A 1,153,433-nucleotide genomic window follows, 5' to 3' on the forward strand; every position below is an offset into this window, starting at 1 on the left:
TACAGGTCTCCACCATTTTAGCTCTCAGTCTCTAATAGAACCCATGAATTGGAGACTGCTGTGGTTGGCCATGAGTTACTTCCTTGCATGAATCAGATGTCCCACCCACTGGCCGTGGCGGGCACCAGGCATTTCGCCGGTGGGCAGCCAGGTTGAGGGCCGGTTTTGGGATTTTCTTACCCGCAATTTCGGCCCCCTGTAACAAAATAGGCCGAAACAAGCCCTAGCAAACAGCTCGGCCCTCTGCCCCCATGGGGGCCGGCCGAGCTGTTTGCCAGGGCCAGTTTCGGTTCCCAGTCCTGCCCTGGTCCTACCCAAAAAGAGGCCCTGAAACTGTGTCTGAGAAACCTTATAAAGTTGTACTGCCAATGTACTACATTGATTCTAGCACATACTGGGGGCATGGGAGTAGAGGAGAACATGGATAGTTACCCTGACCTCATAACAAAGCAAACTGGAAAATTGGGGCTGTGTCATGAAAATATAGAGACTTTTAGCCTGGTGACATGCACCAAGAAAGACAAGAAGGTATCGACCAGACTCTCACAATATAAATGTAAGAGGTGCTAGTGCTTGAAGGGCTTCAGCCCTCTCACAATGTCGGGTGGGTCCCTTATACACTTCTTCCTTAGGCCCAAAAGGTACATTTCAGTGTCTTTCACTCTGAGTGCGTTTTAGTGGACCTTGCGGGTTATCTGGATTCACTGTCATGCATTGGTGGCTTAGGAATGCCCCAGTCATATATCCCTGCCATGTAAATGGATTTTAGAAGACTATGGTTCTTTACTAGGCAGTCTGGAGAATCTTTCAAGTCTGTACTAAAATGTATTGAAATGACTAGGTTGGCTGTGAAAGTGGACATGCTTCAGATTATATCTTTTGATTGAACTTTAAAGCTTAACGTTCACCGACATACATGGCACCTAATGAGTATATTTGTATGATTGCAGCTCTAGATCCTTCTTGGTTAGTAAGCAACAGAGATGCATTCATTTGGGGAAGGAGTGTAGCCTTACGGCTAGAGCGGTGGACCTCGAAGGTGGGGAACTGGGTTTCAGTCTAGGTAATAACGTTCAACATCCTGTAATTCTGGGCACATCACTTAATCTCTCTGTGCCTAACAAAAAATGAATGTGTCCTTGTGTAACGAAAGCGGTGCTCATGTAAAGTGCTCTGATACCTGATATATTCGGGTCTAGTTTGCCCTATATAAAACTCTTTTTTTTTTATTTCAGTGAGGTTCAGGTATTTTTTGCTCACAACCCTCGCCTTTTACCACAAATTAACAAGGCAATGATATATGCTTCATTCTAATCAATGATATATACTTCATTCTAATCCAGAACGACGAGTCCATTCTCCTGCATACAGCCTCAAACTTTCCATGACAGTGATGACTCAGATCCACCATTCATTTGGCCTCCATTTGCCAGTCATGGGCCTTGCATGGTCTTTGCACCATACTTCCACAGTCAGTGATAACCTGCCCTCCTGCCCCATGTCTGCCTACCGCAGCTGCCACATTGCCAAAAATATTGCGGTGCCTTGTCACCTCTATGTCTCCCTAAGTCCCCAACATGGTCACTCTATGATACATCTCTAGAGGGGCGCCCACTAACTTGTGGAACATTCTCATTATTCTCCCCCAAAATATTTAATCTTGGGGTACAGCCACACTATCTCATTGAATGTTTTATCCTGTCCACACTCACATTCACAGGTTGAAGTATGCACACAAGTGAAGGTCATAAGTTGAGTTCTACAGTTACATAGAGGGTAGAACATTTTCAGTTGGATGAGTCTAAAAAACACCCAAATAGACAGTTCCCTGGGGGTATACCAGCACCTTCCAGACGATCATCATCATCCAGATCTCCCACATCCTGTTCTCCTTTAGCCTTCAAATTTGCCAAAGAGTTTTGAACATTATTAGAAAGCCATTTATATGTCACGGTTATGCCCTTGGACATTATCTCACCAGCAAGCAGCAGGTTCTCTAACTCAAATGTGAAAAAAGACAATATTGCATCCTTGCTCCACACATCTCTTAATCTGATGATACCTATCATGTGTCATTCCCTGAAACCAGTGAGCATGGCACCCAGAAAACAGAGTCACCTGTAATTTTCCTTCTCCACCCAATATGTGCACTTACTACACAACAATGTTTGTACAACCACTTCTGTTGGGGTCAGAGAGGGAATGGCTGATCTCCCCCAAAAATGTGTTGTGAGAAACTCCATTCTCAAATCTAAGATATGTCCATTCTCAATGATGGACCGTCTTGTCGCTTTAAAAGCCCATTCATTGATGATCATCAGATGTTCTGTCCAGTCGTAGTTGCACTGATTACGGAAAGAAATCCCTCCATTGTACACTCATTTTGCAAAATATTTAAGGAAATCTTTCTTGTGCCCCAGTCCCACAGAAAACTAACACATATCCGGTTCTTAATACTGAGTGTTATGTACCATGTAAACGTGGGGTTGTCAACCATAGGATCCCCCGCAAAGACAGGGAAGGCATGCCCACTTAGCAGTATCTTCTTTAAACTGGACGTGCAACCAAATTACAATCATAAATCCTAATAGCATCTCTTGTCATATGCATGCCCAACTAATCAAACCCCTAAACCTGGCCACTTGCTGTGTAAATTGTGAATCATTTGATACAATTTGGATTTGTCCCAGTATTCTTAAAGAATGCAAATGGCTCATGTAGCTTAAAGATTTCAAGGAGTCATCTAATAGTATCAACCAGATCTGGGATGTTTACCAGAACATTGAACACATAAAATGATATTCCATAATCCTACTTTGAGCTCAATCTAACCCCTATTACCGAGGTGTCAGGAATGCTTAAAATTGACCAGTGAGACATTATTCGTTTGAAATAAGATATTTGACAGAGGAATCAATGGCAAATCTCCCCATAAAAACAGACATAACCAAGTTGAAAAGTACTTTCAGCACTCCTGAGGTGGGCAGCTTTTCTAGAAGTCCACTGTATGTAATAACCAAGATGAACTCTTGCAGCAGAAACAGGGTAGCTTTATTATTGATATGTGGATCCTGGTACATTAGGATCAGTGGCAGGTTACATGTAAAACACATAGAGGATTCCCCACCAAGAGCAAGGCGCTTGTCTGCTCATCCTCAGTGGCACACTGACATTCCATAGCAGCATCAGAACTCATGGCCGAGCACGGACACAAGCTACACCTGTGACAGCAAAACACAAGGGGCTTCACCGCATTAAGGCTATGTGCAATAGTAGAGACTCCTGGAACACCACTGGCTTCACTTACAAGTCTGCACGCAAGCTGGGTATTGTAATCTTCACGAGCCCTTCACCTGAGTATTGGGATGGGGATGTGGAGGAGGGAGGTTTTACCACAAATGTGGCTCCCCATACAGCAACATGTCCTTTATTGTGGCTGATCACACAAAAAGCTAGTTCCAGGAAGATGAGTTGCAATGTGCGTATAAGTTGTTTGTTTATCATGGATGTAAATGTGGTCAAACTAACTACCAATCTGGTCTTCGACCCTGTCACAGCTTAGAAAGCTCTTTGCGGGCATTGAAGAGAAACTGCTAATGGCCAAAGACCCCGGACACACATACCCTGATTATACAAGATTTATCTTCAGCCTTTGCACAGTCGTCCACTGCATTCTGTTTCACCCCTTGAAATAATGTATTGGCATCAATGGTACAGCTCTGAAAGATGTCAACCTCTTTGATCCTTATCATAACCACCAGGAAACCTGTCTCTTCTTCATTTTGGATACCAAGATCACTTGCTATGTGTTTCAGGATTTGGTTTAATCGTCTCCCATGTATAACATTGCATGATACTCCTGCTCAACATCATAACATTGACATCACTTCCCAATTATGAGATGTCAACACAAGGTTGGACATTAACTTCCAGGAGCAAGTTGGTGGTGGCCTTTTGGCTTCAGGTTGACTTTTGTTGATCCAAGGCTGGATGTGTGCTAATCAATATATCACATACAAGTTACCAGGGCACAAATAAGATGGCTTGTAAATTGGGCCTGCCCCAGATAGGCCAGGAACAACCAGTAGTTAGTTACAACGCTGTCGCTGTTGTGTTGATTGTTAGCCCTTAATGAGGATTTTTATTTAAATGACAGTAATCCTTACCTACATTATGTGTCATAGATGACCCGAGAATGCTCCTTGACCACGGCAACACCGCTGACCTGGTCTTACTTGGTCTGTCAGAATCATTTGTTGGCACCATCGGTCGGCACTGTATTTTACTCCACCCTGATATCAAGCGTCTTTAAACGTGACATCTGCACAAACACACTTTAGCGATTATCTTCCAGAACCTAGACTTGGACCAGAACCTAGACTGTATCACTACCCCATGTTGTCCTGACGCCACCTTTCCTTGTTATGGGATTCCATAAGGCTCTACCATCGTCCCCACTTTGTTGAACATCCACATTATCCTTCTGACTTCCCTTCTGTGATTGTTTGGATTCAACATTATATTTTATGAAATTAATGCAGATTATTAACTCCATCTCTGATAATCCTCCTGTGGCTCCAACTGAATTCTGCTCCTGCATGACTGCAGTAGAAACGTGGATGAAGGAAGACTACCCTAAACCAAACAGTGACAAAACAGAGGTCCTAATCTTTGCCAATTCTTCCATTCCACGGTCTCTGCAGTATCATCCCCCGGAGATGGGTCGACCTGCGCTACCAGCTGAATCAGCAAGAAAACGTGACTTCTTATCAGACTATAATTTGTTCTCTAAATAGGCCATCCAAGTTGATGCTATTGGTTTATCTCGCCTCAGGATTATTAGGAAAATCCTCCCCTTTCTCGATGGCCCAGTATGCTAGACAGTAGTCCAACCTTTCATCACCACCAGGCTTGACTACGGGAACTCTTTATCTGGGAGTCCTAGATTATTTACTCCACCACCTCTACGTGGTGCAAAATGAAGGAGGAGGGCTGCTATTGAATCTCTCGCCCACCACGTCTGCCACGCCAAATTAAAAAGGTATTTGCTGACTTTTGTATACTTATGTAGACTTCTGATCAAAAAGCCCTCCATTTTCAAAACTCTTTGTCTGGCTTATAGAGCTGTTACCAACACTGGTCCCACTTACCTTCAGCTTAAATCTCATACTTACATAACGATTGTATTCAATGTTCATCCTTCTCCGTCTTAGTATGTGTTTTTCACATCAAGTGTGGCCACCTTACACTTTACATTCTTAGGCCTAAGCACTTGAATTATCTCCTAGTGTACATTTGTACCATTCCCAAGCTAACCAACTACAGGTAAAGAATTAAAACATGACTTTTCAAGTAATTCATTGTCCCTATGCTGTCTAGTATGTCCTACGCGCCAATACGCCATTTGGGGTATTTGTTGGGCTCTACAGCTCTTATAACATAACAAGAGAAAATATTTTGGAGATGTATCCTACCAATACCAAGGTCCTCCTCTCAACAGCTTCTCCACCTCGGACTAGACTAAGTTCAGAAAAACTCTGGAGTCACAACAACGAGGCTCTACAAACAATTCTAAGACTATAAAAGGTGTTTGTACTCATTTTCTCTTACTGACATAATTTCCTGTGACATTGAATGCTCTGAAGCCCCTTCTGAGGGGCAGCGTGATGCTAAATAAATAAATGAAGCAAAGTGATACTAGACTTCGGGCTGCTAGTCTATGGGGCAAGATGATTGTTAGTCCAACTGGGGTTTCAGGCCATGACTTGAGAGTTGTCTCCAGTTTCTATGGTGGAGGTGCTGAAGCTGAGATGTGGCGAAACAGACTGATATCTCTTACTTAAAAACTAAGGCCTCTTGAGAGGTGGGTATGTGGTGTGTGATTCTCCTAAGTCAGATAAAGATTTACCCCCCTGCACACTTGAACGGTCCCTGCCTCTGGAGCCAGTGCGCATGCCCTCCCTCCCACTCCCCATCAAGCACCTTTCTATTTTTACCCTTAAAATATGTTCCCCTTTTCAGCAGTAAAGCGTAGGACCGGATTATATTTTCTCTTCAAAGACACCACTGTCTATCAGGAAAAATCACCGTACACAAGTGTATTTACGGAGTTCACTATTCAATGATACCAGGGGCGGCTCTAGGCTCATGGTGGCCCTGGGCAGGGAGCGTAGGTAGGGGGCCCCGGAAGAGGGGGTCCGGGCGGGGCGGAGCATGGAGGCCAGTGAAGAGGGGGGGGGGGGTCAGGGTATTTGGAAGTGGAACAGAGCCGGAGGCGGCCAAATCCCTGCCAGGGGCCGCCGCGCAAATATGTATCCATCCTCAGAGGATTATTATATGAAGGATATATATTGGTGGTGGCCCCTGGGGTTTGGTGGCCCTGTGCAGGTGCACAGCTTGCACATGCCTAAGGCCGCCCCTGATGATACTGTTTTCACTCACTGGCAAATTAGACCGCTGTCCGGGTTGTTTACTGCGGCTGTGATGCTTTTCAGTTGGGGCCCCGTCTTTCTAGAGCAGGACACATGTTGCAGCAGCAGTAAGTTTGTTTTTGCCTTTATAGACACAGCACTTGCTCTTAGTTTAATTCCGTACTCAATATCGAAGCTATCGAAGTTTACATTAGATACATGTATAAACTCTCCACGGAGACTGGCAACTCAGTTACATAGAGAGACATTGTACTTTGGTCACTAAATGCCATATTTGTTTAAACATATTTTCTCTCCTTTTAACACTACTTCGAGTAGAGTAAGGGCCTGATGACGAGTGGCTCCTAATATTCCGACCCAGGGCTAACCCCTGTTTACGAATGGTTCGAAATTACGAGTGTGAAGGTATTTAATGCACCCGATAATTATTGGATGAGTTAAAAACTTCAACCTTTCTTACATTTTAGCAGGTCAAACATGCCAAAATGTAACAGGGGAAAACATATGAGCATAGATGCATCAAGGTAAAATCTGCTCGCAAAGGGGCAGATTCTTAGAATCTGCTCCTTTGCGACCGGTATTTTTGCATTTGGGATGCATCATCCCAAATGCAAAAATCGCAAATTAAGAAATCGCAAAATTGCGATTACTTGCATTTACACGAGGAAAAAAGCAGGCACGACTGCATAAGATGCAAGAACTGGACAGAGAAGGCAAGGCAACCATAAAGTGCACAAGCCTGGAGAGGATCCAGTAACTGAACAGACACATTCGGTTCCCAAGGGGGATGTACACAGGTGGGAGCCAGAACGTCCCACAGCAGAAGGGAAGGTTGATGTCTGAGCAGAGAATGCTTTTACAGATAATGCATACCGCATAGAAAGGGGACAGTAGAAATGATTCCCTATCTGGACCCAGGACCCAAACAGAATTGTAGTTAAATATAAGAGACAAACTTCTATAGGTTCAGATGGAGACACAGTGGAGATTCCTATAAAAATAGCAATATCGCCTGTCACAAGTAAGACACTTAAGCCTGGAATCCAGGAACCAACCCCTGTACTGAATGAATACACTGATTCGCAGGTGAGGACAAAATAGTAAATTTACCAGACATTAGGAGCACAAGAGGAGTACAAGGCGAGCAGCAGAGAGATAACTGTTCAGCAAGAACACACAGGCGAAACTGGAATGCAAGCGGGCAAAACTAGAGACCAGATAGAAGAGGGCAAGTAGTGGGAAACTAAGAACTGCAGCAAATATTCAAGAGCAAGGCATTAAGGATAAAAACAAGGCACAGAGATTCTAGGAGCTGAAACATGCAAGAGTTTGGAACAGAAATAAATCTTGAGACTACAAGGAGAAACACAAAGACAGGGCACATAAAGAAAGCAAGAACTAGGAGAGTGTGTAACTATACAAACCTATGACTGAAACAAAAGAAATAAGCAAAGGGAAATGATAGCAGGAACAGAAGAGACAAACTAGTAACAAACAAGCATTTACAATGCAATGGTCTCGGCATTATCAAAGGTAGAGCTATTGGCATTGCTCATGAAATTTTTTTTTAAAAATCTTAAATAAATGGCATTGTCATTTACATTGCCAATAGCTTAATCGTTAAATACATGGCATTGTCATGTACAATGCCAATAGGTTAATCGCTCGCAAATGCATGACCTATTGCAGAGTGTTAAACTGCAGGAGGGGAGATTGCTGGGCAAGAGGAGGAGGGTGTCAGGCATAGAATTTTAGATTGCGAGAGACGTCAGTGTCAGGCTTCAGGGGTGAGTGTCATTTTCTTGCTGGGATGTGAGGCTTGAGGCGAGAGTGTCGGCCTCTAGAATAGAGCGTTCTTCCAAACGGCGAACGCATCAGGGAGTAAGAGAAGGATTGCCTATAGTAGAGTGGTCCAGGCTTGGAGAGAAGGAATGTGAAACTCAAGAGGTGTTGGAGTGGGGAGGACTACTGCGAAACGAGCACCGGATGCGAGGGAGAGGGTGTTGGGTTCGAGGAGTATGGGATGTCAGTCTCTGTGAGCACCTCGTGACAGACTATAAAGGCAGGGGTTGTCAGTCCTTAAATAAAAGTGCATTTTCGTCTCTCCGATGCGCCACATGCTCAGTCTTGAGTAAGGGGCAGTTTTACGTTGCAATTGTTTGTGGAGAGAGCACTGGCCTCAGCAGTCACAGATGTTCAGGAGAGCAACAGTGTGAGTTTGGGCAAGTGCAAAATACAGGGCGTGGAGGGGAGAGGGCTCCGCAGGCAGCAAGCCGTTTCTGGGAGTGAGGGTCCCGCAGGCAGCAGGCTATGAGCGTGAAGGCTTCTCAGGTTCCGGGCTTGTGGGTCCCGCAGGCAGCAGGCTCTAGAAGAGTGACAGATGCAGGAGGTTTGTTCAGACGAGAACAGTCACAATCCGAGCTAAGCAGGCGACAGTCACCGTGGGGTTGTCAGAGCCAGGAAACACTTACACAGGGAGCACGCTATGAGAGGGAAGAGGAGCACACACAAGCAGGGAACGGGCACAGGCGTTCAGGGAACAATCATAAGAAACAGCCACTGCCTGATAGGGAACAGTCACTAACAGCCTGGGAGTACAGGGAGGGAGGGTTCGCAGTCAGAGCAGTAACAGGGTAGGAGCGTTACAGACAAACAGCGGCTAGGGGGCAGACTCTCGCAAGTAGGGAGCAGGCACAACTAGGGAGCAGTTTCTAGCAGGATGTAACCGCGGGAAGGTAGCAGGCACATGGAAGAACCACAGATAAGATGCAGTCGCATGTAGGGCCCTGGCACACACATGTAGGATCCCGGTAAGGGCACTCTCTTGGGTGGGGACCAGGCCCAGACAAGAAACAGTTGACAGGAAGCAATCGCAGGAGCAGGCTCATGTGTGCAGCAGTTACAGAGCGCACACACACAGCTGGAGACCAGTTACAGTCAACGAACAATCGCAGGCAGGAGCAGTCACAGACTGGAAGCAGTCACAGGCGGAGACAAACAGAGAAACGATGCGGTCACAGACATGGAGCAGGGCATGGCACAGTGCACCCCGACGGGCACCGACAAGGGCTGCGGGGAGCAGAGGAAGCTGACGGAGGTGGTGTCCTGCCTGAAGGGGCACAAGCGCTTCGGCCGCTGGCGGGACTGTGAGTGTGCTAACTGCCTGCTGGTGGTGGAGCGGCAGCGGGTCATGGCGGCGCAGGTGGCTATCCGGGTACAGCGGGAGGGGAGCGGGATACAAAGACACGGACAGCGGGAGGGGGGCGGGATACAACGGGAACCAAGACGGATACAACGGGAACCAAGACAAGTTGGACAAGAAGCAATCGCAGGAGCAGGCTCATGTGTGCAGCAGTTACAGAGCGCACACACACAGCTGGAGACCAGTTACAGTCAACGAACAATCGCAGGCAGGAGCAGTCACAGACTGGAAGCAGTCACAGGCGGAGACAAACAGAGAAACGATGCGGTCACAGACATGGAGCAGGGCATGGCACAGGGCACCCCGACGGCCACCGACAAGGGCTGCGGGGAGCAGAGGAAGCTGACGGAGGTGGTGTCCTGCCTGAAGGGGCACAAGCGCTTTTGCCGCTGGCGGGACTGTGAGTGTGCTAACTGCCTGCTGGTGGTGGAGCGGCAGTGGGTCATGGTGGCGCAGGTGGCGATCCGGGTACAAGGGGAGGGGGGCGGGATACAAAGACAAGGACAGCGTGAGGGGGGCGGGATACAACGGGAACCAAGACACGGACAGCGGGAGGGGGCGGGATACAACGGGAACCAAGACGGATACAACGGGAACCAAGACACGGACAGCGGGAGGGGGGCGGATACAACGGGAACCAAGACACGGACAGTGGGAGGGGGGCGGGATACAACGGGAACCAAGACACAGACAGCGGGAGGGGGCGGGAGCGAGAGCAGCCTACCTCAACCTTACCAGCAGCAAAATGGCGGCCTCAAGCTTCCGTAATTTTTCGGATTCGGGGGCGTGTTTTGAGTGACGGACGATGTCACGAGCTAAAGAACAGCAAAACTTACGCCCCCAAATCCGAAAAAGATGGGGCTAAATCGGAGTGACGCATCTCTCCTCCAATGGCTGGCCTCCTTTTAGGAAGCCAGCCAATGGAGGAGAGACGTGCCAGGGAGGCGGGTTCTAAAGCCCTACTAAGATACATTAAATCTCCTCCCCAGACTGCACAAGCGCAGCCTTTAGGTCCGAGACCTAAAAAGGAACGGGGCATCCCAGGGGCTGCACTAGACTGTTCACAAGAGACACAAAAATGACTATGCAACATACAAGGCAGGGCTAGGAGAAAATCTGCAGCAAGGTGCATGGGAACAGGACACAAGCTCTCGCTGAAGCAAGGCAGGAACTGGTCAGGAAAACAGGCAAGAAGAATTCCAGGGCTCAAAGGTTCAAACACCAATGCACGAATAAAGAGCTCCAGGCTATGGCACTTTGTAAGCAGTTCAGGCAGCGGCAAGCCCTGCATGGTCACATGATTGGGTTGCACAAGCTTAGCTGTAGGTGTGTGCAGTTCCCATCTCTCACAAATGCCGGGAAAGAGTAACCAGAGTAGAGGAAAGACAGACCTAATTCCATTGAAAGGATTGCACAGCGAATGCCGGGTTTCAGTGACTACTTGGCAGTGCATTCTGAGATCTGTATTCCATTGAAGCAAACATGGATCCTCCACTGTGTCCTGGACTGAGCCTTCATGCAGGTAATAGTCAAATGAGGACTTTGAATGGGTTGTGGAGCTGGTTTCAGGGCTGAAGCTGGTCTGTCTGCAGTGCCACCCAGGGGAAGAGAGATGGACTTATAACAGAATGCCCCCTCCCACGCCCTGTGTCAGGGCCCATGGCATTCATTTGGCTGAAGTAGGTTGATGATGAAAAGACACAGGCAAAGAATCCAGCACCAAAATAGTTTGAGAAATGTACTATGCCATGGGTGAATCATACAAGGATCAAAGCAGTTCTTGATACCAGTATCAGCATCTGTGTCTTTTATCTTGATAACTTCACTGAGAGTTGAAGAATAACAGAGGTGTCAATGTCTGAAGCAGCGGTGTCAGTGATAGGCAGACTAGAGTGGCTCTAAGGACGGTACATCTGTTAGATGCAGTGTGCTTTCTTTCCTAGTATGAACAGTGGATACATCAGCACCAGCCAGCTCTGTACTTTCTTTTAAATAAGAAGGATTGTTCGGTTTTTTCAGCAGACTTTTCCCTGGTTTTATACTACAATTCACAATGATAAGAAACTAGTGACGCTGTGTAAACCGAGTTCCTTAAAACAAACATGAAAATGTCTGATTTTCTTCAAAATTAGACGACGCCAAGGTGCCAGGAGCAGGGTTTGGGGAGTGCTCCAAGTCTATTGGGACTAACTGGATAGCTGAAAACATAGAAGTGCAACACATTGAAAATGTAGGGGTGTCTTTAGACAGGACTGAGATTTTTTGTATTACAAGTGGTCTGTAGTGTGTTCACGGCTTCACTAATGGTTTCTTTGCACAGTTGCCTACTACTAGATGTAGCTTAGCAGCAGTCTTTAGCACTTGAAAATTGTTGATAAGGAAGAAATAGATGTCTCATGAGACTCTGTGTTTTCTTGATTAAATACTAGCTCTGGTCTTACAATGGAGAAAGGCCTCCTGCAACAAAACATAGATTCCAGTACCTATCCTTAGATCCTCAAACACGAATCTTCATTTGAAGTCTTTGCTTTAGTTTGGGACACACCATTTTTAGGTCTCAGACCGTAGGCTGCGCTTGCGCAGTCTCGCTCCGAGATTTACAGTTTCTTAGTATGGGGGCTTGATCCCGCCTCTCTTCTCCATTGGCTGGCTTCCTAAATGGAGGCCAGCCATTGGAGGAGAGGGGCGTCACTCCGTTCAAGCCCCGTCTTTTTCAGATTCGGGGGCGTGTTTTTTGCAGTTTTCTCGCCGTGACATCATCCGTCACTCAACAGCGAAAACCACGCCCCCAATGCGAAAATGGCAGCGCTTTTCTGGCGCCATTTCTGCCCGACCGCCGCTGAGTCTTGCCGTTTTCTTGACTCTTCTTGCCTCTGTTCCGTGTTTGCTTTTCTGCCCCCTTCCCTCGTTGTGCGTGCTTTTCTGCCCCCTTCCCTCGTTGTGTGTGCTTTTCTGCCCCCTTCCCTCGTTATGCGTGCTTTTCTGCCCCCCTTCCCTCGTTGTGCGTGATTTTCTGCCCCCCCTGTTGTTCACAGCGCTGCAACGACGATTGGCTGCTGCACAAAGCGCTATGTAAGAAATCCACTGCCATTTTAGAGTCTTTTTGAGGGTCTTGGACACTGCTTATCTGGCTTTCCGAAAACAACCCCAAACCCAATATGCCATTTCACGTCAATATGTACATTGCTGAGGAGTGGGGCATCGTGGTCATAAAAAATAGAGCGTCTTTGAAATAAGTGTGGCCCTCTGAGCCTTTTATCTGCGGCCTACACTCACTTCTAACCATTCCGAAAATTAAATGTTATCCGCCCCAGACTCGTTGTTCCTCGCCTGGGGAACGAAGTGCAACACCCCGGGTGTCTTTAGCAGTGCGAGGGCGCTACAGGCGCTACAATATGTGAGCAGAGTTTATTTACAAAGAGCGTTTCCTTCATTCCAACAACACGCGGGCGGCGCTGATCTGGGAAATTAGACGCAGATTTCGGATTGCGAACAGGCGTTCAAATATAGTGTGTATTCTTTCTTTTTAACAGTGCATGGTGTTCGTGAACACATGCCCCGGTGCTCGCTGATCCTGGCGCACGCATGTCCCGATGCACAGTCCTCGTGTGCGCAGGCGGCCGTGGTGTCCGCTGCGTGCACTTCACACGTGCACCTGTCTGCCCTGGGGCTTTGAGGGGTGGGTGGGGAGCGAGAAAGGGGATAGGGTTGGCATCGCCGGGTGGCAACATGCAAACAGCGAGCATGACAGTGCCCCCGGTCGTAAAAACACAAACAGACCACTGAGAGGCCAAGGAGTGCGAAGGGGAAGCCGCTGCCACGAGGAGTAGAGGCCTGGCGGTAGGATCTGGGGGCAGGTGCCCCCCTCCCCCACGTGTGCCCGCGGGGTCTGAGGAGTTGAAGGCACTTCATGCGCCGCCGAGTTTTGCCGTTTTCTTGACTCTTCTTGCCTCTGTTCCGTGATTGCATAATTGTGCGTGCTTTTCTGCCTCCTTCCCTCATTGTGCGTGCTTTTCTGCCCCCTTCCCTCGTTGTGCGTGCTTTTCTGCCCCCCTTCCCTCGTTGTGCGTGCTTTTCTGCCCCCCTGTTGTTCACAGCGCTGCAACGACTCTCCTAACTATCCAATCCTTATAGTATTTAAGGACTAATTTGAAAACTGAACCATTGAAATATTGAAATACACACACCAGTGGTTAAATGTGGGGTAGCTTTTAATCCATTATCAGACACCAAAACCCGTGGCTGACTGTGTGTGTGTGGCTCTGTGTGTGGGGCTCTGTGTGTGGGGCTCTGTGTGTGTGTGTGTGTGGGGGGGGCTCTGTGTGTGTGTGTGTGGGGCGGGGGGCTCTCTGTGAGTGTGTGTGTGTGTGTAGCTCTGTGTGTGGGGGGGGCTCTGTGTGTGTGTGTGTGGGGGGCGGGGCTCTGTGTGTGGGGCTCTCTGTGTGTGTGTCTCTGTGTGTGTGTGGCTCTCTGTGTGTATGTGGCTCTATGTGTGTGGCTCTCTGTGTGTGTGTGGCTCTCTGTGTGTGTGGCTCTCTGTGTGTGTGGCTCTGTGTGTGTGTGTGGCTCTGTACATGTGTGTGTGTGTGTGTGTGGCTCTGTGTGTGTGTGTGTGTGTGTGGCTCTGTGTGTGTGTGTGGCTTTCTGTGTGTGTGTGTGGCTTTCTGTGTGTGTGGCTCTGTGTCCGCTAATACTCTCTACTACTCTCTAATGCTCACCTATTGCCATTGTAAATAACAACACCATTTATTTATTTATGTTTTTTTTTTAAAACAAAAAATGAAAAAAATGCCATGTGCAATGCCAATAGCTCTAACTTTAACAAAGCCGATGCCATTGCATTGTAAATGCTTGTTTAAGACATGCTCTTCTGTCTTGGATTAACTCTTTAAGACATGCTCTTCTTTCTTGAATTATTGCTTTTCAGGAGTTTTTGGTTTCAGGTAGGTAGAAGGTGCTCATGATGTGGCCAGCATCAAACCAGGATCAGCAGCTTATAGGTCAGGATGTCCTTAACTAAACTTGGAGCTTCGGATAGGATGCACAGTGGAAGCGACTAGTACGCCAGGATCAGTTGTTTCAGATGTGACTGCATCCAGGTTTAGGAGAAGACTACTGTTCTTTATGATATGCTCTACTGTGTCATCTTGCTGGCTCTAAAAAGACATAAGTTCCAGGTAGACAGAAGGTGAAATTTGGTTGGCCAATGCCAAATGAAGAGCCATGACTGGTAAGTGCAGAACATAAATTTGGCCACAACTGACGCCAGAACTAAGTCGCAACCAGTGGATGTGTCATTGTCCAACGCTATGAGGAGCCATGAATTCCAAGCTTCTCCTGGGGCAGGTACAGAAGTGGAAATGGCCATGGAAGTGTCCAAAGCTGTGGCCAGCATATTAGGAAGTGGAGCAGCAGCTCGACCTTTATTGTTCAAAAAGGAAAACCTGACCCTCTGTAGTCTTTGGAGTGGCATCATTAGTGCCACTTGTAGAAGCAGGATTTTCTTTGAGCCGAAGCTGATGAATATATTCTCTGTTTAACTTCTGCACTTGCTGTGTTGCAGTTTCTATCAGCTCCCTTGTTACTTTTCCTTGTCCTACTTCACCTTTATAGAAGAAATGGTTCTGGCAACAGTGAAACATGGCAAGGTACAAAAGAGCACATCTGCACATTTCTTTGAATATGTCCAAATGTAATCAATCATAAAGATTTTTACATGCATTTTAATTTGCTAGAATAGTTCCTTTAATATGTATATTTCTGTCTTGTATTCTAAACTACACAAGTCAGAGACTAGAAAGACAGGGCTTCTAAGAGTTGAGACCAGATGGTTGTTGTGAGCAGTGCTTTAAATGGGATGGTACTCACAGGTACTGAACACCAGCACTTTTTATTTTTAGCCTCCTGAGTACTAGCACTTTTTCACTGCCAAGGAGAGTGCTGATACTCATGACAGGTAGGCTCAGTGGTACTCGTGCTGCTAAGGAAGAGGCTGTGAGAGTGCAGCCAGACTGAACGATACTCTGATGGCCAAAGTGCCAGTGTAGCCCACTGCCGAACCACTGCTTAATTACTCAGCAGCGGCTCATTTGCATCAATACATCATTATAGTGTGGCCAGGTGCTGGCAAGCTCAGTATCACACTGAGTGACAGAACAGGGTCCAATCAGGCCCTGCCCTGTAAATCACAGGTTTCAAGTTGTGCAAGCACTGGAAGTCCAGGCGGCCGGCTGAGAGTCGGGAAGAAGAAAGCCGTGGGAGGTAAGAATAAAAAACAACATTTGTAATACTGCTGTGAGCCTATTGTGTGGGTAAATGTCTGCTTTTGTGTGTGAGAGAGAGAGCATCGGGACATTCTCTGAAGGTATTGTGGGAAATGCTCTGTGTGTGCTTGTCTACTTGTTCTTGTGGCTGTGTGTGGGCGCGCTCATGGGCAATAGAATGTATGAATGATGTGCTGAATACAAATAAAGAAGAACTGAACACAAAACGCATAAACTAAAGTCTAACATTGTTTGGCCTTCATTGCATTTTTTGTAAGGAGTGAACCAGTTTGTGTTAATACATTTACCATGAGTTTTAGTATGTGCTGAAACTGCTGTGACTGATTATTTTTGCTATTCTGGATGCCCGGAGGTGGCTGAGCATGAACTCAATGGTGCTATTGCTGGGAGGGCGTGGCTGCACTGAAGGTTAAGAGGCTCCTTCTCTTCTGGGCTGGGGCCTCTTCCCAGCACCTCTTCACAACCTTTTTTTAGCATATCCAAAGTTAAACCATTCGCCATGTCACTGTGTAAGGAAGGGTTGGGCCCTGAAATGCATTCTTTCACACTTTATTCACAGTGTGTAGCTACATCCTCTTGGAACAGTTTGGTCCACCCCTGCAGCGTGCTTTCAAGTTGAAGAACCAGAGAACCAGAGATGCACTTTTAGTCAATTTTAATAAACTAACTCATTATAGTGGTGTTTATGTTGTAGGTTCATAACAGTCACTGATACAATCAGTGCATCTGGCTAACTGAAACGCTTTCTGTCTGGAGGATATATCTGTGTCTACATCTGGTGCAAAATAGCTTATTTTAGCACACTATCTATGCTTGGTTTAAAATGAGGGAATGAAATAATCCACAGTCATTATATATTGTCTGTAGAAACTCACTGGATAGGAAATGTGCACAAACCGTAATTATAATAACTCTCTACTTGGAATTAACTGTGTAAGAACAAATGCTCTCTTCAAATAGACCAGAGCTGCACACATAATCAAAGTTATTTACAACAAGGGGTGGTGATAGACAGAGTCTCTGAATTAAGCAGAGTACTCTCACCCAGTCAAGAGATCAGGGCTAGATCCAACACCGTTTTTTAGCTCATTGCACCATCCCAGTTTCAGAACCTGGCTGTATGCAAATTAGTCTGTCCCTGGCCCAGTGCATCATGGGAACAGGGCAGACCAGACTACAAAAGCCAATTCTTACACTGGGAAGGAAACAAGCTTCCGGGGACCGGTTTCTGGCATTACAGCCGTCTTCGGCCCGGCTTGCTTGAATCCTGATGGTGCAATGAGCAAGGGACTCACATCTGAGTATACCCTTCCACGCTTAGGGTGGACAAAATTATTTACAACAAGGGGTGGTGATGGACAGAGTCTCTGAATTAAGCAGAGTACTCTCACCCAGTCAAGAGATCAGGGCTAGATCCAACACCGTTTTTTAGCACATTGCACCATCCCAGTTTCAGAACCTGGCTGTATGCAAATTAGTCTGTCCCTGGCCCAGTGCATCATGGGAACAGGGCAGACCAGACTACAAAAGCCAATTCTTACACTGGGAAGGAAACAAGCTTCCGGGGACCGGTTTCTGGCATTACAGCCCTCTTCGGCCCGGCTTGCTTGAATCCTGATGGTGCAATGAGCAAGGGACTCACATCTGAGTATACCCTTCCACGCTTAGGGTGGACAAAATTATTTACAACAAGGGGTGGTGATGGACAGAGTCTCTGAATTAAGCAGAGTACTCTCACCCAGTCAAGAGATCAGGGCTAGATCCAACACCGTTTTTTAGCTCATTGCACCATCCCAGTTTCAGAACCTGGCTGTATGCAAATTAGTCTGTCCCTGGCCCAGTGCATCATGGGAACAGGGCAGACCAGACTACAAAAGCCAATTCTTACACTGGGAAGGAAACAAGCTTCCGGGGACCGGTTTCTGGCATTACAGCCGTCTTCGGCCCGGCTTGCTTGAATCCTGATGGTGCAATGAGCAAGGGACTCACATCTGAGTATACCCTTCCACGCTTAGGGTGGACAAAATTATTTACAACAAGGGGTGGTGATGGACAGAGTCTCTGAATTAAGCAGAGTACTCTCACCCAGTCAAGAGATCAGGGCTAGATCCAACACCGTTTTTTAGCTCATTGCACCATCCCAGTTTCAGAACCTGGCTGTATGCAAATTAGCCAGGTTCTGAAACTGGGATGGTGCAATGAGCTAAAAAACGGTGTTGGATCTAGCCCTGATCTCTTGACTGGGTGAGAGTATTCTGCTTAATTCAGAGACTCTGTCCCTCACCACCCCTTGTTGTAAATAATTTTGTCCACCCTAAGCGTGGAAGGGTATACTCAGACATGAGTCCCTTGCTCATTGCACCATCAGGATTCAAGCAAGCCGGGCCGAAGACGGCTGTAATGCCAGAAACCGGTCCCCGGAAGCTTGTTTCTTTCCCAGTGTAAGAATTGGCTTTTGTAGTTTGGTTTGCCCTGTTCCCATCATGCACTGGGACAGGAACAGACTAATTTGCATACAGCCAGGTTCTGAAACTGGGATGGTGCAATGAGCTAAAAAACGGTGTTGGATCTAGCCATGATCTTTTGACTGGGTGAGAGTATTCTGCTTTATTCAGAGACTCTGTCCCTCACCACCCCTTGTTGTAAATAATTTTGTCCACCCTAAGCGTGGAAGGGTATACTCAGACATGAGTCCCTTGCTCATTGCACCATCAGGATTCAAGCAAGCCGGGCCGAAGACGGCTGTAATGCCAGAAACCGGTCCCCGGAAGCTTGTTTCCTTCCCAGTGTAAGAATTGGCTTTTGTAGTTTGGTTTGCCCTGTTCCCATCATGCACTGGGACAGGAACAGACTAATTTGCATACAGCCAGGTTCTGAAACTGGGATGGTGCAATGAGCTAAAAAACGGTGTTGGATCTAGCCCTGATCTCTTGACTGGGTGAGAGTATTCTGCTTAATTCAGAGACTCTGTCCCTCACCACCCCTTGTTGTAAATAATTTTGTCCACCCTAAGCGTGGAAGGGTATACTCAGACATGAGTCCCTTGCTCATTGCACCATCAGGATTCAAGCAAGCCGGGCCGAAGACGGCTGTAATGCCAGAAACCGGTCCCCAGAAGCTTGTTTCCTTCCCAGTGTAAGAATTGGCTTTTGTAGTTTGGTTTGCCCTGTTCCCATCATGCACTGGGACAGGAACAGACTAATTTGCATACAGCCAGGTTCTGAAAGTGGGATGGTGCAATGAGCTAAAAAACGGTGTTGGATCTAGCCCTGATCTCTTGACTGGGTGAGAGTATTCTGCTTAATTCAGAGACTCTGTCCCTCACCACCCCTTGTTGTAAATAATTTTGTCCACCCTAAGCGTGGAAGGGTATACTCAGACATGAGTCCCTTGCTCATTGCACCATCAGGATTCAAGCAAGCCGGGCCGAAGACGGCTGTAATGCCAGAAACCGGTCCCCGGAAGCTTGTTTCCTTCCCAGTGTAAGAATTGGCTTTTGTAGTTTGGTTTGCCCTGTTCCCATCATGCACTGGGACAGGAACAGACTAATTTGCATACAGCCAGGTTCTGAAACTGGGATGGTGCAATGAGCTAAAAAACGGTGTTGGATCTAGCCCTGATCTCTTGACTGGGTGAGAGTATTCTGCTTAATTCAGAGACTCTGTCCCTCACCACCCCTTGTTGTAAATCACATAATCAAAGTGGCACATTTAATGAGATGTGGGACAATTCCCTGTACAAAATGTTGCTGTATTAAATGCACCAATCTCAATACACCATGCTAGCCCAGTCCATCTAAATACACAGAGTTAGGCAAAGGTCACACAACGTTGTGGCAGTATCACAAGGCGCAGGCATGGTATTACAAGGCACAGCCCCATTATGAAGCAGCACTCGTTCAAATTACATCAGTGGTCCAACTTCACAAACCATCTCACCAACGCCCAACATCCCAAAGTCATATGGTCACAAATGCTGGCCTACACCCTTGTGCAGGCCCAACATCACCCGCAGTGATGACCAATGTGCACAGTTCTTAATCCGTCAAATTGATTCTGAGGATCCTGTGGCATGGCCTGGTGTGGTCCATCACCACAAACACAGCGAACTGCTTAAATATGCCTGGTGTGAATAAGAGATAATGAGGATGAAGACCTCAATTGAGGATCACTTGAAAACTGTGGTGCAATTAGGGGTGGTGCCCAGAACTGTACAGATATTACCTAGTGTACATGTATTACCAAGTGAAAAATAACAATCTGGCAAAGCAGTGATGTGTGTATGTTGACGCTGTTCTGTAGGAACTGCCCCTTCAATCCCCTTCCATAGTAGCAACAACAGGTGGAAAGACCATGACACCTCACAATTCAGGGTTCATTGTAAACATGGTACTATATTGGGAATACTTAAAAATCATTTTTGAGACGACATACATTTCAATAATTATGAGAACATTAAAATATAATTCTAAGCTAAATAATCTCCTACCTACATCCTGAGTTTTACCTATGGTAACTGAGTGCTGCTCTTTGTAAGCTCACCAATATCTTGTAAGAGGATGTGCCTCTATGGGAAACAATACATCAAAAACAAGAGCAACCCATACTGTGCACCTGGTGAATAGCAATCAGCTTAAGTACAATTGTTCACAAGGAACTCATTCATTTTCAACACTGAATAATTATTCTTGCATATATATCACTTTTTTCAATAACTTTGTTAAGCCTAACAGAATTTTTTTGGGACAATATGTTTAGATTAATTTACACATTTAACCAACAAGTCATAGTCAATTAGAGATTGTATAAAAACACAGGTTATTGGAATATCTACGAATGTCCTTTGGAAAGTTTAATTAGTCTTTTTAAAGCCAGAACTGAAATGTGTTCTGGTCTTTTCAGGACTATCTTGTATTAGTTGTTGACAGCGTTTCGACTCTAGACTGGATGTCGGTGTCTCTTCAGGACAGAAATTTCTGGGGACTCAGGACACTTGGGCTCAAGAATTTAAAGCCGAAATTATTCACAATGTCCATTTGCTAGGGATCGGGAACCAAGCATGCACCATCTTCTGGGGCGGTGGTGGGATAATTTCCAGGGAGGAAAGGATAATTCCTAAAGCGGTTGAACCGTCCTTCTACCCAACTTGATTCCGATGGATCAGGGCAGGGGTACAGGAAAGGATGAGTGGAGAAGCAGACCGCCGGTCCGGCTGCCTACACTTCCTTTCCGGATCTGATAATAAGATCAGCAACTGCTTGTCTTTGATAGCACTATTCAGCGGTAATGTATGGAATGGATATGAATAGCCACTTACATTTCCAGAGTCCTCCTCCTACATAAGGGAACTATGTGTCTTGTCTGTGTCTGCTTCTGGGGCAACAAGACAATCTATCAGGTGTTTTCTTGCTTTTGCACATCATGTAATTCACTTACCAACTCCTTAAGGACCTTTGGATTACATCTCTTAAACTTTCAGCTCAGTCCTGGGTAGCTGTGGCACTGAGCAGCAAAGCGATGCCAAAGGGGATGATGGACGGAGCGTTTGAGCAAATCAGACACTCACCCCCAGTCAACGGATCTGGGTGTAATCCATCATCATTCTATAGCTCACTCCACCACCCCAGTTAAGACATGGCCATATGCAAATCAGTCTGACCCAGTGCCTCATGGGAACAGTCCAGCCCGAACTGCCAAGCCATGTCTTCCCTAGACCGGAAACAAGCATCCTGGGACCTGTTTCAGGTTCATAACCCTCATTAGCCAGGCTATCTTGAATCCAGTGGCAAAGTGAGCAAATTGAGCAAGGGACCCACGTCTGGCCATACCCTGCCAACTTAGGGCGAACAAAGCGATACCAAAGGGGATGATGGATGGAGCATTTGTCACCCCGAGTGGGACGGGTATGCTCAGACGTGAGTCCCGTGCTCTCCATGCCACTGGAATCAAGCTATCCTGGCTGATGAGGGCTGAAAGTCCGAAACCGGTCCTAGGATGCTTGTTTCCAGTCCAGGGAAGACCTGGCTTGGCAGTTTGGGCTGGACTGTTCCCATGGGGCACAGGGTCAAGACTGATTTGCATATGGTTGGGTTCAAACTGGAAGGGCATGGTGAGCAAAACAAGATGGATTGAGGCCCAGATCTCTGTACTGGGATGAATGTATGACATTGTTCTGCATTCTGTCCATCAACTGTTGTTTTTGCATTTGTCACCCCGAGTGGGACGGGTATGCTCAGACTTGAGTCCTGTGCTCTCCATGCCACTGGAATCAAGCTACCCTGGCTGAGGAGGGCTGAAAGCCCAAAACCGGTCCTAGGAGGCTTGTTTCCAGTCCAGGGAGGACCTGGCTTGGCAGTTCGGGCTGGACTGTTCCCATGGTGCACAGGGTCAAGACTGATTTGCATATGGCTGGGTTCAAACTGGAATGGCATGGTGTGCAAAAAAAGATGGATTTAGGCCCAGATCTTTGTACTGGGGTGAATGTATGACATTGTTCTGCATTCTGTCCATCAACTGTTGTTTTTGCATTTGTCACCCCGAGTGGGACGGGCATGCTCAGACATGATTCCCGTGCTCTCCATGCCACTGGAATCAAGCTATCCTGGCTGATGAGGGCTGAAAGCCCGAAACCAGTCCTAGGATGCTTGTTTCCAGCCCAGGGAGGACCTGGCTTGGCAGTTCGGACTGGACTGTTCCCACGGGGCACAGGGTCAAGACTGATTTGTATGTGGCTGGGTTCAAACTGGAATGACATGGTGAGCAAAAAACAATGGATTTAGGCCCAGATCTCTGTACTGGGGTGAATGTATGACATTGTCCTGCATTCTTTCCATCAACTGTTGTTTTTGCACTGAGCAGCAAGGCATACAAAGAGGAACAAGTGTAAAGCATTTGAACAACACCAACACAATTGGAGAAGATATCGGCACAACACTCAAAAAATCTGATGCAAATTTATAAAAATAGACTATATTTTATAATTATTTAGACTTTCGAACAAAAAAGATCCACCAGATGGTTCTGGAGATATAGATTTTACAAGCAATAACAAATCAAAGCAATTTGACTCAACCACGAACATGTCTTGCCAAAGTCAACGAATTGGGCACTTAGGCACTGATTACGAGTTTAGGAGGTATTTATCACACCTGATAAATAATGATATCACCGGGTTCGCTAATTATTGGGTGGGATAAATAGCATGTATTACCGAGTTTCTGGGAATAACAAGCAGATTTTGGTGTTTAATGCACCAAAATCCCCATGACACTGTAAAGACCGAACGTTTTTCCCCAGTTAAATTTTGGCAGGTATTGGCTGCTGAAATTTAAAGAAGGTTAAGGTTTTATTTGCATCCAATAATTATTGGATGTGTGAAATATCTGCCAACTCATTATTCCAAACCTAGCGTAAACAGGGGTTCACACATGGGTCGGAGTATATTGGCAAACTCGTTATCAGGCCCTTAGACACTTTCTCCAAGAAAACGTAGGTGAGTGTCGATGCAGTCCGTTGCAAGCCCTTGAGGCGACTTACTCTGGCAGGGAGCTAGTCTGAGGGGACTAGCAAGGTCCTTAAGAACAGTTGACTTCACATGGTTTGCAGAACTTTAGCAGTTCCAAGCACTTGATTGGTGGTACAATGGATTCATATGGAGTGGTCCTGATAAAAGGGATGAAGGATTCTGAAGATGTTCTAAGGATGCTGTGGATGTTGAAGAACCGGAATAACCCACTTACTGGGTCTCGGCGGCGGGGGAACCGCCCAAGCCTTCGATACCTTTCATACGTAGTAAAAGGAGACACAGCAGCCTTCGTCTGCAGGAGGAACCCAGATTTATTCAAATAGCCCGGGCTATGGAACAGAGTCCCAAGCTCGTCAGAAACAATACAGAGGAGGCTGCTGCTTTACTCTGCAGCTTACAAGCCTTTTATACTTTTTCATTCCAGTCTTTTGGCTGTTAGTTCATTGTTCAATCATGGCAGTGTTTGCAGTTGATAACCAGATCCAGACGACGTTTGTAGATGGTGACCTGGTCAAGCCTCTGTACACAAATCATTTTTCACGTGGCTTGATCAAGGCTCAGTCTTTCAGGTCATTGTTCAATCACCTTGATCAAAGCCGGTCTTTCAAGTAATTGTTTAATCACCCTGATCAAGGCCCAGCAGTCAGACCATTGTCCAGATAACCTGTCACGGTGTCACAGATGTTTACCAGGCTGGGAGCAGGAGATGGAAAACAAATCATTTACTCAGGGTGTGAGTGTCTCGTGGCTTTCAGTTGAACTGCAAAGAACAGGGGGGTTGGGTGTGCAACAGTTCCTGGGCAGAAATGCAGGCTGCAAGACGCCTGTTGTCGTGTTAGTTAGTTTTTTCCCAGGCATCAGCAGAAACGACCAGGTGGGTCGTGTGGAAGTGTTTGACACGAGATGGCAATGAAAAATCAATGGAGTCCCAGTACAAATGATGCCGATCAGAAGAACACTTTTCCTCAGAGTGATGCAGTTGACGGGGGTCTACCTGCTAGGATTCCTCAGTTCATGAAGATGGTGAGGGGGTCCAGGTTGCAAGGTTGAATTCCCATGAGGTCCTCTATCATTGGGTTCTAGTTGAAGTCTAGTCGCCACTAGACTTCTAGTTGCCCATTGTCATATGTCAATCCTTCCTGACTCAATAACTCGCCTTCTTAGGGTCCCAGGAGCTCTCTAACAGCAAACCTGGGTGCAACTCTGTGTGTAAGGTCTTTGGTGCTGCACAGCAACGGTGATAGAGGCTTGAAAACTTTGGGCTACCAACTTGCCCCAGCAGGCTTCTTCATCTGTTGTGTCCCTGTGCTGCAACAGGAGTCCAGTCAGCTTGCCCCTGGAGCTCTCTTGGCTTGACTGGGGTCTGAGGCAGCTTCTCCTAGAGCAGGACATGGCAGGTGCAGCCGGTGCAGTCCTCGTTGGTGAAGCCGCTTTTCTTTGGTCCCTAGGTGCAGCAGGGCAGTCCTCCTTCGGTCCTTCTTCCAAGTTGGTTAAGAACTGAGTTCTGGGTGCCAGGATGCCCCTTTTATGTTCTGAAAGTGCCCTCTCAGAAGGATGCGGTTGGTAGCAAATGGTCCACCAGGTTCCCTCCCAACGGGTGACCACTTCATGTTGACTGTGGCATCTGAATATCCCAGGATGCATCATTCTGTCCACTCCCAAGATGGCGAGAGCCCTCTCTCGGTGTTCAGACTTTCCTAGCCCACCCCCGGGTGTGGCTACCTCAGGGCTATACACCCCTGGGAAAACCATTTAGGCAACTGGTTTCCCCTCTCTGCCTCTCGTGCCAGCCTTTCTACCGCAAGAATGGGCAGTCCTCCTGTGGAAAAGTAAATTTTGCCATGTTCTGTGTCCCTACGTGTCATCCATCATATGTTATGTGTGTATGATTAAATATGCATATGCATTCCCCATGTTCGATTAATGACGCAATTACAGTTGTGTCCACCTCTAGTATGCCAGTTTCCAGTCCTCGTGAATACTACGAATATCAGGCCTATGTAAAGCTACGTTGCCACGTTTCTCAGTGTGCACGTTATTCTATTATAAAGTCCCCGTTTCTAGGCCTCAAAAGGGCCTGGACACCAGATTCAGCTCCTGTCTCCTGACACTTCGCTGAGGAGCGATACAGCCCCCACCTGTATCCTCGACCCTTCACTTACTTCCTGCCTCGCAGTGCCCGGTCCAGCCTGGCTCAGTCTCTGAGTCTGCCAAGAATATGTTATGATTCCAGTTATCAGTTCAGTCCTCCTTCTCTGCATTCCTAAGCTACTGAACTGCATCAATAGTTTCCGTCATTGTCTAGCCTTCACGTCTCCACGTTAGAGAAATAATGCATTTAATGGTCATTTAATATTCTTCATCACGCACTACATGTAGAATAATGCATGGTCCAGTCTTAGAATCAAGTTAGCCTTTCCTCTCCTGACTTCTAGTTTATATCAACATGTTCTCTAAACATCAGATACTAGATACTGTTTAGGTACATGTCGCCCTGACTCTCCAGACTTCAGTCTCTGCTCCTAGCACAGAGTTCATAGCCCCCAGCTTCTCCTAGTGATACGTCATTGCTAGTTTGCGCGCACCATCAGGTTAGAGGTCCCGGCTCCTTAGGTAGCCCCCTCCAATGTTTCCGCCCCATTCATGACATATTCTGTTACGTTTGCATCACATGTCTATGTATACGCCCCGTTACACCTCTTTTCGCCCTTATCTTTCGCGACTGCTACGCGTCACGCCTTCTGCTCCACCCACTGCTACGCCTACTGCAATGTAATGCTATGTGTTTGCGTTATGTATATATGCTCATGTATTGTTATTAAAAGTGAGCGCGCTCATCCCAGATCCAGCCCCAGCAGCTGCTGGGCCCTGTCATCCTATTCCTATGCAGGTTGTCCTGTTCCTGTCCTTATGCTGTAATAAACCTGCGAAACTCCTACTACCTCGAATCTTGACTCTTATTTATTGAGCTATCTGTTATGATATATGTCTAGTCAAAAAGAGAGGTATTATTTATTTATTTACCACATAATGGCGCCCGAATAGGGACTTGCCCTTTCCCCACGCGTCGGTGAAGCCACGCCGACCCCCTGACCCTCTGCAGTCGTGACGGAACTCTTCTGCGCACCGGCAGATATTTCTGCTTCAAGTATCCCTCAGGCCCGCGGAGGAGACGGAGGAGGCGGTCCAGCATCCAAACGAGACGGTGGAGGAACGCGGCGAGTCCCGACCAGAGCCCAAGCCAAGAGTCCAAGGTCCGAGGTATCCGGAGGCCCACCCGTAACTGAAGTCCGAAGTTCGTCGTCCGTCGTCGTAGCAGTCCAGTCCAGTCCGAGGCTTTCCGTTCTTGCTGCCCGGTGAGTACCATTACTGGGGTAGTATCTAGACAGGGTCAATCTAAATTGACTCTGGTCCGTGGGTTGGTGGTACACAGACTCACAAACGAAGTGTTCACCTAGGTGGATACGGGTCTTGATGCGTCCCTTTATGGGACCGGTATGTTCCGTACTGTTTCAGCAGTGCATCCAGTAACTCTAGTCTGTTCCGTTCTCGAGAAATTCTTGTGTTTCTGTTCTCAGTATTCCAGGTAATATTCTGTCCGAACTGTTATGTTATGATGTTGTTCAATGTATTTCCAATGTCGTGGTATGCCTGAATTGTTTTCCCAGTTGTTATTGTTTCTCGTGTATTGTATTGTGTTCCGATTCAAGTTTACAATGTCTCTCTTTTCGAGATTACGTCAGCTAAAAACTAGAAAGGGTTTGTTAGAAGAAGCAGTTCCTGTTCCGCCGAGGGACAGTCCAGGTCATTTTATGTATCAGAAGCATGGCATAAGCGCCATATTGTATCTAGATTTATGGGTAGAGTATACCAAACAGTTAGAAGAAAAGTATAGATGGCCCGTATCGGGTACATGGGATGCCGAGTGCATCATGCGAGTAGAAGAAGCATTATGGAAAAAGAAAGCCAGACAATCACAGAAAGATGCCATCGAGTTATGGCGTAAAGAAGCTCATAAAAGAACTGAAAAAGAAATCAGAAAGTCAGAATTAAGTAGAGAATCCTTAGAACGAGCACAAGAAAAAGAACTAATCGAGATTGGTGAACAAGTCAAAGCCGAACAGTCAGACAGACAGAGGCATGCCCTTAATAGGGGTATGTATCCTCTCTTTGCCGAGGGCTTGCCAAAAGCGACCCCAGAGGCATCCAGTAATTTCCCGCCACCATTAGTTCCGATCAAGCTACGTCACAAACAGACCGCAGCTGATATTTTTATTTCGTCCTATTTGGACGACACAGTCCCAGAATATGCAAATCCTGTTCGCGCCCCGCCAGTCCCTGTAAATCAGGCACTTCCCGCTCCTCCAGACACCGGAGTACCTGTCACGGTACCCCCGGTCCAGCCTGCCATACAAGTCCAGCCTGCATTTCCATTTCCCACTCTGCCGGGACGAAGAGCCTCAGTAGACGACTCCAGTTTAGGGGCCGCAGGGGGAGGTACTCCTCAAACCCCGCCGCCACACAAGCGTTTAACGACAGCCGAATTACATGCACAAGCGTCACAGCGTACGCCTAGACATCAGACTGTAGCAGAAATAAGAAAATCCCTTGCCGAATGCGGCTATGATCCAGTCCCAGGCGAGGATAATATGGTTTTATATTCATTCCGCGTAAGAAAGGTGGCCGAGTATCTAGTCACCTTACCGAATATGAAAGAAGATCTAGACCGAATATATCGTTTCATCCGTACAGGGGATGATCCAGAAAGCATTAGCGAGGCCATGTCTCAAAGGAAAGCCGAGATCCAGCTCATGATATTAAAGTTTCTGATCAATTGTCTAATAAGAGAACAAGATTACCCGTCTAAAGATCCAGGCGAAATGAAAATCCTGACAAGGTGGAGTGATAATATAGCCGAGGGTAAGCACAAGACCGTCGGTGCTATGGAGAGTATGTACAAGAAAATCCGTAGAGAAATAATAAAGATACACGAACAACGTAAAGCAGCACAAGTAAGCGAGAAAGAAAGTAACTCTGATACTGAAGAGGTAGAGGACGAGAATCCCGCCAGAATAGCGTATGTAGGAAAATCTAGATTTCCAGATCGCCATTTACGCCTAGAACACAAGTCTATTTTTCATTCTCCAGCACCAGAACAAGGTTCTCTAGAACAAGTGTTTCAAGCTACCGATCACATTCTGAAATCACGAATCGGTTACAGTGAGTTAAGTACCATGCATGAACAAGAACTAGCCCGATCAGCAATCCGATGGATTACTGATTCTACCACTTTTCCAGACGAAATAGTGGCACAAATGTTTCTGAAAATGCCCCCAGCCGAACAACGACTGGTGGGTATGTATATGATCCAGCACCTCATTACATTGTATGAGGGTCAGCACTCTGATCCAGGCCCGCTACATGATATCCTGAACGAGTTACTCCAGTATAGATGGAAAGGTTTAGGTACCGATTTAATTAGTGTCATTCTAGAACAACGTCACAAATATAGAACGTTTCTGAACCCGCATTTTGTTCATGTCTCACCTCCAGAAAGTAAACCATTTTACATGGAGAGACAGAATCCGTTACGAGAAGTCCACCCAGTTAAAGGAACGGGTGGCGAAATGCAGCGAGTGTTTGTATACACTCCAATAACAAAGATGGAACTCCTCGAGATGAAGAAATTAATTCCCTGTCATGACAAAGATCCAGCAGGGTTCCATAGAGAATTAAAAGACATGCTCCGTATGGGAGAATACACATACCCAGATATAATTAAAATGTTAAAGGTTCTGCTGCCCGCAGGGGTGTATGAAAAGCTCAAGGAAAAAGAATGGGAGGTGGGAGAGAAAAAGATCGATTGGGCAGTCCTAGAAGCTGAAGATAAGGCACGAGTACCAGGTACCGGTCTTGGAGATAAATGTAAAGAATTACCAGAATTATTGATACAAGTTCTACCCAGATTATTGACAACTAGAAAAGAAGACTGGGATGCAATCTCAGCCTGTAAACAGAAGCAAGATGAGGATATTAGTGATTTTTATTCTAGATTTGAAAAATGTTTCAGCATCAACAGTGGCCTCAAGACAAGTAGTGAGTCATACCCTCACCTTTTTGTTACTAAATTAGTCGAGAATTCAAGTCCACAAATTAAAAATCGAGTTTTGAAAGTCGAAAGTACCTGGCAAGCTAATACCCCGTCCCAGATGTTGCAAATGCTTCAGTATCATCAGAATAGAATCAGAGAAGAGCAAGAACACGAAAGAAAACGTATGAAAGACACGAAAATGAAAGTACTAGTTGCACAATCTGTTCCTCAAGACAGTCAGAAGAGGGGTCCGAATCAAGCCAGTCATCCTGCAGCTCCCGTTAAAGGGAACTGCAATTATTGTAAACAGCCAGGTCATTTTATAAATGAGTGTGCAGTTCTGAAACACAACATAGCTACTGGTAAGACTAAAGAAAGACCACGTCCGCCTAGACAAGAACAAGTTTCCCAGATTCCTCAGTCACAGAATGCACCACAGACAGTTACAGCACCGCAGCCTATTGCTGCAACACAGCATGTTACATCGCAGATGTACCAGTATGCACAGTCTGAGTATCCAGAGTACCAGCAGTATTCATGAAACAGCCTAGAGAGGGAGGTAGGCTTGCCTCTCATCGAGATACCTGTAGATCAAGAAGGTCCCTATGTTCACAGTCAAGTATTAGGGAAAGACAGAAAGTTTTTGATCGATACAGGGGCAAGTAGGACCACAATTAGTCATGCCGAAGTTCCAGGGGCTCCGCTCTCAGGCTCAAGAAATGTTTCCCTTGGATTTTCAGGAAAACCTATCGTAAATGAGATTTCAAAACCGGTTTCTCTAGAAGTAGGTCCATTGTCCCGCACTACTGATCTGTTACTTACTAAGTCATGTCCAGAAAATCTATTAGGTATTAAGACACTGAAAGAGTTAGGTGCAGTTATATGCTGTTCCCCAGAGGGAATACTATTGTTCCTACGTGACTTTAAGGGTCACTATGTATTACGAGATTTTGATTCAAGACTGTCTAATGTTCCGCAGCACTTATGGGCGCAAGGTTCAACTGATGTAGGTTACATGCAAATCACACCCTATCGTGTGACTCTCAAGCCAGGTGTAGTGTTACCACGAATCAGACAGTACAGATTGCCACCTGAGGCTGTAGCAGCCTTATCCAAAATTATTGACGAGCTCATGGCTCAAGGAGTGGTTGTAGAAACTGACTCCAATGTATGTAATTCTCCGATCATTCCAGTCATGAAACATACTGATCCAAATGCACCCCCAGTATATCGATTAGTGATTGACCTACGAGAGCTTAATAAATGTATTATTCCGCAGTACCCAGTTGTCCCAGATATCTCTTCCCTATTAACGGCCATTGATTCCGAAGCCACGTTCTTCACTGTCATAGACCTCAAGAACGCATTTTTCAGTGTTCCTATTCATCCAGACAGCCAGTTCCTTTTCGGATTTTGTTTAAATGGAAGGAGCTATATGTTTACACGAGCTCCTCAAGGTTTCACAGAAAGTCCTAGTATTTACAGTCAAGCACTCAAGAGACAACTAGACAACATTCACATGCCAACTGACACTGCCCTGCTCCAGTATGTCGATGATCTACTGATCACAGCCCGTTCTGAACGTGCTTGCGAGCGAGCATCACTTACAGTCTTGTATTTCCTAGCCGAGATGGGGCACAAGGTGTCCCCTTCGAAGCTTCAATTCTGTGTCCAGCAAGTGGTCTACTTAGGACACTTACTGTCCAAGAGGGGTAGGCAGTTGACACCAGACCGTATCCAGTTAATAGCGAGTCTTCCTCGGCCCAAGACCCAGAAGGAGGTACGTGCTTTTATCGGCCTTACTTCTTATTGTAGACAATGGATTCCTCAGTATGCATTTCTAGCCAAACCACTGATACAGTTAACGACACAGGAGGCAGCCGTATCGACTGTCCTCCCTTGGACATCTGAACATACACTTAGTTTCAATGAGTTAAAGAAAGCCCTATGCCAAGCTCCAGTCCTAGCGACACCGAACTACAGTAAGCCTTTTACACTTTTCGTTACTGAACGTGAAGGTACAGCATTATCTGTTCTCACACAAGATCAAGCAGGACAATACAAGCCTTGTGCTTATTTTTCGAGCACATTAGATCCTGTAGCCCAGGCTCTGCCTGCGTGCCTCAAGTCAGTTGCAGCCACAGCACTAGCTATCAGACAAAGTGATTCCATAGTCTTAGGACATACCTTGACAGTACAAGTTCCACATTCCGTGGAAGTTCTTTTAAACCGAACACAAATTCAGCACTTGACAATTGCACGTTTAACAGGTTATGAATTGACACTGTTCCAGCCACACATAGAAATCAGACGCTGCAACGTTTTAAATCCTGCTACACTGTTACCATCAGTTACTTCGAATCCTGACCCACATGACTGTGTGGAAGTAGTTAACATTACGACAAAGCCAAGACAAGACCTGACAGATATTCCGTTACCAGACCCCGACCTGACACTTTATGTGGATGGTTCATGTATGAGAACAAGTACAGGAGAACTAGTCGCCGCGTATGCAGTGACTACTGACACCGAAGTTATTGAAACACACCGTATTGATACCCTGTCCGCTCAAGCAGCAGAGCTAGTTGCTCTGACACAAGCCTGCATACACGCCAAGAACTTGAAAGTTAATGTTTACACAGATTCACGTTACGCATTTGGAGTTGTACACGACTTCGGAGTGCTCTGGCAGGAGAGAGGTTTCATGACTTCTCATGGAACCAAGATTCAGCATGGTCTCCTCATTCAAGCTCTGTTAGATGCCATACACTTGCCGACATCTATTGCTATCATGAAGTGCAAAGCACATACGAAAGTTACTGACATTATTTCCCAAGGTAATGATCTAGCAGATCGCACAGCCAAGCTTACAGCACAGACTCCAGACATTCAAGTTAATCCGACACAGACACATGCTCCAGATCCGACTACATGTATGACAGTTAAGGACCCTACACAAGATGTCATAGACATACAGTTACATGCTACTCCCGAAGAAATCAAGAAATGGTCCGAACAAGGAGGGGTCCAGACAGATCAAGGATGGTTAACGAAGGGTAGAGCCACATGGTTTCTCCCCGACTCTATGGTTCAAGTCATTATTAATACCGCACATAGTCCAGCACATTTAGGAGAAAAAGCTATGTTAGACAGTATCCAGAACATTTGGTTTAACAAGCATTTACGAGCTGCAGCCAAGCAGAAAGTCCGTACCTGTATGATATGTTGTCAGTTTAATCCAGGTAAAAGTGTCCCGGTGGAACAAGGTGGATTCCAGCCCCCTGACCACCCTTTTGAAGTCCTCCAGATGGATTATATTCAGATGGAGCGATGTCGAGGTTTCAAGTATGTCCTTGTAGTTGTATGCGCTTTGTCCAGGTGGACAGAAGCATATCCAGTCCCAGATTACACAGCCGCGACCACTGCCAAGCAGTTGGTTCGTGAGTTCTTCCCCCGTTATGGACTCCCTAGAGTCGTATATTCTGACAACGGCCAGCCATTCTCATCTGAACTCATGAAGCATGTTTCCCTGTTATTAGGGTACCAGTGGAAGTTTCATTGTGTACGCCATCCTGAAGCAGCCGGTCTCGTAGAGAGACATAACCAGACTCTGAAAATCCGTATCGCCAAAATATGTAAAGAGAAAGGTGTGGACTGGCTAGTAGCTCTACCAGTCGCTTTATTTTATATGCGCATGGTCGCACATTCCAGATCAGGTCTGTCCCCGTATGAGGTCGTTTTTGGCCGCCCCCCTAACATGTGGGGTACTCCTAGACCCCGAAGTATTACCGATGTTTCAAGTAATATGCTGACAGATTACCTAGCTTCCTTGATGTCTGCCCTCAACTCATGTCGTTCACAGGTTGCTGCCGCATTTCCAGACAATACCGAGGTGGCACCTTCATGAAATCGTTCCAGGATCCATGGTGATGGTCCGCAACTTTGACAGATCAAGTCCGCTGGAGCCTCGTTGGAAAGAGCCCCGACAGGTCCTCCTCACCACCCGTACAGCCGTGAAGTTGGAAGGACGCAAAGGCTGGGTACACCTTTCTCATGTCAAACTTTTTAATGGACTGAAACCCGTCTTAAAGAACATTTCCCAGGATTTGAAGGATTGCCAAAATATTGTTCTCAAGGACTGTCCCGCAAAAGACATTGCTACAACCCCTCCCCTGTTAGAGAAAACTCCACAACAGGAGTACAAGCTAAAACTCCGGTCTAGTAAAATAAGTCAGTCAGTTTGATTGTCTAAGTCCTCCCCTAGGTGAAACGGTTAGACTGTTTCTGACATGTATAAAATAGACCCCCATAGTGAGAGAGTTAGTCAAAACTCAATCCGATGTATCGTTTTTCTATGTTTCATATTATTTTCCAGCCTTATGATTTCCTGCACCAGTTATGCATTTTACCTATGTTTCCCAGTTTCACATGTAAATAAGTCTGCTAATGCTACAGTAGAGCACACGTTTAGTGACCTGCCCCCTCATGAACTCTCTTACCGCCTCGCCATGCGAAATAACTCATTTATCCGCATGTTACATTACTCACACCAGTCCAGCAATGCCACTAATTGTTGGGTGTGTGGTCGACTCCCCCCTTTCCAGATACCGAAGGGAGTCCTGCCACTTTTTCCTTATCCATTTTCACATAATGGTTCGTGTGGAGCATGGTCCACGTTAACGTCATCCTCAACAGATATATCTTTTCTTAACAATACATGTTTTCCAGACAAGCAAGGTCTCCCCCACAGAACAGGGTTAGATCTAGAAAATGAAGTGTATAATTTAGGTAATTATTCGTCGAATTTCATGGTCCTGAATGTTCAGTCTGATACTACTCCAGACTTACCTGCTATTTCAGTACTACCAGTCAAAGGCGAATTATGTGTCCGAAATTATGGTTCCATACACGTAGGACATAGTGATTGTACTACTATTGTCAAGTATAGTGACAGTGGGAAATCTATTTTCAAAGCTTCACGTCATTCTTATTTTATTTGTGGTCAAACCGCATATGTTCGTCTGCCCCTCGATTGGGAGGGAACCTGTTACATTGCCTTCCTACTGCCACCTGTTTTCCTAGCCCCACCTGATTATCATAGAAATACACATCTAGTACACATTAGACATAAAAGGGAGTCCCCAATTGTCGATTATACTGAAACTGCTCTAGAACAGTATACAGATTTCAACAGAGGTTTCTTTTTCTTTATAGGACCTATCCAGAATAGTAAACTGATCCGTAGGTTAACCAGAACCCTCGAAGCTGTAGTAAATGAGACTGCCTCTGCTCTAGGTAACTTAACCGAAGAGCAATCTGCTATGAGATTTGTCGTTTTACAGAATCGTCTCGTCCTTGACGTCATACTGGCCGATAGGGGCGGGGCCTGTAGAGTCATCGGATCTAGTTGCTGCATTTTCATTCCAAATAACGCGCCGTCTGTTTATTCAGCTATAACCAGACTCCATAAAATTGCCCATCTGATACACCAAGATCCAGGCACCTGGACATGGTCCGGTTGGTTCTGGAATATAATTTCCGCCTGGGGATGGAAAATATTGTCCTTTCTAGGTATTTCAGTAGCGATCATATTCAGCTGCTGCCTCTGTATACAATGTGGCCCTGCGATTTGCGGCATTTGTGCTACCTCTTGTATTCCTAGTCCCAAGCCCCGTTCTACATCCCGTTCCAGGATAATTCGAGACGAGCAAATGATACTGTATGAAATGATAGATGGTATCATGAATATTGATGTTTCCTGATGGAAACGTAGTGACAAGGAGGGAATGTGGAAAAGTAAATTTTGCCATGTTCTGTGTCCCTACGTGTCATCCATCATATGTTATGTGTGTATGATTAAATATGCATATGCATTCCCCATGTTCGATTAATGACGCAATTACAGTTGTGTCCACCTCTAGTATGCCAGTTTCCAGTCCTCGTGAATACTACGAATATCAGGCCTATGTAAAGCTACGTTGCCACGTTTCTCAGTGTGCACGTTATTCTATTATAAAGTCCCCGTTTCTAGGCCTCAAAAGGGCCTGGACACCAGATTCAGCTCCTGTCTCCTGACACTTCGCTGAGGAGCGATACAGCCCCCACCTGTATCCTCGACCCTTCACTTACTTCCTGCCTCGCAGTGCCCGGTCCAGCCTGGCTCAGTCTCTGAGTCTGCCAAGAATATGTTATGATTCCAGTTATCAGTTCAGTCCTCCTTCTCTGCATTCCTAAGCTACTGAACTGCATCAATAGTTTCCGTCATTGTCTAGCCTTCACGTCTCCACGTTAGAGAAATAATGCATTTAATGGTCATTTAATATTCTTCATCACGCACTACATGTAGAATAATGCATGGTCCAGTCTTAGAATCAAGTTAGCCTTTCCTCTCCTGACTTCTAGTTTATATCAACATGTTCTCTAAACATCAGATACTAGATACTGTTTAGGTACATGTCGCCCTGACTCTCCAGACTTCAGTCTCTGCTCCTAGCACAGAGTTCATAGCCCCCAGCTTCTCCTAGTGATACGTCATTGCTAGTTTGCGCGCACCATCAGGTTAGAGGTCCCGGCTCCTTAGGTAGCCCCCTCCAATGTTTCCGCCCCATTCATGACATATTCTGTTACGTTTGCATCACATGTCTATGTATACGCCCCGTTACACCTCTTTTCGCCCTTATCTTTCGCGACTGCTACGCGTCACGCCTTCTGCTCCACCCACTGCTACGCCTACTGCAATGTAATGCTATGTGTTTGCGTTATGTATATATGCTCATGTATTGTTATTAAAAGTGAGCGCGCTCATCCCAGATCCAGCCCCAGCAGCTGCTGGGCCCTGTCATCCTATTCCTATGCAGGTTGTCCTGTTCCTGTCCTTATGCTGTAATAAACCTGCGAAACTCCTACTACCTCGAATCTTGACTCTTATTTATTGAGCTATCTGTTATGATATATGTCTAGTCAAAAAGAGAGGTATTATTTATTTATTTACCACACTCCGACTACTGTTGCACATCTGCCTTTCACCTTTGAAGCCTGTCATTTGAGGCAAACACCCAAGTGCCTTCTGCAAGAGTGAGATAACACCTCCCTGGCCTGCAATCCCTCCTTGTTCTCTTTCCTGAGAGTCATTAACACGTCTCACCTAGAGGGCAGAAAGCTGTCTCGTGAAGAAAGGTCCATGTGGGCCAGGGAAGGCACAGAGGTTTTAAAGGCAACAAAGTGGCAACTTTGTTAAAGCTGCACACTGCAACAAGTTACATTAATTTGGACTTGAGATACAAGGCAGGCTTAGTGTAGCAAATTGTTTGATACCTTGGAGTGCCCACTTTGGTTGCACATTCAGGAGTTAGCACAACTGAGTGGTCAGACAGAGCCATTGTAGCTTATTATATACTCACCCAGGCTCTGAGGGTCACTGGGTTACTCCATTGTGTTATCCCTTAATATTCAGTAGGCCTGCCAGAGGTGGGGCTTACAGACATGTGCAGGGGAAGTGGTAGCTTTGCCATTGCTTTCAATGTGGGATTGCTGTACCAGTCTGCAGTGGCAGACTGGGGGACTCAGATTACTTGAGGTCCTCTAGGGTGGCATAATTGTGCTGCAAGCCCTGGGGTATCCCTCTAACTTACATGCCCTGGGTACCAGGGTATAATATTCCATGGACTTACAGGTAAGTTAGCCAATTCCAGTTGGGTAAAGCCAATTTGACATACACTTTAGGGTCAGTGCAATGACACTGAAATCTGGTTAGCAGCCCTCAGTGCACTCTCAGGGTAGAAAAACAAGCAGCATCCGCTGAAAAACGTGGGGTGACCATACAAGAAGAAGCCTTTTCTTATATTACATGGCCCCTCCCAGACAAAAGGTGATGAGCAACTAAGTTTTTTCCTGGTGATTCTCATCATCTAACTGAAAGAACCTGGGAAGGCCATCTGCACTGGCATGGTCAGTCCCAGGTCTGTGTTCCACTGTGAAGTTCATCCTCTGTAGGGAAGTGGACCAACTTAACAACTTGGGGATTTCTCCTCTCATCTGCATCAGGCATTTGAGGATTTGGTGGTCGGTTTCAACTTTGAAGTGAGTCCCAAACAGGCAGAGTCTTAGCTTCTTAAGTGGCCAAACCACAGCAAAGGCTTCCCTCTCAATGACACTCTAAGGCTGCTCCCTAGTAAGGAATCACCTGCTGATGAAGGCAACTGTCTCATCCTGGCCCAGATCATTCACTTGTAGCAACACTGAACCTATCCCAAGTTCAGATAGCTCTGTCTGGACAATCAACTCTTTGCTGAAGTCAGAGGCCTTCAAGACAGATGCAGAGCACAGTGCTCCCTTGAAAGTGTCAAACACCTCTTGACACTGCTCAGTCCAAATACTTTTCTGGGCTGCTCTTTGGCCACTATGGTACTGTAACCCTTCACAAATCTCCTATAGTATCCATTCAGGCCTAAGAAGGGTCTGGCCTGGGTCTGGGTCTCAGGAGGCTCCCAAGCCAGGTAGTCAGGATCCTGGGTAGGAGAGGTTGTACATGGACTCCACCAACTTGGTGGCCCAGTTACACAATGGAGCTGTGCCCTATCTGGCACTTACTTGCCTTGATAGTCAGGCCTGCCTGTTGCAAGGCATGAAGCACTTGCTTGAGGTGGACCACCTGATCCTCCAAGGTATGACTAAATACAGGTATATCGTCAAGATAAGATGCACTGAAATTCTCCAATTCTAACCATACATGATTCACCAACCTTTTGAAGGTGGCAGGGGCATTCTTCAATCCAAAGGACATCACTTTTTATTAAAGTAGTCTTTAGGTGGGGAGAAAGCAGATCTCTTGTTGGCTCCTGGAGTGGGGGCAACCTACCAATAGCATGATTTCAGGTCAAAAGTGCTCAGATACTTATCTGTCTCTAACTTATCACTGAGCTCATTAGCGCTTGGAATGGAGTGAGCATCAGTCTTATGGACTGCATTGAGGCCCCTGTAGACCACACATAAACTCATTTCAGGTTTCCACATTTGGGGGTTGGCTTGGGCATCAGTGCCACTGGGCTGGCCCATGGACTACTGCAAGGCTCAATCACCCCCATCTCCAACATATTGGCAACCTCAGCCTTAATGCTGGCCTTGACCTGGTCAGAAAATATATATATATTTTGTTCTTGACAGGCAAGCTGTTACCAGTGTCCACGTCATGGCTACACCCTGTTAGACCTAGGGTCAAGGAAAACAGTCCATCAAACTGCTTCAGCAAGTGATAGCAGTGCCTTTGATGGTCTGTGAGTGAGGGTGAGAGAACCTCTCCCTCTACAGTTCCGTCTTGGGCATAAGAAGATATGAGGCCTAAGAGAGGGTCTCTCTCTTCTTCCTCGCCCTCATCTGTTACAATCAACATGGTGATGTCTTCTTTTTCTTTGTGTAGCGTGAGCCTATTTACATGGATCACCCTGTGAGGCTTCCTGGGAGTACCCAAGTTCAGCAAGTAGGTGACTTCCCTCTTCCTCTCTGAGATGGAGTTGGGCCCAGCCCACTTCTCCTGTAAGGCTCTGGGTGCTACAGGCTCCAAGACCCACACCAATTGTCATGGTTAGTATTCCTTAATTGAGGCCTTTTGGTCATACCAGTGCTTGACAAGCTCCTGGCCGGTCACCAAATTTCTGTTTGTCTTCTTCATGTACTCGGCCATTCTGGAGCGAAGGCCGAGCACATAGTCCACTATGTCATGCTCTGACCACTATGATCTTCTTCAGGGATGGTGTTTGCTACTTCTATAGATGCTACTTCCATATGAATAACTTCATTACAATTTTAGTTAGGTGTACCATTCACTTCTGGGAGGAACCTTATCTATTTATTACTTTCCTTCAGCAGTCTATGAAGTTTGCCTTACTCTTTTTCTTTTGTTAATTTCTTAGAGGGTTTCCTGAATGTAAGAACCTCAGACTGTAACTTTAGTTCCTCGATTTCTTCTGTTTCGGGCAATCCTGTATTTCATTACCCTTTTTTATTTTTTAGGTCTCACCCTGCGATTGCAGGCCAAAGGCCTGCAGTCGCAGAGCGAGACTATTGTTATCGTTCTGGCTTTCAAGGACTGAAAGGGAGAGGACAAGAGACTGGCACGCGCACACACGCAGCAGCCTGCCGGGATCAGGTCGCGCGCGTCAACACGCGCTCCGATTCCGGCAGGCTCTTCACAACACATGCACAACACACATACAGCCCCCCCCCACGCATACACACACACATACATACAGAACCCCCCCCACACACACACACACGCACAAACATACACAGAGAACACCCGGCGCTTACACACACATCCCCTACCTCGTCTCGGCGTCTTCGCGCTCCCTTGCCCCCGCTCCTCTGGTGCGTGCGCACCACTAGTTTCGATTCCCGCGTCGGCTCCGCGCACCACAGGTTTCTATTTAAGCAGCCAATCAGGAGGCAGAACTCCTTTCCGACATGCTCCCTCTCTGGTCCGCTATCATTTTTAACTGCACGGTGCGTCATGTTTACCTTTGTCTAGTTTACAGACTAAAAATTAAATTATTCTGACTAGGTCATGGAACAGCAGTTCGATCAAATTGCGTTTTCGTCACATGCTAGTTGCACGAAACGCTGTAGGGGCCAAAAGTTGTTTAGTCCTGCAGCATGGCGCCCCTGTGGGCACAGAAAGAAAATAAATGAGCAGTCTAGTTGTTTATCACCAATTTACTATCCATCTTTTTCTTTAACGGCTTTCCCGCACCTAAAGACCAAGTGGACGTTTTAAAAGTACGATCATTTTTTAAAAGCATACGTGCCCAGTTATAAACTACCAGCGTATGTTCTGAAAGACTAGATCAAGCACCACAGAGAGATAGAGGAGAGAATGACTCATAAAAGTAGCTGTAAAAGTCAAACATAATTTCGTTGATTCTGGTGTTGGAAAACAGTAACAACTTTGCCTGACTTTAACATGTCGTCCCTAGTGCCGCAACGTCACAATGCAGGAAGTGGCGTTGATGAGCGTGACTACTGAAACGCTTTCACGGGGTGGGGGTGGGGGGGTCATGAAAGAACGAGGTTGGGATTGGGCTCGCTTCTTCTGCAGTGCACTTGCGAGTCATGGACGGGTCCTGGGCTGTACGCGTAGGCTGTGACGTAGCGGTAGATGAAAGCGACAAGGAATTGGCTTCTCAGCAGGTACAGCCTCTTTTCACCCCGTATAATTACTGGGCTACACACAGAAATACCCATGTGCTGGGCTGTGTAGTAATCCCTCATTAATACACCTCCAGAGGTTTGCTGGTGTAATCTTCTTTATTGAACAAACAGTGTAAAGTCAAGTGATGAATACTTACCAAACCACATATACACTGCAGGTTGCTTGCAAAGAATATGTCACAGTGCGGGTAAAAAATTGCATGGATTGTTTTTAGGCCACAAACTTCCCGGCATGTCGCCGCTTTTAAAGTGTGTTAATGTAGCACATTAGACCAACCTTCTGACAAGCATAATAAGGGGCCGGCCCATCGTTATTATATGGAATTACCCATGCCTGTTTTTATTTTTTAAACACAATAACACGTCGCTCTCTTGGATTTATAGTTTCGCTTTTAATATCACAAAACTGTCTAAAAATAATCACAAATTACCAATTATTAATAGTTGACTCTGAACTCTCTGAAATTGTCAAATGTGCGTCAAGATCAGTTTTGCATACGCTATGCTAAGGATGTTAGTGCACACATCCTCTACCCTAGAACAATGCACTGTTACAAGAGTTTCCACCATTTTCAGAGAATAATAGTGACCCATTTATATTTTTTCAGATTTTAATAGGGCCAAGAGCTTGTACTCCAATGATTTTGTGTAAAATGTTATACATTCTTTTTGGATCTGGCTTGATGGTGCAGCTGTTTTCAGAAGTAATTTGATCAACATAAAACAAGCATTGGCAAAGCCAAATGGTTGCGGCAATGCCCAAGCTATTGGCTTTGTCAATGGGAATATCCTTTAGTCATGATGTCAACAGCACATGTGTTGTTCAGCATAGCGGAAAGTTACTGAAAGCCCAGAATCACAGTATGTTGAGCGGACTCTGAGTCACTTTGTGCAAAAAAAAAAAAAGCAGCGACGAAGGAGGTAGTGGTGGGTGGGTCAAGCAGAGAAGCAAGAGGAGCTGGGCGCAAGCAACAATCGGAAAAAAACTTTAATTGAAGCAGGATCAGTGCCAAAAATAAATGTGTCATTGTGTAATGTAACTGGTGAGCACTTAAAGTGCCTTGCGTTTACGCTATGGCAAGATGGATGACCGAGCGAGAGTTCCAATACCAACTGATTGTTTTTTAAGAAATGCATACGTTTTGTACACGTGCATGCATTTTTGTGATATGTGTGTAATTGTACAAGGGAGATGGCCTGAAAAGACAAGTACTCCTATAGAGTGATTGGAAACAAACAAAACAAGCATTTACAATGATAGGTCTCGCATTTGCGAGAGTTTGAGCTATTCGCATTGTAACTGACAAACCTTTTATCCATGTGTTGGTTTTGAATACAGATAAATAAAAGGCATTGTCATTTACAGTGACAGTGGCTTAAACTCTCGCAAATTCGAGACCTATTGCATTGACAATGCTTTTTAGTAAAATGTGATCCGTTTTAGCTTTAACATATTTTTGCTAAATTCGGCAGATTACGTGCCTGATGATGGATTATGAGGCAACTGTGACATCCATAAGTATTTAGAAAACGCTGTGGCTGCCAAATCGCATAATTTCTGTAACCCTGACCATAGCTCATACCGACCCACAGATCCCGGTAGGTTGTAGTGGTTCTAGCAGAAGACCCGAAATGTGGAAAACCACTCTCGTGAATCTTATCTAATAAACCATTTCTAAATGTTTGCCGCATGAATCGTGACATCACCAACCTAGTGACTGCCTTTCGAATCCCAAAATATGTCAGTATGTTGGTGCTTTGAAGTGGATCACACAGATCCTTTCTCCCTTTTCTTGCAGTGACTCTCATGTAAGCCACACTTTTGTGTGCACAATTCATTGCCGCATTTCTGTGCCTCGCACTTTATTTTATTGTCGCAGACGACGTGCTTTGGTGCCATCTCTACCCCCCTCTTCCTGATGTCGTGCCTTGTTCACCCCTGCCCTTCCTCTCGTTGTCTGTGCCTTCTCCCTACCCCCACATCCCCCAGCTGTCCTTGCCTTCTTGCCCCCGGCCACACCCATTGAAATAGGTCTCGCTTTTACGCAAGTTTAAGCTATTGGCATTGTAAATTACAATGCTTTTTCTTTATTTATGTTTTGATCTTTAAAACATATATAAAACACATCGTCATTTACAATGCCAATAGCTTAAACTTGCGTAAATGCGAGACCTATTGCATTGCAAATGCTTGTATTAAATATAGGAAACAGAGCAGTTTGGTCTGTGAATGATGAGAGAGCATGGGGTTCCAGCAAATTATTGGTTAAAGCAGTAGCAGCAGATGCATCAGGAGTGAAATGTTTACGAAGAGAATAGATGTGATCAATTTTTGCTGTTTTTTCCTCCGAGCTTCCTTCACTGTTGAATGCTCTCCTGCTTGGATTGGTATGGTATTCCCTTTTCCCCCCCTATTCTTCTTAAAGAAATTGGAAATGACTCAAGGAAGGGAAAGAATCAAGTAAAGATGTATTGTGTTGTCCTACTCCCACATCATTACTTGTTATAGACAAGAGAAAGGCAGCTAATATTTCCAGCATGTGATTAGAATGGAGTGTAGTTTTTTCCAATAATTTTAGGATTATATCCAGAAATCTCTGTAACACATGTAAGGCTTTTGATAGATTAACATAATCCCCTTGGGCATGAATGCTGTTATTAATGAACATAACCGGGGTGTTGGAGAGATCCTTCAAAGTGACAGGACTGTTTTCACCAAAAGCTAATGTCTCTCTTGACAGAGAATTTTTTTGCAAATCCGTTGGAGCCTCTGGTACTTCGTTTGCTCCCCATAGGAGGCGGGAGTGGGGGATATTAAATAGTCTAAATCAATATCTGGTAGTGTATGGTCGACTGATGTCATATTGAAATGAAAACTGCCCACATTCTTTATGAGCACCTCTTCTGTTCTGATTATCAGCACTTTCCAATTTACAAGAGGCAGATGATAGGACCATTAAAGAATCCTGGTGAGTTGATGATGGACTTTGCTGCCAACAGTTATAGCCTGTGTCAGATAACTCAGCAGGAGTTATAGCCTGTTATTCTTCCCCAATCTCGCAGCACCTGCTGCCTCAATTACTTGTGCCCCGCTCGAATATGGTAATGCTACCTTCATTAGCACATTCAATCCAGATGTATTAGCTTTGTCAGTGCTAAATTACCTAAATTGAGAATGTACAGATTTTTTAGTGGTGAGCTGCATAACATAGGCTACAGGCAGTCGCGGCCCATGCAAGTAAGAGTGGTGGGGCATAGTTGAGCGGTGATTTGACAGATGACCACGAAGGAAAATGAAATAAATAATTAATTTTCCCCAGGCGGTGTCTGTCGAAATCCCCCTCCACCCGGTCCGACCACCCTACTGCTCTTTACTGCACATGCCGTGGCCAGCTACAGGTAACCTACATATGTAAGCAGATATTTGTCCACCACCTCCAAAAATGTCTTTTTAAGAAGGAGTCTGGGCAACAGTGCAGCACCCTGTGGTGTCTAGAAATCTTCTGCAAATACCTTGCTGGTCACCAACCTACAGCAGCTTTTCAAATGGCTCAATATACATAGGGTGTTTGAAAGGACAGTGAGTGACAGAGGGAATGTTAGGCGTGCGGCTTCCTGGCACGAGATAGAAAAGTGTAGGTGTGGCTGTTGTTGCTCGGATATGAATTTACCTTGAAAAAATGAAAAGACAAGAGGCATTTGGTAAAACAGGAACAAGTTAGTTTAATTAAATGCAGGGGCCAGAAGTGCATCGACAGAGCAAAGAAAATTATGCTTAATCAGAGGGAGGGAGGTGGATGTTGGGAAGTAGTAGCGAACTGTGGAATTAAAGATCGTTTTAGGCCATACCAGGCAATGGGTCTCCCTGAAATGTCTTTACTCATGTGCAGGGTTCGATTGGGATTAAAAATTGGCCTGGGCACGCTAAAAAAGGTGGTACATTTGCATATTGTCTTTACGCAAAACACTGCTTCAGCGAAATTTTATTTTAACAAAAGGGGCGTATAAAAAAATGCACGGATTAGTTTACACTGGTGAAACAGACCTGAAAACAAGTGAGACCACTTCTGCTCAGGACCCCTGCCCCCGCTCTATATGCATATATTAATGGGCCGGCCCAGCGAGAGAAAGGGAGTGACACCTCTGCCCATTAATAAAAGGGAGCTAATGGACGCCCATCTGACTCCAGAAAGGCCACTCAGGCACCCACTGGGCCGCTGGCAGTATCCGAACGATGCAGAAACCACCCAAATCGGCCCCCAGAATGCTAAAAAAAAACAGCCCACAGCTGGAACTGGACACTGGCCCCTGGGGCATTGCCGAGTGCCAGCGTTATCAATCCGACCCTGCTCATGTGACGTCTTGTGGTCTATGCACAGGAAGTGGTTTAATTGCTATGCTGGTTTGTGAGGCGGCCACCGGGCCACCAAAAGGAGTAGGTCACGCCTCTCTATCAGGGTCTCTAATCTCAAGGCCTCTGGCTGCCACGCTGGTACCTCACAAGCCCAACATAGCTCAAACATAACACATCAGAGCGTAGATAACAAATGTAATGTTATAAAGTCAATCTACTTCCTTAATATCACGCTCCCTGTTTCATTGGAAAAATCGGGACCCCTATATATGCTAATGGACTTACTACACATAGGGAGAAGACTAATTTAGGTAAAGGTCTGTAGCTAAGTCAAACAACCATTTGACAGAAACACGCTTAATTCTAGGTACACAAATTGTGAATAACCGAATTTAATCCCACAAGGCTCAAATTAATCACACATAAGTGATCGAAAAAGTATTCATTTTATTGATAGCTTGATAGAATTATAGAATTTATTATAAATCATATATCTCTACGTCGGGAAGAGGTGTGGCGCCGCGGCCAGGGCGACTGACGCTGGAATCTGGGGACCACGGTTCGATCCCCGGCTCCGGCGGCAGGTTAGCCCAGCAGCATGTGACTCTGGGCAATAGCTCGCTTAATCTTCCCGACGGCCCCCAGCGCCTAGAGACCCTTACGGGTGATTGTGCACTTTACAAATGTGGACTTTACTTTACTTTTACGTAAACCTCATACTATACATATGTGTGCTAATTTGATCTCAAAAAATGATATTTTTATAAACAGTCATGAATACATCTCAGAAATATTAAAAACAGCCACGATGACCATAGACAAGTATTGATGGAGGCAATACGGTAGATAGGACTACGTGCGTTTCGGCATGTGGGCCTTCATCAGGTTACCGTCTATTGCACTGAAACTGAATAAAAACATATGAAAACTAATTATTTTAAACTTGTGTAAAATAGTGTTACACGCTGTGGGTTTTATATAGAGGTCAACAAATAACTGACCACAATCATGCTTAATAGATAGATCCAGAAATTCAATTTGTACATTGCTGCAATGTGAGGTGAAATGTAAATTCGAATCGCAGAGATTGAACCACAAGATATACCCTGCCAGAGGATCCTCGTTGTCATTCCATACAAAGATGATATCATCTATGTATCGTGGCCAATTTAGAGGCCTATTAGGATGGCGGACGGACCTGCGTCCGTCCGCCACCCCCGAGGTGGAGGGACCATCCACAGGGGCAGCGGCGGTCCCTCCGGTGCAATTAGGATGTGACGCCACCCTGGCGGTCACATCCCGTATCAAGAACCTTGCGGCGGGTGCTGCTTGAAGCAGCACCCGCCGCAAGGTTAAAAATGCATGCTTTACATTTACATGCACAAAACGGCAGGCACCGCGCAGTGCATGCCGCTTTGTGCATGTAAATGCAGGGGGGTACCATAGGTTCCCCCATGTGCACCCCCCACCCCCCATTCACCCTGGGGGCCCGCAACAGGCCCCCAAAGAAAAGACGTATGCCGTTCCGTGGCGGCATTGCCGCCACGGAAAGGCATGTCCTGAAGCACATCCTAATATGGCTGGCGGTGTCTGATAGACACCGCCACCATATTAGAGCTTTTCCGCCACGGTCGGAAGGCGACCGCGGCGGAAAAGCGGTGGACGGTCTTCCCGTCCGCCGATGACCCCCCAGCCATCCTAATGTGGCGGGGGGTCTTTTCATGTACCGCAGCGGTGAATCCGCATCCTCCGGGCCAGCGGTGGCTTCCGCCAGCCCAGAGGATGCGGATTCACCGCAATCCTAATCGACCCCTTAATGTGGATTCGAAGAATGGGGCCACCTCATTGAACACAAATTGTTCCTCAAAATAAGCCACATAAATGTTAGCTATAGTAGGGGCGCAAGATGCGCCCATACTAACTCCTTTTGTCTGCCTGTACATATCTCCCCGGAATTCGAACACATGTTCTTCCAAAACAATACTCAAACAATCAATGATGAAACTGATGTTACAGTCAACATTGTAGGTATTAATGAACCATCTGACAGCTAGGAGTGCTCCATCACATGGTATATTTGAGTATAAACTTTCCACATCTAATGTGACGAGCCATTGTCTGTTATGATTGAATGGTATGCCTTCTAACATATTAATGACCTGGCATGTATCCTTTATGTATCCAGGAACATTATTTATGTAGGGGCGTAAGATTGCATCTAGATATTTCGAGATGGGTTCAGTCACAGAGCCAATGGTTGAAACAATCGGCCTGAAAGGGGGATTGGTTACATCTTTATGTACCTTGAGTGTGCCATATAGGCTTGCCATTTTTGGGTTATCTATGTTAAGATAGTTGAACTCTTTCTCACATATGATGTCATTATGGAGGGCTTGAGTAGTCAGACGTAGTATATTAGATTTAATTTTTTGGGTCGGATTCTTGTGATTTTTTTATAAAATCTAGAGTCCCCTAACATGTCTTCAATTTTATCTATGTATGCGATGGTATCCATAATGGCAATGCCACCACCTTTATCACAACTTTTAATAGTGATTTCCGTGGAGTCTCTAGGGTCGCAAGTGCCTTATGTTCTTCACTAGAGATGTTGTAGGGCGTCTTGGGAATATATTTGGTCGCATGTATAAGTTTGTTATATACGACTTGTTAGAAAAATTTAATTTCAGGGACAACTTGTTCTATAGTGGGTGTAAATATAGATTTGGGGGCCAGACCTGATTTATTAACAACTGGTAATATTTGCTCTTTAACCTTGAAAAAGAATTTAAGACGAATTTTTCAGAAAAAGGCCATCAAGTCAATAAATAATTCAAATCTATTCAAGCCTGAGTGTGGGACAAAAGATAATCCTTATGACAGTAAGGAGTAGGTGGCTTCATTAAATGATGGAATCCACTCAGGTAGTGATAGTGGTCCCTACAATGGTGGAGAGCACACAGTGTTGTTTAGAATACCCCTCACACACCAACAGGCCCCTTAGTGTCATGCTTCATCATTGGGGTCTTCGCACCCCTCTACGGGATGCGGCGTGCTACGACTCACGACTACGTAGGAGCACTTAAAGTGTACTATGTGTTGGTGTGTGTAGGGAAATAAGTGTGAGTGGTGAGGTGGTGAAATGTGATAGTTAAAAAATACCTGGCTCGTAGGGTGAAAAATAAAATGTATTAGGCCCTCGGCTGGTATCGTTAAAAGGGCTCCCCACCATTGTAGGGACCACTACCTGAGTGGATTCCATTCTGTTTATGTAAATTGCTAGGGGAGACTGAATCCACTTTCCCTCTCCCTCCCTCCTTTGTTAAAAAATTTTCATTAAATGATGACCTGCTAAGGTTGAAAATGGGGATGTCTTTTATTGCCTTCAGTAGCGAGCATTCCTGGTCTCTAGATATTGGTTCTGGTTTGCTTGTGGAGGGCCCCGATATTGTGGCTGATACTGAGCATGTTGTTGGTATTGTGCTCGGGGTTGGTAATGTGAATGAAACTGTGTTTGATAACATGGTCTCCAGTTGCCTCTGTATTGATTGCGCATCCCTAAAAAATTATTGGAGCCTTGATTGTAACGGGGAGTGTATCTCATAACTCTCTGATCCGATGTAATAGTGCTACCTTCACTATCTGAGTCTGATGTATTTGAGAAGGTAGTGAGCTTTTTAGATGATGGTCTCATAGATGGTTGATAGGCCATGGTATCATAGCCGGAATCATCAGATTGGGTATAGTATCCATCTGCAAGGTATGGGTAGATACGTTCCCTACTAAAATATCTCATGTCTTTTTGTAACTTTTCTGTCTTACGCTTAGTCAGATATTCATTATAGGAGCTCAGCTCACAATCTATTTCATCTAAAGCTTTTTTGGCATCTACTATGGCCGATGAAGTTTGAATTTTACTTTCTAGATCTGATATTTCTTTCAATAGTTGTAATATGAGCTCCTTTGCAGTTTCCACGATGAGCATCATAAGGTCTCTTGAACAGCGATTAGCTATCTGAGACCATTTCTCAAGCAACTCCTTGATATGAGCAAATAGACCAGGAATGTTTTTAATTTGTAGTCCCTGCGGAATTATCCCTGCGCATAAGTATTGCAACATGAATTCTCCGTGTAATTCAATCCTTTTTGTTTTCTTTTTGAGGGCTAGCAATTTAACAAGTTCTTCATCCGCACCCAAATCAAGGGTGGTTCTATTATCAAAGTTAGTAGATGATCCGACCATAGACATGAAATCGGCATCTGTGAAACCGAATGTTTTTAAATTCGCCATAATGGTTGATAGAAGTTAAAGTAGATGGATAAATAAAGATTAGTGCATAAAAATAACAAAAGTTAATTGTGAGAATAGATTAGCTCTGTTCAAAATAATACTAAAATGTGACACACCGGAGAAAGGGGTGTAGGGAAGTGAAATTCGTGGTCATGCCCTGAAACAGTGCTAGACAATGAACACGCACCCTGTGACATAACATTGCACCACACCGCCTACATCACAGAGTGGCATAAAGCGTAACGTAACATAAAATAACATCAATTGAACGGTAACATAACATTAAAAAAACATTGCAACATAGCCTAGCGCAAAATTTTAACACAATATGAAATCACATGATGAAGATAAGCAAATGTTTTATTTAATCGGTTTTACTCCTGTGCCTAGAGGGTGCCAACTGTGATTTAGCGCTTTGAAGCCTGTTCAGCGTGGCACGCGCGCTATGCAAATGCGTTATGTATATTACGAATGAAAATCAGAACAAAGATGAGCGATGATGAATAATTTCCCCGACGCGCCTCTATAACCCTCCATCTGTCTTCAGGTGTTGGGACTCCCCCGCTCAGCCGTGCGGGGCTGTCACTCGGGGGGTGGGGGAGCCGGGCGCCTCCATATGCCGCTGTGGGAGGGGGAGCTTGAGAGAGGAGCTTCAGTCTTCGTCCGCCCCCGCCTGGCGGCTCGCAGTGGTGGCTCCCGGGCTGTGGGAGTGAGGTGAGCTCAGAGCATCACTGGAGGGGCACCGGCCGGGGACGCATCACACGGGCCGGCCGGGGCGGCGGGGCACAGCGGCTGGACACCCATCTGCAGCTCTTCTGCCGACAACAAGGTTCTGCATCCCTGCTCGTAGCCTAACAGCCACCTCCAAGGACGGGGGCAGCAGGAGCCGCGGCGCCAGCTCAGTCCACCAGAGGGGACACCGCAGCTCCGCCCGCAGGACCAGGGGGACCGCAAGCACCCGTAATCACCTGCAGCGGCGGGCGAAGGCTCGGGGTCTCACCGCCGGGCAGCCCAGCAAAGCCTGCACCAGCCTCCGGACTCTCCACCCTGCTCCCGGTACAAGCTCCATCCGGAGTAGGAGATTGGGCAGCTCCCTCCCTGCCGCTGGAGACCCGAGCATCCCCGGAGCAGCCTCCCCGGGAGAAGCATCCCGGGCTGCAGCAGAGAGGAGCATCCCCGGGAGCAGCATCCCCGGGAGAAACATCCCCGGCTGCAGCAGAGAGAGACATCACCGGGAGCAGCATCCCCGGCTGCTGCCAGGACCGGAGCATCCCTAGGACCGGAGCATCCCCGGCTGCAGCATCCGTGGGAGAAGCATCCCCGGCTGCTGCCAGGACCGGAGCATCCCCACGGCCCCGCAGCTCCGTGCAGCGGGATCAGGGAGGGGCGCCCTGCTGGTGGACGCGTTCCCTCGGTGGTCCCTCCATCCCTTAACCCCCCACACCACCTGGCACCACGTCCCGGGACCCTCCATGCTGCCGCCGCTGTGCTGCGCCTCCATTGCCTGCACCCTGTTTCCTGGAGCTCAGATATTTTATCTCCTACATCCCGAGGCAGGAGCTCCCGGGACCCTCCGCCCGGACCTTCCACTCCGCAGACCTGACTCTCAACGCCTGAACGTTACCACCCGGACCGCCCCCGGCTCACACTGACAGCATCTGCACCCGGGCCCGCCCCTGAGCCCACAGTCCCCGGACCTGGAACCAATGAACCCTGAACCGTAACCCCCTCACCTGCATCCCTTCCATCCCATCCCGCCCGCGGGCACGGAACTCCCCGGACCTCCCCCTTCGGATTACATCTCCGGCCCTCGGAGCCTCTATCCTCGGGCCCCCACCCGCGGGCGCCCATCCTCTGGAGCCCCCCATCGCGGACACGGAGCCCGGATCCGCGCCCGCAGCCCTCCCAGGCTGGAGCTCCCTCCCCCGGGGGCCCCCGCCGGAGCCAGCCATGAAGCAAGCCCTGCTGGAGGTCATGCGCATGAACCGGGTGTGCCGGATGGTGCTGGCCACCTGCCTGGGCTCCTTCGTCCTCGTCATCTTCTACTTCCAAAGTATGTTGCACCCAGGTAAGACTGGGGGTCGGCAGGGGCGGTTGGGGGCGACGGTTTCCGGGTCAGGGGTGAGCGGGGCAAGTGGCACCCTTGGACCTGGGCATTGGGGGACTAAGGAGGGGCAGCAGTGCGCGCGGTGCACCTGGTTGGCACTGGGGTCTGCGGGCACGAGGGAGGCCGCCGGACCCCAGGGCTCGGGCAGCACTCCCGAAAGGCTGCCAGGGTCTGGAGTAGGGGGGCACCTGGGGCACGCTGGCACCAGTGCCTGGGGAGACCCTGGGCGCAGCGGCACTGCAGGCCGGGAGTAGGGGGTGGTGGGAACAAGCCACTGCTGTGCCTGAATGGCCTGGCAGTCCGCGTCTGCTGGTGGACAGGGGTAGCAGGGCTGGGGCGCTGGAAAGAGTAGAAGGGCGTTGACACCTGCCCAGGGACCTCCAAGGTGGCCGGCCCTGGAGGGGCGCTGGGTTCAGGGGTGCTGTGCCCGGGGGTGTCCAGAGCCCCAGAGATGGAGGCAGGGGCTTTGCTTACTTCTGTCTGATAACTAAAGGTGCTGCCGAGCTCCTGGGACCCGAAATACCGACAGGCCCCAGAGAGGCTGCTAGGCCTTGGACTACTGGGACTGGGGGTCCGTGAGCTCTGGCGCCAGGGGCACTGACCCCTCCATTCTCTGAGCTGTGATCTCTTAGTGCCACAACCCCTGCAACGGTTCTCATGTGTTGTATCCTTTACTTTCAATTCTTGCAAGGTGCCGTATGCCAAACCCCACCCTGCGGGGATCTTTCAATGCTGTGCCAGTGTGGGGTGAGCAAGGAAGCAGCAGGCCTAGAGTCGGAATCTATCCGCGCAGGTCGGTGCTGCTGAATGTTGACCCTTGCATCATGCTGTGGGTTTTCATGCCCATTCATTGGGCATCTTGTTGGTTTGGCATACATGAAGGTTTGGCCCTGGTGCTGGGATCCCACAGTGGTGCCAGCTGTGTGGGCACAGGATCTGCTCTTGGACGTCTGTCCAGGTGGAAGGTTTCCTGCTCTTGCGGGTGGTGGAAAAAGCCAGTGGGTGAAGGCTGGCAGCAAGCTAAGACTACATTGACCCTTTCCCATCCCCTTGTTCTCTCACTCCATAGGGCTAATCCCATTTACATTGCCAACCTCCCCCTACCAGTTCCTACCTCCCTCCGGCCGTGTTCAGCTTCAGCATCAGAAGACTGTTGCACACTCAGAACACACGCGCCCTGTATGCCATTCTAAAGCGCACTGATGCCATCAGGTGCAGTCCTACGAGGAAGAGGTGTGTCTTTACACTTCCTCTCCTACCTGCCCATCTTCCGTCACTTTCTGACCTGACTATCCCTGTCAGTCTCACCTCAGCTCCCCTCTCCACTGCAAACTGATGGCGAGTTTAAGTTGGCGTCAGTCATCTTGTAGGCACAAAGTCATTGGCTGGTGCTCTGGAGTGTTTCTATGCAGCTCTTGATGGACCACTAAAGTGTCTTGAGCTGTGATCGTACTTTGATCAGTGGCCAGGGCCAGGGCCTCCAGGTGGCATAATAGGCTGCCCGAGTTTAAGGCCACGCTTGAGCTAGGTTGCATACTCCTAGGATCCTTGTAACACGGCAAGTGACATTTGACAGAGTCCGGTGTATGTGCTGGCTCAGTAATTCAGATATAACACATCAGTGGCAGAGCCAAAAACCATTGTAGGTGCGCAGGTGACGCACGCACTACCGCCACATCAGGTAGAGCGCCTGACTGAGGGAAAACCCAACGAACCGGACAAGGCACGTACGAGTGAAGTTGGGACCCCTGGGTCACAAGCAGCTTTTCTAATCTTCTTCATTGTAGCAGTGTCTAGTGCTGCGTCTATGGAGAACTTTGTTGCTTGTTAAAGTTCCCTAGATACCTCTTCTCCAGTCTGGGATGAAGTTGGGTATCATTCAAGAATATGTGTTGTCCAGGTTTGTAGAAATCAGTAAGCAAGGCCACAGGACCCGCAGGTCTCCAAAAGATGAGGACCCACCATGCCTATCCCTAATAATGCTGTAGCTGGTACCTGCTGCCATCATGCGAGATCTGCTCCAATAAGACCCATCTGTAGTCTCACAAGACCGACTAAATCCCGGTTTCCCCAGCACAGAGCACCGCTGCTATGAAGACCATCTCTAGGCCATAAAGGTTAATCTGTGCTTTCATAATCTCTGCCCCCACAAAGCCTGGCTGCATTCCTGTAACACTGATCTCTGTCCCTACCATGCAGATATGTATTTCCATGATTGTCACCCCCACTCCAAGGATGCCGCGCTCTGTTTTCCCAATGCTGATTATTTCCTATATTTTCTGATACCCCGCTTACCTATCCTTTTGCTTTATGAGAAGATCAAGTCTAAATGTCTTTCGTCTTCTCGGGCAGCTCGCAGTGACACGCTCTCTGCTGTTCATTTTTAGGGGATGGGGTTTATTCCCGTGCCTTTGTTTTTAAACCACTCTAGTTCCTACTCTTGTGGGATCCTGCTTGCGTTTTCTTTGCGTGGGGAGTTATGTGTGCAGTGTGGATTCCTGGGTTTCTCAGTTTTCTTTTTGCTCTCAGAAGCCTCGGTCCCTGCCTCTTTATTCTCAGAAGTGGGTGGGAGTTTTAATTCCGGGTCACGCAGGCTGTCTCCATATTTGTAAAGCATCTTTCTCTGTCCTCTCGGGGCTTGGAAGGTGTGGTACATCTTTATCAGTTGCGAGGGGGCTCTGTGCTGCCATCTCATTGTTTATGGGCTCTGTCCTTTTTCTCATCCTCACCAGGGGTCCGTAGTCTGGGCCTCCAGATTATTTAGAGTCTCTTCTCCCTCACCACTGGGAGATGCACGTGCTGTTGCTGTGTTACTTTGGGAGGTTCTGTTCTCTTTTTCATTGGATGGCACTGCCTGTGTCTCCTAATTATTTGGGGTGTCTGCTCTATCTCCCCGTTACTGGTGGGATTTACATTCTATCTCCTAATAACCAGGCACTTGTTTTTTGTCCCCTCATTATCCAAGGCTCTTCCTTCTGCCTTAATTAAGGAGGAAATCCACTTTTTTAATATACTTGGTATTGTTCAAGAAGGACTGCACCACACACCTGCAGCTTCCCTTTAGCTGCTTCCTTCTCCACAAGTGTCTATGTCCGCGTAGACATCAACCCTTTATTCGCCATCTTTGTACACATGCCAACTGCCCATTCAAATGAGAAAAATCTGTGCTTCAAATTACACTTATTTGCACCACTAGTGTGTAAACTTGTTTACGGGTTTGATGTTTTCCATTGGAATTTGGCCTTATTTTCGTTATTTTGGGGGAAGGGAAGGAGGGGCCATTTTAAAAGGGACCTAGAAAATACTGGAAATCACCCATTACTGTCAGACCAGGTCATAAAAAGGGCAGGGCACGTGCTTCACATTTTGAAAACAACAAGTTTTCAATTTTTCGTATTGTTTACATTGTATTTGGGTACTCATGAAAGTAGTTTTTCCCATTACTCTTAGATTTCGTAATAACAATCAACTTACTTGTCCTACTTACATATTCATTGATACGTCATTATAACGTACTGTCCTCTCTGTTAATTACGTGTGGACTCACCTCTCTCAGGGGTGCAGTTATCAATAGCCCAGCAGTGTGAGGAGCCTACTGTACTCTAAAGTAGTAGTGTTTGTTTACTGCCAAACCAGTGTATAGGGGCTTTTCCTAGCTCGCATTAGGGCGAATATCACTGGCGTCTCTGTCTCATGGTTGCTTGTTTTCTTCTCTGTTTGTCTATTCATGACCCAGGTACTCTCTTGTCTACCCTCTGAATAGATAAAGGCGTCTTTCTTCTCTGTTTTCACGGTTCTTGCGACTCTCTCTCTTCCTTTCCATTTTTTACGCTCTCTTCTTTGCTCCATCATTGCTTGCGAGCCCCTTCTTTGATCACAGCACTGAACCAGAATCTTTAAAAAAAAAACATTTGCATCCGTGTCCTTTGTCCGTTTCCCGTGTTTTTCATGTTGCCATGGGATTTGTTGAAATAAAGTGTTTGATTTATATGCTGTGATTCCCCTTTTTATGTTTAAACATCACATCCTCTGATCTCAGTCGTATGCTCTTTGCTATTCAAAACTCAAATGCATCAGGCCGATGGTGAAACTGTTTCCTCTTGGTGTTAGATCAGCAGTTTTGATAAACTCTAGCTGTACTTAGTGGTGAAACTGTTTTCTGTGGGTGTTAAGTCTGCAGTTTTGTTCAACTCTAGCTGTACCTAGTTGTGAAACTTTTTCATCTGGTTGTTAGATCAACAGTCATGTTAAATACTGGCTGAAACTAGCAGTGAAACTGTTTTTTATGGGTGCTAGGTCAGCAGACTTGTTAAACTCTAGCTGTACCTAGCAGTGAAACTCTTTCCTCTGGGTGTTAGGTCAGCAGACTTGTTAAACTCCAGCTGTACCTAGTGGTGAAACTATCTCCTCGGGGTGTTGGGCCAGCAGTCTTGTTAAACTCTAGCTGTATCTAGCGGTGAAACTGTTTCCTCTTGGTGTTAGATCAGCAGTTTTGATAAACTCTAGCTGTACTTAGTGGTGAAACTGTTTTCTGTGGGTGTTAAGTCTGCAGTTTTGTTGAACTCTAGCTGTACCTAGTGGTGAAACTGTTTCCTCTGGTTGTTAGATCAACAGTCATGTTAAATCTAGCAGTGAAACTGTTTTCTGTGGGTGTTAGGTCAGCAGACTTGTTAAACTCTAGCTGTACCTAGCAGTGAAACTCTTTCCTCTAGGTGTTAGGTCAGCAGACTTGTTAAATTCTAGCTGTATCTAGTGGTGAAACTATCTCCTTGGGGTGTTGGGCCAGCAGTCTTGTTAAACTCTAGCTGTATCTAGCGGTGAAACTGTTTCTTATGGGTGTTAGGTCAGCAGACTTGTTAAACTCTAGCTGTACCTAGCAGTGAAACTCTTTCCTCTGGGTGTTAGGTCAGCAGACTTGTTAAACTCTAGCTGTATCTAGCGGTGAAACTGTTTCCTCTTGGTGTTATATCAGCAGTTTTGATAAACTCTAGCTGTACCTAGCGGTGAAACTGTTTTCTCTGGGTGTTAGGTCAGCAGTCTTGTTAAACTCTAGCTGTACCTGGTGGTGAAACTGTTTCCTCTGGGTGCTAACTCAAGTGTTGTTAAACTTTAGCTCGTCCCAGTGGTGAAACTAATTCCTCTGGGTGTTAGCTCGACAGTCTTGTTAAACTTAAGCTGTACCTATTTTTGAAACTGTTTTCTCTTGGTGTTAGGTCAGTAGTCTTGTTATAAACTCTAGCTTTCCATTTTGGTGAAACTGTTTCCTTGTTGTCAGCAGTCTTGTTAAACTCTAGCTGTACCTAGGGGTTTAACTGTTTCCTCTGGGTGTTAGGTCGGCAATCTTGTTAAACTCTAGCTGTCCATTTTGGTGAAACTGTTTCCTGTGGGCCAGCAATCTTGTTAAACTTTTGCTGTACCTAGTGGTGAAACTGTTTTCTGTGGGTGTTAGGTCAGCAGACTTGTTAAACTCTAGCTGTAGCTAGCTGTGAAACTGTTTTCTGTGGGTGTTAGGTCAGCAGACTTGTTAAACTCTAGCTGTATCAAGGGGGGAAACTGTTTTCTCTGGGTGTTGGGTCATCAGTCTTGTTAAACTCTAGCTGTACCTAGAGGTGAAACTGTTTCCTCTGGGTGTTAGGGCAGCAGACTTGTTAAACTCTAGCTGTACCTAGCTGTGAAACTGTTTTCTGTGGGTGTTAGGTCAGCAGACTTGTTAAACTCTAGCTGTATCAAGGGGGGAAACTGTTTTCTCTGGGTGTTGGGTCATCAGTCTTGTTAAACTCTAGCTGTACCTAGAGGTGAAACTGTTTCCTCTGGGTGTTAGGTCAGCAGACTTGTTAAACTTTAGCTGTATCAAGGGGGGAAACTGTTTTCTCTGGGTGTTGGGTCATCAGTCTTGTTAAACTCTAGCTGTACCTAGAGGTGAAACTGTTTCCTCTGGGTGTTAGGGCAGCAGCCATGTTAAACTCTAGCTGTACCTAGATGTGAAACTGTTTCCTCTGGGTGTTCGGTCAGCAGACTTGTTAAACTCTAGCTGTACCTAGCAGTGAAAATGTTTCCTCTGGGTGTTAGGTCAGCAGTCTTGTTAAACTCTAGCTGTACCTAGCGGTGAAACTGTTTTCTCTGGGTGTTAGGTCAGCAGACTTGTTAAACTCTAGCTGTACCTAGCGGTGAAACTGTTTCCTCTGGGTGTTAGGTCAGCAGTCTTGTTAAACTCTAGCTCTACCTAGCGGCAACAACTCTTTCCTCTGGGTGTTAGGTCAGCAGACTTGGTAAACTGTAGCTCTACCTATAAGTTTGACAGTTTCCTCTGAGTGTTAGGTCAGCAGACCTGTTAAACTCCAGCTGTACCTAGAGGTGAAACTGTTTCCTCTGGGTGTTAGGTCAGCAGTCTTGTTAAACTCTTGCTGTACCTAGAGGTTAACTCAAAGAGAGACATTATTCTACACCGCGTATCAAATGTTAGGAAATATGCCCAAAGTCAGTGTTTTGATTTATGCTTCAAATGAGAACACGTTATAAAACAATTTGTAAAGTACTTTTGTATTTAAAAGGCAGTTTCCGTAAATGCGTTGTTATTACCAAGTTGAAAACACTCCCCTGTCTCAAGAGACAATCCGAGTAATGAGCACTTTAGATAAATGAATCTGCCAGAGTCTAGGCAGCCTGGATAGGCTGTTCAGTCCTCATGAGTTTTTCAAAAACGAATTCAGACAGTATTTAGTGAGTTTGCATGGTACACAAATCAATTGAGGCTCTTTGTGGCCGAAATTCAATACCTATATTATTGATATTCATCGAGGTGTTGCATTAGTCATTTGGTAGTGAAGACTGTCATTCCAACATAGAATGCATTTGTAAAATTTGCTTTTTTAAAAACTTTTTGTGACCGCCAAGCCCTATTTACATAACTGCAAACTTGCGACATTGGACTTCGTTGGTGATTCACATTCTGGGGTAGAGAGGTGACTTTTAATATTTTACGAGATGAACAATAATAAAAAGGGGAGGGAGTTCAAACAAAATCTCAGGGTGTGACCCCGAAAAACCAAAGAAGAAAACCCAATAGCACCAAATATCAAAAAACAAAACATCGAAAGGTAAGTACGTATAGATGTTCTATTCCTAACTCCAAATCAATATCTGGACATCTAGACCGCATTAACATATATTCTATCCATAAGTGATAATAAGTAAGAAGATCAAAATGTATATTTGTTTATTCGATCTAGCCCCCTTTCATAATATGTTTTTCAAACGCGGATACGCTAGACAAAACAATAAATTTTTGGTTGAAACTATGATTTCTTTTATCGTAGTCTCTTTTTTATGTTATCTCCACGCGAATACATGACTACGCAAGCACGTTACTGACATCATTAGTTAGTACCCTCTATAACTCTGCACGTGACCAGGTTCAATAGTATTTAAAACCCGGATATTACCGGTCTCGCGTTACCCCTCCCAAACAACGTCAGACGCCGGTGGACATCTTCTGCCCCGCATCGCGCTTGCTAGGGAAAGTTAAGCAGGTAATGTTCACTATAGTATGGAAAGTTTACCGCTAGTTAGTTTTGACATATATTATTTTCTTCTCCTTATTTGATATATTTTTTTTATTATTTTTAGAAAGGTTGCTTTTTTCTGTTTTAAATTTCAAAAAACAAATAGAACAGAATATCGTCTGTCACAATCTGATCTTCGTTTAACATTCAGGTAACTTTTGCCTAGTTTCTTTTTTTATCCCTAGCCTAGTAATGACTGCACACTGCAACAGAGTAGTTACATTTGTTTCCCTTCCCTTCCCTCTTCCTTTCCTTTTTTGTCAATCTTATTCAGAAACATGGTCTTGGCTCATACGGCGACCACCTGGAAGTTTCAGGTTTTCTCATATGGTCTCCTTTTTGGACACTCGCATACAGGTAGTCTCCTCGTATAATATCCTTAAATTGTACTATATCCATAGGACACATATCTGATTAAATTAAACTGTTTATCTTTTTACAGTTTTTTAATAAGGAAATTATCGCAATTCCTTTTTAATCATTGACTCACGTTGACAAGATATAAGGAAAATATCCCTTCCGATACACTTTTATGTAAGTTCACATTGACCATTACACTGACTATTATATTAGCATTTACCGTAACGTTCTAGGTAAAATATAATCCTTGTGTTTTGTGATATCAAAACCTCTATTACAGATTTTCATTGAGGAACTTTAGGAATCTGTCCTAAGCTTCGTCGGTTCGTTTATATTGGGTATCTACTACCACAGTATATGAAGTAAGTCCTGTGGTACTCTTGTGATATAATCATGTTCAAGGTACCCTTCTTATGTTCCTTTCTTTCCTTATTTTTCTGTAATCAAGTCCACTCATGTTCTCTGTTACGATATGAGCACAGAGATGTTGTTTCCTTCCAGATGTAAGGAAGTACTGTGTTGCTAATCATTGAAATTATATTGTCCTCTAGGGAATTGTAGTAACTCAAATTATATATGTGTGCCTTATTGTTTAATGTCATAAATCAAAGGCAAATGTATCTAATGCTGTGCTTAAGGACATCTATTTTTGATAAAATATTAGGATACAGTGTATGTACAGATATAGGTTAGTGACAATATTGAATGTCTTTTTATTACTGTTTTTAGGTTAATCAGTGGCTACTCCTTTAGAAGGCGTTTTGATTACGCCGAAACGCGCGTCGATACAATTGATAAAGAATATAAAATTGCCACTATTATTAATCTGTGTTTTCTTTTTATGTATTTGATTGAATTATTATGAAATTAATTTTTTATTGTGTTATTAACACTGTTTTTAATCTTATGTCTTTTTAATACAATTAAAAATCACTATATGTTTTACATAATTCTCGTTGTTTACTTTTCCCTGACTTATGCATATATGTGTACTGGACTGATTGAAATTGCCTAGTTATTATTTCTCACTCGAATTCTATTCCTAACTCCACACATATATACCTTGAAGATATTTACATATATTCAAGGCAAAACACTTCCTCTATAAGCAGTTACCTTTTTAATATTTCATCCCTTGAAGCTCTGTCCATCATATTAGAGTTTTATGATCATCCTTGCCTTGATAATTCGTAGTACAACGTCCTCTGCCTTGTAGTCCAGAGCGTGTGACTTCTTTAATAAGGTCACTTCAGTCTCTTTGAGAGATACTATTTATGTACTTCACCACTGCCTGCTCTTAAAAAACGTTTTCCCTTCCTATTTGTGAATGGGTTACCATCAGATTTAATATGATGCTAAACTGCAAATGTTTTGCAACCAGTCTTTGGTCGCAAAACATTCATACATACCGATGCAACACTGTATTAGGAAGGGATGCCTTAAACACGCTCCTTTTTAATACCAGCTCGCAATCCCATTTTGTAATTCGGTTGCAAAATAGAGATTGGTACATTGGAAAAGCTTTTTTTGCATTTGCAGCCTGTTTGCGTATGCAAAATAGCTTCATAAGTGTGGCCCTAAGTTGTCACTCCCCTCGACTCTCACCCCACAGCGCAGGAACTCAGGAGTTTCACTGTGATGTTCGCAAGCAGTGGCGTAGCGAAGATGTCATGGGTCCTAATTCAACCGAGAGAAATGCGTCCACATCCACTGTTTTGGTAGTAAAAAAACAGCTTTATTTGGGGTGCAATGAGCCTCACAGCCCCCTGGGCCCCGGTGCCAGTCCATCTGCAGCACTCGCAGGTGGAGGCCACTGTGGTCAGCTTGTGACCGTGTGTGGTTGATAGATACTTATCACTTGTAAATGTTAGAATAGCACGTTTTCTGCTATTGGTATGTCCTCGTGGTGGTGGCAGAGTAAGGGCACCGTCGCAGGATTCAGTCACATACCCTACTCTGCTTTCTGACTGTTTGAGTTGGATTGTCAGAAGCGTGGGGTTGGGTGAAGTGCCGCTTCTGTGTGTTTGGGCACATGCTGTAGAGGTTGATGGTGTTTGATGTATGGAACCAGAAGTCCTTACCAGTTTGGGTGCCTCTCATCTGGGAACATTAGTTTTAAACATGAATTTGTGATTGGGCCAGCTTGGAGTGAGGTCGCTGATTATGGGGTCTTGTTAGGGTCAACACACTAACGTTGGGGTATTAGGTAGGAGTTGTTCTCGTGTGTGTTATGTGTTGTAGATGGGTACACTGTGAAGAATGACATCTGTTGTGGGATTTGAGGTGTCCAAGTATGTAGTGCTTAGAGCCTATGGTGGGAGTATGTGCGGTGTTCTGCCTTCTGCTGGAGGTTGTGATTGTTGTTTATTTTGGTTAGTACCTCGTGGGCCCGGTGATATAAAACTATATCGAATGTCAAAGCCATACAGCTAAAACTTTGTATTCTCTTTTTTGTGATGTTTTAATTTTACATTTAAGCTGTGAGAGGCAGCCTGTGACGTCTCATGGCAGCAGTGCCCGCCACGGAATGGCGCCGTCCTGTAGAGCCCATAGCAGATATCAATGAATCGCCGTAGCTCATTAGGTCTAAGCACCTGCTGCGCCAATCTGCTAGTAACCTCCAGGCCCTTGGTTCACACCCCAGCAGCAGAGAGTAGTGGATTAATGCACCTGTTGCAGAGAACCCTGTGTAACCTCCAAGTAAAGTACCTCATCCTTCTGATGATGGCGAAGTCATTTACTTAAATAACGGCCCCTTCTATTCGCAGCAGTGCAAGGCTGCAAGCTGTGTACAACATCGAACCAGTATCATGATCTTATGCGCATAGAGCTGCCCCTTCTCACACACTGGGACACCCCCAAAGGGCTCCAGACATCCCCAGCCGAGAGCATTCCCATTCCCCAGGGGAGGGTTAATCTGGTAAAAATAGAGAAAGGGTTAGCACAGCGACACATGAGCACCCTTCAAAGGCTGGCACGCGACACATTTCCTCTTTCTGTATCTGAGCAGCTGGGCCCTAATCCTCCTCAAAGCTCCCTGCGCCGGCGGCATTACCACAGACACCACCAGTGCCCGCGCGGCCCCCACTGGCACGCGCTCCATGCCCTGATGACGCCATCCTGCACCAATTACGCATGGTGACAAGCTCCCGCCAGAACTGATGTGTTCCTCTCGGCCTTTCATCATCTGTTTACGTCAGTAAAGCGTGCTGCGTCTGCCTATTTAACCCTTTGTTGGCTCGGCACCTGCGGGCTCCCGGATCATAGGTGGAGGCTTCTATGTGCAACATGGGGGAATGCCTCTGCAGAACTGAGGTGGATTTAAGGATGTGCAAAGCTTTTGATCACAAGCACATAGTTTCCCCAATTATGTGCTAGTCGCTGTTTCTGTTTTCTTAGCACCTGTGTAGTTATCCAACATGAGCTTTAGCTGGTGCAGGTAACTCGTGAGCATTTTATATTTTAGCACATACTTGGCTTAGCTTTTTCTCACAAGTAATCTAAAACTGTTACACCTGTTACTTACTGACATTTTGGACACAAGTGCACACTGAGTGTAGTTTTTAGGTTTCACCTGTGAACAGCGTGCATGTGCTGTCAGAAAATCTATTGTTAATTTTAAAAAAGCTCGAAAATGGCCTAAGAGCCCGCCCACTACTTACCATTGATTGACTTCCACGTCACTCTTGTTACCTTTCGTTTTATTGGTTACGCCTCCTGCTTTCTCCCAGCTGCTCAACTCCTGCTTTCATCCTTGGGTGTCTGTTTCTGCCATGGAGCATGGACCTATCACAGCTTCCTGTTTGCAGCTAGTGTGCTTCCACTGGCCGCGCGCTGCTCCAAGTAATTTTATTTTTTTACTTTTTGCATGGCACTGTAGGGTCTAGCCCACCCCGCTCTCCTCCTGCTGTCAGCTCCTGTTTGCTCCCCCGCGTTGCTGTGCAACATTTCTAAAAATAAAAATAAGTGTCAAATCCAATAGTTCTCGCATATGCGAAACCTATTAGCATTGCAAATGCTTGTTCTATATGTGCCACTCAACACAAATTACACTAATGTACAAAAACGCTTGTGAAAGAACTGATTTTCACACAAAAGTCCAACCTAAGTGGAACTCCACAACCTTTACATATGTTTAATAGCTTCTGCTAAAAATGCCCCAAATTCACAACATCCCTAAGCAGTATGAGACATGTTTGCCAACAGGGTCAAATGCAAAAAATAGTCTGTTTTTTTTACTTTGGTTTCTCTAGACTGAGGAAGCACCTGTAGTCAGTTGCAAAAGCGTAAAAGCAACTGAGTTAAACCTTGTGGGCTTCCTAGAATGAGTGACAGAACACACCCAATCCCTTGCATTTACCCTCAACTCAAACCTCTCACTGAAACAACACATTTCAAGGAAGACCAAAACAGCCTGGTTTAAACTCTCTCTCCAAAGCAAAACGAATTTCGTTCAGCACACGCAGGTCCCCATCAACGAAATCAACCCCCAGCTCAGCAGCATTCCAAAACGCTTGGTAGCCAGTACGGTCCTGCTCCCACCTAGACGGAGGCTACATCCTACTAAATGGTGTTACAGAGACCACCATTGCTCCCCTGAAAAATCATCCTTCATGCAGCAGTGTGGCTTATCAAAGGACGGAATAAATCTAACCCAGTGGCGTAACATAGACCCCCGCCGCCTCCATGGTGCGGGGCCACAAAGCTCCAGGAGCCCCCTCAACACAGTACCCTGACCGGAGAGCTCCTGATTGAGACCGGAGGGGGGCTCCTGCATGTACCTTGAAGGGGGGCCCCTCAAGTCATTATGCCACTGACAGAACCATGTCACCCTCGCATTAAATGATCTACACTTGCACCCCCAAAATGCCCAGATCATCTTCAAGGCCTTCCACACTAGGACATCTGTTTGCCTTCGCAAACAAACTAACAATACTTGGAGGTCACACCAAACGAGAAGCTCTGACATACTCAGATTAGAGCATAAACACAGCAGGAAAGAGAAAACACGAAAATAAGCCTTTTCAGTGTATGCCACGCGGACCTGCAAAAACATCCTTTCTGATATCAGAAAAGCAGAAACCCTACTAAAATTCAAGAAGAAACCGAAAAAGTATCGCTTCTAGGAAAGCTACCTCAGAAAGACTGATTCTCACCTCTTCCTCTCGTTCTACCTCCACCCTTTGTTCTCTGCCCCCCATGCACCCCCCTGAGACTGGTCCTCTGTGCAGGGCTCTGTTGCTGGTTGCACTTTAGAAATATGTGCATGGGCTGCTGTGGCACAGAAACAGTAGTGGCAATTCTCTCTGTCACAGTATTTAATAGTAGTGGCATTTCTTCTGATATAAGACTGTCTTCAAAGTGCAGTTCGCAATGGGCACGTATTGATAGTAGACTGTTGAGGTTTGTTTACCTTTCATGAATACAATTTTTGATAAGACAATATCAGTGATGAGGCTAGTGGATTTATGTGACTCTGTGACACGTTTTCCATACAATAATAGATTTATTATATTTAAGGAGGGATTTTCCATATAATTTGCTGATATCACGAATCTAAATAATACTTCCAGGAAATGTGCTGCATATTTTATTTGGGGGGGGGGGTGGGGTAGGGGTGTGTCTGTCTGTCTCTCTCTTGGCTGGTGCCCACAGAGGAAACTTTACTGCCCCTCTGGCACCAAAACCTTCCTCTGCCACTGAGTCAGCTGTGGGGAGCTCTGTCAGGTTGTTTCAGCAGCCCCACAACCGTTGTAGGAGCATATGCCAGCAGGGACACCTTAAGGATTTTGAGGGTCCTGGGACACACTTATTTGGGGGGGGGGGGGCTGTTCAGAACACCTTTGAATTTATGACCAAGTTTCAGCTCTTTCATGCCCTCTTTGGCCATGTAACTCACAGTGCAGATGCACACATGTAAACATTCTTACTGTGTTTACATCTAATATTCACAGATAGTTAAGTGTGTTTTCAATATTGTAACACAGCAGCAGCTCACTAATATTACTGCAAATAATCTCTGTGACACCACTCCTATGTATGTGAAGGTCCGGTTTTGATCTAAAAAAAAAAAACTGGATGTAGCATGAAACCTAAACACATTTTTCTGCAAAATGACTTTAAATAGATTCTCACACATCACCCACATTCAAAGTGCATTCAAGAAATATGGTATTTAAAACCATCTGTGCAAGAATTATTCAAGGTCATCAGGGCATGACTCTCTGCAGAACAGAGCTGGGTCTATCTGCCCCCTCCCCCTGAAAAGCTGGGGCTTTGGGCCAGAGCCCACTTTGCCCAGGCCTTAACACATCTCTGTATGCCAGCAGTTTGTTAATGGAAATATTAAGCACTACCGGGCGTCTTTTTCTCACGCTAGCTATATACCCAGATCTCTTCTGACTCTCCTGATACCTGCAGGTTTTAAACCACTGCAGTCAATGGTTCGCCCATCCTTTAACTCCAAAGACTGCAGGCCCTTTCACAAGTTACTGCGCCGTCTATTTACATCTTTCAAAACGCCACAATGTGCCACAAAACTGGCGCTTCTTTTTCCATAAGATTTCCATCCGCATTTAAAGTTTTCCATAAAAGCGCACATAAATAAAACAAGGCCTAATATATTCGGTCTATGTAAACATTTATAAGCTGGGCTAACTGTTCGGCAAGGTGTCGGTAATTTGGTTGGGATGACGGACAGAATTTTGTGAATGCCTAAACTGTTCCCGACACTTTTTTTTCCCAAAAGCGCGGAGTTACTTTTTTTGGATGCAAAGTGCAGCCCAGAGAGAACTGTATTCCATACAGAACTTTAAAACATTTCCCCAAATGACTTTTTTGAGGTGTTTGAGTGAATTTCTTCTTTGTTTCTATAGGCGTTGGATTTTCTTTTTAGAATGCAGCATACTCCTTTGACCTTATCCGATTTGGACACAATAAAAAGCTACGCTGATTTTAATACAAACATAAAGGCCTTATTTTTTTTTCTCTAAAGACGTTATTTGTGAAATGTTTTTACAACATTCTCATATTAATATACAAACGCGAATACATACTGCTCATAAGTCCTGTTTCGAAATCTCTCTACCCATTAAAATGTTTAATGAAACATTTTTGCCAGCCATCAGCAAAAGCAGGGATAGTGAGATGTGATGAATGCATTTCTGAAAAATCTGAATAAAATTGGAGGCCTTCAATTACTTCCTGAAAGACCAATTGGTTCAGGCGATTAAGAGAATTGCGCACTTAAGGCTCAGTGAAAATGTAGAATAAAATAATATCGAGCACAAAAATGTACATTTAAAAAATGGAAAATGGTACACAACATATAAGTACAGCTAACTTTTCAAACAACGAGTGCTGAAACACTAACGTTTTTGCAACTAACACTACTCCAAAAGGAAGTAGTTAATAATGCAATGAACTATATTGCTTGAAAACCGTTGGCTTCCCAAAAACACACAAGCACTGGAAAAAAACAATAGGTCTCGCCTTTGTGAGAGGTTCTATTTTTGTATTCTCTATTGTTCGGTATTTGTGTGGATAGTAAGTGTAGATTGTATGTGTTATTAAAATAGTTTTTGATGTTTTGATGATTAAGTGATGTATGTTGGAAGTTTTGTCTGCAAATGTTTTTTGTTGATTTTGCAAGCTGAAGCATTCATGCCCTGTACTACCTCAGTGGCATTGGAAACCATTACTGCAGATTACATAAGCTCCCCTTGGCATGTGTTCAGCGAGCTATAGTACATGGTTTTGCTAAGCCATTTTAGCACAGCACACAGAGACTTGGTTCTTTCAGTAGGAGAGGGGATCTTATTTTAGCCTCCATTCAGCACAGAAGTTGCATATTTAAGGTATTTATATATACACCTAATTGACCGGCAGCGGAGCTCTGTATATTGTAATGGCAGAGGCATCACGACATATGATAGAAGTTGTAGCTGGTTTGTGGAGTACTGCTGATGTCGTTTGATGTAAAAGTGTGAATCAATATCTGTAAATCAATCACCTCTTGCAGCATTGTCCCTGTGCAACCCATCAACGAACTTGAATAATGCGACACAGTGCGAACAAGATGAAGTAGACTGCTTGCATAACTGCTTCCCTTGCTCCTGAACGTTCACTTTAGGAACACGTGGGGTTGCCGCAAAACTGTGCACTAATGTTTCCTTTTATAAAATACAAAGCTGTAAAGTAGTTTTGGGTTTGCGTATATTGCTGCGATTATTATTGTGAAATCATTGTAATGTTGTGTGATGATTGGTGGTTTTGTGTGTGTGTGTAGCTCTCCATTGGAACCAGTTGTAGCGAGGGGCTGGGAAGCTAAAGCGGGACTCAGAGGGGAGCAGACGGAAAAAGCAGCCAAAAACGGAGGAGACAAGCAGCGATGAGGGAGGGGGTGGGTGGACTAAACAGGCTCCCTTAGAAAATAGCAAATGTGACATGGCTGTTTACAGAGACGTCACTAGGAGCATCCACACCGCAAAGAAACACACAAGCATTGGCAAAACTAATAGTTTTCACCTTTGTAACTTCTTTTTGCTTTGTTATTCCTTTATAATATTAGGTTTCACCTGCCAAATCTCTTGTATTTAATATGTCTTATAAATTCCAATGACCACATTACTGTGTTAATTCGCTTTTGAGTGGAACTTTTTTTGTTAACTTCCCCTGGCTGTACACATTTACGATACTTCTCTAAAGTTGTTCACACTGTTTAAGCCCCCTTCACTGTAAAGATAAGATCTCTTCTCGCGAAAAGGCAGACAGCTTCTAACAGTATGTTGAAATGCTTGCTTTTTATTACTTAGTTGTGTAAAGCAGATGCTTTATCCTTAGAATATTTGTGGCATTTCGTATTCATGCCTCAGTACTTTTCTTTGCAGTTTGTAGGCATCATCAGATGGATTTTTTCAAACTAAACTATTTGTTAATTATAATCAAAATTGTAATGGTTGTAATAAACATTGCATGTTAAAAATAAAGTTAATATAGAAGATCTATGCTATATTTTGCTTCTAAACAGGCAGCCACAAGTTCAGTTACCTTGCAGTAGCACCTGGCACAAAAGGTGTCAGAACTTCTCTAAACAAATAATATTGCTATATTTGACTACTAAACAGGCAGTCACAATTGCAGGTACCTTGCAGACAATAGGGTCATGATTTCAATAGTACAGCAGGTGCAGTGGCACAGGGTCAAGTCAAGTCAAAAAGGCTTTATTTCGATAAAAATTATCATAAAAGCTTCACATAAAATTCATAGGAACATTTAAAAAGACAAAGTAAACAAAGTACAAGGAATTTATGTGCAAACAGTTTTAAAAAAGATTTCAATATTTTTAAAAAAGATCATTTCATAGGTTATTTAAGAAAGAATTAAACAATTGATTTAAGCCTTTTAGATCTAATGGACCAAGCCCATGATAAAAATTTAGCGAGAGCGCAAGCATAAGTAGTGCGACTATCAGAAATTAGTATGCGTATTGCCTCCGCATAACGCCTAGTGCCCAGCTGGCGGCATAAGTGTTTGAGCCATATCTTCCTGGGTAAGGTATACTCTCCACATTCAAACATGAAATGCGCCACTGTCGCTGGTCTGTCTAAGCATACTGGGCAGAACTCTGTAGTTTGTGCAGGCAGTTTCCACCGTGATGAAAAAGCATAGAGGGGAGAGTTCCTGCTCTGAATTTAAAGTAGAGGGCCCTGTCAAAAGGTTTTTCAATAACATCTAAGTATAGTTCCCGTATTGGTAGGTCCTTAAACTTCAAAAAATCTTCAGTGAGTCTGCCCAAGGGAACATTAGTATTCCGTTGTAGCGCAATCCAATTCCAGTAAAGTTTCTTGAGGGTTGCCTTTGGGGGAGAAGATCTGTTTGCCCACGCTTCTTTTAGACCCAAGTTGAGTAGCAAAGTTTTCATGTCACAGTGGCACAGGGACCAAACGTTGTCATAACTACACTAAACACCAATATTGCTATATTTGACTACTAAACCAGCACTCACAAGTGCAGTTATCTTGCAGGCAACAGGGTCATTATTTGAATGGTGCAACAGGTGCAGTGGCACCGGGACCAGAAAGCTCCAGGCACCCCACTAAACACTAAATATTGTTGTATTTGAAAACTAAACAGGCAGTCCCAAGTGCAGGTATCTTTCAGGCACTAGGCTCATTATTTGAATGGTGCAGCAGGTGCAGTGGGCCAAAAAGTTGTCCGTATTCCTTTAAACACCTAATATTGGTATATTTTACTACTAAACAGACAGTCAAAATTGAAGTTACCTTGCAGTTGAAAGGGGCTTGATTTAAATGGTGCAGCAGGTGCAGTGGCACCCGGGCCAACAATTGTCATAACTCCACTAAATGCCAAATATTGCTTTATTTTACTAGTAATCAATGCAGTTATCTAGCCAGCACTAGGGTCATGATTTCAAAAGTGCAGCAGGTGCAGTGGCACCGGGACCAAAAACCCCAGGCACTCCACTAAACACCTAATATTGCTAAATGTTACTACTGAACAGGCAATCACAAGTGCAGTTATCTAGCAGACACTAGGGCCATGATTTCAATGGTGCTGCAGGTGCAATGGCACTGCGGCCAAAAGTTGTCAGAACTCCTTTAAACACTAAATATTGCTATATTTAAGTACTAAATAAGCAGTCACACATGCAGGTACCTAGCAGGCACTTGGGTCATGATTTCAATGGTGCAGAAGGTGCAGTGGCACTGGGGCCCAAAGCTCTAGGAACCCCTCTAAACATCAAATATTGCAACATGTTACTACTAGACAGGCAGTTACAAGTGCAGTTACCTTGCAGGCAATAGGGCTATGATTTCAATGATGTAGCGGGTGCAGTGGTACCGGGTACAAAAGTTCTCAGAACTACACTAAACACATAATATTGCTATTAAATCAGTTCATTCTATTATCTTTCATTTTTCCAACTATTGCTATCACTTACCCGCAACATACCACTAGTAACAGCACAATATATTGCCTTTTTGTCCATAAACAAGTCATAAGACTTTAACAGACTTTCTGTAACTTATATTGCACAACTACTCAGCAAGCTACAACTTACAACAAAAAACTGCCTATTATCAACCACATAGGCAAAACCTAGTGCATTTACCAGTGCTTGTTTTTTTTATTGCAGTCTATGATGCTATCTAACTGGATTATTTAAATTTATAACATGTAATTATAATCACAAATCCTTTTTAATGAAAGTCTTTGTATTTATATGTAGTTAGACAGTGATTATATATTTAACCTGCAACTGTGCCTTTTTTTTGGAACACGCATATTAATGGGTATAAACAAGTTCCTCACTTGTCCCTGCTGGCACTAGGGTCATGATTCCAATGGTTGTGCAGGTGCAGTGCCACAGGGGCCTAAAGGTCTAGGAAACCCATTAAATACCAATTTTTGCTATATTTTACTACTAAACAAGCACTCTATGAGAGATTTTATGGCTTCGTCAAATGTTTTTTAGGCATGTTGTGCAGCCATGCAAGTTGCTGTGCAACAAGGCATAAAGTCAAGAAAAAGAAAAGTGCTCTGATGCAGCCAAAGTTGACAGCTTTATAGCGCTTTACTTTCTTTTCAGAATCCTACATAAAAGGTCATAAGCATTAAGCGAGAGCACGAATGGCTGTAGCGTGAAAAATAAAGGCACATGGTTAACAGTGTGCCAACCGAATACTCCGGCAACATGATACTACAGCTATGCAACTAAGGAACAGGGAGCTAGAAGCGGTTCAACTAGTTGAACCCGTCAGCCATTCCAATCAAAATTGGAATTGTTTTCTGTCTGTGCCAAATCATGCACTCTTTTGAAAAGGAACATCATCATGTACAAACATACAACTGTGTCCACAACTGAAAACATTGAAAAAACTTTTAATATGACAGTTCCACAATGAAGGATTCAGAAAAGGGGGTGGTGATGAACAGAGTGTCTGAATTAAGCAGACCACTCTTACCCAGTCCAAAGATCAGGGCTTGATCCATCACCGTTATTTAGCTCACTACCCCATCCCAGCTCAGAACCTGGCTATATGCAAATTAGTCTGTCCCTGGCCCAGTGCATCATGGGAACAGGGCAGACCAAACTACCAAGCCAATTCTTCACCAGAAAGGAGACAAGCTTCCGGGGACCGGTTTCTGGCATTACAGCCGTCGTCGGCCCGGCTTGCTTGAATCCTGATGGAGCAGTGAGCAAGGGACTCATGTCTGAGTATACCCTGCCACACCTATAGTGGCCAAAAACGATTCAGAAAAGGGGGTGGTGATGAACAGAGTGTCTGAATTAAGCAGACCACTCTTACCCAGTCCAAAGATCAGGGCTTGATCCATCACCGTTATTTAGCTCACTACCCCATCCCAGCTCAGAACCTGGCTATATGCAAATTAGTCTGTCCCTGGCCCAGTGCATCATGGGAACAGGGCAGACCAAACTACCAAGCCAATTCTTCACCAGAAAGGAGACAAGCTTCCGGGGACCGGTTTCTGGCATTACAGCCGTCGTCGGCCCGGCTTGCTTGAATCCTGATGGAGCAGTGAGCAAGGGACTCATGTCTGAGTATACCCTGCCACACCTATAGTGGCCAAAAACGATTCAGAAAAGGGGGTGGTGATGAACCGAGTGTCTGAATTAAGCAGACCACTCTTACCCAGTCCAAACTAATTTGCGTATAACCAGGTTCTGAACTGGGATGGTGCAGTGAGCTAAAAAACGGTGTTGGATCTATCCCTGATCTCTTGACTGGGTGAGAGTATTCTGCTTAATTCAGAAACTCTGTCCATCACCACCCCTTGTTGTTAAATATTTTGTCCACCCTAAGTGTGGAAGGGTATACTCAGATGTGAGTCCCTTGCTCATTGCACCATCAGGATTCAAGCAAGCCGGGCCGACGATGGCTGAAATGCCAGAAACCGGTCCCCGGAAGCTTGTTTCCTTCCCAGTGTAAGAATTGGCTTGGCGGTGTTGGATCTAGCCCTGATCTCTTGAATGGGTGAGAGTATTCTGCTTAATTCAGAAACTCTGTCCATCACCACCCCTTGTTGTTAAATAGTTCCACAATGAAGTCAAACTCAACATTTAAAAAGCCTAAGAGTCAGCCAATTTAAAAAGTTTCGGTCCTACAGTTGGGTACATTTAAAAATAAGGCAGGGCTAACAATTCTAATATCGACCAGGAAAGAGCACGTAAGTAAGGAAAGGCCATTCCTACTACTGTCAATAAAAGGTGCTGGCTCTTAGAAATAACCCTGTTTCTAGACAGCATAGTATAAAAGGACCAAGAATCAAAACATCTGTTTATGCCTGTTTCCAATTAACACAATCCGGAAAAATTCCCAGTTCAATAATTGAAGACTATGCCCCCTCTAGGTCTTTAAGATCTCAAGCTTATCCAAGGTTCCCCGTACTGCATTACAGATCCCATCCTGTTTTGCTATGCAGACGCCCCTCAGATTTGCCTTGAAAGCCTCCCTCACTATCCCAGATGACTGCATCGAGTCTTCGTTAGTATGAAAGTAGTGCAGAAGGAGGGTGTTCCACTGGCTTATGGTGCCTAGTTGGAAAAGGAGTAATGGCTGCTCCACCTGGTCAGCAAGTTGGGTTTTGAATGCATTACAATGTGAGTCTCTTGTAGGAGAGCGATATCTATTTTAAGACGGTCGAGGTATACCAGAGATTGTCTGATCTTGGTGAGGTTATTTAGACTCCTTAAGTTCCATGTCAGCAGTCGGGTAGGGTGTTGCTAAGGTGGGCCACTTATCCAAACGGTGTGGTTGGTATAATCATGACCGGACTAAGCCATTGGGCCATATCTCTGTCTCTATAGATACAGAGTCTAGCTATGATCAGGCACAGACACAGCACTGGTGGGGGCCTGGGACCCAAGGAGCAGTGGCTGGCTCTACAGCAAATAGTGGGGAAATATTGTCAATGACCAGGAGGTTTTTTAGGAAAGCTTCCACATTGTCAGCCATGTTTCCAGTGTCCGTCAACTCAGGATGGATTGCTATGCGTAAATTGTTGCGACGCAAACTGGCCCCAAAACATTCATATTTGGCTTTCATAACATTGAGTATCTTCCGCATATCCAGAAGTTTTTCATTATTGCCAGATGTATTGTCGTCTAGTTAGGAGATGCGCCCCTCTGCTGTTGTGATAAACAAGAAAAGTGTATCAAGAGCATTTGTTAGCTTTTCCACCCTACTAGTCAGGGTGTCTATCTGGGCGTCTAGGGAGGTGAGGCTTTTCTGTATATGCAGCATCAGCGTGTGCATTCAAGTTCTACTTTGTCATGGACTGCAACCTGCTCGCCCTCTTACTCTCGAAGTGTAGTTTAGCTTGACGGGCTTCTGACTTTCCGATTGTAGTCAAGTCTAATGAAGGTGAGTGAGGCCTCTGCAGCAGCACCAGTGCTTATATTCATCCACCAGGCACGGAATGCCCAGGCGCCCCTCAATCGGCCAAGGGGGAAAGGCCCAGTAGTTCAGAAATGGTCAAAGTATGCACCTTGAGCCATATTACACAAGGTGCCCCAGGGGCGCAAAGGGCATTTGCGCCTACTTTGCTTGCACCCAGGGCACTTTGGTATTACAGAAGGAGCCACAGATGCTTGTGCAGCTCCTTCTGTAATACTGATAGCACTGGCGCACATAAAGTGCCAGCACTATCTTCAGAGGGCATGCCCTCATTTGCATGTGGGCGTGCCCCATGCAAATGAGGGAATCCCTTTTCATCTGCACCCGGGCCGTATTACAGAAGCGGGCGCAGAGGCAAAGAAGCTCTCAGGAGGCGTACAAACAGTGCACCACCTAAAATATGGTGCACTGTCGTGCGCCCCCCCCGATTGCAGCTCTCTGAAGGGAGAAAAGGGGTCTCATGGACCCCCCAGACTTCCCCTGGCAGGCAGTCACTGGCTGTACCAGTCAGCAAGGGGGTCTCTAATCCCCTTTGAAAGTGCAGGCGGTTTGCCGCCTGCATTGTGAAAACATGTAGTGGCTTTAAAGCAGCCACTCTGTTTTTCACCTGAATGCGCTGCCCCCAGGCCAGCGCGAGTATGCGGCTGCCCCGGGGCAGCACATTCACCATAATGTGGTGCAGTTTCCTGGATTGCGCTGGGCGCATCTTCTGAAAGGTGTGCCCACCGCAATCCAGGAAAATGTGCTGCATCCATAATATCGGTGCAAAAGGGGGTGGTGATGGACGGAGCATCTGAATCAATCAAACACGCACACACAGCCAAAAGATCTGGGTTTAATCCATCACCGTTCTTTAGCCCACTCTGCCACCCCAGTTCAGACATGGCTATATGCAAATCAGTCTGACCCTGTGCCTCATGGGAACAGTCCAGCCCGAACTGCCAAGCCATGCCTTCCCTGGACCAGAAACAAGCTTCCGAGGACCGGTTTCTGGCATTACAGCCGTCTTCAGCCCGGCTTGCTTGAATCCAGTGTCAAACTGAGCAAGGGACTCACGTCTGAGCATACCCTGCCACATTTATGGTGGCCAAAAGCGGTACAAAAGGGGGTGGTGATGGACGGAGCATCTGAACCAATCAAACACTCACACCCAGTCAAAAGATCTGGGTTTAATCCATCACCGTTCTTTAGCCCACTCTGCCACCCCAGTTCAGACATGGCTATATGCAAATCAGTCTGACCCTGTGCCTCATGGGAACAGTCCAGCCCGAACTGCCAAGCCATGCCTTCCCTGGACCGGAAACAAGCTTCCGAGGACCGGTTTCTGGCATTACAGCCGTCTTCAGCCCGGCTTGCTTGAATCCAGTGGCAAACTGAGCAAGGGACTCACGTCTGAGCATACCCTGCCACACTTATGGCGGCCAAAAGCGGTACAAAAGGGGGATCCATAATATAGCCCCAGGTAACTGCTTCTCAAATCTAGAGGGTGTGACACAATCTATTTTCTCACCACTGGAACCCATTAGCATCTATAGGTCAGGCCATTGCACGGGTCACAGATCTGCTGAGGCAGGCATCCATTGGGTTGGTCTTGCTAGATCTTAAAATCGGGACCCCCTTGCAGGCCCTGCAGGCAATGAGGGGGGATGGTCTCAACGGCCGTTGCTCCCGTGGCCTGTGCTGTACACTTAGTCTGGCCCTAGTGCTGGTTGGTGCCCCTCCGTCACTGCACTAGCAAAGGCCCAGCAGTATCCACAGACTTTGGGGCATAGTCATGTATGCCTGAGTAGAGGGGGGTATCATCTGCATGTATCGGTCCCCAAATAACCCAGATGGGAATTCAGGTGGGAACCCACCTCCGGTCCAGTCCCTGGCCCCATAAGGCTCAAGCAAACCCCCATGCAGAATGCTCCGTGCAGCCTCATACTGGCTCTATGGGGTCTAAGACCAGTCCAGCTGCATCCTTCCCAAGTCTGCTCCGATGAAGGCGCTCTGATAAAGTCCGAGCGCTGGGACCCTCCACAATCTCTGGCCGCAACCCGGCCATTGATAAATGCACAGGGGATGCCCTGGGTGGAATATCCAACAGCTTGTGGCTGAGAAATCAGCACCTTTCAGCCATGTTGAAATTTGTCATTTTTGTCTGAACCAGAACTTACTGCTGGGGGGGGTGAGGGAGTGGGGGGGCACATTTGGTGCTGTGAAGTGTGCAGTGACCTGGGGGATCTGTGATGCATCAATTTATGAGGGATGTCACCTAGACACTATCTGGGGCCAATTTATACATGTGGTGCGTTTTCCTTCATTGCGCTTGGCGCACCTTTACAAAAGTGTGCTCTGCGCAATGAAGGAATATACGCTGTATTATGATGAATGCACTGTCCTCAGGGCAGTGCATTCATATTAAAAAAACAAGTGGCTGCTTTGAAGCCGGTGTCTTCACTGCGCAGGTAGCAACCCGCGTGCCCTTTGAAGGGGTATTCGAGATCCCCTAGCAGGGGGGTGCAGTAAGTGACTGCACCCGCCTGCAAGGGTATGTCACCGCTTGCAAGGGCATGTCTGGGGGGGTCCATGGGACCTCCTTATCCCCCCTCCAGAGGGCTGCTCTCAGGTGGCGCACTGTCAGTGTGCCTCCTGAGAGCTTCTTTGTCCGCGTCGGTAATATGACACGGGCGCAGAGGCAAAGGGATTTCCTAATTTGCATGGGGCACGCCCCCATGAAAATGAGGAAACTTCCTCTGAAGATAGCACTGGCACTTCATGTGCGCCAGCGCTATCAGTATGACAGAAGATATTACAAATGGGGCCATTATAGTCAATGGGGTGACCCAGTAAATGTCGTTGGACCTGGATATCAATCAGTTAAGTTGAAGTGGCCTATAGCCTTTTTCTTCTTCATGTGTGCCTTTCTCAAATGTTTGCATATGAATTAATTGATAGAGAGTAACATGTTTAAAATAGGAGTTGTCTAGTACCACTGTTGTTCCTTACATTACAAAAGGGGCAGCACAAGCTTCTGCAGCCCTATCTGTAATACCAAAGTGCCCCGGGGGCACTCAAACACCCGTTGTGCCCATGGGACACAGTGTACTACTGCCACAGATATTAACTACACTACAGTGCGGCCGTCTTGAAGCCAGGCACTCTGGAGCCCCCCTTCAAAACATGGTTTCATGCAGATCATCCTACAGTCGCGGTGTGCGTAATCTGATAAAGCAGTATGCAGGCTTCCAGAGCTCATCCAAGTATATCATTTTCACAGAGTCCAATAAGAGGTCCCACAGACGTCATTGAGAAGCATTGGCTCAAGCTTCAGCGCCCATCAGTTTTCGGTTGTGTCGTCGAACCTCTGCCCACTGTGCACAGGGAGTCAAGTGGCACCAAGACATTGGCCTTCTTCTTCCGTGCAGTTATTCGATGCAGGTGCTGAGTATTGGGAGACTGGGAGATTTCTTACTAATCAGTGCTTCCTAAACACTTAAACGACTGCAGAAAAGCAAGCCACAGGGTTATTTAATTAAAAATGTCTCCTTATATTTTGCACTGTCTTAAAGAAATGTACAAAATAGCTAGTAGATACCGAGCTATTATTCCATAGAGTTTTATTTAATGTTTTGAATTTCGCAGTTTTCCTCTTTGTTCTGCTTTGAACGAGTGAATAATTGCGATACGTTTGGAGCTAACGATGACGTTTTGATCGTTCTGGCGGGAGCGTGCGTGCGCGCGTGCCCAGCCTGCTTTCCTCGCAGGCCTGGCTGTGGTGCAGGTGTGCGTCAGCGCGCGCCTCTGAACTAAAGCCCGGAGGAGCCGTGCTCATCGCATTATTCTGGCAGACAGACATCACTAGCCGCTCCAGATGGCCAGAGTCTGGATATCAAAGGCCCGGGAACGGACCCAAGGACGCACTTGTCGGCTTGGACATCAGGCCAGCTCCGGGTGTCCCTGCTGGGCAAAGCCTGGCGATGGCTCAGTGTAACGCAATCATGCCAGTTCTAAGCAGGTGAAACGACACCGGGATATGTCATGAACGTCCTCCCGCCCTCAACTGCAGGGCTGTAAAAGGCACTCAAATAGAGTCACATTACCACGCTCCGAGTATCGCACCCTAATTTCAAGTTTGAACGTGGTTTGTTGAGGTTCTTAGAGGGGAGATATTTATGAACACTAAACAGCTTGGTATTTCACTCAGCCCTCTGAAGCTGGTTCACAATAATATCTCCACCAGTCCAACCCAAAGAACAGGCTGTATGTTAATTTATAGGGAGAGTGGTAGTCTAAGACACGACGGCACTGGACGGCCGGATGGGTTGGGGCAGTTCAGTCAAATGTAGGGCTGCTTTACCGCCTCTCACAGGCACAACCTGTCACACACCCCCTAATTCTCCTAAATGCATGCCATGTGTCAGGCCAACTCTAGGACCGACTATAGTGGGAAGGGGGGTTGGGGATGGTGTGGTTGCGGTGGTCCAGTCCAAGCTTGCTAAAACAGTGAGCGTGGTATTTCAGTCCATTTCAGGGAGCATTTAGTATATCGGTGTGAGAAGGGAAGGAAGATGAAGTGTTGGACTGGCCTATCCGGCAATCAGACAGTGCCGGATGGGCTGGTCTGGCGGGGCAGTATTTTGGCCGCTTTTTTTTACTTTTTGTGGGCCTGTTTTATGGTCTGGAAAGCTATTTTTCACTGTTGATCTTCCTAAAGTTGCCACAAACAGTGCCTGCAGCACATACACATACATACAGTCTCCCCTCCCTAGAAAGATATCGACAAAAAGAACTTTGTCAATCTGAATATGTATGTGTGATTTGTTCGTTTTATGTTGCCTCTCATCCACAGAGTGCTATACAGTCTCCCCTACCTTGCAAAACACCTATGCAACTTGTGTTTACAAGTTCAAAAGTGCTCCGATTTACAAATATGGGCCATGTATTTAGATTCACTGAAAGGGGGCACTTTTATTTTGGTACCCTGGCCTATTTTTTTGTCCCAGTCCAACCCTGGGAAGAGGGCATTCTTTCGCTATCATATACCCATGCATAATTTACTGTCATGCGTAGTGATGTCTTTGGTGTGAATTGCTGAGTCAGCACATTCATTTCTTAGCTTTCAAGAGCTGCTTGGGGCTTACTAAATTGGAGCAGCTTAGGTTAGTGACAAATTATATCATATTTATAATTAGGGTTGCATTCATGTTTATGTGCCACAGCAAATTAGATAAATCTCACCCGCATTTGTCTTTCACTCGAAATGTGCAACACCGTGGATTCACCAAAGGGAATGTGTGAAAACAAATCAAAAAGTGTATTCATCTGTGAAATAAGCAAAATACGAAGAAGAAAAAATGTGCGATTTCAAAATAGAATGGAACGAACAAACCCGTCTGCCCACCCCCTGGTTCACGCTCTGGCAAATAGGTGGATTTGCAGGAAAGTTAAACAAATTGCCAACCTTTGGCTATTATGTCCTTATGAGACTCTACAACATTGATGTATTTGTCTTCATAGTCAGCCAGGGTGATGCAAAAGTGTTGCTAGTGCTAATTATAATTTTTTTAGAAAGAAGGCATAATTTAGCTTCACTGTGAATACATTACTGCACTCAGACTGACACAGAGCATTTATAGTGAGCTTCTGAGTAAGACAGATCAGAGAGACAAGTTCTCATTTCCGAAACCGACTGAATCAGTGGGCCAGAAGTTTGATTCCTAGCAAGGGTGATGCAGTGTTTTATAATATTACTTGTTATCTGCATTGCTATGATATAAGATGAAAGATCTCTGGCAGCAAGTGTTAAATAACAACCGACTTATTGATATTACCAAATGTACTAAGTAGTAGAGGCATGCAATCTAAGACTATGCAATGAACTGAGTCTAATGACGTTGTGCCATATTTCAGAATGACAGAAGGAGCTATGATGGGTACTTCTAATGCACCAATACCACTACATGCCATGCCACCGGGCAATTTAAAAGGGCTATCCGGTAAATGATCCCACAATAGATCTCAAAACCCTAGCTAACATCATCAAACGCAGCCCTGTTCTAGAATCTTATTGTTGATGACTGTTAGAGATGGAGGACTGGGTAAAAAGCAGTGCTTAATTTGTGCCAGTTGTTTGTGGTGCTTAGCACCGGCACTTAATTGTCAACACAGAACTGACAACAGTCTGCCACATGGTGGCGCTGTCTGTCTAATTTATAGATAAGCACAACACTTGTTTATTAATTCAATATACATTAACAATAACTAATACCTTCCGCCCAAGCAATTCTTGGTTTGGTACTGTCACTGAAGGCACCAGCAGAGACAATGGGTGGGTCAAGCTGCAGTGTGCCGCTGGCGTGGGCCCTGGCACTTATTTTTTATACCAATTAAGCATTGGTAAAAAAAAGTACTGCTTGCTGTATACTGAAAGGGCCCTTTAAGAATGAGAGCTCTTAACTGATGGATTAGCTTACATTTTTCAAAAATGAAAGTCATCCAAATCTGAGATCTTGGTTCTTTGTGTGACCTCTTTATCTTGTGAATTTGTTGGCACAGTTCCCCAGTCCTTCCACTATCATTGCCGATCAGGAGCCCTCTTTGGTGTTCCAAATTAGAATAGGTACCAGCCGGCTCTCATCCAGCTTTCTTATTGATGAACTTTTTCTGAAGGCTGTAATACTTCCTAAGTATCCACTAGGTACTTGGTGTCTACTTGAGATTGCCAGATTTCTGCTTTGTCAATGACAAAGTTTGGAGAATACAGAACATATCTCTCCAATTTTGCAATCGGTTACAGGTGGCCCAGCGTCTGTACCCCATAACCTTTACTGATATAGCTTTTCACAACAAAGGATCACGGTAATCCCATCAAAGACTTATCTACTACAAACTCATCAGGTCCATTAGGCCCTCACATGCCTTGCTCCTAAAGGTTCCAAAATTCCCAAATGCTTGAAACAGCCATGTGCATCATCAATTGTGTTTTTATTTAAAGTGCTTCGAAATCAAATTAGGCGTACAAGCACATACACCAACAGATGATTTTGAATCCTTGCTTCTAACTGTGAAATATCCTCCCCGATCCCCATGTGCTATTCTGTACATACTAACCTTGAGGAAACACTTTAAATGTTGCCTGTACCCAGTGTAAGCTAGTACATTCATCTCTTTCATGTCCTCACTAGTGTCCAGAGGCCTGTAAAGATATGTACACACTTTAGAAGTTTAATTAACATTAATAACAAATGATGGGAGATGTTTTGAGGCACTTGTTTCAAATGCCCTCAAAGTGTCAAAATTGTATGATATGGCTGTATGCGGGGGAGGGCAAGTTTGTGGTGCATAAGGCATGCAACCGCCAGAAGAAACAGAGAGTCTTGTTCTGAACATATCATTAGAGACACTGCATCTGCTACATTATTTCTGGTTCTAAAGGTCCCATCTTTTAATTTGTGTCTGGGACCTCATTTGAAGTTGTGAGTATCCTTCTAGAGTCCATGCCCAGATTATTTCTAGTTCTTTAAGCCACTTCTGGAGGAACAATTTCGATCTGCAGCAGAAAAATAACCTTAGATATGTGCATGTAATTCAAATAGGGATTCCCTCCTCATCATGAAAATATTTGGTACTTAGATTTTTTTACATTAAATTAAATTGGTATATATTTTTAGGAAGTTGAAATCAATTAATTTATTTTAACATTATTTCCTATGGTGTTCTATGTTAACTCCATGCCTCTTTATTGTCTATGGGAGGATGTTGAAGTACCACTGGTTGGCCATGTGTGGTGCTGGACTTATTTCTGGGCCCTTTTTAGGTCTCACCTAGCGTTGGAGCACGAATGCGCTCCTCGCTCTGCGAGGCGTCTTGTAATCGATAAGATTGCTGAAGGGGACTTGAAGCGCCGCCCATCAGTTTAATTGTCTGGCGTCATCATTTATGCTATAGGCTGGCCTCCAATTGAAAAGTAGGCTTCTTGGTTAACGCCCTGTCTCCTTTTGGCCCGTCCATCTAGACTGGATCGTTTCCTTGTGACGTTACACTGTCTCCTTGAATTAGACGGGCACTTTTTTCTCATTCGGGCAATGGCAACAGCTTGTTGTTAGTTGTATGTTATGCTGAGTGTGGCTCCCGCTTCAGGGACACCGCGCTCGGTTAATTTTTATTTATTTTTAAACTTTAAGACTCAGTGCGGCACCCGCTTCAGGGACACTGCACACGTTTATTTATTTTTTGAAACTTTAAGACTCAGCGTGGCGCCCACTTCAGGGTCACCACGCTCGTTTATTTGCGCCAGCCAAATTGCTTGTTTCTCACGTAATTTAGTCATCCAGCATACGAGCAGCAGCCCGCAGGGAACGCGGCAGCGCTGAGAAGGAGTTTTAGAGAAAGGCGGAGGGGGAAGATGCAGCAGGGCAGCTCCCACCACGGCCATGCAGCTACCAAACTCCTGCTGTTGGGCGCCCTCCAGCTCCGGCACAGACTCCGCCAAACAGGGGCGCAGCAGCAAGGTCAGAGCGCGGGCTACGTTTGTGTGCTCGTGTTTTCCAGTCCATGTGCTTATTCAGTTCACTTACACCTCCTCCTTGTCTGCTTCCCCCCTCTCACATTAGACCCCTCGTGTCCTCCTTTCTCCTCCGTCTCTTCCACCCCTTGCATCACATTTTCCCTCTCGCCCGTTACCATTTTTATTGGCCTTTTACCCCCCGCCCCCTCCGCCCCCTAAGTAGTGTCGCTTGTTTTACGGTTTTACGCAATTCCATTTTTCACTTGGTTTTCTTTACACTTTGACCAAGTCTTGAACTTGTCTCTTCAAACCCCGGACTACCTTTTTCCATCCTTACTTCCTCCATTCCTTTCTTTCTCTCTCTTATTTCTCCCCCCTCTGCTTATTGTGCATTATAAAGGGACCAGCTGTTGCTGTTTGGCCTCCATCTCCTGGCTGCGGGCGCTCCCTGCTCCCACCGAGAACAAGCATTTGAAATGCAATAGGTCTCGCATTTACGTGAGTTTTAGCTATTGGCATTGTAAATGACAATCACTTTTATTTATGTTTTGGTTTTTTAAATGTAAATAAAAGGCATTGTCATTTACAATGCCAATAGCTTAAACTCGCGTAAATGCGAGACCTACTGCATTGCAAATGCTTGTTGTCTGTAGTCACACTCATACATTTGGCTCTAACCCTTGTGTCAGTGGGTGAAGACATGCAAGTCTGCTCTTTGTACAAAATGTACACTCGGAAATGGTGAATAGTCAATAGTAAATGTACTACAAAGTAAATTTACTATAAAGTGTAAGAGTACGTTTATATGTGTAGTTTTACTCCTGTGTAAATGTACCTTTATACACTCGTGCATATGTGTTTTTCACATGCTTGGGATTGCTTTTATATTCATCTGTTAATATGTAAAAACAGCTAAATAATAATATCACTTAACGTGCCGACTATTTTGCCTTCATACACGTCATATGTTGCATAATATCCTTTTCTGTGCAAAAATAATGTGCTTTTTTTTGCCCTCTCATTTGGGCAACTCTGTTTGTTCAACCACTGCTGTAATATTCTACAAGCCCTGCCTACTATATACTGACGGCGGAAGGTTTGTGTTTTCCTTCCTCGTCTTAGGGGTTTATACAATTAAAGTCGCCAAAATGTTCTTAATGAGAAGATTCTTGCATCCCAGCTGTGTCATTTAGTCCCATTTCAAATAAGCCCATTAATGTGGTAATCATGGTGTGTCGATTAATGCCAATCAAACGTGTAAATTGGTGGCACTTCCACAGTATCTCAATTAGTGGCAATCTAGTGAGTCATGTAAGGCACCCGAGTGTGTCAATTAGTATCAATCAATTATATCTTTTAGTGGGAATTCATGGCATGTGAATTAGTAGGACTCCATTTCATTTGTGACTGTATACGTTTATTAACTAGTTAATTAGTTATAATGCAGGAGCTGTTTTTGTGACAATATAACGCACTACCAGTGTGCCATGTGGTGGAAATTTAAGTGAGCCAACGAGTGACAATCAAGCGTGTCAGTACATTCCAATTGTAGTCGTGGATTTTAGTGACGTCAATTAATGCCAATAAGAAGCCATTTTGGAGGGAGCCATCAATGAATTCCTCCCTTACCACAGGTTAACCTCTGGATGGGAGAGTAACTACTAACTTCCTTGCACGTGTGCTCGCTCTAGGGGAAGTGAATTAATTTACATTGTAAAATTTGTGCAATTTCTTTTCGCAACAGTCTTTTGTTGAAAGGGTTTCCTTTGAACACGGAAGCCTATATGTTAGTGGTGTGGGATTCTTGTCTCACCAATGATTATTCGGTGTGCTTTCCCGCAGAGGAGCAACATTTTAATTTTAGTGAAAAAGACAGCCATGCCTTGCTCAGCATAACTCTCAAACAGTTGTGCTAACTCACACTCACTCCCAATATTATGTGTATCATGTACCTGGTGTAGGCAGTCTCACAGGAAGAAGGCAAACATTGGACTGTTTGCTCGTTTACCCAGGGGCAGTGGACACAGACGCACACAAAATATTGCAATATTGCAACCTTGGTCTTGTTGTGGAAACTGGAAACACAACGGCAGACTGTCAGCATTATGCCATGTATTACATGTTACCTTAGACAGAGACTGATAACACTTTATATCACATGTTTATTTACACTGACAGACAGCAAAGCTGTCACCACTGTGTTATTTGTTACCACAGTCTTTGTGTAGACATATATGGACATCCTGGAGCCAATGAATGATTTGCGTCACGTACAACGTGCAATGTATGCACGTGATGAGACTCAGAAGATACCCTATGATTTGTATCACACACAGTGTGAGCACATATTGTTATGGTAAGTTGCTTATTCGTATAGAACTTTTTTTAATATCTCTTTATTAAACAAAGCTCAGTACATCATAATATGACTTGAAGAATATCACACATGTATAGATTGTCACACCCGCAATTACATTTGACAGTGAAATGTGCATTACGCTCTTTCTCCCATTTTCATATCATTCTATAGTCTCGCTGCCCCACCCCCTGTCCCTAGTTTGCTCACAATCCTCGATATTTATGCCATGGACCCCAAATTGTGCCCCATTTCTTAGGGCATCCTCTTGTTAGTCATATTGCATTCTGCGCACTTGCGCACCAGTCCATGTCTGCTTCCCAGTCTCTTAATTTTAGCATGCAATTGGATCCCCACAATCTGGCAATATTTATTTTGGCCACCACTGCTGCTATTTTGAGCCATTTTAATGTGTATTTAGACCATTTATCTTAACCAGTTACACATAGGAGCAACCGACGAGGCTCCACAGGGACCTCTGAGTTCGTGATCGTATAGAACTTTATAAGTCTATTGGATCACTGTAAAGTCTTAAAAGGGGAGGAGAGATTGAATAAGGTAGCAGGATAGAAGAAAGCATGAGATATGATAGTGCGACTAGAAGGACTGGTGAATGGTCTTTGGCAAGATGTTAATATCACTCTAAGTTTGTTTTGATTGGCTGGTCTTGGGCGTCTGATGGACGGATAGGTAGGTAGGGAGGGAAGAGAAGAAGAGAGGAGAGGAGAGGTATTGAGAAGAGGGAAATTGAAGAAGCAGGAACTTAGTTTCCGGGGTGGGGGCTATGGGTGACAGTAATGGGAAGGAGGTGATATTAATAGAATAGTAATCTCTTGCGTTCCTTTAGGCTTAAAGTTAATACGTTACTCTGCAGTTATTACAAAATGTACAAACTAGTTCATCATCCGCCCACAAAGGTGCAGCAAGCATTAAATAGATTTTATTAGACACATTCAAATATTCTGCAGTGTCATAAAAAATAACTATCTTCACAACTACGGTCAGGGAACTACAGCACAAATTACTGCCCCTTGTATGAGCAGGCATAGGTGGCAGCAAATTGATTTTGCTGCCAACTTTTCCCTTCAGGGAGCATCACAGAGCACATGAGCATCATATGAAGTAAAGGTTTTGTTTTTTGAGCGCACATTCTTGAAACCTCGCAAAAAAGACACGTGTACGAAATTCCTTCTCTTGTGAGGTGAGAGATCTTCAAACAAGTTATAAGCGTTCATCAAAAATTCCGATTGCTACATATTACTAAAGTGTATTGGGTCTGATGAATGAGATACTTCCCCCTCTGAGCTTTCCTTTACGCAGTGGCTACAGGGTAGTGCCATCCCAGACATGCGGACCAGAAATGATGGTGCTAGTTATCATCCAGTGGTATCTCGTCACAGAGTAGTCATTTTATGGTGCCCAGAAGCCCAAGGCGTGCGCTGTAAGCGATTAAAGATGTTACCTGTAGTTTGGGAATGCAAAGATGGTAGTTCGGAGTTCACAAAGTCTGTCATTGGTGAAGTGCCTGGGCTAGAACATGCATGCATGCCCATTGCTGCAAAAGGTACTGGAACCGACATCCCCAAGACAAAGACAGAAGAAGCCCTGGCAAAGTCAATATATCTGAGGTTGGCCACCAGCATTTTGGCTTTCTCAATGCGTTTTTTGTCATGGCCTTTGCAAAACTTTATTGCTGGAGAAGGTGCTGGGCCCACCACAATCTTAAAATATTGGCTAATAGTGAAAATATTTTTTGGGTGTCAAAATGCACACAGTGTTTTAGAAGTCCCTGGCTCTTAAGAGTACTGGTCAGGGTTGTACTGTGGCAGAAAATAGGATTGGGCATTGAAATAAAAGTGCCCCCATTAGCAAATTTGCTAAAATAAAAGTGTCTCACATTTGCACATCAGGGCAATAAAGACAAGCTGTATATGTGTTTTGCAAGGCATGGGAGCAGGAATGCATTTGTGATTACTGCAGACAATGTTTGTGGTAATATCAGGGAAATTAACAGTTTAAAACAGCCCTCCATACTACAAAACAGGCTCCCAAACAGCCAAAAAGACAGCCCACACACTGACCTGTCAGAACAGCCCTTGTGGAATTGACAGATTTCTCTATAGGCCAATTCAACTTGTTTGTGTGTGGATGTGCTCCTTATGACTGGGCAGACGGCTGTCACTCACAGTGAAGGTAGCCAATGGCTGACGTGGGCTGACCCATACCCTGCTGTGTACTGTGGTGAGCAGAAGAAAAATGTGAATGCCTCAAGAACAGACCAGTGGGTGAACAGGGCTGGCTGACAGCCCCTAAAAGAATATTACCCAAATAATTTTAGTAAAATCATAAAGTCTTGGCTTACACCATACCTAAAACAATGCGAAGGCAGGAAACTGCTGTTCTCCATCACATGGAATGTAGTGACCATTAACCTGAGGCTAGCTCTTCTTTCCTCTCGATGTGTGATGTAACTGACATTTGCATGCCTCTTTTACCTGCATTCTTGTCTTATTCTTCAACCTTTTGAAACGGTTTACCTGTGTAGGTGATGGCAAGCAATCTGTGTGCAACCTAAGTGCTATGAAGTCAATCGGTGCCAAGTATGCACTAAATATACATTCCAAATAAAATAATAATAATATTAAACTATACTCTTAAACACACAGACGCAACACACACACATTACAATCACACACATTTTGCATTCAGTGGCTGGTTTGCATACTGCCTGTGCAAGCTGCAAAATGTTCGTATTACCGTCTCCGGTATCCCTGGTCCAGGGACCTTAGCTATGCATACAGGAGGCACCTGTGGGAAGACTTTACAAAGTTCAACAGCAACAGAAAATGGCTTATATGCCCCTCAGGTTTTACTAATGGGACAGGCGTAATATGGTGGCTAATGCACCTGTTGCCACTACATTTAAGCCCAGCCAATCGGGCCAACATCCACCAGGCGTATGACTACCCCAAAGGGGGACCAGGCCTTCATACCTAGCCCTGTCCCTGCTGCTCCCTTGGCAGTTTCCTGATGGTTCCAGTATCGGAGAGAGACAGAAAATAGGCCTGGACACCAAAATAAAAGTGGCCTCCGTTTGCAAATCAGATAGCTAAAACAGTGCCCAACTTTGCAAATGGGGACAGTTTTGAACTTGTGAAGACACGCTGTGTATGTGTTTTGTAAGGTATGCACTTGTGCCTGGTGCTGGCAATGTAATGGTAATATCGGAGAAATCAATACCTTAAACCAGGCTTCAGAACTGCCCAAGACCAGCTCTTGCGACCATGGGCAGTTCCATGGCAGCTGCAGCACGCCAACCCCCTTCCAGCAGAACTGCTTCTGTCATGGCCGCTCAGGTCTCCTATTCATGCCCGCGAGCCGGCCTGAAACACGTCATCACAAGAAGCCCACAATGATTTCTTGTTTCTCCGCAGGCTACTGAAGGCTGCCCGGCGGCCCCGCTCTACTACCCATGGTGCTCCGCGCTGCCCTAGCGTTGCCGTGCCCACGTGAACCCCTCAGAGCCGCTTCAGTGACTCCGCGGTGCGTTCATGTGCCGAAGGGTTGGTTAGTCGCCCGCTGCTTCCTCCATGGTGGGCGGTTTTCTGAAATCAACTTTTTAATGACTGCCTTTCAAAATGTACATCAGCTGGATGTTTGTGTTCCTCGAGTCTTGTTCAAACCGGAAGAAATACGCAACAACATCAGCTGCATCATGATGTCTAGGAATGTGTTGTGTGCACTGGGTGCCGAGTCTGTAAACAGTATGAGTAGCACTCATTTCAAGTGGTTTCTGCTGTGTGGGCGATCGGTGTTCAGGAATTTGTGGGGATTGAAAATGGGCGCTTCCTGGATTCTGCTGCTCTGACCTCCCTTGGGTGCACCCAGCATGCTGTAATTTTTCACCAGCCTGTTACCGCACAAGACCGGAGAGCACAGGTGCAACCTGGCACATTCTCTGATAGCCTCTGAGAGGCCTGCAGGGCTGGGGTAGTGCCTTTTGATTTCGGGGCCATGACACTAAGCTTCCTGTAGGTGTTTGGTATCATTTAGCTCCCGGTTGTATTAGACGAATTATCTTCTGCGCAGTCTCTATCTTGAACTTTTTTTGACACTACCCCCTGGTTGAGGATTTTCAAGTTTATCAATAGCTCTAAATTCCCCCAATGTGTTTGTTACCAGGAAAATTTATCAATTAAAGTCCCTGGCCCACCTCTTCCTTCGGAACCTGGCCTATTTCACGTTTCTGCAACACGATCTGGACTGCTTGTAAGAAGGATATCCTCTTTCTCTGACATCTCAGCCCCTGCGTCAGTCTAATTGCGGATTCTGGAGGAAGAGTCCTGAATTCTATCTGTAACCATCCTTCACCACTTGTAAGACCCAAACATCTGAAGCTGATTCGTGCCATGCTCTTATAAAATGTCAGATTCTCCTTCCAACTGGTTATCTTACCTTCTCCCCAGCATAGTCATAATTTATGTTTTCCTGGGGATTCTGGTTTCTGCTTCTAAAAACGTTTATCTGGGTAGGTTTTACCATAGATCTCTTATATATTGATGAAGTCTGCTGTCTCCTTGATGGCTGTCAAAATGACTTTTTGGAATAGCTGGTTGAGTGTTGTTTTTGTTGCCTGAAGGAAGAAGAATGTTTCTTTTCCTTAAACATTTTATGATGCGTTTCTTCTAGTTTTACACCAAAAGACCTATTTCATAAGAATGGTATTTTCAAAAATGTTGATTTTTGTGCAGAGTCCCTTTGCCATTCTTTTAACAAGTTCCTTTTGGATGCAATTGCAGCTCCACTGGCCAATGCTTTTGCTCTAACCACATCACATTAAATGTCCAAACTAAATTTCACTTTCTTCTCCATCATTTCCAATACACTATTTTCAACAACTTTAAACAGTGCTTTAAAATCAGAGACCAATGATTGGGCTGCATACGTGCCATCAATATAAATTCAGTCCTCATAGCAAGGTTAATTTCAGTATATGCCTTATGCATTTTTTAGTGAAGAACCAGTTTTCTATTTTGATCCTTTAAAATGTGTCTTCTGTCATTGATGTCCTGCCGAATATGTCCCTTTATGAAGCACACCCAGTAGGGCCAGTTGTGTCAGACCACTTGTATATTGTAGGAGACTTCTTTCCCATGTGGCCTTTTTCACCACAGAGTAATCAAACAGCAGTGTGCACTCCTTATGCTCCTGCCCTGACATCCCAAGACTAGCAGGGAAAGCCTTACGGGCTTTCTTGAATTATCTTAGGCCCAAGCCCAGCAGGGGACGTATATTCTTCTGAATATTACAATTCTTGGCCCATTTTGTTATACCAGTTTCAGAGAGACAGGGAAATAGACCAGGAGGATACTGGGAAGTCAGACCCATCTTATACCAGAGGTGAGGGCAGGGGTTATTAGCATTCTTCCTAAGTTATGTTCCTGTCTCGTCAGAAACAGCCACTGTGCCTTGAATATTCTGTACTTAGTAAAATAAAAATGTTCCTTACTGAATAATAGGTTGCATTCACCCAAAAAGATGAGAAAACCTGCCCATATGGTTCAGTTTACCATGTTATTGCTACTTTCCGTAAATCCATTGTCTACTATCCTGGTCCTTGGATTCCTCCGTTGGTTACTTTAATTAGGGAATGTTATTACCAGATGTCGAGGTGGAAAACAAGAGGAACAGCCGAACAATATTCCCAAGCTTTATAAATTTGATCAAAACTGTTATCTATTTTTTTATTTAAAAAAAAAAATCCCTGAACGATGTAGTTGCAGCTGGTTTAAAGGGGAGTAAAGGGTCTCTTCTGCTGTGAACTGAGAGACTTGAGAGTCAGCTAATGAAAGAGCGAGCCTTCTCTCCGAGGTCCCTGCTCCTGAAAGAAATGTAAATGTTTGCATTTTGTTAATCGACAAAACTAAAGGCTACTTGAGACTGAGCGCCAGTACAGGCTTTAATATATAAGATCTGGGATTTGTCCTTTTAATGGAAACCTGTGAGACGCTTTTTAGTAAGTACAATCAGTGTACATTTACAGTACTACTAAAAACTGAAAGCACGGTAAACATTTAAATACACTCTTTTTGCAATTTTTGTGTCAGCCTATTTACTCTGAGTGTAACCTTTCTTTTACTGTGAGCAATACATTGTTTTTACCAAATAATTTACTGATTCACAGTGCTTTCTGCCACAGGACAAGACTTCTTAGCACTATAAATAGATGTCACTGTTTCCCCAGTGCATCGACCAGGATTCATGTCGTTGATTGTCCGGTTACTCCCACAGACATCTGAAGTGATTGCATTAACCAACCAAGCTTTCCTACAAGAAAAATGTATCCCCCACAGATATATGTAAGTTGCATTTCTTTTTCAATTAAGGTATGTGCATTCTATTTTATATGCAGTTACCTGTCGGTGAAAGGCCATATAAATAGTTACAGAAAATTTAGTTCTTTTTATAGACTTCCCTGCCCCTAACACTCGCTGACCCGTGCCTCATTGTACTCAGGGTCATAGTTCACATACTTTTCTTTATGGAGTTCGACTGCTGGTTACAACAAAATGTAACCCAGAAAGAGAGTTAATTTGAGTTTACAGCTGCAACAGCGGTCGTCGCTGCCCGGGGGCCTGCATGCTGCTCTGCTCGCCTCTGGGGTCCGCAGATTTCTCATACGTCACTTTGTGAAGGGAAAGCCGCAGCCCATGCTACTGGCAGCATTCCTTATTGGCGTGTGAGGCTCTTTCTGTGGAGACAGGCACGTGGCAGACAGGAGTGTCAACAGAGCAGCCGGAGCTGTGAACAGTGGAGCTCTGAGGAGGCTGAGGGAGTGCGCAGAGAAGGCCTTCTCCGCCAGTGATGGCACTACAGAGGCCCGGGGGCAGCGAGAAGGCTGCGCCTACGAGTGAGTGCAGTGAGGGCGCATTATCGATGAGTTAGGACACAGAGGAGGCCACGACAGAGAGGAGGGCTCCGAGAAGGCCGTGTCTGCGAGGAAGGGCGTCCAGGAGTCAGTGTTCATAGGTGAAGGCAGGGCTTTAAGTGGGCCGGGTCTCACCGGTGCTGAGCACAGGCAGTTTTTTAAAGGAAGCCTCGAAACGGGTCTCTATCGGGCTCTGTTTTGTGCCCTGACACAGGCGGTCTGTTTTTTACCGGAATGCCGTGACAGCGGCACATCGATGTGCGCGTGCTCACACTTCTCACTAGTGGAGAAGTTATGGCATGACGTCATGCCAGGTGAGCGTTGTAGGTGAAGGGAAATCCTTTAAGAGGGTCATTTTCTCTCTGGATTTCCCTTTTCTTTTCGAAACTCGGGAGAAGCAACATTGTTGTGGTGTCACCAGGGCTTTAAGCGGACGCTTTTTCAATAATATATACCTGCCATAGTTGCTGCTTATTCATCTTATGCAACTAACAACAACCATCGACAAAGCCAATAGTCCTGACTTGTTGTAGGTATGATGTTACTTTTTGTATCATATATCTGGATGCAATGACAGAAACAGCAAAATACAAGTCGGGCGGCACACCATGCTAAGCACAGATTTGTAGCTCGTGTGTTTTAAGCCACCCCCTTAATCACTTTGGCCATGCCCCTTTGAGAGACCCCCCCAGTTTTTCATCCTACTTAAAACCCTGTGTGAGGGTGCTGAGGACGCATAGTCCGTGAGGAAAGGCATCCATGAGGCGACGTCTGCGAGTAAAGACACTGAAGAAGCCATGTCCACAAGTGAGTGCTCTGAGGACACCATCTGCCTGAGTGATGGCACTGAGAAGGCCTTGTCCATGTGTGAGGGTACTGAGGAGGCCATGTTTACGATTGGATGAACCGATGGTAACCGGGTCCATGAGGGAGGGCAATGAGGAGGCCGCGTCTGTGAGTGAGAGCACCACGAAGGCTTTGTTTTTGAGTGAAGACACTGACATGGCAGAGTCTGTGAGTGAGGCACTGAAGAGGTGTGTCAGAAAATGAGGAGGCAGTGTCCATGAGTAAGGACACTTAGGATGCATTGTCAGTGAGTGAGGCCACTGGGGAGGCTGTGTCTGAAAGATGAGGGTGCTAAAGATGTCTTTCAGTGAGATGCAGTGCTTAATTTGTGGAAAGATAAATGCTGGGACCCTCGTCAGTAGGCCACTGCAGCTTGCACCACCCAGTGCCCCTGCCAGCGCCACCAATGACAGAACCAGAACAAGTATTAGCCATCACGCTCGTACAAATGTGACAATTTAGACTATTCCAGGCCCCCAAAGCCATGAGAATAACTTGGGAGGCTGGTGTTAGTCATTTTACGGTATATTTAAGTAACAAACAACTGTTGTTGTGCACGTACCTAAATTTGACAAATAGCGCCACCATGTGGCAGAATATCAGAAGTGCCGGTGCTGACAATAAAGTGCTGGTGCCAAGCACTGGAACCCACTTGCTCAAATTAAGCACTGGTGAGATGAGAGCACTGAGGCGGCTGTCTCTCTGAGGGCTGCACTGAGGAGGCAGTGTCTGTAACGAGGGCGCTCAGGAAGCCAGGTCAGCGAGGTGAAGGCACTGAGGAGGCTGTGCTTATGGGGCAGGGCACAGAGCAGGAGGGCCCTTAACAGTCGCGTCTGTAAGTGAGGGCCCTGAGGAGGCCATATCAGCGAGGGGAGCGTGCTGCGGAGGCCATTGTGGAGGACAAGTCAGCAAGATGAGGGAACTGAGGAAGTCGTGTCAGTGAAACAAGGAGGCAGGCCTCCGAGATCAGGACAGTGAGGAGGCTCTGTCCGCCAGGGAGGGCTCTGAGATGAGGGCACTGCAGAGGTCGTGTCTGTGTGTGAGAGAGCTGAGGAGGCCAAGTCAGCAACACAAGGTTTCATTGTGAGATGAGGCCACTGGAAGTGTCTGCAAGTGAGGGTGCCAAGAGGCCTCGTCTATGGGACCTCAGGAAGAACGAGTCTTAGGTGAGGGCACTGAGGAGGCCTTGTCAGTGAGTTGTGGCCCGTACATTGCGATGAGATGGTTGTGTAGGCTGTGTCCTTGACATGAGGGTACTGAGGAGGTCATGACTCAGCGTGGAAAAGCTACCGCCATAGCCCCATATGCAGCTTTGTGCCTCTGATTTCTGTTCAGCAATCTTGCGCTTAGTAAATAAAATTTAAAGTGAAGCAAATGCTTCTTAGCACCATTTTTGCTGCTTCTTCAATAATGATCAATCAGTGAGGTTATGTTAATGCTTTTTTATGGCTGCACTGCGTTTATTGCTTCTGTAATATGGAACAGCTAAAATCGATTTGGCCTGATTCTTAGCACTATCTATCACGTGTCAAAAAGTCAAGTAAAATGAATTCGCTCCATTCCTTTTAAGGCTGTTGTTGGCTATGATGTTTTTCTGTGTAAAATGCTTATAAGGTCAGTCAGCCCACTGTGGTCTGTTAATGCGTCATTCACATATTTCTTGTGCCCATTACAGCATGGGGTAATGGTTCAGCGCACTTCAGCCACTGGCTAGCTTCTCTACAGTTTGTACTATCACGAGCAGCACGTCCACACACAAATTAGTTCCCTAAAGTACCAAGAACTACTATGGCACTGTGGGCTTTTTGAGGCCAAAGATATTTTTGCTTTTAACCAGTGTCTTTTTCTAAAATTGATGAGGGCCTGGCAGCTTCCTCAACGCAGAAGTTTTGCAAAAAACATTTCAAAATAAGGAAATGACAAAGTCAAAAGGCTTGCACCCAACACCTTTTTTGCACACAGTAGTAGTGCTGCTATTACTAGTGTGGCACTGGCTCAAAGGGATCTGAGGGTTCTGCTGCTCATGATTATGAACTGTCTTTTTATAACCCATCAAACATGATGTTGCCCATTACCCACCCCTTCTGGTAGGATGTAGGCCAGGCATGCCAGGGTGGCTGTGAACGGTGGCAACATTTGTAAAAGAAGCAGGAAAGAGAGACCCGAGTGCACATCTTCCTACTTTGCGAGATTTAAATGTATTTTTGTGACTACAGTATGCTTTATTGCCCATAAAGCTAGTGCCTAATGGCAGAAAATTGCATAACAAATGTGTGGAAGAATTTTGTGGAAGTTTGCATTTTTTCAATGAAAACTTTTTTTCAAGTTGTTAGTGAAGTTTACATTTTCCTGTCTTACTATTCAGCCAGCACTTGTAGCACAAAGAAAATGTGCTCACGTGTGTGATCATACACATCTAGGGCTTGATTCCATTGGTGTGTGGACTGGAGGCACAGGGCTGCTTGTGAGTGTGACTTCCTGGAGCGTATTCTGAAACCGTGTACTCATTCGGAGTGATTCACAAAAGTTTCTATCGGTACAGAAAGTAGTATTACAGGAGCACTGTTTTATTCACTCTTGCATGCCTTTGTGAATGGGTCGAGAAATGTCCAACTCCCTTTTAGTAAAAGTGCAATGAAAGCACCGCGCTTTCCGAATGTAGTAATTCCATATGAATATTCCCAGAATGTTCCCAGCTCATTCCCGTTTCATCCACAAATGCATGTATGCGTATGTGAAAGAGCACTGCAGGAGTACTACTTTACATACTCCAAAATACTTTTGTGGATAGACTTCCTGGTGTGCCGTCTGCGTTTTCCACACGTGCCCCTTTAGCGCCAGATCTGAGCGGCATCGCCAGGCTCCGCCAGATCACAGGGCCTTTTTGCATCATGCTCATGTCTCATGTTACAGCACTTTTTGTAGCATCCAAGCCATTTAGGCTCAGAGGAAGATTGGCATAATTAATGAGGCGCTCATGATCGGATGGCTGCGAAGGTATTAAAGTCGGGATGATAAGACAAGAAGCCCGAGGCATTGTACATCTTTTAAGCACCCCCTCAGCTGTGTTTACTGCTCTGAAGCCTGCCTAATACTGCGGCAAGAAACACCGGAATAACTGGAGATGATACAACTTTCTTCAAATGACTTTAGGATACCAGGAAATACTCAAGTGTCAGGACTTGCCATTTTAATGTGAAGGGGGCCATGAACGAATTAGGATGTTCATCCAAGGCTTACTTCCATAAATTACCTCATCAGGGCATATTCGTAGTTAAGTACCACTTTTATTTTTGAATACATTCTTTACTAGTTTGATAAAAAGAAAAGGAAAACAAAAGCTTTGCTGCTTAGTACTGAAGCGTGCAGATGCTTATGTGGTACCGGATGATGCAGGATGTTGAAATGATCACATTGGGATGTTCTAATGATCCCAAACCCCAATGGGCCTTCTTTACGCACATAGGATGTCACTTTATGTGAAAGCCTCCTGTGGTCCTGATAAAAGTATATTCTCGGCCCAGGTTGGTGCGTTCTCCTGCTGAGGACGGAAGCGCATGTGAAAACGACTCGGTGCTCCACCACACAAATGGAGAGGGGGGTTTCAGTACTCCAAGGAAGATAGCCTTTGGCTGCTGATGTTCCCAGTTCCTAGACACCGAACTGAGGAAAGTGGGTCTCTTAAGGCCTCACCTCATAGAAGCACTTACCTTGGTCCACCCTTGTGTCTTGGCAGTGCTTCCGGCCTGATGGTCTCAGGGGTTATCCATAACTGCAGCTTCCGCATTGGTCCATGTGTTCAGTTCCCTTAACCAGGACACAAGTAAGGGGGCTTTGGTTGACTACCCGGCCCCTGCTGTTGATATTTTTGCAAGTGCTGAAGCAGTTCCTTTATCCATTATTCTTAGTTTAATAAGAAACATCCCAAATGCAAAATAATACCATGAAAAAATAGATACTTAATACATTTACTGTAAGTTAAAATGAATACCATGTTAAATAACACTGTTTACTTAAAAAAAAATTCCACTGGATCTAACATTTATAATAATTATCGGATAGAGTCTTTGAGGACATGACAATAAAAAAATTGTGTTTTTTGGCTGAACACATTGACAACAGGGTTTGAATATTTCGCTTGGCATTCCTCCTTCCAGTGACTTAGATGTACACAATATAATGTAATATGTTGTAAATAACCGATGAAACCACTATTGCAATGTATCTGTGAACTCAGAGGGTTATCAACTTTTTTCATTGGTGCATAAAAGGCAATAATTTTACTTTCTCTATTCTTCCCCGAGTGTTTCCATATATACATTTATTTATGTATGGCATTTGCTAAGCCTCTACTACCAAAAGGCACCCTGGCACTGCAAGTGCAAAAAAATTATGCTATTTATAATAGAGAACTGCTCTTTAAAAGGGGTAAAGTACGGTTTGTGATGCTTTCTGGTATTTTAATAGGTTAGACTCAATATGTACCGTTAGTGGGAATAGGTTCCCATAGTTTTTGATTGGCCACCGGCACCGAGAACGGCAGATTACCTAGCCTCACTATCCTTATTTTACCAATCTAAAGTGGATACTGATGTCGCGACATTCTGGTCGCTCCAGGTTTAAGACATTGCAGTAATCCAGCCGCCAGGAGATAAAAGCTTCATGCTTTGAACTTATGTTAGAAGAAAAAAAAGATGCAAAATGATTTTCAAAACTTGCATTGTACTATAGCTCACTTCACACCATGGTCATATGATCTACTCCATCACTGGAATATGTCCTGGTAAAAAAATAAAAAGGGGCATCGTGGATATATCACTATTCATTAGGCATGTTCTTCATGTGTTCCAAATAAAGTTGAGTCTAGCATTCCTTAAGGTCTTCCTCCTGTTTTAAAGAGCCTTTTTCACTCCTTGCCTGATAGTTCCAAGTCTAATGCCCAGTTTCCAAACAAGCTTCAACAGATGCATTGTTTTACCCAACATAACAATAGGGCACCCAAGTGATGTATCTCAAACCAGGAGCGGCCTGGGCAGGTAAGAGCAGTGGGCGGGGTAAGGGGAACTCGACAGACAACAACGAGTAAAAATGTATTATTTATTTAATTTTCTCTCATGGTCACCCCGCCTCACCACTTTTATCTGCATGGGCCGCTCCTGTCCCAAACATGTTGGGAAGTGAGTGAAATTATGTGGATTATTGTACGCTCTCCCTACTTGGCCAGTAAACATAAAAATAAGTACTACTCTCCTTCTAGTGGTGGTAGTGCATATTTTCTGCAGGTGGTTGGCACCAGCACTCATTTTGGGAACCAGGACCTCTTTTCTATCATTAGGCTTTGACTCAGGGCAAGAAAAAGCTAGACAGAATCTAGAGAAAGGGGAAGGAAATTAAAGACAGAAAAACATTGATGAAGGGACAAAACAGGGATGAAAAAGATCCTTCCCAAGTGAGCTAAAGAGATGGGAAGTGGAGGGTGGTGGAGGGAAAAGACGTCATGTGGAATCATGACAATATAGCATTAGCATTCGGCAACTTCTGTGTTCGGTAGTGCCAAGGGCGGGCTCCTAAGAAAAGCTGTTGGCCCCTGCACTTATTTAGTTACTTATATTTTTCAAATTGCGGACTGACTGGTTACCAAACTTAGTGGAATTACCTACCATAACTTTTTATTTAATAGTTTTTTTCTTTTCAGATCAAACTTCATTGCTCTATTAGGTTACGTCATTTTGCCGTTGGATGATGAACCATCCGTTTCTTTATCTGGCACAGGGAAGCATCTAAGGGCAGCTGTGTCCTATTATCATCCAGTCGTCTAGTCATGCCTTGTGCTCTATTATGGAATATCAGATACCGACCCCAAAGCAAAGACGCAACACAAAACAACGTCTGTGCTGTGAGCAACATGTGCTGGTGCTCACAATGCAGTTTAAAGTCAATCTACAGAGAGGGGGAAATGGGAAGGAAAACCTTTGAGCTGGGGTCCCAAGCTCAAGGAAGTTTGAGGTGTAGACACTCGTCAATTGTGAGACTTTTATTTAAATATATAAACATTATTAAAATACTGTCATGTTAAGAACTCACCTGGACACAGGGGAGTGGCAGAGGCCCAATAATGGCAGCTATGCAACTATGGCTCATTGACTCAAAAGTTGGATGTGCCCTTGGCCTTTCTGGGCCTCTGAAAGGAAATTGTCATTACCAGAGTAACTGGATAAGAGATCAGGATAAATAGTTGTGTTACCAAAAGGGCTATGAATTCATGGCCTTAACTAGTCTAGGGAACCAGTTGGCATTCTTCGAGGAGGCGGCGCCATCGGTTTACCATGGTATTTCTTAAGATGATTAGGATATATCTTTCTTTCAGGGCTGAGCTGCATCCCTGAAGGGTAACTAATTCTACGTCATGCTGCCATTAGCGTTCTGCGACTCAGCAGACTCCATAGATTGGATGTAGATGAATATGAAATTATCCGCACGCTAAAGCAGAACAAAGCCTGGTGACAACAAGATGGTTCATCAAAAAAAGGCGTAAATGTGCTGTCAAAATGAACACACTGGTGAGCAGGTGGAGCTGCTGGGGAGTCAATGATTATTTATCCTATTGTCTCCTCAGAGCGTGGTGCTTTAGATTTGTATAGGCTTGGAACCTACCATTCCTGTGGAAGGAGGGGGGACTTGTGTGAAGTGTGTCTGGCAGAACCTCTTCCAGAAGCTCAGTTACATCACGCAAGGCAACGGGTGCCAAATACGCAAACTAGTTGATAAAAATGGAAAGGGTGCACACAGGAACTGTCGGCACATATTGTAAAGTCTACCACTAAGCACGGTGTTTTCTTGGCACCATTAACAAGATTTGTGGTAAAAGTAAAGTAAAGTCCACATTTGTAAAGCGCACAATCACCCGTAAGGGTCTCTAGGCGCTGGGGGCCGTCGGGAAGATTAAGCGAGCTATTGCCCTTGGTAGGTGTGCCTATCTCAGAAACTGTGATTTTTGCTTCATTAGTGGAAAAAACTTGAAGGTTTTTGATCGCAGGTGAAAGGCTGGGTCTGGCCACGTGGCAGCATGAACCTGCATCCCCAACAAGGCCTTCCATTCAGAGGCCTTGCATAAGCCGGGCCCTGAAACGCTTCATTTTGTGGAGTTTCTCACACTTCACGTTTCATGCCTCACCAATGGTTCCTTGAAAGTTCCGGAGGGGTGTCAGGAATCTGAGAGTAGCTCGGCCTTTCCCCAGGCTCCCAGCAGCTCCCGCGGCAGGTACGAAGGCGAGGCTCACAACACAGGGCCTCTTGTTCCCGCCGCAGGCGCGTGCCCTGAGCAGGCCTGCTGAGGGACAGAGTCCCTCTGAGGTGGAGACATCCTCGGAATGCTCTGCCCAGGGTGGTAGCACGTCGCTGTGAGAAACGTTGTGCTGCGAAAAGTCTGCACCGGTCTTTTTTTTCCGCTCTGCCCCACGACTGCCGATTTTTTTTTTTTACTGATTGACAGGTAGAGAAATCCCGAGAGATTATAGGGCAGTCGTTCAAGTGACATGCGACTGACTCTGCCCTGGCCTTCCAGACCTTACAGGTACACCCGCCCTTCAACTCACCTCCTTACCCCGATACCCCCAGTTCACCTCTTTTTAAAATACATTAAAGAAAATAAGAATATTTCCAAAAATAAACTATTCATTGTACAGAAAAAAAAACTTCTCCCTGCCCCCTTCGCTACTTTCGCGGGACGTTTGAGAAATAATTATGTCTGGCTGCCAGAACTGTGCTTGACTTCCAGAATTGCGCAGTCCATTAAATTTGGGAGTGTTTCAGGGGAGCTCACAACCCGTTTTTCGCGCTTGTAAATGCTGCCAGTGTCTGCCTGTCATTCTGGCAGCTCGTTTGCTGTTTTAGGATTAAGAGTTATTAAGTCTGAAAACGTAATTTCCTTGTCAAGCAGGCATACGTCGCTGCGAGGTGTTTATTAGACGACTGACCTGTCGGGTGTTTTGGTTTCAGTCTTGGATCACGTAACTTTTTTATGCGTTTTTTGAACCATTATGGGTTTCAGTCGAACTGTAAAGGAATGACGTTTTGATTGCAAGCCCCCCAAACAGTGTCTGCTGGTAACAAATAAGGCTTGCCTCGAAGGGAAATTAGTTGGGTGAACTCATTCGCCACTTAGAGAAGCACTTGTATAATATGAGATAAAGAACCCCCTCCATACATTATAAAGATGTTGAATCATCAAGGAGTTCCCTGACCTTGTAGCGGAACAAGGCAGAAGGCCGAACTCCTTTATAAGGTCATGGAGCTGCAAGATGACTTGCGATATCCTTTCACCAGAAAGCAGAGGGTATTTTACTCCTTATATTACATGGTCACACCACCACCCTTCCTACAAACCACTTAAATCCTTGATGTTTGCGGACATGAATTGAAGTAGAATCTGTACTGTGAAATTAAACACACCAAAAAGCAGTTAGTAATTTGTTGCAAAAAGATAATAAAATCTGTTTGTTGTAATTAGGTTAAAAATGGTGTAGCTCAGAACTTGTAGATTCAATCTTTTCTGGAATAACCAATAGTGTGGAAAAAAAGAAACTTGTCATAAATATCTCCTTTTTCCTGATCACTATTTATTTCAGAAAAACAGGTCAGAAGAGTGAAAAGCCAGTCCTCTTTTTCATTGTTTAAATTGCAGGTGTGTTTATGGTCGCAGGCATGAATTTCATCTTGGCTGCTAGCTCGTGATATCACAACTTAATTTATCGCAGCTGAGTAGCTATGTACATTTCTTATTAGAGGTGATTAGAGATGTCATAACTCAGTTGTAATAAATAAATGAGGGATGGCATTCTTACCGCGATACTAGACTCCCGTATACGTTAACTTCTTGTAGTTCATGGCATGGACCTTATCTATAACTGCAAATGTAACCATATTTAGGTGCCACATTATGTCGTTTTGGAGGATAAAGCTTTGGCACAATTTGGTAAAAACAGGAATGTGGGATTCAAATCCCAGCTCTCATGTCTGATTAAATCCCCATTTCCATACCAGATATTGAATTAATAAAAAATCAATTTTCTACAGCAAATATACTTGCCAGTGTGTGCAGGCGTCTGCCCTGCACTCAGAAGCATAGGAAGTGATTCGCCTACAGCCAGGAAGAAAACTCACTCAGTCCAGATGTCAAAGAAGAACAGTGAAGGAGGTTAGAGTGGAGAAAGGTGGGGGGATCAGGAAACCAATTTTTTTTAATTTTTTTTTACAGTTTTATATAGCGCAAACTTGACCCAAAGGTATCGGGTATCAGAGCGCTTTACACAAGCACTAGTTGCATTACGTGAGGACACATTCATTTTTTTTAAGCACGGGGAGATTAAGGCCCAGATGCATGAAGCTAAAAACCGCTCGCAAAGGGGCAGATTCTCAGAATCTGCCCCTTTGCGACCAGTATTTTTGCATTTGGGATGCATCATCCCAAATGCAAAAATCGCAAATTGAGAATTTGCCAAATTGCGATTACTTGCATTTAAGGAATCTCAAATTGAGATTCCTTAAACGCAATGCATTAAAGTTTAAAAAATAGCGATTTCGCTAATAGGGCTCGCAAATTACCATGAAGTACAACTGCATGGTAATTTGCAAAAACTTTGAAAAATGCACTAAAGTGCATTTTTCAAAGTTTCATGTTGCGCACACACATGCCCTAAGGGCATGTGTGTGCGCAACATATGTGCACAGATCAATTTCAGGGGGTGCAACAGGGTGTCCTTTGGACACCCCTGCACCCTTGAAATCACATTCTCATTTTGCGATTCGCTAATTGCGATTCGCAAATTGAAAATTCTTCCCATTCATTCCTATGGGCCTCTAGGCCCATAGGAATGAATGGGGAGGTATTCCTTAATTGCGACTCGCAATTTGCGAATCGCAATTAAGGAATTTTAAGAAATCGCTATTTTTAAAGTGATTTCTTCTTGCATACCATTTTGCTATTCCTTATTAGCGATTCCTTATTTTTCGCTAATAAGGAATCGCAAAATGGATGCTTGATGCATCTGGGGGTAAGTGATTGGCCTAGGATCCTAGGATGTTGCGTGACCTTGCAGAGACTCGGACCCGATCCAACAGATTTGAGGTTGACAGCCCTAGCCATCAGGCCACATCCTCTCCTTGTCTTTGATATGATCTTGCTTCTCTACAACAATGGCTAGGATTGCTGGGAGCATGGAGAGCCTGGTCTCAGAGGCCCACACATGCACATGGAATGGACCCAGCTTGCTGAAGGTCAGGCCTAGTTAATGTAGCTATGCCTTATATTGCTATGCCTTAGTTCGGGCTGACATAGATCTCCAGCCTCACTCAGGTTCTTGATGCGTGTCTTCCTGAGTGGGCCAGACGGCAGGGCTCAAAGGGAACACATAGGAGGTGAATTTCCTGTTTGATAAGTGGGGCAGGGGTCTGCTGTGCAAAACTCTGATCCTGTGGCCATGATTCTCCTCAGCAGTTGGAGGGAAGTCAGGTGTGTGTGCCATTTGTGCAGGGGCTTGGTTGTCAATGTGCAGGAGGTTCATTGTCACGGGGAACAGGCCTGTAAAGGCCACTTTGCATCCCAATTATGGATGTCTTTTACTGCTTATAAGGAGGCTAAAAGGGCCACTTTTCTATACTTGCATTAGACCCCAAGCACCCTTATTACACGGCTGCTATTGTGACTGCAGAGAGGGGTTGCCCTAAAGGAAGCCAATTTAAAAACACCAACACACCTAGGCCATCCAGTGTAATGCTTGGTGTAAAACAGGCCCCCTGAGTGCTGAAGAAGGGGGACCGAATATCAGACTGGGGAATTTTCTGTGGGTCTTGGCAAACCGAGAGCTCTTTTGAGCACCTCTGGGAAAAGACCATTAGATGACCGACTTGCTTATACCCTTTGACGCACAATTCTATTTCGGTTTATTACACCATTTTTGTATTTTTTACTTTCCTAAATGACTAATGTGAGGTCTCTCTGAGTCAGATGTATAGTGGCATACCAGCTCTGAACACTGAACCTAAACAGACAAGAAAGCTAAGAGTGGTGGAAAGGTTTTTGGGAATCCATTGGATTATGACAAGGCCCATGAGATGTCTGTCAGGAGACTGCAGGTGAGACACTTGCAGGAAGTGGAGCAGCCCATGGTGGATCTAGATTTCTGGGCTCTCTCAGGCCACAAACTTAATCCAGAAACTCTGTTTTAAAAGTATACAAGCCTGTCCCGAGAATACACAACATTATGCATATTGGTAATTATGCCTCAGGAAAAACAGTGCGCACCGCACACAGTATTGTGGCTGGGCCTTCGCTGTATAACTGTGCAGAAGATATGTTCATCTTTTACCTTCTTTATGTAGATATCATTTATTTTGCTAAAGACAGGGTGATAACTTTTACCAAAGTGGCCTTACATGCATTTACATATCACAGTCAATAAATACATTATGCAAAGCTGCCCCTGTGTGGTATATGTTTCAGTAGGCCATACCAGTTAAAGACTTCATTAGCCGGGAGGAGAGGTCTGTCGGGTATTTGAGTCAAAGAATCCTAGACCAGAGAAAGCTGGCTTCTACCCTAGGCATTGTCTCTCATTGTGCACTCCTGAGCACTCTGCCTGTAGCTTGGTTGCCAGGAGAGCTGGCTTCTTCCCCAAGGTGTTGTTTCTCATTGTGTACTCCTGAGCACTCCGCCCGTGCCTTGGTACATGGGAGAGAAGGCTTTTGCCCCTAGGCGTTGTTTCTCATTGTGCACTCCTGAGCACTCCGCCAGTGCCTTGGTTCCTAAGAGAGCTGGCTTCTGCCCCTTTGAGTTGTTTCTCATTGTGAAATAGCACTCCTGAGCACTCCGCCCCTTGCCTTGGTTCCTGGGAGTGCTGGCTTCTGCTTCTAGGCGTTGTTTCTCATTGTGCACTCGTGCACTCTGCAGGTGCCTTGGTACATGGGAGAGCTGAGTTGTTCCCTAGCCATTGTCTCTCATTGTGCACTCCGCCCGTGCCTTGGTTCCTAGGAGAGCTGGCTTCTACTCCTAGGCGTTGTTTCTCATTGTGCACTCCTGAGCACTCCGCCCGTGCCTTGGTTCCTAAGAGAGCTGGCTTCTGCCCCTTTGAGTTGTTTCTCATTGTGAATGTGCACTCCTGAGCACTCCGCCCCTTGCCTTGGTTCCTGGGAGTGCTGGCTTCTGCTCCTAGGCGTTGTTTCTCATTGTGCACTCGTGCACTCTGCAGGTGCCTTGGTACATGGGAGAGCTGAGTTGTTCCCTAGCCATTGTCTCTCATTGTGCACTCCGCCCGTGCCTTGGTTCCTAGGAGAGCTGGCTTCTACTCCTAGGCGTTGTTTCTCATTGTGCACTCCTGAGCACTCCGCCCGTGCCTTGGTTCCTAAGAGAGCTGGCTTCTGCCCCTTTGAGTTGTTTCTCATTGTGAATGTGCACTCCTGAGCACTCCGCCCCTTGCCTTGGTTCCTGGGAGTGCTGGCTTCTGCTCCTAGGCGTTGTTTCTCATTGTGCACTTGTGCACTCTGCTGGTGCCTTGGTACATGGGAGAGCTGAGTTGTTCCCTAGTCATTGTCTCTCATTGTGCACGCCGCCCGTGCCTTGGTTCCTGGGAGAGCTGGCTTCTGCTCCTAGGCATTGTTTCTCATTGTGCACTCCTGAGCACTCCGCCCATGTCTTGGTTTCTATGTTTCTCAATGTTGGCAGTGCTGAGAAGCAGCTAAACCCAGCATTAACGTCTTTATAAACACATTCTACAACCCCAGGGACGCATGCTCCTAACCAGCGGGCAGAAGGTGCTGCTTTCCCGGCCTACTTCCAGCCCTTCCTTCTAAGTTTGCTTACCAGATGAGCGCAGTGGATTCTCATCTGCCTGGTTTCACTAGAAGGGATCCTTTACAGTATTAACCCAAAGTGGTGTTCGAAGGCATGCACTGTGGAAATACACACACCTGTAATGTCCACTCAAAACATTTCCACTTGGCACCATTTTTCATGGTTCCGCCTGACTCATATCTCCTATCATGGAACCACTTCCTATGGAGAAGTCAAAGAGAGGCTCCCCCCATCGCCTCAAGAGGTGATTCCTTTGAATAGGCCATGGTATGACTAACTTACCTTACTGATGGTAGCAGGTCATCTACAATACAAACACTGACAAAGTCAATAGGAATGCCTTTGCCGCCAACATTTTGGTTTGTCAAGGGTTTTTGCATTCAGTCATAGTTTTTGTAATACTTTATTGTTGGGGGAGCTGCCGGACCCTCGCCAATATGAAAAATAAATGGTTAAATGTGGAAAATAATTTTGGGCTCAGAAAGCATGCATGCCTCAGCAAGCCCTGGCACTGAAGCAAACGAGTTAGTGTGTGGATGTGCCCCTTGTGAAAGGGTAGCCTCATACCTGCCAACTCATTCGGTGCCACCGTGTGACACACTATATCTGCTCTCATCACACGGTCTCCAGGTGAGGAGGCGATATCATACGGTGGCAGGGAAAACGAGCTGAAAACCACGGTAAATAGTGGTTTTCCAGCTTGTTTTCCGAGGCATTTACCTGCCGGCGTCCATTAGGGGGTGAGAAAACACCCCATGACATCGGCACCAGCCTCAGGGAGCTGTTTCTCTGGTTTTGAAAGAGAGGAATTGGGGGCGGGGGCAAAAGTGCTTCTCGGGTGCTTCGGTGGCATGAGGCCATGCCCACTCAAGGCCCCGCCCCCTCCTCACATGGTGTAATTCCTGTCTTAGTTGACAGGTATGCAGCATCATGCCATCACTCATGGATAACCAGTGGCTGAAGTGGGAGGACCCATTACCCCATGATGCATTGGGTGAGACGGCCGGCCACACACACGTGCCCACTTAGAGAGTGCATATGGAGAAGTGTGGCTCAGGGGTTAGAGGCAGCAGACCCGGAAGCTGAGATCGGTCCTGGACCAGGGTTCAATTCCCCGCCTCGGCGGGTCTTGGGCTAAAAATTCCACGGACTCGATAATTCTCGCCCCGGTGCCTCCTCGACTCACGGGTTCGCACTCTGCGACTCTGGGCAATAGCTTGCTTAATCTCCACAACGGCCCCTCGCGGCGGGATGCCTGACTTTCACCTTGTGGATACCCTGCTATCTCACAGGGGAATATCGGGACGGGTTCCCTAAGCAAGCGCCGGGACACCCACTGTGGGTAGCTGTGCGCTATATAAGCTCAACTACATTTACATTTACATTTACATTTACATATAGCACTCCTTCCCCCTCCCATGGCCCCAGCCCCACCCCTCCCTACTGCCTGTGGGCTCAGCCATCAACTGAAGAAACAAAATGATGAAGTATATTGTTTTATTTTTCAGGTGCTGGCTCTGAGCCAGTGGGGCGATGCTCATGAAATCTAAGGGTCTTAGTTAGCGCCAGACCTAATGATAAGCTCAGACGGGCAACTAGAGCCAAATTTCGGGATGGAGGGGGGTGAAAAAGATTTCGGGGGGGGGGGGGTGGGGAGGGTACTGAGACCCCCCCCAGCACCAGGTCTCAGTGGATCCCTTGCAGATCCCAAATGCCAGTTCAAAACCCAGCCAACGACAGGCCTCATTCTAGCCCAGGCTGGGAGCTATGACGCAGTCCCGCGCTCTCAGCGACGTCTGACGTTTGCAGCTCGCGCCAGAGACTCCAAGGCCGATGGACGCTTTAATCACCTCCCAGAAATGTAAGCAGCGTGGACAAGCCTTGCGGGTCCTCGTGCAGACAACCAGGGCAGAGCGGTACTTTCATCCTTTTAATCAAGACACGTATTGATCGGCTGCAGTTGTTTCTGAAGACATTCTGTTCATATTTTCCAAAACACGATCTGGACAACCACATTTTACCGTCGCGTCAAGTGCACGCCGCGGCTACGAACAATGTCCCTTAATGGAATGTATGTAAAAATACATTGTGTCTGTCTGGCGCGCGCTGCCTGCAGCCTGACCTCTTTGCGCACCGTTGTTTGTGTCGTCTGCGAACGAGAGGGACAAGAAAAGCACCAGCATCTCTCAGATGACACTGTGAACACAAGGTGCACAGGTGTCACTGTGGAATGCTCACGGCGACAGAGTGTGAATAAACTGTGAGAAAAAGGAACACTCATTCCAAGACTTTGAACGTTGGCAATGCACAAATGATGGCACAAAATGTTTAAAAGAGTGATATTTCTGACCGCATGTGCTAGGTTAAACTAAGCATTTGAATACCGTCTATGCCCCACCACATATATAGTATAATTGATTAAAAAAACGTACGACACAAATGCACACTGGCACTACACAATCAAACCTAGTGTTGCATTACTATTCTTTGAAATTTTCACCTTACAATGTTTTCAGTTGCATAATAACTCTGAAATACTGTAACAAATGATTCAAATTCAAATGACTCAAATTCCAGGTTGGTGTGACTGCGCTTGCCCTATTAAGCTCTTTCCTGCATGATCGGAAGCAGTCAGTGGCACTCAATGAATTTACCTCGGATTCTTTCTCCTTTCCCTGTGGGGTTCCCCAGGGGTCTTCTTTGAGTCCCACACTATTTAATATTTATGTTTCAGGTCTGGCGGAGTTCATTAGATCTTTTGGCTTCTCACTTACATCCTGTGCCAACGACACTCAGATTGTGGTCTCTCTGACCACGAGTGAGCAGGGCACGGCATGAGAGCCCATAACTGCATGCGAGCAGTCAATGAGTGGATGGCCGATAGCTACCTGAAACTTAACTCCGCAAAGACCAAGGTCATTCTATTTGGAAACTCAACATCACTCTGGTCTCCTTCCTGGTGGCCATCTGAACTAGGCAATGTTTCCACTCCTGTAAGAAAAGTTTGTAACCTAGGAGTGCTGTTGGATGACAAACTCAACTTTACGAACCCAGGTCAATGCAGTCACATCATTGTCTTTCTACACTCTGAGGACCTTAAAGAAAGTTCTGCTTTTATACCATCTGAGCTTCAAAAAACAGTAGCGATACCCATGGTCATTTAAAAAATTGACTGCTGTAATGCTCTTTGCATGAATATGCAGCAACAACTTATGAACAAACTGCAAAGTCTCCAGAATGCTCCTGGACGACTGCTCTTTGGCCAGCTTCACTGGCTGCCTGTCAGACAAAGAGTCATCTTTAAAGCTCTTTGCATCACATTTAAGTCCTTACATGGTATAAGACCGGACTACCTGAAGAAGAAATTCAAGTGGAACTCCCCTCAGAGGACCCTCGACTACAAAAAATGTCTCTATCTCAAGATTTAAGTTAGCCTCCTGAGGAGGAAGAAGCTTTGTCAACACTGCCTCCAAAACGTGGAATGTCCTACCTCAGTCTCTAAAAGCCATTAACAATCTACTCCTCTTTAGGAAAACTCTTCAAACTTTTCGGTTTAAAGATTCATTTGTTCATGGGCTGGAACTTATCAGGTTTCAGTTGAGCCAGCACCAAGACTCCTTCGGGTATATGTCCACTCAAGAAATTATTTTGAGATAACATAACAAACTAAAACAGTAGGTGAGGCATGGCATGGTTATGGAAGAGCCATGTGCTCAACTGCATGCAAACAGATCAGACACATGAATAAAGATCTCTGTCAGCCTGTGCCTCCCTGCACTATGCTGCCGCTGCTGTTTTCTCATCTCACACATAGCAGGAAAAAATCCGGAGCAAGCATTAGCCCATTGTTACAACTGCAGGTGTGATAGCTGCATTATCCAGACACAATACTTGATTAAAGAATAATTTCGGGGCGGGGATCACTATATTATGGTTAAAATATCGGCGTACCAAAATATTGCATCCACAATGCTGACTAGCACTATCTATATCATCAAAGAAAAGAGTTGAGGAGTTAAAAATAGTAACTTTGTACTTATCCTTCTGTACTTACCTTGACTTTATAACATTGGTCGATATTTTGGGTGCAATGTTTTTGTAGGTCAGTATGCTGACTGCGGTACGGTGACAGTTGACCAAATAAAATTAATTGAGAAACATTCTGCATTTTTGACATTCTTGCAATGGTGCAAAGAAATACGCTTTCAGGCACTTCGTTATTCAAGAGGTAGCTCATGAAAGATAAAAGATGGCCAGGTATCACACACCTGGGTAGAACCAAACTTCACTCCCATTTTCCAGCTATTCCTAAACGGACCCCTGGTTTTACCTCTCTCCCTTTTGACTCATAGCTGTACTCTCATAGGAATACCCCTTTTAATGGACAGCCTATGGTTGTGAGCAATATGGTTTTTGCCAGCACACACTTAGAACCTAAGACTATCCCTCATTCACACATTTGGAACACAATCAGCACAGAGTTATGTAAACCTGGTGCCACTTACCCTGAAATATACCTGAGACCCGTGACAAACCCTCACCAAATACGTTGTATCTTCCAGTAGAGAAGAGTGGTGGCCAGACAGGTCTGTAACACTTACTGAGCCCAGCAAAGACGTGTCTTTGAGTTGAGTGACGGAAACTTTGATTCTGAAATCCATAGAAGCTTGCACATGATGGAGGATAGTTATAATCCTTCATCTCATATCACGCTATGTTGTGTTCCTGAAGGGCTTTTTATGTCAAGATAACCCTACATGTTCATTTAAATGCATTGCAATTTGTGAACCACAATTGCCATGTCATTCATGCATTTTTAGTTTGTTACCCTCACTTTCCAGCTTTGACAAGATAGAAGCCAACTCCGGAGGCAGATAACATGTACACTTTACACCTTGCAAGGACTATGGAACACCTTATATAACCACCGTAATTCGGTATAGCACAATTGACGGAGGCGGCACCAGGCCAGTCAATTCTGGAGAGACACCCCTCTGACCTCATAATAATTCAAATTACTCATAAGTTAGAGACCTACTATCTACAACGCGAACTTCAAAGAACAATTAATTGACATTCTCTTTTTTTTAAAATTATTTTTATTAACTTTGCTCACAGGTACAGAAAATACATAGCAGCGTACATTTAGCAGGAGATAGTTAGCAATCTCTGGTACATACATAGGGCAGGTCAAAAATTAATTGACATTCTCGAAGAACAGGAAATGTTAGTGTAGAAGTGATGAGAAAGGGACAATAGTCGAGGAGTTCAGGAAGGACTAAAATATGGATTAATTAAGTTGATCAGAGTTGAAACAGGGAGACAGGTCATGCAGGTGTCGAGAAGGTGGTACAAGGCAGAGGTGGCAGTTCAAATTATGAAGATTTTCTAACTGTATGTAATCCATTGATCCTAAGATTTAATCCCTTTCTCCTGATTCAATGTGGATATTCTCATGTCCTTGATTGTATTTTGCATGAATCCTTTGTTCCATTGATATTTGCCTTGCTCTTGCTCCTGTAAAGCGCTCGGATACCTCCGGGTCTAGCCAGCGCTATATAAAACCTTTAAAATAAATAAATAAATGAAATATTCGCAGCTGTACCTAAAATTGGATCTCAGAAGAGAACTCCTTAAAATGTTCGCCGGAAGGCTCTAAATGGATCATTTATAATTACCATGTCCCTAGAACAGGCACTTAGAAAGCATTTCTTATATAATCTTCTGATGTTCTTAGAATACCCACTGAGAAGCCTACCTTTTAAAATATTCAAACATGCTCTTTGGAAGGCAAACTCTTGCGATATTCCCACGTGCTCTTATACAATGCACTTAAAATTTTACATCTTAAAATAATTTTCTTATGATTTTAAAACAAGTACTTGGAAGACTAACTCTTCAGTTATTCGCTCTGTGTTCCTTCAATGTTGCTTGCAAGTTGGTCTACACTAGGAAAATAAAGGAATACAGCTAAATCCCTATGTGATTCCTCAAGGCGTAATCATCAGTGCATCATGCTTTTCTTATATTTGACATTTACATTTCAGATGTTCAGTCGCGGATAGATATTATCTTGCCCTTCTCAATTCCCCCACTACTTTTAGCAAAATTAATAAATTAATCTAACAAAGTAGTATTTAAGTATGGATCAAACCTGCCTTATCACGTTACATAAGGAAAACGCTTCAAATATTTGAGAAAGGGAATGTCTAAGAAGTATTGTTGCTATTCTTGGGGGTAAGCTGGAATGTCTCTTGAATCAGAATTTGAATAACATCTGCTTCAATGACTTCTAAGCCAACTTCTTGAAATGTTCTTTTAAGATCACTTGAATCAGCACTGATCAAATTCAACTGAATTGAAACTTTTTACTTTTCCAGCTCAGGGCATGAACTTCTTCCAATGCCTTCACTCTTTGAGCAGATGAATTTCTAATCTCCAGCAAATCATGTTGGGAAATAGAAGGGGTGTATGGTGCAGGTGAAATTGTTCGAGGGTCTATAAGAGGCGAACTAGCCTCGGTTGGTCAAAAGCATTTTTGATTTATACTGGAGACCAGGCCAACTCCATTGACTTCAGGTCGAAAATAGTGCTGCAAATCGAGAAATATCAGTCATAGAATCTAAAAAGAAAGCGGAATTGCATGGCAGGGTGATGCCATGCAGCATGATGACAAGCATGGATAATATGTGGTGTCTGCTTGCTGCACTACTTTTATATATAATATCTTTGGCTGGTGTCCTCAGAGGAGGAGATACAGAATGTTAATCCTTTGAAAATATATTCTAGGAGAGAGCATTGTTTGGAGGGAGAGTGTAATGCAGGGCTAGGTCGCGCATTCCAACACTTTAACAAAATACTAACATACAGTGGTGGTTAACTTCCTGAGCAGTGGCTACATTATCCGCAAAATCTGTGGATAAATAGCTTTTGGTTCTATCAATCACATTTTAATGGTAATGAACCTGAATTCTTGCAGTTTGGATATCACCTCTAGCCTGAGCTCCTAATGTATAAATGCGCTGGGTCTGAAAATCTATAACCATAACTCTTGTAAACGGCCCACCTCTGGACACTTACTGTAGAAGTGGCCAGAAGCATTTTCAATTGGTGTCACAGACAAAACCTGGAAATTATCACAAATGCTCCTCACTGATGATAAATTGTTCCATTATTTTTTCCCTTCGTCCTATAAGATTTGATGTGGAGATGATTACAGTGGGGATCTTGGAAGACTCCTTTTCTTGGATATTCATTACATTGAAAAGTCCATTGCTGATCTTTCCGGCCATCCATAACATGAGGTTTAAGAGGGAAGAAAATAGAAATGTTGTGTCCAAGTGCGGGCACTGTGTTCTTCACTGGGTCTTCTTCAGGGTTTAACCCTACAAAGATATAGATTCCTTGATGCCAATCAAGCATTATGTGGCGCTTCCATTGCATATGTCGGGGCTCGTGGTCTCATAGGACACCTATGGAATGGCATTATATCACAAGAAGTCCAAAGAGGCATGTGAGAGCAGAGGTGAGCGGTGCAGCAGATTGCACTGAAGCATCTACCACTGGGCCTTCTCCGTCTGCTCTTCTGTAACCGCTGCCAGGGATCCTGTGCTTCTGTAGCCCAGGGCTCTCTTCATTGGAAGGAAAGTATGCCTGAGCCCTTGGAGCCCTAACTTCAATAAATCTTTGCTCCGACATTTTCACACTTCCTAGAATACATTTATTAGTCATGCAGTATTATGCATATGCGTGGCAGTTGATATTTAACGTATTATATTTTTAAATATGATTCATCCATGGGTGAGTCATGCAATTGACGTTATGTGTAAATCTATTTTGAAAAAGTAAAGCCCATCCAGCGCAAGTAATGTTGTACATTCCCTCTTTCTGGACACATGCTTTCATCTGCAGGCCAACTGCATAGTTGGTTCTAATGTCAATTTGGCCACGTTCATTATATTCTATGATTTTATTTATTTTCTTTAGTGACTTTGCACCTTCCAGACTAATATTCCACTCACATACCCTGGAGACAGTAGACCTCCATTGCTCTTTGGTTGGTGCTGAGACCGTCGAGGTGGGATAGGACTGGATCGGAAGCCTTGACATGCACGCTGCCCTGACATGCCCTTACATGTGCATTGGGGCGCATTGGGACCTCACAATCCCAAGCATGGCATATGAGGGACATATGAAATCAAAGATTTGATACAGAGAGTGACTCCGTAAAAAGATTTCAAACAAATATTAAAATGCAACTATTTCCCTTTATGCAACACATTTTAGACAACCATTGCAATGACACTAATTTAGCCTGAGAATGTTATTAATGTATATTTCTGTGCTAAGTGCTACATAATTCTATCTTTTCTTTCTTAGAAAGAGCAGATTAGTCTTCACAGGAGCATAACTAAAAATGTTTTAATGGTGGACTCATTTGACAAACACCATCATATTATAAGCAGATGTTTCTTTGCCTTCTTTTCTTTGTGAAAGCTCGAGTTTGATCTAAAAATGTATATAATTCTATGTTTCTATTCGTGTTTTGGGCAGGGCGGTTGCAATAGTACATGGGTGGATCCGGTCTGAGGCACTCAGTCTGCAGACTAACCACTAGCTTGATGTTTTCTATGGTTTAAAGCAAATCTCATATTTTCTACGCATACTCTCAGAATAGTAGGTAACTCTGCAGGCTTTGTATACGATTGTCTTTAGAAGAGAAGAATAACTACTATTTGGAGCATTGTTAGTCTAGAAAAGCGATGAACACTGATTTTGAAAGTTAACAAGTTAGGGACCCATTCACAAAGGCATTTTGCAGTAATTAAAGTAGTACTCCTTTTGTACTCTTTTACGTAACTCTAAATGCCTTCATTGAACTATAAAAACATATAAAATGGGAGCAATCTGGGACTATTCAGGAGATATTCATATATAGTTAGTTCAAATAGACAGTACTGTGCCCTCCTTGCACTTTAACTAATATAGAAGTGGATAATATGGGGCAAGGCATGTAGGAGAACATAAAAGAATACTCCCCATTCTCTTGTGAATTGCCCCCATGGTGTAAGTTGTTTGTGCCAATATCAATTAAGAGAGTCCTGCTGCTGGAAAGTTTACTGTGCCCCTAGACATGGACTTCAATGTGGATGTGTAGGCATAGCAGCTGCTTGGTAACTCTGCCATTGTAGCAGCTACCCAGGGCCTCAGGGTGACGAAGACACCAGCAGGAACAAAAGGTAATCAAACGCTGAAACCTATTTACTCACAGTCTCTGTTTTCAACCTCTTGCCCCTCAGAAGCAAACAGGAGGTTGTTCATAGGGCGGTATGTGGAATCAAAAGTATGAACCATGTGAACTCAGCAGAGCACATGATGTTACTTCAGATACCCCTTGCATTTCGGTGAAGTCTTTCACCTGCTGGTCAAAATCTCAACAATGTTTTGGACCAGCATCGACCTCAAGTCATTGAGAAGCGTGGTGTATACTCTGTGCGGCATATGGTGCGAAGGTGACCATTCTCACACAAGATGGTGGTATGCAGTGATTGATCTGAGCCAGTGATTGCTGGCGGGGACTACCAGCACTCATTTGTGGGAACCAGCACTTATTTTTCCTCATCAGACATTTCCCAAGAGCAAGAGAAGGAAAAGCACAGAAAGACGGGGGAAGAGAAAGACGGAAACATCATCACCAAGGAAGAAAGCAGAAATCAACAAAAGTGAGATAAAGGGGACAGGGAATGTCTGGCATAGATTAAAGTGGCATGAGATGGATTTATGACGACCAGGCTTGGTATTCACGTGCTGACGTGTGTTAGCGCCGGCTAGGCTTCTGAGAAGGGCTTTGGGAACAGTACTCATTATTTTACAAATTCAATACTGGTGGTTTACTGCTGTTCTGGCTGGCAGTTTCATTAGCTATTCCCTCATAGGCCCTGTATTCTACAAATGCCAACGTGGCCCACAAGGCCATGGGAAATCAATGGCTTCTGGAAGCATTGGTATGTTCAATGGTTTATAAATAGTCAATGAGGACATTGCAGAGATGCGTTCTTCACTAGCATATCTCTGAGCACTAAAACATATAAAAAATGCAAGAATATATTTAAAAGCAGTATTGCAAAAGTTAAAAACAGATGTGAAAGGTAGCTGAGTTGTACCTTGTGGATTCCCTCATGCGGTTGTAAAACAGTGTAGCCCAACAAGCAGCACCAACCAATCAATAAAGAGGTAACAAATAGAGCCTTCTAGGGACTCACTCCGCCAAATCAACCATTCATGTTGGGAGAAAGTTACCCAGCATTGGTCTGCCTAATAGAAGGCCGTTTAAGGAAGCATTATTAATACCTTATGGGAGCTTTCAAGTGGCACAAACCAAAGGTTCTCCATAGAAGTTAAGGATCATAAAAACAACAGGAAGATAAAATAAAATGTAGGGTAGACAATAAACTGGGTGTCCACAGCTCAGGCAGCCATGATAGATGACACAAAATATGTCTCGAATGTTTTAGGTGTATTTTATTTATTTATCTAAATGTTTTTTGAACCACTTCAGAATACGAACAGTGCTGCGGCTACAAATGATGGACAAAATGCTGAATGATCAAACATTCACCACTAGTCAAGAGATCTGGGTTAAATACATCGTTCTCTTGCTCACACGCCACCCCAGTTTGTGCCTAGCCATATGCAAATCTGTTTTGACCCTGCTCCTCATGGGAACGGTCCGGCCCGAGCTGCCAAGCCGGGTCCTCCCTGGACCGGAAACAAGCATCCGGGGACTAGTTTCGGGGGTAGGTAACACCGCTCGATAGCAAGGCTAGCTTGAGTCCAGTGGCACAGTGAGCAAGGGACCCATGTCTGTGTATACCCATACCACTTAGGGAAAAAAGTGCTGTGGCAACAAATAATGGTGGTATGCTGAATGAATCAAACATTCACCCAGAGTCAAGAGATTTGGGTTAAATCCATCGTCCTTTTGCTCACTATGCCACCCCAGTTTGGACTCAGCCATATGCAAATCAGCCTTGACCCTGCTCCTCATTGGAACAACTCAGCCTGAACTGCCAGGCTGGGTCCAAACTGAGGTGGCGTAGTGAGAAAAAGAACAATGGATTTAACCCAGATCTCTTGACTGGGGTGAATGTTTGATTCTTTCAGGATTCCATCCATCATTTATTACCGCATCACTCAGAATACTAACAGAGCGCCATCTCACAAAAAGAATTTCCAGATCCAGTATATGGCAGTTCAACAGAACTCATTCTTGAGCTGGTAAATGTTATTCCACGAGAAGACATCGAATCCAAGAAAGAGCTAGTGGCTAGCTCTGGAGATGTAATGTGCTGTTTCGATACAGGGACCCCTTGTTTATTGAACAAAGGAGCCCCATTTACATTGTTTATGATTAACATTGTTACTTGAAATGTGTGGTGTTGCCATAATCGTCCTGGGCAGTTACACTGCATATTCACTGTGTGCTTCGTATGTTTTCTGCTATGCAGGGAACATAATGCAGGTAAAATGTAGAAAATAACTCTACCATGCTCTCCGTGAGTGCGAATAGAAAACTGGTCTATTTTGTGTATCTGTGCTGACTGAATTGTCCATTTCCATAGTTGACATTCAGGGAAGAGATTTTGGTTCCCCACAGTACCCCCTTTGTGTTTCTAAACTAAACAGTTGAAAATCATTGGTGGCAGCTTGTGGTTTTCATCAGTGGCACAGACCGATGCACTGGTTCCATATTAGCGCGGCCTTCTGTGCAAGGGACGAAATTGAATGTGTTGGTTTTAGCCTAAGTTGCCTGGTCACAAGCGGTATCATTAAAGTCATGTTAAAATGATTGAAGAAAGAAAATAGTCGAGCTCTGCTCGCGTGTAAGTGCACATTGTACAAAGTCAATGACGAATGATGATCGCGGAGGCGCTCCGCAGGCAGCCATGTTAAATTGAGATCCTGGAATGAAAAGGCTCACTCTCTCGTGGGTAACTGATGGAACCTACTTTGTATTTTGAGGCTTGCTAATCCAGCCAACATCAACAGTCTCAGTAGAGCATTGACCAGAGTGCTGGCGGTGGATGCTGGGTGGCAAAAGATAAGGCGGCAAACACCCTCCCTCACAATGTGCGTTTGTTGGTTACAAAGAAGGCTTCCCAGTCTCTGTGTTCTGCTTCTGACCCTTTGTGGAGGCCTTGTTCTTCCCCGAAGACAGAAGTACGTCTACATGACGCCATTCGATTAAACTACTGACATTGCATCACAGTGGTCAAACCAAGCTTTCTGAAAAGCCACCAAGCTCCAGAATGGTCGAAAGCCATCTGTCAGAGATATCTTGTAAACATATTTACTGTTTAATACAGAAACATCAAGCTGTGAAAAAAGTATCGCGAGAGGAAGCGCTTGGCCACCAGTCCTGCTGCCGCAAGTTTCTCAGAGCCACCCCGGCCTTTCCTCTGTCTCCCCATTTTTTGCTCAGCTCCTTTTATTCTTTCCATAATAACATAAAATGTCTTTAGGCTTACACATGGCATCTCATCCTTACATCCTGAAGGATCAGGAAACAGAATATCATTACACGTTCCCGTACTCACCCCCACCGCTCCCATTCCAACTCCATAACTGTTACTTGCACTTGTTTTTGGCTTTTCACAGTTAAGCATGGTTTCTGGAATGTTCTAAAAGCTGCTATTCCATTATACCTCTTATATTCTGAAGCTGAATTTTGTGAAAAGCCATTCTTGGCGTCCCATGTGAGTTTGTACTTGATATTAGCAGAGATTCAAACTGATAATATGACTACTCTAACAAAGTAATTTGAAAACTAGTAGGTAGAGTCTCTTTTTTGGCAAGTTGTAATTGGTTTTATGTTTTTGTATATGCACTTAATTCATTCTATCTAATGTATTTTAAGGAAATGTTTGTTTAATAATGTGCTTGGTGCTATGCCGAACACCCCCAAAATAAACTGAGTTCATAGATTAACAATAGGTGCGATAAAGTCTTCCTTCTATTGCTCCGCCTAGCATTGGGATTAGTGATGCTTTGATTGTGTGAGTTGATGCAGCTCCAAGGAACTAGCTCTGTGGTGTCCATGTTAGGAGTGGGACTCGGCACCAGGCCATAGCACTGGCTGACACAGTGTCCATGTCCCCACAGACACTTTGTATGTGAAGGAAACTCACAGAAACTGTGGACAGGTGGACTGAGAGGCTTCAATTGTGAGTAGATGTATGGCTGTAAAAATACTTCCTAACGTTTGAGCCTTGAGAGTCTTAAACATGTTTGGTTTCCTCCAAAACGTGACACCGAGGCACAAAATGCAAAAAAGTGCTCAATTATAAATAATGGACTCCCGCATCATACACATTAATAGCATCATAATTAATTAATTATGTACACCGACGTAAATGTTCTATTTTCCGTCATACAAGCAAGGGTGTGTGAAGTTCTTATTCTGGTGGTGACCTTTTCCTAAAGGTATAGTACCACAGAACCATGGTTTATACATCTTCTGCCCAAATATTGTGCTCTAAATATTGCCCCAGTGGAATTATAGTAGATTAACTGCCCCATTTGGAGCGATATTTTTGTAAACAATACATTTAAGCAAATCTTTTTTTTTGTTATCGATATTCTCACATATTGCTGACTTGCAAACATTTCCAACTTCACAGCTACTTTATTTTCATAAAACGTTTCTAAAATTTCCTGTGAAAAAGTTTTGTGGAAGTCTTTGCCTGCAAAATTTATTTTGGGGGACTTTTCACCTGAAACGTATATTTTAACTTGCCCAATGTGAAGTGAAAAAAATTAGCAAAGTTTCACAAAGAAGTTTAGAAAAGTCAACTTTTCAAATGTTGCACACTTTCATACACAACGTACAACACAACAAATGAATAGTGATCAGAAAATCTAACATTAAAATTACCAATTGTTCAAGGTGGGTTTGTAATAATTTGAACGCCCAGGAGAAAAGCTGTATTATATTCGCATAACTTTTTAGAGTTGGACAGGAATTAATTACCCAAGCACGTTCCAGTCAATGTGCGGCACCTAGTTAAAAAAATAAAAAGTTAGGAAAAGCTCGGCAAAATCCCGTGAATTCTTAAGAATAATACAGATTCTTAACGTATGAGCCCTTTGATGTTTGACAGGAGGACGCTTAGCATTAATAATTCGAGTCACGATAAATTCGGATGATTATTTTCCAAGGCTTTGTGTAGCCGGAAAGGTCAAAAGATGAAAAGACTGGCCTAGTAGTTCGAGTCATCCATCTTGTGATATTTATCTTTGCCGGCACAGAGAATCTGCAAACCCAATATTTGCATTTCGAATGCGGGCTTTTTTCAGGGATTTGAGATTTTAACCCTTCATCCTTCTCAGCCCAGGCTCTGCAATGAAAGAATACATGTATGTGTTCGGGGTTCACATGGAAACCTGTCTACAGAGTACATCACCGATGTATTATCCAATACACTGCCATTTAATTTTCAACTGATCAAGCACTGTGTTGTGCTGGGTGCTGATAATAATAATATTCCACAGAAATGCAGGGAAATTGTTTTTATGCTGTTGCCATGTCCAGGCTACACATTGCTCGTAACTGGAGAGAATCCCCCACGAGTTGTACAATGGTGCTATAAATTGTGGTGTTATTAACTGGGGAGTGGTATCAATGACTAGAAGAGGGAAAAAAGGCTTGGGACGAATCTCATTAAATCTGGTGACCTGTGGAATGATGGAAACACAATGAATTGTTAATATAAACCACTAGAAGGCGATTATGTCTTCCTTAAGGGATGTGCTCCTTTCACTGGCCTATGACGTGAACTTGTGCTGGTTGTGCGGTACATTTTGTTCCATATCTGGTGTGGTGAGAGAGGGGAAATAGTTTTCTGCTGGTGGACACCATTACGTATAACGAGCCTGAGATAAGGTACAGGTTAACTGAAGGGACATGCTAGGGGAGTGTCTGCCAGTTCATCACAGCTGCACAGAGGCTGGCTCAAGATCATTGTATACTTGCTAACCACTGCCCGGGCGAAAGCCTCGCTTGTGAGGCATGAGCTGTGCATTAGGCACGATAACCTGAGTGTCTCAGACATTCACACATTATGCATTGCAGTGTGGATCTACTCAGCTTAGGTTGCCAGGGCACAGTGGATATGGCTAAAGAATGCAGGTATGTCAAGGGTGTCCAAAGAAGGTCTGGGTGGGTTGAATCCACATCAGAGTTTCCGACTACCCACAGAAGATACATTTAAGTACAATGGACCTCAATGGTGCACTTCTCTCCAGCAAGTGGCTATCAAGAGTACCTGAGACGGATCCAGACTTCCTTGACCGCTTGCATCGCTCTGTACTTTGAGACGCCTGAACATTGGTGTCCAGTTAATATTTATGATGGATTTCAAAGGAGGAGACACTGTTACAGTATGGAATGCCTGACACTGATGGCGAGAAGGCACAACCTCAGTCAGCATGAACCACGGCATCGATTCATCAAAAGGCCAGGGGTTGCAGAAGTGACATCACCTACCATTTGACTCAGATGACATCACAGCATGTGACATCATATGCCTTTTGAACATTGTGACAGCACAGGAAGAGGTGCCACGATAATTCAGCACCAATCACACCATAGGAAGTGCTTTGTTAGCTGAAATGTAAGGGAATTAATCCTTTCTATGCGCCGGACGACCCCCGGCCGTCCAACGTCACAGTGGGCGTGTGCGGAGGATGGCCGGGAGCCGTCCGAACCCACCCACTCATTATTTCGCCTGCACCACGGAGGAATTCGCGCCGCGGGTCAACGGGTTAAAATAGCAAAATATTAACAAAGAAAGGAAAAAACAAGCTTTTTTGACTGGAGGATGGCTATGATATGCCAGTGGTGCAGTTATGAAATGCCATGGGCACAGCAATAATAAGGAGCCATGACATGCTGCAGCTGCAACCTTTGTTCAAAAATACAAGGGTAACCCAAAAGAGCAATAGGTCAGGGACCTTGGGTAGTTATATGTTTTCTAAAGACAGTGATCCCTAGACAGTTCTAGATAATTAGCAAAATAAATATAGACGAAATAGTTGGTATATTCTTTGTCCAGCCGGATAGAATTTAATATTCAATAACAAAAACACGAGCACGTCGCAAAAAGCACATGGGGTGTGTATATGTAGGAGATAGCTGAAGGCACACCTTTCTAAAGAACACTACATCCTGAAGCAGTCCACTTTAGCTCTTAGAAACCATCCCCCACCTCCTATTGCTTGTCGACAATACCTTTGACCCTGTACAGTGGTGGTTTGCGCTAAACATATCCCACATACAAACCCACGTACATGGCTTGGCCCACGTTGCCACCAGGCTTCTATTTAGCTCAGTGGCCTATCTCCGGGCAACCCCTGTCTGCTCAGAGGGACAAAAAAGATGAGTGTGCAACAATATAATTAGGTATTTGCAGGGGAAAACAACTCTGGCTATTCACTGAGCAAAGATGTATGGGCATTTTTTTTTTACAGATTTGTGGGGTCATCATGCCAACCGCATTTTTGGGGGCTTAATACAAAATTTGGTGCAAATCATAAAGACAAGGCCTACAAGAAAAAAAATGCTCCTCATTTAACCTGTTTTTGTAAATCGAGATAAATCCCTGCTGAACTCTTCCATGGAGGATGCGCAAACCTGCAACTCCAAGGGCCAGATTAATTGAGAATGTTATTGTGTCCGTTAAGTTGGCAGATGTTCTGAGTGAACTTCAAGCTCTCTTGCTTTCAGCCAGGATTCTTTTTCCGGTACTTTGCATCATCCGTAAAAAACAGCATTTATGGAACAGTTGGCGTCGAGCATTTTCTGCAGGCACCCTGTCCTGCTCTCCGCCCTCTCCTTAGACGCGAGCGTGTTGATGTTGAACTTATTAACACACTCTCCCTCTCTTTTTTTTGCATTGCTGTCCCTGTCTCTGTCAATTTCAATCAACGTTCACTCTATCTAACTCAGCCACCATCAGATCCAAACATTGGGGTGCTCAAGAATTCCAGCATGCACCTTGAGCCATTTATCTCTGCCATTGCTAAGGCCTAATGCCGCTAGGAATTTGGTCTTGCTATGGTATGTTAAAAGGTTTTATTCACTGCAAACAATTACTCCGAGATGTCAAGGTGCTAAAGCCCAATGGAGAGATCGAGATAAGAGAGGTTAAGGGAACTGCCACGTTTTGAGATTTTTCCTAAACTGAAGAAGATCTGAGATTGTTCTAATGAGAAGAGGAAGTGCATTCCATTCCTTGTCCCTGTTGGTTTTCCTTAAACATACAAAACATGATCCACACTTTCTTGCACACAGCTAAAGCCTTAATCAGAAGCTTAAGCGTGAATAACATTGTCATTGTTGCAGGCTCTTGTCTGGTCGACCTCACACTTATTTGGTTCTTAAAAAAAGTGCTAAAAACATACATAGTCTTTTAAGCCCCAGGCCCTCACACTCACGCAAGCGGCCTCTGTCATGAGACTGGCTGGCTGTCCGCCAAACAAGGGGCACGATACAGATTTCTGACCCTAGCAGTAGGAGGCGTCTGTGGTATTGCTCCAACATACTTCACAAAAGCCTCACCCAGTAACATCCGCATGGTGACATTTGCACTAGAAACCTAAACCTCCTTACCTAAACCGTACCCTACCAAACCACCATGTGCAGTGTCCAGACTCTGGCCCTTCCGCCTACATGGACTATTACTCCGGGCCTCACTCCCCATCGACTAAATAAATGCCTCCTTCTCGTCATTCCAAAATACTCTAAGGTCCCACATGCTTGTGTATTTATAGAGCGTGAACCGAGCTGGTAAGCAACAGAGTGCTGCTGGAATGGGGGACGATCTACAAGATCATGTACATCAAGTTCATGTGTGGATTACATTAATACAATTTGCACAGGACATTTCAAAATTTTTAGGCAGCGGGAGAATGAATGATTAAATGATTTGCCCAGAATCCCACCATGTTGAGTCAAGCAAAGAGGCTGGGAGGCGAACCTGGATCCTCAAGTTCCAAAGCAGGCCACTCTAGTTGGTAAGTAACAAAGGAAATGTTTATCACAACTCGTAAATGCGAGGATTCAAACATCCCTACAAAATGGCTGTTAGTGACCCCCCCCCCCCCCCCCGCAGCACCAGGCCCCCACTGGCGTGAGACTGTAGGAAGTCCGCAAGTGCAACCGCAACGGATCATTAGCACTCAAAAGAATTGGGGTTGTTTGTGCAAGCCAATGGTAGATAGCTTTATCATGACCAGGCTTATCTGGAGCTTTTAATGCACGTGTATACAATATACATGGGTTTATTTATTTAGCTGCAAACATAGCCCATATTGAAAGACTCCGGGCAGGACTTGAAAAAATCTTCAAAGAGACAAATAATAACACTGTTAAATTTGCAAATGTAACATGAGCAGTGATTTGCGGTAATCGCGTTTACTTTGGTGTTGAATATAAACATTTTCTGCTAGGAGTTGGGTCTGCAGATAATTATACCCCCTAGTTTGCTAGCTACTAATGTCGTTTGTGGTATTTTCATTTCCAGACAGATAGGAAGTTTTTGTTTTCGATGACTATAACGTCCGGTGTTTGTCATGCACGGTGAATAAGCATTGCCTTTGAGGCAGAGCTGGCCTGAACCAACGGAAGAGGGGGGTTCCGCGGGAACAGGGTCTCTGAAAGGCTGGTACTGGGGTGCCAGTTATTCTCATGTCAGGCAGAGTTTACGGGATGGATGAATATTGTGTTCTCTGTCATCTCTTCCGTGTCAGGCAGAGCCTGCATTTACAACAGGTAGCGCCTGTATTTTGTGTTTCCCCACCTTTCAGGGAGCAGTGCTTCGGCAAAGGCTTTCTTTTGTCTCCTAGATGATCTGATTTAGTGTTCACTGTTAGGAATTATTGGTAATTCAAGGGGAGAGGGTGTGTTTTGTGCAGAGTGGACCGCATGCAGCTGTCTCTTCCCATTGCCTGAACACTACAGGTTCCATTTCCAGTTAGCACATGGTTAGCTCGGGTTGCAGCTTGGTTTCATGGTGGTAGCGTGTGAGAAGCTGGCTTGGTATATGATGTCCACTAATGGAAGTGAGCACCCTTCTCCAGTCCAGATAACCCTTATAGTGGTTTAAGGGGCCTTAGACAACGTTAGAAAGCTCTCTAAGTGGTAGCTGTGGAGAGCAACCTTCAGGCTTAGTCCAAAGCAGCTAGTTTTACCAGAATGCAATCTTATATGTATAGATTAAGTGAAAAAGAACCACACAAGGTATTTATGAAAATATGTATTTATTATATAATACTGTCTAACACATACAAATATCTCCTACCCGGAGATATGCACAATGCACACGATACTTTGCATAGAAATCAAGTAAATAGCATCAAATACACAGTGGATCCCAGGGGGTGACCAAACCATATACTACTGTATAACATGAGGAGCTGGATACAGATGTATCACAAAGCATTTTAAGACTAATAAGGAATTGTCCACTTTGCAACGCATAACACTTAGACATAGGGTCACTACTATTGCCGGCGACCTGCGAGCCACTGACATGTACCTTTGAGAGTGAAGATTTCTACCTTCGTATAATAAGAGAACCCCAACCCACTCACTTGATTTGCTATCTACCAAGAGTGGTCCTGGTGAAGGTGGTAGTAATGTTCATTCTCCGAAACGTATGTTTACCATATGGGGGAAACCTCCTAAAGACAACACAATAGTGGACAATTTTGAGATTAAATCAACCCACAGATCTACCAGCAGTGTATATCACATGAACAAACAGAAGTTTCCCCAGGTTTGCTGTCTGTGTGTGTGTGTGTTGCCTGTGTACTGCTTGGTGAGAGTGACTGATTGATGGTTGCTTGTGGGGTCATACACATGAATCCATAAAGTGATTTTTCATGTTTTTCTGTGTATTTTATCTGTAAATAATACAATTTTGTTTTTGCGAAATATGAAATGTTTTCTACCAATTCGATATTTGTAATTAATTGTACGTCTGCATAGATTGCTGGCTTAAGAAAAATAACAAAAAAATATTAGAAAATGTTGATTATATATGAAAAAAATCTTTTAATAAAAATTCATGAATTTTGCATAATTTGTGTTGGAAAGACTACGTGTTGTGAAACTACCCGTGTGAAGAGCCTTTTGTAGGCCATTAGAAAAGTAAGATAGGTCTGACAAAAGTATTTCTATAATAATACTTAGTTTAGACATTATACTACAAGCCATCTCATGTCATAAGCGTCCATTCATACCATTGAATAAGTTGTTTGATGACTTATCAGACTTCGCTTCCCATCCTCTATCCACTTGAAGCGTCACGTGTCCAATATGCTGTTCCACAATATACATCTTTAAGTGCTTGTCTGTTCTTGAGACCTCCCTTGACTAAGATCCATTCATACCAGTAGTTAAGGAGGATATGGGATGGGTGTGGATGAGTCTGAGTCACCTAATCACAAACAAAACCCATCTCCCAATTCCCCCATACTTTCTCCTATTTTTAGGTCATCCACTACTCTTGTAAACCACCTCTTCCACTGCCAAACACCAATCCATGCCCCTTTCCTGTTATTGTAATCTTGGCATATCCACACTTCCCTGTTTTCTAGCAATATCATCATTTGCAGTTGGGAAACAGTGATGAATTACTATCTTTTTAGATTGTGTCTTAGCCGTGCCATCCCATATCCCTTGTAGTATCAAAGGTGCCTCCATCTGTTCCGGAGTCTCTACAATGTCCTAGAATCTTGCTTTATGTTCTAGACAGTATTTTTTCATATTGGGTTGTTCCCAAATAGTATGAATAATGGTTCGCGTCACCCACCTTTGTTGAAAGCTTTTGTCATCTGTAGCCATGGTGAATTTATGTAATTACGTTCTAATGTACTATATTCGTGCAGTACTATTAGTTGTATTAATCTATAACTGGCTTTAGTCGAGACTTCCTTTGTGTTAGACCTGTCTGCCTTTGGGTAGTCCCTCCTAATTAATTATTTATTTTGTCCCCTTTTTGCCCCTCAAACCCTTTTTATCTTTTTGTGTTCACTGACTTTATTTTAGGTGTTGACAGGGGTTGGGTGTTCTTTGCCCTCATAGTTCTTTGAGGCCTAGGCGCCTTCCTGACAGGATTTTTTCTGACATACAAAATGGTGGCTATTAAATGCCACAACTGCCACCACTGGGACTGGGTCCATAGGGCACAATAGGATTCTTCTATAACCTTCCGGTCCCTTCTGGACCTTTTGAGGTCAGCCTATATAAAGGCTGGTGTGTGGGCGGCCATTTTGTGATGACCATAGAACCTGAGGAGTGAGGCTGTGACCTGGGGAGGGTGGCGCACAAGTAGTAATTAGTTACCTTTAAGGCTGACACTTTCCACTTGAGGACGCTCCCCCCTGAGTCCCCTTTTACTGAGCCCCGGTGTGGTTCATTACCCCTGAGGGAAGTGGCCCTTCAAGCTCCTGCTGGCCCCCCTCAGGTCCTTCCTGAACATTCATCTACCCCCCCTTGATAAGGCTCCAAAAGACTGACTTACCAGCCTTGTGAGTAGCACAGCGCGAATCCACGAGGGGCCCTGAGGAGCTGTAGTCGAGGAGGAGCCCCTGGGACCCCGCGCGGGTCTGAGGAGGTGCATCGCCCCTGGAGAAGTGTTGTGAATAGCGCCAGCTGAGGCGGGAGACACCGCTCCCTCGCTCATGCCCCGAGGCGCGGAGATTGTGAATAGGCGGCGCCGGGCGGAGACACTGCTCCTTCGCGCCTGTTCTCTAGCGCGGCTGCCCAAGGAGTGAGGTGGGAAGCGCAGGAGAAAGCGTGTGCAGCGGCGCCCAGCGGAGACACTGCTCCGTGGCGCCTGTGTGGAGGCGCGGCTACCAAGAGGTGAGGTGGGCGGCGTAAGAGGCAGCGAGGGAGGCGGCGCCTGCGGGGACACCGCCCATTGCGCCTGAGAAGAAGCGCGACCACTCGTGTGGAGAGAGTGGACGCGAGTGGCCATTCCAGGCCACTGGTGCCTCGAGGAGGCCTTCGTTAGTTGTGGGGCTGCTGGGCATGTGGCCTGGCCTATGAAGGAGGTATCAACTTGAAGAGTGAAGCCCTGGCTGCTGTGGTTACCGCTTCTGGCCCCAAGTAAGGTGGAGAAGGGAGGGGCTGTTAATTCACTGGGCAACCCCCGTGTGTCACCAAGGAGGGGTGGTGCTCCATAGTCAGCCAGTATTTGGTTAACTGAGAAACTGAAGGAGAGGAGACTGAGACTAAGGTCTGTTGACCCTGCGAAGTGAGGAAACAGTGTGAATAAAGAGGGCAACTGCCCAGTGACGTTTACTTTAACCCCTGTGTGCCGCCAAGAGTGGGAATTATGCTAAAGATCTGTATTCTCTTTCAGAGGCGGGAGGGGGAAAGAAGCTCTGGGCTTGCTTGACCAAAAGTATTTAGGCTGTACAAATAAGCTGTGTTGTGCACTGAACCTGTCCATTGGAACCCTAAAATAGTCACCTGTTCTAAGGGAGGGAGTGTCATCCTTTGGGGGCCAAGGTGCCAATTTAAGTGTATAAGCCTGAAGGTTTTCAACTGAAGTGAATGTTTAATGTAACATCAAAAGTACAGTAATAAGCTAAGTAAGGAGGAGAGGAAGAGTTTACATGATGAAGAAGTGTGACCCTTAATTTGCATTGTAAAAGTGATTTTGAAACAACAAATGAACCTAAGAAAATAAGTAACTGACAACAAGAGAAAATATAAAGCTTTTTCTACTTTTATAAAAATTAAGGTGTAGTGTTATTTTTGGGATGGATGTGCACTGAATTACTGAATGGGTGGAACGCAAACTTCACACAAATGCCCTGAGATGAGCCTTACTGCTTAGTGTCAAGCTACCCTAGGTGACTTGGTGACCCCAGGTCCAACATGATTGGTGTCTAGCGGTGGGATTGAGACTGTGTTTGCGTCCACTCTTCAGTAACTAAGTGTACTCCATAGACCTACACCTGGAGTTTTCTCCTGGCGGACTCCCCAATTATTTTTTTGTTTTTCCAAATTTACTCCTGGTGGTGGGTGGAGGTAGCTTCTAGTTTTCCTTTAAAACCAATTCCTTCCAAGAGGCTGTCCCGAACTCTCATTGGCAAGATGGAATTTGCTTTGGAAGAGTTAGAGACCTATACTATGGCTCAGCTCCGAGAGTTTTGTCAAAACATGGGAGTGTTTTTCAAGCGTGGTGCTAAGAAGGGGGAGCTTCAAACCAGCTTGAGGGCATGGGTGGCAGCTCACCCAGATGGGAAGAAGGAGGAGGAGGAGGCAGACAGGGACACTGTCATCGGTGTAGATGGGTTGTACCAATCTGAGGGGGGAAACTTGTTAACAGGTCCCAGAACACTCTCAAGAGAGGGCAGCAGTGTCTCCGCGAGAAGCTTGACTGAACCCGAACTAGCAGATAGGAGGGAGGAGAGACAGTTAAGATGGGAGTTAGCGAAATTGGAGAAGGCAAGAGAGGAGAGTAGGTTGGCTCACGAGTTGAGCCTCAGAGAATTAGACTTTAAGGCCCTGCAAGTAGTGACTTCCAATTCTCAGAATGGTGGCAGGGAACCAAAGGAGTTGACCAGGGAACCCAGACCCTATTTACCGAAAGACATAGTTGCCAGCTACAGCCCAGGGGATGACATCGCCAAGTGGCTGGCTGCCTATGAGGTCTCTCTAAGAGCCCATGGGATCCAGGAGAAACACTGGGGGGGTGGGTTATACAAGTATATGCCACCTACTGGGCGGGACACCTTGTTAGCCCTGAACCAGGAGGAGCAGACCCACTACCCCACCATGAAGGTAGCATTAATTAAAAAGTTTGGGCTAACCCCGGAGAAGTATCGCCAAAAGTTCAGGGGGAGCCACAAATTAAGCACCCAAAACTGGGTGGATTTCCTGGACTATGCAAGGAAGGCACTAGAGGGCTGGATACAAGGCAGCGAGGTGAAGGACTATGAGGGGTTGTATGACCTTTTTCTAAAAGAGCACCTACTCGCGAAATGTTTTCCTGAGCTGCGTCAACACCTGGTGGACAGCAAGCTGACCAACCCCCGGAAGCTTGCAGAGGAGGCGGACATCTGGGCAAGTACCCGGGTGTCGTCGAAGGGGACTGGAGGGGATTTCCAAAGGACCGGACAGGGCGCCCCCCAGAAGAAGGAGGGGGGAGATAAAAAGCGGGAGTTCTCAAAGGGCCCCCAAAACAGTTTCCAGGGAAAGGGAACAGGATTCACCCCTAAGGCTAACCCACCCCGGAACCCTCATTCTGGCCAAGGCCAGCAGCTAAGGGTTGTCCACTGCTTTGAGTGTGGTGGTGTTGGACATTATAAGGGAGATGCCAAGTGCCCAAAGAGACCACCCCCTCCCACTGGAGGAAAAGCCCCAGGAGTAGCTAGTGTAGTGCTCGGGGAGGAGTTGCCCTTAGATAAGGGGGGTGAGTGGGCGGGTGTCACCTTAGTGTCCCTGGGAGAACGGGAGATGGTTCCTAAGATTCAGGTGCCCCCAAATACTATCAAGTATGGGCAATGGATCACCATCAATGGCCAGAGAGGGGAGGCTCTGAGAGATACAGGAGCCAGTATGACTATGGTGAGAAGTCATCTGGTGTCTCCAGAGCAGGTGATTCCCAATGTACTCCACCCCGCCGCGATGGCTGACGGCAGATTGAGCCACTACCCCGTGGCCGAGGTTCCCTTTGAGTGGGAAGGGGTTTCAGGTTCACTTCGAGTTGCCGTAAGCCCTGCCTTGCCAGTTGATTGTCTGTTGGAGAATGACATGGAGCACAATGCGTGGAAGGAGGTGGAATACCGGACTCATTCAGAGATGCTGGGTACACCTGACTGGGCCTGTGCAAGCACAAGGTCTGCGACTGCCCAGAGAGGGAGTTCGCCTGGGCTGGAGCCTGGAACAATGGCCCAGCCCGCTGCCAAAAAGGGAAAGATCCGGAGACAGGAGAAGCCTGCTTCGGCTTCCCTGCCCCATGAGACAGATCGGCCACCTGCGGTGGTGGACCAGGAGTCCATGGAGGGGAAGTAGTCTCCCTGGAGGACTTGCCTATCCCTGCTGAGTGGCATGTGGAAGGAGGGCCTACCAGGGAGGAGTTCTGTAAGGGCCAGGGGGAGTGCCCTACCCTTGAGGGACTGAGGCGACAGGCCGAAGCCCAGGCAGCAGGGAACGTTGCAGGGACCTACCATATTTACTGGGAGGAAGGACTCCTCTACAGTGAACCAAAGGTACCTTTGCCCGGTTCATCACGGGCCCTGGTAGTCCCTCAACGGTACCGAGCCTTTCTTTTGGAATTGGCTCATGAAATTCCCTTGGCAGGACACTTAGGACAGGACAAGACCTTTGCCCGGCTTGTCCCCCACTTTTACTGGCCTCAGATGAGAGTGGCGTCCGACACATACTGCCGGACATGTGTATCCTGCCAAGCTAGTGGGAAAACAGGGGTGAAGCTGAAAGCTCCCCTGGAACCACTTCCTGTCGTTAGCACCCCCTTTGAAAGGGTGGGCATCGACATTGTGGGGCCATTGGATCCACCAACTACGGCTGGTCACAGGTTTATCCTGGTACTGGTGGATCATGCCACACGGTACCAAGAGGCAATTCCTCTGAGGACTGTCACTGCACCTGTGGTGGCTAGGGCCCTAATGGGGATCTTTACCCGAGTGGGTTTCCCCAAAGAAGTTGTGTCTGACAGGGGGACCAACTTCATGTCAGCATACATGCGGGAAATGTGGAAGGAGTGTGGGGTGACCTATCGGTTCACCACTCCTTATCACCCACAGGCCAATGGCCTCGTGGAAAGGTTCAACAAGACCTTGAAAGGCATGATAAAAAGTCTGCCTGAAAGCCTGCGGAGGAAATGGGACGTCCTCCTACCCTGTTTGCTATTCTCCTACAGGGAAGTGCCGCATAAGGGAGTGGGCTTCAGCCCCTTTGAGCTTCTGTATGGGCACCCTGTACGCGGACCTCTCAGCCTGGTGAAGGATGGATGGGAAAAGTCTCCCAGGAAACCCCCCCAGGATGTGGTGAGCTACATGCTGGCTTTCCGGTGCCAGATGGCAAAGTTGTGGAAGCAAGCTTCTGACAACTTGGAAGCCAGCCAGGCAGTAATGAAAGAGTGGTATGACCACAACGCTCACCAGGTGGAGTTGGAGCCTGGCCAGAAAGTGTGGGTGATGGAACCTGGAGAGTTGAGCGCTCTCCAGGATCGCTGGACAGGCCCCTTTGAGGTGTTAGAGAAGAAGGGTAAGGCCACCTACTTGGTGGATCTAAAGACCCCTCGACAGCCCCTGCGGGTGCTGCATGCTAACCGCCTCAAACCCCACCACGAGAGGCCCGAGGTCATCTTGATGATGGTGACTGATGGAGGAGAGGAAGCGGAAAGCGAACCTCTCCCTGACTTGTTTTCGTCTCAAGAGAAGGATGGGTCGGTGGAGGGAGTGATTCTCTCCCCATCCCTCACTCCTGAGCAGCGGGAGGACTGCCGCCAGGTCCTGGAGCAGTACTCCTCGCTGTTCTCCCTTGTTCCGGGAAGGACCCACCTGTCTACCCATGATGTGGACACAGGAGACAGCCCACCAGTGAAATCGAAGACCTACCGGCTGTCAGACAAGGTGAAGGCCAGCATCCACGATGAGGTCATCAAGATGCTGGAGCTAGGAGTTATTGAACCTTCCAGTAGCCCCTGGTCCAGTCCGGTGGTGTTAGTCCCAAAAGCTGCTCCACCGGGCACCACTCCAGAACTGAGGTTCTGTGTGGATTACCGGGGACTGAATTCAGTGACAAGGACTGATGCCCATCCGATCCCTAGGGCGGATGAATTAATTGACCGGCTGGGAGCTGCCCAATATTTGAGTACCTTTGACCTTACTTCTGGGTACTGGCAGATCTCCCTTACAGATGGAGCAAAAGAAAAGTCAGCTTTCTCCACGCCTGAGGGACACTTCCAGTTCTGCGTGATGCCCTTTGGGCTCAAGAACGCCCCTGCCACTTTTCAGCGGCTGGTGAACCGAGTCCTCTCCGGAATGGAGGCTTTCTCCGCTGCTTACCTGGATGACATTGCCGTTTTCAGTAGCAGTTGGGAGGACCATTTGCGTCACTTGCAAGCTGTTCTCCAGGCCCTGAAACAGGCTGGCCTGACAATCAAGGCCAGTAAATGTCAGATTGGGCAGGGGTCGGTTGTGTACCTAGGCCACTTGGTGGGTAGGGGAGCAGTGCAGCCCCTCCAGGCAAAGATTGAGGCCATCATGGCCTGGGAACCCCCCAAGACACAGACTGAGGTCCGAGCCTTCCTGGGCCTCACAGGTTACTACCGTCGCTTTGTGAAGGGGTATGGCACTATTGTAGCGCCCCTCACAGAGCTCACCTCTAAGAAACAACCTCGACGGGTAGTCTGGACAGAGGCTTGTCAGCAAGCCTTTGAGAAATTGAAGCAGGCAATGTGTGCAGCACCGGTCCTGAGGGCCCCAGACTTCTCCAAGGAGTTCATTGTCCAGACAGACGCATCAGAACATGGCATTGGGGCAGTGTTATCGCAACTCAATGAAGAGGGTCTGGATCAGCCTGTAGTCTTCCTGTCCAGGAGACTGCTTCCCCGGAAACAGAGGTGGAGTGCAATTGAGCGGGAGGCTTTTGCGGTGGTGTGGGCTCTGAAGAAGTTGCGGCCATACCTGTTTGGCTCGCACTTCCTGGTTCAGACTGACCACCGGCCCCTTCGTTGGCTGATGCAAATGAAGGGGGAAAATCCCAAGTTGTTGAGATGGTCCATCTCCCTACAGGGAATGGACTTCCGGGTGGAACATCGGCCTGGAGTGGACCACGCCAACGCAGACGGTCTCTCTAGGTATTTCCGCCTTAGTGATGAGGACTCCCAAGGGGTTGGGTAGCTCTCCCCACTTTCGGCTGGGGGGGACGCGTGTTAGACCTGTCTGCCTTTGGGTAGTCCCTCCTAATTAATTATTTATTTTGTCCCCTTTTTGCCCCTCAAACCCTTTTTATCTTTTTGTGTTCACTGACTTTATTTTAGGTGTTGACAGGGGTTGGGTGCTCTTTGCCCTCATAGTTCTTTGAGGCCTAGGCGCCTTCCTGACAGGATTTTTTCTGACATACAAAATGGTGGCTATTAACTGCCACAACTGCCACCACTGGGACTGGGTCCATAGGGCACAATAGGATTCTTCTAGAACCTTCAGGTCCCTTCTGGACCTTTTGAGGTCAGCCTATATAAAGGCTGGTGTGTGGGCGGCCATTTTGTGATGACCATAGAACCTGAGGAGTGAGGCTCTGACCTGGGAGGGTGGCGCACAAGTAGTAATTAGTTACCTTTAAGGCTGACACTTTCCACTTGAGGACGCTCCCCCCTGAGTCCCCTTTGACTGAGCCCCGGTGTGGTTCATTACCCCTGAGGGAAGTGGCCCGTCAAGCTCCTGCTGGCCCCCCTCAGGTCCTTCCTGAACATTCATCTAACCCCCCTTGATAAGGCTCCAAAAGACTGACTTACCAGCCTTGTGAGTAGCACAGCGCGAATCCACGAGGGGCCCTGAGGAGCTGTAGTCGAGGAGGAGCCCCTGGGACCCCGCGCGGGTCTGAGGAGGTGCATCGCCCCTGGAGAAGTGTTGTGAATAGCGCCAGCTGAGGCGGGAGACACCGCTCCCTCGCGCATGCCCCGAGGCGCGGAGATCGTGAATAGGCGGCGCCGGGCGGAGACACTGCTCCTTCGCGCCTGTTCTCTAGCGCAGCTGCCCAAGGAGTGAGGTGGGAAGCGCAGGAGAAAGCGTGTGCAGCGGCGCCCAGCGGAGACACTGCTCCGTGGCGCCTCTGTGGAGGCGCGGGTACCAAGAGGTGAGGTGGGCGGCGTAGGAGGCAGCGAGGGAGGCGGCGCCCGCGGGGACACCGCCCATCGCGCCTGAGAAGAAGCGCGACCACTCGTGTGGAGGGAGTGGACGCGAGTGGCAATTCCAGGCCACTGGTGCCTCGAGGAGGCCTTCCTTAGTTGTGGGGCTGCTGGGCATGTGGCCTGGCCTATGAAGGAGGCATCGACTTGAAGAGTGAAGCCCTGGCTGCTGTGGTTACCGCTTCTGGCCCCAAGTAAGGTGGAGAAGGGAGGGGCTGTTAATTCACTGGGCAACCCCCGTGTGTCACCAAGGAGGGGTGGTGCTCCATAGTCAGCCAGTATTTGGTTAACTGAGAAACTGAAGGAGAGGAGACTGAGACTAAGGTCTATTGACCCTGCGAAGTGAGGAAACAGTGTGAATAAAGAGGGCAACTGCCCAGTGACGTTTACTTTAACCCCTGTGTGCCGCCAAGAGTGGGAATTATGCTAAAGATCTGTATTCTCTTTCAGAGGCGGGAGGGGGAAAGAAGCTCTGGGCTTGCTTGACCAAAAGTATTTAGGCTGTACAAATAAGCTGTGTTGTGCACTGAACCTGTCCATTGGAACCCTAAAATAGTCACCTGTTCTAAGGGAGGGAGTGTCATCCTTTGGGGGCCAAGGTGCCAATTTAAGTGTATAAGCCTGAAGGTTTTCAACTGAAGTGAATGTAATAAGCTAAGTAAGGAGGAGAGGAAGAGTTTACATGATGAAGAAGTGTGACCCTTAATTTGCATTGTAAAAGTGATTTTGAAACAACAAATGAACCTAAGAAAATAAGTAACTGACAACAAGAGAAAATATAAAGCTTTTTCTACTTTTATAAAAATTAAGGTGTAGTGTTATTTTTGGGATGGATGTGCACTGAATTACTGAATGGGTGGAACGCAAACTTCACACAAATGCCCTGAGATGAGCCTTACTGCTTAGTGTCAAGCTACCCTAGGTGACTTGGTGACCCCAGGTCCAACACTTTGGGACTATAATTAGGTGTTAGTCTGTACTCCCATCTCTCTATTCATAGTGTGGCATATTTTGAATTCAGTTATGATGGTGAGGGTGGCCAGTTTTTGACTATGTTCCTGTGTATGATTTATGTATATATCCTTTTTGACCTAAGGAGTATCGGTCGACTATGTGAACAGAGCCATCTAGTGGAATGGTACTGGAAAAATGCATTTTCCACGTTGATACAAGTTATATCAAAAGAACATATGCTAGGGAGATATGTGAAATGCACAATATAGAACAGAGGAAAGAAACGTTTGGTCTGAGAAAATGTTTAGCTGTTTTATAGTAATTGTTTACTTTCACTTAATATGCCTGTTTGCTACATATTGGTCTATATATAGTTAGTTACAGAAACTCAGCAAGCACGGGTTTCGCACTGTGGTTGAGCGCAGGCCTATGACTTTTTCAAGGCTCTTGAATAGTCCATTGGGTTTTCAAGTCAATTGATACAGAAATCCCTGGGCGTACTATCTAGAGCCAACAATTGTAACTTGTTTCCTCATGTAATCACAGTGGTTCTTGATTTGTTCACTGTTGCGTTTGTAAAGTATATCATAGTTGCAGGTTTAAACTCTAGAGTCCGACATTTCTAATCTGCATGTCGCAGTCGCTATATGGTTTGTCAGAGGCAGTGCGAAGTGCAGTGCAAAGTTTTGTTCATCAAGTCCCATGCGGGCTAGTTGTGAGCGAAGATGAGTAATTGTTCGCTTATAGGACTTGTTTTCTTTTATATTGTGATTGCTACGCCACCAGCAAGTAAATGAGTATAACGATTTCATGTTTACTGGCGGTGTGAAACTCTCAATGCATATTTTGGGCTTGTGGAAATGGTCAAATCGGTTAGTGTGCCTTTGGCAGTAGAAACTATCTGTTTTACTGGGTAACACATAGAACCCCAAATCAACCAATAAAGTTGATCTTAGATATGACTTTTTGTTGCCTCAGTGTGTATTAAAGGATCTCATTTCAATCACATTTTCTAAACATTTTCTCTGGGGATGGAGAGGAACATAAATGCAAATGTAAAATGTTTGCTAGTTCTACAATTTCTGGTCAATTTTGCTGATCAAATCGTGCTTTAAAATCCCCCACCACACGATGAATTTGTAGCCTCATATTCCGCACCTCAAGCGTAAGAACTGATATGCCCCTTTCACGCAAACGTAGCTGCTCAGCAACCTTTTTTTCTAGGTTTACTCAAGACACTTTGATGTTTACGTGTTTGAGCTTATGTTCGTGCCCGCCCTTACAGTGAGATCATTTGGACTGTAGATATTTAGAAGAACAGGAAATAGGTTTTCTTCTTTTCATCTCCCATTTGGACATCTCCTAACCCTTCCCAGACAGGTGAGTGCCTGTGAGCTCCCAGGCTGTTAACATGCACCCCCCCCTTCCCTTGTGGTAACAGATGAGATGAGTCTTTGATGGTGCAGAACGGCCGCATCTTTTTATTCACATGATCAAACCACACAGTTACATTTTTTATCATGCATGAACATCATTATTGGCAAATTGTCTGTAGAACAAGTTCAGTTATTAAGTCCATAACAGCACCCTGTGACTGCACCCTGAGCGAATGCCCCGTTTCAGCAAGGTTCTAGCATCCCCTGCGACCTGAAGGCTACACCTTGCTGCCAAGTGCTGTGGCAGCCCTTGTGCCTAACTCGAGCTGCAAGTGCTGTGACCACCCTCAGCTGACCCCTTTCTGACCAATAGCCTGCTCTCTGTGTCCCTGGCATTAGGTATCCTAAGGGCACAGGCTTGAGGGGTCCTTCTTTGGCTATTGCGCTCCCTTTTGGTGCTGTCTCCACCCTCTTGTGTTATCTCCACCCTCTTGTGCAGTCTCCACCCTTTTGTGCTGTCTCCACCCTCTGCCTCAGCCCACACCGAGATATGCGGCTGCAACACCCGCTTTACTGATATGGGTGAGTGGGCCAATATCGAAGGCACATGCATCCTCTGGGTCCCCACGCCTTTATATATAACCCAGTGGCGTTACTGGGGGGTGGGGGGAAAGGGAGGGGGTGGTGGCAGCCGATGGGTCACTTTGAACCATGCTGACCAATTGGTGCCCGGCATTTTCCTGGGCTTCGCTCCTTCCAGCTCCCGGGTTCAACCCCTCTGTAGGGGTTTGTTACGGGGCCCTCAACAGTCGGGCTATGCCTCCCCGGCCTGCGTGCTTTCTCTTTCTATTTAGCATCTTCCAGTGTGGACAGTCAACAACATTCATACTTATTTCAAATGAATGTATCTGATTTTGGACGATCACAAAACGTTTCAAAGACGTCCAGATATGCAACGAAAGAATAAAAAAAAAAAAGGTGGCGGTGGAAACATGACTTCTATTTCCAGCTGTTCAGTAATTCCTTTGAAATAAATATTGCATTGCTCAAAATCTTCTTAGGAGCCTTCCGCCAGCGCATCCATTATTCTGTTGCCACTACAAGACTTCTTTGGGACAGTTGTGTCTTTACAGATTTTTTAAGTGCTTAAGTCACACTCTTTTCTAAAGCACAATGAAGCTCCTTTCATTGTGGGGGGGAAAGTGGAATTTATTATGAAATGAAATCCTTATTTAGAGTACTGTGATGATCTGAATACTCCTACTTTGCGGCATAATTTGTGTTTGGGAGTGGTCTGTGCCAAGGATTATAGCCCAGTTTAGAGGCTTTATTTTTGCTCTATTGATAAAGAATATTGGATGCGACCAGTGTTTGATTATTGGTCCTAATATACACTCTTTAGCGCTAAATTACAGCTGGTGGTAAACAAAAATGAATACTTCACAAAAAACTAGAGTATCTCTTGAAGCAGCTGCTGCGGGTCCAACATTAATTTACTGCAAATGAATTACTTATAATGGTATAGTTTATGGCCATGTGAGTGCAGGTCAAACCTCGCTCTTTCAGGCCTTTTTTAATTGTAAACATGATGATAATTCTTCATCAATCCCTTGTATGTTCATTGTGCAGAACGCTTCAACTAAAAGTGCTCTAATGGGGAGTGGGGGTGGCGGGGGCTGCATTTATACTTGTCCCAGTCCTACATTTTGCCACTTAACCAAAAACGTTCATTGAATGACGGCGCGTCAAGGTCTGTGCATTAGAGTCGCATTTTTAAGAAAATGCAATTAAAATCCTAATCGAAATGCTCTCAAAAGACGCTCACTACAAAGGACGCAAACCGCCCCTTCTCCCCTGGCCACCAGGATGGTGATTTGCAGTAAAATTATGCAAGCCACACGGAACCTTATTTTGGAAATGAGCGGCGTTTCCCGGCGCAGCCCCTGCGATGCTGCCAGCTCCCGTCTCTTTCATGTGCCCGACCGCCTCGCGGTGAGTCAGGGCCCCGGGGCCTCCTGCTGCACCCCGACGGGTCCGGGGAAAGGGAAACGCGCCTTCTGCTAAATTAATTCTTGGCGATCCCTCCTGTTCGGAAATTAAAACCCCGCGCCTGGGTGAACGCTGGAGTGTGAGGCCGCGCAGCTCCACATTAACCGTTTTTGAATTGTGACTGACCCGGAGATGAGCCGCGCGCGGGGAGGCCTGGGCCCTGCCTGGGCTTCGGGGGCGGAGGCCACGAACATCGTGCCTGGAGGGAAGATGCACGCGGGCGGGGGACAGTGATCGAGGACGCCATTTTGAGGTCGCGGCCTACTGCGACGTAACTAGGAAAAGGGGATAAATCAAAGCTCTGTAGAGAATACGGCCAATTGCATTTTGTTTTTTTATCCCTCAGATGGGCATTTTGTTTTTTTACTCCTGGGCACTGAAGGAAGAGTGTTGTGTGGCCTATGGCTACTGCCCTCCTTCCAAGTTCCATCCTGCCCGAATCCGCATCATGAAAGAATTAATCATGCAAGAGATTCAGTGCCACTGAGAACCAACAATACGCGACACAACAATACGCGACATCTGGGACTTGGACATGGCAGTGTTGTCACTGAGTGCGCAGTCATCAATCTAACCTGCTAGGACAGATTTAAATGCCCTTGTGGGAGATACTTTCAGACACTTTTTTTTTGCTAACTCTAGGCATAGGCACAAGGTTATAAAGCTGGTTTGTGGTGCTTAGGCCTCACCAATAATTTATGATATGAGCTCAAGGGGTGGCCCCGGACCTGCTATATAATTCACTGGCTGGATATACACGAGGCTCATATTGTGAAAGACAGCTATGAAGGAGTGATCAGCATTTCAAAATGGACTGAGGAGGGGCACCCATAAGGAAGGCTGTGATGCAAATCAGTCCCTCACTTCTCACACTGTTAGCACACAAGCATTCAAAGTAGAATATTTAATTTACTTATTGAAAAACCTCCCTTTTTAAATGCACCAAGCAAGCCCCCCCTTTTTTAAATATAATTTTGACTCATTCTTATGGTCAACTCTTGGTGGAGAAGTGTGGCTCACTGGTTAGAGGAGGCAGACTTGGAAGCAGAGGTCAGCCCAGGACCAGGGTTCAATTCCCGGCTCGGCGGGGTCTTGAGTCCTAAAATGTCCATGGACTCGACAATTCTCGCTCCGGTGCCTACTCGATTCACGGGTTCACACTCTGCGACTCTGGGCAATAGCTTGCTTAATCTCCACAACGGCCCCTTGCGGCGGGATGCCTGGCTTTCACCTTGCGGATACCCTGCCGGGGTTATCTCACAGGGGAATACCAGGACGGGTTCCCTAAGCAAGCGCTTAGAAACCGCTTGGTGATTTGCGCTATATAAATTCCTGTACATTTACATTTAACTCCTCAATATGTGGAAACTATGCATGTGAATTACATTCGGTAAAATGGCTTAACTGTTCTTTTTTTTTTATCCCAAATGGAAATGTGAAATGTTTTATAGAACTCAAACAAAAGTCAGGCAACCACTTCAAAGCACCAATAAAAACAAAACATGATCATAAACCCCGGAGATCCCTGTATGTGGTCTACACATGAAAATATGCACTGTGAACCTTATATTTAATGCTTGTAGAATGCACATTGCACAGCAGCTTTTACCTTACCTTTGACTATAAGAGGGGGCTCGTTGAGGATGTCAGATTCCTTCCAATGATGAAGTGACATCCATGCACCCAACGCCTCCAGTAATTATTCCCCACCTCTTTTTTTCTGGGCCTTGATCCCTGCTTTTAGGGTTCATGGGATTGCAAGTTAGGGTGTCCAGCGCTGGTTGGTTTGCACTGCGCAAAATTGATAAATAAGCTGCTTATTTACTGTATTTGGGTCAATGAATTCTTTAATTCCTAGTCGTTTCCATACAGCATTGTGCATTTTAGTGTGGGCAAGCTGCGGGGCAGCATCCATGGAACTGCTCATGTGACTTTGACCCCATCAATAATATTATGAGCCTGGCTCCCATGACCACAGAAGCTCCGAGCCCGTGGTTTGGAGTCAGCCTCTGAATCTTGATATCAAACTGTGCACGAGTGGGTGCCCATGGTACCACCACAGCCAGCGGCATAGGCTGCTATGTGGTGGAGAGTGCTTCTGATCGTCCATAGGGGGCGCTGCTCGGGACCTTGAGTAATAGTAAGAGTACTTAAAGAATCCATCTTGCATGATAAGTCCAACTGTAAAAATGTTACCACGCTAAGCAAAATGCGCATTAATATCTCATGTTTATTTGCACATCTTGTGCATGCTTGCCTTAGGAACTCCACATATCTGAGCACGTTTTACATTTCTGCATGACTAATCACATATGTCTGTGTTCACTATTTTCGGGTTTGGTTGTTAACAGGGCAGGTTCAGAGCCTTAGTTAGAAGAAAATTGTTGAGAAGACAAATTCAAATTTTGGCCTATGTTAATGCCTTATCAGTTCGCGATGCAAATCGTGCAAATGCATGCTGGCTAGATAATAGTCCACAATCCATGGCACATTTACACATTTTCCACCTCCTCCATTGTTGCAGAGAATGATGGTGCATATTTCATATATATTGCACAGGCATGCACTGTGAATATGTGTGAGTGCATGTCTTCAGCAGGCAGGATACAGCCAGGAGTGTCACAGGAGCACACATAGATCTCCCAAAGGAATCTGATCACATCTGGGTATGACTCTTTTGTAGTATGCCTCGTCCTGGTGCAGGAGTACCAGTCCTACTGCTTCGGAACAAGCACCATGCTACCAGATGATGTTGGTGTGTTTGAGTCAAATTGTTCATTTTAGAGCAAAGTCTGCCAATTTCGATTGTTATCGTGACATCCTGTGCAGTATCCGCAGGGATACTGCAGACGATTCATACCAAGGTGTAATGAGACCCCAAGGGAGCTCTGTGGTGCTGCTGGGGCTCTTCTGGAGGCATCCTGCACTGCTGAAGACGTGCACTCAGCACAGCGTCACAGCGTCACAGCGCCTGGCTGTGCATGACAACACACCATACACAACATAGAGCAGCCTGTCCAAATCATGGAGCCAGCACAGCCCCACACAGCAGGCAGCCAAGCACCCCACGGCAGTTTACTGTAGAAAAAAACCTGGCATGTTTCAGGAGAACTGGTTGAATGTCTGAGTAAAGATGCGAGGCAGGTGTAAACAATATTAACTGCACTCCTCTCCGTGGTGTGAACAAGTCTGTCGCCTATCAATTCATGTAGCAATATAGGTGTTTTGAACCCAGGGGCGTAGCTTGGTCAGTAAGATTGGGGCAGGGGGCTGAACTTTACAATCTCCAACAATCACGCTGGCATATAATGTTAAAATACATTATACAGCAAGTAAGGCACATGAGAGGGGCTTAACGGGGCAGTGTAAAGGGAAGTGACAGCGAATTGGTAGGGGTATTAAGTGGGAGAAAGTACAATATTAAGTAATATAACCAACATTTTTGAAGACCTTCAAAGCAGAGAAGGAGAGAGTGTTTGTGTGTTTTTGTTTGTATTTATGTAAAAATGTCTTGTCAAATCTGACAGGCACCTCACCATACTCGGCCAAAAGCACCTATACCCAACCATTTACAAGAAAATACATATATTCGGGGGGTGTAACACCCCAACACCCCCTCTGAAGCTACACCCCTGTTTAGACCTGTGACAGGGCATGACTCTAACATGACAGAACTATGTGCTACTGCAACATCACCTCATATGAAAGTGACATGAGAGACTTCACCTATGATAAAGTGAATGCGCATGGCCGCTGCAGCATGAGTCTGGTGTTGGTTCATTGGACATTTGGCCTCCATTTGTACTCTCACGGAAACAAATTATGCAGTTGAGCAAACAGCAAAGGTTCAGGTAATGAATGCACCTCACAAGAGAGACATATGAGATGCTTTTTTTTGTAAAAGCCCCCAGGCTGCGGTTTCCCTTTCTTAGCGTCCCCGCTACCTGAATACAGCATGCCTCGCAGAGCAGCGCATGCGCTGCCCAGACTCATCCTAAAAAATAGTTCCCAGAAGTTAGCAGAGGAAGAATGCAACTCATTCAGTCAGAACACTGACAATGAAATGCTTCTGTTTGGGATAATCGTAACAATAGGAGGGAAAGCCGTGAAATTAAGAGCAGAAACCTGAGATAGACAATAAAGCCATCCACCCATGAGCAAGGGCTGACCCAAAGCCCACTCTAATTATATGATATGTATTAGACACAAAAGGTATGCCACCAGACACAACGAAAGCTGTCTGTAAATGAGGCCTAATAATTAATATTATTAATCGCAAAAGAAAATGCGCTAAGCAGCAGAATTCAGTATAAGGACAATTAGAAATCAAAAATTCATTTGTAGTTTGCATGAGCCACTTTGCCTAGAAGCGTCACAGCTCTGCTGCAGAATGTCACTGCCAGGATACATTGTTAATTACATTTCTTCACTAATAATACGAACATGAAATATTTCTGAATTAAATCCAATTTGCATGCAGAAATAACACTTGCACATGTTCCATTTCCATATTTTATCACATCAAGTGCTGCTTGAGGTGATCTAAGTGAATGCTTTCGAATCTCCCTGCTTCAGAAACACAGTATGAATTCTTTTTTTCCGCCTATCTTTTTTTTTTCATTCCTAATAAAAATATCATATTGAAAAAGGAACCTAGAAAACAACTTGAAAATAACAACAAACAAGCCCATGTTAAGCCATGTGGTTCAACCAGTTACTCACCTCCACTAGAATCATGGTGACACCTAAAGGTCAAGAGCTTGAATCCATGGACCATGCATGGAGCGGTCTGTGTTCTTTTTGACCTGGCTGACACGAGTACCAGCATCCTTCTAGCAGTCGCGACTCTCGCGCCGGGGGAGAGGGGGGAGGGTCTCGCGGGGGTGGGGGCCAGGGAATTAAATATAAAACAGAAAACTTACCTCACAGCCGGTCCGCGCCACCTCTGCTCCCCTTGGCGCCTTCACAAACGGCACTGGAGTGGACTGGCAACCCCTCTCAGCCAATCCTGGCGCTGCCAGCAGTGCCAAGATTGGCTTAGGGCACGGTTACTACTCGCCCGCCTGCCCATTAGGAGACTGAGGTTTGAGCCTTGGCTCAACCCTTGCTCTCCTAATGGGCATGCGCCAGCAGAGCAGACACTAGTGCGCATAACTGGGCACGGCGGAAAAATTCGCCGACCATCCCCACTTATGCACACGTGTGCTGCTGCCTGTTGCCCCTGGTCTGACAATCATGTCAGTCAACATGACGCCGGACCACCCACCCCCTTCAGACTCTGAAGGGGTGGACGGTCCGACGTCATGCTGACTGACATGATTGTCAGTTTTCCCTCGGCGTCTTTGAACTTAAGTAAACTGATTCAGTTTACTTAAGTTCAGAGACGCCGAGGGAGCTGTGGGCCGGGGGGGCTACCCCCCAACACCCCAATGGACGCACCGCGTCTGCCTTCTAGAGAGGCTGAAGTGAGCATTGTCGAGGGCCTGAGTTAGCTCGATTGTCAAATGTGTTATGTGATATGCCTGGCCAGGGTATTTACTTATTACTTTATTTGGGATTTGTGTTACACGCTGCCAACCACCTTAAGCTCCCTAAGTGCTTTGAGATACGGATACTTATAAAGCGAGAATGATTAACTGTCCTGGTGAATGAAGTAAGCAGTCAATCATCCAGTGGAATGGTGCAGTATGCTAAGGAAAACACCAATGTATGCCGAAGGGCAGTGCCAAAGCTTAGAAGAGGTACCAACGAGGTCCCTGGAGTTGCCTGAATGATTGTTACAACAGCCAGTCGCATGCCTCTGACCGGCAGAGTGTTGTGGATAATGGTGGAGTATTGATGGCTGTGGCAATAGCCACCCTTAGGCACCTGCCTAGGAGTGGTTGATAGATGGTAGATGTTGGTTGATGATGTCCCACAACAAGAGTGTTGCACCAGGTATCAGAATGCATACCACACCTCAGCACAAACAATGGCAAGAGGAAAAACTAGCAGGGCATCCAGAAGGAATGTGACATATGCCCTGCTTGTAATAACACATTTGAAATGTGAAAAATGTGCTGAACATGGCATCAATTACATCAGATCTTACTTCTGATCTTCAACACACCCGTTCTTCTCCCGACCTTACCCTAATGGCCAGGTTTCTTGCCATAGTGTTTTTGTCGTGCAGCTTGTGCCCCTTAAGCACGTGCTGCCTAAGCTTCTGAGGGCATGATAAGACCCGAAGAACAAAGCTCGAACAACATTGCATGCAGCCGACCATTGGACATGGGCTCTTGGAGACCATACTTTTATCACCGGAGTCAAAGGCCCTACAGATCTCCACACATAAATAAAGTGCCAGCAAGCACTGGCATATTCCCAGGGCTCGAGTCGGGGTACCACGCGGGTGGACGGCGTCCCCCCACTTATTTTACAGGGGGGACCTCATCCCCCCTGCCAAACAGCTGGACTTCACTCTTTGGCCTCTCTGGGACGAGGAGCTTGGCACCTTTCGTGACATCACTTCCTGTCGTGACGTCACTTCTGGTGACCGCGTACCCCCACTTATTTTTTACGACTTGTGCCCTGCATATACCACACACAGAATGTGCTCCACATCCAATCTAGAGGACCCCCGAAGCAGGGGCATAGGAGACACTAAAATTCTGGGGGGGACAGGGACTACCTTGTGGACTTCCCAGTGACCTTATACAAATCACCACCCGTTAAACAAATACAATCGCATACTTTCGAAGTGAAATTTTGAGAAAAGCAGGCATGTTGTCACAGTTTGCATGTATGCTTCTTTGTTATTTCATATAGTAATCAGACCAAATGTTAAAAAAACATGTATATGAATCTTGCATCTTCATGCACCAAGCAAACAAAGGTCGCGGACTTAGGGTGTGGACATCGTGTTTGCAAGTGCATTATGGTTTGAAAAATACCTGCTGCTGCATTCCTGGTATCCAGAAATTTTCAGGCAACAATAAAAATGTGAAGATAACTTTGGTGATTAATAACCTTTATTGAGAGAGATCGGAGGTTTGTCTAGTAGAAGTTTTGACTCTTGGTAAGGTAGCCAAAGTGGTGTAATATGCCTGCAGCAAAGAACGTGTACCACGCAGATCACAACATGCATATCATGTAAATAGGTTAGTGAGTTACTGCTTTTGTCTGAAAGATTCTTTTGGTATTTGCAGTTCATAAGTTAAAATCCTAACATAGAACAGTGAGCTATTAACCATCATCAAAGAGCTGCATAAAAACTTCAAGGTATAGATTAGAACGTTATGATTTTTCCCCAGTCTTTCCTTATCCTAATGTTGGAAAATGGGTTCATTAGGATAGAAATCAATTCTGATTATTAAAGAGAACCCCACAACCATGGTGTTATGTTTTAAATTCTGAGTTTGTGCTTCTTTAGTGGTGCAAAGCCATCCTCTGCCCTGGGCACTCCCCAACGTTTTGCTGACTGGTACTGGTGGTACCTGACCCTGGCCTCTACAGGGCCAGTGCTATTCCTAAAGAGACACCTAAAGATACTGTAAAAAAAAAACATACACTAGCGTGCACTATGGGTTAGGGTACCCCTATGATTGGCATGACCTCTCCTATAAGGCCCTAGTACATAATAGGGCAGGGGGATTAGAACTACCTTTAAGTCCCTAGAATATAATAGGGCATGGCAGTTTTGAGGCCAGCAGCCCTTTCTGTGTTTGCATGTGTGCACTGTGCAGTATTCTTTGGAAGAAAGGAGGATATGTAGCATCTTGGTTATTATGTTTTACATGTCTTCCACTGTTTCACCAGTGGAACACTCTTAAGATGATGTCACTCTCCTCTCTAGTTCTTCCTACTAGCTTATACATCTGATTATACTTTCTTCTCTTTTGTTTTCTTTGGAAGAAAGGAGGATATGTAGTATCTAGGTTATTATGCTTTACATGTCTTCCACTGCTTCACCAGTGGAACACTCTTAAGATAATGTCACTTAGAATGTTGGTGAATGAATCACACAGTTGGAGAAGGGCTGAGCGCCTTGCTGGCTGCTCCTGGTGGGGCTGAATACTAGTGTACTTCTGATCTCCCTCTTAACTTCAATAAATCCTCATGAAACTCATCTATCTGCGTGGAGTCAGTTACTACACACTGCTGAAGCCTGAGATCAGTTTACAAGTAGCCCTGTGTTGTAGGACTGCTTTTAAAATGCTAATTGTGCCCAAACCTGACTTTTGGGTTTTGGGAACTTGCAAATTGATCAACTACAATGCTGGGGCAAAATTAAGTTAAGTGGAAAAATATTTTCCACTTAACTATGGCTGTATCATATTTGCCACATAATACATCATCTGCTGCATAATCTAACAATTTCACCCAAAACAGTTTTGTTGCTCAACCGGATCAAAAATTACTAAGAGAAATGTGACTTATGTTGCTGTGAAGTGTAGGGCCCATTGCAAAGGTTGACTGGTCACCTTTCCCACTGCTGCATTTGTATGTTATACAGTTACTAATGAGGCAAAAGCTTTGCAGAGGCTGTTAGTATGTATAAATATGTCAAAATAATAAAGTATCATAAAATGCACTGCATTACGCTGCAGCCTTTTTATTGTTGCATAATTTAGTCAACACTGCAACATCTTTTTGGCCTCCATTGCTGCTTAACTCCAGTGGCCCGAAAGCAGGCTGCACATGTTAAAAGTGTTTATGCATGAAGCAGAGACCATGAAGTTTGCAAACTTAGGGGCTGACTATGATGGCAGGCGGACTTCAGTCCGTCCGCCATCGAATCGGGGAATGGGACAGCTGGCCTTCAAGGTGGCGGCCTCACGATAGGCATTACAATGCGACCGCCACTATGGCATTCGCAAGTGCCTATCTTTTACATTGTAGCAGGTACTGCTGGCTGCATCATCTGCCGCAATGTAAACAAGCATTTACAATGCAATGGTCTCTGCATTCTTAAAGTTAGAGCTATTGGCATTGCTCATGACATTATTTTTATTTATGTTTTTGTTTTTAAAACATAAATAAATGGCATTGTCATTTACAATGCCAAGAGCTTAATCGCTCGCAAATGCGAGACCTATTGCATTTGCACCCACACAGAACCACACACAAAGCCACCCACACACATACAGAGCCATCTACACCGAGTCATTCACATAGAGCCACCCACACAGAGCCACCCACACCCACACAGAGCCACCCACACCCACACAGAGCCACCCACACACACACAGAGCCACCCACACACACACAGAGCCACCCACACACAGAGCCACCCACACAGAGCCACCCACACACACACAGAGCCACCCACAAATAGAGCCACCTACAAAAAAAGCTACCCACACAGAGCCACACACACACAGACAGACAGAGCCACACACACAGACAGACAGAGCCACACACACACACACACAGACAGAGGCACAGACAGACAGTGCCACACATACACAGCCACACACACACAGAGCAACACACACACAGAGCCACACACACACACACACACACACAGAGCCACACACACAGAGCCATACACACAGGGGACAGCGGCCAGAAAAAACGCTCACAACGAGGGAACAGGGGGCAGGAGAGCAAGCACAACCAGGGGGCAGGAGAGAAAGCACAACCAGGGGGCAGGAAAGAAAGCACAGCCACGGGGCAGGAGAGCAAGCCCAATGAACGAGGGGGCAGGAGAGCAAGCACAACCAACGAGGGGGCAGGAGAGCAAGCACAACCAACGAGGGGGCAGGAGAGCAAGCACAACCAACGAGGGGGCGGGAGAGCAAGCACAAAGAACAAGGAGGCAAGAAAAAACAATGACAAGCAAGGAACAGAAGCAAGAAAAAACGATGACAGGCTGAGAACAGAGGCAAGAAAAAACGATGACAAGCAGAGAATAGAGGCAAGACAAGTGGTGGTGTTGGGGGGGTCTGGAGGGGAAAGGGTGGCCTGACGCTGATGGAGTGAGTAGCTCACCTCGGAGCTCCTCGCGACAAGCCTGATCCAGCGACATCCAGAACCCCCTCCCTCGCCCCATAGAACTGCGGGGGCAGAACGTTGCTGAGTGCAGCACAACCAATTAGAAGGTGCTCCGTGGCCTGGAATCCGCCCCACCAAATTGATCCACCCGTAGCTTCGCGTCCCAAGATGGCGGAGCCTGGAAGACCTAACAGAGTCTGGCAGAGGGAGTCAGAGTGCAGTGGGGACTGAAAGCGGGCCTGAAACAAGATCAGGGACCGACCCACCCTGCCGCGGCAGTGAAGTGAGGCTGCCGGGGCCGACTGTGACCCCGAGGCGGAAGGGAAGGTGACCCGTGAATTCTAAGCAACCCATCTGCGCGGCGAGATCCTGCTGCAGGGGCGGCCACCGGGTGGGGGCCCCTGCGCTGGCTTGGGCACCGGAGAGATCGGGCCCAGCAGGGGTAACGTGCAGCTGCTTTGAGCTGATGCGAGCAGAGCTTATGTACAGGGGGGCTGCGCTGCATACGCCTGGGACTTGTGTAGGAGGCAGAGCTGCTGTGAGGAGGTGAGCGAGGGCCCCTGCCACCATGAGGACAGCGGGGTCTTGCGGGCTCGCACGGGCGCCTGAGGCCTCACTTGACTAGTGACCCGAGAGGGAAGGACTGGGCTGTATATCGCCTGCCGAGTCGACCCACCTGGCGCGACGACTAGCATTAACCGCCTCAAGAACTGAGAGGCCAGCGGAGAGATGCCTACATTGCCCTGGGGGTATGGGAATGGGCCTGCGCGGCTGAGCGGCGCTGTCTGGATAAGTGGAACTCATGTGGCTGCCGCTCTAAGAGAGAGGGAGAGAGATCGTAGAGCAAAGCTACCCCTAGCCTGTGGGAGCTAAAAAAAAAAAAAGCCGTCAGATTCACACGATGCCGTGAGCACAAGAGTCAAACACCACCACATTTCTCCGAGGCGAGGCAGAAATGTAAAATTCCAGCCAATGGGAAGAGGAGAGAAAGAAAATAGAAATAAATTTAAAAAAAACACCCCTCAATCCCAAAAAGACGGGGCTTAAAAGGACAGACGCCCCTCTCGCCCAATGGCTGGCCTCTGTTTAGGAAGCCAGCCAATGGAGAGGGGGGGCAGGTTCAAGCCCCCATACTGTAAACAAAATTTCTCACCAGTGGGACTGCGCAAGCGCAGCCTACGCAGGCCGAGACCTAACAAGGACATGTTCCATATAACACTGCACTACGTGGCAGGCACAATGAGGTGCCTGCCACATGGTGCAGTGATATGTAGGGGGGCATCTTAGAACCCCCCCCCCACCGAGTTCCATGTCTGGGGGTTGGAGGGACAGGGGCCTGCTACGGGCCCCCAATGTCCCTTTCCACCAACTTTTCCATGGGGGGTGAACAGCCATGGATAGACTGGCGGGTAAAGGGTATCATAATCCCTACTGTGGTGGCTGGTAGGCACCACCAGTATTGTAGGAACCACGAGCCCTTCCGCCGCACTGGCGGGCTCAAGGCACCAGTTGGATGTGTGGCGGGGGTCTTTCCGACCGCCAGGGAACCACCCGCCATTGTAATATGGCTGGCGGTAATGCAATCACCGATGGTGGTGGAACTGCCACTGACGGGGTGACGTGGCAGTCCCACCTCCATTATAATCACCCCCTAAGTTTGGTGTGCATGCAAATCCTTCATTGCTGATCCCTGGTGAGTTGCACAACTACTGCTGAAAGAGGCCAATGGAGGTACCAATGGGTGCGGTGGACTGGCCTCAAGGATCTTGTGACCTCAGTGACAGTCACTGTCGATGGTTTGTCTAGGGTGTGCTTCTTTATATGCCTGCTCGCAAGACTGGAGGTGAACTGTGGTGGACAGGCCTTCAAGGTTAACACACACTTGCCGCCGTTAGGGTCCACCTGCGGGTGCTAAGACACCAGGGCTTCTAAGGTCTTGCGAAGCCTTCTAAGGTGTAGCATCAGAATGAGTTCTGTCAGGAGTGTGGTCTGGTGGACTGGTCATGAAGGCTGAAAATGGTGCTCACGTTCCAAATTCAGCAGCTCTGGCCAGAGTGCCACATCCTTTCCCACACTGAACACCATAGTGCCCCACTGAGAGAAACTTGCACTGCCTTAAGCTACAACTCAATTGTGCTGCGACTAAATTCAAATTATGCATTGGACAAGAGTAAAATGCTGCCTGAAAAAAACGAATAACACCCTGGAAAAAGCAAACACTCATTAGGAATGCAAGAGTAAGCAAAGCATGTGAAATATTTTCAGGAACAACATGGTTACCTTAACAGTTTTAAACTCATTATTCAGAAATCAGTAAGTGATTTTTCCTGTAAAATTCAGGACATGGCTACAGGACCAGGCAGGAAGGGACCTGTTTCAATGTCCATTGCTTATATCCTTTCAAAATGTAAGCAGTTTGGTTTAAAAAACACCACATCCACGAACAGAGAGCCGCAGTATACATTTTATAAGCTAAAATAATTAAAACAGTTGAAAACGATCATATGAAACGTTTCTACTCCACTCAACCAGGTATTGCAGTCCCTTTAGGAATGGAGCACTTCCCCGCCCTGGAAAAACAATGTTGTTCAAAGAAAGAAGAAAAAAAAGAAAGTAGCGCTTTCACTGGCAAACTCTGTAAAGTGGTGCTAATGTGTGTAAATAACAATCTGGCCTGTCTGCTGACCACTCTGTATCGCTTTATTTAGGTATTTCATAATTGTTTCTCTCCGTTCCGAGGTTTTTCTTTGGAATTCAGCAAATGAGGACATTTCCAGCCAAAGTGTTCTTCCTATTTTGGATCCATTTCACAAGGAAACAAATAAAGACTAGGAGAGGCAAGAGAGAGAACGTAAGAGCTGTCTCTTGAAATCAGAACGTAACTAGGAGGGAGACAGAGACGGAACGAGATAGAGGGAAAAGAAAGAGAGAAGGGGGGGAGGGTCGCGATGCTGCCAGAGGAAGATAAGGAGAAGGTGAGACTCTGCTTGACTTCTCTGGGTATGAAGGAAAAGAATCAGAGTTTTTTTCCTTCTCTGCCCTGAGGATGCCGAGCCTTCCTGCAGCATAACAAAGGGCAGAGGGCGGGTGGCCTCTCTGACTCCAGGCAGGTCAAGTACAGGGCCATTAGGTAGCGCTTTCGCGCGCTAATGGCCCTGTGAATAACAGAAGGGCGAGGGGAAATTCTTTTGTCCCCTCGCCCCTCCCCATGCTTGTCCCCCCCCCCGTGTCCCCCCCACTTTAAAATCTGGGGGGGATATATCCCCCGCGTCCCCCACAGTTCCTACGCCCATGCCCCGAAGGATCCCCCTCATTACACAGCAGCTTCATCCACACAGCAGACCCTCATCATGAGTGGAAGGACAAGGAGGTCACAGCAAAGGAAGTCTTTATGTCCAAACCCCAGACCGTTTGGAGTTGGGGCTGAACCATCATTATTAAAAGGAACAACATGGGGGCTGGTAACATCAGGAGCGAATCCTGTGCCCCGTGAGAGACACTCTGGACAGTCCACATGGGAGATAAAATGCAATAGGATGAAAGGCCCATTCTCTTTGTTGCAGCTGTACCACCCTTTGACGTTTTACTTATTCCCATTGGACATACCCCTCTCCATTACCTGTATAGCTGGTGGTCTCTGACTACAAGACTTCCAGGAATACTTTCTATGATGCTGACCAGGTATAGGGCAAGTCCACCAGGCGAGGTAACATCCCGAGTGGACCCCATTCTAACATCCTCGTGGTTGACCTCCGTAATGATGAAAGTGTGATCCTGTTGGTTGGAGGCAGTGTTTGCAGATAGCCGGGGTGAGGGGGGAGGGGTCAATCTTTTAGTGTACTTTTAAAAGAAAGGTATAATTATTATGTGGACTCAATACTCAATCCCTCACCCATGCAGTGTGTGTGTTTATGTGTGGGGGGGTGTGGTGGGGTAAGTGTGCCTGCTTGTGCATGAGTGAATGCTCATGAAGGTTAAATGGAGTTCCTGTTGGTTAGTTCCAAGGGATGATTGGCAAACAATGTGTTTCCCCTTTTACAGCCCTCCTAATCCCTATGCAGTTGTGCTTGGGGGACCCTCAGGGTCCAACTCGTATTGGACCGGATTGTCCCCACCTTCAAAGTTACCAGTAGACCGGGTATCAATGGTTCCAGAGGTGGAGAAAATCCAGCCCATATGCCAGGCCGCTCACAATGAGGGCCTTTCTGCTGTTAGCACTGATTAACCTGTTTCTAGGCACTCTCAATGATGACAGTTCTGCAGCTATGGTAATAAAACATAATGGGGGACTTTATATCTCTCAAAGAAATTCTGATTCATCCACAAACAGTAGTTTACAGCTCAACAAGGATTTAAAAGTTATATGGTTATTAACACACCTGCAGGTATTTCTACTGCACAACTTCATCCAACCTGGTGCATGTCGTGCGAGGTTTAAAATACAACATTCTGAGTTTCTGCACACCGGAGTGGGAGAAGACTGGCATTATTACTGCTCTGTCCTCCATGTTGACATGCAGAACACGGAATGATGTAGGGCTACGCCCAGAAAATAAAACTCTTTGTGGTTTCGGTATTTCTCAAGTGTGGTATTACCATGAAAAGTCTTTTGGGATTTGTAATGAGACATTAGGTAATTGACCTTCCTCTTCAGAAGGCAGGCCTCCTAGTAACACTGGAGTCTGTTGTCCAATAGGAGCCAGGATGTGAGGAGTCCCCTCAGCAGTTAACTTTTGCTGGTCATATCATAGTGAATCAGCTATATCTTGCATTTAATGGCGCCCATCTTTCCACTCCTGTTATTTTGGCTGATATACTACAGATCAGTGATTTAAATTGGAAAATATAAGTGCAGGTGCTCACCCAAATGAGCCATTGAGAGTGGGCGGAGCCAGAGGCGGGCTTAAGTTGCAAACATTTAATGAGCTCAAAAGCAAAGGTCCGTAAATTGAGTACCATCAAAATTGGGTAATCGTGACATGTGATATTTACAGTACTGAGAAGTGTGAATACAAGTGCTAAATGTAAAAAAAGCAAAGAAAACAAAGGGCATCTTATGCATAAGGATTACGCTCAAAATGATATTGTATCATAGCTGCTAGGACATGTGCCTTTTAATTTGCTATAGAATAAATGTTCAATTGTCCAGCATACTTCGTTAGAGGTGATTATGTCCATTACATTATGTAAAAGTATACATGATAGTGTGTCCCATTAAAAACGGACTTTTACCAAAGGATATCAGTATTACTCTCACCTTTATCGACCTCATCTCTGGCTCTTCCCTGACTCTTTTCCTCTCCCGCAGTCTCTTGTCCCCAATGTCAACCCTGTGCTTAAAATGTCTCTTTCCTTTTATTCCCTCTCCTCTGAGTCTCTGCCCTCAGTTTTGTGCACTATATTTCACTTGATTTGTTCCTCCCATGACTCATCCTCCTTCCATGCCCGGTCTTTCATCTTCTCATCACTTTTTTCTCTCCCGTGTCTGACCCCATTTCCTCTCCCGCGTCTGACCCCATTTCCTGCCCCTACGCATTCCCTTTCTCTCTTTGATACCTCTGTAAACTGCATCTCCCTCTCTCTCTCTCTCTCTCTCTCTCTCTTTCTCCTGGCTCTACTATCCAATGAGCATCTTCCTGTCTCCTGTCATCTCTCTGCCCCTGTCCTTTATTTCCTCCACATTTGCCTCTATATCATTAGGACCTCCTGGAAAAAATGACAGGGGGGATGGGGGAGAGGGAAGTAGTACTGTTGCCTGGAAACAAGAAAGAAAGTAAGATAAAGGAGGAGGAAGGATTTTTTTCCCATCATACCAGAAATGAAATAAATAAAAAGGGCACACTGGGCTTGGATAGGGCAGTGTCAGCTGTTGCCAAAGTTGCCACATATCAGCAATAGCTGAACCAGCGTGTCATGGGCCCTAGTGCAAAGAAGGAAATGGACCCCTAGGTTGCTATCTGAATGATAAAATAAACCAATAATCAGGGTTCAGTGGGACATGCAGAGCTCTGTGCCCCAGTGCCACTGCACCGGTTGCACCAACGAAAGCTACACCCCTGTATATCAGTTGTTAGTACTCATAAAGGAAGGACTGTGCTTGGCTGGCCGGCCGAGCATGGTGTTCTTGGGGTTAATCAGGGCTTTAAGTGGGCTGGGGCCCTTTGGGTCTCAGACCTAGTAATAATTAAAAACGAACACTGATACAGGTTCATATTGGGCTCTATATTTATGTCAGTAACTTTACTGATAAAAACCTTGATCAATTTCTGTTTAATGAATGTAAAATAATTCATGTCATTGACTTAGTTCCTGTATACATTTCACTTGTTTTACTAAATCTTGCATTCCTAAGAGTGTTCGCTATTTCCAGGTTGTTGTGGTTCTGGTTTTTTTTCTTCGTGGAACATATTGCTCTAGTGTAGTGCATACTTTGAACAGCGTCACCTCCAGGTGTTCATAACAGGCCTGGATTGAGAGCTCTGGAGTTGAGGCAGAAGGCAATTTGAGTTTCTCACCGTGCCTGTCAGTGGGTCAAAAAGGTGTTCAAAATACATAGCCTTCCAATCCATGGCCTCTCCGCAGAGCGCACAGAGCAATGGTCACATATTCAAGTTGCAATTGTGATTCTGTGCATATGTATGTGAAGGGGGTGCACATTAGTTAAAATATTGTCAGGTCAAAAGTAAAAGAAAATGCAGTGTTCACCGATGAGTGGCTGCTTTGTGTGTTTGGGGTTGGCGAAATGAAGCCGATGCCAGGAAGTGCATTCAGATGAGAGAGAAAAGAAAAGAGGGTGCTGAAAAGAGATGAGGTGTGAGATATATAGGTGGATAAGATGTGAGGAGACCTCACATAATACTGCAAACAAAAACAAATATGTTAATTAAAGTAATGTGCTTATCCAATAAAACCACCCAGATCAGGCAACTTTGGAGGATGAAGCGACACGCCAGAGCTCTACCTGAGAGCAGCATGGAGAGAGAAGTAGTACAATATTTGGTTAGGCGGAATTTAGCGCTGCAAGGGTGCCAAGTGTTGCTGAAGAGCGGCTGACCAGGAGATGGCTTTTCAGCGTTCCTCGTCGGCCAGTGACCGTCCTCGTCTCTGCCGCAGACGCGCGTCACCTGCTCCGAATTCGAGACAGGTGCTCACTCCCTCCTGGACGGAGGAGCCGGCACGAGATGGACGCTGGTGTGCAATGTTTTGAAATATAGACAGACAGCAGACATCCTCTCCGGAAATGAGTTGGGTGCTCCTGGAAAACCAGACAAGGCCTGAAGACCGCAGATTCCATTTCTGGCATCTTTGACAGGAAGCAGCTTTTCCGAAGAGCTGTCATTACACGCGGCTTCCTCTGCAGCAACACACGCGCCTCAAAGCCGCGCCACTCTGCGAGTGCCCCTCTCGGCCACGAACCCTCTCTTTATTCATCGCGTCACACTGCATATAATCCCAGCAGCAGACACGCCATCTATGCCCACAGCAAGGGGCACAGGAGCCCGGATGTTGGACGTGAGGCAAGGGGGAACAGATAAAAGCGCACAACGCCAAGGCTCTCATTACGAGTGCCCTGCTATCTCCAAAGTCAGAATTAACAACTCCAGATTTATTTATTTATAAAGTTTTATATAGCGCGAACAAGAACCCGAAGGTTATCAGAGCGCTTTACAAAAGGGTGGAAGGAAGGTCTTGTATTTCCCCGTGATAAAAAAGAAATTTTAAGTTATTTTCCCGCAGTAAGAAATAACAAACAGGCATACCGAGTCTAGATCTGCCTATTTCCGGGGCAAATAACAAGCACCCATTTACCACCTGCTTCGACCAGGTGGGGAACTTTAGGGGGGTTTATTTCTTGGCTGTAGGAAGAAGGATGGGGGCGGTGGGAGGGGAGGAGGCCTTTAACTTCAGCTATCTGATCCTCTGTCTGACCTCCTTGGCTAGATACAGGGAAGACAGATGTTGCTGGTCAAAAACCGTGGTGGTTGTGGGAGGTTTGCCACTGGCGTCATGGGGTCTGCCCTACTATGGCTGCTAACTGAGCCTTCCACACTTGACTCTCAGGGTAGGAGGGTCCCAAGTCAAAAAGGAAGATCATCCTGGAGTGATTCTGAAGTCATTCGATGACTTCAGCCAGGCGATTCCTGCAATTAACTGGGGATGTCATCCGAAGCCATCCTGAAGTCTGCCCACAGGGCAAAATATTTAATTGGGATGACGTCATCAGAGAAACTACTCCAGGATTAAGGCCCGATTACTTCAGTGGAAAAGATGTGATGAGCTTGAACTACTGCCGGATGATCCCATGCTGATTACAGGATTAGGGTGGATTACTCCAGGATGGGTCCCTGATTACTTCAGTGGAAAACCTGTGATGACCTTGTACTACTCCAGAATGATCCCATGATGATTTCAGATTAGGCTGATTACTCCAGGATGATCCTTTGAGTATTTCAGGATGGGGCTGTATTATTACAGAATCATTTTGTGATTACTTCAGAATGAGGCTGCCTTACTCGTGGATGATCCAAGGATAACTTTAGAACGTGACTGGAACCGTACTAGTTGATTAATTAATAATGGGTATGTATTGCCGCAGGATGGGTTCTGGCTGTATTACTGCATGGCGGTGTAATAGTAATACTTGTTTGCCATTCACAAGATGTTAAGAAATACAGTTGTATTACTTTGTTAGCAGAGCAAATAATGGTTACAAAAACAAGCATTGGCAAAGCCAATAGGTTTTGCCTTTTCGAACATGTGACTTGCCAATGTCTTGTCGATGGTTTGTAGTATCGGTTAAAATAAAAAAGCATTGGCAAAGCCAAATGGTCTGGCCTTTGCAAGAGCTATTGTCTTTGCCAATATGTTTTAGCCATATTGTACACGAGCGTGGCTGTTCAGCACGGCTAAAAGTTAGTGGGGTAAAGAAGAGTTGCATGTTGAAAAGTGCAATGTGATGAAGTAGCATAGATTCTAGCGACAGTGTCATGGAGTGGTGTAGATCAGAGTGGCGTTAAGTGTTGCGTAGACTTGATTGCTGTGGAGTGGCATAAAGTGGAGTAGTGTAAAGTGTTGTAGAATCGAGTGTCTGAGTGGAGTGACATGGAGTAGAGCAGAGTAGTATGTCGTAGAATAGAGTGGACTAAAGTGGCATGGAGGGGGTTAGGTAGAGCGTTGTTGAGTAGTGTTGAAGAGTGACATAGCATGTAGTAGTGTTGTAGAGTGGAGTGGCAAAGAGTTGAGTAGAGGTTTATGGAGTAGAGCACCACCGAGTGGAGTATCAAAGCTTAGAGTGTGTTAAAGTGCAGTAGCCTAGATTGAGGCAGTGTAAAAACAGTGGTGCAGAGTCGACTGGCGTACAGTGCACTGGTTAAGTAGAGTGGTGTAGAGTGCATTGGCGCAGAGTAGAGCGATGTAGAGTGCAGAGTAGATTGCAGTGGTGTAAAGTAGATTGTTTCAGAGAAGAGTGGCTTAGAGTGGAGTGGTGCAGGGTAGATTGCAGAGGTGTAGAGCAGAGTAGTTAAACAGTAATATTTGATGTTAGTGGAGCTCTGACAACTTTTAGCCCTAGTGCCACTGAACTTGCTGCACCATTCAAATCATGACCCTATTGTCGGTAAGGTAGCTACACTTGTGAATGCCTGTTTAGTAGTAAAATATTACAATATTTGGTGTTTAGAGGTGTTCCTAGAGCTTTGGAACCCGGTGTCACTGCACCTGCTGCACCATTGAAATGATGACCCTGTTGCCTGCAAGCTAACTGCACTTGTGGTTGCCTGTTTAGGAATAACATATAGCAATACTTGGTGTTTAGTAGGGTGCCTGGAGCTTTTGGTCCTGATGCCATTGCACCTGCTGCACTATTGAAATCACGGCCCTAGTGCTTGCTAGATAACTGCACGTGTGACTGCCTGTTTAGTAATAAAATATAGCAATATTTGGTGTTTAGTGGAGTTATGACAACTTTTGGCCCTGGTACCACTGCACCTGCTGCACTATTTAAATCAAGTCCCTTTCAAATGCAAGGTAACTGCAATTGTGGCTGCCTCTTTAGTAGTAAAATATAGCATAGTTCTTATGTATTAACTTTATTTTTAACATCCAGTGTTTATTACAACATTTAGAATATGATCATAATGACCAAATTGATTTTTTAAGCTATCACATAATGCCTACGAAGTGTAAAGAAAAGTAATGGAGGCATGAATAGGAAATGCCACAAACATTCTCTAAGGCTAAAGCATCTGGTTTACACAACTAAATAATAACAAGCATTGGCATAGCCAATAGGTCTCGCCTTTGGGAACTTATAAGTGTTTAGCCAGAGATATTGACTTTACCTATGTCTTTAAGCTGTGCTCTATAGAAGTCTGCAGCATGCTGAAAAGTTATAATAAAGAAGTGTGAGAAGCATTTTTGTTACCTTAGATATGACCAAAAAAGCATTATGTACAACTGAACAACCATATTAAAAAAGCGTTAAAAATAATGTCTTGAGTTTTTTTGTCCTTTCAATGCTGGCAAGTTGTATCGGCCTGTCCCAATGGTTGCTTGTTGTGGGGTTTTTTGTTATGGGGGGCATAAATAACAGGAGGGTGATGGTCAGTCAGTGAGAGAGTCAGTCAGTGAGAGAGTCAGCCAGTGAGAGAGTCAGTCAGTCAGTGAGAGAGTCAGTGAGAGAGTCAGTGAGTGAGAGAGTGAGAGTCAGTGAGTGAGAGAGAGTCAGCCAGTGAGAGTGAGTCAGTGAGTGAAAGAGAGTGAGACAGTGAGATAGTCAGTCAGTGAGAGTGAGTCAGTCTTTTAGCGAGAGTCAGTCTTTTAGCGAGAGTCAGTCTTTTAGCGAGAGTCAGTCTTTTAGCGAGAGTCAGTCTTTTAGCGAGAGTCAGTCTTTTAGCGAGAGTCAGTCTTTTAGCGAGAGTCAGTCTTTTAGCGAGAGTGAGTCAGTCAGAGTGAGTGAGTCAGAGTGAGTGAGTCAGAGTGAGTGAGTCAGAGTGAGTGAGTGAGTGAGTCAGAGTGAGTGAGTGAGTGAGTCAGAGTGAGTGAGTGAGTGAGTCAGAGTGAGTGAGTGAGTCAGAGTGAGTGAGTGAGTCAGTCAGAGTGAGTGAGTGAGTCAGTCAGAGTGAGTGAGTCAGTCAGAGTGAGTGAGTGAGTCAGTCAGAGTGAGTGAGTGAGTCAGTCAGAGTGAGTGAGTGAGTCAGTCAGAGTGAGTGAGTGAGTCAGTCAGAGTGAGTGAGTGAGTCAGTCAGAGTGAGTGAGTGAGTGAGTCAGTCAGAGTGAGTGAGTGAGTCAGTCAGTCAGAGTGAGTGAGTCAGAGTGAGTGAGTGAGTGAGTCAGAGTGAGTGAGTGAGTCAGTCAGAGTGAGTGAGTGAGTGAGTCAGTCAGAGTGAGTGAGTGAGTCAGTCAGAGTGAGTGAGTCAGTCAGTCAGAGTGAGTGAGTGAGTCAGTCAGAGTGAGTCAGTCAGAGTGAGTGAGTCGGAGTGAGTGAGTCAGAGTGAGTGAGTGAGTGAGTCAGAGTGAGTGAGTGAGTGAGTCAGAGTGAGTGAGTGAGTCAGTCAGAGTGAGTGAGTGAGTCAGTCAGAGTGAGTGAGTGAGTCAGTCAGAGTGAGTGAGTGAGTCAGTCAGAGTGAGTGAGTGAGTGAGTCAGAGTGAGTGAGTCAGTCAGAGTGAGTGAGTGAGTGAGTGAGTGAGTGAGTCAGTCTGAGTGAGTCAGTCTGAGTGAGTGAGTCAGTCTGAGTGAGTGAGTCAGTCTGAGTGAGTGAGTCAGTCTGAGTGAGTGAGTCAGTCTGAGTGAGTCAGTCTGAGTGAGTGAGTCAGTCTGAGTGAGTGAGTGAGTCTGAGTGAGTCAGTCTGAGTGAGTGAGTCAGTCTGAGTGAGTGAGTGAGTCAGTCTGAGTGAGTGAGTGAGTCAGTCTGAGTGAGTGAGTGAGTCAGTCTGAGTGAGTGAGTGAGTCAGTCTGAGTGAGTGAGTGAGTCAGTCTGAGTGAGTCAGTCTGAGTGAGTGAGTGAGTCAGTCTGAGTGAGTGAGTGAGTCAGTCAGAGTGAGTGAGTGAGTCAGTGAGTGAGTGAGTGAGTCAGAGTGAGTGAGTGAGTGAGTCAGTCAGAGTGAGTGAGTGAGTCAGTCAGAGTGAGTGAGTGAGTCAGTCAGAGTGAGTGAGTGAGTCAGTCAGAGTGAGTGAGTGAGTCAGTCAGAGTGAGTGAGTGAGTCAGTCAGAGTGAGTGAGTGAGTCAGTCAGAGTGAGTGAGTGAGTCAGTCAGAGTGAGTGAGTGAGTCAGTCTGAGTGAGTGAGTCAGAGTGAGTCAGTCAGAGTGAGTGAGTCAGAGTGAGTCAGTCAGAGTGAGTGAGTCAGAGTGAGTGAGTCAGAGTGAGTGAGTCAGAGTGAGTGAGTCAGAGTGAGTGAGTCAGAGTGAGTGAGTCAGTCAGTCAGAGTGAGTGAGTCAGTCAGAGTGAGTGAGTCAGAGTGAGTGAGTCAGTCAGAGTGAGTGAGTCAGTCAGAGTGAGTGAGTCAGTCAGAGTGAGTGAGTCAGTCAGTCAGAGTGAGTGAGTGAGTCAGTCAGAGTGAGTGAGTGAGTCAGTCAGAGTGAGTGAGTCAGTCAGAGTGAGTGAGTGAGTCAGTCAGAGTGAGTGAGTCAGTCAGAGTGAGTGAGTCAGAGTGAGTGAGTCAGTCAGAGTGAGTGAGTCAGTCAGAGTGAGTGAGTGAGTCAGTCAGAGTGAGTGAGTGAGTCAGTCAGAGTGAGTGAGTGAGTCAGTCAGAGTGAGTGAGTGAGTCGGTCAGAGTGAGTGAGTGAGTCGGTCAGAGTGAGTGAGTCAGTCAGTGAGTGAGTGAGTCAGTCAGAGTGAGTGAGTGAGTCAGTCAGAGTGAGTGAGTGAGTCAGTCAGAGTGAGTGAGTGAGTCAGTCAGAGTGAGTGAGTCAGTCAGAGTGAGTGAGTCAGTCAGTGAGTGAGTCAGTCAGAGTGAGTGAGTGAGTCAGAGTGAGTGAGTGAGTCAGTCAGTCAGAGTGAGTCAGTCAGTCAGAGTGAGTGAGTCAGTCAGAGTGAGTGAGTCAGTCAGAGTGAGTGAGTCAGTCAGAGTGAGTGAGTCAGTCAGAGTGAGTGAGTCAGTCAGAGTGAGTGAGTCAGTCAGAGTGAGTGAGTCAGTCAGAGTGAGTGAGTGAGTCAGTCAGAGTGAGTGAGTCGGTCAGAGTGAGTGAGTGAGTCGGTCAGAGTGAGTGAGTGAGTCGGTCAGAGTGAGTGAGTCAGTCAGTGAGTGAGTGAGTCAGTCAGAGTGAGTGAGTGAGTCAGTGAGTGAGTCAGTCAGAGTGAGTGAGTGAGTCAGAGTGAGTGAGTGAGTGAGTCAGAGTGAGTGAGTGAGTGAGTCAGAGTGAGTGAGTCAGAGTGAGTCAGAGTGAGTGAGTGAGTGAGTCAGAGTGAGTGAGTGAGTGAGTCAGAGTGAGTGAGTGAGTGAGTCAGAGTGAGTGAGTGAGTGAGTCAGAGTGAGTGAGTGAGTGAGTCAGAGTGAGTGAGTGAGTGAGTCAGAGTGAGTGAGTGAGTCAGAGTGAGTGAGTGAGTCAGTCAGAGTGAGTGAGTGAGTCAGTCAGAGTGAGTGAGTGAGTCAGTCAGAGTGAGTGAGTGAGTCAGTCAGAGTGAGTGAGTGAGTCAGTCAGAGTGAGTGAGTGAGTCAGTCAGAGTGAGTGAGTGAGTCAGTCAGAGTGAGTGAGTGAGTCAGAGTGAGTGAGTCAGTCAGAGTGAGTGAGTGAGTCAGAGTGAGTGAGTCAGTCAGAGTGAGTGAGTCAGTCAGAGTGAGTGAGTCAGTCAGAGTGAGTGAGTCAGTCAGAGTGAGTGAGTCAGTCAGAGTGAGTGAGTCAGTCAGAGTGAGTGAGTCAGTCAGTCAGAGTGAGTGAGTCAGTCAGTCAGAGTGAGTGAGTCAGTCAGAGTGAGTGAGTGAGTCAGTCAGAGTGAGTGAGTCAGTCAGTCAGAGTGAGTGAGTGAGTCAGTGAGAGTGAGTGAGTGAGTCAGTCAGTGAGAGTGAGTGAGTCAGTGAGAGTGAGTGAGTCAGTGAAAGTGAGTGAGTCAGTGAGAGTGAGTGAGTCAGTGAGAGTGAGTGAGTCAGTGAGAGTGAGTGAGTCAGTGAGAGTGAGTCAGTCAGTGAGAGTGAGTCAGTCAGTGAGAGTGAGTCAGTCAGTGAGAGTGAGTCAGTCAGTGAGAGTGAGTCAGTCAGTGAGAGTGAGTCAGTCAGTCAGTGAGAGTGAGTCAGTCAGTCAGTGAGAGTGAGTCAGTCAGTCAGTCAGTGAGAGTGAGTCAGTCAGTCAGTGAGAGTGAGTCAGTCAGTCAGTGAGAGTGAGTCAGTCAGTCAGTGAGAGTGAGTCAGTCAGTCAGTCAGTGAGAGTGAGTCAGTCAGTGAGAGTGAGTCAGTCAGTGAGAGTGAGTCAGTCAGTGAGAGTGAGTCAGTCAGTCAGTCAGTGACTATTTAAATAGTGAGAGTGAGCAGTGTCGCGATTGTACAAATCTTGATCTAGTGGTGTGTGCAAGTGAAGCCTAGTAACTTCTGGGAATGGTGAGTGAGGGGTGATGTAAGTGGGTATGGTAAATGCTTCTGGTGTAACAAAAATGTGTGGCTAAATGGTGTAGGGGAAAGGGTGGTGTTGACTGGATGTTGACATGTAGTCAGACCATCTTAAGAGTTACTGAGTGATACCAGTACTAATCAGTGTTAAGAAGCTTAGTGGCCCGGGATATATGTCAAAGGCTTAGCAAAGTGACAAGGGAAGATGTGAGTGGTGTTAATAGGCATAGGAGTCGTTTTAGGAATAAGGGGCAATAATCTCACTCCCCATCATTATGGACACTTTCTCAATCCTGAGCTTCTAAACTACACATTTTTGATACATGGTGTAATAGTCTAAATAGTTCAGTGGAAGCAACTCAGGACTGCAAGACATAAGATCGTAGAGGACTGGAAACCGAATGCAAAATGCTATGGAATAAAGTGAAATAACTGGTTTCGCCCCGATTGGCTGAGATTAATTTAAGCATTTCATCAATCACTTTTTTTGTGTACTTCACTGTGTCGTCCAGACATTCTACAATACCTGGCCGAAGAACCCTAACTTGAACAAAACCGGTCCTGGGTTGCTTGTGTTCCGGTTAAGGGGGGGCCCTGGCTTGGTAGTTCAGGCTCAACTGCTCCCACTAGTACAGGGTCAAGACTGATTTGCATATCGCTGGACCTGAGGTGCAATGGTGTGGAAAAGGAAGATGGATTGGGGTGCGGCCCAAGTAATTACCAGTGGCTGAGATTCAGTGAATCTGGCTGCTGGCACTGGTGAGTTAGCCCAGGTAATAGATACTTTGCAGTGGAGCTTCTTGATGTGTAATGGAAAGAAGCATACAGACGGTATTGAAGAAAGCAACAACCATGCATGTCTAAAGACTACAGAAAAAGGTATGGCGACACTGGAGTTCTCATTCACAGTCAAGGCCCAGCCGAATGACACTTACCCTGAAAAGACACAGGACATGTCTTCTAGCCACCGTATTACCTGTGCTCTCCAACATCCAGCAGCACCTGGTCTCTTCGGACAACATATTTGAATTTTGTAATGGAAGCCTTTTCTTCTTTCGAAACACTGCTTTAAGTTTGTATTGAAAAGTGTGGGAGGTGGAGTGTATTTTAATTGCAGCCAGAAACAACTTTTTTTCTACAAATAATCATAAGGCCCACAAACAATTGTCATGACTTTAATGATTCTATAGGCCATCCTGTCACATACCCCTTTCATCCCTCTGTCAACTACATCACTGGCTATGTGCTACTTTTGCCCATTCCCTAATCAGTTACTGCTCTCTAGTGCCAGTAATTCTGCTAAGTTGAGATCACTCGTTCCACTCTTACCGCAGTCTCTCCCTTCGTCGAAAAAGTGCTTTGATGCCTTATCAGGGGTAGTAATCGCTATATAAATCAATTACAATACAGTGCATGAACTATCATTGCATTAATGTATCAGGCATGTATTGCAACGTGTAAACTTTCTGATGTGGGGGTAGGAAGGAAGAGTGGCGAAGGAAGCAGACAGATGGAAGTCATGAAAGATGTGCAAGAAGGAAAAACAAAAGGAAGATTGTAAATGGAGAAGAGATGGATGCAAAGGCACACAAAGAATTTGAAGAGAACTTGGGAAAGCAGAGATAGGGAGTACAAGATTGGAGGGAGTACAAGATTGGAGTGGAACATGGTGAAAGTGAAAAGAGGAGAAGAAATGAGTGAGAAGCAACGGAAAAAGAGCAGTCCTAGAGGAAAGAGCGTGCATAGAGAGAATGAGGAAAAGACGTGAAACTGAAAAATGAAAAGCAGTGAGAATAGGGACAACAGAGAGAAAGGGGAAACTCGGAAACAGAGAAGAGCATGAGCGGGAGAAGGATAGAAGAGAGGTGAGAAAGAAAAGCTGGGTGTAGGAGAAAAAAAATGTAGCTATGCATTATTAAACAGATGTATGGTTGAGGGGTGACACGGTAGTAGCATACTTGGCATGCTGCAATAGTGGCTAGTTGTGCTGTCCAATACACGCAATAATAATTATTTAAGTGGGTTAAGGTCTGCTGAATTTAAAATATATTTCAGCATCACCATAGGTGCGCCTGATGCGAGATAATAAAGTGCCAGTAATGCCATCGGGATCAAACTTTGGTGGAGATCGGGTTCTGAATATTGAAAGAGTTATATTACATGATTAGGCTAGAAAACACATAATTCTACTGCCATCTCTTTCAAAATGAAGTCATTCGGACAGGCTTCCACGTGCACCGTAGAAATTATTAAGCACAAAACTATAACCCACCTGAGTCTGCTCCACGGTTGTGTTGAGATGTGAACAAACATTACATCCCCCCCCCCCCCACACACACACATTTGCTGCAGTGTCTTAAAATGCAAAGCACATCCATGCAATTACTGGTTCCATTCGCACATTTTGAAGATCGACAAAGTAATGAAAGCACAGAGGAGCAGTGGACTCCTGCTTCCACCACCGCTCCCAAAGCGCTACATTTTAGCGCCGAATATTGAAGAGTAGCGGGTTCCCGCCATTTGAAGGACAAAGGGCAGCATTTTCCGAGGAACCCAAAGTGCGAGAAGAGGTGGCAAAAATCAAACCCATCGCACTTGCTGCCTCTTCCCCCTGCCCCACAGCTAAAATACCGAAAAAAACAGAGGAAATATCTCTTCTTTGCCTCTCCAGTACGGTCTCCCCGAATCGAAGAAGAACTTTCTCTGCTCCCAGTCGGTTCCTGCAGCCTGCGCCTCAACTTCCGCTTCCGTCCCGATGCAGAGGAGGCACTACTGTGTAGTTCAGGAAATAGAGAAAGGACTACAAATCGGCATTACGGGTGTGTAGTCATCAAGCACTGGCAATGACAACCGTGTTTCAGCTGACAGAGCTAGGTATTGTGTAAGGTGCTAATTCTTCGGGCCATAGTCAGAGTGGCCATGCAGGGGCTCTAGAAGGGGTGAAAAACCAAGAAAGCCCCATTAACAAGCGAATGGTCTTTTAAAGACCCGTGAAGTAATGGGGGGGGGGGCTGTATGTGCTCGGGAAGCTGTTTCAGCCCGGGCTGTCACACAGTGGGGTGGGTGGGGGTGGGGGGGGGGGGGGGTTGTTGTGTACTGCCAGCAACCTGAGAGGCTAGTGCACAACACTTGCATCGCACCCTCTCTCTGCCTGCCATTGCGATGCTTCTGAAAGGGAAGAATAAAACGTGCGTGTGTTTCATATGTCCGATCCCGCAGCAGCCACTTCCAAAGCCCATACATGACAGTAACCAGATTCAAGACCCCACTGCCCATTTGCTGCGGACGAACCGCCTGCCATATGCTGCAAGTGACAATACGAAGAGGCTGCTCCCATGGAAGTCTAGGGTATCCTCATGATATTCAGGGCTGCAGTTTCCGGTTGCAGCGTGCAGTGCTGCTATAATGAAAACATTATTGGGTGGCTGAGAAAAAAAAATACGTGCGGCTTGCCGATTACTGGCAAAAATCCTTCCCCGTAGCGACGTAATTCTAAAAGCTGGTAGAAATTAAAACATAAAAGGAGGAATAACCATAGCCTTCCCTTTCAAAACAACTAGGCGATCGACTGATCATTATAATGCTCCGCAAACGGCACGGAATACTGAAGTAACTTTTGGCACTACCGCATACATGCCAACAGACCCGATTCAGGCGGGAGACTACCGATTTTAAAAGCCAAAAATGGCTTTATTTTAGCTGTCTCCCGCCTGAAATTGCATTTTCTACAACAGAAGTCAATGGGGAATTTTCATTCTCCCGATTTTTTCTTTTAAATCTCCCACTTCCTGGTCCTTAAATGTTGGCATGTATGCTACCGTATGTGCGCTGTGTTTCACCGATGGGATCACGTTTCATGTTGTGGGCCAGCAGCCGTTATGCAAGCTGGTGACACTGTATATGGAGTGTCCCGTCAGTTTCTTGTAACCTCTGCCCTCACCTTTGGGCTTCCATTCTCACTATCTGCGATGCCGAAGAACTCGTTCTAAACCACCGCCCCCCTCTCTCTCCATCGGAGTATCTTAATCCAGTTTTCAGTGCAATAAAGAGACCAGCTCTGCAGCTCCCTGAGCTAACTCTGCAGCGATGTTCTGTCATCCATACAGTATTTTACCTAGCTGGAGTTATTGTCCACTTTCACTTAACCGCAGCCAAGTTGCACTCCTGAGCCAGCAGCGCTCAACATCGTGTAAATATTCACTCGTACTCATTGAAATGTCACTCAAAATTTCACTGAAAATATGAAAATGTCACTCGTAGTAATCTGCTTTCATTGAATAGCGCTATCGCGCCGTAACATCAGTGGTGCAAGTTCAAAAATTACTTTCAGCGCGGCCACGGGCGGACGTCAGTTTGTCAGATACTAGTATATAAAATCAAACGGGCATAATTTCACCCATTCAGTGCTGAATTTAGCAGTTCCTCCAGCTCAAATGAGATTGTATTTTTCCACCCAATTTCTAATCAGGAGCTTAATTAATTTCTATGGGTGTTTAAAATTGCTGCATTTCTACTTGTGATCTGGGGTAAGACATTGAAGTTCAGCCATGTCGAGTGCCCGGAGGCAGGCTTCCGCAACCAGATGCATGCAGCTGCACAGACAACACTGGTACCAGAATCTCAGTTTTCATGTACCAATTAAATAGTTTCTTTTAACATTCTGGTAATTTCCTCGACAAAGCAGGCCCCAAAGGATTTGCTGCTGCCGGGCGGCGCTCTGGCCGAGTTAAATTACAGGAAGACCGACGCCTATGTTCGACCTACTGACCTTGACACACAAGTGGAGGTTAGTGTCCTTCCATTTCTGGTGCTTTGCAACACTTTTAAATTATTTTAGGGGTTATGTTGATCAAATGCGTGTAATTATATTTATATAAATATTTCCCTCATCTTCATTGCTTGATTTTACTAATAAGAAAGTGCCACTCATAGTCATTGTCATTGATATGTCACTCTTAATTACACTCAAATTGTAAAAATGTCACACATAGCAATCTGAAACCTTGGCTGACCACAGTTACGGGTTGGCTCGGGCTGTAAAAGCTGGTGCATGAGCACAATTAGAAAATATTTTGTGTCAGCATACAACAAATATCATGTTACATTAAAATACGGTGTCTTTACAGTTCAAATAAATATATCTCTTTTAAATGCTGAATTGTGATAAATCATATTATTTGTTATCTTTTAAACGTAAAAGTATACTGAGAAATTTTGACTAGTCATAAATGTACAATGTTTATTAAATACTCAATTTCAGTAAGGCAGCATACTATACACTCTACTTTCTGGTGCGTGAAGACCCTATTAGTATGAAGCAACATTTATTTGTATGTAAATGAAAACTTGTGAATTAGCTAAACGGCGTTCATTGTTCACTAATCAACAAGTAATTCTTAAATTATTATTAAGGCGAGAAAGGCTCTTCAAGTAATAAGCAAGCCCTCCTCAAACCATCAGGGCCAGTTTAATTTGGTGAGTGCCTCTGAAGTAAACAGATAGTCATCTTAAAAGCATCCTGAAATCATCAGGAACCATCTCATCTTGAGACGTCATCGACTGCTAATCCTCTGATTATAAGAAACAATCACACCTTGTGGCGTCATCAGATACTAATTTTCAACTCATCCTCAAATCATCAGGTTCACTTTCCTAAGGTCTGCTGATGACCTCAAGAGCTTGATGATGTCTGACGATGTGAAAATGACTTCTAGAGTAGTTGGATAATCATTCAATGACTCTGGGATGGCTTCTAAAGTAATCCTGTTTGACCTGGGGTGTGCAGGTAGCGGCTATTCGGGGAAGCAGTGGAAGGGGAGAGCAGGGGAAAGACCTCAGAATTCAATAGTCAGAAAATAGACATAGTAGGATATTGTTAAGCTCAGCCCAGTGCTTGTCTTTAACCCCTTGGCTGCGGCGGTAATTCCGCAACAGCGCTAGGGGGGGAGGGGGGCACGCGGCGCTCCCATGCTCGTGACGGAACCGCTCCGTCATGAGCCTCGGGCGCGCTGTGCTTGTGACGGAGTGGTTCCGTCATGGCCCCGCCCGCTCAATAGAACACGCCGCGCAGGCACGGCGGCCGGGCCGTGACGGAACCGCTCCGTCACCAGCACAGCGCGTCCGAGGCTGGTGACGGAGTGGTTCCGTCACCAGCACAGCGCGTCGGAGGCTGGTGATGGAGTGGTTCCGTCACCAGCATGGAACGAGTTAATTAAAGGGAAAGTACCTTAATCTCACAGCAAAGCAAATATCACAATCTCCAGTGATGGCTGCGTTATGGAGGTGCAACCTCCCTTATGAGTTCTTGTGAAGCGCTACACTGCTTACAGTACCCTTTTCCCCTAGGTGAAGCACCAAATGTCTATCATGATTTAGGCAAAGATACAGGTATAGGCATTGATCACTTCAGATTCGTTAACATGGATATTTCGTAGGCCAGTTCAATAGTCTTTCTGGCCACAAATGTCGTACTGACCAAGGTTAGCATTCAAGCAGCAGATCACTTTGTGTAAATGAGTCACTGAGAGTTCAGACCAGCATTACCTGTTCAGCAGAGGTGTGGATCATGGCCCTTGTTGGCATGATCAGTGACCTTTCACCTTCAGTATCCGTACCAGAGATGGAGTACTGCAGATGTGGTCTCACTCCTCCCTTGGCTTCTGGTTTTGAATAGAGCGAGAGGCCTTGCTTGGCAGACTTGCAGCTTTGGCAGTCATGGCCTTCAGGCTGGTGCACCTGTTTACTTGTCTCCAGCAGTTGCAGCCTCCTGACCGTGCAGGTGCTAATAGGGGACTGCAGGATGATGCAGAGGGGTGCTCGTCTTTGGCAGTTGCGGTCTTCTAGCCCATGTAGGTGGCAACTCACAAGTGACTACTATGAGAAGACAACTGCAACAACACTCCTTTGTGGCATGCAGCAATATCAGAGAGCACTATGATATTCTGAAGGTTAGCCACCTCATGCAGCTCACAACAGGAACTGCACTGGGAGACAAGAGGCCCCCAACCACATGTGTTGACACCAGCGTCACTGCTTGAGGACAGTTGACTATATCTGGCGTTTCACACACCAAGAACATGCTGGGCTTCTCCGTGTGGACTGAAAGGCCGGTCACTCTCCTTTGCTCTCTGAGCTGGCAGGTAGTCTTGTAGGTACTAGGCAGACCCTTGGCTTTTGTAGTGAGCTGCAGACATCAGTTGATGTCCCCTTTCCTCTGGGAGACTGCCTCTCATGCAGACACTGCCCTGATCAGAGTCTACCTGGCACTCTGTGGACCTCATCCTTCCTTGTTCAAGAAGAGCTTGAAACTGGAACAAAGCTGAGTGGTTTGGGCCCCACCTTACACTTATGTTCTAGATGGAGTGTGTGGATATTTCCCTGGATTCACTGTCTAAAGCTGTGAACCAGGTTGGCTTGGTTCTCAAATGTCATTTTATGCTGTTTGTCAGACACAGGCTTTGTGCAAAGTCATGGCTCTCCCAGCAGGATGTAATGATGCTGGGTGCAAGCAGCAGTATACAAACCAAGAGCAGAATGAAGTGTGAGATCTCTGCACATGGCTGTATCAGCCTTCCTAAAGCAGCAAACAGGGACAGACTAAGGGCAGGCCCTGCCCATAAATGTCCTCCCCCTGAACAGAAGAACCTTTTGTTTTACCCCTCGCTCTATCATCTTCCAAGTGGCAGTGTTGAGGAAGGACTAATCAGCAGCCCTTTCCTAGACAGGTGTGCATGAAATTTCAAAGGTATCCCTGTCTCCATTCCCCCACCTCACTTGAATTCATAAGCCATTTTATCGTGGCTTTGGCTTCCAATGATGAAGAAACACCCTAATAATGATTTAGCTGAAAATGAAACAATCCTTTCTGCCCGAGGCATTGAGAACCCTCACTGCCCTCGCCCAATGGTGCAAGAAAACCCTGGATTGCAGCTGGCACTACATCAGTATAAATTGAGGGATGTTCTCCAGGGGTGGCCTTAGGCATGTGCAAGCTGTGCACCTGCACAGGGCCACCAAACCCCAGGGGCCACCACGCCAATATATATCCTTAATATAATAATCCTCTGAGGATGGATACATATTTGCGTGGCGGCTCCTGGCAGGGATTTGGCCGCCTCCGGCTCTGTTCCACTTCCAAACACCCTGACCCCCCCCCCCTCTTCACTGGCCTCCACGCTCCACCCGGACCCCCTCTTCCGGGGCCCCCTACCTACGCTCTCTGCCCAGGGCCCCCATGAGCCTAGAGCCGCCCCTGCGTTCTCTATGATGGGTCTTGTTACGAGGAGAAAGATGGAGAAACTAAAGGAATGTACATTAGAATATATGCTAGCCTATATATTAGAATATGGATCAGATAAATGTACATGAAAAGAAGCGTCTGAAGAATAACTAGTGTGAAGACTTCCAGAAGTCTTCCTAAACTAAATATGTCAATAAATACAGGCAGGAGGGGCGCACTGACGTCCTTGAAGAGAAATTAATCCATTTGTGGCTTTGTAGCTCAGTTTATGAACTCCTGTCTTTACAATCTTTAATTTTAAGAAAGATTTCAATTTAAGATGGGATTACCAGAGCCATGCCTTAAAGTGTGTTGTCGATCGGATCAGCCTGATCCAATGGCATCGAGTGTAATCTTCCGGCGCACAGATGGTTGAAGCTTCCCTGACAGTGAAAATGAATGGGCGTCACAGAGCAGAACCAAGGAGGCGCAGCCAGTGCAATCATTGCAGATGGGAACAATACCACGACTAAGTGGGCAATTTGTGGGAAAAAATACAATAAGATTCCCAAAGTGTGACAGACCGTTGACAAAAGCGGGCGAAATTTTCCTTAGAGTCTATTCATTAGAGAGCTGTTGCGGTCAGAGGAACAAAAATTGTGAAACCCGCCTACTTTTGTTTGTTACCATCAGTGACGGGGGATTCAAGTCTCTCAATGAAGCCTGCCAATGCCATTCGCTAAAGTGCTTGGGTGTGCACCATATCGAACTCAAGCTGACCGTCCCTGTGATGGCGGTGTCGTGGTTTTTATTTATCCGGTGCTTTGAGAAGGCACGGCTAATAGAGGGTGTAAAAAAATTCTAAGAGCCTGCCGATCTCCGTTTGTGATTATGGGCAGTTGGGCATTAGTCATTATTTTATTATTTACCAAACCTTTTCCTTCCCAACATGGTCTTACTCGGGTGTTTCAATGGTCCTAAAACTGCAAGCTTTGATACGATTTTTTGGACTAGACGAGAAATGCATACTAAGAGAGCACTTTAAGGCGTACCGTGTTTGATAGTTCAATAAAAGGCTTAAAACATGTGCTTTGGTTGATTTTCGGATTAGACTAACAGTGTCAAGCCGCTAATTTTTGAAAAATGTTCTTAGAGTTACAGAAAGATGACTCAAGGTCTTTGTGCTTTTCATGCTCCAGTGAAGTGGGTTAGTAGTCAACAGATCATTCTGTGCGTCGCACTCGCCTACCTTCATACATGTATCAACAGGATATGGCAGTAGAAAAACACCAACCCTTTTAGTCCAATTTTCCTGCCTATAAAAACATGCAGAGAGGGCACATAGTCTTCTGAGTCAGCCTGGCTGAGCCACGACTCTTGCTTCTCCAAAATGCCCCCGACACGTTCTCCTTTTGAAGACCTCTTCCCATCTTCCTTTGTGATATAGCTACAGCCTGTTGGCGCAGTGCTTACTTTGAGCTTTTGGTTTCCCATGCTCGGCACTGGCACTTAATTGGCAGCACTGGCACTTATGACAGTTTTTCATATGGCCCACACAGTGATGTCCATACCAGCACTTAATTTGTGCCGGTGGTTGCAGGTGGTGAGACCTGGCACTCATTTCTGGGGACTGGAATTTATTTTTCAGCATCAGACCTTGACCCAGAGCAATAGAGAGAAAGTCAGACAATGGAGAAAGGAGGATGAAGGGAAAGACAGAAGAAGATCGAGGAAGGAGGAACTCAGAAATGACAAGGAAATTGCAGGAGAGGGAGGCGCAGGTCAGTGTGAGCAAATGACAGCTAGAATTAAGACCAGAAACCTTGGTGGCACCCTCCAGCAGGTGGAAGCGCAGTTGGCCAGCTCCTGTGACAAATCATGGACCGCGGCACTTATTTGCGTACACATTAAGCACTGTCAATACGCAGGGGTCAGTGCCCAGTGACGCCCACTGAGACCACGCATCGGTTACGGGTAACAAATACCACTTAATTGTACCTCGGGGGGAAATCCCGACAAGCAGAACGCTGCAGAAGCCAATGGGGTTATTCCACACCAAATTCAAAGCGAATTCTCTCTCCTCCCAGGGCCTGGGCACGTGAAGCGTCACTCCAGCACAGCAACCCCCCATTATATGTGAAATCCAGGAGGCAGATTTGTGCTGAAGTGAATCATTTATTTTCCAGCTCATTAAACTGAGAAGAAAGAATCTCGCCGGAGATGTTTTGATGATGTTTTGATTTGTGCTGTTGCTTTGAGTACGAACCAGTCCTTTCCCGGATGTCTTAAACAATCCAGCTCCTGGCGCCTGGTACTCGAATGTGTGTTAAAGGGAAACATTTCCAAAATACAACAAAAAAGCAAATTGGCCGCCCCTGTCCAATACCACCTCTCTCGCTCTAAAATGCAAACCCTTGGGTAGTTTTCTGTTAGAATTGAAAATCACCCACCACCCCCAACTTGATACTCCTGCTGCTGAGAAAGGTTGCTGGCCAAGCACAAAACACTAAATTCTTCCTGTCAGCAGAAACACCAGCCTTGAGATAGGCACGCCATGGCCTAGAAATGATGGATGGGGCCGCTGCCTTCTCCAGAGGACGCAGAGGCGCGCATACATCAATCTTAGAGCCATAAACGGCGCGATGAAAAGGTTACACTCCTGAGACAAAACTGTCTAGTCGCTAAGATGTCATTTGTGGAACCAAGACCCCTGAGTTTTGATCGTAGCCTCCTGTGAAGTACAAACGTGAGCGAATCGTTTTATCTCGCTGTTCCTCGGTCCCCTAATCTGACAACATTTGAAGTGCCTAGAACAGGGTTTGCCAAGATTTATAGAAACCTGACCCACTCTTTAGAAAGTCAAACTTTTGCGACGCACCTAGCTTTATTGGACAGGTTGGGTCACTCTTTAAAAATGTAACTATAGCATTGTGTGCTAGCACATTGTCATTTACAGACAGCACGTTTTCCGTTGAAATGGCCACTACATTTGGACAGACATACTGTTTTAAAACAAAATTGCACGCAAATGAGAATGTGTGGAAGTAGGGTTTCAGGGAATATTTCGCATTTGTGCATCACCAAGTAAAGTCTCTTGATTTGTTTTGATCCTATTAAAATCTTTTTTCCATCACACTTCCAATTAATAAAAACAAGCATTGGAAATGCAACTGGTCTCGCATTTGTTGGAGATGGCGCTATTGGTATTATAAATGCCAATGTTTTTTACCTGTACAATAGATTTATCTTCCCCACCTTAATAAAATGTTTCTTTTGATGTGTATTATACCTGCAATGGTGCCCTAGCGCTGGGAGTGAAAATGGCAGTTCCAACTCCACGTTAAAACTAGCAGTGTTGTGAGGGTACAGTACCACACGCTGTCACTAGGTATCCCCAGGGACCTCTTTTGGCCACATATGGTACTGCACCCTGCAGCATGACTAGGCAAAGGATATTACATAGTGGTGAGAGCCGGTTCAAGTCTGCTGTCAGGCTCAACATCCTGTGATAATGGGCTGATTGTTTAATTTCCCAGAGCCCATGCCTAAGTTCTGAATAAAAGCGTTTGTGAAATAACAGAAATAAAGCAAAACAGCTGTGGCCTTGGAGGGATGGTGGGGGAGTGTGAGCAGAGTTGTGTGAGGGGGAGGCACAGGGAGATAAAGCAATGGTAAGTAAATAATACGACAGAAGTTTCACTGCACAAGTAAATCGAACAGTTAACGAGCAAAGAGGCTGGCCAACTAAAAAAAGAGTTCTCTCTAAGTATAAATATACAAAACAGTAAGAATACACGTAAGAGGGGCAGTCCTCATGTGAGGATTCAGAATTCCAAGAGGAGGGACTACTAAGTGTATTCACCAATGAAAAGCCAACATTTCTAAAGTGAATGAACCAATGAAAAAGATGGGTGTTTTTTCAAGCCCATATCCTAGATACAGTAAGTCTCAAAGAGACAGCGCAAGCACTGCCTAGGCAAGACCTAAATAGGGCCTTCATTTTTGCTTTCCTATCTGCTGAATGTGTACAGTTCATTTGCAGGTATTTACATTTAGTTGTGAGTTAGAACACAATTTGCCTTCTTCTCAAAAGAAAAAGCCTGGTTAATATTTCTGCTTAAAAGGAGAAGACAGCGCCTACAAATTAGCTTAAGAAAGCAAACTGCAACCGTCTGTGGATGGATTTAAGAGAGAAGAGAAGCTACATTTAGGAAAAAGGCATGTCAATTCTGGGAACTCATTGCCGACTGCAATGGAACAAGAGTGAGATCCCACCCCATCTCCAATAGCTATGATGTATGGGACTGTTTTATTAGGGAACTATATGTGGACAACCCCGGTGTTGACTTCTGTGTTAAAGATCTACCCACAGACTCTGAGATGATGCTAATTAGCAATGGTTCACCACTCTTTAAATGCAATAGAGTCTTCGATTAGGGCAATGCAGGGTTCTAGTGCAATGTGTTTGGACAAAATCCCGATCTCATAAAAAGGGAAACAAATCTGTGGGTTCAGGTTTTGCTTCTGGTCTTTCGATTACTGTTATAACCACTCATCTGTGTCTTTGTTTTGCACTGTAACTATTATTGTTCCTCTATTTAAGAAGGGTGTAGTGTTCTCGTATTACTATTTATCTCTTGTGTTAACTGAGGTTCCGTGGTTTTCGGGACCGGACTCCATTTTGTTTGCGTTGCTCGAGACGCCATTTTATGGTGCCCTCACGTAGGCCTTGGAAGTAAACGAGCAAACAAAGTTGCATGGGCTTCGTTATCCATGTACATATTAACTTGCCCTTTCTGACTTGTGAGTGAACTGCAGGACGCTGACCTCTTCACCTGAAACTGACCCTTCACGAAGCCAATTTCCCTTGGTTTGATTCTTGTCTGAGATTGCCAATCAATGTTCAGGACCTCGTTAACTTTTAGTTTCCTTGCACATATCTTATCCTAATCAGCATCTGAATTGTTTCTTTCCTTACGACTTTTCATTACATGGGTAGTGCTTTCAATTATGGGTTTGTCCGGCTTGTGGAAATTGAATTTGGGACATTCCTAATAATTAACTTTTGGGTTGGGTTACTGTAAATTGGCTTTTTGTTAATGTGATACTCAGTAAGAAAATGTGTCCTATTGGTCAGAATTTTGCGCAGTGGGTGTTCATTTATAATGAGAATATTGTGTATAAATACTGATGTCTTGCTCTATGAAATTGAACAGTTTCTTGAGTTGTACACCGTGTTGTATTGCTGGGATTACTGTTACTAGCTGCAGCTAATAAATTTGATCTCTGACGCCACCTAGAAGTATTCCGTGTCTCTGTTTGCCAAGACAGGTGAACCCGAAGACTTTGGGCGTGTCCCTGGCGCCGCTGGGTTCTAAGAAAACCCGGTTCTTCATAACTTGCTCCTAGCTGCTCAGCCTGTATGAATGTTCTGTGTGGAATGTTGGTGTGAGCCATGAGTGGAATGTTTGAGTAACTGTGTCTGAGTGATGACAGTTGGTGAATGGGGTTGAGCAGCTATCAGGCTGCTCCTGGGGGGACTGCTGACAGAGATCTACACTTGTTGAAATAATGGACTTATTACTTGTTGATTACGTTTTATACCTGTTTTTCTACTACTGGAATAAACCTACATTGTCTTCATCTCTCCAGTGTGGTCCCTAATTACTACAAAGGGAGATCGTACTTTACCTGTCAACTACCGGCAAATTAAACCACTAGATGCGGTGGGCAAAGTTTTTACTAAATGCCTGTTTGAGAATCTTAATTCTTGGGTCAAGGATAACACGATTATTCCTTTAGAACAAACAGGTTTCATGACATGGCACTGCACTTTAAATAATATTGCAACCTTGCAACTCATTACTGAATGATATGTGACCATGAGCAAGCCTCCTGTCTACGCTGCCTTCATCGATTTTTCCACAGTGTTTAATAAGGTTGATCGTCCAACCCTGTGGAAAAAATTAGCTCATTTTGGAATGCCTAGTATTTATTGCACTTGATTTTTGCTCTCCACTCTTCAACCTGGTGCCAAATACTGTTAGGTGGGGATTGTGGGCTATCCACCGGTGTCCCTACAAAAAATGGTCTGAAGCAACCATGTCTTGATTGCGCCTCTACTCTTCTCCCTCAGATCTCCACAGTCTTTTATCTAAAAGCGTGAGTTTCCTTCCCACTATTGGGGGTAGCCTAGTGCTCTCCTTATTATGTTTGTGAACGATATTTTGATACTAGATTTAACCCTGAAATGGTTAGACCAGCACCTAGATGCCCTACAACAGTATGCCAGAGGACATTTTTTGAAAATTCACTCCACAAAATGCACTGTGTTGTGCTTTCGGGGAAAAAGAGTGCGCTCATACTCAAATTACTCATGGCATCTTGGTGCACAAAAATTGTAAACAATTAAATCATACACCTTTTTAGGTCAAATAATGCCCAGTACACTAAACGACTCAGAACACAAATGTCATGGTGGGTGTAAAGCCCAATCACAGGTCAGAAGGTTAGGTTCTTTCTATAAGGTAGTGGGACAGAGACATTTTTCCCATCTTCTGTCAGTGTACCAGTCCAAAATTTTGCTTACTCTTTTATATGCCATTACACTAATTGATGTGTCAGAGTGGAGTTTTTTTTAGATAAGCTTGAATGGTAAATACTAAGGAGATTGCTATCACTCAATATGTTAGCCCCCACTGCCACATTAAGATCAGAACTCGCTCTAAAAAGTTAGTTGGTACAGGGTTTAGCGGAAGTGGTGCGGTGGGGTCCTTTCATTATGAACAGTGACTGTAACCAGGCGTGCAAAACCCCCGGCTTAAACACCCCCCCCCCCCCGTTGTGTGTGTCAGCCCAGGCTGACACTGCTTCGCAGGCTGGCAAGCATCTAATTGCAGCCACACCCGAGTACTTAACAGGTTTTTAAAAGACCATTTACTTGTAAATTAGGCTTTTGTTGTGTTTTCGCCCCTTCTTTCAGTCACTCTGTCCATGGTTGGAAGAATTAGCCCCCCCGAAATATTTTTCAGCCCTCCCTCCCCGAAATTTAGCTCTAGTTGCCCGCCTGATTGTAACTCCTTATGACACCTTATGTTTTTGAAAATTTTGAACTAATAGAGACAACGCTTTATTTTTTAGGAATTTTGAGTAGCTTTAGAGAAATGTAATCTTGATGCAAGTGTGGCCTCATCTGTGTCGATGTCTCCGCTTAAATCTTTTCTTAAGCAAGCTTCTCTCAAGTTAAGTTTCAGTTTGGATCTGAATTCTTATAAGAATAATGTAAATTTTGATTCGGTAATGTTTTGAATAAATCACAGAATTCTGGGTCATGGAATATGGTGCCCCTGGGCACTAATCCGCCTAAATATTGTTCCATTAAATGTTGTAACTTCTAAATGGTATGGCACATGTCATTTTTGGAAAAACGGAAACCAGGATTTGATATGTTCTATTTATATGCCCTGATTTTCTTCTTGCACTACTGCAGATGCTCTGTATTTATTTCTTAACCCAACAAATGAAATGTTTTGTATTTATCTTTTTAACGTTTTAAAATGCAGTTTGTCTTTATATTGAATGTAATAATTAATGTTTTTAGGCGCATTTCAGCTTTTAGTCTAGGCATTTTTTTTATTTCAAAATACTTTATTGATTTTCAAGAGGGAAGACAGAAAAAACAGTAACAGGGTTAACATAAGATATCTAATGCAAAATTATCACATATACAATCATAAAGTGAGGTTATTATGCCTATATGGGTATCAAGAGACTAACCCAAGTGATCAATAATAAAGAAGAAAAGACAGGCAGAAAGGAAGGAGAAGGGAAAGAAAGAGAAGAGAAGGAAAGGGTGAGAGCGAAGGCTAGTCGAGGGATAACATTTAGTTCCAAAATTCTATGGATATGTTGACACAAGAGCAGTCCGATATTGATAGGCCTAACATATAACAGCCTAGTACAGGTAACAATAATTAAAAACAAATATTCAAGTGATACGTCAGTAAAGGCACAGGAGGATATGATTCAAGGGCATACAGTAGTGTTCATGGAGGTTCGTAAGAGTCTAGATAAGTGTCCAAAGAGTTCCACATCAAGCTGGATGAAGGTTTCCACGGAGAGTTTTCTAATGCGATGTTATCTGCCCCTCTCAGGTGGGTGATCCAGTTTATCCAGATTTTAAAAGATGTCTTACTCGTGTCTTTCCAGTTGGCAAGAACCATTTTCACTGCAGATGTTAGTAAAAGGTCAAGTAGAGCTTTATCAGAGTCAGTTCCTAAATTTGTCTGTGTATTTTGTATTTGTATTTTATGTGGACCTGCTAGGAGTTCCAAAGCATGAAATAAATTTTGATTTGCGTGTAACAAAAAATTGACATTCATTGTCACATAATTGACCTTACTTTTCTGTTCTCTGACTGCAAAGTGAGAGGAGTTTGCAAACACCAATTCCAGTATTAAAAAAGCAGCAGTTTATCAGAAGATATACCCTAGCATTTGACCTCTGTCTTTGAAACGCGAAAAATGTGACAAGATAAATACCAAATTTAAAGACATTTTTATATTTTGCTTGTACCTTGACAATCCATTAAAAATCGGCTCACGACTCACCAGTGGGTCCCGCCCACAGTTTGGGACACACTGGCCCAGAATCATGTTCCACAATTGTAGCTGGTCCTAGAGCATCTTGGTGGTGTGTTGTTAAGAGGAGTTTTGGCTTGCTTTCCTATCATTATCACAGAGAGGGTGGCAGCCTGAAGTCATCTACAGGGGTATGGGAAGGATTGATAATGTGCCAGATGAGTTTTATGAAAGGATGCTGTTGTCATGACTCCCTTTATGGGTAAGAAGTCACCTCTTCAAAATGGGCCTGTGTATCTGGGAGATACAATACATATGGCAGTGCCACTAAAGCAATTAGTATCTAGTGCTCTAAGGGACATAAGTAAAGAAAAGTGACAACCAAATTATTTATATACAGTAACCTCAAATGAAAATTAATTTTTAAGCCATAAAGTAACAATTACATATACCCGATACCAGGTAGGAAGCAGGCAGGCACGTCTGCCAGTCTTTGTTCAGCTGGAAAAGAAGGGTAGTTCAGAGTAGAGCGTGTGGTCGACACAGTGAATGCCAAGCTCATTGTCCAAAGGCTTGAGATTGGGGCTGGGGTGGAAAATCTATCAATATAGAAAAGGCTACCGTATAAGCTCTGGAGAGCTTGAGTGCAGGAGCACTAATATAAACAAGGCGCTCTCAAAGGATTTTTTTCTGAATGCTTAACACTGTGCTCAGAAGTAAATGAACTATGAGAGAGGGTAAAATAACATCTGAACATGCTCAATAAATGAAGATTCAAAAAACCAAATGGTTATGCAATTGGATATGTATGAATATTTCATGTAGACTGAATCAGAAAATATTCAGATTAGTGTACAAGCAATTATCGTAATGCAAAATTATGAATCTGTTATTTCAATACGTAACATTAAATGGGGTTAGTATAGTAGCGTGGGTCGTCCCTCTGCAGCTAGATGTTAACTTCACTGTAAGTGGCATAATTCAGCTCTATCACAAGAGCACATCCGCACACAAGTAGTTCCCTAGAGTGCTAGAAACTACTATTCCATTTAGTGCTTTTTGAGACCAGAAAAATAATTTTGATTTTGGACATTTTTTATATTGGTGCGGGTCTCGCAGCTCCCCCTACAACAAAGTTTTTTTATGACAGAGCACAGCAGGCATTCACAAAGTCAAAAGGCAGGCAGCCAATGTCAGATCAATTGCTTGTTTCGTTTTTGTAAATATAGAGCTACTTTTCTTAATTCCTGGATACATTGATGCAGTGTAATTACAAATGTAATGCTTCCCTTTGGATATTCTAATGCATTTGTAGTTCACCTTGTAGAATAGTGAACAAAGGAAGTTTTGAGTGATTTGTTAGTCAGCCAGCAATGACCAGTAACGTTGCTGCTGGAAATGATAGAACAGTTACTTTGTAAAACTGCTTGTGCAATAAAAAGAATGCATAGGGAATAATCAAGTTTCAAAAATAGCGCGCCTCAGTCTAGACGGAGTCAGAATACTGCAGATCACCGAAGAGCTCTTGACAATATGGAGGCTTATGACCCCATGCAGATCACAATTATAAAGTCATATACTTCTTAGATGCTGTGAAATGTCCTCAGTATGTCCACCTGGGGATATCTAATCTCTTAAAGCATAAGGGCTTGCCCTATTACATTGGACGCATAATTCTTCCTCACCTGAGTCATAGGTTAGTCAATTTCAATTTCAAAGATGCTTTATTCGGTTTGTAAAAAAAAATACAACCATATAGCAACATACACTTAAAAGAAATTTAACACAATACTAAATTAGGCTATCACAAAAACAATCTTACATAATAGCGCTCATAATAAAACATTTTAGCAGAACTAATAGTGCAATTTGGTCATTCAAATTTTAACTAAGATTTTAACAATCCTACGACCTTTAATTATGTACAAATATGCAATTTTAAAGTGCTAAGTATTGTCTCTAAATTAGTATATGTGCAAATTAGCAGTTCTAAAGTGCATATGCAATTAGCAGCACCTAGACTAACTATTAACTAAAAACGATGATAAAATGCAAATGATAAGCCAATCCTACAAAAAAAATGTAATAATGTAATATAGTAGCAGCAATTAGTCCAACAAACATATGTGTGCAAAATACAAGTACGTAATTCAGCAGCATCAAATTTAAAGTGCATAATACATTTAACAGCTGAGGGAATTCATATAATAATTGATTTTCTTGCAGAGATACATTTTAAAATATAAGTAGCCACATAAAAGCATACATCTGGGGACTCTAGGTTAAACACTAGTGTCATTGCTGTTTGTAGATGATGCGTATTATATTTTAAAAAGATGGGTTTCAAATAATATTTCCTTAAAAAGGTATAAAAAGTACAAGACAACATAAAGTGACATGTGCTCTGTTTTGATTTGCCATCACATGGGCATACACAAGTTCCAGGTTTTTTAGACACTGGAAAAGCCACAAGATGATGCACAATTCCTAGGCAAAGGCGGGTTAAAAAAATCGATGGGAGGGAATACTAACTGTTACAAAATAAGATTGGAAGCCTACATTAATATTATATTGTTGGTAAAAATTGAATGTACTCTGTTTAGTATATTTTTCCATCCTGGTCTCTTCTGTAAATTTCATAAACGAGACCTTTAGCTCCCGCTTTGATAAAATGGGATCCATCATTAATTCATTATAAATGTCCAGTCCATATAAAGTTTTATACCAATGATGTATATGCTTCAGCCAAGGAATGTTCGATCGGCGATCAAGTTTGATACAATCTGTTATTACGTCATACATAGGTTAGTCAATATCGCCCCGTGTTTCTATTCGGGGAGGAAAACGGGGTGAGCAACGCTTTCCTCCAATAACGTGTTCTTTCTGCTCGGGACTGCACAGGTTGGGCTGACCACCTCACTCCAGGCCATGGAGGACAATGTTTCCAGTCATGCACTTTTATGTACTAAGATCAAGTATTCTGTTTGATGTGTTCATTGCCTATATGAGACTGCCAGACCTGATTATTTGAAGGTGAAAAGTTGAGGACTGGAAACAGTGTCCGTAATGACATGGAGTGAGATGGTCACCCTAGTGCTGGGACCCCAATGGTTCTCTAGGAGGGAATGAGAGGGCTGGGTTGTAATTCCATTTATTCTGAACTGGAAAAAGCATTTTAAACATTGTGCAGAGTATCAAGGCGGTACATATGGAGGCAGGTAGTATGCATAAACAAAGAAAAATAGTTGGATTATTTGGTGAGGAAAGGTGTTATAAAGTTGGTGTAATATTTAAGAGATGTTAGAGGTTACATAAATGGAATAAAGAACCCTGTGTTGTACATCATAAGGATATTGCAAGTCACCAAGGAGTTCCATGTCTATACAGAGGAATGAGACCTAAGTCTGAGTTCCTTTCTAAGGTCATGGAACTCCAAGGTGACCAGCAAGATCATTATATTGTACAGCAGAGGGTAATGTATTCTTTATAATACAAGATCATACCATCAATCTTCCCCCAAACTGTTTACATCTTCAGTGTCTTGCTCTTTCATGTTCATTGGAGGGAAGAATAAAAGCAAAACATGTTCTACAAACTTAAATATACCAAACAACAGTTAGTAATTTATGTAATTTATTTATTAACAGTGACTAGAAATGTCACAACTTGACTGTAATAAAGATTTTAGAGTGAGTCTTTATAACTGGGATTTAAAGCACCTATGTACGTTATTGTGCCCAGGTACTATATGTAGGTCCAGGCATAATTTCAATTACGCTAGAGTAATTGGAGTCATTTCGTAGAGCTAAATGCATTCTTGCGCCCATTTTGCATTCAAAAGGGCAATTTGCGCTAAGAAAGTAGAGCTAAATGCTGGGAGTAAGTTGAAGGAAAAATCCTACTGAAGATCACATTTAGCAAGTGCGAGCAACTCTTCATGCCTGCTATTTGTGTTCTGTTGCATTTAGCGCTTTTTTGGAGCAAAATGCATTCTCGCACCCAGTTTGGACATGAGGAGGCATTTTTGCGCTAAGAAATAGCACTAAATGCAGAACTACTCTTCTCACGTAAATCTTGTGGAATTCTCAGGCAATTCTGCATTATTGCGCTACACTAAATTATGTGAGTTATGCCCACCCATAATTATATATACGTTACACCATAGATAGGTCTTGCGATCTCAGGGAATTCCGCATGATTCTGCTACACTAAATTATGTGAGATATGCCCACCCATAATTATATATACGTTACACCATAGGTCTTGCGATATCAGATATTTCCGCATGATTTCGCGACACTAAATTATGTGAGTTATGCCCACCCATAATTATATGTAAGTTACACCATAGGTCTTGAGGCCATCCACAAATAGATTTCAAGAAGAGGTGGTGGTCATCCCCAAGGAAGGTCAGCTTTGCAGGTCTTGGAGATTCAGCAGAGGGACTTTCAGGGCAGACTTGGCTGTGGAAAAGGAGATTTTGGCCCAAATTCCAGTGGGGTATGTAGTTCCAACACAGGCTTCCCAAGAAGTTTGCCGTTCCTGAACTCTGAATGGGCAGAGAGTGGTTTGGGTATGGCTAGATGGCTGAGGTAATGGAGATCACATCGCTTATGAAAGTTCATAACAGGAGAGGTTTTGAGCGGTACAGTGCTGCCTTGAATTCCTAAATGAACATTTTACACAATTTCTCATGTCTAGAAGTCTCCAGATGGCGTTGTGGTGGTAGAGGATATGTGTCTAAGGATAATGAACAGCATGCTGCTGGATACGTTGATGTGCCTGTTCATTGGCTGGAAAGAACCCTGAGGGAGCTCAGCATGGATGCTTTTGGCAAAATCAAGTTTGCTCATGAGCCGGGTGTTAATCACGGCCGTACTGGGAACTGAAACCAGCTCTGGCAATCAGCTCGATCGGCCTCATGGGGCGGGGGAGGGTGCGAGTGGGAAGCACCACTACCGGTTTTGTTACAGGGGGCCGATATTGCAGCACTGCAGCAAAACCAGCCACCTGTAACAAAACTGGCCCACATGGGTCCAAAACTGGCCCCCACCCTTCCAGCCCACCGGGGAAACTCCTGAGGCCCGCTACGGCCACTCCGGCCCTGGTGTTAAGGGTATTGGAGTGGATGAGTGAACACATTTTCTGGATGCTCAGTGATTGCTAGCTGAATGCACTGGAAGCGGAGGTGATCGAGGATGCCTGCCTCGTACTGAAATATAGGGGTGAAACACTAGCCCCTGCAGACCCTGTGGGGGCCATTCATCCCAAGGCCAATGAATATCAGTGAGAGATGGGAGACAAATGGGTCCCTCTTCACCTTCTGCAGAGGGGTCCCACCAGTTTGCGTTACACCACTGCTCAAGTCAATAATTATGACACTGTTCCTAGAAGAGGAAAAGCCCTTCGTGGGCAGGGAGCAGACAGAGGAAGGAGTATTGTATTTTCAGAGTTGCAAAGGAGTAAAAACCCTGTCATGGATGATTTTAGAATGAACGGGAGGTGGTTTATCCAGAGTTTGATGGCTGAGAGGCAGTCAGAGATTCAGGCCTGCGATGGGTTTGTGAAACACGATATATCTGATTGCCATCAGTGTAGAGGTCCCAAGAGAATCCAGAAGAGGAGACCATGTTGTAAAGGATGTTGGCATAAAGAGAGAAAAGGAGAGGACCCAAGACAAAGCCCCGGAGATGCCCAGAGTTAGGATGTGCCCACAGTTAGGATGTGGGCATAGAGTGTGGGGAAAACTGGGTGAGAAAGAAAGATAAGAGGAGTACCATTCCAGCACTATACTGGTGAATACTAGGGCGGCCAGCGTAATTACAACTGTGAGGCGGCTGATCATGCCAGCTGCGGAGAGGGCAAGAAGGATTTATTTATTTATTTATAAAGTTTTATATAGCGCGGACAAGATCCCGAGGGATATCGGAGCGCTTTACAGTATGATGAAAGGAAGGACAAAATGCAATATTCACACCACGTAGGAGGGAGAAACAAAACAGGAAAGGTTGCATGAATATAGAATAAGAGGTTTCGATGTTTGATACTTGCAAGGATGGTCTTGGTGGAGTGTGGCTACTGAAAACCACATTGCAGGTAGTCGAGTGTGTTAAAGGAGGCGAGTCGGGTGGAAACCGGGAACTCAAGCTTCGTCTAGAAGTGGGGAGATGTGGGAGGTGAGACATTAGTTAAACAGAAAGGTGGATCGGCTATTTCTTAATCATTGCTAAGACCACAGCTGTTTACAATATTGCAGATAAGTTCTGGCGGCCAGGCGTTGTTTGAACGGACCTGTGAGCCCCCTCAAGAAGGGTGCCTGATGGGTCCCCTTCTTCCAGAATGGATGGGTGCGTCAGCATCCTTCTCACATCCTGGCTGTTTTGTGAAGTATGATGCACACTGCTCAGAATTTGACGATTTAAATTCTCTTACTTCAGAGAAACCCTTAGAGATAGTGTGCTTTATAAATGTTGCCTAGCTTATATTTGTTGTCGATTGTTTAATTTTTTTGTGCATTTTTAACTCTATTAATCTGTATTATATGTTTTGTGGAATATGCAGGGAAAAAAAACAACTACATAAAAAGTGTAGTTATTCATTCAGTAATGAGCAGGCGGCATCTAATGGCTTAGAAATCGTAAACATGATTCTGTGCCTGTAGACCTAGGTGGCACCACGTCTATACATGACACACATTTATGCAAATGAGCCCAGACCCTCTGTAGACTGCCATGGTGTTGGGTGGTGGGTATGGCTGGCAGAGGGTTAGCTGTCAGTCACTGTTGGCAGTGTGTAGTGGGTGCTGCAGGACTGGCTGGTGCACCCCAGTGCCTGCCCAGTTGTGCACTATTGTCTTCCGTAATGAGGCCCCAGCTATCGGCTTCCACTTAATGCATGTGCACACTGCCTCTGCGGTTGTATACTCACTACATATGCACACAGCCTCTGCTGGTTTTATACTCACAGAGGGGCTGGACGTGCTCTAATCACATTTCTACCCCCACTCAGTGAAAGAAGCTAGGGGATAGCTGTTTATTTGTATAACCACAGCATCTCTGGTCACATGTAACAAATTACTGCTGGTAAATTTTGAAATAATATTCTCATGTCAGGCAAGGTCTAATATATGAGCTCTAGGCCGAAAAAAAATAAAGTACATTTTTTTCCAGCAATATCCCAAATTCCAAAAGTAGTACATAGTAGACTGTCTTTATTTGTCAATTCATGGAGTGTATGAAATCAAGAAAACCACAGGGAGTAAATTTCGTTCAGAAATGATGATTGCTTGGATGCCTTCCTAATTTCACTTAATAAACAAACTCCATCTGCCATGCTTGAAAGTCTGAATGCCAATAGCAAGGATGAAAAGAACAATCTCACTGGTGGGTAAAGTGCCACCTGGATGATGGCCACGTCTTTATTATATTCTTCACCATCTACACCAGACCTCTGAGCGAGCCTGCATTGTTAAATACTGGAGTCATCATGTCTATATATTAATAACATTGATTTATGTTTATATGATTTTTGCTTTATGGATTTAGGTGAATAAGCCTAGTGCAGGCTCCTGTCCCATTTAGATGTGCCATATGGGATTTACGCAAACAATACAACAGTTTTGACTTCAGAATCTGGGATGTTGTTTTTTTTTTACAAGTGTGGATTTTTCAATTACTTCCTTAAGGTCCTGGCATATCTGGTTAACGAGAACTAATCAGATTTATGTTATGAAATTAATACAATTTTTGAATCTTCTCAGTTCCAAATTCATATGATATAGTTGTAATAGTTACCCCACACTTAAAGGGTTTGGCTAGATATTACTACTAAAATTAGGACACGTGTAAGATTTTTGAGAAAATGGTACAGACTCCACTTCACAATGATTGGACATATCAAGCGATGCTTCTTCTCCCTAAAACATTGATATATTTGATGCTGCACCCCCTTATATCTAGATATCTAAGAGATGCACCCTTTGAGTGGGCTTCAACATGCCCTATAGTGTGCTTGGCGACCATCATGAAGACTTTAGCAACTTACTCCATGGGCCACAGAGACCTTTGACTCAATAGCAACCACCGCTCCATGATTTCCCTTCTTTATGTACATCTGTTCGATCCCAAAAAATTGCTTTGCCTTGATAAAGCTCTATGACACCATATGCGTGAGTGAAACGTGTTGGCTGCAGCCAACCTAATTAGACACTTGATTTGACAACAACAAAATATAACATTGCCGCTCATATATGCTCATTGTTAGTAACCCCAGCAGCAACACTTGGAATTAACATGTATGTATATTGTTTATCATTACTCCTTACTCACTTGGCTATATAAACGTTCCTCTCTAAAGTATTTTAGAAAGACTTAACATACCTGCTTGGCATATACGAGGAATAGGCTTGAATCCTTATTCCACTTGATGCAACGTGGAAAAGTGCACATATGCACACATAGGATTAAATCATTATACTAGCCACTTTGCATTCCCATGCTTTTTTTTTAAATTCAGGAACATGCCACGTGATGTGGTGATTCTACATTTGTACATGGTGGGAATTTGAGTGCCAAAAAATGTATACATCCTGTGTAACCTGGTGGTGGCGAGACAGCAATAAGATGCAACAAACAAGGAGCTACTTAACTATCAAAAGTTAAAGACATACTTACTTTTAAAAGATCAGTAGTCAGGGTGGCTAAATCGCATGGGTTGCAATGTAGACCAATATAGAGGTAACAGCTGCCATCCCTCACAATCTATGAATGATCATCCTGCACCGTTGCTTTAGTTATTTAGACTTCGACGTGACGTGTGTGGTGCAACTGATATTGTGTGGGGCCTAAAAATATGGTGCTTGTGGTAGAACCACTAATCTCGTCCCTGGGGTTCTTTAGCTGGCATTGGAAGGTAGGTAAATATTAGGCCATCTTTGCCCTTGAATTACGTCCTATTTAGGAGACTACTTTCTGAATGTATCTAGGTGTGAAAAGAGATGGGTTTCTAAGATGCCGTATGGAAACAGTACATACTGCCCTGCTGTAGAAGTGCCTCTTGATTGTAGTAGGAGGAAAGCATTGCTTTTGTGAGGGAGCATTGTACAAGCGCAGAGTATCCTGTACAATTTCATGTACGGCACTAGTGATTTACTTTAGTGGAAGCTTCCCTTACGCTCTTTTCTCCTGCAGTCATCATACAGCCATTAGTATTCCCTGATATAATCTATAACATAGATCTTGCGTTGTCAAAGATGACTTGGAGTAAGTGTGATGAAAGTAAGTGACCTCTCAGGTGGATGCTATTACTGGAATGATTTCCAATTTGTAACCTCAAGGCTGTGGAATTGAATACTGTCATAATCTCAACACAAAAAATCTCAGCATGGTCTAATCTTGCATTCATTTGTATCAACATTAGTTCATCATAAATGCACACATTTCAGTAAGGGTAAACTTACTCTTCTATCGTCAACCGTAGAAAATATGGCGGCTGGAGCCATATCAGTGCTTTTGTTTTTGTCATCAAGTGCTAGTGAGATTAGCGCATGTGAAGAATTTTGTGCTTTGGTGGGCGAGCTGTGATCACAGTCTGACACATATATATGTATAGCTGTCATCTCTTCCGATTAACACGTGATTCTGTATCTGCAGGACATTTTCATGTACTTGTGGCATACTTACCTGCCATGATGCAGACATTGATTTACCTTTAATGACAAGATGACGTTGAGGACCCAGGACCTCATGACACGTAGAAGAAACAAAGTGGGCAGGGAGGGCTGGAGTTCTCTGAGGGCCTTCTGGCTTATGTCATGAGTTTACTTTTGAGAGCACCCACTTGAAAGTCTTGTGGCTTAAACTTGCAAGCAATTCTTTCTGCAAGTAACCTTTGCGTGCTCGCGGCCTTCAGTATATCAGCGCTGTTTTTGCCTTCCATTACTCACATTTCTACATCCAGCCGTTTGGTGCCGAACGGGGATCTGATCTTATTGGAGTTTCTCTGGTTTCGCGTCTCTGCGGAGTTCTGCACGTGGTAATGCTGCTATGTTCCCCTTCAAATTGCTTCCTTCCTTGCTGTTGAATTGCCGCGTCACGTGTGGCCTTTGGGAGAGTCAGTTTTGAAGGGAGTGCTATGTTACTCTGGAAGTAGCGGATTCCTCCGGTAGGTGGGCCGCTCTCCTGACTTCTCCTCTTTGTTGGACTCATGGCTTTGCTGACCGCGTTGACAAGTTGCAGCCTTGGATCATCTGGGGTCCCAGCTAGGAAAACACGCCTTAGCCACAGGTCAGCGAGTGAGCACACAGACCCGTCAAAAGCCTGTCATCAGAAGCCACCGAGCACCTAGGTGCCAAGCCTAGAAGTACTTGTGCATTGTGGGAAATCCCGTGAATGAAAACAAATGAACACTGTAAGACCGGAATGGTCTTCTCAGGTCTTTGGATTACACAGAAGGGCTTTTAAAGAGAGCGGGCACAGAGACATGATCCTTTTCAGACTGACCAAACAAACACCTACAAAAAGCAAGACGATCCCACATCTAAGAGAATAAATCCTACAATCTCTTTGCTTCTGCCTCTGGCCTGATACTTAACGGAACTTCCACAAGTAAGGCAGCGTTGGGCGCCTGGCAGGCGATTATTATGAGGAAAATTCTATTTCCAAGCACAACTCACGTTAAAAAGGGCAGGCCATGAAAGAACTGCAGCACCTCCACGTTCTTCTACACACCTCACAGCCCCAAGCAGATCTGCCCAGTAATGTCACCCTGTAACCAAGGTACTGGATGCGTGAAGGACTACTAGGAAGGAACCATGCAAATCCATTCACATTTTACCTTTCGTAACGTGGAACTTTTTGCACCTACATCATTATATTACCTTATTGTGTACATTTAAATACTATCACTTACTCTTCTGTGGAAATGCAGCTCTTGCCAAGAGAGAGCAGAGGCAGACACCGTCTGTGCTGCATAAGTCCAGTGGCTACTTGCCTTTTAAATGGTTTGCAGCACAATGCGCGGCCTCCTCAAGAGCGTGGAACCAGCTCACTCTGTATGGCTGAGTGGAAATGTTCATCATACAAGAGTTTGAGACCCAACTGCACGTTGTCGCCCTATAATAGGACTGGTTGTTAAATCAGATGATGTTTGTTGGAATACCGTTTTCAGCCAAAGCACCATCAAAAAAATACTGTATTAAAATAGCTCATATACAGCTACCTCCCCCCACAAAAATCCTTAAATCCACCCTCCGAAGACGAGTTGGATGTGGCCTTTGTGTCTCTCCGAGGATTAGGCCTTATGCAGGAGCCGCCGAAACGCATGTCCGCTGAGGCTCAGCCGTACAACGAGGCCCTGTTTGCAGCTCCTTTTATAACACAGCGGGGCCTTGAGCGCTGCAAGTCAGGGAGTGAGCATTAACTCCCACACGGGTTGTAACTATTCCTTCCTCAGCCACGAAGTTCACTGCAAGGGGACTTTCAGCGGTAATTATGTTTTCAAAGTGTTTAATGTCTCGGGAGGTATATGGTCTGTGAAGCTTAAGAGTGAACCAATTCATGTAGCTCACGGTGTCCACATGCTATTAGGGCCCCGTGCGGGGATGGCGGCCCCTGAGGGACAGGCAGATGGATTGCGTCACCACTGAGGTGAAATAAGAACCACGGGCCTCATTTATGAAAGCCTTGCGCCACCGGTGCGTCACTTTTTCCCATGTTAAAAGTGACGCACCGGCGGTGCAAGGCCTTCATAAATAAGGCCCCACGTGCCTCGGAGTCCCACTGGAAGCCTTGCTCTACAAACACATCTTCTGAGGAGGGGATCTGTATTGACCCCGAAACGTGAAGTGAAAGCACTAATTTTGAAAAGGAGAAAAAAACAATTAACTATTACGGTGGAAATAAATGTTAATTTCAAAGAAGAATGAATAAGCGGAATGCAACATGTCAAAACCGATTTGATATCTTGACATCACTGCGTCAGTCAAAAACACTGAAGAGTTATAGTAACTGGACTTTTCCCTGTAACGGGAGAGGTTTTCCCATTGGGCCTTGACACGGGGCGTATGCCTGGCCGTGGTCAGCCAGGGACACAGCGCCTCACAGACCCCCACGTGTCCCCCCTGGACTGTGAAGCGCTTGTGCAGCTGTCTGCGCCGAAGCGCGCCTCTGTTCTGTGGCGCGGAGGGCAGCGCGAGAGTCAACAGACCCCAGCATGTCCCGGGGATTAGAGCGCGCGCTCTGGATTCCAATCCGCGCCCAGGCGGAAAGACAGGCCCCTCGGCGGCTCGATACCGGCGCAGCGCGCGTGCCTAACTAGCGATCAGGTCCACGTGGTGGAGGCGCACAGGATTAGTCCCGCGGTGCTAATGCGTGCCCGCATCGCGAGACATCCCCAGCCTACTCAGAGGCTCCACCACAGCGCAGACGAGATGATGATGCAATTAGCGTGTGCACTGAAGTGCGCACTCATGTGCATTACAACACTCCAAGGAGAGTGCACGCTACAGTGCACTATTTCACCAAGAGGCATGCTTCTTTTGTGAAGGGCTTTCACTAAGGCGGAGGAGAGTTGCCCCACTGCTCAAAAGGAAACATAAAATGATGACTGTTGTTATTATTATTTTATTTTTTCTATTGGCCAGAGCAGGGAGACAAGTGGTTTGCACCAGTGGCGGAGCTAGCACTTGTGCCGCCTGTGGCGGTCACTGCTTTTGCTGTCCAGCTGCTGCATGAAAGAGGGGGGAGGGGGTTGTCGCATCGTTCTTACCAACCACACAGGAGACGGTAGGGTGCTTTGGAGTATTCTTTATTTCCATGCAGGCATTATCAGTGTATCATTGGGGTGAGCTCCTGGACCCCTGCCCTCCCACGTCCCAGTCCTGCTGCAGAGTGTCCCTGACCTCCGCCCCTTGACCGGATGTGGTGTCCGGTGTCCTTGTTCCCCTGACCCTGGGCTCCAGGGTCCTAGTGCCATCCTGTGGGCACGACATCTCCCCCCTTGTTGCAACAAAGAGAGAGAGAGAGAGAGAGAGAGAGAGAGAGAGAGAGCAACTGTGTGTAGTGATAGTCCCCTCACATCTCTTCGATCAGTCTCTTGATCTTCTTGCATTCTCGCCTTGGTCGCTGTTCTCCGACAGTGGGTGCTGGATCTTCCTGCCACATCTCTCTGGTTGGTTCGTTCTTTGGCATGTCACCTCAAACTCAATCCGGATAAGACCGAACTGGTCTTGACCGGAGGTGGCTGCAGTCCGTGGTCTCCCTCCTTTTGGCCCCTTTCCCTCGGAACCCCTCCACTCCCCGTGGCCAAACTAAAAACCCTGGGAATCTTTCTTAACCCCCAACTCACTGTTCACCCACAAGTCAGTTCGGTGGTTTCTTCCTGCTTTTTCTCCCTTAGGGTAATCAGGAAGGTCTCTCGTTTTTTCACCCCCTCAGCCCTTAAAATCATTATGTTAGCCATGGTACTATCCCGTATAGACTATGGAAACATAGTCTATAACGGAGCCCCTGCATATCTGACTCACCGTCTACAACTAGTGCAGAATCAGGCGGCCCGCCTGATCCATGGCCTCCCCAGATATCATCGGGCCACTCCACTACTCAAAACACTGCACTGGCTTCCTGTTAGAGAGCGTGCCCTGTTCAAACTCGGTTGCCTTGTGTACCAGGCCAGATCGGGCACTGCCCCCGAGTTTATTTGCTCCCTCATCAAGCCATACTGTCCAGGCAGAGAACTTCGCTCAGCCCACTTGGCCCTTCTTACCATCCCCGCTTTAAAAAGCAGAGGGCTGGCGGAGCGAGATTCGCTGTCCTGGCTCCAACCTTTTGGAACTCTCTCCCTGTTACTTTACTTTACGCACCTCACCCTCCTACCCTCCCCTTTGTTCCGAAAAGAACTTAAAACTTTTTTGTTCACGCTAGCTTATCTGACCTAACTTCTCAGCTGCTGTCTGTCCACTGATCACCACTAGCGCCATGAAACCGCTGGGTATGCGAGCGCTGTATAAATGTTTTTAAATTCAAATTCAAATTCCTTCTTCTTCCGTTTTCACCTCTTTAAAGTGGGAGCTGTTTCTTGTGACCTGGTGTTGGCCAGCGGCAGCCGTGATCATGGGCCCGTTTACTTTCACCACTTTTAGCGGATCTTTTGCAAACGCGCTGTCTGACTTCCTCACCTGCCGCTGTTTCATGAACACCATGTCCCCTTCCTCTAACAGGTGTGGCGTGGCATGTCGTTTTTGATCGGCGTATTCTTTCATTTTTGCTTTCTGTCCCTTGTCTCTGATAGCTATTTCTTTCTGCTCTTCTTTTTTTTCTTCTTTCATCTGTGGCAGTCGTGTTCTGCTCACTCGCCCTAGTACCAGTTCAGCCGGGCATTTTCCTGTGGAACTGTGTGGTGTGTTCCGATAGTCCCTTAGTACCTGGCACAGGGCTTGCCCGATCGATATTTGAGTCACTTTTGCTCTCTGCACCGCCTTTTTAATGGTCCCCATGAACCGCTCAGCCATCCCATTCGCTTGTGGCCACAGCGGCGTTATTCGTCTGTGACGTATGCCTAGGTACGCCATAAATCTTTTGAATTCTTCGCCTGAGAAGGGTGGGCCATTGTCCGTTTTTAATGTCTGTGGCGAGCCCCATGCTGCAAAAATGTCATCTAGCACTGGTAGCGTTGCGTTCGCCGATGTTGACGACACTGTCTTTACTAGGGGAAATCTTGAGTACTCGTCTATCACAACCAGAAAATAGTTTCCTGTTTCTAGCGGCCCGTAGAAGTCAGCTGCCAGCTCGGTCCACACCACCTGTGGTAGCGGGGACATTTGCAAGGGTTCTGGTTTTGACAGCGGTCCTGTTATTTGACATACGTGGCATTTCGTCACCATCTCTTCCACCATGTTATCGAGTCCCGGGAACCACACTTTTTCCCAGAGCATCTTTTTCGTGGCCACCATGCCTCGGTGTGAGCCGTGTGCCAAGTCCACTGTTCTTTTTCTCAGCTTTTGGGGCATCACTATTCTGGTGCCTCTCATTATTGTCCCGTTTTCGCATTCGGACAGCTCCTCATTTATTCTTTTGAAGGCCAGCAGTTCTTCTCTGTCTATTCCTTTTCCTACGCACATGTTATTGTTTACGTGTCTCCATCGTTGCGCCCTGTTGATTCTCATTGCCTCCTGCATGGTGGTGTCCTGTTTTGTTTCTTCCTTTAGTTCACTCTCTGTTATTGTCGCCGGTGTACTCAGTTTCAGTGCGAAGTTCAAGTATTCTTCTGCCATTGTGGTCGCTCGTGACTTTTGCGGCAGGGGGTGTCTTGACACATAGTCTGCTGGGTTTTGTTCTTTTCCTGGCTTGTGGATGATTTTGAAATTGTAATCCATGAGCCTGATTCCCCACCTTTCTATTCTTGGCGGTATCTTAGCGTTCGGGTTGCCATAGATTGTTATCAAGGCCTGATGGTCGGTCACGATCGTGAACGGTTTCCCGTACACGAACATGTGGTAATGTTCACAGGCCCACACCACCGCCAGGCTCTCTTTTTCGGGTTGTGAATATCCCCTTTCAACGTCGGTCAAGCTCTTGCTCCCATACGCAACGATGTGTCTTGGGGAATCTCTCCCGGGCTGATGTTGTGATAAAATTGCTCCCAGCCCCACGGGGCTTGCATCCACTGTCAGCTCTGTGCATAGCTTCGGGTCAAAGTAGGCCAAATGATCTACTGCTGTCACCGCTCTTCTTATCTCTTCAAACCCTTTGTCACACTCGCCGGTCCACTGGAACTTTTGTCCTTGTTTCGTCAGCTCTCTCAGTGGCGCGCTGACGGTGGCGAAGTATTTAATGTAGCGTGCACAGTAACTTGCCAGCCCTAGAAACGATCGCACTTCTGCCACGTCCATGGGCTTCTTTGCTTTTTCTAATGTCTCTACCTTGCTGCAATCTGGCCGCATGCCTTTTTTGGAAAATATGTGACCGAAGAACACTAGCTCGTTCCGCCCCAGTTCGCATTTTTCTTCGTTTAGCGTTAAGCCTGCTTCCTCTAGGTGTGAGCATACCTCCCTCAAAGCCGTGTCATGTTCTTCATCCGACTTGCCGAACACCAGGATATCGTCACTGTAGTTCAAACTGTTCTTGACCGGCCTGATGACTTGACGAATCGTCTCCTGAAATATTTCTGCAGCCGACGAGATCCCGAAGCTCAGTCGTTTGTACCTAAATAGTCCAAGGTGGGTGGAGAACGTCGTGATGTATCGCGACTGGGGGTCTAGTTCCAGTTGGTGGTACCCCTTGCAGAGGTCCAGTTTCGAAAATGTTCTCGTGCCTGTGAGGCAGCTAATCATGTCATCTAGATGTGGGCCAGGGTGCTGCTCCCGCTCAATTGCCTTGTTAGGGATCCTCATGTCCACGCATATTCTTATCTTTGACTTGTCCTTCTTTGGGACGGCCACGATTGGTGACACCCATGGTGTCGGTCCATCTGCTCGTTCTATGATGTCCTGTCTTAGTAAGGCCTCCAGCTCTTCCTCGACTTGCGGCTGTAGGTGTATGGGCACCCTTCTGTGGTGTTGCGCGACTGGTCTTATCGTTTCATCTATGTGCAGCGTTATTTGCCGCCCTTTCAGCTTTCCTAAACCTTCTATCAGTTTGGGGTATTCTTTTAGAATGTTTGTTCTTCTGTCCGATATCTGATATGTCATTTCCATCAGCCCCATTACTTGTGCCGTGACGTTGCTCAACAAGCATGGCGCTGGGATGTCTCCTTGGAGCACGTGTATCTGTTCCGTTAGTCTTTGATCTTTGTATCTTAATTCCTCCTTAAATTTCCCCAGGTTGATCACTGGTCTCTTTGCCCCCCATGTGAATACTTTTACTCTAGACGGCTACAGGGTCGGCTTTACTTTCATCTTCTCGTATTCAGAGACGCACATGATATTGCACGTTGCGCCACTGTCCAACACAAACGTGGTATCGTGTGGCCCTACTTTTATTGTGACGGACTCCGTTTTCTTTATCTTCTTTTTGTCCACCAGGCATATTACTTCGTCACGCTCTTCCTCATCATCTTCTGAGTCTGTGTTGACCTCTGTCATGAGGTATAGCCGCTCCGTTTTTTCTTCTCTTTCCTCGTCCTCGGATTCTGCAGACGAGCTCCTCACTCCTGTCTCGACGTGTCTGACGTCTCTGCGCGTCGACGTCCTCCCTCTACCTGTTCTTCCACGGTTAGCTCTAAACTGCGCCCCTTGACATACGCTTGCATAATGATCTCGTCCGTTGCATTTTCGGCACGTCTGGCCAAATGCTGGGCATGGGCCACCTCGGTGTGGGAACTCTAGTCCACATCTGTAGCACGTTCCTTCTTGTTGCTTCTTCCCCGTCTGGCCGCTTCTGTCTTGTCTCCAGTTTCCTGTTTTGTTGTTGTTGCTCGCTATCCTATTAATTTGTTCTCCACCTCTTCCTTTGCCACGCTCCATTTCTTTCGCGTGTGCTGTCGCTCGTGCCTCTGCCCTCCCTAGGGCGAGAATGTTCTCCAATGTTATTGGTTCCTTCAGTATTCGTGTTCGGAATTCTATGTCCCGACAGCCTGCGATGATCAATAGTCTTATGGCCTGTTCGTTGTCAAATTTGTCAAATGCACAGTGAGTCACCAGTTTCCTTAACCTCGTTGCGAAGTCATCTAGTGATTCCTCAGCTTGTTGGAAGGCAATCGTGAAGCTGTATCTCTCGAAGTCGACATTTCTTTGCGGATCAAACTTTTCCGTCAGGCACTTTGTTAACTTGGCATAGGTGTCAATGTCCGCAGCTGGCAGCGTTACCAACAGATCCTCGACCTCATCGCCCACATAGTTCAGGAATAGTCCTTTCATCTTGGCCTCGGTGACATCTGTTGCTTCAGCATAATTTTCAAAACGCCGAAGCCATTTCTCCCATCTTATCCCTGTTTGCGGTTCGGATAGGCTGAACGGCAGTGGTCTTCTGTATTGCGCACTTGGCTTTGGGTCTGCCATTTCTCCTTGCTTTCTGGTGTTTCCTTTGTCTATTTCCTGTGTTCTGTGCTCTTCCTGGCACTCTTTGACTATTTCCTGTGCTGTCTCTTCTTTTCTGTGCTCTTCCTGGCACTCTTTTGTTGGCTCCAGTGCTCCACTTGGCACTCTTCTCTCCTCCGTGCTCTTCCGGCACTCTTCTATTCTTTTCTGCTTTCCTCTTTTCTTTTGACCTTTTCCTTTTGCTCTTTCTCCTTTGTCTTTTTGTCTCTTTGTCTTTGTTGTTTTTTCTTTTATTTCTTTATTGCCTTTTGTCTTTATCTTTTTTTCTGTGAACTGTCCTTTGCATTTATCTGTGCTTTATTCTTTGTTTTCTTCGTTTTTTAGCCCTTTCTTTGGGCAGATCGATTTTGCCTGTCCTCAAAATGGCCGCTGAGCCAATCTCTCTTCCGGTTGGCTCTCTCGCCTGCTTTTAAAATGGCCGCCGACGGTCACGTGGTGCTTTGCGGCCACTGGTGAGGCCGCCTGACTCTAAGATGGCCGCCGGACCTTCCTCGCGCGCCTATTGGCTCTCTCGCCTGCCCTCAAGATGGCCGCCGAGACTCTCGTGCTCTCGCGAGAGCTCACGGCAAACGCGGCAAAGTTTCTCTTCCTCTCGCGCTTTGGGCCTTGAGCACAGCGCTTACCGGCAGTCGTTCCTCGCAGCGGCCGGGGTGGGCTCCCGCGTCGCTGCGCTTCTGTTCCTCGGCGCTCTTCTTCTCGGCGCTGGTTCTCCTGGGCACACAACGGTCTCGACGAGATGCGCTCGACCGTCCACGTCACGCTGGTCAATATCCCACCTTCGTCGCCAGTTGTCGCATCGTTCTTACCAACCACACAGGAGACGGTAGGGTGCTTTGGAGTATTCTTTATTTCCATGCAGGCATTATCAGTGTATCATTGGGGTGAGCTCCTGGACCCCTGACCTCCCACGTCCCAGTCCTGCTGCAGAGTGTCCCTGACCTCCGCCCCTTGACCGGATGTGGTGTCCGGTGTCCTTGTTCCCCTGACCCTGGGCTCCAGGGTCCTAGTGCCATCCTGTGGGCACGACAGGGGTGCTGGTGGTTTTTGCGTTCCGCTTGAAAGAGGGGGAAAGAGGAAGCTGCTGTCCCCAAAACTCGTGCTGCACAGGGCGGACAGCCCCCTTTCGCCCCTCCCACTGGTTGGCACTCCTTAAGCATGTATGACTGCTTGCCCGGCCTTCTTGTATTTTCCTCACTAGGCTTGCGTTACACGGCCTGATGAAGAACATGCAAAGCCTCCAGTCCCCATGTGAGCACCATGGTTCGACGCTCAGCTCAATACAATGCTGCAGCCTAGCTTCACAGACTCATCACAGTCATACATTTGTAGCTGTGTTTTTCTATGCCACACACTTCAAAGAAGCCCTTTTCTCCTTTGAAATAGATGTTTTTTTGACAACAGATTTTATCTGCTTTTGTCATGACCAGCCGCGGTCCGTGGAGAAGTTCCGTGGGGCAGAAAGGCGGGGCGGGGGAGGAGCCGCGTGGGGGGTGCTAAACACCAGAATATGGATAATGTGGGGTAAGTAAACAATTTAATAAATAAAACAAATTTTGTAGCGCGCCTTGCATCGCATTTTGAGATGCAGGGCGCGCTATAGAATTTGTTTTATTTATTAACTTGTTTACTTAGCTCACATTATCCATATTCCGGTGTTTAGCACACCCCCACTCTGCCCCTCCCCCGCCTTTCTGCCCCATGGAACTCCCTCCACGGGCCGCGGATAGTCATGACAACAGATGTTATGCTTCCAAATGTATTTTCACTAAAACATGGACAATTGCTTTCTTTAACTGATAGTATTTTTTGCCAATTGTTATATATATTTTTTCTTATTCATGCATGGGGAGATTAACTAATTTGCTCAGAATCATAGGGGTGTTCTGCTTGGACCTAACAAGCTCTGGCAAAGCAAATAGGTCTCGCCTTTGAGACTATTGGCTATGCTATTACCTTTTGTTCATGCTGTACAGTGTGTGCATTACCGACTTTGGAAATGATTTGTAGCCATGCTGAATAGCAGTGTGGTGGCTGTGGAGCACGGCAAAAAAGAATAAAACAAGCCTCTGCAAACCTAATGGGTCTCGCCTATAAGAAAGCAATTGGCTTTGCCAATGTGTTTGCAGGGCTCGAGTTGAGGTACCACGTGGGTGGACGGCGTCCCCCTACTTATTTTACCAGGAGCTCGATTACTGGAGCAAATGGAGCCACACATTCACTCTTTAGCCTCTCGGGAGCGAGATCGGAGCTCATTCAGAACGCTGCTCACGCGCTGGCCTCTCTGAATGCAATTGCATCTAAGGGGTGAGCAAGGGGAGGCAATGAGTCTGATGGTGCAAGCCACCTTTGGTGACGTCACTTCCTGTCGTGACGTCAGCGTCCCCCCACTTCTTTTTTCAGGACTTATGCCCTGGTGTTTAGCCATGTACAGCAGCATGGCTTCTGTGCATCATTGTTGAAAGTTTAAAAAAAAACGCTATGTCGCTCGCGCTGTCCCCAAATTCTAGTTGTGTACACGTTTTTTTATTTTCTACTTTCAGCCTTGCTGCACACCAACTGCGCTGCTGTAGAAACAGGACTAAAGAAGATTGACAAAAGCCAGTACCTGCCTCGTAGGTCTATTGGCTTTCCCAATGCTTGTTTTTAATACCAGGTACCCCTAGGTGGACCTGAATTGCATGTGGCGGAGCCCAGGCACAGGAGCGCCTGGGCCAGTGTGCTTTATTAATAGTGTTTGATTGCTGCGCCGACCCCAGTTCAAAGGGCACTCATTTGAAGTGAAACTTAAAATTGAAATGTCCGCAGGTTTCCTTGAGCGAGGAAACAAAGGGGTGAAACGGATCTCACAGGCGCCTGAATCCGGGTGCACAGCACCTCTGCCCCCGGCTGCAGCCAAAGGGGGGCAGAGAGGCTCCTCGTGCCCGGCTCTGTCCCGAGCTCCTCACACCCTCGGCGGGGCTCACTCAGCGCTTTCTGCCAGGAGCTGCAGTGCAAGTAACACGTCGACAGGCCTGCTGACGGCTATTATGTAAAATTCATTAACTGAGTTCAGTGAATGCTAGTATGGCGAATTAAATGTGTCAAAATGAAGTCACGAAGGCATGAAAACGACAATTTCACTTTAGCTCACATGCCACAATCATCGGAATCCTGCATAGAGGGGCGGGCGCTCTGAGGTGCCCAGGGCGGTCCGGACAGATGAGGGGTTCTTGCCCTGACAGGCAGTGTCTTCTATTCCCTGACCGGGAGGGTCTTCTTTCCCTGACCTGGGAAAGGCGGGTCTTACTGCCCTGGCAGCGGAGGGCCTTCCTGCCCTGGCAGAAGAGGCCACAGCGTGCACGTGCCACAGCATGCACGTGCCACAGCATGCACGAGCCACAGCATGCACACACACCAGTTTGAGAGTATGATGAAAAGCAGTGGAACGTCGTCCCGCTGCTTTTCATCATACTCTCAAAACCGGCAAGCTTCTTCCTCTAGTGATTGGCAAATCACGAAAGAAAGAAGCTTGCGTGAGGTGGGAGGCCTCCCAGGGAAATAAAAAGAGGGGTTCGGGCGCTCTCTCCTATTAAAAATAAAGCTACGGAAAACTGAAAAATAATCTCATGGGATACTTTGTCATTAATGGTTTTGTTAAAATCCATTTTTCAAAAACATTTTCGTTGCACAAGTATACATCTCACACACACACACACACACAGATTGACGCTAATGTGTTGCATGCGAGCGAGGCGTGTTAATCTCGCACTCATCTAATTAACCTGCATCCTGTGACCATCTTCAGAGACACGTGGTTTTTGAATCATTTTAGAAATAGGAATAAGGACAGTTTTTATTTGTAAACAGACACACCTATAATGGCCGTGCTGTAGTGATATGCTTCGATTTCTTTTTTTTACACGTTAATGCTTCAACTACCTCCTATATTCACTGAAACAGTTTTGTGAAAACATAAAACAGCAGAGGGTTATTTTGTGAAGACACTTTAGACAATATTTTACCTAGGCAAGTGCTTTGCCATGTTCCTCCAATTATGCACCTGCACTGGAATCATGCCCACCTGAGCTCCCACGCTTAATGTTTCTGGATAGAGGCCCATGATTTTGCTGTATTTTCCTGTTTTTATGTTTTATTATGGACAGCACAGTTACCAGTGAGTAATGTTATGTTTTACTCATTTGTAGGGGTGGGCGAAACTCGTGGAATTTGACTCAGCAGAGCTCCACGGATTTACAATAAAACTGCGTGATTCAGTGGATTTCTGCCAACGGGCAAAAATAGGAACATTGCGCAGTGATTAAGTGGCAGGCACATGTTCTTTGCTGAAAAATTAGTGCAAACACCACCACGTGGCGCGCCAGAAGATGCAGCTACTCAGGTTGATTTTGCTGCCGCTCGCGTATATTTTCTTATGGAGTGGCAGCCTTCTACCGCGATCGGTTGCAACCACCTGCATTGGAAAAATCTTGTTGGATGTCCTCCTAGTGACAGCTATTCGCACTAAGGTTGCCAAATCTTGCTTGCTCTCACCAACTAATGTTTTGGTGTGCACATGAGAAACATTTCTGCCACGCAGCATAAGGCCGAAATTGGCTTGAAGTCTGCATTGTCAATTTGTTGCCAAATCCCCTGGCAGAACGGAATATTTTGCCCACCCCATCTCATTTGTTGACGCTCAGCAGAAGAGTTATGGAAGAACGAACCACACCAGTCAATGAAAACAACTGCTACTTTCATATTTAGACAAGCTTTGGCAAAGCCAAATGATAGAGGTGGGCGTGCCAGTCAATGCGCGAGTCAGACTCAAGCCTGGATCCTGGTTCTGGCTCAGCTCGAGGTCCTGTGTGAACAACTAAGCCCATAACTAGTTGACCTTTCATGTGACTTCTGCCTACATCCCTCCCTCTAACCAGAATGTGGCATTACAGCCAGTGCTGCCTACTTTAGAACTGAAGAACCAGGTTCAAGTCTTGGTGTTGGCTCAAAATCCTGTGATTCTGGTCAAATAGCTTAATCTCCCAATGCTAATAAGCAATCAATGTGATATTGAGTAACGTAACTGGTGCTAATCTCAATTGCTCCAATTTGGCTTTTAAGTGGAGTTCACTTTATATCAAAACTGCAGCAAGAATGCACAAAGTGGTAAAAGCAAAGCTTTAATGCAAGGAAAAAACAAAAATATACCCACTTCCTGGCTGATTTGTATAAATTGAAACCAGAAATCCTGGATAAATTGCAGTTCACTGCTTACATTTTGTGATCTTAGGCAAATATTTAATTTAATACCAACTGTTTTTTTCTACATTACTTTTAATAAGTACTACTTAGTGCAGTGCTATAATGTGACTATTAGTATCAAACCTTCACATGTTAAAGAAATACACTCCTTTGAAGTTTAAAGCAATTTTATCATATTTTACATGATGTTTGTTGTGTGACTTACATAGCAAATTTTTCAGGGCTTTGCTCATGAATGGGCTCTAAGATTCGACCCTTGGCTCAGCTTGCCCTATAAATTTATTAGCTTACCAACCTCCCTCACTCCTGACGTCATCTTCCTCACCAAGACAGGGCTCAACCTCGTATCTGCACCAAACATCACCTCAGCAATGCTCGACAGCTACAAGATAGCACACCATGACTGGCATCAACAAACAGGGAGGTGGAATCGCCATCATCCACAAAGAAACCATCCACTGCACCCCGGCGCAGATGACACCACCCAGATTATGGAACACTTCAACTTTCAACTCCAAACTGATGGCAAAGCCACCATCAGAGGCACCCTCATTTACATTCCTCAGGGACCTCACCCCAGCTTCTGAGACACCATCTCCAAATCATTTACCCCGCTCACCATGGACTCCAAACACTACATTCTCCTCGTAGACTTCAAATTTCACCTAGATGACCCTAACAACACCAACACTGCCAACCTCTTCTAAAGCAGCCATGTCACCATGCTCAACTGGACAGTCCATGCCATCGTCCACCTCACCAACACAAGACTCACCCTTTCACCACCACTAAGCTGCCCAGCACCTGTCACCTAAGCTGGAACAAAGTATGAGAGCCAGTGGACCGATGCACACAACACTTCCCACCCGACACCTCAACCAGCCTAGAACAGGCTGTCAAGAACTTCTCCGCCTAGATCACCAAATGTGCCAACAGTCGCCCCCTTCACCCGACCAAACTCAACAGATCCTCCAAACAGGCCAGTTGGTACCTGACAGAACTGAGAACCAGTAAACGTAACTGCAAGCGACTTGGGAGGAAATGGTTAACCTAGTGGCGTAACAAAAGTTGAGGGCCCCCCCTGCAAGGTATATGGAGGGGTGGGGTCCCCTGCACTGCGGGGGCTGACGGGCCCTGTTTTACGCCCCTGGGCTAACCAGCAAGGATCCCACAGGCTGAGCCACATTCAAAACATCCATCAACCAATATCACCGACTCCTGAAAGAGATGAAAAGGAGCACCCATTCCCACCAAATCGAAGCCATTTCTAACTGCAGCAAAGAACTATTAATTGTCTGAAAGTTCTCCAATGCCTCAGCCACCTAAAACATAATCTGCGACTCTGTGGCAGGCTTCTTCCAGGGCAAGATCTCAACCATCTACAAAAACTTTGACCCCCAACGCACTGCCTCCATCATCAGCCTGCTCGCCCCCACAGATTCAAACCCTGACCACCTGCTCACCACCTGGGAAAGCTCACTACACAAAATACCACAGCCATCATGAACTCTGTCCACTCAGGGGCCTCCACGGAACCCATTCACCACCACATCTTCAACCTCGGGAGCAAGAGGATCAGCAACAAACTCACCACCATTTTCAACACATTCATCTCCACAGCCACTTTCTGTTCAAAGAATGGAAACAGGCAGAAGTCAACCCCTTCTAAAGAAACTGTCTGCCGACCCCAGTGAACACAAGAACAACCGTCCCATCTCTCTGCTCCCCTTACCCACCAAAGTCCTCGAAAAGGCCATCAACAGCCAACTCATGGAACAACTGGAGAACAACAGTCTTCTGGACACCTCCCAATCCAGATTCCACACCAACCACAGTACCAGAACCACGGTGATCACTGCCACAAACAACATCAGAGCCCTCTTTGACTGGGGAGAAACAAGGGCTCTGTTCCTCCTCAACCTCTCAGCAGCATTTGACACTGTATCCCATCATACCCTTATCAAGAGGCTTCACCACATAGGAATCCAAGGAAATGCCCTCAAATGGATCGTGCCCTTCCTCATTGGAAGAATCCAGAGAATAATCCTACCTTTCACCTCTCTTTCAGAGTTCAGTAAGGGACTCCCGACCTGGCTGTTCAACTGAACCCTGCCTTAGCAGCAGGGTTCTCAGGGCCTGGATACCATCGCAGACTTTTCAAGTCCTGTTTGATTGACTGATTGAAACACCAAACAGCCAAGAGCATGAGTTGATGCTTATCTGGCGAGTCCCAAAGCCCACTATGTATTAGTTAAATAATTAGTGGAAATGGGTCTGCATCACGATGCACTGTCAAGCCAGACCTAAAAACGACTAAACTTGCATTGGTTTATTATCTGTAGATAGTCTAATTGCTTAAGCACCCAGCACTAGTCGGTCGGTTTCTCCCACCCCATCATCACCGGAAACTGCAATTCCCACCAAAAAGATTCAGAATTTCACTGTGCCAAAACCTTCACTCCTACCAACATAGTTAAAACAAGCATTTACAATGCAATGGTTTCGCCTTTGGAAACGTTAGAGCTATTGGCATTGTAAATGACAACATTTGTATTTATGTGTTGGTTTTGAAAACAGATAAATAAATGGCATTGTCATTTACATTGCCATTAGCTTAATCTCGGCAGTCACTCTGCACTCCCCCTGCACTCCCTAGCTACTCCCCCTGCACACCCTAGCTACTCCCCCTGCACTCCCTAGCTACTCCCCCTGCACTCCCCCTGCACTCCCCCTGCACTCCCTAGCTACTCACTACTCTGCACACTCACTACTCTGCACACTCACTACTCTGCACACTCACTACTCTGCACACTCACTACTCTGCACACTCACTACTCTGCACACTCACTACTCTGCACACTCCACAAAGATCTGTTACAATTAGAATTAAATAAAACGAGGTGTAAAAAATGATATGAAGTAATCTTCCTAGAGTCCCTTGTTCCCGTCGAAGGGGACTCTTTCAGAATATGTGACACTCCCCCTGCACTCCCCCTGCACTCCCTAGCTACTCACTACTCTGACACTCACTACTCTGCACACTCACTACTCTGCACACTCACTACTCTGCACACTCACTACTCTGCACACTCACTACTCTGCACACTCACTACTCTGCACACTCACTACTCCCCCTGCACTCCCCCTGCACCCCCCCTGCACTCCCCCTGCACTCCCTAGCTACTCACTACTCTGCACACTCACTACTCTGCACACTCACTACTCTGCACACTCACTACTCTGCACACTCACTACTCTGCACACTCACTACTCTGCACACTCACTACTCTGCACACTCACTACTCTGCACACTACACAAAGATCTGTTACAATTAGAATAAAATAAAACGAGGTGTAAAAAACTCCAGAATGAACTGCAAAGCACTAAGAAGTAACACTAAAACACAAGCAGTTGCCACCGTTGGCCCACCCATTACATCAATACTCCTGTACAGTAAACAATAGTTGTCCAGCACAGGAACACACATTAGTTGGGACATCAGTTTTGTTCCAGTGTCAGGAACATCATCACTTTCCTGCACAAATAAGCTATATTCCTATTGGCTGAGCAGAACCTTCAGTTAAAAATGTGCCACGATAATTGAGAATCTCTGTAGGAGTGATTGATTTTCCGTTTTTTACATTTCATGTTCCACATGGCCAAGTGTTTAATTTCCCCCTTTAATCGAGAGGAATTGTTCCGTTTTGGAACAGAGTTCCATTAAAAAAAGTTGCATTAAAAAAGGGAACTTTTCATCATCTCAGGAAGTGGGGGTTCCAGTTTACAGGAATGCAGGAAGCACATAAGACACAATAGAATATTTTTTCTCATTTGAGTTTGAAGTCATTCCGCTTATATAGTTGTAGGTACATGCAGGCACTCGTAGGTATGGAAAGAAGACAAAACGAGGAATGCACGAACACAGGCACCTACATTTGCATTAAGACATTCCTACAGAGATATGCAGATGCATTTACAATGGGCAACATGAGACCACCTACTTATATGTAGCAAAGGCTGTTTTCATGTGCAAGAGAAGACACAATAATAGGAGTGTGGTGCTGTATAGATGACGTTTGCATTAGCTCTGCGCAGCAGGGCAGTGGGTGGTGCATTCTGTGTAATACTTGGGCCCTGGCACCTATTTTAAGCGTTGACACAGTTATCTTGGAAAGAAGAAATCCCAGGTCCCTTCGATCACCCTCAGCTGCCCCAGTTGTGCATTATTTGCAATAAACGAGGGTTCACACGTCACTCACAGAACCCTTGTCCACGCACGGGGGTGGGGACATACAGGGCTTGACCTTTGGAGGCACAAACTGATCCACCCCTCGACATTCTGTGACAAACTAGAAAGCGTTCTTGCTGGAAGCGACATTTCTGCATTTAAATCATCGCATCTGCTTCCCGTGCAGGAATCGCTGAGAGAGTCACACACCCACCGCTGGGATATAAAGCATACAGAGAGTAAATGGTACTCACGCTCCGGTGGGGTGGTCTGCGCTTGTCTGCCTCGGATCCTGTCTCAGAAGGCTTTGGCTTCACTGGTGCGAGTTTGACTCACAAGCAGCACCTTCAGGAGCCGCGCCCAAGGGATGGAAACTGAAAGCACCGCTCCCTCAAGGAATCTGCCCCTGCCTGAACCAGCCCCCGTGGAGGAACGGAAAGGGGCGGCTCTAAAGGGAAACCTTTCACGCACACGCAGGGACGATTACTAAGTTAGGGGTTTCTATGTTAGTTCCGTCCATGCCCTCCTCGCTGCTTTATTTGCATTAATCTCCAGGTATTTATGAATGCACGTGTGTGAAATGTGCATCTGTGAATGACCCTCCGTGCAGGAATCGCTGAGAGAGTCACACACCCACCGCTGGGATATAAAGCATACAGAGAGTAAATGGTACTCACGCTCCGGTGGGGTGGTCTGCGCTTGTCTGCCTCGGATCCTGTCTCAGAAGGCTTTGGCTTCACTGGTGCGAGTTTGACTCACAAGCAGCACCTTCGCTGCTTAGCTTCTGCTTCTTGCCCGGCATCTCGCTGTTTCCCGCCAGGGCCGCCCCGCTCTCGGACATGTTCCGCTTCATAGGAAATAAGACAAGAACAAGCACCTACGAGGACACAGGGGTCGGGAGACGACACGGAGGGCGGGAGATGACACGGAGGGCGGGAGGGGGGCGGGAGACGACACGGAGGGCGGGAGACGACACGGAGGGCGGGAGGGGGGCGGGAGACGACGGAAATAAGACAAGAACAAGCACCTACGAGGACACAGGGGTCGGGAGACGACACGGAGGGCGGGAGATGACACGGAGATGACACGGAGGGCGGGAGGGGGGCGGGAGACGACACGGAGGGCGGGAGATGACACGGAGGGCGGGAGGGGGGCGGGAGACGACACGGAGGGCGGGAGGGGGGCGGGAGACGACACGGAGGGCGGGAGAGGACACGGACGGCGGGAGGGGACACGGACTGCAGGAAACGTGCACAGGACAGCGAGGGTGGGGCGGGGAGGCACACGGAGGGGGCGGGAATGGACAGCGCATCTCCGCCCAGGGAAAAAATCTCGGGAACGCCCCCGAATCTGGTCCGGCCTTGACGGACAGATCCGGCACTCAATGGCTAGCCTCCATTTATGGAGCTAGCCAATGAGAGCCGGGGGACGTTCCCGAAGTGCTTAGTGTAGACATAGGATTTCACCTGCGCTGAAAAGCTGCGCAGAGCGCAGCCTTTCGGCAGGCGAAACCCAAAGTATTCTTCTTTCTATGATTCCATCAAATACTCCAACGTATCGACACAGTCATAAATTGTGTCAATTCATATTTGCAGTGCGGTGCTTGCATGTAGCACATACTTGTGTTCTTACTTAGCCGACAGTTTTACACACACCCCTTCCTGACCTGTATCTCTTTCTTCCGGGCAGTACCACTTTCTCACGGGTACCTTTTACTTTCCGCAGCACCGGCGCAACCCTTACTCCAAACTGCTACATGTAGCCTACTTTGTGAAATATGGTGTCAAACCGATGTGGTGTGCAGTTCTATATCGAAGAAAAAAAAACCTCGTTCATCGCCACTGAAAATAACACACTTTGTCTGGATTATAAAGAGGCATAATCTCCACAAATCCGCAGTAGCAGCAGATTTAGTTACTATGTAATCTGTTCTCTGCTTTTTTTTAAATTCAAATGAGAGGATTGACTTGAGTGCACAAACCCACATATTCTTTTCTCACAGGTCTTCTGTGCTCTGCATTGAGACGCACGCGGACTGACTTGAGTGCTCACACCTACACACTCCTTGCTCACAGGTCCTCTGTGCTTTACACTTGGTCGCAGGTCTTCTGTGCTGTGAATTGAGCCGCACACAGATTACTGGAGTGCACAACCCTTCTCCTGACATGAATGATCTGAGTGCCCTTGCTAGCTCTACAGATTGTATCTGCAAGAGTAGGTGATGAGGGTGAGAATATGGGGGCACGGATATGGTGGGTACGCCTTGTTAAGCCTCTGCATGTTCTGTGAGCAATGAAAGCTTGCACTAGTGTGCCCAAATGAAACTATTCTGCAGGGAATGGAAGATTACACTTGCTGCCTTCTTTGAGATAGGGAAGCTTGCTTTTCTCCTGTCATGCTGAACATTTGTGCAAAGGAAGGAAAGCTTGTACTGCTGGTGCCTTATTTGGATGTGTACTGTGATGGGAAAAACTTGTGTCGCTGCTGCTTTACCTGTTGTCTAATGAAAGGAGTTTTACACTTTCTCTGCCCAAGATGCATCTGTTCTATGAAGAAGGGGTGTTTCCACTTCTGTTGCCCCATTTTATGAAAAAAGCAAAGGATGTGCTGAATACACTTGCATAACATGCTCTATGAATCACAGACTGTTTCATACTATTTAATAGGAAATACTAAGACCTAGAGTCCTGAAGAAGTTGTCTGATCATCTTTGGAGTACCAAAACATGTCAAAAGAAAAGAGTAGCAGGCTCTGTTGCTCTACCCTCCTGCATTTAATATTGTGGTAGAGTGACCCCCAGTAAAAACATGTTTAGCTTATCCGCACACAATTTTAATAAAGGTCTGGCACTTTAACAAGAAAACATAAATGGCTACATAAGGGGCATAACCTCACCCATCTAGGTAAACAATAACTAGGAGACTGTACAACCAGTAACATATAGTTCTCCTGGATGCTTCCCAGTGCTTGTGGAACCAATTGCTAAAGACATACCACACTAGGTATGTGAGGGTTATCCCCTACATGAGTGCATTTATGTGTAGTAATTCCACAAGAGGTTTGGATATTTCTTTCACGAGTGTTCGACTTTTTTTATGTTTGTGCCTGTTTATAGAGAGCATACAACAGTCCTTTAACTCATCTCCTATCCCCCTTTAGCGTGCGTGCTAGCTTTGTTATATCTGCTGTGCATTATGTGTGAGAATCATGGGGTGTCCTTCTTGCTACATTTCATTATGCCGATTTGTAGAGCGCACCATCAGCCAGGAGGGTATTCTGGCACTTAGTAGATGTGAGTCTAGTCAAAACTAGGGCCTAGTGGGACTACTCATAATGCCAATGTTTCAACTTCTTGCAGACTTCAAGAAGTGAGGATGGGCTATTATGTGTAGTGGCATGCTTTAGGACCGATGTAGGAAAAAGTTTGACCAACGGCTCTGGTTTTCTGTATGTGTGGAATGTGTGTAAGTGGGAGTGTGGATGAGTGAAGGTGTCTGTAAGGTTCGTTGTGGTAGCAGTTGCAACTATTGAGGTATGCTGGGCCAGTGTTATATAGCGCTTTGAAAGTATGAGTGAGGAGTGTGAAATGTGCTCATTTTTGTATGGGAAGCCCTAGAGCTCCTTCAGGTGTGATGTGTTTTGAGTGTGACATGGGAGTTGGAGAGTGATTCTGGTCACCGAATTCCAAATGATCAGCAGACTTCTGGTGAGATTTTATGTTCATGGCATAAAGGGTTTTCCCGTAAACCACCTTGCTTGTGAAAAGGGCGTGTGTGACGGTTTTCCAAGTATTTATTGGGAACCATTTGAAAACCGTCCTCAGCATCTTCAGGATCTGGAAGCATGAGGTGGTGGCTGCCTGGCAGTCATTTTCAGATTGTTGTTTAGGATGATCCTAAGGTTCTTGGCATTAGTGGTGGTTGGGTCAATCCTAGCTCTGCTAGCCACCTGGAGGAGGCCCGCTGTGAACGGGTCTTCCAGAAGATCACAATGTTCAGCTTCAGACGGTTGATCTTTATCCAAAGGGCGATTTCAGTTACGCTTATATTGAACTTGATCCAGGTACTGGGCGTCTTGTCCTTGAGAGAGAATGAATTGCATGGTTTTGGCATAGGAGAGGTTATTGTCGTGATAGCGTTTGATGCTGCCTAGAGGGAGCATGTTTGTGTTAAAGAAGGTCAGCCTCAAGGATGATCCTTGTGGAACTCCACAGATTGTACAGTGCCTGTACCTAGGATGTGTTTTGAAGTTTGATGTAATACTTTCCACTATAAAAAATACAAAATGATTGGCATTGCCAATGCTTGTTACATTTGGATTTAACCATGAAACAATGATTTTTTTAAATGGACTAGACTTTGTAAAATTTTAAAACATCCCTGACAAGAGGCTCCATGTCTTGTATTACATTTTTGGCTAATTCTGGATTTGTAGCCAGCAGCAATTTTCGTGGTGGGGTTTTGAATCCATAGTGACTGTGTTAAAAACAAAACTACAAGCCCCACAACACAACATGGTGTTGGCAGTAAAGCCAATAATGACCGATTGTATCAAATATAATAGTACCACTTGGCAGAACTTGTAAAATTCAAAATAAAATTTAGTTCTTGAGCGCCTGTCTTTTTAATATAGATAAAGGTTAATTGGCCCAATGGGTGATACTTTCGCAGAATTTTCGGGCTTTTCAGATCCAGATGCATACATCGCACTGCTAATGGCTAACATCACAAATGTAACAAAACTGCATACTAAAAAGCCACGCCTTCCCAGAATAATGCAAACAGCACCAGCTTGAAAAGACACTGAGAAAAATAAACAATGTGCTGCTACTCCACCTCTGGGTCCATCCTTGACCGACAGGTTGGTGTGATTTAAGTGGAGTGCATGCAATGCCATTTATACGAGCCCTGACGTGAAATGGTGCCGCACGTGCTTTAGGTGCTGGATCTTGAGAGCCGCCAGTGTCTGCATTCATGTATCAATGCATGGTCCAAATGAGATAAAAAGCCGCATAGAGTACTGCAGATGTGTCCGGATTGGTAGACTAATGCATGATGCAAGTCAGATTAAAGGCGCTGATGTCTCCTGGTTGGTAGACTAATGCATGCTGAAAATCAGATGAAAGGTGCATTGCGAAAGCATTGCACATGTCTCCAGATTAGTAGACTAATGCATGCTGCAAATCAGATTAAAGGTGCATTGTGAGAGCATTGCACATGTCTCCAGATTAGTAGACTAATGCATGCTGCAAATCAGATTAAATGTGCATTGTGAGAGCATTGCACATGTCTCCAGATTAGTAGACTAATGCATGCTGCAAATCAGATTAAAGGTGCATTGTGAGAGCATTGCACATGTCTCCAGATTAGTAGACTAATGCATGCTGCAAATCAGATTAAAGGTGCATTGTGAGAGCATTGCACATGTCTCCAGATTAGTAGACTAATGCATGCTGCAAATCAGATTAAATGTGCATTGTGAGAGCATTGCACATGTCTCCAGATTAGTAGACTAATGCATGCTGCAAATCAGATAAAAGGTGCTTTGTGAGAGCATTGCACATGTCTCCGGATTAGTAGACTAATGCATGCTGCAAATCAGATTAAAGATGCTGATGTCTCCGGGTTGGTAAACAAATGCATGCTGCAAATCAGATTAAAGGTGCATTGTGAGAGCATTGCACATGTCTCCAGATTAGTAGACTAATGCATGCTGCAAATCAGATTAAATGTGCATTGTGAGAGCATTGCACGTGTCTCCAGATTAGTAGACTAATGCATGCTGCAAATCAGATTAAAGGTGCATTGTGAGAGCATTGCACATGTCTCCAGATTAGTAGACTAATGCATGCTGCAAATCAGATTAAAGGTGCATTGTGAGAGCATTGCACATGTCTCCAGATTAGTAGACTAATGCATGCTGCAAATCAGATTAAATGTGCATTGTGAGAGCATTGCACATGTCTCCAGATTAGTAGACTAATGCATGCTGCAAATCAGATAAAAGGTGCTTTGTGAGAGCATTGCACATGTCTCCGGATTAGTGGACTAATGCATGCTGCAAATCAGATTAAAGATGCTGATGTCTCCGGGTTGGTAAACAAATGCATGCTGCAAATCAGATTAAAGGTGCATTATGAGAGTACTACAAATGTCTCCTTACCCGTAGATGAATGCATAATGCAAGTCAGATTAAAGGCTCTGATGTCTCCGGATTGGTAGACTGATGCATGCTGCAAATCAGCTCAAAGGTGCATTGTGAGAATACTGCAGGTGTCTCCAGATTTGCAAATTTATGCATGAAGTAAATCAGATTAAAGGTGCATTGTGAGAGTACTACAAATGTCTCTTTACTCGTAGATTAATGCCTGATGTAAATCAGATTGCAGGTGCGTTGTGAGAGTACTGTAGATGTCACTGGATTGGTAGATTAATGCATGATGTAAATGAGATTAAAGGTGCGTCGTGAGAGCACTGCAGATGTCAATAGATTGGTAAACTTTGATGTAAATCAGATTAAAGGTGCCTTGTGAGAGCACTGCAGATGTCCCTGGATTGGTAGACTAATGCCTGATGTAAATTAGATTAAAGGTGCATTGTGAGAGCACTGCAGATGTCCCTGGATTGTTAGACTGTCTGATGTAAATCAGATTAAAGGTGTGTTGTGAGAGTACTACGAATGTCTCCTTACTTGTAGACTAATGCCTGGTGTAAATCAGATTAAAGGTGCCTTGTGAGAGTACTGTAGATGTCTATGGACTGGTAGACTGATGCCTGATGTAAATCAGATTAAAGGTGCGTTGTGAGAGCACTGCAGATGTCCCTGGATTGGTAGATTAATGCCTGATGTAAATCAGATTAAAGGTGCATTGTGAGAGTACTGTAGATGTCACAGCATTGATAGACTGATGCTTGATGTAAATCAGAATAAAGGTGCGTTGTGAGAGCACTGCAGATGTCCCTGGATTGGTAGATTAATGCCTGATGTAAATCAGATTAAAGGACCATTGTGAGAGCACTGCAGATGTCCCTGGATTGGTAGATTAATGCCTGATGTAAATCAGATTAAAGGTGCATTGTGAGAGTACTGTAGATGTCACAGCATTGATAGACTGATGCTTGATGTAAATCAGAATAAAGGTGCGTTGTGAGAGCACTGCAGATGTCTCTGGATTGGTAGATTAATGCCTGATGTAAATCAGATTAAAGGTGCGTTGTGAGAGTATTGTAGATGTCACAGCATTGATAGACTGATGCCTGATGTAAATCAGATTAAAGGTGCGTTGTGAGAGCACTGCAGATGTCCCTGGATTGGTAGACTAATGCCTGATGTAAATCAGATTAAAGGTGCATTGTGAGAGCACTGCAGATGTCCCTGGATTGGTAGATTAATGCCTGATGTAAATCAGATTAAAGGTGCGTTGTGAGAGTACTGTAGATGTCACAGCATTGATAGACTGATGCTTGATGTAAATTAGATTAAAGGTGCATTGCGAGAGTACTATAGATGTTTCTGGATTGGTAGACTGATGCCTGATGTAAATCAGATTAACTGTGCGTTGTGAGCGTACTGTAGATGTCACTGGATTGGTAGACTAATGCCTGATGTAAATCAAATTAAAGGTGCCTTGTGAGAGCACTGCAGATGTCCCTGGATTGGTAGATTAATGCCTGATGTAAATATGATTAAAGGTGCCTTGTGAGAGCACTGCAGATGTCCCTGGATTGGTAGATTAATGCCTGATGTAAATCAGATTAAAGGTGCCACGTGAGAGCACTGCAGATGTCCCTGGATTGGTAGATTAATGCCTGATGTAAATCAGATTAAAGGTGCCTTGTGAGAGCACTGGAGATGTCCCTGGATTGGTAGATTAATGCCTGATGTAAATCAGATTAAAGGTGCCTTGTGAGAGCACTGCAGATGTCTCTGGATTGGTAGACTAATGCCTGATGTAAATCAGATTAAAGGTGCATTGTGAGAGCACTGCAGATGTCTCTGGATTGGTAGACTAATGCCTGATGTAAATCAGATTAAAGGTGCGTTGTGAGAGTACTGTAGATGTCACAGCATTGATAGACTGATGCTTGATGTAAATTAGATTAAAGGTGCATTGCGAGAGTACTATAGATGTTTCTGGATTGGTAGACTGATGCCTGTTATAAATCAGATTAACTGTGCGTTGTGAGCGTACTGTAGATGTCACTGGATTGGTTGACTGCCTGATGTAAATCAAATTAAAGGTGCCTTGTGAGAGCACTGCATATGTCTATGGATTGGTAGACTAATGCCTGATGTAAATCAGATTAAAGGTGCCTTGTGAGAGCACTGCAGATGTCTCTGGATTGGTAGACTAATGCCTGGTGTAAATCAGATTAAAGGTGCATTGTGAGAGCTCCTCAGATGTCCCTGGATTGGTAGACTAATGCCTGATGTAAATCAGATTAAAGGTGCATTGTGAGAGCTCTGCAGATGTCCCTGGATTGGTAGACTAATGCCTGATGTAAATCAGATTAAAGGTGCCTTGTGAGAGCACTGCAGATGTCTCTGGATTGGTAGACTAATGCCTGGTGTAAATCAGATTAAAGGTGCATTGTGAGAGCACTGCATATGTCTCTGGATTGGTAGACTAATGCCTGATATAAATCAAATTAAAGGTGCATCGTGAGAGCACTGCAGATGTCCCTGGATGGGTAGATTAATGCCTGATGTAAATCATATTAAAGGTGCATTGTGAGAGCACTGCAGATGTCTCTGGATTGGTAGACTAATGCCTGATGTAAATCAGATTAAAGGTACATTGTGAGAGCACTGCAGCTGTCTCTGGATTGGTAGACTAATGTCTGGTGTAAATCAGATTAAAGGTACATTGTGAGAGCACTGCAGCTGTCTCTGGATTGGTAGACTAATGTCTGGTGTAAATCAAATTAAAGGTGCCTTGTGAGAGCACTGCAGATGTCCCTGGATTGGTAGATTAATGCCTGATGTAAATCAGATTAAAGGTGCATTGTGAGAGCACTGCAGATGTCTCTGGATTGGTAGACTAATGCCTGATGTAAATCAGATTAAAGGGGCCTTGTGAGAGCACTGCAGATGTCCCTGGATTGGTAGACTAATGCCTGATGTAAATCAGATTAAAGGTGCCTTGTGAGAGCACTGCAGATGTCCCTGGATTGGTAGACTAATGCCTGATGTAAATCAGATTAAAGGTGCATTGTGAGAGCACTGCAGATGTCTCTGGATTGGTAGACTAATGCCTGATGTAAATCAAATTAAAGGTGCCTTGTGAGAGCACCGCAGATGTCCCTGGATTGGTAGATTAATGCCTGGTGTAAATCGGATTAAAGGTGCCTTGTGAGAGCACTGCAGATGTCCCTGGATTGGTAGACTAATGCCTGATGTAAATCAGATTAAAGGTGCCTTGTGAGAGCACTGCAGATGTCCCTGGATTGGTAGATTAATGCCTGATGTACATCAGATTAAAGGTGCATTGTGAGAGCTCTGCAGATGTCTCTGGATTGGTAGACTAATGCCTGATGTAAATCAGATTAAAGGTGCATTGTGAGAGCTCCTCAGATGTCCCTGGATTGGTAGACTAATGCCTGATGTAAATCAGATTAAAGGTGCCTTGTGAGAGCACTGCAGATGTCCCTGGATTGGTAGATTAATGCCTGATGTAAATCAGATTAAAGGACCATTGTGAGAGCACTGCAGATGTCCCTGGATTGGTAGACTAATGCCTGATGTAAATCCGATTAAAGGTGCCCTGTGAGAGCACTGCAGATGTCTCTGGATTGGAAGACGAATGCCTGGTGTAAATCAGATTAAAGGTACATTGTGAGAGCTCTGCAGATGTCCCTGGATTGGTAGACTAATGCCTGATGTAAATCAGATTGAAGGTGCATTGTGAGAGCTCCTCAGATGTCCCTGGATTGGTAGACTAATGCCTGATGTAAATCAGATTAAAGGTGCATTGTGAGAGCTCTGCAGATGTCTCTGGATTGGTAGATTAATGTCTGGTGTAAATCAGATTAAAGGTGCATTGTGAGAGTACTGCAGATGTTTCTGGATTGGAAGATTAATGCCTGATGTAAATCAGATTAAAGGTGCCTAGTGAGAGCACTGCAGATGTCTCTGGATTGGTAGATTAATGCCTGATGTAAATCAGATTAAAGGTGCCTTGTGAGAGCACTGCAGATGTCTCTGGATTGGTAGATTAATGCCTGATGTAAATCAGATTAAAGGTGCCTTGTGAGAGCACTGCAGATGTCTCTGGATTGGTAGACTAATGCCTGATGTAAATCAAATTAAAGGTGCATTGTGAGAGTTCTGCAGATGTCTCTGGATTGGTAGACTAATGCCTGGTGTAAATCAGATTAAAGGTGCGTTGTGAGAGTACTGCAGATGTCTCTGGATTGGTAGACTAATGCCTGATGTAAATCAGATTAAAGGTGCATTGTGAGAGCACTGCAGATGTCTCTGGATTGGTAGACTAATGCCTGATGTAAATCAGATTAAAGGTGCCTTGTGAGAGCACTGCAGATGTCTCTGGATTGGTAGACTAATGCCTGGTGTAAATCAGATTAAAGGTGCATTGTGAGAGCACTGCAGATGTCTCTGGATTGGTAGACTAATGCCTGATGTAAATCAGATTAAAGGTGCCTTGTGAGAGCACTGCAGATGTCTCTGGATTGGTAGACTAATGCCTGATGTAAATCAGATTAAAGGTGCATTGTGAGAGCACTGCAGATGTCTCTGGATTGGTAGATTAATGCCTGATGTAAATCAGATTAAAGGTGCCTTGTGAGAGCACTGCAGATGTCTCTGGATTGGTAGATTAATGCCTGATGTAAATCCGATTAAAGGTGCCCTGTGAGAGCACTGCAGATGTCTCTGGATTGGAAGACGAATGCCTGGTGTAAATCAGATTAAAGGTACATTGTGAGAGCTCTGCAGATGTCCCTGGATTGGTAGACTAATGCCTGATGTAAATCAGATTGAAGGTGCATTGTGAGAGCTCCTCAGATGTCCCTGGATTGGTAGACTAATGCCTGATGTAAATCAGATTAAAGGTGCATTGTGAGAGCTCTGCAGATGTCTCTGGATTGGTAGATTAATGTCTGGTGTAAATCAGATTAAAGGTGCATTGTGAGAGCACTGCAGATGTTTCTGGATTGGAAGATTAATGCCTGATGTAAATCAGATTAAAGGTGCCTAGTGAGAGCACTGCAGATGTCTCTGGATTGGTAGATTAATGCCTGATGTAAATCAGATTAAAGGTGCCTTGTGAGAGCACTGCAGATGTCTCTGGATTGGTAGACTAATGCCTGATGTAAATCAAATTAAAGGTGCATTGTGAGAGTTCTGTAGATGTCTCTGGATTGGTAGACTAATGCCTGATGTAAATCAAATTAAAGGTGCATTGTGAGAGCTCTGTAGATGTCTCTGGATTGGTAGACTAATGCCTGATGTAAATCAGATTAAAGGTGCCTTGTGAGAGCACTGCAGATGTCTCTGGATTGGTAGACTAATGCCTGATGTAAATCAGATTAAAGGTGCATTGTGAGAGCACTGCAGATGTCTCTGGATTGGTAGACTAATGCCTGATGTAAATCAGATTAAAGGTGCCTTGTGAGAGCACTGCAGATGTCTCTGGATTGGTAGACTAATGCCTGATGTAAATCAGATTAAAGGTGCATTGTGAGAGCACTGCAGATGTCTCTGGATTGGTAGACTAATGCCTGGTGTAAATCAGATTAAAGGTGCCTTGTGAGAGCACTGCAGATGTCTCTGGATTGGTAGACTAATGCCTGATGTAAATCAGATTAAAGGTGCCTTGTGAGAGCACTGCAGATGTCTCTGGATTGGTAGACTAATGCCTGGTGTAAATCAGATTAAAGGTGCATTGTGAGAGCACTGCAGATGTCTCTGGATTGGTAGACTAATGCCTGATGTAAATCAGATTACAGGTGCCTTGTGAGAGCACTGCAGATGTCTCTGGATTGGTAGACTAATGCCTGATGTAAATCAGATTAAAGGTGCATTGTGAGAGCACTGCAGATGTCTCTGGATTGGTAGACTAATGCCTGATGTAAATCAGATTAAAGGTGCATTGTGAGAGCACTGCAGATGTCTCTGGATTGGTAGATTAATGCCTGATGTAAATCAGATTAAAGGTGCCTTGTGAGAGCACTGCAGATGTCTCTGGATTGGTAGACTAATGCCTGATGTAAATCAGATTAAAGGTGCCTTGTGAGAGCACTGCAGATGTCTCTGGATTGGTAGACTAATGCCTGGTGTAAATCAGATTAAAGGTGCATTGTGAGAGCACTGCAGATGTCTCTGGATTGGTAGACTAATGCCTGATGTAAATCAGATTAAAGGTGCCTTGTGAGAGCACTGCAGATGTCTCTGGATTGGTAGACTAATGCCTGATGTAAATCAGATTAAAGGTGCATTGTGAGAGCACTGCAGATGTCTCTGGATTGGTAGACTAATGCCTGGTGTAAATCAGATTAAAGGTGCATTGTGAGAGCTCCTCAGATGTCCCTGGATTGGTAGACTAATGCCTGATGTAAATCAGATTAAAGGTGCATTGTGAGAGCTCTGCAGATGTCCCTGGATTGGTAGACTAATGCCTGATGTAAATCAGATTAAAGGTGCATTGTGAGAGCACTGCAGATGTCCCTGGATTGGTAGACTAATGCCTGATGTAAATCAGATTAAAGGTGCATTGTGAGAGTACTGTAGATGTTGCTGGATTGGTAGACTAATGCCTGATGTAAATCAGATCGTAGGTGCATTGTGCGAATACTGCAAATGTCACTGGATTGGTGTAACAGTGCATGAGACAAAGTAGGGTAGAGGTGTATTGTGAGAGCTCCACAGAATCATTATTCATGTTACACTAGTGCATAATGTGTCTGTTTGTATATATTCGTATGGTGGTACCTGTGCCTGTTTCTATTTGCATGTTGTGGTGTTTGTCCGTTTGTACATCCTTCATCATGAAAAAAAACATTAGTGTCTGTTAAGAGACTGGTCCTATGAGCCCCAATTATGACTTGCTCATTCTGCCAACAAAAACACAAAGGGGAAAAATAGCCTCACTATTCATATTTCTAGGGGAGTGAACTGGTATTAAATATTTTCCAATTAATTTATGCATTTTCAGTGTTTTCCCCACCATCATTTGTCTGCTAAACTCTGGGTCGTGGTTTCAAATATCTTCAGTAAGGCACTTGCTGTCACTGGGGTACAATCAGGGTAGTCCACATGATTTTGAAATGAAAATTTAATTCAGCATTTTGATTTCTACTTTAAATGTTCTTGACTTCTTTCCTTGCAAACCATCAAGAAGTATTCACCCACGTTGTAAAAATTGAAAAAAAGTGATGGGTGCAATTAATCTCAGCCACATTCCCGTACATTATTTCTTTACTCATTTTGCCACCCCAGACAGAAAGCCACCATATGAAAATTAGCCTTTGTCTGGCTCCAGTAGGAACAGCCCAGTCCGAACTTCCAAATCACATCCCCTCTGAAGGGAACGCTACCAAACCCGACTTGTTTTAGCCTTGTTTGGTCTTTTTGGTTAGATGTGGCACGGATCTTATGTCACTGGGACCACACCTGAGCTTACCCTACACGCTTAACCCCTTCAGTGCTAATGACAAGGGTAACTCGTCATGGAGTTTCCATTGATTTCAATGGAAATTACATGGAAGATCTAAAATAGCCTTAGCATCCAAGTGGTTAAATCATCCCACTGCTCTCCATTCAGCATATTCACGTATCACATGTTCCTCTCTGGCAGATATAATATAGCCTTATAGCTTGCCACAGCAAGCTATACCGGTCATTAAAAACCTGTTACAGCATTAAAAGCTTGAGCTGAAGGCGAGGGCTTTTACCAAGGGAGCAGGACTTTAATGCCGGTATAGCCCAGCTCCGGAGGGCTATAAGGCTGTTAGAACATTTCGTCACTAGAGTACAGGATGTTCTAACAAATAAAACAAAGGCCTCATGGAGCTCGAGGGCTTGAAATCCTATCCCTCGAGCTCCATAAGGCCTCTGTTCACAGCAACAGCTGTTAAGGACAATATTGAAATGTTTGAACTCAAGCCTTCTACCGGTCATTAGAACCCCGGAGCACTCGACTGTTTTCAATGGAGCTCCCAACATTCCAATGTTCTAATTCCTGATAGAAAATTGGATGCTTAAACAAAAATATATTGACAACATACTCTTTGCTGACAGTAGTTTACTGGAAAGGGACGTCTCCATGTGGCCGTGTCATCATCACAATTGTCTGTGAGAAACTTCTTAAGAGCCATTCATGGCCCACCATCAGTCTCGCAGGAGTTGAGCGATCTGTCCAAGACACTTGAGACATCAGCACAAAAATGAGTGATGTCCCTGCCCCACCCCTATCGAGGGGGGGGTAGTGAGGGGCCGTATCATCAGTGTAGCAGATATTGCCCAGGTGCATCGTAGGCCACCCATGAGCTCTCAAGTCAATGAGGGATTTTTCAAATCACCTCAATCATTAAAGGGTGTTTTTTTGTAGCCAGTCGCAATGCAAACGTTAGCAGTGCGCCCTATTGTATTCAATGTTTAATTTCCATCTCCCTTCTGCTGCGTCAAGGAGACGCCGTGTCACTAGAGATTCATTCTCACAGTAGGTTCTAAATATCCAGCAATGCAGAATTCTGCTTCTGCAATCTGTGCGAGTCAAGCCGGCAGCAGTGATTACCATATATGCTAATTAATTCAAATCACATGCCCCACATCTGCTCCCTCTATCTATAGCAACGATTGACATGTTTTGACAGGTGATTCATAAAGAGGACTTTTACTTTACAGAAAAAAGAGATAATTTGCTCATGAAAAGATCATCATCCATCTGTATTTATAGTAGTGCTTGCCTCACACAAAAAATGGGTTTTGTTGTCCAGTGTTTCTTTTTCTATGATTTTCTATGGGCTCTTGTTCGTTTTTTTTTTTTTCTCTTTCTACACTTAGTTTTGAGATTTGGCATACATAGTTATGCAAAGCTTTTGTTTCTTAGGTCTTATCTACTGACTGCTTTTTAGACGCCTGCTGTGGAAGACCTGTTGTGAACAATACCAATCTTTACAGTGGGCTTTGGGCCAGCCCATTGCGTACCATTGGTTGGCTTACATGTCACTCTTATGATGCTTGCTTCTGATTCTGTGGTTTTCCTTCATCTTCTTGTGTTTGCCCATCCCCTGGAGTATAGCTTCTTTGCCATCCCTTCAATTGGATGTCTCTTATCCTTCCACTGCTCACATTCAATGATCTACTTTTTATATCATTTTAGCATTCCATGAGAATGTATTGTTTTTTTGCTCACTCCCTGGTGTGCTGCTTTACTATTTTTAAATTCTTATATTAGCTCTCTATGTTCCTTCTACCGCCTACAAGCTCACCAATTGATCCTCCTGCCCTTCTCCATTCCGTGCCCCTGTGGTCTCCATGTTGCTCCCCCTTTCCTGTCATACTCGTGTTCTTCACTTTTTCACAATTTCGTTTCTTTCTTATAGTTTTATTTATTCTTTATTTTTCATTTTAAACCCCCCACACCCAGAGGTCCTTGGTTGCTTTCCCCTCCCCCGCTGCAGCGTCTGCTCACTCCAATCTAGTGTGGAGCATTGGCAAAAGGATGCCTTTTTCTTTTTTTTGCCAATGCTGAAGAGCATCGGCAAAATGTTTTGACAAAACCAATAGGTTTGGGACTGGCAGCCAAAAGCTGAGACATATTGATTTTGCCAACGCTTGTTCTATTTTCCTGCAGAGTTTTGCAGATAAACACTGTGCAGCAATACCTGTTCTTAGCGTGATGTGTCCTGACACTCGAGGAGGAAGCACAAATTCCAAACTCCTCAACATCACCCACTAAGTTATCCCTTTCAAAACACCCAAGAAAAAAAAGAAAACCTCGACGACACAATACAATACCATACATCCAAATCAGCATGACTTTACCAAATCAAAATCAAGCTGTTCTCAAACTCAGACTCTTTCCTGCAGATGCTCTCTTCTCCACATTCACGTCAGGTGGCTGATCTTTGCAGTATCTAGATCCCACGTACATTGCCTTGTGGCACCTAGGTGGGGCTCCAACCCTGGGGTCTCGCCCTAAAGTTTGAAGAACTCTAAAGTCTTAGAATCACCTGAAATGAAACATTTGAATGTTGGGTTTCAGAGCATAGTCCTGCTTTGGACAACTGGAAAATTAAGACAAGTACTTCCCAAGGACATCATCCTCAACAGGCACTGTCCTCCACCCCTCTCCCACCTTCCCAGGATGTCGTATTTTCAATGTACAAAATGTAGCTTCACAAATCACTTAGTAGCAATACAGCTCAAACTACAAGCAGGGCTATCTTTGTATGTGTTTTGGGGGAGGGGGAGGGAGGTGTTAATATTTTTCATCCAGAGTTTCTAAGTGGACACCTTTTTCTCCCGCCTGGGCATCATATATCATATGTTCAAGAACCAGGCCCCCGACTAAACCAAAGACTGGTCAGTTAGTCCTTACTCCGTTAGCTCTCTATCTATGATGACGCCACAACCAGGCCCTTCCTACGAGTGTTTCCTTCAGCTCCCGGTCCCGGTCCCTGCCCCTCCCAACCCACACTGTGCCTCTGCCCCAGCTGCCTAGCCTCTTCTCTAGGCCACTGAAACCAAGGCTGCCTCCTAGCTATTAACCAATAGACTGGAAGAGCAGAGGCCGCTGGCTGTATATTGAATGGCCGGCTTCACGTCTCAACCAATCATGACTTACACTCCCCATGATGTTGCCTGTTCTATAAAAGTAATTCCCACATAGAAACTCTCAGGCAGGGTGATATGAAGAGTAGGGTTATGTTCCACATCTTATGCTTTATCAAGAAATCTCACACAATCCTAGAACCAAAAAAAACATAGATTTTGAATCCCCCCTAGAATAGTGTCACACTTTTTGTTAGAGTCTAGACTTAACTTACAACAAGCAGCCAAAGGATTCAAGGCCGCACTGCCTAATTAGTCACACAATTGAGAAATCAAATAACAAGGAATACTGTTGCCTACCTCAATGGCCTGCTGCTTACAGACTATACAATAAAACATAGAAGTTCAAAAACAGAGAGGCAACAGTAGCAATTAGACAGTAACAGAAAAGAGATTCTTGATTATTCAATGTTGTAGCTGTATCCTTCTTTAATATTGTTGATTCAAAAACATGTGCAGCCAATGCGTGTCACCCTCAACAGCGCTTTATCAGAGCAATGTGGGAGCCACTAAATTCACCTTCGGATATAATGTATCGTCTTCCGAACAGGCAAGTATCAAATTGTAAATCACTCCTTAAACATTGAAAAAGTCACATCTGCCGTTTTAGGCGGGAATTGAACAGTAGGTAATCAAGAGACCTATATACAACAATTGAGCACAGGAGTGATAACCGGTTTGTTCCTATTCGCCCATCTCGAAATCTCTCAAGTCAGAGGGATATTATTCGTTACATGGCATTCGTCACGCGATTGAGCCGGCGGGACCCACAACTTCCAAATTTCTGTTACACTGAGCCATTTGACCTAAATTCGCCTAAACTTGATGTTGTTGAAGATTCTGTCATATACCAAAGATAAGAATAAAAAATCTTTTTTAATAATATTATCTCTAAACTGGATGGAAGATTATCTCTTTCACATCATGAAGAAAAGTTCACTTTATTCGCCCTGAAGAAGTCCGTGGAGGACGAAACGCGTTGGCTACATGTGAAGATTCAAATAAAGATTGAACTCCAAAAAACTTCTCAAGAATCTGCTACTGAATTGATTTATCTTTGTCTTATGAACTGTGATGGTTATTATACAGATTTTCACTATACTATTTTGTGTGCTGGATCAGCTTTGAAAAAAATTGTATGTTAGAACAAAATTTTTTGTTCTGGGAGGTCTAGGGAAAAGTATCTCCGATCCGTGGCACCATAAAAACAAGGAGGCATTAAATAGGATAGGTGCAATTGTTGTTAAAACCCCTTTTCCCATTGTTCTGTTCTCACAATAAATAGCTGCAGCCTTTTATGAATAGTCAGCCAAACACCTCCAGATCAGCTCTTTACCTGTATATCCTTCATTTGCATCTAGATCTTCTAGTGAACCTCTAGTTCACCCACCTGCAGGTCACATATTGCCTCTAGTCACCAAACACTGCCAGTTACCAATCACCCAAGTTCATCTACATATCCTAGACCACCCATTTACCTTCAGTGAACCTATTCACTTCCAGGTCGTCTGTTCTTAGCGTCACCTTTAGGTCAGCAATTTATTTTCAGTTCACCTGTTTATTGTTTATTTCTAGGTTACATGTGCACATTGACAACACTGGTTCACCTCTAGTTCCCTTCCTCACCTTCAGCTCAAACGTCTACCACATCTCCCCGGCCTACATATTTGAAATTTTCACCAAATTGTGCAAAGCCCTCGTCCTGTTCCAATATATACCCAAGACATCGGGCGCTGTTGCATAAGGTAAATCCGAATCTCCTCCTAACTCCTCCACCATGACACCCCAGTGACCTCTCTGCTGGAAACCACCAACAAACCAAGGGCTTTATTGAGAATACTGAATTTAATTTACAATTTCATTTTGTCTAATATCATATATCATTAAAGTTAGTAGAGCATTCCTTTGACCCTTTCACCGCGGGGGATAGTTCCCCTTTGAAAATTACTAAAATGATCTCTTATCTGAATAACCTGGTTAAAATATAGACATATTTTTATATATTTTATGCAAAATGTACTTAAGATATTTTATACTATTTACCTCATGAAATGTATGCGGCCTTAAAATAAAATTGTATTGATTTCAATTGTAAATCAAACTGCAACACCAGCAAGCCTCAAGAAGGCCGAAAGACATTAGCTAAGGTGATTTCTAAAAAAATAAAAATAAAAAAAAGTTAAAAGCGCTGTACCTGTCTGCCATTGGGTTAGAGATAAAACAAGTCTCTTTAAACGGTGATACAAGGGATAGCAATCATACATATGATGAACTGCCACAACCTTTTAACTTTGTCGGTGTTCAAGAAATTTCCAAAAAGCAATTCGCACCCAATTTGCACACCTAGCTTTAGTGGCAATGCTGCAGCAGGAGCGTAAATTGGGTGTGAAAGTCCCCCAAGCTCCTGCATGTTGTAAGAAGAAAGTAAAAAGTGCTCAGATGTACCTCTTTGAAGCGCTTACTCCAAAACACATATTTCAAGATATGAAATCCATCACCAAAATTCATCAGACTTGACGTGTGTAAGTGCACATGTATTCCAGGAGGTTAGTTACAATTTGTGAACGTCTGTGAACATTTTTAGAGGTTATAGTGAAAAATTTGATTTTGATTCCCCTGTGAAAAATGTAACTAGAGGGCTATCACGCTTCGAATGTGTGCATGTAGATATGGCTCTCCAGTTTAACCTGCTTAAGAACATCAGTTGATCTTCCACAAGTTCAGGGTGAAACATGATCTCTAAGGCGTATACTGAGGTTTTGTTTCACAAAGAGAGTGCTTGAGGAGGTTTAAAGACCCGCAAGGGTTTGCCCCCTACCTCATATATCACACCCCAAAAGTAAATACTTGGGTCTGGAATCATTACTGGCCTGGCTAGTGAAGGGTCTACCACCCAGGAGAAATCCTTTCTTAGGACGGTTTCCCTCACCCACCAATGATGGCATGCTTCTTCATTGGGGAACCTCCTTATATCATGATGCCTACTCACAATATGGGCTACAACACCCTCTCTGAGGAAGGAGCTCAGAGTACCAAGTATGTACCTCCCTTAGCACAAAAACATCCCTGTGCTCCTTCCTCTCAGAGAGAAGATTGTAGCCCGTATCGTGACTAGGCATCACGGCAAGTTCCTGCTCAGGTAGCCTAAAGTACATTTTTACAAATCTACTCTTTTGCTTAAGTTATCAAAAATCTGATTTCACAAGTAAGTTGGATTTTAAAAATTTAGCACAAAGTAATTTTTAATCCTTTTTCTAGCCCTTCCCTGAGTGGAAATTGACAATTTGGATTGTAATCCCACCTGTGACGATTAAAAAAGTATATCCAGACCCACAGGGTGAAATAGCTTTTAGATGTTATTTCACTGAGGGCTCACTAACCCCAATATGGAGTGTGCCCAATGTTTATAAATTTTCACCCTCCCATATGGGCTTACAAGGTACACTGTAGGGGTATATATTACCTACATGGGTCACTGCAGTGAATTTAAACTGCATCCCAGCCAGAGCACAGTGGGGCTTCCCTCAAAAATAACTTTTTGTCACATGTGTGGGTCATGTAAATATACTGCAACCGCCATAAGGCATTTAACTTTCCATGCCAGAGGAGCACTTTGGGCACCATTTATAATGGACCTATAGGCAAGATAAATAGGCCAAAGAGGGAGTAAACGCGCACTGTACATTTTTTAGAAGGAAAGTACATGCACTGTATTAAATGGACTCTGCCCAAGTCACCTCTGCTAACCATTAAATTAATGGTTAGCAGAGGTGACTTGGGCAGAGTCCTAAAACCAGCCAAAAGAGTGTCCAGAAAAAGGCACAAAAACCTGGGGTGACAATGGATAAAAGGAAGATTTGCTACAATTAGAAATAGAAATAGAGGAGGACTCAAAACAATATGAAGAAACTAGAAGACAAGATAGATTTAGCATAACCTAGTTCAGGAACAGTACAGCACAGAAAATAACAGTAAATTAACAAATACTGCACTACAGAAGAAAACGGCACACAACAATAACACTTGGATAGAAGGCTTATCATCCATACAGTGGCGCATCGAGACTCTAAAAATAACAGGCAATACTGGAATTGCAGAGGCTGCTGGCTGGGACAGAAAGATGCATAGTCCCCTCTGGCAGGGCACGCTGTTAAGAAATCGATAACACAATCCCCACCAGGATGGGTTACGTGAGAAGATCACAAAACCTATCCTCTCCTAAGGAAAACCTAACAAAACCATTAATACACTCTCACCTTGGCCAGGGGAGGGATGGGGCACCCTACCTCAAGGAGAACCACTGCTGGGAAAATACATCACCGACAGGAGCCTGCCCGCAAAAAGCTTAAGTGCTAACACACCAAATAACAATACAGAAAATGTGTAACAAGACATAATTAAGTGAAATTGGATTGGACTGCTTTGCAAAGCAGAGGCCGTGATTTGCTCACACCTCTGGCTGGTGGTTATTGGTGCAATAAATGTGTCTTGCACAAGACGTCACTTATGTGCACTGAAAGAAAACATGTTGAAAACCTGCCCTCGTTTTAGTCTGGTGGGCTTTTTTCTTGACCCTGAGAGGAGTGGCGAGACTGGAGGGGTGCTCCGGACTTCACACTGACTTGCACATTATTATGCACACTCAGCAGTTTTCATTCCAGTGGTGGCGGCCGGTCACCTCTGAGAGCCGGTGGCTGCCCTGTAAGGGAGGGTTGTTGAGCGTGGCTTCCAGGCGCACAAAGGGCGGCTTGTTGTCTGAAGGGGCCGACGCGGCGAGCACCAGGCCCGGTCAGACCGGGTGACTCAAGCTCCTCTAGCGGCAGGCGAGAATGCACATTCATTTTGTTATTTATTTACCTGATTTTTATATCGCAGATAATAAAGTAGAGCGCTGACATGCCCGCCTTGAAAACAATTGCACTGTGTGCTTTTTTTTTTGGGCACAACTGTCTCTAATTAGACGGGGTGAAGGTGTGGGGCCGCACACCCTCGGGGCGCTATCCAATGAAGGGACTCGGGGTCCTGAAGGGGTTGCTTTCTCAGAGAAACTTTAAAAACGAATGATTTAATGTAGTATATTTTAGTTTTCATTTGTTCATTTGCGTTTTACAAATCGTTTTTCTTAAAAGATGTTTTCAAAAGTGCGCCAAATGGATGGTTGATTGACAGGTAGAACGTCGCCGTGCGTCGGGGTACAGCCAAAGCAATGCTGTTGCCCTACAGTAACAATAACTTTATGTAGCGCTCACCAGAAACCGAATTGACGGCAGGCGCTTCAATGATAGATGGCATTATTGCTCAGCTAACGGGCACTAAATGATTCATTTACCAGTCGGGGCTAGTGCTGTGACCTGCGGTGCTGGTAGCAGGCGCTTTATCCACTGAGCTCTTTACCGCCTGCGTGATAAACCTCCAGCCTCAGGGCCAGAGTGCCAGGGAGTAGACAGAGGGGACAAGGGGGGCTTGAGAGCAGGCATTCCCTCCTGGAGCTCCTTAACACACTCTTTTTATGCAGGGGCTCTTTTGAAATTTAAAGATAAACTGCTTCAGGGGATCGCTGCAGCTGTTATTATAAATCCAGCGCCTGGATACCCCGATGGGTCATAAGTGCGTTTCAGCCGCGGCCCGTGGAGGCAGTTACGGTGGGGCAGGAAGGCGGGGTGGGGGTTGCTAAAAACCGGAATATGGATAATTGGAGGTAAGTAAACAATGTAATAAATAAAACAAATTTTGTAGCGCTCCCTGCAACGCAAAATGCGATGCAGTGCGCGCTACGAAATTCGTTTTATTAATTAAATTGTTTACTTACCTCCAATTATCCATATTCTGGTTTTTAGCAGCCCCGCCCTGCCCGTCCCCTGCCCGCCTCTCTGCCCCACCGGAACTCCCTCCACGGGCCATGGCTGGTGCGTTTTACAAATACCTACAGACAGAGATGTTTTTAAGGAATGGACAACGTGGACAATGGCCCAGGGCCCCCACCTTCTGAAGGCCCCCCTTGAAATTTAATTTTGCTCTCACTCTAACTTAACTTTGTCGATTTTTCTATCAGATCTGACAATGGTCCTGGTTGCAAGTTTAGAGGTTAAATCCGGCCCGTGCATAAACCGCTGTTTAGGCACATGTTGGAATTACAAGTTGTTAGGTATTTAAATGATCCAATAATTATCGGATGCGTTAAATAGCTCAACCTTCGTTACATTTTGGGAGGTTAAACCTGCTGAAATTTAGCAGCGGGGGAGCATATGGTATTTACTGTATCACACGGATTTTGTTGTATTAAACAACAAAATGTGCATGTTATTTCTCAGGCTCTCGTAATATGTGCTATTTATCGCACTAGATAAATAACATACTGCGTGGTATCGTTATTTATCATGTGTGATAAGTACCACTTATACTCACAATCAGGGCCATTCATTGTCTCTCTCTTTTAAGGGTATATATATATATATATGAGTGTGGCTCAATGGCTCAATGGTTAGAGCGGCAGACCCTGATGGAGAGATCTAGCTCGGGACCAGGGTTCAATTCCATGTCTCGGTGGGTCTTGAGCTCAAAAATTTCACGGACCTGATAATTCTCGCCTCGTGCCTATTCCAATCATAGAGTCCCACTCTGCAACTCTGGGCAATAGCTTGCTTAATCTCCACAACGGCCCCCACAACGCTAAGGATGCCTGGCCTCCACCTTGGGGGTGCCCAGGAGTGGACACCTCACAGGGAAAGCCAGAATGGGTTCCACAGCGGTATTTGTACAAGCGCCTTGAGACCCTTGCGGGTGAGTTGTGCGCTATACAAGTATCAATTTACATTTATGTATAAATATATATGACTGGGCACCGCGGAAGCGGTGAGGAGTGTTTGGTGGAAGTAATCTTTATCTACAGGTCTCCTTTGACCCCGAGTTTATGCCTATTTTCAAATTTCTATCCAGTGCTGTTAGTCACCATAGACATCGAGACATTATTTCGTCACGAGACATTTGAGACATTATTTCGTCAAGAGACATTGGTTACCGTTTTTAATATATTTGTGTTGACTGACCCTGGCACTAGGAATTTCAATTGTGGGCTTTAACATGGAGGCTGGCCCATGAACTGTTGATCATTAAGTGATTGCCAAACGGCATTATGGGATTGGTAGTTCTTGCCATGAAGAAAACACTCACCGGGAGGCGGGCACTCCTGCTGAAAGTGCACACACTTGTGTTCAGTTTCTCCGCAGTGTGAATGTCATTTGGCTACACCTCCCTGCCGCTCCTGCTGAATCAAATACTTTGTAATGATCCCATTTGGGCACACTGCAACATTTTTTCCACAGCTAATTCCACAAGCTCAATACCGGGAGTTTTATGTTTCATTTAAAGCAATATGACGGGCTTGACAAGGTCTTTGTTTTAATAGCTCTTGAGATGAAATACAGCACGATGTTATGCAATCGTATTTTATCTGCATTCTATATTTAGGGCTTTATTTTTTAGAGTGATTAGTGCCATTCTCGTCATTTTAAAGTGATGTTCCCTCTAAAGGCTGGTGTTATATTATGTGCACATGTTTAGATACATATTATAGAATGGTGTTGCATTAAGCTTCATTATGTTTTAAAATTAATTGCTCTATGCATTTTATTGAAACATATTTGTTACGTGCTCTTGTAACTTCACCAGTCACATTCTTTGATGTTAGGAGTGTGTTTAGATATTGTGGAGTGTCTATACTACTGCACGGCTTTAAACGCATAAGAATTTCCTTTATGATTACTCATGCCTTTGAGGGGTTGGGACTATATAAATTCATAGATGTATGGCACTAATTAGATTGATAAAGGCTTCAAAGAAGCCGAAACGCGTCTTTCCAATCTCGGGGTCGAGTGAGACCTGTGACAATAAAGAAAGCCATATCGCACATCCTCGAGTACGTGCCTTCTTCCTGTCAGGAGTGGGAGGGTGTGTTCATATAAATAAATATATATATATATATATATATATATATATATATATATATATATATATACGGTATGTGACGCCAACAGCTAATTTCTGTCAAAGACGAGACGAGACCCAATTCTTGGTGTTTCTTAGAAATTTATTTTGCCCAACACCAGTTTGCCACGACGCGTTTCGGCTCTCGTGGAGCCTTGATCACATGATATATATATATCACCTCTAGGTAGTTAGAATTGCTTTTTCTATAGGAAAAGCGTTTTTTGTGTTGCTAATACTTTTGGCACAGTTTGACGAATCTCCATGAAACTTTTCAAAAAAAGTGCTACTTTCTGACTAGATTAGGCATGGAGAGTTTCGGAGTGATCTGTCAAGCAGGGGCTCAGAAAAAATGGGGGTCCCAAGCCACAAAATCTTCATGCATTTTACATAGACTTTTTTAGACAAGGCTACAGCAAAACGGCTGAATTGAATTACACCAAATTTGGCTGGAAGCTAGATCTTGGTCCGCAGATTGTTCTTTTTGTGATTTGTTATTAATCTGTTCAGTAGTTCTTAACAAATTATGGGTAAATAATAATTGTATATCTGGACAGTTGAGAGTGTTGGTGTGCCAGATATGCTCTGACGCGGATTACTGAGGTGCAGGAGTAGGGTTTTCCAGGTGTTGATGGCGAGGTAGGAGAATTAACTTCCTCCAATTCTGGTCTTGTAGATCTTGGGGATGGAGGCTGGGCGAATTGGCCAGAACGGAGTTGTCTGGGGGTGCATAGCAGGCAAGGTGGTGGTTCAGGTATGCTGGTCCTTCGTTGTGGAGAGCTTTGTAGGCATGTGTGAGGCAGGGACATCAAGCCTACTGGTGGGCAGTTGCAGCACATCCGACCATGCAGAGTAGGAGAGAGGGGACAGGAGCATGTACTTGGACAACAGAGGGCAGAGAGGCGGTGGGTAGAGGCAGCAACTAGCTAACTGTGCAGGGCAGGAGGGAAAGACAGTCGTAGAACAACGGTCATACAGGGCTGGACAAAGGGAAGGGTTGTGGACTTCGACAATCAAGGGCAAGGAGGAAGGGGGTAGGGGCAGCCCGCTTGGACAGTGTCAGGCCATACCTTGCATTAAGGCCACCCTGCCATGCATTATGATGGACAGCTTCCTTTACTTAAAAAAAACCTAGAAATTCACCGAAAAACCAAAGGTTAAAGTGACGTTATAATTAGGAATTTAAAAAAAATCGAACTTTGCATTAAATAACCGTAGAAATTCACTGAAAAAAACATAGGTTAAGGAGATGTTATAGTTGGGTGAAAAGGTCACGTAAAACATACCATTTGAAACTAACAAAATCACTGAAATTCACCAGTATTAGTTATCTCAAGTAACTATAACTCGTACCCCATAAATAATTTGAAATTGATGCAGGCGTTTAAACAACAGAAAATAGGCAATAAAATTCATTTGTTTCAAACAGTGGGCCCTAAAATCTTCTTTCCCAGTGGCCCAAAAATTGTTATGATGACAGTATATAGCACTGCATAGCAAATTACATTTTTTCTAGTGAAAAAGTGAGATATAAAGAGAGAGCTTGTCTATGCAAAGATAATTATAACTTGCCCCCCTGTCAAGTGTACTCTATCTGATGCATAACTCAGAGTATTAATAGCTCTGTAAATCACATTTTTCATGTTTTTTATGATTTTCCATTACACGTGCTAAAAAAAATTCTTCCCTTCCAGTGATAAAATATGGAAAGAAATTTAAGTCATTGGTTGTATGTTTGAATGAGGATATCTTTCTTTTTTGAACGAGGATACAGATATTTATTAGAGCTATTGAATTGTGCCCTGTAAATACAATTTCTTAGTAGTAGCTTGAGGTCGGTTATAAAAAGGTAAATGAAAACGCATAATAGGATAGACAAAGTAGACCATTTGCCGTACTTCAGGAGATTTTTGTCTATGTTTGCTTCATGACTCCCAGTATACTGAGCGGTGTCAGTGGTGCACATTTCCCGTGCCCCCTGCATCTCTACAACTCTGTCCCAATAAAGATCCAAAAAGTCCCAAGTCTCCCAAAGCAATATTTCACTAAATTATTGCCCCTTTCATTTATATTGTTTTGTATACTCATGTTTTTTCACTGTGTTATTTCAGGATTTTTAAGCTTTCCCCCACTATCACTTCAGTTGCTGCAGCAAAATAATAAGTAGAGATCTAAAGGTCGATAGCACTTCCACCCCATCAAGATGAACGCTCCGTAAACAATGCACTAGCAGGCAGTGTGTGTCGTTTAATACTAGCATGTGGTGGGGTTCACCATCGGGTGCCTGCCACTTTCCTTCTGTAATTCTTTATCTAATAATCCTTGTGTGGGACATCACATGTATACAAAATGCACAAGTAGAACACACCTACAATACATTCAGGATCACGGACAGTTCTTTGTGAAACACCATGGGAATTAAAGATTTGTAGATCACCTACAGAAAGGGCACCAGAGAAGGATGGGAGCTTACAAGAAGAGATGTGAGGAGGTCTGAAGAAATGTAAAGAGGTTCTGGAGATGTTCCGATGCCTTAGGAGATGCGAGGAGGCGTGTTGAGACGAGAAGGAGGCTAGGAAGAGGGGAGAAGGCCTGAGGGAGATGGAGCATATCTTAGGTGATGACAAATCGTAGGAGGTTGGAAAGTGCCTGAGGCAAAGAAAATTAAGGAGCTGAGAGGTAATCTGAGCAGATGGGAGTGTGACTGAGGAGAAACGAACATGTCGGAAGTTGGGACGGTTGTGTAGAATGGACAAGGCATCAGTAGTCTGCAAGAGCTAAGAGAAGGCGGGTTGAGGAGGAAGCAAAGCATTCTTGATGAGATCGCGATATATGATGGGTGGTGGCCTGGGAAGATAAAATAAAGCAGGAGGACATGTTGGGTGATCTCAGGGGAACCGAACAGGCCTAAGGAAATGGGAGGAAGCATGAGAAAAGAAGGAGGAGCTTTCCTGTGGAAATGGGAGTCATCTGGCAGAGATGGGAGGAGGTTTGAGGAGAAGGAGCATGCCTTAAAAGGTGTGAGAATGCCCATGAGATCTAATCTCCATAAAGGACAATTGAAGAGTTAAGAGCTTGGCTACCTTCGCGAGTAGTGGAGGAAGCTGGCTCTTTAAATGATACACCAAATTACACGGGCAGTGGCATTAGAATGATGATAGCTGTGCCCGAACCTACACAAGGAGCCGCTCAGGTGGTACCCAGCGATGCACGATGTGATTGCAAATGCAGGCTAATAAATCACCCATCGCACCCTCGAGCTTTCCAGGCAATTACCCTTGCAGATTAGGCAGCATGTCACCCTGAGGCAACAATACTTCATCACATCTGCTGGAGCCGCACCTATGCTGATTAAGCATTCGTCTGCAGCGAATTCTGCAGAAAGTTTAGCCAATGCCTTTGGAACTCTAGCTGCGCCTTTTTCTTGTCTAATCATCCATGATGAAATGAAAGTGTGGGCAAAGTCAAATCAAACATCAGCAATCAATCATAAAAACAAAATTAAAAATAATATATATATATATATATATATATTCACTGAAAAAACCATAGGTTATAGACCATATATAGTTAGGAATTAGCATTTAGAAAACCTTATTTTACTCACACAAAACCATTGAAATTCCATATATAGTTAGTTGCACTAACTATATATCGCGCACCCGCAATCCACTGCTGATGATGTCACATATTACATCATTCATGACATGGTCAGTGACATCACTGATGACATCACTGATGACATCTCAAATGACATCACTGATTACATCATCTAGTGTCTGTGTGTTTTTGTAAAGTTTAAATACGTTTTACATATTGAAGAATGACTGGATGTATGGAAGACTGAGTGTGTGTGTGGCTGGCTGGGAGGTGTGTGACTCTGTGCATATCAATGTGTACTTGTATCAGTGATTGTATAAGAGAGTAAGTATGTGTTAGTATATGTGTGAAAAGTATGGTGTTCTGTGTTTAACTATAGATGAGGAAATCGAAGTGTGATTGATTCTTCACAGGACTGACTAGGTGTATGAGTGCATATGATAGTGTTCTAATAATAAGTGACTGTATGTATGAGTAATTGTATGGGTGAATGAATGAATGTGTGTGTAGACGTACGAATCAGTGAGTGCGTATGTAGTAACTGGTATTGGTGTGTCATGATGTCATCAGTGATGTCATTTGAGATGTCATCAGTGATGTCATTTCAGATGTCATTAGTGATGTCATCAGTGATGTCACTGAAGTATGGTGTTCTGTGTTTAACTGTATAGATGAAGAAATGGAAGTGTGATTGATTCTTTACAGGACTGACTTGGTGTGTGAGTAACTCCATGGATGAGTGGCAGTGTGTGACTGTCTGCATAGGTGTATGAGTGCATATGATAGTGTTGTAATAATAAGTGACTGTATGTATGAGTGATTGTATGGGTGAATGAGTGAATGTGTGTGTAGACGTAGGAATCAGTGAGTGCGTATGTAGTAACTGGTATTGGTGTGTCATGATGTCATCAGTGATGTCATTTGAGATGTCATCAGTGATGTCATCAGTGATGTCATTTGAGATGTCATCAGTGATGTCATCAGTGATGTCACTGACCATGTCATGAATGATGTAATATGTGACATCATCAGCAGTGGATTGCGGGTGCGCGATATATAGTTAGTGCAACTAACTATATATGGAATTTCAATGGTTTTGTGTGAGTAAAATAAGGTTTTCTAAATGCTAATTCCTAACTATATATGGTCTATAACCTATGGTTTTTTCAGTGAATTTTCAAGGTTTTGTAAATGCTAATTCCTAACTATATATGGTCTATAACCTATGGTTTTTTCAGTGAATTTCATTGGTTTTTTAACAGCTAATATCTGTAGCTGTAAAATGTATTCTTCTTTAAATCCAAAAATATATTTTATATGTTTATTAATAACTTTTTTTTAAAATATTTTTTTTTCTTCGTTCCCGCTTCGCGAATCGGGAAGCTTCCCGTTAGCTGACCTTGATGCCGCGAAATAGACCGCGAGCCGGTAAACGTTTCTTTACCGCAACTGCCGCGTTAGAAAACAACATCGTGACGCCTCCCGTCCGCATGACGTTTCGCGTTGTCGCGTGATACCTCATATGACGTGCTACGTTAGCGAACTGGTACGCTTACCGAGTCGCAAAGCACAGGTTTCTGGAAGCAAACCGGGAGGCCCTGCAAAGCGCGTAACGTAAACACAGCAGGTCATGTGACTTGGTAATAACACTTTTCATTGGTTCATTTCACTTTTGGTTTCCTAATGATGTAAGACTAGGTCATATGATCTAAAATGAACACTTTTCATTGGTTGAGAACTATTGTTTTTCCCAAATGATGAAAATCCCTCCTTCTTTCCTCACTCTGACTTTCATCATTGTGAGAGAAAGACCCTTTGTTACCAGTGAGCAATGGCTTCTTTAGTAGCTTCAGCTGGTGCTTCCCCACCACCTCCACCACATCCAAGGAAGAGTGGACCACCTGCTAAAGTTATAATTCAGCAAGAAGAGGAAGAAGAGGAACAGGACGACCTAGATAATCTCCCTATTATGGCCAGAAGATCTGTTGTACCGGAAGTAACGGGACCAGAGGGCAGGGAGATGGTGCCAAATATACAAACGAGATTTCGTGAAGTAAAACAAGTCTGCGTACATTGCAGTGGATTCATTTGCTACGGAGAAAGTAGCATCACTCTGATCAACAGAGCTATTGACAATCATGCTCATGTTTGTCCGAAACGCCCCAAACAATAAATTCTTTTTTTTTGTTTTGTTGCTCCTGTTGAGCCCTTTACAATGAATCGTTTTCGTTGCCCCCTCCGAAAAAAAACCAAAAAAAATATAAAACTGTTCAGAAAAATTCAAAAAAAGTAAAAAAATGTTCAGAAAAATAATAAAAAAAATATAAAACAACAAAAACAATTAAAAAAAAGTTCTTTTCAGAACTACCTCCCCGTTATTAAAAAATTGGTACAATATTTGGAACTGTGCCAATCTCTATTTCTCTTAGTTCGCTTCCCAGTTCGCTCCCCGGTACGCGAACCGGAAGCGAACCAAAATTTTTTTTTTTTTAAAAAGAACAGTAAGTATAAGGGAAGGAAACAGACAGTTATGTTAAAAGAAAGACAGCTATAGGGGAGTAAACTAGAGATACTATTACCCGTAATCCACTGCTGATGATGTCACATATTACATCATTCATGACATGCTCAGTGACATCATCAGCAGAGGATTGCAGGTAACAGTATCCCTAGTTTATTCCCTATAGCTGTGTTTCTTTTAACATAACTGTCTGTTTCCTTCCCTTATACTTACTGTTCTTTTTAAAAAAAATTTTTTAGATCAGTCAGAAACAGTGAAAGTAATGAAATATAAAAGACTACGTAGAATATGAGCACTGTATGCAACAACTTTGACACTTACAGAAGCCTCACCTTCTCCATGCCTCCTACACAGTTCTACATGTACATCATAAATGCAAACAGAACAGAATTAATTATACATGTTAAATGGTTTATTTTTGCTGTTCTCAGAATGTATCAAATTTCACTAAAACAGTGACTTGAAGGTATTCATCATATAACAGCGGGGAAAAAAAACCACAATCAAAATGATTGTGTTTAAAAAACCCATACAACATAACAAATCAGAATTCAGAACTCCTTAAAGTTAACTTACTTTCCATGACGGCCAAGGATGTCCTATGAACAGCTTACACTCTGTTGTGCTGTTATTACTTTCAACCCGCCACTTTCTGAAAGAAAACCTCCATCGTTTTCAAAAACATGTTACATACAATAAATGACTTCTCGCTCTCTACCACACGTTTCCACAAGGCCAAATCGTGTCTGAGCCATTTATAACTCTTAGAATTCTTTTAAGCCAATCCCGTCATGTTGTATTTCCGCAACTTTCACAATTAAAATGTTGAAGATCATTTTCACAATCCTGGACTAGTAATATCTTCCCCTTCTTGCTCAATCATGTTCTACATTTCCTATCACACTGATACTGCTTACTATGAAGCAGACCTACACTACCTTTATGACTAGTCAATTATTTAATTCTCTACATCACTTTTAATGACAAAGCAATGTAAAACAGTAGACAGCATTGCAGACTTACATTCCCTCTACTCCATGTTTTGATTGGCTGCTTCAATTAGCTTATAAAAAGAAACAGTTTTTCTGAACTCATTCAAAGTGCACGTATTTCTCCATGACGTCCAGTGTTATGGTAAGAAGTTATGTCTCTGTACTACACTTATCCTCAAGGCCAAATCGTGTAGGAGCCATTAGAACTTCTTGAAATTCCTCAGAGCACATCCCGAGATTCTTTCCCTAAAATTTTGGTTTTAAAAACACCAGGTAAGAGTTTTTAAGGTCATACGGCAATTTTTTTGTGAAAATTAAAACAGAATCATTGCAGAATGACCAGCCATTTCTACACTTTAAATAAGCTGTATAATGTCCTGATGTTATTGAAGGACCATCATGATATATAATTGCTACAGTTACAAAAGTCCTTCCTGATATTGACAACTGTGAAGCCACAAAATTTTTAATTAAAGTTGTCAATTTTGTTCCATCAGGCCTACATCGTTGGAACATTAAAATGACATACTGGCCATATGTTCGTATAAATAATGTGGACATCATTTCAGATTTACATTGGCTACACTCCATGTTGTGATCAGCTGCTTTTACTAGCTTATTAAAAGAGACTGATTTACTGTCTGGCAAAGTTAAATATATAAATCTTTCTGAGTCTACACTAGTAGTACTTGATACCCTACAGTTCTCGCAGTCATGCTGCCATTGATAAGAAAGCCCAAACAGGTGATCTACATCTACACCTTCATCATGCAATACATCAAGCATATACATTAAAAACTCCTGACAATCTTGCTGACTATTTTGAGAGAATTGTGTTTGGCCTGAACATCTGTCTAACAGATTTCGAATTTCAGACACACTTTCTATGTTTGTTCTATCAGTGCTACATTTCTCTAACACAGAATTTAACAAACTGCAAAATCTTTGATCAGAATTGACCACAATCTCTTCTTTTACATTTTCTAGAGAAAACAAAACATTAACCACTACATTAGCATAGCAGTTGACACCAGAACTGTTTTCAAATTGAAAACCAACAACATCTTCAACAGAATCCTTTTTGTTTCTGCTTATAATTTCAGGTTCATCGACTTTTCGTCTTTTTGCTACAACCTCCCCAGTATTGGTCACATTTCTTCGTTTCCGGCCTACCACACGTTTCTCAAACAAAGGATACTGAGGCAAATGTGGCGCATACTCTCTTCTTAACCTATTGTATTCCTTAACACAATCTAGATCCGCACAAATGTTTGTGACATCACACTCAATCAAGTACAATCCCGATAAAGTTCTAACTTGTGACAATGCCACATATGCCATACCCTCCTTGAACACAGAACTGCCAATATTCACCAATGCACAGTCTACACTTAAACCTTGCGATTTATGGATTGTCACCGCATATGCCAAGCAAACAGGAAACTGCTTACGACGAACATATAAGTCTTTTACAAGCAAAAATCTAGCAGAACAACGAGCAATTAGCTGTACTTCCTCAATGCCATCAAATTTAATTTTTAAAAATTCAATTCCATCTCTATTTCTGTATTTCACAAAATCAACAACATTACCCATTGATCCATTTACCAGACCTCTTTCAACATGTAAATTCCTTCTTAAAATTATACGGCAGTTCAAGCACACATTCAGAGTCTTTTCAAAACCCGCAGTTTTAGATATACTCTTCTCTAATGAATCCAATTTTGTTTTCAGATTCTCAGACAAAATAATTGTTGATCCCATATGCTCTACTCTGTCAATAGCTTCCAGTTTCACAATCTCTTGCTTTTCTAAATGCAACATTTTGTTGTTGAATTTGGCACATTCTGCAAGAGTTGGCATCAAACATATTCCAGATTTTTTCTCAGTAACTTTCTGAAAAATATTCTCAGGCACAACATCTTCGTCTGGATATAAATTTGTCAGTAATCGTGCATGTAAAGCTTCTTTCCCATGCTCGGTCACTTTTCCAATTCTAACATCTTGTAGAATAGTCTTGTAAACTTCATCCTTTGCCTGACGCATATTTTCATGCAGTTCAGCATAATTGAAGTTTAACCATATATTGACGTTGCCAATGCTCCCTAAGCACTTCCTGGTATCTTCATGCGTGAGCATTTTGAACACAGGTTGCCCTTTCACTGGTGTCAGCTGCAGAAGATCTCCGAAAACAATGATGTGTTTGCCACCAAATAACACATCATACTCTGTTTTGAGAACTTCTTGCATTCTCAAATGCACAAAGGCAAGCATGACATTGGAAACCATGCTTACTTCGTCAATGATAAGAAGTTTCATTTTCCTCAAGACTCTTGAAACTTCAAAACAAGCATCTCCAGATAGCTTGTGATATTCTAATTTGTTGTCATGCTCCACTGGCAGCATCAGTAAACGATGTAAAGTAATCCCTTTAATGTTATGTGCTGCCAGTCCAGTTGGAGCTGTGACAACACAAGACAGCGATGACTCTGTCCTTTCCTGCAAATAACATGAAATTGCTTTAATAAGGAAACTTTTTCCAGTTCCTGCTTCTCCACTCACATACAGTCGGACAGGCTTCAACGACGTACATGAGAACTCTTTCTTGTCATGACTTAATCCATGATCAATTTGCATGGTAAGTTCGTCATATATTTTCCTCTGCTCAACGTTGAGTTGTCTTTCCAACTCTTCTAAGTTAACCGCATCCTCCTGAGCATGTGCCATGGCTCTTTCCACTTCATTCATAGCAGTGGCAGCTTCATTTTCGATAAGAGGTCCTCCTAGTGGATCCTGACTCAATGAAGCAGAACTCTGACTGTCCTGAGAACTGTCTCTGGCAATCTCGGCTGCAATCGTTGCTTCCTGCTCAATTTCCACATTCAACATTTCTACATATTTGGGAAAAGCAGGACATTCTATGGTCTCCTTGGCAGCATTGAATAAGTCTTCGTAACAAAGGAAATCTCCAAGCAGTTCCTCTTCTGCACGCCATGGCTTAAAAAGTTGCAAAAGTGCTAAATAGAAAAACTCCTTTTTTTCAGGAGAGTCGCCACTCAATTTTCGATGGTTTATCAAGTGGCATTTTCTTTGCTTGACCAGACATCCCTCACTTCCTATTACAGCATACACTCCTTTCTCAGTATCTTCTTTGATGTTCCTCTTGAATATGTAATTTTGCAGAACCTCATACAGACAAACATTCTCGAGGTGACTGCTTCGATTTGGATAATATGTATCCAACATGTTGCTCTTCAAAATGTCGGTACTGTTTGGCTCCTTTTCCGCCAAATACTCAATTTCCCGCACAGGTTTCAGAACTCGATTACGCGTTGCAGCAAGACCAACACTCGCCCAAACGATACTCCTGGACTTGGCATAGAGACTTGCTGAAGACAACCGGTCAGAACATTCGTAAGCTCCGATTTCTCGATGCGACAACATCTTCAGACTGAAACTGTACAACTTCTTGCTGAGGCTCTTTTCATGGGAAATGTCCTCCCACATATCCTTCAATTCTCTCTTCTCTTTTTTGGTGATGTAAGATGTCACATACCGAGCTACAGCCATACAGTTATCAGCCACAAACTGTATATCCATGTTAGCATTCCACATGGACAAAATCACCGGGTTGTAGTCGTTGATGTACTTGGACTCTTCGTTCCTCTTCAAATTGTATGTGTTTTTAGGTGATTTCTTCATCACATTATGTCGCAGCGAAGACATCAAACTGTTTACTCTTCCTTTAGAAATCACCGGTCGTGGAAAGCCGAAACGACATTTGGTGTAGAACTTGTCCTTGTTTCGGAATTTACGACGGCAGTACTTTCCACATCGATGGCTTTGGAAACGCAGAACTTTTCCTCTTAGGCTTTTCTTCTCCTTTGCGTTTGGAACAGCACACGTAGAATACTGTTGGATGAAACTCATCACTGAGTCTTCTGGATCCGTTCCAAATTTAGGTGCATCCTTGATCCACAGCAACATATGTATATGAGGAGCACCTCTTGCTTGGTACTCCTTTCTCCAGAAGAAATCCAACACCTCTCCAAGAGGTGGATTCTTCTTATTCATGATGAAAGACATCATAGCTTCAAATCTATGATTGAAGTACCTACATACATTGACTGGATCCAAAGAGCACAGTTCTCCGGGTGTCTTGAATTCGATGTTATCTACGTTAGCATTTGCCTCTCGTAGAAATTCAAGTAAGTCTTCCCAGCCATACTCGGCACAGCTCAGAGTGAGGAACCATGTGGGAGTACCTAAGTTCCTCAGCATACATTTTAAATCACCATGACGACGGTACCAGTACTCATTAGTACCACGCTGACACGCCATGAGATTAATCAGGTGAGAATCCAAAATACTGTCTTGGACATTGACTTTATCCATAAAGTCACTTGCCGAGATGTTTTGCATGTGTATACCACTTTTCAAGATGTGGTTCACTGCATATGACAGTCCAGACAGATCGCTTTCAAACAGGAGATGAAACAAATAAGGAATGCATTGTCGAAACCTAGCATCTCCTGCATACAATCGCAAAGTCCGGTATTCAGAAGCAGGAATTTGATGAGGTCGCTCATCATATCTTCCTCCCTGACCTGTTGGAAAAAGCTGTGGGAAACACCGAGCTTCCAAACTTTCCTCCCAAACACTAATGGGACTCCCTTTGGCTTGTTTCATTTGAAACAACTCAATAGCATTCCCCATGACTTCCTTGGAATGCAAAGGATGAACACTATAATGTTCATATATTTCTTCACTAGTAGAGGGTTCTACTTTCTCAATTTGATCAGCACACAAATCGCTATCCTCTTCCTCACTTACGTCCTCTTCTGCAACATATACATTCTTATAGAATTATTTTTTTTTTTTCAAATACAATGTTGCCTTTTTAACTTTCCTAACATCTACTAAATCTTGCCATATTTTCTTATTCTTTGTCGGAACCCCATTAACTAAGATAACCAGAGGTTCCTCGTCCACTTTTTCTACTCCAATTGTGTTAATGTTTTTCTTCAAATCTAGAGGCAAATAAACAACTCTTCCCTTTAATCCTCTCTGTAAATCTGATGGAGGCAATTTCCCTGTCTTTGGCTCCATTCTTACAATAGCCTGAAAGGGATGGATACTTTGAATCAAAATAGATTCATAAGTATTTAAATCCTTCAATTCAGAAGGAATCTCAATCAATTCCAGATTATTATGAACTGCTCTAGCAGGCATCTGGTTTTGATTTAATTTGTTACAACAATAAGTACACACACGTTGATCCAATCCCAAATCAAAACAATTTTCTACCATCAAGTATGTTGTGAAATCCTTCCATTCACTATTATTTTCCCTTTCACTTTTTGCATATAAATCCACTAACTTAGTCTGATTCTTATAATAAGTGCGTCGACAACACACACAAGTGAAATTTGGCCTCTCACTTGATTTGACCTGAAACGTCGCAATTTCCCTCTGGAAATTATCTGTACTGGAAACCTGTACACTATCTTCCACATTACCCGCTTCTTCTTGGTCAATTTCAACATTCTCCTCTTTACTTCCAAAGTAACAAAACTCAATTTCTTCACATATATTCTTCACATCTATTTCAGAACCATGCAAAAGAGCAGCGCATAATTGTTTAAGCATAATTGCTGGACTCTTAGCATAATACAACATTCTAACTAATTTCCTCACTTTATTATGATGCACTGCTAGCATCCTGAAATGATGAAAAACACTCTGGCATACTCTCCTGGAAAGACAAGCCAGTGAATGACCATGCAAACCTGTCACTTCTCTCACTCTGCAAGGATCTAATTCTTGCAACAACATCATTTTCTGCTTCAAACTTTTCTTATTAAATGACCGTACAAAATCACAAAGCAAATTGATGGAATCCTGTCGCACACTACAAATACTACTACACTTCCAGGTGTACACAGGACCCTTAGCACGTCTTCCTAAAACCTCATTACCTAACACCTCTTCTGCCTCTGTTGTCACAAGTTTTTCTTTTTCAACTGGACAACCATCTTTCACTTCATAAGCACGACCACTGGTGTCAACTGCATGCACCAAATCATTATCCTGGAAATAACTCTCCTCATTAAAAAATGCCTCAGAGCTTGAACTATGCATCCATTCTCCAGAAAAAACTTCACAAAAATTACTACGATTAACTATTCTCTTCCATCTACTATTTCTTTTGAAATCATAAATTGCCTTGTTTACCTTCCTAATTCTATTGATTATCAAAATAAATAACTTACGTTTAATTTCAAATGCCTGATCAATAACTTTCTCAACTTTTTTTTTTCTCTTATAAAAAACCACTTTCTGTTGACCTTTCTTAATATTTTTTAACAAATTGCCAATTATCCTGTTGCGGAACATTCGTTTACGAATGTCCCTAAACTGTTGTTTCCTTCTACTATCATGCACAGAGTTATCTCTTGCTCTAGCAGTAACATTTTTGATTGGCCTTTCCTTTCCATTTGAATTGCTTCTCTTTTTATGGACTGAAACATTTTCTGTAGTAATATTTTTTTTACTACACATATTTCTTATGAATGTTTTTGTACTCTTACCCGGTGCTTTCTTCGTGACTTGACAAATCTTTTTGTTAGAGGACTGCTGCTTCTTTTGATTGGCCTGCTGTCTTTGACGTTTTGCAGCCTTTCTCTCTCTTTCTTTCGTTGGCATGGTGAAATGTTGAAATGATCTGCAGTTGAATCTGTGGTAAAATATATTAAAAAATGTTATTAACCACTATTACCAAACAGTAAATCAATAACAGTGATCAAAAACTTAACACACTACTTGACATTTTAAATAGAAGATTTTTTAGTCCTTGGCAAATTTACAATACAGAAATAGCAGAAAAGAAATGGAATTTATATTCATGTTACCTGTGCTATTTTATATGTGAATCTGATCTAATTTTATGAGCATATTTTAATATTTTATTGAAGACACTACACATAACCTGTTTTTGAAGGTGTCTTTATTTTTAAATTAAACGGTTTACACTTTTACTTTTTATTTATTATAAATTTTAAAAATAAATGTTTATAGTTCCATAGGCTCAAGCAGGTCAGCTTCCCACCCTATGTCATATAATTCGGACAAATCTGCATCCTCATCACGCTCTTCTTCATCCTCAGGATTTAAATCATCCAAGGGATCAACATCCACTGATGTTTCAATTACTAATTCAATGATGAGGTCAAAATCAACTGATTGCAGATTGTCGCTCATGTTGATGTTGTCTTTATCTTTAAAGAAAGATAACAACAATGAGATGTTGCAGAGTAAGAGACAAATCTCAGAGATTATAATAGTAAAATTGTTTAACAAGAGTAACATTTTGCAGCTATTATTTAGCCATGTCCAGCGATGCTGAGCAGGTGAAGCCTATGTCTAATTTTTCAGTGAACAGGACTCATCTCTTCTTAACCTTGGATAAGCCTCACCAACTCTGTGTCCCCTGCACATACTTAAATGTAAAGGGGCAGATTTATGTTAAATGGCACATCCCCAGGCATGCACCAGTTAACGTGCACCGCTGCTCTGCCACCCATGGTGTGCCGTATTTACAATCAGATAGGAGAAAGCTGCGTCAAAACCCTGCGCCTGCTTTAAGCAGGCATAGGTCTTGACGCAACATTGTGGAGATGGGGCACCCCTGAGCCTTGCTTGAGCTGCATCGCACTTGCGATACAATTCCAGCAATGCGCCACCTTTACAGCACAGATACGTCACGCATCTGTGCCATTTTTGCCCCATGCTGCGCCGCATTGTAAATGCAGCACACCATGGGTGGCGGAACAGCGGCGCAAAATGACTGGCACATCCCTGGTGATGCGCCAGTCATCATAAATCTATCCCTAAGCTTCTTATCTTGTTACAGATGAACCGCCATATGTACCATCAAACTATTTTGCATTTCCTAAATAGCGAATTTTAAGGAATAAATAGCAATTCTTTACCATTCCTAATTTGCAATGAGCAAATTGCTAATTGCAAATTACCCATTCATTTCCATGGGCTAGGAGGCTCATAGGAATGAAGGTGCAATTTGCGATTAGCAATTAGCTCATCGCAAATTAGGAATTTTTTCAAGGGTGCATGGGTGTCTCAAGAACACCCTGCTGTACCCCTGAAAAAGAAATTTGGGGGCATATGGCGCACATACATGCCCTAAGGGCATGTATTGGCGTCATGTGGCACCTTTTGTTTTTAAAAAAAAAATTATTTTTGAAAAGAATTCGCAAATTACCACCAACTAGAAGTTGGTGGTAGTTTCCAAATCCTTAATGTCATTTTTTACATATTTTTAGTTTGATACATTGCATTTAAGGAATCACAAAATTTGCAAATCCTTCAGTGCAATCGCAAAATAAGGAATAGCAAATTTTGCTATTCCTTATTTTGCATCAAACTTGTTTGATACATACCATTTGTCTAATTAGCATTCGCAAAGGCTGAAATTTGCAGAATTTTGATCTTTGCGAATGGTAATTAGCTTGATACATATGACCCCAAGTGAGGCCTGTCTTGCAACATGGTGCATCTTTTGCATCACTGCTGCATCGGTTACATGTGGCACGTTTTTTTTACACCATGACACATCTGCCTAAATGCATCAATTTGTAATTTTCTCGCCTCATAGCAAATCTTTTGCACCGCCACTGCATCATAAAAGTGACGCACAGTGGCGCAAAAGAGACATACACCTATCATAAATCTGTCTCTACCATTTTAAATGATTAATCCAGTATGACGATAAGGTGTGGCCTATCCAGAGGTTTGTTTATGGTGAGGCCTACTCAGGATTGCAGATTAAAGTTACGCTTGATAAAGAATACAGAGGAGATAATACATGTAAAGGCCTACCAATGAAGTAAGTAATGTCCACTTTATTGCGCCAGTCATCATAAATGTATCCCTAACCTTCTTATCTTGTTACAGATGAACCGCCATATGTTCCATCAAACTATTTTGCATTTCCTAAATAGCGAATTTTAAGGAATAAATAGCAATTCTTTACCATTCCTAATTTGCAATGACCAAATTGCTAATTGCAAATTACCCATTCATTTCCATGGGCTAGGAGGCTCATAGGAATGAAGGTGCAATTTGCGATTATCAATTAGCTCATCACAAATTAGGAATTTTTTCAAGGGTGCAGGGGTATCTCAAGAACACACTGCTGCACCCCTGAAAAAGAAATTTGGGGGCATATGGCGCACATCAGGCGCGCAACACCCATTGGGCTCACGGGGCTTCAGCCCCCCCCGTCGTCTGTGTCAGCCCGGGCTGACACAGTTTCGCGGGTTGGGGCTGGCGAGCATCTAATTGCAGCCGCACCCGAGTAGTTAACAGGTCTTTAAAAGACCATTTACTTGTAAATTAGGCTTTTGAGAAAGAAAACCCGACGCAGACCTGCTTACATATTGCAGCTCTCTTACAATTAGGAAATGACGTGGGTTAGGCACACTCTGCCATAAAAGTGGACTTGTACATTTGGTGAGCTAAACGCACTGTGACGATTTCCTGCTTGAATAGGCAGCACATATTGGTAAATATTTGATGGCGCTTTGGTTTCACTATAGTAGAAGGGCTGACATAGTTTCCTTCGGTAACTGTTTTGTCTTTGGGGCATTTTAATTGGAAGACGCTGGGGATAAGGTGTAAATAAATGACAGTATAATCTGTGCTGTGCCTGCCAAAACATCACATGAGCGCAGGAATGTAAAACTTGCAATCTTAGTGGCTGTACTAGATGCGGCAAATCCTTTGCATTCATATTATATGTGAAGTGTTTGAAGTGTTAACAGTGACATAATATTGGGAGTAAGAATAGCTCTTGTTTGCAGTCAGAGTGCTGCTACATGGGAATTATGGAATGTATTTCTGTATTTATTTTTCAATTTACTGAAGCATGAACCAGGCCCTGTTAGGCATCAGAGCGCTACTACCATTTACACAAGATGACATCATTGTGCCTTGGGGGCCTGTTTCTTGCTGTTGTTGTGCCCAGGCAGTTAAGTGTTCGAAAATAAAACGGCAACATCAAGGCCGCTTTTAGATGTCTGGGTCTAGATAGAACGTCACAGGCAGGAGTCGGTGAATTGCCATCAGCAGCACCATAAGTGACACAACATATCTGAGGAGTGTCTGTAGCAGTGAGACATTATTCACTGAGATGATGGGGGTTCATGTCCTGTACCTCAGTCGTGCAGATCCAAGTTCACGAGGAATGGGCACGGTAGCAGTGGAATAGGAACATTTCTGAGTCTTTCACAAAGTGCTCAAACATTTCCCGCTCTGACAACACAGAGGGAATTCTCTTCTATAGCACACACTGCATATTAAGTCACATCTCGGCCATTCTTATTTGTATAATAAAATATTTAAGAAAACTGGCTGAGAGAAGCGACGTATTGAACTGTTAAAGGTTTTCTAGTGCGCCCTGATGGGTTCGGCCTGGCTCGCTGACTGGTCTGTGTGATGTATTCACAAGGCCCTGTGGCAGCAGAAGGAGCCTCGTATGTCACCTGAACATAATATAAGGACATTGGCATTGAAAGAAATCTCTCCCTGTAGGAGAAATTGACAAGTTAGCAGGGCTCATACATTGCCCTGCTTCTTCTCCCTATTGCTACGACTATCTACAGCACTCCAATGCCTTACTAAATAAATGCACAAAACACAAGAGCTTTAAAATGAACTAAACAAGGATTTCATGATATGATGTTCTCCTTTCTCATAAGGGGTCAGGTCATTCCATATTGTGATTGAATGTGCTATCTCTCGCTGCTTGAATCCTGCCTACCTATCAGGCCACTTCTCACACAGGCACTTCTACCAAGGGGACTCTTTGTGCGGGTCTTATGTGGGTCCGTAACACCAAAATATGTGTTTTTAGTGCCTTCTTAAAGCAAGTCAAGTTGGACGGATATCTCAGTAATTCTCAGAGAGAGTCCAGATCTTACTGACCGAGTTGATTGGCACTGTCACTCTCCTCAGAGCGTTGCAACACTGCTTACTGAAGTAGCTGTGAGCGCTTTATATATGATCTCAATCAATCAATCAGATAGATGGGCCTGGGGCAAAAAAAGCTCTGAAGCCTTAATTTTAAAGTTGACTTGTGGGACTTTCAAAAACAATTTATCCTGAGTTCTTAGATTTTTTATGTTATGGTAGAGTGAGATTCTGCTGGATAGATAGAGGAGGACCAAGTACATATATTCATCCTACAGCAGTGTATACATGTATACATCCAGCAGTCAAGTTTGAATAGGATTCCATCTTATAACTGGTAACCAGTGAAGGGATTTAGAGCTGCTGCTGTACCATGATCGCTTCTACCCAACGCTGAGACAGGTGAGACATTCTGGGCCATCTGCAACCGATTGAGCCGTGAAGCTGGAGGGCCATTGTAGATGCAGTTATATTAATACAGTCTCAAGTTAATAACAGCCCCGCAACTTCAAGGCAGAAGAGAGTGAGTGCATGATGTGTCTCACTTTGCTTGTTGGTAGCAGCAACTCTTAATTACAAGCCCTTGCTTACCTAGAGGCATGATCTGCGTCACATTTTGGCCTTAGATACTGTCTCTGTCTTTTGTACACTGACTGTTTGGGGAAGTTGCGAGGAGGGTGGCTCTCTCCTTGGTTCCAATTAGGATTATAAATGTCTGGGGATAGATGGAGTTCACAAAGAATTCACAGCTTTAATGTTCCTTAGTACTAATATACTACATATTTAGGTGCTTTTATTACACAGAATGCAGTAGTATACGAACCCATATTTCACAGGGATTGCCATTGAATATAGATTTCATCATCAAAATGATATCCCCCAAACCACTCTGCGGAGCTTTACATTGTGAAGAATATTGAGAGTATGTAGCTTGGAGGACCACATTATGCAGCAAGGTTATCTAATTTGTGTCAAAAAAAATTGCAATTTAGGTGGCACATTATAAATATATTTTTTAATTTTTAGAGTTTTATATAGCACAAACTAGACCCGAGACATCGAGTATCAGAGCGCTTTACATGAGCACCAGTTTTGTTACAGATGTACACATTCATTTTTGTTAGGCACTGGGAGATTAAGTGATTTGCCCAGAATCACAGGATGTTGAGCATCGTTGCTGAGACTTGAACCCGGTTCCCCAGGTCCAAGGCCAACGCTCTAGCCGCAAGGCTACATCATCATTAGCTAGAAGCAACATTCTTTGTTAATTCTAAAGAATAGGTAGTAAAATGATATGGCAACTGTGGTAAATCTATAATTATGTGGTAAACCCTGAAGCCATTGTATCACATAAATCCGAAGTCCCTCACCATTGACAATTGTTATATCAACAATTTATTCTTGCAAGTATATAAAACCTAAACATTTTAAACAGGGTTTTCAAGCTAACTACCCAACACAAAGATGTAATATAAAACTACAGCAACGCCCATTGGTCTCAAAGGGCTTCAGCCACTCACCCCTGTCGTGTGTGTCAGCCCGGCTGAGACAGCGTCCCGGGCACAAACACAGCCACACCCGAGTACTTCACAGGACTTTAACCGCATGCGTGCGGCGGCTTTTTTCACGCTTTGCGGCGTTTTTCAAAAAGCCGCGTTACATGACGAGCTGAGCTCGTCATGAGCATGCGAGCGGCGCAACTCATGACGAGCTCAGCTCGTCATGAGCGTAGAAGGGGTTAAAAGACCATTTGCTTGTTAATGAGGTTTTGTTGTTTTTTCACCCCTTTTTAGAGAGCCCCTGCATCTCCACTCTGCATACTGCTGGAAGAATTAGCCCCACCCGAAATTTTTTCTTAGCCCCCCCCGAAATTTGTCTCTAGTTGCGCCTCTGGCGCACATACATGCCCTAAGGACATGTATTGGCGTCATATGGCACCTTTTGTTTTTGGGAAAAAAATGTTTTTTGAAAAGAATTCGCAAATTACCACAAACTAGAAGTTGGTGGTAGTTTCCAAATCCTTAATGTCATTTTTTACATATTTTTTGTTTGATACATTGCTTTTAAGAAATCGCAAAATTTGCAAATCCTTCAGTGCAATCGCAAAATAAGGAATAGCAAATTTTGAATTAAGGACATTTTAAGTCATTTCCACATGTGCAGTGTTTTGAAATTATGATTTGAAAATCGTTTTTGGGGAAAAGGAATGGTTTGCAAATTTATGACAAGGACATAATGGTGTATGCTTCTCTATAAGGCATTTCACTGTCTCTGATGTCATTTTTCCCATATTACATTATAAGACCTTTCCCCATGGAGCACATTCCTTGTAAATATGCTCCCACCTGTGCATGGTGAATTTAGATTTTGACTGTTTGAGTCACATAGCCATGTTAAAAGTGACCCAAAAAAATTGCAAACTCTTTAAAAAAACACATTCATGTGTCTTAAGCACATTTTAAGTCATTTCCCCGTGGACAGTGTTTTGTAAGTGGCGCAAAAGAGGCATACACCTATCATAAATCTGTCCCTAGCATTTTAAATGATTAATTCATGATGACGATAAGGTGTGGCCTATCCAGAGGTTTGTTTAAGGTGAGGCCTACTCAGGATTGCAGATTAAAGTTACGCTTGATGAAGAATACAGAGGACATAATACATGTAAAGCTCTACCAATGAAGTAAGTAATGTCCACTTCATTGCGCCAGTCATCATAAATGTATCCCTAAGCTTCTTATCTTGTTAGACATCAACCGGCATATGTATCATATAACTATTTTGCATTTCCAAAATAGCAAATTTTAAGGAATAAATAGCAATTCTTTACCATTCCTAATTTGCAATGAGCAAATTGCTAATTGCAAATTACCCATTCATTTCCATGGGCTAGGAGGCTCATAGGAATGAAGGTGCAATTTGTGATTAGCAATTAGCTCATCGCAAATTAGGAATTTTTCCAAGGGTGCATGTGTGTCTCAAGAACACCCTGCTGCACCCCTGAAAAAGAAATTTGGGGGCATATGGCGCACATAAATTTTAACAACATTCCATTACCTCAAAAACGATTTTCAATTCATAATTTGAAAACACTGCCCACAGGGAAATGACTTAAAATGTTCTTAAGACACATGAAAGTGTTTTTTGAAAGCCTTTGCAATTTTTTTGGGTCACTTTTAACATGGTTATGTAACTCAAACAGTAAAAACCAAAATTAACATGCACAAGTGTGACCATATTTACAATGAATGTGGCCCACGGAGAAAGGTCTTTTAATATAATATGGGAAAAATGACATCAGAGACACAGAAATGCCTTATAAAGAAGCATACACCATTATATCCTTGTCATAAATTTACAAACCATTCCTTTTCCCCAAAAACGATTTTCAAATCATAATTTGAAAACACTGCACATGAGGAAATGACTTAAAATGTCCTTAAGACACATGAAAGTGTTTTTTGATTGCCTTTCCAGCATGGTTGGGTCACTTTTAACATGGCTATTTAACACAAACATTCAAAATCTAAATTTGCCATGCACAGGTGGGAGCATATTTACAAGCAATTTGCGCCACAGAGAAAGGTCTTACATTAAAATGGGAAAAATAACATCAGAGACAGTCAATTGCCTTATAAAAAAGCATACACCATTATGTCCTTGTTATTAATTTTAAAAACAATTCCTTTTCCCCAAAAACGATTTTCAAATCATAATTTCAAAACACTGCACATGGGAAAATTACTTTAAATGTCCTTAAGACACATAAAAACGTTTTTTGATTGCCTTTGCAGCATGTTTGTATCACTTTTAACATGGCTATGTAACACAAACATTCAAAATCTAAATTTACCATGCACAGGTGGGAGCATATTTACAAGCAATTTGCGCCACAGAGAAAGGTCTTACATTAAAATGGGAAAAATAACATCAGAGACATTCAATTGCATTATAAAGAAGCATACACCATTATGTCCTTGTCAGAAATATTATAACCATTCATCTTCCTCAAAAACGATTCTCAAGTCATAATTTGAAAAGACTCCACAGCTCCTATGCAGAAAAACACCCTGTCAGTACTAATACTTCACATTTTCTCCAATTACATTTTCTCAAAGAAACAAAATCTATTTGTAAAACACTTGAGACAAAGCAACATTTGAAAAACACAACTTTCTTCATAATTTTCTCCTTAAAGCACACTATTCTCTATCTAAATTAAAGAAATATTTTCTCACCTTAGCAAATACTTTGAGTTTGAAAACAGTCTCAGAAACACACCAATTTGTCTTCAGCAGAGCAAAAGGTATGCACTCCAGAGTCTGCAGCTATCAAAAGCACAGAAATGCTGTAATTCTTCACACATATCTCTCATGTCACCCAATCAAAACTCTTCCCTCACTGTTTTTCAAATGAAAACCCTTCCCCCCTCTGCCATTTCATGCCTTTTCTGCATAGCAACCACCTCTTGCAAGACCTCTGGTGTTTGCAAGTTCACACAACAATGTTGCAATTGAACTCTGAACTCTCAGTGCACCTGCGTATCCACTGCAATCTTTCATTTAATGATTATTTATTGACCATTCAAAATACATCTTTCAAATAACTCATCCATGCACCCTAACTTTCTGTTTTCAGCAATCAAAATCCACCAATCACTGTTACTGCTTCATTAACACAGAAACTCCACAGTTTTTTTCATTTTAAACTCTCATTTTTTCAACTGCCATTTCATTGCCACACTTCATCTGACTGCAGCAGAACCTTCTCTCACCATGTTTTCTGTCTGGATTGTTGGACATAGTTATATCCACTGGGCTCACAGGTATGCTGAGAACAGAAATTTACCTAACCTCAATTTACAAGATGTGGAAATTAAATGGTTTGGCCACAGAGGATTAAAATGTCACCAATTGATACCATTGGTGAAAACCTTTATGCATTTGCCCAAACCTGACCTGTTAATTGTGCACTGTGGAGGTAATGATTTGGGCACTTTGACTGGGGTAGGTCTGGAAATGCTTTTAAAGGACACCTTTGAGCAATTGATGGCACTTTTTCCTCAGACTGCCTTGGTATATTCAAATATATGCCAAAGACAGAAATGGAGGTGGTCAAACCAATTTTGTCCACAAATTGAGAAGTCGAGGAAGCATGTAAACAAATCTGTTTCAGCTTACATGAGAGACCATGGAATGGGCTCCATGTACAACAATAACTTGCGTTACTACATGCAAGATATCTACAGAGGAGATGGAGTTCACTTCTCAGATGAGGGCAACAGAATTTTCACTCTGAATTTAAGACTGTGCATTGGTACCTACTTATAAGTACCTAAATGTACCATAAACCCAAAAGCTCTTCTCAGAGCTACCCTACATCTGATCACTCACAATTATTATTTTACTCTAACTTTTTTCACTAATTTTCAACAAAATACGCTCCCCGGGGCGCTACCCGGTACGCGAACCGGGAGCTAACCTCGCGAAATTTTTTAAAAAAAAGTTTTTTTTTCGCACATATAAGCCTCCTAAGCCACCCTCACAAAACCTAGGGGGTCAAGATAAGTCTACCGTGCCCCCTTCTACCCATTCTGAACATTATTTGCCCTCCATTTTGTATCTTAATTCGACTGAAACACAAAATGGTGGACTCCCGTAACGCTTAAGGTTCGCGGACCGGGCGCTACCCACGCAAAAAAAAACAAAAAAATTTATTTTTTTTTTGCCCCGCGGGGCCCTTTTAAAACCTCCACATTAAACCTAGGGGGTCAGGGAGGATCTACTATGCCCCCTTATGGTTATTTCCCCCTTTGTTTTGGCCTCCTCTTGTCTCTCAATCCTACCGAGAGACAAGATGGCGGCCGCTACACAAATTTTTTTAAATTTTTTTTCCCCCCCCCGGGCCCTTTTAAAACCTCCACATTAAACCTAGGGGGTCAGGGAGGATCTACTATGCCCCCTTATGGTTATTTCCCCCTTTGTTTTGGCCTCCTCTTGTCTCTCAATCCTACCGAGAGACAAGATGGCGGCCGCTACGGACTGTTTGGAATGTTTACAGACGCCGAAGAACCAATCAGCTTCGCAAACCTCCGTAACGCGAAAAGTACGCAAAGCGGAGCGCTGTTACAGATATATATCTTTTTTTGAACGTTAATTTCTCAAAATCCACTGGAGCACATATATTGAGACCTAGCAAAGGCACATCGGGCTACCAGTCCCTAATATTTTACCAAGTTTCGTGCAAATCCATTCAGCCGTTCGATTATTATTATTATTATTTTTTTTTGCCCCGCGGGGCCCTTTTAAAACCTCCACATCAAACCTAGGGGGTCAGCGAGGATCTACTATGCCCCCTTATGGTCATTTGCCCCTTCGCTTTGGCCTCCTCTTGTCTCTCGATCCTACCGAGAGACAAGATGGCGGCCGCTACGGACTGTTTGGAATGTTTACAGACGCCGGAGAACCAATCAGCTTCGCTTCACAAAGCTCCGTTGCGCGAAAAGTACGCGTACTGGAGCGCTGCCCGGTCCGCTGTTACAGATATATATCTTTTTTTAAACGTTAATTTCTCAAAATCCACTGTAGCACATATATTGAGACCTACAAAAGGCACATCGGGCTACCAGTCCCTACAATTTTGCAAAGTTTCGTGCAAATCCATTCAGCCGTTCGGGCTAAAAGTGAGGCCAACCGCCCTATGGAAAACTCAATGTTAAAAACACGTTTTGGGACCCCCCTTTTTTCTCTGCCCCCCCTTGACGAAACCCCCCCAAATTTTCAGGGGCTGCTCAGAAACAAAATGTTCCATTTTCCTGAAATTTTCAGCCAATTCCGTCCACAAACGCCAAAGTTATTAGACAGAGAATTTTCAAAAATCCCATAGAGAAAAAATCCTAACTATATATACCTACTGGCGACCGCCAGTAGGTAATATATATATACATATACACACACACACACACACTCGCACATACTCGATGTACATACTCAGGAATACTAATTCAATTAGTACATTAAAAAAATAGCATAATGCATAATGAGCAAAGCACATGCTTGTGCCTGCATGCAAAATTGGGCAATTTTGCAAATTTACAAACTTTTCTGTGTGAATACCGCAAGATGGATATGTACATTTAATGGACTGGTAAAAATGTGTATTTTGTGGACCATCTCTTATGCGTGTTCTGCAAAGGAAACATTCTCATGGCTAAGTATTCATTCGAAAATATTTGATTCTGCATTTGCACTCCAGTTAAAGAACACAATTTCCAAGATGTTCAGTAAAACGCTGAGCAAAACTTACTTTTGCTGTTTGCTATCGTCCTTGAATCGTTGGGATCACCAGAAAATGTCTTGAATGAGCAACCAGTTCCCTTGATGAGCAGAGACTGGAGCCAGGGGGCAGTACATTTGCTGCTTTGTGTTGGCTTCACAGACAGTATGGGTTCAGGGAACTCTGAAGCATTTAAATTGCTTAACTTTCTTGAATAAGCAAACATGCAGTGGGATTGGCATCTGAGCTAAGTAGTTTATAAATTCGATTGCTTATCTTTGTCCACTCCTGCATCTGCAAATGGAAAGACTTTACCTGGTCCCAGCTTCTCCTTCTGCTTGATTGAGCTCGTATATTGCATTGTAACATTTATATAGCACATGCTACGCTTATTTAGGGTGCTGGAGCACTTGCCTATTTGGGTAGCATGCTACAACATGTAGGGTGTGTGGCTGGAAGGGAGTTGTCTTAGTTTTGATTGTGTTTTAAGAGTTGCAATGTCGTGCACTATGACCAACGAGGTGCATTTATCATGTTGTGAGATGTAGTTTTTAGTAGTGTTATGGACAGGACACGAGTCGGGGGTGCACACGGGTGTACGGCGTCCACCCGCTGTTTTCACAGGGTGAACACCGTCCACCCTGCAAAGAATTTGGGCACCACTGAATAATGTTCTGAACTCGTCCCAGTGTAATTTCCAAACACCGGGACACTTTCAGCAGCGCCTGCACGTTGATTGCTTTCCATCTGCAACAACGTGCAGGCGGGGGCGGGGCTTTCTTATTTTAGACTCCTGCTGGGCCCATGACAAAGGCCGAATTTGAGGAGTCATCAGGCCTCCTTTTGTTCCAGTCTCTTGGCTGGGACCAGTCTGGAGCCTCACACCTGATGCAAATGAAGCGGAGGAGAAATAAAGGCTCACACCTTGTTAGCACTTTACACATACTAAAGGCAGCTTTTCACTTTGTTCAGTCCCTATTTAGGAGATATGCATGCACTGTAAGAATGTCAGATGTGTTGGTCTTTCCCAGTATATACACAAAGCAAATTACATTTATATAGAGCTTACTTCCCCCGAGGAGGAGCGGAAATAATTTAAGTACCACTATTTCTTCTTGTATACCCCTACTCATTCCAATGCAGGGTGTCAGAGCGTTTTACACCAACACATGCATATTACATGTACAATAAATTCTATAAGTTTGTAAATTAATGTACATGATGTGTTACATGAAACTGGGGGATTGCAAGGTGTAGAAGTCACATTTCTTCCATAGCTCACTGTGCTATTATCCTCGCAATGAGTTCAAACGTACACATGATAGACCTGCTAACCATATATGTGAAGGCTTTAGATCTAATGTCACTTCTTGTGATGCCCCTTCTTGTAAAGTCGTGGCTTGGGATGCCACTGTCTATGATGTCGTTCCTGTGATGCCATGTGTGATGTCATGCGCTGGGATGTCGTGCGCCGTGATGTCATGCGCCATGATGTTGCGCGCCATGATGTTGTGCACCTTGCTGTCACTTGCATACTGAGTAAATAGGTTAGTCCGCCCCTTATCTTTTTAGGACTTGTGCCCTGGTTATGGATGAGGATGTGTAGTGATAGGCACGTAGCTTACGTTTTTCGGTAAACTGACAGGTTTGAGCAGCTCTGCAGGTCCCTTTATGGTATTTCTTGTGATTTCAGTCCACTAAGCTGGTTACCACACAGGGCTGCGCATTCAGAGATTTTTGGTTTAAAGTTGATGATCTGGAGCAGGCATAGGTTGGAGGGAGAGAGGCTGGGGTGATCTCTTGAGATTCGATTTTTGTTATGATCATGCCATAGATGATTGTCATTGTGAGATGTTAAGTGGTGGTCGCAGTATGTAGCCCGGTGGAACCCGCAGTGTGAATTTTTAGATAAGGGTGGTGCAAAGCTATTTCTGTCTCTCATCTCTTAGTATGATACACATATTTTCTTCACTTACTCATTCTTGTAAATTCTCCTGCTGCAAGATTTTAATAAAGATCTATCTAAAAACCATGCTAAACACACTCACACTCCCCAAATCTGGACATATCCCTAGTGGTGTTCCTTTCTCCAGTCTTTTTTTAACTCATCCTTCCTAGAGTTGGTTCAATGATTTGATCACTCTCCGGGTGATTTAGGGAGGGTGGTCTCTGATGCTCCCGTATAAAAGCTGACAGCAAGTTCCTTTCTCCATCAATTGCATTACAGGGTAAGTACAGAGTTCGTCAGCTAGCAGATACACCCAACCATTGAAGACTATCAATTCGGATATCAAATTGAATTTTTGACCGTTCGCTTCGACCTGATTTGCCATTCTAAATGTTCTCATGAAAAGTACTGATCAAAGCATTGATCTAGTATGGTCCCATACTGAACATCATATTTCCCTTTTCACTGTATGAAAGAAGCTTTTGAGGACCTCAAGAGGTGAATGTTTCACCATGCGAAGGAACCTCAGGAGATCTGCTTCTGCAACTATGTGTCAACGTTCTTCACTATTCCTTTCTACGGCCCTTACAATATCACACTTTCACCTCAACTATGTTGTGTACTTGTAGTCTCAAAAGTGTTTCTTCAGCCCTTTTCATATCTGCCCTAAAGAGCTTGCCTTTCAGCCTTAGGAATGCAATCGCGTTTCCCCTGAGAGCAGTTTAAATGCTTCACACAGTGTCATTATGGACTACACAGAGGGTTTATTCATTTCAAAATATTCCTTCCCCATCAAATCCAAATGTTTAAGTAATTCGGACTCCAGTATGTGCATAGCATTCGTTATTCAGCAACGTTGCTTCTTTCTCTATGTCAGTCTGTTTCAGTCTCTAATGTATGGTCGCCAAGCCTGTATCTGGTCCGTATCCCTTGGTCCTGTTCATTACTGAACGAGATCATAACTTTTATTTGATGATTTGAATGGTAACACTTTACACCATTGTTCAGCCATTTAACACCATCACAGCTATGTGCTGTAGAAATGAGTATGCATTGCATTGTAGCTGGTAGGAGAGCGAAAACTTTTTATTTGCATAATTAACTCTTTATAAGTAAAATGGGATTTACATTGCTAAATAACGTGTTCATAGTAATCATACAATTTGTAGTAGGTGACTGCATTTAGCCATTGTGAGCAGCACCCGAGTTAACATGTTAAATAGTTAAAGTTAGCCAACTCTTCCATTGCTAACTTGAATGTCGACTTTTACACTTGAAAGGCCTGCGCATTTCAAACTCGTTTGTTTTTCACGTTATGTGTTTTTCCAGATGCCTTTGTTAGCCAGTGAATAGTCATTTGTTATATATCAAACGACTGATAGTGAGGTTCTCATTAAAGAAGAAGAATAAGATGCTGTTGTGAGTCCCAGTTAGGCTTAGAGGAGAAACACTGCCATTTTTACATGTACACAGGTGTCTTCCTAAAGTTTCCTTCACTCTCACACAATGACTTTTGCCACACAGTTGCAACCGTGACAGTGTGGATTAGTTTCTAGGAAACTATATTTGCTTACCAACCAACTTCACAAGAATACTATCATGATATCTTGAAACATCATGTACAAGGTTTATACATACATTGTGCAACTGTGATTATTTGTTTTGTACTAATGACAACAGAGCTATGTATAACACATAAACAATAGCAGCCTGAACAAGATCTCGGCCCAAGACAATGATGCCTTTGTTATAAATAAACATCCATTTACGGCTGTTGGCAGAGAAGTGCTTTGCTGTCATATGCGAGGTCTCTACATGCTGATGCTTTGGCCCAGCAGCCTGCTGGTATCTCTACGAAGGATGTCCAGCTCGTTACTGCGACGGGGACCTACTGTCTCTCCCTTCAGGTATCGCAGTTTGGATCATCCAGCACGGGGATTCTTGGCAGAAAACACAAACACACACACACCCTAGCTTAAGGGATGCATAGTAGGAGTACACCAGATTTCTATATTGTTTTATATGCTTGCATATATACATTTTTTTAGCACGATGGTAGAACTTTTAATTCTGTTCACTGTCTTAATACTTCTAATAACTTTCATTTGCTTCTGTCTATTGATCATTGCAGCACATATATGTTATACAAGAATCATGTTGGTTCAATAAATATTGAAATGCTCTCTGTGTATTCCGTGTATATTTTTCTGAGAGAAAGAAAGCACGAGTGACTGAGCAAAAGGGTTCTAGATTTGTTACCATGATTCCTGGGGGATCAGGGATGTCATGTTCAGTGGTTGCCAGAACCATTTGCTACCCGCCTAGGGTTAGGCGGCCTTATGGTGGCATCCTGAGGGGGTGCATGGAATCAGTGTGGCACCATCCCAATGGTTATGCTGTCCACAAACACGAGGTCCTACCGTAGAGTGGAAACTACACAACAATGTCAGTATGGGAGACTCATGGGATGAGATGACTGTAATCGACAGTCTGTCCGGTGTAACAATTTAAGGACTTAGCTACGCATGGATCATTGTTTAAACATGAGGAAGTGGGTATAACTGACCTCAGAGTCTGGAGAGAACTGATTGGCTCCCGAGAGTGGGAAAGGCTGAAATGTGGCAGTTAATGTTTTTGTTGAATAACAATATTGAGTGTTCCTGACACTAGTTCTGAGAGACCCATGTCAATTTCAAACTGAGAAGATCCTTTTCACCTCTGCAAGCATTCTTATTTTCTCGTTTGGAGACTTTTATTTGGTATTCTGAAGGTGACACCTTACCTCATTTGCCTAAACTAAAGGCCCTTTTTCCCCAAAACATACAAGCTAACCTGGATTAGGAACACACTTTCTGGATATTCTGTATTTTGTTTATGTAATTCACACTAACATTCTATTTTTCATTATTCTGATATATGAACGCTTGGATCATTTAAACTTGTAACTAATGATCCTTAAATTCGAATTTTTAAAAGATTAATGTTATTGCATTAATCAAAGTTTGTTAATAAATCCTTTTTAGATGTATTTCAATTCTCTTTGTCATTTCCTATGCACCCTAATGGTTTTACTATTCATAGAAAAGTATTTAAATGCTAGCACCTAAGTTCCTCTTCGTGTTGACTAACAAAGGTCTACACGACCAGTTGTGAGGTTTGTATGATTACTATACCCACATATTAAGATTCAAGAAACCCACCTCCATCACTTGGAAACAAGGTATGACTGTTTCAAACAGAGCATGCATTGCTAAGAAGAGGCCAGAGCGTAATGTTTTTAATTTATGACTGCCCTCTTTACCTTGACTTTAATTGTAGAGAATCCTCGTTTTATTGATGGTAAATTTCCCCCCATGCTTGAAAACGTAGAACCAGTTTTGATTTGAGCACTGAGCCTTAAACATATGAAGATTTGTCTTGGCACGTTTACTAAAGAATACATCATTGCCAGTTTTTCACCTGTGATATTTGTAATATTATTGAAGGCTTGGGACAAGGCCACTTCCTGACAGATGTGGAAGGTGACTATTTGGCACCGTGGGCCCATCTGAGGGCATTTCACGACTCAAAGGCACATTCTGTGCCATGCCTCAGGGCACACCGCAGTCTGTGTGTTTGCCTGGCTCGGTGCCTTGTGATGTGGTGGGCTCCACAGGTTATGAACATCTATTTGTGGCTTGTGCCGGCACACGCTTGGCATTGACTCCATTTTCTTTGTACCACCTGACCAGTGATTATTCACGGCGTCGAGCCACAGCCGGCCACAGTGTATGTTTTAGTGAGATCACTTTCTCAAATCAGCTGTGCTGTGGCTGATGTCAGTAACATCATTTGTTAGCAACCACAACTTTGAAAGAAGTCTGTTCTCCCTAAGCTGTTTTGAGAAATATTAAAAAGTCGAAAAAGCCTACTCAAGTTCACTGGTGTCTCCTTTTGGAACAACCAGACTGCACATCATGAAACTCGAATGACTATTTTCTTGCCATTAGTGACGTTTTAATTACAAATTTCCCTGTTGACCTCACAGTGTAAGCACTAGAGTGGATCTAACATTCTATTCAGTAAACAACAGGGCAGCCTATTCATGATATGTGACAAGAAGTTTTTGTTGGCATAAATGTATCGCGTGCAAATCCAAGGATGTGATGCATAAGGTGACTGTATTCCTAATTTACCAGCAGTCTTATGATTTCAGTGTTAGTGCAGGGTTGGGGGCACAGCAGTTGGTTTCCGCCCCATATTTTCAATGTCACAACTATCTGGCATGATCTAGCAAATGGTGCATGAATAATCATTCTTGTGTGATCATATCTTTTGTGTCACTAGCAGCTCTCCGATATTGCCCGCCATGATCTTACCTTGTGATGGATCGGGTTGTTTTACCTTGGTCTTTAGATATCTTCCTTTCACGTGTTATGCATTTTGGTACGGCAGGAATATAGATGGCCAAGAGCCCGCGCCCCACCATCCAAACTCTGCTCCCTTCTTCAAGAAGCCTCTACCCCCCTTCCGGGGCAAAAACCCTTCTGGGAGTCCCGCCAAGGCAATGTGCCCCATGCTGAGATTAGGGTTGGTCTTCAGTTACTGCACCATCCTCGCCCCCACTGCCATATCTATTGATCCCCATTTCCAATTGTAAGATGTCTCATCCTGGTCTGGACATCCCCCGGCTGGAAGTCAGCTCAGTTGTATGCCGGGCTGTTTAAACTTAGCCTGAAATCGGCAGATTTCACCTGCCTTCACCAAGGACACCTCTAATTATGAGGTGTGAAGAACAAACCTTGTTTCCCATGGCTGGAGTAGAGGAAACGTGCCGGATGTATAAATGTAGTGTCTAATAGGCAGCGGTGGTTAGTCCACTATGGCGGAGGAGCGTCCCCGCCCTTTCAGCAGCCCAAAGAAAATAAAAATAAAACAATAATAAACCGTGGTTTATTTTCGTTTTATTTTGTGTCCCGGAGTCTTGCGGGCAGGGCCAGGGGGATAACAGGCACCCACGGGGAGTGTTATGCACTGTTATCAGTCCACATGACAGTTTGGCCAGCCGTCTCAGGCCAGCCAAACCTCCATGCACACTTTGCATGTTCTCCACGCTGGCTGCATTACAGCCTGGGTGGAGAACATGCCCAGGCTCCCAGTCACTGGCTGAGCGCCGAACCACAGTGCTCAGACCAATCACAACTCTCACTGCAGCATTGTGATTTACTCAGGGGAGCCTGGGTGCTTCCTGCTTTCAGCTGGAGGACGACAGGACGGCCGAAGAGCAGAGACGCGGCAACAAGGAGGCACGTTTATTTTATTTTTTTATTACCCTCCTGAACCCACACCCCTGATCCGTGCCATCCGCCACTGCTATTAAAGGTAGCGTTCAAACTGAATTTCAGCCTTTTGATTCATTAGCTAAACAATATTATTTATATCTTTGTTGTGCAATTTATCCACCTATTTGTCTTGGTTTCCTCTGCAAGAGAGGCCCCACAACTCTTTCACTTTTATAGAATATTTGTTTTCCCATGTATTTTTTCTATTGCTTAAGGAATATAGATCTCGCGCAGAACTCTCTGCTGGGCGAGCGCGATTAAGGGATCTAGCACGAGTCTTATATGTACGTGCAGGGATTAGTCTACTGGTTAAATCAAAGGGACGTAGCATTCACCAGATGCCACCGCTCATGAAAGATAGGCCTTGGGGCCATGCACATGAATGTTCAGCGTTGCTTCTTTGGGGCTCCAGGGTGCTGCAGGGCTTTGTTGGGTAGTCCTATTTTACTAGTGTCCTGCAAAAAAGGACGGAGAGATGCCAAATCACGAGGTGGTTCAGGAGCTCCCTTTGCCATAGCTACATTTGCCCATGCTGGGGCAGAAGAGGAGGGCGACCCGCCTACAACCTGGCTGCATACCGCTAGGGATTCTAGGGGCACCTACATTTAAAGGAACATTAGGTAACTATCAGAAGATGTTCTTGTTGTGATCTGCGGGTCATTTGCATGTACCATCAAAAAGTGTAACTGTACAAGGGAGGCCTTCTTTTAAATCTCCTTCATGATCCCCCCTTCACGTCAGGAATAAAAGCAAGAGGCGTGGGAGGCAGCACGTCACAGAGAACGGAGGTAGGCTTTCAGGGCCACTCTGGTCCCAACCTCAGCCTTGGCGATAGAGGCACAGAATGAGACGTAGGTGTAGAAGCCATGGTGATTGCCAAGGAGGACTCAGGCATATACTTTACACCACTGATTGTCCAGAAGAAGTTGGACAGATTCTGTCAGTCTATGGGTTTGATGGGTGTTTCATTTGATGTCTCAACCATACATCTAATGATGGATATACTGCTGTGGACAATTGCCTGTATCATTGCAGAAGAATGTTGCATGTCTTTCAACCTAAAGGGTGCCTATTTACACATTCAATTGCAAAAAATCAACAATCGTGACATACGATTGGTTTGGTTACTTTCCTTTAGACTCATATGAGTTCCACTACTCTTCACATAGGAGTTGACGTGCAACCAGCTGCCCTTGGCCATGGCCCACCCCCAATTGAATAACTGGCTGATGTGCTCCAAGTCTTAGCTGAAAACAATAAAGCCCACCTATATGATGTGCAGGTTTCTACTGGCCCATCACTTGCTGTTAAACTTGGAAAATAATTACTTAAATTGGCAATTGCACTTTTGCCCCAACATTTCCATAGTCTGGCCTCTGCAATTTCGTTAAACATCAGTTGGATGTCATTGCCTAGTATTTCTAAAGGTCTCATTTGATAACTGCAATTTGAAGCTTTTCGTTGATTGTGTGATTATCACTTTTTAGAACAAGAGGCTCAGTTCTAGGATACATTCGATTTGAAATGGGTCTGCGCGTTTTATAAATTGCGTCCACTGCCAAGTTATTCCCGTGCATGCTATGCGTCCATTACAGGTATTAATGGAAGTAGATCTTTAAGTGGGGGTTGACTGTCCTTCCAAACTACTGTAATTCTGGGCAGCCTCTTGACTCCCCTGCGGGAAATTATAGGTATTGCCAATAACACAGTTTGATGCAATCACTTCATGTCCCATTATCCGATTTACAGGATTTCGAAAGCCGCCTCTCTGCTTTTATCAGGAAGTTGCTAACAGTGTGTCGAGAGTCCATGGCAGTCGCACAGCTAGACATGAACCTTGAGGGCAGAGACCTGGCAGGCCCTCATAGAGCAGTACTTTTTCAAAATCTTGAAGCACATTTCATTATATCAGTGTGCCAAAATAAGATCTATCTCACTGACAATTCTAAAAGATAAATTGGGCCATGGCATTTTATTTTAGTCTTAAGCCAAACAGAGCATTTTGCCACTTTTTTGGGTCAGTGCAAAATATGTCTTTGAGACATTTCTGAAAGTTGTGAGAATTGTCCTCTAAAATGTGTGCTTCAAATAAATGCTCAAAATATGTCACTTTAATTCCTTAGGGTTGCTTCCTCCCAGAAGAGTCTCATGACATGAGCGACTTTAAAAGCCCCGTCTTCATCTCCTCACCCCAGCCATGGAGCTACAACACATTCACTGGTTGATCTGAACCCCCACTACTGGTCCCTTCCGAGACAATACTGTAAGGTGAACACAATCACATGACCAGGCCAGGGGCGGCTCTAGGCTCATGGCGACCCTGGGCAGGGAGCGTAGGTAGGGGGCCCTGGAAGAGAGGGTCCGGCGGGGCCGACCAGTGAAGAGGAGGGATCAGGGTGTTTGGAAGTGGAACAGAGCCGGACGCCAAATCCCTGCCAGGGGCCGCCACGCAAATATGTATCCATCCTCAGAGGATTATTATATTAAGGATATATATTGGCGTGGGGCCCCTGGGGGTTGAAGGCCCTGTGCAGGTGCACAGCTTGCACATGCCTAAGGCCGCCCCTGACCAGGCTGCCTCTCCCCCCAGACTGGAAGCCAGATGAGTGAATGGACACATTTGCACCCCGATCTGCCCTCCATCATAACGTGAACCATGAGAAAGGTTCTCCAGAAAATGTGAGGTCATTACCTGCGGTATCTTTGACAAGCTGGATCCAGTGTATTTAACAATCTAATACCATGAATAATAGTACAAAGAAATATCCAGTAAAAGTGCATCCTTACTCCTGTTCACACATCCCAAAAACCTAGTCAAACATTCAAGATCGTATCGAATGATGAGTTTGCAGATTCCTCCTTGGCATACTATCCACAATGTAAAAAGTTCCTAAACCGTGCCATATTCAGCTGAGAGGCTCCCATGAGGAACCATATTGTAAGTCCCTAAGCAAAAATAAACACATGCAAACTATTATTGGAGGGGGTGATACCAAATTAATTCAAGCCATTGAGATTCACCATGCTTTAGGGGTTATTGTGGAAAGCAAGGACAGCTTCAAGAATATCTCTACCTCAATCAAAAGTCGACCACATGCCTTATGAACTCTGTGTGCTTGCATCACCATGTGATGCAACACCATCCACTTAGAACAAGATCACCAGGACATATTTTTGCTTTTTCAAGCATTATATTTTGGCCCAACCTGCAAAAATGAATACTAAGAAGGTATTTTTGAAAACAAGATGACACTGCATAGCAATTTTTATTCCTCATGCTTGAAATCAGTATACTTCGGCCACTATTTCCTAGGAGAAGCTCTAGACAATAGGTATTTTCTCAGAAATAGTTGACAGCTCCTCTCCAAGAATCCCACACAATTCTTGCATCACAGAGACCACATGGCCTCTCTTGTGTTAATCCAGTGAGCCATGGTATCACCATTATAGGTCCTAGATTTACTCGGTTTGTGCAGGCCTTCAAATGATGCAACGGGACACAAAAAGATTTGAACTATAGTGTCTATCAACTTTCAAGCCAAAAGAAGTGTTTACACCAAAAGTCTTCTTGCGTGTAATTTATCACCTAGCACGTAAACCCGGATAGTGGATGCAAAGTGGGCTTCACAGGGTGGGACTGTGCAGACACCCATAGGAGTCAACACAAACCCAACCTTCTGAAGTCAGAAAAAGCAGCATGATTTAGCGTTAGTGTGGAGCAGCCGCGGCCGGTAGTGGGAGTACCGGACGGGTGGTGACGTGGGGAGGGGGAGGGGCAGGGTGGGGGCTAGTAATGTATGGAATCCGGACCTTAACAGGTAAGTAAACATAAAAATAAATAAAACTAATTTTGTTGCGCGCACTGCATCGCATTTGGTGATGCAGTGCGCGCAACGAAATTCATTTTATTTATTTTTATGTTTACTTACCTGTTAAGGTCCGGATTCCATACATTACTAGCCCCCACCCTGCCCCTCTCCCTCCCCACGTCAGCGCCCGGCCGGTACTCCCACTACCGGCCGCGGCTGGTGTGGAGTAGTAGCTACCTAATGAAGGCAGGTAAAAAAAAAAACAATTAATCCGTTTTGTCAAGCACATATCTAACCCAATGGGGTTTCCAAGCGTAGTGGATCTATACACAGTAAAGTCATTCAAAGATCTCATAATAGCCAAGTCTTAAGTGATTTCCGAAAAAGAGCATATGAATTGCATAAGGGCAATTCAACTGGTACGTTGATCCATAACTTAGTATCTAAATAAGCAAAGGAGCAACTACCTTGTACCTTGTCTTGCCCTTTTAATTCTGGGAATGGCAGCCAGGTCAGAATTCTTAGAACCGAGTGCTCACTTAGGGACGTAGGGGTGTATAGGAGAGCATATATGTGCAGGACCCACCATGTGCATGGCTTTGTAAACATAACACAATGTTCTGCATTTATTGCGTTGTGCAGTTGGGAGCCAGTGTAGTTTGCGAAGGTGATGATAGACTGGTTCATTACGAGAGACATGACACAACAGCCAGGCAGCAACACTCTGCACCATCGGCGGCCGTTCAAGATAGGACTGTGTGGCCCCCAAGTATAGCATGTTGCCCTATTCCAGTCTTGAAATGATCAAAGCCTGCTCTGTGGTCCTTTGTACATTAAAAGGGGAGTTGCATAAGATCTTTCTTAGATACCCCAATAGTCCAAAGCAGCACGCAGCTACTTTCATGATCTGCTGCGCCATAGTCAGTTTGTCGTCCAACCAGAAACATAGATCTTTAATCGATCAACTAGGAGTGGGGCAAGTGGCAAGAATTTCCGGCCAGCAGTGAGGACCCCACAACTGGGGCTGATTACCTAGGATTTTGCTGCCGTTCAATTTCAAGCAATTAAGACTTATCCAGTTCCTGGAGACAGAGAGCCATACGAGATGCAGCCCTGTCCTCTGTTGCAGAAAACATAAACATGATCTAAGAATCATACGAGTAGATGGATACACCACATTTTAACACTATGTTGGCAAGGGGTTGAACATAAATATTTAAAAGAGTAGGGCTCAGCACCAATCTCTGAAGCACTCCATGAGTCAGATTAAACATGGCTGAAAGGTTTAGCAATAACCTAGAACTTGCGACCTGAATAAAGAAAAGACAATGGGCAACATTTGGGGCGGGACACCTTGCCTGATTTTTCAGTGCATAGTATGTGTAGCAATCACAAAGGTTACACATATTAAGCAATTTCCCCTTGCTGCAGATGACCCATGGGCAGTCCCTGCTCCAAGACAATGGTATGCCTCATTTACCCAAGTAATGCTAGCTCCCCCTAGAGGGCGTGGTGTTATTCATTTCAATGCACTTAACATGGGTTTTTAGCTGGAGTGCACGAGCACCTTGATATATCGCTATGCACATATGCACGATATGCATCTCCAGATGTACATGGGGCGACAGCATTGGCAACCGACCTGAGGCAGCAATATTTATGAAGTTTAGAAAGTGCATGGCCTCCTATGGCGCGGTATTGTTGGCGTATTTCCTATTGTTGGTTTCAGTAATATTCATGGCCATTATTGTTCCATCAGGAACTTATCCGTCACACATTTCTCCAAGGTACATTTGTTTCCCAGACATGCACTAAGGTAATAGAAAAAAATATTTTGTACGAAAATGTTATTTTAAAAGTTAATTATCTTTTTGTAATGTATTTTAAAGGCAATATTGTTTTATGGTATTCAATGAAAGCTATTTGATTTGAAATGTGCCTCTAGGGGTCTTTCTTGAATTATGCTATCAAAAAAGGCTCATTACTAGCCGGAGGCAGCTACTTAGATGGCAACATCAAGGTCTCGCCTGCTAGACAGCGTGTACGGTGTCGGTTGCGAGAGGTATTGGAAACTTAAAATGGGCTCAGAGACCACGGATTGCTTACCGCTCATTCTCTTTGTTGTAACTCTCATTTGCTTGCTTCTTCTTTGTTAACTGTGTAAGTTTACCTTTATTGTCTTGTGTTTGTCCCTCCCCTGCAACATAGATACATTACTGTGTCCTTCCACTGCTTGCTTTTTAAGGTGCTACTTTTTTTGTTTTGTTTTAGCGTTCTACAAGAGTTCATCAGTTTATCAGCTGTCTCCCTTGTGTACTTCCTTATCCCCTTCACTGCGCTCTGTATTCCTCTTTCTCGCCCATCTGCTTTCTCCCCACCAGCTCCAGGTTGCTCTCTTTCGCCCGTTCGATCCCTCACTCACACCTCCATGTTGCTTCTGCTCCCAATTGCTTCTTAACCGTGTTGCTTCCATCCACCCACTTTAAAAAATGCTTTTGTATGTTTTTTCTTGTTCATTACCAAATGAAAAAGAAAAGAGAGCAGCGGCAGCATTTTGTAGGAGCACGCATGCATGGTGCTCGCACCTACGAAATGGCATGTTCAGCAGGATCAAAAGCCTTTTAAAAAAATTATTTAGCCATGCGGCATAGAATGGGGGATATTGTGCCGCATAGGTAAAACCAATGGCAAAGCCAGTAGGTAGCAAAGGCAAGACCTATTGGCTTTGCAATGGTTGTTTGAAAATGTCATTTAGGCAAATACTGCACAAGTCACTGTACCTAAGGTGGCATGGTGACTCTGGGAGTCAGACTTCCTTGCATCCTAGCTCATGAACATGGCATCCAGGAACCAGGGTGGGACTGGCCCAAAGGGCAATCTGGCAGCGCCAGAAGGACTGGTCCGACAGGTCAGTGGGGGGGGCTGGTTTTTTGGCTGTTTTTGGGGCTGTTTTATGGTTAGTGGCCCGCTTTCTACTTCTGATTTACCTTCTATAATCACAAATATTGCCTGCAGCAAGATAAATGCATGCAGTACCCCATACTTTGCAAAACACCTATACAGCGTGTCTTTACAAGTTCCAAACGTGGGCCACTGCTTTAGCCATGTGATTGGCTAATGGGGACCACCTGTGTGTGGGTGCCCGCGTTTGTTTTCTGCCCCAGCCCAACCCTGCCAGGAACACACCAGATCCTGTCGGACTACTGTCAGGTACCTGCAACTCCTGGCGAGACAGAGGCCCCTGCAGATGTGGAGTCGCTGCACACTTGTGCACTGGAACGACTTCTCATAATAATAATCCACAATTGTAAGCACACAATCACCCGTAAGGGTCTCTAGGCGCTGGGGGCCGTCGGGAAGATTAAGCAAGCTATTGCCCAGAGTCACATGGTGCTGGGCTAATCTGCTGCCGGAGCCGGGGATCGAACCGTGATCCGCAGATTCCTGAGTCAGTCGCCCTAGCCATCAATTATATACATTTTTATTTGGAAAAGTAAAACTCCCAGTGCCAGAAAGCAGTGATGGGAGCTTGAGAGCAGGCCTGGTTGAACAGGTCACACCAGGTTGAGGCAGATCGTGATGTCTTTCGAGACATCTGTCTGAGCTAAATTAAACAGCAATCTGTCCAAGCCCTCCGAAGCATCATTTCCACAATCTTCCTAAAGCTCGTTAAAAAGCAATTGACATTTACTTATAAGCAAAGTCTAAAATGTAAAGTAAAAGGATGGACATTAACTTGATAAATGAATCATAAGCTCTCCAAAAGTATTTCCAATCTCTGACTCGCTGCAGGAATGGCAGCTAATCTAGGCTGTGGTATTTAAATTCATAAATACCATCTCATGCCTTTTGTTTCTCCATTTAATTGGATCAGCGTCTTGTCACTCATCTTGCACAGGCTGGAAGCCACGTGCCAATGTAATATGGGTCAGTACTTAGCTCAGTGAACTTTACAAAACAGTGTAATGTGCCATATCCAGAGTCGTGGAACTTCCCTTCCCTTGTTTTTTTTTTATTTATTATTTTGTATACGCACAACATTATGGAGATTTTCAACTACGTTAGAGCAGTGCTTAATTTATCCCAAAAAAAAGTGCCGGGCCCTCATCTAGAGGCCACTGCAGCCTGCACTACTCATTGCCCGTATACTTGCTGCCAGTGAAAGAATGAACACAACAACTAATCAACACATCCTACAAGTATGACATTTCAGACTATAGCAGACCCTGAAGCTACAATAATGGCATTGGCAGCAGAAATTATTCATTTTTAACGTTAATTGAAATAATAAACAACTGTTGTTGTGTTAATCTGAAATTTAGATGAATAGTGCAGATTAACATATGTGCCGGTGTTGACAATTAAATTAACCACCAGCTCAAATTAAGCACTGCGTTAGAGACATCAAGTCAGAAAACCTGCTGAAATAAGCTTCAGTCCTTATACTACATACACATACCCAGTCATGCCACTTGTACATAAGAACGGTTTACTAGACGATGTTGTCTAGGTCCATTTTCAGGTTCCACATCTAAAGTAGGGGACTCTGGCACTTAACAGTTTAGTCACAGTTCAACTATTTACTAAGAGCTAAGACTGTGCCATTAAACTGGCAACTTTGGAGCTAGCTAACTAGATTGGAGCCCAGCGTCGGCTCAATTTCCTGTGATTCTGGGCAAATCACTTAATCTCCCTGTGCCTACCAAAAATGAATGTATTCTTATGTAAGGTAACTGGTGCGCATGTAAAGGGCTCTAATACTTCCAAGTCGAGTTTGCGCTATATAAAACTGGAAGAAAAAAAATCCATTACAAGTATGTGATTTATGTGTCTTCATGCTTTGTCCCTGTGCAGGCCTGCATTTCTCTTGAATTGCTGTGCATAGGGATGAGTCTGGCACAGCAGCAGTATCCCCGCTCCTGCTCTTAGTTTTGGAGTGGTTTATCTCAGAGTCTGGCATCTGTGGCGGTTCTTGTGGGGCCACAGGATTGCTCTTTGGAGCTACAGGATTTCTGCTATTGCAAGAGAGGTGACGTTGTCCTTGTCGCACATTAAACTGGTCTCCGTAGCCGCCATCTTGGGACTCGACCACTGAGTATGTCTCAGCCGGAGTGGGGCATTGCACCCTCATCTGCCAATAGTCATGTGAGTTTGGATTCGTCCTCAGTGGGGGTGAACTGTCCTATGCTGATTTCGTTAGCGGTTTGGTTCCAAGAGCGAGGATTAGGTCGTATATGTTCACCGGGCGTTTGGCAAGTGGCGATGCATGGACACAGCCTTCAGTACTCAGTGCGTGTGGCTTCCAGACCAGGACTGATCCTGCAATCTCTCTCTTTGCAGCTTCTTCAATGAGCCCTGGCCTAGCTTAGCTGTCATCCCTCCAGTACTGGTCAATAACTCCTTTTGTCTCTTGGATGCACTTAGTTAGAGCAGACTCTTGTGTTTTTTGTGCTTTATTACAGCTCACCCAGAGGTGTCGGTGGTTAGTAGTTGGCGCTGTGTCTCATCTTACCAAGACACCTAGAGGGATGCGCGGTGTGATGGTTTTTAATGAAGAATCCCTGACAATGACATCAGCTAATCAGCTGTTGAAAAAAGTACAACGATGCCATTTGATGGGCCATTGGGTAGACTCTCTAACTAGCGGTCACCAACTTAATAATTTGTTCAGGGGATACTAACTAAAGACACCAAGATACAACATATCTGTGTATGTTATTGCCATGATCATACTCTAGCAGTAATACTATTTTGACTCATTGCAATAAACTGGTACACCACAACATTTTCTTTTTTTATTTGATTTCAAAAGATTTTATTGTAGCGCGGTCCAGAGTTTGCGATGTGAGGAGGCTGGGTGCGAGGCTGTGTGTGAGGGTACCGAGCCCCCTGACCTTCCTATGGAGGTTTGTGCGAGCCCAGGTAGTTGTCCACGGAGTTCCACATCTCGCCCTTTGGGGTGGGGTTGGATGAGCAAAGAGCTTGACTGCTTTTGTCTAAAACATTTCAGGGCTTGCTGTTTTCTCCAAACCCATCCCCAAGTATAGTTTCTCAGACCCCCAGCCTCGGCGCATCTTGATGGCAGCAATATTCGTCATACAAGGCTACCGAAGAAATGCATTAGTGGAGGCTGCTGGACTAGGTGACCAGGCTGCGTCTGAGCCTCTGAAATCAAGACCATGTCAAACCAGCCTTCGTATCCTGAACTAGCTCCTAGTGGAACCAAAAATGAACTCTAAGTTTCTCTAAACCATGCACAAGGCTTACTGGTCAGAGCCGGATAGTCCTTTTATTCCATCAGGCACACTCCCGATGGAGGAGACCTCGCCGGCCAGTTTTGCAAGGCCAGGGTCGCTTCTGGTGCCTCGGCCTCTTTCCACAAGGCACGGGGAGGCTTCAAGAGAGAGAGCCGGAGGAAGGAGGTAGAAAGAAAGCAATCAGAGATGGAGAAAAGAGAGAGGAGCGAGAATAGATGATGGAAAGTGAGGGACAGTCCAAGGAGACGAAGGGGCAGGGGAGGTTTGAATACTTTTGCCAGGGCTCAATTTGGTTCTCCAGTCTGGCCCTGTTACGGGGGCAAAGACCCTGGCTGCTCACCCCATTTATACATACATGACAAATTTGAATAAACATTGCTCAAATGTGTAAGGAGATGTAGGATGCACATGAAATCCCCATGTTAATATTTTTGTATGGCATTGCACAAACATGGCTGAACATAATGGCTCCAAGTGTCGCATGCACAGCGAGATGACTGCCTTATGTGGGCTTTTCCAATCTGCACATTCGTTTTTCTGTAGTTTAAAAATAAAATGTATGTCTACCTGTCCCGGAAAGTGATGGAAATCGTGGACTCAATGACATTGGCAAACTGATTGTTTTTAAAAAAAAATTATTATTTAAAAAAAAAAAAAAAAGCATTTCCTGATTGACTACCTGTTTGGTTCACAAACCTTTCATAGACGTGCTGGGACTACTGGTACACCAAGCCTAAAAATGCACCCTATCACAGGACCTAGAACGAAATCGAATAGCTGAGAGGAGAATAATGAGGTTAAATCACAGAAGTGAGACCAATGTTCTCATTTGTCAATCACACCCTCCGCCCTTGGTGCCAAGCTTCCTTGACTGTCAATCAAAAACATCGTATAATGCAATGTTCAATGACTTAATTTGAACGTTTTAGGGTACCGTAGAATCCAGTAACGCTACAAGTAGAGAGCGCCACATTTCCATCAGCTGCAGGCCCATCGACGCAAAGCTTATAAAATGCTGCGGGACGACTAACAGCGAAGATGGATAAGATTAAAGTTAGAAATTAAAAACCTTTGAAACTGGCCTGTTACTGCAAAACTAGAACACATACGACTTAACTCCAACACAAAGAAGTTTTAGCGGAGGCTGCGGAACTAGGTGCCCAGGTTCTGCAAAGGTGTGTTATAGTAGAGGTGGCAAACCATAAGTTCCCGTTTTAATTCATACATCTCACTACAATGTACTTTGTGTCTGATAACAGCCATACATATATAAATGTCCTTCACAGAATTTATAATAGCAAGTGATTAGTTAAATTAGTTATGGTTGAGTTTGGTAGTGCTTAGGAAATAAAGCTTTTGGGTTGCTAGTAATGTTGGCACCATTTGAATATTGTGCAGAAATTCTGAAGATGTTCGGTTCTTTTTACTCAGTTTCTTTGGCTCAAATTTCATGTAGATTGGTCAAGAGGGGCAAAGTTATTTGAGGCAATAATATGGTAGACCTGCAGGAATTTTCACTCTGTGCTGCTGAAAAAACTGCTGAATGGGATTACACAAACTTTGACACATTAAGTCAGCATAGATTCTATTTGTTGATTTGGAGAGCTTTGTAGTGATTGTATAGCTTTGGACTTGTTCACAAGCATCAGCCTCTACTTCAAAGATCATATGCAGCAGGTTCTGGGATCCTAGGACAAAGGGCATGCCCTGCATGTGAATAGTAATATAATTTGTGGTTTCACTGGTGATTTAATCATGTGATTTTTTATTTGTTTGTGACATCATGTGCGAGGTTGTGAGCAGTGCATTCACATGGCGTGTACATGTGTGGCTTATTTTCATGGCCACATTTTAGTGGTTTTTAGGCCAAGGAACGAAATCATGGTGTCCCTTCAACTGATTGCTTTTTGGGGAATAAACACTTATATATTAGAACGATCTACGTGCAAGTAAAATAGTGTTAGCTAATTAAAATAAGTGGGAAAATAAGTTGGTTTTGGGCTTGTGAAGCTTTAGATGAGTGAAAGATTTAGAAAATATTAACATAGCCTGAAGAATGAGCTGCAAAGTTAGATATTTAAGTCTGGACCTCAGTGATGTTCCATATAGTTCATTAGCATCAGAAAATGAAGACACAGTGGATCAAATAAAAAAGCTCTACTCCCACAGGCTACATTCAGGAAAATGTACAGCATCACATGTAAGTTCCAGCTCAGTCTCGAAGACTGCAGAATCCTCTAAAGATTCTAGTGGAGGGTTCAGATTGGCAGAAGGCTCAAGATTGTCTTTGACAACCTACCAGACACCGTTGTGAGAAGGAGGTACAGACATCAACCTGCACCCTTCGTGCTGCTGAATTTCTCCAGTTTATCACTTTACACCTTCGAGCATAGGGTCATGATTTCTGAGTTAAGACCACCACTTATGCAGGTTTCCAATCTTTCTTGGGCAATTATTACCAACAGGTCTTATTGAAAAACACTGACTCTAACCCCACGGAAGCCATATTAACCCCTTGCATGCTGATGACGGCCCCCATCCGTCATGCACTACGGCGCTCGTGTGCTGATGACGGCTGGGGGCCGTCATAAACCCGCCCACTCGCGATTCTGCCGCACAGGTGCAGAATCGCGGCAGCATGCAAGGGGTTAACTACTGAGTTTATCGGGTTCTCCCAGTCTCTCCTCTGTGTCTGACTATGGCAGATCTGATCTATTTACTTTATCTCTGAATGAAGGACAGTGAATCAAAGACGAAATTCTATTTGTGATTAATAGGCCACCCCATCTAACTCTGTTTTCCAGGATCCTCCTCAGATAAGTGATATTATATTGTGATAGTGAGTATTTTATAGTGCATGTTCTCTTGAATATCTAGAACACAGAAGGCAGAACTCACAGGGCTGTAACTAAATAAGAATGTTATGATTGGAAGAGCTCTCAGTTAAATGGCTCAGCAATAGCGCAATGTACTGCAGTGCACCATAGAGCATTGTTTCAAGGTACTTTGAAAAGGCTACAAACTTTGCAGTTTAACACTCCTACAATTCTGGCGATGAGTTTTACAATGTGCCATTATGTACAGCAAACAAGATTTCAAGTGTGGCCATCAATGCTGACATAGTAGGTCAGATTTCAAGCACAGACGCAGGTGCTGCAAATGTTAGGCTGTTATCCTGCCTTCAGATAAACTGCAAATGCAGAAATTAACTCTACAGATGGCCCGACAAGAAAGATGCTTGCACATTGTAGGAGACCAGCCGATGCCAAGTGTCCAGACATACATATGTGAGATATCATGAAATTACTGGCGAAACGACAGGCAAAAGCCATCTTTAAATCAGGAAATCATAGGAAATAACAGAACCCGCCATCTTTAAGTCAGGCATTGGGAATACGTGCTTAAGAAAATATCTTTAATAACAAGAAACTGAATTATAAATATTTTAAAGAACATAAAATAAGAAAAATACATATATATATATATATATATATATATATATATATATATATATATATATATATATATATATATATATATATATATATATATAAATAAGTGAACAGGAACTCGCCAGACGCTGAACAGCGCCACCAATTATTGCGCAACTGGAAAATGACAAAGAATGGAACCCAATTTGGTGCCAAAACAAAAGTGCCTTTATTTGTGCATATTCTTGCTCAGCATGCCGCCATGACGCGTTTCGACTGTCTCCACAGTCTTGATCACATGATGTGATTGCAATGCCACAGATGGGGTATAAATAGTAAACATAGAGGGCGGATTGTTGTTTCCCGCCCCCAACATGTCATTGGTTTTTTTGTCAAGGAAACAAAAGAAAGACTAGGGGCAAATCTGCAACCTCATGTCTAAATGATAAAAATAGGTATATATTTTTTTTAATTATTGCTAAGAGGAAAAAGAAAACATTTCTCAAGAGAGTGACTAAACATTGATGTTCTTAGAATTGGCAGGAATGGAACAAACAGAGTTAAATGATGAACAAGAAAATATTTCCTCTACTATTTTTAGCAGGCCAAAAACTTTTGATATGTTAAAACAACACATTTTAGCTCTAAGATGGAAAAGAAGATTTGAATATTTTCTAAAGCCACTTGCAAAAAGTGCTCACATGAACAAATAAAAGACTTGTTGCTCAATTTAGTAGCGGATAAAGTAGAAGATCTAATCTAATTATAACCTTTCCAGATCAAGAAGTAAGTACTTCTAAAGGACTTATATAATCTCTTAAGAGAGATTTGACACTCAATGAAGTGTAGACTTTGCGATGCACATTACAATGCTTTATGTCATGAAGAAGATAAATCCATGGATGATTTTGTTACAAGATTGCATTAATGAGTAGTATTCTGCGAGTTGGATCAATTTAACAATGAAGAAGCTATAGGATTAAGGATAATTGAAGGTTGCAGTTCAACAGAGTTCAGAAAAACGTTACTAGAAAAAAACATATGACCTGCCAATTGTACCAAATATGATACATGACTTGCACAGGAGTGAGAGCCAAAGCACATGCAGTTAACATGGAACAAGGATGTATGAAAACAATGGAACAACTTAAAAAAATACCAAGCAAATAATATAATAAAATACAATAATGTAATAATCAGAAAAAGAGTAAAAATCAATGTTACAAATGTAGACTATAGTTTTCACATACAGGAAGGCATTCAGGTATGGGACAAATGTGTCGAAAATGCAGAAAACGTAATCATCACTTTGTGAATGTCTGTAAAGCAAGATTAGAAAGTATCGGAACAGAAGATATAATTAAAGGATGGAAGAAACACGACAAAAGAAATGATAGGTGCATAAGACATGTGTAAGAGCATGGTAATAGGTCAATACAAGAATTTTCAAGAAAAGAGAATTCAATAGAACGACAGTAAATGATGCAAGAAATGGCTGACACAGAGATTGAACAAATATGCTTAATTCAAAGAAGTCATATTAAAAAAAACACCAACCGTGGATATTCTTGTTGGCTATTGTATGTCTCAGAAGTCCATACTTAGACGCCCCTGGCATAAACTCACCACACATTTTATATAGATATCAAAAAAGAGAAAGGTTGTTATTCATCAATCCCTTTACAAAAATTAATTTTTGACATTTAAAAGTTGGTTGTCCATACAATAGAATGTCGAAACAAGGTGCACAAGTGAATAAATGTGATCAAGTGATTTAAGTGTATAATACAGTGAAACAATTTTAAAGCTAAAATTAAAAGAAACACAGGTCCAACATTAGTTTCAATTTCCACAGACAGTACAATTATTTCTATTTTTCTGCTGGGATATAACAAGGACCAATTGGTGAATTAACGTCGACGTTTCGACCCTGGGGTACGGTGCTGTCTTATTAGCGACCAGTTCGGGTCTTCATCAGGACGAGGGGAAAGAAGGGACAACCTGAAATTTCTTTTTTTGGGGGGGGGCGTCCTATTTCTGCCTCTATGAAGATTATTTACTTTTCTTGTGTTCTAGCATTGGTTCTTTATGTCAAGGATTTGTCACCGTCCGGTGGACAAATTGGATCTGGAAGCTGCAGATCGATTAATATCTTTTTGGAGGTTTTTGTCAAAACGTTGAATCTTTTTGTATGAAACGTCACCGTCCGGTGAAAGTTTCGGGTCTGAAGTGCCGCAGCCGCGATCACTTAAGGAGCAGTAACAGCAGAGTAAGGATTGACTCGCGGGAGAGAGACAGACGGCTGCTGTTACTGCTCCTTAAGTGATCGCGGCTGCGGCACTTCAGACCCGAAACTTTCACCGGACGGTGACGTTTCATACAAAAAGATTCAACGTTTTGACAAAACCCTCCAAAAAGATATTAATCGATCTGCAGCTTCCAGATCCAATTTGTCCACCGGACGGTGACAAATCCTTGACATAAAGAACCAACGCTAGAACACAAGAAAAGTAAATAATCTTCGTAGAGGCAGAAATAGGACGCCCCCCCCCCAAAAAAAGAAATTTCAGGTTGTCCCTTCTTTCCCCTCGTCCTGATGAAGACCCGAACTGGTCGCTAATAAGACAGCACCGTACCCCAGGGTCGAAACGTCGACGTTAATTCACCAATTGGTCCTTGTTATATCCCAGCAGAAAAATAGAAATAATTGTACTGTCTGTGGAAATTTAAACTAATGTTGGACCTGTGTTTCTTTTAATTTTAGCTTTAAAATTGTTTCACTGTATTATACACTTAAATCACTTGATCACATTTATTCACTTGTGCACCTTGTTTTGACATTCTATTGTATGGACAACCAACTTTTAAATGTCAAAAATTAATTTTTGTAAAGGGATTGATGAATACCAACCTTTCTCTTTTTTGATATCTATATAAAATGTGTGGTGTGTGAATTTCTTATACAAATATTTCCAAGTATAACTAAGTGAGAAATGTTATAGGAATATATGTTGTGTAACAAAGAAATTGTTCATCATCCGACAGAACCAATTTTTATATAACATTGTCTACCCAGGTTCTGAGGGTTACTGGGTTACCCCATTACAAGTAATGGGCCTGGCATAAACTCGACATCGCTCAATTTGTTGGCCTTCTCTCTTCGACCATGATCGACACTCTGGATGACCCAAACATGGCCGATAGATCATTGTCGGACTGGATTCTCCGTGCTTTGGGCTCTCTCATCCCGGTAAAGTGGTTAAAAAGTCATACTACCAAATCCAATCCTTGGTATAATGCTAAGCTTACATCCATGCGGAAGGTGTGCAAAAAGCTGGAGAGAGCTTGGAGAAGGGACTATGACCCTAATTTGAAGGGGTGTTATTTGGCAGCCATTAAGAAATACCACAGGGCTATCCAGACTGAGCGGGCTTCCTACTATGCGGGCGAAATCAGGAGCAGAAATAACCCCTCCAAAAGTATCTTTTCGATACTGAAAGCTCTTAAATCATCAACAGCCTGAAATACGACTGTAATATTATCAGATAAGCAATGTGAGGCCCTTGCCTCATTCTTTGTTGAGAAGGTAGAAACGATCTATAAGTCCTTCCCACAGATAGTGTTATGTTCTGATTGTGTGCCTATACCCCGCTCCATGCATGCTCTGTTTGTCTTCCCGCCAATCTCACAAGTGGAGCTGTCTGTGCTCTGTAGCAAGGTCAAGTCTGGTTCTCCCACCGATCATCTGAAGCCAGACCAATTTATGAAGATCCTACCTACGCTCCTATCTCCCTTGAGCCAGGTGATCAATCTGTCTTTCTCTATAGCAGTTGTCCCCAGCTCATGGAAGCAAGCCAGGGTGGTCCCCTTGCTAAAAAAAAACCTAATCTCAATGCAGCAAAACCAGTGAATTTTCGTCCCATCTCCCTTCTACCCTGGGTCTCTAAGATTTCAGAAGCCTATATTATATCTTGACGGGCTATCTGGAGGAAAATAACATACCAGACCCCTCTCAGAATGGGTTTCGCTCTGGTCACAGCACAGAATCTTCTCTCCTAGCTGTGACTGAACACCTGAGGGGGGCCTTAGACGAGGGTCGTACTTCAGCACTGATCCTATTAGATCCTAGTGCCGTGTTCGACACTGTGTCCGACCAGATCCTTTTGAAACGGCTGGAGGAGGTGGGCATCACAGCCTAGGCCTTGGATTGGTTTTCCTTTTTTTTACGGAGAGGACCTTCCAGGTAGTCCCCCGTTGGCCTCTACACTATCAAACAAGGGGTACCGCAGGGCTCAGCCTTGAGCCCAACCCTCTTTTATCTCTATGTCCAACCGCTAGCTATGCTGGCAAAGAGCAGAGGGCTCACGGCTGTGTCCTGTGAGGATGACACCCAGTTGGTAGTCACACTCTCGGACGATCTAACCCGGGACTCATCTAAGTTTAGGAGTGACCTTGAGGCCATTGTGGAGTGGACGACTGCCAACTGTCTCCAGCTCAACGCTAGCAAGTCTGAGGTTTTGCTGGTAGGTAAAGACACTGAGTTGTGGAGTAAGCACTGGTGGCCTGCCACTCTGGGGAATGCACCCGCCACATAACAGGTGGTAAAAAACATGGGCGTTTTGGTAGATGCTGCTATTAGTTTCCAGACACAAACCAAAAAGGTGGCGGGGACCTGTTTCGGTATATTGTGTGGGCTCAAAGCTCTGTTAGGGTTTTCTTGACCCTTCCATCAGGCAGGTCATTGTCCAGGCTTCTAAATTGTCAAGATTGGAAAATGCCAACCCACTTTATCTTGGGTCTAATAAAACTGAAATCTCGCGACTGCAAAGGGTTCAGAATGTTGCAGCAAGAACTCTTCTTCGCCTCCCCGAGACTTGTTCTCCGTCCAGCGCCATTTGTCGGCTACATTGGTTGCCTGTGGCCAAACGTATAGAGTTTAAGTCTCCCTGTATCTCCTTTAAAATCATGAACTCTTCCTCCCCAGCTGTCCTGGCCAACTTGCTTGTACCATACACTCCTCTTCGTCAACTTCGGTCAATAGGACAACATCTGGCAGTCGTCCCTCGGGTGAGGCGGGCACACGCCGGGGGGGGGGTGCGTTCTTTTTGCACATTAGCTGCTAAACTCTGGAACATGCTTCCCTTCTCCATCCACAGTTTGAAGAGTTATCTGCCATTTCGGAAAGCAATTAAAACATACATCTTCCCTCCGTTGTAGGCCTCTTCCGTTGGTAGAGGCATCGCAGTTTTCTGCTGTCAGCGCCGGGACGCCCCTCTGCTGGGGCAGCTGGGCTCTTAATAAACTGTATAACATAACATATAACTTAACATCACAAAGCACCATTTGTTCTAGCTAGTGGAGCACCATGTAATATTATGTGTGCATTAGAGTATGAAAAATGTCTAAGAAGGCTGCACCAAAAATAGTCCAAGAAGATCCAGCCATTCTGAGTCTGTTTCTGGGAGGGGTGGGGAGAATGGGTAGACATGCTGTTAGCAACAAAGGAAATTTTACAGAAACCCTTACTTCTGGAAATATTTGAAATATGTCTCGTGAAGAGGAGTTTCATGTGTTGCAATGAGAAGTTCCAGGTCTTTGTCATTTAAGTAACGTAATTGCACAAATGATGTACCTAATTGGGATGATTCTTCCTATTGCAACATCACATAGTCTCGACAACTCTGATCAAACAGGGAAAAACCATTGATAATCAGCCCATCTCAGCAGTTTACCTCAATCTTTGAATCAACAATGTTGCTTTGATTTGACATTTTAAATTCATAACACAACTAGAAAATAATTGCACTTGTGCCCCTCGTTCAGAGTCCTCTAGTTTCTACCCATTGTACTTTGATGGCCTCTATTCTTGAAGTAACCTCTTAATTAATTAACCGCCATCATCCATGGACACTCACCCACACAAACAAAACATTAATAGAATTCAGAACAGCACAAAAAGTTGTTGCACATTTGACTGATCATAGACAGAAACAACCATTTTAACTCTTAGATTTCTGTATTGACTGCCTACCGTGATTTCAGCACGTTGAAGTGTCGATCACCGACTGCACTTTGATGGAATTGGTCCAAACACAGTTATCTTCATCTTGTTGACAACAGAAAGCACCATCAATGTTCAGAAGGGTTCGCAAAACAAGAATGACAGAGTACACTCTAGGGCACCACTCCTCGTAGTGAGATTTTTCAATAAGCAATTGAATATTTCCTGCAGATACAATAGCCGCGTAGTTTTTATTTAATCCATAGATTGTTGAAAATGTCTGATAGTGGATCAGATAAGGATGGTATTTGCACTGCACTAACTTGGGGAAAACTCAAGACTCCGCTATGCCTACTCAGATGGACCTTTATCTTAAACTGAGCCTAAAGTCACAAAGTCGTTAACATTGCATTGACGGTGAAGTCGATTTTGTACCCTAGTAACGACAGAGAGTAGTAAATCTGCAAACCATACGGGTTTATAAGTAAATGAGTAAAGTTACACTCTCCAATCAATTAGGTGGAACTCAAAATTAACCTGAATAAAGCATACATGAATATAATCCAAGTGATTCAATTAGTAATGCAAATACTGCATTACTTAAGACAACATATGCAAAACAAAGCAAAGTCCTGTTTCCATAAAGGAAACTCCCTAACGCAAAGCTAAAGTGGGCCAGTCGGGGAAATTCAGAAGCAGCAGGTGTCATCAAATATAGCATTGAAAGAAGAAGCAAATATAAAGGGCATTGGTCTCAAGACAAGGGAAAGGACATCCACCTGCAAAGGTGGCCAGGTAGTAGCTTCAAACAGTTAAAATATAGGTTCCATCCAAATGAAACATTCTTCAGGGTCCCACTGGGTCAAAACCACTCAAAATGCAGTGATCCCTCAGTACTTTGTGTCATAACACAGTGCAAACTTCTTCTCTCATCACGACCTTCACAATGTCTCACAAAGATATCTCCTTAGTTTCTCATCCCATGCAAGTTCTGAAATCACCATCCAAATTAACTAATTGCTACTTTACGACATATAACATGTAAGCTAATCTAAAAAATAAAAAAAACATTTTTAAATGAGCACCCAAAACAGAAAAAGTGTTCTGCACAACAAAAGGAAATGCAACGTTTATTTAAAACATGGCGTACTCATGGCCATGTTCATTTGCACATAAGCTTAGTAAGGTTACTCTAAATATATGGTTTGTTCAATCTTCTGAATCAGAATATAATGCATTATGAAGAAATAATATATGGAATAATATGTGAAATAATTAACGTCCTGTAAATCACATGTAAGTAAGTAGTGGTTATATGGGTTACAGATTAACATATCATTAAAAGCAACTAAGTGATAATGAAATTGTGTCATCATGTCCAACATCTAAACTTGACCTTAAAGCTCAGCAAGGAACACACATGGTGCAAACAGCTGTGTAAGGACTTGGGGAGGGCAGCGTATTCCCTGCTCACTCATTGTAATTTCCATCATGATCGACCCACTGCGGGTTTGCAAGACGAGGGCCTGCACCCTCCCGATTCCTCATTAGTTGGTCCTTGATCTGCCGCCAAGCATAAATTGCTCAAGCGTGGCGCAATTATTGAGAAAATCTAAGGCTATTAGAAATAACCTCATTGGAATTCACTTCATTAGACGCCACAGGAAAAATAATAAGACGCGTTGGACAGACTTGTTTCACACCCGAGATCGTTGTAATTAAACTAAGCAATCGTGTTAATCAAATTAAGGCTAACATGATTTCTTTGTCCTTTTGTGAGATGTTTTGAGGAAAGGGCACGAGTTTTTTGTAATTCAAATATTCTTCAGTTTGATGAACCTTATTCATGATTGACTTTATATATGACCTTGGAAACTATGGTATATGGGCATTATTGGACTCCATCCATAGCATGAAATTCCCTTGTTGAGCTGAGACGTTAATGCAATGAGTCAAAAAATGGTGGAATATATAATGAGAACCAACAGTCAGCACGTCGGATAGAGATACCCTTACTCCCTCCCTGACAGCCAAGGCCAACACATCAACTTCTTCTACTGACTTGTGCTTCTTCTCTACCATCAAATCATCTCAAACACCAGCAGATTCCTAATCGAATCTGCCAGCTCCAATGAACCGATGCCTATTGTTCTTTCCTTGAAAGGCGATTCAAGAGGGTTGGCTTACTCTGCACAAAATGTAGGCAGCCAGGTAGAATCACATCCCTGTCTATCTCTCGCAATTCTCTTGCGCAAACTTCTGCACTTGATTTTCTTTGATTTAGGATCATTTAGAACGTCAGTTAGGCTCGCATGGTCCTCATTACACCTAAAATCACAGTGAAGTGGAAAATTCTCTGAGTTAACTATTCACTGCTCAGACATCTATTTTAGAATGTAAGATAATTCGAGCTTGGCAATTTCAAGTGGTATTTCTCCCTTTGTGAATTTCCCATGTTGTTGCCTATTTAGGCCTGGCCGACGGTTCTGCTGCAACTTAGACCTATTTTTGCCTATTTTTTAAAATATACATAGTGTGGGCTTTGGTTCCATCCGGAGGAGTGGGCCTCTCTGCTAATGTTACGGCGTCTTTGGTGTGTCATTCTGTCTCCTATGAGATGCTTGCATTATTATGTATGACAAGACTATTTTACACCTCAAAAGTGCAATGAATTTCACACATTTCATTATTTCTTTATCTCGTACATTGAATGTGTAAAGAAAGCAATCTTCTTTTTAAGAATTTTTATAGAGTTTTCAAAATGGATTTTCATAAAATTACATACACCACCAATGCATGTTACAATTCTCCCATGTGTGCCACCCCCGAACAAACATGCTAGGTTTAGGGGCCGGTGGTGCAGGTCAGCTTACAGCAGGCAAGGCCAAAAGTCATCTCTCACTGGAATGCGGTTCTGCATTTCTTCCTGCTGGATCTCCGTCCGTATGGCATGGTATGGTCTCAATATGTCATAGTGGTCTCTCCATTGACCCCATATTCTAGTTTATTTGTGAGCGCATGCCCTATATTTATATACTGCTTCCTCAGCAGTGGAGCAGGAATCCATCCCCTTCAACCACTCAGAGACTGGGGGCCTCTGCAGATCTCCAATGGCCCACTATATCCTGTTTAGCCAGTATACACCAAATCCTGATCAGTAGTTTTGTCCTCTATTCCCATCCCACTCCGAGAACATCCCCAGTAGAGCCAGCTTCAGGTGCAGTCTATCGCGATTCCCACCACTGACTCAATTTTTGGGAAAATAGAATACCAGTACAGTCGGATGACCGATCGGAATGATCAGAGGCACTGTGTGTAGCAGGGGGCCCCTGTCATGCCCACAGCAAAGGCATTCGGGTCCGCTTCCCATTCTCCACAATATGTCTAGGGTAAAATAAATTTTAGGGAAATAATTGAACAGGACCAATTTTAACCAGGCCGGTATCACCAGCTCTCTGGCCGCCAGATTGGCTTCCATCCATTCCTCCTCCTCCAGGGACCCCAAATCGGCTTCCCATTTCTCCCTTAGGTGAACCATCAGGTCAGGAGTGTTAATCACCAGAGTTTTGTATAGACAGGATATTCCCTTACCCCCTACAGCTGGCTTCATGAGTCGGACCTCCAGTGGGTTGTACTCCGGGAGCGCAACAGCGCGGGCCTTATATGTGTATAACGCATGACGTAGTTGGAGATCGAGGAAGAACTGGGATCTAAGCAACTCCGAATCTACCAAAAATTGGGTATAAGCTAGCCGATGGTCTGTCTACCATGCATCTCCCAGTTTAGAAATGCCCTACCTTTCCCATTTCAGGAAACCCTGCAGCTACTCAGTTTCCAGCACCACGTACCTGTACGGTATTTAAATGCCCCCGGCTCATACCGGTGGGGGGACCAAGGGATTTATAACCGACTTCTCCTAATCTACTCACAGGCCCGCCTCCTCTCCATAAATTTAAAGCATGCATATTTGCTTTGGGATGGACTGACCCCGGCACTGAACATATAAGAGGACATCGTCCGTATAAAGCAAGACAAGGAGAAAGCAATAATTATTATTTTGATTTTTCACTGCTACAGGCTTTTTAATGTTTTAGTCAAGACTCGTGTGCTTGTTTTCCGTGTTTGACTTCACCTTTGTACTTTTCACCCTGTGTCTTTCTTATTAACTTCCCATATATTTGTATTTCCCATTGTTTGTCACCTAGTATGAATCCTCCAACCCTTTTTATCATCTGTTTCTTGCACTTTGTTCTCCCTCCTTTTTTCTACATTAAAAAAAAGCAAATAAGTTTGGCTTTAATGCGCTAACACATGCAAATTAGTTTGTGATTTGCTACATTAGTTTATAGCCCCTACTCTCTACCGGCCTGCCTGCTTCCTTGTTGAGCACTACTATGTGTCCTCAGATCTGGCACAGAGTCCATAGGTTCTGCATAGCTGTCTTCCTGGTTCGCAACTACATCACCCCTTCTTCTTTTCATTTTTCCCCACCTTTCTTTGTTTACAGCAGGTAGTGTCTCTTGTAGGGAAAGCCCCCTTTACTTATACCAAGAGTGTACAGCACAAAATGAAAGGTATGACAGCACTGGCACATAAACAAAATTATTGTGCAGTGTCTCCTTATGCTAAATGTGCATCACCTAACTTCCTGACTGTTGGCATTTGAAAGCTGATGTTTTGAAAGCTGATGTTATTTAGTTGGAGTTTTTATAAAAGTATGTCAATTTTTGTTTTTGTTGAAATTATTATAAGTTTTGCATGCACTTAATTCGGATGTGCATTTTCCCCACCAAAGAACAACATACACCTGCACTGTGCAGGGTAGCCAGAGTTTAGTATGAACTAGAATTTCTGATAGAATTCTTCCTCCATGTAGAGTGTGACATGGCCCCAATTTATTGGGCTACTGCCTTAATCAAATCAACATTTCTCATCACCTACGACCATGAATTTAACACGTTTCCGTTCAGTCGTGTATTATGTTTTCAGCTAAAAAAACACTTAATTGGATTTCCCCAAATGTCACAATTCAGCAATAGAGGGAGCCCTGGTCTAGAAGCGTACACCAGAGACAGACACTTTCTATTCTGAGAATATAACCCTCTGCAATCTTATGACATTTGACTGATGACCTCGGAGTGCATTTTCAAGCGGCATACATTCGCTATATTCCCGTTACATTTTTTTCTTTCACTCTCCAGCAGTGGGTTTGTATTATTCTTTTCTTTACTATATGAATTAGTTGGCCACTGCAGTTACAACAGAACAGACAGGGCACAAAACTGCAGCCGATACTTCCTCACCTATCTTCTTGCTGTAGCAAAGGTTTCTGAATATTCTATTGTCAACCAAATATTTGGAGCAAATTACTATTGCACATATCAAAGTGTCCAAACGCCCCCATGCTACAACCAGAGAGCCAATAGCACGGTAGGTTTGGGAACATTTTCAAAAACTTCGCCTCAAGAGCTGCAACATTTGGTAAATATCATTCCCGCCCGTGGCTTAAGGCGGCATCGCTGCTGAGCTCCTGTTTACTGCGCATGTCAGAGCTTGAGCTGTGCATGTCAGAATTTCTGTCACACTGTACATGGTCTATATGTACTGCTTCTTGTTGCAGGTTTTATCAAACTCATGAGTAGGAACATCACACTACCTTGCAAATGAGCACATTTTGCTGTCAGACTGTGGGAGGGTTTCATGAAGGCATGAACCAGTCAGAGAACATCTTTCACTTTACTATGACTTGAAATTAATGTTGAAACGGAGAGGGACACAAGTGTTCATATAAGCATTCCTTCTCACAGCTTATGCCATAGCTTTCTGCCATACACAAACATCCTGGCATTTGTTGAACATGACTATGGTAGGATAATGTAACCCGCGCATTGAGTCAATAGGTTGTGTGCTCGTTCCAAACGCCATGGGTGATATTTTCCTTATCAATATTTGATATCTAGAAATCACCAAGAGATGAGCCCGGCATGCCGTGCCCGAGTGCAGTTACATTCCATATAGCATGGTAAACACGAACACTTATTTTTTTTTATTTTTTTATTTCCAATACTGGTGCAACGGTCAAGGTTACTACAGCAAAGATTCTCACAAACACATTGGTCCCCAGTGCACATGAACGTGCGCTACTTCTTGCGGATTACCCTGTCTCACCTAGACGGTGTCCAACTCGAGGGTAAAGAAACCATTTCTTGAGAGATCCTTGCGGTGTGGAGACGTTTTACTACCTGACGTTTCACTACCTGACGTTCTACTTCCTGAGCTCTTTCAATGCGAAAGGTCATACTTTGTCGTGTTGGGCATTAAGGAACCGCTGGACCTTAGATCTGTGCTCCTTGTAATGCCTTCAGTCTGCATCAGCCCGCCTGGTAGATGGTTCTGAGCACCTACTAATGGATAATCCTACAAGTGTATATGGTGGTACCTCCGTGACTGGAACATGGCTACCGTGTTAGCCATGCACAAGTGTACTACTGGGATCTTATGAGTGGTCTGCTCCTATAAATCCTGATGTTACTTAATTACTGCTCCTGGTCAGCGCGGGGTCTAGAACAAAACCAGGCCGTCCCCTCTGGGCCTATCAGAACTAGGAGCTAGATCACACTACTGCCAGGGATGGGGAGTCCTGAATGTCACCTTGAGTGTGGTCCCAAGAATCTTCACGCCGCCCACATCTCCTTTACTCACTGTCTGAGGGATGCTTTTTCTTGCAGTCAGTGTTTGCCTTATGGTTCTCTCTTCCAGTCTGAGGTGGCAGGATTACTCATCGTGGGCTGTGCGCGCGCTACCGCAAGCACACGCCTTCTTCCCGTTAGTCAAACAGACCCTGCTTGCTCCAGTAATGGTACTAATGCTGCAATTTGACAAGGCCAATTTCTGGTTAAATCAAGCACGACATGAACAGGAATTTGTATGGCGCTCTTAAAGGCTTGTCTTCTGCCAGGAGATGATCAGTGGACACTGTAGCAGGAAGAGCGAAATTGAGAAATACAGCTGTAATCACGCTTAATTAAAATCCCTTCGCCAAATCCATATTTATAGCAAGCCAACGCTTAGGCGGCGCCGGAATGAACAAGTGGTGTCTTAGTTCAGCGAATTCAAAAGAAGAAGAGCGAGTCTGTGTAGAGCCTCCTGCAGCATTAATACAAACCTGAATAAATATCAAACATTTCTGTGCCGCTGCCTGTTTACTCCTCAACGTACATAGCGCTATTCCACAATTTTTCAATAGGATTTTAGTCTAATAGGGCAAGAAACAGTCCATTGGCCTTGAAGCACTTAAACTAATTTGAAAGATACAAAGGTTCAGAATAAAACAATCAAATATAAACGAGCATTGGCAAACCCAATAGGGCTGACATTTGTCTGCCAGCCTTTTGATTGTCAGTGCTTATTTTGTTTTGTCATGGTTTTTGCAAAACTCTATTTTTAGAGCAGCTTCTCAGCCTTATCAATCTTTAAAAAATGACTTTTTTACTTTATGGGGCAAATACACACATTGTCATAGCAGTCACTGGCACTGAGGAGAACTTCTTTGTGTGTGAATGTGCTCCTTGTGAAACGCTTTAATACCATTACTCACAGTAAAACTGGCTAGTGGCTGAAGAGAAAGATCTTTCTCTCTTTCTGTATGCTGTAGTGAGCATATAAAAAATGGGAATGACACAGGGGCGGCTCCTCCTCTAAGGCGGAGGAGCGTCGCCCCACTAAATGTAAAAAGAAAATTATAATAATGCAACATTATTAACGTTACATTATTAGCATTTTCTGAGCCAACAAGGTTGGGGCGAGACAGGGCTCGGCGTGTCACAGCCTGGGAGAGTGAGGAGGAGTGGTTGTTGCTGTACCCAATATGTGCACGACAGTTTGGCCGACCATCTTGGGTCGAACTGTCATGTGCACTTTGAATGTTCTCCACCAGCTGCATTGTACAGCCTGGGTGGAGAACATGCACAGCCTCCCAGTCCCCCTCGAAGCGTTCTAAGCATCGAACCACAGTGCTCAGACCAATCACGACAGTGCTGTAAGGCAGCGTTGTGATTGGCTAGGGGAGTCAGGAAGCCTGGGTGCTTCCTGTTCCTGCGTCGGAGGGGAGGGGGCAGCTGGTGACGACAAGGTAGTCTTTTCTTTTTTCTAAACCCTCTCTCACCGCCCCCGCCACCGTTCACTACTAGCTTCAACTGGAATGACACAATCACAGAGTAATGGAAGAAGAGTGTTGGCTGAAAGTCCCAATAAATGACTAAGTTATACATTTACAGGTAGCAAAAGCAAAATGTCTTGGCTAACATGAGACTTAAAAAGTGTTATAATTTATAGCAAATTATGAGTTCTCATGAAATAGAAGAATTGCAACCCCTGTAATCCAAGTACACACGATGCTCTAGCCTGTCCTAATTATGGAATTAAATATCTGTGTGTATTTGTTTAGCCACAGTAAGTCAAAGATACTGGGTTGCCAGCTGCCTAAGCCTGTACCTTAATCAAAATAGTTCGGCCAAGCAGAACTGAAGGGGCTCCTTATAATAATTATGTTGTGTCATTCATCCGTATGAGTCAAACAACAACTTCAACTGCGTAAAGCTGTCTCTCAGCGCTGGGCCGCATTGTGTTGGTTGATGGCCCTATCATCCAGGGCTTTAAGTGGGATGTCTCATGGGGCGTGGCCAATGTAATTAAGGGTGTGGCTTAAAAATGCATAAGCTAGAAATCTGTGCTTAGCATAGTGTGCCACCGACTGGTATTTTGCTGTTTCTGTCATTGCATCCAGATATGATACAACAAGCAACATCATACGTACAACAAGTCAGGACTATTGGCTTTGTCAATGGTTGTTAGTTGCATAAGATAAATAAGCAGCAACTATCGCTTGTTATATATAATATTGAAAAAGCTTCCGCTTAAAGCCCTGGTGACACCACAAAAATGTTGCTGCTCCCGAGTTTCGAAAAGAGAAGGGAAATACAGAGAGAAAACGACTCTCTTTAAAGGATTGCCCTTCCACAACAACGCTCACCTGGCTTGACGTAATGCTGTAACTTCTCCACTAGTGAGAATTGAGCAGTGTGAGCACTCGCACATCAATATGCCTGATGTTACTGCAGTCCGGAATAAAACTAACCGCCTGTGCCCGGGCACAAAATAGAGCCCAATAGAGACCCGTTTCAAGGCCCAGGTAAAAAAAACTGCTGGTGCTCTGACCCAGTGAGACCCGGCCCACTTAAAGCCCTGTTGTCATCTCTCTGCTCCCTCCTCCCCTCTTTGTTCCCCCTCACCCCCCGTCTCCATCCTAATAAGAACGATTCATGACCCTACTTGGATTATATCCTGGTTTGCTTAGGAACCTCTTGCTAAATGTGTATGCTCTCGACTGATGTTGACTTTCATATCACTTCATAGTTTTAATAGACTGGCACCATGGCTTGACCTACTACACATTTGTTTGTATTGATATTAAATGCTAATAAAAATATAATTTTTTAATAATTCAGTCCATGTTTCAGATTGTTTTTCAGCCAAAAAAGCATTTCCAGGTTACAGCATAGACTTACCCCGAATGTCAATACAACTTTTCTCGTATTATGAGTTTTTTTAATGCATGTTAAAGTAACAGGCTGAATCAAAAGCTGGGATTTTATCTACAGTTTCAATCTCTTATGTTTGGACACTGCCAATGCATATTTTTTCACATTCATGCTTTCAAAACCGCACAGGGAAATATCATTCTCTGTCGCAGGTTTGTATTTTAATAAACATTGCAAAGTCTGCAGTGGGCCTGACCCTCGTACTGACAATTTACAAGGGAAGAAACGTTAGAACTGTCGTGAGTAAAGTTGCAAGGATCTCCTTTCACCCGGAAGTGTTCTCTTGTCAAAAAAAGGCTGAGCGCAGCTATAAGCTAACAGGGCTTTATATTTTTCAGATTTTATTAAATCTTTTTCCATGAACATTTGGGGGTGTGCTGGTAGAAACTGTATATTATGACCTATGTGGTGGTTAAACCACAGACGATTGGGCACTGAGCGACCAGGTGTCACCAACTATATCAGGACCTAATGGCTGTATGGGTCATACGTTATTACACTTGGATGTTGGATGCCACGAGCCGGCCAGTGGGACCTAGCCACTCGCCTGACTCGCGCTTGACTCGCGCTGCTCTCCGCGCTCTCCGCGCACAATTTAATTCACTTTTAAAACATTTTAACTGTCTTTTATATATGCTTAACTTTTTTGTTGTGCAGGTTGCCACCATCGCGCGCCGAACGTAACTACTCACATCTTTGACAGCCGCCCTCGCAGGAGATCAATTCCCGCCGGGTCGCGCTGTTTGGCCGCCATCTTGGGTGAGGAGGGTGAGCAGGCGAGCAGTGCAGCGCTCGGCCCCTCACGACCTCAGCCCATAAAATGGCGCCCCATTACAGGGAGCGCAGCGGACGGGTGCAGCGGGCACGCCGTCGGCGCGCCGAAGTCGCGCCTAAGTCCAGCCAGTCTGCGCCCGTCCGCGGCTGGACGTGCCCAGGGGCTAGGGACGCTGCCACCTCTATATCCTACTCCCCTTCCGCTCTTAGGTGCCTACAAGCATCGGCCAGCCCTCTCTCCCCCGACACCTGGACCCGAATTATGTCACTTGGTATTGCAGGCACCTCCCCCCCCCCATCTTGAGCCGGCGCTATCTCTCATCGTTACTGCTCCTACCGAGTCGCAGATCCGGGTATTATATTTAAATACTCGTTCTATGGTCAGGCATCAAGCTGATATTCTTCACTTACTTATGACCGAAAGCCCGGACGTCCTACTACTATCGGAGACCTGGCTCACTAATGACTCACTCCCCGACATCTTGGCTGCGCTCCCCCCAGACTATTTTCTGGTGAATACCAACCGATCGGGGGGTCGCTCCGGGGGAGGGGTGGCGGCGGTAATACGCAAGGACCTCAAGATCGTTGCCTCCGCGGCCATGACTCTCCCAGAAGTGGACACCCTGGTCCTTAGCCTTGGGACCGAGGTGGGTGCAGTCACCCTTGTGGTACTCTATCGCCCCCCCTACCCTATGCCGTCCTTACCCTCATCCTTCATTGACCAGTTGACCAACATCGCCACCTCCTCCCCCCGTATCGTCATCATTGGTGACTTTAACTACTGGTTTCAGCATGAGGACGCTGGCCCGCATGCTTCCGAACTGTTCGAGGGTCTGTCGAGCCTGAACTTTACTCAACAAGTCTGGTCCGCCACCCACAGGGGCGGCCACATCCTCGACCACATTTGGACCTATGGGGTCAAGTCCTCTTGCCCACTAATAACACCATGTGTGTGGTCTGATCATTTTTTGATCGACACCACAATTTCAGCAGTTGGCCAGATTAGGATTCCCCCGCGGGAGGGTGGCACTGCCCGTAAGTGGAGGGCTGTCGATTCCCCTAAATTGCTGTCTCACCTGTCCCAAACCCGTCCCTTGCTTCCCAATGACATCGGTACCAATGAGCTTTATGGGCATGTGGCTGACTGGTTCACGACAGCCAGCGACATTTTTGCTCCCCTAACAAAGTTCCCCCGATCTCGACACAGCAATTCCCATAAATGGTTCACCCCCCACCTCAAAACCCTCCACCTGGAACTCCGTCAACTCGAGCGCAAGTGGAGGAGAGACTACTGCCCGCTAAGTAGAGATGCCTATGTGGCCGCCCGTAATAGGTACAAACTTGCCATCTCCGCAGCAAAAAAAGCTTATGCTTCAGGAAAATTTTTATCAGCCCCCTGTAAGTCCAAAGAAATTTTCAAAGTCTTCAACGAATTTACCTCCGATCCCAGGACGCTCCCAACTCAGGCCCCCACACAGGAAGCGTGCAACACTCTTAGTACCTTTTTTATTCAGAAAATTGTATTGATCAAGGACACCATTCCAGTCATTCCTCCTGGCGCTGGATCTGTCTCCCCCCCTCACAACACCTCTTCGCTTACACAATTCCCTCTTCTAGACCCTACATCTCTGGCCACCCTGGCCTCCCGCATTAAGTCTGGATCCCCAGACGATTGCTGTCCCCCTTCTATACTCCGGGACATCTGCCATTCTTTACCCGACTGCATCCTCCCCCTGCTAAACTCTTCTCTTTCTTCTGGTACGGTGCCGAGCTCCTTCAAGGAGGCCGTGCTGGTGCCTCTTCTGAAGAAACCTGGGGCTGACCCCGCCGTCCCGGCGAACTACCGCCCCATTTCTCTCTTGCCCTTCTTTTCTAAAATCCTGGAAGCCCACGTCACCGCCTGTCTCTCACAGTTCATCGAGAGCTCCAACTTTCTCGAGGCTAACCAGGCCGGCTTTAGACCCGGCCACTCTACGGAGACGGTGATCTTGGCCGTGCTGGACGCCCTGAGAGACGGCGTTGACAAGGGTACCCCCCAGGCCTTGGTATTATTAGACCTGTCAGCCGCCTTCGACACGGTGGATCATAACATCCTTTTCCACCGTGTCGAGCAGGCTGGCATCCAAGGCCTGGCGCTGGCTTGGGTCAAATCCTTCCTGACCGGGAGGTCTCAGACCCTTAGCCAGGGCACTTTCAGGGCTCCTAGGGAGCACTCACCCTGCGGGGTCCCCCAGGGCTCTTCTTTATCCCCTCTTCTCTTTAATCTCTATCTTCGACCCCTTCTTTTTTCTCTGAGGCAGTGGGACGTCACCGTTTTCAACTATGCGGACGACCTGCAACTCATCTTTTCTCTCAACTCCCCTTCCGCTATTCCCAACTTCCAGGCAGTCATGTCCCACATTCTCCAGTGGATGGGCCAAAATCAGCTAAAATTGAACCCCGGTAAGACGGAGCTCCTCCTTCCCGGTAGGAGTGCCACCCTCTGGGGGCCACACTTCTGGCCGGCGGAACTTGGCCCCTCTCCCATCCCCGTGGCCTCGGTGAAGAGTCTGGGGGTCACCATTGACTCCGGTCTATCCCTTGGGCCTCAGGTGGGGACGGTGGTCTCCTCCTGCATTTACCAGCTGCGCAGGATTAGGAAAGTGGCTTACCTCCTTACTCCTGATGCCCTCCTGCAAGTCATCATGGCCCTCGTCCTCTCCCGCTTAGATTTTTCAAACGCGATTTATCACGGTCTGCCTAAAACATCTTTGGCCAGACTGCAAGCTGTTCAAAATCAAGCGGCGAGACTGGCCTTCGGGATCTCGAAGTGGCAATCTGCCAGGCCCCTCCTTTCCAAACTGCACTGGCTCCCTGTCACTTCAAGGGCGGCCTTTAAGATCGGCTGCCTCACTTTCAAGTCGCTAGCTGGGCCTTGTCCCGCCTTCCTGAAATCTCTTATCAGGCCCTATTACCCATCCCGGAACCTGAGATCCTCCCATCTTCACCTCTTGACCATTCCCTCTTTCAAACTTTGCAGATCTGGAGGCCGAAGATTTGCATATTTGACCCCCAAACTTTGGAACTCTCTCCCTTTCTCCCTCAAAACCTCCAATCCTCTGACTCTTTTTCGTAAATCTCTAAAAACCTGGCTGTTCCCCCAATCTAGTTAAGTCCCCTTGTCCCCTCTGCATCCAACCAGCGCCAGGAAACCCATGGTGTCAGTGCGCTCTATAAGCACCCCTTACAATACAATACAATACAATGTTGACCCTGTGAGGTGGGCTACATGTAAATCGTTGGTTGTAGTCCATATTGAAAATTAGAACCCTGCTTTTACCATCTTTATTATGATGAATGATACAATCAGTCCATTGAGTATGATACTTGTAGGCCGTGCTCTCCAGTTACTACAACAGGAGGATTCACCAACTTAACAGTATTATTTTCTGGGAGGTTAATTGGCTGGTTAGATGACTACTAAATAACAAGAAATATGATAGACATTTTATTGGTGGAAAAAGAATTTCTGGGATACTGCTATTTTAATGATATTAATAACGTAGTATTAAATGCCCAGTCTGAGGACTTTCCTTTAAGGGCTCTGGTTCCTCACCCCCCTAGATAACATGCTTCATCATTTGATCTTGTTTTTTTAGTCTGATCCACTGATCAAATTCTTCTTTCCACACCCCTTCACCCTGTGAACAGGGCTATCCTAACCAACCTTTGTCTTTCCCCTCCACTGCTTGACCTCTTTCAAGTCCACTTCAATAATGCAGGTGTGTCAGTTTGTGTGTGTATGATTTTACTTCTGACTGCATACAAGGACACACTGAGACTCTCGGCCTTTGATGGATTCTTGTCTTTCCCATTTCAACTCTCTATTATAAGATGTACGTTTTATTGGCGAGTGTTCTCTCCGACGGGGTTAGAAGTGACAGGTTACAAGCAGATGAGTTTTGTGGGAGAAATCAATTGTGGCCGACTTCCTGGAACGGGTCTTTGAACTTATGGGCCCAGACCCAGCAAATACAAAGAGACATTTTATTGAGATCACAATATACACACACAGGGACAACTGAGCTTCAGACAAAATTGTCTTTTACTACCCAGTGAGTAATCAGGTAGGACACCTTTTATTGGTTTGATTTATGGCCCATGGCACCTTAGCTACACAATGTTGTCACAGTGTGCCTCGGTGCCCCAGAAACACCCCTCTGAACCCCTACAGGCACGCCAGTCTGCTACTGAAGAGCATTGCCTGTTCCAAGCCTGGTACTCTGTGGACTCATTTCTGGATTGCTTCCTTCGTCACTCCCAAGATGCCAGCTGACCAGAGGTGCTCAACCCGCACGCTGGGCGCAATAAACAGATTGGAAAAGTACCTGTGAGGTCTGGCCCTAAGCTTTTCAGTCACCCAACTCTGCCAGTACACTTTCACAATCCTAGGATATTTATTTCCTAAAATCCCATTGTCTTGGCACCTCAACAGCTTTCTCCTTGCTTCTGGTAGCAAGGAGAAAACTACAGTTACTTTGCAGTTACTCTGCACATACATCTAGGATATCCAGTTTTTCTCTGCACCATCAGTAGTCTTGGGAACTGGACGCAATTCCACAAGCGATTTCCCTGTCATCTAGCATTCTCAGTGACTGAGGCCATTATGTTACTCGCTAAGTGTGCCCACTATCATCGCAAAAAGCATAACATCCACTCTACAGCTCCCAGCTTCATAGGCAACTGGAAGCCTTTATCCTGCTCCCATTGTACCCATGTCTACAGTGGTACCTCTTTATCACAACAGGACTACCCTGACGAGCAAAGCCAAATCCGCAACCCCCTGCTAGAAGCACCCGCACCGCAGGGCTGGATTGGGATTAAAAATCGGCCCGGGCACGCTTAAAAAAAGTGACTCACATTTGCATATTGCCTTTCCGCAAAACACTGCTTATGCGGAATTTTTTTTTTTTTAAAAAGGGGGGGTATTGCACAGATTAGGTTACACTGGTGAAACACACCTGAAAACAAGTGAGGCAACTTTTGTCATGCCCTTTGCCCCCGCTCAATATGCATACATCAATCGGCCGGCCCAGCGAGAGAAAGGGAGTGACACCTCAACCAGCCCCTCAGCCATTGCCCGAGTGCCCGCCTTACCAATCCGACCCTGGCAGGAAGTGACCTGTATAGGCACCAACAAGGTGAGTGGCAGCTGTACTGCACTTTTTACCGCAACATTTGTGAGCAGAGAGTTCTGAATCCTCATTTCTTTCTTAAGAGTGCAGGTTTGACAGTCAGAGGGGCGGCCCTTGCTATGGAAATGAGCACGTGTCCTATGATGTCCTCGTCATAAATATTGTTCCAGCATATTTTGGCAACTGCAGCCATGGTCGCTTCACTGCCACTTGTATTGTGTTTCTGTATTGTCATAGCCTGTGCGTCCCCAGGCATTGTTACATCGAGCTACTGAGGCTGTCATGGCGTTGATATGCGCGAGACAGAGCTGCCAGGCCTGCCCTGCGCGTGACGGACAGGCCTCGTGGCGTGCGCGTGACGGACAGGCCTCGTGCGCCGGGCACGCAGAGAGGTCGCGCGAGCGCCGGGAGCGTCGTTCCGCAAGCAGGCAACACAAAACAAAATGTCCTCCCGCCCTGCATAATGAGGGGATCTGTATTGCGAGTCTGTAGTCGGAAAATCCAATCAATGTAACCCTTTGTACTTTCTCCACCGTGATCTTAAGCCCTGCGCCTCTGCCGGCGGCCGCTGTACTTGGCTCGCCGCCTGCCTGAGGTCGGATGAGCCCCGGAGAGACGCGAAGGCCTCGGCGGCCTCATTGTTAATTCAAGCAGCGTTATTAATGCCGGGTGCTTCGAGTAAGGGCTGCACAGATGAGACTATTACTGATGTCATGGCTGAATTCATTGCCAGGGCTCTGCAGTGGGTTCGCTGGCAGCCAGTGGGATCTAGTGTCACAGATACATCCAGTGACGTGGTTAACCTGTTAATAACTCCACACATGTTGCCATATGCCTCGTTACTTAGAGCCCACCCGGACTGTCTCTGGGATCCGTTGCTCCTTCTCTGGTGCCCCTCTCGCTTGACCTCCGATCTTGTTTGAAGTTTACTTCCAGTTCGTGGCCTCAGGCCTGCAGCTGAGGTGGTATATGGAAGTCCTGCTGTTGGCGCTGACAGCTGTCACTCAACAAGGGATTGGGGAATGCCCTGGCAGGTTGTGGTATGTGTCCTTCAGCGGGCCTGGGCTATTGTGGAAACAAGATGAAGGCCCGACTACAGAGGGCTACGGATAGGGATGGCGAGCGGTATTTAAGTTAATACTTGGACAATTTGCACATTTGACTGACATTTTCCTAATTTTGGTTCACCTTTGTCCATGCTGCTGCTTTTTTCATTTGTGCACAAACGCATTTGGGCAAAACCTGATTTGTGCAACATAAGAAGAACACAACTGAAATTGTACAGTAGCTTCCAGCACCCCGTCTTTCTCTTATTGAGATGCAGCAATTGGATTGGAAGAACGGATCACAATGTTTTTTAAGTTTAATTTAATGTTTAATCTTTGTATTAATTTTGTCATGGTAGGAATAGACAAATATTAGGTGTCAGGACTCTGCATACAGAATACTTTCAGAGAATCAGCAACAGCAACCTTTTTAATGCCCCGAATTTAAGCATTTCTAAATATTTTTTGCCCCTGGCATTGGCTGCTAGCAACAGATGAAGGGCGTGATCCTTTTAAAGTTTAATTGGTCAAGCTTCACAAAGTTTCCACATTTCCATATCCACATTTTAAGGATTCCCTTTTATCACTAGTGCACATATTTTTCACCATGTGGTAAAACTTTCCACACGAAAAAGCTACGCATGACCCCTCAGAGTGGAATTCATGCTTGTCCCATATTATCAAACTATCTTGATTTTTAAAAATGTTCATTCTATAATCAACAAAGGCTAACAGTGCGGACTCTAACACACCAATATCATTTAAATATTTTATCTAGATAGTTCAGCAGGAACAAGCAAAAACAGCACTGTCATGAATATAAAGATTGAACAACAAAGATGCCAATACTGTATCACTATTTCCTTTAGATCAGAAAAACCATAAGAATTGTGCACTATGTCGGGTTGATTTTCAAAACCCCAGTCAGCTCAAATACTTTTGAGGTAAGAGGAGGAAGCTTGAGTAATGGAAATGGTAGGAAGGTTACCATCATTATTTTCAATTGCCTAAAGAAAGGTTCTACTCTCTTTTTTTACAGCCCCTTGTCCTGATGAGAACGCCCCCATTTTCGTGAGTTCGAAACGCGTAGACAATTTATGCCATACTATTTAAAAGGAGTGATCTTGAAACTTTCTTTCAACAAAACTTTATTGATGGGAATTTATTTTATGGCTTACTGTGAATAATTCTATTCCGGTGTGTTTTGTATATGTATAAAGATATGAATGGCTGTGTATGTATGAGGGTATGATTGTTTGTGAATGTAGGAAATTTCTATGTATTGTTGAAAAACTGTATTTGTAAATATTGTGTAAATGTATATATTATGTATAGGAGATCGTTCAATGAATTGGTAAATAATAACCAAATGTTTGTTTTTGAGAAGCAAGTTTAAAAATAAAACAAATGATTGATTCAGACACTTTTGTGTCAAATGACCATAGTGCACAATTCTTATGGTTTTTCTGATCTAAAGGAAATAGTGATACAATATTGGCATCTTTGTTGTTCAATAGTTAATTGTGGCTCAGCCTTGCTGTTGGGAGGTCCAGACCCAGTGGTGGTTTTTTGATGAATATAAAGATGGCACTTAGCACCATTGCAACATAGCTGTCTCACAATCAACATGATGATTCATGAGCCAGGGACATTGGGACAATGGAACTATACAAGGCCACATCGCATATAAGATACTCTGAGTCGAGGTAGAGGAATGGGATCTGCCAAATAAGTCCTGTTTATGGCATTCTTTAATCCTGAACATCTAAGCAGTGCTGTCTTAACGCATTGGCTCGCTGGTCAGTGGCCCGGGGACACCACAAGCATAGGGGCCCCAAGCAGACCAGAACTTAACACTAATTTTCTGTTAAACATTTTTATTCCTGTGAGTGGTTGTGTAGGCATGGTCCAGTGCACTGCTTTGTCCCGGGCGTATAATGCTGTTAAGATGGTCCTGCATCGAAGGGACATGTTTCACATGATTATTAATTTACTACTCTCATCCGCAGGAACTCTCGATCTGCCCATTAAACCAAAGATATTTGCATATACGCCTCCGAATTCCAAAAGGGAAAATCTATAAGAATGTTTTGTACATTTTGGCGTGCTTTTCTATGCACAAAATAATTGTAGGGGTGACCTATATAGTCTGCAGAACCATTTTTATCAATAAGGGAATATGCAAATATATTTTCAAAGTGGTCAGAATTTTTACGAGGAGGTCTTAAAGTGAAAGACTTCTCTATTGTTTCAAAAAAGATGGTTACTGCCACATTTCAAGTGCCCCTTATTTTGTCGTGTTAACAATGCGCCCAATAAAGTAAGGTACTGCGTAGAGCGATATTTACTGTATGCAGTATTACCACATCATTCCACAGTCTCATCTTCAGTTTGCGTCACAATGTGGTAACACCATTTGCTTTCCTGCATTCTGAGGTGCAAAAATGGAATGTTATTTTATCTCAGCTCAAACCTGGTGAGAATGGTGGGGGGAAAATCTTAGGGTGTGGTGCATATAGCACATCTTGAAATCTTGAGATGGGGGATTGCACCCAGTGGGTGAAATGGAAATGTAGAGGCGTAGATACTCACTATTCTGGAGAAACTGTTTCCTACTGAGGAGTGACGATCCTCCCCCGTTAAATGCGTTGCACCAGTGCTGAGACTGGCCGGTACTCGTCCTTTCACAGTAAAGAAGTGCAAGTATTGAGTACCTGCAGTACACGCTAGGTTAATATACTGTTTGCACTTGTAAGAGGACTCACAAGGGACTCCGAATGGGGCCCAGACAATTTCTAGCCCTGCTGCTCCTACTGCTACCGGCACAGCCAGAATAGTACTGCTCAAGGGCTCTGTCTGGCTCTCCCCACATCTCACTCTATGAACCTCAGTATGTCATGCTAGGCCACAGGTTCAAGCACCCTGCCCGCTGAGTGAATCTACACTGTAGCACAGGGGCATCCTGTATCTATAGGCAGTGCTTTAAATGGGCCGGTACTGTCCGGTACGGAGTACCAGCACTTTTTAGGTTTCGACCTGGCGAGAGCACGCAGTGCTCCGCCCAGGCCGAAATCTTTTGAGTTACAGTATGGATGTTCGTCCCGCCTCTGTTTCCCATTGGCTAGCTCCATAAATGGACGCTAGCCATTGGCAAACAGAGGCGTCCGTCATCCTGCGAGGCGACTCATGGTCGTTCCTGGGATGTTTTTCTCATCCTGCCCCTTCTGACAACGTCATGCGGCTGTGGGCGTGTTTTTTTTTTTGTGGCCGCCTTCCATTTTGTCAATTGTCCCGACCTCTGGTGAGTGCTTGCTGCTGTCCTGCCTTCCTCCGTGTCCCCCCTCCCGCCGTCCCCCCTCCCGCTCTCCGTGTGCCCGTCCCCCCTCCCGCTCTCCGTGTGCCCGTCCTCCCTCCCGCTCTCCGTGTGCCCGTCCCCCCTCCCGCTGTCCGTGTGCCGTCCCTTTGCAAGGCTTTTTCTGTATGGCCTATTTGGAGGAGGGTACTACATACACATGTAGGTATAGATAGTTAATAGGGGTCTGAGTAGGAAGGATGCGACCAAGCGTTTTCAAATCGGTATTATAACATACGCACATCATATTTTATTAACGCTGGTTAAGGAGCTGGCCCTCCGAACTCCGCAACCTGTTTAGCTGCGTTTGTCCTGGCATCAGCTACACTCGACTCAGCACACAGACTTACTAGCCCCTCTTTCACCCAAACCTTCGAAGTTTGAAGCCAAATTCCCCAAATAATCTGATTTTAAGTCTTGAGCAATTCGTTTAGTTCACTAATCACTATACAGCACCTCAAGTTCGAGGTGCTTAAGCGGCTTACATTTCACACTGTCAAAGAAACAAACTTACAGTAAAAGTAACCGTGACGTTTCGCGCAAATAAACGTTTGTGCAAAAGGAGCATGAACCTAAGTACACGTCCACATTAGTGGAGAACGAACATTAACCTACCAGTCTCTCTCTTACTGACAACGAATCGGTGTGTGAGCTTGTTGGATGCTATAAATATGATCTGGGATTCCATACAGTCACTGGTTCTAAATTCAAAACCAGCTACAAGCATGAAGATTACGTCAAACGTACATTACTTATGTATGGGTTGTCAGCGTAATTGAGTTTCGTACATGGCCATCAGTTAAATTTACACACTCCGCATTCACATTGTAGATTACCGTTTACATTTAGCAAATTCTCGGAGCTAGAGCCTCTCACAGGCTATCCAAAAGAAGGCACGTATATACAGAGTTAAACGATCTTCAGTTTACATTCAATCAAGGTGAACCGGGACTACATAAGTGAGTGCATTGTTGTTTTAAGTGAAAACTGCCAGTCGAACAGTCCGGTTTAAGGTCCCCTGCTTTTTGTAGTAAATTCACAGAAACAGTCTGAACAGTCATTAAAAAAAACTCCCTTCACGGGGTGTGGCACTATGAAATGCCCCTTTGCCCTTTCGTCTCCTGGGAAGTTATTACCTCACGTTGCTACCTAGAAACATTCAAAAGCTCTAATTTTCAAATCTGTTTTCTAAACCGTGCTTTTCTAAAGCTCCTTTCGTCTAGTGTTGTTTCCCCTTCCTGAAAATTCTTGCAGTCATATGTTTCAAGCATCGTCATGCCCTCATTATAAACCCCTATTATACGTTCAAGAGCACACCAAGGAGAAAGCAGTGTTGTATTGGATCGATAAGAAGCCGGATACACTTCAATAAGTATCATTCCTTTTAAGGTTGTAGTGGCTTTCAGAATGTGCACCCACCAAGCATGGAGTAGTCCAGGGAGTAGGAAGCTCGGGCAACCAAGACTGATTACTGAAGCATCTTCAGTCATCGCGCATCTGAAACGGACTGCTTAACAACATTTCATTGTGGGAACTTTTAAGCATACTTGAGTGATAAAATAAAACGGAACAATAACCATATTTTCAACGTGCTATTTTACATTTTTGTTAAAGCAGTTCCTGTGACTGCATGCATTCCTCTGCTTTACATTTCCCTGGACTAGTACTGTAGTGTAGCCTTGGAAAGCAGTTCGTTCATGCTAGGGAATGTTTTTGTGTGCTGTGCCTCTTCTCTGTGTGAACACTGTAGCCATGAACTTATTTAATATTTGAAGGTATTGCTTTTTTTTCTTCAATGTGCAAATACACTTTGTTCAGTATACAAATGCAATCTTTACTAAACATTGCTCATCCTTCAGGATGACACATTAGCCAAGGACTGCATCTGTTCTCACGTTGGTTTCTGCCCTTTACCAGCAAGCTGCTGTCTGAAGACATTATGTGGTTATCCCCGGGGCCACTGTGATGCTTGACTGTGACCTGGACGTTTTCTCATCAGTGCCGGGTAGAACGTTAGCCCCCCTCCCCCCTCTTACATTCTCCTAATGTTGATTAAAATGGTTAGTTTGGTTATAATGTATTCTCATTAGTCAACCACTGTGGTACGTTTTAAATCCTGAAATATACTGCCAATAAGCATGAATGACGTGATTACTACACCTTATAATCCCCATTGTGTTATGTAGCATTTTCTATAGACTGATTTACACACTTTTGGTTCATTGTCTGTATAACATCTGATGTAAAGTGCTCCGACTCCCTGCACTGGTATGACTAGCGCTATAAAAAAATATATATATATAAGTATATGCTACTTACTCTTAGGTCAGGAGTTGGTAACTGCACTATTGTCCTAGGTGTGCATAGCTTCATATTTTTCTCTGTCCCTGCTCAGTGTGCAGTGTGGCGCCAGGGGCGATTAGCTCTCCTTCCACACCCTACAGTGTTCCCCCTGGGCTGTGTATACGTATTTTGCTGTTTAGTGCATGTGTTGGGTGGTTGTACAATAGTGTAGAGCAGCAGCGGTGCGTCCATTGGGGCGTAGGGGCGTAGCCCCACTAAGCTGCCCTGGACGCACCTAAAATGTGTTGGTAAATTGCCTGCAAACAAACATTATTATAAAGCGCCGCAGTGCAGCGCTTCAATCCGGGATACACCCGATTGAATCCGGAGACAGCAGAGAGTGCGCATGGGCAGGGGGTGGGGCTGTGATAGTCTGCAGGCCAGCAGCACTGTACTGCGCATGAGGATTCCAGGCTTGCACCTGGCCTGAGCATGCGCGCTGCTAACCTGACAGTAGAGGGTCCAAGGGGGTGCTGCTTTTACAGCCCCGGGGTTTCAAAGGGGGCCCAGGGCGAGCAGCAGCGTGCCCCCCTAGCCGCCAGGATTGGCTGGTCCCACCGTGGCAATCCAATGTGGTGGCACACTGCCTCACTGCACTGCATATGGCCAATCACTGTGACTTCAGCAAGTGAAGTCATGCAGTGATTGGCCATTCGATTCGGGACGTGCGCCATGACGTTTGTTTCTGTACTGTGGGCCATGGCCGTCATTTGTGTAGCGTCTCAGGAGCGGCATGAATTTATACTTAACCACAGGTGCGTGATTCGTTGGTGAAAGCTTTGGGGGTGAAGATGTGGTAGCATAATTAACAGTTGTAGAGAATAAAGGGGAGGTGTGGGGCGGTTTTGCAGGATGCTTTACATTGCATTATATGAGGTGGGTGAAGCAGCTGCCTGTGAGTGGGGTCGGGGGTTAAAAAGAGTTGGCAAAGTTGGCATTTTAGCCACCAGAAAGTTAAAGAGTTAGATTTTAAAGAATTTGGATTAACTTTATAGATGCAGGGAATGGGGAGGTGAGATGCACTTAGCTGTTTTTTTTGGGGTGGTCTTTAAGGGAATGAAGTAGGGTAGGTTGAAGATTACAGTAATGGATAGTGAGGCATTCATGTAATGAGTATGGCTATGCGCCAGGGTTTGACTGGTTGTCGCGTGGACCTGTTTCATCATAGCAGCCTTTTTGCACGCACATGTTATTCGCTGGACAGAGCAGTATTTCGGAGTGCACCGTCCCGCCAAATCATGCGGTAACATGCTCAATGTAAAATAAGACCCTGTGAACTTGGGCAAATCGCGTCATCTGGCTGTGCCTAAAAGCAAAGAAGTGTAATGCAATCTGGTTCTGTTGTGAAGCATTCCAGGGCCCTGTGGCCTGATATGTGCTATCGTTTTTTTTTTCAAAAACAAAAAAGATTTCCCGCGATTAGAGGTAGCAAGGGCAGTACCAGAGATACCGAAGTATGAGCAAAGTCGCACCTCATTAGTACGAGTTTAACACTCGATTGCAGCCATCGTCAACTGAAAGGTGACCAGTTAACCCTTGTTTAGAAAATGTTGATCCGTATGAGCTGCAAACATTTGTTTGGTGACATCTGCAAATTAGAAAGCCGGTGGTGGTTTGCAGGGGAAATGCGGTAAACCCGTAATAATACGGAAAACAATGCAGCCGCATAATTCTAGTCACCCCGACTATAACGCTGTACCTGCTATCCAGACAGCATAGTATATTCACGGTTGTGGCTGCAATCAAAATGTTGTTCAGTTTTTCTTGCAAACGCATTGATCTTTCCTGTGAACGGCGCTCTAGAATAAACGGAATTGTCCAAAGTATGCGGTTGGCTTTGCCCGTTTCCCCTTTTATTTAATGTAACTTGTAATACTTATTCTCTCTGTTCCCTTTTGCTTTGAGTATTTTTTTATATTAATCCTTTTTTTTAAATCTACATTTTATTCATTTTCCACACAATCTCTTTTAGAAGTGGGGTTACACGCGGAAGAATGGTGGAATGTGCCATATTAAACTATCGATTTTAAACAGATTCTCAGAAGAAAAAAAAAGTCAGTCATTTAAAAATAGCCATCCTTCTCAGCAGCAAGAGATGGGGAACACAGTGCGTCACAGGGTCTGCACTCTGATGTAATCAGGCCCTGTGGATGTGGAGAAAAGTTAGCCTGAACCGAGAATGGCTCCATTTTAGTTCAGAAAAAAGTGCACAGCTGCTGACACAGCATCTCGGTGGCAATGAGGCCTTTTCATGTTCCTGGACAGACTAATTCAGTACCTTGACCAAGACTTGCGCCGCCCCACTAAATACTTATGAAGCCTATGGTATCTTCCACTGTTCTCTGATGTCATCCTGATGACAGCTGATAAGCTCCTCATTATGACGTGTCCCTCATGGGGAAGCCTGGTAACCAGGTGACTGCTGCATGGAAGAGTCGGGCTCCGGCCAGGTAAGGATCGCTGCTGGAGCTGGAGACTTCATGGGCAGACCAGGCTCCAGAAATGAGGAGCACATTGACGTGGAGGGTATGGGGGGCTAAGGTGAGTCAATAAACCAAACCAAACAACCTGCAACCCGAACAGATAGCAAAACCGAAAACTGACTTGAAACCACCATTTCCCCTTACACTTGAAATCGCCATCCCCACCCAGGCGTCAGTATCCTCCCACCCAAAACTAACCTTAAATGTATCCTTCAGTCCAATTTTCATTCTTTCGGAATTCCACTTTCTTCTTCCAATCTCTAACACCTTCAGTATCATATTCCGACTTCTCAGAGCTTCATATCATCCATTTTCCCACACTAGGTCCCAAAAATCATCCCGTTTTCTACTCGTTTTCCACTCCATACTCCATTCTTTTTCTCCAGACCTAGCCCCTCTTCTAATCCCACCTACTTCTTCCCTCTACTTTTCCTTTTCTAATTCTGTTCACCTTCCTTCGCCACTCTGTTGCCTCCCGTCTCCTGCTTGCTCTATTGTGCTCCCCTCCTTCCTCCCCCTCCTCCCCCTTCGGCTAACTTTTAATGCAGCTTGACATCCTTTCTTTTCGTCTACCCCTTTACTCCATCCTTCTTGTTCCTCCCATCTTTCCATCTCCATCGACCTCGTCCCATTTCACTCTCCCTACCCGCGCCCCATTCCATAGTCTTTTCTTGTTCCTTCTCTCCCTTTCGACTGGCCCAACTGTCTCCTCTAATTTCTGCCATTCTCCCTTCTCTTTTCTTCTATTTGCTCCTTTTATTTATCTTTCCCTCTCACCTCTGCTTCCCACCCTCCCAAACCTACACACCTCCAATGTTCCATCCCATTTTCCTCCTTCCTGGCCCTCTATTCATTGCTTTGTCTCCCTGTGCTAAACCCTTTCTAGAAACATTCCACACTCCATCCACTTCCATTCCTCACCTCCCTTTTTTCCTGTTCTCACTTCCCATCCACATCATCTTTTGCCCCACACTCTGTCGATACTACCCTACACTCTTTCCCCTCCAACTGCCCCAACCTTTTTTAACCTCACCCCATCGCTAATATTTTTTTCTCTGTCTGTTCCTATTACATGCATATCCTTTGCAATCACCTCTCTCCTTTTCCTATCAATCTCTCTCTTTATTCATTCCTCGATTTCAGTCTCTTGTCCCTCTTCTGCTCTCTGCTCCTCCCATTTTCCTCTGCCTTTTCTTACTTCTTCCCTCCCACTCTCACCCTTTCATTTGCTCCCCTCTATTCCATTTCTATTGCGCTGTCATGCCTTATGTTTCTCATTCCATCTCTCAGATTCCCTCCCAACCTCTCTCCCTTCCCCATGCATTTTTAAATCTTCATCCCTCTTCCATTTCCTGTATGCTTTTTCTTTCCCACTGCACTCCTTCTCTTCTCTGCTCTCCCATTCCGTTCCTTTCCACAGCCAGTTGATTCTACTCCTTCCCTTGCATGCATACTCCTCCATCCGCCCATCCCGCCAACTCTTCCTTCTCTCCATTTGCCCCATCCCTCATGCTTACCCATACATTCTTCTTTCACCTTCCTTTGCTACCTCTGTTATCTTATCTTTCTCATCCTCCTATCCGTCTGTTGCCCTTCCTTGTGTTCCAGCCTGTTTTCTGTACTCCACTTCCCCTCCCATATTCTCTACCTTTTATATGTGTCTCTTTCCTAGTCCTTCACCTATTCTCTTCCCTTTCCCTCCCCTCATTTTTCTTCATTTTATCTTCTCCTGTCCTTCCCCTTATGCATGTCCTGTACCCTCTCTAACCTAACCTTTCCCTCCACATCTTCCTCTTAACTTCTTCCTTTCCCACATCTCCCATCCCACCTCTGTTACCCTCATCTAATTTCTTTACTGTGCTTTTGCTACTATCCTTAGCTTGTCATATGGTCACATTAGGCCCAAGTAGGTACACCACCATTTTACATGCTCACGTTTTAAAATCGCCTTCTTTTCTTAAACACTGACATTTGATACACATTTTGCAGCAGCGGTGCGTCCATTGGGGCGTAGGGGCGTAGCCCCACTAAGCCTGGTGGACGCACCTGCGGCTGCGACAAGAGCACCTAAAAATAAAATGAAGCACAGCGCTTCGGAATCGGGACAGACCAGCTGTAATCGGAAGTGCGCAGGGGGTGGGCCTGGCCTGGTAACCTAGGTAACACAACAACATTCAATAACAAACACACCGGCTGCGAGTTGGACTCTGCGCATGAGGCATTCAGGGCATAAACTTGCCCGCGCATGCGCGTTACCGGCAATTTGACCAGCACGGACCGAAGGGGCCAGGGGGTGCGTCTTTAGCCTGGCCCCGTTGATTTAGAAGGCGCCAGGGCGAGGAGTCTGTGGGCCCCCCTAGCCAATCCTGGCGCTTATGCAGCGGCAGGATTGGCTGGTCCGCGCACTATCATCATGGCCAATCACTGTGACTTCAGCATGTGAAGCCATTCAGTGATTGGCCATGGCCATTCCGATTCGGGGTCCGTGAGCGGTGCGCGCCCTGAATGCACAATAACTTTTAAAATCCTTTACATTGGGTTACACTTCCCATATTGGCAAACATTAACGAGTGCTGTCTAATTATTTACCCTTCCATTCTGTCCTCGATGCTTTGACGGACTCCTCTTGCCTGTGGCTTCAGGCAGCAGTTTTGTCTGTTCATTTACCATGTCAATGGTATATTTATGCTTTTACATCTATTTTGGCTATTGTTTATTGGTAATTTCCACGCTTTGTGTATCTTTTGTGTCCTTTTGCTGAGACTTGTCTCGGTCACGTCCAGACATGAACCGTCATCTGTCGGAAATGCACATTTGCACTGGAGCGGTCTCTTACTCTCTGACTGCTCCCCTTTTTGCCCTCTGATCTTCTCTCCCACCACCCATCCTTGACTAGTGCTGTCTCCTCTCGATGTATCTCTCGATCCCCATCTCTCGTCCTATTATTCTCATTTTCTCTCCATCCACCTTTGTCACGAGCAAACTTTCTCTTTGTGACCCTTACAAGAAAAGAATCCTCGTTTTCAATTACTCAAGCTGTCTGTTTGCCAAATCAAAACCCCACACTTAAAATCTTGGTTTCACCTACTCCACCCCATGCTCTGCAGCCACCTGTTTCCAGCTCAGAGAAGGGGCGAGAAAGAAGAAACGTCAGCGAAAATCCTACCATGCACAACATCGGTCCTGCAATTACAGAAAGAGTACCTTTCATATTGCACGCACAGTGTTATTTAATTAATGCCGAATTGTAAAACAATTGATAAATTGGGACTAATTGAAGGAGATGATTGGCTCTCATGCTTCACTTTTATCTCCCTTGAACCATGCAGGTGAAGTGTAGTGACGTTGTGAGGGTGCAACAGGCCTCAATGCTAGCAATGCAAAAAAGAGTCCCTCTACCTCCCGCTAAGTGGTAAAAAAGAAAGCGATAGTCGGGGGGGGGTCACCCGTGCCTCTGCACCTCCTCCATTAATGACAGTTGTGCCCCAGTCTGACTGAGTGATAGGGGTAACTGGCACAGCCTACCGACCCACTTGTGTTATGGCGTGTATTACTTACTTTACAAGAACCGCAAAGGGTCTTTGGATGGAAATTCAAAGTATTGCATTTTTCTTAATTAAGGCGGGATTGTAGCTCTGAACAATGCTCATGACGGGCAAGAGCATCACAGAGTATACAGTATTCCACATGTGGGCAGAGGACAACCACCCCCCCTCTTTCCCCGCCTACATTGCACCTTCCCTTGCAGGAGTGTTGTAGTATCAGGTCATGACGTCCACAAGGGAAGTTTTAGTAGTGCCAGTTTGTGTGAGTCCCTTAAGAACGAGAACTGTGCACAAATGCATCAGTGTGACAAATGCAGCATGTCTAGGCTCTAATTTGAAGACCGTTCCCTGACAAAGAGGTCTCCGCGCCCCAAAGTTACCAATATATAGGTAGAATATACATTTTATTTGAACTTAGCCAAACGGAAGGTGTCGCGTGCCACTGAAGTGTTCCACTCGCCTTCTTTGTGCCGCGTCATCTGATCCAACCCGTTTAGTGCGGTGACCTAGTATGGCCGCTTCTGATTGCCACTTAATCTGACAGCTGCTTTGACAGTCAAGTTAGGTTGCAACCACCGCCTTTATCCCAAACCTCGTATGAGGCAGACGAGAACATGTACTGTATATAAAACATATCTAACACACAGGAAAGAATTATTGTTTGACGGCTGCATGTTTCAATGCAGTGGAGCTGTCCATGGGTGACTGTGCTCCTAACCAATGGCGTTAACAATTCTTCCATACTATCCACCTTTCCTACTTTTCACATTCCCTTCCACGATCCTTTCCTTCTTTATTTTATTTGTTCTTTCTTTTTTCTTTCCTTCTTCCTTTCATCCTCCATCCCTTCGATTCTCATCCACTGTTTCCTTGTCTTCTTATCCCTCCTCCCCCCTATTTTTCCTTTCCTTATGTCCTTACATTCCTAATCCTTACTTGTTTTAATCATTCCTTCAAATCATCCCTTCTCCCTTCCTTCCCCCCCTATGCTCCCTCCGTCCCTCCGATTCCTTTTGTCTCTTGAAATTTCCCTGTTTCTCTTCCCTCCATCCTTCCTGCTTTTCTCTGTTCCTCTTTTCCTTGCTTGATTTGTTTATAATTCTTTTCACATCGACGGCTCGCTCTATACCATTCAATCTCTGACGTTGCTCCTCTCTGGCTGTGTAAGCTCGAGGAACCATGGAAAAGTTCAACATTAATTCAGTCATTAGTCTCTAGAAAAACGTTTCTGGTAGCAATGACTGTTTTAATCGTATGTACGACTTTTTAATCACCAGGCGTGCTTTACTTTTAATTACTAAATTGGTAATTTAATTGGTATCACTTCTCAGGAATCCAAAGAGATGGGGCTGCGCCAGCTCCTCTAAACGTGCAGCTAACACAGTCAGAAACATGGCTGCATTTCATAGTCCGGCAGATGTTGTGCTTCTTAGCATCTTACATGCCTATCAAAGTTCTGAGCTGAGATTTCCATGAGTCTTATAGTCTGAATTCAGCACCTGAGCATAATAGGGCGGAATGTATGAAGCTCTGTGGTTATACTGAATAAGCAGCTACCTATGTTATGCCATCTATTAATGTAATAACTGCACTTTCACAATTGCTTTATTAACCTTCCTGCTTTCTCAAATTTGCTTGAAAATGCACGATTTTTCTTCTTTTTTTCAAAATTTTCTTGGGGGGGGTAATCCCCCCAAACCCCCCTTTTGGGGTTCGGGCTCGCTCGCTACGCTCGCTCGCTACCGTGCTGGATCACAATCACTTTCCGCCCCACCACTTTCAAATCTCACCCACCGCCCCTGGTGTAGAGATTACATTATTGGCATTGCCAATAGCTCAAACTTTTCAAAACGCGAAACCATTGCATTGTAAATGCTTGTATATTTTGAGAGGGAGACTACCGGCACTTCTCAAGGGAAATGCCATACCTTTAATAGGAGAGTACCAGCACTTCTCAGAAACAAGCATGTACTCTGCCTCCACTTCTATTTTTCCATTTCAAGCACTGTCTATAGGAACAGGAGAGCAGAGGTATCCCCTTTATTATGGCGGCCAGGGGCCCGAATTTACTGGGGGCAGTCCAGCATCAGTCCGGGCCAATTTTAGTCAATTTAACTCGGGTTTTTAGAGAGAGTAAACGAAAGAGTAATGCCCTTTTTCATGTGTTCCAGTGCAAAGTGAGAAAGCTGGCCATAGCAGGAAGCCATTGAGTTAAAACAGACGATGAAAGTTTAAAGTTGCATTCAATTCCACTTATCCCCCTTTGTCTTTGGGTTAGTGTTGTCAATTTAGTCATTTTGTGTCCTTTAGTGGATTTAAAATTATAATCCTGCTTCTGTGCTAGTGCAGTGTTCCAGTTTTTGGGTTTGAAGATCTGTTCACCACAGCTTTAACAGGTATCCGGACCACACGGCAGCGCTAATCTCCCAGACCCATGCTAAACACCGTTCATTATAAACATCAGCAAATAAAATATTACTTGCACTTATAAAATCGCGGTTTTATGGCCAGCATAGATGAATTTACACGTCGGCCTCTCACAGGCAAGGGGCAAAGGAAACAAGGGCTTTTTGTCCCGCGTGCCCCGGCCACAAAGGCACAGGGGTGAAGTTCTACTTAAAATACAAGCCATTCTGAGAGTTTTATGACTGTCGTTGCAGGGCCTGCGTGTTTCTGCGCTATCGTTTCTATTTTGAAATTGAGGTCTATGCGGGTTCTAAATGTAATTATTTAGTTTCATGAATGCCAATGAAAAATGAAGCTGTTAATGTGAGGTGTAAAACAGGGGTATTATTCACAGGGTGTAAGGTCGCCGACCTGTAACAATGCAGCAGTGTTTGCAGCAGGAGTTCATCAAAATGTGAAATATACATGCCTCATTGTAGTGTGCAAAGGCCCCAACGAATATTTAATAGCTGCACTATAATATAATATATCCAGCTGTACTGCGGTCATAGCTCTGGGGGTGGGTGGGGCGGGGAGGGGGGTATCCACTGTGCCCTTGACATGGGGTCAGCAAGGAGGCACTGTGCACCAACAACTGCCCGAGCCATCATCGCACACACAAAGGTTGTGCACAATTTTATTTGCAAAAATTCGCACTGTGTGCCCACCTTGTAACATTACACATGCTTGCAGTGCTTACTTTTTAAAGAAATAAGGGCCAGGACTTTAGTCGTGAGGCCTCTGCAGCTTGCACCCCCCATTGCCACTGCCAGAGTTGCCAATGACAGTACCTACACAACTACTAACCAACACACAGCTACAAGTGTGACAATTCAGACGAGTCCAGGCTCCCAAAGCTATACAAATAGCTTGTGCGGCAGGTATTAGTTGTTTATAATGCATACTGAATTAATAAATAATTAGTGATCTGCTCATCTCTACAGCGCCACCATGTGGCATGTCATAAGTGGCAGTGTCGACAATTAAGTGACAGTGCAGACGATTAAATGTGGGTGCGGAGCACCGGAAACCACCGGCTCAAATTAAGCACTGCCTGATTGAACTGGCTATCCTGCCACTGAAGCATCTTCTCCGTAGACTGCAGGCTAGGGGGCTGCTATCAGAGCTAGATGGACGGACATGACCCAATCCTGCCCCAATAGGCCGATTCTGTTTGCTGCACCTTGAGTCTGGGTCGAACATTTTTGACACGGTTCATTTTGATCCCCAGTCTGTCCCTATATGTTAGAAAAATAACAAAATGGAGCGTATCCCCATCAACACGCACAAACACCTAGGTGGGAAAGGTGAAATAAAATTGAAAGGAAACACTTTTTGCCTAAAAATTGCTACATATTTTGTGTTACACTACTTAGCACTGAACACTTCATGAGCCCGGTGTGAACTCAATGGCATTTGGCAGGCTGCACACCCAAGGCGTCATTCGTCATTATAAGTAGTTAATTGCTTTAATCTATTGTATTTTAAGCACTAGGAATGTGATAGTATAAGTTGCTTTAATTTATGTTTGAATTAAATGTTTGTGTAGCACTGAAAGTCAGAAGCACGCTGTACAGAGCTATAGGCACATATACATTCAATATGGGATTGAAGGGTCTGGCTACACGGTGAAGAAGAGGAGTTTTATTTCAATAAGGGGTGTCTCTTCAACTTTTTCCTAAATTAGAGCAGGGTCAGTGCAGTCATGACAGATATAGTAATGCCCTTCCAGATTCTGGGTGCACATATTACTCTTGGGGGTCTATTTGGATAGCGTAGCTGTGATAAAAATAAGGATGAATATTTCGAAGTATAAGTACGAATGGAAACACTATTTTTCACAAATGTGTAATGGGAGATAACATGCTAGCGTGATCTGTTTAACAGTCGTCTGTATTCCACCCACTTTCTGTGCATTAATACTCTTGTGTAATGAATACAATCCAAACTTTTCCACAAAAAATACTGTTGTGTTCTGAAAATACTTTAAACGGTTAGGAGGTTCCCATTCTGCAAAAAACACAGTTGATGGACTGAATGTAGAACAATGTCATACATTCACCCCAGTACAAGGATGTGGGCCTAAATCCATCGTTTTTTTGCACTCCACACCACCCTGGGTTGGACACTGGCTATATGCAAATCAGCTCTGACCCTGTGCCTCATGGGAACAGTCCAGTCCGAACTACCAAGCCATGTCTTTCCCAGACCGGAATCAAGCACCCATTCTGGCCTGTTTCATGCTGTGCACTGCTCATGGCACGGGCTGGTCACCTGCGGAGGGTTTGGCACAAGGCTGCTGTGTGTAGCAAGGGTTGCGTGCCCACAATGGGTTGGGTGCAGGGCCTAGCCAGAACCAGGAGGCTGAAGGATGTGTGCAATTGTAGGTGGCAGCCCATATATGATTGGATGCATGCCCTCCACCCAATCTCCGCCTCCCACTCCCCCAAAAGGCGTATGGTGCTGGAGTTGACTTCAAAAGAAGGGAGGGGTGCAGGGAACTCTTGGATGTGCTATATAATAAAACTTTTTTTAAAAATCTGTGAAAAATCCCTAGGTTAAAGTATAGGTGTGGTTGGCTTTGTTATATTACCTTAGCACATGTTTATAAAAACCTCAGAAATACCTTTAACCCCTTCCGTGCGGCCGCGATTCTGCACCTGTGCGGCAGAATCGCGAACGGGCGGGGTTATGACGGCCCCCAGCCGGCTGGGGGCCGTCATCAGCATGGAAGGGGTTAAAGACACAATTATGTTTACGAACAACAAATATTTATACCAATAAATGACCGCATTGAGCAGCGAAATGTAATTAAACAACAAGGCCAAATTAGCTCACTAAGTGATATACAATCACAGTCATCTCTTTCGAAGTGATAAGAGTAATGAGATGTGTAATCTCATCAGTAAGATGATTTACAACGCCCGTAATTGGATCTGTTTCATTAAGGCTGAGGTCATGAGAATTGCATTTGGTGTGTAGGTTATGTTTTGCTTCATTGCTATGTAAATTCGGTTTTTACATTTTAATTCGTAATAAAAACTGCTCTTTTAACTACACTGTTTGCGATGGCATCAGTGTAGTTAATCAGGTCAGACTTTCCATAGGAAAGATATTTTTGCTTTCTTAGTAACTTTGGCACCACTTGACAAATCTGCATGAAACTTTCCAAAAAATAAAAGTTCATCCACTTAATGGAAATTTTTGCCCTGATTAGTCAAGCGGGGGCCAAGCAAAAGGGGCGTCTCAAAAGTACAATTTCTCATTATAATTCCCATGGGAAAGTTTGCTTTCCAATACCGAAAAAAACACTGAACGGAATGACACCACATTTGACACAAAGGTAGAGCGTTGCTTCGAAAGCATGCTCTTTTATTTCTGTATATCCATTCAGTAGTTCTCAAGAAATTAGAATTTAAAAAGGTGCTCAGGGCAACATGAAGGGAATAACTCTGATATAAAGTTAGAGTTATCTGGAACGTTGGGTACTGTGATACCTCTGTGGCTCCAAATGTTATCAAAATAGTCAGTTCTGATTGGCCGCTAGAGCTTTTTCTCCCATTGCCCATTTTAGTACTGCGGATCCACATAAGAATCCATGGTATCGGAACAACCTGTTTAAAACCTCGTCTCTTTCTCCCTTTCCTTTCTTTTCTGCCCCTTCTCCTCTTGATTTGCCCACCTTCTCTATCTTGCTTTCTCTTCTAGGTCCTCTTTTTTCACCCTCTCTTTTCCTGTCTGACCCTATATTTTTCTCTATATGTTTCACCAACTCTGTGATGCTCCTTTTTTCACCTGCCTATACCAATTTATCATTCACTTTTACCACATGACCACACTCTTTCCTCCTCTCTACTCTGGCTATCCCCATTTTTCTTCTCTGTTCTCTTTGTGCCCCATCTCACTCTCCCAGTTTGCCCATCTTTGAATCTCATTCTCACTGTTTTCCACTCCCCATGTCCTTCTCCTTATCATCATTTCTTTGTCCAAGTCCCTCTTCACTTTTTCCTTCTGTCCCGTCTTTCTCCTTCCATTTTCCCTCTCTCATCTCTGTAGTCCCACACTTGTATATTCCTCTTCAAGGATGGCGTACAAAGCATTTTGGATTGATCTAGTATCAGATGTAGCTGTGTTCACAGTAACAACAATAGGGGCACCCCTGACATCCTCTTGTCCCCATCCTTTGATTTTGCACCACCCTAATCCATCAGTGTTTCTCTGTAACAGTGACACAGAGGGGAAAAGGGACAGTTAATTTCTTGTTTGGTGGCTGCTAACTTCAAATGTGTCTTCTCATCCCCCACCTTGTTGTTGCGGGATGAGAAATATTAGGTAGAGTTTATGGGGGGAGGAGAGGAAGCAGAAAGTTGAGAAGGGCAATAGAAGGGGTCTTGTGCAGGGGTGGTTGGTAAAGGAGCACAGGGAGGGGTGAGGATGCGTACAAGCCCAAGTGCAGTCTGAGTCCCTGTGTTGTATGACACTCCTGTAGAATATAAGCCCCTTTATACTATGATTTATTTACCTGTATGCGTGCAATGCAGTATGGAGATCTACACTATATAAAACCCTCTGTAGAGTGTACCCCACAAGGTGTGACCATCTCCCTTCTATATGAGCTCCTGTACAATATAATCCTCCTGTACTGTATACAACTCCTGTAAAGCATAAACTTCATGAACAGTCTATAGGCACCCAGCAAAGTATACAACCCACTGTGCCGTATAGCCTACTGTATAGTAGACACTTAGTGCATTCTGAACTCATAGACATTGTCCCCAAAGTTCACTAAATTCACAGGCCTGGATGGCCTCCAGTTAGGCAAAGACAGGCAGCATCAGGTCAAGAAATGTGTTTATCTAAGATCAGGATTGCCTGTGCTCACAACCAGCAAGAGTTCCAATCCCCATAACATAGTGCCTCTGGTACCCACCGACAACCCTGCTACAATTTAAGTACTGCTTTATTATCATATGCCATCAGTGTTACCAACGTCATTTGTTCTAAATGTACGTGACAGCTGTAAGAGCGAGCAGCTTCTTAATCAATAACTTTCTTCAAAACTGCTACTGGTGCATCAAATATATCAGTAATCCATTGTTTCATACTAAGCAAATGATCAAATGCATATAAATGCATGAACTATGATTTAAATGCAAACTTAATTGTCTGAAACCTTCACAGCTTCTTTTTTTCAGACATCAAATTAATGTAAGTGTATAATTGGTTTACATGTGAATACAACCATTGTATGTATATATTGACATTCTTATACATACGGTAACTCCGCTTTGTTTCTAAATAGGCCAATACTTTTTATAGAATGGATAATTTAGGGAATTGGAGTCACTTCCTGTGACATCACTTCCCATGGCATCACTTCCCAAGACCTCACTGCATGTAGCGTCAATACATACGCACCCCCACTATTTTTTGTTTTTAGAACTTGTGTCCTGGACATGGTCAATACAGTAGTTAATGTCCATTGTCCTGTTGCCTGGGCCCTGAGTCAGGTGGGCTTATCAGTAAACCTGGGCGAAGTACTACGCTACGCTCGCGTAGTTTGCGAAATTTGCTCTACTTCGCACTACGTGAATTGCACGTAGCACAGTGCAAACACGCGTAGCATAGCGGTCATTTTTTGCTTGCTCGCGGTCCTCAACGTCAGGTTAGCGACTGCGAGCAAGCAAAATGACATCACGGCAAGACTTTTTCCTCATTGGCGATCAGCAATATCAAGTTGCCGATCGCAAGCGTGGAAAATAAACCTCCCAGCGAGATTCTCAACGCGGGGAGGTCAGGTTTCTCATTGCATGTGGTCGCATATGCTCGCGACCGCTTGCAATGAGAAACTACCAGTCCAAGTTGAGAAAGCTGCTGCGTGAGTAGAAAACTACTCGAGCGTCAGAAAACAACCGCTTGCACTGTGAAAGATGCGGTTTGCACTGATTGCACAGTGCAGACAAGCATCCGGCACTGTGCAATCAGTGCAAACAGCATTTTGCACAGTGCACTACGCATTTTGCGTAGCTACGTGCAGTTCGCGTAGCTACGTGTAGCACTATTACGTAAACTACGCCCAGGGTTAGTTATCAGTCAGCATTATTGACAGGCTCCACTGGCATAATTTTACAGTACTGCCTATATTTATATAAATGTATTGTAAATGTTCATTGAGCTATATTGCCCTTAAGCTTTTAGTTGCCAGCAAACATTTGCCCATTCATCATTTAAGATGCCCCTGCAATGTTTGCTCTGAGCTTGCGCCTGGCCTTCTAGGGAATTGAACTAAAAGGAGCGCACAAAGAGAATAAGAGAGGTGTGTATAGTTCTTAAACAAGGAATTTTTCTGTGAGGAGAAAGAGTGCCTTATGCGAGCTGGGTGTCACCAGTTTCCTTGATGCAGTTCAAAGATGTGCCATTTCATGCTGTGAAGGGGTAATTTGTTAAAGAAGGCACTGACACACCAGCAGGAGCCCAATCAGATGAATTGGAAGAATGTGCTGTCTTGTATTTCTGAACTGCCCAGGCAGTGTTTATTTGCAGCCTTCTCTGAAAGCCATGAGTAGGTCGATTGCAAGCCCTTAAGGTGATACGAATCTCTGTTGTCTTACCCTCCTCTCAGCAGCATTTCTGCTTCACCGCTGTGCTGCTGTCTGTGCTCTTGTCTTCTGTAATGTTAAAACAGCAAATCAGTGGCATAATAATGCTCCCCCTCTGCAGAATGTGATGAGGGACCCTGTTGTGGCACAGATATTCATTGGTCTTGGCATCAATGGGGGCCCCCTGAACGCCCCCCCTCCCCACCTACACTGCAGGGGGCTGCTCGTGAAAGCAGAGTGGCTTTCCTGAGCGTTTAACTATTTCTTATTCCAGGCTATTGCACGCATTTCTGCAAGGTATGCAATGGAATGGCTTAGTGTGCGAGGGGGCCCCTCGAAACAAGAAACACTGGGGGCCTCCTCCCAGTGCTGGACTGGGAACCAGAACTGGCCATGGCAAAGAGCTCGGCCGGCCCCCTGGGAGCGGTCGAGCAGTTTGCCATGGCCGGTTTCGGCCGATTTTGTTACAGGGGTGGCCCTATAACAAAAACGGCCCCCAGGGGCCCAAAATCGCCCTCTACCCTAGCGGCCCACCGGGGAAACGCCCGGTGCATGCTACCGCTAGTCCGGCCCTGCCTCCTCCCAACCCCCGCACTGTGGGGGGGGGCTCCTTTAGGCCCCTGCAGCAAATGACATCTATTGTACCAGCGCTGTAGAATTTGAGCCTATTGCTGCTATAGGTCAGTTGATGTCAAACACTGGGCGTGAGGGCAGCTTTCCCGCATGTTTAGGTTCGAAAGAGAGAGAACAAAGGTGGGTTGAGCTCCTATGAAGCAGCCTGACCCTGGGTTTTGGGCGGTCCATACCTGGTGAAGCAAAACATGAACAGTGGTCAAAGGAGCCAAAATGGAGTCATGGGGATAGTGGGCTGTAGACCCCTGACTACAGCGTAAAGGCAGTCCTAGCGATGCGCCCCGTCTGAAGCTTACTAGTAAAGTGATTCTTTTCAATAGATCCATACAGGTGTCTGAAGAATATCAACGGGAAGAAGACATGTTTATGTTTAGCAATTTATGGACCATGTTATTTCAGTCGCCTATAATGCTAAGCATTTAGGGGCCAATATTTTAAAAACTTTTAAAATCTTGTTTGGACCAAGTCCTTGTGGAAATAGAAAAGGTATTTCAAAATTTGGTAGACCTGCTGCATGCAGTATCTGTTCATGCTGCAATTGGCAACACCCCCGCCCCAATATTGTTGGTTGACGTGTAATGTAGTCTCACGAAGTTGTGATCACTTTCATTATATTGTGATTTGCACATTTTTTCTGGTAAAAGTGATTCCATACATTGTTGTTTACTCTGTATCTTTTTTTTAAAAACAGATTTTATTTGTCACAGGTCACATATATCGCATAGCTCCGTAACCCGGAGACTGTATCACACATCAATGAAATTACAATAATGCCGTAGACTTTTATATCAGCTAACAATCCCCCAGCCCAACCCCCCCTCGATTGCATATACACCATCCCAACTAAAGGATTGCATGACCAATGTAGCACACTGAGTCCGTCCAGCACCCCACAGATCGCTATCTTCATCCCAATTCAATTAGGTACAATGGATGCCTCCTCCGGAGGCGGGTCAAGCTCCAATCCTCTATAGTCTGCCCACCTTTTCCAAATTTTAAAATGCTTGCGGGGGCATCCCCTGGCAAGAAAAATTGGCAGCTCAAGCCCCTTGTTTACTCTGTATCTTAACCTGAAAAAACTATAGAGAATAACCTATGTCTAAAACAGACTTCTTTTTCAAAATAATTTTATAATGTTTGATATATGGAATTATACTGTGTACGTTTGACTGTATGTGCACTCTGGTGAATTGTGACATTTCACTTAATTTAGACGTAATGCTAGTTTATATCATGCAGCCAGAGTTTCCAAAGACTGTCCGTACTTAACGTGAACAGAGTGTCAACCTATGCTATCGAAAGTATGCTATAGCCTATGAATTATGCTGGAGAAGATGATCTTTTAAATTGTTCCTCAACCCTATTTTGTATTGACCAATTAGTAACTCAAAATGCCTTTTAAAAACGGACAATTTTCCAAAGTGTTTAAAAACAATGCAGTGATGATGCCCGACACTTCAAGTGTGACTCTTTTGTGCCACTGATCCATGTCTGTTGAGAGACAAGGCACATGCTTGTTAGGTCTCGCCTGACCCAGCGCTTGCGCTGTCTTAGGGCGAGACATTTAGTAAGTGGGTTCTCAAAGTGCTACCCACTGCTTTTGCTGGCCTAAAGCTTGCATTCACGAGAGCGTGAGCATGCACAGCTGCCAGCTTTCAGCACCAGAGGCGCCATCTGGAACGTGATTACTTTCACTTTCGCGGTGCTGCGCGCACCCCTGCTTTCACTTTTGACGTCCAAATGCAAAGCACCTTGTTCTTTGCCGGCGCTCGCGACCCCTGCTTCACTATTGCCGTCTTTTTCTTTTACGAGCGCGGTCGCTCACTTATATTTTCTTCCCGCTGCCATGATTTTTGCTTTCACACGAGTGCGGCCGCTCACAGCACAACGGTGTTGAATTAGCAGGTAGGGTCCAGCCGACTTCAGACCAGCAACGATACAGGCGGAGCCACACTCCGCCTCCTTGCTTCGCACTGTGCATCAGAAGCGGGCGGCGCCTAGGTTCACACTAATGGAGCAACTTGCACCTCAGCTGTGCCAATCCAGTGAGGTGCCAGAAACAGGGGGGTCGCTACAACCAGCATAGCGGGCCCTGAGCCGGGTCCTAAGTGCAACCAGCAAGCAGTGTACACTCTCAGGCTCCCTTGGGCGACCCCCGTCCCTTGTCTGCAGTTACTAGGGAGAAGGTCACACTCACAGCGCGTCCGAATGCTCCACATTGGCTCCTACCACACACCTGCATCGCACCACCCCCTCAGCTTCAAGGGGGCAGCTAGGGGTATCACGGCACCACAGGGCTTCACAGTCCATGGCCCACTAGATCACCACTCTGCAGTTTGCAGCCGGGAATCGGCTCCACCTCTTCACCTCTCAGCACCGGATATCAGCAGCTTAGCGCCAGCAGCCTTGCCTCTCGGCCGTGGCCTAACTCCCAGCCATTTTAGAAGGGGCCCCCAGTCCTGCCACAATGCTGTTTCCAGCGGTGCCTTCTCCTTCAGGCATAACAGGGCAATCAGGAAGCACGGGAAGGGACTCTGCGGGCACAGAGCAGGGTTCACCGTAGAATAATCACCGGATAAACGGGGCAAAGAGCATAGCTCACTTAGAGCACTCCCGCCATGATGGCTGCTCAAGCCACAACCCCCAACCTCCCTCATATTATATTGTATTCATGTGAAGTGTTATTTAACCTACAGGATTTGGGGATTATATACTATGGTTTTCCTTACATGATGTTATATAAGACAGACAAACATAAGTGTGATGAAGTGGATTCCTCACACCTCCGGACCCAGTGCCACTGCCCCCGCTACATTATTGAGACCTACGCCGCTGGGCGTGACATGTCAACCCCACGCCCCAACTTGCAAACATGAAAGCAAATAAGCGTAGGCATGAGATCAGAAACAGGTGAGAAAGTTCAGGAGGCTACTGCACCTGCTTTAGAGATGTGTATGTACCTGCAGGGCACCTGCTCGACTCTCAACAGAGCTGACCCGATCTCTCATTTCTCTGGGAACTAAAACGTCTATCACTGAGCTTGGGGCGACAACACACCGTGTTCATGACCTGGGGTTTTCTATGCATGTGAAGAAGCCAACCAATTAGCTGCCGAAATCTCACCAATCCTAATTACGGCACACAGTATCCCAGGTCTTCCCTATGAAGCAACGAGCTTCCGCTTTTGCTTGTGAGAAAAATAGTGCCTGTTCGTTTACGTTGGTACGCTGGAAGGGCCAAGAGCTGGGAAATAAAATAGAAACTATATACAATATTTACTAATCTTTTGTAACATTGCAATTATATCTGTACTTGCTCTAATAATTGTTTAGAAATGATCAAGACAGATCACAAATAATGTTTTGCCGATTTCTTCACAGGCTTCCTGTTTGAGTGAGAAAATAAGTACATTATGCTGGGCCTCTGCTCTTTTTTTTAAACATTGTATTGGTTGTCATGTAACTCACCTACAGATCTTACAACGATGTGTAGTCAAAGTTTTTATCAAACGTTTCACATTATAATTTCAAGTTTTCCCATCTGCATCTGTTTTTTATGTGCTCGACTTCAATCAATGCTAATGATTAATAGTACCAGGTTAACAACTGTGAAACTTTTAAAGCTGGACCGGTTTAGAACTTTAGCCTTGAATGTTAATAATCAAATCTAGAATAATTGTCACTGGAGTAGTTAGCTGTGTGATTTCCTTGTTTGTTGGATATCTATTGTGACAGTGGGGGTACTGTGGTGGGGACGGCTCTGTTATATCAATGTCACCATGTATTCCGTTTCAAATAGATTTAAACTCACACTATGTAAAGGGGTAGTAAAAAAAGAAGAACAAGCATTGGCATAGTCAATAGGTCTCGGCCATGAGACCTTATAAGGTTTAGCCATGCAACAGTTGATGTTGTTGCACCAAGGATATTGTGTTGCATAACTAAATACTTATAAGGTCCTAAAAGCGAGACCTGTTGGCTATGCCAATGCTTGTTTTTATTGTGTACGTGAGTATAAGTGCATGACTGCGTTCCCTGCAACTTGCCTTTAATGGCTAAATACTAGTCTGAAATGGTGGTCTGCTTACTTGTAGCTACAAAAATGACCCTGAATAACGTGATTCGGCAGTGTTGAAAGAGCATCGCTTTCTTAAAAGGATGTTGGCTCCACTAAAAAGATATTGAAATCTAAAATAGAAGTAATATGTCAATATTTGTTTTTCTTCCTGGATTTGTTTAAATGTGTTTAATCGTTTTGGCAGCATGGTTTGTTGTACTTAATTGTTTTTGTTTTCTCCCTTTTTCCTTAGTCATGCGCAGGAATCCATTTGGAATGGACATCTGTTGTCGAAAAGGGTCTCGAAGCCCCCTTCAAGAACTTTATAATCCAATCCAGGTTAGTGTACTCATGTTAGTCAATGCATATCTTCCCGATAGCCAGCCTTGGCGCCGCAATATGGGGAACATATCAAGCCCTGTCACACATTCTGAGCCAATCTCTCCGAGCTTTCTGGTTTTATGCTATTCGATCCATATGTTACTCAACCATTGTCTTTCAGGGGGATGTGTCTCCAGTGTACTAGTTTGGTTGGAGGCATTATGCACTTCATGAAAAAAATTAAAAACCTACCTGAATTTGGCTTGGCCAACAAAGTTTAATTCACCTATCCTGCAGCCAGATGTCTCACCCAGCATGGATGAGACATCAAGCAACAGGGATTTGTGTTTACCAGAAATTACCTGAGTGGGCATGAGTAATGGCCACTGCCCTGACGTTACCTCAGCAGTAACAGGGAATGGCCATCGCTCAGCCACGTTCGACTGGGGAAGTTCAGTCGCCATATAAAAAAGGTACGAACCTGCCCCTCGCTCCACAGTTCTAAAACCTGCTGGTAACATTGATCTACAGTAAGCTTAACATAACATTTGTTGGAAGAGTTGAGTTGTGTTTTTCAACTTCACACTCAGAGTCTCAAAGAAGCAATTCCATTGGGCTAGAGGGCAAGGTCCTGTAAGGAAATCTGAGAACAATTTTGTATTTCTTTAATTAAAATGTTGTTCATATAGGCTGTCATTTCTGAAAGCCATAAAGAGTACATTATTTGTATTTTAATATTTATGTGTGCCATTTATATGGCATGATATAAGGAAATCAATTGTCCCGTTCAACGGTATGTAAATCAAACAAATCAACAACAATATGTTGTCCAAACTCATGTAATGGCGCTTATGAAAAGACTCAAATAAAAAAAAAAGACCAGAATTGATCACCATATTTCATTCACACAATTCACGAGAAAGGGCATGAAGTTACCGCAAGTAGTACACAAGGCATAACATAAAATGGAAAAGACAATGAGCCCCAATAGGAGCAACCAGTGGCCAGATGTTCTGAAAGAGGTCAGTCCAATAGAGCATTGTTATGACAGTGATATCCCTGAGAGTAATCCCGAATGTTTTTTAGGGTACTTGTGGGAAGTTCATTTTACGACCTAGATGGGTGATTCGATGGGTCATCATCGTGACTGTCTTAAATTTTGGAATCCATTTGAGATGGATGATCTAGAACTAGGTTAAGGACCCAAGTACAAACTAGCATCACTCTAGGGAACAGAGCACGCAAGTGGGAAATTGTCATAAATGAGGAAATTGTTGTCCGAAACCATGAAAATGTGGTTCTTTCTCTTTAACATTGGGGTGGTTCACGTAATTAACTCAAGGAGACTGTGGAACAATAGGGAGCATCACTGTTCAGTGGGCTTTGCGATGCCAACATTCAAATGCCAGGAAAGCATGCTGAAAGCAAATCTTAGTGATGAGAGGAGTTGGTGCATAGATCACTGGACCCTACATATGCCCTATGTTTACTTGAGTTCACAGATCATGTTTACAACAGCATTCTGAGTCGGCTGTAACTGATGCATAAAGGCGACCAGCTGGATGTGGTGCTATAGACCAGTATATAATTTCCTGCCGCACCATCAAGTTGGCTCAGTGGCTTTAAGAACAAGGATCCTCTTTCTTTTATGTTTATTTAGTTGTGTTCCTAAGAGTCAGAATAGATCAGTGACTTGTTTGGCTGCATGATACACATCCACGTTCCACCACAGTACCGTAGGATCACTTATACTTTGCTAAATTCGCTGTGTGCCATCTGCAAGGGATCGTGCCTCTCAGAGATATAATTAATTATGCAACACCTCTGTAGGCATATTTTGTAAATGCTTTATTATATGTTGTACTTGCGCCGGAGGAGGATTACAGACACCTGCAGTGACGACACCTGCTCACAGCTTCCAATGCAGGATCAATAGGATAATGAACGGGTAACTGCTGGAAACACCAGAACGTTCACCTATCTCTCCCCGCATGCTTCACGTGGGAGGGAGAGTGCAACAGTATCATTGGACTGGCGCCATCCCTCTCTGTCAGTTAAAAGAAACGACAAATAGTTTAGCTCAGTGGCACATTTTCTTTTAATTCCATTTTTTCAGATTCAAAAGTAGAATTGAGGGAGCATATCATTTGTGATTCGATCATCAAAAGCTGTGGTTATGTTCTGCATGCTGTAGTAATGTCGCAAATTCCAGTTTGCTGACAGGGATATGCTAACCCTGCACTTTAATCCCACATAAAACTTTGATTTAATTTTCTTTTCATCTCATGGTTTGTTAGGGGTGGTTATTGAACTGGTGCTCCTGGTGGTTAGGTGGTGATAAAACCTCCTTTTCTTATCAATCTTTCTATTTTTGCCATACATTCAATGCAGAGTTTACCAGTCACCAGTATCCTAAAGCCACCAGGCCTTGATCCAGTTGTCGAACTCGTGTGCAGCCCATGGAGACTGGGGCGGCTCTTCAGTGGCCCACACTCCTGTCTACAGCCACACACTCAAGGCGCAAGCAGCTGAACTGGTGTGCATACGATCACCTGGGATGTGAACTGTGAAGGGAGTTGGCAACATTTCAACTCTCTCTTTATGAGTGGCCCGTTAAAATTCCCTGCTCCAGAATTACTGATATCCAGGATTCCAGTAATCCTGCGGGTGGGAGAACAATGGGGAGTGTGTGTTTTTGGGGAATAACCGGTAGGGATGAGTGTTTGTGCGTCAATTAATTTTTTTTTGAGTTTTATATAGCGCAAACTAGACCCGAGACATCGGGTACCAGAGAGCTTTACACGAGCACCAGTTTCATTACAGAAGGACACATTCATTTGTGTTAGGCACACACAGGGAGAATAAGTGATTTGCCCAGAATCACAGGATGTTGAGCGTCGTTGCCAAGACTCGAACTTGGTTCCCCAGCTTCGAGGTTGACCGCTCTAGCCGTAAGGCTACATCCTCTCCCCAAATTTCCTGTATATTTTTCCCTGGAGTTTCAGTAGCTAAAATTTCTGTGTGAAAAACAAAAACGTATAATTCCAGTGGGCCTTATAACTCCTGTTCATGGGAATTTGCAGGGCACTTGTAATGAGGGCCTTAGCGTTTCAACCATATTGAGTTTAAAGAATGGTTTAGAGTAACCTGTGCTTCATGACAAACATTACATACAACACCCCCATCTCAACTTTATTCTAGGTAACTTGTATTTTTTGTTATTTGTTTTTACAGTTTTTTATATGACAATCAATGGTTCACCAAGCACCGAGAAGTGCTTGACAAAGGAGGCACACGTAATGCATTCTACAAAAAGTAGGTATATAATTTAGTCAGCAAATAATCTGCAACAGTTAAAGTATAGAGATTTTCCAACAGGTTTAGCCAGTGCTTAATTTGTTAAACATGAAGTGTCAGGACTCTCATCAGGAGGCCACTGCAGTGTACACCACACATTGTCCCTACCATGCTGCCAATGATAGTAACAACACAACTACTAACTATCACACTCCTACAAGTGTGACAATTCAGGCTATTCCAGGCCCCCAAAGCTATAAGAATGGCTTGGGCAGCAGGTAATAGGCATTTTAGTATATATTGAATTCATAATTAACTGTTGTTGTGGTCATCTCTAAATCAGCCAGACAGCGCCACCTTGTGGCAGACTGTTACAATCGCCGATGTTGGCAATTAAGTGCCAGTGCCGAGCAACAAAACCACCAGCTCAAATTAAGCACTGGTAGGGTTTTAAAGGTTTTAAGAACAGTTAAAACACTTCATTGACTGGGGAGGCGGTCTGTAAACTAGGCCATCCAATGAAAACATTTTAGATTCATGCGGGGTTGCTTTTGATTTACAAGTTGGCCATATGAATGGTATTACCCCAACAAGAGCACACCCTTGTTGGTTACATGTCTGTCCATTTCTGGCCAATCAAAAACAAGCGATTGATAAAAGCACTCATAGTGGCAGCTTGCGGGCTCATGTAGATTCCCTGTGCTGGCCTTATGTTAAAGAGGTGGAAATGCTGTATCTTGGGACCAGTGTAAGGGGCCGTGTGACTGCTGAGTGCCATCGGCAAACTGCTTTATTGTACCATCTCTCCTCCTAATCATCATTAGTTTAATACAACGTATTAGTGTTGTTATAGGTATACTGAACACCAGTGCTTAATTTGCAACAACAAAAAAAGGTGGTGCTAGGCCCTTCCTCAGGAGGCCACTGCAGCTTGCACCGCCCATTGCCCCTGCCAGTAACAATACCAACATCACTACCAAGCATTGTAACCCTACAGGTGTGACACTTCAGAATGTTCCAGGCCCTCAAAACCATGCCAATGGCTTGGGCAGCAGGTATTAGTCCTTTTAAATGTTTATTTAATTAATAAACAACTGTTGTGTGTGCATCTTTAATTTAAACAAACAGCACTACCATGTGGCAGACTGTGATACATGCCGGTGTTAGTAAATAAGTGCCGGTGCCGAGCACCAGAAACTTCCAGCTAAAATTAAGCACTGGATTTAACAGCGTAAGGGGGGGACACCGGCCGCTGACCGGCGTATAGGAGTGCATGGTCACACAGAATGGAGTCTCTTTCCAAAGGGGTCATAAAGGACAGAGAAATAGGCGAGCAGCTGAATCACAAGTGAGTGGAGCATTCACACTTATATGAGGACTCCCATTCAAGAATGGGCTGTCGCTACAACATTAAGAAGATCTGTGGCAGGCAGGAAAAAGAGCGCCCCCAACCCACAAACACACCTGAGAGTAAGCAGGAGAGGTGTGGTCATCTGAGTTAGCGAGTGGAAGGTGGAATTGGGTGTTATTTATATCACAGGCATTCATAAGGAGGAAATAGGAAGTTGAAAGCAGAAAAAGAGGGGTGTTTGGGAAGAGAAGCCAGGTGACATGTGCAAGGAGTGTTAACACCCCAAGGCAGTGGCAGGAGAGTGAGTATTAAGTTATGATCATAATGGGGTCTGTTTTTGAGCCTTGCTAAAACACCCCCTGTGTGGGTTTTTCCCTACTGTCATGCATATTTGAGAAAGGATGAATGTAGACCAAGGTGTGAAACAACTGCTATCGTGATAGCCACAGAAGCAACATAAGGAAGCTCTTTTTAGCCAACTGGGTGGTAATTGTATGGATACTTGTACAGAAAAAGCGGTCGAGGCAATGAATGATTATGGCATTTATAGAGCACAGTCATTCAAACGAGATTATCCTGGCGCTAACTCAGACACCAACTGAACTTATAATCACTGCAACAAGGAAAGGACCACAGACCTTGAGCAAGACGGCAGAACAACGAATAGGTGAATCCCGCCCAACTATATTACCGAATAGCAAAGTATCTGGTGCAAGAAAAAGCCCAGTCTTCAGACTCTTCTTAAAGCTGGTTTCATTTTCTATAAACCAAAGCAGGCCTGGAAGTTGACTCCAAACACCTAAAGCCATAAAGACTTAGGAAACCCGGATTTAAGTCTGAAAGTTGGAGGCTTTAGAAGAATGGCAGAAGACTAGGCAGCAAGATATTTGAGACCCGAAGCATGAAATGCTTTGAAGACCAGAACGAGGATCTTGAATAGGATCGCCAATGTCAGTAATGGACTTTAAGACTGTTTGGGCCAGGCTTGTGGAGGGGGCGGTGCTATAGCAGTCAGGATAGATGTCAGGCTGAAAGGGCTTGGTTGACCTTTGTATGCCATCTTAGCTATGCCTCTGCATGCAGGTGTAAGAAAGCACAGTCACTGGTTGCCACACTTGCTGTGCCCAATCAAGGATTACTCAGGATGGGCAAAAGCAGTTCTCTCTCCCCTAAGTGTGATGGATTTTCTTCTAACAGACAATTCATAAAAAGTAACCAGACTTTTGGGTGCACTTCGAATGGAGAGCATGTATCAGTGATGCAATAATGAGGTGGTAAAACCACAAATTGGCAGGAGACGCTCTCATTAACAGAGCTTAAGCGTTTTGCTCGAGTAGCGGAGGAAGCAGTCTATCCCGGTGCTGTCTTTGAAAGGGTTAATCAATTCTTTGCAAATATTTTCATGAATTATTTTGGTCAGTACAGTGGCTTCGTATTCTGTACTTAGTCACATGCCAATGCTCTACAAAGCCCACAAAATAAACCTCTGAAGAAACCTTGTACTACATTCCTGTAGTTTCTGATTGTGTGTCTGTGCCAGCGACCAATCAAATCTTCCACTTACCTTTGGTTTACATGTCTCATAAAAAAGAAGTCCAGCTAAAAAGCTTTTTCATTTAATTAGGTTATCGTGCTCTTTTAATGTCCTTGAGAAGTTGTTGGACTACAGAGAAGCGATAACTAAAAAAACAAATTGAGGAGCTACACCCCACCATGATCTATGAGGCAGAACATCTTGTGATAAAATGTAAATCAAAAATGCACTGAATGAGCCTATTGTAGTTTTCTATATCCCACCTCAATCCCCCATTAGCCAACTCAAGTCAGCAATCAACCAATAAGAGCACATTCTAGTTGATTATGATGGTCCCAGGATTGGCATTACCATTTTAGTAGTCTACCATCAGCCCACCATCAACCCACTACGACCTGCAATCAGTCCCCCATAACATGTCAGTACTTCTTTAACACACCTACATAATGCTGAAACTACAGGTCTAAAGTAGGGGGAGAGGTCTGGGTGACTGCTCACTAATGGCCTAATGAACTGATAGATTTTGCAATCACAAATCCTGCTATTTATGAAATCACTAGAATTGCAACCGCAAAATTCCAATTTGTTAGGAACAAAACCCATTGTACGAATCAGAAGCGTTTTTTCCAACTCATAAAATAGGTTTAGCGACCCATACCAATTTGCAACTTGGAACGGACGGGAAAAGGGTGTTCCTGCCAAATTGAGATTCAATAGTCTATGTATCAATGGTTGGAGACTCCAATTCTGGTTGCAAACCATTGGGCCGTTACCACCTCCTCAGAGGAGGTGGTAACTGACTTGCAGAAGGAAAGGTGTACCCTAGGGACCCCTTCCCCTTTGGGATTTGGATTAGCAGCCTCAGGGGCAGGGGTTCAGGGAACCGTTGTCTTCTCCTTTTGATGTTTTCACAAGGGGTATTTTTTCAAAGCTATGCCATTTCCTTTAAGGAATTCTGGCTGCTTGAAAATAAAGGTTCCAGTTTAGGAATGCAAACACAGGAATGGTTGTCTGCTGTGATTTGCAGGCTACCATCACTGTGTTTGTAGCCAATCAGAGGGAGTACCCAATTGCGACCTGCCCAATGATTATCAATTTTGTGAGTCATTTTGCAACACCCTGTGAATGATGATTTTGCGAACCAAACGAATAGTACATACGTAGGTAAGCAAAAAGGCAGTGCATGATTTATGACTACATTTTTCAGAATGGAATTTTAGAACATCAGAGACAGCACCAGATGTGGTAAGCTGTTTTGCAGTCGTAATAGGGCCATATGTGATAGCAAAAATGCCTTTTCAGATGTACAAATATCAAATTCTCATTCTGCAACACATTAACAAATCACAATTTGTGTTTGCGACCAAATACTGATTCGGTATTTGGAAACCGCGTCCCTTCCAAACAGTGAATCAGAATGGTATATATTAATGTTTTGCAACCAAATTCCAGTCACAAAACAATAATATACCTACCACAAACATGTAGTAGTAACCAATTCGCACATGGGAAAGGGTCCCCTTGGGACCTCTTTCCCTTTTGAATGTAAAAAAAAATGTTTGTGTAAGAAGAGGCAGTGGTCCGCAGGACTATTTGTCATCTTAAACAAACAAAAATACGATGTGGTCCTGTTTTCTAAAAGGAAAACGGCCTATAATTAAAAAAAAACTTTATTAAAAAGTATTTACAGAATTGGTGGTTTTCTCCCCCAGCCAGGCCACTGTCCCTGTAATGGTGATAATTCCTAGTGGGTCGCAAATTGCGAACTACCTCATTAATATTCATGAGGTAGGTCAATTTGCGACTCACTAGGAATTGCTAATTTTAAATTAAATGTTTCATACATTAGGAATAGTGATTTCTGAAATGCGATTTGGAGAAAATCACTAATCCCAATGTTAGTACATCGGGCCCAAAGCCCCTTCTTACACTGACACGCGGCCAGAAGATGTCCTGCCTTAGAGAACATGGCGGCGCGAAACTCTGATGTGATCCTTCCCCTCCCTCCCTGTGACCAAAACATTCCAGAAGTGGTCGGGACATCATCCTCCGAAACCAACAGGCCTTCTCTGTGGTAGAACAGTATAAAGGGGTAGTATAGTGACAAGATTTTTTGGGGGTTGGCGTTCTCTCGGGAAGCAAGGAGGGGGAGAGGGGGGCGCCGCCCAACCAAAACTGCTCTATTTTGCCTCTAGACAGATGTTCAACACGAGGTGTGTGTTTATGTAAACGCGTGGTATCATATGCAATTTTCTTGCACTTCAACCACAGACTGTGCAGGAAGGAGCGTTGTGGCAAAACATTTATCCGAGAAATATTCCGTGATTTTCTTTCGCAAGACATATTTAGGGCACACATCTCCGTCCTAGGAGAGGTTTGAGAAGCAACAACAATAACCTGAATGCTTTGAGTGCTTTAAGCGCTCAATCGTGCGTTTCTAAAAGTTCTCCAAAACGTGCTCGTTATTGTCAGGCACTTGCCATTAAAATACTAATTCCCGCTTATTGATTCGGGCATTCTTGTAGGTGTCAGGGTGGCCTTACTTTAGAGGAAAGGCGCCGGGGTGTAGATTATAGAGTGAAACACTCAGCGCCGCGGAGTGCGCGAATCTCGCTGCGCACGTGAATGCAGGTACTTATGGAGAAATAGCTGTAATGGATGAGAATTCCATTACTGAAAGTGCTGTCACACTTTTACATATGCAATCACTTGCAAAAACATAGCTATTTTCCATATTTCAAGTTTGTTGTCGCTGTTCGCAGTGAGTTCAGCTTGCATTATGTTACACTCTTGCAAAACGAGTAAACAGGCATGGTGGAGTATTAGCAAGCACGGATGTGAACGAAATAAAATGTCAATCTAGCAAAATAAACCTTAGTAAGTGTGAAGTATCATTCTGGGTCACATGGTCTCTTCTGATATCTGGAAGATTCTAGGGGCATATTTACCGGCCCGACGCCACCGGAGCGCCATGCTGACCCATATTTACAAGACCACGCAAAGCCACCGTACGTGGTTTGCTTGGCCCTGAAAGTATGCCTCCCTTTCACGCATTACTGTGTGAAAGGGGCATTCCGTGGGTGTTCCCACTCTACATCCATGGATTCGGACTCATTCCCAGGTGAATAAGGTTTCGTAAACCTGGAAATGCATCAGATTTTAATACTCCCCCAGGGGAGGTGATATAGTGGCGTTACTAGGAGAAACACCTTTATTTCTCCTCGTTTTTTGCTCTTTCTAAGTGTGCTGCAGCACACTTAGAAGGAGGAGAACGCCATCAATGATTGTTTTTGTGCAGGAAGGTGTTCCTTCCTGCGCAAAACAATCATCCCTACAACACAGGCACCCTTGCACCATGGTGCTAGATGGCTTGCAGCACAGCGCTGCCCTGCGTCACTTTCTAGTAAATATGCCCCTCTGTTTGATATAAGGCAGCCTGCTGACTCTGAGGCGGAGGCTAGAATGATTAGGGTTATAAAATCGGTCAATCTTTCAAGGCTGATAGCAGCATGTTAAAGGATAATTTGTGTAATTGGGTTGTAGGGCCTACAAAACAGTGACTTGTAACTCCGACATTATTTCAGGTGGTGTGCATTTGAACCCGTGCCCTAGCACGAGCTGTATTTCTTACCGTAGAGCACTTTCTCTGTTTCTCTCCATCTGTTACTCTGCCTCGCTGCCACAATCACTAGTCTTACAATAAATGATAGCGGTACAAGAGGTGGAAAGCAGAGGGGTCGTGTATAACACCAGTAAACCATCACAGACTGACATGCTGACGAAACATTGGGCATAGTTTTTGTGCCAGTTTTAATGTTTGTGGAAGGGCGAGATTTTGATCGATACCTCATCACTATTGATCCAAACCTCGATCTGGTCGACTGAACCTTTGTTGCCTGTCTTGGAGGAAGAAAGTGCCCCTGTTACCAAACCAGTTCACCCAATAAAGGACTCTGCTCCCAAAGATCACAAACAACTTCTAGCTTTCAAAAGTTTATTGTAAGGATATGATAAGCTGCAAATACAGGCATCTCAGAATGAGATTCACGAGATACACAGGTCCAATTACATACATGTGCTCTCGGAAAGCCCTCAGACGAGCAACGGAAATCACTAACACAAGTTCTAAGAATAATAAAGCTATCAGCATTGACGCATATCTCTCCTTCATTTAAGTTGGAGGAAAACGCACAGGTTAGGCTGTCCCTACCCTGCTCTAGATGGTATCCCTACTTAACCAAGTCCCAACCTAACAAAGGTGTCAGCAGTGAATAACCCCCAAGGGAAGTCACTCACTCTAAGTCTCTTGGTGAAAACCTATAGTTCTCCAGTCATGACCCCTCTCTGCCTACCCATCCGCTCTCTAAAGGGTCCTCAGGTATCTGCTCTAACCCCACCCAGGGGTGCTGTCCCTAATACAAAACAGTCAACAACATTTGAGACGCCCCTTGCGAGACGCCCCTCACGTGGTGTAGCTTCTGGCTTTTTCCATGATGCTTTGTATTGGGCCTCATACGTTAGAGTTGACCTTGCTTCTCAGACTCTTCTCCGGCCCGCTGATACCCCTTAAACATTCCGGAACCCTCCTCCATGTCTGGGCCGTCTACTGAACAGACCTCTATTCATTCATTTATAATTGGATCCCCCCTTTCCTTGCAGACAGACATCTGCAGCCAAGAACCCAACTCTCATAGACTTCCAAAAAGGCTTGCAACATTTCTTGGCCCAGACATGTACGTGTAAATCAATGTTAAAACATTTCAGGCCTACAATATTTCTCATCATGATTATAGCATTCAACTTCTTCATTAATTAAAGCATGTTAATACTCTTATTCTATTATTCAGTAAACATCTCTAAAAATCATGGCCCATTTAATGCAATGACCAAAACATTAATACAATCTATGTCGTGAAAAGAAACACCTTCCCTTTTAGCTCTGGCCCTGAGGCCTACCACATTCTGCGTTTAACCACATACCATCTTACATTTTAACAGCCACACGACATGAATTCAGAAATAATCACATCTACTAAAATCATATAGTGTCACACATTTCTGTATTAGTTCCACTTCTACTTAAATCTCTACATTAGCTATACATTCAGAATATAATTACAGATACTATTAGCACTCATGGCATTTCTCCTCATGATTTGTGCTTACTACAGGTAAGTGTGATGTACTCATACATTTAGGTCAGTTTGCGCTCTCTCAGTTCCCCCCTTTGATGACCTCTCGGGGTCATCACTAACATTTAAACTGCAGTTATTGCTGGCATGATTTGTCTCTGCGCTTCCAGAGCCCTCAGGCTCCTGTACTGATTATCTTGTATGGCAGCCAATCTCTGCAGCTGTTCTCTTTGGGCCCTTTCTGACCTTCTTGCTCTGTACCATTTGAATACCCTCACCAATCCCCACAATATAATCCCACAGATCAATATTATGATGATAGGTTTTAGTATATACCACACAAAGCTTTTGCCTAAGGTGGAAATCCACCCTCCAACTGCACTCATTCCGTGGCCCACCTTTTCCCAGACATTTTCTCTACTCAAGTCTTCGATCTCCTTGTGAATATTAGTTATGTTCCTAATAACTTTCCCAAGGGGCTTCGAATTGTCTGGAATGTAAGTACAACATTCCTGGACCTTCAAAGCCTTACAGACTCCGCCCTCTTTTGCTAGTAGGACATCTAACGCAAGACGGTTCTGAAGAACCATAGCCCTTATCGATTGCATCTCTCCTTCTACCAGCATTAAGGACTGAGCAGTGCTGGCAGACAACCTGTCGACAACTGTTGCCAGTCGTCTAATTTTAACATCATTAAGAATTACTCCCAAAAGAGGGAACATAGCTCCAAAGACATCTCCAACCATTTCTGCATCTCCTACATCTCTCCTTCCCCTCGAAGATGTCTTGCCCTCAATGATCACTAAGTCTTGTGCATGATATATTTTGGGGAAGACAATTGCTAAGTAACATGATCCATACCAGTTGTCAGGTAGTCTCACGTAGGCATTTCTTCCACATACAAAATACACATTTGGAATCACTTGCATTCCCTTCAGGAAATCTTTAGTATAGTACTCTATATTGAAAGCATGTTCACAGTCGACTTCTCCCACGTATACATTTTCATAATACGTTTTGGCTCGGTGAAGACATAGCTTTCCTCTCTGCGTTTTATCTAAAGCTATTGGACCACTACTACCCTTTCTCTTGTGTGCCTTCTCTTCCTCGGTCCAATCTGTTTTCCATTGTCCTGATTTTTTCAAAATCTTTTGTCTCCTGTAACGATCATCCACCTGCCCTATGAACTTCTTCTCGACTTCTGACACCTTGCATGTCAGGTTATTTCTACGGGCATGTGAAGTATCTAAGGTAATCCAAGGAATGAAGAACTTGGCCAATCTGTCTTCACTCTTCCAGTAGTCCCATTTGTTCATCTGCTTATAATTTGGGACTTCTGGCAACACTGAATCATAATTGGAGAAATAGTATTCGAAACTATCTCTCTCATAAAATATACTAAGCAATAAGCTACATGTAATGCCATATGTCAGCGGGAGGTGATGGTATCTAATGCCTTCATCTACAGACGCCGGCAACTGCATGCAGACGTAACAATCCTTAACCTCCATGGCATCCACGTATTCATATAAAAGTTTAGCATAAGCATTTGACCTAAAGTCTCCTTGGGACTCATCTACGTGTAACCTGCGGGCTTCTGCAGCTAATAACGCTTTCTCTTGAGTGTTTTCCCTTTTTTCACCAGCAACAGTAGGTGTAAGCGTTTCTACAGAATTCACATCAGTTACCTTTGCCTCTTCCTCATGTCCCTTTACATAAGAAATTGTTACCACTAAAGCTATTAATATTATCACTCCTACTATTAGTGTACCTATTATACATTTAGCTCTGCGGTTCTGGGTGCCGGCCTCCATTTCGTCAGACAATATGGCTCTCTCTTATCTTAGCAAAAAGTTCTTTTCCTCTCGTTCCTTTACAGTCCCTTTTTAATCCTTTTGTCTTTAGAATCCACACAACTGGAAGCTGACAACCTTCTTCGCAAAAGTCCTTTAACAGTTCAATAAAGACAACCCTAGCCCTTCTCCATCAACTCAAGGGACGTTCCCTAAAATTCTCTGCTTCCTGGGCGCTAGGTAATCTTCTTTTTCTGTTCACTTTATTTACAAAGTCCTTTAACAGTCTACTATCAAGCCTGTTCCTGCAGCTTCGATAGCAAAGTTCAGTATTTCCAAACGAAGATTGTGCTCTTCATGTGCTGTTATCGTTGTACCAAAGTCGGGGAATTGCAATTCTGAAAGAAACATGTGTTTTAACTTGCTGAGGCGGGGAGGTCTGGGGAGCATGAATGTTAGTGACCCTTCTTGTTCGACTCCGGGTACCAACAGTCGTATTTCCACGGTGACAATGGGCTCAGAACTGGACACCACCACCGCTCGGATCCTCCCTGTCTCCGGTTTCACAGACATTTGTCGCCAGATATGTCCACTCAGGTGTGGAGTATCTTCTGTTAGGCACACGCACTCTTCTTGACCTTCTTCGGTCGGGTGCTTCAGCGCCCTGAGCACCTTCTTCCGGGTCTGAGTCTTCTGATATCGGAGGAAGGGTTACCTCTGGAGTTGACCTCAGGCTAGAGCTCCTTCTTTGCGGCCAATTAGCTTCTCCACGTGCCCTTCTACTCCTTCTCCTTCTTGTCTGTTCTCGCTCTCTGTCAGACCTGTCAGTGTCTGACTCGTACTCCCAGCTACTTTCTCCTTCTGTAGCGTCTTCCGTTTCGCTGTTGTACTGACCGTCCTCAGCTTGGTCAGACTCGTTCCCTGCTTCCGCTGGCACCTCTACAGCTTGGCTAGCCCCCTCTATGGCTTCTCGGTCCTCTTCTGGACGTCTATCCGAGAGAGGAGCTGTTTCTTCCCGAGGTGCTGGAACCCTTCGCGTATGTGACGCGTGGATCCAATTGGGCAGGCCTCCCACCTTCACAGCTGTGTTCGTGATCAGGATGATCTGGAAGGGCCCACGCCAACGAATATCCAAGCAGCTTCTTCTCTCATGTTTTTTCACCAGGACCCAGTCCCCAGGGTACAGGTCATGGCACGGGCCCTGGCACGATGGAACCTCGGCAGCCTGCACCTGAAGGGACACAGAACGAATGGCGTCAGACAGCCCCTTACAATAGTCCAGGATCATATCATCTGTGATATTTAACAGTGCAGTAGTTGGGACAGATGGCAGCCTCATTGCTCTCCCCATTAACACCTCATGTGGTGATAACCCCGTTCTTCTGTCTGGGGTACTACGAAGGCTCATGAGAACCAATGGCAGGGCGTCAGGCCAACTCAGGGTCGTTGAGGAACAAACTTTGGCTATTCTGGCCTTGATCGTGCCATTGATCTGCTCCACAATTCCTGAGGCTTCTGGTCGGTAACTGCAATGCAACTTCTGATCGATATTCAGAGCTGCACAAATCATTTTCACAAGCTCGCTGTTAAAATGTGTTCCCCTATCTGATTCCAAAAAGGCCGGCACCCCGAAGCGCGGAATGAGTTCCCTAAGCAGTAACTTGGCCACTGTGAGGGTGTCGCACCTACGTGTAGGGTATGCCTCAACCCATCTGGAGAACACACAAACAACCACCAGGACATAGCGGAGGCGGTTGCACCTTGGCATTTCAATGAAATCTATCTGCATTCTATTGAATGGACCTCCAGACCTTCCTATGTGGCTCAGTGCAACTGGTGTTCTTTTTCCTACGTTCAGCTGCTGGCAGGTCACACAACGCTGGCACACTGCTTCTGCTGCTATTCTAAACTTAGGATTGTACCAAGTCTGTCTAAACACTCTCAGCATAGCATCTCTCCCTAAGTGTACGGGACCATGTATGAGTCTAGCCATTGGACTCACCATCTCATTGGGCAACACTGCTCTGCCGTCTGCTGAGACCCAAAAATGGGACTCACCCATTACACATCCTGCCTTTTCCCATGTTTCTTTTTCAATATCAGGAGCATTTTCTTGCATGTTTGACAGTTCATCCCAAGTATCAACAGTTTCCAGTATCATGGCTAATTCAGTCCTTACATTTATTCCACCCACTTCCACCTCTGTGAAAGAGTACCCTTGTTCCGCGCAATACCGCGCAACTTCATCAGCATATCTATTGCCTTTCGAAACGAAGTCCTCATTTCTGGTATGTGCGGTGCACTTTACAACTGCGATACCTGCTGGGCACTGCAACGCCTCTAACAACAGGCGCACAAACTCTCCATTGCGAATGGGAGAGCCTGAAGAGGTCATGAAGCCTCCTTGAGACCATAACTGCCCGTAATCATGAACTACCCCATAACCATATTGGCTGTCGGTGTATATGGTGACTCGAATTTGATTGCTTGCCAAGCAAGCACGTGTCAAGGCAACAATCTCGGCTACCTGAGCGGAGTGTACTCCTTCCAGGCACCCAGCTTCCACAACTCCAGCAATTGTACAAACAGCATAAGCTGCTCTCAACTGCCCAACTTCGTCTCTCACACATGAGCCATCGACAAAGAAAATTTCGTCTGGGTCGGTCAGTGGCTCATCTACGATGTCGGGTCTGGGTTTGGTGCATAGTTCAGTCACATCGAGGCAGTCATGGTCTGTACATTCATCATCATCCTCGATATCATTTGGGAGTGGCATCAAGGTAGCAGGGTTCAAAACAGAGCATCTCTTGAGGGTCACATTCTCTGCAGCAAGAATAACTTGCTCATATCGCGTGAGCCTGCTGTTGGTCAGATGCTGTGTTTTGGTCCTGGTCATCAACAGTTCAACAGAATGGGGCACGCACACCTCTAACGGGTGCCCCATGACGATATTTTCACATCTCTCAATGCTGACACCCGTTGCAGCAACGGACTTGAGACATCCGGGCAACGCTGCGGCTACTGGGTCTAAAGTAGCCGAGAAATAAGCAACTGGTCTACGGGCATTCCCATGGATTTGGACTAACACAGACAACGCGCAACCTTCTCTCTCACAACAGTAAAGAAAAAATGGTTTATTGTAATCAGGCATTCCCAATGCCGGAGCACGACACAGGTCCTCTCGCAGCTGTAGGAATGCCATCAAACAGTCTTTGTCCCATGGTACCGGATCGCTCACCTCCTTGTGCGTCAGTTTTTGCAAGGGCTTTGCTTTCAGTGAAAAGTTCACGATCCACTGTCGGCAATAACCCACCATCCCTAGGAACATCCTGACCTCTCTCTGTGTCTTAGGCGCATTCATTTTCATGATCGCCTCTATCCTGTCTGGTGACACCTTTCGTTTGCCTTTCTCTATTCTGTGTCCCAAGTACTGCACCTCTGTCAGGCAGTACTGCAATTTTCCCGGGGACACCTTGTGCCCATTGGCAGCTAGGTGATTTAACAAGGCAATGGAGTCCTCCCTGCAAGCTTCTTCTGTTTCTGACGCCACGAGGAGGTCGTCTATGTATTGGACCAGAACTGACTTCTGGGGCAGCACTAGACTTTCAAGATTTTTCTTCAAAAGCTGGTTAAAGATCGATGGGCTCTCTGTATACCCCTGAGGGATACGACACCATGTTAGGACGCGATTTTCCAGCTTAAATGCGAAAAGAAAATGGCTTTCTTCGTCCAGAGGGATCGAAAAGAAAGCCTGACAAAGATCGATCACAGTGAACCACTCAGCTTGGAATGGAATCTGAAACAGTATCACTGATGGATTCGGTACCACTGGACAACACGAAACGACTATGTTATTAATCTTTCGAAGGTCCTGTACTATCCGAAATTTCCCATTTGGTTTCTGCAGACCCATAATCGGGGAGTTGCATGGACTACCCACGATTTCTTTCAGTATTCCCTGTTTAATCATGGACTCGATCACGGGTTTTATGCCTGCAATCGTTTCTGGAGTCAATTTATATTGGGGTGTTCTTGGGAACTCAGCATGCGGTTTCACTACAATTTTCACTGGGTCCACCCCTTTGACCAATCCTATCTCTTCCCCAGTGAAATCCCATACTTCTGGTGCCACTGTCTCTCTCAAGTCCCAGGGGAGCTCATCTACTGTTAAAGTAGGATACAGCTCCACGCATATTCTTGAGTTTGCAACTTTGAAGTCTGCATCATCATCATTGGTCAATACCTCCACTCCCTGAGGTGTACAATATATAGTACAATTCAATTTACACAACAGGTCTCTTCCTAGCAGACACACAGGACTTGAATCGCAAACCACAAACTGGTGCTCATCGCTGTACTTCCCTATTTTCACCTGTACCGGTTCTGTCAATTGGCTGGTTATCCTCCTGTTTGCGACCCCCACCACCTGTATGGTCTCTCCAGACATGGGCAGGTCTGGAACTGCAGCTGATCTGATCGTGGATCTAGTGGCTCCTGTGTCCACCAGAAATGTCGTAGGGCACCCTGCTACTTCTGCTTCCACATAGGGTCCCCTCTGGTCCACCTCCAAGGCTGCCCCGAGGGTGCAGTCTTCTCTTTCCACTCTCTGTCCGGTTAATGGGTCCACATAATAGCACTCTTCCCCTTCTACAAACAGGGGCATTTGTCTATAGGTCTTACCCATAGTCCCTACTCGAGGAGGTTGCGGGAACTGGGCTCGGGGAGGAGCCCCCCCCCCTTTGAGCACCTTTCCTTGGTATGGCGTCACCCCTCTTGTAGGCGCGCTCTGAACCTCTTCCTCCTCTATCTCTTGCTCTCCTATCTCTACATTGTAGGGGCACTCGCGTTTCCAATGCCCCACCTCGTTACACTGGTGGCACCTAGTCGTTTTCTTCAAGGCAGCTATGTCTGTTCTGGGTCTAAAGGTGGAACTCTCCTCATTACCCTTGTTCTGACTGTACTGCTTCTTTCCTCCTGTACCTGTCCCTTGCTGCTGTTGCTGCTGTCCCCCCTTTCCTGCTGCCTGCATCTGTACCACCATCAACTTTTCTTTTAGTTTCTTAGCCTTGGAGTCTATCTCATCACAGCAGTACCTGGCATATCTCAGTATTTCGTCTAGGGGTTTACTTTGCCAACAAATCGAGTGTTGCTGAATCATTAAACTAATATCCGGTCTCAGTCCCAGGACGAACTTGGACACGAATTGCCCTATGTCTTTTGGATCCATTACATCCAAGCCGCTATACTGTTTAAACGCCTTCAGCAATCTCTCGTAATATTCGTGGACTGTCTCTTTGGGTTCCTGTCTTGTTCGGTCTATTCTGACCCAATCTATGTCTTGCATTGGCACTTTCTCTTTCAGCCAAGTCATCACTCTCTCAAATTTTGCCATCACAATCTCGGACGGCCCATTAGTCTTAGCATCTCTCTCTGGCTCCGTTGTGGGCCACTCAGCGCTAACCTTGCATGCTGTCCACAGATCTCCTGGTACTACAATGTCAAACAGCGTGTTCAGATCTATCCATAGGACCTTTGAGATTTTTACAAATCTCTCCACTTGCTTGTACCACTCCACTGGGTTTTCCCGTAATTTGGGGAAGGAGGTGGTAAAAGCAGCTAAATCTCCCCTACTCCAAGGGACATGTACATAGTTCCCATTTGCGACTTCACGCAAAGGGTAAGCTTCTATTCCCTGCTGTCCTCCTGGTGTCATACCAAGCGTGCTTCTCCTGCCGGTCCCTTTCTTGGACCACCTCTCTTCCCACTTATCTAGTGCCCTCCATGTTCTTATTCCAGCGATCAGTTCCCTTATGTGCGTTTTCAGCCCAATCGTTCTCCTCTCATCTAGGTCTCGATCTGTATAATGTAGCCTGTGGTTACCCTGTAATGCTTTGGTTCTTGACAAGTCCACCATATATTTGCCTGCTAGTTCGACTAACTTCTCATGGACTGCTCTCGCTTTTCGAGTAATGTCCTTTGCCATATACAGTATTTCATCCTGTTCATACATTTCCATTCTTTCTAAAGGCAGGGTACCATCTACCATGTCATCCAGGTCTGACCTTAAACTGGCGACATCGAGTCTCTTGGCTTTTATCTCAGCTCGCAATATGTCTTTCGAAGGGGGCTCACTGGTCTCCCTACCATCCCAACTTCGAGCTCTACGTTTGGGCTCGGGAGAGTTAATGGGTGCCCTCCCTTGCTCCCATCTCTCCAGGTCCCATGCTCGGCCATCCGATCTTGGAAGGTGATGGAACACGGGCCTGTTACCCCTACTCTTGCTCTGCCCACTCTCTTCTTCTTCTCTCCTCTCACCGCACACCTCTCTGTTATTTTCCCTCTGGTCTCTACTCTCTCTTTGCCTAGTATCGCTCAGTATCTGATACGATCCTTCCTGGTTCCCCATATTCCCTGGGCTGCGCTCATTTCCGTCATCACAGGGACTATGGTGCGACCTCTCACAACTCCCATTCAGTTCTCTGGTGCCGGGCACACAGTGTGGACACTGAAAGCTGTTTCTGTACTCTTGCGCTCTCCTCTCCCCTTCACTGAGTATTGGGCACGCCACCCCTCCACTCCCGGGGCCCCCGTTTTCCAAATCTATTCTATTCCCACTCCGGGCCCAATGGGTGACTCCCCTACTATCTCTCTCTCTACAGTCCCACTCCGGGCTGCTCTCCCCAGCCCCGCAGTGAGTCCGAGCTCGGCTGTCCTGACTTTCCCTTTCAGCTTCCGCAGCTATGATGCTCTTTTGAGCCTTCACTGCCTCATCCCACTGCTTCATGTACTCATTTAGCTCTTGAAAGGATTTTCGTCCAGATCCCCTCAGATCCACTGGCCATCTAGGGCCCCCAGGATCTCCTCCTGGGTCCCCTGCTGTGTGCATCGGGGTGCTCCACTCTCTCGGTATCGGCATCTGACTTGGGGAATTGATCGTATCGTTCCTTCTTGCCTTCTCTGCTCTTTCTCTGTCCTTCCGTACCCGTTCTTCCCCTCTTGCTCTCTCTTGGTCATATATCGATATTATAGGACCTATGGTAACAGGTACCTGTAGTGCATCTGGTAATGCGTAGGATGTGGCGCTTTCCGTTTCCGGCGCTCTTTGTACCACAAACCTCCCGACTACCTGTTGCACCTGACTAGGCTGGGACAGCTCTTTCTTTGCCTCAGGATCCCACTCTGAACTGGGAAGCGGTCTATGCTCTCCTGCATTGCCCCCCTTTTCTCCTTCTGTATGCTCGACCTCTCCCCCTGCTCTATTATACGGGGGTGGCCTGTCTGTCAATAATCTGTTTATCAGGCTGTCCTCTGTTTCGCTCTCATCATCTTCTTCTAGGGGGCTTTTATTTACGGGCACCTCTAACACTGGATACAGTTTATTTACTTCCATGTTATGCACTCTCCATCTTTTAGCATCCGCATCCCACCTGGCATCCTGTACTGCCCTTACCGATCGTTTCACCCTTTCTTGTCGTCTGTTCATATTCTTTTCATGCGCTGCCCTAATCCATGCATCAAGAGCTTCAAACTGGGTCGGTCTAGGCAAGGGTCTCATTGAGGTCATGACTGATTTTAATCGATGTAACACCTCTAATCTGAACGTCCCGTACTTCGGGAACGTCAGTTCCTCATTTCCTTCAGTAATCTTACTCCACTCTGATATCCAAAGGATCGTATGCAGCCCAACATTCACTGCCATGTAACGAGCTGGCGTACCCTCCGGCGGGGCTTCTTCCCCTTCATACGATCCCCGCTTCTCTTTTTTAAACACCGCTCTCAGCCATTTAAAACACTTCATAATTATGCGCACAATATCCAGCCTCGCTACTCTGTTTACTTCCTGATGACAATCCACCAATCCTGTCGCGGCTTTGCTAGCTTGGCCTATCGCAGCGCGGTCTTTCTCCGGTCGGCCAATCACGTCGCGACCCTGTCTGACGTCTTTGCTAGCTGGCCTATCACAGCGCGGTCTTTCTCCGGTCGGCCAATCACGTCGCGACCCTGTCTGACGTCTTTGCTAGCTGGCCTATCACAGCGCGGTCTTTCTCCGGTCGGCCAATCACGTCGCGACACTTTCTGACGTCACTTTTCTCCGCTTCGCAGCAGCACCCCTCCTTTCTCAACTCGTCTCCCGGTTATGCATGTGTCCCATTCATACACCGAAAAATGACTACTTCCGACCAAGCGGTCACTTCTCTCGACTGTACGTCCACAGTCTATATGTAATTGTCAACACAACTGACGAAATGTCTATCGTCTCTCTGATAGGTTGCTTACACACACAGTAACTTCCGACCAGCGTCCGTTACTCACGCACTCACTCTTACGGTCCCCCTATCTCGGTCTTTCGGGTGATCAATGGTACCTCATGACCCCCTTCACACTAGTTAACAATTACTCTGGGTGTCCGATACACCCGAACCACTTAAGCTCTCCTTGAACTTAAGATTTCCACCGGTTGCGCGCGCTCACAACCTGTTCCACAGTCACTCTACAGACATTCAACTCCGCCAGACATTACAACATAGATACAATACAAAACACCGCAATCTAACACGCATAACCCTTTATACTCACTCTCGACCGATACTGCTGCCTTTTCTGTCTCACGTCATCCGGATCTTCTTCAGCGGGCTGTTCTTCCGATCATCGATCTCTAGGGGCCTTGGGGTAAGCTAACCTGGCCTAGGTCACCGTCCTCAAGAAGGCAACCATCCTCTATAGCTACCAACTGGAAGGGCGAGATTTTGATCGATACCTCATCACTATTGATCCAAACCTCGATCTGGTCGACTGAACCTTTGTTGCCTGTCTTGGAGGAAGAAAGTGCCCCTGTTACCAAACCAGTTCACCCAATAAAGGACTCTGCTCCCAAAGATCACAAACAACTTCTAGCTTTCAAAAGTTTATTGTAAGGATATGATAAGCTGCAAATACAGGCATCTCAGAATGAGATTCACGAGATACACAGGTCCAATTACATACATGTGCTCTCGGAAAGCCCTCAGACGAGCAACGGAAATCACTAACACAAGTTCTAAGAATAATAAAGCTATCAGCATTGACGCATATCTCTCCTTCATTTAAGTTGGAGGAAAACGCACAGGTTAGGCTGTCCCTACCCTGCTCTAGATGGTATCCCTACTTAACCAAGTCCCAACCTAACAAAGGTGTCAGCAGTGAATAACCCCCAAGGGAAGTCACTCACTCTAAGTCTCTTGGTGAAAACCTATAGTTCTCCAGTCATGACCCCTCTCTGCCTACCCATCCGCTCTCTAAAGGGTCCTCAGGTATCTGCTCTAACCCCACCCAGGGGTGCTGTCCCTAATACAAAACAGTCAACAACATTTGAGACGCCCCTTGCGAGACGCCCCTCACGTGGTGTAGCTTCTGGCTTTTTCCATGATGCTTTGTATTGGGCCTCATACGTTAGAGTTGACCTTGCTTCTCAGACTCTTCTCCGGCCCGCTGATACCCCTTAAACATTCCGGAACCCTCCTCCATGTCTGGGCCGTCTACTGAACAGACCTCTATTCATTCATTTATAATTGGATCCCCCCTTTCCTTGCAGACAGACATCTGCAGCCAAGAACCCAACTCTCATAGACTTCCAAAAAGGCTTGCAACATTTCTTGGCCCAGACATGTACGTGTAAATCAATGTTAAAACATTTCAGGCCTACAATATTTCTCATCATGATTATAGCATTCAACTTCTTCATTAATTAAAGCATGTTAATACTCTTATTCTATTATTCAGTAAACATCTCTAAAAATCATGGCCCATTTAATGCAATGACCAAAACATTAATACAATCTATGTCGTGAAAAGAAACACCTTCCCTTTTAGCTCTGGCCCTGAGGCCTACCACATTCTGCGTTTAACCACATACCATCTTACATTTTAACAGCCACACGACATGAATTCAGAAATATTCACATCTACTAAAATCATATAGTGTCACACATTTCTGTATTAGTTCCACTTCTACTTAAATCTCTACATTAGCTATACATTCAGAATATAATTACAGATACTATTAGCACTCATGGCATTTCTCCTCATGATTTGTGCTTACTACAGGTAAGTGTGATGTACTCATACATTTAGGTCAGTTTGCGCTCTCTCATTTGTTTTTAAGTTAAGAATGCAATCGGCAATGATACTGCATTAGAGCGCTTTCTGTAGTCCAGTATTACTTCCAGGCGGTTCAGAGGTATCCAGTGCAGACAGTCATTATTGTCCCATTTCTCCTTCTGTCCTGTCTGTCAGTGTGAGGCTTGCTGCTGTTGTTGTGTACGGTGCAGATCTGCAATGCCTGGTCTTATGCTTTTTATTGTCCCATTTCTCCTTCTGTCCTGTCTGTCAGTGTGAGGCTTGCTGCTGTTGTTGTGTACGGTGCAGATCTGCAATGCCTGGTCTTATGCTTTTTATTGTCCCATTGCTCCTTCTGTCCTGTCTGTCAGTGTGAGGCTTGCTGCTGTTGTTGTGTACGGTGCAGATCTGCAATGCCTGGTCTTATGCTTTTTATTGTCCCATTGCTCCTTCTGTCCTGTCTGTCAGTGTGAGGCTTGCTGCTGTTGTTGTGTACGGTGCAGATCTGCAATGCCTGGTCTTATGCTTTTTATTGTCCCATTGCTCCTTCTGTCCTGTCTGTCAGTGTGAGGCTTGCTGCTGTTGTTGTGTACGGTGCAGATCTGCAATGCCTGGTCTTATGCTTTTTATTGTCCCATTTCTCCTTCTGTCCTGTCTGTCAGTGTGAGGCTTGCTGCTGTTGTTGTGTACGGTGCAGATCTGCAATGCCTGGTCTTATGCTTTTTATTGTCCCATTGCTCCTTCTGTCCTGTCTGTCAGTGTGAGGCTTGCTGCTGTTGTTGTGTACGGTGCAGATCTGCAATGTCTGGTCTTATGCTTTTTATTGTCCCATTGCTCCTTCTGTCCTGTCTGTCACTGTGAGGCTTGCTGCTGTTGTTGTGTACGGTGCAGATCTGCAATGTCTGGTCTTATGCTTTTTATTGTCCCATTGCTCCTTCTGTCCTGTCTGTCAGTGTGAGGCTTGCTGCTGTTGTTGTGTACGGTGCAGATCTGCAATGTCTGGTCTTATGCTTTTTATTGTCCCATTGCTCCTTCTGTCCTGTCTGTCAGTGTGAGGCTTGCTGCTGTTGTTGTGTACGGTGCAGATCTGCAATGTCTGGTCTTATGCTTTTTATTGTCCCATTGCTCCTTCTGTCCTGTCTGTCAGTGTGAGGCTTGCTGCTGTTGTTGTGTACGGTGCAGATCTGCAATGCCTGGTCTTATGCTTTTTATTGTCCCATTGCTCCTTCTGTCCTGTCTGTCAGTGTGAGGCTTGCTGCTGTTGTTGTGTACGGTGCAGATCTGCAATGCCTGGTCTTATGCTTTTTATTGTCCCATTGCTCCTTCTGTCCTGTCTGTCAGTGTGAGGCTTGCTGCTGTTGTTGTTGTGTACGGTGCAGATCTGCAATGTCTGGTCTTATGCTCACTATTGTCCCATTGCTCCTTCAGTCCTGTCTGTCAGTGTGAGGCTTGCTGCTGTTGTTCTGTATGGTGAAACTCTGCAATTTATGGCCTTATGCAATTTATATGCAATTTATTGTCCCATTTCTCCTGCTGGGATAGCGTATGCCCTATGGAATGTGTTTTCTTTGGCTTTGGAACTTAGAGAGGGCAGGACCTGCAATTGCTCTAATGACAACAGGCTCTTGTTGCGGCCTTTATACGCCCAATGCTTATAACTTCTTTAAGTGGAGATCTGAGAATAAGAAGTCGTCTGATCATACTGTAGACCTGATAATCGCTGCGTTCATGCTTTCTACACCATTACACCAGCCTTGGCAGCATCAAGACGTGCTGCATCACACACTATTGCTGTGTTCCAAACACACTCCTGTGCGATACTGAATATTCAGACAAATGCGTGCCTACTCTCGATATTACATTCCCAAATATGAGTGGCATACATTTTTACAACGAAAGTCAACAACAACATATTTGTGGATTTACTTACCCATTGTCAGGATCACTGGAATAATGCAATTGTGAGGCCACCACGTTTTTAGCATAATTAGGGATATCCCGCATTTGCCACATAATTCACCATGTGCTACATAATCTGCAGATTTTAGCAAAAAATAATTAATTTGTTTCTAACTCAAATGGTTCAAAAGTTACTAAAAACACAACAACGCATGTTGCAGCACAGTAGAAGGACATTTGAAAAATTGACTGGTCACCTTTCTGTTGCTTATTACTATGTTTGAGTGTTAAACTGGTACCAATGTGGTGCTAATGTGTAAAAATGACAACATAATGAACTAATCGTCTCAGAAAATATGCCACATTATGCAGCATAATTTGTGTTTTCTTGCTGCATAATTTAGTCAACCCTGCTGCATAATGTGGCTAAACCCTGCCACATAATTCCAGTGGCCTTGCCTATTGTTATACAACACAATAATAAACATAAATGGCCAAGTTTGTCTTAATGCTGATATAACTCTCTGGGTGAGCAGAGAGGCACAGTCAGTGTTAGAGCTACCTGTGAAATTTGGTCATAGTTAACTCTGTCAGTAACCACAAACCACCTTTCGGAAACAATTGATGTTATTAATTCAATAGCTAATAATTGCTCTCTATTGATTTTAGGTCATTTTTAGGTAAATAGACAGTTGATAATAAGTACTATATTTAAATAATGTGGATGGTTTCTAGATACTACTAACAGAAGTTAATTATTGCCAAGTTCAATGGTCCTCAATTGATTGGACCCAACAATATTGGAGCCTGTGGCCGTCGAGTTATGCACAATTGATGCATTTGTCCACTCAACTATCTGGCCAGCGAAGTATTGTCGAGTTCTCATAAAAAAAGCACTTTTCTTTCATATTTATAAGAACAATTAAAGTGCCTTCATCAATATACCTTGCACAGACAAACCCCTGACATCTAGGGTCTCAGAATTGAAGACGTTGCAGGTTGGTGCTGGACGCCTCTATAGCCTGGAATATACTTCCTCATGATATTAAAACTTTGCCAAATCTCCTTGTCTTTAGAAAATCTCTGAAGACCTGGTTATTTAACTTTGTATTATCTGTTAATTGCTCTCAATAGCACATGGTAGCTAGCGCCAAGACACCTTTGGGAATGTATGCGCTTAACAAATTCAACTAACATAACATATATTTGCGGAGTACTCCAATTTCAAGGTTTGTACCCAGATGTTGGACCCTGCTTGTTGGCAATGACAACAATGACAAAACTTGATGCGCCAATGCTCAGTCAACTTCTGCCTCACCCAGCTACTCTGCATAAGCCATAAAACTGCAGTTTGAGGAGTTGTGCTGTGCAAGCTGTCTTCTGCAGTGTCTGTCAGTAGCATCACACTTAGTCAGTGAACCTGCTTTGGACAGAAAGACTTGACAACCAAGTGGTTAGGTGAGAAAAGATCCAAGATTGCTTAATCCCCCTTTGTGTTATCTAGTGTGGGTGCATGCCAAGAGCGATATGCACATACACATATCTGCCCACACAATTCAGACACAAAAGGTAAAAAATTGCTAGACTATATAAGTAGCAGGAAAGAAGATGACAAACAGAAAGAAAGTATACAGAAAAAGTGATTGGTGGAATGCTTAAATTAATCTCAGCCACTGCTAATTACTCAGCCCGCATCCCGGTACATCCTACAGTCTTGGCCCTGCCCCAGTGGGAACAATCCTGCCCGAACTGCCAGGGCCAATTTCGTGCTAGGTAGGGCTCATAAGCCAAGTATAGCTTGGTTACAGTGACACAGTGTTCATGGAACCCACGTCTAGGCATACCTGTCCCACTTAAGGCAACACACTAAAGTATATAAAAAAGTGACTTCTAAAATGCTTGAATTGATCTTTGGCAGTTCGGGCTGGACTGTTCCCATTAGGGCAGGGTCAAGACTGATTGCATATGGCTGGATCCAAACTGGAGTGGCATAGTGTGCAAAATATCATTGGACTGGGGTGAGTAATTAGCAGTGGCTGAGATTAATTAAAGCATTCCATCCATGAATTGTTTTGGATAGAAAATAGAAAAGTGCAACCGTTATTAAAAAAAAAAGAGAAAAACTCTAGACTGATAAATGGTATAATAGGTGGCAACAATTCTTTGGGGGTAGCCTTGTAGGTAGTGGGGGCTTGTGGCTGTTTTATCATTGGTTACAGGTAGCATTCATAAGTCTCTGCTGAAATTTGAAGATCTGATGTTACAGTCACCCTCTTAATTTGCATCATACGATGTTCAATTTATAATCCCCAACAATTTTTTAATTTAGAAGTGATATGCTGCAATGATTGCTTCTTGGTTTGGCAAATTAAAAAGTATTTAGAAGGAATAGGTTTGATAGCACTGTGAAACTTACTGCTGATAAATTAAAACAAATATTATGGGCAAAGGAAGTATATTTCACCATGTGTGAGAAGACACCTAGCACTGATCTTCCTACTTCACTGAAGTGTTATGTGTTCCTATAGCTGACCTCTCGGTTGTGGGGTGAGTGACCTTTGTGCAAACGTGGTACCTTCCACCCATATCAGGAAAGGGGTCAGTATTGTGCCAAGAAGCGTGTACGAAAGTGGAGGATTCAGAGGGATTTATTGCATGGCTCTTTAACCAACAAATGTGACATTCACTGTCATGAAACATCTCAATGCCCTGGTAAAGTTTAAACCCACCATTCTGTGTGTGCATCTATCATCAATGCCGAACACAAAAGAAACTTTGTACGTGGGTGGCATTCATTTCATGCTCTTCTATTGCCTGGGATAGAAGTCAGGTGTGAGATCTGTAGCGGGTGACGTTTTTGTTGAATTAATGATATATGATTTACAGTTAAAGCTTGATTATACCTCAGAGGGCCCACACACAGGATAGCTGCCCTCGTTTTAGGAGAGGTTGAGTTTCAGGATGTTATTGTCCATTCATCAATTATTGTGGAATTGGTTGGATGCACATGACTGCAGACTGTGAGACGTCCATGGTCAATGCAGCAGTATTTAAAGCAATTGCCTTTTCTTCTTTGTGGGCCAGTTCTTTGAGTGATTTTTACAAGGTTTGGGGGGGTAGGGGTTAAATAACAATGGTGTCAAAGATAGGTGAGAGAATTTGGGCCCAGACCAGAGCTCTGTTACCATGGGTGTCCATCTCTTAGGTTCCAAGGAACCAGTTTATAATCAACACATCTTCACAGAGTGTGACTTTTACCTATAAGGGGAAAATGCACAATGCTATTGGCATTTCGCAAGCAGCCTCCATTCCCCGTCCATCTGGACCTCAGTATCCAGCACTGACTTTCCCTTCACATGCTTTTCCGACCTAAAAACTCCTCATAAGACAGTCCAGTGGCTAGATGCCTATCACTCCCAGATACCTAAACATGTATCCATAGTGGCATTAAACCGCAGGCTCTTCATTTACTGTAGAATGTCTAGCTAATCAGACAGAGCAAATGCCTCCTGTTGAGCATCCTTTCAGTAAGGGCAGACGAATTTAGAGCACCTCCTTTGACAATCTCCCCCTACCCACATTTTTTTTTTAAGTCAGACCCTGACATAAGCTCTGTCGGATCTGTCAACCCAACATGGCATTGCAGGCCTACCACCATTGTTTTCTTTTCCCTCAAAGGTGTTGCTTGGCGGTGGCAGTGGATTTGAGGAAAACATATTCCACTTGAAGGACACACAGCTATCTATCTATATAGCTGGATTCTTGCGGTTTAGGCAGCAGAGCCCCAACCATTCGACAACCAGCCCACCGAATGCAAGCCTTTATTGGTATTATGCAGAAATAAAAGCTAGTCTGCCACTAAGATAAATTTATGTGCCACTCTATTCTATTTTCGTTTACCAATGTCAACGTTGTTACTATATCTCTTCGATATTAAATCCAAAAATATATATTCAGTCTACTTGACTCAAAGGCATTTTAGGAGCTCATTAAATGTAAACAAAAGAAAGTCTTACCCATATGGCAGCCCAGGGCTTTAGGTGGGCCGGATCCTGCCTATGCTCAGCACCTTGCAGTTCTAAAAAGCAGGTGCTGACACAGGTACCCCTTCCGGGCTCTCCATTTCTTTCCTAACCCTCAGGGTGGAAAAAAAATCTTAAATCTGCAGCAGTGCCACCTTCACTGTCTTTGATGTAATGTCAAAGAGACTCCTTATAGTTCTTGCACAGTCTCATCATTTCAGAACTGAAGCATATTCAACTAACAAACCATTGACAAAGCCAATAGTCCTGGCTTTTTGTAAATATAATGTAACTTGCTGTATTTTACACCTGGATACAATGACAGAAGCAGAAAAATACCAGCCGGATGGCGCACTATGCTAAGCACAGGTGTTTAGTGCTTTATGTGTTTTAAACCAAGCCCTTTATTACAAAGGCCTTGCCGCTTTGAGAGACACCCCCCATTTTGTCATCCTACTTAAATCCCGTAGCAGCCCATTCATGAGTGTCCACCTCCACCATCACTCATCTGCCCATTAGGCCTTGGTTCTAACCATACAACACCCCCAAAACTAACATCCAATGAGTTTAACATATACGTTATCGGATGATTTTGCCTCCTAGAATCATGCAACCTATATCGCTACAACATGTGCGTAGCAAGTCATGAACATGTTGCAGAGAAGCAAAAAAATGCAACGCAGGATTGCAGCTGGATTAGAGAGCCCTGAATCTGCAGAGAGGAAACGACACTCCGGGATTGCGCTGTCGCCTCATGCACATTAGTTCTGATGTTAAGCGGCTAATAGTGCGCGCAGAGGGATAAAGTGCTCCTCCTTCGTGTAAAAGGGGAATATACCGCAGGATTTTAAATAACGCGCGGCCACGTTTGGAGATTAGCTGGAGGAAGCGAGTATTAATCCAATTATTTGAGGAAAGGAGTGTGCAGGGCTGCGTGGAGGCGCCATGGGTCGGAGGCCGTGTCAGCTCTTCCGGCTGCCATGCCTGCCAGATCAGAACGAGGCTCCCTCGAGTGACCTTCGGTGACCTGCGCACCACCGTGCTCAATCACTCATACCGAGGTCGCTGTTGCCTTTGGCTAGCGAGGTGTAAGTTTTAGAACCTATGCTCGCGAGCAGAGAGCGCCCGAGGCCTAGATGTTTCTTTCCACTTACCTTTGGTCGAGCGCACTCGGCGCTCATGTCATCAGATGAGGCGGGAGAAGAAGAAAACGGAACTTTTCACCCCTTCAGCAAGAAGACGTGCCATTGAGCTGGCAGCGAGGACGGAGGCGCCCCAGAGGGCTCCACAAACAAGCCTTTCTTCCCTGATTGCATTGGCCGTGTCACAACCCTGTAAAATAATAAATGGCCCCTTCCATCCGAAACGGGAAGATAAGCAGTACTCAGCAGTCAAGCTGTGAGCATTGTCTGCAGAAACAAACGCCGTAGTGTCTGCTGAGGCGCACACTTGCTTGGCCCTCCATTAATGTGTGCATGGCACCCCAAACCTTGAAGTGCGCAGACGAAGGAAGCACGAGCGAGCTAAACATACAGCCCACCACAAAGATATGTAGAAAAGACCTAGCCTTGTCTCCCTAAACCTGCTTCTTATTGTACTTCACATTAGCGATTTAATATATCACTCATCACGAAAGCAGACTACACAGTTTGATATTGGGTGGAAAAACAGTGGCAAATGTATTAATCTTAAGTACTCACAGGCAGGGATGCTGTCTCAGCAGTCCAGGGGCCTTATTACAGATGAAGCACATTTTCCTGGATTGCGCTGGTCGCACCTTTCGTCTGAGGCCCCTTCTATAATATCAAAGTGCCAGAGGTCGTGCAAAGCGGGCACAAATGTCCACTGGGCCCCGGGGGCATCTTGTGTAATATGGCCCAGAAGTTAAGTGCGCTCTTAGTCTTCAGCAGGTGGCACCCATCCTGAAAACCACACCAGTCCATTCTAGGGGCGTTCGTGAGTTAAGATCAACTTCTAAATCTGCTTGAAACGCTGGAAACCCAGAAATGATATTTTTTTGCACTTAAAGCTGAGAGGACAGGTATTTTTTTACTTCGGTCTCACGAAGAAAGAGGGCTATCCTTTTAAATACTCCTGTGGCACCATTTTTGTGGAAGTGCATCCAGTTAGGACTTGTGCACAGGGCCCTGGAGTAAGCAAGCCAGCAGCCTAACAGCCTTAGAAGAAGCTAGAGATGGCTGATGGCTCCCTCTGCACAGACAGCAGGTCTCTGGACTGTGCCCTCCTCTTCTGGACATCTGGGATACACATTGATACTCCTTTCCACTGTAGTTGGCTTCCTCCTTCACGGCAGAGTCAGGCCAAACATCTAGCAGAGCTCAGGACCCTGAGCCCCATGCGCAGCCCGACTCTCCAGCCAGCTGTACTGACGATTCCATAAGGCAGGTGCCCCTCGGGGGCTGAAGTCAAGTAATAGCCTTGACCCAGCAGGCACTGCTTCCTTCTTGTAGGCAGTCTCCGACTATCCTCAGAGGACCTTGTTTCAGGTTTCTCACTAACATGACAATCAAGGACTCCAGTCCGGGCACACAGAAGTCTTCTCCCCACAATGTTGTGTTTGGTGTGGTCAATGAGAATCCTTGGAACCCAGAGCAGAGCAACTCTCCGAGATTTAATTTTAGCTATGTCAATAAGTATTTGTGATGTTTACATGTTTGGATGACTCCTCCAGGCAGATCTGCATGCTCCCTACATGTGCATGCCAGGATGTCTTTCACAAGAGCTCTGCCCAGACTGGTTCCAGGCTGTTCCTGCATTTTGTGAGCTCGCTTCATACTGATACAGGTGCCGCCTTTGCCATCTAGATGCAGCTGGTAGTGGGGTTAGAGCTGCGAGTGTCCTACAAGAGACCGTAGACTAAACCACAAAGGGAAAAAGTATGCCCGCACCGAGCTTCTGTGACTTGAGTTTAGTGACATTCAGTGACTTAAGGTGCTCAATCCCAGCTATGGCAAAAGAAAGGATGTTCCTCCCAGCCTCCAGCCACCTGAAACCAGCTGTTTTCAACATCTTTGGGTAAGGCTCAAGAACCTACTAGGCCTGCCCAGAGGTTCAACTAAAGCTTTGGCTTTTATCTTGAGGCTTTTATCCAAAAGCATTTCAGACTTTCTATTCCACTAAAATCCATACAAATGTGAGTATGTAGAGAATCACTTCTACATCCCCTAGGTTTGAGACCAACACTTAACAAGGGTGGTTCAGGAAGGGGTCTAGCCATTCTAAGCAGAGGCTCCTGGGTCCCCGCTTTGAGAAGAGTTATTAGGTACTAGTATTTCTCAGTCTTTGACTTGCAGCAGACAGAAATCTGAAAATTGTGTTTTATCAAATGTCCTGCCTAATGTCATGAATACTGCAGACTGGCAGCAAAGTTAGCTGTTTATCCCCTCCAGCTCATTTACATTACTGGAGAGACAAAACAGTGTCATGTATGGATACATGGGGCCCATCCCAACACCTGCTCTCTCAATGCACTTCTGGTAGAGACGGAAAGCCCTCGCTACAAGAACTTCACATCAATCCAGATGGAACATGAAGGTCCAGTGCTGGTACTCTGCTCAATTAGAAGCTGCATGTTTATGATGCGAGTACCTCAAATTGGGTTGTTTTCTTGTTTCTTAAATATATGCCCAAGATAGTGGAATTCCCTGCCGATTAGTACCTTTTGATCACTCTAAGCTTTTGACTGCACTTCAGAGCGGTAACCTTCCACATCCTTAAAACAAAGCAAGATTTTATTATATATAAACGTGCTTTATTTTACCCCAGCTGTCCACTGGCGCAAAAATATTTTAACACATGTCCCATCTTGTCTGATGAATTGAACTGTTTGTGAATTCTCCTAAGAACACATGGGAGTTTCTCAAACAAATTGACTAGGAGCTATTTTTCATCTCTGCACAGTAGAAATTGTTTTCCTCCGTTCTTTAAAGTCAATTATTGTTAACAGAGCTTGTAACCAATCCCCTGTTCACAGTCACCTATGCCCCCTGCAGTGGGCTCTCAAAGACAGACATCTGGTATTGGTTTACTCTAACTGAGGTCAGTGTTTATTTATTTTCACATTTTGTATGAATGTATACTCTGTAGGTCCAGTCACAGCATCCCCCCTCTGCTTCCTGCTAAGGTCTTCCTTTCTTTTCTCTTCTATGGATGCTCTTAACTATCCAATCCTCCAAGAGAGGGAGCTAAATCCCATGTCCGCGTTACTACTTTCAGCCCCGGTTTCCTCTGTTTGTTGGTCTCCTGTACAGACAGCGTTTAGCCAGTAGCCTTGCAAGGGTGCACAGGGGCCTACGGAAACCACAGAAATCGGCCCTTTGCCCTATTAAAATAGTGAAATATCATCATAACTGAGGCGCACAGGGCACTTAATGCCTCTGTGCCCTGGTTCCACAGCTGTGACATGCCCTGCTTTTATCTTAAGACTTGTTGTGGACCATACCAAAACTTCCAGTGAGATTTGTGACAGCCCACTTCTTACTATTTTCTTATCACTCTCATTTGCTTGATTCTTATTCTATGGTGTCCCTTACGTTTCTTGTGTATGTCCCTCTCCTGGAGCATAGCTTCTTTACCATCCTTTTAACTGAATGATTTTTTAAAAAGTGTTGGCAAAACCAATTGGTCAAAAAGTCGAGGCTTATTGGCTTTGCCAATGCTTCATTACTTATACTGACTCTGTTCAGTATTATAGCATCAGCGAGTGCCCCACCTTGCATGAAATCGCTTCAAAGTGCCTTCTAGCGAAAGCACCACCAAGGTAGCTATACCCCCTACATCTGGCTGGTGAAGATCAATTGGTGCAAATGGCTTACTTACCATTGATGCTAGTTTGTTTAAACTCCTTTTAACTAGAGAATTAGTAAATAAGGATAAGACACACACAGGTGGTATTCGCTCTCTGCCTCCTTATTAAAACTGCAGCCATCAGCCACAGGGATACATTGCCGGAGTGTAGCGTTTCTAAAAGCAAATGAGTTTGAAGTTGGAGTCACCTTTCTCATTTGGAAGGAGTCCTATTCCATTGTAAGTTAATATCCACAAAGCCCACCAGATGTCCCCTCGTCTTGCGGATAGTCTGTTCTTAGCGCTGACAGCAATGGCGGCGGTAAGTGACTCGCTTTCATTGTGGTGCCAGGAATCCCCTTTCGCCTCGTCTGGAGTCTCCAGGCATCTGGAAATTTGTTTGATGCTCCGGAACGGTCTGGACAGGGATCAGATCAGATTTCAAGAGTGGACTCTGTGACCAGTGCATTGAGACAATAGTCCTGCGGTCTGGTTGACCTTTATGGAAGTTGTAAGCCTTAAATTTTAAAATTAGAATAATCCTTCTGTAAACAAACAGGAGTGCGTCATGTCATGGATGCAACAACAATGTATCGGGCACTTTAGCTGGATTCGGAAGCATTGGCAGCCGGTAATTTCATCAGGGAGGGGGGCATTCACACTCACCCCATGCATTCACACGCCCATTCACAACACTCCCTCACAAATCACATACATTCATACATACATGCAAGCAAGCATCAAGCATAAAAAAACACATCAAACTTACCTTCACTGAAGCTCTCTGAGAGGGAAGCCTCAGAGGTCCCAGGAGTGTTGGGACCGCTACCTTCCCTCATTGGCTGATCAGCAGTGCCTCACACATCACAGAGTGCAATTGGGTCAGATAGACTGCTGACCCCACGCCACTCTATGAAGAGGTGCCACTGTTTGGCACATGGCCCTGGTCACTTCTGGGCTTAAAACTGAAGCGCTCAGGTCCGAGGCTATCAGTGACAATCCTCTTCATCACCAGGGGGAGGCCCTTGTGGCACTTTTGCCAGGTTGAGAAGGTTACGCCCACAGGACTGTTTAATCCTCAGCCTGGCAAAGTTCAGCTGAGGCAGCCAGGAGAATGCTTATTTAGCACATGTATAGGTACTGGATACCTGACCTTTACAAGAAGACTGTCAGGCTGACCTTTGTTCTTGGCAGGAAAAAGGTGGGGTGGGGGTGTGAGAGAGCGCAAACTGATTTACATGTATGAGTACATCACACTTACCTGTAGAGAGCATAATTCATGAAGAGAAATGCCATGAGTGCTAATAGTATTTGCGAATATATCCTAAATGTATGGCTAATGTAGGGATTTAAGTAGAAGTGGAACTGATACCGAAATGTGTGATATTATATGATTTTAGTAGACGTGATTATTCTTATTCTATGTCGTGTAGCTGTTAACGTGTAAGATGGACTGTGGTTAAACGCAGAAAGTGGTAGGCCTCAGGGCCAGAGCTGGAGCTAAAAGGAAAGGTGGTTCTTTTCACGACAAAGATTGTTTTAACGTTTTTGGTCCTTGCATTAAATAGGCCATGATTTATAGAAATGTTTACTTAATAATAGAATAAGAGTATTAACATGTTTTAATTAAATGAAGAAGTTGAGTGCTATAATCATAATGAGAAATATTGTAGGCCTGAAATGTTTTAGCATTGATTTATACGTACATGTCTGGGTTGAGAAATGTTGCAAGCCTTTTAAGAAGTCTATGAGAGTTGGGTTCTTGGCGGCAGATATCTGTCTGCAACAGGAAAGGGGGGATCCAATTATAAATGAATGAATAGAGGTCTGTTCAAATAGACGGCCCAGACATGGAGGAGGGTTCTGGAATGTTTAAGGGGTATCAGCGGGCCGGAGAAGAATCTGAGAAGCAAGGTCAACTCTAACGTCTGAGGCCCAATACAAAGCATCATGGAAAAAGCCTGAAGTTGCACCACGTGAGAGGCGTTTCGCAAGGGGCGTCTCAAATGTTGTTGACTGTTTTGTATTAGGGACAGCACCCCTGGGTGGAGTTAGAGCAGAGACCTGAGGACCCTTTAGAGAGCGGATGGGTAGGCAGTGAGGGGTCATGACTGGAGAACTTTAGGTTTTCACCAAGAGACTTAGAGTGGGTGACTTCCTTGGGGTCATTCATTGCTGACACCTTTGTTAGGTTGGGATTTGGTTAAGTAGGGATACCATCTAGAACAGGGTAGGGACGCCTAACCTGTGTTTGTTTTCCTCCAATCTAAATGAAGGAGCGATATGCGTCTATGCTGATAGCTTTATTATTTTTAGAACTTGTGTTAGTGATTTCTGTTGCTCGTCTGAGGGCTTTCCGAGAGCACATGTATGTAATTGGACCTGTGTATCTCGTGAATCTCATTCTGAGATGTCTGTATTTGCAGCTCATTATATCTTTACAATAAACTTTTGAAAACTAGAAGTTGTCCGTGATCTTTGAGAGTAGAGTCCTTTCTTGGGTGAACTAACTTGCAGATAGGTGTACTGTTTTCTTCCAAGACAGGCAACAAAGGTTCAGTCGACCAGATCGAGGTTTGGATCAATAGACATAAGGTATCGATCAAAATCTCGCCCTTTCAGTTGGTAGCTATAGAGGATGGTTGCCTTCTTGAGGACGGTGACCTAGGCCAGGTTAGCTTACCCCAAGGCCCCTAGAAATCGATGATCGGAAGAACAGCCCGCAGATGAAGATCCGGATGACGTGAGACAGAAAAAGCAGCAGTATCGGTCGAGAGTGAGTATAAAGGGTTATGCGTGTTAGATTGCGGTGTTTTGTATTGTATCTATGTTGTAATGTCTGGCGGAGTTGAATGTCTGTAGAGTGACTGTGGAACAGGTTGTGAGCGCGCGCAACCGGTGGAAATCTTAAGTTCAAGGAGAGCTTAAGTGGTTCGGGTGTATCGGACACCCAGAGTAATTGTCAACTAGCGTGAAGGGGGTCATGAGGTACCATTGACCACCCGAGAGACCGAGATAGGGGGAACGTAAGAGTGAGTGCGTGAGTAACGGACGCTGGTCGGAAGTTACTGTGTGTGTAAGCAACCTATCAGAGAGACGATAGACATCTCGTCAGTTGTGTTGACAATTACAGATAGACTGTGGACGTACAGTCGAGAGAAGTGACCGCTTGGTTGGAAGTAGTCATTTTTCGGTGTATGAATGGGACGCATGCATAACCGGGAGACGAGTTGAGAAAGGAGGGGTGCTGCTGCGAAGCGGAGGAAAGTGACGTCAGGTGGTGTCGCGCAGTGATTGGCTGACCGGCGAAAGACCGCGCTGTGATAGGCCAGCTAGCGAACACGTCAGACAGGGTCGCGACGTGATTGGCCGACAGGAGAAAGACCGCGCTGTGATAGGCCAAGCTAGCAAAGCCGCGATAGGATTGGTGGATTGTCATCAGGAAGTAAACAGAGTAGCGAGGCTGGATTTTGTGCGCATAATTATGAAGTGTTTTAAATGGTTGAAAGCGCTGTTTAAGAAAGAGAAGCGAGGATCGTATGAAGGGGAAGAAGCCCCGCCGGAGGGTACGCCAGCTCGTTATATGGCAGTAAATGTTGGGTTGCATACGATCCTTTGGATATCAGAGTGGAGTAAGATTACTGAAGGAAATGAGGAACTGACGTTCCCGAAGTACGGGACGTTCAGATTAGAGGTGTTACATCGATTGAAATCAGTCATGACCTCAAAGAGACCCTTGCCTAGACCAACCCAGTTCGAAGCCCTTGATGCCTGGCTTAGGGCAGCGCATGAAAGGAATATGAACAGACGACAAGAAAGGGTGAAACGCTCGGTAAGGGCAGTGCAGGATGCCAGGTGGGATGCGGATGCTAAAAGATGGAGAGTGCATAATTTGGAAATAAATAAACTATACCCAGTGTTAGAGGCGCCAGTAAATAAAAGTCCCCTGGAAGAAGATGATGAGAGCGAAACAGAGGACAGCCTGATAAACAGATTACTGACAGACAGGCCACCCCCGTATAATAGAGCAGGGGGAGAGGTCGAGAATACTGAAGGAGCAAAGGGGGGCAATGCAGGAGAGCATAGACCGCTTCCCAGTTCAGAGTGGGATCCTGAGCCAAAGAAAGAGTTGCTCCAGCCTAGTCAGGTGCAACAGGTAGTCGGTAGGTTTGTGGTACAAAGAGCGCCGGAAACGGAAAGCGCCACATCCTACCCATTACCAGATGCACTACAGGTACCTGTTACTATAGGTCCTATAATATCGATATATGACCAAGAGAGAGCAAGAGGGGAAGAACGGAAACGGAAAGATAGAGAAAGAGCAGAAGAGGCAAGGAGGAACGATACCACTAATTCCCCAAGTCAGATGCCTATACCCAGAGAGTGGAGCACCCCGAAGCACACAGCAGGGGACCCAGGGGGAGATCCTGGGGGCCCCAGATGGCCAATGGATCTGAGGGGATCTGGACGAAAATCCTTTCAAGAGCTAAATGAGTACATGAAGCAGTGGGATGAGGCAGTGAAGGCTCAAAAGTGCATCAATGCTGCAGAAGCAGAAAGGGAAAGTCAGGACAGCCGAGCTCGGACTCACTGCGGGGCTGGAGAGAGTAGCCCGGAGTGGGACTGTAGAGGGAGTAGGGGAGTCACCCATTGGGCCCGGAGTGGAGGTAGAACAGACCTGGAAAACGGGGGCCCCGGGAATGGAGGGGTGGCGTGCCCAATACTCAGTGAAGGGGAGAGGAGAGCGCAAGAGTACAGGAACAGCTTTAAGTGTCCACACTGTGTGCCTGGCACCAGAGAACAGAATAGGAGTTGTGAGAGGTCGCACCATAGTCCCTGTGATGACAGAAATGAGCGCAGCCCAGGGAATATGGGGAACCAGGAAGGATCGTATCGGATACTGAGCGATACGAGGCAAAGGGAGTGTACCGACCAGAGGGAAAATAACAGAGAGATGTGCGGTGAGAGGAGAGAAGAAGAAGAGAGTGGGCAGAGAGAGAGTAGGGATAACAGGCCCGTGTTCCATCACCTTCCAAGATCGGATGGCCGAGCATGGGACCTGGAGAGATGGGAGCAAGGGAGGCCACCCATTAACTCTCCTGAGCCCAAACGCAGAGCTCGAAGTTGGGATGGTAGGGAGACCAGTGAGCCCCCTTCAAAAGACATATTGCGAGCTGAGATAAAAGCCAAGAGACTTGATGTCTCCAGCTTAAGATCAGATCTGGATGACATGGTAGATGGTACCCTGCCTTTAGAAAGAATGGAAATGTATGAACAGGATGAAATACTGTATATGGCAAAGGACATCACACGAAAGGCGAGAGCAGTCCATGAGAAGTTAGTCGAACTAGCAGGCAAATATATGGTGGACTTGTCAAGAACCAAAGCATTACAGGGTAACCACAGGCTACATTACTCAGATCGGGACCTAGATGAGAGGAGAACGATTGGGCTGAAAACACACATAAGGGAACTGATTACTGGAATAAGGACATGGAGGGCACTGGATAAGTGGGAAGAGAGGTGGTCCAAGAAAGGGACCGGCAGGAGAAGCATGATTGGTATGACACCAGGACAGCAGGGAATAGAAGCTTACCCTTTGCGTGAAGTTGCAAATGGGAACTATGTACATGTCCCTTGGAGTAGGGGAGATTTAGCTGCTTTTACCACCTCTTTCCCCAAGTTACGAGAGAATCCTGTAGAGTGGTACAAGCAAGTGGAGAGATTTGTAAAAATCTCCAAGGTCCTTTGGATAGATCTGAACACGCTGTTCGACATTGTAGTACCTGGAGACCTGTGGACAGCATGTAAGGTTAGCGCTGAGTGGCCCACAACGGAGCCAGAGAGAGATGCCAAGACTAATGGGCCGTCTGAGATTGTGATGGCAAAATTCGAGAGAGTGATGACTTGGCTGAAAGAGAAGGTGCCAATGCAAGACATAGATTGGGTCAGAATAGATCGAACAAGACAGGAACCCAAAGAGACAGTTCATGAATATTACGAGAGATTGCTGAAGGCATTTAAACAGTATAGCGGCTTGGATGTAATGGATCCAAAAGACATAGGGCAATTCGTGTCCAAGTTCGTCCTGGGACTGAGACCGGATATTAGTTTAATGATTCAGCAACACTCGATTTGTTGGCAAAGTAAACCCCTAGATGAAATACTGAGATATGCCAGGTACTGCTGTGATGAGGTAGACTCCAAGGCTAAGAAACTAAAAGAAAAGCTGATGGTGGTACAATTGCAGACAGCAGGAAAGGGGGGACCGCAACAACAGCAGCAAGGGACAGGTACAGGAGGTAAGAAGCAGTACAGTCAGAACAAGGGTAATGAGGAGAGTACTACCTTTAGACCCAGAGTAGACATAGCTACCTTGAAGAAAACGACTAGGTGCCACCAGTGCAACGAGCTGGGGCATTGGAAACGCGAGTGCCCTTACAATGTAGAGATAGGAGAGCAAGAGATAGAGGAGGAAGAGGTCCAGAGCGCACCTATGAGAGGGGCGACGCAATACCAAGGAAAGGTGCTCAAAGGGGGGGGGGCTCCTCCCCGAGCCCAGTTCCCGCAACCTCCTCGAGTAGGGAGTATGGGTAAGACCTATAGACAAATGCCCCTGTTTGTGGAAGGGGAAGAGTGCTATTATGTGGACCCATTAACCGGACAGAGAGTGGAAAGAGAAGACTGCACCCTCGGGGCAGCCTTAGAGGTAGATCAGAGGGGACCCTATGTGGAAGCAGAAGTAGCAGGGTGCCCTACGACATTTCTGGTGGACACGGGAGCCACTAGATCTACGATCAGATCAGCTGCAGTTCCAGACCTGCCCATGTCTGGAGAGACCATACAGGTGGTAGGGGTCACAAACAGGAGAATAACCAGCCAATTGACAGAACCGGTACAGGTGAAAATAGGGAAGTACAGCGATGAGCACCAATTTGTGGTTTGCGATTCAAGCCCTGTGTGTCTGCTAGGAAGAGACCTGTTGTGTAAATTGAATTGTACTATATATTGTACACCTCAGGGAGTGGAGGTATTGACTAATGATGATGATGCAGATTTCAAAGTTGCGAATTCAAGGATATGTGTGGAGCTGTACCCTACTTTGACAGTAGACGAGCTTCCCTGGGACTTGAGAGAGACAGTGGCATCAGAAGTATGGGATTTCACTGGGGAAGAAATTGGATTGGTCAAAGGGGTGGACCCAGTGAAAATAGTAGTGAAACCGCATGCTGAGTTCCCAAGAACACCCCAATACAAATTGACTCCAGAAACGATTGCAGGCATAAAACCCGTGATCGAGTCCATGATTAAACAGGGAATACTGAAAGAAATCGTGGGTAGTCCATGCAACTCCCCGATTATGGGTCTGCAGAAACCCAATGGGAAATTTCGGATAGTACAGGACCTGCGAAAGATTAATAACATAGTCGTTTCATGTTGTCCAGTGGTGCCGAATCCATCAGTGATACTGTTTCAGATTCCATTCCAAGCTGAGTGGTTCACTGTGATCGATCTTTGTCAGGCTTTCTTTTCGATCCCTTTGGACGAAGATAGCCATTTTCTTTTCGCATTTAAGCTGGAAAATCGCGTCCTAACATGGTGTCGTATCCCTCAGGGGTATACAGAGAGCCCATCGATCTTTAACCAGCTTTTGAAGAAAAATCTTGAAAGTCTAGTGCTGCCCCAGAAGTCAGTTCTGGTCCAGTACATAGACGACCTCCTTGTGGCGTCAGAAACAGAAGAAGCTTGCAGGGAAGACTCCATTGCTTTGTTAAATCACCTAGCTGCCAATGGGCATAAGGTATCCCCGGGAAAATTGCAGTACTGCCTGACAGAAGTGCAGTACTTGGGACACAGAATTGAGAAAGGCAAACGAAAAGTGTCACCAGACAGGATAGAGGCGATCATGAAAATGAATGCGCCTCAGACCCAGAGAGAGGTCAGGATGTTCCTAGGGATGGTGGGTTATTGCCGACAGTGGATCGTGAACTTTTCACTGAAAGCAAAGCCCTTGCAAAAACTGACGCACAAGGAGGTGAGTGATCCGGTACCATGGGACAAAGACTGTTTGATGGCGTTCCTACAGTTGCGAGAGGACCTTTGTCGTGCTCCGGCATTGGGAATGCCTGATTACAATAAACAATTTTTTCTTTACTGTTGTGAGAGAGAAGGTTGTGCGTTGTCTGTGTTGGTCCAAATCCATGGGAATGCCCGTAGACCAGTTGCTTATTTCTCGGCTACTTTAGACCCAGTAGCCGCAGCGTTGCCCGGATGTCTCAAATCCGTTGCTGCAACGGGTGTCAGCATTGAGAGATGTGAAAATATCGTCATGGGGCACCCGTTAGAGGTGTGCGTGCCACATTCTGTTGAACTGTTGATGACCAGGACCAAAACACAGCATCTGACCAACAGCAGGCTCACGCGCTATGAGCAGGTTATTCTTGCTGCAGAGAACGTGACCCTCAAGAGATGCTCTGTTTTGAACCCTGCTACCTTGATGCCACTTCCAAATGATATTGAGGATGATGATGAATATACAGACCATGACTGTCTCGATGTGACTGAACTATGCACCAAACCCAGACCCGACATTGTGGATGAGCCACTGACTGACCCAGATGAAATTTTCTTTGTCGATGGCTCATGTGTAAGAGACGAAGTTGGGCAATTGAGAGCAGCGTATGCTGTTTGTACAATTGAAGGAGTTGTGGAAGCAGGGTGCCTGGAAGGAGTAAACTCCGCTCAGGTAGCCGAGATTATTGCCCTGACACGTGCTTGCTTAGCAGGCAATCAAATTCGAGTCACCATCTACACCGACAGCCAATACGGGTTTGGGGTAGTTCATGATTACGGGCAGTTATGGTCTCAAAGAGGGTTCATGACTTCTTCAGGCTCTCCCATTCGCAATGGAGAGTTTGTGCGCCTGTTGTTAGAAGCATTGCAATGTCCAGCAAGTATCGCAGTTGTAAAGTGCATCGCACATACCAAAAATGAGGACTTTGTTTCGAAAGGCAATAGATATGCTGATGAAGTTGCACGGTATTGCGCGGAACAGGGTTACTCTTTCACAGAGGTGGATGTGGGTGGAATAAATGTAAGAACTGAATTAGCCATGATTCTGGAAACTGTTGATACTTGGGATGAACTGTCAACCATGCAAGAAAATGCTCCTGACTCTGAGAAAGAAACATGGGAAAAGGCAGGATGTGTAATGGGTGAGACCCATTTTTGGGTCTCAGCAGACGGCAGAGCAGTGTTGCCCAATGAGATGGTGAGTCCAATGGCTAGACTCATACATGGTCCAGTACACTTAGGGAGAGATGCTATGCTGAGAGTGTTTAGACAGACTTGGTACAATCCTAAGTTTAGAATAGCAGCAGAAGCAGTGTGCCAGCGTTGTGTGACCTGCCAGCAGCTGAACGTAGGAAAAAGAACACCAGTTGCACTAAGTCACATAGGAAGGTCTGGAGGTCCATTCAATAGAATGCAGATAGATTTCATTGAAATGCCAAGATGCAACCGCCTTCGCTATGTCCTGGTGGTTGTTTGTGTGTTCTCCAGGTGGGTTGAGGCATATCCTACACGTAGGTGCGACACCCTCACAGTGGCTAAGTTACTGCTTAGAGAACTTATCCCTCGTTTCGGGGTGCCGGCCTTTTTGGAATCAGATAGGGGAACACATTTTAACAGCGAGCTTGTGAAGATGATTTGTGTTGCGCTAAATATTGACCAGAAGCTCCATTGCAGTTACCGACCAGAAGCCTCAGGAATTGTGGAACAAATTAATGGCACGATCAAGTCCAGAATAGCTAAAGTTTGCTCCTCAACGACCCTGAGTTAGCCTGATGCCCTGCCATTAGTCCTCATGAGCCTTCGTAGTACCCCAGACAGAAGAACAGGGTTGTCACCACATGAGGTGTTAATGGGGAGAGCAATGAGGCTGCCATCTATTCCAGCTACTGCACTGTTAAATATCACAGATGATATGATCCTGGACTATTGTAAGGGGCTATCTGACGCCATGCGTTCTGTGTCCCTTCAGGTGCAGGCTGCAGAGGTTCCAGCGTGCCAGGGCCCTTGCCATGACCTGTATCCTGGGGACTGGGTCCTGGTGAAGAAACATGTGAGAAGAAGCTGCTTGGATGTTCGTTGGCGTGGGCCCTACCAGGTCATCCTGATCACAAGTACAGCTGTAAAGGTGGGAGGCCTGCCCAACTGGATCCACGCGTCACATACGAAAAGGGTTCCAGCACCTCTGGAAACAGCTCCTCTCTCAGATGGACGTCCAGCTGAGGACCAAGAAGCCATAGAGGGGGCTAGTCCAGCTGTAGAGGTGCCCGCGGAAGCAGGGAACGAGTCTGACCAAGCTGAGGACGGTCAGTACAACAGCGAAACTGAAGACGCTACAGAAGGAGAAAGTAGCTGGGAGTACGAGTCTGACCCTGACAGGTCTGAAAGAGAGCGAGAACAGACCAGAAGGAGAAGGAGTAGAAGGGCACGTGGAGAAGCTAATTGGCCGCAAAGAAGGAGCTCTAGCCTGAGGTCAACTCCAGAAGCAACCCTTCCTCCGATATCAGAAGACTCAGACCCAGAAGAAGGTGCTCAGGGCGCTGAAGCACCGGACCGAAGAAGGTCAAGAAGAGTGCGTGTGCCTAACAGAAGATACTCCACACCTGAGTGGACATATCTGGCGACAAATGTCTGTGAAACCGGAGACAGGGAGGATCCGAGCGGTGGTGGTGTCCAGTTCTGAGCCCATTATCACCGTGGAAATACGACTGTTGGTACCCGGTGTCGAACAAGAAGGGTCACTAACATTCGTGCTCCCCAGACCTCCCCGCCTCAGCAAGTTAAAACATATGTTTCTTACAGAATTGCAATTCCCCGACTTTGGTACAACAATAACAGCACATGAAGAGCACACTCTTCGCTTGGAAATATTGAACTATGCTATTGAAGCTGCAACCACAAATCTGATAGTTGACTGTTAAAGGACTTTGTAAATAAAGCAAGCAGAAAAAAGAAGATTACCTAGCGCCCAGGAAGCAGAGAATTTTAGGGAATCCCTTGAGTTGATGGAGAAGGGCTAGGGTTGTCTTTTTGAACTATTAAAGGACTTTTGCGAAAAAGGCTGTCAGCCTCCAGCTGTGTGGATTCTAAAGACAAAAAGGAACGAGAGTAAAGGAACTTTTTGCGAAGATAAAGAGAGAGCTATAATATCTGACGAAATGGAGGCCGGCACCCCGAACCGCAGAGCTAAATGTATAATAGGTACACTAATAGTAGGAGTGATAATATTAATAGCTTTAGTGGTAACAATCTCTTATGTAAAGGGAAATGAAGAAGAGGTAAAGGTAACTGACGTGAGTTCTGTAGTAACGCTTACACCTATTGTTGCTGGTGAGAAAAGGGAAAACACTCAAGAGAAAGCGTTATTGGCTGCAGAAGCCCGCAGGTTACATGTAGACGAGTCCCAAGGAGACTTTAGGTCAAATGCTTATGCTAAACTTTTGTATGAATACGTGGATGCCATGGAGGTTAAGGATTGCTACGTCTGCATGCAGTTGCCTGCGTCTGTAGATGAAGGAATTCGCTATCATCACCTCCCTCTGACATATGGCATTACATGTAGCTTATTGCTTAGTATATTTTATGAGAGAGATAGTTTTGAATACTATTTCTCAAATTATGATTCAGTGTTGCCAGAAGTCCCAAATTATAAGCAGATGAACAAATGGGATTACTGGAAGAGTGAAGACAGATTGGCCAAATTCTTCATTCCTTGGATTACCTTAGATACTTCACATGCCCGTAGAAATAATCTGACATGCAAGGTGTCAGAAGTCGAGAAAAAGTTCATAGGGCAGGTGGATGATCGTTACAGGAGACAAAAGATTTTGAAAAAATCAGGACAAGGGAAATTAGATTGGACCGAGGAAGAGAAGTCACATAAGAGAAAGGGTAGTAGTGGTCCAATAGCTTTAGATAAAGCGCAGAGAGGAAAGTTATGTCTTCACCGAGCCAAAACGTATTATGAAAATGTATACGTGGGTGAAGTTGACTGTGAACATGCTTTTAATTTAGAGTATTACACTAAGGATTTCCTGAAGGGAATGCAAGTGATTCCAAATGTGTATTTTGTATGTGGAAGAAATGCTTACGTGAGACTACCTGACAACTGGTATGGATCATGTTACTTGGCAATTGTCTTCCCCAAAATATATCATGCACAAGACTTAGTGATCATTGAGGGTCAGACATCATCGAGGGGAAGGAGAGATGTAGGTGAGGCCGAAATGGTTGGAGATGTCTTTGGAGCTATGTTCCCTCTTTTGGGAATAATCCTTAATGATGTTAAAATTAGACGACTGGCAACAGTTGTCGACAGGTTGTCTGCCAGCACTGCTCAGTCCTTAATGCTGGTAGAAGGAGAGATGCAATCGATAAGGGCTATGGTTCTTCAAAATCGGCTTGCATTAGATGTCTTATTAGCAAAAGAGGGCGGAGTCTGTAAGGCTTTGAAGGTCCAGGAATGTTGCACTTACATTCCAGACCTTTCGAAGCCCCTTGAGAAGGTTATTAAGAACATAACTAATATACACAAGGAGATCGAAGACTTGAGTAGAGAAAATGTCTGGGAAAAGGTGGGCCACGGAATGAGTACAGTTGGAGGGTGGTTTTCCACCTTAGGAAAAAGCTTTATTTGGTATATCCTAAAGCCTATCATCATAATATTGATCTGTGGGATAATATTGTGGGGATTGGTGAGGGTATTCAAATGGTACAGAGCAAGAAGGTCAGAAAGGGCCCAAAGAGAGCAGCTGCAGAGATTGGCTGCCATACAGGATAATCAGTACAGGAGCCTGAGAGCTCTGGAAGCGCAGAGAATGCTACCCATAACTTCAGTTTAAATGTTAGTGATGACCCCGAGAGGTCATCAAAGGGGGGAACTGAGAGAGCGCAAACTGATTTACATGTATGAGTACATCACACTTACCTGTAGAGAGCATAATTCATGAAGAGAAATGCCATGAGTGCTAATAGTATTTGCGAATATATCCTAAATGTATGGCTAATGTAGGGATTTAAGTAGAAGTGGAACTGATACCGAAATGTGTGATATTATATGATTTTAGTAGACGTGATTATTCTTATTCTATGTCGTGTAGCTGTTAACGTGTAAGATGGACTGTGGTTAAACGCAGAAAGTGGTAGGCCTCAGGGCCAGAGCTGGAGTTAAAAGGAAAGGTGGTTCTTTTCACGACAAAGATTGTTTTAACGTTTTTGGTCCTTGCATTAAATAGGCCATGATTTATAGAAATGTTTACTTAATAATAGAATAAGAGTATTAACATGTTTTAATTAAATGAAGAAGTTGAGTGCTATAATCATAATGAGAAATATTGTAGGCCTGAAATGTTTTAGCATTGATTTATACGTACATGTCTGGGTTGAGAAATGTTGCAAGCCTTTTAAGAAGTCTATGAGAGTTGGGTTCTTGGCGGCAGATATCTGTCTGCAACAGGAAAGGGGGGATCCAATTATAAATGAATGAATAGAGGTCTGTTCAAATAGACGGCCCAGACATGGAGGAGGGTTCTGGAATGTTTAAGGGGTATCAGCGGGCCGGAGAAGAATCTGAGAAGCAAGGTCAACTCTAACGTCTGAGGCCCAATACAAAGCATCATGGAAAAAGCCTGAAGTTGCACCACGTGAGAGGCGTTTCGCAAGGGGCGTCTCAAATGTTGTTGACTGTTTTGTATTAGGGACAGCACCCCTGGGTGGAGTTAGAGCAGAGACCTGAGGACCCTTTAGAGAGCGGATGGGTAGGCAGTGAGGGGTCATGACTGGAGAACTTTAGGTTTTCACCAAGAGACTTAGAGTGGGTGACTTCCTTGGGGTCATTCATTGCTGACACCTTTGTTAGGTTGGGATTTGGTTAAGTAGGGATACCATCTAGAACAGGGTAGGGACGCCTAACCTGTGTTTGTTTTCCTCCAATCTAAATGAAGGAGCGATATGCGTCTATGCTGATAGCTTTATTATTTTTAGAACTTGTGTTAGTGATTTCTGTTGCTCGTCTGAGGGCTTTCCGAGAGCACATGTATGTAATTGGACCTGTGTATCTCGTGAATCTCATTCTGAGATGTCTGTATTTGCAGCTCATTATATCTTTACAATAAACTTTTGAAAACTAGAAGTTGTCCGTGATCTTTGAGAGTAGAGTCCTTTCTTGGGTGAACTAACTTGCAGATAGGTGTACTGTTTTCTTCCAAGACAGGCAACAAAGGTTCAGTCGACCAGATCGAGGTTTGGATCAATAGACATAAGGTATCGATCAAAATCTCGCCCTTTCAGGTGCGTGGCCTGAAGCCTATCCTACACCTGTATGGAGACGTTCTCTTTTCTCTCCATCATACTATGCTGCTAAGTGCTAGACAAATCTGCCAACAGCATGCTTCTGGGGTTTTTTTATTTCTTTTTTTTAGTTAGCGCACCATGTTCTCAGCAATTGGCTTGACCGATGATGTGTACACTTTGTAATCCTCTACACGAATAGAAGTAGGACTCAGATCCTACTTTTTCCTATTACCAACTTGTGAAAAAAGCTGCTGGGTGTGGTGGAACTGTGCTTCTTCAAAGCTCATGGAATATCTCCCGCGATGAGCCTGCTGTGCGGTAGGTCTAGCCTCCGCCTTATTTGGGTCCCTTGGTATCGTTGCCTCAAACCAGCATTGAAGGTCTCCAACTTTGTGAAAATGTGCACCCTCTCTCCCAAAAAGGTTTAAAATGAGCAAAAAAGATATATTTATTTTGTAAGGCTAATTGCATTTGTTCTTCACCTAAATCTTAGCCAGGTGGTGGTGAACACTGGATCCCAGCTTGAAAGGGTACACAGTTGGTTTGGAATAGAAAGAACTCCATCTACTATTCCTATCTCTGGAATAGGCATGCGCATTCTGTGCTACAATTACTGAAAGAGACTTCATACCAGCCATCACCAGACAGACACAAGTACATGGGTGGTATCATACAGAAGCTCATAGGCACATCCGACAGCCGACAGAGATCATCTCTGGGGAAGAGGGACCCATTGCCGATGCAGAAGTCAGAAAATGCCCTCAGGCCTATGAAAATGCCCCACACTGGAGTACACAATATGTTGCAGCTTGTTCTGAACAAGCATTCTTTGAAATTTGTTTATTTGAGGTTTTGCTTCAATCTCAACTATGTGGTGATTTCATCCCCTGAGGTATGGACCGGAGCAGGCCAGATGCAACAGCCAGTATGGTGGTTCCGATAGTCTTCGGTCGCCAGCTGTTTCTTAGTGCCCTTGATCTCCTTCGATTCTTGGCCAAACTTTGGCCTCTGGACTTTAAACGCTTAATGGCCAGTGATGCAGCAGCGCATGGTAAGCAGTGCTTCCCACAGGCAGAGACACGCATGCGCAGTATCACCCATTACAGTATCACCCTTTACTAATCGGAGTAGACACGTGAACCAGGAGTACAATCTTACATGGACTACTTCCTGTTTACATCTTTTTGTGGCAGATGGAAAGTAAAATATTCGGGGTCTCGTGCATGCATGACTGATTTACAAGGTGCGACGATGACCAATGCATAGTGAAAATGCTCGTAGTTCAAAAGCTCTGGGAAGAGAGGCCAAGCCGTTTAATTTTTAAATATTCATGTCCGATCTGCATGTCTGAAGTCCACCTGCCTCTCTAAACGAACCCCCCTACTGGAACAGGTAGCCAGGAGGATCTCACCTTGGCACCAGCAAAGCAGTGACCTTGAAATCGAATACATGTCACGGAAGAAGAAGGCCTGGGCTGGCAGACATTAATAATTGATTTCCACTCATTTCGATACAATCAGTGTAATTAAAAGTTAAGGGCCTGGAAGAGATAAGGCAAAGGTGGCTGTTTCGAAGCAATGAATTAAAAAATGTGAAGCTAGGGGCAAACCAAAGTTTTGCTTTCGCATAATTAAAAGTTGCTGTTCTCAGCTCCTAGCTGAAGGCTTTCCAGCAATGCCGAGCAGGCGAGAGACAGATTAATGGATCCATAGCTTTTAACTAACTCATTGCCCCTACAGTATGCCTTTGCGTTGTTTTTCACTTTCCAGGATGGTTAAATTGTATCCTAGCTTTTTTCGGATATATTCTTTCTTGATTTGTGCGATCATAATATTCATTGCCATGGCGCTTTGAAGTGGCTTAAGTATAGTGTGGTGCGATGCAAAAGACCTATATAAATAATAAAATACATGCACTGATCAGCTTTTGATTACACCATCTAATTGTACAAACGCTTTATTGGTTTGAGATTAACTAATTACATGTTTCACCATGATGAGGTAAGCCAATTACTACTGTTGAATGCTGTAAAATGATACAAGGTTCTTGGATATGTAGCAATCGATGCCAGAAACGTCTGCCCATTCCTCCACCAAATTCTGGCCTAGATCCAATTTAGTCTCTATCAGTGACTGAGCTTTCACAGCATTATCACTGCACCACATCTGCTCTATTGAAAGTTCTAGCTTGACAAGACAGTTGTAGGCAAGAGCTATTGTTATCAGTGCTTTAAGGTATACATCGAATGAATTCCTGGCCTGCCCAGAAGACTATTTCTTGCTCACCTCATGTTATTGGCTGTTTAGTGTATCCTTCCACCTCCTACAGGGTACTTGCATTGTAATGCCGGAGGGACAATTTTATGCATCAAAGTACACCAAATTATCACACATTAACTTTATCTCCTTTACCTCATACATGCATTGTTTAAAGAAAACAATGCATCTCTAATGTTTTATTCAGAATTCGAAATGCAATTGAGACCTAAGGGTCAATGCTTGTTTAATTTGGGTTACACCTTTTCCCCTGTAACCCACCTAGGATGGCTGTTTCTGAGTCTTCTGCCCCTTGCCCTTCCTTGCATGAGGGTATTATGCATGTTTCAGTTAAATGTACTCTGGTACAGGATGGCCAGGCGACACCCTGCTTTGAATCTCACATGCCTCATTACTTCCCTAATCTACAATTATTTTCTAGAGATGGCCCCCATGATTTGCCACAACTCACCAGATGACGTCTCACCAATAATGTTTAGGGGGTGGGGACCCAGCTCTTTTTTTGATTTCCTGTGGATCATAGCTCTCTCCAAGCACCACAACATTTCCTTACTCCTCCCCAAGGCCATCTCTCACAGTTTCTCCCATTTGAGATGGGCACCCTCTACCCTAAATCCGTATTGAGGTCAATCGGATGACTCCAAATATTTTGCTAAAGGTGCGTTACAAGCCTCAATTAAGTAATTGTATGCATATTTGGCTTGTGAAAAGAGAAAATAAATACAATGTTTGGCAAAGATTTGTATTGGCTTGGAGGCTTTTTTATATCCTCAAGCATTATGACTAGGATGAAGGGAGCTGGTGATGAGGTAATCAACCTATTACTTTCCCGTAATCTTCAGTGCTGGAAAGTAATACATTAATCTGGATTCAGTGGTCTGAAACCACAGTCCACCTCTTTTGTTTAATTTAAGCCTCTCTTTTGTGTACAAAAGCTACACTCCATACTCTATAGCTAGAAATCGGAATCTGTAGTTGTGTGTATAGACCGTATCAGGTTTCTACGTCATCTTGCTGAGTCTGTAGTCATTTAAATAGTGGGTGAAGAGTTCCTGAAGGAAGTTGTGCGCGCGCACTTTGCCTCGGTGTTTTCAGGATTTTCATGGAAAGGACCAAAGCGCCAGCAAAGGCTGTGTTCTGATTGGGTTTCAGTTTATTACCGGTGTGTTATACCGACGCAGAGGTCTTACCAGTGAGAGTATATTGCAGTTGCGTGTGGGTGTGAGTACATCCACCAGAAGGAAGAATGTGCTCACAGTGGACTGCGAAGCAGTTCAGACCTTTTGAGGGAGCCTCCCGGAGTACACTGGCGGACCTGATCTTCAAGGCGCTGCTGTGTTTGGCTCAGCCTTGGAGCGGTCTGAAAGTGGGGCTGTGCACGTCAAAGAGCGACAGTCCTGCCAAGCGTCACGCAACACGTGTGACGCCCACGCATTTCAGTGCGGTGATCCGCATCACCGCACTGAAATGCAATGTCAAGCATTTTGCACCAGCTAGGCGAGCCAACGGCGCCTGTCACTGTGCCCGTCACCGTGGCTCTCTCTGCTGCTCGAGGTGCCACCTGTGTCCCAAACAGTTAACAGCAGCAGACTGCGCAGCTCTCTGAGCCGGCGCTACAAATGTATCGAGTACTGCACTTCTGTCTGCCAGTCTCGATACAGTGCAGCCAATGATGATCACCGACGTGTCACAAGGGGGCCCATAGCTGCCATGGTTTTAGATTGCTATGTGTGACATTTTCATAATTTCAGTGTAAATACGAGTGACATTTCAACAAATATGAGTGACACTTTTTCTTGAGCAAAATCAAGCAATGAAGATGTGTAAAACACATAAATATCAGAAATTACACCAATTTGAGCAACGAGAAACTCCAAGCTAACTGCTGCAAAGCACAAGAAATAATTGTTAAACAGCTTTCATGTATCAGACTCTAGCCAAAATTGCAGAAAATAGATAAAGCGGTCTGGAAGACGTTCATAATTTATTTATAATCAGCTGAGTGACTCTCAGACAGACTCGACTGCTGCTGACGACATGAGCACTAAGCACCGTAGCATTGAAAAACAGAGTGAAAGGGACTCATTTAGGTAACAGCTAGGCAGGCTTAAAGCACATTTTATTTTTGACTTCAATGAACAGTCTCCAGATGCTCACTGTCTGACACTGAACAGCGATGAGCTTGTAAATGTGTGCACCACAACAACTAGCTAGCCCCAATGCCAGGTCTAAGCAAAGTGCAATCCCTACTCCTAGCTGGACCTGCTCAGTGCACTAATGCATCCACTATTCTGTGATTCATCTCATGGTCACAGGTTTAAATATTGGTAGTTCCGCTCAGTATTTCTTTGCTCTGGGTTAGGTGGTATATGTACCATTGAGATGAGTATCAATGAACATCTCTCATTAAAGGTCAAAGGGTGAACATTTACATTAAAAATATACATGTTATGGTATGTCATAGTGCATCACATATGCGTGGCAAGACACTGCTATTAATTTTATGGAATGGGCTGCTACTTTGAGCAATTTTATTTGTTTTACTTGCTTTTTCAGAAAACTTAGTCTTAATAAAAGAGATTGTAAACAAGGCCCTCTTTGCTCCTGTTCCCAGTAAGGCATGTTCAGCCTCATCGCTCCCAAGTAATTTAAATTATGTGAGAGAAGGGTCAGCAAGTTATATACTTGATAGTTCTTCTTTGATGTCACAGGAAGTAACTAGTTTGCGCAACACCATCACCTAAATAAACTGGTACCTTCTTTGTAAACATATATGGACTCAAACATGCTGCAAGATTAGAACCACCACAGTGAAAGCACCGCAGAGGGGAGGCCAATCCACAAGGACCAGCTGACTTTCATCTACGCTGGAGCCAGCCTGTGGAGGGCACAGCTGAGAGCTGTGTGCTGCGTGCAGAGGCTGATGCCCCCGCCATGTTTGTGGCGAGTGGCGGGGGCACAGGAAGGTGTATCACCTAAATCACTGCCTGGACAGCTAACAGCTCAAACACCTCCCCCTACTCCCTTCCCCTGCTCAATGAAGATGGCTGGCTGTGCCTCCATGCTGTGCAGCAGGGGAAAGCGGAGAACCAGTCGGCCCTTTGTAAAGTTGCACATATCATACAGGAAATTATGGAAAATCCGTTGCAGGATTTTGGAGTAGCTTTATTCAAGGTTAGGGAATCACGGGAGTGCGTCCCTCCTCAGCAAAGTACAGAGCGGCAATGGCTGTTCCTCTGATCTCGTATTTCATTGAGGAAAACACAGCGCGAGCAACGTCTTTAAAAGTATGCAATCTTATTCCAGTGCATTCCGTACTGGAATTAAGTTGCCTACATATTCTAAATCAGAATCCGAAGAACACAAAAGACATACTACAAAATCTAAACATATTAATAACCATGACACCCGGCCTACGTCTTATAAATGTTGTAATACTTACTGGATTCAGCGTTCGCCTGTCTGAGCTTCACCAGGGACCGCCCAGGACGATGATTCCACTCCACCCTTAGCTGCACCACCGCCGGCCCACTCCGAGACGTGATGTGCTCTGGCTGGTGCTGGCCCGGCGGTGCGAGCTCAGCTGTGTGCTCCCGGCACTGCTAGCTGCAAACGTGATCCCGCCAAGGCCCTTTTCAGAATGTTGATTCAGGGCAAATTAAACCTATGCTAAGTGTCGATGTTACCGTCCGGTCCAACTTTGGTAAATATGCGCAGGCAGCACGCATGAAGTTTACATTTACGAACTGGATAAACTACGATTAAGATGGGAATTTCGGTGTGCACTGACACTATGGTGAGAGGCTGTGAGAGTGAGCAACTGAAGGAGCCTGCACGCTCATTCAGATTCCCCCGCCGACCGTACTAACTTCCTGTTCCTGGCGGCCAGACGTGACACGGGAGTACCGCACATCCGGATTTAATCCCAGCCCCCAGTCCTGCCAAGCGTCACGCAACACGTGTTACGCCCACGCATTTCAGTGCGGTGATCCGCATCTCCGCACTGAAATTAAATGCCACGCATTTTGCACCTGCCAGGCGAGCCAACGGCGCCTGTCACTGTGCCCGTCACCGTGGCTCTCTCTGCTGCACGAGGTGCCGCCTGTGTCACAAACAGTTAACAGCAGCAGACTGCGCAGCTCTCTGAGCCGGCTCTACAAATGTATCGAGTACTGCACTTCTGTCTGCTAGTCTTGATACAGTGCAGCCAATGATGATCACCGACGTGTCACCAGGCGGCCGGGATTAAATCCGGATGTGCGGTACTCCCGCGTCACGTCTGGCCGCCAGGAACAGGAAGTTAGTACGGTCGGCGGGGGAATCTGAATGAGCGGTCAGGCTGCCTCAGTTGCTCACTCTCACAGCCTCTCACCATGGTGTCAGTGCACACCGAAATTCCCATCTTAATCGTAGTTTATCCAGTTCGTAAATGTAAACTTCATGCGTGCTTCCTGCGCACATTTACCGAAGTTGGACCGGACGACAACATCGACACTTAGGTTTAATTTGCCCTGAATCAACATTCTGAAAAGGGCCTTGGCGGGGTCACGTTTGCAGCTAGCAGAGCCGGGAGCACACAGCTGAGCTCGCAACGCCGGGCCAGCCCCAGCCAGAGCACATCAAGACTCGGAGTGGGCCGGCGGTGGTGCAGCTAAGGGTGGAGTGGAATCATAGTCCTGGGCAGTCCCTGGTGAAGTTCAGACAGGCGAACGCTGATTCCAGTAAGTATTACAACATTAATAATACGTAGGCCGGGTGTCCTGGTTATTAATATGTTTAGATTTTGTAGTATGTCTTTCGTGTTCTTCGGATTCTGATTTAGAATATGTAGGCAACTTAATTCCAGTGCGACATGCACTGGAATAAGATTGCATACTTTTAAAGACGTTGCTCGAGCTGTGTTCTCCTCAATGAAATACGAGATCCGAGGACAGCCATTGCCACTCTGTACTTTGCTGAGGAGGGACGCACTCCCGTGATTCCCTAATCTTGAATAAAGCTACTCCAAAATCCTGCAACGGATTTTCCATAATTTCCTGCATGATATGTGCAACTTTACAAAGGGCCGACTGGCTCTCCGCTTTCCCCTGCTGCACAGCATGGAGGCACAGCCAGCCATCTTCATTGAGCACGGGCAGGGGAAGGGAGTAGGGGGAGGTGTTTGAGCTGTTAGCTGTCCAGGCAGTGATTTAGGTGATACACCTTCCTGTGCCCCCGCCACTCGCCACAAACGTGGCGGGGGGGATCAGCCTCTGCACGCAGCACACAGCTCTCAGCTGTGCCCTCCACAGGCTGGCTCCAGCATAGATGAAAGTCTGCTGGTCCTTGTGGATAGGCCTCCCCTCTGCGGTGCTTTCACTGTGGTGGTTCTAATCTTGCAGCATGTTTGAGTCCATATATGTTTACAAAGAAGGTACCAGTTTATTTAGGTGATGGTGTTGCGCAAACTAGTTACTTCCTGTGACATCAAAGAAGAACCATCAAGTATATAACTTGCTGACCCTTCTCTCATGTAATTTCAATTACTTGGGAGCAATGAGGCTGAACATGCCTTACTGGGAACAGGAGCAAAGAGGGCCTTGTTTACAATCTCTTTTATTAAGACTAAGTTTTCTGAAAAAGCAAGTAAAACAAATAAAATTGCTCAAAGTAGCAGCCCATTCCGTAAAATTAATAGCAGTGTCTTGCCACGCATATATGATGCACTATGACATACCATAACATGTATATTTTTAATGTAAATGTTCACCCTTTGACCTTTAATGAGAGATGTTCATTGATACTCATCTCAATGGTACATATACCACCTAACCCAGAGCAAAGAAATACTGAGCGGAACTACCAATATTTAAACCTGTGACCATGAGATGAATCACAGAATAGTGGATGCATTAGTGCACTGAGCAGGTCCAGCTAGGAGTAGGGATTGCACTTTGCTTAGACCTGGCATTGGGGCTAGCTAGTTGTTGTGGTGCACACATTTACGAGCTCATCGCTGTTCAGTGTCAGACAGTGAGCATCTGGAGACTGTTCATTGAAGTCAAAAATAAAATGTGCTTTAAGCCTGCCTAGCTGTGTCCTAAATGAGTCCCTCTCACTCTGTTTTCCAATGCTACGGTGCTTGGTGTTCATGTCGTCAGCAGCAGTCGAGTGTGTCTGAGAGTCACTCTGCTGATTATAAATAAATTATGAACGTCTTCCAGACCGCTTAATCTATTTTCTGCAATTTTGGCTAGAGTCTGATACATGAAAGCTGTTTAACAATTATTTCTTGTGCTTTGCAGCAGTTAGCTTGGAGTTTCTCGTTGCTCAAATTGGTGTAATTTCTGATATTTATGTGTTTTACACATCTTCATTGCTTGATTTTGCTCAAGAAAAAGTGTCACTCATAGTTGTTGAAATGTCACTCGTATTTACACTGAAATTATGAAAATGTCACACATAGCAATCTAAAACCTTGGCAGCTATGGATCGAGGCTCCCTGGAAACTTCTAGAACTCAATAAGCCCTGTAGAAATGCACAGAAATATAGTATTTCTGTCAGAAGGGTGAAAAGCAGCACTCTTTGCCTCTTTATACCTGAACTAGTAATGCATTGTAGTCGCCAAAAAAACCCTACAATGAAAACGAGCACTGGCCAACATGTGTAGTAAGAACTCTGCACAGGAGCTCTCGCCTACAGCTGGCAGGAGAGCTAACGGGGCGACTCTGGTGGGGCTGTTGGCAGAGGCCTGTGCCAGCGGTGACCCATCGAAAAGTCTGACAGGTTGTGCAAGGGGGTCGTCGAAGAGAGACAACCCCAGTGTACATGCAATCATAGAAAGCCAGGGCAGTATTTTCTTTTAGAATGACTGTTAAACAACCATACTGAATAGTTGAATTATGTCTTAAGTTTGTAAAACCCTCATAATAAAACGAAATTTAGTGAAACTAAAGGAAAAGAGCACTGGCAGTCATGGTTGTGTTTCAAAACTCAGTTCCATTTTTGAAACTAGTGGGTTTTGTGATGTTTGGATTCTGTTTGTGGAGCAGCTTTTTGGGGCCTTACTGATTTCAGCCAGCATCATATGTGAAATAGTAACTGGAGCAGCATTTGGTTTTTTTTTGCTTGTATCTCTTGGGTGGACGACACATTTTGATAATGTTCTGTATGTGCAAGTGCCCATCTATATAGACATCACGGTTACTGGCGTGATTTAGTAATTCAGATTTTAGTTTTTTTACATTTGTTCTATTCCCACACACTTACACGGGTTGGGGGTTCTGACTTCTCGGTTATGGGGAATAAGAGAGTTAGTTAGCTTAGGTTCTACTAATGATGTCTCGACGCGAGAACCCTTTAGCAACCTGGTGTTGAGTCCCAAGGCAGGCCTATGTCCTTTGAATGCAAGATAAAAGCCTTTCAAATTGGATTATGTTTAAGAGCTGTTCAAAGAAAACCCGTAAAACGTGTCTACGCTGTCCCTTCAGATGTTACTGCATATCACTCTGCTAGCCTTTCCATTCTCGAGAGACCATGCTCTTCTAGGAGCGTTGAACAGGGCAAAGGTTCGTTCAGCAAGAGACCTGCCAATTAATCAATCAACCAAGTAACTTTATTCGATCCAGTTAGGCGACAAGGATAATGAAAGTACAATACATATTAAAATACAGCAACGGGTTAAAATACACAGTACATTACCGGTCAATAAAATACAGTGAGGGATTAAAATACAATGTATATATTACAAACCTTAGACAGCAGGACTTCAAGTCTGGCTATTCTTCGACCAACGGAATTTAGTTAATTAGTGCCCCTAACCATAGTAGTGAACACAGTGCAAATTCAAATATCTCCATTGCCAGCATGATCCCCAAGGTATAAATGGCTATAAATTGGTTGCAGATAAACAACTACCAGACTCATAAGAGAAATAAAAACCACATTAAAAAACTTTTACAGATATTGGTTAAAGAATTTAGAAAAAAACCCTACTTGGTGCCTTTTTTTATTAACACACTATATTACTAAATGATGAGTAAAATCAGTTAAATGACCTTTTGACCACTCCAAAATTCTCAATTAATAAATTGCCCCCTTCGCCTGCAAGCCCAAAGATATAAAGCTACAGAAAAGCAGACAAAAGGGTCATTAAGCTTTTTCAAGAAATACAAAGCAGGGCGGCATTGTAAAAAATTACGTCATCTTAAAAGGGCTAAAATGTATCTGGCTCTTTCTGCTTTATATAAGTGGCAGACGAAAAATACATGAAGGTCAGATTAATCAAATACCACGCAAATTCCTCCTCAAGCCGACATGTTTCATTGCTCTCATTTAAGCAATTTCATCAGGGCATATGAGGGTTTCCTATTCTCAATCTTCACATATAAAATGTATAGTAGGACCTTATGGTGAACCAATCATTGTATACCGGTCACCAAATGCGGGACCCGTGTCACTAGATCACGCGTCCGCCGATGGCTCCTCCAGGATCGTCGGAAGCGCCGGAGGGACTCGGCAGGAGTGGCTCGCATCATTGAGGAGCCATCGGCGGACACGTGATCTAGTGACACGGGGTCCAGCATTTGGTGAAATACTTCCAAGACTGTTGGCTAGTTTGATCCTGCATCATTTGTGTTAACCTGGTGCTACTGAAGAAGAGATTTAGAATTATTTTGTTCCTGTTTTAATATTGACTTAATTTCCTTGAAAAATACAGAATCCACGTCTGCTGTTGTGATAAAAAAAATTGTACAGAGGTTTAACATTCCGGACAGAAACTTTATTGCTAAACATTTTAAGGATTCTCTGTTTACATTTTGTTGGAAAACAAAAATCGTACTGTTTCTATCACGATTACAGGACATTTAGGTGAGTGCCAGACCCTGTTTATGGTTCCGCTGGTCAGCGCACGCCTTACTGGCCACTCTCTGCCCGATATTTCTCCCGAGCGCCCCACTCCATAATTACCTACACGCCATAAAAACAAGAAACTAAGGCACTGGAGCTGCGTGTAAAGTATTTGACATTTACATTTGGTTTTCATGTGTTGTTGAAGTTAAATATGGTGGTGTTCTCTCTCGCCTTGTTTTTTGTTGGTTTCTGACGAGCGCACGTATTTCAGTCACTCCGTTCTTATTTATCATCACGTTTGCTGTGACAGATGTCGCTCCGAGCTCCGTTCCTGTTTTTGTCACATTTACCACATTTGACACAAGCGCTCAAGTTTTGAGTCGCTCCGTTCCTGTTTATCGCCCCATTCGCTGTGACAAATGCCACTCAGAGCACCGTTCCTGTTTATCGTTACATTTGCCAATTTTTTTACATGATTTGTTTTTATTTGGGGTTTTACTTTCTTGTAAGCATAAAGTTTATTTTTAAAATGTTAGCATGTGATGTAAAAATCCTTTGCTCACTTTGATCCTCATAACTCTCAAACCATTAGCAGAGCCAGAGAGCCTGAGAGGATCATTCTCAGGAGGGGCAGGACCAACACCTGCCCCACTGCGCATTCGCATACTCTCTGTGCGTGACACCGTTCTTCAGCAGGCACAGGGACCAATCTCTGCCCAATAGTTCTCCCCAGTGCCCCACTCCATAATTGCCTACAGGCCATAAAAAGAAGAAACTAGGGCACTGTAGCTGCATGTAAAGTTTTTGACATATACATTTTTTTTGTGTGTGTTGTGAAGCTAAATATGGTGTTGCTCTCTCTCTCTTCAGTATGCTTCTCTTCACCCCCTCCTTGTTTTTGTTGGTTTCTGCCCGTAACATGAGCGCACGTATTTTCAGTCTCTCCATTCCTGTTTAACATCACATTTGCTGGGACAGATGTTGCTCCAAGCTCCGTCCCTGTTTATTGTCAGATTTACCACATTTGGCATGAGCGCTTGAGTTTTGAGTTGCTCCACTCCTGGTTATCGTTATATTTGCTGTGACAAATGTCGCTCCGTTCCTGTTTATTGTCCCGATTGCCAATTTTTTTTTACATTATGTGTTGTCATTTTGGTTTTCACTTTCTTTTAAGCATAGAGCTTTAGTTTTAAAATGTTGACATGGGATGTAAAAATAATTTGCTCGTTTTGATCCTCTTAATGCTTGATCCATTAGCAGAACCAGAGCGCCTGAGAGGATCATTCACGGGAGCGGTGGGGCTCACATCCAGCACACTGCACATGGGCATACTCTATGTGCGTGGCTCGTTACTAACCCTGGGCGAAGGACTTCGCTACGCCCACGGAGTGGGCGTATTGTTGCCTACTTTGCCCTTTGCAAAGTAGGCGTAGCAGGCAACACTATGCCCACCCCGTGGGCGTAGCGAAGTTGCCTGCCACCCGCCTCCCTCCCGCCAAATGCGCATGCGCGGCGGCCGCGCATGCGCATTGGTATCCAAGATGGTGGCGACGGCGGCGCGAACGAGCAGAGGGAGCCCCGGGACGCAGCGCACAAGGTAAGTGCCTTTTTATTTACTTTTATTTCAATATTTTCAAAAATTAGGTATGGAGGGGAGGGGGGCAGGCGGCGCGTAGTGGGGCTACGCGAAGTGCGGATCACTGAAATAATATCGACTGCCAAAATATCGACTACCCAAAATATCGAGGAAAAAATATCTACAACCAAAATATCGAGTTTGTATGTACAAACAGGTAAGTACAAAAATATCGAGTACAAAATATCGTTTACAAAAATATAGTTTTAAAAAATATCGACTTTAATAAAAACAATGTTTAATTACATTAATATAAAAAATTAATTACTCAAATATAATTAACAATACTTAAAATAACTTTTAATAATTAAATAATTAATGAAAGTAAAGAAATAATATTTTTTTAATCATATTTCTTAAAACATATATATATATAGTAACAAAATTTAATTAAATAATAGCCAATATTATTAACGTACAAATACAAAAGAGTAAAAATTACTATTCCCACTGCAAAGAGTGCAACAGTGGATATATGACGTTACAACGCAACTTTTACAACGCACTACCATTACAACGTAAGTATTGGTAAGTATATAATAATTTTTTTAATTTAAATTATTTAAAATTATTTAAATATAATTTAATTTCATTTAATTTCATTAAATTAAATTAATGTAAATTTAATTTTACTTTATTTTTACACTGTACCCCTGTACCCCAAAAACCCAAAACTGACCCTGAACCCTAAAAAAACCCTTTACCCAAAAACCCAAAACTGACCCTGAACCCTAAAAATACCCCTTTACCCAAAAACTAAAAACTGACCCTGAACCCTAAAAATACCCCTTTACCCAAAAACTAAAAACTGACCCTGAACCCTAAAAATACCCCTTTACCCAAAAACCCAAAACTGACCCTGAACCCTAAAAATACCCCTTTACCCAAAAACTAAAAACTGACCCTGAACCCTAAAAATACCCCTTTACCCAAAAACCCAAAACTGACCCTGAACCCTAAAAATACCCCTTTACCCAAAAACTAAAAACTGACCCTAAACCCTAAAAATACCCCTTTACCCAAAAACTAAAAACTGAACCTGAACCCTAAAAATACCCCTTTACCCAAAAACTAAAAACTGACCCTGAACCCTAAAAATACCCCTTTACCCAAAAACTAAAAACTGAACCTGAACCCTAAAAATACCCCTTTACCCAAAAACTAAAAACTGACCCTGAACCCTAAAAATACCCCTTTACCCAAAAACTAAAAACTGACCCTGAACCCTAAAAATACCCCTTTAATTTAACATAATTAGCAATTAATCAATTAAATTAAATTAATTACCAATTACATTTTAATTAATTAACAAATATTATTTAATTACCAATTAATTAAATATTACTACCAATTAATACATTTACATATTTAATAAATAATAATTAAATTACTTCCCACCCTATTCCCCTATAAACCCACAACCCGCTACAGGAAATACATTATTTTAATTTACATAATTAGTAATTAATAAATTAAATTAAATTAATTACCAAATAAATTTTAAATAATTAACATATATTATTTAATTACCAATTAATTAATTATTACTACCAATTAATAAATTTACATATTTAATTAATTATAATTAAATTACTTCCCACCCTATAAACCCACAACCCGCTACAGGAAATACATTATTTTAATTTACATAATTAGCAATTAATAAATTAAATTAAATTAATTACCAATTAAATTTTAAATAATTAGCATATATTATTTAATTACCAATTAATTAATTATTACTACCAAATAATAAATTTACATATTTAATTAATTATAATTAAATTACTTCCCACCCTATTCCCCTATAAACCCACAACCCGCTACAGAATAAAATTACACAATAATTTTAAAAAAATCATTAATTAAAAATAATTATAACATAAAATGACACTTTTCACACATATTATAACATAAAAACACTATAAATAATTACATATTATTTAAAAAACGATATTTTTTACTATCTAGATTATATACTTGGATATTTTCACTTTCTATATTATTTACAGTCGATATTACTTCACTTACCTTAAAAACGATATTTTGGCTGTCGATATTCTGTCCTGTCGATATTTTCTCCAAACGATATTTAAAACTCGATATTCTGTCCAAACGATATTTTGGAGTTGATATTATGTCTGTGCACCGCGAAGTGCGTAGGTGGGCGTAGTTTCTCACCCACTTTGCGTAGCTTCGCGTAGCCCCACTACGCATACTAGGCCCAGGGTTACTCGTTACTCCAGCAGGCGCTAGCATGGCAGCAAGTTCCTGTAATGGACAGTGGAGCGCTTAACACTGTAAGGCTGCCTCAACCACCAGTACCTCTAAAGTAAAGGGGCTGCAAGTGAGTCCGTTCATTCTGCTTAAAAACACAGCAGCGAAGCATTATGATGCACAATAATGTGCATAAGATACCAAAACCATCCCCAGAATTGTCATGTGTACTAGTAAATGCACGTTCATTAATTAAACATCAATTAGAATTCAGTCAATTTCTTGACGCCCATGCCCTGGACCTCATATTTGTCATAGAAACCTGGGCAGGCGAAGCATCAGGTCCCGATCTGGTGACAGCAGTTCCACAGGGATTTGCAATAACCAGAAGAGATCGCCTGGGCAAAAAGAGTGGAGGACTGGCAATAATTTACAGAAACGACCTAAAAGCATCATTTAAAGACTCCACATTAGACAAGGAAGCCGACATGCTTCTGCATAAGATATCAGTTAACCATGTCTACTCATTTAATGGAATACTGATCTACCGACCACCAAGTTCTAGAATACATTTTTTACATACCATGAGCCAAATCCTAGAACTTAAAATAACATCTCAGAATTTTACCATTCTGGGCGATTTTAATTTCCATTTAGACAACCCCGTGGATAATGACTCCAAGGACCTCCTTGACTTAATGACAAGCACAGGACTGGAGCAAATTGTGACTGGCCCAATCCACACTGCAGGTCATCTCCTAGATGTCATATTCACAGACTGCCCATTGTTGAAATATAATAATACCTTACAACTTCATTGGACTGACCATCACGCTGTGATGTTTACCCTCGCCCATGGTTTCTCAGCATGCTCCAGTGAGCAGTGAATTAAGCTATCAATGGAACAGACTTGATAGCAACGATTTTTCCACCCAGCTGAACAAAAACAAGCTGTGTCCCACTAAAGACCCCGATGCTGCCTCTGCACAATACCATCACTGTATAGCTGCAGCAGCCAGCACCACTGTCCCTAGTAGATCAAGGAAAACTAGTAGGACAGCACCTACTGAACCCTAGTTCTCTGAAGAACTAAAGATTTCGAGAAGACAGTGTCGTAGTCACGAAAGGCGCTGGCGAACACATTATGAGCCCAAAGAAAAGGAAATTTACAAATCAATTCTGGTGCAACACAAAGAATTGATTAAAAAAACAAAATCAGCTATTTCTCTGAAAAAATTGAGGGAGCAAAAAACAACTCAAAGAAACTTTTTGCAAAAGTGATAAAACTTAGCCAAATACAAGATACCAATAATGGCACAATAGACCAAACGTTCTGTGACATACTGGCCTCTTTGTTTCACAAGAAAGTTAGCACAATTTATGACACCTTTGTCCTAAGACCAGTTAATTCCCAGGGTATCCAATCGGTTACCACCTGTTTTACCCCAGTCCAGCCTACCTCGGCAATCAACAACACCGAATCCCGTCTTTCTACTTTTTCACTACTCTCTCACGAACAAACATCTAAGCTTCTATTAGCAACAAAACCCAGCTCCCTCCTCGATCCCTGTCCCTCGCGAATAGCACATCTGTTAGTGGAGTCACTTGCTTCACCACTCACGGAGGTCCTCTATTCGGCCATTGAAACAGGGACTTTCCCTTCAATGTGGAAGAAAACATCAATACTACCTCTGTTAAAGAAATCTAATCTAGATAAAACAGAAGCAGGAAACTATCGACCTATTTCCCGGCTACCCTTACCGGCGAAGGTACTAGAGAAACATATGAATCAGGAACTGACAGTCTTCATCGAGGACAATCATATCTTGGATCCTACTCAATACGGCTTTAGAGCCGGACATAGCACTGAACAGGCCCTAATCACCGCAACGGAGGAAGTCAGATGGGCGGTTAACAACGGAGGATGGTCAGCACTAATACTATTAGACCTATCGGCTGCCTGACCACGGCATTCTGATTCAGCGGCTTCAGGAAGCCGGAGTAGAAAACGCAGCGCTGGCACTGCTCAGATCCTTCCTGCTCAACCGAGAACAATTTGTCGAAATAGGCGGCTACAAATCTAAATGTTTCCAGCTTCCTTGCGGGGTGCCACAGGGCTCATCATTTATCCCTACCCTTTTTAACCTATACGTTGCTCCTCTTGCCCGTCTGAGAAAATCCCATGGGTTTGAATTGGTGTCATATGCTGATGACACCCAAATTATTGTCTCAATCGCTAGCAACAACCCTAAAATAGCACAGAAATTCAAGGAGTGTTTGAGATGTGTTAGCATATGGATGGGCGAGAACTGTCTCAAGCTAAACTTGGACAAAACTGAGGTACTTCTCTTCGGGAAAGTTATCTCCTTTTGGTCCTCAGAATGGTGGCCAGCGGAGCTAGGGACCCTCCCAATACCAGTTAATAAGGCAACAAATCTTGGAGTCATCGTAGACACAACCCTCTCTTTCCAACACCATGTAAACAAACTTGCTGCTTCCATCTGCTACATCCTGACAATCCTGAAGAAGATATTGCCCTTTATACCAATAGGATTGCAGAAAACAGTAGTGGCAGCCCTAGTGTTATCCAAGCTTGACAATTGTAATGGAATGCTAGTTGGAGCAAACAAATCAGTAATAACAAAATTACAGGTTCTCCAGAATTCCACTGCTAGACTGCTTTTTGGCCTGTCCAAATATTTATCAGCCAAACAGGCCCTCAACACACTGCACTGGCTGCTGATCGAGAAGCGAATTAGGTTTAAAGCACTGTGTGTCGCTTTTAAGGCCCTACAGAACTCAGGTCCCATAATTAAACAATTTCAATGGTGTTTAGGAACCCCGCGCACTCCGCTCGGCTTCCCTAAAGCTAATGAGGGTACCATCCCCGCCTCCAAAGGTGTAGTGGCAAAAGCTTCTCCAATGTCACCTCCAGATGGTGGAACAAATTACCTTTTCATCTAAGAAACTCCACCAATCTCTTATCCTTCAGGAAAGGACTGAAAATGTGGCTTTACACAATGTAACTGGGTTCACAGTGGTTCCTACAGGCAGTGCTCCGCGGACTATCTTCATAAGCGCCTAGACGCCTCCGGGTAACAGAGCACTATAGCAATAAATAAATTAAATTAAAAAAGTTCTGCTTTACTTATCCCCACCTGCTCCCTGTTTTTTCAACCCTGTGTCTTCCCACCCTCCTCATCTCTGTTTCTTCACTACCCCTGTTAGCCACCCCTACCCGATTGACAAAGTCAATTGGTCTCCCATCGGCGAGACCTATTGGCTTTGCCAATGCTTGTTAAGGTCTGTATTGACAGCCTAGCTGTGTCATAGACCTACTGTTACCAATTCTTCAAACTATACATAGAGTGGGCTTTGACTCCCCCCCCCCCAGAGGAGCACTTTTCTCTCACACCATGCTTTTGACTGCTTGGTGCATGATTCCACCTCCTTTAGAGAGCTTGCATTGAAGTTCAGTTGGCATTATTTTAAACATCTCAAAATTACATTGAATCATCACATATGAAACTATTTATCTCATAGATGCACTATGTACATAAACCAGTCGCTTTTGTAATGTTTTTTGTTCTCTGTAGCAGGTCTTTCTTTAAACTTTTAATAAGGACTCAGAGTAAAAACAAGATTAATTGTCTTTGTCAGTGCCTGTTTATTGTCGATAGGTGAACTGAGCATGTTGGTGCACTTGCTCTGGAGATATGCATGCAGCCTGCAAATCTCAGGAATCAAACCTTTTGATTCAACTCATCCTTTAACTCTCTAAGGCAGATACAGTGGATAATGTTTGGGTGTCTAATGGGAAAACCTGGCATATAGTCTCATGAAGGGTATTTCCTAAGCCTGGGTGGAGTTCGCGGAGTTCCACATTGCAGAGTTCCATGAAGTGATAATCTCCACCAAGCTACGTGGAGTTCTGTGAGTGGTGGAGTGAGTGACCTCACGTCTTTCGCACTGATTTTTAGTGCTGGGTGTTTGTCCCACACTGTAAAATCAGGGCAAACTGCATCTTGCACAGTGCAAGAGGGTGCTGTTTCTTTTTGCTGCTCACGTAGAAGTTTTATTCGAACGGCAGCTTCCTCAACGCAAACGGAAGGTTTCTCAAAACGAGCAGTAGAGACCATCTGTGACCGTCTGCGTTGAGAAATCTCGCTGGGAAGTGGTCTAGCTTTGGATTTTCCTCGCTTGCGCTTGCCAACTTATCGTTGGCGAGCGAGGAAAGAGTATGTTCTGCTGAGCGGAGGATTTCGGAACTCTGTGAACTCCGCACAGCACTGAGTGTGAAAAAGTCCACAATCTCTGTGAACGGACTGGAGCTCAACTCCCAGGCTTAGTATTTTGAACATTCTAGCAATCAAAAGAGTGTCATCCCTGGGTCATGTCAAAGGAGCACTCTTGTTCAGGAGAACAACCTTTTTCGGTTGGCCCCTAGACAGTGAGCATGCTCTGTCTTCGAGGAATGCTGTATTCACTCTCTGGGCTTTGAACACGCCTACTGCTTTTTATTGGTTGTTTCATGGGCCTTTAGAAACTACTTTGTTTTTTTTGGCGATAGCTTGCAATAGACCCACTTTTTGGCTGTTTTGTTACCGTCCTGGAGACTGCCCCTGCTACATGGATCCTTTCATTACTGGCCCTATGTTTTAGTTTGGGCGCACTACTTTTTAATTTTTTTTTTTGCTTTGGTTGGCACCTCAGTCTCTTCTTCCTCCTCCTCGGTGAATAGACTAACATCGAAACATCTTGCGGCGCAAGCAACAGCAATGGACGTAAGTTTAGGCGCCAAGCCCCTGCTCTGTTAGATTGGAGGGTAAAGTGGGGCGTCATCCCAGGCTAATAATGAAACCGTGAGACCCGTCTGCTTTTTTTGGTTTGTTTTCATGCTTTTCCCCCAATTTTGCTTCTGTAACTGTAATTTTTTATTAACAAGTACTTCTGTTTGTGGCTGTGTGGCTGCATGCCTTTTGTCAGCACGGAGTACGCCGCGCTGCATGTGTAACTTAAATCACCTTATCTCACTGTGCTCTGACGGCCCCCAATTTTGCTTCTGTAACTGTAATTTTTTATTTACAATGAGCACTTCTGTTTGTGAGTGTGCGGCCTCGTGACTTTTATCAGCATGGCAGCTGTCACACTTTATGGTTGGTGTAAATCACCCAACTCCCCATGTCGCCCGCCGCCAACTCCCACACGTTGCTGCTGCTCCAACACTCGTTAAATCTTTTTTTAATCCTCATTTTTGAACTGTTGGACATATCTGCCACAATGCGCGTCTTCTCTTTGCAAGCACATACTACTCCGTTCTTAAGTTTTCTTTCATGTCATTTGTTTAACTTCAGTTGTAAAGCACGTAACCAACAAAAGCATCAACGTGCACTAAACTCTGCTTGTGTACTGCATTGCATCAGGAAACGGCAGAAATACTAGAGCCAGGCAAAATGTCCACAGCGACTTCAGTCTTAATTGTCAAATGGATTATTTGCCACTTTTATGTGCACAGGCTCTGTTGCACTCATGACCTCGCTAATCTGCCTCTGTTTGTGTTCATTTTCTCTTTGGAAGTTTCTGAATAAGCTGAGCTTAGCACCCTCCTCCCACCCCGTGATTTAACTCAACCCCCCCACTGCGCTTCGATGTGTTTACCACCCTCCTCCCTCATGTTTTAATTTTTGACATGCACTCTTATTTGCTGCATCTCTCTGCAGATCATCACCTTCACCCAAAAATTTTCTTACCACTGATATGCCTGCTCATATTGTGGCTGTTTTCTCTGTGTTTCTGCCTGTTGCCTGCTCCACAAGGAAGCATCAACGTGACCAAAAACCACAGAGCAGTGCAGGGCATACAAGCTCGACTGTGTTGTGCTTGTCGTGCGTGTTCGAGTAAGCACTTCTCCAGCTCTCTTTTGGTCTAGGTTTTGTTTAACGAAGCCCCCTGCATCTGTGTGTCTGCATGCTGACCCCTCCCCCATTGTTTATCTGAAAATGTGCATGTGTGCCTCTTTGCATGTGTGTGTATTTGTCGGTATGTCTCGTGCTCTCTGCATTACAATTATGTTTCATGTGCATATCTCCTCATCCTCGTGGCAGTCTGCAGGTAGGCGTGCATGTTTGCCTCTGCATGTCTGTGCACATGTATGTCTCTGTGAACGTCTGACTGTAAACAAAACTGCGTGTTTCTATCTTCCCTTTTTAAATACATGCTAAAGTCGATGTTTTCCTTTACTTGCTTGTGAGATGGTTAATTAAAAATGTTCCTCTGTGACTATCAGCCTGTCCGTATTGGTTTGTCCTTATTACTCTGTGACTGTCTGACTGTAGTTGTGTATTTGTCTCCATATGTGTGCTGCTTTTTACATTCCTATGCGCTGCATTAGTGTGGCTGGGTATATTTTGTGTACGTTTGCGTCTGTCAGTGTTGTGCAAACTTGCATTTGTAAGGTTGCGTGTTTATAACTATCGCACTGTCTGTATTGGCGTGCACACTTGCATCTATCTCAGTGTCTGTGCACACTTTCTTCTGTTACCATGTCTGCCCGTGTGCACACTTGCATCTGTCTCTGTGTCTGTCCAGGAGGACACTTGTTTGAACATTGTTTTAAGCGCAGTCAGTCGCTAGCATCTTCTATCTGATCCACTAATAATGGCACTACTTCAACCCGGAATGGAATAATACTGCATCTGTAGATGTTGTAGCACCCAGGATGGTGTGGTGCATACCTAAATACTTATAAGGTCCCAAAAGCGAGAACCATCGGCTATGCCAATGCTTGTTCTTAAAAGGAACTCCCATTCACTGAATGTTATTCAGTGACTTGTTTCATCCTCGAGTTCTTCATGATCCTCTGAGGTTCGAGGCGTGCTACGACCTTTTTCTTCACAAGGGAGCACTTTCAAGGAAGAGGGTGTGGGATCTATATGAAGTGATGGTTAAAATTGCCCAGGCGGTGCCGATATCAGTGTTTATTCCAGGGTCCGTCTGACAACATTAAAACCTGGGGATGATAGGTTAAATTGAGTTACTGTCACTCCTTAGCCCTAAATATGTACAACTAGTTTCTGGCACGTACCCCAATACAGTGGCTTTCGTCAGGATCTGTGAGTCCCGATTAGTACCCTTTGGGAAGGGGGTGGATATTATCTACATTGTGGCAAAATTCTCTCGTCTGTAATGCCAAAAATGCAATAATCGATAGCTTGCATAGTCTCTGAAACAACGAAAATCTATGTTATCGTCCTTTGAGCCATTTGATGTGAAATCTAGTTCTGTAATTTGAATCTGCACATTGTGGAGTAAACAGTGCATCATATGGAAAGTTTGGCAGATCCACAATTATATAAAACGCCCTGCAGCTTTGGAACTGGTCCTCAATTTGCAATGAGCACTGCGTGTGGCATTTGCAGTAAAAAAAAAACAATTTTCCGCATCCTCGCCATTCTGTCACCTCCATTCCTCTTCTCACCTGCCTACAGTTCGACTTGACCAGGCACAGCCTTTCCCCTCGGTCTTTTTAGGCGTTCGCTGTTCTGTTCTTTTCATTCAGCAGTTCTTTGTTTCCCACACCAGAGGGGGGCCGGCTGTTGCTGAAAGCCCTGGATCCCAGCCTAATCGAGGTGTACTGGAGTCCCCATCAGGCCTGCTCCACGGAGGAGAGCTGAGGAGTTAAATATACTTGGGTGAAATCCCATGGAAATTGAGCCTTGAAGAGTTCAGTACTGACAAGCCTACCTGCCTCCCTCCGGAGGACAATAACTGAGCGTTTATCATCGACGCGCGGTTGAGACTCTGAGGTATGACTTTTGAGCCGAATTCCCACATCTCGACGACTGAACGTCATTGTACACTTACATCACTCCCAGGTGAAACCTGGGTGCCACAGCGAGACTGGAAAGGGCTTTAGAAACTTAGAAAGGCGCCCCAGAGGCGGCAGCAGTAAGGGAGGACTGCGGCCAGTGCCCACCAAATGTCTAAGCCCCCTGTGGGTCTAGGGTTGTAGGTCTGGCCTGTGGGCTGACACCCTGCAGGGCCTGACACCTAGCTGGCTTGCTAGGTGTGCTGTCTGATGCCTCCTTGCAGATTCCGCCTTCAGATCTTGCTCTCTTCTCACGATGAGATGATTGTTTGTGGCACAACCCAAGGGTAGAGTCATTAAGACACCACCGGCAGAAAACAGCAGTTAAAATAGAATTACAAATGAGATATTGATACAGCCCTGCACCACTTTTCCACAAAAAGATTCATTCTATTATTTTTATTTTTAAACACGTATTTTTATTGAGGTTTTCTCCAAAGGTTTTACAAACTGGTGATGGCATATGGTGGCAGGCATCCAGTGGCAGCTGTCATACACAGCTCAAACAATAAACTCAAATAGCGTCACCACCCCAGGCAAGTGGAGGTATCACGTCAATGGGCCAGGGGGATCTTGCAGGCTACGTGGGATGGCCTGGTGGCAGGCCAGACAGGGTGCATGGGATGACGGGGAAGAGGGAGTACTGGGAAAGGTCAAGTGTTGCGGCTACAAAGTCTGGGATGATCACATGCTAGGCAGAAAGGAGGTATGCGCTGTAAGGTGGAAAGAAGAGGCCTCCCGTGGATAAAGTATCCGAATCTGAGGAGGACCCCTACTGCTGATCTATTCATTTAGAGAGCAAGGCCTCCCAGTCCGGGGCCATTGGGCGCTGGCGAATACCTCGCGTGCCCTCCCTATGCAGCGCCATGGCCTCAGCCTTCACCCACCTGGTGAACAGCGCCAAGCACTGAGCCGAGGTCGGAGGAATGCGAGACTCCATCTGAGTGTGACGTCTTTCTTTGCCAATATAAGAGCTAACTCAACGAAACCGGTAGCACACGTCCCATACAGTTCCGAGGTGTGGGATAAATGCCCAAGGCGCTCACCTCCCAGGATGCCTGTGCGGTGCTCCAGTTGCATGAGGACGGAGGGCCAAGAAGTCTGCAGATGTATGCAGTCCATATGATATGTTTCAGATTAGCTGCCTGAGTGCAACATCTAGGGCACAAGTCGGAGGCACTGGGAAATATCCAGGCGATTTGCTTAGGGGAAAGATATGCGCAATGCAGGATTTAAAACGGGATGAGTTTGAGGCGAGCATTAAGAGACACTCTCCTCGGAAATGCCAGTGCCTCTTCCCATTCCTCATCCCGAAGTGGTCTGCCAAACTCCTCCTCCAAACCCCCTCCACTGGCTGCAGTGAAATCTGCATGTGCGCAAGGATGGCCTGGGAGCTGCTGGTATGGTCCACTGGAGTCCATGTTACGACTGAAGAGAGGACCTGTTGGTGGGGGAGGGGGAGTGAGGGGGGGGCACATCCTTGTCCCCTGGAAGCAGGCCAGCGCTTCGCTCATCTGTGTGGCTGGCTGCTTCAGGCAGACACTACATAGAATGCAGCGACATAGACGAATATTGAGACTTATTAACAGCCCTGCGGAATTTTTGTAATGAATCAGAATCTAGCATCTGCTTGGCTCCATCCTTCTCCCCAGAGGCCCCGGGTGATGTACGCTCGAGATGAGGTTGTTGTGAGTTGTTATACCAGCAATTTCCTCACCTTGCATGTCTATCTGTAGAAGCGCCCTGGGAAAAACAAACTATAATTGTTCCTAGCAAAGCAGCACACACAAATGCCATCGTGCTTCTGTAGTTTCAGCAGCAGAGAACGAAATGAGGTATATTTATTTATCACAAATACCTGCCTGATGACGTATGCAGCACAAAAAGTAACAATATGAATGGGATTGGCCTAGATGGTCTTGTGCAGTCGCTTGGAAAGGAGACAAACATTATGTTGTATCCCAAAGATGTGTAGAAGTACCTTATTATGAACTGCAATGTCTGCACCTCTGTAGAGCACGAATTCAACGCACAACTGTATTTGTGAATGTATAAGATTTCCATAAGGTAATATTATATGTGCCTTTTTAAAGTCCTTTATTTCACACCATACCCTAGGCAGCAAAACTCAAAATTAATAAGTAGAAAAAGGAGTAAAACGAGTGAATGAAACGCATGCTTCCAGACGAATGCAATTTTCATCTGATATTTGTATGTCTTTGTGTGCAAAGAGGTAACTGAAAAGGGACATCTTGGTATTACACAAAACACATGAAATTATAAGTTAAATATAAGCTTTAAGGCAATAAGCAGCTATAATCAAGAATGATTTTAGGTCACACCTGCTGACAGCGCAAGTGCTGTCGCTTGAGGGGGTCGTCTTTACTATTAGGGGCTATTAGCTCGCCCATTGCTTAATTGTCATTTGTAGTTGCTGCCTCCTTATCAGCCAGCGGTTGCCAATGTCATTTCCTGTTCTTAGTTTGGAGCATGGACCAAGTACTGGTTGATTCAGTGTATTTGTGTTGTTCCGTTGCTTGTGTTGTGATTCAGCTACTATTTCAGTTGTCCGTGTTGCTTTAGCCCCGTACACCCGCCCGCTACTCGTGTTGCTTTAGCCCTCCACCTATTCATGTTGCTTTATCACCCACAACTGCCTGTTATTTCTGTTGCATTATAATCCCCACCCGCCCGTTATTCATGTGCTTTATCACCCCTGACACCTGCCGTCAGACAAAAACGCAGAGACGCAGCCAGCGCTGGCCGCGTTGTTTTCTTTTTTCTAAAAACAACGTTATGTTATGTTGCAGTTTCTTGTAAAGAGCATAGCTACGCAGTACACAGGCTTCCCAACTCTAACAGGATTCATGAGGTTATGAATGCACTGATTACACGAAAATGTGTGTCTTTAGATACTTCCTGAAGATTAGCAGGTTGCTGTTAGTGCTAAGGTGAGTAGGAAGTGAATTCCAGAGCTCCGACGCTGAATAGGCAAATGACCGCCCTCCACTTCTCACTCTTTTAATTCTGGGGAAAGCCAGGAGAGAGCATTTGTTGGATCCTATCTGTCTCGCATTGCTATACGGGGTGATGAGATGACTGAGGCACAAGTCTTTGAATTCAGTTCTCTTGCTTCCTGGCAACCAGTGGAGGCTTACTAGGGCAAGATGAGCAAATTGCATTTTTGGAAGGCCCAGTAGTACGCGGTCTGCAGCATTTTGAATAACTTGCAGCTTCCAGAGGACATAGACAGGGCTGCCTAGGTAGAGAGAATTGCCATAATCTAGGCATGAAAGTACAAACTTTGAACCACTATTCTCTGAGTTTTCACAGGGAGACATTTAGGCGTCTATCGGAGACCTCTCAAGAGACTGAAATATGTACCTGCAATTTTCTTTGCCTGGGAGGCCATGTTCAGATCTTTATCCATTAAAAACCCCTGGCTCTTCACTTCCATCTTGAGGGAAGGGCGATCACCCAGGCACGAGGGCCAGAGGACATAGTCCCAGAGCGATGGATTGTTTCCAATGACCATGACCCCCGTTTTCTCGCCTTTCAGTTTAAGACAGCTAGTTGCCATCCACTTGTTCACCTGAACAGTTTCTCAGATGTTAAGCTGGTATTGGGTGACAAGGACACTACAATCTGGGTGTTGTCTGCATACAACACCATAGTAAGGCCAAATAAGCAGATGATGTCTGCTAAGGGAGGACGTGCATGCTAAAGAACGTGGGCCTCAAAGATGAGCTGTGTGGCACTCCACCTCTGATCTGATCAACCTCCGACAGACAAGACCCTTCCCTGACCGGGAAACTTCCATTGTCAAGAAACAAGGCCAACCCTTTTAATGCCCTTCCAGTGACATCTGCCGCCTGCCGCCTATGTCGGAGGATAGTGTGGGAGACAGTATCCAAGGCTGCGCTCAAGAGCATGTGTGCAGCATTACGAATGACCAGGAAAGAGTTCAAATACACTAACAGAGCGCTTTACCAGTGTTTCCACTTCCTGTCTTCCCAGCCGGAGATTGGTGTGTTAGATTGTTTAATTCCAATCTGGTTTTATGGATTTATGCTCTACTAGGTCCTGTCCAGGGCACTGCTTTGTAATGGTTTTGATATCAATAACTCCGAAACGACTTTTCATTTCGTGTACACGAAGTGAAATTTATTAAATGCTAATACATTTTTATCATAATGTGTAGTCGATTTAGAAACCCTCACTTTAGAAGTAGTAAGTGGAGCCATCACATTCTGCACGGTTATTTTTAATTAGTGCACCATTTATATGTCCAAATACGTACAATAATGTTAAAATTGAAAATGAAGCCATAATAGATCAACATTTAGGGATGTATTACTGCTGTGTTCTTTTTAGTTACAGAACAGTACAAATAGTTATCTAAGAGCTATTTACAGCTTTTGGTCGGATGTACTCTATTTCACCGCATCCTAAGTATTTTTTCTAATTTCGAAATGCGTGAGAAGATGGAAATCGGCGGAGTTCTAAGCATGATTTTGCAACATCTGGCATTGCAAATACATGGACTTCTAGTAGTTTAAATCCCTATGACCACATTTTTATGCGAGCTGCCCTTTACAAAACTGGAAAAAATATATTTTTTTAACGCGTTATAGCGCAGCCAGCGTTGACCGGGTCATAGCACTTTTTAAAAACCTACTCTTCCAACCTTCCCAGACAGCAGCTGTGCTACTGCACAACATGGCTATAAAAACGCTGAGAAAGCCAATAGATATAGGGTGGGTGAGACCTATTGCTTTGCCAATGCTTGTTTTTTGTGTGGATAGAAATGTTGCGGTGAATTGAAAACGAGTCCATTTAGTGTGTAGCCTGTTTCCCACTGCATTTATGTTTTCACAACATCTGGTTTGTGGGTGCACATCAGCAATTTGTGCTGCACGTGCGCAACACGCCATGCACAAAATGTCTTTCAATGGCGAGGCAAATGAACAGGAGAAGCATGCATTCATTACCCTCCCTGGTTTCCTCATCTGCCTTGCACCAGTAAGGAACTGATAGTTGGGTGGCACGGGCAGGGAGCAAGGTAGACACAGGACCCCTATGCTCTCTCCTTCTATTGTACATCCGGTGCACATGTGAGCGTTGGGGGACATCATGAAATTGTTGCCTATTATACCACCTCTTTTAAGAATGCACACAGCAGTCCATTTTAATGAGTACCATTTTTGCTGGAGTTCTTTAATAAATAGCATTTCCTCGAAGCCACAGGTAGCATTTTGGTGGACGGGGCGATGGTAAATGCAATCTCCACTTGGAATAATTTGTTCTGAGTTTATGCGCAAATATGAAGCAACAATGCTCTTTGTGCAGTAGCAGCTGGCATTAATCGCGGGTGGCCACGCAGGGAGGGAGGGGAGGTTAATTTACTAATAAATTAAAAAACGTACCTGACCGCCAGCCGGGTCCCCGTTTTCTCAGCTCCTGCTCTCCTGCCTTTGGCAGGAACACGAAGACTCCCTCCCCTTCCCTAAGCCAATCACAACTCTGCAATGGCAGCATTGTGATTGGTTGAGGCGCCGCCCAGCCAGGGGCTTACAGGGAGGCCATGGCATGGAGAAAGGGCAGAGTGCGCACGACTTGTATGGGCGGCCCCAGAGGGCCAACCAAACAGTCATTGCGCCCTCGGGAGTGGGCACACCACTCCTCCCCTGCTCGCAGAGCAGCGCCGCCCACCCGCCCGCTCGCAAATAAACATAAAATGTTAATAACAGGAAGTTATTACCATTTTATGTTTCTGCTTCTCACACTGCGTGAAAGCAGTGGGGCAATGCTCCTCCGCCCACGCGGAGGAGCCTCCCCTGCTATGAATATATAAATGCTGTTTTAGGCACCACTCTGCTGGTGGTGCTTTCCAAGATCATGAAAAACAGAGGGGAGAGCAAGGTATTTGGTTCACCAAGTGAATGGGGGAATACTCCTTTACCCCTGGGTATATTGATAAAGAACAAAAGAAGGAGTACCACCCAGTGGAAACGGTGGTTCCTAATGGGGTACAGGCTGGAACAAAAGGGGGAAATTTCCTTTTGTTTAGAAACCCCTCACTCACCACCTAGTGGTGACATGCTTCATCATCGGGGTCCACCCTAATGACCTAGCGTCATCAGGGTGTGCTACAACACCTGATTACAGTGGAGCTGGTTGTGAGTGAGGATGCGTGAAACGAAAAAGGGTATGTGTGTTAAAAATTGTCCTGGTTTAACTTAAGAAATGGAATTTTTATTTATAAGCAACTGGACAATGTTAAAACAAAAGTGCGAGATAAAGTGAGGGTGATTATGAGCCCTTGTATCTCTATGTGTTTATCAGGTCTACATGTTTCAACCATAAAGGTGTGGGTTCACCAGGTTTTCATCAGGACCGTTGCCCGGAGAGTGGGTGGTGTGCGTCCCCTAAAAGGCGCACCCAGTCCTACTCTCTGGGACCACAATGATTGACAGAAAAGTAGTTGTCTGTGGTAAACGCTATAACCCGGTTGGGTTAGCGTGAGAAAACAAAATACCTGCAAAGAAATTGGGGAGCAATGTCAGATAATCGGTTTGTATACAAGCCTGTAACGTCGTGCAGTGTCTCACATTCGTGTCTGCATGCTGATGATCCCATTAGGACAGGTACCTTGTGGTCGTGTACACGGTACTTGTGATCAGTGCCATGATGTGGAGGTACCTGAGTTGAGTTTATAAGTGGTGTGCTGCTTAACCACTCAAGTTCAAAAACGCTAATTTTGCGTGCGTCAATATCTATTAGATGCATACACCAGACATCCAGTTTATGTGGCGTGAACAAATCTTGCAAGCCTACAGTGAGGGCAAAATTTTTCCTTTACAAGTGCATAGGCTGCCATGCTCTACATGCGTCACTCGTACCGGACTCACAGACAAACAACATTGAAAGACACACAAGGGTTAAGCTTACTCGTATTGGGGTATTAAGAAACCTCGTAGGGCGGGGAAGGCTAGCCTCGTCAGGAATAACGTATTCTGAAACAAAGATCGATGGTATGTTTCAAGAATAGCGTCTAACTAGGAACAGTGGGTAAAGATAGTTGGTTACGAACAAGTCGGGACCGGGCGCTGAGGTCTGTGCAGCCCGCGGGACCCGGCACCTGAATTACTTACAGTTTAGTGGAGAGGTTGCTTGCCGTATACCTACTGCGGTCCTCCGCCCTGCTACAGTGGGAGCGGGCGTCTGGGCCGGTGTGTAGGCTTTCTGCTTCCGCGGTGGGCGGAATTGGCTGCCGGTCACGTGGGTCGGCGTCAATGTCGTCATGGGCGCTGGGAAACGTATGGTGGCTGCATTAGCTCAAACTCGCCCTACACTTTAGGGTTCGATTCCCGAGGAGGGGATCGATCTGTTTGGGAGCAATAAAATTAAATATTTTATGGTAATTACGGTGCTACGAGGGTAAGAATTTGAACACCCTTGGAAATTAAATAATAATGATAGCGCTGCTTTCCAAGATCAGCCATTATTCTGTTGCTTTTCAACCAGCTGTAAGTAAAGCAAGTGAAGAGGTGAGAGAGCAGATCATATCAGTGAGCAGTGACGAACTGTGAAGCCCTCAGTGCCAGGGACATCTAGGAGACAACTGTGCTCATCTGATCTTCAGATGAATGCAATCACTCCGGAAATTATATCTGCACCAGTTTTATAATTATATTGTTTTTCTTTTCTAGGTATCCTCCTTTTTGGTTACATATGTAAATCGCTTAAGTATGATCTTCAGATATAGAATGCATGTTTCTTTAATAAAATGCTTTTTGATTGCAACTAGATAAAAACAAGTCTCATCAAATATACTCACAGTATTTAATCAGAGTCTAAAATAATGGTTATTGAGTTTTGAACAAAATTTCATGGAAGCTGACCATTTCTTTTCTTGTTTATTATATTAAATTCAAGGGGCAGTGTTTCATGGAATGAAAATAAGTAAAAAGGGCATCAAGCCTGTTTCTGCTAATTGTTGAATCTGAAATATTGACCAATGACCAGAAAATTATCTATAAGTAAGCAACAGAGTGTGAAGAGCTAGAGAGGAGCTTCATGCCAGGAGAATGAGATGATACAGGTCACGCAGAACTGCTTCTCTTACTTTTAATGAAGGCTACCGGGAGGCGCATATTTAGCCTTTACTGCTGGGCTTATCAGTCTTCCTTTCAGAGCAGATGACAATAGCAGCCTGTGCTATTATCTTGAACAGTAACTTTGTTGTTCGAATCAAGTATGAGGGTGTGAACCATCTTTGAAACTCAAATTAGGCTTTTTTTCTGGTGCTGAGTTTAGCTTAGAAAGCCAAAGATAGGAGGGTGGGGTTGATATAAAGTTAAACAGCCAATATGTTGCAATATTTCCTACAAATCACATTACATGTAAAAATTGCCTCTGCAATTCTGTTTGTCTTTATAACAGTTACTACACATATCGTGTGCACAAAGAAAGAATGTGATTTTTTTTAAATCTTTAAAAAGATACCCATTGTTTCCTTATGTTCTTGAGTGTGCTTGTCTAATGTGAAAGAGGGGTTGTATTCTGTTAATTATTGCAGAGACAGTATATATATAAGTGATTTTTACCTGAAATGCATCTAACTCGAGTATTGTGAGGTGGGTTCTGAGGTGGTTGCAGTCCAACTGGCTTTCTGTCTCCTTTTGACACATTGGCATAGTGGCTACGTCCTTAGTTTCAGGGTATGTAGAACGCCAACTCTCGGGCATATTGTAGAGGATCTAGAAAATGTATCACCAGTACTCTGTTAAATGCGCTACTAATTTACTCTGCTACAAGGAAAAGTTACCTTTGGAGATAACCCGCAGACCGCAGTTGAGGTGGGCAGTGTTTGTGGTGGTGATTTAGTCTTGTGTCATCCATGTTATAAAAATATATGATTGACAGTCCACGAGATGGCTTACTATACTATAGTCAATGAAAGAATATTTTCATATAAAACTTGGTTTAAGGAAATCCACCTGAATCTAATTGTTCTCAGGAAACACCCATTGCGTTCCATTAACTTGGTTTTATCAGTATGTGTGTGTGGGGTTGCACAAAAAAATAATAATAATAAAACCATTCATGAATTCATTCAGAATGGTAAAACCTATCCAGTATTTAAAAAAAATAGGAAACACTCTGTAGTTCGCTCACATATGTACCACCTGCTCCAAACATTGCATTTTGCATTTAATTTACCAGGATTCTGCATTTTTCTCAATCTCTGGTGTACAACAGGTTGCCACTGCAAACACTATTGTCTACCAAAGATAATAACCAATCGTTTTCACAACATGCATAGACTGGCTTTTGTTCGCAGTGAATGGAGAGGCTCTTCCTTATGAGAACGCCGGGATCCATCATTTGCTGGTTCATATTATGTGCAATTGTTCCCCAGGTTTCCTGGTGGCTGCAGGTAGTAATTGCTTCAAACTCCCTATTGTTACATGTGGCTATGCGCTGTGCATATTGTTGTATTCACAACATGTTCTGTTTCATACCAAGCGGATGGTCATTGTTAATGTCTTTCGATAATAGAGATTGCAACAGTGGTGGACCAGGAGCTAAAAGCAGCCCTGGGAATGTATTCATGCCACTCTGTAGTCTACCGAGTGAGAGTAGCAAGAGAGCCCGACTATCTAAAGGAGGATTATAGCGGGGGGCATATTGTATACTTTCTAAAGAGAAAATTGTGTGTTATCCTACTGGGCTGTTTGCCTGGATAGCTGATGATACCTCCGTCCATCCACTTCTGCCCAGCCATGATAGACCAAATTATGCAGCAAGATTGGCTAGTAAATGATGCAGCAGCACATGTCAAGCTATCTGGCCTAAGGCAGCACATTGTGTCAATTTTGATTTGGTACTTTCACATTTAATGCATGTTATACAAGGTGTCTCCTTTTAGTGCCAACTGAACATATGAACACAGCATTCAGCAATGAAAATATGAGCTATTAACCAATGCAAAAGACCAGTCTTTGCCTGGCACCTTCTGTGGTGCTTCTTTAGGTCTTGGGTTTGATAAAGCAGCTATCAAAATTACTTATTGCTAACAATACACAAAGAGTGGACTCTGCGTCTGCCCCTTTCAACTACTGGATTTCTTCAAACACTCTCCTTCAGCCATTGGCTTCAAACTTTCAGCCTGATTCATGTAGGCAATAGCGCTCGCAAAAGGGCCAGATTCTGAGAATCTGGCCCTTTGCAAGTGCGATTTTTGCATTTGGTATTCACAATCCCAAATGCAAAAATCGCTATTTAAGAATTCGCATATTTGCGAGGAATGGCATTTAAGGAATCTCTAATAGAGATTCCTCAAATGCTATTCATGACACATCAAGAAATAGCGATTTTGCACTTTTGGGGCCGCTATTTACCGAGAGGTGAGACCTGTCGGTAAATAGCAAAAACTCAGAAAAATGCTTTTAAAAGCATTTTTCTAAGTTGCATGTTGCACACACACATGTCCTTTGGACATGTGTGTGCGCAACACCTGTTCAAATGTGCATTTTAGGGGTGCTACAGGGCGTCCTTTGGACACCCCTGGCACCCTTAAAATCGCTATCTTATTTGCGAGTAGCAAATTGCTACTCGCAAATAAGGGATACTCCCCATTCATTCCTATGGGCCTCTTGGCCCATAGGAATGAATGGGGAGTTTTTGCGAGTAGCAATTTGCTACTCGCAAATAAAGAACATGTAGGAATCGCTATTTTATTAGCAATTCCTACATGAATGCCGTTTTGCGTGTCCTCAATAGCGAGTCGCTATGATTCGCTATTAGGGCCACGCAAAACGGCATGTACATGAATCAGGCTGTTTGTCACTTACATCTTGGCACAGCCCAGCTGAGCATTTATCTCTCTCCTACTGCTACTGGCTGTTTGGATGTATCTTTCCTCCTCTAATCTCTTGCACTGAAATGTATGAGGGACTATTTTACAACTATAGCCATCTCCCTCCACTCCTGATGTCTCCCTCTTATGTGTCTTGCCCTTAAAGATAATGTTACATGCATATGTACCTTAAACCAGACATACTGTATTTTTCAATGCTTATTTTGTATCTTATGATCTATTTGTGCTAGAAACCATGTTTTGATCAGGCGGTTATGAAGCAGATGATAGATTATGTGGCAAGTGCTGGCTGTAAATCTATAATTATGCAGAAAAACAGTGGCCGCAGAATTGCACAATTCCAGTGACCGGGATTACAATGTCAAACACTGGATATGTTCTTGTGTTGTTACTGACATTCCTAGGTTCTCAATTCATTTTATCTTATAGACTCATAAATGGTTCTTTTAACTGGTGCAGCCTCAATTATTAATGCATTTCCATGGCTTCATATGTCAGGAAAGCTCTAGCCCCATAAGAAAGGGCAGATATCCAAGAGAAATAGAGGACACGTGTAGGAGTGTCCAGAACAATACACACTTCATTGTGCTCAAACACAGACAGAAACAACCAAAATAAAATGAGTCAACTCAAATTTCCTAAAAAGACAAAATAATTTACAATGAACCAGAATTTCAAATGTAGGCTCGTACCCCAGTGGGTAACCTAAAAATCGTTTCATAAAAGGGATCAGTGACGCAGTCCCCTAGCTGTCTCGGATGCTACTTGGCGACAGTGGCTTCTTCCACAGAAGACAGGGACCTGACGTCTTTCAAGAGATCGTTGGCCGAAGGTTATACACATTTTCACTGAAGTGCTGGGGTGGCCGGTGGACTTAACTCCCCAGCTTACGCTCCAGGGACTCGCGGAGAGCTGGGCGACTCGCGTGAGGTGAGATCCTTGATAGGATTGGAAAGTCTTTTAACTCTTTTGAGTTGTTGTATACCTATCCATGAACCATACTTCATAACCCAGCTATCGGAAAAACTCTTGATGGTTTTCCCTGGATTTTATTTCTCCATTTTAACTCGCAAGAGTTGACTGAACTTTTTCTGCATCACACATAGCTAATTATCCATCCCGTTATATAATTTGGAATCCCAGACCCACACATTTTGTGATACCGTGTTCTTATCCACAGGGGCTGTCAACTGTGCTTCTCTTTCCCAGGCTGTCTCGTGTCACCCACCCAGTCCTCTCTGAGAGACCAGACCTCGCGGTCAATACCCTTCATGGATTCCCATTGAAATTGCTCTTTTATAATATCCAAAGCCCTGTGAATGACTTTACATGCCAGCCAATGAATGGAAAAGTTAATAAGATCGTAAATGCAGAATCTCTCATTCAGTTTCCGTTTTCACTTAGGTTTGCAGTTCCTCTAAAGTGTGCTTTCTTCAGTGTCATGTTTTCCTTTTTGGTCTCAATCTCCTGCCGCCTTTGTCTTTTGTTGACCTCTTCCTGTTCTGGAACTGGAAACTAATCATCATGACATTGTGGTCCATTTTTAGGTCTCCTGGCGTTTAACAGCGCGTCAGCGCTGTGTCCGCCAGGAGATCTTTTGTCAGTGACTATGCTTCCCAGGAGACAGGGCTGGCCGCGCGCATTGCCTCTTCAAGGAGGCTATTTGAGCGGGGCACGCGCTCGCGAACGCGCTCAGCTGCTGTCTCCCGGGAAGCTCTTTCACCAAACACGCATGCGCATACACAGACGCATACACAGACACACACACACACAAGCGCCCATGCACGCACGCACCCACACATACAGAGAACCTACCCCCGCTGTCGCATACACACACGCGTGCACACACACACCCACAAGTGCACCGAGCGCCCCCCCACCCCCACTTACCGCCACTCCGGACTTCAGCCGCCACCGCTCCTCTCCTGGGCAGGCACCTCCTATTCTTTTCATGGCCGATTTCGTCTCACGTTTGGGGTCCTCAAAGTGTGGCAGACCGTTGTGTTTCATGGCCGCCCGCCTCCGCTGCGCCATTTAGTTGTTGTTAGATGTCGCCTGAAAGACCCCTTCATATAGAGTACGCCGTTAAACTGACCTCGTGCGAAGAGGTATTTTTCTCCACCTCCGCCGCACTTCAAGGCGCTACCCTACGACGCCGCTGTGGACCCATGATCTACAGCCCGTGCCTGACGCCGTCACTTGACTCAGGCATTCGCGCAGGACAGCCCTACCGGGAGGCCCTATTTGATCTGTAAATCCCCCCAGTTCCTGTCTGTCGCTCTCATTCGCTCGGTGCGGTAGCAGCGGGGCGGAGCGGCTGCGTCTCGTCCAATTAGTTACCCCCTTCCCCCCTGTAGTGTCCGGAGACACGGGGGCAAGGGATGCCTAGGCCGCGAAGTGGGGCCTAACTAAAACTGAACAGATGACGCAACACTGACTGACAGTTAGGGCCAAAGACCACGAGCGGTCTTCCGGCCGTTTATTTATACTCAGGGGCTACCCCGCCCCCGAGGCGTATGCGTGCGTGTGTGCGTACGTGTGCGGGCCGGGTGGCTCCATTACTACATCCCTCCAAACTCACAGATCAATAGTCCCGGCCATGAGAGGTTTTCGATCAGTTCATATTCCATGCATAGTCCTTCAATCGTTGATTGGGGGTCGGATTGGGTCGCAGGTGATATCTTTGGCTTTGACGACTTTCCAGACTCCCCGTCTCCGCTGGTTGTTCAGGGCGATGTTGATCATTGCTCGAGGAGTTTTCGGGGCTGATGTTGTCGGCCGGCTCGAGTCTCGGTGAAGTCGGTTTTTCTTCTTCTCGTGGGGACGTGGGTGACTCCATGCGTGCTGGCTCCTGGTCTCCGTCTTCCGTCTCCTTAGATGCAGAACCGGCGTGTCCACCTTCGCGAGAGACACGCTTAAACCACGACACGTTGCGAGTCACAGCTCGTGTACCTCTGGATGCGGACACCATGGTGCCGTGCACATTCACGATCTCCCACACTTCCGGTTCAAAGGCTGGGTCGTATTTAGAATTTCGGTGCCTGTTCTTGAGGACCACTTTGTCGCCAACTACTAATGACCTGGCTTGGGCTTTCCTGGCCTGACTGGCTTTGTCGTTTGTGCGCCTCCGTCGTTCTTGGGTGGCTTCGTGGTTTATTTCTGGGGGGCACCAGGCAGGTGTAGTCGGCACGCAGTCTCTGGGTACTTTCTTGAATACTAGGTGCGCCGGAGCGCAGCGGGTGGTCGAGTGGGGTGTCTGTCGATATGCGCTGAGGAACTGTGACAGGCACTCTTCGGCATCCTCCCTTCTTTCCACACCGATTTGTAGCGCGCGGTTCAAGGTCCGCATAAATCTCTCGACTTCCCCGTTTGCTTGGGGCCATTGTGGAGTGATTTTTCTGTGGTGGATGCCCCGGGCGGCGAGGTATGCTTGGAAGTCTTTCCCCTGAAAAGGAGGGCCGTTGTCCGACCTCACTTCTTCTGGCAGGCCTACCATGGCGAATACTCTCTCCAGGGCCTTCTTGACATGGTGGAACGCTGTGGAGGGTACAATTTCCACTATGGGAAAACGGGAGTAGGAGTCAATCAAGACAAGGGTGTGCCGTCCATCCGGGAATGATCCAAAGTCCACACTTATTTTTGACCATGGCTCTTTACAGGGATCTTCGGTGATCACAGGGTGGGGAGCAGGTTCCCGGCCTGTGATGGTGCACGAATGGCAGTTGCCAACCTCTTTCTCTACCGCTGCGTCCATGCCGGCGAACCACACCATTAGACCGACCCCCCTCCTTCCCCCTGGATCCGCACCCTACTCGCACCAAGGTACGGGGGCTCCGGGGCCTGCGCAGCTTTTGTGCTGGTGTAGGGGAACGGGTGTTCGGTTCACTTTCTGATGTCTGGGAAGGCTCAGTGCTGCAGGCGGCCGAGCCCCCTCTCGGTACGTCACTGTGCCCCCGCAGGAGGGCCTGACCTCGGACCCCTCAGCCCCTGTGCAGTCCGACTGATGTGACGTCACGGGCCTTGTCTTTTGTTTATGGTCTGCAGGCGTTGCTGGGTATGGCGTCATACGCGTCCCTGGTCTGTGTGCAGGCTGGGAATTCGCTGAGAGGGTCGCAGCTGCGCTCTTGGCTTGTAGAAGGTGACAGTAGCCACGTTGTGACGTCACGGCCCGAGTTCAATGTATGCCGGGAGGGTGCAGTACGACGTCATCCACTGAGTCCGTTCTGGGGGCGGGGGGGACAGGGGTGTTGTGACCTTTAGTAGATGTTCTACTCGAATCTGTGCGGTGCACGAGCCTTGTGTTTTTTCTGCCCTATAGGTGTTGTTTATAGCAAGTAGGTATGACGTGAGAGCCATACCATCCTAACTTCTGTGCATAGTGGGAGGGGACGTGTTGCCTTTTAGCCTGTCAGCACTCGGTGCACGAGTACGCTATGTATAGTGTCTAGCATTCAACACACTGCTTCTGTATGGGCGCAACATGTAGTTTGGAGTTTGCCTTTCAAACTGTCGCAGATCTGTTTCAAAACTTAAAGCCTTGCAGGTAGTTTCAATTACATGGCACAAACCGAGCATAGTGGAACCTAATGGCGTGAGAGTGGTGTTACGTCATTTGCTACTAATGCTTCTCAGAGTTTGTAGTCCAATGCTACGGTAGATCCGCAGGGTCGTGATGCAACATCTAGTTATAATGTTTACTATGTTTTGTAGCGCATCTGTTTAGAACCGTCTCTGACTTCAAATACAATTTGCAGCCTCAGAAAACGCCGCATTGAATTTAATATCAAAGACAAAAGGTACCTTGTGTCATTGTCCTAACAATATATGCAGTTTGTTTTCTCGTCTAGTACATGAGGAGGGCGCAATGCACGCTGCCTGTCAAAACGTACCCCTGGTATTAGTGGGGTTGTCGCACCTCTAATTTGTCAAATGGTCAGCATGCTGTGTATACACTCTATAGTTAATATAGAGTAATCAGTTTCCTCCATCGGCACGGGCAAATTATTAATCTGGATGTGCTCTGCATTTTCCGTAGGTCCGTTTTGAGTAGGGACCGTATTTTAGTGCTCAGAGTTAGGGAAGCATGAGCTTTTCTGGTTTTTAACACAGGCGTTATTTTACGGTGGCACTCTGCTCGCATGCTTCAGATCGCATATGATGTGAACACTTTGGAAGTTCTGTTTACTACACATAATGCAAAAGCAAGAGATCAAGGCTCACCATTTAACTTTTGGCAGCCTAATCTGGACATTCAGTTTTATTTCCAATTTAGTGGCGAACTGAAAGTGAAACTTGTTTTTTGTCTGACTGCTACCTCCCTAGTGCAGCTCTGATGGAAGTGAGTACTAATTGACGAAGACGTTTTTATCATCTTTAGTTCAACACAGAAAGCGCACCCCAATTTCCTCTCTCCAGCATACTGAGTGTTGTTTGACTTGTATTACTGTTAGAAGATACACCGTTTGGCCAGGTTTTTTTTTATGCCCGTAACAAGTGTATTATTAGCGGGTTTGTAAAGCGGCTAGAATCGACTCCACATGGGAGTATCTCTGCGCTAAGAATTCTCTTACAGTGGAAGTTGGTAGAAAGCTCTAGTGTTTGTTTATACCGAAATGTTTTACCGATCTGACTCGAAATAAATCCGCTTTATTAACGCATTCATTATTATTCGAGGGATACTGAATGTAATTTGAAATCTCTGGGTGTCTGACTGCGTCTGTTTGTCTATGGTTAGTTGACAGTGTTGGTTCGTCTCTGGGTGTCTGACAGTGTCTGTTTGTCTATGGATAGTTGACAGTGTTGGTTCGTCTCTGGGTGTCTGACAGTGTCTGATTGTCCATTGTTAGTTGACAGTGTTGGTTCGTCTCTGGGTGTCTGACAGTGTCTGTTTGTCTATGTGTATTAGATAGTGATGGTTTATCTCTGAGTAATACAGTGTCTGTCTATGGTTATTTGACAGTGTTGCTTCGTCTCTTGGTGTCTTACAGTGTCTGTCTATGGTTAGTTGACAGTGTTGGTTCGTCTCTGGGTGTCTGACAGTGTCTGTTTGTCTATGGTTAGTTGGCAGTGTTGGTTGTTCTCTGGGTGTCTCTGATAGTGTCTGTTTGTCTATGGTTAGTTGACAGTGTTGGTTGTTCTCTGGGTGTCTCTGATAGTGTCCGTTTGTCTATGGTTTGTTGACAGTGTTGGTTCGTCTCTGTGTCTGACAGTGTCTGATTGTCTTTGCTGAAGTAGATTGTAAAGTTCTTTCAGGAACATCCTCTTGCATTACGACATTGCAGGCAGCAGGCCATGCAGGAGATGGTAGGGAAGTCACATGACACAAATCATCTTTATACAACAGTTCAGAGTTTGATAACAAATTAATGTAACACATTGTAATATACAATGCCAATAGCTCAAACTTTAATACTGGGAGACCTATTGCATTGTAAATGCTTGTTAAATCTAGTTCTACCCAAAACAACTCAGTCTCGACCCAAATGAACAGATTTGCAGCTTCTTCGCCTGATGCAGGGGTCCCCCTGGCCAGCCTCAGTTGTTTGCTGACCTCTTTGGAGCTGGCTCCTAGACTGATTTGTAAAATTCATCCTATTTCGTTGTTTACACCTCGAAGAAGTGATATATGCACCTGTAGCTCTAATGGTCTTTCTGCCGCTGTATTTCTAGCCCCGAGGTGTCCCGCTCTCATCCCCCACTGAGCGGAGCAGCACCCACTGAGTGTTTCTGTGGACACTTGCTGGCTTACATAAGCAGCCTGCCTGTGATTTATGTTTTTAATTTTGATAATACAATTATTAGTGCTTTTGCAACAGCTAATATGGTTTATTGGTCGGGGAACTAAGAGAAATGAGACCGGTGAAATTAATAATGTCACAATAACAACGTTATATATTTTCAAATGTACTTTACATTGAGCTAATAATATTCCCTCCTTTTCCCAGGAGCTAAACATTCTATAACCTTGGGTTCCGGTTCAGTGTGATGCCTGGCCTAAAGCGCTTAATGCTTCGTTAAGGGTAATAAGCGCTATATCAATCCAATTACAGTGTCACAGTGCCTTGGTGCAACCAGACACCCTGCACATCGCAGTGCCCGGGCATTAAAAGGACTTTTCTTTCACTTTAAGTTTCACTTTTCTGGTATTATTGTTCCTTTTGTGAGGATGTTAAAGTTGGCATTTCTTGTGAATATCTTATTTAATTATAATTTTGGATTTGTTCCTATAATCTTTAAGGGAAAAGAAAATGTTTCTCAAAGTTTATTGGCCTTTGCATTTTAAAAATGTTCCTTTAAAAATGCAACAAATGGAAGCGTAGGTCGTTCGTGTGCCAGTGAGCTGGTGTGGTATGAGGAACCGGACACGGTCATCGTACATGCTATGTGGTCATGCCTGTGCCAGGGTGCCATGTGCTTGGCTTGAGCTAGGAGGGGGCTGAATAATCCTGTCTATGTGAAGGAGGCCTTGTCAACGGTCACAGACCTAATCTAATATGGAACACCAGGGCCGGACTGGCCATAGTGGGCACCGGGCATTTCCCCGGTGGAAGACCCGAAATAACCAGTGAAGAAAGTTTGTGCCAAATGATACTGCCAAGGCTCCAGTTGCTCTCCGGGTAAGATAGTTTGGCGGGTAAATGCAATGATAGCCAAGATCTGTACAAAACCAGTTAGTTACAAGCGCAGATCCCAGTAGGTCTGCTCAGCCTCTCATTCTTCTGAGGTTGATAAAATGAATACCATTGTTTGAGATCATAATGCCACTAGAATGTGTACCTATTAATTTTGTATTATTTATTAGCTAATGATGTGCGGGTTGTAGGGCGGCACCGGGATTTGTGCCACCCTACACCTGTGCAAAAAAACAGGTGATGGACAGAATGCAGAACATTGTCATACATTCACCCCAGTACAGAGATCTGGGCCTAAATCCATCGTTTTTTTTGCTCACCATGCTAGTTTGAACCCAGCCATATGCAAATCAGTCTTGACCCAGTGCCCCATGGGAACAGTCCAGCCCGAACTGCCAAGCCAGGTCCTCACTGGACTGGAAACAAGCATCCACGGACCGGTTTCGGGCTTTCAGCCCTCATCAGCCTGGATAGCTTGATTCCAGTGGCATGGAGAGCACGGGACTCACGTCTGAGCATACATGTCCCACTCGGGGTGACAAATGCAAAACAACAGGTGATGGACAGAATGCAGAACAATGTCATACATTCACCCCGTACAGAGATCTGGGCCTATATCCATCGTTTTATTTGCTCACCATGCCATTCCAGTTTGAACCCAGCCATATGCAAATCAGTCTTGACCCTGTGCCCCATGGGAACAGTCCAGCCCGAACTGGCAAGCCAGGTCCTCACTGGACTGGAAACAAGCTTCCAAGGACCGGTTTCGGCTTTCAGCCCTCATCAGCCTGGATAGCTTGATTCCAGTGGCACCCTACACCTGTGGCCCACTTTCTGTCCTGTGTTTTTCCTTCAGTGAACTTGACAAAGTACAAGTCCACTGAGGGTTCTCCTTGTGTTTTTGACATTCCCTGGCAGAGCACCATGTTGAATTGACAGGGGATGTGCCCAACGAGTACCACAGAGGGTAGTAGGAGAGGCTTCTCAGACTATGCTCTGAGGAGGCTGACAGATGCTATCAGCTGAATAAAGTGGTCTGGATCTTTTGACGGTACTCCTGGTTGGAAGAGGGCTCCCACTACCTGGTGAAATCCTTTCAGGATATCCTTGTGAATATGGAGTGGGCCTGTATGTCGCCTGTATGTCCTACAACATCCTTGTGCTTTGTGTGTTTGGACTCCTGTGTGGGATGACTGCAGATGGCTCGATGAATGACTGCTGTCTTGTTGGTTTTGTTGTCCTCTGGGGTGACATAGAGTTTACAACACAAAAAGGTTGTTCCCATGCACAGGGTTAGTCCATTCTGACGTTGGTGTCCCTGAAATAGATCCAGGAGTCGCACTTACATGCCCTATAACAGTATCATCCCTGATGGTTCCTGGCTGTAATAAACCTTCTGCCTAGAGCCAGGCCACATCCCAAAATATTCTCTGTAATTGTTTCCACTGCTTTTCAGCACTGTCCGCGTCATATCACTTTTTTACTTTTTCATTTCCCAAGGCAACATGGAAGGAGGGTGAAAGAGAAGGGTGCAGGATGGTGGAGAGGACAGGCAAGAGGGGATTAGAAGAGCACACAGACAACAGAGGAGTGGAGGGCTAGCGGACAAACAAAGGAGAGAGGTCAGCGGGGCAAGAACACAGACAATGGATGATATTCGGAGGGGTTGGGGTAAGCAGACAGACAATAGAGGGTGGGTGGAAGGGTTTCGGGGCAAGCACAGGGACCATGCAAAGTAGGCAGGAGGGGTGGGGTCTACCACAGGACAATTGAGAGAGGGTGGGATGGGCAGGGGGCAAACACATGGACAATAGGTGGTGGGTGGGAGGGGCTGGGGACAAGCAGACAGACAATGGAGGGTAGCGGGACGGGCTGGGGGCAAGCAGACGGACTACTGAGGGTGGGTGGGAGTGTCTGGGGCAAGCATACGAACAACTGAAGGTGATCAGGAGGGCAGGAGAGGAACACGGACAGGTGGAAGACGACAAGGGTAACTGTTGAAAAACAGACACTCTCTCGTCGAGTGCTGAAAACAAAAAGAAAAAAATAGCACCTGAAAAAGCGATCAGTGGCAGGACAAAGTAATTCAGCCATGCGCCATGGGAGGGACAAACATCCAAAGAAGAAAGAAGTCTATGGAAGCTCATGAACAAGAAGCATGCAAATGAGACTGCAAATTAAGCCAACCAATGGTAAGCAATGGACTGGCCTCTAAGCCCCATTAAGGTAACAAAAGGTATTGTAAGAGACAGTGCATGTTCTGTCTTAGTCAAGACCTGAAGAGCAGGATGGCCTTGGAAGGGCTGCTGGTGACAAGACCTCCCTCCACTGCCCTAGGTGTGAGGCAGCAGGTCGGACAAATGCTAAACAAAGCCCTTAACATGTACACTAGTTGGCCACCTTGTACAGGTTGACCACCGGAGATCGGTTCCAATAAGGAAAATATAATTGCACTATCAGGGGGAAAAAAACAGGAAAAAAATGAAAAAAACATTAACCGCTTGTAGAAATTGTAACTTACGTTAGTACATATGATGACTATGACTTCTATGCATTTTCCCAACTTGGCTGCTTCCTGGAAGTCTCCCTACACTAATAATTCACTTGTCGCTCACATGGCTCCCTCATTTATAAACAAGCAGTTAATAATTATTCTGGATAAATCTAAGCTGATTCTGATACAAATCCACAAATTACTTTCTTTTCATATCTCTTTACCCCAAATAAATACACACAGGTCACCTCTTTCTACACGTTTTGATAAATTAGCACAGATTGGTGCACTCTTGTACACCACTTGATATTCTACCCCAGAGAGACTCTGTAGCTGGTTAACAAGAGGCACAAACAAAGGACTTGCAATTGCACCTATTCGTCGATATTCTGGCCATGAATCTGGGAATTTTTAAGGTGCACTGAAGCCCCCACTCTGTGATGTTGATCCTCTGCTGAGTGAGTAATGTAGCCGCCTGTGCCTATCATGATAAATGCATGCCCTTACAAGGCCCTTTCACATTGAACCACTTGTCCCAGTCCGAGAAATGTCACTGCCACAAATCTTGGGATGTTATTGATATTTCAGAACTGTCTTGTGGTGGTATTTGAGGGCCCCTGCTGATGCCAAGACCTCATTGGTGTAGAATTTGGAGCCAGGGTGTGTTGACCACTCCAAAACAGACATATTGAGGGAGGCAGCAGGGGCACATCTCATCACTGGTCAATAACTGCCTATGCAACAATATAAGACATTGAGCTGGCCCATTCCTGCCTGCTGTGGTGGTTGGTAGCAACATGTGAATGGTACTTGAACAGACCACTGCATGAGAAGGCCTGTATGAATGCATTTTGTAATGTGAACATTTTAGGAAACAAAAGGATGGCCAGACCTAATGGTACTCATATTGTGCAATGGATTGAAGTCTACCAGACCTCTCGCTGTGCCGTGCTAAACTAGTTTTACCGTCCTACTCACCGCCCTTAACATTGTGTTTTTTCGATGGCTACTCTCATTTTCCCTTTGCAACATGACTGAGACCTTGATCAGTCGGCCAATGGCATTTCTGTGGTTGGCGGTGTTTTGGTGGCTGTGTTTTGGTCAACCCCTTTCTGAGAACACAGCTTGTAAGTGACGTACAATGTGATCATGATGTCACTGATGAGGAGAGTGGTGTAGGTACAAATAGCCCACTCTTGTCATTGCCATCTGTTTCTGTGAGCGTCTGCACCTAGGCATGCAGCATTCTATGTACCATGATCTGTGTTCCTTATGGTCCAATAATGGTGGTTTCAGCAGCGTCCTCGCGACCACATGCTCGCGGCGCTCTCCTGTTCCGCCCAGGCATCTGTCTTTACTGCGAGCAAACTATTACTGGAGACAGAACAAGACCGATTTGCACATTTTAGAACCTCTTCCAAAAGAATTGCATTATGCAACGAAAATATAAATGTACATTCTCTGCCAAAAGGCATCTAGCTTCCATTAATTTTGGTCCACAAACACAGCTGCAAAGTTTACTGTGTCGGGGCTTCTGCTGGTCCCATTTGTTGTTGATCGTAAACATGTCTTAAAAGTTGAACATCATTTAATTTAGCAGACGGTGATTAGATATAATCTTGAGGGGAAAAGGTAACTAACCTTTTACTACCCGGAAAAGAACTGTTCGGTCAAAAATATGATGTATAATTGTGGGAAAAGGTAATACGTGGGGTGCGGGGTTATGATGGGCAAAAAATATTGCACTTTGACCAAAAAATATTGCACTTTGACCACGCCTTGACCTCGGCCTGGCTCTAGCGTCCTAACAGCTGGGCTTGGAGTTAGTTGGCTAAATCAGCCATGTCGAGGTCATGGCTGGTCACAGTAATTGTTATGTCGGTGTAACGGTCATGTCGGTCTAATGGCCGTGTTGATTTAGTAGCCGTCGAAGTAGTAAAATACAATCAAACATCAAATGAGTTACAGCGCGTGTCTAATCCACCGACGTCAATTGTCGTGAAACTAAAGAACTCCACAGATTATCTGTGCTCTGCTTTTCAATTATCGTAAACGTTTTTTAACTAAAGCATTGAGCAAGCATAGGCAAAACACGCTTTTGGAAAATATACGGTTTTCATATTATTACTTTGGAGAATTTGTTGTTTCATAATATTTCAAAATACATTTAGTGATGGGTTCTAAACAAGCCCCGCCCACCGAGGAGGGCAGAAACTTTCCCTTCAAGCTCCATGCCGTCGATCTGTGGTAGAGAGACGACCCGGTCAGAGCCCGCCTCTACTCCTGAGTGGTGGACAGGTTCAGCGGAAAGCGGAGTTTTCGTCCTGGTGAATGTAGACAATTTTCGTTTCAGTTTTATAAGGACGAAATCTGGCCTTTTACATTTCTTTCACATTTACATGACGTGCGTAGCCTCAGCGGGTCTTTGGAATGTGACACCCACCAATAAGTGAATTATTGACTTGGCAGTTGGCTCTGGGGGCCTTGAGTGAGGTCTGCTATGTCTACATTAGTTTTTCACATTATTTTATTTTTTAATCTGTGCATTTATTTTGGAGCAGGAGCTCAAATGGATAGAGTGTCTGGTGTACCAAAAAAATACCAGCAAATCTGCACCCATATAAGTATTCCTTGAATGGATGCAAATCTACTACTTTTTAGAATTCACAAACATTGGCATCAAGAGGCTTGGAAAGCTGAGCCAGCCTCAGGTTTCCAGGCGTATTAGCCCCTCCCCTGCTGGTGACGGAACCACTCCGTCATCCGCTGCGGTCGCGCTGTGCTGATGACGGAGCGGTTCCGTCACGGCCCGCTCGGCGCGCCTGCACGGCGCGAATTCCGTGCCTGCGCTGGACGTTCCGGAACCGCTCCGTCATGAGCACAGCTCAACCGCGGCTGGTGACGGAGCGGTTCCGTCACCAGCATGCGGCCGCCGCGCGCTGCCGCGCCCCCTTAGCACTGCGGCGGAATAGCCGCCGCAGTGAAGGGGTTAATGGCAATCAAACACCCAGAAGGTGATGGGACGAATACTTGCACATAGATTAACAACTGGCAATCATTTGGGATAGCATTCCAAATCATCGTTTTTCACCCACTGTGCTACTCTAGACAGAGGGCCTGATATGGGGTTTGGTGGATGAAGTAAAGGCACACAGGGTGGCGGAGGCTGTCTTTACTCCACCCACAAAATGTAGACAAGTCCACCAAACCCTCAGACATCTCTGTACATTGCCAGGAACTGCTGTCGTGGGAAGTTCAGACAGTCAACTCTTTCTAGAAATGTCAGAACGAACCTGTGAAAACTTGCATTCTATTATGGTCATTTCATTGTTCTTTTTAATGACACATTTTATTGCTTTTATTAGTCAAGCAATGTAAACAAGACAAAGTTTGAGCGCGAGCCACATGGACCACAATATAAACAGTGAGAAAATCAAATAGATTGCTGAAAGTTACACACAGAGGCAACCACAATATATATCACAGCTGCTGGAGCGGAGGCACACAACCTCGTAACATTTGAGTATAACTTAAGCAGCCATACTCCACGATCCACACCTCTGCCAGATTCAGTCACGTTTCTGGAAACCCCCCTCGCCTTATGCACCAGTTTTCCGAGAGTGGCAGAGGAAACCATGCCTCCAATCCACGCCTGTAGAGATGGGGCCTGCTCCTCCTGCCAATGTCTGGCCAGATCTCTTTTGGCTACCATATATGCTGTCGCTAAGAGTGCTCAGATAGCCCTGGGGTCCTCCACAGCGTCCATCATCCACAATAACACTATTTTAGGATCGAATACTAGTGGGATACCCAGCACCCAACCCATGTGTTCAACAATCAGTGCCCAATAATCCTCCACCCCTGGACTAGTCCAGATAGTGTGATAAAAGTTACCCGGGTCGGACCCAAAGGGTGATTGGGCATAGTATGGGGTCCAAGGATCCCAGAGTTAGCAATCAAAAAGAGCACAGACCTTGCATGAGGAAAATATCAAACATAACATGTCATCTGTACAAAAGGAAGGAAAATACACCATCCTTGGTAACAAAAACCCATCCAGTATCAAAGCACCCAGTAGAGCCCAGTGTATTCACTGCACCTGGAAGCAACGGGTTAGACAGCAATTAACTGCATGCAGTGCCACCGGTTGTCTCAAACACAGTCACTTATCAAGACTCATAGTCAGGCCTGTTGAAGTGCTAAGGTAGTTCTCATAGATGGTGTGAAGTCCTGGGTGACTGACGAAGGTAGTGAGCTGGTTCTAAGGTTTGGGCCACTGCAGAGAGCAGGGAATGGGTGAGCTGGTGGGGCCACACTGTGCTGCCGGTTGATGGTGAGGCAGCATGAACTCCAAGCCATGAAAGATCAGTGGCCACCAGTTTGATGCCAAGGATGAGGATTGGGTTGAACTGGCAACCATGCAATGTCATTTTGTGAGACCTTTGGCAGGGATCCTGCAGGGGAAGGGAGAGCAGTAGTTGTAATCAGGGTCTAGTATTCTTTCCCTATGTCACATCTCATAAGCAATCACGTGGAAGAGTGTCTCGGATATCTGTACACACCTACTTGATGATCCTCACTCAGTTAGTAGGGTGAAGTGCCTCCCCGGTTGCGTCCCTGCCCACCATGCACAGAGTGGTTTTCCCGCAGAATTCTCCCTAACATAGATGTGGGAAGAGGAAAGTTAGCCATTCTGTTAGCAGTATCCTTGAGTGGGATGGCGAGCGGGGACATCTCAGAGTAGCATGCAGTGGCACTCCAGTCTGCGCTTGTCGGACAGCAGTCTCCATCCAGCAGGATGAAGGGAATGTGCTTCCAGGTAGTCCAGACAAGTCCATGGAGTGCATGCTCTTCACAGAATATCTTTGAGTGAATCATACTGAATCTTACACTCTCCATCTTCAGTTGAAGGATACAAGGCTTGAGCTTGGCCAGTCTATCAAACACTGGGTATCACTCAATTAATAACCGTACCCAGGGGTAGTGGGAGCTTTGGTGTAGCTTTGGTCGTGTTTTTTATGTTGCATTCAGGGCGTCATGCCATTGTGTTCAAGTTCAGTTTAATTATTTTATTTTTAAAAAATTTTAAAAAATACAATATAACTATCCTTAATATTTTTTTCAAAGATTGAGTACATTAATGGCCTCAGAGCCCAAGTGTATACAATGATATTGGTGTGTTCATGTGCTCTGTTACTGACAGCTGGGTTGGCGCTATAGAAGCACAGCTATATACATCATACAAGTGATCCACACAATCTCATCATGTGTACAGCATCCAGTCACACCAGTGCACCCCTAGTGACTTTGGAAAGGATCAGAAAACGAATAGGAAATGCATGGTCTGTGACTGCTTAAACACATACCTTCTCACACTTCAAGAAAGGCAGCCAGGTCGGCCAGTGTGCACTCGGAAACAACAACACATTTGGATGCAAACTCCTTCTGCAAGTGTCTCTGTTACCTCAGCTGATCCAGTAATGATACCTAACCTGCTGGATATTGTTACAGGTGATTCACTAAGACTCCTGTCGGTAAGACGAGCACCTCTACCCCTAGATGGTCAAAGTGTTATAAGTGACCTCAAGCTTATGTATTGTGCTCCGCTGAACACTCACCACAGACTTGGATGGGCACGTTGAAACTATGCACAAACTATAGAGCCCAACTCAATTGGATCAATCTAAGAACCCTCCCATCAACCCAAAGAGAAAAAATAATCATTTTGCTTTAAAGAGCTCCCACCCGCCAGGGGTTCTCCTTGGTGGCATTCTTCATCATAGAGTTCCTTCCCGGCCGTTGCAGAACGGGGTGTGCTACAACCCATGAGATGCATGGGAGCACTCTGTTGGAAAAGGAATAGGGTATTGAATGGGGGTAGGGTTAACCTTTAAAAATACCTGCCTGGTACACCTAACATTTTAATCTGGCTAGCAGCCAGTGTGATTAAAAACAGGAAAAATTAGGAAGTCCCAGGGCTCTAGTTACTCCTACTTCCTCTTAGGGTCAACATATTTCTGCCACTTGTGTTCCAAAATGCTCAATCCACACTTATTCCATAATGCTGACGTAACTGATGCATTTACCATACATATGTCAAGCACACCTAAACACCTATTTAGTGTTCATAAATTGCTATATATAACAGCATTTAATAGTGCTCCATAGGTATATGGCAAAAAAAGCGTCCCTATAGTCACACAGACTCCAACGTTCCCATCTGGCCTGCTTACCGAAAATACCTCCGCCCATGCCTGCATCAGGAGCGAACTCTATGATGAAGCATGCCACTATGGGGTACCCCTGGTGGGTGAGAGTTCTTTAAAGCAAAAGTATTCTTTTCTACTTAGGCCGATGGACGGGTTGTTAGATTGATCTAAACAAGTTGGGCTCTATAGTTTTTTGAAGTTCTGTGTCAGAGGAGGGTTACGAAATAAAAGAAAACTCTCTTGAGACTACTACAAATCTATCTTCAACTACGTATATTTATATATACCCCGCACACATTTAAACATTCATGGAATACACATAAACCACCATTATATGAACCCAACAAACAACTATAATACACACAAGGATAAGGAACTCAAATCAAAACAATAAAATATTTATTTATTGAGACATATTTTTCCAATTAAAAATTTGTGTAAAAACATAGCATGTGTGCATGCTTTCGTTCTTAAGAGCTGTGTGCGAAATTTGCATGTTCCCACCAACCGAGTGCGCATTGAAGCAACACATGTAGGACATCAGGTCACGCTGTATGATCCTACGTAGTGGCAACCTTGGAGGCTGCTTTGTGTAGTGTCAAAAAGAAAAAGAAACTTCATATCTCGTCATAGGGACAGAACCCTTTTGCTGGCAAGTTTTTTTCACTTCTATATCTGTTTGCTGTTCCTTCAGGAATTACTGTATTGCATTCTGCACAATAGTTTGCCATAGGGCAGCACAGCAGGAAGGCCTGCGGCACTGCCCTACTGCAAAATCTTGTAAATAAGGTCCTACGACTTCATGTTGGTGGCCAGGACTTGACTTGGTGGTGGAGAGGTTTGTACATGAGCGTGCACAGTGTGCTAGTGATGACATGAGTCTTAACATTTCGAGACTGCCACTCTGTCGCATGGAGTGTCCAGCAGGTACCTGGTAGTTCCTGGCTGTGGACATTTAAGGTCCTATTTTGGATTCATATGGTGCATCAAAGTTCATAATTGTGCTTAATGATTTGTTCTCTAAATGGGTAGTGGAGTCGAGGTGTTGCCTAAAATTGATGCTAGGGCTGTTGTTTCCTTTTTGGAGACAGTTTTTCTCCAGGAAGACCTACCTAACATTTTGTTAAGCGACAATGGTCCTCAATTTGTTTCTGAATATCTTGAGAAGTTTTTGTAATGGATTGGAATTAAGGCATATGTTGTCGTACCATCCAGCTGGGATGGCATGGTTGAACGCTTTAATAGAGTGATCGTGGGAAGCGTTCAGAATGCCATTGGGAGTGGTATACGTGGGGAAAAGGAACTCAATAGATGAATATGGGCCTATGGGATTACTCCTGCACTTACTGGTTATAGTACGTTTAAAGTGCTAAAAGGAAGAAAACCTTTTACCATAGATAATATGGCTTGGTTGTCTGGTGACAGGGAGAAAGAATGGTCACCTGAGGTAGTGAGAAAAAATATTTCGAAGGTGGAAAGTGTTTACACAGAACATCACGATCTTAAACATGGAGTGACAGAAGCTGGATTGTAATTGGGACACTGGGTCCGGGTCATGAATCCCATGAGCACCATGAAAGAAAGTAGTAAATAGTGTAACCCTTTATAGTGATCAAGTTGTTTCCGAATGCTATTAAGTTGAGTGACAAAGTGTGGCTCTTCAGCAAGCTTGCTAGGTGTAGTAAAATCCTTGCATGGAGGGCAGAGAGTGAGGATAAAATCTTAACTAGTGAAGCGTGGTTGCGAGATGAGAATATTTGTGTGGGGGGAGCCGCTTTGGGAAGTGGAAGTGGATTTGTTTCACAAGTTCCCTTGGGTGTTGTCACTGACAGTTTAGTTGTGGGAAGTGCGGGTTGAAAGGATCAGACTGGTTTGACTATTGCGGGACCAAGTTGTCTAGCCACTGCACAACTTGCAAATGTCCCCAGAAGTAGGAGAGTTGTGGTGCCTCCTAAGAGAATGAGGGATGTTGTTGTTTCTTAAATTACACTCTGTTTTATAGTGTTCTTTTTCTAGAGCTCTGTGGTGTGGGGTATATTTTTTCCTGGAGAACCTGGAATTTTTACAGATCATCGCAGCAATAGGTGGAGCTGGTTGAGAGCCTCCAAGCATATGAGAGGGGGAATGAGAGGGGAGATATTGTTGGATCATAACACAAATCAGTGGGATGGGGGTGTTGATGAAGGATGGAACATAGTACAAAGAGGAGCGGGCAGGTCCCCTTTCGGTGCTAATCAGTTTAATGGGGTATGGTTTGGTCATCAGCAAAATCCCCTTCCAATACCCTGTTTCAATCGTTATAGTGGTCTGGAAACAGTTGACTGACATTTAATATTCTCATCTGGCAATAATGATATGGGGGAGGTGGTAACTTCTCCATTGGTTGCTCCTGGAAGTGGTAGGGGGGAGCAAATGAACATGGAAACGATATATCGTAGTTTGGGTGAATCTGAACATAGCCTTATAGTCACAACCAAGGCATCTCCTGTACCCCTCACCCCGATTAACATTCTTTCATGGAACATAGCAGGGCTTAGGAGAAACCTTGTCAACCCGGAATGGAGCAACTTTATTGATTCCTTTCAGATTTGTATGTTTCAGGAAACTTGGTCCTTGACCCCGCATTACAAAAATGGGTATTCCACCTATTTTGTTCCAGCAGTTTCCTCAGGGAAAGGACGCCCCTCTGGTGGTTTGCTCATCTGGGCGAAGGTTGATCTAAATTGTACTGTTACTACACATAAAGTTGATTCCAATGATATTTTGCATATTTCCCTGAAAAATCTATATAGGGGTATTGTTCATCTTTTTTGTGTTTATGCAAGAGGGGTCCAGGGTGTTTTAACTTCGCCGATAATTGAGCTACTGGATACTAAGCTTTTAGAATTACCACCTAGGTCCCATATCCTGGTGGGGGGTGATTTTAACTGTACATTTGCACCCTTGGATGATGCGGATGTACTGGGTTTGAGCTCTGAGGATTGGAGACAGACAATTCCCCCCTTAGTTCTGGCCCCTATTAAGAAATGGTCTGCCAGAGCAATCCAGTTGAATGCCCTCACCCTGGAGCACAACCTACGGGCTCTAAATGGTCGGACTATTTCCGATCGTGATGGGGCAATGACCTACAATAGGCCAGGCTGCCCATCACGAATCGACTACATTCTTTTAGATGTACAATCTTGGGCTAGCTTCGTAGATATGGAGGTTAGACAGACCTCAGACAGTGATCACAACCCATTATGTATGAAAATCAATTGGAGTAATGGATTTTGTAAGAGTGGGGGGGCAGAGTTGATCACTAAGGAGGTCTTCCCCTCCAACTGTAACCGGAAACTAAGATGGGATGTGGTAAAATGTGAATAGGGGAAAATAAATAGTATTAGGGAGTTAGTTACAGCAGAAACCCTTAGCCTCACAGCGGTGGAATTAACAGATCCCCACTCTTCAGGGCCTAATTTGTTAGCCCAGTACAAAAACCTAACTGCTAAAATAGGAAGGTATTTTCTTAAAAACTCCCAGGGGCCCACTCGAGTGGATCCTAGACCTTCAAATGCTAATCCATGGTATACATTGAACTGTAGAGCAAAGAAGAAGGCTATTACACTGGCCATTAAATCGAAAGACCCTATAGCAGTGAGATCAGCTAGAAAGGAGTACCGTAGCACTATAATCTTAGCCAAGAAAAATTGGGAGGAGGAGCATTGGCAACAGCTTAAGGTCGCTGTCCGTGGAAAGAACTCAACCGCTTTTTGGAAATTAATTAATGTCTTAGAGCGTAGGGGAGTTGACCCAATTTTAAACCACATTAATGAACAGCAATGGTATGCCCATTTTTTTAAATTGTACTGTGAGGATGGTGCCCAAGTCTCTTTAATACCACCACCCTTGGGTAACCAGAGCAGCCCTAGTTTGGATTTGGATAGCAAGGTGGAGTTATTCACCCCGCAAGAAGTTAGAGATGCCATTTTAAAAATCCTTCCAGGTAAGGCAGCCGGTCCAGACGGTCTGCCTGGGGACCTATTATTACTTGACCCCAAAATTTGGGCTGATTATGTAGCATGCTTAATGAACCGCTCGTTTCAAATATTGAGGGCACCGACGGATAGAGCGGGGCCTCACATTCCCGAGCGGTTGCCGGGTGAGGTGAGGTCATCACCCACACAATGCTGGGAAGAAGACACTTATCTTCCCCTCTAGTGGACACTTAAGTATTAAACAAAAAAATTTTGAGACAGATGTAACTCTCTAGTAGTACATTTTTTGTTAACCGTCACGTAAATATAACACATGACGTTGCAGTAGCTAATCTGATTTAAGGTCCTGAAGAAAGCCGGGCTAAATGTCCATCAGGCTGAAACATGTCGACCACACTGCACAGCGCCACAGGGTGTAATTTTTACTACCTGGCGTGTTTTTAATCATTGACACTTAGTTCTCTGTTTAAATAATGTTTAGAGTCTAGGTAGTCACTTTTATTCACTTTTATTATTTGAGCACTGCACTTTTCATATTCCAAGATGTACATTATAAAGCATACTTTTGACATCTGTCCGCACCAGCACTTTATGGTCGGATCTGGTATGGTATTACCAGCAATTTCCACGTGATGTTAACTCCACCTTTTGGGGGGTCTGATGGAAATTGTTTTCAGTCTTCTGTAAACAACAGTCGCTGTTCTCAACAACTTATTTCACGCATCCACCTTTATTGCCTCACAGTAGCTGTGGTAGTTGCACACTACCATTCTGGACCTGTTCTGCTCATTTGTGTTTTGCATAGTGATACAGGGGAGCGAGCAGACAGGTCACTAAACATTCCCCTAGACCCTCCACACACCAGTTTTGTTTTTCATCCTAATCAAGCTAGGCCACCCCGTCCCGGAATCATGGAAAGGGGCGGAGGTGATCACGATATATAAAAAATAGGTGATAGAGAGGACCCTGCCAACTACAGACCAATTAGTTTAATTGATACCATCCAAAAGGTAGTTGGCAGGGTCATTATAAATCGAGTGGAGACCTGGCTCGCGGACAAGGGTATTCTAACCCACTTCCAGGCCGGGTTCAGGCGGAAAGTTGGGGCAGTGGATCAGGTCTTCCGGTTTTGTGCGGTCTACTGGAAGTCAGTATTAATTACCAAAGGCAGCCTCTACTTGGCTTTCATTGACCTGAAAACCGCGTTCGATGTCATTCCACGCGCCAAACTATGGGAGGTTCTACTGGCCTTGGGGTTTCCTAGCTATTTGCTACAATTTGTTATTAAGCTACATGACAATAACTACGCTAGGATACGGTGGGGCAGTCAGGGCCAATTGACAGGGAGGGTACCAGTCAACAGAGGGGTGCGGCAGGGATGTGTGATGGCCCCGACACTATTCTCCCTTTTCATAAATGGGGTGGTGGACCATTTGAGGGAGGATCCAGCGGATGCCCCTGTCCTTGCCGGGGAGAAAACTCCCACACTCCTCTTTGCGGACGATACCCTCCTGATGTCCAAGACCCCCAAGGGTCTTCAAAAACTACTTGACCGTTTTTCCCTCTTTTGTAAAGATCGTGGGTTAACAGTAAACACATCTAAAACAAAGTTAATGGTTTTATCACCGCATAGAAAGGTTAGGAAGGCTCATCTTACACTATATGGGTCCCCCTTAGAAGTAGTGAGTGAATTTGACTATCTTGGGGTAAGATTGTCCAACAATATGAGCTGGGATTCCCATATATCAAAGATGGTATTGAATCTCAAAAGGGTCTCTGGAGCTATATTAAGGAACCAGCGCCTTTCCATTAGCAGACCGGTGGCCCCTGCGTTGGCAGTCTACGAGGGGAAGGCGTTAGCCTCGGCAGTCTACGGCTCCGAACTATGGGGTGCCGAGAACACCAAGGCCCTGGCTACTGCGGAGAATACGTTTGTTAGGGACTTAGTCTCACTCCCAGTCTCAACCCCCTTGTTACCACTATTTTTTGATATGGGTAAAAAATCAATTACAGATAAAGTCCAACTAAGGCCGCTGTTATACTGGGTACGCCTTAGAAGCACACAAGAACTAGCACAATATGCTCGAGTGTTGGACGAGTTAATTTCCCTAAATGTCGCAAATAAAATAAAGTGGCTAAACAAGCTCAAAACGCTGGTATTATCTATAGGTTTGGGAGAGTCTTGGGTCTCATAATGCCCCCCGGTCAAACAAGTTGTTAAAAAACTTTATTGGGATTGGGTTGAGGCTAAGGTTAATTCTAACTCAAATCCGGGAACCCTGACGCCCAACTTTTTGGATCATAAATCCTCAAGGAAGCTAGAACCTCTTCTGGATTTTATCCAATTACCTAGAGATAGAACCTTGTTTTTGAAACTACGATATGGTATCCTGCCCCTTAAAAAATGTATGGTGGGGTGGAAGAGCAAGGGAGGGCATGACTTAAAATGTCCCGGCTGCCCATGTCCAGAGGAAACTCTTGGCCACTTTCTGTTTGCATGTACAGCTTATAAGCATGTTAGAGCTAAATGGTTGAAACCAGTATGTAGGGAATTGGGAGTGAAGGATCATAGATCAGCCCTGCGTATTATCTCAACTAATACTGTCTCCATGTTTATCATCTGCGGGGTTTCCATATATCTAGCGGGCGCTTGGTTAATCCGCTCAAGGTTGTTGGGCAATGTATAATTCTCTTTTTAGAAAGAATGTACTGTTTTTAACTTTGTTTTACCCTCGCTGTTCTGGATGGAATTGTAGTATTATCAGATGGATTGTTTTATGTATTTTTTAAATGTTTGTACTTTTATGATATATATCTATCGAATAAAGTATATGATGAGTTTAGTTGTGGGAAGTGCGGGTTGAAAGGATCAGACTGGTTTGACTATTGCGGGACCAAGTTGTCTAGCCACTGCACAACTTGCAAATGTCCCCAGAAGTAGGAGAGTTGTGGTGCCTCCTAAGAGAATGAGGGATGTTGTTGTTTCTTAAATTACACTCTGTTTTATAGTGTTCTTTTTCTAGAGCTCTGTGGTGTGGGGTATATTTTTTCCTGGAGAACCTGGAATTTTTGGAATTGTAATTATTTGTTGTTTAATAATAGGAGAAGATGGGATACCAAAATGTGAAGTGAGGGACTCCAGGCGAGTTAAAGATAATTTGTCTTTAAGTTCATAACAAGCGACCTGCCACAGCTGCAATTCCCCTCGAATCTAATGCCCCCCAAGTTCAAACCCTAGCATTCCACCCAGCATTCCAATTCTTAGCCCCCGTGCAGGACCACCGCTGTGGCACAATACCACACACCATGCGGTTAAGATGTATTGCCTGGGGTGACGTCCAGGCTATTCCATCATTTCCATCTCACGGCAGTGTGAACCCCCCTGTGGAGCTATGTTGAGCTTGTTCTGTTTCGTGTACGTGGTGGTTGTGATATGTGACTTGCTTGGTGTAAGGATGGATTGATTTGTAAAGGACCGTGATCGACCCTGTTGGCTCTTTGGGGGTGGTTAGGAAGCGTTAGGCGTGTGATCATCGTGTCCCAGATATTGAGTCTGGCTCGTTTTACCGATTGACGGGGCGGCTCGCAGGTCAGCAGTGTGCGCATTGCCCTGCGGGGAGATTCTCCACTTTGTGTTGTCGTTTACATGACCTGACAGATCTGTCATTCGTGATAAGCGAGCCTCTGCCATATCTCAGCTGTGTGATAGCCTGAAGACATCCTGCTGCACTGGAGACCTCGTGGCTGTGTTTTTATTTAATAATTCTTCGGGGAATGTTTTCCTATTGGCTGAAATGATTACACTTATTAAAGTCTTTCATTGGAAGGATACCTACAAAGCGATTACCATATGTAAACAAGGCATCACAATCCCGCTTTCATTATTTTATTTTAAGAATCCAGATACTAGAATGGTTGAAACTCCAAAGTAAACCTATTGGAGGAAGCGGCCAGCAGTAAACACAGTTTATGTTTGACGTGTGCCGGCCGCTTCTTGGCACAGACAGCAGGCACCAGGAGGAGATGAAACATTGAGTCCTGTATCCAGGCATGAGAGGGCTTATTATCTGTTGTCCTGGGCATCTTCTGATCACAGCCCTGCCCGAACCACCTCTTCCTGATTACTAGTGTACTGGGAATCCTAGATGTCTGAAGAAAAGTAAACAAAGTGGGGGGGGGGGTCGGTTTTTTTTGCAGAGTTTTATATAGCGCGAACTAGAACCGAACCGAATCAGTTATCAGAGCGCTTTACATAGCACCAGTTACGTTACATGAGGACACACTTTCATTTTAGGCACGGGGAGATTAAGTGATTTGCCCAGAATCACAGGGGGGTTTTGGCGTCGTTACCGAGACTCGAACCCAGATACCCAGGTCCGAGGTCGAGCGCCTTAGCCGTTAGGCCAACCCCTCTCCCCTATGAGGTCATGAGGTCAATAAAGGCACAGGGTGGACGTATACACAACAAATCTATGCCTATGTCCTCAGCAGCTCAATACACTCAAGGATGTAGAAAGATAAGCTGCGATAGTACCCCTTCTGAGGAGATACCGTTGACTTACTAAGGGTTCTCAAAAGTGCTCACATTCGGTTTTTTTATTAATCAATTGGAGGTGTACACATTGCTCACGTCCTTAGACGAGCTCTGTCACATATTGGATTGTATGCATACCATCAACACAAATATACAGATTGTGAACTCAAAAACATTGCTTTTTTATATATTCATAACAATTGCTCGTAATCATTCCATTTTATCAGTTTACTGGTCACAATAGAAGTAGTCAGTGATAGCTCATTAAGGTTGAGCTCTGTTTTAACATAGATTACCAGCAGATTGGTGAGAACAGCTCACTGCAAACAACATTACAGGCACCTTCCTAATGACTCTTACAGGCATACTAGAAGTGAGGCCTGTTTGTTGAGGCTTCTTTTGTGTCATTTTTCTTTCTCTGACAGTTCAGAGTCATTAGTTTGAAAGGACACATTTTGGTTTTATTTTGTAGCTAATTCGTTGGTTTTTTTTTAATAAATCAAATGAGCAGGGATATATTTTACATTTGAAAACAGAGTGTGGCCTACTTTCAGCTGCTTACAGCATATGCATGCCACAATACTGAATGTTGTGTTTTTTTCATTTCCACTGTATGGTGTCTGTAACAATAATTTATAGCTGCACTGGGAGGACCTCTTCCATCAGAGGGAGAATGAAAGCATATACTGAAGGAGTAGCTTGAATTACACGGAATAAAATACCCCTTACCATATATCGAAAGAATATGACAAGTGAATCCAGTGTACAGTGATTATTAAAATAATTCCCTCAGACGAGCTGGGTGTGTGGCATCCCTTACGTCAATAGAGCATGATGCATGTCGGTGCTTCAATCCATGCAAATGTATTCCGGATCTGGATCCGGTCCAATAGTGACCTCTGGGTTTCCAGGAATCACCCAAAGAGCAGGTTGTTTGGCTGTGCTAACAGGAACAGTGTCACAGTGTTCCAGATCCTGGGCCCCTAAACTCCCAGGAACCTGCCATTCTGTTTTTGTTGCTTCAGTTCTGAAACATCATTTAATGGCCGGGTGTTTTTAGACTGCTTACACCCACAGCCTCTCTTCCTTAGACAGTCACATTGTTCACAAAAAAGGAAATCGGGGAAAAGAAGACAAAAAACTCGATTCAAAGGGCAACAGTAGTGGAAAATCCATGAAACCCTCGGGAAATGTGCTCATTCCACCCACCAGGATTGGAAAAGGTTCCCCTTTAGAGGTGTGCCCCTGTGCATAAACCCTCCCATTACATTAAGTGCATTTGCAGTGGGGGCTGGATTGGAACATCCGCTCTTTTGAAGAATTCTGATGGCAGACTTGCGTATTGGCTGTAAATGCCTAAGCCAAGTTGGTCATTTGTGCTGCAACCCGACTGGAACATTTTATTCTGACCTTTCCCATGACAGACATGTCTAGATATTTTGTTTGTTAGTTTATGTGTTTGAGTTTGGCCTGGCATGCAGCCATATGACCACACCAATGCGCTCTGTAACACTGTATGCAGAACCACCATAACAAAGCTCTCTTCGGACAATCACAGTTAGCAGAGTGCAAGTATGGTTGATTATCTTCTGTGGATGTAGTGGAGGTACAAGTCCACCTGCTGAAGAAATGCTGGGGCATATTTACAAGGGCATATCGCAAACAGGGGCGGCTCCTCCATATGGGCGGAGGAGCGTTGCCCCGCTGCTTTCTTGCAGTGCAAGAAGCAGAAACATAAAATGGTATTATAAATACAATTTTATGTTTCTGCTTCTCGCACTGCGAGAAAGTAGAAGGGTTTGGTTGGGGGCAGGCGGGTGGGCCGTCCTGCTCTAGAGCAGAGGAGAAGTGGCTTGCCCACTCTGATTGCGCTGACTGTTTGGTCGGCCCCAGGTCCGACTAAACCAGTCATATGCACTCTCCCTATTCTCTATTTAGGCTGCATGCAGCCTACATGGATAAAATGGCCTCCCCATATATGCCTGTGTGGTCAGCGTCCCAGCCAATCACAACACTGCCGTTGATTGGCTTAGGGGAGGGAGGCTGCATGCTTCCTGTGAGGAGCAGAGACAACGCGGGGCGACGCGGGACCAGGCCGGGCCAGCGAAGGTAAGTTAACTATTTTTTTATATTTAAAACTAACCGCTCACGCAACCCCCGCCCTCCCACCCATGAGTCATGCCGGCTGCGACTGCCAGGGGCCCTATTATGTATAGGGCGCACTTTCCCTGTTTACGCCCCAGCACACCTTAAAACAGGTGCACCGGGCGCAACCAGAGGAAGTGCGCCCCATTACATAGAATGCACTGCCCCATGGGGGCAGCACATTCAAGTGAAATATGGAGCACCTTTGAAGCATTCGCTCCATGTTTCACAAGGCAAGCAGCAAGCCGCCTGTCTGCAATTTTAAATGGGATTAGAGATCTCATTGCAGGCGGGTGCAGTGAGTGACTTCACCCACCTGCAAGGGGATGCCTGGGGGTCCCTTTTTTCCCCTGCAGAGGGATGCCATCAGGGGGAGTACAGATAGTGTGCCACCTTTTAGATGGTGCACTGTTAGTGCGCTTCCTGTGGGCTTCTTTGCCTCTGCGCCCACGTCTGTAATAGGGCGCGGGCTCAGAGGCAACGGGATTCCCTCATTTGTACGGGGGAACGCCCTCATGCAAATGAGGTAACGCTTGCTTGAGAAAGCGCTGGAACTTATATGCGCCAGTGCTTTCAGCATTACAGAAGGTGCTGCACAAGCGTCTGCTGCCCCATCTGTAATACTAAAGTTTCTTAGGGGTGAGCAAAACCGGCGCAAACACCTGTTGCACTTCTGGGGCACTTAGTGTAATACGGCCCCAGAACGTCACTTTTAGTGATGTTCTGATGGCGCTATCCCCTTCTCCACAAAGCGGAGTTAAGCCACTGAACGTGGCTTAACACCGCCTTGTAAATAAGGTCCGTTTTCACGCTTCACTTAGCATTAAAGGGGTGTGAAATGGGTGTTGCAGCGGGCATTCCACCACAACATCCATTGCTTTTTGATGATGCCCCATATTTACAAGGCTGGGGCAGTGCCAAAAACTAAGACCAGGGAATACCTGGTCTTAGACTGGCAGTACAAGGGGAAATTATCAATTTTTCCTCGTTTCTTTGCTCTTTTCATGTCTGCTGCATTCTGCAGCACACATAAAAAGAGCAAATCTCCTTTCAAGATTGTTTATGTGCAGGAAGGTGACAATCACCGCAGCAGACAGGCACCCTTGCAACATGGTGCAAGGATGCCTGCACTGGCGCTAGGCAGCTTTATTTGCACCAGCGCTAAGGGAAACGCAGGGACTGTAAATACGATGCATCCCTTCATTTTAAAAATGTCTGCGCATGGCGTTACCTATTTTGGCGTAACACTGTACTCCAACATTTGGTTGTAAATATCCCCTGTTATTTGTTCCCGTCTAAATCAAGCAAACCGGGATTTGCTCAAGAATACACCAGTTGGTTGACTGGTGAAGCTAGGTTTAGAAGTAAAGTCTCTTGAGTCCATGGCTGATAATTTAGCTTCTAGCCTGAAGGGCTGGGGCCCTGGGTCGCAGCCCACTTTGCCCATGCCTTAAAACGGCTCTGAGAAGCAAGCAAGAAGGAACTTATGGGTTGGGGGTAGTTATCAAAGAGAAAAAAACAGATCACAAGAGAGAGCAACAGGGGAAAGGGTGTGTAAGGGAGTTTGTGGTGTGTATTTAGGGGTAAGCAGTTCACGAGAGAGAGAGCTGGAAAACACATCCACTCTCATAGTGCTTAAAGTAAAAAGTAATGATTCAGAAAAGGGGGTGGTGATGAACAGAGTGCCTGAATTAAGCAGACCACTCTTACCCAGTCCAAAGATCAGGGCTTGATCCATCACCGTTTTTTAGCTCACTGCACCATCCCAGCTCAGAACTTGGCTATATGCAAATTAGTCTGTTCCTGTCCCAGTGCATGATGGGAACAGGGCAAACCAAACTACCAAGCCAATTCTTATACTGGGAAGGAAACAAGCTACCGGGGACCGGTTTCTGGCATTTCAGCCTCATCGGCCCGGCTTGCTTGAATCCTGATGGTGCAATGAGCAAGGGACTCACATCTGAGTATACCCTTCCACGCTTATGGTGGACAAAATGATTCAGAAAAGGGGGTGGTGATGAACAGAGTGCCTGAATTAAGCAGACCACTCTTACCCAGTCCAAAGATCAGGGCTTGATCCATCACCGTTTTTTAGCTCACTGCACCATCCCAGCTCAGAACTTGGCTATATGCAAATTAGTCTGTTCCTGTCCCAGTGCATGATGGGAACAGGGCAAACCAAACTACCAAGCCAATTCTTATACTGGGAAGGAAACAAGCTACCGGGGACCGGTTTCTGGCATTTCAGCCTCATCGGCCCGGCTTGCTTGAATCCTGATGGTGCAATGAGCAAGGGACTCACATCTGAGTATACCCTTCCACGCTTATGGTGGACAAAATGATTCAGAAAAGGGGGTGGTGATGAACAGAGTGCCTGAATTAAGCAGACCACTCTTACCCAGTCCAAAGATCAGGGCTTGATCCATCACCGTTTTTTAGCTCACTGCACCATCCCAGCTCAGAACTTGGCTATATGCAAATTAGTCTGTTCCTGTCCCAGTGCATGATGGGAACAGGGCAAACCAAACTACCAAGCCAATTCTTATACTGGGAAGGAAACAAGCTACCGGGGACCGGTTTCTGGCATTTCAGCCTCATCGGCCCGGCTTGCTTGAATCCTGATGGTGCAATGAGCAAGGGACTCACATCTGAGTATACCCTTCCACGCTTATGGTGGACAAAATGATTCAGAAAAGGGGGTGGTGATGAACAGAGTGCCTGAATTAAGCAGACCACTCTTACCCAGTCCAAAGATCAGGGCTTGATCCATCACCGTTTTTTAGCTCACTGCACCATCCCAGCTCAGAACTTGGCTATATGCAAATTAGTCTGTTCCTGTCCCAGTGCATGATGGGAACAGGGCAAACCAAACTACCAAGCCAATTCTTATACTGGGAAGGAAACAAGCTACCGGGGACCGGTTTCTGGCATTTCAGCCTCATCGGCCCGGCTTGCTTGAATCCTGATGGTGCAATGAGCAAGGGACTCACATCTGAGTATACCCTTCCACGCTTATGGTGGACAAAATGATTCAGAAAAGGGGGTGGTGATGAACAGAGTGCCTGAATTAAGCAGACCACTCTTACCCAGTCCAAAGATCAGGGCTTGATCCATCACCGTTTTTTAGCTCACTGCACCATCCCAGCTCAGAACTTGGCTATATGCAAATTAGTCTGTTCCTGTCCCAGTGCATGATGGGAACAGGGCAAACCAAACTACCAAGCCAATTCTTATACTGGGAAGGAAACAAGCTACCGGGGACCGGTTTCTGGCATTTCAGCCTCATCGGCCCGGCTTGCTTGAATCCTGATGGTGCAATGAGCAAGGGACTCACATCTGAGTATACCCTTCCACGCTTATGGTGGACAAAATGATTCAGAAAAGGGGGTGGTGATGAACAGAGTGCCTGAATTAAGCAGACCACTCTTACCCAGTCCAAAGATCAGGGCTTGATCCATCACCGTTTTTTAGCTCACTGCACCATCCCAGCTCAGAACTTGGCTATATGCAAATTAGTCTGTTCCTGTCCCAGTGCATGATGGGAACAGGGCAAACCAAACTACCAAGCCAATTCTTATACTGGGAAGGAAACAAGCTACCGGGGACCGGTTTCTGGCATTTCAGCCTCATCGGCCCGGCTTGCTTGAATCCTGATGGTGCAATGAGCAAGGGACTCACATCTGAGTATACCCTTCCACGCTTATGGTGGACAAAATGATTCAGAAAAGGGGGTGGTGATGAACAGAGTGCCTGAATTAAGCAGACCACTCTTACCCAGTCCAAAGATCAGGGCTTGATCCATCACCGTTTTTTAGCTCACTGCACCATCCCAGCTCAGAACTTGGCTATATGCAAATTAGTCTGTTCCTGTCCCAGTGCATGATGGGAACAGGGCAAACCAAACTACCAAGCCAATTCTTATACTGGGAAGGAAACAAGCTACCGGGGACCGGTTTCTGGCATTTCAGCCTCATCGGCCCGGCTTGCTTGAATCCTGATGGTGCAATGAGCAAGGGACTCACATCTGAGTATACCCTTCCACGCTTATGGTGGACAAAATGATTCAGAAAAGGGGGTGGTGATGAACAGAGTGCCTGAATTAAGCAGACCACTCTTACCCAGTCCAAAGATCAGGGCTTGATCCATCACCGTTTTTTAGCTCACTGCACCATCCCAGCTCAGAACTTGGCTATATGCAAATTAGTCTGTTCCTGTCCCAGTGCATGATGGGAACAGGGCAAACCAAACTACCAAGCCAATTCTTATACTGGGAAGGAAAAGTAAAAAGTAGTTCCCTAAATGTGAGCAGTGAAAGGATACAAGTCAGCCATTCAAAAGGATGGTAAAGATGCTATGCTCGAGGGGAGGGACGAACACATGAAGGGGAAGGAAGACCATCACATAACAAGCAAGCACATGACAGTTACAATAAAGCCAACCATTGGTAAGCAATGGGTATGGTCCACATTAGGCTTTTACCAACATTGAGCTAAAAGGTAGGTGAGACCTAAAAAGTCAAATGGTTCATAGAACCGTAAATTGTAGCTGTTCTCTGTCTCTCCAAAGATGGTATCAGAGAACCCTGACTTTTCCTGCAGTGTGCTCCTCAAGCAAGGTTCAGCATATCAGTAGGTGACATACCTCAAGAAATGTGCATTACTGTGAAGGAGCACAGCTTACAAACTTGATGTCCCCATTGGTCAAGTAGTCTGGGGGTCACATCAAACCAATGGGGCTGGCATCTACGAAGTAGGGCTCGTGCATGCCAAATAAACTAAAAATAACAAAAAACTTACCTGAACTTGACGTCCTCCACTCCAGTCCTCTTCTCACCACTGGAACTGGAAGCAACAACTCCCTTGACCAATCATAGCACTGCTCTCATGCAGCATGAGAGCAGTGCCCTGATTGAAGGGAGCGGTCTCACTCCCCGCTCCACAGCACTCTGGAGGCTCTGGCTTGCTCTAACTCGGCTTTCTCAAGTCAGCTAGGTTAGAGCGGTTTAAAGTGTCCATGTGAGGCGACGCCCGGCCAAATAGACCTGCGCACTTTAAACAGTGCACAGCAAGCCCACCCTCCTCCCTGCTGATTGACATGCTGCTGTCACTCAGCAGCGGCCTCACTCCTGTCCTGAAGCTCTGCTTGGGATGGGAAAGAAAAATAAAATGGTAATAATAAATTAAAATTTTATTTTTATGGGGTTTGGGGGGATTTTAAGTGGGGCGACATTTTTTAAATCAGTTCACGTTAAAATGACCGCTATCATTAATGGCGTACTGATTTGTCATACAGATCAGAGCACTGGCCGTTGAGTGAACAGGGTCTCGCGCACTAGAGGCCGTGTGTGCCCGGAGCGTAGGGGTCTCTAAGTACGTCATCTCTTTCCCCTCCAATTGCAGCGTTTGACGGGGTCTTCAGTATATCGATGCTCTGCCTCGTAGCTCCTGCGGCTAATGTGCTTGCTCGTCCAGTCCATGTGTTTCACGATGCTTGATTGCATGAGGAATCCTCACGCAGCTGCTGTACCCTTGTCTTTGTGATTACACGCGGTCGTTATTTGTCGTCAGTAATAACCCCCTGTTGAAACGAATTGGGCGGCTGATGTGGGTGCGCGCGGCTCTCGGCGCTATGAGACTGGTGATCTGCGATTTGGTTTCCTTCCCATTATTCCCGTCTTTTCTCATCATTATCTATGTAACGTGATTTAATCGTCGAATTTGTGGTATTTTCGGAAACCATCTGCTCCTAATCTTCGCCGTTCTTTGCTTGTAAAAATGATGTGTGGATTTTAATATTTCAGGACCTCATTTAGCTGCAGATGATGTCTTATCCTGCAGTGTTGCAGATGTTTCATTTGTTAACAGTTCTGTTTCTTCAACTGATTGGATAGCTAATAGAAATATGATGTTCCCCAATCTCGTGTTACATAAGCGGAGTAATAAAAAATGGCACCGATTCAGAAAGGCGAGCTCTGGATGTACCACTACTAACGCTCGCATTACCACACAGGTATTGTGTGGAGACAATGCATCACCTCCATGGATCCTTACGCCCTACAGTGTTTTGAACTACGGCCATTTTAAAACAATTGCTTTCTGTTTAAAATGGTCGTCTTAATACCATCTGTGCCAAATATTGTTTGTCCCAGCATTTCTAATAGGGCATAATGTTCAGAAGCTTAAACACTGCAGCAAGTGAATAGCAGCCAATTTTCTGTCCCTTTAGAGATAATTGCATTAAATGACATAACCGCTTTCTGGAGCCGTTCCTGCACAGATTTGCGTTTGGCACCTCTCCCTGTCTTACAGGAATATTCCCGAATGGCCTGTTTTCCCGGTAGAGCAAACTCATCCCAAAGGTATTGGTGCACTTTACATGAGCACCAGGTACATTACAAAAGGACACCTTTATTTTTGTAGTGGGGGGAGGGGGGGGGGGGGGGAATTACGTTATTTGACCAGATCCCCAGGACTGCGCCAACACGAGACTCGAACCCTGTTCTACAGTTCCAAAGTTTGCAGCTCTGGCCGTTAAGCCACCTCCCTTGTTGTTCGCACGGGGGAATGTAGGACCAATTGAAAATACAGATCATGGGTGGGTAGTTACGCATACACGGGTTACTTATATGAGGCCTCATAGGAAAGGATGCTCGTGCCATCAAGAGTGGAGAGAGAAAGATTGGAGGCCGGCCTATAAAAAGCACCCAAGGGTGGCTTGCCTCAGGACACTGGGAGCAAAATATACATATTCTGTGTATGACACTGCTTCAGTCCCACTTAAGCTCTTTCATCTGTCACTCACAGGAAGCCATCTTGATTTCTATGTTCTTCCGGAAAACAAGGCTGTTCTTTATCGTGCCAATAGTAATGGAGTAAAAGGAGCTCCCACCATAGGTGGTAATGTCAGGTAAGCTGGGTCAGATATGTAGGAGGAGGACACGACAGTTTTATGTATGGGTATCTTTAAAGGCTGAATTATAAAATTCGTTTAACATATGCTCTGTGCAAATGTGTTTAAAATATGTGCAGTCCCTGGAGGGACCGTTTAGCATGTGAGATCCTTCTTCCACCCTTCTTTGCATGACGTGTATGTGTACATCACGTGAACAGGCACAATACATGTACAGGTCGATTGAATAAAAGGTCACTTCTTGTAAAAATCCACATCATGTGCACAGACATTTGAGTATTGCACATGTTATGTGTGCACACTTTTATGTACATTGGCATCCTGTGTAAGGGTACCATGTGTGTGTGGGCAATTATGTGCATTATGTTACTAGGCAAATATTGCATATATGAGAATCATAGTCTAAGTACATTATGTGCAGGTGCTCTTTTTAATATATGGGCACTTTGCTGGTATGAGTACATTGTCTGCAAAGACATCAGGTGGTATGATCATACTGTGAGGAGCGTGAATTTATAGGCGCATCGTGTGTATGCGTAAATCCTGTCTAAGGGCAGTTCATGTAAATCTGCGCATCTTGTAAAATTGGCAATGGTTGTATGAACACACTGTGTGTATGTGGACGTAATGTGAACAGGCATTTGTGTGTGTGGTCTGGGCACATCATGAGAATAGGGGCCTCTTGTGTGTGGACTAATTGTGTATATTGACACTTCTTGAGATTTGGCGCATCACATTTTTGTTCCCCTTGTGTACACGCATATGATGTGTGCAGTCATACTGCATGATTGGACATACAATGTACAGATAGATAGTCTGTGCAGGAACTTTATGTGTATAAGAAGTCAAATATATGTATGGGTGTACTGGCACATTGGGTGCACATGTAGATTACCTGTATGCATGTATTTTGGGTGGGAAGGTCACGTGTATAGCAGCTTGTGTATTGTGTGTATCCACGATACAAGCATTGACACACCTTGTCCATGGGCATAACACGCTTCGGATACATGATCTAGGTTTCGTCATATACACAAACGGCCCATCGAATGCCCAGGTACATTGTAAGTGGGAGCACGTCGTGTGTATGTGCCCCTCGCTGGCATTCTGTGCATGGTTATACCATGTCACTGGCGCACTGTGCTGTAGGCACATTATATGTATGTGTACATCATGTTTTAGGGCAGAGCCGATGCAAGGGCACGCCCTGTGCACGGAGGCATCATGTGTCTGGATGGGCACATCACATGTGTGCACACATTGTTAACATGGGCACCTCAGGTGTACATAGTGACCTCTACCAAGGAACCTTTGATCACACGTGATCCTAGCTGTGGTGGCTGAATAGCGACCAGTGGGCAGGGAGCTCTCTCTGTCTGTGCCAATGCTGCGGAGCCAGAAGCTGCCGCAGCCCGTTCACCTGAGTCCCGGGTACAAATAAAGGAGCTTTTGAAGCCATGTTCACCTGTTTCTGCTCTGAGAGGAAAGGGATGCTGAATGGAGGCAGAGATGTAAGTATGTCCCAGTTTGTTAATCAGCGACATCCTTTCTAGGTGCCAGTCTTTTGCAGACATGTGTGATTGACGCAGGAAGGAAGGTGAGAACAGCAGCAGCTGCGAAGCAAGTTTATTTATTGCATCGAATGTATAGTTCTTGGATAGATATCATGATACCATCGAATGGAAGCCTTAGAGCAAGAACAAGACGCGAGGGGTACAAACACGAATACATTCATATTGGGGAATGTGCAACTTGGAGTTGCACGTGTAGGATACCTGTATATATATATATTAGGACGAAGGAATGACACACAGCTTGCTAACAATTAGAGTTTCAGTAAGGCTAGATTGATTCAGAAACAAGCATGCACAAGAACCAGAAACTGTGTCAACATTTCCCATTTCCTTTGTCTTCCCCAGAGGTGGACTTGTATGTAGGAGATTTAGAAGACTGCCCAACAAGCCAGTGATGCTGGAAGAGAGTCAGTTACAGTCTCCAAACCTCCCAACCATAGATTGTGAAGATGTCGTTTACTGAGAGGAAGAGCAGGGGTCACATGTCAGAGCCTGATATGAAGCTCTCTCTCAGACCTGTGGCCCTTTCAGAGCCGCCAGTTCCCATTGGCCAAAACATCACTGCCTATGATTGGTCATTGCAGGGACAGCAACCGGAAGCTGCTGAGAACATCAACATAACCCATGCAAGTAGCGATACAGCTGTTATTGACGAGTCAGAAAATTAGATCCATTTGAACTCTTATCAACGTCTAATTGATGCAAAGAGGCAAATCTACAAGTGTTTCATGAATCGAATCACCTGCAGCTGCAGTTATAGTTTTCACGGTACGAGGTAGGAGCCATCAGTAGGGACGGTGCATTAAGACATGGAAAGATTGGAGGACTTTTCAAGGGGTCTTGAGGCTCAGCCTTTCATACTGGATCAGGACAGGGTTCCATCGCTGAGGTCCCATGGCTGAAGGCGCCGGTGTTAGACTTTGTTGTGGCACTGAGTATAGTTAGGGAGGATAAGGGTTTCAAGAAGAAGGCGTGTATAGCAGTCCAATTTGGTGTTATTTGTAAAATGTATTGTGCATTTAGATGGAGCCCCTGTTGTATTCTCGGGTGGGATTTCCTACAAACATATATCTATGTATATAAGTTGTATTTGTATAGGCAAACATAGCCTAGGCAACGAAGTGCTGTATGGGAAAGTAGACAGATATACATTCAGAGAGTGATATTAAGTGGGCTTGCTTGAATTAGAGAGAGGAGATGAACTATTTACTGTGTCTAGATGTAGTGATTTAAAGAGGTGTGCCCTTCAGCTCTTTCCTAAACAAAAGAAAAGTTGGGGGCATTCTGATGGCTATAGGGGTATCCTTCCATGTGCACTGGTGCCTATCTAATTGAAATATGGTAAGAATTCACAGGCACGTCTATTATAAAATTGTTTGTCATAAAGAGCTTTCATACTTTTTCAGAACTCAAACATTCGACATTCGTTTTTATGTACCTGAACCGTAGACATATATTCGACACCTTAGTATTCTAGCTAATATGCAAGTAGTATTTCGATCTTCTGTCATCGGCAATGAAACAAGACACTTTACGGTTGCTATACATATATATAGCTCCCAGCTGTTCCCCCCCTTGGTTTTTACCATTCACATGCATGATTAACTGAGCCCACGGGCATAACACAGGCCCCTGTAGTGCAGAGGGACGCACAGGGACCCCCATGCAGCCAAGGCCTATGAATATCTGTGAGATATGCAAGACTCAAGGGCCCCTGATAAGATTCTGCAGGAGGGCCTTCCAAAATGTAGCATGATGCCACTGACTGACCATACAGCAGTGCGCATTATGGCCTATTTTCCGCGTGGCACTGTCACTGCCCGATGCCGTCCCGAGGGAGCGTGTTTTTGAATGCTCCTCCTCAATGGTGGGGTGTCTTGTCGGGCAGCGTGGCCATGACCATGAGCCAAAGCACAGCACTGTGGCGGTCTCTTCTATTTGGGCCGCGTCACCTGAAGCCACGCCACACAGACATAAAGAAAGGGCGCTTCATGGGTGAGAGCGAAGGGGTGAATGAGAATACTGTCTTCAAATAAAACCAGGGAAGGAAATTTCCACTGGTTCAATGAGTCCATCCGAGATACCAAGGCAAAGAAGCTTACCAGTAATTAAAACTGCTAATATTTATGCATCTGAAGCCACGCACGGTGTTGACCTTTCAGGGAAAAAAACGCAATTTGAAATCTGGACATGAAGTTCGGAACAAGCAGCGAAAATAACGTCCCCAAAGGCTTTAACAAACACCGCATGATCTGAAAAACTGCTCCTCGTTAAAGAAAAACCCCACTGTACCCTTCCAGGAGCAGCGCTTCCCGGGGTCCGAATTACTTTCCCCGAATACAGAGGTGTGAAGATGCTCTTTCATAGGGTCGCTCTGGCCCGCAACTGGTCTTCATAAGTTTATTCCATTTTTCGCTCAGTTGAAGCCGCCAAGGAGACTCAGGCGCCTCTTCTCCAGCCCGTTTGTTTTCCCTAGGGTTATTTTTGCCCTGTCAAGGGCCGCATCAAGCGATGCTAGTCAACTTCCTGGTGTCCCACCACGAGCAAGGTGGCCGCCAACTGCCCCCCGAAGCATTAACAACGGTCCTAGATCCAGGGGAGCTGAGGATGGCAAAATGTAATTTCCCCAGAGATCCACAAATCGTCCCAAAATTCAGGAAGTGTTGGAGAGAAGGACCCTGAAGTCACCCTGCTGTTGGATGGGGCTTGCAGAGGTTCTCGGTGATGTGGTGGCGCGTGCCCACAGTGTACTTATCTTCTTGTCAGTTGTGCCCTTGTCACAATACTGGCTCCCATCTACTCCCTCTTTGTGTAAGAGATGTTTCCTTATTAGGGTTGAATGTTTCCCTGTGGGATCAAGCCTTTCTCTTTGAGACTGTTCATTTTTAGGTCTGGCTTGACAGTGCTGATGTCTGCAATTCCCATTGTTACTAATCCCTTAAAATATACAGAGTGGACTTTGGCTCTACCTAGAACAATAATGCTCTCTGTCTCACCTTACTCTATTGGCTGTTTGATGTATCACCCACCTCTCATGGAGTGTTTGAATTACAAGGCATGATATTTTACATCTCAAAAGTACACACAGTTATCGTATTTTACATAATTTATTTCTTACTTGCATTGCATGAAGAAAGCAATTGTTTTGTCTTTTATCTTTACTGCAGTAGACTTTTTAATTTTTTAATCAGAAATTTTGTACAAGTGACACACACGTGCACATATTTTTACAACCGCACACGTAAGAGCACAGAATCCAGTTGTTTAAAATAAAACAAATATCGGCAAAGCAATTAGGTCTGTCATTAATGGGCAATGCATGGAAACGCAGGCATGCACAAGTGCAGTATGCATTTAATTCTAATTAACACATAACATTTGCCTAGTATCATGAACGATTTGCATTTGAAATGAATTTACTGCACTCCACAGAACTGTGATTCCTTAGGTTGGCTAAACTAGGCCCTTAGCTCATTCTGAAATTCAAAACGTGGCTGTGTTTTCACCTCTTCTCTCTCTACATACAGTAGATGCGCACAGAAACGTTCTGAAATGTGAAATGCTTTGTCATGATATTTACCTTCTATCAAGAATATGTTGTTCTTGGTAAACTCGCGAGAACGCTTTTAGTCTCGTATGTCACTGTTCAAGGTTCCTCCTGCTTGGAGCTCGGTGGGGACATTCGTTTAATAAATCTGTCATTATTTTATGAGTAACAAAATGTGCACTGGAACATCCAATGTCAGTAGGGCAACGAGGACAAATTATTTTAATTTAGGTCATGGTATTGCTGCTTTTTATTTTGTATTGTGATTTGTTGAGTCTACTTATCATTTTGCTTACCTCATGCTGACTGTATCATTTTGCTATGTAATCTTGCTGTCAAAAGGGCGTATTTTGAGGTGAGCCAGAGTTGACTTTCCCCTCTCATCCCATTCTTACGGAGCAGATCTACATTGGTCTATCTATGTCATACTCTGGAGTTAGATCATTTATATATTTTGAGGAAGGCCTTAAATCACCTCATGCTGTATATACTCGTTTATTCTAAATCACGTTTGTTTCTAGCTATTGATTTCTGCATTTCATTGAGCTTTATGCGAATTCCCTGCACATCATTGAGTGACAACCATATCTTTGCCTTCTGAAACGATATTTAACTTTAATATGCCTTCATGGTTTCTAATTTATATCTGACTCACGAAGGCTTATTTAAGTGGCTACACTGTTTGATTTGTTGACAGTCTTAAGCTAGTGAGGGACACATTTACTCACACATTCTTGAGGACAACTCCACCCCCAACTGTGTGAATATGCTTTATCTTGGATTAAATGATAAAACAGCATCATCCCATGCATCAGCATATGAAAGCCTGGCCTATTTGGCTTTGCCAATGCTTGTTTAATAAAGAGCTGACATTTTCTGAGGGGACTATCAATTTCCGTAAAAGTCTGCAATGCCCACATTATTCCCTGTATGGTTTATCATTTTCATATAGACAAGATAATTCCTCTATGGCGTTGGCTGTTTCCTGTGACTGTTTTCCCTTATAGAGCTTTCTGATTGGATGAGCTATATACGGTAAGCAGCGGGCTGTTTCTGCATCAGGAGACATGCTCATACCTGGCATGGATGAAATCATTCACAGCCTATACTGACCACCACGTGGAAGCCCCAAGCGAAGATGTATTATGCAATGATGCACTCTCGTAGTCTGCCGCTTGTATGTTTTCTGTATGCAATGGAATTCATATTGCACAAAACTAGGTAAGAAGCAGCAGAGGGTTGCAGTGAGTTATTTGAGAGGATAAATAACGATTTGAGTTTGAGAAGACAAAGGGAATGTAGGGTCAAGCTCTTTGGTCGGACGGGAGGGGTGGGGCGACTGGAGGCTCCTTATCTGAGGCTCATATGATAGTGACTTGACTATTTTGTGAATTGCCGGAAATCCATGCAAGCATGATTTACAAGGGTAATAAGTACTGGTGAAGAACAAAAAGGGCACTCTCTCCTATCACAGTATTCACTTATTCTCAGTGGTAAATTCCATTTTTATTTTTTCCATAATCAGTGTTGCTACAAATCCGGCTCCAATTCCTCACATACGTTGGTTGGTCCCCCGTGCCTACAATTTTATTTTCAGTGCGCAAGTGTACAGTGGGCACGTTTTTCAAGACCCTGTACTCAATGTCATTTATTATAAAATTGGGGACGAAGAACCCAAGGGCATGTTGTTTCTTATACAAGGTGCATAAACCAAAACATTTTGTGTTTGGGTTTTTCCATTCATCCTGGCCTAAGTTCTACTAGAGTTCTGTCTTTGTGGGCTAGCGCAGTTATACCATTTGGAAAAATATGATCTTACTAACACATTCCTTTTCATCCGCCTCGCCTTAGCTTGAAGAACTGAGAAGGATAGTAAAGGAAAATCAAAGGTATTAACTAACTTGACCGCAGCACGCTACTGATTAATATTTGGTATCTTCCTTCGTAGAATGGTTTGGCCATCTGCTAAATGGAAGTATGTGGCACCGGCAAGCCACTAGTTTGAATCCGGCATGCACGAGCCATCTTTTCATTCTTTTCCGATGAGTAAATACAATTTGTAGGGTGCAATAGTACAATGGTAAGAAAAGCTACAACTTCTCAATGATTGGAGCACTTCATGCTTTTAGATGGTCTTGAAAACCATTACCTCGGCATCCCTAGCGCAAATTGCCCGGGAACAGCTCCTCAAGCTGGGATCTGCCTGCATGAAAAGAGAGAAAGCGTGTACAACTGGGACAACTCAAATGTCCCAATGCAAAGCACACTAGCAACATAGTGAGATATCACACATCGATGGGTACGCAAACCTGCTGCTACATCAGTATAGAATGGTCCTGGAATAGCTCTAATAAAAATGCTTACATATAGACATATTTATGGAAACATTAGCATTATGGGTCCTTATCTATTATTTGGAGTTACAGGTCGTGCCGGTACTATATTTCACACAAGGCAGGACGGAAGAGCTTGTCCCAGTGACGGATTCTGGTATGACCCAGCATAACATCAACTTGGTCTGGAGGTTATCGTCATGAGTGCATTATCAAATGTTTAGATATGATCCTTATATTTATGGGTGGGTGATTCATTTATTTAAACATACCTTTGTGTGGAAATTTTTATCAAAATATTGTATCGACTACTAACCGACCTCCAGTATAAAAGCAAGAATCAGTCATTTTTGACTAGCTCGATTTTCAATATCCGGCCTTAAGAGATGAAAATCTCGGCTGCCTCACTAAAGGTCTTGTACCAACCACCTGTGTGCTCGGAAATTGCTCAGAATCAATTGATTCTAATGCCTACCCGAAGGCAGGCTGGGTAATATAATCACCAGCACAGTGTGCGCCACACAAGGTATGGAATGAACAAAATGGTGATGATGGGTTTTGATTGTCTGATGCCAACTGGATGTGTGATTGGAGGAGCCTGGCACAGCTGCTTTATTACATTTTTACAGCTTCTGATGATCATGTTAGGATCTAATAGGATGTAATAAGAGAGTGAATTGTTGGCGCCAGTGAGCGAAGGACAAAAGACGTGGAATAAGTACCACAGTATGGAAAGGCCGCCTTTGTGTAGAAAATGGCGGGGCACAGTCCTCTTCTCTTGACTCGCACACGCTTCCTATATATGTTCACAAAAGTAATCACAGGTTATAGTGTTCCCAGAAAAAAAAAAAACTACAGCAGTAATATCAGTAAACGAGTTTGCTTCTAATCACATCCGCTTCCATTTGTTCTAAAGCCTTTCAGGGTAATTTCCAGGTCCCAGAAATTGAATTGCTCAGTGCTATTACATTTCGAAATAAGGAGGGGATAATAAGTATAAAATGGTGCTAGCAATATACTTGTATAGGAGTCTATGATAAAAGTGAGGAACAATTTATAATGTACCGTAGACACAGTTTTGCAGAATTTAATGAATGTCTTTTCAAACGGACTGCCGGTTCGGATGATAACTAACCCGCTCACAGGCTGGTGTGGCAATCATGTTTTTATGATACCATCTTGCTATAAATAACTTAACACATTTTTTATTTTTCTGATCATTATGTACTTTGATGTTATTTGCCTACAGTTTGGGTTAAATTCTGATTTTGCAGGTTAATGTCTCTCTGGTATATCAGGGTGATGTACCCACCTGTGTGCTTTTATGCAATATTAATCATATTGACTTATATGGTCATTTATCAAGTCGTCAAATGAGATGCACATTCATGCATTTCTCGAATTGTGCATCATATTGTTATGTTAGGATTTGGTGTGTGTTGTGCTGTGTTGCATCGTTCTGTTGCAGTGTGCTGCGTATGTTTGTGTTCTGCTGTGTTATGTCACATTATGCTCTCATCTTGCTTGTGTTGTGATATGCAAGTCAAGGGTATGCAAGTCCAGGATGAAAACCTAGATTTGTGGGTCACAGATTCAGTGCAGCCCCATAGATCATGGACTTTGAAACAGTAAGAATGACTAGCTGGAGATGGAATATGTGTGGGAAGACGATGGGCATGTACTTAGGGGCATGGCTTGGAAACTGAAGCTGGGTGGGATGAGTTCAAGATTTTTGAAGAGAGTAGGGTGTGACTCGAAGTGGAAGGTGCAGGGCAGAGACGTGGAGTTCCATGAAAGAAGGTAAGGCGTGTGCAAGTGTGAGAATTGAAAACACATGGGGGGAAGAAAACCCGTAGCTAAATCTGCACCCAGGCAAATACTCGGTCTTCTGAAAGAAAGAGAAGATCCCCCACTCTTCAGTCTGGAAGTACCTCGAGACGAGCCCTGTATTCACACTGGGCTGCTCAAGTCATTTTTGTCACATTTTAGCATTGTACCATCCGATCAGTAAGTCGAAAGTAAACATAAATTACATGGTTATTTTTGCTTTTTTTTTATAGAACCCAAAACATTTACAGCCTACTGATTTGAACGCATTTCCAAATGGGAGATTAGGCGCCACGTAGGAAAGAAAGTATACTTCTATTAATAGACGAAATCTCCTTCTCGTAGGAGTATTTGAGATGTAACCACCCAGGGCCACTGTATCCACGAAAAGCTAACCGTACAATGTCATTAATTGAATCCTGGGCAGTCATGTTACCGTCGTAAGGGACTAACTATACCAGAGTGAGTGGGATGAGATTCCGTTGTAGTTAAAAGAGCTATTCAGGTGGCAGCATAGAAACTTTCTGGTTGAATTATAGGTTCTGCACCGACCTGAAAGATATGTTCACCTGACTCAGTGCACGCCTTACTGCGCCCAAAATCTGACTATCAAGGAAGGTCCACAAAGCGTGGAATGTACTCTTAATGGAAATAAAACAAACATGCAGACATTTAGAAAAGTTCTTACGACTGTCTTTGTTGGAACACAACAATAATGACAATGTACTGAGTGGTTTTTACAGTAACAGTGCGGGGGACAGACAGACAAACGGACAGACAACAGAAAGACAGATAGAGTCAGAGTTGTACCACTGTGATCTTAGAAAGTGAAATAGCTTAATCAACCGATCCCAGACTGCATTATAATAAACCATCTTCTTGGAAGATACAATGGTGCACTAGAGTGCTGGCATCAAGCCACTGTATCCTCAGGAGTGTTACGATCAGGGCTGGACTGGCTACCGGGCAGTTGTATGTGCTGCCGTGCTGGGGGCTAATTTCGTTGATGGGGACCTGCGTGTGCAAAACGAAATTCGTTTTGCTTTTTTTTATTTCAAATCGCACACAGGTCCTCATCAACGAAATAAGCCCCCACCACAGAGAAATTAGCCCCTAGCTCGGCAGCACACACAACTGCCCGGTAGCCAGGTTACGATGCTCAAAAGGGCCCACCACCAGGCTCGACCCACCCCCTGAAGGTTTTCTGGAGGATATAGGGTGTTGGAATGGCCAGGTGAGGGGTAGGGTAATGGGAAAAGGAGCAATTGGGAGTGAGTTCGGAAAAGATAAAAATGTGAAAACTCAATTAGTGAAGAGTATGTGTACCTATCCCTTCCTTTTCCTTAAAACCCCATAGAAATACTCAATATTCACTGTACCTGGATTATGCAGTTACCACAATTATATAACACTCCAAAAAAGTTTGTTTATGGATTTATAAAGTGCATGGCTGCCCAAACGCTTCCCAGCGCTGAGGAGAAGGTGCTGTAAGGGAAAAGGGAAGTTATCGGGGAAAGAGCCATGTTTTTAATCTTTTCCTAAAAATTAGTTAATCTCTTAACAGGTGCATTTCTTTGGGTAAGGAGTTCCACAGACAGGGAACCAAGTGTGAAAATAATCTTCCTCCTCATCTAGATCTCTTTATTCTTGTCGTCTTCATGAGTAGGTCTGAGGAGGATCTCAGAGACCTGCCAGGAACATATGGAGTGACGAGAGTTCTCAGTAGGGCGGGACCCTTGCTGTTCATGGCTTTGTGGGCTGTACATACATTTTTACATTTGATCCTGGCTTGGATCGGTAGTCACTGCAGTATTTCTAGTGAAGCTTTTGCTGAATCTTGTCTGGGAATGCCACGGAGTATCCTGGCTGTGGCGTTGTGAAACATCTGTAGTCTATTCACTACATATTTGGGGGAGCCCAGATCGATGGAGTTGCAGTAGTCCAACCGGGACACTACCAAGACCTGAACCACGGTTCTCCAGGTCTATTCAGGGATAAGATTTATTATCTTCCGAATCATGCGGAGAATCCCAAAACAGGTGGCTTCCAGTTTTTTGGCTTGTATTTCCAGAAGGTTCTCTGTGCCATACAAAACACAAGATGAGGTTTATTGGTGAGTACTTCATTAATGTAGACAGCATTCCCTTTATGCCAAAGCAAAGTCCAAATGCAGGACACCTTTGTCCCCTCACAAATGTTTCTGTCCATTAAACAACATAAGCGATACTGAGGTACACGTCAATGAATAAGGAAAAGTCACTTCAGGGTATGCCTCACCTGTTGCATCACAAGACAAACCTAAGCATAAGAACTGGCTGCCGTAATAATTTAAGATTAAAGAGGGTGCATCCACCCGCCTGCCTGGAGCACGAAAGTCTACCGGTACAGCCAGCTGAAATCTCCGAAAAGCCATCCCTGGCTGAAGACTGAAAGACTCGTTGTGGTCCAGAGAGAGAAGATCCTTCTCATAAATGAAATAAGTGATCATAGACAGTGGGGGCTCCTCCGTTATGGGGAGGAGCGTTGCAACGCCTGCTGCTAGCACAGCAGGCACACACATAAATAAAATAATAATAAATAACATATTATTTTGGCCACAGGCTCGCGCTGTTACAGCGTGAGGGCAGGGGGCAGCGCTGATTCGTGCAACTGCATTATTACTGCAGCCCATGCCAGTGCGCATGTCAGACTGGCTGCCTACAACCGGCCAATCTGACATGTGCACTCTAACCTGCTCTATCCCAGACACACAGCCGCAAAATGAGTGCTGGGTTAGCCTGCTTCAGCCAATCCTGGAGCTGCAGAGTCACATTGCACAAGGGAGGAAGTCCTTCCCTTTCCTGCTGTCTGCTGGAGTCACCACCGTGGACAGAGACACTGGACGTGGCTACGTGCAACATATATGTTTGGGGTTTTTTTGGTCATCGCGCTCACCATAATTTAATGTTGCCGGCCGCTACTGTCAAAGACCTCACTGACCGCTGTTTACGGAGACTTATCGAGCCACTTGAATAACTCGTGCCATCTGATGGATTTCTACTCAATACTGATCAGGGAGCAACGGGCGAGGCCTTGTTTTAACCCGGTGATTCCCTTGAGATTCATGTCAAAAGCCTCTAGGAAATGGCAAACAACCAAATGGAAACAAACAGAGGACTGGTGGAATGTGTGCTTGAGTACTCACACTGGTAATTTCCATTAAATAGTGCAGACCATGAAACGGTAATTAAGTTATATACGTTTGCAGTTTGCATGTGGGGAAACAGATAGAAAATACTGAGGTTGATTGTGGGTTGGGGTGAGTCTGTGTTCGGTTTTCCAGATGCTCTTAAGAGTTGTTATTGTGATCCAGTAGTAAGCATCAGGATACAGAAGAACACACAGAAGGAGTCTAGCCAAAACGAAGGCTCCTCCAAAGGGATGGATGGCAAGGCATGAAAGCTTTGGTGGAGTGAACACAAGTGAGCGGTGAATTAAGTAAAAACAATTAAACTGGCGAATAACTGGTCTTGGTTAAATAAATATACTTGATGTAAATGATTTTACCAGCTGAAGAGCAGGGAGGACTGGGAACCAAAACCGGCCCTGGCAAAGTGCTCGGCCGCCCCCCCCGGGGGGGGTTGGGGATGCCGCCGAGCTCTTTGCCAGGACTGGTTTTCGGCCGATTTTGTTACAGAGCCGATTTTGCAGCTATTATGCTGGAAAGACTCTCCTCCCTCCAGTAAATATCCCTGTGGCCAAAGCCAGGCTGATGTCCTTTGAGAGGACCACAGCAGTAGACATGGGGGGAATGAGTAAACCACATCAAGAGGTGCATCTAAAGGATGAGCAAGCTCGAGGGGAAAGTTTGTTCATGTAGTTATTTTACGTTTTTTAGCAGGCAGTTGTTGGGAGAGCTCTCTTTGGAACTGTTCTAAGGTTACACAAGGAGTGGTAAATAGAGTGGTTAGGGGCCAATGAGGTCATACAGAGAGGTAGAAGTTGGGGCTGCCAGTAGCAGGGGACTGAGTGAGAGAATATTTAGCAAAGGTAACCGGAAAGTGGAGGTACAGCCAATTGAAGATTGTCAAATGAATTTTTAAAATAAACGTAAACTGCTTAGTCATAAATTTTTTGTTTAAAGTAAGGGGTTTATCACCACTGAATTAAACAAGAAAACTCAATTTGAGAGGACATAAAGGCAGTCAGACTTGTTTGCCCAGTTGCGCCAGCAGCACTGATTGGACTTACGCATGTGTTCTTTCTGGACTGGCTGCTGGAGAGCCAACTGCTAGACTCCTGGCGTGCATTCAAAGTTCACCTTTATTGTTGCGCTCAAGGCCTCAAAAACATAACATAGAAGTACAACATATTGAACACGCCTGAAGACCGCATGCGCGGGAGTGTCTGGAGGATAATGTAGACCAGACTTTTACCTGACGTGATACATCCTACTGAGCCACAAACACAGGCCCAATAAAGGAGTTTGTATCCACGTATCTCCCTACATTTAACTTCCTGTTTCTCATTAGTTCTTCCAGCGTCAGAGATCATTTTTGCACAAGAACAGTATAGACATGCATTAAAAGGATCATGCCCACTTGATATATGAAAGATATCTCATGCAATTCACATGCATGTGAGCAATGGCTCTGCATTCGTCTGTGTCCTTCATGAATCATTCTTGTAAACATTTCTCTTTGCAACCTTCCTTATCAAAAACTACTGAGGTTGACCTCTCTCTTGAAATCTCTGCAGGGATCCCTAATACTACTAAGCTAACCTTTCAGTGATGACTTTGAGATGTTCTTCCAAGAGGTGCAAAAGCAGAGATGGGCCTCCACTTGCCAATTTAATCTAGATGTAATAAGAGCATGGGTATCCAATTTTGTTGCTGGGTTAGGTAAATACTCAATGATTTTTCTTAGGGTTTTGAATAATCCAAACAACCTGCATATAGATGTTATATGCTGTCTGAAAGAGAGATCTGTGTCAAAATTCACTCCAAGATTTCTAACCACTGTAGATGGGGCAGGATGGGCACTCACTTCCAGTGGCTATCAGGCTTGGGTCCTTTGCTGCCCTCTCTTGCATAGTATGAGAATGGTTGTTCTATCGGAATTCAGCTTCAGACAACAGCTTTTTCATCCAGGTGAATACTGCAGTAAGGCATTGTTTAAACTTTTCCAGCTTTGCACCGTGAACATCCGTACGAGTCACGATTAGTTGGGTATCGTCTGTATGTGATCATATTTCAAGGCCAAAGATTCTGATAAGAGAAGACAAAGGGATCATTTATATGTTAACCCCTCCCATGCTCATGACGAGCTCAGCTTATCATGAGCCACGGTGGCCGTGTGCTCATGACGAGCTCAGCTCGTGATTGCCCATCCTGCCCGTGGCTCATGACAAGCTCAGCTCGTCATGAGCACACGGCCACCGTGGCTCATGATAAGCTGAGCTCGTCATGAGCATGGGAGGGGTTAACATATAAATGATCCCTTTGTCTTCTCTTATCAGAATCTTTGGCCTTGAAATATGATCACATACAGACGATACCCAACTAATCGTGACTCGTACGGATGTTCACGGTGCAAAGCTGGAAAAGTTTAAACAATGCCTTACTGCAGTATTCACCTGGATGAAAAAGCTGTTGTCTGAAGCTGAATTCAGATAGAACAACCATTCTCATACTATTCTCATCTCATTCATGACGAGCTGAGCTCGTCATAACGGTCAGAACGCTCGCAAGCGGGGCTAATTCCCCTGCTGTGCTGAACGTTCTGAAGAAACGGGTGTGGCCGTGACGAGCTCAGCTCGTCATGAGCACCGGGGCGCTGTGCGCGTCCCCTCCGCCCCCCAGCACAGCTGGGGAATTAGCCCCGCAGGCAAGGGGTTAAAGAACATAGGGCTCAATGGTGATCCCTGTAGGTCCAAAGGACAAGGGCAGCTGTCCCGCCACTGTCCAGAAAGGATGTAAAATGTTCAGACACAGTGAGCACAATGGTTTTGGTGCTGTCTAAAAGAAGGAAACTAAATTGGGAAGTATCCCGAATGTTATGGGTTTCCAAATAATTGATAAATGGCAGTTGATGTCTTTTTCTATCATTTTGGATAGTGCAGGCAACAGTGATCTGGGATGATAATTTGCCAAAATAGATGGATTAGCATTGTTTCTTTTTTTTAAAGCAGCGTAACTTGGGGTTCTTTCGAGAAAAGCAGGAATAGAGGCCCTAGCAATAGTTATTAAGGATTTCACAGAAAAGGGGTCGGATAATCTTATCCCATCTTGAGAATTGGGTGGGGGCATGGATCTCTAGGAGAGCCAGAATTCCAGTTCCTCATAAGGGTTGTCATCTACCGAAGGGAGATGGGGGAAAGTGACACTGGTTCCACAACAAAATAGACTGAAGTCCTCAATCATGAGTTGAGGCTCAAAAGTAGAATGAATGCGAAGGATTTTATCCTGAAAAATAGGCTATCACATAGATTTGTCATGGATTTAATGATAGAAAAGATTTCTTTGGCAGAGTTCTTAGCTGATTCGATCTTCGTGCCATATATATATGTTTCACCAGGTTATTCAGGTTATGATAAGTTTTGATGGCTGAGGGATAGATCATTTTCGCTGTATCCTCCAGTATTAATCTCTCTTTCCTGATTGGTGGCAATGATGTTTTTGACTGCATGGTCCATGATGCAGGAGCGAAGCTATGGTCCTTGTTTCTTCTGTTGAGGAGCTATTTCATCAAGACCTTTTAATATCGAATTTCCTAGCAAAGTTTTGGCTCGAGATTTAAAAAAGGTTATCCAGTGAAGACACTTAGTGGATGAACAGAGGGCAAGAAGCTGCTGCTGGGGGTACATTACAGTGTCTGGAATCCTACAGCCAGGAGGGCTGGTATTGGTCACGGTCCGGGCACAGACCGGTACAGACGGGTTTACTTTTGGTGTGCCCCAAGTTTGCTGCTGGAGAGCCTGCTGAATGTGCCCACTGTGGTTGTACAGCAGTGTACTTTTGTAGTCCTCTGTCCTTCCGGTGGTGTGACCAGGAAGGCGAGAGAGCATGAAGGGAGAGACAGAGGGGGCAAAATGAAAGTGTAACTTGATCTCAGCATATTCTGTGTGTGAGGCCACGCTCCCTTACCTCACACTCTACCAAGGAAATAAAACAAAGGTAAAATAAGCACGAGTAAATAAACATGCAAAGATAAAGGACACACTATGCAGGAGCCAATGTTCAGATAGGCACCGGGTACCAAATCGAGATGTTATCCAAGATATGCAAAATACCAACCAGTGTCCTGGCTGGAGTTTGCTGCTCTCAGCACGTCGCACTCGCTCAGGGTGATCAGCGCATGAAGAGAAAGCAGAAGGGAGCAAAATAATAGTCTAACTGGGGTCCCGGCACAGCGCGTGTGAGGTCAGGATCCCTTGCTTCACATACTACCAAGGAAATAAACAAATGTTCAGATAGGAGCCAGGCATCTCCTAATAACAAGGAAACCCAAGATGCCAAATCTAGATGGATGACCAAAATAACAACCAGCTTTCTGGTTGAGCCGTACTGCTCTCAAATGGTGCTAACGCAGGTCTATGTGTTTCCCGCGTCCCTGTGAAGCAGGGATTCATGTATGCAACTAGGGGTACTTGTCGCCCTATGTGTGCTAGTCAAAAGTGGCACCAGAACTCTTGAGAACTGTGCACACTCAGGGTAATGGAAATTACTCTGACATCCGGAGGAAATGCTGAAACCAGAGGAGAATTCACCAGTGGAATGTACTCCTGATTAGTAGGGAATTACACATACGGTTCACCACAAGTGTGTCCAAAATAGTTCCAAGAAAGGCAAATGAATGCCAGATTTTCAAAATAACCAAAGACTATATAAGTAGGTTCCATTTAAATTCACCATATATATAATTAATTCTGCTGGAAAATACCAAAAATCTGGCTTGAATCTGGACCTTCCAAGGTTTGAACACCCCTGACATAGAACATACTCCAAATATTCTAGGAATTTCCACCACCAAGTCTATATCAGACTAATAATGTAGTTCCTGCAGATGAGATGTGGCCTAGTGGCCAAGTTGCGGTGTTAGAACCAGAATATCTGAGCTTTAATCAGGACTTCAACACTAGACCAAACAAAAATTCGTGGCTCTTAGCAAATCACTTTATCTTTCTCTACATTAACGTGTAAATATGCACATCATAGAAACACTGTACTGCTTGCTGTCTTCTATCCCAGTGGTGTTTTCGGGTGGCAAACTGTTCCGTCTGGATGCTACACAACCTACGTACTGTTCTTAGTAAAGCATGATACAAACGTTCTGCTCTGGGGCTTGTAAGGATTATATTTGTGCGATATCAAACGACAACAACAAAATTAATAAAGAGAATAACTCATGTTAGAATTAATACCTGAAAAAGGTCTTATTTCCACATATTCTGGTGCATGACATTCCCTTTAAATGGTTTCCCAAGCTCCACATCCATTACACCCTATCACAGCAGAGTGGATTGTAAACTCAAAGACATATTATCTCATTTGCTCTCTTTTTGAGCAAAGCGCCAGAACAATGTCGTTGTTCTCGTATTTTGCTCCTTTTTCCTTCGTGTTAAACTCTTGAATGTTAGCTGATATACGTAGTTCATCAAAGCCTGGTGTTTTTAATTGGTTTTTAATTCTTCTGTTTATTATTGGTTATTTCGTGGTAACTACAGCAAGTGATTAAAGAAAATATGACTGGTGCTGGGGCAACACTTACGCGATGGATAGAATAAGCTCCTGTGCGACTGTGTCAAAAGGCAACGAGGCAGGTTAGTCTACTACTATGAACCAGACATCATTTCACGCTTTTCAAGATAATGTCTTCTCTTAGTTTCACTCTCTTCCTGGAGGCTAGTCACAGTGTTGGGATTGGCTCCCACTTGTTTGCGGCTAGGTTGTCTCCCAATGAAACCCAATCAGAATGGTTCCCAGTTGCCACTAAACACTTTTTACGCTTGGACTTGTTACGCCCATGGCCCTTTAACCATATGTAACTGGCTTCCCCAAAAGATTCTACAAGTTGGACATTTTGTATTTGTTAATAAATTATTTCGAGAATACGTTGAGGCAGTGCTTATTTGATAAAAATATACGGGCCGAGGCCCTCGTCAGGAGACCACCTCAGCGTGCACCACCCATTGCCATTGACAGTGCTGCCAATGGCAGTACCTACACAACTACTAACTATCAAACTGCTACAACTGTGACATTTCAGTCAGTTTGAGGCCCCCAAAGCTATAAGAATGGCTTGGGCAGCAGATAGTTTTTAATGTATATTGAATTAATAAACAACTGTTTTGCTCATCTTTTAATTGTACAAACAACGCCACCATGTGTTGGTGTTGACAATTAAGTACCGGTGCAGAGCACTGAAAACCACTGCCTCAAATTAAGCACTGCTTTGAGGCAAAACTATTGGAGTGTGGTTTTATAACCAGGGCTGTGTAGAGGGGGGATGCAAAGAGCATGGAAGCATAGCGGAAGGAACACAACAGTAAAGCTAATGTGAATGATTGAGTGGGTCATTGAGTGAATCTGTGAGTATGGTCACATGTTATGAACAAATCAAGTTAGCCTAGGGTCTCAGCTACATCAAGAACTGAGATCTTAATGGTTTCTAAACTCTGAAGAGGTGACTCAAACTAGAAGGAAACAGGAATGAAGACCAAGTTCGAAGTGTAGAAGAAATTGGGATCTTCATAAGCAAGCACCCAACTTGAGATTGTTTGAAAAAACAAGAACTCTTGGAGGTTGTTCCAGTGCCTTTTACTCAATCTTGAAAAGACACAGCCACCCTTGGTGGAAATTCTAAACACCGAGTCAAGCAGGGGCACAGTACGTGAACAGAGTACGGTGGGTGTGGAAACTGTACTTGCCTCCCAATAGATGAGTAGTTCAGCAGCTTTTAAGTATCATTTTTTCATTACCTTGCTGCCTGTTTTAATTCATTCTTGTCCTTTGCATATGTTATTCATCACCCCCTCCTGCGTGTTACCTCTACTGGTAAGCATGACGCACTAACCTGTTCTATCTATCTGCCGCTGAGCAGTAGTCGCAAGCAAAACAACAAACATTGTAAACAATTATTACCTTCTATTTCCCTCACAAAGAACCCTCAGACCTATTCCAAGAAATGCAGCGATCTAAAACAGCATAAAACAAATAAACACAATATAGCCAGTGTGTAGGTGCTCCCAGTAAGGGTTGGAGTACCAGTAATGTGATAAATCCATTTTGTGATTACACAATAACTTTTTATTAATGCAGAAGGAAGAGCCAGATCTGAGATATATATATATATATATATATATATATATATATATATATATATATATATATATATATATATATATATATATATATATATATATATATATATATATATCGTTCCTTGCGCTATAAGCAATGTCGTGGTTGAATACTTAAAACATTCACATTGTCAAAATGAATTGTGACTAGGCAATTACAGCGGTTGTATGTCGGAACCACGCATGCCCCTACCACACATGCCTCAACAACGGGGTCTTTACAACACGTGTCTTTAACATGCACCTTTTTACAACGCATATGCCTATACCATGCATGCCTTTACAACGCTCGCTGACAAACTCTGGCTCTGCTCTCCGACAGTAACTCAAAAAGCTGAAAACATGTCCCAGAGAACGTGTGTGGTCAAGAAGCAGGTGAAGTGGTAGAGTTTGAGCAGGAAGTTGTACAAGAGATTTCCACCTTTTGAAATGATATCCACTTCTGTGCACCAGCGCAGCAGGTGACCGCTCTTCCCTTAGCACTGCGCCTCTTTCATCCTCAATGACACTCCTCAAAGTCTCTTTGAGAAACCAGACGGGCCGAAGCTGCAGCCCCCTAAATCGATTCATAAGGCGCCAATACTGCGTGGGCAGGACAGGTGAGCAGGGGGCTGGGGTAGGATCCCATTCCACTGGCCGCCTCCCATTTTTCAGACCATGGACAAAGAGGAGGCTGTGCTCCTGTAGGAAAGAAAACCCTGCAGTGATCTGCGAAGCCTAATTTTAACGGACTATTCTTAGCTATCCCAGTGTCGTTTACAGATGTGTGCTTCGTTGGTTTGTTTTTCCTCATTTGAGGTTTTTTGCAGTTATTTGATTTTCAGAATAAAAGCATTTCCTGGTCCCAGGTAATGCGGGACGAGGCCTGCGGCTGACTTGATCAAGTGCATGCTGAACAAGGGCCCGGTAGGCGGTCCTCAGCTTTAACCTCTCTGGAGAGCGGGGAGTGGTAGAAACAGGACCTGGTGTGTGGAAATCCCACAGTTTGCTGAACTCGGTGATTGGTTTTAAAATTACCTTCCAGGGAGCTGGTGTGTGGGCTCAGCAGGCCCCTGATTGAAACTGGAGGCTTGTGCAGCCATCCTCTCTCAAATCGCAGAACAGGGGTTATTACACAGAGGATGAGGCTAATGTGCAGAGCCAGGCAATAATGGGAAAACAGTTAGCTTGGAAGAAAAACTTATTACCACTAGAAGTTTGTTTCTGGTGCGTGACAGATATGTTATTTCCCTTCCGTTCTTTGACCCTGGGGAATATGCGTTACGTAGTACCAACTCTGCGGCAACCACGATTCATATGCTGAACTATAGTTTTTTGGCCCTCTATTTCTGTTAATGTATCTACAGCAATACTTAAATATTCTTTAACTCGACTATCCAAAATGATCTTCCCTTATTATAGAAGATGTTTTGGCACGCCATCAAGGAACATTTTGGTTTGCCCATCTTCTGCCTTCATCTTGGGTAAAAAAAAAAGAATTTGACAAAGGGTTGAGGGTGGTTAAGAGAGCATTTCAATTGGGGAATGTTTCAAAGTGATTAACAGGTTGCAGCCCGGGAAGAAATATTACCAGAGTCTGAGGACCTGTCTCCTTTCCTCCTTTCCTCACCTCTCTTGCGGTTTTCTTTCTCTGCATTAGACCGGACCGGCTCATCTGCGTCTCCAGATCACCACCACCACATCAAGGGATCTCTCCGAGTTCCCCAGGATGTTGACAGAGTCTAATTTTAGACCATGTGGGTATTACTATGTGATTTCGTGCACACGGCTCATGGGAGAGGAGCATGACTAACAGACCATACTATGAAAGCAACACTAGCTCTTTAGAGATTAAGCGCTGTGGCTCATTCACAGGCCATGGGGAAACATTGCTGTAACCTCGTACGAGAATCACTGGCCATGTAGAAGCTCAAACTCTGGATGAGATTGCAATGGAAGCCCCGGGTTGACCCTGTTGGCAATAACGGGCAATGCAATGACTGTTGTCTCTGCTATGTAAAGAAGAAAATGAATACAACGGAAAAAAAATGTGGATCATTTTTTTGTTTTGATTTTCTTATCCCACATATGCAGAAGGCACTCGACTTCTTTCGACCATTCCCCCTCTCTCCCCTAATTTTTATCTTGTGTCTTGAATTGCTTCACATAAATCAACAAAACACGCCCACAAGGCAAGAGGTATATATATACCGTGTATAGAACACTGATCGTTGTCTTACCACACGGGGTGTATATATCACACACATTTGTTAAATGTTTTAGCAAAAATAACCTGTTTTTTACTCATGGTTAATTGCTATACATGACTTGCCTTAACAAATTTATGAAAATTGCTTCCTTTCCACTGACAGTCTCTCGAGAGGGGACAACGCTTGATAACCAATTATTCACAATCAAGTGGAAATACATCTGAAATAGATGATTAACACCACAAATTTAGTGTAACCATGAAAAAATGTGAAAAAGGCAAAGTGACCCCTCACGGGCAAACCACCCAGGGGAGAGCTGGCATGTACTCACCAGGTCAACCCACTGTTCTCACCATTGGTAGTCACTTTGTCTATAACAGAAAAGAGTGTCCAACAAACAAACATAAATAGAGTAGGTGCCCAGAGAGTGATAGCGATCTACAGTCTGGTGGGACTGTAGATCGATTGAGACTACGATCCAAAAAAGAAAGCTCACAGACGGAGATTGGATTGTTGACATATAAGCTCCCTCATAGGCTGGTACGAGCAAGAATAGCCATACGAGGTCGGTTTTGAGGAGGATGTGTCCAATTTGAGGTGCTGTGACAACCGGTCTAGCCCTGAAGAATTTGCCGCAAAATTACAGGCATTGAAACATGTTGGCATGTGATTTGGGTGTGCATAAATAGCTACTTATACACATTTTTTATTTGACAGTTCACCCCTACTAAATAATAAAATATTGACTGAAAGGTGTGCCTGTCAATTTTAAGTATATTTGTTTTCACTATCAGAGAGTGTATTTCGCTATCACTCTCTGGGCACCTACACCATTTATGTTTGTTTGTTGGACACTCTTTTCTGTTATAGACAAAGTGACTACCAATGATGAGAACAGTGGGTTGACCTAGTGAGTACCTGCCAGCTCTCCCTTGGGTGGTTCGCCCGTGAGGGGTCACTTTGCCTTTTTTAAAAATTTTCACGGTTACACTGAATTTGTGGTATTAATCATCTATTTCAGATGTATTTCCGATTGATTGTGAATAATTGGTTATCAAGCGTTGTCCCCTCTCGAGAGACTGTCAGTGGAAAGGAAGGAATTTTCATAAATTTGTTAAGGCAAGTGATGTATATTAATTAACCATGAGTAAAAAACAGGTTATTTTTGCTAAAACATTTAAAAAATGTGTGTGCTATATACACCTTGTGTGGTAAGACAACAATCAGTGTTCTATACACGGTATATATATACCACTTGCCTTGTGGGCGGGTTTTGTTGATTTATGTGATTTATTGAGTGGAGGGCTACCCGTTTCCCACATTGATCCCCTCTGGGCTCCTTATTGAGAGATATAGGGGCCGATTATGATGGCGGACGGACCTAAGTCCGTCCGCCACCATAGAGCAGGAGGGAACCTCCGCATTGCCTGCGGAGTTCCCTCCTGTGCAATTAGGATGTGACCGCCACCCTGGCGGTCACATCCTCTATTTTTACCATTGCGGCGGGTGCGGCTTCAAGCCGCATCCGCCGCAATGGTAAAAATGCATACATTGCATTTGTATGCAGAAAGCGGCAGGCACCGTGCGGTGCCTGCCGATTTCTGCATACATATGCAGGGGGGTACCATAGGTACCCCCCATGTGCACCTCCCTCCCTCCCTTCACCTAGGGGGCCCGCAACGGGCCCCCGCAGTGAAGTTACACATGCTTTTCCACGGCGGAAAACCCGCCGCGGAAAAGCATTTTTTAAAGCCCTTCCTAATATGGCGGACGGTGTCTGAGAGACACCGCCACCATATGAGAGCTTTTTCGCCGCGGTTGTAAGCCAACCGCGGCGGAAAATCTGCGGACGGAAACCAGGACCCACCAGCCATCCTAATGTGGCGGTGGGTCTTTGGTAGGTCCGCTGCGGTTTTTCCGCATCCTCTGGGCCGGCAGTGGCTTCCGCCGGCCCGGAGGATGCGGAAAAACCACAATCATAATAGGCCCCATAGTCTTAAATTTCTTGCCAGAAACCTGACGTGGGATGGCGTTCATGCTGAATTCAGCTAAAACAAAGATTATGTTCCATCATGATGACTGTACCACACCCTACTTGGCAGCACTCTGAAGCTCCCGCGCAGACCCTATGCTCATTCCCTATTGCTAGACACCTTTGCATGCTCTTTAATCCCAGCATTAAACTACGGCCACTTACAGCTGCAGCTGCCATCATGTATCAAGTCCTGAACATTTGTAAAACACACTTTGACTTCACTTCACTCATACCAGTGTGTGCCTCAAGAGTCACGTCAAAAGTAGAATCAACCACTGCAAATCCCTCTGAAGTGGTCTGTTGGAATACCGACGCGCCCCTCTAGGCAAGGTGATTCACTTTTAAACCAGAACTTTATTTGACCTCCCCACTTTCCAAGACCAAGCCACCTGGCTGTCCAGGAAGCACTGTGTCCAAAACAAACTTCTGATACTTACATTCAAAACTATGGTTGACACAGCCCCTGTGTATCTCTTACAGACAATCACCAAATACACTGGCTCATGCAACTTACAATCCAGCAGTATTCCCCTTCTGGCTACTCCTAAACTACCTTGTGGGTCTTCTAGGTTTCAGTACTTCACCCCTCTGAGCTCTTTCAATTGACTAGCGACTTGTAGACTATTTCTCTCCCACCATTAATGGCAGCTTGGACATCTTAAGTTACCTCCTTTGAACAGCCTAACACCTAACCCCATTCCACTCTCCAAACTGGCTCATACACTCACTCCCTTCTCTCACCTCCTGGGCTTATATCACTTATTAATATGTGATTTACTCTTAGTCTTGTGTGATTTTACGACCAACAGTCAGATGTTTTTGTACATAGCATTTGGGGGGGAGGGGTCTCGGACAGGACTGGCTTTTCCATGAGCTGGAGATTTACTGGTGATGCCAAATTACTGAAAAGGGGTATAAAATGGCCGATTACAATGCATCTCAAGCGGTCAGGTAAGTAAAATCCTCTGTTGCCTAGAGTGCTTGAAGTCTGCGCACCTTTCTGGTCCCATATGTAATTCCACTGAAATTAATAATGTATTTTCTTGGCTTTCTAAACTTCAGCAGTCTTATCACATGGAAAGTGAGCAAGGGTTGTGCTCACACTTTTGTCTTAACCACCAACCATTTATGTTAATTAATTAACTAAATAAAAGAACTACACAACAGGTCTTCTCCCTCTATGCATATAGGATCTGGGTTAAAATCTCTGTAACCATACTCTAGTTTAGGAAAGAGCTGAAGACACACTTTTTTAAACATTACATCACTGTAAACTACCAGGACACTTCCACTCTCAGAACGAAAAGGATCACCGACAGAATATCGAGGACAAAAATATCGTGTGGACAGAATATTGTGTCAAAAATATTGAGGATCAAAATATCGAGAAGGTAAGTGCAAATAAGTGAGTATAGATTTACTAATCTTAACTCCACATCCACGTACCCTGAAGATATATATATGGTCAAAGGACATAGAGGTGGAGTTCAGTATAGGAAAACGTTGCTTTCACGTAGAAACTTACCATCACGATATTCTTGTCCTCTATATTCTCAACCCAATATTTTGTCCACACAATATGTTGGACTTGATATTTTGACTAAACACCGAACCAAACAACCACTGTGTAGATTCACTCACTGATTGTATCTCAGCCTTTGACACTGTACAGCACTCTGCCCACGACCCTGTACAGCACTCTGCCTTTGACCATGTACATCACTCTGCCTTCCGCCCTGTACAGCACTCTGTCTTCGACCCTGTACAGCACTCTGCCTTCGACCATGTACAGCACTCTGCCTTCGACCATGTACAGCACTCAGCCTTCGACCCTGTACAGCACTCTGCCTTCGGCCCTGTACAGCACTCTGTCTTCGGCCCTGTACAGCACTCTGCCTTTGACCCTGTACAGCACTCTGCTACGACCCTGTACAGCTCTCTGCTGCCTTTCATCTAGGTCCAGGCTACATGATTACCACATACATACATGAGTTTGAATGGAGAACAGACATTGGATGTTTGTATGGAGTACAATTATCTCTTGCCACTCAAATCATAGCTGTCATTTTTACACAGCTGTCTGTTAATCATTTTTGAGATCTTGGAAGGATTAAATGTCCTCTCCACATTTTGATTCAATCTTATGTAATTGTAATCTATTACGCGTGGGCCAGAGATGTCTGCAGCCTGACCCCAAGCCGCTAAACGATTTAACATGATATTGTCTGGAATAGGGTGCTTCAGTCTCATTCTTTTGCTTTATTCTTAAGTAGATGGCAGTGGTCCTAGGTGAGTGGTTGTGTTGCTGTCAGAGGCTCTGTAGAGCACAGACCCCTTACACCTTGGCTGCTGCGTTAGCTAGTGAAGCATCAGAGTCCCACAAATTTTGCAAAAGAAACTAAAATATAAAACATACTTCTGTGTATGGCTTAGAAGACTCTGAGGCATATTAGCAAGAACCTTTTTAAAATTATCGCTGTTTTAGCGGCAATAAACTGCCGCTAAAACGGCGATAATGGCCTTGCTAATATGCGTTATAGATTTGCAATAGAAGCCCATGTTAGACGTCCTGCGCATCTAACCTGGGCTTCTATTGGAATTCTCTAACGCATATTAGCAAGCCCATTATCGCCGTTTTAGCAGCTGTTTCCTGCCGCGAATACGGCGATAATTTTAACAAGGTTCTTGCTAATATGCCCCTCTATTCGCAAGTGGAAGACGTCGACTTTTCTCTCAACTCCTTAAGTCTGGCACATTTGAGAAGTAACAGCTTTGATACCAGAGCGCTCCTGCCAATCACCACCCGGTGAGTGATGCTGCAATATGCTTCATGAGAGATTGAGGAACAGAGCCCTCATTTGAGATGGTGGCATTAAACGCTGCAGACCGTGGATGTGAGACAGGGCTATTCTAGGGACCTGGGGCTGTGCAATAAAGGCAATTTGAGTGCGCGCCGGGATCATCTAGTTTCCTGACCTAGAAGATTCGCAACAGAGGACTATAGTACTGTCCAGCCAAGATCAGTGCTTAATTTGTATAAATAAATAAATTGAAGCGTGGGCTGCTGGTGCTGATGAATGCCGAGGTTGTTGAATTCAAAGGCTCTTTCTTCCACCCTCTACACTTGCTGTCTATATCTCATTTTTTGTCTCCTTTTATCCCTTTTTCTTCCTTCGTCCGTGTTTTCCTACCTTTCTTTCCCATCTTCTTTCTCCTTTTCTACCTTTCTCTCTTCTATTCTGGGTCTAAGTCTGATGATGAAAAATAAGCTCTGGTACCCACAAACGACAGTTGTTGCCCACCACTTGCCACCACCAGCATTGGTCAAGATGTCTGCTCGGCATGCATGTGTAAACCGGATACTTCCCAATACATGTAAGGCTCTCCTGCGAACTCTATGCCTTGATGATTCTCAAGTCTGGATGTACCTTTTTCCGAAAAATCTGTTAAAATTAATTTCTTTTGCCCTATTAAGTCAGAGATTTGCAGACTTTGTGACAATGGCTGTCTTAGGTTGAACAAACCCATTGACAACTCCTTCCTTAAGGGATGTTTTTGAAGTTGTGCTTTTCACAGATGCTAAATCAGGCGATGAATCCTTAACCATATCATTAAAGTAATGCATTTATCTGTTATAGGAAAGAAGCACATTTCAGCTGAGGCATTTACACATTAACGGTGTATTACAGTCTTTCCTGCAAATCTGCAATGTGTTATTTAAATGCTGAGAGTTTTCGATGGACGAGAGAGCACCAATTTGTATTTCATTTGATTCACGTGTGGTAAATGAAACTGGGAAACATTTCAATGCTGTGTATGCATGCGGTATACCAGTGGGTTGTTAACACTGTTGTATAACCATGTAATGTTTTGATATTTTTTTTATACTGCTAGGTCTGTTTATAACTTCCTTGAACATCACCCTCTCACATACTAATTTATTTATTTTTTGGTTTTGTAACTATGCAAATACCAGATAAGGAGGCTGGCGCCAGGGCCGGACTGGGAACCCAAAGAAGCCCTGGTAATGTTGATGGATCAACCCCCCTGTTGCTTCTGTTGCGGGGGCTGATATAGCAGCACTGATACAAACGAGGCCCCCAGTAACAAAAACGCCCCCCCCCCCGACCCCCACCACGGCAAAATCGGTCCCCAACCTTCCAGACTCCCGGGGAAAATCCCGATGCCCGTTACGGCCAGCCCGGCTCTGTCTGGCACTGAACCCTATGGATGATTTATAGACTAAGCAGGTACTGACATAAATTTGAATAGGCTCAATTCTGACAAGCCACGTTTTGAGACTTTTTTCTCAAAAGTTTATGATTATGGATGAATCTCAGATCCAATGGAAGACTGTTTCAGTTTTTGGATGTAAAATAGGACAAGAAAATGGGGTGCTTTCTGATAGAGCACCAGAGTTTTGAACATAATATGTTTGTTGATGGGCAGCCAATGCAGTTCCATGAGAAGATGAGATATGTGGCCACTGCATGGAAGTTTAAGGCTGCATCATTCTATAGAAGCTGCAGACGACGAAGTTGATATTTGGGAAGTTTATTTGCCATAATTGATTTGAGAGCTGACAATAGGTTGAATGGCTAGAAAATGAAAGTTGGCTGGAATAAAGGGTAGTATCTATTTACTACTTTAATATGGTACCACTAGTTTACTGTTACCCTAGAGGTTCCATCGGGAGAGTTTGATCAAACATACCCTAGGTTGTGTACAAAGCATACCTGTTGGGAGCCACTAGAACAAAGACCACAGAGAGCTTGCCTCACCTCAAATCATAATCCTGGTTTGATCTGAGTCATGCTTTAGGCAGTTGGTTGTCACCCACTGTGCAAGATGAGAAAGACAAGCCTTACATTTTCTTTTTGAGGCGTCTTAGTTCCTGTCAAGTCAAACAATCAACTGTGTGTCATCGGCTGCTCAGCATAGCACATGAAGCACTCTGCAAGATATAGTTTTGGAAGCAGATTGATTAACTGTTTGTGGCCCGACTTTGAGGAAAGAAGATGACTAGCTGAAAGCTTTCCCTTCTACGCCAGCCGCATAGTCTGGTTTACAGAACAGTGTGAAACAAGGTGTCGAAGGCTGCAGAGAGGTCCAGTAGAATCAGGACAGCTCATCCACCATGGTCTAATGTCATACATAATTTGTTTAATGTGCTACCTAAAGCTACTTCTGTGCCGTGCAGAGGCCGGAAGCCAGCCTGAGCCATATCTAGAAAAGAGTTGGCTTTGAAAAATTGTAGAGTTGCCTGTTCACTTCTTCCTCGGCTATCTGTGCAACTCAGGTAGTAGAAACTTTGGACAGTAGTTACTTACTGTTGAGGGAGGAGTTGATCAACTCACAGAGTTTAGTCGTAAATAAGTCTCCTGGTAGATGGAAGATTCTTGAAGGGCAGGGATCCAGTGGGAAGCCAGATTTCAGAGACCAGGCTAGATGCTTCCTTAGTTCTATAGTTAAAAGGGAGGCTAAAAGGGTAAACTCCATTAATTAAGGAGATTCCCCTTCCAAAGTTTCCATGACATTACTTGTGTCAGGAATACGACGGCCTGATGCTGCAGGAGGATCAAAAGAGTTGTATTTTTGTGTGGAAATAGGAAGCTTGAAATTGATAAATCCATGTAAATGAGTGGCGCTAATGGTACTACATAGTGGGAGAGTAAATTCACTCAAGATGTTGAAAGCTTTGCGCATTACACCGGAGAGCAATGAGATCTGAGGAGAAAAGTAGGTGGTCTGAGCAGCTTTGATTTCGTTTTTGTGGTTTTATGTGATCAGTAAGCATCCGTGGTTTGTCCAATGATTTATCAGCTCTTTTAATTGTTGTAAAATTGTTTGAGTGAGTGTCTACGTCGATGTGCAGAAAACAGCCTTGGGGGAAGCAAGTGCATTGTGGCTGTAGTGATCCAAAAGTGAACGATTTTATTACTGCATTCTACATCACGTGGGAGCACACAAGGGAGTTTTCCACTATGCATTTAGGAATATTGTAAGTATTAAGTATTGATATTATTAATTTTGTTGAGCTCTTGCTTCAGACCTGGTGTGTTTGGTACACAGTCAATCGAGCCTCTATTGGGATGGTGTGAATTAGAGATAATACTAAAATGGCCAGACTAAGGTATCAATTCTTGCCTAAAAGTATATTTAAAATCACCGGGGAAAAGGCAAGATTGAGAATATGCCCTACCGTATAAGTAGGAAACATGACTTGTGTACGTGCTTAAGAGGGGCAAGAATCAAGGAGGATTTTGGTATCCGCCTACGCCAGAGAGTCAAGCCAAATGTTAAAGTTCCCATGTACAATAACTCTAAGTGCTTTGAGTGCGATGGGCAGGATACATTTGGAGAAATTGAGTCTGAATTCAGTATTGTGACCTGACGGGTGATAAATCAGGTTTTGGTTTTAATGGAAACTTTAAATGTCAGATGCCTGGCTTCTTTAAAAGAACTGCTTAAAGGTTAGTTGAAAATTAGATGATCTTTATAGATAATGGCTCTGCCGCCTCTCCTCTGACCATGCCGATCAACATTTAGTAATGCCATCAAGGCCTGTGACTATTGCCAATATTGCTAGAATTCTTAAGCACAGGTTTACAGGTCAAAAGGGCATTTGTTAGTGAGAGCGGTACATAATAATGGTACCTGTGTATCTAGATAGCATGTGTATTTGCCTGCATTCCATGACCACCATAATGAATTAAAGGCTTTGAGATCAGCGTCCTAAATGTGAGAGATGTTCACTTGAGTCTGGTTTTGCTAGTCTAGACTGACTTCTTTTGATGGCTCAATATTGGCTCAATATTAGCTCAATTTCTCATCTTTTTGGGGCCTTCTGGCATATCCTGTTTTTTATTCTTCTCATTGCTACACAAAAGGCTGATGGATGATATTGAAAATGACGAGGTAGTTCTACCGTGCTTTCCTTTTCGTTAAGCAGCACTAGCTGTGCATTGACCATGGACAACGCAGAAAGTGTAGTGGTTTCAATAATAAGCGGAAAAAATTCAGAGCAACAAATTCACTCCATGCATCTTTCTATCCCCGCATGGCGTCTCGGCCGGGCAGCATGTGATTGCTTATCGAACGGTTCCCAGGGGTATGGAAGCCCATTTACTAGACTGAACATTTGTTCTTGTCATGCTGAGAAAGTGCTTCCTGCAATATGCCTGGAATCTATAGTGGGTGAATGAGGTGAATCCGCCGGCTTGGGGGTGGGGACTAGGGAACGGCTGATGAGCCATTCACAAAATAATACAGAGAGCAGAGTGACATGCCCACCTACCTCTGTGTATATCGTTGACTTTATCTTTAGATTGAAGGCTGTATTTAGTAGTAAAGTATCTTCCGAAAGCTCCCAGTGTGTTAAATACATCATCAGCAGTGTCTAAACAGTAGTGGTTCTCTATTAAGCTGCTTGCCTTTGGAACACTCCCTCTCCTTTGTATAGCAGTAGTACTGATGCCGCTTCAAATTTTGGGCAGAAACCATATAATATACCACTTTACACTGTAGCCTCCAGCCTCAGCCCTATCTCATCATATGAGCTCAAATACTTCTTCAGCATTTGGAAACCATTGTTAGTGTCCCTACACTCAGTCGTTAATGAGGCAGTCCATAACAGATTGGCCACATGACTAGAACGCTCTAGGCTTAGGTAGAGCATCGCGTTGGTCAAGCCTGGCATGTGGAAGATGCTTCTTTACTACGAGGGTATGCGCTAGCCCAGGCATGGAAACTCATGGACAGTGAAGGGACTCCCATGGAACTGAGTGCAATGGCGGCCTGTAATTTGAGCATTCAGGGACTGGTGGGGGGAGCAAACACATACATACACGTTCTCATCTACATACACATTCACTCACACCCATACATTCACAAGCATGCGCACATACACTCACCATTAACAAGCACATACACACACACTTTCACAGCACGCACACACTAATATACATCCATCTACACATACACACACACAACATTTGGTTTTAAAAAGAACAAAAAGTTACTGGGCAATAGAGTTGACCTCAGGTGGTGCGAGGGGAGCTTTCGAGGTTCCTGGAGGAATAAGCCTGCCACCTCCTCGTACTGACTAACCTTGGATCAGCCAATGAGGAGGCGGCAGCACTCATCACAGAGTGGGAAGCGATCACTGAGAGTTGCTGACCCCACCCAACTCTGTGACGAGCGCCAATGATGTGCATTCTGCCAGAGGTACTTCAGGGCTTAAAACTGAAGCGCCCATGTCCGAATCCTAAGGGCGGTGCATGCCTGACTGAGTGCCCATCTTCGGTGGTTAAATAGGTTATTGACCCGGGGTGTGAGTTGAGAGCCAACACTTCAGTACCAGCCCTCTTTTGTGGCTCCTACATGCCACCCGCTACTGCCGCCATATCGGACGGAAGACACGAAAGTCAGGAGACATGTAGAGAAGAGGACACAGCATGCTGGACTGTGGCTTGGACAAAGTGCCCACCTGTCTTTTTCCCCCCTTGGTTCTTCCTGTATTATTGCACACCAGAACACACCCTAGTACCTCTGCAGTAAATCTCATATTCTAAAGTTTCTTACAATTATAAAATATTCAAAATGACCTCATTATTTCGAATTAGTGTAAACATACATAGCCTAGGATAAAAAGAACGAGCATCTTTTCAAGTGCCATGCAAGCACAATAGTACAAGCCTTCCACTCTTTTAAAGAGCATGCAATATGAAAGGGAAGTGAGGCCTATCTCTTTCCATGAGTCCTCTTTGTATTCTTCCATTATTTCTAAATGGTTTTAACGCCCCCACTCATAAATAAAGAGAACGATTTTTACAGAATGATATCAAATGTAGAGCGAGGGTAAACGACGCCCCACCACAGCGAGTCAATAGCCATAACAGTACACCAAGAATTAAAAAATACGCATACGAAATCAGAACATCTCAAACCATCTATTTCCAATCGTGCATTTCCTCCTCCTCATCCAATGCGTTGCGTGACATTTTCAACATCTTGGATGGATTTACCTACTCACTCCGATGTTGTCCTAATAACGCCATTTCTTCGCCTGGATTTTGCAAATCCCTGGCTTCCTGTTTCCAAACTAAAACAAAGTGCGGCTACCTTAGTCATTAACACACACTTTTCACATCCTAGTGTTACAGGGTAAGAGTTTTGAGAGTATGAGCGAAGGAAGGAGTTTACTCTGAGACGTGCGCATGTCGCTAGCAACGGGCCCCGCACATCTATTCTTGGCCTGCCTGGGGTTTTCATCGTAATGTGAACTGCACCAAACACCCTGTAAAGCACAGACCCTCCTTTCATAAGTATAGAGGGCTGGTCTTGTTAGGAGAGGGCACGCATGCCGCGAAGTCTAAAAATACGTTTTTAATGATCCTTTTTTTCGCCATCCTAATTAAAGTTGTGTTTCAAACAGTGGTATTTTATGGTCACCAATCCAGAGGCATGTGAAACCATAAACTATAAAAATGTAGACAACAAAATATAGACTGCCAAAATCCTGACCTTATGTAAATATCTCCTGACAAAAAAATTCAACTTGCACCAAGAACCTCGATCAAGCACGTGCCCTTCATATCACAGGAGTGGAGTTCAAACAGTAAAACAAGGCAGCCCTAAAATAAGTGAAATCTGAGTTTTTCTGGCTACAAATGTAAGTGCAGGTCGAAACTTTACCACTACTTTCTACAATTATTCACAGGACGCTACTAGTACAGAACGTCAACAACATTCAAAATAATGCAAGCACAGACTACTGGAAAATGGGGTCAAGAGGCGATCTCTATCTTGCACTGATATCCCCACTTTGGCTCTTTGTAGCCACCCTGGCCGTCTCTGACCTTTACTGACATTACTGTCAGCCAGTAATGAAATTGAATAGTGTTCGATCAATGCCTTAGACGAAGCCCATGATCTAGTGATGTTAATAATGTAAAAGAGTGCAGAAACGTGTCAAAGACAAAAGGCACTTCATGCCATTGGGTGTATTTGAAGGTCATGGACTAGGTTATATGTGAGAAAAAAATAAGCTGATGCTGGAATGTTTACTACCAACCCAGGTTGTTAACTATTTCATGTTTGTCTAAGCAGTGCTTGAAATGGAAAAATAGAAGTGCAGGTACTCTGTAACAGAGTACTTGCTTGTTTCTAAGAAGTGCCGGTACTCTCCAATTAAAAGTATAGCATTTCTCTTGAGAACTGCCGGTACTCTCCCTCCCAAAATAAAAAAGTGTTGGTACTCCATACCGGACAGTACTGGCCCATTTAAAGCACTGTGTCTAAGTAGTTTATCGTATTTTTACTATCAAATGATTAGTGAACGTGTTGTGGTTTTGCTTAGATTTCTCTCCTTTTCTCACCCTCATTACCTTGACCTTTTTCCCTTTCCACACCCATGCTGGATTGTGTTCTTACATTCCATGTGTCATTCCATGTGTCATAGCTTGACAACAGAATTTTCTGCTCTGAACTGGCTCTCAGGCAGGTGGAGTTTAGTTGCTGCCTGAACTGGTGGTCCTTTACCTTGTACTCTTGAATAAAGCTACTTAAAGATTCCAGGGGGAGGAGCTTCGCGCGCAACCGAGATGGTCGCGTGAGCACAGGGCTCCCGGACCTTCACCACCTCCGGCACTTATCCTGAATATAATCCTGGTTCTGACGACGGATCATTGAAGATGCAACCCGGCTGATCTGCCAGCTACTTTCAAAATTTGATTTGGTCTAAGGGAACCGATTTTATGACAATCTGATCTTTCCTGGCCTGCTCCACGGATATGCCCCGGGCTCGAGATGATATCTGCCTGGGCGGCAATTGAACAACAGCGGTTGCCCCTGATCCGATTCTCGACCCTGGAAGTGGCTTTCGGTTTCGTTTTTGGTCTGGATCCTTTTATGCCGCGGATTTGACCCCGCTGCCTGGGGACTGCTTTACTTCGTTGTCCTACTCCAGGGCCGGGACCGTACATCATCGCTTAGTGTGTGACGTGAGACACATCGTCCTTTGGATAAGCATCTGTGAGTGATTTTGACGTAGCCATTTTCACCAGATCTCAGGGTCCCCTCGGGGACATAGCTTCCAAGATGGCCGGCAAGCCCGAGGTTGAAAAGCGAAAGCCCAAGACTGTTCAACGTGGGGGCTCCATACAATCTAATGTCATGGATCGATACACCCATCCTAAGGGATCCCCGGTGGAATGGGAAAGCATCCGGTGGACAAGGGTGATGATTCCACAGTGGAAGACGACCTGACTCTGCATGATGTTATGGGCGCCATTGCGAGCATGAAGACCTAAATCGGTGTGCAGTATGAAACCCTGACTCAAAAACTGGACACAGTGGCGATTGATGTCAACTTGATAAGGGCGGATTTAGCTAAAACAAATGAAAAAGTTAATTCCCTGGACTTGAAGGCTTCTAGCCTCACGACGGATGTCTCCGACCTACAGACGGAGGTCCATAATTTACGGTCCTCTAATGATTCCTTCTCCCGCCGTCTGGAGGATTTTGAAAGCCGTGCTAGGCGGAACAGCGTCCGTATTGTGGGTGTCCCTGAGAATTCCGACAACTTAAATGTTGACCTCATCGTGGAGGACCTCATCGTCAACCATCTGGCACCCAAAGGCCTGAGTTAATTCTTTGCGGTGGAGCGGGCGCACAGAGTGCCGGGTGGTAAACCTAAGCTGGGTGCTACCCCGCGGCCCATAATTGCCAGGATATTCAATTTCCGTGATCGGGATGCTATCCTGCAAGCATCGCGGTTGGGTGGCCCCACGAAATTTGAGAATACGACGGTGAGTTTCTACCCAGACTTCACTCAGTTGGTGCAAAAACAGAGGATGGGGTTTCAGGGAGTGAAGAGACGATTGAGAGACAGGGACATGAAATAGCAATGCTATTTCCAGCCCGGCTACGTGTGGTACATGGAGATCGGACGTTGGGGGCGTGGCTTGGACGCCGATGGCGGAGGTCGCCTAGCGTCTCAGCTCCGCGGCCGGGCTCCTAGTTATCCTGACAAGGGGGGTCCCTAGTGACACCATTACCCCTCCAGCACACTCCGGAAGACCCGCTTGCCCCCCCACAACCTTGGTGGCCCGCGGGGACCCCTGAGCGGGGAGAAAAGTCGAGGGACGACGGCGGCAATGAGGAGCCCAAGATGGCGCCGACGCTGAATTGTGAGCGACCGAGACCCCGAGAAGTGCGGTAGCCATGCCGCATCGGGCGTTCCCCACCCCCGCCGACACAGCGACAATCGCCTGTTACCCCGGGGACCTCCAGGCCGGGGGCCCGAGGCTGAGGCCAGAGGAGCGGTGGAGACGCGGGGGAGGGCGGCGAGACCCGACCGCAGCCGGGAGAAGGTTGGAACTTGCGCCGGCGGGGGCAGTGTGTACGCCTGACCCGGAGCTCGCCGAGTGACGCTGGCGGACCGGCTGGGGCCGTAGCGGGACCCCCCTGAGCCCCTGGCAGAACTACCTGCGAGACAACAAGCCTCATGACGAGGCACTGAGGTGCGGCGGACGGAGGAGAGGAGGTGCCGACGGAGGGCCCACTGGTGAGGCCGCCTTTCATAATGGGACGCTACGAGAGGGGGTCTGTGGAGCATTGCTGGCCTGGGTGAGACGCTGGAGGACGCTGCCCGGGGAGTTGGCACTGCCCCCCGTAATCGCGGAAGGGAGTCCTACACTGAACGCTGAACAGGGGTGAGGATGCCGTGGCCCTGCGGGGACCTTCAGAGGGCCTGAGGCCCAGGGATACAACCCCGGTCCACTGGGGGGTGGCGTTTCTGCTGCTGCCCTCCCCCCGGACTCCTGTGCGACAGCAGACACGTGCTTTCTGATCGGACAGTGACCGAGCGCAGCCACGATCAGCGCCCCGAGAGCTTGCGCCGCCCTGCCCATCATCCGCCGACCTACTGACTGGACTGGAGGCGGCACAGTTTGATCGACCCCGACTCAAAGGCGCCTAGCCGGCGTGCACCTCCAACCATGGGGAAACCGAAAGGCCCGAAGGGAGGTGCCCAGGCGGCATCGGACGCAGAGCCGCCGGACAACGAGGAACGGTCTCGTGTGGACAACCTGGGGGACTCCCCTATTCAAACACAGCTGGACAAGATCCTACAGGCGATAACGGAGACCAGATCAGCCTTGCGAGAGGACATTGCGCAGGTGGCGACGGGATTGGGTCTTCTCCGAGCGGATCATGGCAAGCTCTCTGACCGAGTGAAGGAAGTTGAGGGGTCGGTGAGACAACTAGAGCCGGCGCAGAAAGTTTTGGACACATCAATGAAGGACGCCTTGGCCCGCATAGAAGCGCTGGAAAAGCGAGCGGAGGATGCGGAAGGGAGGAACAGGAGGAATAACATTCGTGTGGTTGGCCTTCCCGAAAAAATTGAAGGCGGGGACATGGTGGAGTACCTGGAGAACTGGCTGCGGGCAATTGTGGTACTGGAAGGTTTGTCCCCTTTCTACACATTAGAGCGGGCGCACAGAGTACCTGCCCGACCCCCGTTACAGGGCCGACCCCCCCGTCCGCTGGTGTGGAGTTCGGCCGCGCTGCGGCCTGCGGAGGGATCCCGCGTCGGCGCTCGGCCCCCCACACTGCCCTTAAGGCACGCCTACGGTGACTACCGGAAGGATAGAGGGAGAGGAGGTCTTAGAACCTATAGTTTGGATGGGGACTAGATGTTGCTATTTGGAACCTGTTCTGGGGAGGGTGGTTGGGGTTCATGTTTACAAGTTGAGTTACGGTTAGTGAGGGGGGGACTCGTCATCGGGGAGGTTGTTGTTGGACATATACCATTAGCTGTGCGGTGCGCGGAGAGACTGATGAATGCGATATGGGACAATGGCTGATTTCTCAAACCTGAAATGCGTCACGTGGAACGTACGGGGCCTGCACACCATGTCCAGGCGTCACAAGGTCCATGCTTATTTAGTGCGTAGGGGAGTACAGAACGCTCTGCTACAAGAAACGCATCTCAATAAAAACGAGGGACTTGCGCTACAGCGTAGATGGCGGGGACAGGTGTACTGCACTGCATACTCGGCTTATGCGAGAGGCGCGCTGATCTGGATAAAGGCAGGAGTACCCTTGCAGGTAGTTGATCACACCATAGACCCAGAAGGGAGGTATGTCGCGTTAGCAGGGAAACTTGGGGGCAGGGATTTGAGCATCTGCTGCATTTATGCGCCCAACACGGACCAGCTCGCCTTTTTTAATGCACTATCCGGTTCTCTGGCTCGTTACTTGTCGGGACCTGTCCTGATAGGTAGGGACTTTAACTCGGTGCTCGACGTTGACTTAGATAGATCACATCCTCCCCTTCCGGACTCCCCGGCACACAGAGTGGCAAAGGGTAGACTGACTTGGCAGACTGGGTGGGGACTAACGGATATATGGCGGGCCCATAACCCGGGTACTCGAGATTACTCACACTTTTCGGGGATGCATGAATTGCATGTGAGGTTGGACAGCTTCCTAGGGTCTAGGGAGGTGGCCACTACGGCGGTACGGTCTGAATATTTAACGAGGACGATCTCTGACCACAACCCACTGTTGATAGACCTTAGATGGATTCAGGGGGCCCCTTGTGTGCCTTCCTGGAAATTGCGGCCGGAATTGCTAGAGGATCAGGTGTTTCGCGGAGACCTGGAGGATAAGATAGCAAGCTATTTTGCGATTAACGAGGGTACGACGACGGAACGAGCCACGGAGTGGGATGCCTTTAAGGTCGTGGTGAGAGGTTATTGCATAACGCAAAAGGTAGGAGTGCGCCGCGTACTTCTGGAAGACCTAGCCAGAGCTGACCGGGCCCTCCGTGACCTTGAGCTTTCCCGCCCTGGCCGCCCGGAGCTTCAGCAGCAGGTCCTAGTGGCTAAAGAGGCAGTGGCGGTAGAGGTTGAGCGACTACGTAGCTACGATCATAAGACCTACCTCTCTAGATCGCTGGCGGAAGGCGACAAATCAAGTGCGTTGTTAGCTTGGCTTGCTAACCCTTCTAGAAGCTCTTCCCCCACCGTGGCGATGAGGTCGGACGGGAATAGAGAGGTTTACACTCCACCTGAAATCCTTCATTGCTTCCGAAGTTACTACGAGCGGCTATATCGTAGTCGGTTACAGCCGGACACGTCCCCGACGGATGCTTTCCTGAAGGACCTGCCTATCCCCACTCTTGAATCAGTTCAGGCGAAGGCCCTGGGACGCGATGTGGAGCTAGGCGAGATCAAGGGGGCGATCAAAAGAATGGCGCGTAACAAAACACCGGGCCTAGACGGTCTGCCGGTGGAATTTTATCCCACATACTCGGATATCCTAGCCCCAAAGCTCCTACAGGTTTACAGGGAGGCGAAGTCCTTGGGAAGATTGCCGGGCTCGTTACGGGAGGCACTGGTGATTCCTCTTCTGAAACCGGGTCGTGAAGGCGCGGACCCGGCCTCTTATAGACCACTATCAATGCTCACGGTAGATTACAAGATCTTGAGTAGCGTCTTAGCCGAGCGGTTACTGGAACACATGAGCTCCCTGGTACACGCCGACCAAGCAGGCTTCATCCCCAAACGCAACACGACAATGAACATCCGACGACTTTTCAGACTATTAGAGATGGAGCACGAGAATGCTCCCAACCCTATGATTCTCTCGATAGACCTGGAAAAGGCCTTCGACAGCCTGGAATGGGTCTACCTTCACAGAGTTCTCGAGAGATTTGGATTAGGAGAGGGATTCCTGAAGTGGCCGAAGTGCTGTATACCGCGGCGGTGGCCAGAGTGAAATCGGGCCGGCTGGTGTCCCAACAGTACCCGGTGGAAAGAGGCACGAGGCAGGGCTGCTCGTTGTCCCCTTTGCTGTTCGCTCTAGCTGTGGAACCGCTGGCTATCTCAATTCGCACAGGAGCCTATTATAGGGGACTACAGACTCCGCTGGGTCCCCAATACATTTCCCTGTACGCTGATGACCTGTTGCTCTTCCTCGAAGACGCTGATGCGGCCCTGACGGGGGCAGACTCGGTGCTCACGTCTTTTGGGGAGTTGTCGGGACTTCGGGTGAATTGGGCTAAGACCTGCCTATTTCCGATGCGCCAAGATGGCCTCCAGCCGGATACTCACAGAGCAATCAGGTGGGAACCGGCCTGCTTTAAGTACCTAGGGGTACATATTTATCACCGCCCGATCGACATCCTGGAGGGTAATATCTCCAGGGGCATCCGAGCGCTCAAGGGCAGCATGGCCTTCTGGTCTACCCTGCCCCTGTCGCTGGCGGGGCGCGTTGCTCTTTTGAAAATGGTGGCGCTGACCCGATTGCTGTACTACTTCCGAACGCTCCCGGTGTGGATCCCCAGATCTGTTTTTCGGGGCCTGGACTCCATGATAGTGTCGTTCCTATGGGGAGCGGGCCGCCGTAGAGTGGCGCTCGGAACTTTGATGCGACCGAGAGCGGAAGGAGGGTGGGCGGCTCCGGACTTTGAGACGTATTATTTAGCAGCCCAATTACAGTTCTACACCCAGGAAATCGCGCGTGAATTCCGAGGCACGGAAGAGCTGAGGGGCAGTGGCACACCCAGGCATGTTTTATCATATATTGCGCTGCAACAGACATTAGAACTGAAACACCTCACTCAGGAGGACCGAACCATACGCTCCTGCTGGAACCGTGCACATCGCAAGCTCGGTGGCTCGCGACCCTATGCCCCGGAGATCCCGCTGGGAATGCTTACTGCATTACCCCACGGCGGAGACTGGTCCCGTCTCCGTGTTTGGGAAGACATGGGGATACAGACGATGGGCGACCTTTACGAGGATGGGGGGCTGCTGCCCTTCCAGACCCTTTTGGATCGCTACGACATCCCTAGAGGCAATTTCTTGATCCACGCGGCACTCACGAGAGCGATTCAGGCTCACTGGAGGACCGGTCACGAGGAACCACTACTGTCAACGACATGTCAATATGTAATGATGTCTGCGGGGACAGTTAAGGCGGTATCGTGCCTCTACTCCAGAATGGTCGAGGGGAGATTGGCCCCCTTGACGACCATTAAATCCAGATGGGAGACAGACATAGGTAGGGAAATTCCAGAGGCCACGTGGTCCCAGCTGCAGCGGAGGACCTGGAAGGGGACGAGAAATGCACGCTTCCAGTTGGTCCACTTCTATGTGCTGCATAGAGCCTATCTGACTCCGGTGAAACTGCAGCAGTATTTTGGTCTGGAGACGGCGGCCTGTCCTAGATGTGGGCGCCCGGTGCGGACCTTCTGCATATGCTATGGTCCTGCTCTGAGCTGACCTCCTTTTGGTCAATGGTGGGTGACACGCTGACCGCGGTAACTGGTAGATCGCTACGAGTGGACGTGGCGGTAGGACTTTTACACTGGTTTCCGCATACCCCCAAGACTAAAATCACCAGTAAGTTCATTGATTTGGGCTTGCTGTTAGCTAAACGCGAAATTACCAGACACTGGAAGGCGCGAGTTGGTCCGTCGGGCGATAAATGGCGCAATGAAATGCTTAAATGGGCGGGGAGTGAAAGCACACTAAGATTCCAGCAGGCGAAGCGAAGACAAGATGAGCGGGCGCTAGAGGCGGCGCAGGCTTGGGAAACAATAGTGCAGACCCTGCGCGACCATGGCGCACATGTTGACACAGACAGTACGGAGGGAGAAGGCCTAGATCCCACTGTATCGCCATAATAACTTAGCGCGGCGATGCCGCAGCAGACTCACGGCCACTTTATCCTCAGTTGACCACACACAGATTGACCTACCGATGACGAGTGGGGGGGGGGGGGGGGGTAGGGGCTAGAGGAAGTGAGATGTCTCTGATCCTATGCAGCATTGAAACGACGAGAGGTGATGGACAATCCCATCTTCCTCTAGGGGGACGGGCGAGAGGAGGGGGGTTGGGGGGTCAGTTTTGAGGCAGGTGAATAAAAGCAGATGTGAATTACTTTAATACCTGTGATTTGATATGCGGCTGGAGAGAACCACGCTCTAAGGGACTAACATACGCCGCCCGACCTCCGGGTTGTGGGCTAAATGGCCGTGTATAGGGAACAAGTGGTCCCCACCCACACTGGATTGCGTACTGATACAGGTGGCAACGTTGTACTTCCTTACATTTCCTGCAATAAAAATATATTTCTAAAAAAAAAAATGGAGATCGGACGTTCTTCTTTGATCACCCTGAGGCTGCAAGTGACTGGATCGATACGCTGCCCAGGGGGCAGGAACATCCTAAACACTCTGGTGGAGCCGGGGGTGGCCCGATGGAGCAGGAATAGTAATGGGACTTGGTTCGCTGGACTTCGTATAGACCTTTCAGCCGTGGTTTGCTGATCCGTTAAATTCGTTTAATTGAGCTGGTTTTCCAGGGGTGGCGGAGGACGTGGGTCTTTTCCTCTTCGGGGGTTCTTTTCGTAGATTAGTTATTTGCTTGGGCGACAGGCACACTGCAAGTTGGGGGGGGCCTTCGAATCTAACGCAGGGGTGCAGGGTGGGTGGTATTGTTTCTGGGGTAGATCGGGGGGAGGAGGGGGGAAGTTGTTTTTTGTTTGGTTCATTTCAAGGCACTATATTGATGGACTTTTGGACTTGGCTGTTGCGACTAATGTGGGGTGGATGCTGCGACCATGTTCGGGATGGGGGGTAGGGGGCTAAAATTGCTATGCTGGAATGTTAACGGGTTGGGGGACAGGATAAAACGTGGTGTGGTGTTCCAACTCTTTTGAACGTCTCTCCCCTGATATTGTGCTGTTGCAAGAGACACACTTGATAGGCAATACATGTCATGCTATGAATCGAAGGGGCTACTGTCTTCTTGCGCACTCCGGCTTCACCACTGGCTCTAGGGGGGCGGGTATCCTGGTCAGGGCCTCCCTCCTCCTCGAGATCGACTACGTTATTCTTGACGACAGGGGGCGCTACGCCGCCATTTCTGGACGGTGGGAGGGGAAAGTCATCTCTCTACTCTCCGTTTACGTCCCACCTGGCCTTCAGGCTACGACCTTTGCTGATCTGGGGAAGGTGATACTGCGGCTCCCGGAGGGCATTCTTGTGGTGGGCGGCGATTTCAACTCAGTGGTCCCCGGGCATAGCGATCGCTACCCACCTAGGGATCTTGGGAGGTCCCAGTCTTGGTTGGGTGATTTCTTGACACTCTGGGATTGATAGACTGCTGGAGGCTGCTCCACCCTGGACAATTGCAATACACCTTCCACTCTGGTGCACACGGTAGCCTCTCGAGACTAGATTATATCCTGATGCCAGCAACACAGGCCCCGTTGGTTAAGGAAATCAGAAACTTGGCTAGGGGTATCTCAGATCACTCACCCTTATGGCTTGTAATGGAAACTGGGCCGGGAACTGAGGGCCGGGTAGCCCCGATAAACCCTTGGTATCTCCGTGACCCTAAGATCCGAAAGGAACTGATCAAATCACTCGACCATTATTTTGAGGATAATGTGGGGTCTGTGTCATCGTCTGTCTCGCTATGGGAAGCCTATAAGACTGTCATCCGCGGTCACGCCTTATCGTTAATTAATAACGCTAAGAAGCGCAAGTGCGAGGCAGTGGTCCGACTTGAAACTGAGATATCAGACATAGAAAGAGACCCGGACTCTGATGTTACTCAGGACAAGTTGCACCTTCCACACCTCAAACAAACTGACTATAGAGCACTGATCACTGATGCCGCTAAGGTGATGAGTAGGGAGCAGCAAGGACGTTTGTATGACGTGGGTGATAAGGCCGGAAAGTTGATTGCTTGGTTGGACAAGAGGGAGAGGGCTAGTCGTGTGGTTCCTTTGATTGAGAAGGCGGATGGTGTGAGAGTGACTGACCCAGTTGAGATTGTGGAGTGTTTTTCTGAGTATTTCCAAACCGTTTACTCCCCAGTATCGGATAGACCGGAACAGGACTCGCATCAGCTTCTTAGGGATATTGCTTTGCCCTGCTTGTCGGATCTGGATAAGGAGCTGATGGACGCGGCACTCTCCATCGAGGAGGTCGCAGCCGTGGTTCGCTCTGTGAGATCCGGGAAGGCCACGGGTCCGAATGGTCTTCCCATCGAACTTTATAAGCTACGTCCAGATAAAATAGCACCGCATCTTCGCTCTATGTTTTTAGAATCGCTAGAAGCTGGTACCCTCCCTTACGATCAACGACTTGCATCTATCGTTGTGATCCACAAGGAGGGGAAGCCACGCGATCGCTGCGCGTCGTACAGGCCCATCTCGCTCTTGAACGCCGAGCCTAAGATCCTCGCAAAAGTGCTTGTGAATCGCTTGATAACCGTTGTCTGCAACCTGATCCATCCGGATCAGTCCGGGTTCATTCCACACCGTAACACGGCACTTAACCTTCGGCGTCAGCATGGCACCCTTGCGAGAGCGTCCTCGTTGCGTGAAGCGGCCATTTTGGCCTCTTTGGATGCCACAATGGCGTTTGATACGCTGGAATGGCCATATCTTTGGGTCGCCCTCGCCAAGTTTGGTTTTGGCCCTGTTTTCATCAGTTGGGTGAAGTTACTATATCATGACCCCTTGGCTCAGGTGGTCGTTAATGGTCGTGTTTCTGGCTCGTTTTCTCTCGGGAGGGGCACTCGCCAGGGGTGCCCGTTGTCCCCGCTTCTTTTTGCCCTTGCTTTGGAACCCTTGGCGGCTTGGCTGAGGTGGGAACCGACGATGAAGGGTATACGTTGGACCCCCGACTTCGAGGACAGAGTGTCGCTCTATGCTGACGACATCCTGCTATACCTCAGGTCTCCTCGGAAGTCGTTAATAGTGCTATTCGATGTATTGACTTCCTTCGGTAAAAACTCTGGCCTTGTGATCAATTGGTCCAAGTCCTGCGTGTACGTTCTCTCGGGAGATTCTCCTCTCTTGCCGCGTGGGTGCCCAATACAGGTGGCACATGCGGGTTTCAAATACTTGGGGGTGTTTATCACCCTGGATCCTGTTGTTCGCTTCGAACGTAACTTGCTACCCCCGCTTTGGCGCCTGCGGTCCGATGTTGAGGCATGGCGTAGACTTCCGTTGTCCCCCCTCGGACGGGCGGCTTTATTCAAGATGATGTCACTGCCCCAATTTCTCTATGCCCTCCAGAATACTCTTGATACCATCCCGGCCAGTTACATCTGGGGAGGACGGTCCCGCATACCCCTTGCCCAGTTAACACTTCCTTGGTATGACGGTGGAATCGCTCTCCCGGATATTAAGCGCTACTATTGGGCCTCCCAGCTGGGGGCGATTAACCACTGCATGTACGGCCCTGCGTCGAATCCTGCGTTCGAAATGGACAGATGGTTGCTGCCTGGTGGAGACTACAACAGGGCTCTTTATATGAAATCCGCTGGGAGGACGCTTACTGGCCCTACCAAAATGGCTGTACAGGTATGGCATCTTGCCAACGATGCAATGGGATGGAAGGATAGACTCACACGCGCAACCCCTCTTTACGCTTCCCAGAAGCTAGGCTCCCTGTGGAAGACGAAAGGTTTTGATAGATGGGACGTTATTGGTATAAGCAGGGTGAACGATGTATGGACCAGGGATCGGGTTAAAACCTTTGAGGAATTGAGACTGGAGTATGACTTGAGTGACAAGGAGTTTTTTAGATATGCCCAGATCCGACACGCGTTGACGGCGGTCTTTCCTCCGGGCACTATTGTTCCGGAGGCTTCGCCGCTTGAGGATCGGGTGCTTGACGGACATGTTCCCGACAGTACGATTTCTCTTATTTACAAGAAGTTGATAAACAATAGGGCCGACCTTCTACAGCGCCTCAGGGAAGCTTGGACCGGTGATGGCCTGGAGTTAGATGACGAGGACTGGCAGTCGGCCATATCCTCGCCGAGGTTGCAATTCCGGCTCTCCTCCGGTTTGTACAGCTTAAGATTCTTCATAGGATCTATGTTACCGGCCTACGATTGGTCAGTATGGGTTATGCTTCGGATGGGCTGTGCAGGCGTGGTTGCGGCCTCTTGGGCACTTTTTTCCATATACTCTGGGAATGCCCGGAGGTTGTTCATTTCTGGAATCGAGTGCATGCAGTGATGGAAGAGGTCACGGGTGTTGCGTTGTTGCCTGAAGCTAGACGATGTTTGTTGAATGTTTGGGGACCCAATGACTATGATTTGGCCCAGACCCAGTGGGTGACCCTTGGTAATATGATCGCAAAGAGGGATATCGCCCAGTTGTGGGGCTCTCGGAGGCCGCCCACAGTCCTGGCCTGGAAGGAAAATATGGACTGGTGCATGTTCAGAGAGAAGACGGTGTATGTTGCACGTGGCAGGCTCCGCAAGTGGGGCAAGATTTGGGGTCGATGGAACTCCTACCGGGGAGACATTTGTACACCTCCCTTCTCACACTTAGTGGCTGATCCTCCCTCCCCTTGACCCAACATTCCTCCTATTGTGTTGCTTGGATTGTCTCCGGACTTGCTATATCCCTCTTTCCTCCCATCCTGTAATGTCAATGTTTGTATTATGATCTTATGCCTTTCCCCCCGCAGGACGCTTCGCCATTTGATTGATTGTATTGCCTTGTCATTTTTTCTTGTTTATGTTGTTAAAAGTTTCAATAAAAAGAAATATAAAAAAAAAAAAAGATTCCAGTGTGCCCCTTTGGACTTCTTTACAGGACGCCCAACATGTTGATTCACTTTTACAAGTTACATTAACAAGTGTTCTTTTTACAATAGTAAAAAATAATCCTTAATAATAGTTGCCACCTGTATGTCATCAAATAAACACTATGGGCCATATGTAGGTAATCTCATTTTACCGATTCCTAAATACCGAATTTTACCGATTTGGTATTTAGGAATCGGTAAATATGATGTAGGTAATAAATCGGTAAAATGTACCGATTCTGTAACATTTCTTATTACCGATTTGGTAATACCGATTCGGTAATAAGAAATACCTTCCCATTCATTCCTATGGGCCTGGAGGCCCATAGGAATGAATGGGAAGTCATTCACTATTACCGAATTGGTAATAGCGGGAGCATATTCAAGGGTGGCAGGGTGTCACATTTACACCCTGTTGCACCCCTCAATCATGCATGTGTGCACATGTGGCGCACATACATGCCCTAAGGGCATGTATGTCTGCCGCATGGCACCTTGAAAAAAGCAAATTATTGCTTTTTTAAAGGTATTCGGTATTAACACCAACTTGTAGTTGGTGGTAAATAACGAATCCTTAAAGCAAAAATGCACTCACTTGAGTGCTAGCTACATAGGTTTTAAGGATTTGGTATCTTACCGATTCCTTAAAATAAGGATTCTGTATTTTACCGATTCCTTAAAATAAGGAATCGGTAAAATACCGAGTTCTTATTTCCAGCCTCCTACATTAGAAAGGGCTAAATACCAGTCGGTAACGGGAAAATCACAGATTTTCAGCCGTTACCGACCGGTATTTAGCTACCTGCATCTGGCCCTAAGTCCCAAACCTCTCATGGTCCGCAACACTACACTGCACTACGTTCGAGGGTCCCGTCAGCTTCCCTTCCATGTGTCCTCACTACATTGCCGCCTTCAAAGAACTTTGACTGTGGTGCTTATTTATTCATATCTTCATTCATATCAGCCGCCAGGGTTACAGGTTTTTGACTTAGTTTATGTGATGCGTTTATGTGAAGACATCCAGGTGGCGACTATTTTTGAGTGCAGATTTGCTCACAAGGATGTGGTACAAACGTCCTGATGGCACTTGATAAGTTGGCATGGGTCAAAATTTCCACGCTTGTTTAGCTCTTTCGAATTTGCTGAGAGATATTGTCTACAAACTGATACTATCTCGATCTACAATTGTTGTAAATCATTTATCAACCTTTGGCTTTGTAAACTGTTTTGTTGTATGTTTTAGTTTATATGTTCATTTTTTCAGCACCGCGTCATCTGTCCTATTATTACTTTGTACACATTTTTTACCTTGTTCCTATAGTCTATTAATGATGTGTGCAAACAAAAGGGGAAAAGTGTCCTTTACTCACTATTTGACAGTAATCAGTATGTAATGAATGTTTTAAATAAATTCATACACCCCAAAAGGATATGGGGGTATTTACAAATGAGTCACATGAGACAATTGTGATAACATTATATGTTTACCCTGTTTCTCATCAGCAGATATGATAGTCCTTGTATTGTTTACACGTGTTCTGGGCAATCCAGATAGTCAACATAAACTCTAAATCACTTCTGACTGAAAAGCATAGAAATCATCAAGGAACTGACACGTGCTACTCGCCGAAAAAACGCTTCGACGCCTCATCAGAGGTAGTAAGGGCTATATAAATTCATTTTTTAATACAGTACCATACAACACACATTCCAGTCTCTTCCGGAAAAGGATAGTTACAAACAGCTTTCTCTAAAAATGTAAACTCTGCTGCTCGAATTTTCCTGAATTACATAACTACTCGTAGACTGCTGCCTGTTCACTCAGACCACAGAAATTTGCCCCAAAGTCAATTAAATTAATATTTGGCTCATTCACAGCTCACACAAATAAAGCCACCAGCACCTTAAAACTGTGGAGAGAAAATCACACTCCTCCCCTGTCCACTCACCTCAAGCCACTGTGCCAATTACATGTATTATTCCATCTCTTGTACTAAAGCTCAATGTTTTTGGTAATACTCACTAGAGAGCTCTGCTGCCCTGTGGCAAGGTAAAGTGCAGCCTCATTACTAATAACATTACAGAAAACACAGAATTCACATCAAACCCACACAACAGCACCACCTCCCCTTCAAATGACGTGAATATCTCTAGAAAAGACATCGCTCACGAGGCCCTCTCGAATAAGAAGCCATACAACCTGGCTAACAAACTTGAGGCATGAGGAAACCAGTGGCCAATCACAACAGCCGTAGCCATGAACCCGAGCACATCAAAAAACAAGCATTGAAATTGCAATAGGTCTTGTCTTTAATTAAGTTAAAGCCATTTCCTTTGCTAATGGTATTGTATAGCAAAGCAAATGGCTTTAACTTAATAAAAGGCGAGACCTATTGTATTTGTAATGCTTTTTAAGTAAAACCCCCTTGGACGACTAGAGCACGCACCCACCAAAAATGGCATCTCTAGTTGTCCCAGCAGGGAGTGGAGCCTGAAGGGAGACTGTAGAGAAACGGGCTCACACTCTTCCCCGCAAACTAGATGCAGCAATTCTGATTTTTTCTGAATCATTTTGGCCACTATAGGTGTGGCAGGGTATACTCAGACATGAGTCCCTTGCTCACTGCTCCATCAGGATTCAAGCAAGCCGGGCCGACGAGGCTGAAATGCCAGAAACCGGTCCCCGGTAGCTTGTCTCCTTTCTGTTGAAGAATTGGCTTGGTAGTTTGGTCTGCCCTGTTCCCATGATGCACTGGGCCAGGGACAGACTAATTTGCATATAGCCAGGTTCTGAGCTGGGATGGGGCAGTGAGCTAAATAACGGTGATGGATCAAGCCCTGATTTTTGGACTGGGTAAGAGTGGTCTGCTTAATTCAGACACTCTGATCATCACCAGCCCCTTTTCTGAATCGTTTTCGGCCACTATAAGTGTGGCAGGGTATACTCAGACATGAGTCCCTTGCTCACTGCTCCATCAGGATTCAAGCAAGCCGGGCCGACGAGGCTGAAATGCCAGAAACCGGTCCCCGGTAGCTTGTCTCCTTTCTGGTGAAGAATTGGCTTGGTAGTTTGGTCTGCCCTGTTCCCATGATGCACTGGGCCAGGGACAGACTAATTTGCATATAGCCAGGTTCTGAGCTGGGATGGGGCAGTGAGCTAAATAAAGGTGATGGATCAAGCCCTGATTTTTGGACTGGGTAAGATTGGTCTGCTTAATTCAGACACTCTGTTCATCACCACCCCCTTTTCTGAATCAATTCCTATTCAGACACAGGTAAGAACAATAAAACTAACATAACTTAGGGCTAAAACAGATTACAGAATAAACATTAAAACATTAAATCTCGCCGAGCGAACTGCGCATGTGCGCAGCCACGCTAGCAGAGACCTAAAAACTGACCAGTTCTGGTGAGCAAGGGGTGGCATGGTGGTTGTGAGTAGAAATTCTGAACGTATCTTCAGCCTCGGAAACGCACCTCATGTGGTCGCACTCTATGAACAAATGGAAAACGACTTTTTCAAACCGTTTTCCATGCTACCTTATTAAAGGCAATACCTAGTCCCATCACTTGCCTGAGTTCTGGTGAACTGAACCATTCAAACTTCATCCCTATCATGACTGAAGGTTTACTGAACCCAACATAGTGTATCTGCCCCCTCCAATAACCTGCACAGCAGTATCAACACCACATGACCGCTCAACAGAAGCCGAATACACCAAGCAATGAGTGAAAATGCTACCTCGTACGTATCCTCGCTGGAGCCCTTCTTTCATGATCCTGTGAAATTTACTCTTCAGTGGGTCATTGAATAATGCTGTTATATCGCAAACACATACTAGTACAAAACTCAGGCTCTTATGGATCTCAGAACCTCCTCGGTGGAGGTCGCTGCTTCCACGCCTTTGTTCTCGAATTGTTTTTAATGTGCGGTTCAGTGGTGCTGCAACAATTTCCAGACTGAGGGTGCTGCCATCAAGGTTACATCAATGAACTCATAGAGATTCTGAAAAATCCAAGCATCACACACAGAACAATTGTCACAAATGAGCCACACTTATCAGCAGGATAGTGGTACGGGTGTAGTATGTAGCTGGAATCACATTTAGCAGCACACTGCCACAAATATATTACTAAAGCATGGTGGTGTAGTGCCCTGCCATTTACAGGCAGCACATGTTCCATTGAGATGACTGCTAAATTTGTACAGACATCAGTCTTAGTACTAAAACTATGTAGCACACAAACGATAATGTGTAGAAACTGGGATTTAGCGAATATTTGTCATTTGAGAAACACCAAGTGAAGTGTCTTGATTTGTTTCGATCCTATTAAAATCTTTGTTTCCATTACACTTCAATTTATTAAAAAAGCGCTTTATTTGTGATTTCCTGTTCATTTTTTTCGAAATGTTTGTGTAGCTCATTTGTAGGTGTTTAACTGATGTGCTTTAGAAGAAAACGCAACTAAAGACTTTTCTTTCACACCAGCAAGATTGTCACATAGTTAACTTTACAAAATCCTCACACTTTCTTGTCAGACAAAGAAAAGTAAACTCCAGTTTCCACAATAAAAGAATAAGTAGCAATTTACTGACCTCTCTTTGACCACAATAAATGTGACAAGATAAAAACAAAATATATAGTATTGTTTAATGCTATTTCATCTTCCAAACTCCAGCACAATTATTTTAGGGGTGCTGCAGCACCCCCTGCACCCTTACTTCAAGTGCCTATGGCATTGATCTGTTTGCGTGAAAAGTTCTGTTGACATTAACCAATCGCTTACTGAGGAGTGCATTTACACAAGTTGTATACATGCTCCTACAATCAATGCTATAGATTAATCAATGCATGTACCGCGTTATCAGTATTACTGCCTGTGATGGTGTGTTGTTGTCTGATGTGGGAGGTGGGAAAAGTAATTAAAGCGAATGGCTGTTAACAATTAAATGGAGATGTGTATATCGATGTTTATTTGCTGTTTAATTAAAAGGAAGCTTAGCCACAGGCAGATGTGGCTGGCCTAGGGGATAATTGGGAAGTTCCTACAGGCCGGTGCTTTGGAAAGGCTGGTAAGACTTGGCCTACACTCAGAGTATGACACACGAGTCACTCGGCCCCAGCCCTACAGACTTGTCAGAACATCTCCAGATGTTCTACGTAGGCTGGTCTGTTTTTCGCAACAGGCTGATGCCCCGATGGACAGAGGTAGGAGCCACATTCTACTGAGCTTTGTGAATGACTAAATGCCAGGAAGAGTAGAACCCAATACCTCATGTGCCACTTTATTGGGGCAGTTCCTGGGTGCAACAAAGGACAAGTGCAGTGCCCTGATCTGTGCCCAGCAATTGCACAAAGGATGGAGCAGACAAATCCCGTAGCGTGGTTAGAATGGAACGGGGAAGTGGGCATTGGACAGGAGGATTACACATGGTAATGAAGAATGAAACCGAGGTACAGACTGTAATTAATGGGAGACACTAACCAGAGAACTGGGTAAAACTTGGGAAGATAAACCAGGGAAGGTGGAGATAATTATAACTTGGACTGTAAACCATAAAGATGGTGTCCAAATAGCTAACCACAATAACAGAAATATGAAATAATGGTCCAGGAAAAAGGCAGGAGGCCAAGTGTAACTGGAACCAATATTAACCTTTCAACAGGACACACTTGAAGTCACGCAATTACCGGTAGCAGAAAAGTTTGAGCGCAAATATTTCTCATTGACTTAAAGTAGCATTCAATTACAGAGTTGCTGAGATAAAATGGAGATTCAAATTGTACTGTTACTGTCCGGGTGCCTTAAATCTGTAGAATCATTTCAGTCCTTGCAAAGGCCTTACATGGCATGGACAGATGTTGCTGTCTGGGTATCCATTTATAGCATGTCCTCATTAGGTCTCAGCTACAGACACATTTTAGCTGGCTTTTGTAGAAAACCTGTTAGGTGCAATACCGAAACCTAGCGAGGACTTTGGTTCTGCCCACTGCTTATCAATTGTTGGCTTTCCACCCAATCGCTTGCCTCACTTATATCTGTCGCTCCCCTGGAGAATAGCTTCTTTACCACCCTTCTGATTGGATGACTTGTACCCTTCAACAGCTAACATTAAGGAGCTACTGTTTTCCTTTTCTTTGAGCGCTTCATGGGAGTGTATGTGTTTTCTTGCTCTCTGTTCCCCAGTGCTACTTTGCCCTCAGATCCCCATCCCTGCTCACTGTATTGTTCCCCACCCCTCCAAGGTTATCCTTAAATTGCAGCAAAAGGCATATTTTAGCCAAAGCTTGACAGCAAAATAGACTTTGTCAGGTAGGTTTTGTTTTGACTCCATTGTTCCACATTTTGTATGAATCTGGCAAAATCTGGCAAACATGCAGCATTTATGGCACTGGGTGAGTAGGAGGCTACATACTCACATAGCCAATGTTTGAGGCAGAAGGTGTCTATAGGCCCTGGGCTGCTGCACAGCACGAAATGGGCAGAGCAGTTCCAAGTCAGCATTGGCAAGCATTTTCCTTTAAATTCTAACCCTTCCCTATCCACAGCCCCAGACAGTTTTTGTGTTCTTTTAAGCTCATTAAACTTGTGCTCTGTGTTACCTTTAAGGTGGATTACAGCAACAGACTTTTTAAATTCTGTTCAGGTTTTCCTGAGTAAAAATATCTGAAAAATAAATATGCAGTTCAAAATATTGAAATCAATGTTCAGTTTCATAATAGCTTAGCATACATGCTTGCTACCCTCATGCTTTTTGAAATATCGACTTTTTTAACAAAGCTTTACAAACAAACATTGACAAAGCCATTGGCTTGGCACTGACATTAAAAAGACAAGACCTATTCGCTTTGCCAATGCTTTTAATATCACTTTGTTTACCTTATAAACCATTTTATACCACCGGACAGCAAACGTGCCATCAAATAACAATAGAAAAACATGACCGCAGCAAACCATCTTGAAAAACTACAATATACATATAAAATGTGAGATAAATAGAATATTTTGTCCTGCGGTTATGCACCGACATTCTGGAGCAGCTTTCTGGGAGTTCCAGGGCAGATAGTGCGTGGGCTCATAATGTAACAATTAGAGCCTTTAGTGTTCTCAGGCTTTACCCTACTATTGAGCCCAAAACTGAGCACCAAATACACCCCTTAGCACTTGGTCCTGAGGGTTATGATGTCGAGAAGGCCAAGGCTTACTCCGGGAAGTGGTGTGGGATACAATCTCGGAACTCAATGAGACACGCAACAACACTAAATAAAAACAGGTCGAGCCAGTGCTTTCGCATGGAAAAGTGAACATACATTACCTCTGACACATAACACAATACTGTGTGTGATCCTCAGAGGGCATTTCAATTGGTACATGGTTATCAGGTAACAATTACTGTGGCTTAAGACACAACCTAGCCTTCAATGCTAGGGCAGTTGCACAGTAGTAGACAATGCAAGTCAGTCCTCGCCCTCCTCGGTGATTTAGCGGGTGATGTTTGCATGTTGTTCCTCCTGACCCCTCTCCAGAGTTGTGATTAAATCAGTACCAATGCAAGGATTTCGTGCCAGCCAGAAGTGTCACCCATGCACAGTTCCTCTCTGTCCTAGGCTACCTCTGTTAGTAGGCCAGGCCTGCAAGTGCTGGCGGGGGAGGGCAGCACCTCTTAAGGTACATAGGTATCAGGTAATAATTACTGTGGATTAAGAGACTGTCTATCCTTCAAAGTGTCCGCCATATTTGGAGCAGTAATGGAGATGTGTACGCTGACAGCCCGCCAACCATAGGGAGGGACTATCGGTTTGGTGGAACACCTCTTCCAGTACTTCAGTTCTTCAGCTGAGACCACTGAATTTGACCACAGCGTCTCTGCACCAAGCAGTCATAGGTGCAATGTCTTCTTTATTGGGAATCCCATAAAATACAATTGCTCTTCGCCGGGCACCCTGCAGTCTATGGCGTTTCCATTTCTGAACATGCTAGAGGTATACTCAGGGCCTCCCTGTGTGGCTTAGTGATGCCAGTCTTTTTCTTGTGTCACAGCAAGCTTCTTCAGTTTTCCTGCTCCAGCTCCTGACAGTTCCCCTTCTTCTAGGCAACTACATCTTCATACAAGGGCACCTTCAACATTCATTATAAGCAGGCAGCCACGTCCCTCTTTAAATGCAACCCCAAAGCAGCTTCTCTTGGAATGCTGTAGATCTTCCCTGTTGTATGGTCCAGAACCTGGAAAGGGGAGATAGCAGTCCAAACGATAGCGCTGGTGCACATAAGAATTTCTCGGTCTCCACTGTTTTGGGACCCAGGGCCGGACTGGCCGTAGCGGGCACTGGGCATTTCCACTGTGGGCCGCCAGAGTTGCGGGCTGGTTCTGTGCCCCGGGGGGCCATTTTTGTTACAGGGCCATTTTTGCAGCATATCTGCAATATCGGCCGCTGTAACGAAATCGGACGGAACGGGCCCTGGCAAAGAGCTTGGTCGCACCCTGAGCCCCCCGGGGGGCTAGCCAAGCACTTTGCCACAGCCGGATTTGGTTCCCAGTCGGGCCCTGTTGGGACACCGGAGTGTGGTAGAGAAATCTTGGTACACTGGCTGGTAGTTTCTACCCCATGCTGAATCTAAGTTTGCAGATGGATTTTGTGTATTCCCCTAGTCCAATCATAGAACTGATTTCAAATAGGGGAGTGCGAAATTCCTGTAATTTGCTTTCAAATAATTACGGCAAAGTTATGCAAAACTATCTGTAACTATGCGAAATGGAGCTTCATCATTTTGCACTGTATTTTAGCATGAAATGCATCCTCGCATCAATTTTTGGAGCAAGGATGCATTTAAACAAGAGGATTCAAGCCACTGACGCTCTGTTGTTTCAGTGCTTTCTAATTAAAGGAATTATGCATAACAATCTTAAGACCAAATTCAATACATTACAAAATTGATGATGAAGTATTCAAAGTTTTGCCCAGGCCTAGTTTCCAGTAGTTCCTCTTTTTTGGTGCACCTACCAGATATGTCCAGCCATGTTCTTAGTCTTGTGTCAGCAGGAAGTTGCACTGTAATTGGCAGCCTCCTGTCAGGGAAGACCCACAACAAAACCAACAAGCATTTGCAATGCAATAGGTCTTGCATTAGGATAAGTTTGAGCTTTTAGTATTGTAAATGGCATTGGCTATTTTTTTTTGCAGTAGTTACGTTTTGTTTTTATAACGCTGGATGTGGTTTCCTGCTGTTAATGTCTATTGTGATAGCAACTGGGTAAAATAATTAGCAATATTTGCCTGCTATTAACAGGGGAGGCATCTTTCTAGAAAACAAAATAGAGATCAGGGATGTCCTAGCCACAGTGGCGATGTGGGACTTCACCTGTGGGCTGCTACAGTGCGATTTTCAGAGTTGCTGCGGGTCCGCCGTTTTACTGTAAACTGCACCTGAGTGTGAGCATCACTCGCGTTACTATAACCCCAGCTACCCAGCGCACTTTTAAAACAGGTACACAGCGTGCACTATAAATAGAACAGTGATCATTTTTTGAAGAAAAGCTCTTTTTTTCTGAGGACAAACATGAAATACACTTCAGATCCAACAACAGCTATTGAAATGCAGCAGATAGCATGAACTTTTCTTGCAGCTTTGAACAAAAGCCTCCTAAGGTTTGCGGCCAATGTGGAAATTCAGTGCAGTGCTCTGTCTCGTCAAACTTTAAAATGCGTCAGCGCGTCTTTGAGGTATTGTACGGCTGCAAAATGTGATCCGGCAGGACCGTCTGTGAACTGCTCCCTGTACCTTTGAAGAGCAGCAGCCGCATTATTATACAGACATGCATTAGTGTTTGAAAGAGAGGCTTCAAACAGATGCTGTAGTAGCTCATAGTGATGTTGTGGTGCCCCTGAGTGATGTTGTGGTGCCCCTGAGTGATGTTGTGGTGGTGCTGAGTGATGCTGTGGTGATGCGATAGATAGAGTTAGTGTAATAGATAGATAGAGTGAGTGCAATAGATAGATAGAGTGAGTGCAATAGATGGATAGAGGGAGGGCGATAGATAGAGGGAGGGCGATAGATAGAGGGAGGGCGATAGATGGAGGGAGGGCGATAGATAGAGGGAGGGCGATAGATAGAGGGAGGGCGATAGATCGATAGGAAGAGTGAGGGCGATAGATCGATAGAAAGAGTGAGGGCGATAGATAGATAGTGTAATTATATGGCTTGTAATTATGTGGCACTGAGTGGTATTTGGAGTGTATGTTGCGTTGAGTGCAGTGTAAATATGTAGCATATAATTATGTGGCACTGAGTGGTATTTGGAGTGTATGTTGCGTTGAGTGCAGTGTAAATATGTAGCATATAATTATGTGGCACTGAGTGGTATTTGGAGTGTATGTTGCATTGAGTGCAGTGTAATTATGTGGCGTGTAATTGTGTGCACTGAGTGGTATTTGGAGTGTATGTTGCATTGAGTGGCGTGTAATTATGTGGTACTGAGTGGTATTTGGAGTGTATGTTGCATTGAGTGCAGTGTAATTATGTGGCGTATAATTATGTGGCACTGAGTGGTATTTGGAGTGTATGTTGCATTGAGTGCAGTGTAATTATGTGGCGTGTAATTATGTGGCACTGAGTGGTATTTGGAGTGTATGTTGCATTGAGTGCAGTGTAATTATGTGGCGTGTAATTATGTGGCACTGAGTGGTATTTGGAGTGTATGTTGCATTGAGTGCAGTGTAATTATGTGGCGTGTAATTATGCGGCACTGAGTGGTATTTGGAGCGTATGTTGCGTTGATCGCAGTGTAATTATGTAGCATATAATTATGTGGCACTGAGTGGTATTGTCTGGAGTGTATGTTGTATTCAGTAGAGTGTAATTATGTGGTGTGTAATTATGTGGCACTGAGTGGTATTTGGAGCGTATGTTGCGTTGAGCGCTATGTAATTAGGTAGCATATAATTATGTGGCACTTAGTGGTATTATGAGGAGTGTATGTTGTATTCAGTAGAGTGTAATTGTGTGGAGTGTAATTATGTGGCACTGAGTGGTATTGTTTGAAGTGTATGTTGCATTGTAATTATGTCGCATATAATTATGTGGCACTGAGTTGTATTGTGTGGAGTGTGTGTTGCATTTAGTACAGTGTAATTATGTGGTGTGTAATTATGTGGCACTGAGTGGTGTTTGGAGTGTATGTTGCGTTGAGCGCAGTGGGAATTATGTAGCATATAATTATGTGGCACTGAGTGGTATCGTTTGGAGTGTATGTTGCATTGAGTTCAGTGTAATTATGTAGCATATAATTATGTGGCAATGAGTTTGTGAGGGTGCAGTGTGTGTGAGGGTGCAGAGTGTGTGAGGGTGCAGTGTGTGTGAGGGTGCAGTGTGTGTGAGGGTGCAGAGTGAGTGAGGGTGCAGAGTGTGTGAGGGTGCAGAGTGTGTGAGGGTGCAGAGTGTGTGAGGGTGCAGAGTGTGTGAGGGTGCAGAGTGTGTGGAGTAAAGTAGTGTGAGGGCGCAGTGTATGTGGCCTAAAGTAGTATGTGGGCTCAGTGTGTCTGGCCTAAAGAAGTGTGAGTGCGCAGTGTGTAAGTGCGCATTGTGTGAGTGTGCAGTGTGTGTGGCCTAAAGTAGTGTGAGGGTACAGTGTGTATGTCCTAAAGTAGTGTGAGGGCACAGTGTGCGAGTGCGCAGTGTGCGAGTGCGCAGTGTGTGAGTGCGCAGTGTGTGAGTGTGAAGTGTGTGTGGCCTAAAGTAGGGTGAGGGCACAGTGTGTGAGTGTGCAGCGTGTGTGGCCTAAAGTAGTGTGAGGGCACAGTGTGTGAGTGCGCAGTTTGTGAGTGCGCAGTGTGTGAGTGTGCAGTTTGTGAGTGCGCAGTGTGTGAGTGTGCAGTGTGTGTGGCCTAAAGTAGTGTGAGGGCACAGTGTGTGAGTGTGCAGTGTATGTGACCTAAAGTAGTGTGAGGGCACAGTGTGTGAGTGCGCAGTGTGTGTGGCCTAAAGCAGTGTGCAGTGTGTGAGTGCGCAGTGTGTGTGGCCTAAAGTTCCAATATTTGTCCCCCTCTCGAGAGTGAACCAGTTGATGTTTGTTGCCTGCACAAAGTTGGACTTTCCCAGGATTCCGTTTTTTATTAACTATATCTGAGATTTGTTCGGCTGTGAGCTACCCCTGTTGTTGACATTGCACGTGTAGTTTGTAAACTCACGCACGCTCGATGGGAGATGGTGGCGTGTAAAATTTTATATGTATTAATAAAACAACGAACATGTAGTGAGGCAGCTGCCGACCAGCGAACATGTACTAAAGACCAGGAAATGCCGACTTGAGGTTTGAATACAGGATGAGTAAAAGATCGCTGTTGTGAACTGTGACTGTAGCGCTGAAAACAGTAATTTCCCGTCAAGGCACATTTGAATCAAAGGGGGGCATTTACAAAACCCTGCCTGTTCCCCATGTTGTTGTTTTGTGATATCTTTGTAGTTTAATAAATAGTGTTTTTATTAAATGTACCTCGCCTCACCTTCACAGGTATTTTAACATTCCACTAAGATCGGTTAAGAGTTATTTATGGTTAAACATGATCGTTACTGTTTTACGGAAAAAACGTGTTTTGTGCCGCGGTGAACGTCGAGGCGCTACAAAGTAAACAAGGACAAAATACACTGCTAGAGACCCGAATATATTTGTCGGTAAAGAAAAAGGGTTTATTCAGGAATAGTCGTATTTTTCATTATTAAGTTACAGTTGGTGCAGACGACGGGTAGATATAAGAAAGGTGACATTCAACGGTACACGCAGGCTGAGAAATGAGTTAATCTGAAACACATGCAGGAAAACATGGCAATGAAATCACGTGTTTAAAAAGGCGATTCACAACAAAAACCAGACACATGTTAAATGGTCACCTTCACAGGTATTTTAACATTCCACTAGAGACCCGAATATATTTGTCGGTAAAGAAAAAGGGTTTATTCAGGAATAGTCGTATTTTTCATTATTAAGTTACAGTTGGTGCAGACGACGGGTAGATATAAGAAAGGTGACATTAAACGGTACACGCAGGCTGAGAAATTAGTTAATCTGAAACACATGCAGGAAAACATGGCAATGAAATCACGTGTTTAAAAAGGCGATTCACAACAAACACATGTTAAATGGGTGTAGCGGTTTCATATCTAGCATTGCCTCATGATGAATCACTGGTATACACGCATGTAAATGCACATGAATACATATTTTAAACTATAACGCATATATATCTGTGAATATGTATCTATATAAACACACACAGGCGTATATATGGGGGGAAAAAAACAGCCATCAACTCGCAAACACCGTACCAAACTGCAGACGCAACAGCGATCATTTATAATGAAGCAGTTTATAAGTGTAAAATGACATGTTACATAATTAAACACGTCACCAGTTTAAAACTAGCTTCACCAAATACTGACCACTTGACGGTACTAGGACCGGAAGATGAGACACAGCGAGACAGACGGCGAGAAAAACAAGGTGTACAATCCCGGGCGGAAGTCAGGCAGGCCGGGGGCGGGACGTCAAGACACACCGGAAGCCCGGGCGGGCTCCCGGTGAGAGAGCCTCGCACGCACAGAAGGAAGAGACCGCCGCCGCCTGCAACGAGCCCTCGCCTGGAGACAAGTACCGGTGAGTGGGGGCCTTTGCTGAGCTGCGAGGGCGGGGGGCATGTGTGTGTGCGTGGGGCGGCGGGGGGCTCTGTATGTGTGTGAGCGCGCGTGCGTGTGTGTATGTGTCTTGGAGTCTGTGTGTATGCGTGCGTGTGTGTATGTGTGTGTGATGACTGCGGGGGGGGGAGAGAGTGTGTGCGAGCGAGTGTCTGTGTGTGTGTATGCGCATGCATGTGTGTATGTGTGGGGATGTGCACGGCGCGGGAATTGCTGTGAATGTGGACGGAGCCGACGTGCGTGTGCAAGCAGCTGAATCCAGCCGGGGAGAAGCGCGTGCACCTTCTCGTCCGTCCTTCCCTCGAGACAGGTGACTATACGTCTCCGTCCCTGGAATGCATCCTTTGGATGCTTATTCCAGGGCGAGACCTAAAAATGAAGGAAAGGCTATCCCCTCTTAACCACTACTTAAACAAGTGTGGATAACTGTAAGAAGTTTGATTATTGGATGTGATGACCGTGAGTCTTCACAAGTGATTGGTCCACAATTGTCTCCTTACTGGAAACCAAGTACCCTATTGTAGCACTTGCCTCTCTAAGAATAGCGAAGCAGAGCAGTCTAAGGACTACTCAGGGAAGCTGATGTAGGCTAGTTATCTTGATTTGCTGGCAGGCAGTACACTGATCTGCTTACTTTTAGGAGCTTTTTGTGTGTTCCTTTTGGGTTTCCTTTTGATTGGGTGACCCAATCCCACCTGGGGCACTCATGGCCTCCAGTAACTTTAGGGGTCCCACGGGGAAGGCTCAAGACCCCGTTAGCTCTCTGTGTCCATGTGCCCACGTGTGCCTCCTGTGCATGCATGGGCGCAAGCATCTCTTTGTGTGCTCCTGGGTGATGGGAGCAAGCTTCTCCTTTTGTTCCCACCCACACAGGAACCTTGAAAATGTTCCTACCCACAGTGGGAGCAGGCAGGAAGAAGTGAGGTCAGCGTGGCCCATACCCCCCACCCCCAAAGACACCGGGATGGACAGCGTGCCCTATAAGCTTTTCTTCATGGGTGGAAGATGGGTAACACTGTCCACTTCTATTCCTTTGGCCCCCGGGGAGATGAATGCGTCTAGGGCCAGAAAATGTGCCCCCTCCCAAAGAGATAATGAAAAATGCATACTGCACTAACCCCAGGGCCCTTACTCATCTCCTTACTCACCTTGGAGATTTAAAATGAATGAGCAGCAGAGCCCCGCATGTTTTTTATCCTTGAGGCTGGGGGTCAAAGGTCAGATCTTTCAAGGAGGATAACTCATGAAAGATTTTGAAGATCTTTGGCTTATTTTCCTCCTTGTGGTGAGCTATAGCCACCTGGATCACTTCCAATGGGCACCCTGGGCTCTAAAGCAAGCACTTACTGAGAGCTGGTTTTATTGCCTCTCTGTGCCAGTATTCTCCACTCCTGGAGCTCCACTCCTGCTGGTGGGGGTATCTTGTTCAGCCCCTCCACTATCAGCCAGCAGAGCCCCCTCCTGCCCATGCTCCCAGGCACCAAAGCCTCCTGGCTGTCTTGCAGAGCATTTGTGGTGGCATAAAGTTCAGTCTTCCCCCAACTGATCTTCAAGGGCCTTATAAGTGTGGGTGTAAAGTTCTAGATGCCACTCACCCCAGGCCAATTTTATGATGCCACATCATCCCTCCATCTCTTTCCTAAACAGCCTGCATAGCATTCTAGAACAATCCAGTATGTCAGAACCATTCTTTACCTGTGCAGAGCTCCTGAGCGCACCCAGAGATGTGGCATAGAAATGAGCAGCCCCTCCTCTGTGGTCAGTTCTGGTGCAGCTCCCCCTCCCACTGAGATTGGAGCCAGCCTGACTAGAAGAACAAAAGGGAGGACAGGCACAAGTGTGAGCTGCACCTGCCTGTGACAGGAGAGGCCCCTATGAAGTGCAACAAGGGGCTGGGCACAGTCCCCCGGGCCATCCTGTCAAGGGAAGGACAACACTTCTCCACACCCTTGGCCATTTTTCCCTGTCCTGAGAGCAATTTACACCTCCCTAAAGGGAAGCTTTTCAACTGCCAGGTGATAGTTGAATACATACAAAAAGTCCTCCAGAGACTTTAGGCAGTAAAATTGTAATTTTTAGAAAGTGCCCTTTGTATAACATGTTATACAAATTTCGATTTTACCATAAAAGTGGATTTTGAATAACTATTCAAAAGATTCCTTGAACTATTGATCTAATTACTACCAAACTGAATTTGGTGTTTATTATCTGTAACAATGTAGCTCAGTGTTTCCGTATGGAAGCAGCCAGCCTTGTTACAGTGAAAATAGCTTTTTGGATTTGTTTAACGTAGCAGGCACGAATACCACAAGAACGCCATGATCAATTGTAGAACCTTTCCTTGGAATTACTTATTGAAACATCATGACTTTACCTTAACTTTTAATATTTGTACTTGTGCAGTGGATTATAGATATTAACATTTTTGTGGAGGTAGGCAAGCCACTGAAAGCTCGAGCCAGGCTTGAACTAGATGTTGATTCTGGCTCAGCTTGAGGTCCTCTTGTAACTTTGAGCCCAAAACAACCTAATTTTCCTAGGAGAATGGCTTATTGACTACAAATGTAGACACTGTACCATCGGGTACCAGGTGAATACTGGTCTTTGCTATGCATACTGGAAACCCCCCATGTCATAAAAAAGAGTGTAGAGTAATCTGTGTCTGTAGTGAAGCGCTGATATTTCCATGGGCAAGGTTAGCACTATGTGAAACTGCCAAAAATAAAATGTGTATTCTGTCTGTCACCGATTTACTAATCTCCTCTTCCAAGAGACAAAGCATTAACTTTGTAAATGTAAATGTAAATGTATAGGCATTTATATAGCGCACTACTTACCCGTAGGGTCCCAAGGCGCTTCGACCGCTGCGAAACCCTTCCTGGCTTCCCTGAGAGATGGTCCCTTAATGGGTATCTCCAGGGTGAGACCAGGCATCCCCGGCGGTCTGGTGGGGCCGTTAGTGAAGATGAGGCAAGCTAATGCCCAGAGTTGCCGAGTGTGATCGCTGATCAGAGTGGGCACCGAGGCGAGAGAATTATCGAGTCCGCTGACCCTGGTCCAGAAACCTGCCGCGTCGGGAATCGAACCCTGGTCCCGGGCCGTCCTCTGCCCTCGGGTCTGCCGCCTCTAACCAGTGAGCCACACTACTTCACTATTTGTCAGAAGGAGCTATCCATCTAGTGGCTGAATTGCACAGCGTAAAACTGGAAACTCTGGGATCAGTCCCGGCTTCCCTAAGTGACCAAATGCTGTGATCGTAGGCAAATAACTTTTGTCACCAAGTCTCTTTTTTGTTCATTATCAAATATCAGAGCACCTTCAATTACATGAATTCAGGGTGTGCGCTATACAGGAACCTCACTTGTGTTTCGATGAATAAACTATAATCTTGCTTAGTGTATAATAAGGATTTAGGCCACATAAAGGGTACACAGCGGGCGGGAGCATAATTGTTTCTCAGTTTCTATTTAAAAACTATCAATTTTAATAAATACTTCTTGATACAGAGATACAATTTGATGTATTAAATGATACACTTCCACCTGTTAAGGAAATACACTTATTTAAATTCTGATAGCACCATACCATACTGTAACAGGATCTTTGTTGCATGATTTACATGCCAAATATTCCCAGGGATCGGCTCGTGCGCGGGCTCTTAGAGCCAGACCCCACCCTTGGCTCGGCTCTTCCAGTTAATTTGTTGACTCGCTGGCGACAGGGCCTATGAAAGTGACTCATGTTTCTAAGTTACCTGGAAAACTGCATCTCTTCCAAAAGTGGCTATCCTTCTAACGTTCCTTTTTTTAATTAACAAAAAACGTCTCTTTGAGTAAGCGCCAAGCGCAGGCATGTTTGCGTATCTTTTACACACCGAGAACCACTGTAGGCCTCCTACAGCATACCATGTATGTATGTAAGAATGGCACGTGAAATTGCAGCGTGCTGCGGGGATTTAAAACAGAGCCATTGGAGACACTTTTTAACACTTTAGTAAGAACTTCAAAGATACTGGATGGAAAAAAGAGGTGCAGTAATTATTCTGTGCAGTAGCGAGAAAAGCCAGCACCTTGTTTTCCAAGAAGTAGCGCACGCCGGCTATGATTCTTCTGGGGACGTTTGCCTTCAAATGCAGTCAAGAATTCCAAATGAAAATGGGCAGAACGGAAGCTGCAAGCGCGTTCAAGGCCGTGATGACGGATGAACGGAGCGATGGGTAAACAGCGTCACGCTTCACTGTCTGAAGCTGAGCTGATTCGGCAAACTGCCACGAATGTTAACTAAGTATATTTTAGTTGATTTTATATTGAAGAAATTTCAAGGATATCTGCAACGCTGTGGTATATATTTATTCATTTATGTGGTGTTTTATACAGTGGCTTAATGGCATTGAAACAGTTTCGAGGTACTGCAGAGCAGAGCACTGCACTGAGCCACATGGGCTCTGCCCCTGTAATGCTTGCAACCGCGGTCAGCGGTCTAGTTAGCGGTGCACGCTAGAGTGCGTGTAACGCCGGGGAGAATATAAATAAAGTAGGCGTGGCCGGCAAGACCAAGTCCGGACCACGCGGTAACCACAAACTGGTGTCCCGAGTCTGTCTCATGCCGCAGCGCTCATGCCACCTGCACCTGCGGCCCCAAGACTCGACACTGGCGACGAGGGTCCTTCGACCCATGCTGTGCCCCACGCTGCCCCACCTCGGCTCTGCCCCGGCGGTGTAAGGGCCCACAGCAAACATTTTGGCCCCATGCTCGGTGTGCCCAGACCGGGCGGCCCGCTCCACGCCTGCACCGGCGTACATCAGCGGCCATGGGCGGCCAGCCCCGCCGATGCTCCTACTGCCTGCGAAGCCGGACAATGGGCGTGGCGTCCCCGAGTAGCGCTGCTGGCGTTTCTGGCCCTGGAAGAGGAAACGTGAGTAATGCCCTGGCGCAGGTTGCGGTGTGTTGCCTAGGCCACCGATCCCCACGCAGTCGAGGGAGGAGGCCATTACCAGGGCGGGAGACCCCAGAGTGAACAGCCCAGCAGCGCACACACAGTGCAGACAGCCCTGCCACGTGGCGAAGTCAGAGCAGCACGCGCACTTTGTCCTAGGCCCCACGCTAGGCCGCTCCATGTGCCAAGATGGCGGCAATTACCCCCCATAGAGCCATTCGTGGTGGACGGCGCTCCCGCTTCCCTGGCGCCGCGCTGGAAGGACTGGACGGAGCGTCTGCAGTTCTACTTTGAGGGCGCGGGCACCGCGAGGGAACGCCGCAGAGCGCTGCTCCTTCATCTAGGAGGGAAGGATATCCACAGGATTTACAAGACCCTAGTGGAGGCCACTCCAAAGACCTACGTCACACTCCTCAATGCGCTCAACGCACACTTCGAGCCCATGGCCAGCAAAGATTATGAACGATTCATATTCCGCCAGGCCAAACAGGAAGCCGAAGAATGGCTCGACGCATTCCATGGCAGGCTTAAGGAACTCGCCAGTACCTGTGGGTTTCGCGATGAACAAGAGGAAATAAGAGGCCAAATAATACAAGGGTGCCACTCATCAAATCTGAGGGTGAAGATCCTGCAGGAAGATGGAAAACCGCTAGCGGACATCCTGAAGCTTGGGCGCTCCAAAGAACTGTCGCAAGCGAGGGCGTCACACATGGAGGCGGCCCTCCACTGGCCAGGCAAGGCGGAACAGGTCAACACAGCTGAACAAGTCAATGTCGTCCGACCGAAATCACGTCAATTTGGAGGTAAAAAGCCACAAGAAAAACGCAGAGAATGTGGATACTGTGGAGGCCAGCCCCACCGTGCTCAAGACTGCCCAGCACGTGGGAAAAGATGGAGCTCGTGCGGACGGATAAACCACTTCGCAGCAGTGTGTAGATCCATGAAGCCGAAGAACGAGGCCGCCCACGCCATAAGGGAAAGCCAGGACAGTGAAGACATGGATGATGACTCCAATGACTACCCGGTCCACTACGTGTTTGCCATTGACCAACCGCTGAGAAGGAAGAGGCGCCTCCCAAAGTGCCGCATAAGGATACACCAGCAAGAAATGAGAGCTACGATCGACACGGGAGCCTCGATTGAGCTCATGGCGGCGAACGTATACAATCAACTGCGAGACAAACCGACCCTGAAAGCAGCTAAGATCCGGGTGTTCGCCTACGGACAGAAAACCCCAATTCCCCTGATAGGTTGCTTCCAAACGGAATTGCAGCACCAAGACAGGAAAGTCCCGACGACCGTCTACCTCACCAAGGAGGGCAGTGGCATGCTCATCAGCGGGCAGGCGGCAGAGGAACTACAACTGATATCATTCGCGATGGCCGTGCTAGCAGAAGAGTTAGACACGATACTAGAAGAGTTCGAAGACACATTCCGAGGCATCGGATGCCTCAAGGGAAAGGAGGTGTCACTCTACATTGACCAGTCCATCCAACCTGTCGCACTGCGACATCGCAGAATAGCGTTCCACCTCAGAAAGAAAGTCGAGGAAGAACTAGAAGCCCTCGAACGACAGGGCATCATTGAAAAGGTCAGTGGACCCACCCCGTGGGTGTCTCCAATCGTGGTGGCGCGCAAGCCCAAACAGCCTGGTCAAGTCCGCATATGTGTGGACATGCGCTTACCCAATGCGGCTGTCAAGAGGGAGCGACACCTTACCCCCACAATCGATGACATCTTACGGGAATTAAATGGAGCGAAGTGGTTCTCCAAGATGGACCTCAGGTCGGGCTATCATCAACTTCCCCTTCATCCCAACTCCCGCTACATCACCACCTTCTCTACCCATGTGGGCCTCCAACGGTATCGACATCTCAATTTCGGCATTTCCAGTGCCGCGGAGGTCTTCCAGAACACCATCAGAGAAGTTCTGAGCGGACTCCCGGGAGTCCTGAACGTCAGTGACGACCTGCTGGTTTATGCGAACTCGATGGAAGAACACCACCAAAGGTTGAGAGGCGTACTACGGAGAATCAAGGACTCGGGCCTGACCCTGCACCGCGAGAAATGTCAATTCCTCCAGAACAAGATCAGCTTCTTCGGATACACTTTCTCGGATCAAGGAGTCGCCCCCGACCCGGACAAGGTGAAAGACGTACAAGAAGCCCCGGCTCCCTCCAACATATCAGAAGTGAGAAGCTTTTTAGGGATGGTGAACTTCTGTGGGAGATTCATCCCGGACTTGTCAAATCTCACTCGACCCCTCCGAGAACTCACAAAGTCCACCACACCCTGGCAGTGGGGTGAAGAACAAGACACAGCTTTCCGGGACACAAAAGCCGCACTGTCTGCAGATAAAACCCTATCATATTTCGACCCCGCGAAGCCTACCAACATAGCCGTGGATGCCAGCCCTTACGGCCTGGGAGCCGTGTTGACGCAACGCCAAGGAGAGGATAACTGGCCAACCATCGCCTACGCCAGTCGGTCGCTGACCGAAACTGAACAACGATACTCCCAGATAGAGAGGGAGGCGATTGCGATCCACTGGGCCTGCAGACACTTCCACGTCTACGTCTATGGACACCCGTTCACAGTGTCAACCGACCACAAGCCCTTGATCCCGCTTTTCCGAGGGTCAGTGTCCAAGCCGCCGCCCCGAATTAAAAAGTGGATTCTCCAACTACAGGAGTATGATTACCAAGTGGAGTACAAGCCAGGAGCGACAAACCCAGCAGACTACCTCTCAAGGCATCCCCGAGCCGCAACCCACGTAGAAAAAACGGATGCCGAGGAAACAGAAGAGTATGTGCGAGATGTGCTGGAGAGATCAAGGCCCCTGCCGATGAGTTTGGAAATGATCGTTGAAGCAACCCACAACAATGGAGTACTCCAGCTGGTGCTAAAGGCCCTACAAGCCAACGACTGGAAAGCTGTCCAAGACTCACTGAACAAAAGGACGCCACAAGCAAGAAGATCCCTCGAGACATTACTAAGGGTTAAAGATGAACTGTCGGTCGACAGCCAAGGGTGCCTACTGAGAGGACCACGGATCGTGATGCCAGAGAGCCTCACCCAGCAAGCAGTCAAGCTGGCACACCGTGGCCACCAAGGGATAGTGAAGACCAAGAGTAGACTCCGAGCAAAAGTGTGGTTTCCGGACATGGACACCAGAGTAGAACAAAGAGTCAAAGAATGCCAATGGTGCCAGGCCGCAGGACAACCTGAACGACCCCCCCCAGTCATCACAGAGGACAACCCGCAGAGACCGTGGGAGTGCGTCAGCGCGGACTTTGGGCATCTCCCGGATGGAAGATACGTACTTGTCATCATAGACGACTTCACTAAATACCCTGAGGTGGAAGTCGTGACCACTCTCACCGCCAAGGAAGTCATTGCAAAGTTTGAGAAGGCAATCGCCACGCATGGCATATTCGAGTGTGTCAAGACGGATAACGGACCACCATTTCAAGGTCAAGAATTCGGAGAATACCTGAAGGAATGGGGGATCCATCACCGGAAAGTGACTCCCTGCTGGCCTCAAGCCAACGGGGAGGTAGAACGCTTCATGCGCACACTGAATAAAGTGATTCGAATTGCCCATGCAGAGGAAGCTTCCATCGAGAAAGCCATCTACACCTTCCTCAGAGAGTATCGGCTCACTCCACATCGCACCACAGAAGCAGCTCCGGGTCCCGCTGCAATGGGTCGGGTAGTGAGAGACACCCTTCCCAGCCACCCAAACTGGACCCCAGCCAACATCGACCTAAGGAAGACCCTCTCCAACAGAGCTCGGTCTAATGACTATGCCAGTTTCCGTCGAAGGGCCAAAGAACCGACCATCCGAGAACAGGACCAGGTCTATGTAAAGGATAGATACCCAGGAAGCAAGTTCCGACTCCCATTCGAGCCCGACCATGGACAGTCATGCGTCGCACAGGCACCATGGTGACCGCTCAAAGAGGAACGGAAACAGTCACACGCAATATATCTTTCTTCAAGAAAGCCTCCACAAGCTCCCCAAGCCCCCAAGGACACGAACCAGAGAGAGAAATGCTCAATCAATCCGAGAGACCCAGCAGTCCAGGAGGGGGTGAAAGCGATGCCCCGAATGAAGACATGGAGGCGAGCCCCGCAGTCACTGAAACCCCCGGAACCAGCAGTCCCCGGGGGTGCCAGAGGATCCCCTGAGGAGACCCCGAGGAGGGCGCCGTCCCGGGGAGAAGGGGCAGGATACGGGCTAAGAAGAAATCCGGCCCCATCGTCCCGACTGGCGGACTTTGCCATGGGCTGATCAAGAACTTTGCACCCGTCGGACTGGTAACAGGCCGGATGGCCCAGTAATGACTTTATACTTATTGTTTTGTTTTAATAAAGGTTAAAAGGAATGTAATGTTTGCAACCACGGTCAGCGGTCTAGTTAGCGGTGCACGCTAGAGTGCGTGTACGCGGGCGTGCTATGTCACGGCGGGTAGAATATAAATAAAGTAGGCGTGGCCGGCAAGACCAAGTCCGGACCACGCGGTAACCACAAACTGGTGTTCCGAGTCTGTCTCATGCCGCAGCGCTCATGCCACCTGTGCCTGCGGCCCCAAGACTCGACAGGCCCCACGCACAGAGCATGCACGTTATGCTTCGGACGGGCGTGGTTGATTATGATATAATAAATAAATTGGGACGAACTGCTCGTAGTTCAGTTCCGGCGCAGTAACCAGAGCTTACAAGTGTATTATTTACCAGTGCCTGTCCCTGCCCAGCCTGCAGGGCCGGACTGGCTACCGGGCAGTTAGGAATGCTGCTGAGCTGGGGGGTGATTTCGTTAATGGGGACCTGCGTGAGCTAAACGAAATTCGTTTTGCTTTCAGTATTTCGTAGCACACACAGGTCTCCATGGACGAAATCAGCCTCCACTGCAGTAAAATCAGGCAGCAGCTCGGCAGCATTCCTAACTGCCCGGTAGCCAATCCGGCTCTGCCGGCCTGGGCCTGTTTCAGCTGCGAACGCTGTCCTCTTCGAAACAGCTCACAGGCGACAAGGGTGTAACTTAATGGCAGCTTGTGGAGCCCTTCCCTGCCCGCGTGAGGCTGTCTGGCACATGCAGCCCCACTCGCTGCTAACCACATCTGGGGGCGCACTTGACCACCGCCGTCGAAAGAAGATGAGGCGGTCCAGCGTGTGCGTCGCTCCATGTGCTGGGTGCCGCATGTTTAGTGACCTACCACGCAGGGGAAACAGCCTTTAGCATGATGCCAGAATCACGCTGTGCCTTTACAGCGCTGGTAATTGAACAAACGTGTCATTAACACACATTCATTTAACACGTAAGTCATTAAAACGACTTGCTTTAGGGGGCGCATTGGTGCAGAGGTGTTGGATTTGAAATCCAACTCCTACCCTACCGATGCACAGACTGGAGCTGGATTAGGAAATTATACTAATCGAAAATCCAGCACCCCCCTAAGACAAGTTGTAACAACTTGCGTGCGAAAGAAACATGTTGTTACGACACATTCAAACTAGTGACGGCGTTAAAATGGCATGCGTTCTAAATGCACGCTTAATCCCGACATACAATCACCACGCAGGCATGCATAGAAAGAAAAAAACGGAATAAGAAAAAAAAAATTTGCCAAATACTTCACAGTGGAAAATGAAAGAAAGGAAAAAGACACAAGCATCTGTACCTGCCTAGGTGACCGTGTGCAAAGGCAATATCAGTGCACAAAAGGGGGCGGAGCAGCATAGCTCCACGTCGGTTCTAGACTGCGCAGCTAGAGGGGGCTGGATTGGCCTGGTAGGCCTCATCACAGTCACAAGGCACAGCACTTAGAGGTGAGACTGCCCCTTTCTGGGTGCCTGCCATCGTGACCAGGCCACGTCAGGGACCGTGTCATGACTACTTGGTACAGAGCTACACACCAAACAGTGAAACGGTGACCCAGCCTTGGTGGAGGCTGACTGCAGGGAGCAAAAATGGCAGATGATACACAGGCTAGAGGAGCAGATAAAGGCACTCCTGGGATGGCTATCAGAACGACAGTCAAAACCCACTCAGCAGTAGGGGCCCTGGCATCATTCAGTGAGTTGTCAGACCAGGCCACGGCAGCCCCCAGATGGAAAACATGGGTTGGGAGACTGGAGAACTACTTTAGAGCCACAAGAGAAAAGAACCTTGAGGTCAAGAGATTCCTACTGTTCCACTTCCACTTCAGGGGAGACAAACTGTACAAGCTGTTTCAACATCTCCCAAACACTGGGAGATCAACAATTATGATGTTCACTGAACTCACACTTTGACCCACAAGTGAAACCAGGTTTTAAAAGGTTCAAGTTACGCCAAGCCTGTTAATGAGGGTGGGACTCCATGGACAATTTTTATGCTCACCTGAGAGCCCTAGCCAACACCTGTACGGACGACCACCAGCAAAAAGAGGTCAGGACGCAACTCCTACAACTGTTCAGGTCGACCAACCTCAGGAGAATCATCCTCCGGCAACCCGGGATCACACTTGAGGACATGCTCATTATAGCATGCACATATGACCTATCCAGTGCGAGGGCAAACAAGATGGCGCTGAACAGAAGAGAAGGGCAGGGCACGAGCCTGAGAATGTCAATGATCAAGACGGAGGCGGTAGACGCCATACACATCCGGCCGCCACCACTGCCAAAGACTAGGCATGAGACCCAGGCATCCTGCAGGAACTGAGGCCTAGAATACCACCAAATTGAGAGATGAACAGCGGCTGGGTGCACATGCTCTGCATGCAACAGACCTAACCACTTTGCAAGGATTTGCGGGAGCAGTAATCAAGGATGCTGAGTCCAAGGCAGAAGAGCGCTGACAAGAGCAATAAGTATTCTAACTCTGGAGGAACAAACACTCCCTGGGAGTAACAAGGTAGCTAGTGAAGCACAGCATTAGGGATCAAAGTCTGCCACCCTCATCTGCTCTGCAAAGTGATGATCATGGGCACAGTCATGCTGGCCCTCATAGACACAGGGGCATCGGGCAACATAATGACTCATCTGCAATACCTGCTACTGAATCCCAGACCACCCATCGTACCATTGCGGACCACAATCTATCCATATGGGGTAGGGAAATGCTCCCCCTAGTGGGGGCCATGGATGTGACTGAACAACACGTAGATAGAGAAATCTGCTTGATTTTTCATGTGACAAATGGCGGAGAGGGGATACTGATTGGATGCCACATGGCCGAAGACCTAGGCCTAGTGTTTTTTCACCAGGGAAGTCCACTACCTACAGGTAGACCAGATACTTGCGCAATTCTTGGTGCTATTCCAGGGGCTAGGCTGCCGGAAATGGACTGACATCAAGTTATACATAGATAAAACAATACAACCCACAGCCCTCCAACACTGCCAAGTGCCATTCCACCTGCGCAATCAGGTGGAGGTGGAAATAGACAAAATCAATTGCATGGATCACATTGAAAATGTTTCGGGACCAACGCCATGGGTGTCTCCCCTCGTAATAAAGGAAAAGCCAAAACAACCTGGGACAATTCGCTTGTGTACGGACATGAGGCTGCAAAATCGAGCAATCTAAAGAGAGTGCCACAACACCCTACAATGGACGACATTATCGTTGATTTAAACGATGCTCAGTGGTTCTCTAAACTCGGCTTGAATGTGGGGTGCCACCAGTTTGTGCGGCATCCCAACAGTCATTACATCACGACATTTTCAACACACTTGGGGCTCAGGAGGCACAAAAGACTGAACATCAGGGTCTCCTCAGCTGCTTAAGTGTTTCAAATGAAATGCCTGAAAATCGAACTATTTAAATTGATCTTCGACTGAGTAGGAATGTTGCTGGAAGAATGTCAGTCACAGGGCTGAGCCCACTCACTCTTTCCTCCCGATTCCGTCTTCCTTCACGCTCCATCTTGTTTCCTAGAACTCTGAAGTACCTGAAAGCCAAAGCAGAGATTCATAAAATATTAAATTGATAAAATAAATATGTGTCTGCCTTCATGAGGGGCTGCTAGCTGGAAGTCTATATCATTCAGCGGCGAAAGGAGGGGTGCTGGAGGCAAAATGGTGTCGACAGACCCTGTTTTCTCTGCCGCTGCGCCATTGAGGGTTCACTATGAGACAGGCGCCTCTGAACACTTAGCATTCAATAAAGGCAAGGCCCAGGGGACCGCCAATCACCCGCCTCCCCAGTGACGTATATGGGGCAGGCAGCCATCAGCGCGCGAGGCTGTTTATGCGCCAGCTGCATCTCAAGCATAATTCAAAGTCTTGGCAAAGTTTCAGCCGCGGTATCATAAATAACATTATTCCAATGCCCTAATCAAATGTTTTGTGGGGAACGGTTGCTTATAGAAATGATATGAATTAGAAGAACATTGGCAGCTAATGCAATGGTTCACTTTCCACAGGAAGGCTTTATGATGCGAGCAAATAAAAAAAACACACCCCTGATCAGAATTCAAGTGAGAAACACATATTACGATGCACTTAAGGCAAAAATTGCCACCCTCAAGATATCCAAATGCAATTTTCTGTCTTTGAGAAAAAATGCAAAGCACAGAAAAGGAAGTGATGAACATAAACATTGTTTCTTTTGCACAAATATTGGCCAGATGTGCTGACGGTAGCATCATATTCCATTTTACCTGGTTACTCGGTGCCCTCGAGAAGTGCATGGTGGATGTGAGGGAAAGACATCTCTGATGCGGTGAAAGATACTGACAGGGGTTCAATAGTGGCCAATCAAACACGTTATTCAATGTCTTCATTATCACTGTGTCGTGATTGACTGCTGAGGGAGTCAAAAAGGCTAATTTTTAGCACTCAACTCATCTGATTGAAGGGCCGGCCAGGACAAATAAGGAAGGTGGGGGGAAATGTGATGTTATTGCTCGGTTCTCAGGGTGTTCTTTTATGCATGTACTTACTTCAAGAGAAGGGTGGGCCTCGCGCAATCAGAGGACAGGGTACCTGGAGCCACAAAAGGAAAGAATCCATCAAAGCCGCCCAGAGCAGCTGCAGGAGAAGAGCACTGCACAGCACAGTGAATACAAACCGAGAGCGCCTGCCCAGCCCGTGCTTACTGCCAAGAGAAGGGATGACCCTGCATAGAGAGAGACCACAGCCAAGAGAAGGAGCAGGCAGCACCCTGAGGTGGTACAACCAAGCCAGCCTGTTGAGCAGGGAGCCCAGCACAGTCATGAAAGAAGAGAACTTTAGCACTGCCAGGGATTGTAAAGAGAGGAAAGAGCCCAGGAAAACAAAACAAAAATGAGCGTACCTAAAGATAAGAGACAAGAAAGAAGAGGGGACACCATTACAACGAATTCTAGCTGAAAGAGAAGCGTCCAGCACAGCCAAAGGAGGAGAGAGATTATCCTAGCGCAGCCAAAGAAGAGGGAAGAAAAGCAACCGCTCAGTCAAGAGAGAAGTGGGTCCAGCACAGCCCAGAAAGGATGAGCGTGCACCTCTGACCAAGGAAAAGGAGCCAGCATAGGGGGTCAAAATCTAAAAACATAAAATTACATTGGTGATCCTGACGCCTATCCTTGCTTGTTAATTGATCAATTCCCATAGTTCTCAAACACCTCATCCTCAAACCCGCTCTTATTTTTAACCCTTCTTTCCCCAATAAATAAAAATCATTTTTGGTCTACATGTACATACTTCCATTGTGCATCTATGTACCTTCCATGTACTTGGATCTGTGTGTCTGTTACTTTTCTCCTGAAAAAGCATATCCAATGCACTACCCTATTTCTCATCCAGTGCCTCTATCAATATATTTAATCTAAATATACTTACTTCTTTTATGTATCTATATACTTTTAATGAACTTATGGATCTATATAATTATCACTTTCTTCTAATTTAGCATTTCCAATGCACTAGCCTATTTCTCAGCCTATACTTCACTCAAAATATCTTCTAGCCCAACCTTCTGACTCCTCTCAAACTTCTTTCTACTACTCTTTCTAATGCACTACCCTATCTCTCATCCTATAGATCTATCAATATATCCTCTACATCCACTCTCTCATTTATCCCAAACCCCATACCACTACTATGATCGCCAAAATAACCTTTTGTAGACTCTCTCCTGCTCTATCCCTCCTTGCATCATCTGACACCTCTTTTTACTACACCGATCCCCTAAAACAAACATTTCTGAACTCTCCCCTCTGACTCCTTCCCTTCAAAACTCCGTTTTACTCATCCAAAAGCCTCTTCCTACTGCTAAGACTAAAAAAAAAAAAAAATCCTTCACTCTTTTATCCCTCTACTATCCTTTTTCAATCAAAATGAACAGACTAACATGTTTCGCTTCTCAAATTCCATATTCCATATTCAACTATACTAATATACTGCCCAAATAACTGAATAACCTATCGACTACTCAAATTACTTCATATTTATACTATACTAATTTTCAACACTAATCCTTTATGGGTTCCGGAGTGGCGTGCTACTCGCCAGAAAAGTGCTTCAACGCCCATCAGGGGTAACAAGTGCTATATGAATGCAAATCTTTCTTCCCCTTTTATCCATCCGCTATCCTTCTCACTCCAAGTAACAGACTAATATCCACCACTGAAATTACCTCATATTTCACCATATTAATTCACCACTAATCCTCTATAGGCTCCCTGAATAGCATGCGTCAACAAGCGAGCAATAAATAAATACAAACCTTTGTCCTACTCTATCCTTCTGCTATCATTCCAAATCCAAATAACTGATTAACCTATCCACCACTTAAAATGTACTTGCATGTTTCACTATACTAATTCAACACTAATCTTCTGTGGATCCCGGAGTAGCGTGCTACCCGCCAAAAAAGCGCTTTGACGCCTCGTCAGGGGTAGTAAGCGCTATATAAATGCAATTACAATACAATACAATACAATTAAGGTTTCACTAATCGAGATAAAGCTTTATCCAACTTGGATCTGGATCTAGATCTCCCCCAAATGACCATCCCTGCTTTGACCCTCTCCTCTCCACAACCTTCTTCCGCCACATCACATATCTGGGACCTAATACATCCTCTTAGACCCTCCACCTTAGAACCTTTCCACTTACTTCCTTCTCCTCAACCGACAACTTCACCCCCTTCCTCCAATCCACAATCTCTTACTGTCTTCACACACAATGCTTAAACCCACCCACTCTCCAGCTCTCATTTTTCTATATCCTCTGCCGTTCTAACATGGTGTCTAGTACCAGGAACAGTCCCTCCAGTGTGAATACAGAAGTTGTTCTGTTCACCTCCCCTCTTTTTCATTCTTCCCTCTAGTCCACATCACATTTCCTCATTCCAACTGCAATCACATCCCTGACTTTGCCCCTGACACAACCAGGTTACCCCATTCAAAAGAACTGTTCTCTGCACTCCTGGAGGAAATAAATACCTAATTGACAAGTTACTAAGAGCCCTACCACAAGCATGATCTGAGAGGGCTATATCAATCGTTTTCTTACCAACATCCACAGATTCATCTAATTTGTAGATTAAATCTAAAAACCTCGGAGATTCTCTTCAATTGCACCCTTATGAAAAGGCCTCCTGCAGCATCCTTTCTGTCCACATCCCTCATTTGTCTGAGCTGATGTTCTGAATACTAAGAGTGAATATATGTAACGTGCGTGTGTGTCGAGTGGAAACTGTTTCAGTGAAACATCCCAGCCTACCATGGGTCTACTTATTCTGCCAATTGCTTCATTGCCGACTTTGATCAAGTAAATAAGATGGGGTAGGGATGCTGTAAATTCCCAAATTCCTATCACTATCCCCAGTTACCACTGCATGATCATGGAACTCAAACTCAGCACCCCAAAGCCCACTATGATCAGCATCATTTATCACCCTCCAGAGGGATAACACGTTGTTCACTGAACAAAACAAGTTGGATAGCCCTCCTCAAATGTTTCTGTCAAACTACAACCTATTTGTCAGTGAGTTTAGTCTGCTGAAACTACCCCAATTTTTTTTGTTAAATATATTTTTATTGCAGACAATATAAAAGTTACATATTCCACATTCTATAGTTCCACACCCGGCGGCTGCAGCGCACAAACTCTTAAAATCTCGTTACACAGCCCGAGTGCCCACATCCCGGAGGCCGGGCGGCGTTAACCATGAGGAATCAAAGATCTTACAGCAAGAGTCGATCGCAGCCGTCTAGAAGGGAGAACCTGTGTCCACTTTTCCATTTTGTAACAACCCTTCCCAAGAAAACCCTCCTCTCCCCCCCAACCACCCCCATCCTGTGACCAACCTCATGAAACGATTATGAGCGACTAGGAGCGCCTGAACTCAGCCTATCATGTCGAGGTCTACTCCTTTCCCCACCAATATCTTGTGGACCCGCAGGCTTGTGACTATACTCCTCAGGAGCATTCCTGCTTCATTGTTAAATGGGGAGTCCTCCATATAACCAATCTGTAGTGTCCCTCGCCAGCCTTGCGGTATCGTGTTCTGTATCGTAAGGGTTGCCTTGAAACTACCCCAATGATTCCTTGTTCACTCCTCTGTCCTCTTTTCTATGTGGAAGTGACCTGATCCTGCAATGCCAGAAACAGGCTCACACTAAAGGGTCCATTCGCTATCTTATTATCGCAAACAGAGATATCCTTCTTCACACCTATCATGATCAGCCAAGTAAAAAAGAACAAGCATTTAGACACGGAACACCAACAATATAAATATCACAACAATGCCTTACGCATTTCATCCAATCTCCTTTGTCAAGCAGATGACCATGAGATCAATGCAGCAACAGCCAGCTACATCCTAGGTCACCCAGGCCAGTCACTACTTGGAAGTGCCCTCTCTCTGGGTCAATAAAGCTGACATAGATTAACCTCACAGCCAGTGCATAGGTGCCTCCTATGGGCTGTGGTCCTGCTCTTCCTGTAAGAGGCCAGAACCAGTGACTAAGGATGTCTCTCTGTGGGCTTGGATGCTGCAGGTCTACCATTTTACTACCATTTTACTGCCCCCTCAAATTCCTTCGACCTCTATTATCTCTAGATTCCCTAGTATAGATTTGATAACCCTCAGACAACTTGCTATCTCAACCAAGTCAGGCTCCCCTGCAGATCCCTGCCCCCCTGAAATCTTTCGGCTGGCACTTCCTATCTTGGAGGACCAGATCCTAGACCTCCTAAATAATTCATTAGCCACAGGACTACTACCAGCTAGCTTTAAAGAGGCACGTGTTAAACCCCTGATAAAAAAAACAGGGGCTGATCCAACCAGTCTGAAAAACTACAGGCCAATTTCCCAGCTGCCTTTCCTGTCTAAGATTTTAGAACAGCATGTATTAAAATCATTGTCACCTCTCCTGGAATCATATCATCTACTCCAGGAGCGGCAAGAGGGGGTTCGTGCCCACCACAGCACCGAATTAGTAATGCTGTCGGTGCTGGATGAGCTTAGATGCATGGCTGACAGTAAAAAACCAAGCGCCCTGATACTTTTAGACCTTTTAGCGGCGTTTGATACTGTCAGCCATGCACTGCTCCTGGACAGACTAGCCATGTCTGGGATAAAAGAACAAGCTCTCCAATTGCTAACGTCTTTTCTGTCAGGGAGGACGCAGAGGATCCAATTAGCAGATCGTGTATCTGATGTAGGCGTCTTGGAATGTGGAGTCCCGCAAGGGTCCGCACTCTCGCCACTCCTATTCAATTTATATCTGCAGCCACTGATAGACTCTTTGGTAAACATGGGCTGTAAAGCTTTTAACTATGCCGATGATACTCAGCTGCTGCTGAGTATCGATAATACAACATCGGCTCAGTCCATGGCCCAAAAGATATTGCGGTTTACAGTGAACTGGATGACGTCTAACCTATTAAAAATCAATCCAGATAAAACGGAGGTCCTAGTAGTTTCAACCATTGCCTCACCCTGGAATGATCTGTTCTGGCCCCAAGAACTTGGACCTACCCCAAAGCCATGCCCCAGCGTAAAGAGCCTTGGTATTAAGATCGACCAGGAGCTCTCGATGACCAGCCAAGTATCCGCTGTGGTCGGATCATGTACCAACTTGATTAGGCAGTTGCGAAAGCTAGCCCCTTTGCTTTCTACAAACATGCTTCGAACTATTGTTTCAGCTACATTAGTCTCCAGAATCGACTATGGGAACGCACTATATCTAGGTCTTCCCAAAAATGTAATCAATCGTCTACAAGTCACCCTGAATGACGCAGCACGGTTGATCTTTGGATTATGTGGTAAATAAATAAATAATACCCTATTTTTGACTAGACTTATAGCATAACAGATAGCTCAATAAAATAAGAGTCAAGATTCGAGGTAGTAGGAGTTTCTGCAGGTTTATTACAGCATAAGGACAGGATCAGGACAACCTGCATAGGAATAGGACAATAAGGCCCGGCAGCTGCCGGGGCTGGGTCTGGGATGAGCGCGCTAGCTTTCAATAACAAAACACAGGCATATATACATAGCGCAAACACATAGCATTACATTGCAGTAGGCGTAGCAGTGGGTGGAGCAGAAGGCGTGACGCGTAGCAGTCGCGAGAGATAACAGTAAAAAGAGGTGTAACTGGGCGTATACATAGACATGTGATGCAAACGTAACAGAATATGTCATGAATGGGCGGAAACTTTGGAGGGGGCTACCTAAGGAGCCGGGACCTCTAACCTAATGGTGCGCGAAAACTGGCAATGACGTGTTATTAGGAGAAGCTGGGGGCTATGAACTCTGTGCTAGGAGCAAAGACTAGAGTCTGAAGGGTCGGAGCGACATGTACCTAAACCCTATCTGGTATCTGATGTTTAGGGAACATGTTGATATAAACTAGAAGTCATGAGGGGAAAAGCTAACTTGATTCTAAGACTGGACCATGCATTATTCTACATGTAGTGCGTGATGAAGAATACTAAATGACCATTAAATACAGTATTTCTCTAACGTGGAGACGAGAAGGCTAGACAATGACGGAAACTATTGATGCAGTTCAGTAGCTTAGGAATGCAGAGGAGGACTGAACTGATAACTGGAACTATAACATACTTTTGGCAGACTCAGAGGCAGAGCCAAGCTGCACCGGGCACTGCGAGGCAGGAAGTAAGTGAAGGGTCGAGGATACAGGTGGGGGCTGTATCGCTCCTCAGCGAGGCTTTCAGGAGACAGGAGCTGAATCTGTGGTCTGGGCCCTTTTGAGGCCTAGAAACGGGGACTTTATAATGGAATAACGTGCACACTGAGAAACGTGGCAACATTACTCTACATAGGCCTGATATTCGTAGTATTCACGAGGACTGGAAAATAGCATACTAGAGGTGGACACAACTGGAATTGCGTCATTAATCAGGCATGGGGAATAACATATGCATATTGGTCATGCACACATAACATATGATGGATGAGGCGTAGGGACACAGAACATGGCAAAATTTACTTTTCCACATTCCCTCCTTGTCACTACGTTTCCATCAGGAAACATCAATTTTCATGATACCATCTATCATTTCATACAGTACCATTTGTTCATCTCGAATTATCTTGGAACGGGATTTGGAACGGGGCTTGGGACTAGGAATACAAGAGGTAGTACACATGCTGCAAATCGCAGGGCCACATTGTATACAGAGGCAGCAGCTAAATATGATTGCTACTGCAATACCTAAAAAGGACAGGACTTTCCATCCCCATACGGAAATTACATTCCAGAACCAACCGGACCATGTCCAGGTGCCTGGATCTTGGTGTAACAGGTGGGCAATCTTATGGAGTCTGGTTATAGCTGAATAAACAGACGGCGCGTTATTTGGAATGAAAATGCAGCAACTAGATCCGATGACTCTACAGGCCCCGCCCCTATCGGCCAGTATGACGTCAAGGACGAGACGATTTTGCAAAACGACAAATCTCATAGCAGATTGTTCTTCGGTTAGGTTACCTAGAGCAGAGGCAGTCTCATCTACTACAGCTTCAAGGGTTCTTGTTAACCTACGGATTAGCTTACTGTTTACAACTGTGCCTAAATAAGGGAACACACCTTTATCAATATCAATGAATTGCTCTGCAGCAGTTTCAGTATAATCGACAATCGGGAGATTTCTCTTGTGTCTGGTATGTACTAGGAAGGAATTCCTATGATAGTCAGGTGGGGCTAGGAAAACAGGTGGCAGTAGGAAGGCAATGTAACAGGTTCCCTCCCAATCGAGGGGCAGACGGACATATGCAGTTTGACCACAAATAAAATAGGAATGACGTGAAGCTTTGAAAATAGATTTCCCACTGTCACTATATTGGATAACAGTAGTACATTCACTATGACCTATGTGTACAGAACCATAACTACGGACACATAATTCGCCTTTGACTGGTAGTACTGAAATAGCAGGTAAGTCTGGAGTAGTATCAGACTGAACATTCAGGACCATGAAATTCGACGAATAATTACCTAAATTATATACTTCGTTTTCTAGATCTAAACCTGTTCTGTGGGGGAGACCTTGCTTGTCTGGAAAACATGTACTGTTAAGAAAAGACATATCTGTTGAGGATGACGTTAACGTGGACCATGCTCCACACGAACCATTGTGTGAGAATGGATAAGGAAAGAGTGGCAGAACTCCCTTCGGTGTCTGGAAAGGGGGGAGTCGACCACACACCCAACAATTAGTGGCATTGCTGGTCTGGTGTGAATAATGTAACATACGGATAAATGTGTTGTTGCGCATAGCGAGGCGGTAAGAATATTCGTGAGGAGGCAGATCACTAAACGTGTGCTCTACTGTAGCATTAGCAGACATATTTGCATGAGGAACTGGAAAACACAGGAAAAGTGCGTAGCTGGTGCAGGAAATCATTATGCTGAGAAATAATATGAAACTCAGGAAAACGATACATTGAAGTGAACTTCGACTGACTCTCTCACTATGGGGGTCTATTTTATACATGTCAGAAACAATTTAACCGTTTCACCTAGGGGAGGACTTATACAATCAAACTGACTGACTTATTTTACTAGACCTTAACTTCAACTTATACTCCTGCTGCGGAGTTTTCTCTAACAAGGGAGGGGTTGTAATAATGTCTTGTGCGGGACAGTCCTTAAGAGCAATATTTTGGCAGTCTTTCGAATCCTGGGAAATGTTTTTAGACGCTGGTTTCAATCCTTTGAAAAGTTTTACATGAGAAAGGTGGACCCACCCCTTCCTGCCTTCCAACTTGACGGCAGTTCGGGTGGTCAAGAGGACCTGGCGTGGCTCTTTCCAACGTGGTTCCAGCGGACTTGATCTGTCGAAATTTCTGATCATCACAAGGGAGCCTGGAACGATCTCGTGCGGTGCCACCTCGGTATTGTCTGGAAATGCGGCGGCAACCTGTGAACGACATGAGTTGAGGGCAGACATCAAGGAAGCTAGGTAATCTGTCAGCATATTACATGAAACATCGGTAATACTTCGGGGTCTAGGAGTACCCCACATGTTAGGGGGGCGGCCGAATACGACCTCATACGGGGACAGACCTGATCTGGAATGTGCGACCATACGCATATAAAATAAAGCGACTGGCAGAGCTACTAGCCAGTCCACACCCTTGTCTTTACATATTTTAGCAATTCGAATTTTTAGAGTCTGATTATGTCTTTCGACTAGTCCAGCTGCTTCAGGATGGCGTACACAATGAAACTTCCACTGGTACCCTAACAACAGGGAAACGTGCTTCATTAACTCTGAGGAGAATGGCTGACCGTTATCAGAGTATACGACTCTAGGGAGTCCGTATCTAGGGAAAAATTCACGAACCAACTGCTTGGCAGTGGTCGCGGCTGTGTAATCTGGGACTGGATATGCTTCTGTCCACCTGGACAAAGCGCATACAACTACAAGGACATACTTGAAACCTCGACATCGCTCCATTTGAATATAATCCATCTGGAGGACCTCAAAAGGGTGGTCAGGGGGCTGGAAACCACCTTGTTCCACCGGGACACTTTTACCTGGATTAAACTGACAACATATCATACAGGTACGGACTTTCTGCTTGGCTGCAGCTCGTAAATGCTTGTTGAACCAAATGTTCTGGGTACTGTCTAACATAGCTTTTTCTCCTAAATGTGCTGGACTATGTGCGGTATTGATAATGACTTGAACCATAGAATCGGGGAGAAACCATGTGGCTCTACCCTTCGTTAACCATCCTTGATCTGTCTGGACCCCTCCTTGTTCAGACCATTTCTTGATTTCATCGGGAGTAGCATGTAACTGTATATCTATGACATCTTGTGTAGGGTCCTTAACTGTCATGCATGTAATCGGATCTGGAGTATGTGTCAGATTAACTGGAATGTCTGGAGTCTGTGCTGTAAGCTTGGCTGTGCGGTCTGCTAGATCATTACCTTGGGAAATAATGTCAGTGACTTTCGTATGTGCTTTGCATTTCATGATAGCAATAGATGTCGGTAAATGTATGGCATCTAACAGGGCTTGAATAAGGAGACCATGCTGAATCTTGGTTCCATGAGAAGTCATGAAACCTCTCTCCTGCCAGAGCACTCCGAAGTCGTGTACAACTCCGAATGCGTAACGTGAATCTGTGTAAACATTGACTTTCAGGTTCTTGGCATGTATACAGGCTTGTGTCAGAGCGACTAGCTCTGCTGCTTGAGCGGACAGGGTATCAATACGGTGTGTTTCAATAACTTCAGTGTCAGTAGTCACTGCATACGCGGCGACTAGTTCTCCTGTACTAGTTCTCATACATGAACCATCTACATAAAGTGTCAGGTCAGGATCTGGTAACGGAATGTCTGTCAGGTCTTGTCTTGGCTTTGTCGTAATGTTAACTACTTCCACACAGTCATGTGGGTCTGGATTTGAACTAACTGATGGTAACAGTGTAGCAGGATTCAGAACGTTGCAGCGTCTGATTTCTATGTGTGGCTGGAACAGTGTCAATTCATAACCTGTTAAACGTGCAATTGTCAAGTGCTGAGTTTGTGTTCGGTTTAAAAGAACTTCTACTGAATGTGGGACTTGTACTGTCAAGGAATGTCCTAAAACTATGGAATCACTTTGTCTGATAGCTAGTGCTGTGGCTGCAACTGACTTGAGGCACGCAGGCAACGCCTGGGCGACTGGATCTAATGTGCTCGAAAAATAAGCACAGGGCTTGTATTGACCTGCTTGATCTTGTGTGAGAACAGATAATGCTGTACCTTCCCGTTCAGTAACGAAAAGTGTAAAAGGCTTACTGTAGTTCGGTGTAGCTAGAACTGGAGCTTGACATAGGGCTTTCTTTAACTCATTGAAACTAAGTGTATGGTCAGATGTCCAAGGGAGGACAGTCGATACGGCTGCCTCCTGTGTCGTTAACTGTATCAGTGGCTTGGCTAGAAATGCATACTGGGGAATCCATTGTCTACAATAAGAAGTAAGGCCGATAAAGGCACGTACCTCCTTCTGGGTTCTGGGCTGGGGAAGACTCGCTATTAACTGGATACGGTCTGGTGTCAACTGCCTACCCCTCTTGGACAGCAAGTGTCCTAAGTATACCACTTGCTGGACACAGAATTGAAGCTTCGAAGGTGACACCTTGTGCCCCATCTCGGCTAGAAAATACAGAACTGTAAGTGATGCTCGCTCGCAAGCACGTTCAGAACGGGCTGTGATCAGTAGATCATCGACATACTGGAGCAGGGCAGTGTCAGTTGGCATGTGAATATTGTCTAGTTGTCTCTTGAGTGCTTGACTGTAAATACTAGGGCTTTCTGTGAAACCTTGAGGAGCGCGTGTGAACATATAGCTCCTTCCATTTAAACAGAATCCGAAAAGAAACTGGCTGTCTGGATGAATTGGAACACTAAAAAATGCATTCTTAAGGTCTATGACAGTGAAGAACATGGCTTCGGAATCAATGGCTGTTAACAGGGAAGAGATATCTGGAACAACTGGGTACTGAGGAATAATACATTTATTAAGCTCTCGTAAATCAATCACTAATCGATATACTGGGGGTGCATTCGGATCAGTACGTTTCATGACTGGAATGATCGGAGAATTGCATACATTGGAGTCAGTTTCTACAACTACTCCTTGAGCCATGAGCTCGTCAATAATTTTGGATAAGGCTGCTACAGCCTCAGGTGGCAATCTGTACTGTCTGATTCGGGGTAACACTACACCTGGTTTGAGAGTCACACGATGGGGTGTGATTTGCATGTAACCTACATCAGTTGGACCTTGCGCCCATAAATGCTGTGGAACATTAGACAATCTTGAATCAAAATCTCGTAACACATAGTGACCCTTAAAGTCACGTAGGAACAGACGTATTCCCTCTGGGGAACAGCAAATAACTGCACCTAACTCTTTCAGTGTCTTAATACCTAATAGATTTTCTGGACATGACTTAGTAAGTAACAGATCAGTAGTACGGGACAATGGACCTACTCCTAGAGTAACTGGCTTAGATATTTCATTAACTATTGGCTTTCCTGAAAATCCAAGGGAAACATTTCTTGAGCCTGAGAGCGGAGCCCCTGGAACTTCGGCATGACTAATTGTGGTCCTACTTGCCCCTGTATCGATCAAAAACTTTCTGTCTTTCCCTAATACTTGACTGTGAACATAGGGACCTTCTTGATCTACAGGTATCTCGATGAGAGGCAAGCCTACCTCCCTCTCTAGGCTGTTTCATGAATATGACTGGTACTCTGGATACTCGGACTGTGCATACTGGTACATCTGTGATGTAACGTGCTGTGTTGCAGCAATAGGCTGCGGTGCGGAAACTGTCTGTTGTGTATTCTGTAGCTGAGGAGTCTGTGAAACTTGTTCTTGTCTAGGCGGACGTGGTCTTTCTTTAGTCTTACCAGTAGCTATGTTGTGTTTCAGAACTGCACACTCGTTTATAAAATGACCTGGCTGTTTACAATAATTGCAGTTCCCTTTAACGGGAGCTGCAGGATGACTGGCTTGATTCGGACCCCTCTTCTGACTGTCTTGAGGAATGGATTGTGCAACTAGCACTTTCATTTTCGTGTCTTTCATACGTTTTCTCTCGTGTTCTTGCTCTTCTCTGATTCTATTCTGGTGATACTGGAGCATCTGGAGCATCTGGGACGGAGTATTTGCTTGCCAGGTGCTTTCGACTTTCAAAACTCGGTTTTTAATTTGTGGACTTGAATTCTCGACTAATTTAGTAACGAAAAGGTGAGGGTATGACTCACTACTTGTCTTGAGACCACTGTTGATACTGAAACATTTTTCAAATCTAGAATAAAAATCGCTAATATCCTCGTCTTGTTTCTGTTTACAGGCTGAGATTGCATCCCAGTCTTCTTTCCTAGTTGTCAATAATCTGGGTAAAACTTGGATCAATAATTCTGGTAAATCTTTACATTTATCTCCAAGACCGGTACCTGGTACTCTTGCCTTGTCTTCAGCTTCTAGAGCTGCCCAATCGATCTTTTTCTCTCCCACCTCCCATTCTTTTTCCTTTAACTTTTCATACACCCCTGCGGGTAACAGGACCTTTAACATTTTAATGATATCTGGGTAAGTGTATTCTCCCATACGGAGCATGTCTTTTAATTCTCTATGGAACCCTGCTGGATCTTTGTCATGACAGGGAATTAATTTCTTCATTTCAAGAAGTTCCATCTTTGAAATTGGAGTGTATACAAACACTCGTTGCATTTCGCCACCCGCCCCTTGGACTGGGTGGACTTCTCGTAACGGATTCTGTCTGTCTATGTAGAATGATTTACTTTCTGGGGGTGAGACATGAACAAAATGCGGGTTCAGGAACGTTCTATATTTGTGGCGCTGTTCTAGAATGACACTAATTAAATCGGTACCTAGACCTCTCCATCTATACTGGAGTAACTCGTTCAGGATATCGTGCAACGGGCCTGGATCAGAATGTTGACCCTCATACTGAGTAATGAGGTGCTGGATCATATACATACCCACCAGTCGTTGCTCGGCTGGGGGCAATTTCAGAAACATTTGTGCCAATATTTCGTCTGGAAAAGTGGTAGAATCAGTAATCCATCGGACTGCTGATCGGGCTAGTTCTTGTTCATGCATAGTACTTAGTTCACTGTAACCGATTCGTGATTTCAGAATGTGATCGGTAGCTTGAAATACTTGTTCTAGGGAACCTTGTTCTGGTGCTAGATGTTGAAAAAAAGACTTGGGTTCTAGACGTAAATGGCGATCTGGAAATCTGGATTTTCCTACATACGCTATTCTGGCGGGATTCTCGTTCTCTTCCTCTTCAGGATCAGAGATACTTTCTTTCTCGCTTACTTGTGCTGCTTTACGCTGGTCGTGTAACCTTATTATTTCTTTACGAATTTTCTTGTACATACTCTCCATGGCACTGACGGTCTTGTGCTTACCCTCGGCTATATTATCACTCCACCTTGTCAGGATTCTCATTTCGGCCGGATCTTTGGACGGGTAATCTTGTTCTCTTATTAAACAATTGATCAGGAACTTTAATATCATGAGCTGAATCTCGGCTTTCCTTTGAGACATAATTTCGCCAATACTTTCTGGATCATCCCCTGTACGGATGAAACGATATATTCTGTCTAGATCTTCTTTCATATTCGGTAAGGTGACTAGATACTCGGTCACTCTCCTTACACGTACGGAATATAAAACCATATTATACTCGCCTGGGACTGCGTCATAGACACATTCGTTAAGGGCTTGTCTGATTTCTGTGACAGACTTATTACTTTTAGGAGTACGCTGTGATGCTTGAGCATGTAATTCGAGTGCTGATAAACGTTTGTGTGGCGGCGGGGTTTGAGGAAGACCTCCCCCTGCGGCCCCTAAACTGGAGTCGTCTACTGAGGCTCTACGTCCTGGCAGAGTGGGAAATGGAACTGTAGGCTGGACCGGGGGTACCGTAACAGGTACTCCGGTGTCTGGAGGAGCGGGAATTACCTGGTTTACAGGGACTGGCGGAGCGCGGACAGGATTTGCATATTCGGGGACTGTGTCGTCCAAATAGGACGAAATAAAAATATCAGCTGCGGTCGGTTTGTGACGTAGCTTGGTCGGAATTAATGGTGGCGGGAAATTACTGGATGCCTCTGGGGTCGTTTTTGGCAGGCCTTCGGCAAGAAGAGGATACATACCCTTAATAAGGGCATGCCTCTGTCTGTCTGACTGTTCGGCTTTGACTTGTTCACCTATCTCGATTAATTCTCTTTCTTGGGCTCGTTCTTGGGATTCTCTACTTAACTCTGACTTTCTGACTTCCTTTTCCGTTCTTCTATGCGCTTCCTTGCGCCATAACTCGATGGCATCTTTCTGTGACTGTCTGGCTTTCTTTTTCCATAATGCTTCTTCTACTCGCATGATACATTCGGCATCCCATGTACCCGATACGGGCCATCTATACTTTTCTTCTAACTGTTTGGTATACTCTACCCATAAATCTAGATACATTATAGCGCTTATGCCATGTTTCTGATACATAAAATGACCTGGACTGTCCCTAGGCGGGACAGGAACTGCTTCCTCTAACAAACCCTTTCTAGTTTTTAACTGACGTAACTTGGAAAAGAGCGGCATTCTAAACTTGAATCGGAACACAATACAATACACGAAAAACAATAACAATGGGGAAAACAATTCAGGCATACCACGACATTGGAAATACATTAAACAATGTCATAACATAACAGTTCGAACAGAATACTACCTGAAAATACTGAAAACAGAAACAGAACAGAATTCTCGAGAACGGAACAGACTAGAGTTACTGGATGCACTGCTGTAACAGTACGGAACATACCGGTCCCAAAAAGGAACGCATCAAGACCCGTATCCACCTAGGTGAACACTTCGTTTGTGGGCTTGGGTACCACCAACCCACGGACCAGGAGTCAATTTAGATTGGTCCTGTCTAGATACTACCCCAGCAATGGTACTCACCGGGCAGCACGGAACGGAAAGCCTCGAACGGGACTGGACTACGACGGACTTCGGACTTCGGACTTCAGTTACGGGTGGGCCTCCGGATACCTCGGACCTTGGACTCTCGGCTTGGGCTCTGGTCGGGACTCGCCGCGTTCCTCCACCGTCTCGTTTGGATGCTGGACCGCCTCCTCCGTCTCCTCCGTGGGCCTGAGGGATACTTGGAGCAGAAATATCTGCCAGTGCACGGTATGGTTCCGTCACGACTGCAGAGGGTCAGGGGGTCGGCGTGGCTTCACCGACGCGTGGGGAAAGGACAAGTCCCTGTTCGGGCGCCATTATGTGGTAAATAAATAAATAATACCCTATTTTTGACTAGACTTATAGCATAACAGATAGCTCAATAAAATAAGAGTCAAGATTCGAGGTAGTAGGAGTTTCTGCAGGTTTATTACAGCATAAGGACAGGATCAGGACAACCTGCATAGGAATAGGACAATAAGGCCCGGCAGCTGCCGGGGCTGGGTCTGGGATGAGCGCGCTAGCTTTCAATAACAAAACACAGGCATATATACATAGCGCAAACACATAGCATTACATTGCAGTAGGCGTAGCAGTGGGTGGAGCAGAAGGCGTGACGCGTAGCAGTCGCGAGAGATAACAGTAAAAAGAGGTGTAACTGGGCGTATACATAGACATGTGATGCAAACGTAACAGAATATGTCATGAATGGGCGGAAACTTTGGAGGGGGCTACCTAAGGAGCCGGGACCTCTAACCTAATGGTGCGCGAAAACTGGCAATGACGTGTTATTAGGAGAAGCTGGGGGCTATGAACTCTGGGCTAGGAGCAAAGACTAGAGTCTGAAGGGTCGGAGCGACATGTACCTAAACCCTATCTGGTATCTGATGTTTAGGGAACATGTTGATATAAACTAGAAGTCATGAGGGGAAAAGCTAACTTGATTCTAAGACTGGACCATGCATTATTCTACATGTAGTGCGTGATGAAGAATACTAAATGACCATTAAATACAGTATTTCTCTAACGTGGAGACGAGAAGGCTAGACAATGACGGAAACTATTGATGCAGTTCAGTAGCTTAGGAATGCAGAGGAGGACTGAACTGATAACTGGAACTATAACATACTTTTGGCAGACTCAGAGGCAGAGCCAAGCTGCACCGGGCACTGCGAGGCAGGAAGTAAGTGAAGGGTCGAGGATACAGGTGGGGGCTGTATCGCTCCTCAGCGAGGCTTTCAGGAGACAGGAGCTGAATCTGTGGTCTGGGCCCTTTTGAGGCCTAGAAACGGGGACTTTATAATGGAATAACGTGCACACTGAGAAACGTGGCAACATTACTCTACATAGGCCTGATATTCGTAGTATTCACGAGGACTGGAAAATAGCATACTAGAGGTGGACACAACTGGAATTGCGTCATTAATCAGGCATGGGGAATAACATATGCATATTGGTCATGCACACATAACATATGATGGATGAGGCGTAGGGACACAGAACATGGCAAAATTTACTTTTCCACAATTACCTAGACAGACCCATGCTTCCCCTCTACTTTACAGGTTACACTGGCTCCCTATAAAGCAGAGGGTCTAATTTAAAAGCCTGTGCATCGCCCATAAGGCAATTTATGGGCAGGCGCCTGCCTATATAAAAGAGAGGCTTGAAGTGTATAATCCCAAGCGAGCTCTACGATCCGCCAATTCTTTACTGCTATCATGTCCGCGTTTTAAAATGGCGACCAAAGGTGGTAGATCCTTTTCAGTCCAAGCCCCTACCATTTGGAATAAGCTACCGGAGGTCCTCCGTAAAGAATCTAATCTTCTCAGTTTTAGGAAATGTCTGAAGACATTGCTCTTCAGGGACGCTTTTGCATCCCTGTAAGATTGGTCAGTAATCTGTACTCTTCGCTACCCTACTTCTTGTTGCTGTACTCTGTCAGAAGCGCCTTGAGACCTGTCGGTGATTTGGCGCGATATAAAACTCAGATACAAATACAAATACAAATACAGGTCAAGGGCCTGGTTTGGTTTAGCTCCTTAGGTAGAGATACTTAGAACAGTGAGGATATTGAACAGCTTCAGCTAAAGACAAAATAAACCCCAGAATCCGAGGCAACAATCTTCGGTGATACCTAGAAATAAGAAACTGGTCTCAGAGGAAACAAAATAACTCCTCATTGAGTTCAAACTATTCATATTAAGTTTGTATTAGCCTTGGTTGTCCCTTATTGCCTTGTCTCCCTCTACATGCTGCTCTCGCCTCTCTGCCCTGTACCTTTGCCTGCTTCATTTATTGCATATTTGATAATAAAATATTGTACACTTTGGCCCTGATTACAAGTGGGCTTCAGCATTCCAACCCATGAACAAACCTCTGTTTGAGTAAAAGTTGAAATTATAAATTGTGAGGACTTTATCGCACACAGCAATTACCGGGCACAATAAACAAGGCACCACCATTACATTTTGTCTGGTCACATTTGCCTGAGTTTAACAGGGGGAAAAGATATGTAGTATGTATTGGTATTTTGTAAAGTGCAAACCTAGCTAGAAAGCAACAGAGCGTTGTATAGTATATGGGGGTTGAGAGGAAATCCACAAGATCGTATACACTGAATGAGATTATATAAATACTTTCACATTTTTTTAGGCATAGGGAAATAAAAATGTTTTGCCCAGAATCACACAATTTTATGCCTAGGCTGGGATTCCCACCTGGTTCTCTTGTTTAAAGTCACCAGCTGCAGTCTGATAAATAGCCATGTTAATTTTGGTGCATGACAGGCCCTATTTTTTAGGGCTGGGTTAACGACAGGTGATAATTATTTTGAACCCCTCCTAGGCACTGGTCAGATATGATAATATTTATTATTATTGTTTGTAGTATTTATTATTATTATTACTTCAACTGTTCAACAGAAGGTGAAAAATATCTATTTGTATCATTTATGTGCTGATCTTTAAGTTTAATTGTCCAAGTTCTCTCTGTTTTGTCAGTTACAGTGGCGGCTGGCATGGATCGGGGTGGGAGGGCGGAATGTGGGGGAGAGGGGTAAAAAAGAAACAATAAACTCACCTCTTCACCGCGTTTCTCCTGCTTCACTCAGACAGGGCCTGAGCATGTTCTCCACCCAGGCTGTACTGCAGCCTGGCTGGAGAACATGCAAAGTGCGCATGCCTGTTTAACCGGCCCAAGATGGCCAGCCAAACATTCAATCGCACTTAAGTGCACATAACACTCCTCCCCCTGCTGGCTGTGATGACAGTAAAGCCCCGCCCCACAAAGCTTCTGCAGCAGTAAAAAATTGCATTTTATTGTTCCTTTATTTACACGATTACAAAGCAGTGGGGCAACGCTCCTCCGCCTTGGCAGTGGAGCTACCACTGGTCAGTTATGAATTGGTCATGCTGTCCTGATGTTTTTCACGACATTCTGGATCTGGTATTTATATCTTTCTGATTCAAATACAGTACTAAAAGCATGCAAATGAAAAAGCATTGGCAAAGCCAATCGGTATCACTGTCTTATAAAATAGTAGCAAACAACTGACTTTGACAATGCTCGTTTCCTTGGTTAGAGGCCAATGCTTTCAGCCAATGCTATTTAGCATCATCAAAAAGAAACCTTTATTTATATTTCCGGTGCTTTTCAGAAATGCCCCGCCCCCCAAAAAAACCAATAATGAATAAGCATTTATGTTACGTTGCTATGGTGGTCTCAGCTTGATGATGTATGCACGTGCATACATCACTACTGAAGAACACCCAGTCTGGTACAGTAAATTCTAAAAAATGTGGTATACAGCATTTACAGAAAGGACAGGCCTGGTAACAAATTGCTGCAGCAGGACGATCCTCAAGGTGAATAAATAAATGACACTGAAAAAAACTGAGTTGGTTGAAAGAGTGAGTGATAGGGATGGGAGAAGCAGTTTATGCTGTCTGTCTGCAAGCCTCAATAGAGAACAGGGAGGGTCGGGGAAGCAACAGAGGGAAGAGTTAAAAAAATTACTTTTGTTTTGAAGATTGGGGTGTGGATGCATGGGGGTGGTGGGTGAAAGGAGAAGCAGCTAATAGGGGAGAGTGGGAAAGAGCAAGAAAATGCATGCATTTCCATGGAGAGCTCAAGAAAAATAAGGAGTTTGCTGATTTGAATGCAAGCAGTTGAAGGATACAAGTCATCCAATCAGAGCATGGTAAAGAAGAAATGCTGGCCCAGACTAAGGGAGGAAAGTCATAGAATGAGAAGCATGGGAATGATATCAATCAATTAAACAGTATCTGTAAAGCGCTGCTAATCACCCATGAAGGTATCCAGGTGCTAGGTTGCTGGACTCAATCGAAAAGCCAGGTCTTGAGTCTCTTCCTGAAGTCTGCCTGTGAGGGTGATGTCCTGAGGTGGAGGGGAAGGCCGTTCCAGGACATGGCATTAGGGTAGAAGAAAGAACAGCCTCTGATGTGGCTTTGGCAGATGAGCGGTGCCTGTGCGAGGGCAGGGGAGGCTGAGCGCAGGTCTTTGGGTGGTTGGTGGAAGTTCAGGTGGTGGTTGATGAATGCTGGTCCTAAGTCATGGAGAACTTTTTAGGCGTGTGTCAATATCTTGAATTGGCATCTTTTCTGGACGGGATGCCAGTGGAGGTTCCTAAGATGTGGAGTGATGTGGGTCCGCTTGGGCAGTTTGAGGTTGCATTACAACCAAACGCATGTAGGCAAGACCTAAAAAGCACACTTGCTTTGATGGAATGCTCACCTGATGTGATAGCTCAGAAATCATGCAACATGTGGGCTGAGTAAGATAATTCCAAGAGATACAGGGCTTTCGGTTTATATAGGTAGGGCTGTAAAACAAGGACCTTCTTACCTTGTAATTCTTGCTTACATCTAGTTTTTGGACTCTGAAGCCACAAGAAAGCTTCAATTTGATATTGAGCATAAAAACTGAAGTTTGCCTTCAGTACACAATTTCAGTTATTCTGACAGTATGTTAAATGGTAGAGCATGAAATGACAGTCTGTATGGGAAAGGGGAAACAGCATGAAAATGAAACTGCTATTGAGCAAGGAATAGAACAGAAATATTTTCATAGTCAGAAATTATGTCTCAAACACACTCACCTCTGTTTATCAGTTCATAAACTATTTAAATAACGAACTTCCTATCACGGAATCTGGAAGACAGTCTCTGTTTATAAGAAAGGCGATTTTTCATTAATTACATTTACACTAGTGAAATAAGGGCCTGACTCACCAACTTAAACTTACACTTTGGAGTAAGTTTAGTAATATTTTGGTATCCACAAACTATGAGTCTAATATTGCAACCAACAATTTCATGACTGTAGAGACCCCACACTCGTAAAAGTACTAGCAGTAAAATTAAACTTGTAGTTTGTGAATACCAAAAAATTAGTAAACGTATTACAATGTGTAAGTTTAATTTTGGGAAATAGACCCTAACTGTGTTGTGCATTGTTATTACTTTAGGAAATGCACTGGTGAACTTTAAAAAGAAGAGTACACTCATTATTCGTCAAGTAAATTCACGTATGCTTTACTTTTACAACATTTGTATACCAGCAGCTCGCATACTTTACATATAAAAAAGGTAATGTTTTTACAGTGGCTGTGCAACAAGGTGATGATGCAGTATTCTGTGACCACTGCATCATCCCTGGAATATTGTCATTCAAGTGTAGGCGGTCGTACGAAGGAGTCCTGTTCCCGGCTACTGACGTGGATGGAGCTGCATTATTGTAAATGTAATTAAAGACTTGGCTTCAGGGGGCAAAGCTTCCACAGCACACTTTTGATCACAGTCCACATATACTTTCTGAACTTATGGCTACTGAATTTTCACTTCCTCTATTCTAGACGACTCCCCCTTTGATATGTGTGAATAGTTGATGTTATGAGTCCATTCTTGGCTGCCTTTTTTGGGGACTTGAATGCATAATTAACCATATAAGAGGTGGTGACTGGTTGCCAGAAGAGAGCGATAAGCTACAAAGGCCAGAAGGTGGCAATAAGCTTCAAAGGCCAGAAGGTGGCTATAAGCTGCATAAGCCAGAAGGTGGCAATAAGCTGCATAGGTCAGAAGGTGGCAATGAGCTGCACAGGCAAGAAGGTGGCAATAAGCTGCAAAGGTCAGAGGGTGGCGATAACCTGTAAAGGTCAAAAGGTGGCGATAAGCTGCAAAGGCCAGAAGGTGGCGATGAGCTGCACAAGCCAAGAGGTGGCGATAAGTTGCAAAGGTCAAAGGGTGGCGATAACCTGCAAAGGTCAAAAGGTGGCGATAAGCTGCAGAGGTCAGAAGGTGGCGATAAGCTGCAAAGGTCAGAAGGTGGCGATGAGCTGCACAAGCCAGAAGGTGGCGATAAGCTGCAAAGGTCAGAAGGTGGCAATAAACTGCAAAGGTCAGAAAGTAGTGATAAACTGCAAAAGCCAGAAGGTGGCTATAAACTGCTAAGGCCAGACAGTGGCGATAAGGTGCAATGGCCAGAAGGTGGCGATAAGCTGCAAAGGTCAGATGGTGGTGATAAACTGCAAAGGAAGAATGTGGCAATAAGCTCCTAAGGTCAGAAGATGGCAATAAGCTGCTAAGCAGATGACAATAAGCTGCAAAGGTCAGAAGGTGGCGATAAGCTGCAAATTTCTGAAGATGGCGATAAGCTGCAAAGGCCAGAAGGTAAGCTGCACAGGTTACTTTCTAAATAATATGTGTTGATGTCCATTACCAAGATATCCCTCACTATCTCGCCCTTCTTCCTCGGTCACTCTAACCTGGGTTGCTCTCAGCACCCACAAACCATTCCTATCCGCTCATGCCCCGCCCCTTCACTCTTTTATTACACTTCAACCTTCTGAATCAGACTCAGAACAATCTATATCCCATGTAGTATACAACATACCTGTTGTAGGAGCCTATTACGCTTTATTACGAGTTGCACTAGGTGCACATCCACTCCAAGCGTCTATCTTACTTTTGTTGTCAATAAATATTTCGGATTTGCCCAGTAATTATCTATTCTTCGTGTTATTCCCCATCTGGCTGGTAAAGCTTGGAATAGCACAGTGCAGAGGAGCAATAAATGGCTGAAATCAAGGATTCCGTTCCTAGTAATTTTGGCCTCCATGCACTCGCTAGCCGTGATTGGACAATAGTAGGAAAAGCTCGCCTTTTACGTAATGCTGAGATCAATGAAAAAACAAACTATCCAGACTTCTTCTCCTTGGAAGGTTCTGCAGAACTCCAAAGTCATATTATACAGCAAATTTCCATTTACGGCTCCTTCACGAAGGACAAAGCCGTACTGAAAGCCGCTGGAATGAGCTCACCATGTCCGCAACCCTCACTTCTTCAAAATTGCTAAGTGCATTTGAGCTGAAGGACAAGACCTTACAAACGAGGAGATGGAGTGACCAGGAACTAGGCATGATGGGAAAGGATTCCTCTTCCTGTCTCATGCAACGCTGAAGGCTTTTCAATTTCAGTCAATGTCCTCGAAGGAGCACTTTCAAGGAGAGTGAAACTAATTTAGCAACCAGATCACTGCTGCCCAAGTCAGGGCAAAATGGACTGGAGACTTAATGGCATGGGATGGAAGGGATTGCCTGTTCCTTTTATTCGCCTCACGTTGAGAGGAGCAGTTAATGAACTTTTATAGCAGTAGAACATGTCCTTCAGACTATCTCCGTACCAACCTGTCAGAAACCCATGCCGACAGGGGTCAGTCGCCTGTTGTTTATCATCGCCATGTACCGTAGATTTACCGGCAATGCTACGTGGTTACCACAAGATAAAATTCTACTCACAGTAAATGTTTACAATCATCATTTTCAGAATATTTTGGTTGTAGGACAGAATATCAAAAATATTGTCTGAGACCATTTCCGTGGTCTAAAAGTTGTTTTAAAAAATATGGCTCCGTTGCCTGTAGATCTTCAGTTAGTAACTCTAATGGGAGGATATGTTTGTAAACAATATTTAGGACAGAGTCTATCTGTCAGACAACATTCAGGCCACGATATTATGCTTATATGCTAATCAAAGGAGGAAAGGATCACTTGTCCTGCTCAACCTTAGGTGTACAGGACTCACAAAGGGTGTCCCAGAAAAAAGACCCTCATGCACGTGATGGGTATGGTGGTTTCGAAGCGGTATATCTTGGTTCTCCGCTTATATATTACGTGTGTGCATAATCATTAGGTCTGTTTGGTTATGCAGCCTCCACCCGGAGGTTCTTACCCAAAGTTGGTGCAGTAGTGAGCCAGAAATAAAAAAAATTAAAAAAAAACAAAAAACAGAGATTCGCAACTTTATTCTGTCTGGATTTGGGTCTGGTAAACTCTATTTCAGTGCATCTTGGAAACTGGATAATGAGTGACAGTTGCACTTAGAGTCACGAAAATGGAAAAATAGAGGGGGGGGGTTTGTTAAAAATTGGTCGACATGTTTCTGCCTCTTTCGCCTGGATTCTAGGACTTACGGGCATTCATCAGGACCGTTAGTGAAAAGACGTGATGGGATATATAAATAAAGTGCTCAAATGGTGAAAGAGAAAGGTTATTGACCTGTTCCTTTGTTTTGGAGGTCTTATGGTACCTCACGCAATTATTTTTCACGCTCCCTTCAGTTGGTGGAGCTCTTGGAATGGGCTATTGCGCCCGATCCTCAGCTTCCCTGTCTGTGCACTGTGCTGCTCTCACCGAAAAAAAAAAAAAAAAAACACGATATTATGCTACCATGCAAATTATATTTATCAAGCAACATAAGAGATGCAAGCATTCTTCCATATTGGCTCACTCACCAACCCGTTCTCTCACATCTAACATTCCACAGCACGTGCACGCTAGACGTGGGACAGCGGACGGCAGGCTCCAACAAGAGGTCATGATCACAGAGGTTTCTGATTTAAAATGGATTCCTTTTCTAATACAAATGTGGACCCTCAGAGCCTTTGCAAGTGCTGTAATTCGGAGGTGACATCCCTTAGTAAACACCGACCAGGACCCATGCATTGTGTAGATCATGATGGACACTGTGTCTTCTACTGCACATTGTAGTGGGTGCATGGCTCTCAATTGATTGCCTGCTCAATGTCCAATGTGGAATAAATCAATGCTTTGCAGCTGATGATTAGAAAGTAGTGTGCCCCTGTGGCTGTCCCCAAGTCAAGGAACTCAAGCAGAAGCAAATACTTTGGGGAGCAACAGGGAGCATTAGGTGCTCGAGCATTGAGGGGACTGAGAGTAGAGGCCTGAGAGGCTGATGAAGTTGGTGAAGAACCTGAAGGGAGTGTGATACATAAAGATCAGGTGGTAACTCAGAAATACAAAGAGCTGATGGACGCAGGTTACGAGATAAGAGGCATTATAGCAAGGGCTGAGATGGGGCTCATAAGCACAGGGGTGTGGGGCGCACAAGGAACATACAAATACATCTCACAAGGTAATGAAGTCTAGAAGAGCAGGCAGGGGCGGTTGTGCTCAGGAGGCTTAGCCGCCGTGAAGGAGAGCGTTCGGCAATACTGGACACTGAGGAAAGAGTCTGGTGGTCAAAGACCACAGATATTAAACTAGGGAGGGACAATACTTTTTAGAAAATGTGTGTGAAAACAAAGTGCTGTAAAACGCACTATATTTCACCACAATTTTACAAAATGTCCTTATGGGGAGTCTAACTGAGCCAGTCTTCCTCATTCGCTTTGCTCACTCTTTCACTGAAATCTTTGGAAAGGTGCTACACCCTACTACTTTCTAAGATCCCTAACCGCCACTGGCAAGGGAAATGGCGAGAGGCAAAGATAGGAAAGGAATGAGCAAAACAATAAAATAAAAAGTAAACTGCGAGAGTGAGATGAAGACAGTTTGGTGGAAGAAAGAAACATGAGGTGGAATAAAGACGAGGAAGTAGCCCTTGTATTCCGTAACCCCAGCACCAGCGGCGAGTTCGCGCCCCTGCACTTCCGTTTTAGCTACAAATGAAGCACTGCATACACCGTCCCCAGTGAGATACCGGAGGTGCAGCGAGCACCAGCGACAAAACGTTGTTTAAATATTACAGTAACTGTTTTTATCGTTGACCTGTCTTCCGTGCAATTGGAGTGATCCGTCATTCTGGGAATGCAGCTTCCAGTGTTTCTTTATAGCTCCCAGGCCAGCGCTCGCATAAATAATGTAAACTCCGCTTCGGGCCGTGCACCTGGGAGCAGGATGGATGCTTCAGTGCATGCGAGCTGCGGACTGTCCAGCATACCCGAAATCAGAGTGTGCACCGCGGCTCCTCGCAAACAGCTGCCCTGGGCTCATATGAGCACCGCAGACCTGCAGTGGCAATGTTAGCCCACCCCATTTCACTCTAAATACATGTACATGGCAGCAGCTAAAGTGGCATTCCTTTGTGTGGAAATATTCCGTCTACCTATAATTTACACAAAAATCTACGTCTAAATCTGTGGATTTTTGAGTGAAATGTATTCTGTGATGTAAACACATGCTGTGACCTCAGCACAGAGTGACTGGGCTCAGGTGAAATTGACGCTATGCCGATGTAAGCACAGAATTTCGCACTACTCGTATTACGCGAATTTGCAGACGTTAACTGCTGTGCCTTGTCGGGTGATTACCCGCAGTTTGGGTCAAAATCTTACCATGACACTTTAGAATAACGTAAATACCCAGAACACAAGCAGATGTTGCTTTTGGCGCTTTTGTTTTGTGTGCTCTAGTTTGGAGCGATATACGTCTTTACATCAGAAATTCAAGCATGTAGCGCTCAATGCCGAATTTGTATTTTCGCGTAATTTCTCATCATTTTCTATGCAAAAGCAAATCAGGCACATTTTGTAGACACCCCTACAAATGAACCGATTTACAAAAAAAACATGAACTTTGACGGGCTGAATATATTAATAAGTTTATTTTTTGTGAAGTTTTGTACTAATTTGTGTTCTATGTATCTGTTACGTATTGTCTTCTGACGGTAGTGCTGTTAGTGATTCGCAACAATTTACACTTGCACCATGGGGTAAATAGCACATGGCATGGAATGTTTGCGGATCGCGCAACAAACTAAACAGCATTTTGGAACGATGGCACATCCTGGACAAAAAATTGTTGATAACCAAGTGCCACGAGAAATAAAGTCCGATTTAACCATGAACTTACAAAGGAGCAATGGAAGAAGTGTCCCTTTATTAGAAAATATTTTAAAAGTCACCTTTTTACAATGTGTCCTACTTCATATCCTGATTTACGCCACGTCCGAACTGACGACCAGACACAATTTTCATTTTTGGGATTTCGTACCCTTGTGTAATCATTTGTATTGGATGCCATTGGTCATTGATTGAACGCACGTTTTAAACATATTCAATTTAAGTAATGTTGCCGTTCTAAACCTTTCCAAGCCTGCCTTTACAGCCTACTTTCAGTTTTCACGTACATCATTTACTCACACACCGAGTAAAAGGGGCACAGGCCAAGTAGTTTATGCAGAGTAGTATGGACCAGAGAGGCCATGCTCTGCATCCACTAGGCACTTCAGCGCCTCTTCTGGGGTAGTAAGCACTATATAAATGTGAATACAATACAATACAATATAGGGTGACCAGGGAGAGGACAGAAAGGCCAGGCTCTGCACCCACTAGGCACTTCAGCGCCTCTTCTGGGGTAGTAAGCACTATATAAATGTGAATACAATACAATACAATATAGGGGGACCAGGGAGAGGACAGAAAGGCCAGGCTCTGCACCCACTAGGCACTTCAGCGCCTCTTCTGGGGTAGTAAGCACTATATAAATGTGAATACAATACAATACAATATAGGGGGACCAGGGAGAGGACAGAAAGGCCAGGCTCTGCACCCACTAGGCACTTCAGCGCCTCTTCTGGGGTAGTAAGCACTATATAAATGTGAATACAATACAATACAATATAGGGTGACCAGGGAGAGGACAGAAAGGCCAGGCTCTGCACCCACTAGGCACTTCAGCGCCTCTTCTGGGGTAGTAAGCACTATATAAATGTGAATACAATACAATACAATATAGGGTGACCAGGGAGAGGACAGAAAGGCTAGGCTCTGCACCCACTAGGCACTTCAGCGCCTCTTCTGGGGTAGTAAGCACTATATAAATGTGAATACAATACAGTACAATATAGGGGGACCAGGGAGAGGACAGAGAGGCCAGGCTCTGCACCCACTAGGCACTTCAGCGCCTCTTCTGGGGTAGTAAGCACTATATAAATGTGAATACAATACAATACAATATAGGGTGACCAGGGAGAGGACAGAAAGGCCAGGCTCTGCACCCACTAGGCACTTTAGCGCTTCGCGGGTGTAGTAAGCACTATATACATGTGAATACAATGCAGTACAATATAGGGTGACCAGGGAGAGGACAGAGAGGCCAGGCTTTGCACCCACGAGGCACTTCAGCGTCTCGCAGGGGTAGTAAGCACTATATAAATGTGAATACAATACAGTACAATATAGGGTGACCAGGGAGAGGACAGAGAGGCCAGGCTTTGTACCCACTAGGCACTTCAGCGCCTCGCAGGGGTAGTAAGCACTATATAAATGTGAATACAATACAGTACAATATAGGGTGACCAGGGAGAGGACAGAGAGGCCAGGCTTTGCACTCAGTAGGCAGTTTAGCGCTTCGCGGGTGTAGTAAGCACTATATAAATGTGAATACAATACAGTACAATATAGGGGGACCAGGGAGAGGACCGAGAGGCCAGGCTTTGCACCCACGAGGCACTTCAGCGCCTCGTCTGGGGGTAGTAAGCACTATATAAATGTGAGTTCAATGCAGTACAATATAGGGGGACCAGGGAGAGGACATAGAGGCCAGGCTTCGCACCCACTAGGCACTTCAGCGCCTTCCAGGGGTAGTAAGCACTATATAAATGTGAATACAATACAGTACAATATAGGGTGACCAGGGAGAGGACAGAGAGGCCAGGCTTTGCACTCAGTAGGCAGTTTAGCGCTTCGCGGGTGTAGTAAGCACTATATAAATGTGAATACAATACAGTACAATATAGGGGGACCAGGGAGAGGACCGAGGGGCCAGGCTTTGAAACCACTAGACACTTCAGCGCCTCGACTGGGGTAGTAAGCACTATATACATGTGAATACAATGCAGTACAATATAGGGGGACCAGGGAGAGGACAGAGAGGCCAGGCTTTGTACCCACTAGGCACTTCAGCGCCTCGCAGGGGTAGTAAGCACTATATAAATGTGAATACAATGTAGTACAATATAGGGTGACCAGGGAGAGGACAGAGAGGCCAGGCTTTGTACCCACTAGGCACTTCAGCGCCTCGCAGGGGTAGTAAGCACTATATAAATGTGAATACAATGTAGTACAATATCGGGTAACCAGGGAGAGGACAGAGAGGCCAGGCTTTGCACCCACTAGGCACTTCAGCGCCTTGTCTGGGGTAGTAAGCACTATATAAATGTAAATACAATATAGGGTGACCAGGGAGAGGACAGAGAGGCCAGGCTTTGCACCCACGAGGCACTTCAGCGCCTCGTCTGGGGGTAGTAAGCACTATATAAATGTGAGTTCAATGCAGTACAATATAGGGGGACCAGGGAGAGGACATAGAGGCCAGGCTTCGCACCCACTAGGCACTTCAGCGCCTCGCAGTGGTAGTAAGCACTATATAAATGTGAATACAATACAGTACAATATAGGGTGACCAGGGAGAGGACAGAGAGGCCAGGCTTTGTACCCACTAGGCACTTCAGCGCCTCGCAGGGGTAGTAAGCACTATATAAATGTGAATACAATGTAGTACAATATCGGGTAACCAGGGAGAGGACAGAGAGGCCAGGCTTTGCACCCACTAGGCACTTCAGCGCCTTGTCTGGGGTAGTAAGCACTATATAAATGTAAATACAATATAGGGTGACCAGGGAGAGGACAGAGAGGCCAGGCTTTGCAGTCAATGCAATTAGGATAGACCCAGAGAGAGAGGCAAGGCTGTGCAGGCAGTGGGATGGAGAGAGACAAGAAGAGGCTAGAATTTGCAGCCATTGAGATCTGAGAGAAGAAGAAGAAGAAGAGGAAGAGGTGGTGGGTGTGGTAGTGGGTGTGTGTGTGTACAATGTGGCATGTGACACCAGGCAAAAGAAAAACGTTATATGTAACAAATGAGGACATCATCCACCCGGGAACCAATCTTCAATTAGACTGCGTGCGCAATGTGCCCATTGCAACATATCTTAATGCATGCCATAACCTAATAATATGCTAAAATATGCACAACACATCAGTTGCAGTGAACTGAACTGAAAAGGAGAATGTAGCTAATTATTCAAGAACTCAAGCACCATTCAACAACTACAGTTACGCTTATGGAAATCTGACTGCGTTCCAGTGTCCATCACTAGCCGCCTGCAGGTGATTGCATTGCTGTGGTCCTTCGAGCTCTGTGGAGCTTGTGCATTCGTGAAGCTGCAGAACCGTTCCAGAAGAAGTGCAGTTGACGCATGCTATGACAGCAGTCGATAACATATGAAATATGTGAGCATGGGGTAATCTCAACTGACTCCTGGGCATATACCATGATGTGTGCCTGGCACAAACCGGGATATAAATAGTTTGATTTACCCTCATTTGAGATTTTGTGCAGGCGCATGCAGCAAACTGTTTGTTCAGAGATTTACTTAATTCATTGTTTTTTTTTACACATGTATATTCAAAAATGGAGCTGTTAAATAAATGATTAATACATTTTACAACCTTATTTGGAGATTGTAGGTCAATTTCCAGCCATTTGCGAAATGTGTCTCCTCACTTATCGCCATGGCTTCCATTTAGTCTCTTATACAGATGACATACAGATTATTTTATTTTTGAGGGGTGTTTCAGACCACAGTTGCTAATTTTAGATCCTGTATGTCAGAGGTGCCCATATGATTGTCAACAATTCTTTAAAACTGAATGACGTCAAAACAGAGATTCTAATCTCTAGTGGATATCTTTCCATCTGTTCTACCATTTGGTGGGCGCACAAACTGGGTCAGCTCCCCACGCTAGCACTGTCAACAAAAAAATGTAGATGTTATTTTTGATTCAGATCTTTGCTTTGCTCCACAGATTAACAGATTAACTTCTTTCTTTTTAGGTCTCGTCTGAGACAGCACATGCGCTGTCGCTTGCGAGATCTTTTGTTATTTAAAAAAATAAATAAGTAAAAAAGGCTAAAAGACTACCCATTGGTTGGTTTCTTTGTCATTCTTATTTGCTGGCTCCTGATTGGTCAGCGAGTGCCAGTTTCAATTTCTCTTTATTTGGTTCTCCCTTTCGTAGAGCATGGACCAAGTACTGATTGCTTCTTATCTTTAATTAATGTCCTTTTGCTGCTGCTCGCACTAGGACTGAGGTAATTATTTTCTTCTTCCTTCATCACCCCTCCAACATCATTGCTTGCCCCCCTCAGGCCTCCACCTGCATCAGCGCTTTCACTGGCAGCATGGCAGGGCCAATGTGTGGTACAGGCTGCTGAGGACTCCTGGTGAGAGCCCTGGCACATATTTATTTGCAAATTGAGCACTGCTTGCCCGTCTCTGATGCTTCTTCCTACCAGGTTTTTTCATGAAAGTTTTTGCTTGACCTGTGCCCCCTTTGCAGCATGGCTGAAAGTTTAGAAAAAAAGTGCTATTAAGCTGCCAGTGTGGAGATTGTCCTAGTTCTTTTTTCTTTAACTTTCAACCATGGTGCACAGCAGCTACACTGTCAATGGTTTTAGCCATGTTGCACAGCAAAGTCATTAGATCATATAGGCAAGTCCTATTTGCTTTGCCAATGCTTGTTTTCTGTCTCAGTGTGGCGCGCAAAATCTTGCTTATGGTTCCTACTGAGCATCCCAAATCAGTTCTGCAGGTGGGGATTTCATCTCACCTAGATTACTGCAATTTCCTGTTCCTTGGTCTTTGTCAGGCTCTGAAATAGACTGCACCTTTCACACAATAGGGCTGTTCGGCTTTTGTTAGCGAACCCGCCATATCAACCTCTCTTTCATCATCTTTGCTCTTTACACTGGCTCGAAGTTCAGAAAATGCTCTATCTTTAAAACAGTCTGTATTGTTTACAGACTTTTGCTGACGTGGGACCTGCCATCCTCTATCCTCATATTCTGCCTTTTTGCCCTAGTCGAATTTTACTTTCAACCTCGAGAAGACTGGTTGTTATTTGAGTAAAACTTTCTTGCAAACGGCTCCCTCTCCTATTGCCGCAGAGCTTTGAACCGTCTACCTCTCGGCACTATATTGAAGTCAAATCAAATGCTTTTTCGAAAGCAAATCAAGGCTTGATTACTTTGATATATTTCTCAGGCTTAGTGGCTGTTTTTTAAAAAACATTGTGGCATCCTAGTTGGGTAACTATCGTGCTTTATAAATATGTAATTCATTCATCCATTCAAATGTTACACTCAATACACATATACAGAACACACTTTTGATATCACAATATAGTAAATTAAATCTGAATATCTGATTTAGCATAATGTGATAGCCATTTGAGATAACTCTGCTTACAAAATCCTCACATCCTCAAATCCTGCATATTCTATTGCCCTAATCGAATTTTACTTTCAACATCGAGAAGACTGGTTGTTATTTCTGAGTAAAACTTTCTTGATAGTGGCTCCTTCTATTGCTGCAGAGCCTGGAACTGTCTAACCCTCGGCACTAGATTGAGGTAAAATCAATCAAATGTTTTTTCAGAAGCAAATCAAGACTTGGTTACATTGACATATATTTCTCAGGCTTAGTGGCTCTCTTTTCAACGTTGTGATACGCGTCTTGAGTAACCTTCGTACTATACAAATATGTAATTCATTCATTCAGATGTTAGCCCCAACATAAATGTACAGAACAACCTTTTTATAGCACAATATAGTAAATGATATCTGAATATCTGATTTTGCATAATATGATGTGAACTTTGAGATAACTCTACTGACACAATCCTCACATCTTCGTATGGATAAAAACAACAATGCCATGCTTTGCAGAGTACTTACTACTCTTAGGAGTACTGGAGTAGTAGTGGGTGTGAATAGATGGCATATGGAAAATACACATTTATTTGTGCAGTGTAGTCGGGCTCAAGCACTTTACAGGATTATTTGCAATTTAAGGCTGTGTAGATGTATAAAGACTATGGCAGCATTTCCCAAACTGTGGGTCAACGACCACTGGTGGGTCGCCAGCTGATTTATTGGTGGGTAACATAAGTCCAAGCAATAAATAGATGCCTTTGAATTCAGTATTCATCTCCTCACATTTGCTGCGCTTCAAAGACGGAGGTCAAATGTCAGGCTATGTCTTCTTACCAGTGGCGGCGGCCTCAGAACGGGGGTGTTGTGGTCGAGTGGGAGAGATGAAAAAAATAAAAATAAACTTACCTTCTTTTTCTTTGCCACCGCCGCTACACATCTCTTCTCCGTCTTCTTCTCTGCTGCACCTGAAGCACCCAGGCTCCCTGACTCTCTCAGCCAATCACGGTGCTGCATGAGCAGTGTCATGATTGGTCTGAGCGCCCTGTTTGTCCGCTCAAGCAGTACCTGGGAGACTGGGCATCTTCTCCACTGGGCTGTACAACACAGCCCAGGGGAGAACATGCCAAGTGCGCATGACTGTTTGGCCGGCCCCAGAGGGCCAGCCAAGCTGCCATGCGCACTTAGGGAGGGAGGCAAACTCTTCTGCTCCCTATGACGGCAGGATGCCCAGCCCCGCCCCACCCAGTCCAACCTGTCTGGAGTTGCAAAGAAAAATAAAATGATAATAACTTCTTGTTACTATAATTTATTTTTTGCTTTCCACTGCTCAACGAGGAATGTGGTGACACTCCTCCACCTTACCGGAGGAGACGCCACTGCTTCTGACAAATAGCTGCTTATATTTGTTTTAACCCGGGGATTGGTTTTTACAGACTCCTCTTGCTCTACAGTCAGAAAAAGAAAGTAAAGTGAATTATGTGACAGTCTAGCTGGGGTGCAAAGAATGTGAAAGGAAATACTGTAGGGTGTTATTTGTTTTTTTACACACAACAAAATGTAAATACCTATAAATGAACTTTATGCATTTAATAGTTAGGAAAGCAAAATGAAGTTTTTTTTTTAATTCTGAAGTGTGTTAGAAAAAATGACTTTAATAGAATCAAAACAAATCAAGACACTTTACTTGGTGATAAACAAATGATACTTATTCACTGAAACCCAATTCCCACAAATTATCATTTGTGTGCAGTATAGTTTTATTAGTACAACTGTATGTTTGTGCAAATTTACTGCCCATTTGAACAGAGAACATGTTGTCATTAAATGACAGTGCACTATTACATGATGCTTTAGTCAGATTAAAACAAATCGCCTGCCTCATCTCCATTATGGCTAAGTGAGTCGTGAACGTTTGTCTTACTTTGCACATCATCGCTTGTCTTGCACTGTCAACTCTTCACTTCGTCACTTTTCTTACTGCACTGTCTCCTCTGCACTGCATCCTTGTCTTGCATTGTCTCCTCTGCACTTCGTCCATTGTCTAGCTGTGTCTTCTGTGCACTTCTCCCCTTGCCTTGCATTGTCTCCTTTCTCCTCTGCACTTCGTCCACTGTCTTGCAGTGTCTCCTCTACACTTAGTCCCTTGTCTTGCATTGTCTCCTGTGTCCTTTGCACTTGGTCCATTGTCTTGCAGTCTCATCTGCACTTAGTCACCTGTTTTGCAGTGTCCCCTCTGCACTTAATCCCTTGACTTGCATTGTCTCCTGTCTTATTTGCACTTTGTCACTTGTCTTGCTGCTCTGTCTTCCAGGACTTAGTTCCCTGTGTAGCTGCACTGTGCTGCACTGTGCAGCACTTCTCCCCTTGTCTTGCAGTCTCCTTTGCACTACGCCACTTGTGTTGCTGCACTGTCTCCTCTGCACTTCGTCCCATGTCTTTCATTGCCTCCTCTGCATTTAGTCCCTTGTGTTGTTCCACTGTCTCCTTTACACTTTGCCTCTTGTCTTGCAGCGTCTGTCTCATCCACACTTTGGGGCTTATTTACAAGCCCCTTGCGCCACTGGTGCGTCACTTTTATAATAGAAAAAAGTAACGTTCCGGCGGCGCAAAGGTCTTGTAAATAAGCCCCTTAGTCCCATGTCTTTTCTGTTATTCAGAGAGATCCAATTGTGCTGGCAGGAAGACACTGGAAAGGCTCAGGCTGCTCAGGTTCCTTGTCCACTGGGTACTCCTACAGGCCGCCACCTGCTCCCCCAAACCTCTCATAGCAACCGAGCATTCCAAACTTCGAAGTGCAGCAAAACACTAACAGAACTATAGTCTAAAGCAAACGAGTGTTACTGTTTGTTATTTAGTACCACCATCCAAAAGGACACTAGTCAAAGTGTATATGGACGTCCTTTGGTGGTAGCTAAGACCTCCAGCTTGCTCCCTGCTACTTCTGGCACTTTCTTTGCCTTAGAAGGGGCCTCCTCAGAGGCCCGGGGTCACAAAGGAAGTGCCGAGAAGTAAGGAGCCAGCTAGAAGGGAGGGAGTGCCATAGTGGGGAGGGTGCGTGCCATCACACCCCGAAAAGGAGAGAACACAGCTCCACTAGGGCCTTACAAAACACATAACAATGTTTGTTACTTCATATTCGACTCATAGCCACACTGCTTGTTTCTTGATTTCTTGATAATCTCCACATAAAACATATAGACACAGTGACACATACAGAGCTGATCCTTGTCAAGCGTGCAGTGTCTGCAGTGGAAAGCACTTCTAAAAATCATTAATTCCCGCCTTCTCCTTTTCTTATGAGTTAGTCACTCTTTGGTAAAAGACTACCTTCCATTTTAAATAAAAACTCAATATGTCCCCTGTCCTGCCCACGCACCCCAGTCCATTTGGTTGAAGTTTTTTTTGTCTGTGGGAAAAGATACCCTCTTCTGAACCAGGCAGCCAAGTTTGAAAGAGTAGATGAGCAACTTTAACCAGCCTGATGCCCATCAGGAGAGGCGCTGTGAAGCCACAAGGAGCAGATTGGGAGCTAGCCTGTGCAGAGGATACATTGTCCAGAGATAGCGTCCCGAGACAGATACTCTGCCTGCTTGACAGTGTATAGCTTGTTCACGAACACCACTGACTTGTTAGCGTAGAGCCCACCATGACTAATGACTGTAGATTGGGGAAAAATACAGTTGAGTGCTTCATTTCTGGGACTTCATGTTCTTAGCATCGTCAGAATATTGGAATGTTGGGAGCTCCATTGAAAACAATAGAGTGCTCTGGGCTTCTAATGGCTGGTAGAAGCCCGGAGCGCCAACATTCTAATGTTTGTTTGCAGCTGTTGCAGTGAATAAAGGTCTCATGGAGCTCAAGGGGATTTCAACCACTAGCACTCCGTGAGGCCTTTGTTTAAAAAAATTAAAACATTCTGCCCTCTAGGAGCAGAATGTTATAATAGCTTTAGAGCCCTCCGTAGTGGGCTTTACCGGCCTATAAAGGCCCGCTCCCTTGTTAAAGTCCCTCAGTGCTAGAACGGGCCTTTAATGGCCAGTAGAGCCCACTACAGTGGGCAATAAGGCTATATTAGTCAGCATTTTTTTGCTGTAAACCACCCGTTGGTGCTCAGGCCATTCCCAGGGCATATCAGTGAGGCCTGTCATTGAGGCCTTTTTGCAGTGATCTCGGAAGCTCCAGCTCCCATTTCTGGAAAAAGTTTTAATAAATGGAACAGTAGATAGAAACAAGATGACAGAGAAGCATATAGACATAAATTACTGACAAGTTCATTTGAGATGGTGTAGTATTCGCTTTAGCCTTGCACAAGAACTCATTATGACTGCCCCTCGTATACGTCACGCTGAAGACTGCATAGCTCAGTATATGGATTCGGGTTCATTTCACTGACACAACTCCACTTTTGATTTGGTGTTGTGTCCGTTTGGGGAAAAGGCAAAGAGCAATGCGGGGGCAACTGGTTATCGCCCTTTCTGCAGGGTCGCTCTCAAGCAGTATCACTGGCACATTTTTGTTCTGAATTCAAATCCATCATCTGTGGCGTATCACAAGGCTTCTCGCTGACCCCAAGCTTTTCAGCATCTATTTGACCCCCTTTGCCACACTCACCTCTTCCTCTAGCCTCACATTCTATATTCTATGCCTATGCAGATGACTCCCAGTTGATTCTTCACTTTGATGGAGATCTCCCCCATCTGCAGAACCCATTCAAAGGCAGTCAATGCTCAGTGACCAGGAGGCTTTATTTAACTTGCCTCCTGAAAGCTACATGGACTCTATTTTCTCTTTCTATACACCTGAGAGATGCCTTTGCTCCAGGGCTTTTCACTATGTCAACATTTCTATATTCAAGATAGGTCTCATCATCGTCACTCTTTTAAAGTGGTCACTTCTTAAGCATGGAGAGCTCTGCCATTGTTTATTCATGGTGAAAAGTGTCTTCACGCTTTTGCAAACTGCTCGTAACCCACCTATGTTCTGTATGTAGCATAGTTCTTTTTAGTGCCATGACACCCCACATTTGGGGTATTTGCGCAGTTTAGAAAATACAAATTAAAATCAGGGCCGGACTCTATTCCCCATTTCTCTGAGACTTTCTCCAAACCTAGAGCCAAACAATGTACCAAATTATCTACATTCATATACAAAAAATTCATGCCAATATCAGCAACCCTCCCCTGCTTAGCAGTAATTGGTCGCACTGCAATAAATAATCAGTGCATACCAGTTTTTTGGGGAAAGTTTGTGGCAGGTTCATTATCATACATGAAGTATGCCAACATGGTAGGTTAATTTACTGGCGATCCAAGGGCAGGCAGCGGTGAATAACTTGAGCTGTCCGCACTCCTGATGAGCCAAACAGCACCTTGGCCAACCCAATCTGTTCTACCCGTTTCTGTGGGATTTCCCCCTTAATTACCATGGAGCACCAGTCCATGACTTTACTTACACCTTTTAGTGACGGCGCATTGAAAGGCAAGTCCCTGGTTGCTCAGGGATACAACTGTCCGAAGGACTAGCGGGGCACCGACATTTTCCTCCAGGGTACTGTTGTAAAGACTCCTGTGATTTGGCATTGGGCACCCCTGTTGTGCTCCTGAAGAGGGTACCCCTATGTACCAATCTGCCTCTAGATTGTCCTGTAACTCCACCTGCAACACAAATAATACATTAATATGTTCAATTCCTTTGCCTCTCCCTCCCACCACCACGCATGGTAAGCGGTTAGGAGGGTGAGAGTGGGGAACAAAGAGGATGGCCAGTGGGCGGGCGCAGGAAGAAGTACCTGGTAACTTACGTGGGAAGGGGTCCCAGTGAATGGTGCACTGAGATGTGTTGAATTCGGCACTATGGTGGCTGCCTTCATACAGGGGCACACCGCGTGCGCCAGGGCAACCGCAATAAATGAATAAAAACATTATTATTTTTGAACCCTGTTTTCCAGAGACTAGAAATGTTCAGGGATTGCAGGAAAGGAAACACACAGTGAATGAGACACGTCTGCAACACTTACACTGCATCACAAATAGCTAAGATCCTGTACAAGTTAAGAAGCATTGACAAAGTCAATAGGTCTGACCTTAACAACGGTTTGTGTTTTTAAGCATTTGCAATAGCCATTAAAAGTTAAAAATAAATAAAGTAAAATAGTGCTAGCTACAGGTGGGATGCATATGGTTTCAAAGAAAAATAAGTTAAAATTGAAATATTGCTGCAAGTGAGGGAGAGTAACAAAATTAGGTACTCAGTATTTAAAACGGGGGAAAATAATCAAGGACTGGCCAATCAGCAAAGGCACACCTGCACTGGCACCTAAGTGTATAACTTTTCAGGCAGCTGTGCACATGTGGTCAAGCAAAATGGCGTCACTCATAGAGCAAGACAGCCACTGGTGGAATTGGGCTGATTCATTGCCCCTCGGTGAGTGATGTGGTGCGTGGAAGCTAACTCTCATTGACAACTGAACCGACTAATGGGTGAGGAGCACTGATTCCAAACCCCTCCTCGTATGTATTTTTATAATTTTTGTTAGGTTGAGCCTGGGAAGTACATGCGCTGCTCTGCGAGGCATGCTGTATTGAGGTATGGAATAGAAGCTCCGCCCATTTCCTGCCCATCTTTGCAATTGGCTCCTGTTACTGTTCTTTCCAAATCGCTGTTTTTGATTGATAAATAGGCTTGGTTATCCCTCCTTGGTACCGTCTTGCCTGCATTTGTAACCTCCCATAAAGACTGGACTTTTTACTTGTGTTGTTACACAGTATGCTTTATCTAGAGTGTAAGCACTATTTTCTTTAACAATCTTCCACTATTCCACCCACGACATGCTTTCCTACGGGGCAGCATTTTGCCCACTTTTATATTTTTTATAATAATTCCTGCGGGTCCGCTTTAACTTTAGCGCCTGCACTTATATACTTAATTTGGAGCGCTGTCCGCTCTAACTATAGCGGACGTGCTTCTTTATTTATGTTATTTTCCAGCAAGGTATGCTTTAACTTTAGCAGCGGCGCTACAGAACCTTTGTTTATTTTTTGGGGGGTGAAAGCCCCCCATAGCACTCTTTCACTTTAATGTTGGCCCCTTCCCTTTCTTTAGACACTGTTGACTGTAAACCAAATACAGAGAGCAGCATTTAAACAAGCACTGGCGTTGCCAATAGGTCTCGCAGTAGGAAAGTTGGAGCTATTTGTTTTGTAAATGACACATTTTATATTTATGTGTTGGTTTTGAAAATCGCGAAATTAATTGTTTTGTTATTTACAATGCCAATACTTTTAACTTTTGCAAATGTGACACTCATAGTATTTCTAATGCAAATGTTTTGTATTTACGTGACTTAGAAGTATTGATATTACAAATAACAATGGTTTTTAAATAATTAATACTTAAATAAAAGTAATTGTAATTTATAATGGCAATAGCTTAAACTGTTGTAAATACCTTTTGTGAAGATTATGTTCAGTGTATTTTATTGTGAGGAAAATAAAAGAACAGAAGTGAAATATTAACGTCTTTTTGTTACATTTGTGTAATGTGAGAGAGTGTGAGTGTGAGTGAGTTTGAAAAGGGTGATTATGGGTGTTGCACGTGAGCAGTGTGAGGTGTTGCACGTGAGCAGTGGGAGGTGTTGCACGTGAGCAGTGGGAGGTGTTGCACGTGAGCAGTGGGAGGTGTTGCACGTGAGCAGTGGGAGGTGTTGCACGTGAGCAGTGAGCGGTGTTGCACGTGAGCAGTGGGAGGTGTTGCACGTGAGCAGTGGGAGGTGTTGCACGTGAGCAGTGGGAGGTGTTGCACGTGAGCAGTGGGAGGTGTTGCACGTGAGCAGTGAGCGGTGTTGCACGTGAGCAGTGGGAGGTGTTGCACGAGAGCAGTGGGAGGTGTTGCACGAGAGCAGTGTGAGGTGTTGCACGTGAGCGGTGTTACACGTGAGCGGTGTTACACGTGAGCGGTGTTACACGTGAGCGGTGGTACACGTGAGCGGTGTTACATGTGAGCAGTTTTACATGTGAGCGGTGTTACATGTGAGCGGTGTTACGTGAGGTGTCACACGTGAGCAGTGAGGTGAGCAGTGAGAGGTGTTGCACGTGAGCAGTGAGGTGAGCAGTGAGAGGTGTTGCACGTGAGCCAATAGGTCTCGCAGTAGGAAAGTTTGAGCTATTGGTTTTCTAAATGACATTTTATTTTTGTGTTTTGTGATTTACAATGCCCATACTTTTAACTTTTCGCATTAGGAAAGTTTGAGCGATTGGTATTGTAAATGACACTTTTTTAATTTATGTGTTGGTTTTGAAAATAGCAAAATTAATAGCTTTGTCAGTTACAATGTCAATAGTTTTAACTTTCGCAAATGTGACACCTATAGCATTTGTAATGCAATGTGTGTTGTATTTACGTGACTTAGATGTATTGATATTACAAATAACAATGGCTTTTAATTTTGTAAATAATTAATACTTAAATAAAAGTTATTGTAATTTATAATGGCAATAGCTTAAACGTTTGTAAATAAATTTTGTGAATATTATGATCAGTGTATTTTATTGTGACGAAAATCCAAGAACATTGCATTTGCACCTACACACACATATGTGTTGTAGCTCTGAGTGGTGTGAGGGTGAGGGTGAGTGGGTGTGTGAGGGTGAGAGTGTGTGAGGGTGTGAGGCTGAGTGAGGGTGAGAGGGTTGTGAGGGGGTGTGAGGATGAGTGAGGGTGTGAGGGTGAGGGGGTGTGAGGGTGGGTGAGGGTGTGACGGTTAAAAACAATCATTAGCCACCCCTAAAAAGGAAACTTTGGAAGTGGTCACCACACTGCCATTCTTATCCATTCCCACAACAGCGCAGCCTATGTACTGTGTGAGCATTCTAGTGGAGGAACCCTTTAAGGAGCGAGCCACTTTGTTATGAAGGTGACTGTCTGCATGTTTATAATGAAGACTGGGGAAGACTCAGCTTTCAGAGATGCCATGTAGGACGGATAGATGGACTTTTTAGCATGCATCCAATTACTATTTAAGAAATACATTTCCTGTTTTTTTAGGGAGGCCTGATGACATCCCTCCCATTTCCCCACGTTCCATAAAATAGTCCACACTCCAATATAATACAAAGGGCAAACAACATCGTTCCACCTAATGCTATACATTTCCCTCTTGGAAGTTCTTACAATAAGATTAGATGATAACATTACTCCAAATGCGCTTACTGTTATATATTATTATTGTTGCCGCCGCAGTCCTAAACATGGATGCACACCCTGTAATTAAGCTGGATTTCTAGACGAGTACTCTCATTGTGAGATATCCCTGCCTCCCGGAGTTACCTTCAAGTAAATGAATACTTGAGCACAAAGCTTGTTATCTGTAGTGTACTTACTGTTCATCATGGGGCAGAGTGGTCTTTGCCCGTAGTCGGTAAGTGGCGATCCGACTTCAGCACTGTGCACACCTCATCGTGTCATTGCTTCTGAATGTATCTTGCCGCCATGTTGTATTCCCATCTCCATGAGTACCGAAACACATGCACGAGCTCTAACTCCGCGGTAACTTTGTGAAACGAGTCACGATAACATTTGCGTAAGACTTCAGCGTTCCTGCTAACTGTAGCTGCCATCTTTGCATTAACCGTATAACAGACACTACATTTCGCGACCTTACTTCTAGGAACAAATTATTTATTGATAATGATTTTTTTTGACAAGTGAAATAGTTACAATTATATGTCAGCGTTATGATTAATTTATATTAAAACATAATAAATAATTGATAATGTGCATAAAGTTAACTAAATGACAACTATTTAAAATTGGTAACATATAAAAGTCATGTTTTTTCACAAATCACGTGAATATCTTTAGTTTATTTGTCAAATGATGCTTCTGTGGTACCGCTTCACTTTTCGAAACTTGGAAATATTTCGTTCTTTCATTGTACTCGTATGAGCACTTCGATTACAAGTCAACCCATTTTGAGTATACAAGAGTCACTTTAGTGACAAGTAGGCTATCCTTTACACAATGCTTCTAATTATTAGGTGACTCAAAAACGTGATTCTTTCTGTGAAAATTAGACAACAAGAGAGGCAGGGAAACTGAAAGTACGTCCGGCCACCGGCCAGCCATGAATAATTAGGGGAGGAGAAGCCGCAGACCGCACGCTGGGAGAAGCCCTTTGATGTGGTGGCGGCCGATAAAAAATGCAATTAGGAGGGAGGAAGGGAGGCTGATGCTCGTGCTTGACTGGCCCCTTCACACGATGTGTGATGTTCGACAAGTCACTCACTCCATGCCATCCACCCCCAGTTCCTGGGGGTGGATGGCTTGTCCCCATCAGCCCTGTCCATCCTTGCCAACAGCTACCAAAACTCGACCATAATTGTACTGAAAGGTTTATTTGGAGCCATCGAAGCGGCTCTGGGATATTAGGGCAGCAATTCCTAACATAGGGTTCGCAGAGCCCATCGAGCCCTACTCAGGGGGCCCACGACGGATTAGAAAAAGAAATAATATTAGAAGGTAAATGAAGTATGGACATATAAAAAAGCGACATTCAAAAAGGTTAAACGCTCTGGAAATGTGAAAGAATTTGACATTGAAGGATATAAATGAAGATGGTAGAATTCTCTTGAATCGTGGAACCAGCAAAGGGACATTAAAAGTCCGGTTTCTGCATGTTTTGTGTTTGTAAATGTAATAAAACATTTCATCACGTTTTTATTTGATGTATCTTTGTTTCTGTATCTTTCTGTATTGCGTTGGGGTTCAAGTCGTAGAAATAGCTTAGGTGCAGTGTTTCTGTATCTGGACAGCCTCCGCATGGTGATGGCCCTGCTGTGGTTGAGAAAGGCTTTCCAAATGTGTATTTCTCCGAAAATAACCGCTCCCAGCGTCCTTTCATGCAATTGTTTATTGTTTTAAATATGTCCTGAACACCAATATTCGATCGTTTTAGTGAAGCGGTTTCTCACGGCAGCGCTTCAAATACACTGCGCATTTGTGTGAGACATTGGCGGTTTCGAAGAGCTGCGAATGCGATCTTCGGTGTTGTTTTCTGTTTTTTTTAACTACACCTTAACGGTACTTTTTTTGTTATCGGCCCCGAGAGGATGAAAAGCGGAATTCGCACACGCAGGATTCTAACCTGTGGCATGCAGGTTGACACACCAGGCTTCAGGCTTTTGCTCCGGACAAAGCTTCTGATTAGAAAAAACGTGAGGCCGCTGGCGGGTGATCATTTAATATTCCTAACTCTGCTGGTGCTCGAGGTCGGTGCCTTGTCACACGAGCTGTGTCCAAAATCCCGTGTGCTTTGTTTTTCACAATTATTACTTTACCACATTAATCGTGCATGCTGTGAGTTGTGCAGGTTCAAGGCTGCCAATCAATATGAATTCTGCCGTTCGGTTTGGTTGCAAAAGTGAAAGTCACCAGGTGCAAAAGAACTATAATTTTCATTATTCGTAAAGGGTTCAAATAAGGAGTTTTGAGTAATATGGCCTGAAAATCTCACGAGTGCCAAGTTCTGTAAGCATGAATTATGTGGGATTACCAGAGCACTCCCTGCAACCCACTTTTCCTTTTACAACACAGTTGTGATCTGAAACGTCAATCAAATTAGTCCAGTTGAGGTGCACGTAACCTCCACTACCAGTATGCACTGTTAATAAAAACAAACTTTTTATCAGAACATGGTGTCTCTAATGATGTGGACTCACCTGGTAATGTGTATGCCTTCCGGATGCTTTTAATTCTGTTTGTGAAAATACAGGTTAGTTCGGGTAATGAAAGGTCTCACTAAAGTTTCAACAAACAGGTTGCGCAGTTTAAAAAGACAAGTCTGAGGCATGAGAGGAGCCGAGGCATCGAGCGACCATATGGAGAGGGAGGGGGTGGTGATTAGCGAGCGAGAAGAAAAGCCAGAAACAGGGGGGCGGAGAAGCCGAACCCTTTGAAGTAGTTCACGGCCTGGCGCCCGTGAAAAAAAAAAGCAATTAGGGGGGAGGAGAAGGGAGGCCAGCACACTGTGCACGCCAGGTAAGCCCTTTGATGTGCTGGGCTGGCAGTGAATGCGCGTGCTTGTTTGCTCACGTGATTCACGTGAACTCTAAGAAAACCGCAGTGCAAGAAGCCCTTAGTTTGACGAGGATTTCGAGCACTTGAATTCTCGATCCCTCAATGCGCTTGCGCGCATTGTAGGTCACGAGACCTAAAAATGGGAGCCCGACCACCATTAAAGTGGTCTCTTGAGCTATTGGCATAATAAATATCAATGCCTTTTATATGTGTGTTGGTTTCAATAACACATAAATAAAATAAAAGGCATTGTCATTTAAAATGCCAATAGCTGAAACTCTCGCAAATGCGAGAACTATTGCGTTGAAAATGCTTGTTTATCCTACATGAGAGTGGTAGGACTGTCTCTGGGTCAGATCTATAAAACTGCTCGTGGGTCCAGGAGCTTCTAGGGTGTGCGTGCAGTGCTTGGAGTACCAGCACTTCTCAGAAGTACCCCGACTCGAGCCCTGGTACCAGAGTACCTGCTTACTTCTGAGAAGTGCTGGTACTCTCCAATTAAAAGTATAGCATTTCTCTTGAGAAGGCGCGGTACTCTCTGTCTCAAAATGAATAAGTGCCGGCACTCCGTACCGGACAGTGCCGGCCCATTGAAGCACTGTGTGCGTGCCTCATAAAAACAGATACTTGGGCCTCCAGCTCGCTGTTCTGTTACCATGAGACTGGATTGTGAGCTCCGCTGAAATAAAGATAGCTGTCCTCCTCAGAAGAAAGTTTGTTCCCAAACAAGGGGCTTCCGTCGAGCACATCCGAATTGAAAGGTTTCAATGAGAGACGCCAGCGCTGCTCGTCTGAAAAGGGAGGTATTTTTAAACGGCGCTGGATGGGACGGATAGCAGAGGCAGAGGGTGTAATTTGTGTCAGAGTGACGGAGTAGTGACAGGATGATAATACACCGCCAGATGTACGGTGCCCGGGTTATGCGGTAATCACATGCCGAGCGCCGGGGCCGGCCCGCTTGCAGGAAAATGAAATGCTTTTCATGTAAAATTAAAACGTAAAATAAACACGGGCTAATTGTTCGCATTTTCAGAGGTCTGTCTGGTCTGAACCACAGCAGATGTTTTTTTTCTCATAATCACAAATCCCCGCACATTTGCGCGTCTTCAGGTCATTACCACATGTCACCTACTCCATCAATTATTCCCACTGTGGGTCCTTCGGCATCGCGAGGCGACAGATTTTAATGGGGGAGGGGGGCGGAGTTTGAAATTGTAAGCAAAATGGTATTGCCATTAGAGACAGTCTCTGAAAAATGCAAATGTGAACTTTAAACACTTGCTCTTGCAAAACGTATTTAAAAATTGATTCTCTAAAGATGTTACAAGTCTCTGATCCTTTCTCTCACGGGGAAAGCACAATTAAGCATTGTTAGGGTCAGAGATATGGTTTCAAATAATCCATGAACTGAGATGTGGGCAATTTGCAAAAATACAATACTGGAGAATAAGGCAGTCAGTCATGCGTAGGCTATACACGGATGTATGACGGAACCACGCATTCCGAGTAACGCATGCCGTAACAACGCGAACGCCATTACCGCACGTTACCATTACCACACATGCTGTTACAACAAGTGTGCCTTTAACGCGCATGCCGTTACAACAAATTTCGTTGTAAAAGCCTTAATGATAAAGGCATAGGTGTGGTAAAGGATTTGCAAGTAAATACAAGTATTTTAGAGGTAAGTATAAACCCTTTCTATATATACATAAAGGGGTTATATTTTCCTGTAAAATATTTACCTTTTCGTTGTAAAGGCATGCATGGTAAAGGAATCTGCATGCTAAAAAAGGAACAGGTAGATACAAATACTTTTTCTGTATACAGATATTTAAAAAAACAAAATATATATGTATATATACATATATATATATATATATATATATATATATATGTATATTTTTGTATATTTACACACGCATACATACATATTAATGTGCATGAGTATATATATTTTGTAAATACAAATATATATATCCTTAAATCCCCACTACCCATCAAACCATACCCACCCTAAACCCTAAAATGACCCCCACCACCTAAATACTCAAACTCACCCTAAACCGTAAAAATTACCCTTGCCACCTAAAAACCTATACCCACCCTAAACCCTAAAAAATCACTTGCCACCCCAAAACCCATACCCATCCTAAACCCTAAAATGACCCTTTCTCCCAAAAAACCCATAACCCACTAAACCCTAAATTTGCCACCCAAGACCCCATACCTACCCTAAAAATTACCCTTGCCACCCAAAGACCCATACATACCCTAAACCCTAAAAATGTCCACCCTAAACCCTTTAAATATATATATATATATATATATATAAACACACTCACACACCTAATACTTACATTTAAAACACAACCCATATCCACCCTAAAAATGCCCACCCTAAACCCTTTAAAAAACATTTCCCATATATATATATATATATATATATATATATATATATATATATATATATTCACTGAAAAAACCATAGGTTATACACCATATATAGTTAGGAATTAGCATTTAAAAAACCTTATTTTACTCACACAAAACCATTGAAATTCCATATATAGTTAGTTGCACTAACTATATATCGCGCACCCGCAATCCACTGCTGATCATGTCACATATTACATCATTCATGACATGGTCAGTGACATCACTGATGACATCACTGATGACATCTCATTTGACATCAATGACCACATCACTGATGATATCATTCATGTGACAATACAATGCATCTCCTCACGTTTTAATATAACCTCTGTTTCACCCAGTGTTAAATACAGAGTATAATTTTTGAAACCATTGACACACCAATACTAGTTACTACATACGTACTCACTGATTCCTACGTCTACACACACATTCACTCATTCACCCATACAATCATTCATACATACAATCACTCATCTTTACAACACTATCATATGCACTCATACACCTATACAGACACTTACACTCTGCCACTCATCCATGGAGTTACTCACACACCTAGTCAGTCCTGTAAAGAATCAATCACACTTCCATTTTCTTGTCTATACAGTTAAACATAGAGCACCTTACATTTTCAAACATATACTAACACATACTTACTTTCTTATACAATCATTGATACAAGTACACATTGATCTGCACAGAGTCACACACCTCCCAGCCAGCCACACACACACTCAGTCTCCTATACAAATACTTGGACAATCAATCAATAACCCATATAGTTAATCATATAGCTACTGATCAACACATGCAGCAGTTTACAGAACAACAGACATAATGATGCACAAATTAAGACAGTTTAGTCACTAACCCATGCACTCAGTGAGACACATTTAATCACTCACTCATACATTCAGTCATGCACCTACTAAATCCTTCGTCCAGACACTTATACATCTACTCATTCTTCAATATGTAAAACATATTTAAACTTTACAGAAACACACAGTCACTGGATGATGTCATCAGTGATCTCATCAGTGATGTCATTTGAGATGTCATCAGTGATGTCATCAGTGATGTCACTGACCATGTCATGAATGATGTAATATGTGACATGATCAGCAGTGGATTGCGGGTGCGCGATATATAGTTAGTACAACTAACTATATATGGAATTTCAATGGTTTTGTGTGAGTAAAATAAGGTTTTTTAAATGCTAATTCCTAACTATATATGGTGTATAACCTATGGTTTTTTCAGTGAATTTTCAAGGTTTTGTAAATGCTAATTCCTAACTATATATGGTCTATAACCTATGGTTTTTTCAGTGAATTTCAATGGTTTTTTAATAGCAAATATCATAAGCTGTCGAATGTCAAGTACGTGGTAAGTAAAAACATTTTCGTGTTTATGCACACTGATCTGCTTTGAATGCTGCCCCCCACCCCTCATTTCTATTAGGAGTACTCTCTCTTTGCAGATAGTGAAGGGTAGTTAACGCAGCCCTTTGCCCCCTTTGTAATCCGTTGTGCCTGCTTCTCTCTCCATTTGATTGATTGTTCTCTTTGGTTCATTCTCTATTTACAAACAAGCACAGAGTCGCAATACTCTGTTTAGTCTTTGCAGATAGCGAAAAATCGTGTAAAAAAACAAAAGGAATCGAGCAAAATCAGTAGGCCACTAATGGGATCTCTTTTTGACCTCGCTAAAATAGAAACATTAGGAACAACCTGTTGAAAATAGCAATGCGTATGTACATAAGCGGCGTTCATTTGTGTTCACAGTACCCCTTGTTGATTGTTTCAATCGAGCATTGAATTGTTCGAAGTTAATTCTCTTAAGGATCTTCTCTACCTGCAAACGAGGAAGAATAGGAATATTCTCTCTCCCTTTGCAGATAGTGAAGGGTAGGTAACGCAAGCCTTTAACACGTCGTACCTATTTCATTCCTCATTGATTGATTGATTGTCCGAACATTGACTGTTTGGGAATTAGTTCTTTTTGGAGGTATTCCCTGTTTGCAAATAAACGTAGGAAAATCTTTGCAAGTAGTGAAAGGGTACGTAATGCGGACCTTTCTCCCCCGTTGTAATCTGTCATGCCTATCTACTCCCCACTGATTGATGCACCTTTTTCACCCGGACCATTTACTAGAGATACGTCATCTGGCCCGACCAGAGAGCACCCCTAGTGAAAAGGACATATGCAATAATAACGAAGTGATCACTGTATCCTGTTAACAGAAACTTTACCATGAAACAACCTGGAAAGAAAAAAATAGGAAAACGAAAATCAGTAGGCCACTGATGAACATGAACTTTTATTAAACAACGAACAAAGAAACGATAACATAACGTAATGATAAAACCTATTAATGTCCTAGAAACAAGAAAACGTTAAAATATGCCAGTGGTGAGAGACCAGAAAAACAGTAAGAGAAACCAAATCACCCCTCGCTGTCCCACCGCCTGCCACGCCAAAAAAATCGATAGACTAGGGAAAATGCAAGTCAGTAGAACATCCGCCCCCACTCTGGAAACTTCCAAGGTGGGGCAGGGTTCCGGCTACGCCCAGCCGGGAGCAGCCCATATAAGGCAGGTCCTGCTGCCACGCCTCGGCCAGGAGATCCTAACGTAGGGTGTAGCCGGAGGAGAGGCCGAGGCCAGCGGGACCCGGCCAGGGGATTGCCTTTACAACGCTGAACAGTTGCAGGGGGGGGGAATGTCTCCTCGACCCTCCCCTCTCTCTCCCAGTCCGGCCGCGGTGGCCCTTGAGAGTTGCAGGTAGTCCCGCCACATGCTCTTCCGGTCCGGCCACCAACGGTCGGGGGGCCGAGGCCGACGGGATCCGGCTGCAGCCGATAAACCAAGAAACCCGTTCATGGGGCCAGAGCCAGGGGCGTCCGGCCGACATCCACCGGAAGCCCGGCCCGAAGACGGACGGGACACTTCTTTCTTTTATAATGGCTGCGACAACACTGGGGGGGGATGTCTTGCACATGCCTCCGACCCCCCCCCCCCCTCGTCCTCATCGCCTGGTCCGGCCATAACAAATCTCAAGCGAGACGCCGTGGGGTGCACTGGGAGGGAGAGACGGTGCGAACAGGCCTCTCCCGCCTCCCCAGGTGGAGGCTTCCCAGCTGCACCCTCAGCGCTCCAGGCGCCCGGAAAAGGGTTCTTCCACTGTGGCCATGCTGCAACGTCTCGCCCGGCAGGGTGGAGCCCGTCCGCTCATGTGACCCCGCGATCGCCGGTAGCTGCCGAACTCTCAAAATGGCGGTCGACCTGGCAAGAGCGGGCCCAGCATAAAGAAATGGCCCGGTCACTGGTTGACTCCACCACCGTAGTCCTCCACGACCTTGAAGATTCTAGAGGATCCGCGGGAGTCTCCGACCCCCGATGGGGAATGACTGCCATGATCGCCCGTGGAGTGACGAAACTGTATCCGCGGGACGTCGGCGCTCCCATGCTGGCGCCAGCCTCACTTTGAATTACTAGAATCCTGCAGACCTCACTTCCGGTGAAAGCACAGTGTGACCCGGTAGGAAAAATTATTGCACCCCCTCCCCTTTTTGACTGATAGTTCAAACCACCGATCCTTTCCTTTGCCCTTTTAACGGAACTTTGGACTGCCTCCCCCTCTTTTACATTTTCTAGAGAAAACAAAACATTAACCACTACATTAGCATAGCAGTTGACACCAGAACTGTTTTCAAATTGAAAACCAACAACATCTTCAACAGAATCCTTTTTGTTTCTGCTGTGACCCTGCTACAGCACAGGCATTGTCCCCAGCAGTAATTCTGCAATGCCGGTAAGAATAGCTGTGGTGCCTACTGGACTCACTCACCCCCGCGGCGCCCCACGCCGTTTTTTGCTGGGCGGCAACTTACTAGACATCACTTTCGTGCCATCTAGATTTCAGCGCGTTCTGCTGCCTTGGAACTATTCGCACAACAGACCGCTACTGACAAGAATATTTCATTATTGGTGCTGTCAATTTCAATAAATCTATTGGATAATTCAAAAGAAATTGCCACGGTCTCTTCGTTGTTTAAATGTTTTTACTGTTTTTGTTTTCTTGTATATATTTATATGTTATTAAAGTTTTATATTCCTACTACTTTGTTGGAGTGCTATATATTTTTAATGTGACACATAATTGTAAAAACTTTGATGTACAAAGAGTCATTCCTGGAATCTTCCGCTTCAGGCTCGGTCCCCTCCCCAATCACAATACAGGATGGTTTTCAGATAGTAGGAACACGTGTGGTGTGACGGATCTCATCGGGTGTGGGCCTTGATCTACTATAACTCCTTTGAAGAGGGGTGATTCTTTACAGCTGGGGCCATAAACTACATCTGCAGGGCTAGCTGATAGCCTGGACAATCGGACACAGAGAAAGAGGAGTGTCAGAGGGTGCGGTAGTGAATAGGGCGAAAGGGAGGTGTCGGGCGGGCACAGAGTGTGATTCTCAGGGAAGAGCAGCGCAGATGGGGGGAGGTTTATTGCCCATGCATAAGACAGAGAGCGGTGGTGACCAGTGCCTAGGGAAGATGCTTGCGTGGGTGAGGAGCCATGCTACGAATCGACAGCGTGCAGAGAGTGGGTCTGGTCAAGACATCTAAAATGGCTGCCGTGCACGACAAAAGTGTGGCATTTCAAAAAAGGCAAGATGGCGCAGACAATGTTTTTCAACACTTCCTCATTTCCTTCGAATCGAACGTTAACAGACGTTGGGGCATATTACCAAAGTTAAGCGATATTTATCGCTAACGATGCTTACCAACCAATTTTTTACCACTAAGCATCGTCAGAAATTATCGAAGATAAACCTTGCTATTATCAAGGTTTATCGCAAATGCGATAATAAACGGCCGCAATGCATGAATATCGCTAAAAACTCAGCGATATTCATGCATTACCGAGCTAATGCTCTTAGCCATGTTATCCACCTCCCATTGGATAACATGGCTAAGAACTGCTCAGGGCAAAAGTTGGTAATAGGAGATAGATATCTTGCATGTTGTAATGCAAGTTATTGTGGTATATGGAACTCATACCATAATCTCTCAGGAAAGCAGAAACTGATCCTTTTGGGACCGCCTAAAAAGGCCTAGGGGGTGAGGAGTACTCTACTTTGCCCCCTTTTCACGTTCCGAACTATTTTATTTTACTCTCTTCTGTAATTACACAAAATAGCAGCGATAAGATGCATCGGAGACACACAGTGAGAGAAAGGAGGCCGGAGATGAAGAAGAGATGTCAAATACACATTGGAGATAATATAGTGGCAGAAGGGAAGTAAATATGAGTAAACTTACCATGTAACATAAAAATGTTGCACTCTATACTATAAGTCTCATTTTATACTACAATCACTTCGCTACAACCTCATAAATTAAAAATAAAAATGAATAATGTCTCAAACAATTTTTGATTTCTAAATATAAATTTATTCTTCAGAATTTTCTAAATTTGAAAGAACTAGTAACATGTCCTCATCAGCAATGTCCTCATTAAAAGTCTCCAATGATGATTCTTGTAACTCTATGGTCTCCAAACACTCGATAAATTCGCCATCAAGAGATTGATCAAAAAAATCATTCAAGTCATCTCCTCCTTGTGACAATATTTCATTATTGGTGCTGTCAATTTCAATCAATGTAGTGGAATCATTCAAGTCATCTCCTCGTGACAATATTTCATTATTGGTGCTCTCAATTTCAATCAATGTAGTGGAATCATTCAAGTCATCTCCTCCTTGTGACAATATTTCATTATTGGTGCTGTCCATTTCAATCAATCTAATGGAATCATACAAGTCATCTCCTCCTTGTGACAATATTTCATTATTGGTGCTCTCAATTTCAATCAATGTAGTGGAATCATTCAAGTCATCTCCTTGTGACAATATTTCATTCTTGGTGCTGTCCATTTCAATCAATCTAATGGAATCATACAAGTCATGTCCTCCTTGTGACAATATTTCATTATTGGTGCTCTCAATTTCAATCAATGTAGTGGACAATTCAAAAGAAATTGCCACGGTCTCTTCATTGTGAGCCATTTTATTTTGAAATTGCTTGCTGTAAATTGCAGAAAAAAATAATCACTTTCATTTATCGTTTTTAGTAATACATAATATAAAACTAACTTTATCAAGTATTTAGTATAACAGAAGGACTGCAAATAAATAACAGAAAACATTTTTCAAATTATCTTCAAGTGTACAACATAGTTCCCCTTACAAATTAACAACTCACCTTTTTAAAAGTAGCAGAAGTGTTAGTACTGTGTAAATCAAACACCAGAAATTCACCACCAAAAATTCCTCACAAATGTACCTCAGACAGTAGTATCACAAAATGGCTGTGGTTTCCTCTCATTTGACATATATACATAACCAATTAACTTTCATCACACACAAATACAAAACCAAAGTAACATTTTAATTGGTTCTAAATTTCAACACTTTCAAATGTGTTTTCCCCATGCAATTTTCCATAGGACATTTACATACGTCTACAGCCTGAATGGCTGAACGGAATTACACCAAACTTGACAAAATGGTACATCAAACCTAAGAGGTCAGGAAGGATCTACTATGCCCCCTTATGGTCATTTCCCCCTTCGCTTTGGCCTCCTCTTGTCTCTCAATCCTACCGAGAGACAAGATGGCGGCCGCTACGGACTGTTTGGAATGTTGACAGACGCCGGAGAACCAATCAGCTTCGCAAAGCTCCGTAACGCGAAAAGTACGCGAAGCGGAGCGCTGTTACAGATATATATCTTTTTTTGAACGTTAATTTCTCAAAATCCACTGGAGCACATATATTGAGACCTAGCAAAGGCACATCGGGCTACCAGTCCCTAATATTTTGCCAAGTTTCGTGCAAATCCATTCAGCCGTTCGATTATTATTATTATTTTTTTTTTTTGCCCCGCGGAGCCCTTTTAAAACCTCCACATCAAACGTAGGGGGTCAGCGAGGATCTACTATTCCCCCTTATGGTCATTTGCCCCTTCGCTTTGGCCTCCTCTTGTCTCTCGATCCTACAAGAGACAAGATGGCGGCCGCTACGGACTGTTTGGAATGTTGACAGACGCCGGAGAACCAATCAGCTTCGCTTCACAAAGCTCCGTTGCGCGAAAAGTACGCGTCCTGGAGCGCTGCCCGGTCCGCTGTTACAGATATATATCTTTTTTTAAACGTTAATTTCTCAAAATCCACTGTAGCACATATATTGAGACCTACAAAAGGCACATCGGGCTACCAGTCCCTACAATTTTGCCAAGTTTCGTGCAAATCCATTCACCCGTTCGGGCTAAAAGTGAGGCCAACCGCCCTATGGAAAACTCAATGTTAAAAACACGTTTTGGGACCCCCCTTTTTTCTCAGCCCCCCCTTGACGAACCCCCCCCCAAATTTTCAAGGGCTGCTCAGAAACAAAATGTTCCATTTTCCTGAAAGTTTCAGCCAATTCCGTCCACAAACGCCAAAGTTATTAGACATAGAATTTTCAAAAAACCCATAGAGAAAAAATCCTAACTATATATACCTACTGGCGACCGCCAGTAGGTAATATATATACATATATATATATATATATATGTATAAAGCTTAATACTTACCTAATACTTACATAAAAAATACATTTGCCTTTACCATTTATGCCTTCACAACAATATTAGTTGTAAAGGCGTGTATGGTAAAGGCAAATGCGGTGTAAAATCCCACGTGGTAATGTTTATGCATGGTAACTGTACCTGCATTGTAACAGCCATATTGAAATGGTGATGTGTTGTAACGGCCGCGTTGTAATGGCTGTTTCCCCTATAGACATACAGATTAAGCATGCAGAGGTTGAACGGTAAGGAGAAGGTCATCCAATAGAAAGAAAGGAGAGAGAAACATATGGCAGGTTAAAGTCCAGAACATTTTTTAAGGCAGGAATTTTTGGAATATGATGGAACGAGGCTTTTTGAGACACTATGTAATCAGAGGACATAAAACTGTAGAAAGAAACAATGTTATTTGCATGTGAGATGGTGTATTGTATTGTAGCCTTTGTAGCGCGCCTACTCTCCTTATGCGGGGTGTGGAAGTGCTTATCCTCACGAGAGCATATCATGTGAGTGTGTGGTTAGAAGTGTGTTGTCTTTGCTTTGAGCATGTGTTTCCACGTTGTGCGTGATGACCACAGAGGTGCAGTTATCCTATTATAGGATGCAGCGGTTGACTGTGATGGACAAGTGTGAGAAATAGAGAAGCATTGCTACAGCTTGTGGTATGCTGGCAGCACTGATTATCTCTGAATGTCGCGCATGTGTGTGTGTGTTTTTACAGAACTGTAGGAACCACAATGCCCACAGATCTCCTGGGGCTCAGGAAGTTAATAGAGAAGGCTTTCATCAGCAGACATTCACATTTTTACCACAGAATTCATTTCATTTATGTCTGCTGTGCATTCAACTTCATCCAAGCATCAGGCACTCTGCACGGTTATGGGAAACTAGGCCTATGCTGTGTGTGATGAAAGATGTTGACTTCCTCAGAAACTTCAGAGCTGCTGCCTGTGGTATGTGCAGCAGACACCCAGCACATGATCTTCCTACCTGAAAGAGCACTTGTGGGAGTTGGCACCCTGCACAAACCTAATACATGGCCTTTCTTCTATACAGAGAAGCAGCGGCAGCTATTTACTGGAGGTGGCGGGGTTGGGGGTGTAAATACAAAAAAAAACACTTACCTTCAGGGCAGCCACCCAGCCGGCCGCCGCCTCTCCGTCCACTCCTGCCGCCTCTTCCTCCTCCGAAGCAGGAAGCACCCAGGCTCTTGACTCCCCTAGGCAATCACAACGCTGCAGTGCAGCGTTGTAATTTTGTAATTGGTCCGAACGCTGTGGATCGGCGCTCAGACAGGGAATGGGGGCCTGGGCATGTTCTGCACCCAGGCTGTAATGCAGCCTGGGTGCAGCACATGCAAAGTGCGCATGACTGCTATGGTCAACCCGAGATGGCCGGCCAAACAGTTATGCGCACTTTAGAGGGGAGCACTGCTCCTCCTCCTGACCCCTGCTCTGGCAGTCTAGCCCTGCCCCGCACCAGGAAAAGCAAAACTAAAATGATAATAACTGCGGTTATTATAATTTTAGTTTTCTTTTAACTTCTGCTAACAGAGCAGTGAGGCGACTCTCCTCCGCCACAGAGGGGGAGCCGCTATTGATACAGAGCGCCTTTTGGTGCTGGAAGTCCCCGCTCACACCCAACACATGATCTAAGTAAATTTGTTTGTTTTTTTGTTGCATTTTTTCTAATCGTTTCAACAAAAGCATATTTATATTAATTTGTTTTCCCACAAATAGGTTTTCAGCTATTTAGAGTATCAGACACTGGTTTATATTATTTTATTTTTCTATGGATTTATTTACATACTACACATCTCATTTATGCAAGAGTTCTTTTTTTTGTCTTCACAGTGGCAATTGCTTCCCCTCTCTGTACACAGTAGTACATGCCCTTTAGTTAATACAGACCCAGATACAGCGGCTCAGGGGGGAGGGGGATTTTGAGGCAAATAATTAATTTGCCCTCGTCATCGTCCGTCAACCCCCCCACCTGGCCTCACTGCCAGGGCCGGACAGGCCATAGCGGGCACCGGGCTTTTCCCGGGTAGCCCGACTGAACATCTCTACCCAGCAGGCATGCCTTGCCTTGGTGACGTGCTCCCACACTTCAAGGTGGTCCTTCTTCCATAAAATGATCTTCCTGGAAACCCACGAAAATACTCTTGAAGGTTGCTCTAGAGATGCAGATTATAACGAATGACCTTTTAGCTTTGGTTACTCTTTACAGGGAGCTGCGATATATTGTTTTGCTGCAAGATACTGTCAGCAGCATACAGATGGGATGATGGACAGCAGAATTCCATCATCCTTGTTAGCAATGCAATACTTGATACAGTTTTCATTGATGAAAAGTGACATACTGCAGCAATACAAAGATCAGATTTGGGTTTGCTAAACTGCTGTTGCCCTGTTTTTCTTATAATTTCCTTAGATTCAGTTAGGCATTATTGAAGCAGGTGTCATGCTGGTTTTCCCTTGTGCACTAACCTCTCTTGCTGAACACGACCATCATGAACATTGCATTCAATTCTCCTGTGTGCGAAGTGAAAACTAGGCATGCGCAGAAAATGTGTGGTGTCAATGAAAACTAGATGCATCAGCAGGTTGAGCGAGTGCAATGCATCGTCTGCAGCCTTCATCATTCGTAGACGCGCTGAGCTATGAACGCTCATACTATGCTGGAAGATTCCAATCCAACCCATAAACTTTATTTGACAATGAAGTCATAAAAGCATTCATAAAAAGACATACATAAAACCACAGTTTTTCAATGTAAAAAAATCCAGTAAAAACAGTACAATAAGGGGCAGATTTATGAAGGCCTTGCGCCTCCTTGCGCCGCAATTGCGTCACTTAATGTGACGCAACGGTGGCGCAAACAATGCGCCCTATTTACAACGTGACGCATCTAGGAGATGCGTCACGTTGGAAAGCCCTGCGCCATAAGGAGGCGTTCCTGCGCAGGGGGGGGCGTTCCTGCGCAGGAACGCCTCCTAAAAGTGGCTGAGTGAAATCTATGAGATTTCACTCAGTCACTTTCTACGTCAATTTCTTACGCCTGCTTGAAGCAGGCGTAAGGGTGACGCACAATGCATTGAAAAGGTGGCCCCTGTGCATTGCAGGAGTCATGTCGCACTTGCGACATGACTCCTGCAATGCGCCACCCGTGCGCCGAGAGATGCGTCACGCATCTTCACTGCCTTGCACCATGGGTGGCGGAGCAGTGGCACACTGTGGCGCACATTAACTGGCGCATCCCTGGGGATGCGCCAGTTAACATAAATCTGCCCCATAATATCTAAGAATGAATTAAACTGCTATGGACTATTGCCGAATATCAATTATTTCAATTTCATAAAATCTAGAATCATAAACAAAATGCATCATTTTTTAACAGAACAGGGGATATTGCACATAGGTCACATAAGATAAATTGTCCCACATATTTACACATAATTAACAGTAATAAATACTTAGTAGTCAGGGCCCTGCCTCAATAAGGCGCATACGGATTACCCAGGCCCATTTCAGAAATTTAGCCATAGCAATAGCAATTAAGGGGCTGGGGTCAGTACATACAATTCTTAAGGCCTCTGCATGCCTGCGTGTACCAATCGCTCTGCAAATAGGCTTAACCCACATGGCTCTAGGTGCAGTATATAAGGGACAAAAAAAGAGGAGATGGCTTATTGTCTCTCGTTCTTCCCCGCACTTAGGACATTTATCCTTACCGTTTTCCCCTGCCCATTTAGCTGTAAAGGACCTAACTGGAAGGGAGTCTACTCTAAATTGAAAATCGAGTTTACGATCCTTATGTTTCCCTATGGCATCCCAGTATACTTCCTGTTTCGGTTGGGCCTTGAACTCTAAAAAACGGCCTGTTAGGTGTAAAGACAGACCCCTTGTACAAGCTTCTGCATTTACCATCTCCCAGTAATTTTCTTTCAAACTTTTCTTGGAAGGGAATGCAGCATTTATCGGGTCGTCCCAGAGTTCTCTCAATCCCAGCCTGAATAGAAGGGACCGAATGGACTTCAGCCAGTATATTTTTTGGCAACCATCCTTAACCATAATCTCCCTTAGTCCCTGTGCATATTGCTGGAGCTCCTCTGTGGTCCACAGTCGGCGCCAGTACAACAAAGGCCGTAGAGAGGCAAGATCCTGGACCGCTTTTTGTCCCAAATCCCACATTAGAGGTGTTAGAGGGGTACTTATAGGGACGCTAGTTGCTTTTCACGGAAATTCATTTTCTGCTAGCGTCAAATTTCTCAAATTCTGGAAACCCCAAAGCTCGGCACCACGTCGAACTTAGGACCTTCATCCCATAAACTTCCAATAGTGGGCTAATGGGCTTTGTTAATGATAAGCTAAACCTTTTCAGAAGAATGCCAGCCTGCTGGCGATGTTTTAGTACTGCAATATCTAATTGGCTGGTCTACCCCAAATCTCTCTGGAGTGTGACCCCCAGATAGGTGAAGGCGTCAACCCGCTCCAACGGGGCGCCATTCATATACATCACTCCTCTGAAGGGCTTATCAGCCCCAGATGATATACGGTCATTAAGCACCATCAACTTTGTTTTTGCCGTATTTATTTCAAGACCCCTCTTCAAACATAAATCTTCAAAGCGCTTTAAAGCGCGCTGGAGCCCACTTGGCGTTTTTGACATAATCAATGTATCGTCGGCGAACATGAGGATCGGGACCCGCTCACCACACATCGCCGGGGCATCAGTCGGGATCAGGGAGAGGAACTCAGCCACCCCGTTCACGAAGAGCGAGAACAAGGTCGGCGCCATGGCGCAACCTTGCCTCACTCCCCGCTCAACCGGGAAGGTTTCCGTTACCTCTCCCTGACGGCCCCACCGAACCCGGGCAAACGTATCATCATGTAGGCGGACGATTAGGCTCAACAGCTCTGGTGCCATCCCCAGCCCTGCAAGAACTTGACACAGAATTTTACGCGGGACAAGATCGAAAGCCGCCCTTAGATCGACAAAGACGGCATACAGGGTGCCTTTCTCCAGTATCACCGTACGCCAGTATAACATAATAAACCTGAAGACCTGGTCTATGGTGCTTGTTTTCTGGCGAAAGCCAGCCTGAAGGTGACTCAGAATGTTATCATCATCCATCCAAAACTGGATTTTGCCCAATACCAGCTGGCCCACAATTTTTTGGATCGAGTCGATCAGACTTATCGGTCTATAATTAGCTGCTGTCGACTTATCCCCTTTTTTGTACACTGGCACTATCTCTGCACCTTTCCATGATTTGGGTACCTCCATCCCTTGTGCTATAGCATTTGCCATATACAGAATATATATCCTCCAGCGGGCCCTGTTGTTCAAAAATAGGTCTGCGGGTACACAGTCCATGCCTGTAGCACGACCCTCATTAACTAGGTCTAGTTCCCTATCCACTTCTCCTAGAGTGAAAGCCGCTTCTTTATAAAAGGTATGGACAAATACCCCCTCACTATTGTCAGCTACACTGCTAGCGTATTGGGGCCTAAAATATTCGACCCATGAGTTTTGGTCAACATTATTTTGAGGGCTCTCTCTATGCCCTCCCCTGTTCCATTTAAAAATATTCCAACAAAGTTTGGGGTTTTTAGTCTTGCATGCCATTTTGAGGTCTTGCCACCAGTTACCTTCCCATTCTTTTTTTGCTACATGTTGCTTTTGTCTATAATTTGCACAGGCCACCTTTATTTTCCTTGAGTCTTTAGTCTTTAGTGCATGGCCTAATTCTCCCCTAGCTTGGCAGCAGGAGCCATTGTACCAGCTTTCTTCTTTTCTAGTCTGGAATCTGCTGCCTAAGTTAGGTTTGCAAAAGTATTTTTTTAATTTAGCAAACAGTCTATTATGTGCCTCCGTCAAGAGTTGATAGGAAGGGCCTGATAAAGTAGCCTCCTCCATAGCTGCTAGTGCCCCTTCCAAATCTACCCTAATATCAGAAATAATTTCCTGATGCCCCACAACCTGGCACCACTTAAGATGGCGCTCGTCATTTGACAATACCAGATCAGGCAACATTACTCCTCCAGTAGGCTCATCCATTTTATGAAGACCCAAATTAAGATTCACTTGTGATTGCACCGCCATCTTGAAAATTGAGGCTGTTGTTTTGATTAATTTACCAAAGGTCTCTTTAGGATCTTTCATGCAGACAGACATGTTACTAATAGGGAAAAGACAGAGATTTCACTGAGCATCTAATGGTTGGCAAAAAAAAGTATCCATCATCTTGCGGTGTGCAGGAGCCCTCTGACCCAGTAATAAGCGGAAGATGGAGCCTTTGACTGGGTAACGGCTGTAGGGTGGACCTCTGACATAGTGCCTGCCGTAGAAATTGGCCTCTGACCCTTGGTAAGATTGACTACCATAAGACATGATTTCTTCGGCAGTTAAAGCATTGAATGTGACTTCTGCTTATATTCTATCATATTTTATTAGACTGTAGGATGGTTCTTGATATACGAAAGGAGATTTTATGCCCGATATTTAAAAAATACAGGATTATGAATAGGAAGCAAGCTGCCAACCTCTTAGTGGAAATGACAAATTTGGATATAGCCTGTGCCTTGGGGAAATACATGAGTAGAGTTAGGGTGTTTCTCCAGTGTACAGAAATCTAGGTACAAGTAACCCTAATATAAAATGAGATCGTATTTTAATAGTAAGGTGTGTATTGTGTTTGGAAGGTTTTGGTAACATATGTCTAGTTTATTGTGATTTTAATAATTCAGGAGGATATTGATTATCAACAAAAGAAGCTGTGTTATCCTCCAGGAAATGTACATGTGTTGCATTTTTATAATTGTTTTATACTATGTGTTTTTATAAAGTTTTATAAAATGTAAAGTGTACACTTTTATGGTTGTAACAAACCAAATAAAGTTTTAATGACTGACTGACTGACTTCTGCTTCAGTGACAGCCATAGGAAGTGACCTCTGGCCAGGCAAATGCTATAGGATGCTCCACCCTCGGTGCCAACGACAGCCGCAGTGAGCACCTTCTGACAAAGAAGTAGCCATAGGAAGCTGCAGCCTCCTCTATCCCCGTGACTTCCTTAGGCTGTGCCTTATCCACCCTTATAATAGCCAAAGGACGTCTCCTCACAGTTGATGGCTTCCATACAAAGTGTTTTTATCTCCCACTGAAACCATAGGGTTTGCTTCTGTCTGAAAAGCTGCCATAGGAAGTGATGTCTGGACCAGCAAAAAGCCCTCTCCGACCCACACGCAGTCCCAACCGGCCAAGTGACATCTATGGAAAGCGCCTTCTGACCCAATGACAGCCACAGGAAGCCTCTTCTGACAGACCTACACCTGTGGGAAGCCCTCTCTCTGTCCTGGTGACCACCACAGCCCTGTGGAACAGAGACAGACGAAGGAAGTACAGACTGACCCAGTGACAGTCGTTGAAAGTGTTCTCTGGCCCAGTGACAGGGGAACCTCTGACTCAGTGACATCTATATAAAATGGCCTCTGACAGTGATATTTGTGGATAGTGGCTTTTGATGTACAGCATTGCAGGACACAGCAGGGTAAGGAGAGAATCCCAGGGCCCCTGGAAGGCTATTCCCGGGATCCTGTAGACAAGTGTGCGGCCCAGATCATTAAGTTGTTTGAAAACAAAGTCCAAACATGGAAAATATTGCCAGTGTACATCAAAATCAGGTAACACAAGAAATTATGGCAAGTATTAGTGAAATGTAACTAAAAAACACCCCAAATTAGCACACAACGATCAGATGAATTATGAGTATAGCTAAATCAGAAGGCATTGCAATCAATTGACAGGGCACGTGCTTCATGGCGGTGCAGGAGTCAACGCACGTGGGCCTCTGTCTGAATGAACTCCATGCCAATTTAACGTCCCTGAAAGTTAACCCTTTCACTTTAGATCACTAATAATAATGTAAACATTATAAACGATTCATCACTGGAAGTCTTTTTTAGGCAGTCTGGCTAATAAGATTCTTAGAAAACACATCTTATATTTTAATGCACCATTTCGTGGGCCTGATCTGACGGAAGTTAATGTAGCAAGTGAAGCTAGTTCAGGCCACAGAGATCCTGTGTGCTTCACGCTGGAAACAGACAAGAGCAGGCCGGCCCGCCTCCATCTATGATGAGCAAAATCATAACCTCTGAATGAGGTAGGGGCAGTGCTTTAAATGGGCCGGTACTGTCCGGGACGGAGTACCAGCACTTTTTTATTTTGAGCTGGAAAGTACCGGCTCTTTTCAAGAACGACGTAATACTTTTAGTTGGAGAGTACCGGCACTTCTCTGAAGCAAGCAGGTATTCGGCTACAGAGTAACTGCACTTCTATTTTTCCATTTCAAGCACTGGGTAGGTGCAACACTTATTGTGAATGTTTTGAATCCTGGAACAATAGCGCTGAGATGTAAGCTGTTTTATGGGGCCAGGAGATATTTAAGGCATTTTTAACAAATAGTGGACAATAAATAGATATATTCATTCTAAACCCAAGTAAAGATCTATGTAAACAAAGGTGTTCACACTGCTTGTCCAGGTGCAAACTGTGAGGCACACACTTCTAACAGTATGATTGCATTTTAATTCCAGAATGAAATTAAAGATTGTAGTATTCCACCTTGATTGAGGTAAACTAATGTCACACAATCAGAGTGCGCATTGCACTTTGTAATTTTTTAAGAAGCCCCCTAGAGAGATAGGAAGCAGCAGCAGTTTCATTTATTTTGACGTTTATCAAATTATTAGTCCGGAAAGAAGGAATCCATGGGAGTGACTCTGCTAATGGAAAGCGCTATCGAGAGTAGGAGGGCGAGCCAACAAATTAGCAGGGAGAGCCGAGCCAGGGTCAAGGCGCCAGTCTGGCTCAGATCTTAGAGCCCATGCACGAGCTGACCCCTGAAAATGTTTGCTTTGCAAATCATTCAACAAACATGTAAAATTTGGTCAAGTCTCATCAAAATTCAAAAAAGTGTCTTTTTTTTTAAGCTTTATTTTTCCCAGTTTTATGTATAAGAACGAAATAATCAGTACATTGCAGATTATGGCATCCGCAGCATTAACATAAAGAAAAAAACATGCATATCAAATCAAGCGGTAAAAGCATTACAGTCACTGATGTAAAGGGACAGTGCATTATGGGCAGAAAGCAATGACAGAGATCAAAAACGGACAATAGGAAGATTTACAACACTAGGAGACAATAGCTTCTACATGAACGGAAATATCATAAACATCACCACAATGACAGCGGACATAATAAAATGCAGACCAACCGTACAGGCATATGTTCCAAAACTCGCGTCTAGCCAACCCTTCAGGAACAATGCTGCTTGCTGTCTGTGAGTGTGTATTGGATTGTTTCTTGACAAGGTAATCCCTATATGGGCCTCAAATGTCCACTGGTTGTGACGAGCTAGGGATCAGAGTGGAGTATTCCTCACAGTTAACGTTACAAAAAGCCAAGCTTCTGTGCCACACCTGCATTGTTGGGGCTCTCTTGCTACCCCACAATAGAGCAACCTCCCTTTTAGCCAACAGGAAGCCCAGCGCTGCCATCTTCCAGACTGCCCGGAGGAAATTGGCCGCATAACCCAGTAGTGCGATCTCAGGGGTGGGCAAGAGCTGCATGGAAAGTATGCCGCCTAGTGTGGTGTGTACCAGCGACCAGTATTGGTGTATCCTGAGACACGTCCATGCGAGTGAGCAAAATCAGCAAAGTTAGCCCTGCACTTCTGACAGTGGTGGGGCTTATTGTGATCAATTCTATGTGAACGTGCAGGTGTATGATACATTCTACGAAGAAACTTAAAATGAAGTAGTTTGTGCCTGCTGTTCAAAGAGATCTCCTTGTTACCCCTACAGCACTTCTCTCATTGGTCGTCAGTAATTGGCCTACCCAAATCTACCTCCCAAGCCGCAAGCACCTTGGCGTCAGAAAAAGGTAGGAAGGCCCCACATTGTTTGTATAGTTTGGAGATCAAATGTGTGCCAGTAGGATTCTGGCTAAGCAGAGACAATGGTGGGGTCGGTTCGGGGGCTGTAGGGAATGAAGGGAATGTGGCTGGAAGCATGGAGTGCATACGAGTCAAAACAAAGGTGTCCATAAAGGAGCGTTCGGTGAATCGGGCATCCTCTAGTACCGAAAAGGCGTGGCCCTCGGGAAATAGGTCGCCTATTGTGCGAATATTAAATTTTCCCAGTGTGCGTTGGATCACGATCTCACCCGTTATTGGAAGCAGCGCTGAGTTAGGTAGAGGTAATGCCGGGGAACACAGCAGTTCAAGGCCCAGCAGTCTATGCAGCCTGTTCCATCCCCAGCATGTGTTCGATACAGTTTGAAATGAAATGAAAGAAGATTTATACCGCGCAACTAAAACCCGAAGCCATCAAGGCGCCTACAAAATAAATCTTAAAAGGCAAAGGCAAGACTACAGGTATGCTTTGGCAAATAGCCGTGACTTCAAGGCCTTCCTAAAAGACTGAAGAGTGGGAAGAGCCCTGATTTCAACGGGGAGAGCATTCCACATTTTAGGGGCCACTGTGGAAAAAGCTCTACCACCCCATTTAGCTCTGCGAATGCGTGTTACAGATAACAAAGATTTGTTCGCGGAGCGTAAGTTTCTTGAGGGGCAGTAAGGGGCCAAAAGGGCCCCAATCCCCCCTAACCTATTTCTCGCTAGGGCACCAAAGGTAAGGCACCGGATTTTAAAGGAAATCCTGTCCTCAACAGGTAGCCAATGCAAAGCCTTCCTGGCAGAGGTGGCCGATGCACGTTTGGGCAGATCCAACACAAACTTAGCTGCCGCATTCTGGACCAGCTGAAGGCGCTGCAGCAGCCCCCTACTGAGACCTGCAAACAGCGCATTACAATAATCAAGTCGGGAGCCAATAAGAGCAACCACGATTTGCTTTCTGGCCTGCTGAGATAAGTAGTGTTTGATTCTCCTCAGGATGTGAATTATGCCCCAACAGGTAGAGACTGTTCTGTTCACCTGCTGACGCATATTGAGGGTAGGCTCAATCAGGACTCCTAGGTTTTTTGCAAGAGCGGTAGGTACCGGACACACTCCCAGAGAGGCAGGCCACCAATTAGCCGACCAGATGTCCTCTTTTCCCCCAAACACCATGATCTCCGTCTTCTCCCCATTCAATTTTAATGAATTGTAGGTCATCCATTTGGCGACTGCATCCAAACAAGATCTAAAATTGGAGGCAGCCTCATTAGCGGGCTGAGAGAGGGAGACCAGGATCTGGGTGTCATCGGCATAGGACACTACCTCCATCCCAAAAGATCTTATCAACCTGGCAAGTGGGGTCACATAGATGTTAAAAGGGGTCGGACTTAATGCCGACCCTTGGGGGACCCCACCTTGCACAGACAGGGATGGAGATAGAAATTCCCCCAGCATCACCCTCTGTTCCCTCTGGTTTAGGAAGGAGGTCAGCAAGTCAAGAGCGGACCCCTCCACCCCAATCTCCCTCAGGCGAGATGTTAACACCGAGGGAGAGAGGGTGTCAAAAGCAGCGGTGAGGTCTAACAGGATAAGGAGGGTGGTCTGGCCACTGTCAGCTTGAGTGCGGATCTTATCCAACACGATGGTCAGGGCCGACTCAGTACTATGCTCCCTCCTAACTCCATGCTGCGAATGATCTAATAAGCCAGAGTTCTCCAGAAAGGCTGCAAGGTGCTGGGCTGCAAAGTTTGAATGTCGTGGGGGTCCCGAGGGAATCCCGTAGGTAGGATAGTGGAAAGGTGTCGAGTGAGCACCAGGTCTGCCTTCGGCTTCAAATATGGAATGCGTACGTCTGGATGAAACCAAACATGTGCGTAACAACATTTTGCTGTCAGGTAGTATAGATAAAAGTTTGGGACACCAAAGCCTCCCCACTCAAATAGCCATTCCTAGAAGGTCGCAAATCGACCTGCCTCATGAATATTAATGAGGTAGGTCACAGTGTGCAACCCATTAATAATTGCAGCTGTCACAGGGATGGTGGACTGCTGGGGTCAGCAGACCACCATGTCTGTGATTGCTTTTTAATGAAACAATTTTTTAATAAAGCATTTAATTTGTATGTGTTATTTAATGCATTTTATTTTTTGAAACACATCCTGTTTTCCAGTGAGGAAAATGGGATATGTTTAAAACGAATAAGATAAAATGTTTGTTTCATTTTTTAAGTAGAGTAGAGGCTGTGTACCACTGCCTCCTCTAAAAAAATATTTGTTTCAACATTCGCAAAGGGGAAGAGGTCCCTCGAGGACCCCTTACATTTGCAAAGGGTTACCACCTCGTTTGAGGTGTCAGTAAAAAATGTATGTTTTGCAACCATAATTCGGTCACAAAACATTCATACATACCACTGTATTTCCGTATGTGGAAGGGATGCCCTGAACACGTCACTTCCAAACACCGAATGACTAAACACAAATAGTGATTCGGTAACCTGTTACCGAATCCCAATTTGTGCTTTGCACACATAAAACATGCACTTTTGCGGTCAGAAAAAAATGTGTTGTACATATGGCCCTTAGTCCTTTTTCTGCAGGTAAATAATATAGCACAACCTCGACCCTAAGGCTGAGAGCTTTACATGAGCACTAGTTACCAAGGTCAAATGCATTGTTTACAGGCATGAGAATTTAAGTGATGTGCCCGGAATCACAGGAATTTGAGCCGACTCAAACCTGGTTTTCCAATTCCAGTCAGCAGCTCTGACAGTAAACCCACATCCTCGAAAGAGGCAGGGAGGCAGGCAGGCAAAAGCCACATGAAAACTCGGCTCGTTTTTGGGCTCGAGGTAGCAACAGGACCTCGAGCTGAGCTAGGCCCTCCCACCTCTAGTCGAGAGTGCATGAATTATTTTTAATGGACCTCATCTATCAGGAACTGAGATGGACTAGAAGCTGCAGTTCATGCTTCTGAGGGAGCCACACACCCCTATGACATTTTCCAAGGTTCCTGTGCTTGGGCCATGTCCATGTCCATGTCAGGATTGCCAACACCATTTCCCCAGAGAAAATTTGTGACCAGAGTACTAGTGGGCCAGTATGTGACAGAGTCCTAGTGGGCCAGTAGTGGCCTCAAGAAGACCTGTATTGCTCTTACGATGGATTTAAATGGCTTAGACTTCATTGGGCCCACAAGGGGGAAGGGGGGAGCACAGACCACAGACCAGCTTGTTGGTGTTCAAAGGCCGCTTTATTGGAAACAGGTGCACCTTACAAATAACTTCCCTTGGCCTGCGCAGTACAAAACTAAACCTCTCTAAATATAGTCTTCCTAACATACCCACCACCCCCTCCCCTAAGCATGGTTCCCCCCTGCAACAATTATAAACACAAACTTGCAATTCCCAACTTTCCTACCTATCTAACTAGATAACTTCTTGTAATTACTCCAACTGTAAACCACACCTCATAAAATCCCCCAGTACTTGGGAAAAAACGCCACCCCAAAAGCCTGTACAACACACCAGCACCTGCTCCAGCGACAAAATGTTATGTTATGTTATGTTAAATTGCGTTTATATAGCGCTCGGCTACTCTAACAGAGTGTCCCGGCGCTTTCCACAGGCAGCTCAAGTGTAGAACAACATAACAAGAAAAAAAACAGACTCAAAAGAAAAAGACACCCACTAAACAGAAAGATTAAAAAGCCAGGTCTTCAGATGTTTCCTGAATTGAAGCAGATTGGGGATACTGCGTAGTGCCAACGGAAGCGAATTCCACAACTGGGGGGCCTTGAGGCTAAAAGAACGCCCCCCAATGCGGGCCTTCCTCACACGCGGAACCACAGCAGTGAAAAGGGATTCAGAGCGCAGTGAGCGGGCAGGGCGATAGAAAGCCAATCTCTTCTGCAAATATCCCGCACCTGGGCCAAACAGTGCTTTGTGCATCAGCGTCAGGGATTTAAACATAATCCGCTTCCGGATCGGCAACCAATGGAGCGTCTGCAGCAACCCAGAGGCTCGTGCTCGCCTATGCAGACCAAAAATCGCACGGGCTGCAGAGTTTTGTACCACCTGCAGGCGCTGGACCAAGTAGTCCGGGAGGCCTAAGAAAAGGGCATTGGCATAGTCTAGCCTGGATCCGATGAGCGCCTGCACCGTGATCCGCCTGTGCTCCCCAGATAATAGAGGAAGAAACTTGCGGAGCATCTTCATAATGCCGAAACAGGTGCCGGACAGGCCGAGAACGTGCGCTCTCAATGAGAGCTTGTTATCCAGCTTAACGCCAAGGTTCTTGGCAACCAGAGAGGATTGTGCCGGGGGACACATAGCAGCCGGCCACCATTGCCGCCACTCGGGGTCGGTGGTACAGCCAAAGAATAAAACCTCCGACTTGCTGGAGTTGGCCTTCAGACTGTTCCGTTGGAACCATCCAAAAACCATACCCAGACAGTCCCGAATTCTCTCCCCATCAAATGGCTGATCTTTGCCACATGTGAAGAGGAGTTGCGTGTCGTCGGCGTAGGACACGATCTGGGCTCCGTAGGCCTCCACCGCAGCCGCCAGAGGGGACATAAAGATGTTAAACAACGACGGGCTCAACACAGAACCCTGTGGAACCCCGACTCCCAATGGCGGCATCTCGGCGGAGCTCTGGGAAACCCAGATCGTCTGGCGGCGGCCATCCAAAAAAGATGTAAACCATTTGAGCACCGTCCCCCTTAGGCCGATGTCATAAAGCCTGGCCAGGAGCGCCTCATGGGGGACGGTGTTGAAGGCCGCCGACAGGTCCAACATGACTAACATGGCCTTGCCACCCACATCCAAGGTCTCCCTGATGATCTCTGAGACCTCCACCAACGCTGTTTCCGTGCTAAAATTAGGACGGAAACCGGATTGGGATGGATGGAGCAAATTGTTGGATTCTAGGAAGCTTGACAAGACGCCATGAACATGTTTCCCGGTGATCTTAGCCAAGGCCGGGAGAAGAGAAATTGGCCTGTAATTGGCCAAAACCTCTGCCTCAAGACCAGGCTTTTTCAGGAGGGGGATCACCATCGCCCTTTTCCAGGTGCGTGGGACACTCCCCTCCCTCACGGAGGCATTGAGGATCGGGTTGACCAGAGGGTTCACCACCGCCGCCATCCCAGCCAAATATTTGGCAGGGCAAGGGTCAAGTGGCGAGCCAGATTTAAGACTGGCCAGCAGCACCCGGGACGCATCACTGGAGACCGGTGGAAAGTCTACCAGCACTGCCGTCGACGTGGACGATGTTCCATGTCCTGCCCCGGGGCCGCAACAACCCTCCTCCGAGCTCTCCATGAAGGAGGCCTGAATCGCCTTAATCTTGTCGGTGAAAAAAGTGGCAAGGTCACACGCCCACGCATCTGATGATACTGGCGGGGGTGAGTAGGAGCTCGGGGTCGTGAAATCCCCATACAATGCACGCCCCGATGCACCTGCTCCCAATAAGACCACCTCACAATGCAGCAAACTTGCGAAAACTTCCATAACCAGGAAAAAACACAAGAAAAGAAGGAAAACTACTCCAAAAGGGTTGGGCGGACGGGAAAAGCAAAAACCCCCAGGACACCCCGCAACCGGCTGTTGGGTCACTGCCACCAAAATGGTGTGTAGCTTCCTAAAATGGCCGATTATAAATGTCCCCAGCCCAAAGCTAGCCCAACCAGAGCCCAAACAGCTCAAAGGGAGCCCAAACAGCCCAACTGAGGCGCTGGCTGCCCCCCGGCCAAAACCCCCCGCGGAGGAGCAGGCCTCCCGCTGGTCGGCCGCCCCTCCCAAAGCCCTATTGTCGTCTTTCCAGTCACATAGTGTAAGCTCTCACATATGGTGCCAGCTCAGCGAATGAATAGGTAAGTGTCAATTATTCAGATTTGTTCAGTAGTTTATCTGTGCCTATCTTGCTTGCTAGCAAACTGTGGTGTTCAAACTGAAGTTGGGCCTCCTTGCAAAAGACCTGACATGATAGACGTCTTCCAATATGAACGGGTTTTACATTGTGAATGCCAGGACAAACTCCATAGGAAGGGGCTTTACTTTCTTAATTTGACAAATATAAAGGGATAGGTTTTGTATTGTGAACTCTGGTAAGTGCAAAAGGAAACAGTTTAGTGCAAAGGTACTTTTTAAGTCTGGCCAAAGTAAATGCTTGTTGTCATGCGTGAAAGACGTAATGTTCATTTCAGTGTACACTTTGGGTATGCCTTAAATGTTTGATGGGTCACTCTAGGCAAAGACGGCATGGTCATGTTTATGTTCATGTTAAATCCAAATAGGCCTACTGTATTGATTTTATAAGTGTGGTGACAAGGGCAGTAGACCTCTCCTTTTAAGTTTTGAATGTCTTCACAAAGCCTTTAGGGTCAACCTTGATGATAGTGATATGTTTTTTGACTTGCAATAAGCCATTGCAGGGGCTTTTTTTGGTTTAACAATTAGTGTCTGTTGGTATACAAATTGTTATCTAGTGCTGCACAGGGAACAGAAAATGTGCCCGCTGTTGTATTTGTTTGGGATACATGATTTGCATCCATTTGGAAGCCACTGGTTCTTGGGCCACCTACAGCCCCTGCAACTATGGGCAAAAATGTTGGTTTTACAACTAACACAGCTCTTGTATTACACCAGCATATCAACAAGATCACTGGCACATGTTACTCTTGTTTGAAAAGTTTAAGGAAAATTCTTCCTTGCCTCCAAGTTGAAGGGAGAATGGAGAAGGATGGTGATCCAGGCAGCTTTCGCATCCTGTTTGGATTACAGGAATGCATTGCTTCGCTAACATAAACGTCTTATCTGTGCTTCAGATTGTACAAAACGCAGCTGCCGCATCTGCTACATAATTTAGGTCACTGTGTTTTTGACAAATCCCAGTTGGACTTCCTCTGCCAGTTACCAGTGAATACACTGATCCTTAATACACTTTACATGGTGCACAAGGCACTTGCTACTTTCTCAGCTATCAGCTTCAGGCCTACTTGCTTCATTACACTTCTTGTGTACTTCTTATGCACTCTTGGTTGTGCCGATGTTTGGACCAGAGAAGACAGGCATTCTTTCTCACTCGTATTTCCAGTATACGAGAGGTAAAAGACTGCCCATATGAATCCAGTGTTAGCAGTGTGCCTGTGACCGTTCAGAACTCAGCCCATCAAAGCCCGACCTAGAACTATTGGCATTGCCAATGCCCGTTTCCTGTATCCTGGCCTCGCTTTGTTTCTATTGATCTTTTCACAGTTCACAGTGGGTGCATCATTTTTTGTTGCTTTACCAGCAGAGCACAAGGTTGGCGGTGGCTGATTTCATAGTTATTACCTGTAGAGATGATTCTGACCCCCTCACAGAAATCTGTTCTATCTACTATAAAAAGGCTTCTTTCCTTTCATATACATAGATGTCGTTTGCCATGACATGCGGCACATGTATGATCAGTGTTGTGGTCTGTGTTACATGCAAAGATGTATGTGTGCTGTGTGGTTGGGGCTCTACCACGAGGATACAGTGACTAATCAAAACAAAGATCAGGGGGTGTACTATCAACAACAGTCGAGAGTAGTTCAATGAGGATGCTTTCTCAAGTGATCATTTGATTATGCTGATGATGAAATGTGCTTGCTAAGCATGTCATGCCACCCAGGTGACCCAAGGGTATTGAAATTGGATGATTTTGTGCGCTACAAATCTACTGTGGGGAAAGGCTCCTTTTTACAGAAGTCCTGAGCTGTATACGGTCATCGAGGAGACTGAAATGTTCTTGCACATGGGTCCAAAGGCCAGTTTTAATTACCATAAAGCACCATGCTCACAGTTTTGCCACTTGGAATGATAGAACCAAGCATGTACATGGTTAAAGACAAGCATACAGTCAATGAATAAGAGGAGAAGTTGTGGCTGGTTAATGCATTGTGATGTAGAATTCTTTAACCCCTTGGCCGCGGCGGTAATTCCGACGCGGCACTAGGTCGGAGAGGGGGCTGCGCGGCGCCGCCATGCTCGTGACGGAACCACTCCGTTACAAGCCACGGTGGCGCTGTGTTTGTGATGGAATGGTTCCGTCACGGCCCCACCAGCTCAGTGGAACGCACCGCGCAGGCGCGGAATCACTGCAGCGCAGGCGCGGCGACTGGGCCGTGACGGAACCATTCCGTCACCAGCACAGCACCACCATGGCTCGTGGCGGAATGGTTCCGTCACGAGCATGCAAGGGGTTAAAGCAGCGAGTCTTCAAATTGGAGCAGCATTGGGGTGGTCCTGATGAATACGAGGGTTCCATGTCCTGGATGCACAGATGGAATACATCTGCTGTTTTTTTCTTTTTAACACTTCTTAGTCAGCAGTCTGATATTGCCCTGGCTGCAGGTGTGCTGAAATCCACCAGCAATGTTCAGCTTGTCTGCAGGATAAGCAGGGGGCTGGTCGTGACAGCTTTGTACATAATGCAGCTGGCTTTTGGTAGATAGCATGGCCTAGCACGGGGAGCCAATGGAGTTGCATTTTCATAACATTTACAGGGGGAATCTAGAGTAGAGAACAAAACCAGTCCTCTTTATCCAGTCATGGCTTCCATAACAATCACAACCAGAAGGCATTCTAAAATGTTCTGTTGTTTGGTGATGTCTACGTGTGACATCATTCACCGATGCTGGAGTAGTAGAGCGCCCTGGAACAGACCCTTATCTCTACTGGAGGGGCCAGTGCATGCTGTTCCTGCAGGGGTGACACACACTCTATCCTCCGTCTCTGCTCCTCTCCTGTCCAATGGCTGCCATTTGAATGAGCACGTGGCACCCTGAGATGCTCGTGTGCGTCACGCGCGCCTCGATCCCTCCTGGTAGCGCACGCGGACGTCTGCTGTTTATCTCTGTGAAACCACTTGTCTATTGGTACAAAGGCGGGTAGGGGGCGTCTGATTAAACGCTAAACAAAAGCAGATGTTTCATTTAGGATTGGAAGCGAGAGGCTTGGAGGCTGCTTTGTTTTCATTTTGTGAACACTGGGGATTGCTGCAGCCTAGATTCCGTCGATGTAATTATAGCGACTCACGCTCCTGCAATAAAGAGTCGTTAAGGCTGCGGTGTTGTCTCGTGCTCGGCTCGGGGAGAGCTGCTGTTCAGATAAGACTGTGGCGGCCAAGCAAGGATTGTGTGTCACTGGCTTCAGATCAGCGGCAGAAAGAATATGCATCAAAAATCAAAATGTGCCTACCGTCCCTGAAATACAGGGCTGCCCCTTTCTGGCAAAGTCGGAAACAGCATGAAAGAAGCATTGGCAACTCCAACAGCATGTGGAAGGGTGAGGGAAGCAAAGGACGGGCTTGGGGAGCAGCAATATGGAGAGTATGGGGCAGGATGCAAAGGGGATGCAGCACAATGGGGAAGAGCAAGAAAATACGTCACACCCATGGAGTAATAGAAGAAAAAAGAAGTAATTCCTTGGTGAGCAGTCGAGGAAAGATAATCAAAAGGATAGTAAAGTTGCTATCCTCCACTGGAGAGACAAACAGAATAAGAGGAAGGAAAGCCATGGAATAAGAAGCAAACAAATTACATTGGCCAGAATGCCGACCAGAGGTAAACAGTGGGCTGAGCCAAAGCCCGCTGTGAGTGCTGGTATTGTACTCCGTAGGTGTTTGACAACAGTCAGCTAAAAGCTGTTGCAAAACATGGCCGGATTACAATAAAATCACTTCAAATAAGATGTATAATGATGCACATATTATCAAAGTTCCACTAACCTGGCCCAGAACAGGGACTGTGCAAGGCGTGATCGAGAGAAGAGTTTGGGGTTTAGGTGCCTAAAGATAACGTGCTTCTGAGCGACCTAGACTGTTCTTCACTTCCAGCCATGCTTTACTTTTTGCCTCTGCATATTCAGCTGTGATTGCATTACAGAGCTGCATCCTGTGACCTCTGTAGTTTGATAATGAGCATTAATTTGTACAGTATGAAAATACAATATAGTGGTTCGCCAACTATATATTGCATGGCCTACTGTTTGCATACTGTCCATTCGAAGCCCCTCCTTCCTAACATCCTTAATATTGTCTATAAATGATGGAGGAAAAATGAGCATACAGTTTTTTAATTCTGATATACCAACTTAAAAGTGAATGTACATGTAGAAAAGAATAGATGAAAGAAAGAATGAAGATACCAAATGAATGACATTTATGACTGAACCAAGGTCCTTGGACCTTAATTGACTTCAGGCAGCAATGAATTCCAAACCCTGCGAGCAAAAAACAGAAGGCAACACCTCCAGTGTTGGATACATCACCTTGAATGTGTGAGGTGCACTAATCAGGAGGTTTTCAAGATGAATGCTTCTGCAGTCTGAGGTGCAATCTGATTGGCTCCAATAGAAAGACTGGCAAAAGCATAGTGCTGCATTTAGAGTTTTACCGTAAAGTGCTAAACTAACTGAAAAAAGATATACATTAGGGAAGGACCAGCGGTGCTGAGAAAAAGCGCAGCACTTAGGAGGATGGGTGGTCTGCGCCCAGTGGTTAATTTGTAAAAAATAAGTGCTGGGGCTCTCATCAGGAGGCAGCTTGCTAGCGCTGCCTAAAATAGAACCAACTACTAAGCATGAAAGTGGGGGGAGGATGTGGCGCTAATGGGCAGAGTTGCCGACTTCGAAGCTGGGGAACCAGGTTCGAGTCTCCGCTTCCACTCATCCTGTGATTCTGAGCAAATCACTTAATCTCCCCGTGCCTACCTGAATGAATGTGATCTTAACTGGTGCTCATGAAAAGCGCGGTGTTGATGATTAAGTGCTGGTGCACCGGCTCAAATTAAGCACTGGCTTCACCTATGCATATTCAGCAGCTGCATAAATTCCTTTATGCAGAGCTGGAGATGACAGGACACAGACCTGTGTTTTCTGTATCGAGCACCGAACGATGAAAATCTAACTTAAAGTGTCTATCTGCTGGATTCTGCTGCTAAATTATGTTAAATAAGTTACAAAAATATGTGTGGTGGGTATGGATTTTGGGTATATTAAAAATGCATCTTTTTTTTGACAAAATAAAATACGTCTTTGTGTTCTTGGTGATATTTGCTAGTTTACTGGCCTTGAGAAACTGACCGGATATTACCCTCCAGGTTAGTTCTGATAAACACACCCATTAGTGACTGCATGTGCGCTCTTAATACCCGTCCCCAATCTCCAAATTTTTTATAAAATCCCACATTTATCTTGCCTCATACCATGTGAGGAAGCAAATTCCCTTGTTTCATGGGAGCACATAGATTTAGTCTTTCCAGCCTGCACTGGAAGTGCACTAAGTGATATTCCCAAAAAACGTTGCTTGGATGGGCGTTTTTCTGCCTCTCATAGATCTAAGTTTTTTTTATTTGACATGGTTTTCACACAAGTTTTTTTTTAGAGTTCTGTTGAGAAGGCCCTTCATGGCATTTCTAGAGAGAGATTAATGAGGTTTTATCGTAGGGCAGCGCCGCAGGCCTCCCTGCTGTGCTGCCCTATGGTAAACGAAAAGGGCAGGAATGCACCATATTTATGAGATACAGCGCATTGCTGTACTTTTCCCCTGCCCCGGCGCACAATGGGCTGCCGTGCGACAACGCAGCCACCTTTGCACCATGGTGCAAGGGTGTCTGCGTTGAGGGGATGATTGTTTTTGTGCAGGAAGGGAAACCTAACTGCACAAAAACAATCTGCAGCACACATAGAAAAAAAGGAAAAACAAGGAGAAATAAAGATATTTCTCCTCATTGCGCCTCCCTTACCCCTTCCCTGAGGAGGCGTAAGTTTTTGGCGCTGCCTCAGATTTACAATTTCTCGTAATCTTGGGCAGTGTCAAAATACCATGGATGTTGCTGGGAACGCCCCCAGCAACACCAATTGCATGCCTCTTTTACTCAGAAAACTGAGTTAAAGGGGACAATATCTACGAGGCAACATTAAGCCGAAAAAAGTGGCTTAGTGTTGTCTCGTAAATACAGAGCAGGCTTCTGCACCACGGAACGTCACAGAAAATGACGTTCCGACGGTGCAAGGAACCTCATAAACTAGGCCCTAGGTTTCTATGCCCACCACATTTACTTATCAGGCATAGTATGCCAATGTCTTCTGAATCCATACATCCTACTCTGACTGCACCAACAATACCGCCCAAACCAGTAAAGAATGAGGCTTCCGCACACCCATGGGCAAAACCCTCCATCCCAGTTGGCGATTGGGCAAGGACGCTCTGAAATGAGAGAGGAAGCATGCTAAGTGCAATGCATTAATTAGAAAAAATGGATACTTACACCAAATACTGCGATCTGAGGTAATACAAGGCATTAGACGCCTGGAATATAATCATTGCCACTTATATTATATTTTGTTTTTTATATTTTATGTAAATGTACTGCATCGAAATTGTTTAATTTGTTTTTCTATTGATTATTTTAATTTATATGTCAGCAGTATATGTAATGGCTGCTTTTTAATATGAATTTTATTAAATGAATCAGAGTTATTTTAACTGTGTTGTTCCTCTATGAATTCACCTTTCCCTTAATTAGAATCTGTCAACATTGGATTGCGATATTCACACAGATTAGACGCCTGGGTATCATTTAACCACTTGTATGAATTTACAAAGGAAATAATGCCAGTGCCCTGACCCTTACAGTGGTCGTAGCCTTAGTGTGGCTGCAAGGTAATCCGAGGATTGTGAACATTGTTGCGAGGCAGGCATAAAGAGGACGGGATTCAGAGAAGGGCAACGTTTCATAATTCTAATGTCCTTACACAGTGGACAACCTTGTGTGGGTGGGTGAGTTTCAATCGCTATATGTGAGTTATCACATTCAATTTCTTTTGTCTAGGTAATATACTCCCTTCTCTTACATTTAAATATCCGTCACTTAAATTTTCTTCACTCACCGTTACAGGATCCATTTTTGCTTTTAGAACATACAGAAATGGAGTTTGCGTCCCTATTAATATGTGTTTTATTACATAGATAACTCTACAGGTTCTGTTTCAGTCGGCGGATTTCAATAGATAGGACCCCCTGGTGAGCCCTGCACTAATGTTCTGATCTGATTCCTCAGATGTCAGCTAAGTCACTCTCACCAGCAATTTTATGCAAACATGAGTGACAGCCGTGAACTATCCCGGCTCTGCCATAGAATCACGTATCATGCACACTGCAGTTTAATGTGCTCAGAGCTCTTTTGCCCTGTCAGGCCCTAATGAAAGGTCTGCTTTGATGGAGGTTTGGGTAGTTCAAGGGGAGCTAAAAACAGCAAGGGTGAGTAGAGGAGCGACTATGGAGACATAAGAGGATGGAGAAAGAGGTCGTTGGGGCTGGACAGGGGAAAAAAAGAGGCCATAAGGGATCAATTGTATTGTATTTTACTGTATTGCAGTATTTATACTGCGCGTACTACCCCTCTGTGTGAAGCTGGAGAGCTTACCTACATGAGTAGCACTCTACACTTTGTAGGGTGCGTGGTTGGAGGTGTGTTGTCTTTGCTTTGATACTGTGTGAGATGAGTTTCCATGTATGCGAGGACCACGGGCTGTGTGTATAGTGTTATGGGACGCAGTGCTTAGCAGCATGATGGATGCAGTAGTGTGCGAAACAGGCGCACGATTTATGGTTTTCAGTAAGCTGGTAGATTTGAGCTCCTCTGCAGGTCCCTTTATGGTATTTCCTAGTTCATACTCCACTTACCTGTGTACTGCAAGGCCTTGTTCTTCTGAAATATTTTGTTAAAAGTTCCTGAGCAGCTATAGGTTGAAGGGAGAAATGGCGGAGAGACCTGCTGGGATGGAGTTTCTTAAAACCATCTCCTATTTGACTGCCATTGTGAAGCACTGGAGGTGGTCTCAGTTTGTAGCTAACTGGGACATGCAGTGGTGGAATACATTACAAATCCTCCGTTGGTCAATAACATGAGGCAGATCTCTTCATGTATTCCTTCCTGATCAGTTGGTGATGGGAGGTGTATTTGCTGTGGACTGGTACAGCGCTGAGTTCATGAATGATCTTACAGACATAAAAAGGGGTATATACAAGAAAGACTGAGAACAAAAGAGGTATTGTGAAGAGATTTAATAGTATCTAGACCTGAGATGTGATGGGCTCGAATTCCACTTACTAGATTTACTTTGGAACCCCTGGCCTATGTATCTTCTTAAATATAAAATAACAAGGTCGAATTCCTGTACCTGCAGTAGGGGCAAAAGGAAACTTTCTACACACACATTAATTTTGATTAACTCGTACTTGAGAGCAAACGAGGAGAAACAAAACTTTAAAAAAACAAAAGTTAGGCCTACATTTGGCTAACCTAAGAACGTTCTTTAATGTGCACCCTTTACACAAGCCTCTATACGAATCATTTATAAACAGTGAATACATTTATTTTGCCTAATATTCATAATGCACATGCATGATTACATGATTTCTCTAAACACGTGCAAAATCCTAATCATTCTTTAAATAACATTACAACGTAATTCTAATAACACGAATTATAGCAAAACAACAGAATATAGGTCGAGTGCAATTCGTACATGAATATAATGCACCCTTACAAACTTAAGAGCGTGGAGCGCTCTATCAGATGGATGATTTATTCAGTCATTAGACTTGACATGCTTTGATGAATTTTAATAAGAGGATTATCAGCTTAAGAATGTATCAACATGTAAAAACAAATTATTGTGTTTGAGAGGAAAGGACATAATAATAATAATAATGATAATAAATAAGCTGAAATACTAAGTCTGCCATCACACAGAGATGCCAGAACAGCAGTGTTTAAGTGACGTGAGAACAGTTAGCTGATGCAAAAGAACCATGATCCTTCTAGGTTTGAGGGACCTTCACATTGGGTAATGGCCATTCTAAACAATTACTTGGGTGAATAGCGATGTGGAAATGACTTTGTGTTGGCTTTGCATAGAGATATATACAAGGTGATGTAAATAAGTCCCCTGGAAGAGTCGATTTTCTCCCTGAATGCATTTATGAGTTAAAAATAGAGGAATATTTTATTTTGAGAAATTGAAACAATGTACAAATAATAGGAGTATAAATGATGTGGTAAGATATATTACTAATATTTTATAAAGTGACTAAGCACACACTATGCTTTGTGTATCTGCATAAGTGGTTATTGCCAGCCTGTTATAACAGAGGTAGTCCTTATTAGTGTGAAGAAGTGACAAGTGCCTAGATGGACTGGAAGGCTCGACTGTACTATTGGAATAACATAGAAGATTAACTTTCTACTTTGGCGATACACATGTTAAGTAGGTTTATTAATACCCCTGCTCCAAGTAACCTGTTTCTAGGCAAGATTTATTTCCACTGGCATGGCATGTGCCTATGGGCGAATACTGCGTGATTTTGGCAATTTGATTTAGTTATATGCAATGAATTCCCTTTCTTGACTTTTACTTAACTTATGTCAATATATTATTTCAAATTTGAGCAGGTTGAAAAGGGAAGACAGTGGAGACCTGAAAGTGTGGAGAGAGCAGGGAAGTGAGTGTGAGTGGACATAGTTTAAAACAAAAGGGATAGAGTGAAGGTAAACAGAAGAAGAGCCAGAAGAACGAAGAGGTCAAGATAAAGGGAGAGGAAACAAGCATATTGTTTAGGGCTTATTCATGTCAAAACTCATTTGTAAGAACTCTGATCCTTCGAATTTCATTACAATTCATATTTACAGAGATCCGTGTTTGTTCTTTGACTGGGACATATATATATATATATATATATATATATATATATATATATATATATATATATATATATATATATATATATATATATATATATATATATATATATATATATATGTACATCCACTTTCCTCCAAGAAAAAAAGAAAAGACCAACTTCAGGGGAGACGTTGGAGACACCTTTAATCAGGAAACAGATGGCAAAAAAGGAGTTCAAATACACCCGCTGTGGCGAATGCATTTCGGCGTTATCTGCCTTCTTCAGCGCCGTGGGTGTAGCTTTCAAAAATCAGGTGAGTATTCCAGGGTTTATATGTCCTGCCCCTTCCTGCTTCTGAAGAAATCACTCCGCCCTCTAGGGAAGATACCAAAACGCCTTGACCTCCATGTGGACACATGATGTGCAGCGCCTACAGGTCCCAGCATGCACCTTACTATGCTGGCAGGAAATGCGTTGGGTGGAGCAATTTTGCATTGAGCCCCAATGTCCAGCCGTCCCAATGTCAGGTGCCCCCTCGAGTCCCCAACCGCAACAACCTCCTTGTCTCAGGATTAATTAAAGCGGGGACAAGGTTACATCATTACCTCGCCCATATATATATATATTATGCTCAAATCCAAGTTTGCAATTGACGTGCACAAAGAAAACCGCACTCCGGGCAGCTTGAAATGCAAGTTCTTTTTATTATTTACAGTAACTCCAGCTCCCATTTTACGAATTTTACGGCCTGGCACGGCCGTCGAGAGGGGCTCACTGCTGGGTTTGCAGGCCCGTTCTGGCCTCAAACGGGAGCTGGAGTTACTGGGAGGAAGCTGTGCAAGGTCACAGTTCAGGGCTGTAACTTGCATCAAGTTCGATCAACGGCTGGAAGCAGGGCAGTTACAACGCCATGAAGGATGCACCTATCCACAAGGGGTTTACACTTTTGCAAAATTAGGGAAATGTACAGCGCACCCACTGTGGTTAATTGAATGGAACTACAAACACCAGGAGGCTGTGCTGACAGCCGCGCCCATCGGGGCGGGTGTTCGGATTAAATATAAGTGCGTGAGTAGCGCGGCTGCACATTTCCTCTGCTGAGCCACTGAAGAAAGGATAGAAATCTTGAAACGCGTTTGGCTATGAACTTTGACGCTTAATTCAGGTGGAGTACTGCTTGCAAGCCGCTGATTTATTAAAGATGAAATGAACTTCAATTTGCTTCCTGTGGCCTCTCTCAGCTTGGTGCTACCTGATGTGTTGGAATATATATATATATATATATATATATATATATATATATATATATATATATATATATATACATATAGATAGAGAGAGAGAGAGAGAGGGGGAGAGTTATTTTCCATATTGGGTGTTCCCTGCTTGGCACCCGTAGGACAACCAAACCTCTGACTCGACCATTCCCTAAGTGCGAATATATGGAACTTCAGAAGTCTGGCTCTCGCTGGAGTCATGCTATGTTGTCCATCCGCGACTCATTACGAACAAGTTTTATATATATGTCTTGAATTGTGGCCACTATTGCCATCCATAGTGATAATGCATTGCGTATAGTCCATTGCAAGGAAGCGCTCTCCTTCCAGCCGGCATACTCCGGATCTTAAGTCACCATTTGAACTGTTCTAAGGAAATAGTAGATGTTTGCAGCAAACTGTGAATATAGCTTAATAATTCCCTCCCTCTGGTCTGCTTCGTCTTTGTAGGGCACTGCTGGAAAGGACGTGTATTCTTTCTACTGAGCAAATTAAATATCCCTTACAGGCAGTCCACCTCCATGGAGCTTCGATCCGCCTACTCTGTTAGGACCCCTACTTGGCGCTTCCTTCAATCAGAATGGAAACAAAGGCCTTGATAATTCTAAGTTTTTCTCTTCGATCACTTCCTGGATTGTTCATTTCAGTTTTCAGACGTAAATTGCCTGTAGTATTGATTTTGAACACAGACCGGATTCAGCCAGTTCTCTCCTGCTTCTCTTTCTCAGAAGCAGACCAGCTTGTCCCTGCTATGACCACAGCGGCGGCATATTAAATCCAAAACATGAATATGTGTCCCAGCACGAAGGTGCTGAAGGAGTATTTAACAACTATTAACTTCATGATTCTTTTTTTTAGGAGATGCATGATCTTCTTGGTTAGGTAACCACATATCATTGTCCTATCACCAGGCAGTATCATTTACTAGAACATACAAGTAAATTAAATGTGCCAATTAGGAGTAGAGCAATGTTACCTTGTTTTAAGGAGAGAACACATGCAGTGGTTAGCAGGAAAAAAAGTGCACAGAGTCTTAATGCCAACAAAAAAACGGGTCAGCAACAGGAGGCAAACATCTGGGTGTGACCCGGCAAAGAGGATCGGGTCCAAATATTATAAAGCACCTTTTAATTGAAAAGAGCATGGTATAGAATCTAAAAACATGCATTCTAAAATGTACTTTCCTTTTGTAGCACATAAATGCTAAAGACTTGGGGGCTTATATAAAAGCCCCTGCGCCGCTGGTGAGTCACTTTTAATATGGGGAAAAAGTGACGTACTGGCGGTGCAAGGGGCTTGTAAATAAAACATAACATATATAAAACAATATAAAGTGCAATGTGGGAAAGTGCAACTTTTTGCTGAGGGGGGGTTCTGTGCATACAATTGTCATTTTCACACACTGGGGAGGATTCATTGGAAGATACTATAAGGCAGTGGCGGTGCGTCCATTGGGGGCGTTGGGGCGTTGCCCCACTAGCCATGGACGACCGTCACTGTGCCACAACATGCATAACAAAAGTTTTACTAACATATTTTTTTTTATTAATCCGAGCGCACTGATTTAGCCTACCTGCCCGGACAAGCCTGACAGAATCGGGCATTGCTTAAGGAAGTGGGACGTGGGGGGCGGGGCTGTGGCAGAGAGTGACAGCGCAGTAGCGCACAGGCAGCCAGAGCACTGAGAATAGCGTTGGTGACTGCGCATGTGACAGCCAGGAGTACTCCTAATTTAGACTGGCCTGCGCATGCGTACATTTATTAGACCTTCTCCCTTCTCCCCCCCCCCCCCCTCCCCTATAGCACTGAGACACAGGCAGAGACCCGGGGCCCCGGTCTCATTATGGGCAGATTTTATCATGCTCGTATCCAATCCTGGCGCAGTGCAGCTGTTAAGGCTGCGCCAGGATTGGCTGAGTAGACACTGCTACAGCAGGATGGTGCCTCGCGTGGGTGCGCACTGTATGGCCAATCACATATGGCTATATCAAGCCATGTGGAGGTGATTGGCCATTTCTCTAAGCTGCAGTGACGTCACCGCGCGTGGCGCACCAGTGCCACAACAACTGAACAACAACAAAAGTGATAGTGAAAGTACTGAGTCAGAGTCAGGAAGGAGAGCGCGTGACTGACTCCTGACTCGTCGTTGTGCGGTTGTGACTTGTGCAGACAGTTTGTGCCTACTACGGATGGATGGACCGCCAATTATTACAGCTGCACTGGGTATGCTAATTTTAATTGTATGCTTCTTTATAGTGGGAAAATATTGTTTAGACTGTAGGCCTCATAGTGCTGTTTTGGCATGTTTCTCTAACTTTTTTTTAACTCGTCTGATGTGGAGTGAACTGCTTGATTCAGAGATTTTTGCTGTGTTTAGTCATGTGTGTCACATTCAACCCTGTTGGGACAGACGGGGAAAAGGCAACACAGCCAGGCCTATTAATAAGATAAAATCAAACGTAATTACTTTCCACCCGATGTCGGGTTCACCTGCCTGGTCTTACAGATATTCACAAAGCACCTCCCAAAGAAGTGGTTTACAGCCATGCCCTGTATTTGCGTGGCCCAACCCTGGGTTTACCAATTACCAGTCCACAGAGTGCAGCGGCTGTACCGTGGCGTGCCCTCCGATTCGGCTCTACATGGTGCCTTTATGCGGTGCAGGTCCACAGACTTTTCATGCACATGATTTGTACTAGTCCAGAGAGCGGAGATTCATCCGTGAAATTCTTCGTCTTGAAATAATGTATTGTGCCTCTACAAGTTGCTGGCATACTGCTCCCTGCAATCCTGCCTGGGTATAAAAACTCCGTAACAGAGGGCCAAACTAGACTCGATAATGCAAATGTGAAATAATGTGAAAAGTCCAAGTAATTTGCATATAGAAGGCAATGCACACGAGTGGGTTACACAAAGGAGGCAATAGATGTGACTAATGGCACTTGACAAAGGCAGTAGATGGCCCTGGGTTACATTGTGATTCTTTCTGTCCCATTGCCTCCAAATCCTACAGGTCAGGATGTGCCATAGTTAAAGGTTGCACGGTCATGTATGCCACCCTGAGCGTTTCAGTCCCATTATTTTGAAACAATGACGGACGTGCGATGGACAAATGCAGAAAGCGCCTCGTTGATGTGGTGTTCAAGGCACATCAAAGCAGTTTAAGGCCTGTTAGTGCAGGTGCTAACACTGTTCCGGAGGGTACGCTACAGTGCTACGCTCAAAGCTGTAAGAATGGCCTGCACCTGTTGGTATTATGCATTGTTATTTGTTAATGTATATTGAAGTGCCTAATTCTCTGCTAAAGTGCTTACCTCACATATATTTTAATATCACCACCTTGTGGGGGATTGACTTAAGTGACAGTGTTGATAATTGAGTGCCGGATGCCGAGCACCGACAAACACTGCCTCAAATTAGTCTCTGAATGAGCATTTATGGTTGTAAAAGTGCCCTTGTTTCCTTGCATGCAATCTGTGGTCGGTACTCTGCATTCAGGTGATATGGCCATGCATACTAACGGGGTCAGTTCTACTGTGCTGCTGCTAAACTTACTCTTCTCTCGGTTGACAGGTTGTTTTGTTGCAGCAAATGCATGGATAAAAAAGTGTGAGGGGGACTGAATTTGGGAGAGATAAGACATGGGGATTTGCAAAAGCTGCTCTTGGAATTTGCAGTTACACATTGCCATTTTAGCCACCTGCAATGATTGCTCGCCAACTGCACAGCCTCCAGTAGCTTTTCTTATGCAGTGATGGATCTATGTGTATTAGGCCCAGCACTAATTGCTTTATTACCCTTCCTGCTTCCTCAAAGTTGCATGACAATGCACAGTTCTTCCACTCTTCTTTCAAAATGTTCTCGTGGGGAGAACACCCCCAACCCCCCCCCCATAGGTTGTTCGGTGGTAATGTTACGCCCTCACCACTTTCAAATGTCACCAGCCGCCACTGCTATAAGGGTGAGCTTCTCAGGTGTGCTGATTAATGTTCTAGGTTCTAGGAATGTCTTCTATATTAGCCCTGAATGAAAGACGAAATGCTGGGTTTAACCTGTTTTTATTTTTTAATGGAATCTAAATATCCGGCAGAATGATTCAATACTGAATCAATTTGCAGAAATACCTCTTTTCAGTGAAATGCGAGCTTTGAAACCCCTGGCAAACATGCACTTTATAAGGTATGTTGCAGTTTATTATTAATACTTTTGAAATAGTTCACCCCTCTTCCACCTCAACATCAGTGGATCTAAAATAAAAAGCAGCACATGCCTCTATTGCATTGACTGCTTTTTAGGAACCAGGGTGCGTTTCAGCACAAACTTCATAAAAATTATTTGTAAATCAGCTTCTGTCCCGAGTTCTTTTTTTCTGATACCTACCTCTTGTGTTAAACATTCCTGTCTCGTAGACCAAAGAAAACCTGACACACAGTATGCACTGTAAAAATGTGTGTGGTAAAATTCTGCTACACGTTTAAAATACATCTACATTTAATACATTATTTTGTGCGTTCTCAGTAGGTCACCATGGTATTTCAGGGTGGATTGTTCTGTTTCAGTTTAAAGATGAGGAAAAATGCCCTCCTGTTTCTTAATTTAATATGATAACAGCACCTTAATTAAAAAATAATTGTGGCCATATGTTCTTGAGGGCAGAAAGAGGGGTATTTGAAATGTACCACATGGGAAGGCGGTAAAGATGTGTTTCTCATTACCATGGCATTGTCGACTTCTGCAGTGCATCATGTTGAACCCTGGCACCATCATGAGAACAGGAAGGAATATTTCACAGTTGACAGCGATGAGATGAGTGACAGGGCTTGTCTAGCACAAGCCAACAAATTGACTCACCTCCCAGCCCTTCCAGGCTGATTTGATTACACTTGTATGTTGTATATAGCACTTTAGAATCATGCTCATCCGTTTTTAGGCACACCCAATTTTGATAGGTGATGAAACTGAGGTTCTAAAAAATGAATTAACCCACCAGGGCTCCCACATTTTATGTCACGAACAGAAGTTAAGCTGGCATTAGAAACCAGGGATCTTGGTTCAAATTCTGCATTTTATTTACTAGAGCATATCTGCTCGCAAATTTCTCACACAGTAATCTGACTGAGCAGAGTACACAATTCAAGCTGCGGCACTTTTGTGACAGTTTCCTCTGGATCAAAAAAATACGGGATATTGGGAACTTCTGAGAGTAACACCTGGCTCATTTCGCCAATTACTGCCAGTGAGGGGAATGTAATGTGATGTGATAGACCGGTTCGGCCTGCTCAGTGCCACTCTGTGTTTCACTTGAATGGGCTTACCCCAGGGCAGCACACATTTGCGGATGCCCTGAGGGTCATGCATTCTCTGCAATAAGGCACACTTTCCCTGTTTGTTCACTGTGGCCAGGCCTGTGCTTGGTGTCCTGGCACATGAACCCTCTTCCTCTCCCCCAGGCATTCCTTTGTAGGCCCCATAAAGGCCTATGTAGATGCTTAAACACCCAGCTACTATTTACAAATAGAACACCCACAGCCCAAACTGAGGGTGAACAAACAGTCCCAGCACTTTTCTGAATTGTGAATCAAAATGACAAAGATTTGTAGCTTTTAGCCAGCGTAGGTTTCCCCTCTGCCACAGGCCCATTCGAAGCTGGGCTGCTGTCAAAGCATTAATCAGCACACCTGACAAGCTCAATATTTAGGCCCATCCTTGATGCAAGCATCTAGTATTGCATCCTCCCCAGCATATTAAAAATAAATTGTCAGCAAAAAGTCACATGATCCCACATTGCACTTTTCTTTCTTTATACGCCTGGTTAAGCCTACTCTATAATGTCAATGTAATTTGCCTTCTACGCCGTCTCCCAACGCACCCTATCCACAAGACATCACAATGCTGGTAACCGAGACAAGGTCGTCAACTGAATCCGCTCCTTCCTCACCAGCAGAACACAACGGGTTAGACTCCCACCTCTTGAAACAGGCAGGAATCAGCTGCGGAGTACCCCAGGGCTCCACCCTTAGCCCCACCCTCTTCAACGTCTACATGACCTCCCTGACAGCTATTGTCAGAAATCTCAGGCTCAACATCGTCTCCTACGCCGACGACACCCATCTGATCCTCTCCCTTACCAAAGAACGTAGTGTCGCAAGGAACAAATTCCACGAAGGAATGAAAGCTGTCAGCGCCTGGATGAAGGACAGTTGCCTGAAGCTCAACACGTCCAAGAAAGAATTCCTCATCCTGGGAGCCTCCCTCTCTCCTTGGAAGGACTCCTGGTGGCTCTCTGCTCTAGGAAGTCCCCCTAACCCCACGAACCATGCACAAAACCTCGGCATCATACTGGAATCCTCACTCACAATGGACTGCCAGATAAACACTGTCTCCTCGGCTTGCTTCAACACACTCCGCCTGCTTCAAAAGACCTTCGGATGGATCCTCACCGAATCCAGGAAGACAGTCACCTATGCCCTCATCAGCAGCTGACGACTACGGCAACGCACTCTATGCCGGCATCACCCAAACACTCCTCAGAAGACTCCAGAATGTCCAGAACGCTGTAGCAAGACTAATCCTCAACATCCCCAGTCGCAGCCACATCACTCAGCACCTCTGCAACCTCCACTGGTTCCAAGTCGCCAGAAGAATAGCCTTCAAACTCCTCACCCACACATACAAAGCCATTCACAACGCCGAACATGCATACCTAAATCACCGTCTCACATTCTATGTACCCAACAGACACCTCCCCTCCGCCCAGCTTTCCCTGGCTACCATTCCATGGATCTGCAAGACCAGAACCGGAGACATGGAACACCCTGCCCACCCACCTCAGGAAATCACCCTCGCTTACCAATTCAGGATGGACCTCAAGACCTGCTCCTCGGACGAACTCAGCACTTAGCAGTGGCAGCCGGTATGGCTCACGGGTGGTGAGGTGGGCACCCCGGTCGCAATGAGAAAAATAATAATAATAAATGAAAACATACCTTGCGTCCCGCGTCCCTGCTCCTGCTCTCCTGCAACCGATTCCAGGAACAGGAAGCACAGACAGGCTACCCTGACCAATCACAGCGCTGTAATGCAGTGTTGTGATTGGTCTGAGCGCCGTGACAGGGTGGGCAGGTTCTCCATGCAGTTTGTAATACAGCCTGCATGGAGAACAGGGAAAGTGCGCATGACTGTTTTGGCCAGTCCGAGAGGGCTGACCAAATGGTCATTGGGCACTTAGGAGGGTTGTAAAACTCCTCCCCTGCTCTGGAACCCTGCCCGCCCACTCAACCACGCCACTGCAGCCGGAGGACAAAAGAAAATGATTATAACATTATTTATTATCATTTAATTTTTTGCTGCTGCTGAGTAGAGTGGCAATGCTCCTCCACCCTTAAAGGAGGAGCCGCCACTGGCACTTAGTGTAATCTGCTGTGCCCCCTTGCCCCACAGCACCTTGAGACCCTCACGGGTAAGTATCTGCACTTTAGAAACCCTGATTAATAATACAATTGAAAATCACATTTTAGAATACGATTTCATTTCCTTTCAATGCACTTTGCATTTAAAACTGGGCTTGTAGTAATACACGTTGCTACATAAGCAGATTTTAAATATTAGCACATTAACTGCAAGAAATACTGTGGGATTAGTACCGGTGTGGGTAATGCACAATGGGGGAGATGAGGAGTTTGATTGTGTCAAGAACCATGAAGATGTTTTTTCAGACCAACAAGAGTCCCTGAATGAGGTGTGGGAGGAGAGAGTTTGAGTCTAACCAAATCTGTGGATTTCACCCACCTAGAGCGAGAAGAGGAGGGAGGGAGTGAAGAGGGGCCTACAATGTACAGTTCGTGGCTTTGTCAATCAGTAGAAATTCTTCCCTGTGACACACTTGTACAAAATAAAATCAAAATCCAACCCACCCTCCCTGCTGCAGCACATCTTAAAGATGTTTTTCGATTTGGAATTGTCCTTCCTTCCTTACTATTACCAGCAAACGCCTGATTCCATCACAGCAGTTATAATATTGAGCAGAAAGGCATAACTCAGAGTTTTAAGCACCGCTTTCGCCAAGAAGCAAAGGTGTAAAAGGCCCCCCTTCCTATAAAACTAACCACATGCACTTCATGCATAGGTTTCTTCGCGCTACCTCCCACAGACCTGAGCGCTACAGTAACTATCGAAAATAGCAGTGCAGAGACAATTTAACCTTCAAAGTCAATTTCTTGGCCTACTTTTGTGTCGTCCATAAAATACCTCTCGGGCACTGTAATATTCCCAGGCCTCAGGATTGAGAGTTTGAAAGGGTTGCAGTATTTTTATTGGAGGCTAGCAGGTGCGAAGCACTGGGGGGCATATTTGACGCCCCGGCAGCAGGCTGGTAACAAGGCTGATCACCGACGTTTCACTGAAATGATGCTGCCAAATGGACGTCGGGCGCAGCCATTTGATTACATCTGCACACCGAAGAATGGCAGCTCGGCGGCGTTTCTGAATGCCTTCAACTTGGAACAATGAAGTAAATCTAAATCGCTGTAGGAATAAGATAATAGGGAGAAAGCCTGAACTTAGTCGGGCGCATCTGTCATCACTCCTGAACAAAAGAATAAACTCTACAGTCAACGCATGAAATGTACACAAATGAAAGATATGCGAGTGTAAAGTTGCACAAACAAAATTCGATCCCAAATATCAAAAGGTCCCTTCCCAAGATGCATAGCTTTTCTGCAATCTTTGGTTCAAGAACATGGCCCCTACTTGGTCTCTTGCCTTTGCCTTCCTCTTTCACTGCAAGGTGATGGATGGAATGCTTGACTTAATCTGAGCCAGTGGCATTCACTTGGGCTGCATCTCAATCTATTGTTTTTCGTCCACCATGCCACCTCAGTTTAGACCAAGCCATATGCAAATCAGTTTTGACCTGACCCTGCTCCTCGTGGGAACAGTCCAGGCCGAACTGCTAGGCCAGGTCCTCTCTATACCAAAACAGAAGCAACCCAGGATCAGTTTTGCTCCTTAGGCAGGTATAGCTTGGTTCAAGTGGTACAGTGAGTCTGGGACCCATGTCTGGGTATTCCTGGTGTACTTAGGGCATCAAATGCAAAAACAACAAGGTGATCGATGGAATGCTTTAATTAATCTCAGCCACCTACAATCGCTCGGCCCCCATCCCAGCCGATCGTTTTTTGCTCACCATGCCACCTCAGTTTGGACCCAGCCATATGCAAATCAGTCTTGACCCTGCTCCTCATGGGAACCGTCCAGCCTGAACTGCCAAGCAAGGTCCTCCCTGAACCGGAACACAAGCAACTCAGTACTGGATTCTCTCTCCGAACTGGGGTGGCATGGTGTGCAAGATAATAATGTATTGGGATGTGGCCGGAGTAATTACCAGTGGCTGAGATTAATGTAAGCACTCCATCCATCATCTTTATGTATAATTTAGTTCCTCTTGCACTTTACACCACCTACTCCCTGTCGTTACCTTATCTTATCTTCACTCCTGCTGGCCACATGTTTACATAGGTTTTTGGTTGTCAAACCATACTTAGCTCTCCACGGCTGGACATCAATAAAGTCACAGCTTAAATGCTTCAGCCTTATTTTCTCAAAAACTGGCAACTCCTCTGTGTAGTATTCCATTCCATCGTTTATAGATTGGCTGTGTCATTAGAGAGGGAGGCAGGCCCTCGGTGCTAACCCCATCACAAAGGAATATTCCATCCCACAATGCAGGGTAATATTCCCCTCTTCCCCTTAAGAGTTGCCCTGCTGATGGGAGAGAAGGACTCTGGAATTTGCTAAACGTAAAGTTGGAAAACTGGTGGCTTTTAAAAAGAAGTTACTACCACAGTGCACAGTGCTGCTAGAAAAAGCGGCTGTAGAACAAAGCCCTCAGAAGCTTGAGCCCCTCATGAAAGAAGAGTTATTATTTCACTTGACCAGCACAATTAAATCAGGTGCTGCCCGTCTGAGGGTCATATAACGTTTAAATGTCACATTCCAACACCGAACACCCTCACATCCGGCTCCGCGATGTCTAGAATGGCGTGGGGTGTGAGTTTCCACAATCATGCCAGGCCTGCAGAGATCTGAGAGCTGGCAGAGCTCTGGGCACCGCCTCTGGTTTCATCTGGGCACAGGACTTTGAGGCAGCTCACCTGACGGCCGTGATGAACCCTTCTCATTATATTCCTTAGGAAAAGAGCGGACTTTATGAACAGTTTTTTTCCCTAGAATTATCAGTGGTAAATAAAACTGTCAGAAAAGTGGAATCAAACTCTAGGTGGGTGGCAGACAAATTATGAGGTGTACTAAAATGCCATGTATGACAAGCGCCAACGCAGATTGGGTCCGATTCACAGAACTAACTGAAGGCAAAATCCTAAACTTACTACCATTTTGGTATTCACAGAAGGCACTTACTCATTTTGGTATTAACAGAAGACCCTTACTCATCAATGAGTATGTGCCTTCTGTAAATACCAAAATGAGTAAGTCACTCAAAATGAGTAAAGTTAGTAATTTTGGTATTCACAGAAATCACTTACTCATCAATGAGTAAGTGCCTTCTGTGAATACCAAAATGAGTAAGTGCCTCTGTGAATACCAAATGAGTAAGTGTTTTCTGTGAATACCAAAATGGTAGTAAGTTTAGGATTTTATCTTAAGTTAGTTCTGTGAATCCGGCCCATTGCTTTTCCAGTCCTGTGGTGGCCGTGGGCGCTTTTTCCTATTTTTATTATAACCCAAGAGACAGGACATAGTGAGAGATGTATATGACACATGTGAGGATAGGAAATGTCTTTTATATCTGGCTCCCAACTCTGAGGTTCTGTGCTAGATTTCTATACTTAAAATGACTATCACGGCGAGCTAATATGCATTAAAGAAGTGAATAATTACCCTAAGCACGTTTTGGCTGGCTGGAATTGTAATTAGTTACCTCTTTTTGATTAAAGAAGATTGGACACTTAATTGGATGTGGGATTGATTTTCTCGACTACATGGACATTAAAACAGATGTATTACCTGCAATTGACGGTCAGAGTGGCTCGCGTGGACCCTTTTTGCGAGATAATGTACTGGAACACACCATTGAGGGGAAGCGGTACGAGGAAAGCACATAAAACAGTGTTGGACCATTAGGATCCCCAAATGGCTGCAGCCTTTAACCTTGACAGCACTAGAATTACAACTTCACTGGAGCATTTTGATAGAGAACCCAGGTATAATGTCACCTCCAGTTGAGTATATGGTCACGGACAGAGGACAGAAGGGAAGCTACAGGCAGCATTCATTCGCGCAATAAAAAGGAGCAGAATATCCTGTCAATAGAGCACTTTGTCATGGAATTAGAACACAATTGTGGCTCAGCTCCAGCACTCAGTCATAGAAACAGGACTAGAAATGTACCTCCCATTGGAACACTAGTCATGAAAAGAACACTATGATGGTTGCTTTTGGACCTGCGCTGCAATCCCTACTGTACCCGTGGCACCGAGTGGTGCTATCAGAGTCTAAACTTAACCAGCTGGACACTGAGAATGTGCGAGCAGATCCCATGCCTCTACTGCCCCCCATTGGTGATCATCAATATTGCACCCTGTCTGGATGCTCAGCACATTTGAAGCAGGCTCACTTGACCTGACAGCAAGCGAGCACGCACTTTGGAGAGCCCCACCTGCCCCTACAAGCCCACCAGCATCACCTGGCCATACTACCCTCAGTGCAAGGTCTTCCCAGGGGAGGTAGACTTACCAGCTACACTTCACCCGTGTGCTCCTAGCTAGGCACCACACTGAGCACCACACATGAGATACAGAGGGTGTCTTTCTGCGTGGCCAAGTCAGAAAGACTTCTCTGTTGCTCTCCAGCACTCATGCTCTCAATCACCCGCCATGCTCGACATCACTGTAAATGCAATCCAACCGTTTGATATGCTCTCTGCACCCTCCACAGTGGAAACATGTTGGAAAATATGAATGATTAGATTCAAGAACTAACTGACAGTCACAAAAGAGACAGACCTTTACTCAAAAAGGTCAATCCACCTTCACCTGGTGGCCGAAGAAGTCCAAAAAAATTTAATGACGCTCTCCAATGTCGTCGCCAATGATGAGTATGATGCGGCACTGGCAGCAATAATCCTCCAATTCAGTACACAGGCAAATGCAGATTCTGAACGTTTTATCCTGCGTCTGGCGAAGCAAGCCACTGATGCTATTTACGGGTGCTCAAAAAGCCCCAGCCTCACACAAATAATCTCCTATTTCCAAAAGGTTTCCAAGAACATGCTAGACAAGAGTTGTGTAACTGCTGACCAAAGTGATTTGCTACTTACCTCCTCCTTTATGCCCAATCACAGCCAGGCCGAATCGTGCAATGAGACCACACACCAATCATCTTAGTGAGCAAAAAAAGGCCACTTTACTAAGACAGGTTTGTAGTATAATGTCATCAAAAATGGCATAATACATTGTAAAACATCCCCAACCTCGCTAATACATTACATTTCTATCATTCACCACCCCTAAAACTCCCAACTTGATGAGCAATGCATCAACAAAAAACCCATAAACTTCCACCTCTTTCCTTTATATATATATTATAAAATATTATTTTTTGGGGCTTTTCAAAACTTGGGGTTCTGACATTACAATTTCCCTTGGGGGGGGGGGGTTTACAGAAAGGCTTGTTAACACAGTTTAGATAGTTTATAATACATTTGGCAGATATATCTCCTGCAACTGTGAGCTGACAGTCCCGGTTGCTCCACTCACCAACTTTTCCTTGCATTTCTCAATCTCTCTCAATCACACCTCATCAAGCATCCCCAAGGCAACTCACCTAGGGTGGTTCAAAGCCCAAAACGTTGCACTTCCCCTCTCCTGTGCTCTCTCCTTGCCCCCGAGGGATGGATCCACCCTCTCCAGACTCTCCACTCCCCAAAACTACTGCCTATGATAAAAAAAACTACGGCCTGCCATACTGTGGCATAATGTATGCACTGCCAAATACATTAAATGTAAGGATTAAATTACAGGATGAGCGGGTGAGTTTCACATTTCCCTGCCTCCCAACTGGTACTGGTTCCTTGGGGTGCCTACCTGCCTTATGTCTGCCCATTTATATACTTTTAAACTTAAACCCGCACCATCCCTCCCTCAATCTATCCTGTTCATTGGCCTGTGCCACTTTCCCAAAGTCATCCTGGAGGAGACTGGCTGTCGCCTGCTCCCACTGGGTCTCTACATCGTGCAATGACACCAAACATACCAATCTTTTTAGATAACAAAAAGGGCCACTTTATTAAGAGAGGTTTGCAGTACCATTTAATCAAAAATGACATTACGCATTGTAAGAACAAAAAACCTCGCTAATACATTCAATTTCTGTCATTACCCCGCCCCTAAAACTCCCAATTTGCCGAACATTGCATCAACCCAAAAATATACTATTCCACCTCTTTTCCTTCATCTTCCGCTCACCGCCTAGTGTGGTTCAAAGCCCCAAACGTTATTCTTCCCCTCCCCCTGAGGGATGGATGCGCCCGCTCTAGAATCTACCCTAACCCCTCCCCTACCCCCCCCCTAAATATACCACTTTTCAGGAAGACCCTCTGGTATTTTCCTGTACCTACCACTCCATTTTGTCCAGTATACCTTAATATTTTTCTGCCTTAGCAATGTATATTTTTTATTTTAAAATACTATTTTTTGGGGCTTTTCAAAACTTGGGGTTCTGACATTACAATTTCCCTTGGGGGGGTGGGTGTTTACAGAAAGGCTTGTTAACACAGTTTAGATAGTTTATAATACATTTGGCAGATATATCTCCTGCAACTGTGAGCTGACAGTCCCGGTTGCTCCTCCTAGGAGGTCGGTGAGTGTGTCAACATGAATCTACCTTACACCTATGGAGTCTCCCCTATAAACTGAGGCAATGTCCCCTGAACTAGGGAAAGGGGAAGAAACTGGCCAGGTTTGGAAACAGGAGGGCTCGAGGCTGGAGAAGCGATCAGCCAGCGGAGTACTGAAGCATAGTTAAGTCCTTACTTGTGGCAGGAGGGCGGTTGCGGGCGCGATTTGTGTGGGGATATCTCAAGTTGGGAGAGTGGGTGAAGCCACAACCAGCCGGAGACCATGGGAGAGATGACAGGGCATGGCCATGTCCAGGGCAGACCGGGACTCGATCCAGCCGTGATTTCCTGGGGTTCTCATTGCGGGCAAGGTGGTGAGCTAGGTCTGAATGTGCTGTTGAAACTGGTCTAGGAGTGTTTCCCAGGCCTCAGAGAGTAGGTGCTTGCAGAGTAGGGTGACCAACCGTCCCGTCCGTAAATTTCACGGACAGTCCGTAATTTCGGCCGTCTGTCCGTTGTCCTTGAAGGATTCTTTAACGGACGCCATTTGTCTGTCATTTTAACAGGGCACCGGTTGCCTCACCCTAAAGCCGGCACAGCTTGCACCCACCCCCCTTCTTCACTCCGATGCTGCACCAAAGCTCCTCAGATACTCAGCAGCAATGGAGAGGCACAGCGGGATGCAACCCTCACACCTCCAGCCCTTGATGACCTGTTAAGAGGTGCTCGAAGGTGACAGAGAGGAGGGGCTGCAGGTTCAGGAGCAGGGGCATCTATTCACATGCAAACAGCCCTGAATGTGTCATGTCTCTGCTATTTAGAGGAGGGCTCACACATTCCATTTCTACCCAGGGCTCCAAACATCCTAGACTCGGCCAGATTACACCCCTGATTACACCGAGGCAGCATGTGCTTCTCTTCACCAAGCTTAATTACTGCCACTAAATTGTAAGCCTATAATGTAATACAATAAAGAAATGGCACAATCGCACCCACACTGATTAACAAAGTATGGAGGACAATCAGTTCAATCAGTTCTCTTAGAGTATCTCCTGTAAGTACTGTACATCACAGTGGGGGATGGCATTTTGGACAGAGAGCCTGTCTTCTTGTTGTCTTGTGCACGAGGGGGCGAGGAGCCCAAGATGATACTAGAATACTGCATGCCCACCCCTGTGCCCACCCTGGTGGATCATGTTCCCTCTCCTGTGATAGCTCCTGCCCTCCCCTCAGTGATGGCTCCTCTCCCCCCATGTGGTGGCTCCAGTCCACCCCCCGCCTGTGATGGCTCCTGTCCCCCCATGTTGTGGCTCCAGTCCACCCCCTCCTGTGATGGCTCTTGTCCCCCCCTGTGGTGGATCCTGTCTCCGACCTGGGTGGCTTCTGTCCCAGTCCTGGAACGGCCCCTGCAGCGAGGGTGAAGTTCTTGATGGGCCTCTTCTCAAAAGGGCTCAGCTCAAAATTAATATGGAAAGGTGGGCGAGTAAGTAAGTGAAGGGAAGGGTGAATGGCTGGATGAATTAGTGAAAGGGTGAATGGATGAATGAAAGATTGAATAAATGGATAATGAGAGAGGATGGCTGGAATGATGAGTGAGGGGAAGGATGGAGAGAAAATGTAAATAGCTGGATGTATGGGTAGCTGGATGATGGATGAGGGGAAAGATGGATGAGGGGAAGGATGATGGATGAGGAGAAGGATGGATGGATGGATGGAGGGGAAGGATGGATGGATGAGGGGAAGGATAAATGGATGGGAAGGATGGATGGGTGAGGGGAAGGATGGATGATGGATGGATGAGGGGGAAGGATGGATGAGGGGATGGATGGATGAGGGGAAGGAAGGATGGATGGATGAGGGGAAGGATGATGGATGAGGAGATGGATGGATGGATGGACGGATGGATGGAGGGGAAGGATGGATGGGTGAGGGGAAGGATGGATGATGGATGGATGAGGGGAAGGATGGATGAGGGGATGGATGGATGAGGGGAAGGAAGGATGGATGGATGAGGGGAAGGATGATGGATGAGGAGATGGATGGATGGATGGACGGATGGATGGAGGGGAAGGATGGATGGATGAGGGGAAGGATAAATGGATGGGAAGGATGGATGGGTGAGGGGAAGGATGGATGATGGATGAAAGGATGGATGGATGAGGGGAAGGATGGATGGATGAGGGGATGGATGGATGAGGGGAAGGATGGATGAATGAGGGGATGGATGAGGGGAAGGATGGATGGATGAGGGGATGGATGGATGAGGTGATGGATGGAGGGGAAGGATGGATGGATGGGTGGGTGAAAGGATGGATGGATGGATGGATGGATGGTTGAGGAGGGGATGGATGGGTGGATGGATGATGAGGGGAAGGATGGATGGATGATGAAGGGATGGATGGATGGATGGATGGATGATGAGGGGGTGGGTGAAAGGATGGATGATGAGGGGAAGGGTGGATGGATGGATGATGAGGGGAAGGGTGGATGGATGGATGATGGGGGGGTGAGTGAAAGGATGGATGGATGGATGATGAGGGAATGGATGGATGATTAGGGGGTGGGTGAAAGAATGGATGGATGATGAGGGGAAGGATGGATGGATGGATGGATGATGATTGGGTGGGTAGAAGGATGGATGGATGATGAGGAAAAAGGATGGATGGATGGATGATGAGGGAAAAGGATGGATGGATGATGAGGGGAAGGATGGATGGATGATGAGGGGAAGGACGGACCGATGGATGGATGGATGATGGGTGGGTGAAAGGATGGATGGATGGAGAGTGGGTGGGTGAAAGGATGGATGGATGGATGGATGATGAGTGGGTGGGTGAAAGGATGGATGGATGGATGAGTGGGTGGGTGGATGGTGGGTGGGTGAAAGGATGGATGAGTGGATTGGATGGTGGGTGGGTGAAAGGATGGATGAGTGGGTGGGTGGATGGTGGGTGGGTGGATGATGGGTGGGTGGGTGGATGAGTGAAATGATGGATGGATTGATGGATTGATAAGTGCAAGGGAGAATGAATGGACGTATGAGTGAAAGGGTGGATGTAAGGATGGATGAGTGAGTGAAAGGGAGGGTAGATGGACAAAAGGATGAATAGATGTGTGAAGGAGTGAAATGAAAGATGGATGAGTGATAGGGTCAATGGAGGATTCATGAGTGGATGAGTAGATGGATGGATCAGTGGGTGGATGGATGGATGGAAGGAAGGATGGCTAAGTGAAAGGGTCGATGGAGAGAGAAAGGGAGGATGGATGGATGACTAAAAGAGTGGATGGGTGGAAGGATTAGTAAGTGAAAGGATGGCTGGATTGGTGAAAGGGTAAATGGCTGAATGGATGAGTGAATGGATGGATGGGATGAAGAGTGGATGGATAAGTGTACAGATGGATAGGGTGAAAGGGTGGATGGATGGATGGATGGATAATGGAGGATGAGTGAAAGGATGGATGAGGGGATGGATGAAGGGATGGATGAGTGAAATGATAGATGGAAGGATACATGATGGATAGGTTTGCAAATGGTGGAATATGTTTGGAAATGGCTGGGCTTACTTATATACTATTGCACGACCTCTGATGTGTCTGTAAAACGTACCTATTGTCTTGAAGTTTTGTCCTGAATTTTGACCCTTTGTCCTGAATTTTTACACTCACCGTCCTGAATTTGCACCAATGCCAGTTGTTCACCCTATTGCGGAGACGGCAGCCCTCCTGATAACGGAGAGCCTCTCCCCTTCCACATCTACACATTGCCCCATGCCATGCCACCTCCGGTTTAACAAACAAGTCAGCAAGGCCAAGCCCCAAACATTGTGTACAAGAAAAAGTGCCAATGCTCAAGATCATTTAACCCTGACAAAGGCTTTGAATTTCGTGGTGTGCAACTCAATTAACTAGGCCACCATTTACTATTTTCAAGTTATTCAGAAAAAATTAACAGGTAATTTATGTACATCCAAATCAAACACGGGGGACGGAAACACAAGAGAAAACAAGCCTTTCGCAGGAATTTGCAACCCACAAAACAATTCATAATATATGACATGTAACAAAAAACATGATACAATACTATCTCACCTGTGTGGAAACATATACCACTGTTTATATCCTGGCTCTGAATTGTCAGAAAAGTGCTAAATCAATTCCAACTATTTCATAGCTCATGCTTGGAGGGACTATACCAGAAGCGGAAGAAACACATTTAAATAGTGGCACATAACAGAGATATTTTCATTACACTATTTATATCATTAACTCTGTAAGCCCAAGTTCACTTATTAACAATGCTCTGGATTCTGTTGGAAAAACGAAGTGCTTTATTTGTAAAATGATAGGTGACGGTGCTCAAAGCGCTTCTCAGACTCCCGTGGCTGGCGCTATAAAATGTCAGAGTGCGAATAGCAAAGGTGCTCAGTTCTGAATCTACCTAAGGCATCTATACTTCACTGTCAATCGCTCTCTGACACTTTATCTCACTCTTAAAGGTGCCTGCTTTCTCCCTTGGTGGCAGAATTTCTGTGTTTCTCTTTCTCCGTCTGTTTGTTTTGTTTGTTTTAACCCTCTGTTGGCCTCAGGAAATGTGTGATGTGCCGAAAGAAGTGCTGGTCCCCAAAAATAAGTGCCAGTGCTCCCCACTGGCACCAACCTGCTCAAATGAAGCACTGGAAATCCGAGAGATAATTGTAGAGTGTTTTGCTTCAGCAGTGGAGCGTGCATTGTTAAATGACGTGGGCCCCTTCCTCACTGTGTCACTGGAGTCAAGCTAGCCTGACTGATGAGGGGTGATGCACACTGGTCCCAGGATGCTTGTTTCCAGTCCAGTGAGGACCTGTCTTGGCAGTTCAGGATGGACTGTTCCCATGAAGGACAGGGCCAAGAATGCTTTGTATATGGATGGGTCTAAACTGGGGTGGTGAGCAAAAGAACAATGGATTTCACCCATATCTATTAACTCGGGTGAATGTTTGATTTGCTCTGCATTCCGTCCATCATCTGTGCATCTTTTATTTTATATAGAAAGGCAATTGGAAAGTCAGCCAGCAAGAGATCGAGTTTTTTGCTACATAATTAAAGCTAAAATCAGTGATACTAAGATGAAACGGCCACCGTGTCAATTGCCTAATATGCAACACGGTCTTGTAAAAAATTACGACTGGTCACAAAGTAACTGAAAATTAGAAGTCGTAGCAAGACTGTCTTATGTGCGCAAAAGAAACTATACAAAAACTGGGAAAAGCAAGTGCCTCTTACATGTCTGTTAGGCATCTGGGCTCATTTAGACCACACTAAAGGTAGGCTAGGGGAGAAAATTATTTGTGTGGATTCCTCCTGAAAACAACATTGAAATTAATATGTATTGCGCTCGTAAGGCAGACGATGCAAGACGAGCAAGGCTGCTTTTACTTACAAATGTTGACGCGCTTTCCTTCATGCATTCTTTCAATAACTCTGCTCTCACTTGGGAGGATCATGCTGCGTGGAACGCTGGCTCATGTGTGTTTTTTGAATGTTCACACTCACTGCCTCAGACAAGTGGCCAACCTATCCGCTAACAGAGGCTTGGTTGAGTCAACCAAGCTAACCTGAAGTCAAGCTACAAGGCATTATGGGACATGTAGTCTGTAATGAGCAGATATGTAGCAGTTGGGAGAAACTGCAGGTTTTTTAGATTCAATGAATTGTGGTATAGCATGAGGTGGAGTCATGAGAGCCTGGTACTATAGGCGTGAGGACTCCTGACCTGGAACATACACAATTCGGATAATTCTGAGGAGAATCTACAAAAGCTGGGCCTGGTTATCAGGGATTCATCATAAATTCAACTTGTTAAGCCAATATAATACTGTATAATCGTAATATGAAATGGGCTTCTTTTTTCATAAGTAATCTATCCAAATCCCCACCTCTTGGGCCCGTTGTACCCACTGCCAAAGCTGTCCATTTCTTATCATTCTCTGAGTGGTGGTTGTCCAAATAACGATTTACAGGTGGTGGTGCTGTAACTTTGCGCCTTATTGAGGACTTATGTTGTGTGATTCTCTGTCTCACTTCCTGATGGATCTTCCCAATGTATAATTTATTGCATGGACAAATGATTGTATATTAAATTTTTTGGTTTTGCAGTTAGAAAAATCAGTCTGCCTCCATCTGATGTCTTCATGCGCAATGTCAGTACCTTCAATGTTTTAACTGCAACATGCGCATACACCCCACTTGTGGTGGCCTTCTATGGGATTCAGATTCCGAAACTGTCACAAACAGGTTTCTAATGAAGGCAGAGGTGTATAAGCTTGTACCACTTGGCTTCCTATGTTGCAGTCTTTTTTAGGGGCAAAATAATAAAGGTTTCTCAGATGATTTGTCCAAATTAGGAATTGAGCGCCAGTGCTCTAAAACTATTTTGTTTAAATTGTTAGTTTGTGTACAGAATGTCGTTACACACATCAACCTCTCTGATGTCTTTTTGTTTGCGTTTGGTCAACAATGCTTCATGTGGGGTCCACCAAACACTCTTCATGGAGTTCTTCAAAAGTGTCTTTGGGTAACCTCTTTCTTCTAGTCTACTCAGTAAATTTAGAGCATGGTGAACATATTTCTCCTTTTCTGAACAACACGTCGTATTCTTAAATATTGTCCATAAGGCAAATTGTCTCGGAGGCTGCGAGGATGGTGGCTCAAGTAGTGCAAAGCTTTGTTTCAGTGTGTAGGTTTGATGTGTAATGTGGTTTTTAGCTTCTCCTTCTGCACTCTTACTTCAACATCCAAAAATGTTATAGTTTGACAATTATTGTTGAGGCTGATTTTTATATAATTTCACCTGTGGTTCAACCAATCAAAGAACTGGTTCAAGGAGTCTCCTAAACCTGTCCAATTACAACAAATGTAATCGATGTATCTCAATCATTTGCAGATATATTGGCCAAAAGGGTTGTTCTCATAGATGATTCATTCCTCAAACTGGGCCATATAAAGTACTGCCATTTCTGGAGCAAAGGGACAACCCATGGCGGTCCGTTTCACTTGGACAAAAAATTACTTGCAAAATTTGAAATCTTTTTTTCAGGGCAAACTGGGCTAACTCTATGATAAAGTCAATGGTAACTTGATGGGGCCTTGATCTATTCTCCAGATAAAGCTCAATGGCTTCTAATCCTTCTTATTGGGTATCTGGGTGCAAAGCAACACCACATCCAATGTACCCAGTATCTGATTGCTGGGATTGAAGTCCAGATCTTCAGTTTTATTGATGAAGCCAATGGTGTCTCCCAGGTTTGATGGAACTTGTTGCATGAAAGGCTTTAAAAAAATCTACATATTTTGCTACATGCTCTTATACTGGGTCTCATCCTAAGAATATGAGACGTCCCAGTGGTGTCTTTGATTTTTGTGTAGTTTGGTAAGTACATAAAGCACAGGTACTCTGGGATTCTTTTTGCCTAAAAATTCACACTTTTTTGGTCCAATCAGGCCATCGTCCAAATCCCGTTTCAACATGGTGATGACTTTCCCTTGTAGTTCTTTAGTTGGGTCTCCCTGAATCTTACAATAAAATTCCTGATTGCGCACTTGGCACTCTCCATCTTTTTTGTAGTCCTTAGCTGACCAAATAATGATAGTGGCTCCGATGTCAGCTTGCTTGATCACTATTGACTTATCTTTTTGAGAAATTGTGTTTGACAAACACTTTCTTGTTTTCAAGCTGGTTTAAGGCAGATAAAACTGTCTGTTTGAAACTGAGCACTTCTCTCGGAACAGTGTTGGGTAGAAGGCAAAAAGTGGACTAATTTCTTAAGCCTGAGGATTCTTGGGTCTGAGGTGAATCATGCTCTAACATGCTGCGGCAGTTCTGTCTTGTTGCTGTCTGCACCTGGGGCCAACCTGCAAAACTTCTGCCAGTTAAAACGAGATAAAGCGTCTGCTATATTATTCTTCGCTCCTGGCACGGGTCTTGCTTTAAAGATAATATTAGGCTGTAAACCCCTTAGTATAAATGTGTGTAAAAGTCACAAAACTCTCAAATCTCTAGCTTTCTGTTTATTCACAAGCTTTACAATTATCATGTTTTCAACAATGAACATAACTCCTATTTTTAAGTTCCTCCCCCCACACATACAATGCCACAACTAAAGGGAAGAGCTCCAAAAAAGCTACACTGAGTTTTTGTTGTGGCAAACTCTCAGCACACCTACTACTCTCCCAGAAAATAATGCCAACACCCATTACTCCTGCAGCATCAGAATACATCTGCATTTCAAGAAAATACAAAGAAACTCCATTAAATTTCTCAAAAAAGTTATCCAAATGCATAGGTCTGCTCTAACTGATGCTGTAATTCGCATTCTGTGATGTGGCAGCGATGCTCCAGACAGCGATGCTTCTGTACCGATTATGTACAGCGATTGCTGTACATAATCTTCTACAAAATGTTCTCTCTGCTCTAACTGTTCTGCATGCAAAATTTAAATAGCCCAATAATCTCTGTACTTTTCTCAATTCCAGTTATCTTTCTCCAATTACCACCTCTAAGAATGTTTTTAACTCCTGTACATTACTTGCAGGAAGTCTTGCCACCATCTGAATAGTATCTATTTCTATGCCTGAAAATGGACTCCTAGTGCTAGTACTTTCTGTCTTTTCAAGGACTAATGGTACATCCACTTCTCCGGCTTCAAGTTGAAACTTTGTAAAGCTTTGAAACATTGTCCTGTGTTCCTTTTTCCCACAAATAGGAAACCATCAAGATAATAGCATACCAATCTGTGTCCACTCCTACGTGTGAAAAGCCATTGCAAAAATGTGCTAAATGTTTTGAATAATGCCCATGATATAGAACATCCCATTGGCAACACATTATCTCCTCACGTCGCTCCCCAAAATTGCATTTCCAACATAGCAAAATCAGCAAGGTGTACTGGTAAAAGCCACACCACCTGACGCCTTTCTCTGGGACCTAACTAAGCCCACCCACGCTTGACCGGGAATGCCCTGTCCCTGCCTTCTTCGAACAAGATGCAGATTGCATTTCTAACCTCCGCAGCCTTATCCATGACCTTTATAAACAGGTGATGCCATATAACCACTAACTCTTTCCTCACATTTTTCCTACCTCACTAGCCAAACTACTCGCTCACATATGCTGGCTGGTACAGGTGATTTGGACTGCCTTCCCGCCTTATGTCTGCCCTATACATATTTTTTACCTGAATGCCGCCTCTTCCCTCCCTCAACCTATCTTGTCGAGTGGCATGTGCCCCTTGACTGAAGTCACCCATGGGGAGTCTGGCTGTCGCCTTGCTCCCCCTGGTTCCCCACATTCCCAGACATGACCCAGTGGGACCTACGAGGCGAGAATGTGAGGCAACTGCATCACCTCTCTGTCTACTGAGGAATCAAGGTTCAAAGTTGCCACAAGGCAACGGAAACCGTGAGGAGGACAGCACCCCAATTTGTTGAGACCTATCCCTCAGCCATTCCAATGACAGAGGGACTGTGAACAGTAAAGAGAACAATGGGGTATATTAGCAAGAACCTCGTTAAAATTATCGCAGTTTTAGCGGCAGGAAACTGCCACTAAAACGGCGATAATGGGCTTGCTAATATGCGTTATAGAATTCCAATAGAAGCCCTGGGTAGATGTCCTGCACATCAATCCTGGGCTTCTATTGGAATTCTATAACGCATATTAGCAAGCCCATTATCGCCGTTTTAGCGAGAGTTTCCTGCCGCTAAAACTGTGATAATTTTAACGAGGTACTTGCTAAGATGCCCCAATGTTTTCTTTCTTTCTCTCTGTCTCTTTTTTTTTTGCATCTAAATTTAAGAACCAATGTAGTGCCGTTAATAGATGTGGCCTGACTCCACGCCAGTACGCCACACTCGGTAATGCCCAAGTGTGGGGTCATCAGATTTATACATATAGAATATGTGCGCCCACAACTCAATGCATGACACAAATGTATCACAGACAGTATGTACGTGTTGTCATTACTGTAAGAAGACTGCTGAGGGCTTGACCTGGGCAACACGAAAGACTATATACCTGGAAATCTGCAGCCATAAAAATAATAGAAAGACTATCTGGAAGTTCTTCTGAAGTCCTGGGCCATAAAAATATATGACCAGCAGATTATTTGCACCTCCACCACAGGCAAAAAATGCGAAAGGTGCTGTTTAAGGATAATATTATGATGATTAACATCCTCTAAAAATTTGCTAATATTTATCTATGTCATATACAAACTCCATGCAGCCGAATTGAAAGCACTTTAAATGCATAGTGAGGCATTCAGATAGTGACTGTGACAGCCCTGTAACAGTATTTGTCATAAATGTTTACAAGGGTTCAGGGGCATAGCTTCGAAGGGGGGGGTGTTTGGGGGGTTACACCCCTCCCTAATAAATGTATCCTGTAGTAAATGGTTGGGCATAGGCGTTTTATGTCAGGTATGGTGAGGTGCTTGTCCGATTTCACTTGGGATTTTTACATACACATGCAGAAGAAAACGCACACATACTCTTGACTCTGTTTTAAAGGTCTTAAAAATTGTTATTTTACAAAATAGGGAGTTTTAGGTACACCCACAATCCGCACTACTCTCCCCTCCTACTGTTCCTTAAGGACCCCTCCTGCCCTGTTTCTCGTCTAATGTATTTTAACATTATATGTCAGCGTGACTGTTGGGAAATCTGAAGCTCGCCCCTCCCCCACTCTTACTGACCAAGCCACGCCCCTGCAAGGGTTATGATGTGACAGAAATGCTGGTAAGTATATGTAATACAGAAAACATGGAATCTTTTCACAGTGGTGGTAAGGTTGAGAAGGGGCATGAGTAAATAAATTAACCTCATCACTGCGGCGCGAATTCCGCCGCAGCGCTGAGCATTCCAATCGCGGGCGTGGTCATCACGGCTCCCGGCCGTCATCAGCACACGCCCACCGTGACTCATGACGGCCGAGAGCCGTCATCAGCATCGATGAGGTTAATAATCAACATAAATAAGAAAATTAATAGAGGTTAAACGAGGCAAGGCTCTGCCCTCTTAATTTAAAACAATGAAACATTACATCATGAAATGGAGAATCAATCGAATGCGCCCTGGGACATACTCGGTAACAAGGGAACAGTAAAGCAAAAGGCTCCGCCCAACTGGGTGTCAGAGAACTGTACATATTGAAAACTAAAAGTCAATCCTACATTGACCGTGGTAGAATTCAGTCGCAATTCAAGCTATTATATGGGGATAGCTAATGTTAAAGTAGTAGGGCTGAATGTACATAATACCCAGGGGAACAAGGAATCAGTAGACGCATAAGATGTATCATCAATATCAGAGTGCTGGGTGCTGCAGGTCAATGAGAGGTTCCACCCAGATAACTTTGCATTCTCGGTTCGCTGCATCTCAAACAGAAACTGGATCAAAGAATTAACTGCATCACATTCAGAACAAAAACAGTCTTTTGAACGCATCACAAATTGAAGAAACTTGCATTAGAGAGGGGAGCATAAGTATCAATGACAAACAAGAGGCATAAGATTATGCAGCCAGATAGATAAGCAGATGCACAGCACCAGGGGCAAAGAATAGATGCCATGAAGACATTATGGACGCATAAAAAGGGGATGTAATTAGCATGAGTGTACTAATAAATGAGGGAGAATGCATGATAGGCTGCAGTCGAATGAAGTTATTTATCAAGGAGTTAATCCTTTAGAAGATTGTGGGTACATTGCCCTAAACGGGTCCGCATGCTGTGGCTTTCCTCTTCCAATGTACACCATGACAATAAACTGAGCACGGCAGGTTTTAGCAAACCATGTGTACTGTTGATGGAAGAAAATGTATGCACCAAAAGGTAATCAAGGGAAGACTTTCTACGGAATGATGCTGAGCAGTGCTTAATTTGTGCGATTGTTTGCCGGTGCTCAGCGCCAGCACTCTGTTGGCTGTCAGCTATGGGGGCGAGGGGGGCAATCCGCCGAGTGGAGAGGGGGAGGCATAGAAGTAGAGGGCAGGAGAAAATAGCTTGCATGTCCTTGCTCTTCCCGATCTTCTCCACTCCAGCAGAGGCCCAACCAACTCCCTTAACCAATCCTGGTGCTGCTCTCATGCTGTGAGAGCAGCACCAGGATTGGATGGAGTGGGCTGGATAAGAAGCTCCTTTGGGCCTGTGCTTGGTCTCCACCCAGCTGTCTAAGAAGACATCTAAGTGGAGAGCTTCAAAGTGCACATGTCACTTTGGCTGGCGAAAGAAAGCTGGTCAAAGTGGCATGCACACTTTGGAGCATCCAGCCAGCCACCGCTCCTGTCCTCTGCTGCCAGGGCACAGCAGAGGACACGCAGCCATGTCTCTGGGCTCAGGCTGCTATAGTGCGGTGAGTACCCATGACGCAAAAATAAAATACCAATGAAATCTTTTCATTTCCATTTTATTTTTCCTGTGAGGCTCCCAGTGGGCGGGGCCGACACTCCCCAGCCCTAGTGAAGAAACCACCGCTGCCAGCACTTACTTTTGACAGACCAGTGCATGGTGGGGCTATTTTTGTAACAGAGCACATCAGCAACAGTATGTAAAGAATCAATGTACATTAGAAAAAAGACAAATATCTGGTCGTCCAGACCATTCTCAATGCATCAGCGACCCTGCATTTTTTTATTGGGTGAGATAGAATCATCAGAATTGTCAATTTTATTGGTGCGTGATGGTTGGTAGGTATCGATGACACCCGCATGTGGCAGCACTGTCAGTGGCTGTAAGTGGTGGAATCAGTATTGGGTCCTGTGAAATCCCTTGAGACCCTGGCACTTGTTTCTTTACAAATTAAGCACTGCTGCTTAGAGAATCGCCTGCTTACGACGGTCACCGAAAGCCTTGACGGAAGGATACATAGCCAGGCTTCCACCCATAGAGATCATGCTGCCATCACTGCATGCCTGCTTTTCATTGTGCTCATAGGCAGACGTTCAGGAGGTAACCTTCAAAAAGAGAGGGAAAACGTGACATGGAGGAGGCTGGCCACTGGCCAGGGGAGAGTTTTTCACGTTAGCAGGAATTCTTTCTTGATCAGACCATTTACTTTTTAATTTGAGCTGTGATTTATGAGGACACTTAAAAAATGTGCCAGGAAAGGGACACATTTATCAAATACACTGTCCTTTTTTGTCAAATAGAAGGAAACGCACATCATTGTCCAGGCATGCTTGCAAAATAGGGCATTGTTTTACTGTTATGTAGAGAGAAAGCAGAATCAACAAGCAATGGTAATGCATCGGTTTTGCCTATGTAACAAATAAAGAGCTGTTTTCATCAATCGTCCTCGGGGAGAAGGAAAGAGATTCCTGACCGATAACGCTGGCGATAAGAGGATGTGGCACAGAGGCCAGAGCCGCTGACTTGAGAACTGGGATCCCAGTTTGATTATCTGCGACACCACACAACAAGCTGTAATCTATGCAAATCACAATCTCTCCGGGTGATAAATTGTTAAATATGCTGCAAGAGTAAATCTGCGACACCACACAACAAGCTGTAATCTATGCAAATCACAATCTCTCCGGGTGATAAATTGTTAAATATGCTGCAAGAGTAAAGGACAAAACTTTATGAAAACATAGTTCCACCAAAGCAGATGTTAACAGTATTTTGGCAGCGGGAAACTGATAAGAGTAGCAGATGAGGGACAAGCATTGGTAAATACAGGAAAATAAGCTACAGCCAATAGAAATGAAGGAAAGGTAAGTGGCACGCACAGGAGTCAATAAGAAGCCAGGAAAGAGAGGATGCAGGCTGTAAGTCCCTTTTAAGTGTATATTAAAAACAACTGATTTCTCAAGCATAATGCAAGCGCTGTGCAGGCAAAACGTAAAAAGGAATGTTATCTAATTTGATCTAACAAATAAAGGTTATGACTTGGATCGTTGATTCCTAGCCCATTTATTTAAATTACTGATTGAAAATATGATGGACGGGTCTAACACATTATTAGATGCGTCCTCACAATTCATTATTTATAATTCCCATATAATTAGGTCTCTAAATTCAGACAAACAACACCATAGTTGTTGTACACAGTTATCCTTGTTTTAAATGTTTGGCAGGCAAATGTATCTAATAAAATTACTGTTAACAAATACCTCAAATGAAAAAAGGAGAAATTAAATTTTTTACCCAAAGTATTGCTTGTAGGTGGGAGTACTACCAGCTCCCTCCATTTCGTTCCTGTCCCAGATCACACAGACCTCTTTGGAGCTGCAAATTGTGCATCTGGGCAAATCTCTATTGGAAACTGGAACACCTGTGTGACTGTAAGCATGTTCTCGAAGAGTCATAAGTAAAATTATGCAGTTACGGCAGGTGAACTTTAGAAGTTGTGGGGCATATTTTCTGTTTGCCTTCTTTCCTACTACTTTCCTACTTTCTTTCTATGTTTACTACTTTTTATCCTTACGATTCTGCAACAGCGCTATCTCTGAGCTCTATGTTACCTACGTGAGATCAACTGTACCTGCCATTATGCATCTTATTGCATATTATGTACAGAATGTTTTCAGTACAAAAAGGGGGTGGTGATGGACAGAGTATCTGAGTTAATCAGAACACTCCTACCCAGTCAACAGATCAGGGCTTGATCCATCACCGTTTTTTAGCTCACTACACCATCCCAGTTCAGAACCTGGCTATATGCAAATTAGTCTGTCCCTGGCCCAGTGCATCATGGGAACAGGGCAGACCAAACTACCAAGCCAATTCTTCACTGGAAAGGAAACAAGCTTCCGGGGACCGGTTTCTGGCATTACAGCCGTCTTCGGCCCGGCTTGCTTGAATCCTGATGGTGCAATGAGCAAGGGACTCATGTCTGAGCATACCCTTCCACACTCATGGTGGCCAAAATAATTACAAAAAGGGGGTGGTGATGGACAGAGTATCTGAGTTAATCAGAACACTCCTACCCAGTCAACAGTTCAGGGCTTGATCCATCACCATTTTTTAGCTCACTGCACCATCCCAGTTCAGAACCTGGCTATATGCAAATTAGTCTGTTCCTGGCCCAGTGCATCATGGGAACAGGGCAGACCAAACTACCAAGCCAATTCTTCACTGGAAAGGAAACAAGCTTCCGGGGACCGGTTTCTGGCATTACAGCCGTCTTCGTCCCTTGCTCATTGCACCATCAGGATTCAAGCAAGCCGGGCCGAAGACGGCTGTTATGCCAGAAACCGGTCCCCGGAAGCTTGTTTCCTTTCCAGTGAAGAATTGGCTTGGTAGTTTGGTCTGCCCTGTTCCCATGATGCACTGGGCCAGGGACAGACTAATTTGCATATAGCCAGGTTCTGAACTGGGATGGTGCAGTGAGCTAAAAAACGGTGATGGATCAAGCCCTGATCTGTTGACTGGGTAGGAGTGTTCTGATTAACTCAGATACTCTGTCCATCACCACCCCCTTTTTGTAATCAGAATGTTTTCAGCTCATGATTATCTGCTAACCGTCTATTATGGATTAAAATCGTTAATAGAAATTTGTGAAATCAAAAAAAGTTGTGGGGAGTAAAACAAGACCATGTATTTGTCTGGGCAAATGAGCTCCGTGCACAATATATTGATGTACAGAGTTTACTGGTGGAGATTGACTGCTAGCAGTGTTTTTCTTCTTTTGCTTATCACACTCAATATGATAATGAGATTGGATAGATCAGAGTCCACTGTGCTCATGACTGTGACATAAGGTCTGAGTAGAAGTGACTACAGTATCTGCTATAAAATATAATTCATGAAAATTGTTAGCCCAATTCATGAGCACTGCAGACGGGAAGCCCAAATTAAAATAACTAGCAGATGCCTACCTCCGACCAGAAAAAAGCGTGTAGAGCATGTAGTGTCCTCCCCAGCCTGGGTACCTGGTAATGATTACGGCACACACAGAGCTTAGTAAAACCCTTCTTTATTCTTCTGTGTGTAACTGCAAACTCACCATTCTAAACTTGCATTCACTTCACTCGGCTCTAACACTTACATCACAGTTCTACGGAGTCCATCAAGAGTCAAAACGGTTCCGCCATTACTAACTCACACAAAACTACATCTCCCGCTCTGTTAAATAAAAAATGTCAATGTCTTTACTACAAATATATACAATCATAACTAATTCCTCAATGAGTCTTCGTGGCGCTATGATCACATGTCCTGATTATGTCTTCAGAAACAGGGAACAGGCAGTCAAAGTGTCCCTGATCTGTGTTGGTGACGGAGGAACAACAGCATTCAGGTGTTCTCCAAGTGCCCTTTCAGGCCTAGTATCTACATTGACATAAGTGCCTGATGAGCGATGAACCACATGTCGGAAATGCCAGGAATCTCACGTGATAGACTTCCCAGGACATTAGACAGTCACCATGTGTACTTTACTAGTCACAACATGAAATGGTTCAGCATCGAATGGAGTACCAGATTTCCGTATTCTAGGCTTACCGGCAAGCACTCGATCTTTGAATGTCAGTGCTTACCTGCATAGACATTATTTTTAATTCATGATCTAAGTCTTTTATAACGTTTTTTTCCTCAGTACTTGATCTTCTATTGGTCCACTGAGGTAACCTGGTCATCATGGCTCTCGGAACATCAAGGTTGCAGGAGTTTCACCTGTGGTCGAGTGAGGGGTCGAACGGTAAGCTTGAAGAGTAGAAATTAAGACCGTTTTAAGGTTGAGATTTTCCAATACAGGATACTGAACAGCTTTCTTGAGAGTTCTCATGAAACGTTCAACAAGGCAACTGGCTTTGGGCCATAGAGTATGCTCTTCTGGTGCTTCACATTAAGATGGCTGAGAAAGTCTCTGAATTCTTGACTGTTGAAAGGTGGGCCGTTGTCAGATTTTAGGATCGCAGGAACACCCCATGTTGCAAAGTTGCTGTCTAATCTTTTGATGACTGTTTCTTGAGTGGTGGAGGAGAGATCTTCTATCAGAGGACAGTGAAGGAGCTGTACGTATCTGCATGACATGCGTCAAGCGAACAAGGCAATTGAACGAGAACGACATCCAGGTCCGCACATTGCTGACATGATAACACAATTGAATGGTGCGAAGGTCTTCTCTCGCATTGATCTAAATGAAGGATATCATCAGTTGGAACTCGAGGGGAGTTGCATGTACATTGCAAACTCTATGGGAGAAACATATGACATTGGACCAGTGGAACACTCAATGATATCATGCTTGAGTATGGTTCAAGTTTTTTTTCAACAGCTTCCTGTAAATGAAATGCAGTATATGTTTATGTTTCTGGAAAGTAAGACGTATGTCCTCATTAATATGTAATTGTACTTTCATAGTCTTGAGTTTGCATAACCCAGGAAACAAGAAAGGGAATGACTTACTACTTTGAGGCAACTGCTCCTCTATAGGGACGGAAGAGTGTCACCCCACTACTTTGAGCTTTCACCCCCCATTAAAATAAAGCAGTTTAAACTCTTTATTTAGCTTTGTGTTAGTTGTTTAAATTTGTATTTGGAAAGGGTTCGTTCCGTACCTGGGCTTGTTGGCCCGCATTTACTTTTACTGATGTCACATAATGCCAACAGGGAGGGATGGGGCATGGAGAGCTTCTGTGTTGTGTAATTAAAATGCCCAAGACAGACTGACAGGTCTCTGGACTCGGCCAGCCTGGCATGTGTATTTCAGACTTCTCGGTCCAAATTCACTTTGATTTGAGCACAGGGCTGGGCCAGCTAATACATCACTCTGTCTTCACTCGGGTGCTGTGTTGTCTTGACCACCCAATCCCGGCACAGCGCTCATGATATTTAATATCATAAATATCATAAGAGCTACATGGGCATTGGCTCTCTGGCAAAAAGTAACCTCCAGGCTCTGGCATAGTAGAGTCAGATAGCGCTTGGCAAGGAACAGCGTAACACATGGCCAATTGTGGTGCAGCATGATTGGCCATGTTTTTTAAATTATCCTCTGCTGGGGCTCCCTTCTTTCTGGTAGTGAGAACGAACATATTACAAACTTAAGAAGTCTGTGCCAATTGCTGATCTGCATGCCGTTCATCTCCGACATGGAATATGGGAGTGCTGTCTCCGTGCTTCAATTTTGTTTAAAGAAATATTGTGATCTTTCAATTTTGGGGTGGTGATAAAAAAAAATTCATCCAAAAATGGTTCACAGGATACTTTGAGAATTAGCTGCATAATAGTGGATGTTTCTAATGGAAATGGTCACTTTGAAACCCCAGTGATGTTAACTTCCACCTCAGCTTGAAGGGAAATACTACCAAATCTACCCTACCCTACCATTTGCTGTGATCAGTAGCTGCAGGCGCAGTGTAGGTGGCTGGCCAGTATGTAAGCATGCAGTGCAACATTTCTCGACCTTTCCAGTGATTGTGGGAGGTGGCAACAATGCAGACAAGTAAGGTGCCTGTGGCCCTGTTATTTATTTTTAAAAATAGATTTACCTGAGACGGGTCCTGGGGCTGCAATTAATTACGAGCTTGGTAAAAAAAACAATGTGTGAAACGGGAGCTTGAGGAATGCCTTTGAAATACACATATTCACATATACAACATCGATAACTTTTAAAGCTGTCCTAGATTCCAACATTTTTTCTCGTGAGCACACTTACTCCACCAGTGTGCACAGTTTACAAACATGTGTTTACAGCTAGCTAGTGTGCAACCATTTATTTTATGTATAACAATGGCTCATAACGATCAGAAGATCACTTTTGCAGCCTACAGTGTGTGATGGACTGCACACACAACGAACGGCACATCCCAGGTGGGGTCTTGAGGGCCCCGCAGCTTTTCACATCCAAACAGACCGTGTCTTGTTGAGGGATTCATTGAGAAAGAGAACGCATACTTAAAAGGGCTCTTAAGCCATTTCGTGCCAGCAATGACCAGAAGAAAATGTGCACATTGTTTATTGCAGAACACTATAGCAGGGGTGAGATAAAGTACTCATTCCAATAGTACTCATTCCAATTCAGAGGTAAGGATAGACTTTCTACATTTCATGCTAGGGTAGTCTGTATTTAAAATTTTAAAAAATATGATATTTTTCTGGTTGTAGCTGGCATTAACCCTTGTGCTTATGATTTGAAAGACACAGCTTATTTTTATAATTAAAACAACATTTGGTGTATTGCACTATGAACACACCACTCCCATGAGGCTTGTAACACAATTACTCCATGGTAGCGCACACACAAGAATTTCATTACTTAGTTTCTGCCACTAGTCACCATAATATGGGTACCCAAGTGAAGTCCAACATCATGTACAAAAAGTAGTTGATTGTTTGACAAACAAAAAGCATTAATCTGATATACTACTGATAGTGAGGTAGCAATGATGTAAAATGAAATTAAAAAACAGTAAGTTCTCACCCCTTCAGAGTTGTGTAGTAGGTTTACAATAATGTAAATGTCATCCGCATACATTTGTATGCCTAGTGAAAATGGAACAATATCTTTCACCCTGAAACTCCCTTTGGTCAGTTGGTGTCACTCCTTTTGCTCATTCAGTGAAAGCTGAAGATTACTTTTACGCCTCAACACTTTCAAACATCACCAGCCGCCACTGCTATTTCGTAATGAGCATTCATGTTATAGTTCACTGATATCAGTCCCATATCAGCAGCTGTGCTGAAAATGAGTAAACAGGCACTTACCGCCGTACCTTGAAGTACCTGAAAGGGTGCTTGTACTTTTGTTTTCTTGTGTTTCATCGTTGATTTAAATGAGCCTTGACTTTTTAATGGCATTGATGCAGCCCATGTAATCACTTTATTTTTTGATGGCTTAGGTCTTGGCAATGGAGATAGTTCACTGTCTTTCTCCTCAGTCATTATGTTTATTCATGCACCACTGTCGATAATAAAAAGTATTGAGCATCTGTTTACCTTTAGTGTAATCTTCTGACAATGTTTGAATGATTTGGTGCTTTTTCATGTCGACTTTTCTTTGACCTGTATTTCTCATCACAAGCGGCTAGTCCAACATGCACGTGTTTTTCTGAGGTAAACATCAACATTGCCCAACCATAATCTTCACTTTCAAATGATGTAGATACTGAAGAACTCTTTGACAATAATTCAGATGATTTGGTGTCGATTTGACTCAATTGATGTGGCCGCTTGGCCGTGTGGGCGTGCGTTGATCGTCACTTCTGAAGCGTTTGTGCGGCCAGGTTGACCTTGCACGGTGACGCACATACTTTTTCCTTCGCCTTGCAAACCTTCACAAAAAGGTACTCCTTCTCCCAGCCTTTACAGACCTGTCTGAAGGTGTTACATTTACCGTAATGTGTAAACAAAAATCTGCACCTGAAACACAACTTCTTCCGTGGAAACATCACTCTGTTTTGTGCTCTGGCTTACTTTTTACATTAATGAATGACACTCTCTGGGCTTCTCCGGCATTAATGTTAGCAGCTTGTCAATCGGCACACTCTTCAGCCCTGCAGCCATGAGAACTCGCTCCAGACTCGGTGTTTCCCTCAGCATTCATCGTTTGAATGAATCTGACAGGCATCCACCATTAACTCTGAGGCGTATAGCTTCCTCATCATTAAATTACTTGAACTTACACTGTTTGAGCATATCCAGTCTCTCAACAAATTTGTTGATGGTTTCACCACCTTTCTGTCGTTCATGACTGAAAATGTTCCTTTCGTAATTTACATTCAGCATTGGTTTGAACTTGAGATTCAAAGCTTCTTTGATTTGACAGTATGTAACTTCGTTAACTCACTGTATTTTCTTTATTACTTTTACATATTCACCAGCTAGAGGTATTTGATAACCGTCCTGTTATTTGTTTCTGGTAGCGCGTCAATAAAATCATCAAACATCTCAATCCAAGCAGTACATTCATCATTTACTGATATGGAGAGCGATGTTTTGTCAGATGCTGCTTGGTGATCTTGTTTATGCAAACCATCTCTGATGCCTTGAGACGTGCTCGCATTGTGGTCATATTTGATAATTACTGGAAACATGACCTCTTTTTTGGTCTCCATTGGAAAAGCACTGATCTTCAGAAACATCTGGAGTTGTTCTGTGCACCAATCAGCAGTTTTGGTAGTGTGCTCGGCCTTTATAAATCAGTCCAGTTTGTGCAGTACCTGGACACTACAGCAGTCACAGTAATGTTTGCTGAATAGGAACGGCTATAATTATCGAACAGCTCATTGCAAAGATACAACAGAGCTCCTCGTAATTGAACATATACATTAAAATGTACTATTATTTTTGACAATGCAGCAACCAAATTGCTGTGAGGTGCATGAAAGGGAGAGAGCAGAACATCACCACATGGACAAAGATATGGCACTGCAGGTCTTTTCCCAAGCGCTGGTGCACAATCAGGGCACAACTAGGCTGCCTTGAAACCATGCACTTACCTTTGACCCTTAGAGCTTAAGCTAGTGTGTCAGTCTAGCATGGGTCTTGTACTGTAACGGTACCCTTCCAGTACAAAACGGTATGGTTAGACTACTCTAAAACTGTTCCCACTTTATTTTTGTGCTTTACAGTGCGGCACACATACAAAGTTTAAAATTTTGGAAAAATAAAACATTTCTGTTACTTGACGCCTATCTTGAAGATGTGTATTTGTTTGGCACAAAACACTGTCTACCATTGTTAGTAGACATGGCATTGCATTAAAGCACATGTCTGGTACTGTGGCAACATCCATGTAAAACCCCATTAGGACACCACTTTGTGTTACATGTCAATACACGTTTTGTGAGAGAAAGTAAAAAACAAATCCACACTATGTGCTGGTTGTCGCTAGTTTTGGTGACTTTGCAGCAGCACAAATTTGGATAAATCTGGCCCAAAATGATTCCAGTTGTCATAAGCCATAGTTGCACAACTCATAAATGCTCATAAATTGTCAGCACTTCACAATGTGTGGTAATCATCAAACTAGGTATTCAAGAAGTGTGTTGCTCTGACAGGGCGTTGCCACCTATATAACATCACATAATCAAGGGGTGGTCAGCTGCCCCCTCCACCTCCAAGAGGTTCTAAGAAAGTCAAGAATGGGGCCTTCACCAAGCTCAGAATTCCTCTGCAACTATAAGGAGAGAAAAGCCACAAGCTACCAATGAAAGAGGACTTCTGTGACTAGGCTGCAATTAGCGCCAGATAGCAAGATGCAGAATTAGTTAAAATAACAGCCTCAATACCAATATAGGAATCTTAAAATATCGTTTGTAAAAATGCCTCAGTGTGGTTAGTAAAATCATTTGAAGTAAATCCAGATACAAACTCTGTGAGTCTCTATAATTCTACATTTAAATGCCCTCTGAATCCTTGAAGATAGGAGTTTGTTTTTTCATTTTTAGGAAGGAACTAAAGAGACCCTGAAAAAAAGCAACCAAAGCGCACACTTTAGCCTTCTATGGTATCATACTTAAGAGATTGCTTCTGTTTTTTGATTAATAAAAACTTGTATCCTCACTTTCCTACGAGAGCAGTCTTTTTTTCTTGATCTTTTAGTAGTATTGTGCTTTAAGCTATCCTAGCACAATGCAGTAATCCCTACAATGCCACCAATGGTTCAAATTCTGTTTATTTGCAAGTGACTGTTCAGAGACAAAACCACATGCTAATGTAGTGGGGCTCGAACAGCCCCTGAACACTACACCGTTCTATCTTCAACATTTTGATTCCAGCCGTCTTTACCTGGACAGGATGTCCGCCAGGGCCGGACTGGCCGTTGCGGCACCGGGCAATCCCCTGGTGCGTGGCAAGGGTGGGGGTCGGTTTTGGGACCCCGGGGGCGGTTTTATGTTACATGGCCGATTTTGCAGCTATGGCGGGGGCGGGGGCGGCCGAGCACTTTGCCAGGGCCGGTTTTGGTTCCCAGTCTGGCCCTGATGCCCGCTCTTTCAATCAATCAATCAGTGACACTTATAAAGCGCGCTACATACCCGTAGGGTCTCAAGGCGCTGGGGGGGGGGGTGCCGCTACTGCTCGAACAGCCAGGTCTTCAGCTTCTTCCTGAAGGAGAGGTGGTCTTGGGTCAGGCGCAGGTCGGTCGGGAGGGAGTTCCAGGTCTTGGCGGCCAGGTAGGAGAAGGACCTTCCTCCTGTAGTCGCTCTTCGGATGCGGGGGACGGCGGCGAGGGCGTGGTTGGCTGATCGGAGGTGGCGTTTGGGAGCGTAGAAGTTGACTCGGCTGTTGAGGTAGCTCGGGCCTCGATCGTGTAGAGCTTTGTGTGCGTGGGTGAGGAGGCGGAAGGTGATTCTTTTGTTGACGGGGAGCCAGTGAAGGTCTCTCAGATGTCCGGAGATGTGGCTGGTTCGTGGGATGTCGAGGATGAGTCTGGCTGAGGCGTTCTGGATCCGCTGGAGTCTCTTCTGGAGCTTGGCGGTGGTACCGGCGTATAGGGCGTTGCCGTAGTCCAGACGGCTGGTGACGAGGGCCTGGGTGACGGTCTTCCTGGTCTCGGTGGGGATCCACCAGAAGATCTTTCGTAGCATGCGCAGGATGTTGAAGCACGACGAGGAGACGGCGTTGACTTGTCTGGTCATGGAGAGGGAGGAGTCCAGGATGAATCCCAGGTTGCGTGCGTGGTCTGTCGGTTTGGGTGCGGTGCCCAGGGCGGGTGGCCACCAGGAGTCGTCCCAGGCGGAGGGTGAAGAGCCCAGGATGAGGACCTCCGTCTTGTCTGAGTTCAGTTTCAGGCGGCTGGTCGTCATCCACTCGGCTACCTCTTTCATCCCTTCGTGCAGGTTGGCTCTGGCGGCGGCGGGGTCGTTGGTCAGGGAGAGGATCAGCTGGGTGTCGTCGGCGTAGGAGATTATGCTGAGGTTGTGTTTGCGTACGATGGCCGCGAGGGGGCTCATGTAGACGTTGAAGAGGGTGGGGCTCAGAGATGATCCTTGGGGGACGCCGCAGATGACTTCGGAGGCCTCTGACTTGTACGGTGGCAGGCGGACTCTCTGTGTTCTTCCGTCGAGGAAGGAGATGATCCATTCCAGTGCCTTCTCCTGAATTCCGACGTCGCTGAGGCGCTGCACTAGGGTGCGGTGGCAGACAGTGTCGAATGCCGCGGAGAGGTCTAGGAGGATGAGGGCCGCTGTTTCTCCATTGTCCATCAGGGCTCGGATGTCATCGGTGGCGGCGATGAGGGCGGTCTCGGTGCTGTGGTTGGCTCGGAAGCCGGACTGTGAGGGGTCGAGGGATCCGTTCGTCTCGAGGAAGGCGGCCATCTGCTTGTTGACGGTCTTCTCGATGACTTTGGCTGGAAACGGGAGGAGCGAGATGGGGCGGTAATTCTTGAGGTCGGTGGGGTCCGCTGTTGGTTTCTTGAGTAGGGCGCTGAGTTCGGCGTGCTTCCAGCTCTCAGGGAAGGTGGCGGTGTCGAAGGATGTGTTGATGATGTCTCGCAGGTGGGGTGCGATGACAGCGTCGGCCTTGTTGAAGACGTGGTGAGGGCAGGGGTCGGCCGGTGATCCGGAGTGGATGGAGTTCATCGTGCGGATGGTGTCTTCGGTGCTGATCGGGGTCCAGGCGTGGAGGGTGGTGGTGGGGGGTGGTTGTTCGGTCATGGTGTGCGTTGGTTGGTTGTTGAAGCTGCTGTGTATGTCCGTGATCTTGTTGTGGAAGTATGAAGCGAGGGAGTTGCAGAGGTCTTGCGATGGGGTGATGTCGTTGTTTCCTGCGCTGGGGTTGGAAAGCTCTTTCACGATGTTGAAGAGTTCCTTGCAGTTGTGTGCGTTGATGTCCAGCCGGTCCTTGAATGCTGTTTTCTTGGCGGCGCGGATCAGCTGGTGGTGTTTCCGGGTGGCAAGTTTGTAGGAGGTCCTGTTGTTCTTTCAAAGTAAGATCCGTCTTACCTGGACAAGACCCCCACTCTTTCAAAAAACATCCGTCTTACCTGGACAAGATGCCCTCTCTTACAATCAATCAATCAATCAATCACTGCACTTATATAGCGTACTACTCACCCGGAGGGTCTCAAGGCGCTTGGGGAGGGGGGGTCCGCTACTGCTCGAACAGCCAGGTCTTGAGCTGCTTCCTGAAGGCGAGGTGGTCTTGGGTCAGGCGGAGGTGGGTCGGGAGGGAGTTCCAAGTCTTGGTGGCCAGGTAGGAGAAGGACCTTCCTCCTGTGGTGGCTCTTCGGATGCGGGGGACGGCGGCGAGGGCGTGGCTGGTCGATCGAAGCTGGCGTGTGGGAGTGTAGAAGTTGAGGCAGCTGTTGAGGTATCTTGGGCCTTGGTTGTGTAAGGCTTTGTGTGCGTGGGTGAGGAGGCGGAAGGTGATTCTCTTGTTGACCGGGAGCCAGTGCAGGTCTCTCAGGTGTCCGGAGATGTGGCTGTGTCGGGGGATGTCGCGGATGAGTCTTGCTGAGGCGTTCTCGATCCGCTGGAGTCTCTTCTGGAGCTTGGCGGTGGTTCCGGCGTAGAGGGTGTTGCCGTAGTCCAGTCGGCTGGTGACGAGGGCCTGGGAGAACGTCTTCCTGGTCTCGGTGGGGATCCACCGGAAGATCTTACGTAGCATGCGTAGGATGTTGAAGCACGACGAGGAGACGGCGTTGACTTGTCTGGTCATGGAGAGGGAGGAGTCCAGGACGAAGCCCAGGTTGCGTGTGTGGTCTGTTGGTTTGGGTGCGCAGCCCAGGGCGGGGGGCCACCAGGAGTCGTCCCAGGCGGAGGGTGATGATCCCAGGATGAGGACTTCCGTCTTGTCTGAGTTCAGTTTCAGGCGGCTGTTCATCATCCACTCGGCTACATCTTTCATCCCTTCGTGTAGGTTGGTTCTGGCGGTGGCGGGGTTACAAAGTAACATTCCCGGCGATTATCTCCCACACTTGTGCCCCCATAGCCTCTTTCTTCTCATTAAAGGGCTTTGCCTTCTAGAAGCACATTTCCACACCCCTGGCAGCTGTACGTGGATGGCCTGGCCACCAACCAGCGGACAAGGAAGCCTTCGCTAGGCCTGCAGCCTGTGGAGTGCGCTGCGCGGCGCGTCCATCCGCGTCCATGGCAAGCTCCACGCTTACTGGCAATCAAAGACACACATACTGCCTATTAGTTTCCCCTTTTGTGTTTTTCTCCGTTTTTTTGGTTATAATTGCTGAGTTAATTTCCACCCTGGAGAGAACTCATTAGTCAAATTGTTCATCCTGTAAACCGGGCAGAGTCACCTTTTCACCCTTTGAAGAGAGGCGCGTGATTACGGTTCATGTAATTGCTTCACGCACAGAATGTATTATTGGCGCAGCAACAACAGGTTGTCTGGTTGGAGAGGAGGCGTGAGGGAGGGAGAGAGCTAGACAGGAACAGGAAGGGAGATATCGAGTCGCAGCATTATGAGGTCACCTGCTGCCTCCTGTTCTTCGTGCAGCAGCAATGATGAGAGATACATGCAAGCGTGCAGGTTACAGGTTCAGATATGGCTGTGCATGGGCGCACGTGCTCTTTCAAAGGGCTTCCAATTGTGCTGGGTAAGGATAACGAGGTACAGAAAATATGCTGTCCAGGATCACTACAAAGATCAATAAAAAAAGTGGGAAAGGCAGTTGATCATTAAAAATACTTCCAACAGGATACAGATATCGTTGGACCTTTGCAGAACCCATTGATTCGGGCCGTGGAGTGATATAGTTTCTGATGTCTAGAGACTATTAAGGATTTTATGTGGAATTTCTTTTAAACCAGTAGACTCGCCCTTGTTTTTTCTGTTTTTTTTATCATGATAGCTAGTCAAATGAGCAAACGTCTGCATGCACCAGATGGGTTCAGCAACAGTTCAACGAGGGCAAGAACTAGCCCATCCTGCTCCCAGACCGGACACATTCTCCACTACTGCAGATTTCCTCAACATAACATTTGATGTCAACCGGAAATGAACGTTCTGGACAGTGACGTTGTTTCTAATTCAGAAATATTATTATCAAAAATGCATCCAGCCCATCTAGTCCGCTTTAATTCAGAGTATGGTTGCCAATTCGGAGACGCTACCCCTGGCTTGCCATTGGTTGCCTTTGACACTACATTTGCTGCTACTCATCTCGATGTCATTAAAGCAGGGTCAGGAGGAAGAAGTAAGTTAGGCTGAAGTGCTATGTTTGCATTCTTTGTGTAGCATTCAGTACTTGCTTCTCCCTAAACCACTTACCAACAAACAGGAGTTTGTCGAGGAGCAAAAGGTAAGGGATTGATTGGCGGTCAAAGGGGGTGTATTTGCCTTTCCTATCTCTGTGGCTTTGAATGAATCAGTGCCAATCGTTAAGAGGTCTGGCCCATAAGTATAGCCAAGAAGATAGGAACCATGCATTATTACGCTGTACATTTTATCATAAGAAATGTCAAATGCTCAGGACAGACAACTTTTAGAACTGCTTCTGTGGCAGCACAAAGGTCCAAATGGGTTAATTAGTGTTAGGACTTTGGTTACTGGTTGATGGGGACCCTGATCAAGCAGCAGCTACAATCCTAGTCATGAAAAGGCACAAGCTAACACCACATTTATCTGTGCTCAACCCCCTGGTAGCTTGGCACAGACCAGTCAGGCTTAACCTAGAGGTAATGTGTAAAGTATTTGTGCAACACTTCAAACAGTAAAATAGTGAAAACACCACACAAAAAGATTCCACGTACAGTTTGAAAAATAGAGCAGAACTTAATAAATAAAGCAAGATTAAAACGACAAGAATCCACTCAGTATTTATAAATTCTAAAAGAATAAACAGTTAAATAGTGCCTAAAAACACAACGCACCAACCGCGGCTATCTGGTCACGCTGGACTGGGTCAAAGTCAAATATTCAGGCTGACCACAATGAAGCGCTGGCCGGATATAGTCCCGTATTAGTCCAGATTAAGTTTTGCCTTCTTAAATTTTGTGCCAAGAGTTACGTTTGAGTTGGAGAGGGTCGCAGGGAGTAATGAGAGTGTCACATCGTTGGTTGGCGTGGTGCGAAGAGCAGGCCAGGTGCTGTGGATGGATGGGCTGTTGCTTCGCGATGGCTCTCCGCCACAGGCGAACGATGCTTGCTGTGGGAAGAAATGAGAAAGGCTGTCGGAAAGGGACATCGTAATCCGACGGTGGTGCCTGCCTCGACAAAATCTCCCTTGTGTACGGTTGATTGGGAAAAAATTAATTTCCTAAGAATTCTGGGGGGTGCATTTGAATTATAAAGAAGTGTCAACAAATCCTATCAAGAACGAAAATAGTCTTGAGTAAGATCCATGATTGTTTGTTGTTCCGACATCTTGAAGCAGTTACTTTACTGAATATGACATGTTACTACGCGTACTACCACGTGTGTCTTTACAAGGCGGGTATTACTACGCGTAGTCATTCACCACGACCTACCATCACAACGCATACTTCTACCACGAATATGCCTTTTCCATGCATGCCATTACAACTCAAAGGCATGCGTGGTAAAGGTATACTGTGACTAAATGTATCTAAAGTAAGTTACACTGCCCTACCCTAAACCCTAAATCACTACCACTGCATGACCCACCAACCCCAATCCTTTCCCTGCCCTAAAACACCACCCCTGCACAACCCTCTCCCCAATGCCCAGTCCTCTCCCTACCCTAAAACACTACCCTGCACGACCCCCCTAAACCTACCCTAAACCCTAAAACACTACCCTGCACAACACCCCGACCCCTAGTCCTCTCACTACCCTAAAACACTACCCTGAACGAACCTCCCCGACCCGTCCTCTCCTTACACTAAAACACTACCCTGCATGACACCTGACCCTACCCTAAACCCTAAAACACTACCCTGCACGACCCTCCCCGACCCCCAGTCCTCTCCCTACCCTAAAACACTACCCCTGCATGACCCGCAACCATACCCTAAACCCTACAACACTACACCTGCACGACCCTCCCAGACCCCCAGTCCTTTCCTTACACTAAAACACTACCCTGCACGACCCCCCAACCCTACCCTAAACCCTAAAACACTACCCTGCACGACACCCCCAACCCCCAGTCCTCTCCCTACCCTAAAACACTACCCTGCATGACCCCCTGACCCTACCCTAAAACAGTACCCTGCATGACACACACCCCACACCCCCTCACCCCCTTTTACCCTAAAAAAGTACACAGATGCACTCTTGGGGGCTGATTGGAAGGTGGAAGGGCTAAACCCATGACCTATAGTCCATCGCATGGCATCATTAATACTGGTTAACATGCACATTGCCTTGGGTAACAGGAATGACAATTTCTTACCTCTCATGCATGCAGGGACTGTATTTGTTCATTGACGTAGCCACTGGATACTGAGATTTCTCTGTGTGCAGAATGTAAAGATAGCCCAAGTGCTAATTCCACGTGTCTCTGTGTTTGCATTGCTTTTGAAAGGATTGTTATGTTGGAAACCTAAGTATAGCTAAATATTTTTTGGGGATGATGCATAGTCCATGATGATATTATGAACAACTTCTGGTTGCTGCATAAGATGGCAGCAGTAGTTGTGCTCTCCTCACTTTTTTTCATGTGAGGAAAGGAGGGGGTATGATCGGTGCAGCACGGCCCCGCGTGCGGCAGGTAGGACACAAAGCCAGAGGGCAGCTCCCACCTGGTTTTCACAGTTATGTTCTAAGGTTCTTTCAAGGCAGCAGGACAAAGAAAGGGTTTAATTATATTTTACATATATTACTTCCTCTTAAACATCATAGCCATGCAACAAAAAATATGAGCCAATATACCACTATCAAATATTCACTTTTTTAATTTGAAGCCACAGCAAGTAATAAAAGGAATGTATTCTCTTGCTTACAGCAGTATGTCGATATTGTGTTGGAAATGGAGAGAATATTAGAGAGATTTTTACGTTGTACTGAGTTTTCTTATCTGTTTTCTCCACAGTTGGAGCTCTCCAATACTGCAGTAATGCATCAGATCAGGAGGGACCAGGTTACGGACACCTGTCGCGTCAACAGTGTCTCCAGCAGGAAAAGGCGTGTCTTAACACCAAACGACCTCAAGCATTTAGTGGTGGATGAAGACCATGAAATGATCTATTGCTATGTACCCAAGGTGGCTTGTACAAACTGGAAGAGGGTAATGATGGTGCTTACTGGAAGGGGCAAATACAGCGACCCCATGGAAATACCAGCCAACGAGGCGCATGTGGCCGGAAACCTGAAGACCCTCAACCAATATAGCATTTCGGAGATCAACCACCGCTTAAAAAGTTATATGAAGTTTCTCTTCGTCCGTGAGCCTTTTGAGAGACTAGTATCAGCCTACAGAAATAAATTCACCCAAAAGTATAACACCTCCTTTCACAAGCGGTATGGAACAAAGATTATCAGGCGCCAGAGGAAGAATGCCACCCAGGAGGCTGTGCGCAGTGGTGACGACGTCAAGTTTGAGGAGTTTGTAGCCTATCTGATCGACCCCCATACGCAAAGAGAAGAACCTTTTAATGAGCACTGGCAGACCGTGTTCTCGCTGTGCCACCCTTGCCACATCCATTATGACCTGATAGGCAAATATGAGACGCTGGACGAGGACTCCAACTACATCTTGCAACTGGCAGGAGTAGGCAACTTCTTGAAGTTCCCCACCTTTGCCAAGTCTACAAGAACTACTGATGAAATGACAGCCGAGTTCTTCCAGAACATCAGCTCAGAACACCAGGCGCAACTGTTTGATCTCTATAAACTGGATTATTTAATGTTCAACTACTCTATGCCAAGCTACCTGAAACTGGAGTGAAAAGTCAAGCCTTGTTTTTTATTTAAGAATTTAATTTGTCATAATAAATATGAGCAAGGGGTTGTTTTGTAAATAAATATTTTTCTGTGAACTGTGCTGCGAGCAGCACACTCAAAATTATTTAAGTCACTCTATGAGAAAGGACCACTCTCTTGGCAGGGTAACTGAATTATTACCTAGTTTGGAGAAAAAGTATTCCTACACTGTTATAAATTTGAATATTTGATTGACTTAAATTCTCTGCCTACATTCTAATTAATGTTATTTATCTTTATTTAAATACAGTCTATGAGAAGTTATTACTTCAGCCATAGGAAAACAATGACATCTGTCACAGAGCAAAATGTGTATTTACCATTAATCAGCACCCAGTGCATGCCCCTAGATGATAATGTTCCCAGACTTGGCCTGGCACCAGCTGAAGGATCAAGAACATTCTACTGCTTCTAAGACATATATGTTGAAACCCACAGGGGACATAAACGTTGCAGACATGTTTTTGAACAGGCTAGGGTAAAACCAGGCCTTCAAAAAGTCTTTGGGAATGGTGATGACAAACCACAAGTATTCCACATCAAGAATGTTTTCCAAATGATAAAACTGTTGTCAACAGCCGTCCACCTTGTCCCCCATCCCGTTCCACTGAAGCCATGCTCTCTCTTTTTCTTTGAACAGCAATTAGCACTTTCAGGATGGGATAAAGGTGTGAAACGATGTACCCAAGCCATTGAGTGGTTGGTGGTCAGGAATAATCTCCAACACGCTCCAAGAAAAAAAATATTTGATGCTCGTCTTTGTTGGATTCATCTAGAAATTAAAAACTATTAAGAGAAACAAATGCTGTATGATTTCTGCACTCTATACGCCATGTTTGTGTGTCTAGTGAAGGAGCTGGTGAAAACCCGTGCCCAGTTTCTCTCAGTGTTACTCTCTGGCTCCCCCTGCTGGTCTGGATGGCACTCCGGCTTTGGCCTCCATTTTGTTGGTGCTGGACGCTAACGTTTGGAAACGAGCTGGGCCCGGTGTTTCTCTTTGAAATGTACGTTGTAGCTTTAGTGTCTTAGGTTGAGTTTAATTTTATTTGCTACTGGCATCTTAAGCCCTGTACAAATAGCATTCAAGAGCATGCTAAGATGTTTACATGAATTGGCATTTATGTTGTGAAACATCAGGATAAAATATTTTTATCTCCTTATGTTCAGTGGATGTTTAAGTCACAGGTGCTACTAGCGGAACTTCTGTACGTGCTTACCCTTATTTGTTTTAATTTTGCCTTTCAGTTTCCATCTTCTAATGGGATGCCTAGATTTCGGATTGTCATTCATTAATAAATAAACAGCTATCAATAGTTTATGCAAAGACTATGTACATTTGTGTTATAAAGAACACACATGATTATGCCCAGTTGCCATGAATATGGACATCTCACCATTGCAGCCTTTTGCTTGTTAATATGGGTGGTTGTGGAGGGTTGGAGGTGTGTTATGCAGAAATCTTTGTAAAATTAAGTCCACAGTATTTATTTTGCTGTTTTGGGGAAGACGCAATGCCGTTATTAAACTGACTGCATACATGAGAGATGTTGTACTTTTGTTTAAATTAATTTACTGAGTAAAGTAAAAAAACAGCTAATATCCCATTTCAAATGCTTCCTGTACTGCAAAACATGTGTGTCCAACTCTAGTGGTGTTGGAGCTTGGGCCCAGTCATTTATCTCCAGAGGAACAACCTTTCTAGCAGCACAAGAGTTAAGGAAGAAAAATATCACTTGTTAACATCTCATTTTAGTGCAACCAATGTGGCCACACAATAATCCACTCGACAACTTAATCTGAGTTTAGTAGGGTTCAATCATAAATTTAGAAACAAATCAATGTAGATCAATCTCAACATAATCATATGAAAGTACAGAAAGGCCAAGATAAGACCCGATTTCCTGAAGAGATTTACCCTATGTAACACAAAGCAGACAACTAACTCTATGACGACCATGCAGACGATCAGGAAAAATAATTGAGTATTACATTTCATCTGATGATTCTCCAAAGTAAGCATGAGCAAGTTATCTCTCCCTACACTACCTTAAAAGGGGCAACCTAAGCTAAGAAACATTCAGTAAGGGTAAAATCAGAGAGGTGCCAGCTGTCGGACTCTTCAGTAGACGGCACTTCAAACCATGGGTCAAGTAACATAAAGCCACACAAGGAAAAGCATGGGTCTGCTCGCTGTGTTAACCTAAGGTGACTCTCCTGTCCCTCACTTCGTTCAGCATAAAATATCAATTACAGTCAGAGTAGACAATCCCATGTGATCTTTGCCGGTGTATTTCCATAGCTTGAGAACAACTGGATACTTTCACCACCTTTCCCACATCGATAAGTTACAACTTCACTCGTCCTTAGTCATTCCACTCCACTCCCATGAGAACTCGCCTCCTTGCTCATTACCGAGCTTCTCGTTGCTGCCTTCGTCTTCTCATACCTTGCTATCAAAAGAAAACAAAACCCTCCTATGTTAACTAATGAGGCTTTCGCTCCATAACTGTAGTGGAAACTAAATACAAGTACACACATTCTACATTGAAGGCTAAATACAAATTGCATGTTAAACTATAAACCTGAGCATAAACCAAACTTAATTCTCGAGGTTTACTCCAGACGACTTTAGTAGTGCACAGGGTTACAAAATATATGCACATTTTTACACACACAATAAATGCAGCTCCTTAATACATCTATAAATTGTAAAGAGTTACGAAGATGTCATACTAAATGCGCCCACATGAAAAATTCTCGTTACACGTATAAATGTTTAAACATTAGTTTACACATATTAAAATGTAATAACCTCACAATGATACACATTTATGTTAACTTATCCTATCACATAAATATATAAATTAACAACTTATTAATCCCTTTCTATACACAAATTTGACATGTGGAGTACTTTAATTATGCACTACTGCATTCCCTTTAGTAGCGTTAATTACACAGAATTTACCCTAGTGCTGATTATGCATGAATATAATGCACTTCTACATTATCTCAGATGGGATCAAGATTACACTTTTCCAGTGGCTCAATTGTGGACGAACGTTCTGATCACAAAGTCCCAATTTAGCAATATTTTGTGCTCCTGGAGTTTAATATTTTAATCTCTCTGCCACCCAGTCTCTTTATTCTGACAAACCTGGGAGGGTTTAGATACAGACCAATCCTAACTATTTAAGAGGAACAGCCAATCAAAATTCAAAGTAAAGAACAAGAACTTGGAATAATATTTTCATGTTTCAGAGTCCCAGAATGTAGTGTCATACCGCCATCTTCTCTCTTCATGCTCTGTATCCTCTCTGGTTCACCTACGCTAGACACCGCATTGCCCAGCAGTAGACACGCCGAGAAGGCGTCACCATGCGCTTTATAAACTACCTTATTATTATTAGTTGGCACTAAAGAGGAACTACTGCTGAGGGCAGCATATTCTTTGCATTGACAGGCTAATGTGGGTGTCACAGCACGAAGAGTGGCACCAGTGGAGAACCTGAAGCCAAAAGATGGAGGGTAGAACAGTCAAACTACAATGAGTTTATGACTTATTCTATGTAGTGTGAGGCAGTTTGATGAGGCAATGTTTCATGTCTATTGCATGCTAAAGAAAGGATTCAGGCTGTAAAATTACATTGTTCAGATCAACACCTCAAGGCCCTGCAGACAACAGTACAAAGACGGGGCTCAAGTGATGTCAGTCTCCAAAGTGACAGTCAGTCAGTACTAGCAGCTGTTGATTCATCACCACACTGCAGCAATGAAGTCTGGTGATTCTTGCATCTGTTAAAAGTACATTTCACATTGGTCCCAAGTTGCCTGTAAAGTGTTTTACTCAGGGCCACTGGAATCATGAGATTCTGATGCTTCTTTTGCATAGTTCAGGATTTGCCACATTATCCATCATCAATCACATAATCTGCAGATTTTAACAAAAATAAATTGTTTCAGCCCAAACTGATCCATAGCTACTAAAAACGTGGAGAAATGTGTTCATGCACATTGAAAGACCCTTTACAATGGTTAACTGGTCATCTTTCAGTTTCTTATTTAAGTATTTGGCTCTTAAATTGGTAGCAATGGGGTGAAATATTTGCCCGGGCAGCATTACCATGTGTACAAACTACAACATAATGAAGTTCTGCTATAAAAATGTGCTGCATTATGCTGCATAATAGGCATTTTTTTCTGCATTATTTAGTCAACTTTGCCTAATAATTTGGTGATCCCCTGCAGCATAATTCCAGTGGTCCTGGATATACCTTATCGCCTTACTGTACCAATGGCAAAGTGTCTATCACAAACAGCAAGCAAGCTCTTCTTAATAGGATCCACTTTTTCATGCAACAGGTATCTTACATGTTCTTTTCTCTATAATTGAGTTTCTTGTTTGAAAATCTAAATCACAGCAAAATCATTACACACAAATAATCTAAATACACATTAATTAAAGCCATTGTATGGAAACAGAACTGGCAGGTAAGGACTCTATCACAAAAGAATTTGAGAAAGTAAATGCACAGCATAACGGGTAACGAGGCTAACATTTTTAAACAAAATCTAAGTGGACATGTGGGTTTAAAATTGATAAAGGTAAGATGAAATATTGCATGTAGATGTTTCTTAATTACATGAAAAGAAGAAGTAAGAATTTGACTGGGTAATCTAAAATGCACTGTAAGATGACATTTCATAAAATCAATTTTACACAGTGAAAGTGATCTAGAAGAAATGTGTGCAATGGAATCTCATAGTACTGTATCAATATAATTGTTGTATACTGTGGCTCCTGCTTACTCATCTCTTCAACGTTTTCTTCATCTGTTCCAATAAGCAATTGACAGGTCTTCTCAAATTATGGTTATTATTTTTTTTTACATTCCTGTGTTCCTATGGTGTGGGACCTGAGAAGATGGGATCTGTAGATGACTGCGCCCAAAAAAGGTGCCCAACAGATATTTCAGATATTTGTAGAAAGGACGACCTTCAGCTAACACAGAGGATCTCAAGCTCTCTTGGTTGCTCGTTTAAAAGAATGTTTTCCCTAAACCCATAATATTTGAAAGACGTAGTTAACTCATCAATTCCCCAAGCTTTACATGAATTTATCTTCTAATTCATAATATTATTTTGGTGGGTTTTTGCTTAGATTCATCAGTTTTGTTTCTGTCTTGTAGTAATGTCGACAACCAAAGACCTCAAAATTACTAACACAGTAAGAAGATTATGAAGTAGGATTCTAGATGAGATCTGTACATGTCTACACACAAAAAAGGTCTAAAAATATATACAATGTCAGGAGGGAGATGTGGAGACTGGGCATACCGATGGGTGACTACCCTCAACAAGTTTGTTGCATTGTTGGAAAGGCTGGCGAAAATCATAGAGCGTCAGCACAGCCTGACAAAAGGCTTTGCACATTTGAGATAGCACTACCTGAAGATGTCTGACAACAAAACTACATTTCACAAGAATCGCTGAACTCTCAAGATGTTTGGAGATGGCGGAAGCCAGGTTGGATTATCGGGTATAACTTTCCCTTGTCTTACAGTGTCCTCGCGAGGCGATGGTGCTACCATTTTGCTGCATCTAGGACCCTTGCTTGTGGATTTCTGATTCACATTGGATGAACAGTTACTTCCTTCGGAGTTTGCAGAAGAGCATTTCAAATACAAGGAAGTATTGTGGAAATCAAGTTGTGTTGCAAGCAAAAACAACTTTGATCTAATTGTTTTCAACATTTGGCTTTAATAGTTAAAGGCATAAGGATGTATTTAATTTATTTGTGAAGTAATGGGAAGTTTACATGCACTGCAATGTCTCTGATAAAAAAAATAAGGTGCAGTGGTATTTAGTAACTAATAACTTATTGCTAAGAATAGGAATTATAACGCATTAATGAAAGTTCACTATTGTTTAAAGAGGATTGTCCCTTGCATGATATAGAGGCATGTATCCCTACTTTGAGTGACACAGCCATGTGTGAATATGGTAATCTGATTTTTAGCAGTTCTGTTATCACAGCAATGTAGCATGTATGCTGAGGTCCAGGCCTGTCCATGGTAATGCGAAGGACCAGAAATCAGTCTGTGACCTGAGGGCACGCACTAAGCCTGTGCTCCATTTAATGACATGGGACTACTGTCCATGTCTTGGGTTGTTAAGATGAAACGTTGTGGTGCAAGAGTGCCTGCGCTGGAGCTAGGCAGCACCTTGTGTGCCATAACTGGGAATAAGGCAGGAATGTGCGTATTATGTTAAATACAGTGCAATCCTGCCCTTTCTCTTTCATACAGTGCAGCATGGTGACTTGCCACGCTGCTCTGCATGATTGTTTGATACATAGGCCCCCTAGTGTGCATATCAAGTGTATGTGTATACCAGGGGGCGTGGCCGAACAGCCACGATGGCGGACGGCTCCTACAAGAGCTCCGTGCCCGGCCGGGCTTTATCCTGCGAAATACAGCCTAGCGGGACCCTGCGGACTGCTGCGAGGAGGGTCTGGAGGCGGAATCCCACGGGGACCTCGAGACCCGGGGCGGCAGCGGAACAACAGGCTGGGAAAGCGCCTGACAGACCAAGTGGAGGCCCGCGGCGTGAGGCCTTAGAAGCCGGGGACTCGAGTGAGGCGGTGATCCGACGGCGGCTCTCTCAACCACGGGTCCTGACTGGCGGTGGGCGCCGGTTTTACCCGAGTGGGCTCACTACCCTGTGACCACTGACTGCGGAGGCCTGGGACCCTGAGGAGGCCACCGGCAGATGGCGACGCCATAGAGGTACAGGTTGGGTTGTGAGAGGCAGCGCGCTAAGACCCAGAGCTGTGGTGGTGGGCCGCCATCTTGAGAACTGCGTAGCACGGAGCCCTGAGACAGCGTACTGGTCCGTACGGGGGGAGTGACTCTTGGGACCCCCTGCGGCTCTGTTCCCCTCCCGGACCTTCTATAGCTGGCGGATCAGCCCTGCTGGGCGACCCGAGGTGCGTGGGTCGGCGGACGAGAGGCTGAGGCCCGGGGATCACGGGCCTGCACGCCGGGTGGCGGCTGGAGCGGGGAGTTGGCCCCTTGCGCTGCTACCAGAGGGTATCCCTGTTGACCGCCTGCCCACGGTGACCCGGCGGGGGAGGGGGGGGCAGAGCCCCTGTGAAGATCCTGGTGGCGGGATAGAGTACCTGTTTGCCCGGCCTCTTCCATACTGGGAGCCGGGGAGCCACCCTATCGACTGGCACGCGGAACACCGGAGACGCAGTGATTGCGGTGTGGAACCTGAGGGACCGACAGCACTCCGAGCCAGGAGAACCGATCCTTAAAATCACGCACAGTATGGTTCGAAAGGGCCAGAGACACGTGGACGGTCCAGGCGAGATGGTGGGGACGGGTCCACAGCCGGGTGCGGGAGCAGGTGGTAGCGACCCTGGCCTGGGTGACCGACCGGGGCTGGGTACCCAACAACCTGATAAACTGGATCTTATCCTTCAGGAGATCCGCGACTCCCGCCAAGCTCTGGAACAACAACTGGGGACACTCACCACTAACCTCTCCCTCCTGAAAGCGGACCATGGGAAGCTGACAGACAGGGTCAAGGACCATGGGCTTGCAATCGCGGACCTCACACCCAAGGTGGCTGATCACGACACATCCACCCGGGACATTCAGGGACAGATGGCCGCGTTGTTGGAGCGGGTCGAAGATGCGGAAGGCCGTAATCGGAGGAATAATATACGGGTCATAGGTCTGCCGGAAAAATGCGAGGAGCCACGAGCTGAGGAGTACATGGAGCAATGGTTCAGGGAACATGTGGCGACGGACGGACTCTCCCCATACTTCTGTGTGGAACGAGCGCACAGAATCCCGACGGGACAGCCTCGGCCGGGCCGCCCTCCTCGCCCTCTCATTGTCCGTATCCTCAACTACCATGACAGGGACGCCCTACTGAGGAAAGCCCGAGAGAAAACCAACATCCTGTTCGAAAACCATAGGGTGTCACTCTATCCAGACTACACGAACATGGTGCAGAAACAGAGAGCCTCCTATATGGAGGTGAAGAAGAAACTGAGAGGTGCGCAACTGAAATATGCCTTACTATTCCCGGCCCGCCTAAAAGTTATCCACGGGAAGAAATCACACTTTTTCGAGAGCCCAGCAGACGCTGAGGAATGGCTTGAGGTGATGGGGCTGGACGGCAGCCAGGAGGCATCCCAGGAAGAGATGGCGAGAGCACGGGACAGGAACTCGGGAGGTAGCCACCACTCCTCGTCTGGATCCGGAAAGAGCCACGCGGAACGCGGCCCATCACGGACGCATCAACGGGATGAACGACGGGAGGCCATCTCCCTCGCTGCCGCCTTCAGGGAAGATACGGCAAAAATCACCACAGACTCCGAGGATACCACAGGACACTCAGACTCTGAAAATAGTGTGGTACTCTTTCCGACGATCACCCCCAGAGCTGCTGATGGCCTCATAGACAGCTAGCCTGCGGGGAGATACCCCGCACCGACTTCTTTGCAGCGGTTTACGTATGGTATCCTTTTTGAAATTATAACTTCTGGCCCTGGGCACCGATATCAGACTGGGCATCGGGATGGGGAGGGTGAGGCGGGACGGGGATGAACAGACACTGGTCCACCCCCCCCGGTACACCCAGTACCCACTGTAATAGACCCTGGGCCGGTTGCCACGGAGTGTGGGTTATGACTGCTAAAGGACGAATACATTGGTACTGTATGTTATTACACTGCACTTCCTTTTCAGTATTAAACGCCCGGCCGGGCTACCGTTGAGCCGGTGGAGTCCGGTCCTGGTACCACGAGGTCTATGCGTGTGCTGGAGCTGCCCCCCCATGGCGAAGGCACAACTGTTTGGTATTTTATGTTCATAATGTTACAGTTAGGCTCGGCTACGTTCTATGGCTGCGCCAAGTTTGTTTTGGATACGTTAAAGGTCTTTCTAGGTGCCCTCTCGTTGGTTCAGCTCCCCGGTGTTCTAGCCACGCCACCACCCCTGGGAATAGCTCTATCACCCGCAGACCATGGCTGAACAACCTGGACTGTACAGATTTATTACCTGGTATGTGCGAGGGCTAGGGGCGGTGCAGAAAAGACATAGGGTCCACTCCTACCTCCTTAGACAGCAAACACACATCGCCTTTTTACAAGAAACGCACCTCACGGCTTCTGAAGCGCAAAAGCTGCGGAAGAAGTGGAGGGGGACTGTGTACTCTACGTCCTACTCAGCATTTTCTAGGGGGGCCAATATCTGGGTGCGCCACGGGATACCATTCACTGCACTGGAACAGAAAACAGACGAACAGGGCAGATATGTCTTGGTTAAAGGGGTTCTAGATGGCCGATTGATTGTGCTGGGCTGTATCTACGCCACGAATTACGATCAGGAATCATTCTTGCGGGCGGTTGGGAGAGCCCTATCCCCGTGGGCGGACCTACCCTGGGTGCTCGGAGGGGACTGGAATGCGGTACTAGACCTGACCCTAGATCGATCGCATCTGCATTTACAGGCGGCTGGCGTTGCCAAGCTCACTGAAACATTTGGGGCGTGGGTAGACGGTTGGGGACTTAGTGACATATGGAGAGAGATACACCCCACACACAAGGAGTACTCCTTCTACTCCCCAGTACACGGCTTGCACACACGTATTGACCGATTCCTGTGTACCCGCTCGCTGACCCCATTGATGGGCGCCCCAGTATATATAGCAAAGACGTTCTCGGACCACAGGCCCCTTAAATGTACGATTACTTGGGGTAGAGTCCCGACCCCAGTCCCTACGTGGCGGCTGGACCCCCAGCATCTGGAGGACGGCCCATTCAAAGCGACTATCTCGGAGGCCCTGACTCAATACTGGGAGGTTAACTGGGACACTGCCTCCTCCAACTTGGTGGTTTGGGACGCGATGAAGGTGGTTGTACGGGGTGTAGCGATTGGGCAGTTGGTGGGAGCTAGGCAGGAGATTCATAGGAAACTCTGTGAGGTGGAGAATTGTATAGCCGTGCTTGAGCGAGAGGTGGTGATAGACCCAGGGAAACAAAAGGCGCTGCAGGAACAGAACATCGCACACGCCGAGACGCTAGAAACATTGCGCTCCATAGATTACAAGGCATACTTACAACGACAACACACGGAGGCGGACCGATCTGGGGCGCTGCTGGCCCGAGTGATCCGAGACAAGCCGGACGCCCCTGTCATTACCCAAATTCGAAACCATAGGGTTGACCTAGTGAACACCCAAGCTGCCATCCTTCGGGCATTCCATGACCATTTACAGGCTCTGTATGCCCCTCCTGACATAATTGACCCAACACTCATAACTGACTTTATGAAGGACCTCCCTTTCCCTCAATTGTCCGCGGCGACACAGGAATCCATAGAGGGCCCCGTCACCCAACACGAGATACGCGCTGCGATCGCACACTTAAACAAAAACAGGACTCCGGGTATGGATGGACTCCCGGTGGAGTTCTATTCCACTTACGCCGACACACTAGTACCGGTACTGGAACGAGTGTACAGGGAGGCCTACGAGAGGGGTCATCTGCCACACACAACGATGCAAGCTATGGTTATCTCGATCCCTAAGCCAGACAGAGATAGCCTGGAGATTGCGAATTATAGACCCTTATCTACGCTGGCTACGGAATATAAAATCCTAAGCAAAGCTATTGCCCTACGTATTCAACCCCACTTGACCACACTTATCCACTGTGACCAGTGCGGCTTCCTTCCAGGACGCAGTACCTCCCTCAACACGAGGCGCCTACACGCTATTATGTCGGTGTTGCCAGCTGAAATGACGCGGCGGGGTGTTTCACATTGGACCTCAGACAAGCATTTGATTCGCTCTCTTGGCCCTTCATGTTCGAAGCCCTGTCTCGCTTTGGTTTCCCGGCCCCGCGACTGCGGTGGATTAGGCTGCTATACACTGATCCCACAGCTAGGGCGAGAACCGGACGTTATGTGTCAGCTGAGTACCCAGTCCACCGGGGTACCAGGCAGGGATGCCCCCTGCCCCCATTGTTGTTCGTGTTGGCGTTGGAGCCACTGGCCATCGCTCTCCGCCAGCACGCGGGGACCCTGGGAGTCCAAGTGGCAGGGATGTCTCACATTTTATCCGTGTATGCGGATGACATGTTACTTTATCTCTGAGATCTGGAGGCCGACCACACACGATTGAGTGACACCGTCCGCCGATTTGAGACGGCCTCTGGACTGGCCATCAACCCGGACAAATCTGTAGGATTTTATTTCCGGGAGGGGCCAAACCCGCCTTCTCTGCAGTTTGGTACTTACACGATCCCGGTTGCCCAAACCAGTTTTAAATATCTGGGAATCCGTAACGGTAATATCTTTGGGCCATTACTGGTCTCCGGGGTAGCGTCGGCTTTTGGACATCGCTCCCATTGTCTGTCATGGGACGCATCGCCATAGCAAAGATGGTAATGCTGCCACGGATGCTCTACTACTTTGTGAATTTGCCCATCTGCATCCCGCGACGTACCTTCGAATCCCTCTACTCCCTACTGGTCACCCTAATCTGGGGGACGGGCAGACAACGGGTCAGCCTGCGGAAACTACAACTCAGCACCTCCCAGGGAGGACTGGGAGCCCCAGAATTCCAGGGCTACTTTTACGCCAGCCAACTCCAATGGCTGTCTTATTGGCTGGCCGGGAGGAATCTCCAAGAAATTGGAAGGACGGCAGGCCGGCTCACACAGGGCGGCCTTCACGCCCTATTGCTGCCCAAGAGTAGGATCCCGCTGGAGTGCCACCCACTGCCCCGTACTGCTCTTCTCTGCTGGAGGAGGGCTCTGGCCTATACGTCCGCGGCCAAGCCATACGCAGATAACATTCCACTGTTGGGACTACCAATGCCACAGGGGCGACTGACTACCCGTGCCCTCAGTGACTGGATGGCGAATGGGATTGACGACGTGGGCAGTTTTTTCGGGGATGACCAATGGTTTGACCACGCCACCTTCGTGCAGGTGACAGGGACCTCGGACAGACACTACATGCTGCATGCCACTGTCTCACACTACATTCGGACCACCTGGACGCCGCAGCGCACTCGTCCACGACAACATGAACTGGTACACCTGGTACACTACATGGGGGACGGGGGACACTTGGTGAGATGGCTGTACACCGGGATTAGGGCTCAAGTTGCACTCTCCCTTGATGCACTGAGGGAATCCTGGTCACGGGACACGGGGGAAGACCTCACGGATGCAACCTGGCGGGTCGCCCTGGAACACCCAAAGAGAGTTTCTCGAAATGTGAGATTTAAATGCATACAGGCCATGATACTTCACATACCTTACCCCGGCCAGGATCCACAAGATGTTCCCCACTGCCTCCCATCAGTGCCCACGATGTGGAGCGAACGAGGCAGGCTTCCTCCACATGCTTTGGTCGTGCCCGCGGCTCAGTGGGTACTGGTACGAAGTATGCCAGACACTACGAGAGGTGACCCAGATACAAGTGAGGGAGAGTGCGCTGTATTGCCTGGCAGGTGCTTGACCTCGCCCTAAGCCTTTAAAACCTAGGCTGAGATTTGTGGACTTAGGCCTCCTTTTGGCAATTAGGAAAATCACAATGCTGTGGAAGTTCCCGAGAGCACCTAGAATAGAGACGTGGCGAGCGGATGTTGTGAAGTGGGGCAGACTAGAGGGAGTGGCCCTTAGGAAGGAAGAAGGAGGTGGTAGGCGGAAAGCCCCGCTGGCGCTGGACTGGGAGGTCATGCTTTTAGCATTGGAAGGGGAGGATCAGCCATTGACCCAGGACCCCTGAAGGCACTAAGGCCCCAAGGGAAGATTGAGGACTGTACCGGGCCCAGGGGAGGAACAGGGAGTGGTTGGTAGAATTTCACCTCCGAGATCCTGGGGGAGACTGGATAACGTTGGGGAGTACATGATGGACTTGTTGGGAGAGACAAAGCACCACAGTTGATGGGGAGAGGGGAGGGATAGTTGGGGAGCGAGTGGGTGGGTATTTACGCGTCCTGCTGAGCATAGTGACACTCCCTACAGCACGTAAATGCTGGGAGCTAAGACCTGGAGGCTGACGTTACGCTGTAAATGTGGGGTTGGGGAGAAAAATGAAAAACATGTTGTACTGTATATCTGACATACATACTGTATACAAATGTGATGAATGTACTTCATGAATAAAGTTTGTTAAAAAAAAAGTGTATGTGTATACCATGTATTTGTGGCAAATGCATGACAGTGAGACTGTGTGCAATGCGGCTATTGTTGGGACCTGTAGGATTCATTAAGGTAGTCCCTGGTTTAGCATAACACATGATGAAATGTCAACACAGCATCTCTAGCACGTGGAAGTGTATTGACTGTATTCCTGTGGCAGAATAATGGGGACCCAGACACTGTAATGATGGAGGATGGAGACAGGGCTACCCTGAGAAGTTATGCGAGGACCTTTCAGGAAAGGATTGCTGATTAGATTTTCCTGAGTACTGTAATTTGGTATATGTCATGGCCACCAAGAAAGAAGTATTCAATAAAATCAATTCTATGTATGATGGGCCTGATGATTCAAAAGATTGATGCATCACCCAGGGCCAGCCTAAGCCCCGGAAAGACCATAGGGTGTTGGATCACTGGGAACAGGTGCATCAGTCTGTTAGATGTCTTTTATTCATGAAGAAGGAATACCCAGCCTTGTTTTGGTAGGCCCCAGTGGCCACAAAATATGCTGTGCAGCTGCCCGTCTGAACACTCATTAGAGTCTGGTGATGTAAGAAAGACATGACACAATTCACTGAGAAGATGAACAAGTTGATGTTCTTTCCTAGTGCTCAATGGCATAATCCAAGCTATTTGGTCCTATACTGATCTCTACCAGGGGTCTTCCAGTTCCACAGTGCTTTTCTGCACCATCACCTTCTTTAGACATACCTGTTTCCTATAATTTTGGGATATTCTTGATGCACCTTGATGTTTACGGCACTCCACCTCATGCAGATTTTCAAATTTCCCTTTTTCCCCCTGAGACAAGGGCACTCGTCAGCAAATAATACAAGGGAACTCATCAGCAACACTGTCCGGCTCCTCCTCATCTTTTGAACTCAGCTGCGATCTTATGTAGCCCTACTTCATTCCACCAGCAAGGTCTCAATATCGCCATGTTTTAATCTTCGTATTGTTGATTTGGATTTGGGAAGAGATGCAAATTCAACTGAGTTAGAATCGGAATGTGTCCCATCACTTAAAGGGTGAGTTGTTCTTGCCAGGTAGCTCCAGAAAACAATGTGATGTGATCGTTTATAACACCCTAATTATGGACTAACTGCTCTCCTAATTGTCTGATGTCTTGGAGAAGGACGGATTTGATTTAGAAGTTTGTGGGATATTAGAAGGAAAACCTAAGAACAACCCATTGCAGTACTCCTACTGTACATTTGCCAGGTCATGCCCGTTTTCTGGGGAGTGTCCAAGGTGTGCAAAAATCACCGTCTTAGGAACCATGCTCTCAAAAGTGGTGCGGGTGCAGTTCTCCTCCCTCCAGGATGTCACTTCTCTGCAGGAGGCAGATGTGATACTTTTGAAGTAGAATGAGAAGGTAGGAAAACAAGACTAGGTGAGGCCAAGCAGGAGCCACCACAACTATGCAACATTGAGTACTGTCCCTGAACATCTGACCGTCCAACAGCAGGAACTCGCATAGGGATACCAGTTCTGAACCCATCAAGGAGAACAGAGTGCATCTAGTTTTCAGATGAGTAGTTCAGTTCAGTTCAGTTTATTTCACGTTTATTCGGACCGTTGGTCCACAAACAATACATTCCATTAATAAAAAATCGAAAAGATCATTTCATTGACACGCATAAATACATCCTAAAAACAGATTCAATCTAAAAACCCACTTTTACCTAAATTACGGGAAAACTAGCTAAAATTCATTAAAAGATATAAAACTGCCTTCACTTTTTGCATAAATTTCCCCATGGCCACGGCAATATCTAATTAGGCCATTTCGGTCATCAGTGTCACAGCCTGGGTCCTTGTTTTAATCTCATATTTCATGAATATTGGTTTTAAGAACATAATATGTAAGTCCAGGAACTTCAGGCAATCAACTAGAATATGCGGCAGATCACATTGGGTGCCTAAGGAGCAAGTGCAGCCTCCCGTCTTGTTTATCATAGCATGCTTTACCAGATTGTTCATATAACAAGGATTTATCCCAATTCTTACCCTCAAAACCTCCTTTTATAATTGACAATCCAGTAGCTTATCAATATAAGGGAAGCATTGATCATTTTTCCATGCAGCAGCCATAAAACAAATCGAGATTTTATTTGCAAGGTAGTTTTGGTCCTGTGCATTGGATATTTCCTTCCCCATCAACCTGAGTGTCTTCTTATCGATATTAACCACCTGGACAGTGGGGCACATATTAACTCCCATCTTATTGCATAGCCTTGTTATAATCCCCCTAGATCCCCCTAATCTCCCTTGCCCATTTTAGTTTGCTATTCTGTACTTCATTTTTACACCATTGAGATATTTTGGTATTTACGCCTACTTCTAGGCGTTGCCAGAAGCGTAATAGGGCCATACTGACTTGAATACCCCATGAAGTCAAACCTAGTTCCAGTCTTACGGCCTGAACCATTGCTGACAGGGGGAGTGTAAATAACTTTTTTAGGTTTTTACCTTCCTCGACATCCCAGTTTTTCTTGACACTTAGAAATAACAGTTCAGCGCCATACAAAAATTGCGGAGGTACAACAGCCGAATATGCTTTTAGCACTGGTCTGTTGTTCATTGCACCATAGGCTTTATTAAACAATTTCAGGCCGCTGATCGATGCAGAGGTTTTTAATTTTGACGCCTCTAGGTGGGTATTCCATTTCAAACTTTTCTCGAACCATAGCCCCAAGTATCTATACTCAGTAACCGATTCCACTTTCTCTGACCCTATCCACCAAGAGAACCCCGTTTTCTTACGGCCAAAGCTCAGGGTTTTGGTCTTATCCAAATTTATCACAAGTTTTTTCCTGGAACAATAGTCATTAAATAAATTCAGTTTCCTTTGCAGGCCAACCTCAGTCTGGTCCATGATCACCAGATCGTCAGCATAAAGTAAGCATGCGATCTGCTTGCCATTTAATCTCGGGCTTGCCAACCAGATCAAAGGCTGCACGGGTGTCTACAAAACAACAAAATAACCTTCCCCGCGTTTCTATCGACTTCCATGCTATAGCCCAAAGAGCAAAACAATGGTCAATTGTGGAATGGCCAGCTTTAAACCCTCCCTGTTCCGGGGGGATAATCTGGTTTTCCTCTGCCCAGTCTTTTAAAACATTCAGTATGGTTTTTGCATAGACTTTTTCCCCTATATTTAAGAGGTTTATCAGCCTATAATTTTTCGTTATTTTGTGATCACCCTTTTTATGTATTGGCCTTATAATTGCGCCCTTCCAACTTTCTGGTACAATTCCCATTTCCAAGAGTACTAGGAACATCTTAGCAAAGAGCTCCGCCCACCATTCTGGTCTCGTTTTAATTATCACTGCCGGGAGGTTATCTGGGCCTGCAGCACGGGTAAGCTTCAGACTAGCTATAATTTCATGTATATATCTTGGGGTAAAGTATTCCTTTATATCCTCCCTTACCTGTTTTGCCAATCTTGGGTTCTTGACAATTCTTGTGTCTGCCATTTTCCATAGATTTCTCCCAAGTAGCCTACCCAGACCATACAAACCAAGGATCCTGTTTTCCTACCCACACTTTCTTGGACTAGTTTCCAGAACCCTCTCGTATCTTTAGTTTCAATTACCTCCAGCATGTTTGCCCAACACTTATCTTTATACATCCTTTTTTTATTCCGAATTAATGTTTTATACTTTAACCTTAGTTGCTGAAGTGCCTGGTATAGGTCCGCCTTAAACATGGCCCTTAGTCTTCCCTCCTTCTGTCTTATCTGTGCCTTGGCTACCATGCACTCTTCGTCAAACCAGGGCTTCCTGTTTTTATGAACAGCATAGCTACCCAATCCTGTCTTTTTTGTCTTAAATACCTTCTTTAGGGAGTCCGCCAGCTTACCTATGGTTAGTTCGAACCAAGGAATTCCTACTTTAGGTTGAATTTCTTCGATTTGGATTGACTGCTGGATTGACTTTAACTTTTCTATATGTTCAGCCGATATACAGGTTGTTAGCCGTTTTGGATAGTCCACGTGGACCTGTAGAGCCCTCTCTCTATTTTCACTTTTCAGTATGTGTAATTCTACCCTCAAGGGGAAGTGGTCACTACCTGTCATTTTCATCACCACAAAGTTTTTAATTAAATCAAAACACCAAGCCTGGCAACCCAGGTAGTCTATTGGACAAAGTTGCTGGCCTCTCACAAAGGTCCGTCCCGCTGCCCGGTCTAACTGAAATCTCCCATTTGCACATACCATGCCCAGAGACCCCATTAACTGAGTGACCGTCTCGTCCTGCTGTGAGATCTCTCCCCTTGTAAAGATTGCTATTTCAATATTATGGGATTCTAAGGATTCTTTATACCAACTATCCACCCTTCAGGGATCTAATCTGTGATTAAAATCACCTACCACCGATACTATGTCCTTCTCGCGCTTAACACTAATGGACTCTAAATTCAATTTTCCCAAATTCCCCTTATGTTCATGATCCTTTCCCTTCTGTATATACACATTTATGATGCATTTCCCTCATAGCGGGGGTCTACCTTCTGCAGTAGGATTCTGCAGCCTATCGCCCGCTCACAAAGTAAATTTAACCTTTCAATTTTTCTAACTATCTGTGAGGAGACCAGCGTAAATTGACCACATGATGGCCTCCCCAGATTATTTTTCTTTGCTGCTTTGGAGTTTTGGGCGAATCCTTCATTAACTAAGGATTCTAGGGTATCATCACACAGCCATGTCTCCTGTAGGCACAAGATATCGTTACTCTTTATAATTTTATCGTAATCAATCTGTGCCAAAATTTTCTTGGAACCATTTATATTCCATGATAGGATTGATAGACTGTGTGACGACCCATGCTCCTAGTCGATTTCACTAAGAAATCCCTCTTCATAGTACTCCCTAAATTCTGGTGATGCTAGGACTTTATACCTATTACTGGTAAATGCATCTTCTTCATACCCTGCAAATTCAGTATCAGTTACAGTAATTGCAATATCCTCCTTGTTATTCCAATTCGAGTTAATTAGCCTTATCTGTCGTAACCCTAAACCAGCATGATTCATCAGGAAGTACTGTCCCTGTATTTCCTCCTTTCTTACCAATCTAATCCCCTCCTTTTGTAGCTCATTTTTAGCTTTTTCCACCGCATCTTTCACCCAGGCAGAATAAAAGAGGACCTTAGTCACTTCACTCCCTGTACTGCTTGTAACAAACCCTACTTCTTTAAAGGTCCTTTGTGCCAATGCTCCTTAGACTTGCACATTTTGCCATAGTGAATAAGAGTTGAGATCGATTTAATGGATTTAGTTTTCTAACTTTTTTTCCACCTTTGCCATCGTTATCATGTTTTAGGAAAACCCATAGATCTTGAGTACCTGCTTGCCTAAAACCATAGGTATCCCCCTTTAAATTGGCTTCCCTTCTCATTAACAAATGATCTCCCTTCTCGTTTTCAACCGGGGCCTTACTGCACCTAGGCTTTCCTAAATCTCCTGAACTTATTTGTCTCGTTGGTCCCCTTTTTAAACTTTTCCCCTCTTAGCCCTCTATCTCCCTTATTGTAGGTACCAAAACACTTTTATTGGTCTTTAATCTTTCTAAACTTTTCCAATGTTCTTCCTGTTCCCTCGTGGACTTTACTTTGTTCTCCTTTGGTCTTTGTATTTTGTTCATTTAGTGCATCTAGTTTTCAGGTGAGTAACAAAGGTGTCTATTGTAGGATGATCCCATGCCTGTAGATGCCCATAGTCTGAGAACCCTCCAGAGGCACAATTGCTGCAGTCGTGTTGCTCCTACTTGAATCAGTGCCAGGCTGGTGGGCACTGCCTCGCTGAAGGACAAAAGGAATTTGCCAGGCTGGAGTCCGGAATGGCCCTATGAACTGAATACTCTTGCATTGAACAACGGCAAATTTGGGGGAGTTTAGAGAAAGTTTAATTTTAAATCTGAGTTGATAATTAGCTATTACCTTGAGGCCATTTTCAAAGATCTCAGGGCTACAAAATGGAAAGGGTATTGTGTTAGCCTACTTCACCACTAAAACTCAGGAATCAATTAGAACCCCTACGATTATAATTCAAAGAGTAGTGAAATTACCCAAGGTGTATCAAATGGGAGAGAATGCAAAGAGAGTTGGTCCGCAATTTGACATCTTGATGGACATGTTTGTGAAAATAAGGGAAGCAATAAGTAAATGCTGTTCAATGGATTCCACAAATATAGCTACGAGTGTGCTAAGCGTGCATACATAGCGATCTGTAGCAGATACCAATTTAATCTTGGGCTACTAGTGGTAGTTGAAATAGGAAAAAATTATACTTGAATCCAAACTAGCAACCTAGATAAGTGGCCATATTTAATAAAAAGTTTATTATTAAAAACGTTTCCATCTTTATTCTTTGAGATTATAAAAAAATTGTTATCAAATAAGTCGCAAGTACCGGAAAATTAAATTATACCTGGGTCACACCCAGAGCACTCAGCAAAACAGATCAAACGAAAGAAGGTCTATAAGCAAGTGGACCATAGTGATCCCATTTTTCAGAACAAGAGATTGAAAATAAGGAAAAGAATAAGAAAATAACAATCACAACTGGTTCACACCTTTAGTAAAGAAACTGTTCTTAGATAGAAAAGAGCCTGTTATTTGTAGACCAATTGTCAGGGTGCAAGATTGCCCTCAGGAGCACAAGTTATTCAAAAGACCACCACGGTGCAACTAGGGAAATTTCTTGAAAACAAAGTCATTCTGGAATACCGTGATAAAAGTCCTGACTTGTAAGTAAAATCACCAATGTTTTACTCAAGATATGATACGACTGAGACAGCATTGTATTCCATACAGTCGTCTACGGACACGCCACATATGCCCAATCACAGGGTTCTTCTCTGTTCATGCCCTCCATCTGATTTGATGTGAGCAATGCTGGGCATGACTACTGCTCGAATAACATCAACAGCAAAGAATAGAGATTTTTCTGAGTATTCCGGAAAACAAACACACAGCATGCAAGGCGTGCTAATGTAACACAACATGTTTTTACTAGGGATGGTACAAAAGGCCACTGAGTAAAGTCTGGGAAAAAGAGATCTGTCTTTCTAGTTTAGCTGTTTTTAGGTCTGGCCTTTGAGACACCAGTCTATTGTTTCTCCAAAATGTTCATCCATAAAATTCAAACATAGATAGGTTTTTGGTCAGCAGGTTTCATCCATTGGTAAGTGAAATTGTCATTCACACCTTGCTTATGCCCAACACACCCCACGTTGACCATAGGCTCATTTCACTCTTTGCCCTGCACAAAGCTTGTGGACATTGTTCACATCCACCTAAAAGCAGTTCCCTTCTCTTCAGTGACAAAGCTTGTTTAAAGTGTGATTTATTTATTTATATTAACGTGAAATACCAGCTATTTCTTTTGCCTTCACTTCAGATGCACAGTTAGATGGTGATTTATTTCCTGTCTTCTTTTTAAGCTGTTGTTAAAAAGTGTTTAGGTGACATTGTAACATTGTATCTGCCCACAATTTGTGTGCTTGGTTAGATTGTGATATATTCTTGTCTCCTTCACAAGTAGAAAAAATAAAATGTATGGCTTATTTAAAACAAACATCACTAGTAACATGGTCACATAAGTGAATATTTCTCATTTTACATTTTTTTTGCAAGCCTATGGTGGCTACGTTTAGGTGACTGCATTTTTTTCTATTTATTTTTATAGCATATACTTCCAATAACAAAAAAAGAACATTAACCATTGCAGCAATCTATCAAGGACGGCCCTATTTGCTCGGTTAGTGCTTGTTTTCATTTTAGCGAATGTGAGGGAGCTCTCTTGCCTAGTTTTATCACTAGGTAGTACAAGCAATAGTCCCATCTCCTCAGCTTCTGCCCAAAACCTCCTTGTTGCAAATCCGATCCCCGAACTGAAATGTACAGTAGTTTATGATGGATCTGGTTGACTTAAGCTATCAAAAACAAGCATTTACAATGCAGTAGGGCTAGCATTTGCAAGTGTTAGAGCTATTGGCATTGTAAATGACAATGTATTTTACCTATGTGTTTTGGTTTAGAGTCTAGTGGATGTATGAGGTGTGGAGTGGAATTATGTGGGTTGTATTGGAATTTTTAGTTGTGGAATTGTGTGGTGTGGAGTGTATATGTGTAGAGGAATTATGTGGTATGGATAGGGGTGAGGGCTGCACATAATAGACAGAAAGGATGATAGAGAGGGATAGGTACTTTGTGCAGCAATTGGTGAATGTACTTGAGACAGAGGAGCAGAAAGAGGAGAAAGAAAGAAAGGAAGGAAGAAAGAAAGAAGAAAAAGAAAGAAGCTGAGAGCAGGCCAAAGACATATAAAGGGGGAGGGCCTGTGTACGCAGAAGACACCCTAGGAAGAAGAGAGCATGGGTTTGAGGGACGGAAACCTTGAAAAGGCACAAGAAATAAACTGTGCTTAGTATGTGTGAGCAGGCAGTATATAGAAGAGATAGGGAATGTGAGGGAGGGATGTGAGGGTCAGTAGCATTGCGAGATGAGGGGTGGTGTCAGTGTGAGGGAGAGATGAGAGTGGCAGTGGTTGTGTGGGAGAGAGTTGACAGTTGTTGGTAGTGCAAGGGAGAGGTGTGTTGGCTTGAAATTGTTTCTTGTGGAATTGAGTGGCGTGGAATTGTGTGGTGTGGTGTGTGTAGTGAAAATAGGTGGTATATCAGTGACATACCTTTGAATGTTGTTTCCTAGAATGACTACTCATCCATGCTGAAAATGGGTCCCGAGATAAGAATGTGGGTCTTGAGGGAACCCCAAGACCATATGAGCTCTTTTCATATGTTCATGATACATTAATAGAGAACACTTGTGCTTCCCTCAGACAATTGAAAAGAGGTTCAATCGAGTGTGTGTGTGTGTGTGTGTGTGTGTGTGTGTGCAGAATGTATCACCACCGAAGACCAAAATCAGAGTGGTCTCACAAGTCCAGTGAAAACGGGGGGCAACAAAACATGTAGAGAATGTGCAATACGCAACAGGTGTATTACTGTGAAATATAGAAACATTATTCTTTTTTTTATTTTAGATGTAATTAAAAGCTACACAAAAAAATCCAATTTTAAAAAGTCACTTTTTGAAATTCTATATCCGGAAAGTAAAAAAAACAAATGGGGGGCCGCACATTGACGTTTGAGTGATTGATGCTAAAAGAGAAACACCGCAGTGACCGGTACGTCCACCAGTGTTATTTATCCAACACTGAGCGGGGTGGCAGGGTTCTTTTTCGGAGTGTGCTATCTGCCCTCCCTCTCTTCCCAATGCCTCCATTGGAGGCAGACTAAAAGTTGTGAAAGTCTGCATCTTTGAACCACAACAGAAAATACACACTTTATACAGACAATGAGGAGTCTACATCAGCTCATGGTAAGTTACCAGGAAGAGCCATCATCAATCATTTGCTTTTGCTTCCCAAGCACTTTTGAGCAGAGTGGTTTGCTTTGCATGATGCGAAAACAACTCACCTAGAAAATCTTTTCTCACCAGGCACCTTCCATAAACCAAACAGGTCCTATCAAATAAATACAACCATGGATGTCTTTAAAAGATCCCCACTCCTCAGTAAATTTCACCCCGGCCCCTAACACACCCTATCACAAATAATTAGGAGAACAGTGCACTTATACAGTACTCAGACGTGAATTCCCTCTTAATGCAGTAAAGTAACTTCACTGTCCAGCTTGCATAGTAAACCGGTTCAGAGCAAGCTGATAGTGTATTTAATGCATCATTTACTATATTGCTGTAATTTAATCTGAATCTCCAGGGCAGGTCTGGCAGAAAGCAGGACATGAGGTGACTCTACCGAGTCTGCGCACAGGGCTCGTGTTACAGTCGCATCCGGCGCTGGGCAGACCGGGCTGGCAGGGAGGGTACCACAAGTACCAAAATGCAGGGGGCTCCTCACGCTGGCACGGGACAGTTCGAGCCGGGCGGGTAGGGCATGGAGAGTGCAAGAAAAACAAGACAGCATACGTTTGTTGCGTGTACAGGTAGAGTAGGGATGCGCATAAAACAATGCACTGAATTAACTACTATGTCAAGACAGTTAAAGTGACCCGGCATTCTTAAAACTAAGTGAAATCTAAATATTAAAACAACTATTAGAGCTCCATCCAGCTGTTACATTCAAATGTACCTGGCTGAACTCAGGAGCAGCTCCTGGAGCTGAGAAAGGATTTTAATGTATGATGACGGCTCAGTGCGCAGATATTATTTTCTAGGGATTCCAGTTCCCCGCAGCCATGTCTCTTTAAATACAACCAAAGCTAAAAATGAACCAAGACGGACATCAATGGATGCGATGCGGTGATGAAATATCTCATTAGGTGTGCACGACAGTGGTGTGTTACACGCCTCACATTCTTGAAAATAGTCTTATTAATTTAAAACAGAATGTATGGCTCTGAAGTCTTGCACTATGGAACGCCGACACATGCTCGGGACAAAAGGGCCTTGTTTTCATGGCTCGAAACAGACTGCAGGAAAGGACAATCTCTTCGTGGCAAAGTGAACTCAAGGGAAGCGCGCGCTGGGGCGCTGCCACGAGATACCACTCAGGGGAGCCAACTAGTAAGCAGATCGCATGCTGTATTCAAGGAAAAAAAATGGAATCCAGTGCACCCGGGATATTTCTATAAAATCTGATTGGAGGAAAGGGGACTCAACTATAAAACAAACCCTGCTAAGTAAATAATAAGAATGCAGGTCCCAAGGCAAAAAGTTTTAAAAATTTGACAACGAAAATATAAATACCAACAGGTGCATCAGTTTACCAAAAAAAAACTCCACAAATAAAAAAAAAACAGACGTCAGTAAAATATGACAATTTGGAACTATTAAATTAATAAAACAATGTTTTTCACTTGGTACGTAAAAGAACTGGGACTTGTCCTTAAACAGCAATATTTCTGAACCATCGCATTAACAAGGACGCAGTTCTCAAAGTACGGCAGGTGCAGCGGCAGCAGGATCTGTGAGTGCGAAGCAGTCACTGCGCCCCAATTATGATAACCTGGCACTACCATGCGACGGTGCTGGACGCCCATGAGTTGCGCTTGCATTATGCACCCTGGCACCCTTCCTAAGCAGGGCCGGCTCTAGGCTCACGGAGGCCCTGAGAAGGGAGTGTAGGTAGGGGGCCCGAGGCCGCCAAATCCCTGCCAGGGGCCGCCACGCAAATATGTATCTAAGGATATATATTGGCGTGGCGGCCCCTGGGGTTTGGCGGCCCTGTGCAGGTGCACAGCTTGCACATGCCTTAGGCCGGCCCTGTCCTAAGTAAGGCACTGAGTCCTTGCTATAGCTTCAGAACAGGTAGCACCAAAGACTAAGCAAGTACGTATGTTGCTTCTTCTATTTATCAGCGTTGTACAGCAGCGACACCCACAGGCATGGTAGAAAAACACATCAACCCAACTATAAACAACAGCTCAACGCCACGGTATCTAATAGCATGACAAGATACAGACAGCTTCCACAGTATCAGGGCGCAATGCATCACACCCTTCAAGATGCGGACAGTGTGCGCACAGGCAGTGCGGGTACATAAACAAAGAGGTTAGTGCTTATGCATGCATAATATACGTGCCTGTACTTCACTGCACGTGTGCAAGTTTAACTACCAATCACTTGTTTACATTACTAATAATGCTTTTGTGAAAAATGACACCGAGCACTCTTTCAGGACCACTTAGAAGCACAGGAGCACCACACACCGCAGTGGAAGTTGTTTTGCAGATAGTCGAATGCCACGTGCTCTGATTCCTCTTGGGACCAAGAGGCACCGAATTAAGAAAGAAAAAATGCCTGCATGTTGTATTTGTGGATGATCCATGCTTGCTTATTGTTTGTCTTTTGAAGACGCCCTTAGCACCAGCTACCAGCTGGCGGTATGTACCTCCACAGCAGAAGAGAGGGCAACTTGTGCTCAGCCCCTGACAGACACTATTGCTTCAATAGGAGCAAATACTATTCAAAGGCCTTGATTTATATATGTAAATGCAATCTACTGGTAAAATATATACTTTGAAAGATGCCAATGCAACGGTATATGTGACAAGTTATAACGAAGCTTACAAATAACACTCAGGGACAAGAGCAAAATCTGTTTGAACAGATAAATGGCACAAATGGGTCTGACATGACGTTTTGTGCAAGGGTGCACATTGTGTCATAAAGGCTGAAGTCACCTGTTTGCTGAAACCCATATACCGAAACAGAAAAATAGAAGCAACGGATGTGCCCCAACACTTCTCACTAATGCGACTTTTCTATAGCATTACCGTGCCATATGTGATGGGTGAGAGACACACCGGTCTTTGAAAGGGGGGCATGTTATTACAATATGTGATCCCCTCTCGCAGGTTGATGTTTGCTGCCTGCACAATGTCAGACTTTGCCAGAATTCAGTTTGTGATGAACTGTATATAAGATTTACTCCACCCTGTCCAACTTTTGTTGTTACTAAAAATGAATGTGCAGTTTATAAAACTCACGGAGGTTCGTCGGGGGAACATACTCTGGTGGTGTGTAAAATTTTGTGAGGCATATGTACAAACCCATATCGCCACGGGAACGTGACTTTTTGTGACGTTCTCGTGGCGATAGGGGCCTTGCCTTATGTACAAGGCAGCGTTAAGCCACTTAATGTGGCTTAAAGCTGCCTTGTATGTAAGGCACAGTTTCACGCTTTAGCGTGAAAGGTGCGTGAGGTGGGTGTTGCGGTGGGCGTTTCACTGCAACACCATTGTTTTTGATGCTGCCCCCTATGTACAAGGGTAGCATACATAGGAGGCAGCGCAAAAATTAAGACCAGGAAAATCCTGGTCTTAAGTTGGTAAAACGGGGAGAAATGCATTATTTCTCTTCCTTTTTGCTTATTCCATGTGTGCTACCTCGTGCAGCATACACAGAAAAAGCAAAATGCCATGGTGTGTTTATGTAGAGTAAGGTGTCCCTTCTTGTACATAAACAGACCTTTTTAACAAATACCATTTTGTAACTTTCATGTGTGCTGCATGAAGCAGCACACATGGAAGTTACAAAATGGCATTTAAGGATGTTTATATGCAGGAAGGGAAAACTTCCTACACATAACCATTCCTCCCCTGCACTCAGACACCCTTGCACTCTGGTGCAAGGGTGCCTGTGTTGACGCCAGTGGCATCACTAGGGTTGGTGCCACCCGGTGCAGGTAACTCATGGTGACACCCCCTTTTAAATGAAAATACACTATGAAAATTACAGTGTAGGCATAAGGTGATCACGTATCATTGCACAAACTGACAAATCAGAATACACAATGTAATACAGCAATATCTAGCACAATCCCCTAAATGAATATTTAAAAAAAACTTTTGACCTAATGTCAAATGTGTCAGTACAAATCTAGTTATACTGAAAACATTGACAGTCTTAACTATCGAATATGCCCACAGTAGTTTAAGGAAGAAAGTCTTGAAAATTTCCAAAAGGCTTCCTCAGAGTTCTTAAAGAACACTGCAGCACGTCAACACAGAGCATTATTTATTTATTTATTTATTTATTGTCCTCATTAGCCGCATCCTCGTTCCAAGAAGTAGCCAACCACCTTGTTGCCCTAAAGAAGGAGACCAGAATGTGATCCCATCCTACATCTGGACAAACGTACCAAATTGGCGGGAGGTGCTTTCAGGAAGATCTTACTCCATCAAGGCCTAATCCAGCCTGTTGGCCCTGGATTCGTTGTGGTGCGGCAGACCCCCTTCTGGACCATGGAGTGTAAGGGCATAATCATCGGACCCGGGGGGGGGGAAAAAAAAAAAAAAAAACCCGGAGGCCCGAATAGCATTTCATCTCTACTGAGCTAAGAGGTTCCAAAAGGCAAGGCTCCGAGAGCTGCCAGATCTAGCTGTATCCACCCTTGATGTTTCGTAGAGGGAAGACAGCCAATCGGCATGGGTTGGTGGGTTAGGGTCGACCCAATGCTTGCATATTTGCCGTCGTGCCAGGAGGATTGCGTAGAACAGGACGGTCCTTTCCATCCCCGTAACGTTGTTTTCCAGACCAAATATGATTAATGTCAGACTGAGGGAAATCGGTATTTTGAGGATTGACTCCAGGGTGGCCTTTACTTCTTCCCAAAACACAGTGATACCGGGGCAGTCCCAAAACATATGGATATCGGAGGCTGCTGGGAGGAGGCACTTGTTGCAGCACTTTCCTGGCTGGAATTTAGAAAGCCTTTGGGGGAGAGATATGCTCGGTGCACAGTAAACAGGTGGTTACGTCTTAGCCATGCTGGCTTGACGACCTTGTATAGGAGGCTAAAAGATCTACGCCATAGGTCCTCACCCTGTGCCCCTACTTCACTTCCCCACAATTCCGACGGGAGGTTGAATTCACCATCAGCCTCCTCCATGATTGACCAATACTAGAGGGCCACCTCCTTACGCCCTATTTGCCTTTCTACCAGATGTTTTTCTAGATAGCTATATCCCCCAAGTTGAGGGTTTTTCCTTGGCTGCTCCCGGGACCAGCTGACCAATTGCAGATATTTAAATCTGGATAGGGATGGGCCGACCCTCGCTGAAAGCTCCTCCCATTCTACCAAAGAACCTCCTGCCATCAGATTGGGGCAAAGTTGGAAAAATATGCCAACCCAACTCTAGCTTTTATTTAAACCCATTCTCTCATCAATGATTGCAAAATCTTTAGTCTCACCTTTTTAAAGAACCTCTGGTGCCCAAACTTGAACAAAAAACCATTAAGTGGAAGATTAGCCCCAGTTAACATGGCCTTAAACATTTTCTCGATTGAGTTGTCTTCAGGGGTTTTCAACAACGTCCTAGAGTGGGACAGCTGAAATGCCCAGGCGTAATACTCTAGGTCTGGCAATGCAAGCCCTCCTTTCTCCCTCCTCCTCCTTAATTCTTTCCATGCCAGCCTCACTGATTTAAAGCTCCAAATGAAAGAATTAATTTCCTGCTGACATTTATGTAGCTGTTTGGAATTGAATGCTAGTGGGATGGAGTTGAAAATAAACGTAAATTTGGGGAGGATGGACATTTTCACAAGATTTGTTTTTCCGTAGATGGTCAGGGGGAGAAAGGACCAGGCTCTTAATAGTGCCTTAGACTCCTGAAAGACCCGATCTAAATTAGTCTTGGCCAGCGTTCCGATGTCGTGGGTGATTCTAACTCCCAGGTAGCGGATTTAGGGGGTCACTGGAAGATGTGAGTCATCAATATTCCAGGTCATAAGCTCAGTTTTCCCCGCATTGATTTCATACCCGGAGACCCGCCCGAATTCCTCCGCCCTCCTTATAACCCAAGGGAAAGCCTGAACAGGGTCTGTGGTGTAGATGAGGATGTCGTCGGCATAAAGTCCGACCTTCTTCTCCCAACCGCAGAATGTAAAAGATGGGATGCTACCGTCATCTTTCAAAATCTGGACGAAGGGTTCAACATAGATGTTGAATAGGAGCGGAGAGAGCGGACAGCCCTGCCTAGTGCCCCTGATAATTTGAAAAGGCTCAGTTCGGGTACCATTCAACAGAAGGCTAGCCCTGGGATCTCTGTAGAGCAGATTAATTGCTCGACAAAACTTGGCCCCAAGTTGGAACTTCTTCATTGCTGCAGCCAGATAGGGCCAGTTGACCCTGTCAAATGCTTTAGTAGCATCTAAGGTCATGATGGCCAGGGGAAGGGCAAAGGTTGAGGCGATATCGATCGCCCCTATCAGGTCGTGGGTTAGATCTGCTAACTGGCGCCCCCGTATAAAGCCCTTTTGGTCCTGGTGGATAATCGTGCCGATCTCACTCCCAAGCCGTGCCGCCAAAATAGCGGCGAAGATCTTGTAGTCATTGTTAAGGAGTGAAATCGGCCGATAAGACCCACAATCGACCGGGCCCTTACCTGATTTTAGAATCAGGGCGATAAACACAGAGCCTTATATAAGTGCACAATCTGCGGCTGGCCTGCGCCGTGCAGAGCCCGAGAAGAGACCTGCACCTGGTGTGCCCAGAGAACCAAAGGTGTGTGCGGAGCTGCGGCTGTGTGAAGTGACCTGCGGCCGCGATGTATAATGCTGAGATGAGCCGGACTGAGGCCGGGGACCCTGTAGGACAAGCTGTGCTGGAGGACCTGGCGCGTGTGCCCAAGTAAGCAGGGTGCTAATGCTGGGGGTGTCGGGGATGGAGTAGGGGTATAGGTGCTACACCGCGGGGCCGGTGGTTGTACGGGACCGGGCAGTGATTGCTGACCTGCTCGATGCCGTTGTGGCCTTTCCTTGTGTTCCGCTAGGCCCTACGACGGGACGCTGTGCCCCCTTAGAATTCCCACCCCCTCACCCTCCAGGCAAGCTGCCTTGCGAATGCCGACTGGAGGGCTAGAGCGGTGGATCCGACCAGGTGGAGCTGTGGGTGCGCTGAAACCTTGACTCTGGCTGGGCCCTGGACGGCGCACACTGGGCATGGTGCTGTGCTGTGGCCGGGCGCGCTGACTGGGGCAACGAGGCTGTCGTAAGCACGTCCTACAAGAGGAGATGGCCGTGGAGTCTCGCAACGTGCCGACCGTTATTTCCCTTGATCGGCTTGGAGACTCTAGCTGTGCGTGACCTAGCCGCCAGCGGTTAGTGGTTACGTCATGATCTCCTTGAGGCAACTTTCGGAAGCCTTATTGGAAACATCAAAAAGCCTAACCCCTTGCTCCTTTCCTTTTAAAGTTTTCTCGCCTTTGACCCGAGCCCTGCAAAATTTGGAAATTACACCAACCATTGTCCCACTTACCTTTTCTTAAGACTCCACTGTGATGGTGGCTGGGCCCCGACTGTAGGGGTTCAGCAAATTGCCCAGCAGCACTCCCCTGCCGAGACTATCTCCACTCCGTCTAAGCGCGTGGTGGTGGCGCGCGTCAGAGGAGCACAGCGCGGGGGCTGGCCCAGGGCCGTCATTGGTAGCACTATAAACGCTATAAGATTGATGGCCCTGGGAACCACTATGCTAGTAGGTGGTGCGTGCGTGGCGTGCACAGCACTACTGCAGTATTTGTTTTAAGCAGGTGCGCTTGCTCAGTGCGCTTGGTTCCTCCTGTCCTGATTATAAAGCAGAACAGAGGCGAGGCTGAAGAACTGTGTTACAGCGTAACCAGATTGGTGTCACCCAATGATGGTGTCACCCGGTGCGGTCCGCACCCCCCGCACCCCATTAGTGATGCCGCTGGTTGGCGCTAAGGTGTTAAACTCAGCACTATCGCAGGGAGAAATGCAAGGCTGCACCACATTCTTGTAAATATGGTGCAGCCTTGCGTTTTCGAAGTGGTGGAGCGTGTCGTTAAGCCCAGGAGGCTAACGACATTGACATGCAAAGCGGGCCCCAAACGGCTCGCTATCGCCTACAAGCTGTCGCTAACTGCTGTTATAGACAGCTTGCTAATAGGGCGATAGTATTATCCCCGCTTAGCGGCCGAAAACGGCGGCTAATGCAGCGAAAATTTCCCCCCTTGATAATATGCCCCTATGAGTCTTCCCCATGTTGTTGTTAAGCGAAATCTTCGTAGTCTAATAAATCTAATGTTCTTAAATGTACATCTGCTCACCTTTGAAGGCCTTTTAACATTAAACACAGATCTGTTAAGTGCTATTTACGGTCCAATATTATGGTTACTGTTTTCGGAAAAAAGATGCGCTTAGTGCCCCAGTAAACATCAAAGCGCTACAAAATAAACAGTGACAAAATACACTGCTAGAGATCCGAATGAATTTGTGAGTAAACAAAAAGGGCTTAACAAGGATAAATTCGTATGTTTCATGATTAAGTAATAATCTGTGCACACGACGGGTAGATATAAAATAAATGCACATCAAGGTACATGCAGACTGATAAATTAGCAATGAAATGAAGTGTTTAAAAAGGCAATTTAAAAAACAACACCACATGTTAAGTGTGTACCTGTTTCATATCTATTATTGCCTCCTGCAAGGTCACAATACACACAGCCAGAGCATGCTGCCTCCCCCATCACACCAGCCATCCCTTCCCGCACCACGTGCCGACCCAGCAGCCCCCTCTCTGCCAAGAGCAGCACACTGTGCCATTCCAACTTGTGCAGGCCTGGCTGCTGCAGCTTTTATAGTAAACATTAAACAAGCAATGAAAACAACAAAGTAAAGGAAAATAAACAAAACTCCAACAACATACCTTGCTTCCTTCAAACCTGCTCCAACACTTGTTACAACAAATGGCACTTGTAAACAGCTTGTTATCAGGGTCTAACACAAAGAATACTTTTAAAATAGGTACTGCTGAAGTGTGTGCTGAGCATGCTGCCAGTCCTGCAGTAAGGAGTGCCACCAGGAAGAGTATGCTGCCGTGCTGATGCACCAGAAGCTGTCGGGCTGAACATGCTGCCAGGCCTGCAGTAAGGAGTGCCACCAGGAAGAGTATGCTGCCGTGCTGATGCACCAGAAGCTGTTGGGCTGAACATGCTGCCAGTCCTGCAGTAAGGAGTGCCACCAGGAAGAGTATGCTGCCGTGCTGATGCACCAGAAGCTGTTGGGCTGAACATGCTGCCAGTCCTGCAGTAAGGAGTGCCACCAGGAAGAGTATGCTGCCGTGCTGATGCACCAGAAGCTGTTGGGCTGAACATGCTGCCAGTCCTGCAGTAAGGAGTGCCACCAGGAAGAGTATGCTGCTGTGCTGATGCACCAGAAGCTGTCAGGCTGAACATGCTGCCAGTCTTGCAGTAAGGAGTGCCACCAGGAAGAGTATGCTGCCGTGCTGATGCACCAGAAGCTGTTGGCCTGAACATGCTGCCAGTCCTGCAGTAAGGAGTGCCACCAGGAAGAGTATGCTGCCGTGCTGATGCACCAGAAGCTGCCAGGCTGAACATGCTGCCAGTCCTGCAGTAAGGAGTGCCACCAGGAAGAATATGCTGCCGTGCTGATGCACCAGAAGCTGTCAGGCTGAACATGCTGCCAGTCCTGCAGTAAGGAGTGCCACCAGGAAGAGTATGCTGCCGTGCTGATGCACCAGAAGCTGTCAGGCTGAACATGCTGCCAGTCCTGCAGTAAGGAGTGCCACCAGGAAGAGTATGCTGCCGTGCTGATGCACCAGAAGCTATCAGGCTGAGCATGCTGCCAGTCCTGCAGTAAGGAGTGCCACCAGGAAGAGTATGCTGCCGTGCTGATGCACCAGAACCTGTCGGGCTGAACATGCTGCCAGTCCTGCAGTAAGGAGTGCCACCAGGAAGAGTATGCTGCCGTGCTGATGCACCAGAACCTGTTGGGCTGAACATGCTGCCAGTCCTGCAGTAAGGAGTGCCACCAGGAAGAGTATGCTGCCGTGCTGATGCACCAGAAGCTGCCAGGCTGAACATGCTGCCAGTCCTGCAGTAAGGAGTGCCACCAGGAAGAGTATGCTGCCGTGCTGATGCACCAGAAGCTGCCAGGCTGAACATGCTGCCTGTCCTGCAGTAAGGAGTGCCACCAGGAAGAGTATGCTGCCATGCCGATGCACCAGAAGCCTTCAGGCGGAGCATGCTGCCAGTCCTGCAGGAAGGAGTGCCACCAGGAAGAGTATGCTGCCGTGCTGATGCGCCAGAAGCTGTCAGGCTGAACATGCTGCCAGTCCTGCAGTAAGGAGTGCCACCAGGAAGAGTATGCTGCCGTGCTGATGCACCAGAAGCTGTCAGGCTGAACATGCTGCCAGTCCTGCAGTAAGGAGTGCCACCAGGAAGAGTATGCTGCCGTGCTGATGCACCAGAAGCTGTCAGGCTGAACATGCTGCCAGTCCTGCAGTAAGGAGTGCCACCAGGAAGAGTATGCTGCCGTGCTGATGCACCAGAAGCTATCAGGCTGAGCATGCTGCCAGTCCTGCAGTAAGGAGTGCCACCAGGAAGAGTATGCTGCCGTGCTGATGCACCAGAACCTGTCGGGCTGCACATGCTGCCAGTCCTGCAGTAAGGAGTGCCACCAGGAAGAGTATGCTGCCGTGCTGATGCACCAGAACCTGTTGGGCTGAACATGCTGCCAGTCCTGCAGTAAGGAGTGCCACCAGGAAGAGTATGCTGCCGTGCTGATGCACCAGAAGCTGCCAGGCTGAACATGCTGCCAGTCCTGCAGTAAGGAGTGCCACCAGGAAGAGTATGCTGCCGTGCTGATGCACCAGAAGCTGCCAGGCTGAACATGCTGCCAGTCCTGCAGTAAGGAGTGCCACCAGGAAGAGTATGCTGCCATGCCGATGCACCAGAAGCCTTCAGGCGGAGCATGCTGCCAGTCCTGCAGGAAGGAGTGCCACCAGGAAGAGTATGCTGCCGTGCTGATGCACCAGAAGCTGTCAGGCTGAACATGCTGCCAGTCCTGCAGTAAGGAGTGCCACCAGGAAGAGTATGCTGCCGTGCTGATGCACCAGAAGCTGTCAGGCTGAACATGCTGCCAGTCCTGCAGTAAGGAGTGCCACCAGGAAGAGTATGCTGCCGTGCTGATGCACCAGAAGCTGCCAGGCTGAACATGCTGCCAGTCCTGCAGTAAGGAGTGCCACCAGGAAGAGTATGCTGCCGTGCTGATGCACCAGAAGCTATCAGGCTGAGCATGCTGCCAGTCCTGCAGTAAGGAGTGCCACCAGGAAGAGTATGCTGCCGTGCTGATGCACCAGAAGCTGTCAGGCTGAACATGCTGCCAGTCCTGCAGTAAGGAGTGCCACCAGGAAGAGTATGCTGCCGTGCTGATGCACCAGAAGCTGTCAGGCTGAACATGCTGCCAGTCCTGCAGTAAGGAGTGCCACCAGGAAGAGTATGCTGCCGTGCTGATGCACCAGAAGCTGTCAGGCTGAACATGCTGCCAGTCCTGCAGTAAGGAGTGCCACCAGGAAGAGTATGCTGCCGTGCTGATGCACCAGAAGCTGTCAGGCTGAACATGCTGCCAGTCCTGCAGTAAGGAGTGCCACCAGGAAGAGTATGCTGCCGTGCTGATGCACCAAAAGCTGTCAGGCTGAACATGCTGCCAGTCCTGCAGTAAGGAGTGCCACCTGGAAGAGTATGCTGCCGTGCTGATGCACCAGAAGCTGTCAGGCTGAACATGCTGCCAGTCCTGCAGTAAGGAGTGCCACCAGGAAGAGTATGCTGCCGTGCTGATGCACCAGAAGCTGTCGGGCTGAACATGCTGCCAGTCCTGCAGTAAGGAGTGCCACCAGGAAGAGTATGCTGCCGTGCTGATGCACCAAAAGCTGCCAGGCTGAACATGCTGCCAGTCCTGCAGTAAGGAGTGCCACCAGGAAGAGTATGCTGCCGTGCTGATGCACCAGAAGCTGTCAGGCTGAACATGCTGCCAGTCCTGCAGTAAGGAGTGCCACCAGGAAGAGTATGCTGCCGTGCTGATGCACCAGAAGCTGTCAGGCTGAACATGCTGCCAGTCCTGCAGTAAGGAGTGCCACCAGGAAGAGTATGCTGCCGTGCTGATGCACCAGAAGCTGTCAGGCTGAACATGCTGCCAGTCCTGCAGTAAGGAGTGCCACCAGGAAGAGTATGCTGCCGTGCTGATGCACCAGAAGCTGTCAGGCTGGGCATGCTGCCAGTCCTGCAGTAAGGAGTGCCACCAGGAAGAGTATGCTGCCGTGCTGATGCACCAGAAGCTGTCAGGCTGAACATGCTGCCAGTCCTGCTGTAAGGAGTGCCACCAGGAAGAGTATGCTGCCGTGCTGATGCACCAGAAGCTGTCAGGCTGGGCATGCTGCGAGTACTGCAGTAAGGAGTGCCACCAGGAAGAGTATGCTGCCGTGCTGATGCACCAGAAGCTGTCAGGCTGAGCATGCTGCCAGTCCTGCAGTAAGGAGTGCCACCAGGAAGAGTATGCTGCCGTGCTGATGCACCAGAAGCTGTCGGGCTGAACATGCTGCCAGTCCTGCATAAGGAGTGCCACCAGGAAGAGTATGCTACCGTGCTGATGCACCAGAAGCTGTCAGGCTGGGCATGCTGCCAGTACTGCAGTAAGGAGTGCCACCAGGAAGAGTATGCTGCCGTGCTGATGCACCAGAAGCTGTCAGGCTGGGCATGCTGCCAGTACTGCAGTAAGGAGTGCCACCAGGAAGAGTATGCTGCCGTGCTGATGCACCAGAAGCTGTCAGGCTGAGCATGCTGCCAGTCCTGCCTAAGGAATGCCACCAGGAAGAGTATGCTGTTGTGCTGATGCACCAGAAGCCTTCAGGCTGAACATGCTGCCAGTCCTGCAGTAAGGAGTGCCACCAGGAAGAGTATGCTGCCGTGCTGTTGCACCAGAAGCTGTCAGGCTGAACATGCTGCCAGTCCTGCAGTAAGGAGTGCCACCAGGAAGAGTAAGCTGCCGTGCTGATGCACCAGAAGCTGTCAGGCTGAACATGCTGCCAGTCCTGCAGTAAGGAGTGCCACCAGGAAGAGTATGCTGCCGTGCTGATGCACCAGAAGCTGTCGGGCTGAACATGCTGCCAGTCCTGCATAAGGAGTGCCACCAGGAAGAGTATGCTGCCGTGCTGATGCACCAGAAGCTGTCAGGCTGAACATGCTGCCAGTCCTGCAGTAAGGAGTGCCACCAGGAAGAGTATGCTGCCGTGCTGATGCACCAGAAGCTGTCAGGCTGTACATGCTGCCAGTCCTGCAGTAAGGAGTGCAACCAGGAAGAGTATGCTGCCGTGCTGATGCACCAGAAGCTTTTGGGCTGAACATGCTGCCAGTCCTGCTGTAAGGAGTGCCACCAGGAAGAGTATGCTGCAGTGCTGATGCACCAGAAGCTGTTGGGCTGAACATGCTGCCAGTCCTGCAGTAAGGAGTGCCACCAGGAAGAGTATGCTGCCGTGCTGATGCACCAGAAGCTGTCAGGCTGAACATGCTGCCAGTCCTGCAGTAAGGAGTGCCACCAGGAAGAGTATGCTGCTGTGCTGATGCACCAGAAGCTGTCAGGCTGTACATGCTGCCAGTCCTGCAGTAAGGAGTGCCACCAGGAAGAGTATGCTGCCGTGCTGATGCACCAGAAGCTGTCAGGCTGAACATGCTGCCAGTCCTGCAGTAAGGAGTGCCACCAGGAAGAGTATGCTGCCGTGCTGATGCACCAGAAGCTGTCGGGCTGAACATGCTGCCAGTCCTGCAGTAAGGAGTGCCAGCAGGAAGAGTATGCTGCCGTGCTGATGCACCAAAAGCTGCCAGGCTGAACATGCTGCCAGTCCTGCAGTAAGGAGTGCCACCAGGAAGAGTATGCTGCCGTGCTGATGCACCAGAAGCTGTCAGGCTGAACATGCTGCCAGTCCTGCAGTAAGGAGTGCCACCAGGAAGAGTATGCTGCCGTGCTGATGCACCAGAAGCTGTCAGGCTGAACATGCTGCCAGTCCTGCAGTAAGGAGTGCCACCAGGAAGAGTATGCTGCCGTGCTGATGCACCAGAAGCTGTCAGGCTGAACATGCTGCCAGTCCTGCAGTAAGGAGTGCCACCAGGAAGAGTATGCTGCCGTGCTGATGCACCAGAAGCTGTCAGGCTGGGCATGCTGCCAGTCCTGCAGTAAGGAGTGCCACCAGGAAGAGTATGCTGCCGTGCTGATGCACCAGAAGCTGTCAGGCTGAACATGCTGCCAGTCCTGCAGTAAGGAGTGCCACCAGGAAGAGTATGCTGCCGTGCTGATGCACCAGAAGCTGTCAGGCTGGGCATGCTGCGAGTACTGCAGTAAGGAGTGCCACCAGGAAGAGTATGCTGCCGTGCTGATGCACCAGAAGCTGTCAGGCTGAGCATGCTGCCAGTCCTGCTGTAAGGAGTGCCACCAGGAAGAGTATGCTGCCGTGCTGATGCACCAGAAGCTGTCAGGCTGGGCATGCTGCGAGTACTGCAGTAAGGAGTGCCACCAGGAAGAGTATGCTGCCGTGCTGATGCACCAGAAGCTGTCAGGCTGAGCATGCTGCCAGTCCTGCAGTAAGGAGTGCCACCAGGAAGAGTATGCTGCCGTGCTGATGCACCAGAAGCTGTCGGGCTGAACATGCTGCCAGTCCTGCATAAGGAGTGCCACCAGGAAGAGTATGCTACCGTGCTGATGCACCAGAAGCTGTCAGGCTGGGCATGCTGCCAGTACTGCAGTAAGGAGTGCCACCAGGAAGAGTATGCTGCCGTGCTGATGCACCAGAAGCTGTCAGGCTGGGCATGCTGCCAGTACTGCAGTAAGGAGTGCCACCAGGAAGAGTATGCTGCCGTGCTGATGCACCAGAAGCTGTCAGGCTGAGCATGCTGCCAGTCCTGCCTAAGGAATGCCACCAGGAAGAGTATGCTGTTGTGCTGATGCACCAGAAGCCTTCAGGCTGAACATGCTGCCAGTCCTGCAGTAAGGAGTGCCACCAGGAAGAGTATGCTGCCGTGCTGTTGCACCAGAAGCTGTCAGGCTGAACATGCTGCCAGTCCTGCAGTAAGGAGTGCCACCAGGAAGAGTAAGCTGCCGTGCTGATGCACCAGAAGCTGTCAGGCTGAACATGCTGCCAGTCCTGCAGTAAGGAGTGCCACCAGGAAGAGTATGCTGCCGTGCTGATGCACCAGAAGCTGTCGGGCTGAATATGCTGCCAGTCCTGCATAAGGAGTGCCACCAGGAAGAGTATGCTGCCGTGCTGATGCACCAGAAGCTGTCAGGCTGAACATGCTGCCAGTCCTGCAGTAAGGAGTGCCACCAGGAAGAGTATGCTGCCGTGCTGATGCACCAGAAGCTGTCAGGCTGTACATGCTGCCAGTCCTGCAGTAAGGAGTGCCACCAGGAAGAGTATGCTGCCGTGCTGATGCACCAGAAGCTTTCGGGCTGAACATGCTGCCAGTCCTGCTGTAAGGAGTGCCACCAGGAAGAGTATGCTGCAGTGCTGATGCACCAGAAGCTGTTGGGCTGAACATGCTGCCAGTCCTGCAGTAAGGAGTGCCACCAGGAAGAGTATGCTGCCGTGCTGATGCACCAGAAGCTGTCAGGCTGAACATGCTGCCAGTCCTGCAGTAATGAGTGCCACCAGGAAGAGTATGCTGCTGTGCTGATGCACAAAAAGCTGTCGGGCTGGGCATGCTGCCAGTCCTGCATAAGGAGTGCCACCAGGAAGAGTATGCTGCCATGCCGATGCACCAGAAGCCTTCAGGCGGAGCATGCTGCCAGTCCTGCAGGAAGGAGTGCCACCATGAAGAGTATGCTGCCGTGCTGATGCACCAGAAGCTGTCAGGCTGAACAGGCTGCTAGTCCTGCAGTAAGGAGTGCCACCAGGAAGAGTATGCTGCCGTGCTGATGCACCAGAAGCTGTCAGGCTGAACAGGCTGCCAGTCCTGCAGTAAGGAGTGCCACCAGGAAGAGTATGCTGCCGTGCTGATGCACCAGAAGCTGTCAGGCTGAACATGCTGCCAGTCCTGCAGTAAGGAGTGCCACCAGGAAGAGTATGCTGCCGTGCTGATGCACCAGAAGCTGTCAGGCTGAACATGCTGCCAGTCCTGCAGTAAGGAGTGCCACCAGGAAGAGTATGCTGCCGTGCTGATGCACCAGAAGCTGTCAGGCTGAACATGCTGCCAGTCCTGCAGTAAGGAGTGCCACCAGGAAGAGTATGCTGCCGTGCTGATGCACCAGAAGCTGTCGGGCTGAACATGCTGCCAGTCCTGCACTAAGGAGTGCCACCAGGAAGAGTATGCTGCCGTGCTGATGCACCAGAAGCTGTCGGGCTGAACATGCTGTCAGTCCTGCATAAGGAGTGCCACCAGGAAAAGTATGCTGCCTTGCTGATGCACCAGAAGCTGTCAGGCTGGGCATGCTGCCAGTCCTGCAGTATGGAGTGCCACGAGGAAGAGTATGTAGCAGTGCTCAAAACAAGATGGACGGCGCAATTTTTTAACACATATTAATTGTGCATTCCAAAAGAGTACCAGTCATTTTAAATGTTGATGTTCGAGGGGGAGAATGTGTTGTATATGGTAGAGCTCAAGCGGTTTGTGTATGTATTCAACACTCTCTGTGGGTTAATATGCAAATGGTGTTAAGGCTCTTGTCCTTTGCGTGTGCTCTACATCAGGAGGTGTGCGAGACCTCTGGCAGCTGCCGTCTTCTCACTAACAACCTGTGGAGATAGGAGATCAGTGTGGATGTTGGTGTGTCACCCAACGTTTCTCAAATATAAAATGAAATTTAGCAAAGAACAAAATGGACGAGGGAGGTGGTCAGCATGGACAACGGGAGCTGGGAATTTACAACTTGGACAGCATGAGGGGGGGCAACACCGACAACAGGTGAATGAAAAGCGGAAGGCTGGGAGGCGCAGTTAGATATGGAGCATGAGCAGGGAACATGAGCAGGAAATTAACAAAACAAGCTGAGGCAAAAGAAAAAGTAGTGTGCTACACTAACTTATATGGCTGATCATGAAATAATCCATGTAACGGGCAGTCTCCGGGGTGTGATCAACACAGCAAAAGGAGGGACAAATGTAAACTATTCACCAATGAAAACAAAGGAATTTGGAAAAACACATGAAGGTACCAATTTAAACTGATGGGCGTGCTAAATGCCCATACAGTAGATGCAGCCCGTCTCTAGACAGTGCATGCACTGCCTACGCGAGACCTAAAAACCTTCATTGCTGTTTTCCGACTATTAACACTAACGTATCCTGGGATATCATAAATGAAGACTTTCAACCATTATCCTAAATGTCTCCATTAAATTCAGTGACCAAATTTGCCATGCAGTTTTGAAATTCCTCTACTCTTGCTGCTGTGAATTATTAACACATTGAAAATGAAGCTGTACGAAAGGAAGCCACCACATAGACCTGCACAGTATGAAGCATTAAATATGCGGGAAAAGACAGCATGAGACAGGTAAAGAGAGAAGTACAAGAATAAGACTAAAAGAGCGTAATTATACAGATGCTCGATGGGATGAGGAACAAAAGAGATGGAGGAAAGCCATAGTCGAGGGAACTAGGCTATACCCAGATATTACTACTGATACACCTGATAAACCGAAAAAGAATAAAACACAAGGAAAAGAGGATGAAAAGGATGAGAAGAAGCCCAATACTGCTAGTGAATGAGGGGTCTGATATTCTGAAAGCAATGTTATCCACACGTCCACCATCTTATGTTAACTCTGTAATAAATGATAAGAGTATTTCGACATCTGATGTAACAGTGGCTGCTGCCCCTGCCGATCCGAATATGATTCAAACAGAAAGATCCTTACAAAGGACAAAGACAGTTGTGCAACCTGATATAACAAGTATAGTGCCTACACAAAAGGAGAATGCTCCTACAGTGATGCCTCCAGGTGTTACTGCTTCCATTGTAACTGTACCAACAACTATTACTTGGGTTGTAATAGCACAAACATTAGAGATTCCCACAATGAATGACCCGACTCCTGTTGTTTCCAGTACAGTAGTTCAAAGAGTTACTGGAGGAATACCTGTAGCATGGTGTGTTCCGATGTCATTGAATTTGCATATTGTTGCCTGAAATCCACTGCAAATGGTTCAATTACTAGGTGAAGGATTGTCTTTACAAAACCAATAGCCCAGGAAGAGACCAGTTTATTCAAATATGTGAGTTTCCTCCATGGTTAGAGGAAGTTGCAGGATTTAAAAAGAAAGAGTGCAGAACAACATGTTACCCCAGAACCTGAAAGGAAGAGACCACTTGACATTTCCAAACTGAAAATGGAACCAGGAGTGATTATTAGCGGCTGTTTAGAACTTGAGCATCTGAACCAGTATCAAGAAAAGAGTTTATATACCTGATTAAAGAAATTACAACACATGCAGAAATTACACATGATAAATTAACTAATTTGCCTCAAAAATACGATGTCAGTCTTTCAAAAGGTTTTCCCTTACAGAGAAGTTACAGAGTTCCATTGGACGATAAAGCTGATGAGGCAATGCATTCTTCAGGAATGTGATTTCACATAGCTAAATTAGTGAAATGCTTCCATAAATTGAGTGACTTTGAGAAATTAAAAGTAGATGGTCAAAGAAACATGAAAAGTTAAAGATAGAATCAGAGGTAGATGGGGAAAATAAAAAGCCATCAACAGGTTTACAGGATGAGGAGGAAGCTTCTGCTTATCCATTGAGATATGTTCATGTGCCTTGGAGCAGAGGTGATCTTGCAACATTTACGAAAAATTTTCCGAAATTAAGAGACAAGCCCATACAGTGGAACACACAGGTTGACAGATTTGCTAAAATTTCAAAAGTGTTGTGAATTGATTTAAATACATTCTTTGAGATTCCCGTGCCAAATGCTTTGTGGGCTGAATTGTGAAGTTGTTGCATAGTGGCCTTGTGAAGAGCCAACAAGAGCTGTCCACGCTAATGCATCATCTCCTGTATTCTTGAAAAATATGAAGCAGTGATTTCTTTCCTGAAAGGCAAGGTGCCTCTGAAAGACAATGACTGGGTTCAAATTAAAAGAACTTCACAAGAGCCAAATGTCAGTGCATGATTGCTATGGGGCATATTCTCAAGGACTTATTGCCGAGCTATCGGCACTTTATCGCAGCCAAAGTGGCAATAACTTTATCGCCCCATTCACAAGCTGGTGCTAACAGCCCATATCACCAGTTTACCCACAAAAGCAGCCGCAAAACACATCGCCACAGATGAGCCCAGCAACTATCACTAATGAGATGCAGAGTAGGCGTTCCCGTGCAAAAAGCCGTGACAACACCACTCCGCAAAATTCTCAACGACCAGCCAGATCGGTTATAAGAACCCAAACCCCCCGATAAGGTGCGTTAGCAGCAGGAATTTAACACCTGCTCTTATCTGGTGTAAAGTCGGATGACAACCTGCACCACAAAAGGAGCCCAGACCAGAGCCACACCTGAAGAACAACAGATGCCATTGAGCCACTGAACACCAGCTCGGACACCCAAGAGGGCCACAACACCTGCCGCCACCATCCCCTGGACCTCCCCCCAGGCAGCTCCCTCCCCCCTCCCCGACAAAGATGTGTCACATCAACTCCACGAAATCATGAACAAAACAATTCGCCTGCTGTCGCACAATTACAACAATTAACATGCATGTGTGGTCAGAAAAAGGAGAATCACTCTTTCATCTTTGAATTACCAAACAAAACATTTTATTCAAATAAACTCAAAACAACTATTTTGAAGCGTCATGGCAGGTCGCCTCAGGACAATCTGTAGGTCACAGCCTGCAAGACAAAATTCTAGATAAGAAGGTGTGACATGCGCTCATCAGAGGACAGAGAGCGCGAAAAAGAGAGAGAGAAAGAGAGGGAGAGAGAGAGAGAAAGAAAGAGGGAAAGAGAGGGAGAGAGAAAGAGAGAAAGAGAGAGAGAAAGAGAGGGAGAGAAAGAGGGAGAGAGAGAAAGAGAGGGAGAGAGAAAGAGGGAAAGAGGGAGAGGGTGAGAGAGAGAGAGAGAGAGAAAGAGAGAGAGAGAGGGAGAGAGAGAGGGAAAGAGAGGGAGAAAGAGTGAAAGAGAGAGAGAAAGAAAGAGAGGGAGAGAGAAAGAGAGGGAGAGAGAGAGAAAGCGGGAAAGAGAGGAAGAGAGAGAGAGAAAGAGAGGGAGAGAGAGAGACAGTGAAAAGAAGAGAGGGAGAGGGAGAGAGAGTGCCGACACTGTGGACCCAGGCCTCAGTGCTCACCTGCTGCCACCGGTGTGTCTCCAACCATGTGCCGGTATGCACCAGGTCCCTTATCTGAAACAGAGTCCAGATTTATGAATGGCAGAGTACACACAATTGCACACGCCATCATCGCTTGCCCGCCCCTGCGCACACAGGCTGCTGCACCCAGCCCCTCCCGCCGTCCAGCAGTGATTGCCCGCCCCTGCGCACCCAGGCCTCACTGCTCACCTTCTGCCACCGGCGTGTCTCCAAAAGGACCCACCACGTACTGGTGCAAGCCACAAGCCAGAGGCCCTCGAACATTGCACCCTCCACATCATGCGCCCCCGCTCAGCAGGTCACCAGGTCACACACTTGATTCTGGGTCTAGATTTCGCATATCAGTGCACACAGCATCATCGCAGGCTGTACACCCGCTCAGCCCTTTAGGTGCCACTAACTCTGTGACCCGCGAGGCAAAGCCACGTTGAGGTAGGCCAGCACTGCCCGCTGGCTCAGGCCTACACTGCGGTCCAGCAGGGCTCACACAAATCCTCACCAGTCTGGACCGCCAGGACGGGGCTTCATCGCAGGCTGCACACCTGCTCAGCACTTAAGGTGGCCCCTACCTCAGTGAACCGAAAGTCAGCCTCCTGTGGCGGTGTGCCTGTGCCAGCCGCAGTGTATCCGGTGCCCCGCAAGTCATGGACCCTTTATGATTGAATCTCGTGGTGCGGATGCCATCATGTCACCTCCGCCACTGGGGAATGTGAAGAGGCAGGGCCCTATGCCCTCATGCATGAAAAATAACCACACGGATACACCCAGATGGAGAGTGGAAATGGCATCGAGCACGTGTGCCTGGGCCTTTTTATTGGCAGGGTCACATGTCCTGTGACGGGTGTGCTGGATGTGTGTGGTGTGGGTGGAAACCAGCTATGAGGGATTGGTTTTGGCATGCTAACAACTAGACCTGTGATCAGCAGATCACTACAGGGAAGACCTGGGACATGTAGCGTTGTCGTCCACCCCTGTGAGCATAAGCAAAGTGGGTTGGCCTGGCGTAAAGGTGTGAACAATGACCCTGGGGCTCTGGGCTTTCTTCCGTCCTGGGCAGGACACGGAAGTAACTAATGTGTGTCTGTCCCTGTTGTAGTGTCGGCGCCACCCGGACCACAATCGGCAATGTGTCACCCTGTGACCCACAACTTGAGCAACATGGACGTAAGGGGGAATCACTGACCCTACATTCATCCATACTTCCACACTTGAAATATAATAGGCATGACACATCTGTGTGAATATGAATGTTTAATGAACATTCAGTGGAGTGTTTTATTGTAAAGACAGAGCCCCCCTGCTGGTAGGGTACAGTTCCTTAAGGCAGGGCTAAATAACCTAGTGTATAGACTTAAGGCAACAATAATATCAACAAACCATAATTAAACAATCTACATGAAAAACCAAAGGAGAACCAACAATGTCTGTTTTACTTTACAAAAGATAATTTATTAATGATCAACGATCGTGGCGTGCAGAGGAATCCTCTGTTTGGTTATCGGAAGTCATTAAACAAATAAATTTATCACTAGTGGATAAATATATTGGAATCAAAATAAGAAAAATTACGCACATCAAGCTGGATGCCAGGTGCACCCCAACTCTGGGTTGGTGGAGACAAACACCTTGTTGCATTGGAGATTTATCTATTGAGTACCTTTACATTCTTGACAAAGATGCAACGAATGCTCTACAGTCTCCAGCAGTAACAGCCTATACTTGATCATTGCGCAAAGAGACACAAGAAATCGACTTCGATCAATTGTGGCCCCTTCTCCTGACAAAGGCACTGCTCTGTGCCGAAACGCGTGTCGAACAAAACAGTTATTTAGCATGTGCCACATTTTTTTAAATCAATTATCAGATACTGATTGACACTATTGCCATTGTAAATAATATAGAAAATTGTGATTTTGTACACTAGGTCTGATGTTGTATGAATGAAGATGAATGAATGAGTATAAATGGGGTGCAATTTTTAGTATGACGTGAAAATCTCTTTTTTGGTATTCAATTGATTATTAATAAATTATCTTTTGTAAAGTCCAACAGATATTGTTGGTTCTCCTTTGGTTTTTCATGTAGATTGTTTAATTATGGTTTGTTGATATTATTGTTGCCGTAAGTCTTTACACTACATTCAGTAGAGTGTTGCAGCTGGAGCAGTACAGGGCCATGCAAACCTCACTTTACATTGTTGGCCCTTGGAGGGCCAGCCAGAGTCCTTCAGGGATTGACAAGTTCAACGGAAGAGGAAAAGTTCAGTCTGCAATCTGAATGCTGTGTCGTTGGTGACCAAACAGAATACGGCAGTCCATGTTGAGGTCCAAGGTGAGTGTCGCAGAGTGTATCGGAGGACAGTGGAAGGTGATGATGCAGAGGGCAGAACCAAGCAGAAACCGGCCATATGTCGGAGATGAATGCTACTGCGTCCTTCTTATCACGCAGGCAGATTCATCCACATCTTCGTCCTCTGCGGTTTCATGTGCCTCACGTGTGGGTGGTGGTGTTCTGTCTCCAGCACTGTGTGGCAGTGATACCTCTGGGTCCGGAGGTAGAATGGCTGCCACACTGTGTGGCACTGATACTTCAGGGGGCGTAGATGTGGATGGAGTGGTAGCAGCAGCATTCATCATCTCCAGGCCTTGTGCAGCAGTACCATGAGTAGGGTCTTTAGGGTATTGAGGAACCCAGCTACCTCTTGCTGGTGTGAAGCCGTGGAGGCCGCTCTTTCCGCCTGCGTCTGCTCCCTGGTCTCCATTATCCTCCGCATGTGTCCCAATTTCCGGGTGACATCGTTAGAGCCACTCTGACTGGACAGTTGTTCTTGTCTCTGAGTCAGGACTCCAGCGATGTCAGCCATGGATCTTTGGAGAGCATGGAGCGGATTGTGGGTGTCCGTTAGGGACTGTGAGTGGGTCCTGATGGGACTTAGACACCCACGTATGGCATCTAGTTTGGCTGCCATGCGGTCGAACCCCAACCGCACCTGTTCAGCCAGCTGCTCCTGGCACCCCAACACACGGTGTTGGAAGGCCATGTGTTCTTCGTGGGGGTCCTGGGAGGCAGCCGTGGTGGTGGGTGCCACCTGCTGTGTGGTCTGTGCAGGGGGTGGGGTCTCATTGATACAGCTGGGCTGCCCTGCTCCTGGAGGTGGGGGTCAGAGGACGTCAATGAACTCTTGGAGGGCGTCAGTGTCGTAGGTGTGGTGGTCCTGTTTGTCATCAGAGAAGAAAGATTCAGCCTGCTCTGCAGGAGGTGTTGGTTTTCCCTCCGCAATGTGAAGGGGAGTTGCAGTTTAACATTGTGTTCACATGTATGTTGTCTCATTTTACATGTTTACATACAGACTGCATGACATGGTACATTATGACTGTTTGGGAGGAGCTGCCTCTTTGAGGCTGGACAGTGGACAGTTCGACAACATCATGGATGTGTGTTTGTAAGCTGTGTGATGTCTGAAGGAGGAGGCACCCCATGCACAGAGAGTACTCTTATTATTCCGCAGTACATGCCTTGCATACCAGAATAGACAGAATATACTGCTCCACCAGTATAGCAATGCAAACGCTTCACGCCACATACTTACCAAAAACCTTCTCAGATCATAACCCGATGGAGATTATTATAGCATGGGGAGAGTGCCTCCTCCGGTTCCCACATGGCGGTTGTGGCCAAAGATGCTGGAAGATTCAGTATTCCATAGCGACCTTTCAGAGACCGTGGATCATTATTTTACAGAAAATAGCAATCCGGTAACAAGCAGGCTGATAGAATGGGACGCTTTTAAAGCAGTGATACAGGGGAAAGCGATAAGTACGACAGTGGGCGTAAGACAGGAAATCCATAAGGCTCTGATAGAAGTAGAAAATAATATGGGCAGGTTAGAACAGGTGGCTGTCACGCACACTGACCAAAAGGACCCACTACAAGAAGCGAGAATATAACATGCAGAACTTCTAGAGACGCTACAGGTCATTGCCTACCAAGCATATACGAGGAAAGCCCACATTGAGGCGATAGGTCTGGAGCACTGCTTGCCAAATTAATCCGAGACGCTCCACCTGTGGTGGTTATACATGAGGTTGCAACAGTGGAAGGGACTAAGGTTCACACCCAGGCATATATTAACGCAGCCTTCCGACACTATTATACCAAATTATACAGTGCCACAGATCACAACACGGAGTCCCAAACAGAGGCCTTCCTCTCTGACTTGTCATACCCAAGACTCACTGCCGCAGCACAGAAAGAACTCACTGGACCCATCACCCATGGATCAGAATAGCTATGAAGGGACTTCAGCAAAATAAAACCCCTGGCATGGACAGGCTCCAAATAGAACTCTATAGTACATATGCAGAATCCCTAGTGCCTCACCTGGAATTGTTATATAAAACTGTGTGGGAGAAGGGAAGCTTACCTCACACAACAGCACAAGCGTTGGTTATATCGCTCCCGAAAGCAGGGAGGGACCCCACAGATATGGCGAACTACTCACCGTTGTCCCTACTAAACACCGAATATAAGATCTTAGGTAAAGTACTGGCTAACAGGTTATTGCCCTCGGTGCATAAGCTAATTCACATTGATCAAACTGGATTTTTACCGTCACGCAGCACATCACTATATATTAGGAAATTGCACCATCTGATGTCGGAAACCCCGAGCCAATACCCACATGCGGGCTGTCTGTCGCTAGACCTAAGACAAGCCTTTGATTCCATAAACTGGGAGTTTATGTTTCAGGCCCTGGAGAAATTTGGGATTCCAGAGGGATATATTGCTTGGCTACGCTTACTATATAAGGCCCCTACAGCGCGAGCCCGCACTGGTAGTCACATCTCAGAGGAATACTCCATACATAAGGGGACTAGACAGGGTTGCCCCCTGTCACCTCTTATCTTTATACTGGCCTTGGAACCATTGGCCATAACAATGCGGAAAGAGTTCACAAACCGGGGTATATTGCTAGGAAACACATTGCACCAGTTCTCGACACATGCAGACGACATCATTTTATACCTGCGCAAGCTCAATATGCCTCTAGGCCCAAAATATAACATGTTTCGTCGCTTTCTTCTTTACAGAACACGCAGGAACTGCAAATATAGATTTTGGGGATGCTCCACTAACGGTGGCCCTGGATACCTTTAAGTACTTAGGTATACAAATTTACAGGACACATGCAGATAAGCTTGAGGGTAACCTGCACAAAGCAATCTGAGCGTTGCGTTCCAGTAATGTTTTCTGGACGGCACTGCCACTATCTGTTATGGGGAGGGTGGCCCTGGCCAAAATGGTGGTTCTACCGAGGCTTTTGTATTATTTCACTAATTTACCATTAATCGTACCGCACACCACATTTAAATTACTGAACACGATGCTCATTGACCTTATCTGGGGTAATGGTAGACGTCGTATAAGCGTGAAGAAATTGCAAATAGGTACGCGCATGGGCGGACTGGGTGTCCCAGACTTGCGAGCATACTATTATGCATGCCAATTACAGTGGCTATCATATTGGACAGCGGGACGCAACTTGCAGGAAATAGGGTTCAGGGAGGCGGACATAGACAACGGTGCACTACACGTGCTATTGTTGCCTCGTAGCAGACCCCCGAGAGACCTCCCCCCACTACTAGCCACGGCGCTTCGATGCTGGAAGGCGGCATTGCATTATACGCAAGCACCCCCAGCATATGCAGGTAACATTCCTTTGTTGGGGATCCCACTAACAGGAGGTAGACTTACGAAGTGCCAAGTGGCACCCTGGTCGGATGCAGGGGTTAGCACAATGACCGATTTATTTGGGGACGGGATACTACTCGACCACGATACCTTTATTAACGAAGCAGGGGCCCCGGCACATTTATATTTACTGCAAGCTGCACTGATACAATACATAAAAACACACTGGGCCCCGCAAAGGCAGGAACCCTCCACCTATGACCTGGTCAAGATGGTACATTATATGGCACCTTATTAGATGGCTCTATACAGGTATCAGTTCGCATACCAAAGCCACTCTAGACACTTTGAGAATGGCATGGGCGGGAGACATAGATAGGAACCTAACAGATAAAGAATGGAAGAAGATACTGGAACATCCAAGGAAGACACTGAGGAACACGAAATTCAAATTTATACAGACTATGGTATTACACCAAGCTTACCTCACACCGCATAAGCTGGATAGAATGTTCCCTCAAACGCAACATTATTGCCCAAGATGCTTGTTAGGAGGTGCGAACCTACTTCACATGTTATGGACCTGTCCAAAAATGAGGGGATAATGGGACACCGTCAGGCACAGAACAGGAGAAGCGGTAAACCGTGAAGTACAGAACACAATGGAGGAGTGCATTTTGTTCTGTTGTGGACGTGTTGCGGTTTGTACCACATCGTTGTCAATGTTGATGTGCTCTGCATGTTATGTGTGTGTGCAGCATTTTGGAGGAGTCACCCGTGCAGCTCTAATTATGCTGGCCCTTATCCCTTTCATGCGGTGTGCCTTTGACTTCTGTGCTTATACACTGCTGAGATTTTGCAGACTTGGATACATTGGTCTCTTGGTAGGAGTGGGGGTCTAGGGCATGGTTTGTCCTCAGATGTGCTCCACTTAATTGTACATGTGTGCCATTGTGCCTTTCTCCCCCGGTCCCCCCAGTCCCTGGTCGTTACTCACCCTGATGCTGTTGTGTCAGGTCATGTTGAGCAGTGTCTGGTCCCCCAACTCCTGCCACCATCTCCCCACTGATGACTGTGGACACCATTACCTCCATATCGTCCAGATCCTCCTGTGGCACTGGACTCCCACCTCCAGTCTGTATTGCTGCCTTCCGGTTGTTGGCGAGTTTCTGCTTGGTTTTGCGCTTAATATCATTCCAGCGCCTCTTGACCTCTTGCCTTGTCCTCTTCAGCCCTCCGACTGCATTCACCTTGTCCAAGATGGACTGCCACATTCCATTTTCTGTTGCCAATGACACAGTGGAAGTGACGAACAGTAGTTGATGGTGTTCTACCACCTCCATAATCAGGATCCTGTTTTCCTGCGGACTGAACCTCTTCTTCCTACTCTTCTTGTCCTTGCCCTTCAGTGACCCTGAGGTTCCAGGTTGGTCATCCGGGGGGTTTGTGGGGTTCTGGTTGTCCTCTATATTTGCTCCGGCTACCTCCTTTGTGCTTCGCTGTTGTTTGGCTTTTGTTTGTATGTTTTTTTCTACTTTTATAGTGATTTGTCCCGTCTGACGTGTGTGAATTGCAAGCCTGGGGAAGATTATTGCTGATTTTTTTATCGTGGTTGGGCCCATCGCAACTTTTTTCACGTTGGGGTTTACTTTTTATCGCCGTCCCGGTGACTTTATCGCGGACATTTGATGCGTTATCGTGTGACTATTGCATGGTACCGCCGTGTTGAGAATACAACGTTAACACAGTATTATTTTCCCGTGATAGACTGCGATGTGAAGAGTTGCGTTAAGCTTATTTTGCGATAATTATGACACGTTCTAGAGAATATCCCCCTATGAGCGGTTATTACAAGTGTTCAATAGCACAGTTGGAAGGAGTATCGTGAACCTAGTGATGTGGGATTTTTCGTATCCCAGTTTGTTACTGGGTTAAGGCCAATAACAGAGTGTGAGTTGTTGGTTAACAAAGTCTTTGGATGAGATCATGAGATATTCAAAATACTGTAGTGATGAACAAGAAATGAAGCAGAGAAAGCTTAAGGAGAAATTCATGTTAGCGAAACAAAGTTTGTTCAGAACGGTTTTCAGAATGAATTGTTTACACGGATTTAAAGTGGTATGCAAGGTGTTGGTTTGCAAGCTGGAGTACAAGGTACTCAAGGGGATATGGTAGAGTTAGAAGTATTCTGCTTCATCCGAATACTGGTATTGATGTTGCAACACTGAAGAAAATGACTCCTTGTCACCTTTGTATCAAGATTGGGCATTGGAAGAGGGAGTGTATTCTTAATCCAGACAGAATAATGGAAAGGTACAAATACAGGGAGGACATCCTTTGCAGATGCAAAATGTGGCAGTTTAAGAAATGCAAGGGTCAATGCAGAAACAGGTTCCACAAGCCCCGATGGTCCCACAGAATATGGTAAACCCTACATTTAATTTTAATCAGTTGCCCAAAGCAAACTTAAACCCAATCCAGAACCAGAATCAGAACCCATTCCATCAGTTTCCTATGTTTGATAATGCTGGTTTCAGCTCTGACAATTCTCACTGATGGTCCCTGAGGGGGAGGAAGATTGCATGCTTGTCGCAGTCTTGGCGGTAGACCAGAGTGGACCACTTGTAAAGAAGTGAATGGCAACCCACTGTCATTCCTTATTGACACCAATGCTACCCGATCCACTGTTAGAACAGCAGTAGCCCCAGTTCTACCCCTCTTAGGAAAACAATTCCATGTTGTAGGAGTTTCAAATAAACAGATCACAAACACTGTTTCGGAGAAAGTTCCTGTAAAAATAGGGTTGTGTGAGTAAAAACATCAATTTGTTATTTGTGATTCAAGTCCCATAAATCTGTTAGGAAGAGATTTGTTGTGTTAGTAAAATTGCACAATTTACAGTACACCGGATGGCTTAGAGTTCCAAACACATGATTTAGACGTTAAGTTTAAAATGGCTCAACAAGAGACAGCTGTAAGGCTGTCTCCAGTGAGAACTATTGAAGAGTTACCTCCTGATTTGAAAGAGACGTTGAACACAGAAGTGTGGGATTTCATAGGGAAAGATATTGGACTGATTAAAGGTGTAGAACCTGTCCGAGTCACACTGAAACAAAATGTGGTGTATCCAAGAACACCACTATACAATTTGACCCCAAAATCAATTGCAGGAATAACTCCTGTAATTGGTGATATGCTGAGGAAAGGGAGTTTAAAAGAACTCGTTGGGAGTCCATGTAGCTCTCCGATCAAGGGTTTGCAGAAGCCCAATGGTACATATCCAATTGTGCTGGATCTCCAAAAGATTAACAGTATTGTTGTCCCATGTTGTCCTGTGGTACTGAATCCAGCCACTATACTTTTATTTTTATTCCGTGCACTCCAAAATTGTTCACAGTCGTGGACCTTTGTCAAGCTTTTTTGTCCATGTCATTGCATTAAGTTTCACAGTTTTTCTTTTCCTTTGTGTTTCAACAGAGAGTTTTAGCACAATGCCGAGTCCCACAAGGGTATACAGAGAGTCATTCCATTTTCAAACAGATCTTGAAGAAGAATCTGGAGTTATTACAGATGCCCTACAATTTGGTTCTTCTGCAGTATGTTGATGACCTACTTGTGGCATCAGAGACACGAGAAGCTTGTAAACAAGACATGATTGTTTTATTGAATCACCTGGCAGAGAATGGACACAAAGTGACTCTAGGTAAACCGCAATACTGTCAAAAAGAAGTCCGGTACATGGGACATACCATGGAGAAAGGAGCAAGAAAAGGGTCACCAGAAAGGGTAGAGGCAATCCTGCAAATGAATGTACCTCAAACACAGAGAAAAGTCAGGATGTTTTTGGCAATGGTTAGCTTCTGCAGTCACTGGATACCTACCGTACCTTATTGACAAAGGGCAAGATATACGGAATCACATGTTTGCGATTCACTATTAGGAAATCACAAACTGCTTTGTACAACAGTGCATTTGACACTGTTAGAGATTCGCAGTGGGTCGCAAATGGACCGGCCTCATTAGTATTCATGAGGAAGGTCGCTATTTGTGCCCCTTTGTGAATGGCTACAATCACTATGTATGTGTTTGCTTTTCAAATAAAGCAACTTTTTTCTTTCAAATGCTGCCCGTTTTACTTAAAGGAAAATGGGTTGCGTTTCAAAAATAAAATTGAAATGTTTTCTCTTCAATATTTAATGGCAGGCAGTGGTGTCGGACCACTGCCTGATCTCAATAAATGTTAGTGCACCCATTCACAAAGGGGAACAGGTTCCATGGGGACCTCTTCCCGGTGGCAAAACGTTCCTGCATACCAGTGCAACTCACTATTAGGAAGGGACACCCTTGGCACGCCCCTTCTTTATAGCGACTTTCAAAACCAATTAATGATTCGGTAATAGCTTACTGAATCACAAATATGGCTTTGTACATTTAAAAATGCTTTTGTCTGTTCTAAAACAGCCTGATTCTACAAATCAGGCAGTTTCCCAGCTGAAAAAAGCTTCGTACATCTAGCTCTAAGCCTTTCCTGAAGCTGACACACAAAGATGTGCTTGATCAGTTTCCATGGGACAACAATTGGTTGAAAGCTTGCCTAGAGCTGATAGAAAGGCTCTGTTGTGCCCCGGCACTAGAAATGCCTGATTACAGTAAGATGATTACATTGTTTTGTAGTGAGAGGGAGGGCTGCACTCTCTCAGTGCTTAATCAGATTCATGGATACGCTCAGAGACCAGTGGCTGATTTCTCAACTATACTTAACCCTGTAGCCACACGACTGCCCGGCTGTCTTAATGCAGTAGCAGCTGTTGGTATGAGTATTGAAAGTGAGAGCATAGTGATGGGAATACTTTAACTGTTATATCCTTCACTCGGTAGAGATTTTGCTCATTAGAACTAAAATATGATTCACAATAGCTCACAAAATTCGAACAACAGATTCCAGCCTCTGACAATGTGTCTTTGAAGAGGTGTCAAATTTTGAACACCTCACCACTGTTACCTGTAAATGGAAATATTTGTGACAAAGTTGAACAAGATTGTCTAGATGTCACAGATTTATGTACCAAACCAAGATCAGATATTTAAGATGAATTCCTCAATGAGCCTGATTATATAATTTTTGTTGATGGCTCATGTCTGAGAAACAATGAAGGTACCATGAGAGCAGCTTTCGCTGGTATTGTAGAAGCATCATGGCTTCGAGGTATTAACTCAGCACAGGTTGCAGAATTAATTGATGAACACATGAGGAACTTACTGGAACCTCTCCAGTTGCCCACAGAAGTTGTGGTAGTTCATTGTGTGGCTCACAGAAATAGCAATGGCTACATTGAAGTTGGAAAGAGATATGCTGGCAAAGTTGCATGATATTGTGCATTAGTGGTCTCCACATTTAATGGAGCTGATAATTACACAAGTGAATCTGAAGAGGACTCTGTCTTTTCAATGTTGATGTCAGTAGCTGAAACAGGGGAAGAACTCAAAAGGGTACAGGAAGAGGTTTCAGCAGCAGAGTAGCAGGGTTGGATCATAGCAGGTTTTGAGAAAAAAACGCATATGACATTTGAATGTCAGGTGATGGGTGACCAGTGTTGCCCGACAATATGATGTTTCCTATGACACAACATTTCCATAAAGTCACGATTGGCAAAAGTTTGTGCTTCTACAAAACTGAAGTGGCCCTCTGGTATTGAGAAGTATCCTAGACAGAAAGATGGGTTATCAATTCATGAGATCTTGATGGGGCATGCAATGAGATTGCCAGCTGTACCTGCAAATGCACTTGTGAGCATCACAGATGCCATGATACTCGATTACTGCAACTGATTGGCTTATGCGGTACAGTCTGTTTCTCACAAGGTTGAAGCTGTCACAGAAGATCCACATTGAGAACAATTCCACAACCTCAATCCTGGTGATTGGGTCATGATAAAGAAACACGTTTGGAAGACTTGTCTGGAACCAAGATGGAAAGGCTCCTTCCAGGCAACTTTAATAACGAATACTGCTGTTAAGTGTGCTGGAGTACCAAACTAGGTGCATTCTTCGCGGGAAACAACCTTTACAACGCAACTTTTACAACGCACTACCATTACAACGAAACTTTTACAACGCAAAAACCATTACAACGCATGTATTTACAACGCATGCTTTTACAACGTAGGTACCTTTACAACGCATACCATTACAACGTAAGTATTGGTAAGTATATAAATATATTTAAAATGTTATATGTTTGGGTTTTTTTAAGGGGTATTTTTAGGGTTGAGGGTCAGTTTTGGGTTTTTGGGTAAAGGGGTATTTTTAGGGTTCAGGGTCAGTTTTGGGTTTTTGGGTAAAGGGGTATTTTTAGGGTTCAGGGTCAGTTTTGGGTTTTTGGGTAAAGGGGTATTTTTAGGGTTTAGGGTCAGTTTTGGGTTTTTGTGTAAAGGGGTATTTTTCGGGTTCAGGGTCAGTTTTGGGTTTTTGGGTAAAGGGGTATTTTTAGGGTTTAGGGTCAGTTTTGGGTTTTTGTGTAAAGGGGTATTTTTCGGGTTCAGGGTCAGTTTTGGGTTTTTGGGTAAAGGTGTATTTTTAGGGTTTAGGGTCAATTTTGGGTTTTTGGGTAAAGGGGTATTTTTAGGGTTCAGGGTCAGTTTTGGGTTTTTGGGTAATGGGGTATTTTTAGGGTTCAGGGTCAGTTTTGGGTGTTTGGGTAAAGGGGTATTTTTAGGGTTCAGGGTCAGTTTTGGGTTTTTGGGTAAAGGGGTATTTTTAGGGTTCAGGGTCAGTTTTGGGTTTTTGGGTAAAGGGGTATTTTTAGGGTTCAGAGTCAGTTTTGGGTTTTTGGGTAAAGGGGTATTTTTAGGGTTCAGGGTCAGTTTTGGGTTTTTGGGTAAAGGGGTATTTTTAGGGTTCAGGGTCAGTTTTGGGTTTTTGGGTAAAGGGGTATTTTTAGGGTAGAGGGTCAGGTTTGGGTTTTTGGGTAAAGGGGTATTTTTAGGGTTCAGGGTCAGTTTTGGGTTTTTGGGTAAAGGGGTATTTTTAGGGTTCAGGGTCAGTTTGGGGTTTTTGGATAAAGGCGTATTTTTAGGGTTCAGGGTCAGTTTTGGGTTTTTGGGGTACAGGGGTACAGGGTAAAAATAAAGTAAAATTAAATTTAAATTAAATGAATTAAATTAAATTAAATTAAATTAAATTAAATTATATTAATTTCAATTAACTTACATTAAAAAAATTAATATATACTTACCAATACTTACGTTGTAATGGTATGCGTTGTAAAGGTACCTGCGTTGTAAAAACATGCGTTGTAAATACATGCGCTGTAATGGTTTTTGCGTTGTAAAAACTTCGTTGTAAAGGTATGCGTTGTAAAAGTATGCGTTGTAACGTCATACATCCATTCTTCGCACACTCGAAGAGTCAAAGACCTATATGAAGATATAGTGTTTTTTGAGACTAAACGGAGAGCACTGTAGATTGCATCACTGCAAGCTAAATGACAGCAAAGAGCAGCATCACAAGAGTCACCACAACAAAGAGAAGCAAGGAGTGAAGATTTGCAGATAGTCGCACCAACACAAGTTTCTGTGATATCACAAAGTGGCATTAAAATCTCTGACGAAGAAGAAGAGACCAAACCTCAACTTGAGAAATCTGTTGAGACAGCATTCGAGCGAACAGAAGATCCAGGTAAAAGAAGAAAGACTGAAACAAGAAGAGTCACCATCAACGTCGAGTGGCCATGGAACTATGATCAAACTATGATCAAAGTAACTGAGAACAATCACTGTAGAGACGGGGTCAAGTATTGCAAGTGACATAAAAGAAGCAAAACATAAACTGAGGAGGTTAAAAATGACAAGAGTGACTTGTCAAAGCTATTCTGCACCTGAGTGGACTTACTACGTAAATAAAGTACTGAATGTGACAGTGGATGAACTGTGTGACATGAAATCTGAACTGTTTGAACCCCCATGATGTCACTCTAAAACAAAAGATTTGAATAGAAGCTGTTTGAAAAGATTTCTGAGTAGAAAACAAAAGGTTTTTAAGACATTTGAGACAAAAGTGCAAAAGACTAATAAACTATTTTTTGTTTTTGTTTTAAGAAGATTTACCTAGGCCCAAGACCACAGTCGAAGAGTAGGGATTACATTTTAGAAGAACATAGAGTAGGGTTAAGATTGACTATACGAAGAATTCTGAAAACATAGAGACTGTGTTAAAGAGACTGCTTAAAAAAATTACTGCTAAAAAAACATTCTTGAGATAATCTGAATTAATTGCTGATTATTGCTGTACACTTTTGCTTAAACAATCTGACTGTAGAAAAACATGTGTTGCTTTCGAAATAGATGAAAACTTATTATGGGTATTGTCTTTTTAGTAGCAGTATTAGTAAATAGTCTGAAATGCAAAAGCCCCCCTCACAACCTGAACATTGCTGCTCTGAAATAATGCAGACAATGTGCAGGCTCTGCTGAAATGTGCCCCTGTGCCTCATAATGACACAAGGATAATGTTCAGCATATTTTAGTGGGGCCTCTTCTTGCAGAGTGGACTGCATCTACCCTGTGAAAGTGGTGGGTGGACACTGTGTATTCGCGTGTAGCCCCAACTTCTACCCTACTCCCATAGATACAACCAAAGCAGTGCGCTAGAAGCTCCAAACAGCAGCTTCTGACTAATAGGCTTCAGCAATCCACACCTTCTCCTGAATGAACTGGCATGCCCCCACCCCCTGGTAACAGTGCTTCAGGCATAAGGACAAGGGCGATCTCTTGAGATCCCTACAGTTAGTAATGATCAAACAATGCTTTAAAAATACATTTTATCATGAGACTCATGCAATGAGGTGTAATTGCTTTTTCACAATCCATAGTCCATCATTGGTCCATGATGTCAAAGACCAATGCAGGAGTTAGAAAAAAAATAAAGGAGATGGAAATATTGAAAAGATCGATGCCAACGAAATCACATCCCTATTATCAAATTCACCTGTCTTGAACTCTCCATCAACCCTAACTCAGAAATACGTGGTCAGGCAGACGCTGAAACCTAGGCCTGAAGTAACTGATTGACAGGCCACAGGTGTGATGGCATGTAGCCGGCAGCCAAATGAGCGAACAGGAAACTCTGGTCAATCTCTCGGTTAAGTGCAGTCTTCTGGACTGCTGCTCTAAAGGAATTGCTGCCCTGTTGTGCTGACCTGCTGTCTGCCGCCTTCTTGCTTGGGGAAGAAGAACTGGAGCTGCAACTTCATCTTGAACCTCGGACCCTCGAGCGACTCAAAGGATGGCCTCCTGATCTGAGCCTCAGGAACATAAAAGGATCCTGGACCCAGCTATAGCAAGGTTCTGACCCCCAGGTGGTGATGTTAGCTCTGAAAATTTGTGCGAACTGCCACCAGCCATCCTCTTTGCACAGTAAACATCAATCACATGTGAAGGACAGCCCACCCATCAGGGATGCCCGGCATGCTCTTCGCACCATGCAGACCACCACCAGTGATGCTTTCCTTGCTCCTTACACCCCTGTCCAATGCGAACAGGACTCTTGGCACAAAACTTGAGAAGGTAACATTGTTGCTGGATTAATCTGCTTCTGTATCTGACCCACGCTCCATAGCAGTCGGCCTAAACTTTTTTACTTTGAACCTGTCCTGCGCGACCAAATAGGGGATGGTGATTTATGCTTTTAGGCACTATATTGCAGTTCATTCTTTAAAAATTCAGGGCTCCATTCTATTGATTGGAGTTTTGTAATTTAGGTCTTGTTTTATTTATTGAATTAAGCTCTATTTTGCTAACCTGGTGTGGGATCTGTTTGTGTGGGCTATTGTTAGACCTGGCACCATTGTCGTGAGTCTCTCTTACATTTTTTTGCTGTTGCCTCCTGTGTTTCTGCTATGTGTTTTACTGGTCTAGATGCTTTGGGCACTGTGCCACTGCTATTAAGTGCCACAATCCAAGTGCTCCCTATTGTAAAGTATTGTATTGGATTAGTGACTCCATGATTGGTTCATTTGATTTACTTGTCAGACCCAAGTACAGTGCACCATGTGTGCCCAGGGCCTGTAAGTCAAATGCTGCTGGTGGGCTTGCAGCACTGGTTGTGCCACCCACAAAAGCAGCTTGTAAAATGTGACTCAGACCTGCCATTGCAGAGCCTGTGTGCAGCCTGGGGCTGCCATGTTGACCTGGCAAGTGCACCCACTTGCCTGTCCCTAAACCTTCCCTTTTCTACATATTAGTCACCCCCAAAGGTAGGCCCAAGAGCAGGGAGCATTGTATGTAAAAGGTAAGACATGCCCTGATGTGTGTAGCATGTCCTAATAGTAAAATACAGCCAATTTCATGTTTCACTATTGCAAGGCTACCTGTTCCCATAGGCCAGAATGGGCAGTTTGATTATAACATCTTATATTCTTAATTGACTCAGGGAACTAGGGAGAAATTCGAGTTTAGTATGCCTGAACTCCGAATGATAAAATAAATTTTTTAGTGAAGTTGGTTTTAACATTCTGTGTTCGAAAATAGAACTTTTAGAAAGTAGGTATTTTCTTGCCTAACCATCCAAGCCTTCCTCTGCTAGGTTGTGTATTCCATGTCTGGTTTGTGAGTGACAGATGCTGGGGGGGATACAGAAGACAGGATGAGTAAAGGCTGAATAGACCTATCTGCATGAGTGGTAAGAGGAGTAGCACGTGGGCCTGAATAGGGCTATGGCTGCCTTCCACAATGCTGGTTCCACCTCCTGTGGTGTGTCTGATGACCCTGGCCCACACTGTCAAAGGAAAGAAGGCGTCCTGTAAACAAAGTGATCCAGGACTGCACAGAACGGGTTTGGACTAGGTACAGGCTCTCTCTACCTTACAGAGACAAATGATTTTGGTGTATAAAAGGGGGGACCCAGATCTCAGAACTTTAGATCACTTCTGGGAATCAAGACAACCCTTTGCGAAGGAGAAGAACCAAGGAAGCTGAAGGAGGAGACTGGCCCTGTGCTGTGCTGTTGGGGTTGGCCTGCAGTGGTTACTTTATTTGCCAAGCAAAGGAGAAAAGGAACTTTGTGTGTACTTTTGCAATCTTGAAGAAGAATCTCCAAGGTCTTGAACTGTGCTTGCACTCTGCCTGAAGTCTAAGCGATACAGGACTTCACCACCAGCTCCCCTGAATTCCCTTGCTATGGAATTGTGCCTGCTGGGAGGTGCCTACTGTTGTTTGGGCCCTCTGAGAAGACTACAAGTCGCTACGAGCCGCAGTAAGGAACCAACGCATCTCCTTCCTTGCGACCCTTTTGTTTGCATTGCGTGACGCATTCAAGGTACTTTGAGAGTAAAGTGTTGCATTTACCATATACATTGGACTAAGCTATTTCTACCATTTTAAAGTCTATTTTTGATTACAGTATTGTGGATTTTTGTTGTTTGGTCTTGTGTTAAGTCTAGTAAAGATTACTTATTTTTCTAAACTGGTGTGGTGTCCATTTGTAGTGTTTTCAATGTATTACTGTATGTGTTCACAAATGTTTTACACACTGCCTCTGAGATAAGCCTGTCTGCTCGTGCCAAGCTGCCAAGGGTATGAGCAGGGGTTATTTTAGAAGTGCACCCCCTTACCCTGACTAAAAGCAAGGGTCCCTGTTTGGTCAAAGGTACCTACCTCTGCCAACTAGAGACCCCCAGTTCTAAATGTTATTCACTGTTTTACTGTTTGAAGTGTTGCACAAATACTTTACACATTTCCTCTAAGTTAAGCCTGACTGCTCTCTGCCAAGCTACCATAGGGTTGAGCTCATGTTAATTCAGGGTCGGCATGTGCCTCACACTGGCAAGCATTGTGATTGCTGCTTGACCAGAGCGCACATCCCATTAAAATAACACACCAATTTTTAACACTCCTCCCCCTCAAAACATACATTTTCTCCAATGTTTTGTTATATTGGAGTTGGAATAGTAAATCTGGCCCTGAATTGTATGGACATTCCCCAATATTTGTTGGAAAGTAGTTAGAATAGTAACTCTGATCATACCCAATGTATGCATTTGCCCCAATGTTTGTTACATTTGTGTTAGTCTATTAAATGTGACCCTTCCCTCAATGTATCATCACTATTATTATTATTATTTATGGGCTTATTACGCGCCGGCATCACACCCGAAGGTGTATCTCCGCGCGGTGCTGTGATGTGAACTGGTTGAAGAAACTCCTCCTAGAATAGTACAGTTTTTAGGCGCTTCCTGAAAGCTGGGTGACTGGGGCACTCTCTAAGGGAGAGGGGGAGGCTGTTCCATAGACGCGGACCCATGATGGAGAGGGCGCGGCCTCCCTGTCTGGTCTTATAATGTCTGGGAACCTGAAGCAGCTGTAGGTTGGTGGACCTGAGGATACGGGATGGACGGTGGAAAACAAATTTATCCGCCAGGTAATGGGGTCCCAGATTGTGTAGACTCTTGTGTATCACACAGCAGATCTTAAATTCTACCCGTTTCCGGATAGGAAGCCAGTGAAGGGCTTTGAGGAGGGGGAGGGATGGAGTTCTGGGGGGGGAGTTAGTCACCAGCCGTGCTGCGGTGTTCTGCACCACCTGTAGTCTATTGAGCACTCCCTCGCCGGCCGCTAAGAGTAGGCCATTACAGTAGTCCAGGCGGCTCAAAACGAGGGCCTGGACCAAGGTCTTCCGGGTGTCATCGGGTAAAAGGGGGAACACCTTCCGAAGGAGGCCAATAACGTGGAAGCATGACCCCGCAGTGGTGCCGGCATGGTGAGAAAGGGTGAGGTCCTGGTCTAGACGAACCCCCAGGTTTTTTACCACCTGTTTAGGGAGCGGGGCATGTCCCAGGCTTGAAGGCCACCAGTCTGGGGTCCAGAGGATTTTCGCCTCCCCGAATAACATGACCTCAGACTTTCCCACGTTGCACTGTAGAAAATTCTTGGCCATCCAGCTGGCAATTGCAGTCATGCCGTTGGAGAAAGCTTGTCTTGTCTCCGGGGTAAAGGTTTTAAAAGTGAACAGCAGCTGCGTATCGTCAGCGTAGGAGATAGGCATAAACCCAAAGGACCTAGTCATGTTGGCCAGAGAGGAGACATATACGTTAAACAACGTAGGGCTAAGGCAGGAGCCCTGCGGGACTCCTCTGATGATGTTGGCCGAGGTGGAAGTAAAGGAGCCCATGTTCACCTTCTGGGTCCGCTCTGAGAGAAAGCTGGTGAACCACGCCAGGGCAGATCTATCAATGCCTATCTCCTTTAATCTGGTGAGGAGAATGGCGTGGGATATGGTGTCGAATGCTGCGGACAAGTCCAACAGCACCAACACCACAGACAAACCTCTGTCCAAGGACAGGCGTATGGCATCCGTAACAGAGAGGAGGGCGGTCTCGGTACTATGCCTGGGCCTGAACCCGGACTGAGAGTGGTCTAGGCTGCCGGTCTGCTCAATGAAAGCGGAGAGATGGTGGTTGACGTGCTTCTCCGTCAGTTTGCCGATGAATGGCAGCAAAGAAATTGGGCGCAGATTGGTCAGGTCCGACCAGGGGATGGCGGAATTCTTCCTGATAGGCTTGACCGTGGCCTCCTTCCACACCTGGGGGACCAGTCCCTTAGACAGGGAGCAATTGATCACCGTTTGAATGCAGGGGCTAATAACACTCCCAATAAGGTGCATGACACGGGCAGGTACGGGGTCAACTGGGCTACCTGACTTAATGGTCCCAATCAGGGAGTTGACCTGGTCTAAGGTGATCTCAGGGATGAGAGATAATGAGGCTGGGACAGCGCAGGCTGTTCCAGACTGGAGACTGGAAGAGGGAGCATTATCATCCGCGGATGTGCATGATTGGGAGATTTTTTGGTAAATGGCATCAATTTTATCCGAGAAAAAACCGGCTGTTTCATCGCACAGTTTTTGAGTTAGCACCTCTGCACTGTCACAAGCGACAGGTTTGGTGAATGTGCAAAGCACCTGGTACAGCATTTTGGGGTCGTTGCTAGCCCCAGAGAGTTGGGAGATAATGTGGGACTTGCGGGCAGCTCTGATGTTCTTATGATAGAGTCTCATTGCTGAGTTATACCTGTCTCTATCAATGGTGCAGCGCGAAAGTCTCCAAGATTTCTCCAACTTTCTGCAGGTTCTTTTCTCCATGCGCAGTGCGTCTGAGTACCATAGTTCTTGTTTTCGGTCCGACCGCAGATTGCAGCGTCTTAGAGGGGCGATCAAGTTGACCGCCGTACTCAAGGCATTGTTAAATTTGGACAAGGCCAAATTGGGGGAATCTGATGGGAGAAAATCAGGAGGAACAAAGGCAGCACCAAAGGAGTTGGCGGATACCTTATGCCACTGCCTGCGCCATAACGGCAGGGGGACAGGATTGGGGCGTTCCTCCAAGAGAGTAGGGAGGGAGAAATTAATTATAAAGTGGTCGGTCCAATCCACCTGCGATGGGGGTTGACAAATCAGGGAATGAGATTTCGATAAAATTAAATCGAGAGTGTGGCCGGCTTGGTGAGTCGGACCCTGGTTGCACTGTTTGAAGCCTAGGGCAGATAGGTCGGTCAACAGTTTGCAGGTTTCAGCGTTGTCGGATAGTTCGCTGTGGACATTGAAGTCCCCTAGGAGTACAAAATTAGTCCCTGATCTAATATGGGGGGCTAGTGTCTCCAGGAGAGTGGTCGATGCCTCAGTGTAGGGGCCCGGAGGGCGGTATACCAATGCTCCCTTCCAGAAAAGTGGGGGCGAGGAACCAAATTTAAAAACTAGTATCTCAATGTCATCAGTACAACACTGGTCAAGGAGAGTGACAGTGAGAGTATCTTTATAGATTACTGCGACCCCACCGCCGATTTTGACAGGGCGGTCAAGCCTGAGAATCTTATACCCCGATGGAACCGCCAGGGTGATAGCAGGGACCAGATGAGGTTTAAGCCAGGTCTCAGTACAGAAGCAGTAGTCGGGGCGGGTTGAGTGTATTAAGTCCCAAACCTCCGAATGGTGCTTCGGGAGAGATCTGACATTACATAGTATGCTATTACCCCTGGGGGACGAGGGGTTGGGGTCCACAGGGGTTGGAATGTCTGAGAGGGGGGGACCAGAGAGTGACTGAAAGTGACATTGTTTGCAAGAGAACGGGCCCCCAGGACATGGGCCGTCCTCCTGACCACAACCATTAAGGGGAGGGTGCCACAGGTTGCGTAGGTCACTGGAAGAGTACCTTAATCTATCCGCAACTATTGAGTTAGGGGCGACAGAGGTAGGGGTCATGGCCCCTGGTCCCGTTCGGTCACGGACGGGCACAGACGGGCTCCTCTCTGGCTCGTCTCAGGCGCGTCTAAGGCGCCCGTCTGCGCGCAACCGCTGCGCGCTTGAGCGACGAGAGGGCTTAAATGCCCTGCCTGAAAGATCTGCTAGAGCGCTAACAGCGCGAGAGTGTGGGTGGGGTCACTGGCTCTTCCTGTCCCGCCCTCCGCTCAAGCGGCACTGGTTGCCGTGTCGGAACGGGGCGGGGCAGGGGAAGAATCGAGCACAGGCCCAGGAAGTCAGCGCAGTGTAGGCGGTGAGTGTGCAATCGTTTTTTAAAAAGTTTCAATCACAATTTAAAATCACAAGTTTAAAATATAGCTCAAGCAGGTGCACAACAAACAGGTACCGGCTAGTGGGGAGCGCAGAGCGCTGTCACAGTCACAGCTGATAGTACAAGCGGGTCGGGGAGACTCTGCCACCGTCCCTCCCTTCCGCAAGCTGCCGCAGCTCCTCGCCGCCTTAAATGCCCTGCCTGAAAGATCTGCTAGAGCGCTAACAGCGCGAGAGTGTGGGTGGGGTCACTGGCTCTTCCTGTCCCGCCCTCCGCTCAAGCGGCACTGGTTGCCGTGTCGGAACGGGGCGGGGCAGGGGAAGAATCGAGCACAGGCCCAGGAAGTCAGCGCAGTGTAGGCGGTGAGTGTGCAATCGTTTTTTAAAAAGTTTCAATCACAATTTAAAATCACAAGTTTAAAATATAGCTCAAGCAGGTGCACAACAAACAGGTACCGGCTAGTGGGGAGCGCAGAGCGCTGTCACAGTCACAGCTGATAGTACAAGCGGGTCGGGGAGACTCTGCCACCGTCCCTCCCTTCCGCCACTCTTGGTTATAGTGGACTTAGATTAGTAAAACCCTCGTTACAATGCATGCATTTCCCCAGTGTGTTTAGCATAACAGTTAGAATAAGGTATTTTACGTCTTTTTGCTGTTTTGCATTAGACTAATGTTATTACATACAATTTTTTCAGAAGGTTTTGAAGACATTTTGAACATATCTAACTTAAAACTATACAATTTTTTTAATGATATTTTCTGTATTAATTCATTTTCTACTGTGTTTTATATAATTATTTATTATTCTTTTTTTAGCATTTTTGAAACAGTAATGTTTGGTACATATTGGCAAATGTGATTTATAATTTTGCAATGCATTTCAACTTTTTTTTAAAATAAAAAATGAATATTGATTATATTCGCTTATGTTGTGTTTCATCCTTCAGAATAAATTACTAATATTACTAATGGCCTTCATCTGACGCCGGCCCTAGAAACAAGATGGCGGCCGTCCACCACCGGAGCCAGGTCCCGATCCGCGGAGCCCGCAAATGATCGCGAGGCTCCCACAGCACAATTTATGGGGAGAAAGACTCCCCACTGAGGAGCCGTGAGGCAATGGACCAACCGTCGCCACCTACGGAGCAAGTCGCAATGCCTACGGGAAAGAGCGAAGCCGGACTGGCAACCGCGAACAGCCTCTATAAGGATTCAGATCCACACTGGCTGATGGCGCGGCAGCGAGGAGTCATCTTCCCGCCTGAGATCAGCGGGAAAGGGGCTCTGGTGATACCGTCTCAACCTGGATTCTGGCGCCATTGATCCCTCACAGACGCCTGACTCCAAAATGGTGCCCGCTGAACATCGCAACTGATTCTAGGAAGAGTGGAATGTTGTAGCCCACCACCGGAGCACCCTGATAACCATGAGGAGGTAGGCTGGTGTACCCAGAGACGTCCACTGCCCCCAGAAAGGGGTCACCGCATCCCTACATGCGCCCAGACGCTGCATCAACTGTAAATGTAAATGTAAATGTAGTATACTTGTAAAGCGCACAGCTGCCCCAGCAACGGGGCGTCCCGGCGCTGTATAACTCTGGGGAACCCGTCCTGGCTTTCCCTGTGGGATGGTCCCTTGCTGGGAGTCCCCAAGGTGGAGCCAGGCATCCCCGGAATTGGTGGGGCCGTTGTGGAGATTAGGCAAGCTAATGCCCAGAGTTGCCGAGTGGAACCCCTGATTAGAGTAAGCACCGAAGCGAGAATTATCAAGTCCGCTGACCAAGGTCCACGACCCTGCCGCGTCGGGAATTGAACCCTGGTCCCGGGCTGACTTCTTCTCTCAGGCCTGCTGCCTTTAACCAGTGAGCCACACTACTCCACTCTGGACTATTCCCAGAAACAAGAACTTTTAAAGCATGTAAATAGTGCAAGAGCCCCCCACCCAAAAAAAAATTGTGTAAAGAGTTTAAGCCAAATTACAGGCCAAGCAGCAAATTGGGTGCAATTTAAGCTATAAGAAGGCGGCTGGAGGCACGTTAGTACAAAATGTAAATTATATGAATGGGTTAAACACTGTTATTTCTGAGCATCATCCTCTGCCCCCAAGAACTTAATATGAAAACATCTGAATTGCTGCTGTGCAGCGTACTATAAAATTCTGTGAATTGTGAAATAAAAATTCAAAATACAAACTGTGTGCTTCATGTCCTGGATGGCAAAGCTTCTGGAATGGCCTGTGCTAGGTTTTTACCTTAGAGATGGGCAAACTCATGGCCACATAGAGAAAACAGTCTGTCCCCCTAACTGATGCTGTCTGTTCCCATTTAGTACTCTTTCTTTCTTCGTCTACTTCCTTTGCTCCTATCCCCTCTCACCTGAAACTCTCCCCTTGCCTGCTACACCGGCTAGCCCCCTGACCTTTGGTGCCCTTTGACTAGCACTCCTTCTCCCCTTGTTGGGGAAAAATCCAATATTTATACTCTGGAGTATCAGCGAACCCGCTGAGAGAGTCCACAGTGCCAAGGGAGCCACTCACAGTAGAGGTATGGTATGGCACCCCTTGCCAAAGCACTCCCTCTACCTTTTTTGGGATTCAGTTTGTAGGCCTTGGAGTCTCAGAGACACCTCTGAGAGAGTCCACTGTGTATAGGGAGCCTCTCGCAACAGAGATGGGGAAATGATACCACTTCTCTGGGATCACAGCTTACTGGACTTTGGACGTAGCTTTGACTCGTCTACCGGTTTGTGTCCCCCTCAACCTCCCCCTCCTCTTTCCATGCTGTGTCTCTCACCCTCCACCCCTCTTTCCCTCCTCCATTCTCTGTCTTCTTCCCCTGCTCCTATCCCCTCCCCTCAATCACTCTCCTTGCCTGCTTTTTCCCTTACGTATATGTCCTTTTTGTTTGTCTCAACCTTACATGTAACTATGTTTGCCAAGCTCTAATAACTGTGTAACCTTTGTAACGATGTAACCTGCAACTATGGTCTGATACTCATGTAAAGCGCTCTGATACCTCCGGGTCTAGCCAGCGCTATATAAAACCTTTAAAAGAAATAAATAAAATAAATAATAGTATTAGTAGTGCTCTATTTTATACCTGACAAGGAGATTAGATCTACACAAATACCTACGACTTCTAAACACTCAACAGATGAGAAGCAATTGAAAGTATCATTTGCAAACTTCAAAAGGGATGAATACACAACTATAGTTTATTCAAGATTAGTGTAAGAATACACAGGCTACAGACACATAAAACTGTTATGTCTGTGCCCACTTACCTCCATCAGCTGCAGAAGAATTTACTTATCATTACATACAATTGTCAAACGCAATCTCATGTAGTATTTTGCTTACATTAGTATATATGCGAGAAAACTTTGAATATTTTTATTCAAATGATGAGTTTGGGCCTGTTTATGAGTTTGGTGGTGCTGGAGCGGACAGCCATGACGGCGGCCCGCTCTCACACCACCAAACCTGTGGTCTGTCGCCCGCCAGATTACGAGTGTTTCTTGTGTCTGGCAGACTTTTTTGGGTGGTCCCACGGCGGTGCCTCTGAAAATGGGCACCGCAATGGAAACGCCAAAAAAAGTTCTGGCATTGACTGTAAAATCCATGCCGCATAGGAACTGGGGTGCTTGCACACAGGGGGGCACATGGACGAGGAACTCCCATGAAAACCATTGCGGAGAGAAAACTTGTAATATGCTTCACAGGACCGCAGCGGTACCACCAAGCATATTGCTGCCTCTTCACCACCACGCCGGGGAACAGTGGTTCCCTGGTGGCTGCGGTGGTCAGACCACCTTAGTTGTAATAGGGTGGTCAGAGAGCAGGTGAGGCAGTGGCTGGACCACTACCGTAATTTGAGCCTTATTGCTTTCTAGAGTACTGTTGCAATAGAGTATGAATTTACACCCGCAAGCAAACAAAATGGACACAGCTTGGTATTTAGAGTATCCCTGCCTACAGATAGTGTTAAGGCTTATGAAAACAATTCAACTGGCTTAATGAGACCTTTTGGGAAAGTATTTATTGTGACTTTAGAAAGGAGAAACACTAACATTACACGTAGTAAAAATAGAAAGGAAGATATTTTAAAAAATGTTTGGAAAACAAAAGATGAATTCAAGAAGAAAATGGTTTACCCAAATCTGAAATTAGTTACTTGCTGATTAGGAAGGTATTTGCTATTCAGCTATGTTGTTTCCTAAGATGTATCATGTATATAGTATAGATGCTTTACCATTGTCACCATCACACAGACCCACACAAAGTGCAGAAGCCGGACCTCAATTAGAAGGTGACATTTCTAGCGCAATTATATCACCAGTAGGAGTCATACTGAATGATGAAAATATAAGAAAACTTTCAACAATTGTGGACAAGTTGGCAAAGAGTATTTCTGGAGCTTTATTACGTGTGAACACAGAGTTAGTTGCTATTAGAGCCATGATTTTGCAAAATCACTTAGCAGTAGACATTTTGCTCACGGAAAAAAGCAGTATCTGCCAAATTCTGAAAGTTCAACATTTCTGTACATTTATACTAGACGAAAGTAAGAAAAAACAAGAATTTGCGAAGAACATTTCTGATTTGAAATCTGAATTAGAACTATTAGACAGCTAGTGTTTTAGAAAACTTTGGAAAGGGAATTAAAACAATTGCAAATTGGTTTGCCACTGCAGGAGGAGGAACTCTGAAAACTAATTTTATGCCAATATTCCTAATAGGGTTTTGCTTATTTTCTTTCTGAAAGCTAGTTTTAGGCCAATATTCATAATACGGATGTGCTTATTTTGTTTGTTTGCTTTATTTGAAGGCTATATATATTGCATTAACAAAAGAAAGAGTAGAGAAATGCATGAAAGAACAGAGAGACAAATAGTATTAAATGATTGCATTAATGAAGAATACAGAAAATCAAAACAATTTAAACTTTTGAAAAGAAAAAGAGAAGACTCAGCTGAAGATGAACGCGACTTTTGATGGATTCATATGTGTAAATGTTATGGTTAAGATAACCATCAGAGGGGGGATTGAAGAGGCATTTTTAGCAAAACACAAAATAATGTAGAAAAAATATATGTGAAATATTAATGTGTGGACTTAAATGAACAAGCATACGCTTAAAAATGTTCTCAATTGCAGTAGGTAGCCATACACACTCGTACTAGTCCTCAAAATGTTAAAAGCAGCATTGCTTAACTAGTATTTGAACTAAAATATGCAGAAACATGCGTAAAATATTTAATTCTTGACCTTCCCATGATCATGTTTTAGTAAATAAATATTTTCCATAACTCTGCAAAAATGTTCCTCTTATATCAGAGAAGAGTTCGAAATGCTTGTTTAGAATTTATTATTTAGTAGAATTAAGAAGAATCACAATTTAATGCAGCTCATAAACTGAACTTGACCTCTTTTGACATACTTGTTTTCCTCCCAAAGGATGAAGTCAAGTAAATAACTTTCTTCCACTACTGCAGTTGTTTCGATTTCTACATAATTATAATTATTTAATAAGAGGAGGGAGAGAGAAGCTGAGATCCATTCGGCTTCCAGGCGAGGATAGGTAATCATGGGAGAATGGATCACTTGCAGAACCAGGGTCAGGTATGTTGACTGTCTTAAAAAACCCTCAATCACGTACAGGAATGGTGGAGCGAAATATCTTGATTATCCGCTTCTTACATCATGTGAAAGCATCATCATCGGGTCTTTTTTAGGAAATATGCTTTCCTCCACCCGGAGGTAGACCAACTGGTGATAACAGTAGGGATCAGTAATAAAGTGAAATTAAGTGAGGTGAGTGAAAACTACCTACATCTCCATACCAAAGACTTTATTCAGTTGGGGATGGGGCAAGGTTAAAATCAAGGCGATGCGCGTATAGAAATGCTACTATTCTATAGCACCTGTTAGTCCATGTGAATGGTCGATATGTTTTAGCCCTTCTTCCGCCCAGCTGGGTCGGGGGCTTTCTTCAGGACCTGTTCAAAAGTGAGGCTGCTAATTGAACAACACGTAAGGGCAGGTAAGTAACTTAATCTTCTTCTTAATTGTTACTTGTCAATAGTACCTTTAACGTACAATTCCCAGATAGGGCTTCCTCGAGGGACCGGCGGGCTCAATAACCATCTGAAGATGTCAGGTAGCGCGACTTGTGCTCGCTCGGTCTACGGTGCCCCAGTCAGAGGCCACGCCCCCTTTCTCCAACACTTTGCAAACGCACCTCCTGGCACACTACTATTTAGACGATGAAGTCCCCTTGCCTCTTCAGGGTCCCTGGGGGCCAACTAGCACTTCTGTTTCCTCCAGGAAACCTCACATAGCTGAATTGCTGAGAGGTGGTCAGAGGCCACGGCCCTTTCTCCACCACTCTGCAAACACGCCTCCTGGCACGCTGCTGCTTGAGTCCACTTTAGTCCTGAGGCCCTCAGGACGCAAAGGGGACCTCATCGCTCCACCAGCAGTGCGCCGAGAGGCACGTTTACAGGGTGGTGGAAAAAGGGGCATGGCCTCCAACATTCCCACTATGTGGGGCTTACTGGAGGTAACAGGTGGCCTAGTTGGCCCCTAAGAACACTTAGGAGCGAAGGGGACTTCATCCCCCAAACAAGAGAGCGCCAGGAGGCACGTTTGTAGAGTAGTGGAGAAATGGGGGGCCTCTGATGAGTTGGTGTCTTCCTTTCTTTTTTATATTTTAGGAGAGGGGCTGTGTGGCCCCCCTTTCACTCTTTTGGGACCCAGGGACCCCATGCTCTGGGGCATGACCCATTTTCATTTTCCTAAATGAAATAAATTAAAAAGGGAGGGGGCCTGCACAGCCCCCCTCCCAGACCGATTTTGCCCCCAGGGACCCCATCCCCAGAGTCCCAGACAATTATTTTTAAGGGAGGTGCGGTCGAGGCTAGGCCTACGTTTAAATTTTAATTGAAAAGGGGAGGGGGGCTGGCTAGCCCCCATCCCCAGGCTGATTTCGGCCCGGGGATCCCATTCCTCAGGTTCCAGACATTTTTTTTAAGTAAAAAGGGACGGGGCCAAGTGGCCCCTCTCCTGGGCCATCCACAGGGCTTGGCCTGGTCGTTGGGGACCACGGGGGAGCCTCAAGGCCCCCGCAGTCCCTACCGGCTCCCCGCTTCCTGCGTGAGCCAGCATTGCTTTTGGGCAGAGGGAGATGCAAACACTTTTTATGCTCTCGCTTCCATGAAGCGAAGCAGAGTTTGCTATGGCTTGTCAATAGCAAACTGCACTGTCTCTGGGGTGGGCACCCCAGGACATTGCTGGAGATGGCCCTGGGGATGGCGGTCGACAGGGCCATTTACGGCTCCAGCAGGGGGGCTGTGCAGCCCCCTCCCTACTTTGAAATAGCCCCAGGAAGGTGGTGGTTCCAGGACTTTGTGGGGGGGCTAGAGCACCCCCCACACATTATCTTTAAACATAGCCCCGGGAAGGTGGCTGTTCCCGGGGCTCCATAGGTGGGGTCTGGCACAATTTGTTTCTACTGGCAGTGGCATGGATGCGGCAGGTATGCAGGAGCTGTCACCAGGGCAGAACCATGAGTAGACTATGAGCAGAGGTTTTTGAATATCCAGTACTGACCTCTGAGAAACTAGTCTATGGTGCATTTTTACCAACTGATCTCCTGGTCATATTATTGTTGTTTCAGCCCGGTAACATGCGGGGGCCCCATGCCTCTAGTCAATGGAGTGACCGTCTCCATAAGGATTAGGTAAGGACAACCGAGAACTGATTACCCCCATTGCGAGCCACTTTAATTAAAGACATTACGGGCGATCCTTTTTTTATGTGACATGTATTTCGGGGCTGCGCTTTCTAGGTATAAGGAAGTCTCTCTTTGCTCTAACTTCTGGGTCTCTCTCTACCACTACTTTCTATATACTTGATTAATTGTTCATGGATATGAATTTTTACCTGATGTTATACAGGGTTATGGCTCCAGTGAGTGCATTTTATCTATTTATCTGACTCGTGTACCTGTCCTATTTTGTATGTGGTTGTTGTGCACACAGCTGTGGCACACTAATGATGCATCAAGTTTTACTGACAAACACAACAATGATGGACAGAATGTGGATCAATGTCACACATTCACCCCAGTCCAAAGATCTGGGCCCAAATCCATCGTTTTTCCACTCCACACCACCCTGGGTTAGACAATGGCGATATGCAAATCAGCGCTGACCCTGTGCCCCATGGGAACAGTCCAGTCCGAACTACAAAAGCCATGTCCTTCCCAGAACGGAAACAAGCATCCGAGGACCGGCCCGGTTTCGAGGTAACACCTCTCATCAGCCCGACTAGCTTGATTCCAGTGGTGTGGAGTGCCTGGGACTCACGTCTGAGCATCCCCAGTACACTTAGAGCGATACCTGCAAACACAACAATGATGGACAGAATGTGGATCAATGTCACACATTCACCCCAGTCCAAAGATCTGGGCCCAAATCCATCGTTTTTCCACTCCACACCACCCTGGGTTAGACAATGGCGATATGCAAATCAGCGCTGACCCTGTGCCCCATGGGAACAGTCCAGTCCGAACTACAAAAGCCATGTCCTTCTCAGAACGGAAACAAGCATCCGAGGACCGGCCCGGTTTCGAGGTAACACCTCTCATCAGCCCGGCTAGCTTGATTCCAGTGGTGTGGAGTGCCTGGGACTCACGTGTGAGCATCCCCAGTACACTTAGAGCGGTACCTGCAAACACAACAATGATGGACAGAATGTGGATCAATGTCACACATTCACCCCAGTCCAAAGATCTGGGCCCAAATCCATCGTTTTTCCACTCCACACCACCCTGGGTTAGACAATGGCGATATGCAAATCAGCGCTGACCCTGTGCCCCATGGGAACAGTCCAATCCGAACTACAAAAGCCATGTCCTTCCCAGAACGGAAACAAGCATCCGAGGACCGGCCCGGTTTCGAGGTAACACCTCTCATCAGCCCGGCTAGCTTGATTCCAGTGGTGTGGAGTGCCTGGGACTCACGTCTGAGCATCCCCAGTACACTTAGAGCGGTACCTGCAAACACAACAATGATGGACAGAATGTGGATCAATGTCACACATTCACCCCAGTCAAAAGATCTGGGCCCAAATCCATCGTTTTTCCACTCCACACCACCCTGGGTTAGACAATGGCGATATGCAAATCAGCGCTGACCCTGTGCCCCATGGGAACAGTCCAGTCCGAACTACAAAAGCAATGTCCTTCCCAGAACGGAAACAAGCATCCGAGGACCGGCCCGGTTTCGAGGTAACACCTCTCATCAGCCCGGCTAGCTTGATTCCAGTGGTGTGGAGTGCCTGGGACTCACGTCTGAGCATCCCCAGTACACTTAGAGCGGTACCTGCAAACACAACAATGATGGACAGAATGTGGATCAAAGTCACACATTCACCCCAGTCCAAAGATCTGGGCCCAAATCCATCGTTTTTCCACTCCACACCACCCTGGGTTAGACAATGGCGATATGCAAATCAGCGCTGACCCTGTGCCCCATGGGAACAGTCCAGTCCGAACTACAAAAGCCATGTCCTTCCCAGAACGGAAACAAGCATCCGAGGACCGACCCGGTTTCGAGGTAACACCTCTCATCAGCCTGGCTAGCTTGATTCCAGTGGTGTGGAGTGCCTGGGACTCACGTCTGAGCATCCCCAGTACACTTAGAGCGGTACCTGCAAACACAACAATGATGGACAGAATGTGGATCAATGTCACACATTCACCCCAGGCCAAAGATCTGGGCCCAAATCCATCGTTTTTCCACTCCACACCACCCTGGGTTAGACAATGGCGATATGCAAATCAGCGCTGACCCTGTGCCCCATGGGAACAGTCCAGTCCGAACTACAAAAGCCATGTCCTTCCCAGAACGGAAACAAGCATCCGAGGACCGGCCCGGTTTCGAGGTAACACCTCTCATCAGCCCGGCTAGCTTGATTCCAGTGGTGTGGAGTGCCTGGGACTCACGTCTGAGCATCCCCAGTACACTTAGAGCGGTACCTGCAAACACAACAATGATGGACAGAATGTGGATCAATGTCACACATTCACCCCAGTCCAAAGATCTGGGCCCAAATCCATCGTTTTTCCACTCCACACCACCCTGGGTTAGACAATGGCGATATGAAAATCAGCGCTGACCCTGTGCCCCATGGGAACAGTCCAGTCCGAACTACAAAAGCCATGTCCTTCCCAGAACGGAAACAAGCATCCGAGGACCGGCCCGGTTTCGAGGTAACACCTCTCATCAGCCCGGCTAGCTTGATTCCAGTGGTGTGGAGTGCCTGGGACTCACGTCTGAGCATCCCCAGTACACTTAGAGCGGTACCTGCAAACACAACAATGATGGACAGAATGTGGATCAATGTCACACATTCACCCCAGTCCAAAGATCTGGGCCCAAATCCATCGTTTTTCCACTCCACACCACCCTGGGTTAGACAATGGCGATATGCAAATCAGCGCTGACCCTGTGCCCCATGGGAACAGTCCAGTCCGAACTACAAAAGCCATGTCCTTCCCAGAACGGAAACAAGCATCCGAGGACCGGCCCGGTTTCAAGGTAACACCTCTCATCAGCCCGGCTAGCTTGATTCCAGTGGTGTGGAGTGCCTGGGACTCACGTCTGAGCATCCCCAGTACACTTAGAGCGGTACCTGCAAACACAATAATGATGGACAGAATGTGGATCAATGTCACACATTCACCCCAGTCCAAAGATCTGGGCCCAAATCCATCGTTTTTCCACTCCACACCACCCTGGGTTAGACAATGGCGATATGCAAATCAGCGCTGACCCTGTGCCTCATGGGAACAGTCCAGTCCGAACTACAAAAGCCATGTCCTTCCCAGAACGGAAACAAGCATCCGAGGACCGGCCCGGTTTCGAGGTAACACCTCTCATCAGCCCGGCTAGCTTGATTCCAGTGGTGTGGAGTGCCTGGGACTCACGTCTGAGCATCCCCAGTACACTTAGAGCGGTACCTGCAAACACAACAATGATGGACAGAATGTGGATCAATGTCACACATTCACCCCAGTCCAAAGATCTGGGCCCAAATCCATCGTTTTTCCACTCCACACCACCCTGGGTTAGACAATGGCGATATGCAAATCAGCGCTGACCCTGTGCCCCATGGGAACAGTCCAGTCCGAACTACAAAAGCCATGTCCTTCCCAGAACGGAAACAAGCATCCGAGGACCGGCCCGGTTTCGAGGTAACACCTCTCATCAGCCCGGCTAGCTTGATTCCAGTGGTGTGGAGTGCCTGGGACTCACGTCTGAGCATCCCCAGTACACTTAGAGCGGTACCTGCAAACACAACAATGATGGACAGAATGTGGATCAATGTCACACATTCACCCCAGTCCAAAGATCTGGGCCCAAATCCATCGTTTTTCGACTCCACACCACCCTGGGTTAGACAATGGCGATATGCAAATCAGCGCTGACCCTGTGCCCCATGGGAACAGTCCAGTCCGAACTACAAAAGCCATGTCCTTCCCAGAACGGAAACAAGCATCCGAGGACCGGCCCGGTTTCGAGGTAACACCTCTCATCAGCCCGGCTAGCTTGATTCCAGTGGTGTGGAGTGCCTGGGACTCACGTCTGAGCATCCCCAGTACACTTAGAGCGGTACCTGCAAACACAACAATGATGGACAGAATGTGGATCAATGTCACACATTCACCCCAGTCCAAAGATCTGGGCCCAAATCCATCGTTTTTCCACTCCACACCACCCTGGGTTAGACAATGGCGATATGCAAATCAGCGCTGACCCTGTGCCCCATGGGAACAGTCCAGTCCGAACTACAAAAGCCATGTCCTTCCCAGAACGGAAACAAGCATCCGAGGACCGGCCCGGTTTCGAGGTAACACCTCTCATCAGCCCGGCTAGCTTGATTCCAGTGGTGTGGAGTGCCTGGGACTCACGTCTGAGCATCCCCAGTACACTTAGAGCGGTACCTGCAAACACAACAATGATGGACAGAATGTGGATCAATGTCACACATTCACCCCAGTCCAAAGATCTGGGCCCAAATCCATTGTTTTTCCACTCCACACCACCCTGGGTTAGACAATGGCGATATGCACATCAGCGCTGACCCTGTGCCCCATGGGAACAGTCCAGTCCGAACTACAAAAGCCATGTCCTTCCCAGAACGGAAACAAGCATCCGAGGACCGGCCCGGTTTCGAGGTAACACCTCTCATCAGCCCGGCTAGCTTGATTCCAGTGGTGTGGAGTGCCTGGGACTCACGTCTGAGCATCCCCAGTACACTTAGAGCGGTACCTGCAAACACAACAATGATGGACAGAATGTGGATCAATGTCACACATTCACCCCAGTCCAAAGATCTGGGCCCAAATCCATCGTTTTTCCACTCCACACCACCCTGGGTTAGACAATGGCGATATGCAAATCAGCGCTGACCCTGTGCCCCATGGGAACAGTCCAGTCCGAACTACAAAAGCCATGTCCTTCCCAGAACGGAAACAAGCATCCGAGGACCGGCCCGGTTTCGAGGTAACACCTCTCATCAGCCCGGCTAGCTTGATTCCAGTGGTGTGGAGTGCCTGGGACTCACGTCTGAGCATCCCCAGTACACTTAGAGCGGTACCTGCAAACACAACAATGATGGACAGAATGTGGATCAATGTCACACATTCACCCCAGTCCAAAGATCTGGGCCCAAATCCATCGTTTTTCCACTCCACACCACCCTGGGTTAGACAATGGCGATATGCAAATCAGCGCTGACCCTGTGCCCCATGGGAACAGTCCAGTCCGAACTACAAAAGCCATGTCCTTCCCAGAACGGAAACAAGCATCCGAGGACCGGCCCGGTTTCGAGGTAACACCTCTCATCAGCCCGGCTAGCTTGATTCCAGTGGTGTGGAGTGCCTGGGACTCACGTCTGAGCATCCCCAGTACACTTAGAGCGGTACCTGCAAACACAACAATGATGGACAGAATGTGGATCAATGTCACACATTCACCCCAGTCCAAAGATCTGGGCCCAAATCCATCGTTTTTCCACTCCACACCACCCTGGGTTAGACAATGGCGATATGCAAATCAGCGCTGACCCTGTGCCCCATGGGAACAGTCCAGTCCGAACTACAAAAGCCATGTCCTTCCCAGAACGGAAACAAGCATCCGAGGACCGGCCCGGTTTCGAGGTAACACCTCTCATCAGCCCGGCTAGCTTGATTCCAGTGGTGTGGAGTGCCTGGGACTCACGTCTGAGCATCCCCAGTACACTTAGAGTGGTACCTACAAAGACAACAATGATGGACAGAATGTGGATCAATGTCACACATTCACCCCAGTCCAAAGATCTGGGCCCAAATCCATCGTTTTTCCACTCCACACCACCCTGGGTTAGACAATGGCGATATGCAAATCAGCGCTGACCCTGTGCCCCATGGGAACAGTCCAGTCCGAACTACAAAAGCCATGTCCTTCCCAGAACGGAAACATGTTGACCTATGACGTGTACAAGATCATCAGGAGGGACCGCATCAACCAGACCGGAGGTGGCATCGCCATCGTCCACAGGAACACCATCCGCATCACGACCGACGCCAACGACTCCTTCGCCGCAGCCGAACATCTCCACTTCCAGATTCACACCGACCCTAAGACGACCCTCAGAGGCACCCTCGTCTACAGACCCCCGGGACCACGCACACAATTCAGCGAAGACATCACAGACTTCATCAGACCGCACGCCCTCCCCTCCACTGACTACATTCTCCTCGGGGACCTCAACTTCCACCTGGAGAACAACAAGGACCGCAACACCACCGCCCTGCTGGAAAACCTCGCCAACCTCGGAATCAAGCAACTGGTCAACACCCCCACCCACTACGCCGGCCACACGCTTGATCCCGTCTTCTCTTCCAGCAAGTACATCACCTTCAGCCACGCCACCGGACTCCACTGGACCAACCACAGCTGCGTCCACTTCAGCTTCAAAAGATCCACGACCCACCACCACCCGCAACAGGTACCTCACAGGAATTGGAGCAAGATCACTGCAGACCAGCTCACCAACTCCCTCAGCCAGAGCCCACCCGCCAACACAACGGACCCCAACGAAGCAGCCCGCAACTTCACACAGTGGCTGACTGCCTGCGCCGACGACCTCGCGCCACTAAAGAACCCTCCCAGCAGACCCAGAAGCAAGAAGGCATCCTGGTTCACCGATGACCTCAAGGACTCCAAGAAGACCTGCCGCACCCTCGAGAAAGCCTGGCTCCTCGACCGGACCACCGACAACATGACCGCCCTCAAACACGCTACCCGCAAGCACCACCAGCTCATCCGCACCACCAAGAAGAAATCCCTGAAGGAACGACTGGACAACAACGCCCACGACAACAAAGAGCTCTTCACTATCGTCAAGGAGTTCTCCAACCCCAGCACCGGCACCAACGACATCACTCCGTCACAAGACCTCTGCGACTCCCTCGCCTCGTTCTTCCACCGCAAGATCGCCGACTTCCACAACAGCTTCGGCGCCCCACCGACGCACCCAACCGTCGAACCAATGCCCCCCACCGCCACCCTTCGCACCTGGACCACGGTGACCACCGAAGACACAGCCCGCACGATGAACACCATCCACTCCGGATCACCGACCGACCCCTGCCCACACCACATCTTCAACAAGGCCGACTCCACCATCGCACCCCAACTCCGGAACATCATCAACGCCTCCTTCAACACCGCCACCTTCCCGGAGAGCTGGAAGCACGCAGAGATCAGCGCCCTCCTGAAGAAACCTACAGCGGACCCCACCGATCTCAAAAACTTCCGCCCCATCTCGCTCCTCCCTTTTCCTGCTAAAGTCATCGAGAAGATCGTCAACAGACAGCTGACCGCCTTCCTCGAGATGAACGGATCCCTCGACCCCTCGCAGTCCGGCTTCAGAGCCAACCACAGCACCGAGACCGCCCTCATCGCAGCCACCGACGACATCCGGACCCTGCTCGACGAGGGGGAAACAGTGGCCCTCATCCTCCTGGACCTCTCCACTGCGTTCAACACGGTCTGCCACCGCACCCTAGTCCAGCGCCTCAGCAACATCGGTATCCAAGAGAAGGCACTGGAGTGGATCATCTCATTCCTCGCCGGAAGAACACAAAGAGTCCGCCTCCCCCCGTTTCGCTCCGAGGCCACCAAAGTCATCTGCGGCGTCCCGCAAGGATCTTCACTCAGCCCCACCCTCTTCAACATCTACATGAAACCTCTCGCAGCCATCGCACGCCAGCACAACCTCAACATAATCTCTTACGCCAACGACACACAGCTGATCCTCTCCCTCACCAGAGACCCCGACACCGCCAGAACCTGCCTACACGAAGGGATGAAAGACGTCGCCGAGTGGATGAAGGACAGCCGTCTGAAACTAAACTCGGACAAGACGGAAGTCCTCATCCTGGGATCTTCGCCCTCCGCCTGGGACGACTCCTGGTGGCCCCAGCCCTGGGCACCGCACCCAAGCCAACCGACCACGCACGCAACCTGGGCTTCATCCTGGACCCCTCCCTCTCGATGACCAGACAAGTCAACGCCGTCTCCTCATCGTGCTTCAACACCCTGCGTATGCTTCGCAAGATCTTCCGCTGGATCCCGACCGAGACCAGGAAGACTGTCACCCAGGCACTCGTCACCAGCCGACTGGACTACGGAAACGCCCTCTACGCCGGAACCACAGCCAAGCTACAGAAAAGACTCCAGCGCATCCAGAACGCCTCCGCCCGACTCATCCTGGATGTCCCCCGACGCAGCCACATCTCCAGCCACCTCAGGAACCTGCACTGGCTCCCCGTCGACAAGAGGATCACGTTCTGGCTCCTCACCCACGCACACAAGTCTCTCCACGACCTGGGCCCCAAGTACCTCAACGACCGCCTGACCTTCTACACGCCCACCCGCCAGCTACGGTCCACCAGCCTCGCCCTCGCAGCCGTACCACGCATCCGAAGAGCCACCGCCGGAGGAAGATCCTTCTCTTACCTGGCTGCCAAGACTTGGAACTCCCTCCCCATCCACCTTCGGCTGACCCAGGACCATCTCACCTTCAGGAAACAACTCAAGACCTGGCTGTTCGAGCAGTAGCATACCCCTCCCCCCAAGCGCCTTGAGACCCTCCCGGGTGAGTAGTGCGCTATACAAATGGCATGATTGATTGACGTACGACACCTGGGCATAGAGTGCCTCCAGGGGAATATTTTATATTTAGCAGTAATAGTCTGCTAAGGGTATATCTTTTTTACATCTGCTGCATGATGACCCTTTATTAGATTTTCACAAATACTGCGCGCACATTTCACACCCTCTAGACAGGACACACTCCCCACACACCCACATGCATCAACCGGCAGTCCTCAAAAGATCTCCGATAAAGTGACCCTTAGGGGAGCCCATAGGGAATTGCAGCGCCGGCCCTACGAGGAGCAACTGCCCGATGATGAAGCATGACATCCTTCAGGGTGTGTGAGGGCATCAGAGGACAAAGAGTGGTCTTCTATTCCCTGAGTCGGTCCCCAACCTAGGAGCTCTTCCTTCTCTCTTTTTCTTGTTCTTTTTTGAGGGCACTGGTGACTTTTTGCACCTGGCCATAGGAACAGTGTCCTTTTGTTGTGTTACATGGGCAGGAAACCCCCCATGGATTATTGTAAACAGAACCCTGTGAAGGTGGTGGTCCACATGAATGTGTGGGGGGTCTGGAGCAACTATTTACATTTCTTTGTCCATAAAGCCCTGGGAAGGTGGCGTTCCCGAGGCTGCGGGGAGCGCATGGGCCGCACATTTCCAAAAATTAGCGCTGGGATGTAGCGGTCCCGGGCTTGCGCTGGCCTGTGCGGCCCCAGCATTATTAATTATGTAGCCCCGGGGACCTGGCCTACCCGGGGGCCTAAAGGAAACGAAGCGCGGGAGTCAGCGCTTCGTTTAAAAAAAATAATTTCTGCCAGATTCCTGGATCCACCGCTAATCCCACAGAATGCTTTTTTTTTACAGTTTTTTTGGGCCCTGCGGTCCCTGTGAGACCTCCTGAACAGGCCTAGGGGGTCAGAGGGTCTCTACCCGGCTCTCTTTTCTTGAGAGCACTAAGCTCCATTTTGCAAGACAATCACCCCGCCTATCGGCTAATCCCGATGCTGATGGAATCTCGATACACCACAGGATTGCTACGGCGGTGGAGTCAGTAGCACCGGGTAGAGTGGTGAATTCAACTAGATTATCCCCTACTGCCCCATGGTTCTCCAATGCTCTTAGGGAGAGCAAAAGCAGGTGTAAAAAGCTAAAAAGCTGGAACGAAAATGGAGGTTCAGCTACTGCGAGAGAACGAAGGCAAATTATAAAAAAGCCTTAAAAGTGTTTCATAAGGAGATAAAAACAGCTAGACGAAACCACATTGCGTCATGTATTCAAAATGCTAATCAGTCCAGCAGTGAGGTCTTTAAGGTAATCTTTTTTTAAGCCCAGGGTACTGGAGACAGAAGTAACTTCATTCCTGTGCGATAAGATTGCGAACTATTTGATAATAAAATCTTAAAGGTCTATGAGTCATTCCGGGTCACAGAGGCCACTGCGAAAGGGGATAAATCTCCGCTCATAGGGGAGATACCTAGACTTAGCGAGTTTACACCAATTCTGCAGCAGGATGCCCTGATTGAAATTCAGAAATGCCATTCAGTAGCCCCACATGATCCATGCCCTCCCAAATTATGGAAGATGTAAACCTCTTAATTGGTGAATGGGCCTCAGGGCAGCAGTGCGCTTTACCAGACACATACATTTACATTTACATTTACACATCTGGAGCTCCTTTCTAGAAACAGGCACCATCCCAGATAAATGGAAGCATGCAACACTTCCGTTGAAAAAAAACCAAAATGAAGACCCGGGTGATCTAAAAAATCTGCAACCTATCTCTTTATTACCGGCTCCAGGGAAAATGCTGGAAAAATTGGTTCAACGTCAATTGACCAGCTTTATTGAGCAGAATGGGGCTCTGTATGATACTCAATCAGGCTTTCGAGAAGGATTTAGTACAGAGACTGCTCTCCTGGAGGTGGCAGAGTGGATAAGGTGGTCTTTGGATTCAGGAGCACCAACACTGCTGGTGCTCCTGGATCTTTCTGCGGCATTCGACACTGTTGACCACACTATCTTGGTCCAGCGCCTAAAAGAAGTGGGCTTTGAGGGTAAAGTACTCACATGGCTAACATCCTATCTGAGGGGACGTACGCAGAGAGTCACCCTTACACCATATGAATCTCAACCAAAACAGCTCTGGTGTGGGGTGCCCCAGGGCTCAGCTTTGAGTCCTTTATTTTTTAACCTCTACCTAGCTCCTTTTTTTTCCCTGATTGCCAACTGGGGAGTGAAAGCAATTTCCTACGCCGACGACACCCAGTTGGTTTTCTCTTTCAAAGAGCAGACAGTGGATGGTTTTAAGAACTTCAAGGGATGCCTACACGATATAGCTATATGGATGAATTCTAATAAATTAAAGCTATTCGCGGAAAAAACAGAGGTTCTGTTCTTTGGACAGGGAACTGTGCCAGAGTCAGCACTATGGTGGCCATCAGAAATGGATGCTCCTCCAGCCCCGGCCACCTCTATTCGCAACTTAGGAATGAAATGGGAGGCGAATTTCACCTTCTCAGCTCAAATACAACTGGTCTCTGCGACCTGCTTCAGCAAATTAAAAAATCTCCGGAAAGTCTTGCATTTTCTACCGGAAGATTGCAGCAAAACAGTAGTACATGCCATAGTAACGTCTAGGCTAGACTATGCCAATGCTCTGTATCTTGGCCTCCCTAAATATGCAATCCACCCCCTTCAGATGATTCAAAATGCGGCTTCGAGACTGGTTCTCCGTATACCATTCCGACACCATGTCTCTACGCATTTACATAAACTCCACTAGCTTCCAGTGGAGAAAAGAATCATATTTAAGGCTATGACAAAGGCCTATCGGGCTCTGAACGGAAACTGCCGGAGCTATCTGAAGGAAAGACTATGCCCCTACAAGCAAAACCAGGTGTTGCGCTTGAATTCTCTCAATTTGCTACAGACCCCACACTTTGAGAAATCTCGGCTAGGTGGGAGAGCATTCACGGTCAGAACGGCCGCTTTGTGGAATGCCCTACCAGTTTCCTTACGAAATGCCAAGTCAGAATTTTGCTTTAAAAGTACCCTGAAGACGTGGCTTTTCAGGGCAGCTGCAATGAAGGATCGATAAGCGTACTACTCCTGTTGACGCATTGTCACCTGATGTTTCTAGCGCTGGGAAACCCCTGTGTTGGGGGTAGCTGCCGCGCTTAATAACTCTCAGTATTATTATTAATATTATTATTATTATTTTTTAACCTTTTGTCTTGTGACTCAGTTCAACCAAGTCATAAGATGGCTGCCAACACTTTCTGGTTTGAAGTGTTGCCAGCCAATCTGATCTCAGGCACGAGATCAGGAGGGTTCGCGGATCCATCACGGCCACTGTTGTACATCTGAGAAATCTTTAAATCTCTCAAAAACTACTGAACGGATTTACACCAATTAACAAAAAGAGTGCACTCTGGACCAAGAGCTACCTTTCTGCCAAATTTGGTGTAATTCCATTAAGCAGTCCAGGCAGTAGCTGCGTCAACAGATTCCTATGGAAATTAACATGGAGAAAAAGCGTTATGGGACCCCCTTTTATCAGCCCCCGCTTGCCGGATCACAATTTCAAGACAGCAGCTGACATGACCGCCTCATTAGTTTTGAAAATGTCAAAAAGATTCATCAAACGGCACCAAAGTTATTGGCAAAGCAAAAAACATTGATCCTATGGAAACTAGGTCCTAACTATAACTACATACTGGCGACCGCCAATAGGTAATATGTAAATGTATATATATATATATGTGCGTGTGTGTGTCTATGGAGAGGGAGGCGTCATTAGGGCCTCCCTCCCCAGCCTATTTAGGTCCCCAGGGACAACATCATCCTGGACTTGGTGTATTTACGGGGAAAGAGGGTGTGCAGCCCCCCTCCCTGAGTTGTTTTCTGTGCTGGGGACCACATCACCCGAGCCTCAAAGTATATTTAATCGAAGGGGGTGTGCAGTTTTCAGCCCAAAGTATTTTTTAAGGGGAGGACCCCCTTCCCAAGCCTTAAAAAGGACCTGGGGACCCCATACCCCAGATCCGTAACAACTTTAAAGGGAATATGGCTGCCTGGCCCCCTACCTTTGACTTTAATGGACCTGGGGACCACATTCCCTGGGGCGGATCACTTTCGGTGTACTGGGGAGCCCACCGCCGGGACACAGTGGATTCTCTGCACACAAAGGCAACACAGGGACTCCACCCCCTAAGGCCGGGTATATTTAAGGGAAGGGGGGCACGCATCCTCCCCTTCCCAAATTGTTTTTGGCCCACAGACCACATCTCAAGGGGCAAGCAGGGAAAGTTGTATGTGCTGCCGTCTGGCGGGAGCATTTTCAAATCCCCAGCCAAAAGGGAGCAAACACAAAGTCTGCTCCAGGTAGGCAGGAAATGTAAAGTATGCTCCCCCTGGCTGAGAGCAGATTTGTCTTGTTTCCCTGCCCGGACGGATGCGTGCAGGGAAACAGAACACACATTGCTTCCACCCGGAGGGACCAGCACCAATAGCTGCTCCCTTGAGGCAGGAGCAATGCCAGCTCCTTTACCATGAGGGGAAGTCTGGGGCCACAGGGGTCCTGGGGCTCCCCCTCCACAGAGCCCAACTTGTGCATGGTGAGTTCCCTGGGTGGGCACCCCAGGACCCACCTATAAATATTGCAAGCTGTGGGCGATGGGGTCCCCAGGGCCCAAATAGACTTGGGGCAGCATGGACCCCTCATCTTTTTTTTTTTTAAAAACACAGCTCAGTGGGATGAATTCCCCATGCCTAATAAGGCTTGGGGGTGGGCTGCATGTCCCCTCCACTTTTTATTATTATGGGGCATGGGGTACCCAGGCCCTAATAAGGTTCGCGGAGGGGGGCCCCTGCAGTCCACCTCCCCTTTTAAATAATTCACGGACCGGGGTATGGTGTCCCTGGGGCCTATAAAGGCTCACAGAGGGGGGCCTCATGCTCCCCTACCTTTATTAATTGCTGAGCCTCGGGTGATGAGTTCCCTGGTGCCTATTAAGGTTTCAGAAGAGAGCAGTATGCCCCTTCCCATTTTTTATTGAATTTGGCCTGCACTCCCTCCTCCCCTATTTAATTGGCTTTGGCCCCGGTACCTGAGGTCCCCAGGTCCTAATAAGGCTCGGGGAGGGAGCAGTGCAGGCCACCTCCACTTTTAAACCAAAAAACAGCCCTAGGGATGTGGCTCCTGGAGCTTCTGAAGGCTGGGGGAGGGGAGGCCCCTTTCCGCTTTTTATTGGTTTGACCCTGGGAGATGGGATCCCGGGGAGCTAATAAGGGTTGGGGAGGGGGGCCATGCTGACCTCACAGTTTTATATAAGCAACGGCTCTTGGGGATTGGGGTCCCTGGGACCTATAAAGGCCAGGGAGGGAGGTTGCGCTGCAGCTCTCTCTTTTTCCTCTTTTATTGACATTTGCACCCCAGGGAATGGGGTCCCTGAGGTCTAATTATGCTCAGGGAGGCTGTGTGCTCCCCTCCCTTTATTAACAACTCGGCCCCAGGGGATGGGGTCCCCACTGCCTAATAAGGCTTAGGGAGGGGGGTTGCATGCCCCTCTCCCCTTTTTTTTATTAGATTTGGTCCCGGCAAATGGGGTCCCTAGGGCCTAAGCCAGAGCCTTTTATGGCCTGGTGGGTGGGCTCTCAGGAGCCCAAAAAGGTCCCTGGGACCTATAAAGGCCGGGTAGGGAGGTTGCGCGGCAGCGCAACATCCCTCCCCCAGGGGTGTGTACACCCCTTCCCTTTTTATTTTGACTTTGGCCCCGGGAGATGGGGTCCCTAGCACCTGGTAAGGCTCGGAGAGGGGGCAGTACACCCTATCCCCCTTCTTTATTGGTTTGGCTCCGGGGGATCGGATACCAGGGGCCTAATAAGGCTTAGAGGCGGACTGCCTCCCTCCTTTTTTTAATTATATTTGGCACCAGAGCATGAAAAGCCTCTCCTCTTGGATTTTGGCCTCCGAGATCGGGTCCCCGGGCCCAAGAAGACTTGAAGAGGGGCCTGCTTGCTTTCCTCCCCCATTTAATTGTTTCCTTGGGAGATAAGGTCGACAGAGCCTTTTAAGGCTTGGGGAGAGCCACACGTGTAGAACCTACTGGACACAAGTCGTCAACTGTCATATGCACATAGCGTTACTTTTCAGTAGATTTATAACGTGTTGAATACCTCTACACACCTATGATGCATTAGGAGCAGATGGGTTTGTGAACACCTACACCTATTAGCCGCAAACACGGTGTACAAAATTAGGTAGAAAAGTAATATGATAGTTACCCGCCACTATGGAAGCTATCAAATAAACTAACAGGTTCATTGGATGATGGCCTCAGTGATGTAATCAATTAGGTCATCAGTGATGTCATAAATGATGTCATAGAATATGTCATGAGTGATGTAGCATGTGAGGACATAAGCAGTGCATAGCGGAGCGCAAGTTATAGCTAGTTCTGCTAACTAGAACTGATCAATTTCTATGATAATTTGGGTGTCCCGGGTGAATACCAGGACACCCACAACAATGTATTTTTTTTAAGTGAATATTAAATGACCGACTATTAGTCACTGATCCTTGAAGGAGCACCCCATAATGCCCCCTGAGAGCAATTTACATATTGATGTCCCTAGAATGTGCAGGGGCACCAGCAAGCATTGTTTTCTGTTGTAGGGAGTTGCAGGGAATGCAGCAGCACTACAGCAACATAAAATATATATATATATATATATATATATATATATATATATATATATATATATATATATATATATATATCCACAAAATCCTCCCGTTCCAAGCAAGGATGACAAGCCACACCATCAGGTACTTAGAAAGTTGTTTATTTGGGCATAAACAAACGACGCGTTTCGAGCTCACGGGCTCTTGGTCACATGACCATCATTTTTTTTACTCATCCTTAAGTACTGGTACAAAATCATAGAAAGGGAAGAAAGGTCTCCGTGTTTACAAACATCACACGGAGATCTCTTTAAAAGCCATGCATTTATTCATAGCAACATCAGAAACTCATTGAGAATCTATAATAATGCATTTCCCCAATTGTTTGGTTTGTAAAGAAAATAAGTAAGTGAAACATTACATTTCAAGTTAAATGTATCACGTAACACTTTGCACATTGAGGGTATAGTACCCATAGTATAGTTTCCGAAAAGACAGGTTGAGAATAATGGAGGAGGAAAGAAGAGAGTGATGGAATCTATGATTTACAAAAAGATATAGATATATCTCTAAAGATTAAGATCGCTCGGGTGTAGTACCCTCTGTATCATCATCTTATGTGTTCCAATCTCATTTCATTCGTGTCAAAATAGGTGAAAAAAAGCTATGGTCTATGTCTAGTCAATGTCGTCACATAATGAGAATACGTTACTCTAAAGTATTTTTTCCTTCACCCCCCCAAAAAAAAAAAAGAGAGAATTATCTCGTGCTCATAGTCGTAATCAATAAATCCATGTGAAGCAGTGGTGCTCATAGCAATATTTTCTATCAGTGGTTTGTCGCTTCATATCAAGACGAGGTCTTACACTCTAGGGGAAGAGAAACAGTGAGGACAGAACATGTTAGTATACTTAAATCAACTGTACATATTCATTCTTAGGACATCATAGCTTAATGCACGAAATCATAATATTCCATAATTTAACCTGTTAATTATTTCGAAATGATAATAGCTAAATTCAGCGAAGAACCAAACGTTACTGAAAAACAAATAATAATAATTAAAAGACATATTTGGAGATATATGTCATGAAAACAGAGTCTCCTAAGGGGGAAAAAAAATGGGAAGCATGCAGATCAGCAGTTCACAAATGTACATACATCTCTTCGTCAATATTCATCCCAAAAGGAAAGACACACCCTGCTTGTAAAATGAATTTGGACTCTGCTCTGCGTAAAGCTGTCAAACGGTCCCCTCCTCTGATATGTTTGGGGATTGAATCCAGTGCGAAAAATTTCGCTTTGGTCCAATCTCCATCATGGTACTGGTGGAAGTGTTTGGCCGTACTGTATGCAAAGTCCTTGTTAGTGATTGCACGCCAGTGCTCCAAGATTCGCTTTTTTACGGGGAAAGTGGTAGAGCCAATGTACCATTTGCCACAAGGGCAGGTAACAACGTAAATGACATGGTCAGTGGTACACTGGATGTTCTTAGTTATTCTCCATTTCCTTTTTATCCTTTTGAGCTCGACCTCCCTCACGTTGGAGCTGTGGCTACAGGCCTTGCACTTCCCACACTTAAAAAACCCTCCTTTTGCTGACAGCCAGATCTTCTTCTTATCTAAGTGACTCTGCACTATTAGATCTTTGATAGACTTTCCTCTTCTATACGTGATGGAGGGGTGTGGGTCTAGCCTTTCTTTTAGCACCTTATCTTGTAAAAGGATATCCCATCTCTTTCTTATTATCTGGCTGAAAGCTGAGGACTGGGTATTGTAGGTGGTTATCAGTCTTATTGGAGCTTTCGGATTTGGGGGACTGGCTCTGGGGTCTTTAAATAATGCTTCGTTTCTCTGGATGAGGGCTACTCTATCTTCACCTTTTTTCAGCATATTGGCGTGGTAACCTCTCACTTTGAACCTGTCATGCATTATTTTCTTGTGTTCCTGGTACTTTTCTTCAGTGCTGCAGTTCCTCTTGGCGCGTAAAAACTCGCCAAAAGGGATTGCCCACCTAAAGCTAGGAGGGTGGCAACTATTAGAGTGGAGCACGGAGTTTCCTGCTGTTGCTTTTCTAAAGATCTCTGTTTCGATCGTATTGTTCTTGATAACCAATTTGATATCAAGAAAATCGATCGTCTGCTGGCTATGCTGCATAGTAAACCTTAGATTCAGGTTGTTCAAATTAAGTGCTTCCACAAATCCAATTAGGTCTCTCTCACTCCCCTCCCACACAAAAAAGACATCATCTATATAGCGGAGCCAGACATTCACGCATTTGGTCCAATGTTCCAAGTCGTCGTTCCTGAGCACCTGCTCCTCCCACCAGCCCACCAAAAGGTTGGCGTAGCTGGGGGCAAAGCAGGTGCCCATAGAAGTTCCCTGGATTTGTTTGTATAGAGACCCATTGAACAGGAAGACATTTTCATCTAGGCACAATTCAATCATTTGAAGCAACATTTTCGAATGAGCTTCCAAATGTCTGCTCCTTGTTTTCAAAAAATATTCACAAGCCTTCAGACCATCTCTGTGTCGAATAGAGGTGTACAAGCTTTCAACATCTAGACATACTAGCCAAAAATGTGCCTCCCAATTGATATTTTCAACTTTCTGTAGAAAGTCTTTGGTATCTTCTAGATGTGAGGTTAGATCTTTGACATAATTTTTCAGAAAGTGATCGACATAATGTGAGACATTCTCTAAGAGGCTGTTTATGGAAGATACAATCGGCCTTCCCGGGGGTTGAGTCTGATTCTTGTGCACTTTGGGGAGTAGGTAAAATGTAGGGGTGGTGGGATTCTCATTAATGAGGAATTTAGTTTCATCCCAACTCAGTAATTTCATTTTTTCCCACTCTCGAATATTTTGGTGAACCCTATTCAGTAATTTACTCAGATAGGAGTGGTCTACCCTTGTGTAGCATGTGGTGTCAGACAGTTGTCTCATAGCTTCATTGATATAAAGTTTCTTGTCCCACAAAACTACGTTTCCTCCCTTATCAGAGGGTTTTATGACGATTGAATCGTCATTTTTAAGCTGATTAAGTGCCAACCTCATCCCCGGTGTCAAATTCTGTCTTTCCTGAGGTCTATTCAATAGTTTCAACATGTCATTGTTGACAAGATTATGGAATAAGTCTATATTGTCTCTGGGTAGCTGGGGTCTGTATCTAGATTTGGGTCTGAAGGGCGTGGTTACAGTGCAGGGATTAGAATTGATATCACTAAGTGGATCATTAAGTGCGGAGATAGTGTTTATAACCTCTTGTGTGGTAGGGACCTGAGATTGAGTCAGATCAACCATACCCTCTTCATGCAGGGAAACTAAAGCATCTTGCAAATCTATGTTATTGGTGGCAGAATCAGTGGCAACACTGGGCAGTTCTGAACTAGCTTTTTTATGCGAATGTATTTTATGCAGTTTAAGTTTCCTCACAAACAAATACATGTCAATACGTGTTTGAGTATAATCAAAATTAAGATCAGGACAAAATGTTAGACCAAGTTTAAGAACTTTTTCTTCATCGTCAGTTAAGGGTCTATTAGATAGGTTCATTACCGTTAGCTCTGGAGTCTGTTCATCCATTACTTGGCCTTCTGTGTCTGGCTTCTGCTTCCCACACCAGTAGTTCCTGAGTTTGTTGCGTCGCTGCCGTCGTTTTTTGCTTTTACCTTGCCTCCTCGGCCTTGATATCGGGTTCTTCCCCGTATGGATTGTTCGTTGGCCTCTGTTACTAGGCGCAGTTCGTCGGAAAAAGCCGTTACCTCTAGGTTCTCTGCTGTATTGACATCAGTTAGACTTGCTTCAGAGCTCAGACTCGTCTCAGATTGCCGCCGATCTTTGTCTGCCATTCCCAATGACTTGTCCCTTAACAGGGTGGAGCGTGCTTTATCGAATTTTCTCGCGAATGTTAAAATTCTTCCAAGTTTGTAATCCCGCTCATCGCGTTCAAATTTGCGTTGCTTCCTTGCGATCAAATCTTTCTCAAATTTATGTATTTTTTCATCCACATTCTTGATACCTCTGTTTGGTCTTTCTCAATTGCTGTTTGGTCTTTCTCAATTGCTAATTCGTCTAGAAGTGTTTGTATTTCTTTTACTAAATCCTCGTGTTCTTCCCAAGCATTTTTCACCAAAATCTGCATCATGGTTTTGGAGCAGGCGTTAGTGTTCTCTCGCCATGCTTTCAATACTTCCGGTTTTGGTTTATTCAGGGTAGGAACAATAAAAATGCGCAGGCCACGGGGGACGCGATCCACCTCTATGTAGTTCTGTAAGGATGTAGCTTCCCACCAGCGGCTTAGTTCTTTTTTTCTTAGACGTTCCAAATTAAATCCTTTCTGTTTCAATGTTACCACGCCAGGGGGAGTGGTTTCTGCTGACCCGGTTGTTGTGTTTCCATCGAGTCCTTTTTGTTTCTTGAATACGTTTTCTGCAGAGGCTTCCCGCCCCTTAAGATACTCCATTGCCCACAATGCAGTTCGGTCCTCCGACCGTTCTAGTACCTGAATGCGCGTCCGACAATCGTTGTCTCGCGTACCCTGGCTGCTGTTTCCGCTGCGTTCTCTGCACTTTGCCTCGTACCAACTTTACCGCGGTCAGTGTGATCCGCTCCGTGATCGGCACCACGGCACTGCGGCTCCACGTTACCGCGGCGGCTCCACGGCGTCTCAAGTGCAAACACTCACGTTCTAAAGTCTTTCCCCAGCGGGTTTCGGTTCTTAGCGCAGCCGGCGGGCGAGGATATTGACTCCACGTCAACTCGAAGAAATTGCGCTATTCCTCACCCTTCCAGACGGGTAGGGGCTGGTCTCTCGAGCGGGCGCCGCCGCTCACGAACATCCACAAAATCCTCCGTGTTTACAAACATCACACGGAGATCTCTTTAAAAGCCATGCATTTATTCATAGCAACATCAGAAACTCATTGAGAATCTATAATAATGCATTTCCCCAATTGTTTGGTTTCTAAAGAAAATAAGTAAGTGAAACATTACATTTCAAGTTAAATGTATCACGTAACACTTTTATAATTGTGGTTTTTGGGCTGAAAAACGTTAAAAGAAAGACTCAAAAATATTGGCTTTAGTTTTGGGAAAAAAAAGTCTCTGAGTCTTACTTCTAATATTTTTCTGCCCAAAATGCAGTCATAAAAAGTCTGTTAAAAGAAAGACTCAAAGAAATGTTGATTTCATTTTTATTAATTTAAACTTTATTAATCATTTTTATATAATCACATTTTAAACATTACATTGTGAGAATTACTGAAATATACAGTTGATTAAAAATATTGGTGATGTTTGGACATAGATGATAGATCTTCTTAATATATATTGATATGCTCTCCCTTGCTAAAAACTAATAGGTGACATTTTGACAAAGTCAGTATGTCTGCCTGAGTTGAGGCATGGCCTGCGAGTCTAAATGCACATTACGCATGCCAAAAGCACAAGTGTTGCGGAGATAGGGCACTTGTAGATGGTTGAGTGCAAGGGCCAGGTCTAAGGTAATGCGCGGAATGGGGTTGGCGGCTCACAAGGGGTTGGATGCAGGGCCTCGGAGCAGGCCAGGCCCTGCAGAAAACCCCAATAAAATATCGTTTTACATAATAAAAAAAAGCCCTAGAAATTCACTGAAAAAACAAAGGTTAAAGCAACGTTATAGTTAGGCGAAAAATTCAGTGACAACATTGACATTTTATGCTCAAACAATCCACTGAAATTCACCAGTTATAGATATCTCAAGTATTTTTAACTTATGCTCTAAAATAACGATAACTCTTGCCCTCGCCATGCACTGCTAATGACCCTACATATTATATGACTCATGACATGATCTATGACATCATTGATAATATCACTGCAACATCTGACATTATCTCATTGATGACAACACTGAGTATAATAGGGGCACGAGTTATAGTTGCTTGAGATAACTATAACTGATGAATTTCAATTTTTTATGTTTAAAATGTTACATTGTCACTGAAATTTTCTCCTAACTAAAAAGTTACTTTTGTCAGTGAACATACATATATGTACACATATATATATATATAGTCACTAAAAAACCAAAGGTTACAGAGACTTTATAGTTAGGTTCATATTTTACAGGCACGAAACCATAAAATTTCATCAGTTAGAGTTATACTTATCTCAAGAAACTATAACTCGTTTACTTTACGAGACACAGGCTATGGTGTGCTAGGCTAATTGCATCTCCACACTGTCTGCTCTGTGGGTTGTCGGAGGGCACCTTCCTTCACACCGTGTGGTCCTGCCCTGCACTGTCATGGTTCTGGAAGGGTATACTTGTTTGTCTGTCCGAGGTACTGGGGTGGGATGTGCCCTCCTCCCCGAAGCTGGCCATGCTCCATATCACAGATGATCTGGGTGGAAACAAATACAAGCGTCACCTTCTATTCTTAGATCTTACACTGGCCAAAAGGGACATTGCCCGGGCATGGAAGGAAGAGTCCCTGCCTTTGCTTGGGGTTTGGAAATGGGGTGTGGACTTCTGTATGGGCCTAGAGATTCCTGTCTTTGAAGCGAGGGGATGCCCCCAGAAACAGTATGGGGCATATATCAAGACAGGCGATAAAATTATCGCCGTTTTCACGGCAGAAAACTGCTGATAAAACAGCGATAATGGGCTTGATGATATGCTCTAAGGAATTCCAAATGAAGCCCATGTTAGATGTCCTTCACATCTAACATGGGCTTCAATTGGAATTCCATAGAGCATATCATCAAGCCCATTATCGCCGTTTTAGCGACAGTTTTCTGCCTCTAAAACAACAATAATTTTATCGCCTGTCTTGATAATATGCCCCTTTAAGATCTGGAAGAGGTGGGCCAATTATAGAGGTCTCTACTTGGAGCCTCCCCCCCCCCCGCCCGACATCTTGGACCTACTGCAGTGAATTTAGCGCAGTGGACTATGTACTATATAATTGTAAGATGCAATTTCAAATGACATTGACTTTCTGTACGCATGCAACATTTCTCTCTATTTGACAGAAGCAACATGGTACATTTTTGTTTTCTTTTGGTTATTCTTTATCGCTGTAATTAGTTTACTGTGTGTCCATTGTCATGATCCAGCTAAAAATGTTGATGACCCTTTTTGCTATTGTATATGTGTATCATGGGTGCCGCCTGAGGCATTCCTTTTGAGCTGGCTCTCAACAATAAAATTCTGTTGTGAAAAAAAAAGAAACTATAACTCGTGCCCTAAGGTAACTATACTTCACACCTCCGCCATGCATAGTTTTCTTATCAATAATTTTATTGCCAATGTTGCAGTTATATTATGAATGATGTTGTAGAAGATGACATTACTGATGTAATATGTGGGGTGAGTAGCAGTGCATGGCTAGGGTACGGGTTATAGTTAGCATTGCAATTATTTTAATTGCGAAAATTGTCATTTATATTCAAAATGAGTTCCTTGTGAACATTGTTGTTTGGTACGTATAGTTATGTTAGGGCTCGAGTTATAGCCTTCGGTCAGGCCTTTCATGTGCCCCCCATCCGCACCCAACATTGCACCACGCATGGCCTTTGGCCGTGCACTGCAGGAGTTAGCTGTAGGGCCTGGCCTTGGGCTAGGCCCTGCGGCCAACCCCCGCAGGCAGCTACCCCTGCTCCTGTGTTGGCTACAGATCCTGACCTATGGCGAAGCCCTGCAGCCAACCCCCCACAGCCACCCACCCACGTGCCTTGCACGACCTTTGGCCATACATAGCATGGGGACAGCCGCAGAACCTGGCTGCTGCCAGGGCCTGTGGCCCATCCCTCATGTGTAGGCCAACTAGGGAGGGGGGAAGGAGCTGCCAGCTCTCCTCTCGAGCCAATTATGTTCACGGGGGGCCAGGTCCCAGAAAATTACTGCATGCAGAGGGGGGCCGCACAGCACCCCTCCCCAGGGTCCGATTTTGGCCTTGGGACCCCATCCCCCGGGACCCAGGCAATTAGTTCAAGCAGAGGGGGGCTGCACGGCACTCCTCCTGGGGCTGATTTTGGCCTCAGGGACCCCATCCCCTGGGCCCAGCCAATTACTGAAAGGGGTTCACCTGGTCCCTGACCCCATCCCCAACGCCCCCCACTTAGTAAAAGGAGAGAGAGGCCACATGGTCCCACCCCCCAGGCTGATTTTGGCCCCAGCGGCCCCACCTGCTAGGCCCTGGCCACTTCATGCTGGGTGCCCTGGTCCCACAAAGGGCACCCAATGTGCACTGTTTGGGGCTGTGGGGGGAGCCTGAATACCCCTGTGATCCCTGACTGCCCCCCCCCTCCAGTGGAAGTTGGCATTGCTCCTGCATGCTGGAAGCAGCAAAAAATGCTGCTCCCTGCATGCTGGACCCATTGTTTCATCTGTTTTTGTGCCCACTTGACAGCAGGCAGGGAAATAGATGAAATGTCCACTCCCAGGATGCAGAAGCAGTTTTCCTGCTCCTGCCTGCTGGGGAGCAGACTTACTGTTTGCTCTTGCGTGGTGGGAGCTGTCAAAGCTCCTGCCAAGCGAAAGCAATTAGAAAATATTGCAACCTCACAATGTAGTTGAGTCACAACTAGCATCTGCAACACAGGTCACATATAGAAAAAGTTCTTCACTTAAGGATTTTCCAGTACATCCCATTACAGAAGTACCCCTACAAAAAAAAGTAAGGTAAAAGGTTTTTTTCCTTGCATTTGACGTATGTCACCTAAACAAAGTGACATTTGTTTCTTGCCTGGTGTTTGGTGTTCCCTGCGGCCGGAGCCGCCGAATCCGCTCCCTGCCACAAACAGCCAATTAGAGTGCCAGGAGGCACTAGAAAACAGGGCGCGGGCTCCCACAGCACGGGACGCATGCGGGCGAAGCCTGGTCCAAGGGCAGGCCCGTCATAGCCCGTAGGAGGCTGAGCAACCCCCGTAACATCTTGGATTGGTATAAATATCGGTTTCTTTTTTTTTTCTAACTGTTCATTGTTGCTAGCTATGTATGGTACTTAAGAAGACAGTTGGGGAAAAACAGGGGGGAGGGACTGTAGCAACTCATGATGCCTTCCTGACTAGAGCTGCAAGCGTCCTACTCCATGCAATAGAACTTACAGAAAGACGCTTATCTATGGAACCACTTCTCATTATTAACACGCTCCCCTCAGGAAGCACTGCTGTGAATGCCCCCTGCTCGCCCAGGTTACGACCAGCGTCACTTGACTTTCTCCCCCGGGCCAACGGGAGCCATCACCAACCATCCACTCGTTATCTACCTCTACTCCGGTGGTAGCAGATTCGCCTCCCAACATCAGGGAGCCCCCTTTAAAACAACGGAAAGGACATGGGACTGCAAAACTAAAACAACCTAAACCTGCATGAGTGATTAAACCTAGGGCAGCGTCTGTAAAGCCACCTAGAACGGACACTGTGATAGCATTAACGCCACAACCTACAAACGTCTCGATCCGAGAGTTAGTAACGGACGATGCATTCTGGGCAGAAATTTCCAAACGATTACCTGTTCTCCTTGACCCCATTCTTCTGAAACTAGCTAAGATTGAAGAAAGGTTGTTCGCCATTGAGCCTCTAATTAAATCCATCCCAATTGTAAACCAGAACATAGTTTCTACATGTGCATCTAGGGACAATTCACAACAAAATGCCAATTCCCGTGGGAATCCAACTGTTATACAAACGTTGACTCTCTCCCCAACTAGGCCCGTAACGGAGGAAGCAGCCCCCAAGGCTGTGAGTCATTCCACCTCTAACCAATGGCTAAATACTCAAGCAACAAGGGAAGAATGAGAAGTGGTACAATATATACATCTTGAGCAACGAGGGCCAGAAGATCAGAGAATGGTACCCCTCCCATCAAGATTAGTCCCTCCTCCTGCAACAATGGCCGCCAATGACTATCAACAATTTCTCCATCTTCCACCGGCAGCTTCCCCTTTAGTACTGGTTTTGGCTAATGTTCCACTCCTGCGGGTCGACCAGCAGGAATCCACCACGCAGCCTTTGGACTGGGAATTGGGAAATCATTAGCCAGCAAAATCATTATTGCCAGGAGAGTGAGGTGGGTGGGAAATTCAGCGAAAACCTTCCCTGGAGATTGCATAGTGATACGTTTTAATAATCCTTATACTGGTACGTATCTCCTAAGAAATTTTGAAGCTTCTTGTCCCAGAAATAAGAATATCATCCCCCTACCATTGGATTATTTCTATTTTTATAAACATACATCACTTGCATTGGAGCGGGGGAAAACATGGCGGCGGCCGCTTGAGCCGCTGCGGCGCTCTGTCTGTGTGCTCCCGTTTTGGAGCAAATATATCGTAACTAGGTCGGACGGTAATGCGTTTTTTTAATAAAACTGCTAGTCAGATGAAAACTTTGCACCCAGATGCTTCACGACTAAAATAACTGTATCTTAAATCGCCGTTTATTTTTTATTTTTCCTGATCCCTCACTCATTGCTGCTCGATGGGTCTGGAGAGGGCGTGTCTACCCGTGAACGCCGCTGCTGTTGAGAGGATTCCTGCTGCTGAGCTCGGCTGCCGGCAAGAGGCTGATATCGTGCGCCGGGGGTGCACCCTGGTGTTAGCTGGTGGTTTGGTGTGGTGCCTGGCCGCCCTGGATCTCCGACGAGGGCGCCGCATCCGAGGCTTGCTTCCTGGACGCCGAGGGATTGTTGCCGTTTTGGAGGTGGAGGCGATTGGGACTGCGGATGAGAGGACATCGAAGGTGGAACAGCCGATATTGGTTTGTGAGCAGGGAGAAGGTGCAGGCTGTGATAACGGCGGTAATAGGTTTGAGGCAGCCTACAATTTAAGAGGTAACAAATACAAGGTTCGTAAGGGGGAACCCAGTAAAGGCAAATACAATAAAACTTTGCCCCGTGATATTAGGCTGCCCCTGGTTGCCGGCCCAAGTCCATCCACGGCAGATTGTGTAAGTAAGGTTGAAACTGTAATAAAAACAGTGGTGCTTGAGGGGGGTGGTAATTCTACCTCAGATTGCCTCAGTAGTAGCAAAAAGAAGCCCTCCTCCTATCTGACAGGCCAGGTCAAAGCAAAGCGTGCTTACACTTGTATATCAGCCAAAGGGTCTAAAAGTAAAAACGCTGCCCCAGTGTCCAAAATAACGCCATCACTGAGGTCTTTTTTTAAGGTGATCCCTCAAGTAGTAGTATTACCAGACAGGCCCAAAAGGATATCAGCAGAGGATATTAGATTTGAGGGAGTAATGAGCTCCGAGGAACTGCTCGATAAAGCTGACACCCCGCTAGAGATGGCGACGGGGGGTGCAGAAAGCTCTGCGAACCTGGGAGCAGGTGTGGAAATAAGCAATGATCAATTTGGGGGCATAGAGAGAGGGATTAGCAATCCAATTGCTGGTGCATCAGGACATCTCTCACCTCTTGCCTTGGTTTTGGCACCCCCATTGGCTCCACCTCTCATGCTGCCCCCACTAGCCATAACAGCCGGCTTAGGCTTACAGGGATCTACGCAAGGAGCTACAGCAACTACATCAGACACTTCAGCTCCCCTGCCTAGTGCTATTCCACCTATTAGCACAAATACAGACCTGATTACTACCTTGCAGGCGTCTTTTCAGGGAATGTTCTCCTCATTATCGGCAGATATCAAAAAGGGATTTGAAACCTCTGCAGCTAATCAAGCGGATATTAGGTGTTTTTGTGAAATCTTAGACAAAAAACTAAGCGACCTAACAATGAGGACAGAGGTGCTTGAGGATAGGGTAACAGGTTTGTCCCTACATCTAGAGGAAGCTAAATCAAATATCAACACACTTAGGAAGGAAGATCAAATCCTATCAGAACGGATGGAGATGCTTGAGAACAACACCCGAAGGAATAATCTTCGTATAATGAATATTCCTGAGGATAAGGAAGGCTCAGCTATCAAGCAGTACGTTATATCGCTGTTGAAAGAGGCGCTGAGATTAGATCAGTCTGAGGAAGAATTAGCCCTAGACATCCAGCGTATCCACAGAGAGCCTTTTAGGAAGAATCCTCAAAGAACCAAGCCCAGAAAGGTTTTGGTCAACTTTCTCACATATTCCCTTAAGGAAACCATTCTAAACCTGGCTCTAAAGCAGAAAACTGTTAGTGCGAAGGGATTTAATTTTCAAGTTCGATCAGATTTGTTCAGGGTTACACTGGACAAACAATGGGAATTTGGGAAAAGGCTTGAGGCTTTCAGAAGCTATGGCGCAGTGGCTCAACTGGTTTTTCCAGCCGCATTGAGAATTATGTATAATAACACCATGCATATAAGATCAGTGCAGGCAGCGGACGAACTACTGCTCAGTATAGGCAGAGAAAAAGGAACGGGGAATTAGATGAACCCTTTCTAGGATAGCTAAGTTAATTTGTTTGGCATTAAAAAAAAAAAGGAGGCAGTGGTGAGAATAAGGAAAAGAGAAAGCACATAAGTAAAAAAAAAAAAAAGAAAGAAATAAAATATATGGGGACATATAGGTATGGTATAATTGAAGGAAAGAGATAAGAAAAAGGGTTGAGGTCAGGTAGTAAATGTACAAGAAAAACTAGTGCACCACACATACCCTTTAATATAATAGGGCTTAGGTAAGGGGTATGGGTCATGTAGGTTGGTTTCACCTCTTCCCGCTTAGATTTCCTGATGTTTCTTTCTTCTTGTCTTTTCCTTTATGTCCTTATCTTCCGGCCGTAAATAGGTAGGGAGTTCACAACAGAGTGCTATCTTCTGGTTTTCCAGATAGATAAAACAAGGGTTTTCCAGGGGGGAGGGGGTTAGACAGGGGCACTGGGGGGGGGGGGGGGGGGGGGGGGAGTTGCAGGGGAAAAAATTAAAAAAGAGTCCTCTTTTTCGCGGTAGTTGGGTTTTTTGCGTGAAGTGGTCATTGTTAAGATATGTCTCTGTTAAAATCTTCCTTTACATGGGCATATTGCGTATGGAGCTCCGTATCTCTGTGGGAGTGGTAAAAATAAAGAATTGGAAACATTATTTTAATGAGTAAATTGTCTATTCTCTCCTGGAATACTAATGGTCTGCGAACTAGTCCTAGGAAAAATAATATTGTGCAATATCTTCGAGATTCAAGTGCGCAGATTATAGTACTCCAGGAGACACATTTGACCGACCCAGAAATACACATATTGGTTAAGAGGAATAGATGGATTGACGCTTGTATAACGACGTCACAAGCAACACACACTAGAGGTGTGGCAATTCTATTCAGAAAATCTATTAAAGCGAGACTGGTTTCTAACCTTGTAGACTCAGGAGGACGATGGGCAATAGTGTCAGCTATAATATATGGGGCCCCGATAACTATAGCGGGATATTATGGTCCTAATCAGGACGATCCATCGGCATTGAAGGTCCTCTTTTCACATCTATATTCGTTTCCCGATCCAGTTATCCTAGCGGGCGATTTTAACATAGTTCTAGATCCCTTAGTGGATAAATCACCATCTAATAGAGCTAAAGTCTTGTCCAAAACTAGGGCATACCTGCAGGATAACATGAAGCAGCTAGGATATAATGACATCTGGAGAACAATGCACGGTCTACAAAGAGGAATTACATTTCGAAACTATAGATTTCATCATCAGTCTCGAATTGATTTTATCCGGATTAGTCAATCCTTAGTCCATCTGGTTAAATCTGTATCTCACTTACCATTTCATCTTTCAGACCATGCGGCAATTCTTTTAGACTTGGAAGGGTTTCCAAAAAATCGATCAAGTAATTGGTCATTTGATCGATCACTATTATCATCAATCAACATCATTGATGCCCTTAAGGCAGAGGTCCAGTTTTTCCTAGATGAAAATATAGAGTCTGCCTCTCCAGGTGTTATATGGGATGCATTTAAGGCATTCTTAAGGGGTCAGATAAATAACAAAGCTTCATATAAGAATAGAATTTACAGAGAAGCAGTGACCTCCTTAGAATTTGCGCTGGCTAATCTTCAAGCAGACATTGCTAGGCACCCTGATGCCTGTGCATCTATAGTTCATGAGAAGCAGAATAAAGTGACCATCTTGAAAGGAGAGCTAAGCGCGGTATTAAATGCTAGGGTCCTAGAGAGATGGGAAGCCAGTAAATTGGCACATTTCGAATATGGCGAAGGTGCCAGTAAACTGCTGGCATGGAAAACGAAGACCGACCTAGTGCGTAATAATATTAACTCAATTACGACTGGCGGAATTTCATTCTCAACTGATGTTGATATTATGAGAACGCTCCGTGACTTCTTTAGTGAAATCTACTGTGAGGATAATAACGTCGAGCCAAAGCAAGCTGAAGACTGGCTTGCGGGCGTCCATCTTCCTGTTCTGACCTTAGAACAAAGCAATAAATTGGAAGACCCGATCTCACAAGAGGAAGTCAGGTTAGCTATAGCTAGTAGTAAAAAAGGTAGGGCATCAGGCCCTGATGGATAGCCATCTGAAATTTATAAAGCTTTGATCTCAACTATTATTCCCTTTTTGACTGAGCTGTTCAACAAGATCCTCCTCGAAGGGATGCCCCCTCCTAAATCATGGGATAATGCACCAGGAAAATCAGCATTAAATTGTGGGTCTTACAGACCAATTTCAATTTTAAATACAGATTATAAAATCTTTACATCTGTACTTGCAAATAGGTTGGAGGCAGTAGCAACAAACATCTTGCATACAGACCAAAAATGGTTCGTAAGGGGGCGTCAGTTGTATGAGTTGACCTATGACCTGATAGGTGCTATCGATATGGCGACGGTGGCATCACTTCCTCTAGCAGTAATGACCGTGGATGCCACCAAGGCCTTTGATAGAGTTAATTGGGTTTACCTATCGGAGGTCTTGGGAAAATTTAATCTTGGCAAAAAATTTAGGCGTGCAGTCAAAACATCACTCGGGGTACCCGCTAAGGCTGCCCCCTCTCCCCCCTCTTATTTGACCTCTATATAGAGCCTTTCGCTCAAAACATCCGAGAAAATAATAACATCAAGTCTTTTGTGTTTGAGGGATGGGAGAGGAAGGTAGCCTTATATGCGGATGATGTTCTCATCTTTACATCAGAGCTACGGTCGGCGTTTCCGGTAGTAATTACGTTGGCTAAAGAGTTTGGAGCCGTATCAGGTTACGAGGTCAATGCTGCCAAGACAGACATAATGGTCTGGAATGACCCCGAGCCCGTGGCTGGGGCCCAGATAAGTTCAGTCCTTCGTTATCTGGGTCTGAATATATATAAAGACATAGACGAGATAGTTCCAGCAAATTTCTCGCTTATTGCTAAAGAATGTCGTAGACTAATGAAATCATGGTCTACACTCCCACTATCTTTACTGGGTAGATCTAACTTAGTCAAAATGACGATTTTACCTAAGGTTACATTCTTATTTAATACCATTCCCCTTTTTTTAATCCCACGATGATAGCTAAGCTTCAAAGTGATATTCGTTCTTTTATTTGGAACAATCGCAACCCGAGAATTGCCTGGAAGAAGATCAGGCGACGTAGAGAGAAGGGAGGTTTGGCGGCTCCTGATTTACAGCTTTACGGGTGGGCCTTTCAGATGTCCCATGTTAGAATGTTGTTAAAATCCCAGATAAATCAGGGTTGCGGGCATATGTTTGCTGCATTACTCAGAGGAGAAAAGGTGGCTGATCGAGAATTTTTGTTTAAGTTTGGGGACCCTAAGTTTTTTAAGAAAATAAAACTGAAGGTGCTTAGAGATTCATGTAGAACATGGGCTAAATTTAGGTGCACCATTAGAATCGACTACTACTCTGGTAAGGCCCCATTATGGAATTCTCCTGGCTCCCCGAGCTGGCTTCTGGATAGTCTTGCAATATCATTGCGAGAGTCAGGATTGGTAGTTTGGGGGGATATCTTTATTGAGGGAAGCCTACTGCCATGGGAGGTATTAAGATTAAAAGTGGGGTCTCGGTTCTCCAGGTTCAAATACCTTCAAATGCAAAGCTGGGCACATTCACGGACCTCTGTTAAAGGTAGTTTTCAGCTGGGAGGGGACAGTACATTAGTGTCTTTCCTAACAGATAAGCCTCCATTCAAGAAAGAGGTTTCATTCTGGTATAATCTTTTACTGGATGAAGCAGAGAGTGAGTTCCAGCTACCAGATCAGCTGTGGTCCACACATATTATTGATATCAGTGTGGAGAATATGTGGTACGATTCTTTTAAGATCATGTGGAACATTGTAAAACCATCTTGGTTACGCCGTAACCACTTGTTTACATTACACAGGGCCTACTACTCACCCCAACGTCTGTCGAAGTTCTCGGATAACGCGCCGGTTTTATGCCCTAAATGTGGCCTGGCAGAGGCTTCGGACCTACACATGTTCTTAGACTGCCCACTCTTATCACCGTTTTGGACCTCTGTAACTACTTTAATATCCACCTCCTTGGGATCCCAACTAACTTTATGTTCCGCTCTTGTTATTTTTGGTATTTCTCCAGAGTTTCATGGGCCAGCAAAAGATCTAGTTTTCTTTTGTATTTTGCTGGCAAGGAGAGAAATATGTAAGAAATGGAAAGACCCTTTACCTCCTACCGTGCTTGATTGGCAAACGTCAGTGCTACAAACATCAAAGCTGGACCTCTTAAGATCAGGAAACCAAAGCAAGAGAAACTTCTGGAGGCTACTAAACTGGTAATGGGTCTTGGTTTGATCTTGGTTTTTTTTTTTTTTTCCCAAGGTCCAATGATTACGCTGCTTGGTATCTTCTCCTTTATTTGACTATACCCAATAAAGTTGAAATCAATACAGGACTAGGTATATGAACGCAGCACGTGTCCCAGACGGTTGTTCCAAGGTGGCTTAGTTGTATTATGACACTACTTACTGTGGGGCAATTAGAGCGGTCTCTTTTGGAGCTCCTTCCAGTTCATCTGAGACAGTAAGGTCATTTCCACATGCTACTAGTTGATCACCAAGGGCGAAAGATGAGGAAAAAAAAAAAAACATACATCACTTGCAGTTCGTGAACAGAAGTGCAGGGCAAGACTAGAACATCAGATCCCACGTTACCTAGAGCGCGCAAACAACATTCCGGGGGTGGGACTTTTCAATAGATTTGCTGTCCTTTCTGATATGGACGCATGCGATTGACCATCAACGCATATGCATTCACCATCCGCAATATTGGAGATCACAGTGCCTTGTAGGTTTTTTTCAACACTCCCCGTCTCATTTCAGGAAACAGGGGATAGAAATTCCATAGATCTAATTACCTGGAACATGGCAGGTAGAGCCTGAAAAGTAGGAAATGTCGAATAGCTAGACCTCTGGCAATCGCAGGACATTATATGTTTCCAAGAAACCTGGGCTGTGGACCCAGTATTTTTTGCCAGGTTCCGGACCTTTTTTATCCCAGCTGTCCCTTCGGCATCAGGTAGAGCGAAGGGGGGGTTACTAACTTTAGTTTCAAATGTACTATCAGTGCAAGTAGAACAGGTGAGTTCCCAGATTAACTATTTTCCAATTTTGCACTTGAAGGGGAGAAATGATGGACACTGGATATTAATACATTTTTATAATAATGAGTTTGGGGTTAAAACAAAGCAGATGGTTGTCGACTTAAACAATGAACTCGGATCAATGTCCCTGCAAAACCTGAAGGGCCCCCCAACTTAATATGGCTGGAGATTTTAATATTCATTTATGTAAGTATAATGAGGTGGGTGTGTGTGGTCTGGATGACCAGCACAGTAACTCACTTACACACTTTACCCACAGTGTTTATGGTGACTCGCTCAACCGGCTTTTACACACAAGGCACCTGACCATAGCAAATAGCAGTAAGACAGGCAGAATAGAGCTAACATTTAGGAGAAACAATTCAGAATCTATAATTGATTTTATCTTAGTCTCTCCTGCAGCACAGGTTAAATTGTCCATTTAAATAATACATTTACCTGTCACAGTGACCATGCAATCTTACTCATTCACCTAAGTATCCCCCAAAAAGCAAAGCGGCAGCAACCGCAAGTGAATAAAATCTCACTTTCTAGAAATAATGGTTACCAATTGAAGTGGGCACAGGTAAAGAGTAAGAATCTGGTCTCGATCATATTAACTCAAGTGAGGGGAGACATCCTATTGTGTTTGGTTGAAGATGCATCCCCTGCCCTTTTAGTTTATCAGTTTAAAAATCTACTTTTAAAAATAAAAGCCTCACTTACTTGTCATAAATCAGCAAAGGGTATTCCCCTGGGTAGGTGGTTTGATTTGTGTTGTTCATCAGCAAAGAGGTTCCTTGACAGTGCACTAGAGTTCCTGCACTAATAGGCTCACTACACAAAGCGCACAAATAGGCTAGAAGTACACGTATAAAGGAACTAGGGGAGAAGGCTTGGGATGATTTGGAACAAGCCTCCACCTCACATAATAGCAGGGAATTCTGGAAGGTTATAAATGCCCCTTATTTTAAAGATAGAAACGATCCATGCTTGGACACTCATGTAGATGAAGCGGCATGGATAGGGCATTTTGAAAGTATTTATGCCCTAAAACCTAGGCAGGAACTTCTTCAACTGGATCCTGTCCCCCTTACCCACCAAACTCGGATCTTCTCAACCCATGAGGTGAGGAAAAGCCTAGTAGCCTGCCCTAAAGGAAAAGCTACGGGTCCAGACGGGGTCCCAATCAATCTCTTTCAGGCCAATCTTGACCTATGGGTCCCGCTATTAAGAAGTATCTTTAATGGCATAGCGGTGGAAGGTCCTCCACCATCCTGGAACCGTAGCATAATAGTTCCAATATTCAAAAAGGGAGATAGAGGCTGTCTGAAGAACTATTGGCTCAGCGGCCAGACTTCTTGCCCGCATACCTAGAGCTGAATCCTTCTCCGCCCTACACTGGCTTCCAGTAAGGAAACACACCCAATTCAAAGCCTTATGCTTGGTTTTCAAGGCCCTTCATGGAATAGGGCCAGAATTCCTTAAACAACTCACCCACTGGTACACCCCGACTAGAACGTTACGCTCCTCTGATGCCAAGGTTGTACCAATACCAAGGGTGAAGAAGGCTAACTGGGGAGGCAGAAGCTTCACAATTAATGCAGCTAAGGCCTGGAATGCACTTCCCTTCTCTCTGAGAAGCATGACCAATCTTTTTGCTTTCAGAAAGACATTAAAAACTTGGCTTTTTATAAACTGATCCAAAAAAAAACAATGCACCCATCTCTCCATCATCTGGCTTGATTCCTTTCCAGAGCTTCTCCTAGCGCCAGGACACCTTTTTGGTAACTGATGCGCTTTATAAATAGCTTTATCATTAACATTAACATCTCCCTTTTCGATACACCCGCCAAACTTATGGGCAGGTTGTTGTTAGTCAGTTTGGAGGACTAGGCCCTAGATCATAACATCCTAATGCAGGCCCAATATGGTTTTCAGAAAGGTAAGGGGACAGTCGATCAATGTCTTAACCTATCACTTTGCATAGATAAGTATATGAAAGCCAAGAGCGGCAGGCTTTATATGGCCTTTATGGTTTTGACAGCTGCCTTCGACTGTGTATTCCATTCGAAGTTATGGCTGATGTTGGAGGACATGGGTATTGATCCCCTGATTATTCGTTTTATCCACCAGCTGTACGCTACTGCCACAGCCATAGTGGTAGAGTTGGTGACAGGTATGGCAGATATGGTGAATGTACACGGTCCTTTAAGATTGAGAGGGGAGTCAAACAGGGCAGTGTCCTCGCTCCATTCCTTTTTTCCATCTATACTAACGGGGTGGAGGCTGCCCTGTCTGGTCTCTCCTTGGATGTGCCGAAGTTTGACAGCACCCCACTGCCAATACTCGCGTATGCCGACGACGTGGTTGTAATTGAAAGGACCGGGGTAGTTCTTCAAAGACTTTTATCCTCTTATGCTTCTTTTATTGCTACTTTAGACCTCAAAGTGAACAAATCTAAAACGTCCATTGTTATAGCTGGAGCTCCTAGTGGTGCAAAACCCCCGTATTTCCACCTATTATAAAAAAGAATTGAGGTGGTCGACTCTTTTCCATACCTTGGTATTTGTCTGATAACAAACACACCTGGAACAAATTGGTGGAAGCAAGATCACTGAGTATGGAAAAAGGTCTACAAGACATAAAGGGCTTTGCCAAAAAGTTGGGTGCCAGCCCTTTGGATACTATCAAAAACATCTATTCAGCTAAAGTGAAGGCAGCGGCAACTTATGGGGCTGGAGTTTGGGGAATGGCCCAAATTGATCAACTGCAGATAGTGGAAGACACATTCTTTAGATCAAGGGTTTTGCTACCTTTTTCAACAGCGAACCACATTTTACATTTGGAACTGGGCCTCCCATATTTTCTTGACTCCATTAGAGTGGCCCCCATTCTGCTGTGGCACTCGATTTGGCGAAGGGCTACCGTCGATTTAACCCAACGTGATTGAGCTGCGACAGGCAGGCTTTGTCTCTTTGGGGACAGCAACGGACATTGGGTGTCATGAGTATGGCACTAACAATTATAAAGGTAAAGTTCTGTCAGAGGTGACATTAGGGATAGGCAGTAGGGACCTAAATAAGGCAGGAACAATTTGGTTCTGAGAGACAACAATTACTTGACTTTTCATACTATGGAATATTGTATTGATTACTGCATATGAACTATCATAAAATTATTTATGATATTCGAGGGTCATTGGTTAGATCCTGCGGACTACAAAATTATCACAATAAGATATGTTTGCCAGTATCAAGTCTTGACGAGAAGAATGACAGATGTTCACGTTACTTACATAGGTGATAGAAGCCCTCCTGAGACATGATACTATGGATACCGACGTGAGGCTACTGCCGGATCATGCAATTGAAAGTTGGTTGTCAAATCTACCATATGTTGATGAAGATTTGTAATCAAATATATGATGTTCTTTGAAAATGATTATCATTAAAATCGAAGATGACCTGTTTCAGGTGTCCGTGAAAAGGACGTCCAATAAAAGTATCCACGAATCCTCAAGATGCAAAGTGTGTCTTTCTCAGTGCATGACCGAATGTATGGAGAGAGAGAGAGAGAGAGAGAGAGAGAGAGAGAGAGAGAGAGAGAGAGAGAGAGAGAGAGAGAGAGAGAGAGAGAGAGAGAGAGAGAGTGTGTGTTCACAGTGCAATGATCACCACAGAAGTAAAGTGATGTTTAAACAATTAAGTCAACTAAAACATTTAACTACCGAAATCCTGGGCGAATCAAGAGACCAAGTGGAATGGAAGTGAGTGGAGGAGACAAAGCAAGAGTCGATTTTAGTTGAGGGTGACTCATGAAGAGGTTAGCCACCGATGCCTGAGGGAAGGAAAGATGTGAGGGACTTATGATTATCTTTGACCTGCGTTCCAGGTACCTTGAGTGAGGAACGTGAATTGTTTCTTCAGAGCTATTTGGTTTATTTGACACTTTTACTGGTCATTGTCAGAAGCTTATCAAGGCAGATTTGAAAATAATAGTGTGACGCCAGGAAGGGCATTGAAGATTTAAAGCTGTATGAGTTGTACAGACTTTCTTTGAAGTGCAGGCAGTGGACTGGAATAAGAAGAGAGGCAGTATGATGATGTCATGGCTTTTTGAGATTTAGCAACTTTTCAAGTTCAGTTCTCTTTCTGGGTTGCAGAATGCCTCTGGACTGAAAAACAAGTAAAGAGTTATATAGATCTATGTAGGAAATGAGCACAATATGGATCACCACTGAACACCTGGCTGGAAAGAAGAGGTGTAATTGGGGCAATCAATTCTGGTCATAATTGATCTAGGACTCGATTATGCCTGGTTGGTGTCCAGGGTGGCTCACATGATTCGAACAGTGTGACTATAGTGGGTGAGATACACCGAAGATAGCACTGAATTAGATAGTCATCTCGATATGGCAGTCAATCTCCGCAGTAAAAAGAAGGCACACTTTATAAAATGAATTCAAATCATGGAAAAATCTGTCATCCATTGGAGGAAGATAGTCAATGAAGTCTTTTGCCACCCTAGTGACAGTGACATTTAGTTAACCCTTCCATCAGGAATGGGATAAAATAAGCTGCTTGAAGAAATAATCTGGCACCCCTATGCTGAAGGGACACCTGGCAACTGCCTTGTTTTTGCTGCCATATAATCATTCCTGTCAACCAGAGTAGAGACCATCTGGCAAAGTTGAGTCACCTCTGCATGTTGGTGCATGGCTATGTCTGATAGTACCAAGCCCAGAAGCTCAAAACAAAACTGGAACAGAGCCAAAGCCAGAAAATATCCGAATACAACAGATGCAACGGGGAATACCTAGCAGAATCATGCTTTGCAAACAAAGATCTCCCACGGAGGATAGAGAGAACCAGAAGGCCATTACAGGTCCATCAATGTCCACATGAGTAAGGATTAGCAGCTAATCAACCAGCACTTGAAGGGACTCTGCCTCTGCTGATGATTGAAGCCAGAGCTTGATGTTTAGTATAAAAGGTGAACAAGAAAATAAACTGAATTTTGTTATGAAAAGCATTTGTTTAAACATTTTTAGGCCAATGTGTGAGAATGTATGTATTAGCAACTTCACTGTCGTGGCCCAGCGATAGAAAATAGCAGTATTAATTATGAAATTTGTTTTGGGGGTGGTGTTGGATGTGGTAGTAGTAGTACGGGTGGTACCGAAGGTGGTGGGATTGGTACAATTGACAGTATAGGCATTGGAGGTGGTATTGGCGGTGGTATTATGGTTGCTGGTGGTATTGGTTGTAGTGATATTGGTATTATTGTTAGTGGTATTGATAGTGATGCAGATATTGGTGATCTTGGTAGTTGTGAGATCTGTGTAAGCGGTATTTGTGATGATGTTGGTAGTGATAGTGGTTTAGGTGATGGGCTTTATCGTTGTGTGATATTGGTGGTATTATTCTCATTGGTGATGGTGTTTGTATTTGTATAACTAGTGCAGTGCTGTGGTGGCAGTATTGGTAGAGGCATCTGTAGTGGTGGCAGTATTTGTAGTGATGATACTGGTGGCCAAAAGGAGAGCGAGCACCCTGCCAGCAGATCAGCACACATTCTCCCAAGGAATTGTTGTAGATGCAGTTCATGTTCTTCAATTATTCACAAGTGGGTGTTTTTGTAATCATTGTTGACAATATCTGCGTTGCTTGCATTCCTGGGCATGTGTTTCTCGGTTGTTGCCCACCTTCAACATGAAGTAAAAGTAACATTTGGGGTGCTTGACTGCCTCTTTTAATTTGTCAGGTGAATTACCACTCCCAAGCATTCAGGTGCATTCCATGTAGACTTGTCAGCCTCAACACTTCTGGAGGAGCCCAATAGTCAAAGAAGAGGAGGCACACTGCAAGCAGATTATTGCTGGTATTGGTGACTGTATTATTGGTGGTATTCGTGGTGATGACGGTGATATTGTTAATGGGGTGGTATTGGCCGTTGTGTGGTATTGGTCCTGATCAACTTCCCATACATTAACACATGTGCTTCTCCTTCACACTTCATAAATGTTTTTTGTTAATCAAATGAGCACCACCTGATTCCAAGCAAATCCCTCTGATGTGATTAAAAAGGCAAACAGAAGGCCATGTTAGGGTCAGGTGTGCATTCTAGTCCTAACAAAAGCATTCAAATAATGCCCGATGCAGCATAAAAAAAAATACACGTATAGGCAAAGAGGCTGATTTAGAGTGGGGAAAGTTTCGCCAAACTTTCAGTCTACCCATCTGACTTGGAGGTGAGCGGAAGGCCAGGTTTATGCGTATGAAGTAACACTTGCATAAACCTTCTTCTCTGGTATGAGGGAATAAGGGTCTATGAGGGTAAGACAACCAGTCATCTGCCCTGTTTAGAGTGTGTGGTAAAATACCTTTATTTTTTACTGTCCGTAACCATCAGGTGTATCCTGGGGGAAACATCGTTTAGAACGCGGTGTTTACTGCGCCTCTGGCCTGGTCGCCCCCCTGCTCCCTGCCGCGCCTGCCTCTGTGCCCCTGCTCACCTGCACACCGAGCCCCCTCGCCGAGACCTCTCCTCGCCGACGCCGTCAGCAGCGCCCCAGCCGCCGCTGGGCCACCCGCTCTGCTGGTCCCGTACCCCCGCGCCTCCTGATTGCGGCCCCGCCCCCCCGCCAGACGATTGGGCAGTCCTTCCCGCCTCCCAGCTGGCCCGCCCTACCTGCTCCCCTCTTATGACGCCCCCTCAGCGACCGCGCAGCGGACGCGCGCAGCGGGAGCACCGATTGAGCGCCGAAGGTGCGCCAAAGGTAAGCCCGTCTGCGCCCGTCCGCGCCTGGACCGCGCCCAGTGCCATGACCCCTGGCCCCCACCCCCACCGCCGGAAGCCGACCAGACGGACCTACGACGCCACCGAACTCAACGCACTCAACACCGGCCGAACCCCGGGTTGCTACCGAGCCACACCGAGACGCACCCACGGACCCTTCAGCTGTCACTCCTGCAAGTTCACCTGCAACCGGACCCACGCCACACCAGCTCCCACCAAGCCTAACTCCAGCAGCACCCACCTGAAGTGCATCCTGCTCAACACCCGCTCCGTCCACAGACACGCCGTCGAGCTCTGGAACCTGCTCGACACCACAGACCCTGACGTCGCCTTCCTCACGGAAACCTGGATGAACGCCTCTTCCGCGCCCGACATCGCCATCGCCATCCCAGAGGGCTACAAGATCACCCGGAGGGACCGCGCCAACCAGACAGGAGGAGGCATCGCCATCATCCACAGGAACACCATCCGCATCTCGACCAACACCGACGACACCCTCGCACCCGCCGAACACCTGCACTTCCAGATCCACGTCAACCCCAAGACCACCCTCAGAGGCACCCTCATCTACAGACCCCCGGGACCACGCACACAATTCAGCGAGGACATCGCCGACTTCGTCAGCCCGCACGCCCTCCCCTCCGCCGACTACATCCTCCTCGGGGACCTCAACTTCTACCTGGAGAACAACAACGACCGCAACACCACCACCCTGCTGGACAACCTCGCCAACCTCGGACTCAAGCAACTGGTGACCACCCCCACACACTACGCCGGACACACTCTCGACCCGATCTTCTCTTCCAGCAAGGACATCGCCTTCAGCCACGCCACGGGGCTCCACTGGACGGACCACAGCTGCGTCCACTTCAACTTCAGAAGGACCACGCTCCACCATCACCAGCAACAGGCTCCCCGCAGAAGCTGGAACAGAATCACCGCAGACCAGCTCGCAACTTCCCTGAGCAAGAACCCCCCCACCAGCACAACCAACCCCAGGCAAGCAGCCACCAACCTCACGAAGTGGATCAGCGACTGCGCAGACGACCTCGCCCCTCTGAAGACCCAGCCGAGCAGACCCGGCAGCAAGAAAGCCCCATGGTTCAACGACGAACTCAAGAGCTCCAAGAAGAACTGCAGAGCACTCGAGAAAACCTGGCGCAGAGACCCAACACCGGACAACATGACTGCCCTCAAGCTCGCCACCCGAAAACACCACCAGCTGATCCACGCCACCAAGAAAACCGCATTCAAGGAACGACTGGACAACAACGCACACAACAGCAAGGAACTCTTCAACATCGTGAAAGAGCTCTCCAACCCCAACGCCGGAAACAACGACATCACCCCTTCGCAAGACCTCTGCAACTCCCTCGCCTCCTACTTCCACAACAAGATCGCAGACATACACAACAGCTTCAGCACTCAACCTACGCACGCCACGACCGAACCACCGCCCCCCACCACCACCATCCGCGCCTGAACCCCGATCAGCACCGAAGACACCATCCACACGATGAACTCCATCCACTCCGGATCTCCGACAGACCCCTGCCCTCATCACGTCTTCAACAAGGCCGACGCTGTCATCGCACCCCACCTGCGGGACATCAACAACACCTCCTTCGACATCGCCACCTTCCCGGAGAGCTGGAAGCACGCGGAACTCAGCGCTCTACTCAAGAAACCATCAGCAGACCCAACCAACCTCAAGAACTACCGCCCCATCTCGCTGCTCCCGTTTCCGGCCAAAGTCATCGAGAAGACCGTCAACAAGCAACTGGCCGCCTTCCTCGAGACGAACGGCTCCCTCGACCACTCGCAGTCTGGCTTCCGGGCCAACCACAGCACCGAGACCGCCCTGATCGCAGCCACCGATGACATCTGAGCCCTGCTCGACAACGGAGAAACAGCGGCCCTCATCCTCCTGGACCTCTCCGCGGCCTTCGACACTGTCTGCCACCGTACCCTAGTACAGCGCCTCAGCAACGTCGGAATCCAGGAGAAGGCACTGGAGTGGATCACCTCCTTCCTCGCCGGAAGGACACAGAGAGTCCGCCTCCCCCCGTTCAGATCGGAAGCCACCGAAGTCATCTGCGGCGTTCCTCAAGGCTCCTCGCTCAGCCCAACACTCTTCAACGTCTACATGAGCCCCCTCGCAGACATCGCACGCCAGCACAACCTGAACATCATCTCCTACGCCGACGACACCCAGCTGATCCTCTCCCTCACCAACGACCCCGCCACCGCCAGAGCCAACCTACACGAAGGGATGACAGACGTAGCCAAATGGATGTCGAACAGCCGCCTGAAACTGAACTCAGACAAGACGGAAGTCCTCATCCTGGGATCCTCACCCTCCGCCTGGGACGACTCCTGGTGGCCCCCCGCCCTGGGCAGCGCACCCAAACCAACAGACCACGCACGCAACCTGGGCTTCATCCTGGACTCCTCCCTCTCCATGACCAGACAAGTCAACGCCGTCTCCTCGTCATGCTTCAACATCCTGCGCATGCTTCGAAAGATCTTCCGATGGATCCCCACCGAGACCAGGAAGACGGTCACCCAGGCCCTCGTCACCAGCCGTCTGGACTACGGCAACTCCCTCTACGCTGGAACCACCACCAAACTCCAGAAAAGACTCCAGCGGATCCAGAACACCTCAGCACGACTTATCCTGGACATCCCCCGCCGCAGCCACATCTCCGGACACCTGAGAGACCTGCACTGGCTCCCGGTCAACAAGAGAATCACCTTCCGGCTCCTCACCCACGCACACAAAGCCCTACACAACCGAGGACCAGGATACCTCAACAGCCGCCTCAACTTCTACGCTCCCAAACGCCAGCTGCTTTCGACCTGCCACGCCCTCGCCGCCGTCCCCCGCATCCGAAGAGCCACCACAGGAGGAAGGTCCTTCTCCTACCTGGCCGCCAAGACTTGGAACTCCCTTCCGACCCACCTCCGCCTGACCCAGGACCACCTCGCCTTCAGGAAGCAGCTCAAGACCTGGCTGTTCGAGCAGTAGCGGACCCCCTCCCCCCAGCGCCTTGAGACCCTCCGGGTGAGTAGTGCGCTATATAAATGCTCTGATTGATTGATTGATTGATTTATAACGCTGCCATTACAACGCAAGTTGTTACTACGACTTGCGCTGGCTGGCGCTGTTGGGCAAGGAATGTTGTAATTTTATATTCCAACACCTTCCCTACTGTTACGTGGACTGGTGTTGGAATATAAAATTATAAGATTCCAAAATCCGCGGCCTCCAACGCAAGTCGTTGTAACGACTTGCGTTGTAATGCCCGCGTTGTCAAGTACCGCGATCTTTTAGATCGCGTTGTACTGACATACATCCGTATCCTGGTGGTGAGGGACAGTAAAAAACTTGAATGACCCTCATGCCATGGAAGAAAACTCCCTCGGTGGGAGAGATATTTGCTTTTTATTTAAAAAAAAAAAACAAGTCTCGATTTGATAGTTTGTTTATGAAAATTAAAAAACTTCGGAAAAGTGTGTCATCATGTTTGGCAGAGCCTTCCATCACACTTTTCTCACATTGACAGGAACTGCCATGATTGCGGTTCCTGCCAACGATAAATATTTCCGCTGGTCCAGAGGACATCTCTAAATTGGTGTGCGGAGTAAAGGCATGGTGGCAGATGCAAAGTCATTTGCCACTCTGTCTGCTTTTACTTCATCCGCCAAACCCTAAATCAGGTCCAAAGAATTGAATGGGACAAAAAGTGTGACGGGTACGTGAACTTTTTAAAGATGCAAAAGAGCCCCACCCTCCCACCGGAAGTTAAATGATGCACCAAACAGCCAATACCATGACAATGAGTGAGATAAATTATCTTTGGATCTGATCTATGATGTGACTGACAATGTCTCAAGCCAATAGGTCAAAGAGGCTGATCCAAGTAAGCCAAAACCCACACTATGTATATTGTATGCAATAGATATTGAAGACATCTGTGCTGTCAATCTCGACTTAAAAATACTGCTCTTTACCAGAGCTCTAAATCCCACTCTCAAATGTATTGCTGTATATACAGCCAAACAACTTTATGGCAAAGCATTTTTTGGCCACCTGTATCTGAAAATCCCAGGGCATTGGTATCCAGGCACCTAACAAGTTTCAGCAAGATTATGTACATTTTTGAAGATGAGATGAACTGGGGGGTGGTCTTGACTGGAGGCAAGATTTGTATGAGCCTGCTGCTGCAGGTGTAAGCTGATCCAGGCACAAATTGAACCAACCCTATTTCAGGATCCAAAAACCACGACAGCAGCAGATGATCATGCCACGGGAGAAGACAGACACCTATGAAGAAGCAAAAGAATATAGCGAGGCTGCATAAGGCCTATGACCTGTGAAGAAATTTCGAGAGGGTGCCAATATTCCCCAAAAATTAATAATACGAGAAATGGAAGAGTGGAACAAATATGTTATTTAGAACATTGATGTGGGTTGGTTAACATGTGCCAAAAGAATTGGACCTCTTAAATTAACTTTATAAAAAAACTCTGCATAAGGTTAGCTGATGCTATCAAAGACTTTTCATAGCTATTATTATTATTAATTGAGTTGTAAATAGCGCAAACTAAGTCCGAAGGTATCAGTGCGTTTTAAACGAGCACCAGTGGTGTTACATTCAAAAAAAATTTATTCACACATTCTTGTTAGGCATGGGGAGATTAAGTGATTTGCCCAGAATCACAGAATGTTGAGCATCGTAGCCGAGACACGAACCGGGGGCCATATTATCAAGAAAGGGGGATACATTATCGCCACTTTTATCGGCAAGAAACTGCCGCTAAAGTGGCGATAATGGGCTTGATAATATGCCCTTGAGAATTCCCATAGAAGTCCAGGTTAACACCAGACCTGGGCTTCTATGGGAATTCACAAGGGCATATTATCAAGCCCATTATCACCACTTTAGCGGCAGTTTCTTGCCGATAAAAGCGGCGATAATGTATCCCCCTTTCTTGATAATATGCCCCCCGGTTCCCTATCTCCAAGGTCGACCGCCCTAGCCGTTAGGCCACATTCTCTCCCCAGTTCCACTGGTGTCAAATGTATGGAGGGCCCTGTTAGGGGATTCATGTATCTGCTGATCTGAGCATCAACAGATGCAGGAACCGGTATCTGCGGAGAGGAACAACAAATGAAAAGCTTGAACGCCCTTTAACTGTGCAGCGGTTCTAATCTGCCACGCTGCTTTATATTTCCCACGAGTCGCCAGTCGCCGCAGACGTAATTAGGGGCCAGTTTAAGTGCGAGCGCGATTCACCGGCGAACAACCGCCTTGGGTGAAGGCGCTGCACAGACGAGCGCTCAGGCAGCCTCCGAGCGAGGCAAAGGCGGGAGTTTATGTGGCAGAACAAAGCACCTGTGTGCTCTGTCAGCACCTGGGTCACGGGAAGCGCAACGCAGTCTCGCTAAATCCTGTCAAGAGCAACAGTGCCCCAGTCAGGAGGATTGGTTGTGATGATGTCCAGTGACGGAGCTGTGTAAATCATACACGGCAGCACACGTGACAGCTAACGCTGGACCTGTGTATGTTTATTTATTTTTGCATGCCATTCTAGCATTTAAAATGAACAAAGCAGCGTATATTATTCAGTGTCGTTACACTATTACAGAAAAGGTTATCTTGCACGAGGAAGTCTCAAGTTTTTTTTAATTACAAGTCGTATTTTTGATTATGCATTTTCTACATGTATATAGCCATTATTATTTATTTATGAATTAATGGAAATTAGGCATATTTACTAAATGCTCCCCTGTGGCCATGGAGCCTCAAACAGTGTGAAATGAAAAAGGACACAGAGGAGCGACTACAGACAAGGCTAGCTAGCGCAATAATCACACAGTCATATTTTGGCATTCTTCCACACACAATTATCAGTTAACCAAGGTGATAGCGGAGTAATTTAGACTTACAAGGTAATAACTGGTGCAAACAAACCCGGGGACAAATAACAGTGGTGCAATTTGTGCTCCTCTCCTAGGGCCTCATTTATGAGAAAGGACGCATCGCTGCGTGAAAGCAGCGATGCAACACTTCTCAGTGCGCACTCCTTGCGTCATGATTGATGCGTCATATTTATAATATGACGCATCATGTCGCAAGGACTTACAGATACGTCAGTATTTCTGACGTATCTGTAGGCGCAAAAGTGACGCATTGCTGGAGTGTGTCACAAAAGTGACGCAACTCCAGCAATGTGTACTTTCACATGGGCAAGTCCCATGTTGTTAGTGCCTGCGTCAGTCTTACGCCTGCCATGAAGCAGGCGTAAGATTTTGACGCATTAGCAGCCAAGAAATGGCACAGGTATAATGTGGCGCAGGGGTTTACAAAGTGACGCATCTACCTAGAGGCGTCACTTTGTAAATATGGCGCAACAATGCGCAATTTTTACGCCACTGGTGCGTCACAAAAAGTGACGCACCGGCAGCGTAAAAGTGACGCACAGCCTCATAAATGAGGCCCCTAGTGTTTAAACAAACGTAAATGCCATTTGCGCTTCTTTTAGCACTAAGGTGTGCTTTGTAATACTCCTTTGGTAGCTGACAGTAACACAGGGTCTGATTACGATGCTGGTCTGACCGCTTTCCGCTGCCCAGTCGAAGGTCTCGTCGGAAGCGGTCGGTTCGACTGCCAAATTATAATGCATCCAGCCTGTACTCCGACTGACCGCTGATAGACCGCCGACTCCGACAGCTTTCCTCTGACCGCCGAGTTGGCGGTCAGAGCAGAACAGCATTCATAAGGCAGTACAGGGAGATCCGACCGCCGTCCGGATTAAGATGTGGGTTTCTGACGACCCAAACGTAGGTTCCGGCAGGCTGCCTCGAGTCGTAAGAAACAATGTCGAAGGGGTGAATACTCAGCCGATTGATCTTTTCCCCGGTGGACTCAAGCGTGGATCCCTTCCTCCAGGTCCCCCCTACACCTCAGCAGCTGCACCCCGAAGTGGAAAGTCCTGTGGGCATCAGAATTCAGGTAAGTCCTCATGCTGCATGTTTCCCCATTGACTGGAGTGTGCACATATCACCACACTCCAGCAATGGGATATATGGCGCACAAGGCATGTCCCCACATGTGTCATGCATGTGTGCACAAGTGCACATGTTTCCTGTGCATTTGTACCCACTTGCACTTGCCTGGGATGCCGGTCCGGACGTCCGTGGCTATCCATCTGCCGCCCTGATGCTACGGCTTGTTGACCCCCTCGCATAAGTCCCTGGGGGGTTCTCTAGACCTAAAGTCATCGGGCGCTCCGGCTGCATCCTCTGCCGATCAGTCGCCGCGGCTTCGCCGCCCCCCCTCGCCTGGAGCCCGAGTCCTGCGGGCGCCACGGGGGTCTGATTCATCCTCTTCGGTGAGTCGGATCCGTCGGGTGCTTGCGGGCTCTACCGCATTGACGTGGAGGCTCCTCAACCCCCTGGCCTGGAGCGGCACGGGGATCGGATCTACCCCTGCCAAGTGCCCCGGACTCGTCAGTGAATTGAACTGCCCCGGACTCGACATTGTAATGTATGGCCCAGCCTCACCAATCGATGAAGCTGCCAGTGAGTTTGTCCATCCATATGTGATGGTTGCCTATGAGTTAGCGAGCCCATGCAGATGTCTGTTGTTTTGCTGCTTGTTAACCTCCACGGCGCTGCGGGGCACCTGATTACTGTTGCTCTGATCTCCCGCTGAGTTGTGCTGGACACGGTATTCGGCTTTACGAGCCACACAGTATTATTCTGACGGTTTGACACTGTAACTTTAAATGCCACCCTTTTGATGCTAATTCATGTTTCACCTCGTGGCTCTGTCTTTTGGCTTATGTTGAATTCCCTGCCTGATCTCAATCACGTGGCGCCCATTTTGTGGTTCCCTTTCATTAAGAATTCTTTTTAGCCTCCATTTTGCCCTCCTTCCCCTTACTTTGATGTATAGAGATCGAAAAAGGACTTGCCCCTCTCTCTCACAATTGGTAGCCATCTTTGAACGGAGCCCCATCTACGACTCCACTGGTATTTCAATCCTATTGTTCTTTCACTTTATACCGTCCCCATCTCTTTACCTCTTATCCTTCTCTTATATTTTATCTCTCTTATCTTTGTTCACCCCCAACTATCCTGCCCATGCCTTCTTCCTGATCTCGCTACCCGTCCTTCAGATGCTCTCTTCTACGCTTCTTCTCAACCCCCATCTATATTAACTATCAATCCTATTCCTACACTATGCAATTGTATTTTAGTGCTCTTTTTTGCCACCCCCCACCACACCCCATCTACCTTGCTTTTATTTGCTTCTCATTTTGTATTTCACTGTACAGAATGTTGTTATATATCATTTTAGTATATATTTTATTGATTAGATGCCTCCTACTTTGTACTTACCCTGTAGTACGCTATCTATTTCTGCAGCCTGCACCTTATTTTGTCTGTTTATTCTCTTTAGTCATCTCTCTCACTCCTAACCTTATTCACATCTTTCTCATGCCTAATCTTAATCTCTGAATGTTCCTTTTGATATGTTTTATCATTGTTGTGTAATTTGTCTGTTTTTGTTGTCCCCCTTTATGTTGCTCCTTTGTTTGGTTCACCCCATTTCCTATTTTTGTTATTTGCTTTTGGCCAAACGTAACCTTAGTGCGATATCTATGCTACTTGCACCGTATTTCTCTGGTGTTTATTCTCTTTAGCTGATTCTTATCCTTCCCACTATTAGTTTACTTCACATCTTTCTCATTCTTAGCATTAATCCTTGAATGTACATTTGGACGTGTTCTATTATTGTTGTTTATTTTATATAATTATGCTGTCTATTGCTGTTTACTTTTTTTGATTTTGCTGTCCCCCCATAGGATGTTCTTTTATTTTGTTCTCCCCCATTTCTTTGCTGTAATTTTGTTTTGGCTAAATGTATCTCTTCTATAGTTCCGCCTTTCTATATCCCTGTTCTGATTAATCTTATGATCTAATCTGCTTGCTTCTTCTCTCTTTCCATACTCTCCTAATCATGCCTCCCCTCTCTCTTTCCCCCTCTACCTCAGTATCACCTATCTCGACACTTGGCCCCAACTCTTGGTCTATCCTCTACCCCTCCCATCTCTCCAAGCATGGTAAGAAAAACTTCAAACACAAGCTCCTCAGTCTCCACCCTGAAACCTTATTTGCCGATTACCATAATAGCCTTAACTACTCCTTAATCACCAACTACATCTTCTTTTCCAAATGCCCTTCAAAATGAAAAAGCCTATTTCTTCGACACCTCCCTATCTCTAACTCTCGCAATATTCCCTACGGTCTGAAACTCTCCACCACTCCCTCTTCCTTCTTTCCTGGTGAAATTGATATTTCCATCTTCAAATCTGGAAACATTCTCATCCAAGCTTCTGAAAATCACCTCTACATCTTTGAACTCCACTTTAGTGCCTTATCCCAATCCCTCGCTCAGTCCCTGAACCCCCCTCTCCCACCCCCTCATCTTATTTATTTATTTTTGTGTATTTATAGAGCGCAGTCCTGTCACCCAGAGGGCATCCTGGCGCATCTCCTAGTTCCTTCACCTCCCCCTTGTCTCCTACCCCCTAACTCTTCTCTCTGATCTACCTACAACCTCTCCCAACGTTGACGTCTACACTCAACCTCCACTGACTACTCGAACTCTCAATACCGTTACTAGCATTGACACCCTACACCCCACAGCCCCACTTCCCCTCCTCACTGATTCACCCACTCTTTTACTCAGCCCTGATGCACACACAATCGCAGCTGTCTTCCCTAGCTGACTGCTATATTGCCAGCAATGACTCCCCTCACCCATGTTCCCCCTTATCTCCTCTCACTGTCTCCCCCAACTCCTCCCCTAACCATGATGTTCTCTCTGAATCACTACAGTCCACCCCTTCTCTCAACATTATAACCTGTAACGACACCCCAATCTCCCAATCACCGAGTTTTTCGGCCACTCTCTTATCCACCTCCACCAATGATTCTCACACCCCCTTCTTTCACTCCCACCCCCCACTGTCCGGTCCCCACCCTCTTCCATCCTTGCCTCCCTCCCTTACGTCCTCGCTCCCTCACCCTCTATCCCCCTAACTCCTCCCTCTTTCTGCCTGTCCCCTCACCCCATCTTCTTCTTCCTCCCCTGCCCCTCCATCCTCCTCACACCTCCCTGCCCACTGCCTCTCCCAATTAGGGTCTACTCCACCCACTTCTCTTAAGCCTTCAAACGTGTTTGATTCTCTTGTTACCTGCACGCTTACGCCTGCCCCCCCTATAACCCTGCAGTCTTTAAGCTCTGCCGAACACTCCACTCCTTGTGATCTCCCCCGGACAAACCCCCTTCATCCTCCACTTCTTACAACTCTCCCTCATCTCCTCCAGCCTCTCTCACTGACCCCCCCTATACCCCTTCTTCTCAACTATACACTTCCGTCCATTCACCTCTCTCCTTCTGACTCCCATAATATCCCAACCTTTGATGAACTTTATCCTCTCCCCCCTCGTTTAACCACCCTCATACCCCCTCAACAACCCTCACATCTCCTCCGCTGACAATTCCCTCTCACACTCTCTTGACCTCTCCTGCAACCCTCAATATACCTGCCACACCACCCTATACTGTCCCTCCTCCTCATTTACCAAACTATCTTCCTAAACCTAATGCCTCAATCACTCCTACCTTCTCTGTCCCCTCCAATACAAACCTCCCACCTGTCATAACTCCCTTCTCCCCCCAGGTTACCCCCTTCCTCTCCCCAATCCCCCCTCTTCGATAACTCCTACTCTACACACCTCCCAAAAACTTTTGATCCACTCCACTCCTCACTCCTTACACTATCACTCCTTAATGTTGAATTTCTCCTTTCGTCCCTTGTTTTAGAACTCTCCTCCTTCAGATCTGATGTCTCACTCCTTACTAAGGCCCACTCTTCTGATCACGCACACACTTCGGTTCCTTCACTAAACAGCTTATCATCGCACATAACCACCCCTCTCTCCTCCCCCATCAACAGCTCCCCTAGTACTGGTAACATTGATTACTCTCCACATGGCCCACCCCTCCCTACAAACTTCCTGATCCCACCCAAACCCGCTGAACTTTCCAATGCCCCCCCCCACTTACACGGCAACTACGATCTCCACTCCTCAACAGGCTGCATGCCCAATATCCTTGGGGGTTAACTTATCTCCAAACTCCCCTGCCTCTCCCCCTCCCTCTTTGTCCTCTTGTCCCCCTTACCTGCAGTCTACTATTCCAGTTATCTTGGGAACAAGCAGACACCCCCTTTACCCGACATCACCTAGACCCCCTCAACAACTAATATCATTCCTCCCTGGTCCGCCCACCCAATACCCTGATTCTTCACCCCTCGACTGCATGTTGATTAATTGCAGATCCGCATCTTGCCATGCAACGGATATTGCGGAAACCATTCTCAATATAAACATCGACATTGCACTCCTAATTGAAACCTGGCACAACCATCACTCCACTCCTATCCTCGACTTGCTCATTCCTCCTGGATATTCCATCATTAGGAAAGATAGAATCGAGCAAATAGGTGGTGGCCATGCCCTAATCTTCAAAGATGAACTTAATCTCACGCTAGTCCATCTCCAGAACCCTTCCACCTTTGAATACCTTTGCGCTGATCTTACTATTCCTGGCACCCCCACCATTCGTTTACATACTATCTACCACCCCCCTGGCAATTCTATCCCCTTTACCGAGGAGCTGTCTGATCTTATCATTCAATCTTCACTCACTCACTCCAAGAATCTCTTTCTTGGCGACTATAACATCCACTAGAATAAAATTGATGACCCTGCTGTCATCCTTTTTAAAGACACCATGGACTTTACTGACCTGACTCAAATCTGCCAATCCACGACTCACTCTAAAGGTGCCACCCTTGACGCTATTTTGACCAGCAAGGATCTGGCCTCTCTCTCAATGATCCTTCCCGTAAACTGGTCTGATCACCACCTTATCCTCTTCACTTTGAACTACTCTGTTACTCGCCCCACCCATATCGGCACTTTACCCATGAAACATACTCGTAATCTTCACCTTATCCCCCTGGCGATTTGGAATCCTCAATCAAAGCCCGCTTACTGCCCCCCCCTCTCACAGCACCAATGACCTAACTGAACATTACAATAATTTTATCCTTCAAGCCCTTGACCAAATTACCCCAATCAAACTTAAACAACAAAAAAAATCCTCCTAAATCCTGGTTTAATTCCGACCTTAATAATGAACGACGGGCCCTCAGGCAGTCTGAACGTTCTTGGAGGAATCATCCATCCCCTGCCAACCTGATATTCCTTAGAAATGCCAGAGCCAAATACAGGAAGCACATCTTCAATGAAAAAGCCTCCTTCTTCCGTTCGCAACTTGAACAGGCTAGAAACCGTCCCAGAGAACTCTTTAGCATGGTTAAAAAACAAACTTCCTCTGGTCCCCCTAAAATACCAGCCACTGTTGAAAGATGCAAAGAAATCGCCAGCTACTTTTCGAATAAAGTCAACTCGATTGAACTATCCTTGTCTTCCCCCCCTCTCCCATTCCAATCTGCCCTCAGCCAACACCACCTCCCTAACATTCCTACTGCACCTTTTTCCTCTTCCCCTTCATGTCAGGACCCCTCTCTACCCCTCCCTACTCTACCCCAACCTGACTCTATTTTTAAGAATACCCATGCTAAAAACAATTCCTCCTGGAGTGAATTCAGTCCAGTATCTGAATCTACTGTCCTCAACATCATATCTAAACTCAAACCATCCTCACTCACCAAAGATCCTCTTCCCGCCCATTTGGTTCAGGAACTCAAACACATCATTGCCCCCATTTGGACTAATATCATCAATTCCTCCTTTGCCACTGGTTGTGTCCCAGCATCCCTTCAACTAGGTCAAATCTCCCCCATCCTCAAAAACCCCACCGCTGACCCTAACGACTTTAACAATCTACGCCCTATCTCTAACCTTCCCTTCCTCTCTAAAGCCCTTGAAAAATGTGTCCTGTCACAATTAAACAACCATATCTTTTCCTTCAATCTCCTTGACGTTTTCCAATCTGGTTTTAGAAAAGGATGCAGCACTGAAAGTGCAATGCTCAGTATTACTGATGATATTCATCGCTCTCTTGACAAAGGCGAATCCTCCCTCCTTATCCTCCTTGACCTCTCTGCTGCCTTCGATACTGTCCATCATACCACACTTCTCAATACTCTCATAGACCGCTTTGGGTTTGTGGGCACTGTTCACCAATGGTTCACCTCATTTCTTCTATACAGATCCAACAAATTAAACTCAGTCACTGCCTCTCCAAACCCTAGCCTGTCTCACTCGGTGTCCCACAAGGTTCTATCCTTTCCCCAATCCTATTCAATCTGTTCATGGAACCACTCACCCTCATTCTCAAACAAGCTAATATCAGTTACCACCTCTATGCTGACGACACGCAACTATATTACAAGATCAAGTCCCTCCATGACATCCTTCACCTCAATGATACCTTGAATAAAGTCCAAGCTTGGTTCCATCTTAATCATCTCAAATTGAATCCTAAAAAAACTGAAGTCATCCTTTTCACTCCCAAAAACAGTACTTTGCCTATCCAACTCTGGATTAATGATATCCATGATAGCATTGAGCATATCAGCACTGAAGCGCTGACTCTCACGCGCTAAAGCAGCAAAGTGATTTTGAAAACTGTCATTTTTTCTCTGTGTTTGATCTAAAAAGCTTTGAGTATACCTGCACTGAAGCGCTGACTTCTCACGCGCTAAAGTAGCAAATTGATTTTAAAAACTGCCATCTTTCTCTTGTTTGATCTAAAAGCATCGAGTATACCTGCACTGAAGCGCTGACTTCTCACGCGCTAAAGCAGCAAATTGATTTTAAAAACTGTCATTTTCTCTGTGTTGATCTAAAAAGCATTGAGCTTACCTACACTGAAGCGCCGACTTGTACGCGCTAAAGCAACCCTCCCAGACCCCCCCTGACACAGCGACTTCCAGCGCTGACACAGGGAAAACGCCCACACCGCCAGCGCGGACCCAAGGCGGAGCCACACCCACTGCAAGGCCACGCCCATAACACTCACCACAAATGTGCCGGCCATACCAGCGCAGCGGACGAGCGCAACGGGAGCGCCGTTTGCGCGCCGAAGGCGCGCCTAAGGCAAGCCCGTCTGCGCACGGCCGGGCCTAGGGCCAGAACCCCTGTCGGATAAAAATGCCCCTAAGATAACCTACTCACGTCGCGACCTCCTAAGTCTCAGACCCACCATCGCCTCCTCTTGTGAGTTTGTTCACGATCTAGAGGGACCATTTATCAGCTGCACTTACTGCCACCCAGTCCTACTCAAACTCCCTATCCAACCCTACAAACCCTCAGCCCTCAAACTTGCTTCTCTGAACTGTCGTTCTCTCCCTAAACATGCGACGCTTATTAACCATCTTATAGAAGACCATGAGATCGACGTTCTATTTTTGACGGAAACGTGGCTTTCCCCACACTCGGCATCAGACATGGTTCTAGCTACCCCTCCGGGCTTCCTCATTCAGTCCCTACCTCGCCCTTTAGGCAGAGGTGGTGGGGTCGCCATTATTCACCGGGACTATCACCCCTGCAAATACAACGACGCGCAGGTTCCCGACTCTGAAAGCCTACAGTTCACAATTAAGTTAGACCCGACTAACTCTCTCACAGGCATCCTACTGTACCGCCCCCCCGGTCACCCTGGTTCTTTTTCTAGCGCTCTCCTGGACACGGTAGCAACACAAGCCCACTCCATCACCAACTTCATGATACTAGGAGACCTGAACATTCATTTCGATGACCCATTAGATACTGGGGCAGCCGACTTGATCACCGATCTAGCGGCTCTTGACCTCCACCTCCTAAACTCCGGAGCTACACACAACAAAGGTCACTTGCTGGACCCGGTGTTTACAAGCACCCCCACCATGCAATTCAACGAGTCCCTCCCCCTCCCCTGGACGGACCACTTTTTAGTCTCTTTCCAACTACTAGGACCTTTCAGGAAATCTCAAAAACCTCCAACTTACACCAGGGACAGGGCCTGGTCCAAGCTCCCCACCGAAGACTGGGCCAGGACCCTAGAGTCAACTACCCCTGCCCATGCAGAAGACCCGGCTATCGCCGATAGTAAATTCAGAGAATGGATTACTACCTCCCTGGATTCAGTACTCCCATTTAGAACCCGGGAGGACAAAAACGGGAAACCAGGTTCCGCCCCGTGGTATACCCCGGAACTTCAATTACTACGTAAAAAATGCAAGAAAACCGAACGGCTATGGAGGAAAGACTGGCAGCACGCCAGCAAGGAAGCCTACCAGAACTCAGTTAGACTTTACAAAGCCTCCATTAAGCGCTCTAAAGCCTCCCACTACGACACTCGGATAAGAGAATCTACCAACTTAGCTAGGGAATCCTTCCTAATCGTAAAAGAGCTACTGAAAGTACCAACCACTCCTTCCTCCAACGCCCCCCCTGTTGACCGAAGCAACGAATTAGCCACCTATTTTAATGACAAAATTGCCCGAATCTTAACATCCCTCCCCCCCCCTGTCCCTCTAGTCACACGGACAATGAATCACCCTCCAGCCAAGCAGGAAGCAGTATGCGCCCCCAACTAGCTACATTTAGGGCAGTAACCTGCAACGAGGTAGATGCAACCTTGGCCAAAATGAAAAGCGGATCACCTCTGGATCCAGCACCAATTAGATTCCTCAAAACCGTAGCCCCTGTCATAGTCCCCACGATCACAGAGCTTATTAACAGCTCGCTTGCCCAAGGATCTGTCCCCGATAGCTGGAAGAGCTCAGTCGTGAAAGCACTCCTTAACCCCTTCGACGCTCATGACGAGCTGGGCTCGTCATGCAGTAGCCTCCCAGCACGCTCATGACGAGCCCAGCTCGTCATGAATAATGGGTTTTTGTAAATCCCAGCGCAGCAGCAGAATATGATGAGCTTCCATGGGGTTAAAAAACCCCAGCTAGACCCAGCAGACATGGCAAACTGCCGGCCAATCTCACTCCTCCCTGGCATCAGCAAGGTAGCTGAGAAATTGGTCAACGGACAATTGTCTCAGTTTCTCGAGGCAAATAACATCTTACGGCAATCCCAAACTGGGTTCCGCCCGGGTCATGGCACTGATACCGCCCTTCTGGCCGTTATCGAGGAGGCAAGGCGCATTTTGGATTCAGGAGGGTCAGTGGCAGTGATCCTCCTGGATCTTAGTGCAGCCTTCGACACAGTCAACCATCGTGTCCTCCTCCAACGGCTGGCGGCAGCAGGGCTCACCGGGATGGCGCTCAGGTGGATAGAATCCTTCCTTGCCGGGCGCACGTTCCAGGTATGGGACAGCAATCACCACTCGTCCATCCTCCCCCTCACGAGCGGGGTCCCCCAGGGATCATCTCTAAGCCCTACGCTTTTTAATGCTTATATGGCCCCCCTTGAAGACGTGGTGACACCCTTCGGCATCAAAATTGTGAGTTACGCGGATGACACACAGCTGATCGTCTCCCTATCCCAACTAGACGACCACCCAGACAATTTGGCAAATTGCCTTACGAAAACCTATGGCTGGATGTGTGAATCTTCACTCAAATTAAACGGGTCGAAGACCGAAGTGATGATCATGGGAAAGCAATGGGTGACCATCCCCCCATCAGCCTGGCCAGACGTGTTCGGGGAAATTCCCACCCCGAAAAAAGAAATTAAGACCCTAGGAGTCTGGCTAGAACCCGAGCTATCAATGAAAACACAAGCGGCCAAAACTGCAGGAACCTGTTTTGGGCTTATGCGCACCACCCGCAAGATTCTTCCCCTACTCCCGCCCACCTCCAGAAAACTCCTAGTCCAAGGGCTAATACTGTCACGGCTGGACTACAGTAACATGGTTTACCTGGGTGCCCCTGAGGCCACCTTGGCTAAAATACAACGAACACAGAACGCTGCAGCCCGACTACTCATGAACCTTCCCTCCAGAGTGTCAGCTAAACCTGCCATCAAAGCCCTGCACTGGCTCCCGGTGCGTCAAAGAGTGGAATTCAAAGCCATGTGCACGGCCTACAAACTGATTAATGGAGCTGGCCCTCCGATTCTCGGCGACCTGGTAACTCCTTATATAGCTCCCAGATCCCTGCGGTCCGAGAATGAACATCTAGCCAACATCCCCAAATTCAAAAAGACACGCACTGGAGGCCGAGGCTTCTCTGTGAAAGCTTCCACCGGATGGAACTCACTCCCCCGTACCCTCAGACTGGAACCCAGCTATCTTATTTTTAGAAAAAAATTGAAAACACTTCTATTTCCGAAATAACGTCCCCCCCTTTCTCTTCTTTTCTTCTTTTTTTCTCCTCCATCTCATCTGGATATCAAAATCATTACAGCGCGGGGATGCCTTCGGGTCACCAGGCGCTCTACAAGTCGTTAAAATAAATAAATAAAATAAATATCAAAGCACTCAACTGCTCCCTCTCCACCTCTAACTTTGTCAAATTCCTGGGCATCAGCATCAATCAGAATCTTACTCTCATCCCCCACATTAAAAATGCCGCTAAAGGTGCTCTCTTCACCCTTCTCCACCTTAAAAAAATCAAACCTTTTATTCCAGATGATGACTTCAAAATCGTTGTCCAATCTCTTGTACTTTCCAGAATTGACTATGGCAACGCCACCCTTGTAGGCACCCCTAAAGTCGACCTTGCCCCAATAAAATCTGTTCTCAACCTGGCTGCCAGGCTTATCTCTGACTGTAAGCGATTTGATCTCATCTCTCCTGTCCTCAAAAACCTCTACTGGCTCCAAATTGAAGGGAGATCCACCTTCAAGATGGCATGTATCACTCACAAAGCCCTTCACCAAAACACTCCCTCCTACCTCTCTGACAAACTACAAAAAGCTGGTTGCTCCAGGTCCTTGAGAAGCACTAACGCCCTTGTCCTCATCCCCCCGAGACTCAAATGTAAGAAGACCCAATCACGTGCATTCTCTGGTAATGCCCCTACGATTTGGAACTCTCTCCCCAAAGATCTTCGCTGCAACCCCTCCTACCCTCTCTTCAAAAAAAGACTCAAGCTGCTTCTTTTCAACAAATACTGGGGTACCTAACGTCGCTGTAATGACACTGTCCTTATTTTTATTCTCCTCGACCCACCCCCTCTTTCTTCCTTTTCCTATTTTCGCTCCCCCTCTCCACTTCCCATCTCTCTCCTATTTTTCAACCTTCCTCGTCTCCCTTATTTATCTCTTAGTTACATTCTTTCCTCCTTTCCCTCGTCTAACTGAAATGCCTTATCCTATGTTAGTTTAATGCATAATGTAATTTTTGTCTTGATGTGTTTACCTATCTGTAAAGCGCTTTGATACTCTTGGGTCCAGTAGCGCTATATAAAACCTTTAAAATAAATAAATAAAATAAATAAATGTCTGGGGAGCGGGCACTGCCGAGGATGAGATCTCCACAGTTGCATCGTAATATGGCGGGTGAAGCTTTCCAAGCCTCGGCGATTGGAATCGGACCACGGCAGTGGCAGTCGCACGGGTGGTCCAACCAGCATCATAATTAGGCCAGAGTTATTTCCCATTGTGTGCTCCAAGTGACATCAAATAGACAACAAGAGTGAAGCTATAAAAGCCCCTGTATTGACACCTACCTATGTACAATTGTATGTTGTGTATAGCTCTGCTCGATTCCTTGGACCAGTATGGGTGAAGGAGTCGTCTACCCACATAGGAGTAAAGCATGAGTTTGTCAGTAATATCACTACCATATAGGCAGAAATTTGGTGATGATTGTGTCAGACATTATGGGACAGATTTATCAAGGTATTGTGTTGACCCTTGAGTCATGCAGGATTGCTCCAAATATTGGTAATTATGACCTTCATGCAGCGTTCTGTGATCTATGGATCAATGTAGCCCTGTGTTGTTAGAAATTGGGTGACTGGTTTATGGGTACACAGCAGCTAAATCAACAACATCCTCAGATGCTTTGTAAAGTAATTTTACATGCTTAAAATCCTATAACCAATTCACAAACGTGAACTTTTACAATGAAAACATTAGGCAATGAGAGAGGTGATGATTTTGGGATCCCCCTATGTAAAAACCTGTGTCGGGTCGGGGACAATCGATATTTGCCCGGCGGTATTGCCTCTGTGACCCTCTAGTTAATTAATCAATGAAGAGGCAGGCGCTGGAGACTGGAAAGCAGGAAACAAGGTTTTTATTCTCTCCGGAGGAGAACACAACGAAACGGACAGAAGGTATCGTTCTGAGGTGCTCTAACTGCATCCCTGAGGCCTGGCCTCTTATACACACGTTTATGACTTTATTGTAGATTACACATTCATGTTAAAGCTTTGATGTATGGAAAAGACATTCCCGGAACTCCCCTTTGGGCCCGTTCCCACACACATTTACAGTTGAAGTCCCCACCCTAGTCACAACAGGTGATGAGTATCACGCAGCTGGATATTCCGCCGATTCACGGAATGTGGGGGGTTTGATCGGATCTCATGGAGTGGGGGCTTTGATCAACCCGGGGATCCTTTGATGGGGGAAGCTTTCTATTGTACGGGGAGGGGCAAGGAATGGTATCGGCAGAGCTGGGTGTCGGCCTGGGAACGGGGAAGACAAAACGGGCACACAGGGAAAAAGGGGGTTTGCATCTAAGGGCCGGAGATCATGAAAGGGAAGCAGGGAGGTGTCGCGCTGGGAACAGGATGAGGGCCTGGGGCAGAGCAGCGCCGAAGAGGGGTTTATGACTCAAGGCAGGTGCAAGCAGGGGGTGGTCAGCGTGCAGGCTTGGTGAAGGCGAAGGGCTATGTCAGGGGCCAGCGGCGTGCAAATGGGTTCGTTCTGCTCGGGGCATCTTAAAAAAATGGCGGGCGCGCACGACAAAAGTGTGGCATCAGGGGAAGAGGCAAGATGGCGCAGATAATGTTCACCAAAACGTACTAATTTTCAACAGTCCTCCCTTTAACATATTCAAGACATCTTGCTGGTTCATTTTCTACTCGGTTCTATTGTGATGGGCATGAGAAAGAAACGGTAGGAACCCTAGAGGAAAAGAGTTGTAAACAATACATTTTAACATTTCTAGTTTTTAGGAGGTGGGCCTATTTGATAAACTTTGATCAATTTGTTTAGCAGGAAAGTCATAGGAATGCAATACAAAAACGATTCTGTAGCGAGAGCAGCAAGCATATTTCATACTGGCAGTATTACATATATATATCAGGTTCGGATTGGAGCATGATCAATACAACGGCGGCTGGGAGAGAAATGAGGTCTAGCAGAAACGGCGATTGGGGATGTCAAATGTTCAAAGTTTAACGAGTTCTCATCATTCTTTGTTGCCTTTCGTTGGCGCTGTTGAGCACCGGCGGTGGAGCTACAAGTCCAGCTCTGTTCTATGTTCTGCGTTGCAGGGCACGACCCTTTCCTCGCGTTTCTGGTCGGAAAGGTCCTTTTCGCCCTGTGTCCTTTGAGGTGATTGTCAGAAAGTTCAGATGGAAGAAGAGCGTACAAAACAGTCCATAGGGTAGGTCAGAGGAAAAGGGGGATGGAGCAAGGCCAAATTAGGAACAAACTAGGGGAACGAGAGACTTCAAATAGGCGGGCGTGTGACCGAATTCAGAGAGCGGGGACTTGTCGACAGACACTGGACATCGAGCAGGGGCATCAGGTCGACCCTTTCTTCTCATGTTGTCGAAAACAGTGCCTCGTCCTGCAGCTCTTTTCTGTCGTGGTCTCGCCTTGGCTAATGTCGCAGGTGTTCCTTAGTCTGTAGTCAGGCCTCGTGCTCCCACATCCGGTCCTTCTCTCCTCCAACAGCAGTACCCTTAAACAAGTTTGAAAAGACAGTCTTTAGAGAATTTGCAGATGAAGATAATCAAAAAGTCTATTTCTCTCCCAGCTCCAGGCAAAGAATGAAAATGCCCGTTATTTTAGTGTTCACAACTGGCATATGAATGACCGGTGACGGGCCTGTTGGATTTACTATGACTTTCCTTAACAATTATTTATTACAGTCACGACAGTTCATCTGATGGTGACCCACCTTCGTGAGACGAACCTGGCAAAGATATGCCGTTCTCTAGAGTTTTACATTTACAAAGGGTACTGTGAGTCGTCAACATGGTACTACGCAGGTATTTTGCTGAGAGACGAACATGGCTAAACATTTCCTTTCTATCGATGCATCCTGCCTCTCAACTACTACGGGGTTCATTTCGATGATTTCTTTACCTTGGACTAGTCTGTTAACCTTGTAAAACATCACTCTGGATCCTACGTAACCTTTTACAGCCCGATTACTTAATTAGGAAGGACAGGGGTTTTATGGGAAACAACCAGGGACATAGGAAACTTGTGGTAAGGGCATAAATTGACCCATCTCTCACAACCGGAAATGAGGGGTAGTTTCATAATTCCAGTTTTTGGGCGGCTGATACAGGGGAGGTAACAGGGGTGATCATTTTTTTTTTTTTCGGTTTGGGTATTGCGACAATTCGGGGAGGGAGGGTCGCGTATTCTGAGGTCCTTGTTTTATATCATAGGAGCCGTTGACAGGTAGTTCCCTTATTTCGGGTCAGATTAGGGAACCTCTGTCGTCTTACCTGTCCTTTCCCTTACGGCCCAACCTCGGTTCATTGACTTCTAGCGGAAAAGGAGAGGTAATGACGCGGCTTCAGGGTGATTGTATTAAAGACAAGTTTTTGTGCAAATACTGACGGTATTTGAAGCCAATTAGGTGGTGTGCTAGGGGTGGCAGTCTGCCAATTTCGGGGCTAATCACTCGGAAGAGTGGGAGTGCAAAAATAGAGGGAGAGAGAGAGAGAGAGAGAGAGAGAGAGAGAGGAGAGAGAGAGAGAGAGAGAGAGAGAGAGAGAGAGAGAGAGAGAGAGAGAGAGAGAGAGAGAGAGAGAGAGGAGAGAGAGAGAGAGAGAGAGAGAGAGAGAGAGAGCAATGGCAGGCTAAATAGTACACGTGCAACAGAGAGGGTGGCAGTGTATTCAAGAAAGTCTATTTAGTGCATTACACAGTAGAGGGCATTCACGGGTCTGCGTTAGAATCTTGTAATCATGCAGTTTGAGCGTTAGACAGGGTAGAGGGGGACGTGCCTTGAGAAAAAGGAAAGAAGAAAGGAGGTACCATTTTGTCGCACTTTTCGCATTCTCGGTCCTTCGACCAGTTGGGTCGACGCCTCAGTCACACACACACATTCCCTCATAGTTTCGCATCATACGTGACATGGGTTCATTCGTCCGGTCTGGTTTAAGGGTGATCACTTTTTATCAGGTTGTGCTAATTTTCCGGGTTTGTTCGATACGTGGAGTAGTTTGCAGGTGTGCTTAGACACCACCTTGCGGCGCTAGTCCGCTTCGTGTATTAGACATGGCAAGGCTTCAGATCTTCGCCACACCTCGGCTGTAATCTCTGATGTAACCTGCAGAGGGAGGAAAAAGGGGTGGGGGAGACAGCATTCGCGCATATTCAAATACATGGATTCATAAGTCCTTTACTTACCTCTTACTCGTCTTTCCTCCTCGGGGCAGGGTCCCCGGGGATATGGTTTCTGGAGTCGGGGGGGGGGGTAGTGTGTCCATATAGGTCATGTGCGGGGAAACGTAAAAAGGAAACCAGAGGTGCTTAGTGCGAGGTATCTAGTCAAAGGATGTATCTCACTATCGGGATCCTTAAACCTCTTTCAACGCTGTGGCGTTCTAAGGTTCTTCGGTTCTTGGGTCAGCTCCGTTCCCTGATACTTTGGAACGTTGTACTTTATAACATTTACATTATTCCATTCCACCCTCCTTTTACATTCCCTCATTTACACCGTTCGTTTTACCCATCCTTGGAAGTCAAGGTCTTCCTCTACGCGAGAGTTCATGAGTCAGTCGCGTACTTTGAAGGCGGAGTGTCGTGTTGTCGATCCGATCCGTCCTCCAGGGCTGGGCAACCATCTTCTTTTAACCTTAAAGAGAGAGCAGAGTAGGGTGCACAGAAAAGAACTTTCCCACCGATCCCACATTTTTAAAATAAAGCATGCAATACCCGTCCATAGTTTCAAAAACTTTATTTTGCAAAATCATTTCAGCATGAGGTTTATGAGGGTGCGGTCGTATTTGGCCGGTCGTGGCAATGGCTAAAGTGCGTACAGTGGGGGGGGTGTCGTTTTGCAGCAATAAAAACATCGGGAAGTTTTACTCATTCATTTGCAAGAAGCTAAAACGTCTATTAATTGGCTGGGGGTTCGGGGGCATTTATTTTCATAATTTAGGAGCATAATCATAATAGTTGTAATCAGATTTCCTATATGCATACCGTACGTGTGCGTCGTAAATGAGGTTTACATCTGTTATAAAAATATAATACATTGTACATTTGTAATCAACATTTGTAACGGGGATCCTTTCGTACTGTTCGTCGAGTGAGTTCTCCTTGTCTTTTCTAGCCAAGTGTACAAAGGATCATATAAAATCTCAGAACATCAAGTTTATATTAGTGCGAAGGAACACCACGAGGTGTTCGTAAGTTCCGATTGATACCAGCGCCATTTTGGGCGGGGCCGGCTCAGTCCGGAAGCAGCATCAGGGGGAAATGTTTTCCCATTACTGGCAGTTTGGACCAGAGTCCTTTTCGGCAGTTCTAGAATTCATGCTAACAGAAGGAGTGGCAATGTCATGTTTGTTTCGTTGGCGATCAAGGCAGCCGTCCCTTACCGGAAGCCCGCAAAGGCCGAAGGTTCCGCCGGGGACCTTTGTAGGATCTTCAAGGCTGCGGAGATGCTGTCGGAGATGGGGGCTCGTGCTCCAGGGGGCAAATGTTCGAGTTATATTGCTGGTCAAAGTTACTCTAGTGGCCGGGGCCCGCCTTCCAGCGGACCCAGACGCCATTTTGAGGCCCTACAGGGGCCACTCTCGTCGAGTTTGCAAGAGTGGGAGAGATCCTTCGGAGTGAACGGAAGAGGTCCCTGTTGTGTGAAAGCGGGACGTTCAACTGGGGTGCAGCTGTGATGCCCCCCCACCGGGGGGGGGGGGCGAGGGAGACTCGTTCGCATCGTCTCCTTCTCCCGGTGCACTCCATGCCGCTCCTTTTCATCGCCCCGCATGAAGGTCTCTCCACATCCGGTGTTCCCCAAGTCCTGTGCTCAGTGCTGTGGGAGCATGGCCACCTGTGGCGCGCATTCGGCGCGGCACGAGTATCAGTGCAGTCATTGCAGGTTCGGTGTTCCGAAAATATGGTCACCATTGCACGTTCGGTGCTGCGCAAGTACTGGGGTGCCACCATGGTGTGTTCGGTGCTGTGGAAGTATTGGCACCATCGCCTGACTGGGGGTGTTCGGCGTCGGGCCGGGGGCTGGGAGACCTCCTATCGGTGGAGGTGGGAGAGGCTCGTCCGCGCCGCCTCTCCCTCCCAGCCCAATTTGGACAAATTGTTGTGGAGGTACGTGCAGGACATCCCGCCGTCCAGAGCTGCTGCGGCTGTTACGGAAGAGAAAAGGAAAAAAAGGTGCCTCGTTCTCCTCTGGACATGTGGCGGGACTACTTAAGTCTATCCAGGCCCGTTGCGGCTGGCTGAGGAGACATGTGGCGGGACTACCTACAACTGCCCCGGCTGCTGGCTCCTGCCTCTCCTCCGGCTCCCCCATACGTTAAGATTTCCTGACCAAGAGTTGGCGGCCGGGCCCGCCTTATATGGGTTGCCGTTGGTTGGGCGTAGCCGTAACCCTGCCCTACTTTGGAAGGTTCCAGAATGGGGGGGGGGGCGAATGTTCTGTTTGACTTTCATTTTCTACAGTTTACCGTTATTATTCCTTGTTTGTCGTGTTAAATTAAAAGTTCAAGTTCATTAATGGTCTACGGATTTTGTTTTACCATTTCTTTCTTTCCAGGTTGCTTTTATGCTAAGTTTCTGCTAACAGAGGTTGAGTAACACGGGAACACGTGTAGAGGGATGACGCAGATTTGTACATTACATACACACAAACTCAGACGGGGGACAGTACAAGTACGACGTACAAAGACCCAAGACGAATATAAAACAGTTATTGGTCATAATTATCTCTTTCCGTCTGTAAGTTTGAAACGAGGCTGGGTTCCCGTCTTGACGTTGCCCGACCTAGGAGAACTTGAGCATGCCGCTGAAATTGTCCTGGCGAAATCTGTGCCATCGGGCATAATCAAACGTGGTGGTTCTGTCTGGTCTGTCTATGTAAGTCGGGTTCTTCTTTGTCTCGCGCTTTTTCTCGTACTGCCGGTCTGTCGTTCCTGTTGGCCCTTTGCCTTTACTCACGCTCAGTAGAGTCGGGCATTGGGCTTTCCAGTGTCCGACATACCTACAAAAAGCGCATTGGTCTGGCCCTAAGTCTGGTCGTCTTTTGCATAGTGTCGGGGGATAAGTTGTGGGTAGCGGTGTCCTGGGGTTGTCCTGTCGGTATATTTCTCTACTTGGTTTGTCCTCGTCGTTGCATAGCCTCTCTGCGCCACATACCGAGACTGTCGAGCATAATTGGCGTTGTCTTATTATTTCGAAGGGCTATTTCTAACGTTTCTATTTTATCAAGGTCAAAGGATCCTGCCAGTGGCCACTGTTTGTCTTGACTCTCTTCGGTATACCTGTGCCACAATTTATTATAGGCTATGGTGACTAATCCATAGTTTATGAACATGTCCTTATTAGGGGTGCCTTCTAGTGGAGCTATATGGTCCACCTCTAATACACGGTCCGGGCTAAACAGGCTATTAATCAGTGGGGAGAAGACAGACATGACGGCTCGTAACGAGGGACTAAAAAGTCAGCACTGCCTATCTTATCACTAGGTGCAAAGACTGGACAGAATATTTCTATTCAACGTTGTTTGCAGGCAGTGAATACCTCATGGATCAAAAATAACAAAAAGACCAATAAATAACAATGGGGAGAATGAGTAGGTCCGCAAAGATCTGCGTTACCTACCCTTTTCACTATCTGCAAAAAGGGTGGTCTCTTCCCTGTTTGCAGACAGGGAATCTCCAGGAAACAATAGTTTTGCGAACAACAGTTCAGTTTCAAGTAATTATTGAGTGGGGGAGAAAAAATAAGCACGGCTGCTGCCCTACCTATCCTCCACTGCTTGCAAAGAGAGAGCCCGTTGTTTCTCCGTTTGTAGACAGTGAATCTCCAAATAAATAAAGAGCAATACTAGTATTTTTGAACAATCAAACAATCAAGCAATTATTTCGCAACTTGTCGTGATTACACGACCTTACCCGGACCATGTGGACAGTTTCCTGTCTTCCGAATCCAGCGCCCGATCGTCCTCTTTTTCTCGTATTTCTCACGGCACTCCTGATGGTCCCCAGTCAGGACCGTAGATCACTCGAGAGAGGTCTGTTCGGAACTAGTGAAGTTCGGATGATCGGCTGCCAGACGAGGGTCTATTGGGCAAGAGCTCTCCCGATCGTTGCAGTCGTTCACTCTGTCGTCGGGACCTCTCCCACTGGATCCACGAGTCGCTGATGGGCCCCACGCTTGGGACGCCAATTGTAAAAACCTGTGTCGGGTCGGGGACAATCGATATTTGCCCGGCGGTATTGCCTCTGTGACCCTCTAGTTAATTAATCAATGAAGAGGCAGGCGCTGGAGACTGGAAAGCAGGAAACAAGGTTTTTATTCTCTCCGGAGGAGAACACAACGAAACGGACAGAAGGTATCGTTCTGAGGTGCTCTAACTGCATCCCTGAGGCCTGGCCTCTTATACACACGTTTATGACTTTATTGTAGATTACACATTCATGTTAAAGCTTTGATGTATGGAAAAGACATTCCCGGAACTCCCCTTTGGGCCCGTTCCCACACACATTTACAGTTGAAGTCCCCACCCTAGTCACAACAGGTGATGAGTATCACGCAGCTGGATATTCCGCCGATTCACGGAATGTGGGGGGTTTGATCGGATCTCATGGAGTGGGGGCTTTGATCAACCCGGGGATCCTTTGATGGGGGAAGCTTTCTATTGTACGGGGAGGGGCAAGGAATGGTATCGGCAGAGCTGGGTGTCGGCCTGGGAACGGGGAAGACAAAACGGGCACACAGGGAAAAAGGGGGTTTGCATCTTAGGGCCGGAGATCATGAAAGGGAAGCAGGGAGGTGTCGCGCTGGGAACAGGATGAGGGCCTGGGGCAGAGCAGCGCCGAAGAGGGGTTTATGACTCAAGGCAGGTGCAAGCAGGGGGTGGTCAGCGTGCAGGCTTGGTGAAGGCGAAGGGCTATGTCAGGGGCCAGCGGCGTGCAAATGGGTTCGTTCTGCTCGGGGCATCTTAAAAAAATGGCGGGCGCGCACGACAAAAGTGTGGCATCAGGGGAAGAGGCAAGATGGCGCAGATAATGTTCACCAAAACGTACTAATTTTCAACACCTAACATAGGGGAAGGACCAAGCAGATGCCTTGAACACAAAGAGCATAAACAAAAAACACATTTTGTTGAACTTCAGTGGTGGTCCCATCCTCTTAGGACCACCCCAAGCACAGTTATTGACAAAAAAGCAATCCCAACCAAAGGCCCTGCAAAGCATTATGGGACGAGATTAGCAGTGGGCATTGAATATTATAGTATCCAATATCAAAATAATTCTACAAAGAGCTGCAGTTCACTTAGTGGTTACTAGATGTCCCTCACGAGTCAAATGCAAAGCATTGAAATTATTCTTACATCAAGCTGCAGTTCCACTAGTCGTTACTAGATGTCCCTCACGAGTCAAATGCAAAACCCTGAAACCCTTTCATCAAGCATTTGCATTTGACTCGTGAGGGACATCTAGTAACCACCAGTTTAACTGCAGCTCTTTGTAGAATTATTTTGATATTGGATACTAAATAATATTCACTGCCCACTGCTAATCGCATCACATAACGCTTTGCAGGGCCTTTGGTTGGGAATGTTTTGTTGCCAATAACTGTGCTTGGGGTGGTCCTAAGAGGATGGGACCACCACCAAATCGTTCAATAAGATGTGTTTTTTTGTTTTCAAGGTATCTGTTGGGCACTCCCCCTAGGTTAGGGAGGCTCCCAAAATCATCACCTCTCACTGCTTGCTAATTTTTCAGTTTGACTTTTGTGAAAGTACTATATGCACTTTAGCATATAAAGATAGAGATACTTATTTTATCATAACTGGCACAGTGCAGGATGCCTTTTGCAATTATTATGTAATTTTTACACAGTGCAAACGAGTACACAGTGTCATCAGCTACGCTACGCAGACTACGTGTACTACGTGAAGTTCAAAGTATACTATGTGAAGCTACGTGTAGTGCTGCTATGCAAACTAAGCCCAAGGTTAGTTATGAGCCAGGGTCAACCAGTAACCACAGTCCTAGTCAGAGTAAAGGCAGGCAAACCCTAAATGAACCTGTGCTCATCCTCTGGTACCCTGGCACAGAGCAGACAGGCTAAACTTAGAGGAAATGTGTGCAACACTTCAAACAGTAAAACAGTGAAAACCCTACACAAAAACATCCCAAACCAGATTTAGAAAAATAGAACTTAGTTTAATAAATAAAACAAAACTAAAATGACAAAAATCCAATGACTAGAACTGTAGTTATTGATTTTAAAATTGTGGTCACACGGGACCGGGACAAAGTCAAAAGATCAGGCCAAATGCGATGGAGTGCAGGCCAGGCATGGGGACCCAGTTAGGCCCAATGAACAAAATACCTTAAATCTTGGACGTGGAGCGTTGGATTTGCATGGAAGGTGAGTCAAGCAGGCGAGGCGATGCATCAGCTCCGAGATGCGGTGAGGCTGTGGTGCAAGGTCCTTTTGCGTCGATGTTGAGGATCCTGTCAACGGGGCTTGTGATGCAAAGTCCGGTGTTGGGGGTGCAATGCGCAGCTGAAGCAATGCACTGATTACGATGTGCTTTGAAGCTGTGATGAGAAATCTTGGCATCATTGTCGCGCTGGCGGTTACACAAAGGTGATGCAAGTCTTTTGCAACATGCACAATCCATGCAGCAGTGGTGATGCTTCAGTTCTGCTTGGGGATACATCGCTCAGCCGAGGAAAGGTGCTGGTTCTGATCGGGAGTGCATCACTCAGCAGGGAAAATTTGTTAGTTCTTCTGGCAAGCACCCTCAGCCTACTTCCAAGGGTCCGGGACTGGGGTAGACTCACAAAGTGTCTCACCAAATGTGACTTTTCCCCACAGTCATATTTAATGAGACATGCGCCCACATGGCTTAGAGGTTGATCCTATTTATAGAGAGGGGGGGCACTAGGAGCTGATTATTAGGTCCAGTGACCCTTCTTCCCGAAAAGTAACTAGTAAACAAAGAGAGTCACCGTTCTTTGTAGAGGATGAAGGAGGAAGAAACTTTTTTGTGCTGCTCTAGGGAACATTAAATCCCTCTGTAGCTGGGTACATGTCCATAATGGACATATATAATGGTCAACATGTTTCGCGCTGTGTGCACAAGCAACACACATGGAAACAGCAAAAAAGAGGAGAAATTAAACAATCGTCTCGCCAGGTTTTCCCTGGTCTTAATTTTGGCACTGCCCCATATTTACGCCACCCTTGTAAATATGGGGCAGCATCAAAATCAATGGGTGTTGTGGTGGAATGCCCACAGCAACACCCATTGCCCTCCCCTTTCATGCTAAGTATAACGTGAAAGGGTGCCTTATTAACATGGAAGTGTTCAGCCCCGTTAAGTGGCTTAACACTGCCTTGTAAATAAGGCAAAGCCCATATCACCACAGGAATGTCACTAAAAGTGACGTTCCTCTGTCGAGAGGGGCTTGTAAATATACCCCTTAGTATCTTATCTCCCTCTTTCTATATCAACTATTAATCAAATTTAGTTTGGCAGTGGCTTAACTGTTTGGTAGAAGGAACCATGTTGGCTATGCTGCTAATTAAACTTTTTCATCTCTGCTGTCCAAAATCAGTTTTGAGGGCATCAAATACCTTCCTCATCTAAGAAATCGCCTAGCTTTCTCCATGCTAACTCCCTCCATGCTTCAAAATGTCTGCCCTACATTAGCAGGCATGAAATCTGGGCAACCTAGGAAGAATCAGCGTGCACAGGAAGGGCAATGCAGTGGAGATACGCTTCACCACCAATTTGACCCACACCGTCAGCGTCATCCTTGTATTTGAGAACTAGTACAGGCTCAAGCTTGGAGTTTCTTTCCAACTACAATACTTTCTAAATATGGGTTACAGCTATTATTTGATCTGTGAAGCACCATAAGGTTCATGTTTAGCCCATCTGAGTATGTACCTCAGTTGCACCGTTAGATTGTACCTCATGGGATTTAGATGCCATAATGCCCCACAATCAGGCGCTAATGAGACAAATCTCTTTACTACTTACCCTCCAAACCCCAGCCTCCAGTTAAAGCTATCTATTACTTTTGGAGTTTTTTAAATTACAGAAATGTGAGTTGATAATGGCAGCGCTTGAAATAAATAAAAAAAATTGGACTGGACCTTATTTTTATTTGCTATTGTTCTAACGAGCTAGAAAAGAACCCTCAGAGAGCACAATAGCACATACAGAAGGGTATAGGAATAAATCGTTTTATTAGTATTTTCGATACATAGAGCTGACCTATAGTCAACTGACCAGCGAGAAAAGTTGTACTCACAAAAAGAACAAAACTCAGTTGATGGGAAGAAAGACAACCTACCTCAATCGAGTTACTATTCAAGAACCCGATCTTTGCAACCAGACCATTTCCCTTGGCCAGCCCAAATTCTTGTGACCAACCCGGGAAGTTTATTTACGTCAAATTTCAATCAAGCGATTGGCTGGTAGGAATCACAGTATATGGTACTTACTCGATTTAGGAATGACAGTCACTACATCCTCTCTCATGGACAATGTTGTTGTACCTTCCTTTTAAATATCCTAGCTGAGGGGTTCTTAAGCTGTGGGCCGGGGAGCCCTGGGGTGCACAAGGCCTATTCAGGGATTCTGTGATTGCTTAGAAAATTAAAGAGCATGATAGGATTAATAAAGTATATACAAATAAAGAAGCAACATTTAAAATTTACATTTTGAAGTGTTCTGTAAGTGTAAAGAAATTTGAAATTGGAGGCTAAAAATTAACTGGTATCCTCAGATTGGTTGGTGAGAGCAGTGCAAGTACATACAAAAATATATAGTATAATGATGGGTAGCCTCAATCGTATTTGGAAAAACTGCATTCTTCACACTAAAATGATTTCTTTTTTACATTTGTCTGTGAATTAAATAAAATAATTAATAAATTGCATCTATATTGGATGAATCCTTGTTTTTACACTTATGTGTATTGCTTTGAGGTACAAATCATCAAAATTGCTTAGGCTAGAGTACTCTGCTTCCCATTATGTCTCACTTGAGGCTTCCGGATTCCAATAATGATTCAGCGCAAGTCCATGGATTCCAATAATGGTACAGTGGGGATCCACAGAAGTAAAAAGGGTAAGAACCACTGCCATACTTAGTATGGGGGTTATAATCCCACACAAGGTCTTACAAAACAGCAGAGAGTGGCCATTGTGCCCAGGGAATCTGTACAGTTTCAATTTAGAGAAGCTAGATTGGATTTCATCTATCACTGTAGGCTGTTCCATCATGTTTGTTTGTGGGTTCATTCAAGTTAATTAAATTGCTATTGTAGATTGGCTTGCTCTTCAGTTTTCTCCTTATTCAATCTAGCCGATGCCGCTATAAAGCTTCCCCTCACTACAGCCTTTAGTGCATCCCACAAAGTTCTATCATCAGCTTCCTCTGCGTCATTTTCTTTCATGATTTTAGTAATGCAGTCATTAAGCTCTTCCTTAACTAACTTATCCTGTAATAAGCAATCTCTAAGCCTCTATCTCCAGTCACAGTGTGTATCAATACTCAGATGTGAGTCAGACAAGGCTATGTAGCCTTTATCTAGTTGATGAATATGTTGGAGCATTAATGCTGTGACTAAGAAGGCATCGAACCTGCTAATAAAGAGGTGGCCTGCCAAGTAGAATACATACACCAGGCCACTGGTTGGTAACCATTACTGTCCATAGTGTCAGTGCTTGGTCACGCACATTGGCATATCTCTCCTTGAGTATGTCCAAGACCATATCTACGTCTCCTCCAATGGTCAGTGGCCCTTTTGCTATATGCATAATATCTTCAACAATGACCCTAATGAATCTCTCCTGGCCTCAGTTGCAGAGTCGAACTAGGACAGAAAATAGGCCCGGATCCAAAATAAACCTGGCCGCCATCAGTGAAACAGACAGCTAAAATAGTGGCCACAATTGCAAATAGGGTTTTGACCTTGTAAATACACAGTGTATAGGTGTCCTGTAAGGTATGGAAGACTGCATGCATTTTTGCTAGCTACAGGCAATGTTTGTGGAAACATCAGGGAAATCCACTGTTAAATGAACCAGACAAAACCATAAAACAGGCCCACCAATTAAAAAAAAATAGCCCTCACATTGACTTATCAGACAAGCCCATCGGGCACTGCCTGATTGCCCAATAGGCCGGTCCAACCCTGCCTAGTTGAGAAACTATGTATTCCTAATAGTAAGTATATCTGCTGCTACTCGAAATATCAAGGTAAGGGATCTACCCAGAGTGTCTGAATCAACCTTTAAAACTTCAAATGGGCCATTTTGAGAGAGGAGGATGCCAAATCACCTAAATTTAGTAGGTCCTAAAGTGAAGAACTGGGTCAGCAGCAAATTGGTTTCAAGTCTGTACCAATCCTCCTTCTTGATACGATGCATCTCTTCCAGGACACAAGCATTGCCTTTCATGTCTTTCAAAATGTTCAGGACTGCTAAACGCTTTGCAAGGGCATTACGTCTCTTCACATTAAAGCTAATCAGTTTAACTATTATGTCCGATTAGTCTGTGATCTGTGTATCCTGGTAGTGCAAGGGGCATCCAAAAAAGTATACTACCTCCATCCTAACCAAACACTCCTGTGGAGATGCTCACTAACCTTCTACCCATGTTAAACTAAAACCAAGGTGTAGCAAAGGAGAATAAAGTAAATAATAGGACTAGGAGATCCACTGAGTAAGTCTGTTGCGGGAGTCCAACCACAAGATATATCCCATATCCATACAAGATTACTTCCCCAAAACTGGTTCTGGTGTACACACACACACACACACACACGCATACACACACACGCATACACACACACACAAATACACCCCCACACACGCAAACACACACACACCTTAGTCTGGAGCGAATGTTGATGGCTGCCGATAGACAAACTGCCAACAGGAAGGCCAGATGTACCCAGAATGAATCAGTCATGCATGTAAAAAGCAAGCTGAAGCCAAAGACTGAAGGACACGTTGATGTCTGCCCGTAAAAGGAAGTTGTGTTTTAGATGTGGATTTTTATTTCCACACAAAGATAAATGTCCTGCTCTCAGACAGATTTGTAAAGTCTGTGGGAAGAAGAACCATTTTGTGACAGTTTGCAAAGCCCAGAGAATTGCAAGTGAGTCACAGTGTAAAAACAAAATGGCCGCCGAAATGTTCAAGAAGCAAAATACGATGCAGACCCACAAGTCCAACTGGAAACATCAATTAAAACAAATCAACACAGAACAACATCGATTGTCGTCTGAATCATCGTCAAACAGTTATTCTGTATCAAAGTCAAGTGATAGTGAAGAAAATGATTGTGACATGTCGATATTTACCTCAGAAAAGCGTGCACAAGTTGAGCTGGCATCTTGTGATGAAAAATGTCAGTAAAAGAAGGATAATTTTCTAAAATGGGACAACCCAATTGGTCCAGGACCTGGGTAAATTGCGATATGAGAAACAATGGTCCTTACCATCAATAAAGCAAAGCATGAGTCAATACACAGTTACTGAGTCAAAATTATTTAGAGCATATCTTAATTCTGCAGCTCTATGAGATGAATCTTACATATGGTACAGCAAACAAGCAAAACAGCAACATACTTATTTGTTACCATGCAATTTAATTCATTGCTAATTAAATGGATATTTTGAATTCATAAAAACAGTTTCCAAGTGTCACATTCAATACATTAATACAACAACTTGGCCAAAGGTGTTTATGCCCCAAAATAGGACGTGCAAAAGCAGGCGTGATGAGGAATGATATAAGTGTTTTTAGAAAAGTAAGAGAAAGAATCAGAAAAAATTGTGACAACAAATACAGTAACTGCTGAAAACAAATTAAAATAGTGCAGTTTAATCACATAGGATAAGGCATTAAATCAAACGAACGGAGGGAAAAATAGCTAAGAGGTCAGTATAGGAGAAGAGGACAATTGAACAAAAATTAGATAGAGATGGGTGGTAAAGAGGGAGAGAGAAAATTGGAAATGGGAGTATGAGGGGGTGGGTCAGGGAGAGGCCAATGAAGGAAAGGACAGCATAATTTCAGTAACATTAGGTACCCCAATATTTGTTAAGAAGAAGCACCTTGAGGTTTTTTTTTTGAAGAGAGGGTATGAGGGATTGCAGCGAAGAGCTTTGGGGAGAGAGTTCCAAATCAAAGGGGCATTTCCTCAGAATGCCCGTGATTGAGTTTTTTTATTTTTAAGTCGAGGGGGGATAAGGACAAGGGCGTTAGTGCTTCTCAAGGACCTGGAACACCCTGCTTTTTTTAATTTGTCAGAAAGGTACGAGGGGGTGTTTTGGTGAAGGGCTTTGTGAGTGATACAGGCAATCTTGTAAGTGGATCTTCCTTCTATTGGGAGCCAGTTGAGGTTTTTGAGGACTGGAGAGATGCGATCAAATCGTTTGCAGTTCGAGATGAGCCTGGCCGCCAGGTTGAGAACAGATTTATTTGGAGCCAGGTGGATATTGGGAGTGCCAGCAAGAGTGGCGTTGCAGTAATCAATTCTTGAAAGGACAAGAGATTGTACAATTTTGAAGTCGTCCGCTGGAATGAAGGGTTTAATTTTTTTAAGGTGGTTTAGAGTGAAGAAAGCACCTTTCGCCGCATTTTTAATGTGCGTGATGAGATTAAGATTCTGATCGATGCTAATGCCAAGGGATTTGACAGAGTTGGAGGTGGAGAGTGAGCAGTTAAGGGCTTTGATATCTGAGATCCAGTTCTGGATAGGCAGTGAGTTGATTTTGGGAGTGAAGAGGATGATTTCAGTTTTTTGGGGATTAAGTTTGAGGTGGTTAAGATGGAACCAGGCTTGGACTTTATTCAGGGTATCATTGAGGTGTAAGATGTCATTGTGGGATTTGATCTTGTAGTATAGTTGAGTATCATCAGCATAGAGGTGATAACTGATTTTAGCTTATTTGAGAATCAAAGTGAGGGGTTCCATGAAGAGGTTGAAAAGGGTTGGGTATAGGATTGAACCTTGTGGGACACCAAGTGAGACAGGTTGAGGTTTGGAGAGGCAGTCACTGAACTTGATTTGTTGGGTTCTATTTTGGAGATACGAGGTGAACCATTTGAGTACATTGCCCTTTAGACCAAAGCGATCTTTGAGAGTTGTAAGAAGGGTGGGATGGGGGACAGTATCAAAGGCTGCAGAGAGGTCAATGAGGATTAGGAGGGAGGATTCGCCTTTGTCCAGAGATCGATGAATGTCAACCATAATATTTAGCATAGCAGTTTCGGTACTGCATCCTTTTCTAAAACCAGATTGGAAAACTTCCAGGAGATTGAAGGAGACTATGTGGTTATCTAGTTGAGCCAGGACACATTATTTCAAGGGCTTTGGAGAGGAAAGGAAGGTTTGAGATAGGGCGCAAATTGTTTAGGTCATTGGGGTCAGCCGAGGTGTTTTTGAGGATGGGGGAGATTTGACCCAGTTGCAGGGAGGCAGGAACACAACCAGTGGCAAAGGAGGAGTTGATGATATTGGTCCAATGAGGGGCAATGATGTGTTTGAGTTTTTGGACCAATTGGGCGGGAAGAGGATCTTTGGTATGAGATGATGGTTTGAGTTTAGAGATGATGTTAAGGACAGTAGTTTCAGATATTGGACAGAATTCGTTCCAATGGGCATTATTTTTAGGGAGGGGGTCAGTATAAGTGGCGATCGACTGGGGGAGATCAAGTAGGGGTTGAGATGGGTTATGAAAAGGGGGGGGGGGGGACAAAAGTGCAATAGGAGTGTTCGTGAGGGGGAGTTGGCTGAGGGGAGATTGGAGTGAGAGAGGGGTGGAGGAGAAGGATAGCTCGATCCACCGATAACCAATGTGTTTTGTGCCTCTTTTCATGCTAAATATTTTAGGCAAAGGCTCAGAACAACATCGCCTTTAACAAGCATTGGCAAAGCCAATCGGTCTTGCCTAGAAGAAATATTGGCTTTGGCAATGTTGAGTTGCCGTGTTGTACACCGGTGTGGCTGTTTTTCAGTATGGTTAAAAGTTAGTGGCATGGAGTGTCCTTGAGTGAAGTGATAGGAATAGAGTGTAATTGACTGGAGTTTTTAGAGTAGTAGTTGTAGAGTGGAATAGGGGGAGTAGAGTGTCATACAGTTGAGTAGAGGGGATTAGAGTTTAGTCGTTGAATTTGAATTTAAAATATTTATATAGCGCAACGTACAGCATACGGTTTCTTGGCGCTGTGGAGGCTAATTTAGCAGCAGGACGAAAACCAGTGGATAGGAGAAAATTAAGGTCAGTTCACATTAAGAAAAGCCTGAGTAAAGAGAAAGGTCTTGAGATCTTTACGAAAAAGAGAGTAGTGTCTGGCCAGGCGCAAGTGATCGGGGAGGGAATTCCAGAAAGATGGTGCTAGAACTGAAAAGTTGGCTCCGCCCCATTTCTTGCGTCTGTACCGGGGTACCTGAAGGAGTGATTGTGTAGATGAGCGAAGCTCACGGACAGGGATGTACTCTTTTAACAAAGAAGAGATAAAAGCAGGGGCAGTCCCCTGACGCGCCTGAAAAACCATGCAACCGGTTTTGAACAGGGATCGCTCCCTGACAGGTAGCCAATGCAGTGCCTTCAGTAGGTGAGTAGAATGATGGGAGCGGGGGAGGCCATACACCAACCTGGCCGCCTGGTTTTGAACCAGCTGGAGCTTCCGCAAACCATACGCTGGGATGCCGTTGTAGAGGGCATTAGCGTAGTCCAGCCGGGAAATAACCAGTGCGGACATGATTAACTTAAGTGCAAGGGGAGAAAAGAAACGAGAAACAGAGCGGATAGTTCGAAGAACAAGGAAGCAGGAAGAAACAACAGAACTAATTTGTGAGTGAAGATTGAGATGATTATTAAGTTTAATGCCCAGAGTCTTAACTGAGGAGGAGGGTGTGGGGGGGGGGGGTTCCTAAAGAAGAGGGCCAAAAGGAAGAGTTCCAGGGACTGGAGGAACCACCCGTAAGGACCAATTCTGTTTTGTCAGGGTTCAACTTCAGATGGTTGTGGTTCATCCAGTCCCTGATAAAAATCATAATAGACTGAAAATTAGAAATGGAATGAGAGGAAAAAGACAGGTTGAAGATAAGCTGGAGGTCATCTGCATAATTGAAAACAGTGACCTCCAGTTGCTGAAGTGCAAAGATCAGAGGATAGATATAAAGATTAAACAGAAGAGGGGAAAGAGAAGAACCCTGAGGAACACCACAAGTGACTTTGAGTTGGGTGGCCGAAAAATCCCCCAGCCGAACCGCCTGGGTGCGGTCCCTCAGGAAGGACGATAGCCAGACCAGGGCTGAACCCTCGATCCCCGCCGCTCCGACACGGGAAAGTAAGATGGAATGATCCACTGTGTCGAAGGCGGCGGAGAGATCGAGGAGCACCAGCGCCTGGTGGTTGTTTTGGTCCATGCCCTCCCTGAGATTATTCAGGACCGACACCACGACGGATTCTGTAGAGTGCCTAGGCCGAAAACCTGCCTGGCCAGACGCTAGGCCCCCCTTGGCTTCTACATGGGCACTGAGGACCGATGTTACATGTCGCTCCAGTACCTTGCCCAAATAGGGCAGGAGAGAGATGGGACGATAATTGGCTGGAACAGAGGGGTCCGCGCCAGGCTTCTTTAGGATGGGGACTATGGTGGCTGATTTAAAAGCTGGAATTACCACCCCCTGAGCCAGCGAGTTATTGAGGAGGGAAATTGGCGGTTTGGGACAGGCAGAGTAAATCTGTTGCAAAATATAGGCTGGACAGATGTCCGCCGGAGAGCCAGACTTAACTTTAGGAAGTATTGTGAGGAACACTTCTTCAGTGAGCGGCGGGATAGAAGAAAGACAGCTGTGTACAGTCGGGAGTGAAGGCTCAGAGAAGGTGGGGGAAGGGAGTGAAATGTTGGCTTTAATGTTGGCAATTTTTTCTAAAAAATAAAAATTCAAAGAATCACAGAGGGACTGAGAAGGAGGGGGTTTGAGAGTAGCCCTGTCAGAATAGGCCAGGTCCTGAACGATAGAGAAATCGTTCGTTCAGTGTCAGAGAGTGTCATAGAGTGCAGTGTCATCAAGTGCAGAGTCAGAGTGGAGTGCCGTATATTGGAGTAAGGTGGAATCGGGTGGAGTGGGTTGGGTGGACTGAAGTAGTGAGTGGATTGGAGTAGATTGGGGTGGATTGGGATAGAGCGAGTTGGAGTGAGTGGAGTGAGTTGGACTGGGTAGGTGGATGGATTGGATTGGAGTGGTATGGATTGAAATGGGGTGAGGTGGATTGGAGTAGGTTCTGTTAGATTGGTTTGGGGTGGATTGGAGTGTGGTGGGCTGTATGGATTTGACTGACTGGGGTGGTCTGAACTGGGGCGGGATGGATTGAAGCAGAGTTGGGGGGATTGAAGTAAAGTGGGGTGGAGAGAACTGCAGTGGAGTGGGGTGGACTGAATGTGGTAGATTAGACTGGATTGGGGTGGATTAAAATGGGGAGGGAGGACTGGATTGGGGTGGGGTGGATTGGAGTAGAGTGAACAGGAATGGGGTGGAGTAGTGTGGGGTGGACTGGGGTGGAGTAGAATGTAGTGAGGTGGGGTGGAATGGGTTGTGGTGAATTGGATTGGGGTGGGGTGGATTTAAGTGGAGTAGACTGAATTGCAGTCGGGTGGATAGAAATGAATGGGGTGGCTTGGATTGAGGTGCATTGGATGGGGTGGGGTGAACTGGATTGGGGTGAGGTGGATTGAATTTGGGGTGGGTTGGATTGGAGTGTGGTGGGTCAGATTGGAGTGGGGTAGGTTGGTTTGGGTGGATTGGATTGGGATTGGGTGGAATGGATTGAGGTTGGGTGGATTGGATTGGAGTGGGTTGTGTTGGATAGGGGTGAAGTGGATTGGATTGGAGTGGGATGGAACTGAGTTGGGCGGATTGTTTTGGATTGGAGTGGAGCAGACAAGAGTGGGGCAGACAGGAGTTGTGCAGATTGGAGTTGGGCAGATTGTTTTGGATTGGAGTGGCGCGGATTGGATCGGAGCACATGGTTTTTTATTGGAGTGTTGCAGATTGTTTTGGGGTGGAGTGGGCTGATTGTTTTGGATTGGAGTGGGGCAGATTGTTTTGGATTGGCGTGCGGAGATTGGAGTGGGGCAGATTGGAGTTTCGGAGATTGGAGTGGGGCAGACTGCTTTGGGTTGGATTGGGCCAGATTGTTTTGGAGTGTGTCAGATTGTTTTGGATTGGAGTGGGGCAGATTGGCATGGGGAGATTGGCGTGGGGCAGATTGGAGTGCGGAGATTGCAGTGGGGCAGATGGTTTGGATTGAAGTGGGGCAGATTGTTTTGGATTGAAGTGGGGCAGATTGGTGTGTGGGGTGGGAGGATTGGAGTGTGGTGTGGTGGAGTGGGGTGGTTTGGATTGGTCTAGGGTGGATTGGATTAAGTGTGGTGGATTGGTTTTAGGGTGATGTGGGATGGATTGGCGTGGATTAGAGTGGGACCGATTGGAGGTGTACTGAACTATTATGTGTTAAAGCATTTTTCAGAAAAAACGGATTTATGATGTTACAACGCATACTTTTACAACGCCTACCTTTACATCGCAAGTTTTACAACGCATACCATTACAACGCATAATGCTTTTGGGCGCTGGATAGTGAATAGTTTAATTTACTATTCCAACTCCAGTCCCCGTGGACCCTAGGGAAGGTTATTGGATAGTAAATTAACCTATTCCCTATCCTAGAGCGCCCCCAAGCGCTATGCGTTGTAATAGTTTGCGTTGTAAAAGTTGCGTCGTAATGGTAGTGCGTTGTAAAAGTTTTGTTGTAAAGCATGTTTCCCAGAAAAAAAACATAAGAAAGAAGCATTGTCAATTTGAAATAATATTTGAGAACAGCGTACACAAAGAAAAACAAAAGAAAACATTAGTGAAACGTAAGAAAAGAAGACTTGGCAAAATAAAAAAAAACTTAACTATAGAAAATAAATCTTTGCAACTTTGTTTGTCCTGCTGGGCACGTTTTTACCAGTTTCACGTCTTCTGTTTCCAGGACACTAAAAGTTAAACAGAAAAAAATAGTACCTCAATCCCATCAGGAGCAGCGAACATGCACTGATTAAGTTGAATCAATCAGTGCCTGGTCCCTGCTCCACAGAGAGGAACAGAAGTGATGTTAGATCTGCCGTGACCAATTATGAGGCTGTAAAGAGTACCTCGCAAATCAACATGTGGTAAGCAACGGGCAGGTTCCAAGCCCTTTTATGCATACAATAGTGTCTCGCAAGCAAGACGAATGCGGTAGCGCATACTCTTGCAGGCACAACCCTAAAATGGGTTAGAGTAGCACTGAAAGATTTTCAACAATCACGTGCGCAGCCGCATTTTGCTATCTTCAGAGATCAAAAGGAAGAGCTACAAAAGAGGGATGTTTAAGGACCCTTGCGGCTTTTCTGAGGAACTGATTGGGGACAAGGGCCTACGGATAAAGGGTGGCTCTGCCGGCAGTAGTTCATCGGAATGCATTTATTCCTTTGCACATTACACTGAATAGGTTTTTCAATGTCTTTCAACTCTTAATATCAATGAAGTTGCTTGTCATTTCTACATCTGAAAAGGCAGACAACATGTTTTCATGGTTAGTAGCTGACAGCGTGTCACACTCTTTCACAACAAGAAACTTTGTCCAGCTACAGTACTTCCCTTCTGCCTTCTACCCCACCCCACCTTCCCTGCCCTGTTAAACAGGACTCAGGTGCAGCACAAACATGGGCTGTCAAAACAGTATCCATGAAATCCCCTACAAGTAATTAAATGGACAAGAAATTCACAGCCGCTCGGACATAAATGAGGGGCTCAAAGTGTATCACAAAGCATTAAATCTGTTTCATTTGCGATAAGCGGGGTCATGGAGCTTCTTGCTGGTAAAATTGGGTGGTAATCCATTTTTACGCACTGAGCTGCATTTACTAGACAACCCTCTAAGTTCATCACTGGTGGGCTAGACTGGGAAGCAAAGATACTAGTCTACCTGGGAAATAAAAAATGAATGATCTAACAGTAGCGCTGTGAAGCCAAGGACAGGGCCCCCCCTATCCTGGATCTCCCAGCACAAAATAATGGCTGCAAAGCCCTGCGATGGGGGGCCATATCTGTACCTTGCAGCCTGGTCGAGCACTGTGAGGCCCCCCTGCCCTGGACTTTGCAGCACTAGATAATGGCCCAAGTCCCAGTGAAAGGGGTCCCACGTCTAACCTTGCAGCCTGATTCAGTGCTTCAAGGCCCGGGGGATAAGGACCACCTCCTCTGTGCATCAAAGCAGTAGCGAGGCACTTTGCTGAACACTGCCCTACTGTGGCAGTCTGAGCTAGATGCTCCCTCCTCCCCTCAACAACCTCTCCTTACCTGCTAATGTCCGGCTCATTGTGAAACAAAAGAACCTTCTATCGCCTGAAGACAAAAAACACAAAGGGTAGACAAGTTCTTCACCACAAGTTTTTAACAGAGGTGCTGCCCTGCCCTTGTTCCAGAATGCTGAGGTAACTACTGGCTTTGCTGCTCTCACGTCCTTTACCCATTGTTTACCCTCCCCCCACCTTTCACACCCAGGAATGCCACCATATCCTGAACAGCGAGGTCAAGACACCTCGCTTATAAATACATTAGCAAGGTGATCAGGTTGGGGAGGGGGGCCTCGGGGAGTAGGTGGGCTGCCTGTGAAAGTGTGGTCTTTCACACGAAGCGGGCCCCATGTTATTGTGCTGAGCGCGAGGCCCTGGGCAGCTGCCCACACTGCCCATGCCTAGTGCCGGCCCTGAAGAGCAGGGTATAATACATTTGTCAACAACACAGTTCCATCGCCACCGGGGAGACGATCAGGAGGCCACCTGATTTGACTCAGATTGGACTCTTTCCCAAAAGCAATAAAAGTTGCATTAGAGTGCACATACCTTTTGTGCATTATTGTTTAAACATGCGCTGTATCAAGGGCTAGGAACATTGCTATTATTAATGTGTACATTCCCTCTGTCCCAGTAAATTAATATTCGGACATGATGGTCCAATTGTTAGATATGGCCGACCGCATATACCATAATTATCTCACAATAATAGCGGGAGATTATAACACAAAAATACCAGCAATTCTCATCCCGACAGACCAGATGGATCAAATATGTACCTCTAGGGCATTTTCCAATCACACTGCTGACTTGGCTATCAAGCACCCTAAAGTTGTAGCTCAAATTGTCGACCTTATAGTGGCCCATGGCTTGAAGGTTGTAAATGGCCATACTCAGTTGGATTTTCCTTCTCACCCAACATTTAAGAGAGGTTAGTATACTGGTAAAATATCCTTTTGGACAAAATGTATGGCCAAATCTATGTGACATGGAGGTTGTCACTAGAAGAACTAGACGCACTGAAAGCACTCATTTTGGTTAAAACATTTACAAACCCAAGTGTATCACATACAATTATTATAAGTAGGATTGAAACATGCAATAATAGAAGGATTGTGAAGTGGGCCACAACAAAGGATAACATTTTAGTCCAGCTTCACATTTATAAACTGTTTGTGGAGAATATGGCCCCTTTAGAAATAATTGACAGAAGTACAATAAACTTTGTTAACTATCACTGTGAACTTATGGGCTCGCTGAAACATATTTTTAACAAGGAGGGGCGGTAGGGGGAAAAAACAACAATCAACCTCCCATGGTGGTATTCTCATGATTGCAGACAAGCCAAAGTTCTATTGATCGAAAGGATCCGCAGGGAGATTATCACCGCCAGACAGACATACAAGATACTCCTGATGAAGGCTAAGAGGGGATGGGAGTCAGAGCAGTGCGAAGCCCTTACTGAAGCACTTCATAACAAGAACATTAAGGACTTCTGGAGGCTTGCAGCAGTTGGGTCTCGTACAATAGAAACTATCTTGACACAGTGGTGCAACCTGAGGCATGGATTGATCGCTTTGGCAACCTGTTTAGTGTGTAGGCCAAAGACATAGATAATACCTCAGTTGGTACAAACGATGACACAGATCAAAGGGATGGGCTGCATGTTGAATCTTCCATCGTATTAGACATTGCTGAGACAGCATAGGTACTCCAATTGCTGAGAAGGGATAAAGCGCCAGGGCCAATAACATTTCAGCCAATTTATACCTGTCTCAACCAAAAATGTGGATGCCTTATCTAAATGCAATAGGTAATGCCATCATGAGAGGTGAAAGCATTCCTCCCTCCTAGCACAGAGCCATCATCGTGCCAATATACAACCAAGAAAAGAGGAATGCCCCCTCCAACTACAGACCCATTAGCTTGATTGACATAAGCCAAAAAATATTTGCTAGCAGATACTGTTTAGGCTCTAGACGTTGGTAGCAAACCAACATATCCTATCAGACACCCAGGCGTGGTTCTGGGCTAAGGTCAGTACCAACGACCAGGTGCCCCACTTCAGGACGATTTGCTGGAAGTACGTAGCTCTGAGGCGGGACCACCTATACATTGCCTTTATAGATTTAAGGAAAGCATTTGGCCTCATCCGAAGGGAAAACATGTGGAGGGTGCTGAAGTCATACAGTATTCCCTGTGACCTCTTGAAGATCCTGAAAATTCTTCACGCAGAGCCTTAAGCACAGGTCAGGTGGAATGCTTGTGGAAACTTTACATCTAGGATTGCATTAAATTGAGGTGTTAGGTAAGGCTGCGTGCTTGCCCCTACACTCTTCAGCCTTTACATTAACAGAGCAGTAGATTGATTGGCAAACTGTAATCATGATGCTCCCAAATCTGTGGGAATTAACATACCTATACTCATGTTTGCTAGCGACATGCTCCTACTATCCTGAGCCCCACATAGTCTCCAGCTATTGTTGAACCGATTTGCATTGTTCTGCTGGGACAGGGGCCTTGGGTAAACCCACTAAGTCAAAACGTATGGCTTTTGATCCTCATCGCTCCTTCAAAGGAAGAATGAATATAGAGGTGATCCCAATGGAGCAAGTGAAATGTTTTTGATTACCTTGGTGTAAGGCTGGATGATAACATATCTTGGGAAACACAACTGGGGAAAAGTAGGTGTACCATAATCCAAAGGGCAGCAGCCATACAGAAAAAATATATGGCCACTTCCTGTGGAGCAGTCACCCCAGCTCTTTAAGTATATAGAGGCATAACTATTTGAGGGGCTACATATGGTGCCAAACTCTGGGGTTCTGCTGATGTGTCCACGCATATCCATGTGGAAAATCAATTAATTCGATCTCTTTTTAACTTGCCCACAAGTATGACTCTTTTACCCTTATGTCTTGATTTGTCACTAAAAGGAATTGATCATGTGATATTAATAAAATGTATCACTTATTGGGTTCGCCTTTGGACGACCACGGAAATGGAAATCTATAGAAAATCTTTGAAGGAGATAATTGCTATTGACAAAGGTATCTGCATTCCTTGGCTAAGGAAAATAAAAACACTGTGTGATTGTGTAAAGATGGAGGAAGTATGGCATTACCCAGTCCAAATGACAAAATGTATTACTACTAAAGTAAGAGAAGCCTTCTAGGATTCTATGTTGGCAGAAATTTGGCAAGACCAAAAAGTGGGGATTATCACTAAGAAATCCCTGACCACAAATGCATTTTTTAGCTTCAAACCCTACTTAGATAGGATTCGTCCCTCTGTAGCGAGACGTTTGTACATAAAATGTAGGATTATACCCTTCTACAAAAATCTTTTGCATGTAAATGTGACAAAAGTCGCTCTGCATTTTCATATTGTCCGTTTTGTTCGCAACTGGAAAAGTCAGTCGATCACCACTTTTTTTGTCTGTCCAACACATGCCTCTGCTAGTAAAAAATTGATGATTCTGGTGTTCAAGCTCATGGACACAATACATTACTGGGATGCCTCCGGGATACTTAGGTGCAACATAAAAGAGTATAACATGTTTGCAGTCTCTAGATTTTTAATGTGGCCCTGGAGGATTAGATTAAAAAAACTCTCTGTATAGACCAGCTCTTAGACTCTGTGGACGCTTGGAGGGAACATAAAGTGTAAGCCGTACCTCCATTTCTGAGGTATTGCTTCTAGTTGTCCCTGGAACAGTACCAAGGAAACTATGCATTTTATTGTTTTAATATTAGTATTTGCAATGCTATAATGTTTTTATGTATTACTCTGGATGCTACACTCACCACTTTGAAATGCCTTAAGGACATCACTGAAACATAGAGCTGATATAGCCTTTCAATACTGCATTTTCTCACAAATAACCAAGCTCCTGTTTTTGGAAACTAGCGCCGGAAAGTTCCTTAGCAATCCAATACATTGTCTTGTTCTTTTAACAAATCTCGAGTGGCCACGTATGGAGGGAGATAAACAACGCAAGCTACATCTTTTACCCTAAATATTAATGTTGCTTGTAGTTTTTGTCGTGTATTTCTATAGGTTCTGAATCGATCCCCCTATTCCTGACCCTATTCTGGTTAAACTACCTAGCTAGTCAACTAACAGTCAGCCCATGAGGCAAGAAATCCCCCATGATGCAGATACCGTTATCTGACGCAGTCACACTACGGCACAGGAACGTGTTATCTGATTAGGTCATAACGCTTGAGATCTAATTAGACAAGCGACATTCCTCCAGCCCCTGATAAGGCATACGACGTTCTCATAACAAATCAAACCTATGACAACCTGGATAATCCGTGCGGCCATTGTTTTGATTTCACAGAGAACTTTAGTAAAGAATGTGCTAACGAGCAAGTCGTATGACATCTTTATTGACGTACCTATGTCCATCCTTACGTCGATCCCGGCACCTTTAAGGTATAAATATTGCCGACCTTGCCCTATGCAAACACACGCGTGGTGACAAGACGGAGCAGCCATACTTGCCGAAGCAGAGAGCAGAAGCAGACCCCGCAGGCAGCAGCCTCGCCTTCCTGACGCGCTGAGAGACGCGCTGCTATCTCAAGCCGAGAGACCCAGCACCGGCGCTTCCGGGTAGCCCTCGCAGGCAGCCTGGAATATCGAGAGCAGAGAAAGAGATACCATTCCTCACTCATCCTAAATTCCAGGTACAGAACTGAATAACCCCTCCTAGAGAATTCTTTAGTTATTCACTTGGCAAAAACAAACTTAACTTAAACTGTAACTTTCTATTCCCGCCCACGTATTAGACTTAGGTCAGGTACACGGGGTAGGCGTATTTAGAAACACCAGTTGAGTACGTTTAGTCAAATGTATATGTGTATGTAAATATATTTTAATCATTTTAAAACATCATATGGCTCAGAAACCATATCAATGTTTTTACAGTATTATTTTATACTATTGCTTCTAATGTATGCACTTTACTTAACTATAAGTATTGCAATAATATCGATCCATTTCTCTTGTACGAGAAAAGAGACTGATCAATAAATAACATCTTTTATTGAACACGCCCGTCTCTTCCTTTTCTCTACATTCTGATGAGACTAAGAATGCACGTACTGACTGAGTAAAATAATTGCCTTGTGCTCACACGACTCTTGAGATTGACTCTTGATTAGGGGAGAGCAAAGTTGTCATGTTCTATGGTTGTCAGAAACTAAATCCCTTCTTGTCTAATCAGGGAAGTTAATCCTTCCTTGAACATTCGAGAAAGTTTCTAGCGAACTCTGAGCTTAGCTGGCAAACCCAAAAATTAAGTCTAGCATCGACAGTAGTAGACCTAGTTAACGTCTGGCCTAGGCCTTTACTGCTGTAGGTACTATTCCAATGCGCAGAGCCTATTGGGAAAATAGGAGCTACACTACATGGCGCCCAACGTGTTTGGAAAGGGCGATAAAACTAACGTAAGACATTTAGAGTAACTCAGTCGTGCTTTCTCACTCAGACCCCTTTTCCCAAATACTCCAAAGACGTCTGGAGTGGGTGAAAGGTTTTAATATCCTCCAAAACCTCGCAGGAGGGAACTCCTATGTATGGTTCTTGGTCTAGTCAACGTTGAAGGATAAAACAGTTCCAAAATATTGTGCATCTAATCTCTGTTTCCATAAAGAAACCTGATCTACAAATAAACATAATACCATCCTGTCAGCAAAATGAACAGCGATGAAGAACGAGAGGTTACTAGATTAGCTACTGAAATAGCAGATGCTGATGCTACCATGCAAGCAGCAGACGCGGATATAATACTCATTCCGGTCGCCAAAAGGAGATCTATAACCTTAAAACTTATAGAAAATGGACTGACACCTAGAGGTGGCACAGTCATATTCGTAATCGAGGCACACGAATATCGGCAGACAGAGGTATACTATACATGGATACATTTTCCAGCAGCTAATACTATAACAAAGTACTTCCACTATTACAAAGTAGAGGAACCTCCTAATGAGTACACTCCTTTCGAGGAGGTGGAAGTACCACTCAAATTCCAAGAGCATTTGCTCTTATTTGATGGCGCCCTAAAACATAATAATCACATTACAAGGCTCGGTCCTTTAGGAAGACCAGGAGCAACGTGGCCGGTCCTAGCCGGATACACACCATATCCAGACATCGAAAGAATGCCTGCAGCAGAGCTGCTAATACAGCTAAAACAACTACTAAAAATTCACAGACAATTAGTTCAGTATGTAATGCGGACTTCAACAATTCAGCCAGCGATTAAACTTCCACAGCTGACCCCTCACCAGGGGAACACAAATAAAATTACACCACAGAACATCCAATCCTGCCTAGGTAAAGTTCCAGCTAAACGGGAACAAATACCATTCTGGTTGGCACAGAAAATTACCCAAATAGAGGCGGTGTTTCCTGACACCACCCCATTGGAAAAACACAGAATTCTGACTATATGTCTCCCAATGGGAATCGCACCACACATTGAGGACTGTGACACTTGGGGTACAGTCTTTGCTTCCATCTACACAAAAATGCACGGTGTTCCATCCATTTCGGTAATACCAGATGTGCTAAAACAAATTCAAGATGAATACGGTCCAGAACCTGCTTTAACTCTTGGTATGAAATTACTAAAAGACTTCAAGCAGGTCTCGGCTATATTACTAGCCAATATAAAGGGTGAAGCAGCAAACGTGGCGACCTGCCAGAGGTTAAAAGAGACAGATATAGCAGACCAACCAGCTGAAATTGCCAGAATCATAGAAAAATCCTATGAAGAACTAGGCAGAGATAGTCTAGGTGGAATACCAGTAAAACCGCAACTGACTACAAGTCCAGAAAAAATATTTTTTAATAATAATAATTCACCAAAAAAGAACTGGGATGGAAACAAACAATCCAATCCTAAAGAGAAGAAATTCCAGTCCAGAGGAAGGTCTCCTAGGCGAAGAGAGAAATCTCCAAACCCGAGACAAAGGTCACCCCAGAGTGAACCCTCTGGGAATAGATATAACCTTAGAAATAGGGATAATATTAAAAAACCTGATAGATATCAAGACATTGATACACGTCCCTCTCAATCTTTTCAGAATTCCTCGCAGAAATCGGAAAGAAGAGGACGATCAGAAGAGCACGCCAAGTCCAAAGACAAGGAACCTGCTCAACTGAAAAAGAAATTACAATTTCCCAAAAAGAAGGTAGCCAGTATCAAGGTAGTTAACAATGCCGAGAATACTGAGGACACAACTGAAAAACGGAGAGTGGGCTCAGACAATGCTAGACAGCGCAGCAGAGGTGAGCATAGCTCGCAAAGTCCTTATGAATCATCTGGAGACAGTGGACACGAATGAATATCTTCAAGTGGAAACTGCAGACACCAGAGTTAGCAAGCCCCACAAGATATACGAGATAACATGTATAGAGGGAGATAAGACTAGGAAAATTAGGGGACTATTTTGGGATAACCTCTCCAAGGGCTATGACATCCTTCTTGCTGAAAAAGACTGGCCACCAGAGTTTGTCAGGGAGTGCCCTCATGGCGAAGAAGTAATTATGCCTGCCTTCTCGAATCAAATACCGATTCATAAAAAATACACACTTGCTAGAAAGTGGGCAGTGGCCTTAGCACCTGCTTTATATAAAAATCATGTAGGATGGGATGAGGATTCTCCTCCTCACAAAATCCAGTTAAAATCACAACCTACTGCACAAAGGCAGTACCCAATTAAGCAAGAAGCTAAAAAACAAGTAAATGAAATACTAGATCAGCTAGAATACCAGGGGGTGATTGAAACTTGCACCTCACAAATGAACAATCCTTTGTTTCCGGTCTCCAAACCAGACAATTCGTACCGTCTAGTTTTGGATTACCGACACCTTAACACATGTTGCAAAACTTTTGCAGTGCAAAACTCACACAGTGCTGCACTAATGAATAACATAGTGCGCAAAAAATACAAAACAACCTTGGACATCTCCAACGGATTCTTTTGTCAAAACATAGCACCAGAGAGCAGATATTTAACTGCATTCTCAGTAAATGGCACTCAAAAACAATTCTGTCGGTTAGCCCAGGGGTACAAGAATAGCCCGGGGGTATTCTCAGCGAGAGTAACAGAATTACTACAACAATATGATGATGAAGCATTATCTTATGTCGATGACATTTACTTAACAGATGATGACTTGGAGACTCACTTGAAAAGAGTGAACACCATAATACTTGGTTTCGCTGCAGAGGGTTACAAATTCAACTTCAAAAAGTCCAGAATTGCCCATCTGACGGTCCTATTCTTAGGATATGAGTTATCAAGTGAAGGTAAAAGCCTGGCAGACAATTTCCTAGAGAAATGTGCCGTAATCCAAGCTCCTAAAACACTAAAAAACCTACAGTCAATTCTAGGTTTCCTAAATTTCGGAAGAACATACATTGCAAATTACGCAGAAAGGGTCAAACCCCTTTATGATCTAATTAAACCAGACTTTAAAAGATCCAGTTGGACTCAAACACACACAGAAATTTTGAGATCCTTACAAACAGACATGCTAATTAAAACAAAATTAGAAACCCGTGATAATACACGCAACCTTGTGATCCGAGTCATCCCAGGGAGATGCGGATTCACATACCTAACCTCTAATGAGGGAGATAAGGTACCAATTGCATTCAAATCACATTTGTACACAAAAGCTGAACAGAGATTCAACAACAAAGGAAAAATTGTTCAAGCAGTTCAAACCGCAATAGCTAGAGAAAAAGACATAGCTGACGGTAGACATATCACAGTCAGAACAGCTGAATCAGCCTTTGAGACATTAACAACACCGTGTAATTTACCAACAACAACATTGGATCCAGAATGGTTACAATGGGTAAATTCAATCACAACGGACAAAGTATATTACTTCTTTGATCCAGAACTAGAAGAATTAAAAAATCTAAAATATGAAAAGACGTATCCTCTGCCAATCGACATTCTGCCTCTACGACATTACGCCTGTGTAATCTATACAGACGGACATGCTCAACCCTCCGTTTGGGGAGAACATGCATACAATCCCACATGTGAGATTACAAAAGAAGTGTGGCACGGAGGTAAACTAAGACCTCTATTAACAAAATCACACTCAGTAGAAACTAATTCAGAACTACAAACTGAAATACTAGCTTTGAAAATGGCGCTAGATAATGCGGATCGCGAATTCCCGACACTTATAGTGTCAGATTCATATTTCTGCGTCAAAGCATATAACAAGGATTTGCAGACCTGGATTCAGAACGGTTACAAAGATGACACGGATGCACCAATAAAGCAGAGACTGCTCTGGGAACAGGTAGCTCTTTTGAAAAAAGAACTACCAAAGACTCACGTGACACACTCACTGAGTCACCAGCGTGATGGCGTTCACGTTGTAGGGAATTCATTGGCTGAAACAGCCGCAGCGGCAGCCAGTAAACCGGCTCCCGTAGATCGGAAAAAGCGTACATTAAAATGCATTGACGGCGAAACATTGCTGGCGGTGAAAACGTCATCAAAAGGCGACTGCTCAGCGTTACCGATCAACTATCCACTCAATTACACATACATCATAGATGCAAACTCCATTCCTTTTGCTCGAATCCCTGGAGTGGGGGATAGAGTGATTCCAAACATGGACAGGAGAAACTTGTTAATCGCAGACGCACACATGGGCGAGGGTCTCAGACACCATAAATTAAAAGATTCTCTGGAAGAATTACAATCACGGTACTGGTGGCCAGGCATGAGCCTGCACTACACCATGTTTGTAAAAAACTGCCCAAACTGCAACAGAGATCGCAGTGGGGAGAGAAGCAGTTTAATACCTCGTCGTATCAAGGCAGATAATATTACCAGCAAAAAGAATGGCTTGCGATTAACATATACAGGCTAGTTCCCACTTATAATGTAGATCCACAGCACTCGGCTGACGTCCGGACTGTTATACAAGATTTGCGAGTCTAAATGGCATATACGCTAAGAGCATGCTACGTTCGACCATTTTTTTCTTTTTCTCAGGCAATCCAGCCTGGGGGGGGAAAGAATGGCCAAATGAGCACAGCCCAGCGGGAATCTTCTCACTTCCTTCCTGAGGGTATGGGATGGTGTAAAGAAAAAACCAAGACAGAAAGCAATCTATAATAGAAAGGATATTAGGTTCGGGAGCTGGGTGGGTCAAACATCTAATAAGTGTCCAACGTAGTCTAAATAACTTGCCAAGAAATTCTCTGAAGGGATTCAGTCCGTACGAATTATTATTCGGAACTAGGATGTTGATCTCTGACCTTGATAGTCAGACTTCAGTGGTAACAGAAAAAAGCTTTGATGTCAAAGACCGTTTGGCTATTTTGCAGGACTTAAAAAAACCCAGAAAAGACCTGAGCAACATACAGTTGAAACAACAGCCAACGACCACTGAAGATTCACCACCTGTCCCAGCAAGACCTGTCTGGATTCCAAAAGTCGGGGATCTAGTCAGGGAGAAGATCGCGGTAAAGAAGGAATTTGGGCCTTCTTACAGAAAAGCAGTTCCTGTCTTGTCTGTCAACGGGACAAGATCAGTTGTACTACCGCCACTTGCTGGAAAAAAGGAGAACCGAGTTGTATCCATCGACCTGGTAAAACCACAACATGTGGCCGATAACAAACAGTAGGCCAAGTGGACTCCCAATAAGTAGCAGAACACCAAGGTTTGCTACCAGTACAGAGGTCCTAACAAAGAGGCTCATCACATTCGAAACGCCTAAAGAAGAACAACAAGGACTATGCAACAATGCAATAGAACTCAGACCTCTGAAAACCCAAATAAAAACATTTAGCAGAGACACACCAATCTACAATGAAGTTCCAAGTGAAAATGCAAGAAACAAAAATCCTGAACCAATTGGAACAATTGATAGAACTGCATCTGGTTACTTCATCAACTTCGATGATTCCTCTGACGGCTTCAGTGAACAAAAGACACAGCCATCACCAAAATCCTTTAAAGACAAAGCAAAGGAACTTTTGAAACAACTAAAAGAAACATATCTGATTTCTCCATGGATTGAATTTTGGGTGGGTTTTGGTGCATTTATCCTCATACTTTGGCTCATCATGGTATTTACCTTGGGACGCTTCATTGAGGGAAAATATGCTAAAATGGACACAGCAAGTCAGAACATCAACTTGGTCCTCAAACCACACACATCTTCACACGTCGAGAAACGAGAACTTTCTTCAGAACTTTCTTCAGCCAACTTCACAGCAATTCCAATACCTGGTGGGGTAGCCTGGGACAACACTGACTATGAAATTTATGGTCCGGTCGAGATCCTGAAATATCCACACCAAATCAAGATCTCCTTGAGTGACTTTGCAAAACCAAACTCATTTGCTGATGATTGGGACTTTGAAAGTATTAACAATATGATGTCTGACTTAGTAATGTCTGCTAAATTTACAAAACATGATTATTTGCAGGGTTCTACAAATTATGACAGCATGTACTGCTATAACCATTATGGTAACCATTTCTTGCATAAATCTGCACAACCTAGAAATGTTTTAAATTTTAATCAATGGGAACATTGTGCTACACCTCCAAAAGGGAGCTCAAGAACCGTGTATGGCAAATATTCATATTTTTCAGGTTTTAACACAAGTAATGCGGAAACATTCTATTTTAAATTGTCAAACAAGACAGGGACCAAAACCATGATAACCAACACAAAATTGATTTATTCTGACTCATTCTTTGAAAAAATGAATACTTTTGGATTTGATTATTGGGACAAAAATGTTGATTTGAAAAGTGTTTGGGGGACGAAAGAATGGCAAGTACAGGGTTTAGAAGCTTTGTTTAGAGCCTGCATGATCCCAGAACAAATGATATTTTTAAATGACACTGTCCAACAAACCACCTGTCTTGGCTTAGCCAAAATCAAAGATTTAAATAACCTGTCTATTCCAAAGCCAACAATGTTTAGCAATAACTCTGATACAGATGAAGAAATAGACATAAACCATATACTTAACCAAAACAGAACACATCCTGATTGGAAACAATGGTTGATCTGGCCCACAGATACAAATAACTGTCAAGATAGATTCCTGAATAAAACACAGGGTTTCAAAATGACCAGGCCAGACCCTAGATATCCCCAAAGACATCACCCAGGGATAATAACAACCTACAGTGTGGGCAAATTATGCCTTCAATGGCTACAAACTTCCACACTGCCTGAAATTAAGCAACACCTAACTTTACTTACTGATGGTGCTGACTTGCGTGATTTCATACTGGGACCACGCAAACAGCGTCAAAAGCGTTTCATAGCAGCCTCTGTATACGCAGCATACAATGAGGCCTGGAAGGTTACTCAAATTGAGACAGCAGAAAGAATACGGGAAATTGACCGTATTAATTTGGAAAAATCACTTTCTGTAGTGGACAATGGGTTAATGACTCTGTCCTCCAGAATTTTTTCATTGGACAGCATTGTGTCTTCAGCAATCGATATATTATCGCAAGACTTACTGTTATTACAACATGGTCAGTCACAATTGCGTTCTATTGTACAGCTTGGCTGGACGTTACAAAATCTGCGTTCAGGCTATGTGCCTTGGCGTTTAATCAACACAACGTCACTATTCCAAATCTTTAACCTTACTGATAGACTAATCGGTATGGCACAGAAGGGTGCTGATTATACAATCTTGAGCATTGAAAAACTAGAAAGATTACCAATGACAATGTCAGAACGACCTGTCAGTGAATGGATAATCCACGGAATCATAAATATTCCAATCTCAACCTTCAGGTTTCAATACTGCCAAAAATATATACAGGCTGGCATGTACGAGAAATTGGGAAAGGGGTACCTTAAAACAACATGGAACCTGCCCTATTCACATGCATGTATCAGTAATAAAGGACAGAAAGTGTTTCTTAGTGGCAACAATTGTGCTATGTCACTAAGCGGCACGCTTCTATGTAACGGTATTAGTTTGCACGGAGCCTGTGAAGGGAATTCATACAACCTTTCATGTCACCAGCAAGGCGCACCTGCAATTGAAATAGAACCATTCTTTCAAAGACTCTATAATGGGAGTTACATTCTTATTGTAGACCGCAGATGCTGCAGTCTTATGCCCGGGACTCCTTATCTCGTCACTACGACAGCGAAGGTCAAGTGCTGTGGACGTTCTTTGTTCCCCAGCTCCTTTCCAGACAGGGAGGCAAGGGCATGGCCCGGTTTGAAAATTACTTCTATTCGAATAGACACTTTAAGCAGAATGAAAACAGTGCTTCTTCAGACGCCTACAAGGCTCACGTCATCAAAAGAAACGTATGATCTACAAGTCGCAAGGACGACTGCAGAGATACATACATTACTATCAACTAATTCCCCCGTACATTTCGCGGAAATCCTAAGCGAAATCTTGAATATTTCTGATACCACTGGGGTCTCAAAGGTATTTAAGACAGTATTTTCGATGGCATTAACACCATTCAAAGCCATACTGGGTATTTTTCCAGATTTCGTCCATTCGATTTTTGGCGGACTTCCCCTGATCCTGGGACTAATTGCAGGAATCCTATTCCTAGTCCTTATTTTTCGTTATGGCAACCCATGTCACAGATCAAACTCTGACGACAATGGAAGAAACGATCCTAGCCATTGGATACCGGGACCGGATATCAAAAATCCTGGGACTCTCCCGGCTTAGAGACCTAAACATGACTTGGTTTCTATCATTTCGACCAATGTGGCAAAGGTGTGTTTTACCTGTACTAAGGTGTCTGCTATGCGGAGAAGAATGCGTGTTAGACACCTGTCTGACGCTACAATCGGATGCGCCGGTGGATGCAGATACACTGCTGGTTCCTACCAAGGTTCACGCACTGTGCTGCCCTCAAAGGCTGCCAATTCTGATGACGGCATTCCTGGAATCTTCACCACTGCGATTGAAGAGTAGTGAAGTTCAAGATGAAAGCAGCATCGAACAGGTACGACCTTCTGTCAGCAATGCAAATCAGAATGTCAATGGAGACAATCATGCGCACGAATGCATGGTTACCCCTATTTCCGACTTAGAGGAACTTTCCCATGAAGCTGTTGACAGTTTTTTCGAAAGCCTGAATGATATGATGTTCTCTCCGGAACAGAAATAGAGACTTTTGAGTAAACTCGCACACGGCGTTCCCTGAATTCGGCCTTCAACTTTAAAAATAAAGTCACATGAACAATTACAATCCAGTTCACGGACAGCAACTTTTTCAGCAAGCCCCTAAAATATTTTTCTATATATTTTTTCCCGGGACACTGATCTTCTGCTTAAAGTAAGAAACTATTCCTAGAGAACTAAGATTTCTATTTTTTTAGATACTTTATAGACTTTATATAGACTTTAGCTGCCCGCTGGTATGTTCACAATATATTTTATGTGATGAAATGGTTTCGACTTCTTTTCTGTATAGCCATATTAAGAGCCATTTCATGTGTATTTCTCATATACCAAAAAGCAATAATGCATAACAATGCATGTTTACTTTTGCATTTAATTCATAGCTTAAGTGCATACAATATATATGACTGCAATTTTTCAGTATATTTGAAAATTTCAAAATGCATTTATGTATTTTGGGGTGGTAAGGTATACACTATACTCTATAGTATGTTGTACTATGTTATACTATGCATAGATTAGTAGATATGACCATAGTTAGCGTGGAGTGGGTGTCGTGTATTTCTATAGGTTCTGAATCGATCCCCCTATTCCTGACCCTATTCTGGTTAAACTACCTAGCTAGTCAACTAACAGTCAGCCCATGAGGCAAGAAATCCCCCATGATGCAGATACCGTTATCTGACGCAGTCACACTACGGCACAGGAACGTGTTATCTGATTAGGTCATAACGCTTGAGATCTAATTAGACAAGCGACATTCCTCCAGCCCCTGATAAGGCATACGACGTTCTCATAACAAATCAAACCTATGACAACCTGGATAATCCGTGCGGCCATTGTTTTGATTTCACAGAGAACTTTAGTAAAGAATGTGCTAACGAGCAAGTCGTATGACATCTTTATTGACGTACCTATGTCCATCCTTACGTCAATCCCGGCACCTTTAAGGTATAAATATTGCCGACCTTGCCCTATGCAAACACACGCGTGGTGACAAGACGGAGCAGCCATACTTGCCGAAGCAGAGAGCAGAAGCAGACCCCGCAGGCAGCAGCCTCGCCTTCCTGACGCGCTGAGAGACGCGCTGCTATCTCAAGCCGAGAGACCCAGCACCGGCGCTTCCGGGTAGCCCTCGCAGGCAGCCTGGAATATCGAGAGCAGAGAAAGAGATACCATTCCTCACTCATCCTAAATTCCAGGTACAGAACTGAATAACCCCTCCTAGAGAATTCTTTAGTTATTCACTTGGCAAAAACAAACTTAACTTAAACTGTAACTTTCTATTCCCGCCCACGTATTAGACTTAGGTCAGGTACACGGGGTAGGCGTATTTAGAAACACCAGTTGAGTACGTTTAGTCAAATGTATATGTGTATGTAAATATATTTTAATCATTTTAAAACATCATATGGCTCAGAAACCATATCAATGTTTTTACAGTATTATTTTATACTATTGCTTCTAATGTATGCACTTTACTTAACTATAAGTATTGCAATAATATCGATCCATTTCTCTTGTACGAGAAAAGAGACTGATCAATAAATAACATCTTTTATTGAACACGCCCGTCTCTTCCTTTTCTCTACATTCTGATGAGACTAAGAATGCACGTACTGACTGAGTAAAATAATTGCCTTGTGCTCACACGACTCTTGAGATTGACTCTTGATTAGGGGAGAGCAAAGTTGTCATGTTCTATGGTTGTCAGAAACTAAATCCCTTCTTGTCTAATCAGGGAAGTTAATCCTTCCTTGAACATTCGAGAAAGTTTCTAGCGAACTCTGAGCTTAGCTGGCAAACCCAAAAATTAAGTCTAGCATCGACAGTAGTAGACCTAGTTAACGTCTGGCCTAGGCCTTTACTGCTGTAGGTACTATTCCAATGCGCAGAGCCTATTGGGAAAATAGGAGCTACACTACATTTTTTTTTAGTAAACAAAGGAATAATGCACTATATTGTCCTAACATGACAAGTCATTTTAACGTTTTAATGTTCCTATGCTAGCGTTATGATCACCACACTTGTCACTTTAAAATGCCCCAGGACGTTATGTGCAATAGGGCTGATGTAGCATCGAATATTGCTTGTGTTTTAAAATAATCAAGATCCTGTGTGGAAATTGGAGCGTGATCGCTTTTTTCCAATGTACTAACACATTTTTTAACCCAGAGTGTTAGGTATTATGAAATTAGTTTTAATACGTCTGTTGTACTATCATTACCGATAATTGTTGACCACCTGACAAACGCAACACTGCTATGCTGGGTTTTGTTTCCTGTCTTATTTCTTTCTTTTTACTGTACTTTTATGGTTATGAAAGTTTAACCGAAATGAAATGTGTCAATACACGTGTCATTTTTGCATCAAAACATATGTAGGCAATGTGTTATGGCCCTTTGTGTTACATATTGCATGCCACACGCACAAGATACTCACATTATTGAATGCACGCTCACAAGCACCACAAACAAAACACCCACAGGCATCACAAGCACAACACCAACAACCACCACAACAACAATTATTTTTTGTAAGTGTCAATAGAGGTGTGTTCAATTTACCTTGAGTAAAGTAGGAAAATGAACACTTTTGCATTACACCTAAGAAAAATATTGTATGTTAGAACAGTGCAAAAATACAAGTAAGTACGTTTTTACCTCATTTCCTTTGATTCTGCCAACTCAACATAGGAGGTATGCCCACCACAGATGCATCGACGGAAAGGCACAACATGATTATCTCAGCGGGACTCTTGGCTGGAGTCCTGCTAACAGCCACTTCTGCCTATGACGCCGGCGACGCAGGCGGAGATTCTTCACAGAGGTGGCGTGACTCTGGCAGTCTTTCGCCCATGGACCCGCCAGCATCTAAATAGTGCGGTTGGACCAACTAGTTGGCAGGCGGCGACTCTGTCAAAAAAGCGATTGCAGGACCTTTACTGTCAAGATCTAAATCAGACCCTACGTTTCGGTGTGTCATCCACTGCAGAACTGTTTCAAGACATCATTCAACATGTCATACAGCCTGTCAAGAATGCGTTCAATTACAGTGATGACATATTGGTTTCAGAGCTACACAAAAAGAGCATGATATAGCTCTTACACACGTATGTAATTTACGTGTCAAAGCAGGTTTGACTTTGAATGCATACAAGTGTGAGTTCCATAAGACAAAGCTAAAATTATTTGGCCATAGCTGCTGATCCCCATGTTTTCATGGTGTGCTCATTTCTTGGCATGGCCAGCTACTGTTCGAGATACATTCAAGACTTGTCACTGTAAGTGCTTCGTTGAGAGACATAATGGAAATTCTTTTTTCATTTCATTGGTCACATGAATGTGAAAGAAGTTTCAAGACAACTAAACAAGCTGTTGAGAAGGCTACTGAAATGGCATATTTCAATCCAAAGCTTCATACAGAGGTTGTTGTTGACGCTAGCCCAGGCGGTTATCCTTCCACAGCACAGTGGACACCCGAATCCTCAAAGGCATAATGTGTCATATGCAAGTAGAGGTTTGTCCGAAACAGAACATTCTTACTCACAATCCGAGAAAGAAAGCTGAGCTGTGGTATGGGCCTGTCAACATTTCCATTTATTCCTATACAGAAAACCTTTTACAATGGTAGCTGATCATCAAGCTTTACTGACTATATTTGGAAATCCAATGGCCAAAATGCCTCCTCATATTGAACGATGGGGACCACCGTTACAAGGGTATGATTATACCATTGTGTATTGTACAGAGAAGGATCAAAACCCTGTTGATACTTTTCCAGAGTCCCTACACAAGGTCACAGTACTCCATCCAAGACGGCTGAGGCTTATATCAACTTCATTGTAAAATCCAACGCACCAGCTACGATTTTGTTAGCCCAGATGAACACTGCCACGAGCCATGATAGTGATATGTTAAAGCTGCAGGATATAATTACACATAAGTCATGGAGCCAACAGAGAGGTTTAATATTGAAACTGTAAAAATGTCAAGGATGAACTGTCGATATCTCAGGAAGGAGTTATATTATGAGGATCGGGAATCCTGATTCCGGAGAGTCTGAGACGGAAAATCATTGAAGTAGCCCATGAAGGACATCATGGAATTGTTGCCACAAAATGTGCTCTTCGAGACAGAGTTTGGTTTCCTTAATTTGATGACAGGGTTGGACAGGAATTAAAGGCCTGTCACTTATGCAATTGCCTTTCTACAAAATCTATTCCCCACATCTTGAACATGTCAGAACTACAGAAGCATCATCTACTAGTGATTGTCCAGCCGGGACTACAGGAGACCACAACAGGTTTACAGACGTGCCTCACGCCAAGACCAAATTGGGACATCGAAAGGGACCCCTCCCAAGCCTCGAACAGCTGCCCAAACCCTTTACATAGTGTTTTTTCAAGTGTCCGTAAGTACATCGGACACTCTAACCACACACATTAGCGCGTGTGTAGGTTTTTCACTTTTTTTCATGTGGCACTTCACTTTGCCACTCACCAGTCTCACTTTCCGGTCCTGAAGAAAGCCCCATACATATATCATCATGGGCTGAAACATGTAGACCACCCACATAATCAACTAGCGATAATAATTTCCCATTTAGTTGCCCTACACATATTTTTTAACCATATCCTGAGCTGCCACTAGTAAAGTCTACAGGCAAGGATTCTCAGAAGTATTTTTAAAATTCACGTCACATCACACACATACACCACACCTGCTCCGCTGTAATCAGGCGTCGTAGCACAACTGGGGGGCATTCGGCCACGCGGCTGAGACCCTAATGATGAAGCATGACACCAATCAGGTTGGTGTGTGAGGGGTCTTTTAAATAAACCTAATGGGTCCCTGTACTAACTACATTAGTGATTGTACCATATCCACATAGTGGCTTCGTCCACTTTTGTTTAGCCAATTGTCCTTGAATACTCATGATCTCCACTAATTGAAGATCTTTCATCTACAACTCAAGAATGAGTCATTGAAAGATTAGATGGCATCTTTGCGACATGGGGTGTTCCAGCCATAGTGAAGTCTGACAATGGCCTGCCTTTCAATGTTCAGGAGTTCAGAGATTTCTTAAAGCATTTGAAAATAAAACATAAAAATAGCACACCTATGTGGCCACAAGCTAACGGACTTGTTGAGCGTTTTATGAGTACGCTAAAGAAAGCAGTGTGTCACTCTAGAGAAACTCAATTTGAAAACCGTATTGACTTCTAGCTTGAGAGCTTATTGTTCAACACCCCACTCGACCACAGGTTAAAATTCTGCGACTTTTTCGTTTGGGAGAGCAGTGAATACCAAGTTACCTTAATGGACAAATCAACGAAAGAAAGATGAGACGTCAACTCATGAGAAGGACTTGGTTAACAAACACAAGATGAAAGTGTATGCTGACAAAAGAATACATGCGAAGAAAATTGTCTTTAAGAGAGGACTTCCAGTGCTCGTACGATAAAATGCAGAAAAGAAAATCTTTTACTTCTTTTGATGGGACACATGGTGTCTGCACAGCGCCCTGGGATATCTATAACCCGAGAATCTTTTCATTTCAGGCACTTGACCAATCATTCATCAGATCTAATAGTTGAAAGAGAGACTGGGTCTGAAACATTAGCAACTGCTGTTGCTTCTACATTGTTGACACAGATCTTAGACATCGGTGATGACACCTCCCAGTTTCCCAGATCAGGTCGAACAATTAAAGCGCCAAGTATATTGATTGAAAAGATTTCAATGCCTATATCTAGCTATGTAAATATTTAACAGAGGGGGAGATGTAGTATCTTGCGAATTAGCAATGATGGAACCCTATTGACTCCAGGGGGCTCCGTAGAACTGTAATGTAAGTGTTAGAGCGGAATGCACTGAAGACTGGTTTAGAATGTTGAGTTCATGTTTATACAGAAGAATAAAGATGTGTATTATTAGGCTCCATGTGTGGAGTAGTCCTTTGTGGGTACCAAGGCTGGGAAGGATGCTACAGCCTGTTTTCTAAATCTTAATTTAGCATCAGTTCTTTGTTTCTTTTCCTGCAGCTTTTGTATCACTCTCCACGTGGTGATGCTCCTTAGATCTACTGTTTATGGTTTTCTTGAGATTGTCAGCTCTGGCCCAAAATGAGACATGGTCTCTCCTGATTTCTCTAAAGCAGGACATTGAATCTACTTTGATTGTGCTCACCTCCATTTTAGTTCCAATGAGGAATTCTTGCAGGAGTCGACTGACATATCAATTTGGTAAAGCTCGTAAGGATGGTTGACTGGGGAATGGGAGATCAATGCTGTTTTCTTGGTATCTTTCCGCTCTTTGTTGCTAAGGTTACAGGAGCTTTTTGATGGAGAGTTCCCTTTTCCCCAGCTGGCTGTCATCTCATTAGCCCTTCAGGTGGTTTTGTCAGCAAAGTCACACAGGAAGTCAGATCACAGACCACTTGATGTCCAAATGCCCTCTCCCCCTTTCAAATAAAGGTTGCTATATAGTGGCCACCCACCCCATAACAATTAAGGGACCATGCTCTTATTTTCTGCAGCAAATATATAGCGGTAGCTTGAAGAATGTTATTCAATGCCTTCTATTGTGTGGGGTCTACACCACAATTCTGATCACTCTCATCAATCTAATAGTTGAAAGAGAGACTGGGTCTGAAACATTAGCAACTGCTGTTGCTTCTACATTGTTGACACAGATCTTGGACATCGGTGATGACACCTCCCAGTTTCCCAGATCAGGTCGAACAATTAAAGCGCCAAGAATATTGATTGAAAAGATTTGAATGCCTATATCTAGCTATGTCAATATTTAACAGAGGGGGAGATGTAGTGTCTTGCGAATTAGCAATGATGGACCCCTATTGACTCCAGGTGGTCTCCGTAGAACTGTAATGTAAGTGTAAGAGCGGAATGCACTGAAGACTGGTTTAGAATGTTAAGTTCATGTTTATACAGAAGAATAAAGATGTGTATTATTAGGCTCCATGTGTGGAGTAGTCCTTTGTGGGTACTAAGGCTGGGAAGGACGCTACAGCCTGTTTTCTAAATCTTAATTTAGCATCAGTTCTTTGTTTCTTTTCCTGCAGCTTTTGTATCACTCTCCACGTGGTGATGCTCCTTAGATCTACTGTTTATGGTTTTCTTGAGGTTGTCAGCTCTGGCCCAAAATGAGACAAGGTCTCTCCTGATTTCTCTAAAGCAGGACATTGAATCTACTTTGATTGTGCTCACCTCCATTTTAGTTCCAATGAGGAATTCTTGCAGGAGTCGACTGACATATCAATTTGGTAAAGCTCGTAAGGATGGTTGACTGGGGAACTGGAGACCAATGCTGTTTCCTTGGTATCTTTCCGCTCTTTTTTGCTAAGGTGACAGGAGCTTTTTGATGAAGAGTTCCCTTTTCCCCAGCTGGCTGTCATCTCATTAGCCCTTCAGGTGGTTTTGTCAGCAAAGTCACACAGGAAGTCAGGTCACAGACCACTTGGTGTCCAAATGCCCCTCTCCCCCTTTCAAATAAAGGTTGCTATATAGTGGTCACCCACCCCATAACAATTAGGGGCCATTCTCTTATTTTCTGCAGCAAATATACAGCGGTAGCTTGAAGAATGTTATTCAATGCCTTCTATTGTGTGGGGTCTACACCACAATTCTGATCACTCTCAAGCAAAATTCAGTGTACTCTTAGACATTCAGACAGGGATAAACGTGAGTAAACATGTTGTTTTAGCTGTGCAAGGCGTGTTGCTTGTTACCCCTACAACACTACATAGCGAGGTTGCTATAGAGCGCTCAGAAACACACTGACCCCCAGCTTCATTGGTACACAGATTGGTCTAGTAGACCTGCTCCTGAGCACCTCATCTCAGTGGATCGCCACCAGTGTGGCTGGCTCCGTAAGAAAATCCAATCACCCTCTGATTTTCTGAAAGCATGGGCTTTCCTCTGTGGCTGTGATGCTCTATCGTTGTCTTTTCATTTCTGGCATTTTGCAGGAATCTATACTTGCAGCTCCCCGCCCAGACAAAGGCCACAAAGCAACAAACCCTGGGCGGGTAACTCCACTCGGCCTGTGGAGTTTACAGAGATTTGCTTCCTCTGTGCTCCGCTACAAGGCGGAGCGGAGTTTGCTTCTCCCCCCCAAATGATTTAAAATGAAAAAAGAAGGCACTTACCTGCTTGTCTGCTGCCTCGCCTGCCTGGCCGCTCTCCTCCCTGCTCCTCGCGTCCTTCTTCAATTAAAAAAACACTAAGTTGTACTTCTTGCGCATGTGCATGCACAAGACGTACAATGTAGTGTTTTTTTCTTGAAGAAGGAGGCTAGGAGGAAGGAAAGTGGCCAGGCAGGGGAGTGCCTTCTTTTTTCATTTTTAAATCGTTTGGGAGTGGGGAGGGAGCGGAGCTCCTCAGAGTTTATTTCAAACTCAGTGGAGCTCCGCATAGAGGCCCTACACCAGCTCCGCCCAGCCTTAGAACCAACTTCTTCGAAGTGGCGGTACTCGTCCCAGCAGCTCCAATGGGTCGAGGTCCCGCTGATCCGGAGTGCATTTTGTTACTGTGCAGTGTCACCTCTCCCCTCAAGGAGACACCTATGGGTTATGTGCTCTGCATCACTTCACGTGTGGTTGACCATTCACTGTGTGTAAGAAATTGGGTTACTGGCTGACTGGGGTGTGAGCCCTGTTCAAGCAGCAACCACCAACCTTGTCAGGGTAAAGCACAAGAAAACCCCAAATTAACCTGTGCCCAGACCCCTGATAGCTTGGCACAGAGCAGTCAGGCTTCACTTAGAGGCAATGTGTAAAATATTTGCGCAACACTTCAAACAGTTAAACAGTGAAAACACCACACAAAAGAATAAAGTGTAAAATAGTACCTAAAAGCATAAAGTGCCAACCACGGCTATCTGGTCATGCTGGACAAGGTCAAAGTCAAAAGTTCAGGCCGACCGCAATGAAGCGCAGGTTGGATACTGTCCCAGATTAGTCCAGCTGAAGATTTACCTTCTCGAATTTGGTGCCAGGAGTCTCGTTCGCGTTGGGGGGTCACTGTGAGCAAGGAGAACAGCCGGTAATCGGTGTGGTGCAACAAGTAGGCCGGGCATCGCAGATGGGCGGGATGAAGCTTTGCTTTGGCCGTCCGCTTTGCGTTGGCAGTCCTCCGCAGGCAATCGATTCTTGCTGTGTGAAGAGACGGGCTGGCGGTGGCATGCGCTGGTTTTCGGTGCAAGTGGCATAGTTACGGTGCGAACCGGCCCAAAAGCTTGATTTCAAGAGCGCATGATCCACCCACAAGCTGGTTGGGGAGTCTTTTATGTACCTGAGGCTCAGATCAAGAGGCCAGCAGACTAGCATTTTTAGTTACTCTGGGGTCCTGGGTACAAGATGAAGTTGCAGGTCCAGATCTTGTTCCCCAGGCAAAAGGGCAGGAGGTCAGCACAGCAGGGCAACAGTTCCTTTAGAGAAGCTGTCCAGCAGAGTGGCGGTCCTTGTAGCGGCACATCAGTCCTTCTTCCTGCTAGAGTATCCACAGGTCCAGAAGTGTACTAAAGAGTTGGTGTCTGGGGTCCTTCTTTTACTCACATTTGTGGCTATGAAGTGGGGAGAAGCTTCTACAGGCATGCCTTTGAAGTGCAAAATGTGCTGCCTTCCTTGCCCTGGCTCCAAAATAACTACAGGGGATATGCAGCCCTTTGTGTGGAGGCAGGACACAGCCTACTCAAATGTAAATGGGGCAGTGCTCAGCTCCTCCTTCCCATCCTGCTAGTGATGGCCCATCCAGTCACACCAAAGCCTCTAGTGTGTCGTTGTTTAGGAGGAATACACAAAGCCCAACTGTCAACTACAACCAGTCATGTGACAGGAGAAAAGCTGCAGGCACCAAATGGCTTAGGCAAGAAAATGACAACTTTCTAAAAGTGCCATTTTCAGAATTGCAATTTAAAATCCGACTTCACCATGAGTCAGGATTTTAATTTGGGATTCCAGAGACACCATCTTTTCCCATTTGGAAATTATACTTATAAAATGTAATAATGCAACTCAAATGTTATCCTACGGGAGAGAGAGGCCTTGCAGTAGTGAAAACGAATTTAAGAGTGTTTCACTACCAGGACATGTAAAACTTACAGGTACATATCCAACTTTTTTAATACATTGCACCCTACCCTCTGGGCTATCCAGGGCCTACCCTAAAGGTGACTTACATATATATTAAAAAGGAAGGCTTGGACATGGCAAAAGGTGTATTTTGCGCGCGCAAAAAGGATACAAAGTTCCCCAGGGGAAAAGGTATATCTACAGAGGAGAGATGAATACAGAGTAGACCATCAAGGGACCAAAAGGTTCCTCTGTCGGAATTAGAGAGCCTCACACACCCAAGGCGTTTAGGTGTGTAACACACCCTGACCGTAGGGTGTCCAGTGTCATCATTGGCTCACTGCTCCTCGTCAGACCGGCGCTGCAATGTCTGACGGGGTGTCAGGAGGCACCCTTTTGGCGGAGTTCTTTTATTCCTTGCCGGCAGTGTGTGCGAGTCAGGGAGATGGTAGTGTAGTCGGTGTAGAGAAAGTGAGTAATAAAAAGGGTAACCAGTCCACAATAGAATTTATTGGTGTGGCTGCTTCCCTGATTAAAAGGGGGTGGGAGGGGAGCGAGGCACTGTGTGATGTATCAGAACCTAGCTCTACCCCCTGGTGTGGTCAACATGTTTCTCGCCATCCGGCGATTCGTCAGGACCAAAAAAGTACTACACGTGAAAAAGGTGCTAAAAAACACAACAAGAAAAACAAAACACGATACAAATACAACCTCACTGGGTCGGTTGAGTAGAGGGCCAGAGGTCCTGCTCTAATTAGGCGACCTATAGGGTGACAAGATATACAAAAACAAAGAAGGACAGGAGACATTGTAAGTATGTCTTGGTAAAATCATCGTACTTTGATATAATGTACAAGGTCACTCTGTAATATATTACTCTCCACATTAGAAGATATGGGGGGGGGGACTGAAACGTGCAGGGGATACATACATACAGATTATTCAGAATCAGTTAAATGTTGGTACATTTCTAATCTCTCACTGGAGATCTCAGGGATTACAGAATACATAGTGAATTAGCCTAGTCCATCAATACAACACCTTAGTCCAGTGGACACATAGGGGAATAAAGCAGCGATTCCTTACCCTAAAGAAGAATAGAAAGGGCCTCGCAGTCTGCTCCCGTGAGGCCAGCGCTGTCTGGTGGTAATGCCTGCGAATAGTAAAGCGGCAGGGATGTGGTTGGGATACAAAGCATGTATAGTAAGGGGTACAGGGTTAGTCAGGGGTGACTGACGTATAGGTTCTCAGGTACTGGCAAGGTGAGGAGAATTGGTAAGGGCATTAGCGCGTACGCAGGGAAGAATTTGATCACCCTTAAAGGCGCATTACCCGCTGTGTGAATACAGAATCTCAAGTGAATGCTAGGGTGAAGGTCAGGTAAGCAAGAGAGGTAAAAGTAGAAGTAATGGAGGAGACCGGAGCCCTTGTAATGAAAGCTCCGCGGTGTCGGTGTGATACTACCGAACCGCTACTTGCTAGTAACAGTGTCCCCTTCCCTCCACCAGTGACAGGCTGACTCGGTCCCCTGGTGGGGCTGGCGATTGAGTCCGCCGCGGGCTTTGGGTTATGCGGTTGAGTCCGCCGAGGGCTATGAGTAGGGCTACCATAGCGTGATGCGCAGGGCGGCAGGCAGCTGTTTACAAAGGGAAGGGAGTCCAGGGACTGGGAGGCGGGGGGGGGCGGGGCGGGGGCCGGAGTTGGGAGGTGTGGTGCGCGAAGCGCTAGGGTAAAGAGCTGGGGAATTAAAGTGAGAAACGGGAAAGGAAGGAGTATACGGGCTTACCTTAGTCCATGCGCCAGCGGCCAGAGACACCTACCTCTCACGCTCGCGGCACCTGGTCAGGGTGCGGAGCGACTGGTGCCTAGTCTGGGTGTTTGCTGTGCTTAGAAGGGCGCGATAGTGCGCGTCACCAAATCAATGGTGGTAGTTGATTGGCGCGTGTCATGCACGGGCGCATTGGTAGCCCGAGACTCTGAGTAGACGCGGCGGCCATGTTGGAGTGGGCAATGTTCCGCCGTGTGTGCGTTGCGCATGCGTGACTAGAGGCCCGGGACTCCAGGGGTCACTGTAAAACCACGGTGATTGTGGCGGCCATGATTGAGTGAACATTGACGTAGCCGAACATCGGCTGTGTAGACCGCCTCCTGTCAGGAAGAGCCCCTTGTTAGAGTCTACAGTGCTTAGCTCTCTATCCTAACCCGGGAACCATCAAGGGCAGTGTGAGAGAGTTGAACTACAATGTGTGCCGGTAGATGAAATGGTATATATTGGAGCACTACACGTATAGAGGGAGGCTACATGCCCAGGGGTGCATGGGGCCAGACAACCGCAGTGGGAAAGGGGAAAAGGGAGGGAGGGGGGGTTTTGTGTGTGAGGCAAGGGAAGCCCAGAGGCAAGGTCGGATGTGACAGAGATAGAGGTTAAAGAGAACACTGCTCCCCATTGTCCGCTGGTATTTAGTGACTCAGCGAAAAATCCAGAACTGGACAGTGGTTTACCTAGAGACGGAGACCCAGGGAACTGCATCGTTGAGTCCCACTGTATCTAACTGTAGGCGATGCACCCACCGCTGTTCCAGTTTGAATAATGCCTGCCTGGACATGCCTGGTTGAGACTCAAGTACTAGCCACTCCAGACTGTCTACAGAGTGGTTGTGTTGATGATAGTGTTCATATAGTCTCGTGTGGGTCCTGGAGCACCGTATATTACTCTTATGCTCTGTTATTCTCAATTTAACTTGTCTCATGGTCATCCCTACATATAGTTTGTCACAGGGGCAGATCAGCAGATAAATACATTTGGTGCTAAGGCAATTGGTGTGTCTATTTAGTTTCCATATGAAGGAGTCCGTGAGTTTGATCTCTTTACATTGCCTGGATTGAGGATATACCGCACATCCACCGCACGGGTAGTGACCAACTACGGGAGGGAGGTGCCATAATGTCTGTTGCCCACTGTTATGTTTCTTAGGGCGTGTGTGTATCAGGGAGTCTTTCAGGTTCGCTGTACGTTTGAAGGCGAACCTGGGTTTAGGTAATACAGTCCCCCCTGCGTTCAGGATGCCCCAATGACTATTCACAGTTTTTTTGATGAAATTGGAGTTTCTGGTGAAGCTGGTGACACAGGTAATAAGATCCTCACTTTCCTTTTGATTTACTTCCAGAAGGGCTTCTCTATGATTGTTGAGAGCTCTTTTGCTGGAGTCCCTTATTAGTCTCGTGGGGTACCCTCTCTCCATCAATTTATGTTGAAGGGTGTTGGCCTCGTGTCTATAATCATCCGTAGAGGAACAATTCCTACGGACCCGTAGGAATTGGCCAAAGGGTAGGTTCTCACGGAGTGCTCTCGGGTGATGGCTTTCGAACAGGAGGAGGCTATTTCTATCGGTATTCTTCCGAAAGAGAGTAGTACTCAATCCGGCTGGGCCTAGCCGTATCGTGAGATCTAGGAAGGGGAGAGATGTTGCGGACATAGTCCCTGTAAATTTGAGGTGTGGGTTCTGTTGGTTAATCCATGCACAGAATTCAGTGCAGGTATCTCGATCACCCTTCCAAAGTATCAGGATGTCGTCGATGTAACGGCGCCACAGTGTCAGATGTTCTCTGAAGGGGTTGGATTCTGGGTAAATCACTAGCTCCTCAAAGGCCGCCATATAAATACAGGCAATGCTGGGAGCAAAAGTAGAACCCATTGACCTGCCCCTGACGTGATGGTACATTTGTGAACCATATTGAAAGAAATTTTCTGTCAGGGCAATGCTGGCGCATGCCATGACGAATGGTATTGGTGTGGGCGAGGACCAGTCTTCCTGCATTAGAGCGGTTTCCACTGCTTCCAATGTGGCAGCTTGGGGGATATTCGTATATAATGCTTCCACATCGAGAGTGAGGAGGAGGTCCACGTCTTCCCTGCCATCAATCGAGTCAATTAGGCGTAGGACATCTCTCGTATCCTGTAGATAGGAAGGTATTTTCTTCACAATAGGCTGAAGGAATACATCACAAAACTTGGACAATGGCTCAAGTAGTGAGCCAATGCCGGAGACTATCGGTCTCCCTGGGACTGGCCTGGTGCCCTTATGAATCTTGGGTAGGGTGTAGAAGTAAGGGACCACAGGGTTCGTTGTTAGGAGAAAGTCCGCTTCGTTTTTAGAGATCCAGCCATTGGTCTCGCCTTCAATGATCAGGCTCGAGATGTCTGTGGTCAGCCTACTGGTAGGGTCTGCCGGGAGGGGTCTATAATGGTTGGTGTTGGCCAACTGACGTTTGCATTCTTTGTCGTAGTCAGTGACATCTTGTATTACAGTGGCTCCCCCTTTGTCAGCTTGTTTAATGACAATGGAAAAAAAAAGGTGTATTTTGCCAGGTCAAAATGGCAGTTTAAAATTGCACACATAGGATCTGCAATGGTGGGCCTGATACATATTTAATGTGCTACTCAAGTGAGTGTCCCAACCAGTGCTGCAGGCCTACTAGTAACATTTAACTTACAGGCCCTGGGCCCATGTGTAGTTCCCCACACTCATCTTCATTGACTTTACGCCTAATGTCCACAGAGCCAGATACTATGGTTTGAACCAAATACACTATGACATGACTGCAATGTGTGTCAATAAGTGCATAGTCTTAGGGGATGTATGAGCATGTGTGCATATGAATGGGATATATGTCATGGTCAGCATGGCGCTGAGAGCAGTTGCCTTTCTGTAAGGCTCCGTTCTCACCTGGGCCAATCCATAGTTTTCCTGCGCCTAGGAGGATCATTGAGTCCATTAAAAGTGATTGGGGACCCTCTCCTGCAGATGTGCTGTTGGGGGTGATATTTACATAGGTCCCCGGCGGGATGTGTAACACAGCAAAGTTTTCCTGTGGGCCCCTCCTTGATGCCTGCATCTGGGCCGGTCTTGTTCACAGGAGGAGACGTGGTATACTACCGGCTGCTGCGGTCCCCGTCTGGGGGTGAACATCCTGAAGAGATTGATTAGGAGCTGAAGAGGCAGCCCCCTTTTCCAGGCAGTTCAGACCTGAATGGTGACTTTAGGTGCAGCGGCACCGAGCGCCCTATCTGGGGAGTGACACCGCACACCTTTGTTTCGGACCCTCCTGTGGTGCTCGGCCTCCGTTTGTGTCGATCGGGGACCGGAGAGGTGAACCCCTTTTCCAGGCAGTGCAGCCTGAGTGGTGACATGGGGTGCAGTAGGCCCCAAGAGGCTTATCTGGGGAGCAAGGCCACGCAACTTTGTTTTGTACCCTGATACGGTGCCTGGCCTCAGTTTGGGACCGTTTCTGCCTCTAGTAGGGAGTGGTGTGCTCCCAGTTGCCGCGATTCCTGTTTGAGATTGCATACACTGCTACTGACAATAAAGTGAAGGCCGACAAAGGCCTTTTTTGGCCTATAGGGGCCTGTACACTATGGAGAGAGTGGCTCTTCGATTGATGGTGGCGGCCCCTGCTGTAGATTTCTCTTGTTTCTATTGCAGCAGATGCCGGGGCTGACGTGATGCGAGGAACACACACTGCAGACTATGACCCTGATTACTAAGTTGCCAGCATGCTGATAAGTGCGGCACAAAGCATAGTCGCTGTGGACTTGGGCCCTACCACTTCCATGATGCTCTGTGTTCCCCGAATGGCGCTGGTAGTGGAACATATGCCACAGGTCGGACTTGTGGGACCCCCAGACGCTCCCTTTTAGAGGCAGTGGTACAGTGGCCCATGAGACCTTACCTTAGAGGGCCATGAAGGTTTTGTTAACTGCTCGATGGCACTGAAGGGCACCTTGGATATTCTGGATTGCCCAGTGACTGACTATTGAAGTGCTGACCCATGACCTTTGAGAGTGTCCTCCTTACTGCTCTTCTGGAGTTGGGAATTTCAAAATTTGCGTCACTGACAGCCTGTCACTTCTGGAGCCCTGGGTGTGGCGCTCTTCTCCTGCCTGCTGACTGTGGGCACTGTGTGTCACAAGAAGCTGGTGCAGAGGACCTGATCTCCTTGTCTATGTTCCTTGTACGCCATAGGCAGCAGCTGTCAGCGCAAGGTCTGGCCAAAAGCCTCCGCTCCAGAAATTGATTATTATGGCCATGCTAACTGCTTCTCCTGCACCTGTGGACTCGATACACTAGTGGAATGCACCCTAGAAAAGCATAATGGAATCCTCTACAAGGTCCTGCAAGCTATTCAAGACTCAAACTGTTATGGAAGCCCAACTTGGGGTGATAGAGGTTTGCTGTGGGTCGATCATTTCAAACTTATGGAGAGGACGGATGCAGCAGAATCTTCCCGGCCTCTACACGGCCCTCCTTGGTATTTATGCAGAACCAACTAAAAACACTGCCAAATGAGGTGCGGGATCTCAAGGTGAGGGCGGAAAATGGTGAGTAGCGCTCAAAGCATAACAATATTCATTTTCTTGGTTTCCCTGAGGGGACAAAGGGCCCCAATATCGAGCTTTTCCTAGGAGACTGGCTGACAACTATGTCCTGGCTAACCAGATTCTGAAGTTTTTCTCCATTGAGAGGGCACACCAGATCCCTGGTCGCTCCCTCCCCCTCTAGAGGCTCCACTGCACCCTGTGATAGTGTGCCTGCTTAACTTCAGGGACAGGGGTCTCCTACTACATATATTCTGATCAAATGGCCCCTGGATCTATAATGGAAACAACATCACAGCATATCCGTACTATACAGCAGAGGTTCAAAGATGTCACCACACCTCAAAGCGCAGTTATGCACCTTAGGATTATCATATGCCCTGCTATTTCCTGCCAACACTCGAGTGGTGGATGCAGACACAACCCACTTATTCCCCTCCCCAGAAGAGGCCCGGACATGTCTGCACTCCAAGGGGGTGCCCATCCCTCCTGGGGCATCTGGGGGTTGTCTGTTGGGCTGATCTGATGAGAGGCCTAGACTTTGCTGCTGCTTGCTCAGACCACAATCTCACCCCATTGAGGAACAGGCAGCTAAGTAGTGGGAGCAAGTAGTGGCAGAGATCTCGATTCATAGCACCAACTTATTTCAAGTCTTGACCCCAGACACAGACCTGGAGTTGGAGCCCCCAGCTACGTGACATCCAACAGAGAGACCATGATCATGCCAGTAAGGTCACCTCGCAGGGAGATGGTGAGTGTAAAGGGACACCACTGTGGGTGCTCATGATGGATGAGGTGGGATTTGGTTCTACCCTGCTGTTTCTGTACATTGGGCATGGGGCTCTTTGATATACTAGATCTGATTTTGGGCCCCGGGATGAACTGCTTGTTCTTCCAACATATTGCTTTTGGCCTGTCCCACCAGAGACTTCCCCAAGGACTCTTTAGCACTAAAACACGTATTAATAGCTTATTGTGCTGTCTGGGACATTGTGGCATGATGCCTATTAGTGTCCAAGCCGAGTGTGTGGAAGTTGTTTTGTTAGAGTTTTTCATTTTTGTTCAGGATTAGCAGGGTGGCACTGAAAGGAGGGGGGGTTGATGGGGGATGTGGCGGGGCTCACTATGAGTCCCTGTTTTTGTAATCTTGTTGAGTATGCATAGCTACTACATATAATTTACTGACCTGGAACATCAGAGGCATGATGACTCCTGTGAGGCGACAAAGAGTATATGCATACCTTAAGCGCGGGCACATTCATACTGCATACCTCCAGGAGACACGCCTTACCACCATAGAGCTTGACAAGGTTTCCAGGCACTGGAGTGGGTTAATATTCAGGACTGGGTACTCTGCCTTTGCCCATGGAATCCTGGTCTGGATTGCCCCAGGGGTACCCTTTCCACAGAGTAGCGTGGTGGATCCTGATGGTCATTATGTGCTGCTGGAGGGAACCCTAGATAGTCGACCCCTTTTGATAGTATCCCTCTATGCTCCAAATACTCTCTAGGGTGAGTTCTTCCACAATCTGTCTCCTGCCATGCTTGTAGATCCCCAAGCGCCAGGGATCTGGAGAGGAGACTTTAATTGTATTCACTGTATGGACCTAGACCGCTCAATACCTCCCCTCGTTGGGACCCCAGTTCTTCACATGACTAGACACATTCGGCAGTGGACGGAAACAGCACATTTACATAATATTTGGCGGTTAAGTCCCCCAGGAGAGACAGAATTCTCTTTTTATGCTCCAGGACACCAGGTGCACACCAGACTAGACTATATTTTCTGCAATTCTGTGTTCTGGCCTAAGGTGCATAACTGAGTACTTGGGCCGGACCATGTCAAGGGGACTTTCCACTGGGGAGAAATTCGGGCAGCAATAGCTACATAGCGACTATGGACAGAGGCCTTCTGGACACGGTCTATAGGGATACCATCAGCAAACACTTAATCCCTTACTTTAAGGAGAACAAGGGCTCAGTGTATCAGAGTTGGAAGCTCGCTTGAGGATTACTGATATAAAAGTGGTGATGGTGCCTGAGGCGAAGGCATGATTGATGGAGTTCTGTCATCAATACCACAACGAATCGAAACAACTAATATAACCTATAACGCTTCCCTGGCTGGCCAACATGCTGATGGAGACAAGCCAGGGTGTACCTTGGCATGGTTACAATAGACAGCAATGCCCAGAACTCCTATGGGAGCAACCCATGACCCTCGTGGTCATACTGTCAATTCACAAGCAGATATCAGTGAGGTCTTTGTCCAATATTATGATATGTTGTACTCACCTCCCACCTCAGGTCATCCCCCAGATCGTATTCGGGAGTATATCCTGGAGGTTGCCCTCCCTTGCCTGAAGTCCCACCAGTTACTGGAGTTGTTGAGATACCTCCAAATAGAGGAGATACATGCGTTGATCCATCATATGGCATAGAACAAGGTTCCCAGGACAGGCGGATTTCCTGTGGAATAATATGCTACATTTAGGGCAACCCTTGCCCAAAAGTTACTTCAGATTTACCAAGAGGCAAATCAGCAGAGCGCATTGCCAGATTCCCTCAAGAGGCCATCATAGTAGTATTATCCAAACCTGTCATGGATCTCCTAGAGATGGGTTCTTATTGCCTGTTATCAATGTTAAACAGTGATTATAGAATATTAAGCAAGGTACTTGCCAACAGGCTACTCCCTTTGCTTCGGTCGTTGGTCCACCAAGACCAATGTGGGTTTATCCCCCAAAGACATCTTCCTCTAACATTCGTCATTTGTGTCACATTGTGGGTGCCCTGGAGGGGACCGCTGACCTCCCAGTAGCGTCCTCCCTAGACTTTTTGAAGGCCTTTGACACCTTGGGGTGGTCCTATTTGGTGCTGGTATTGGAGGCTCTGGGGATGGGTCTTAAGTTCCTTGGGCGGGTCAAACAGCTCTATATGGAGCAGCAAGCAGGGTGCAGATGGGGCACCAGATATAATATAACATGTATTTGTAAAGCACACATTCTCCCGTGGGCACCTTGGCACTGAATAACAGATGTCTACTGTTACTCAACTCAATGATACTCATTTTATTGACCTCAGGTCCTGTATTTTCCCTTTACGTACTGTGGAGCGTAACCATGGTAGGGCACTGACATTGATGCATCAGTCCTTTGGTTTTTGGATGTGTTTGCTTGCCCTTGTCACCTATGGGCAAGGCCTCTATATCCAAGATAATTGTTCTTCTGCGGCTCTTATACTTTACTATGGTGATACCAGCGGTACTGACTAGATCCTTCTTTGGAGAACTGAGAGGGTTGACCCCTGATCCGATATGGGGGACGCTTGAAACGCGGTGTCTATTCAAATGCTTCAATGACTGCTATTGGAGAATGGTTTTGGGGCACCTGACCTTGAGCTTTATTTTCCGATGCAACAGCACAGTTACAATTGACCATGTGGTGGCTGGCTGGAGACATACTTGGCAGCTATAAGGGCAGAGCTGGGCGACTTTGGTGTGTTGTACTGGCTGCTGTCACCTGGGAGCCCGTCCAGGGGACTGGGCAGGCTTACACGAGTAGCTAAGTTTTGCTGGAATAGATACATCCAGCCCGAGCGCGGGTGCATGTCTTATGCTACACAACTGCCGCTGTGGAACGCACCTGGGTTGAAGGTCTTGCTGATGGCACATGATTCAGCTCCATGGTGAGAAGCGGGGATGACACGGATGAGGTTTGGTAAGGTAAGTGTGAGTTGTTTTTCCCAGTATAGCACAGGGTAAAGGCCGGCCTGTAAGTGTAGATGGAAATTTGGAAAAACAAAACCGATATTGAAAAATCAAGAAGAAAAGTAAAGTTTAACTGCATAAATTAAGGAGGAGGCGTCATGACAAATCATGTCCACTCTGTTTCCAGCATTAACCTACAACAACAGGAGCAGGCCCACCCACCCACCCAACCTCCACTTAGCTTAGATTTTGAGCTAGACAGCACCAAACACACATACACAGCAACATAGCATTTTCCAAATGAAGTAACTAAATCAATGCAACGCTGTCAGTCATACAACTACACTCACCTCCACCACTACACAGACATATAGGTCTGGTGTTATTGTTGTTGTTTACCTTTTAGGCCACCACTTACAACACAAACATCAATCACTCAGAGTCAGCGTGCAATGCATGTCATCATTTACCTGTTCTTACGGGGCAGTCTCTCTAGGCTCGGAGAAGAGGATAGCTTAGTCAGGTTCTTTGGAGGGACTCGACTAAGCAGGCACACATTTCACATTTGTTGTACTATTCTCCATCCAATGTCTGGCTTGAGGAAAATGGATTTAGGGCGAGTAAGGAGTGGACTGGAGCAGGACTTGGGGGAGTGGACTTACTTCTTCACTGACTGCACGCAGTTGCAACTCCAATCTGGCAATAAAAGAGTAAGACGATGGTGATGGATTTGTTGTGATTCAAACCAGAAACACAGTGACACACACAAATAATAACAGTAAATAATATTTCTTAGCTGTATCTTTTTGGGGGGCTTTTTTGGTGTGTCAAAGCAACAAAGAAAGTAAGAAGTTGAAAGCCTAGTTGGCAGAGAAGTAGAGCTTGTCCTCAAACTCTGGTGGTTCACCCAAAAGTAGGTAATCTAACACACTACATCCATGACCTGAGTCGCCGTCATTATCTTCCTGCTGTGCTACTTCAGGTATGGTGTAATCCAGTGGTATAAAGTTCTGATTCAGTTCGATCATGGCTACCCACTCCACGTTTTGGAGCAAGAGACTGGTCCTTCTCACTGTCAGAATGGCACCAGCAGCACTGAAAACATGCTCAGAAGATAAACTTGCGAGGGGGCAAGCCAGATAGTTCATTGCTAGCCTGCTGAGCACTGGCCATTGGTGCCTTTTCTCATACCAATACAGCATTGGGTTTTGATAAATGTACACCTCTGTTGGGTCATCGAGATAGGCCTGGACCATTCGCTCAATGCTCATGGGAGCTCCGCTTTGCTTGGCCTCTTTTACCTTTGCATCAGCTCTGGACTTAACAAGCCCTTGCTGTAGAAACCATTCCTGTGCCGATTTTGGGGCTGATGCTCCTGTTCTTATTGTTGTTGATGTTGGTCTTGGTGTTGTTGGTGGTTTTGGCTCCTGTGAGACAACCACATTGCCCTCAGGATCTGAAGCAGTACTTGTTGGGCCCTGGAGTAGCAGGCCTCTAATTTCCGGCTGTTCTTTTTCTAAGTGACTGGCTTCCACAGCTATCAAGTTTTGTAGTTGGCAATATCCCCGTCAGAAAATAAAATAGTGTGCAGTAATGGTTTGTACTGTGGATCCAGAATTGTGGCACAAATGTAATGGTTGGATGACACAATGCCTCTTTGCACCCTTGTATTTTCAGATAAGCGAAGGGTTAAGCTCTCCACCAACTCATATGCTTCTTTTTTTTTCCTCCACACCGACGTACATTGCAGACAGCCGTTCCTGTAGCATGTGCAACAATGGGATTGCATGGCCTATAGTACAGTCCACCTTGCTGACTCCACATGGGAAGAGCTCGAAAGGAAGTAGCATCTTTGTCAGGCATTTAACTAGGCCCCATTGGTCCATCTCAATGATCATGCCTTTCACCGTAGCATCCCCTCTTTGCATGCCATATTCATTGATTGGTCTGTACTGCTCAAACAAATGTTCAAGCATGTAATAAGTTGAGTTCCAACGTGTTGGCACCTCCTGGATGAGTGCTTTAACTTGCATTCTATTCTCACGTTGAATGATCCTCAGCTACTTCCGGGCTTTGAAAGAATGGCTGAAATGTGTGCAGATTCTTCTACAGGTGGTCAGTAAGTTGCTGACTCAGTCTTTTATTTTTCAGAAAGTCTTGAACAATGATGTTAATGCAGCGCGTCAAACACAGGACCCTGAAATAGCCACCATCGGCCATGGCCTTAACGATATAACTGCCATTGTCAGTGGCAACAAAACCTATGTTAAGCCCCCTTGGTCATAGCCATTCAAATACCTTGCTGTCAAGGTCTTCCAAAATGTTTGCAGCAGTATGAGATTTCTCCATGGCAAACATGACTACAGTTGCATGTTTCTTAGTGGCATTAAAAATCTCAGCAGTGTCAACAACACCTGCTGCAGATAATTTTTCTCTAGCCCCCACAAGAGATCCAGTGTGCAGTGATGCACATGTAATCAGTGGCTTGGCAACTGGTCCACATATCTGCTGTTAGGTGGGTGGTGTCAACAGAACTCTGCTGCAAAGCTTATCCAACTAATTTCAGCATGGTGTGATGTAGTGCTGGAACAGCAACTTTGGTAAAACAGGACCTTCTGGGAACCTTCCATTTTTGGCAGATTGCTGTCAAAAATTCAAGAAAAAAGGGCGAAGGTCCAGCGCTAACATTTTAGCCAGCTTTGCGTTGTACAAACGTGCCATTGGGTGGTTGCGGTCGTACTGCCCCTCCGACCTAAACGTGCTGAGAATGGTAGCTTGGATTTTTAGGTCTCGCCTGTCAATGCGCTTGCGCATTGAGCTTGCGAGAAAATAGGGGCTTAACGAGAGCTTAACCATCGGGCGATTTCATGCTGTGCCCGTGAAAAGCAAGCTCAATGCGCAAGCGCATTGACCTAAAAAGCGCGTGCACATGAAAGCCAGCCATCTGCCACCAGCAGCTTCACTTGAAAGGGATCATTTCGCACTTTTCACGGCCGCCAGGCCGTGTCGCATTTCTCCCCCCTCCCCACAGCAATGCCCTCCGTCTCATTTTTGTGTGACCCCAATATGTGCTAATACACCCTTTTTTCTCTATTGATTGATTTTTACGCAGCTTGTAACCTTCCTGTCAGTGTAAAAAATATTTTCTTGGTGCATGCTTACTGGCCGTACTTTCACTTTGACGGACGCCAGGCCGTCTCTCGCGTTTCTCCTCCCCCCTCCCAGTGTACTTTTATTTTTTTTAACTTGTTTTTCTCGTATTTTTTCTCTATTGATTGTTTTTTACGCAGCTTGTAACCTTCCTGTCAGTGTAAAAAAATATTTTCTTGGTGCATGCTTACTGACCTGTCCTTACTTTCCCTTTCTGGTCTTGTGCGTCTGTTTGTTGTGACTTATCCTCGTGTCCTTCCTGAAGTGCTAGCATATGCTATCTATCTCTCCCTCTCTGCAGGCCCCGGCACAGCTCAGCACGTTACCTTGCAAGTGTTCCCTTCCACCTCGTCCTGTGCCGTACCTTGGATGAAATACTAATGTGCTGTTCCCCGCGTCCTAGCCCCATTCTGTCAGTCCGCTGGCATTTTTTACGCAGCTTGTAACCTTCCTGTGAGTGTAAAAAAATATTTTCTTGGTGCATGCTTACTGACCTGCCCTTACTTTCCCTTTCTGGTCTTATTCCCATGTGCGTCTGTTTGTTGTGACTTATCCTCGTGTCCTTCCCGCCATCTATTTTCTGTCCTGAACCTGAAGTGCTAGCATATGCTATCTGTCTCTCTCTCTCCGCAGACCCCGGCACAGCTCAGCACGTTACCTTGCAAGTGTTCCCTTCCACCTCGTCCTGTGCCGTCCCTTGGATGAAATACTAATGTGCTGTTCCCCGCGTCCTAGCCCCATTCTGTCAGTCCGCTAGCACGCGCGTGAAATACACATAAGCTGGAGGCAGTCGGGCGCGGGCCAGGAGCTGCAAGGAGCCGAGGATTGATGCGAGCAGCTAGTCCTCGTCTTGATCCGCTCCGAGCCCAATGCCTTCCTCACAAGTGCTCTGCATGGATTCCTAGCGCCGGCAACCGTGCTAGGCGCTTGTGCACCTCTCGGCTCTAAAGGTAGCAATGCGCTTAATTCAGACATTAATTAACGCCCCTAGTCGCTAAAGGTAACTTTACGCTGCCTCGGGCAATGCACTTTGCCTCTCAGCGCTAGAAATAACAATGGATCTTGAGAGTAAGGGTCTCAATGAGCTACTCATCATTTTTTTAACAACATTGAATTTGGCATCTTTGAGGCCTCTGTACAATTCATGGCTGATGCGGATGTGGCTTGAAACCACGTGACGCTATTGCGAAAAGTGTGCTTGGTATTTCATAGATCTATCTATTGATAGGCTTGCTGCCTCTCAATATTTGCAGAAATCATGTCTGTCATCAGAGGGGACAGAACATAGTCCCGAGCACCAAAAAACTGGCACCATTAGTGAATTCGTTGCCCAAAAAAGTGGCCCATGTTTGAAAACTGGGGCAGATTGACATTTGCAAAGATGCGCTGTATTAGTGTTTTGCAAGGTATGGGACACTGCACGGATTTCAGTTTACTGCAGGCAATGTTTGTTTTAATATCCTTGTTTATACAATTGCTACCCGTCACTTCAAAGGGCGTGCGAAGTGCGTCCACACCAAAGCCATCTGTTGCTTCCCCCAGCGGGCTCGGCCTCACTTACTTCTCCCCCCTAATTACATCCCTGCTGTCTTTCACGGCCGCGAGGTCGTTGCTCTGCCGAGAGCTTCACTTCAAAGGGCAAAGGGATCCGCCGCCCACCCATGCTCACACCTTGTTAATGTTTGAATCATTTTGGCCTTTAGACTTTTCTGGTAGAATATTTTCAGCCTCGGACAAACTCAGTGGGGCTCAAAATAGGGGTTTGTGTAGCAAGAGCTGAAGATGGCTCCTCAATGTCGGCACTTTCTATAGTTGATCACACTCCATTCGTATTGATCAGAAGCAGTCACGTATTTTTTAGAGCAGCCTAGTTTTTGACTCCCAACACTACAACCCAGGTCTCAATGGATGTCTTTGAAATGAGCACACAACCCCTGGCTCCTGGGCACTACATCAACGAGCGTCTGACTAGTCAGCTTCTCACCTCTGAACCCATTGTGAAACATAGTTTGTGTGAACCATTGATGGATGCAGGAACTGAGAAAATCTGTATTATAATCAGATTGTTTAATGCACACTTATTTCAACATTGAGACGGAGAAAGTGCGTTTTTTTCTTGACACTTTAAAATTATGATCAACTAAAAAAAAGTAATCGATGACGATTTTGGAGCTTTATTGGGGGCACGGGTTGGGTCGCCAAAAAGTTACATAGAATGAGAAGGTAAAAATTGATGTCCAGACTGCTTGTAAAATAATTCACATACATATTGAAGAACAGAGCCCACCGTTTCTGGTTTTCCATTTTGTATGTGCACCACACACAGTGCAGTTGTTCCTTGTGTTGCATTTTACTTAATGCTGTGTTGTTGGCTTTTTTCAGTGTGTGTTACTGAGTGCAGGCTCAGCTCTAGGAAGGCAACAACCTCATAATCAAAATGGCATCTAAACATTTATGTTAAAGACCTATTTCCTGCAGTCAAGAATAATATTTTATGCTTATATCATTAATCTCTACCGCCCTCACTCTACCACTCTAGCGCCCTCACTCTACCGCCCTCACTCTACCATTCTACCGCCCTCACTCTACCACTCTACTGCCCTCACTCTACCTCCCTCACTCGACCACTCTACCACCCTCACTCTACCGCCCTCACGCCCTCACTCTACAACTGAAGCGCCCTCACTCTACCGCCCTCACTCTACCACTCTACCGCCCTCACTCTACCACTCTACTGCCCTCACGCCCTCACTCTACCGCCCTCACTCTACCACTCTACCACCCTCACTCTACCGCCCTCACTCTAACACTCTACCGCCCTCATGCCCTCACTCTACCGTCCTCACTCTACCGCCCTCACTCTACTGGCCACACTCCACCGCCCTCACTCTACCACTTTACCGCCCTCACTCTACCACTCTACCGCCCTCACTCTACCACTCTACTGCCCTCACTCTACTGCCCTCACTCTACCGCCCTCACTCTACCGCCCTCACTCTACCGCTCTACCTCCCTCACTCTACCGCCCTCACCCGACAACTCTACCGCCCTCACGCCCTCACTCTACCACTCTAGCGCCCTCACTCTACCGCCCTCACTCTACCACTCTACCGCCCTCACTCTACCACTCTACTGCCCTCACTCTACCTCCCTCACTCGACCACTCTACCACCCTCACTCTACCGCCCTCACGCCCTCACTCTACCACTGAAGCGCCCTCACTCTACCGCCCTCACTCTACCACTCTACCGCCCTCACTCTACCACTCTACTGCCCTCACGCCCTCACTCTACCGCCCTCACTCTACCACTCTACCACCCTCACTCTACCGCCCTCACTCTACCACTCTACCGCCCTCACTCCCTCACTCTACCGCCCTCACTCTACCACTCTACCGTCCTCACTCTATCTATCGTCCTCACTCTATCTATCTATCGTCCTCACTCTATCTATCTATCTATCTATCTATCTATCTATCTATCTATCTATCTATCGCCCTCACTCTACCACTCTACTGCCCTCACTCTAACACTCTACCGCCCTCATGCCCTCACTCTACCGTCCTCACTCTACCGCCCTCACTCTACTGGCCACACTCAACCGCCCTCACTCTACCACTTTACCGCCCTCACTCTACCACTCTACCGCCCTCACTCTACCACTCTACTGCCCTCACTCTACCGTCCTCACTCTACCGCCCTCACCCTACTGTCCACACTCAACCGCCCTCACTCTACCACTTTACCGCCCTCACTCTACCACTCTACCGCCCTCACTCTACCACTCTACTGCCCTCACTCTACCGCCCTCACTCTACCGCCCTCACTCTACCGCTCTACCTCCCTCACTCTACCGCCCTCACCCGACAACTCTACCGCCCTCACGCCCTCACTCTACCACTCTAGCGCCCTCACTCTACCATACTACCGCCCTCACTCTACCACTCTACTGCCCTCACTCTACCTCCCTCACTCGACCACTCTACCACCCTCACTCTACCGCCCTCACGCCCTCACTCTACCACTGAAGCGCCCTCACTCTACCGCCCTCACTCTACCACTCTACCGCCCTCACTCTACCACTCTACTGCCCTCACGCCCTCACTCTACCGCCCTCACTCTACCACTCTACCACCCTCACTCTACCGCCCTCACTCTACCACTCTACCGCCCTCACTCCCTCACTCTACCGCCCTCACTCTACCACTCTACCGCCCTCACTCCCTCACTCTACCGCCCTCACTCCCTCACTCTACCGCCCTAACTCTACCACCCTCACTCTACCGCCCTCACTCTACCACTCTACCGCCCTCACTCCCTCACTCTACCGCCCTCACTCTACCACTCTACTGCCCTCACTCTACCTCCCTCACTCGACCACTCTACCACCCTCACTCTACCGCCCTCACGCCCTCACTCTACCACTGAAGCGCCCTCACTCTACCGCCCTCACTCTACCACTATACCGCCCTCACTCTTCCACTCTACTGCCCTCACGCCCTCACTCTACCGCCCTCACTCTACCACTCTACCACCCTCACTCTACCGCCCTCACTCTACCACTCTACCGCCCTCACTCCCTCACTCTACCGCCCTCACTCTACCACTCTACCGTCCTCACTCTATCTATCGTCCTCACTCTATCTATCTATCGTCCTCACTCTATCTATCTATCTATCTATCTATCGCCCTCACTCTATCTATCTATCTATCGCCCTCACTCTATCTATCTATCGTCCTCACTCTATCTATCTATATATCTATCTATCTATCTATCTATCTCCCTCACTCTATCTATCTATCTATGTATCGCCCTCACTCTATCTATCTATCTATCTATCTATCTATCTATCTATCTATCTATCTATCTATCGCCCTCACTCTATCTATTGCACCACCACAGCATCACTCAGGGGCACCACAGCATCACTCAGGGGCACCACAACATCACTCAGGGGCACCACAACATCACTCAGGGGCACCACAACATCACTATGCGCTACTACAGCTTCACTGAACGCCACAGCATCACTCGTCGCCACCACAACATCACTCAGCGCCACCACAGCATCAATCTGTGCAACTATTCAACAACAACTGGATCAAATATGTTCTCTCAATGTTTTAAGCTTTATTACAAATGTCACAAAAATATGTTAATATTTCACTTCTGTTATTGGATTTTCGCCACAATAAAAATACACTGAACATAATCTTCACAAAAGTTATTTACTGAAGTTTAAGCTTTTGCCATTATAAATTACAATAACTTTTATTTAAGTATTAATTATTTAAAAACAATAAAAGCCATTGTTATTTGTAATATCAATACATCGAAGTCACGTAAATACAAAACATGTTGCATTACAAATGCTATAGATGTCACATTTGCAAAAGTTAAAAGTATTGGCATTGTAAATGACAAAGCTATTAACTTCGTTATTTTCAAAACCAACACATAAATAAAAAAATTGTCATTTACAAGACCAATAGCTCAAACTTTCCTAATGCGAGACCTATTGCATTGCAAATGCTTGTTTTCTTTTCTGGTGTCACTGATACAGGTGGCTTCTTGAAGTCAGATGTTAGTCTCAACAAACGTTTTTTTTGTTGCAGTACTCTCTTGCCTGGGACCCTTTGGTGTCTCTGCCTGACTCTTGTGCCATTGCGATGTTACTGATGATGATGTGGGCGGTACCACTGCACTGCTAGGGACTGGGCTGCTTTGTGTATCAGAGATGATGTCTCCCTCTAGTTCACCCTCCACCGTGATTGGATCTTCTTCTTCATCCCCTCCACCAACAACACGTGCAGTTTTTTAGCCGCTAAGGTGCGCCTCCCGCTGGATCATGTGGTGTTTTCTCAGATGGGTCATTTGGCGTCCGGTACCATAGTTTGTACCAAGCTTACCCTGACTAACACCTTGTCCACAAATGGAGCATATGACAATGTTCACCTCCTTCCTACTAACCGAAAAGAAGTCCCAAACTGGGGAGGTCGACTTACTGGCGCTGCTGGTGCCACTTGCAATATCTGATGAACTGGTAGGTGGGCGTGAAGTTTGGCGCTCTGCAGTACCTACTTTTACTGAGGTGGTTGTGGTGGATATAGGTTGCTGCCGGCAAAATATGGAAGCTGGAGGTGGTGTTGGTGGTATCCGTGCCACGTCCCTCACAGCAATTTGGGTTGGGGTAATGTAAGTCTCCACTGGGGCGGGACTAATGTCCATGATGACCGGCTCGTCATCATCCTCCTTTTCTACATCTACCTTCATAACTCTATGGCTTTTTGGAATCTTCCTTTTCCCTAGCCTTGTCTCGTGGGCGTGGCAGTCTCCAACTCAGACGGAGGCGGGATCCAAGTGGTGTCTAGATCATCAGAAGGTGGGCTTGGAGAAGAAGTTGATGGGCTAACCCTCCTTTTTCTTGCTGGGGATCTGGAAGACAATGGATCTTCTGAAAAAGTGGCTTGCTCTTCTTCTTATGCAGGAAGCTCGATCTCCTGAACTGCCCCTACTTTGGGAGGAACAACTTCTATTGGGGGTGGTTGCAGCTGTTGTTACCCACTTAACTGAGTTTCCTGCATTGATTGGTTACTACTTTGTGATTAGTCAATTTCAACATCACTACTCGTCGTAGTTGGACTCGTGATTAAACTGGCTGCCTCTGCAACAGACATGGACTTGGGCCTAGGTTGGTGGGGTGGGTCAACTGATGCTTGGGTGCTGCGCTCAGCTTGCTCCCCAGACACCGCTGCAGCAGGCGCTATTTTTGGTTTCCCAAAAAAGATCTTGGCGACATACAGGTCTTGGTAAGTGGCAGTGCATTCTTCTCACTGGCAACTTTCTTGGTACTGGAGGACCTGGTACCTTTCTTTGGGGCCATCTTGAAGATGTCAGCAGCTTGCAGTGGCACAAGTTGAAGAGATGTCTGTGATTACACATCACATGATGTCGTGCGCAGCAGGACTTCTATCTGGCAGTACAATGGGGGGTGACGTCTCCTCCTCTTTTGTGCACCTAAAAGCAAAAAAGCAAGAAGAACATCAGTAAAATGTGGCATTCATTGTTGTGGTTCAATTACTACTCGTACAACAAATATAATATATAACTTAGTGTGTGGTAACACTTGTTAGTTTTATTAATATTATTACATTTATTACCTCAGTCATAAAAAAACATAACAATACAAAAACAAACACTTTCATGGTTCGTGTACTACTAGTGTACAGTACACTTAGGAAGGATAGGAAAAAGAAGATCAACAACACAACTACAAATGTAACGGACACAGTTTGGTATTGTGCATCACGTGACGTGGGATTCAGCATTCAGGGAGCTGCAGCTGACAATGGATTGAAGCAAAAAGCCAAGAGGAACAAAGGAAAGACATGCAGGTCTTATGCGGAAGCACACTGGCTGCCTTCACAAAATGGCCACCACTACCGCCACATAGACAGATCACAACAACAAGAAAGGGAAGACAGACAATGCAGGCCTATGGCAAAAGCACACTGGCTGCCTTCATAAAATGGCCACCAGCCACATGGTCATTCACAAAAACAACAAAATTCCACAGGCTAAAAAAGGTTTGAAAACTACACAACAACCACAATTTTTTTTCTTTTTTTTCTTTAACTGTCTTTGCCTGTGGTTGTTACAGTTTAAAATTGTAGTTTTAACCTGCCCGTGATTGCATACTTTATCACCTGTTTTGTGTTTAAACTTGTCATTCTTCCTTGCCTGTGACTGTCTCCATTTAACCTGTTGAATTGTGGGATTTGCAATCCTAACTCTGTAGTTTTTTCCCTCTCATTCCCTGTGACTGTCAGTTTTTCCCTCCGTATTTCTCCCTTGCTCTGTGCTGAGACCTGTATGTTAAGCAGTCCATCTCCAGCTCCCATTTTGTGTTAGTTAGTGAGTTAAACTGGCCCCGCGTTCCCCCCTAGTAACAGGGATATTTTTACATCAGAGAGAGAACAGAGGGTGCGCTGAGACAGCAGTAATCTGCTCTTTAACAGACCCTCCAGGATTTCACAATTTCGCGATTTGAAAAAAATGCCCGCAACATTTGGAAAATGCAAATTAGTTTTTTTTAGGCTAGTCAAAACAGGGAAATTACTTCCTTGCTTCTGTGGGCTCGTGGTCGGTAGCAGCTATGTTCCTTAGAAAAGGATCTAAAGGTTAAAAGTTAAAGCATCCCATCTCCATTCTCCTCGATGCAGACGTTACCCTCTCTTGTAAATCTCTTTGTAATATTATCTCTTATTTATTTTCATGTTTGTGGACGATGTCTCGCCAGGCGCCTTTCCAAAAAAAAGTTTTTGTGCATCATGCCCTTGCCTCTATTACAGTTACAGTAATGTCTATGTCATAAGTACAAGCCACGTCCTCTTTTGCTTTGCCCACTTCTCAATTAACTTTGTTTCGATCCATAATGCAAAGCGTGCATTTTACAAAACATTTAGCTGTGTTGTGGCCACCCTGCGGCTGAGGATATAAGAGAAGAATGAAGCATGATATCCTTGGACTGAGAAAACATACCTACACCTGCAACACAACGCTCGATTGCAAGAACCCGACCATGTCTTGCGTCCTCCTCTGATGGACAGATGGCAAGCTTGACCCTGTATCACCTTGTGTGCTCATTTGCACACAACGTGATACAGAATCTTTGCAGAATCTTTAGCAACAGTGGGCAAATCACTCTTACGTCATAACATGTCTGACTCCTAGCATTATTCGCTACTCATGTTAATACAGCTCTGCTTTTCTCATGATTACGGTCTCTGATGTCTCCATTTCAACTACAAGAAGCCATTGAAGTGGGTTTTGGGTGAAGATAGCAATAACCTGCATGGTAGAAATAACCCCTTGACTCTTGTGTCTTGATCAGCTACCTTCCCATAATAGAGTAGTTAGAGGGTGTTGCCTACACTGGGCCTGCACAGCCGCCCAAGATTGTATCTAATAAAGTATGCATACAAATATAATTTGTTTTCAGTCTACGTGTGTGGGAAAAACAAACCAAAACAATGTCAGAAAGTGAATGTGAACAAAGTGAGAGGATACCTCAGACAGCCAGCTGATAAAATATACAAAAAACCCCAGCAGAAAACGGCGACCACTAACAGTCGAGCATAAGGCATAGCATTTTCAGCTGTGAATGTCGTTGCATGCAACGCAGCAAAGTCAGGCAGGCAACAACATGCAAGCAAGACTGAAAGACAACGAGGCAAGACTCGTTAAGCTTTTCTTTTCAATTGACATTTTACATGAAAAGTGAGTTTTAGCCACTATAATTTATTTTAATCATTATTTAGATCATTAATGGAGCTACCAGCCCCCAAGATAGGGCACTTTACATAAAGCACAACATTTAAGTCTACATTTCAATTCGAAGGTAAGTAAAAGGGAATTCAAAAGGGAAGTCTGAGAGACACAGGGACGATAGTATTGTAACATATCAGTGCAGGAAGACATCAGGTGTACTGTTTTCTGTAAAAGGTATTAGTTTAGGTGTTATCAAAAGAGGTGGACCTTTAGGAGCTTACTGAAGGTGCAAAGCATGGACGTCATTTAGAGGTAGCCAGTGGTTGCAGCTGTGAACCCTGGCGTGCCCCTTGCAACGGCTGGCACTGCCTTTGTGACCTCTGGCTTCAGAGGTGGCAAAATCAGTGCCAGGAACACAGTGGAAATTCGTCCTTATGGGCGTTGGTTGGGCTCCACCTTCCATGTTTTCTTTTCTTATTACGCTAACTGTAAATAATACTCCCTGGACACTGAAGTAAGTAAAAAATGCTTTAAAATGTATGTTGTGTACAAGCTTGCGGGTGAGTGTGTTTATGCGAGAGACAGTGTGTGTATGTGCGAGTATGTGTTTGTGTGAGTGTGTGAGTGAAAGTAAAGGTCAATGGGTGTGGGATGTTGCTTCCACTACCCCATGCATTTTGGTGCATACGTGGGAGCTAGAACTTCCCGGGGAGAAATACAGCTCCCTCCCAAGAGTTTAGGACTGGAGCTTTGTTTCCGTAGAGCTGTAGACACTTTAAACATGCCTATTTCAAAGTGGAATACTCTGCTAAAACAGTTTCCATTGATTTAAGGCTCAAAATGAATGATTATAAGAAAACTAAAGTGCCGCAAAAATGCAGCTACATGTTCATATTTGGGCCGCTAAATTTCCATATTAGTGCCGCTAAATTTGCTAATCCATATCCTGGGGTATCTGGTTTAAGCTGTGTTTAATAGGGACTGTGCACTTCGTTTTTTGACCAGGAGAGGGAGTAAAGTTTTATACAAACAGTATTGTTAGAGGACAGGTTTGTTAGGCCCTTACCTGCAGAAGTCCAAAGTGTAGATTTAACTGGAAGTAGCGATTAGGGCTTCTGGTGTGATTGGTTGCTGGACTAGGTGTGGGACTAAAAGTACGGTTAGGCTTTCTATTGGAAGTAGGGACTAGGGCTTCCTGTGTCATTGGTTGCTTGGACTTGGGTTGGGACTTTTGGTAGGGCTAGGGCCTCTATAGGACGTACAGATTAGGGTTTTTAAAACTGATTGGGTGCTTGGACTAGGGCTAAGATTGGCTGTAAGGTCCTGGTCTCCTATTGGTTCTAGATTTTAGGGCTAGTGTTGTGATTGGATAGTGTTAGGGCTAGGGTTCCCATTGGCTGAAGGGGTCACCTGATTAATAGGGCTATTAAAAGGCTAAGGCTTAGGTTGTCTCAGTCCGGGCATTGAGGCTAAGGGCAGAGAGGACAAGGGCAATTGCTTGTCAGAGCCTATTAGAGACTGGTCGGGACTAGGGCCAGAAATACTGCCCATTTTCCCATTCAGTAAGACCCAGCCCACACCATCCACAAACAGAGCAACACACTCACCACACCAAATGTACACCACACACTTACTACAAACCAACAATATGCACAAATCCATGTCCCAGCACCCACTACAAAACCACACAAACCTCACCTATACACCCTCCTATCCCAGCTACCACATATTTCCACCATCACCTACAAACAATACACAACTCTATCCTATACCACAAACCAATCCACTCATCACTAACACAACCCCATTCCACACCATACTTAACTACAACCCATCCAGACACACACTGCCTGCTCTAATTACTCCTAACAGACTACTTTTTATCACTAACAAACTTATAATCAGCCATCCATCATTTGTCCAACCAACACCTTCCTCTTCCTTCTACCATAATAATACAAACGCACAACACATACACTGCACGACACCATACTTTTTAACTCTTGCAACAAACCAGTCTAAGACAAACACTCTTACCTCTACTTCATTTCCTCCTACACAAAACATACACTCTACTCATAAACACATCACCACCCTCCACCTTACAACCCCCTCTCACAAACAATACTATACAAACAAATCCATTGCATGAAACAAATATACCAGCACCTCTTTTCACTACTCCTCAAAAACAAAACATATCACGCAGACCAACACAACAAGATCTTCCAAGCGCAATGCATAATGCCTACCATCACAAAATACAAACATACACCCACCTTTCAAACCACACAAAGGAACAAACACCAATGCCAAGATTTCTCTCTTTAACCACATCTAGCACAGATTCATCAACACAGCAAATCTCTTCCAAACACCTCTCATCCATTGGACAATTTAAAATCTTACTACATGACCCACATGCTGCACCACCACCCCTGACTCATACACCTTTCTGCCCTACACACACGCAAACAATATAAGCAACGTGCCGCACCTCAAAACTTCGCTTCCCCATGTCTACTGTACAACAATGTTACACCACGAAAACAACACAGCACACCAACTCACTATCAAACACCGCCTCCACCACCAACTCAGGCAGAACCACCAAAATGCCTTCTTAGCATGCTGGATGAGGAACATGATACAGAACAGCTACACAATTGCTATCCTAACACAGCTAATACCAGCACTAAAAACACACCTGCTACAAACCCACACAATACTAATCACTCTTCAACAAAACAAAGTCTCACTATCACCAAAGACCATTCTCTAAACTGTGTACTAATAAATGCTTGAACTCTCTCTAAAAACAAACATCACATCTACGACCATCTCACTGATGCAAAACCAGAAATACTATTTGTAACTGAATCCTGGTTGGGAGATGATATAGCTTCAGTCCTGCATGAAGCCCTTCCTCTAGGCTATCAAAGGATCACCCAAAATCGTATAGGCAAAAAAGGAGTTGGTCTAGCTGTTGTGTTCAGGCAAGCATTACATATCACTAAAGTTGACGACATCACCATAAAGAATTGTGAGGCTCTTCTCACCAGATACAATCCTACACCGTCTTCCTCCTGTAACTTCCTGCTCCTTTACAGACCTCCACCTAGCAAAGCGACAATCCCAGATGCACTTCTAGACACATTTTCAAACCTGATAACAATACACTCCAACCTATGCGTTCTGAGTGACCTCAACATTTGGTTTGACAAACCCAATAGGACCCATCCAAAAATAATAGTCACTGGCCTAGGTGCACTAATCCTGCATCAGATTGTCCACAGACCCACACACATCGCTGGACATATCCTAGATGTCATTTTTGCTAATACCAAACTAGTAACCTTTCAAACTATAACTCCAGTCACATGGTCAGACCAACATTTGCTTGCTTTCCAACAAAAAAACAAACTAAGCAATTCGCCTAAAACTACCTTACATCCATCCACCTATCGACTGTGGAACAAACTCAATTTGGAACACTTAGAAACACAACTAACATCCAGTACAAATCTGGAAACAATAAATTCTGTTTGAAAACTATATGAGTGGCTACAGGAAGGTTTAAACATCCTGCTACCACTCAAAACCACACAACAGAACAAAAGAAAAAAAGTGCCTTGGAGAAACAGAGATAAAAGACATAAAAAAACAAATTAGAAAGCTGCAACGTACCTGGCTCAAAACAAACGCCAAATAAGACAAACTTCAACTACAAAAAAATAACAGATTATACAAGTCAGCTATCAAAAAAGCTAAGAAAAGGTACTATTCAGACAGAATTCAAAATGCTAAATGTGCAAATAAATAATTCTGTAAAATACTCAGTGAATTTCGCAAACCAAATTGCCTAGAAAGAACTCATTCTGTTACTCAAGATTTCACAGACAAACTGGCAAAACATTACACTGACAAAGCAGACACGTTGGACTCATACTTAAAACAGAGACAAAGCACCAGCACTAACCTTTGTACAAAACAACAATCTAAGAATACGTTAACTCAGCTTCTCCGTTCCTTCCAACACATTTCACATGATGAATTTATGGACCTGGGCATAGTAAGCAGGCTTGCTGGCAGCCCTTCTGACACGTGTCTACCACAAACTTTCAAGACAAGTTTTTTAACAACCACTGCTGCCACTCCAGTAAGAAGAATCATCAACGATTCCTTAACTACCAGAAGAACTCAAAAAGTCATACATACTCCCTTTACTGAAGAAAACAAACTTGGACCCGCTGAACACTGACAACTACAGACCCATTACACATAGGCCTTTCCTGGTCAAACTGATAGAAAGAGCAGCATTCGCCCAGATGTCACAATTCATTGAAGAGAGTGACATACTTTCAGACTTGCAAACAGGTTTCCGTCTGGGAAGAGGCACAGAATCTGCCCTCCTTGCTGTCTGGGATGACCTGAAGAACACAGTAGACCGCAACGGGGTTGCTGCATTTCTTCTCTTGGACCTCTCGGCTGCCTTTGACGCGGTTGACCATGACACTCTGAAAGTAAGACTCTATGAAGCTGGCATAGAGGGGACTGCTCTAGACTAGATTGCGTCCTACCTTTGAAACAGAACTAATGTCATCCATACCCCACCTTTCTCATCCAAACCATACGCCACAAAAGCAGGGGTCACTCAAGGCTCTATCACCTCGCCCATGCTTTTCAACATCTACATGAAGTCATTACCGGTACTGATCAATCAATTTTAACGCACGTGCTATAACTATGCAGATGACACACAAATACTCCCTCAACTTGAATGCCCCCAAAGAGATTGGCAATTCCCCAATTTTCTGTTGTCTCAAAGCCATGGATCAGTGGATGACTTGGAGCCACCTCAAATTGAATGCTTCCAAAATGGAAATACTCATGTGTGGCGATTAAAAACATTATGACCCACTTGCTGCCTTGCCTGATGAACTGGGATCACCACCTACAGTATCAAAGGAAGTAAGAAACCTCAGAATGACTATGGACTCCAAGCTGTCGATGAATGCCCAAGTGGACAAACTAGCAAGATCAAGCTTTTCCACTGTAAAAATGCTGCGACAAATTTTCCCTCATTTGGGATGTCCACACAGGGTCCAAGCTACCATCTCCCTTGTTCTGTCCAAACTCGATTGCGCCAATAGCCTCTACCAAGGATCACCTTTAACAACCATGAAAAGACTACAACGGATTCAGAACTCGGCTGCCATACTACTCTTGCATATCAAACTACGAGTCCACATCTCACCTGCCTTGAAAGTCCTGCATTGGTTACCGGTTGCCAGAAGATCCACGTTCAAGTTGCTTAGTATCACCCACAAAGCAATACATGGAATGGGACCGCTCTTCATCAGGAATAAAATCACCAAAGACATTCAACAAAGGAACCTCCACTCTAAAATGGCACCTCGCCTCAAAATCCCAAGATACAAGAAAAAAAACATGGGTGGAACATCCTTCTCTGTTCAAGCAGCCAAACTATGGAGCTCTTTACCTCTCAACATAAGTATCATGGACAGCCACCTTATCTTCAGAAAACTGCTCAAGAATTGGCTCTTCCCCACATAAGCACCATACACAAACAGAAATTTATAGCATATCCCTCTGTATATAATCATTTATTTTTACTATAGCTATGTACCTATCTTTGTGTATTGCTTTGTATAAACATGTAGAATAAACATTAAGTACAATAACACTTGAAAACCAGAGTTTATCTGGTGCATCTTTGGTCTACATGTACTTCTTCCATTGTGCATCTATGTACTTGGATCTGGATGTTTGTTACTTTCCTCCTGAAAAGGACATCCAATGCACTACCCTATTTCTCATTCTGTACCTCTATCAATATCTTTAATCTACATATACCTACCTCCTCCTTTATGCATCTATATACTTTCAATGTACTTATGGATCTATATATTTATCACTTTCTTCTATTTCAGCATATCCAATGCACTACCGTATTTCTCACCCTATTCTTCTCTCAATATATCTTTTAACCCAACCTTCTGACTCATTTCAAACTTCTTTCTACTACTCTTTCCAATGCACTACCCTATTTTTCACCCTATACATCTATCAACATATCCTCTACACCCACTCTTTCATCTAGACTCTCCCTTACTCTACCCCTTCTAGCATCATCTGACACCTCTTTTACTATACCGATCCCCAAAACAAACCTTTCTAAGCTCTTCCCTCTGACTCTTCCCCCCCACAACCCCTTTTTACTCATCCAAAAGCCTTCTCCTACGGCTATGACCTCCCAAAAAAAATCCTTCACTCTCCTATACCTCCACTATCCTTTCGATAAAAATAACACACTAACATGCTCACTTCTCAAATTTCATATTCCACTATACAAATTTACCACTAATCCTTTATGAGTCACAGAGTAGTGCGCTACTCACCAAAAAAGCACTTCAACACCTCATCAGAGGTAAGCAAGCATTATATAAATTCAAACCTTTTTTCCTCTTCTATCCCTTTGCTACCTTTCTCTATCCAACTGAATAACACATCCACCATTCAAACTACTTTCATATTTCACTATACAAATGTAATTTTCAACACCAGTCCTTTATGGGTTCTAGGGTAGCATGCTACTCGTCAATAAAGTGCTTCAACACCCCATCAGGGTTACAAGCGCTATATAAATGCAAACATTTTCCCTTTTCTACCCCTCCCCAACCCTTCTCAATCCAAATAACATATCCTCCACTCAAATTACTTTCATATTTCACTATACTAATTCAACACTAATCCTTATGGGTCCCTGAGTAACGTGCTACTCACCAAAAAAAGCGCTTCAAAGCCCATCAGAGGTAGCAAGCGCTATATAAATACAAACCTCTTTCCCTCTTCTATCCTGCCGCTACCCTTCTCTATCCAAATAACTGAATAACATATCCACCACTCAAATTACTTAATATTTCACAATACTAATTTTCAACACTAATCCTTTTATGGGTTCTGGGGTAGAGTGCTACTCGCAAGAAAGGCACTTCAACACCCCTTCAGGGGTAATAAGAGCTATATTAATGGAAACCTTTCTCCCCCTTCTATGTCTCCGCTATCCTTCTCACTCCAAATAACTGACTAATATTCACCATTCAAATTACTTTCATATTTCACCATACTTATTCACCACTAATCCTTTATGGCTTTCTGGAGTAGCGTGCTACTGCCCAGAAAAAAAGGCGCTTCAACACCCCATCAGGGGTAACAAGCGCTATATAAATACAAACCTTTTTTCCCTCTTCTATCCTTCCGCTATCCTTCAGAATCCAAATAACTGACTAACCTATCCACCACTTTAATTACTTTCATATTTAATTATACTAATTCAAAACGAATCCTTTATGGGTTCCAGAGTAGCGAGCAACTTGCCGAAAAGGCACTTTGACGCCTCATCAGGGATATTAGTCGCTATATAAATGCAATTACAATACAATACAATATATGAAAAAAAGTGAAATACCAAAAAAAACACATTTTGCAATTCAATCCAATGCCATCCATGCCCTAAATGATGTTTAAATTCAACAGACACCACAGAAGCAGTTGTTTCATGCACAGATGAGTAGCTCTGGGCCTACTGGCTGAAAGGTCGATTGGCAGACTAGGCCACATTGTGAATCAGTTTAAATCAATAATATTGCAAATCTATTAGAACATGTAGTGAACTGTGCTACATTTTTTGCTGGATAAATGAATAAAAAAGTGCATGCAAAACAACAGTCAGCAAGAAGGTATGGCCACGACAAAGAAGGCTTGCAGGCCTAATACAGAAGCACACTGGCTGCCCCTTCACAAAATAGCTGCCAGCCACACGGCTAGGCCACAACAACAAGAAATGGAAGACAGACAATGCAGGCCTATGGCAAAAATACACTGGTTGCCTTCACAAAATGGCCGCCAGCCACATGGCCAGGTAGGCCACAACAACAGGAAAGGGAAGATAAACAATGCAGGCCTACGGCAAAAGCACACTGGCTGCCTTCACAAAATGGCTGCCCGTCACATGGCCAGGCAGGCCACAACAAGAAGCAATAAGCCAAGAGGAACAAAGGAAAGAAGACTTGCAGGTCAATTGGCAAAAGCACTACCAGCACCACAAAATGGCCACCAGCCACATAGTCACTGACAACAACAACAAGGAGGAGGCCTGGAAAACAATGAACTCAAGCAGGCCTATATAGACCCAGCCTTTACTACATGGCCCCCGGCCACACGGGGGGCTCAGTCAAGGCAAATGCTGGCCCACTATTACAAACACACACTGGCCAGACAAACAAGGCATGCTAAAGAACACAGCTTTAATACAACAATGCCAAAACCGAAAATCCACAGGGCTAAACCACACATGAAAAAAGTGAAATACCAAACAAAAAACAAATTTTGCAATTCAATCCAATGCCATCCATGCCCTAAATGATGTTTAAATTCAACAGACACCACAGAAACAGGTGTTTCACACACCCATGAGCAGCTCTGGGCCTACTGGCTGAAAGGTCTATTGGCAGACTACTGGCCAGCTAGTGAATTAAATAAATATTGCAAATTGATTTCAAAAGCTGGAGAAAATGTAGTGAACTGTACAACATGTTTACTTTATAAAAAAAGAAAAATGACTTACAAACAAACAACTAGGCCCCTAGTGAAACTGCAGGCCACCCACCACAATACATTTAAAAAAAAGGATGAAAAGTACAAAGAAGTGTAGGTGTAATGCCCCAATCAAACAAACAACACCATTTTTTCAAACTTACTTGTGAAATCTCAACTTCAAAAGTCCTCAAATCCAATGATATACGATGCAGTAGAAACAAAGAGGGATCCTTACAGCCCCAAATTCAAATGAAAAGTGAACAGGAGATGAACAAAGCACTGGGAGGAGCCTGCTGGACAGGAACAGAAAGTTGGAGACTCTGGGGCACTTCCTTCCTCTTCCAAAACAAAGGAAAAAGGAAAAAGGACTCCTTGCGCAAAAACGTACGGCCAAATGTCAATCTGAGGAGTTTTTAAAATCCAAATCATCATTTTGAGAAGGTTTTGATGCTGCTCGAGTGAGATTCTTGTACAGATTGAAAATTCTTCACAAAACTTCTGTCGGAATTCCAATGGCGTGCCCGAATGACATGTTCGCGATCGCACACTCTCGCAGGACTGTGCGGCTGGCTACCAAATCTCGTCGCACTCGCGAACGGATGGGAAATCTCATAGCCGATCGCAGACACCCGGTAAGATGCCCCCACACACACACAAAAAACACATTTTGGGGGCGACAACATAAAAAAACATCTGCTCCGTTACGGAGTGCGCAGTTTCCAGCAACTCTGCTTTCTACGTGGAACACGGAGTTGCCAAAAATCCACAAACTCCACAAGCGGAGCGGAGTTTTACACCCAGTGTTACATATGTGGCCCAGTTACATGTATAACAAAACATATATAAAGTTTTTTAATTGCGAGAAATTTAAAGTGCAGAAAAATTTTCTGCAAAAATTTTCATAATATGAATTTGTTTCCATAATTTAAAGTTCTCCCACTTAAAATAGTTGCTGTCTTTTTCAGACATAAATACGGCATCATATGCCAACCACTAGGTGCAAGATGCCTGCAGTGTGTAAAGGCGACACTTTGAAACGAGAGACATTATTAACATTTTCTCCCATTTCCAAGTGTCACATTTACAAATAGCAGGCATCTTACTCATGAAGTCTGTAGGGGCAATATTTATAACAGAAATATTCAGCCATTCATTTAAATGGGAGGGATTTAAAGTGAAGGAACATGCTTCATTAAACTTTAAGTGATAAGTGGCTAAATTGAAAGTGGAGAAAAACATTAAGACTCAATGTTTCATAGAAATATTTTTCTTCACTTTGAATTACTCCCAATTAAAAAAATGACTGTATTTTTCAGTTCTAAATATAGCACAGTGTCTACAGGCTACTGGGAGCAAGAAACCTGCTGTTTATAAATGCAACCCTTTGAAATGGGAGAAAATTAAAATGAAAAGTTAACTTAATCATTAGGGTAACTTTTCATTTTAATTTTCTCCCATTGAAAAGCATTCAAAAACATCACTTTGTTCTCACACTCCAATACTGAGTTGACAAGGACTTTTATTTAAGAGTTAAATACCTTAGTGTATCAATCCTCCACCTCTGTGCCGCAGCCTGGGTGAAAAATCTGACTGAGTACTGCTCATTATCAGGCACTGCTATCTGCAAACTGATAATAAAGATGGAATGTAAAAACAGCCTTCCTTGTAGGGGGCGGAGCTAGCTCGCGACTACAATGGCCGCTTGAGCCCGGCTCTCCGACGCGTCGATTCACAATCCTGCAACTATCCTGCGGTTTTCCTGGGACCCAGCTCCCCAAAACTGAGGGTTGGTTGACGGAAGGTACGTGGCAGACTCGGTGCTGCTCAGAGAGGACAATTGAGGCTCGTAGCTGAAGAACGAGCGCGGTGCGCGGCGGCTGGAAGGCCGAGAAGCATCGGGCTAAAGTGCCAGAGGTGACAGAAGAACGTGACGCAACGTGCGGCAGAAGTGGATGCCCAGCAGGGCGCGATGGTGACGATTTCTTCCTCCAAGTAATGAGACAAAATGAGATGATAGAACAAATGACCAGTTCAGATAGCTCGTAGTTTTTCGATATGCCGGACACAGATTAAAACTTATTTATGTACTTACTATTCATGTTGGTCTGTTGATCCATTTTCTCCTGGGAGGGAGATGTAAATCTTAAGTGACTGTACAAGCACTGATTGATTCAATACAGGTGGAGAATTTTTGTCTTATTATTGTGTCCCTTTCCCCTGCTCCTCCACCTACATCAGTCCTCAGGGGTCCCCTTGATTTATTGGATGGGTGTCAACTAAGCCAGGTTGTATCCTGCGAAGCTTAGAGTCGACAGACAAGGGCGCTCACATATATTCACAGACCCCAAGTCATTACAGCAGGCCATTAAACGCTGGACGACGGAACATCGTAGCAGCCCGGAAAGCAGGCTCTTGGATGAAGCGGACGGAGGTCCACTGGATGAACCGGACTGAGATTGAGTGCCTAAGAATGTAACATGAGTAGAAGGGGGGGTGGGTGGTTGGGAAGGGAGTTTGAAGTTCAGAATGGGGGCCCTCTATTTTAGATGCATCGGAAAGGGCAAGGTCTGCCTGTGTTGACTGGAGGGTGCCCTGGATCACTGAGCCTGTAGGATGAGAGACATTGTAGTCTGAACTATTTTATTTATTTATTTTTACTAGAGTTTTATATAGCGCTGGCTGGACCCGGAGGTATCAGAGTCCTTTACAAGAGTAACCACAGAAGTACAATAAATTACATAAAGTTATACATTTTAAAAAAGTTACACATTTAAAAAATCAAGTTACACATTAAAAACTGGGGGTAGGGAAATGAGAATACTCGAGGAAGGCACAAACGAAGGTGCTGGGTGAGGTAACGAAAAGCAGTGGGATAGTTGTAAAAGCGGCAGAGAGTAATAGACCAGAAGAATCTAAGGGGCAGGGGGTGCGAAGAGGGAGAGAGAGAAAGGGCAGGAAAGTGAGACAAACGAGAGAGGGAAGCAGATAGTAACGAGTAAGACAGCGAGGAGTGTGTCAGAGGCAACAGGAGAGACAATAGAAAGGTCGCTAGGACAGAGGGGGAGGTCAGAGATCGCTAAAATGGTGGATCAGGAAAAAGGCAGAAGAAGAATTGAGTCATAGAAAGAAAATGGCGGGGAGCACAAAAGTCCAAGTCCGAAAGTCCAGGAAGAGGGCTGCCATAGTCAGCAAGTCCGGGGGTAGAAAGGCAGTTCGCCCTAAAGTCACAGCCTCATCGTCCATGAGGAGCTGGGGCAGAGGAGTTCGATCCGGAGACCAGTGGTCAGGGAAGAAAGACCACAGGCGCCAAGGCAGCTGTTCGCAGAACGGGAGGCAGCAAAGTCAAAAACAAAGTTTAAAGGGAAGGATGAGGGAGCCTTCCACCGGAGCGATAGTAGAAAGATGGGCAAAGCATAGTAGCGGAGAGAAGTGCAACTTCCAAACCTCCGCTGTGACTCAACTCGGCCCCGAAGTCTACCAAGGAGGTGAAGCATCAGCGAGGTTAGAAGAATCAGATCCGATAAGGTTTAAGTATTCGGGGCTCAGAGCAGCCATGGAGAGCGGTGCCGGCACCCTCTCACCTCCACCGTGTGTTTCCAAGTCCTGTAAAGAGGCAAAGCAGGCGGTCTGTCTGAAGAGAAAGGCAGAAGCAATCGGGCCCAGAGACAGGGCGGGGAGTCTCCGCCCGGCTCTTCAGTAACCCTCTAAAGAGACTAGCGAGGCATCGGGCATCAGCTAAGAGGTGAAGGGATCTGTCCAGCGCTTCAGTCTGGGAGATGAAAAGGATAAGGCAGGGGGAAGACAGACTAGCAGCGGAGTTAGGAGGGGAGCAATGCCTTATGCCCGGCTGGGTAGGTGTCGGCCGCAGGCGAGATACCTGGGCCAGATACCCCTATAGCCGAGCAGAGCGGCTCCACTGGACATCGGCCATGCTGGCTCTGGAACTCCGCGGGAGAAAGCCTCAAGTGCCAACTCTGTCGAATATCTCGAGATCACAAGCGCTGGAATGGAGCATCGTGGAGCATCAAGGATCCAGGTGAGTAGTTTTTTCCCCGGGGGAGGTGGGAAACCGGGGAATATAGCCAAGAAAGGCTGTGTCTGGCCGGGAGCTCCCGGCCGGAGCTCCACGGGACTGCGTGGGGTGTAGGCCCCTGTGGCAGAGCAGCATGATCTTTTGCAATAAGAAATGTAGGAAAGTGCCTTCTAATGGGGATAGAGAAACAAGTTATTTTGCATGCGGGTGTTGGTTGGGCGGGAAGTACAGCCATCTATGCTAATCTACGCAAGTGCGGCTGGGCAGGGTTTTTCTCTGTCGAGTATTACACCTTGTCCATGGAGCTACCTCCGCTTCAGAGTGCCTGGCACACCGGTTGCAACTTGAGATGGGATTGGGAGGGGGAGGACTGGGGGTGCATTCTGAGTTCGCGTGCGGCCAAGTTGGGGGTGGTCTGCTGTGGGAGGGGATCGGTCGGGCAGAGGGTAGAGTTTTTGACTATGGGATGTGGAGGTGGGGGGGGCTTTGTTGGGGAGGAATGGTTTTCTTCTTGTTTACAGCACGCTATGTGCATGCACACAGTACGCAAGTGATCACAAAACGGTTCAGGGAAATGGTGGGCATTTGGGCACTAAGCGACACAATTTACTCAAACACACTGACGGCGGAACACTGCTCCGGCATGATCCAAACCAATGGCGGGGGATAGCGGGAGCAAAGAACAGACACAGGTAGACAGTGAGTGCAATGACTTGGAATGTTAGGGGACTCAATGACTATCGCAAGGTCAGAAAGGTGCTCAACTACCTGCACAGGCACAATGTAGATGTGGCACTTTTACAAGTGACACACCTCCCACAAACGAGTGCGATACTGCGAAGTAGAGGGCTAATAGGGAACATTAACTCTACAGGGTACACGACACACGCTAGAAGGGTGTTGACCTGGGTAAACCCCAAATCTGCATACACGTTGGAAAGGCTGGAGTCGGACCCAAATGGATGATATGTCATATCAAGATGTAGGGGCAGAGGACTTGACTTGCTTATGGTCAATGCTTATGGACCTAACTAAGACTGTCCTGAGTTTTTCACACAGCTAGCTACCACGACACAGAGATTCCAGGGTACACCAATATTGTGGGGCGGGAACTTTAACATGGTCAGGGATCCAGGTCTAGATAGGTCGGTGGGCCCCCACAGGAAACCGTCAACAGCTGCGAGAAAGTTGGAAAAGGTGATGACATGCATGGACCTAGGCAATTGCCATAACACTTCATTTAGTGCAATAAAGCAAAAGACTTATAAGTTGCACATGTAATAAAATAACCATCAGCAAAACATTATTACTGTACATAATAGGTAGTGCCAACCAATGGTACATGCCACATACCACCCCGTCAGGGCATGAAACAAGAGGCAATAGTGTAAAAAAATACCTTAACTACCACATGTCTGCCAAAATTCACAGGGTGCAGCAGACCTGCGTTCCTATTACGTTTTATATGGTTTGGTTGAAGGGGCTTATTAAGCACTCAAATCAAATCTGGCCGAAAACTTAGGCCGCAGGAACACCTGCGCACCTACTTTACGTAGTATGGTGATTTTTCAATCAATGTTCCCTTAATGTGGCCCATTCCAGATTAGGGGCCCGACCTGGACTCGCCCCGCAATGGTCAGGAGAGTACAGAAAAGAAATACCCCCAAGGTCTTGTTCAAACAAGTCCAGTATTTAAACATTTTCAACGAACGCCTATCCAGGCTTTTCGGAACAACACAAGGGGATTCCCACTTCCTCATCGCATGACGTTGATTTATTTTTAAAAACCCAATGCATTACGGGCATATAATCGCCCTACTTCAGGGGTAAACTTCAACCAAGTACACGCCACGCCTCATTGATTCACCAACATGAATAATTTGACAATTATCAAATAGGCGTTCGTTGAAAATGTTTGAATAGTGCACTTGTTTGAATAAGAATGATATATGGAGTGAAAACAGAATTATTCAATAAAATGGACGAACTATGGATGAAATTGTTGGAATGCATGATTTCTTGGTAGCTGTGCAACCTGGAATGGAACCGGACGAGTCTCCAATCTGACACTAATATAATCAGTGCGCATGGACGGAGCGCACTCCAGGGTCGCACGCTCAACACTCAAAACCTTAGAGCTTTTAGACATAGACAGAACGTTTGAAAATGGTGTGCATTCTACCACCTTTTGATGAAGCACTTTCATAAAGTGGCATTTCAAACACATAATTTAAAAACCTCCTTTACCAAAAGGTGTGTTAATAAATTCTGAGTTCAGAGAGCCTAAACTCAGTTTTTATATCTTGTCCCCATTGAAATTGTACCCCTTGAAGGTTTCACATGTAATATGTTACAGTGCTGCTCCAATGATAGCCTATGGGACAGACAGCCTTTCAACAGTGAAAACTAAATGCACAGTATTTCACTATCAGGGCATGTCTCTCACACACCAGTACATGCCCTACCTTTCACATACACTGCACCCTACCCACGGGGTATCTTGGGCCTACCTTAGGGGTGCCTTACATGTAAAGAAAGGGAATGTTTAGGCCTGGTAGGTGGATGTACTTGGCAGGTCAAAATGGCAGTTTAAAACTGTGCGCTCTGACACTACAGTGGTAGGTCTGAGACACATTTACAGGGCTACTCATGTGGGTGGCACAATCAGTGCTGCAGGCCCACTAATAGCATTTGATTTACAGACCATGGCTCACTCAGTGCACTTTACCAGGAACTTACCAGTAAATCAAATATGCCAATCATGGACCACCAATCATATTCACAATTTACACAGTGAGCATATGCACTTTAACACTGATCAGCAGTGGTAAAGTGCCCAGAATCCAATAGCCAATAAAAACAGATTCAGAAAAATAGGAGATAAAAGGCAGAAAAGTTGGGGGATAAACCTGCAAAAAAGGCCAGGTCTAACACAGTGCTTATTTAAAAATTAACACAAGGCTGCTAGCTACTCTGAAGGTGTATGTGAGCTACTGGTAGCTCGCATTCGTCTGATTGGAGGCACCTGGTCTAAACTATTGGCAATTACTCTGGATAGCATTCCAATCCATGTTTTTGCACACCTTGCCACTCTAGACTGAGGCCCGCCTTATGCAAATCAGTTCATATCCAACTCATCATGGGAAAATGTCATCATGAACTACCAGGCGCTGTCCCTCCAGAAGAAAACACCAGCAACCACAGACCACAGTTTCGGCCTTATTATATTTAGGCATCCACCCATCACCTTTGTGCTTTCCACATCCCTTGTCCTCAGAAACTATAAAGGACAATTACTATTTTAACACCAGAATATACCATGGTATGTTGCATGACGATACGCCAGAATATGTTTTTTTACTGAAATAAAAACGCCTCAATCCCTTGAATGTATTGGACAAGACTAAGTAGTTGTTTATTTTATGATAACACTTAGCAGTAGATGAGTCTAGAACCCAAAAAGTGGCCAACAGTGTATTATGGGCATTTATTTCAAAAGCATTTTAAAATGCAAATTTTTGTGTACAAAGTTAAAACTGACTTTTCTTCTATAAAATGTAACTGAAGACCATAAAACCCTTATATTACACGTCTAGCACTGTCACAGTTCCCACCAGAGAGAACTATTGAAATATACAACAGCCAGCAGTACCGGCACCATGCACAAGACACCTGATCCTCACCTTTAAAAAGCTAAATGCTGATTGTAGATTTACCACGCGTGCACAACCCTCTGGGCTGTCTCTGCCTCGCGCTTACAAACCAGACCTTTTCCAGTTCAACTTGAAAACGTCATAAGGGGTAAAAATCAATCCTAAAGCACTGCCTTTTTGTCATGTTTTCTTTAAATGCTTTAAAAAAAAATTCTATATGCGTTGTTTTTAAGTGTATTTTTTAAAGTTCTTCCCTTTTTATATTCGAGCATTGTTTCGTGTATCTCTCATCTCTTTCACTGTACATCATCCTCACGGCAAGTAACGACGAAGGACTCGCTCTTATAGCATGATGTTTCTGCACCGCCTTCGGTAGTACATTTTTTGCAGTCGATGCATGAGGGTAAAGCACAAGAAGCACTAAAATTGCCCTCTGCCGAGGCCGGGTCTCCAGCTGCTTACTGGTTGGATATATTCATTTGTTTTGTGCAGAGCAAAAACGGAGTTTTACTGAATAGATGCGGAAACTTGGATGTATGAATCGCCCCTTCCTTCACTGCTCCGGGGGAGCCTGGCGGTAGACATGAATGAAGCGGTGCAGATCATGGAAGGTTTGACGGAAATATAATGATTATCAATCGAATCAAACGAGAAATGGACAGAAATAGTTTGGTGTCCAATCAATCAGAGGCGTCTCATGAAAAGTGCACTCTGACATTGAAAGTGTGACCCATATAATTGGAAAGTGACTTGTAAATTGATGTATGGATTGCAGTCGGAGACCTTTTCCAACACCGGGGCACCTTCGCTTTCATAAAGGGAACAATTGTCATAAATCTGCCGGGGCTCGCGCCGCGCAAGAGTTATCACCACCTTTCAAGTGACATTTCGCCGGCATTGCACACAGCCGGGCTACAGCACGGACTGCACTGGGGCTATCGGCTGTTTTGTAAATGTACTTCTTGACATAGCAACTGGTTCAGTGGCATAGCAAGTGCACCGTGGGTCCTAATGGTAGCGAGGAAATGCTCCCCTGGTGCAAGATGGGTGGTAAAATACAGCCATATTTAGGGTGTCCCCGGGACAACACTAAGTCATCCAAACACCCATTGCTTACTACAAGATACTTGGGAATACTGAAGGTCACATCGCCTCAGGTCCCTTCACCTAGGGTCACCACTTTTTCAAAATCAACAAGAATTTGCAATGCAATAAGTCTTGCATTTTCGAGAGTTTGAGCTATTGGCATTGTAAATGACAATGCCTTTAATTTATGTGTGTTGGACCCGACCTCGTGGCGTGGTCCTACCCCTCCCGCATGGCGGGCCCAGGACGACAGCAGCCCTCCGACGAGCCCCGGTCGCCCCGTGGCACGACCCTACACGGACTACCGACAAGAGCCGCCCCCCTGGCAACCCACGACTCTTCCCCCTCTTGAACACGGCGAATCCTGCACGCCCCATCGCTGCCATTTCAGGCCCCGACTCCATCTTGGGCCCACCACGTCCCGAGCACGTGGCCTCGGCCCGACCCCGGCCAAGGCCCCAGCGAAGCCCCGACATCGAGGCACCAAGATCCTCCCAGGTGGTAGAGTGGCCACTCAATGAATCCAAGAGGATGGGAGTTTCGATGGCCCTCCAGCCTTCCCCGGACGCCTGGTATCGATCGCCCTCCGCCCCCCCCCCCGGGCGCTGGCTGCACCCCCCTGCTGGGTGTCTGGACACCATCATCCCGGCCCCTCTGACCCACAGGCGCGAGGGTCCGGACATCAAAGGACTCAAGTCCTATATCTGGGCTAGCCCTGGAGTAGGACGCTAGTTGTATCCTGGAATCGAGAGCCCTGCTGACGCTGTCGCGGCTGACCCTGTGAAGAACTCATTACTCTGTACCTGAACCATCTTGAAGCCTGCTGGCGCTGCCGCGGTCCATCGTAACTGAACCATCTTGGAGCCTGCTGGCGCTGCCGCGGCCCGTCCTCGCCGAACCTGCCTCGAGTCCTGCTGGCGCTGCCGCGGCTCGACCCTTCGGAACCCCCCAGTTTGAGGATTGAGAGCTGTGCGCAGGGTATCCCTTCGCCCCACAAGTACTGGGACTGTCCCGCTACCCTCTCCCCTGTTACGAGACTTTACCGATCCCTCGATCCGCTGTAGATACTACCGAAGCTATTCAACCTTTTTATTCTTGATAAAGCCTAAAAACTTATCCTTGTGTGGTGTCCATTTGGAGTGGTGTAATTACTCTGCTGTACGATTATAGGAGAGGGCCCTCACACCGGAGGCCTCTCGACAACGCTCGGCCACTTCCGAAAAGGAGGGGTGGACCTAGGGGTGGTCAGTCAGACATCTTCTGCCTCCCCCGGGATCGCCTTTCTAACAATGTGTTGGTTTTTAAAACAGATAAGTAAAAAGCACTGTCATTAACAATGCCAATAGCTTAAACTCTCGGAAATGCGAGACCTATTGCAACGCATCTACTTGTTTGTAAAAGCAACCCATGAATGCGCATTCACTTTGATGGGGGCCACGGCCCTTTCTTTAGACGAGCTGCGTCTAAAGAAAGGTGCGCAGCTGCCATTAAAGTGAAAGCGCGGCATGGGGCGCTTTTACTAAAAAAAGCATTTGTTTATCGAGTTGACAAATAACATTTTTTTTGTGTAAAAGCGCCACATGCCGCGCATTTACTTCAATGGTAGCCACACACCTTTCTTTAGACGCGGCTCATCTAAAAAAATGTGTCTGCTGCCATTAATGTGAAAGTGCAGTATAGGACTCTTTTACAAAAAAAGCATTTGTTAAGCATCATAATGCTCGCAGTGGTGCCGCACTGTGTAAAAGTAAAGAAAGGCAGGTGGTTGCCTAAAGAGAAAGCAATTAATGTGAAAGCCTTACCAAATAATAAAGCGCTGCGACCGTCCCTGAAGCGGGGAGGGGAGCGAGCATATTTGAAAGTTAAAGCGCATCGTCCATGATCGATTGATCGGACGCCGCTCTGTCAGGAAAACAGGGAGGATTAAGGAAAGTCAGTCATACCTTTAACAGCAGCTAGAATAAAGACATTAAAGAAAATAGTGCTCACAGTCTGTAGAAAAAACAGACCGTGTAACAACACAAGTGTAAAGTCCAGTCCTCATGGCAGGTTACAAATGCAGACAAGGGGGTTCTAAGGAGGGACTATTAAGCCTATTCATGAATCAAAAGCAACCATTTAGAAAGGACAGTAACAGGAGCCAATTGAAAAGATAGGTAGAAAATGGGCAGAGCTTCAAGTCCATACCTGAACACAGCATGCCTCCTAGAGCAGCGTATGCGCTGCTCATGCTCGACCTGAAAAACCGTGACAGGCGGCAGACAAAGTACAAAATTCCAGTATTAACATCGCCTTTCACTGTATTCACTTCATCTTTTAAGCTAAAAGCAATAGATTCACCTAAAAAAAAACATAGCCATTTTCATTGAAATGATACAAAATATAATGGCAAATGTGATCCGCTTTCAAGGTTAGGGTTGGGATTTGGGACCATCGGAAATGCTAAACCTGTGATACTATTTAGCCTGCCCCATCATTTTCCCAGAAAGGCCACACTTGCCTCGCATGGAACATAACAATAACATCTTCGTAAAGATGTCCTGGAGAGGCATATGACACAATAGTTCTAATGAAGTGATGTGGAGGCACTGAGATGTCAGGTGTATGAGCACTACCATGATTTTATTTATGGAAAACCCTTTGTGATTGTAATAGATCATCAAGCGCCCACATCTATTTTTGGAAACCCAAAAACAAAATTGCCTTCAAGAATTGAACGATGGGGAATGAGGCTAAAGGATTATACATTTTAAATTGCTCATAAACCAGGGAAAAATTTAACCCAGCGGATTATTTATTGAGACATCTATTTATTGAAAAATTAGATAAGAAAGCAGTTAGAAGCAGAAGAATAGATATGTTTCATAATTAAATCTTCAGTACCAGGAATTATTGTAGAGAAAGAATTAATAGAAGCAGCACAAAAAGATTATACAATTCAAGAAGTAAAGGGAATTATACATGAAAATAAGTGGAGATAGATAAACTGTGCAACTCGATTTCCACCTAACATAAGAAAGAATGATATATTAGCATTCAAAAAATACCGTCTGACTGTCTGTGGCTATATTGGGGATACTTTTAAGAGGCAATAAGTTAATTATTCCTACAAGATTACAACGACATATTATTGATTTGGCACATTAAAGTCATAGAGGTATTTCTGCTACGAAACAATTTTTGAGAAAGAAATTGTGGTTTCCAAGACTAGATAGTCAGGTAGAAGAGGCGATACAATCTAGTCATTTGTGCCAATGTACTTCCAAGGAAAAAGGGATGGAAGAGTTGCATATGTCTGAGTTACCTTATGCTGTTTGGTCTAATGTAGCAGCAGATTTCTATGGACCATTGGACTCAGGACATTATGTATTGGCAATAATAGATGAATATTCTCAATTCTCTATTGTGAAAGTAGTGTAATGGACGTCTACTTCAGTGGTACTCCCTGTTCTTAATGAGATTTTTTCTACCTGGGAAATACCTAATGCATTGAAATCAGATAATGGACCACCATTTAGTGGAAATTGATTTCTCAAATGTATGAACTATTTAGGAATAGTTCACAGAAGAATAACTCAAATGTGGCCTCAGGCAAGTGGAATGGTGGAAAGGTTGATGGCTGCTATTAAAAAGGCTGTGCAGACATCAAAATGTTTGCAAATATCAATAAATAAAGCTTTGTGCTAAGTTTTGAGTCCTTTAAAGCTAATGTTTGGGCAGACAAGACCAACTCGTCTACCACATTTGCCAGCAGATCCTTCAAAGGATCATAAAAATAATGTAAAGAGGTAAAGAAACAAATGACAAAATGAAATATTATACAGAAAGGAAAGGAAATTGTTGAGATCAACAAAACTAAATAGGTGATTTGGTATTGGTACGTCAACAACAAGTAAGGAAGTCACAAAGCAGATTTCATCCTATACATATGAAGATAACTAAGGTTCAAGGAACAGCTCTAACTGCAAAATGTGACAGCAGCGTAATAACAAGGAATAAGGCATTTTACATGATACTTAAACAAAGTAGTGGACAGGAAAACATGCAATTGTACATTCAACAAGCTGAACAAATGCTCAGAAAATCAGAGGAGTTTCAAGAAAGCCTGATCAATTGATTGAACATTGCTAAACTATATGTATATGACCATTGTTTTTTTTGTTCTTCTTTCAATATTTTGAGATATTTTCAAAAAAGGGTGAGGGGGAGAAATGTAATGAAGTGATGTGGTGACACTGATGTCGCATAGAATGGTTGCTGGAAGGATGTTCCAGGGTGGAAGGAAAGGGTGGATTCAAGGAATTACAAGGCAGTTATTTGGGGAAATGCATGAGAGAAGCTGCACTGATTATATGCTACAATAAACAAGAATACAACACTATCACCAGAGTCTCTAATTAATGGGGACTGTTACAATAGTCAGATGGGCTTTAACAAGTTGATTATGCGGCACGCCAAGCTCGGCTGGTTCCACTTGTCTCAGAGAGTAAGAGGGGAGGGCAGGAGCTGTGCTGGCCGACCCATGCCTGCCATTTTATTGAGCATTGCAGGAAAGGGTCCTGTGGCAGGCTGAACAGGAGCAATATTTCATTTGTATCGCTCATAATCATCTGAGTCTTCAGTCAAAACCGGGACATGGATTTTACTGTGGTAAAAACTTCAGAACGCCGCTACAGGCAGTAAAAAACTGGAACAGGCTGGGGAAATGTGGGACCCTCACTACCCAACAAGGATCTCAGCTAGAAAAAGCAGACGAGAGCAGAGGTGGAGATGAGATAATTCCCACAAAAGCCCACCATTAACCAAGGTTCTTTTCTCCCCATCACAAAGGGCGCTCCACTCACATTATCATTTTAACAATCATCACACCCAATTTAATCTCACACAACTTTATAAACATTGCCACATCTCACTCATCTGAACAGAGCTCTATAACACTCAACCACACTGATCCTCACACACAGTCCCATATATCACCCATCTCAGCATACTCTCATAAACCTAACCCAGCCCTAGTCAGCTCAACACATCCTCTCACCATACTGTACCACACAATGCTACACAGCATCTCCAACTTTATCAGCGTTGATGCATTCACAGCTCAGCACATCTTAAAACACCCCTCAGACCTCCTTCAGTGCAGACATGCGAGACTCAGCCCTTCAGATCCTGTGAGTTCCGACATCAAGTGGGTGGGGATTTTTAATCTGTTGTAGACGTTTCACTGATCAAATCCTTTTCTCCACTCATGCCACTGCCAATCCGAGACTTGTTGACACACTGGACGCCACATGATGTGAGGCAGGACACACCCTTGTGTTCGGAATGTGTCTTTAACTACCTTCGGAATTGATTGCACATGAGATTGGATAGGTTCTTGCTGGGACAGAGAACTGGCCACCACCTGATGTGGAACAATCTTGGTAAAATGTCCCTAGACACCATCCCTTATTGTTGAGCAATCCACTGGATTGGATTAGTAAACCAGACATGCAGATGGCCACACGATGCAGCACTGCCTGAGGAGCTCCAGAAGATATATGATCTCTACTTCGAAGAAAATGAGGCTTCCGCAAACAAGGTATGGATGGGGTGGTATGGGTCCAGAGTGGTGGTGATGGCGCCTCTATGCAGTCAGTCGGGGGATCTCATCAAGAGGTCCTGAGGCAGCCATTCAAACTACAGGAAATGAGAGGGCTGCAGACCAAGTGCATGATGGACAGGCTGCAGTTTTTTAACGGTCATGCGTAAATCACTAATTGATACTCATGCAGGACCCTCAGGGCGGGGGGGAGGGGTACTTTCTGATCCTGTAAAGCCTCTCAGCATCAGCTTCTGTTTGCTGAAGGTTATGGGATAATGTCGTTTTAATGTTTTATGTGCAGTGCACTTTCGTGAGCTACTCAAAGATAAGCATAACAATAAAACCTATTGCAGAAACTGGGACGGAGCCCTTCACCTATTGGTTGGGGCCCTCGTGCGTAACAGAGGATGGGGCAGGGTTTGGCGTAAAAAAAACCCTGCTCGGATTAAACCTTCCATGGTATGAAGTTATTAACAAAAGTTTGAAATTAATCAAAAATAATTAACATACAGTCGAGAAAAATTAAATAAGAAAGGTGCGGGAAAATGTCACTGTGTTTAAGTAGGCCACAAACGATTTCTGTACCGTGAGTAAAAATATGAAAAATAATATTTATTGTTGTCAAAATGATTAAGCAATAATTAATTCTAGAATAATAGTTAAAAATGATTATGTTTTATTATACTAAATAAAGTTCGAAATTAAATTATGAAATGGAGCCTTTGTTTTAAATAAATAATAAAACCATGTTTATTTCTCCTGGAGAAACTACATGTTTTACAAGAAGGCCTCAGCTTTGCTGCTGGGGTTAATATTGCTTTAGAATGTAGAAATACAGAAATTTTGTTTTATTCTTTAAAGCTGCCTATTGTATGCTTTATTCTCGAGTAACTGCTACGTGTCTAGTGTATCTACGATGCTTCCTACAGTTGCAGGAAAAGCGTGCTCTGTGACAAACTGTACTGTTAAATGTTTTCAAATGCATCCCAAAATATATGTGTTGAGGATGGAGAAGATTTGATTTCCTCTGCTGAAGGACGATAATGACAGCATGAAACTAAAACAATGGACGTTTGAGACGAAAGAACGACGGAAGTGGTGTGATTTAACACCCTATGCCTGTCAGCCAATCAGAATTGGATTTTCCTGGATTTTGTTCCAAGAATAAGCCGGAATCGATAAACATTAGGGTATAAATATTAGTGATAGATTTTGCCGGGTGGGGCAGAGAGAGAGAAGAGAGCAATGCTGTTAGATCTATCTAAGGCGTTCGCGTGAGCTGTCTCCTTGAGATGTACTTGGCTGATGCTGTCAGTAAGCTGACTCCTTAAACTTTGCTTCTCATACTTTATGAGAATATCCCAGCTTTCCCTCTCGGCCGGAGGGTAAGCATTTCCAGCTATTAGGACGCTGTGCTAATGTTTTCTAGCTTCTTTTGAAATTCTGAATTTGCATTTGCTTTTATTGAAAATGCTCTCTTGTCTCTTACACTATCCATTCAACTCATGCTCATTAATTGAGATGTTAATATGATTATCTGAATTGTGTATTTGTGTGAATATTCTAATTCAATACTGTGGCTTTCTTTGACCACTCAATGATGAAGAGATGTATATAAATGTACATAGACAGGTGTAAATATAAATATTCTCTTTGTTCTAGGTCCTCATAATGGGAATATTTCATTTAAATCTTTTGCCAAATCCATATCAAAATCTCCGGTCCGTCAGAGGACCTGATGTATTACGGGCTAAAAATTCAGTCTTATAAACAGAAAGAAATATAGTAGGTAAATGTGGTTAACTGTTTTTTAGAGCGTGATATAAATGGTTATACGCTCTGCTGTGGTTACCTGAAACCCTTTTCCCCACTGTGTCGCGCGCTATCACAGATCTATACTTTCTTCCCGGAGCATGAAATGAATGTACCACGTGACCTGCCCTTGTGTTATAAACAGTTGTGTGTGTGATCGGGGCCTAAGAAACAACCAGATCATGTGGGTCCCAGTGCAGTGGCATCGGAGGGGCGTCACAAGCCCTAATGTACACAAAGGACAGGGGCTCCGTTGCCACCAGCAAAGTACTAAATGGCTGCAATAATTGTAGTTGACGCAGTGCCACTGCACCTGCTGCACATGGGTAGGGAAACCCCTGCGCTGCTGTCTGCCTGCTGCTGACAGGAAGGTGGGACGGGAAGGGAGTCAGACAAGGACCCTCTTTGAGCCCTTAGGCGAGGCTGAAGCTGCGCAGAACAGGGGCTGCTTTACTGTCTGCCTCTATATGGGGCAACTCGGAAGCCTTCTCTGGGCCCTCCCAATGAGGTGGATTTTGAATTTGTGAATCAAACAGGAAGGATGATGTTCACCCCCTCCCATCGCCTTTTCCTAATTCACAGGAGTGCATAGAACTCCTAGGGCAGGCAGGTAGGCTCCATATAATGTGACTAGCTCTGCAGCAACAGCACACAAAAGGGAGACTCTAATACCATCGGGCCCCGGTGCACTGCACTGGCTGCACCATTGAAGGCAATGCCCACGGGTTAATGTGTGGAAAACAAGTAAAGGATAGTTTAAAAGAAAAAATGACTTGCACAGTTTAGTCAAGTCTATGGAAGGAGGCAGGAGAAATATGGCCCCTTACTGCTATCAATTGCCTGATGGGCCAGTGAGAGGCCCTGACTAGGTAGGGGTGATGCACAATACCCACTTGTGCAAAAACTCACCAGCAAAATTACTTTCACTTTCTGCTCTCGTCCTGTCTTCCAGTGCGAAGAAATAAGGTCTCTGCAACACAAGCCACACCCAGTAAGGTGGGCCTCTGAGTGCCAATGAGCAGAGGCCTGTCATCGTAGTGTCCCTTCCTGACCTTTTTCCTCAGTGGTGCACTTGCCTTATAGTATATGGAGTGTTGCAAGCTATAGAGCTGAAAATGTATTGCACTAGTACTGTTTCTGAGCCAACGTATATTTTCCATACTGAAAAATGTAATCTCACATCTAACCGTCTAAACCTAGCTGTCCAAATTTAAACTTCCATCTTTTTACTTATGGCCCAAATGAGTTAGTTTTCTCTATTAGACCTCCAACCAGGAGTCAGAGAGAAGAACCTCATACAAAATGAGCTCTTGGGTCCCTTAATTATTCAGTGGATTATTCCACCCGACAAAATGGAAGAGCAAAGCTAGCACTCTGGGTGGCAAGGAAGAGCTGCCCTTGGAATCCATGACTTTGATTAAATTGCCCAAAAAGCCATTCACAAGTATTGACACAACTGGGCCAGAGTCAAAGATACAAAGGGCCAGATGTAGGTGGCTAAATACCGGTCGGTAACGCAGAAATTCGGTATTTAGCCATGCACAATGTAGGTAACACCAAACGCCATAGCAAATAAGGAATCGGTAAAAATAAGGGGAAACCAGTTACCGATTCCTTAATTTGCGATTAGCAGACACCGAAACCCCCAAATCCCGAATCGCTAAATAAGAAATCCTTAAAAACTCGCAAATCGAGGTACCAAAAATCGGTAATATCGAATTTTCGGTATTTAGGAGTCGCTAATTACCACTGACGCAAAGCAGGTGGTAATCAGGTGCACTGCATTTAAACAGCCCCAAAATGCAACAGTGTGAACACAATGGCAGCCCTCTACATAATTGCAAGGCGGCTACATTTGCAAGCAGCAGGACTGAGGATTTGGAGGCGGGAGGAGCATGTGTACAGGCTGCGCTTTACACTGTTCCAACTGACTGAGGCTGAAATCCATGAGAGGTACAGGCTAGACCCCCAAACCATCCTAGACCTTATACGGGAACTGAACGCACTCCATGAGCATCAGACACCAAGGGCGCACGCTATACCAACACATGTGCAGGTGCTCCGTAGCCTGCACCTACTTGCATCAGGTAGTTACCAGGGGGTGATAGCTGTGGTAGGTGGTGTGTCACAGAGTAGCCTGTCCCGTTTTTTCAACACTTTCCTGGATGCCATGATGCAAAGAATGCATCACTACATACGCTTTCCCAGCACACAGGTAGAACTGCAGAAAACAAAGATGGATTTTTAACAAAAGGCACAGTTCCCACATGTAATAGGGTGCATTGATGGGTCACACATACCAATCTTCCCACCTGCAGCTACAGAGTGCATATACCGGAACCGAAAATCTACACATTTCATCAACGTGCAGGTAATATGCGATGCGGACCACATCATCACTGACATTGTAGCAACATTTCCAGGGAGTACCCATGACTCCTACATATTCAGGAACAGAAGGATCTACACACGTCTGGCTGGGGGTGAATTTGGAGAAGAATACCTGCTAGGTAAATCAATGTGACACACCCTGATATATACCTCGGATGAATGTGTTGGTGACTGTTATTAATGGCACTTCCTTTCTCACTTAGGTGATAGCGCATATGCCATGCGGGCATTTATCCTGACTCCATACCTCAACCCATCCACCCCAAGTGAGAGAAGATACAATGTGGCACATAAATCTACGCGCAACGTTGTGGACTCTTAAAAAGTAGGTTCCGCTGCCTCCACAAAAGTGGAGGTGCACATCAGTACCGCCCCAGCATCTGCTGTAAAATAATAGCGACATGTGCCATGCTGCATAACCTTGCCACAAAGAAAGGAACATAAGTAGCACTAACTGACTCTGAGGACGAGGGTGAGGATTGTCCACAGCGCAGCAGGTGTGGCAGCAGCCCCAGATGGGAGACACAAACGGGCTGAGATCACACGCATCTATTTCTGAGTAAGTAAGGAGACACAACCAGTTATTGTAAGTGAGGGACTGTGTTTAATTAGCATAGCACACCGCCACAACATGAAGGGCTTAACGTGCCAGGCCAAAATGAAATGCAGATTACAAAGGCGAAATGGGTTACATCACCCATTTCGCAATACCAGTCATGGCTGGCATTACTTCCTGCCCCCACGCGCAGCACTGCTGTGTTCCCTGGGCACACTGTCCTCACTGGCAGTCTGTCCTGTGGCAGCGCTGTGCCGTTTGCGGCGCCTCCTGGACTCTGTTATAGGGGGTGTGATGCTACTGCGGCTAGTTGCCTCTTCACTACCCCCCTTCACCTGCACCCGTAGTGGCTACTTTGTTTTTATAAAGCACTTCCAGTGCACTGGTCACTGTGACCTGCCCCCTTGCCACATCACGGCTGCAGTGGGCCATCTCCTCCCGCATAGCCACCGAGCGCCTGCAGGAGGAGATGGAGTGGCGGTTCACTGCCTTAGTGTAGTTGTCCAGTTTCTGACTCTCCCTGCGCCTCGCCAAACGGTCCTCATCCATTTTGCTGCACAGCAGCCTCACTGCCTCGGACATGTCCCTAATGCCCTCAGCCACAGTATTGTTCATGCTGCTGATGCCCTTCTCGATTTGCAGCATGTGTCTATTCATTTGTAACATCTGCCGCTGGACTGACCCTATTGCTTTGCCTTGCAGGTGCTGCACCTTGAGCATGTTCCCCTCAAGACCGGCAAATACACTTTGATCCTCGCCCTGTGAAGCTGGACTGGCTGCCCTTGCCCTGCGGCATCTGGCACCTGTGTGGGCACGCTCGGTAGGGGACTGTGTGTCTGCACTGTTGGCATCCTATGCCACCGTGGACTGTTGGTCCCCCCATGCGGTCCTCCTCGGACACCTCCATCTGCTGGAGGCTAGCACCTGCATGCCTCTTGGCTCTGGGTGCTGGTGGCGGTGATGGTGGCGAGGCTGGTGATGGTGGTGATGGTGGTGGTGGTGGTGGTGATGGTGGTGGTGGTGGTGGTGGTGGTGGTGGTGGTGGTGGTGGTGGTGTGGTGTGCTTTGCAGGTGACAGGACCTCCTCCTCCTCCTGTGTTATCTCTCTCCTGGGTGCCTTTCCTGTGATTCCCTCTGCAGCCCTGCGCAATGGCTCGCCTGCGGAGACAGAATGTACATTTGCTCACTTGTCTGGCAGCATTTGCGTAATAATACATTTCATGACTGCCAATCAAACGGACTGTCCTCGGCTTGCTAATTGCTGATGTGTGTCACATGCCTTTGGGTACAGTGGACTGACTTTTATGATATGCGTTACTTCTGACTACATCTCCCATAACGCTTTGCTGATTTTTAGTAAAACATGTACTGGAGTGGGATTCATACTCCCTCATTGGGGACTGGGGATTGGGGTTAGGGAGTGGGGGGCACAGCATGCTGTGCATGCATCTTTTCTTGCCTGTTGACAGCTCTAGCTGAGCTGTCTGCATCCCCGATCCCACTCACACTCTCCGGCTGGAGGGTGGACTCCACCAGGAGATCCAGGGCACTTGTTGTAGGTGCTGTGTTTCTCTTTCCACCTGTCAGGTTGGCTTGCTTCTTTCTCTCTGCCAGCCTCTCCATTGCACGCTTCCTGAGGTCATACCAGCGTTTTTTGAGTTCTTCAATGGTGCTCTGGGTTACTCCAATGGCATTAATCCTTTCCTGGATAACTAGCCATATCTGCCTCTTCGGAGATTCAGGCACGTGCAAAGAATTTTTCCCAAAAAGTTTGTCATCGTCCTTTGTGACATCCTCAATAAGGACCTCCAGGTCCGTCTCACTAAATTTATGTTTCCTCTTGCGTTCACCGGCCTCCTTTTCCCTCTCCTGGTTGTCCATATCTGCTCCGTGTTCTCAGCAAAAACTTGGAAGAGTTGCTCCTGGGTAGTTTGTTGTGCTCCCTGCCTCTCAAACAGCTTCAGGATCAGTGCAGCTGCATTGGTGTGGCCACTTCCTGGTTGTAATCAGGAAGCACAGGATTGGCTGATTTGACAATTACCGATTTTTTAAAATACCGATTCGCTAATTACCGAATCTGTATTAAGGAATCGGTGATACCGATTCGGTAATGGGGAATCAGTAATTCTTTAACCGATTTTTACTAAATTGCAAATTTGTACCGGTTATTACCGATTCGGTAATTTTTACTGAATTATTACCTACATCGGAATACCGAGTTCTTAATAGCGAATCGGTAAAAATCACTATTTAGCACTCGGTATTTCGGAATTGCCTATATCTTGCCCAAAAAAGAGGTTTACGAGAATCCGTAAGAGACTCGTGTTTTCTCTCACCAGTCAACGTAGAGCACCACAGCCTCCCATTGAGCCAGAAAAATGGTAGCCTGACACAAGTCATCTGGGGGTGCATTTACTTCTTAGTCAAAGTATAAGAAAACGTTAGTCAATGGCCTGCAATCCTCACTACCAACTCACAAGATAACCAAACTTTCTGGTTCATAAGTGCCAAGCACCACCTTCCCCACATGTAAGTACCTGCATGCAAGGGAGGCTCATAAAAAACAAAAAAGGTTTTGTATGTGATTTCTCCAGCCTTGACCCAAGTCCAAACAAAATTCTAAGTGCGAAAACTAGACCATAGGTGAGAAACACATTGGCCCTAACACATGAAAAGCCAAGGGTGTCAGATAATATTATGCTAATGCTAGTTACTTAAGTGGGGATAGCAGTGATTACAGTTTAGTCATGACTTATTAACCCTTTTACCATAATTGTGTACATTAATGTCACCAAAAAGAAATGTTGCTATGTCCCATTCTATCTCGGACTGCAGAGCATGTTGATCTCTGGTGTTAACTGTATCCTTGAAACATCTGTTTATATTAAAGGTGGTAGGTTGTTGTGGTTAGTTACCTGAAGATAGAGAGGGGAGGGACAGGGTGGTAGAGTGAGGGCATGCAGCCCCCCCCTGCATACCATGCAGGGGGGCTAATGTTTTGTTACCCCACTGCTTGGCAACTTCAGGAGAATGACACATCAGGCAGGCTTTTGGTGTGGCTTCTCAGATCTACGGCCATCAGAATGGAAATAGCTGATTTGGAAACTATGGATGGCTCCTTGATCCATTCATGGAAATCGGCATTTTACCCACAAGATGAGTGCACATGCGTTGTACTACTCGGAAATGGATTGTCAGTTTTCTGGGGTTAACTGATCCTGCCAGAAAATGAGCCGTATTATTACTTGAAATCTCTAGGAACTTGGATGGGAGGCCCGTGTAGAATGACTGTAAGATAGAATCCAGACACTAGCTGGGCGACAACACTTTGTTCACAACTATTTCAAGGAACCAATTGAATCATATTATGCAAACACACCCATCAACATAGGGTTACAAATCCATGTTCTTTTAATGTAACTTGAATTTGGGTAAGAGGTGGTGGAGGTGATTCCTGGTTGAAGAATATTTAGAGTATTGTGATATTTTTGGGATACTGCTTTGTTCCTCCCTTAGGAGTGTACTATCATACCATTTATATACATTACCGAATGCTACATTTTTGCATACAATGATATATTTTCTCTATAACAACAATAATGTAATAAAATACACACTTCCTTGCTTCACTCCTCCCAGTACATCCTCTTACCTCTTCACTTACTGCACTCAATTGGGACCACACCTCAATTAGCCCAGTACAACATCTTGCACAATACCAGTTGCTCAACTCAACTATTGAGGAAAAGGTACTTTTATAAAGTTGCCTTTCCCAGACTGAAGTCACTGGCATCTAATCTGCATTTTGGTTTCCAGCTTCTGCCTGCCAGTAATTAGTATTTGGATAGGTGTGAATGAGGTGTGGACTTGCTCCCAGGACAGGGACAAAAGACCTGAACCGGTCTCTAAAGACACACCTGAAAAAACTCTCAATGGAAGGCACCCTAGATCAAGTAAGGTGCACTGAGACCAAAAAGGGGCAGAGGGTTGTGCGACAGTCTCCATTATCAAGGGTCTAGAAGACACACAGGGTGCATGCCCCACCACAGCTGCACCCAAGGGTAATGCCATTTATGAAACAAATTCAGATGGAAAGATCACCTGGACCCACGAGGAATTTTCAAACTGCAACATGGTTTATGCTATATTCTGCCCATGTCAAAAGATCTACATTGGCAAAACTAATCAAGAAGTGAGACAACGAATCATCCATCATAAATCATGCATCAAAATGAACATTCAAACAGCACCAGTGGTCACCCATTTCAAACAAATGTGACACAAGGAGAAAGAGTTCCACTGGACTGTTTTAAGTGCTATCCAAACAGACCCCAAAGGTGGAGATATGACACCAGGCTAATCCGTAAAGAAACATATTTGATTATGAGGTTTTTTTCGGTATCAAGAGGTCTGAATGAGATGTCTGAAACAAAAAGATTGTAGCCAACTTATTTGTGTAACCCTGAGTCCATACTCGGTCTTTTGTAGTTGTTTCAACAATGAAAATGTTAAGTTTTTACAATCCAAAAACAAGGTAGACACAGCTTTGGTCTGTGATCCATTTCAGGTATTACATTATCTTTATATATCCGTTTTTCAAAAAATCACCCATCTCATTTTTGCGTGGAATAATCGTAAACAAATTTGGATTGTTTAACAACCATCACCCTGAGTCTTTGCTTTAGTAAAAAGAACCATGAATTATGCACCATTATAGAAGTTCAGTGACAATAAACTACATCACCCAGAATCCTCGAGCAGGACCGGTTGCTGTGGGACACACCCAATTCACAAAAGAAAGGTCAGGGGAGCACAACGCCATTATCCATGTGGCAGGAGGACAATGTGATCCAGAGAGAGCCCCAACAAGCTTTTGTGTAAGTGAAAACAAAGATCTGTTGCATTATGTTTCAAAAGAATTAAACATTTCGCACTCCCAGCCAACCCTGGAGTCTTAGCAGCGGCGATAGTATGCCATGTACTAAAAGCGCATACTTAAAATACCAAAAGACTTTACCTTGCACGCTTGTTTTCTGTGAATATGCACACTGAAAAAACAGTTTATTCACAGGGCGAAAGCGAATGTAATTTAATTACAATAGCAGCGTACACAAGTTTATGAAACAAAGGCATGCTGCTATCACCCCAGAGAATCGCTAAGCCCGACTCACCCCTCCCCTAAAAAGGACGATCAGAAACATTAGGGCAGGGACTGAAATGCACGAAGCGCCCCCGGATCAAGGGGAACTCGAGACCTACATCCAGAGGAGAAGCATAAAGGACACTGGAGGGGGTTACCTGGTTTTGCAAGGATGGTCTCAAATAGTACGAAAAGATTACAGGGAACTTTCAAAAAAGCTAATAGAACACATTATTAAACTGGAAGGACAACACACAGGCACGCCACCAATAGTGACCGGTGACTTCAACATGATGCTCCTAGGCCACACTATCAGTACTAAAGTCATTGAGGCCCAGGAATGGGAGTGGAATATGTCCAAACAAATTCAACTCAGCACAGGGAGAAAGGACCAAGCGGGCCTATCCCTGGTTGGGAAACTAGAGCACCTGGGCCTACGTGCTCTAGTTGGCTGCACCAATGGAGATATTCCCCCAACCCTCTCATTCCATTCTCAATGTGGGAGTTCACTAATAGTCTACACCTTGGTGTTTGTTCCCCTACTACACTTAGCTCTCTCATATAAAATGGGCTCAAGACCGGAAAGTGACCACCTATCCCAGGAGCTGGAACTCACTATACCTCCAACAGAGAACAAGAGCTTTGCAGAAATATCTAGGTCCATTTAATCCGTTAATCTCAAAATAATCAAATGGTCCTCTGACACAATCTAGAGCTTTGTTCCAAAAAACAAAGAGGGAGTGAGAGGAATGAGCTGGGTCCATCATCCGAACCAAATTTATAACACAAAAGAAGCACCCTACATTTCTAAGGAGTCTTAATCTCCCTAAGAGAATTTTTTTTGTAAAACTCTCACTTACCAGGGTTACCCCTTGGTGGCATGCTTCATCATTGGGTCCGTCCTGTTCCGCTGCAGAACGGGACATTCTGCGACCTACGGGTTGTCTATGCAATGATTAACAAGACACTCTAAGAGAGTGGAGTGGGGGTGTTGTGATTAAAGCTGGAATTAAGTCTTTTAAAAAATACCTGTCTAGTAGGTATGTTTAAAAAGACTTCACTGCAGCTCTAATCTAACAGGTATTTATGTCTAAATCTGGATCACCATGGACCACATTCAAGACACACTGGACCACATTCAGAGTGTTGAGTTAAATTCAGACTCAGTCACAAACAGGTATTTGTGCCTAAATCTGGATTACATGATATGCTGTAATTTTACATCTCACATTTTCCCCCCACACATATTCCTCCCAATATAACTGGGAACAATTTGTGAAGGGAAAGAGTCGATGATGGGGAAAATGTGTAGGAATCTGAGGCCAGATGTACGAAGCATTTGCAAATCGGTCAGGTCAATGCCGTCTCTTCCTTCTGCTACAACACCCTCCGCGTGCTCCGCAGGATCTACAAGTGGATCCCTACCGAAACAAGAAGAACGGTGACACAGGCCCTCATCAGCAGCAGACTACGGCAACGCACTCTATGCAGGAATCCCAGCCAAACACCTACGACGACAACGCATCCAAAACGCCTCCGCCCAACTGATCGTCAATGCCCCCCTGCCGCAGCCACATCACCTCCGACCTGAGACACCTACACTGGCTCCCCGTCGACAAGAGGATCACCTTCAAGCTCCTCACCCACGCACACAAAGCACTCCACAACACCGGACCAGCCTACCTGAACAGCTGACTCAGCTTCTACACCCCCCACCCGCCAGCTCCGCTCCGTCAGCCTCGCCCTCGCCGCTGTCCCCCGCATCCAACGAACGACCTCCGGCGGCAGATCCTTCTCCTACCTCGCCACCAAGACCTGGAACACCCTCCCTACCCACCTACGGCAGACCCAAGACCTACTCGCCTTCAGAAGACTCCTCAAGACCTGGCTCTTCAAGCAGTAGCGGCACCCCCCCTCCCCTCAGCGCCTTGAGACCGTCACGGGTAAGTAGCACGCTTTACAAGTACTCTGATTGATTGATTGAATCAATTTACCGACTGCAAAAATGGGTTTCTCTTATGTACGAAAAGCATTTGCTTTGCTATTTTTTTGAATGTATGAAACATTTGCATATTGCGACAGGTCGCAGGATGGCTATTGTGCATGGGCAATTACCACCAACTTCGATGAGGTGCTAACTAGGAGCAAAATAAATAAACTGCCCCAAAATGTATCATGTTGTACAACAATGGCAGCTTTGTATGTGATTGCGAGGAGGATGCACCAGTGGCAGCACAGGTTTTGGGGGCGGCAGCCTCCCCCGCTCTTATATGCAATCTCGGGGTGGACATTGCACCCCCGCTCTTCAAACAAAACTAAAATCTCTCCAGTAAACCCCACACACACACCCCACTCTTCACTCCGGCCGCCACATGTTCTATGGTGTGCAGAGAAAGGTGAGGAGAAAAGAAATTAATTTTTTGGAGGAGAATTACACCTTTTGAACAAACAGAGGAGAACATATATGACAAATACAGGCTAAGTAGTGCAGGTATTTAAGATCTAGAAGCTGAAATTAAGCCTCAGCTTGAGGGAAACAATCTCAAGAGCAAGTCTATCCCCACCCATGTTCAGGTATTGTGATCGCTCCTCCTCTTAGCCGCCAGTAGTTTCCAAGGTGTCATTGATGTTGCAGGTGGTGTTTTCATAGAGAGCCCTTTTTAAGTTTTTTCACAATTTCCCGAATGTCACGTTACAAAGAATTAACTTTCATATAACTATTTCTAGCACAGGAGTTACAGTTAGCCACATTGAAATTTTATTGTAGCATATCACTTTCTACAGGCCCAAAATTCTACCCCACTTGGACAATCAGACTGGTTTGTAAACTTTCACCAGCATTAGTAGCTTGCACTAGGCAACCTGCAACATCTACCCCACGTGGACAATCAGACTGGTTTGTAAACTTTCACCAGCATTAGTAGCTTGCACTAGGCAACGTGCAACATTGCCACTATAGTGACCCATTCCCACCAGCAAACCTACAACACGACATGACAGGCATCATAGTGTAGGATTAGACTGTGCAAGGCAATTTATAGAGCGACTCTACACATCAATAAGCGCAAAATAGCTATGTTGCCTACGCCTTTGTGTCACATTTTCCAGGTGTAACTAGCCACATAAAGTATTCATTGTCTCTGAGATAGAGTCCACTTTTTCTCCCATAGACGTGTGACTTTTCAATATAGTTGTAGACAGATGTGTGAAGCCAGTAGTGGCAATTTGTTCAAGACCCATTAATATTATGATGATCAGTATCATTTGTTTGTGTTGTAAGTGCTGGACCTTCAACAGAGGATTCTAAACCTTCAAACAACTATATTTCATCTCATAGGTTTTGTGTGGAAACAAATTTTGTATTTGGCGGACTCACAACACAGCACTGTCACACTCCATTTCTCCTGCACAGTTGTCTGGGCCTCACTGCAGATTCTTCAAAATCATAATGACCCCCTGCATCAACAGCTTCCTCAACAGACTGTGTAGGACTACTATTTTGTGGAGTTAAACACTGACTCTGGAGTGGTGTATTTGGAATTTGGGCTCTTCCCCTTCTTCAACACACATTTCAGATACTTCCTGCCTCTCACCTCTGAATCATAGTCTCTATATATTGTGTGTGATGTAACGCACTCCGACACCCTTTTTTACACCTCTCTTGCCTCTTTCTGTAGTTCTCTGGTCTCCTTCTGCACTGCTCTTGCCACTTTCTGCACCACTCTTGCCGCTTTCTGCACATGTTACTTTTGCTACAGTTCTCTTGCTCTTCCAAAACACCTGTTGCTTTTTTCTGCACCCCTCTTGCCTCTTTCTGCACCCTTCTTGCCTCTTTCAGCACCCTTCTTGCCTCTTTCTGTACCCCTCTTGCCTCTGTTTGCACCCCTATTGCCTCTTTCTCTACCTCTTTTGCTTCTTTCTGCATATCATATTTCCAAATAATGCAACATAACCTAAAAACTTGATCAATAGTACTAATACCACTCTTACTGCACATCTCTTGCTTCATTCTGCACCTCTCTTGCCTCTTTATGCATCCTTTGTGCCTCTTTTTTGCACCTCTCTTGACACTTTCTGCTCCTCTCTTGCTTTTCTGCACCCCTCTTGCTTCTTTCCATACCTCTTTTGCTTTTTTCTGTATTTCTCTTGCTTCTTTCTGTACCCCTCTTGTCTCTTTCTGCATCTCTGTTGGTTCTTTCTGCACTGCGCTTGCTTCTGTCTGCCACTCTCTTGTATATTTCTGCATCCCTCTTGCCTCTTTATGCACCTCTTTTGGTTCTTTCTCCATCTCTCTTGCCTGTCTGCACACCTATTCCCTCTTTCTGCACCTCTTCTGCCTATTTCTGCATTTCTCTTGCCACTTTCTGCACTTTTCTTGCCTCTTTCTGCACCTCTGTTGCTTCCTTCTGCACCCCTCTTGCCTCTTTCTGCACCTTTCTTGCCTCTTTCAGCACCCTTCTTGTCTCCTTCTGTACCCCTCTTGCCTCTGTTTGCACCCCTATTGCCTCTTTCTCTACCTCTTTTGCTTCTTTCTGCATATCATATTTCCAAATAATGCAACATAACCTAAAAACTTGATCAATAGTACTAATACCACTCCTAAAACCAGATTGGAACTTAGTAAGTATGCTATTCTCATCCAACCAAGAATTCATACATATTAAAATATGCCTGGCAAATATCTTTTGTAAAACATCCATTAAACTAATCGGGCGATAGTTACCCGGGTCATTCCTATCGCCCTTTTTAAAAATTAAAACAATTTCTGCACCCCTCCAACTGTCAGGGAAATCTGCACCTATTACTAGAGTATTAAAAAGATGGTTAATATAGGGTGCCCAGGCGTTCATCTCATGTTTATATAGGTCGCCTGGGACTTTATCTAGGCCTGGTGCCTTACCATTTTTAACCATACTAATAGCTAGCTCAGTTTCTCCTATAGCAAACTCTAAAGTGCAAGTGCATGAAGTATTCTGATTTGTTCTCTACATGTATTCATGTGTAGAGTGACAGAGAAATTGTGCCATTCCTGGTTCCATTCTTGATGAAATCGGTGCTTTACATGTACTATGTGACAAAGAAAGAACTGTATGCGTGTGTGACAGTTGAAATCTGCATACCAACTACAAAGGTGAGTTAGAAATGAACAAGGTGTGTTATGTGTTCTGTAGTAGTGATTAAGTATTTGAGGTGATGTTTTTTTTTTTTTTTTTTTTTTTTTCTTTTTTTAAAAGACGTTTATTAAAGTTTCAGTTACACACAGCGTCTTGCACACAACCCGGAGGCTGGCCGCTATACATCATACACAAAGTATCGCAACATCAATGCAATAGCAACTGCCATCCTTGCCAGGTCGCAAATTGTGTAAACAACATCTGAAGACTGTCGGATAGTAGTGTTCACAGACCTTGTCCGTCTCATTTTACATTAAACAATCAAAACTTGTCTCTATGAAAAACATTAGTAAACCAGTCAATATCAGCATCCTATAGGGTTACATAATACAAGCATTTACAATCGGGTCCTAAGTATATCGTCATATTACGGAGACAGTCCTCATCACAAGTCACATCACCAGTCTTGCCTGGCACTCCCCGCGCCACCATCTGTCTAGCACGGCACCTCTCGTAATTGCAACTATGACCCCCCCCTAGGTGTATTCCAAGGCACACAGTTTATATTGCAGTGACTGAGACCACCACCCAGTACATTTATTCCAAAAAACTCCTCCTCCGTGTCCAAAAACACAGAAGGCCACCATAGATCAAAGACATTATAACACCCCCCTTACGGGTCATCATCAAGTTCTAGCAGCTCTTCCGGGGGTTCACACAGGTTCCCCCGATACTCGTTCCAATTGTTCCAGATTCTTGACCATTTCTTAGGGCATCCTCTATGCACATATACTGCCCTTTCCGCTACCATTGCTGAGTCCATATCATTACACCAACGAGTACATGAGGGTTTCACACCAGATCCCCACCTCCTAGCAATGTTACGCTTTGCAATGGCCATACCCAGTGTCGCCCAGAGTTGCAATCCCTTGTTCATATCAGTAGGCGACCAAATGTTCAGTATACAACACTTAGGTTCAGTTTGTAGTATCACCCCCGTCGCCTCCGATATCTCAAACAACACCTCCTCCCAATATGACTGTATTTTGGGGCACTCCCATAGTATATGGTAGAAAGTCCCTGGGGAGCCACAACCTCTGAGGCAGGTAGGTTCCGGGGTACGCCTCAGTTTGTGTAGTAGAGTACGTGAATAGTACACTCTATGTAGTATTTTTAATTGTATCAGTTTCAGCCGTGAAGGTATGGTGGTCTCTCTGGGCGAGGCCAGTGCGTGCAACCAGTCCTCATCAGCTATGTCTCCCAGATCCACCTCCCATCTACTGCGGAGGACTACCGTGGGGTCAGGGAGGTTATTGACGAGCTTCCGATATGTGAGGGAGATCGCTTTCTTATCTAAGTGGTCAGTGAGGAGTCTATCCTCCAGGGGGGAGGAAGCGGCGAGGATTGAATCAGACGGGATGGCTCCCTGCAAAGCATGTTTGATTTGTGCATATCTATAGTGTTCATTTTCCCCCATTCCATACTTCTCTCGTAGGGCTGGGAATGAGATGATCTTCCCCTTTATCCATAAGTCTCCAATTGTTGAGATGCCAATTAGGTCCCATTGCCTGAAACCTTTCGAATTCGACAGCGTGCCAAGTTTAGGGGTATCCCAGAGTGGTGTGGCTAGCGTAAGGACTCCCTCCCATCCCAGAGCTCTCTGTGCAGTGTGCCAGATCTTGATTGTGTGGGCCGTGGGGCCCGTGAGCGTGTGTCGGCCTTTGTCTGAGTATAATGCCCTCATAAGTTTGTCAGGGGGGAGAACGGTCCTGTCAAGAGCATAGGCCGGATCTTGTTGCGGGGCATGTAGCCATTGGTTCACCACCATAAGTTGAGCTGCCCAGTAGTATAGCTTGACGTTTGGCAAGGCAATGCCCCCATCATACCAACTACGTGACAATTTAGCCTGCGCTATCCGGGCTGGTTTACTGTCCCATAGGAGCGCGGCGATCTCAGCATCGATCGACTTCAGATATGCGAGAGGGACCGGGAATGGGGTGTTTTGTAATGTATAGAGGAGTCTCGGGAGTGAGAGCATTTTAAAGAGGGCTGCCCTGCCCAGTAAAGTCAAGGGAAGGGAACGCCAGTGTTTCACATCCGACTTTAGCCTCTGTAGAGGTTTCAGTAGGTTTTCTTCCATAAAGACTGGCTCCTGTGGGGTGACGTATATCCCGAGATATTTAAACCCTCTGGATACCGTTTGTAAGGTGCAGTCATGGGGTATCATGGGCGTCGAACCGCGCAAGACATACAAGAGTGACTTGGCCCAGTTAATGGTATACCCTGAGACGTCACCATAGGTCTTAAGTATGGCCATTAATGTCGCTAGGGATGGGGTTGGAGACGTCAAATAGAGCAGCACGTCGTCAGCATAGAGGGAGATGCGGTCTTCCCAGCCCTCTCCCCACGAGATGCCTCGGATCTGCGGATCCATACGTATTTTCACCGCAAGCGGCTCAAGTATGAGGGCGAACAATAGTGGGGACAGGGGGCAGCCCTGACGGGTGCCGCGACCCAATGTAATCACGCGTGACGTGTGCCCATTCGCAATGATCTGCGCCAAGGGTGCCGTATAAAGGAGCCTAACCCAGCCACAAAAGTTAGGGCCAAAGCCCATCTTCATGAGCACCGCAAAAAGGAACGGCCACTCCACCAGATCGAACGCCATGGTGGCGTCTAACGAGAGAATCGCGGCATCCTCCTGGAGTGAGGGAATGCGGTGTAGTATTCCGTTTAGTCTACGCAGATTAAGGGAGGTATTTCGCCCAGGCATAAAACCAGATTGGTCTGGGTGTACCAGTGTTGTGAGGTGGGGTTGTAGACGCAGAGCCAGGAGTTTCGCTAGCACTTTTGCATCTGCGTTCATTAGTGAGATCGGTCGGTAGGAGGAAGGCAGGTCAGATGGCTTACCAGGCTTGTGTATAGTGACAATGGTGGCCAACCTCTGATCCGGCGAGAGGGAGCCCCTTTCTAAGCAGTCAGTGTACATGGGAAGCATATGTTGGGTAAGGGTCGATGACATTGTCTTATATAGTTCGATCGGCAGACCGTTGGGCCCCATTGCCTTTCCAGTGTTTAGAGCTGCCAGGGCCACCCCCAACTCCTCCCCCGTCAGGTCATCCTCTAGGGACTGCGCATCTTCCTGCGAGAGTGTGGAGAGAGGGATGTCATGTAGGAATTGTGTGCAGTCGTCTTCTGTCACTCCCGGACGTGCTGTATACACTGATTCATAGTAGGAAGCCAGTTCCTCCACAATATCAGGGGGAGAGGTCGTGTAAGTACCGTCTGAGAGTGTTAATGTGGCTATCCATCTACTCGCCCTTTCCTTCCTTTCAATCCATGCGAGCATTTTCCCAGTCTTATCTCCCAGTTCATAGACCCTGTGTAACTTGTCAGTCAACCTCGCCTTTGTCATGTCCTCCGCGTATGATCTGAATTCCTGGGTAGCTAACGTCAGTGTGTGTGCCGTGTCCTCCGTGGGGTCAGAGGCGTGTGCCAGCTCCGCGGTCTGGACCGCTGTTTCGAGCGATTCTATGGTTGCCCTCTGTGTCCTTTTATGCCTAGTGATAGTGGAAATGGCTTGCCCCCTGACCACTGTCTTGTATGCCTCCCATAGTACCGATGGTGATTCGACCGAACCCACGTTGTCTTCGAAATAATTCGTGGTAGCTGCTTTGAGCGCTTTAGCAATGGTACGATTTTTAAGATACCCAGGATAGACTGGATAAATGCGTTGTCGTCTGGTGGGGTGCACTGTGTAGGTGAGTAGCACTGGGGAGTGGTCAGAGATTCCTCGCGGTAGATGTTCTATGGACGCAATCCTTTCTGGGGGAACGGCTAGCGTCAGTAAGTAGTCTAGCCGGGAAAGGCTACCATGTACCCCGGAAAGAAATGTGTAATGTCGATCCCGGGGATGTGTGAGTCTCCATACATCTAACAGTCCCATCGCATCTAAGAATTCTCGGAACAGGTGGTCTGCTCTGGAAGCCTCTCGAGGAGGCTGTCGATCCACGGCAGCGTTTGGCACTGCATTGAAGTCGCCACCAATAATTAGTTCCCCCTCAGGGAGTCCGAGCAGGAAGTTACCTAGGTCTTGGAAGGCTCCTTGATGTAACGCAGGGGGGATGTATACTGTTAGGAAATTATATGGCCGTCCCTCCCATTGACAACTGATCGCCGCAAAGCGTCCCTGTTCGTCAGCCCATGTGTGCTTGATAAGTAGGGGTGCACTTTTGGAAACCAGGATGCCAACCCCACGTGAACCCGATGAGAATTCTGCGTGTGTGACCATTTTAAATCCCCAGCGGTTAAGGGCCTGACAGGTTGTTCCCACCAGATGTGTCTCCTGGAGCAATACTATTGTCGGGGCCTTTCTCTTTAGGAATTGGAGGACCAAACCCCGTTTAATTTTGTGACCCAGCCCATTGACATTCCAGGAGATGATAGTAAGCGGGGCAGTCACCAGTGGTTGTGAGTGTGGGTGAGGCGTTAAAAGGTCTTGGTCAGCCATGATTGTAGGTGCTCTTGTGTGTCAGGAACCTTGGATAGAGCCTTCGGACCGGGGTCCAGTAACTTTGAGTATGGGAAGCCTTGACTGTGGTGAGGAAGAGTGCCCAGCCCTGTGTAGAGGCAACACTGAGAGTGTCCAGCGCCAGCGTGCAGAGTCAGCCCATACGGGAACCTGTGACTAACGGGACTTCGGGGCCCAACCAAAGAACAAACATCGTTTATTAAGTGCCGGGGCGATGGTGTCTCCGAACTAGAAACTCAGTCAGAGGGCCAATACCGACCTTCATATCGAGTAGTGCGAAGAGCGGTTACAAAGCATTCCCCCTGTCGAGTTAGGTGGCCTATAGAGAATACCAGGCGTATCAGGTAGCCCCGCCCGTGCCGGCGTGGAAGACCCAGCCGCGTGCACTGGTTCCAGAGTAAGTGTCCCGTGGTTGTGTGTACATATAACCCTAGGAAAAACATGAGACTTAAAAGAGAACAATAGAACTCAGCAAACAACCCCCCCCGCCCAACCCCCCTCCCTGCCTCCCTGCTATACAGACATAGAACCGCCCGCTCCCCCAACTTAGCAGAGCGCCTGCTCCCATTTCCCCCCAATGTACTTGCTTGCGGGGTAAGTGTTCCGTGGTACTAGTGACCCCATCAGTCACAGTCTGCTCTTCTCGTTCCTTGGTCAGCGGCAGCTCCCGCATCTCTCGTGTCCCTCCATGGGTCCGACTGTGCCAGGAAGGGACTCATGTGTGAGGTCATTGTTCGTCGGTTTCCGGTCTCTCTTCGAGCTCCTTGTCATGATTTTCCCCGGCCGGCGCTGGTGAAGCTTCTGCATCCCCGGACCGGTGGTCTCGCTGGCCTCTGCCCGTGCGTCTAGTCCCTTCCACCCGTCTCCAACCGTCCAGCCAGTCCCACGCCGCCTCCGGGGTATAAAAAAAACAGGATTTATGATTATCCACGATCCTCAGTTTCGCTGGGAACAGCATCGAATAGGGCAGGTCCCTTTCTCGCAAGGCCTTTTTTACCTCCATGAAGGTTTTGCGGCGTCGGGCCACCTCGGCCGTATAATCAGGGAAGAAGGCCAACGTAGAGTTTTGTATTTTGATGGGCGGGGCATTCCGGGCCGCTTGAAGTATGACATCCCTGTCCCGGAAATTGAATAGCCTGGCCAGTACAGGTCGTGGTGCTGCACCCGGTTTCGGTGTTCCACCGGGACCCTGTGTGCTCTCTCCACTGAGAAGTAGTTTGAGAGACCTTTTGGTCGCAGTTCGGTCTTGATAAGGTCTTCAATGTAAAGGTCCATCGCCCTTTTGCCCTCCGATTCTGGTAGTCCTAGGATTCGGACATAGTTATGCCTAGCCCGCCCCTCCTGGTCGTCCAGCTTGTCCTGCAGTTTCTTAGTGACCGCTTCCATCCGCTCCATGGCCAGCTGTAGCTCGGAGGTGTCCTCAACCAGGGATTTTGTGACCACTTCCACCTGCGCCACCCTCTCGGTCATCTTGTGCAGGTCTGCCCTCAGTAAGCCCACATCCGAGGAGATGGCCCCCACCGTTGACTGCACATTAGTGAGCGTCCTCATCAAGTCCTCAAGCGTCACCTTCCTAACACCGTCACCTTCGGGGCTCCTGCCTGTGGACGTGCGTCCGTCCGGGTTTTGCGATGGGTTCTTCTCGAACGCGAATTTTTCCAGTCTAGACTGAGCAGCGTTATGCCGCGTTCCTTTCCCCGCCATCTCGCCGTCCCTCCGTGGGCCGTGAGGCGTGTCCGCTCCGGCTCGGGCCCAGATAGCGTCTTGGTTCCCGGAGGTCCGGCCACTCAATTATGACGGGCCGTCGATGAGGCAGGCCCGTTGGGGCGTCAGGGGTAGCCTCTGAGAATGGCTCAATGGGTGGGGTCCCCCAACTTCAAGGCAGGCCAATGCAGTCAACTGGTCATGGGTGAGACGGGGTCCGGGCAGCTATGGATCCCAGAGCTGTGCGTCACGTGGTTTGCCGGGTCTTTATGTGTCAGTGTCTTCACTGTTACCCTTGGCGACCTATGTCCTAGGGGGGGGGGTGAGGGTGGACGCAGTGGCCAGTAATTGTTGTGCACGTCGCGGGAGATCCTCACTGGGACAATTCACCCCCTCAAGGCTGTAAAGGGTCCGCACCTTGCGCAGGCGGCCTTGCCACGAATCCAAAATGTCTGTGGCCCCGGTCCGGGGTGTATTTCACGCGGCCGTCCCCCAATACAGGTCCGGGAAGCCGCCACCTCAGCAGCGCGGCCCCTGGGTGCGCAGCAACGTAGGTGAGGTCGGCGCTGCAGGAGGGGCAGGCGAGGTTGGCGCTGCAGGAGTCGCCCGGGTGTGCCCCGGCACCGTGGCAGCGCGGTCTTGGCCGCCCGCCAGCAGCACAGTATAGGGTGGGGGTTGGGTCAGGCGCTGGCTCTCCACTAATGTCTCTGACCTCCCGCCTCCGGGTGCCCCTTACCGGCTCCCTCGACAACGCTCAGGCCAAGGGAGGGGGGGGGGGATCCACCGACCCACCTCCGAGGCGCGCCGCCACAGGTGTCCCGGTCGTCGTCCGATGCAGGTCAGTCCTCCAGGCGACGGTCAGATTTTCGATGCGGGAGCTTCCGGTTTGTTCTCCCCTCGGCCCTTCACTTCCGGCCGGATAGCACTGCAGGCAAAGCCGGTGCGGCCACGATGCCAGTGGGCCGCAGGCAGGCACGTCTTCAAGGGGCTGATGCCGGTGTCAGAGCAACACCGGAGTTTCGGCGGGGGATGCCGCTTGGAGTCTCCCCGCTAAAGCAGTCGCCAGAGCAGCAAATAAAACGGATCAGTGCAAGGATAGTGAGATGGGGTCCCGTTCACCACGGCGCTCCTCTGCTAAGCAGCCATTCCAGTCGGCTGCTAGCCACGCCCCCGAGGTGATGTTTTTAAGTTTGAAAGTATTTTTTATTTCAAAGTTATATAGTGTTAGTAAAGTGTGGTGTTTGATATTGGTTATAAAATATGCATGAAATTTGACCTGTTTTTAAATAAGTACTTTATATATGTTTAGGGATTTTTCACAAAGTAGTGTAGTTTGTAATCTTTATAGGACTGTATGGTTTTGAAAATGAGGTACAGCGTTAATTTGGGTTTGTAATGTATTCTGGGAGATAAACAAAATGTTGCACGTTTGCAAAATATACTTTTTGTGAAAATAGTGGGGTGGTGGTAGGAGATGTATGTGTTATTAAGTTAAAAGCGATAAAACGAAACCCAGAAATGTTATGTGGGCAGGTTGTGGTCTCATTTTTGACACTGAGAGGTAGATTTGAATGTAAGTCGAGGTAGGTTGTTGTACTGTGAGGCCATCTACAGTGTTTGGAGATTACATGGAGAGGAGATGTAGATAGGAAAAGTGATACGTTCCTTTTACATGTATGCAAAGTTTGAATCATGTGATCCTAGGTTGAGATATAATATGAACATGGTTTCTGGTTTGCATTTGGGTATAGTTAATAGTTTTTGTAGTTTCTTACTAGTGATTAATAAAAAGGTAGATATACTAAAATATATTTATTTATTTATTTATTATTCGGTTTTGTACAGCGCATGGTTACCCAGGAGCATCCCAGCGCTTCGCCAAACAGAGTAACAATACAGACAGGAACAGATAAAGAAAGTTTAGCAAAAGAGGAAGGTTTTCAAGTGTTTTCGAAAACGTAGGAGACAAGGCTCCGAACGTAGGGCAAATGGAAGTGAGTTCCAAAGAGTGGCGACATTAACGGAGAATCTCCTTCCTCCTGAACGGGCCTTTTTGACCCTGGGAACAACGATAAGATGTTGTTGGTCCGAGCGTAAAGTTCTACTGGCTTTGTACGGGATCACCATCTTTTGAAGGGCGGGAGGGCCTTTGCCTTGCAAGATTTTGTGAGCAAGGCAGCGGGATTTGAATTTCACCCTCTCTCGTACTGGCAGCCAGTGTAGGGCCTTCAATGCTGGGTTAGCCGATCGTGACATGGGGATGTTATGAAGCATTCGGGCTGCCGCATTCTGAACTTGCTGAAGTTTGTTCAGAGTAATCTCAGGGGCACCTAGGTAGATCGCATTATTGAAATCTAACCTGGACATGATCAGACCCTGGATTAATAACTTCTGAGATAGATAAGAAATCAGAGGCAGCACTTTGCGTACCGATCGGAGAAGGCCGAAGCAGACACCAGCTAGTTTGGAGGCCTGGGTCCTAAAGGAGAGATCTTGCTCCAGCCAAATACCCAGGCTCTTGATCTCAGCCTTGGGTTTGGGAGGGGATCCAAGGCAGCTGGGCCAGGCTGAACAGGGGAGAGAGGGATTTTTCAGTCCCACCAACATTATCTCCGTTTTTGAACCATTCAGCTTTAATGCTGAGTCCCCCATCCAAGAATGGACTTTGGACAGGCAGGAGTGTAACACCTGGGAATTATCCGTAGATTGGGAGAGGGCGAACACCAGCTGGGTGTCATCGGCGTAGCTCACGATCTTGATGTTAAAAGGCGCCACCACATCCTCCAGAGGGGCCATGTACACATTAAATAATGTGGGCCTCAGGGAGGAGCCCTGGGGCACACCACAATGGAGGTGGGTGGATGCCGATCGTGCGCCCCCTTCCCAGACCTGGAAGGATCTTTCACTGAGAAATGACCTAAGCCATTTCAGTGCTGTCACCCTCACACCGGCATCTGACAGTCGCTGGAGTAACACTCGATGGTTAACAGTGTCAAACGCTGCACTAAGGTCCAGGAGGATCACTGCCACTGATCCTCCTGAGTCCAAAATGCAGCGTACCTCCTCCGTGACTGCCAGCAAGGCGGTGTCAGTGCCTTGACCCGGGCGAAAGCCTGTTTGGGAGCTTCTCAGCGCACCGTTGGACTCAAGGAAATTGGACAGCTGAAAGTTAACCAATTTTTCCGTGATTTTACTGAGTCCCGGAAGTAGCGAAATGGGCCTATAGTTAGCCATATCTAGAGGGTCTAGGCTCGGTTTTTTAGGAGGGCTTTTACTATGGCACCCTTCCAGTTAGGTGGGCCTACGCCCGTGCCTAGTGAGGCATTAATAACCTCGGTGATAGGCTCCACAATGGAAGGGGCGACCAGTTTAAGGATCCTCATAGGGACAGCATCCCGGGGAGAGCCACTCTTAATGGACAGTAAGACTTTAGAGACTTCGTCCTCAGTCACTGGTCTGAAGGAGTCCAGGGTCCTCTGAAGTAAACTCAGGTCCTCCAGGGGCTCAGCTTCTATCTTAGGTGGGGGCAGGGTGGACAGAATGTTTGCAATTTTAGTATGAAAGTACACTGCAAGGTTATTGCATTTGTCTTCCAGATTATCCTTAAGGGCAGGAGTGGGGACCCTCAGGAGTTCTTTAACCACCCGAAAAGTTTCTCTAGAGGAGTTGGCGTTATTGATTTTCTCCTCTAAGAATGCAGTTTTAGCTAGCCGGATGGAGAGCTTATAGCTCCTCATCGCCGTACGATATACAGTTTTACAGGCTATTTCCCAATTTCTTCTCCAGGCGCGTTTTTACAAGCCCTCAGCATTACCCTCAGCTCAGGCGTGTACCAAGGGGCGGTGTGCAGTCTTTTCTCCTTTCTTCCTGTCGATCTTACAGGAAGGACGGCGTCGAGTGTGTTCGACATCCATCGACAGAAGTCTGCTTCTGCCAGGACAGGGTCCTGCGGAAGTAGTGGGCGTGAGGCTTCCAGGCTTTGCGAGAAGTTTTCCACAGATAGCCTGGCCCAGGGTCTTTCTGGAGCACCGACGCTAGTGGGAGGAGTGTTCTCCAACTTAATTCGCCAGGCAAAAGGAATCATGAAGTGATCTGTCCAGGGCAGAGGAATCGGGGGGCCTGCTTTCATGGTGGGAATATTAGAAAAAATCGGGTCTAACAGGTGGCCCTTGTTGTGGGTGGGCTCCAGGTTTATGAGGTCCGCCCCACAGATTTTAAAATCGCATTGGAGGGCTGTCGCTGACCGGTCTTCCTGGTCATCAAAGTGGAGATTAAAGTCTCCCAGGGTGATGAAATTAGTTGTAGAAGCAGCACAGACCATTACCGTTTCCGTGAGGGAGCTAGTGAAGTTGCCAATACTTCCTGGGGGACGATAGAGTAGCAGTCCCGACATTGTGACAATAGGAGAGATTTGGAAGGAGAACTTACAGCTCTCACAATCTTCCACCTCCCCTTTCTGGGCTCTGCAGGTCAGAGAGTTCTTGTACAGAATGGCGACGCCTCCCACTCGACCCAACGGTCGATCCTGGGTGTGAATGAGAAAATCAGGGGGAAGAGCGTTCACAATGTCTGCTTCTGAACCTTGCGTGAGCCATGTTTCTGTTAAGAACAGAATATCTAACTTATGTTCTGAGATGAGGAGGTTAACCTCTAAAGAATGCCTGGGGAGAGATCTGCAATTTAAGAGAGCCAAGCGTAGTGTGTGATTTACCTCTGCTTGGTAAGGGGGTTGACATAAAGTACAGTGAGTAAAAGGTGCAGTGTCCCTATGAAACGTGGAGCAGTGCAACGGTGTCAAGGAGCAAGAGCGAAGTAATGCAGCACGCGAATAAGTACGTACCGTCCTTACTGAATTTAACAGAGTGGCTTGCCCTGGACCCGTCTGGGTGCGGACGGGCGCAGACGGGCATGACTCTGGCGCGACTCCGGCGCAGGTCCGGCGCAGGTCCGGCGCGTCCGCTGCGCGGAGTCATAGCCGTCCTTTATGACCGCTGCTAGAGCGCGTCACTCACCAGCCCCCACCCAATATGGCCGCCAAAGTTGGAACAACCAACCCTCGGCGTCTACACTCGGCCGAGGGCTGTCCGGGGGCGGAGGGAGGGGGAGAGGTACAGAAAACGGGTGAAATTGTAAGGAAGTCTCTACACGCCTTTTAAATCAAGCGTGAGAAGTGCAAACAATGTAAAATCACAATACGAGCAATTTTAAAATCATTGAAAGGCTAAAAGTGCAATGTGCAAAGTATAGAGGAGACCTCCCGGCTTCCGCCTCAGGAGAGGAGAGTTAGCAGCTGTAGTAAACGTATTAATTATTGTCTGTTCTTATGGAATAGAAGTGGTTGGGGAGTGCTTCTTTGGCAGAGATGTTTTATACATTTATGAGAGATAAGAAATAAATAAAAATGTGCTGGATATTTTCTGTATGACTTTGTTGCCATCAGAGAACTACATGTGATTTTAAGTGATACTATTTGTTAGGATGTGTCCCTGTGCTGGATATATGTAGGTGTTGAAGCAGCCTGGGATTTACTGATGCTTAGCTTCACTATCCCTTTTGAGACACTCGTCAATTTATTCATTCCATTTAATGTCTTTAATATAGATACAGTAAAGGGACGGTATATCAAAAGTTTGGGAATTAGAACTTTGTTTACTCGCCCCATCCCCTGCTATACCCTCAAACAACAACTTTTGTAACATATAGATGTCTAGCTTGTAAAGGTGGTGTAGTTCGACTGGGCCCGTTTATAAACCGTGCTATGGAACGGTGTATGTTTTACCCTCCATTTTGGATGTTTGAATACTTTTTGCAGATAAGTGTTCCGGCAGACACTTGTTAAAATTAACATCGTATATGGGAATAGTGGCGCTACTGGGAATGGTGAAGGTTTTTGTTTGATTTTGTACGGTTAACCCAGGGCGGGGGGGGGGGTGTGGGGGATGTTGGTGATTAAAACACAGAATTTAGTAACGTGCAGATGTCGAGCTACTAAAGGTGATGTAGTAGCTCTGGGAGCACTTATAAAGCGTCCTATGGCATGGTATATGATTTACCCGCAAATTTGCATGTTTTAATACGTTTTGCTGATGAGCGTTTCGGGAGATATCTGTTTAAATTAAGCCTCTGTATGGCTATAGTGGCATTCCTACGTTTGGTGGGGCTCTTTCTTTTATTGCATAAAGTTAAGGAAGGGAGGGTGTGGTGGTGGAGTAACAGTACTGTAACTATTTATAAATCGTCTCATGGTATGATGTATGTTTGAGTTGCAAAATTGCCGGTTTTAATAGCTTTTGCTGATGAGCGTTCCAGCATACACCTGTTGACATTATGTGTATGTATGGCTATAATGGTGGTAACTGGAGTGCAGGGGCTCGTTGTTTGATTTCGTAAGGTTAAGCAAGGGTATGGGTGGGGGTGGAGGAGGTGGGTATGTTGCTGATTATAAGACAGACATTTGTAATGTGGGCATGTGTAGTTAGTAAAGGTAATGTAGTTTTACTGGGCCCATTTATAAACTGTGCTATGGGATGGTTTATGTTTTACCCGCCAATGTGCATGTTTGAATATTTTTTGCTGATAAGTGTTCCGGCAGACACCTGTTAAAATTAACCCTGCATATGGTATAGCGGCGCTACTAGGAATGGTGGGGGTTTCTGTTTGATTTCGTACGGTTAACCAAGGGCGGAGGTGGGTGTGGGGGAGGGGGTATGTTGGTGATTAAAACACAAAATTTAGTAACGTGCAGATGTCGAGATATAAAGGTGATGTAGTAGCTCTGGGAGCACTTATAAAGCGTCCTATGGCATGGTATATGTTTTACCCGCAAATTTGCATGTTTTAATACATTTTGTTGATGAGCGTTTCAGGAGATATCTGTTGAAATTAAGCCTCTGTATGGCTATAGTGGTGTTTCTACGTTTGGTGGAGCTCTTTCTTTTATTGCGTAAAGTTAAGCAAGGGCAGATGTGGAGGTGGTGTAGTGGTACTGAGGGGAAACAACCTTTACAACGCAACTTTTACAACGCACTACCATTACAACGAAACTTTTACAACGCAAATACCATTACAACGCATGTATTTACAACGAATGTTTTTACAACGTAGATACCTTTACAACGCATACCATTACAACGTAAGTATTGGTAAGTATATAATTATATTTAAAATGTTATAGGTTTGGGTTTTTGGGTAAAGGGGTATTTTTAGGGTTCAGGGTCAGTTTTGGGTTTTTGGGTAAAGGGGTATTTTTAGGGTTCAGGGTCAGTTTTGGGTTTTTGGGTAAAGGGGTATTTTTAGGGTTCAGGGTCAGTTTTGGGTTTTGGGTAAAGGGGTATTTTTAGGGTTCAGGGTCAGTTTGGGGTTTTTGGGTAAAGGGGTATTTTTAGGGTTCAGGGTCAGTTTTGGGTTTTTGGGTAAAGGGGTATTTTTAGGGTTCAGGGTCAGTTTTGGGTTTTTGGGTAAAGGGGTATTTTTAGGGTTCATGGTCAGTTTGGGTTTTTTGGGTAAAGGGGTATTTTTAGGGTTCAGGGTCAGTTTTGGGTTTTTGGGTAAAGGGGTATTTTTAGGGTTCAGGGTCAGTTTTGGGTTTTTGGGTAAAAGGGGTATATTTAGGGTTCAGGGTCAGTTTTGGGTTTTTGGGTAAAAGGGTATTTTTAGGGTTCAGGGTCAGTTTTGGGTTTTTGGGTAAAGGGGTATTTTTAGGGTTCAGGGTCAGTTTTGGGTTTTTGGGTAAAGGGGTATTTTTAGGGTTCAGGGTCAGTTTTGGGTTTTTGGGGTACAGGGGTACAGGATAAAAATAAAGTAAAATTAAATTTAAATTAAATTAATTAAATGAAATGAAATTAAATTAAATTATATTAATTTCAATTAATTTACATTAAAAAAATTATTATATACTTACCAATACTTACGTTGTAATGGTATGCGTTGTAAAGGTATCTGCGTTGTAAAAACATGCGTTGTAAATACATGCGTTGTAATGGTATTTGCGTTGTAAAAGTTTTGTTGTAAAGGTAGGCGTTGTAAAAGTATGCGTTGTAACGTCATACATCCGGTACTAAGACTATTTATAAACCATCTTATATTATGGTGTATGTTTTAGTTGCAAAATTGCAGGTTTTAATAGCTTTTGCTGATGAGCGTTCCGGCAGACACCTGTTGGCATTAAGTCTATGGATGGCTATAGTGGCGGTAACGCAAGTGGTGGGGCTCGTTGTTTGATTTCGTGAGGTTAAGGAAGGGTATAAGTGGGGGAGGTGGGTATGTTACTGATTTATAAGACGGACATTTGTAAAGTGGATATGTGTAGCTAGTAAAGGTGGTGTAGTTCCACTGGGCCCATTTATAAACCGTGCTATGGGATGGTTTATGTTCAAATTAACTCTTTGTGAGGGTATAGTGGCGCTACTAGGAATGGTGGGGGTTTCTGTTTCATTTCGTACGATTAAACAAGGGCAGGGGTGGGTGTGGGGGAGGTGGGTATGTTGGTGATTAAAACACAGAATTTAGTAACGTGCAGATGTCGAGCTACTGAAGGAGATGTAGTACAACTGGGAGCACTTATAAAGTGCCCTATGACATGGTATATTTTTACCCGCAAATGTGCATGTTTTAATACGCTTTGCTCATGAGCGTTCTGGGAGACAGTTGTTGAAATTAAGTTTGTGTATTGCTATAGTCTGTCTATTAGCTTTGGTGTGGCTCTTTCTTTGATTTTGTAAGGTTAAGGATGGATGGGGAAGGGGTGGTGCAGTGGCAGTGTGCCCATTTATGAATCGCTTTATAGTATGGTATATGTTTTTCTGGCAAATTCCCATGTTTTAATACCTTTTGGTGATGAGTGTTCCAGCAGACAGGTACACAAATTACACATTTCTGTGGATAACAAATCTTTGTGCTGAAAGACACTCTTTTACAGTGGTAGAAGGCTGCCAGCATTGATGGCAAATTATGAAACTTGGTGCCATTGTAGATTTCATTGGAAGCTTACACTATTTCTTTGTTACTATGGTGTAGTCAGGGTTCTAAGTGGGGGAAAAAAGTGGAGGTGCTCTAAAAGGGGGGGCAAAGCTATTAAAGGGGTGTGGGCTATGCAAGTTGGGCCATGGTCTAAATCAAGATAAGTATCATTGTGTGCTTTAAAAAATCCTCTCCAATTATCCTACGCTCGGAAAAAACATTCTTTAAAGGATTTTCCTTCCTTCTACAACGTGGGTAACCTAGCATGATGTCTCCAGTTGTCAGTAGTGAGCAAAATAAGCATGCATACTTCAATGTGTATGCTCTCACTGCAGTGCAAAAAAAAAAATGACTCTTTGTGAGGGCCGAAAATAGAGCCCGATAGAGACCCGTTTGGAGACTCCCTGAAAATAAGTGCCGGTCCTCAGACCCGGCACAATTAAAGCCCAGCATCCATCCATCCTAAGCACTGCGCCATTCAACCATCTTTTAATTGATGCATACATTTCTACTTATATACATACATACATCTGTTTCTGCACTTATCGTAAGCATCTATGAGCCCACTCGCCTATAGTAAGCACTGTGCCATTCATGCAGCCATACGCCTATATAAGCATAGATACATCTGTCCCAGAACCAATCCTAAGCATCTATCAGCCCACCCATCTATCATAAGTACTGGTCCATGCATTAATTCATCCTTCCATCCATACATTGATACATCCATCCATGTATCTATGCATTGGTGCATCTGGCCATGCATCCACTCGCCTTTTATTCAACTATACGTTCTTATTTCCGTGCATACTCTGCCCTGATCCTAAATACGACGTATTATACTCATCCACCCAGCCTCTTAAGGGGTCAAAAAGGCTGGCGAAAAGCATTGACAGGCAGATGTTTCTTATAAAGAATAACAAAGCTTTGAGTTGCTCTTTGTGGAGCATACTTCACTACCCTTCTCTGGTGGTGTTTTAAACAAAGGTACATCTAGCAAAAGAAATGTAAAGGAGCTTTTCAGTGTAAGACGTTAATTTAGAAACATAACGTTTTGTCGAGTTGTATATGGTACACTATTTTTAGGTGGCAGTGACTGACAGATACTGAATACCTGTACTTCTTACATTTGAGAAAGTATACCAGAGAGCTAATTTGGGGTGGTGAGAACCTGCAGTTCTATATTTCCATGTGAAGCACAGTATGGGAATATAAAAGTAATTGCACAGCTTTTATGTTCATATTGAAAAGGCGGTGTGAGAAGTAAGCCAGGCAAAGCGTATGTTTTCGTAGCACTAAAACAAGATAGTTTGTAAGGTGAGAGCAGGGTCGTGCTGGAGTTGCCTACTTGTGGTTGTTTCTAGAGGCGCAACCAGAGCGAAATTTCAGGGGAGTCTAATTCTTTCAGCAATAGGCAGAGTGGGGATGTAGAGGCTGTAAAAAGGGGTGGAAAAGAACAGAGTCTCATTTACAAAAAAATTATATCTTGAAGACCTGTGAAGTACTCAGGTGTGGCTCTGTGTGTGCGCCCGGGAAGCTGTCTCAGAGAGTTTGGGGCAATGGGTGGTCTGTCTGCCAATCACCCCACGATGATGTTGCTCCTGTTTTGCAAAAAGAGAAGGGAAATCCTGAGAGAAAATGGCACTCTTTAAAGGATTTCCCTTCTTCTACAACGCGAGTCACTTGGCATGATGTCTGCACTTCTAAGTAGTGAGCAATGTGCATGCTCTCACAGTCTCACTGCAGAGCAATAAAGGAAAAAAAACGGATTACGTTTGAGAGGCCGGAAAATAGAGCCCTATAAAGACCCGTTTCGAGGCCCCCAAAAATAAAGTGCTGGTGGTCAGACCCCCACAGACACCCTCCCCCCTTAAAGCCCTGGGTGCAGTGTTATGTTTGCGAAGTTGTAGATAAAATTGTTAGTCTAGTAATGGAAATTATTTTTGTGTGTGCTGTGGTTGATAATATCATTCTAAGTACATAGATTAAACATTTTTAAAATACTATGTATAAAGTTGTCTACAGTGGGTTGCAGAGAAAGTACTGTGGGTTGGTGGGGTGTGGCGGAGAGGTGAAAAGTATGAGGTAGCGCAGTTATATATAAATTGTGAAGGTGTATGTAAATAATGAAATAAGTACTTGCTGTATGTTCTATGGCACTACTTGTCATCCTAGTGCTCCTCTGTCGTGCTCCATCACGTTGCAGCACTGGGTCTGGAAGTCGTTAGTGGAAGTTTTGTAACTGTATGATATTATTTTGACATAGTGAACAAATGTGAAAAATAATTGAATCTATTTTTTGTTTTTCAGAAAATGATTTCGTTTGGATTAAAATTTGGAAATGCCTAGAAGTGAAAGAAAAAGAAAAGAGAAGAAAAATACACATTTGAGTAAAAGAAAAAATCTTCAAGTAGAAAAAAATGTGAGTAGTACAGAAACAGTTTGTTCTACTAAAAGTAGAAGACAATTTTTGAAAACAAATATTACGAACATTTAATGAAAAAAAGATCACACAAAGCAAAAAGAAGAATTTTTCAAGTAAGGTGAAGCAGAGTTCAATTTCAAATACGAGGAAAAACGGAAACATGATAAAGAAATAGTATCTGCTACTCGGAGACAAAATCAATTTCAAGAAATTTGTCAGAGACTTTTTCGATCTAGAGTGATTCAGAATTTAATGAAAACATGCTGCAAATATAAAAGAAAACTTGCAACTCAAAGAGAAGAAGCGTATTGAAAGTATAGTGAATACTGTTTTCAATTTAAAACAGAAGTTATTCATCTTGATTTTAAAGAGAATGAAACTGTTGGATAAAATAATCAAAGTATTGAAAGACAAAAGCTGAAAAGAGAGACTTGTCAACAGAACCAACTGTTGTAAAACCTTTTTGAGACATACTTCTACTACTGAGCCTTTTTTTATGAGGAAAGTTACTTCCAGGAAAATAGTTTATCATTTGCAGTTCATACTGGAGCTCGTTGCTACGAAGTTCAGGATGGTTGTACTCTTCCAACGGAGGAAATGGTTGGTAAAAGTGCAGAAGAGTTAATAGCTGAAGAAGTGCAAGGGAAACGTCCACATGCTCCTGTGTATAAGTGGAGTTGTAGTAGTATTTGTAGTATTCGACAGGAATCCATTGATATAATGCGCAATTTGCTACGAGCATATACTCAGAAAAGTATTAAACAGAAGATTAAGTTGTTACAAGTACTAGATACTTGTAATGTAAGAAAATATACTGAGAAGTATGGGCATTCTCTGGCTTGTCTTTCAAGAAAAGTTTGTAAAAGTGTTTTTCATCGTTTGAGTATGTTAGCCGTACACCATTCAGAAATGCAGAAGTTTTTAAGGAAACTGTACTATGTAAAATGTCCTGCATTATGTTTAAGTGAACAGAATACAAGTCTTTTATATGGTTCTTTATCAGATGTTCAAAAAAGTGTGATGATATTGAAATGCAATATTTTGGTTCAGAAGAGCAGTTCATAGAAAGTGAAAGTTTTACAATGACAGATGTTGGAGGAGATGAGAAAGTGATTAGCACTGATCAGTTTGAAGATTAATGTAGTGTGCTCTGAAATACCAAACTATGTTTGAGTTTGTCGTCAACGTACTCACTATAAAAGTCAAAGTAGAAATGTTGATTTATATTTGAAAAGTGAAAAGGAGAACAATGGTAAGTGGGAAGAATTTTCAACTTACTTGTTTGTTGAAGGTAAATTTGAGTTAGGTAGTGATCAAGGTGCATGTAAATATTATTACAACAAATTAGAAGAGAACAAAATGTCTGTTAGAGCAGTACATAATAACTTAGAATTAGTAGGTATTCCGGAGGAGCTGGCCAAATTGAATACATATGAGTCGGTTCTAATTCAATCTGTTCATCCTTTTCAAACTATAATTCGGATGGAGCTTAAAACAGGTAAACTGCCGCCAACAGACTTGCAAAGAGGGCTGAAAGGACGAGTGGTGTACTTACCTTTGAATTTTAAGAAACACATTGAAACTATTGCTGGAGAGAAAGAGGAAAATGAGGCAGTAGTTATTTTAGTAAATGGTGTACCAACAAAGAGTCTGAAAATATGGCAAGAATTTGTGGATGTTAATAAAGTTGAAAAGGCTACCTTATATCTTATAGAGAGCAATATTTATTACAGAAATGTAAATGTGGATGAACAGGTAATAAGTTTAGAAGATGAATCTGAAATTTCAAGTGGTCAAATAGAGAAAGTGGACATGTCAAAGACTGAAGAGATTTATGAACATTACACAATATGTCCTTTGCATTGAAAAGAAGTTATAGGAAGTAGCATTGAGTTATTTCAAATGAAACAAGCATTAGAAATGCAATCGGGCTCGGATTTATTTGAGTTTGAGCTAATGGCATTGTAAATGCCAATGTCTTTTTGCCATGTGTTATGGAGTGTGTGCATGTGGTGTGTAGTGGAAGTATGTTGGTTGAATTGTAATTTTACCAATGGTGGCATGCTGTGCTTTATATGAATATGTTTAAAAGTAAAGTGTACCATACTGCGATTGCTTGGTGGAAAAGTGCACTGCCGGCTGGAGATGTGTGTGCCTGGTGGAAGGGTGCACTGACGGCTGGTGGGTGTGTGCTTGGTAAAAGCGTGCACAGATGGATGATGGCTGTTGGTGTTTGTGCATGGTGAAAGCATTCATTGACGGCTGGGGGTGTGTTGTTGTGTGTGTTGTTTTCTGTGTGCTGGTGAGTGTGTGCTGGTGAGTCTGTGGGGGTGAGCCTGGGGAGTGAGTGTGGTGGTGAGTGTGTTGTGTTGAGTGGTGACAAGTGTGTGGTGTTGAGAGACTGAGGTGTGTGGTTTGTGTGTGCGTTATGTGTGTGTGGTGTATGTGTGTGTGGTGTTTTCTGCACACTCACACACTGCCCCGTAACATTCACACACTGCTCACCCGCACACTCCCAATGTCACCCTGCATAGTCACACACTGTCACATAGTCACACACTCAGCAGCACACAGCACTCAACAGCACTCTGCCCTCAACAGTACACAGCACTCTGCCCTCAACAGCACACATCACTCTGCCCTCAACAGCACTCTGCCCTCAACAGCACTCTGCCCTCAACAGCCCTCTGCCCTCAACAGCACTCTGCCCTCAACAGCACTCTGCCCTCAACAGCACTTAACAGCACTCTGCCCTCAACAGCATTCTGCACTCTGCACTCAACAGGATTCTGCACTCTGCACTCAGCAGCATTCTGCACTCTGCACTCAGCAGCATTCTGCACTCTGCACTCAGCAGCATTCTGCACTCTGCACTCAGCAGCATTCTGCACTCTGCACTCAGCAGCACTCTGCACTCAACAGCACTCTGCACTCAACAGCACTCTGCACTCAACAGCACTCTGCACTCAACAGCACTCAACAGCACACTGCACTCAACAGCACTCTGCACTCTGCACTCAACAGCACTCTGCCCCCAACTGCACTCTGCCCCCAACAACACTCTGCCCCCAACAGCACTCTGCCCCCAACAGCACTCTGCCCCCAACAGCACTCTGCCCCCAACATCACTCTGCCCCCAACAGCAGTCTGCCCCCAACAGCAGTCTGCCCTCAACATCACACAGCACTCACCAGCACACAGCACACACTATCAACAGCACACATCACTCTGCACTCAACTGCACTCAGCACTCAACAGCACTCAACTGCCCTATGCCCTCAACAGCACTCTGCCCTCAACAGCACTCTGCCCTCAACAGCACTCTGCCCTCAACAGCACACAGCACTCAACAGCACTCTGCCCTCAACAGCACTCTGCCCTCAACAGCACACAGCACTCAACAGCACTCTGCCCTCAACAGCACACAGCACTCAACAGCACACAGCACTCAACAGCACACAGCACTCAACAGCACACAGCACTCTGCACTCAACAGCACTCAACAGCACTCTGCACTCAACAGCACACAGCACTCTGCACTCAACAGCACTCTGCACTCAACAGCACTCTGGCCTCAACAGCACTCTGGCCTCAACAGCACTCTGGCCTCAACAGCACTCTGGCCTCAACAGCACTCTGCCCTCAACAGCACTCTGCCCTCAACAGCACTCTGCCCTCAACAGCACTCTGCCCTCAACAGCACTCTGCCCCCAACAGCACTCTGCCCCCAACATCACTCTGCCCCCAACAGCACTCTGCCCTCAACAGCACTCTGCCCTCGACAGCACTCTGCCCTCGACAGCACTCTGCCCTCGACAGCATACAGCACTCAACAGCACACAGCACTCAACAGCACACAGCACTCAACAGCACACAGCACTCAACAGCACACAGCACTCAACAGCACACAGCACTCAACAGCACTCTGGCCTCAACAGCACTCTGGCCTCAACAGCACTTTGCCCCCAACAGCACTCTGCCCCCAACAGCACTCTGCCCCCAACAGCACTCTGCCCCCAACAGCACTCTGCCCCCAACAGCACTCTGCCCCCAACAGCAATCTGCCCCCAACAGCACTCTGCCCCCAACAGCACTCTGCCCTCAACAGCACTCTGCCCTCAACAGCACTCTGCCCTCAACAGCACTCTGCCCTCAACAGCACTCTGCCCTCAACAGCACTCTGCCCTCAACAGCACCCAGCACTCATCAGCACCCAGCACCTAACAGCACTCAACAGCACACAGCACTCAACAGCACACAGCACTCAACAGCACACAGCACTCAACAGCACACAACAGCACACAGCACTCAACAGCACACAGCACTCAACAGCACACAGCACTCAACAGCACACAGCACTCAACAGCACACAGCACTCAACAGCACACAGCACTCATCAGCACCCAGCACATAACAGCACTCAACAGCACACAGCACTCAACAGCACACAGCACTCAACAGCACACAGCACTCAACAGCACACAGCACTCAACAGCACACAGCACTCAACTCAACAGCACACAGCACTCAACAGCACACAGCACTCAACAGCACACAGCACTCAACAGCACACAGCACTCAACAGCACTCTGCACTCAACAGCACTCTGCACTCAACAGCACTCTGCACTCAACAGCACTCTGCACTCAACAGCACTCTGCCCCCAACAGCACTCTGCCCCCAACAGCACTCTGCCCCCAACAGCACTCTGCCCCCAACAGCACTCTGCCCCCAACAGCACTCTGCCCCCAACATCACTCTGCCCCCAACAGCACTCTGCCCCCAACAGCAGTCTGCCCTCAACATCACACAGCACTCACCAGCACACAGCACACACTATCAACAGCACACATCACTCTGCACTCAACTGCACTCAGCACTCAACAGCACTCAACTGCCCTATGCCCTCAACAGCACTCTGCCCTCAACAGCACTCTGCCCTCAACAGCACACAGCACTCAACAGCACACAGCACTCAACAGCACACAGCACTCAACAGCACACAGCACTCTGCACTCAACAGCACTCAACAGCACTCTGCACTCAACAGCACACAGCACTCTGCACTCAACAGCACACAGCACTCAACAGCACACAGCACTCAACAGCACACAGCACATAACAGCCCTCTACACATAATTGCCCTCTCCACACGACTGACACCACAAGGGGCATGTAGCGTCTGGCTCGGCGGCGCTGTTGGGAGAGAGTCTGGATGTTAGGCCACCACCGGCCGCGCTGACATCTATCTGTAGCTGGGTAAGATTGCTGCGGATGCTAGATCAAGCTGGAGAGGAAAACGTTTGACTGCCTATCTCTGCGCCCAGCCTCCTACCTATATGGGGCATACATCGGTCCTGAGCCACCCCCCGGATCACTGAGGACCCATCAATATTTATATGCCTGATTTGTTGGGTCTTGGCTGAGGCTATATCCGAAGTGCTGCGCAGTATGAATTACACTGTAAGAAGGAGGTAACCACCTTCACTCGCTAACTTCCCCGCATCGCTCCATTCTTGGGATAATCGCGCTATGACAAACAGATGCGAGTCTACAAAGGGTACCTCCACTGGACATTTTAACCGGTGTCACTTGATATACTAAACGTACCAATGAATGCTTAAGAGTGCAGTGCTAAGACGTGCAAGTGTTTTTTTTTAGTGACAAACACGATGTTGCATTATTCCAAGTGACTCCCACAAATCCAAATTCTCTTCGTAATCATCACTCACCCTCGTAATGCACTATTGCGGTCTGTCCCTTCTTCGGAAAGGTTCGTTCTATTAAAAAACAAGTGGCACTTCAACCGATCGCGAAAGCGATCGTATTGTAAAACAAGAACTACAGTGTGGACGAGCATGTATGAGTCATCTTCTGTGAGCCTCGCCTGCTGCCTCTCGTCATTTAACATTGAACGCGCTCACCGCTGTGAACGCGTTCGCATCATCTGGCTTGCATTACACGGGCACTCTGACAGCTCGTAATTAAGATTAATCACTCTGCCATGCTCGTTCTCGCACACAAAATGCCACATCGGGCACGCGTACATTACTTACAGCCTATCACTTCAAGGCTACTACATACACAGCACAGGGAAGACGAATCACTGACCACATGCCAGAAAACGCAAAGGAATGTGTGGTTTTCCTCTCACCAAGGCCCTTCTTCTTCTTCTTCTTTTTTTTCTTATAACATTAGGATCTCGAAACTCCTCCCCCAGGGGGAGGAGTCCGAGCCCTAAAAAGCACAGGGAACTCCAATGATGTATGGGAGAAAAGCTTGGAAGCTCTTTGTTTTCCACAGCTGTTTCCTACTGGATAAGGTGGACGATATGATGACGGACCTGTACGGATTCCAGCTTAGGAATATCGGTCAACAAGATTATATTCTAAAGAGCCTATATTTCGACAGTGCATTCCATACATATTTCACCTTTTGTTTAAACGTGATCTGTCTTCTCTCTCATATGCAATGAACCATATTCTTAAAACTGGAGTCCATCAATCACTTCTTTCTGCGAAAGAATTTGTGGAGAAAGTTCAAGAAACAGATGAAAATTTAGAAGCATAGTTAATCAATTTGATGGCATGTCAACGTGGAACAAATGAGTATTGGTATCGTCGTCATGGAGAACTCAAGTGTATGTTACGGAACTTAGGTACACCAACATGGTTTGTCACACTTAGCTGTGCAGAGTATGCATGGGAAGATATGCTTGAGTTTCTAAGAGAAGCAAATTACCAATATAAAAAATGTTGAAATAAAGACTCCTGGTGAACTATATTCATTGGATCCTGTAAATGTGTGCAGATATTTTAATCATAGGTTTCAAGCTATGATGTCTTTTATCTGTAATCCAAAAGAATCCACCTCTTGGAGAAGTTACTGATTTCTTTTGGAGAAAGGAGTATCAAGCAAGAGGTGCACCTCATATACATATGCTACTATGGATCAAGGATGCACCTAGATTTGGAAATGATTCTGATGAAACAGTATTGTCTTTCATCAAACGGTATGTGGCATGTGAGATTCCAAAAGAAGGAATAGATAGAAGCTTGAAACAGCAAGTTTTATGTTTCCAAAGTCATCATTGTGGAAAGTATTGCAGAAGAAAATACAAGTCTAAAGGAAAATTTTACACCAAATGTCGGTTTGGTTTTCCCCGTCCAGTCATTTCTAGGAAGAGTGAATTCTTTTGTTTCTTCTGTAAGGAACACAATAACTCGGAAATCTCCAAAGAATACCTACAACTTAAAAAGAACAGAAGTGTCAAAGTATATGAAGGACTACAATCCAGTCATTTGTAAAATGTGGAATGCGAACATAGACATCCAGTATGTTGCAGATAACTCAACTGCTGTTGCACGTTATGTTACATGGTACATAACTATATCATAAAAAACAGAGATGAAACAAATGTGGGAAGAAATTGCCCAAGAGAATAGCCTTAGCAAAAAATTGTACAGTGAGAAATTGGATCGTATGAATGTTCAGACTGCTTGTGCACTTCAAGTTTATATTCAAAGTCACGAGGTATCATTTGGGTAAGTTTAGGTCTTGCCTGCAAACGAAACAGAGTGTTGAAATCATTGGAAGAAATTGAACAATTAGCAGCAAATGAGTCAGACAATACAGACATTCTTAAAACTAATATGTTGGACACATACTATCCAAAAAGGAGTCAACATCTGGAACAGCTAAGTCTGCATGAAGTACTTCAACATTACAGCTTCAAAATAAATGTTAAACAGAATTTAAAAGAAGGAAAGTTTGCAGTAGTTGGGTGTCATGGTTGTTTAGTAAAACTTGCAAAAAGTAATCTTGTAACCCATAAGAAACTTAGGGCCAAATGTAGGTAATCCTGAAATACCGAGTCATTAATTGCACATTTTACCGATTCGTTATTAAGAACTCTGTATTCCAGATGTAAGTAAGGAATTGGTAAAATTTACCGATTCGGTGAAAATCGCTAAAAAATAGCGTTTCGGAATGAATCCCTTAAAAATAAATACCGCATCCCCATTACCAAATCGTTATCACCGAATCCTCAATACCGAATTGGTAAATAGCGATTGGGTAATTTAAAAAAATCGGTAATTGTGGAATTAGCCAATCCTGTGCATCCTCATTACCTCCCAAACAGGAAGGGGCCACACCCATGCAGCTGCACTGAACCTGGAGCTGACTGTGAGGCAGGGAGCAAAGCAGAGGACCCAGGAGCAACTCAACTGAATTTTGCAACCAATACTTAGCAAAATGGCCAACCAGAAGAGGGAGAAGGAGGCAGCTGAAAGAAAAAGAAAGCACAAATTCAGTGAGAGGGAGCTGGAGGTCCTCATTGAGGATGTGACCAAGGACCACAAAAAATTATTTGGGAAACAGTCCCTGCACGTGCCAGAGTCACAGAAAAGGCAGATCTGGCTTGCAATTCAGGAAAAAATAAATGCCATCGGAGTGACCCAGCACTCCATTGAGGACCTAAAAAAAAATGGTACGATCTGAGGAAGACTACTAAGGTGAGGCTGGCAGAGAGGAAGAAGCAGGCCGACCGTACAGGTGGAGGGAGGAACACAGCACCTGCACCAACTGCTCTGGATCTCCTGGTTGAGTCCAACCTCCACACGGAGTGTGAGTGGGATTGGCAATGCAGACCACCACCACCACCACCACCACCATCACCATCACCACCACCATCACCACCACCATCATCAACACCACCAGCACCGAGAGGCAGGAGTCATTCAGTGGCCACCCTCCAGCAGATGGAGGTGTCCGAGGAAGACAGCACAGGAGGACAACAGTCCCAGGTGGCTGAGGATGCCAATGGGGCAGGGTCACAGTCCCCCACAGAGTGCGCCCACACACGTTCCAGGTGCTGCAGAGCAAGGGCAGTCCTCATTCTCAGGGCGAAGATGAGAGTGTGTTCGCTGGCCTTAAATGGAACATGTTGAAGGTCCAGCGCTTGCAAGGAAGAGCAATTAGGTCAGTGCAGCGGGAGATGGCACACATGAATGCCCACATACACCGTATTGAGAAGGGCATCAATTCCATGAACACTACTATGGCTGAGAGCATGCGGGACGTGTCCGAGGCTGTGAGGCTGCTGTGCAGCAAATTAGATGGGGACTGTCTGTCAAGGCGGTGGGAGAGGCAGAAACTTGATAATTACACCAAGGAGGTGAACCGCCTCTCCACTGCCACCTCTCTGCTGTGCAGGCGCTCGGCAGCCATGCAGGAGGAGATGGCACACTGCAGCTGTGATGTGGCAAGTGGGCTGGTGAACAGTGCCCTGTGCACTTGAAGTGCTACAAACTGACAAGGTGGCCACTACAGGTGATGGGGGTGAAAGTGAAGAGGCTACTAGCAGCAGTAGCATCACGCCCCCTCCCACAGAGTCCAGGAGGTGCAGCGAACGCCACAGCGCTGCCACTGGACAGACTGGCAGTGCGGGCAGTGGGGCAAAGGAACACAGCAGTGCAGTGCGTGGGCGCAGGAAGTAGAGCCAGCCATGACATGGTTTTACTGAAATGGGTGATGTAACCCATTTTTCGTATGGACACTGCATTTGATTTAGGCCTAACATGGGACGCAATTCAAATTGTGGTGGTGTGTTATGATCATTAAACACCATCACTCACATACAGTAACTGGCTATGTCTCATTACTTACTCAGAAATAGTTGCGTGTTATCTCAGCCCATCTGTGTCTCCCATCCAGTGCTGCTGACACACCTGCTGTGCTGTGCTCTGGCTGTGGACAGTCCTCACCCTCGTCGTCAGAGTCAGTTAGTTCCACTGCTGTTCCTTTCTTTGTTGAAAGGTTATGCAGCATTGCACATGTTGCTATTATTTTGCAGCAGATAATGGGGCGGTCCTGATGTGCACCTCCACTTTTGAGGAGGCAACGGAACCTGCTTTTTAGTAGTCCAAAGATGCGCTCCACATCGTTGCGCGTGCTTTTATGTGCCACATTGTAGCTCCTCTCACTTGGGGTGGAAGGGTTGAGGTATGGAGTTAGGATAAATGCCCACACGGCATATGTGCTGTCACCTAAATGGGAAAGGAAGTGCCATTAATTGGAGTCACCAATACATTCATACAAGGTATACATCAGGGTGAGTCACAGTGACTTACCTACCAGGTATCCTTCTCCAAATTCACCACCAGCCAGACGTATGTAGATCCTATTCTTCCTGAATATATAGGGGTCATGGGTAATCCCTGGAAATTTGGCCACGATGTCAGTGTTGATGTTGTCTGCATCACATATCACCAGCACGTTGATGGAATGCGTGGATTTGCAGTTGCGGTATATGTATTCTGTAGCAGCAGGTGGGCAGATTGGTATGTGGGTCCCATCAATGCACCCTATTACATGTGGGAACTGTGCCTCTTGGTAGAAATCTGGCTTTGTCTTCTGCAGTTCCGCCTGTGTGCTGGGAAAGTGTATGTAGTGATGCATTCTCTGCATCATGGAATCCAAGAAGGAGTTGAAGAAACGGGACATGCAACTCTGCGACACACCACCTGCCACAGCTATCACACCCTGGTAACTTCCTGATGCAAGTAGGTGCAGGCTACAGAGCACCTGCACATGTGTTGGTATGGCGTGCACCCTTGGTGTCTGATGCTACAGGAATGGGTGCAGGTCACATATCAGGTCTAGGATGGTTTGTGTGTGTAGCCTGTTCCTCTCATGTATTTCTGCCTCATTTGGAACAGTGTGACACGCAGTCTGTACACACGCTCTTTCCATCTCCAGACCCTCAGTCCTACTGCTCGCAAATGTAGCCGCCTTGCTATAACGTAGAGGGCCGCTATTGTGTTCACACTGTTGCATTTTGGGGCTGTTTTTATGCAGTGCACCTGACTACCACCTGCTTGGAGTCAGTGGTAATTACCAATTCTTAAATACCGATTTCTGGCAAATTCTGTATTCCCGATTTTTGGTACAACGCATTAGTGAGTATTTACCGATTTCTTATTTACCAATTCGGTATTTTAGTGTTTCGGTGTCTGGCAATCGGTAAATAAGGAATCGGTAACTAGTTTCCCTTAATTTTGCCGATTCCTTATTACTGATGGCGTTCTGTAATACCTACATCGCACATGGGTAAATACCGGTCGGTAACACTGAAATTTACCAAATTTTGGCGTTACCGACCGGTATTTAGCCACCTACATCTGGCCCTAAGTTGTGAAACTCCAGATAAGCAAGAATTTAACTATTTAGCACTTCTGCAACTGTTTAAACCATGGCGTAGCGAAAGTGAATTACTTGGAGAGTTTGACTGCTACGAAGATTCTTTTAATGCTTGTAAAGATAGCATTGGATGTCCAATTTTCCCTACATATTTAAATATGTTGAATGATGAAGTTGAACAGGAAAAGACTATTATAGCTGAAATAGCTCATGAAAGTTCTCAAGATAGTCAAAAATCCTCTTGGACAACCAATGCTAGAAAATGAAGCAGCGATTGCTATGCATGAAGTCTCAATTGCAATGCAACAAGCACACGAGGAGAATATAACATTGGAAAAGTTAGAAGAACAAGTAAATGTTGAACACAAAGAAATATATGTGCAAGTGAGAATGGATAGAACATGGTTTGTTCCATAAAAAAATTAAATAAGGTACATCAGTGGTCAAGCTGGGACAGGTAAAAAAAAATTAATTAAAGTTTTGACCAGTTATCTTCAAAAAACTACTGGTTCACATTTATTTTGTGTGGTAACAGCTCCAACAGGATTAGCTGCACACAATGCTAAAGGAGTTACTTTGCATAGATTATTGATGTTACCAGTGGAGCATGATAATAAATATCCAAAGTTGTCTGGAGAAGCTTCTTATGAAGTGTCAAACGTGCTGAAGAAAATTAAACTTTTAATTATTGATGAGGTGAGCATGGTCTCAAACTTAATGCTTGCTTTTGTACACTTAAGAATGCAACAGGTATTAAAAACAGATTACGGCGTTCTCTTTAGGGAAACATTTAATTGTATTTGGAGATCTGCTACAACTAACCCCTGTAAAAGGAGGACCAGTGATGTCATCAGTGATGTGACTGACCATGTCATGAGTGATGTAATATGTGACCTCATCAACAGTGCATTGTGGGCGCGCAAGTTACAGTTAGCTCAACTTACTATAACAGGCAAATTTCTGTGGTTTTATATGAGTCAAATGTCCAACTAACAATAATGTCCCTGAAACCTGTTTTTTTTCTAAGGTTTTTTAAATGCTAATTTCTAACTAGAACGTCCCTGAAACCTGGTTTTTTTCAGTGAATATATATATATATATATATATTTTTTTTTAATACAAAAGAGGCGGCACAGCCAGGGTACTTATTCAGCCTCATTTTATTCCTGCTTCACCCCACCAACGCGTTTCAGCCACAACTGACCTTGCTCACGGTCCGTGAGCAAGGCCAGTTGTCACATCATCATCATCCAGTGTGAGTGTTTCTTAAGATATATTCTAATCTACTGCATACGTTAAATAACTATTTGTACTTTACTGCTAATAAGTGATACAATAGGTAATCTGGGTGGCTATGTCACTGTATCATTGTGTGAGTGGGTGTCTTAGTGGTTGTATGGGTGTGTGACTGTACGGATGTGTAAGTGGGTGTGTGAGTGGCGGTGTAGGTCTATCAGTGGGTATGTGAGTGGCTATATTGGACGGTTGGTGGGTGTGAGTGGATGTAAATGTCTGTGAAGGGGTGGCTGAGTGTTTTTTTGGGCGTGTGAGTGTCTGTGTCAGTGGTTATATGGGTGTGTGAGTGGATATGTTAGTGGTTGTATGGGTGCATGAGTGGTTGCATGGATATGAATGGGTGGGTCAGTTGTATGTGTGTGATTGGATCTGTAAGTTGTTGTATCGGTGTTTGAGTAGCTGTGTGGGTGTGTGAATGTGTAAGTGGTTGTATGAGTACATGACTATGACTATGGGCGTGTAGGTGGGTGTGTTAGTGGTTGTGTGAATGTGTACGTGGATAGGAGTGGTTGTATGGGTGAGTTGGTTTGTGAGGGGTTGTATAGGTCTATAAGGGGAGGTGTAAGTAGTTGCTTGGTTGTGTGGCTTAGTGAGTGACTATATGGGTGAGTGACTGCACAGGTGTATGGGAAAGAGAGTGGCTGTATGGATGAGTGGGAGTGTGAGGGGCTCTATGGATGAGTGGGTGTATGAGTGGGTGTATAAGTGGTTGTGTGAGTGGGTGTATAAGTGGTTGTGTGAGTGGTACTGTGGATCACATCATCAGGGATGTCATTTGCAATTTCATCAGTGATGGCACTGACCATGTCATGAGTGATGTAATATATGAGGTCATTGAAGGGGCGTAAGTTATAGTTAGCTCAGGTAACCATAACTGCTCAATTTCTATGGTTTTGTGCATGTGAAATCGGAGCCTAAAAATAAGTTCGAAGTAACCTTTGTTTTTTTTCAGTGAATTTCTAAGGTTTTTTAAATTATTTTTCCTAACGGTAACATCCCTGTAACCTTTGGTTTTTCAGTGAATTTCTATGCTTTTTACAGTCTATTTGCAAAGTATATGTCCCTGTAACCTTTGATTTTTAAGTGAATTTTTATGGTGTTTTAAATACTATTTTCTAACTTTAAAGTCCCTTTGTTTTTTCTTGTAATTTCCAAAGATTGTTTAAATTTGAATTTCAAACTGTAACGTTCCTGTAATGTTTACTTATTTTTCCAGAATTGTTTTTGATTTTTGGTGCAAATTTTAATACAATATTTTCATATTTATTTGAGTATCTGTTTAACTTCACTTTTTAAAAGTAACATACTTTATATACATTTTAAAAGTAAAAAATTACAAATGAACATTATTTAAATTTTCTACTGTTTTGAAGATGTAGTTAGATTTAAAAAACTATTTTTATGGGTTTGCAGACCTTCTGCGGTACCGAGTAGAAAGTCACAAATACCGGTATTCTATGGTTTCTAACACCGATCACAGGATTGGAGCATATCTGCGAATGCAAATTTGTGGATTCGTCAAAACCTGTATAATTGAACTTTGCTTATATATGTCCCTTAGATTTATTTTAATGATATCAGCGTGAACATATTCATTTGAATAGATATGCATACTTATCTGTGTTTTTTAAGATACTTACTTTTATTAGCCGTTTTGAAAGCACACAAATTCAGACTGAATCCATTACCTGGCTTGATGATACACCAAACCTTTAATTCTGATTGGGTACATTCGGACCCCACCCCCTAATTCTGTTCTTTCCCTTTCAGCACTGTACAGAGAGAATAGGGAAGAACTAGAACTGTGTTTTCTTCCATTTTTTTATTTAAAAAAAGAACAAGGGATAGCGGCAGTTTTATCTTTCACTCAGCAATAAGAATATGCACCTGTTGTCTGAAAGGAGTAAGAGATGCGAACTGTCAAAAGTAACACTTCACCATACCTTCTGGCGAAAAGAAGATTAGTACAAAGTATGTGCAGTGCAACATCTGTGGAAAAGAAATATCCACAGGCACTGCAAAAAATATTACCATGCAAAAACTTGCATGTGGAAGCACCTGAAAACCATCCATGAACGTGCATGCAACTGAATGATGCGGGAGAACGCAGGTGAAGTAGGACCGGTAACATCTTTAGGAGCATTGTCACAACCATTAGTGGCTGAAGTAATCACTGTAAGCAGCTGTCTTTCAAAACGTACAAGTCAGGACTACTCATTGCGACAAATGCTACATGCCAGTGGGTTTGAAGATGACGTTGGTGGCTGCATATTTAAAAGCAGTGAGAAATCACAGTTGTTACTTTTTTTTTTTGCTCTCATTTAAACCTTCATGTTTTTCAGAGACTGAAGAGGGTTGCTACGTCCCAATTCCCTTCCTTTACCTCGTTTACTGCCTTGATTATTTTTGTTTTAAAAAGAAAATACGAAGAAAATATAAGACTGTTACAAACACCTACTACAAAAAAAACTGTTCTTTTTAGAACCACCATCTGGTCAAAGAGCTAACTCATGTTTTTAATGTGTCAGCAGCTGTATCAGTGTGTAGCTGGGTGTGTCAGTGCCTGTATCAGTGTTTGCCTGGGTGTGTTAGTGCCTTAATCAATGTGTGAGTTGATGTGTTACTAGATCTAGGAGTGTGTGCCGAGGTGTGTCAGTGGCTGTATCAGTGTTTGGCTGGGCGTGTCAGTAGTTGTATCGCTGTGTGCATGGTTGTCTGAGAGACTGTCAGTGTCTGAATGGGTGTGGCTGCGGCTGTATTAGTGTGTGACTGGATGTGTCAGCGGCTGTATCAGTATGTGAGTGGCTGTCATTGGGTGTATGAGAGTGGGCCTGGGTGTGTCAGTCTCTGTATTGGACTGTGCCTGGTTTTGTCAGTAGCTGTATCAGTGTATGCTTGGGTGTGTCACTGTCTGTAACGATGTGTAACTGGGTGTGTCAAAGATTTTATCAGTGTGCGGCTGCTGTACTGGTGTGGGAGTCGCTGTATTAGTGTGTGCCTGGCTATGAACCTTGAGAATTTAATTTTAAGAGAACAGCACTGAAAGAAGTAATTAGTAAAACACATTACTCCAATAGATTATGCCATAGATCTGTATGAAGAAGAAAACACAAATATGAGTTATTACAATTTATAAAATTACACAATATAGTTACAATTTTAATAATGCATAACTTTATAATAACAAACAAATAACTACTAATTTCTTATGCTGTAATGCTATGTAACATTAAAATTAAGCATTTTACTTTCCCTTTTTTGTTACTGTTCTCAGGTTGTATACTCATACACCATAAATGAAAGAATCATTATTGAACAGTGGGGGCAACAAATCAAAGATTGTTGGAAAATAACCTGCACACTATGCCACTGAAAATAAAGAACAATGTGCACTGCACTCACAAGAATTTTTTAAGCAATCATTTTACCTATACTCTCTCTACTAATGTAAAGAAATATATCTTGTAAATGAGACCGTTATCATTAGAACTACTTCAAGATATATAAGCCACACTAGCATATGTTAATCCTTATAAAGACATTACCCCTGTCAGGCCGCATGTTATAAATACTGTTAAAGGATCTAGAACAAATACACTATACCACTTTTTGTGAGTGGATGCGTAAATGTCTGGGTGGGTTTTTAAGTGTTCGGGTCCGTGAGTGGGTGTGCGAGTCTCTCAGTGGGTGTGACTATCTGAGTGGGTCTGAGTGGGTGCATAAGTGTGTGAGTGGGTGTCTGAGTGGGTCTGTGAGTGGATGTGCGAGTGTCTAAGTGGATGTGTGAGTGGTCACATGAAGCGATGTGTGTGTGGATGCGCGAGTGTGTGTCTCAATGGGTGTGTGAGTGGGTGTGTGAATGTCCGAGTGGTTGCATGAGTATCTAAGTGGTTATGTGACTGGTTGCAAGAGTGTCTGAGTGTGTGTGTGAGTGGGTCTCTGAGTGTCTGTGTGGCTTGAGAGTGTGAGAGTATCCAAGAGGGCTTGAGAGTGGGTGCATGAGTGTCTGGGCTAGTGTGTGTGTGTCTTAGTGGGTCTCTAAGATGGTGCATGAGTGTCTGAGTGGGTGCATGACTGTGTCTCTGAGTGAGATTGAGTGTCTGAGTGAGGCTTCTCCGAGTAGCACGTGAGCTACTGGTAGCTCTCCAGGTACATCCTGTGTACAGTCCAGCAAAGAAATTAGAAGCTTTTGCTTGGCTGAATTAATATGGGTCTGTCAAAATTGAAAAAACAATGGGGAGAGCAAGGTATTTGGTTCACTGAGTGAACTGGGGAATACTCCTATACCCCTTAGTACGTAAATATAGAAACACAATGAGGAGTACCACCCAAAGGGAATTGTCAGTTCCTAATGGGGTGCAGGCTGATGCAAAAAGGGGGAGGACTCTCCTTTTGTTAAAAACCCCTCACTCACCACCTAGTGGTGACATGCTTCATCATCGGGGTCCACCCTCATGACCTAGCGTCATCAGGGTGTGCTACAACACCTGATTACAGTGGAGCTGGTTGTGAGTGGGGATGCATGAAAGAAAAAAGTATGTGGGTTAAAAATTGTCCTGGTTTAACTTAGGAAAATAGAGGTTTTATTTGTAAGCAACTGGACAATGTTAAAATCAAAAGTGCGAGATAAGTGTGGGTAATTATGAGCCCATGTATCTCTATGTGTTGCCGGGTCTACATGTTTCAACCATGAAGGTGGTTCACCAGGTTTTCTTCAGGACCGATGCCCGGAGTGTGGAAGGTGTGCGTCCCCTAAAAGGCGCACCCTATCCTACTCTCTGGGACCACAATATGTGACAAAAATATGTCTGTGATAAGAGCTTGAACCCGGTTGGGTAAGCAGGAAAAATCAAAATACCTGTAAAGGAAATTAATGACTATTGTCAAATATTAGGTCTATGTACAAGCCTGTAACGTCGTGCAGTGTCTCACATTCGTGTCTGCATGCTGATGATCCCATTAGGGTAAATACCATTCGTAAGTATACTGGTACTGCTTCTCGGTGCGGTGATCTGGGGGTGACTGAGCTGTTTATAGGCGGTATAATGCTCACCGCGTCTTGCACACATCGCTAGTTCTACGTGTGTATAATCGTTAATAAATAATAAATGCACGCACCTGTCACACAAATTATGTGGTGTGGAAAATTTCGCATACCGTTTGTGCGGGCGAAATTGTTTATAAACGTGCGTATGCTGCCATACTCATCATGCTTCACTCATTCAGGACTCACATACAAAAAACACTTAAGACATACAAGGGTGCTGACTTACTCGTATTAGGGTATTGGGATACCTCATAAGGCGGGGAGAGGTTATCCTCGTTTGGAGAACGTATTCTGAAACAAAGGTTGGTGGATTGTTTCATGAATAACGAGCGATTTGGAAACAGAGTGTTGACAAAAGGCGGGACCGGGCGCTGAGGTCTGTGCTGCCCAATGGTCCCAAAGCAAAGATTACTTACAGTTCAGTAGCGAGGTAAATGGCCGTGTACCTACTGCGGTCCTCCGCCCTGTAGCAGTGAGACCGAGGATCGAGGCTGCATTGTAAGCGTTCAGCTTCCGCGTTGGGCGGGGCTGAGTGCCGGTCACGTGGGGCGGCGCTGGGGGCGTCACTGTCAGACTGTCTCGGACGGTGGCTGTTGGTGCTCAGAGATTCCTGCAATGTGGGGGTTCGAATCCCGCTGTGGGAGTCGGCGGGGGGTAGAATAAATCTGTGGGTTGGTGCCCTGTGCTAGGTTCAGAATTGGAGAACACTGAAGCAAAGGACTGTGAAAGGAATTAAATACCAATATAGGCCATATGAATAGAGGAGGGAATTAGATATATATGCCATGTGATTAGAGGAGTGGTTTAGATATCGATACACTAAGGGTCTAGAGTGGTGGGACCCTGGGTGTTGGGTTGTGATGAACTTACTGGGTGTTACTAGCGCCCACTGAGTAGTCCTAGATCAGGGATAGTAGATCTGGGCAAATGTGTCAGAAAAGTAATCAATGGGTGATCAAGAGGGTTTGTGTTCTCCTGTCATTTCAGAACAGAGTGCCACGGGATATTATCATTGAGCCCTGTGCTATGGGTCGAGAGTCTGTAGACCCATCGTTGTTCCTTTTCATAAAGGAGCCACTGGGTATTGGGTCCAGGTGGGACTTGCTCAATGACGGTCCATCGTGTGTGCACGTTGTTCCCTAGAGGAAGGAAAGGTGTGGGAACAACGTGCACACACGAACTGTAACAGTGCCAATGTAGTGTACCTGATCAAATGCACCTGCGGGAAATCCTACGTCGGTATGACGACTCGGAAAATAAAACTACGCATCTGTGAGCACCGCAGCACAATACGATGCAAGAAATCGGCGACAAAACTAACTGACCATTTTCTCGAGGTTCACCACACACCCAATGACATGAGATGGACCGTCATTGAGCAAGTCCCACCTGGACCCAATACCCAGCGGCTCCTTTATGAAAAGGAACAACGATGGGTCTACAGACTCTCGACCCATAGCACAGGGCTCAATGATAATATCCCGGGGCACTCTGTTCTGAAATGACAGGAGAACACAAACCCTCTTGATCACCCATTGATTACTTTTCTGACACATCTGCCCAGATCTACTATCCCTGATCTAGGACTATTCAGTGGGCGCTAGTAACACCCAGTAAGTTCATCACAACCCAACACCCAGGGTCCCACCACTCTAGACCCTTAGTGTATCGATATCTAAACCACTCCTCTAATCACATGGCATATATATCTAATTCCCTCCTCTATTCATATAGCCTATATTGGTATTTAATTCCTTTCACAGTCCTTTGCTTCAGTGTTCTCCAATTCTGAACCTAGCACAGGGCACCAACCCACAGATTTATTCTACCCCCCGCCGACTCCCACAGCGGGATTCGAACCCCCACATTGCAGGAATCTCTGAGCACCAACAGCCACCGTCCGAGACAGTCTGACAGTGACGCCCCCAGCGCCGCCCCACGTGACCGGCACTCAGCCCCGCCCAACGCGGAAGCTGAACGCTTACAATGCAGCCTCGATCCTCGGTCTCACTGCTACAGGGCGGAGGACCGCAGTAGGTACACGGCCATTTACCTCGCTACTGAACTGTAAGTAATCTTTGCTTTGGGACCATTGGCCAGCACAGACCTCAGCGCCCGGTCCCGCCTTTTGTCAACACTCTGTTTCCAAATCGCTCGTTATTCATGAAACAATCCACCAACCTTTGTTTCAGAATACGTTCTCCAAACGAGGATAACCTCTCCCCGCCTTATGAGGTATCCCAATACCCTAATACGAGTAAGTCAGCACCCTTGTATGTCTTAAGTGTTTTTTGTATGTGAGTCCTGAATGAGTGAAGCATGATGAGTATGGCAGCATACGCACGTTTATAAACAATTTCGCCCGCACAAACGGTATGCAAGATTTTCCACGCCACATAATTTGTGTGACAGGTGCGTGCATTTATTATTTATTAACGATTATACACACGTAGAACTAGCGATGTGTGCAAGACGCGGTGAGCATTATACCGCCTATAAACAGCTCAGTCACCCCCAGATCACCGCACTGAGATGCAGTACCAGTATACTTACGAATGGTATTTACCCTAATGGGATCATCAGCATGCAGACACGAATGTGAGACACTGCACGACGTTACAGGCTTGTACATAGACCTAATATTTGACAATAGTCATTAATTTCCTTTACAGGTATTTTGATTTTTCCTGCTTACCCAACCGGGTTCAAGCTCTTACCACAGACATATTTTTGTCACATATTGTGGTCCCAGAGAGTAGGATAGGGTGCGCCTTTTAGGGGACGCACACCTTCCACACTCCGGGCATCGGTCCTGAGGAAAACCTGGTGAACCACCTTCATGGTTGAAACATGTAGACCCGGCAACACAGAGATACATGGGCTCATAATTACCCACACTTATCTCGCACTTTTGATTTTAACATTGTCCAGTTGCTTACAAATAAAACTTCTATTTTCCTAAGTTAAACCAGGACAATTTTTAACCCACATACTTTTTTCTTTCACGCATCCCCACTCACAACCAGCTCCACTGTAATCAGGTGTTGTAGCACACCCTGATGACGCTAGGTCATGAGGGTGGACCCCGATGATGAAGCATGTCACCACTAGGTGGTGAGTGAGGGGTTTTTAACAAAAGGAGAGTCCTCCCCCTTTTTGCATCAGCCTGCACCCCATTAGGAACTGACAATTCCCTTTGGGTGGTACTCCTCATTGTGTTTCTATATTTCTGTCAAAATTGAAACATTTATATTTGAAACAAAAATGTGTATATTTTCAGAACCTATAAGCTGATATTTGGTGGAAAATGACAGATTTTTCAAAATAAATTTGAAGAAATTTGAGTGAAAAAGCATGTGGGGTATTGCCAACTATCACTTTGGTCCCAAGGGTATTGCAGCTCTGGCTGTTATGTGTTACATATGTAAAGACAAACTGCCAAAGCCATATGCCATGGTGAAGTAACAGGAACACAGATTGGTGAGTTAATTTTTTTTGACACGTTACACCAAACAAAGCCACTGCTGTTGCCCTCTCCCAGGAACCGATCCAACTGACACCAGAGGAATGTTCCTTACATGAGCCTCAGCAGTGGAAGACCCACTTCAACATTCTACTAACCTAATGAACTACATATATGAAGCACAACACCTTTTTAGGGCTCGCCTGCTGATGCGCTTCAGCGCATAGCTGGCGAAGCTCTATTGTGGCTTAAACAGAGGTTAACCACCACTGGCGATTTCACTGGCGATTGCATGCAGTGCATGTGCTTTTTAGGTCATTGCGCAAGCGCAAGCCCTAAAAAGCGTGTGCACAATGCCACCAGCCGCCTGCCTGCCTGCCTGCCTTGCATTACCACATCAAAGGCAGCCCTCCCAGCGCATTTCTCACCCCCTAATTATTCACGGCCGCCCGGCCGTACTTTCAGTTTCACGGCCGCAGGCCGTGTCTCCTTTTAAAACTTTTAACTTGTTTCTTTGAGGTATAAAGAAATTAGAGGCAGGCGTTTTATTTAGGGATTGTAGACTTCCATGCATGATAAACGGAATATACGGCTTGAGAGGATTTTAGGTCTGATTTATAACACACCCTTGATTTGCACTGACAGTCTTTGTCGTTCAAAGTCCGTCCTGATAAATTTCGGTAAATGCACCACTTGTCTCACATTTCAAAGAGGGGAGATTTAAGCACAAAAGGAAGCAACTCTTCTCCGGAACTCGTGCAGGACCAGTTTGCAGCAGTCATCAAAAAAACAATATAAGTGACACAGATACCGTGTTTCAACGTTGCACTTAATCTTCCCCTGGAAAGTACCCACAAAAATCTAACTTTGATACCTTTGTTCCTCATCGATGTCAGTTTTCCATGACGGTAGGTGCTGTCAATTAGGTCATTCCGTACCATCCGACTGCGGCAAAACTGTAGTCTTAATTTTATGTCTGTTATGGCCTGATTTTTGCTTTTAAAAAATCTGACCACCATATATCTTAAGTGATCAGAAACCAACATATATCATTCAAAATGGAATGGAGAACTGGAAAGGGATGCTTCCCCACAGGTGTCCGACATATCTCCAATCCGTCGCCCAATTTATCTTCCCAGGCGACAATGTATCAATCTGACATCATCCCACAAATGGATATTGGCAGATATCATCCTGTCTTCCTCTACATTTTTCAGTTTTATTGCTGAGTTAATTCAACAGCATTTTCAGACGAGACATTTGAGAATGACATATTAGCTTTTGCTGGAAACTCATCAACGGCATATAGTAATTTATGTCTGTGTTCACTGTGCCAACAGTACCGTTTAGCGTTGATAGGTGGAAGTACAGGTGTAAAGACAAACGTGTTAAACTTTTTTTTCTTTTAAACAAATAGGCCTCCTCCAGTTCCTGAAAATAAATATTGTGCCTCAGAACCTAAATGGTTCGAAGAAAAATGTGCATTTCAGAAACTTTTCGTGCCCAACATCACAATTTCTCTGGCCCAAGATGATGTAAAGTGTCTATATTCTCCGCCGGTAAATAATTTCCCCTCTTGACGAAATTTTGTGACTCCCTACCAAAAGACAAGTGTTGGAAACTCGCCGACAAGCACACAACGAGGTACGGTCACGTTTACAGGTGAATGTCCACATGCATGAAGAAATTGAATGAACGCCACGAAACAGATTTATTTGTACCGTACTGCACAATTGGAACGAAACTAGTCGTTCCATGGTCAGCAGTTTAACCACTCTGATGCTGAGTGAGTAAGCACTCAGATTCTAATATTGCTAAACAACTTTCTTGAAGTTGATTTGAAATACATCTCCAGTTAATGTACTATCCGTTGTTTTATTACAACATGAGTGTTCTGACACCAGGGCCTCCTCGTAATAAGACAATTGAATCCAGCTCCACCGAGGCACCCACCATACAGCTCCACCGATGCACCCACCACACAGCTCCACCGATGTACCCACCACACAGCTCCACAGAGGCACCCACCACACAGCTCCACCGATGCACCCACCACACACCTCCACCGAGGCACCCACCACACAGCTCCACCGATGCACCCACCACACAGCTCCACCTACACAGCTCCACCAATGCACCCACCACACAGCTCCACCGATGCACCCACCACACAGCTCCACCGATGCACCCACCACCCAGCTCCAACGACACAGCTCCACCGATGCACCCACCACACAGCTCCACTGATGCACCCACCACACAGCTCCACCGATGCACCCACCACATAGCTCCACCGATGCTCCAACTAAGCTCCACCAATGCACCCACCACACAGCTCCACCAATGCACCCACTAAGCTCCACCGATGCACCCACCACACAGCTTCACCGATGCACCCATCACAGAGCTCCACCGAGGCACCCACCACACAGCTCCACCGATGCACCCACCACACAGCTCCACCGATGCACCCACCACACAGCTCCACCGATGCACCCACCACACAGCTCCACCGATGCACCCACCACACAGCTCCACCGAGGCACCCACCACACAGCTCCACCGAACGACCCACCACACAGCTCCACCGACACAGCTCCACCGATGCACCCACCACCCAGCTCCACCGATGCACCCACCACCCACCTCCACCGACACAGCTCCACCGATGCACCCACCACACAGCTCCACCAAAGCACCCACCACACAGCTCCACCGAGGCACCCACCATACAGCTCCACCAAGGCACCCACCACCCAGCTCCACCGATGCACCCACCACACAGCTCCACCGAGGCACCCACCACACAGCTCCACCGAGGCACCCACCACACAGCTCCACCGATGCACCCACCACACAGCTCCACCGAGGCACCCACCACACAGCTCCACCGATGCACCCACCACACAGCTCCACCGATGCACCCACCACGCAGCTCCACCGAAGCACCCACCACACAGCTCCATCGATGCACCCACCACACAGCTCCACCGATACACCCACCACCCAGCTCCACCGATGCACCCACCACACAGCTCCACCGAGGCACCCACCACACAGCTCCACCGATGCACCCACCACACAGCTCCACCGATGCTCCAACTAAGCTCCACCAATGCACCCACCACACAGCTCCACCAATGCACCCACTAAGCTCCACCAATGCACCCACCACACAGCGTTACCGATGCAACCAACACAGAGCTCCACCGATGCACCCACCACACAGCTCCACCAATGCACCCACCACACATCTCCACCGATGCACCCACCACACAGCTCCACCGATGCACCCACCACACAGCTCCACCTACACAGCTCCACCGATGCACCCACCACACAGCTCCACCGATGCACCCACCACACAGCTCCACCGAGGCACCCACCACACAGCTCCACTGAACGACCCACCACACAGCTTCACCGATGCACCCACCACACAGCTCCACCGATGCAGCCACCACACAGCTTCACCGACACAGCTCCACCGATGCACCCACCACCCAGCTCCACCGATGCACCCACCACCCAGCTCCACCGACACAGCTCCACCGATGCACCCACCGCCCAGCTCCACAGATGCACCCACCACACAGCTCCACCGAGGCACCCACCATACAGCTCCACCAAGGCACCCACCACACAGCTCCACCGATGCACCCACCACACAGCTCCACCGAGGCACCCACCACCCAGCTCCACCGATGCACCCACCACCCAGCTCCACCGACACAGCTCCACCGATGCACCCACCACACAGCTCCACCGATGCACCCACCACACAGCTCCACCGAGGCACCCGCCATACAGATCCACCAAGGCACCCACCACACAGCTCCACAGATGCACCCACCACACAGCTCCACCGAAGCACCCACCACACAGCTCCACCGATGCACCCACCACACAGCTCCGCCGAGGCACCCACCACCCAGCTCCACCGACACAGCTCCACCGATGCACCCACCACACAGCTCCACCGATGCACCCACCACACAGCTCCACCGAGGCACCCACCATACAGATCCACCAAGGCACCCACCACACAGCTCCACAGATGCACCCACCACACAGCTCCACCGAAGCACCCACCACACAGCTCCACCGATGCACCCACCACACAGCTCCGCCGAGGCACCCACCACACAGCTCCGCCGAGGCACCCACCACACAGCTCCACCGATGCACCCACCACACAGCTCCACCGATGCTCTAACTAAGCTCCACCAATGCACCCACCACACAGCTCCACCAATGCACCCACTAAGCTCCACCGATGCACACACCACTCAGCGCAACCACAGCATCACTCAGCGCAACCACAGCATCACTCAGCGCAACCACAGCATCACTCAGCGCAACCACAGCATCATTCAGCGCAACCACAGCATCACTCAGCGCAACCACAGCATCACTCAGCGCAACCACAGCATCACTCAGCGCAACCACAGCATCACTCAGCGCAACTACAGCATCACTCAGCGCAACCATAGCATCACTGGTTCAAATATGTTCTTTCAATGTTTCAAGCGTTTTTCAAGCTTTCTTGCTTTATTACAAATCACAAAAAGATGTTAATATTTCACTTCTGTTCTTGGATTTTCGTCACAATAAAAAACACTGAACATAATCTTCACAAAAGTTATTTACAAAAGTTTAAGCTATTGCCATTACAAATTAAATAAATTATTTAAGTATTAATTATTTAAAAAAATTTAAAGCCATTGTTATTTGTAATATCAATACATCTAAGTCACGTAAATACATAACATGTTGCATTACAAATGCTATAGGTGTTTACGAAAGTTAGAACTATTGGCATTGTAAATGACAAAGCTATTAATTTAGCTATTTTAAAAAACGAACACATAAATAAAAAAAATTCATTTATAAGACCAATAGCTCAAACTTTCCTAATGCGAGCCCTATTGCATTTCCAATGCTTGTTTTACATTACTGCTAATCACTCTGCCTGATGCACTGATGGGATTTCTGCTGGTAAATCTGCATAGGGTGGCCACTAATGTAATCTTTTCAAATGTGATAACTTTTACAATATTAATATTAGTAGCTCAGGATTATTTTCTTTGAACTTAAGTACCTATTATTTCAGAAAAGGTTGGTGACCCCTGGTGTGAGTGGGTCTGTGGGTGGGCGTGTCTGTGTGGGCTTGAGAGCAGGTGTGTGAGTATGTGTGTGAGTGTCTGAGTGGGTGTGTGAGAGGGTGCATGAGTAAGTAGATGTGTGAGTGGGTGCATGGGTCTCTATATGGGTCTGTCAGTAGGTGCGAAAGCGTCTGAGTAGGTTTGAGAGTGGGTGCATGAGCACCTGAGTGTGTGAGTAGGTGCATGAGTGTCTGAATGGCTCTGTGAGTGGGTGTGTGAGTGTCTGAGTGTGTGAATGCATGGGTGTCTGTGAGTGGGTGTGGGAGTTCCTGAGTGGGTCTGTCAGTGGGTGTGAGAGTATAAGTGTGTGAGTGGGTGTTTTCAAGTGGGTCTGTGAATGGGTGTGTGAGATGGGGGCGTGGGTGTATAAGCGAGTCTGCGAGTGTATGTGAGTGAGTGGGTATGTGTGTCTGTGAGTGGGCTTGAGAGGGTGCATAAGTGTCCAAGTATGTGAGTGAGTTGGTGCCTGAGGGTCTGAGTTGGTCTGTGATGTTTCAGAGGGTATGTGAGTGGGTGCATGAGTGTCTGTGAGTATCTGAGTAGGTCGGCCAGTGGGTGTGAGAGTGTCTGAGTGGGTTTGTGAATGGGTGCATTAGTCTCTGAATGAACACACACAATTTAAAGTGAAAATTATTTTAAATCTCTGCCTCCATCACTTTCTCTGAAAGGTTGTAGCAGTATCAGGGGTTGTTCATGTGTGGTGAGGGACTTACTACTGCTCCTTTTTGAGAGTAGTAGCTTACTCTAGTAAATTTGTCTGGCTCCTGTCAACGTTTCAGGGGTTGGAGACATGTAAATATACACTTTGTGGCTAATTTTACACTTGCAAATGGTGAACAGCCAAAAGTAGTAAAGTTAATCAAAAATGTAAGAGTAAACTTTACCCACAAGCGTAAGTTACCTTTGGGAATAGCCCCATTAATGTCATATATATTTATTAGAACATGCTCATTTGTTAGTATTTCATAGTAGTGAGGTTTAAAGCATCCTAGAAACTTGGCTTATCCAGGTGTAATTGCTTTAACTCACTGATTACAAAGATACAGCCAAACTATTGCCATACTGAATTGCACAAAGGGGTCAAGTTAAATGGCCGGTGACGTGTCTTTGTTTGTTTACTGATACATCCATTGCCAACAGGGACCTGCAAAAGGAGAGCGCCTTGGAACAGTATGCTCAGTTGATCTGATAGGAAAAGAAGCTATCTGACCTAGTGCTGCCTTCGCCACCATGTGGAGATCCGAATCATCTGACATGGCTCCCTCTTTATCTTGGGCAGAACTTTTGGGATTAGGGCAAGGGGGTTAAGCACAAGCAAAGACCCAGACCAGGCTATACGAATAAGCCTTCCCCTGTTACCCCAGGAGGGCATGCTTGGTGGCAAAATAGCAACATTTCGTGTTCTGATCAGTCTCAAACAGGTCTAACTTTGATTTGTCTGAGCGTCGGAAGATTCTGTTTAGTTGGGTTTGCTGTAGCTCCCATTTGTGACATTCCTAGTATGTTCCGCTTGTCGAGCAGGATTATCTCTACTGATGAAGAATTTTGGGATTTCTTGAGGACCTTTTTTGAAGGTTCTTTGGAAGTGGATGGCATGTTCTCAGAATAAGTCGTCTCAGGGCCTATGTTATCTGAATGTTCCCTTTTTTATGCGTTTCTTATGTCTTTCTGACGTAACATCTAACTCTTCAGCAGAGGATAGTGTTTCCTTACATTTTGATTTTTGTAGACACATTTAAAGCCTTCACTCGGTCTTTGAGGGTTTTAATTTAAAAAGAGCAGCATATCTTACATTCATTAGCCTTATGGTTAGGAAAAGGGCAATAAATACACTGTTTGTGAGGGTCATCGGAGTGAAGCTTCTTCTTGTTAAAAGGTCTGAAGAGACATTTTCTGGATGTATCCGGTATTGTCTGTATTTTCTACATGGTAAATCCACAGATGTGTGGAAAATCTACACTGAATAGCAATAGTCTAGGTTGTAAAAAACTGAGCAGAACTCATGGGACTACTTTCATGTTTGACGTGCAGTTGAAATCAGAGGTATGGTGACCTTTGGGGCAGTGGTGATATATGAGCTTGCTCCTGATAGAATGAACTTTGGTTCTTTCTAAAATGATATCAATAGGTTAGTGATGTGACTGTTAATGCTTTACAGGCTATATTTAACACTGCCTTGCAGGAATTCTTTAAGCATGTGAATCCATGACAGATACAATTTTGGAGAAACTCACCAGGTCAGAACTCACACAACAGTGGGCCAAGTAGGGAGCTTTTAGTTTGGTCACCTTCACCCAAGAGTGGTCCAAAAACTGCCTATATAACCTTATGCCTCAGTTACAGACATGGGGCAGTAAGACAACATTTTATTTGCCTGCTTTCTGAAACAAATTATTGTTGTAAATGTCACATCTCCACATACCCTAACTTTTCCGATGAACTTTGATAGTGACAGAGGCTTCTGTTGAATACTCACTGCTTCTTAGGTCAGTAGTCTGGATCTGACAGGAGTGACTAGTAAAGCGAAGTAGGGTCACTTTGGCCGGAACAAAGACAACCCCTAGGATCTATTACGATTTAGTATTGAATGTTATCTTATTTCATTTTAATAAGAAGAGCAATGGGTAGAATATACAATGAATCGCACCTCCACGCGGAATGGTTCCAGAATATCTTAATATTGTCTGACAGAAATATTGTTTCCTATTTATAAACTGTCAACAGCACAAATCAGCCTACTGCTCCAAAAAACGGCTTCTTCAACAGCATAAAGGGAAAAGATGACCATTCTTAGAATACAGAGAGAAGTCAAGAGCTATAACTGCTAGCTAGTGTAAAGGAGTAAAATAAATCAACATTTTACAATGCAAACGTACAAAGTATCATATAGGCTTTAATACAGAGCTGTTGGACAATGTCTTACATACAAAAGAAAAACAATTGAACAGTTGAAGTGGTTATTATTAGACATTAATGGATACCCGTAGATGAAACAAGTACAATGTAATAAGTCACAAAGTGCTAGGTCATTACAATGTTTTTTATACTATATATGCTATTATGCTGTACTTGAGGGTTCCAAGTTCGTACCATATTACAATGAAAGATCATGAATATTATCACGGAGCATTTACTTCCTATTTTTCTGTCTGGTCACCGATGCACTGCTACACTACCTAGTGGTTCGTGAACCTAATGGAAATGTTTCTTGTACAGACCATAATCAAATGGTTTGGCACAGTAGGTATTTTCAAACTAGTTCTTGCTGACACCCATGTCTCGGTTTACAGGGGACGTACGTTAGGTGGCTGTCAGTCTATTGATGGGTCTTATTCACGTCAACAGTGGATCTCAAAATAGCAGATACCAAAATACTCTATGCTCAAAAATATATAGAGCAGGAGTTCAAGTAAATAGGTAGCAGATGGGAGAGCATAAAAGGGCACAGTGAATAGTGCAAGATCCGTAATCCAGCAGAAATCCTCGCGTTTCATGTGACCGGAGTCTGTTGCTGCTGCAGACATCATGTAGCGGATGGTACCAATGTACACTTACTCACCATTCTGTGGCAAAGTAGAACACTGAATGCACACACTGGTCTATAAGAAAGAAATACTGTGTAGCAATGGACAAAATGTGTCAAACATGTTAGGCCTGGCTTGCAGTTTGGGCACATTGTCCCAGTTTGCGAATCAGCACACTCTCAACTAAGAGCATCGGTCGCAGGACCCAAACAGTGTGCCTGAATACAACCAATGTGCTGCTCACAGTGCAGATGCACCTCACCCCTGAACGGTGACCCGCAAGTTAGTGAAAGGCGAACCAGCTGTTTGCAGCAGCCCATCCGCCTTCAACTGCAGTCTGCATTTCCTTACAGGCGGGTGCAGTGTGTGAGTACCTTCCAGGAGGTGGGTGTTTGGGAGATCCCGGCCCCACTACAATGAGGGGGTGTGGATGCGCTGAGCTACAAGTTTTATTGACCCAGTGCCCAGATATGTAACATAGTGCAGGTGCAAAGGTAAAGGGTTCACTCATTTGCATAGTGCCATGTCCCTTTGTAAATCAGGGAATGCCCTTTGTGATTGCGCTGGTGCAATATGTATGAAGGTGCGATTGGTATTACAGTATGGCGTGTAAAAGCGTTTGCGGCCCCTTCTCTAATATCGTAGTGTTCTGGAGGTGCAAAAATCAGGCTTGTTGGAAGTTGCACTTCAGTGGCACCAGGGCATGAGTCCTAAAAAAAGAAGTGGGGGGACGCTGTCACCGGAAGTGATGTCACGACAGGAAGTGATGTCACAAAAGGTGGCTTGAACCATCAGGCTCATTGTCTGGGGAGAAGTGTGAGTGCATGAGACTGTGTAGGTGGAGTGTCAGTGTGCATTGTGTGAGGTGAAGTGTGCCTCAGATTGTGTCTAGCCATAGTGTCAGTGTGCATGCGAATGATTGTGTCTAGGCAGAGTATAAGTGCATCAGATTCTGCCCAGTTGAAGTGTGAGTGTGCATGAGATTGTATCGAGGCGGAGTTTCAGTGTGCCTGAGAACGATTGTGTCTGGGGTGCCAATGAGCATGAAATTGTGTCCAGGCGAAGTGCCAGTGTTCAGAGATTGTGCCTAGGCGGAGTGTGTGTGTGTGCATGAGATTGTGTCAAGGCGAGGTGTATGTGCTCATATATTGTGTACAGGCCGAGTGTGTGTGTGTGCTTGAGAGATTGTATCTAGGCGGCGTGTGATGTGCATGAGATTGTGTCTAGGCGGAGTGCGAGTGTGCATGAGAACGATTGTGTCTGGGGTGCCAGTGACCATGACATTGTGTCCAGGCGAAGTGTGAGTGTTCAGAGATTGTATCCTGGCGGCGTGTGAGTGAAATTGTATCCAGGAGGCGTGTGAGTGCACACGAGAGGCCAGCCCAGGAGTGCCTGGGAGGCTCCTATCTGCGTGTGTGGAGCCAGCGGGAAGGAATGCAGCTGATTAAGCCCAGGCTGTCCGGGCCTGCTGCTGTGAGTGCTCGGAGCTGAGCGCCCCTCAACGTTGCAGCCAAGATGCACCCCTGCATCTGAAAGGGCCCTCGCGCTGAGAATATCGTGCCCGCTTTGTTGTTATCTCGCATATGTATAGTGACCTGCACAAAAGCCCTGACGGGGCCTGATATGACAGTCGTCATATTCGAACAGAATAGTGTGAAGTCGCATGAAGAGAGGCGCCCCCATCCCCAACCCCACATTGTCAGCATATAGACTCTTTCCACTTCAATGGTTTAGGGGCCGTTGACCCGTTAGCTCACCCCTTAGATGAGATTGCATCTGAGAAGCCAGGGCGTAAGCAGCGTGAGCTCTGATCTCGTACCGGAGAGGCCAAAGAGCGAAGTCCAGCTGTTTGGCAGGGGGACGGCGTCCACCCGGTAAAATAAGTGGGGTACCCCGACTCGAGCCCTGAGTGGCACCATATCTAATACAGCCTGTGAAGAGCATCCCATGAAGGGAGGAAGACACATAAAATCCCACTTCTCACAGTGCAAAGGTAAAACAGATCACTTATCCAGCCTGTGCCCCTGGGGGCGATTAAGTGCTTGACGGAGTCAGATTTCAGATAGTACAGCACTTCTACAACTGAAGACAGGAATAAATGACAGATGCAAAGCGTTTCCAATATGCATCCGCAATACTCGGAAGAGCACTCTGTCAAATCAAACAATGATCTAAAAGTGGCTCTGGTTTGTAACACAGCCAAGACCAGGGATGTTGTATCATCTTGAAAAGATTTTGCAAAAAAAATAATGATTGTTTGTACACGATGTGTGTGTGCACTACTCTGATTTAAAGCATATATATATATGTGTGTGTGTATGTATGTATATATATATATATATATATATATATATATATATATATATATATATATAATTAAATCGATCCTTAACCTGCCCCCCCCCCAAAAAAAAGTGCTTAATTTCATTTTAAAAAGTACGTCTAAAAGGAGCCGTATGCGCTCTTGTCCACTCTGAACTTAAACCTATTGTCTCTTTCTATGTGTTTATTTTAAATTAAAGGGTGTGTTTAGGTTTCATAGTAAAGATACTTAAAAATGGTTCTTTAGTGCTAAATGTTTACTGAAGTGTTCCATCAGTCATAGAATCTCCCCAGCCCCTACCTAACCTGTGACTTTACCCTTGAAGCGAGGTAGAGGGAGACGCAGTAGGAATGTATACTTTCACTCTAAAAGGCCGGAAGTCCGAGAAGGGCTCTAAGGTGCTTTCAACTTGCCAATAGATTTGGTTAAATATACCTGCCGTCCCAATCTCCTTAGAGGATGAAAGGTGCTGTTCCTGGACGATTCATCTACTGATTGCAGAATGACCGCCCCAATAGGTAATGTGCGTCACACGAATAGCCCACCCCATTCAATCACAAACAGGGAAGAAGGTTTAGACAATCGTAATGCTGAATAGATTTCAAAATATGCATTACGTAGGCTGGAGGCCCTCTCGATAGGGCTTCCTTCCAATATCGTGGGGACTGAAATCCTGTCACTGCGCAGCCATGTTGCACGGTTCGCTTGTGGCTTTGGCCTCCCGGGTTCACCACACTCTTTCTGCTCAGGGGGATGGTAGGCAAAGCATCCGAAAGAACAGGGGCAAGCCAGATTCATAGCACGTACAGCAAGGGATCTGCACCAACTCACGACACATGTTGGACAGACACATGCAAAAAAACACAGGTTGAATAACAACAAAAACCCCACAGCGACAATAGTTCAGTCAATTCAATTCAACTAGATGTAGGCACTCGTCTGCAAAGAACGGAGTTCCTCACGATGGATGGCACCACCATGTTTCCACCAAAGAAATATTATTTACGATCTAATTAAGTGCTCGGAGAAAACCATGATGCCCATTCTGCTCGGTGCAAAAATAAATACCCTTTTACTAACCCGAAAAAACAAAAAGATTTGGCCCCTCCACAAAGAATGTAGGCAACAGGCGAACTGTTCTTCATTCGCTCAGTCCAAAATAAAAAAGGAATCGCTCTTTTGCTGAAAACGTCAATTTTCTTGCACTAATTCCTTAATCCATGCGGATTGCAGTTGCTTCTTCAATCCCAAGCAACAAAGACCGTTGGAGGATAACATCACTTATTGTTCCCTTTTGCAGTCCTAGGGCTGAGCCAGAAATGGCTTGTAAGTTCAGTCGCCCACATCGCCATCTCTGTCGCCAATGATCCAGAGGAAGCGGAAGCTAAGAGCTAATAAGGCTGTGCCGAGCAGGTCACCCAGCGCCGTTAAGTAAGGAATGGAGAAACTGTCCGGGTCTTTCCCTTTCTTCCAAATGTGGTGAACCATCCAGTCTGCGACCCACAGGAGGGTAACCACCTAGGGAGATAAAACCCAAAGTAAATATTTGAACATTTTGAGTGTTTTCAACAGTTAGAGCTAAAAAGAGAAAAAGAAGCACTTAGAGTCATATTAAGAGTCGTTGTTACAATACTTAGTAAATCTGGCTCACAAGCTCCAAGTTGTGAAAGTCAGAAAAAGCCTAGAATAGTTATCCCTATGTGGATGCAGGTGTCTGACATGTATAGCAATCACAAAGAATCTCAGTATACTGCACACATGGACATTCATGGGAATGGTTGACTTCCAAGAGTACCACAATACACAACATTTACGAATGCAGAATCTTCCTGTACATTTAATATCTTTCAACATTTATTGATCGGTGTGCTTTAAAGGTTTTATCTTACCAGGTTACCTGTCAGCAACATCAGCACACTTAATGCTACTGCAAACATATTGTGGCCTTTTAACAAAAGGTAAATACCACTGTTACACCTTCCTAGAATTCACTCAAGGATACCTGGTGGACATAAATGCATGTACTACTGTAGATTTCTCCTCCAAGAGTGAGGAGAAATCGGTAGTAATAAATCCCACCCTTGAGGGAGAAGTGGACATTTCATGGCCTGGGTTACCTTGGAAGTTGGGAAACGCCCAAAAATATGTGCACGGTGGTATGCCTTTTCCATGGCGGCTCCTCCGCTAGGGGGAGGAGCATCGCCCCACTGCTGCAAAGCAATTAAAGAAAGAACAAATGCAATGATAATAACTCAAGGTTATTATCATTGTATTTGTTACTGCTGCTCAGCTTTGTGAGGCGGGCGGGTAGAGCGGCTCTGCTCTCAGAGCAGGGGAGGAGAAGTTTGCCCACTCCAAGTACGCAATTACTGTTCGGCGGGCCCTCCGGGGCTGTCTAAAACAGTGATGCGCATGTCACATGTTCTCCACGCAGGCTGCATTACAGCCCGCGTGGAGAATATGCCTAGGCCTCCATTCCCTGTCTAAGCGCCGATCCACGGCGCTCAGACCTATCACAAAGCTGCAGCGTTGATTGGCTTAGGGGAGGGAGCCTGGCTGCTTCCTGTTCCGGCCCCGGAGAGGAGATATTGAGATGCGGGACAGAGTGGGAAGAGCGGCGAGCAGGTAATTTAAAAATTTTTTTTTTTAATAAATCCTTGCCGGCCGCTAGTCCAACCACTTTTCACAATGGAAATGGCCTGGGATTCATTACCCCTTCCAGGATGGAATACCAGATTTGCTAGGCGTATCCAGAAAGACCTTTATCCGCTGGAAAAAATGGTCCCCCAGCAGACTGAAAACACCTGTATTTGTATAGCGCCCCCCATTCCACTTGTGCGGATTTCTATGCAATGTAAGAAATCTGCACAGCCGGAATAGGAGTCCACTAGAAGAGACGCATGGCACAGATTTTCATGCTTACTAGAGGGAATATTGATGAATACCAAAATATCACAATAGTACGTTCAGGTCGAGATTAAATCTTCACCCTTACTTGTATGTTTTTATTGGTGAATAGTTCCCATTAAAACTATGGATTTAGTATAGTGGCCTATATAAAAACAAATAGGAAACTAGAAGTGTTTATGGTTTAACAGTTTTTGTTTTTTTCCTCATATACTCATACCATCACCTACATCTTTTGGCCGGCAAGTATTAAACACACAGCAAATGCATTAAGAGAAATAGCCCCCAAAAAACCCATACACAACTATCCCATGATCCCCTCACTTACAACTAGAGCATTCAAAGTCATGATAATAGCATCTAATGATATAGAGTTATCACTTTTGCATTAAGTATCTCCGCATTTCGGAGAGCTGTCCTTGGATGATACACATTATTCTTAGGTAGCGTAGGCAAGTGAGTTCAGTGTATTTTTTAGCACTGGAGTATTAGCAATGGGTGTCTGTCTGCCCCATATAGCGTCAGCTTGTGTTCTAGTGCTAGTGTCTTCTTTTCATAGCTAGCGTGTTCCAAATTCTAACAAGCCAATCTTGCATGGTCAGGTTCTGATGCTTCTCCCATCTCGCCAGGATTAGTACTAGCTACTAGTTGGTTACCCCTCACAAATTGTGGGATCTTCTGCCATTGAATGGGAGGCCCGGGAGGACAGTTCCGGGGTCCCTTGGAATTGGTACTTCAAATGCTCCCAAAAATCTCCTCCCAGTATTTATTCAAAATGGGCCAGTGCCAAGGTAAGTTTGTCAATGTACCCACAGCCCAATTTGCCCTCCAACAACCACCGTTTCTAGATTTAACCCATGCTGCTAGTTTCTCTGGGGTTCTACACCAGTACATCAGGATATTGTATTGAGTATCGGTCTTCTCTACACTCTGAGCCCTTCTTTCAATTCCTCCATCTCTTTCTATAAAAGGGGCCTTCCAATTTTTTCTCCATTGCATCCCTGTCCAGCGATTTTAGCGTCTCAGGATATGCCCAGTACTTAATTTGTATAAGAATAAGTGCCGGTGCCCAAAGCTCTGCTCGGCAACTCGCCGCCATTAAATGTATTTGCACTGCATAGTAAGGCTGCTTAGTCTTAAATGAATCCCAGGTCTCTTTAATCCACTATCATACCCTCCCTTCTCCTTTAGATCACTCTTGCAGGTTCGCTTTATCCCTTTGTGACTGTTTTCCCCATCTTTCTCTCCATCTTTCTTTCCCAATTATGTTTTTCCCTCTCATGCTCTCAGAAATGTATTAGGAAAAATAAGCACCGGTCCCTCCCAAAAAAGAGTACCAGTGGCCCCCACTGGTAATCCCAGACTCAAATTAAGCACTGGATATGTTTAGTATGTACTTGTACATTTTCTGTGCTTATACCGAGATTTTTGTCATGCCTCCTACCTTTCGGACATTTTTCAAATTCCGTTTTCGGGCTAGAGGCATCCTCGCTTTTGCTCAATGGGTTTAGGACCTAGTTTGGAGATAGGGAATTTTTTCCGGATTTTGGGACATTAAATTGTCATTTGAGGTCTTCGAATGATTTTACTTGGACTTTGACAAAAAGCAATCCCACTATTACACATCTATCTTCTCTTTCTTTCCAAAATTTCTGCTGATCATTTGTAAAATGTGAATTGAGACAGATAGGTGTAAACGGCGGAGGGAAGGTTCTAAATTGATACTGTCGTTCTAATGGTAGGAGTGTAATATGGTCTCCAGAATGACAGAGCCAAGGTACCTGCCAGATGAGATGTACCTTCTAGGAGGTGGACATTAAAACACAATCAACTTATGTTGCCAGTTTTTCCTGTTCTATCAGTAATTTTAGACGTGCCGCTTGGAAATATCATTGAAGGTGATGGGTGGCAAAACTTCCCTGTGATACAGTCCTATATATTATCCTTCTGGCTATCTTGGTATTTTGCCCAGCCATATGAAGTTGTTGTCTAGAGCTATTTAGGTATCATTCAAGGAAGTGCTAAAAGAATTGTCTGAAAAACACAAGATTTACAGTAGTAATCTCACACCGCATGTCATCATTCTGGAGGGTGTTCCCCCACCAGATGCAGGCGCTTCAGAGGATTGGGATAGCTTAAGGTTCAATGCAGCCCACTGGTGTAGGAAGAATTCAAACTGGTCAACAGACCTAATAGACAACATCATAATGGTCCGCAGAGTGGACTGGCTTGGTCCTTCTCCCAAAACCTCACAAGAAGACTGCATAGTGGTCAACTTCAAAGACCCGGCTCTGGTGAGATCTCTTCTACAGTGGGTGAACCCTGTCTTACACAATGGAACAGGATCTGTGCACTAAGTTTAGGTTAATGTTTGTACATTTATATATTTATCACCCATGAGGGCATGCAGGACCGTGGGCATGGGGACATTATGCGATTTACCCATAATCAAAGGATGTTACGCCAATACAGAGATTCAAACCCGGATCCCCAGCTTCCGAGTCGACAGCTCTGGCCACTGAACCACATGCTCTTCTTTGGGGTTTTTCTACTGCCCAAAGTCTCCTCTGGCAGCAAATCCATCTAGGTATGGGGCTGGTCTCCCCGCCACACTAGCTCTTCTGACCCCTCTGCCCGTTCACTACAGTTTTCTCAACTCACTGGCTTATCAGATAATGACTGACATTCCCTGATGATAATAACAAGCCTGGAAACCTGGCGGTACAAATGGCTGAAGAAGCTCCTAACTTTATTTGCACTGAAGTGACACTTAATAGGCTACCGGCTGAAAAACATGAACCACAACAGATACTCGACCAGCGGGAGGGTCTTTCGATGATCTCTTAGAATTTGGCTAGAATTACTCCCAAACGTATTGATTTTGAATGGGCCTCCTCTATAGGCATGCATGATATTTGTTTATTCCAAGAGGCGTGGGCGGTGGAAAAAGTATTTGTAAATGGGTTTGTTTCATACAGTGTGGAGGCGAAGCCCCCGATGACATCTGGGTGGGATTTTGGGGGGCTGTTGGTTTTGGTAAAAAATAATATTGCACACTCGTACACGTTATTGGCAATAGATTTTCCCAATCTAATTGAGCTCTTGTTCAAATTCCCTTATGGACTGGTTATGGCACTACGTATTGTCTATTCCAGATCAGTACCTGTTTTGCAACAAATCTGGCTATGCTGGATGAATAGATTGATGGGTATCAGTCGCAAGCAAAAATAGTACCTGTGGGAGGTTTGAATGAATCCTTCGAGCCCTTGTCATCTAGAAATGCATTAATTGAGCAGGATAATAAGCAATGGGAAATACCCTGTCTATCCGGTATACCCAAACACCACTTTTCCAATACAGCACTTCACATTGCATCATAGTGGTGATTCGAGAACTCAGAGCATATAATGGGCGAACTCACTGTGACCAGGAAAGATCATTTACATTTAAAAGGGGTTCTAACTCAAGTGTTATTGATTATGTGTTTCATGATGTAAGGCTCTGCTTAAAGATTTGAGGTCGTAACTCCGGGACTATTTTAGCCAACAACTACAGGAGAGAATCTCCTGACCTCGAGTAATTTCAAATCAAAGGCTGAGAGCAGAGATTTATCAGTGGTTTTCCTGTCTGATTATGAGGAAACTTCTGTCTCTGCAGTCCCACTCTTAGCCATCCATGAATACCTTTTTATTAAACTGCAGTGCATTTTTTATTTTAGACAAAATGCCCACACACACCAGCAATGTGAGGGACCCCAAATGGTATAATGCAGAGTGCAAATTGAACAAAGTAATGATGAAAGAGGCTGTCAATGGTGCAGATGCATAGACATTCTTGAAGCAGGATTTAAGTATAAAACAGCCCTAGCTAAAGCCAAGCACGATTGAGAGGAAAGGAACTGGCAGGATCTGCTACAGGCCATTAAAATAAAAGACAAGAGATCCTTTTGGCACAATTTCACATGGGAGCCTAGATAGCATGAATACCCATCGCTATCACATTGAGCCAGAGAAGTCGCTGCACCACTTTTCTGTAATATATGCCCATGAAATCCCAAATACCCACCCTTCCTGCACGGAATCCGGAGGCTTTACTGAAGTGACATTAAATCGAACACACTGGAAGACTACCAAGGTATGTTTCATGAGTCTAGAAGACACCCTCTCTACTATTAATAGACTTAAGACAGCAAAAGCTCCCGGGCCAGATCGAATACCAGGTGACTTGAATAATCCGAACCACAGACATGGGCTAGCTAAGCTAGCTTTCTATCAAATGTAATACCTGCTAGGGGAGAAACACCTGACATCTAGAGGGGTGGAAATAATGCACGTTTTTAAGAAAGGTAACACATGCAGTCCATCAAATTACAGGTCCATCAGCATAATAGATAACTTGTAGAATTTTTTTTCAAGACAGATAAATTGCGAAACTGGATAGATAATTAGCAGGTGCTGTCCCCACTCCAAGCAGGCTTCCGAGCTAAAACCAGCACCTCTGACCAAGTGTTTAGGTTTGCTCTCATATATTGGAAATATGTGCTGCTCTGCAACCAAAGACTGTAAGTGGCCGTTATTGATGTGCAGGACGCATTTGCTCTTGTTCCCTGTGAGAATTTATGCTTGCAGAAATAGGGGCCCCGGTAGTTTGGTCAGTCTCCTCGCTTGATAACACGACAAAAACTATGCCCAGGTGCGCGCGCAGGGGAAGCAGGGCCAAAACTGACCACTCACACTGCCGTCACTCAGGGGTGTGTATTTGTATTTGTGGGTATTTGTAGAGCGCAACCTATCGCTCCGGAAGGAGCATCTTGGCGCTAAATGTTTGTATTTATTTATTATTTTTTCGAGATTTTTATTGCGCAAACAAATACCCGAAGGTGTCTCGGCGTATAAGGGTTGGTGGAACATCTAGATAGCTGCCATCACAAGATTGTCAGATTGCTGATAAATCCAAGTTTTCAGGTGTTTCCTGAAAATACTTTCGGAATCGATAAGTCTTAGGTTTAGTGGCAAGTTGTTCCATGCCCTTGCTGCCAAGACTGTGAAAGTTTTTCCTCCCCTAGTTTTATATTTATACCTCGGGATTTTGGTGAGGTTGCCGCTAGAAGATCTAAGGCAGCGCACTGGGTCGTAGTGCACAAGACGCTTGTCCTTACCCCTTCCCTGTTTACCCTGTATATTAATGGTGTGGTTAAGGCACTTATTGCATGCACGTATGACTCTCCCATTTTAAACAGAGAAAAATTTCCTATAAACCTTTTTACAGACGATTCGTTCCTTATCTCAGAAACCCCTTAGGGTCTCCAAAGCCTGACTGATAAGTTTCTTGACTTCTATGTCAGGACCGGAGGCGAGGATTATGCTATTCTTTCTTCACTTTATTGACTAGCAGCCATTCAAAGAACTTAACAAAACCACTATTCCCATAAACCCTAGGGAATAACAAAATTCAAACAATAGTGTGTCCCAGTACATAGTGTCCACATAAGTCCACCAATCACAGGGCTCCATGGCTATGATAGGCCTCTGTCATCTTCCATTCCCCCTCTTTCTTCGCTGCTCGCAGACAGTTAAGTCATGCTTTTTGCTCTCTAGCTAATATGCTGTTGTAATTGTGTTGCTTGCTTTTATGGTATTGTGATGGACTCGGTTGTCTTTTGTGGTCGCTTGCTGGCGGTTTGTCTGCCGTTGCGATTGTGGTTTACTGCCGTACCTTTTGTTTCAGTCAGGCGGTTGTGACAGGCGGCGCCGCTTGTTCGGCATTCATGTTCTGCGGCCCGCACCGCAAGTCGGCTGCTGCACGCCTAGTTTCTCTTGTATGCCGAATTTGTTTCATTTGCTGCTGCATTTTAATATGGCTGTATTTATTACTTTTTCTGCCGCATTGTGAAATATTTTGTTTCCTCAGAGCGAGTCAGCCACACGTAGGCGGACTCGCGCGTGGCCATGGGAGTGCTCTCCCTAACGGCCATGACGTGGTGTGGCTCGCGGCATTCCTCCAGCCGCTAGAGGGCTCATTGCGTCCTAGGCACGGTGGCCCTTCCCTGGATTCCGCGCATTCTGCGCCGTAATCTCGGAACTGCCTGCCATGCCTGAGCCTGCCTTGCCTGCTTCTGACACCCGTTGGAATCTGTGTTGATTTAGCGCTCATAAAACGCCTGTGAACGCTCTTTGGAGTCTGTAATAGCTGTCGTTAGACAGAGAGTGGCGTTTAATCTTTGACGCCGGTGGTAAGTTTCCTGTAGCGCTCGAATGCTCCTGGTGAGTCTGTAGGGCAGGATTACCTGCCAGGGCCCAAGAAGCAGGCCACCCTCCTAGAGTTGTTTTATGGCTGTTTGGGCCCAGGGCTTGCCCTTCTGTCGTGAGCACTGTTCACTCTGACCTGTAGGCTGAGACCCAGCCTACCATAGCCTGAGGTAGCCCCTCTTTACATCTGCCCACTTACCTTGTTGAGTCATCAACGCCTGGCATGGACTCGTACCAGGACGATGCTTATACTGATGACCAGAGGGAGGACCCACTAACGGCACTCCAGTGGGATGAGGACTCCTATGACAAGGTAGATGAGTCCATTTACAAGGCAGTGGAGCAGGCTATGGGTCTGTTAGTGGACCGCCTCTCCCACCTAATTGAACAGGCCTGCAAGAAGCTAGCCAGGGTTGCCCAGCCCACCCCGGCCTGAGCATTACCATCGCCACTCCCGAGCCTAGCGCCACCAACGCTGATCCTCAGCTCCCCCGCAAAGCGCCCTAAGGAGGCTGGGGTTGACATGGACGCCTTTGCCTGCCTCAAGCAAGCCTTCTTGGCAACCAAGACCCCACCTGTGGCACCCACCCCCGTGGGGGATACTGTTCCAGGGGATGACAATGCTGCTGGTCCCTCCCGCCCCTGGCGTCAGTCCCGCCCGGCGTCTGAGCCTTCCCAGGATATCTGCGCAGACATGCTGGGTCCTGATGATGTTTTTAATCCTCGCTCCTCGGACTGGGCGCCATGTGAGAAGTTGGCCCCGTATGTGGCTAGCCGTATCCGTCAGCCATTAGAGGCTTCAGCACGGAGCTGCCTTAGGGCAGAGTGTCCTCGCCCCTCTTTGGAGGGTAAAGTCGCCGCAACCCCCGACATTGACCTTTGGATGGCGACTTTTTTGCAGAAGTCCGTCAGGGACCCTAAAAAGGGCATTGGCAGGTTGTGGCGCGCTTGTCAAGACAAGCTGTTGGATGTCTTAGGGCCCGCCACGAAGATCTTAGATATGGCGGAGGAGGCTCAGTCTTCGGGGTATCTTATTTCCCCGGACAACCTCTCCGCGTGGGCCTAGCGCGTAATAGTATTCCTTGGGAACGCTAACTGTGCTATCTCTAGAGAGTGGTGACGATCCCTTTTGATTAAGGTTGATTCCAAGCTTGGGGATCTTGCTGAATCTGAGGCTGGCGCCATTGCCCAAGGCAGCCTCTTCGGGGAACTTTTTCTCCGAGAGCTCGGATATTTTGTAAACACCTTCATGTCTTTAGATAAAGCTCAGTCCTCCATAGAGAAGGTGTTTTGCCCCCGGGTTTTCCGAGGGGCTGGGCGAGGCAGGGGCCGCTCGCCCACCGTCCAAATCAGAATTGAGCACAAGGCTCCAACGGCGGGCAATATCAGGAACAAGCCTGTTTCGGAAATTTCTATCCGACAAGAGGACGTCGTGGAAAGAACAGAGGTGGTAGAGGCGGTAGCACCTCTAGCTCATCTGGTGAGTACTCTCCCTTCTTCCCTTCTAAAAGTGGGGGGCCGTCTGGCGCATTTTTCCAGGCTTGGACTTCTGTCACGGGGGACGCTTGGGTTCTACAGACCGTGCAAGGTTTCCATATTGAGTTTTACGGACATCCAGTGCAACCGGTTCCGCCGCGTCCTCTCGCCTTTTCGATGGCAGACGCTGCCTTAGTCGACCAAGATGTCCACTCCCTTCTCGCCAAGCGCGCGGTAGTGGAATCCTGCGTGAGTTCAACAAATGGCTGTTTTACTGCTATTTCAAGATGAAGGGTATCCATCTTCTGCACGACATTCTCAGGCCTGGCGACTGGATGGCGAGTCTCAATCTCAAGGACACATACCTTGCTATCCCCATTTTTCCGATAGGGTTTACGGGTTTACAACACTTCCCTTTGGCCTGTCATCCGCCCCTTGGTGCTTTACCAAGGTCCTGCGCCGGGTGGTCGAACGTTTGAGAGCGTCGGGTATGAGACTTATAGTTTACCTGGACGACAATCTCCTGATGGCTCAGTGTCCTCGTGCCTTAGCTGGCTAGTTACAGAGGGCGGTGGACCTTCTTCAGGGCTTGAGCTTCGTGATCAACGAAGCAAAGTCAACTCTCTCACCAGCCCAGAGAGTAGTGCTCCTGGGTTTTTCTGTCGACTCAGTGGAGTGTACCCTCATTCTCCCGGCTCGCAAAATGTCGAAGATCCGTCACAAGCTCAGGAGCTCAGGAGGGCACTGGCTCAGCCCCAGCTCTCCCTAAGGCAGTTGGCCCCGATTGTGGGTCTTCTCTCGGCCTCGATCCAGGCCATTTTTCCGGGCCCACTCCATTACAGGGCCCTGCAACGTCTCAAGGCCCATCATTTGTGCAGGGGCTTGACTTACTCTCAGAAAGTAGTCCTCTCGGCGGAGGCCAGAGAGGAACTACAATAGTGGCCCTCCAACATGGGGGCCTGGAATGGGCGTGCGATTTTTGGTTCCGTGCCGGATATCGTTATAGAGTCGGACGCCAGCAGGTCCGGATGGGGCACCCGGTGTGGCGACTTTACCACAGGAGGTGTGTGGTCTCCTCAAGAACAACAGTTGCATATCAACTGTCTAGAACTGTTGGCGGGATCTTTTGCGATCCAATGTTGGACCAAAGACTCGGTCCGGTCCTGTGTTCTACTCAAGATGGACAATGTTTCAGCCGTCCATTACATTAACCATCTCGGGGGTACGCGCTCCAGAGCTCTGTCGAATCTGGCAGCAAACTTTTGGCAGTACTGCCTAGATCACCGCGTTTCAGTGACAGCTGAGTACCTTCCAGGTCAGTACAACCAGGTGGCGGACTTTCACTCTCGCAATTTTCGCGATTCAAGCCTTTGGAAGCTGCACCTGAAAGTCTTTTCAGCCCTCCTCTGTTTTTGGTGGATCTGTTCACCTCCCAGTTGGATCACCAACTTCCTCGGTTCTTCAGTTGGAGACCGGATCCCTTAGCAGTGCGGACGGACGCCTTTGTGCAGGATTGGCGGTCCAAAACAGGGTATGCTTTTCCCCCGTTCGCGATGTTGACTAGGGTCTAGGCTCAGGTCTGGCACCAGAGAGCGGACGTGGTTCTGATTTCACCTATTTGGTGGTCTCAAGTTTGGTTTCCGGTTCTTCTAGAACTTTGTTGGGATTCTCCAATCCCATTCCCCCGCCTTCCCACCCTCCTTCTCAGTCCGGACAATGTTCCTCCTCCTCTAATAGCCCAAGGTTCCTTGCCGTTGATGTCGTGGAGGATTACAGAGGACGATGGGCGGTCCCATGCCTTTCGGGAGCGTCTCAGAATTCCATGTCCTAGCCCTGGACGGACAGTACAGTCAAGCGTTACAGATCCACCTGGAGAAGGTGTTGGTGTGTGCGACGGGCTCTCAATCCCGTGGCAACAGATGTGGCATCGGTCCTGAATTTTCTGACTTCGTTGGCAGAAGGCGGCCTGGCGTACAGGACCGTCAATACCTTCCGATCTGCCATTTCGGCGGGAAATATGCCTGTGGATGGTTCCCCGGTGGGGGAGCATTCTTTGGTGTGCCGGCTCCTACGGGGCATCTGCCTCTCTCTTCCACCGGAGCCTCGTTTTCCCGAGATCTGGGATGTCAATCTAGTGTTGAATCTGTTTTTGTCTTGGCAGCCAAACAGGTTCCTCTCTCGTAAGGAGCTGTCGCGAAGTAGGCCATGCTTCTCTGCCTTATCGCTTGCAGGATGGTCTCGAATGTTAGGGCCCTGGATGTTACCTGCAGGATCTTTTCCCCCTCAGGGGTTACCTTCAATGTTCGTCGTCGAACCAAGTGTGGCACGACGTCCATCTCCTATCCCGCTTTCCCGGATTCCCCCAAGCTTTGTGTGGTCTCTTGCCTCAAGGCTTATAAGGAAATTGTAGAAATCCACGGGAGGCAGGCAGAGTTGAAGTGCAAAGGTGGTTTATTGAATTAGAAGTACAGGTACAGCAAACTGATCATGTCGTGGTCACGGCCAGAGTGCTTCCTAAGTAGAATGCACTCAGAGAACACAACAGCATTCTGAGCAACCATAGAAACAGAATACAAGCAATGAACATAAGAGGAAGTGCATAAGACACACAGAATATTACATCACCTCCCCTTCCTAAAAGAAATAAAATAAATAAATACAACAAAATAAATAAAAACACAATAACAAAAACAGCAAAATATTACAGCAACATTATTCTCTAAACCTCAAAGGTCTATTTACAACGTGAGAACTCTTCCTGACACCAAATTCAGTGGAAGGAGCTTCGGAGGGAAAGGAATTTGTTGAAGGCTTTTTGGAGGGAGACAAGGTAGAAGATCCTTTTGAGGCAACAGAAGAGTTACCAATGACCTTAGCAACTCTGTTCAAATTCCACCAGAAACCACCCTCAACTTGTACAGCATTACCCACAATCTTAACAACTTTTACAGGAGGCCCAAACTTGCTTTCACCTTTGTGAACATGTACAGACTTCCTAATCCTCACACAGTCCCCAACCTCCAAAACGCTCTCTTTCGAACCTTTCCTTACATCAAAATTTTCCTTTTGCTTGGACTGAGCATGCACAACATTACTCTTCACAATGGACATGAGACTCGAGACATCTGAAGTGGATTTCATCCACTTAGCCATCCATCCAGGACAAAACGAAGTGTTAGGCTTACGACCTCTCATTAATTCCAAAGGAGAGACTTTAGTGGAGGAATGAGGAGTAGTCCTATAAAACCAAATCATGCTCTTCAAAGCTTTGCTGACCTCAACATTACTGCTCCTAGCCCACTTCACACAGTCTCCCACAACCCTGTTCATCCTCTCAACAAGGCCATTCCCTTGAGGATGATAAAGGGAACTCTTGACATGCTTAACTCCAGATTTGGAAAGAAAATCAACAAACTCATGGCTCACAAATTGTTTCCCATTGTCGGAAACCAACACCTCAGGAAAACCTTCTCTACTCCAAACATCACATAAAAATTCAATAACTGTTTTAGTATCAGCATCTCTTATCAACTTAAACTCTGGCCACTTAGAAGCATAGTCAACTAAGACTAGTATGAACCTGGAACACCCACTCAGCACAGAATAAGGTCCCATCAAATCAATGCCCAATTTAGACCAAGGGCGATCAGGACACTCAACCGGCATAAGAGGAGGAACCCAAGTTTTGAGACTCTTATCTGAAGATTTACAGATACAACAATCCGCAACAAAAAGATCAATGTCCAAATCCATAGCGGGCCACCAGAACACGTCACGAATTCTGCGCTTGGTAAGAGAACAACCCAAGTGACCCTCATGAGCTTTCACAATGATGTCCTTCCTAAATGCAAAGGGAGGAATAATCTGGTCGTTGCGAAGCAAAATACCATCCTCAATGGAGATTTCATGCCCAATCTTAGAAAAGGGTTGAAGAGAAGAAGACAAGACCTTCTCACGTGGCCAACCCACCTTGACAAAATTGCAAACATCTTGAAGAATACTGTCTTCCTCAAAAGCCTTTCTCCACTCTACTTCAGAACAAACTTGTAATTCAGGGATGTCTACACAAGCAACCAAACAATAATCGCAGTCTTCTTCAATAAGATTGGAAAAGGAGATGTCAACATCATCATCACAAACAGCAGGTGGAAAGCGGGACAAAAAATCTGCCCTCACATTTTTCCCTCCAGCCATATACACAACATCAAAATGGTATTGCAGAAGCCTGGTCACCATTCTTAAAATCCTAGGTGTACAACACTTAGTAACACCACCACCCAGAATATTAGTCAAAGGTTTGTGATCGGTTTGAAGTAAGAAACGCCTTCCCCAAATGAACGGTCTGAACTTCTCAATGGCCCATGTACAAGCCAAGAACTCCTTTTCTATCACGGAGTATTGAATCTCAGCAGATCACAAAACCATAGAAGCAAAACTAACAGTCCTTTCAATACCACCCTCATTCTGCGTTAAAGTTGCACCAAGTCCAACACAACTTGCATCGACAGTCAAACAGCACGGCAAAGCAGGGTCAAAGGGCTTGAGAACAGAATCAGACGTCAGAGAAAGCTTAACTTCTTCAAAAGCTTTAGCGCATTCCTCACACCAAACAAATTTAACACCCTTTCTCAACAGGTTACTGATAGGACGAACAATAGTCGCGTAATGAGGAATAAACCTGGAGTAGTATTTACAAATACCTAGAAGAGACTTCACACCAGTTTTGTCAGACGGGACAGGAGCTTTAGAAATAGCATCCAGGAGCCCAGGTCTAGGCTTTATACCATCCTGTGTCAAAATGTGATCAAGATACTCAACTTCGGTACACATAAACTTACACTTTTCCAATTTCAAAACAACGCCATGATCTTGAAACAAACTTAGAACATTATCAAGGACCAAATCATGAGAAGGAACATCCTTGCCAAAAATCAACACGTCATCCTGAAAAACTGTCACTCCCTTAACACCTTCCAAGATATTACTCATAACCCGTTGAAAGACCGACGCAGCCGAAGCTAGACCAAAAGGCATGCGTCGATACTGAAAGGTGCCCAAAGGAGAAATGAAAGCAGTCAAATGACGAGAATCAGGATGTAGCTCGACCTGGTGGTAAGCACTGGCTAAATCAAGTTTGGTGAAAAACTTTGCACCTTTGGTAGCAGCAAACAAATCATTTATACGGGGAAGAGGGTGAGAATCAACCCAAATGACTTTGTTGACAGAGCGAAGGTCAACACAGACCCTAAGTTTCCCATCCCTCTTACGAGCTACAACCAAAGGCGAAAGCCAAAGAGAAGACTCAGCAGGTTCTATCACACCATTCTCACATAGCATCTCAAGTTCCTTTTTCAAATCGTCTCCGACGCTGAAGGGCACACCCCGAAGCTTGTGTTTAACTGGTGTTGAGCCCTGTTTAACAATAATCCTGTGTTTGAATCCTTTTATTTTGCCTAATCTAGAACTAAAAACAGAAGGAAATTTGCATTTAAACATTTGTAAATAGTCAGAACAGGTAGCAATAAAAACTTGTTCCTTAGCACCAGGCTTAAGTGTCATACCAAAGAGACCTTGATGAAACCAGCCCAAAATATTGAGCCCTTTAAACGCAACATAAATTTTCCCTCTAATCTTCCTCCCCTGAAAACACAAGATGTCTTCAAAAAAACCAAGAAGACTAATCTTCCTTCCTTCGTATGACACAGGAGCACGGTCTGGAGGAAGAAGAGGTTGTGAATCATTCCAAGTATTGTCAAAAAGTTCTTTATCAATCATGGTGATTTTTGCACCAGAATCGACAAGAAGTACAAAATGTTGTTACCCACAGCAATATCAATAATAGGGTCAACACAGGAATCAGGATCGCCTTCAATGATAGGTTCTTCAGAACAATCAGTAACTACTCCAATAGTCATCTCAGATTCTGAGGAAGAATCAGAATCAACAACACCAACAACAGGTTTGTTGAAATTTTTCTTGTTTTTCAACTTTAAACAAACTTTTGCAAAGTGTCCTACCTTTTTGCAGTAATTGCAAACTACACTAGAAGCAGGACAAGAAGAACCCTTTTGGTGTGTGGCATTACCACACCTAATGCACATTTGAGCATATGACGAGGACTCTGACTTATTCGAAATTATCCCTTTATTAAACTTAGACATGGGCTTCTTTTTGTTGAGTCTGGTAGAAGAGTTTAGACTTAAAGCGTTGACAGGTTCAATAACTTTGTCTTCCAGCCCCTTGAGGGAAACCATGGACGTTTCCACACTCTTAGCTAGTTTAATAGTGTCATCAAGGGAAGGATCACTCATAGCTAATAACTTTTGCCTAATGTTTTTATCCTTACAATGGCAAACAAATTGATCCCTGATAAGCTGGTCATTAAAATTTTCGAATTTACAATCAGATGCCAATCTCCGCAAGATAGAGATGTAGGTATCAATATCTTCGGAATCAGCTTGTTTCCTTTTAAAGAAAGTGTGTCTACGAACCATTAAGTTGGGTTGTCTGTCAAAACGAATCTTAAGCCTTTGTACAGTGTCAGAGTATTCATCAGATACAACGCCTTCGACAACAGGTAGATCTGGAAGATGCTTAAAGACTGACCTGCCCTCAAAGCCAAGAGAGTGTAAAAGCAAACACTTTTTTTCTTTCAGGGCGAAATCTAGATGCCCCAATGGCTCCTAAGTAATTTTCAAAGGCGTCATGCCAAATTTCCCCTCTAATTGGAGGTTCACCTGGAGTTTCTAAAAAGGCTGGAGGTGGATTAACCGATTGCAAGGTAGACATAACTTGAAAAATACAACAAAATTAATAATTAAATGAGAATTATATGAAGTAAAACAGCAATAAACAGTAAAAATGAAAAGGCTGTGCACATCCGCGTTGACTGGAGATGACAGGCGAAGAGTTGATGCAAAACTTGGAGAATGTACACCAGAGATAAACGAGTAGATAGCTGTGCACCAAAAGGTAATATAAGTAGAGAAATGAACAGTGTTTTACACTTGTAGTAAATTGAACAAAACTAAAAACTGTGCGCACCAGCGGCAAATAAGCAAATAACTGTGCGCTAGAAATGGTAGCAGTAAATTCACCAACGAACCAAACAGAAGAAGAGCTGTGCGCATCAGCGATGAGCTCAACAGAAATAAATCATTGAGCAGAGTTAGCCGTGCGCGTCAGTGAGCTGTGCGCATCAGCGATGAACAGAAGCATCTCGTTGCTAGGTACAGTAGACGTCACAGAGCAACCTGAAATTCACCAACCCAGGGCGTTTAAACATCCGTCCAATAGGAGAACAGCAATCAACAACGCAAAGCGTGATGATGTACCGTACGCTGTAGAGCGCGATGATGCAGCGCGCTGTGGTGAAGAAGAATGTCGAATCCAAGGAGACAGAGCACGAGAGGTGAGGCTCGAGCAGACCCTTAACGGTATTGTTTGAATGGCAGTCGACGGTTGAAACAAAGGGAAGGGCCCCAAATGTCACTCAAATACTGCCCAAAAGTGAAACGAAAGTTCCAAAGTAAAATCGGAACGAACTGAAGAACGTCACCTTTGCTAGCCCACAGAACAAAAGCCAAACACACAGACACGGAATAAAAGGGTCTTACAGTTTTGAAGATGACCGGACAGGCAGACACTGTAGAAGCATGGGGTCTGGCTGGGGTCTGGTGTTGGCGATTCTGTAATCCTCGAAAGCGTCTGGCGATACTTTGCTTCTTAAAGTGGCAGAAAATCAGCAGCAGAGTAGTTGAGGATAAGTGGGCTCTCTCTCTTTTCTTCAATAGAAAACAGCTTAACAGGTCCCAGGAAATCACATATGTTGAGCACGCATCGTCGCCAGTAAATTTATATAGAAATCCACGGGAGGCAGGCAGAGTTGAAGTGCAAAGGTGGTTTATTGAGTTAGAAGTACAGGTACAGCAAACTGATCATGTCGTGGTCACGGCCAGAGTGTTTCCTAAGTAGAATGCACTCAGAGAACACAACAGCATTCTGAGCAACCATAGAAACAGAATACAAGCAATGAACATAAGAGGAAGTGCATAAGACACACACAATATTACAGAAATGTCAGAGAAGTTTCATCCTCCAGGGGGGGAGACAGTTGCTTATCACGCTGCGCAAACCCTACAGGGCGGTTTCCTCCACCACCATCGCCCGTTGGGTGAGGTGGGTGATGCAGGTGGCTGGTATTGACCTCAGAGGCTTTGGGGCTCTTCCCACTAGGGGGGCCATGGCCTCTAAAGCTTTTACCCTGGGAGCTCGTCTGGAAGACATTCTGAACACAGCAGACTGGTCTTCAGACTCTACTTTCAAACGGTTTTACTACAAACCGGAGATTGATATTGCTCACTTGGTGGTCAGTATGCTTTAAACGAGCATAATCCTCGCCTCCGGTCCTGACATAGAATGAAAAATGTCCAAACTATAGTAACAGAAAGTTTCAATTCTATTATGGACTGGGAGGCGAGGATTATCCTACCCAGGGTACAATTCTCTTACTTCCCCACCCTCGTACTTGAGTAAGTAAAGTGTTTAATTTTGATTCTGATATGCTGTTGTGCATTCTGTCTGCTATGATGTACATTGGTCCTAATGTGCTGGTTAGCATTCTCTCATTGTTATGGCTCGTTCTGTCTTTCCCCTACAGGGTAGAACCTTAGCCTTTGCTGATGTCTAATTGTGTTGTTTATTTCTGACAGGGGATTCCGCTAAATAGGATTCCTGAGACGTTCCACTGGACTGACCTCGAACGTCGAAAGAGGGGAATGGAAGATGACAGGACTATCATAGCCATGGAGCCCTGTGATTGGTGGACTTATGTGGACACTCTGTACTGAGACACTCTATTGTTTGAATCTTGTTATTCCCTAGGGTTTATGGGGATAGTGATTTTGTTAAGTTCTTTGAATGGCTGCTATTAAATAAAGTGAAGAAAGAATAGCATAATCCTCACTTCCAAGTCCTTAAAAGAATTGAAACTTTCCGTTACGATAGCTAGGAAATTTTCCATTCTGCATGGCAATGGGTCCTGTAGTAAATGCATCAAATTTAAAATGTATGGTTTTTGGTAAAGGCACAACCAGAAGCAGTACTGTAAGGGTTGCCAGCGAACCCCTTGGAAGGATTTTCTGTCTTGACTATCTGGGAATCAAACTGTATGATAAGTTCAAAGGGGAATCCCAAATTAATAAAAGTTCCCTCCTAACAGTCCACAGAGCTAACGCCAAAGTTCGACTGCACAAGGGGACATATTTTTGCTCATTTTACCAGACCATGAGGCATACCGTGCTAAAGCTCAAAGGGCAGCACTCTTGGAAGCTGAAGTTTAGGGTTATACTGACAACCAGAAGCTGGCTGTAGCAGAGAATAATTTTAGAAGATCACTTTTCTCGGTCTCAACCAACACTCCTCTTATTCGATTCCATTCGTTATACTTTATTTTCAGTCCGTGAACCTTAAAAGTGCATGTGCAATATACAGACCATACAAAAAACAGTTATTCCACTTTACCTTGATTTAGGTCTAAAAAGCACCTTAAATGTGGCACAGCTGAAACCACTAACATACTGGATTCACATCTGGTCATCCCCAGAGCTAGTAGACTATAGGGACTCTTTAAGGGATCTGATGGAAATAGACAGTGCCATGAAGGTTCCTTGGTTGTACCTTGCTTTTAGCTGGTTCAAGAAGCTAGGCCTACTTACATTATGGGAGGACCATGGAGAAATCTGCAAGTCAGAGATTGCCCTTTAAAAATCAACATATTAGGTTTATGTTTACAACCAACAATCTACGATGGGGGAAACATGAGCAGCAAACCAAACAGTTTCTTGATTTTAAAACAAGCCCGCATTTTGAAATTTTCATGGATACCATTACACCACCCCTTACCAAAAGCATATACACAAGGTTTTATCTACGCAGCCTGCTGCTGGAGGCATTAAGTAGCAAGTGGAAAAAAGAACAGGTTTTCAAAACGTGTCAAGGCATGTAATTTGGCCCCTGAGACAGATACGTATTTTGTTCGAGGAATTGAGACTGCCACCAGAAGTGGATACGCCCAGTGTACCTAAATTTGGGGATTATCCGTTGAACAGTTGCTCAGCGACTTTCAAAAACTGACACTTTTGGTCCAATTGTATTCTCGGTTAGCCACTTCCTATAAAACGTTTGGTCCAAATGAGTTAAGTTCCTGACCTAATTATACTTGCTGATAGCAGTCTGCTCACAAATCCACATCACTGAGGTGCTGGTCTATTTGAAAAAATCAGTTAGTACTGGTTGCCGTGATCTCTTTGAAAATGTACAAAATCTAATTTTACCTAAATTTGTAAGCATTTGTATTTAGCAATTTTTGTACTGTCTATGTGTTACATTGTCCACCTTGTTTTGACACTCTGGTCCTGTGGATTCCCTGATATCTCTGTACTTTACGAATTTTTCATTTTATTTGGAATCGCCAAGTTACATTTTTAACTAGTCCAAAAAATCTGATTTAACACTCTTCGAGGATCACTATGTACACATGCAGCGGACGTAGTCCTTTCTCATTTTGTGATTTAAGGGTCTTGCTTAGTATATGGTGCACACTTATTCAAGTGGTGCACCTCACACTAATCCAGACAACCCTTATGGCGGTTTTAGTGGTCTTTGATAACCATAGTACCTGCCAAAAGTGGTAGCTGTTGAGAGCAGCCTTCAGGCTTATCTTGGAGTGTTAAGCAGCTTGCTCTACCAGTTTAATCTGTAGTGTAAGTTAGATGAAAACAAACCACACAGTGTTTAGCAAAAATAAGTCTATTTATTACAACACCATATCCCTATCGAATTGGCATATCTCCTACATGGAGATATCAACACAATACACAGAAATACTTCAAAAGCTATCCGGTAAGTAGCACAAAATGCAGTGGCCGCCAGGGGGAGACCAAACCCTATATTAAGAAAGAGGAATACGAACTGCAATAGAGGACGGGACTTGGACCAGAAGTTCCAGAGGAGCCGGGGAGACAAGGAACTACCCAAGGCAAGTACCCAGGAACCCCACGGAAGCTGTGTGCAGGGTGGAAACACAGCAGCGTATCCAATAGAAGTCAATGGGGAAGTCTCGATTGCAGTTTTAAAGATGGACCCTTCCTGGAGGACCACGAAGAAACCTGTTGGAGAGCTACCCCACCATTGGATGCCCCAGAAACCAGGTTACCTACACAAGGGAAACCGGGTGCATAGAGGTGAATTGACCTCGGAGCCTGCCATAGACAACAATAGGAGACTTTGACGAAGATACCTCTAGAGAAGATGTTGAAGGAGTCCGGTGGAATCCAAGGGTGGATTCTGGAAGTGAAGAACCTGCAAGCAGAGGGAACAGAGCCTATGCTACTCTGAGGTGACCAGAAGGCACGGAGACATAATGCACACCGATGTCGGGAGATTCTCAAGAGTCGACAGTGACTTTGTCGCTGCAGCTGAGCGGGCCAGGCGACACTGAGGAAGTCCAGGAGCCGTGCACGACCTGTCCCATCTAAGATGTCAGTGACTAGGTAGTAGGTGTCCAACAAGCCTTGGTAGCCGCAACTGGCATGGAAGATGAAGACGGAGCAATGTTCAGACCAGCAGGGTCCAAGGGACTCCCAACAGCAAGAGCGTCAGAGCAGGCCCAGAGCAAACAAGGGAGCCCACTAAAGCAGTAGAAGACTCTCAGGAAGATCCACAGGCCCGTGTTGCAGAAGTCGCAGGAGGCAGCTCACCAAAGATGAAGGCCCGCGGTGCAGGGGATGCGGTGAGGACGCTGATCTTGGAGGAAAGAGATGCTGGAGCTTCTTGTAGCCCGAAGAGCTCTGGAGTGCAGACCCAACAAGTCTTGGCAACAGCAAGATGACCGACATGCTACACAAGGATATGGCCCCAGCGGCTCTTACAAGGGATACTGGCCTCAAACTTGCAAGGAGGACGGGTCAGGCCTCGAGGGAGTTGCAGAACCAACACCTGTGTGGCTGACCCTCATGAAGCCTGTGTCCTTGATGCCCACAGATCTGTTGAAGAACCTGGAAGAAGCACACACACAGACGACGAAGAAGACTTGAAGAACAGCGAGACGAGGAGCAGCAGGAGACTTCCTTGGTGCAGTCTTGTTTCCAGTCGAAGTCAAACGAAGTCCAAGTGTCCAGATGATTGCAGAGTGACGTAGTTTAAGGGTTGAGTCTTGTCTTACAATGAATCTAAGGACCCAGCCTCAGGTAAGCCCTTAAGTACCCTAAGGAGAAGGTTGGAACAACTGGAGGGTCACTCCTAGAGGAGGGGCTGGACAGAGGGGAGCAGACTCTGATGTATTTTGTCCAGTTTCGCGCCAGAGGGGGAGCCGAGGGCTCCCTGAACAGGCTCAAACTGGAGTATGCAAGAAGGGCACCAAATGTGCCCTTCGAAGGAGTCTGGTGGTGCTGGCAAGCGCCCCACACCCCAGCCCAATACACTAAGTCCTGTGAAACCTATAGTTCTACCTTTCCTTGCTCGAGCTTGGCTCAACTGCAGGAAGGCAGAATCATGTCAGGCTGTTACTGGGAGTACAGGGGGGGTCCCCTAAGGACCACCCCAGTACACGGGATCATACTTCTAACACTGGAATCGGTGTTGGGGTATGATTCCAACATGTTTGATATCACACACGACCGGGTTCGGTGCAGCCACTATACAGTTAGACATCTCATAATGCCTGATATCCACTATATGTCTAAAGATGGCTGACCACATTAACAAAGCCTGGAAAATCAACTCCGGGGTTTGTAAGGATGTCCTGCTCATGGAGGGACACCCTCACATTTATAACCAACACTCTGCCCTCAGGACTGAAGAGCCTGCCATAGGGGTGACTTTTAGGTTCAAAGTGTAGTGACCTCAGATAGAAGGAAACTTGTATCTGTCGTGACAGATGCAAGCACCAACTCACACAGGCTGCAATGGCAGGCCTGTAGTCACAGTTTAGGTGGACTTCCATGGGTGGCACAATACCTGCTGCAGCCCAGGGGAGGCCCCTGGTGTACTTATGCCCTGGGTACCTTAGTACCATACACTAGGGACTTACAAGGGTACACCAGTATCCAATTATGGAGGTACCAAAGCACTTGCCATGTAAATTTGGGGGAGAAAGCACAGTGGCCGGGGTACTGATTAGCAGGATCCTAACAGACTAGGTCAAAACAACACTGACACCAGGCAAAAAGTGGGGATAACCATGCTAGAAGGATCCTACCCTCCTACAGTGCTACACTGTGATTATTTGCTAAGAAGTCCTAAGTGATTATTAATGTCATGAGAATGAAATTTTATGACAGTTTGTTTTTTATATCTTATATTAATTCATTATTAATATTTTACCTTGATAGTTTACTGTACACTGATGGGTATGGCACCCAAAAAACCATACATACTTTTGTTAATGGAGACATTTTATTACATATAGTTTGGCATCCTTCTACTATCATGCTCGCGTGGAGAGATTATTGTTTTCAGATAGGAAGGTTCCATGTCTTCGTTGCATTGCATATGTTCACTGCATGCCAATAAAAATGATTTAAACTTAAAATTGGTGATGCAGGCAAGTTCACATTCCCTACTGAACACAAAGCCACACAGAATCATACAGGCAGCTGACAGACTATCTCTGCAAAGGAGATCCTAACTTGTCACCATTTCCTAACACTAAGTTTGGCAGTCTAAGATCTGCTTAACAAATACTGTAGATATATATATCTCTACAGTTATACCTGGCATCAGGTGTTCCCTACTACTGAGAAAAACAGATGCAGAAAAAAAAGACCCGATTTTAACAGTCAGAAAGATTCAGTCATTAAAATTGTTGTGAGGAAAGGATGCATTGCAGCCAAACCAGTTCTTCAGCCCGTGCCAGACCCTCAGCAATGGCACAGTGGGAGCATGCAAGCCACCCTGCCCCCCCACCAGGTGATTGTTACTCCTTCCTTCCCTTATCTTCGCCAGCCCATCCCTCATCCGCCGACCCCAGTCCACATTTAACACCAGCTCAAAGCAGTAGGTAAATGTGAGTGTTCAACCCCATGGAACAGGCATCACGGTGTGAAATTCTACGGAGTAAATCTGGATCTCCCCGGTTATTCCCATTCAATGGGGATTAACTCATAATTGCAGGAATTCCATAAGGAAATTCGACGTGTATCAATTATTTTGACCACCTGGAATTTCCTCACTGAATTTCACATTACTCGTAATCTGGCACTATGTTGTGCCTGTAGAAATGTATCCAGGTGCAAACTATCCCATACCCTGTACATATAATTGAAGATCATAGAGGGAATATATTAGTCTTCTACAGTGGTCATCAACGTGACGTCTAAAAATCTCAAGTCTCATCTCAGGAACGCTAATATGACCATGAACAGACAAATGCCCCTCCGCTGGTATAGGCAGGATAAGGTGCATACTAACCATAGTAGTTGCTTTGGGGTATAGTGTTCCACATTTTGAAAAGATCACCCAGCCGGAAGCCACTTATGACATCCTCTGTAGGGTCTCCCTTCACAAGAAAAGTGATGAGTTGCGAGACTTCATGTAAATTTGAAGGCGTGCTGTTCAGTCACAGAGAACAAGTTGAAAAGCCACAGAAAGTAAGAATTTCCTCCTCAGAAAGGAGTCCTTCAAATACAGGAAATGCCGAGACTTTTGTAAAACTGCAATGCTGTTCTGACTTAGCATGTTGGTCTTAATATTGTAAGTACACAAGACCTTTCTGGTAGCTTTGTGCCAAATTCTATGCAATAAATGAATACATAGAAATTGAAAGGGCTTAAGACAGTCCCAATATATTTTCTCAAGGTATTCAATAAATGGTACATCCTTCAGCTGCCCTGATCCACCAATTCATCTTCATTTGTAAGAGTTGTGTTTCTTAATTTTGTATCAATCATTACCATTTCCTTATCCGTAATACAAGAGTACGGGTATCATCAATTTTTAAAGAAATATTTGTTGTTATGTTATGTGGTTTTAATTTGTAGCGTGCACGGATACTCACAAATGTCCCAGCGCAAAGCCTAAAAAAAAAGGGTAAGGGTGTCTGTTTTAGCAAAAAGATGTGTTTTTTCAAGTTTTTCTTGAATACTGCTGGGTCTGGAATGTTATGGAGGGCAATGGGCAGCGCATTTCAGGCAACAGGGGTCTTCCTTGCCAACGAACTGCCACAGAGCCTCTGGTATTGAAACGGGGAACCTGAACAAGGAAAAGGGATGAACGCAACTGTCTAGATGGTACATAAAAAGAAAAACATTTTTGTAGGTAAGATGGGCCGAGGCCGTGCAGAGCTCAGTGGGCCAAAACCAGTGCTTTGAACTTCATCCGTTCCACCACGGGCAGCCAGTGCAAAGATCGCAGGTGGTGTCGCGTTGCTGTTCCTGGCAGAGATCCCCAAAAGAAGTTTGGCTGCCGCATTTTGGACCACCTGGAGCTTTTTGAAATGTATGCATGCAGCTGGACATCCAAAAACACTGGACACCGCATCGTGGCACTCCATCAGCTCACTGATGAATGGGGCAATATAATAACATTTTAGAATACCGATCAAACAAGTGAGCCTATCACGTTCCATAGTTTCCAAGAGACAGGAGGTGAAGTTCAGGGAGTAAATAAAGTGGCTGTGGAAGGTGACGCAGATGGAAAGAGATGGATGGGACCAGGATTGTAGCCAGATGAGGACCTAGACACTGAAAAGGAGCATTTCGAGATAGGAAGAAAACTATCCAATCAGTGCATTACTGATTTAAAAGGAAATTAATTAGCTAGGTGAAATGGTTAATCATCACAAAAGCTGCTGTGAAACATCAATGACTAGAAGGATAGAACTTACAGTGGTCTGTGGTTTTGAGGTGGTTACAATGGACTGGGGAGGAGCTTTAAACACTCTCTGAGAACACTATTGGCAGAGTGGAGGTGGGAAAATCGATACTGTAAGCCCTTCCAATGGTTGGGTGAAATACAATAGGTTATAGAACATATGTATAGCACTGTGGGTAGATGCCAGCGAGAATGAATAGGAAAATAAACCGGAGGACACAAGTGTTTGATGATTTGCAGCATACTTTGTCAGAGAGAGTTAAAGAGGGCTGAAGTTAGGCTAACAGACATGAGTGTGAGGATATGTTTTATTAGAGGATGGCAAAATGAGTAGAGGAGTAGAGAAGAGGAAGGTGGTTGTGGAGATTGTGCAAAGGCAACTTCTTGAGGTACTCTAACTGAGGGAGACATTGAGGTTGTACAGGGAAGCAAAGTTGTTTACTAAATTTCAGAGTGAGTTGATGGGTAAGTCGGTGTGAGATAAAATCATTTGGTATTCACCAAAGACCTTAGAACGGACATCAAAGTGCAGTGCTAAAGTCTTGGTTATAATCTAAATGAATGAAAAAAGGTGGCTTGTGAGGGCAAATGATCTCATCTGCTGCATTGTTTATATGGGTACTCCATTAATACGTGGGAACTCATTTACAATTATCCAATGTACACAAACATGTGTTGATACAAAAAGCCAAGGAGTTTACAAAATCTCATGAGAAACCAAGAGATTCACCCCTGGAAAGCAGCCTTTTGAGCTTCCTCTGGTGCAACAACGGCATGGAAATCAGAATTCTTAATAAAAAGCTGAAAACTTTCCTGTTCAACTTTCATTTAATTTACTGCATATTCCTCTCCCATAATCAGTGTATCTTCACTTGAAGTACTGATCCCTACCCTTCATTCTCACCTCTATTTAAGTTGTCAGACTGCTTCTTTACTAATAGTGTCCTCTACTTCCCCACCCTTCCTGACATACCGCCAACTAAGATGAAGCAGGACAATCACTTCATTAAACGGGACGACCCCCAACATCTGTTGGACCCAATCCTAAAATACATCCCTAATTTGACTTGACTTTCTACAAGTACCCACCTATGCCAGTAATCGTCAATTCCTTATCTCACGATTTTCTCACAACTATTTCCACCAGCTCACCACCTCTGCTGTCAACATATGCCCAACGGATTTTTCCGCAATTAATAAATAAATAAATAAATAAATAAATAAATATATTCATTGTTAAAGCCTATAGGTCTTGCCTATGCGAGATGTTCTGTCTTTGTCAATGTTTTTTGTTCATGTTGCAGATGACTATAATAAAGATGTGAAATAATAGAAAGAGCTGCTAACTCGGGAAACTGGGTTCGAGTCTCGGGGTCGGCTCAACATACTGTGATCCTGGGCAAATCATGTAATCTCCCCAGTGGCATAAAAAAAGTGTATTTGTGCGATATAACTGATGCACTTGTAAAGCGCTGAACTACTTATTAGAACTTTTAAGTGCTTTTTTTATAAAAGCTGCCCGTACTCTGAAAACATGTGCTCTGTACACTTTTGTGTGCCAGTGTCCTAGGTGAGGAGGAGAGCAAGCCTGTGAGGGAGAAAGCCAGTGAGGGGAGAGAGGAAGAGTCAGCAAGCACGGCAGTGGAGGAGGTGGTGCTCGCACTGTCCTACTGGGAACACTGGGACTGCAGACATTCGCTAGGGTGTGGGGAGATATCGACCATAGCTGGTTCCGAGTTTGGGTAGTAGCAAAATATAGCAATAATCAGTATTCCGTAGTCTTCCTAGACACGTCAACGCCTGTGCCACTGCACCTGCTGCACCATTCAAAACATAACCCTAGTGCCTGCAAGGTAACTGTACGTGTGACTGCTTGTTTAGTAGTAAATATAGTAATAATCAGTGTTTAGTGGGTTCCCTAGAGCTTTTAGCCCATGTGCCACTGTACCTGCTGCACTATTCACATCATGACCCTACTACCTGCAAGGTACCTGCACTTGTGACTGCTTGTTTAGAAGTAAAATATAGCAATAATCATTACTCAGTGGGTTTCCTAGAGCTTTTAGCCCCTGTGACACTGTATCTGCTGCACCATTCAAAACATGATCCTAGTGCCTGCAAGGTAATTGCACTTGTGACTGTTTAGTAGTAAAATATAGGAATAATAGGTGTTCAGTGCATTTCAGGGATCATTTGGCACCTGTGCTACTGCACCTGCTGCACCATTCAAATCAGGACCCTAGTGCCTGCAAGGTACCTGCACTAGTGACTACTGCTTGTTTGGTAGTAAAATATAGATTGAATTAGTGGTCAGTGGGTTCCCTAAACCGTTCGGCCCCTGTGCCACTTCCCCCACTGTACCATTCAAATCATGACCCTAGTCCCTGAAAGGACAGGCGGGGAAATCGTTTATATCAAGTAATATATTGTGTTCCGAAAAAGGCACATTTGCAGATGGAATAAATAATTATTGTGTAGCTAGCATAAACACAAAAGCTTTCATAAAAAGTGCCTTTAAACTTATCCAACTCTCCAAAACGAGTTGTCACAGATGTCATAAATAATATGCTTTACACATCAAAGTAAAAAAACAAGCATTGTTAAACTGTGTTACAATGTGGCTGGCTCTTTCCTGTGAAAGATCCTATTCTGTGCTTGAGAGTGAACGGGCCATAAACAGTGTAAATTGCTCAAGATCACCATATATTAGGCTGAAGCTGAGATTGAAATACGGTTTTATACTTTGTTCCTAAAAAGGCAGTTTCACAAATTAAACGGACTTGCCAAAGAAGAGGAATTTTGCAAAAAACGTGTTGAATATGAAAAAGTCTCTGCAAAAATGTATTTCATTCACATGCAGAACTATATCCTCTTAATAGTATTAGTGCATCAGACTAAATCAGTGCAGTCCGCAAGCGCCCTCCTAAATTCTGCATGCGGCTCCCTGTTGAAAACGGGCAAGGATTTATTTACAAGTTAATCGACGTGAAAGAAAGCAAGTAATAAGGGTCTCCTGCAATCTTAACTTGCGGGCCAGCTTAATTTCTAAAAACATTTTGGAAAAAAACGTGTTAAATATAAAAAGTTCTCTACAAAAATTCCCAAAAACTATTTCATTCACATGCAAAACTTTTTCATCAGACTAAATCAGTGCAAGTTTTTTTTGTGTAAGTAGTAGTTTTCAAACATGATTTTAGAAACATTAATGCTTCCAGCCACCCTGACAATGACAATAGTGAACTTTATGCCCATCGAATGAAAGGCAAAGGTTTTGTGCAGCTAAAGAACAATATACCTTTTGAGAAGGCTATGCCTAAAAAATATATATATTTTTTTAAAGGGTGTAAGCAGGCTCCATGGAGAAAGTATGCTGAATTCCTTTTTCCTGCAAAAGCGCTCACTTTGAAGTCAGCCGAAAGCAAAATAAACAGCAGGCTCGCTTGAAGACCCAGCTTGACATTTGACCTTGTTCTTTGAATGCATAGAAAATGTGACGAGATAAGAACAAGATTTACACATATGTTTATTACAGAAAACGAGTTTGTGGAAGAATACTGTAAACACAGCTTTGGCATGGGGAAGCACAAACTCGAGTTGGGGAGCCTAAAGCAAATCAAGCCAGCAAATGGATAGCCAGAACACGTGAGGTACAAACCACAAGGCCAATGGCAAGCAATAAGCAGAATACATTCCCAGGTCAAATTTTTGAAACTTCCCAAGTTGTCTTTTGCATACCACACAGCTGAGCTGTTGGGTAGGCTGTGATCTAAAAATGCTTAGCAACTTCAATCTACATGTGGGTTTCTCTGCTGAGAATCGGAGTATACAGAGAACACTTCTCATGTCCACATCATTCCAGGTCAATATTGCTAGGTGTAGAAATGTTGCTTTGTGAGATGTAAGCCATTTTCTTTGCAAATAGCTACTACATTCTACCATAGCTCTCCAACTATAAAAGGGCAATGGTCACTGCACTTAGTCATGGTAGGGCCACATACTCAAAGCCAGATGTTTGGCACCCTAAGTTGATATCATACACAATACTAAAATGATGATGATAATTTGAAGTGTATTGGTTATCTATGTTGAGTTAAAATAAAAACTGAAGCAAGTATGCTGGTGGGACAGGCAGATAAACTACTATTTTTTGTAGGCAATCATGTTTCTAGCCAGAGACTTGCTGATTAAAAGTTGCAAGCGTCAGGCTTTACCCTGAATACAACAGTACAGCTAAGAGAAAGTAAAAGCCCTAGTCTTTCTTACACATAAAGGAGAGCAGTGTTAGTAAACAGAAAAATTATTTACAAGGTCCTATTTTCTTTCCATTGTTTCACTCTTTAAATGCTCAAGTTAAAAAATAACTCAACCTGTCTGGTACATTAGACTAATCTTTCAAGAGGAATCTTCCTTGAGAATTCACTGGGTTGTCTAGACCGGACCTGTATATCCCATTTTCTGTGAAATACACGTGCACATTACAAGTCAAATTTACGAAATCCATTTCCTTACCTGTAGAAGAGCAGCAAACAAGAATACTGCTATAAATATTGGGGTCAAGGAAGTATGACCACTTTTCATTAAATGAATGGTATATAAAAATATTAAATGTCCAGGTATAACCAATAGCAATAGAACTTGAGCTGATTTGTTATTCACACCTGCAAAATAAAAACAGAGGTTCTCAGACTGACATTCACTTTGGGGTCAAGAAAATAAGGCTAGTTTTAGTGAAACTCATGCAGGCAAACAATGTAATTGTACTTTTGTTAAGAATTGCTCATGGGTCCATCTGCAATGGTAAGAGGCAGGCTGAAATATTAGTGGAAACTAATATTTAATTGGGTTGGTGTATTTAAAAATCATATTTTGATAAGTTAATGTTCAAATCAGAATAGGTCTCAACATTAACAGTAGGAATTTTACAATCTCTGTGTTTAGTTTTAACCATGATGCACTCTTTCTCCATTATTAATTAGAACAAATGTAAATAAAAAGTAATGTAAACATCCATATATACTCAGTCTTTCGTAAAAATAAGTTAATTATAGAAACAAACTAAAACTAAAACCAGCCAAAACAATTTTTTTTAAATCCATTAATCAAATTATAACACATTTGGGATCCATCTAACACTAAAGATATAAGCTGCTTTTACAGTGGCTATATGAGAAGACTTCCATAGTGGGTGTAAGTATATTCTACTCTGAACAAATCATGTGGGACAGCTCATTATAGTAAGCTATATGGTTTTACACATAAGCAACAGAAGTAATAGATAGTCTTTAATATCTAGGATGCCAATACCATTTCCCACAATTTAGCTAAATAACACAAAAATGTTGGGAAGGTGACCTTTTTTAATTACAAGTAAGACACTTAGCCTTTTAATGCATTTTTGCTAAAGAATTTCGCAATCACAATTGCTTTTTCACCGGCATATGTCTTAGCAAAAGTACTTGACCTGGAACAGGAAATTACCCTAACACTGAAACATGTTGATGAATTAGATATGCAGGATACACTACTCAATTGTCTTCGTTTTAAAATATCACAGGGAGGCATGAATATTGTCAATTTAGAACCCCCTCCCCTCAACCCCCATTTTCAATCTGATCTGAAGGTGACATTACTATGAAGACAAGGAGTATATGCAACATCTCCACAACACCACGAAGAACCAAAAAAACTATTGTGACAAAGGGAAATTATAACCTCTAATATAGGTCATTACATAGACCATTGTAGGAACAGGACAAATAAAACTACAGAGGATGCTCCTCCGTGTTCGAGACTGTAAGACTCAGATGAAGCATGCTTGTGTCTATAGGAGGGGTTCTCCCTCCTGTGGGACCATTAGGACATAGCACTGATTTGGGTCTATAACTGAATGGAAAGGAAACATAGTAAGTAGTTGATGTAAACATATTTAGCACAGTGCCACACATATGTATGGTGAGTGATGGAGAGCTGTCTACAAAGTCCAATTCACTCATAAGATTAGCAGTCAGTGCTGCAAGTTTGAGGTGACGAAGGGGAGCCCTTTCGCCAGTACTAGGTCTGAACTAAGGAAGATATGGTTGGAATAGGCTCGAACTTGTCACCATGCAGTTGTCTCAGTGGTCCGCCAAATATAGCTGCCAAGATTCACTAGGCAGACGGCAGAGGTCTCAGAAACTTCTGTGATCACCACAATTATAAGGTCTTGTTGATCAAGAAGGGCTGACCTTTTGGCTAACGGCTGTTACCTACTGTGAAGGAAGAAAAGCTCTTTCTTGCCCCAATCCAAGGTTTCCCACATTCAAAGAATTATTTAAGATTGTACTAATGAGTATTTGGGCTAATTTGAGTATAGGGTCCTGAGGGCTAAACTGAGTCTGCTGGCTAACTTAAATGAGGTTGCTTGGACGAGGCAATGATCCAGGACAGACAGCAGTGGCCCAGGTCTTGAAAAAACAGGATGGGTGGCATTGAGACCAAAGAGCAGTGAATCATGTTAGCATCCAGAAGAGGGTCAGAGTGTCTTCTGAAGAAAAGGCCTGCCAGTTCCATCTGCTACCCTACCGTCTTGAATGTGACACGAAAGGTTCCAGGTGGAAGTAGTAAGGAGAAAAAGGGTAGTAATCCAGATCCTTCAGAGTAAAAATCTGGAAACATACAAACAACAAGTGAAATAGTTTTGGTAAACAGCAATAGCTAGAGGAGAAAAAAGCAGAAAACTGAAGTCATCTAGAGGGAGCAATGGTTGAAGAGGCATCTAGATCAGCCGCGACACATTGATTATTTAGAGTTCCTTTTATACAACCGGATGGAAGTGACCTGGAAGAAAACAAAAGATGCATATAGCAAGTGACACCCACAAAGTGGGCAAAACTTTTTCAGCAAAGTAAACTGTAGACTGAAGTTTTCAGAACTGTTAAACACCTTTTAGGAAGAAGGTCAGCCTACCAGTAAAGCCAACGGAATGCACATTTACTTAATCAGGTGAGGAGTACGCATTACAATTTTTGTTAGCAGAGAAAATGTCTGACACATCTAGTGTCTAGGACAAGGCAGAACGCTTTGAGTCACACAAGAGTATAATAGTATCTGTACAGGTGTGTAATAGTACCTTTGAATGAGTTTAAAATGCAACATTATGTACCCGATATCTAGTTATGTTATGTGTGGGCATTTGTAGAGCACACAATTAACAAAAACTGGTGTCCTGGCGCTAAGAGTCTGGATGTGGGGGAGCACATCAATATGAAGTGGTTTTATCCAAGGTACAGTTAACTTTTCAATAGTTTGTTAACCAGGAGGAGATGGGTTTCAGAGGCAAATTGGAAAGGAATGGAGTTCAATAGCCTTACAATGAAAAAATAAAGCTCGACCTCCTGATCTAGAGCCATGGAATTTTGGAACCAGGACAGGCCTGGCTGAGGAGCATCTCAGAGATTGCTGGTAGAAGAATGGAAGTTACATTTCTTTTGTAGATAGGATAGGCCTTGGCCATGGATGGCTTTAAAAACCAGGCACAGAGATTTGAACACCATTTGTTTGTTTTTTATAGTGAAGAGAGTTTAAGGTCGAAGCTATTGAAGAATGTTTGGGGTGAGGTAGAGGCTAGAGCACGTCTAGATGCTAGGTTTTGTAATTGCTGAAGTCCTTAAAGTAAGTAGCCAGAGGCTTGTAGAAAGTGGGCTGCAATAGTCCCATCGGGAGAGTACAATGGACTAATTTGGTGCTGAGTCCTGGAGAGTTAGGGAAGCATTTTATGCAGAATTCTGAACAGTAAGAAACAGATAGAGGCCCATTTTTTCTCCTGGAGTTTTTATAGTGCGAACTTGACCCGAAGGTATCAGAGAAGCTTTACATGAGCACCAGTTGCGTTACAGACGGATGCATTAATTCTTTTTTTTTGTTAGGCACAGGGAGATTAAGTGATTTGCCCAGAATCACAGGATGTTGAGCGTCCCTGCCTAGACTCAAACCCAGTTCCCCAGAGTCGAGGTTGACACCTACAGCCGTAAGGCCACATTCTCCCTTTTGTTCAACTGTGAGGTTAGCAAGAGATCAAAATCAGTAAGGACTCCAAGATAAAAAAAATTCTCAGAGTTTTATATAGCGCGAACTTGACCCGAAGGTATTGGGTATCAGAGCCCTTTATATGAGTACCAGTTTTGTTACAGATGGACACATTCATTTTTGTTAAGCACGAGGAGATTAAGTGATTTGCCCAGAATCACAGAATGTTGGTCGTCGTTGCCAAGACTCGAACCGGTTCCCCAAATTTGAGGTAGACCACCCTAGCCGTTAGGCCACATCCTCTCCTCTAATTGCGTGCAGAGGTGGCTGGGGGAGGAGCAGGGCCAATAAGTGGGACCAGAGATTAAGTGAGAGAAGATTAGGAGAACTTTTTGTAGGAACCAGCCTGATTTCCCTTTTGTCTTGGTTGATTTTCAGAGAGTTGCACTCAGTAACTTTCAGCATGCTAACCTTACATTTGACAGATCCTTGGGTGAATCTGTTGTCTTGAGGGAAAATAATTTGAGGACAAAGTTCAAAGGAATGGACGAGATGAGCAAGTGGATGGCTAAATGTGTTAAAAAGTGAGTGTGTCAGAAAGGAACCCTGAGGAACGGCCTCATCCACTTGTGGGAAATCATATTTGATGACTGCTTGTGAAGGATCCTGAAGATAGGATTTAAGCCATGCTAGACGATGGCTTTGAATGCCTGTCTCAGCAAGCTGATCAAGTAGTAAAAAGTGAGGACTGTATCATATGCCACAGACAGATCAAGCAGTACTAGGATGGAAGACAAGCCTAAATCAGAAAGTTGGCGAAGATTGTCCAGGGTCGAGACCAAAGTGATATTGGTGCTGTAGGCTGGTTGAAACCTCGATTGGGATTAATCAAGGGGAATGCTGGATTTCAGGAAATTAGAGATTTGTCTATTAGTCTCTTTTTCCAGTATCCAGACTGGCAGTAATAAGAGGGCGATTGGGTGGAAGTTGTTACTCCAGATAGGATTGGCATTAGTCTGTTTTTTTAGCAGTGGGGGACCCGTACGGATTTCCAGCCAGGTGGCCACTGAACTTGAGTTAGAGAGGCATTACCAAGATTGAAAAGTGTATTGATGATGAGGGAGGGGGCAGAATGGAAAATTTTGGAGGGGCTGGAATTGAGAGGGGAGCCGGAACAGATCGATGACAGAAAAGAAGGAAAGGTCTCTAACGAAATGGGAGAGTATTTGGTGAGTTCAGGAGCTATACAAGAAGTAGCTGGAGCTCTATGAGTTCCTAATTGTTTGCTTGGGTATAAGCTATAGCAAATATTAAAATTTTCTATGAGAAAACGGGACAGATTATCGCAAAGGGGTTGGGAAGGTTCCAGCTTGGTGGCAAGACAGTCAAGGGTTTAGATGGAAACAGATTGAATAATTCCTTTGAGAGGCTTCATGTGTTGGAAATTCTAATGGAAAAATAGCCTGACTCGGCTTCTACAATACTCTTCTTGTACATATAGTGTGTTTCCATGAGCTTTAATTTGCCAGAGTCAGTCTGGTCATCTCTTCTCAGTTCTAATTTGACCTAATGAAGTTTACATTCTTTCAAAGTGTCTTCATACCAAAGGGCAGATGGGTTATGTCTATGAGAAAGAGAGTATTAGCTAGGTAGAGCCACCTTGAGTGATGACATGAACCAAAATGAGAAGTGCCTAGCCCAGCAGTCCACTGACGTGGACAAAGTTGAAATCATAGGTTAGGCTTGTAGACTCTTTTTCAAGTAGAGTGGCATGAGTCTGTTTCACTGGCGTGGAGGTTTAAGGGGAGGAGTAGGTCTCAATTTTCCAATAGGAAAGTCTAATATATTAAGAGAAAAGGGGAGCAGGTAGTGGCCAGTCCAAAGAAGGATTCTTGTGGAATGGCAGTTATTAAGAGAATGGAGGCGAAGATTAAGTCCAGAGTGTGGCCCGCTAAGTGGGTATGGACAGATATTAGCTGGTCGAGATTCAGATACAAGAGGACCAACGTAAAGCCTTTAATTGGCTTAGTTTCAGAGGTTTGGGCTCCTATGTTAAAGTCGCCTTGTACAACAAGGTAATTCTTTGCAAAAATGGCTGCAGCTAGAGGGCAGTCTAAGCAAAGAATCCTAGAACTGGATAGGAAGCTAGAGATTTTTATTGAGAATCCTAAAACTTATGCAGAACAGAAAGAATCCAAGGAAAGTGGTGTAATATTAATAGTACTGTGAGCAACCACTGGGAGACCACCTCCAGGACGGTTGATGGTGGGGCACGGAAGGCTTTTAAGTTCTAAGGACATGCTAAGTGAAAGTCTGGGAGGAAAGCTTCTGCTGTCCAGCTTTCAGTGCTAAATATTATGGCAAGTCTGAGTCCAAACAGAAGATCAGATATTTCCATTGCATGTTTGGGAAGTGATTGTGCATTGATTAATGCACAGGCAAAGTTGGCGGACAATTTTATTTGGAGGAGTGTTTCCACAGTGGAGTAGGATTGTGAGGAATCAAGGGGCCAGAAGGATTCTTTTGGGAGGATGCAGTACAGTGGTGGCTCCTCCGCTAATGCGAAGAAGTATCGCCCCACTGCTATTTCAGCAGTGCGAAAAAGAAAATGATCATAACAGGACGTTATTCTCATTTTATTTTTCTATGCAGGAGTCGGGTGAGGCTGGGCTCTGTGATGCCAGAGCGCTGGAGGAGTGGTTTGCACTCCCCAGGTACACATGACGGTTTGGCTGGCCCACTAGGGCCAGCGTAACCGTCATGCGCACTTGGCATGTTCTCCATCGTGATCAAAAGTTGAAGCCTGGATTAGAACCGGCACAATAATTCAAACATACCTGTGATCGCACCCTGCGAAGATTGACTCTGAGACAACGAGTGCAGCTTCCTAAATATCCATTCAGTCAACACGCCGCTCAGGTAATGTTCTTAGAAGTTTGTTTTACTAAAAAGAACCGGCTTGCTCCCGAGTTTGGCGCTGACACATTCCTAAACTGAGACGGTGCGAACATGTCAGAAGGGCGAAAGCGCGGGCAGAACTCACGTCCTTGGTGCGTGTGTGTGCATTTTATTCAAAACAACTTGGAAAATACGGGAAAAATGCAGTTTTGTTTTGTGTGTGGTGGAAGGAGGGATGTGTATTCTGCCGCGGGTGTAAGACAACTGCCTAAGAACTGGGCCGGAAAACCAGACTCACAGCATCTTTGCATCGGGCCTGCACTGGCATCTCTGGTGAAGATGTAACACTCTCCAAATATTGGAACTGACTTGACTTGCTTTTAGAGGGGCTAGGGGCCCCAGGGGCTCAGGGGTCCCAGGTCACGTCCTGCAGAGGCCAGCGCCATCCAAGGGTGACCGTGGGGTGGGATTTATTCATTAATAATGCAGTTTCCGGGGCTAGGTTCCAGAAGGCTCAGGGGCAGGGCTGGACTGAGAAGCAAAACCGGCCGTGGCAAAGTGCTCGGCCGGCCCCCTGGGGTGCGACCGAGCTCTGGGGGCCCAAGAGGTTGATGAGCTGGGGACCCCAGGGTCACGTCCCGCAGATACCAAGGGTGACCGTGAGGTGGGATGTATTCATTATTAATGCGGCCTGGGGGCCCCAGGGGCTGGAGGCCCCAGGTCACATCCTGCAGGGACGAGGCCATCCAAGGGTGCCCGTGTGTAAGTGCGCAATATGTGTTGTCTTAAACAAGAACAACGTCTCTACTTTGCACTCCTGTTTGCCGTAAAAAGTGTTGTTACATCAAGTAGTTCATGTTCACTCATATTCTCATAATTTTGAAATGAACTTCTTCATTTATTCAAGTTTTCATCATCTCATGGAAGCCATGAATTCCAATGAGTAGCCAGAAGGAGCAGCAGGGACAGGAAATCTTTGAGAAAGGGATGACCCCGCCCCCCTCCTCCTCTCATCAGGAGCCTGGAAACGAGGCTGAGAGGGCTGATCCGCAGTTGTGTGATAGAACAACGCTTGCCATTGCCATGCATGCCGGTTCAACGTGGTCTAAACCATGCATGTGCCTTTACCACGCATTCTTTTACAACAAAACATGCACTGTTAAGGCATGTATGGCAAAGACATATGTGTGGTTAAAACGTACCTATATATTCCGACCCCTGCCTTCTGCACTGAGCCCTAAAACACCCCCTACTTTGATCCCAGCCCCTGCCAACTAGCCCGACACCCCCGCCATGAGCCCTAATATGCTCCCCTAGTCCAAAAAACTAACCAGATCCCTGGCTCCGTCCTAAGCCCTAAAATAGCGCCCAGGCCAAACAAGCATTGGCATAGCCAAAAGGTCTTGCCTTTGGGACCTTATAAGTGTATATTTATCCAGCACAATATCTTTGGTGCAACAACATCAAATATTGCATAACTAAACAATTGTAAAGTCCCAAAGGCGAGACCTATTGGCTATGCCAATTTGACATGTGATAGTAAGTAAAACTACTGCATAGGCTAAGATATGTTGCTATTGTACCAATGGACCCAGCTGATTGCATGCTACTATAGAATCTGTTAAAGAATGCCCCAAGAAAAACCCACAGAAAGATGTGCAGAATTCAGCATAGCTGGTGAGAGCCATGCGTTTGTAATATGTACACTGCAGAAGAGAACCAAGCCTGGTCAGCTCAGCATTCTCCCTCCAGTCCCACATGCAATTCATAGAATTGTTGCATTCCCTGAAGCTATGTTGAAATTATGTGCAAAAACAAAAGTTGATGGACAGAATGCAGAACAATGTCATACATTCACCCCAGTACAGAGATCTTGGCCTAAATCCATCGTTTTTTTGCTCACCACATCACCCCAGTTCAGACATGGCCATATGCAAATCAGCCTTGACCCTGTGCCTCATGGGAACAGTCCAGCTCGAACTGCCAAGGCATGTCTTCCCTGGACCAGAATCAAGCATCCTAGGACCGGTTTCTGGCTATCAGCCGTCTTCAGCCAGGATAGCTTGACTCCAGTGGTGTGGAGAGCATGGGACTCACGTCTGAGCATACCCGTCCCACTCGGGGTGACAAATGCAAAAACAAAAGTTGATGGACAGAATGCAGAACAATGTCATACATTCACCCCAGCACAGAGATCTGGGCCTAAATCCATCGTTATTTTTGCTCACCACACCACCCTAGTTCAGACATGGCCATATGCAAATCAGCCTTGATCATGTGCCTCATGGGAACAGTCCTGCCCAGAGCACTTAGCCAATGCAGCCTAGGAGGGAGAGTTGCATCTAAAATTAAGCACCACCGAGGTGTCAGCGATACTGCGAATTAAGCTTTTGGAAGCATTGGGCCTACAAAAGTGTTAGCAAGATATTCTGCCTCATAAAGGCTATGTTGGCTGCCCATCATAATACTGAGGTACGTCCTGTGTTTCTGCAGTACTAGGTGAGGAAAACTGTATGTCCACTGAGCACAGCGTGTCACCGTTTAGGAAAGTTGCCAGAACCTGCGCCAAAGTCAATATCCTAAAGTTTTGCAAGGAAAAACTGTTAAAGACTGTAAAACTGCTTCATCTCAATTAAATAGTGGGAGTATCGCAGTGACTGTTCTGGACGAAACCAACTCTATTGCTCCATAAAGGAGAAGACTGCATTATGGTTGTCAAACATGGCAGGGGTAGCCTTGCTATGTTCAACAGTGAAAGATTCAGATCACAACCATTCTTCACCACCAAAACTCCTGATTCATCAAAGCTGAGCTAGGCCCAGTGATGGGAGGGGAAATGCCTCTTGCCCCTTCCCCCATTATAGTGATGCAGAAGATGGCAGGTCATCCCAGGGAAATAGTTGGGACCTCTTGACCTCCATTGAAGCCAAGTGGCCAGCTTGTTCTTACATCTTTCATCCTCTTCAGGAATGGTTTCCAGTGGAAGTGGGCTGAGCTAGGAATCTGAAGCAAATCAACTGCCTGGCTTTAAAAGGTTAGAAGCCCTATCACATCTGGAAAAGTATAGGACGCTTACAAGGTACCAATTTGTTAGGAATCACGGATTTGATCTTCACGCCACCATCCTTGGACTAATGGAACACCACATTTTTTGAGGTATGGCGTAAGTTCTTCCAATCAAGCAGGAGGAGGACTACTTTCTACTGGATTTCTAGCCTAAGGTATAAGGACTTTGGTCACAATTGCTAGGGCATGTAGAGGCTACACTCAGTGGTCATTCACAGCATCAATGGGGTCTTCTAATGGAGTTATACTTCTCCTGATCTTTATCTGTGAACAAAGAGGTGTTTGTTTCAAACCTGTGCAATAGATGCAGCTATAGCTGGTTGTCTTCTTGCCATATATCTCAAGACAATTGGCCTGTTTGACAATGTCGGTAGACAAGACCCTGTCCTCAGAAAAGCACTCATCACCTAAACACACTAAACAGTGGTGTTGCCGGAGAAAAAAAGAATTGTGTTTGGGAACCCAGAATTTGTCATCTGAGGTCCTTGAGATTGTAGGCTCATTGATGAGCAGTCTTCAGAACTTCTGAGAATGTTTAAGAACTTATGGCTAAATGGCCATGGGAGAGTTGTTGCTGTCATCAGTAGACTGAGGCCCTCATTCTCCAGTGGGGGACTTCAGGGCTGTAATGTACAGCACTTTGAAAGTCATGTCCACAACTCCATGGTATAGTCTGGCTGAGTGCAGGTAGGTCCTTCTGGTCATGGTACCAGTCTCAAAGAAAGTGTTTAGTTCCTTCAACTGAGCATTTTGCAAGGAGGTAGGCTGTGTGCTGGGCAAAACTGGAGTTCATCCATTCTGGAAGTGTGACCTGTAACAGTTGGGAATTTGGACTGGAAGCTGAACTGGAACAAGTCGTGATGGTTCCCATAGGGAGATTGGTGCCTGGGGCTGTTCTTGGCCCACAAAAGCATCAATAGTGTCAGTAGAAGATGCACAAGGAATGGTAGAAGCTGCCTCTGCCCCGGCATGAAAGCCCACATTGAGAATCTAGGACAGTAGAGACGAAAAGCTTCGACTAGTGTCAGAGGGGTACAAGAAAGGGGGGTTCTTAAGCTTTTGCTTTCTGCCTGATGGGCATGGTGACTATGACCAGTTTGCCACTGAAAATGGTTATGGTAGGTACAGGCAGGGAAGAGGAACTGTGCTAGGGAAACTGGCAACAGTTCTTGGCAGAGAATGAATCAGGTCTCTTACTCCTTGTTACGGTAAGCCATTGATGGATGTGGAAAGGAGTGGTGCAGCGGCCAGGGCAGCTGACTTCGGAGCACAGGGTTCACGGTTCTACCCCTGGCTCTGGCGGCAGCTCAGCTCAGCACCATGTGACTCTGGGCAATAGCTCACTTAATTTCCATGACGGCCCCCAGCGCCTTGAGACCCATAAGGGTGAGTAGTTCGTGCTTTACAAATACAGATGGTGGTATAACCTTCCGACAAGTTTGTTGCGGATTGGTGTCCTGGTTAGCTAAGTAATCAGATGTCTCTTCTTTTTGAGGTCGAGCCTAGACAGCGCTTGACCTGTCTGGATGATCTGTGATATGTACATTGTGGGCTTGAACTCCTCCCATCACTTTTCATTTGTCTAAATCAGTTTCTTTTCAAATCCCTTACTTGTCAGTAGGTAATTTTTCTTCCTGGTCCCTCCTTTTTGCAAGTCGTTCACTCCCCTAGAGTATTGCCGCAGGAATTGTAGGCTTCCGCTTTTTTCTGTTTGACTTTCTGTTCAGGAAGTTTTTTTTTATTCAAACAACTTTTTCTGGCACAGCGCTTTGCCCACGAGGTCGCGTTACATTCCTCTTTGAATATGGACTTGTTATATCAGCAATACGGCAACTTGCAAACAACTTTACATTTCACATGTCTTTGTTTGTTGTATATTTTGGTTTTCTCGGCAGTATTGCAACCTGCAAATAACTTTACACATCATGTGTTTTTCTTGGTTGTATTTTTATTTATTTAGATCAGCAGTACGGCATTTGATGTTTAAGCTTTACGAGGCGGGCGTAAACGAGCACTTTGCACAAGTGTGCACTTTTTATTTCCCTTTTCTATGTACGGCACCCACTTCTTGGCCGCTGCGCTTTCTCTGCTCTTTCCCCCTTGTTCATTGCGGAGCAACGTCTTTTAGAAAAGCAAGTTTTCTTTTAGTTTTGCTCCCCTCGTTTAAAAAAAATGTTGTTACTATGTTGCAAAAGCCTCGATTATCACTTTTATATACTGTCAGCTATAAAGAGTTTCGGGTGGGGTTTGAAACAGGACTGCTCCCGTCTGATTTGAGTATGAAAAGTACATTGGCCAGCTGTTCTGCAGGTCACAGATGGCCAGGTACGGGTTAAGCAGAGGACAGGCAGGGCGTGCGGTGTAACCGTGTGTGCCTCCACGCCCAGGCAGCAGGGTGAGAACTCAAGTGTTGCCCAGCCCCAAGATGCTCACTCACTGAGTGCTCAGGGTGGGGCTGCTAGCTTTGTGTTGTTTCCAGGCCAGCCTCGGTCAGGGTTCTGAGACAGACATATAAAGTGCCTGAGTCGCGTCCACCAGTGACTTCATTGCACAAGTCTGCAGTTTGTTCATCTATCGTGCAATGTTAAGGCTCTCTCTACATGATTTAACAACATCGGTGTTGTGCCAAAATTACATTTAAAACAAGGTTTTGAAATTAGAAATCTTTGAGAAAAGTGCAAAAATACACTAGCATTTAACACATATTACCCAAATATTGTAATGGTATCTTACACATAGGCTTCTGGTGCCACGGGAGGCCTTGAAGTGAGGGACAGCTGCCATCAAACATGTATCTGCAAGGTAATCGCACTTCAGCAAGTAAACGCATCCATCTATACAAGTTGTCTGAATGTAGTCAATAGTGATGGTTTTTATTTGCCCGATTGTTTAATAACTTTTTTAATATTTCTAAATTTGTACAATTGAGCTCCTCTGCTTTGTGTTGTTTTTTTCCTCCTCGACCTAGTAAGTGCCCATTCCAGTGGTGGAAACAAAAAGGAAATAGGGTTCATCTTTTGCATGATACTTACTAATCCCCATTCGTGGAGTAGTAAGTACTGGTTGGCTCTTCTATATGCCCATCTTGCAGGCCAGCTAAGGTTAGATACTCTTTGCAGTGAATGTAGGTTCCATTCATCTGTCATGGCTGATTTGCTTTCAAGTTGATGGGTGAGTGCCCGCCAAGAAACCCTTGTGGGTGATAGTGACCTTTACAAATACACAATAATATTGCATCAAACACTCAGGACTCCATTTTCTCCTTCAGTATGGTGTTGTGCAGCTCCAAGAGCTAAAGCCCAGTTCGCCAGAGACCTCTCATAACAGCATGTGGCAGTGCAACATAGTGCACCTAGCGCTGTGATGACATGACCTGTGATAGTGCACCATAGCTCACACTGCGCTAACACTGGTTGATAATGTGCTGCATGGCTAAACACTTATAAGGTCCCAGAGGTGAGACCTATTGGCTTTGCCAATGCTCGTCTTACCCCATGCATGTTTTGGAGAATGTACATGTATTTATATAGCGCAAATCACCGACCCGGTATCTAAGCGCTTGCTTAGGGAACCCGTCCTGGTATTCCCCTGTGAGATACCCCGGCAGGGTATCCACAAGGTGAAAGCCAGGCATCCCGCCGCGAGGGGCCGTAGTGGAGATTAAGCAAGCTATTGCCCAGAGTCGCAGAGTGTGACCCCGTGAGTTGAGTAGGCACCGGAGCGAGAATTGTCGAGTCCGTGGAATTTTTGAGCCCGAGACCCGCCGAGGAAGGGAATCGAACCCTGGTCCACGGCCGATCTCAGCTTCCGGGTCTGCCGCCTCTAACCACTGAGCCACGCTTCTCCAATAATGAATAATGGTGTCTTACACCCTGGGGAGGCAACTTCATGCACTTTTTCAGGAGGCAGTGTATTTCACATGCTGTCTATGAAGTACATGCACTTTCAATGCCTTCCACACAGCTCTGAAGCTGGGTTCAACAGGTGGTGAAGGAAGCATAAAAATAGACCTAACTAGTTAGGTTCAGATTGCAACAAAGGCTGTCCAAGGGGAGACGCTGATCTCAACAACCCCAGTGCAAGTCTCTGCAGCTATTAGAATGAATTGAGACTGGTCCTCTGACCTAGGTCAGGGCAGGGAGACTTGCTCAACCTCTTAACCTGAGGCTTAGTTTCCCTCTTGGAGCAACAGGCCTGCAATACCACACCCAGAGAGAGAACGGCTTGATGCTACAGTATTATAATGCTTTCAGAACTCCTTATCCAGGCGAACAGCCGGGCCTAACTCAACATTGTAAGGAACTCTACAATGTATGAGTGATTTAGTCCGCAGTGGGCACTTGGTTCAGGGGCACTTAATATTTCCTTTGAAAAGCAGGAGGATCATGATGAAACATGTTTTCTGGAACTGGGCAGTGAAATGTTATGACTAGGCACTCTCACCTTCCCCGGGGTTACTCAGAGCACCTGAATAGGACCAGTGTGGCCTCAACCCTCACTGGGGGAGACTCCAAGACTCCTCAGTGACAGAAGGGGCATTCAGTACACATCCAGTAGCTGAGACGCTTACCTCACCTCCAGACTCTTCTTCCTAATGATGAAATCCACCTTCTCCTGTGACAATAATGCACTCTTATTCTTGATGCCTTATTACTCTGTTTGCAAGTCAGGTAGTCTCATATGGGCATGGAGACAATGGGAGTACAAGGAGCATAGGCATCTACTGAGCAACTCTCTACTAAGAAACAGACCAAGAGAGCATGTGGGTCGGTTGAGCAAACAGTAACTGACTAGATTTTCAAGACTTAAAGCAAGAATTTTGCTTCACAAACTAAGGCTGCAGGATAACTGGACCCAAGGATAAAAGCAAGTTCTCATTTACACCCTTTGGCAAGAAAAAGGAACACATTCCAATGATTATGATCTAGTTGTACTAACTTCCCTCTTGATTGATGTGGCATATATCAAGACTGAACAGACCATGGAATCATAAGCATTTAAATTAGAAAGTTTTAAATAACCACCAATAAGGTTGGGATTGTACACGGACAAGGTCAGTGATCTTTTGCTATGGTGCAGTGCACAAATCATTTGACCCTCGAAGTCATAACCAACATCAGTCATATATAAGATGAACAGCATGTGAACCTGGACACAGTGCTGGTTATGGATGTTGTGGGACTTCCCAGTTTTTAAAAGGTCTCTGTGCTGTATGACTTGACACTTGCAGATGCATCAATGGTAAATGGGCTTCGGTAATGCTAGGAAAAGTGGGTGTAACTGTAAGGAAAGGTTTTAACCAGATGATGTACTATTCACATGAATCAAAGATTTGCTTGACAACACAAACGTGCAAAATGGATGCACTACCTTTGAGGGCCTTAAAAGCAATGAAATGTGGTATGAGAAGCCCATATGCATTAAAGAGTATTTCGTTGTCAGCACTTCCTTAAGACAGTTTAACAATATACAGGCAAAAAATGTTGGCTTTTCAGTCCAATATTGCTATCAAATTGCTGTAAAACAATAGACTGCTGCTTCTTCCCTCAGTACTAGATCCAGATTGCAATAAGCGTACTTCCCTCCAGGCAGTATTACAGAGGATAAACAATTAGACTTGCTTTTATTATACTGGTAGGCCTCGTGGACATTGAATCCTAGAAGATTTAATCAATTTAATTCAATTTTGACAAGTCTTAACAGAGACATGAAGAACTATATATGCCAGATTGACAGGTTAGTAAAGTAAGTTTTCAAATTGGAAGGCATTATCCATGCAGCCTTGCCAAATAAAGTGCAGATCTGTTTCATGCTCCATCAACTGCCACAATTAGTCCCCATCTTTAATGCTAATTACTGGCAACATTGCCTTCCATTTTGTGATGGAGATGATATTTTTTTGTTAGAGCCGTTTCTTTTTATGAGCAATTTACTGCTGAACATTATCACCACGAATAACAGAATGAAGGAGTCTTTTCAACATTTATCCTTTGTGCAAAACATCTACTAAACAAAAATCATGGGCCCCTGTATTCTAGTTAGCTTACATCACATGTATAGTCAATTTTATGACAAATTCGAGTAGAGAGAGATAAAAATCCATGATTTAGTTCAATGGTGCATCCTTCTATTTATAGATACAAACTTTGCATCTTTTCTCAGTTATAAAAAAAAAAAGATATTTGATAATGAACAAATGCTGTGTAGCGTGGTGTTCACAGCCAGTTGGGAGGAGTGCATTTTATTAATTACATCACATACCACAAGATTTTCTACAACTTTGGTAACAGTGCTTTACTACTTAGGGTATACCACTTCACTAATAATCATTACTAATTTTCAGGTATAAGCCTATAGGTCCTAACAATGTCTGTTATGTGCACATTACCCTAGCAGCATAATACTGACTCATACACTGTATTGCCATACAGAAAAGCTTACAGAAATTGTACATCACCATAATAATAATCATAATAAGATTCAATGCCATGTATCTTCGCTAATTGCTGTAACGCAGTGCTTCTGCACAAACTCCCTTAGAAGCAATTATCACAATCCCAGGCATCTAAGCAGCCATTTCTGGATACTTGTTTGAATAGGCAACCTTATAGCTTAGTTGAAGAACTCATACATAAAAGTAACAGTAAGCACCTGCAGAATATTTATAAACATTCAGATCTTGATAGTTCATTAGTTCACTACAGATATAGCTATATCTGTAGATGACTTCAAGTACTGCTGGTAGCACGTACGGCCTCAGGTTTACTGAAAATATAACTTCAGTGCTGCCCAATTGATGTATCTTAACATACAAAACTGAACTAGTGAAAAGGTTTTGAAGATATTAAATGCCTGTGAAGATGTTAAATCTCTTTTTATCATATCCCCTAAGCTTGCACAAATTGGGCTATGTCTTTTGATGACCAGATGGGCGATGAACTATTATCTCTCAACCAACACAACCATCTTGTGGGCTCACTGATGATTCAGACAAGAGACCATCTGCTTGCACCTGATCTAATCTGACCTCCTCACCACCAACATAACTCCTGCAACTTGCTCTCAGCAAAGGGAATCTGGAATGGCAATGCCTGCAATCCAAGAAGTCCTAGAATCACATCATATCTTGAACTCTCCTTTGTGCCAGTAACATTCCCGTCTGCTTTATTCCCTCGCCTTCTTGCACAATGTGTATTAAGGTGTCTACAAACTGTGTGTGACACTTAAAAAAAACCAATTACCAAATACATAATTTCACTACTGCACACTATCTGCATTTGATCAGCATTAGGAATGATTCCCCTCAAACATCTGAGGTAGCATCAAAGGGTGAAATGTCAAGAAAAGTTACTGGCTATTTGTATTGGGGTGAAAGTATAAAATGTTGCTACATTCTCCTGCCTCACACATATCACTGAGTCTTGTTGACATATTCTGACAGGGCAGAGGAACAAGGATAGCCAGTATCAATAAACAAACACAAAGGAACATAGATCGCAATTTAAGATCATGTAAGATTATGTTATGTTAAAATGAACTTGTCAAGCGCACTTACACCATAGGTCTCTTGGCGCTGTTCCTACACTAGCATCTGCGAGGATCCAGATTAATCAGTTTGTCCAAAAAGCCAGGTTTTTAAGGCCCTTCTGAATCCCAAGAGACTGTCGCAGTTCCTGACTGGGAGTGGGAATGAGTTCCAAAGCCTGGGGGCCAAATAGGAAAACCTACGACCGCCTAGTCGTTTTAGTTTTATTGATGGGATAGACAAAAGATGAAAATGGGCGGAACGAAGATTGCATGTGGGGACGTGTCTCCTGATTAAGCTGTTAAGAAATTTAGGGCTAGTGCAATGCAAAGCCTTAAAAATTATATATACCGACTTAAACGCAGAACTTTGCGCCATAGGTAGCCAATGTAAGGTGCGCAATAACATCCTGGCAGACTGCCATCTCGGCTACTTGTAAATCAGTCTCGGCGCCTGATTCTGAATTATTTGTAGGCGATTGACCAGGCCTACGGGGAGGCCGGTGTACAGCGAGTTGGAAAAATCAAGGCGTGAGAGCACGAGCGCAATCACCACCTGGATCAAGGCTTGATGAGACAACAGGTAAGCGATCTTTCACATTTTACGTAATTGGAACAGAGAAGAAGAGACCACAGTACCGACATGACCCCTCAGGGAGAGATCAGAATCTATGGTCACTCCAAGACTTTTCACTGATGGGGACGGAACAGGAGGGGGGGCCTAATTCGCTCGGCCAGTAGTGAGGTCCCCAACTACTAAGACTCTTCCCAGGCAGCACCAATTCGGTTTTCCCGGGGTTAAGCTTCAGTTGGTTCTGATCCATCCAACCTTGAATATGCAGCATTGTAGCTTGAAATTCAGCGGCTGCATTTTGGGAATCCAGCTTGAAGACCAACTGAAGATCATCAGCATAATTAAATACTGTGGCATTCCTAGCCTTGAGTGAGTGAATCAAGGGACGGATATACAAATTGAATAGCAATCGGGACAAGGATGAACCCTGAGGAACTCCACATGAGTTAGTCAGGTTAGGAGCCGTATAACTCCCAAGGCGTACCGCCTGGGTTCTACCTGTTAAAAAAGATTTTATCCACCCATGTGCTGTTCCCCGGATCCCCGCTTGTTCGACACGGTGCATTAAGACATTATTATGATGACAAACTCAAAACACCATCTCCAACAACGTATACAGCCAGTCACATCTACAGATCATCTTTATAGGTCAACCATTCCCCGGTATCAACAAATGCATCCACAAACCCACTTCTCACCTGCACCCACATGCACAAGTTACTTACCTTTGGTGACGCTTTGCCTGGTAGATACTGTAGAAAAATGGGGTTTTGTTGCAGAAGTCACTCCATTTTTTGCTTGATATTTGATGCAACTTTGCCTGAAGTGCACCAGGCTCCTACTAAAAAGGTCCTCAGTGCCAACCGGTCATTTGCATGTCCTTAGTAAATGTTACCTCTGTTACCTAGGGCATAGGTACTAAAGAGGGTCCCTCAAAGTTGAAGCATATCTTGTGCCACTCTAAAGGACCCAGCACCAAATACATGCAGGCTGCGTGACCAGGTGCTCTAAAAAGTGAAACCACCACATCTTCCCTTACACTGCATTTAATATTTGTAAGTCACCACTACAGCAGACCATACATCCCTAAGGCAGGGTGCATTATATTACATGTGTGGAAATATCTACATGAGCAGATATGCCCCAGTGCTGGCCTGTTCAGTTACAGCCAGTATAAGTGACCAGGGTAGCCATATTTAAGTGCATGTGCTGGAAACTGGTGAAAACGAGTTCCCCCGCTCCATGATGGCTTCACTGAAACCCAAGGTGTTTGGTATCAAACAGCTCATATTAATAAACCCACACTGATTTCAGTGATGGATTTATTAATACATGCACCCAGAGGGCACACTAGAGGTGCTCCCGGAAAACCTGCGAGCTGCTAGAGTGCTAACGGACTGGTCCTAGCTAGCCTTCAACCACAGATGAGTTCTGACCCCCATGGGTGACTAATGCAAAAAGAAAAATTGATGGACCGAATGAAGAACAAAGTCATACATTCACCCCAGTACAGATATCAGGGCCTAAATCCATTGTTTTTTTGCTCACAATGCCATTCCAGTTTGAACCCAGCCATATGCAAATCAGTCTTGACCCTGAGCCCAATGGGAACAGTCCAGCCCGAACTGCCATGCCAGGTCCTCCCTGGACTGGAAACAAGCATCCAAGGACCGATTTCGGGCTTTCAGCATTTCTCATCAGTCAGGATAGCTTGACTTCAGTGGTATGAAGAGCACATGACCCACGTCTGGGCATACCCGTCCCACTCGGGGTGACAAATGCAAAAAGAACAATTGATGGACAGAATGCAGAACAATGTCATACATTCACCCCAGTACAGAGATCTGGGCCTAAATCCATCGTTGTTTTGCTCACCATGCCATTCCAGCTAGGACCCAGCCATATGCAAATCAGTCTTGACCCTGCGTCCAATGGGAACAGTCAAGCCCAAACTGCCAGGCCAGGTCCTCCCAGGGGTGAGGGCCTTTGCTCTCAGAAGGTCGTGAACAAAGCCTGCTCGGGCAGAGGGTGGTTACAACCCCCTCACAGGATGACCTGCAAATTAGCATTCCAAGGCAAGGAACTTCAAAGAACCCACCACCTTTGGTATGCGAAACTGTCCGGGGCCCATTTGGCACCTTGATAGGTAGAAACATTATTAGTCAGAGAGGCGTGCTCACCTTCAAGCTAGTTCCAACCCTAAGGTGGGATACCTGAAGTGAATATGATAATCAGAAGTCTGCCATCTTTGCAATGGCAAACTTAGGAACTCTGGGACAAAGTTGAGGAAATGGTCATATAGAGGTGTAGTGACCCCATGGGTAAGTAGCACATGATCTACTACCCTACACTCCCATAAGACCCCTAAATCTAGTATTTAGGGGTGCCCCTGGCAACAGGAAAGTAGATACTAACGACCCAAAAGAAGAATAATGACTGAACAGCTGCGTAAAGCAAGAACGATGGAGCAGCAACAGACTTGGTGCCAACCCTGCCTGCCTGTTCGCTTTTGCCCACGATTGTGTCAAGGTCGACTCATCCTGTAAGCTGCTGTGCCTCTAAAAACCTGGTAGGACTACCAACGATTCTGCCAAGTCTCAGGAAATCCCTTGGAGCAGCAGAGCTGCTTCCCTGAACTCTGCAGGTACCAAAGTAAGAACTGTGAGGAATCCGGACTGCGTAAACCAGAAACCAGTCAGCACCACTGCACCCGTCGCTCCAAACCAGAGTTGAAGTGGGCCAAATGCGCCAGCATGGTCCCCCAGTGACAAAATCCACCTTGGGTTTGCCAGGAGGGGGACTCCTCGATGCTGCTCTTTATGCAGCCCCCCCGACCATGAGTGACTCGGCTGTGAAAAACCTGATGCCTTGAGACACCTTTGCATCCATCGCCCCTGGCCCAAATGGAAGTGGAACAAAGGTGTCCCTGAGGTTGTGAGACCTGAGGCCCTCTTGATGGTTCAGCCTGACTGGTTTCACAGTCCAAACCTGCAGCCTCTTTCTGAGCGGACCGATTACCCCTCGACTAATAATGGGCACCCAAAGCAGTTATTCCACAGGGCGGTGTGTCTGCCGAAGTTCAGAACTTCCGTTTTGTCCATGTTGAGTTTAGATGTCAAAGCCACTGCCTATAAAAAGAAGCAATCAAGTCAAGCATACATTTTGTGGGCTGTGAAATAAAATGTGTATTCAGTGTCTTCTGCAGGGAATCTCCCACAGGCATTCAACATTGTCATTTTTCTTTTCTTCCACGTTCTTTAGAAATATCTCCTGGGTAGTACTTGAAGAAGAGTAGGGCACTGAGGTAAATGGAAAAACTTCTCCTGGTCCCTCATAATGTGCTGAAGATGCCTATTTAAGTCTCTCTTGGAGGCTGTGTATTCTGATCCTTTGACTATCCTTCAGGGTCCTTCCAGACATGTTTTCACAATGTTCACACTCTTCAGGATGGTGATCCTCTGGATGTCATACAAAACAGAGGTCATGGGGATCTGATCGGCAATTTCTTGCCTCAGGCATGGCACTTCACAAAAAAATGAAGGCATTCTGACTGGAAAATATTAAAGATTCCAATCAAAAAATAGGTGAAACATTCCTCCTGCCCTAAAGGATGTTGAGTGAGGTGGATTAAATCAGCTGTTAAAGGTTTTCATAAAAAAGGACAAAAAAGCTGAGCTCCGTGCTCCAGGATCCTGTTGTCAGGAGCCGGAAAAATGACCTTGCGCAACGGTCACCAATATGGTATATAAAGTAACAATGGAGGAAGGGTGAGGCCCTTAAAGGCACAGTTCCAGTGTTACTGCTTTACTTGTGCAGCCTACCTGCTAGCTTTATATTCCATTTATTTTTCCTTTTTCGGAATAGTTGTGTAACTGACACTTATCGTCACTTTAGATATAGTGATTATTTTAATCTAATTGCAGACATTTTGTTAATGGAAAATGAATTCCTTCCTTAGGCTGCAAAGTAAATTATTTTTATGTACACATTTGTATACAAAAATAGCTTGTTCACACACACACACACACGCACGCGCACACACGCGCACATATATACACATACAAACTTTTTTTTTTTCCTCTGGGATCTGACACATGGGTGGAACAATTCAGTGCTTATTACTTTGATGAGTAGCCATGAAAGAAAATACTTATTCCTACAATCTCTAATTTTACATTTTTGTACTTGTTGGATTCTTCAAAAGAAGTAAACATTTTTATTTTATTGCATGCAAAGGAGTTTGACATGTTAATGTTTTTCAGGCAGCCTTTTGGAAATTATGGCAGGAGTGCTGCCAGGAACAATGTAGCAACCCTACTTAGTTCATAGCTAAGATGCATACTTTCTCACCTAATATAGTTTCAAATGTGTATATGTGGAGAAACTTTCAAGATACATCAAGGTCACGTAAATAGTAAAATAAGATATGCACTGTCCAATTAATGATTTGAAATAAAGAATGTATACCTGTTCCATAAAATGTTTTACATGGATGGTAGCAACCTTTGGCCTCCTCTGGCAGCTCTCCTGGAATATTATGTAAATGGAGATAAGTAGAAATCCTACTGGCTTGAATAGCAACTAGATTTCCACCAATACCTGAAAGACATGTGAAGTTTTGCTTAGAGGATACTTACAAAAACACTTTGCATATGGGGAGCATTAGTTTCTCTAGTTTCACTTATTACAGATTTCTTTTTTTTAAATCTAAAAGTACATTTTATGCAGGGAGTTTTGGTTTCTCTAATTTCACTTACTGTACCCAAAAGGAAAATACTGGAGGCTAAAAGGACTGGATTGCAGCAGAGTTTGTTAGATTTTATCCTGAGTTATAAAGTTCCTAGTGTGGTAAGATCCAAAGGGAGATTCAGGAGTTACCCCACAGCATTAGAGAGAAAAGGCACAAGAGTTAGCTAAAGACATTAGTGCAGTAGACATAATTCGGCAATAAGGGAAGAGAAGCAAAGAAATGCATCTGGAACTAGTGGTATACCTGTAGAACTCAATAAGTGAATGGCCGCTACAATGGCACCACACATGTACAGGATGTTCTACGAAGCAAGAGAGTACAGGGGTATCACCTACAGATCAACCTAAAGCTGCAATATTAATGACTGAAAGAGGGAAAGTCACCAACTGAGTGTGCCTCCTATAGGCCCATTTTGCTACTTAACATGTTGAGCAAAGTATTTGCCAAAATTCTAGCCACTCATCTCAGGGTGATCACAGACTTTGTACACCTGGATGAATTAGGGTTCCTGTCCCACAGGGAAATGACACTGAATACAAGATGCCTGATTGGTTGTATAGAAAACGTGGAAGAAGTATTCGAACCGGCAGCTGTCATGTCCTTGGACACGGCCAAGGCATTTGACATCTTGGAGTGGTCCTATATTTGGGGGGTGTTAGAGAGGATGGCTATCTGCTCCAACTACATCAAATTGATAAAGCTGTTATTCCATTAGCTGCAGGCCAGAGTTTGAGTCAATGGGGTCTGGTCAGACCTGTTTCTACTCCAAAGAGACCAGGCTGGGCTTCCCACTCTCTCCTATACATTTCACCCAGGCATTGGCACGCCTCGCCAGCTGGGTTAAAAAGGACCCATTGGTTCATGGCTTGGGAGAAGGGTGGATGAGTGTATATCACTGTATGCAGATGATATCCTCCTCTACATGGTGAAACCTGACAAAACAATCCCTAGAATCCTGCACACCTTTTAACTGGCTGACAACTACTCAGGATACAGAATTAACCGGGGGAAATGCCTGTTGTATCTACTTACTAAATAGACTAGTCATTCTGTGCAATTCGATAAGATTGTGATATAAAAAAGGGCTTTAAATATCTTGGCACATATATATTGCAAAGGACCCAGAACAGTTTTTGAAATCACATTTATATTGGTATTAGAACAGTTTAAAAGGTATGTAAAACACTGGAGATGACCCCCCTCCCCGACCCACCCCTCCCCTGGGCGCTATATGGTCATGCAGCTCTGTACAAGATGATTAACCTCCATAAATTGTTGTAAGTACTCCAGAACACCCATCCAAGATCCGGCAGAAGTATTTTTGCAGGGTGGAGGCTGAGCTTTGGCTCCTCCTATGGAGTATGGGGGCAAGGATTGACCTAGCCAAACTTATGAGGTGAGTCCATGCAGGGGTATTGCACTCCCAGATATCTCAAAGCATTATTGGGCCTCACAACTTATTATGATCAATATGTGTCAGTTTACCCTCAGGAGCAGCTATCATGGAGAGCTTAAAGCGGGGGGCAATGGAGAAGAGAGGATATCCGGGGGCCCTGTACAGCTCGAAGTCTGCGAGTTCACTTCCAAGCCACGCAAGAGTAGTGGTAGACACCTGGAGGGCGGCCACTTAATATCTGGATTGGGATGGGAGACTAACACCCGGAGGAGCCCCACTCTGGGACTGTGACGCCTCCGCAGAGGTGAGAGGACTCTCACTGACTTCATTAGGAGGCACAACGTTTGAATCAATAACCTGGGGGATGGGTGGAGAGAAAGGGCCATGATGCCATGTGTGATTCTACAAGCGGAATATGAGCTAGAGAACAGATGACTTTTAATACCTCCAGATTTGACACACACAACAAACACATATACAAGAACCCACAGAGATTGACAAATCCTCACCACTAGAGGATAGGTTGCTCAGCGAGCCTCTACTCACACAGGCAATTTCTGTCACATACAGAAAAAATATTTACAACTTCACTGACCCACAAACCCAACTAAAAGCAGCCTGGGAGGACGATCTTGGTGAGCTCGATGAGGAGATATGCGGGGAAGCACTGATTTCTGCAGATTATTGCGATCCCAGCAGGGTTCAGGCTTGTGCAGCTCCACATAATACATAGGTCCTACTATACAAGAGACATCCAATTTAAAATGGGGCAAGCGATGTTAGACATATGCCTAGGGGCCAGCGGTCAGAGAGGCACCTTTTCCCACCAGCTCTTGGAGTGCCCCGCTCTGGAACCCTTTGTATGGGGGAGACTATGCATGCCTGAGACAGGTCATGGGTCAACAAGTGCCAGACATGTCTGGGGCCACTATGTTGGACATCTTGGGGGTGGGAGGACCTTCAAAATACCAAAAATTGCATATCGCCCTTGGCTTGATGACAGCAAAAAAGAAACATTTCTAGCCAGGGGGATAAGTTGCATAAGTGTAAACAGGACATAGATTAGTGTATGTTAACTGAAAGGCAAGCCTATGAAGGCATTGGCTGCCCTAGACAATGGACTGAAATATGGGACGACTATGAGGTACAATGTGGATGTAATGTAAATAGACAATAGAGACAGAACATGTGGTGTACAGCCCTTTTATGTCAAATATTTCCTTGTCACGAGCAGTGGATCCTGTGATAAAGCCATATGATGTTGTTTTACCGAAAATGGAAACTTAATACATTGTTTAATTTTTTTTTAAGGATATAAATGAAATGGGTTCAGCTGTCAAAATGTCAGTGCCTTTGAAATTCCACTAGGACTAGACTTTAATCACTCACATGTTAGGTCTGCACACGTAAAAGGCCAGTAGGAATGGGTCTCATTATGTGGCCAAGAGCAAAGTGGCATAGTCTGTAACATTAACTGCGTTTCATAGGCCTCTCTGCTAACATCAGAAAAGATGCTTGTGTTGTAGCATGTATCTCTAAGAAGCTCTGTGTGAGAGGGACTGGGCGGGACTCTGGGAGGAGTATGTGCTTGCACTGGAGGCTCTCCAATGTGACAGCTATATATGGCTCCATATATGTGGGCCTACATTTGTGAGACTGCTTGTGTCAGAGGATCACTGTGTGACAGCAGATAAACCCCAACTGTGAATATCCTGTCCACTTCACTAATTCAAGAAAACTGTCCTATCATAAGGACCCAATCACCTCAACAACAGCCCCAGCATTCGAAATAAAATTCTCATCACCCACTTATATCATTCCAACTAAGACCAGCCTATTGGTTAACTACACCTCCATTTTTTCCTCAAACATTAACCTCATCAGATACCCTGAGCACACTCCATACATCCTCCTCACACATTTACTCTCCACCTAAAACTTGGTTACTTTACCTACTTTGCCTCGTTCCCTCCTTTACCCCTCCAAGTGCATCCCCATACTCCAACGTGACAACCCTTCCTGTGCCTCCTCAATCTTCATTAACTAAAGCATCAAGTCCTAGCAAAAGTATGGAACATTTCGTTCTCTCCCTCTTTGTCACTAATCCCTCAAGCTTTTACATTTTATTAAATAATTCCACTGCTCAAGAAATATACAACCCTACACTCACTGATATATTCCTGTTTCACAACTCCCTTTCTTCTCTAAAACACTTGCATGCCTGTTTGTTTAAGTTACTCACCCTAACCTTATCAACCCATTACCTATCTATCCCTCTCTGATCTCCATTTGGCCAAATCCACTCCAGGGATTTTTCACTACAATCAAATGTACTTTCTAGTCTCTTCATTTTCTTGTAAACAACAATTTTCAGCTGACCAACAACCATAAGACAATGGATGGTCCTATGCTTCCTGTACCTAAAATGCTTCTCGACTGGAATAACATATTACCCAGCATCACCTTTACCTATCCCTCGGACTTCCTCCATCTCTTTTCCTCAGGTATGCTTTCCCCACTCTCACTGACTCTCGTAGCAATCTTGATACTGAATTCAACTAAAAAATAAGGCCAGTGTTTTTATCACCTTCACTGACACAAATTTGCAACTCTAGAACATCAAAAAACTCACCTGTATCTTCCTTTCAGTCTTTATCTCTGGGGGACATCCTGCAGTACTCACTCTACTGTCTTGATTTTGCCACTCTCACAATGTTCAACTTCTTGGACCCACGTTTCCACATCCACCAAGTTTGCTGGCCATTGGCCAAACAATGGGCACTCTAAACACTTCTGTTGCTAGCCTTCAAGACCATACTGGGCACCTCACTTCCTATTTCTCAGGGAACCTCTCTTGCTAAATTACTACATAAGCACTGCATACTGTAAACCTCAGCCACATCTCCGCCCAGAAGCATGATCCCTAATTTGCTCACCGTTTTCAGTGATCGTGATCCTGAAGCATTTGAGTCTTGGTTCAAGTCCTTCCTCAAGGTCCACCTCTTCCATCTTTGGGACATGCACAGCTTAAGCTCTAGTCTATGACCACCCTTCACCTCACCATGTCTCCTAACCTCGGTAAATTGTTTATTCATGTGCATATATAAATTCAATAAATATTTTAGGTTTTGTACCACTCCGCACCAATTACCTACACCGGATACATTAGATACCACTATGCTGCAGCTGTTCTTATGCTCTGCTGTAATACTATGCACTGTGTGTTCCTGGTCAAAAAGATTTGTTTAATCAACACAAATGTAAACTTTGCGTAAAGACAGACTACATAAATGTATTGCATAGATTCAGGAATCCATGTTAGTTGTTTTGTCTGTCTATGCCTCCTAGGTTCCATCAATGGAGTAACCTTCAAAGAACATACTGTTTTCACCTCTCATTATGTTACTAACAATTGGCCACTACTTACGTACCAACTTTGATGCTAAGAAATACACTTTTGTTCAAAATTTACTTGTGTGAGTTAATACATTCAAAAAAATATATAAAATATTATTTTCAACCTGTTACTCCTCATTTGCCTACATATCTGGTAGAACACAGTCAAACATGAGCAATATGACTCTCAGCAGGGCAGCAGGATGAATAGTCAAGGGCAGGATTTTATCATTAGATGCATGTACTTAATATCTGCACATTTTTAAACTACCTTGGCAATCCATCCCTTGGAGTAAGTTTGGTATAATGTGCATAAGGAATAAGGATAGTACTGACCCATTTATGGGCTAAGTGGATGTGCTCTGAAATGTTTAGTGTGAGTGCTGAGAGAATATAATGATGCATGGATGTAGAGAGTGAGAGAGAGCGAGTGTGTGTGTGTATGTGTATGCAAATAAGGAGAAACTTAGGCAGGTAATTACGCATCGAGAGAGCATGGAACTTTCAAAGAAGCTATGAATCTGTGGCTGTAAATAAGGGTCTAACATGGGAGAAAGATATTTTCTCCTACATAAGGGGCTCCAGACTCATCTATATGAAGACCCTGTCACCCTGTCAACAACAGTTAGTAAGAAGTCCAGAGTACAGAAGGTAATGTACATCATACTTGCTTCTACTTCTGTGCACATAAGCTCAGGGGCTGCGTCAATCACTGGCATCAGCAGGGACAGCTGCCCTTCACAACCCATCCATATTTTGTAGTAAGCACGTTAAACACAAATGTAACACATATGTATCTCAAGCGCTATCATTGCTGTCACTTGCCTGGCTCAAGAACTAACTTGAAAGGTTCAAATATGAGATAATCAGCAATGATAGAACATTTTCCTTTTGATAATTTCACAGTTTAAAAAACTATTACAGAAATGTACCTACATTTATATTGGGGAAGTAAAAAAAAAAAAAAAGGAGGTATCATGCTCCATGTATGGAAGTTTAAAAGACCGCTTGTGAATTGAACCGATTTACGATCACTCACCGTTGATGACTGGAGTGTAAACAACAATGCCAACCAAGTTAGGATCCGATACCGTAGTGTCTAATATAAGGCCACCAATGCTACAAAATAAAATGAAATTCGATATTTAACAGATAATTACATCAAGCTCGCAAACATTTATTTCATTGTAACAATGATTTTTACAAAAGTGTTTCATTGTTTCTGAGACAATACACCCGCCACCTCCCTCCCCCCAACCCCCTGCATAGCTATGGTTTTCGGCAAACGTCAGAGAAAATCTTAGTACAGCTTAGAAGTTCTTTTTGTTTTAATGTCCATGCCTATATTACACAGGTAGTGCAACTCTGCTCCTCAGAGCATTGAAGATGTTAGTGCTCAATGCAGTGCTCTCATACCACCTTCATGTCTTGTCCATCACATTAGAGAAAACCATGGGGCAGACCTGAAATCTGTCACCTGAACAATTTATTGCATATTCTATTAAATAAAGATAATATTTCAGAAGCATGTGCTATACACTGCCATTTGAGTGCCCTCTACCATTGCCCAACTTTGCGGCGTCTGTGTTCCCTCAGGACCAATAACTCTTTACAATGAAATTAGGAGCACGTTGTCAGTCAAACGTTTCATATTTTTTAACTGGAATCTGGCAAATGCCCAAACAACATCTCAAAATATTCAAAATCAAGAGAGAGATACAGCTACAAGGAACAAGGAACTTTTTCATCTGATAACGACTTCTAGCCGTAGGTTCCTTACCTCAGATTAGATACTCAAGCAATACCTCTGCAGAGGTGGGTCTGTGAAACAATTTCATACCAAAACCTCCTGCAGAACTGAATGAGCAAAGTGCCCGTCCCGACTGACCTGACTTTCCAGTCTATAGTGTTTTGTGAACCTGTGTAGAGAGGCCCACGTTGCTGCCTGGCAGATGTCCAGGACAGAGACTCCAAGTGCCTATGCAATGGTCGCAGCCTTGGATCTAGTGGACTGAGCTTGCAAGCCTTCTCCTCTTGGCCAATGCGTAGCATATTTTAATGCAGGGGACAATACATCGGGAGAGGGTCCAGTTCTGCCCAGCCATCCACCCTGAACTCTTTTGTGTGGTCAAGGTAGAACAGCAATGCTCATTTTGGGTCCAGACAGTGAAAACGCTCCTCTTCCTTGGAGGGATATGGCAAGAGCATAAAAAGTAGGCACGGTGATGGACTGGCCTACATGAAAAGGAGTGACAACTTTCAGCAGAAAGGAAGCTCTAGTGTAAAGAACCAACTTGTATGGGTAGATGGTCGGAGTCCTGGAAGTCAACGCCTGCAGCTCCCTGACTTTCCAGGCAGGTGTTATTGCCACCAAGAATGCGGTCTTCATGGTAAGGAACCTGAGAGGACAATTGTGCAATTGCTGGATTAAGGTCCCACTGAGGCATGATGAATGTGAAAACATGTTACAAACATTTCAATAACCTATTTATAACAGGGTATTTGAAGAGGGGTGGATAGCTGATCAGGCAACCGCAGGAAGGCTAAGATGGCAGAAATATAGCCCTTTAGGGTGCAGAAAGCAGAGCCCTGCTGGGCAAGAGAAAGGATAAAGAGAAGGACTTGTTTCTCTGCACACCATGCCACAAACCTGCCCCAACAGCAGGCATATACAGTCTTGGTGGAGGGACAACTGGCTGGCAAGATAACAGTATAGATTTTGGGCGGGAGTTTGAAAGCTGCCAACTGTCACCGCTTAATCCCCACGCATGAAGGTGGAGCATTGTCTGGTACAGGTGGCGAACCCTCCCCTATTGCTGCAAGAGAAGTTCCTCCCGAAACACAGCCTGAATAAATGACCGATGAACAGCTGGGGATACCAAACTCGTGGAGCACAGTCCAGAGCCACAAGGATGACTTGGACCCGGTTGTTTCTAATCTTTCCGAAAACTCTGGGCAGAAGTTGTATGGGTAGGAAGGCGTAGAGGAGGCCTGAGCTGCACTCAAGATGAAAAATGTCTCTGAGCGATAGCCACTTTGGAAACCTCTGACATTGTGCATTCTTGCTGGTGACAAACACATCTAACAAAGCCTCTCCCCACTGCTTAGAGAGACTTTGCATCACCTCTGGATGAAGACACCACTCGTGATCCGATAGACATCTTCGGCTGAGTTAATCCACCTTGGCATTCAGAGGGCCCGCCAGGTGTTAAACCACCACGGAAATGCCCTGAAGTTCCAGCCATATCCAGAGACACAGGGCTTCTAGGCAAGAGGGTCCACGACCTCACGCAACCTGTTTGTTGTGGTACCATATAGCCATGGTGCTGTCTGTGAACACCTGCACTTGCCTTCCCTTGATGGACACCAATAGGTTGATGTGGAGTCCGAATTCTGCCGGAAACCAGAGGCATCTGATCTCCACTTCTCCCAGATGGCCACCCCATCCCAGGAGTGACATCTGTCATCACTGTAAGATCTGGTAGGGCAAGGAAAAGGAGTCTGCCTTTCCCAATTGACCCCATTTCGTTAACCACCACTGATCTTTTGCAGTTTCCTCAGAGGTCTGGACAATGTCGAAGAGATTCCCCTGATGCGGCACCCACTGGAACTTCAGGTCCCACTGCTTAGCCTGCATATGCCAGTGGGCATGTGTTACAAGCCATGCGGCCCAGCAGCCACAGAGTCATTCTCACCGATATCCAGGTTAGAGGCTGAAACATTGGTATCATAGCCTGAATATCCTGGACTAACTGTTCGGGAGAAACGGCCTGACACTGCCCTGTGTCCAAAACGGCTCCAAAGAAAGGGCGCATCTGAGAGAGAGTAAGGTGTGACTTCGGCATGTTGATAGTGAACCCCAGCGATTTCCCCCCAGAACGTCTGTGAGGGATTCATTAAATGAGGGAGGCAGTTCTGTAGGGGTCACTCCCAATTGAAGCACCTCCGTTCAGACATTGGTTGGGACTGCCACGAAGGGTAGGCTAATGTCCAGGGCCTCAGCCACCCTTCTCACTACTACAGCAAAAGACCCCTCTGTAGCCACAGTTGGTTGAGAGAGCATGCCAGTATCTGTAGAGGTGTTCAGTCTGCTGGTGTCTGACAATTCCTCACACCAGTCCATGTTTGGGTCTAAGGGCTGGTATTCTTCAGGATCCAGCGAACCCTCCAAATCCTCCCCACGTCCCAGCCCATGAGAATAGGGCTCGGGCTCTGGCCCGGAAGGCATGGCTCCAGTCAGCGCCAGAGTCGGCATCAGACAACGCCCTGCAGGCTCTGTGTCAGAGTCGGGGATGAGAATGGGGCCGGCGCTGGAAGTGTCTGTTTCGGTACCGGCACTTGGGAAGGTCTAAGTGGTACGACCGGCTCTGGTCCGGATCTATGCGTGGATCCAAGGCGCCTAACTGGAGCCAGGGGCAGAGCCGCCAGCAGAGATCCAGTGGCGGCCCACAAACCTGCGAAGCCCAAAGGCGCGACAGTGGGAACAATCCACACAAATATGAGTTGAATGGCCTCATAGAACTCAAGGAGTTTGGCGGGGTTCGCTTTGGTTTCCAAAAATTTGGTGAGGTGCAAAGCCAGCCCAGGTGCAGGGTCAACCGCGGAGCCAGGCCTTGAAGGACGATGCTCCCTCATCTTGTAGGATGACTTTGATGGACAGGGCGAAGATTTCTTACTCTTCTTGAGGTTGTGGGACTTACCCGACGACTTTGAGTGGGACAAGGATCTTGGGCTCAGCGATCAATCCTGGGACCTTCCTCTCGACTGGGATCGAGACCCTTGGCGGCATCGCACATCAGCAGGCAAGGAGCTTGAGGGAGCACTCCCTCAAGGACTTGGGGTGCAGGGTGCGGGAGTCATCACAGGTCTTCATGCTGTGGTCATGCTCAAGGCACTAGAGGCAAACATGATGCTGGTCTGTCACCCAACATCTGCTGTTGGCAGGTGCCGGAGGGGTTGAAGCTGGCCTTCCAGTGGACGTCCTGCCCCACCAGGAGAAAAATCTCTCAAAATTTTACTGGGACTAGCCCTCTCCGAATCTGCGCTGACTTGGCACGGAAAGAGAACAGACTACAGGGGTTGGTGCCTATATAGGCGTCACTTCTGGCGCGGAGAACGTCGACGACACCATGCAGAGGAGAACACCCCCACCTACTGACACGCAGGGGTACTGTTCATGAAAATTTTCCGGATCCAGTTTGACACCTGGGGATAATTCTGAGGTAAGGAATCTGTGGTTAGAAGTCTCTATCAGGTGCACATTACATGTCTAGGAATAACACCAAAATGTTATAAAATAAAAAAAATAGGGCGTAGCAAAAAGACAGGGAAGAACAAAGGTAAGGAAGAAGACATACTTGGTCCATGCTCCAGGGAAGAGCTAGCATAAGAAATGAAGGGAAACTTATAGGGCATAAGCAATGCAATGGTTGCAAATGAGTGTGACAACGAAAACAACTAAGGCTATACCGTAGGTGAGTTGTAAGCCCACTGAATAGCAAACAATATGTCTTGCAGCACAGTGCATTCGCTGCGTAAGCAAGACCTGGAAACCTCCCCATCTAAAGGCAAAGGATTTACGCACATCTGTCCTCCTGCTGATCCCTGCCTCTAACCACACCAAGGCCAAGAAAAAAAGCCCCTGCAACATTTACCACCTGCTGCAAGCAGGTGGTAAATGTTAATGGATTTTGGTCCGCCATGTCTCCCAGAAGGGAGCAAACATGTAGAGTTAAACGCGGAATGTTATTCACAATTCTAAGAGGGTGTGAGGGGGCTGTATGATTTAATCTCACCCAGTATCGCCCCACTGAGATAAAAGAGAACTCATAATGAGAGCCATAAAGTTTAGCACATAATGGACAATACAATGAGTCATACATTTTGAGAATGACGTATATTACAAAGCTTAAAAGACACACACTTTTCCAACCACCGTTTAGGGCACTGGCGTGTTGGTCCGCCATAGAATGAAAAATGTGATGTCATTAAAATACTTCAGAATGCAGCAAATTTGAAACGAAGTCTATTTAGACAATCCTTCCCAGAGCCACACTGGTGAACCTTAAAATACATTGGAGGAGTAATACATTGACCAAAGTGAAGAAGCACCTTCTTGACTGCACCCTGAATAACGAGTACAACAGTCCCCAAAACGATGCTGCTTTCTCGGGAAAGCTCACTGCAGGAGGGGATGGGACATTCAGCTCCAAAATGTCAATGCAAGCGCCTTTCTTTGTAACTTTAGACACTCATTGCGCAGGGCGGGTTCTAGGATTCATCGGGCCCTTGGGAAGAAAGGGAATGTGCGAGACCTCTCTTAATTGCATAACCATGACACATTCAGGGCTGTTTGCATCTCAATAGATGCTTCTAAAGCTGCAGCCACCTACAAGCACCTCTTAACAGCTCATCTAAGGCTGAATGTGTGAGGGTTGCTTATCTCCAGAGAGGGTTAATACTGCCATGGAGCTAAAAAGCCGGGCAATAGTCCTCCCGCTGTGCCTCTGTTTGGGTGGGGGGTGGAGACCTAATTGTCAGACAAACCTGAGGAATGTGTCTTCTTGCAACTGGGACCGGGGGCACCTCTCCCCTCGGGTTCCCCTTGCTACACCATAGCAGTGAGGCCAGGGGAGGTAGGGCGACCAGGCGTCCCAGATTTGCCAGTACGGTCCCCGTTTTTCACCAGCTGTCCTGGCGGATTTTGGATTTACATTTCTGGTCACCCTGCAGGAGAGGTGCCTTCTTAAAGTGGCACATTTGCAAGGTGGCACCTTTCATGCTGTGGACTGACTGTACATTGGTGCTGGGCCCCAAGTGAGAGGGCTGACTGCTGGGCCCTGGGCAGCGTCCCGACACTGCCCATGCTTAGCGCCGGCCCTACATTACGGGTGCAAGGTGTATCCAGGCTTGGACTGACCAAATCCGCAACCTCCATACCTAATCATTTTGGGCCAAGATACAATATACCTGAACCCTGTACAGTGCTACAGTGTTACAGAGGCCACAGGTAGCTCCTGCTCCAAGCTCCCACTGTCCCTGCTCCGGCACTACAGGCGGATCAGCAAATGCCCCCCAGCTCTCGCTTTACCCGCTGACCCTCCCACCCCTTCCCACTAACTTGGATATGGACTCAGGATTCCAGGTCGGCCTGTTATCACTGCACTTCCGTTGGACATTACTACTCATGTCCCCTGTAGTGGAGAATATCAGTCAGAATCAGAGGTTCCGGCCCCTCGGCATCCCCACTCCTAAATTCGGGGAACTGGTAATGAGGGCCTTGGTGTGGCTGAAGGGGGAAACTGCACACCTCTTACTGCCGCATCTACTAAGCAGACTGGATTGCATAGTGCCAATATCTGTAACATTCCTCAGTTTTCATACAGCAACATACATAAATAAATAACCACAAGACACCTTCTTTGTGGAGAATATTGCTGCAGGATGGGTTATTTTACGGGCGTTCCGAGGGCAGGCCAGCCCCTATGTCGCCTGCCCGCCTGATGAGCCAAATTACACCGTGGCCGTCGCCAATCGGTGGTTACCAATTTTGGGAGGGGCCACCCCTCCCATCAGTGGACCGTCAGTCCATGCCCTTACTCACGCCCCCCCAAAAGGTGGGCGGAGTGTTCCAGGCAGCCCCCGGCCGCCCTGTTGGAGGGTCCCCTACGTGGCCCCCCGGGCAGCCTTGGCACCGACAGAGGCAGGAATAAAGGATCACTGGACGCAGTGGCACCACTTTCCAGGTCGGAAAACGTGCCATTTACGCGTTACACAATTGTTATTTTACTTGAACAATCACAAAAGAAACTTTTTTTGCAGGGGAGGAAATCACGTAATTGGCCATTCATACAATAATCTTGTCTCCTAGGCAAGGGTTACTCTTCTGCTAATATGTAGCTTTTAATGCGCTAAACAGTGGAGTTTGACGGAAGAATTAATTTCGCATCTACACCCAAGTGTTTTAGACACTACATGAACCACCCACTATCGTAAGACAGTGTGCTAGGCCAGGGACCAGGCCCCGCAGCAACACGAATACAGGGATGTATGGTTGATGTCTGCTGGCTCGCATACCATTTCCGACATCCCTGCCTCTCATTATGTCCCCAATCACTTCTTCTTTATATCCCCTTGTAGTAGCCGATCACCCTCCTGCAGGGCTACTTTCGTTTACCAAGGGGGTGTAACAAGCAGAACTGGGAACCGCTGCATAGGAAAGGTAGGGAACATTGTAGTCTGCAGCAGCTCAGATTCTAGGACTGACGCTCTGCGGTTTGGTCTTTCTACTACGATTCATGGCCCTACGTATTTTTCATGTTTCTGTACTTATGTACACCCCCTGTATTGTAAGTCTTTAGAGGCACTCCTCTGTATCCGCAAAGCATGCCATTGTTAAAATGGCAATAAATAAATGTTGCCAAAAACAAACGTGTGCTAGGCAGCAAAAATGTGTTAGAAGGGACAGGCAGCTATAGACAATGCGATGGCTTACATTTAGTTTTTAGGCTACATTACCAGTTTATCTTTCCAAAGTTTTTTGCATTGCCTGCTTTTGGAAAACAGAGTGTGGGTTCCCCATTTTCCGACTTCCCAATTGGGGGTGCTTTTGACCCAGTTTTACCATAAATTACAAGAACTGAACTTCCACTTCAACTGCCCGCCCCCGAATCCCAGCCAGCTGAGCAACAACAAACATGGACCAGTATGGCAGTTCCAAGAAGTCAGGGTTCAAAGCAGCAGTTGGTGGCTCCACAAGGACATGGAAATGGGTTTCCAGAAATAAAAAAAGAAAACAAACATAAAACAGCACTACATTTTAAGTGGGTGAACTGTAAATAGTTGACAAAACAACCACAAAATAGTGAACTGCAAAATTTTGGGGAACAAAGCAACAAAATTAATGCACAAAATAGGTTGCCAATTTATTAAGGAAGACCAGATGGGTCGATGCTGCTTTAATAAAACCTACAAGATATCTCCTCATGCTGGGGAAAGCCCGAGATCATTCTATTTGAGGCAGATGAAAACACAAGATGATGTGTTACAACATTGACAACTAAAACGTCCAGATGAGGACCTGGCTATCCTGAAGGATAAGGAAAAGGTTCTGCTTATTGTAGATCGGCAAGCGAGCAGATCTGAGAACATTCCAGGAAGAATCTGAACTCTACCTGGCTAAATGTCCCTTGCAGTTTCAGGTTCCTCTATCAAGGTGAATGTGGCTGCAATCACTGCTTTCTGTAAATGTCCTACTCCGGCATCTTGTGTCACAGTTCTGGAGAACGAAGTCTAGGCTATTTAACCCAACGCAGAAGGCTCATTTGCAGCATCTTTCCTGGATAGTTGTTTTCTTAGTGGTGCAGATCCACCACTATATAGAACCCGCCTGTGACGGGTGCAATTCTGTTATACATGCTGTAGTGTGCCGCGAGCCTCTACAATACATTGTTGTTGTCTCCCCATCCCAAGCCCAGCCCTTGGGCGCAAGGGTATAAATAAATGGAGGAGCGACAACTCGTGGTCACTCCAATGAACATAACAATAAGTGTTGGTGTCCCCTTTTGGTGTACTGCTGTCAGAAGTAAGAGACGTTGCCACGATGTGCCCCCCCCCACTCTCGCTTATACCGGCGAGTGGGACGGTTGCAGCCCCTGCCAGCGGGCCAGTCGGAGTAGAGGTCAAAGGAAGGACATACCACGAGGCTAGAGGAGGCCCGTACTGCGGTGTGCGTCAAGAGGTAGCAGAACACCAGAGCTGGTGCCACCATCCCTGTGTGCTGGCATGAAGGTCTTGTGACAATCCACGCAGTGCGTGGGCACTGCCTACACACCACGGTCGATGGAGACAGACAGCACCCTAGCGCAGAGGAGGCCGCTGGCTCCACGCCACCTCCTGGCTGCAGGTGCATACCGGACCGCGTGTGCAGCCTTTTATCTTCATCACATGCTGATGGAGAGTCGGTGAAGATGGGCATCTCACCCCACGTGGGCACCAAGATGGGCTTTATAGCAGTCGGTGGTTTCCGGTGCTTGGCACAACACTTAATAGTCAATATCGGCGCTTGTGACAGTCTGACACAGTGGGGCGCTGTCTGGCTAATTTCGAGATGACCACAACAACAGGTCATTAATAATTCAACATACCCTTAAAATGGCTATTACCTGCCGCCCAAGCCATTCTTCTAGCTCAGGATGCATGATATAGTCCATATTGTCACACTTGTAGAAGTGTGATGGTTAGTAGCTGTGTTGTTACTATTTTTGGCAGCCTAGTAGGGGCAATGGGCCCGATTCACAGGACTAACTTAACCCCTTCCCTGCGGGGGGTAATTCCCCCCGGTGCCGGGGAGGGGGTGGGGGGTAGTGGGGGTGAGCACGGTGCTGCGGTGCTCGTGACGAGACCAGCTCATCATGAGTCACGGTGGAGCTGTGCTCATGACGAGCTGGTCTCGTCACGACCCCGTCACCAGGCACCAGGGCCTCCATCAAAGTAATGACTCATCACTGTTTGATATGCTGGTACATCGACCAAGGCTAGAGTAAACGAAAGCAGGGATCTACACATACAGTGGCATGGATCCACTACCGGTTGTGGGATAGTGGAAGTCAAATCGGTGAGCCATGGGAGAGCAATTCGAGCCCAATTCCACATCACGGAAGGAAACACCGGCACGCTGCTAGGTGCTACACAGCGGAAGACCTAGGCTTAATTTTCTTTGCCAAGCAAGTCCATGACTCCCACACTACCATCACCCTGCTAGAATACCCTTAGCTGTTCGAAGGGATGTGACGTCTAAAAGGCACCAAGGTCTGGTTACAGAGAGACGAGACAGAAGCCAATATCGCTTTGACACCGGAGGGTGCCATTCCACCTGTGAGCTGAGGAGCACGAAGAGGCAAGGAGTGATTGAAAAAGTCACTGGGCCGACCCCGTGGATCTCATCGCTGGTGATTGGACCAAAACCCAAATAGCCGGGAGCCATTCGATTGTGTGTGGACATGCGGCTCCCCAATAAAGCCATCCGGAGAGAACATCACCCCCGTGGCGGACGACATTGTGGTGGACCTGAATTGAGCCCAACAGTTCTCCAAACTAGACAAACACTGGCTACCATCAACTGGAGTTAAAACCTGCCAGTTGATATATCACGACCATCTCAATCCAATTGGGTCTCCGGCAGCATCAGAGGCTAACCTTTGGGATACTATCAGCAGCAGATGTGTTTCATAGCACCATCTGCAAACCCTCTCTGGACTGGTGGGTGTTCTGAATACCAGTGATGACATTCTGATATTCTCCAATACCCTCAAGAAGCATCACATGAGACTCAGGTACATGCTTCAATGGCTAGCAGACTGCGGGTTGACATTCTATGATAAATCAATAGAATTCTTCAGATATATCTTTTCGTGTTGACTTGAAGAAGATTGAGGCAATAAGGTCCGCTTCCGTCCCACAAAATGTCACTGAGGTGCTTACCTTGTGAGAATGGCCACCTACTGCAACAGTGTTACCCCAAGCTTGGTGACCCAGTCCGAGCTGCTGAGGATACTCACTAGAGCCGATACGCCATGGGAGTGGGACTCGTGAGCGGACTTGGTATTCTGCCAAGTAAAAGGAGCACTACTGGCGGATGTCACGATGGACTATTTCAATCCAAAGCGCCACACAGAGCTGGTGATCGATGCAAGCCTTATTTAGCTAGGAGCCGTGCTGCTGCAAAAGAAGAGTGAAGGATCCTGGGTCCCGATCGCATACACCAGTAGAGCACTGTCAGACACCGAAACCAGGTATGTGTAGATCCAGTGCGAGGCGCTGGTTACTAGGTGAGCCTGCGGCCACTTCCACATATACCACTGCGGGCAACAATTTGGCGTCATCACAAACTCAAGTTTCTAGTCGCTCTGCTTGCAGGGACCTTCCGGCATGCCTGCCTCGCTTCGAGCAGTGCAGCTGCAGCCTTATCAATTTGGCGCACTGTACCATCCGTGGATCAACAACCCGGCCGGAAACCTTGGGAGTCATCAATCAATCAGGAGTTTGTATAGTGTTTGTATACCTATGAGGGTCTCAAGTCACTGAGGGTGGGTGGGCTGCTGATCCATCTGGATGTGGAGTCATCTGCAAGGAGAGCATGGATCAGAGAAGGCTGAGGAGGATGAATGGGTGGAAGACTTTGAGGATGGTGGTGCAAGACGTGTGTCCAAAGGAGCTCTCCATCACAGGGATAACGTTACCAACCCTTGCTGACACAAGCCTCTCAAAGGCCAAAGACGCACACTCCTGATGAAGCAATGGCGCAGCTTCTTGGATGGGTCTAAGTCGCTGGAAGAAGACTGTACAAAAGACAATGAGCCAGCTTTATTGCGTGCAAGATGAACTAAGCATCACTAGTGAAGGCCTGCTACTCAGGGAGTGGGGGGGGGCAAATCGTGATACCACAGCACCTCCAGACGAGAGTTGTCGAGTTGGCTCATCGGTACCACCAAGCAGTGGTGAAGGCCAAAGCATGGCTGAGAGACAAAGCATTGTTCCCCGGCATGGATACTTTGGTGGACGAAAAGTAGCAGGGCTGTCATCCATGTGCAATGACAAGCGGCGATCCGGCCAAAGAACCAGTCCTCACGAAGGACCCATGTCAGTGGCTAGAATTCCAAGTCAGCATGGAATTCAAGAGCTTACCGGACGGACTGTCCACCACAGTAATAAGGGACAGTCACACCAAGTACCCAGTGGTTGAACTCATACAGTCTACTGCCTTCTCCAAGTTGAATCAAGTTTTGGAGAAAAATATCCCAGAAAAAGTGAAGACAGACAATGGCTCTGTTCCAGGGGCAAGAATTCAAGGAATATTGGTGGTCACTAAATATCAAGCACCGGAAAGTGACTCCTCAGTGGCCCCAAGCCAATGGAGAGGCGGGGAGCTTCATGCACACACTGAACAGGGCGCTCAGAATAGATATGACAATGGGGAGGTTCTGGAGTTTTGCCTACATAGGTTCCTATGAGCCTACAGACAAACTCCCCACAGCAAGCCGAACTGTGCACCAATGTACCTCCTGATGTGAAGAGCCACTTGCAACTGTATCCCCTCTGGGCTTCAGTGGAAGCCAACCATAATGGATGGACAGGCCACTCTGGAGAGAAGATGTGTAAGAACAACAAGACCAGCTTGGCCCACCGAACAATAGCCCCTGGGTTGTTGGTGGGAGACCTAGTCATAAACTGAGACCACCATCCGGGATTGATGTTCCACACACCATCCGAGAGGGAGGTCTGGAAGGTGACATCCATGGAACTATGGTCACGGTACAGTGGGCCACACGCTGGCAGCCCATAGCATGCCCTGGTTTAAACAAAAAAAAACTCCAGTTGGAATATAGAAACGGACCAGGAAGAAGACGAAATCACGATCTCTCCTGATGCTGAGATGCCAGACCATCACCCTAAAGGCACACCTGAAACAGCACCATCAGGCCTGTAGGGCCATCGCAGCCATCAGGGTGGTGCGTAGGGCAATCTCACACTGACACCCTGCCGGTTGTGGAGGAGGTCAGAGCCAGAAGAATGGTCTTCCCTCAAACCCAGCACTAAGTCAAAGACTGAGAGACTATATGCGCACTGAATAATAAAGGTGATGGTTCCAGTTACTAAAAGTTGGAAGGTATGTAGAGTGCCACCCGGTCTCTACAATACATTGTTGCTGTCTCTACATCCTGAGGGCCAGGATCCATCTGAGGGTATAAATAAATGGAGGAAAGACTGCTCATGGTCACTCCTATGAACATAAGAATAAGTGTTGGTGTCCCCTTTTGTTATACCACTGTCAGGAGTAAGGCCTGTTGCCACTACCATCACACATGGTACTGCTTGCTATCCTTGCGGCTTTCGCAATCCTCAAACCCCTACCCATGTTTCCCATGTCTCAGCAAGGTGAGTTATTGTTCATACCTCTGGGTTTCAAGGTGGTGCCATCCCAGAACACGGTTGCTGTCTGACACAGCATGCCTCCTGTTCTCATGCCTTAGCACCTCAGGGTCACAGTGACCTTTAGCCTGGTTCGCAAACCCGCTCATTCCAGTTTTCTTGCAGAGCGAAAAGCTTTATTTTATCCTGACTTTCTGCAATAGGACATTTAAGTGGGGAAACAGATTGAAGAGCAAAACAGCAGCATTTATTGGAATTCAGGGAAGAAGGACATCTAGTGGCCAGAGGGCAAAAATACAAAAGCAACAGAAAGTAGTCTTATATGTGGGACAAGTAAATAGAAGATTGAGAAAAGTCATTTCAAGGCAATTCGGTACGATCAGAACTGGAACACTATTTAAAGATGCTGTTCAGAACATCTTTGCTTCACAACATTTGAGGATCCATCTTCCTCGTGTCCCTCGCCCCTTCACTTTTGCTTTCTTCATCCTCTCATGAACCTAAGGGTTTGGGTTTGCTAGCTTTCTAGAATCTTGCTTACTTGCCCAAATAATTAAGTTTTATTTTGCCTTATATTATTTGCCTTAGGTAAAGAGTTATTTTTTTTCTCTTTTTTTTTTACTTCTTGATTTTTACGCTCTTTGGGGTTTCACTGTTCCGAGATAGCTTTTTCTTACATATTTAGACAAGTTTGTATTGGTGCTTTTACCTAGGGTCTCCCCACTGTTCAATCAGAGACTATGAGTACCACGGTATGGCTGCAGGGGAAGGTCACCCCTACAATCCTTCCTCGAGAAATAAGGAAAAGGTAAGAGTAGACCAACATTCAGTCAGCATTTGACGGCTATTTCAGTAGCTAAAGGATGAGTGAGCGTCACTGAGAAACAGTATATTTGTTTTTCATAATCGAAATAGGTCTGTTCAAGAACTTATCCATAATTTCTTCCGACGGTCATTACAGTTTGACACAATAATTCGACTATTTCCTTACCTTCTACCAAATGTCTTTCATACCCTTGATGTTAAGAAAGCTTTGAGCGTCATCTAGCTAGAACCAAGGACTTGGGTACAGTTAACATCTTTTTGGTGAAGTTTAGAGCTGTTACAGCGGGCATAACATCTTCACAGACTACTGCTAGAGGGATCGTTATTGTATCTTTATGTCTTTATAGGCCAGCTAATAGGTCTTTGCCAGGTAAACTCTGACCCACTTTACAAAGAGCAAAGCAGCTAGTGCTGCAATGATGAGAAATTTCCCGATTCTTGACATTTTTAGGGCTGCCAGTCTGAGATTGGTCCATACCTATGCCAAGCTTTAATGTTGGGGCACGGAGTCTAGGACAGACAATTTAGTGAGTTAGATTCTCTTAGTAATGTATTTGAATAGTTGTTACCTCTGTGGTCGTAACTGTGGGTTAAAGCTAGATTAGTTTGCTAATCTTGTTTACCGGTTTTACATCTAATGTTTTTATTTTTGAAGACCAAGATGAAACAATGCTATTCTACCTTTTATGAACATCAGAAAGAATCCCATTTGTACTTGTAATCCTAATCTTGGACATGGGTATTCTCCCTGAAGTTATAAAACCCAACCCTCCTCCCGTGTTTCAGGAACATAGTTTCAAACTTGGACTTTCAGTTATAACCTATTCTATATCTGTCTCCCGGCTGGGCCTAATGGGCGAGTTTTTTCTGCTAGGGTAATTTGCAGATGTGATTTTCAGCCAAAGGTACTATTTGCTTTCAATGTCACAAACAGTAAATGTTGACTAATTGGTCATGTTTACCTGATGTGTTATTTCTTTCACAAATCAAGTATTTGTTGAAATGAGGTTTGGCATCTCACATAAGAGCTGAGCTATTCAACCTTTTATGAATTGAGAAGGAATCCCATGGTGAAAAAGAGGATGTCAGGTATACCTATTAGCAGACTATGGGCCCGATTCCGATCTTTGCGGATGGGATACTCCGTCGCAAACGTGACGGATGTCCCGTCTGCCATATTACAAGTTCCATAGGTTATAATAGAAAAGTAATACAGTGGACAGGATATCCGTCACGTTTGTAAAGGAGTAACCCTGTCCACCAAGATGAGGCCCCAAATGAATACGTTATTGGCAACACTTGAAACTATGAGATAAGTTTTAAAGCCTCTATACACCACTGTCAATGGCTGTGAAATTATTATTACCACTGAAAAAGGGTTCATACCCACATATTCCTTATTGGCTATCAGTGTTTGAGGGATATATTGTGGGGTTCAAGAGTCTCAGACCCTGGCGTGCATTACCAGAACTTTACATTTTACAATGACCAGTACGATCCTGTACCAACCACGACACCCCCTCTTCATTAATAAGGCTTGAATAAATGTAGTTTTACATGCTGCAAGAACAACTAACAATAGTGGACTGGAACTAGTATTTCTAAGGCAAAACGCATCAGCTACACAAAGGGGTCGAACAACTACTGAGCCCAGAGGTGGGACTCTATAAACATAACCATGCTCTTAAAAAACATTTTGCCTCTTTATGAAGTAGAAGGTGGCCAGTCCTCTTAGCAGCTATTATGCATGCAAGTATTTTGGAACAGGAAAAAATACTTACCGTTTAATAAGGTCACCAACAGCATCAACCTCTATTTCTGTCACTTCTTGATCCTAAGTACACAGGACCTGGAGGGGATGGGTGTTATATCACCAGTGGCAATTAGGACTAAATGATGTGGCTCATAAAGACCGAACCAATGCCAATTTAACACAGCATGAAAATATGTTCGATTACTTGTAATAGGCTTGTGTTCAAGATCACGTCAAATACCATTTTCTTGCTTCAAGAAATGATTTACTGCCCTAAAAAGTCTCACCACATACATTTCATGTGCTAAAGTCCAAGGAACTATTTCTTTCTATTCCTGAGACTGCTGATAGGATATTTCTTCATATTCTCTTACGTGATTTCTTCCACTCTCTCACTGAGGTATTTCCCTCAGCTAATGAGTGCCAATACAAAGTCCACATCTGCCTAATCCTACTTCCAAATAAGGTTTACTTGTGGAGGCTTAGGGCCACATGTAGGTGGCCAAATACTGAGCGGTAACGCAGAAATTCTGCGAATTTCTGCGTTACCGACCGGTATTTGGCTGTAGAGCAATGTAGGTTAATTTAAACCTACTTGCAAAATTGCGATTCCTTATTTTGCTCTTGCATTTAAGGAATCGGAAATCGCGATTCCTTAAATGCAATGTAAGTAGCACAAAAAAAGTGCACATCAGCCTTAAAGAATCGCTATTTACCACCAACTTCAAGTTGGTAGTAATTAGCGATTTCCTTTAAAAAAACAAAACACTTTTTTAAATGTGCCATGTGGCACACATCCATGCCCTTAGGGCATGTATGTGCGCCACATGTGCACACATGCACATTTCTGGGGTGTAACAGGGTATCCTTTTGACACCCTGTCACCCTTGAAATAGCTCCCGCTATTTGCAATTCTTTATCGGAATTTTGCGAGTCCTTAATAGCGAATCGGTAAAATTCGCTATTAAGGACTCGCAAATTTGAATTTACCTACATCTGGCCCTTAATTGGCTTTCCTGGATGGATATATTTTTTCCTGACAGGAATGTGTACCCTAGGAAGAAGGTAAGAGCATGAGGCATTTATCCTCCAACCATCCTGCATCTCCCGACCCCTCAGATCCCAATCATCCCAACCACCAGCATCACCAACTTTCCTTGGAGGAAAGCAACTATCCTCCCACCATCCTGCATTTCCAGGTATGACCCACTGGGTGGTTTAAATACTGCTTCAGGAAATCTGCTCCTTCCTCTTGAGGGCTGTGCTGTTAGGCCATAGGCTATTTCTTCTTTAGCTATGCCCTTAGCTGCCACCTGAAAGTGAGCCCTGTCAATTCTCTGACTTGTAACCCTATAGAAACTCTTCCTGACCCAATCTTCCTTTGCCCTTTAAACACGATGGCTGAGGAAAATGCCAAAGTTGCCACTGAAACTATTGTCGAAAATGTGACGGTAGTTTTAGAAGGTTACCTTTATCCTGTCTGAAGTCACTGGAATCTAATCTGAAATGTTCTCTCCCACAGTATTTAACATGTGAATGCGTGTAAACAACATGGGAACTAGCTCAAAAGACAGGGAAAAAAAACATGGGTGTGGGAAGGTGGTGTTGTACTTGGAACTTGATTATCATTAACTTCAAAGAGTCCTACCCGGTCACAAGTAGATGCAGGTAACACCCACACCTGTTCCCTTCTTTAGTTTCCCCAACCAGACCCTCCCCAATCCCAGTGGGCCTCTTGTTGACATCACAGTGTCAAGTCCTGCTGGAAGGGTAAGACCTGCTTGACAGGTCTGCAGGGGTTTCACATGCTACTCTGGCCTTCAAAGGGAGAAAGCTCGAACCCAAAACAATTTGTACATCTCCTGCTCGTCACTGAACCCTTGAACCCTGCTTTGTTCTACAAGAAGTCTGTCTCTGGGTTTTGTAGGGGGGAGAATGCAGAGATTTTGGTGCCCAGGTTTTGTAAAGCAGAAGACAGCTGCAATTTTGAAAATACCCAGAGTACGTAGGGTTAGTGTTGGGAATTGATTCTGGGCGCTTACCTTACTGGCGAAGCGGCCGAACTACATGTCCCAGACGACCTTCCTTCTGGGAGGAGTGACCGTATTTAATCGCGTACCGCGCAAGCAGCGCCGTACGGGATTCCTTCTAGATGTCCATATTGAGTTTGGTGTGCAGAGCAGTCCGATCTGCTTTTCGAGTCCCGTCTTTGTTATTGGTGATTCCGCATTCTCGCCGGAGACCCGAAGAGAAGTACAGAGCCGTCCACTCTGTGATTCGTGTTTTGGTTCAGTCCACCGTTGATTCCGCGTTTTCGGCTGAGACGCGTTGAGGGTGGAGCTCATCTCGTGACTTTGCTCGGCTGAGCAAGGATTGTTTTGGAAATTCCTTTCCCGATTGCGGCTGCACCGGAGACAGGGTAGGATTCTCGAGGACTGAGGATCTTTGTGTTCGACGGAGTGCGATCTCAATTCTCGGAGGTTGCACCGCTACGGAACAGTTGAGCTTATCCGGAGTGGTGAGTTTTATCCCGGAGTGCGCCATGAGGATAGAGATTGCAAGACTCCCTTTTTCTACTGATCAGACTGTGTTGAGAGGATAGGGGGTACTTTCAGTCGTCCTGGTAAGAGCTGTTCCAGGATTCCCAAACTTCGCATTTTTTCTTGATTTATTTTTTGTGCTGTTACAAACTGCCATTGTTCTACAAAACTGTATTGCTGGACAAGCTGGTAGAACTGTGGAAAACCTTTAATTTTGCTGAGACTATTAGGAGTAGCAAGGATCACTATTTAAGAACGACCAGACTCCTTATTCTTTTCTTGATTCCATCCCAGGCCTTTGTTTGTTTTGAGAGAGTTATTCTTTGGATATCTGGGAATGCAAGAGAGGGTACGTATGTGGAGAGTTGAGGCTTCCTTATAACTTGGATGATTTAGGATGATGCTAACGTTTTGTTTTGCATTGTAGAAGTGTTCTGGTCAAGGTGATATAGAGACGTATCTTACTTTACTACGATGAGGAGGAAAGGTTCACCTCTGGAAGAAAACTTTTATAGGTGTGTGTGTTATTTCTAGCGAGACTATATGAGAGTAGTCAGTCTTAATGAATGTTAACCTTTTAACCTTCTCGTTTCAGGTATCCCTTCCGTTGCTGCTCCTTTCCTTTCCCATCCCTCGCTTGATTACCTCTATGCTCTGTGGTTGTACCTATAGTCAGCGTCGGGAAATCAGGAGGTGGACCTCTTTAAGCATTGCCCTGATCCTGAGAAGTTCGACAATCGTGACAGTTAGTTCCGGGAACCTTCACCGCTTGCTTCGGCCACGCCCAGGGGTCCTTTCAACCCACTAGCTTGTGCCATCCATAAAGTGGCATATCTAGACAACAACTTCGGAACACTCCTGGACCTGAGAAAAATTAGAAGAGGACTGGTCCTGCTGCCTGCAACCTGAGAAGGTTAACTGGACCTGGTCTCTCTTGGACCCAAGATAAGGAAGTGAATTCCAAGGTTACAAGAGGGCTTTCCTGCAGCTGGGCAGCTACAAGTGGACCCGAACAGGACTCTGCCTGGCACCCAGTGAGCCTCTAAGTGCTTCCCCTGAGGTCCTGAGTGGCTTCAGAAGTGTACACTTATGGTGGATTGGGACTTAAAGGACTAAAGCCAGAAGGTAAAATCTCTGACCAGGGCGAATCTGGTTAGTGTATCTGACCCGCTCTCCATCACAGTCAGCGTCAAATAGCATCTACAAACTGCTCTACCGCGACCATTGGCCATTTTTTCTAATTAAAAATTTAAAAATTCGTAGCTCCAGTTCCCCAAACTGTATGTTTGTCACTTTAGTGTCATTCTGTTTATTACACTGTACTCAATTTTTCTAATTTAATTTGGAATTTGAATTGTTTCGCATTTCGACTTTATTACTGTTTTGATACAGCATAAATAGTCACACATTGCCACTAAGTTATGCCGGTCTGCTCTGTGTCATAGCTACCAGGGAGTGAGCTCAGGTTTATTGAGTGACTCTAGTGGTTCACCCTGACAAGGGATTTTGATTATTACTTAAGGTGGGTACTTACTCTTCCTCAACAAACAAACAACTTTCTTACAACTTTGCTGCCTGAACAAAGACTGCAGTAAAATGAGGATGTCCAAGTAGTGTCATCCATGGATATGTGAGTTGGTTCCCTTCCTACCGTGTCTGCACCAATGTGCCTAGCATGGAAGCTGACCTTGCAACAATTCACAACCGTCGCAGCAGTGGAAATATTAGAATATGGTGCAGATTCAGTTATCGGCCAAAATGTACGCTCTACTCAAGGTATGTATCTGTCATTTGTGCTTCCCACGTGGTCCTCGTATTTAAATTTAAAGCTCAAAATAGCCCCCAATAATTATAATTAAGGATCCCAGTTTTCAGTTTGTACTGTTTTTACTGAGAAATACAGACAGAAAACAATCTGCTTATTGTCCGGATACATTTTTTAAAGCAGCAAAATGCTGAAAATTGTCCTTTAAGAGAGAGACTCTGCATTCTGTCCTTTATGAATTCCAGGCCAACCGCTAATCAGGTAAAGACCCTATGGAGTTAAAAAGCAGGATGATATTTCTTTAAATACAAAAATGTTTTAACACAGATTTGTACAAAATGCTAATATTTATCTGTGGGTGTAGTGTTTTGTAATTTGTCTGCTTAATTTGCTTGAACGCGACAATCATCAAAGTTTTGAGTGCATGTTTATAAAATAATAAATATGGAAATATACAATGTTATCACTCCATTGATTCTCAAAACACTAAATAAATATGGATAAATACCAATATGATGGCCAAAAAATAAATATGGATACATAAAGACAGTAATGTTGAAAGAACAAAAAAAACGGGAGCCCTGATTACAATTAAATGGGGGTCACTATAAAAGACAACGAAAATTTCCTGTTTTCTTTTCAATCTTTTTCTTGTTTTATTCATTCATTTTAAATTAAGAAAAAAAACAATATAAAAGGAACAAGCAGTAAACTTTACAGAGTTCCCTATTAGCTCAATTCAAAATACAAAGACACTTCGACTGGAAGAGAATACACTGTAAAACCGTCGTAGCATAGGGAGTACAAGGCAAGCATGCATGCAGTTGAGTGACAAATGTTTAAGGAACATACACTACTTGTGTTCATGCAAATTTCACAAATGATTGTCAATATTGTATCTCTAAAAGTTGCACTTGAATACTCAGTTACTGTCATGTGATAAAGCCATATTTGTTCAAGTTTATGGCGTCTACTTGTGAAATACATCCATGCCCACCAGGAAGGGTGCGACGACCCTGTTATAAAGAATGGATTTTAAAGCAGGATCGTTTAGTAGGTCATACATTTTTCTGTGAAATGTTTAATCCTTGTCTAAAATGCCTAAACATGTCCACACAATATTGATTTTAAGCGTACTACAGAATCTCCTTATAACTCCTTGTGTACTTCATCTCAGAAGGGTGTACTTTTAATCCTGCCTTTTGGCTAGGAAGGGTCTATACTATAGAAACACCATATATATATATATATATATATATATATATATATATATATATATATATATATATATATATATTCACTGAAAAAACCATAGGTTATAGACCATATATAGTTAGGAATTTGCATTTACAAAACCTTGAAAATTCACTGAAAAAACCATAGGTTAGAGACCATATATAGTTAGCTGGACATTTTATTGACATAAAACCAATGAAATTCCATATATAGTTAGTTGCACTAACTATATATCGCGCACCCGCAATCCACTGCTGATGATGTCACATATTACATCATTCATGACATGGTCAGTGACATCACTGATGACATCACTGATGACATCTCAAATGACATCACTGATGACATCACTGATGACATCACTGATGACATCATCTAGTGTCTGTGTGTTTTTGTAAAGTTTAAATATGTTTTACATATTGAAGAATGAGTGGATGTATGGAAGACTGAGTGTGTGTGTGGCTGGCTGGGAGGTGTGTGACTCTGTGCATATCAATGTGTACTTGTATCAGTGATTGTATAAGAGAGTAAGTATGTGTTAGCATATGTGTGAAAAGTATGGTGTTCTGTGTTTAACTGTATAGATGAGGAAATCGAAGTGTGATTGATTCTTCACAGGACTGACTAGGTGTATGAGTGTATATGATAGTGTTGTAATAATGAGTGACTGTATGTGTGAGTGATTGTATGGGTGAATGAGTGAATGTGTGTGTAGACGTAGGAATCAGTGAGTGCGCATGTAGTAACTGGTATTGGTGTGTCATGATGTCATCAGTGATGTCATTTGAGATGTCATCAGTGATGTCATCAGTGATGTCACTGAAGTATGGTGTTCTGTGTTTAACTGTATAGATGAGGAAATGGAAGTGTGATTGATTCTTTACAGGACTGACTAGGTGTGTGAGTAACTCCATGGATGAGTGGCAGTGTGTGAGTGTCTGCATAGGTGTATGAGTGCATATGATAGTGTTGTAATAATGAGTGACTGTATGTATGAGTGATTGTATGGATGAATGAGTGAATGTGTGTGTAGACGTAGGAATCAGTGAGTGCGTATGTAGTAACTGGTATTGGTGTGTCATGATGTCATCAGTGATGTCATTTGAGATGTCATCAGTGATGTCATCAGTGCTGTCATTTGAGATGTCATCAGTGATGTCATCAGTGATGTCACTGACCATGTCATGAATGATGTAATATGTGACATCATCAGCAGTGGATTGCGGGTGCGCGATATATAGTTAGTGCAACTAACTATATATGGAATTTCATTGGTTTTATGTCAATAAAATGTCCAGCTAACTATATATGGTCTCTAACCTATGGTTTTTTCAGTGAATTTTCAAGGTTTTGTAAATGCAAATTCCTAACTATATATGGTCTATAACCTATGGTTTTTTCAGTGAATTTCATTGGTTTTTTAAAAGCTAATATCTATAGCTGTAAAATATATTCTTTATTACGTGACGTATCACGTAGCCACGTGAGATGCCTCATGACGCGTCGCATAACCGTGACGTATCGGCTCTGCAGCGCAAACAAAACCCGTAACGTAAGCGTGCCGGAGCACGCTTACAGATATAAATATTTTTTTTAACCTTAATTAGACAAAATCCACACGTGCACATATCTTGAGGCCTTGCAAAGGCACATCAAACAAACAGTCCCTACAATTTTGCCAAGTTTGCTGGAAATCTATTCCCTTAATTTTTTTTTTTACTGTTTCTCTTGGTTTTCCCCTTGTTACTCTTACCGGGAACCTACCCGGTACGCGAACCGGACGCTCCAAAAACACAAGATGGCGGACTCCCGTTACGCTGCCGGTTAGCTGCCCGGTTCGCGTACCGGGAAGCGCCTCTACCGCGAAAAATCGCGGGGGACTTTAATATCCCCCTCATCAATCCTAGGGGGTCAGGAGGGGTTTACCTTGCCCCCTTTCCTTCATTTCCCTCTTCTTTTTTCACCACATCTTGGGCCAGATGTAGGTAAAACTTATTTACCGATTCTTAATTACCGAATTTTACCGATTCGGTAATTAAGAATCGGTAAATAAGAAGTGGGGGTATGTAGGAACATCCAGATGTTCCATTTACCGAATCGTTAAGAATCGGTATTTACCGATTCGGTAAATACCGACCGGTAATGCTCCATTCATTCCTATGGGCTTTGAAGCCCATAGGAATGAATGGGGCATTACCGGTCGGTATTTACCGATTCGGTAAATACCGATTTTGACAAGGGTGCAGGGGGTGTCACTTTGACACCCTCTAGCACCCCCACAAAAGGTTCGGGGGCCATATGGCAGGCATACCTGCCCTAAGGGCAGGTCTGCCTGTCATATGGCACAGGTGTGCATGCACACATGTGCATGCACACCTGAATCGGTATTTTAACATCAAATACAATTTGATGGTAAAATACCGATTGTGTAGGCCTTGTGGGACTCAGAAGAGTCCCACCTACATATCAATTTTACCGATTCGGTAAATATACCGGTCGGTAAATTTACCGACCGGTATATTTACCGAATCGGTAAAATTACCGATTTTCCCTGTTTACCTGCCCCTACATATCAAATGCCAAATACCGGTCGGTAACGGCCGAATTCGGCCGTTACCGACCGGTAAAACCCTACCTACATCTGGCCCCTTGTCTCTCGAACCTACCGACAGACAAGATGGCGGCCGCTCCGGACTGTTTACAATGTTGACAGCTACGCTGCCGGTTAGCTGCCCGGTTAGCTGCCCGGTGAGCTGCCCGGTTCGCGTACCGGGATGCGCCTCTACGGCGTAAAATCGCAAACATTTTTTATTTTTTATTTTTTGCCCCGCGGGGCACTTTAATATCCCCCTCATCAATCCTAGGGGGTCAGGTGTGGTCTACCTTGCCCCCTTTCCTTCATTTCCCCCTTCGTTTTTCACCACATCTTGTCTCTCGATCGTACCGAGAGACAAGATGGCGGCCGCTCCGGACTGTTTAGAATGTTGACAGACACCGGAGAGCCAATCAGCTTCGCTTCGCGAAGTTCCGTTACGCGTCAGGTACGCGAACCGGGGCGCTAACCGGAGCGCTGTCACAGATATATATATTTTTGTAAACGTTAATTTCTCAAAATCCACTGGAGCACATATATTGAGACATAGCAAAGGCACGTCGGGCAAACCATATCTACAATTTTGCCAAGTTTCATGTAAATCTATTTAGCCGTTCGAGCTAAAAGTGAGTCCAACCGCCCTATGGAAAAATGAATGGGAAAAACGCGTTTTGGGACCCCCCTTTTTTCTCGGCCCCCCCTTGACGAAACCCCCCCCCAAATTTTCAGGGGCTGCTCAGAAACAAAATGTGCCATTGTCCTGAAAATTTCAGCCAATTCCGTCCACAAACGCCAAAGTTATTAGACATAGAATTTTCAGAAATCCCATAGAGAAAAAATCCTAACTATATATACCCACTGGCTATCGCCAGTAGGTAATATACATATATAAACATATATAATCTGCATATCTATATAAATATAAATGCATGCATACATATACATATATGCATACATATGCATGTTATTTACATGAAAGTTTTAAAAACACTAATAAAAGCAAAGCTAAAAAGCCACCTCATTACAAACAGAATGGCTTTAACTTAAACGAGGGCGAGATCTATTGCATTTTCAATGCTTGTTTACTTTGGTTCTATCAAGAAGGCATTCAGATGTGTCACACATTTGCCATAAATTCTGAATGTTAGCACTCTAGTTGCTCATTAGATCACTGTAGTAAAGCTAGTGCTCACCAGGGAAGTCTGCTGCTAATCATGGTTTGCAGCCATTTTCCCGCATTTTTTATCCCGCAGACTTTCAGTCCGCATACCATTATCCCGCAAGGTCATTGACCTCGCATACCATTATCCTGCATTTTTTCAAAACGCATGTGCATTTATCGCGCATGCCTTTACAAAGAATTACGTTTTAAAGGCATGTATGGTAAATGCATTTGCGTTGTGAAAACCACGATGACGAGAGAGGTAAGTGGGTTTGTGTTAATTTTTTCGTGGGTTAGTGATTGTGTAGTGTAGTGTAGTATTGTGTAGTGTAGTGTTGTGTTAGTGTAGTGTAGAGTTGTGGTGGTTGTTTAGTGTAGGGTCATGCTGGGGGTAGTGTTTTAGGGTTTAGGGTTGTGTTGTAGTGTTTGCGTAGTGTAGGGTCATGCTGGGGGTAGTGTTTTAGGGTTTAGGGTAGTGTTGTAGTGTTTGCGTAGTGTAGGGTCATGCTGGGGGTAGTGTTTTAGGGTTTAGGGTTGTGTTGTAGTGTTTGCGTAGTGTAGGGTCATGCTGGGGCTAGTGTTTTAGGGTTTAGGGTAGTGTTGTAGTGTTTGCGTAGTGTAGGGTCATGCTGGGCGTAGTGTTTTAGGGTTTAGGATAGTGTTGTAGTGTTTGCGTAGTGTAGGGTCATGCTGGGGGTAGTGTTTTAGGGTTTTGGGTAGTGTTGTAGTGTTTGCGTAGTGTAGGGTCATGCTGGGGTGTAGTATTTTAGGGTTTAGGGTAGTGTTGTAGTGTTTGCGTAGTGTAGGGTCATGCTGGGGGTAGTGTTTTAGGGTTTTGGGTAGTGTTGTAGTGTTTGCGTAGTGTAGGGTCATGCTGGGGGTAGTGTTTTAGGGTTTTGGGTAGTGTTGTAGTGTTTGCGTAGTGTAGGGTCATGCTGGGGTGTAGTGTTTTAGGGTTTTGGGTAGTGTTGTAGTGTTTGCGTAGTGTAGGGTCATGCTGGGGTGTAGTGTTTCAGGGTTTTGGGTAGTGTTGTAGTGTTTGCGTAGTGTAGGGTCATGCTGGGGGTAGTGTTTTAGGGTTTTGGGTAGTGTTGTAGTGTTTGCGTAGTGTAGGGTCATGCTGGGGGTAGTGTTTTAGGGTTTTGGGTAGTGTTGTAGTGTTTGCGTAGTGTAGGGTCATGCTGGGGGGTAGTGTTTTAGGGTTTTGGGTAGTGTTGTAGTGTTTGCGTAGTGTAGGGTCATGCTGGGGGTAGTGTTTTAGGGTTATGGGTAGTGTTGTAGTGTTTGCGTAGTGTAGGGTCATGCTGGGGGTAGGGTTTTAGGGTTTAGGGTAGTGTTGTAGTGTTTGCGTAGTGTAGGGTCATGCTGGGGGTAGTGTTTTAGGGTTTAGGGTAGTGTTGTAGTGTTTGCGTAGTGTGGGGTCATGCTGGGGGTAGTGTTTTAGGGTTTAGGGTAGTGTTGTAGTGTTTGCGTGGTGTAGGGTCATGCTGGGGGTAGTGTTTTAGGGTTTAGGGTAGTGTTATAGTGTTTGCGTAGTGTAGGGTCATGCTGGGGGTAGTGTTTTAGGGTTTAGGGTAGTGTTTTAGTGTTTGCGTAGTGTAGGGTCATGCTGGGGTGTAGTGTTTTAGGGTTTTGGGTAGTGTTGTAGTGTTTGCGTAGTGTAGGGTCATGCTGGGGGTAGTGTTTTAGGGTTTAGGGTAGTGTTGTAGTGTTTGCGTAGTGTAGGGTCATGCTGGGGTGTAGTGTTTTAGGGTTTTGGGTAGTGTTGTAGTGTTTGCGTAGTGTAGGGTCATGCTGGGGGTAGTGTTTTAGGGTTTAGGGTAGTGTTGTAGTGTTTGCGTAGTGTAGGGTCATGCTGGGGGTAGTGTTTTAGGGTTTAGGGTTGTGTTGTAGTGTTTGCGTAGTGTAGGGTCATGCTGGGGGTAGTGTTTTAGGGTTTAGGGTTGTGTTGTAGTGTTTGCGTAGTGTAGGGTCATGCTGGGGGTAGTGTTTTAGGGTTTAGGGTAGTGTTGTAGTGTTTGCGTAGTGTAGGGTCATGCTGGGGTGTAGTGTTTTAGGGTTTTGGGTAGTGTTGTAGTGTTTGCGTAGTGTAGGGTCATGCTGGGGGTAGTGTTTTAGGGTTTTGGGTAGTGTTGTAGTGTTTGCGTAGTGTAGGGTAAAACTGGGGGTAGTGTTTTAGGGTTTTGGGTAGTGTTGTAGTGTTTGCGTAGTGTAGGGTCATGCTGGGGGTAGTGTTTTAGGGTTTTGGGTAGTGTTGTAGTGTTTGCGTAGTGTAGGGTCATGCTGGGGGTAGTGTTTTAGGGTTTAGGGTAGTGTTGTAGTGTTTGCGTGGTGTAGGGTCATGCTGGGGGTAGTGTTTTAGGGTTTAGGGTAGTGTTGTAGTGTTTGCGTAGTGTGGGGTCATGCTGGGGGTAGTGTTTTAGGGTTTAGGGTAGTGTTGTAGTGTTTGCGTGGTGTAGGGTCATGCTGGGGGTAGTGTTTTAGGGTTTAGGGTAGTGTTGTAGTGTTTGCGTAGTGTAGGGTCATGCTGGGGGTAGTGTTTTAGGGTTTAGGGTAGTGTTGTAGTGTTTGCGTAGTGTAGGGTCATGCTGGGGTGTAGTGTTTTAGGGTTTTGGGTAGTGTTGTAGTGTTTGCGTAGTGTAGGGTCATGCTGGGGGTAGTGTTTTAGGGTTTAGGGTAGTGTTGTAGTGTTTGCGTAGTGTAGGGTCATGCTGGGGTGTAGTGTTTTAGGGTTTTGGGTAGTGTTGTAGTGTTTGCGTAGTGTAGGGTCATGCTGCGGGTAGTATTTTAGGGTTTAGGGTAGTGTTGTAGTGTTTGCGTAGTGTAGGGTCATGCTGGGGGTAGTGTTTTAGGGTTTAGGGTTGTGTTGTAGTGTTTGCGTAGTGTAGGGTCATGCTGGGGGTAGTGTTTTAGGGTTTAGGGTTGTGTTGTAGTGTTTGCGTAGTGTAGGGTCATGCTGGGGGTAGTGTTTTAGGGTTTAGGGTAGTGTTGTAGTGTTTGCGTAGTGTAGGGTCATGCTGGGGTGTAGTGTTTTAGGGTTTTGGGTAGTGGTGTAGTGTTTGCGTAGTGTAGGGTCATGCTGGGGGTAGTGTTTTAGGGTTTAGGGTAGTGTTGTAGTGTTTGTGTAGTGTAGGGTCATGCTGGGGGTAGTGTTTTAGGGTTTAGGGTAGTGTTGTACTGTTTGTGTAGTGTAGGGTCATGCTGGGGGTAGTGTTTTAGGGTTTAGGGTAGTTTAGTTGTTTAGTGTATGCTAAAGGCATATTCGTTCTAAAAGGTTTCGTTATTTTAATTTGCGGCCTAATAGTACATGCAGGATTTTTTTTGTGGACTGATGGTATGCGGGATTTCGTCATATATTCGCTAATCATACTTTCTATGGCAAAATTAACCCCCTCATTTTGTTCCTTTTTAAATTAAATGTTTTAAGAGTTACCACTTTATTCCAATCTAGATGGCTTCAGGTGTGCCATACCTTTGTAATAAGTAGGACTGTTAGCACTCTAGTTGTTCTTTAGAACACTCTGGGACATTCTGTCATTGGGCTATAGTTGGGCTACATCTGGCTGATATTTGGGCTACATTTGTTTTTTTTGTCTCTGGTGGCCATCTTTGGGCTACATTGGGCTAAATTGGGCTACATTGGGCTACATTTGGGCTCCAACATATATATAGCCCAATGTAGCCCAATATATATTTTTCAAAGTTAATTTTCGTAAAAACCACTGGAGCCTATATCTTGAGACATAGCAAAGGCACATCGGGCTACCAGTCCCTACAATTTTGCCAAGTTTGGTGTAGATCCATTCAGCCGTTCAGGCTAAAAGTGAGGCCAACCGCCCTATGGAAAATTGCATGGGAAAAACACGTTTTGGGACCCCCCTTTTTTCTCGGCCCCCCCTTGACGAAACCCCCCCAAATTGTCAGGGGCTGCTCAGAAACAGAATGTTCCATTTTCCTGAAAATTTCAGCCAATTCTGTCCTCAAACGCCAAAGTTATTCGACATAGAATTTTCAAAAATCCCATAGGAAAAAAATCCTAACTATATATACCTACTGGCTATCGCCAGTAGGTAATATATATACACACACGTACATTGCATTGAATTGATATAGCTTATGTAGGTAGGAATCATCAGCACAAAGACAAAGTCGACAGGTGCTAGACACTACGAGGACCATTTTTAGTTTTTAACTGGTGTCCAAAAAGCGCTATGTAAAACCATCAATTGCGCTGAACTATTATAGGATCTTCAATTGGAACAGGGTTTTAAATATCCATGACCCGTCATTATCTCCTAGAGCACTAGCTAGATTATGATGTTGACGTAATCATTTTTGGTTATATTCAACAAGGTTGGTTGAGGATTTTATACCAATTAGGTGTTCTCTGCAAGAGCTTTAACATTGCTAATTTATGTTTCGATTTATGGTAATTCTAAAAGTCAATAGTGAGACGGCTGTATATTTACTGTATTTGCGCACAGGGAAGAGGTTGCTCCCGGTTGAAGGTACATAGATACCCCTATCAGAGCGCTGTACACTCTAAAGTGATCTTATGATTAACCCAAAGGGCCAGTAAAGTCAAGTATTTGAGTTTGATGTGGGACCTTTTATCTATTGTTTCTTGATTCAGTTTTACTTTGCAACCGGACAAAGGGAGTCCATCACTGGTTGCAAATTCTATGGCTGTTAAATTCTGCCCATTAGGACGCAAGATCTTAGCAGAGGGGCTACAGTTCTTCCTACCAAAACATAATTACAAAATCATAGGATTGTTGCCTATATGATGTGGCTAGGGGATTTTCAACGCTCACACACTGTATGACCTTAAAATTATGTTAACCATGAAAACTATTTGATGCTACAAATTGGACAGACATACATGTGTTGGAGCTGCCCACAAAAGGAAAACATATCAGTGAAAATTATACAACACAATTATATTTCAGCAACAACTGTTTAAAGTTATGAGATAACAACAGATCACAGACAATCGCATTTTCAAGCAAACTTACCTGCTTATCAGCATTGCAGTTATGACCGGCTCCCATCCTGAATGGAGAACAATCCTAGTGGCGGGATGTTTAGAAGCTATAACAACCCATATTGGAGTTAGAACCATGAAAAAAGCACCAACTAGTGGAGATATGTAGGAATGTGACCCTGAAGGAGATACAGAAGAGCAAATCAATGCCAAAGCCTTGTGTTATTTCTAAATGATCACTGAAAGACACATCTTTATAAAACTGTACCTTGTTATTAGCAATCCTAGCACAGAGGATGCTTTTATTGCTCACATGTGGAGAACTTGATCACAATTCTTGGCTTGACAAATAAAATACCTTAACTGAAAAATTACATTTCAAATATGAATAAAATTGCAGCCAATGCATTTTATACACCTCCAATATGCATCATACTCAAGTATCAGAAGTAAGATCACTATTTAGATATCAGTATGCTTGAGAATGAGTTTGAGAAAACCAGAGTTCTTATATGGTCTTTATCCACAAATGTGAATAAAATTGCAGCCAATGCATTTTATACACCTCCAACATGCATCATACTCAAGTATCAGAAGTAAGATCACTAATTAGATATCAGTATGCTTGAGAATGAGTTGAGAAAACCAGAGTTCTTATATGGTCTTTATCCACCTCTGCATTTGAAAAATGAAAAAAATAATAATACAACCATTTCCAACTCATATTTCATTGTACAATGAGAATGACATTACTTCCAATCAACTAGTTCCGCTTTCTCCCATGAATATCCTATATCGCAGTTCCATTCATAAACCAAGCCGCTGGTTGTTCCCAAGTGAATAGTTGAGTTGTCGGTGAAGGATAGCTCTTGAGAACAAGACAATCTATAACCCTAATGTGTGGGTACTCCCTGTTTATCTACCCAACTACCTCTTGTTGGCAACCATTAGGAAAAATAGCACATATTTTCAAGAAGAGACTCGAGCAAGGCTACAAGCCATGGAAATAACTGAATGCTCAAACTTGGCAATCAAGCTATACGATACATCAATAGAACATCAGGGCATTTTGTGTAGACAAGACCATATGGGCTATTTTCATATTTTCAGAATTGGGACCATGTTCTATAAAACTATATGTAATCTTTGTATTTGTGGACTTTAAAACAAGAACATTTACTGATGCAACTGGCTGTTGTCAATATCAACACCCACAAATTATACGACTTAATATGATAATTATTTCCACCAGGAGAAATTGCATGTTTTTTACGGTGGCTTTAAAACATCTTTCAAAGTGCTGTACACTTTCCTGGGGTGACAAAAAGTTTATACTCCTTGAATTAAGACAAAGGGGCTGTCTGGCTCAATGGCACTGGCTTGATCTGGAGCAGTTGCCCTCCCAACACAGACACATATTTGAGGATCAGCTGCACCTTTGGGAAGGCATTAAAAAAACAGATTTGTTCAAGACAGTCATCTAAACTATGTCTCAAATGTCTTATTTTTAAAATCTGAAGAATAAGGCTCTGAATTTCGATCTCATGTTGAGATATCAAATATTCAAAGGTACTCTTCAGTACTTGTTGATAAAGGGCCATTTATGCGAGTGGCGAAGTACTCTACTTTGCATATCTACTATCCTATAAATGACATGTCTTGCCAGTAAGCAGAGAAGTATGTCTATCACAGCTCTCGTGAAGCCTGCTCTCTAACAAACCCAATATGGCACAGTTTGAACTAGAAGCCTCAATGGGTTTCTCATAATAGAAGGGGTTAGCTTGATTAGGGCAGTTCTTGTAATACCTAAGCTGTAGTTTCTGTGCCAGGAAAGCCTCAGGAAGTTGCCACTTCTTTTCTGCCTGCTGAACTTGTCATTTTTCAGCCTTCAGATCAGCTGTAAACCATTGGGTCTGGCGATACGAGAATGTTTAATCACAGCGGGTATATTGTGTTCAAAGACAGTAGGCAATTAAGACAGACTGAAGAAAGCTTCTCTATAGGCTGGTAGTTAATAAGATAGATGTCCAAAGTTTTTTAATCTCTTATACAGCCTCATCATAGCTGATTTTAGACCCGGAGAGGGAATATACCACATTGGTCAGTGGGAGGCACTGAAATGATGTCTCCCTACAGTTTTAGGAATCTTCCAAGGCCTGCTGTGGATGTCCAGGGACTGAGGCAGCCACACCTACGCCCTCCAGTTTGTGTAACCCTACACACAAGGAATCCCTTTAAGGGTTCCTGTGCCCAAAGCACAAGTTACTTACCTTTGGTAACAATGTATCTGTAAGAGACGTTAGTTATTGATAGATTCCTTACCTTAGAATTACCCCCAGGGGTCAGACTGGATCCGGAAAGATTTAGTGAGCAGTACCCCTGCGTGTTGGAAGGTGGCGTCCTGCGGCTCCGCATCCGTCGTAATCGCTGGGATGACGTCGCAGCAGCTACTTAGACGCCGCCCTCGAGCGCCGACGTCAGTTCTGTACATGACTTTCTGTGCCAGGAATGCAGAGCCATGCAAGATACTGACCACAGGGGCCCCAAAATCAGTTCGCAGTACGGGGAGGATGGGTGGGGCGGTAAGGAATCTATCACTAACTAATGTCTCTTACAGATATATCGTTACCGAAGGTAAGTAACTTGTGCATCTGAAAAGAGACACGTTAGTGATAGATTCCTTACCTTAGAATAGATACCCCAACAATACCAACTCGGTGGTGGGTCTGCAAACCAAGATCACACCAGAAAGACACAGAGAACAGAACAACCAAACAAGTGGTCTCCCCGGACCTGGCTGTCAAGGCAATAATGCTTAGGAAAAGTGTGCAGTGAGGCCCACGTGGCTGCCTGACAGATGTCTTGCAAGGGGACACCACGTCCCAATGCAGTAGTAGCTGCTGTTGCCCTGGTAGAATGGGCACGTAGCCCAATCGGAGTTTCCTTTTTAGCCAGAGATTAACAGGCTTTTCTACACAAGACGACCCAGCAGGAGATAGTCCTCTTGTGTACAGCCCAGCCTTTCTTGGCACCGACGTAGCCAACAAAGACCTGGTCATCCTCCCGGAACTGTAGTGTGCGGTTCAGGTAAAAGGAGAGCACAAGTTTTGGGTCCAGACAGTGGAGCCTCTCTTCCTCTCTAGAAGGGTGCAGAGGCGGATAGAAAGTCGGCAAGGGGATAGTTTGCCCGATGTGGAAGGCAGTAACAACCTTTGGCAAGAAGGAAGTACGAGTGCGGAGCACAACCTTGTCCGCATGAACAGACAGAAAAGGAGGTTTACAGGAAAGAGCCTGGAGCTCCCTCACGCGCCTCGCGGAGGGGAAGGCAACCAGGAAAGCAGTCTTTAAAGTTAGTAAACGAAGAGGACAGTTGTGAAGCGGCTCAAAAGGAGCGCAAATCAAATAAGTAAGAACCAGATTCAAGTCCCACTGCGGCATCACAAACGGAATAGGAGGGAAAAGGTGAGTAAAGCCTTTGAGAAAAACTTACGACAGGGGACTTGAAAAGAGAGGGCTGATCAGGGAACCTGGGAAAGGCTGAAATTGCTGAAAGGTAGCCCTTAATAGTGACCAGAGCAGAGCCCTGCTGGGACAAAGAAAGAACTTCTGAAAGAGGGGCAGAAAGGGGGTTTACAGCCTTTGCTGTGCACCATGCCACAAATTTAATCCACTTGCAGGCGTATACCGATTTAGTGGAGGGACGCCTGGCTGCCAGAATGATATTACAGACTTCAGGAGGCAAGTCAAATGGAATCAACTGTCGCCGCTCAATCTCCATGCAAGGTGGTGAAGGCTGGACAGGTTCGGGTGGAGGACCATTCCCTGCTGCTGCGACAGAAGGTCCTGCCGAAGAGGCAGTCGGAACGGGGGATCCTTGCTCATACTGAGTAGTTCAAGATACCAAACTCTTCGAGCCCAGTCCGGGGCCACAAGAATGACTTGGGCCCAGTCACGCCTAAACTTCTTCAGCACACTAGGTAGAAGTGGTATAGGCGGAAAGGCGTACAATAGACCGCAACTCCACTCGTGACGAAAAGCGTCGCCGAGCGAGTGTCGCCTTGGAAATTACAACGCGCAGAACTGCTGACATTGAACGTTCTCTTCGGTGGCAAATAGATCTAACCAAGGTTCTTCCCACCGTTGAAAGAGACCTTGCGCCACCTCTGAGTGAAGACGCCATTCGTGATCCATCATGCACCTGCGACTGAGTTCGTCGACCCTGGCATTCAAAGAACCTGCCAAGTGTTGAACCACCAAGGAAATGCCTTGATGTTCCAGCCATGTCCAGAGAGGGAGAGCCTCCTGACACAGGGTCCAGGACCCCACCCCGCCTTGCTTGTTGCAGTACCACATGGCGGTGGTGTTGTCCGTGAACACCTGCACTACCCTCCCCTTGACAGAGGGAAGGAATGCCTTCAGCGCAAGTAGGATCGCCCGGAGCTTCAGAAGGTTGATATGGAGCCTGGACTCCGCCGGAGACCAGAAGCCTCTGATCTCCGCCTCTCCCATGTGGCCGCCCCATCCCAGGAGGGACGCATCCGTCACCACTGTGCGCTCCTGTTGGGGAAGGGAGAGGGATCTGCCTTTGCCCCAAGGCTGGTTCGTGAGCCACCACTGCAACTGTTCTGCAGTGCCCTCCGAGATCTGGACGTACTCGGACAGGTCCCCTTGATGCTGCGCCCACTGGAACTTCAGGTCCCACTGCAGAGCCCGCATATGCCACCTGGCATGACTGATCAGCAGGATGCCATGAGGCCCAGCAGCCTCAAGGTCATCCTGACCGAAACCCAGGACAAGGGCTGAAAGATCGGAATCATAGCCCGAATGTCCCGGACTCGCTGTTCGGGAGGATAAACCAGAAACTGTGCCGTGTCCAGAACCACTCCGATAACGAGGAGCTTCTGAGAGGGAATCAGGTGCGACTTTGGCACGTTGATGGAGAACCCCAGCAAATGCAGGAGGTCAGCCGTAGTCTGAAGGTGGGAGACAACTGCCTGGGGCGAGCCCGCCTTCAACAATCAGTCAGAGATAGGGGAACACTGAAAACCCTGATCTGCGCAGATGAGCTGCCACCACCGCCATCATTTTTGTGAATACCCGAGGGGCGCTGGTAAGGCCAAAAGGGAGTACGGTGAAGTGAAAGTGCTCATGGCCTACCGTGAACCGCAGGTAATGCCGGTGGGTCGGCAGGACGGGGATATGAAAGTAAGCTTCCTGCAAGTCCAACGCTACCATCCAGTCTTGCGGGTCTAGGGCAGACAAGACCTGAGCAAGGGCGAGCATCTTGAACTTCTTCCGGAGGAAGTGATTGACGTTCCAAAGGTCTAAGATAGGACGCAGGCCCTTGTCCTTTTTCGGAACCAAGAAGTAGTGGGAGCAATGACCACGACCTACTTCTGGCGTCGGAACGGGCTGGATGGCCCCTTTGGCCAAGAGAGCCGCAACTTCCTGCTGAAAAAGTGGCAAGTGATCCCCCGACATGCGGTGATACTGAGGTGGCATGGCTGGAGGGGTGGTCTCGAAGGAGGGGGAGTAGCCCCTTCGAACAATCTGTAAAACCCACCCACGTAGCCCGCAAGTCCTTAAAACGCTCCAACGCACTGCCTTGTTGCCAAAAAGGCGAGTGCCATCAAAAGGCATGTCCATCAAGGTGTTCTGGACATCCCCAGAAAAGCCAGTTGTCCTCAGCCAGGCGTGACGTCGTAGCGCCACTGTCGTGGAAATCGCTCTGCCCAGCGCACATCCGATCTCAATCCGACGCCCATCACAACTCTAAGCAACAGATGCTCAACATCTCCGGAAAGATCCTTACCTGCAGAGACAACATCCAAGGATACAACGTGCCCTCGCCTCGTCCTCCTCGCCCGTCTTTGCCGGCTACCGTGTCGAGACGAACTTGGAGTGAGCTCCAGGCTGCTGAGCTCCTCGAAAAGCAGTCTCGAGACACCGTGAGTTGAACCAGTGGTGCGGGGATGTGGTTCTTCTCCTGCCGACCGGACTGGGGACACCCTCTACGACGTGGGTGCTCCCCCCGGGCTCGCCACCTCCTCGCCAGTGCGGAGCCTTCCTCGCTGCTCCCCGCCGGGACTGGTCCCTCCTGAATCGAAGTGAACGGGGGTTGGGGCGACACCCTGGCCTCTCACCAGCGCTTCTCACCTCCTCTCAAGAGCTGAGCCTGCCTCACTGCTCCCCTCCGGGTCGGGTCTCTCCTGACTTGGAATGAACTGGAGTTGGGGCGACCTCCAGGGATCTTCCGCTTTGTTGCTGAAGGACAGCTGGCACTGGCCCCCTTGATTCTTGACGTGGTGCCGCCCATGTCGTTTAAAGCCAAAGACGTGCCCCGGGGTTATACGGCGGCAGGCCTGATGATCCGGATGTCGGGTTCCTCACTCGGGCCGGAGTATATTAAAGTCCTCTGCCCTCCGCTCTCACCCGGAATCTAAGGTTAGTGTCATCTGCGAGCAGCTGCTGATGCTCGGTTCTCCCCGCTGTGGCCTCCTTGATTCGCTGCTTTCTCGTCAGTGGAACTGCTCCCCCCCAGCACAGCATATCTATCGGGGTTGTCAGGCAGGCGCAGTCCCCCTGTGGGCTGGTGCCTCCCTCGCTCTTCTGTTGCTGGCCTGAGGGGTGCAGCCGACGCCCTTTCCCGAACTACCGACGCTGCTGGATCTACCTATGTCCAAACTTTCCTGCGAAACTGAAACCACCGGCAATCTGAAATCGCTGTAATTGAAACCGGCGGCAATCTGAAGTCGCCGAAATTGAAACTGGCTGCTGCGGCCTCAGCCATTTCCGGTGCAGTTTGGCCCCGGTATGCTCCATGGCCATTTTGTGGAAGGGACTGCTTTCCTGAAATGCGTGATGACCCAAAATGGAGGTGAAAAGTATTGACATACATTGCTCGAGATGAAGCGCCCCCTACCAGACGCACCCGGAAAGGAGGATCATTGGCCCCTCTCATGAGACTAACCTTTCAGGCGTCGGTCCAGTCCTCTGGCCCCGCTGGGCACGCTGATGTTACCCTGACCCCCCACCCAAACTGTGTATGTGTGCCTGAGACTCCTGTGCACCCACTGGGGGTCCTGACACCTGCGCCCACCTCAACGAAGCTCCAACATACCTACCCTAAGCCTCCTCTCCTTGGTCCGAGCCCCCACCCTAACTGAGTGTGTGCCTGAGACTCAAGGACGCCTGTGCACCCGCTGGGGGACCTGACACCTGCTCCCACCTCAACGATCATCCACCATACTTACTGTAAGCCCCCTCCCCCTGGTAGCTCACTGAACTGAACTGGACTGAAGATAGTGTCAATCCTACTAGTAATTCTGACCTGTGGGCTGATCTGGAATGCTGATAGGTCCTTGCCAACAAGACCACCAGCATATGCTAATATCTTGACAATTATATACTGTCATTTCCCTTGACCACTGCCTCACCTTTCCCATAGTGCTGCTACAGCCTCCCTAATGAGGTCATGAGCCCTGCATGCCCTCTGTATTGCTCTCATTGTAGTTTCACCCCTCTTGCTCCTCCCGTCTTCCCGCACCCCCCTCTGAGCCCTTACCCACTCCTTCTTCTTCTAAACTTCTCCCCCCTCTCTTTGCCCCCCCCCTACTTCCCCCAACCAAACCTCACCACCATGTCCCACCTTAATTCCACCAACACACAACGCCCCTCTCATGCCCTACCTGACAAACCCCCGCCCTCTCCAAACATGGTCCCAACTCTTGGACAATTCCATACCCTCCCATCCTCTCAAAAAATGCCAAAAAGAACTTCAAACATAAATTCCTAATCCGACATCCTGAAACCCTTATTGTAGACAATTATCATAGCCCCCACGTCCCCCATTAAATCTAATTATATTTTCTACACCAAACGCCCCTCCTAATGGAAGAACACCTTTTTACAACACTTCCCAGTATCCAGCTCAATTAAAATCCCCCATGGTCACAAACTTGCCACTTCTCCTACCTCTCTTTTCCCTGGTGAAATTACCATTTCTCTGTGGTTGATCTAAAAAGCATTGAGCTTACCTGCACTGAAGCGCCGACTTGTACGCGCTAAAGCAACCCTCCCAGACCCCCCCTGACACAGCGACTTCCAGCGCTGACACAGGGGAAAACGCCCACACCGCCAGCGCTAGCCCAAGGCGGAGCCACGCCCACTGCGAGGCCACGCCCATAACACTCACTACAAATGTGCCGGCCATACCAGCGCAGCGGACGAGCGCAGCGGGAGCGCCGTTTGCGCGCCGAAGGCACGCCTAAGGCAAGCCCGTCTGCGCCCGTCTGCGCACGGCCGGGCCTAGGACCAGAACCCCTGTCGGATAAAACTGCCCCTAAGGTAACCTACTCACGTCGGGACCTCCTAAGTCTCAGACCCACCATCGCCTCCTCTTGTGAGTATGTTCACGATCTAGAGGGACCATTTATCAGCTGCACTTACTGCCACCCAGTCCTACTCAAACTCCCTATTCAACCCTACAAACCCTCAGCCCTCAAACTCGCTTCTCTGAACTGTCGCTCTCTCCCTAAACATGCGACGCTTATTAACCATCTTATAGAAGACCATGAGATCGACGTTCTATTTTTGACGGAAACGTGGCTTTCCCCACACTCGGCGTCAGACATAGTTCTAGCTACCCCTCCGGGCTTCCTCATTCAGTCCCTACCTCGCCCTTTAGGCAGAGGTGGTGGGGTCGCCATTATTCACCGGGACTATCTCCCCTGCAAATACAACGACGTGCAGGTTCCCGACTCTGAAAGCCTACAGTTCACAATTAAGTTAGACCCGACTAACTCTCTCACAGGCATCCTACTGTACCGCCCCCCCGGTCACCCTGGTTCTTTTTCTAGTGCTCTCCTGGACACGGTAGCAACACAGGCCCACTCCATCACCAACTTCATGATACTAGGAGACCTGAACATTCATTTCGATGACCCTTTAGATACTGGGGCAGCCGACTTGATCACCGATCTGGCGGCTCTCGACCTCCACCTCCTAAACTCCGGAGCTACACACAACAAAGGTCACTTGCTGGACCCGGTGTTTACAAGCACCCCCACCATGCAATTCAGCGAGTCCCTCCCCCTCCCCTGGACGGACCACTTTTTAGTCTCTTTCCAACTATTAGGACCTTTCAGGAAACCTCAAAAACCTCCCACTTACACCAGGGACAGGTCCTGGTCCAAGCTCCCCACCGAAGACTGGGCCAGGACCCTAGAGTCAACTACCCCTGCCCATGCAGAAGACCCGGCTATCGCCGATAGTAAATTCAGAGAGTGGATTACTACCTCCCTGGATTCCGTACTCCCATTTAGAACCCGGGAGGACAAAAACGGGAAACCAGGTTCCGCCCCGTGGTATACCCCGGAACTTCGATTACTACGTAAAAAATGCAAGAAAGCCGAACGGCTATGGAGGAAAGACTGGCAGCACGCCAGCAAGGAAGCCTACCAGAACTCAGTTAGATTATACAAAGCCTCCATTAAGCGCTCTAAAGCCTCCCATTACGACACTCGGATAAGAGAATCTACCAACTTAGCTAGGGAATCCTTCCTAATCGTAAAAGAGCTACTGAAAGTACCAACCACTCCTTCCTCCAACGCCCCCCCTGTTGACCGAAGCAACGAATTAGCCACCTATTTTAATGACAAAATTGCCCGAATCTTAACATCCCTTCCCCCCCCCTGTTCCTCTAGTCACACGGACAATGAATCACCCTCCAGCCAAGCAGGAAGCAGCCTGCGCCCCCAACTAGCTACATTTAGAGCAGTAACCTGCAACGAGGTAGATGCAACCTTGGCCAAAATGAAAAGCGGATCACCTCTGGATCCCGCACCAATTAGACTCCTCAAAACCGTAGCCCCTGTCATAGTTCCCACAATCACAGAGCTTATTAACAGCTCGCTTGCCCAAGGATCTGTCCCCGATAGCTGGAAGAGCGCAGTCGTGAAAGCACTCCTTAAAAAACCCCAGCTAGACCCAGCAGACATGGCAAACTACCGGCCAATCTCACTCCTCCCTGGCATCAGCAAGGTAGCCGAGAAATTGGTCAACGGACAATTGTCTCAGTTTCTCGAGGCAAATAACATCTTACGGCAATCCCAAACTGGGTTTCGCCCGGGTCATGGCACTGATACCGCCCTTCTGGCCGTTATCGAGGAGGCAAGGCGCATTTTGGATTCAGGAGGGTCAGTGGCAGTGATCCTCCTGGACCTTAGTGCAGCCTTCGACACAGTCAACCATCGTGTCCTCCTCCAACGGCTGGCGGCAGCAGGGCTCACCGGGATGGCGCTCAGGTGGATAGAGTCCTTCCTTGCCGGGCGCACGTTCCAGGTATGGGACAGCAATCACCACTCGTCCACCCTCCCCCTCACTAGCAGGGTCCCCCAGGGATCATCTCTGAGCCCTACGCTTTTTAATGCTTATATGGCCCCCCTTGAAGACGTGGTGACACCCTTCGGCATCAAAATAGTGAGTTACGCGGATGACACACAGCTGGTCGTCTCCCTATCCCAACTAGACGACCACCCAGACAATTTGGCAAATTGCCTTACGAAAATCTATGGCTGGATGTGTGAATCATCACTCAAATTAAACGGGTCGAAGACCGAAGTGATGCTCATGGGAAAGCAATGGGTGACCATCCCCCCATCAGCCTGGCCAGACGTGTTCGGGGAAATTCCCACCCCGAAAAAAGAAATTAAGACCCTAGGAGTCTGGCTAGAACCCGAGCTCTCAATGAAAACACAAGCGGCCAAAACTGCAGGAACCTGTTTTGGGCTTATGCGCACCACCCGCAAGATTCTTCCCCTACTCCCGCCCACCTCCAGAAAACTCCTAGTCCAAGGGCTAATACTGTCACGGTTGGACTACAGTAACATGGTTTACCTGGGTGCCCCAGAGGCCACCTTGGCTAAATTACAACGAACACAGAACGCTGCAGCCCGACTACTCATGAACCTTCCCTCCAGAGTGTCAGCTAAACCTGCCATCAAAGCCCTGCACTGGCTCCCGGTGCGTCAAAGGGTGGAATTCAAAGCCATGTGCACGGCTTACAAACTGATTAATGGAGCTGGCCCTCCGATTCTCAGCGACCTGGTAACTCCTTATATAGCTCCCAGATCCCTGCGGTCCGAGAATGAACATCTAGCCAACATCCCCAAATTTAAAAATACACGCACTGGAGGCCGACGCTTCTCTGTGAAAGCCCCCACCGGATGGAACTCACTCCCCCGTACCCTCAGACTGGAACCCAGCTATCTTATTTTTAGAAAAAAATTGAAAACACTTCTATTTCCGAAATAACGTCCCCCCCTTTTCTTTTTTCTCCTCCACCTCATCTGGATATCAAAATCATTACAGCGCGGGGATGCCTTCGGGTCACCAGGCGCTCTACAAGTCGTTAAAATAAATAAATAAAATAAATAAATTTCTGTCTACAAAACTGGAAACATCATAATTCAAGCCTCAGAGCAGCACCTCACTATTTTTGAACTCCTCTTCAGCACGCTTTCTGACCAGCTATCCCTACCTACTCCTACTCCAACACCCTATCAGCCCCAAAACCCCAACAGCCCCCACGGCCGCCCAGCTCACAACCCTCTCCCTGATGACAACCACTGTACTATAACCCCTACTCTGGCTCCTCTACTTGAACTACCCCCTGTCGCAACCCTATCCCCCATCCTTCACCAGCCACCTCACACTCCCCCGCCCTACTCTCCTCTACCTCCCAGAGACAAACGACACCCCCTCATGACTCTCCTTCCCGTCATGAATCATCCCTCTCCTTAAATTCTACCCTACCCCCCTCTCTGGAACCAACCAAAGACCAACCAACACTCATCCAAACCCCCACGTCCCCTATTGACCGTCCAACTCCAACACCTTACCACCTCCCTAGTACACCTCTTCATCCTACAAACAGTCCCTTAACGACCATTCCCCCTCATACCCATACCCCTTCCTACTCAAACTACACCTCCACCCACTACATAGTTACCACATCCCCTCTCGCTCCTCTTCCCCCCCCCTCTCCCACCCCCTCCCAGACCATCACTCACCATCCCCCCACCTCTCCCCTTTCCTCCCCACCCTCCACCAGACCATCACACATCACACCCTGCCCTCCCTCCTTACACTGGCCCTTACACCCCTCCCCTCCCCTGACCCTCCCTAATCCCCCTCCAGACACAGTACCACCTTCTCTATCCCCCGCTGACGAACCTCCCACTCTAAGCTACCAACCTTCTCTCCCTAGCCACTCCTCCCCTGACCCCTCCTCCATCCCAGCCTCTTCCACTACCCTCCTCTCCATCCTTAGTCAGACACTTCGTAACCTGAACTACAATCTTTCTACCCAGGCTACTGAACTTTCCCTGCTTAGAAAAGATTTCAATCAGTTCAAATCCTAAAAAACTCACGGCCCGCCGCTCTTGGCCCTCTGCACCATGTGCCTGCCCTCGAAAACACCCGTATCCCAAACACTGGGTAACAACGCCTCTCCTCACCCGCTCCCACAGACCCCTTCGAACCCTGAATTCCTACTCCGCCCGACCTCTCTGCCCTCTGCAACGCCTACCCTAACAATCCCCCTCCTGAAGTCCCCTCCCCCCTCACTCCAATATTCCTGTTATCTTAGGAACTAGCAGAATCCCCGAGTCGCTGAGCTCCCCAGACCCCCCCCTCCTCAACTCACCAGCATTCAACTACTCCCCAACCCTAACACCAACCCTAAACCCCTTACCTGCATGCTCGTGAACTGCCGCTTGGCTGTCCGACATGCAACCAAAATCTCAGAAACCATTCTCAATGAGGATGCTGATATTGCCTTCCTCACTGAAACCTGGCTCAAAGACCACTCTACACCCATCCTTGACCTTCTGGCCCTTCCTGGCTACTCTATTCTCAGAAAAGACAGACCTGAAAAAATCAGGGGAGGTCTAGCAATCATTTACGAAGAAGAACTTAAACTCTCCCCAATTAATAACACTGACTACACTACCTTTGAATACTTAGGAGCCGAACTTAAAATTAAAAGCTCCCCCCCAATACGACTTTATAACATCTACCACCCTCCTGGGGAACCCCTTCCCTTTGCCGAAGAACTATTGGACCTTCTAATTAAATCGCTACTTTCCAACTCCAAAAATCTCTTCCTAGGAGATCTCAACCTGCACTGGAATGATCAAGATGACCCTGCAACCAACCTTCTCAATAGCCTTCTTTTTTTTAATTTTTTTTTTAAAACCTTTATTGTACAGTGAAGGCTCACAAATACGGGCCTACAACCCAGCGGGCTGGCCACCACAAAGAAGGAACATATTCAACAGTACAGAAACGCATACAGAATATCAGAACAAATCATACAGGAAATAAGGGCTAGAAGCCATACAGCAACCCACAGGGGCAGGATACGAGAAGGTTGATTTTCTAATATAGTAACGGGTGTGGCAGGAGAATAACAGGTAGGAAGTCTCGGAAGGCCGTGGTGGGCCGCGAACAAGCCGCGGCAGAAGATACAGGATAACTCAATAATGACAAACACATATCGGTAAAAGCAGAATAGGAGTCTCGCCAGAAAAACAATGGCAACCGCCGTTCAGCGCCCACCCACCACAACAAAAACATATCATGTCAAACAGAGTCGAAAAAAGCTTATCAAATAAAGCCCTCCGTCACACAACCCAGGGAGTAAGGAGAAACCCCCCCACAAGAGGGGGGAGGAAGGGAGGAAAAAGAGGGAGAAGAGGACAAAAGGCGAAAGGAAGAACGCCACCTCAAGCACGCGCCCCACAGCAAACGAGGCCGGAAACCACAAATCGGTATACAAAACCAGTAGTAACCGGAGCAAAATTACGTAGTGAGCCAAAGTCACAGTAAGACCAAACGGTTAGTGTATCAAAGATAACCCACCCAGAGGGACACATGCTGAGACCGCGTCTCGAAAAAGAGGACACACAAGAGCCATAGAACCAAAAAAGTAAGAAAAATGAGGGGAGAAAATAACCCCCCAAAGAAATGACAGACCCCCCCCCCCCACCCCGCAAGCCCACCCTGCACCCCTGCAGAAGGCTATGGCCTACCCCCCAGCAGCGTGCCTGTCGCCCTAATCAGAACCCGAAATATAGAAGAGCTAAAGCAAGATGGAACCATATAGACAAAAAAGAAAAGGGAGACAAGAAGGAACAAGGGAGGAAAGAACACGGGAGAGGGCCATAAAACAGAATCATAGACTCCCACCCTCCCGTCCGAAACATCAGTGTCCACGGGAAGGCAAAGATTTCAAGGATACAGTCCAATAATACGACAAAAATCCGACATGGTCATATCGTACCAACCGATCATCAAGCCATTACAAGACAACAGTCCACAAAGGCAAGATCGTCTCATCCCTGTCCTTGTTTTTCCAAATCTGTAGCAGTCCGCCTCACGAAGAACCAGACCATGAGGAACAGGAGGCAGAGAACAGGGAAGTCAAACTGCAATCCGCAGAAGATGTTTCGTGTACAACTCGGATGATCCGGAAGAGTCAGAAACCATTGTACACAATGCAGGCACAGTTCCGAAGAGGATCTAAGGAGAGCCGACCCAGCGGAGTCAGCACCGGATCTACGTTCGGCCATTAGAGGAGAGGAAGAACTGGAAGAACCACCAAGACCGGCCCGGACAGGACCCGGCTCACCGACCCACAGCACAGGAGAGGACACATCACGATGGAGGGCAGCGGGACTCCGCATATCCACAGAAACGGCAGCCTCCAGGTCCACAATTTTCAGGATAGGTCCAGCCGCACCCAGCAGCGACGTAGCCGCACATGCCAGGGGGGGCTCAAACGGCCCAGCGAAACGAGCCTCCTCCAGGTTAACAGCGGGTGTGGCCACAGGAGTACCCCAGGAGCGCAGGGCGGCGAGGATGTCGGCAAGTGTAGGAACACCTTTACAGTATCCGGCTTCTGTGTCACATCGTGGACCACCGCCGCTCATCTCGGCCCGGCTGAGATATACAGTGTCGGCCGCCATCTTGGAAGCCCGGCCGGGCGGGCCGCAGCAAGGCAAACGGAATTCAGTCAACCACCAGCAGAGGCACGTCCAGAGCAGGAAGGGGGGCCACCAGAAGAAGGAGGATCGCCGGCCCCCCAATGCCACCGGCCCCGTTCTCCGAGTCCGGGCGAAGGCACTCAAAATGGCCGGACCGGAGAACAAAGGGGGGGACAAGCCACATTTACGGTCAGCCCCGTAAGCAGAAGACAGCGCCTCCACCCCAGGCCGCGGGATCGCCTGATCAGGCCAGAAAGCCGCAACCGGCCTCTCCGCACAACAGCCTCGTCGGTCGAGCCCACTGCGCCATCAAGGGCCGGCCACAGCGTAGCGCCCCGTCCGGGCGCCGCCGAGGAGACTCAGGCCAGTCCGCTCCGGAGGCCCCGAAGCGAGCGAAGGCACAGCTCCGGAACCACGGCACCCAGAGACAACCGGAACAGACGGTAAGTGCCTATAAATCGCCGTAGATCCACAGCGTAGCAGAAAGTGTCTTCCCGGGGCAGGATAAAAGCAGGATTTATGTTTCGAACAGGAGCGTAGACGGAGCCGAGCTAAAACGCGGCCATCTCGGACGCGAGCTTGGCTCCTCCCCCCCTCAATAGCCTTCTTGAGATTAGCGACCTCAAGCAACTTTGCCACTCCCCCACCCACACCAAAGGAGCTATTCTAGACGCCATCATCTCCAACCCTGATTTGACATCCTTTTCCAACATCATCCCGATCGATTGGTCTGACCACCATCTCATTCTGTTCACGATCTCCCCGCCAGCCCCACCTGCCCCTAAAAAAACAATAATACTATAACTGTGACCAGAAATCTTAGGCAAATCCCCCCCGGCGCTTTAGAACATAAACTCCACTCCCAACTCAGTCTCACCCCCCCCCTCTTCAAATGCGAATGAACTCACTGAGCATTTTAACAAAACTGTCTCTGAGGTGTTAGACCAACTCGCCCCTCTCAAAACGAAAACACTAAAAAATGGCCCCTCCAAATCATGGTTCACCCTTGACCTGAATAAAGAAAGACGCTCACTGAGACTGGCTGAAAGAAAATGGAGACAACACCCTTCCCAATCCCATCTCGCCCTTCTCAGAACTGCAAGATCTTCCTATTAAAAACTAATTTCTTCGGAAAAAGCTTCATTCTTTTGTCTACAACTCTCTCCTTCCAAAAATAGACTTAGAGAATTGTTCAACATTATTAGAAACCAAACCGCACCTGCACCCTCTAACCCGGTGGCCTCCATTAATAAATGTGAAGAAATTGCCAACTTTTTCAGTGAAAAAAAAAAATCGCAGACATTGACCGTACTTTCCTCGACACTCAACCCTCGCCCACCCATCAACACCCCCTGGGTACTACACCCCACCCACCCCTCCCTTTTAACACACCCTTGACTCCTTGACTCCTTCTCCCTTCGTACACCCCTCCTGAACCCCTCCCCACTAGCCTACCGCTTAAAAAATGACACCTCATGGCATAACTTCCACCCCGTTTCTGAACGGGAAGTCTTCAATATCCTAGCCAAACTCAAGCCGTCCTCCCACACTAAAGACCCTCTCCCTTCCGTACTCGTCCAAGACCTCGCGTCATTGTCCCCTACAGGACCAACATCATTCACGCCTCCCTCTCAACAGGGCATGTCCCCATCTCCCTTCAACTCGGACAAATCACACCCATCCCCCAAAACCCCAAAGCTGACCCCAATGACCCTAGCATTCTCCGCCCTATCTCCAACCTCCTGCTCCTCTCCAAAGCCCTAAAAAAATGCACCCTACAACAACTGGACAAACACATTGACACATTCAACCTTCTAGACCCCCTACAATCTGGCTTCCGCAAAGGTTGCAGCACTGAAACCGCAATGCTTAACATAGTCGACGATATCCACTTAGCCATGGACAAGGGAGAGACCTGCCTACTCATCCTCCTTGACCTCTCCGCTGCTTTTGATACAGTCTACCACCCATCCTTACTCAATGCACTCAAAGATCGATTCGGCATTAATGGCACTGTCCTTAACTGGTTCACATCCTACTTCCAACATAGAACCAAACAAATTAAACGTCAAAACTCCCTCTCTAGACCCACTCCTGTGTCTCTAGGTGTCCCACAAGGATCCATCCTCTCTCCCACCCTTTTCAACCTCTTTATGGAACCCCTTACCCTTATACTTAAACAAGGTAAAATCCACTATCACTTGTACGCTGACGACACCCAACTGTACTATAAAATAAAATCCCATGCCGATATCCTACACCTTAACACTGCACTAACCAAGATCCAAACCTGGTAAAACAACCATCTTAAACTTAACCCTAACAAAACTGAGATCATCATCTTCTCTACCAAAAACAACTCTCTCCCCCTTCAAATATGGATCGATGACCTTAATGCCCTAAACTGCTCTCTTTCCCTCACCAAATCTGTCAAATCTTTCGGCATCACCATCAACAATAAACTCACACTCAACTCCCATGTAAAAAACTCAGCAAAAAGTGCACTCTTCACACTCCGGCATCTCAAAAAAATCAAACCTTTTATCCCAGCTGAAGATTTCAAAATAATTATCCAATGACTGGTCCTTTCCAAAATTGACTACGGAAATGCCCTTCTCTCTGGTACTCCCAAAATCCACCTTGCCCCCATCAAATTCATCCTCAACCTCGCAGCTAGGCTTACAACAAACTGTAAACATTTTGACTGTATCTCCCCTACCCTCAAATGGCTCCCCATTGAAGGCAGATCCTCCTATAAAATTGCATGTATTATGCACAAAGCCCTCTATCAGAACACTCCAACCTACCTCACAACTAAACTCAAAAAAGAGGGCAGTGCCCGAACGCTGAGAAGCACCAACACTCTTCTTCTCATACCCCCCTTCTAAAAAAAATGCCTCGAAATCCCGCTCCTTCTCTGGCAAGGCCCCAACCATCTGGAACGCCCTCCCCAAAGACCTTCGATGCAACCCTCCTATGACAGCTTAAAAAAAAAAATTAAAATTCACCTTCTCTCCACATTTTGGGGCAATTAAACCCCTATTCTCCTCTCTGAATTCACTCCCCCCTTCGTTAGACAGCCCTGCCTACCCCTATTACCCTCACACACCCCTCCCGACACCCTTCAGAAGTCCCCCTCCCCCTCACCATACCCTCCCTCTTACTTCTATGTCCACATAGTCCTCCTTGGCATACTGTACAAATACTATGTACAATTTTTATTTATATATGCACTCTGCTCAACATGTCATCTTAATTATTCCCTTAATTTATGAATGACCATTTGTTTAACTTGTTTCTTCTACTGCTATTGTGGTTTTTCTTGTTCCTTAACGATGTTGATGTAAAGCACTCTGATACCCACGGGTGGAGCTAGCGCTATATAAAACCCTTCAAATAAAATAAATAAATAATGAATCATGAAATTGGCTGCACCTTTCCCCTCAGCAATAGCTTGGAAGAGCACCGTACGGGCATCCTCCGGACACTGAGGCAGCATCTGCGCCACCGTATCCCACACAGAGTGGGAATAACGGCCCAGGAGGCATGCGGTATTCACAGACCGCAACCCTGAACTGGCGGGAGAGAACATTTTCTTCCCAAACTGCTCCAGTTTCTTGGATTCCCTGTCCGAAGGTGCGGAAGGGAATGCGCTCGGAGACGCAGAGGCTTGGGCAACCAAGCTCTCATGGGTAGGGAGTTGGGAGAGTAAAATGCGGTCGCCCGGGGCCGGGCGATGGTGTCGGGCCACGTTCCTATCCACAGAAGCCCCTGTGTTGGGCCTGGACCAGGTGCCCAAAAGAACGTCTGAAAGTGCACCATTAAAGGGCAACAGCGGCTCCGCAGAGGAAGCAGCCAGCCTAAGCACTTCTGTTAGGAGATTAGTCCTGATGGCCACCGTAGGGAGCTCGAGGTGGAGAGTCTCTGCTGCCCTACGCAACACCACTGAATAAGTACCACCCTCCTCCATAGCCACAGTAGGAGACAGTGCTCTAGGTTCTGGAGAGAAATCCAGATCACCTGCGTCCTCCAAATCCCCTGCCCAGTCCGGGTCTAACTCGCATTGGGCTGCAAGAGGGTCTTCAGACTCCTCCCAGTCCTCCCAGTCCTCCGTAACCTGCTGGGCAGGTGGTAAAGAAGGAGGAGGATCAGGGGCGGCCTTAGGCATGTGCAAGCTGTGCACCTGCACAGGGCCGCCAAACCCCAGGGGCATGCCACCGCCATGCCAATATATATCCTTATATAATAATCCTCTGAGGATGGATACATATTTGCATGGCGGCCCCTGGCAGGGATTTGGCGGCCTCCGTCTCTGTTCCACTTCCAAACACCCTGACCCCCCCTCTTCACTGGCCTCCGCGCCTGCGTTCCTCTGGGGGCCCTCTACCTACGCTCCCTGCCCAGGGCCACCATGAGCCTAGAGCCGCCCCTGGGAGGATGGAGAGAGGGATAAAAATTCCCCATCGGCGTCGATCGACACCAGTTCAGCACCGTCTCCATGGAAGCCGGGGATGACATCGGCCGCCGCTGGCGGTGCTGTAGACGTCGATGTCGGTGGAGGTCATACGAGGTCAACCAACATTGGCTGGGATCCATGCATGGATCCACAGGGGTCTTGCGGCGACGAAAGGCGAGGACCTGCAGGGCCCGATGGGCTAAAAAGACGGCTCATGGCTGACAGAAATTCCTGCAGCTGGGCCGGAGACGCCGATGGACCCGGGAAAGGCGGGTACGCCGTTGGCAACGGCGTAGGCTCCAGTGGATCCGCGGGGGTGGCACCCCCGGCACCCTCAGCCATGTTGGGCAAAAGGCTAAGCGAAGAGCGACGTAGCTTCTTTGACTTCTTGTGCTTCGTCTTACCTGACCCCGAGTGCGAAGACTTTGTCGAACGATGGTGGCAGCTCTGCGACCGGTCCCTCTACCTCCCACGGGACCGGGACCTTGAACGGCACGGAGCCGACTCCCGGGCCTCAAGCAACATTTGGGACCGCTCCTGCAAAGTTTTCGGAGCCAAGGCCCGGCAGTTGGGGCACGACGTGGGGTCATAGTCGCGCCCCAGGCAGGAGAGACACTCATGGTGCGGGTCCGTCACCGACATCATTTGGGGACAAACCTCGCAAGACTTGAAACCAGGTATCCCTACAACACCAGGAGTCAAATACTCAAAAAAGACAGAGACAAAAGTCAGAAAAAAATCTGTCAAAAATTGATTGGGGGTATCGCTCTCTCCGGATCTGCGCTTGCTGGCGTGGAAAAAGAAAGAAATGATGTCAGCACGCAAGGGCGGCGTCTAAGTAGCTGCCGCAACGTCATCCCGGCGGTCACAACGCCTATGACGGATGCGAAACCACACGACGCCACCTTCCGACGCGCAGGGGTTCTGCTGACGAAAGCTTTCGGATCCAGTTTGCCACCTGGGGGTAAGTCTAAGGTAAGGAATCTATCACTAACGTGTCTCTTTCTGATCAGTAAAGCACACACACCACCTTACTCCATACTCACTCTGTATTATTCCTTCTTAGTGGACACACAATATCCACCCATGTACCGAAAGGATAGAGACTAACCAGTTGAGAAAGACTACTTCGAATAGTAAAGATCTCTAAGGCATCGATTCTGAAAGGCAAGAGACAAAAAGGTTTGATCCTTGCACTAAAAGTAATGGTAATTTCTCTGAGCAGGGTGACAGGAGGCAGGACATTAGTCATTGGCCCTTTGAGGGGTGCATTCTAGATGCCCCTCCTGAACTGACCTCAGAACCATGGACCGTCGTCTCAATTAATATGGTTAATGATGACCCTTCCTCCAGCTGGAAATAGGCTTTTCTTAGCTCTCTGGCTTAACCAGGATGTTAGGGAGCCCACTGACCTAGGAGGGCGCAATATTTACTTCATTTTTGTCCCCTCTAATTAAAATCAACTTAGATTTATGCATGACCTGGTCAGACCATGTCTTGAACAAGTTCAGTATCCTAAATGCTGTCTAAACCTCTACTCGGTGTCGATGTTTATGACCTACAAATGTATTTAAACAGATTTTACCTTTCCTCACAGTTTCAATTGAATTTAAAAAAGCTTCATCCTTACCATTTAATTTAAAAGTTAGATTTTGTATATTGTTTGTGAATTATAAAAAATATGTTGTTTGTGTATTTGATTAATGCTTATTTCTATATTTTTGTGAATTGTTTTGCAGTTTAAATAACAGAAATTGCTTAGGCAGGAGTCCCCTGTTTCCAGTAATGACTCAATAATGGTCCCTGGATTCCATTAAGTATTCAGTGGATTCTCCGAGTACAAGTAATTATTAAGTGGGGGTCCACAGAATTTAAACGTTTTAGAAGCACTGCGCTAGAACTGCTCCACTTCCCCAGGATGGTTTCTGTAGTCAGGTTTAGCTAGTGGGTGGGGATATAGAACAAAAGCTCACCAATCAGGCGAGCTTAAGACAAAAATAAAAGAAAACAGTGGATCAGCAAAGGAGAATACTAGAATTGGATCTGGCTGCTATTTAGTGTAGAACAGCACCCAAAGGCGTTTTGAGAAAAGGATTATGCACAAACACACCCCATGACAAAGCCTGAAACCATAGCTGTACTTATTTTTTACAACAAGGGGTGGTGATGGACCGAGTCTCTGAATTAAGCAGAGTACTCTCACCCAGTCAAGAGATCAGGGCTAGATCCAACACCGTTTTTTAGCTCATTGCACCATCCCAGTTTCAGAACCTGGCTGTATGCAAATTAGTCTGTCCCTGGCCCAGTGCATCATGGGAACAGGGCAGACCAGACTACAAAAGCCAATTCTTACACTGGGAAGGAAACAAGCTTCCGGGGACCGGTTTCTGCCATTTCAGGCGTCTTCGGCCCGGCTTGCTTGAATCCTGATGGTGCAATGAGCAAGGGACTCACATCTGAGTATACCCTTCCACGCTTAGGGTGGACAAAATTATTTACAACAAGGGGTGGTGATGGACCTTATTTTTATAACAAGTTGTTAAATCTGTAGTCCAGAACTGTTGATTATAAAAACCATTTCCCAAAGCCCCCGGGCAATGATTTATTGATTTAAAGACCCCATTGTTAAAGCCAATATACAGGGACTTGTTTAAGGTGAAATTAATTTTAAATAGATGTAGTAGGCAGGAAATTTATATCAAGAAAATCATGTTTTACATTGCTTCACTTTTGTTAGTATTCGGCAGTTTATATAATTAGTTCTGGGTTTCTAGCCCCTACCCCCTGCCTGAGAAGTCTTTGAGTTTTGTCTCACTAGCTTGAGGATGGTGAATGTGGGTGAAAAGTGCACTCAAATTTCCAATCTAATCAAATTGAGTTGATATGTGTGCTATGTTGAACTAATGCCTGCTAAGCATTATACATGTAACAATGAAAGTGGCCTAGCCCCTACCAGGCGGCTAGGACTCCAACATGCAACAACAGAAAAAAAAAGTTTTCATCTTTAGCAGTTTAATACTTTTTAGTTCAGATGATTAAACACAGTCATCATAAAAATACACAAATGATTTGACCAATCAATTGAATTTTAAACACAATGTAAATAAATGTGTAAACAAGGCGTTCCTATTTGCTGTAAACCCAATGCATTTCGGGACTTAATGTCCCTTCATCAGGGGTATTCTGTGAAAGAAAGAAAAAGGAGGCATATTCAAACGATGCACAAATCAACTAATAAACAATGCTTTCACAGTGATGTACACTCAATATTAAATTGTTAAACAAATCGGCAGTCAGTCTCTGTATTCCTCTACCACATTTTATGGAAGCACAATAGATTTTAGAACATAGAAAAAAAACATGACATGTTTTAACATGCTATTTGTTAAACTAAACTGTGTTCAAAATCATAATCATTTGCACTTGTATGAGTTTCTCAAGATCAGTTTACTATCACCACCGAGTTTCAACTAACCTCATATGATTGATGGTCACCTTACAAAAAACCTGCAGAGCATTCTGTATCTTCAATTATGTCGAAATCTGTGAAAATTGAATTTACACTCCATATTAAACTTCGCGTTTATTTAAGCTTTTAGAAGAAAACCCTGCTTCCAACTAGCTCTTACTATGCTCACCTTGATTACGGTGAATACGAATTCAGTGGTCCTCCTGAATAATCAGTCTCCAAGCCCGGTGAAAAACAACACCTGAAAGATGTTTGGAAAGTGCGGATCAATTATGCTGTTCAAACCGTTAGGTAAATGCCATACACAAATACGACCGAAGGCTCACCTCGTGACTATTTCAAAGATAGATCACAAACCCACGAAACGATGTTCAACATCCACGAAGCTGTAAAATAAAATACAGCTTTTTTATAAAAATCGTTCAAGCACGACCCAGATGGAGTACACGCTAAGGTTCTCTATTCAACTCACGCTAAGGTTCTCTATTCGACTCACCTCGTCCTCACCGTCCACAACAGAATGTTTTTTCCCAGGATTCAAGAGTCCCTGTCTATCTACCAATAGTATTTCAACAATCCTGAGGAGCGGCGAAACGTAATGACATCGATACTTTCGAAACGTTCGTAAAAGCTGATCTGTCAAAAATCAAATACAGAAAGAAAGGACAAAATTTAAGTTGAGCTGAGTACAGTGCACTAAAATCTTTAGCTAGTAATTCTTCAATTATTTTTCAAAGGGCGGACAAAGGAGGAGGGCTCGTGATGATGGACGCAGAATTTTACCAACAAAAAGGAACAGAACACGTATCAGACTCAACAGTTTACGGGATACTTGACAAAGACCCAACAAGTGAAATCTCTAACATGTTGAGCCAAATTCTAGACTATGATGAAAATTTCAACTGGATTGACAACACCACCAAAATAATGTTATGGCAACCTTTCCCTAGGAGACCAAAAATTAACTTTTTGCCCAAAGTACACAAAAACCTCGAAGATCCTCCTTTCAGACCAATTGTGTCTGGGTGCGAATCTATTTTTGAAAATCCTGGACGGTTCATTAACAGTTATTTGCAGCCATTTGTAAAACAGTGGAGCTCATATATTGAAGATACGACCGACTTTCTAAGGAGTTTAATGAACATCGAGATTGAATCAATAGATGACTGGATTCTATGCACAATAGATGTTGTTGCATTATATACACATCAATCCCCCATGCTAATGGATTGGAAGCGGTCGAATGGGCTTTACTGCAAGATGTGAACTCTCAAGCACCTCAATGTTTCATTATACAACTATTAGAGTTCTGTCTTCAAAACAGTTATTTTGTATGGAACGACAAATATTACACACAGTTAAATGGGACCTCCATGGGTTTTCCTGGAGCACCAGCCTATGCCAATACCTTCATGGCAAAATTGGAACATGACTACATACTGTCGGACACCACATGGAAAGAAGGGCTAATTTTTTACCGGAGATATATTGATGATATCTTCCTGATCTGGAAAAAATCAGAGGCTTCGCTACTGGCCAACATTCAAACTCTGAATCTGATAGACTCTAGAATCCAGTTTACACATTCTACTAGTAAGGAAGCATTATCTTTTCTAGATGTCTGGATTGAACTTTAAATTTGGGACGCTCTCGACAAGAGTCTTTAAAAAACCAACCGACAAAAACAATGCTCTTTTGTTTCAAAGCGGTCATCCTCTTTCTTTGATTAAAAATTTACCAGTTTCCCAGTTTTTGAGGACAAGACGAATTTCGTCAGATGACTGTGTGAAGAAACATTTGAACAACAAAAACAAAATTACATCAACAGAGGTTATCCGAAATCACTCTTGGATATGCATCTTGAGAAAGTTCGAAAAACAACAAGAGATCAACTGCTGGTCAAATGCCCAAAAAAAACTACCAAGAGAATGGTATTCGTCTCAAAATACTCAACTTCATTTAGAGATATCAAACGAATTATTCTCAAAAGATGGGAGATCTTAGAATCTGAAGCTGATTTTGGAACATTGTTTCAAGAAAAACCTCTTTTTGCTTTTTCTCGAGCTCAAAACCTGAAAGAATTACTATCTGCAAACAAAAGATCAATGAAAACTATGCCCGCAGAAATACCAAGTGGCACTATGAAATGCTGGAACTGTAATAATGTCATTCTGGGTAATGTGTTGTTACACCCCAGAACCGGGGCTAGTATCAAATTAAGACATAGCACCAATTGCAACTCAGAGCACGTTGTGTATATGATCAAATGCCCATTCGGTTTGTTATATGTCGGAAAGACTGAGAGAAAGTTGAAGATCAGGTTGTCAGAACATAAAAGACGAATACGCAATAAAAGCACAGCCTCAAGCCTGGCTGTTCACTGGGCAGAGGCACGTCACACGATTGCTCAAATTAAATGTCAAATCATTGAATTAGTACCACGAGTGCCAGGCGCAAACAATTCTCGAACCCTCCTCCAGAGGGAATTCTTTTGGATCAAGAAATTGCAGACCATGATGCCCTTCGGGCTCAATGATAAACTGGAAATGTCCTGCTTTTTATGAGAAATATTTCAGCAAGTCACTAACCTCATTTTAGGGACCGTAACACACCACATTTAGGGTTGAGAACAAGCACACACATAGGAATGAGGTAATCATAGACATGTTTGAAAAATGATCTTTAGGTCTTAATGTATAAATGTTCACAGATTATGTAATTATGTTAAAAGATTTTTGCACTTCAAATGTTACTCTGTATGAAACTGATTTAATGGGGTTCAACAAAATCGCCACAAATTGTTAATGTTTTGTTAATAGGTATACACTGAACATAGTGCCGACTAGTTTAAGGTGTATCTACAATGTTTTGTACACTCAGGAAAGGCACGTAGAGCAGTTTATTGTCGTCTGTGTGAAGGATACATAACCGTGATAGAACAGCGAGTCCTCTTTCTGTGTAGATTACTTTGAAGTTAGTTGTGAAGGAATGCCGCATAACAGGTTCAGTTTGTGGAGAAAGTGAGTCAATTATCGACGTTTACTATATCTGACCGCAACGCGGGTTAAGTTTATTGAGGATGTTAGTCCTTTTCTTTTGTTTACTATTCCCGATGTCATTACGTTTCGCCGCTCCTCAGGATTGTTGAAATACTATTGGTAGATAGACAGGGACTCTTGAATCCTGGGAAAAAGCATTCTGTTGCGGACGGTGAGGACGAGGTGAGTCGAATAGAGAACCTTAGCGTGAGTTGAATAGAGAACCTTAGCGTGTACTCCATCTGGGTCGTGCTTGAACGATTTTTATAAAAAAAGCTGTATTTTATTTTACAGCTTCGTGGATGTTGAACATCGTTTCGTGGGTTTGTGATCTATCTTTGAAATAGTTACGAGGTGAGCCTTCGGTCGTATTTGTGTATGGCATTTACCTAACGGTTTGAACAGCATAATTGATCCGCACTTTCCAAACATCTTTCAGGTGTTGTTTTTCACTGGGCTTGGAGACTGATTATTCAGGAGGACCACTGAGGTCGTATTCACCGTAATCAAGGTGAGCATAGTAAGAGCTAGTTGGAAGCAGGGTTTTCTTCTAAAAGCTTAAATAAACGCGAAGTTTAATATGGAGTGTAAATTCAATTTTCACAGATTTCGACATAATTGAAGATACAGAATGCTCTGCAGGTTTTTTGTAAGGTGACCATCAATCATATGAGGTTAGTTGAAACTCGGTGGTGATAGTAAACTGATCTTGAGAAACTCATACAAGTGCAAATGATTATGATTTTGAACACAGTTTAGTTTAACAAATAGCATGTTAAAACATGTCATGTTTTTTTTCTCCTATGTTTTAAGATCTATTGTGCTTCCATAAAATGTGGTAGAGGAATACAGAGACTGACTGCCGATTTGTTTAACAATTTAATATTGAGTGTACATCACTGCGAAAGCATTGTTTATTAGTTGATTTGTGCATCGTTTGAATATGCCTCCTTTTTCTTTCTTTCACAGAATACCCCTGATGAAGGGACATTAAGTCCCGAAATGCATTGGGTTTACAGCAAATAGAAACGCCTTGTTTATACATTTATTTACATTGTGTTTATAATTCAATTGATTGGTCAAATCATTTGTGTATTTTTATGATGACTGTGTTTAATCATCTGAACTAAAAAGTATTAAATTGCTAAAGATGAAAACTGTTTTTTTCTGTTGTTGCATGTTGGAGTCCTAGCCGCCTGGTAGGGGCCAGGCCACTTTCACTAGCTTGAGGGTCAAGTGATGAAAAAGTGTAACTGGTGATCAGTTTTGGATCCAACAGAAAGGCGGCCCCAGAACACCAGAGGTAAAATGTTCCAACTGCCACAATTGGAGCCCAGTGACTGCCATGAGACGTCTATTGTCCCCTCAAATACAAACATTTTCCTTAGGTCGAAGTCAAAGATGGTGTGTTGTCCTTCTGTCTTTTTTATATACTAGAAGAAATGTAAAGCGGGTTTCACTAACAACTTCTTGTTTGACTACATAAACATTAAGAGTTTGACTTTTGCGATCTAAGGACCCAGCATATGGGTTCTTTTTTTATAGTATTCTAGAAATATATGTTTGTAGCACAAGTCTGAACCCATGTTTAATCCAGGACTTGGTTGAAACTGTAACAGGAGGAAGACTTAAGTCTTTCTACCATGTTTAGAGTGCATTATTTAATTTAACGATATGTCACTCTGTAAAGGCCTGACCTTACATTGTAAGCCTTTTCAATACATTTTTAATACAGTACAAGAAAAGATACTGCCCGTCAATAGCCTGGACTCACGTGCAGGGTTAAACAAAGAAGTGCAACGCCCCAACCATATGTTTTTAAATGGCCAAGAAGCAGATCATTTAGGGAAAGGTAAAATCTGTTTAAATGCATTTGTAGGTCATAAACATTGACACTTCGAACCAATCGACAGGAAAAACGCAAAATGAATACTTTAGTCAATCAAAAAAATGACCAAGAATGAAACATTGTAAAAGACCAGGCGTCCAGAATTAAAGTAATAGATATTTATAGGGTATGAGCAGAAATACAACAAGGGGTACATAGCCAGCAAAATGCACATACATTAATTTGTATCAAATGCCCTTAGAATCTGGTATGAAAACATGGATTAATGTATGAGAAGTCACCTACTTAAGGAAATCAGGCCAGCATGTAAAACAGGAAATTCACGGACGTAAAATCCAAAATGTTCTTTTGCAAAGAAGTGAAACCATCTTCGACGTTTCGGTCTCTATGTCAACAGTATGCAAAACCATCCTTGGTACTTGTTTTACTTATAGGAAATAGTATCATGGGCCCCTACTGCGAAGGAGCTGTATTAAACCATAATAAAATAAGGGGGACTCTCCACCTAGTACCGCCCTGCCTGGAAACCTATGGGTTTATTTTAAGGACTCTCACCCACTGCGTTTTCACTCCAGTGGCATGCTTCATCATCGAGTCCTCGTCACAGATATTCCAATCATATCTGCGCAGGCTCATCTTTGTTAAATCCAATCAGTCCAGCCATTGCTTTTACTTTAACCCCTTCCACGCTCATGACGAGCTGGGCTCGTCATGAAGTAGCCTGCTGCTACGCTGATGACGAGCCCAGCTCGTCATGAAAGCATGAGGATCCCGGAATCCCAGCACAGCAGGGGAATTCCCATAGCATTCAAGTGGTTAAAGAGAAAAAGTACTTAATTCTATACACTGCTAAATATAAAAAACGTAAAACATGCTTTTCTTAATGTACATTACCTGCCTACTACAGCTATTCAAAATGATTTTCAGATTGCCCTTAAAGTGCCACTTATTTTCTAGGGGGGGTTCTGGATCTACATGTTAAAACGGTCTCAAGTAGCCACTTTTTATTTCCTTAAGCCGCTAGACAAGGCTAAAAACAGGTTGTTGATGTTAGGTTATGTTAAAAAAATTTGTACCGCGCACGGTCACCAAATGGTTTCATGGCGCTCAAAACATATGCGGAAAAGCAGGGCAACAGAGAAACTCAATAAGCTAACTGAAAAAGGCGAGTCTTGAGTAGTTTGCGAAAGCAAACATAACGAGGGCAGAGCCTAAGGGAGATGGGGAGGGAATTCCACATAGTAGGGGCCAGAAAGGAAAAACACGAGCCTCCATGTTTTTTACGTTTAAACCTTGGGATCTGCAGCAAGTCGTAAGAAGCAGACCGAAGGTCTCTTAAGGGGGTGTAGCGTTGAAGGCTGGAGGTAGTAAAGGCCAGGGCACGATCGTTAAGGGCCTTGAAAACAGTGCATCCAAGTTTAAACAGGCAGCGATAGGCCACGGGGAGCCAGTGCAATCTTCTAATCAGGGGCGAGACATGTTGGAATTTGGGCTGATGGAAGATCAGTCTGGCCGCCTGAATTTACACCAGCTGCAGCCGATGGAGATGGTAGGCAGGAATACCAACATAAAGAGTATTGGCGTAGTCTATACGCGAGGTGACCAGAGCCATGATAACAAGAGTGAGTGCCTCAGTATTAAGAAATCTGCGAATTGTGCAGATCCTGCGAAGGTGGAAAAAACAGGAGGATGTTACTGCATTGATTTGAGGCCTCATGGACAGGTCGCTAGATATAATAACGCCTAGGCTCTTTACCGAGTTGACGGGACAGGGCGAAGGCCCAAGGGAAGGCGGACAAAAGCTGGAGGTCCAGGGATTGGCTGGCCCGCCCGTCAACACCAACTCAGTCTTGTTAGGATTCAACTTAAGTTGGCTGTAGTGCATCCACTCGGAGATCGCAAGCATGGTAGATTGGAAATTAGAAGAGGAAGAGGGGGAGGGACGAAGTGGAAAAATCAATTGTAAATCATCCGCATAATTAAAAATAGTAACGGGGGTGTGACGAAGGGAGGCCAGGAGTGGCTGCATGTAGAGATTAAACAAAAGTGGCGACAGCGCAGAGCCCTGAGGGACACCGCAGGATAAAGGGGAATAAGAACCGGAGTAAGTGGATAGATGAACTGCTTGGGAGCGCTGATGCAAAAAAGATGTAATCCAGGAGATGGATGTCTTCAGAGTTTCTATTATGTGCTCCCCATCAGACTACAAGCTACATAAATAGGAAGATGACCGCCATTTGGCACCACATTTCTAAGTCGCATATGCAATATGGCTGCTATGGTGCATAGCCCTAGTGTTTTGTCATTTCTAAATAAAGGTAAATATACGCCTGCTCCTACTTCTGGTAAGTATGGCTGTTATCAATTACTGCTCTACACTTTCTTTTTTCACATAATTAGGACCACGTTTTCTTGCGAGCTTAAATAATTCAGATAAGCAACAGAGTATTCGCCATTGTTGCCATATCTACAAACTCAATTTGCAAACACACTGCTGATTGAATCTATGTGCATACCGCCATCACTTGAGATGATTACGCGTACACGCTGGTCAATTTAATTTTTTACTCTGTTAGCATGAATTTATAAGACAGTATTTCCTGCTGACAAGCATCTCACATTCTGTAGAAAATTATAGGAGTTATGATCCTCAAGTTGATTTTTGAGGAAAAGTGTGCGATATCTACAAATATACATGTAATTGAAATGTAAGACATTCCTTTTCTAAATCCCTTGGTTCGTTCGCTCACTAACAATTTTAATGAATTGTAGACTGAAACTGAACTATCGGCTATAAGCTATCGGTTTTTAAGTCGGGTATGAGTATCTATTTTTATCTGAACACTTGAGACATTCTTTTTGACATATCGCCATTAGTATGCAGTGCAACAAGAGTGTGCTTTCACATTTAATGTTTCACAAGCACCGTTCTGATACAGGAGTACTATACAACTTGTTGATTTTATTGTTGTTTCATACAGCTCCTTTTCATAGTACGGGTCCATGATACTTTTTCATGTACCTAAAACAAGTCCTGAGGATGGTCTTGCGTACTGTGGACATTAAAGACCGAGACATCGACGATGGTTCTACTTCTCTGCAAAACAACATTTTTTATCCCAGGCCCTTGAATTACCTGTTTTACATACTGAACTGATCCCTTTAATTTGAGTGCACTTCTCAAACATGAATGCATGTTGCATACCAGATTCTAAAGACATTTTGTTTAGATTAGTGTAAGAGTTTTGCTGGCTAGGTACCTCTTGTTTTGTTTCTGTTCTTATCATATAAATACATATTTTAATTCTGTAGGGCTGGTCTTTTTTCAATGATTTAATCTATATGATTTTTTGATTGACTAAAGTATTCATTTTGATTTGCTCCAGTTATTTGGTTCTAAATGTCAATGTTTAGGGCATACAAAGGCATTTAAACGGATTTTATCTTCCCTTAAATGATCCTCTTGTTGGCCTTTGACCTGTACTACATTTGATACCCAAGCTCGCAAGAGGTTTCTGGGTTGCCCTATGTATTTTTTCAACATTTTTAAATGCTTTAGACATATAGTGCTACACCGTCACAGCCCACACGTCTTACCATTGGTTGGCTTTATTCACACTCTCATTTGTTGCTCCTTATTCCGTGTCTTTCCAAGTCTCAGCTTGCCGATCTTGCGCTTGTCCAGAGATATCCTGGAGCATATCCCTAATCCATCCGTCTGATTGGCTGACTTCTATACTTCTTGCAGCTAACTTCAAGGGACTTTTTTCTAGTTGGTCAAGCGCTTCGTGAGAGTGTATGCGGTTTCAGGCTCTCTCCACTTCTCCCTATGTGCTTCCTCCAAATGGCGACCCCTCCCCACACCCTGTATTGTGTACTTCTCCCCCACACCCATTCGCACTCCTTGTTGGTCTCACACTCATGTGCTTCTTGGTCTCTTGTGTGCTTTTTCCCCATGTTGTGTGCTTCCTTCTATGTGAGTTTGTTCCTTATGCTTCTTTCTATCCTTCATGTGATCATTTTCCCCTTCTCACACCCCCCGCTCCGCCCTTTCACACCTCGGTTACCCTCCACTCCCACAACTGCAGCCCTTTTTTTGTTTTAAACTTGTGCTTTCGTGCTAAAAGAAATGCACTCTCATACATGCATCAGCAAACATTATCATGTATGCCATTGGAAGTATGTGTCACTGTGCTTTTCTTATTTATTTTTGAAGCAACGCTGCCCAGCAGTGGAGCATCACCAAACAGCATTGGAAGAAAGGCCAATAGGTCCAAAGGCCAATGCTTGTTTTCGCAAGTGCGCACCAAAAAATGATCTGGACAGATTTACAACGGCTTGGAAGAAAGGTGGGGATGATCAAGTGAGGTTCAGTTTGGAGTCAGGGGGAAATCAGTGCAGTAGTATAATAAGGGGACACGGAGCTTTGCTGAAAAAGTTGGTCCTCATACTACTTTGAAACCAAAATTTGAGGAAACATCAAAATTGATTACAAAGAAAGAAAAATAGTGTCAGCCATAGTTAATCTGAGAAAACATAAGGAATTCTTAAACCTCAGCAATGAGACTGGACGAGAGTTGCTGAACATCAAATGGTGCATGGCCCATTACGTGGTTCGAAAACAATAAAGCGCATCGGTTTTCCAAACCTCGTCCGACAAAAAGAAAAAATCCTCGGGCCATTTAGCAAACAGCAAGCGCAACCCACATCCGGGGGCGAGGGGGATTGGGCTATAGCTATTATTCAATGAAATACAAATAAAATGGTCCGTTTGCCACAATTTCAGAACAAAAACACAAAAAAGCTGCAAATATCCCTCAAAGGTTAATGATGTCATTCACTATTCCAAAGGCAATCTGATATGTAATTCCTAGTGATGTCATTTGTGCTGTCTTGAGCAGTGCATTTGGGCACCCTGTAACTGAGCAGCTCCTTATACGAAGAGGATGAGCTTCCTTAAACCAGTGGTCGAAGGAATTAAGGGAGAGGCCTATTAGGAATGAAAAGCATATCCTTATTTTAAGTTCGCAAGAACAGTTCCCCTAATTTTTGTTAAAGAAAACAACCGTTCCTGGACGGTTAATGCCGAACTGGGGGTACCTCTGGCATAAAATGACATGCGCATGTTGTAGGACTTGCATTTTTCTTGTCATAAAATACAAGAGAATTATTGATGCAATGGTCTCCCCCAAATGGTCAACGAGAGGAAACAGCAATTTGGCAGTGTCTAATTAGAATAGAAACAAGCATTGGCATAGCCAATAGGTCTCGCATCTGGGTCCTTATAAGTGTTTAACCATGCAACATTTAAATACTTATAAGGTCCCAAAAGCGAGACCTATTGGCTATGCCAATGCTTGTTTATTGTACTCCCGGTACCCTGTTTCTTGGCTAGTGGGTCACTCCCAATTATTGCATACCTAATAGAGAGTGCCGAAGGGGGGAATGAACATCACTTTGGTGGAAAATGGCCACTTCCATTAGCAGAAGAAAGCAGTACTTTAATTGGGCTGGTACTGCCCGGTATGAAGTACTGGCACTTTTTTGTTTTGAGAGGGAGAGTACCGGCACTTTTAAAGAGAGACCTAATACTTTTAATTGGAGAGTACCTGCACTTCTCAGAAACAAGCAGGTACGCTGGTACAGAGTACCTGCACTTCTATGTTTCCATTTCAAGCACTGGAAGAATGACCTGTGGCTGTCCACACACCTTTCGACCTGTGTGTTTCAAGGAGCAGACCTGGGTCGTCCCAGTCCATAGGCCAGTGGGGGTCCACTGTATGTCCAGGAGGGCCAGGTATGGATCAGGATAGTTACTTAGGATAAATGGCATTTAATTCATCTAAACGGAACTCATGCAGCAACTGGTTGTCAAGAAAATCTGCCACGGATCTGCAGTCCGCCAGGAACTTAGGACACCCCTAGTTTATATACAGCGCAAACTCAACACGAGGTATGGGAGCGCTTTACATTAGTACTAGTTATATTACACAAGAACACATTCTTTCTTGGTAGGCACGAGGAAATCAAGTGATTTGCCCAGGATCACAGGATGTTGAGACGAGACTCGAACCTGGTTCTCCAGTTATAAAGTCGTCAGCTCTGGCCTTTATTCCACATCCTTGCTTTAACAGTTTGTGTATAACAGTATTCCAGGCTAAAAAAAACCTTCTGCGACCTATGCCGTTTAGTGTGAAAACTGGAGCCTTACAGAGAAATTAGATTGCAAACCAAAGTAATCAAGGAAGAATGGATTCTCCCAGCAGAAGGGGGTGGGGGCACTGCCTGGTATCTGGCTACTCTGTATGTGACAGCGCCGCAAGACTTGACATATATATAAATGCTGCAATACAATACAACTTTTCCACCACAGCGCGTCCGTTCTCAGTATATGCGATATGGAATCATGAATATTTAATAATGTCCGCATCATTGTGCACTGTATCTAGTTACAACCTAACCTGTGCCGGATGATTCACCTACCATATTGCTGACCCCCTGGGGCATAGGCTGAAGTAATCTGTGCAAGCGTGAGGGATAGCTCTGCTGTTTGTGATGTGATTCGTGTAGAATGTATTCACAGCCTCATGTCAGCTCCCCTCTGTACCAGTGAGCCAGGGCTGTGTCCACCCGGTCAACGATCCTGTTGTCTGGATAGTTTCCAAGCATCTTCCTGAATGTTTGTTGTCTAGGAAGAGATGGTGAAACATCTGCTGATAGCTCTGCTGTCTCATGAATCCAAGGCACAACCCGTCACTTCTGTGGATCCGGGATGCACAATCTGTGTTCATTGGATCATCATCTTCGCCGCCCCAGGTATCAGAGAGCATTTTTCGTACATTTTCATTAGATAGCTCTGCTGTCTCGTGTCTCAGACCGCACAAGCTGTACGCACTTGGAGTAGTAGCTTCATAGTGTGAAAATCTGGCTGCACCATCTGTGAACAGTTCGGGTTACTTCTGCAGTGTAACGTGTCAGCTTTAACAATCTGCGCTAGTTGTTGGGGGAGCAATGCTGTCTGGGGCACCGGCCTTAACACTGTGTGCACACATATAGGATAGCTCTGTTGTCTGGTGCACTAGCCTTTACACTGTGCGCACACATATGGGATAGCTCTGTTGTCTGGGGCACTAGACTTTACACTATGTGCACACATATGGGGTAGCTCTGTTGTCCGGGGCCCTGGCCTTTACACTGTGTTCACACACATGGGGTAGCTCAGTTGTCTGGGGCACCGGCCTTTACAATATGTGCGTACATGTGGGATAGCTCTGTTGTCTGGGGCAACGGCCTATACACTGTGTGCACAAATATGGGGTAGCTCTGTTGTCCGGGGCACTGGCCTTTACACTGTGTGCACACATATGGGATAGCTCTGTTGTCCGGGGCCCCGGCCTTTACACTGTGTGCACACATATTGGGTAGCTCTGTTGTCCAGGGCCCCGGCCTTTACACTGTGTGCTAACACACGGGGTAGCTCTGTTATCCGGGCACACCACTTTACCTCCTGCGAATGGAACTATAAACTTGTGCAATGTAAGCTGGTAAAAAATAACTATACAGTGACCGGTCCCAATCACTTCCTTCCGACTCATCGCCGCATCCTTTTCGTGTACCAGCAAAAGCCACTGACCGCCCGAACTCCCAGGTACTTAGAAGAGTGGGTGACGGCTGTGACCTGTTGCGCCTTGCCAATGCACGTGCCCCCTCGAAGCGCTGCTCACGGCAGACCTGAGGGGTTGCTGTATATCCAGTGTCTCATGTCCGTAATGCTTCTGCTCCAAAAACATTGCAATCCTTGCTATACGGAGCTCATATATTCAAAGGAGATGCAATCTATTAAAGCGGGAGCAGACTTGGCCAGAATGTCCGTTTTCCCACTCATCTAAAATGCGTGATCGTGTGCAAATCGCTGTTTAGGGTCATGCTCCCAGAAGGTGACGCTGTGGCCAAACTACTGAGCGGTGCCACGTTGCAAACCAGCACAAGCGCACTCCTCGCGTGTCGGGAGGGAAGGGGGGGAGCCTGCGTGATTCCCAAGGCGCTATGATTGCGACCATATGGCGCTACCATATGGCGCCGCACGCTCCTGCAAGGGAATCGCAAGCAATGCAACGCGTGCATGTTTTTGCCCCCAAAGCTGTGCCGATGGCATTAGGTCTCTCTCCTATACAGCACATGCGCGCTGCGTAGGCAAGACCTAAAAAGATTGCAATTTTCTCCTAAATTAATTATATAACAGCAACAGCGCTACAACGACTACGTGGCAGACCACTTAGAAAAAAAATATAGGATTTGTACGTGGATCAGAATGCAAAACTGTATACCACAGAGTCTACGGTACAACCCCGTTCACGCCTGCGCTGTCTGCTTTCGCTTTTCTGTCTCACTTTAAATTAATATTATTGTCTCTTGTCAAAGGAATGACTCGCAGCTAACCTCTTCCCACCTGCATTCTTTGAGGAACTCCAATGCTTCATAGCATAGTCTGCTTCTCAATTACATTAAGACATTCTCAATTACATTTTAATCTGGAATCTTGACCATTGACCTAAAAACGTCCAACATCAAAACTTTGGTAAAATAACCTGGACTTGGTATGAATTACCCTGAGAATTACCAACCAGGTAGAGCTCACAGTATATCTATTACACAATGCCTTTTCCAGAATTCTGAGCCAGTTTCCTTCCTTATTGTAAAGCCGAACAGCCTCTCAGACACCTGGATTGTTCTTGAAACTCATGCAGGTCGAACCATATGTGCTATTTTTATTCGTATGTACCCAGATGTAGCAGTCACCATGGTACATAATATATAACTTTATAGATAGCTACTGAATAAAGGAAATGTTTTTGGCCAAGGGCTTGTGCGTGACACACAGTAGACAAGGTCAGACTGGCCATGTCCCTGAGAATCCCAATCCAACCACAGTTACAGCATCTACATGTTTATGTTATGTATGGCTGCCCTATTTCATCTCCCTTCTCTGGTGAGTTGTGAAGTGGTAGAAGAGTCGTGGAGGAACCATGCATAGCTCCTCTGCCAGAGCCCCTGTCCATAGCTAGTGTACTGCCACCAACCCACCCCTCTCTAGGTATACCATCTCTCTCCCACCCAAATGAAAAAGAAAACATACCTGGGACCCTGCCATCCTTAGGATTACCAACCCCTACCCAATATTAACCCAAAAACATAGCTGTGTCCTGTCACCCTCGACACCACCACCCTACATCATTCACCTCCGAGGCCACACATTTTTACAAAATAATGTCCTCTTCATCCCGTCCACATCACTCTCTTTGCTGATTCTCCACACCTGTCCAAATAGATGCCCCCTTCCCTGCCACCACACTCAGCGTCTTCAGTCCACAGCCCAGCGGTAGCCACGGCCCCAGCTCTTCATGGCGGAGGAAGTCGGTGCTCCGTTGAAAGGCGGTCCCAGAGCCCTGCCCATGCAGCTATACAATCCCTGGCAAAATGGGTCAGCAGAAAGTGATGGCTGCCAGGCAATGTGGCAGCTTGAACATGCAGCAGGCACTGCAGAGACGGGAGAAGCAGGGGAGTCCAGCAGCCATCATTCCTCTGCTTCAAATGGGGTCTCAGCAGACTCAGGTGGGCGGGGCAAAACAGGGAAGCAAGCACTTCCCCACATCGCACAGTGGGAGACGACGTTTGCTACATTTGTTTGACGCAGCAGTGAATGACCAGATTTCAAATCGGAGTAGGACACTGGCACTCTATGAGAGCCAAGCATAACAATAATATGAATAGCTTGTTTTGTATATTGTGATACATTAATGATACTTTACTTTTCTAGACCTCTGAAGGATGAAAGGTTGACAGGGCTCCAAATTAAGACCTAAAGGTCCCAGCAGAGTTGAGGAAAGAGTTTATCATCTTGTGCGTCATCCACCTCTCCTTCGGCATCTCTTGAAGAATAGCATATAAGACGAGGAGGCCTCTGGCTCATTACTACACTCATTTCAGAATATGCCCAAATCACCTCTTCCCCCTTACCCCTCCTACCTGCGCCCTATTCTGTCCTTCAAGGGTCTGCGATTGATCCTCACGCCACTTTTATTTTGCCCTCAGACATTATTAGTTCAACTATGCAGATGACAATAAAATCATCTAGAAATTTAAACAATAACGTGGGTATTTGCACGCTAGGCCCACGTCATTGTGCAGTTGAAGACTGAAGGACCAGGACACATCTGAAATCAACCAGTAAAAAGACAGACATCCTGTAACGCAGCACTGGCCTTATGTCGAACTGGTCATGGTTTTTCAGGGATGGAGAAATAAAGATCACACTTCAGGTCACTTGTAATTAGTGTCTGGGTCGGTCTGTGGTGAGCTAAGTTGCATGTATTTATCAATTTGCGCGCCTTGGTCATTGCAGGGGCCACTGGAGTCAAGGGCCCACTTCTAATGAGGGCAGCAGTAGTTTAGTTCTACTTCCACCCCCTGAGTCTCCTCAGGAAGATATTCACTTTCCTCAGCTTTCTATATAGAGTGCGGCCTGCTATCACACTTGTACTTTCTCGTCAGTACTATGCGTACATACTTTATGTCTGCTGTCTTATTTGTGATGTTTGCAGAAATGAAGGGTCCAATGTCCAGAAGCCACGGTGAAAAGTAGCGTGTGCAAACTGCACTTCAAACGGTTTGCGACCCAGTCTGCATTTTGCAGGCAATTAATGTGCTAACCTGTGACCTGGCAGAACGAGAATTCACAGGGAGTGACAAACCCTCCTGTCTAATGAATAGTGAGGAACTCCGCCATCTTATGTAGAAGGCCTGCAAACCGGCCTCCATCCTCACCGGTCGCTAAACATAAAAAATGGTCAGTCCGAATGAATGACAACAGTCAGCGTGCAATGGACACCTGGGCTACCATAAGATCCACGCAATACAAACCACCACAATTCTCACCACAAAACACTCCTCTAGGGCGCTCGACCTCGGGACCTGGGGATCTGGGATCGAGTCTCGGTATCGACGCCAAAACCTCCTGTGATTCTGGGCAAATCACTTAATCTCCCCGTGCCTAAAATGAAAGTGTGTCCTCATGTAACGTTACTGGAAAAATATGTAAAGCGCTCTGATATCTGACATGGTCAGCGACTAGCTGCCGCCTCCCCCCCAAACCGGCACCCAACACCTAGAAACGTGGACACGAGACTTCTTTACTTTTTGGAAGGCGGGCGCTAGTCGCCCGGCCGTATTTATTAAGATATGAAATTAAAAAAGGTTTTTAATTGCATGATCAACAATTTATACAAAAATCAGCAGGACATTAGATACAAGTTTTCCAACAAGTTTGAGAGCCTGACCTTAACAAAAACTCTAATACATGTTGTTTCCTAACCGAGTCTAACATCCTCATCTTGATTTTTGTACATTTCTGGCCATATGGCAAGGTCACTACCGGTGTCAGGTCCTACAAGCTGCGCCTCCCCTAGAGACGTGCGCATGCGCAGTGTTACCCCGGGAATTGCCCGGTCTACGCCCTGAACTCCATTTACCCACTAAAGGAGGGCCCTTACTCTGCGCCATCCGGTGACGTCATGAGTATACGCGCGCGGGGTGGCTACCAGCCTAAGGAAAGCGTGAACTACTCCTACCCGCGCTCCTTTGCAGCATGAATTACCTTGCCCCTGGAGTTCTAGGAGTGGCCCGCAGGCCCCTCCCCCTGGGCGGGAACCTCCATAGGATGATGCCCGCCCCCTCAGACCTCAAATATGTGCTCACCGATAATGACCTTACCGCCACAGGCCAGCATTGTTAACCGACGATCTGGCCTCCCCCCTCTAGCCCCTACCTAAGGAACCCTCCTACTTGCAAATCCCTCTAACCAGGCCCAGATATTGTCAGACCACAAGACATTCCCTTCCTCATTTAAGTGAACTCCGTCCCTCAAGTAATACCTGTCGCCCCAGATACACCCATGAGGTATTGACTGTAACAGGGGGGCTCGAAACAACTTATCCAACCGTGTGTTGATCCTCTTTACCGAGTGATTCAACGCCCTGACCGAATCCCCCCCCCGCCACTGTAATCGGGGTATGAGTTGCGACCATACTAGCGTGCAACCCGGGCAGGTCCTGGCCATCCACCCCGCCGTTGAGATAATCTCCTCGATCAGAATGCGCCTTCCCAGTGTGGCCAAATCATTCTCCCCCAGGTGAAGTATCACCACTGACGGGGGAGATTGCCGGCGCGCTAAAAGCCCCTGGAAGAAGCCCCTAAACTGGTTGAGACACAACCCCCCTCTCCCGAAGAACGTGATGTCCAACCCTAGTTGTGCCGCCCTTTTCCCCCTGTCACCTGACATAAATACACATTCTGCTCGTCTTACATATGAGTGACCCACAATCCAAACACTTTTCTTCATTGTTTCCTGGCTGCAGCTCCGTGCTGATGTATGTTGTTGGTGCCCGACGAAAAATTCCTCCCCTGCGTAACAGGTCTGAGAAACTGTAAGAGAGCGGAAACAAACCAAGCGTGAGCGCCATGTAATCACAACATGTCAATTCGTACTTAACGTTTGTAGCATTCTGAGGACCATCTCCCAATTGTCTTCACTCTCTCCACTGGAAGGCCCCCCGCCACCGCCTCAGTTGCTGCCCCAATCCTAAAGGAATGAGAGCCAAACTCTTTAGGGTCAAGACCTGCTTTTCTGACCACCATCTCCAATACCCTCCTGAATTGATACCTGGTCAAGGGATTACCGTCGGCATGACAGAGCAGTGCCCTGCCCGCTGTGCCCACCAGCAGCCCGTGCAATAATTCCACGTGCCTCACTGGGCAGCAAGGGTTGGCGGGGGCCCGTTGGAGGACTATGGTGTGGCCCCTAGACTCCTGGTCGGTCTTTGACTTCTGAATAGTCACCCACATGGTGTCCTCCCTTATCGTCACACTAGCCCTTTGCAAGCCGCCCAGTAGGTCTGACTTGGAACCTGCCACAAGTTCGCTAATTCTCAGTGCCCCATAGAATGCCAAGGAGAATGCTGCCTTAAAAAGAAGCACCTCCCACTCCGAGCTACAAACCGTGTCCAGCGCGCCCAGTAAATCTGTCAGCCGCGCTAATCCTATGGGCTTTCTCTTATCTTTATGATGGCCCTGAATACGGCGCCAACCCCTCAAAGCCTTACGCACCATAAAGGTATTAGTGGGATCACGCAAGCCCCTAGCTTGAGCGTAGAATGATACCGCTGCCCTATGTCTGTTTGCAGCTGCCACCGAGCACCCCTCCTTATGCATCCATTCTAGATAGGCCGCAAAGCCATCCTCCTGCGCCCATAGCACCTCCCATTGTTGCCCCAAAAAAGAACAGTAAGACAAAAACGCCCCTTCGTAAGCCGTCTTGGTCCTGGGGGCTAGGCTAGCGACCACGAGGTCCTGTAATCTGGGGCACCAATCTGCCAAAGTACTGCTGGGAAGTGCGCTGGCGAGGGGTCTGCTGTAGGAAGATGCTCCCTGAAAACCTGCATTTTGAAGCGAGAGAGGGAGTCAGCTGCATTGTTCAGAACACCAGGGACATGTTTGGCCTTAAAAATGACATTCCATTTAAGGCACTGCAAAACAATTTCTTTGATCAGACGAAGTATGAAAGGACACCGTGCTCCCTGCTGGTTTATGCATTCCACTACTGTCATGTTGTCTGACCAAAACACCACTGATTGATTACATAGGTATTTGGGCCAGACCATCAATGCCACCCATATTGGGAAGAGTTCCAGGAAGCCAATATTGGTGGTCAGACCCCATGTTCTCCATACCTCCGGCCACTGTTGAGCGACCCACCTGTTCCCTAGGATGGCGCCAAAGCCCACACTACCGGCGGCATCAGTCCACAGGCCCAAGTCTGCTGATGTTGTGAGCGGGCCGGGCCAGACCACCCTGCCGTTAAAATCCTCCAGGAATGCCATCCATATAAGCATATCCTGGCGAATTTCAGACGATAGCCGAGTGCGGTGGTGTTTCTCCCTCAGCCCCTTCATTGCTTTAGCAATGGAGCGAGAGAAAGGGCGAGCCATGGGGATGATCCTCAGTGCGAAGTTCAACTGCCCTACCACCTCCTGTAATTGCTGCAGGGTGACCTTATCTTTCCGTAGGCATAAACGTAGCGCTGTTTTGAATTTGTCCACCTTGTCCCTAGGCAATCTAAAACATCCCTCCACTGAATCAATCTCAATGCCGAGGAATTCTAAGCAGGTGGTCGGGCCAACAGTCTTCCCGGGCGCAAGCGGGACCCCAAAAGCCCGCATGAGCACGCAAAATTCCTGCAATGCTAGTGCACACTCCTGAGATCCCGCCGTACCCAGGAAGAGGAAATCATCCAAATAATGCATGACCTGCTGGTGGCCCGTCGCTTGTCTCATGGCCCATTCAAGAAAGGAGCTAAACATCTCAAAGTAAGCACAAGATATAGAACAACCCATGGGCATGCATTTATCCATGTAGAACATATCCCCAAAGGTGAAGCCTAAGAGATGTTGATCCGCTGGGTGTACCGGGAGGAGGCGAAAGGCTGATTCTATGTCTGATTTCGCCATCAGCGCCCCGGGTCCCGTGGCCTGTAATAAGTTAACAGCCTGATCAAAAGAGGCGTACTTAACACTACAGATACCCTCGTCAATGGCATCATTCAGTGACGTCCCCCTAGGTGCTGACAGGTTGTGGATCAATCTGAATTGCCCTTTCTCTTTTTTGGGGACAACTCCTAATGGGGAACACACAAAATTGGGTACCGGCACTTCAGTGAAAGGGCCAGCTATCCTGCCTAAAGATAGCTCCTTGTCAATTTTGGCGGCCACCACAGCCGGATTGTGCTTTACTGACAATTGGTTTCTACAGTGCGCGCTGCCTGTGTATCCTGCCGCAGGGATCCTAAAGCCTTTAGAAAAACCTTCTTGAAGTAGGGTGGCCGATGTGTGGTCCGGGTATCTGTTCAACCATGGAATCATTGCCACCACATCCACTGGCGTGGAGGGGCCTAACCGGTTCGTCCTACAGTGGCTTTCCCCTACCCCTCTGTCCCGGGTTCCCATGCTTGGACCTACAGGCAGTTTCTGGATGCGAGGGGTGACCACAGGAGGAACAGGCATGTCTAAACTTACACGCGCCCCTTGTGCAGGTGCGCCTATTAAAATCCCAGCACACCCCTTTTTTCTCTGTCCCACCGGCCCTAAACTTCCCAGGGACCTCACTCGTTTGGGGGGGCCGAAAGGGCTGTTGGGGTCTAGCGGAGAACACTTTGACTGAACCGGAGAACTGAGGGGGCGGTGCGTTATCAGAGAACTGTTTATGCCATGACATGGAATCCACCGTGTCCCATGCCAATGATCTATTAAATTCCAATGCCTTCCTGAAATTCAAATCATACCCTTTCCATGCATCGCCAGAATATTGTTCACTCCACCCCACAATCCTGCTCGAATAGCATGCCAGTGGCGCCTGTAAATCTGGAGGTCGTTCAGCCTTAATAGCAGTGAATACAGCCCAAGCCTTAATCCAGTTGATCAGTGTTTCCTCTACCCTAAATCTAGCACACTGCACCCTCCATTCACTTGGGTGCATCCACTCCTTCAGTGTTTTTGCATGCTCCATTTCCCTATTATCTAATAACAAAGAATAAATATATACATATTTAGCTGCCCAAACCATCTCCTTCACAGCTAACGACACATGTTGAGCCAAATTCTCACTCCTGGAAGGTAGAACACCGTCCCCCAAGAGCGGCAATGCCACTTCCTTACCAAGTGCGGGCACCAGGGCAGGCTGCCCATTGGCTCCATCCGGCTGGGGAAGACTTGGACCTGTAAGGGGAGAAGATACTGGCAATGCAACACTGTCGGCGACCGCTGCTGATTTGATCTTTTCTACAAACCTCGCCTCCTCTACTGCATGATCTGCAGAATTTGGGAAAGCTCCCCCTTTTTGGAGCCAGGGCATCAACGCCGTTATCTGTGACAACAATTCAGGGGGCATTGAATCTAAATTCCCGCCTGGAACCACAGGTACCACTGGGGTTATGCCCAATGGTACTGGCGCAGCAGGCAAGGCGGGTGCCGGTTGTGGCAAGCCTTCAGCCGGGGTTGTGGGCCCCGGTGAGGGAGCTGACCCTGGCGGTACTGCAGGCACCGGCACGACGGGGGCTGGGGGTATAGGCATAGGTATAATAGGGGGTGGGATGACCGCCGGCGGCACGGCAGGTACCGGCTCTACTGGCCCTGGGGCGGGGGCAGCATACCTGGGTTTTTTGGCCTTAGACTTCCCAGGTGGGGTAACAAAATCCCCCCTTGGCAATGGTGCCGCCTTTTGGCGGATAGGCCTACCCGATGGGCCAGGGGCGTCCCCATCCCTCCCATTAATCCGGGCTTCCAGCTCATCAACCTTCCCTAGCCGCTGTTTAATTTCACCCATTTCCCGCATCATGGCCCGCATCATCGCCTCCATCTTGGACCCACCTTTTCCACCCCGTGGTCCCGGCATGATAAAACTTGACAAACCAACTAGCTACTCTCCTAGCGTCAGAACTGGCCAACCTTGTGTACCTTTCAGATGGAGGGTCACCAGGGGGCTTTCAGCACCATGCAACGGCGACCGCAACACTAGCGGCTTGTCCGCTTATGTAAGGGGTGAGCAAACCTAATGTAGACCCACCCGGCGGCCACCAGGAGCGATGAATGCCGGCCCCCCGTACCCCTCTTACCGACCAGTCCGTGCACTCGCCGGCGATAACGGTCTGTGATCACGTCCCCCACCAGGCTGCGCGTTTACTCTCCTTGCGTCCTCTCTGAAGGATGAATTGGACCAATAACGTCGCTAAAAGCCTGGAATAGAAAATTGCATTAACACCGTGTGATAAAGCAGCGGCAAATTTCAGGAAAGCTCAGTTCAAATACAATGGAGGCCTGAACCCCCTTGTCAACTCTTTTCTCGGATGAGCCCAACTGAGGTTCGTTTTGCTCAGGAACCGGAAACCCACACTCCCTTCAGGACCGAATAATTACAGCCCAACAATGCCACCACTTCTTCCCTCAACTGCTCAGTTGGTAGCGGTCACAATCGCAAAAAACAATGGCCGCCTTAAAACAATTATAAAACCTCAATTCACTATAATCCGGGTACCACTTAGTGTCAAACAGTCCTGAATAATAGTTATCACAGGGCACTTCACTTTATCCCTTAAAACAGTGATGAAAAGAAAACAGGACAAAACGGCTTAAGAAATAATCAACTCGCTTTTTCTACACTTTGTACACTTTACACGAGGGGTCTCCCCTCCAGGCGCTGCCCTGGTCGACCCTGCTTCGCGCCCCTCAGCGAATTGTGCTAGTGAGCGCTAAACAATTGCTTTATATTGAGCTTCAACATACAGCGCTAGTAATAATAATCCCCCCTTTGCACGTTTGCAAAACTGCTTTTTTTTAAAATGAGCATCAACATTCGTCGCTTATAATAATAATCCCTTTGCAAAGCGCACACTCAGCCGTAGGGCGGTCGGGAAGCTTAAGCGAGCTCTTGCCCACAGTTACAATCCAGCAGGTTGTTCCACAAAATTAGGCAGCACCTATGCGCCCTGTTCCGACAAACCCCCCCCAGCCCCGCACAATACCTCACGAGGCCTCAAGCGGCCTCTACCACGCTCCGAAAAAACAGCCTCTCGCCCTTGTTGCTCCGCGACCGGCGAAGCGATGGTCCCGGCAGCTCTCAGCTCCTAGGATGCGGTGCGGCTGGCTCAGCGCGGCTTGGGTAGCAAACGCCGGACGTCCCAGGCCTAGAAAGAAAGCGATATTCAAAGAGTTTCCCGCGCTGAATCTTGATCCGCCGACAAGAATCGCACCAAAACCGCTCTCTCCCGCCTATAGACCGAGGTCCTGTAAAACAAAGCAAGAAATCGTTAAAAAACAAAGAAGCCCAGAGCGCGGGGCACACCGTACTGTGAGGGAGCGTCCAGGGACAAAGGGGTCTCCTGGGCGCTCCCCACCTCTTTATTCCCGAGGGGCCAGGCGGGGGGGGGGGCACGCCCCCCCGGCCCGCCCCTCCTGTAGCCCGCCCCCCCTGACCCGGACCTTTTACCTTGTATCCGGGTCAGGGAGGCCTCCAGCCAATCTGTGGTGGGTCGCGCCCCCCAGGGCCCGCCCCCACCACCGAGAGACACAACAGGGGAAAGTGGGGGAGACGGTCGCCGCGCCGCCATGCGTGCGGGGGGGCCGAGGGCCCCCCCTTTTCATTCGGTTCGGGTCTAGTTCGCGCTATATAAAACTCTGCAAAAAAAAAAAAAAAAAATTCTCAAGGAGAAAGCTATCGCAAAAGGACAACCCTCTCTTTGCGAATCAGTTACCAACTCCAATCTCAGGTCAGTGACTGAGCAAAGTTTTACACAATTGTATCATAGCATTCTGAATCGCAAATGGGAAGCGTTTTCACACCCCTCTCCCTATTTGCAATTTGGAAATGGGTCACAAAAGTTACTTTGCAACTCGGAAACTCTTTTCCAACAAGCAGAGTAGTATGCATATATCAAAATATTCCGTTGTGATCATAAAGCTCATGATACCGTGAATCGCAGACTTTGCCACCACAAAATATCGCGCCCTCACTTCTATCACTACAGAAAAAATGTCAAGGTAGGCAATTTACGTAATGGCCTGCCTAGAAGCACATATTTTCACAAAAAGTGCCTGTTTTCAGCCAAACTCAAAATGGCATTTGTGTGCAGAAATGCTGAGAATGGCAAGACATATGGATAAATACACCAGAGCGGCTGCTGTTCAGCCTGGCTAAACTTAATGGAGTAGAGGAGAGTGTAGTGTCGTAGAGTAGAATGGCATAGAGTGTTTTGTATTGGAGTGGCATAGAGTGGAGACGTGGGGTGAACAGTGGAGTGGCATAGAGTAGAGTGCATTAGCACAGAGTGTGCAGAGTGAAGTGGCGTAGGGTGCAGCAGCATAGAATTCAGCAGAGCACAATGCAGCGCCGTAGGATGCAGTGGCATAGGTTAGAGTGTTGCATAGTAGAGTGCAGTGGTGCAGAGTGCAGTGCCGCAGAGTGGCACAGAGTACAGTGGAATAGAGTGAAGTGGTGCAGAGTAGAGAGGCACAGAGGTACGAGTTACTTACCTTCGGTAATGATGTATCAGGTAGAGACGATTCTAGCCGCAGATTCCTTAACGTAGAATTACCCCCAGGTGTGAGACTGGATCCGGAAAACTCTTTTTTGCCACAGCATCCCTGGGCACCGGGGGGACAGCTTCACGTGACTCCACCCAGGCGTCGTCCGCGTACGTGACTTCAGCGAGGTCACATAAGTCTCACCCCGGCGCACCTACGTCAGTTTTCTTTGTAGAAATTTTCCGCGCCACAACGTGGAGCCATCAGACAAACTGTGGGAGCATGAGAACAGTGTGCGAAAGAGCAGAAAAAGTGGAAAAAGGAATGGTGACGAACAACACCATAAGGTGCAGTGCCAACACTGCTGCACCCAAAGGCAGGGAAAGAAGAAAAAACAGAGCATAGCCTTGAGCAGCCACCCTGCCAGCATGGAGACAGTCCCCCACGAGGTAAGGAACAATTGCAAAATGTCAGGACATGTAGCCGGAGCATAACCCCAACCAAGAACAACGAAGGGGGAACCAGTTCCAAGACAAACAGAGAACGACAAACCTCCAAGGCAACCCCAGCACAGAGTGTGACAGTCCCCCAAAGGAACAAGGGCAAGGCGTGGCCAGATGACCCCAACCCAGAGGTTAGCAGAGGGGCCAGGAACCTTAGTAACATGAGGGAGGGAAGGGAGGGACGAGAGGAAAGGCAAGCCTCAACCATGGAGCAACCAGAGCAGAGGGGTACAGGAGTACCCATAGACCCAACCTCCAAAGTGCCAAAGAGGAGGAAAGGAACAAGAACAAGACAAATGATCATGTCAAAAGAACGAAAGAATGCACTCACAGAAGACCTAGCCACCCACCAGGAAGCGAGTGCAGAAGCCAAAGGTGGGATAAGAAGGAATCTGCGCTAGAATCGTCTCTACCAGATACATCGTTACCAAAGGTAACTCGTACATCTGATAGAGACTACTAGCCACAGATTCCTTAACGTAGAATAGATACCCTAGCCATACTCTGGGGAAGGAGGGTCTGCGAAAGGATTCCGCCAGCCTGGACCTAACAAAGGGTCCCACAGGGGACCAGTCCAACGGACAGGGCGCGGAGCCCCGTCCCCCAGGCATGGGGAAATCCCACAAGCAGAACACCACCCACCTCCAGAGGGGTGAGGGAAGAAGAAAGGAGAAAGAGAAGGCCTGTTCACCCTCAACAGAGGAAACCAGGGCAAGGGCAGGGAAGGCCGAAGCACCACATGCCCCTACAAGGCAACAGAACCTCCAGCCAATGCAAAGGCAAGGAAAAGGAAGACGAGTCCACCACCGTCGGAAGTCAACAGACCAGACAGAGCGGCGTCGGCAGAAATAAGCAGCCGGAAGCAGAAAGAACAGCCCGGGTTCCCCCGGAAGGCCGGGCAGGTTACTCCTAAAGAAGGAAAGAAAAAAAGAAAAACCATCACAGCCTCGAGGACAGTAGTATGAATGCGAGAGAATGCCCGGACACACCACCACTGACAATCCAGCAAGGGATCTGCATCAGCAACATACATAAACACCAGGGAGAGCAGAGGCCCGAAGGTGACCACAACTCCCTAGCACAGTGCAAGCTATATAAAAGCTACCACTACCCCACATAGGGTACGTTAAGTCCCAAGACATGGGAACCCTCTTTGGAAGAAACTTCCGCAGCAGAGGACAACCAAAAGAGCCACAGGGAAAAACAACCCCCGCAGAAGGCTTGTCAAGCAGCCCAAGAGAACAGAAGGCCTAACCTCAGGGCCAATCTGTGCAGATAACTCAAGCAAAAAACATACAGTCAACAAGGGCCGTCCAGCAGCCAACAAAGCCACAGTCTGAGCAAGGAGGACTCAAGTGGCCATAAAACACACAGAACAACAAGGGCGACTAGCCCAAAAGGAGGTCCAAGAACCAGATCAACCACCAGTCACTGAGGGGGAGAAGAAGAAGGAGGAGGAGGAGGAGGAGGAGGAAGAGGAGGACGAAGCCTCGCCAAGAACCTCTGGATGGCCGAGTCTGCCGGGGCATGGAATAACAGAGTGCCATCGAAGGGAAGATCAACCAGCCGTTCCCTAACATTTTCCGGGAACACACTGTCCCGAAGCCAAGCATGGCGGCGAAGGCAAGCCAAAGAGGCCATGGCATGACCCAGCACAACGATATGTCCAGAGCGGAGCGAAGAAAAAAACGGCGCTAGCTCCTGGCCATGTAACGTGCCACAAGTCAACCTGATCAGTCTCCTGTGAAGCAGCGGACCCCAAAGACTCGGCCGAGTCCCACAAACAAGAGGTGGCCCTAGCCAACATACATATGGTGTTAATGGCCCGCAGAGCAGCGCTGGTCGAGGCGAACATGTTGCGTCCTCAAGAGTCCAGCCAGCGGGCCTTCCGGGACGGTGGAGCCAATAGTGGCGGCAGAGAGGGAAAGGCAGTCCGCAAAAGTACACTGGAGGCAGAGGGGTGGAGAGAAAGACACGCCGGGTCACGCGGTGCTGGAAGGTGCCGGTGCAGGAGGTGTTGGGGCACCGGGTCCCCTGTGGCAGGAAGCCCCCAAGTCCCCATCAGGGAAGAAAGGAGCGATCCCTCAAAGGAAAGAGCCACCGGATCACCCATGTGCAAAATACCCACGGCCGTGGACACAGCACGAGTGAAGGCCGCACCCACCTCCGTAGGGCGCCGCTGTGGGGAAAGCAGCTCCTCTGTGGGCGACGGCTGCAAACTAAGGCGGCCGTCCCCGAAGCCAAGCGGGGCGGGCAAAGGCCAGACCTGAAAAGTAGAAGGATGGACCGAGGAGTGGGGAACCTGTTGCTCTTCCGGCGATAACCGTGGTCTCGGGAATGGCGAGGAGCCGCCTTTTGATGACGCCGGGGAAAAAGCCACCACGCGGTGGACCGGCTCCGGTGAGGATGACACCAGCAGGCACCCACCCCCCGGAGAAGAGGGAGCATCCAAAGACGAGTCAGTGGCTCGACGCCAATCCGGCGCCATAGAGTCCACAGCCTGAGGCAGGACGTCATCAACGTCAGGCGCCAGGACAGGCCTCCCCCACATCGTACAGCGCCGGGGACCGGAGCTGAACCGTAGCCGAAGTGGCTAAGGGGCGGCACCGACTCGACCTCCAATGAGGCAGCTGCCTGCATGGAGGGACGAGAGGGACCTGGGGTGTATGAAGGAGCCCTCCGCCAGCCTCGACCCAGAATGGGACGTAGGGGGTCCGCAGACCCATGTGGCGCCACCAAGGCCAATTCAACCTCCAACGAGTCAGCCGCCTGCGTGGAGGGACGAGAGGGGCCCGGAGGGGGATGAGGGGTCCCCTTCCAGCCTCAACCCAAAGCGGGACGAGGGGGATCCGTCAACACCTCCGGCGCCGTAGAGGCATCACCTCAGCCGTAGACAAGGTCGCCGCCTGTCCAGAGGGCCGAGAGGGGCTCGGGGAAGCGACCCGAGCCCCAGCGACCTCCCTCGACACCACAGGGACTCCCTCAGGAGTTTGCGGCAGAGCATAGGCGCCGTGGTCCGAAGGAGGGACCGCCGAAGGGCCGCACCCAAACGGCACCACAGCCTCCAAGCCTGGAGCCGAACCAGTCGGCGCCGGGGCCAGAGCCGCTGGCGACGACGCAGAGGGCCCCGCACAGTGCAAGGGATCTGCCGACGACCCAGGAGGGGAAGGAGGAGGAGGAGAAGCCAGCGAGGCCTGCAAAGCTGCCGCATATGTCTCCATCTGGGTTCTCGACGCCCCCTCACCGTGAAACGGTGGATAGGAGGACGAGACGCAGAGAGCCACCCCGACAACTGGCCGGAAGCCAGCCCCCGTGGACAAACTTCGACACCTACCCACCGGGGAGCGACGCTGGTGTGGCATAGGAGAGGGATGAGGACGACGACGGCGGCCGCTTCGAAAACCTTCCGCTGAAGCTGAGTGAGGGGAAGAAGCCGACCTGGAGAGACGTGCCGAGAGCAGTTTTATCCGGCACTCCCTCCGCGACTTCGGCTTCAACTGTTGGCACGCCTCACAATCAATGGAGCCGTGATCGTCCCCTAAACACCACATGCAAATGAGGTGAGGGTCCGTTGCCGACATAAGGCGCCACACGACGTACAAGACTTAAAGACCGAAGGCATTCGCACACTGTTTCACTCAGATAACCACAAAAGTGAAAGACAAAGGGGCCTAAACAGGCCTGGAGCATATACCGGATCAGCGTTGCACGCGGAAAAGGAAAAAACTGATGTAGGCGCGCCGGGGTGGGACTTATGTGACCTCGCTGACGTCACGTACGCGGCCGACGCCTGGGCGAGTTTAAATCTCGTTCTCTTGTAGTAGCTAGGTTCTATAAAACGAAGTAGCATTTGACGAGATTGTGGGCCTAATAAAAGAGAGAAGATATCAGGGCTTTCATATGAAGGTGGAGTTCCACCAATTGAAAAGTATTTAAGATTTTGTATAAGGCATGCCAAATAATAGAGTGCAAAGTTCGGGACTCCCCAGCCCCCCCTTAAAATTGGTAAAGTCATAAATTTGGATGCTCTCCGTGTTGCTTTCCCACTCCACAGAAATCGATCAGTTATAGATTGCAATTTTTTTAACTCTAGTGTGGGTATTTCCAGTGGTATTGCTCGGAAATAATATAAAACTTTCGGAAGAATAGTCATTTTAAGGACATTACGTCTCCCTACTAGCAATAGGTGTAGGCATTCTATTTTATCAAGTTGATTTTTTACTGACGCTAATATATCAGCCCAGTTTGACAAAACTAACTGTTGAGGTATGAGTCTAATTTTAATACCTAAGTATTTGGCTTCGATAGAAACCCTACTATCGTTAATACATAGGCATGGTGAGCAAATAATCTGTGTTTTTTGGCTATTAAGTTTGTATCCGGACACATTACCGAACAAACCTGTAAGGTTTTCTATTGCAATTAGAGCAGATTCCGGCTCCGAGGTTACCACTGCAATATCGTCTGCGTACGCTAACACCTTTATATCGCCTCCTGGTAGAACCATAGATTGGATTTGTTGAGATGACATTAATGCCTTTAACCCCTTCCACGCTCATGACGAGCTGGGCTCGTCATGAAGCAGGGCGCTCACACGCTCATGACGAGCCCAGCTCGTCATGAATGCACTGAATCCCCCATACCCCCAGCACAGCAGGGGAATGTGCTGAGCGGCGAAGGTGTTAACAAGGGTTCTATATAAATAGCAAATAATAATGGTGAGCAAGGACACCCCTGACGTGTTCCCTGCGTGATATTAACCGCCGTAGATTCTTGTCCAGATATACAAATCTTAGCCCTCGGGTGTCTATACACAATTTGTAGTGAAGATATAAGTCGTGTACCAAATCCCATTTTCCCCATAACTGCCCACAGAAATGCCCATGAGACACGGTCGAATGCTTTTTCAGCATCTAGAAGTACCACTCCGACGTCTTTATGTTGCGCAGTGGCATAGTCTAGTGTTGCGATAACCCGGTGTATATGATTAATAGTGCCGCGTTCCGGAAGAAAGCCATGTTGTTGTTGAGAAACTAAGGTTGGAACAATTTGGCTCAGTCGATTGGCGAAGATTTTAGAGTACAGTTTTGCGTCCGCATTTATGAGGGAGATTGGGCGATACGAGCCTGGTAGGTGCAAAGGTTTGTCTTTTTTATGAAATACAACTATGCTGGCATCTTCCCACGATGGTGGAGGGTGGCCCTTTTGAGCTTCTAGAAACGTTGCAAGCATGTCTGTTTTTATTATAGGGAATAGGATTTTGTAAATTTCTAGTGGAAGTGTATCAGGACCAGAGGCCTTCCCCAGGGCTAATTCTTTCAGAGAGATCTCAAGTTCTTCAATTGTGATAGGAAGCTCTAATTGTTCCTGCTGTGCTAAATTTAGATGGGGCAATTCCAAATTATCTATGTATTGATTAAGTAATTCAGGAGAGGAATCTTCTTGAGTATAAAGAGTTGTATAGTATTCATAAAACACTTGAAGTATCTCCTCTGGTGATTCTACACAAATTCCCTGATTATTTTCTATAGAATTTATGCGCTGCGTATTCTGTCTCCCGCGCATTCTCTGTGCTAAACATCTGCCTACGTTTTCCCCATATTCATATCTCTCTGCGCGGAACACCTTATATTGTAATGCTATGTCCTGACTCCAGATCCCATTTATCTTTGCTTTATATTTCGCGACTTCATTTTGTGATGTTTCACTATTACGTTGTAATCTAATATCATGGATTAAATCAAACTCTGCATTAGCTAAATCTCGTGTTAATTCTATCATTATATTTTTCCTTTTCTTCTGTATACTCCAGTTATAGCTAGAGGTTTCGCCCCGTAGCCCTGCCTTGAAGCAATCCCATACCATTGCATAAGATGTAGAGGCTCTGTTATGCTCAAAAAATTGCAGGGTCCAGTCCTTAATTTGATTCACATACATTTCATCTAGTAGCAATTTCTTATTAAAAGTGAAACGTCTATGTGTTCTATGTGTATTCGATATAGGTAAGTCGATAACGATTGGAGCATGATCTGAGGTGATGCGTGGTTTAACAGACATATTGGATCCTTGTGCTAAATTTCTAGGTATAAAAATATAATCTATTCGAACAAATTTCTTATGTGGTGAAGAAAAAAAAGTATATCCAGGATCTTTCAAATGGGTCACAGGCCATCCATCGATCAACCCGTGTTGGGATAAGAGTTGACGTAATGCCTTAAAAACCTTGGGTTTCCTACCTAAATATCTAGTAAAGTTTGGGTCCCATGTATGCAATTCCCCATGGATATTGAAATCGCCCAATAGGAATAATGAAGTGCTCCACAGGGCTAGTTCTACATTTAAATATTCTATTACTGAGATGTCATCCACATTAGATCCGTATACTGTACAAATCGTTGTAAGAACATTGCCAATCACGCATTCTACAATTGCCCACCGACCAAGACTATCTACTTTAACCTTCCCCGTCGTGATTACAGAACGTTGACCTAAAATAGCCACTCCTCTATTCATAGTTGATTGTTGCGAGGCAGCCAGCACTATAAATCCAAGATCAGTTAATACTTGTCTTTTCACCCATGATATATGCGTCTCTTGTATGCATATTATATCAGGTGTTGAGGGAGGGTTTTGGGGAGGAAGGGCTGCTCAAGGGGGTGTGTGTGGGGGGAAAAAGGGGGGAAAAACTCAGTCAAAATCATGGAAAATTATGCTGAATTAAATAGCTGTTTTGATGTTGGTGGAATGGTACAATGCTATAAATGCTATAAATTAACATTCGCAAGGAACTTCTATTATTTTCATGGCAAACTCTAATTTTCGAATATGTTCTTTTAATGTATGTGGTCTTAATAATGTGCAAAAGCGTAAACGTGTGATGCATGAAATTCGGTTAATAGCAACATATCTTCAATTGAAATTGCCATTACACGCGCGGCGCTGTTCAAGATGTTGGCGCTGCCGCGTTTCCTGTATGTAGTGGAAAACACCCCAGTCCTGATCCCGCCGTCCTATTTCCGGAGGGTGACGGCTTTGGTGACCGAATTGCTATGGGGCGAACGTCCGCCCAGAATAGCGCACGTTAAACTCAATCGTGGGTGGTATGATGGGGGTATAGCCTTACCGAATATGGAGCTTTACTACTGGGCATCACAGCTCAAAGTTATTAATTCTTGGATACATGCCCCTCAGGATGACCCGGCATACTTCTCAGACAGAACGCAACTGGGAACTCACAGCTTACTGGCCCCGCTTTACACGCCTCACCTCGTGAAGACACTACTTGGCCCGACTAGGCACACAGTCGTCCTATGGCACAGGGCACTGACACGGCTTAAATGGAAGGGCGTCATAACCAAACTCACTCCACTGTGGGACACTAAACGACTTGGTTGCCTCAGGTCCAGTAAGGGCTTTACCCAGTGGGACACTATTGGCATCTCGACGGTGGGAGACCTTTGGACCTCTGCTGGCATGATCCCTTTTCAACACTTGCAACAACAGTATGCACTGAGCTCTACTGAAACTTACAGGTATATACAAATACGTCATGCACTTATGACGGTCATTGAGCCGGGATCCATAGTACCGGAGTCCTCGCCTCTGGAGGACAGACTTCTCACGGACTACATGCTGACACGAGCGACATCACTCACATACCGTAAGTTGTTGAACAATTTACCCGATCCCCTACAGCGACTGAAAGAGAGGTGGGAATCTGAGTTAGGCTCCCTGGATGAGACTGAATGGAATACCGCCCTAGCGTCGCCGCGAGAGGCGGGTGTGTCAGCCCGGTTCAGGTTGATACAACTTAAAGTACTGCATAGGGTCTATTACACCAGGACCGCACTGCACAAAATGCACAGGGCGGAGACCCCGTTTTGCCTTAGAGGGTGTGGGGAGGAGGGTACTTTGCTACACACGCTCTGGGACTGTCCGAGTGTCTCGCCCTACTGGCAGCAGGTCATGCGCACCATTTCCCAGGCCCTTGACACATCACTAACCCCGAACCCTCGCTTGTGTCTTCTGCACATATGGGAAGGGACAGATCTGGCACGTCGGAAACAGCAATGGGTCACGATCGGAACTATGGTGGCCAAACGCGACATCGCACAAAGGTGGGGAGTAGCCGAAATACCTACGTTGGCTTTGTGGTGTAGAACTATGGACAGGCTAATGATGACTGAACGTGCTGTGTACAAAATGAGGGCTAACCCACGCAAATGGAATGCACTTTGGATGGCGTGGAATAAATATAGGGGGGGATCTGTGCGAACCACTATCAGAGGATGAGGGCGACAGCTCGGACGATGACGAAGAGCTGGAGGGTTAGGCCTGTGGGTGGAGGGCGGTTGGCCAATGGGGATAAGGGGCTTTTGAGTTTTAGTTCCGTTAGTGCACTCCTGTGACGGGGGTGTGTTTGCATCATAGGTAGCTGGGCATAGCCTACGACATTGGGGATGTTTACATTGATGATCTATATCTATCCTTCTCAGCAGGAGTCTAATGTTTGAGTTGTGTGCTTTTTGAAGTTCCAGAACAAAAAATATATAAGACGATGTAGTACTTTCTGATGTATTCTTTTTGCCTGATGTCACACTCTACACGTTTGCTGCCGGACCGGAAGGTTGTCGGCTAAATAGCTGTGTTATGTTACACCACTGTGACTGCTAATAAGTTCATTATTTTTGTAATGTTTTCAGACTATTGTGGATCTGGCAACTGTCAATAAAGTCTTACCAAAAAAAAAAGAAAAAAAAAAAAAGAAATTGCCATTACATTTGCACAGACATACAGTTTCACTTATGAAAGTATACTGGCGCACAGTCAATGTCTGGAAATGTCATCACCTAAGGCCATATATATCATCATCACCATTTGCGATTTCTAAATAGCGATTTTTAAGGAATCGCTATTTAGAAATTGCAAAATGGTATGTATGTAGCAAATCGCTATTTTCAATTATTCCTTATTTGCGAATTCGCAATTTGCGAATTCGCAAATAAGGAATAATTTCCCATTCATTTCTATGGGCCAGGAGGCCCATAGAAATGACTGTGAAATAATTCTCAATTTGCGAATTCGCAATTTGCTAATCGCAATTTGAGAATTATTTCAAGGGTGCAGGGGTGTCTCAACGACACCCTGCTGCACCTCTGAAAATTACATGTGTGTGCATATGGCGCACATACATGCTCAATGGGCACGTATGTGCGTCATATGCCACCCTCACAAATGCACAATTGTACATATTTACAAGAAATCGCAAATTACCACGAACTACAAGTTGGTGGTAATTTGCGATTTCTAAACCTGAATTCGCAATTTTGAAAAGCTTCATACATAGCATTTAAGGAATCGCAAATTTGCGATTCCTTAAATGCTTAAGCAAAATAAGGAATCGCAATTTTTTGCGATTCCTTATTTTGCTAATTTTTCATACATTTCAAAATCGGAAAAAAGGCCGTTTGTGATTCGCTAAGGCCGAAATTCTGCAAATTTCGGCCTTAACAAATCGTAAAAGGCTTGATACATACGGCCCCTAGTGTATTGATTTGTTGTGATGGGTTTAAAATATTTGTTTCCACCACACTTCAGAATTACCACAATATGCGCTTCATTTGAGCTTTTCTAATTCTCAAATATCTGCACAGTTCATTTACAGACATTTATATTTTGTTATATGGTAGAAAAAAACTTCCCTCAAGCACTGCCTGGAGCCAGCATGATTGTCACACAAATCCTCTCACTTTGAAGTCAGAGAAAGTAAAGTAAACACCAAGCTCCCTGGAAGAGAGAGCCGGACATTTGACCTCTGTGTTTGAATGTACAGCAAATGTGACAAGATGAAAACAAGATTTATAGGCCTGTTTAAAGAAACTGAGCACTGGAGGGAGAATACAGTAACTAGGGTTTGGGAAAGGGAAGGAATGAACTCGAGCTGGACAGCCTAAAAGATATAGAGCCAGGAAATAGAAAGCAAAAAAATGTGAGTAACAAACCACAAAGCCAATAGTAAACAAGGGGTGGATTGCATTCCCACTGAAGTTTTCTGAGTGTCCCCAAGACGTTGTTAGCAAACCACTTCGACCTGAAATGGAAGATCTAGTGCACATATGAAATATACAGCAAAGTCCACTAGTTTGGCTAGCGAGCGAGAGAACACCTGGAAGAAAAGGGTGTTTTAGGGGGAGATTTCCCTGAAAGTATAAATAGGGAGAAATGAGACAAAGCGTAAAATGTCTAATGCCTAAAAATAAAAAAATGATGAAAACATAACTGTTTTATTATCAAGTACTTATCACCTCTTTTAAAAACTGGAACCCACAAACCAAACATGTGAAGTGCAATCTCACTTAACAATGTGCAGTACATTAGAAGAATAGTGTGTTTCAGCTTCACTCATGTGTGATGTCGTCATTCATGGTAAGCACGCAATGTAAAAGATGCCTTTCATATTTAAACCTGTTTTTTTGGAGTGCCAAAATAAATGGTTTTAATTTTCAATCACCCCTCAAAATGGTCCATTTAATTTAAAGGATGCATATTAATAGCATTATTCATGCAAAGGAAGGTCTGCTTTACTTACCGAGGCAATAATAAAGACCCTGACTTATCCAAGCCAGTATTGCAAGAGTAATGAGGTCCCCAAAACTAGCAGCTATGGGAGTGGCAACATTATCTGGATTAATACCAGTTTTCTTTGATCCAACTATGACACCAACCATTATGATACCTATTTCAATAAGAAAAAAAACATCAGAGTGACGTTATAATGTGATACTTTCCGAAAATTCGTAAGCCAAACATATTTCTTGCAACACAAACTCAAACAAGGAAATGCCCCATAGGGAAAAGAGACAATAAATGCTGTTTTGCGTCATTTGTATGCACATCATAGCAAATTATGTCATGAATTCATCCTTATTGTCTTGAGACAGGGTCATTGTGAATTTACACAGAGATAGAAATTGATGAAGAATAAATCGGTCTACAAATAGAAAAAGGCGATCTATTCTGCTGGGCATGTAAAACCTGAGAGTGAGAGCAGTGAACTCCAGGAGAACATGCTAGATTATGTTGGGAGCCAATCGTTATTTCATCTATAGGAAAAGTATCCATTGATCAATTATCAGTCTTTTTTTATTTATTTATTATTTTTTATTGAAATAAGGCATGTAAACAATCAAAGCCCAACCTTGCTCAGAGGATCCGTAGAGCACATTGATACAACATTAGTAGCTCATTGCACGGTACATCAAGATTGTCGTCAGGAGTCACATACTATACAGCTTCAGCAGCACCCTCATCCCCGCTTCCAGGTGGTTCACATATATCTCCTGGAAAAGAGTTCTAAGACCCCCATATTTGGGACCATTTTGTCAGACACCCTCTAGAAGCATAAATAGGAACTTCCGTCACCATACACCAGTCCATGTCCATGGCCCAATTAGCAAAGCTGGGTGGGTACGGGACCTCCATAGACGTGCAATATTTCGCTTGGCCACCATGAAGCACAAAGTCACCCAAATTCTCTCCTTGGCACCGAGGTCCATGGGGTCCTAAATGTTCAATAAAAGCAATTTGATGTTACATTGTATCTGTTGTCCCAACGCCTCCTCCATCATAAGCACCACCCCCTCCAGTATTTCTGTATTATAGCACATTCGCACACAGTATGAACAAAGGAGCCCTCTTGCCCACAGTGTCGCGCACAGCTACTGTCTTGGGCGTAGCCATATGAACCAATGAGGGTCCGAACAAATATATTTTGTGAAGGATTTTCAGTTGAACCAATCGGAGTCTGGAGGAAATGGCTACTTCACGTGGAGACGCTACTGCAGCCCCCCACTCCTCGTCATCCAGCCCAGCCACGTCGTGGTCCCATTTACTTCTATGGGGTCAGTGGATCGGGCATGTTATTAATGAGCTCCCTATATATGAGAGATATAGCCTTTTCAGGCAAATCGCTATCTACTATCCTGTCCTCCAGCGGAGAGGACTCAGGGAGGTCAGCCCCTTCAGGGAGAACTACAATCAAAGCGTACTGGATTTGGAGATATCGAAACTGTCCGGAATGGCCATTTCGTATACTTGCTGCAATTGGGAGAATGGTATGACCTCGCCCAATTTCCATAGGTCCCCAATTCTGGAAGTGCCGATGACCTCCCATTTATCGAACCCTTGGGAATGTGACAGTCGACGCAACCGGTCACAGTGCCAGAGCGGCGTGGCCCTTGTGAGTATGCCCTCCCAACCCAGGCTTTTAGTAGCGCCCTTACACACTTGCATGGCATGTTTAATCAGACCAGACAGGACGGATGTTGGAGATTTACTATAAAACGCCCCCTCTAAACCGCCGCCTATGAGGAGACATCGGTCTATCCAAAAGGCTGGGTCAACGTGTCGCCTATATCTACATTGATTGATCGCAAGGAGCTTCGAGGCCCAATAATACCGTTTCATATCAGGAAGGCCAGTTCCACCATCAAACCACCCCAACGAAAGTTTTTGCGTCGCAATGCGGGGGGGGGCTTACCCTCCCATAGCAGGTCCCGCAGTACAGACTCTAGCTCCTTGAAGTACGATGCTGCGACCGGAATAGGCATGTTCTGCAGCGCATACAGAAGTCGGGGGAGGGATATCATCTTAAACAATGCTGCACGCCCTAGGAGAGTGAGGGGAAGCGACTTCCAGTGCAGGACATCGGATTTAAAGCGTGCTAGCGGGGGCTGGAAGGTTAGTCTCATAGAACCGAGACAGATCTTTGGATACCCAGATATTTAAATCCTTCCACGACCTCTGTTGATTGGCAACCCCGGGGGAGTGGGGGCTTTTGCCCACTAAGGACATAGGTATGCAAAAGAAGCGATCCCAGTGTAATAGAATCACAAGGGGAGAAAAGCATATAACAATATATAGTAAAACTTCAGAGAGACAAGAGAAAAATATTCATTTCATCCAATGTTATTTAATCACATTGGAGAACGTACTTATTCACATGTATGACTTTGCAAATAAACATCTCATAAGTGATTGCATAACCGGTGCCCCAGAGAAAGGGAAGGGAATAGTGCAAGGAAGTTAGTGATGGGTAGGGTCTTTAGGATAGTGACAATAAATCACAAGCTGTGGTTCTCAAAATCCGGACCCCGTTGTTTTCCCGATATCGAGGTCCAATACCCGTGTCACAAAATCTCAACGTACCAAGACAATTTTGGTGTCTATGAACCGATAATGATTAGGACATCATTCCTATGTATTTGCGTTACAATCGAGGGTTGCCAACACCCCTAAATCACAGTTTCCGTCCCATCCCTTAAACTCCATTTTGTGAACGGCATCCATTTTGCATCTTGCCCTCATGATAAGTCAATTAAAGGTCGAGCTTGATCCAAATAGACACGTCCACCTTTCGTGACTTTCCCCTGACCTGTCCCAACTGACTCCACTGTCTTCGGCCAAACCTGTTTAGGCAGCTCCTCGCCCAGTGGCCGAATGCGATAGCATCTACGCATAACATTCCACGAACCATTCACTACATACAGACCATGCTTTCTGCAAACATGCACCTGTCCACGTTCCTTGTTTTATGGCCAGGTTTATGACTGGGTTACACCTTTCTTTATTAAGGTTTCATCGATATCTGATGGGAGTTCCAGGCCTAACTGGGTAATCTATCAACGAACTGGACATCTAAAATATGGGCTTGCTTACATGACTTCGCTCTTTGTATTATTGTAGAAATATGTATATTGCCGTACCATAAAACTCAAGAATTCTTGCTTGAAGCCATATATCTTGTATATAAGGAGACGGCTGGTTCTGTAAAAACGAACAGTCTCCCAAAACCTACTCTCCGTGTGGTGTACTTCTGGGACACGTGTTACTTGGTAGCTACCAATAAAACTTGATCTTTGACTGCGATAGAAGACTCATTGTTTCTGTGGTCCGGAACAAGGGAACTCAGAGGTCTTCGGGTGTTATCCCCTGACACCAGCGGGTTCCTAAAAACCCGTTACCTCAGTTGGCGCCCAACTCGGGGCGATATCAAGCGGTGACGGTCCAAGCCAGATGTTCGTGAGGAGCTTCGTGTGAAAATTCCGGAGGACGGCCAGCCACTTCAGCGACCCCTGTATGTCGACGTGGTTCCGAAGGTCTTTGCTGCGAGGTTCCCCGCGTCCCGACGGCTACGAAGGACTGCTGCCCTGACTATCGCCTTGTTTTGGACCCAGTGATCCTTGGTAGAGCGAAGCGATAGACGAGTCTTCTAGCGACGTCACAGATCTTCAAATACTTCAGTTAAGTATAAGTGGAGCGTCTCCTAGTTCTTAGTTTGTCCTTAGTTTTTGGTATCCTTGAGATACGACTTGATTTGGTACTTGCAAGCCCCAAAGCCGAAGGACTCGTGTATTCACGAGAAATATCGTAATAGATAATCCTTTGAAGTTTGAAGCTAGACTAGTGAGCGAAGATGCCTGGTTTTAGCAGACTTGGAAACTTGTTTTGTCTTGGTTGTAGTAAGGACTCCCAATTGGAAGATTCTTGTCCGGTTCCTCCAATTGGAACTCCAACGTATGAACTCTATGTAAAGCACGGCGTAGGTCCTATAACATATAACGAGGTATGGATAAAATACACCCGCAAGGATGGTGTCTTGAAATGGCCCCAATATGGTAGTTTCGACCAAGAAATATTAGATAACTTAGAAGTCAAATTGTTCAAGAGGAAAGCCCGGCCGGCGATGTTTGACTCTTTCCGCTTATGGCGCAAAGAAGCCAAACAGAAAGAAATAAGATTAGCAAAAAAGAATAAAAGAGGTATGTCAATGGTGCAAGCTGCCGTTGCATACAGAGATAATGAGGAAGAGCAGGAGAGCGAACAGATGCTTAGGAGCAAGAAACTAGCGATAGATAAATGTTACCCGATGCTGCCAAATAGAGGAAAAGGTCAAAACGAAGGATCCGAGAAAGATCCATTAATGTCCCACCTATTAAATTCTCCGCCACCCTATGCACAAAATGCCACAGCACCTCCGCAACCTTTAGTTGCACCTTTGGTAGCTGTAATACAGGCTCCTTTACCGCACCCACCGGCTACTCTTCAGCTGGCTCCTGTTTCTTTGGCGCAGCCTCCTCAAGGCTCACCGATCACGTCTACTTCTCCTACCGTTCCTTCTAAAATTTCGCCTAGCGCACCTTCTAGTCTCTCTGATACTCGTTCTACGAACATTTCTGTTTCTGCTTTGCGTGACTCTGTTCTACTACCAGTTATTCCTCCACTTTCACCTTCCGTCTGGCATAAAATGGCCAGCATTGTTACTAACTTTCCTTCACCACTTTTTCGGTCGCCTAAAACGACCCCTAACACGGAACGAAGACAATTACGAAGCCAAATGCCTGATTATCAGGAAAGGGAATCATTGAATAAGTTAGCACGAAATTGGGCTATGGATACAGCGAGATATGATGTAGAGTCTGTCATGAACGTCTTCCGTCAATGGGATGAACCAACGCAAAGATACGTCTTTGAGCAGATGTGTGTTTTCCTGTGTGAGGATTTGGAAGATAATGGTCAGAAGAGCAGCCAGCAAGAGTTGTGTAGTGTGCGATTTAAATTTGGGGAGGGTATGATAGTTGGTCCCGATGTTGAAAAAGCAGTTGAGATATTATTATCACATCGAAGTACGGGTGGTAATTCTGGGTCATCCTCTGACAGTGGTACGTCTAGTAGGAAAAGAGCGAGACAGTACCCCATGAGAGAGGTTCCTCCGGTTTGGAGGGAAGGTGATGCAAACGCAGTTCCACCGGTTCTGCCTCATTTCCAGCGTGTATGGGTACATGTCCCCTGGAAAAGATCCGAAGTTCTAGCGCTCAAACAGACACTACCCGATCCCCGTAAAAACCCGACTGGGTATTATAAGGAGTTGTCCCAAACTGCAAGCTCATGTATAATGAATTTAGCGGATATAGACATGTTGTTTGGGAACGTTGTTCCACATCCTCTATGGAGTAAGATACGTCATACGGATCATGACCAAGAATTAGGTGACTCATGGGCGAACATTGCGACTACAGATGCTAGACAAATCGGTGGTTTCAAGCCTGAGCCGTTAATAGCTGAACTTCCTGGTAGAATTATTGCGTACATGAAGACAATTATGCCTGAAGTACGCGTAAACTGGGACAAGCTATCCGCGTGCAAGCAGAAGAAAGACGAGAATGTGTCTGACTTCTTCACGAGATTTGAGGAAACTTTCACTGACCATAGTGGTCAGGATATGGCTACCGAGGGTGGCCAAAGACTGTTTGTAGACAAGTTTGTACACAATTTGCTTCCTGAATTGTGTGCTAAACTAAAAGACTCAGAAAGTGCTTGGGCTGTCTCTACGTCAGCGCAGATTCTAGCAACAGCCCAGTACTATGAAAATAGGCGTAAAGACGAGTTAGACAAGGCAGACAAAAAGACGAAAGATTTGAAAACTAAAGTTCTTCTCCAACAGGCCTATCCGCCTCGTATGGCTAGCCAGCCCAATTATCAACAGAATCAGCAGTACTCTAGAGACGCGCAAGGAAACGAGCTTTCCCATCAGCGTCCTCGGTATGGCCCGAATCAATGTGCGTATTGCAAAGAAGTGGGTCATTTTAAAGGTAATTGTCCGGCTCTTGCACGACGTTTAAACGGTGCCCAAGGAGTAAGCGGAAGAGGTGTTCAGCATGCCTCTAGAGGTAGAGGCCGTGGAAATTTCACTCAGAATATAACTTCTTTTCCGCCTCAGAAATCCATGAATAGCTTTGATCAACAGAGTAAATCATCGTCCAAGTCAGCTCAGTACTATGCTGACGACTATTACACCGAACACGATAATGAGGGTAACGACCGCTAGGACAGCCATGGACAAAGAGAGGGAGTTGTTTCAGTTCCAGTAGATCAGGATGGACCTTATGTCGAGGTAATTACCTCAGGAGTGTCAGAGCCATTTCTGCTGGATACTGGTGCTACAAAAAGTTCTATTATGCACTCAAAACTTCCTGGCGCACCTTTGTCTGGCGAAATGAATGTCTCAGTAGGCTTCTCTGGCGCCCCTGTTAGAAACCCGATCTCTAGTCCTGTTTCACTTTCTGTTGGTCCCTGTGAATTAGAAGCACCCCTCATTCTTACAACAGGTTGCGGTGAAAATTTGTTAGGATTGGATTTGCTAAAGAGATTGTACGCGACTTTGTACTGTTCTCCCTCGGGAGTACAGCTTACTTTAGGGAAAAAAGTCATTTCTCCAATGTACTTGTCAAAAGAAGGTATCCCAACCGAATTGTCATCACTTCCGGATATACTGTGGGCTAATGGTTCCAACGATGTAGGTCGTTTAGAGATAGCACCGTATGTCATAACTTTGAAAGCCAACGTTAGATTGCCACGTATTCCCCAATACAAAATATCTAACGAATGCGAGAAGGCATTATTAACGATCATTTATGATTTGATCGATAAAGATGTTATCGAAGAAACAACAGGAAACATTTGTAATAGTCCAGTTTTACCGGTCTTAAAACGTACTGATCCTTCACAGCCCCCTGTGTATAGGTTTGTGATTGACCTCCGAGAAGTAAATAAGGTAGTTATACCGCAGTTTCCAGTTGTCCCCGACATTACTGCTTTATTGACAATGGTTCCAGCTTCAGCAGCTTGGTTCTCTGTGATTGACCTGAAGAACGCTTTCTTCAGCGTCCCGATCGCTGAAGAGAGTAGAGACCTTTTCGGCTTCAATTTAGGAGGACGAAGCTTCCGCTTCAAATGCGCTCCTCAAGGCTACTGCGAAAGCCCATCAATATTCAGTCAGGCTCTGAAAACACAACTAGACACAATTGTACTGCCAGATGGGTCAACATTGATTCAGTACGTAGACGATCTACTGATCGCTGCAGACACTGAAGAGATTTGCAAGGAAGCTACGTTGTCGCTATTACGTCACCTGTGTGACATGAAGCACAAAGTCTCCCTTTCAAAACTACAATTTTGCCGACAAGAAGTAACCTACTTAGGTCACATCTTGTCGAAGGAGGGAAGGAGACTGACACCAGAAAGAATACAGGCAATTGCAGAACTGAGTGCCCCAAGGACACAGCGAGAAGTTCAAGCCTTTTTGGGCATTACATCGTACTGTAGACAATGGATACCGAATTTCTCACTACTAGCCAAACCCTTACTGTCACTACTCCGCAAAGACACGCCTAAACCTATGCCTTGGTCTGAAGATTGTCAGACGAGTTTCCGCGAGTTGCGCGATGCATTGTGTTCGGCTCCTGTGTTGGGAAACCCCAACTACAGTAAGCCTTTTACATTGTATGTCCACGAAAAAGAGGTTGTGCATTATCAGTCTTAATGCAACTCTTTGGGGACAAACAGCGCCCATGCGCGTATTTTTCGGCAACTCTGGATCCAGTGGCTAAGGCACTGCCAAGTTGTCTAAGAGCAACAGCCGCAGCAGCTGTCTGCATTCGACAGTCTGCTGGATTAGTCATGAATAACACTCTGATCGTTATGGTTCCGCATGCAGTTGACATTTTGCTAAATAGGACCAAGACACAACACCTTACTAGCGCTCGACTATCCAGTTACGAACTTACCCTGCTAGCAAGTCACATCCATATAAAGAGGTGTGATACACTCAACCCCGCTACGTTATTACCCATCCCGACAGAGACAGACAAGATTGACAAGCATGACTGTTGTTTCAGGACAGAGGAAGAGACAAAAGGGAGAGTAGACTTACAAGACACTCCCCTTCCCGAATGCAATGATACTCTATGGGTTGATGGTTCATGTTTCAAGTTGCCGAATGGTGATACGACTACAGCATATGCCATAACGACATTACACACCATTGTAGAGACTGCACGCATTTCCCACGGTTCTGCACAAGCCGCCGAACTTGTAGCGCTTACTAGAGCATGTGTGCTGGCGAAAGGGAAGCGAGTGAATGTGTACACTGACAGCCAATATGCCTTTGGTGTGGCTCACAGTTTTGGGAGATTATGGCGTGAACGTGGGTTCCTTACGTCCCATGGTGCAAAGATACAACATGGCCAGCTAGTTAATGAGCTCCTTGAGTCACTCACCTTGCCCCTACAAGTCGCCATTATAAAATGCAGTGCACACAGAAAGATTCAGGATGATGTTGGGCCGCGGAAATGCATTTGCAGATGTGGTTGCGAAAGGAACTGCAAGGAACACAATGAGTCGGATGTATGTCATGGGTCCCGCTAGATGGATTGCTGATGTGGGAATGTGTGAGGACACCATTGAAAGCGTAAAATCGATACAAGCCGAGGCCACTGAGAACGAAGTGAATGAATGGAGAGGAAGCACAGGTAGATTGGATGCGAATGATTGTTGGGTCGAATTATCGGAACACCAGCGATGGTTATTACCTAACGCATACGTACTTGCAGTAGTAACGATGGCTCACGGAATGGCACACATCAGTTCGAGAGGAATATGTAAACTCTTGGCCCCAGTATGGCAGAATAGCAATATCCCAAAATGTGCAAAGAATGTGGTCGAAAAGTGTATGGTATGTTTGAAGTACAATCCCGGTAGGGGAACCCCAACTCCAGCTGGTCATTTTGCGCCTCCAACGTACCCGTTCGAGGTTTTGCAGCTCGATTTCATCCACATGGAGAGGTGCAACAATCTGAAATACGTTCTCGTTGTTGTTTGCGCCTTTTCAAGGTGGGTGGAAGCGTACCCCCTTAAGGACAATACCGCTTTATCAACTGCCAAAGCACTTGTCAAAGAGTTCTTCCCGAGGTTCGGTATGCCTAGAATCGTCTGGAGTGATAACGGAAGTGAATTCGTAGGATGCGTGATGAAGAGAGTGTGTGAGTGTTTAGGCATCCACCAAAAATTCCACTCTGCAAATCACCCCCAATCAGCTGGATTAGTAGAGTGCTACAATGGCACTCTAAAACTCAAACTAGCCAAGATCCAAGCCAGTACAGGTCTTAAATGGCCTGACGCCCTGCCTCTAGCACTTTTATCAACCAGGACGACTGTCCACTCCAGGTTAGGACTTAGCCCCCATGAGATTGTGTTTGGCCGCCCAGCCAACGTCTGGGGCGTGCCAAGACCCAAGAAACTAAGCGAGATAGAACACCCCGTACTGCTTGACTATTTGTGCGAATTGACAACTAAATTGCGTGTTTTACACCAACAGGTTCACAGTTCGTCTCCACCAGCCTCTGACGATCCAGGTCACCTCATCGAACCCGGTTCGTGGGTTTTGGTGCGGAATTTCCAGCGCACCAACAACGGACAGCCGAGGTGGACCGGACCATACCTGGTGTTGCTTTCAACGAGATCTGCTGTTCGGGTTGAAGGCAAGAAGAACTGGGTACATGGGACCCACTGCAAACGAGTCCCTCTACCCCTTCCATACGACCGGTGGGTCAACAAAGGACTTGCCGACTCTGAGACAGAATCCGTACCTCGCTTCATCCCTTTCAGCGATGCCCGTTTGAAAGAAACTAGTACCGAAAAGGAGAGTGATCATATTTTGCAAGGACTTGTGTCACCATCTATGCAATTGGACACTACTGAACCTGAAACGCTGTTTGAAGATCACACCGTACCTGGGAAACGACGATACGACCTGCGGTCTAGACAAAAAAACTAATACAAGTTTGATCTAATGTAATTTCCTTTTTCCCCTAAGAACTATTTTTGGATTTTCAGCTCTCTCGTCCCAAGGGAACTAGCTCATTTTTGATTTTTCGAACCGCCATCCGGTTCTGCTGCTAGGGTCGCGGTTGAAGTCTGGGGAGTGCAACTGGGAAGTTCTAGGTCCACGGGAGTTACCCCGGACTGAGCAGAGCGCGCTCCCTGGGAGAATCAATCAACCACCGCGGGCAGCAACTAGAGGATGGAGTTTCCAAGGGTAGAGAGACCCGTCAGGCTCACGAACTTCGAAAAACAGTTATGCACGATACTGTCCAGAAGAAGATTCCTGATACTATGTGTTTTAATGTTATGTAGCATACTTGTGTTTTTTACTAGTTATACACTATTCGTTTTTAAAGTTACCTTTTCGAATGACACCCAGACACCACCTCCTCCCACTATTTCTCCACACTACTTTCACCCTTTACCTAAACACGAGTCTGCCCGAAGACTCGAATTTGTAAACAACTCTTTCATCCAGCTCCTACACCAACACCAGTCCATAATGAACACGTCAAACTGTTGGATATGCGGACTTATGCCACACACAACCGATAAGGGGGTCCCATACTTCATTTTGCCATTCAGCTACTATGGTTCTCTGTGGGCGTTCCAGACCTTGTTCTTATTCGCCCTAGAACCATACCCGACCCGTTCCGCTGCGAGCGATTCCAGTAACAAGGCACTAATCGCAGGGATAAGGAACATGAGTAGGGATATCGACACATATCTGACAATGCCCAAAGATGAACTGAGTCCCTACACCCGTTGGAATGTGACTAAACATGGGGTTTACCTGGTCAAGAGCCAGGCAGGACAGAAATCTCGCCCAGTTTGGATAGTTCCCCACCGAGGTCACTTATGCTTACAGGGTATTGGTAGGAACCCCACAGCACAGTTGGGAAAGAGCGTTTGCACGGAAACATATGTATTTGCTTCCCGAACTTCCCCTATACTCTTGGCAGCCAAAGGCACGTATTTCGTTTGCCACGACCAAGCCTACACGTGGTTACCCCCTGATTTCTCAGGTACATGTTTTATTTCATTTCTGCTGCCTCCTACCTACACGGCCCGAGCAGATTACCATCGGACAAGGACAGCTAGAGGTGTCGTGAGTAAAGACGACACCGCGGGTCAGGAATTCGCTGACTTCGCAAAGGGTTTTCTGCCATTTTGGGGGCCTATGGTGAACAGCAGGAATATTCGTCAGTTAGCGAGGATAGTTGAATCCGCCGTGACTACGACGGCCGGAGCACTTGGCAATTTGACAACAGAACTTCAGTCGGATCGACTTATGACCCTTCAGAACCGAATTGCCTTAGATATCATACTCGCCGATCGTGGTGGTGTGTGTAGAGTCATCCAATCCAGTTGTTGCATTTTCATCCCTGATAACGCACCGACAGTATACCAGGCCATCTCCAAATTACACGAAATATCTGGTTCCCTTCACGTTGAGAAAGGGGATTGGTCCCTGCTGGGGTGGTTCTGGGAGCTGATCACTGCCTGGGGATGGAAAACCTTGATCTTCATTGGGATGATCCTGGCACTTCTGTTCATGTTTTGCTTGTGTATACAGTGTGCTCCTGCACTATGTGGCCTCTGTGCTACCTCGTGTGTACGGAAGCCTGTGTCGCAGGACGAGCGGAGTAACAGAATGATGCTACAGCAACATCTCCACGAATTTCTTCATACCGATTTGGACTCAGATTAGCATGAGTTATTGCCTTATATGAGGGCAAAAGGAGGGTCTGTGGTTCTCAAAATCCGGACCCCGTTGTTTTCCCGATATCGAGGTCCAATACCCGTGTCACAAAATCTCAACGTACCAAGACGATTTTGGTGTCTATGAACCGATAATGATTAGGACATTATTCCTATGTATTTGCGTTACAATCGAGGGTTGCCAACACCCCTAAATCACAGTTTCCGTCCCATCCCTTAAACTCCATTTTTTGAACGGCATCCATTTTGCATCTTGCCCTCATGATAAGTCAATTAAAGGTCGAGCTTGATCCAAATAGACACGTCCACCTTTCGTGACTTTCCCCTGACCTGTCCCAACTGACTCCACTGTCTTCGGCCAAACCTGTTTAGGCAGCTCCTCGCCCAGTGGCCGAATGCGATAGCATCTACGCATAACATTCCACGAACCATTCACTACATACAGACCATGCTTTCTGCAAACATGCACCTGTCCACGTTCCTTGTTTTATGGCCAGGTTTATGACTGGGTTACACCTTTCTTTATTAAGGTTTCATCGATATCTGATGGGAGTTCCAGGCCTAACTGGGTAATCTATCAACGAACTGGACATCTAAAATATGGGCTTGCTTACATGACTTCGCTCTTTGTATTATTGTAGAAATATGTATATTGCCGTACCATAAAACTCAAGAATTCTTGCTTGAAGCCATATATCTTGTATATAAGGAGACGGCTGGTTCTGTAAAAACGAACAGTCTCCCAAAACCTACTCTCCGTGTGGTGTACTTCTGGGACACGTGTTACTTGGTAGCTACCAATAAAACTTGATCTTTGACTGCGATAGAAGACTCATTGTTTCTGTGGTCCGGAACAAGGGAACTCAGAGGTCTTCGGGTGTTATCCCCTGACACCAGCGGGTTCCTAAAAACCCGTTACCTCAAAGCAGTTCTGGTATATGGAATGCTTATATACCACATATGGAAAATCTAAATATTAAAAACACAATGCCATTTATCACACAAAGTCACAGTTAATTGATCACTGTTGAACGGATGATGGCAGATTTTCTAAAGTTGACGTTTCGACCCCTTGTCCATAGGTGTTTATGCCCTTACTGTTGAGGTCTTCATCAGGACTAGTGTAGTGTGAAGGGGGGTGGGGACCATAAGTGCAGCGGCAGGGAGGGGCAACTCTCACAGTCCAACTGTTGGGAGAAGGGGGGCTCCAAAGCTCTCCAAAAATGCTGTGCGGTAGAAAGGAGGCGTCACTGTTTGTGCGACTGAAAGGCACACAACTGTAGAAGTGGTGTGTATGTCCCTCTTAATCGGACCTTCCAAACTTCATTGAATGGGGGTAGGTTGACGGGGCCGGAATGAATCCGGAGTGCGTCCCAGATTTAAGCCAGGAGTAGGAAGTGATCGCGTCCTCCAACGGAGGCCCATAGGAATGAATGAGAATAACCGATTCGGTACATACCGAATCGGTAATAGGGAGAAGACTAACAAGGGTGGCAGGGTGTCACATTGACACCCTGTTGCACCCCTGAATAGTACATGGGTGCACATGTGGCACACATACATGCCCTAAGGGCATGTATGTCTGCCACATGGCACTTTTGGAAAAGCACAAATTTGCTTTTTCAAAGGCTTTCGATATTTACCACCAACTTGTAGTTGGTGGTACATACCGAATCCTTAAATGAAAAATGCACTTACATGAGTGCTCCCTACATTAAGGATTCGGTAATTTACCGATTCCTTAAATTACCATTTGGTAAATTACCAAATCCTTAAACCTGCCTCCTGCATCTCAAATGCCCAATAGCGGTCGGTAACGGCCGAAATTCTGTAATTTCGGCCGTTACCAACTGGTATTGGGCTACCTACATCTGGCCCGTAATCTTTTAAGCGCTAACGATGTACATGTTTTCTTTATATGTCCTTTGACGAAAGAATTCTGTAAGACTGTGGAAGCTACATGAGAGACATTTTAGAAGAACATGTAGTCTTGACGGAGGCCCTGGTGTTTTTGGCGGTAAATAGTGTGACCCAACACTCCTTAAACAGTAAGCAAAGGGGTTTCATATTTTACTTGGCCAGGCAGGAGATTTGTAAATGTTGGCTAGATCCTGTTCCTCCATACCCCACGGGGTGGTTAGGTGTAATTAAGTGGACATTCAATATGGACATCAAATGCAACTTACATCGGTCAAGAGAAATTTGGGGGTCTTAAGTGGACAGGTCAGGGTTAAGCATAATTCCAAGGGTGGCTGGAAACATCAATATATTGTCCTATGATTATATGATTACACCTGGTCGTGGTGTTAAACCCTCATACCACCCCCACCCCCACCCCCCACCCCCGTGATAAGACCAGAGGCTCAGGGCGGGAAATTGCAAGGGCCACAAGTCGGACCGGGGGTGTTAAAAAAAAGAAAGAAAAAAAAAAAAGGTCCAGAGCACATTCGCCATGGTGATATGACTGTAATGATGTGGGTAGTCTAGTGGTTGGTGGGTGGAGATAGGGGACGGCAGGAAGAGGAGGAGCAACGAGAGGAGGAGGTCAGTTAGAGTAGGGACAGGGTCGAAGCTGGATGTAAAGAATAAAGCTCCAGTTAAACTACACTCTGTGTTTGTCATAATTCGTAGCGCGATGCTACAGCTGGCGACGAGGGTGGGATCGGGCACATCGTGCAACCAGTAGTGATCCCGTGACGCTGCATGACCCTGTCCCGGTGGCGCAGGTGAGAACATTGCCCTCGCGACCACAGCGACCAAAAGAAAGCGACGCAGCGAAGATTGAGCCGCTAGGAACACTGCCTGCGTGTTCTGGAGCTTCGTGGCTGGGAAGGCTGCGTGGAGCGTGGCGCTGCGAGTGTGTGGCTCGAAGAAAGCAGCTAGCGCGATCGCGCGCCAAAAGAATTTGAAAGCTCACCCCCGAAGCGTGAGTCATGGAAGGGACGGAGGACGCGACGTCGGGAGCCCACCCCGGTCGTGCCTGTGCCGGTCGCTGCTGTGAGGAAGGCAGTAACAACCTCTGCATCCAAAGAAGCCCCTGCACCTGGTGAATGTGGCGAGTGAAGCAGAGTGGCTGAAGCAGTGAAGAGAGAGCCAAATCTCGAGAGAGTTGAGATTTCACAGTGGCGGCCATCTTAAAGTCAGGCAGCTAGAGACATCCCTATGTAAGGACTGTGAGGGGCCATTTTAAAGTCAGGCAACAGGAAAAGCAAACAAGCCTGAGCAAAGACAACAGTGAAAACAAATAAGCACGAGCAAAGGCAACATTAAAAATAAACAAGCACGAGTAAAGACAACAAAAAATTAAACAAGCACGAGCAAAAGCGACAGTAAAAGTAAACAAGCACGAGCAAAGACAACCGTGATAGTAAATAAGCACGAGCAAAGGCAACAGTAAAGGTAAACAAGCACGAGCAAAGGCAACCGTGAAAGTAAATAAGCACGAGTAAAGGCAACAGTAAAGGCAAACAAGCACGAGCACAGTCAAGAGAAGAAAACACGCAAACAACGGCAACAACAAAAGAAATCAAGCAAAAGCAAAAGTAAGGGAACGGAAAGCGAAGATGTCGACATCACCACAACGGAACGTGGTGGATGTGGTGGCAATCCCACCAGTCACGACCAGCATCTCGTATCTACGCACTCCTGAACCACTGGCCCTAATAGCTGAAGGGGGCATGGGACCCAGATGGGAGGAGTGGTTGGAGGACTTTGAGGACTATATGAAAGGATCCAAGGTCACGGATGAAGAAGAAAAGTTAATTGCATTGCGCAATCTGGTTGGGAAAGAAATCAGCAAGTTAATCAAGGAATTGCCGACTGCCGAAACCGGATCATATGCCAAAGTACGAGAGGCCCTAAACAAAAGATTTTTGCATAAGAGAAATGTGGACTACGAAAGGTACATGTTTCATAAAGCTCGGCAAGAAAAAGAGGAACTGAGGAGTACGTTTATAATGAGACTGCGACGATTGTCGCGATACTGTGATTTTATTCATTCTCCACGGAGGATGCCATAAGACTGCGGATAATTGAAGCTTGCCTGTCGGAAACTCTCAGAAGGCGGTTATTGCGGAAAAGTCACAATCTCGATGAGATCGAAGAGATGACTCGGATACATGATCAAGCAGAGGAACATGCTAGAAGAATGGAGAAGGGGCGCGGTGAGAGGCGAGAACAAGTGCATCGTGTACAAGCCAAGGACACTCGCAGACACTCTCGAGATCGACCCAGGACATCCCGGACATCGTCCCATCAGCAGTACACAGGGCGCAGACGCCATGAGTCCGGTCGGGAGACAAGAAACGAGAATGCCCCCGCAAATGCTATCAGTACGGATACGACTTCCCGCACACCGATGCATGTCCAGCACTTGGTCAGCGGTGCCGCAAATGCGGGAGAGAAAACCACTTCGAGGCCATGTGTGGGGAGTACCGAAGAGAAAGAATGAAGGAGACGTCGACATCATCTCGTCCTGACACAAGGCGGCATCATGTGAAGGCAGTTCAGGATCGGCCGGAATCATCCTCTGGTTCCTCACACTCCAGCAGAGAGTCCCGCAGGTCTCAATGGGAGAGAAGATCCCCATCCAGAGGATCCAGGTCAGCATCCCGGGAATCGGTGTAAACTGATGAGTATGTCTGCATGGTAGCAGATCCAGATCAATTAAAGAGGTACCCCAGACTGGACATAAGTGTAGGAACTCATCCAACCAAGTTCCTAATGGATAGTGGGGCTTCACTGAACTATATTCCTGTGACTGAATACAACAAAATGAAAACGCCACCCACCTTGAGCCCAGCTTACGTCAGAGTGTTCACGTGGATGTCGAAGAAGCCTCTTCATTGCCTGGGGAAATTTGCAACTACACTCAAGCACAAAACCACTTCTGTGCAAGCCTTTATACATGTCATTGAAGGTCCGGAGGCCGACTGTCTCCGCAGTCTGCCCACAGCGGAGCGTCTCCGACTGGTTAAAATTTTATACAGAGTAAGTGATGATCCGGACATCATACACAAGTTCCCGAAACTCTTCACCGGACTTGGAAAAATGAACAAGTGCCAGATCCGGTTGCACATAAATGAACGAATACGTCCTGTTGCACAACGTCACAGACGAGTACCCTTCCACCTTCAACAAGCTGTGGAAGGTGAAATTCAAGAGCTCTTAAGAGCAGATATCATCGAGAATACGGAAGGGCCAACACGGTCGGTGTCACCAGTTGTCATTGTTCCAAAGAAAGGCACGCCCGAAAGGGTGCGTCTGTGTGTGGACATGAGGCTTCCCAATACGGCCATCGAAAGGGAGCGTCATCCAGGGCCTCACCTGAGTGACATGATTGCGTCACTAAATGGTGCGAGAGTCTTCTCCAAATTAGACTTGAACAAAGGCTACCATCAGTTGGAGCTACATGAGAAATCGCGATATATAACAACCTTCGCCACTCATCTAGGGCTGTTCCGCTACAAGCGACTCAGCTTTGGCATTTCATCTGCCGCAGAGATCTTTCAAGAGGCCATTCGTCAAACTATACGGCACATACCAAATACATTGAACTATAGTGATGACATTCTTGTGTATGGTTCAAATGTCCAAGAACATGACAAAGCATTGGACAGTGTGTGCCATGCTCTTCTGGAGGCTAACCTCACCCTCAAAGACAAGTGTGAGTTCCATCAATCCACTCTTAAATTCTTTGGTCACGTATTTTCTGGAGCCGGGATGAAGCCTGATCCCGAGAATGTGCTAGCCCTAAATGATACCAAAAATCCACAAGATGTGAGTGACATTTGATCGTTTCTGGGCATAGCAAGCTATTGTGCCAGATACATAAAGGACTATGCTACCATCAGTCACCCACTAGGGACCCTTACTAAGCAAGGACAGCCGTTCCTTTGGACTCCCCAATGTGAGCAGGCGTTCCAGGATATCAAACACGCAGTTGAGTCAGAAGACAATCTGGCGTATTTTAGCCCTAAGAGGAGATCACCGTGGACGCCGGTCCTGTTGGGTTGGTTGCAATATTGGCCCAGTTCGACAATGAGACAGACCAGAGACACATCGTGGCCTATGCCAGCAGGAGTCTGTCAGACACCGAGAAAGCTTATTCCCAGCCGGAAAAAGAAAGTCTTGCGGTTGTGTGGGCATGCGAGCACTTCCACATTTTTATATACGGCAAGCACTTTACACTAGTGACCGACCATCAATCACTAGTCACCATTTTTGGGAATCCCAGAGCCAAAATGCCACCTCGAATTGAGCGCTGGGGTTTGCATCTACAAGAGTACACATATACAATAGTACACAAACCAGGAAAGTCAGCGAATCCGGCTGATTACATGTCGAGACATCCTCTGGCATCACAGGCGTCATGTCCATCTGTGGCAGAAGAGTACATTCATTTCGTTGTGGACCAGGCCAGACCACCGGCGGTTCTCCTAGAGGCCATATGTGAAGCCACCGCTCAAGATGACATCCTTCAAAAGGTGATGCGCCGAATGCGGACCAAACGATGGCGTCATGACAGTGAGGAGGAGGGGTGCGATCCACGCATTCACCAAGAGATGCAGGCCTTTAGGCATGTGAGCGAAGAACTATCTGCCACTTCAGAGGGGCTCCTACTGAGGGATCAACGGATCGTCATTCCGATGCAACTCCGGCAGGGTATTATCAATTTAGCCCACGAGGGTCATCGTGGAGTGGTTGCCACAAAAAGAGCGCTCAGAGAGCGAGTATGGTTCCCGCTACTTGATCAGATGGTGGAACTCACTCTATAAGACTGCCCCAGTGCCAACTAGTTAACCAAGGAGATCCTCCAGCACCCCTACAGATGTCAAGGCTACCCAGTGGTGTATGGCAGGAGCTCGCCATGGACTTTTATGGACCCATTCAATAGGGCAAGTATGTCTTAGTAATAATGGACGAATACTCCAGATTTCCAATAGCACAATTTGTGTCATCTACCAGTGCCACCAGCACCATTGCGGTGTTGGGTGAAGTATTTGCTGCCTGGGGTGTTCCTAAAGAACTCAAAACGGACAATGGCCCCCCTTTTAATGGGCATGAATTTGGAGAATTTGAAAAACACTTAAACTTCAAGCATCGCAAGATCACTCCCTTATGACCTCAAGCTAAAGGCATGGTTGAGCGGTTTATGGCGACTTTAAAGAAGACGTTCCAGCAGGCCACCAGTGACAAGAAGGATCTACAAGTGGCCCTCAACGAAGTCCTGAGAGCATACCGAACGACACCCCATGCCACTACGGGAAAATGTCCTGCCACACTCATGTTAGGACGACCAATCAAAACAAGGATACCTATGTGGGAAGGGGCCCTGCGACCGGTGTCGCCGACAAGGACACATACTGAGCTAGTGGTGGCTGACCGAGAACGCAAGAACAAAATGAAGTCTTACACTGACACTCGAAAGGAGAGCCAGATCTCCCTCTCTGCATGAAGGGGGCTGTGTTTTAGTGAAGCAGGAGCAGCAGAGAAAGACAGATTGCAAATTTAGAGCTGAACCCCGAATGATCACTAAACAGAAGGGTACAATGATGACAGCGGAGTCAGAGAACAGGAGAATCACCAGAAACGTTTCACATTTTCAACGGTGCACCCCTGCTGTTACAGATGCCCTCAGCAAAATGACTGAAAGACTGGACCCAGAAAGATCTGGCAGTACGGCCTCAACACAAAGGCTTGAGACTCCGACGGAAACTGAATCGGAGGAAGGAGGTGTGGTCCTACAACCCAGACGAGATATTCGACGACCTGTGCGGCTGATCGAGGAACTATGAACAAGTCAGACTTTTGTTTTGTTTTTTTTGTTAACAAAAGGGGAGATGTAATGATGTGGGTAGTCTAGTGGTTGGTGGGTGGAGATAGGGAACGGCAGGAAGAGGAGGAGCAACGAGAGGAAGAGGTCAGTTTGAGTAGGGACAGGGTCGAAGCTGGATGTAAAGAATAAAGCTCCAGTTAAACTACACTCTGTGTTTGTCATAATTCGTAGCGCGATGCTACAATGACAAAAAAAAAGTTATTCCATGGCGTACAGAACACATTTCTGCTGAGTGTGGAACCATGCTAACAAAGCGTAGCCTCGTTCTGAAGTTGCAAAAAGAACAATTGATGGACAAAATGCAGAACAATCCGGTCCCAAGATGCTTGGTCCAGGGAGGACCTGGCTTGGCAGTTCGGTCTGAACAGTTCCCATGAGGCACAGGGTCAAGACTGATTTGCATATGGCGGGGTCTAAACTGGGGTGGCATGGTGAGAAAAAGAACGATGGATGTAACCCAGATCTCTTGACTGGGTGTGAATGTATGATTTATTCAGCATTCCGTCCATCATTAGCACTTTTCACCCTAAGTGGGATGGGTATGCCCAGTCGTGGGTCCCTTGCTCACTGTGCCACGTTGAAGGCAATGGACTATCTTAACACAGACGCCCACAGTAATTATTAACCAATCACTGCACAGCATCGTATGCCAGAAAAAAGAACAGCAATAATTAAAATGTACTCATTAACGCACAGTTTTACGGACTGTTAATTCATCATGTCAAGTGAAAGAACAAAAACAGAGATCTAGCTCCATCTAGTGGATTTATTCATAAATCCAGTCAACAGAAATTCACCACTCAAGGGGTGTATTCGAAAAGCCAACAAACGCGTTTCAGACCTAAAGCATACTTTTTAGTCATAAAAGTGACCTTGTGACTGCTATAGATATTACTATAAAATACTGCTGATACTTTTTCAGACATTTTGCCTCCCCCCAACGAACCAAATAAAACTAGAATACAGGATGGGTTATAGACAAACAGCGAGTAATAGGAATAAAAACATCCTTCCAAAATTGCTGTAAGTTAATACACTCAGTGTACCCAACCCCCTTCTTCCTGCTCTTTGCATCTAAAACAGTGGGTCCAATTTGTTGGAAATATCTTATACAGTCTCAATGGGGTGTAATTTGCCATCCATCTGGATAGAAAATTAATTATTTCGAAATTAGCACCTCGCAGCGCTTTGGAAGTTCTCACTAAGCTGCTACCATTCTCAAGTGTTGAATTTACACCCTGTCTCAGAATGAATTTTCTGAAGCCATTCCATACTATAATTGTTTTTGAGAAAATTCACTACCTGGTGGAAATTCATATAAAGGGCGGAGCTTTGGTTACTGAATTGCAATAGTATTGTTTCCCATGTAATTAATCTAACATGATTGTAAAAATCCCCAAGCCGATCAAACCCTAATTTTTTCCATAATGGATACAGTCTTTGGCCAGCGTTAAACCTCCTGCTGCACAATCTTGAATCGAAGTATGAGCATTTTATGCTGGAATATTTAGAGATTTTTAAAGCAACTGAATTCTCACTGATAACGCCAATAAAACATTATCAGGTAGATTCATCAAGGGAAATTGCGCTCGCAAAGGGCCAGATTCTCAGAATCTAGCCCTTTGCGAGCGCAATTTTTGCATTTGGGATTCATCGTCCCAAATGCAAAAATCGCTAATAGCGAAATCGCATATTTGCGAGGATTTGCATTTAAGGAATCTCTATTTGAGACTCCTTAAATGCAATTCATTAAACATTTTTTTTTTTTGCGAATTCACTATTACTGGCCGCTATTTACCACGAATTGTAACTTCGTGGTAAATGGCGAAAACTTAGACAAATGCACTTCAGTGCATTTTTCTAAGTTGCATGTTACACACACACGTCCTTTGGACATGTGAATGCGCAAGACATGTGTACATTTTCATTTCAGGGGTGCTACAGGGTGTCCTTTGGACACCCCTGCACCCTTGAAATCGCATCCTTATTTGCGATTAGCAAATTGCTAATCGGAATGAATGGGGAGTTATTCCTTATTTGCGATTAGCAATTTGACAATCGCAAATAAGGAAGATGTAGGAATCGCAATATTTTTTGCAATTCCTACATGAATCCCGTTTTGCAAGTCCTTAATAGCGATTCCTTATGAATCGCTATTACAGACTCGCAAAACGGGACTTTGATGAAACTAGCTGAATATCTTGTTGTATGTCGCAAAATGTGGCAGTGCCAATCCCCCATATGCTATATCTAATTGTACTGCAGCTAGATTTACTCGAGGCTGCTTATTCGTCCAGACAAACTTCCAAAGCATTTCATCCAATTCCTTAAAATAATAACTAGGCATTTTTATGGGGAGATTACTAAAAAGGAATAAAAACAATGGGAGCCCTGACATTTTAACCATCGAGATCCGTCCTATCAGCTATAGATGCAAAAGCGTCCATTTATCTAATCATGTTTTTTACTTTTGCAAGCGTATTTCAATAGGTCAGTGAAAACAGTTGGGCATATTCATTTGTTACAAAAATACAGAGGTATCTAATTGGGTGTGGTAATCGATGTTGTAAACAAACCGGGATCAATGAAAACCCCAAATTGAATGTGAGGATTTCTGTTTTTGCTTGGTTCATTTTGTATCCCCCAACTTGCGTAAAGTTCTGGATTTCGTCCAACGCACGATGTAGATTAGATCCCCCGGCTTTGAGATATAAAATTATATCATCTGCTGTAGAATTCTCCCCAAAAATTAGCTGAGTCCAGGAGATAAGAATCAGAAGTTTAATCTTCAATGGCACAGTACATCCACGCAGCCAGCAGATCAGTAATTACAGAGTTCTAGTTCTGTTTAGAACTTCCACCCTGAGCTGGCATTATCTGATGCTTGCTGCACTTTCAGCTCATGAATCTCCTCTAAGATTGCCTCGGGTATTGTTCTTCTTGATCTGTCAAAGCAAAATCTGTTTTCATATTTGTTATTAGCTTCACTGTTTTAGGCTTTAATTGTTGTTTTACTTCATTCAAAGTATCAAGTGTCAAATTTTGAATAAAACTAAAATCCCCTCACATAATCAGTATGCCTTCCTTATTTCACAGCTATTTCATAAATGCGTTCCAATGCTATGGTTTCATCATCTATGGGTCCATAGTAGTTAACTACATTTATAAAAAGTCTCCTCAACCTTTACCTTAACCCATAATCATCTACCAATCCCATCTCGTAAAACCTGCCAATCAATTGTTTGATAATAAAATCCTCACCCCTCGAACATCTACATTAGCAGACCAAAAATATGCCAATGCATATTTTTTGGGCAGGGATGTCTTTGGGTTATCAGTCCTAAAATGGATTTCTTGCAGAAATAATACTTCAGGGGCGAGGGATGCTAGCCAATTAAGAAATGCACTAATTGTAAGTGGTTTTAACAGACCATTCACATTACATGTAATTACTTTTTTATTTTGTGTCATTTTGGTCCATCCTTGAAATCATAGCTCGACCTCCACCTCTCCTGGAATTTCTCTCCCTTCTTATCCTTTTTTTACCCCTTCTCCCTTAAATTGTTATGTGCTATATCTCGATAATATATCCTATACAATTCGCTTTTGTCCTGCTCATGTTTTTATATGCTTGCCCACCCACATTCCCCCACCCTTATTTGTGCACCCTTTCCATTAAGGCTGGAATGCCCCCAACCTGCCAGCCACCCACATTCCCTCCACCAATTGGTGCCATGGTACAGTGCCTGTGCCCAAGACATAATCTCCCCCGCCCCCGAACAGAAATTGTACAAATTCTTTTTAGGAAACGTCGGCCGCCACAGTTATTTTTTAACTAATTTTGACAGAAACACATTTGTATCCTCAACCGATGAGAAAAGATGGAATTGTCCATGTAACAGGACCTTGAGTTTGGCTTGTTGAGCTATAGGCGCTTGCCATCCCTGCGGCTTGAATTCTTGAATCAAACCCAGGAACGCTCTACGGTGCCGTGCTTTCACTAGAGCTGAACAAAATTCTTTGGGAGTGTTCTCGGCAATAGCAAAATATTTCTGTTGAAATGCTGTGGGCTGGGACCCTGTGTGGTCTCATGATCGAACTATCAGTCGGTGCTGTTGGCAATATATATTTCTTAATAAGAAAATTCATCAGTTGGGGCACATTCTGAATTTCCCCCTGTCTCTCTTCCTTCCGGAATAACCATGAATCTTAGGTTGTTAAGAATGATTCTCCATCATCTCCATTTTAGATTCCATCTGACATACTTTATTTAATTCTGGAAGGATATTCGTATTCATTCTTCGAAATTGGTCCTCAAGAACAGAAATTCTTTGCTCAGCTTCTTGAAGACGCTTGGGTATCTGTATAAAACTTTACTAAATTTTGGACAGTCTTTGATGGACTGTTGCAGTATCTAATGCTTGCTGCACTTTCAGCTCACGAATCTCCTCGAAGATTGCCTCAAGAATTGTTCTTAGCACTCCGGGAGTCATATCTGTGGATAGATCGGAGCCGTGTGCTCCCTAAGATAGCTCTCGAATAATGTCCTGAGACTTCACAGGCGCTTCCTGATGTACACTCTGTTACTTGTCCTGTACCAATTCCTGACTTTCAGTTATTGCGTCGAGCATTTCTTCTGCCTCCGATTGTCCTACTGGACTTGCTGACCTCACTGGTAATAATGAATCAGATAGGGACCCCCACCAGAGTACCTGAAGCTACCTCAGCTTGTAGTAGGCTTACTTTAGGAATCACTTTCTGTAACATAAGGTATTTTTTAGGCTTCCCAGATGTACCCAAAGATGTTGTATCGAAAGCGTCTTGAAGGATTAAACTGGGCAGACTGCTTGTGGAAGGAGATTGCTTCTGGCTTGAATTAGTTACAGCCTCCATCCCCCCTTCCTCTCCAAATGTACCCTCTCCTGTGAAACACGAGGAGTGAACATTCTCAGTTATATCCGTTGGCTGTGTCTCCTTAATAACTTAGGGTAAGTTAGTGCTTGCTAATATCCCCTTTTCCCTCCATCCTGCCACACGATTCAGAGACCTTTTAGCGCTTTTTGGGTATATTTGGGGTGGGTGGAGCAGTCCCAGTTTTTGTCATACGCTGCTGATGCATTATATTGGGAAGCATGAGCCGCCTCTGGACCCGTACGATTGACCCCACCCGCAACTCCTTGACAATGATCCCACCTACCTTGTGTCTGTCGGCTGCCCTGCACCAAACCATCCAGCAACTGATGTCACTCCACAGCTAGCATTCCTCCCTATCCACAAACCTTAACTCCTTAATAACTAGTCTGCCTTCTCCCGATATGCTTTTAGGCGTGTGGAAAATCTCTTTCTCCAGTGCGCGCCTGTAGCGGCAACTGCTGCCCGAGGAGTCGGTTTTCGGTCGCGGTTTGGCAGAGCAGAAACGCCAGGGCACTCCACAGTATCTGTCAAACCGCCGTTCTCCAGCGTGTGCCGCGCTTCTGGTGGGAGGAGGCTGTGACCCGGACTAGAAGCCAGTAATGGGAGCTCCGCCGACTGACAGTTTTACCCTGATGTTGTTGTCATTATCACTAAGACAGTTCATGCATTTTCGCACCAGATCCTCGTCTCCTTTCCAAAGAATAAAGATGCCATCAATGAATTTCAGCCAAAAATGTATATGCTGAGAAAGGATAATGTTACTTACCCAGTAAGCATCTGTTCTTGGCATGTAGAGCTGTAGATTCAAATGCTTTGCATACTCCTGCCATCTAGTGTTGGATCCGAATGTTTGTAAGTTGTTTTTCTTCGAAGAAGTCTCTCGAGTCACAAGGTAGGGGACTCATCCTTTCAGTGATAGTGCGCATGGGCATCAACTCCATTGTTAGATTGTTTTCCCACAAAGGGTGAGAATGGAGTTAGTAAAGGTAGAATAGAGATGTCCATGTGTATGTATGTAAATTAAGAAAAACTGCAACAGATATAGGTACCTGGGGAGGCTGGAGGGCGCATGTGAATCTACAGCTCTACATCAATCCCAATACCAAGAACAGATGCTTATTTGGTAAGTAACATTATCTGTTCGAGGCTATACAGCAGTAAAAGGAAAGTGGGGGCTGTACCCGGCCCCCCCCCCCCTTTGGCCAGTCCTGGTTGGTCGCGCGTCCCGCCCTTGCCCCGGAAGCAGTTTTGCGCTTCCGGGTCAAGGGGGCGGGACCGCGGCATAGGAGGGGTTCATGAGCCTGGGGAGCGCGGGAAGCGGCCTCTTTGTGCCCGCGCTTCCCAGACTCGCTCCTTGCCCCGCTGTGGGCAGTTTAATTTTCTGCTTTATTTTTCAGGTCGTGATCGAAGGAGCGGCAGCCGGGAAGGCAGTATCTGCAGCCGAGGGAACAGGAGCTTTTTGTTCTTTTATTTTGCTGCAGGTGTCGGAAGTTGATCGGCGGCCAGCACGACTGGGCGGACAGGAGACACTTGGGAGCGGCATCCGAGGTCTGGGGATCAGCAATACGGCGTTACGGACGGCCCTGATCGGGCGAGCAGAGCGCACAGCCGCAGCGTGAGGCGGGGTATCTCAAGCCTATCAGGCGCGAGGTAGGTGACGGGATAGCGGGTGCGGCCCCAGATTGAGGATCAGCTCAGAGGAGCGAGCGGGGGCGACAGCGCGACGTTGCGTGCAGGAGCCTTGCTTTGCTATTTTGAATAACGAAGCGAAGCAGGGTCGGCTCCGGCAGGAACTGGAGGGGAGACCACAGGTTTCCTGAGAGGAACGGAGGAGTGGGAGCAATTGGTGGCAGACTCTGTTTTATTGTGGGGAAATTTTTTAACAGAAATTTTTATGAAGCTGACCAGGATAGCTCGTTTTTAGTGATTTAGGTAACACGCTCGCACATTCAGCAGTTAGGGCAGATTGCTAATAGGGTTCTGAACAATCATTTGTCCTCCTGATTGAGTGAGCATTGCTTTTAACGGTTGTTAGAGGGTGTGGCTGGCTACAAGAAGTATGCTGTTTATTGATTGCTAGAACAGCTCTATTTTGGGAGATAGACACTTTACCCTGCTGTGGCTCGATTTCAGGGCACATAATTTAAATATCATTGTACCAGGCTGCTTTAGGCAAAAGCTTATCTTTATTGTTTTATTAACTGCTAGAACAGCGCTATTGGCATGCACATATTGCTGCCAGTATACCAGTGGCAGTAATTTGTTGTGTAAGGGGGCAGGGGTGTGTGAAGATTCATTTGCAAATCGCGACAATTCGGTTTTAACGATTTTCTCATCATAGGAGCTGCAGACAAGGATCGCTGCGGACCGGGTAGCTGTGGTGCTCGCGGTGGACGGCGGATCCTGAGGACGCGGGCAGGCCTGCATTTCACTGCTTCTGGCGGGCCGCTGGGCTAGAGTTCGCTCGCCTAAACACTCCAGGCTAGCTGGGGTGTGCGGTCACAGTTGCGTGGTGCCTACGGCTAGCTCGTGAGCCTCCAACTTGGTCAGGTACGGAGCACGGCGTGCTCATAAGTAAACCTGTTGTGTAGAGTAGGTTAAGAGCAACATGTCTGCCAGACGGGGTGCAGGGAATACGAGTGTGGAATTAATGTTTCAAACAATGATGCGCAGGATGTAAGCAATGGACAAGCGATTGGGGAAGGTGGACAAGTTGGGTAAGACCGTGGCGGAATTGGGAGCGAGGGTGGATGCCCAGGCAGGCCCATCGGGAAGGCCTAAGCGGACCATAGTGCCCCAAAACCAAGGGGGGAGTTTGAGACACCACCCAAACGTGCCAGAACTAAGAAAGTGGGTGGTCGCCCCCCCAGGTCCGGTGAGGGTGGGGGGTCCCCGAGTCCAACTCCTAATGTACTGCCTGTGGCTCCTAGTGCACCAACTCCTACCCCTCACCCCCCTGCGGGCGTTCCGGCCCCTGCACCGCAACTACCGGTGAGTGTGCCAGTAACGCCTGTCGTGCCACCAACTGAACCGGCCCCTCTTGGTATTCCGGCACCAGTCGCGCCGCCGACCGGCCCTGTCCCGACAATGGTCCCGCCGGTCACTCCAGCTCCGGGACCAGTGCCGCCCGAACTGGCAGCACAGATAGCGGCTGTACTTCCTTGGTTGGGGATTGGGGGAGTGTTACCTGCCGCAGCAGACCCCTCGGCAAAGGCCCAAAAAATGGTTGCTCAAATATTGTTGGCTAGGGGCGGGAGTGGCAGCCCGGGTGCACCAATTTCTCCCCAAACAGGTCCAGCGAGCGATGGTGAGGCAGTCAAGACAATGGACGCAAAACAGCCCACCTAAAGTGGTAAGGAGGTAGCCCTGCCGGTGCTGGGCGAGGGTGCGATTCCCTCCAGGGGGGAGTGTTTAGCTCAGCATGTATCTCAAAGTGTGAAGGAGTTAATTTGGGCAGACAAATATGTTAATATTTTTTCGCTACTGATTGACAACAGGGAGTGGGACTATGCAAAATCACAGAAGGATATGATGTTGCCTAGTGAATGGCGATCGCAACTGTACAAATTTAGGGTGGAAGAGACACTCATCAATTGGATTAGGGCCTTTTCTGTGTTTAGTGCAGTGATTGGAGAACGCTTCCCAGGTATGCAAGCTGTGATGGCCTGCTATCAGAGCAGGATTACAATGTACCATGAGAATCATGGGGGGGACGCATGGAAGGAGTACGATATAGCCTTCAGGAAATCGAGGGAGTTCCACAGGTCATTAGCTTGGGACAAGGTCGATTCCATTTCATGGCACTCCCAGTTTGAGAAGGGTCAGGCCGCAAGTACTAGCGCTACCTGCAATAAGGGGTATTCCCCCAAGCCCCAGCAGCCCTTTCAGCAGCCCTTTCGACCAGCGCAAGGTGGGGAGTCGGGCAACAAGACCAGAGGTAGTGCAGGCGGGAAAGGAGTGTGCTGGGATTTCAATAGGCGGACGTGCAACAGGGCACCGGGCACCTGCAAATTCAGGCACGCGTGTAACTTATGCGGCCATCCTTCCCACCCAGAGACGACATGCTGGTCAAAGGGCAATGGGTCTGGCAACAGGGGGAGGAGGAAACCTGAATAACAGGATTCAGCCCCTTATGGCGCATTCCCCTATTTTGGTGACGGCTATGATCCCCTGGCTCAACAGATACCCTAACCACACTTCCGCAAGGATGTTACAAGAGGGTTTCACACATGGTTTCCGGATTCCGGCTGGGGGTTATATCTGGGCACCGCAGTGTAAGAACCAGTTGTCAGTTCAGAACAACCCCAAGGTGGTAGCGAACAAAATAGAGAAGGAGCTGCGCCTAGGTAGGGTAGCGGGGCCTTTTTCTGACATCCCTGTTCAGAATTTTGTGTGCTCGCCTTTAGGAGTGGTACCTAAGAAAGAAGAGGGCGAGTATAGGCTCATACACAATTTGTCGGCACCTAAGGGATTATCTTTGAATGATGCAATTGATGAGTCAATTTGTAGTGTGAAATATGCATCCTTTGACCAGGCGGTGGAAATGTTGAGGACTTTGGGCCCTGGGGCACTGATGGCCAAATCAGATATTGAGTCAGCTTTTAGACTTCTCCCAGTGCACCCGGCAGATCAGCGCCTGTTGGGTTTCTCCTTCGAAGGTAAATACTACATGGATAAGTGCATGCCCATGGGCTGCTCTATTTCATGTACATACTTTGAGCAATTCAGCTCTTTTCTCGAGTGGGTCCTGAGACAAGCTACAGGCCACCAGGCTGTCATGCATTACCTAGACGATTTTCTTTTCCTGGGTCCGGCGGGTTCACAGGAGTGCGCGTGGGCATTGCAGGAGTTTTGCGTGCTCATGCGAACTTTTGGGGTCCCGCTAGCGCAGGGAAAAGCGGTTGGGCCATTGACGTGCCTAGAATGTTTGGGAATTGAGTTGGATTCCGTGGAAGGCTGTTTTAGGTTACCCACAGACAAAATCAAAAAGTTCAGGGCAACGCTGGTACTATGCTTGCAGACAAAGAAGGTCACTTTACAACTGTTGCAGCAGACAGTGGGTCAGCTAAACTTTGCATTGAGAGTGATTCCCATGGCACGCCCGTTTTCCCGCTCAATTGCACAAGCCATGAAGGGTCTGCGGGAAAAGCATCATCGTACACGGCTCTCTGTTGAGGTTCGCCAGGACATGCGTATATGGATTGCATTCCTGGAGGACTTCAATGGAAAAGTGCTGTGGGGTGCCCCCACGCTGTCCTCAGCTGAGTTAGGTTTATGGACTGATGCTGCAGGCAGTGTGGGGTTTGGCGCTATTCTGGGCAAGAAGTGGGTGGCGCAGAAATGGCCCGGCTGGTGGGAAGAGAGCGGGCTGACTTCAAACATTGGGTTCCTTGAGCTCTTCCCAATCTGGGTTGCGTTGAAAGTGTGGCCTGAGGAATTGGCCAATCGCTCAGTGATTTTCTGGTCGGATAACATGACCGTGGTGGAATGCATCAATCAGCAGGCGGCGAGGTGTCGATTCATACTGCGCCTGTTGAAAGAGATTGTGCTATGCTGCATGAGATTGAATTTACATTTCAGGGCCAAGCATGTCCCAGGGGTCTTAAATAACGCAGCTGATGCCCTTTCTCGCTTTAAGATGCAAGTATTCAGGGACCACCTACCGGCTGCAGAGGCATCCCCAGCTCCCTTCCCATCGACTCTCTGGCAGATTAGTGCCCCCAACTACACGACCTCGTGGCAGCCAGCCTAGCGCCAAAGACAAGGACAGCTTACGACGGGGCGTTCAGGTCTTACTGTAACTTTCTGGGTCATGATTGGGAGAGCAAGTGGGATCGGGAGGCTAGTTTCAATAGGTACTTGAGCACTTTACACAACGAAGGGCGCACGGCGGCGACAACTAGCAGACACAAAGCAGCAGTCTCCTTTTTCGCACGTGCCAAGGGAGTCAGGGATCCGACAAACAGTTTCCTAGTTCAAAAAGCGTTAAGAGGATGGCGGCGCTTGCAGGCACCCACCGCTGATATAGAAACCAATAGGTTTTGAACGCTTGTCAGCAGTGCTCATCGCCCTGCCGGACACATGCAGTTCTACGGCCGAGGTGGGGTTATTTAGGGCTGCTTTTTCTCTGGCATTCTACGGGGCTTTCAGGGTAGGCGAACTGGTGGCAGTCAACAAGCTAGATAGGGAAGGTGGCCTTCAGCTGCGTGACGTCAGCATACGGGACAACACGATGCGGGTTACCATTCGGAAATCCAAGACTGATCAGGAGGCCAGGGGTCAGACGTTGGTCTTACACCGGGCGCCGAATAACCCGTGCTGCCCGGTGTCACATGTGGAGACGTTAATTAAGCAGCGCGCAGGGGAGCTTAGTGGAGCATTGCTCATGCATAAGGATGGTACCCCTTTGACCAGGTTTCAGTTCCAGAGAGTATTAGCCATGAGTATTGCTAAAACAGGTTGTGATCACAAAGAATTTGGGACACATTCTTTCCGGATAGGGGCAGCCACTGAGGCCACTGCAAGGGGGTTGAATATCAGTAGCGTGAAGAGGATTGGGAGATGGTCTTCCAATGCCTATAAGCGGTTGCACATGTTGTAAGGGTCAGTCACCGCCCTCCCTGACGCCTGCTTTTTTGTCTTGTTTATTTCTAGTTTCTCGGGCCTGTGACGCAGGACGGAAACTACTAAAGGACCATCAAGACCAACCGTCAACATCCCGGCAACGGCAGGAAGACAAACGGAGGATGAATGCAGTATGGGTAGTCGGTCATTCTTATGTAAAACGTGCTAAACCAATTTTCCTTGCAGGAGCGGGTAGACGGAGGGCGGAGTGCGGGGGTTTCAATGTCTCCTTCCATGGCAGAGGGGGGCTTCGCCTCAGTCAGCTCAGCTTAGGGGTTACATGTTAGATTTACTCGAAAGACACACCTCACCGCCTTCAGTGGTCATCGTGCACCTGGGGGGGAATGATTTAGTAGATTTGGGCAGGAGGGTCCTGTTGGAAGAAATCATCTCAGCGGCAGGGTGGCTGGCGAAACTGTTACCGGATTGCACTATAGTGTGGTCACAGTTGATACCGAGGCTGCAGTGGAGGGGGGGTGAATCAGTCAGGGCGTTGAATCACTCTGTAAAGAGGGTCAACAATAAACTAGACAAGCTATTTCGAACTCCTTACCTGCAGAGCATACCTCATGGTTGCATCTGGGGGGAACAGTTCTATGTGCGGGATGGGGTCCATTTGACAGAGTCAGGGAATGCCCTATTCATAAGAAACATCTTAGCATGGGTAGAAGGTTTTGCAAGGAGGATATGACCTTTCAGTGTAGGTTTTAGGGGGGGGCCAGATAGTCGGTCAACTATGCTGGCCTGTGGCGGTAAGGTCATAATCGGTGAGCAGCAATTTAAGGTCCTTAGGGGGGGGCGGTACCACTCACGAAAGGGGCCGCCCAGGGGGAGGGGCCACTGGTCTCTCCCAGAACTTCAGGGGCAGGATATCCATCGCTTAGAAGGGGGCGGGGGAGGGAGTCACGCTTTCCTCAGGCTGGTAGCCACCCCTCACATACACTATGACGTCATCAAGGGGCGCGAGTGTAAGGGCCCTCCTGTTATGGTTAAATGGAGTTCACGGAGCGCACGCGGGTAAACGGGCCCTTGTTGCGCATGCGCATCTCGGACGTGAGAGCGTAGCTGGTAAAAGGATCTGACACCGGTTAGCGACCTTACCGTAGGACCAGAAATTATTAGAAATGCAAATTCAATATCAGGATGTTAGATTCGGTTAGGAACCACGCTGTATTAGAAATTTGTTAAGGCTAGCCCATCATACCTGTCGGAAATGGATGTAAATCTAATGTTCTGAAGTTTGCATTTAATAATTATGTAAATGTTAATTTTATCAATTTTAATTTTGTTTCATATTTTAATAAATACGGCCGGGGGGTCTCGGGCTCGAGACTCCCTCCCTTCCAAAGAAATTGTGTGTTGGACTATTAAATGTGTAACGGTATTCTGCATTTTATGGCGGGGGTGGCCGGCAGTCACAGACCATGCTCCCAAAGCGGTGGCTAACCTGTAGCTGTTGCAGTTGTTTGAAGAAGTGTTTTAAGTACTGCCTAGCCTACATTAGCGTGTTGCCTCGCTCACACATCTACACAATAGTGTTTGGTCAATGTGTGCGGTGTAGATCATGTTGCTGCCTTACAGATGTCAGCTAGGTGAATATTCCCTACGAAGGCCATAGCAGCCCCTATGTTGCGGGTGGAATGCGCTCTAGGAGGTATTGTCAAAGTTCTTTTCGCTTTCACATAACATGCTTGGCTACATTTTATGATCCATCTTGCAATGCCCGATTTAGAAATGGGGTTGCCTTTGTGTGGTGGCGAAAAGGCAACAAAGAGCTGTTTTGTCTTCCAAAAATCTTTAGTCCTTTCCATATAACATAGTAGAGCTCTTCTAACATCTAGTTAGAGCTCGTTCTGCTACAGAATCAGGTTGAGGAAAGAACACAAGTAACTCAACTGATTGATTGATGTGGAAAGCAGAAACTACTTTAGGTAGAAATTTGGGATTAGTTCGAAGAACCACTTTGTCTTTGTGAAGTTGAAAGAAAGGCTCTTGTATAATTTGAACCTGGAGTTCACCAACTCTCCTTTAGGAAGTGATTGCAATAAGAAAAGCAACCATCCATGAGAGAAATTGTAGTCAACACTTGTGCATTGGTTCAAAAGTTGGAACCGTTAGCCTAGTAAGGACTATGTTCAAGTTCTATATAGGTGCAGGTGGAGCTCTTAGTGGTATTACTCTTTTAAGTCCTTCCATAATCACTGGTACTCTGAATAGACAGAAGTGTTGTCTGTTTTATAAGTATGCAACTACTGCTGCTAAATACAATCAAATGGATGTGTAGGCTAATCCAGATTGCTGCAAGTGTAAAAAATAACAGATGATGTTTTGCACTGAAGCATCAAAGGGATTTATATTGTTATTGTTACAGTATATAACTAATCATTTCCACTTTGCTGAATAACTTGCCCTAGTAGGAGGTTTTCTAGTGTCCTTTAGGATATTCATACAGTCTGGCGGTAATTGTAAATAACCAAACTATCACCGTAGGAGCCAAATAGCTAGGTTGAGTTCCTTGGGCTTTAGATACCAGATTTCTCCATGGCTCTGAGTAAGGAGACTGGAGTTGAGATGCCGCATTTGGTGTGGAACTACTGAGAGCTCTATCAGGGTGGTGAATCAAGGTTACTGTGCCCATGTGGGAGCTATGAGAATGTTGTCTGAGCTTTCAAACTACTAGTGGAATGAGCGGGAGAGGTGGAAAAGCGTAGGCAAATATCCCTGACCAGTTCATCCATAGGGCATTGCCTTTAGAGAGCAGGTGTAGGAACCTGGAGGCGAAGCTTGGGCATTTTGCGTTTTGAACTGTGGCGAACAGGTCTATGCGAGGAGATCCCCATTCCTGAAAGTTGGGAAGAACGATCTGGGGATGAGGTTCCCACTCATGGATTTGCTGTCTCTGTCTGCTGAGAGGGTCTGCAATTTGATGGTTTACTCCTGGCAGATGTACTTTAGACTCCATAATCCTTGGATTGTGTAACTTTGTAGGTGAGCGCCCCAACCAGTGAGCGAGACATCCGCTGTTAGCACGGTCTGTGGAACAGGGTCGAGGAAGGGCCGCTCTTTGGATACATTTTGTGGGTTCTACCATTGCAGAGAGTGATAGATGCTGCCATCTACCAACACTACATCAGTCAACTGACCCTGTGCCTGGGTCCACTGACTTGCTAAGCATTCTTGAAGGGAACGCATTTGAAGTCTTGCGTGGGGAACAATTATAATGCAGGACACCATCATCCCTAGCAATTCCACGGGTACTTTTGCTGGTAATGATTGGTTGGGCTGAAATTGAGTGAGAAGGGACTCAATAACGTGAATCCTGGCTGTATTGGGAGAGGCTAGAGCTTTCTGCGCGTCTATCATAGCTCCCAGATAAGTTTGTGTGTTGGAAGGCTGTAGATGAGACTTCAACGCATTTACTGTAAACCCTAGTTGGTGAAGTAAGTGAATAGTGGATTGAGTGTGTCGGAGACATATTTGGTAAGTGCTGACTTTGATGAGCCAGTCATCCAGCTACGGGAAGACAGGGATGTGTTGTCTTCTCAGTTGTGCTGCGACTACTGCCAGACATTTGGTAAATACTCTGGGAGTAGTGGTGACTCCAAACGGTAGTACTTTGAATTGATAATGATGACCCGGTATCATGAATCTGAGGTATCTGCGATGAGCGGGATGAATTGGAATGTGGAATTATGCGTCTTAAGTCTAGAGTGGACATAAAATCGCCCTGCAGTAGATGTGGGAGTACTTGTTGAAGTGTCACCATATGGAATTGCTATGAAAGTATGTTGAAGTTTAGTTCTCTGAGGTCTAGAATAGGTCGCAAGGAGTTATTCTTTTTGTGAATGAGAAAGTAGAGAGAGTACACGCCTGTCCCTTGATGTTGTGAAGACACAGGTTCTATGGCTCCATTGGACAGGAGAGATTGGACCTCTTGCTAAATTAGATGTAAATGTTCTGGTGACATTTTGTAAGAATGTGGTGGAATGTTTGGAGGATTGTTGTTAAGCTAGAGGCAATAACCATGTTGGATAATTCCAAACACCCATTTATCTGTGGTGATAGATTGCCAAATGGGGAGGAATTGTGGAAGACGTCCCCCGACAGGTGTTAAATGACCAGGGGGAAGTGTAGGTAAGTCACTGTTTGCTGGGGAAGGGGGAATTACGTAGTGTGGGACCCTTGCCTCGACCTTTGCTGTTGTTGCCTCTCTATACTCCCCTAAAAAAGTCCCTTGTTGCCTTTGTAGGAGGCGGGAGTATTGCTTGAGGACATGGTTTTCGACCCTCCGCGGTAGAAGGGGCGACGAAAGGAGCCCCGATTAGAGGGAGACTGCAAAGCTCGAATAGACTTGGCTACTTCTGTGTCTTTTTTCATGTTTTCTAATGATTTATCTACCTCAGGCCCGGAGAGATATTCCTTGTCAAAGGGAGAATTTAAAATAGACTGTTGTACTTCAGGTTTGAAACCAAAAATCCTCAACCATGCATGTCTCCTTAATAACACACTAGTGTTAATCTCTCTAGCTGTGGTGTCTGCAGCATCTAAAGCGCATCTATTTGATGAATTGGATATGAGCTTCCCTTCCTGGACTAAATCCTGGCTTTTGCTTTGTATTCATCTGGGAGGTGTTGTAGCAATTGCTCCATTTCTTCCCAGTGTGCCCTATCATACCTGGCTAGCAGGGCCTGGGTGTTGGCAATGCACCGGTGATTTGCTGCTTGGACGGCTACTCGTTTACGGGAGGCGTTTAATAGTTTTGACTCTTTGTCTGTAGGGGAAATATCCCCTGTAGTCTGTGAACTGGCCCGTTTACGGGCATTAGAGACCATCAAAGAGTCTAGTGGCAACTGTCCTTTAAGAAGGACTGGATCTGAGAGAGCAGGTTTATATTTTTTATCAATTTTGGGGGTGAAAATGCAAGCACGCACTAGATCTTTAAAGATATCATCAGCATGTCTCATCATACCCTTAAGCATAGGTAGAGTGTGGCTAGCCCTTTGTATGCTACTGAGCGTTTCGAATAGGACATCTTCCTCCAGAGATTCCTTGTTTAACTGTACCCCATTATATTCTGCAGCTCTAGCAAGTAATTCTAGATATCCTACATTGTCGTCAGGATGGGAAGGCTTTGCAGGGTAAAGATCTTTGTCGTTATCTGTAGGTGAATCTGTGTTATAATCTTTCCAGGGGTCTATTGGTAAAATATTGTACCCCCATCTCCATCATCATCATCATCAGGTGGTGGAGAGTTAGTTGGTGTAATCAGCGAATGCTGCAAAGGTGGAGATGTTGGTGTAGGGAAACGTTCTGAAGGAGGAAGAGGAGGGGAGGGGTTAGTACCTACATTCTTCCTCTCCAAAGGAATATGGTAAAGGATGTCCTCTGACTCAGGTTTGAGTTAACACATCCTGTATCTGGAGTTCCTTTTGTTTTGGGTCTGATTTCGGTGTTGGGGCGTCAGAAATCAGGTCCTGAAGCTTCGGAGGACCAGTTTTAGGTTTCGGTACAGAGGATTTCGGTGCCAAGGTGGACTGACTTTTCAGCCCGGAAGATTTCGGTGCCGAAGGAGGTTTGGTTTTTGGTGTCAATGATTTCGGCTCCGTGCCAGACTTTGGCCAATTCAAACCAGAGCCGGAAGGCTTAGTGCCGTGTTTCGGTGCCAAGCCGGAGGGCGGACGTCACAAGCATCTTCTCGGTGCAGACCGTGGCCCGAAGATGGGGGTGGGGGTGGGTCCAGGGCCTTTTGTTTCGGCTGAGCTGGAGTTTGAGTCAAGGGGCGTTCGGTACTCATGGTGTGGAAATGTACCCAAAAGTGAGCACACTGGTGCAGGGTCACCCTCTCGTCCACGGGTTCCAAAGACTAACAAAAAGAGACCGGCACTGGAGTTGAAATAAAATAACAAGTTTATTAATCACTCATGAGTGGGACCAGGTCCACACAACACTCTCAAGTGTTGCAGGAGAAAGTACACTGGATTCACAAACCATCATCTTTACATACTCTTTTTCTGCAATGTAAGCATGTGGACAGAAATTGAAGGAACAAGTTTACAAATAGCTATCAGCAAACAAGGGCAGATGGATAACCACTTGGTCAGCAAATAGAGAGGGGGAGCAGGAATGCTTATGGCAGCAGTAAACAGTCAACAAATAACATCTAAGACCAGGTGCACTGGCAGCCACAAACCCCCAGCACGTACGTTGCTCAGTCAAGTCAGGAAGTCAACCAAAAGAGATGGCACAAGCAGAGTGAAAAGGCAAACAGCAGAGTACGAAAGAATTACAAAGGAAACCAAATGGACACCACAGCCAAAATGGCTGTTGCTTATGCTAATGAACATATTACATGTTTCCACAATGGGACACTGACCTTGTGGCAAGTCTTCTTCTCAAATCCAATTCTGGAATGGAGACAAGTTCCTCTTGTTCTTCCTCTGCCTCCTGAGCGTCAAATTCGTGCTCGGATCCTTCGCCGAAGATGTCCGGCATGTATAAGATGTTTTGACTCTGCATCGCGCGACGTCGAGTCAGATGATCACGGAGCGTTTTCTTCGATCAGAACGATCTGCATGCATCGCAGTCCTTTTCGCTGTGCTCCGGAGACGAGCACAAGTTGCACACTTTGTGTGAGTCAGTGTGTGGATACTTGGCGTGGCTCCGATGGCAGAGTCTGTTGCATCGACTGCGACGTGGACCGACGTGGTTAGGTCGGATGGCCTTCCAAAAGATCTTTGATTGAAATAGAAGTTTTCCTCAACGTATAAGCTATGCGGAGAAGTGGGATACACGTTGAAAACAATACCGACGCAGGTAGAGTGAATAGTGCACCAAGGGGAACCTGAAGAAACGGTTTCAGACCGGAGCGCAGCAATACACGTCCGAACCCGATGGCAGAAAAAACTATCTAACAATGGAGTCAATGCCCATGCACACTATCACCGAAAGGAGGAGTCGCCTACCTTGTGACTGGAGAGACTTCTTTGAAGAAAAACAACTTGCAAACATCCGGACCCAACACTAGATGGCAGTAGTATGAAAATCATGTGATCTACAGCTCACATGCCTCAAACACTAATCTTTCGAACACCAAGCATACTCTTATTCCCACCAACCCCTCACGATACTCAAGTACAACGGTGCAAATTTGTATTTCTTTTCAGTTCCACATCTTGGTTTAAAAAAAAAAAAAAAAAACATTTAAAGTGAAATTGTTCTGACTTGCAGTATTCCCTGTAAGGTGCGCACTTGCTCGCACCTGACATCTTCCCAGCGCTCACACTGCTTCTTAGCACGCACCTCACTCCTACTCCACTGCCTAGATTCGGTGAGAATATGAAACTTTTTCTCAAAGCTACATTTAAAAACACAAGCAGCGAGAAAAATGGTCAATCCTCGCAGAAGAGCAGCACATGCATTGGCAGCCGTGCAGAGGAGCAGATTACAGAAGAGGGCATCAGGACATTGCAAAAGAGGGCACCAGGTCATTGCATCAGGTAAATGTTCTTCCAGCCAGGCCTCCGAGTTTCAGAAAGGTCACGGAGATCAGAGCAGACGGCCTACATATGCTGCTTGCTCCGTTATTATCCGGGTTGACAGGCGGCAGTCCGGGTGAGTCACTTTTACAGATTTCTGATCACTGCTAATCGCCTCTTCCTCGCAGGCTTCGTTGTTTTATGGGTGGGGCTTTTAATTTTGTAACAAGAGTCATTTTTTTACTATTGCTTTTCTGTCTTTGTTTAATTTAATTATTAGCCTGAGTTCATTAATACAGCTCTAGAACATATTTAATGTGCTTTCCATTAATATTTCTTATTATGTTTTTCTGTATTGTATTGTTCTAAGGCTGAGTTAGTGATCCGCGACTAAGAGTTAAAGTAAACACAGGAAGAATGTTACGGGCCTTTGCACACCAATGACGGGTATTTTTCTCTTGGATAGAAGGCAAACTTAACAGATGTTCTAAGATGAATTATCTGCCTTTGTTTTCTTCAAGAATGACTCGGGAATCATTAACACAGCTCTAGAACACATTTAAATGTGCTTTCCCCTTCTAGAGCTATGTTAATAATCCCCGACTAATAATTAACCCCTTGCATGCTCATGAAGGGGCCGTCCGAATCTCGCCCACCTTTAAAATCGCCCGCACAGCGTGAAAATTCACGGCGTATGCAAAGGGTTACAGTAAACACAAACAGAAAGCTAATGTTCTAAATGATGAGACAATTTTATAAACTGTCCTATTGAGTATTGTCTGGGGCTTTGCAAACAAAAGGCCATATTTTCCCCCCAGAAAGATGACAAACCTATGTGTTAACTGTCTCCTTCCCCTGTAACTGGTGTTTTTTAGGATCGAGCCCGTGATAGCATGCGCTAACACATGCATATCGCTTGCAAGATGATGTCATTTAGAAAAGGACTTGGAGCCTGCCCATTGCTGATCTTTGGTTTGCTTGCCAGGCACTCTTCTTTACAGCCTCATAATTGGCGATGGATGGCACAACATCCTTTCCATTCCTGTTCATGGAGCAGGGGCCACGCACAGACTGATTTAACTTAATCATTGCCCGTCCGCTGCTCCTGACGTAATTGAGGTACTATTTTGTTCTCTTTAACTTCTAGTGCCCTACAAAAAGAAGGCGCGTGACTGGCAAAAACGTGCTCAGCTGTACAAACAACATTTAAAGTTGTATTTTCTATATTTCTATGTTAACTTTTAATTTTGCCAAGTTTTCTTTTGTCACATTTCACTCATGTTTTGTATTGTTTTTGCTCGAGGGTGCAATTCTCAAGATGACTAATATCTTGTTTTAAATATTTCAAAGCAACAATATTTCTTTCTTGTGTTCTAATTTTCAAAATTATGCTTTAACACATAATTGTGCGGTACACCACAATCCACCCCCCACCCCACTCCAATCCAAACCACTCACCACAATCCACTCCAATCCAGCCCACTCCATTCCTCCCAACACACCCCACTCTGCCCACACCAATCCAAAATAATTTGCCCCACTCCAATCCAAAATAATCTGCCCCACTCCAGTACAGTCCACCCCACTCCAGTCCAATCCACCACAATCCACCCTACTTAAATCCAGTCCATTCCAGTCCAATCCACCATGCACCTCAGTCCAATCCATCGCACCCCACAATCCCAAAACATCTGCCCTTTTCCAATACAGCAATACCCAATCTAAAACAATCTACCCCACCCCAATCAAAAACAATCTGCTCTACTCCAATCCAAGACTGTCTAACCCACCCCAATCCAAAACTATTTGTCCCACTCCAATCCAAAACTATTTGCCCCACTCCAATCCAAAACAATCTGCCCCACTCCAATCCAAAACAATCTGCCCCACTCCAATCCAAAACAATCTGCCCCACTCCAATCCAAAACAATCTGCCCCACTCCAATCCAAAACAATCTGCCCCACTCCAATCCAAAACAATCTGCCCCACTCCAATCCAAAACAATCTGCCCCACTCCAATCCAAAACAATCTGCCCTACTTCAATCCAAAACAATCTGCCCCACTCCAAAACAATCAGCCCCACTACAATCCTCCGAACCAACCCCACTACAATCCGCCCAACTTCAATCAAAAACAATCTGCCCCACTCCAATACAGCTATCCAAAACAATCTGCCCCGCCCCAATCCAAAACAACCTACCCCACTCCAATAAAAAAAATCAGCCCGATCCAATCTAAAAAAATCTGCCCAACTCCAATCTAATCCGCCCACCCCACTCCAATCCACCCCACTCCAATTCAGTCTACCTAACCCAGATGCACTCCACTCTGCCCCACTTCGATCTGCTCCATTCCAATCCTCCCCACTCCAATCCATTCCACTCTACTCCAGTACAGTACACCCCACTCCAGTCCAGTCCAATCCACCATAATCCACCTTACTTTATAGTCCACTCCAATCCACCTCACTCCAAAAAATCCATTCCACCCCAATCCAATCCACCATCCACCTCAGTCCAATCCTCAACACCCCACACTAATCCAACTCGCACCAATCCAATCCACCTCACACCAATCCAGTTCACCCCACCCCACACCAATACAATACAATCCACCTCACACCAATACAATCCACTCCACCGCACTCTACTCCAATCCACCCTACTCCACTCCAATTCACCCACTCCACTCTGGTCCAATTTACCCCACTTTTGTCCAATTTACCCCACTTTTGTCCAATTTACCCCACTCTGGTCCAATCCACCTCACTCTGGTCCAATCCACCCCACCACAGTCCAACCCACCCCACCACAGTCCAACCCACCCCACCACAGTCCAACCCACCCCACCACAGTCCAACCCACCCCACCACAGTCCAGTTCAATCCACCCCACTCCAATCCAACCAACCCACCCCACTCCAATCCAATACATCTACTCCAGTCCAATTCACTCCAGTGCAATCCATCCCACACCAGTCCAATGAAACCAATCCACCCCACTCCAATCCACCCCACTCGTCTAATCCACCCCACTCAAAAAAAAGAAAAAAAACAATCCGCCCCACCCCAATACAATCCATCCCACTCTAATCCTATCACTTCAGTCCAATCCACCCAACGCAATCCAATCTAAATCACCCCACTCCAATCCACTCCACTACCTCAACCCACTCAAACCCACTTCACCCTATTCCACCCAATGCCACAACACTGTCTGCCACTGAACCATTGAATTCTAAGCTCCTCCAGTCAACTCTACGACACTCTACTCCCCCTACTTCACGCCACTACGTTTTAGCCATGCTGAACAGCAGCCACATTGATGTACAACATGGCTAAAACACAATGCAAAACCAATAGCTCTTGTTTTGGTTTAAGAAAGTATTCAACAGATTTGATACCTTCAAGGTGTCTAATACAGGTATAGAGGGAGGTAACCACATTGCAAAAATAGATTGATTTTACTAGGTGAGATTTGATGTCTCCAGGTCGTGCTTTGGGGTGTTTTATGTTGAAAACACTTGTCTCAGTAACGCAAGTGGTGTACCATTTTTATTACGAGACATGTAGGAACACATAATAGTAGAACATATGCTACAACAACTTGCACTTCTCTGTGTTTTTGGTTTCCAAATATAAGCTAGTTTGCAAGAAAAAACATACCTTGCAAAATAGCCTCTAAATCACATGATAGTATGGCTAATCCTAAATTGAGTGGTACACAAATACCCATTGCTCATAAACTCCGTATTTTGTGCACCTTTCAGCATAACTTCATATCCATTTTTCATGTATTTGATTTTACATAATGATAAATCATTATTAGCGCAGCTAAGTTGATGGCCCTCGATATTGCATGTATTTAGAAAACGAACAAATCCTATATATCCCTATGATAAGAAATGTCTGACGGACATAAAAGTATATTGCTTTTGTAAATTGCCTATTATGACAACAGAATTACAGGTGAAGACCTGGTCATCTACTTTTCATCATTTGTTTATTTCAACGATTAGATTATTTGGGAGGAAATTACGGATTTACACAATCGACCAATCAATCATAGCATTTGTAAAGCGCACTACCTACTAGTGAGGGTCTCAAGGCGCTAGGGCAGGGAAGCTGCTACTGTTCGAAGAGCCAGGTCTTGAGGAGTCTTCTGAAGGTCAGGTGGTCTGCCGTAGGAGGATGGGGAGGGTGTTCCATGTCCTGGCGGCGAGGTGGGAGAGTGATCTGCAGCCAGCGGTCACTCTTCGGATGCGGGGGACGGTGGCGAGGGCGCGGTATGCGGAGCGGAGCTAGCGGGTGGTGGTGTAGAGGTGGAGTCGGCTGTTGAGGTACGCTGGTCCGGTGTTGTGGAATGCCTTGTGTGCTTGGGTGAGGAATTTGAAGGTTATCCTCTTGTTGACAGGGAGCCAGTGCATGTCTCTCAGGTGGGGTGTGATGTGGCTGCGGTGAGGGATGTCGAGGTTCAGGCGTGCGGAGGAGTTCTGGATGCATTGGAGCGGTTTCAGGAGTTTGGCCGAGGCTGCTGCATAGAGGGTGTTTCTGTAGTCCAGTCTACTGCGGACGAGGGGCTCGGTGACCGTCCTTCTCGTTTCGGTGGGGATCCACTTGAAGATCCTGTAAAGCATGCGGAGGGTGTTGAAGCAGGAGGAGGAGACGGCGTTGACCTGTTTCGTCATGGAGAAGGTAGAGTCGAGTATGACCCCTAGGTTGCGTGCGTGGTCGGTGGGTGTTGGGGGGTGTTCCTAGTGCAGTCAGCCACCAGGAGTCGTCCCATGCTGAGGGTCCGAGGAGGGGGACCTCCGCCTTGACCGAGTTCAGCTTCAGTAAGCTGTTCCTCATCCAGTCGGCGACGGCCTTCATTCCTTCATGGAGGTTGGTTTTGGCGGTGTGGGGGGTCCTTGGTGAGGGAGAGGATCAGCTGGGTGTCGTCGGAGTAGGAGATGATGTTGAGGTCATGCCATCGTGCAACTCGGGTGAGCGGTGAACAGTGGTGGGCTGAGGGATGAGACTTGGGGTATGCCGCAGATGATCCCGGAGGCTTCGGAGTGGAAGGAGGGAGGCGAACGCTCTGAGTTCAGCCGGAGAGGAAGGAGGAGGCCCAGTCCAGCAGGGTCCTGATGTCATCGGTGGCGGCGATGAGGGCAGTTTTGGTGCTGTGGTTGCTGCGGAACCTGGACTGGGACGGGTCCAAGATGCTGTTCTCCTCGAGGAAGCTGGTCAGTTGTTTTTTTTTTTTTATATATATCTTTTATTGTTGTCACAGAAGAAAGAAAACATTAACTGTGCATCATTCGTTGACTCGCATCATAACAGTGTGTGGTATTTACACGGGGCGGTTCACAAGATACAGTGTTACATCACATTGTGTACATTATCAGGTTCATGTCACACGTCATCTAGCTGCAATGGCATATGCCCAGTCCCAATAGTCTGGCAACGTGCGATGTAGTGTAGTCTCCGTCCCTTAGGTTGCCACTGGGTCGCGGTCACCGGGGGAACCTATCCGGTATCGCGTGTCCCTTGTCTAGTGTCACGGTGTTATGTATCTTAGCAGCGCCAGAAATTGGGACCAGCGCGCCGCTCGTTTGTGTCGGGGCGGGCAGGCAGGTCCGCCATCGCCTCATCTTGGTGCTAAACCCGATTGTCAATTGTAGTCAGCGCCATGGCTGGTGTGTCAGTGTGCATCTCTCCCTCCCTGGTGGTCCGGGGTACATCGAACGTCGTGTGGCGGCGGTCGGGAGTGTCGGCTGCATCATATATCCCTGTGGTCCAAGAGTGTCCGCTAATGTGGTCAAAAGTTCGGCTGGGAAATGATGGGGTAATTCGTGACCACGGGAGGAGAAGTGGAGGGGGGAGGGGGGAAGCTCAAGGAGAAGGGTGAGTGGGGATGCAATTGGTGATGGGAGAAAAGAATGGGGGGGGAGAAGTAGGGGGAGGGGTTAGTCAACTTGGAAATGTGAATCGTGTGTCGTGGTGGGAACGTGTCTATGTGGTGGGAGCTAGGAGGTGTCGTCGTATGTTGCTCATGACTGCTCTATTCCTGGGAGGTAGGCAGATCATTCAGAGGATAGTACATATTGCGTGTGAGGGGGGGAGGGTGCCGCTGTGCAGGTTAGGCAGAAGTGCCACCAACAAGTCTGATGTTGTCTCGATCTGGCGGTTCGTGTTCGTCACTATTGGGGTCTGCGGGGTTATGGCCCGCAGTGTCTATTCTGTTAGCTGCGTCGTGTTCGCGGCAGGGGGGGTGTCGTTCCAGGGAACTCCCCGTGTCTGGCATTCTCTATGGAAGGAGATAGCATTTCGTCCCATAGAGTCGCAATTGGGAACTTCCGCAGTCCTGCTGTTTCCTCATTGTGAAGGGTGGTGCTCTCTGCTCTCGCCCAGTTATCCAGGGAGGCGCGCCAGTGTTCTGTTAGGGGTGGTTCCGTGTGTTTCCAATGTTTGGTGATGAGTCTTTTGGCCGTGAGCAGGCCCAGGTCCCAAAAGCGGGAGGGGACTTTATTGAGTTTGGTCCTCTTGTAAAGGCCCAGCAGACATGCCTCCCATGTGTGTGGTATTGGCATGGTTGTGCTCCGCTCGAGTAACGGCAGTAACGTCCGCCAGTATGATTGGATCCGCGGACAGTGCCACAACATGTGTAGTAGATCTGCCCCTGTCAGGTTAATTTTATCTGGTGAGAGGTATGCTCTATGCAATATGTAAAATTGTATCAGTTTAAAGCGTGCGTTGCGTGGGATATTTTTTGGGCTCGTTATTACCATCGCCCATTCCCTGTCCGTCCATTCTTTCCCTCTGTCAACCGCCCATTTGTCACGCAATGGCTGTAAGGTATGTTGCGTGTGCGATAACAGCGCTTGAGTTAACCAGTGTACCACGTGTGAGCCGTTTCCCATTACGTGGAGGTATTGTATTAGCTGGTGTGTGGGTGGTTCCTCTGTAATATTTCCCCATCGTTGTGTGTATGCCTTGATTATGGAAGCATGTTGCAAGAACTGTCCCGCCGGTAGTCCCGTATCGTTAGCAAGCGTCGCGAAGGGTATCAGGGCGCCATCGGCGTACAGGTCCGCCATGGTGTCCACTCCCGAGCGGGTCCAGTGCTCCATTGCCGCTTCGGTGACCACGGTTGTGGTCTTGGGGGTGCCCAGGAGGGATGTACGTTGTTCCAACGCAGGTTGTAACAACGCATACCTTTACCACGCGGCCGCTACAACGCAAGTCGTTACCACGACTTGCGTTGGAGGGCGCGGATTTAGGATTTTTATAATTTCATATTCCAACACCAGTCCCCGTAACAGTAGGGAAGGTGTTGGAATATACATTTATAAAATTCCTTATCCCACAGCGCCCTCCAGCGCAAGTCGTGGTAACGACTTGCGTTGTAACGGCCGCGTGGTAAAGGTACCGCGTGGTAAAAACTTCGTGGTAAAGGTTGTTTACCGCCCAGGAGCGAGAGTGCTGGGGCATATGGCTTAATTGCTTTTGTGAGTCGTAGGCTCCTAATATAGCATGTAGTGGCTACTGCTATGTGTAGTTGTGTCTGTCTCTTCACTTTTGTCAGTGGATGGAACAATGTGAGGATCTGCAGAGGGGACAGCGTGCCTACGTCTGTGGCTGCATCCTCTAGGTTTCTGCCACTGAGCCAGGCCGCTACCCATTGTAGTTGTGCCGCCAGATAATAAAGCTCTAGGTTTGGTACTGCAAGGCCTCCATCGTCGACGGGTGTATATAGTTTTCTCAGTGCCACTCTGGGCCTTCCAGTGTTCCAAATCAGATCCCTGACCATGGTTTCCAGTTCTTTGAATGTGCGGACCGGGACGTGTACCGGGATGTTGGCGTAGTAATAAAGGAGCCTAGGTAGCACAATCATTTTCGTCAGTGTCACTCTGCCTGGCACAGTGAGTGGAAGAGTCTTCCAAAAGGCGACCTGTGACCTTATGGACGTGATGGCGCGCGTCAAGTTGCCATCCAGAATGTCCGGAGGCGTTCTATATATATAGATTCCTAAATATTTGAACGTGGTGTGGTGCCATGGTAACCTCTCGCCATTGATCCTGATTTCAGGTTCTGGGGTGTCAGGGTCGAATGAATACGCCCCCGATTTGGCCCAGTTTACCTTTAGGCCCGACATGGTCTCGAAGGTTCGGAAGATGTCCGATAACTCCGGTGGTAAGTGAGTCAGGTCCCTGATGTACAGGAGCAGGTCATCTGCGTATAGCGAGACAATGTGTGTGCCATCCGCCAACGGGATGCCCCAGTGTGCGCCTCTGCTGCGCAATATCTCGGCGAGGGGTTCTATCGCTAGCGAGAAGAGCAGAGGGGACAACGGGCACCCTGCCTGGTGCCTCGTCTGACTTTAATGGCATCCGATAGCAGCTTGCCCGTGCGGACTCGTACCTCGGGGTGTCTGTATAGCAATCCGACCATCTCGATGTAGTCATCTCCCAGGTCGAATTTACGCAATACTGCCAGCAGATAGGGCCATTCGACCGAGTCGAATGCTTTTTCAAGGTCTAAAACCAAACATCCCGATCTCGGCCATCGTCGCACTGCGTATTCCTGCAGTCGGAACAACCTCCTTATATTCTGGGAGGTGCACCTGGTGGGCACAAATCCATTCTGATCTCCATGTAGTAAGGTGGGCACCAAGGTTGCCAGCCGTCGGGCTAGGGTCGATGCCAGGATCTTGTAGTCCGTATTCAAGAGTGCCAGGGGCCTGTATGAACCGAGGAGTGTGCTCTCTCTGCCTGGCTTAAGAAGGGACACTAATGTCGCCTCGTTCATCGACCGGGGCAAGGACGAGTCCTCCAGCGCGCTGAGTATATCCGGAGTAGTTCTGGGATCAGTATATCGGAGCAGGCTTTGTAGTACTCGGCCGGCAGCCCATCCGGGCCAGGAGCTTTGTCATTCGACAGGGCGAAGATGGCTTCACGCAGCTCGTCTGCTGCCATCGGTATTCCCAAGTCATCACGTTGGCCACCAGTTAGCGTAGGCAGAATGACCTCTTCGAGGTAGGCGGCAATGTCCTGCTGGGTAGCCCGGAGTCTCGACTCATATAGTGCACGATAGTGTGTTACAAAGGCCTCATGTATCTTCACCTGAGTATACACCACTGGGCCGTCAGCGGGGTGTATCGCCGTCACAGGTGACGATCGATCCTCGCGTCTTATCAGCCAGGCTAACAATTTGCCGGGTTTATCCCCTCCATGGTGCGTGCAGGCCGAGTGGGCTGCGTAGTTAACGTGTCTTAATCTATCAAGCAGTTTGTCATGTTCCGCCCGTGCCGCCAGCAGCCTGGTGTTTGTGCCCTCGGTCGCTTCATGTTCCGCCTGCATCAGGTCGGACTCCAAACGCCTCAGATCTGTTTCTATCCGATGCCGGGAGTGAACCTGAGTGCCCAGGCATTGCCCCCTGAGGACCACTTTGAATGCGTCCCACTCAAGCTGTGGGGTCGATGCCGTGCCCGGTTTTCTTCGAAGTATTGCGTTGTTTGTGCGCATATGGAATTTCTAAATGGGCCGTCCAACAGCAGATCAGGTTGCAGCCTCCAGGTAGGCACTGGAGGTCGTGGCTGTTCCCAAGTCAGATCTATGAGGTGTGGGTTGTGGTCCGAGTGTGTGCGGCCCATATAATAGGTGTCTGTCACATATGGTAGTATCTCGCTGGTGACCATGTATCTGTCAAGGCGTACGTGTAGGGAGTGCGCTCCTGAAAAGTAGGAGTATACCTTGGTGTGGGGGTTGCGACTGCGCCACGCATCTTGCAAGCCCCATTGCGTGGACCAGGCCCGTAAGGTGTTCGTGGCGGTCTGTGCCTGTGATCCAGGTGGCGGGGGATGCGATCGGTCTAATGTCAGATCTAATGTGCAGTTGTAGTCTCCACCCAACACCCACGGAACACGGCTAATGAAACGATGTGCCATTGAACGTGATATACATGTAGAATACCAAAAGGTCGGTTGCCAAACGTGCCTCCGTCCATACTCTCAAGGAGAGCAACAAAGTCTAAATCTAAGGGGGTTGTTGTGCAATACGCACTATGCACTATAACTGTAGTCTTAAGTCAACAAGGTCCGTTGTGTGAAGGCCCCTCGCCTTCCCGGTACATGCATACCAGTCTAAACCATACTTTGAAAGGCAGGGAACTATTCGCACATGCATTGAACATCATACATTACGTATCCCAATCGATTGGCCGCCAGGTGGGTCTTCTCAGGTCTCGCGTGCCGGTCACACACGGGCTTCTGTTCTGTCCCTGAGTTGTGTGTCCATTGTAAAGGCATTCGGTGTGCTGCTGTTCTTCTAGGTGCAGTCGGGCTCAAGGATGCCACTTGTTGCGGTGAGCGTCTCATGCGCCCGTGGCGTCACGGTTCAGTCGGTCCATCGCTCCGTGCCCACAGCAGTACTCCTCAGCAGGTGCTCCAGGGGTAGCATAACCTAAGGTTCAATTAGTTAATGTAATCCGCCGTCTGAGGCGTGACGTCTGGTCGCTCCTCCGAGGCCTGGGAGTCCGGTACGCCATAATGGTCAGTTGTTTGTTGACAGCCTTTTCGATGACCTTCGCCAGGAACGGGAGTAGGGAGATAGGTCGGAGGTTCTTGAGGTCTTTGGGGTCCGCCTTAGGTTTCTTGAGTATGGCGTTGATCTCTGCCTGCTTCCAGCTCTTTGGGAAGGTCGCTGTCTCGAAGGAGATGTTGATGGTTTTCCAGAGATGAGATGCGATGGGGCTGCTGGTTTTGTTGAAGATGTGGTGTGGGCAAGGGTCTGCCGGGGATCCGGAGTGGACGGTGTTCATGATCTTGATGGTGTCGCCGACATTGATGTTGGTCCAGGAGAGCAAGCGGTTGGTGCGGGTGGTGGTCGCGGGAGCGTGGTTCTCGGTGGTTGCAGGGGTGGTCGCGGCGTTGAGGGTGTCGTGGATGTCTGCGATCTGGCGATGGAAGAAGGTGGCCAGCGAGTCTCACAGGTCTTGTGAAGGTGGGATGTCGGTGTTGGAGCTGGGGTTGGAGAGTTCCTTGACGATGTTGAAGAGTTCTTTGCTGTTGTGTGAGTTTGTTGTTTAGGCGGTCTTTGAAGGAGGTCCTTTTGGCGTATCTGATGAGGTGGTGGTGTCTGCGGATGGCGTTCTTGTGGGCTGTGTAGCTTTCCGGTGTTCGTTCACGGATCCAGTTTTCTTCGAGTTTTCGGCAGGTTCGCATGGAGGCCCTTAGGTCTTTGGTGAACCAGCTGGCTTTCTTGCTGGGGTGGGTGTTGGAGGGCTTCTTGAGCGGGCGAGGGTGTTGGCGGAGTCCTTGATCCACTGACTGAGGTTGCGATGTAGTCCGTGGAGGAGAGAGCATGTGTGCTGAGTAGGTCGGTGATGGAGTCGCTGAACTGTGCTCAGGGTCCGGGGGTCTGTAGACGAGGGTTCTTTTGAGGGTGGTGTTGGGATCGGTGTGAATCTGGAAGTGCAGGTGTTCAGCGGTGCTGAGGGTGTCGTCGGTGTTGGTTGAGACTTTGAGAGTGTTCCTGTGGACGATGGCGATACCTCCTTCCTACTCCATTGGTGCGGTCCTTGCGGGTGATCTTGTAGCCTTCCGGGATGGCTATGGCGATGTCGGGTGCCGAGGAGGAGTTCAGCCAGGTCTCTGTCAGGAAGGCGAAGTCTGGGGTGTTGGAGTCCAGTAGGTCCCAGAATTCTACGGCGTGTTTGTGTGCGGAGCGGGTGTTGAGGAGGATGCATCTGAGGTAGCTGGATTCTTTGGAAGGTGGTTTGGCAGGTCGGATGCTGGTGAAGCTGCAGTTACGGCAGGAAAAGGGTCTATGGGTAAGTTTCGGGATGGCTAGGCAGCAGGTGCGTGGTTGTACGGTGTTGAGTGTGTGGAGGGTGCTGGAGTCGCAGTGGATGAAGCTGTTGTGGCGCTTGTGGGGGCCAGGGGTTCTGGCGCTGGGCGCGGTCCAGGCGTGGATGGGCTTGCCTTAGGCCCGCCTTTTGCATGCGTTCGCTGCACGGCCTCCATATGAGGGGATGTGGGAGGGAGGAGCAGCTGGGAGGCGGGAGCAGGGCGGCGAGTGGGAGTGCGGGGGCGGGGCCGCAGGGGCGAGAAAACAGGCGATGGGCAGCAATTTGGCGCGAAAGAAAAAACAAGTAAGGCACAGGCAGAAACAAATTAGGCACAGACAAAACAAAATTAAGCAAGAACAATGCGGGTACGGGCGGCGAGGCAGGCTAGGAACAGCATTTAGGCACAAAGGAAGAAAACAATATAGGCGCAGAGTGGAACAATTAGGCACAGAAACAATCACAATAAGGCAAAACAATGCAGGTATGGGCGGCGGGGCAGGCACAGACAGACAGAACCGTGCAGCAGCGTGGGGAGCGACCTGCCTGCGAGCAGGGTCAGAGGACACAAACAACCCCTTGCTGAATTCAGAATTTTGCCTACTTTTCAGAAATGTATGGCTTTCCAGACCATCGGTGTGGTGCACACCTATATCCATCACAAACGGCAAGTAGACAGAAGCCACAACAATTCGGAACAAGCATTGGAAATGCAATAGGTCTCGCCTTTGTTTAAGTTAAAGCCATTTGCATTGCTAATGGTACTGTTATAGCTATGTATTATTTATTGTATGTATCTGATATATTGTGATTGTATGTTGTTAGAAGTGTATTTGTTAGAAGTGTAGTAGGTTAAAGCATAGCGTTAGGAACACAGGAACGAGAAAGCAGCATGTATTGGGGCGGGCAAGAGCATCATGGAGGGGGCATGGCCGCCGGGGCGAAGCGCACAGGCGGGAAGAGAAGCACAATATAGGGAGATAGCTGAAAAACACTGAAAAAGCATAAACATTGTCGTGGTGTCACCAGGGCTTTAAGTGGAAGCGTTTTCAATATTATATACAAGCCATAGTTGCTGCAAGCTAATAGTCCTGACTTGTAGTAGGTATGATGATACATGTTGTATCATATATTTGGATGTAATGAAAGAAACAGCTAAATACAAGTTGGGCAGCAAACTATGCTAAGCACAGATGTTTAGCTTATGTGTTTTTAAGCCACGCCATTCATTACATTGGCCACTCCCCTCTAAGAGACCCCCCAGTTTTTTCATCCCACTTAAAGCCTTGGACCGACGGTTGGGTTAAGCTGGTGGGTGCCTCTTGCATTCCACATTAAGGTCTGCAGGGCACGTGCTACCAATGACTGTATTGCATAATATCCTAACTAAAACGTGTCTGCGATTCTCAGCACAAATTATCGAGGTCAAAGATCTGATCTCGGCTTTCCCACTTGAGCGCACTGTTTTATCCTTGACAAACTATGTCTCTGAGATTTCGTTGCCAAAATACAGAACGCTTAATTCAAGCTCAGGAATTAAACACTGTAAGGCAAAAGGGCGGTAGAATAACGGTCAAGAGAGTGGTGTTCGAGTATACACTGCAAAGGGTATCTTGGGAAGGTTGGGGCTGGTACGACCACCTCCTACCTTTCACACATAGCTGTACAGGTTGCTGCTCAGAACGAAGCGAGCTTCTCCCCTTGAGGCGGCTTCCTGTGAGGTGAAATCTGGTCTGCAGCCAGGCGCGAAAGCCTAAAGCAGTGCTTTCCAAACTGTGCGTCGCGACACATTAGTGTGTCGCCTTCCATTTGTGGGTGTGTCGCGTTAATGCTCTCTTGGGCCTAATGTATTCAGTGACTCAGATGCAGTGCAGCTGAGTACCCGGAGGAGGAAGGAGAAGTGAAAGGTGAGGGTGCGGCCTTGTTCATTTTGCGACGTAGTGACGAGAAACTGCCTCTGCAGTGCACCCCATCCCAGGCGCTCTGTTAGGGAAATTTCGAAAATTGTTAAAATATTGTTGGCATCCTTCTCTACTTCTCCTCTTTCTCTCCACCCTCTTGCTCTCTCCCATCGTCTCGGTTTCCCTCTTCTCATTCTGTTGTCTAATCAACTGAAAAAGTTCATGGAGTGATCGCTGCTGGCTCGAAGCAGTCATTACAGGGGCCATTTGGGCAGCGTGTGGTTCAGGAAGGCACCGAACATCGCCTCAGCGGGGGGGGGGCAAGATTCAGTGTGTGAAGCGGAGCATACAACCATCAAAGCAGCCCCCCCCCCCCCTGTGTGCGGCGATAGCTCCACAAAGGACAGCAGGCCTGGCTGTGCTGGGGGTTAGGGGGACATGCTTTGAAAGTCCAGTGGTGTATAAATAACAATAGAGGCATTTCAGCTTTTAATTCAAAATGCCCCCCCAGTCCCCAGGGGTATTTAGCTGCTAATTGGCCAATGTTATGTGTGGCATTTTCCAGGCAAATCTGGCTTAGTTACCAAGAGCACTTTGCACGCTGGTATTTTCAAACCCTTGCCACTGCAATGCATGTACTTTGAGGCTTTTGTAAAGTGCTGCAGATCATAGCTTTGCAGCCTCAGAGCGCTAATAGAACAATAGAAACTAGAAATTCTAGAATGCAAAGTCCCATGTAAAAAAACTTCAACCCATATTTATGATGGTTTTGCATCGCCCTTGCGTCATGCCAGGTAGCACAAGGGCGATGCAATACCTAAAATGACATTTACCAAACAACACAAGGCCAACTTGCATGGGGGCCCTGCGTGGCTTTGGAATTGTGGAGTAACCCAAGGCAGCGCAGGTCGCTGCTTTGCATTACCCTGCCCTAGGGAGGTATACCATGGGTGGATGCATGGGTGTTCCTGCGCATCCACCCATGGATTTTGGCGCATTTCCAGATTTACCTTTAGTGGTAGACCTGGGAATTTGTCACAATGCTGCACCTCCCAGGGGAGTTGCAACCAGGAGAAATGTGTTTATTTCTCCTTTTTTCCTCTTTCTATGTAGAACTACCTGCCCTGTATGGAAATAGGGCGATGTAGCTGCTGGAGTCCCTCTGCAACGTTAGCGAGTTGAGAGCAAGTCTTTCACGTCGTGTCATGTCTGCTACCCTCATAATTCCTGATCCATAATTTCAGATGTAAATAGTTTTGGATGCAAAATGTCTGATTTTCTACATCTATTGATCCTTTAATTTTGGGCACATGAGTATATTATGTGTAGATGTATGATACAGGGCTAACCAAGAAAAACTGAAATATAATAGGTACTGAGAACGCCCGAACTAGCAGGATAAGGTCCACCCCCCTGTCACATCAGTAGAGTATGTTCATTAAGTCATACACAAGTGAGAAACTATTTAGATATCATGCTCTCCAGCGGCGTAACTAAATTTGAGGAGGCCCTCCTGCAAAGTACATGGAGCGTCCTCCTCCAAACTCCACCAGAAGATATCAGGCCACGGAACTGTGCACTGTAGAGGGCTGCGGAGGCCTTTGTTATGCCACCATTGCTATTTTTTTAAAGCCAAGAATGGTTTTATTTTAGCTGCCTCCCGCCTGAAATTGCATTTTCTACAATAGAAGTCAATGAGGAATTTTCACTCTCCTGATTTTTTTATTCTAAGCCTCCCACGTCTCTGTCCTAAAATGTTGGCATGTATGCTATTATACATATAAATGTGAAGAGCTGACTGAGCAGACCACACTCGGGCGGGGGTCATGAACCAGTGAACCACAGATTCCGCAGTCTTAAGTTGAACCCTATCTATGAACAAATATAATCTGTACCCTAGCATGCACTTTTAGTTAGCAGGCCAGACTGAGAACCAAAAAGAGCATTAGTAAATATGTCCCAGCAGCCCTGTTTCCATCCATCCATTTTTGGTCTCTCCTTTTTTCCTCTTTCGCTTCTCCCTCTCGCTCTCTCTCTGATCTCTCCCATCCTCTCTTTTTCCCTCTTCTCTCTTTCTGTTTATGCCCACGCTGTGCCTGCTATAATAAAGTGACAGAGGTGTTAGCTAGTGAACTAGTATGGCGCCAATCTCGGAGGTGTAGTTGTAACTACACTTCCGCGATTAGCGCCACATAGCTGCCAAGGTTTCAGATTGTTGTCCATAATTTAAGTAACCCCGCTGTCAGTGGATTTACTCACAATGCAGCAGGATATCGCAAGGACGGGCTTCTGGGCACCCCACCCTGCCTGTAGCGCATGTCCAGTCCTGTCTTCACAGACACAACCACCTTCAAGGTCCTCTATGTTTGTTATTCATATACTTCATATTTCATTTGTACAAATTGACACATTTGAATGTGTGTATACCACCTTAACCATTTATGTTCTTCTACTGTATCCTGCTTTCTCAAAATTGCTTAGAAATGCACCATTTGCCCACTTAGCCCCTTAGGTGGTTAGAGCACGCGCGCTGCGCGCACTCGCGTTACCGTGTCCCTAAAAGAAGATTGCCAAAAAAGGTGTGTCACCAACATGAAAAGTTTGGAAAGCTGTGGCCTAAAGGGTCGCCAAGGGAGGTGAAACTCATTTATACCGGGTGCGTTGGGGGGCATCTAGTGCTGCTCTGAGGCCCAGGGGTGGGGGCATCTGGACAGCTGACACTGGTGCACGGCCCCCAGAACTTTGTTGTAATCGCTAGATCGTCATAGTGTGCGAAGAAAGGGCACATCATTTGTGCCTGGGATCTCCTGCGTGACAAACCAGGAGCGCCAATAAATAGGTTTATTTGCACCCCAGAATGTATACAAAATGCACCATACACAATTCCGATTAGCAAAACACAAAGAAAGAAGCACATAACTTGTGTTTCGTTAATTACCGAGTTATGCTAAAGGATTTGGAATCCAAGTAGGACAATATAAAGGGAACGCTGCCATTGGTGTTCAAGTTATGAAGCACGGGTACACACCATCCGCTAGACCGTAGAAGCATAAGTTGTTACCCCCACCTGCCCATTGAATGGGGACCTAAACTGCCCTTGAATTCTGTTGAACTGATTTAATGTTACTGTCTTTTAACACTATTCGAGAAAGGTTTTGCACTGGCTGCTGCATGGCTGGTGTAGCATTAAGGTATCCTATGCTTATATATGTACAATACACCTCCCAAAAGACGCACCTTTAAATTTTTTGCTCACTTATGAAGGAGCAAAACTATGTATTTATAAGCGATTGTTAGTACACTCTAGCACCTCCACTGATGTGCTTCACAAAGAACGACATGTTCATGACTCAGCCGCGGCCCGTACAGGTAAGAGCGGTGGGCCGGTGGGGGGTAGGGGGGGGGGGGGGGGGGAATCAACAGACGATTTCTTCTCGTCATCGTCCGAAATCCTGCCCCACCGCTCTTACCTGCATGAGCCACCGGCTGAGGTTGTTGATTCTGTATGTACACTACTACAAAATTGCCATACAATGTTGAATCATATAGAGAACTCTGTATGCACCCTACTGTCGGCTGCATACCTCACAAGGCAGTTTTTGCCCCTGGGGGAAAAAGATTTACATTGCCGCAAGAACAAACTTTTTTTTGCTGTGTTTTTTGTTCGACATTTTATTCTCCTTTTGTTCAATTTACAGGAAAAGGAATCTTGCGCCTTACCTCCCCAGCCATCCTGTCATCCCTCTGCATACGGACAGCAATGCCACCCCCTGGTCAGTACTACACCGTGGGGCTCCAGCGCCATCCTGCCAATTTCCTGGGTGTAAATCAAGGTGCGTTCGTGAGTACGCTTAATGGGGTTTCATTGCTTAGAGTTTGAAGGGGTGATTTATTCTCCAGAACTAGCGTGGTGCTTAGTATAATCTATTTTAAAAATCTTATTGGTATCATTTCTCATTTTGTGATCACCTGGAGTGAGTTCCTCAAGATACATCACCTCCGTACGACATCTAAGCATAGCCTGTGGTTTTATCAGGGTTGTCTGGTTTATTGTGCTGCTGTTGCAGCCATACGAAATCTGATAGTTGGGCCTTACCAGAGGATCATAGGCTTTTCAGCATTTTTTGGTTCAAATTAATTTCAGATTTTGGTAACTACTTTCACCTTCATTCAGCTCAATTGCTTTTTTGTTCAAGGTGCTCCTACAAAGAGGGACCAACCATATGCCAATTGGGCAAGAGACAGACTTGAATTGGTTAATCTCTAATGTCATGGATGAGCTAAAAATCGATTCATTCAAGCACCCCAGCCATCACTTTTTGATCTGTCCACATTTCGTGCTGTAACTACAAACAACCCAACTTCCTGCTTCGGCAGGAAAAAAACAACAAACATTGGCATAGCCAAAAAAGTTTCGCTTTTGGGACCTTATAAGTATTTAGTTATGCAGCACAATTTCCTTGGTGCAACAACACGAACTGTTGCATGGCTAAACACTTATAAGGTCCCAAAGGCGAGACCTTTTGGCTATGCCAATGCTTGTTGTAATAGAAGATTATTCACAACTGCAGTTGAGTCAGTCATTATACCGGCTTCTTCCTTACATCAAATGGGGATTAAGGCTTATGTGTTTTACTTGAGACTTTTTGGTAATTTCATTTAATAAAGGCCTTTATAGACTTTGCAAGCCAGCCCACTACAGTATTCTTCAGTCCATTCCCTTTAGCTCTACCGATCATGGATTAATATTTCCCATTAGCCCCTAGGTTCACTTGAAAAGACTCCGTTTTTAGATGGGCTCACTAGCTTACATGTTTCACACTGAATCATTGTAACAATGCAATCAAAAGTATATATGACATCAATCACCCTTGTGCTGTTCTCCTTCAGGTTTAGCATTTACCTTCAGTAAAGTAGATCCATAGAAAAATAGTAGGCAATGTAAAAGCTGACCAAGGTTGCTGGCCCATGTCCAGCTGGTATGCGCACAGAGCCTTGAAAGGGATGGGGTGAGCCAACGTGGGGGCTCAAGTTGATCAATGGAGAGCAAGTTGGAATCTCTGCAGACACCACCCCCGCTGAAATTCACTCCTCGTTGAGCGACAAATGCTTCCCTCTCTTGAAATTAAAGTGCTGCTGCAAGAGTTATTTAGCTTAAATGGCATGAATGAACTAGAGCTGGATGATTAGCTGCATGTCTTCCTGTTAAACATTAGAACACTGAATGGCGGGTCTACTTGTCCATAGTTAAAAGTTATTGGGGTTCTTCACCCTTTGTATATCCTTCGCTTCAAATCTAGCATGCTGAATCAAGTCATCTTTATTCACCTAACTTAGGTAGACCTAAAATCCAGCTGCTAAGGCTGGTGGCTGTGCTTTAAGAAGTTATTTCGTTATTCACAAGTCCTCACAAAGTAACCACATCCTTCGCCACCAATATGGATTCCTCGTTAGTGTCAAGTAACAGTATGACTGTCACTGAAAAGATGACCCTCTGAACGTGTTTGGCAGGTAACAAATGGGACAGTGATGGAAATACTGGAGCTTTACAGAAAGGCCTTTTGCTTGAGGCTAAACTTGTGCCCCTACGGGGGACGCAACTGGGAGAGGAATTTAACTTTTGGTTGCAAGTGGCGAGCGACCACTTTAAGTAGCTAGGTATGATGATAGCCCTTAAGGAGTGCTGTTATTGGGAGCTCACTGTTGCCCCGTTGGTGGACAGAGAGGAGACATGGGGGGTGGTTGAAACTGTCCCTTTCTATCACAGGCAGAGGTGCTGTTTTTAAAATGGTGGCCCTCCCCAGTCTTCTATATGTACTCCAACATTATCCCTACTACTTTGTGCCAGCTTTTTTTGGAGACCTTCAGGCCCAGAGCTCTAGTTTCCTGTGGGCAGGCAAGACCCCTAGGGTAACTTTTGTGAAATGTCGATCCTTCCCATATAAGGTGGGCCTGGGCTGGGCAGACGTGAAATTATATTATTGGGCGCCCCAACTAGTGAATATCAATGACTGGTTCCAGGCAGACAGATTGCCCAGCTCATAGGTTGGAACTGGAGCTGCTCCGTCCACACAGGCTGCTCTCCTTATGTTACAGCTGGTCACCCCCGCAGTCCCTCGCCTCCCTGTGTTCCAGGCCTTTCACCACATGAAATGGTATGGTAGGCTCACTGGAGCGACCCCCCTGTGGCATGCACCCTGACTGTCTGAATCAGCGAGACTGACAGGCTTTGGTGCTTGGAACCTAATCGGTATTTCCATACTCAGGGACGTCTGGGCTGGGGGACACATTAGATCTTTTCAGGAGCTCACAGGGGAGTTTAGTTTACACAACTCCCAATTTTACAAATATCTCGATTAATGACAGTCCTCCGACAAGTACAAGTCACAACTCTAAGCCCTTCCTGAGTTTAGCTCCCTTGACAAAAAACGTTAGTGGCCAATACACTGGACCTCTTACTGACTTTCAGAGCTAGACAGGAGTAAGATGTGGGCGCATTGGGTGGGCGCCCTGGGTCAAAAAGTGGATGGAGGTAAAAATAGATTCACATGATCTGGCTATCTCCGTGTGCGTGTTTCATCCAATTCAGAATTTTTCACAGAATCTACTATTCCAAGGAGAGGCTGTGGGGCACGTGGCGAGCGCACAGGCAGAGTGCCTGCGTTTTTGTCACTTCCCAGTTTCCCTCGATAATATGTTGTAGGAGTGCCACGCCAAAAGGGGGAATGGATGGGGATGAACGACAGGATGGAGTGCGTACTGGTTCTCAGGCTGGAGCTCGATCCTACTGCTAGGAAACATGGACGAAATGAATGGGCCCCAAGCAACGTGTACCCTCTTGGCTGAGGCATATCTGGTGGTCCAGAGAGATCATGCCAGGCACTGGATGGGCGAATTTCCCCCCTCCCACCCTTCATGAGTGGAAGAGGGGCACGAACTACTGTGCAGTAATGATAAAATTGGTGTACAAAGCCAGTGGGGTCCCCGTAAGTATGAACGTTTATGGGTACCCTGGAGGGGCAATATCATCAATTGTTTTCCTGGGGATGTGGGAAGGAGCAACCCGCCCCACAGACCGACAAGGATCAATTGCTCCTGTTCCTCTGTCTGTTTTGACGTTCTTCTCGCGGGACCTGAAGCATGCCTCAGTCGATGTCCCATTGTAGCTACTTACCTGTAACACTGATGGCATGCTGCTATGTGTCTATGTCCTTATCTAATTACTCTCATATGTGCTGCAGCTGCGCCACTAGTGTTACAAATGTGACTGCGTTGTTGGTCATGATTGCGTTTTTGTGCTGCATATCGAAAATCAAACATAGGATAGGACCAGGAGCAACATTGTTTCTGGTACTGCCATGACTAGAATGAGAAGCAATAAACCATTTTACATAGCTTCTACCAGGGAGATATTTAAAGAGTAAGATTAAGTATGCTTTCTATGGCGATGGACTTGGTAAAAGGCCATTTCAGGCCCAATGCCTTTTTAGGTCAACTGATCACTTCTGGTTCAAAGAACCCTCATGTTTTTTCAAGGATAGGATTTGAAACTCTGAACTAAGTTTTACTTGAAATTAATGAATATAATCATACACTTAGAAGAAGATTCCTTACCCTGTAAGAGAGAGGCTATGAAGGCAGTAGCCACACTGCTTGAACATAAAAGTATTGCATGACTGAGGCTGTATTTGCCCTCAGGTATCCAGCCCAGTATAACTGCTGCAACGGCGGCTAGAAAACCAACAACTGTTGCCTGCACCTAAAAGACATAACATCAGTTAAAACTACTAGTATACGTTCTAAAAGAAAGAAAGATCACTGAGAAAGATGCAATTAAAACAGGCTTTTTGTATTAAAGTGTTCACCATATAAGAATAAAGAGGAACAGCATTTAATTACAGCAAATTCTGTAAAAGAATAAGTAAAAAAGAAAAAGGGTATCCACTCAGAAAAGGTCAGTTCAGTTTATTAACATTTCAAAACTCGGAAGTCTTACTTTTGGAAACTGTTTTACCTGCCAAAAGCTATGTTAGAACATTACAAAACACACACGCACACAAAAAATCAAGTTGCATGGGGAGTAGCAAAGGAGGCAGCTCTTCTCATAGAATAAGATTTGTGTCAAAGCAAAGAGTAAGTAAAAGAGCAAGGAGTGTAAGCAGGGTGGGAGTTCCTAATGGCAAGAGGGAATTCCCAGGGCCTTAAAGAAAGCTTCAACAAGCTGTGAAACAGCTTCTTAAAATATTATAACTCACAGCATAACTAATAGTAGTTACATCAACATGCACTTAGATTCAAGTTCAAAAGAATTTAAGCACACACCACTGAGCCAGAGACCAGGAATCACTCTGATAAAATGCACAGACTGCCCACTATGAACGTTTACAAAAAAAGCAAAGTCTCAGATTTTCGCAAACCACTTTTGCACGAGTCATGCTTGAAGCATAGCAGTGAAAGCACATTATCAGAAACATACTGCGTGAGCATAATTCATTATCGAGTGTTAATTAAAAACATATCAATTGTAAAGGTAACAAATGTATCTACAAAATATCACATAGGGACAGGCTATCTCATTCAAAATCCATCGAATACGAAGATTATAGAGTTTGCTCCAAAAACCACCTAAGTTTATAGGTTTTTTCAAAATCAATGAAACTGGCTAACATTCTTTCTTTGGATCTTGGACTTGTGAAGGAGCAAGGGCAATGCAACAATGGTGTCTGTCCTGCTACCATTAACCTGAATCCTGTCCAAAACCCAGGGATTAGTTTATTTTACTCAGCCCAGGATCATACCATATTAGTCTGACCCAAAAGGGCTAAGCATCAGAAATGTTTTGTATTTGACTTGGATCCATCCTTGTATATTGGATGCTTTAAGAAACCTTATGCATGATTGTGATGACTTCATTTACATAACAGTCTGAAAAAAGAAAATGCAACACATATGCCTAATATTCCGAGTGACAGTTGATAGAATGCTATTAAGGCCTGAAACACAATCTTTCTTACTAGACTATTTAGAAATCCTTATTATCTATTATTATTATCATGCCAATCTAGAAGGTTAACAGAAAATACCTGAGAGCGTGTTGCTGTACCCACTAAAATTGACAGATTATCGCCGGTAGTTAAATTCTTAGAATAATCCAGGGTTTTACATACAACACCCAATCTACCACGTTCAGATTATTACAAAAAGATACACTGACACCACAGCTGCTGGAAGTAAAAATGACCTCGAAGGAGTCATTTGTTGCTCACACTACAAGGGAGGCAATTCTAATTACTCTATTCAAGCCCCGCAGGGAACCCTTGGAGTTGGGCACCAATTGACCCTCACCAATATTAAACATTGCTGGCTAACCGACTCTCACCTATGTTGTCTGGATAGATTCATCTAGATCAATTCCAGGTTAATTCCCGGCAGAAATATACACCACTCGACATAAGTAGACTGTGTCATCTGGTTAACAACCAATTGCTTGGAACAGCACTGCCTTCCATTGAAAAGGCACAAGATACCTTAAATTACGCATTCCTACAGGTTGTGGTGGAGAAAATGGGATTTGGACCAGAGTTGACGGCATGGGCCATTTTACTGAATAACTTAACATTTCCGCAATGGGAAGAGCAACTCTGAGGCCAGGGAGGTACATAGGGGTTGTCTAACCTAGCAATTGAGCCCATGGCTGCCACACTCAGAGAAAAAGAGCCCACGAGAGGAGTCACATCTAATAGGTACACATGCCCTCCCGCTTTATGCAGAGGATGTGTTCATCCATTTGAGGGATTCAGTTGTGATCCTGCCTGTAATTCGCAGGCACTTTGAGTGACATGATACTCAATCAGCCCTTAAAACTAACAAAAAGAAATCGTACCTTCCCGTTAAAATGCCAGCCACTAGATCCAGATGCAACTCTCATTGTAATGGGAGAGCAGGGAAACTTGCAAACTTTTAGATATCTGGGAACAGGGTCAAACTAGCCTGTAGCGCAATCAGACAGTGCCCGAGGGGCTGGTCTCATAGATCAGTGTGTGGGCCTGTTTTTTAAGCAGTTTGTGCGCCAGTTTTATGGCCAGGTGAGCCGAATTTAACTGTTGATTTCTACGATATTAAGACAAACATTGCCAGCAGCAAACAAATGCATGCAGTCTCCCATACTTTGCAAAATACTCACACAGCATGTATATACAAGTTTAAAACTGGCTTGATTTGCACATGTAGGGCACTTTTTTTCAGCTATCTGGTTTGCTAATGCAGGCCACTTTTATTATAGTGGCCAGGCCTATTTTTTGTCCCAGTTCGACCCGGCGTGGGAATTGTAATTTTTCATAAGGACCAGTACATATTTTAAGGGAACCTATCAAAATTTGACAGCTACGAGGGAGTCAATTACATTTTGGATCAAACTGCTGGTATCTAAAATAAGCAGGTTAGCGCTTTCCAAAAGGATGGTCCTTCCCAGTTTCCTTTAATTCTTTGTGATTGTACCAGTGCATTGCCAGGTAGGATTTTTAAGTCAATGCTATTACATTTGATTCTGGGAGGTGATAGCAACAAGATGCCATTGTGAAAATTACAATTACCAGTCTTGGAAGGATTTGTGGGCCCTGATTATGAAAAATATTGGAACCCAAGCATGCATATTGTGAGACCAAGCAAGCTCTCATTCCTTTTAACATTTTGCTTTTACTTTGTGTGATATGTGACAACTTTACAACTATTAATCTAAAAAACGTACTTGCCTCATTTGTGTTCTACTTAGCATTACTCGGGACTGCTCCTCGGGAGGCAGTCTCTAGAAGTGCTACTCCAGAGTAGGCTTATTTTCCTAACTTTGCTCTCTGGTCCACCACAGCTTGGCAATTTGTGACGAGAGAGCAATTATCTTCTGCCCCACTTGCAGGTCGCCATGTGACACGCCATTTTGGGCAGTTCGCATTCCAGACGCTTTTCTTGCACTGGGGAACACCTATTTAGGTCGATGCGAGTGAGGACGTGTTACTGGCACGCCAAAGGCAAGTCCGTCTGAGCCCGTACTGCCCCATGCAGCGATTCCCCGACTGTTTTGCACTAGAAGAGGCCCCAAGCTTAACTTATTCGCGGGTTCGACTCTGGAACTTTAGAAATGATGGTTAGTTACTAAGTTGCTCTCCGTTTAACAGAACGCTGTCAGAGAGGGGGATAGACCAAGACTTCTCCCCTCTTACTTGGTGCACCTAACATGCCTCATATTAAACTGGAGAGAGGGAAGCTGAAGGAGAGTAGCTAAAAAGAATATAAGTTTAGGGGATTCCTGATAAACGCTAGGTTATTAATTAAAAACAAAATACAATTTGCTGAATTAATAGTGGCAGACGACCCTGATTACGTTCTAGTTACAGAGACATAGGCTCATGACGCTTCTGTCCTCAACTAGGTGGATGCCATTGCCCCAGGTTTACAAGACTCAGACGTGATAAAGAAAATAGACTAGGAGGAGGTCTTGTAATCATCCATGACACAAGGTACCACTGTTCTATGGAATCTATAAGGTGTATGATTCCCTGTGAGACTTTATACTTCACATTAACAATCCAGCAAGCAAAATCCTTCTCTGGCATTCTGGTCTATAGACCACCAGGCCCTAGATCGGTCTTTACTATAGAAATTGGTCAATTGATTGAACAATACTTGGAGAAAACTAATTTCACAATTTTAGGGGATCTTAATTTTCATTTTGAGGATGCCCCATGCAAAGAGTCAGGGTCATTTATTGACACAATGTCTTGTTTCGGTCTCTCCCAACTGGTCAATGCTCTACGCATAGCACAGGCCATATACTGGAGGAAATCTTCTTCAATGATTCACTGCTGCAACTCAGTGAAGTGCTCCCTCTTAGCTGGTCAGACCGCTATGCAGCTGCCTTTAGACTCTGTTGGAAGCCTATGCTTGGTAAAGCTTCCTCACGGAGTGCGCGAGAAGTGGGAGAGGAGGAAAAGCATAGCAAAGATCCCTGACCAGCTCACCCATACAGCATTGCCCACGCTTTTCGGGTGGGGAAACCAGGTGGCAATTTTTGGTATTTTGTGTTTTCGCAAGTGGTGAAGAGGTTTATTTGTGGGACCTTCCCTACGCTAAACATACGGGAGTAGGATTTGTGGGTGGAGTTTCCATTCATGGACTTGATATGTCCTGCTGAGCAGGTCTGCAAAATTGCTGTCCAACCTCTCTGCTAGGAGGTGTCTCATGGTGAAACCCCCAATGCCAAATTTGCTGCCCTAGAATTGAAAGATGTGGGAAGTGTGTGCCACCCTGTTTGTGGAGATAGTACATGGTTGTCATGTTGTCAGTCCATACCAGGACTATCTTGCCCTGAGCATTCTGTAGAAACATATTGAGAGCTAGCTCTATGGTCAACATTTTTAGTTGGTTGATGTGGAGACCCTATTAATGAGGTGGCCACAGATCCTGGACTGTCATGTCTAGAAGCTGCGCCCCCAACCTTTGAGTGATGTGTCCTTGATAATAGGCACAAGCGGGATGGGGGTCTATAAAGGATGTGCTCCATAACAGGTTGTTGGTGTTTCGCTATAGGTGTGAGCGATGGGTGCTGGCCCATAACAAGACTAGCTCCTCCCAGCGACCCTCCGCTTGTGACCAGTGTGCCGAGAGGTACTCCTATAGCAGACGCATGTGAAGCCTGGCATGGAGAACTATGGTTATGCAAGAGGACATCACTCCTAGGAAGCATATTACTCTTCCGACTGTGGGAGAGTAATGTGACTGAAAAAAGGAAGTAGCTTCTGAGATGCCAGTACTTTGCCTAGGAAGAACTGAACCTGACGAGGCTGGAGATGGGACTTGGTGGCATGGACTGTGAATCCCAAGATATTGAGCAGGGAAATAGCAATTTTGGAGTGGGTTAGGCAATTCTGCCTGCAAGCATGTTCCCTATTCTGAGGGGGACACCTACCACTGCTAGACACTTTGTGAGGACTCTTGGGGCTGTGACAACTCCAAAGGGAAATACCTTGAATTGGTAGTGCTGGCTACTTACCGTGAAGCAGAGATAGAGCCAGTGAGATGGGTGAATGGGTATAGAAAAGTAGACGTCCTTTAAGTCTAGAGTGGTTATGAAGACGCCTCACTGTAGCAGGGGGGTAACATCATTTGGTCATATGGAAACATTCAGAGAGGAGGAATCTGTTGAGAGGCCAGAGATTTAGGATTGGCCTCAGGAAGATGTCCTATTTAGGAATAAGGAAGTAAAGGGAGCAGACACCTATGCCCCAATTTTCCGGAGGCATTGGCTCTATGGTTCCTTTGAAGAGTGACTGAACCGCCTCTTGCAGTAGGCAAAGGTGTTCAGTGCTGAGGGTGTATGGGCGAGGGGGGTTGCTTGGTGGGGCTGAAAAGATTTCTAGGCAATAACCTTACTCGATCATTTATACAACCCAACAGTTTGAGGTGGTGGTCTGTCAGCAAGCGAGAATATATGATTGGGCGGGAGAGGGGAGGTGGCAACTCAGTGTTTGGAGGCAGAGAATCTCAATCATGGCATGCCTTTCCCTCTGTTGGAGTTGTTTCCCCTGAAGATTCCCCATATATATCCTCCAACCCTTCACTGATGGTAGGCCTGGTGCTGTCTTTGATATGACTGGGTCCAGCCAGGGAGGTGGTCTTGCATCACCCCTTGACATGTGGGAAGAAAGGAGCCACTAGGGGCCAAGGTCATTCAACCAGTTGGCCAAAGAGGTGTTCCCCGTCGAATGGCATATCTGATAGAGACTGCTAGCTGCAGATTCCTTAAAGTCGAATTATCCTCAGGCGGTCGGTGTCGTTCCAGTGTCCCTCCCCTACCTCGAAAGCCAGGAGCCGCCAATTTCACCTGCGACATCGCCCTTCGCCATGGTAGGTCCTGCAGCTTGTCTCCGAGGCCCTGTCCTCGTTCGGCAGAGGGTGCGGTTACCTGGCGTCGGGGCGACTAGAGCTGCAGCTCTGCAGGCTTCTTTGGCCCCCTTCCTCCCACTCCTCCGACATCCGCGGATCCCTTGCCTCGCGCGGAGTCAGGTTCAGGATGTAGGAGGTTGGTGTCGCCGAGGTGCAGTACTTCGGGGCTCCCTTATTCAACACACGGCGTCCCTGCTTCGCGCAAATCCCTACGGGGCTCCCTGTGGCGTTGGTCGCAGGGACTCAGGACTTGTCCCCGAGTTCCCCCCGGCTCTCTGAGCGGGCGGCTGCCTCGCCAAAGGTCGGGCTGGCACCGCTTCAGCACCGAAGGCTTTCTTTCCCGGCCCTGGCGGTGCTGGAGTGGGGGCCGGGCCTGGGGTGCTTTCCAGAGTCCCTCTCGGTCCTCTACGCGGGCGGCTGCCCCGTGTGAGGTCGAGCCGGCACCTTTTCGGTGCCGTTCCTTAGCCAAACCGGCTCCGGCCCCACCCCATTCTCCTAGGGAGCACGTGTTGGTGGAGGTTGACTTGGCGCCGCCTGTGTCCAATCCGGCGCCGATCGACATCGAGTCAGCGCCTGTGGCGGACTCCACATCGCCATGCCGGCGTCGGGTCCTTGAATCGTCTCCGGAGGTTTGTCATCTCCTGGTCTCTTCTTCTCAGGAGACAGGACGCCGCATTGTTGCTTTTTCACCGGCATCTTCCAGTCACCGCAGCCTCAGTCCTTGGACCCTTTTTTCCGCAGCTCGCGGTTGATTCCTTCACCGACTTCTCCGCCTTCTCCGAGGGTTCCTCAGGTCCCCCACTCTTCAGTGGATCCCCCACCTTTCAGGGGTTGGCTGCTTCCCCCTCTAGCTGGACTTTGGGATGGATGGCTCAGTTTACAGCAGTCGCCCACGGAGGAATTGCTTTCTCCCCCACGACGCCCTACGGAGGCCAGTGTTGCCTTTGTTCGCACTATTTCCACAGCCACTGGCATTTTGCGAATGGATGACCCCGTCACCCATTCCCTACGGATAATCTCTTGGAAGTTCTCCACAAGGGCTCTGGTGGACGGGAGCTGTTCCTTCCTTCCGAAGCGTTGCTCCATAACTCTCTTCTGGGGGCTTGGGGGTGTCCTGCCACAGGTGATCCGGTGCCTCAGCCGCTCCTGCATCGCCACCGACCTGCTCCGCACGACCCAGTCTGCCTTTCCATCCACCCTTCTACTCAGGGCTCTTGCAGACTGCTTTTCCGTCCTTGCCTGAGGTGTTGTTAACTCCCTCTTGAGAGGCCTGTTGGTTGGATTCATTGGGGGCGTAACAATCTTCGCCTCATCCAGTGCTGCTTTGTGGGCGCTCTACAGTCTGTGTGTTGGCCAGGGCTACCTCCAGCATGTGGGATTCTGTGGAGTCCCTTCTTTGTCATGTCCCCCATGAGGGTGCCCGTGCTGATCTACGGCACCATGCGTTGGATGGTCGAGAGTTGGCCGCGTTTATTCTTCGAGCAGCTTTGGATGTTGCTGATGCTCTCGGCCGTGCTATGGCCACTTCTGTAGCCCTCCTTCACCACGCTTGGCTTCGGGATGCCTTTTTTTCCTGAGAATATTAGGGAGCGTTTTGTTGACCTGCCCTTTGATGGGGTCCTTTTATTTAACACTCATGTGGACTCTGCCATTCAGCATCTCCTTGTGGGACTCTGTCCTCCTCCCCCTCCGTAGGCTGACTTGTTAGTCCTCCGGGGCTTGATGGGGGGAGTTATCCCACCTGCTCCCTGGAATCTGGTGTTTTGAGTGGCCCGTTTGTATGATCTGTGTGGGTTGACGTGCCTTCGGGGTCCCTTGGTTGGCCCCTCTCTACTGTTGGCTGCTGGTTCAGCCCTTTAGGCAAGTGTATATTTTTTGGCGGATTGCTAAGCCGTCTGTGGTTCCTACCGCTTATGTTCTTGTTCTCTCCTGCCGGATTTTTTCCCTAAGTGTGGTTCTCATGTTTTCTTTGGGACGTGTCATGCCCTAAGTGGGGTACTTGTAGCTATTGTATAGCTCTGTCCTAAGCTGGGAGGGTGTGGACCCCATTTTTGCGGGTTCCTCGCCTTTCCTGGCGTCGCTGTATACCACTGGTGCGGTTTCTTTGATCTTGTCTGGGCGTAGCTTGTGCTGCTCCAGGTTCTGTCATTTTCAGTAACCGCTGCATCGCTGGACCAGCTTTGGCATGCTGTCTGCGACGTTGTGCTGTGGTGTTTCCGCCTCTTTTTGTCAGGCATTTCGGCCTGGCTCTCTGTCTGGCATTACAGGAGGGGGGGTGGGGGGGGGGGGTATCGGCTTCCTAGTATTTCCTGTGTTCTGGCTGACAGCTTCGTCCGTCCTACGTATTTCTCCTCTTCAGACTGGTCCCACTTTTCGTGGGTCGGTTTATGTTTGGAATGGTCTTCCTTTACGGGTTGTTCTGGATTTTCCTGGTCTTTGCTTTCGCCTTGCGCTCGGCTTGGTCTGGGTGCTCAGCTTCATGGTACTTGCCAGCTGCCGGGGGTTTTGACGTGTGCTCCTGCCTCTTGTTCTGCTGGAGCCTTTCGAGACTGCGTCTTTCTTCTCACGCCTGCCTTTCTTGACTGTGGAGCCGTCCCTGCCTTGTCCGCTGGCTCGAGGCTGAGGCCGGTTTATCTGTCCCCTTCTCTGTGTGTGTGTTCTCCTGTGGAGGGCTCTGACTCAATTTCTACCTCTTCTCCTTGGAGTTTTCGGGTGACTCTTTCTTCCTCTGTACTCCTCTGGCATTGTCTGTCCCTCCGGGGCTTTCTGGCGGATGTCCCTTGTACCTTGGAGGGACTTGGAGCCTCCCTTCGCCTAGTTCTTGCTTCCTTTTGCTTGGAGGGGGATGGACCGCCCTTCTGGTCCCAATGACATATCCCCTGTTGGGGCCCTGTGTTCTTCCACGCTGGTGGGGCTTTCTCGCAGACCCTCCTCCCCTCTGGGTATGGCTAGGGTATCTCTTCTACGTTAAGAAATCTGCGGCTAGTAGTCTATCAGATGTACAAGTTACTTACCTTCGGTAACTGTGTATCTGGTAGAAACTATTCTAGCCGCAGATTCCTTCATGACCCGCCCTTCATCCCCGTTCTGCGAGGACTTTTTTTAATTTATTTTTTATTTGAAAAACCTTTATTATGTTAAGATGTCATACACAGCTTGCAGCCACAACCCGGAGGCTGGCAGCGGAGTCAGTGGTAGTATTGCTCTCGTCATCTATTATACACAGCCAAGTAGCCGACAACCCGGGGGTCCGGCGGCACCTTTAATAAAGATCATTAATGCCCATTCAGAAATATGTAGGATCCTTATAGCGTACACTGCGCTTATCCTCAGAAGTAGGAGTGAAATCAGCGCCACACCGATCATGCCTTTAGGGCCACCAAGCCGCTGTGTACAGTCCTATGTTCCCTAATAAGATCCTTACTAAAACAAACCCCAAACAACCCCCCTCCCCTATCCCAGTGCCACCCCACTCCCCCTGCCCCACCTCATCTAATGTTTAATCTATGCTCCGCCATTCGCCCCTGCCCACCTGAGGAGAAACTTAGTGTAGTGGGGGCCTAAACCCGTGGAGAAGTAGCTGGCCTACCATTCGGCTGGGTCACCACTCGTATGAGGACTCGAGTTCCTCCTGATGTGCCACGCCTGGGTGTGTCACCATCAAATCGGGTCCACTGCGCCGCCCCTCATCCGTTCCCCCCGTCGTTCTTTCTCAGTGCGTCGGGGTTGCGTCTATTACGTCCTGCCTTCGAGGTCAGCGTCGTCTAAGCGCTCCTGTCCCTCAGAGACTTCAACACGCAACGCCTTCTCAGCGACCTTTACTCTTAGATGGTCTCGATAAAGGCTCCAGAAATTCTTTGGGTGACTCGTGGGTGTAAGAAGCTCGCTGTAGCATTCTGTCTGCGTACAGCAATAACGCATGTCATACTCCCACCTCTTCGTGGTCGGCAGTGGGCCTCTCATCCAGTACATTGCAACGACTCGTCTAGCCATCAGCATGCCCATATCAGTTAGTCGCCTTACCGCAACAGGTAGGCCCCTGGAGTGGCCCAGGAGTGCTAGGGCGGGGTCGGGTGTCCGCTCTATTTCTAGGATCGAGCTCATTTCAGTGAATATTCCGGTCCAGAATTTTCGGATTCCCAGGCACTGCCACGACAGGTGTATGAAGTCCACGATCGGTGCGTGGCATCGTTCGTATTCAGCCGACTGTCAAAGGCCATATCTATGCAACCTCTCCGGAGTGTAATACACTCGTTGAAGGAATTTGAAATGGATCAATCTAGGTCTGCCATTTAATGATATTTTCCTGGAATTCTTACAGCAGTGTGTCCACATGGCGTCGTCTATTGTAATGTGTAGATCTCTCTGCCAGGCTATCCTAGCCTTCAAGTGATGCTGCTCCCCACACTCTCTATTCATTCTATATAGGTTTGTGACTAATTTATAGGGGAAGGAAGGTTTAATAACATAAGTAAGTTCCAGCACCTCCGGCGGTTCCGCCAGGTCCGGTCCCAAGAGGTCCATTAATGCGCTGCGAATCCTATGATATTGAAATCGAAGTATTAGTGGGGCCTCGGCAGGAGTCGACGCAGCCTGCTCCCATGTTTTCACTTTGCCGTTCAAGAACAAGTCTCCCACCGTGATGATACCCACTTTACGCAACGCTTGAATCACTCCCTTTTCCGCTATAGGGGACAGCCATAATGTCCATTCGATGGGCATTAGAGGGGAGTACAATAATACACTGTTCTGCGCATGCAGCAGCGCATTCCAGGCGTGGTTAGTGGACTTGATCGAGTCCAATATACCAATTCTGCGGTCATTCGGCTGAAATACCATGGCAGGAAGCGGAAGCGGATCTGCAAAAAGTCGTTCCAGCCGTACATGCGGTATTGTTGCTTTACCGTGAATCCACGTGTGCATGTGTGCCGCTTGTGCCACTCTGTAGTACCTTTCCATGTCTGGTGCGCTCAGTCCCCCAAACTCGTACGGGAGCATGAGAGTAGTCCATTTAACTCTAGGCTGTTTGACCCCCCAAGCGAGTTTAATCAGCAGCTGCGTCAGGTTTTTGAAAAAAGACTTCGACAGCACGATCGGTATGTTGTTAAAGAGAAATAAGAATCTGGGTAGTACCACCATTTTCATGATTGCTATACGTCCCATTAAGGACAGCGGAAGTTTTCTCCACGCCTCTACGTTGTCTTCCAACTTACTATACGCAACACCATAGTTTTCGCGTATTAGAATTTCCGGGTCAGTATGAAGCATGACCCCTAAATACCTGATTGGTTCCGTCGTCCATTGCAACGGGTATTCCATGTCAAAGTATGTAGTCTTCGGGGTCAATGGAAAGGCCACCGATTTCGACCAGTTTATCCTGAGGCCGGAAAGTGCACCATAACGTACCTCCTCCCGCAGGACCGAAGAGAGGTTCGTCTCAGGGTCGCAAACATACAGCAAAGTGTCATCCGCGTAAGTTGATATGACAATGTTGTACGCAGGGAAGTTTACCCCTTCATTACTATGATACTCCCTGAGTGCGCATGCCAGCGGCTCAGCCACTAGCGCATAGAGTAGTGGCGAAAGTGGGCAGCTCTATCTAGTGCCCCTGCCAATCCCGAAGGAGTCCGAGACACGATCACCTATGCGAATCCTGCCTGTAGGGTGGTAATATAGCGCCCCTACCATTTGTAAAAACGGCTCGCCCAGTCCCAGTCGTCTCAGTACGCGGAGCATAAAGGGCCACTCCACAGAATCGAAAGCTTTTTCCATGTCAAGGAAGACAGCCATGGCCTTGGTGTCCTGCCGGACATGTTGCATAGTTCCTAATATGGTTCTAATATTATAGGTGAGATTCCTGTTAGGAATGAATCCCGCCTGCTCCGGGGCCACCAACTCCGAGGCCAATAACGCCAGACGTGTCGCCAGAACCTTGGCGTACAGCTTGGCGTCGACATTTAGAAGGGATAGTGGCCTATAGGAGCCACTTATATTCGGGGTTTGCCCGGCTTAAGAATAGTCACAATCAGCGCTTCCCTCATAGATCGAGGCATGCTGCCCTCAACGCAGAGGTCATCAAATAGTGCGGATGAATGTGGAATTAGCTTGTCTTTAAACGCTTTATAAAAGCCCACTGTGAGCCCATCTGCCCCGGGGGCGCTGTCCGAGCGCATGCTCGCCAGCGCTTCCGCTATCTCGTACTTGTGTATGGGCTGCATCAAGAATTCCCGGTCAGCATTCGTTAAGAAAGGCAACTGTATATGACCCAGGTAGTCGTCAATGGCCTCCTCATTATTCTCAGCCCTAGAAGTGTAAAGTCCTGAATAATAGTTCCTGAACTCATCTACAATCTCAGCTTCCTCTGTGAGGAGTAGACCAGCTGATGTCTCCAACTCTGATATCACCTGAGGACGCCTGGTATTTTTCATTATGCTGGCTAGGAGGGAGCCCGGGCGCTCTCCTTCACTGTACGTCCGGGCCGTCGCATACTTCCCCATATGCTGAACTTTTCTATCCGCTTCCTCATTATATTCTACTATGAGATTCTTGATTTCCTCCGTCACGTCAGTACCTGAGTCCTCCAGCTGGCTCTTCTCTAACTCAGCTAGTCGCGTCTCCAAGTGTAGCAACCTTTGGCGTATAGACTGGAGTACACTCGAATGCTTTGCCATAGCTATGCCTCGGATGTACACTTTAAATGCTTCCCATACTGTTTGGAAGCTATCAACCGACCCTACGTTAGTTTTGAAGAACTTCTCTCTCTTTTCCGCCAGTTCACCCCGAAAGTGTTCATCTAGTAGGGAGTACGGGGGGAAACGCCACGTGAAAGGCGGAATCCTCTTCACCGGCGTCTCTAGGACCAGAAGAAGCGGCAAGTGGTCAGAGAGGGTGCGCGTCAGCACGGCACAGGACTGTATACATCTCATAATCGAGGGTGACGCCAACCAGTAGTCAATTCTGGTGTGTATGTCGTGGTATGCGAGTAATGAGTGAACCCCCCTCTTGTTGTGTGACTACTTCTCCACACGTCCACTAGGTCCAGTGTGATGAGTTCAGAGTGAATTTTCGATGCGGCTGCTGTGGGTCTACGTGGAGGGCCTGAGGACCTGTCAAGCTCTGCGTCTAACACCAAGTTTAAGTCTCCCCCCCCCATAGCATTTGCGTAGTGGAATATGCACGACAGTGCTGAGCCAGGACATCGTAAAAATCCGGGAGGTCGTAGTTAGGGCCGTAAACATTGACCACTGTTAAATCGTGCCCCTTCCCCATACATCTAGAGATTAGGAAACGACCTTCCGGGTCCGCCCTCAGCAAGGACAGTGTCAATTTTGATTTTGGATTTACCCATGTCAAAACCCCCCTAGAATGGGTCGTGTACCCTGCAGCAGTGAAGTTGCCCACCAGCCCCCTGCTAAGAAACATTCTACTCGTGAGCGGGAGGTGCGTTTCCTGTATTAGTGCCAGGTCTACATTATGGCGCTGTAAGTAATTCAGGACTTTTCTGAGTTTACGATGATCGTTCAGCCCCCGTACATTCCATGTCAATGCTCTGAGCGTTCCCGTCTCCCCTCCCACAGTTACATCATTTGTACTAGCCATCGCCGCAGTAGGACAGTTCGGTAAAAGGCAGTTGCGCTCTCAGAGGCTAGTGCAGGCAGTACGAACAGACGGAGCAAACAAAGTTGTACCCAAATTCTCCCCAATCCCTCCACCCCCCTCCCACAGCAGACCCCCCCAACTTGGCCGTGCAGATTTCCCTCCAACCCGCCCCACCCCAGAACCATCTCCCTCAACTTAGCAACTAGAACTTCAGTAGTGCATTGCGCTCGGGGAACAAGGTCGCCTAACAGCCAGTTACCTCCAATGTTCTCCAAGCACTATGTCAGGCTCCCACCCCTCCTTCCGCCATGCACAAACGTAAATGTAAACAGAGCAGCATATCAGTACCTCAGTCTATTCAGTGAACTCCACAACTCCCCCTCCCCCCCGTCGATCCCCCCCCACTCCATAATGTCTCTCAGTTCAACATGTGACAACTTGGACAGCTACAGGATACTTGCATGTGCAGTCAAATATCAAAACTATCGCCACCTTCCTCCACTCCCTCCTCTACTTATCTGACAGGCTTCCTCCATCCGAAGAGCGGGCCAAGCCACAGATCATATCCTCCCAGTTGGAGGTCGCAGTCCCTCAGTCGACAATCCAACGCCCCCAGTTCGGGACCCTGTAAAAATCTGGTTTCTCGATCATTCCTGGTCGTCTAGATGGCTATTTTCTCCGTCTGCCGGCATTTCCGCATTCTCGTTTCTCTGCTCCCTTGACCATCGCTTCATTGCCTGTTGCAGCTCTTTCGGGTCTGTGAATATATGCGAGTGTCCCAGTCTGTTGACACGTAGTTTGGCCGGGTACAGCATCGCATAATCCAGGCCCAGTTCTCTGAGGCGCTTCTTGTGGGGGACGAAGTGTTTGCGTGCCTCTTGCACTTTTGCAGTGAAATCCGGGTATATCGATATTGCCGACCCGTCGTATTGAAGCGTTGTCTTTGTACTGGCCAGCCTGAGGGCGGTGTCCCTGTCCCGGTAGTTAAGTAACTTAGCAATAATCGGGCGGGGCGGCGCTCCCGGTTTCGGGCGACTGCCCAGGGCCCGATGAGCCCGTTCCACTACAAACATTGTCGAGAACACCCCATCCCCTAAAAGGGTGGTGAGAAGCTTCTCCACGAAAAGTTCCATCGTGCCAGTTTGCGTGTTCTCCGGCAGACCCGTTATGCGGAGGTTGCTGCGTCGCAAGCGTGCTTCCAAATCCTCCGTCTTGTCGTGGAGGGTTCACATCAGGTTCTCTATTTTCTTGTGCGCTGTATCTAACTCTGTCTGCGCCTCTTCAACTTCTGTCATTCTCCTCTCAGCCATATCATGTTTCTCAGCATGCTTATCCAAGCGCTCGGCCATGCGGTCCATCCTGTACGTCATAGCGTCCATCTTGGCGCCCAGTGCTGATATGCTAGATTGAAGACTTTGTTCCATGGAGTGTAGCATGCTCTTGATATCGGAGCTAGCCGCCTGGTCATCCTCCGGTTGCGTGGTCTCTCTGTGCTCCACGGGAGGGCTTTGCAGTTGCAATCGTCTCTGCACGAATGGGAGTTTACTTTGCATTTTGCCCCCCTTTCCCATCGCAATGGCTGCTCCACCACACAGCTGCGGGTGTCAACGTGGAGTGCCTCCCCAGGGGGTCACGTTTTAGCGTCCAGGCTATCCGCCAACCTGAGGCGTAGGGTTGCAGATGTCGTCGTCTGCCTGGGTAGGTCTTCTTCCGCCTGCCCCGGCGTTCCCGATAGACTTGTGCAATTCGACCTACTCAGTGTGATGGGGTCTCAGCTCCACCAGGGTCGTACCGCCGCGGGTTTAAGCGGTCGTCCAGCTCCCTCGCCGCACTGCGCTGCCCGCCTTCGCCAACCAGCACAGGCCACCCTTATGCTCTCGCAGTGGGGAGCGCGCAGCATGCAGATGAGCGCCCGGTGCGCTCCGCCTCAAGGCAGCTCCAAGGAGCGGGGATCAGTTCCACCTCGATGGACCCGCAGCAGTGACCCAAGACCTTCTCCCTGGGCCCCCCACACCACAACTAACTCGCAGTCTCCACTGAGGGCTCTCGGGCCGCGGCGCCGTAAGATGCTGTTTGTTTTATGAGGGGGGGGGGGGACGCCCCCTGCGCTCCCGTGGGTCTTCCCCTGTGTGCCTGTGGTCGTCAACTCCCGCCCAAGTCCTGGCCCCAAGTCGCTCTGGCCTCAGCTCCACTATCGCTCCGGGTCGCCTCCTCGCAAAGGAGCACACGCAGCAAGGTATCTACTTTCCACTTACCTGGGACTTCGAGGGCGCAGGCAGGGGTAGGACGCTCACTCAGCGCGTCGCGTCGCCTGCTCCTCGCCGTCTGGCGGCGTCGGGAAGGACTCGTAGAAGGCTTCGGGGATGTTCTCACCGGCTTTTGAGCTTCCCCTGCGGGCGTTCAGGCCAAGCGCGCTTTCCTTCGCCGCACGCAGGGGCACGTCGGCCGACTCAGCGAAGCACTGGGGGGGCGCGGCTTCTCGGCCCAGCCGAGCGCGGCTCTGCTCACCTCCGCGGTCGGGTTCCAAGGCGTCAAACCTCCGCAATTTTGGGATCGCTAGTGTCCCCGCAGCTTTCAGCGGGGGAGTTGGGGGGCCGATATTGTTGCTCTGTGGCAGGATTATTTAGGATATTAGGCAGTGCGCGGCGGAGCTCCGGGTTTAAGCGGCCATTTTAGCTGCTGGCAAGCTCCGCCCCATTCCTGCGAGGACTTTCAGCTTGGTCTTCTGCACTCGCCTGCCTCTGGGTGATTTTATCTTCTGCGAGTGCCCTCTTTCACTTCCTCTCTAGTGGGATGCTCTTTCTGTTTGTTTGCTCCACTCCTTCCTTTCTGGTATTGGCTGATGGGTTCATGGGTACTTCTGCGTCCCTGCACCCTGGTCTTCCAGTGTGGGGCCTACGCATGCTCTTCTCCCCTTTCATTGGTTGAAATTTCTGATTCCCTTGCAGTCTGAGTTGGGGTCTCTTGGCTGTGCCTTGAACCTTGGCTCTTTACAGGGACTGCGCCTCTCTT

General features: G+C 45.6%; 2 protein-coding genes across 3 annotated transcripts in view; one reads left to right on the plus strand and one right to left on the minus strand.

The window, feature by feature from the left end:
* Positions 1-50,148: 50,148 nt before the first annotated feature.
* Positions 50,149-643,501, plus strand: CHST11 (carbohydrate sulfotransferase 11). 2 transcript variants are annotated; one of them, XM_078655806.1, is made up of 3 exons: positions 50,149-51,444; positions 326,675-326,760; positions 641,071-643,501. In XM_078655806.1, the coding sequence occupies exons 1-3, from the start codon at positions 51,327-51,329 to the stop codon at positions 641,923-641,925; spliced, it is 1,059 nt and encodes a 352-aa protein (XP_078511932.1). In that variant the 5' UTR covers positions 50,149-51,326; the 3' UTR covers positions 641,926-643,501. The 2 variants fall into 2 exon arrangements, with proteins under 2 accessions (XP_078511932.1, XP_078511942.1); XM_078655816.1 differs by having other exon boundaries at positions 50,149-51,429.
* A 287,186-nt stretch (positions 643,502-930,687) lies between these two features.
* SLC41A2 (solute carrier family 41 member 2) overlaps positions 930,688-1,153,433 on the minus strand; it is a 397,409-nt gene continuing 174,663 nt past the window's right edge. The window contains exons 5-11 of the mRNA XM_078675022.1: positions 1,136,499-1,136,643; positions 1,076,453-1,076,599; positions 1,018,410-1,018,557; positions 988,631-988,710; positions 982,517-982,648; positions 960,493-960,641; positions 930,688-931,000 (exon numbers count right to left, since the gene is read on the minus strand). Of these exons, the coding sequence (XP_078531148.1) occupies positions 930,815-931,000; positions 960,493-960,641; positions 982,517-982,648; positions 988,631-988,710; positions 1,018,410-1,018,557; positions 1,076,453-1,076,599; positions 1,136,499-1,136,643 (987 nt within the window). The 3' untranslated portion in view covers positions 930,688-930,814. The remainder of the gene's footprint in view (positions 931,001-960,492; positions 960,642-982,516; positions 982,649-988,630; positions 988,711-1,018,409; positions 1,018,558-1,076,452; positions 1,076,600-1,136,498; positions 1,136,644-1,153,433) is intronic.

Source organism: Lissotriton helveticus, chromosome 1_1, assembly GCF_964261635.1.
Source record: "Lissotriton helveticus chromosome 1_1, aLisHel1.1, whole genome shotgun sequence".
Taxonomy (NCBI): Eukaryota; Metazoa; Chordata; class Amphibia; order Caudata; family Salamandridae; genus Lissotriton; species Lissotriton helveticus.

What these genes read in the sequence shown, in the direction of transcription:
- CHST11 (XM_078655806.1), top strand. Translation starts at nt 51,327, where the DNA reads ATGAAGCAAGCCCTGCTGGAGGTCATGCGCATGAACCGGGTGTGCCGG. An exon ending in CCAAAGTATGTTGCACCCAG is followed by an intron (nt 51,445 to 326,674) that starts GTAAGACTGGGG and finishes CTTTTTCCTTAG; the next exon opens with TCATGCGCAGGAATCCATTT. An exon ending in AACTTTATAATCCAATCCAG is followed by an intron (nt 326,761 to 641,070) that starts GTTAGTGTACTC and finishes TTTTCTCCACAG; the next exon opens with TTGGAGCTCTCCAATACTGC.